This window comes from Diceros bicornis, chromosome 15 (assembly GCF_020826845.1).
Source record: "Diceros bicornis minor isolate mBicDic1 chromosome 15, mDicBic1.mat.cur, whole genome shotgun sequence".
Taxonomy (NCBI): Eukaryota; Metazoa; Chordata; class Mammalia; order Perissodactyla; family Rhinocerotidae; genus Diceros; species Diceros bicornis.
The window spans coordinates 47,957,208-49,095,379 of record NC_080754.1 but is presented as its reverse complement, the minus strand read 5'-3'; the positions used below and the strand labels follow the sequence as shown (position 1 = coordinate 49,095,379).

General features: G+C 36.2%; 1 protein-coding gene, 1 long non-coding RNA gene and 1 pseudogene across 5 annotated transcripts; 2 read left to right on the top strand and 1 right to left on the bottom strand.

Moving 5' to 3' along the window:
- The first annotated feature begins 211,230 nt into the window (after nucleotides 1–211,230).
- NLGN1 (neuroligin 1) lies at nucleotides 211,231–1,066,106 on the top strand. Of its 4 annotated transcripts, none has more exons than XM_058556336.1 (6): nucleotides 211,231–211,480; nucleotides 399,333–400,138; nucleotides 603,026–603,178; nucleotides 1,057,726–1,057,938; nucleotides 1,061,352–1,062,141; nucleotides 1,062,982–1,066,106. In XM_058556336.1, exons 2-6 carry the CDS (start codon nucleotides 399,646–399,648, stop codon nucleotides 1,063,802–1,063,804), a joined length of 2,472 nt encoding a protein of 823 aa, XP_058412319.1. In that variant the 5' UTR covers nucleotides 211,231–211,480; nucleotides 399,333–399,645; the 3' UTR covers nucleotides 1,063,805–1,066,106. The 4 variants fall into 4 exon arrangements, with proteins under 4 accessions (XP_058412319.1, XP_058412318.1, XP_058412320.1 ...); XM_058556335.1 differs by lacking the exon at nucleotides 211,231–211,480 and adding an exon at nucleotides 346,216–346,301; XM_058556337.1 differs by lacking the exon at nucleotides 211,231–211,480 and adding an exon at nucleotides 379,612–379,831.
- Nucleotides 1,066,107–1,089,778: 23,672 nt separating this feature from the next.
- On the top strand, nucleotides 1,089,779–1,122,631 carry LOC131414965 (uncharacterized). The gene is made up of 3 exons (XR_009222276.1): nucleotides 1,089,779–1,089,861; nucleotides 1,113,786–1,113,855; nucleotides 1,121,962–1,122,631. It is a non-coding gene; the product is annotated as an uncharacterized LOC131414965 (long non-coding RNA).
- On the bottom strand, nucleotides 1,091,213–1,091,573 carry LOC131414964 (anaphase-promoting complex subunit 15-like; annotated as a pseudogene).
- Nucleotides 1,122,632–1,138,172: the final 15,541 nt, after the last annotated feature.

Below are 1,138,172 nucleotides of genomic sequence, written 5' to 3'. Positions count from 1 at the left end.
ACAACATTGAATGAACATATTTAGGGGGTGCTCAAATTCATCGCATAGGAAAATCTTATACTTAGCTACTGAGGTCAAAAAAGACAAAAAAAAATCCATCTTGATATTAATTTCCTCAGAAAGGCAGGTGGTCTAGAACTCATTATAAAGTATACTGCTAACCTGCATAATAGACTCGGGAGTCTAAAGAAACCACAGCTGCTGCTTCTGAAAAGCTTCCAGAAATGTTGTGAGCACAATGTTTCCTTGATTTGTTTCTTCTATTAGTAAAGAAAATCTCAACTTTAAACAGCTTTAAAGATAACTGTTATTCAGAACCGACTTGAAAGCAGGAGAACACGACCTTCAATCTCACATTAAATGTGAAGCCACATATCCATCTCGAGTCTACTGTATTAATGTTTTTGTAGCAATGATATCAATACTGTACATTATATGAAGACGAGGCATTTTCCTAATTCACTAATGTTCAAAAAAATATAATAACTAAGTCTTTTGAGTCAAAGGTTTCTGCATACTATCTCTGCTTCTATATTAGTTTCAAAATATAAAATGTCCTAACATTTAATAATATAGGTTAGTGCCTATTTTTTAAAACTCTTTCACCTATATATTCTGTCCTGGAAACAATTCTGTAGGGTAAATAGGAGTAAGGACCATATTTTTCAAAGAAACTAAAGGATAGAGAGGTTAAGTTGCTCATCTAGGTCACACTGTTGGTCATTAGCAGAAACTGGATTGCTATTACCTTCCTGGGACTTGCACTCACTAGCTCCTAGCCTAGGGTTCTTCCTCTAAAGCACGCTGTTCTTCAGGATAGCGAATGGCAGACTTACATCAGAACACAAAGAGAAGAGAAAATGCAAGAAAGAAGAGCTGAGGATGATAATAAGATAACAATGAGATAAAAGCTAACATTCCTGCTTCTTTTCAACTACCACAAGGACAGTGCCTGACTCAAAATAAAGCTTGAGTAGCTTCTCAAAACTTATGATTTTGCTAATGTTGTTGATTATTTTCATTTGTTTGAAAGATAGCAGTTTGCCATAGAAACTCTTTAAAACACCTTGAACTTTGACCCAGTAATTCTTAAGAGAAGTAAAGGAAGAAACAAAACTGTATATAAGCCTCTAACCTTTGAGCCACTTGCCCCGTCCCTACCATTGTACATTTGTGTCGTCAGAAACGTTTAGGTCAAACGTGAATATACCAGAAAATCTACCGTGATGATCTCATATTATCTCACAGGAAAGATCGAATTCCAGTAACTCCAATAACAGCTATCTTGGATTCTCCAGTGATTTATACTGACATATTAGAATTTTATGTCTATGGGGCGAAAACACATAAAAGATTAAAATTTTTGCCAGTCTGTATTATACTCAATATCAAAGGAGATCATCATGGCTGGGAATCATGGGCTCCATCAACACAGCTTTACTTTCAGCAAAGCCCTGTTTTCTTTTCCTCTCTTAGAATCATTCCTGGCACCCAAAACATGCATCTTTTGGACCACTGATGTGGATAATCAGAGTGGTGAGGGGAAAACTATCTTGACCATCACTCTATCTTATGTTTGCTCTTGTGCCACACATGATTTGGATTGAGAAAAAGTTGGCTTCAGTCCTTGAATTGAGATCTCTGGTGGATGGACACTAGGGATATACATCTACACCAACAAGTTTGTCTCAGTAGCAGAGATGCAGAAACAGAAGTAGCACAACTCCAACACCTCATATATGCATGGTATGGCTTTTTAGTGTCATATGACATTTTGAGTAAAATTTATATTCCACAGTGTGGTTAAGTTCCAAAAAAATATTTGATTCTTATGAATACGATAGAAATTATATTTATGTTTCCCTCTTTGCCCAATGTTATCTGTTAAGTAAAAGAGATGTGAAGCTCTTGAAACTTGTTCAAAGCTCAAAATATTTGATTTTAAGGATCTCAGATTCATATTCATTCTTACAACTGACAAAAAAATATGAAAAGGAAATGCTGGTGAGTGAGGTATTCCAAATTTTTGTGGTATCTCTCAGGTGTCTTTTCTAAACTCTCTCTCTACGTTAGCACCAGTGGCTAAAATGTATCAGAATATCTGTAGTTGCTTGTAGTTAGTAACATTTTTAGCACCTACAGCAGCATTACCTATCTCTTCTACATTTATTTCACATCTTGAACCCATGTAAATGTATAAACTTATCTTTACAACCACTTCTTCTAGAAGGTAATTGTTCTCTCTCTCTCTCTGTTTCTCTCTCTCCCTCCCTTCCTCTGCCTATTTTTTCCTTCAAACTCTCCCATTCCAATCTTCCTCCCAGCTGTCCCCCACCCCTCCTTGTGCTTTTCTTTGTAAGAAGGAAGGTTTTATTATTTTTAAGAAACAGGTTTCTGAGTATTTCTGCATCAGTCCTTAAACCTCTCCATAGAAATCATAATTTTGGTTTTCAGTGCAGTTTTGTACAAGAATCAATAATAGAGGGGGAAAAGTATATATGGTACATACAGCACTCAGAGGGAATAAATTTGTAAGCAAATGTCTCGTTTTCAAACACCTGGAAGATCAATTACTCCAAATTTATCCAAGAAATAATAATTCAGGCCCCCTCAAAAACCCAAAATAAATATCCTAAGGTCTAAAAGTGGCCTAAATGAAAAAGCAAGCCACACCCAACCAATAATTTTCAATGTAGGCTGCAAATCAGGTGACTTCTGCTTCAGATTTAGAGCCTGTTCTTTACAAAAATTCTTGCACGTCTACAGAAGAGTTATGCAACTGCTCACTTGGAGCTTTTTAAAAAAATTATAAAACTCCATTTAAATAATTTGAAATTCAAGGCCTTTCACCACCTAGCCTGATGTGTGTTTTCAGACTTATTTAGCACTCCTTCTGTAAACTGCTCTGAAGTCAAGCTGAACTTCTTGTTACTTCCAAAAGATACTTGGTTTTAGTCTGTCTACTAAGAATTCTCCATCTTCCTGTTCCCGCCTTGTTCTACCTGTCCAAACTGAGCCAGCAGTTATCCATCTCTCCCTCCTCAGAATACCGACGGCATTTACAGCCTTTATTTTCTATACTGCAGTTATGCGTGAATGACTCATCTCTTCCAATCAGCTCCCTCAAAGCAGAAATATGCTTTACTTATCTTGACATGAGTCCAGTGCTTTGCATAGAGCAGGCATTCAATAGATGTTGATCAATATGGATGCTGCGAACCAAAGGCTAATTTACACGTTTTAAGAGAAACAAAATTGGATTTTTCTAAAGGTATGGCCTGTAACTTTGTAAAATTTGTTTCTGAGGGGTTTTGCTAGATTCGTTTTGTTTTATTTTAAATTTGGTCCTGGATAAAGTACATTTTCTTCTCCGATAGTTCAAGTGAATCATGTACCAACTAGACTTAAACTATCAACCTCTTCATTTTTTTCAGTAGTCAAGTTGATTAACATGACATTAGTCAGTGTTCCTGAGGCACTGAGTTATACTTTAATCACTACTTCCATAAAAATACTTTTAGAGAAAACTATTATACAATCATTATGTATGTCAGAGAAGTACTCACTGATAACATTCTGTAAAAATGCCCATTCTTTAATACAGAAGACAGCACTGTAAAATTGATTTCCTCATAGAGACATGCCTTAAAAAAAGATCTCTGGCAAATATTGATATGAAACATTCGAACAATTTCCAAGGTTTTAAAATAAATACAGATACAAGAAGAAAAGAGAGGTTAATATTCAATCACTTCCAGGAGATAACCATTTAAAATTTATTCAACCGACTTTCAACACATTTATTTTTTTCTTCAAGCATTTCATCAAGCATTCTATTCTATGTTACTTCATAGATACAATCAGTAGTTTACATGGCTATTAATACCACAAACTATTTATTACAGTTTCGATTGAAATAGACAGTTCAAACATGGGCAATTCAGAAAAAGAGAAACTTTAAAAACGTGCTCTCTGAAACATTCAACATCACAGTTGCTATGGTTTTCTTTCTTAAAAAAAAAAAAGAAAAGGATCTAATTTTAACTTGCTGTTAAATGTAACCAGAAAGACATTATGGGGAAAAACATTTTGCTTGTTAGTCCACTAGCACACCTTGATATTTTTTAAAACACACCACAAAATATTTCTTCAATTCAATCATTATTTATCGAAAACATTCTACAAGCAATGTATTGTGTTAGGTAATATGAAGGAAACTAAAGATGACCAAGACAGGGTCTTGGCATTCTACAGCTCATAGCCAGGGGTAGGGGTGGAGGATGCAGAGGGGGGTGTTTAGATAAACAACTTTATACAGAGGAGACACTCTCTCACCAGACTGTGAACTGCTGGAGAGGCGGAAATGTATTACAATCCTTTTTCTATTCTCATGTCTAGCTCCTTCAGAGCCTGGAAGGTAATAGGCCTTCAATGCACATTTGTTATTCAAATGAGTGTGTGGCTGAAGTGAGTACTATAGTAGAAATAATGGGTGTGCTTCTGTGGGAACATGGGACTGATGCAGTTTCAAGAGATTTGCTTTTTAGAAGAGGCAGAATGAGTAGTGTCCCTATCAGGCAATTTTTCTTCTCTTTTATCCAAGTACCCACGAGAAATAGTTCACCATTATCAGAAGGGAGAGTGAATTTGGCTCACAATGCTTGTTAAGAAATACAAAATAAAACAACATGTAGTATTATATAAATAATACCAACCAAGAGGTACTCCCAGTTTACAAAGTTCTGTCACTGGATTATCCCATTTGTTTCTCACAACTCTTGCATAAATATCATTACCCTCATTTTACTAATGAAGAAACCAAGAGATTAAACAACTTGAAAGAGATTACCAAGAGAGTTTACCAGACTTAAGATTTGAACCCAGGACATTTGGTGTCGAATTCCATACTTTTTGGACCATAGGATAACATATTCCTATGCACTGCAGCACCATTTGATTGCGATTTGTAATTTCCTTAATTTAAAAAATGATTTTTAAATTTAATAACCAGGTATTTAACTTTACCACTGTTTTACTGTGTGGGACTCCTTTTAAAATGGTATTAATATGAATTGGCAATTTCTAGTTAACAAGTATAGGAACCAAGTTTGTTGAGAAAGACATTAGATTTAGGTGTTTCTTATACGATCGTTAGTTGCAAGTGTTAAGTATGGTCCTGTTATATTCCAGCAGTCATTAAATTCAGAAAAAAATGATGTGAATGCTAAATTTCCACATGAATGGATTCCAGGGATTTCAAACTTGAAACTTCAGTTTAGAGTTGCAAGAAAGGTTTGAATTTTAGATTTATTATTTATTAACTGAATATTCTAGGAGAAATTATCCAACCTCTCTAAACTTTATTTTCCTCCTCTGGAAATGGGAATATTTGAATACACAAGAATCATGTAAGTATCAAATGAGATAACTTACTTAATGGCACATAAATTTTTAAGAGGTGAGGAATTACACAAGCAGCCTCCTTGAACATGTCCCCGCTCTTTCAAAGGCTAAGCCCTTTTGTCTGGATCCCAGGTCTCCATCCTCTCAACGACTGTGCTCCTGAAATTGTCACCTTTCCATATCACTTCTTCCTTTTGTGCTTAATCCTGTTGATGTGCACACTGATTTAGCTACACTTTTCTTTTAAGAAAAACAAACAAGGAAACAAACTTCCTTGCCTCTACAGGGCCTATCTGTTGCTATCCCATGTCGCTGCTCCCCTCCACAATGAAAGTCATCAATGACTTTCATGTTGCCACTCCTAGGCTCTCATCTGCCAGACCTCTCAGCAGCATTCTTCACAGGTGACATTCTCTTTAATGGAACACATTCTTCTCACCTTCTATGGCACCATGCCCTTCCTATTTTCCTATTATTTCACTAGCCACGTATTCTCAGTCTCCTGGGTTGGCTCTTCCTCTTCTGTTCCACCCAAGAGCTGGAGCCACCTCTTTCCTCCAACTACATTCTCTCCTTAGATGATTTGTTCAGTCCTATAGCTTCAAATACCATTATATACTCTTAACTCCCACTGTCACAACTCTAGCCCTTATATACTCCCAGAACTTCAAAACTGTACACGTAACTGTCCATATGACATCTCTACTTGGATTGTCTAATGTGTATCTTAAAATTAACAAGCCCAAAACAGATCTCTTAATTCCCATCCCCTCAGATTGCCCCTCTCCCAGTTTTCGCTACTCCAGTACATACCCCCACATCTATCCAGTTGGCTAGGACAGAACTTTACAAGTTATCTTTAATTGCTTTCTTTCACTTAACCCCCATCCTCCAATCCATCATCCGGTCCTATTGACTCTTTCTTTCAAAGGTCCACCTCTTTGCATATCCTTGACAATACCTTCCTCCAGGCCCTATGATCTCCTGCCTAGATTATTGCAATCTCCTCTTCACACACATCAGTCCAAGTCATCCTTTTTAAATGAAAATCAGATCCTACCATGTTCTTGCCAATGGCTGCCCATAACACCTAGAATAGAATACAAATCCCTTATGCCTCTGCCTCCCTCCCTAAAAATTCATCACAAGTCTTTCCTCTCTTGTCTACAATGTTCCAGCCACCTAACTTTCCTTCTGTTTTGCTAATTTACCAAGTTCATTCTCACCTAGGAGCCTTTGCGCTAGTTGGGCTGGAATATTCTCTCTATTGTTTTTCACGTTATTCAGATCATAGCTCAAATGACTGTTCCCAAAGAAACTTTCTCTGATGAATTAAAGCAACCACCCCCCAGTCATATATCAATTTTAAATCTCTCAATACCACTTATCACAGTGATATTTACTTATGTATATTTCATCAATATCTATCTTCCTCCACCACAATATAAGCTCCATGAGAGAACATACCTTGTATGCCTAGTTCACTGCTTTTTATTCAGAATGTACTCAACACAGAGTAGATACAAAGTAAATATTTGTTGACTAGACAAATGGATGATTGTATCTCATCTTATTGCACATTTAATTTAGAATTCAAAATTACCTTTTTTTTCCTTGCTGTACCACATTACAAATGTTTAGACAGTTTGGTTGGGAGTCACCTAAATATAAGCTAGCTTTTTACAAATTGGCTTCATCATGGAAAACTTCTCCAGGCACTGTGACATCTGATTCTTTCTTTTTTTTTTTTTTTTTCAATTTTTTATTGTTTGCTACTCTAAGTCAACAATATTTATGATGCACCTACTCTGGTCTCTTTTATTTTAGTCTTTGTTAGAGAGTAAATAATTTCACTGATTCTTTGTTGACATGAAGTACGGCTCATTCAGAACCAAAAGCATCAGAAAAATCAGAGCTTTTTGGGGAAGTGACAATGGTACAACTTGCTCTCTTTACAAGTGTGGTCCATGCGGACACAACTCCACTTCTCTAAAATCCTTAATCTAATTTGATTGTAAAAACAATAACTCATTTGCTGTGGCAGGAATATGAGAGTAGGAGAAGTAATATTTCAGCATACTTCAGAGACCTTTGGCTACATTCTTCTCGAAACATAAATGCAATCAGTCTGCCAAATTCATGGGCATCCTGAGAGAAAGTTTGAATCTTGTTCTGTTTCTTTGCAAACATTGCTCTGTCCTTCTACAAAAATGATCCAAATTTCTATTTACTTAAGAGGCTGAGACTGTACAGATGTGTAAAGAAAATGTTTTTTCTCCTTTAACTTTGGTCAACTCTTTAATTCTGTTGATATAGTTGTTAATTCTTAGATGTTCACATTTTATTTCTTAAACTATAACTCAGAATTATAGGAGGGTAGAGATGGAGAGGCTTTCAACACACTAATCTAATCTCCTTATTTTGCTGATGAAGAAATGGCCTCAGGGGCAGGTGAAATGACCTGCTCATGGTCACACAGCAAATCAGTGCTTATAGCAGCTCACATCTTGCAGCTCTCAGAATGCTTTCTACCTCACTCCACTGCCTCCCATTGCAATACGCGAGGTAAATGGTTATCACAATTGCCATTTCCAAACGAAGAAATATATATTGGACAGTTCAGTGCTTTGTTTGCAGAGACTCACAAAGTTAATGAACAGTAACCAGGAAGATTTCTTATCTTTTGACATACCCTTTAAATTACTTAACTAATTGTCCTCAAACATGTTTTAAAGTTAAATCTACCCAGAGGTGGGAAATATATCTTTAAATAAACAAACTCCAACTTTTTATTGGAAATAATTTTAAATTTATAGGAAAGTTCTTAGAATAATATTGAAAACTATCAATTGCCCTTTACCCATATTTACCAATTCTAAACATTTTGGCCACACTTTTAATTCTCTTCCTAACATGTATGTGTGTGTGCGTGCATACGTGTAGTGTAGACAGGTGTAGACAGACACATACATATATACATTTATAGTATATCATTTGTTTTTTTTTGAGTCATTTGCAAGTAGATTGCATACACCATGCCTCATTAGCCCTTATTACTTCAGTGCACATTTCTTAAGATCAAGGATATTTCTCTTATGTTAACACAATAGAGTCATGGAAACCATTGATGTTAACATTGATACAACAGCATTGTCTAATCTGTAGTCCCTTTTCCAATGTTGTCAGTGTTCTTGATAATGTCCTTTAGTATTTTTTCCTCCAGTGTAAGATTCAGTCCAGGATAATGTATTGTGTATAGTTGTCATGTCTCTTTAGTCTCTTTTACTCTGGAACAGTCCCTCAGCCTTCCTTTGTCTTCCGCAGCATTGACACTTTTGAAGAGTGTGAGCCAGCTGCTTTATAGAATCTACCTCAGTTTGGGCTTGTCTGTTATTTGCACATGATTAGATTCAAATTAAGCACACCCAGTCAGAATACTACAAGAACGGTGTGGTGTCGTTCTCTAGGTATCACATTCAGAAGTACACATGTCCACTTGCCTTTCTTTGGTAATGCCCATTTTAATCACCTGGCTAAGACGTTACCTAGCTTCTCCAGAGTGTGGTTAAACTCTTCCCCATTGCAACTTATAAACAGTCTTTGGGAGACACTTTGAAACCATGAAATTATTCTGCTCTTCATCAAGCTTCCCTCTCTCGATTTAGCATCCACTGATGATTCTTGCCTGAACCATTCTTGACTATGATGATAGCAAAATGGTGATTTTCCCTTCTTAATTCACAGTATTACTAGAATGCTCAGAGAGTTGGCCACCACTAAAGAATCTGATAAAAACACATTTACCCTGTCTTTTTCTGCAATGCTTTGTTGTTTCTTAACTTTATTCTCATTTTTTAAACAAAGTAAAACCTGTGCTTTTAAGAAACACAAATTAAGTAAAAGTGTACTAAAACATTTAAATAATAGGCACATTTTAGTTTAAAACAAACATTTTTAAACATGAAAAATGAATTTTTAGCAAATGAAGGGAGTCACAGGGCACATCTACTCCAATTCTTTCATTTTAGAGATGAGGGCCAGCGAGGGCACATCCCTTTATAGTGGCAACAGCAGGACCTTGAGTTGGTCTACAGGCTCTGGTTCTAGGCTTCCATCATACCCACATTACTTTAAATGTAATCAAAACTTATTTGTTAAAAACATAGTGTCCTCATTAGTTGGAAGCAAAAACTCCTGGCATAAAGTAGGCAAGATAAGGGTGGATTATACAGTCATGATTTAAAAAATACACCTTTTAAAAATTAATTAGTTCATTGAATTATTCATTCATGATTGACTAAGCAACTACTCTGTGTCATGACCTGAGCACTGGGATGCCATGTTGAACCAGAGATCACTTCTATTTTCCAGGAGTTTGTGGGGTAGTGGGAGATCCTATGTTAGTACGCATCAGAATCCCCTGAAGCCTCTTAGGTTCCAGCCCCATAGTTTTTGATTCACTAGGTCTGGGGTGAATGCATAGGAATCTGCATGTTTAATAAGCAGAAGACGGCTGTACTAGAACTACAAGAAGTCCAAACATTAAAACGGTTACAGTATATGCACCACCTCCTGACTTTCCCATTCCAACCCCCTACCATTTGAAATTAAAAGTATCAGTAAAAATAATACCAAACTATAAAATAAATTTTTTAAATGCTCAAGGTTCAGATATTACTATGATAATTACTTTTTTTGAAATATTAAATGCTAGGACCAAGTTTTCCCAAAAAATTATTCTTTGGTAATGCTGCTTTACTGGTACCCTAAGCATGTTCATGGTCAGTCTAGTCCAGGGGAGTCTGATATATGTGGTCTAGTGACCGTGCTGGTCCCAGGCCAATGCATTCATATGCTTTATTTTGCTGAGGTAAAACTGGTACCCGAGCTGGCACTGATGAAGCTCTGCCAGGAAGACAGAGGTTGCCGATGCTCTGTTGATCTGGTTTAGGTGGTTCAGCTGATAGCTGTTGATGCTAAAGAAACACTGTAAGGTCTACATGCTCACCTTCCCCAAAAAGAAGATTATAAGGATGGATTCTTGGTAGACATTCATTCATCCATCTAGTCAACAAACATTTGTTGCGTTCCTACTAGGTGAAAATAATGAGCTAATTCCTGGGGGATTACAAAGATGAACAAAATGGATCATGCTTCATAGGAGCTTGGGAGCAAGAGATCAGAGCCTCTATTCTGTCTTTCCTGGGAGAGTGTTCCAAGCTCAAGAATCAAAGCAGCACAGAAGACAGGACATGCCTTTTGGACTTGGAGGGACATGAATTAAAATCCTAACTCTGTTTCTTTGCTGAAGAAACTTTCGGTAAGTTACTTAACTTTGATGGATCTTGGTTTCCTCATCCATAAAACATGAAAACTTACTCATTCCTCATAGGGATGATTGAAAGATTAATAAAAGAGCATGTGTTAGGAACTAATGCATCATCCGGCACATAATAAGTTCTCTACAAAGGGTAGCTATTATGTTGTTAAGTATAGTATACACACTATATCATGAACAGATTATAAGCATAATATTTACACATAAAACAAACTAATAATGTTTAATTATTGGTACTTTGTGAAACTTTGTTTATAATGCTCACACACACATACACATATACATATCATTTTTCCTCCTAAATTTCAACAAGTTGGCAATTAATACTTACATAAAAATTGAATCTCAAGATATTTGTTCCCTGAGGATCGTGTGTCCTGGAGAGCAGTTGGTAAAATAAGAGAACACCCATCACAAACAGGAATAGCTGATCTACATTCCACTGTTATCATACATACCCAGCCAAATAGTGCATGATCCATAAGATGGGTACACTACGCGTACCGCGTGAAGAATTCATATTGGCTACTCTTACCTCACAAACAGAGCCTGAGGCCTGAAGATAAGACTACTTCTAAATTATTTCCCTCTAAGGCTGAAATGGATGTTTATTTTCATCTAAAATCATTATAAGTCTCTGTAAACCGCCTTTTGGAGTGGAGTGGACGGTAAACATAGAAATCCCCTAATTTCCAAACGTATTGTATAATAAAACTATCACTGTTACAGCAACTAGAAAGATGTGCAACTATGACATATAACTATCTGCTGGGGCTTTGGGGAGAAAAAGGGGGAAAAAAAAAGGGAGGAGGATTGGCAATAGATGTTAGCTCAGGGCTAGTCTTCCTCAGCAAAAAGAGGAAGATTAGCATGGATGTTAGCTCAGGGCTGATCTTCCTCACAAACAACAACAACAACAACAACAATAACAAAAACTATCATTGTTGTCATTTTAATATTTTCTAATACATTTACAATGCATTTTAGCTTAACAATCCCTAAATTGTCCTTCCCCTTAGAAGTTGAAGAATAAAGAATCATATTTAAACCTTGAGAAGTTGTTGGATAAGATTTTTTGTATGATTTGCCTGAGGATTAATGGCAAAATGTTGTACAGCACCTACCACAGAAACTGGCAGAAAAGAGAAAGAGAAGACGAGAGACAGAGAGAAACAGAAAGACAGAGAGAAAGAGATTAAAAAACATATATCTATTTATCTACCTATCTATGTACGCCAAGCCATTTCACATCATAGAGACTGAGCCAAAAGTAGGGCTTACCTGATTCTTTGTAAGATTCTCAATTTGATATTTCATTAAAGATAATATAATTTTGAAGTACTTTCAAATGGAACTATTTAGATCTTGTATATATTTATTTTTGCACAAATGACTCTTTTATATTTAATTCATTGCCTCCCTTCTTGAAGCCAGCGGGCTCAGTTTACAAACCTGTGAGCTGCTATTGGCTGCTGCTCTCCTTCCCAGTGAAAGGCACAAAGTGATAAGTATCACGCACCCTCCCCTCAAACCTCCAATACCCCTCTGCCTCTGGCTCAGGTTGCTCAAAGCTCAGATCCCTGTTACCCCTGTTCCCACGTTTAAAACACACAGCCTTATTTCAAGGTGTAGTCAGCTTCCCACTACTTTCCCCTGGGATATAAAAAGGGGGTAGGGGACAAAGAAAGCCCTCTGGGCCTCTCCTACCATACACACTAGACTGCCCCTTCTCCTCCATCAAAAAAAAAGAAAGAAAAAAAATAATTTAATTTCTTACTTGTATGGTTTTTCATAATACTATTATTTGAAAATTTCTTCAGAATCTTTTACAAGTATAAGAAATGATACTGACTTTGCAGAAATGCATTTGTCTGTGGGAGAAATTAATTTTGGAATCAAGATAGAGGAGATATCAAAATAGTTTAGAAATATATTTTGTGCTTTTTCAATCAGGTTTCAATTACATTTAATGAAGATTTACAGGTTTATGGAGTTGAGAAATATTTGAAAACTGATTGTATATTAATCATCCGCTAATATTTTCACAGCTTATCTCAGAAAAAGAGAACCATAAAGTCAAAAAACTGCTTGGAAAAAAAGTTTTGATGTGTATCAAACTTAAAACAAAGACATAAGTTTTAAATTACTGTTTTGACAACATGAATCTGCCAAAATATATCATTCAAACTATTTGGTTTTCTAATTTAAGCTTCTGCTTAGGGGTGGAGTGAATAGTTTGAGGCAGATCAGAACTTCTGTTGAGAACAAATAGAAAAGCAGAATAAAACACCAAATCATCTGTTTGAGTGCACTGGAATGCTGGGGAGCCAATGAGAAATGGAGAGGGTATAATTCCTTCATCAAAGTGAGCTACTTACAGCTATCTTTATCTTGAGAATCTCAGCATTTCAACTGAAGAAGGAGCACCTCTGGGTGATGGAGAAACCAGCGTGGTTCTGGGTAGATACTTGGGGGGCCTCAAGCAGAGATGTTTACTACACAGAAAAGAATGCCAATTTCTGGGGCTACATGGGGCTGGATGCTGAAGACCTAGGTGGAAAGACTCTGACAAGCAATGCAAAACTTGGGTAGTCTTGTGGGACAAGGATCAGCAGGAGGAAGGGCCTTAGAGAAACATCAGATCTTCAGCTGAAAACTCTTGAGAACCAGAGTGAACCAGAGGTAGACTCTTTCCAGGGCTGCAACACAGCCTCAAGGTGGAGGAGTTCATGATTAAATTAAGATGAACTACCATGTTATCTACCTGGTGAAAGGAAGGATGAATTCATTATGGAGGAAGATTCATCATCTGGATCCTCTTCAATCTTCTATACACAATATTCATCCCTTAATAAAAAATTATTCAGTATGCCCCAATCCCCCTCAAGATAACATAATCAAAAAAACAAAAGAAAAAGTAGACAATAGAAACACACCAATAGGTGAACATAATATTGGAGTTAGCTAAGGAGTTTAAAATAACTCAATATGGTCAAGACAACAGAGCACAGCATGATAAAGACAAAAGAATTTTATCAAAGAGTATTAGAATCCGTAAAAAAGGATCAAATGAAAATTCTAGAACTGAGAAATACACCATTTGAAATTAACTCATTAGATGGATTAAACAACTGATTTTTAGATGCAGTAGGAGACAGGATTAGTAAACTCAAGAAACAGTAGAAAATATCTGAATTTAGACAGAAAAGTAAAATAATGAAAAATACAGAAAAGAACTTTACAGACACGTGGAACACAGTGAAAAAGTCTACCAGAGGTGGAGTTGGAACCCAAAAGGAGCACAGAGTGAGAATGAAGCAGAAGCAAGAAAGAACTGCAATGAAGAGAAATTGTAAAAGCAAGTAAGTGAGAATATATATACAAAAATGAATGCTGACTGTCCATTGACTGTATACAATAACAGAAAGGTTTCTACCAAGTTTAAAATGTATATAGAATTAAAAGAATGGCAAAAATGAGACAAAAGATGGGAAGAGTAAATGGAGTGAAAGAATTTTAATGTTCTAAAATTAGCAGGAATTTGGCAAACAAAATTATTTGTATTAGATTGCAATAAGTCAAGGATTCATGTTCCAATTTCTAGGGTAAAAATTGAGGAATAGTAAAAGAATGTATAAGTAACAAATTAATATAGGGAAAAATTAAATATTTTTGACTAATCCAAAAAAGGGCAAGAAATGAAAGAGAAAGGATCAAATAAAAACCAGATAGCACTATGGTACATATAAACTAAAATGTATCAGCAAGATTTAAAAGTACTAAAAATTCCAATTAAGAGTCTAAGATTATCACATTGGGAAAAAATACAAATCCCAGGTATATTCTGCTTATGAGAGATACACCTTAAATATAAAGACACAGAAAAGTTGAAAATAAAACCATGCAGAAAGAAACAGCATGCAAACATAACCTCGAGAACGAGATGGCTCTAACTCACATCAGACAAGGTAGACTTTATGGCAAAAAGTATTACTAGACATAAAGAAGGTGTGTTAGTTATTAATTGATTGTTTCTCGGCTCCAAAAGTACCCTTCGCCCTATATTAACTGGAACCAAATTCTGCAGACTACATTTCCCTTTTACCAGCTGGCTGAGTACCCTACCAGTAAAGGGTCCTGGAGAAACACTGCAAGGTAGCAAGAGGAAGAATGCACTTTTCCCTCAGGTGTTCTGTTTGAGCCAGTAGCAAGTGGATCGGTTTGCAGGGGTCCAGGGAGCGTTTACCTCTGCGGGTTGCGGCCCTCACAGTTCAGCTGAGGTGTCTTTTTGGCAAGTTTCTGCACCACATCCATGCTGCTCTCCCAGTTCCGAGGCAAGAGAATTTCATTTTAGTTAACCATCTGTGGCCAGTGAGTTCCAGAGGCAGTCACACCTTCTTCTCAGAGGTCTGAATCTTAGCCTTGCAGGACCTCCTCTAAGGCCCTACATTCCTTTTTTGTTAACTGTCCCTCAGCCCTAAGAGGAGTGGCTGGTGCACTGCGGGTTCTACCTCTATAATCCTTGGCGCTCTCTTTCTATTCCTTTTAGTAGTTAACCACTTTTTAATCCAGTTAACAAATCTTTGTAGTAAACCTGTTTAATTTAGTTTCTATTTTCTGACTGTACCTTAACTGATATAAAAGGATATTTCATAACAAAAAGAAGACTATACTAGGAGAAGATAGCACAATTCTAAATCTGTATTCAGTCAATAACATGGCCTTAAAATACATAAAGCAAAAATTCACAGAAATAAAAGGAGAAATTGACAAGTCTCCAATCATAGTGGGAAATTTTAACACACTTCTCTCTCAATAGCTGATGGAATTTCAGGACACCCCTCCCTAAAAAAAAAAGAAAGAAGGAAGGAAAAAGAAAAAAAAAAAACCTTTAAGGACATAGAAGTTCTGAGTAACACAAGTAACAAACTTAACCTAATTGATATATGCAGAATCCTGCACCAAGAACATCAGAATGTACATTCTTTTTCAAGTGAATCTGAAACGTTTAGCAAAATTGACCATGGCTCAATCATAAGTCAAGCCACAACAAACTTCACATTTTATATGAAAATACAAAGGGTCAAGAATAGCTAAGTTAAACTTGAAGAACAAAGCTGGAAGATTTAAACAGCCAGATATTGAGAATTATTATAAAGCTATAATAATTAAGGCAGTATGGTTGTGATGCAAGGAAAAATAATTAGACCACTTGAACAGAATAAAAATTCCAGAAACAGATCCACACATAAATGGTCATTTAATTTATGAGAAGAGTGGCCCTACATGCAATGGGGGAAATTATATCTTTTTTTTAGGAAATGGTACTGGGCAAAGTCAAATGGAAAAAATGTATTTGGCTCCTACCTTACATAATACACAAAAATCAATTCCAAATGCGTTGCAAAACTAAGTGTAAAAAAATAACAAAGTTTTTAGAAGAAAACATAAAATATTTTCATGACTTTGGGGTAGGCAAAGATTTCCTAGGCGGGATACAAAAGATAATAAATTGGGTTATGTTTACTAAATAATAACTCCTGTTCATCAAAACACACTGTGAAGAAAATGAAAAGGCAAGTCATGGAATGGGAGAAAATATTTATAAGACATATATTTGACATGGACTCATATCCAGAATATATAAAGTACTTCTATAAATAAATATAAAAAAGGCAGGATAACCCACTAGAGAAATGAGCCAAACATTTTAATAGACATGTCACAAAAGAGGATCTACAAATGGTTAGTAAACTTATAAAATTTTATGAACTTCATTAGTCATTAAGCAAATGCAAATTGAAATCCCAGGTTAGATGCAACCAAAAATCCACCAGAATGACTAAAATTAAAAAGCTAGACAATACCAAGTGTTGACAAGTATATGGCATAACTGGGACTCTTACATACTGCTGACATGAATGCAAATTTGGATAACTACTTTGGAAAACTGTTTCCCAGCATCTACTTCCTCCCATACTCTATGTCTGGGTAATTTTTTCCTTATATACCCAGCAGAAATGCATATATATGCTCAAAAATATACATGGACAAGAATGTTCTCAGTAGCACTATCCATAACAACAAAACACTGAAAATATTCCAAATGTCCATCAACAGTAGAAAAGATAAATAAATGGTGGGATATTTATACAACGGAAAAATATTATATGGCAGTGGGAATAAACTAACTATAACTACAAGCAACCACATGGAAGAATCTCGCAAGTAAAATGTTGAGTCAAAAAAGACAGATAAAAAAGAATATATACTGTATGATTTATTAAATAAAGTTTAAAGGCAGTCAAAGTACTTTATGGTGTTAGAAGTCGGACTAGTGGTTCCCACTAGTAGGAGGGTGGGTAGTAACAGAAATGGGCCAGGAGGGAGCCCCTGGGCTTACTGATACCACCATTTCTTAGTCTGAGAGCTGGTTAAACAAGTGTGGTCTCTTGATTAAAAAAAAAATGATTGAGCTGTAGTACATTTACAATTTGTGTACTTTACAAAATATACATTATACATCAATAAAAGGTTTAAGAAAATCACAGATCAGGACAGCTTGAAATTTTACATATTAAAAACTTTGAGTTTACCTAAGGCAAGACTTTCTTAAACACATGTCCTCTACTCCCCCACTTAGAATCTCTGTGTTGCCTGAAAATATGAGTAATACAACAAGGAAAGAATCTGACAGGAAGTCAGGAGGTGTTTTACTACAAAACTCTCCAGGAGGGCAAAACCACACAAAATAAATGAAAAGCAGTTCATGCAGTGGCTTGGAAAGTATTAGACTGTGTGTATGGTGGGTAGCATGGAAGAGATCTTCTGCCTGTTTCTGAAGGCCCCAAAGAGCCTGAACAAACTGCAGTGGACATGCAGAAATTGCTTGCTATCATTATCATAATTCTTTAAAGTTTAGTCATGGTAAGAGGGAAAAAAATCCATCTGTGCCTGTTGCCTCATGACCCAATCTCCCTACAATTGTTTGTTACATTAATTGGTGAGTATGATGACCTGATGACCAGATCAATGACCTCAGGATCAACACTACTTCAGTCAACACTCAATCCTACATTCATGGAATTGGCCAATGAATGTATGGCCAACATCTGAAGGGATTCTGTACAAAGTCAGGTTGAAAAGTTTAAATTCATAAATGGTGTCATTTTTAAGGTATATCAAGTCTTGTCCCTCAGTCTGGTAATGACTCTCATGTTTAATGTGATGTTTCCTTCACTGTTAACTACATTAGTCAATATAAAAGATGAGGGAATTAACTGAGGTCTGAACTTTTGAGAGTCTTTAATTAAGCCTTGTCCCCAGGACCCAAGGAGTTTAGATGCCTTCCGTGTGTTCCCTTCTCCATTATTCTTCTTCTCGGAGTAGGATTCCATGGTCTCTCAACACACAGACACACACACACACATATCTCCCCAAAGTAGAGACTAGATATGTTAGCCTTGGGAATATATGCTGAGAGCTGTCTGTGGAAGCAATAGACTATTGCAATCCTTTTTTTTCCCTACAACTTAAACTTAGGTTTCCAAATGTCTGTTCAGCAGGGATGTAAAGTGGTTATTATGTCATAGTTTTGCTCCTTACACCTTCAAGTTAACAAAATTGAGCTGATTTCTAACAAGTTAAATGCACACTTTTTTTGGAAGGGGGTGACAATACAATGTCTTTTCAAGCTATAACTTAGGTGATCTTTAAAGATAGCATTGAATTCTTCTGCTTGAGTTATGCTGGCTAATAGGAATTTAAGTGATAACTTGTGGGAGAGCACTGGAGCATTCATGCATGTGAATCAGATGAACACCCACAATGTGGAATTTCCTAAGGAAAGTCATTCTAGCAGAGAAACACAGGCCCAGGTTGAGTGCCAGGAACTTTGAAACTAACATGTGGAGCTATCATCTTAATAAGTAACCACTAAAGGTGCCTGAAGAAAAGCAAGACCAACATTTTCACCTCTATATTTTCAAACACATTTAAAAAACACCAGCTTAAACAAAGTTATATACAATTCCCTTCCTCTGTTGAAGAGAATTTAATCTTACTTTCTTAATTTTGGTTCCATGTATTAATGCTTACTCTTGAAAGGCACACAGAAAACGTAAGTAAATTTTAAGTAAATAAATCTTATTTATTCATAAGATTTAATTAATTTATTAATAATTTCATGTTTTATTATAAGTTTTAATAAATCTTCTTTAAGTAAATAGCCAGCTAGAACAACTAATTCATTTGTGAAAAGGAATTGAATCAGGAGCTCTGATTTCTCTTAGTAATTTCTATTTCTACTCAGTAATTATAATACTAGTATTCTTGAAACATTTTCTTTTAAATGATCTACTTAAAACCACATCAATTGTCCACTTCTCATGCAACTCTAGATTGCAACTGACTTCAGCTTCAGCTTCTACTCATTAAGGTTAAAGGGATATATTCTAACACTTAACTGGTGTCAAGTCAGCTCAATTACTTTTCAAAGTTGCCTAAAATTTGTGAAATAGTGGATCAAATACACGAATCCTGAACTTTTCATAATAGATGTACATAGATGTACATAGACGTGTATCACATCATATAATACGTAAATAAATTTATCCCTTAAGGCTTTTTAAAATGTAGAGGTAAAGCTGAATCTTTGCTATCACATTTATTTTACAATCGTTTTTCCCATCGTATAGAGAATTTGGAATAATGTTGATAACAGTCATGGCTCTTGGGTTCTCAGTTTCCTCATTGACAAAATGGGGCTCATGATAATATCTGCCTCATGTAGTTGTTGAGAAGAAGTGTTGTAATAGAAGGTTGCTGATAATAGTACTCGATAAAGGTTAACTAGTATACTACTGCTATCTTCATTTTTATTACTGCTCAGCAATTTTTAAATATCAGACAATTAGAAAGACGCTCTTTCTATTGGACACGTGGCTCATGCTCATCCATCATGTATATTTTGAAATTTAGCCGGAGCTGTGATAAGTTATAGTCTCTACTTCAGAGATCTTTAAGCTAGACTGCTGTAATATTTTATTTTATTAACATCCCTGAAAAAATTCAACAAGGCTCTTCATGGGTGTGAAATGTTACAACTTGAATGTTACTTTCCAGGAAGATGACTCAATATATTTTATCCTAGTTGAGAGACAATATTCTGGGCTCCCTGATGTAAAAGGACTTAAAAATCCTTGAGCATATGGTGTCTGCATGGCTTTTGTTACCATAGCCTACCATTGTTGGGCTGCCTATTCATCTATTTTCAACTGATGTGTCACATAAAAGAAAAAAAGAAAGAAAGAAATTGCAGTCAAATTCTGTGTAGAGAGATGTGGCTTTAGTCATTGTGCATCTTAATTAGAGAAAATTCTCCCACAGGAAGGAATAAACTGTGAGTTTATGCCTGCAGATCATTTTAAGGTTCTGGATCTCATGATTATGACTCCTGTTTATTTGTAGTTTTCTTTCAAGGTGTAATCAATTTCCAATGTGCTAGTTTCACTGCTCAGAAGATGAATAACTTTATGAATTTAGGATGGTTTCTGTTACAAGTAGTTATTTTCCATTTGATTTTCCATTTGGAACTGTGGCAAGAAAAAAAAAAGCAAGCATTTTTCCTGAATGGCTTTTAAAATTATTTCCTTTTGAAAAGGACCAGATCAGAAGTGTTAGCCATTTGATTATAATAACACTGATGAGTAACAGATTGAACAGGGTTGAAAAGGTACTTCAACGAAAAGTCCACTTCGGAAACAAAAATATCTCAGTTCTATCTTGATTATGTACTTGTGTTGCACACCATGACAACTCACCAATTTAGGTTGGTTCTATGCATTTGAAAGAGGCTTAAAAATTATTTTAAACCTCTCTGAAACACTACACAACACAGTCTTGCCTTCAGTTGTATCCTTTTCTCCCATATCAGAATCAGTATTTCATTCCTTATTTCCTCATTCCTAGGCAGTTTGAAAGATTCTGGCCCATCTCTTACTTGTAATGCATTCTTTTTCTCTTCTTCCTTTATTTTCCTTTCCCTTTGCAAAAATCCTTGCGCTTTTGTCACACATGATGGAAAAAAAAACCGTGTAAAATATTATTATTGGGTCCTAATTGAAGTTATTTTTCCATTTGCAGGAAAATGGTCCATCCAGTCTGCAATAATATTTAAAACAGAGCACCTGTATGATATCCAAGGTCTTACTTGTGAAATTTGAAACATCCAAAGTCCTTTGGTGTGTATAATAACATTATTAGCACATTAAATTTAATCATAAGAGGTTAAACAAAAATATTTATCAATACAAAGTAAGTTTGTATTACTGGCTTACTAAAAATGGCAAACACTTCCCGGGTGTTCCAAAAACAGAGACTCTTACTGATATCTGTAAATATTTTACAGACAAGCATGTGACACGCAAATTTTAAACAAGCTTGACAGTTATTTTTCTTTGCTCAGGCTGTACCACTTTTCAATGGCAGGCTCCTTGTGAAAGACATACATTCATTCATTCATTCATTCACTCACTCACTTGTATATCAGAGCACACATTTTACGCCAGGCATGATCTTCGAATACACGGATTAAGACACGGTCTGTGTTTTAGAGAAAGAGAGCTCAAATTGTCTCTCTACCCTACTCAGTGACATTCAACGTCTTCAGTCCACAGTAAAATCATGAGTTAAGGAGACAACAGCCCACATCACAAATGGTAAGAAAAATCTGGACTATGAAATAGTTATCATCTTTCACATGACCAGTGGTAGCTTTCCTCAAATTACACACTTTATTAGGATATACGAGTTAGGATAAAAGAAAACAAAAACTCTGTTGGAAACCAAATCGGATCTTGGCCTTTCCTTTCTCACCAAAGTGGAAATGGGATGGGGTGTGGCCCATGGGGGACAGGAAACCACTTTGGAACTCCTTGTCTTCTAACGGCCTGCAGGAAATGATTTCTCTGCCACTTATTAGGCTTATGTACAAGCAACGTGCCCCGTTCCTCGGGTAGGAAGGAAGAAAGGAGTTCCCGTTTACCCCCAACTTACTCGAACTGTCCTCTGAAACTCACCCCCTTCCTTCCCACCAACCCAGTGAAGGCGAAAACTTGTAGCTGAGCACACCTGAATCTCCTCCTACCTACGCAGTCGTGGCTACGCCCGGCAGGCGCGGGGCGGAGCTCTGGACTTCTCGCAGCGGCAGCATCTGCCCACGCCCAGGCCCAAACGTCCCAATCCGAGGCCACGCTGCTCTGTGAGCTCGCGGGGCGCCCAGGTTGGTAACGCCCCATTCCACGCGACTCCGCCCCGCCGCGCGCGGCCCCGCCCACCAGCCGCCCTCGCCCCGGGCGCTCTCGTGACTCGTGCGTGGGGCGTGGTGTTCTTTCGATAGTAAGAAAAGGTTTGTATTTTTCCTTTCTAAAAGTAATGTGATCGCTAAGAATAATTTGGAAGTTACAAAAAGGTGTAAATAAAATGAAAAAGAGCTGTATTCTAAAGAGACACGCTAAGACCGTTTTAGTGTGTATCTTTGCAGACTCTTTAGTTTGAATAGAGAGAAAATAAATAGATCGTGCCTCTTCTTGGCCTCTTGCACACACTCCAATGCATAGATATGATGTACATAAATACACTGTTTAAAGTTTTGTATATCTTTTTTAAGAAAAATATTAAAAATTTTTTTTACTCTGAAATATACATATTAGAAATTAAAATCCTATTGTATATGTTAAAGAGCAAATATTTTTTAAAAAACAGCCGTGTATGTACCTTCCACACATTTTAGGAAGTAGAGCATTATCAATCCGTTGGTAGGAACCTATGTATCCCTAAGGATGGCATCGTTCTCCTCACTACTGTTAGGAATTGTATGACAAACATTCCCTTCTTTTTCTTTATAGTTTAACAAATAATATATGTATCACTTTTAAGGAAATAATGGCACGTACAGAAAAATGAGTTAAACTGCAGATGTATTCAAAGAATTATAACAAAGTGAACCCACCAGTGTAACCACCACCCAAACAAAACAAATAAAACATTCCTACCAGCCCAGAAGACCCTCTTAATCACTATCCCTTTTCTGCTCCCCAAAGGTAAGGACTCTCCTGGCTTCTAACACCATAGTTTACTTTTGCCTATTTTTGAACTTTATGAAAATAGTCCAGTCATGGTTTTATGCTTTATACTGTCATTGACTATAGTTATCTTTTACAAAGTACACTCAATATGATGATTATTTAAATCAGAAGTCTCCTCTGCCTTCCTCACTTCACACTATATAGGGTGCATTTTGCTTGTCTTTTAACATTCTGCTGAAAAATTTAGTTTCTGCATTATATTAAATTGGATGGGTATGCCATGATTTTATTGGAGGTATAAGCTCTTTTTCTTTTCTTTCTTTGGCCAATTTTTTCCAAGCATATGTATCCTCATGCATATCTTTTTGTGTACATGTCTGGTTATTTCCTTAGGCTTATTCGTGTAAATGGAATTCCTAAGTCAAAGAGCACTATTTAATGGTCCAGTGTCCTGCTGTCATATTGCTTTACTAAAAAATGATGCCAGTTTATAGTCCTGCTGGTAGTATGTGATGGTATCTCATTTCAACTTTCCCAACATTAATTTCATTTTCATCTTTGTTAATTTGATAGGTGAGAAATATTTTCCATTGATGTTTACATTTGCATGCCGGTAATTACAGATGAGTTTGATTACATGTCTATTATTAATTTATATTTCTCATTATAATTTGTTGATACATTTTTTTTTCACAGTCTCCTCAAGTTTTGATATTGGTTTCTCCATGAGTTGGCAGCCTGCTCTGCTTGAGTCCCTTGGGCAAATATGAATGAATGGTGGTCCTTAAGTCAATGATTGGGCTAAATTTCAGGGCTATCATAGGAATTTCTTCAGGGTTCTTTAATATCTGTTGAATCCCCCCACGCCTCCTGTAGATGGCAGGCTTGTGCTGGCTGGTTTCAATTTCATTACCCCCTGCAGTAACTGAGGTAAGGCAGATTCTACTACTGTCGTATTACAGTTGATGAAAATGAAGCTGAGTCCACAAATGACTTGTTCGGGTTGCTGAACAAGGATTTGAACCTGTTATCTTCCCACACAGGTCTCTACTTTTGATAGTCTTGAGCTGGAGTTTTCCCTCTGTCATCACAGATCAAGTAGTTGAGGTTTTGTTAGATATGGAGTCTACGTATTTAAGACTTGAGAAGAGTTTGCAAAGCCGGGCAAAGAGTAAGTAGTTGCTGAAGAGTGCAAAACACACGAGATTGCCTCTCATACTCCATAAATAATTACAGAAAAATGAGCCCCCAAGGAGATGATGCCACCATGCATAGCCATGCAGGTTGTACATGGCGCGACTCCAGAGGCGGCACCGTCCACATCCGTGGTGGCATGAATGGCATCCTCTGGAATTGGGCAGAGCCACACATGCATAATCCTATGCAGCAACTTCTTCTCAGTATTTAACTTTCATAATCATAAGTGGTTTTCAAGCACAGATCACTGAACTAGGAATAGAATAAATGATGTTGGATTAGAAACCTCTTTCTGACTTTGCTTTTACTTGTCAAAACAATTGATACAAAAATTTGATACACTAAGGGTCAGTTGCAGAAAACATAAAATAATATTAAGGGCAAGAAATTTAAAGCAAGATTGTCCCTGTAGAAATATAGTTAAAACACTCTCTGTTGGTGTGTGTAAAGACTTTTCATGCACCAAAAGAGAATAGGACATTTTCTTAAAAATACCAGGCAAATGCAATACAGATTCTCTAGCGTCCATTACCTGGTGAGCCAGTGAATAGGAAAGTACTCACATGGATAAGAAAGTGACCCTGCAGTTAGCAATGAACATTTTAGAATAGAAGCCATTTTAGAGACCATCTTGTCTTGCAATTACCAGTTGTGGTTACTTGGTCGAAGTCACTCAGCATGAAGTTAGGAGGGATGATTAGAGTTTGCAGATGGCCCTAATTGAAACTGCCGGCTGAGGCTCTCCTGGGTTGCTGAAGATGGGAGTCAGGATAATCCAGGCATCATAGTGTTTTGCTTTTGTTAACTTGCTTTGCCCTCACTCCACCTCAATTGTTGAATATATCACATACTTTAATATTTTATACACCTCAGTCAATAGGTATTAGGTTATTTCTTTTTAGGCAAGCAGAGCATCACAGTCCTAGAAAGAGCACTGGATTCAGAGCAGGGAAATTGGATTTGAGCTCTTCCATTAGCAAACTGCCTCAGTTTCCTGATCTGTAGCATTTAGCCTTTGAATTAATTGAATATTAAGATAATTTTTTGCTCTAAAACTGTTTATATATCTATATATACTTTAAAATGGAGATTTTCTTGAGTTATGATTTAAGTATGAATTTTTAAAAAGAAACATCAGAGACGGCTTTCACATGAGCTCAGAGAAACCAACAGACACACACACACACACACACACGCACAAATATACCATATACTTATTTCTGATATCATCTCTAGTTTTTCTTTTACATACCCTTTGTAAAATGACTATTATATTTGCAATAGTAAATAAAATAATTTCTTAGTAAAGCCAAAAAGGTGAATGCTCTCTTTTACACATACAGGGCAATTTCATAATCAGAGTTGTCTTTAAAATTCTTATCAGGATTAGCAAAACTTTTGATACAGAAAATACAGGAAATGTGTTTCTTTCCTCTTCTTTGGAATAGACATAGCAGTTACCTCCTGCTAAAGTGCAGAAGCGATTACCTGCTCGCCTATGCAAACACAGATTGTTTAAGGTTTGTCCTTGTCTTGAAGATACAGGAAAAGCAAATTAATGGGTAATTTTGATATTGTTGAGCAAATTCAGAGGCCATCCCTGAGGATGCAGGCTGAGGCCTTGTTGTTACATTTGAGGCCTTTACTCATGTGTGGGTGTCCCGTGGAGCCTCTGGAGGCTGTTCTGCAAATTCCAGGTATAGCTGTGCTTGATCACATCGCTATTAGTTTCTGTTTGGAAGTGGGCGAAGTTTAACTTGACATCTTTCTTGCCTGTTCTGGCATCTCTTTCCCACTCACTGCCTGAGTCCCAGCTACGTCATTTGGAACTGTCAAGACTAAGCTTTAAAAACAATACTCGTTAGAACAACAAATGCAGGATTGAAGTTTTCAAAAGAAAATTCAGGAAGCAACCAAAATAAAAATGCACATATTTACAGATATTGATTTCCAAATATTATTTAAAGTTCACATTCTCTCATTTCTCTGCCTGGACATAATTTGAAATAAACTTCTTAGATTTCTATTCTGAATTAGATTTGGATAGGTAGGGCTTCTAGGTCTGGGGAAACTATGCCGGACTTTCTTTCTAATTCTACTTCTGCGTTTGCCTCCTCTGCCCCAATGAACACATCCTCTGGCCCCAGGCCATCTTCTTTGAAGGCATTCTGTGCCTGTTGGTTCTGTACTGTCTCTGTCATGTTTCCCCTGCTGGGTTTTGGGTAGTGGGCAGTGCTGTGCTTGTAAACTGGCTCTCAGGAAGACAAACAAACAGTGATTTAGTAGCGTTTGTCAATTTCCACGTATAAATTTTCCTACCATGGCCACCTTCAAGCTACCACCATGATGTCACACACTACACATGGCATTGGGAAGAGAGGTGCACACTTGGCTCCCAGGAGCCAGTATGAGCGGCTCCAGCACTCCATATATGCCTGTCTTTACAGACAGCTTCTGAGTTTCAGTCCTAGATGTCTCTATGGTTTTTTGCTCCTGATCCATTTCTCTCTGTCTCCTTTAATTTTTATGAATTACATTTACTAGTGGACTGGATCTTCTTTTTGCTTGGCCACTTAGTTCCAAGCCAGGTTCTCTGCATAGTCTGCATAATCACTGGATCCCTCTGATTATGCACACTGCCGTTCCCGTGTGCCTTGTTTACATAGTGTCCCTCCAGCCACCAGCACAATGTAAACCTGTTATTCCTTCTTATCCCAAAGCACATGGCTACCTGCTAAGTTCCCACTTCCTGATTAAGGAAAGCTGCCTGTTTTCAGCTCACTTGCTGGTCAGACAGCAGACAGATTCTGAGCTTCATGCATGATGGGTTCTTTCTCTGCTCAGAGTATTATTTCCATTGATTTCTTTGATGACTGTATCCTTCAGGAACCTGGTGGCAAAGGAATGTGATCTGGAGAATCATATGCCTAAGATTTTACGATTTTAAAATTACATTACATCTTAGGAAAATATAACAGATGTCGTATAGATGGATGTTTTATCTGTGGGGAAGTAGAGTGCGAGTTCATGGGAAGAGAAGGGCCAGGCTTGGACCCCACAAAGGCAGTTGTCTTCAAGCATAAATAAGTTACATGTGTTCAGGTGTACATGTATCATTTTATGTTGATTGTTTTCTGATGTGCTTTTAGATCAGTCAGTATCAGCTATGCCTCACATAGCCCATCGCTGGGATATAAAGGCTCCTGTACGGTCCTGAGGAGAAACCCTCAGGGTCTCCAGAGGATTGTCTGTTCCATGGACAGGTAGACACCTCCAGCTCCTAACTCCCTTTCCTGCGTCCTGGTGCTGCACCTGCATACCCGTATCCTTATTCATGGCTTAGCCGTTGGTTTGCTTAGCATTATATTGCATGCAAATCAATTAGGAGGATATTTATATGACCTATAGGCTTTCTGAGAGAGGATCAATAGCTATCTCCCACCCAACCAAGGTTAGCTGCATTTTGTTAGTGGAATCCTGAAGAAAAGGACTCTGATTTTTTTTTAAAACTGTCTAAGTCCTTTAGAACACAAGGCTTGTAGCTAACAACAACAACAACAAAACTGGATCCCCTCCTAGCTCTGCTATGCCATTACTGTGTGTCCTTGTTCAAGCTACTGACCTCTGAAGCTCTGTTCTCTCAATGGAAGATGAAGAGGCTGGAACTGGACTTGGATAGCTAAGTTCTTTCATGCTGCATCTATGAATGGTAACTTCCATGGCGGGACTTTTCAGGTAAGGAGGCGAGATGGGGCTGGGGGTGGGTGGGATGTGGCTGGCTAGGAAATAGAAATTTTTGAGATGTCTCTTCCTGATTGTAGCCCTCAGAGCAAGGGTTGCTAGATTTAGCAAATAAAATTAGAAGATGCCCAGTTAAATTTGAATTTCAGACAAACAATGAATAATTTTTAGTATAAATATGTCCCAAATATTTCATAGGATATACTTATACAAAGATTAGTCACTGTTTATCTGAAATTCAAATTTAACTTGGTGTCCTGTGTTTTGTCTGGCAACTCCACGTAATGGCTGTTAACAACCTATTCTGTCTGAACAAGTTTGGCTGGACAAGTAGGACATTTTAGCAAAAAATAGAACTTCAGTTTGTAAAGACAGACGCTGGGTGGTGGTTTGGTACCTATGCAGCATGGGGTGGGAAGGTGTCAGTTTTTCTTTTTTTGCCCAGGTTGTAATACCACTTCTACGATAAAAAATAACTGTGACATTTTAGTACCGACATAAGAAGTCACCAGGCTAATCCCTGAATAGACCTAAAGGCTCTACATGGAGTTGTAGATAGGAAAAGTCAGTTACCAGAAGAAGAGAAAGGTGAAAAAAAGGCATATTAGACTTTTTACTTAAAGCAGAGAATACTAAAATTGTGTCTGGCATAGGAATTGAGTTGAATAACTTTGTAGTTTGTATATTAAAATAGAGACAGAAAACATAATAGCAGAATTTAAAAGTTTTAGTAAGTGTTATATAAGTATAACATGTAATTAGGGTGCTATCGTCGTGTTTTCTTAATCTTCAGCTGCTTGCCAAAAATGATGGGCATGCATTTGTGCAGAAGATTATTGTATTGCTCTCTTTTATTAATCTAGTATATATGCAATAGACAGAGTCTATGAGGCAGATACCACTGGCCGTACATTAGCATATTGTGACTGCTGACGTTTCTACTGTCAACCTGTTGGTTGGTAGGCCTTATCACTGATGGGAAGCAAGGGGTACCACAGCCCCTGACCTGCCTGCACGGCAGTCTAAAACCACATCCAGGTTCCATATAAGCTGTGTCTGCCCCTCAGGCTGAGACATTATCACATGTTTTGATTCTCTGTTTTAAAATGGATATACTTATTCTTCTGAGGAAGACACAAATTGTGTCTTCTCTTCCATATTTCTTTGGAAATTAATCACTTGTACAACAAATACCTCTCTGTGGGAAGACTTCATTTTTCATTCATTCAAAACTGTTTACTTAGCACTTACTCTAGCCTTGTCATGATGCTAGTGGAAGAAAAAAAGGAAGTTAACAGGAAATCATGATGCAGTATATGTGCGAGTAAAGGGATAAAGCAGAGGGTACTGAGGGACCACGTAGGGGGCGACTAACCTCTGGCAGGGGGTGTAACGGAAAGGTTTTCTGCAGGTGCTAACCTCCAAATTAGGACGAGAGAAATGGGAGGAGGAGGAACACAGAGGAAGAGGGCAGACTAAGTAGATAGACATGGGCCTTCTAAAGAGAAGTACCATGTGGGCTAAGACTTGAGAAGAAAGAGAACACAGCACTTGCAGGGCATTTCAAGGAGTTCAGTTTGGAGCTCGCAGTGGCAAGGGATGAGGTGCAGGGCTAAGCAGGGACCAGACTGTGAGGATCTTAGATGTTGTGCTCAGGAGGTTAGAAACTCCTGAGGATTGTGGAAAGGGAGTGGAGTATCTAAAAAGGACATTTGTGTTTTCACATAATCACTCTGGCTGCAGTGTGCAGTATGTAAGAAGGGCCACATAGGAGGCAGGGAGACAAGCTAGAAACTGTAACAGTAGTCTAGAAGAGGATTTCCTCAGGTGCCCTCTGTCCCAGTCTCAAATTGGCAATTTCAAACATCCTCCCTCTCTTCACACCTCCTACCCCATCTCCAATCTGTCACTCTCAACGCAAGACTTCTCCTCCTATTCAGAGAGACAGAGAGCCTTTAGACTCTCCTGATTGCTCAGCTGTCCCTCCTCCCATGGCTGGCTGGCCCCCCTTGTGTCCTGGACCCCAAAAGTCTGGCCTCCTCAAAGAACTTGCTCTCACACTCAGGCTCTCTCCCTCCTGTGTCTTCAACCCCCTCTTCTGCCTGCAGCTTCCTTCCCACCAGCACTCACCCTGGCATGACGGTGGTGTGCATTAGGCACGCAGCGTTGGGCATGGAGATCAAGTGACAGATTCAAGGTATACAGAGAAGGAAGAATCACACAGATTTTGTGTTTAATGTGAAATGATGTCAGAAAAATTATATATACATAAATTAAGAGTGGTATAATATATAGTATAATATATAATATATCACTCTTAATTTATACATACACTGCATGCGTTTTTGGCTTGAGAGACTGGGAAAATTTGGGATGCCATTTACTAAGCCAGAGAAATTCACAGAGAACCAGGAGAGGCTAGATGGGTTTGCAACAGGCCAGAAGAGTACCTGATGAGTGATGCTTTGACCATGTGAATTTTAGGACTTTATTGCATGTCCCAGTGGAAATATCTAAGAGCGGTTGTTTATATGGGTCTGAATTTCGGCAGAGAAAGCTGAGCTATAATTCTGGAAGTTATCAGCATATAGATGGTAAATGAGCCTGTGGAATAGATTAAATCATCCAGCGAAAATATTTAACATAAGAAGAGAAGCAGGCTGAGGATGGAGTCCCCCATACCTGCCTTAAAGGGATAGGCAGAGCACCTTGATTGGAGACCAAGAAAGAGCATTGAACACTGGGGGAGGGTAATGGGTGGGGGGGGCGGGAGGGGGGCGTTGTGTCGTAGATGATGCAAAAGGAAGAGTTTTGGGAAAGGATAAAAAAAAATATATCACACAGACCCAAAAGGTCAAGTAAGCGTAAGATTAAGAACCATTTATTGGGGGCCGGCCCAGTGGCGCAAGCAGTGAAGTGCACTTGCTCCACTGCGGTGGCCTGGGGTTCGCCGGTTCAGATCCCGGGCGCGCACCGACGCACCACTTGACAAGCCATGCTGTGGCAGCGTCCCATATAAAGTGGAAGAAGATGGGCATGGATGTTAGCCCAGGGGCCAGTCTTCCTCAGCTAAAAGAGGAGGATTGGCAGATGTTAGCGCAGGGCCGATCTTCCTCATAAAAAAAAAAAGATTTATTGGATTAATAAAAAGAGATCGTTGGTGGCTTGGCAAGGGCAGTTTTAGTAGTTTGGAGATGGGATGAGATGTAAGGAATTGAGAAATGCATGGCAGGAGAGTAAGTGGAAGTAACTAGTATAGGGAAGGTCAAGTTTATTTTAACACGGGTGAGACTTGGGAGAGTTAAGTGCTGGTGGGAAGGAAGCTGTAGGCAGAAGAGGAATGCTGAAGACGCAGGAGGGAGAGAGCCTGAGTGTAAGAACAAGTTGCTGAGGAGGCCAGACTTTGGGGTCCAGGACACAGGTGGGGCCAGCCAAGCATGGGAGGAGGGACAGCTCAGCAATAAGGAGAGTCTAAAAGCTCTCTCTCTCTCTGAATAGGAGGAGAAGTCTTGTGTTGAGAGTGACAGATTGGAGATGGGGTTGGAGTTGTGAAGAAAGGGAGAATGTTTGAAATTATCAATTTGAGACTGGGAAAAAGGGTGCCTAGGGAAACACAGAAGATTTGCCAGGCAATTCTGAGTGCCCAGTGGATGTGGAAGCCATTAAGTTAGAATTGGAATCGATCCAAGATCCAGTTGTGTGATTTTCTCCATCAGAGCTCAGAAGTGCTGATGTAGAGGCTTAGAAAGCAGGCAGCAAAATTTATTCAAGGCTGGGTTGTGCCAGGCAATGTGACGAATGGCAAAGGGCTCCTGGCCAGAGAAGCAGAGAGGGACATGGAGAAGAGGAACATCACATCTTCAAATAAGGAATTGGGGGTTGGAGGGCATGGGGAATTGAGAATTGAGGGATGTGAGAACTGAAGGATGTGGAGAAGAGGAACTTCATATCTTCATATAAGATGCCCACATAGGAGTTTTGATTTGCAATGACAGGTGCTTGCCAAGACTTTCTTATGAAATTTGTAAAACTAGAAATAAATTACTTTATAAATTGTAACAATTAGCCATGTTTGAAACACTACATCACTATAGAAATATGGAATATTACATGAAAGTAAAAATTGTATAATATCAATGGGAATTTATTATATATAAACATCTTTTAGGAGAATATAGTTGTAGCACTTTCCCAGTGACAGGGCACATATTACAAGCAATAGAATATGTTTTTTTTAAATTGCTCCAAAATAGCTATTGAAAGTCAGCAAATAAACTATAATCACTCGTATGTAATTTGTAAAGTCCTTTATCATTTATAAACTTTAGTGATGAGCATAAATATTTATTAGGAACTATGGAGTTGAACAAAAATAGAGTTACATATGGCACATGACAATAAACATGTTGACAACATTAAAATATATAATATTAGTAGCAGTCCACCTGTGAAGCAGTTTCACTAATGTCAAAATTATTCATATTCCAGGTTAAAAGCAAGTGATTTGGGAAATAAAACATATGAGGTGGGGAGAAATCACTAAATCCTCTAGAGTCTATATAAATACTACTATTAAATTTCTTGGTATAAAACAGTGTACCAGTCTTAGTTGGAGTGAGTAATTATTCTTATTAAAATGCATTTTAAATGGTAATCCGAAAAATATTAGAGACTCTACAGTTGCTTAATCTCATAGCATCACCAGGACAAGCCACTCAGATTATAGTGGGCTGCTTTTTACTGTTTCACTTAATTTTTCTGCATATTGCAGAAAAAGTTGCTTTTCATACATTTAGAAAGTCTCTAGGACAAAAAAGTGAAAATATACCTTGGCAATCATTCAATTTGTGAATGTAAATCTGGCTGAACTATATTTTCGTTCAAATTGCTATTTAATACCACTTGGAGTTCCAAGTTTAAAAATGGATACTGTTCATCTTGGGCAACTTTGTTTCATAAATACCTTAGTTGTTCTAGTGTTGAACTCCATTAAGATCAATTAGAGCCCTACGAATACAGCCATGTACCCAGAAATTATCTTTAAGCAGTTTAGAAAAATAAAATAGAAAGTACATATAGGGCATATGCCAGTCATTGGTGTCTCATTCTGTGAGTCATGCTGCAAAAACTTTTAGTTTCCCCCAAAACTCCTGTTCTGCTGTGATGTGTCTTCTGTTTCACATGGTCCATAATCTGCATCATAGTAGCAAATTTTCCAGGATATGAGAAGAGGATGGGGGCATTGTCTTTTGGAGCCCACTGATAAACTACTACCAGGAGAGAGGAAGATCTTATGTTCTTCTTCTATAAGCCTTCGCCCCTGTATGGCTATACAGGGGTACGTATTTACAGATATGTACACCTTCTTCTCATCTTGGTTGAGTGTGGAAACGAGAGGAGGTGATAGAAGGGGAGAGGGCATTTGTATTTACACTGTAGCAGCAGACATGGGTGAGAAATAAAAGAAGGTGAAACATGGAAAATGGAGGAGTGATGAAATCTAATTTTGTCTGTTTTACAGTTTTGCCTAGAGTTAGGCCCTACCCTTTCACGCATTGGGGAAAAAATTGTAAAATCCTGGGGGCTGAAAATGGCTTAATACTTATGTAGGCTTTAGAGTTTACAAAGGATTTTTACACACAATGTCTTTATTGGGCTGCGTCGTAACCTAAATTACAGATAAGGGCCTGGAAGCCCAGACTAAGTGACTTACCCAGGTCTCATGGGGCGGTTCGGGCATTTGAACTCATATTTTGTGATCTTAGAACTTACGCTCTTTGCACTACATGACGGTGTCCTCTAAAATGAATACCTGTTAGAGTAGTCCAACTCTAGTAAAAATTATCGATGTTAACTTCATTTAATTCTTCTCCACTTTCATTTCTTCTCCGTCATCTCTCTGTATTTAAGGTTTCTATATCCTGAGATTAATGCCGTCTTATTCAGCATAACATTTTTGCAAGTGCTTAACGTAAAGAGACAGAGAGAGAAGAGGAACTTTTCAGTGAAACACAGAAGTTCATAAGAACACTTTTTTAATTACGTGTAGGTTTTTAATTTTTATTTTAAATAAAAGTTTTCTAGGGTGTAAAACTCGTGTTTTATTCTTAGCTTTGTCACTGAGTCATTCTCTGCCCTTGGACACCTCACTTAACACATGGTAACCTAGTAAGATTTTCCTTTTTCCAAAACTAGACTGTGTTTAGAAAGAGGAAACTTTAGTTTTCCTCTTTATGCTGTGCCTCTCTTTTCTTAAAGTACTTGAGAACCTGGGTATCCTGCTGTGACTTGTTCAAGCATAATTTGTGACAGAAATAAGATTGAAAAATTTCTAGACTTTGTGTGAGGATCTCTTCAAAAGACAGCTTTAAGGTTGAATAATGGCTAACCTACTGTTTTCTCTTTTATTACCTTGCACTCGGTCAGCCTCTGAGGGAACCTGCAAGCCATCCACTGCTCGTGCCCCCACAAAGCTCTGACACTGGCTTACTATGCAACAAAGAGAACCTGACTACCAACATGTTAACCTGATCTTTGCTTCATGCGTGGAGATGGGATTAAATTTTGGTTTTCATTTTTAAGATTATTTAATAATTTAGAACCCTCAGTGGCTATTTTCCTGCTCATGCTCCATATCGCTTATGACTAGTCCCCTAGTTTTTCCCCTCAGATCTTTAGGGATGTCTGCACTTAGAAAATTAGGCACTGACCGTTGTAAAAACTAAGACACAAAGGTTGATCATTAAATTTGATTTTACTAAAGCGTCTTTCTAATCCATGTGAACTTTGCAACATAATCATTTATTTTTATTCATTATTGATTTTATTTGGTGTTTTGGTGTTGATACAAAATTTCCATATATTTGAGTATCCAATAAAAAATTTTAGTTTGTTGGAATGCAAAAAAGATTCACTAATACATTGGGTAGCTTGACTTCAGATGGTTGTGGGTTGAAAGTAGATTTAAAGGTGAAAGTTTTGGTTTTATTTTTGTATGAGTCAATGTTTCAGATGGTTTTTTGAGTGACATTTATATGCTAGGTACACTTTGAATGATAGACGTGTTCTGGGAAACCAATTCCTGCTTTTGAGGTAATAATAATCTAGCTGAAGAAATACTACATTTACATTAAATATCAGTGGGAGTTGCAAGCAATATTCATATAAGAGCTGTCACAAAATAGTATGTGATTAACTGTCAAATGAGTGATATAGATGATAAAACATCCCCCTATGAGCTGGAAGGTAGAGAAAGACTAGGTAGACGAGATGAGATGAACTAGATCCTCAAGGATTATGAGAGTATTTGTTAGAAAGCTAGAAATAGGGCAAGCCAAACAGACATGTGAAATAACCTGAATAAGGGCAAGGAGATGACAAAGAATAGATCAGTTTAAGGAGAAAATGAATCCTGGGGGGAAGAGGAAATAAAGTTGATCAAATAGGAGAGATTAGGGAAATAGAGGAGAGATTGGAAATAAGGAGCCAAATAAAACTTTTTGGAAGAGGAATTGCATGATGAAAATATCGTTTATGAAGAAAAGATAGTTTTAAAGGTATATAGGATGATATAGAAGAGATTCATGGAGGGAAATTCAGTTGAGTAAAATAGTAAGTAATAAGGACTCAAGCAAAGTCTATAATAAAGAAAAATAGTGGCACGTGATTTATGTAAATACCAAATTTACTTCCTTAAAAATTTTTATTTTTGCCATATGGTAGGCAACTTATAAAATGGCCCCCAGTGACTTCCGCCTCCTAATCCACACTCCTAACCCCTTGAGTGTGGGCTAGACTTAATGAGTCTCTTCTAATGAGTAGAGTATGGCCGAAGCAATCAGATGGATGCCACTTCCGAGATGAGGTTACAAAGAGATTGTGGCTTCTATTTCATCCTCTCTCGCTCTTTCTCTGGTTGGCTGTGAGGGAAGCCAACTGTCATGATGTGGAAAAAGCCCATGTATCAAGGAACTGATAATCTTGCCAACTGCCAACAAAGACCTCAGTGAGTGAGTGAGCTTGGAAGCATATCCTCCTCCTGTCCAGTCTTGAAATGACTGAAGTTCCAACCAGAACCTTGATTGCAGCTGTCAGAGACCCTGAGCCAGAGGCACTCAGCTAAGCCCTGCCAGGATTCTTGACCTATAGAACCTCAGCATGTTGTTACACAGTAATATATAACTAATAAATCATTATAGGGTATGTAATTCTTCTACTTCTACCAGTACAGCTGATTGAATACTGTGAAGGACCCTCCCACTATAATACAGCAAAATTCAAGCTAAAATACACTTTTTAATGTATTACTTGAATCACTGAAATCACAGAAAATAAGAGATTATTTCCAAGGAAGAAATAAACTGAAACTCATGAGTAGAAATCTTACCCTAAGATAAATATTGACTTGTTTTTGGAAATAAGAGACCACGAATGGGTTTCACTGCAAGGGAGGAGATCAGAAGAGATCCTTAAATGGGGCTAAAGAGGTTCTAGGTCAATAGTGCCCCTGAAAATTATACAACTCAGGCCTATAGGGTAATCTCTCCAAAATTAGATTGAAAAATGTGAACTCACAATTAAAATAAAACCAATAATAAACAGAGGGAAATGAACAACCACAAATGGAAGTAACATGAAGATATCTATCTCCAAGGACTTTAGTGATTGGAATTATCAGATAAAGTGTACAGGTTAAACATTTATGGAATTTGTAAAGACATAAAAAATGGAATATAAATGAACAAACAATAAGTGATCATTAAAAACAATGTTATTCTTGAAAAAGAACTTTAAAAATGTAATCATTAAAATTCAACAGTAAAATTTGTTTGAAAACCACAGAGGTTATACAATGAAAAGCAAATAGCTCCTTTTCTCCCTTTCCTCACCTAATCCCTAGAAAGACCAGCTTTATTCTGTATCTGTTGATTTTCCACCATTAAAGGTGAAGGATTCAGTTCATTTGGTCTACACTTTCCCTTCTCCCTTTGCCCCGTCTCCATATCTCTGCTAGTCATGCTTTTCCTTTTAGGTCTCTTGATTAAATTGAAAGACTCATTTAATATGTTAAGCCTTTATTGTCTGTCAACATTAGACAGCATTGCTTACAGTTTCACAACGTAAATGGAGGGATTAGCGCTCTTAAATATTCCTTCATCTTTCCTTGTCCCCTCCAGTTGTCAGTTGCCAATTACATGTGTACAGGCATCTGCATCAGAGAGAGTACCAGCGACAGGACTACATGGATGCCATGGCTGAGAAGCAAAATTTACATGCAGAGTTTCAGAAGAGACTGGAAAGGAATAAAATTGCTACAAAGGAGCAGACTGCACAGTGTCAAAAAAAAGCACCAGAAGTTAAAAGAGAAGAAATTATTGGCAGAGAAGATGAAACTTGAACAGGAGAAGCAAAAAGAAGGATCCAGTCAGTCCCAGGAACAGCCGTCCAGTAGCTCTGAGAGGGCATCTGGAACAGATGAGGAGGCGGAGGAGCCCAGCTTCAGCATCATGGGGCGATGATGATGTTTGCCACAGCGGCTGTCTGGAGCCTGGCCCGTTCTGTGACCAGAGGCTCAGAAAACCTTCCGCAGACCCGAGGGGTATGGAGGCTCTGTTTTAACTCAGTTTCCCTCCCAAAGCCTCACTGGATAGAAACAAGTGGGAACCCATCCTGACTGCTCACAGCCCTGCTGTCGGCAGGACTCGGAGCCTGTGGGACAGAGACGACCGTCTCCTGGACTCTCAAGGGCATTACCAAGCAGAGTTCATTAATGTTCCCACTACGGGGGGAAAATGTATAATCTGCCCCTGGTGCCTGTTTGCACATAGTTGGACAATGATGAGTTTTGGGCTGGTTTCTGTGAAGGAAAGTTTATTTGGTAAAGAACAGAAAAACTTTAAAAAAAGAAAGGGTATTTTTTTGCTGTCAAGGGTATTGTTGTTTACCTTCTGTTCTATCACTACATATCAGTTTTCCCCACTGTGCTTATCGGTGACATCTAAAAATAGAAACAATGGCCAGCATATTTAAAATCACTTTCTTCTTGACGTTTTTACAAAACCTTCTGACAGCCTGGTCTAATTTGCTTTGCAGGCCTCTGTGACGGAAGCAGCAGATGTTCCACCCCTCGTCCCCTCTATATTACCCCTTTCTAAAGTAACAGAAGTTTTGACTGGACACATTTCCAATTTCCCTTGCAGCTATGACAGTGTGACTAAGTTCTGCCCGTGTGATGTGAACAGAGGTGATATATGCAATTTCTGGGGCTCGTGCATCTAGAATAAAAGGAACTTCCTCCACCTCTTTCCCCTCATCCTCTTCTTACTTTCTGTCTTCCCTGAGGCTGGAGTGTGGATATGATGAAAGCCATCTTTGACAATGAACCCAAGGACAAAAAAACAAGGATTACAAAATAAGATGAAAAAAAAGTCCTAACACCACTGAGTCATCCTACTAGCATTGGATCATCTACACTTACTGATATATGAGAAAAAATAAATTTTTATTTTAAGTCAACGTATTTTAGGAGACAATAGGATTGCTATGTTAGTAGGAGATAGGTTCACAAAAATTTGGAGGATTAATCTGAAAGAACAGATAAGTTATACCAAAGTCTAACTTCACTTTTTAAATAATTTTTTCCTGGCTATAGTTACTAAGAATTAATCCAAAAATTACATTACCTGGTAACTCTAATTTTAGATATTAGGAAAAAAATTGTATAAAAACAATTAATCCACATGTAAGTATAGAGACCCGAGAATTATAGGGTAGGAGAGAAGCAGGAAGGCACCTGTATTAGTCCAGGTAAATGCTAGGTACTGTAATAGATACATGCTGAAAGCTCAGAAACTTAATAAATGTGTAATTTCTTGCTCATCTCAAAATATAACGTGTGCCAGTGAGGTAAGGACTCTTCCCTTACAAGTCCTCACAGCCCTTTCTCTTCAGCAGGGGAAAGGGAGGAGGAGTGAGGATCATACCTGGGAAGTTCTCATGGAAATGGCACTCATTGCTTCCACACATATTACCTTGATCAGAACTCAGAAACATCGTGTTATCAGTCCGAGTCCAATCAGATAGAAAGAAACTGCTTTAAGGATCCAAAATAAAGAATTGCTTTCAAGAAATTTAATACAGGAAGTTACCCAGGTGATAAAAGAGCTGAGAATTCAAACAAGGGACAGTAAGGCACCTCAGGGATTAACAATAGCAGGAAACTGTTACCTCTTCTAGTTGGAGTAGGCAATGTTACCAGAATCTAAGTCATGTTACGTATTGGAAGCTGAAATCGTGGTGGAGCTGTCTGGTGGGAACTAGAGCTCTGCAGGGATTGTAGCCACAGGTATAAATGTCATCCTGGTCTGTCCCTTCCTCCCACCCCCTAGTATTTCTCCAGTGCCTCTCATTTGCCAAATTCAGCTTGAAGCTACTACTGCAAGCCTGGGAAAGTCTGGCTGTGCAGGGGTCAGTGCCCTGCAATGCAGAGCTGATCAGTCAACAGGGAAGGATCTGGAAGCAAATAGGTCACAGATCACACCTTGGCCCAGCCTTCCTACAAGGAGGCTAGAGAATATAGTCTGTGTGCCCAGAAAATAGTGATGTTGGTGAGCCAGAAAAACCCAGATTAAGGGGACAGGTTGAGGACTTCTAAAGTCAGTTAGTGAATCCTTACTAAAATGTATCAAATCACTATAGACAGTTTCTATAAGCCAGCTTCTTAATATATGATTTAGTCTGCCAATTTCAGTAGAGTTTGTCTCCTGCATTTTAAATAAATTTGACAGTTTTTAGTGTATTTTTAATAAGCTTAGTAATTTTGCAGAAAATACTGGGTTATCAAAAATAAAAAAAGTTTCCATTTGAGTTGAATTAATTGTGTTAAGATTCACTTGGTAATGAGTGGAGCAAGTCTAGAAATATTAATTTCTCTAATCTCAGTACAATTCAGTGTCTTAAATTTTGAATTCTGTAGCTAAAATCTCATTGGTTGTTTACTTTCAGCAAACAAAAGGCTTCTGTTAGTATTTGTTAGGGAACCTACGAAGGGGAATTCCTTCAGTCTCTTGCGTGGAGGTTCACTGCAACAATATTTTTTTAAATACACCAATGGCAAAGTGCACAAATACGCTTCCTTCCCCTGACTTTTGCTTTCTCTGACTCTATACCACTCTCATTTGACTTTTCCAATTTCCACTTTATCTTCACAGACAACCATTGCATTTTTACTTAACAACTATTTGGCATCAGTAAGTGATCTGCAACAAGAGATTATTTCTGGTTGAGAAGACCAGAGGGCTATTATAATCTAGTAAATTGTCACCTTGGAGATAAAAGAATTTGAGTTTCAAAATGACAAGGAATTAGACTAGAGATGATTAATTGGCCACACAAATAATAATTTTTGTTCTAAAAGTTGAGTTTTCTATATTAGCAATATATATTAACATCGTGAATTTGGGGTGGGCATATTACAAGGTCTATTTCCAAGGAAGAGATAGTGCTTAAGAAATAATTATTAAAAACCAGAGTTCTTTGATATCATGAACAAGGATATTTGTTTTAATTTGATTCCAGATATTTGAAAGAATCTCAGAATTATGTATTATTTTAGGAAACTTGCATGTTTTTTTCCAGTTTGCTACAGGTGGGGAAATAAACACTTCTTGAAGACAATAATGCATCACTGTTCATGTTTAGCTTATTTCACCAAATGCATTCAAAAAGCCTAGTAAATAGGTAATTCATTTAACTCATGTGGTCTCTGTGTCATTTGGAGCTAGAAGATGCCATGATGGTTTTATTACTGCAGTCCTGACTCCTGATTTAAATCATAAATATTACACTCCTCATTTTATAGCTGTAGAATCTGGATCAAGCAAGGTCACACTAATGGAAATCCAGAGCAAGGATGGCAAATAGTTTCGTCTCACCGCAGTGGTAGTGGCTGTCTCAGCTGCTGTGGTGAGAAAGATTCTGAGGCCATGTCAGGCTCAGCAGGATAGAGTATAGTGATTGATATTGATGTTTTCCATAAGCATGGGGAGGGAAGAGATTTGTTATTCCTGTTTCAATACTTGAGATATCTGAATTTGTGTTCTAAATGGAAAATAAGACTAAGCTGGAACAGATTTTCATTGGGTAGTACTGTATAGATAATTTTCAAATTAGTCAAGAAGTACTTATTAAATGTGAAGACAACAGAGTTTTTTCCACTTTTCCAGCTGGGTATAATGGCTTTTTCTTCAGTGCTCACTGCTTCACAAATGACTCTTCTAAAGATTAACTATAGGTGAGAAAGGATAATTTTCCGGCTATGTGGGCGTGCTCTTCAGTCACAAGTGTGGAAGTGTCTGTGGGCCTGTAGATAGGGCCAATAAAGAATGTATTAGATTGTTACTTTGTGTGTTCTCTCATTTTGTTTTCTGAGTTATGAGACAGAGAAATCAACAGAAATTGATACTCAAATCAGAATGTTTTCTGCATGTTTTGCAAAAAATCATTAAAAAATATATGATGAAAAAGGGAATGGGTATAATTGAAAACATAGAAGTTAAAAATTTGACTGCTGGCAAATGTGATTTTAAAGCCTTCTGAGGACTGGAATTATTTTTAACCCCAGATGTTTTAGTGTGGGGCCTGTACTTCCTTATTTTAGTATAAATGCCTTTCATAAGCATTTTTTGAATAACTAATGTGTCAGCCACTAGAAATGATAGAATGTTTACAAATTCTGTGTGCCTGCTGAGCCTATTTTTAAATGTATCATAGTGCTGGAGATATGAATATAAGGCAGTTGGGGTTTAAGCAAATAACGATTAAAGACAGCTTTAGAATATTCTAGTTGAAAGCCTTTTATTCATTGATCATGTTACTTTCTCTTTCTTCTACAAAATTACAGTTTCCCGCTCATAATAGTAATATTCCTGGAGAAATAATTTCTTTTTATTTATTTATCTTTTTTTCTATTGTGGTATAATTAATATACAATCAAATGCACATATCTTAATTGTTTGGCTCAATTACTTTGATAATTGGGTTCACCAGTGTAACCACCATTTAAAACAAGGTATAGATCATTTTCATCCCTCATAGAAAGTTTCCACTTGCCTTTTCCCAATCAATTCCCTTTTTTTTCCCCCCTGGGGAAGATTTGCCCTGAGCTAACATCTGTTGCCATTCTTCCTCTTTTTTTTTTTTTTATGTGAGCCGCCACTATAGCATGGCCACTGACAGACACGTGATGTGGTTCCACACCTGGGAACTGAACCTGGGCCACTAAAGCGAAGCACACCGAACTTTAACTGCTAGGTGGTTGGGGCTGGCCCTCCCAATCAATTCTATCCCCCATCCTGCCTTCCCTAACAAATCACTTTTTGATTTCATTACCTATAGATAGTTTCGCCTTCTGACCTTTCTTATAAATGCAGATATTCAACGTGTACTCTTTTGTGTCTGGCTTCTTTTGCCCAATATAATGATTTTAAGATTCATCCATGTTTTTACATGTATCAGTAGTACATTATTTTTTGTTGTTGAGTAGTACTCTCTTATATGAATATACCAGTGTTTGTTTATTCATTCTCTTGTTGGTTTGTTTCCAGTTTTTGGCTATTAAGAGCAAGGTAGCTATAATAATTCTTAGAGAAATATTTTGGTGGTCACATATTTTTATTTCTCTTAGCTAATATTTAGGAGTGAAATATCTGGATCATAAGGTATATATATTATAAAAAGTCCAAAACGGTTCTCCAAAGTGGTGGTATCATTTTACATACCCATTTTACAACAGCCATTATCTCTTTTAGTAGTCTGTCCCATTCTTTCTTTCATCTTTTTTTTGGCAGTCCAGTTACATATATATTATAGTGTTTGATATTATTCATCATATGTTAGATATTCTATTCTTCTTAATTCCTATTTTTCCTTTTATTTTTTTCCTCTTTGTGTCTATTAGGAAACTTTTTATTGATCTGCCTTCAAGTTCACTGATTCTGCCCTCTGCTTTATCCAGTCTGCTGGGTCCTTCTTTTGTCATACTTTTCACATGTAACATTTCTATTTAGATCTTTTTTATAATTATCATGTCTTTGCTAAAACTTGGCAATATTTCATGCTTGTTAGCCACTACTTTTACTATATTCTTTAATTTTTTTTATCATGGTTATTTTAAATTCTCTGTTTGATAATTCCAACATTTGAGCTATCTCTGGTCTACTTCTATTGACTATTTCATTTCTTGTCCATTGTTCATGAACTTTGCTTTTTTGTTTGTCTTATATCTTTCATTGTTTGCCAGACATTTTGTATAAAAGAGTAAAAAAAAAAAAACTAAAGTCAATAATACTTGCTTCTAGAAAGGGGCACACTTTTAAATTAGGCCACTAGAGCAGAGAGTGAGTCAATATGATCTAGATGAGCTAGGTTTGTGCTTTGTTTCAACATTAGTTAAATTTTGCTTCACACTGTCTTCAAAGTTTTGAGGATGGAATCAGGACTTTCCTTTCCACTGGGCTTGGGATCAGAGCACTGCCAAGACTCCAGAGATCTGCCTATGCTTCAATGCTGGGCCATCAGCTTTTGGAACTGTGGAATCTCTCCCTAGTGTACAACCTGGCAAACAGGTTTCTGGATAGTTATCTTCTCTTTCCAGTCCTGCTCCGTGATTTTGGAACTTTTGGCTGATCTCTTTAGACCTGCTACCCCTCTCCCAGCCTTTGGAGGGCTGTGGCCTTATACTCTATGAAGATGCAGAATGCCTTAAAGAGGTTTCTCTTCAGTTTTGGTAATTGAAAGCTAAATTATAATTGTGTGTGTGTGTGTGTTTTTCTCTCAGCTCTCTGACCTCTTCAATCTTCCTTGGATGGTAAATTTCTCTCTGCTTAATACCCCTCCTCTGAGGGAGATTTGCACTTGAAAGAGGCCCTGCAGATCTCAATGGGGCTATCTTTTAGCTCTCATTCTTTGATACCACTCCCCCTTGTTTTTAGTGTATTACTTCCTGCACTTGGTGAATACTCATGAGCAAGAATTGGTGGGTGCAGATTTGGTGTGTGGGAATTCCTCCAAATTCTAATCTGCCATGCCAGCCTACGTGTGACTCTTAACAATTCTTTAAATCTGTGTCTAATTTCTACTTACCTGCCCACCCCCCGCCCCAACTCCACCTATCTCCTCTCATGGTGTATTTTCTTCTTCAGCAGCCATGGATTTCTTCTCTTCTGTGAAGGACTTGACACTTTCCAGATATTCGTTTAAGTTTCATTGTGTCCTCAACTCTTCAATGAGTTTTAAAAACTATTTTTTAAATTTGATTTTTGTAGCTTATCTGATTTTTTGCTGGTATTGTTGGGGGGGAGTAACAGTCTCTTGTAACTTTCTTATCTAATTGGAAAAGAAACTCCACAGATTATATCATTATTATTATTTTTTTTAATTTGAAATGCCCTCATTATAGGTGCCAATGACACATTTAACTAGAATCAAACAATTACAACTCCCTATTCTCACTAGAAAATGCTTATAGGAAATTAGATGTTTTTGTTCTTCTCTGAGTTTAGCAAAGTGAATTTTGTAGTATTGCTTAAAACATAAGGGAGTTCTGGAGCAGGGCATCTCAATGACTCTTGCTCTCCTGGTTTCTTGAAATTCAAATTTGGAAACATTTAGCAGAAATATTTTGGTGCTCTGAACTGGTGGTGGTGTCTGTAGGACCCTAATTGTCACTGACTCATTTCACAAAAGATTTTTTTCCCTGCGTTCTATTTCCTACTTCTCTAAGTTCCAAGAAATATTTTTGATAATTAAGGAAGACCTGTAATTTCATGTATTGCTTATTTTACCTTACAGATTAAGACAGCCTCCATTTTAATGGCTACAACTTTTTAGATGTTGCATAATGTAATTATGCTATTAATCTTTTTATTTCTGAACTTCATATATTTACTTATTTTAGTCTTTCCTTATAAATCAGTGCCTTTATCTGTTTAATTACTTTCACTGTTACTTGATACAATCCAGGTTGTCTATATAAGATTTCTGATGCACTTATCCAAACACACTCAAAGATAGTCATGTTCACGTGTGTGTATATATATATTAAATATATATGTACACATTTTAACAGAATTTCTGTATCAACATAAAGCTTTTCACGTTACATTAATACAATCTAGACTCCGAAATAGAATAGACAGTTTTGTAACATTTCTCCCATTCAATATCCATATACTCTTATATATATTGATAGCCCATTTTTCTTTCTGTTGTGGGAATTGCCATATTTATAACTTTGATAGATCATCATGGCAATTTGATCGGGTATCTTGCCCTGATTGAATTCTGCCTGGACAAGGATTAAGTAGCAATTTGACATACATTTGTTTTCCTTTGGTGAATATAAATCTCCTATTCTTGAAATTGAGAATGGTTGTCTTTTTTAATTTATTTTTTAAGCATTTATTTGCAAAATCTTCAGAGTAATTCTCATTCCTAAAATCTCTTTTATTGCTTTTGTATTGATGAGTGTTCTTGGTATGATGGAAAATAAAATTACATAGAAGCAGTGATGAGCAGCTTTCTTTCCTTTTTATATATTATAAGTATGTTTTAGTCTGATTGTCCAGTGTTGGATGGGACCCAGTGGACACCCTACTCCACAGCTGATTTACTCTTCTGGGTTAGCTAAGTACAGATGGGGTTTGAAATATTGCATACCATTGCCAAACAAATTAGACAAAAATAAATCATATATGTAAGTCTTGATTAGATTAAACTTGAAACAACAGGGAGGAACTTTTCCAAGCTTTTGGAATTGACTGCTTCTTCAACAGATGCTCCTCTGACATTGAAAATAACCGATGACCCTTACACTCTTGACATGGACAAAAGGATCCCCTTCCATAGAGCTGACAAGTTAGATATTTCTGCATAGCACAAACATACACAAAAATACAAAACACAGAAGAAAAGCAAAATAAAAAAAAGGGTACCTCTCTCACTTGAGATCTGGCACTCACCACTGGTAAAATATGGCCTATAGTCCTACACATCTAGTCTTGTGGCCAACTGTATTCAGGCCCCAGGAGAAAAGCTTCTCCCTGTCTTTAGTCTTACGTCCTGGAGATCATAGGAAACAGCTTCCAAATGTGGTGCAGGTTTGAGGATTATGCCTTCATGAACATTGGAAATTGATACTGCTTTATAGTACAGGAAGGATTTGAGAGGCAGAAGTGTTTCATTGGCAGAAAAGACATATTAATTAACTTGTCAAATGCTTCCTTCCAGATAGTATGACTGCAATAGATTTTGCAGTATAACAAAGTATTGTTTCTCAGTAGCGATGAGAGTGCTTTATTTTACTTAAAGCTCTGGAAGTACTATTGAAATAGGGTGAAATTTACAACAGTTGCATATGATGACTGAAGAATTTTTACAATAAGAAACCATTGGTATTTACTCTGAAACTTTCGTATATGTAGATCTAGAAGTAATTTAGGTGAAGTGTGACACCAGTTTTTTATATTGACAACAAGATGGATGTTGAATGGAAGAATTGAGAATAGCTGTGGTTTTATCAAAAGGTAATGACAGTTAAGGGCTGGCCCAGTGGCATAGTGGTTAAGTTCGTGTGCTCCACTTTGGTGGCCCAGCGTTTGCAGATTTGGATCCCAGGAGCAGACCTATGCACTGCTCAGCAAGCCGTGCTGTGGCAGCATCCCATATACAAAATAGAGGAAGATCGGCACAGGTGTTAGCTCAGGGCCAATCTTCCTCAGCAAAAAAAAAGAAAAAAAGATGATCAAATTTTCAAAAAATTAAACACAAATGTCAGACTTTAAGTAATGGATTTAAATTTTAATATTCATTAATTTTAATATGCATATTATAATGTTAATAGTTGACAGAATATTTTATAAGAAAACTTTTTTGGAAGACATGAAAATAATTTTAATTAAAAAATTTGACAAAATTTGATGGAGTATTTAAAATTTTGTACACTTTTGAAAATGACATTACTTTTATTTATTTAAATCATTCCCATCAATAGAACACAAATTATGTTAAATCATGATCAGAATGATAAAAATCACTATTTCTGTTGAAGTAAAATCAAGAAAAACTTTATGTAAAAAATACATAACCTATGAATTATGGATATATATATTTCATTACACATCCAGACATTACCAGCTAATGAAACAACACCCCAGACATATGCGTTAATAATTAAATTTAGTTATCTTTTGATATTTTTTTAAACATTCAGTTATACAAAAACCATAGCTGTACACATATGTTTCAAGTTTTGTTATTATATAAAGGTATATTTGTTAAGGTAGAAGGATAAACATAATGTATCTAATAATTTATCAGCTTGATATGTAGTTTTTAAATTATTAATTATTTAGTGGTTAAATATTTAGCATAAAATTTTATTTTGTTTTATTTTTTTATTTTTTTATTTTTTAAATTTTATTTATTTTATTTTTTCCCCCAAAGCCCCAGTAGATAGTTGTATGTCATAGCTGCACATCCTTCTAGTTGCTGTATGTGGGACGCGGCCTCACCATGGCCGGACAAGCGGTGCATCAGTGCGCGCCCGGGATCCGAACCCGGGCCGCCAGCAGCAGAGCGCGTGCACTTAACCGCTAAGCCATGGGGCCAGCCCAGTATAAAATTTTAAATATTTAATTATGGTATATGAGTCTCATTTGGCCTCTGGTCTTGCTAATGTTAGGAGTAGAACTACCCCTAATTCCAAAAAAATTGAATATGAACCAGTTATTATATATTAAAAATTATCATTAATTTTCTTAGATATGATAACAGTATTATGCAATTAAATGTCTATATTTTGTAGATATACTTATGTTACCAAACTGGGTTCATTTTGCCTGCCACATGATTATGCCAATCATGGAAATGATGAGTTTACAAAGAGAAAAGATATAATCACAAGGCAACCAAGCAAAGAGGCAGGAAATCAATCTCAGATCCGCCTCCCTGAAAATGGAGACTCAGGGATGTTTATGGGGTAGGGGGCAAAGTGGTCCAAAGTGTGGGAATAGATGATTAGAGATAAGGAGAAGGAAGGTAATTGGTGATCTGCCCAAGCGTAGTCCAGCTTCATGGCTCTTCATAGGATGCATGTTCACAAAATGGCAGCATTCCTGTCATCTGAGGGTAGCGTTTTTAGCCTCTTGACATTAAAAAGGTCACTTATCAGTCACCTGCACAGGCCCAGTTGATGGTTTGGTGGTCTCATCCAGCCTGAACTGGACAAGGGGGTCCTAATTCTTGAAAAATAGCTCAAACATCCATTACCATGGCGACCCAGGCACCAGGGAGATGTTATCTATAGGAACCTAGTGGGAGTCGGATAGTATATTGCCTAAGCAGCACAGTTAACAAGGGGTGGGAGAACAACTAAAAGCAATAATCAGTAATAGCAAAAGAAACTTTAGTTGGTTATCTCATCATTAATGGCTAACTATTTACTGGTTTCACTTACAGAATTATTTAACAATTGAAATGATGTAATGTCAGAAGTTTGCTGTAAAATGTGACCAAACAAATAATAATTTTCCTTGTTTTTATTATCTTCCTGGAATTCTGTTTGAAAAAAAAAAGGAGTAGGTATATGCTTCACTGGTAAATTAGAGTTTGGCAAAAACTATTTTTTCATTTGATCAAGAATTTTATTTTCATCTTTACCTCAAAATATGTTCTGAAAGTTTTAAAAAAAGTCCTGGAGGCATTAGAGTACAGGGTTAACCATGTGTTTTAAAATGAGTCTGACCTGGGTTTCAATTGTACAGTTTTACCAGCTTTTTGACTATGGGTAGGTTGTTTAACCATCCTAAATCTCAATTTTCTCATTTTAGAAATGACAGTAATACTACTCACACTGATCTCATCGCATCATAGTGAGGATTAAACAAAATAATGTATTTTGCTTAACACGACGCTTGACACAGAACAAGCACTCAATAAGATGACAGCTGCTTAGCAGCGTCAGGCAGCGTTCGTTTAGGGTTAGAAGAAGATTATGTAGCTATGAGTGGTTCTTTCCCTTACTTTATGGAAATAGATTATGGGTAATGTTCATAAAGCATTTTTTTCCTGGCACTCAGTTAATTGTAGCTTTAATTGAAAATGCGTCTTTTCTTTTTTTCTAACATAAGTTCCTGATAGGAAAGTGAGAATTTCTGGTTTGGAGATGCTGAAGCTCAGAAATGCTGGGATTTGCTCATTGGATGTTTGTGGTTGAGAAGACATCTTTGTCTTGTGGGCTGGGGTGGTGGGTAGTAGGCGAAGAGAGGTGAGAATGGATGAGAAGAGAAAGAAAAGAGAAGAGAGAAGACTAAGAAAAGAATACAAAGAACTAAAGAAAGAAATACTAGTGTTTGTCACTTAAAAATGGCAGACAATGGGAGAAAACGTTCCAATTCTTAAAATCATAGAAGTCCTCAAACTACAGAATGTAAGTCATTTTTAGTATTAAAGATAGGAATATGTACAAGAGAAATATATACATATGTCATATATATTCACATATTTCATATATATTCATATAGTTCATATATATATGAAAGCTGAAAGTCAGAGAGAATTAGAAGGGAGGTGTAGAAATTAACAGTGATATCTCTGCTGCCTATCGTCGGGAATCAAGGTGGCTGGGAATTTCCCTAATGGGACCACTTAGGGTCAGAGATTGTAGGTATATATATTTATTCATATTCAACAGGCCAATTAATCAACATACCAATTGATGTTAGTAGCTCTTGTGATTTTTCTGTAGTATGACATAATATTAACTGAACAAAAAACGTGCTCCAAATACTCTTAGAAAAGTTGTACTGGGTTAAGCTGCTCAATTTGGGTGTCCACTGGGTGAGTCTCTCAGGCTTCCTGCATATAACACTGTACTCCTCAGCTATGGTTAGGGGCGCCAGAGCTCTGGGATGACTAGAACAATAGTCAAACACCTTCAGGTTAGTCTAAAATCCTAATATTACGTAAGCTGTATCCTCTTGGTCTTTCTGGCTTAAAACCTTGGAGTTACTTTCAGCACCATTCTCTCAACCTCACATTCCAATACATATAAGATCCTTGCATCGTACTCATTTCTCCTTTGTGATTACCCAACAGAACAGTCACCTATTTATTCTCATGCTAACAGTCGTTTCCAGTCCCAAATTCCATATATCATAGAAGCAGGAAATACTACTAAGGCAAAAAAGCAAGGCAGTGTGTTACTATGCAGGCCAAATGCCCGTGAGAGAGGGTGAATTCTGTTGCGTGGTTTTGTTGTATGTTCTCTGAGAATGAGGGTACTAGAGACAGGGTTGAAATCATATTTAAAGCTAACCATCTACAGCCGGTTTGCAAGTTAACAAAGTAGGAGAGGATGAGTCTTAAGTAAGTAATAAGTAGCTCTTCCCTCTGGGAACAGGAGCTGCAAAGAGGCAATTCCCACACAATTTATCGGGAGAAATATATCAGGGGAGCTAAAGAATTACTCCTGAGACTCATTACATTTGAGCATGATGGCATCTGTTCCGGTGATCTATAGCTTATGTGCTATGCGTGCATTTTTGCTTTGAATGATCATTGGCTATGTGTGCTGCAAATGCAAGTTCATCTCCATGCTAGAGGAAAAGGTGAAAGAAAACCTTAGGCAAATGTTCTTTTATTAAAAGGGTGCATTGTTCCTAGACTGGTTAGAAGAAGTAAGCCAGATAGGCATGGGAACAGAGGAAATCAATGACAAGAGGTTTGTAAATGGAAGCCTGTAACTCAAAGCAAAAAGTGGAAAAGAAAGTAGTAACAGCAATAAAATGCAAAAACAGAAAACCTGTCCACCGTGCGAATTTTAGCCCAGTTAGCAGGATTTCCTCTTTGGAGTATGTGGGAACTGCTTGAAAAAACCATGTCCTGTTCTCACTGATACACAGGAGAATCATTGACTCCACCAAGTGGGAAAGATCTTGTTAATACCCTGGAAGGAAAAGACAGCATGCCAATCCTCCTGTAATGGATTAAGTGGCAGCTGCAGGTGGGCTTCACATGGCTGTGAAGGAGACTTTTCATTTTATGTCTAGCTTGGGAAAACCAGAATAAGTGGGACACGGTTGCTCCCTTCTTTGCATGAGTTCTCATAACTGCCCCCCAGCAGGCACATGAAAATCTAATCAGTTACTATCTGAATTCTACTTAGAGAATTTCTCCAGTTTCACCTTCTTTTCATAAACTTAAAATTTGCTCATTCATCAGATAGTGTTTCATTAATTCTTGATTCAGCTGTTCCACACCTACTTAGATTAAGATCTTGGTCTCCACCATTTACCTGTATACTGTTTAGATTAGGTCACTCTGCTTCAGGCAGGAGACTGTGTAGCCATGCAAGGGGCTGCTTCTGGTAACTGCTCCTTGATTCTCTAGTTGCCGGCATGGGCACAAAGTCCTGAAATTTTGGGTGGAGCCCTGTTCCTGGGACACTGCTGGCTGGATTCATAGTCCCCTCAACTTGTTGTCATCTGACTTCAAGGTGATAGAAGTAAAAACAGAAACTTACCATAAGTAAGTGCTATTGCAGAAGTACAGACTAAGTGCTGTGGGAACCCAGTGGATGGAGCAGATAACTAGTTTAATTTTATTAAGGCCTCTGAAAGATATCTTACTACATCCAGTGGGCAAGATGGAGAAAAAAGTGAGGGAACAGAAGTTAAGTGGTTTTTTATCTAGATGAACAGCTATTCCCAAAGTAACTAATAATGTTGATCAGTGAAGTGAACGATGGAGTGAAATCCTGAATCACAGCACTTAATAACAAGCAGAATCAAACAAAAACAACTGGTGACATTGACAAGGACTAAGACTTCGGAAAACAACAGCAGCAGCGGCTACCACTTATCTGACAGTTGAACTGTACTGGAGGTTTATTGCATGTTTATTGCATAAGCTTGGATTATCTCAGTTAATTCTCAAGAATCTGTGAGCTGGGCTGTTATTCTTGTTTTATAAATTCAGGAAGGGGAAGTAACTTGCCCAGGTTTGCACAGCTGCTACAAAAGAGCCAGGATTTTAACCCTGGTTGGCTCACGTAGAGGCCCCTTTTCTTGTATTAACTCATTTCATTCTTACAATGCAATGAGTTAAATTCTGTCGTTGTCTCCCTTTTACAAATGGGAAAATTGAGGCAACTCTGGCTGTCAAGTTTGGCTCACCACTAGAATATACTGTTAGTTGTAGTAATAACAGGTAAACATTTGGTCCAATCTAATAGTAAAAGCTTGGTTAGAATAGAAATTAAAGCTTGAAAAAACACACATGATTTATTATTTTGTGGATCAGAAAAGAGAAGACCTGGGTTGTTGTTCTATTTTATCATTTATTAGCTTTATGCCCTTAGGCAAGTACGTTAAACTCTCTGTACCTCGGTTTCATTATCTATAAAGTGTGGAAAATAATACGAGCCTCCATACCTCATAAAGCTTTGGAAGGAGAAAATAAGACAAGGTATGTGGAAGTGATTTGAAACTATGAGTGTTATGCAAATCTATGCTTTTGTTTTTGTTATTATTTTGAAAAGGCAACTGGTAAAAAAAATACTTAATCTGAAAATGGTGCAGTAAAAGGGTTATTTTTTTGCTTATGTGAATTAAAATAATTTAGACATATGATTTTAAAAATCCAAGGAGATAGAAGTTTGCCTTTGCAATGAAAATGAAAATTAAACAGACTTAAAAGCCAAACCTAATAAGATAACATATGGGCCTGAAGTATAGCTGTCCCCATAAAATTCCTAGGGAATTTTACTCCTTCAGTTAAAGAAAAGAAAGAAAACAAAGCTTGTAAACAAGACAACCTGTGGGTAGCCAAAGCACAAAGGAACCCCTCAGTAGACAAGTACACAAGTATATATTTTAGAGTATATTCTTTTGGCTCTATGATGTGAGTATAAATCTCTGTATTTACAGAATTGCAAACCCACTTAACAATACTATTATCCAGGCACAGTATTCCTAAAAGAAAAATAATTATAATCAATAAAGTTTTGTCTCCCTCAGGATCAAAGAAAATACAATGAAAGGGAAGTTAATTGAAAATGAATTTAATTCCAGTAGCAGATTTTTAAAAATTTATAATTTGAAATAAAATTTGAATTCCAGTTGTGTGGTTTCTTTTCCTTTTAAACTATGAGGTCTATCCCCTAGGTTTAATAATTCTGTTCCCAAGTTACTGGGAAAAAAACCTAGACCTTTTTTTTTTTTCTTCATTTGCTTTAATCTTTGTGCACACCACAAAAAATGACCATGGCTTAATTCTTAGAATTTACTTAGACAATCTTCTGGATGTTTTTATCTTTAGAAGTTTTTAAAATTAGGTCCTTTACTCCTATAGAGTAAAGGAATTTCCCATATTGAATAGCAAAGAAAAGATCTGTTGTATTCTTAGCTAATATGAAGGAATGAGAAATCTATGTAAAACTGATTACATGTGTCATCTTTTGAAGCTGTGACCTATATTGGTCAATCTCAGTGTAATCTCTCTTTAAGAGACATATACTCTAAACGAGAATTTCATTTGTAGCCCTTAAAAATAAAGCAGCCAGTTATTTTACTAGCAAAACAAGTTTATTTGGGAGAAAACGAAGAATTGCAATTCAGGAGCCTTATGCTGTGGCAAAAGCCACAGGCAAGTCCAACAATCAAAGGAGAGGAACATTGTTTCATAGGGAAAAAGGAGGAAAGTGGGAGGGGTTGTTTTGAATGAAAGTCCATTGGAGAAAAGCAAGAGTTCAGGATGGTAATGGTTTCTCATTGGCTGAGTTGCTGGGGTAGTCAATTTCTGTTTGGGATTCAATGTACATTTCTTGCTGTAATTGAGGATTCTTTCCTCTTGATGACTTCTTTCTGTTGGGCTCTGTAATGGACTATCTTTCCTGCAGTTGACCTTGGTGGTACTGCATGAGAGCTCCCCCTTCTGGCTTCCTGACTCCATTTTAAATGAGATTTCTCTTTATTTTCACACATTGTTTCTTCATTTCTCTAGAAGAATATAAGGAAGGAGCTATGTTTCACAGAAAAACTTATAGAAATTCCAGGTTGTCTTCTATTCTCTAAAACCCTACATCTCTAAGGTACCTACCTCATAGGGCTATTATGAGGATTAAGTGAGATTTATTGAAGTGGTTCATTGTAAGCACCTAATAAATATTAGCTATTTTCAATATTAGCAAGAGGACTCTTTCTCTCATTCATGGCTTTCTAACCCTTCCTTTTCTCTCCTTCCCCACCCCTAAATACAGCCTTCCCCTCCCAACTTAATTCCTCTTGAGCCAGTTTGTCCTTGTCTTCCACCCTCACGATCACAGCGCACTGCAGAGCACAGTTCCTCTTTTACGCCCACTGTGTTTCTCCCTACAATCTACCTGAAAAGTTATACTCTTTCTAGCCTTGATCTTTTCTTCTGATTCTGCAGTGCTGAGATCCAAAAAACTAACCTAACAACGGCAGAAACTTCCTTAGACGGCTGGGGAGGACCAAGGACTGAGCAGGCAAAGCCAGGACCCTCTTTGGCAAACAGAGGGAAAGAAAAGACTGAGAGCACTCACACTTCTCACATATATAGGATCAGAAAGTTGAGTTAAGTTTTTCCTAGTAAGTTGGGATAGAGCAGGACACTGACATTTGTGAAATGCATTGTAAATGACAGCCACTTAATCCCCCCACAACTTGTTAAGGCTACTATTATTGCCATCATCCTTATGTTATAGATGAGGAATTCTCATGGCAATAAGTCATGAATCTGGGTTGTAGCTAGAGACGTTTGTTCTAAGGACCGTGCTATTACCAATTAATGTGCTGATTCCTCTAACTAAGGGTGAAGATTATTTGCAAAGCGTTGGTAAAGGAAGTTTGAGTTCAATTTGTGAGCTTACTTTCTACCAACAAGCATTCAAATGTTTTTATTGAGTGGCAACTATATATCAAATATTGTTCTAGGTACTGGTGTGGTTTATAAAACCATAGCAAGTTTATATCCTAATAGAGAGGGTAATGTAGATAGGAAGGAAGGGAGGAAGGGAGACATGAAGGAAAGGATAACAGCTATGGTAGTCAGACCTACTATAGATTGGATGGTTGGAAAACCACCTTGATAAGGAGAAGTTTGGATTTTATTCAAAATGTGATGGAACTTTGTTTTCCAGAGGCACTGAGGTTCTCAGCATAACTAGGTGACCATACTTCCATCATCATTGGCAGTGGACTAGAGATTTATGCTCTGGATAGGTTGGAAAAGAGGCAGTTTTGGAGTTTTTGACATTAGGCCAAATGAGGATTTTGGTGCTTTACTGAAAATAAAAGAATTCAATAAAAATCTACTTAGTAAAAAATGAAACTGCCCATCATGCTTATGTCTTCATTCCACTCCCTACTTTCTCTACTCCCCAAGAGATTACGAGATTTTCCTTGGAGAAACAAAATAGAAAAGTGAAAATACCATAGATGCTAATTATAGTGAGTCCCCAGTAAAATGTCTGAGTTCACACCGTTACCTTAGAGTGAAGCTTGCGACTCCCCAAGCCCACCCTCAAGTACGGAGACTCCTCATCTATCACAATAGTCAATAGATAATACCTACAGCAAATCAGCAAAAAAGATTAGTAGTTTAATTAGATTCCTTAAAAATGAAGTAAACACCAGAGGAAATAGAATGATTTGAAAATTGTTGCCTCTGGGATGGAAATCAAGGATGAAAACAGTAGGGGTAGGGGGCTGTCATTTGTTAAAAATGTTTATAGAAATATTTGACTTTTGTAATTGTGTACATGTCTTACTTTAACACACATAAAAATTAATTTAAAGGGTGAACCATCGCTAAAATGTGCCCAAATTCATAAAGGAAAAGAGACTTGATAAAACAACATTTATAACTAAATAAAAATTCCCTGAAAGGATTGACGACAAGTATAATAGATAAAAACATGATTCACTAGGTTAAATGGAGGTGAGTTTATGTGGCTGTAATGAGTGTCAAGTTTACATATGCTGATATGTGGTGCTCGGTAGAGAGAAAAATAGCTTTGGCTGTGGACAGAGGAATATTTTAAACTTATACTCGTACACAAAATATCCCATAACATCATTTTGTTCTTCACAAGAGAAGCAGCAATGTGTAATGGTGAAGAGCCCAGACGAGCCAAACAGCCTGGGTGTGAATCCTGTCTCTGCCACGAACTAGCTGCGCCTAATTTCCCATCTGTAAAGTGGGTATGATGATAATACCTAGCTCATGGCATTGTCATGAGGATTAAATGAGTCAATATTTGTAAAGTTAGAACAGTGTCTGACTCATAGTAAGCACTATATAAGATTGTCTTAAATAAAAAATCAATCACAAACATATTTTGTTTGTTACAAACTTTATTAATGCTCTAGGCTCATTCCAAGTCTATTAAGTTTTAAAACTAATATCCCAAATATTGGAAACTCTTTTAAAACATTTCTTATATTAAAACTTACTACAACTTATTAGAAGTAACTAGTTTTCTGTTTTACCCATGAATATAAAATTAAATATGCATGTATATAAAACACACATATATCTGCATGTACATTGAAATGAGAGTTTTAGTGGAATAAAGTTATGAATAATTAGCTAAAGTAGACAAGCGATGGACACATTTAATATATTTAAGATAGAAAGCTTTGCACTGAAATGCAGCATGAATAACTTTTCAGCGTCAATTTAATTATGGGTTTGTTTTAACCTGTTCTCTAACAGTTAAAGTTAAACACCATTATGGAGACAATGAGAACTGAGAATGGACACTGGAAAAGGAAGTTGCTATGGGATTAAAATTTAATGAAATGTAGACTTGAATTGGATCCTTAACGGCAACTTTTAAAAGCATTGTTAATCTGTCAGCATGTGGGTAGTATTCGTAGTATTTGCCTACACTTTCACAGTGTCCAGGCTCCATCTTTTCCATTAAGAAAAAAATTCTTCTTCCATTAAACAAATGAGAGAAATTTCTATGGCTTAAAGCAACAAATATTATTGAGCACATGCAAAATTTCTAAGACATAAAAGGAAAATTACACTTTGTCCCTGGCCTTGTTAGGGAGGGAAGGCATAAACATGAGTTAAGCAATTCAGGAAAAGTTCATCCGATGTCATAAAACCATGGGAGTCTTAACTGAAAATAAGGACTGAGGTAAAAAAGAACAAGTGCCTGGAGGTGAAGAGAGGAAGGATAATGTATGGCTGAAATGGTGTGGAATTCAATCCTTTATGGAGAAAGTGGAATTCAGAAGGTTCTTGGAAGGTTAGAAACAATTTGTGTATTCAGAGAAGAGAGTATATTCCTTTCATGGAGGATAAAATGAGGCAAGTTCTGTTCAAGAATTTACTTTGGTTAGAAGAATAGAGACATACAACAGACTAAAAATAAGGCTTCTACGTCTCCTTTTCAACCCAAAAAGGGATCCAGGTGCACTGACTTGAGCTGAGATTTCTCAGGGTTGAGCCCTGAAGGAGGTACAGGTGTGATCTGTGAGTTTGAAGCGTGGAATCAAGGGTTGTCTGAAAAAAATAGCACCAAGGACAAAAACAAATAAAAATTAAAGTGGTCAGCCCAGAAAACCTGTCTGAAGTAAAGGGACTGCCTTTAAGGAGAGCAGGATCAAAGGAACAAGTTGGGCACACAATAGACAGATGTTGCGGAGTTCTCCAAAGTGTTCCTCTATGGAGTCAGAGATGTGCTTACAGAGACCTGTGGCTCATCTATGGTTGATGATGGAATTATGAAGAATACCATGCAGGCTCCAATATAAAGTTGGAATGCTAGTTTGGGACCAAATTATCAGAAATCATGAATTTTAGGGCAGGCATGAATTTTACTCTGGCAGCAATGATGATGATCTCCTGGAGGTCTGGGTAGAGCTAACTGATATAAAGAAACAATAAATTTAGGAGGAGCACTTAGGAGGTTATTCGTGTATCCCAAGGTAAGTGGTGATAGGATATGAACCAGAAAATTAGAAATGGGAATGGAAAAGATGAAAAAGATATAGGAGGCATTGAGAAAGAAAGATTGTTAAGATTCAGTGATTATTTGGCCTCCAAGAGTGAGATCAAGAAAAAGAAATGAGTCAAACATAGTTCTAAGGATTTGAGAATAGGTGATGGGAGAATGTTCTGGGGGAGCTGATGGAGGAGAAGGAAGACGAAGATTACATTGCTTGCAGTTGGCAGGTGTTGAAAGTAAAGTGTAAAGATAAAGTTATTTACTGAATTTAATCAATGAAGAATTCAAAGCAGACTACATTTCTTAGGCTTTGCTATTTTAAAAAGTTTTAAAAATCTATATCTATTAATAACTGTCGATTCATAATTTTTATTTATTTATTTATTTATTTTTGTGAGGAAGATCAGCCCTGAGCTAACATCCATGCCAATCCTCCTCTTTTTGCTAAAGAAGACTGGCCCTGGGCTAACATCTGTGCCCATCTTCCTCCACTTTATATGGGACGCCGTCACAGCATGGCCTGACAAGCTGTGTGTTGGTGCGCGCCGGGGATCCGAACCCGGGCCGCCATCAGCGGAGCACGTGCACTTAACCACTACGCCACAGGGCCGGCCCCTCAATTCATAATTTTGATTAGCCTAGAAGTCTCATGTTGTTTTTCTTGCAAGCTGATAGGCGATATTTGGTATTTGAATCAGCATGAGTTAGTTAAGCTTGATTCTAATGGTCTTGATCTGGTTTCTTGGGAACAGATATTATTTCACTTTTGCAGTATTCTTGAAGCTAACTAGGATGGAAATGATCTCACTGAAGCCAAAGTTCACTCCACTATTGAAATTTCTTCAGGTTATGGGCCAGTTGTGCTCCTTCATGACTTTGAAAATTTTATAGACTTGGAAGAGGAAGGGACACTAGGAAAAGATACAGCAAGGCAGTGGCTAATGAGATAGGAAACAGAAGAAGAACCAATATAATAATATTTGAGAACAGTGTTTCTGAAACTTTAATGTGCATACGAATCACCTGATGGATTTTGTTAAAATGCAGACTTTGATTCAGTAGTTCTGTGGAGAGGCCCAGTCCTCTGCATTTCTAACAAACTCCCAGAAGATGCTGGAGCTGCTGATCCTTGAACCACATTTTCAGTAGCAAAGCGCTAGAAATCAAAAGAGGATTTTTAAACTAAAGAAGGTTTCTGTGCTGCACACTTTCAGTTTGCCTTTCCAGATCCACTCTCCATGCTTCTCCACCTACCCCTGTGCCCCAGGAGGCTGACCTTTATGGAGTACATCAGTGGGCCTCTTCATTCTGGTTTCCCATTTGTTTTAGTCAGTAAGAGGAATTGGCTGAAACTGCAAGGAGAGACGTGAGTGAGATCTGGGTATGCACAATCAGTTTTCCTGTAACAGGACATTTGAGGTCCTAAAAATCACTACACTATGCAAAATCATGCAGTTAAAACCAGAAGGCTGTGGGAAAAATGGAATTAGAGGCAGAGCACTCAAAATTCTTGTCAGTCACACACACACATACACACATAAAGAAGGGAATCTAATAAAAATTCTAGCACAGTTTTATACATGTTAAATGGTTAAAAAAAAAACACATACAGGGGCTGGCCCGGTGGCGCAGCAATTAAGTTTGTGTGCTCCACTTTGGCGGCCCAAGGTTCACAGGTTGGGACCCCGGGGGCGGACGGACGCACCGCTTATCAAGCCATGCTGTGGCACTGTCCCATATAAGGAGAGGAAGATGGGCACGGATGTTAGCTCAGGGCCAGGCTTCCTTGGCAAAAAGAGGAGGATTGGCAACAGATGTTAGTTCAGGGCTAGTCTTCCTCACACAAAACACACACACACACACACACACACACACACACATACATATTACAATAAATATGGCACTTTACCTTTAAAAAATAATCTGAAGTTGGGGCCAGCCCAGTGGTGTAGTGGTTAAATTTGTGTGCTCTGCTTCAGCGACCCAGGGTTCGCAGGTTGAGACTCTAGGAGCAGACCTACACATCGCTCATCAAGCCACGCTGTGATGGCATCCCACAAACGATATAGAGGAAGATTGGCATGGATGTTAGCTCAGTGGCCATCTTCCTCAGCAAAGAGAGGAAGATTGACAGCAGATGTTAGCTCAGGGCCAATCTTCCTCACCAAAATAAAAGAAGCTGAAGTTTGCTTGCAGAAGTGGGCATTGGAAAAGTCGCAGAATATGAGTTATTGTATAATGGTGGAAGGAGGATTACCTGAAATTGGAAGGAAAGTAGTAGCACCAGATGTGGATCGATGTGGCTCATCGAGTGAATGTGACCTTAGTGACAGTGAACTTAGGTAGCTAGTAGATATTTAAGGAGTGTACGTGTGTGCGAGTTGTGTATTCCTGCTCAGCATGCTTCAGCTATGCAGTTTTCTCTGTTCACCCAGGGTTTCTCGTGGATAAAATTATGCATAAGCAAACATCAAATTCAGTTATGCTCAAATTGTTTGCTAATATATCAATCACATTGGAACAAATTTGCGTTTTCCAAACAAGAGTGTTGCTGCAGGTTGCTGCAGATTGTCTGCATTTCTCTGCTTAGAGATGTGGCTCTTGTAGGTATCTTCTCCTACAGCCACAGAAATTGCTTCCGGATTCTGGTAACCACCATTTACCCTTCCCCTTCAGAGCTAGGGGTGGTAACAGCTCTGGGCTATTTCTAACCTTTGGTGATTTCACCATTGACACCATTTCACTTAACCTTGCCCACTTTGTAAATAGTCCCTTTAATGCATGCTCATTACTTACGCTGTTTAAGTTTGCCACATGTGTCCTTCCAGTCCTGGACAATGTTCAAATGTGATTAGTGATGTGAAGAAGTAAAGGAGTGTGGAAATTAATAAAAGACACCTTAACTAAATTGGACCCAGGAAGGCCTGTAGGGGGAGCTCTCACGCCGGATCATACATCGTCAATGACACCAATTGGAAGAGAGGGAGGCTTGCATCTTAGGAAAATAAAACTACTTTACCACTGACTGAAGATTTCTCTCCCCACCCAGCAACAGCCCAGCCAATGAGAAATGCCAGAGGTCAGCCAATGAGAAGCTGTTGCCACCCTGAACTGTTACTTTCCTCCAATGGATTTTCCTTTAGAACAGCCCCTCTCTACTCCCCCTTTTTCTCTGTAAGCAGCTCCCCTTCTTTGTTTGCTGGATTTGCCTATGTTTTGCCATAGCATGTACATCCTGAACTGCATTTTTTTTGGCTACTCCTGAATAAATTCATTTTGAGATAAAATAGCAGGCAAATTTGCTTTCAAGTTGACAGGAGAATGAGAGCTTGGTGGAGGACTTTGGATTTAATTTTTACTGGTGTTCACTAGCAGATATTTTAAGAACTGGTTCTCCACACAGCAGCCGGACAGACCCTTTAAAAAGTAAGTTAGATCAAGTCATTCCCTTTCTCAAAACTTTACAATGGCTTCCCTTTACTCTTAGAGTGAATGGTCTTTGCAATGGCTTACAAGACTCTGCATGGCCTGGTTTCTTACTGCCTTTCTGAATTCTCTTCAGTATCAACTCTCCATTTTGCTCCCTTTGTTCCAGAGATGCTGGCCTCCTGGTGGTCCTGGAACACACCAGGCGGGCTTTCCAATAATGTAGGCAGGTGTTTGTGGAGGCAACTTAACTGAAGACATTTGAAGGCTGTTTTCTGGATTAGGAGTACCATTTATATCAGGGAATACATTTTCTAAGTATGACGGCACTTGACTTTTCTGACTGGATTAGACAATTCATTCATCCACTGAAAAGCTAAGTGATATTCTTAAAATTAAAATATTTTCAAGTTATGCAAATACAACTCTAATGAAAAGGGAGGCCTACCAAACTCTCACAGCCTCTTGGAAATCATCCAAGAAGTCCGATGCCTGACCCATGTAGGAATCTTATCATCCTCGAAGCTGGTCATCCACTCACGACCTAGAAATATCTCAGGTTCTGGTTTACATTTTATTAGGATTCAGTTACAAATAATTTTTAAGTGAAAAAAAGTGTGAGTCTTTTCCTGCCCAATAGCTCCAACCAGGCACTATGGCAATAAGATACCATAATTTGTTTCATTAAGATCAAGTTTTCCTTTCATGCTTAAGGTTCATTTCTAAAAAATTCTGAAACCCAGCAATTCTTCCTCGTAGTCTAATAGCCCCATCAAGCTTCGGCTTTAGCCAGAACACAGCCAGAATCTTGCCCAGTCTTCAAGATTCGTTTATGCTTTTCTGGAAGATGTTCTGTTTTACAATCTTAAAACCATTACCAGCATCATAAGCTTTTCCATGATTTAAGGCAGACAAATGAGAGAACCTCTTCTAATGATACAAATAAATTACATTTCAGTTTGAAATTTAAAGAATGTTCCTTTTTTTTTCTTCCAACATTCTTAGCTTTAGCTAGGATAGATGAATTCTCCAGGGTTGGAGTTTCCATATGTTTACACATAAGAAGACCGAGGGATCTATTTTCTTATATTTCTCTCTGAGAATAATTTTTATTATTCATTCAAGACTAGTTTCAGACTAATTTTGTTACATTGAAGTCACTGAGTTGGCTATAAGACAAGGTTACCATTTGATTATAATGCATTTGATTATATGAAATATTTAAGTTAGGGATCTATTTCACTGTTCTTAATTGAACAGTTCAAAAAAAGGACAAAAGTAAAACTTTCATTTGCATATTTAAAACAGTTTTGTGAATGACAGTTATATAAATGCTTATAGAGCATTAGAATAATGATGTCTAAATCATAACAAGATTCATTCAATCAGTTTTTCATTCAGTGTTCATAGAGCATTGATTATGTGGAAATACTGTACTAAAATAGCAAAGAAGGGTGGTGTTTTATACTGCGTTTCATGTTTTTATATTGAAGGACACATTAGCCTTAAAACTGGTAAATGATAGACTCTTTGGGCAACTAAATTACAGTTTTTACTCGCTTGTAATGAAAATCTTCCTTATATAGAAGATGTTCAAAGATAAATGCTACTCTCCAGTTGTTTACGGTATATTCATTTATGTCTCACTGACTAGAAACCAGACACTTGAAGAGCAGGAATGTTACAGTTCTTCTGTGTTCCTCAAGTGCCTAGCTGAAGGGTAAGGCAAGGAGGGGAAACTGAATAAATATGTGCTGAGTGATGTAAAGTAATTCATGTAATCGTGTGGATGCTCCGTGACTTGAATGGATGAAACGTCTGCAAAATTGAATTTATGTTTATGTAGATGTTTATTTACTCTTTATACATACTCTTAACTTGAAACAGCCTTTAGTATAATCATATGAATACTAAGTATAAAGTGAATTATAAATACTATTATCAAATTTTTGCCAGAGTTTGATGTAGGAAAATCTTAATCAGGAACTATTTCTCTTCAGATACTATGTTTTCTTTTTCATAAAAGTCAGATGCCCAGGAAAGACACTAGGGGAAAATACCGCAGAATCTAGAAGACAAACAAAAAACAAGGTTAAAAAAATCCAGTGACAATATTTTTAGACAGTTACACTGTAAGAGAACGGAACAGCTATTGTACAGTTTGACCAGATAGGGAATGTGTATAAAAGTGACATGGAATGAAATAATTCAGTGTCTTCGTGACAGCTGGTTTACAATGAGGCTGAAGAACGAACAGGAAGGTGCACTCGGAGGAAGGCATTGATGGCACCGGCATTAAGTGAAGATCAACAGAGACTCACTTTCTCAGCCAATTTTCTATTCTTGTGTAGAAACAGAAAACATACAGTGATGGGTGCAACATCTGTTGGATTGTTTTTAATGTGCCAAGCTAGAATGGGCTTTTCAGTTTGAGAAACAGGGTTTAAAAAAAGAAATAAGGAGAAAATGTGGCACAAAATTAGGAAACAAAATATTTATGTAAAGAAATCTTTACAAGAAATACTGTAAATTCCTGACTGAAAATAGGTTGACAGACAGTTTGACGGCATAGCTGAGGGAGACAGACAAGAGATTCTGGGTTTTATTTTTTCATACAGTGACAATTAAATACCACAGCAATTTGGTACAGTTGCGCTTTAGGGAAAACATAATTTTTGTCACACATGTTCCTTCTGCTTGTAGATTTATGGGCAGACATGGCATTGAGGAAAAAGAGAGTAACAGCTATCTGTCTGGGATGAGGAAGCTCCTATATAATGTGGCAGGCGTAGGGAGGTGGCAGCAAGCTGACAGAGGGTGGTGACTTCTTATTCTCAAAAATCAAGGAGGATTTAACACCAAACACAAATGCTCACTATGGAGATATAAGAGCACAGAACATGGATGATGTGATTATAAGAAGCCCAGTGAGGATGCCAACTGACATAATTTCTGGGCCAAGCTGAGTATAAATATATGTAGCAGTCTAGGAAATTAATCAAATCTATTTATGTTCAATATTGAATACGGGTTATTACCAAGAAATAATTCCTAGCCTTCTTGTCTAATTCTGTTGGTTAAGATTGGCACACAATTCGTTGGCTATGTCTTCCATTCAAGTGCTGATCAACTAAGGTTCTTTTATACAGTCCAACACTATTGTTGACTGAAATCTGATTGGGTCGGGCGAGGGGGAGGGGAGTGAGGAGAACTAGGGTGAATATGAAGAAGGAAATATTTGTAAAAGGAGTTACCTGTATTTCTAGGAAGTAAAGCTAAAAAAATAATGACTTCTTTATTTCTTGGCCTTTGGAATCCCCCTTTCCCTTTGGAACAATCCAATGCATTCATGATAGGCCCTTAAAAAAGAACATCAATCACTGAACAATTATAAAACAGTGGTTTCTCTGTAGTCTGCATCTTGATGTTGCATTTGTCAGGAATTCCAGAGATTTTGAAAGGAAATTCAACTTATTTCTATGAATATTAACATATACAGTAGTCACATTAATTTCATGCTACAAGTAAAACAGTCTCTGGGAAAAAATAATTTTAAAACATTTTAAGGTGGAAAGAACAAATGTTAAAAAAAAAAACCTGTTAGAATTACAAAAAGAAATCAAAACACATTAGTAATGAGAGACCTTATTTCACATGTTACTGTTCATGCGTAAGCTAAATAACAAAATGATAAGGTACATGTAAAAATCTGTACCCTGAGGGGCTGGCTTGGTGGTGTAGGGATTAAGTTCACGTGCTCTGCTTTGGTGGCCCGGGGTTCGCAGGTTCGGATCCTGGGCACGGACCTATGCACTGCTTATCAAGCCATGCTGTGGCAGGCATCCCACATAAAATGGAGGAAGATGGGCACAGATGTTAGCTCAGTGCCAATCTTCCTCAGCAAAAAGAGGAGGATTGGCAACAGATGTTAGCTCAGGGCTAATCTTCCTCACCAAAAAAAAAAAAATCTGTACCCTGAAAACACTACCTTTTCACATGCATGTGGATTATTCATAACAATTATAAAACTAACCCAAGTAAAGTTCCATAACCCAAACAGACTAGCTGTCGTGGTAAAAACAAAGGAAGTTTCAGAAAGCAAATAATATGCATTCACCCACCCTCTACAGCCCCCAGTTCTTAAGACCAGGTAGTATTAAAAGGATATTCTACCAAATCTTTAAAGTTAGTATATCAAAAGAGAAAAATAATGTGATCATCCATAGATTCTGAAAGGTATTAGACAACATTTAATATTTAAAATAAGAATTAATACATACTTCTATATTATGAACAAATATAAATAAACTTCTTTATACTATGATAAAATAGTAATAAATGGATATTTTCCAAATATCCATTTCCAAATATTTTCCAAATATTTCCAATGTTAAAATTGGAATAGATGAAACTTTCATAGTTGTGACATATGTGTTAACCCAAAGCTAGCATCATGCTTTAGCCCTAAAGGCAGGAACAAGGTAAGGATATCTGTTATCATCTTTATTATTCAACATTGTTATAAAGGTAGGAGCCAATGCAATTAGACAAGAGAACAAAGCGGGAAGTATAGAAGTAGAATGTAAAAGGGATCATTGCTATCAGACAAAGTGAGCGTTTACCTAGAAAACCTAAAAGAATCAATTGAAAAACTATGACAAGTAAAAATTTAGAAGATGGCTATGTCCAAATTTAATATACAGAAATCAATAAAATTCAATTATAGAAACAAAACTAGTTAGAACTAGTTAGAAATCTAGTAGAAGAAACATCCCATTTACAAAAGCAACACAATGATTACATGCTAGAATTAAATTAATTGAAAAAAGATATATATATCAAAGATAAAAGATACTTTGACCATATCTTTATCTTTGACCATATAGATATATGATGGTCAGAAGTAAAAAGATAAATGGACAGATCCCTAATCTTAATGGTTGATTTTGACACACTTCTTTCTAACAATGAATAATCAAGCAGACAAAAACAATTATTGAGGATATTAAAAATTCAAAAAACATAATTAAAAGCTAATTTAATGAATATGTGTAGAAACTTGCATCCATAGAAAATGCTCACTCATTTCCAGCACACATGGAACATTTATCGAAACTAAGCAAACAACAAAGCCCAAAGTAAGTAGCTGCAAAATCATTATTATGCATATTCCTTATCTTATAACCTTAATGCAGCGAATTTAGAAATTAGAGTAAAATCAAAGCTACAATTTTTGTATTTTTGGAATCTAAAACACACAAAAACCACCATTTCTAGGAAATTCATAGTCCAAGAAAGAAATTATAATGTGAATTATGAAATAATAATAATTACATGACAAGGAAAATAAAACTTATAAAATAAGAAACAAAAATTTTTACATTTAAATTTATGTTAAAAAAGACAAAGAAATGTAACATTCCACTCACATGCTTAGAAAATGAAAAATGATGAGGACTCAAATAGGTAGAAGGAAAGAGGTAAAAGAAAAGAGTTAATAAAATATAAGACAAAGAACAATGGAGAAGTTTTACAAAACCAAAATGAAAAGATTTAAAACAAAATAGGAAAATAATCTGATAAAATTGATCAAGGGAAAAAAGACAAAAAGCAAAATCGAACAATATTAGGAATGGAAAAAGAGACATAACCATGGATTTTAAAAATCGCTACAGTGGCAAAACAAATTTATGAAATGGACAATTTTCAAAATAAATTTAAATTAACAAAATTGACTTAAAAAGAAAGAGAAAACCTACTAGATCTATAGCCATTAAAGAAACTGAATTGGTAAATTAAAATACAGTCAGTTCTCATTATTCACAATAGACATGTTCTATAAAGTCACTGTGAACACTGAATGAGGAAAAATGAACGATTGCTCCTAGAGGAAAATACAAGGTCTGATTCCTGTGAGCCTCTGGTCACAACATTTTTATCAACTGATGAATACATAATCTTGTTTTATGTGTGTTTCTGTTAAAGACACCGTATATAATATATATTGTGGATTCATTAACATTGAACTCATGGCCAACAGCACTACAGCTCATGCCTCAACAAAGCTTATCTTATATACGTCTTTTCTCCATAAGGAACATCACAGCATTCTTGCACTTAGGAACACTAGATAGAACTTCAGCACTACACTCGGGGTTATTTTAAACAGCAAAATCACCAACTAAAAGTACAACAATGTGAAAAACGTGGCACTAACTAGACCACGAAAAGAACACTTGTTTACAATATGTGATCTGGAACAAGAAGGCAGAGTGTCACCTTGTTTGACCTCAGGTAGGAACATTCATGTTGGGTGACTGAGATTTTTTGAGACTCTATGTATGTCTGTGAATGACTACAAAAGTGCTGTGAATGTTCATTTTGAGATTACAAACAAATTTTAGTGATTAGGCAATTTCAAAGGCAAAGAATCCTTTAATAATGAGGATTGACAGTATATCCAAAAATTTACAAAGCTCAAGTTTTCTTCACAGAAAGGTTTTATAAAACTTTCAAGAAATCGATAATCCCTATCTTATACAAACTATTTTAGAGAAGAGAAAAAATGGAAAAGCTTCCCACCTTATTTATAGGTTTGATAACAAAAATAAATAAGGAAAGAAAATTATCAGACAATTCACTTAATAACATAGAGGACAAATTCAAATAAAATATTATTAGCAAACCAAACTAGAAAACCATCCAACTAACCAAGTAGACATGAAAAGATAGTTTAATAGTAGAAAATAATAAAATAGTTCACACTGTGAAGAGATTAAAGCGGAAGAACCCTATGACCATCTCAGCAAATCAGAAATAAACAAAAAGATTGTATAAAACTCAACATCTTTTTTGTCATTAAAAAACAGAACAAAGCAAAAAACTACCTTTTTTTGTCCTATTAGTGGTTCTCAAATATCAACATACATCCAAATTATGAAGAGGGCTTGCTAAAATACAGATTGCTCTGCCCCACCTCAGCACTGCTGATTCACTAGACCTGGTGTGGGGTCAGAGAATCTTCATTTCTAACAAGTCCCCAGGTGATGCTGGTGGTCCAGACGACACTTTGAGAACCACTGCTAGAGGGGATGTAGGTCCAGTATAATCACTGTTCTGACTTTTCAAGAACAATCAGAAATATGGACTTTATATAAAATATCCGATTTTTTAAAATGCTGAACAGTCCAAATCAATCATATTTTAGGGCAATATCTGACGTGTATATTCCTTAAAAATTTAGAGATGGATGTTTTGTGGTTTGTAATTTTCCTGACCACTTACGTCTGCTTCAGTTGATATTGCTGGTGAAGAAATCCTCCAGAATTGTTCTACCCTTCATACTTAATCATCCGCTGCTTTACACTCATCAATTGGATATATGTGTAATTGGTCTCATATCAATGATTCTAGTAGGTTTCCAACACACAAATTGGACCGTGCACTATTTTCACATAGCTTGCTTTTTTCTTCCTTTAAAATAAAACATGTAATGGTTTTAAATAGAGAAAAAAAAAAGGATTCTTATGATAGAGATTTTTGCTCAATCGAGTTAATGCTTCATTTTTATTCAGGGAACAAAACAGTACAAATTAGAAGTGGAAAATAACTGTGCATTTAACTAGGATTTTCAGTTATTTCTGTGGGAAATCATGAGCAAGAATACAAACATGTTAAAATGAGGAAGCTTGATCGGGGCATTAATCATCTTTTTTTTTTTTTTTTTCTGAAGTTCAATATACGTAGATTTTATTGTATGTTCTTTATTTCTCTCTGTCTTTTCTATTTTCAATTTGTTGGTCCTGGTATCCAGGAATAACATTTAGCATTATATATTTAAGTAGGATAACCAGAGAGAAAACATAAAAGCTTTTGTTCCTTTGCAACATGCTAGTTAATTTTTATATAATTACCTTTGTTCTGAAGATATTTGTCATCTGTGATACACTTGAAAACATTTTATAAAGCTTAAATTAATATTTAAAAGGAAACAGTTGTACTTGTAAACGTGTCATCAAAAATTTTCATAAACACATGGATAAGGAGAACAGATTAGTAGTTACCAGAGGAGAAGGGGTTGGGGGGAGGGCAAAAGGGGTAAAGGGGCCTGAATGTATGGTGATGGACAAAAACTAGACTATTGGTGGTGAGCACGATGCAGTCTATACAGAAAACGATATATAATAATGTACACAGTGTTATAAGCCAATATGACCTCAATAAAATAATTTAAAAAATTTCACAAATGCAAAATAAGTATTTTCCTTTTAATTAAGTATTTTATTTCTATTTTAAAAGGAGTGGCTAAATTTTACTGTACCAGTAAGTGATTGATGACAGCAGAGACTATCCCACTTCAGCCTGGAGATGGGGTCAAGTGTATAGCTGCACAAAGGGCCAAGGGAAGCAGTGGACTGACTCCAAAATTAGCCTTATGTTGAAGAAAACTGTTCCTAAAATGCAGAAATATTAAAGACTATGATAAAAATATTATATTTTTTATATTATATTATTTTTTCCTGTCAATATGAATAAACTATGAATTCTCAAATAAAATTTTGGCACATTCAAGAAAAAAGTTGGTCATTGGTCTAGGTTAAGGATAATCCTTTTCACTGCTAGGTGCTGAAAAAAGATATTTTTGAAGAAATAAGAATTCAATTTCTCCATGAAGAGAAAAATTAAAAACAGGAGTGAGAAATGAATTGGATAACACAAGTTGTAACGGAAAGACATTCATTTCCCTTAGCTTTTTTTAAGGATGGGTTTTCAAAATACATAGCAAAAAAGAGTGGTTTTGCATTTTGTATGTAGAATTTATCATTTGCATCCTCAAAAGATTTATTTTGGTCTCTAATATTTAAAGTAAGTCATATTGATTCCATGGATTACTGTAAATTCTCGATTGTCATGTAAACTTTTACCTGGGTGGAGATCTTTATCCAGGGAATGCTTTTTAAGTGACTTACATCTATGGCTTTAAATCCTTTTCCTCAGTTCTCTTCCAAGTTCAATTTTTTAATTTTATCCCCCTTCCACCACCAAGGAAATCTATGCTTTAGTTTTATGTTCTCTTTGTATTCCCACATTTCTAGGTTTACTTGGAGTTCTTTTTGATATCTTTTGAATTTCTGCATCACATCAGTTTCATTCTGACAGATGCAGCCTCTAAAATAAGCTGTGTGATGCACTCAAACCTAAAATAAACCATTATTTGAGGGTAAGGTGCGTCATACCTGCAAATAACCTCATTTATCTAGAGAAATGTATTTAATGCTTATTGTATAAATACCAGTGTTTCAGCGTGCTCTGTAATACCATCTGTCACTTCTTTTTGTACAATACATAATTCAATGTATCCCTTATTCTGTTTTTTGAGATGCAGAGTTCTTGCATATATCTCTACCTACTGTGACAAGAATCCAGGTATATTATAAAGATTATATCAAATATTATCCAAGATAAAATTTTAATGCGTGTTGAATCAAGTACTTTCTCTGTTGCTAAGATATGCACCAAGGTAAGCTTATATCATTGGCATCTTCACCAACTTCATTTAAAGTATATTTTAAACACAGTGTTCTGGAAAGTAGAAAAGTAACTGTTATTTCTATTAGAGGAATGTCAGTTTGTTTCTGGTTATGCCATAGGGGGCTCCTCTGCTGGAGGAGCGGAAGAGAGGAAAATGGAAACATAAGATGGTAACATGTTGTTGGGAAATGGGCATGATTTTTTCCTCACACCTTGATTGAAACATTTTGTTTCCCAGATAAGAGTAAGATATTAATTAGATTTATATTCACAGGAATGTAGATCCAGAATATATATCACAAAAAGGTTAGATTAACAAACATTTGTTGAGTAAATATTAAGTGCCAGGCATGAGGCCAGGTTGAGGACCCTGAAATAGATGAGATCAGATCGTGTGCTCACACTCTAATGGACAGACAGACACACAGAGGACTGTTAGGGAGCGCTGGTGTTATTGGACGATGGAGGAGAGGCTGGGGACGATGGAGCTGCTGAAGGAGATGCCTAATTCAGCCGCTGGAAAGGAGGAGGTGCCAGGGAGGGCTGTCCAAGGGAGATTTCACCTGAGCTTCACTTTGAAGAATGAGTAGGAGTTAATTGTTTAGGTTGTTTTTAGATCATGTATCATCTAAGCAGTTTTAGGAAACAGAAATTCTGAAATTGTCATGCACAATTCTGTAGGTTGGATCAAAGAAGACAGTTCATATATCGTCTCTCTTTCTCCTTCTTACATACACACGTACACACAAATTTTTTTCTGTGTGGCTTTACTATTACTATATTCCTTTATAGTTAGAACCATATGATGTATATGTATGTGTGAGAATAGATGACAGGAATTATGTGTTAGATCATCACTTGTAGCTAAAATTTAACCTTCTAAGGCATAAGTACATCTTTCTCTTCACTCTGACTTTCTCTCTAAACACAAAGAACACATATTCCTAAAAGATGACACAGAAACAGGCAATTCCATGGGCTGTGGTCTGCATTTCTTTTGGACACATTATCTCATTACTGTGGCAGATTCTTTTTTATTTCAAAAGTCCCCAAAGTGAAATTAAAGGAATGAATGCATGCTTGCTCCCTTCTAGGGAAGGAATAACCTTACATTTCAGCTTTGACACTTTTCTATCCCATAATTTTGGAGAGAGGATAATTGATATCCTAACACACACACCTTTTTGTCTGATAACAAGATACACGTTTTGTAAATATGCATGTTGCTGTAAACCAGATTGGTCTTACATGGAACAGGCCTTACTTTGGCTATGAATTCAATTTTATCATGGATAGAAGAAAGTATCTTAGGAGATGATTTTAATCAATATGATACAGAAAACAGAGAAAATACCCCTTTGATAAGCTGTTTGGTTGTCTTCTTCAGAGAAGCGCCTCTGGCAGGTTAGTAAAAACAGGCAAAGATTCATGAATAAAGGATAACATTTTCCCCTATTCATTCCTGAAAGACTTTTTATTGATGCTTCTAAGATCTATCTTTCTAAGCTCTAACTAAGCCAACACAATCACTTTAGGCCATAATGCCCAACACATTTTTTCTGTATCTGGCTGGATAGTTTCGTAGTATTTTACTTATTTTTCTTACTGACTTATTTTATGATACACGTCACACTTATAAAAAATATAAAAATAATACGCTATTCTCCCCGTATCTACTATGAAGCCTAACAAAGAAAGCATTACAAATACAGATGAAGCCCTTTTATGTATGGCTCCATGATTTCATTGTGCGAGATCAAGCCTGGAAGTAAATCATTATCCTAAATTTTCTGTTTAACCTTCTATGTTTTCATAGTTTTATCAATTAAGCATGTATAGGTAGATAATATATGGTATCATTTTGCATATTTTAGTATCATATTCTGTGTATGTCCTGGCAACTTCTTTTACTCAACATTATGTTTTTGATTCTTTTTCCCATATCTGACTCTCAGCCATTCATTTTCATTGCTGTATAGTATTTAATTGTGTGACTTGACCACAATTAGTCTATTCTAATATTGATGGTAGACTTAGATTGTCTTCAAGTGTCTGCTATTGCAAACAAAGCTACTATGAACATTTCTGTACTTGTCTCCTTGTGCGTGTAACACTTTTCTAGGTCACATAACATAACAGCGAAATTGGTACTTCAGAAACTTTAAACCTATAAAATATTGGCAAATTGACCTTCAAACATCTTGTACCAATTTACTCTTCCACCAGCAGTTTGCAAGAATTCTGGAAATAAAGACAAATTTACCTGTTTCCTTCCAATATGCATGCCTCTTCATTCATTGTTGAATAAAGCGGTGGAGAACTGATACTATTTTCTTGTTGCTGAGCTTGAGGAAAACGTTCAGCTTTTCAATCTGAAGTAGCTGTTAGTTATAAAATTTTATAGGTGTCTGCTATAAGGTTGATGAAATTACTTTCTAATCTTAGTTTCTGAGAATTTATGCAACTTTGTTGCATAATTTTGTTTTTGCAAAATTGTTTTGCTTATGGGTCACAATGCTTATGGGTCACAATTTCTTGCTTCATAGACTTTCTAGTTTTTTTTTTTGTTTTTGATTGACTGCTGGACGTTGTGATTTTGTGTTGTTGAGTGCTTAGATTTTGTAATCTGCCTTTAAAGATTGTTGTGCTTTTTCTGGAAGATAGTTTAATTTTTATGGATCAATTTGATCCTTTTGAGGCTTCATTTTAAAATTTGATACAGTAGTATTGACTAGTTTTTACTCTAGGAATAAATTATTCTCCACTGATTGTCCTGGTGACCATCAAGGATGGTCCACTCTGACCAGTCCTGATGGCCTAGTGGTTAAAGTTCAGTGTGCTCTGCTTCGGCAGCCTGGGTTTGGTTCCCAGGTGTGGAACCACGTCGCTCGTCTGTCAGGAACCATGCTGTGGTGGCAGTTCACATAGAAGAGCTAGAAGAACTTATGACTAGAATATACAACTATGTACTGGGGCTTTGAGGAGGGAAACAAAAAAAAAAGAAAGAGGAAGATTGGCAACAGATGTTAGCTCAGGGCGAATCTTTCCCAGCAAAAAAAAAAAAAGAGGATGGTCCACTGTGATTGGTCCGAGTTTGAGTAACTCCCTTTCCAGTGTGAGCTCTAGGAATTCTGCAGCACCCTGGTCATCATTGCCTGACCTCACGGAACTTTGTTGTATGCACGTACCTTTCAGTGTTTAGCAACAGACTCAAAGGGATTCCTATACAGATTCTGGAAGTTCTTTTTTTGAATAGTTTCTTTATCTCTGGAACTCTGCCTTGCCACTTCTGGCTACCTTAGACTCACTGAACTGAAATATTTTTCTCTTCAATAAGTGAGACCACCATGCCCTGCTTATATTTTCCTCATTGCACCATAATCCAGATTGTGCCTCTAGGAGGAGAGACGTGGTACTTGTAGGGCTCATTTCTCTCATTTCCCTTTTTTCAGAGATCACAGTTTTACTTTGTGTATTTTCCTATATCTGAAAACAGATTTTTTTGATGTATTTTGTCCGGTTTTCTAGTTGTTTCCAGTAGGAAGTTAAGTCCAAATTAAGTCCTGTTACTCCATCATGGCTGGAAGCACACTTATCGTTATATTTTTTAAAATACTCTATTTTTTTAGAGAAGTTTTAGGTTTGCAGCAAAATTTAATAGACGATATAGAGATTTCCCATATATTCCCTGCCCCCACACATGCATAGCCTCCCCCATTATCAACCAGAGTGGTACATTTGTTACAATTTATGAACCTACATTGACACATTATCACTCAAAATTCATAGTTTACATTAGGGTTCACTCTTGGTGTTGTACATTCTGTGGGTTTGGACAAATATATAATGACATGTATCCACCATTATAGTATCAGACAGAGTAGTTTCACTGCCCTAAAAATCCTTTGTGCTCTACCTGTTTATCCCACCCTCCCCCCAAACCCCTGACAACCACTAATCCTTTTACTATCTCCATAGTGTTGCCTTTTCCAGAATGTCATATATTTGGAATCATACAGCATATAGCCTTTTCAGATTGGCCTCTTTCACTTAGTAATATGCGTTTAACTTTCCTCTATGTCTTTTCATGGCTTGATAGCTCTTTTCTGTTCAGTACTGAATAATATTCCATCGTCCTAAGTTTGTTTATCCAGTCTTCTGAAGGACATCTTGATTCCTTCAAAGTTTTGGCAATTATGAATAAAGCTGCTAGCAACGTCTATGTACAGGTTTTTGTGTGGACATAAATTTTCAACTCCTTTGGATAAATACCAATGAATGCGATTGCTGAATTGTATGGTAAGAGTATGTTTTGTTTTGTAAGAAACTGCCAAACTGTCTTCCAAAGTGGCTATACCATTGTATTCCCACCAGCAATGAATGCAAGTTCTTGTTGCTCCAAAACTCACCAGTATTTCGTGTCGTCAATGTTCTGGTTATTGAGGTATGTAGTGGTATCTCATTATTGTTTTAATTTGTATTTCCCTGATGACATATAATACTGCTTATTTTTCATGTGTATATCTTCTTTGGTGAGATGTATTTTCAGATCTTTGGCCCATTTTTAAATCAGTTTGTTTGTTTTCTTACTGTTGAGTTTTAAGAGTTTTTGTATATTTTGGATAACAGTCCTTTATCAAATGTTTCTTTTGCAAATATTTTCTTCCAGTCTATGGCTTGTCTTCTCATTCTCTTGACATTGTCTTTAGCAGAGCAGAAGATTTTGATTTTAATGAAGTCAAGCTTATCAGTTATTTCTTTCGTGGATCATGACTTTGGTGTTGTATTTAAAAAGTCATCACCATATGCAATGTCACCTAATTTTTCTTCTATGTTTTCTTCTAGGAGTTTTATAGATTTTCATTTTACATTTAAGTGTATGATCCATTTTAAGTTGATTTTTTGTGAAGGATGTCAGGTCTGTGTCTAAATTCATTATTTTCACACGTAGATGTCTGATTATTCCAGCAACATTTGTTGAAAAGACTATCTTTGCTGCATTGTATTGTCTCTGCTCCATTGTTAAAGATCAGTTGACTATATTTATATGGCTCTATTTCTGGGTTCTCTATTCTCTTCCATTGATCTATTTGTCTGTTCTCTCACCAATATCGCACTGTCTTTATTACTGTAGTTTTATAGGAAGTCTTGAAGTTGGGTAATGTTAGTCCTCCAATTTTGTTCTCCTTCAATATCGTGTTGGCTATTATGGGTCTTTTGCCTTTCCACATAAACCTCAGAATCAGTTTGTTGATATCTACAAAGTAGCCACTGGGATTTGATTGGGATTGCCTTGAATGTATAGATCAAGTTGAAAAGAACTGATATCTTTACAATATTGAGTCTTCCTATCCCCAAACATGAAATATCTCTCCATTTATTTAGTTCTTCTTGGATATCTTTCTTCACAGTTTTGTAGTTTTCCTCATACATATTGTGTGCATATTTTGTTAGATTTATACCTAAATATTTCATTTTGGGGGATGCTAATGTACATGGTATTGTTTTTTTGATTTCAAATACCACTTGTTCATTGCTGGTATATAAGCAAGTGATTGACTTTGTATATTCACCTTGTATCCTGCAACCTTGTTACAATCACTCATTAATTATAGAAGTTTTTTTATTGATTCTTTTGGATTTTCTACATAAACAATCATGTCATCTGCAAAGACAGATTTATTTCTTTCGTCTCAATTTGTATACCTTTTGTTTCCCTTTCTTGTCTTATTGCATTAGCTATATCTTCCAGTACAATGTTCAAAAGTAATGGTGAAAGGAGACATCCTTGCCTTGTTCCTAATCTTAATGGGAAAGTTTCAAGTTTTTCCACCATTAAACATGACATTAGCTGGATGTTTTTGTAGGCATTCTTTATCGAGTTTAGGAAGTTCCCTCAATTCCTAGATTACTGGGAGTTATTGTTACTTTTAAAAATCAAATGTTACTGTTGCTGGAGTATGGAAATTCAATTGAGTTTCATATGTTAATCTTCTATCCAGTATTCTTGCTTAACTCTTCTTATTAATTGTAATAATTTGCCTGTATATCCTTCAGTATTTTTCTGTGATAATTATAGTTTTAATTTTTTTTCTCCCAAATCTCGTAGATTTTAGCTCTTGTTCTTGTCATCCTGGCCTGACAAGAACAGTCAGTATGCTGCTAAATAGAAGCAGTGATGGCAGGCATCTTTGTCTTGATATTAATTTTTAAAAGTGATATTTCTAGAATTTCAACATTAATTATGGAAATCATTGCAGGTTTCTGTCAGATAATCTGGATCTCTCATGAATGTGTTCATTTGTAAAGTGACAGAAAATGTGACAAGAATCTAGTATCTCAAACACATAGAAGTTATCTTTTCTCATGTAAAAACAAGCCTAGATGTAGACCTTTTCCTCATGCTCCCAAAATGCCTGCTGCAAGTTCAGCTACCCAGGCCAGAACTCTTTCAAGGCAGACTGGGAGAGTGAGCTTTAAGCTTTCCAGCTTATATAATGAAAGACAACGTTGGAAAAAGAGTTGAAATTGTGTGTTAGATTAACCAAATTATAGTGTCAGCACAACTTAGTTTATTTGGGTTAAGGAAATTCTCTTCTCTTTCTGGTTTGATAAAGTTTTTGTGTTTTTTAAAATCTTAAATTGGAGTTGATTGAATAGAATGTGGTTGTTTTTGCATGTACAAAAGTTATACTCTTTGTCCATTAATCTATTAATATATTGTATTACATTATGAGAGCTTTTGACATTACATCATGCCTACACTTCTAAGATATGCTCAACCTGGTCATGATTTACTTTTTAAACACGTTGCAGACTTCAATTTGCAGATATATGTTTTTAGGAATTATGTGTATATTTGTAATAGGCTATTGTCAAGCCTACTGTGGGCCGAGTAAAGCAATAAAAACACAATGCATTAATGACCAAAAATTGTGTCATTGTAATACAGAAAGAAATTGCTTTATATGGTAGTAGATAGACCCTTGAATGATGATATGAAACTCTCCTTTTTCTAATGCATAAATGGAAGAAAGCTAGTGACTTGGGCTCCTTTGATGTGGTGGGTTTCTCATCCTGCCCTCTCTTCACTGAAAACAAAACTTAGAAAGCACTTCCCTGAGAAACTAGGCTAGAACTGGGAAGCTGTATCCACTTTCCCGCTTGTGTCTTTATCTCATATAATTTGTGTTTTACTTGTTTACTGGTTCGACAGGAAATTGAAATGGTCACCATGTATTAGATTTTAGTTATCATTCTTGGCAGTCTTTAAACTGAAATCAAACATCTCTATTCTAGCCTCACTCTATATTAAAAGTGAAATTGGCTTATAATTGTTGTGTCTTATCCTGTTCTTTTCTGATTTTGACTCAAAGTTGTATTAATCTTATAAAATTACTTGAGTGTTTTTATTTTATTTTTTTTCTTTTGTGGAAGTTTGATATAAATTGCCAATAGAATTACTTGACGTTGTCCTTTTGATATTGTTTCTTGAGTTTGTGTGGGTTGGAAGGTAGATTTTATCTATTGCTTCAATTTCTTTAATGATCATAAGTGTTTTTAGGACTTTTCCCTTTCTTCTTAAGTTAGTTTTGTTAAGTTATATCTTCCTAGAAGGTAATGTTTTTGTCTAAGCTTTCCAATTTATTGTCTTGAATTTAGTTATAGTGTTATTTTGTTTGTATGCCTCTGCTATAATTCTACCTACATATTCCTTATCAATTCTTTTTGTATATGAGTCTTCACAATTTTTTTCTTGATCAATCCTGACGGAGTTTTGACTCTTATATATGTCTTTTCAAGAGTCAGTGTTTTTTTTGGTTTATTGATTCTTTTATTTTATTTTTCATTTCCTTGAATTTGCCTTCTTTCTTCATTCTATGTTCTTTGGATTTGTTTATCTTTTTTAGCTTCTTCACAAGATGGATGCTATGGTGATCATTGATTTATTGCCTCTCAGCTCCAAATTCATGCTTTTTAAAAAGGAGTTTAGCCTTATAAATATTTCTGTTTTACCTGCCAGAATGATCTCAAGGGGCATTCCTGCTTCCAAAGTGGCTTGCTTACCAGACTCCTGGAGAATGTGCTTTTTTTTCCCACTGCTTGGTCTGCACAGAATCCCTCGTGCTAGGCATCTGCAGGGAACAGCTTTCTCCAGCATTTGGCTGTTGTATGCTTTCCATAGCTCTTAACTCTTGGGCAGTAACAACATAGCTAGGAGCCCCTGACAGCATGGTCTGGTGCCTCAGCCAAGATCCCTGATCCCTATTCCCTCTCCTCAGTCCCACTGGCACCATGCTGGGAACCTCAATGGACCTGCCGTTTAGTGAAACTGCTGCCTAACATTCATCCCTAGCAGTTGGCCCAGAACCACTCAGACGCAAACTGCACACAAGAAGAGCGCTAAGTTCCTGCAGAGGGAGGCTTCTCCAGCTCCTGGTTTCAGTAGCAACATAAGCAGTCCTTCCTCTCCCATACCAACCAACCACCTTCACCACCTCCACAATCTCCCTGTGCCTATCTGTCAGACCAGCTTGCTTGTGTCTTGGAGCTTTATTTCCTCCACCCCTCCTGATGTGAGCACTCTATTTCTCAAATCCACATTAAGATCCCAACTCCATCTTCCACCTGCTCATCATCAGCCTCAATTTGTGCTCCAAAGGGTTGTTCCTGCTTGTCTGGCAAGGGCAGACCAGCTCTGGCTCGGCAGTCTGGCAGATTTTGTTATCTAGTTGGCTGCAACCACACCTTCAACAAAGTTTGAACCACCCTTTCAAATGTGTCCTTCCTTGGACATTCTCCCTCAGGCCCAGGATCCATCCGCTTGAGTTCTCTTTCTATCTTTACAGTAACTCTCCTATCATAATTAATAATTCTTTAAATCAAAATAATATCAAACTTCCCCTCGTTTCTTTCTCCTGATTGGACCCAGCTTATACAGATACTAAATAATTTCAGTATGTTTACTAATAAAAACATTTAAGGCTATTAATTCTCTTTTAATAGTGAATTTTTGTACACGGTGAGACTCTCCGGCTACAACCAGGGTTTCTGTAATAAGAATTAGCTGTGTGTGATTGGTAAATAAGAGAATGATGACAGCATAATGCATACATTGGTTTGGTTAACACATTTTTAAAAAGTCTACGTGTTAATATTTTATCTTACTAAGAGTAATAGCAGTAAAACGAAAGTACACTAAAATAGAAGTGCACTAATACTGTTGAACGCTGCCAGCTGTGGTGAATACGGTGCCGTACATGGTACCTGTTTGCTCCGTGGTCTGCCTTTGGCTTAGTTTAGTCATGTGCTTCCTCTTGGAATTGCTTATTGTGTGCTTTTTCCTCATCTTTGTGCATTTCCCTCTTGTTATATTTCAGCATCCTCAGTGCTTCCTTACATCCTCTTCTTATGTTTGCCTGTTGGAAAAAATAGTTTTATCTTTACTATCGCATTTATTTAAGACTAAACATGTCTTTTTATCTATGCTATTTATTGTTTGATTAGGATTGTTATTTTATCAATGCTCTAGTTACAAAGTGCATAAATTTTAAGTGTTTTACTCCTAGACCTATCTTTCTTCTGAAATATTGTTATTTTTTGTGGGTGATTTTGCAGAAATCGAGGTTTCACAGGAGATATCTATACCATATTACACACAGAACACCAGGGTTTTCATTCTCTTTCAAGTTCAAATCTTTCTTAATTTCCTTTGTAATTTATATTTTGATCCATGAGTAACTTAAAAACATGTTATTTAATTTCAAAAAGTATGGACATTTATATTTTAGTTTTCTTCTTATTATTGATTTCTAACTTAATTGCACTTTGGTTAAAGAATGTGGTATGCATAATACAGATTTGTTAAATTTATTGAGCATTGCTTAATGGCGTAATGTGTTGGACAATTTTTATAATTATTTTCTGTTCTTTTGTATTCTCTAATTGCTAGAATCAAGGTTCTCTATATCACGTGCTATAGACAAATTCTGTACCTCTAAAATTCGTATGTTGAAGGCCTAACCCCCAGTGTGACTGTATTTGGAGATATGGTCCTTTGGAGGTAATTAAGGTTAAGTGAGGTCATAAGATCAGGGCCCTAATCCCCTAGGACTAGTGGCCTTATAAGAAGAGAAGGTGAGATCTCTCTCTCTCTCTGTCCACCTGTGCGTAAAGAAGAAGTCATGTGAGCACACAGGGAGTTGGTGGCCATCTACAAGCCAAGAGAAGAGTCTCAGAGCGAAACTTACCTGCTGGCACCTTGATCTTGGACTTCCCAGTCTCCAGAACTGTGAGAAATAAATTTCTGTTGTTTAAGCCACCCCATCTGTGGTATTTTGTTATGGCCGCCTAAGGAGACTAATACATCAAGCTTTTAATTGTTCAGACCTTTCTCTCTCTCTCTCTTTTTTTTTTTTTGAGCTCTCAGTTACCAAAAGAAGCGAGTCAAACTTTCACACATGATTGTGGATTTGTCTTCTGTAAAATTTTGTCATCTTGTTTCAATAGTTTTGAGAGATACTATTAAATGCCTACATATTTATAATTGTAAGAGATTCCTGGTGAAATGCATGTTTTAAAATTATGGAGTAAATCTCTGTATTCAGAAAAAGTTCTTTTGACCTCAGAATCTGTTTTGTCTGACAGCTGTACAGCCATACCAGCTTTCTTTTGATTAGTAATTTCCTTGTATATAATTTTCAACATGTTAATTGCTGCCTATTTGCCATAAAGTTTTACATGTACATCTTGTAAATAATTTTTAAAAATCTGTTCTTGCAGTCTATGCATAAACTGTCAATCCTCATATATTGTGAGTTTTCCATTTATCCCTCTTTTTCTGTGAGTTTTTCTTTCCTGCCTATCTCTTTTTTTTTTTCTTTTTTTGGTGAGAAAGATCAGCCCTGAGCTAACATCCATGCTAATCCTCCTCTTTTTGCTGAGGAAGACCGGCTCTGAGCTAACATCGATTGCCAATCCTCCTCCCTTTTTTTCTTCCCCCCAAGGCCCCAGTAGATAGTTGTATGTCATAGTTGCACATCCTTCTAGTTGCTGTGTGTGGGACACGGCCTCAGCATGGCCAGAGAAGCAGTGCATCGGTGCGCACCCGGGATCCGAACCCGGGCTGCCAGTAGTGGAGTGCGCGCACTTAACCGCTAAGCCATGGGGCCGGCCCCACCTGCCTATCTCTTGATATTTCAAGTCTGTTTTGTTTTCATTCCATTTCCCTCCCTGTACAGGTTTTGAAATTTATATACTCTCTTTATCATCTTTTACTAACCATCCTTAGAATTTTAACGTGCGTGCATATGATACTTAACAAACTCTAAAGTTAATCAGCATCTCTATTTACCTCTAAAGTCACACAAAGATCTTAGAACCCTTCATTTCTCCTCCTGTCTTCCATGTGACTATTGTCATTTTTTAGTTCCATCTTGGTTCATAACCCTTAAAATAATTATTGTCATTATTGTTGTTTCGTTCAATTTCTTGTGTTTATTCACTGTTACCAACTTCTCTGCTCATTTTTCTTTTTGTAATTTCAACCGTTGATTTGATTTTCTCTTTTCTGAAGTATATTCTTTAGACATTCTGTTATTGAGGGTCCATTGCTGCTAAATTTTCCCAAGATCTTTTTGTTTGTTTGTTTCTTTTTCTATCTGAAAATGTGTTTATTTTAAAATTGTTTGCAAAGACAGTTTCACCAGATATAAAATTCTACGTTATTAGTTATTTTCACTCAGTACTTTCAAGATATCACTCAGCATTCTTCTTTTTTTTTGTTTTTTGAGTTTGTTTTTGACCTACCTGTCATTCCTTTATAGGTTATCCATCTTTGAACTATAGCTACTACAATCTTTTCTTTCTCTTTGGTAACCTGAAGCTTATCATAATATGTCAAGATTTGTATTTATTTTTCTTTACGCTAGTGATATATTTTTTCAATATATGATTCATAGCTTTTCTCATTTCTTACCCATTCTCTCTATTGCCTTTCTTTAGTATCAGTTGGATGTATGTTGGACCCTCTTATTCTATATTCCAGGTCTCTTACTTTTGATCACGTTTCTATCCCTTTATTTTTTCTACTACATTCTGAATAACCTCTTCAGAGCTAGCTTCTAGCTTACCATTTCTCTATTCACCTGTGTCTGTTCTTCTGTTTAACGTGTTCATTGAGTTTTTTATATTCAATGGTAATATTTTCTGAAATTTCTACTTTGTCGTTTTCTTCAAATCTGCTACATATTATTTTTAATGGTATCATGCCCTTTTGTAATCTTTTCATAACATATTTCATAATCTTTTCATAACATGTTTAACTCTTTACACATTTTAAGCATACCTATAGAGTATTCTAAAGCTGTAAGTTCCATTATCTGATATTCTTAGAGGCCTATTTCAGCTGTTTTTCAGTTCTGTGGATTCTCACTCAAAGTGGCTTATTTCTTCATGAGTTGTGTAATTTTAAAGGTGAGTTCATATTTGGTGAGACATTAAGCCACAAGAATCCTCTGAGGCTTGTTCTAAGATGTGTCTCTTCAGAAAGAATGTGTACTTTTTTCCAAATGCAGTTGATTTCTACCAACGTGGAACTTCCTTATATTATGAGGTTATCTGGATCATGTAAGCAGTCAAATTCAGACTTATGTAAAGGAAACAATCTTTTTCACTTCATGCAGAGCTTAGTTAAAGACAAAGAAGTTTCCTTTTTGGATACCTTTGTTACAGCTCTTTTTTTTTTTTTTTTTTTTTTTTTTTTTAGCTCACTCTTGAGGGTATAGCCTTTGAGGATTTAAGCTCTATGTGGGGGATTCAGTTCCAATACCCCAACTTATGTAGATCCCATGTCATATCTCCTGTCTCTGTGAGGCTATCAAATCTAAGCCTCTTGGTTATTGAAATCAACTAATGTAGCTTACCACTCTGGTTTTCAGCCTCATACCATCCCCTACCGCCAGTTTGTTTTACTCTTTGAATTCCATTGCTTTCTTATTTGCTCAGTTATGAATATAACAGATACTTGTTATATTAAACCCAACATTTCTAGATATTTTGTATTATAATGTCTTTCAGGTTATTTAGTCCACTATATCGTTTAAGTCAAAGTCCACTATTATTTTTTTACAGTCTTCTGCAACAAATTCTCATTGAAACATGGATTATTTTATTACATTTGGTTGGAAGGAGAGAAAAAGAACTACTATTTATTGAGTAACTAAATGTGACAGTCACAGAAGTGGGTCCTTCAAATGATATTGTTTTCTAAGTTTAAATAATTGACAATTTATATCTTATAGGAACTAATTGTAGCCAGTAAATTTAAAAGAAAAAAGAGGACATTTTTTAAAAGAAAAATCAAGAACAGTTTCTAGAAAATGAAGAGTAATCCTGCTCTGTATTTCAGGGACCTTGTAAAATAGGTAGTGAGGGGAGAGGAGAATATTGAAAACAGAATTAATTTATTTCCCACCTGGTTTTAAGATAATCTAATTTGTCACTGGGGCTTAGTTCTCTCCATTTCTTGGTAGAGCTTAGCTCTGTTATTATACTTGTGTTGACTTAATTCTCTGACATGCTTTTTCATCACTGACACAAAATAGCTGCTATACTGCCATTACTTACTGTTTTTCATAAACAGTAGGGAAAAGAATGCAAGTCTTTTTCAGTAGCTTTCACTCCAGTCCTGAGATTCATTCTGGTTGGCCTTGCTTAGGTCACATTCTCACCCAATCATAGGGATTAAGCAAATGTTATGCCCTGATTGAATTAAGAGTAAGTCATGTGTTCCAGCCAGTGGATGGTAGCAGACTTAACTCCAACAGGAGAACATGGACTGAGGATGATAGAGATTAAAATATAGAAAGGTTTTTGGTATCTGAAAATAATATATTTCCATTACTACCTGACCAATCGACTGTTCTGTGTTTACTACACATATCCATCTGTCTTAATCTGTGCTCTCAAAATGTTCATGTCTATATTAAATGCCCACACACTGTCCAAAAAGGGAGACACTTGAAGGCTCATCTAATTATAAGTTCAAAATCTCTGGGTAATATGTAAGTCTCCCAAGTCAATTCTATTTTAGATCCTTATAGTTTTTTACTTATGGATAATTGATAAATATATTTATTCTCCAAATACTTGATATAAAATGATGGAAAATGAATGTGATTGCTGCAAAAAAAGTGAGAATGGGAAACAAAACACAGGAGTCATCTTAGATTTATATAATAGATAATATCCTAGGAAGGAATAACAAGGAATCACTACCCTAGAAGAGGGTTTAGTTGCTGGATCAGCTAGTTTGGTCTATTCTTGGAAGGACCTTCCCCATCCATGGTCTTCTATGGCTATATTTGGGGCAATCTTTGGAGAGCATGCTCCAAGTAGAAAGAGATCATAAACTAGAACTTTAAGAACCATCTTGTAAAGTTTCTGATACTTCATCAGAACAGTTCACATGATTCTCTTCCTCTATAAGACTCTAAACTCTTTGAGGCAAGTACATGTTTTACTTGCCTTTTATCTCCAACATGAAACACTGTGATAGGTATAAAATAAGCACTCACTGAAAGAATCAATGAATAAGTGAATGGATTAATATAGTGATTGAATGACAGAGCTAGATGAGCTCCTAAGAGATGACCTTGTCTTGCTGTATTTTCAGGAAAATAAATGTCTAAATGAAGATATTAGACCAAAATAATTATTTTATGTAATACAAAGTTTGACATATTTTGTTTCACGTAAAATTAAATTTTCTTCTGTGATAACTATATTTCATAAAAGGCAATATCTTGCAAAAGAGTCCAAATAAAATTTTTCTTATTTAATAATCTTTTGAAGATTATTTGAAGATTTTGAATTACATTGAGGAAATACATTCACTTTTTATTTCCAAGTCAATCAAATATCTAATATCATATAAAGATTTAATCATTCACACCTCCGTGGGGCTACTTTTGAAAAAACTTTTTTGAAAAGTTTTTGAAATTGTTGTCTTTTTCCTTGATTGTAAAGAAAGATCTGCAAAGCAATTGCCCATTTATAAATCCTGTATACTGTTGCTTATTTATTCCTTACTCTTTCCACAAAGATCATGGCAAATTGAATAAGATTGTCATCTTCTTCATTATTTTAATAACTCCTCATCTGAAAGAGGAGGCTGGATGTTGACTTGAATGGCCTTTGGACAACTGTCACTTCAATCTGATCCTCACTGGGCTTGTTAACAATTACAAGACCTGCTGAGATGTCAGCAGGGTTCTGGAAACAACTTCTAGTCTTTTGTGTAGAGAACTTCATAATGTTTATTACTTTTTGTGTTATTCTTTGTCTTTGAAACAAACTTTGTTCTATAACAATGTGTCCCAAACTTCAGTCATTTATGAGCTACCTGTCTGATTTTTGCAAAATCTTGGAAACCACTATATCTTTAATATTTTTTCTTAAAATCAATTCACATTTTTACTTAAATACTATGCTTAAGGAATCTTTATCCTATTACTAAAGTGTAAGAGATAGCTTATTGTAACAACAAATTCAGTAGAAGCAAGCAAAAATCATTAAATTCTAGCTGGCTATCACTGCTGCTAAAGTATAGGAGCTTGAGATCTGATTTTTGTTATGAAAAAAATAAAGATTAGCTCATGTTAGAGAGATGTTAAATTTTAGCCTTAAATTGAGACTTCCTCTTTGACATTGTTAGGTTGAAAGAAAAGGAAATAATGTTCTTGCTATCTGAATCAATATTATTTTTACCACGTCCTGTTATCAAATGCCATGTCCAATCTTACCTGAAGCCATGTCTCTACCACCAATATAGTTTCTGTTCCCCAATCTTGGGAAATACCATTCTAAAGAAATATCTTCAGATATTTCCTATACTATTTTAAATTGTGCACATATATGTGTGTGTGTGTGTGTGTGTGTGTGTGTGTGTGTGAGAGAGAGAGAGAGAGAGAGAAAGGTGCATGTGTACTACAGGAATATAAGATATCAAAAGCCTGTAGCTTATCTCTATGTAAAAATATCCTTACAGAGCTAGACCAACACCTTTAAATAAAGTTTTATGTATACTAAATTTTGTATGAACATTTTCTTCAATTTTATGACATAACTGATTGGTTTTCATTTCAATAGCTATTTAGTCCCATATCAGGAAAAATTAAGATTTGCCCATTTTCAATAGAGAACAAAATTAAAGTTCATTCTGATTTTTGTTTTATCGATTTCTGCTTTTAGGCCTTTCTTTTTGCCTCCCTCTCTCCTTTTGCCAAGACTCTAATATGTTCTCTACTCAACAGCCAGAATGATCTTTTATCAAAGTAGATAAAATCTTGGCTCTGCTTTGAAACCTTCCATGGGTTTTCCATGCAGCTTAGAACGATTCCAAGTGAGTGCCCCAGCCTGAAGCCCTTCCGTGATCCAGCCCCTGCCCACCTCCTGCAGTGGCTGTCTTCCCCCAGCTCGCCAAGTGGAGCCACTCCAGCTTCATTTCTGTTTTCATACATGCCAACCTTTTCCTGCTTTAGATCTTTTTCACTTGCTGGTTTTTTGGTGTTTTTGGTTTTTTTCCTCCTAGAGTTTTCTTTCCCTGGGGCTTCCCTTGGCTGATTCTTTCTTTCTTGAGTCTCAGGTTCAATGTCTTTCAGACTGTTCCTGTATACCCCTTAGAAGTGAATCACCCTTTCTGTAGTATTCTCTACCTATTTCCTTCTTATGCTTAGTATTTGGGGTTATATATTTGTCTCTTTCCTTGTTTATTTTCTACCTCCCTACTAAACTCTAAGCTCTGTGAAGGGGAGGGCTTATGGTTACTGGTTTCAGTTGCCATGGCATACGCTGTCCCAATACCATCTTTTGTACATAAAAGTGCTAAATATATATCAAGCGAATTAATCCTCTTCAGAGAGTTGTTTTATTTGTTTGGTAGGCTGCCCTAATGATAATCTCACTTTTAAATAATTATTTTGTTAAGAAAGAAGTGTGCGCCGTGTTCAGTATGCAGAAAGGGTAAACAATTGAATAAACAACTTCTCTTAGTTTGTAACAGTGTTTAAAACTAATTGTAGCATAAGGGCAGCATAAGCATCAAAGATATATGGTTCTGCAGCGTCAAAGGCAGGCAGCAATAACATTTTAAATCCTCTTCTAATGATCTCCTTATAATTATGAATTCCTACGTAGAAACTCAACTGCTTTCTATGTTTGAAAATCTGCTTCACTATGCTTAATTCTTTTGCTTTGGCTCATCTCCAGACTCTGAAACTTTCTTTGCCTAACTAGAATTGCATTTGGACTTTGAGAGGAAACAGTTCTTGTTATACATTTGTAGGTGTGAGCACCAGCTGCTTGTGAAATTTGAATTCATTATACATGTGAGTTCATAAAAAAAGCAAAGAAAACTGAATCTATGGCTTTAGCCCAAAGACATGAACCTGCATTTTACTACTGATTTACTGTGGAAAATTTAAGCAGTAGGTCAGATTTTTGATGTATCTGTGACTTCATTAATAAAATAAATGTATTTATTCATTCCTATCCAATTTCCACAGGGGCCTTACTTATTCCTGGAAAGCATCTGCAAATACCCATAGTGAATATTTTTGTAGGACACACACACTCACACACACGCATGTATTTTTTCACATTTTGTGTTCATAATTGTGCCAGGTACTGCCAGCTGACCACTAACAATTTGTTCATCCTGAGTGTGGAGTTGTTGCTGGACAATGGCTGCCCCTTAGGGGACTCCATTTCTCAGCCTCTCTCCCTTACATCCCGGTGACCAATGAAATGTGTGCACCTCCAGGCTGAGATAAGAAAGCATGGGATATGTGATCCTCAATGTTCTCTTCCCTCAGGGCTGCTGGCTGGATGACACTGGAATGGAGGAGCCAAACAATGGAATCTGGGGTCCCTGAGTCACAGCTCATAGGTAGCTGCCAAGAGAGCCACTCATCAGAAGCATCAGCTTTGGACTTCTTGGGAGAGAGAAAGAACTGCCACTGAGAGTCAAGGTTTGTCTATTACAATGTTTACCCTGATAAATACAATATAAATTGATCACGTGTTCTATAAATGTTTCTGTGTATAATGTATATGCATGCATTATTACAGAGCTGGTTTAATACTCATTTTACACGTGAGGAACCTGAGGAAAAAGAGACCTCAAAAAGGATTAAGCAAACTGACTCAGGTTACAGAATACATTAGTTAACAGCTAAACTAAATCCAGGGCTTTATCCATTATAGCAGGAGTCAATAAACTATGGCTCCCAGGTCAAATCAGGCCCACTGCCTGTTTTTGTAAATAAAGTTTTATTAGAACACAGTCACACTTGTTTATTTATGTATTGTCTAAGGCTGCTTTCCTGCCACGATGGCAGAGTTGAGTAGTTGTGACAGAGGCCATACAACCTGTAAAACTTAAAATATTTACTATGTGGCTTTTTTACAGAAAAAGTTGGCTGATCTGTGTATTGTACTACACTCCCACCAACTCCTCAAGGTAACTCTGAATACGGGACATGATAAAAAGGTAGGCTCTAAATTTTATATCCCTCCCATATTTGTGGGGACATAGAAAAATCCTCTAACTTCACTTCATTTTTCTATCCTTTTGTGTTCTTTCTCCCTTTCTATATTTACTTGATGAACCAACCTCTCTCTTAACTACTGTTGGTAAATGGATGGATCCAGCTTCTCCTCTTGCTTCTGATGTGATCTAAGATGAACTTCAAGGAGGCAGGATTTCAGAGTGAAGTGGTGAAAGAATAACACGTGCTTTTCCATTTCTCCTCTATCTCCACCCTTGTACCAAGCCTGGGCACATGCCAATTAGAGCATTCCCTGACTCTACCTCAAGGTATTTGCTTAAATGCCTAAGAAAGCAAGAGACCTGGTATTTCTATTAAATCCAAATTTTTTTCTTAGTCCTCTGTCTACAAAGATTCCATACTTCTCTACAGAGGTATTTCTTAACATCTTTTACACATTGTCACTCAGGACATATGACCCATGTTTGCATTGATACAGTAGATTGTAGGCACTGTTCAGTTCCCAATTTATACGTATATGTAATCTCATCACTTTCCTTCCCACTTTACAAATCACATTGGAATGCAAAAAAATATATATATATATTTATTAGAGGACTAACTTTAAATTCATTATAATATATTTTAAAAAATTATATAAGGGGGGGCCAGCCTGGTGGCGTAGCAGTTAGGTTTGCGCACTCCACTTCGGTGGCCTGGGGTTCGCAAGTTCAGATCCCAGGCACGGACTTACACACCTCTCATCAAGCCATGCTGTGGCGGCATCTCATATACAAAGTAGAGGAAGATGGCACAGATGTTAGCTCAGGGCCAATCTTCCTCACCACACACACACAAAAAATTATATAGAAACATTGATAATTAAACTGTCATTAATAAAAAATATTTTCTCCATCACTCATAGCTGATTCTGATAAACAAGCTAGCTGTAACACCATGTATGAAGACAACTGAGTCTACATGAAAAGGAAAAATCCAAAATTCTGTTTGTTCCACATTGTCAGTCACAGTAAAAATTGATTTAAGTAGACAAAACTCAAAGACAACAAAACACCTCGGAAAGGCCTTTTGATTTTATTTTAGAAAAAATCAAATAGGAGAAAAGAGGCAAAACTGTGCTATTCTAAGTGGATGTGAGAAGGAACAAAACCAAGTCAGAATTCAAAGGTAATTTTATCAGAAATCTTGCAGTCTAACTCTTCTTTGGGGCTGACAAGAAAAAACAAAAAAGACATGTGGCAAATGTCTACTAAAGTGATTCCAAGATACCATAACACCAATGGGCCTCAGTTCTTAGCAATCATTTCTTCCAACTTGTCTTCCTCAATTCTGACTCTCATCATTCCTGCATCAGGTTGAAGCTGATAGAGTCTCTGTTCTAACTGCCAGGTAAGTAAGGACGGAGTTGGAAGGAAAACTTCTTATCCCACTACAGCAAACTTGGAGTGTGTTCCTGGCGTTTCTTGAAAAAATCATTAACTGCAGTTTCCAGAGAATTATTGTTATACATACTTCCCATAATTTGTTTTATAATTCTAGTACATTATGGGTTAAATTTATTTCTCTAGTTGACCTGAGAATATATCACCATGGAGATTATTGTGAGTCTGACAAAATTCATTCAAACAGCCACCTACAAAATGTGTTTTAGAGTATAACTCAATGGCAAGTTAGAGATTGCTTGAACATTTGGCTTTCATAATGAAATTTTGGTTTACAGAGTGGTTAAGATTGGGTAGGTCAGTCTTGGATGCCATCCACGTGACAACTAAAATAACAAAAGCCTTTTATAGGTAGTTTCATCTATAAATTCAGCATTGTGGCATAAGTGAGGAAAACACTTTGTTTTGTCAGTTTTAATATGAATAAGAAAATTTAGAACCACACCTACATCAAGGTTAGAGCTCATAATCATGAAGCTGGTTGCCTCTGCAATACTTTTTCTAGTTTATTTTTAAAATGGTTTTCTTAGGTCCATCGAAGACAGCTAAAATTATATGCTGTTATATATGGACAATATGGACATTAAATCATTCTTTACTTAAATTTTTATCTTTATTTTGACAACTAGTTTAAGTGTTGGCCAATTGATGACTTTTGCAGTCAAAGTGCATCGGTCACTCTGAGTTTATTTCATTTGATAAACTCATGCCTAAAATGTAAATAGCTTTTTCAGATAGAAGAAAGTAAATGAAATTGTATGTTATCATAAAAAAAAATCCATATGTGAATAATGACAAGAACAGTTTTAGAGATCTTTACAATGTGATGTGATGACAGTAAAATAATATATATATATTTTTATTTCTGGCTTCAGCCAATATCTGTTATTTTTGTGAGTACTAAATTCATCCATTTGTTTTAAATACAAGAAGTCAAACTCTGGATAAATAATACTGTCCTTTCGTTTGATGTATAATTGCATTTTCTTCAGTAATACAATTCGGTGGAATACATAGTAAAGGAAATCAAAGAACTTTTTGGGTCGATATGAAGATTCTATTTCTTTCAGACATCCTTACATGTACTGTCTGGAAAGGCTCCCCTTCTCTTTCTTTGTTTTTTATTTGCTAATGTATCCCTCCTGTTTCATAGGAATGAATGTTTCTACAGTTTTTCAAGGCTGAACTCATGATATTTACCTTTTTTAAGCAAGGACATAACATTAAATTTGATTGTGACTTAGCCTAACATTTAAGGAAGCAGTTTTCCTGATGACGGAAAACTTAATTTTGCCAATTCAGAGTAAGATAGTCATTTGTAGAATAAAACTTAGCCTTTTTATATAAGTATTCAGCCAGATTTATTTCTTGTCATTTGGGAAAGGATGTTTGTCCTGTGGTTACTTCTCTGTTGACATGGCTGATGATTAATCGTCGGTTCTCTTGTTCTTTCCCTATTAACCTCATTCCCTCCTCCCACCAGAAGCAGGTTAGCGTGGGGCTAATGAAATTTAAGCATCATGGCCTCTAATTTCTCAGGCCCCATCTAAGGTTCTGGAAGAGTCCTAGTAATATAATGAATGGTCAAATATTTTTGTGAAATAAGATAGTTTAATTGCAATCACTTAAGACCACTATTTCTTTCCATACTGACTTTTCCTCCATCATATCATCCCAGTGTCCTGGTGGCACTGGAGTAGCCACTGGCATTTTAGAATCAGCTAAGGGGAAGTTGAATTGGGGATGCATTTAGTATAGTTTTAGTTGGATTCGTTTACGTGCTTGCTGTAATTTTGGGGTATTAAGTTATTTCTACCCATCCTGGTATAGGAATTGCTTCAAGTAATGTTACCACTACCCACTTATCATTGTGACAATGAGCTGCAGAGCCATAAGTCGTATCAGGATATGAATGTGTCCTACAGCACTAGAAATACATAAGAAATAGAAAAAAGTTCAAGCACTTTGATTATGACGTGTCTTGGTATGATTTTCTTTATATTTATCCTGCTCGTGCATCATTGAACTTTTTGAATCTTAATTTGGTATTTTTTTATCAAATGTGGAAATGTTTAAGTCATTATTTCTTTAAACATATTTCCTGTCTTGTCTTCTTTATTCTATTGCATGTATGTTAGATCACTTGATACTGTCCCACAGGCTCCTGAGGCTCTGTTTATTTTTTAGCCTTTTTTCCCCTCTCTTTCTGCTTAAGTTTGAATGATTTTATTACCCTATCATCAAGTTAACTGATTTTTGCTTTTACATTGTCTAATGTGCTGTTATACTCATCCAGTAAGTTTTTCATTTCATATATTGTATTTTCAGCCTTAAAAGTTTCATTTGTTTCTCTTTCATAGTGTGTTTCTCTCATAATTTTATGTGCCTTCCTTTTAATCCTTACCATGTTTATAGTAACTGTTTTTAAGGTCACCATCTGCTAATTCCATCATCTTTGTCATTTCTGGGTCTGTTTCTATTGATCTGTTTTTCTCCTGGCCTCAGATCATATTATCCTGCTTCGTCACATGCCTAGTACTTTTGTTTTGGATACTGGATATTGTGAATGTTACATTATTGGGTGTCTGGATTTTGGGGGTTTTTTCCTTTAAAGAGTTGAAAAGATTTTCAAAGATTGAAATATTTGTAAGTGGGAGGGTGAAATGAACAGATTTATATTATAGAAAGATTACTCAGGTATGCATGAGAGAGGAGAGGCAAGGAGAATAGTGACAAGCTATTGTAATAGTTCAATTGACAGTTCTGACGTTTAATAAAGGCAGTAGCAGTGGGGGTGAAAAGAAGGGACAGAATTGAGAGATACCTGAGAGATGACTGATGTTTCTATTCTTTTCCATGATCTATTTGCCAACCAATTGCTACTTATTGATATAACCTAGGTGTTCTCAAGTCTGTGCTTTGTCAGGTATTTTTATCTCAGCCTGGAAGCTTACTCATTCTTTGACGTCCAGTTCAGAGGCTAGATCCTCTTTGAAGTCCTCTCTACTCTTCCCGCTTTCCTAAATGGTATTCCTCTAGTGCCAAACATGTAGTAATCTCTCAGTGTGTAGTGTTAATGGTAAAAGGTGACCTTAGACATTGACCTTTGCATAATTTTCTATGAGCCCAATAACTTGGCTTTTTCCTCCTTTCTTTTCTTGGTTCGGAGTGGGAAGGAGAATGTGACTTTCGTCATAAGCTTTTCTTAAGCAAAGACAGCACTGCCTAGAGGAGGCCTAGCACCATCCTCTGATTCTTACAGAGTCCTGTTACCTCTGCTCCTGTCCTTGCTGCATTCATTGTTTTGCAGCCAGAAGAAGTTCAAGTGTGATTGTTGGAGGGGGTCAAACAGGTTCAGGTATGATTGTGGATAAAGGATGAAACACTCTCATAATATTTAGTCTCCGCCACATGGAGGTATAGAAAGAGTTAGAACTTGAACAGAAAGAACTGGCTTCAAATCCCAGCTTTTGCACTTACTGACTGTTTTACCATGGGAAAAATGTTTAACTTTTCTGGTCTCAGTTTTGTCCTTCGTAAAATAGTGATAGCATATTCCAACTTACTGTTTTTTTGGAACTTCGAAATAGTTTTGGAATCTATATCTAAACACCTAGATTCATGTTGTGCTTAATAGAAATCCAACAAAAGTTAATTTTATTCTTCCTTGCTTTTCCATTTTTTACCATTAGCATCCTTCTCAATCAACATGTGATTCAAGCATCAAAGTCATTCTGGTAGATTTTAAAAATTAAATGTATATTTTGTAGATTACTTTGTATGTTCACATACGCTGTCCTAACTGATCTTCTTCACAACATGATGAGGTTAGCTGAGGAGGTAGAGAAGGTACCAGTCAAAATGGACCCCAGACACACACACACGCACGCACATGCACACACACACAGGTTTAGACATATTGGTATACGCTGGCTGAATGTTATCCAATTTTTATGGATAAAGGAGCTAGGGTCCCCAAAATTCAAGTTATTTGCTGAAGCTACGTGTTTCCTCTGTTTGACACCATTTCCTCTCTTTTTTGGCCCAGCTAACTAACTCCTATTTGTTCTTCAAGACTCAATCACATGTCAATTTCCTCTCCTTCTGTCACCTCTACCTCTGTCAGTCTGCGTTAGATGTCCCTGTTCTGGGCTACCATTGCTTCCTATACATCTCTTTCATAGCCCTTAACACACTATTATAATTATCTGTGTATGTGTCCTCTGCTGCACCATATACTCCTTGAGGACTTACTCATGGTCTTAGTGCAGTGTTTTTTTTTGCAATACATTAAAAATCATCTGTTGAGGGAAAGAACCAATGTTAATAGTGACTGGGAAATTGAGAAGATTTTTCAGGAGCATATGTGAGAAAATCTAGGGATTACTTAAATTAGATGGAAAACAACAGGATCCATTGATTTTTGTTTGTGGGGCAAAGGGGATAAAGATAAAGACTACTGTTTTATTATTGGTATCGCAGATTGTATCAATTCTTTATTGTACCCCTAGGCTGGTTTGTTTGTTTGTTTATTTACTTGCTTGCTTACTTACTGATTGATTGATTGATAGATTGATTGTTCCCCTAGGCTGGTACAATCAATATATGCAGAATATATCATGCTGAAATAGACATTGTGAGCCTTGGAGAATAGAAGTCACAAAAGGACAGAGTACAAGATATGTTTGAAAGGGGGAAGGTTCAAACTCATCCTTTTGCTCTGTTGGTGGTGTTTGACAAGAGTGAATCATTGTGATAGGAAGATTGGCTCATTCTTCCCAATCCAGCACCAAAGGAGTAGCTTTCTTCCTCTTCCCCAGGAAACTCTGCTTTGAAGAGAATAAGGAGGAAGGAGCTTTTTCTAAGGATATGGGTGACTTGGATAACCTAATCTGAATCTAAGTGGGAAGAAGGAAGGAAGGTAGAGTAAGCTTAAGTTCGAATCCAAAGAGACTATTTTTCTTGATTCTCCATAGGCTCTTTTATAGAAAGAGCTGTGCACTCTGTGGAGGAGTTTTTTACCTAAATGATCCAGAGTTCTTCCTCTCGTGGCAGGGTTATGTTGGTGAGATGACTGTAAGTTACATTTGCATCCCTCCAGGAGGCTGCCCTCAGCATTCACCCTAGGGACAGCTTTGAATTCCCCCACACTTTGTAATAAATAGAACATTTGCCCACAGATTTCACTTTCCTCTAGTGTCTTAATGATCTTCCCCCAGTGCCTCTGATAGACTTAAACGTAATAGAAACCAATTTTGACTCTAATTCAATGTTCTCTGTAGGAGAGAATGACTGAAGTTTAATTACAATTCTTTTATACCAAATGTGTGTGCATTCTTCAGCATTTGATGTGATTCCTCCAAAATTTCCATCTCAAAATCAGCTCGTCAGTAGAATAGTCACATGCAGCCCAGTTAATTATAATGGAATGTGATGGTTTGGGGCTTTATTCCAAACAGAACACCATGACATCTACAAAAACAAATAAGCCGAGGGCCTTTGTGCTATTTCATATGTTTTTATTTTATTTACCTTTTCCCCCCTTATGTAAATATATTGAAGGAGGACTAATAAAAAATGTTGGTTATAGAGTCTTTTTTCGTCAGTGCAGGCCATTCTAATGCCCCTAATCTTCTCTCTCTCCTATGTATAGCTAGGGATAAAACTCATAGTTCTTCTGAGACCCAGAACTTCAAAACAAATTCCAAAACATGGTGGATTTAAAGCATGTCCACTGTTACTTTTAAAGAATAAATTTCCCCAAAATAATTTACTTTTGGAAGAGCACATATGATGGACTACATATTGAAGGCAATAACCAGGTTTTATGTTTATTTTCTGTCTCCTAAATCACAGACCTGAATGAGCGATGCTAAACAATGAATTATATTTTATAGGTTATATTGATATTTTGTGGATTACTGTGTATGCCTCATATACACGTATGTGGAATGTGATGGTTTAGGGTTTAATTCTCCAAACAATACAACACAGAGAAGTTAATAGAGAAGGAAGAGGAGGTACTGATCTGAATGGACACTATCAAAAATGTTCCTGAGCAACTTTCAGAGGTGTTACAAGGATGGAAACATCTCTAATAGAAATCTTATGAAATGAACAAAATTCTGTTTACTGGAAATAGTCTCATACAGGGAGAATACAAACATATGAAAATATTTTGATGAGCCACTTGGAGCTGAAGGTAAGATACTGAGTGGTGTGCTTGAGTGACAATAGATAATCAGTAAACTGCCTCTGAATAAGATGGATATGGTTAACCAAAAAGTTTTTATTTTGTTGAAGGATGGTATGAGAATTTTTCACCAAAGTTGAATTTTTCAGGAAAATAGAGGAGAGGTTAAGCACTAATCTTACTGAACCAGGTTCGTTTTGCCTGCCACCTAGAAAGCCAAACACTGAGACGACGAGATTGCAGCAGAGAGAGGGTTTGTTAATCGCAAGGCAGCCAAGTGAGGAAGTGGGAGAATAAGTCTCAAATCCGCTTCCTCAAAACTAGGGACTCAGGGATATTTATGGAGCAGGGGGCAAGATGGTCTGAAATGTGGAGATAGGTGATTGAGGTGAGGGGAGGTGAGGTAATTGATGATCTGTGCAGGCGTAGTCAGACTTCATGCCTCTTCATAGGATGCATGTTTACAAAATGTTGGCGTTAGCATGACCTGAGGGTGGAGTTTTTAGCTTCTTGACGTCAAAAAGTCACTTATCAGACATCTGCATGGGCCCAGTTGATGGGTCTGTGGTCTCAGCTGGCCTGAAGTGAACAAGGCTTTCTAATTCCTGAAAAACAGCTCAAACATCCATTACCATGGTGACCCAAGCTCCAAGAAGATGTTATCTATAGGAACCTAGTGGGAGTCAGATAGCATATTGCCTAAACAGCACAGTTAACAATGGGTGGGGGAACAACAAAAAGCTATAATCAGTAATTGCAAAAACGAAAAAAACTTTAGTTCCTAACTACTTAATCATCAATGGTTGTTTGCTGGTTTCACTAAGAAGGGGCTCTTTCTTCTCCATCCTTTTCTCTCATTATGTTATCTTGTTTCTAAATAAATGTCAAATGAATACTTAAAGAATCCCAGTTTGATGGAGTATCATAGTCTGCCCGTGCCTGGGAGGCTGACATGAGTCAGTGTGCCTAGCCCAGGGCATGAAAGCATTTAGCTTGATTAAGGATGTTAGTTCTAGTTGCAGAGATGGACACTGAAGCAAGTAAGCATGCTCATACAAAGAGATCCAGAACCAGAAGTGTGGATAAATCCCAAGCAAGTATCAATGTCCTCTTCTTTCCACAATATGATCAAAAGAAAGGGCAAAGGTTGAAGGTGGCAACTAAAGACACCACTCTAAATATAACTCAGTGAAAGAAGTTGCATAGGGATAGGACATGGGGATGAGAATGACAACAACATGATGAAGTCTAATTACACAGGATTGAGGATTAGTGACACGAATAATTCAATGATTAAATGTTAGAGAGGTTGGTTCATGTCAGTGTAGGTGGGCAGGTCAAATTGTATTTTGTAAATAAGCTCATGCCCTTGTTTTGATAGAATAAAACCCCAAATTTGTACTAAGGTTGAATTTTTTCCTAAGATTTCACTTTGTGAATTTTTATGCCTTTATTAACTCCAAAACTAAAAGTATGATAAAAATCTTAATTATAATAAAGGTACTGCAGTGTATTTGTATAGTCTTTTACATTTTATAGAATATATATATATATAATCTATATTATTTAAATTGCTAAATTTAAATTTAAAGTTGTATGAACATGTGATTTTTTAAAATGTAATACATTCTAGCACATATAAATATCTAATTTTGGCCCTAGTTTTACAAGGTACTGTAATTTTTTCAGTAAAAGGGCCATAATTAAATTAAATCTTCCAATCACTGTATAGAAAAATTTTATAATATATTCACATTAAACAGAATTAACTATTATATTAATGTTATTATGATAAATGTAGATAGAAACATATAAATGCATTCTTTTACATTTTAAATACTCTTTCAGAATATTCACACTTAGTTATAGTTAATGAAGTAATAAAAATTATATGCAAATTCTTTCACCTCTTCCCCTACTTTCAGGGAAGTAAAATTGCTTGAGTAATAACTTTTAGGAAGGTTAGCAAGAAACACATTATGTAACTAGTATTTGGTTTTGCGTTTTTCCTTATTTGTCTCCTTTACCTCATTCCCACGTGAGATGAATGAAAGAATGTCCCTGAAAAAGTGTGTAGACATGAGAGCATGAAGGGCTTATAAGGCTAAACTGGGTGCCCAAATGCTTCACCCCTTGACCTGTCATTTCCATCATTAGAGATTTATTCCTTTGGGCCTTGAAAATTTAACCTACAAGAGAAACTTACTGAAATGCAAATGTTCCTAGGAGAAATAACATCTTAAAATATAGTCTGCTGTTGTGGTCTTAGCAATTAGTTAACTATAAGGTAAGAGAACAAATGAGACACAAGATCACCTTTAGAGGTGGAAGAGGGGAACAATAGATGGGGAAAAGGAGGTGGGGGGGCACCAAAGATAAAATCTTATACCCAAATTTTATTTACGGCCAGCCATCTTGTTTTAAAAGTTTTAGATTTTCCAAATATGTGGAAACTGCAAACTACAAAGGCTAATATATAATTATGTATATATCTACAACTTGGGATTCTGATTATGAACCATTTGCTATTCAAGTAAATAGTAAAAAATCAGTTCTAGGATCCACAAAGAGAAACTGATTTTCTTATTATGAAAATTTTGACATACTAAAAACATTATATTAATTTCTTGGAAACTTATTTCTTTTGGTAGTCCGAGTCTTTCATAGCTCTGTACCCTGGCTCAAGATTTCCCCAGCCTGAAATGTCCTTTCCCATGTCTCTGTCTCTTCACCCATAGCCCAAACTGACCCTTCACTGCAATACCTTCCTAGATCTTCACAACCCTAACAGATTGTTCCATTATCTTTGCTCTCACACATGCTGCTTCTCTGCTTAAGGTTGTACTTTTAAATTTTGGACTCTAATTGTATTTATTTTGTTTTCCTCATTTGATTGTGAGCTTTTTGTAGGAAGGATTATCTTCTTAGTCATAATTCCTTTGTTTATATGTCATTATTAAAACACTGAATGTTATAATGGAAAACTTAAACTTAGATAAAAAGAAAACCATTAAAGTTACTAATCATCTTATGGTGGAAATGGAGCCTGCGGGGAATGAAAACTTTGAGAAAGAGGAACGTTCCTCTGTGATTGGCAGAGCTATGGTCCCAAGAAGGTAGGGTGAAACTTTATTGCTTTTTTTCCTCCCTGTGTTCTCTTCCAACAGGGATGGAAATGTGCAGTAAATCAGGATGACTGAACATCCAGCTATTAGGACAGAGCACAGAAAAGGGAGCTTCTGAAAAGTACAACAGAGATCATGAAGTGCAAGGAGCTTGGAAAAGTGACTCCATTAATTGGCTTATGATTTCCTGGGCTCTCACCTGAGCTGCACATGAGTTGACTTGATCCTAATAAGCATGCCAAAGACTTCGAGAACTGGTCTAATGGATAAAACATTTCCCAGGTCCCAGACTGCAACTGGGTGGTATGCACATGGGATAGATGTGAATAATGCTAGAATGGCATTAAAACTAAACTGACATTGAAACGGCAGCCCACAGAAGGGCCTGAACATAATCTGGGTAATTGCCTACCAAAACAAAAATATTAACATTCCCCATATTTAAGAAGATTTAAACAAGACACAGAGTCAAACTAAATATTCAAAATGTCCAGGATAGAATACAAAGTGACTCAGCCTTTAAAGAATCAGGACTATCTTGGCTCATACAGGAAAAGACAGTTAACAGATGCCAACTTTAACATGACAGAGATGTTGAAATTACCTAAGACGTTAAAGTCCCTATTATCAAAATGCTGCAGGAAACATTGTGAACACTCTTGAAAAAAGTGGAAACGTAGAAAGTCTCAGCAAATAAATAGAAAATTTAAAGAACTCAATGAAAATTTTAGATCTAAAAAATACAATAATTGAAATGAAAAACTCAATAGTAGAATGAAGATTACAGAGCAGTCAGTGAATTTGAAGGTACATCAATAAAAATTATCCAAATTTCTAAATAATCTATGAGTCAAAGAAGAAGTTTCAAGAGGAATTAGAAAAAACTTTGAACTAAGTGAAAATAAAAATACAATATATAAAAATTTGTTAGATGGAGCTAAATCAGTGTTTAGAGGAAAATTTATAGTATTAAGTACTTATATTAAAAAGTAAAAAAGCTCTCAAATCAATAATGTAGATTTCCACATTACAACACTAAAAAAAAAAGAAGAAGGAGGAGGAAGAAGGAGGAGGAAGAGGAAGAGGAGGAAGAGGAAGAGGAGGAAGAGGAAGAGGAGGAAGAGGAGGAGGAGGAGGAAGAGGAGGAGGAGGAGGAAGAGGGGGAGGAGGAGGAAGAGGAGGAGGAGGAGGAAGAGGAGGAGGAGGAGGAAGAGGAAGAGGAAGAGGAGGAAGAGGAAGAGGAGGAAGAGGAAGAGGAGGAAGAAGAAGAAGAAGAAGAGGAAGAAGAAGGAGAAGGAGAAGGAGAAGGAGAAGAAGAAGAAAGAAGAGAAACCCAAAGCTAGCAAAAAGAAAGAAAGAAAGAGAAGTCAATAAAATTTAAATCAGAAAAAATATAGAAAATCAATTAAAAGATATTCCTTTGAAAAGGTCAATAAAATTGATAAAACTTGATCAAGAGTACCAGAGGATAAAAAAGAGAAGATACAAATATACCAATATCAGGAATGAAAAAGGGGATATCACTACATACCGACAACACATTAAAGAATAGTGAGGGAATGTTACAAAGAATTTGATGCATATAAATTTGACCACTTAAATGAAATAGACCAATTCCTCAAAACCAAAAACTATGAACATCACCCAAGATGAAATAGATAATACAAAAAGTCCTATAACTATTAAAACAATTGGATTAATGGTTAAAAACCTTCCAAAAAAGAAATCACCAGGCCCAGGTAGTTTTACTGGTGAATTCTGTTCATGTCCTGATTGTGCTGGTGGCTTCACAAATCTATACATGTATTAAAATTCACAAAGCTATACATGTATTAAAATTCATAGAAATAAATACAGTTTCTCATACACACATTAGAAATTTCTCTGCAGGGCATGTAAACATCTTGTCTTCATGTGATCTAGAGATCCAGATTCTCTCTTTCTTGTGGTTCTGTGATTCACTAGGATTTTGGAATGTATGATCACTTCCTGCTGGTGAGGTTTTGGAGACTAAAGATTTGCTTTAGGGCTTATTCAAGGGTCTAGAAATCTATAAGCTTTGGTAGACCAGACTGTGGTTTTTCTGAAAGTGCAATCTCTTAATAACTTCTTTCTTCTAGTAAGTTCCATATGAGTATTCAAGACCAAAGATTTAATTTAGACACTGATTTTTAAGCCTCCAATCCTCATTTATTTAGTGGTCTTTGTAGTCAGCTCAGCTAATGTCCCTTTGACTCATTTTAATGGCAGTACTGAAAATAAACAAACAAGCAAAACAATTAACAGCAAAACATGCATAAGTAAGAAGGCAGTACCCTTAATCTGATTTTTGGAACTGGATTGCCTCAAACTGGCTAAAAGTGACAATTGTCTCCTGCTCTTTCAGGTTCAAAAGCAATTGGTTTTCCCAACCCAATGGGACCCCAATCTATTGGACTTCCAGTCCATCAGATAACAGACTCAGCCAGAAAGAGCCTCATTTAGTAGAACTGTTATCTCTTCTATCTCTACTTGTTAATTGCCTAATTCTTGCCTGACCTCAACCTCCTATAATTCCTTACTAAAAATAGCAAAGTATGTCAACACACTAATCAGTAGTCTGACCTTTTTCACTGTTTCCTCTATAGATCCAGGCTTGGTTGGTACATGGTTAGTCTTCTGAGTTACTGAAAAGAAACATTTGACCAAATATTTTGCTAGGGCATAACAAATCAGGGTAGACTACAATGTCTATTTTCTTGATGCCTATTCCCCGACTAGCAAGCCAATGCTGTGTATTTTAAGGTTTTATTATGATAACAACCTGCTTCTAGCCACCAATTTCCATATTAGTTAGTGTACAAGCTAAACTACTGGAAGAGACCTGGGAATACACTAGCATGAACAACATAAAAGTTATTTCCCTAAGTCCAGAGGAAGGCAAATAGTCCAGAGAAGGTGGCTATCTGCTCACAAGATTGTCTAGGGATTCAAGTTTCTTCTTGCTGCCTGTTCCTTTATCGCCTCATGTGTTGTCTTTGTCTGCATTATTAAAAGTGCATCACCATCACCATGCCCTTGCACTGCACGACAGGGGAAGTAAGAGGGGGAGGGAAAGCAACTCCTTTTTTAAGGATAATATCTAAAAGCTGCAAAAATAAATTCTCACTTCCTGTTGGTCAAAACGTAACACAAACACACCTGACTCTAAAGAAGCTAGCACAGGTATTCTCTAGTGACAAGAGATTTTCTCATTTTGAGGTATATGGGGTAACTATTTGGGTTCAAAATTGATTTGACTTGAACTAAAGAAGCCTGACTTATGGCCTATTAAACATACATTGTACATATGCTTTAACCATTCAAGTAAAGAATGCACTCTTAAGATTAGAATGCATACTTCCCCTCCTATGCCCTGTTGGTAACATTCTGCTGGTAATACCATACTAGTCCCTTTCCTGACATCAGAGTCATGTTGACTTGCTAATTTGCAACTGAATACCTCTTTGAAACTTTGATGTATATGTATCTTTGATGTATATGTATCTTTGAATCTTTGATGTATATGTATACCAAGATATATATGTATGTATGTGTATGTATATATATATATATATAAAAGACTGTACTGCAAACCATGTTTCTTAGGAACCCTTTCTTCCTTTCTGGAAAAGGTCTTCCGGGGTTATAATCCTCACTTTGAATCAAGTAAAACTCACCTATCTCTCCTATCTATAGAATGGTTATTGGTTATTTTACACTAGTTAGGTGTGCACATGTCAGCTAAATATGGAGACTTCTGGCACCAAAAGGAAGAGGGGACGGGAGCTGGCCCGGTGGCGCAAGCGGTTAAGTGCGCGCGCTCCGCTGCGGCGGCCCGGGGTTCGCTGGTTCGGATCCCGGGCGCGCACCGACGCACTGCTTGGTAAGCCATGCTGTGGCGGCGTCCCATATAAAGTGGAGGAAGATGGGCACCGATGTTAGCCCAGGGCCGTCTTCCTCAGCAAAAAAAGGAGGAGGATTGGCGGATGTTAGCTCAGGGCTGATCTCCTCACAAAAAAAAAAAAAAGGAAGAGGGGACAATTTATATTAGGAGACAGAAGTCTTTGCCACAGTCCTCTTCTGATACCTGTGTTTTTCTAAACCTGGTTGCAGTAGGAAGGGAAGTGTAAAATCTCAGGAAGCAATGGCTGCATCTAGACAGGATGCCAGGCCCAAAGGTTCTCAGATAGAGGCTCCTGTACCCCAAGCATGGCAAGGAAGCAGCAGAGCCAAAGGACATCAATGGACTGTTCTGGCTTGGACCATAAGCATTGAATAGCAAACAGTATGGAGTGAAGAATGGAGAGCCCTGAGTATAAGACCTTGGAACCCTATCATAACCAAAATGGAGGTAAATGCCTCCTCGGAATGACTGATACTGAAACCCAGCTGGGGTGACGTAATCAAATTTAGGTTGATATAAAGAAAATGAACAGTTATAAGTTTTCTTTCAACCCAGACTTTTCCTTGCAATCCAGTTGCAAATGAATATCCACTACAGGAGTCAAAGTTTTTCTCTGGGAGGTGGATTAAATTGAGCATATGCTTGCATTAGAACATGATGTTCTTCTTGAACATTCTGTATCATCTGCAGGTGAATATGGATGAAAAGTTGACTTTGTGGCTAACTTTTCTATGACTGCTAAAAGAAAAAAAGTTATGAAAAAAGAAAAGAAATGTCTTCCCTTTGCTAAAAATTCTGCTGTGAGAGAACTGCTAAAAGCATAAGTGAACGTAAGTGAGGCCATCTTGTTATGCTAAATGGCCCTAGCCCCTCTGTGTGACTACTTGCTGCTCTGCTCGTACCCCAAAAAAATTCACATGCTCTTCTGATTTATGGCCTCCACTTACACATGGACTCCCATGTAGCTTGATAAATTAAAACTTTGTTCTATGAGTTTCTCTCCTGGAACAGGCTGACCACAGGCGGGAAACACACCTAAAAGGTATCCATCACAGCTGACAGAAGAATGGAACCATCTGATGCCTGGAGCCCATCAAGCCTGGAGACCAACCTCCCCAGACCCCTTCCTCACTGCCCATTTTCCCTATATAACTACCTCAAGATTCTATAATTTTTTAAGACTTTTTTTTTTGAAACATTAGTCTTCTGTCTTCCCGATTATGCCAGCTAGTCACATTAAAACATCCTTTCTTGATCCCTAACTCATTGTGATTAATTGGCTCGGATCACAGTGAGCAAAGTGAGCCCATGGCTTGGTAACAAAAGTTCTGCTCAATCATCAACTATCCCTACACTGAATATTAAATATATGAAGTTTTAATTCTCTTATTCTGTACCCTGCTTAATTCCTTTTACTGAGATTTTCACCGTTTCTTTCTCTTTTTAAAAATTTTCCTCTTGTATTCCCTGTAAAAAATTTTGTAGTCCTATGGCTCATGTGAGCTCACAGTCAGGTTTAGGATATATCCTGCTTTTCTTGAAACATGATATGCTTCTTCTCAGCCTATCTTAGCCCTGCTCCTGAACCTCTTAGTGTTAAGCTTTGATGGCTGAGGATGTGGCCTGTGTTCAAAATGTGTTTAGCTCTAGGAGGTCTTAGAGAGCTCCCCATAAACTGTCAACAAGGCCTAAGATGGAGATACATTTTATAATAAATGTTGCTGATATTTTACTGCCTAGAATATAGTAGACTGTAATAAATATTTGCCAACTACACAATGGTAGCCAGATATGTATATATGAGATTGATTGACAGTTATTTTATAGTCCTGACTTCAACGATAATAGCCAACTGAAGGCTTACTGTTACAAGTCCTCATTCTTTCAATAAGTATTTTACATGCTTTAACTTATTTAACCCTCAAAACAATCAAATGAAGTAGGTGTTATCATTTTTCCCATTTTCCTGATGAAGCAGATCGAGATTAAGTAACTAAACTCAGGTCACAAGTGGTAAAACTGGGATTCAATCCAGGCGATCTGGCTCCAGAGCCCATACTCTTAACCATGACATCCACCCAAGGAACTCTAGAAACATAACGTCTATACTCTGTTAAGAAAGAATTCTGTTATAATATGGTATTGTCCAGAGCATTCTCCCATGTCAGTCAAGTATTTAGAGATGTATTCTATGGTGTGGCATTTGTTAAGTAACCAGTTTCACCACAGACCATTAAATGTATGCATTTGTATTGAGGGACATTTGAGGAATTGACCTCCGTAGGGAATCTTTAATCCCTTTGGAAAATCCTTTAAGAAACCTCTAGTGATTGATTTTGTAATTTGCAGAACAGATTTGCAAAACAAATTGGTTTAATTTTCAGGTGTGAAAACTCTCTGGGAATTGGTAGCTTTTCCTCGATGTAGCAAATATCTTGATCACAAAGATAACATTTCAAATAACAGCTCTGCTTTCACAATCAGGGGGCTTTATTTTATAAAGCCAATAAGACATAATTACATCAGAGTTGTTATTGAAAAAAAAAACCCAACAAAATTAATTTATGTTGCAGAAGGCTATGGAGAATTTCACGCTCGTGCATATCAACACACTGAACTTATGAAACAATTCTCAAAGTTGGATACTACCAGAATCTTACAGTATGATGATGAACAATAGTTTCATCACATATTTTAAGAAAATAACAAAAAAAGCATTTCACTTTTGACTTTGTCATGCAGCCTTTGCAGCTTATTTCTAGATATTGTATAGGCCCTTATGGAATGCATTTAAAATCCTGCATTAGTTTCCTATTGCTGCTGTAACAAATTACCTCAAACTTTGTAGTGACAACACAAATTTACTGTCTTACAGTTCTGGAAGTCAGAAGTCCAAAATCAGTCTCATTGGGCTAAAATCAAGGTGTCAGCAGGGCTGGTTCTAGAAGGGAAGTTTTTAGGTAGTTTCTAGAAGGGAATCCATTCTTTGCTTCTTCCAGCTTCTAGAAACTACTGGCATTCTTTGATTCATGGCCGCATCACTCCAACCTCTGCTTTGATCATATTGCCTTGTCTTTGAGCCTCTTGTCTCCCTCAAAAAGACCCTTGTGATTATATTGCGCACATCACAGTAATCCAGAATAATCTCCTCATCTCAAAATCTTTAGTTTAATCACATCTGCAAAATCCATTCTGCTATATAAGGTAGCATGTGCACAGGTTCAGGGGATTAGAATGTTGACATCTTTGCCAGGCCTTTATTTAGCTTACCACAAATCCTAACTTATTTTTTTATTTTATTTCACTTCATCCTAATTTTTTCAATCCTTCATTTTTACCTGTTGAATAGTGTTATTGTAAGCAATATAAAAAAGATTTTTTTGATGTGTAAATTAATCAGTTAAATCAGTCCATCCATTTGTGCATAATTATTATGGCCCAATAAGTTTAATAGGCTTCCTCCACTTTACTGTCTTGTCCTCCTTGTAACCATTTTCTATAACCAAGAATTGGATGAATAGACCCCTTTTTAAATTTTAAAATAATATAAAATATTTATCTTTAATTGTTTGGCATCTATCTCTCTTTTTCTAGAGACCTCATGTTTATACATTTATTTAATTTTAACAAGACTCCCTCATTAAAAGATTTTGAATGTGTATAAGAAAGTAATATCTTTAAAAGCTTCCAGAGTTTCAGAGATGAATAAAAAGCAAATAAAAAGAAAATTCAACTAACATATTGCCAAAATAACAGAATGGTGGGAGGCCATGGGATGATTGTGAACCTGGAGAGCTAGTCAAGGACGAACAAATGGCAGAGGCACTGTGAACCACTCATGTCGGGGATGAGCGCGACTCTAGGCTCACGCTGTCTGCATGTCCATTAATGAAACCTGGAGACCAACTCTTTTTATTTTGCCATAAAACTACACAGGAAAAGAACAAGTCGTTTTGTTTATTCACAGTGGAACATCCTATGACAATGAGTAATACTTTACAAAGGGACACTGTGGTACAGAATGGGAGCAGAATACCTGTTTTTCACCTTGTCAGGAAAGAAATTTTTACAAAAATAAAGAGCTTGGCTGTTTTCACATAATCTTCAGATACTGAAGGTGTTTTGATTTGTTTTGGGAGGTGGTGATGGTGTTGTGGATTCTAAGGGATCTTTCTGGGAAGAATAAAAGGATGTGCCTATAATTACCAAGAAAGTGAGAGAAAAACAATACTTGGTAAATTAGTGAGCCTTTTGAGTCCTACTTTCAATCCATTGACCTGAGAAATGAACAGTTGGGAGAGCGGTTGGGGGATATTCAGCAAATGTTGAAATGAGGTCAGAAATAATTAAATAATGCATACAATTATGTATTGGATACTTGATGTTCAAACACATAATGATAGACACCTTGAATGAAGAGTCCAGGTTTTGATTCAGTGAATAATATTTTGGTGCTCCCCTGTATATTTTCTCATTATATTTTTAAAAAATTCACTCAAAAATGCATTTAGTGAGTGCTTATCATGTGTCAGGCACTCTGCCAAGCCCTAAGTCAACTAAAACAAAGACCTACCTTTCTGGGTCTTATAGTCTGTTAGAAAAAGATAGACATATAAACAAATAATGCTGTTCAGTGTTAAGATGATGGTTGAAATTGTATCATAGAATTTCTCCTCTGGCCCAATACCTCACAATGTGGGAAAATGTAAACTTCAACAGCAAGGAAATAATCAATAACAACCAAATAAGGAAATGAGCATTAACTAATGTAATAACTTCAAAAATTGGCACCCATGGAAAGAAATAAGATTCTGGAGTGGGACAGGGAGACTTACTAAAGCCCTGAGCAGTATAGGTAGACCAACAAAGTGCTGAATTATGGATTCTCACCAATACCCCCAAAGTTGGAGAGAAGCAAAGAAGTGAGTGTCCATGTCTTTTTATTCTTCTTACTTCAGAGTAATAAAAACAGCAGATGGGGAGAAACAAGTGGAATTGTGAGACTGGGTTGGGTTGGGTATTTCTTAAGAAAATAAAGGCTCCACAGCTACACACACAATTGGAGAAATAATCCAAAGAATGGCACACTCTCTGATGCAAGGAGATGGAGTGAGCTGTAGCATAGTATATGTAATGAGCTCTTAGAGAAGAGGAAGCCCAGGTGTTCCAACAAAGAGTACAAATCTACCTCCACTGAGTTCTATTTCCCCCTTCCATCAGGCTACAAAATTGTGGATGGGATAAGAACTCTCCAGCCCTGAAAGCTACCGGCGTGATACCAATGTGCAGTCAGGACTGAGAACCACTGGTCTAACGGAAAGAAAATGTAGCCCCCAAAAACCAAACACAGCCAAAGTGTTATCTCAACAGATGAGAGAACTCAGGGAAATTCATCCACTCCTGAATCAAAAGAAAGAAGCCAGGAAGGTGAAGCTTTGGAAAATCTTGTGTGCACCCGTTAACATACAGAACTACTGCGGGACAGGTTGCAAAATAAATGACTTGTGAGCTTCAAAAAGGGTTTGACCATGAGAGACAAAGACTGAGGATATGTTAAAGATTAAAGGAGAGCAAAATGGCATAACAACCAAATGCAATGAATGATCCTGGATTGATCCTAGGCCAGAAAAAGGACAGTAGTGGGACAATTGGTGACATCTGAGTGAAGTCCGTAGATTAGATCATACTATTGCCTCCATGTTAATTTCCTGATTTTGATAACTGCACTGTGAGTATATAAGAGAGTGTCCCTGCTTTTGGAAGTGCACACTGAAGAATTTAGAGATAAAGAGGGATTATGTCTGCAATTTTCTCTCAAGCATTTCAGGAAAAAAAAAATAGATAAAACGATAAAGCAAGTGTGGTAAAATGTAATATTTGAGGAGTCTAGGTGTAAGATAAACGGGAATTCCTTGTACTGCTTTTGCTACTTTTCTGTAGGGTTGAAATTATATTAAAATAAAAGTTTTTTGAAAAAAACAAAGTGAATATTAAAACCTGAACAATATAAAGTTAATAATATAATTAAAGAATAGAAAGGTAGAAGGAAAAGATAGATAGACGTATGAAGGTGTTAAAGTCTTCATGTTCCATAGCAGGAAGTTAATACTGTCTGAAACAATGTATTTTGGAAAAGAAAACCAGTCTGAGTCCAACATCTCAATGCTTTTTGTAGACTTATTTTGCAAACCTGGAAGCGTCTTTTAAATAATAATATTTGTTATTGTGAGGAACAATTTCCTTGGTTAAGTAGTCCTTTCAGATGTTCTTTAGTTTCTTTTTCTCTTGCTGAAATCACATAAATAATATCTATTATATGGTTCCTTTTAATAAAATATCGACCAACCTGGCTTCCGCATACTATCTGTATATATACTTTGTATGATGACTTAAACAATAATTATGTAACGGTAATAAAGTTTATTTCTGGGTGATAAAGTTTTGAGTTTTCTTAAACTTTAATCTTCTTGATATTCAGCACTATTTGAATTACTTACCACAAGCAGAATGCATTTTAAAACAAAAGTGATTTTCTTTTAAAAAAAAGAAAAAAAACAAAAAGATTAAAGCAAATAAATAAAAAATTTTAAAGTGATAAATTGTGGATGAAGGGAATGAAGGGAATATAGATGCTTGTTCCTCTTCTTTGTACTTTTCTGAATTTTTTAAATTCACCATGTTTAAAGGAAACTAATTAATAGTAAACATAATACGATACAATTTTACAGACACTGCCTCAGAAGTGTATATAGTGTGCAGTGGGATAAGGTACTAGAAAGTGGTCAATTCTAACTGAGGGGACAGGAAATGCTTCCAGCGGATGGTGATCCCTTAGCTGAGCCCTGCAAGATGAGATGTGACGGGTGGATGGAGATAGTAGGGGGCGGGGAATGCAGACAGAACCTTGTGAGCAATGCCATTCTCTTGAAGTAACCTGGTGCATAACCAGTGGGCTGGTGCAGAAAGTATGTGGAGTGGAGGTTTAGGGGAAGAAGTGGAGGCAGGAGTAAACTGGTGGCTGGGAGTGTGGTGCAAAGTCAGAGATCAGAATAAAAAATTAAGAACAGGCCTCTGAAAGGCTTAGTATGCCATATTAAAGGGTATAGATTTTATATCATAGGCTAGTGGGTTTAAGATTAGGCTCTTCAAGATGAAACCAGCAGCTGGAGGGGCCTCCAGGAGTTGGAGGGTGAAGGGTATATGTGTGGGGGGGCAGGCAGAGCAGTAAGCAGGGTTCCGTTGCTCAAACCAGCTTCAACAGGAGCAACTCCAAATTTATCTGCTTGGCATGTTGAACTTCTATTTTAAGAAATGTTTTATGGCAGCATGTTCCAGTATCCATACTTTCATGGCTTCTAAGCTCTTGGGACAATTAAGACAGGCAGCATTTGGCTTGAAGTCTCTTAGAATATCTAATTGGACAGATTATATTCCTTGTGCCATGTTGTCACAGGGCTAAGTCTAACAAAGAGAGGCTTTTACAAATATGCTGAAAGTGTACCATTACCATATTATTCCATGGCAATTCCATTTCCCCCTAAACACACCATTTCAACTACTTACATCAACAGGAAGGGGAGGTATTCCTCCCAATACCAATTGGGGGGTGGAGAGAATCTCATGAGGGAAGAGTAGTAGGGATATTCTGCTGATTCAGCTACCTTTGCTTTTTATCCTAAGAGGTCTGAGATCCAACAAGTGCCACCAGATCCTCATTGTCCCTTAGTAAAAAAAAAAAAAAAAATCAGTATATATATCAGATACAGGAAAATACGTCCTTCATCTTTCCTTAATTAGTTGAGGAGAGAAAAAGCTATTCTGACAAGGGGCTCTGGTAGCATGTGGAAGAAGGGTAGCAGGTTTGACATTTTCTGTCTGATTTTATATCAATTCTACTTTAGGATTAGGTGCTGAAAAGATTATTAATATTTCAACAATTTCCTGACAGCTCTTTCCCCCACTCCCCAATATGTGAAAACAACGTTTTAGGGCCATGAAAAGCCAAGGGAGATATTTCAGAGGAAAAGTAACAGGACCAGATTTGCATTTTAGCATCATTACTCTGGCAGAAATGAGAAAGTTTCTATGTTTTATGGAAATGATATTAGGGACACAAAACAGGAGATTATTGCAACAAGAAGATGAAGGCCTGAAATGGAGAAGCTCCTCCAGAAATATTTGCTGAATGAAAGGATGAATGGGCCAGTGAATGAGAGCCTGAACTGGGGCAATGGGAGAGGACTGCAAGGCTGCAGGGTATATCAAAGAGGCAGGCTACAGGAGGCCCAGACTGGGTACTTAGAGAAAGACAAAGGAGAGAAACTGGGTAATGCCTCGGTTTCTGGCCAGGGCCACAGAACATCATGATGTTATTTATTATTATTTTTTTTAAGATAGTAAATAGAGAAGGAAGAGAAAGAAAGGTGAAAGATGGTGTTCTGGATAAGTTGCTTTTGAGATGAGCATGAGATATCTGGGCAAAGATGTTCAGTAGGCTTACAGAGAGAATTCAGGGAGCCATCCAGACTGAAAAGAAATATCTAGGACTCACTGGCATAGGGGGGTAATTGAAGCCAATTATAGGAAAGGAAATTGCTCAGGGATAATGTGTAGTGAGAAGAGGAGGAAAGAACACCGAGGCACACCAATTTTAAGGAGAAATCAGAGGATGAGGAGCCAACAAAAGAGACTGAGAAGTAATGATCAGCGAGGCAGCCTTTTCTACTCCACCCTTATCACAGTGTGTATTTGTGTATGTGTCTGTCATCTGTTCAGGACTATGTCCTTTAAGGAGGGGCACATTTCATATTTTACTCCAAAAACCTAATACAGAGCAAATAACAGATGATAAATATTGTTGCCTAAGTGAATACATATGTTTTCATTATAATATATATTTTTTGATAATTTTATACATTACCTCCTTATGCATTTGGTAGATGTTCATGTTTATAACTTAGTAAAGTTATCCATTTTTGTGTAGCACTTCATTAATTGTAATTATTGCCCTTACATAATTGTGGCCAGAGGAACATTAGCCTACCATGGCTGAATTTTAGGAACATTGGCCCAAACAGTAGGCGCAAATAACTTAAGACAGCATGCACACAATACCAATAATGCTCACAGATTTTTTTCCTGCTTTTATAAATCACCAGGAAGCCAAGGTATCTCGGCAACAACAACTTGACTACAGATGTAAAATACTCCCACAGAGAATAGGAAAAAAATACTTTTCTTCTGTAAAATTATTTAACATTCTGCACCACTCTTATAAATTAATTTGCAGTTGAAGTAATAGCATTTCTGCATATGTATTTTGCATTAATATGAATCTAGGTCTAATATTCAAGAAAATCATTTTATATTGTTAATTGTTATTTCTAGCTATAGACTGTCTGGTTGACAGGTGGTGCCTACAGGGGTGATTTCAGAAGCTCTTGAAGAGCCCTCTGCCCCTCAAATACAGTCTTCATCTACTCTTTGACTCCTGATTTTCTTATCCTGTCAGATGCTTATTAGATTAAGGATTACAATTGAAGCACCCATTATAGGGAGGGCATTAATTTTTAATATTTAAATAACAAGTTATGAGCAAATGTGAAATTTGGAAACTAGAACAACCTTCCATTTGAGCAGTGTTTTTGGAGGAAATTATTAGTTCTCATGGTATGATTAACGCTCGTCAATTACATGAAAATATATTCATTTGATCAATTGTTATAGCCTTTTGCTCTTGATTCTCTAAATCTCAGAAAAAGCTGTCCTGGCCATTAAATTGTACATAGAGAGGAGAGAGGGAGGTGGATAAATGTCACTACCATGAAGGATATGTTCCAGAGTAGGAAACGGGTAAAGACAAAGCAGTCGGGGAACACCAAAAATAAATGACCCATAAAAATGTGTGACAGCATGAAACAATATGGTGAAGGGAAAAAAAAGGGAAGTTTCTTACTTGGAGAAACTGTGTCCAGGATTCTTCTTTCGGAAGGAGGCTTTGTCACAGTCAGGCTCTTTCCTCCACAATGCACAGGAGAGCAGCAGACAATGAAAAGAGAAGCCCCAGGTCCTCTCTAAACCTGATGCTAAGTTTCTGCATGTTGTTTTTAGGCCAAAATAACATCTCTTTGGAGTCCTGATTTTAGAGGAAATTGATAGAACTGAAAGTACATTTGACATGTTCATTATTCAAGGAAATAATCCATTATGGCAATTAGCGTACTCTTTTGCCAACTGAAGTCTAAATATCAACTGAAGGAAATTATAAAGACAAGTGATTTTAGGGAACATTCTTTTCACAAAGAAAATTGAGTCCATTTGATTTAATAAAAATAAACATTTTTATTTTTATTTTATTTTATTATAAATAAAAATAAACATTTCCCAAAATGTAGAAGGAAAATGTTTGGACAAGGCCAGGGTTTTGTCTCATCAAAAAATGATCACATACACCCAAGTTCCACTAAATCTTTTAAAACCGCCATCATTTTTAGCTTAGTCGACATGGATAACAGAAGAGTATACTTTCCACGTAAGGGCTAAGTCATCTCAATAAATATAAGCCAGATATATATATATAAAGTAATGTTTCAAATATGTAAAGTAGAATTAAAATATGTAAAGTGGCATTTCATTTAAAGAAAAAATTCACAGGACTAATATTAAAATGTGTGTGTGATTTTATATATTAAGGTAAATGAGTTGTAAAGTAATACATGTTACAATATTTATCTTCTTGAAGTTGTAGATATCGTGCACCTACTATTGGAGTCACCAGTAGGTGGCAATATACTTGTTTACTATGTTCAGAAATGAGTTGAAGGGGCAGATGGTAATACTGAAAATAAATATGTAACGGAGATATAAAAGACTTTTCTTATACTAATTCAACTTTTTATGAGCAAAATATTAGGATATAGTTATGTAAATTTTAAATTTGCATATTGGAAACACATAGCAAATAGAGCATTTTTCCCCTAGCGTAAGGTTATGCTTAAAATATTAACATTTAAATTGCATGAATTTTAATAATGTCTCTAAACAATGTGTTTTCTGGCATTTATTCAGGAACTGAGTAATGCACACTAAAACTTGTTTTGGTCAAAAGCTTTCTGAGAACTCTCTCTTGCCTGGTGTGCTTATGCCTTCTGAAGGCCATGGGATAAGGAATCAAAGAATATGCTGAAATCAAGCACTGACTATTAGCCCACTCTATTTTCTTACACTGAATGTAATACACATACAGAAATGTGCACATATAAGTATAGAGCTTGATGAATTTTCACAAACTTAATAAACCTGTGCAACTGTACACAGATCCAACAATAGAAAATTACCAGCACCGTAAAAACCTCCCCATGCTTCCCTCTAGTTGCTATGCATCCCCCATCTCCCAAGGGTAACCACTATTCTGATTTCTAACAGCATAGTTTAGTTGCTTTTGTTTTAGATTTCATATACATAAAATCACACAGGGTGTATTCTTTTGTGTTCATCTTCTTTTGCTTAACATTATGTTATGTGAACGTCAACCATATTATTACTTCTAATTGTATGCCATTCATTCTTATTGTTAAATAGTATTCCTTTGTGTGACTATATCACAATTTATCTAATCAACTGTTGATGATGTTTTGTGTCGTTTCCGGTTTGAAGCTGTTACGGATATTGCTGCTATGGATATTCTAGTACACATCTTTTGGTGAACATGTATATGCATGTGTTCAGTATAGACCCAGGAGTGGAATTGTTGGGTCATAGGTTATGTCTTTAGCTTTAGTATAATACAAACTGCCAAACTGCTTTCCAGAGTGGTTGTACCCCGCCTTGGTTTTTAATCAACCACTAAGACTTGTTATGTCCATGGGCTCTTTCTATTTGCCACATTCCTGATTCAATCTGAAATCATAGGCAAACTCCCAATTATTTCAGACCACATTCTTTGGGACCAATTCTTTTAGATCAAAGTAAATTCCTATAGAATAAAGAAATTATCTAATCTATTTTATGTACCCCCAAATAAATGATTCTTGCCTCCTTATTTTGGTGATGGTTCTTGTTCAAACAAAAGGAACAGGTATAGAATGTCTGGGGGAAATGATGATCACAGCTACTACTACTCTTAGTACTTAGTGCTTTCTCAGTACTTTCACAGGAATCACAGGAATATTATTATCCACATTGTATACGTCAGAAAACTGAGTCTCAGAGAGGTTAAGTGACTGCCCAAGGGGGATCAGCTAGTGAGGGGTGGTGCAGGGATCCAATCTAACTCTTTTATGATTCCAAATCCCAAATCCTCCACTCTGCCAAGTGCTTCCCCCAGCACTATGCCACCTGGTACCTCCTTTCCATGCTGCCTGCCTTAATACTGGCCCCTCCTGCACGTGGAGGGAGTTAAATGTGAACCTCGTTGTGGGTTTGTTCTGCCATGTTAATTCAGAGGGGTTGCTTTCTGATAGATTGTTTCCCACTGACTTTCATAATTAAAACATATGCAATATGAAAAATAATTTGAAATGTACAATCTTTTCCCCGTATAAATACTTATAAGAGATGGTTTACTGTAGACACAGCCACAGAAACACAGAAAAAATGCTGTTTTGTTTTGTTCTTTGTGTTTTTAGTAATGGTCATAATTTCATATTTTCAAGTTGTCTTGACATGAGTACAGCCATGTTTGGCCGCTCCATTGACCTATAGCCACCAGCACAAAAAGAAATATAAAAGCTGCTTTCTGCGTGGTGGGAACTGACCCTTCTCCCACGGAGAGAGTTGCAAGTTGTAACATTTCAAAGCTCTTGGAGCGTCGTAGCACGAGATGGACTGGCCATCTGTGCAGGGCTAAGACGATAACCAAAGAGAACAATGCACGTACACAACTACTGGGCTGGGACGTTAGCCAAGGGGCTCAGTGCACGTATGCCACTGATAACCATTTTGTGCATGGGAACACTAGATGCTTGCTCTGCAAACTCTGTAACTGCTTATATAAACTGCTGGAGACTGAGACCCGGTGCGAGTTCCACCTGTGGAAGGGACACCTTGCCCAGGACGTGTGATCCTTGCCCAGCCGCGTCGATTGACAGGACTCTCCCGGCAGTGGGGCGTGGATATTGTGAGTAATTGATTTGATGTGAAGTAATTGATTTGATATGAAGTAATTGTTCTGATGTGTTCTCTTTTCGGTCAACCTGGTGTTTCTCTTTCCGGTTGATTTGTGTCATTTCCCTTCAGTTGATCTGGTGTTTCCCTTTGCGATCGATCTGATGTTTTTCCCTCTTATTATATGACCGATTCGGATCTGCTGCTATCTGAGCCGATGTGGATGTTTTCCCTTTCCAGTCGAGCTAGTGTTTTTTCCCTCTTATTATTTGACCTATTTGGATCTGTTTGAGGACTATCGCCTTTACTATCCTCTATATAATAAAATATACCTTCAGTCCATTTGTTTGGAGTGGAAAGTTTCTTTTACATCTCCGATCGAATCCCCGAACCTCTCATAACACAAGTATTACAAGTAGAAATGCTAATCCTGTATCTTTGCAATCTCTTTCTCTTCTTTGAAGATATAAGCAAAGGCAGTTGCTGTCTGTGACCAGGACTCAAAAGGCTGTTTTCTCTTCTCTGATGCCTTGAGGCTGTGTATTGGTTTACAACTGGAGTCACTAGTCCCAGACACCTTTGCAGATTGCCATTCTATTTCTCCCTTTATAGTTTCATCATTTTGCTCAAAATGTGCCATTTCGCTTGTACTTCCTATATTCCAAGCTGTCTGTCTCTGTGTTGTAAATGTTTCTACATGGATTCCACTTCATTTCATCATACAGCTACTGCCTGCATATCTGTCCTCTGAACCCATCAAACCTGTGGAGTTTGTTGAAGCAAATGACGTTAGTAGACTCCAATGTCAATACTCTGGCTTCACTCCATGACCTCTGAGTTGGTGATTCTCTTTTGCTATTTAGTGCTAATTATGCCTTTAAATGATGTTGGTGAGATGTTCTAAGAATTAGATATCATTAATATAAAAGATCCAAGTCTCTTAGGGACATAAAGTAGATTACACAATATCTTCAATCTATATGACTTGACTTTGGTCTGAAATAATTTCCTTTACATTTTCATTTTTATCATAATTAAGAAATTATGCTGAATGGCCACATTTGCTGTAAGAATGAATAGAACTAAATCACTGTGCTGTCATTCTTCCCAAGGAACAAATCTTTGCCCTTGAAAAGGTATCCATTGAGTATCATAGCATTTTGTCCTTGGCCCTGTGAAAGTCACTATTGTCAGCAGTGTTTGGGTGAAAGGATGGAGGAATACTCATTAAATTTTCCGGACACCAGGAAGTTTAGTAAATTCAGTAATTCAGGATTAAGATTTAAAATTATTCCAAGAGGCTAGAATACTTCACCAAAATTAATGGAATAAAATTTAAAATAGAAACAAGGAGAGTTATGAATCTAAACATAAAAGATTAACTGTACTATATGTGAAGATGTGGATGCCTGCTCGAAAGAAATTCCTATAAAAATTTTGAGGATTTAGTTCACCTGGAATTAAGTATTAGCTAACAATATGATGCCAGTACAATACAATTTTATCTACTGTTATCAAGTATTACTGTGTCTCTGGCATTTTACCAGGCAATTTTAGATGTTATCTACAGAAGATAAATAAAAGCATTTCAAGTGGTAAATCTTTACATCTTGCTCAAAACTAAGAGCATACTACATAGAAGTAATTAACTGAAGGTGTTTCTGTAGGGAGTTAAACTAATGTATTCTTGGGACATTCCTTTCTGTACATCTAATGAATATAAGAAGAAAATAAAGAACTATGAATGTTCATTAACTCTTCCGTTGACTATGCCCTCTTAGATTCCATTTGTTCCAGCCTTAGTTTTAGCAGTCTTAGTCAGTTTATGTTAGCATTTTTTGACACATCTGATTTGTCAATGGTTTATATTGTCGAAGAAACATTCCTAATTCCAACTATATTGTTGAAGAAACATTCCTCACAACTTATATCTGTCACTTGCTACGGATATATTCAGAGAAAATTTTTTCTCAAAAAAAAGTTTTCTTTTTAAATACACAAATTCTTTGTCAAGTGCTTGATGGAAACTCTGGGGTTATGCACTGAAAAGAATAAAAGAGATGATTTCAACCTGGAAATGTTGTTGATAGCTATTACTCGTCAGCTCCCTCATCTATAAAAGAAGCTTACTGTTGTCTCTGTCAAACTTTAAAGTGTGAGGAGAGCTGCACCCAATGAGTATGTCAGCATGAATTTGCCTCAAAATATAATTCCAAGGTAGGTAAATGAATTTATCCACGGCACATTGGAGAGACTTATTCAACCTTAGCTGGGACTACTCTTGGTCAGGAGTGCTGTAGAAGTGATTCTTATCTTGGGTCTCAGATTATACATGGTGAGCTCTTCAGTCTCAAAAAGAATAAGATTCAATGATCCCATGTTTCTGGGCCATTTCTGAACATGATTAAATGTTAATTACTTAAGCTTCACATACAGTCATGCGTTGTTAAACGACGAGGATACATTCTGAGAAATGTGTCATTAGGCGATTTCATCGTTGTGCAAATATCATAGAGTATACTTACACAAACCTAGATGGTATAGCCTACTACACATCTATGCTATATAGTACTAATCTCCTCAGACCACTGTTGTGTATGTGGTTTGTCGTTAAACGAAATGTCATTATGCAGCTCATGACTGTAGTACTGTTCTGATTCTCATTGACATGTGTTTATCCAACAAAACATAAATCGAGTCTATTCATTGATCCAGTGGCATATTTGAGCACTTGAGTAAAATGTTGTTGCAGTGATAGTTAAACGTGAAAAAGAATGAATTCTTAGCATGAGAAATTTAATATTCAGTAAATGTTCTAAAGCGTGTCTTGTACTCTTATCCAAGGGAACAGGATTTTTGTATGCGTCTTATGAACAGTATGAGGATGGCCCTTAGGGTCCAGTAAAATTGAACTATCTTTGGACAATTTCTAAGAAGCTTTCACAAAGCGACCAAAATTATTCAAAATTGATTTTCTGCAGTGTAACCTGGACATCTATGAGAAGTAAGACTAGAATTAAATTTTTATTGAATTATATCCCTCTTTAATATTTTGAAATTGCATGCAGCAACTGTATCCTTCTCCTGGAATACATAGATAAGAAGAGTCACAGTTCCCATCTTTTTGGAATCTAAAATGGGATCCCATAAAGGAATAGTGAGTTAAAGTGAGAGACCATGTAGCCTGAGAGGCTGCAGGTCCGTGACTAAATCTACCTTTAGTTCAGGAGACCAGGGAAAATAACAGCTAGATATTGAAGGTGGTGCATTTGAAAATATACTAAGGCAAGGTAGTTTGAGTCTGGCTACCGTGAGAACAGAAGCAGTTTATGAGCTCCTAGGCACATATAGGTATATGACATTTTTTTAAATTTTATTTTATCGTTATTTATTTTATTTATTTTTTGGTGAGGAAGATTTGCCCTGAACTAAGGTCTGTTGCCAATCTTCCTCTTTTCTTTTTTTTTTTTTTTGCTTGAGGAAGATTAACCTTAAGCTAATATCTGTGCCAATCCTCCTCTATTTTTTGTATATGGGTCGCCACCTGAGCGTGGCTGACGAGTGATATAGGTCTGCATCTGGGATCCGAACCTGTGAACCCCGGCTGCTGAAGCAGAGCACGCCGAACTTAACCACTACGCCACAGGGCTGGCCCCTATAGGACATTTTAAAAGAAGAACATAAAATTATTCTATGGGCATACTGCTTTCCTTACAAAAAAAAAAAAAAAAAAACCTACATTTCTTTTTCTCCTCCTACATAAACTGCACATTAAAAAAATATTCTTTATATTTCTTGGAAATACCACCTCATGCCCACTTTAAATTTTATATTGTTTGTTTGCTGCTACTTTTTCTTACTTCAAACTTAAATCTTTGAGTTCCTTTGTAAATAACTCTCAGATAAGAGAACAATGGTATTTTTAGTCAGGTAAATTTATACCTACTTTTTAGACTTCTTTCACTTTGGAAAAAAATTTGCCTTTGAAATTTTTGGAGTAATGTGTTGAATGGATCCTTTTTCACGGATACTCACATTCCTCATTGTAAAAACAAATAGTTTTTACTTTCTCTCAGCTAATTGTGTGTTTGAGAATCCTGGAATCAAGGCCCCTTAGGCTCAGAAGGGACATTAAACATTATATAGCTCATTTACTCTTATATTTCTGCTAAATATCTGTGTGGTCTGAATCAATACCTCAGTGAATGGGAACATATAACCTTTTGAGTGGTCTATTCTTTCTTTGGAGAGTCTGACCTATTACAAAGTTCATATTATTGAACAAAATCTCTCTCTGACAAAATTGGGGGCTCATAATAAAACAAGTGTTTCTCTTCCCTTCTTTTCAAGTGTTCGCACGTTGCCATCCTGACCCTTATAACTCACCCGTTGAGTCTTTTCTTCTCCAGGTCTTTCTGGCATCGATGGGTCTTTCAACTGAATAGTATTTTGAATTCTTTCACCGTCTTCGTCCTTCTCCTCGGGTTACTTTTGTTGATGTATATTATGTGAAGTGTGGCATTTATATCTGATCACAATTGTCCGGAACAAAATAAAAAGAAACTGTCACTTCGCTGGTTCTATTAGAATAGCCTAAGATACTATTAGACTTTTTGGTTGCCATATTTATTGCTGCCATTCATTCTGCTTACTGTTTACTAAAATCCCTCAACCTTTATAAGTAATATAAAAACAATTCCTAAGGCACAGCTCTTATCCTCTACTTATTAGGTCCTCAAGCAAAAATCTGCCACAAATTGCTGTTCAACAGGCAATTTGTGACTATCAAATAATCTTGCCTATTTTCGTATAGTTACTCCTGCAAGGCATTGTGTCCATATTTAAGGTTGGAGGCACAGAAGAAATAATTCACTTTGCAGTTGTTGTTTTTTCAATTCTTATCCCTTAGATTTGATTCTTTGTGGTGGGTTAGAAAATTTTAAATAAAAGCTAAAATGAGGTCACTAAAATACCAGTAAGAGGTGCTATGCATTTGGAAAAGTACCTTTAGCTAGGTATATACGCCTAGTTTGGGCTAAAATTATAGCTACTTTGACATTTCTATCAAGTGCAAATTTTGAAGAACCTTCATTTCTTTTACTTTCCATGCTTTACTTTAAGACTCATATAAAGACAGCCCTAAAAATAGTGACTATTATGGAGTAAGTGTAACTGTTAAAGTTTTAGTACTAGTTCTCTCTTCTTGTGAATCCTAACTGGATGAAAGAATGTGATATTTTTTATTTGTTTGTTTTTACTCTTTTTATAATCAAAGAGGTCTTAATCAAATCCTATACACTTTCTCTTTTATTTGTGCTTTAATTTTGAAAGCCCCAAACTAAGGATAATGCTACTATGTTCATATAAGCTGATTTGGTATTCATATGTACAACCAAAATAAAATTAATATTTTTAAAGTGAGTGGGACAACCAAGTGAAGAGAATCACTTTTGTTAATTGTGATCCTTCCAGGATTTGTCAGGTAGTTTTAGCAACTGAAATTATCTAAAACATTGCCTGTGTTAGCTCAGAAATACAAAGGCCGTTAAACATAAAGCACAATTCAAATCATGCTCTTGTTCTGGCCCCCTAGAATCAATAGCAGCTGGCAAAAATATAGCACTTATCAGTCATCAGTGTGAAGATCAGATCTGAAAAAAGACTTGGCTAAAAACATGTATTTACAGAGACAAAGTTAAAAATTACAAATAATAGCCGAAGACAAGAGGAGTTTTCTATGATTTGTAATTACACGTGCCATTCCTTAAAGTCACACATAGGTAATAAAGAGCACCATTAACAATCCTGAAATACATATCTATATCCCTGTGATTAATACATCTGGAAAACATCTCTGAGATACCCAACCATTGGCTGTACTGACACATTTTCTCTTAAACTAGTGATTTACTTATTAAACCAGTGAGAATTGTTGCTGTCCTAATTAAGTACTTTGGCAACATTTAAGTTAGTTTGGAAAACAAAAGAGTAAATGTACTCATAACATGTCAGCATTTTAACTGTAATGTACACCACTCTAATCAGTTAATGGCAACTAAGGACAGGATTTGAATAAACAAAATATTGCTTTGTTTTGACAACCCGGGTACAAATATTACATCATACATGCATTAAATTCAGACAAAATCGACTATAGTGACTCAGAAAAGGAGAGAGAGAGATATTTAAATAGTGTTAGGACCTGACATTTTACTCAATGAGCGTTAAGCTCTGAAGTTAGACTCCACTGTAGTTCAAAGGTAGTTCATATTTAAGTAATAAGGTATATAAATACATAATTTTCAAGATTCTATTAATGCATTTTTCTTGTTATAGGAAAGATTAAGACACTTCTATTTTTCCTATAGTATCTCATACTTAGCTCTATGTGCTAAATACTGTTTTAAGGAGTATATATATACACACACACACAATTAGTTCTCAAAAAATATGATGAATTAAGTATTATTACCATCATTCCATTTTCAAAGTGAAAAACCTGAGGTACAGAAGGTCTAAATGACTTGCTGAAGGTCACAGTGTTCATGTGAAAGTTGACCACAAGCAACTTTATGCCAACATATTCTCTCTTAACTACTATACTCACACAATACACAAATAAGTTCACACGTACAGGTTCACTATACAAGTTATTTCATACACATGGGGTGTTTGGCTTTCTAAAATTTATATATTTTAGAGGAATTATATGGTCACCTTAGCTTGGGCTGCCAGAACAAAATACCATAGCCTGCATGTCTCAAACAACAGAAATTTACTTTCTCACAGTTCTGGAGGCTGGCAAGTCAGAAATCAAGGTGCTGGCATGACTGGTTTCTTGTGAGGTCCTTCCTCCTGGCTTGTTGATGGCCACCTTCTCCCTGTGTCCTCAGATGGGAGGGAGAGAGAGAACAAACTCTCTGGTGTCTCTGCTTATAAGAATACTAATCCCATTATGAGAACCCCACCCTCATGACCTTACCTAAACCTAATTATCTCCCAAAGGCCCCCTCTGTAAATGCCACCACCTTGGGGGTGGCTCTTTCTGTATTTTGTATTATTTTGAGGTGGTCATCTTCTCATGATAATGAGACAGCAGAGAAGAATCAAGAAAGCCAAGTCAATCTCACATCTCTTCCACGAATTCCTCCATCTATGGCACAGGAAAATGAATCAAAGCCAATCACATGAATTTTATAAAAATATATATCATCTGTGAAATATTTGGATCTTCATATGAGAAATAAACTTTATAGCCAACTTTCTATCATCCACGCTAACACATAGAATATGTCTGGCCTGGATATTCCACAATAGCCCAATATGTCCAAATTCTTTATTTAGATTTGTAATATGCTTCATATATATATATATATATATATATATATTCTGATTTACCTTTCAACTTGTTAGCTACTTCCTGCCATAAAAATTATTATTTTTGAAATAATTGATTGAAAGAGCATTATGAACAACAGGAGGGAATCAGAGTGATAGCTGAGTAGTTTATCTGTAGATAATTGGGAGTAAAAGGTATTACTTGAAGGCAGAATATTATGTTTAAGTAATTGTGGTAGCAAAAACCCCAAAATAACAGTGGCTTGAGCCATATAGAAATGTAATTTTCTCTCACATAAAAAAAGATCAAGTAAATATTTCAGGGCTGGCATGGTAGGGCACAAGTGTCAGAGACTTAGGCACTCATCCTTTTACTCCACTGTACGTAGCCTTGCTCTCTAGTCCAAGACAAAGAGACCTACAATGCAGGAAGAATGTTGGTGGATGAAACTAAGAAGAGGGTAAAGGGATCATGTGCACTGTTCTTTAAAGGAGTTCTTGAAAGCTGCTACATTCTTCTGCTTCCAGCTCAGTAGTCAGAACTGAGTCTGACAAATGAGCTGCTGTCAGTAATGCATGACTGCTATAGAGGCTGGAAAATAAACTCTATTCTGGGCAGCCATGTGACCATCTAAGAATTATTGTATTCTGGAAGAAAGGGAGGACAGATATGGGGGACACTGGCAATCACCACTATAGTCCATCCCTTTTGCTCTCAAATATCTGTGTACATTGCTTTCCCCCACGTAGGACAACAGCCACTCCCTCCACAAGAAAAATGACCCCAAAGCTCATCAAGCTACTACATCCTGTTCAAAGTCCATGTTTCTTGGGGATGTGTAGTTTTCTCTCTGTGGCTGTGATTTGTCATAGTACAGTGAATTAAAATTAAACGGTATATTATTTGCCTCCATATATTCAATATACAATGGTGGATGTGCAAGTTACCCTTCCTGGTTCTGGTGCTCACTTCCTCTGTGGGTTCCTGAAGCATGTGTGGTCTTCTTCAGAATCTGGCTCCTGCAGTGCACAGTGATCGATGGCGCCCAGCAGCCTGTTGCTTCCTGTGGTACAGCACCCCCGTCAGGCGGTTTTGTAGCAGATTACCTCCAACTCCTGTAGCACTTGTGGATTCTCCAACGCCAGGATCGTGTAATGCACAGCAGTTAGCAGCACCCTGTGGCCAAGAGCTAACTCCCATCTAATGCACCTCGGGTGGGTATCATAGTGGAGTGCCTCTGGTAAGACACGACCCCATGAACAACTTTCCCTGACACTCTAGAGGATGGATTTCTGACAAGTTCCAGATGGCAGTTTTCTAGAAGCCACCCTGGCAGGGCACCACAGCAATTAGTCTGCCACCCCGTGGGCCATGGCAGTATCCTCTCAAACAAGGTGAGGATCTCAGCCTGTGGGGGTGGGGGCTCTTCCTTGGAATCTCTGTCTCAGTCCCGGGGTGTTGGCTGCTCTTTATATGGGCTATTCTTATATTCTTTAGAACTCTCTTTATTTCCTACTAGCCAATTCCTGATTATTCCAATCCTCCATTATGGTTAATAATTCTTTATATTAAACTTTCTTTGACCAAACAACTGTGTGGTTTCTCTCCTTTGATTGGACCTAGACTGATCCAGTGGACCAGGAAGAAGATAATCACAATAAAAGATCCCATCCAGAGAAAGGAGACAATTGGGGTCATTATTGCAAAGGATTTATCAAATCGCTCTGGACAGGAAAAGTAAAGACTGTCTTCTCTATCAATAAAAGGATTTCCTTGATTAGATGATCTAGCAGGTATTGCTGTCTCATTAGAACTATCTTACTCGTTGGCCTTCACGTCCCCTGGTAAGGCTTTCTGGTACGGTCCTTCTTATCCGTTATCCATCCTTCTGATCTAAATTGGGCATTGGAGAGTAAGCAGCTTGACTTTCAGGTGTAGAATGACTTTGTAAACCACTTCCTGCTAGTGCACAGTTGAGGTCTGAGGATTGCTCTAGGAATTGAAAAATTATTTTATTTTATTTTAATACATCTATCCACCAGCAGCTAGTGTAGCACTTTATGATGAGGACTTAGATATATGTTGAGTGGCTCCACCATGTGAGGCCTTGACCTCATGGTTCAGGATGTTAGCATCTGCTCCGCACAATGAAGAGAAAAAGAAGTGGAGGGAGGCAAATGGTGTAACTGCATTATCTCTTAAGGAATATTCCCCAAAGCTGTCACAAGCTACTTCTCATTACCTTCTCATCTCATCACATCTCTTCTCATCACATTAGCCAAACATAGTCACACTGCCACAGCTAATTGCAAAGGACACTGGGAAATGTAGTCTTTATCCAGAGTGGTCATGTGCCCAGCTAAAAATTCTATTAACATGGATGAAGGGATGAAATGGATATTGACCGCAAGTAGGAGACTCTGCACATATGGCTCCTATGATTCATACATTCGGACCAATATAAGAAAATTACATGTTTATATATACATCTTAAATTATAAAATAACAGTGTTTTTTCACTTGAACGTTACAAAGCTTCTCACTTTCAAAAAAAGAGACTGGTTAAAATTTACTAAGCACTTTTAAAAATACATTAAAAAAATAATAGTCATATTTAGAAACAAACTCTTCCATTTGTTTAATTTCAGAAACTGATTTCCAATTCCTGTTTCATGTTTCAAGAATTCTAGGTAGCATCTGTGTGGCAGTGGTTGAGACCATTCTTTGAGATTTTAACATCATTTAGTCGTCCAGAGCATCATGTATGTTATGAATCTCAAGTGAAGAGAGAGGGAGAAATATGTTTTTCAAATTAGGAATAAATAAGAAATGAGAGAATTTAATTCATTTGTTCATCCAAGGTCATCTTACTAAAAGAGTGACAATATCTTGTTCTCTAGTTTAAAACCATTTATATCTGTGGTGTAGGTCATATAAGCAGCATAGGGAATCTAAGATGAGTCACTTCAAGCTTTTAATACGTACACTGCCTGATATAACTGAGTTTTACAGAAACTGGTAACACTTTGACAGTGTATATTTTTAAAAGCATCTTTTTACAAAAGTCTCAAAGCACTTTACATTGGAAACATTGAAAGCTCAAAAGAAAAAAGTTAGAAATCTGAAGCAGTGGGAAGCATAGATCAATTTGGGAGTAATTACTTCAATTATTTCTAATAAAATCATTTTGTATTAAGTGAAAATAGTCTTAAGTTTTAAACATTCATTGAGGATTAAGAGTGGCAGGCTCAAACCTTTATCTTTCCATAAAAAAAAACAAGCTCTATTATTCTATATTGAATTAATAGACTTTTATAGTTTTTTTGAGATAAAGGAAAGTATATAATTGCTTAGACTAATCGAGAGAGACAGCCAAATTCATTTTTCTTAAGTGCAGTCACATTGCAATAATCAAGAACTAAAAATATGGAAGACAAATTGCTTCCAATGGTCATAAATTTTGCATGTGATTCCAACTCAATGTTTTTACCCCCATTGGAATACTGTCTGCCTTCACTTATTTGGGAATGATCCTTAGACTTGTAGTGGTTAAGAACACAGATTCTGGAGCCAGTTTCAAATCCCAATTGAAAAATTATTAAGCTATGTGACCTTGGGTAGTTCACTTAAACTTTCTGTGCCTCAATTTCCATCTCTATATAATTGGAATGATAATAATATCTATCTTTTCTTTTTTTTAAATTTTATTTATTTATTTTTTCACCCAAAGCCCCAGTAGATAGTTGTATGTCATAGCTGCACATCCTTCTAGTTGCTGTATGTGGGACACAGCCTCAGCATGGCTGGACAAGCGGTGCGTCGGTGCGCGCCCAGGATCCGAACCCAGGCCACCAGCTGCGGAGCGCGGGCACTTAACCACTAAGCCACGGGGCCGGCCCTATATCTATCTTATTTGTTGTCATCAGGATCAAATAAATTAATACATTTAAAGTGTATGGCACAGTGTTCATCACATAGTTAGTGTATTTGAGCTTAGCTGTTGTTGCTAGGTTCCTTCCAGCTCTAATGTTTTATGATTTATGATTTATGATTTTATAATCTTCTCTATAGTCTTCTTTATATGGAAATGTAAGCTATTGATTGATGCTTTGTGTTTTAGTGCATTTTATAAGCATGACATCATGCTGCAAATAATGTAATAGCTTGTAATTTGTAATATGTGGTACATACAATAAAAAATTTGTCTTAATAGAGCACCTTCTGGAAAGAGTGCTGCTTAACTAGAAGCCTATTTTGGCCTTAAAATAGTCAGGTAGGATTCACAAGTTCAGGTATCTTTCTGTAACAAATGGGTCATTTTTACCCAACATTAAATATATATGTAAATGTTGATGTATACGTATACGTATATGCGATTCAGTGATGTGTAGATAGAAATTTTTAACTATTCCTCAATGAGGAACTGGTGAAAATCTTTAGCCAGAGTTGGAGAACAGGAGAACTCCCTCTCTTCTGGAACAACCCGAGTGTGTCTATCTGCTGGATATTTCTTCTCTTTATGGGCAGTTCAGGTTTTAGTAATAATATTTTATTGCTTCTCAAGGCATTCTTGTGCAAGCATAAACTAGGTATCTGTGTACTTATAGCAAGGCATCTAATCCTAAATACAAAAAATTTTCAGCCACTCAGTCTAACATTGTTCAATGTTAAAAATTTAAGGCAGAGATTTTATTAATTTTATTTCTGTTATTCTGGATATTTCTATGTTTCAGAAGGCTCCATTTTCCCTAATGTGCCCTCTGAAGTAGTGGGCAAAATCTGTTTTTTACTTGGTTAGAATACCTCAATGCAGAATATGGTAATTATAAGTTTTGATTTTGAACTATGCAAATGTATCATGTATTCAAAAATTTTTAGTCAATAATTTAAAAATACAAAAGGAAACGAAAAGATACTTCCTAAATTAAGGACTTTGTCTTAATGTGAAAGGCAGTTTTAACAGAATATAAATGTTAAATGAAGTTTTAATAAAAGCCTCTTCACTCAGAGTTTTATTTTTTATTACTTTTTTCTCACTCTCCTGTAATCTGCACTACCATCAGTATATTCTCAAATCAAAAAAATTTTAAATTCCATTGTGTATGATAAACTTTTCTTCACTTTCATAAAAATGTTATCTTATAAATCAGCTGGATGCTTAGGCTACAGGGTAGAAGCATAATATGATCTTCCATTCAGTGGTAGTAAAACCTGAAGGATGCCAAATTCTCTCACAATGAAAAATGGATCCCCATGAGGCTGACACAATGTCTGAAAATCTCACCATTAACATTGCCCCTCGAGGGCTTAGTGGAGACAAGCATTTTAATTAGGTTAAGGCATTATATTTTCTGGGTAAATCATTTGCTACCCAAACACAATAGCATGCATTTTTCCATCTTATTAAAACTCATTAACACACAGCAGAACCCTGAGGAAATGACATGAGATAGAAAACAAGTGTATGTCTCAGAGAAATGAAGAGGTAGAGAAAGGTCAGACGCATGAGAGTTACCAGGTCCCAGTGGGTATTTCTAGACCAAAAGGGAGCGTCATAAGGTTTCAGGAATCTCTTGTGTTTTCTTTTAAACTCTTCAACATATTATTTGGAATAGACCGTTTCTTTGTTGTTTTCCATTTTTGCTTTTTGTTTTGTTGGTTTTAATAATGGGCTCTTTAAGACAAGAGCCACCTCCAGCTGATGTGACCTTGTATTGCCTCTGTGCTGGTTAGCCATGATTTCAAATTGTCATTATATCCTGGTATTGCTGCAAGAACTTGCTTTTGCCATACATATCTGCAAGTTTTCATGGACTATTTATTAAAAAAAGAAAAGAATAGAAAATAGTAAGCAAGATGGTAATGACATAGCAATGCATGGAACCCTGAACATGAATAGTAAACAAATCAATTTTATTGTTTTTTATGAATATGAAAGTGATATAGACTCATGCTTTTGGCTATATATAACCATTAAATGTGCTGAAAATTACCCAATTTAAAACAAATAAAGTAAAACCATCAAAACTCTAAAAATTCAAGACATGAAAGAACAAACAAAATACACAAGCACAAACTAAAAGCAGCTGAAATTCAAAGGAATAACTTGATCCTGGAGTTACAAAAACTCCTGAATTTGTAACCTCTAAAATAAGAGATTTGCGTTTTATTAAGTATGCAGAAATAGGAGACAAGCCCTTGATTCCATGTACTGTGAGATTGGAACTGAGTTCTCCATTTAAAGTGAAAGTTTTAGTGAATTTGACCCTTAGTACAAGAGGAGACTAGCAAAATCTAACTCACTAACAAAGTAAGAAGACAAGGAACCTTCTCTATCTTGGCTGAGGGTTTAAGTGAAAAAAAGAAGTTTATCTCGGGAAATGGTAACTAAAGGCCAACTCTCCTGCAGGTTTGAGTTTCAACATCATACTATATACATGATATATACACAGATTCTGGTACAGAAAACCCCATGCTGAGAAATTAAAATGAAAAGATGCCACACTATGGTATTCTGCATCACTGAGCAGAATAAAACAGAAATTCTCTCTGGAGGAATCACATCAAGCTCAATGGATTTTATCTCATGAATTCAAGAATTTCCAATGTTGGAAAATCAATCAAGATAATTCGCTATATTGAGAAAATTACACGATCATATCAATGGATGCAGAAAGATCATTTAACAAAATCCAACATCTCTTCATGATGGACTCTCTTGGAAAACTGGAAATGGAAAGACAGTTTATAAAACTCATAAGAGGCATTTACAAAAAAGCTAATGCTGACAAAATACCCAATGGTAAAACACTGAATGCTTTCCCTTAAGATCCTTTAATACTTTTTCCCTTAAGGAACAAGATAAGGATATATACTCTTACCACTTCTACTCAACATTATACAAGAAATTCCAGCCACTGAAATAAGGAAAGAAAAAGAAATAAATGGCATATGGATTTGAAAAGAAGGAATAAAAGTCTCCTTATTCACAAATAACATGATTGTCTATGTATAGAATTCCAAGGATTCCTAAAAGTAAAACAAAACATAACTCAGTACAATAAGTGAGTTTCCAATGTCACAAGATACAAGGTCAAGACACAAAAATCAATTATAATTTTATTTTCTAGTAACTAACAAAAGGAAACCAATTTTAAAATACTATTCATAATAGCTCCCCCAAACTGATATACTTAAGCAGACATGTAACAGAATATCTAAAAGAATCTGCATGCTGAAAACTACAAAATTTTGATTAATCAAAGACCTAAATAAATGGAGAAACATATAGTGTTAATAAATGTGTTCCTATTTATGGCATTCATGTAGTGTTACTATTCAACACAGTAAAGAGAACAATTTTGTTCAAAGTAATTAGGAGTAGATTAGATGGTGCAGAAGAAGATATCACTGAACTTGAAGGCATAACAATAGAATCAATCCAAAATGAAGCAGAAAGAAAAAAGCTGTAAAAGAGATGATTAGAAGCTCAGTGATCTGTGGTGGAAACATTAAGTGATATAATATACATTTAATTAGAATCTGAAAGAAAGAAAGGTGTGGGGAAGGAAAAAATATTTAACGAAAATATGTCTGAAAGGGCCGGCCCGGTGGCTTAGCGGTTAAGCGCTCGCACTCTGCTGCTGGCGGCCCGGGTTCGGATCCTGGGCGCACACCGACATACCGCTTCTCCGGCCTTGGCCGCGTCCCACATACAGCAACTAGAAGGATGTGCAACTATGACATACAACTATCTACTGGGGCTTTGGGGGAAAAAATAAATAAATAAATAAAATTAAAAAAAAAAATGTCTGAAAAAAGGATGAAAACTATAAACCATGGTTCCAAGATACTCAATGTATCCACACACACAAATTCCATGCCAGAAGAGATAATGACCAAATGGATAACTCTAACAATAAAGAAATTAACTTAGAGCAACAAGGTGAAAAAAAGGTACATCAAATGCATAGGATCAAAGATAAGAATTACCACAGACTTCTCTTTAGAAACTGTGCAAACCAGAAAACAAAGGAATAACATTGTTAAAGTGCTGAAGGGGAAGCACCTAGAAATTTATATCCAGAGAAAATATATTTCTAAAACAAAGGTAAATTAAAATTTTTTCAGGAAAATACACTATCAGAGAGTTTATTACCAGCATACCTATACTACAAGAAATGTCAAAGGAAATTCTTCATAATTCAAGAAGGAAACTTGGATATACACAAAGGATTGAAAAAGAACTTTTTCTCATTTTTAAACTTGTATAATAGCTAATTGACTATTTAAAGTGAAAAAACAACTAATCTGTTGTGGTCTTTATAAGATATATAAAAGTAAAATTTATGAAAACAATAGCACAAAGGGCAGGAGGGGGAAATGGTAATATATTGTCATAAGCCTCTCATATGTAAAATGTTATAATATTATTTGAAAGTAGATTGTGCTAAGCTTATAAATCTTCAAGAAAACCCTAAGAAAATAATAAATAATAAAAAATAAATATTTATTATTTAAATAAATAATAAAAAGGAATCTTAGCTAAATAGCCATTTGTAAAGACAGAATGGGATACTGAAAAATACTGAATACAAAAGAAGCCAGGACAAAAAGAGAGAGGAACATAAAACACGAACAAAGAGAAAACAAACAGGAAGATGTTAGATTTAGACCTATGCTAAAGATAGCATTAAATGTAAATAGTCTTAACACACTAATTAAAAGACAGAGATTAGCAGACTGGATAAAACACAAACCCAAATATCTGTAGTCTATGAGAAATTCATTTTACATATAAAAAAAAGATAGGTTAAAAGTAAAATAATAAAGCAGTATATACTATAAGTATTATGCATAAAAAGAGATAGATTGGCTGTATTAACATCACAGCGCAGACTTCAGAAGATATGTTACCAGGGATAAAGAGGAGATATAGTGTCCATAGCAGAATTAATTATTAGTTGAAAACTAGAGCTACCATAAATGTCCATCAACAAGTGAATGGATAAAAATAATTGATATACCTAAGCAATATATCAATAGAATAAAAAGTAACAAACTACTGTTACACACAACTACATGGATACATCTCAGAAATGTGCTGACAAAAAAGTCAGATACAAAAAAGTACACACTGTATGATTCCATTTATATAAAACGCTAGAAATTTCAAATATAATATCTGACAGAAAGCAAATTAGTGGTTTTCTGGGTCCAGGGATGAGGGTGGGGAGAGAATTGATAGGGAAAAGGGGAGCTTTTTCAAGGAAATGGAAATATTCCATATCTTGATTTTGGTAGTCGTTACAGGAGTGTATAACCCTCCCACATGTACAATTAAAATGGGTTCATTTTACTGACTATAAACCATGTCTCCATAAGTTTATTAAAAATTAATGAATTTATTAATATAGGAGTAAATAAAAAATCTGAAGCAATATAGTTCCTGAAGATGTATAATTGAAAACAATTTCCAAAGATAATAATGGACCAGAGCAAACTCATTCAATAATGTATTCAAAAGTTAAGTAAAAATTAGAGTGTTTTGGGAGACATATTGTTGATAATTCTATACAGAAGAGCAAGGATTGATGACCGTGAAAGTCAGAATCATGGTTAGATTGTATGGGTGGGATGTGCAGGGCAAGTAGGAAGATGTGATTGGAAAGAGGAGTACTCAGGCCTGTGTCATACTCGAAAGGTTCCATTTCTTGACCTGGGTGGTGTTCATCTGATGTTCCCCTGACAATAATTTAAACTATTGGTTTTATCCATTCTTCTCTATGTGCATTTTTTTTCATGGTACAAATAAGAACAGACAACTCTGGCTGCCTCCACACGAGGATGCAATTACATACTCTCTCACATACACAATTCATGACAACTTCAGTTTCCTCAGAGTTAACTCATATTTTTAATAATTTATGAAATGTGCTTTTCCCTCACACTTTTATAGGTTTTTCCAGAGGTGATTTGGGGAGAGGGAGCCAGCATCCAGTACTAATTTACCATCTCAGCAAGAAGCAGACCCTTTATCGCTTTTCTCTGAATTGGTACTTAATAATTAACATTTTTATTACTTGATTAACTACCAGTCCTCCTGATTGAGTTTGATCGGAAGTCCTCTAATATTTAAATATGTAACATTTGTGTATATATGTGTAATTTGTAATATATATACACACGTATATGTCACATATTTAAATATATAGAGAATAAATTTTAAATATATTTTTATATTTTATATTTTTATATTATATATTTAAATAAATATATATATATAAAATTTACATATCATAGAAATATATATATATATTGGAGGACTTCTGATCAAATTCAGTGTATATATGTGTGTGTATGTGGTCATAGTATAAATTTTAATGTTTTACTCTGTTTTTCATTAATATTATTACAACCATTTTTCATATTATTAAATATTTAAACATTTATAATTTGTGGTGACCATATAATATTTGAGCCGATGGATGTACATGCTATATTTTCCCCTTTTCCCATTTACTGTTAGATGATTTGATTGTCTCTAAATTTACATTGCTGATAACAATTCTACAATAACTTCTTTACACATGAAAATATGATTATATTCTTAGAGTGAAATCTTAAATGTGGAATTATTGGATTAAAGTTAAATTAAGAGCTACTGGCTTAAAGACAGAATATTTTTAAAATTTTTGATACTTAGTACCAGATTTCCTTCCAGATAACTTTTAGCAATTTAAACTCTTAGAAATAACATGGGAGAATATCTATTTCAGCATACATAGTAGGTGTAATCATTTTTAAAACTTTCTCAATTTGATGGTTTAAAAATTATATCTCTGACTTGCATATTTTACTACTATTGAAGTTGACATTTTTTATATTTTTTGTCTCTTTGCTTTAATTTCTTTTGTAATTTTTTTATTGAAATATATTTGACATATAACATTGTGTAAATTTAAGGTGTACAACATGTTGATTTGATAGGTTTATATATTGTAACGTGATTACCATTGTAGTGATAGCAGCTCTATCACATCACAGAATTATCATTTCTTTTTTGTGGTGGGAATAATTAAGATCTAGTCTCTTAGAAAGTTTGATGATTATAATACAATATTGTTGTCTATATTCACTATACTGTGCATTAAATCTCCAGGATTTATTTGTCTACTAGCTGCAAGTTTGTCCCTTAAACAACATGTCTCCTATTCCTCCACCCCTCAGCCCTTGGTAGCCACCATCTTACTCTCTGTTTTTACAAATTTGGCTTTTTTAGATTCCACATATAAGTGACAGCATGCAGTATTTGTCTTTCTCTGTCTGACATCTCATTTAGTGTAATATCCTCCAGGTCCATCCATGTCATCAAAAATGGGAGGATTTATATATATTATAAATATATATATATTATATATTTAGATTATATATAATCTTCTTTAGGTTGTTTCCATATCTTGACTATTATGAATAATGCTGCAATAAACATGGGAGTCCATATATCTCTTTGATATCCTGTTTCATTTCCTTTAACTATATACCCAGAAGTGGAATTGCTGGATCATATGGTAGTTCTATTTTTAATTTTTTGAGGAAGCTCCATATTGTTTCCATAGTGGCTGCACCAATTTACATTCCCACTAACTCTGCACAAGGGTTTTCTTTTCATTTTCTCCACATCCTCACTAATATTTGTTCTCTCTCATCTTCTTGATGACGAGCAGAGGAAATAAATAGACAATTTCCAAAGAAGACATACAAATGGCCAACAGGTACATAAAAAGATGGTCAGGATCACTAATCATCAGGGAAACGCAAACCGAAACCACAGTGAGACATCACCTCCCATCTGTTAGAATCTCTATCATTATGTAAGTTGTTTATTCACCATCTTTTGTCCCCTTTTCAATTGAAGATTTTTTGTTTTTTTTATTGATTAATAAGAACTCCTCTTATTTATTTTTTTATGCTTTGGAGTAACTATTGTAAGTTTATATGTGTCTTCTTTATTATAAATCTTTTTCTCAGCATCTACTTTGCCTTTTAATATTTGCTTTTAGAAATTTTAACTGCTAAACTAGATTTTTAAACCTGCATGGCATTGATCTTTTCTGTATTGTTCCTTTCTTTTATTTTATGTTTAGAAAAATTCTTTCTCTCTTGGAGTTTTTAGGTATTCAACTAGAATTTATTCTACATTTTGGGGGGAGTTATAAATTATATATACTTATATAATACATATATAATATATAATAAATATACATATAATACATATGGACATATGATACATGTAGTGTGTGTGTGTGTGTGTGTGTGTGTGTGTGTATTGATTGGCACTCAAGGAAAGAGGAGAAAGAACAAAAGCCCTTGCTCTCTCCCCTTGACCTTGGTTCTCTCTTTCTCTCTCATTCATATTTACATAAATCCTCCTACATGAAAGGGATTTTTACTTTAAACTTTAGGATAATTTGAAACTTTTATAATGAGCATTTCTCAAAGAGGTCAAATGGTGTGTGTATATGTATATACATATATTTATACATATATATTTATACATATGTGCATATATTTATGTGTATACATGTGTGTATAGGTGTATATATATATACACACACTTGCAGGTGTATACATGCATGTACACATACAAACATACATAAGATTCAGAGTAGGAATCTGAATTTTTTTATTTCCGCATCATTTATTTATTTAATAAAATTAATTTTCATTTATTTGAAATGCTATCTTAATTCCATTTTATTTTTTCTACAAAATAGCATCTCTGTTTCTGTTCTTTAGATATTTTTATATCCATGTGCTTAAAAAACATTTAAGGCACCTTTCATATTGAATATATTTAGAAAGACATATGTAAATGAAACATCATTTAAAAGATTTAGAAGAAAGGATGAGCGGGGCCAGCCCAGTGGCGCAGCAGTTAAGTGCGCACTCCATTTTGGCAGCCTGGGGTTTGCAGGTTCGGATCCCGGACGCGCAGGAACGCACCGCTTGTCAAGCCATGCTGTGGTGGCGTCCCATATAAAGTAGGGGAAGATGGACACAGATGTTACCCCAGGGCCAGTCTTCCTCAGCAAAAAGAGGAAGATTGGCATTGGATGTTGGCTCAGGGCTAGTCTTCCTCACAGGAAAAAAAAAAGATTTAGAAGAAAGAATGAGAAAAACTATTGCACAGAAACCTTGGGCAAGGTTAAAATTGCAGTTTAGTAGAAAAGTTAGATCTGCAGATTAAGACAGGAGGAAAAGGCGTGGGGTTATATATTTCTCATAGTAAACATAAAAGATAATGTTGATTGAGTGTTCACTATATACAAGACATTGTAAAGTGCATACATATATTATCTCATTGAATTCTAAAAAAAAAAACCAGGGTCCCTTTTTACAAACAAGAAAACCAAGACTTAAAAAAGTTAAATAATTTTTCTTGTCAGAAAAAGTTAGAACTAAGCCTCAAATCCAAGTCTATCTGACTCCAAAGCCATCATCTTAACTACTGTGCTATACTACTTTTGTCACATCATAGAAAACATAAAACTTTATCTAGTGAGACAAATACTTCCCTGTCCCTAAATTCTAGAGGAAATTTATTGTATAGATGTTGAGTAACAATGATGGATAATGTCTTCAATCCACGTTTACAGAAAACAGAGTAACATTTTTAAAATGGCCATTTCTTGTATCAGCCTTTGATAACAGTTCAATTCATAACATTGAATCATAACTTAGCACAGGCATTTCTATGGACAACAAGGCTGAGACAACTGAGATATGTCGCTATCTATAATCAACTTGGTTCAGGAATGTATTTATCACACGCCCATCATAGGGAGGGCCGTAGAGAATCAGAAGGCAGGGCTTAATTTTAAAGAAATATCAGGCAAATGGCAGATTCTGTTAGAGAGGAAAATAAGTCATGCAGAAAAGTCAATGTGAGTTAGCAGTTATCTGTCCTCAAAATAACCAAGATAGTTCCCTAAAGGAAGGGCAGAGTTGAGAACTGAAGCTGAGTTGATTATTTGTTCTCTGCGTGTGAAACTTTAAAAGTCATGTGGAGTTAAACTCTGTGAAAGTCAAAAATGCTGGAAGGATATGAAGGGCTTCAGAAGCCTATGTGTCTGATTCACCACTGTATCCCAGCACTCAGACAGTGCTGGGAATAGAGCATATGATAGATAAATATTTATGCAATAAATGAATGAATAATAACATGAAAGAAAGAATGAATGAATGATTTCCCAAGGAAATAACTTTTTTCTTCCTGGTGTGTATCTTCCTGGTCACTCTCGGGATCATATAAAAAATTTTGGAACATATATAAAGATTGTTGGTTTTGGTTTAATTTTTGATAATAACTTTCATTGACTAAAATTTTTCCTTCAATTAATAGTGTAACAATTGTACATAAGCACTGTAATAAATTATTCTTTGTACATCATTTCAATAAGTCTTCATCAAAACTATTATAAGTTAGATACTATTATTTTTTCCTTTTGCAGATGAGGAAAATAAAGGCTCAGAGAGGTTAAGCATCTTATCCAAGGTTGCGCAGCTGTCAGTAGCTAGGATTTTTGCCCTATCCCAAGCCCATGCCCTTTATGATTCTATAAACCAAATATGGAGCCACGTTATCTCCATTTTACCTCTTTGAGACATGCTCATTATGAAAGTTTCAAATTATCCTAAAGTTTAAAGTAAAAAAATCCCTTTCACTTAGGGGGATATATGTATATATAAGTGAGAGAGAAAGAGATACTAAGGCCAAGAGGAGAGAGCAAGAGATTTCCTTGTGTTCTTTCACCTCTGTCCTTGATTGGCAACTGACTAGCACAACTCAGAGACTATATGAAAGGAGGCGCTTATTTTTTTCGGGAATAAGTCACACGGCCTAGCAAATAGGTATCGCTGCACATATGCATAGTCTCTGATCTCAGATTACCCAACCCTACTCAGCCTTCTGTATTTCTCTATTGTGCTCACTACTCTATTCTCAGAAATGTCTATTGTATATTTTTCACTTTTCTAATTCTTTCAGTCTCTGCCCAGGTACCAGGCCATTTCTGCCCCCAGATAAGCTGATATTTTATGGAGAATATATAGTGATCAGACGGGCGATCTACCTTATTCCCACCACCAAACCTACCAACCAACCTGAATCTGCTTCCGTACTAATTTTGATGGGGTTTAATGGAAAAAGGGCAGGACGTTATGGCTTCCTGATTTTAAGATTAATGAAAACATTTTCATGGGCCCCTAAAACTGTTCCTGCTGTGCTAATGAGTAAGTAGGCTCTGAGGAAGAGCCTGTCTCACTATCAAATACTAATCTTTGTTGGTGCACTGGATTGCATCTCCTCCCACCTGCTCAAAGAACTTTCTATTTTGGTTCCCTCTTCTCATTATATTAATTAATTCTATTTATACTGGATTTTTACCACCAGTATAAAAACAAGTTTTAGTGTCTTCTAGTTTTAAAACAAATAAAAACCCAAACAAACAACAATACATTATTCATTATCTTCCACCTGTTGCTAATCATTGTCTCCACTCCCATCTACCCATCTAGGGATAAGCTTCTCTCAGTTCTGCCTTCCTTTGAGATTAATAAAAAATTTTTATTATTGATTATTTTTCTCCGTTAATTTATAGTAATACATTATTCTTTTAATTGTTATCCAAGGGATTTGCACTGCCTATGGCCTCTAGTATAAAGTTGAATATGACTGGTGAGAGCTGACATCTTGCCTTTTTCACAATCTTAGGGAGAAAGTGTTCAATTTTTCACCACTACAAGTGACGGTAGCCTAGGATTTGGGGTAGATGTGCTTTAACCAACTTTTTTTATTCCCAGTTTGCTGAGAGTTTTTATCAGAAATCTATGTCGAATTTTGCTTATTGCTTCTTCAAAATTTATTGACATGATCATATGGTTTTCTTCTTTAGATTGTTGATATGGTGAATTGCATTGATTGATTTTTCCCGCCATTTTTTAATTGTGGTAAAATACACATAACATAAAATTTATCTTACCCTTTTTTATGTGTACAGGTCAGTGGCGTTAAGTACATTCATATCATTATGAAACCATCGCCACCATCCATCTCCAGAACTCTTTTCATCTTGCAACACTGAAACTCTATACCTATCAAACAATAACTCCTTTCCTCCTTGCCCCCAGCGCCTGGCCACCACCATTCTACTTTCTGTCTCTATGATTTTGACTACTCTGTGGACCTCATATAAATGAAATCCTACAATATTTTGTCTTTTTGTGACTGGCTTATTTCTCCTAGCCTAATGTCCTCAAGGTTCATCCATGTAGTAGCATATGTCAGAATTTCTTTCCTTTTTGAGGCTAAGATTCCATTGTAAATATATGCCACATTTTGCTTATCCATTCATCCATCCACAGACACTTGGGTTGCTTCCACATTTTAGTTATTGTGAATAACACTGCTATGATCATGGGGTACATATATCTTTTCAAGACCTTGCTTTCAATTTTTTTGAGTATATAACCCAGAAGTGGAATTGCTGGATCATATGGTAATTCTGTTTTCTGAGGAGCCTCCATACTGTTTTCCACAGTAGTTATATCATTTTACACTCCCACCAACAGTACGCAAGGGTTCCACCTTCTCCATATCCTCACCAATACTGTTATTTTCTGTTGCTCTGAGAGTAGCCATCCTAATGGGTATAAGGTGGTATCTCATTATAGTTTTGGTTTGTATTTCCCTAATGATTAGTGTTATTGAATATCTTTTCATGTGCTTACTGGACATTTGTATATCTTCTTTGGAGAAATATCTATGCAAATCCTTTGCCCATTTTTGAATCAGGTTGTCTGTTTTTTGTTGTTGAGTTTTAGGAGTTCTCTATATATTCTAGATATTAATCTATTATCATATATATGATTTGCAAATCTTTTCTCCCATTCTGGGTTGCCTTTTGATTCTGTTGACAGTGTCTTTTGATGTGCAAAATTTTTAAATTGTTATGAAGTCCAATTTTTTCTTTTGTTCCCTTTGCCTTTGGTGTTATATCCAATAAATCATTTCTAAATCCAATGTCATGAAGCTTTTGCCCTATGTTTTCTTTTAAGACTTTTGTAGTTTTAGGTTTTATATTTAGGTCAAGGGCCATTTTTAGTTAAATTTTGTATATGATGTTAGGTAAGGGTCCAACTTTATTCTTTGGAATGTGGATTTCAGTTTTCCCAGAACAATTTTTTGAAAAGACAACATTTTCCCCATTGAATGGTCTTGATACCCTTGATGAAACTATTTGACTACATATGCAAGGGTTTATTTCTGGATTCTCTAATCTATTAAATTGGTCCATATGTCTGTCTTTATACCATTTCCACACTGTTTTGATTACTGTAGCTTTGTGGTAAGTTTTGAAATCAGGAGGTGTGAGTCCTGCAGCTTTGTTCTTCTTTTCTCAGAATTGTTTTGGCTCTTTGGGATCCCTTGAGATTCCATATAAATTTTAGGATGGGTTTTTCTACTTCTGCAAAAAGCATCATTGGGGATTCTGATAGGGATTGAATTAAATCTATAAATCTTAACAGTCATCGTTCAATATTAATCAGTCAACTTAACAATATTAAATCCTCCAATCTGTGAACATGGGGTATCCTTCCATTTATTTATATCTCTTTTAATTTCTTCTAGAAATGTTTTGTAATTTTCAGTGTACAAGGCTTTTGCCTCCTTGGTTAATTCCAAAGTTTTTTTTTTCTTTTTGATCCTACTATAAATGGAATTGTTTTCTTAATTTCCTTTTCAGATTTTTCATCATTATTGTGTAGAAATGTAACTGATTTCTGTATGTTGACTTCACATCCTGCTACTTTGCTGAATTTGTTTATTCTAACAATTTTTTTTATGTGGAATCTTTAAGGTTCTCTACACATAAGATCAGATATAATTTTTTAATAGTTTTTATCTGCAAACAGATATAATTTTACTTCTTTCATTCCAATTTGGATGCCTTTTATTTCTTTTTCTTGCCTAATTGCTCTGGCTAAGACTTCCAGTACTAAGTGGAGGAGTGGCAAGAATGGGCATCCTTGCCTTGCTCCTGATCTTAGAAGAAAACATTTAGTCTTTCATCATTGAGCATTATGTTCACTGTGAGTTTTTTATATATGGATTTTATACACTGATTGATTTCTCAGTGTTGAATCATTTTTGTATCTAAAGGCTAAACCCTACTTGATCATGATATGTTATCCTTTTTATATGTAGCTGGATTGCATTTGCTAGCATATTATTGGGCTTATTGTGTTTTCTTTTTTTCATATCAAAGTAATCCTGGTCTCATAAAATAAATTCAGAAATATTCTGTCTTCTTTTATATTCTGGAAGAGTTTGATAGAACTGGTATTATTTCTTCCTTAAATACTTGGTAGAAATCGCCAATGAAGCCATCTGGGCCTGATAATTGTTGGAAGGTTTTTCAATAACAAATTCAATTTCTTTAATAGATATAGAAATATTCCAGTCATCTCTGTCTTAGCTGAGCTTTTAAGGAATTTGTTCATTTCATAAGTTGTTGAATTTATGGACATATAATTGTCCTTTGCTTTCCTTTTTTTTTTTTTTAGCATTTGTAGTTTCTCTCTTGATTTCACTTCCTTAATATTTGATATTTCTAATTTGTGTCTTTTCTTGGTTAGTGAGCTAGATGTTGGTTAGTCTAGCTGAAGATTATTAATTTAGTTGAGCTTTACGAAAGAGTCAGCTTTTGGTTTCATTGATTTTTCTCTTTTCTGTTCTGAATTTCATTAATTTCTGCTCTTATCTTTATTATTATCTTTCTTTGGGTTTAATTTGCTCTTTTTTCCTCTAGTTTCTTAAAGTGGAAGCTTTGATATTATTCATTGTCGTTTTAAATTTTCTGATTCAAAGTTTGGTTCCGTTGATTGCTTTGTATCTTGACAATGTGCTATCTTTTTCTTTTGTGTGTGCATGTGTATATCATGTAATTTTTCATGAAAGCTTGTCATCCTGAGTAGAACTGTAGACACTGAGGTAAATATTAAATAGTGTTTATGCCTGCAAATGGACATGCCTTTCTTTCTTTATTTTTGGCTAGGCCTCTAGTGTGAGAGGTTGAATCAGCTAGTTCAAAACACCAATCTTATACTGTCCCCGATTACTGTAATCATTATAGCAAATTTTAAATTCAGGCAATATAAAATACTCCAACTTTGCTTTTCTTTCTAAAAATTGTTTGGGCTATTCTATGTCATTTGTATTTTTACAATATTAGGGACAGCTCGTTGACTTTTACAAAAAAAACTTAATGGGTTTTGATTGAGATTGCTTTAAATCTATAGATCAATTTGAGGAGAATTGATATATTAACATCGTTGAGACTTCCAATTCATGGAATACACGGTATCTCACCATTTATTTAGGTCTTCTTTAATTTCCCTCAGGAGTTTTTTGCACATATCTTGTTAAATATAATCCTAAATGTTTCATAGGTTTGCATAATGTTATCTTATTAAAAGTGACATGTTTTAAGTTTCAAGTTCCAATTGTTTGTGTTAGAATATAGGACAATTGGTATTTGTATACTGACTTTTTATCCTGCAACTTTGCTAAACTCACTTATGATTTTGAGTAATTTTTTAAAAAAAACTCCTTTGGGTTTACTACATATGTGATCCTGTCATCTGTAAACAAAGACAAATTCATGTCTTCTCTTCCAAAATGCATGCCTTTTCATTCATTTTTGAATAAAATGGTGGGAGTTGATATCCTTTTCTTGTTCCTGAGCTTGAGAAAAAGTATTTAGTTTTTCAACCTGAAGCAGATGTTAGTTATAGAATTTTATAAATGTCCATTATCAGGGTGATGAAATTACTTTCTATACTTAGTTTCTGAGAATTTATGAGACTGATTGTTTTGCTTATGTATCACAATTTCTTGCTTCTTGGTCTTTCTTGTTATTTTTGATTGGCTGCTGGATATTGTGCTTTTATGTTATCGAGTGCTTGGATTTTGTAATCTTCCTTTAAAGATTTTCACACTTTTTCTGGAAGTCAGTTTAGTTATTATGGATCAGTTTGATTCTTTTGAGGATTGTTTCAAAAATTTGAGAGAGTAGATATTAATTAGTCTTTACTCTAGGAATAATTAAGTTCTACTACTAAGGTATTGCTCTCCAGGGTCTCTTCTGACTGCCTTGGTGATCATCAAGGATTGTCCACTGCAGTTGGTCAAGTTGAATGACTCCCTTCCGTGTGTGAGCTCTGGAAATTCTGCAGTTTACAGTACCTTCGTCATTTTTTGCCTGGCCTCGTGGAGTTTTGTGGTTTGGATGTATAGTTTAGTTTTAGCAACAGACTCAAGGGGAAGCTTGAAGCTTCCTGAAGCTCTTTTTTTGAATTTTTTTTCTCTAGAACTTTGCTTTCAACTTCTAACTACCTTACACTCTTTGAACTGACATATTGTTTTCTTCAATCAGTGAGATCATCATATTCTGCTTATGATTGTCCTCATTCCACCACAGTCCTGATTGTGCCTCCAGAAGAAGAGTCACAGTGCCAGTAGGGCTCACTTCTATCATGTCCCTTTTAGTTATTTCACTTAGCATAATGTTATCAATGTTCATTCATGTTGTAGCATGTGTCTGAATTTCTTTCCTTTTTAAGGCTGAATAATATTCCATTGTGTGTATATACCACATATTTTTTGTCCATTCATCTGTTGATGGACACTTGGGTTGCTTCCACTTTTTGTCTATTGTGTCTTGATTTTCTTTGTTTTGTTGTTACTTTTTTTTAAATTGAGGTAACATTGGTTTATAACATTATATATATTTCAAATGTACATCATATATTTTGACTTCTATAATCAAAGGCTATGCATAAATGTGGGGGTTTATTTCTGGGCTCTCAATTCTGTTCTATTCCAGATTTGGGTCATTTTAATAGGTATAGAGTAATATCTTACTGTTGTTTTAATTTGCATTTCCCTGATGACATATGATATAGAGCATCTTTTTATGTGCTCATTTTCCATCTGTATATCTTCTTGGGTGAGGAGTCTATTAAGATCTTTGGCCCATTTTTTCAACAAGTTTTTTGTTTTCATATTGTTGAGTTTTAAGAGTTCTTTATATACTTTGGATAACAGTCCTTTATCAGATATGTCTTTTGCAAATATTTTCTCTCAGTCTGTGGCTCGTTTCCTCATTCTCTTGACATTGCCTTTAGTAGAGCAAAAGTTTTTAATTTCAATGAAATCCAACTTAGCAATTCTTTCTTTTATGGATTGTGTCTTTGGTGTCGTATCTAAAAAAGTCATTGCCATAACCAAAGTCATCTAGAAATTCTCCTATATCATTTTCTAGAAGCTTTACTGTTTTTCATTTTAGATTTAGGTCTATGATCCATTTTGAGTTAATTTTTATGTAGAGTGTAAGGTCCATATCTAGATTCATTTTTTCGCATGTGGATATCCAGTTGTTTCGGTAACATTTGTTGAAAAAACTATCTTTGCCCTATTGTATTGCCTTTGCTCATTTGTCAAAGATCAATTGACTATATTTATGTGGTCTATTCCTGGGCTCTATTTTCTCTTCCTTTGACCTATTTGTCTATTCTTTTGCCAGTACCACACTGTCTTGATTATTGTGGCTTTATAGTAAGTTTTGAAGTCAGGTAGTGTCAGTCCTCCACCTCTGTTCTTCTCTTTCAATATTCTGTTGGCTATTCTGGGTTTTTTGCCTCTCTATATAAACTCTAGAATCAGGTTGCCGATATCCACAGAATAACTTGCTGAGATTTTTATTGCGTGAATCTTTGGGTCAAGTTAGGGAAAATTGACAACACTGAATCTTCCTATTCATAAACATGGAATATCTCTCCATTTATTTAGTTCTTTTTTGGTGTCTTTAATCAGAGTTTTGCAGTTTTTCTTACATAGATCTTATGCATATTTTGTTAGATTTATACCTAAGTATTTCAATTTTGGGGGGTGCTAATGTAAATGGTATTGTGTTTTTAATTTCAAATTCCACTTGTTCATTACTGGTATATAGCAAACCGATTGACTTTTATATATTAATCTTGTATCCTGAAACCTTACTGTAATCATTTATTAGTTTCAGAAGTTTCTTTTGTTGTTGATTCCTTTAGATTTTCTACATAGACAAACATGTCATCTGTGAAAAAAGACAGTTTTATTTCTTCCTTCCTAATCTATATACCTTTTCTTTCCTTTTCTTGTCTTATTGCCTTAGCTAGAACTTCCAGTATGATGTTTAAAAAGACTAATGAGAAGAGATATCCTTGCCTTGTAATTTTTCTGTTTTTAAAACTCACAGAAGTTTATAACATATGAATGGACAAAGGCTACAATGCTAGATTTCCTTTTTTCCCCTTACCTCTTTTCATGATATAATTTATATTTCTTTTTCCTTTTTTTTTTTTTTCAGTGGTTCAGCCTCTTTGGAAAACAGTTTTATTTTATTTTATTTTATTTTATTTTATTTTATTTGTGAGGAAGATCAGCCTTGAGCTAACATCCATGCTAATCCTCCTCTTTTTGCTGAGGAAGACCGGCTCTGAGCTAACATCTATTGCCAACCCTCCTCCTTATTTTTTCCCCCAAAGCCCCAGTAGATAGCTGTATGTCATAGTTGCACATCCTTTCTAGTTGCTGTATGTGGTATGCGGCCTCAGCACGGCCGGAGAAGCGGTGCGTCGGTGTGCGACCGGGATCCGAACCCAGGCTGTCAGTAGCGGAGCGCGTGCACTTAACCGGTAAGCCACGGTGCTGGCCCTATATTTCTAATACTTTAATCTGCTTTATCTTTTTAAGTGACATTAAATTTGCCTATATATAGGGCATGTTATAAATATTACTATAATATTTAGAAATTGGAAATCCAGGAGATGAAAAGATATTCAGCAATCTGTGGAGAAAAGGTATACTACTAAAAAAGACAATTTTACATCTATTTTGGTATATTGATCCTTTTTGGGGATTAGATCCTACTCCATCAGTACACAGATGTACTTTTCAAATCATTAAAATAAAAGAAAAACTGTCATGTTCATTAAAAATTCCAGTCAAAATCTCTTCACTGTATAGCACTGTATTTATATACACCAACTCCTCACATGCCATTGCATTATAAATTTTTGTAGAAAGAAAGAAACATAAATCTACTTTAAATCCCTACACTTCTTCTAAATAAAAATTTCCAAAATAATATTGCCCTAGGCTTCAACATATAAAAATGAAACTATATTGCACCCAAAGAGAAGGATCTGCAGTTTGAAAGTTTTTTTTAATATTGGTGAGCACATTTTATATAAACCACATACACATTCTCTTCCAGCGCCATTAATTGCTATTTTAACATGATATACATGCCATATAACTAGATTATCTCATCTATTGAATAGACAACACACCTGAAAATTTTATTCTCCATATTAATGGATGTCAAGACAGTATAAATTGTTGTTTACCATTAAAGTCAGCAAAATATAAAGCATGGTGATTATAGTTAATGGTACTGTATTATATACTTGAAAGTTGCTAAAAAGAGTACACCTTATATGTTCTTACTGCAAAAAAGAAATGGTAATTATAGGGGATGAGGGAAATATTAACTAATGCTACTATGGTAATCATTTTGCAATATGTAAATGTATCACATCACCACATTGTACACCTTAAACTTACACAATGTTATATGTCAGTTATATCTCTATAAAGCTATAAAAAAGTCAACAAAATATTTAATGTCATTTTTTCACCCTTTCTTTGCTTTATACATCTAGATCTCTCTGGACAAAGTCTATAATTGGAACATTTATAATTCATGTGATAAGTCTTGGATAACTTCCAATGACAAGTACTTCCAGTGATTGAAAATTATAAAAAATGAGTTATGAGATTAGAAATCTCTAAGTGAATTGATAGAGGAATATTATTAGCATCAGATATAAAAATATTTCATAATTTACCCATTAACTGAAAGGAAAGTGGCTTTTTAAAATCACTCAGATGATGTGTTCCATCATAAATATTTTTAAATCACTATATTCTGGAGTCATAATTTTTCACATTAATAAAATTTCAAGAAGCAGTTCCCTGTGGTAAATATGTGAAATTTGGTAAATTTATTCCTTGTATTTAATACATTTTAATAAATGTAAATTTGTCTATGTCACTTCATTTTTTTCTTAATGGCCATTTGGTTTCCAAATATATATTAATTGGATATCATTCATTTTAAATTTTGAAAAAGAAACATTCTGAATCTCATCTTCTCAACCTTGTACCTGAAAATTTTTAATTTAAATTTTGTGAATAAAGCATGTTTACTAGAATTCCTGAAAGGAAATTTGATACATTTATTTAGACTGATTTTTTTTCCAGTTGTATCTTTTTTGTTATGTATTTTATGTTTTTCAGTTCAGTCATTAATTTGATTATTTGTTTTATGGGATCCTGTTATTCTGTTATACTGTTCTAATTGCTTAAGTATTTATAGCGAGGTTAAGTTTTATTCCCACTGTCTTGATAAAATCTTGTTTCTGCACCAATCTGATTTGTTGCTCATTTCTCACTTTTATGGAATTGTGATCATGGTACCTTCTAAGTAGCACACACCCCAACACCTTTGCCTTTCACTTTTCAGTTTCTTTCATTAAAATTTCACCTTGGCAATAAAGCCCCTTGGTGCTAGTTTAAGTTAATAATCTCCAATTTTACTGAATCTTCTAACCTAACAGACCAATGCTACTTTTTGTTAAGAAAAGTTCTTTGTTTGCTTATCTGCAAACCTTAATCAACCACAGGAATTCAAACATATTGTCTCTTGCTAAGACAATATTCTTTTGGCATCTGACATTGTATATGATTATAAAATTTTATTCATTCATTAATGCTGGAAAGCAATTTGATACTGCTATATTTTCTCTATTGACTAGAGCTAAACTTTTCAACTTTTTTACCTATAAAACTCCTTCTTTGAACAAAATCTTGTACAAAGATTTTGAACAAGGGCTTGTCTATGTATATATGGAATCACCATTGGCCAGGATATTTATTAACATGGACGAATGTTGTTAAGTGAAAAGAACAGCATGGTATGAGGCTATCTATGCACATAAAAAGTCAGATGCCAGTCTTTCTTTTAGTTCTGTAGCACTGGGCACGTTATTTATCCTCTCTCCTCCTTGGTTCTCTCATCTATAAAATAGGAATAATAATAACAACCTCATAGAATTCTTGGGAGATTTAAATGAATTATTACATGTAAAGACACTTATAATAGAGCCTGGCAGATCTACAAAGGGTTCTACAAATATTAGTTGTTATTTTTCTCTCTGTCTTTGCTATAGTGTAATGTCTGATCCTTGTACATAACTTATGTGATATAGAAATTATAAAAAATTAAATATGAAAAATAATGAGAGAGCATGTAGAACAAGTAAAAGTACTTCCTAAAAACGTAAATGTTCCTGTATTTTTACTAAACCTTAAATGTTAAGGTTACAAAATGTGGCTACAATGATATCTTTACAAGAGACTGAAAATTGGAGTTGTGTCCAGGACTCTGCTAAGAGACTTGTTGCCTTGGATTAGCAATCTGATGTTCAATCTGAGCTTTATGGGGTGTTAGGGGTTCTGCTGAGGTGCCCCTGGGGCTGGAGCAGGAAATGAAGGGAAAATGAGTGAGTGGAATCCAAGACATTCCTCCTTTTCTTCAGCTTCGGCAACTTCATTTTTATCAGTTTCATATTGTAGACTTCTGAAAAAAAAATCTTGAAAACAACTGTAATGGATCAAGTAGAACATGTCCTATGAATATTTGAAGCCCATCAAACCTAAGAAGATGATTCATTTGAACAATGAGAAATATATATGCAATGAGCAGAAGAGACTTTTCTTGGAATAAACACTACTTGTCAATTTTTTAGAATGATTAATGAGATCATTTTTTAACAAGATAGGATACCATGATGACCCAAGATCCATTAATTATTGTAGAAAACTTCTGAATTTTACAGTGACTCTCATCAATTTTCTGACTCTATAGACAAAAACTACTATCAGATCGCCTCTCATGTTCTTAGAATTTTGAAGTCCATGGAACACTGAAGTATATCAGTGCCAGTTTTCACAAAGCAACTCAATTTTAAAAGAACCTGAAGAATTTGTTGTACCAAAAGGAGAGGCTTTTCCAGACACGACTCACTGAAACTCATTTGCCAGCTCAAGTTGGAGTCTCATAACCTCTTTGTAATGCTGAGATTACAAACCAGATGCCTCCAATCAAGATGGATTCCAGGAAATGCTGGCCCAGCTTACACTCAAAAAAATGCTCAGAACTTTTTGGAATACCTTCATCTTTCATGGTGAGTTAAAATTAGAAGGAAAAGGATCTTTCTTTAGAAATCATTCAGTGTTTCTCAAAAATCTCCTTGTGATATCACACGTTTATTTACTCAGGAAGTATGGAGAATTAAAAGTGGATTTAGGAGGTGGTGATTTTGCAGGGTCTCTGATTTCACTTGGAGGCTTTGATAAGTGGCAAGTGCTTCGTCAAGAAGGCTAATGGGCATGTTCCAGAAACAGTGTGTTTTCTCGCTTGTACCAAGTACCTTTCTGACGATACAGCCTGGAAGCTTGTCTCTTCAAATCACAATGATAGGATTTTCTAAGTGGCAGATAAATAGCCCTTTCTTTCTTTCAAATAATCAATGCAAAAGCAAACCATATAGAGGAAGATCCGGTGGAAGTTTCAGGGCCTATGCATAGAAACATGCCAACAGCAATATGGGTAAGCAATGACAATAATAGAAGCAACAGTAGCATGAACAGATTGTTCAGGGGAATTAGACAAGAGGAAAACAGTCTAACAGAACAGAAACCGAAAAGGAAGAAAAGTGGAAAAAGAAAGAAATCTAATAAGAAACAATATACACTAGAAATTCTTGCCTACCTAAAGATTAATGAACTTGCAGAGGGAGAACACAGTTTGCTTCAAATGTCACACTGAAGAGATGTGTGATTTAGTTAGCAAGATCAATGACAACGTTAGGCTTAAGATGAGAGTGCTGGACCAAGAAGTGAAGGGATAGACTGAGACAAAGACCAGTCTCCAGGCCGGAAAACTGTTTCCATTTCTCTGAGGTAGAAGAAATGATGGCTAAAATAGACTCAAAAATTGTACAATAGTCTTATCTACATTTGTAATGAAATTGAATACATTTGATTGAACTGCTTCATTTGATTATAATTTATCCATACTTCAGCAATCAAGAAATTTTTAGATCACTCATTTTTATCGAAGGCCGTGTTTAAGAATACTACAATAGGTATTTGTTTTTAAGGATGCTGCCACATTGCTGCTAATACATTTCTATTTATAATAGAAACAAATGAATACACTTGGGTCCAAGTTCTTTCCTATGTTCTAGAGTATTGACTATTTACTTTTTCTAGAAGTAACTTTTGCCCCAACACCATCAAGGTAACTGGGATGTTTTATGTAGTGACTTTCTTTATTGGTGCCTGGCATGTGCTAGACACTCAATAAATGTTTCTTGATGGAATGAAAGATTGATTCATTTCTCAACCACCTGCAACTTTTCCAAACTACTCACTAAAAACTGTTGTAAAAGGATAACAAAAGATTACTAAATATAAATAAATAAATAAATACAGTGCTGTGTTTTCCTTCTTGATTGAGTTTTCTAGTCCAGAAATTTAAACTGGTTTACTTCTGTGCGAATTAAATAAACTAAAAGAAAAGTTCATGCAGTTTATAATTTTAAGCTATTTCCAAAATTCTCTTTGATTGAATTGACTAGCCAAAAGCAAATTGATGCCTCTCCTAAGTTAACATGAAATGCTTGATTTTTAAAAAAGATGTAGTCACAATAGCACAATTGATTATAACTATAGGCATAGTTGATAGCTCCAAGTGTTTAAGGTCGAAACTCAAATTTGCAAATGGTTTAGAAACAAAAGTGGAAAACCCATTCGTTATGTTTTTTAAAGTAGTAATTCATGGAGTATTGCTTCAGCTGTCAGTTTTGATGATTAGAGAATAGTAGTCCTCTCATTGTGTTAGATGTCCAGATAACTTCTGGTAAACATAGTCTCTTGTGGTCTGGGGGCAGTGTAAGAAGTTGATATAATCATTTCAGAATGTCAATAAAATTGTATTCCTTAAAGGTAAACATAAACAAGGCACTAGCAAGCCAGACAGTGCCTCCAATAGAGCCAACTCAAAGACGGGATCCTGTCCATCATTCAGCTACTCCCGCAAGAGATAATTTGCCATTAAGCTCCTACCACTTCTTCAGCACCAGCACAGTTCTTTTAGTTTAGTCCTCACATATTATTCCATTCTCAAATACCCTATATTTGTAGGCGTCTACCTCTGGGCAAAGAACATCCCTCATAGCATGCCCTACCACATAAGAGCAGGTGTCGGTCAGGAGCCATATTGTGGAACTTTCTTCCAGTTTCCAATCATGACCTTATTATGACTCACTCTCCTCAAATATCATTATCATATGGTTAGAAATATCTCTACATTGAATGAAGCCATGGCCTGGTACTGGTACCTTTGTAAATGCTTTCCCTGGTTTTCAGCATTCATAGTTATTTTAATTAGGAGAAAAATTTAGGTGCAAAAAGCTTAACTCAAAATCTAAACTGTCTGGCAGTTTTGCAGCTTGTCCATCTAGGACGTTCTCTGCATGGCTCTAAACTGATCTGAGGACCCTATATACTGATACATTGATATTCATCATTACCTAACATATTGGTATTTTATGAAGGTGTTAAATTCCAAGATAATTAAAATCACATCGTTGTGTTTAACTATGACCAGAGGCTCATGAACAGACTCATAATTTTGTATTAAATAATTAATTAGTTACAGCAAATAATATAAATGTTCCAGGTTATGCAAGTAACATTGTGTCTACAATATTAAATAAATTGCCAGTACCAATTTGCTGTCATTTTTATCAAATGATCATTTGTGAAATATTCTGCTAATAAGTCTTGTTTTTGAGTGTGGGCTCAGTATCATGGGAAATAAAAAAGATGATTAATGTATGGACTCTATCCTCAGGGCACTTATAATCTAGTGGGCAGATGTGTTGAATAAAATGCAAACACTTAACAGAGACCAAAAAATGAGCATGAGAAGAAGAAATTATATTTGCTCCGAGGTTTCAAGTGTCAGTAACCTGGAGAATTAAGCATTAACAAAAACAGATATGTCAATAGAAAGAACTGATTTGATGAGAGAGAAGGAAGGGATGAGTTTGGTCTTGAACATGTTAAACTTCGAGTAAGGATGACACATCAAGATGGAGATACCCAGTTGAAAAACCAGTAACGTTTTTATGAATCAAAGAGTGGCAGTTTTTGAACTGTGCTTTGAAACAATGGTTACCAAATTTTTTGGTCTCAGGAATCCTTTGCACTCAAACGTATTGAAATTTCCCAAGAGGTCCTTTCTTTGTATGAGTTATTATCTATCAATACTTGCAATGTTATAATAATATTGTATTGTATATTTGAAACTGGCTAAGAGAGATCTTAAAAGTTTTCATCACAAGAAAAAAAATTGTATCTATGTATAGTGATGGATGTTAACTAGACTTATTGTGGTGATCATTTCACAATATATACAAATTTCAAATCATTATGTTGTATACCTGAAACTAATAATAATGCTAAATATCAATTATATCTATATAAAAATAATATATGCAATGTTATAAATTAAAACAGAAATTTTAGAAACCTGTATTAATTTAAAACAATTTAAAAGTCTTGTATACCAACATAATGAATATACCTTATGAAAAAATAACCACATTATCCAAAAATATTGGTGAGAAGAGTGGTATTGTTTAAATTTTTGAAAATGTCTTTAATGTATGGCTTAATAAAAGACAGTTGGATTCTCATATCTGCTTCTGCATTCCATCTGTTGTGATATCACACATCATGTAGATTCTGGAAAACTCCGCTGTAAACTCGTGAAGGAATGAGAATGGAAAAAAGGCAAATAATACCTAAGTGTTATTATGAAAATAGTTTGATTTCGATAGGAGAACATGCTTTGTATGACTTGAGTCCTTTCAATATGTTGATACTTATTTTATTGCTCAGAATGTGGTATATTTGGTAAATTTTCCTTCTACATTTGAAAAGAATGCATATTCTGCTGTATTCGTGTGGAATTTTCTATAAATGCCAGTTAGGTCAAGATGGTTGTTAGTATTGTTCAGATCTTCTATATCCTTACTGATTTTCTGTATAACTATTCTACTAATTAATTCTATTAATTATTGTGAGGGGGTTATTGAAATCTCTGACTATAATTGTGGATTTGTCCATTTTTCCTTGCAGTTCTATCAGGTTTTGCCTTGTGTATTTTGAAGCTCTGTTATTAAATGTGTAAGAATTCAGGATTGTTGGGTCCTCTTGAAGAATTTAACCCTTTATTCTTATGAAATGACCTTATTTACCTCTTCTATTCTTTGCTTTGGAATATACTTTTATATTAATATAACAACTCCAGGCCTTTTTTTAAATAAGTGTTAGTGTTGTGTATCTTTTTTCCATCTTTTAAATTTTAACCAGTTTTTCTTATATTTAAGGTGTGTTTTTATTTTTTAATTTTATTATTTTATTTTATTTTTTTCCTCCAAAGCCCCAGGAGATAGTTGTATGTCATAGCTGCACATCCTTCTAGTTGCTGTATGTGGGACACGGCCTCAGCATGGCAGGAGAAGCGGTGCGTCGGTGCGCTCCCGGGATCCGAACCCAGGCCGCCAGCAGCGGAGCGCGCGCACTTAACCACTAAGCCATGGGGCCAGCCCTAAGGTGTGTTTCTTGTTGGCAACATATAGTGGAGAGTTGCTTTATAGTCAATCTGACAATTTCTTTTTTTTATTTGGAGTATTAGGCCAATTTGCCTTAAATGCCATTAGGTGTGGTTGGTGCTGTTAGGTTTAGATCTATCATTTGCTATTAGTTTTCTGTTTGTCGCATCTGTTCTTTGTTTCCTTTGTCTCCATTTTCTGTCTTTTTACAGATTAATTTCATGCTCTTGTGATTCTATTCTATCTCCTTTGTTGGATTCTTAGCTATAACTCTTTGACTTTTTTTATGTTAGTGGTTGTTTTAAGGTTTACAATATACAGCTTTAACCTATCACAGTCTACCTTCAGGTGGTATCATACCACTTAATATATAATATTAAAATATTATAATAGCATACTTCCATTTCTTCCCCCCTGACCTTTGTGCTGATGTTAACATACATTTTAATTTTACATATGTTGCAACCACTCACTACATTATTATTTTTGTTTAAACAATTTTATTTTAAAGAGATTTACACAATAAAAAATATTTATAAACTTATCCATCTAGTTAACACTTTCATTCCTTTGTGTAGATCTAGATTTCCACTCAGTATCATTTTCCTTTTATCTGAAGACTGCCGTTAATATTTCTTGTAGTATGAGTCTGCTGGTGATGAAAACCTTCAGTTTTTGTACATCTGAAAAAGTTATTATTCCTCCTTCATTTTTGAAAGGTATTTTCATTAGTTATAGAATTCTAGGTTTATTTCTTTCAGTAATTTAAAAATGTTCCTCTCTTGTTCTCTTAATTGCATTATTTCCAATGAGAAATCTGCTGCCTTACTTGTCTTTGTTCCTCTATACATAAGTTGTAATTTTTCTCTGACTACTTTAAAATTTTTCCTTTTATCACTGGTTTTGATTATGATATACTTTGGTATAGTTTTCTCCTTATTGTTTATGGCAATTGTTGAAATTCTTGTATCTGTGAGTTTTTAGTTTTCATTTAAATTTTGAAAAAAATTGGTCATTATTCCTTCAAATATTTGTTCTATGCCTTGCCCCCTACTTTTCTTCAGGGACTCCAATAACATATTTAATAAGCTGTTTGAAATGGTTCTACAACTCTCTCATGCTCCATTAATTTCTTAAATGCTCTTTTCTTTCTTTGTTTTATTTTGAATAGTTTTTATTACTTTGTCTTCAAGATCACTTAATTTTTTTCTGCAATGTCTAATCTGCCATTAATCCTATACAGTATATTTTTAACTTCAGACATTGTGATTTTCATCTTTAGAAGTTCAATTTAAATCTCTTTTATCTCTTCCCTGTCTCTACCTAACATATTCAATCTTTCCAATAGGTTTTTGAACATATGCAATACAGCTATAATAACTGTTTAAATATCCTAATCTACTAATTGTTAAAACTGTGCCAGATATAGCTTGGTTTTGATTAAGTTTTCTTCTTCTTATGGGTCATATTTTCCTGTTATTTTGCATGACTGATAATTTTTGATTGGATGTCAGACACAGTAAAGTTTACCATGTTGGTTGCTGGATATTGCTATATTACTCTAAACATTCTCCCCCCATCCCCATTTATTGAGATCTAATTGACATATAATATTACATAAATTTAAGGTATACGATGTGATGATTTGATACAGTTATGTATTGTGAAATGTTTATCACGTGTGGTTAGTTAACACATCCTTCACCTCACATAATTGCCATTTTGTTGTTGTTGTTATGATGAAAATATTAAAGCTTTACTCTCATAGCAACTAGCAAGTATACAATACAGTATTGTTAGCTATAGTCACCATGCTGTACCTTAGATCCCCAGAACTTGTTTATCTTATAGCTGGAAGTTTGTACCTTTTGACCAACATCTCTCCATTTCCCCCATTCCCTAGCCCCTGGTAACCACCATTCTACTCTCTGTTTCTATGTATTTCACTTTTTTCTTTTTATTAGATTCAACATATAAGTAATATAGGTACCTGAGAAGATGGCGGCGTAGGCAGACTCTGAACTCACCTCCTCCCGTGGACACAGCCAATTTACAACTACTCGTGGAAAAATTACCCCTGAGACAGAACTGAAAACTGGATAAGAGGAACTCCTGCAACAACAGACAATCTTAATTGAGGTGGAAGAGGCAGAAACTCCCTTCTGGAGAGGAAAAACGCCACCTTCACAAGGCGCCAGCTTCACAGCCACCCGGGAGCAGCCCACAGGTACGCAGCCCTCCCTGGAGGCGGGGGCCCTGAGCCGGGAGTGCCCCCGCTGTGGGCATTGTGTGGACCCAGCACAATGAAGACGAGTGGCATAATATCTGACTTTGCTGCTACTAAAACATTGGGGAGTACCCCCAGAAAAGCTGGTTCATAAAGAAATTAAAACCGGCTCTTAAAGGGCCCACGTGCAAACTCACCTGTTTCAGAAGCAACCTAAAATTACCAGAAAGAAAGGTGCATAGTGGTGTGGTGAAAAGAGACTCACCTAATACACCCTGAGTGCATCTCGGTGAGCGGTGAGACCTCTCCAGGGACTGGGACAGTGGTGGCGGCCATTGTTGTGGCCCAGTGTGGGCGTGCTGACGCAGATGCCATTGGAGTTCTCCCTGGGGCATGCTAGCCCAGGTCTCCCCCACCCACTAGAGCACCGATTTAATCCAGCTCAGCCAGGGCAGGCAGCCCACCCTAGAGACTGGCCCCACCCAACAACAAGCCCTCAGGCAACTTGTGGGCCTGCATAGATTGGTGACTGGATTCTCTGCAGCCTGGCAACTGAGCCTACTTCAGCAGGGCAGGGCGTGCACAAGGAGCAGGTAGAGAGTGTGGAGAGGTGGTGGAGTGTGTGGGGCTCCCGCCATGGAGAGACTGGGTCTGCTTTGGGAGGTCGGGGCATGCACACAGGGCAGGACTGTGTTGACTTTGTGCACCTGTGGGCGGCAGGGCTTGTCAGCTGCAAAAAACTTGAGCTTCTCAAAGACCCATATAGGGGGTTTGCCCCACCTTCCAAAGCCTGCAGCAATTGGGTGCTCCTGTGCCTGAGGCCAGCCCCACACAGCTGCAATCCTCAGAGAGCTGACAAGAGACCTAAAGCCTGGAGGCTATAGCAATTGTAAGGCCCTGAGCCTAACAACCTGCCATGCTGGGGGCCTACTCACTTAAAAGAAATACTGCAACACAAATGTGGTATTAGAACTTGCTGCCAACTGTGCTGGGGCTCCCCATACCTGATAAAGAGACTGAAGGGCCCACAACAACTACAAGCAGCTGAGCGTTACAACAGCTGGCCAGGAGCATAACTCAGCCTCCCTGGGCGCCTACAGGGAGAGCAAACAGGCCACAACAGAAGGACACACGTAGCCCACATAGGGGTCACCCCTGGAACATTGAGAACTGAGGGAAGCACACTGCAGGCCTCCTAAGGCATCACTTACATAAGGTCACCTATCCAAGAGCAGGAGATGTAGCTGACCTACCTAATACACAGACACAAGCACAGGGAAAGAGGCAAAATGAGGAGGCAAAGGAATATATTCCAAGTAAGGTAACAGGACAAAACCCCAGAAAAGGAACTAAGTGAAACAGAAATGAGCAACCTACCCCACAGAGAGTTCAAACAAAGAGTGTTAAGGATGCTCACTGATCTGAGGAGAAGAATAGATGAACTCAGTGAGAATGTCAACAAAGAAATGGAAGATATAAAAAAGAACCAATCAGAAATAAAGAATACAATACTGGAAATGAAAAATTCACTAGAGGGACTCAAATGCAGAGTAGAGGATACAGAAGAACGGATCTGTGAGCTGGACGAAGGACCAGAAGAAATTACCCAAGCTGAACAGGTAAAAGAGAAAAGCATTAAAAAGAGTGAGGACAGTCTAAGGGACCCCTGGGACAACATCAAGCGCACTAACATCCGTGTTATAGGTGTCCCAGGGGGAGAAGAGCGAGACAAAGGGGCAGAGAATCTATTTCAAGAAATAATAGATGAAAACTTCCCTAACCTAAGGAAGGAAACAGACATCCAGGTACAGGAAGCACAGAGAGCCCCAAACAAGATACACCCAAAGAGGCCCACACCAAGACACATCATAATCAAAATGTCCAGAATCAAAGATAAAGAGAGAATCCTAAAAGCCGCAAGAGAAAGTCAAGTTACATACAAAGGAAACCCCATAAGCCTATCAGCTGACTTCTCAGCAGAAACCTTACAGGCTAGAAGAGAGTGGCACGATATATTTAAAGTGCTAAAAGGAAAAAACTTACAGGCAAGAGTACTCTACCCAGCAAGGTTATCATTGAAAATGGAAGGAGAGATCAAAAGTTTCCCAGACAAGCAAAAATTAAAGGAGTTCGTCACCAAGAAACCAGTGCTGCAAGAAATGTTAAAGGGACTGATTTAAGGGGAAAATAGAAGACCACAAATAGGAAAAATTACCTATTTCCATTATAAGAACGTAATGGATACAAATGCACAAAAAAGAGGTTAGATATCATATCAAAAACATAAAAGGAAGGAGGAGGGGAGTTAAAGAGTAGAGGTTTCAGACAGAGGTCAAACTAAAGAGACCATCAATTCTGTATAGAAGAAAGAAGGAACAGAGAAGGACTACTAAAACACTGAGAAAAAAAAAGTTAAAAAATGGCAGTAAGTACATACTTATCAATAGGTACTTTAAACGTCAATGGACTAAATGCTTCAATTAAAAGGCATAGGGTGGCTGATTGGATAAAAATCAAGACCCATATACATGCTGCATACAAGAGACACACTTCAGACCTAAAGACACTCACAAACTGAAAGTGAAGGGATGGAAAAAGATACTCCATGCAAATGGCCATGAAAATAAAGCTTGGGTAGCAGTACTCATATCAGACAAAATAGACTTTAAAACAAAAACTGTAAAAAGAGACAAACAAGGGCATTACATAATGATCAAGGGAACAATCCAACAAGAGGATATAACACTTGTAAATATCTACGCACCCAATGTAGGTTCACATAAATATATAAAGCAATTATTAACAGACATAAAAACAGAAATAGACAGTAACACAATAATAGTAGGGGACTTTAACACTCCACTTACATCAATGGATAGATCATCCAAACAGAAGATTAATAAGGAAACATTGGCCTTAAATGACACACTAGAAAAGATGGACCTAGTAGATATATACAGAGCATTCCATCCAAAAACCGAAGAATACACGTTCTTTTCAAATGCACATGGAACATTCTCCAGGATTGATCACATGTTAGGCCACAAAACAAGTCTCCATAAATTTAAGAAGATTGAAATAATACCAAGCATCTTTTCTGACCACAATGGTATGAAACTAGAAATCAACTATAGGAAGAAAATCAGAAAAGCCACAAATATGTGGAGACTAAACAAAATGCTACTGAACAATGACTGGGTCAATGAAGAAATCAAAGAAGAAATCAAAAAATACGTGGAGACAAATGAAAATGAAAATACGACATGCCAGAATTTATGGGATACAGCAAAAGCGGTTCTAAGAGGGAAGTTTATAGCAATACAGGCCTACCTTAACAAACAAGAAAAATCTCAAATAAACAATCTAACAATGCACCTAAAGGCACTGGAAAAAGAAGAACAAACAAAGCCCAAAATCAGTAGAAGAGGGGAAATAATAAAGATCAGAGCAGAAATAAATGAAATAGAGACCAAAAAAAAAAAAAATAGAAAAAATTAATAAAACCAAGAGCTGCTTCTTTGAAAAGATAAAGAAAATTGACAAACCTTTAGCTAGACTCACCAAGAAAAAAAGAGAGAAGGCACAAATAAGTAAAATCAGAAATGAAAGAGGAGAAATTACAACAGACACCTCAGAAATACAAAAGATTATAAGAGAATACTATGAAAATCTATATGCCAACCAATTCGACAATCTGGAAGAAATGGATAAATTCTTAGAATCACACAACCTTCCAAAACTGGATCAAGAAGAAGTAGAGAATTTGAATAGACCAATCACCAGTAAGGAGATTGAAACAGTAATCAAAAACCTACCCAAAAATAAAAGTCCAGGACCAGACGGCTTCCCTGGTGAATTCTACCAAACATTCGAAGAAGACTTAATACCTATCCTTCTCAAACTCTTCCAAAAAATTGAGGTGGGGGGAAGCTCCCTAACTCATTCTATGAAGGCAACATTACCCTGATACCAAAACCAGACAAGGACAACAGAAAAAAAGAAAACTACAGGCCAATATCACTGATGAACATCGATGCAAAAATCCTCAACAAAATACTAGCAAATTGCATACAATAATATGTTAAAAAGATTATACACCATGATCAAGTGGGATTTATTCCAGGTATGCAGGGATGGTTTAACATTCGCAAATCAATCAATGTGATACACCACATTAATAAAATGAAGAATAAAAATCACATGATCATCTCAATAGATGCAGAGAAAGCATTTGACAAGATATAGCATCCATTTATGATAAAAACTCTGAATAAAATGGGTATAGAAGGAAAGTACCTCAACATAATAAAGACCATATATGACAAACCCGCAGCTAATATCATCCTCGATGGTGAAAAACTGAAAGCTATCCCTCTAAGAACAGGAACCGGACAAGGATGCCCACTCTCACCACTCCTATTTAACGTAGTACTGGAAGTCCTAGCCAGAGCAATCAGGCAATAAAAAGAAATAAAAGGGATCCAAATTGGAAAGGAAGAAGTGAAACTCTCACTATTTGCAGATGACATGATTTTATATATAGAAAACCCTAAAGAATCCACCAGAAAACTTTTAGAAGTAATAAACGAATATGGTAAAGTTGCAGGATACAAAATCAACATACAAAAATCACTTGCATTTCTATACACTAACAATGAAGTAGCAGAAAGAGAAATTAAGAATACCATCCCATTTACAATTGCAACAAAAAGAATAAAATACCTAGGAATAAACTTAACCAAAGAGGTGAAAGAGTTGTACACAGAAAACTATAAAACATTGCTGAAAGAAACTGAAGAAGACACAAAGAAATGGAAAGATATTCCATGCTCTTGGATTGGAAGAATTAACATAGTTAAGATGTCCATACTTCCTAAAGCAATCTATAGATTCAATACAATCCCTATCAAAGTTCCAACAGCCTTTTTCACAGAAATAGAACAAAGAATCCTAAAATTTATATGGAACAACAAAAGACCCCGAATAGCTAAAGGAATCCTGAGAAAAAAGAACAAAGCTGGAGGTATCACACTCCCGGATTTCAAAATATACTACAAAGCTATAGTAACCAAAACAGCATGGTACTGGCACAAAAACAGACACACAGATCAATGGAATAGAATCGAAAGCCCAGAAATAAACCCACACATCTATGGACAGCTAATCTTTGACAAAGGAGCCAAGAACTTACAATGGAGAAAAGAAAGTCTCTTCAACAAATGGTATTGGGAAAACTGGATAGCCACATGCAAAAAAATGAAAGTAGACCCTTAACTTACACCATACACAAAAATTAACTCCAAATGGATTAAAGACTTGAATGTAAGACCTGAAACTGTGAAACTTCTAGAAGAAAACATAGGCAGTACACTCTTCGACATCGGTCTTAGCAACATATTTTCAAGTACCATGTCTTACCGGGCAAGAGAAACAATAGAAAAAACAAACAAATGGGACTACATCAAACTAAAAAGCTTCTGCACAGCAAAGGAAACCATCAACAAAATGAAAAGACAACCTAACAATTGGGAGAAGATATTTGCAAACCATACATCAGATAAGGGGTTAATCTCCAAAATATATAAAGAATTCATGCATCTCAACAACAAAAAAACTAACAACCGAATTAAAAAATGGGCAAAAGACCTGAACAGACATTTCTCCAAAGAAGATATACAGATGGCCAACAGACACATGAAAAGATGTTCAAAATCATTAACTATCAGGGAAATGCAAATCAAAACTACAATGAGATATCACTTCATGCCCGTCAGAATGGCTATAATTAACAAGACAGGAAACAACACATGTTGGAGAGGATGTGGAGAGAAGGGAACTCTCATACACTGCTGGTGGGAGTGCAAACTGGTGCAGCCACTATGGAAAACAGTATGGAGATTCCTCAAAAAATCAAAGATAGAACTACCGTATGATCCAGCTATTCCTCTGCTGGGTATTTATCCAAAGAACTTGAAAACACCAATTTGTAAAGGTACATGCACCCCTGTGTTCATTGCAGCGTTATTCACAATAGCCAAGACTTGGAAGCAACCTAAGTGCCCATCAAGGGATGAATGGATAAAGAAGATGTGGTATATATACACAATGGAATACTACTCAGCCATAAGAAATGATGAAATCCAGCCATTTGTGACAACATGGATGGACATTGAGGGTATAGTGCAAAGTGAAATAAGTCAGAGGGAGAAGGTCAAATACCATATGATTTCCTTCATTAAGTAGTAGATAATAACAACAATAAACAAACACATAGAGACAGAGATTGGATTGGTGGTTACCAGAGGGGAAGGGGGGAGGGAGGAGGGCGAAAGGTATAAGTCGGCACATGTGTGTGGTGATGGGTTGTAATTAGTATTTGGGTGGTGAACATGATGTAATCTATGCAGAAATAGAAGTATAATCATGTACACCTGAAATTTATACAATGTTATAAACCAATGTTACTGCAATAAATAAAAAATTTAAAAAAATACATATAAGTAACACTGTGCGGTATGTGTCTTTCTCCATCTGGCTTATTTCACTTAACATAATGCCCTACTGGTCCATTCATTATATATATATAATGTTATATATATATAACATTTACATATACATTACATTACATATATGTGAGTGTGTGTATATATATATATTACATTTTCTTTATCCATTTATGTGTCAATGGACACTTACGTTGTTTCCATGTCTTGGCTATTGTGAATAATGCTGCAGTGAATGAGGGAGTGCAGATACCACTTCAAGGTAGTGACTTCACTTCCTTCAGGTATATACCCAGAAGTGGGATTGCTGGATCATATGGTGGTTCTATTTTTAATTTTTTGAGAAACCTCCATATTGTTTTCCACAGTAGCTGTACCAATTTACATTGTCATCGACAATGCACCAGAGTTTCCTTTTCCTCATATCCTAGCCAGTATTTGTTATCTCTTGTCTTTTTAATAGTAGGTTCTAACAGGTGTGAAGTGATGTCTCACTGTGGTTTTGATTTGCATTTCCTTGATGATTAGGGAGATTGAGCACCTTTTGATGTACTTAGTGGCCATTTGTGTGTCTTCTTTGGAAAAATGTCTATTCAAGTCCTCTGCCTATTTTTTAATTGTATTTTTGGGGGGTTTCTTTTGCTATTGAGTTATATGAGTTCCTTATATATTTTAGATATTAACCTCTTATCAGATATATGGTTCCAAATATTTTCTCCCATTCCATAGATTGCCTTCCATTTTGTTTATTGTTTCTTTTGCTGTGCAGAAGATTTTTAGCTTGAGGTAGTCTCATTTGTTGACTTCTGCTTTTGTTACTTATGCTTTTGGTGTCATATCCAAAAAATTATCGCCAAGACTGATGCCAAGGAACTTTTTCCTTATGTTTTCTTCTAGGAGTTTTATAGTTTCAGGTCTTACATTTACCTCCTTAATCCATTTTAAGCTAATTTCTGTAAATGAGCTAAGATAGGGGACCACTTTCCTTTTTTTGCTTGTACATATCCAGTTTTCCCAGCACTATTTGTTGAAGAGACTATCTTTCCCCATTGAAGATTCTTGGCTCCCTTGTCAAATATTAGCTGACCATATATGTGTGGGTTTATTTCTGGGCTCTTGATACTGTTCCATAGGTCTATGTGCCTGTTTTTATGCTAGTACATACTGTTTTGATTACAATAGCTTTTAATAGAGTTTGGAATCAGGAATTGTGATTCCTCCAGCTTTGTTCTTTCTCAAGATTGTTTTAGCTATTTGGAGTCTTTTGTAGTTCCATATGAATTTTAGGATTGTTTTTTCTTTTTCTGTGAAAAATGCCATTGAAATTTTGATAGAGATTGCATTGAATCTACAGATGGCTTTGGGCAGTATGGACATTGTAATAATATTAACTCTCCTGATCATGAACACAGGATATCTTTCCATTTATTTGTGTCTTCTTCAATCTCTAAATATTCTTGATTTTTTTCTGGTTTGCAATTAAATTATTTGGAAATAGTTTGATCTTCCGAGGTCTCGCTTTTAAGATTTGTTAGAGAGGACTGAGACTGTGCTCAGTCTGGAGCTAGCTATTTTCTCTATTGAGGCAAGACTGTTCTGAGCACTCCATGCAATGTCCTGTGAATCATGAGGTTTTCTGATCCGGCTGTTGGAACAAGCACTATTTCTAGTCCTGTGTGACTACTGAGTACTATTACTTTTAAACCTTTTGGTTGTTCCTTCCTCAGTCACTCGTAGTTTTCTCAGTCATGTTCTGATTTATACTCAGCTGCATACTTGATGGGGATCCTCTGAAGATCTCTGGGGTTCTCTATTTGAGCAGCTCTCTCCTCTTTGGTGGTCTTCCCTGGTAACACAAGCTGTCTATTGTCTCCCCAGACTCTCAACTCTTCTCCTCAACTCAGGGAGTCCACCAGCCTCTGTCTCAGTTCCTTTTCTAGGCCACAGCCTGGAAATTGCTTCAAAACAGTAAGCCGGAGCAATTGTAGAGCCACCTCCCTTTTTGTTTCACTTTGTCAAGGATTATTTTTCTTCATTTCCTGATATCCAGTGTCTTGAAAATTATTGTTTCATATAGTTTTTCTACTTTTTTTTGGTCTTCTAACCCCCTACCTTTTTTTTTTTTTTTTTTTTTGTGAGGAGATCAGCCCTGAGCTAACATCCGCCAATCCTCCTCTTTTTTTGCTGAGGAAGACGGCCCCGGGCCAACATCTGTGCCCATCCTCCTCCACTTCATATGGGACGCCGCCACAGCATGGCCTACCAAGCAGCGCGTCGGCACGCGCCCGGGATCCGAACCAGCGAACCCCGGGCCGCCGCAGCGGAGTGCGCGCACCCAACCGCTTGCGCCACCGGGCCGGCCCCTAACCCCCTACCTTTTAACTTAAGGTGGCTACTTTGAGGTAGAAAAATTTTTGGGAGGAAAGCAGCACCCTTACTTCCGTTTTTGCTAGCAGTCCCATAAAATTTCCTGTGGCAGGGGCCGGCCCGGTGGCGCAAGCAGTTAAGTGCGCTTGCGCCGCTGCAGCGGCCTGGGGTTCGCCAGTTCAGATCCCAGGCGCGCAACCTCACACCACTTGTCAAGCCACGCTGTGGCGGCATCCCATATAAAGTGGAGGAAGATGGGTATGGATGTTAGCCCAGGGCCAGTCTTCCTCAGCAAAAAGAGGAATATTGGCAGATGTTAGCTCAGGGCAGATCTTCCTCACCAAAAAGAAAAAAAAAAAAATTTCCTGTGGCAGGATACCCATCTGGTATCTTGCTATCGCTGCCCTTTGCAATTGCTGTTTCCCACTTCTGGTACCAATTATTGTATTGGTTAGAAACTAGGAGCTGCAACAGACACTATTCTAGTTTGTTTAAGGAAAACTAGTTTATTACCAGGTGGTTATCAGTATGATTGAGAGAGCTAGAAAAGCAGACTCCAGTGAGCTTCTAGCAACAACTCTTAGGCCATAGAGTAACATTGTTTCTATATGAACAGGGAAGCAACTACTACTACTGCAGAGAAGTATAAAATCTTGAAGTGCTAACTGCTGAACCAAACTGCCTTTGCCATAATCTGCAGCAGCAAAATGTATTCCTCATGTCCTGTGTCTCCTCTCCTCACTCATTTCCGAATCCAATTCATAAGGTAGTATATTTAATTGAGAGATATTTGACATAGTGATTAAGAATATGGAACTTAAAGCCAAACTTTGTTGTTGGTGCCCTCAAGTCAATTCCGACTCCTAGCAACCCTGTGTACAGCAGAGAGGAACTCTGCCTAGTCTTTTTGTGTTGTCCTCTCACCTTCCGATGCTGTATCAGACAATGCTCCACTGCTATTCATAGGGTTTTCACAGCCAATTTTTTCAGAAGTAGATGGCCAGATTCTTCTTCCTAGTCTGTCTTAGTCTGGATGCTCTGCTGAAACCTGTCCACCATGGTGACCCTGCTGGTGTTGGAAATACCGGTGGCATAGCTGTCAGCATCACAGCAACACACAGCTGCCACAGTATGACAACCGACAGATGGGCGGTGTGGTTCCTGACTGTAAACAAACCAGGGCCATAGTGGTGAGAGCACCAAATCTTAATCACTAGATCACCAAGGCTGGCTAAAGCCCAACTGTCTGGGTTTAAATTCCATCTTCACTACATTGCATCTCTTTGGACTTCAGTCTCGTCTGTAAAATAGAGAAAATATTAGTGCCTATCACTTCAGATAGTTGTGAGAACTAAGTGTCAAATGCTTAGAACAGTTCTCGGCATGCAAAAAACATGCTAGATAAGGATTAGGGATTGTTTTATTATTATCATTAGCAGCAAGATCAAGGGAGTCTGGCTTTCCAGCCTTGTCAGTATTAAAAGACCCACTAATTGGATGTCAGAATATCTACCCAGTCCACAGTATTGGGCCCCATAGTTCTTGATGTAAGAACAGTTATATTCATCGATGTAAATATAGATTTTATATGGATATAGATATTCATTTGGGTACATTTTGTTTATGAAGCCCAAATAGATAAGGTTCTGAAACTAAAACACTGTGGACCAGTGCCTAAACTATAGTGACTTTACCAAAATGATATCAACATGTGAGGACCTATTCTCTAGGTGGCATTTCCCATATCTTATTTTCTCCCTCCCTCTGATCATAACTGTGTCTAGGTTAGGGAGTAAGTAGTAAAATGGGGTATGACTGAGAAGAATAGGGAGATGAGAAGGACTGTAACCTTGAGTATGAAAAGCAAACTTAGAAGGGATGAGAAAATGGGAGAAAAGGACAATAAGTCTATATGTTTTGAGAATAAACATTTTTGTAAATTAAATAGTTTCGATTGGTGACAGTTTAACAGTGGAAACTAACACATAATTTATTACAATTTGGTGTGATGATTGCCATTTTATTATATAAGATGCAACATGAAGAGAGAAAAAATGTATTTAATCTTCTTGAGGGAATCAGGACTAGGTATACACAAAAGTGGCTCTTAACCAGGAAAGTTATTAGTTTTGAGGAGATTAAGGGTCTGCAGTATCAAGGTATGAGAAGATGTACCATTATTAATACTGAATTTATTGAAGGGAATAGCAGATAAAAGAATTTTTTTAAGCAGGAAAAATAAATACAGGAATCAAAGAATATTTTAAGGGGCAATACAAGAAATGTCACAGGCAGTGGAAATATAATTGCTAATGCAAATAGTTATGGTTGCTCAAAGAGTATATATGTGTAGATGTTATAAATGGTTTTGACTTATATTGAGTCAATACAGTGATATAGTTACAGACAAAGTGAAATCTAAATAAAAGAAAAACCAAACCAAATAAGGAATATAGTTTTAATATTTTGTGTTTAATAGATTTTCATAACTGTCAATTGACCCAACCACGTATTATAACAATGACTTAAAACTGTCCTCCTCACGAGCTGCTGAAGATCTTTATTGCTCTTTTTATATACTGGAGGTCAGGGTCAGAAGACCTGCTAGAAAATAATACCAAGATGAGGAATAAGCTTAAAGATTGCTCCTAAATCACACAAGGTGTGTTTAATCAAATGTAAACATGTTTTTCTCTTTCTGGGAAGAGTATCATAAATGATGCAAATGAGTAAATTAACATATCCATTCTAGCATAAATAATCACACAGTGACTTATTGTGGTGAGGAACTGGCAGGAAAAAGGAAAATATTTCATTCTTAAAATAATTATGAACACTAAAAAATATATTTGAAGATTCTCAAGATGAAAAAGATGAGAAAGGAAAATGACTCTCTCTTTCTCGCTTGCTCACTCGCTCGCTCTCAGAATTGAAAGATTCTTCTCTCAATCAGCACAGAATTTCAAAGCTAGAGTAGTGTTAAAATTGAAGTAGAATTTGTCAGGAAAGTGGCCATTGGGATCTTCATTATGCCTCTGTGTACCATGAACTTTCTCATAATACTCCTGTTACATATTTCTAAATCTCCAAGTCCATCATCTACCCTTTACTTTATTTCTCCTAATTCTTATTTTGTACATAATGACAAGATTTTGTTCTCTTTCTAGATTTTCTTTTTAATCTGGTGGACACTTTTATTCATATTCATGGGTTATCTCACCATCTTTTCTTTCTCCCTCTGTCTTTCTCCTCTCTAACACAAATGTTTGACTTTGTCCATGGTTCCCTGCTCTCAAGTCTCTTCTAACTCCTTGATTGCTAGCATCATCTTGCTTTTCTCAAGTTTACATAAGTCTTCAATAAGTTGTCACTTTTGAGGCATAATTTAAGTAAGATATTATGCCCAGATTGATGAGGTTTGATAATTGTATAAACTTGTGCAACTACAACTCCAGAAAAGTTAGAGATAATTTCACCCCACGATACTTCCCTCTTGCCCCTTCCTAGCAAGTTTACCACCATCAAGAGATAATCAAGAAGTATCCTTCTAATACTGTAAATTAGTTATGCTTGTCATTAGCTTTCAAATAAGTAGAATCAAATAGTATGTACTCTTTTGTGTCTGAATTCTTTCACTAATTATAATATTTTTGAGATTTCTTCCTGTTGTTTTAATTATCAGTATTTTGTTCACAAATATTCCTGAAGAGCATTCTATTTTGTGAACATATCACAATTGGTTTATCCATTTACTTCTTTATAGATATTTGGGTTGTTTCTAGTTTTAGCTCTAGTTTAACTATCATTAAAACTGCTATCAATATTCTTGTATAAGTCTTTGTATAAACAAATGTTTATGTTCATTTATGTTGGGTAAGTATCTAGTAGAAGAATTGCTGGATCATAGTGTAGATTTATGTTTAACTTCATGAGAAAATTCCAAACAGTTCGCAAAACTAATTGTACCATTTTACACTCACACCGTTAAAGAATGAGAGATCCAGTTGCTCCACAAATTTGCCAACATTTATATTATCATTCTTTTTTTTAATCTCGATGTTCCATTAGGATTTTAATTTGTGTTTTTCTGAAGATTAATGATGTAAACACCTTCTCATGTGCTTATTGACCATTTTGTATTTCCTTTTGTGAAATGAATCTTTGCCCATTTTTAATAGATTATCTTTTCATTATTGATTTGTAATTTTTTATATTTTCTGGATATGAGTTCTTTTTCTGATACGTGTTTTGCAAATATATTTTCCTTATCTTTAGATTGTTTATTTTATTAATAGTACCTTTTTTCCCCAGCTTTATTGAGGCATAATTGAGAAATAAAGCTGCAAATTATTTAAGTATACAACATGATGATATGGTATACATATACACTCTGAAAATTCATTTGTTCACGAAGTTTTTCAAAATTCATCTTTCATTCAAGTTCAAAATTTTTCATTTGGATGAATTAAAATTTATCAATCTTTTTTCTTTTATAGTTTATGCAATTTACGTTGTGTTTAATAAATCTTTGCCTAGAGAGTCACATCAGCAAGATGGCAGAATACAAGGTCTCCTGCTTGTATCCTCCCACAGCAACAATAATTTGGCAGCCATTCACAGACAAAAGTGCCATATGGGAGCTTCAGGACCCAGGTAGGAGGTTTCAAAACCTCAGTGGGGCCCAAGACCAAAGAGGACAGTTTTGAGAATGCAGGCCCATGCCCAGGTGGCAGGCTTGCAGATTGTGGTACTGGCTACAGATCCAGAAACAGGCCTATCCCCCTATGGACTCAGATACAGCACTGTTTGGCCTTAGTCCTGCCACCAACACCCTCTGCCAAGTGACCAGGGAGAAGCCATGCCCACCCATGCCTTGAGTAATGGGCCTATTGTGGACCCTGAAGTGGCCCATGAACCAGCTCCAGCCCCACTCAGCACAGGGCAGTATTATTCTAATACCAAAGCCAAAAAAAGATACTACAAGAAAAGAAAACTATGGGCCAATATTTCTGATGAATGTAGATGCAAATCCTCAACAAAATACTAGCAACTCAATTTCAACAGCAGTTACAAGGGTCATACAACTTGATCAAATGGAATTTATCCCTGGGATGCAAGGATGTTTCAACATAAGGAAATCAATAAATGTGGTGCACAACATTAACAGAAAAAAGGATAAAAATTTTGAATCCAATCATACATTTTATGCATCTCTATACAATATGACATGATTGAAGATAAAACAAAATTCTTATAGTATGTGCCCATAATGAGAACTTTGACAACAAAATGGTTAATGAATGATATCATTTCAAAGAATATTTAAGATTAGTTGTTGTACAAGAAAATTTAGATGTTCTGAAGTCTTACAGGTCTTAAATAAAAGAAATCGAATGATACTTTTCCCAAATTTAAAAGTAATCTTAAAAATTTATGTGACATTACCTATAACAATTTGTGAAACCAAAAAAGAAGATTTTCTAAATACACAATAAGTGAAATTTTTTCATCAACCATATTAGAAGAAAAAATAAATTATCTTTGAGGTTTCTCTATGGAAAATATTGCAAAATTGTCATTTGAGAAGGCAATCAAAGTATTTGAAGCTAGAAAATATTTGGGGAAAAGTATTATAGAAATATGCCAAGCAGATAATTAATGATGAGTCTATTTAATATTATTTCCTGGATTTTGTGATGATTGTAGTATTTGTTGGCATTTTAAAATTTATCATTTATTTTTATTTTCTATGTTCATTCTAAATAAATATACTCCTTCATGCCTAGACAAATAAAGAAACCTTTGCCTACCCCACATTCATGAGGATATTCTCCTACAATTTCTGGTAGAAAGTTTATGATTCTAGCTTTTACATTAGGTCTATAAATCATCTCAAAATAATTTTTTCATGTAGAGTGAAATAGGTGTTCATTTTGCTTTTCATAGAAATCTCCAATTGTTCAAGCACCATTTGTTAAAACAAAACTCTCCTTTCCTAATTGAAGTAACTTTATACCTTGGCAAAATTCAATTTACCATATATGTGTGTGGATTTTACACATATTTTTTGAACTTTTTATTCATTAAGTTGATCTTTAGTCTATCTTTACAGAAATTCTACACTGTCATGAGTACTGTAGCTCAATAAAATGTTCTAATATCAAGACAATCCTAAAATTCATATAGAATCAAAAGGTTCTATAAATCTTCAAAATTCTTAATTCTTTAAGTGATCATTTGCATGTCTGTATAAATTTCAGAGTTTGCTTATCAATGCATTCAAAAATGTCTGCTGAAATTTTGATTGGGACTGCATTGAATCCTTAGACCAATTTGGAGAGAACTGACATCTTAATAATTCCGAGTCTTTTGATACATGAAAATGAAATACTTCTTCATTTATTTAAATTTTCTTGAATTACTTTAAACAATATATTTTAGTTATTTGTTATAGGTCTTGCGTAACTTTCACAGATTTATGCTTAGGTATATGATGGCATGTTTTACATGTTATTATAAATGGCATTTAAAAATGTATTTCTCAAGAATTTGTTTATATCTTATAAAAATAAAAATTATTTTTGCATATTAACCTTATATCCAGGAACATGGATAATTTTGCTCATTTTTCTAGTTGTGCTTTATTTTGAGAGGGATTCCATCAGATTTTCTCTTTTTTAATAAAATTTTTCTATTTTTATGGAGCTATAGATTTTCTACATATAGACACGTTTTCTGTCAATAATAATATTTTTACTTCTGTCTGATAATTATATCACTTATTTCTTTTTCTTGTCTTATTGCAATGACTAGGATTTCTAATTCAGTGTTGAATAGAAATGATATGAGAGAACATTCTTTTGTTCCCAATTTTCAGAGAAAAAAATCAGTCTTTCAGCATTAAATATAAAGTTACCTAGAAGATTTGACAGATGTCCTTCATCAGATTGAGGAATTTTCCTTCTATTTCTAGTTTACTGAGTGTTTTTCTCATGAATGTACATTGAATTTTGTCAATTGCTTTTGGAATATTTATTAAGAATATCATATGATAGCTCTCTATTATACTTTTAATGGGATAAATTACACTGATCAGCTTTTGGTGATTAAACCAGCTTTTCATTCTGGGATAAAACCTTCTTTGTCATGTAGTATTATTTTTCTTCTATGCATATTGGATATTTTTCCTCTAGGAACCTTTAAGATTTTCTATTTACTATTGGTTTTCAGAAATTATGATGTGCCCTGGTATAATTTTCTTCATGTTTCTTGTAGTTAGAGTTTAAGATTTTTGGATTTGTGGGTTTTATATATACAGTTTGCATTAAATATGGAAATTTTTGTGCCATTATTTCTTCAGATATTTTGTTCTGTCTTCTACTTTGATGACTTCAATTATGGGGTATGAGGCTACCTGAATTTCCTCCACAGCTCACTGATGCTTTTTGTTCATTTATTTAATTTTTCATCTTTCTCCTTCCTGTGTTTTATTTTGGATAATTTGTATTGCTATTCTTCAAGTTCATTAATCTTTTCACATTTAGTGTCTAATTTATTTTTGACCCCATTCAGTACAGTTTTCATCTGAGGCATTATATTTTCATCTATCACAGTTTGTATATATACAATTTTTCCATATCTCTACCTAATATGCTCAATCTAGTCTACCTTCTTGAAAATATGGAATAAAGTTACAATAACTATTTTATTTTAATGTCCTTGTCTATGAATTTGATCAGAATCAATTTCATGGTGTGTTTCTATTGCTTAATTATGCCTTTCATTGTGGGTTTTATTTTCTAGCTTTTCTCATGCTTGGCAGACATTGTAGATTTTACCCTTTTGAGGTAAAACTGATATTTTTGTATTTGTATAAATATTCCTGAGTTGTGTTCTGTTTTGTTTTTCCCCTGGGGCCAGTTAAATTACTAAGGTATGGTTTGATCTTTGCCTTTTAAGTTTTGTGAGGTGGGACCAGAAGAACCTTTGTTTACAGTTCATTTTGTCCCACTACTGAATAAATACCATTTTGAGTACTTTACTTAATGCCCCATGAATTCTGAGGCTTTTTACTATCTCTGAGGGGAACATAAACTATTCTTGGCCTTTGTTAACTCCAAAGATTGTTCTACCTGTTCATTTCTGTTGGTTTTTTCTCCAGAAAAAAACCTTAGGTAATTTTCTGACAACATACGCGCTGATCAGTACTCAACTGGTGACTCCAGTGGAATCCTCTGTAGATACCTAGAGCTTTCTCTCTGTGCAGCTCTCTTCTCTAGCTGTCTTGGCCTTCCTCATTTCCCACTTCCATCTCCTCAACACAAAGAGGTCTCCATCTCCTGCACTGCAACCCGCAAACTCTCTCTTGGCAGTAAACTGGGAAATTTCCAGGTTCACTTTGTTTTCTCTCTCTCAGAGTTCACTGTCCTGCATTGCCTGATGTCCAACAACTGAAATCCATCTTTTTATATATTTGTATAATTCATTAATTTTTTTCAGAAGGGAGTTAAATATGATTTCTATCACTTCATTTCAGCCAAAAGTGGAATTTTTCCTGCTTCTTTTTGATCTCTTACTGGTGTTTACCATTGGCTTAACTCAAGCCAAAGTCAGAAGACAAGAGAACCAGTTAACATAGACAATTGAAGTTGGCCTTATGGGTTATAGAGTAGGGTGGAGAAGGTCAGAGAGAGGATCTGAAGGGGCAAATAGAGGATATCCAGCACAAATTACCAATGTGGTTTTTATCTTAGCCATATAAGAAAAGTTATTGTCATAAATAAACTGGACTAAATCCTTTGGCCTCATTTTCTACTCTAAGCATCCAAAGACTCTGCAACATATGATAAACTCAACCATCCTACAAATCCGTAGCTGTGAAAATACAGAAGTGTCTCGATTTACACATGTTTTTATTCCAATATATAATTTTGACTATATAGTCATTTTGGCTGTTTGTTCATTCATAGTATTTAAAATAGAAAGGGAGTTTTATAAATCAAGTTCAAAGACTGTTTTCCTTGTTAGAATCTGGGGAAAAAATGAAGAGAAAATTATTCACATTTTTAATTCCAATATGACGGTTAACCCAAGTGTCCCTTTAGGCAACTTGCCCAGACTGTACTGTTTCTCCTCTGTAACTGGTTTTTTCACTCATTTGGCACCTCTCTCATATTGAACTATGAGTCCACTTTCAACATCTCTCTGTTAGTGAAAGAAAGAGGGAAAGAGAGAGTACTGAGCTTCAAGCCTTTTATTTAGTTACAGTTACTGAAATATTTTCAGGAATAAAGGCTGCAAAAGTGTACTCAAAAAAGGGTTAGTTGGCATTTCAAAATGGTACCGTCTATGGAAAGATAAGAGCATGCTATTTACAAATTTTCCTTAAGACAAATGCATATGATGTTTCAAGGATTCTTTTCATTTTAAAACTGAAATGCCGATATCTGTTTTCTCATCTACTACTGCATTAGAAGTGACAAAAAAATAAAAAGTGTGAATCCAACTCTGACTGCCCATGTGCTGTTATGCACAAGCGGATAGAAGCCAGCTCCTTCCATATTAGCATTATAGGACCTTCCTGACCTATTTACTGGTACACAATATTTTCTATCTATCTGATGGGAAGAATCTGTAGAGTGTGTGTGTGTATGTGAAAATCAGAAACAAAAGGAAAATAACAGGGTATATGATGAATTAGAGAAAACAGTCTCTTTTTTTGGATCTGTAATCACAGGGCAAGGAGAAGGAGAGAGGTCTTTCATTGTCTTTACAGTAATGTCCCTACCAGCTATCATCATTTGCAACTGATATCAAAATAAATGTCTCAGACAAGTCATAGGACCTGATGCCAGCAAATAGGCACAGAAATGTCATATATTAATGAATTCTCTGCCATAGGAGACATTCTAGAAGAGAGATCACTTTGGGGATATTTGATCATATTGTACCAAAGTAGAAGTTTGATGGAATATACTCGAGATCCTTTACAACTCTCTTATTTTATGATCTTAAGAGTTATATGGTTTAATAAGTAATCCTGTCTACGTTACTACGAATTTGTGATGCTGGTAGAAATTTCTGACTGTCACTAAGACAACAGTGTAAGTACATAGCATATTTGTGGCTTTTCCATTGCAATTCATAAAAGAAACAAAATTTTAGAATTATGATATTTAAAGATCATTACATTCAACAATACATCTTACAGATGAGACATCAGACACTCAGAGAAGTCAATTGACTTAAAGTTCCCAGAGCTATCTAGTGGTAGCCCTGGTAATTAAACCATGGGGATTTAATCCAGTGCTCTATCTTCTACATGCTAAAACATAATTTTACAGTGTGCAAGAAAGGGCTATGAGGTTTACTACCTCTTACAACATCAATGTGTCACATCAGCTATTAATATTTTATACATTTCATTGTTCCATCAATATAGTGGATAAACTAATATCTTCTTCCCAGAAGTCACATGAATGTTGTTTCATATTTGTAATTTTGAGATGATCATATGGCATGACTCCATATATTTCTATCATTTTATACTTTTATATATCCAGAAAGAGATGAAACCAATAATTTTCAGAAACAACACACAGGCTCACAGGAAGCTTTAGTTTTATCTGGACATTTAATAGGTTGTACTACTACAAATAAACAGTATGAAGGATACACACTCTTATAATTCAGTTGCATTATTAACTGCTTATCTCTAAACACCCCACATCAACAGCTGGTTTCAAACCTTCCTAGCTGCAGACTTGGTTACCTGAAACAAGGCTTGTATTCTGAGTCATCTTGATAATTCATGATGATCCTGCAACTGACATGTCAGCTGAGAGACCCTCTTGCTCCTTGGAGTTCTATGTATTGTCTAAAAGACCTCAACTCAACTCCATGGCCTATGCAAATCCAAAACTCTCCCAAGCTTTCTTCAGATTTGTGAAGGGTTCACATTCTCCTGATCTCCTGTATCACCTGATCTCCTATTTCCGCATGCTATTCTCTTACAAAATACAACCCCCTTGCCAATTTCCACCCACAACCACAACAATCATCTACAAGTTCCACTCCTCACAAACTATTCATGAATATGGCATGAGTAAGGTAGTTTCCTGAAGTGCTAAAGAACCTGATAAATGGGAAAGGGTGAAGTGGTCTCTGCCTATCAGGCAGTAAACATTTTTAAGATTGAAATTAGACGTCTCCTTTCTGTAGTCCTGTAGGCTCCTCTCCTGGCTCCCTCCCCATGCAGCATTTACTTCCCAGGTTCCTCTCTTCACTGTCCCCTACTTCCTCCTCCTCCCTCTTTTCCCTTACCTCTCTGAAGGGAAAAAAAATATTCTTTTCTTATCCCAAATAAAGAAGTGCCCTTCTTTGCTCTGAAGTCTTTGGAATACCCTTAGATTTTCTACACTAAGCAGTTATGATATTTTTTTCTAACCTAAACAAAGGCAGTTTTCTCTCTAGCAATTCTGGGGTATATTTTAAGATAAGCATTTATTTGCCACTTTTTTGATTCTGAAGTAAATCTCGGGAGGCTATAAAAAGGCTAGATATCTAGAATCAGCTTATGATAGACCTCAAAATTACTAGGAGGTTATGTTGGAGCTAATTATGAGTGTCCAGATCTAGGGGAGAAGAGATAAAATAGGGTTTGCAAATGTCCATTTACCTCCTTAAATGTTATTCAAGGTATAATTTTATCAAGGTTATTGTGTTTAATAATTTTAATTTAAATGACCATAATAATGAAAACTGTTACCCTTATAAGAGAAAATGTATAGCACTTCAGAGCTGCTAAGTTATTTTATATACCTGATTTCAGTTGAGCTTCACAAAAACCTTCTAAGACAAACAGGTTAGGAAATATCACTAAGTTAGTTTTGTAGATGCCAAGAGAGCCGGTGATTTTTAGAAATGGGATTCCAACTTTAGTCCTTCCACATTTAGCTGCTCATATTTGGCTACTTTTCTATATCTCACTGCCATTACTTCCTAAATGGTGACTTCCCTCCTGTTTTGAATTTCTCCAATTCAACCTCACTGTTGCAACCAAAGGGATATTTTAAAAATCCAGATTTGCTCACTTTATGTTCTTAATGAAATTGCTTTAATGTCTTCCCATTGCCTGGAAGATTAAACTCAACATGGCTTATAAGGTCTTACAAGCTCTGTATCCAATTCTCTCGCCATCCTCTTCTCCATTCTTCCTAGCATTCTAAGCCATGAAAAATTTTGTGATTCCTCAGTTATGCCAAACTCTTGCTCTCTCTCTCTAGGGCCCTGTCACAAGTTGTTCTCTCCCCCTAGAAATTGTTCACCTCTAATCTTCCACTTCCTCCTCCTAATCATTTGATCATGAATTGCCTTGCCTTTGAAGTCTGGGTGAGGTATAGGAAACCCTACTACAGTAAGGCACCGGACACACTGTGGTACAACTGCTTTTTTATTTATCTGTTTCTGCTAGTAAACTGTAAATTTTATGATGGAGGTCACCATATTGCTTAAAAACAGTTGTTGAATAAATTAATTCAGGTGTCAGCAAATGACCTCTGTGGGCCAGATCCAGACCACAAACTAGACGTTTTTAAATATTAAAGAATTTTAGCGCGAGAGAGAAAGAGAGAGAGGAGGAAGAAGGGGAACAAGGAGGAGAAGGAGGAAGACACATATGGACCTCGAAGCTAAAAATATAATTTATTATCTGTCCCTTTACAGAAAAAGTTTGTCCTCTGAATTAATAAATGAAACAATTAAGATATTTTGATTTCATATCCTCAACTCTTTCAATAAACCAGGGTCCTCCCTGAACCTCTTCCAAATATCTTTAAAATCTTTTGATTGTATGGAGAAAGCCACCAGACCTCTGACAGGCACATTCTAAATGTCAGTTCACTTCATTGATTAATACCAATAATAAAAACCTCTGATGTGTATTGCCAGGTAACAGTGTCTGCTAGTGGCATTAACCAGCTTCATGAGACTGATTCAGAAGAGGTTGCTTTATATCTGCCAAAAGTATGATGAGCTTGGCAGACTACACAAAAAGTAGAAGAAAACTGTTTTCAAAAGCAGGATCAACCTGGTAATTTTGACTCTCTTATGCTTTGTTTCCCAAAACATTTTATATATCAATTGAGAGCCCATATGTGAAAGAGAAAAAACAAAGCTTTCATTTTACTTGGCGGCACATCCTCTACCGTTTTTCACAAGAAAAGTGTAGTGTAGGTAGTTTTCAAAGGAGGAAAACAGTTTTTTATTTCTGCTGCTTTTTAATATGTTTTCGAAGTTGTTATTTAAATAGCTGGCATTGTTAAGGTCTATTATGCATTCAGCCACGTGCAGTTTTATGTATTTTGCCCTTAGCAACCATAGTTTCTTTCTTGTCTGCATCAAAATGAAGATATTTACGCAAAGGTTTTCACTTTCCAATTTTTCTCTCTACTTAGCAAGTTTGCTGCATGCCTGCTGATTCTCAAAAACATCAATTTACAGATAGGGCGATTAAATAAAATAGACTCTTATTGGGAATTGATAACTCTATTTTGAAAATATCTTGGCCCCAGTGCTTTTTGCAAAACCATGTAAAGATAAATTAGTGTACATAGGCTTTTCATTAAAATGTGTTTCAATAGGCATTGGACAATAAATTATGAAAATTTTTTGTCAATTTTCTTTATGATATTTATAAATTTACTTACATGAGTAATGTCACTAGAAAACTACAGCTCAATAATTTTACAATGCAATTACTGAAAATGTATCCTTTGGTTTACTGGGTTGCTTATTGAACGTCTATCATCTTTCGGGTATGATTTATTCTCTGACAAGCAAGTGTATGACCATTCAAACTGCTGGTCAGCAACTCAGTCAAATCTGGGCTGTCAGGTGGGTGGGATGGCGAGATATTTGAGAACAGGGATGAAATATATTCTGAGCTGAAAAACCTATTAATTTACTTTTTATGGTGGAGATGATTAAAATATTGATTACCTATAGTCTTAATATATATGGTCAGCTAACAAGAGAAATAAAATCAGAGTTCCTGAGTTTATTTGTTTAAATTCTGTTAATTTCTATATGTTACTTGCAATAAGTGGTATGTTAGTCTAGCCCTAAGCTGTGGTCTGTCTATCTATCTGACAAATTCTTTACAGGGAAAATCACAGAAAATGTAGTCTACTGTTAGTTTAGTTCAGAGAGCACAAATCATAGATTCACCACTCAGGAGTTAGGTGCAGACAGGGCTCAGAATACAGTAACTGACTTTTTTATAATTCTCATTCATTTACTCACTCATAGCATTTTGGAGCACCTACCACATGCAGGATATTTCAAGATAAATAAGACCAGTATCTTCCTCAAGGAGCAAACAGTTTAATTGGGGAGGGCAACCTATAAATATTATCATTGGAAATAGTGTTAAAAGTATGAAAAATAGGCTGTGAAAATGCAGACTAGGCAGGAAATAAGCCTATCTAGTGGATTCCTTATGAGGTTAATATTGGCAAATCACCAAATAACTCTGATAAAAGGCTAGAAAGGAAACATGTTTGAACTTCAAAGAAAACTCCACAATTTTCAAAGAGGAGAATATTGAGGCCACTCTAAATATTCTTTTTCTGTTGTTTTGTTTTGCGCCTGGCCAGGTAATTAGATTAAGGGCCAGAAAGATAGGTCTGACCTTAGTATCATAAAACTCAATTTATAACTTGAGTTCCTTTGATAAGATGTATTAGAGACACACTTGTTTAGTAATTTCTTACTAGAATATACTGAATGGTTGTTAGTGATTTAGCTTTCTTGATGTGAATGAAATATCTAATAATAATGCTAATATTATCTACTTTTAATTGAGTGTTATGTTAAACTCTCTACTGAATGTTTTATATCTATTTTTTCCATTAAATCCTTTCAACAACGTGATGAAATGGACACTATTATTATCACTATTTTGTAGATGATGACACTAAAGCGTAGAAATGTTAAGGAAATTCAAGGGCAGATATGCAAACACTGGTAGATAGAAGAGTTGAGATGTAAACCCAGAGCTGGCTGACTCAAAGATGTGCTTTACCTATTTTACATAGGTAAAGGCAAAATCAAGCTCAACATGCTTATATCTGAACAGACGATAACAAAGGACATAGGCCCAGGTTAACATGCTATAATTTGGGCATAGTTCCTCATGTATGTTTCTTTGAAAGTAAAATTCAAGATTTTTTGTGTTGTTTTCCCTGAGATTTTTGACCTGCTAAATCCCAATTGTACAATTTTGCTCTATTTATGTACTCATTTTGAACTTGTGTCAAATTGAGAAGTTGTAATTTTAGGATAGAATGGAAGCATTGTTTGAGACAAACCAAGAATGGAGATTGATGAACAATACTCAATGGTAGATATAAAATATTTGTTTGTGGGTTAGATTATATGATATAAAGTCAAAGATGCTAGCTGATAAATAGTTATTTTTTCCCTGCCTCTCAGAAAAATTCATATGTGCATTGTTGCCAAGAGTTACAAAGCTGGGTGAAATTTGAAGTTTAATGTTCCCTTTCCCTTTCTCACACATGTGCCTTGAACTACTTTTAGGGACCATATGTCCTTAGCACTTTCCCTTGTGAACTTCGATTTTAGGATTGCCCTGTGTGGCCGATTATATCAGTGTGATCACTTCATTATCCCTATTTTGCCTGGACTGTATGGGGCCTCTCAGGACCCAGAAACTTAGTTTTACATTTTTACCAAAAACTAAATTTTAATCACAGTATCTGTATTAGTTTCCTATTGCTGCTATAACAAATTACCACAAATTTAGTGGCTTAAAATAACACAAATTTTTATTACACTTCTGGAGGTCAAAAATCTGAAATGGGCATTATGTGGCTAAAATCAAAGTGTCAGAAGAGCTACATTCCTTCTGTAGGCACTAGGGAAGAATCCATTATTGCTTCTTCCAGCTTCTAGAGGCTGCCTGCATTCCTTGGCTCATGGCTGCATCACTCGACCTCTGCTTTTGTTGTCACATCTGCTTCTCTGACTCTGATTCTCCTGCCTCCCTCTTTCCTGTATAAGGAATCTTGTAATTACATCAGACCTACCTAGATAATCCAGGATAATGTCTCCATCTCAAGATCCTTAACTTAACCACATCTGTAAAGTCTCTTTTTCCATGTGATGTAACAGGTTCTGAGGATAAGATGTAGACATCCTTGGAGGGACCATTATTCTGTGTATCATAATATCCTTTATTTGGGACTATGTGTTCCCAAAAACTATATGGCAAAGTTTACAAGAAAAGTTATGTTTGCAAGAATGTTTTCTTTTCAGTTATAATTGTCTCCAAATAATCATTCTAGTTCTGTCTGATTCTTTCTATTCTCTTCTTTCCTTGTTTCAAATATTTGGAATAATGTAACTGAATATAAGAACACAAGTAAATTAAATTTACATAGTAAATTATTTTATTTTTTGCTGCTTTTAGTTTTTGGTGCTTTTTTCTTCACCAATGAACATTGCTACAGAGCCATCATAGACCAAAGGAGGAAGCACTGTGGCATGCGTCCTAATTACATGTCCCTATTACATGTGTCTCCAGAATTACTTAGACATCAGAGTCCAGTGAATGGGACACAGCAAGCACAGGACTTAAGTCTGGTCTTGCTTTCTCCATACCTTTCAAAACCTAGTCAAGGCTTGAGGAAGATATCCGTCCATTCTTGAGCATGACGCTTGAATGGTCATTTTGGTCCCCCCAAATGTCCATCCCAGAGGTTCATATTGAAGGTGGTGTTCGCTGAGATTCTTGGATCTGTTCAGTTCCTGACCAGAGGTGACCAGTCCTTCACCAGATTGTGCATTAAAGAAGATTAATGAGTTCCATACCCTTGATGACGTTCTTGAATTCTGTATTATGAAACAGAACTTGAGCTGGAAGATTTTGAGGATGGGAGTTATCAGAGTAATAAAAGCTATGGTGTGGAACAGTGTGCAACTTAAGAAATGACCTTCCCCCTCTCTGTATGCTTCCTGCCTCTTCAAAAATACATTTCTGCACCAAAAACATGAAACAAGGAGAGCTTGCTTTGGGCTGCTTGGTGCTCCCAACATTTGCTTCACTTAAAGTTTGTAAAGTATCACTTCACCAACCCTTATTTTCATTTTGGTAGGGAACCACTGACATGTAAAAGCCATGTTATTATTATAGAAACAAAGGAAATAGTGAGAAACTTTTTATTATTAAAAAATATTACAGAAGCATATATTATTTCCATCTTTTTAATTTTTAAAATGAAATGATAAACATCTGTGAATAATATTTTTCATTTTATTTAGAAAGAAAAAGATTAACTTAGTTTCTTTCCATGAGCTGTTGTGCCCAAGAGCCCTTATCAACTGAACATTATGAAACCCTAATACTTATGGCTTGGAATTTGTCTAGATTTATCATAAAAGAACCTCAACATTTATTTAGCTAGGTCCAACCAACAGCCACTTAGTGCCCACTGTGAACTAGGCATTACACTACAAACTAGCACTTCAAATATAAATAAGATATAGACCCTGCCTGCAAGATGTTTATATTCCAGCACAGAGTTCAAATTTGATTCAAACATAGGAACAGGACTCCTGCCCATTGGTGACACCAACATAAATAAGTTTGGTCTCTGTCCTGGGAGCTCAGAATCTAATGTAGAAGGCAGACAAGTGAATAAGAAATACAGCATAGTGTGAGTATATGTATTAAATGGAAGCGCTTTAGCATGGACAGGGTCAGTAGGCAAGTGGCCTCACAGGATCAGGTGGTATGGGCCAACTTACTGTAGTCCAGAGTGTGCTTGTCACTCTTGTAGGTCCAGAAACTGGACAATATCAATGCAGTCAGGGGAGATGATCCACCTCTCAAACAAGGAAATCATGACTAAATTCTGGACACTAATGGATAAATCGTTGAAGATGTTCTTTAGCCATGGTCGGAATGTTCATATTGCCTTTCCAAGTCCCTCCTCTTTTGAATTGTCAAGAATAATATCAAAGATACATAGAGCTTACTATGGGTTACATATTTCTTCATTTAATCCTCAACACAAGCTTATGAGGCAGGAAATAGTATCCTCATTTTACAGCTAGGGAAAATGAGACACAGAGAGGTTAAGTAATTTGCTTAATTTATGGCCAAGAAATGGAAGAATCAGGATTTGAACCCAGTTTGGTTCTAAAGTTGACACTTGTAACGTCTGTGCTACATTGCTTAAAGAGTCTTTGGAAGAAACTGATTTTAAAAATTCTTTCTTTATATGTATTACTGTTACTGATTAAACTTTAAATAACTATTTCAGGGAGACACGTCTCTCCAAATTATGTGTTATTTAAATGGTCTAAACTTTCAGAGGGAAACCTTATTTCCCTGGGTCTTATTTTTTTGTATCTCCAAATATGCCTTGAAAAAGAAGCAGAATAATAAAGATGGGAACCAAGTGTTGTGGAAACAAAATGGAGAGATGTAAACGTTGGTTTAAAGCTGTATCAACAGACACATGCAAATTAGTGGCTATCTCATCTCTATTATTCTAATATAGCTTGTAGTAAAATGCCTGCAAGTGAAGGAGGTGATAGCAAATATTGATAAGACCATATTTAATTTTTCTCATCTCAGAATTTGTCTAAAAGATCTCTCAGTGCCATCCAGCTCTAAAAATGGTTATGACTCCATAAAGAACTCTTCCGTTTCCTTGTGTATATAAAGTTTTTGTCTTAATTGCTGAGTTAATGTTATTTCCCGTTGTAGCTATTAGTGTTAATCTCTATGTACAATTTGCTTATTACAGTAAAGCTCGGCTATCTGGAGACCAGGCATCCTAAAACCTCAGGCTTTGGTCCAAATCTGGAGAAAACATGCACACACAAGATCACCTCTGCCTGTTTCCTTTTTATCATGGAGACTTGTTTCCTATGGGCACTTGAAATAAACAAATGAACAAAGCTGGATTAAATGAAGACTCAAGGTTACAGCCCTATGTTGTAATTGATTACTTCTTCAAGAGGAAATGAGGAAGAATAAAGTTTAGAAAAAATGAGATTGTTTATGTGAGAAAGAGCAGCATGCATTATGTAAAAGGAAGCAGAGATAAGAAGGGAGAAAAGAAGAAAAAAAGAAAAGAGCAATGGAAATTAATAGCATCTTTTCTCTCACTGATGTTGGGGAAAATAAGGATGAGGAGAGAAGGGATCAGTAATTGATTCATGGAATCCTCATTAAAAACAATATAATAAAGCCAGGGGGGCAAGCTAACCCAGAATATTTGCAGTAGGAAAGGTCTAGAGGCTGGAGATGAGTGGATGATTAGGAAAAATGCTTAGTCTCCAAGAATCAGCTGCCAAGATCAAAATCAGTATGGATACCAGTATAGAACCAGAGAGCAGGGTGGAACAGAAGCAAACGGAGGTCTCAGGTAAAGGAGAGAGGAGTTCTGTGTGATAGTTTATAACTCAGCAGCATTTGGGGTTTGCTTTAGGGTCAGCGGGAAGTTTTTGCAATGGTGGGTAAATATGTTTTACAGAGTCAGTGATGGGTTTACCTCAGCCACAGTGGTGATTACACATTAATGAAGTAACTGAAGGCTGTGAATGGCAGATACTCAAACAGTGGTGAGCAGAGCTACAATCAAAAGGAAACATGATGGGATCTTTCCTAAATCTCAAATTTCCATTTCCTAACAGTTTGGCATTATACTATGTGTGTGTGTACTAACACGCATGCATCAACACTGCAAACTTCCTGACATCAGTGACACTTCAGTGCAAGTTGCCTTGAAAGTGCTATCTCTCCATTAAACTGTTGAAACCACCCATATTACATGTACCATTGATCCAAGGAGGGGTGAGATCACATGTTCAGTAACTATGGCTTAAGACCATTGCCCTGTTAGCTGTGAAGGGCCACAAGGCCTGTCTGACTTGCCATCGGCTACCCCAGGCCATGTCATTACCCATACTAAATCCCATGGTCAATCGTTATACTGCTTCCTTGTATACATGCTTGATTCCATTGGATTCTCTCCTTTCATCATGGCAAAACTACAACCTGGTTAAATTCAACTCTTTGCCAACTCCATGCCTGTCTCTGTACAGCTGAAGATGGTTGAAGAAAACACAATCCCACTGTGTTAAATGCATGACTACCAACTTCAAATGAGTGCTTAATACCATGTCACAATATTATACTTCCCTGATTTAATTACTTCCTCACTCTACCAAAATAAGAGTCATCTAAATCCTTGCTACTCAAAGCACGGGCCATGGGCCTGCAGCATCTTCATCACCTGGGAGCATGTTAGAATTGCAGAATCTCAGGCCTTATGCCAGACTTACTGAATCCGATTCTGCATTTAACAACTTCTCCAGGTAATTCATACACACATTAAAGTTTGAGAAGCACTGATCTTCTGACCTCTCTCTTACTCACTCTGCTCTAACCACACCGGTTTCTGGCTATTCCTAAAACATAACCAGGCACACTCCTGCTTTAGTGTCTTTGCGCTAGCTATTCACTTTGGAATGCTCTTCTCTCAGATATCCAGGTGGCTAATTCTCTCATCTCCTTCAAGTTTTGTTCAAATACCGCTATCTCATTGAGTCCTAATCTGATCCCCTTATGTCATTCTAACTCTTTCTTCTTGTCACACATGACCACCCCTTATATGCTCTACACTTTTCATTTCCATTGCACTCATCACTTTCTAACATAATATACCATGTTCTTACTTGTTATGTATAACTGTTTACCATTTGTTTATTTTCTGTTTTATGCTTCTTGAATGTAAACACCATAAGAGCAGGGTTCTTTGCCTGTTTAGTTCATCAACATATTTCAATCACCTAGAACTTGGTCTGACTTATAGTAGGCACTCAATAAATATTTGTTAAATAAGTAAAGGGCAGACAACGTGGAAAAGAAATGCCTGGACCTAAGTCCCAAACTTGAGGCCTTTGGTTGGAGCTGCAGTTGAACTTGTTTGGGCTGAAGTATCCTCAGTTGTACGAGGGACTAATATGGTGAAATCACCTTTCCCAACTTTGCCATTTTTGTCTAAGCCAAGTATCTTTCATCTACTTTTTCTCATACAGAAGGCTACAGGAAGGTGTGTGCTTTTTCTCTGACCTAATTTTTCTTTCATTCTCTCCTTTTCCTGAGCCTCAAGGACTCCATGATCAAAATATTCCTTTATGTTATGCACCTTTTCAGAATATTCTCTCAACTTTCTTATCCTGCCTGAAAATTGGCTATCCCCTGAGGACAACAGAGGCTCTGCAGAACTCTCACTTGGAAGATGTTTATACTTTCATGACCTACTCACCTCAGGTGGTGTTGGTGTCCTTCTTGCTCCCATTAATTTCTTTCAGGCCATTATTCCTTCTCCATACCACTCAACTCCCTGCTGCTATGCAATCTCATTTTCTCTCCCCTGCATTGTTGTTATCAACCTCCTGATCATTCCTTCTCACTATTTAATGACTGTGGCAAGCTTCACTGTGCAAATCCAGACAGAGACTTCAATACTCTTGTCTCCATGACCTGCAGATCCTCAGTGATATTCTCCACCTCTCCTCTTCAGCCACTTAACTTCCATGGTCACAATCTTGATTTGTATTTCCCCAAACTGCACCATTTCTGAAGTCACTAATTCAAGCATCTTACTCCTAGATGACAACTTCCTAACTTGGAATTATCTGTTCATCTATTTCCAGTGCACGCTTTCTGGCCTCATGAGGATTTCCAGACAATGGCTTTCTCTACGTTCTTCCTGTTGGTCATCTTCTGTTGATAATTTCATCTGTATCCAGTGTGGGGTCCATGGTCCATAATTTTAATCACCCTTTGTCAATACTCTGAACCTCCTTGCCACCTGCAAATCTGCAAACCTGAAAGAACCCAACAAAACAACTTCTCCTTTTCTAGCTTCTCGAATCTTGGCTGAGAAAACCATGCAGCTAAGATTTTTTTTCTTGCTCTGAATTCATGTTTATCATAAGCTGATTCCTCAGTACTGCCTGGGAATTCTATTATATTTTTATAGTCAGATCTCTTTCCACTCCCTGCAACACTTATTTCAACTCTCTGAATACTTCTCTCCCCTCTGCCTGGCACTTGATGTTGCCTCCTAATTCACCAAGAAAAAAAGAAGGAACAGTTTGATTTTCTCAGAAAGGCTTCTGTGATTCTCTGAGCAGCATTCTATATCCTCCTGCCCTGCCTCAGATGAGGATATCTACTGTTATTGTATGATTTCAGATCACCCTTTATTCTCTTTCATTCCTTCCCCACATATAACTTATTTAAAAATTGTGTAATTTTTCTTATATCAATGTTCCATAGCAAGCTCTATGAGGTCAGTGGTTGTCTCTATGCTGCTCATTGCCGTATCACTAGAACCTTGCACAGTATTTGGCACATATGGTAGGCACTCAGTGAATAAGTCGATGAATGACCATTCCATTGTATACTATAATTAGAATAATAACCACGCTTTATGCGTCCATAACTGCACTACATGCTTTGTGTATACTACTTCCCAGCAAGCCTGTTGGATAGACATTACTTCTGCGTTACAGACAAAAGTGCAAAGTTAAGTCATGTGTACACATATGCACGGTGGGAGTGGGATGTAGGTAGCACAGAGCCATGTGCTTCTCAACACATTGTCTTGAAGGCCTTCAGTCTGTCAGCCTTGGACATGTGAAAATAAGAGACACCACCTCCTTTCTTGAGAAGCTCATAGTCTGTAGAACAGTCGAACTATATCATTACAATAACATGGGATAACTGGTAAGACACAGTAAAAGAGAGCTTGTTAAGGGAGCACATGTGTGGAGCACCCTGCCCGATGCACTGGACTAGGAGTAACAATCAAAAAAGAAATCCTGTTGTGAGCAAAGACTCACTTTCTCTGGTGACAAGCTAAGCCATGATGCTATAGTAAGCTTCCCTCCTTCATAAAACACTCTGTGCACAAGAAGCATATCAACTAGGTGTCTCAGAGGGTTAATTCTACATGAACAATTACAAAGAAAAAATAAGGAACCAGAAAAAAAAGATTGTGCTAATTTTTAAACAGAAAAGGAGAAAAGCAAAACAAAGAAAGGAAATTTGTACATACATGTAAAACGGTAGCTGTGAAAAACAGGCAATGGCCATGTGTGGCCATGAAGAAGAGCAGGAAAGCCCTGAGAGTCAGACAGAACTGGCTCCAGTCCCAGTCCCACATTCCTCATTGTGTGACTTCTTTAGGATCTCCAAGCCATCTGCTGAAAAATGGCAACAGTAACAAATGGTTAACAATAGTACCAACCTCATGGGGTTGTTGTGAGGATTAAATCATATGTGAATGTGTACTTTGCTTAGCAAGTATTTAAAAAATGGTAGCTGTTATTATTCATCGATAAAATGTATATCTGCCTAATGCAGATGTTCCTCACTCTAGCTCTCTATCCGAAGCATTTGGAAAGCTTTAGCTCTGAGGAGTCTGAGTCAGTCGAGGTCTGGGGTGGTGAGCAGACGTACATATCTTTTAAACGCTCTGCAGATGATGCTGATGCACAGCCAAGGTAGAGCTACTAATGCAGCCTTCATGTGTGCAAGGATTTTCAATTTTACCAAGCATAGGAGCACCTGTGTAGCATCTTGGAAATTCAGATTCCCAGGCCCCATTCCGTAGCGTTTGTGATCAGAAGTTCTGGAAAGGGGCCCAGGAATGATATGATGAAGAGTGACCCAGACCATACTTTGAAATACACTGGTCCTGACTTGTACTCTATATTAATGGTTCTCTGTAAACGCATTTGAAAGTCTGGTCCAAACTCACTGGAAATATATTTATGAACACATGTTGACTAAATCACGTGATTTGTGAAAGGATACTTTAGCAATTCAAACAGACACATAACTCAGAAAGTCAGAGTTTGCTCTTCCAAATCCTCCAGAAAAGCATGACTCTAAGACTTCGTGTTATTCTCTTTTTTCACAGAATTCATTTCTGCTTATAGCCTACAGAAAGTGAGCACAAACAGCTAAGCGTTACAGCCTGGGTAACTGAGGCTGGAAGCAGTGTCAGGTGTTGCCATCAAGCAATCTGGATTCCATGTTTTGTGTGTAGAGAGGGAGTCTTTGTGAGGCAGGACTCAACCAGGAAGCTCCAATAAGCTTTTGCTGAACAGAAATGAAGTGACTTACCCTCTTCCTGCCAGGAGGCTTGATAAGCTGGCCTCTTACAGCCGTGGCGCAGTTCAGAAGGGCCGAGAAAGAGTCAGAAGTCACAGAGCAGAGAACGTGCAGGACGTAAAGGCCATTCTCAGGCGAGAAGTGGCCTCAGTTGGCATTTTTCAGAGCTTTTGGAAGAAGAGCAAATCTTCTTAAATCCCAGAATTGTGCAGACAGCGGGATCGCTACAGGTTGTAGAAATACCGCTGATAAAGCCTCCACAGAGTCTGAATGTAAGGCTCTACCCAGGGAGGCTGAGAATTTTCTGCTATTAAAATAAATAATCTCAGTTCTGATCTAATATGGGACATAAAAAGTGTGGGATGCAGAAGAGGTCAGCAGATGGCAGCATTAGATGATGAGGAAGAGAATCCAAATGGGTCCAGACAGAACTATTTATTTTTCTTGGCTCCCCTGGCAAAGGGTTTCAAGAGAAGTGCACCAGCACAATGTAATTATTTGTAGTTTTTGATATACATTCATACACTGATAGTTTCTTGAATACTGTGTATGGCTCTTTTTATAGTTCATGTGTTCTGTTATCCCATACTAATTCTTTTGTTTCTTTATATATTTCCATATAGATGATTACGTTAAAAAAGCTTATTCCAGGCCAGGCCCCATGGTATAGTGGGTAAGTTCAGCACACTCTGCTTCAGCAGCCAGGGTTCTCAGGTTCTGATCCCAGGTGGGGACCTGCACCACTTGTCAGCCATACTGTGGTGGGGACCCACATACAAAATAGATGAAGCTGTTGGCACAGATGTTAGCTCAGGGATAATCTTCCTCAAGCAAAAAAAAGAGGAAGATTGGCGATACATGTTAGCTCGGCGAATCTTCCTTAAAAAAAAGCAAAAAAGCTTATTCCTTGCTAAGTGTGCCGCACTTTACAAAAGTAGAGTCCAAATGCTGAGTTTTACGATGTTGACTAAAGCAGTATGTGTGGGTATATTTAAAGAGAAAGAGGAAACTGATTTTCTTTGTATGTAATAATTGCTTCATAATTCCGTAAGCTTATTGGTAATTGTTAGAAAATATCATTGTCCCCAAACTTTCAATTACGACAACCATTTTTAAGAATCTTGGAGGTTATTTATGCAAAATGTGAAGTTTTCTATGATGATGGCAGGGGTTGTGATGGAAAGGAAAACCATGAATCATTTTATCAAATGTTCAACAAACAGAGGGCAATGACCAGAAGGCCAATGGGTGACAGCAGCAAAGAAGAGTGGTACCAAATATTACACATCAAATGAGGAAAGATTTTGCACCCAAGAGGAAAAGTAATATATCTGGAAGCAGTAATGGTGAGCCAGCAGATTGCCAAAGTGCCTTCCGCTCTCTGAGGTAACAGAACCAGTGTGTATGGGTCTGAACAGTACATGATAGGTCTTCAGGAGAAGCTATGCTCCAACTTGTTCTTGGTCAGTGTAGGAAGTTTAAGGAAACACTGAGTGAAAAAGAGACACATAAATATGTTTATCACAGAACTAGGATTCTAGAGAGCACTAGGATGGATTGAAAGAAAAATCAATTTGAAAAAATAAAGAGTCAAAAGGAAGGAATCACAGAGTTGTGTGTGGAAAGCGGGATTGACAAAGTAGTTTCCTGTAGTGTCTTGCATTTGTCCAGTGATCCAGGGTAAAAGTGGTAAGGAATGTAGTTATACTGATAACTTTGAGGCTGCCATTTTGGAAAGACAGATGGGGCTATGAGATTCGGCATATAGACAGCGTGTTCCTGAATTCTTCTGCTGTTTTGGTTTGGGTTTTGGGGATTTCGTTTTACCATGTTTTTTTTTTCTTTTTTTATGGTGAAATCTCCCTAGACAATAGCAAGAAAATATTTGGCCCTTGAGGTTTTTAACCTCCAGGTGTAATCTCAGTTGCTCAATCCCCTCAACAAGCTATTGAGGGCATTGAATTTACTTGGATAAAACTAGTCTTTAAGTACAGTTCTTTATGGGTGGTTATAGGATATTAGTTTGATTCTGAATTCTTACCTTATTATTTCATTTAACCTCTAAATAATCCAGCAATTTATCATATGATATCAATTTATCATATGATATCAATGGCATATCATAACCCATTTGAATGCTGAGGCTAAAATAACAGTTTCAGCAGGAGAGGCCTGCAAACATCGCTAACTTGTCAACAGGAGGAAGGTACTGGGAAGGTAATCACTCGCGCCTGAGTTCTGCTCAAAGTCAGACTTAGGGAGAGTCTGGAGAAGAGCGTGGCCTGCTGTCACATCAGCAGTAGTACAACGTCCTCTTCAGAGAGTGATCAAAGCTTTGATGGTTCAGGAAGACACTATTCTCAAAACACTAGAACAAATTTTTGAAATAATGAGGAATATTTTATTTTCATACTCATCACAGAACATACAAACTTGGATAAGTATGCAGGCTGATAAGGAGGTGTATGGTCATTGTGTCAGACAATGCGTCAAACCAAAAAAATTATTGTTACTTTTTTTTAAATAATGGTAGTAAAAGCCCAGGGAGTTATACAGCAACTAGGAAGAAGGTGATTTTCTGAAGTGTGAGAACAATATCAGTTGCCAAAATCTGTATGGCTTTTATTTGATATCTAAATTTAAGTTATACTGCCCAGGAAGTCATTCAGCTTTATGCATTATTATGTATTTATTTTTTAAAAAGAGCAAAAGATCTAAAATCTGACATTAGAAGGCAAAATAAAGCCAGTATGCTGTCAGACTTATGTCTGGCATCATCTGTGAGGTAGAGTAGGGGGTTCTTTTTCTTCTGTCCATCTCCGAGCTGCCATGGGTCTTCTTCAACTGTGCTCTGGGGGTGATATTTTGCTGCCCTTTCTCCAGTGGCTGAAGGCTTTTGTTCCATAGGACCTAGAGTCTGGGTGGGGCTTCCTGCTTTTCCTGCAGAGAGGACCTCTTTCCTCCTCCAGGCTTGCTCCACTGAGAGAAGCTTTCTCCAGCATCCAGCCCTGCCAGCAATCTTTCCCATTAGCACCCCTTGGAAGCTTATGAAGAAGAGACCATAAGTGCGTGTGGATTCCCCTTGTGTCTGTGGCTCCCAGGGAGTCTATGTTCTCACAAATTGCCGTTAGCAATTTGGGAACATTTTAGCTGAATTCTTCTTAGCTGCCTGTGTGCACCTGGCATCCATCTCTTCCTCACCGCATACTCTTGACCACAGGTGAAGCATGTTCAGGTCCTGTCTTTGGAGGGACCGGTCTTTCCTTGGAGTTCACGCTACTTAGTTGCCCTGAGAGCTTAGCTCTCTGATGGGTTCAAGAGAAGTTATGATTTGTAGTTTATCAGGCTTTTTCTTGTTTTCAGGGTAGGAGCAACACTCTTTCCATATTTCTACATCCTAGACAGAAGCAACAGGCTCTGTGACTTCTCTTAATATTTAACATTTACTATCTTGTTCTTTGCTGTGTTTTCGGTGAGGTCCTCAATATTATCTCTAAATTTATGCAGTCTGGAATATTTTATTTTTAAGCTATTTTTAGTAATTATAACTTTCTCCCAGGTCTACTTATTTTTCATGTTTTTCTGTTCTTGATTTATGTCTGATTGTTTTTGATTGCTAGTTTTTATTTTTATTTTTTATTTATTTATTTTTTTAAAGATTTTATTTATTTATTTTCCCCCCCAAAGCCCCAGTATATAGTTGTATGTCATAGCCGCACACTCCTCCAGCCGATGCATGTAGGACGCGGCCTCAGCATGGCCGGAGAAGCGGTACATCGGTGCGCGCCCGGGATCCGAACCCAGGCCGCCAGCAGTGGAGCGCGCGCACCCAACCGCTAAGCCACGGGGCCGGCCCGCTAGTTTTTATTTTTTATGGGTGTCATTTCTTCCTCTATCTCTTTGACAGTATGAAATGTACATATGTTAAAGTGATTTTTAGACTGCTCTGTTATTTTCAATTCACTGGGAGTGAATTTGTTTCTTGGATTGTAATTTTTGTTGATTGATTTCCTCAACAATAGTTTCTCGCTTGTGCTTTGGAATACTAGTTTGAGTCTTTTTTAAGTAGTTGATTTCCCTCTGTGTGTGTCCATTGCCTCTCTACAGCAATTTTGTTGGTCTCTCTATCCCTGGGTCCCAAGTGCAGAACCAGATTTTATTTTTGTAACATGGAGCTCTTGCTACACAAATAGAGATTGCATATATTTTCACCAGAGCTCCCACCACTTTATTTATATATAAATATAAAATATACATATACAATTTATTATAAGGAATTGGCTCACATGATTATGGAGACTGAGGACTTCCAAGATCTGCGTTCTGCAAGTTGGGGATGCAGGAGACCGATGGTATAGTTCTAATCTGAGTTCAAGGGCCTGAGGAGCAGGAAGCTAATGGTATAAGTTCCAGTCAGAGTCCGAGTCTGAAGGAAGAAGATCAATGTCTCAACTCGAAGACAGGCAAAGAGAGAGCAAATTCCTTGTTTTATTTTTTTTTTTTTTGTGAGGAAGATCAGCCCTGAGCTAACATCCATGCTAATCCTCCTCTTTTTGCTGAAGAAGACCGGCTCTGAGCTAACATCTATTGCCAATCCTCCTCCTTTTTGTCCCCAAAGCCCCAGTAGATAGTTGTATGTCATAGTTGCACATCCTTCTAGTTGCTGTATGTGAGATGCGGCCTCAGCATGGCCGGAGAAGCGGTGCATTGGTGCGCGCCCGGGATCCGAACCCCGGCCGCCAGTAGTGGAGTGAGCACTTAACCGCTAAGCCATGGGCCGGCGGAAGAGAATTCTTTCTTACTTGGCCTTTTTGTTCTCTTCAGGCCCTCACTGGATTGGAGGCCCACTCACACTGGGGAGGGCCATCTGCTTTACTCAGTTTACTGATTCAAATGTTAATCTCTCCAAAAACACCCTTGCAGACACACCTCAAATAATGTTTGACCAAATATCTGGGTACTCTATGACCCAGTCAAGTTGATTCATAGAATTAATTGCTCTCCTTCATTTCACTTAAAAAACATATTTTATTTGTTACTGATGTAAATTTGGTGTGGAGAAGAGCACTTAAACATTGAACCCACACTGCCGTTTTGACCCGAAAACTAGACCAGATTAATTTTAGACTTCTACTTCTATCTACGTATATTTGTGGGTATACATCTCAGTCCCAGCAATTACTATGTGGTAGTTCACGACTCAAATTTTTTCAAGTTCTTTAAACTCAGTGTCTCAGTCTCCTCAGCTATATAGCAGAGATAGTAAATAGTACCTAGTTCATAGGATTGTTGTGAAGATCATATAAAGAGCTTAGAATGGTGTCTGACGCATAGAAAACTCTTAACAGACATTGTCTATTATTGTTACTATTATTATCATTGTTTGGGTTTATGCATGTATGCAAAATTAATTGAAATCTATGTCTATCTTTGCATTCAGTTATTTATTCCCAGGGCAAAGCATAGGAATTAGGTATAAACAGTTACAGTCTTCTACTTTTTTGCCCTGTACCTTTATTTCTTTATACTAGCTATCTTGATTGCAAACATTGTGCATCAGTCTCTTTACCACTACACTTATAAACCTAAATCCGTAAAATGTTCACCTTCATTTACACATATACAGAAAGAGAATTTTAAATATGTCTATTAATAACATTATGTTTAGTCTTTAGTTTTAATGATTATTACATATATATATACACACACATATATATAAATTTGCTGTTTTAAATGTTGATAGTTTGGTCATTTCAAACCTTTAATACTCCTCTACAATACACACTTAAACACACAATTTATAGATGGCCTTGATTCTTGTCACCAAACAAATAGAAACTATCAGGCAGAAGCTCCTTCAACTTCCCAACAAATCTGCAAGGTTACCTATATCTGCACTTATCTCCTTGTTAGAAAGGCAGTATCCTTCCTCTTAGCTTTAGTTTCCAGGCCCTTCTACATTCTCAAGAGCCTTATCAGTCTTCCTTATCTCTATTATCATTAACCTGACCTTCTCCACTAGCTTCTTTCCATCAACATTTCAAAATTCATCTCCCCAATAATAAAAACTAAAAACAAAAACCAAAAACACCTCCTCTGACCTAATTTTTCTCTTCTGCTACAAATCTATCTCTATCCTCCTCTTTATAGTCAAACTTCTTGAATAAATTTTCCATAATTGCTATTTTCATTTCCTCTCCTCTCCTCTTGCTGACTATTAAACACACTTCAGTATGGCTTCTGCTCTGAATATTTCAGAGTAACTGTTTTCACTGAGGCCACCAATGTCCCCATTGGACACTGTCCAGTTCTCATTCTGATCCCTCTCACCAGGATTTGATGCTTTTCACCCCTCCTTTCCTCAGCCACTTCTCAGACTCCACAGCTACTTTTCTTAACCTAGACTCTGAGATGCTGTTGTTCCCCTGATTCTAGGCCACCTCTCTTCCCTGCGTACAAACTGTCCCTAACGATCTCTCCCAGGCCCTCGTGCAGCTTCAATTACCATGCATGTGCCGACAATTCCAAAATACATACCCACACTGCTCTCCTGGACTTCAGATCCATTATCAACTGCCTAGTTGGTTTTTTCCACTTAGATTTCACAGGCACTTAAAATTCAACATATCCAAATAAAATGAAGTATTTTTCTCCCCCAAACTGCTATTTCTTCAGAATTCTCTATCTTAGTAAGTGGTACAATCACTTGCTCATTTCCTCAAGCGGGAAATCTAGAAATAATCTCGAATGCTCCCTCTCCCTCACCTTCTTCTCCATGTCCTATCCATTCTATCTTCTGAATGGCTTTCACAATTTTCCACTTACGTCTATTTCCACTGCTTCCACCCTAGTATATACCACCATCATCTTGGTGCAGACGGTGTGAGCACCATTGAGTGCCTGCTATCTCCTCTTCACTGCTCTTCTTTCTAACATATTTATTTATTCACAAAGTTTTATGCAGTATTTACATGTGCAAGATAACTCGTGTAACAGGCACTCTAACAAATATTTTGAAAAAGAAAAAAACTCTATAAACCATTTTTTAAATAAGGTAAGTGAAAAATGCATACAAATTACAATTAGTCAAATAGTGATGGCTGCAACCAGGGTATTACACATAAAGCACCAAAGAAGTTCAGAAGGAAAGGACTACTTCCGTCTTGGGGGAAAAGGGAGGAGGTTTCGAGGAAGAGGGGATATTTGAGCTGAACTCTACATTTTGGCTTGAGAGTATTGGGTTGGAAAAGATAAAGGGAAGGGAGTGCACAGAAAGGGAATGCTCCAGGAGGAGAAAACAGAATGGAATAAGTAAGAGCTCTAGGGTGCAAGGATGCAAATCATTAAATCTGGCAACCTGGCAGGGTGCTTAAAGGTGCTTAGTAGACGATGAGCTGAGAAATAAATGCTTAACATAATTCATGGGAGTGCATTGTTTCCACATTCCCTACCCCTCTGTACATTGCATTTCATTACGAATATATAGAGACAGAGAAGGCTATATTTGAAGTTTTAAAATTGAAGGAGAAAGTAGATCCCTATGGCTTCTGAAAAAGTGAGGGGTGACCCAGAATGATGAAATGGCCCTTCAGCTCACATTACTCATCACGTCTAACAACTTTAAAGTCACATTTTACCTGGTTCCTCCTTCCACATGCAATCTTGACAAGAGAAAATTTCCATTAGGGAATCCTTCTAGGCTTTACCTGCCAGTACCTGTGGGAGCAAATATCTAGCACCTTCTAGTGATGGAAATGTTTTAGTTAGCTCTAAGTGTCTGTTACATAAATAAACAGAAATATTAGCATACAAGAATATGGGTTTAAGGTAAAACCTAAAAGGTTCCTTTTCATAATTATGGCATAAATATCACGTTCTTCTAATGCATTTTCCATTGTGAGAGTACTAGAATAAATATGAAACTGCTACTTCAGGCTTACACTCTGGTTCATGAATTTAAAAATTGTAATTATTATTTTACGTGTCAAGTATAGTACTTTTATTTTTCTGAAACAGAGAAAATGAGAAACAAATGTGAGAGGGCAATTATCTCCAACTCGAATCCTAAGAGACTTAAATCATCTCTTGTTTCCTTTGCATTAAATATTTATATTGATTTCCTAATACTGTTAGGGACACTTAACACCTCTATTTATATATAAGTGACTGGAAGAACACTGTTATACTTTTGGCTGAAGTAGATTATTAAGAAATAGGCACTCATTGTACGAGGAAGTATTTTGTTACTTTAATGTAGTCCATAAATTATAATTGAGCATATTTAAAACACAACACAGTTATCCATTATAAACAGGGAAATCCACTCTGAACTAATCTTTGCCATTTGAAATTTAAGCCAATAATTAAAAGAAAGGCATTTTCTTATAGCATTTCTTTTTTTTTTTTTTTTTTTCCCTAAATCTATTTAACATTTCTTTTTCTTAAAAGATTTGGCTTTAAAACTCCATTTATTTTCTGGATCTCATTCTCCTCATCTTTCCTAGACCTAAATCTTACATCTATCCAATTTTTTCTTAATGAATTTATTATATCCCACTTCATATTTCTCTTTTCCAAACATGCTCAATTCTTTAAATTAAAAAAAAAAGAAAACTTATCTTTTCCTGGCCTCACTACCTGTTAGAGTTAAAAGCCTCATCTTTCTTCCTTTTTGGATGATCCACATTTTATATGCTTTATCTGTTTGTTCATTTACATCAGTTCATTCATTTGTTCATCTATTCATTAAAAACAAATATGCACTGAATTTCAATCACTTTTAAAAGCTGAATCAGATACTTCCTTCTTAGCAAAGGCTTTTCTAAAGTCCATTTCCCCCTCCCCTCAGATGCCCTTATCCTCTCTTTCTCTGGATTCCCATTACACTTTTTATTCACTTGCATTGTTCTGTTTCTTACTTTGATTATTTGTATATAAGTTTTCTCTAACTTTCTAATTAAAAGCTCTTTGAGGGTAGTGACTCTGCCTTGTGTATCCTCTTGTCCCCTTGCCTTGTGTCCTGAAGGTCTAATGAATTACTTAGACAATTCCCTTCAATGAACATTCATTAAGCACATAATATATGCAATGCATTAGTTTCTAGAATTTATTTTTCATCAGGCAGGTTTAGAGAAGAAATTCAAAGTAGCATAAACAACTTGAACAGACTCAGAGATGGAAAAGCATGTGATGTGGTTTCCCAACATCTAATCCACTTTTGCTAGCTAGAAGGAACTAGAAAGGAGCTAATGGGAGAAAAACTGAGAGCAGCATGTGGTAAACTATTATTACAGTTGTAGTTTAAGTCTGCCCAGAAAGTTTTTGCATCTTTCTTCTTCTGGTTACCATCCTAGGCTTTTCCTACATCGGGCTCCATTGTATGTGTAAATCCTGATGGGCCCCCTTACTTGCTGTTAGGATATGTCATGTGTCCTAGGCTTGGTAAAGCAAACTAACTCCATCTCCAGTCACAGAAAGGAGCATGTGATCCAAGCAAAATCATTTAAAGTCCTCCGTAGGATTTCTTTTCTAGAGTTAACAAAGTAATTTTCCCTGGGGATGCCAGGTTGAAAGGGCATATATGGAGTTGCTGACAGGTATCCTGCCCCAGACACAGAGTCAACCTGAAAACTAAGTTGAGGCAAGCCAAAGAATGAAGAAAAGGAAAGAGAAAAACTTAGTGACCTCAGATAAGCCTCTGAATACAGCCATGGTGAGAGCTCAATGCACCCTGAACTTCTCAGTTCCATGACCCAATAAATTATGTTTTTGCTTTTTGGGAGTTTGCTTGTTTTACTTAATTAGACTTGAGTTGAGTTTCTATCAGTTGCAATATTAAAAGAATTGATGATGTTGAAATGCACTGTGTTTTTACTATGAAAATGGAAGACCGTTGAAGATTTGAGAGAAGTGTTAGGTAATCAACATTGTATCAGCTTCCTATTCATCCATTCTCTGATTAGTCTTCTTAACTCCTATGGTCTTCCTCTTTTTTCCTACTCAAACCTTTTCTCACAAAATTATTGAAACATTCAGTGGTACTTTCTCAGTTTGTATTTTTCTTGATTTCATTACAGTGTGTGACGATATTGATAATTTATTCTTTCAATATAGTCTAGGGCTAAAAACAATGGGCTTTGTGCCAAACTTTAGTTTGAATCTGGCTGTACCATGTTTCAGTAGTGTGATCTTAACAATTCACTTAAACATGGGGCTTCAGTTTCCTCATCTATAAAATGAGGTTAATAAGCCTACCTCATAGTTTCATTGTGAGGGTCAAGAAAGATAATAAATGGGGAGTGATTGAAATAGAGTAAGTGTTCAATATGGGGTAACTATATAGTTAGTATAAAAAGTATAATTTCTCACTGTGCCCTAGTGGCTAAACACTGATAAAGTATTTCAGGTGAATGCTTTCATATCTTATTTTTACATTCATGTGCAGTGTTTTTAATTTTTTTATTAATGAATAATATCTCAAATTATTAGTTTCTTCCTTTGAAATATTTCAGATATAGCCTTTCCTTTCCATTCCAATTGCTACCATGTAAGGTTTGACCTGATCACCTGAATAGATTTCTTAGCCTATACTGCTTCCTCTTCTAGTCTACCATAAATTCTGATGTTATATTAATCTTTCTAAAGCATGGATTTTTTTTTTCATAAATAAGAACTTTACTTTCCTATTGCCAAGCACACTAAGTCCAAGTTGCTTTGCTTCAGTTGCAAAATCTTCCATGAGATTTCACATTAGCTTTTCAACTACATACCATTTAATTATTTTTACTTAGCTCTATTAGGGTGTAATTTATATACAATAAATTTCATCCATTTTAAGTATAGAGTTTGATGAATTTTGGCTATTGTATACTGGCTTAGAACCACCACTAGGCTTAAGATCTAGAATATTTCTACCAGTCTCAAAACTTCCCTCATGACTCTTTGCCATTTGTTGACTACCCAATCATGGTCCTAGGCAACCACTGATCTTCATTCAATTACTATAGTTTTGCTTTATCTAGAATTTCATATCAATAGAATCATGAAGTAATCAGCCTTTTGTGTTGCACTTCTTTCACTTAGCATAACACTTTTGAGAATTGTTTTTGTAGTGTGTTTTTCAATATTCTGTTCTATTTTGTTGCTGAGAAGTATCCAAAGTATGGATGTAATACAATTTTTTCATCCATTTACCAGTTAATGAACATTTAGTGGGTTTCCAGTTTGGGGCCATTAAAAAAAACTGTTGCTATGAAAATTTGCATACAAATATTTGTGTAGACCTACACATTCCTTTCTTGTGGTAAATACTTATGAGTAGAATTGCTGGGTCCTATGGTAAGTGGATGTTTATTGTTATAAGAAAATGCTAAACTATTTTCCAAAGTGGATGCACCATTTTGCATACCACCAGCAGTATATGAACATTCCAGCTACCATTTATTCTTCAATTATTTTTTGGCCCCGTTCTGTTGGTCTTTTTCTGGGACTGCTTTATACTATCTGTTTACTGTCTTTTGATTTTCTCTATTCTTTATACTAGATAATATCTATTGTTCTACCTTCAAGTTCCCTGACTCTTCCCTCAGTCTTCTCCATCACTTCACTTTTAAGCTCATCTAGTCAATTTTTTATTTCATATATAGTACTTTTTAGTTCTAGAATGTCCTTTGGTTCTTTTTATCATTTATATTTCTCTGCTTAAATTTCCTATTTCTTTTATGCCTTGCAAGCATATATTATTTTACTTCATTGAGGATTGTTATAATAGCTGTTTTAAAATCCTGGTTGGCCCATTCCAACACAGAGATAATCTAGGAGTTGGTCTCAGTGGATTTTCTTTTTTCTTGAGAACACATCTATTTTCCTAAATTTTTGTATGTCAGATAATTTTGGAATATCTTGAACATTATAAATAACTTGTGGATACTCTGAATTCTATTGTTTTTTTTTTTTTTTTCTCTCAAGAGTATTATTTCTTTTATTTTAGCAGAAAATTATCTTGGTTGGATTCCAGCTGCAACCTATTTGAGCAATAGCTCCAATACTAAATCAAATCTGTTTTCTTTAACTGAACTGTCATGGATCAGTTGCACATGTGTGTGGTTCAGGGGTCAATCAAAGATGTGGACATACAGAGTTGGAGCATCCCCTTTATGTCTCTTTTATTTTCTCTGAGATTCCCCCACTTTCCCAGTTTCCTCTGGATTCAGTGTTCTGATTCCCCAAACCAAGGAATCACTGGTTCTCCCACCACACTGACTGCTCCTGGCTGCAGGCTAACAGCTGCAAAAATGAAAATTTACTCTGCACAGCTCCCCTTCTCTGTGTATGGATTCCCTATAAGAATCTGCCTGCTTCTGTTCACTATAACGTGCCTTTATGTAGCGCCTGTTTTTTCTGTTATGTCCAGAGTTTATAGCTTTTATCTTCACAAAGGTCAGTCTAATAGGATCTTATTCAGCCATTACCAGAAGCCAGTTCTTCATCTTTCTTAAAACATACTAGTGTTTATCTAGAAGATCAATTTCTTCACACCATTAATGCTTTATCCTTTCCTCCACATATTTAAATCAAATTGATCCTATAAGACTAATTAGAAATTTAATTCTCAATTGAGCTTTGTCTACCTGCACCTTAGTTTGTTTCTCTCTCTCCTCTCTACGCTTCTTGAAGTTTAAGACAGTTCTTGACATCAAACATACTAACTTCTTTTTAATTAATAGCACACAATACCTAAACTTCAGACATTTGCCAGTGATCTCCAGCTCAAATAGTCTTCTCCTGAACTCACATTAAATATAAACTTTAACCAAGTAATATTTGAAATCCATTTTCTCATACCTGTTCATTTCTTTTAAGTTCCGGGAGATAGTGTGGGATAGTGGTAAATTACTTGAATTTGGAGTCAGAAGAAATAGTTTCAAGTTTAAATTGTTATGCCTTGGATCTAGTAACTTTACCCCTGAGTACTAGTTTCTCCATCTGTGAAATAGGTATCCTAAAAATCTCTTCTTCGTAAAGCTATGATTGACAGTACCATTCATCCAGTTACACCAGCTCAAAAATCAAAAGTATTTTAAACTTTCTCTCACATTCCATAGCCAATCAGTTTCCAAATGTTTCTTGCATTAATGCACTATTTTTAAATTGTTACTGTTGTTATTGATGCTACATAGTTCAGACACCTTTATATGTTTTGTATATTGTTGCAATTTCATAACTGGCTTCCCCCCCTTTTGTTTTAGCTCTCCTTCCCAATCCACTCCCCCTGTTTCTACAAACAGACTTTTCTAAAAGGAAAATATGATCACACTACCTTGCTGAAAGCCCTCCACTGGCCCTGCCTAAGGGCCAGGTCGAAACTTCGCTGCCTGACACACAAGTCCCTTCATTATCTGACCCTGCTTACATATAAGCTCATTTCTTGCTACTCCTCTACGTGCCTCGCATACTCCAGCTAAAGTGAGCTGCTTGCCTGTAATAACACACTTTGCACTCTAGTGAGCTCATGCCTTTACACATGTTGCTCCTCTGCTTGGAATGTCCTTCCCTGGACATTCCCAGGTAGTGTTCGCATTGTCCGTGAAAGCATCATACCGTCTAGGTATGACCCTATCTCCGAGATACTGTACAAGTGGAAAAGTTCTTTTGATCTCTCAATAATGAGGTAATAGTACAGATAGGCACTCAGAGGATTGGTGGGTGAGAATTCATTTACTGACTAATACAAAGCAATCTTGACTTATTTAAGAACTAAACATATAGTATATTATAAATGTGACTTTAGGTTTTTATAACTGCTTCTAGAAATTTCAAATTTTTAAATAATTACAAAAAAAGAATTTTAGAACTTAAGAAAAAAACATTAGCTAGATACAATGTTTAAAATAGTAAAACTCTGGGAAATGAGCAAATGTGGAATCTAAGTCATATGTAATAAAGTACCATTGGCTCTTAAATGAACGGACTATCTTTGGAAGTATGGTATCATTGCTTTATGAACACATTTGGGGCTAATATATGCTCATTCTAAACATTATCTCAAAAAAGTGCAGACGATGTTCTCTAATTATGGTTTAATGTATTTTAGGTAATACATACATTTCGAAAAAAGGTTTTTCAAGAACATCTGAGCAAATTCTTATGCCTTTATGTTCAATTATTGGCTTAAGTTGGAGATCATGCCCCCTAAATTGCTATTAGTGAACCAAATTGACCACATTCATTCATTCATTCATTTGTTCAACTATAGAGCACCACAATGAGTCAGGCATACTTCCAGGTGCTTGGCATACAGCAGTAAACAAAACAGACTAAGGCCTTGATTTTAGGGCACTTACCTAATAATAACAAATAATAAATAAATATAATCAGGTTATAATAAGTACTCTGAAGCAAATATAAGAAGGCAGAGAGTGAATGGGGAGGAGAATGCTATTTTAGAAAGCAGTCAGTGAAGACATCTTTTGAATGTGACATCTGAGTAGAGACCTATGTGAATGAAGGAGGGAATCATATAGCCACCAGGAGGAAGAGAGGCCTGGGCAGAGGAAATGGTGAGTGCAAAGGTCCTGGGATGAGAGATTGTTTGGTATCCTGTAAACAAGTTAAGAAAAACAAAAGATCCAGAAATAACAGTAACACAAGATAGACTATGCAATTGCATTATAGGTGGTGCACATTAGTTACATTCAGAGTAAGGGAAAATAATAATTTCTGGCTGAGGGGATCTTTAAAGTAGTATTTTTAGCAGTTTTCAGTAGGTAGGGTTGGTGATTTGCATAGCCCAAGAGAAGAAATCATCCTTGGAGACCAGTGAGTTATATCTTTTGGTAGAAATATAGAGATTAGGAACTAGAGAAGTAATGGGAGAGAAAGCTGAATAAAGATGAGTGGGAATAAGAGTGTGTTGAATTTGTATCCTAGGATAAGAAGTTTGTATTTCACATGATAGGAAATACAGGTTCATTGAGGATTTTCAAAAATAGTTTGACTTGGTAAGGACTAGTTAAAAAGGATGAATTTGGCCAAGCTGTACAGACTGTATGGAATGAAGAGGTGGCTTGTGGACAGCCTGGAGTTGGACACCAGGGGAATTGTGGCAAAATGAACAACATACTATACCAGAATATGCTGGTAATCCTAGAAGTCCTGATCTGTCTTTTCTGTATTAATAACATTTACATCCTTAGTCCAGGTTATAATAAAACACTGCCAGGAAGCTGTGCAGGTGGTCCACTGGTAACTCACTGATTATTTGGTTCTATCTTTTATTTCTTTCAGAGTTGAGGTATGAACTTTCATTGCCCCATAAACTCTTTCTCAGTACACTATTTATATTTAACCCATTTTAAGTAAAATACATATGATTCATGAGGAAATTTCCAGTAAAATTTCACCTAAGCATAACATTTTATTAATACTTTTTCTTCTGAAGCTTCTTAGAAAAGGAAAAAATAACGTGTTACTCTCCTGCTGTGTCTTTGGGACTTTCCAAAGAATGAGTAACACTCTTGCTTTTTCTCTACTTTAGGAGAATATGCCTTTTAATTTTCTTTATATATATATAATTACTGGGGGGAAAAAATCTTGCCACTTAATGAATTTCTGGACCGAAAGCAAACTGAGTCTACATATTACTATATTGAGATGTCTGAAAATACAATATAATACTCACCCTGAAGCTTAAATTCCTTTTTCAATATTCGCATTTTTTATTTCTGGGAAAAGAAATTTTACCATCACAACAATTAGGTAGTACCCATATAAAGTTGATTTCACTATTCCTCTCATGATTTTTCCCCCATTTCCACTCAATAGATTGGATCTTTTGAGCCAATATTTTCAGAAAATAATACTTTACATATGTGTTATATCAAGATCTCCTTCCAAATCTACAGATAAGCAGATGTGTTTGGGAAAATTTCACAGGGTTTTTATTTGTGTTCAACTTTATAGAGTTCCAGTATTCATTCCAAACAGTGTCCAACATGGTAAAAGGCAGTAAACTTGAGCATGGTTAACATCACAGCCTAGAAGACCACATGATTTGCAATGTAAATTGAATCCAACTTCCTACATTTTATTGATCCTTCATCACCTCTTCATGTTTTTAATGTTTTCTATCTCATCATCCATATTTAATACAATCCCTTACACTAGAATTAGATAATAGAAGACAGATACAGATACCATCCCATAAGACGAAGAGAAGGCAAGGAAGGCTTTAGAAATTATTCTCAGATCACTAATGACTTCCATGTTATAGGTTCCATGTATGCAACCAAATTTCATGACCAGTTTTTAACACTACAGCCAAATGTCACTACATATATTGGTGTTTGAATTACAAGAGGAAATATATCACACAGATACTAAAAATAGAGTGGACACTGAAAAATTACTTACTCACGTGACAAGTGCTTTACATGCATTATTTTGGATAATCCTCACAACATTTCTGCAAAGTAGGTACTATTATTATCTCCATTTTGCAGAGGTGGAATTTGAGGTATAGGGAGATTAAGTAACATGCACCAGGCAATAACATATTAAGTGCAAACTCAAACTCAGGCCATCTGATTCCAGAATCCCAGCTTTTAACTGCAGACCAACAAAAGAAGAAAAAAATAAAAAGCAAAACTTTGTGCTTTTTAATTGCTTGTGAGATCAAATGGTATGGGATGGGTTTATTTACCTCAGAGAGTTTGTTTGGGAAAGTGGAAGAAAATAGGCAATATAAGTTTGGCTCATTTGCCTGTATTTACAGAGAGTAATAAATGCTGTTTGTGTGACAATTCTATTTTGTTAAAATTCCTGGGCTTTTCATAAGACTAACTCATAAAAATGAGATAAAAGTGCCCAGCTGATAAGGTGTAGCGGTGAAAAGAATAATGAAAAAACACAATAGAACCAATTTAAAATTAATCGCATCCTATAAATACCAAATATTAGAAATGAAAAACGTTCAGTCATTAGGCTTCTGATATTAACCTCAGCTGATACATTTAGAAAGTGGACCCCAGCCTTGGGATGCAAGAGAGTATACAAAGCTTTACATTCTGTAAATTACTATGGACAATTTTATCAAATCATTCTTACCTCTTTTTTAAAAGTTTGATTCCACAGTTGTCATAATGATACCCTCTATCAGGTTACGTTGATTGTGTAGTCTCATGAAAGTTGAAAGCATTTAATTAGGCACTTTGATTGATATTGGAATTGGAATTTCTCTTCTAGGAAATCCCAGAGATTTCTAGAAATTCCAGAGAACTTCCACAGGATTTAAGATTTGGACAAACTTGAGCAGGGTAGACCTGTCAGAAAGAATCAGATACATGTTTTAGTTGAATGAAATTTCACTTTCCTGGGAGCACTATCGAAATCTACTATTTGTAAACATATCACCTAAAGGTTACTGGAAAAGAGGAAAAACAACAAGATAGACTGAATTCTAAAACTATGTCTGGAAAATGTGGTACTGAATTCCTTCTAAGCAGAGGGAACGATATGTCATAGTTTAGATTGTTTTTAAAGATCAGATCACATATGCTGGAACCTTAGGTTTCTTATGTATTATAATTAATTAATTAATGAGTGATACCTCAGGGAAACTGCATTCTAAGTGTTTGTTATTTTCAAGTTTCTTTTACTCGAATTTTATAGCTTAAAGCGTACATACGATTGACAAATATGAAGCATGCTCTTAAACAATAAGAAAAAACACTTTTCTAGACCGTGTCACTGATTTCTCCTAGCGATTTCCTCTACTAGTGGATTTTTTTTTTGGTTTTGATTACTATACGTTGCAATCAATTAATTTAATGGTTCTGTTGGCAGAGCCCTGCCCCCCAACTCACTTGCATTTAACATTCACACAGAGAAGCTGGTAGGAGGTGGGTAGGTGTAAACACTGTGGTATAGTGAGTCACACCCGTCACACAAGCCAACACTGATTAGCCATGATGAGTTTTTAAAAATCACCTATCCAGCGGCAGAAGATGTGGGCGCAGCCAGCGAGAAGAGGCCAAAGGCAGTGGCGTTGCATTTATGCTACTCCCACAAAGCGGGCCACCACTGACGCTTCAATTCGGAGATTACTCTGCCTCCAGCTGGTGGAAACAGAAAAATGGGGGGTGTGGAGGTGGGGGTATGGGGGAGAATTTGGTGGCAAGAGGTCTCCCAAGGGAAAAAAACTGGAGGCACAGTAGGAGGCTGTTGCCTCCAACTCCTCACACTCAATCACCAAGACGAAAACGCCTGGCAAGGGAGCACAGGGACGCGGAGAACGTAGAAACTCATTGTGTCCGATGCCTCGCGGCTCGGCGCCGTGCGGGTTCATTCACACGCTCCTCCGAGCAGTTTGGTGAACGTCACACGTGACGCCCGGAGCCCTAGGTAACCCCTCCTGCCGCCGCGGGCGCTGTGGGCGCTGTGGGCGCTGCGGGCGGAGGATGCTCGGTCGCCGCGGGGGAAGGGGGAGGAGGGCAGAACTTGTAAAGGAGGGATCACCACCAGCATCACGTCTGACACTGCTGGACCCGCGCCTCCCAAACCCACCCCTACCACGATCTCCGCTCCGGCCCGGGGGAGGGGGCTTCCAGAGGCGGGGGATGATGTGCAATAAACCGGGCGAGGAGGGGGTGGCAGGGGAGGGAATCGTGGCTCTGAGGGGGCAGCACAGGGTCTGGAGGATGAGTCTAGCTTGATTCAGACTCCTGCACCCGGCAACGCCACGGAGAGAGGGGTAGAGGGGGAGGAAATTGCTCTGTGTGTGTGCGCGCGTGTGTGCGCGCGTGTCTACAGGTAGCAGTGGCGGCGGCGGGGACCGGAGCAGGGGACGCATCTGCAGCCACCTCCCCGCCTGTGATTTTTCGGCGGCGATTGCTCACTTAGCCGACGGATCTGTACCCTCAGGAGATCTCCTCCTCCTCTCCATTTCCACGCATCCTAGGCGTCTTCCAGTTTCAAGTGTATGATTTGGGTATTTTATTTTTTAATTTTTTCTTCTCCCTTTAAATCTTCTTGGGAATTCTGGATATTGAAGCAGGTGGCTCCTGGTACGAAATCTTTGGATACATTTGGCTTGCCAAGTTTTTCTCTTCTCCGTCCCCTCCCGCTTTCAGAGGCATCTGTGGTGCTTTTCTTTTTGGATTTATATGGAGAAAACGTATATATGTTTATATACTGACTGCATAATATATAAATACATATACGCGTGCCCAAGCGCTTGATTTTCGTCCCTCTTCCCGACAAAGCGGAATGTTTTGGAGCCGATGGATTAACATTCTTTTGAGCCTGTTTTTTAAAAAGGGGAGGGAGCGTGAAGAATTGTTTAACATTCGGCCATCGTTTGGCTGCAAACTAAACAGCACGAAGTATTTATGGTTGCAGATCAGGTGCAAACGGGGCTTAGAAAGAAAGGTAAGGGAGCTTCCTGCGTCCACCGAGCTCGGGCGTTTATCTTAATCCCGAGGATCACCGAGAACTTCCTGCTACCTGCCTCTCCCTCTCCTTCCCCACCTTCCAGCAACCCTGCCCTGCTCTCTCTCCTCCCTACGCTAAACCCCTTTCCAATTCCGATCGTGTGTGTGCGCGCGCGCGCGGGCTGATGGTGGGGGCGGGGCGGGTGCTGGAGGTGCAATCGTCTGAGTTTAAATGCTGCTTTTTTTCCCCAGCCGAGTAACTGAGTTTCCCAATCCTCTTTTAGCTGTTTGAGGAAATACATTGTGTCGTTTGAAAAATAATGCTACCTAGATAGCCATTTCAAACATCTCTTGGTGACAACCCCTCACGTCTATCCTCTGATGAAAATAAAAGCAATAAAAAATAATGAACTTTAATGAACTGGGTGGTTTCTTTAGCACTGAGGTTCATGGAACCTCCCAAACGCTTGTTTTCCTTTAAAACCAAACCAGTACCTCAGGAGGAGTCCACAGTGGAGGAAATTCAGCTTCCGTTTCTGCATAAAACCAATTCATTTTACTTGGAGGGTCATTTAGCCGAGCTGAGCGAGATGGAGCTGAGTCTAGTGTAGGATAAACTACACGACACTTAATTCCTTTTTAAATCCACCCTTTACACCATGACCAGTCCCTGTTTAACTCTCCGTTCGAAGGAGGCGTTTTCAGACTCGACCTTTTGGGGAGAGGTGGGAACTTGCCTTTATTTTTTCTTCTCTCTCTCCAACCTCCGTCCACCTCCGCTCAGCATCTCTCGCCCAGGCAGTTTGTAAATTGCCCGTTTGCTCACCCCTCCTGGTGGGTGTTCTCTGCTCTTCTCCACTCCTGCCCCCTCTGTCCTCTCTTCATTGGCGCTTCAGAGCAGATGCGTCTTCTCTTTTCTTGGGCTCGCTCTCCCGCCTCCCCCCGCCCCGCCCCGCCCCCCGCGCTCCCCACCTGCCGCGGCTCTCCACGCTCCTCCTCCCCGCCTCCCCGCGGCGCCTTGACCCTTCAATCCCGAGTCCCGGCCTGCGGGCGGGGGGCGTCGTGTCGGCGCGCCGACTACCCGGCGGCCGGCGCCGAGCGCGGAGCCGGCGTGAGCAGAGACCGCAGGGAAGGCGAGCCGGAGTCGGGGATAAGAGGCCGGGAGAGCCCGTCCGAGCCGGAGAGACCCGGAGAAAAGGCAGAAAGCGAGTGTGAGGCGCGCACGCTGCCCGAGCTCGGGCGGACGAGTGCAGTCTCCTCCATCGCCTTAGAGCGGCGCCCCAGTCACTGCAGCTTTCCACCCCAGAGCTGTGCCCAGGGATCACAGAGACCAAGAGCCGAGAAATCGGCAGCGAGGTACCAAAAAAAATAAGATTACGAGAGAGCGGGGAGGGTTTCCTGGTGAAATACGGAGGCTGAGCAGATGGAGGAACAATGCCGCCTCCAGAAGAAAACGCTTGCCTGACGCCCGGGCGGAGCGCGGAGGAGCTGCCTTCAGCCTCCTGCTCTCCCCAGGCCCTCCGGCTGGTTCAAGGGGGTGGTTCTGCCTCTTAGTTTGACAGGGATAAGAAAGTTGCTCTTCCCCACCACATTTCCTGCGAAGTGGTTTTCAGATCTGCGTGGTTCAAGTCAAGATGTCACTCCTTAGATCCCCCGCGATGCTCAGCTAATAGGTTATGTATTATTGGGCATTAGACTCCCCTGGGAAGAGAAGGTAGTCCAAACATTTAAAAGGTTCTTCTCCACTGGCTCCTGACCGGCCAGCACAAGGCTTTGTGAGTAGAAATGAAAAACCACCTGCGGTTAATTTAAAATGATTTAGGTCCAAATTTTGAGTTGGGAATAATTTATTCCAGAGGAGGTTGTCAGTGTGTTGTAGAGATGAGGGAAACTGTGTCTAATATTTGATTCATTTGTGATTATTCTAAATCATGAGCAGTTGGCTTCCGGAAAGGTGTTATACTATTTCTTTTTTTTATTTCCAGGACCATAGTGATATATGTAGGACTTAGGAAACATGAATTCGGATAGCTAACCCTGTGTCTATTACTCTGCATTTTTGTAGGTACTTCATATCATTTTTCTTCTTTTTATACTGAAACTACAGTAGACTATTTTTGCTTAAATACTCATGCTGTATATGAAAATTACAGGGTCGCAATGTTTTTCTCAAAAATTAATTGTGCTTAATTATAAATAGGATCATAGATATAAAAATATCACTAGGGAAGGTATGGGTACATGTGTTTGAGTGTAAAACCTATAAAATGTCTCGGCATTTCAATCAGCTATTGCAACCTAGCAGAACACCAGCTTTTTGAAATGAGCTCAGAAGCAAGGGCCGTGCACGTATTTAAAAATTAAATGTTACATACAAAAACGTTAAGTTTGCTGTGCCCTTGGCAGAGAATGAGTCGAAGTTTACCTACACTGCAGAGTGATTGAGTGATTCACAGAGAAAGTGGAAGTTAATCATTACTCAGGCCCTCTGATTATATGGTTTGATTAAAATAAGTAACTGTTTTCTGTAAGCCTGCTATTCTACACTTAGTCTTTCCAATCCTCTTAACATAGGCAGAAATTGAGGGAGTCAGTCTTACAGTGGAGTGGACTAGAGTTCCTGCAGTGTGGGGTTAAGGAAAGCCCTCTCTAGCCCCCCTCCTTTCTGTGATCTCTCTCCTTCCACCCCCAAAGTACTTTCTGTCAATCTTATCTTTATCCCCTCAGTGGGGTTTCATTTTGTGCAATTTTCCTTTTATATTTAGGCATAACATATTTCCAAATATAAATGTATGAATTGTTTTGAAATTGAAGGTGGAATATCCACTCACAGAAGGTAGGCTGAGAACTCCATTTGCTGAAGGTAGAGCGAAGGCTTGAAGACTCTTTGCATGGCTGGGTGACTTCCCTGACTTTCTAAAGTCTCTTCCAACCCTGAACTTCTCATATTTTATTCCACTTTTATTATGTCCACATGGTTATCCAGTGGCAGGATCTACATCATGGGGCAAATTTCCTTAAATTAGTTATTTAGGATTTCTTACAGGATAATTGAATAGCTAGACCTAGAGAAGACAGATATAAATCTAAGCTCTCTGAGTTTTTTAAAAAACTTTTCCACAAAAATTTTAATGTTATTGACAACTTTTTGTGGGGCAATGTTAATACAGAGTTAGATATGTTTGATAGATACCTCTCTGGTTTCCATGTATTGAAACAAATAATTTTTAACATTTCTTAGGAAAGTAGAGTAATAGTTTATTTCTAGAATTCTTTTTTTATTTATACACAAAGTAATTATTTTATGAATTGCCTAACAAATACTGATTTGTTGTTTTTGTAAGCAAAACACAATTGGGATTAACAGTAAGATTTGAAACCGCAACAGTTCGGCAATACACTTTTGCCACATTTTAAAGTATTTTGAGGTGAAGTTTGATGTCTGTTTCTATTTTATTAGATTGTAAATAGGAAGATATGATTCCTCAGTTATATTTTAATTATCCATAAATGGAATCACCCAAGTCCAGTTCACCGAACTTATTTTTTTTCCTGAAACATGGGTCTGGTCTTGTGGATCTCTCATTAATAATGGCCAAGAGTTCCTTATAGCTTGGATGTTAATGTCCAGAAAGTTGATTGCATTCAACTCTTCACAATCTACTCCCCAACTTTCCTTTTTAGATTAAAACATTTTCCCCCTGGAACTCCTCCCCAGTTTACTCTTTATTCCATTCACAAGACTCTTACTATTTTCCCCAATACTACATGCCATTTTAGGCTTCTGTGCTTTGCTTATGCCAATATTTCTTTATGGATTACTTTCAATGCCTACTCGGCAACCCCTACACCAATTGTAGGATAAGGAGAACATTTTGTTTCCTTACAGTGGTCTTTCCTCCACCACCTTGCTTCCTTCCTGTATCCTTACTCTGAGCTCCCACAACACCGTTATTCATACCAGGAGTCGCCCACCTTTCACACTTCCTGAAGGTCGACTCCCTCACTGGATAGTAAGTTTCCAGACGTCCAAAACCACACTTCATTCATCATTTCATTCAGAATGCTTAACCCCATGTCTGAACATAAAGTAGACTATAAATGAATGATAAATGTATTATTTAGAAAAACATTTGGCTATGAGGCAACAAAAAGTCTGGCTAACAGTGGATTAAGCGAATAAGGGTTTATTTATCTCACATAATAAAAACTTAGGAGAACACAGTACTTAAACATTTAATCAAGGAATCAGCCAGATTCTTTCCTGTTGGTACTTTTCTTCTCACCGTCATAAGATCGCTGCTGTGCCTCCAGCATCATGTCTGCTTTCTAGGCCCCAAAAAAAAGAGAACAAAGAGTACTATAGGTCAGGATTTCTCAACTTTGGCACTATTGTTATTTTGGGCCAGACAAGTCTTTGTCTTTGTTGTGGGGGAGTATCCTGTACATTATAGGATGTTTAGCAGCAACCCTGGCCTCTACTAATTAAATGCCAGTAGCATACCGCACCCACCCATCCAGTTATGATAGCCAAGACTATTCCAGATGTTGCCAATTGTCAATTATAGATAAAATCATCCTGGGTTGAACAATTGCTCTAGAGTCAGAAGAAAGGAAATTCCCTGTTTCCTGCTCTCCCTTTTTCTCTGCAATGTAGTGGTGGTGAGGATCTGTTTCGTGTTTGCTTAATAAATGTTAGAGGACTCTTTATGAGATTGTTTAAAAAAAAGAAAAAGAAGGAGAATAAAGGGCCAAACAAGCCTTCTCCTTGAGCATTTTGTCTTTTTTTGTGATGTGGACATTCTCCCTGTAGACTTCCATTCTCACGTCACTGCCAGAACTGTGTCAGATGGCTACTTCTAGGTACATGAGAGGTTGGGGAGTATATTCTTAGTGTGGCATACGACTACCTTGGAGAAAATCAGAATATGATAATAAAGAAGAGGGGGAAATAGGTTTGTGATTGGAAACTAGAAGTGTTTGCCACTATGACAGAATAAATGAATATATAAAATTTACCTAAGTACTTGAGAAAAGAGAAAGAGTAAATAGCTATAAAAGAGGGTAGATTTAATTTTTTCACATGCTAAATATTGATAAAATAAGTGTGATAATACTGTGATCTTTTTTTCCTCTGGATAGTATATTTTACATGGACAGTAACTGGGCTGAATGGAAGATCTTGCTGTTCCTAACATTTTTTTTTTTTTGTCAGACAGCATCTCCTCCAGTCTATTGAATAAAGCAATAAAATTTGCTGTTCATACTTACAAATTAGATAGTGGTCAATCATGAGAAGTGTTGTCAAAGGAGATAAAAATGCAGATCTATTGTTCTAATACTCCTTTCTAATACTTGTATTGAGAAAAATAGCACATGCTAATGATGACATTAAGTAAAATAGTGTTTTCTTGCACAGATGTGTTGATATGGGCTATAGAAACTTTAAATTAGGTTGCTCAATTCTTTACCTCACTGTAGTAAAAAATTGCTATTGGATACCATTATAGGGAAGAATTCTACATTAGAAAGATATATTAACATTGCTATGGTCACGAATGATCTTGTCTGATTGATTACAATGTTTTTTTTCTTCTTACCCTTGTCTTTCATTCTTTATGAGTTTGTTGAATGCCAATTTTTACTCAGTTTTGTATAGAAGATAGAAATATAAAATATGGTATCTATTAAGAAACTTTTGCCTGCAAGTAACAGAATACCCAATTAAAGGCCTAAACAGTAAAGACTTTCATTATCTCACAGAACAAGGATTCTGGAGGTATGCTGGTCCAGGGGTAGTGAACTCAGCAGTTAAAGGATATCAGGGCTCTGGGCAGCTTTGCTATAATTCTCTAGGCTCCCCATCTTGGAAAGAAGATAAACCATATGGCTACCACAGAGCCAAATATCACCTGTTCAAACAGTCCTACTCAAAGCAAAAAGAAGATGGGCAGTCTTCTCGTAGAAATGAGAAGAACAATTTTTCCAGAAGCTGTCAGCAGACTTCCCTTTTTGCCTGATTGACGAAAACTATGACACATCCCACTCCTAAACTAATCACTGGCAAAGAGATAATGCATTACATGGTTGGTTTTGATCAATCATGGTCCTTTTCCTGGGGCTGGAGGAGATGTCTGCATTCCCTGTGGACATGGCAATGTCACACTTAAACAAAATCAGAATTCTTGTTAACTGGGAGAAACAAGGCAATAGCTGTAACCTAAGGTACCTAATAAGGTGTACCATAAACATCATGCTCTATCCTCCTCAAATTTCTTATAATAATGGAATGCCTATATTAGAATTAAATGCGCGCACACACACACACACACACACACACACACGAATTAAATGGGCTTTGAATCCATGGACATAGACTGTATACATATCAGGCTGAATGCTTGTGATGTGGAATGATTGCTTTTATGATGTTCCAGAGATTTTCTTTTTTTAATACTACCTGTAGAATCACAAAATGTAGGGATGGGCCCTGGATAGAAGAATTACCAACACTAAATTATGCTACATTACATATCTAATTCTAAAACCCTTCCTTTTCAACTTATAGTTACATCGTATAACATAACCATAGTTAAACCAGAGAATGTCCTCTTTACTAAATTCTTCATCCGTGTTTGTCACATGATCTTACAATCATAATTCAGGATTAATGTGAGAAATGACTGAACCCTTTTGCCAATGACTCTTATGGAGGACTTGGTATCAGTTATGCCCAAATTAAAATTGCCCCTCTGCTTTTGATAACTGTTTACTTGGAGGATTTAGGGGAGGGATCTAATTTTCAGCTCACATGCCAGTGAGCATCTCTCTCATTGAACATTATGAGGCTTTTTTTTTAAACAGGGAAAAAGCTTTATTTTAATTCTTTTGTCTGACTTCATGGAAGCACAGAGCCAATTTTGTGTTCAATTGAAAAAGGGGTCCTTAACGATTTCTTTTTACCCTGCTTTCTTATTTGAACCCACTTTTTAAATTTAAACTTTGCTTCAAGATTTTATTGTATGGGCTTTTTACCATAAGCTGCTTCACATTATTTTTGGAAGGAGGAACAATATATGTGCACATGTATATGCATGTACAAACAAATGAATGCTGTCATATATCACTCAATAAATGTCTTTTTCGTGAATGAATATATGTTAGAAATTAGACAATATTGTGTGCAATAAACTGCTGAATTATGCTCCCATCAACAGGTATAGTAGGATTTCAGGGAAAGGAGATACCAGTGGTGCCTGAGTCATTTTGAGGGAGATACATGTTGTAGTTTGCAGACAGATGGAAACTAAGTCAGGGAAGGTGAAGAAAGTATAAATAAGCTGAACTCATTATACATATTTTCCTCTATGATCAGATAGCAATTGTTTTTCAACTTTCTTTCTCCTCTAGCCTTAGAATTCCAATAACCTCATTCCTACTCGATAACTTTCTCCCCAATGTAAAGGGGCAACTAAGCTTTAACACCAAAGCCAACAACGTAAAAGAACCATGAACTAGAAAAGAATCGCTTTAGTATCTCTCTTTGTTTCAAAGCAGATTTTGTGATGGACATTGGCTATCCCCTCGGTTTACCTTCAGCATTTTATTTTTTAATTTATTTTATCGAGGTCACCTTGGTTTATAATATTATGTAAATTTCAGGTATACATCATTTTGAGTTCTGTATAGACTGCATCGTATTTACCATCAAAAGTCTAGTTTCCATCCATCACCATAAGCGTTTTAGAACTCATCTTTCCATTGCCAGTGGTATATTTTCAGGCTCCATGCCTCAAGCTGGAGGCTTGCACCACAGAAAATACCTCTGATCTGGGCTCTTTGCCTCCAGGGGAACTGATTTTTGAATCAAACTTAAAATGATAATTAGTAGCTCCATTCTGTTTAGGGTCAGAAACAGATGCTTCTCCTTTTCTTTTAATAGAAGGTATATTTGAAAGTGGAAACATAGTGAAATTGGGTTTTAAATAGATCCACGTTTTAGTGAGCACTCTTGTATCAAGTGAAGACCACCAGGGAAGTATATTTTCTCAGTATCTATCTGATCTTCTCTCCTCTGGACCTTGGCAGTATCTTGTACTTCAACAAACCCACTGTGAAATAATTATGGTTCACAGCATTGACCCTAGGTATTATAAGTTCCTGAAGCCTCTCTCAGGGAATAAAATATTTAATTATATTTAATACACCATAGTTCATCAAAACTAAGGAACCACTAATTACAAGATGCTTCGTTATTTTACATACAGTTTAGAAAGAAGAAACACGCCAATTAAATCATTATACAATGCTTCCCTCCATTTAGAATTTTTATTTTATACTTTCATAAAAAGCAACTTAGACTTAAATAGATGTAGATTTTTATAATACAACCATATATCACTCTTGTTCATGTATAAAAAGTTTAATATTAATAAATACATTGGTTTAAGAATTCAGAAAACTTTGTCCTATTCAGATTCTCACTCTTCTGAATCATTATTCTTTTGACTCCGTGCCATCCATATCCATGTTTTTCTGGACAATAGTCTGTGTTGATGATGCACCATTTCTTGAGTGTTCCATAATTGTCCTCAGGATTTCATACCTTCTGGAGGATTTGATGCTGGTGTTTTGTTGATCTTATTAGAATGTGACAATGGAAGATTTTCAGACAACAACCAGATCTCATATTCCTTCTTAAATTGTCCTGAATTGTCAAAATTGGTGGTTGTCTAGCCATGGCAAGTGGAATACAACCAATTTTCACACACAAAAGCAATGGCAACTATGCTTCACTACTGCTTGGCTATAAGGAATTATAAAATGCATCCTGATTTCAGAGATATTAAAGGTTAAAAAAAAAGATCTTAGAGTCAGTGAAATACAGCAACTTGAATGATATGTGTCCTTATTTTTTAAACAAGCTAATGCAATAATGATTATTAATTAACCAACTATTTAATTAATCTCTAAGCATTTGGATAAGAGTGACTACTACATAATTCTTAGACAGTATGATTAAAATCTAGTTCTATCCCTTTTTATTCTCTACTCACCCTACCAGTTTGCAATATATAAAATGTAGTTAGTTTTCCAAACGAATAATATTAGGATGATAAAACCACAAGACCAGGAATCGAGACATATGTTTGTAGAGCAGATTCTTCTAATAACTATCTGTGTCACTTCCTGTAATTCACTTCATCTCTCTGGGCTTTGGTTTCCAGGTTTAAAATGTATAATTGGACTAATTGAAATTAAATGTGTCTTTTGGGTCCTAGAACTGGTTTGGGGAATATTAATAATAATATATATTTAAGCTGGTATTATATAAGTATGTAATAATAGGTGTTACAATAGGTATTACTTTAAACTGGTAAGCTTAGAATATATAATATATATTGTGTAGCTTTAAGATGTATATTTTATTTCTTTAAGACTTTACAGTTTTTTGGAGGTTTACACATACATATCTTATTTGTTCTTTAAAACAAGTATAAGCAATGAGGAAGGTTCAACAGAACCGTTAAGATTTGGGACTCTTCTCCTCAAACATACTGGATGAGAAAGATTACTGAATAAATTAAAGCCAAATGAAGGATTCAAAAGTGGGAAGAGGCAAAGAGACAGTTCGTTTTCCATCAAGAACAAAGAAAACTTCCACAAGGAATTAACTATCCCTATGTATAAATGTTCTGCTTAAAAAGAGAGTCATCAGTAAAAAGCAAGAGAAAATTGGCAGGTAAAAATGAAGCTTCCCTTTTTTTGTTTTATCATTATTCAACCACATATCACTGATTTTAAAAAAAATAGGAATAAAAGGAAGAGGAATCTTGGGTTAGATCAGTCAGATGGTACTATTTGTGGATATATCTTGACAGTTCTTACTGTGCATTTCCACAGACAACAGTGTTTCTTCTCTGTGTTGTATTTGAAAATTGCCACTGCTCTTAAGTGGTCAGAAAGCTGGGTACTTACTTTCTGATGAATAACAAGCTCTCGAGAGGTGTGCCACTCTCCTTTATCTCATTGTAGCTGCAGTCGCCACAAAGAAAACACTGTGTTGCCTCTCGTCTACCTATTTTGCCGTAAAAGTGAATTGATTTATAGAGCATGAAGACAACCCTTCCTTATTTTTTTTTTTTGACTAGATATTCTTGGAGCTCTCTTTTAATACAATTAAAGTATGGAAATACATACAATAGAGATATAATATTGCTAGAAGTAAGTAGATTTTTATTGGAAAATTAATTAAATTATTTTAATCCTCTACTTAAGCCACTTTGTCCATAAGAAAAATATTCAAGATACTAGTATTTAAGATAGAGAACATTATTTAATAGCTTAAAGTCTTAGACCGTTAAATAGGGTGTTGAGGTTATATTCACAGTGCAATCACTTTTTCATGACTAAAGGGGAAAATCACAATTAAGGAATAATTCGTTTTTTAAATTTTGAATAAATATCCAATGGTATTTCCAGCTGAGAAGCTGAAAGGGCCATAAGGTTTTTCAGACAATTATAGGCCAACCTCCTCATTTTGCAGGTGACAAAAAGGAGGCCGAGATAAGAAATGACTTGCTGAGTTTATACAATGATAGAGCTTGGACCCGAACATCCCAGTCTTCATGTAATGCTTTCATGCATCAATTTTACATACAGGACAGTAATGCATATATCAGAACCACATAATATATATCTGTGATTATAGAATTATTAGTTTAGAGGCAATAATGACCAGAAGTTAAAAAGAAGAGAGTTTTATTTTTAAGAAGGTTTAGTGAAGAAAGTGTTACTTGAAGGAGATTGGGATATGAATAAATGGAGAAGAGGGAGCAAAGCACTGCTTGAACAGAAGCAATGAACATTAAGAATAGGACATGTAGCAGAGGTAATTGGTCATTCTAGACTTTTTCAAAAAAAAAAAACTTGCATTGAGAAATACTAGTGTAGGAAAGAAAGAAAGGTGCTTGTTGAAAAGATATATCTCATTCTGTGTTCAGTAGTTTGGCTTAGAACCTCTGCAGATCGGAAATATCAATTATATATTTATCCTGAGATAAACAGGTCCTCAGAAAAACTGGTTCCTATTTCTCATATCAAAAGAAACTCATTTCTACAAGAAAACAAATTAAATTATTTCAAATGGAAAATATAATTTTCTGAGCGTATGTCTATTGATATAACTGGTTGATACCAAATCAACTTGAGATCATTTAATTGTTTGTCATCAAACACAAAGATTGTTCTTACCATAGCCTGCCTGGATATTGTTTTCTAATGTGGGCGCCCTCTCCTCAGGAAGTACTAGAAATGCTCCTCCTCCCGAAACATATCTTCTTTCCTATGCTCTCTTTCAATATAGTACTCCAGTCATTTCTTTCAGATCTGCTGATTATAGGACATTTATAATCAAAATGTCCCACTTGCTTAAGGGAGAGAGGCTCTAGTTGGTACTAATCTGTCTTTTAACACCCAGTGATCGTCCTCATCATCACTTAAAAAATTGTAACATTTTTAAGGTGTAAGAGGTGCAATTTCAAGTGAAATACATTCTTCTGTTTCTACTAAATTGCACATGAAATCGACATGTCCCTTCTGACTCTCCTTGAAGCCACTCTCTGTAAAAACAGCAGCTCATTTTGGGAGTCAGTGGCTAGAATAACCAGCACCCTGGGAACAGAGAAGAAATCAGTCAGAAGAGCATGAGCATGTTTTCTATAGAACTCCGTAAACATGGCCATAATTTCTCACGAATTGGTGCATTACGACTCTGCCAGTCCGAAGTACGTTGGGAATAGTCCCGATGTTCAATTTAGGATGTCATTCCCTCACCAGTCTTCTCTAAAACTCCAAAGAAGCGTGAGGCTTCATAGAACCACCTCTCCTCATGGGGCTCTCTCTCTACCGTAAAAACCTGAAAAGGACAAGAGAGTGAGATGATGCTGCTATTAGGGCAGAAAGAAGGTGCAATCACTGGAATGGCATAGTCGATCAGGGAGATATGGAGAGTATAAAGAGCATCTTTAAGTTTGCAGTATCCTTTAAATCTCCTGCTATACTCAAGCTTGCAGAATAGTAATATTTATGTGTATGTATATCCATCTGTCTTCTATCTATCTGTATATCCATCCATCCATCCATCCATCCATCCATCCATCTATCCGTCCATCTATCTAATTGAATTGAAAATTGTAAGTGAATGCCTGATATGAGAAAGCATGAAAAGAAACAAGTACTGATTTCTTAGCAGGTTGTTCATATTCCATACACTCTTTAGATGAAAAAGGGGAAAGACATTAGAAAATGTGTTTCTGCCCACCAAGAAAAAAAGTCCAGCATCCATCTATCAGTCTGTATACTTTTTTTTTATCTTCATAAACATTATTTCTCCCTCTCATACCCATGCCTCCTGATCCTTGTAACCTCTTCCATGGTTCCCTTTCTGTATCTAAAACCAGAACTCAAACTCAAAATTTTCCATTGCACCATTGGACTATTGCAAAAGCCTCCTAACTATGAATGTCAGGAACCAACACTCTAGTATGAACACTCTAGTATGTTTGTCTGAATTTTTCCCTCCCCCATGTGATAATCGGCTAAAATGAGTGAAACATAAAATAGACAGGTATTGATGGGGAAGGCCAGGAAGATGAGTTCAAACCAGGACCATTGCCAGTGAGATGAAGGCTCAGTTCATGCCAGATGCTTACCAGAAGAGATGCTTTAGGGCCCTGTCGGGAGGCCAAGAGGCGATCCCCGGTGACGGTGGGGGGGGCGAGGGGAGTTGAGGAACTGGGATGTGGGAAGAGGGCTAAAAAATGAACAAGCCTGAGGACAACAAACTTGTTCTGCCTCACTCTTCCGCCCAAAAGGTGATCCTTTTGCTGAGATAGTATTATAATGTGTGATTCTGTGTAGTCTTCAAGCTTTCTTTGATTTAGTTTATGTATCTGCCCAGTAGGGTTGACAATGTCAACCTCATAGGGCTGTTGTGGGATTAAATGAAATAATGTATTATAGCACCTTTGCCTGGCATATAAAAAATGTTCAGAAGAGTTCTTATCACCATGGCAACCCTCCACATGTATACACAGACACACTCTGCTCACTCAATAATGACTGTTTATCACACCCTTTTTATGTCCTAGGTCAGACGCGGTGCTAGGCACAGTGGAGAAGGCAAAGATAAGTCAAACCCTGTCTCAAAGATTCTGGGGAATTACCCTTTTTTCCCCTGGAGCTTTTGAAATTAAGATATAGAGTGTTCTACATCCCTCTTTTGGCTAATGTGGGGAAGATAGGGCTGTTTTTATTTTACTAACACATTGAAGGAAGGATAAAGCATTTAGAAATGGTGAAATTGGCAGCTTTAAAAAAATTCAAGGACTCTATCAGCGTTAGATTGTGAAAACATTTGAGTCATAGGCTTGCTAGAGAGTGTTTAATAGGCGCCTTTGTAAAATCTCCAAACTGAGCTGTATCATTTTCTATACATGCTTAAATCTCTTAATTACAAAGCAACTTTAATTATACATAAAGTATGCCTCTTCAATCATGTTTTAATCACACATGAAAAAAAATTAAATTTATCCCAAAGTTATTTTCTGCATTTCAATTCTGATTTTTAAACTCTGGCATATTCCGTACCAAAAAATTGCATTAAGCTAATGTTTATACTTGCACATAATCCCACACTTTCAAGGCAACACTTAAAATATTCAGAAGAGCTTCACAAGAGGGAGTAGTTTAATTCTGTTGTTGACTCAGAGCCATTGTTCTTCACAGTTACAGCTCCACTGGCATAGGCTGCATATGGTCACTTGTTTTCTCAGTGTACAGAGTGATAATGCATGAACAGTCTGGCTGGCGGTGGAGGCTATGCTGTGCTTTAGAGAAATATGTCAGGGAGGATGTGCTGCCTCTTGGGCAGAAAGGAGGACAGGATCAACATGGGAGAGCCTGCAGATCGCCAGAGACTAACCACTGTGGCTTTACACTGTGGCGACTGACCTAGGAGCCTAGATTTCAAACACTGGCTGTCTGTGGGTAGGACTTATATTGAAAGAGCAGTCATAGGAGACAGCTATGGATCGCAGCCATGGAAGGAGATTGTGCCAGCTTCCTCCCCACCACAATTCAGAGATGCTGTTCTGGAGCCTTCAGTTGCCTCTTGCAGCGGACTTTTTATGACCCCACTTTTTTGCTCTAATCACTGCTACATAGGCCACAGGTCAAAGTGGAGTCCAGGGCTGGTGACTGATGGCCATGCGGAGGTCCATTAGAAGTAGTTAAGTAGTTTTTTTGGGCATTAGCATTTTCAGCATGCTAAGAAGGGAGGACTCTGCTGGGGTTTAGTGAACGTGACTTTTCTTTTACCTTTTGCAGTTCTCTTTGGTATATGTGAAGTAAAGAAAAAAGGCCAGGGAAGATATTGTGTCTATTCTCATATTATAAAAAACATCACCCTTCACCTAATTTTATCCCAAGTGGAATTGTATCCCAAGAGACATTTCTAGTAATGCAGCCTGAGGGCTTCTACTTACCTTTCCCAGTTAATCTGGTCTACATCTGTGGTAGTGAATAAAAAAACAAATACTAGTAGCACCAGAGGGAGCCACTGACACAGTTTTGTCTCAAGCATCAGCAAAGCTGACAATAAGGCATGAAATGCAGAAATATTAAGATTTTATTGTATTTTCTAAAAAAGAATGGCAGAAAAGTTGATGATATGTAAAATCTGTTAGCAGCAATTCCAAATTATGGGACTAGTAGCAACCACTTCATTTCTCCCACTTGAAATATTTGTGAATGGTAATTGCCTGGCTGCACTCCAGAAAGTAAATCATATTTCAAAATGTAAAATTGTATTTGGAGCAAGAGATATTCTCTCTGATCCTGCTATTTCCCTTTGCAGAATACTATTAGCAAGTTTGTATGTTTGAAACTTATGCCAGTTTACTGTTTTTGTAATGTAAATGATGCTGCCAAAAATAAAGATGAAGAATAAAACTCTTAGATGCACATGCCAGTGCTCACATTCCCTCTCTCTCTGTCACATGCACACACATGCAAACAGACAGACACATGTGAACACAAATGAAAACAGACACATACACAAACACGTGTGTGCACATATTTGCACTGGTGATTTTGTTATGAAACAGTAGAACCAGGTTGCTGTAAGGACATCAGGTAAGCTTATCTTTGAGTCCCATAGCGGGAAAGAGAAAATCAGTATACCAAAAGAGAAATAGAAGGCACGTATCTTTATTAGCACTTAGACCTTTTTCATGAATGAACAGTCAAACGCATACAGTCCTGAGGACAGTCTCTTAATTACTACTCTTGACAGAATATTTCAGGAAGATGTATTGATTCCACCTGTCTTGGAGGGGACCTTTCTAGGTCTTCTGTGGTTTCGTCTTCGCCAATTCTAAGCCAAATCATAAAAACATTGGAAAACAGAATTGCTGTAGTTCTTTGAACAAAAGGGCTTTGTTCTTAGTATTTCTCAGCCCCCCAGCTTTGACAGCATCAGGTAAATCTCATTACACACAATCACAAGAAAGAAAGATTCTATAAAGTAAAGTGATCTTCACTGGCTCATGTAATAGCACTTTGTTGACCTGATTACAATGAAGTCTGCATGATGTTGACAACGAATGCTTTCTTAGATTCCATTCCATGTAACAGTCATTCTGTTCAAGCAAGTACTTGACTATTTGTGGCTTGTGCTACAGATGGAAAGGAGAAAATGAGGATGAAGATTAGTTGCACTTGACTCTCTGGCAGTATTTATCTTTCTTCTTTTTAACAGTTTTTCACTCTCTTCCTGCCTTGCCACCCAGCCAAACTGTTCCTCTGACAAACTGCGCATATCTCATCTATGGGTATATCTAATTACTGCTATATTAGAAGTGGCTGGGGGAGGGTACTTGGGGGCATGCAAAGTGGCTCTGATCAAATGTCCTTCTGCCCGTGGGACTTTGGGTATACAAATTTGCCTCTGAAGCAAAGAAGTACATATTGTTTATTTTTTGGTTGTTTTATCTATCTATGCATCTATTTTACTTTAATTTTTAAAATAGTACTTCTCAGTCTAGAAAGAGGGACCATTACTGAGGAAAGGATCCACAGGAATTTACCAACTGCCAGGAGTCTGGCAGGCATTGATTAGCACTTCCCCAGGGAGCCTTGGCCCCCACATATCTAGAGAAGTTCTGGGCTGGGGTGATGTTTCAAGTGGGAAGCCCTGGACCTAAAGATATCAGGTGATCTGCCTACCCAATGGTTAAGAAGGTAGAAAGAGACCCCTTCTCCCTGGAAAGAGAATGAGGGAGAAAGCCGCAGTGGCAGTGGTATGGAAGGCCGCCATCAAAGGCAGAGGGATTGGCGTGAGCTTTCAACAAAGAGGGTGCCCCCAAGTACCTCAGCGGGAATTCCAACTTAGATTGCATTGGTATATGTGAAGCCCAGAGAGGAGAGGGGCATGTAGGACCTGCAGTGGTCATCCTCACACCTTGTTGTCCCTGAGCTACATCTGGCAGCAACATGGTAGCTGTATCACTGGCTTAAGAGAAAGAAAGGGGAATGCCTAAACATTGATTTCAATGTGAGAAAAGAGGTATTTATTATATAGTACTTGTCTTAGTCCATTCAGGCTGCTATAACAAAAATATCATGGAGTGGGTGACTTAAACAACAGAAATTTTTTTCTCATACTTCTGGAGGCTGGGAAGCCCAAGATCAAGACACCAAGATTCTGCATCTGGTGAGGGCATAATTCCTAGTTTATAGACAGCTGTCTTCTCTGTGTCCTCATATAGTGGGAAGGGGAACGGACCTCCCTGAGGTCTCTTTTATGAGGGCACTAATTTCATTCATGAGGGCTCCACCATCATGACCTAATCAACTACCAAAGGTTCCGCCTCCAAATACCATCACACTGGGGATTAGGTTTCAGTATATGAATTTGGGGGGACGCAAACATTCAGTCTATAGCACTACTCTTATTGGTAGTACCCAAAAAGCTGGAGAAAGGACTGGGGCAGGTTGAGTAGAAGATCCAGTCCCCTGCCCAGGAATGATTAAATGGATAGATTTGAATTGGACTGGAGAAGGAGCAAGCCTCGGGCAGCTAGGATGCCAGTGGACTTAAGGGATCAGTGGTCCTCCTTTGTAATCTTCCATAATTACTGCTATACTTTGTTTAGCGGAGGGCACATGGAGGCTTCAGTTTGCCACCTCAGAGGGAAATCAGGAGCCTTAGATCAGAAATTAGAAGGATGTTGTGTGTTGTATAACTTCTCCTTGGTTAGTTCTGTAGTCCCCTCTTTATTTCCCTCTTGTGATTAGCAGTAAAATCCTTGAAAGGAAAAGGACTTGCACATTTATGTCTTTGGGGAAGCAAGGAAGGAGGATTTGGGGAGTAGCACCTCACTTTGAAATCAGATTTGTTGCAGCAGGACCACAAGGGGTGGAGTGAGTGGTGCTGAGAAGGCTGAAGGTTGAGGGCCTAAAAAGATAATTGATACGAAACAGGAAGGGACATGGGACGTAGCAGTGGAGAGTCCCTAAGACATCCACACCTGAAAAGCTCCATCAAAGAATTCCACCTGGAACCTCTAACAAATAAATTGAAATAAGAACTCACAATAAGATCCAGAAGGCGACAAGGGGGAAACTGCACTGTGAGCAAAACTTTTTCTTGGTCTTTGGTTCAGTTTTTATCAAGCCAAGTCAGAACATTTGGAGTATCTTGCAAACCACATTTCTTTTTCAAGGTAATTGTTGATTAATGAGTGATTTCAAATACTTAGATTTAACATTCCTCCAAATAATTATAGTAACTCAATGGTATATGGTTAAATTCTGGACTTTCAAGCAATGCTTTCAGTAGAAACCTCCTTTGTCAAGTGCAAAATAGGCAAATTTACAGCTCCCTATTATATAGGGATTGCTATTTAAATCTAATAAGATGGCAGGGGGTGAGAGGGGGCGATAATTTAAGGCAATTGACAGGCATTATATCTCTTTCTCTGATCTTTATTTTTTTAGTCCTCAACAAGTAATTTAGCAGTATAAAGACAAATCTTGCTTGTTCCTAGAAGAAGTAGGATGGAAAAGAGCTTGATGCAGTGGATAGTGCACTGGACTTGAAGTTGGATGATATACGTATAAGTTCTAACTTTGCCGTGTGCTAATGATTGGTGGAAGCTACTTAACCTGGCTGAATCTCAATGTTTTTACCTGTAAAATGGGAAACATATCCTTGCCTGTTTCGTAGAGTAGTTGTAAGGATCAAATGAGTCCAAGTCTGAAAAGGCATTTTATGTACTATTAAGCTCTATATGAATATAGGGTACTGTTGAGCATAGCAGGGCAGAAGGCAGCATCCTATGGTGGATTCATGCAGTTGAGTGATTCAGAGCATAGGTCTTAGAGTCAGAGGGGCCTGTATGTGAATTCCAGCTTTACCATCAGGTTATTTAGCTTCTCTATGCCTCAGTTTCCTCATTTGTAAAGGAAGATAAGGATAGCTCTACCTTTGGAGCATTGTGAGGAGTAAAGGAGAATGTATATAAAGTGCTTGGTGCAGAGCCTAACACATAAGGGTGTGTAAATAAAATAAATATTAGCTATTACTACGTGTGATTATTGTGGTTGACTCCACTGAGTTTATTTAGCTTGGAAATAATAAACCCACAAACTTCACAGAAAGGGATCTTGAAGCCCAAGCACTGTATTTCTATATAACACTCATTATTAGTTTATCTAAGTATGTAGTCTGAAATAGTGAAGGACTGAACTCTGTAAATTGTACAGCTAACAAAGTACAGGAAGTACATTAATTTTTTTTTCACTTGGGAAATTTGGCCACTCAGAATTTAGCATTGTATTATTGGGATCGATCGATCGATCTATCTATCTATCTATCTATCTACCTACCTACCTACCTACCTACCTACCTACCTACCTACCTACCTATCTGTTTATCTAGTTTTGTGGGTTGCTGCATCCTTCAACAGTCATTTGTTGTATCATATCATCATCAGGAGGGTGAATGAACATCATGCTGAATGGACAGACCTGTTTGGCCACGATGAAGGAATCCTGAGAACTCCCCTCCTCCATTTTATGGCCCCAACCATGTTTACTAAAGCTGTGAGGCAGCAAAATCCAGTGGTTCACAGATGGCTTACAAAGAAAAGGGCAGAGGTGTTTCTTCTCCCTTTTTGTCTCTCTTTTCATCCTCTCTGCTATGTTCCCCTTTTTATTTTTCTTTTCTCGTTTTCTTTTCTACCTTTACTTAGCCCTGTCCACTTTCTTCCCATTCTTTCTCCTTTTTTATCATTAGCTATGATTAGATAATTTTCTTTCATGAACTATTGTGAATATTATTTATATATTTCGAATACTTACAATCTTTTGTCAATTAGTCAGTTTTTTTCTTACAGTTGCTTACAGCTTGGCAGGTTTGCAAATAAATACTTAGAAGCATAATGAATGTAAAAATTATTTTTTACCTTTATCTTTGTTGACACCTCCTAATTCCCAGCCTCTGCAGTTCTTTCCCAGAACTAATGTCAGTGGAGCAACAGCTACAGCTATAGCCATAGTAAGATCCCACCTTGCTTCCTGAGAGCACAAGGACATAAAGTAGGTTCTTAAAGAGCTCTGGAATTTGAGCATGCAACAAGTTAGTGATAATTTGACTTCTGCTTGGCTTCCAAGGCCCAGTTCTTATTTTGTCCTTCTCTAATTGGTAAATGGATATCTGCTGGGTTCCTTGTAAATAGATACTTTGACAGGGGATGAGCCTCTGAGCCTTACCTGAGAGACTCAGGTCCTGCTACCTGCTCTCAGCACCCCCTCAAGCTAACTCTTCATCTATATGATGGTACATGCTTCTAACTTCCCCATCCCCACGTCTGTCCTAGCGCTGGATATTTTATTGCACATGATTTCTTCCCTGCCCTGCCCCATGCCACAGGCTGCACTCTTGAATGTCACTCTGTGCTTTTGCAGCCCATTACCTTACTCTATCTAAACTCCATGAGAGGGAGGTGCTATGATCTGAATGTTTGTGTCCCCCGAAAATTCATATGTTGAAATCCCAATGCCCAATGTGATGGTATTAGGAAGGGGGGTCTTTGGGAAGTGATTAGTGCCTTTATTAAAGAGGATCCAGAGAGCTCCCTTCTCACTTCTCCCATGTGAGGATGCAAGGAGTCTGTGATCCAGAAGAGGGCCCTCACCAAACCAATCTGGCACCCTGATCTCAGACTTTCAGCCTCCAGACTGTGAGAAATTTCTGTTGTTTATAAACCACCCAATCTATGGTATTTCGTTATAGCAGCCTGAATGGACTAAGACAGGAGGACTTGTGGCTTCTAGCTCAGTATTCCTATTATCAAGCAGATTGAGAAATTAGCCCTACTGGGTTCTCAGTAAATGTTTGGAAGACTGATGGACCACTCTGATGCCTCCCCCAGTGGTTTGTTGCCATGCTACTGGAAAACTTCTTCTCAACCTCTGCTGGTAGGTTTGCATAGACAGGGTAGTAAATGCTATCTCGTGATAATCAGTGATGTTGTGACAGAGAGGGGCATCAGAATTCAGTCTCTAAAGAAGAGTGGGAGTTTACCAGTTATTGGAGTCGTAGAATGGGGTATTCAGACAAATAAAGACATGGCTTTTTCTGGACTTGTAGGTAGTATGGTATGATAATCCTTTTTTTTTTTTTTCTGAGGAAGATTCACCCTGAGCTAACATCTGTTGCCAATCCTCCTCTTTTCTTTTCTTTTTTTTTTTTTTTATGTGAGCTGCTGCCATAGCATGGCCACTGACAGACGAGTGGTGTGGGTCCACACCCGGGAACTGAACCCGGGCCACTGAAGCCGTGCATGCTGAACTTAACCACTAGGCCATCAAGGCTGTCCCTTTTTTTTTTTTTTTTTACCTCAGTTATCTTTGTCATTTGCCTCCAAAATCTTTTGCTTTGACTTATAGCAGAGAAAAGGTATTGCTTTCTGAATTGCGTGAGTGAACATTAGAATTAGATAGCAATGGTTTCTAATCCAGTTTCTGTTTCTGGCCATTTCACAATCTCAGTTAAGATAACTTACCTCTTTAAGCATCAGTATGTTGCAAAATGCTCAATATGTTGATGTGGGTTGAGCTCAATAAAGGTTCATTGACCTTCATTCTTAACTCAGCTTTTCCTGGACTGATATTGACTTGCTTTACCGGAAAGTTTGTGATAAGTTTCACCCGCAGCTTGACAGACTAAATATTTCAGGTGACTTCTACTCTTTATCTTTCATTCTCATTCCCTGTGCTTTTGTAGAGATTTCTTCATAATCCAGATCTTGAAACATTAATTTCCATGTCATGGGTATACATCTTTGTTGATTAGCTGTTGTAAACAATTTTTTAGGTTTGTCTTTGCATTTATCCTTCACTCTACTATTTTTTTTTTACCAGATTCTTTCATACTTCATTTTCCTTTTGCTAGTTTTGTTCCTCTAGTCATATATTCTTATTCTCTGAAAGTAATATAAAATAAAGAATTTAGACATCAAGATGGGAATGTCTGGAAAAATTGGCTATTAAAAATTCTGCAGGTGGGCCAGCGCTGGTGGCCTAGTGGTTAAGTTCAGCGTACTCCACTTTGGCAGCCCCGGTTCGGTCCCCGGTGTGGGCTTACACCACTTGTCAGTCAGTGACCATGCTGTGGCAGCAACTCACATACAAAAAGAGAAAGATTGGCAGAAGATATTAGCTCAGGGCAAATCTTCCTCAGCAAAAAAAAAAAATTTCAGTGGCAGATGAACATATTTTCATGTTATGATTCACATTGGTTAAGACATGGCATGTTTTTATGAAGATTCCACTGCAATTGAACAATCGAATGTTAATAGAATTTATAGTAATCCATCTAGAGGTATTTAAACCAAGGGTGAAATTCTCCTTAGTGAGAGACAAATGAAGAGGAAGGAGAAGTGTGGCGAGGTAGGATTAATAGTGAAAATTGACTAGAATTTAAAGTGTGATTCATTCATTTTGTCAAAGGTATTTATGGTGCTGGGCTCAGTTCTAGGCTCTTGGGCTACAACAGTGAACAAACAAAAATCTCTGTGCTCGTGGAAATCACATCCTGCTTTAGGGGAGATAGACTATAAACAACATGAATAATAATTTGTATAATATGTTCAAAGATAATAAGTGCCATGGAGAAAATAATAAAACAGAGCAGGAGTCAGGCGGAATGCTGGGGATGGAAGGTATCATTCAACTCAAAATAGGATGGTTAGAGTAAGTCTCACTAGGAAGGTTATAGTTGGAAAAGACTTGGAGGAGGTAAAGGAGCAAGCCATGTGTGTGTGTCTGAGAGAAGAGCTCTTCAGGTGGAGGGAACAGTCAGTGTAAAATTCCTACAGTGAGAGCATGCCTGGTGTGAACATCAAGGAAGCAACTAAGGCTGGGATTGGGGAGTGAGAGGGAGAGAGCAGGAGACGAGGTCATAGAAGTAAGAGGAGTGGTGCAGCTCATGTAGGACCTTACAGGCCCTTGTAGGGACTTTAGCTTTTACTCTGATTAAGATGACTCCATTGAAGGGTTGTGATCAGAAGAATGATGTAATCTGACATTTTAAAAAGATAATTTTGGTTGTTGTATCAATAATAAAGTATAGGGAAAGCAAATTTTTAAGTGAGGAGACCGATTACAACACTATTGCAATAATCTAGGTGAACAATGATAATGTTTTTTACCAGGATGGTGATATGGAGGTGGTGAAAATGTTATTGGATTCTGGAAATACTTTGACAATAGAGGCTACAAGATTTGCTTGTGGATTGAATGTAGATCCTGAGAGAAGAGTTGAGTCCAGGATGACTCCAAGGTTTTTGGCATAAGAAAATGGAAGGATGAAGTTGCCATCAACTGTGATGGAGAAGGCTGAGGGTAGAGCAGGTTTTGTGGGTGAATATCAGGAGTTTAATTTTTGAACATGTTGAGTTTGAGTAGTCTTTTAGGAATTCAAGTAGAGATTTCTTATAGGCAGTTGGACAAAGGAATCCAGAGTCTGGGGAAAGGTCCAAGCTTGATATAGATATAGTTATAGTTATAGATAGAGATATAGATACAGATACAAATATAGATACATAGATATTTGTAACTTGTTGGCATACAGATGGTATTCAATCCTGGAGACTGGATTAAGTCACCAAGGGAGTAAGTGAAGATAAATGCCCAAGATATACATTCCATCTCCAAATCTTATGAACTGTATAACCTTAAGCAAGCTTCTTATCCCTCTGAGCGTCAGGTTTTCATCTGTAAAGTGGAAATAAAAATGTTTTTCTTATAGCGTGGGAGGACTAAATGAGATAGTGTATGTAGAATAAGTGATATCTCATTGGATTGATTTTATTCTGCTTTATTCGGTGGTAACCCAACCTTCAGAGATGGCATTGAAGGACCAAAGGGAAAACAGGGCATCAAGGAGCAACTTCTTCTGCTGCAGGAATTCTTTTCCTTAACTCGCATTTCTTTTGCTTTCCTAATTTCTAAGTGATTGATGCGGTTCAGAAAATATTGCTTTTGATCACAAAGCAGACCCTTGTCAGGAATAATCCTGAGACTTTGCCTGGTAAAAGCCATGTAAAAATTTACATGCAAAACAATGTGTTGACTCATTACTTGGCTATCATTCCAGAACATGTAGAAATCAAGATTGGAAATGAGGAGTAGGGAAATGTATGGTTGCAAATAATAATTGTATCCTTTAGAATTCAATATGATCAAATGGATGTTGGCATGGTTCAAGCACAAAGATGACATCACTTTAAAATATATAGTTGAAGTGAGTCTAATGCACTTTGATAGAGATTTAAGAAAGTGCTTATTGCCAAGTGTTTGTTTTGAAGTCTACAGATATGTTTTTGGAATTTCTTATAGGATAAATTCTTTTGTTACTATGGATTGAACTGTAACATTTGTCTTGTTTTAATTTAACATTTATGTTCAATAATATCAATATATGCTCTTAAAATTGTAAAATTAAAACTTTTTGTAAGTACAAACTGGTGACCTTGGGAATCCATTATGTGGAATTAGTACTTTGTGCTATTTGTTTACAGGAATTGATCTACCTTTTTGTATTAGGTGTTACATTTGGTAACCATGTCACAAGGTATTCCCTGTGGCCACACAAATTGCATTTGTATTAGTCATTCATGTCATTGAATTTAAATACCTTATAAATGTCCAAGAGAGTTTGTGGCAGTAGAAAATAAGTTAAAAATAACTTCTGAAGATTATTTTTAAAAAATGATCTTTTTCCATTTTAAGACCATAGAATTAGACAATCATTTAAAAGCTCATTAATTAAAATTATTTAAAACAGTTCTTGTATAATACTTCAACTCAATTCTCTAAATAATCTATTTACATTTAAAAAGAATGTTTTCTTATTCTGCTTAATTATCTGAATCATATAAGCATTTCTAATTTCATGAAAACAATCATTCTCTTATAAAACTAGTAATTCATATTATATCATTATGTGGATTTAAATTCTCTCAGAAAGCATGTATCAAATACTAATGCTAATTCTTTGGGGTTGCTTAGTTGTATATCATACACTACATAGAACCATAAAAATTTGTAGTAGATTGCTTGCAACCATGACTTGCAATTTTAAAGATATAATGTTGGATTTCTATCAGTTATACAATTCTTTTGTAACTTGATAGTTCTGCTACGTGTAAATTGCATAGCAGATATTGTAATACAAAATCTGAAGAGAATGCACAATATGAAAAATTAAATTACATTCTTTAGATGTTTTATTTCTTCTTTAACCTTTTTTTGTAAATTTTCTGTCTCCTTTTTAATTCTTAGATTAAGTTTTCCTCACAACTTTTTATAGCTTTTATTATTTTTATTAAATAAGAAATACATGCTCATTTTATAATAATTAGAAAAGGAATAGTTGTGTGGACGGAAAAACCTAGAAGTCTATTACCCTGAGATAATTCCTTTTATCCATCCATTTTCTTTCTCTGATTCTCTTTTACTCTAATTCTCTCCCTCTGAGAGTGTGTGTGTGTGTATAGTATTTGAAAGTGTGCATGTATATACACACACATTTTGTATATTTAAATACAAAAATAATCTGTTAGCGCTCTGTCATACATTTATTTCTCATCTTTATATGTGAAATATTAGATTATATAATTATGAGTTCATTGTTTTAATGACATAATTTAACACCTAACTGCTTGAGTTTTTAATTGTTTCTTGTTTGTTTTGTTTTGTTTTCCTGTTTTCAACAGCATACATTGCATATACATTGCACAGTTGTATGATTATTCCCTTAGGGTAAATTCTTGATGAGGAATTTTTCAGGTGAGGGATATGTACATTTTCAATCCTTTTAATATGTATTCCCAATATGCCCTCCCTATGTTGTTGTCCATACGTAATCCCTCTGGCAGAGGTTCAGTGTGCCCTTTCAATACTGGACATTACATTCTTTTAAATATTTGCCAATCTAGTAGGTGTAATCTTTCTCATTGCTTAAATTGGCAAAACGTTGATTACTAATGATTTAAACATTTTAAAATGTATTTATTTGCCAAATGAATTCCATCTTTGAGATTTATCTAATTTTTCTAACATATTGTCTCTTTATTCTGTTTATGGGAATTTAGATCTTTATTGCTTATTTCTTTGACATCAAGCTTAGATTCTGTGACACTAAATTATATATATTATATTAACTTATATTTTCATATAGTTAATTATATTAACTTATATTTTCTTTAGATACCTTCATGTTTTGAGTGTTTTACAATTAAATTTTTATTTCATCCAGAACTTGTTTTGTTGTTAAGTATGAGATAAGGATCTAAATAGCAGTATTGAAGAGCCTATCTTTCCATGCTAATTTGAAATGTGCTCTTTATTATGTACAAAACATTTACATGTACTTGCATCTTTTGGACTTTTTCTTCAGTTTCATTGATTTGTTTATTTGGAAAAATGCTACATTGTTTTAATTTATTGTATGCTTCTAATACTTTTATAATATCAAGTAATACAAGTCCTGTGTATTCTTCGTCTTCAAATATTTTCTTACTATCTTGTTCACTCTTTCTTTCAGGTGGATTGTAGGATATTTGTAAAGTTAAAAATAATGTCATTAGGGGCGGCCTGGTGGCGTAGCGGTTAAGTGTGCACCTTGCTTCAGCGGCCCAGGGTTCGCGGGTTCAGATGGCGGGCGCGCACCGATGCACCGCTTGGCAGGCCATGCTGTGGCAGCGTCCCATATGAAGTGGAGGAAAATGGGCACGGATGTTAGCCCAGGGCCAGTCTTCATCAGCAGAAAGAGGAGAATTGGCATTGGAAGTTAGCTTGGGGCTTATCTTCCTCACACACACAAAATAATAATAATAATAATGATAATAATAATAGTAATAGAATTTTATTAACTTAACTAAGTAAATTTTAAATAATCTTTATTCTGTTGAATTTTCTGAATCAGGAACCCAGTCTATCGATCAAGTTTTTCAAATCTTTTTTTATTATACATGTTTTATTTTGAAACACTCTTAAACTTACAGAAAAGTTGCAAGCAGAATACAAATGCCTATTTTTCTCCTAAGTCATTTGAAAGTATATTGCCCATTTCCCCTTCAAATACGTTAGTGTGAATTTCCTAAAAATAAAGACATTCTCTTTCCTAATCACAATACAGAGATCAAAATCAGGAAATTAATATTGATGTATTACTCCATCTAATTCTCAGACCCTGTTAGTTTTTGCCAAGTGTTTCAATAACGTCCTTTATAACAAAAGGATCTAGTTTAGAGTCATGTTTTATATTTAGTTGTCTCTTTAGCCTTGTTCAACCTGATACAGTTTCTCAATCATTCTTTGATTTCATAACCTTGACACTTTTAAGGACTATGGGTCAGTTATTTGGTAGTCAATTAGTTTGGGTTTGCTTGATGTTTCTTCATGATTAGCTTTAGAGTATGCGTCTTTGGGAGGAATATCACAGAAGTGATGCTATGTTTTTCTCATTGCATCCTCTCAGGTGGCCCTTGGTTAAGGTGATGTCTGCCAGTTTTCTTCTCTGCAAAGGTATTCTTTTCTCCTTTGTAATTAATAATTATTTTGAAGGAGATACCTTAATACTGTGTAAAGATCCCATTCCCAGCTAACTTTTAATTAATTAATTTTTGTAAGGATGTACTCACGATATTCAATTTTATTTAATGCATTACAGTAAGTTGCTCCCATTTTTTTTTTCTGTTTATGCTCAAATTTCCCCATATTTGACCAGTGGGAGCACTTCAGGGTGGACTTTGTGACCTTTTGACATGCCGCCTCGTGCTTGGAGCAATACCTTGCTTTCTGGCACAGATAGGATGTTGCAGGCTCATCTTGTACTTTCCCTTCCCTAGCCCTGAACAGGCATTTCTCCAAGGAGCCCTAGTTCCTTTTTTTTTTCCCCCCGTCAGCTACACTTCATTTCGTTTCTCTAGGGAAAAGAGTAGTTTTGAGCAAGCAGGAAGTCAATATCTGTTCTTAGTCATGCTAATTTTCGTATCAAATCTTGCAAATATAAATAATATATGAAATTTTTATTTCATTATATATAAATATTTTTATTTATTTACATGGCATATTTAGTGACAAATCTAATTAAATCAATATCTCTAAACATTTTTCCATTTCGGTAATTAATTTTTTTGCATGAATTTTTTTTGGATATAAAATAGACTAATTTTTAGACAAGTTTTAGGTTCAACACAAAATTGAGTAGATGGTACAGAGATTTGTCATATACCCCCTGCCCTCACACATATGTAGCCTGCCCCTTTATCAACATCCCCCACCAGAGTGATACATTTGTTAAAATCAATGAAACTGCATTGACACATTGTTATTCCCTAAAGTCCGTGGTTTACATTAGGGTTAATTCCGGGTGGTGTACATTCTGTGGGTTTTGACAAGTGTATAATGACATATATTCACCATTGTAGTATCATGCAGAATAGTTTCACTGCCCTAAAAATCCTCTGTGCTCTGCCTATTCATCCCCCCCTCCCCTCTAACCTCTGGCAACCACTGATCTTTTTACTGTTTCCATAGTTTTGCCTTTTCTAGAATGTGATATAGTTGAAATCATACACTAGACAGCATTTTCAGACTGGCTTTTTTCCCTTAGTGATATGCATTTAAGTTTACTTTGTGTTTTGATAGCTCATTTCTCTTTAGTGCTGAATAGTATTCCATTGTCTGAATGTACCAGTTTATTTATTCATTCATCTACCAAGGGCATCTTGGTTCCTTCCAAGTTTTAGCAAATATGAATAAAGCTGCTATAAATATCCGTGTGCAGGTTTTGTGTGGACATAAGTTTTCAACTTCTTTGGATCAATACCAAGAAGGGTGATTGCTGGATCGTATTCTAAGAGTATGTTTAGTTTGTAAGAAACTACCAAACTGTCTTTCAGTGTGGCTGTACCATTTTGCATTCCCACCAGCAATGAATGAGAGTTCCTGTTGCTCCACATCCTCGACAGTATTTGGTGTTTTCAGTGTTCTGATTTTAGCCATTCTTATAAGTGTGTATTGGTATCTTATTGTTGTTTTAATTTGTATTTTCATGATAACATATGATGTAGAGCATCTTTTCATGTGTTTATTTTCCGTGTGTATATCTTCTTTGGTGAGGTGTTTGTTAAGGTTTTTGGCCTATTTTTTAATCCGGTTGTTTGTTTTCTTATTGTTGAGTTTTAAGGGTTCTTTTTGTATTTTGGATAACAGTCTTTTATCAGATATGTCTTCTGTAAATATTTTCTCCCAGTCTGTAGCTTCTCTTCTCACTCTCTTGACAATGTCTTTCGCAGAGCAGAGGTTTTTAATTTTAACAAAGTCCAGCATATCAGTTATTTCTTTTCATGGATCACATCTTTGGTGTTGTATCTAAAAAGTCATTGCCATATCCAAGGTCATCTAGATTTTCTCTTATGTTATCTCCTAGGATAATATTTAAGAGATATTTTAGAGGAAAATAATATTTAAAAGCCAAGATCTGGGTGCTAAGCGTTACTATTGGAGTGTTACTCTCTCCAGGCTCTCTCAGTGGACAAAGCTGGGGAATATATATTAATACACATTTACATCAATATTTCTATATCTTTCTATCTATTTAAAACAATGAGTTTACATTAATACTTCAAATTCTAATCAAACACTACAGAATTCATCCTGGTTTTCTTTCTTTCCATGTTTGCAAATTGCTTATTTGTTAGTGAGGAACATGGCTTCCAGTATACTTAAGATATTGACTCATTTGATCAATTCCCCTGAATGAAACCAATCTCCCATTGCTGCCACTGCCCTTTCCTCTGCATGATGCCCTCCTCACCTGACTTGGGTTCTGGCAGTCCTCACTGGGCTGCCCTCCTGCATGAACACCCTCATGCTCACCCTGGCAGTGTCTGACACCTTGTTCTGGGCCATCATGGATCTATGCGCTACCCCATGAGGATACTTTCCTTACTCTGCCTTTCCCGATTACTTTGACTTAATTGTTTAGTAAGGAAAAATAAGGAGGAAGGAAGAGAGCCAGATGTTTTATGTCCCCCAGTAAAATTTATACTTTGTTGTTAGTTTTCTTGTTAGATTCCTAGCCATCTTTTATTTTTGTTTGTACCGTCAACATTTCTTTTATGTTTTCTCTATTTTCACGTTATTTTTGGTATATAAGAAAATTTTATTTATATGAGCTCTTCTATTTAGATTTAATCATTTCAATTTAGAAATCCTAATTTCATCTTCAAATAGTGATCATTTTGCTCTTTCCTCATATGTATTTAATCAGACTTTTCCTATAATATTAGTTTCTATATCATTTTATGCATAACAGAAGTTTTCTTAACTAGATAGACGTTCTTTGCAGTTGGAAAGCTCTTAGCTTAGGTTGTATGATTTGTATTTGTAAGAAAAAAGTTATTTAAATAAGTGTTCATAAAATTTATTGCTTAATATTAAGATTTATTTCTTATTTATATTCTGATTAATAAGATATATGAAATTATGAAATTAAAGGTGGGGGCCTTTTAAATATATTTAATAATTAGCTAACATACTGATTGATCTTTAAGCTTAGATTTTTTTTTCTCCTTCCAGACTGTAGAAGTAGAAAATACGTGATTGCACAGAATTCTAGAATCGACTTTAATCCAAAATCCTTGACCAGAAGTTGGGGGTCAGGTGGAATGGGGAATTATGAAATTAAAACTATTTATTATGGTTGATTCACATTAGACAATTTTAGACCTACCTGAATTACTCAAAATATTCTTCCGTCAAATTTCCATTCTTTTGCTAAAATCTTCTAAAGTTATCAAAAACATAGCAAAGTAGATTCTAATTTTCATATTCTTGCTCCTGAAATAATATATGAGCTCTTTGTAGCAGTGATTTTCAAATTTTAATATGCATATGAATTACCTATGTATGGGGGCTGGGAATTTGCATTTTAATCGAATACTCCAAATGATTGTAGATCCATGGGCATTACTTAAGAAACACTGCTTTAGAGTGAGACATGCTTAAATAAATGTTTCAACTAGAACACTTTTGTTCCAAGTGGAGACAAACAGAAGTATTTTTTCCAGTGAAGATATCAGAATTCAGGGAATAGACGGCATTGGAGTCAACTGCACTCTATATAACCAACTTCCAAAATAGGCTGTTGATGGCCGTCATCTCTCTAGGACAAGAGCTAAGTTCCTTGAATGTTCTTATCCTTTCTTAGGTTTTTAGTAAAATGACACCATATAAAATAGTCTAAAAGGAGTTGCAAAGCCACTCTAGTTTTTAGTTATTTATCCACTTTTCAGTGTTTAAGAAGCTTTCTTCCAGGCAAGAGTAAGTTCAGAATTATCTGTGAATAGCTACAAAATAATGGTTGTTGCTTGGAAGCTCCTAAGTATAGCACATATTTTGTAGGAAATTTTTTGGTCATTTAGTCTAATGTAAAACTGAAAAGGTGGCCTGAAGTTGGCCCAACAATTTAAAATATGTTGATGTTCAGTTCCGCGTTAACTAATGCTCTATTCTCTGTTGGTCTCTTTGCTTTCTGTCACTTCTGAGGACCAGAGCTGTGAAGCTTGAGGCCACTCAGGTTCCAAATTTGTGACAAATCCCCCAGGGCTCACTGGAGTGGCAGTAAGTTCTCCCAGTATGATTTCCTTTCAACCATTAAGTGTTAGAAAGTAGAAACAAAGGTTCCCATGGAAAACAGCAATTCTATTTCCTGACTATCCATCCACCACAGTCATCACTTACCTCTTTTGTTCCATTGATTTTTTTGTTGAATAACTTTAATACTTTTCTCCATGTAGTATATGGTATGGTTTTCACAAACTGGCATAATCCTTTAACTGTATTTTGAGTGTAGCCACTATTTCTCACATTCTTCCTCCTTCTATTCCTTTCATCTGCCACAGAAAACTTGATTTTATTTTTAAAAATTTCTTTAGCCTTTTAAGCTGTTATTTTCACTTTAAATATGTGGTGTTTTATGTTATAAAGTTAGATCCTCTTTTAATAGTATAGATATGTATAAAAACCTCATGTTCACTGAAACATCATTTTGTGATATTTTAGCAACAGTTCAATAAAAGAAAGTCATTTTTAGGGAAAAATGTAGTATAGTCTAAGTCATGCATTCAGTCAAGAAAGAAGACTAACATTTTTAATGAAGGAGGGATGTTATGAGGAGGAAATAATGGCTTTTGGATCAGACAGAAACACCAGTACCAAATTGACTCTGCTCTTTGTAACTATATCCAGAAACTGACTAATCTACAGAGACAAGGACAAAAATCAAATAACAGATGATCTCCATTACTAACAGTATTGTTCTTACTTTTGAGCATGTCTGAAACTCCCTGTTTTAATCAACTTATCAAATACTAAGTGAACCCAGCACTTGCTGAACAAAAAGACAGAAATGATTATTATATAGCCTTTGCTAAGAAATTAAGAAACCAGTTTTAAATGACCAACATTAAAAGCAAAATAATTTTTCATCGTGACTATTCAAATATGCTAATAAAGAAACATCTAGATATATTTCCTAATGTTCAAATATTTTCACAGTATTTAAAAACAAACAAGACTGCTACTTATCACACATTTTCTATTTGCTCTGGTTAGTGGCTACCATTCTTTGGCAAATAATGTATGGCACACATAGGAGTTCTGGAACATATTTTAATAACTTTGCATTTCCTACCACTCATGACCCATCTCTCATAATTGGGGACCGCATGCTATAGGGAAGCCAAATGAGGAAGACTCTATTATTTGTGGTCAGGACAGTTAATTTCTAGACATAGTTTCACTGTATGTCCCATTAATGCTATAATACATCTACTGGTTATTATCTGTTTGTGACCCCTCCCTACCCAGATCCATGTTCTGCTCTTCTCTGTCTTATTGTATGCCCTGGGATGCTGACTTTGACCTCTATTAGCTCCCTTGACATTTGGCTTCCTGATTAAATCCAACAGATGCAAGTCAATGGCAGGAAAGTGGAGGGTAGTAGGAGAGAGAGTTTGGGTTATTTTTTCCCCATTCTTTCACTCCATGTGCCATGATTTCTAGTAGTGACTGCATCCTTCCATCACTACAACTCTGGCTGGGTGTTCCCTCGTCCATGCCTCCAGCTCTAACTGTACTCTGGTAACACTGCTTTTTCCTCTTGCCCTAGGCCAGGAAATGACTTCCTTCAGTTGCTACATTCCTTTTTGGTTCCCTTCACCCTGCCTACACCTCTAGAAGTTGTCCTTTATTAAACTCCCTTGGGTTAGATTCTGATTCCTGCATGACTGACACAGCATATAATAGCAATGAGAAGTACTACATAACACATTTGGTTGTCAAAATTCCACTTTTGGATATAGAAATAAAGTGGGAAACGTAAGGAAGATCTTCAAAACATGATCTGTCTAGAAAGTACTTCCATTTGAAATACCTTGATTATTGCTCCTTAGCTCCTGCCTGTTGTCTCAGTTCCCACAACTAGCTCCTCAGCTACTGGCATTACCTACCACCCCCAATGCCACTGCACCTCCTGTGCCAATAACTACTGCTTTCACTTTCACTCCTACTGAGAGGACCCCAGTGCTTACAGTGATCAGAAGCCGTTTAAGAAGAGATGAGGGAAGATGAGGCTTTTTCAGGAACACTAGTAAAAGACAGTTGAAACTGCAGTAACAGATGCATTGGTATTTATCCAACACTCCTTCTATTGAACGTTGATGGATATGACATTGTTTCTCACCCCAGTTGTGCTCCCTGGTATGTGGCTTGTAGCTGGCTTTCTACTCTGACTTGGCTTATTGGACTTACTTTCTTCACACTTTACTACCCATTTTTGATGCCCTTTAGATCCTACCCTCAGACTACAATATGCAAAGTATCATGCAGGAGTCACCGTCTTTGTCTCCTCCATTGCTGTTCCTGCCACCATCACTCTTGGCTTGGCCTCTGCTAATGCCTTTACTTTTACCACCACCACCCCCTACCAGTCATACCCTTCTACCCCAGCACACACACTTGTGCCGCCATCCTGCTGCTCCTTGGTCTGTCATCTTTGCCTTCCTTGACTTTGCCTTCCCTACGGTCAATCACCCTTCAAGCACTGCCACCGTCATCTCCACCACCAACTCTGTATTTTCCACAAACTACCAGTTTAACAATCTATTTCCTTCTTTATTTCAGCCTTTAAACTGAGCTCCCAAATATCTAGTCCCCAAAGATTATGAAGTTTGGTATTTTGGATTTTGTTTTTAACACTGCAGACTTTATATAAAGAGAGGTTAGTTCTCAAGGATTTATTAGTTTGAGGTTTATAGCAGATGCATATGAATGTTTTTTTCTCTTGAAGAAATACAAATCAAAGGAATACACCTTTGATCACTTAGTTATTTTGAGATAAATTTCATTTTAACAATGCTTTTTTCCCCTTCCTTTGGACTCTATTTCCAAACCAAACTCTATTCATTTGACAGTGGAGCAAATCTTAGATCCTGGATGCATAAATGTTTTATGCAGTAAAGTTTCTATAGCAGAAATCCAATTTCCTGGTTAAGATAGGAGTAGAGTTTAAATAAGGTGATGAAAAACTGAATCTTATACATATTTTCTTTCCTATTAAAACTGTAAAAAGAAAAAATGACAGAAATGAAGGAAAGAACCAAATGAAAGAGACTTGTCAACTTCCCTCAGAAAATTTTCCATAGATTCTGGGCTATACCACTAGTAATGGGATCACAGATGTAGTATGCATCTTTCCTAAGCAGTGTATAATAGAAAACTCTTATTTTTAAAAAATTAACGTCATCTTGATATCTTTTAATAATTAGGAATCCTTTAGAAAAGCTTTTACTTATTTTTATAGTTTTATTTTCCAAGTTTAGGGTTACCATTTTTAAGAAAGTCATAGACAAACTGTAGAAGATTTAGGGAGCATTAAAAATGACTCAAGAGTTTTAAAATGGGACCTCTGAAGAAAGCTTAAAGGAATTAGAATTATATATAAAGAAATTATTATATAGAGAAAAAAGATGAAGGTACAATTGTCTTCAGGGAGTTAATGGGCACTGAATGTTTCTTTTTCTTCCTTGAATGTAAGAAGAAGGGAACAGTGGTATATATTAGTAAGAAAAGTAAAAAACGTACTTTCTATGTGGACATTTTTAGAATTCTTTTTTCTGAAGTTCTTCAAAAATAGACTTACCTGGAAAAAATTTCCAGCATTTCTACATTCAGTAGAAACACAGTTTTTCAGAGATACTCATTTTGCTAAGGTTTCTTTGGTCAAAGATGCTGGGAAATTTTGCATATTATATTCCCTTCTTGGATATCAGCAATATGTATTAGCATATTGCAGGTTCTGAGAAGTCCTGGAAAAAAGGGAACTTGCTGAAGTCTGTTTAATGCTTTGGCAACAAAGTTTATTTGCACAAGGGAAGAATTTTTTCCCCCATAGCACACATCACATTCTGTAGTTTCCTCTTAACACCTGTTTGGGAAGCACTGGTTTAAAGCCTGGAGAATGAATTTCCAATCCTGTTGAGGCTCACTGTTGCCTTTTAAGATTATATTAAGAAATGGTTATGAACTTGTGGGATTTAATCCAAGGGATGAATGGCAGTTAAATAAGAAACATGTAGGAAACTATGCAAAGGAATTACCTTGAGATTGTGTAAATGCTTTATGCTTCTGTTTCCATGAAATATGTGTACCAGGATGGAGAACACAAGGGAAAATGTGCTGGTTCCACATACTTGGAGAAGCTGAGGTTTATTTTACACTGTTAAAAGCACTCTCCAGGCACTTGCAAAATAATGTATATGAAGTGTATGTTAAATCCATTAAACATGAGGCTGTGATGTAAATGCCTGGATGCCTTCTGCATTAATCTAATTTTAGTATTTTGAAATAAACCTCAAGAAATTTTTATTATAGAATGTTGAGATGCATATTAGCCCTTTTAACTTCAAAATCTTGACACTTGCATTCAAATTATGTAAAAATATGTGTAAACAGCAATTAACTTAAATTTGGAGGAATGAAAGTGTCCTCATAGGTTGGAAAAATGCCAGCAACATTTGAGATCTTAATTCTGTTACCCAGTTTCCCCCATGCAATGATTTATGTTGAATATATTGTCAGTTTACTCTTGATTTTAAAATCATTATGTATTGAAAATTGTAATGCTATAAAGGACTAGAAGGGATTTTGAATGTATGAAGAGTATTGAGTTATAATAGTTATATTTAAAATATGTTGAATGGTTATTTTTCCCCTTTGAAATACTAATCATGTTTCCCATCTAATTCTTTCTAATTATTTTTATTCTAGGGATAACTTGGTTTAATCCCTGCTTTAATAAAGTAAATCACATTTTTCCTGTATCCAACGAAAAAGCAAGTGCAACATTCCAAGTGTGTAATATTCTCCAAGGAAGGAGAGACTCCTATAGACTAATTTTAGTAACTTTACTTTGTTACCACATAAATGACTGTATACAAATGTCTGTGTTAAAGGGTTTAAATTTCACTTCAGGGGCCGGCCCATTGGCATAGCAGTTAAGTGCGGGTGCTCCGCTGCTGGCGGCCCGGGTTCAGATCCCCTGCGCACCTACGCACCACTTGTCAGGCCATGCTGTGGTGGTGTCCCGTATAAAGTGGAGGAAGATGGGCACAGATGTTAGCCCAGGGCCAGTCTTCCTCAGCAAAAAGAGGAGGATTGGCATGGATGTTAGCTCAGGGCCGATCTTCCTCACCAAAAAAATAAATAAATAAATAAATTTCACTTCAGTTTTCTTGTATATTTTCAATAATTAATGAGTCTTAACATTAGACTCAAAAAAACTATAAAAAATTAATTTTATGATTATATTACAACAAAAAATTATATTCATTTTGAAAGGTGCTTGATTTATTCTATTAAAGTTTTGCAAGATTTCATGGAAAGCACTATGGCAGACAATATAACCCAGGGTTCCTGAATTTAAAGATATTAATAACTTGGCTGCTATTAGTAGTAGTTATAAATCTTTTAAAATTTATTCTCTGTCTGATTAATTATAGTAGGACTTGGTCAAACAACTAAGATACACACACACATATTTCACATATATATATCTCCTTAATTAAGCCAGAAACCTTCAGTATTAACAAAATATAACTTTATAACTCTATATAACCAGTTTAGAAGAAATGACAGAGTAGTTTGAAGCAGATTGGTATAATAAAACATTTGCATTACTAATCCTTCTAGTGGAGACAATTAGCTGTATATTTTAAAGTGGAAACACCAGATTTAAAATTGAATGCCAAATTTTTTTACCCTTTAATAACATATGTATTCATAAAAGGATAAATTGAAGCTTTTTGTGACTAAAATATTATTATTATTATTTTTATTTATTTATATATTTTTTTGGTGAGGAAGATTAGCTCTCAGCTAACATCTGTTGCCAATCCTCCTCTTTTTGCTGAGGTGGATTAGCCCTGAGCTAACATCTGTGCCCATCTTCCTCTATTTTGTATATGGGACACCGCCACAGCATGGCTTGATGAGCCGTGCATAGGTTTGCCCCCGGGATGCGAACCCTGGGCTGCCAAAGTGGAGCGCACGAACTTAACCACTACACCACAGGGCCTGCCTCTAAATTATTATTTTTTTGAAAATATACCTTACTATCAATACTGTTTTATACAACCTTATCAATTATAATTTCTGTTGCCTTGAGATTTTTCTAAAAATTGGTTTCCTAATTATGAAATCATTTAATGAGAAGGGAGAAAGGAGTAAACAACGTATATTTATATTTGCAGTATTGATAAGATTTGGCCTTAAGTCTCTATAGATCATATGGTTGATTATGTAGACCTGATATATATATTTGCTGGCCCATAGCAGATCTTTTAAATTTACCCTCAGACTTGGACGTTGGATGTTTAATTCCCAATTTTCAGCAATATTTACTTTTCTTACAATTTATGAATTTCTATTACTTTAGGAGGAAAAAAGTAAAAACATTACTATTAAGCTGAAAATTCTTTTTAGAGAACAGTTTCATTGTATTTGCTCAGTAGAAAGACTGTTATGCAAGTTACACCCATAACCATTAAGTATTGAAAATTGTAATGCTATAAAGAACTAGAAAGGATCAAATTCTTTCAAGGTAATGCAATTTTGAAATAGATCATTTATACCTACTCATACTTATTCATCGACACCATGTTGCTCTGTAAATAACGACTCAATTAACTGACCAGTGAACATACTTTCTTGGGTGATAAGCTATATATGATTGTATTGACACCTTGGTATTTATTTGCTCATAACTTATGTTCCACTTTATTTTTGGTGATATCTATATATAATTTTAACTTGAAAAATCTGCAAAAAATATAGTTTGAAAAATATAGCACATACTGGGCACCTTTTTAAAAATCTTGGCAACATTACTGGAATACAATACTAAGACTATAGAAATTCAAAATTATGGTCTTGTTCATAAAATTCTGACTTAAAACATCTTTTCAGAATGTTCACTGTATGCTTTTTTAAGGTTATTATAAAATCCATTCTATATTTGATATTATGTGTCTATTCCACATTTGATCTGTGTCTGCCCAGATAAAATGACTGATAGGTTTCTGTGGCTACTTGTCCGTATAGCAGAAGGAGAGTAGGTAATGCTGTTCATCAAATTGGATAGGCTCTAATATCCATAAAATGGAAGATAAAACTTAGGCTTCTGCTTGAATTAAATGAGCCACTGATGTAATTTCATACAGGTCCGGTATACGTTTATTCCCCCTTTGCTTCTGCCGCTCTCTTCTTCCAGTCTTGACAGGGTAACTTTTGCATAGTTGATTTATGATCTAGGTATTACAATTGTTACTTTAAGTACAAATGTGTGGATTTGGGTCTTTAAAAAGTGCAGGCCTCTGATTTTTATCATTTTGTAAAAGTAAAATCAAAAGCCAAAAAATATATGTCTTTTATTTGACTTTATTCAATTTGGTTGCCTTGAAGAAAGTGAGTGATGGTCAAAAAGATTAAGATTTGAAAATGTTCTTATCATATTCGTTTATTTTTTATACTCCCTGGCTTCAAAGGCTAGATGTTCAAAACTATAGGCTACAGGATCATACTGAGATAATTAATTTGTTTGTCATATATATACACATATATATTTTATACTTCTTTAAAGTTATAGAATATATTTTCTTTGGTGCTTTGTTCTGCTGCTTCAGAAATGCAAATTGTAAGGAAATGTGTGAAAAACTAACTCGTGAAGAACCATCATGGTTTCCTATCAATCAGTGGCTTTCTTTTATCTGATACTATAGTAGAATGATCTGTTCCATATGTATGACATTCTCAGGTTAATTAAAGCTTAATTCTCAGGCTCAAAACATCTCTTGAAGGAAGGCATACATCTTTCAAATTACAGAAGCCAAACCTGAGGCTTGGAGAGATTAGATAATTTGCCAGTGATCACACAGCTAGTAAATGGCTGAACTGACTCCAATTCTGAGCTTGCTGCCCTCCTCATGTGGTGAGCTCAGTTGTTACCCTCTGCACTAACACTCTAATGCTTTTAGAACCTGCTAAGATATGTTGGACAGTTTTCTCCCACACTAAATGGCTTCAGATTGCTAAACCTTTGGAGCCATTGTGCTTTTTATAGATCAGCAGCCTTCTTCCCCATTCTTGGTTGACTCCACTAGGGTTTTTCTTTGTGCTTGCACTGGGGAAGCTGAGCGCTGTTGGAGGAAAACAGAGAACAGGGAAGTTTGGAAACACTTTAAATTCACACTGACCAAGCACAGCTGAGCCCTCAGCACAGCCTAGCAATTCTGCTGCCCTTCTCTGGTCTCCCACTCTGTGCAATGAGGATTTCAAAGCTTCTCCACCTTTAGCATACATTTGAGCTATCCACTCTCCCCCTTACTGTGAGCAGAGGACCCCTCTTTCTGCTTTACAGAGGAAATAAAAGAAATCAAATATAAATTCTGTCAACTTTCTTACCAGCATTCACGTTCAGATTTTCTTATTGCTGCATTAAAATGAAAATCATATTTTGTTGAATACTTACAATATGTAAACTTGATTCTAGGCATTGTGTGTATAGATATGAACAAGACAAACTAATTTTCTGGTCTCCTGGAGCTATTGTTCTATGGTAGAGACCGACAGTAAACTCATATTTAAATTAAATATAAATGATAATTTTTAAAAATGTTAAGTTCTAGGAAGAGAATAAAGCAGTTGATATGAAACAGTGCCTGGGGTGGGAGAAGGCAGCATTTACTAAGGTGACAAGGAAAGATGCCTATTGGGAAGCAAAACGGCGTGATGATTAAGAGCATAGACAGAGATCCTGATTCCACCACTTATTGGCTGGGTAACCTTGAGTAAGTTACTTAAACTCTCTGTTTCTGAGTTTCCTCATTTGTAAAGTTGGAGCCTTAACAGAACCTTTATAATAGGGTTAATGTGAAGATTAAATACATGTAATGTGTTTAGAAAAGTGCCTGGATTATAGGAAATGTTCAATGATCATAGCTATTGTATCCATCAAAGATCAATTAGCAGACTCAAAAAGAGTTCAATTGAAGAGAGTTTAATGAAGGGACCATTTATAGAGATGTGGGCTTAGCTAAGGGAACCAGCAGGAGATGGCAAATCACCCAGGTAATAGCAACAGTGGGAAGACATTACTACCTTTAAGCCTGAAGGGGCAAAGAGAAGGAATGGTGTTTTTACCGGCGTGTTGGGATCTTGTTGTCCTCCAGGATAGAAATCAAGAGAGACAACAAATGGGAATAGAAAAGTAAAAATTTATTAGCTCATGCACAGGGGAGGCACAGGGGAGCCAGTGTGGAAAGGAAAGAGGCGGGTGACCGACTCCTTAGGGAGTGGGATTGTGGGGCTTTCTCTTAGGCAAAGGCTGGGGAGGAGTGCCTTGTCATGGCATGCAGAGGCGGGGTTTTTCTTCTGCTTGCACTGTTGTTTGACATGCCACCACATGCGTTGCATGTATCATCAGCATGCTAGCTCTCCAGCTCTTGGTGTGATTTTTACCATGCTAATGGAGCTAGGGTCACCTTCAGACAACTTCTGGGTACTAGGGCACATGCATAAGCCTGGGAGAGTCCCGAAACTGCAGAATGTGGGTCTTGGTGGTCTCTATCTGATTCTCCTAGCTTGCCTATTGCTTAGGGACCTTATCTTGTTAGGCCAGGGGCCTTGCACAACCCTGCTTCTTTAGGCTGGTTCCTGTTTCAGTGTTATTTACCAGAGCCTGGTGGGAGGGAGCCGTAGCTACGGTAGAGGGTTCCTCCTAAGAAGACCTGTGGTCATAGAGAAACTTGGCCACTGTCTGAAGAGTGGCTTGCCAGGGAAGAAGCTGGGGAGGGGGAGCGTGAATAATACCCTGACCTCTCTCTTCCTGCCCTTCAGTCTCCCAGCAGTACTTATTATTAGGGCACCCAACCAGAATTCAGGGATAAAGGAGTCTAGGTGGGGCAGTCAGTGGAGGTCATCCTTCCAAGGCACAGAGCAAGGAAGAGAAGAGTGGAGAATAAGTTGGGGAAGACAGTAGGCAATCATGTGTCACCATCATCATCATCATCATCATCGTCGTCATCATCATCATTGTCGTCATTATTATTAAGTGATATTTGAATTGAGAAGTTAGGCCATTCAGAGATCAGGGGGAATAGTACCAGAAAGAGATGCACAAGTGTCAATCCCCTGAGGCAAGGGTGCTGCATGTTTTCGTGCAAATTTTGTACCATGTAACTCTAGGGGCTGGTGTTCATGGAGGCTGTGTTCGCAAAGCAGAGGGATGAGTGTGGTTTGAATAAAATAAATACGAGAAATTGAGGGAGAGATGCAACTGGAGAGATAGGCAGGGCCAGGTCATCTAGGTTCTCCTAGGTCGTGCTAAGGAGTTTAAATTTTATTTTACATGTGATAGGGAGGCCCTTAAGGGTTTTAAATGAGGAAGTGGCTTGATCTGATCTATATTTATAAAAGACAACTTTGGGTGCTACCTGGAGATTGAATTGTGTGCAGGCAAGTGTAGAAGCAGGAATGTTGTCATAGTGGTCTCAGTGAGAGATGATGGTGGCTTGGACTAGAGTGGAGGTAATGGAGAGAGAAGTGGACCGAATCTGGATATCTGGGAAGTAGAGCCAGTAAGGCTTTCTGATTGATTGAATCTGGGAGAAGTTGAGGATGATGAAAAAAAGAAATCAAGGATGATTCTAAGTCTTTAGTTTAAGTAACTATGTGGATGAGATTGGCATTTACCAAAAGTGGGAGCCTAGAAGTAGAAGAAATATATGTATTTTGCATATGTGTGTGTGTGTGTGTCCTTGGGGGGTTTTCAGGAGGCAATGCATGGTAACTGCAGAATCAAGGGTTCTGAGATGTCTGAGGCATACAAGTAGACGTATTAAGGAGATAGTCCAATAGTCAAGGGTGAATTAAGGCCTGAAATATACATTTAGGTGTCATCAACATATTGATGGTATTTCAAGCTATGGAGGGTATAGTTAAAGTATAGAGTATAATCTACCTCAATGTTGAGAGATCCAACAAAGCTATAGACATGATAGGATAGTGAGAAGAGGCTGACAGTGAGGTGGGAGGGAAACCAGGAGTGTTTATGACATGAATGTCAAAAGAAGAAAGTGTTTTAAGAATGAGGGAATGGTATCCTGTGTCCTGTGGAGTGGACACACAACCTCCTTCTTTCGGTCTCAGGAATCTTACCCTAAAGATGGTTCTTTTGTCTTTTGTGTCATCTGTCTTCTCCACTGTATTGGATCCTTCCAATCATCACTTAAATATACTCAAATTCTTTCTCTTTTAAGAACAAAAAGCAAACCAAACCAAACCAAAAAAACACAAATCCCTCCCTAAACTCCAGATCCAGCAACTTTCTCCACTCCTCAATATCTCTGTCACTTTAAAGAGCAGTCTAAATGCCTTCTTTCCAGTTCTTTATCACCCAGTCAGTTCTTTTTTTTTTTTTAATTTTTATTTATTTATTTTTTCCCCCAAAGCCCCAGTAGATAGTTGTATGTCACAGCTGCACATCCTTCCAGTTGCTGCACGTGGGCCGCGGCCTCAGCATGGCCAGAGAAGCAGTGCGTCGGTGCGCGCCTGGGATCTGAACCCCGGCCGCCAGCAGCGGAGCGCACGCACTTAACCGCTGAGCCACGGGGCCGGCCCCATCCAGTCAGTTCTTAAACCACTTAATTGTGTTGCGATTCTTTTGGTAGCAAGTTACTGAATGCCCAGCTAAAAGTGATTTAAAAATGAGGATTTATTTTTCTGTGTAAGAAGAAGGCTGCATGTAGGAAGTTCAGTGTTGTTTAATTCAACATATCAGGGATGACGGTGCTCTGTGATTCTCTTGGCCTTCCCCTTATGGTTCCAAGGCAGCTACAGTAGTTCTAAGGATTATGTCCTCACATAGGACATGTTTTTATGTCTTGCTGTTTCACATATTATTAAGAAAAATCTTTCAAGAAGCCACCAGCAGAGGTCACTCAGGTTCCACTGGCCAATACTGGAACATATTCTCTAGCAGCAAGGGAGGCTAGTAAAGCAAGGATCTAGCATCTTTAGCCTCAGTGGTGGGAAACGGGTTCTGACAACAAGAAAGAAGAGGTCAGTGGCTGTTGGGTAGGCGACAGAATGCTATCTGCCACACTGCTTCGTTATTGCTTCCATCAGATGCCACCACCAAAAGAGCTCTCACATCAGTTAGTTATAACAGCTCTATTGTGGTTTTTAGTTCTTATTTCACTTGATCTCCTTCCTTTTTGGAAAAAGGTTCTTCCTTTGGATTCAGGGACCCATGCTTTTCTGGTTTCATTCCTCATATGTCAACTTCTTCTCAATGGCTTCCCATTGTTCTTAGAATAGACCCAAATCCCTATTCTAGCCTACTAGTGTGGGCATGTTTCATGGCTAGATGCCCTACCATTCCAACTCTGCCAAAGACCACATTACCCCATGATCTCTGCCTTCTCGCCACACGAATCTGCTTTCAGACACTTGAACTGTGTCCCCCTGCCTTAAGTCCTTCCTACACACTGTTTAGTCTTTTTCCTTGGACTTCTTCTCATCCCTTCATCTAGTTTATGCCTGTCTATCTTCCAATTTCAGTTCAAAGGTCACTGAAATACTTCATCAGAGAAGTATTTACCAATTCCCTCCACCTGACTGCCCCAGGTTGCCCACCTCTTTCAATCTTATTGTTTCCTGTACTTTTCCTCTGTTGCATTCATTAGTTTGTATATTTATTAGATTACCAATGAAAGCCTGTCTCCTCCACTAGATTAAACTTCTTGATCTTCTGGCCTTATCTGTTTTGTTCACCATGTAATTCTTACTACTCAGCTCATTATTTAACTCAGTTATTTAAAATATGTAGTTGTTTAATGAGTGAATGAATGAATTTCAATGTGTCTTTTCAATTAGCTACACTCACAATTCTAATGTCCTGTTTCCACTTTGCTGGGGATTAAACAAATCCCCAAGTCCTTTCAGGTGTGTGTGTGTGTGTGTGTGTGTGTGTGTGTGTGTGTGAATATAATAAATAGACTTAGAAAGAATGACTGACAACTCTCTTTGTAATGCACAAATTCTGTGACATTTATTTGGTTAATTAGAAGCCTTACATGATAACTTTCTGGTTCTTGAGTTTGTTATGGTAAGCAGATATTGGCAAATAGGTGGCTTCTAGGTCAATGAGATATTATTTAATTTCTTGCTGAAAATAAGATCATGGAAAATTATGGCAGACTTTTCTGTTTTCACATTTTTTTCTAATAACTGAAATAATTTGAATAAATTAGTGTCTGATTGCACCTAAAGAAGAAAATAAAACTGTTACCATAACTGTATTTATGACAATTTTATGCTATAATGATAAGCAATACACAGACCCATTTCAAGAGAGTTTTTATAATAGGTTTGAGTGAGAGGCAAGTCCTAAATAATTTGAAATTAAACACTATAATAGCACTTTTTGTAAGAGTGTCATATACATATTTTTAGTTTATTTAAAAAGAAATTATAATCAGGGTCCTTATTTATAAAGCTGTTATCCAGGGTTGTTGGGGATTTTTGAGCTTTTATTTAAAATAAAAATATTATATGAGAAGAAATTATTTTTCTAGTGTATGTGGATGAAAGTTGGCAATGCAGAATTATTTTTTGCAATGAGAATTCTTAGATACATACCCTAAACAGTAATTTAAAAAAATCAATACTTATTAACCTATTAATTAACATATATTTAGAGAGCTACTAATGTAGGCTAAGCACTGTGGTAATGACTCGATTGCAAATTTCAGAGTTGGAATATGTATTCATATAAATCATGTAGGATTTTTTATGTGCTGTAATTACTCTTTAGTCTTATAACAGTATATTATAGGTATTCTTAGTTATTTTGAAATACTCCTAAGATAGCTGAAAGTAGGGCAAAAGAAAGCAAGAAACAATATTAAATTAAAGGAGCTAACATGTTTCATAACTAAGACAACCAACATGGCCTCCAGGGAATTATAAGCCTTGAGGGGCCTGGGTGCTTAGTTGAGGAGAGCAGACGTATATGAAATGATAAAAAATTGGCATGTTTAAAAGAAACTATTCTCTTTTTTTTTTTAATACTGGTGTCCTTTCCTCTTGTAATAGTTCAGGCAGCTAAGATTGAACTATTAAAATATTGGATGTTGAGACCCAAATGTTACCTTAGAGCTCAAGAACTCAAGACACGTTTTATTGATGTTTCCTGAGAACCCGTAGGGTTAGAAGTACCATTTAGTAGGGTCAGCGATTGATTGGATTCTTTGCCTCTGTATTGTTTGCCAAAAGTTAGATGTGGTCTATATTGCAGAATTTTTATTTCCCTGGCCCAGACGAAAGTTGGATGTACAAAGGGCAATAAGGTTTTAATTTGGTTATAATCAGTTTTTTGGTGTCATGACAATAAAAGAGAGGTTTTATGGGATAAACCGTCATTGAGGATAGACATTGGTCCCAGGTGACACTGGTGTTCCCACAGTGTAAAGAGCTGTCTAGGAATTTTCTCTCTCCAGACCTAAAGCACAGTTCTGTCCATTCTGCAACCATCTTACAGAGTTGGGTTTGACAGGGACTCAGGCTGTTTCCCCGGAGACATCTGAGGATGTCATCATACAAGGATAAATCTGAGAAAAAGACAGGAGCTTGGAGAGACAGGAGTTGACTCTAGAAATTATGGAGTGCCAGGGAGGTCCATTACAAGCAAGTCAGATATATCTCCCAGTCAACTCCAAGCAATTAACACCTATATGAGCTTTGATGTAAGGAAATCAATCAAACAGATTGAACTGTCTATGCATGGCTGAAATCCTTGATTCTGAATTAAAAGGGTGGTAAAATAGCAAATTCAGGTTAGAACTTTTAGTGAGCACTTGGAGAATTTTATACTTTAGCTAACCATATGGTTTTCCAGTTCTCTTGGGAAAATATAGGCTCCTGAGTACACTTGTTCCTCCCACTTCATTTATTTCTATTTTCATTTTTTGAGCCCTTGCATTAGTCAGGCATTATGCTGAGTTTTACATGGGCCACATCATTTAATTCTCAAATGGGGAAGATTCTATTTTCATCACCATTACATAGATATGGAAACTGAGGCTTAGAAAATTAACTTACTTAATTTCACTAGTTAGAACATCACCTGAGCCCAGTACCCACCTTCAGTGTAACATCATGTCATATATGTAGAAGGCCTTCAATACATATTTGAGGAATAATAACTCACAAGTCAACATTGATACCATTCTTTTAATTTTCAAGTTGGTTTTAGCATTGTTCTAGAAACGTTTGTAATTTAGTCTACAAATGTTATCGAACCATATGCCACATACTCACAAAAGAAACTAGAAAGATTCTCTCCTTATGTGATGTTTCCTTTATATCTTGAAAGTATACTGTAATATTCCGTGAAAAATCTTGCTTATTCTCTTGCCGTTCCTTCCTTCTCTTCACCCATTGTTTTAAATTTTTCTTACCTATCTAGGTTAAATTTCTTACCACTTATTAGTTGTGTGAGTTCGCTCAGTGCCTCAATTCTTCATCTGTAAAGTGGGCATAAGAATAATACTTTGTGGCATAGCTGTGAGAAATAAATCAGATAAAGCATGTCAAGTTGTGCTTCTCAAACTATATATAGTGAAGGGCCATTTTTGGAAGGACCATTTTCCTTAAGGAAAAATTAAATGAGAAATCAACAGAAATTGTTATGATTAGATTCAGCAGTTGATGTTACTCTGTCAAATTGCTATAAAAGTTTCTCAAAGCTTACTCTCATTTCTGTGCTTGTCCCTTCGCAGACTGAGATGAGACTACTGACTGAACGGCAGTAGTCCGCTGGCCCTGTTTCGAGTAACACTGATGTACAGCCCCTAAAAGAGTACCCTACACATATTAAATGCTCAATAAGTACTTCATTTCCATTGAAAACAAGCAAGGTACCAATGACACTCCCAGTTTGTACCTTTCTTGTCCTTTTAACTGTCTGTGTCCTCCAAACTACTCTTTTCTTCCCAAATTTTCTCTCTTAGGTTTTTACCATTTCCTATCTTCCTTGGCTCTTTTATTGCTCTTGCTAATTTATTTGGAATGTTCCTTAAGGTTTAACCCTTGGACTTGAAGCTCTCTCTTTTTGCATGCATTTCCTTGGGTTGTTCTTTTCATTAGGTCACTTCTAAATCCATATCACCAAATCCCTCCTTCCTGCCTCCACCTCTTCCTCCCTTGGTTTTGTGTCTTCCCATAGCCAGTCTCCAATTCAGATAATTCTGCCTCCAAGGTGACTTTCCTTCACTTTACCTTCGGCTTGTTATCGCACTCCCAGATTAAGGTAGCAGCCTCTTACTGCTCTCTCTATTGTCGTTTTCTTTCTGTTTCAAATTATTTTGTATGCAGTGGTTATTATTCACCATTTTAATACCTCTTCTCCACTTCAAATGATTGCCATTCATTTATTGTCTTGTTTTCTTTTTAAATTTCTATTATGAGTTGGTAACTTGGTATTGCCAAGCAAATTCAAGAAAAGATGTTTATTTTCTCCCAAGGTTTGTTTTAACTCCAGCGATGTCTTCTACCTAGCTATCCTGTCCAAAATTCAAAATCCATCTCTTCTTAGCATTCCTCCCTCCATCCATCCACCCTTCCCTCACATCTTTTGTGAAGATTGTTTGTAACTCTGGTCATGCTGAATTGTTTTATGTAGGACAGGCATGATCTCCATCTTGTCCTAAGCCCTCTAGGACACTTTCTCTGCTCAAATCTAGCTCTGTGAAGAAACCTGTTGTTCCCAAACTCTGGACTAAAGATCTTTGGAGAGTGCTAAATTTTTGCAAGTGTTCTGTGACTCTATATGTATCCCCAAGCATCAGTATTATTAACTATTCTGAATAATTAAAACTCCACTTTTACTAATAAGGATCATCTTGCTCAAAAACATCAGTAGAACAGTCTTCATTCTGAACAACCTGAAAACAAATCAATACAAAATATAAATTAAAGTATGCTTATTTCCAATTGCATTCAGAAATCTTCACATCCCATGTTTCCTCCACTCTTGAAACCCCCAATTTATCTCCAGTTTTTCTCGGTTCTCTTCAGCACAGATCCGTTACTCCTGCCGGCCTAGTCCCCTCATGATACCTTACATTGGGTAGGTTCACTTCCACTTTCCAACCCTAACCACAGGTGTTATCACTGCCTAGAATATTCTTTTGTAGCTTTTCTGCCAATTAGTATTCATTTATTATTATTGTTATTATTGATATTACCATTGTCATCTTCGTCATCATTGAATTGACTTATGACCCACTTCCTCCAAGAAACTAACTTGACTAACTTCAGGCAGGCAGTTTTCAAAGTGTGATCTGAGAATCCCTCTGAGTTCCTGATGTCCTTTCAACTACGTATCTGTGTGTGGCCAGATTTTCTTCTATTATGTGAAGCCAACAACAGATTCAGCATATCACCACAGATTGAATGCAGAAACAGATAGGGCAATCCAGCTGTCTTATATTAAGGCCAGCATTAAAGACACTTGCAAAAGTGTAAACCAATGCCACTCTTCTCACTGAATAATTTTGGTTTTGAAAATATCATTATTTTCTATAAAAATATATTGTAATATTAATTTGTATGGATTCATTATTGTTGCTTAAAGATGAAGCAATAAAAATATATTTTTAATTTTTCAAAATTTAATTTCTATTATAGTAAATAGACACAGAGATATCTTAAATATAGAACAGTTTTTGGAGTACTCCATAACTTTTAAGAGTCTAAAGAGACCAAAAAGTTTGAGAACTATTGCTTTAGGCATTAAGATATATGGGGCATTTTGTTGCTATATGTCTGCTCATATTGTCCAGCTTCATAAGTAATAATAAATATCATTTACTGACTGCCTACTATAGACAGGCGTGTTATGTATCCGTCGTCTCTAATCCACACAGTAACCCCGTAAGTCAGCTTTCTTATTCTAATTTTACAGATGTGGAAACTGGGGTTCAGAGAAAGTAAGGAGTCCCTCAAGTTTTCCCAGAAACTAAGTGGTAGAGTCAGACTACTGCTTGACTCCAAATCCCTAGTATTTTTTTGCTATTTCACACTACCTTTTGTGAATGTATATTATTCCTGAAACACCTCCTGTGGTATCACTTACAAGTCTGTACACAAGGAATTAATGAAAAAAATGATTATTGAATAGATTTGGGAAGCCCATTTTTCAGATGCTCTTAATGGCAAAGGTTAATCTTCAAATGACCTATTTGTTTTTAGAACTATTTTTTTTTCTCAATTATTTTCAGTTCAGGATTTCCTCCTGTAGACAGTGGGATATTGGTTTTGCAAATCAATAGGCTTCAACGAATGAACACAATTCATTCAACTTCTACTTAAGATAAGCTTTCGAAGCTTAATTCTATATTAATTCACCTGTAGATGCTTAACTTGATCTGGAAACATTTCATAATTCCATTTCCTGATAACATGCTTACTCATTTTTCCATAGAGGAATTAAGATTTTCAGAGTTATTAGTGCATAATTAAGCTTTGTTCAATTAGCTGGCCTACTGCCGTGCTTGCTGGGTGCTGTGTCCTGCAACCCAGGAAACTGACACAGCGTCACAGAGGATGCTGGCTTTTGTAGACTGAGCCAACATTGAAGATATAATGCTCAGGGAAAAAAATGAATAATTGATTTTCTTTGTTCCTGAGAACTTCTTGGAGGAAGAAGCTCTGCAGGACAACTGACTCCTCTTGTAGCAACCTTGTATAAATTTTGTGCTGGGAAAGATCCTGGTGGGTGAGACCTACCAGGGCAACAGAGAGAAGAGAAACACCCCAACCTAGCATATGAAAACATAGGAGTTATCTGAGGAAAGGAATTTGTAAGAAAGATAATAGATTTAGTTTTAGTCAAATGTGGTATAAAGGCTAGACTTTCAACTGGAAATATCAAGTAGGCAGTTAGAAATCTCTGACTGAGCGTAGAGAAAGAACACGATGGAATTTATAGAAGTGAATGTTTTGGATTAGAGGTGAGAGATGAAGCCAGCTTTTCTTTGAATGGAAATTGCAAAGAAATAAACTTAAAGAGACAACTGTTAAACCTTGTATAAATTGTATGTTAGACTGAAGGATGAAGAAAAGAACGAGGTAAAAATGGCCTCCCAAAATTATGGTAGAACATGTAATTAGAATATGCAAGTGCCTCCAAGATCTAATGAGAAAGTATTTTCAGGAAACAATATTCCGTCAACAGTATAAAATGTTCCAGACAAGGTGTAATAAAGAGAGGAAAAGAATATTGTGCTTGTTAATAAGGAGGTCATTGGTGACTTGTGAATTGCTGGTGTGGGAGGTAGATCTTGTGTCAGTAAACATGAGAATACAAATAAGATGATAGATTAAGGAACTAATGGAAAGACAATTATAAATAAAGGGATGAAAATAAATAGACCAGGTTCTAGAGAAGACTGATAGATGAAGTTAGGAGGATGTATGGATGACTTGAGAGAAAAGTTTCATCATCTCCGGGTTGTCTAGTTAACACATGAAACATACATTCATTGAGTGCTTATGGTATACAGTCACTGTTCTAGGTGTTTGGAATATACCAGTGAACAATTTAACCCCAAATCTCTATGCTGTGAAGTCTGATATCTTTCTTGAATACTTAAGCTCCTGGCCTGGGCTAATTAAGCACTATTAGAAGAATCATATTGTTGTGTATATGCAGTGATATGCTAGTAAACTGGCTTACTGAAAAAATAAATAAGATAAAAAATAAAAATCCCTGATGTAGTGTTTGAGGACTTCCTAGGTATAAATATTTACACAATGGTCAATTTCCAGTTACAACATGATACCACTGACGTGGAGTTGGGAAAGATGTGCAGAATGAGCTCCCACAAGCCAGTACGAGCCAGATCCAGCACACCACTGGTCCTGGCATGTCTTGTTTTGTGTTCTAGGTATATTAACGTATCTCTACCTTTAGTTGATTCCTCTGTAAAATGGAGAAAATATTTTGCACTTATTATGAGGAGAGCGTTTATTGTTGAATAGTTTTGGTGGAACCAAAAACAGGAGAAATGCAAGCTACCAAAAAATCACCATAAGTCATGGATCTTTATATGTGAAAACAATTTTAAATTTAGATGTGAAAAACCACAGACAATTAAAAAATAAACTCACAGATGGTAGACAACTTTTAGAAATACTGTAATAACACCTCACTTATCTAACATCATCAGGGAATGAGCTGTCTCACATACATTTTCCTATTAAATAGAACTTACAGATAAGCACCAGCACTTTTTAATTTTAAACAAGTTTATGTGGCAACTTTTCAAAAGTGGATTAGCAAATTCCTTGCCTTCCTTATTTTTATAACATATATTTGGAGTTCAAAAGTAATGATCATTATATAACATTTTAAAATAGAGACATATAAAGGAGAAAATAAAAGTCTATTTCTAATCTCATCATCTAGAGATAATTAATATTAACATGTTGGTTTATTTCCTTTCCATCTTCTTATTTGCATTTATATTTTTAAAATGTTGAAATATTTTATATCTAGCATATGTCACATAAATTTATTTGTGAGCATTTTTCCACATCATTAACTATTCCTGGAACACATGATTTTTAATGGCTCCATAATATTTCATCAAATGGATATATTAGAATTATTTTAAATATATACATACTATTAGTCATTTGTTTCAATTTTTCCATAATTATAGTGTGCTGCAATGGACAACCTCAGATATCTCTGTATACATATGTGACATTTCTAATAATAAATTCCTGGAAGTGGAAGTAATAGGTCAAAAGATAAGGTTATTGTTTTAGACTTTTAGTGCAGTTGGTCAAATTTTAGTACAAATTGGTCAAACCTTGACTTCGGAAATATTATGAGAATTAATACTTCTGTAAGAGATGTATAGGAGTACCCATGTCTCTGTGTTCTTGCTGTCAGCAGCACTGCTGTCTTTGCCATTGTTTTCAAATCATGTCCTGCATGTCACGATGACTCAGAGTCATCATCGTGTATGTAAGTGAGATAAACAAGATAATGTAAGAGAAAGCATCTAGAATACCCTGGAACATAGTCGCTATTTAGTTAATGTCTACATGGGTCACAGTTATGGGTCAACACATTAAAGGTTTATTTCTCTGTCACATTTCATTATGGGTCAGTGAGGATTCTGCTCCATGCAGTCATTCAGAGATCCAGGCTTATTCCATCTACTGGCTCTGTCATCACTTAGGGCCTCAGAATCCTTTTTGTTTTTTTCAGCTTTATTGAGACATAATTGACATATAGTATCATGTAAGTTTAAGGTGTACAATGTGATGATTTGATATATGTATTTATTATGAAGTGATTGCCACAATAAGGTTAGTTAACACCTCCATCACCTCACATAATTACTTTGTGTGGGTGTGTGGGTGGTGAGAACATTTAAAATCTACTTTCTTAGCAACTTTCAAGTATATAATCATGTATTGTTAACTATAGTCACCATGCTGTATAGTGCACCTATAATAAGCGAGTTCAATCAATGCAATTTCATATTATGGTTGAAAAAAATGGAAATAAAATTTGTTCTAAATGTTATCCACTGAAATTGAATTAAAAATTAGTGTATAATAAGGAAATTCACTGTGTATTCTGGAATTGAGAAACTGATCTGATTAGGTATATGACGAGGATGAGATAGAAAGAGCTACTTTTGATTCCACTGCTACTAGATGATGTGTGGTCTTAATCTGAAAAATGTTTTCTAATATCTGTTCTATCTCCATTATAAGGTCCTTAGGCTTAGGTGAGATCAAATATTCAGAAGAAATAAAAATGTTATCAAAACTTAAAGTAATACTACTATAATAAATAATATACTATTTATACTTTTTATATAACCTTAATTTTTTTTTTTTTTGTGAGGAAGATCGGTCCTGAGCTAACATCTGCCAATCCTCCTCCTTTTGCTGAGGAAGACTGGCCCTGGGCTAACATCCATGTCCATCCTCCTCAACTTTATATGGGACGCCGACACAGCATGGCTTGACAAACGGTGCGTCAGTGCGTGCCCGGGATCTGAACCTGCGGACTCCGGCCGCCGCAGCGGAGCACGCGCACTTAACTGCTTGTGCCACCGGGCTGGCCCCAATATAAACCTTAATTTTTAATCATCTAATTTTTCTAGCTGTTACTGGTTTGGATATATTTTACACAAAATTACAATAATTTATTCTTGACATTACAATAGATAATGCACCTTTAAAATAGTTACTAAAATATCTCTTCAATGAAAGCAACTTTGTCAGTTTCCAACTAGGCCTTTGAGCACGAGGATGCCACTGAAATACAGTAATACCTCCCAGATTGTCAATTAGTTCTCCTACTCCCACTTACACTGATGATTGCCTCCTCTTCTCTAATGGTTCCTGGGGAAGCAGTCCCGTTATATAGGATGTTATATATTTAGTTGGCTAATTAATAACTATGTTATTTCAAAATGCTCCTTGGCTTGTAGCCCTTGTACCCATAGCCTTAAAGATTCAGGAGGATATTCCTGGGGTAGCTGGATTGGAACTGGCATTGGGGGATGTCTGTGAAGCAGAATTAAGTCCTCAAAATGTTGGTATATATACTTTAGAAACTTTTTTTTTTAAAGAATTCAGTGGCATTTAGTACATTCACAGTGTTGTACAACCACCACCTCTGTCTAGTTCCAAAACATTTTCTTTACTCCAAAGTGAGCCCGTTTCCCATTAAGCAATTTCTCACCATTCTCTCTTCCCCTAGACCCTGACAGCTACCAATCTGAATTCTCTGCTTTTTAAAACTTTTTATTTGGAAATAATTTCAAATTTCTGAAAAGTTGCAAAATAAAAATAGTACAAGGGACACCTAAGTACACTTTCTCCAGATTCACTTATTGTTAACATTTTACTCCTTTGCCTCTCTCTTTATATACACAATTATTATAATTACAGTTGTCGCTCAGAATCCCCAGGTGATTGGTTCTAGGACCCCTGGCAGATACCAAAATCTGCAGATGCTCAAGTTGCTCATATAAAATGGCATAATATTTGCATATAACCTACACAAATCCTCCGGTATACTTTAAATCATCCCTAGATTACTTGTAATACCTAATACAATGCAAATGCTATGTAAATAGTTTTTATACTGTATTGTTTATGGAATAATGACAAGAAAAAAAAGTTTGTACATATTTGGTATAGATGCAACCATCACAGGCCTTTTCATCTGCCGTTGGTTGAATCCGTGGATGTGGAACCTGCCGATACAGAGGGCTGACTGTATGTATTAATGATAGATATATTTATTTATATATATAATTACATATATGTATATAGGTACAATTATTTTCTGAACCATTTTGAGGGTGACACTCAGACATGTGTGTGGTCTGGACAGATTCAACTTTAGAACTGACTTACCCTCTTCCATCACCCAGTAGGGCTGCATTTAGAGCACACACATGGCTGTGTCTCATTTACTCAAAACCCAATGAAGACTCCTATTTTCTACGGAGTAATCTGCAAACTGCTTTGCAGGGCATTCAGTGTGCTCCACACTGTCTTCAATCTCCTGTCCTGTCTCTTCTGATGCCACTATGCACTTATCTGTCATTGGCTCCACCTGTACCAAACTTCTAATTAATTGTCTTGCATAATTTTTCTGCGCATTTCTTCCTTCAGATATATCCAACTCTTTTTCTCCTTGTCAGATTCATCCACGGCTCAGCTTAAATGCGTATTTTTGTTTTGGCTTCCTTGACCTCTGCCCTCACCCACTAACACACATAGCACTTGTAGCCTAGAGACTAAGAGCATGGGTTTGTCTGGTTAAATCCTGGCTCTGTCACTTTTGAGTCATGTGAACTTGATCAGTTTCCTTGTCTTTTCTTCTGCTGCTCACCTGTCAGGTGAGAATAATAATAGTACCCACCTCCTAAAGCTGTTATAGGATTAAATGAGATAACACTTCTAAGTGCATAAAACAGTCTATGGAAAATAGTAAGCACTTGATAACATGTTAATTACAGTTTTTGCAGGACATATCTCAGTATAATTTGATTAGTTGTTTATATATCAGTCTCCCATGGCAGATTATGGACTTCTTAATGGTTAAAACCCTTGTTTTTTTATCTTCATATCTCTAGTCCAGCTTTCAGTAGAGTTTACTCTTGAATAATAAATACTGCTAATTCTACAGGTAATGCCCTTCTTTAGATAGGGTAGATTGCAAGAGGCATCTCAAAATAACACAGCCTAAAACAAGGGTGAAATCTGCACTGAGGAATTTTTAGCTCATAACTGCTTATGTAATCTGTAATGAGCAAATAAGAATTCTAATTTTTTTCCAGGAAAAAAATCAAGTGAAAGAATAAGTTATCTCCAAAAAAAAAAAAAAAAGAAAGAAATACAATAAAAGCCCTCATCATTTGAGCAATATATTGAAGGAAGACATTACACTTCGGGATACTTCTGTTGGTTCAGGTCAGCCTCAAAGAAATAAAGTCAATTTCTAGGAAATGACTCTAGTGCAGTGAAGGTGGCAGAAATGAGGAGACAGACTACAAAGAAACACATCCATTAGAATAAAAATTCACAATAAGCCAATACTAGTTCAGAATCAGACAGTTACTAAGGTCAAAATTTATCATAGATGTATTAGTTTCCTAGGGCTGCCATAACAAGGTACCACAAATTAAGTGGCTGAAATAACAGAAATTTGTTGTCTCACAGTTCTGGAGGCTAGAATTCTGAGATCAAGGTGTCATCAGGGTTGATTCCTTCTGAGGGCTGTGAGGAAGAATCTGTTCCGTATCTCTCTTCTAGTTTCTAGTGGTTTGCTGGAAATCTTTGGTGTTCCTTGGCTTGTAGATGTATCACCCTGATCTCTGCCTTCGTGTTCACATGGCATTTGCCCTGTGTCTGTGTCTAAAATTCCCGTTTATAAGGGCACAAGTCATATTGGATTAGGATCTCAACCTACTCTAGCATGACTTCATCTTATTTACATCTGCAAAGACCTTATTGGTAAATAAGGTCACATTCTGAGATACTGGGGGTTAGGACTTCAACATAAAAATTTTGGAGGGAAATCATCAATCCATAACAAGAGACTTTAGAGAATGTGTTTAAAGTTTATTAAAGACAGAATTTCAGACTTTAGAGAATGTGTTTAAAGTTTATTAAAGGCAGAATGTGATTTTGTTCTTCTAAGGGGCCTCCAATGACATTGTTTTTGATGCTGCTTTTCAGAACTTAAGTGCTAAGAGTAAACACATTTAATGTTTCAAACTTGTGTCTATGATACTTGATATTCCTTTGCACTAGCGAAATTTCCCATCCAAATAGATAGGTTTATGATTGCTTAGAGATCATGAACTTGAACTTTGCTGAAGCAGGCAGGTTTGCAAATTTTAGCATTGTTGACATTCCAAGAAAGAAGGTAATGAATTCCAGCTTTCAGAAATTCAAATCTGATTATTAATGCAGAAATGTTTGGGGTTAATATAAAACTCAGCAGAAGTAAGATATTTAGAGGAACTGTGAAAGTATCATAGAATTTAGGGCATTGGGGAACGTGCAGTCCTTCTCTTAAGAAAAGATAATTACATCCAAAATAAAGAACACTGTATTCTCAGTCCCTAAACTAAACCCCTAAGTCAGTCTGAAAAGAGGCAGGATGCTGGTTATATTCCAGTATAAGATAAATTTGAAAATGTTTAGCTTCTTACTGTGCCCAGTGCTAATAATATCTCTTAAAATTTGACCATAAACTTAAAACTTTCTTTCTTTCTTCTTACTTTTTTTCACAAAGAAAAAACTCGCTTATCTTTTCTATTATTTCACCCATATTCATAATGTCTTTATGAATTATTTCATTGTTTAACCTCCTTAAATCTTGCCCTATATGGAAAGTTTATATGTGAGCCATATAGGGAATTATGTTCCCTGCCCAGAAAGGATATTTCAAGAGTAAAATTTGCAATTAGGAATTATATTAAATAGTTAAAATAGAGAAGAGCTTCATTTAGCAAACTGTATTTGAGTTAACCTTGAGGAACTCCCAGTATCTAGCATTGTGCCTTGGGTAGAAGGAATTTATTAATATCGCAAACCCCCGTGCACTTATTAAAATTATCCTCTGTTTAATATTTTTGGCTAAAAATTAATATTTTGCTCTTTTATTATTACTAATATAAGAATAGTCTTACCTGGAATGTGAACACATAAAAAAAGTCATAAGGACACAAGGTCTTGGAGAATTTAATTACTGTGCCTACAGTATCTTGTTCTTAGCATTTATCAATCAGCAACTTAAAGAAATCTATTGTTTATACAGTATTAAGACATGTTTGTTCAATTCTGAATTTTTGACCCAAATAAGATAGCAAGTTGTTTTTATCTGTCCTCTCAGGAGTCTTTTGGCTTGATGGATCTCTCATCATGAATAATTAAACAGTGTTGGGTTGTAAATTCTGTCAAAATACAATATCTCAGAGATCAGTATTTATTGCACAAAAGACAGATATACCAAGGAAGCAAATCTGCCAATTCTATATAAAGCTTATTTTCAAGTGTGTGGTATGAGGAATTTTTCATGTAATGAGAAATCAAAATCCTCGATAGCCAGAGTCAGTACACACACAACAGAAACCATGAAAGGTCCGTTATCTTTCTTCATATTAAGATTTCCAATGAAAAATTTAAATTTTGTCTCTAAGTTTTCAAATTTAAACTATTACAAAGTAAAAGAAATATTAAAAAGCTGTATTGATAGTTAACTGCAAATTCAGAATCTGTACTGTCCCAGCAAGAGTACGTGGCTTTCCTAGAATAATGAAACAAAACTTCAAAGACGACATTGTTTTCTTTGTTCATTTTGAATGTCAGCCATTTCGTTAAAAGTAAGGATTAATTCCCCACTTTTGAAAATAAGCATTGAAGTTCTGTAAATGCTGATTTGCATAAAATATGTTTAGAATGAATTCAACTTTCTCTGTTTTGACCTTCAAATACGGACCTTGAATTCCAGGGAGGAAAAATTATAAACATGAAACTTTAGTGAAATAGTTGCCACTTAACAGAATCTGAGTCTTGAATACTACTCCTCTCAGGTAATGATACAACCTGATCTCTTCCAGAGAACTCTCTATCTCACTCCTCTCCTTCAATATCCCCACTTCCAATTGTCTGTTTGTAAATAGGAATATTATATAATAAAACAATGGATTTCTTTTTGCATTGAGCAGTAGTTCCTAGTCTACTTTAATGTGTGCATTCCTTATTCTGTGCCCAAAGAAATCAGCTTTTCAGCATCTTTTTACTGGTCAGAAGGACAAGCCTTACTCTACAGCGGCCACCGTACCAGTGGGCTAATAACACAGCACTCCTTTTAGTGAGGTGGCAGATTTCCTACCTCTAAACATTAAGAATGTTAGTCTCTGTGGTAGTTTGGCACAGGGCTGCCTTGCTGCCTTTCCTGTGTAAAATTTCTTCTAGCAGCGGAAAGAGTGCCACTGTTAGCCTCAAACCTAGAACAAACTGGAAGTAAAATATGTTGTTAACCTAGGCCAAGTGTCTAGTGAAGTTTATAGTCTCGTGTATAATTTTTTTCTTCTCCTCCTCATCCTCCTCCTTCTTCATTGTCTTCTTCCTTTGAAGTTTAGTTTGTCTTCTTTGTGAGTCTTAAAAGCACCCTCAGCTAGCATGAGGTGAGATCTTTAGTACTTTATAAAAGAAGTATTCTTCTTTTACTTGAAAACAAACAAAATAAACCTGAATCAATACCTGATTCAACAAATTGTTCTGGAATTCATACATTGGAAAAGTGCCACATGTTCTGCAGAATGTTACATCGTCCTAAAAAAATTCCAATTCGTTTTCTTGAAAATACCTATATCTATATCCATATATATACATAGACACATATATAAAGTGAATATCCACATATACAAAGATATAGCATATAAATGAAATGTTCAAAATTATTTGTAAGAACAGAACAAGAAAACTTGAGAACCACTTAATATAATATTTTAGAAGTTGTTCTGACATAGTTTGATTAATATATATATACTGATTGTCATAGATTTCCTTGATTGCTTTAAACATAAAATATACATATTATTCATTATGTGTCCTCGTGAAATGGCAGAAGTTATACATAGCAAGTTAATATAGTTTCTGATATTCTGATATTATATGTAATCTAATAATAATTTTCACATTGTCTTAAATGCAGAATCAAATTTACTGAAATAAAGTTACACCCTGGCTAATAGATTTTCAAAAAAAAGAATAGAAAATAGTGACACTGTATTTTTTACTAATTAATTTAGACTTTCAAGTCACCACCTCTATAATTACTAAAATTTGTGAAAAATAGAATATAGTTGCAAAAGCAATGTTATTACAATAACTTGTGTGGGTATAGTCAATGCTGTTTATATATGTAACAAGTTACATGTGTGAAATGCTTTAAACTTTTTTGTAAATGAATCATTCTGTTGTTTTCTGATTAAAAAAATGCCTTATATGAGATAACTATAATCTTTGCATGTATGCATATATACATGCAAACATGTATATATACATGTGTGCATATTATATATAATGCATGCTTGCATGTATACATATATATGTATTCATTGGTTAGCATCTGATTACTCAGCTTTCTTACATGCCATCTAAATGTGTATAGAGTTGTTCATTATTATTTTTATTTCTAAATCTCCAACAAAATGTAGGAATTAGAATCAGCTGATCAAAAGCAAAACATCTCAAATGGCGTACTAATTTTTGCTTACAAGTCTGACTACATATGAGAACACATCTTTTTGGGAGCAAGTACTACATGTTGTCCACCATTGAATCCCCAAATCCTTACATGATGACTAATATATTGTGGGAATTTAACATATATTTGTAGCATGCATTAATGAATGATTGATTTACTTAATGAGCAACAATTATTACTAATCATTATTCAAGTGTATTTTTCATCTTTTTTGACTATGCATGTTGCTCTTAGCAAGATTTACAAAATTTGGAAGAGATGTAAATACTTTAATCTTTGCATCTGAAACAGTTTTTAAAAGAGACCAACTGCTGAACGTTGTTAGAAATCAGTTAATTGGGTCCATTTATTAACTAAACAAGCATTGTGCTTTAAAGGAATTGGCGTTCAGTCCAGCTAATGGGATGAAAGGAGGGAAGGAGTCATTTTCTTCTCTGAGAAATTAGTGAAGTCGACATGGTGTTATGATATTTTATGACTGTAGTTCTCTGCCTCCAGTGTCTCATAAATATTGATTACTTGAGAGTAGAGTGAGATAAGCTGGAGAATTACCTAAGGAGAAGGCCAAGAAGAGAACAAAAACCCCATGTGGCCGGAAAACATAATTCAACTCAGAAGCAAGCTGCTGTCTCCCTCTGACCAGCAGAGCACAAGCCTGAGCAGGGACTTTGTCCTCTAGAGATGGTAGTAATGCTGTAAGTCGAAGATGGGTTTCTAGAGAGGTATTACCGAAAAGTCAAAATTTTATAATAAGCCATATTTAAAAATGATTTTTCTTCTATTAACCTGTATGTGGAAGAAAGATTTGGATAAGCTTAATATTTCAGCTTTTAGAAGTTAAAACAATTAAGGTATGAAAACTACATACATAATTATAAATCTGTTTATCAACTATTTGAAAAATTGCTCTAAAAATTTGTGGGGTTTTTTTTTTTTTGGTGTGTGTGAGCCTGCTTGACACTGGAGTGTGGGGTTCCAGGAAGAATAAACAGGATGGTGGAGGCCTAGAGGCATAGAATATGGAGCATTTAGGGAACTGTAATAAGTAGATGTCATAGGTGATGGAGATGAGACTGAAGAAGCAAGAATGGCAGAAGATGAAAGGTCTCTGTGTGCTAAGGTAAAGAATCTGTGCCTTACCCATCATTAAAGTGGAGTAGAAAATTAAAGTTGTATTTTGAAGAGTCATTCTGCCATCTCTATGGAGGGCGAGTGGATGGGGCTTTACCAGAGATTGGTATATTTCAGTATGCTAGAAGAGGTAGAATATTTCTTTGTATCTAGAAGGTAGAATTCATAAGTATTGATTATGGATTGATTATGAGTTGAAGAGAGAGGGAGGAATCTAAGGTGTTAGCTGAGTCAAGGTCGTTGTAGGAGCAACTGAATGGATGGTGGTGACATTGACCAAGATAAGGAGGCGAGGAGAAAGAACAGGTTTGAGGAGAGTGTGACAAATTCATGTTTTCATTTGTTGAGGTTGAGGTATCTGTCTAACATCTAAGTGGAATGAGCATTGGCAGCCAGTCGGATATATTGCTCAGAATTCAGGAAAGAGATATGGACTAGGAATGTGGATATGAATGTCATTTATATATAGCTGGTAGGTGAAGCCATGTGAAGTGAGAAGAACCCAAGAATGAAACCCTAAGTAATGTTAAATTTTAAGGGATAAGCATGAGAAGGGAGCCCCTGAAGGGACCTGAGATTGAATAATGAAAGAGGAAAGGCAAAGAGAATGGAAGCCAAAGGAAGAGTAAGTTTCAAGGAGTTAGTAATCAACAGTGTCATGTGTTGGAGAGGGCACAAGTAAAACACAATGGCAGAAAAGTGAGAATTGAATTTGGAAAATAGTATGTCAGTTTTGACTGTTGCATAACTCATTTGGACAGAGTAAACAGGGTTGAAACCAATTGAGGAAGAGGAGGAAACAACTCTAGACTATCCTTTCAAGAAACTTACTTGTAAAGGAAAGTAGGAAGAGAAGGAGGTAAATAGAGCAGGATATGCCATGGAAGATGTCTGTGTGTGTTTGTTACATGAAAAAGACTGTGTTTGCATACAATGGAAAAAAATACTTACTAGAAAGGCATCATTTGAAGACACAGAAAATAAAGGCTATGATGGAATGATTTGGTGAAGCAAAGTTCCTAGGGAGATGGAAGGAATGACATCTGGAATACAAGTGGATGTGTATCTAGCCTTGGGTGAGGATGAAAGAACTAAGAATATGAAGGAGGGAGAAAGAGAAGGTGGGGCGTAGGGAGGAGATGGAACTGAAACATGTTATAAAATTCCAACCCAAAATATCACAAGCAAAAAAGAGAATTTATTGACTCTCATACTTGTGTGGTTCATGGCTGGAACTGGCTTCCATAGAGCTAGATCCAAAGGATCAAAGTCATTGCAGCTGTGACAATCATGGTCCTTCACGGTGGTGGCTTAATTCTGTACGCGGGCTTTCTTTGGTCACTGACAGATCCAGATTCCACTCCTCCCATTTTAGCAACCTCAAGGGAAAAGACTCTTCTACTCTCAATATATCAATCCAGAGAAGTTCTCTGCTTGACCTTTCCTTACCATGTGCCTGCCCCAGATCACAGACAAAGGTGTGGGTGGGAAACCATGATTGACAGCCCAGCCAAGACCACAGGGGATGGGAATGGGATTGGGGGGACCATCAAAACTGTCTGGGACAGGGAAAAAAGGGCAGCTGTCCTCAACAAAGAAGAAAATTTGGTATGATTTGAGAGAGGGCTTAAGATTGAGGGAGTAAACACACCAACATCTTTATCTTTGTTGTTGGAGTATATTGAAGGGCTGCCACGTATTGTTTGAGTTTAGGCAACTCCTCTTCTCTGACTCTATTATTTTCTTTTTTCATTTGTACAAACGAAATGTGCAAAGCATGTGAATCCCAGGGCTGGCCACAAACTAGGTATTGTATTATGGATTTGCAGACTTAGAATCAGATGAATGACATTAAAGTGATATACAAGACAAATGTATGACTTGCTTCTTGGAAAAGAAATGAAGAATGGGTTTCCATTTGAAATTAATATCTACTTTCACTGAACAGAAAATGTAAAATAAACCAAAGTCCACTTTCCCTTTTCCAGTTTTGAAATATATTAAAGATGAACCTGCTATATTGGTGATGCTCTGCACACATGCACTTAGATTTGAATAAACCAATGGAGTATATAAGAAGGGGAATAGGTCCAAGATGTTACTCATGGGGTCTGGATAGATACTAAGACAGATTTATAGCGGTTACTTTCTGTATCTCATTACGTAATTACCCAATCAAGGACATCAACAGGATTTAGTCTGATTAAATTGGTAGTAAATGTAGTAAATTTTCTAATTTATCGATAGGAAATCTCTAGATAATTTGGCTAGGTGATAGTTCTTGCTTTTTAATTATTCTACTTAATTAGTCAATCACTTATCTAGGTCTCTAAGCTCTTTCGATAAATGTTACTTGAATTTAATAACTACAGAGTCTTTGAAACCACCTAGACTGCAGCCAGACTCTACACTGTTTAGTTCATTTGTTCATCACAAGAGAAGTAAAATAAGATCAATTGGATATTAAGTAATTAGTGTTTCATGAGCACAATGAGCTCAGAGTGTGTGTGTGTGTGTGTGTGTGTGTGTGTGTGTGTGTGTGTGTGTAGACAAACCCTTATAGAGTATTTATTATGTGTCAGGCACTCTTCTAAGTAGTTCACATATGAACTCATTTAAATCTTCACACGCATGCCTTGAGCTAGCCATTAGTGTTCTTATTTAGTCTAGTGGTGGTATTCTGATTTTTCAGATGAGGAAACGGAAGCATAGAAGGCTGGCATTCAAACCTAGGCAGTCTGGCTCAAGAGTCCATGATCCCAATGATATAATAATTATGCTCTAAATATATGCTGTTCTAGAGAGGTTTTATATACAGAATTTCATTTTTTCCAGAATTGATAAGATTTAGTAATGATTCATAATAATTAAAGAAATACTTGTAGTGGAGTACCTTCTATTTTAAAATAATATTTGTTGTCCTGACTATCAAGTCATATGAATCATCATGGAAAAGATAAAAAAGAAACTAAACATTATATATAAACTATCATGCAGGGCTAATAACTGTTATCAATTTGGTCTATTTTGTTCTGTCCTTCTTGTTAAGATATTAATTTTTTTATTTTACAAAATTTGGATCAAATTTTAAATAAATTTTTGTATTTTGCTTCTTTTATTTAACATTTGATGAGGACCATATATATTCCTATGTTCCTATGTATTCTTCAAATCAGGTATGTTTTGGATATAACATTTTCACATGAGTGCATCATGATATATTAAATTGGTCTTCTATTGTTGAACATTTTGTGAATCCAGTATTTTATTATCTTAAATAATAATGTGATGATCATTGTTATGCATTTTGAAAAAATTTTAAAGGTAGTTACTTAGACGTTGAATTGCTCAATTAAAATGTATGAAGATTTTTAAGGCTCTTTGAAAGACATTCCCAAATTGCTCATCAGGAATATTATTATGCCAGTTTACATTCTCACCAGCAGTGTAAAAGTACCTGTCTCTTCACACCCTAAGTAGCATGAATATTTTCATTTTAAAAATCTTTGGCACTTTTGGGACTGGCCTGGTGGCATAGTGGTTGAGTTTGCACGCTCCACTTCGGTGGCCTGGGATTCGCAGGTTCGGATCCCGGGCACGGACCTAAACACCACTTTGTCAAGCCATGCTGTGGCAGCATCCCCGTATACAAAATAGAGGAAGATTGGCATGCATGTTAGCTCAGGGGCAATCTCCCTCAAGCAAAAAGAGGAAGATTGGCAACTGATGTTAGCCCAGGTGCAATCTTCCTCACCAAAAAAAAATCTTTGGCACTTTGATAAGTGACAAAATTACATTTCATTGGTACTTTAATTTTCTTTTCTTTGATATTAATAATATAAAACACTTTTTTGTATTTGTTAGTCATTTTTATTTCTTTTATGAACTGCTGAGGTCTTTTATTATTTATCTTTCTTATTAAATTGCACATAGTGACTTTGTTTTTCAAATCCCTTCCCACTCTCCCTAAATTGTCATTGGTATTCCAGTTTTATTTGTGGTGATATTTAATGATGTTTCACTTGTATGTAATCAAATCAAGTGGCCCTTTATGTACTAATTTTAATTCTGATGTCATATGTGGAAATGTCTTCCTCACTCTTAGATTATACTATTTCTAGTGCTTTTATGTTTTCATTTTTTATAGTTAAACATTAATACACCTGAATTTCTCTTCTATGTAAGGTATGAGGAGGAGCTCACATTTCTTTCCAAAGTACTTTTGAAATTACTAATTTATCATGCAATACAAATGTTTCAGTATACTTTGTTTTTTCCCATGTGGATCCCCCATCTCTTCTGGTTTTGGTAATCTTTTATATTCCTAACCACTATCTCCCCCATCTCCGCACCTCCAATACACTATCAAAAATGTCCTAGACATTTGTGTAAGGTTTCCTGTCTAGGTGAATTATAGGAACATTTTTCTATTTCCTCAAAATACTACATAGGGATTTCAATTAAAAGATTAGTTAAATCTTTTGGTATATTGAATGAGATCTATAGATTTTTTTCTTTTTGCTAAGGAAGATTTGCCCTGAGCTAACATCTGTGCCAGTCTTCCTCTATTTTGTATGTGGGTTGCCACCACAGCATGGCTGCAGATGAGTGGTGTAGGTCCGCAGGGCTGCCAAAGCAGAGCTCCCAGAAAGGACATGGGGCTGGCGCTGAAATCTATTGATTTTTTTTTTTTTGTGAGGAAGATCGGCCCTGAGCTAACATCTGCCAATTTCCTCCTCTTTTTGCTGAGGAAGACTGGCCCTGGGCTAACATCCATGCCCATCCTCCTCCACTTCATATGGGACGCCGCCACAGCATGGCTCGACAAGCAGTGTGTCAGTGCACTCCCGGGATCCGAATCGGTGAACCCGGGGACGCCTCAGCGGAGCGTGCACACTTAACTGCTTGCACCACTGGGCTGGCCCCAGAAATCTATTGATTTTTTTTTTCTTTTTTTTTTTTTTATTGATGTTTTAATGGTTTCTAACATTGTGAAATTTTGGGTTGTACATTTTTGTTTGTCCATCACCCCATATATGACTCCCTTCACCCCTTGTGCCCACCCCCCACCCCCACTGCCCGGGTAACCACAGTCCAGTTTTCTCTGTCCATGTGTTGGTTTATATTCCACATATGAGTGAGATCATACAGTGTTTGTCTTTCTCTTTCTGGCTTATTTCACTTAACATAATACGCTCCAGGCCCATCCATGTTGTTGCAAATGGGACGATTTTGTCTTTTTTTATGGCTGAGTAGTATTCCATTGTATATATATACCACATTTTTTTAATCCAATCGTCAGTCGAGGGACACTTAGGTTGCTTCCACTTCTTGGCTATGGTGAATAATGCTGCAATGAACATAGGGGTGCATAAGCCTCTTTGGATTGTTGAAGAAATCTATTGATTTTTAATGTTTCTCTTGGAGGCTATTTTAGTTAGAGTGATCAGGGAAGTTTACTCTTTTCTGGGCCCCCCTTCCTTTTCTCCTGAGAGTACTGTGTACTCTGTCAGGCAATCCTTATGGGGACGGCTTAGATGAGAGCCGCTGTTAGGCCCAATGAGCCAGGGAGTAAAGGAGTGGGTGAACCATGGGGAGTAGAGTGAGGCCCAAGAACACAAAATCATAGAAAATCTGTCTTACTCCACAGAATAAATCCTCAGGTCAAGGCTTCACTCTTTGACCCTGAGGAGAAGGAGCACTAGGAGAAAACATCAGATCAGGGGGCCCATGAACATATGAAACAAAGTCACATATTTATTTTCACTGTCATCTAACCTAATTTTAACATTTCTTTAAATAATAAATGTAGACATTATCACAGTACATGTCTCAGATGTTTTCATGCCATTTATAGTTGATCTCTCAAACATTATTTCTGCTTATTATTTTGAAATCACAATAAGTACCAGCCTTGTAGCTATCATATTTAATGCTTTATTCTTTTTTAAAAAGCACACAGTACTATATTAAGAGTTTTTAAAAATATTTTGTTAGTTGAATTTCAATTTAACTTTTCTTTGACATGCTCTATCTTATTTATTATATTTACAGATATTTTGAGACGAGATTTATAGGCTTCACCAATCTGTCAAAGGGGTTCATTGCACACAAAAAAGCTAGGAACCTTAGGTTGTAATTATCTGTGTAGGGATTTGCAGCAAAAGTGGTGGAGTAAAAACTTCATAAAGCTCGTTAGTTCCCCTTCTATTTTTTATTCCTCCGCAAACACAGGGCTCTGTACCACCCAATGTACTTCTTGGACAACTGACCTAGAGCTCTTAGTCACTGCAGCTCTTAACAACAGGCATTATTCAGCTCAAGGCAATGGCAGGAGAGAAGCAAGAGTACAATTCTAATTGTTCTCCACTATTTTATCCTCCCACACTCATGGCTGGCTGTCTCCTGCTCAAGATGCATAACTGAGCAAACAGTCTCCTTCAGTTTTGTCGTTTCTGTTTTCTCAGTTTCTTTGCACGTAATCAACTTTTGCCTGATTTATTCTCTCTATTATAACTAATATGTATATTTCATTAATTTCTGTTCAAATAGAATTTGCTTCCTTTTAATGATTTAAAATTAATATTGTTTCTTAAAAAAATTTCTATCATCATAAGTTAGAAATTTAGTTCATTCTTTTTAACCCTTCTTTTCTGAGATGTGCATTTAAGCTTATGAATATTCCTCTAAGTACTACTATGGATGTATCTCACAAAACATATGTAGTGTTCTCATTACCTTTCAGATCTGTATATTTACTAATTGCCTTTATGATTTCTTCTTTGACCTGTGAATTATTTAAAAGTATATTTATAAATTTTCAAATCATGATATGAGGATTTTGTGGTTAAATTTTTGTTATTTTGTTCAACTTTATTGGAGTGTGGTTTGTATAATATCAGTCTTTTGGTATTAGTTAAGATGTGCTTTGTGGTCAATTTTTGTAGATGTTCTATGTGTGTTTGAAATAATATTAATTCACTAATTGTTCTGGCTAGAGTTGTGTACTTATCTATTACATATTATTATTTGTCTTTTCCAAATCCTCCATATCTTAGTATTGTTTTGTTTGTTTCATCTGTCAAATATTAAGGTACATATGTTAAAATTGCCAAATTCAGGTTTTGTTTTTGTCAATTTCTCCTTGTAATTGTCTCAAGTTTTTAGTGTTTTGTAACAATGTTATTGGGAACACACAGGTGAAATATTATTATGTCTTCCTAGTGAATTGTTCCTATCCTCCAGCTGCAGGTCATTGTTAGTGGTCCCTGAGACATCTTATCATTATGTATCAACAAATATTTCACAAGTAGTAAAAGAATAAGAGCTCCACTTATTGAGTTTATATTATATGCCATACTCTGTACTAAAATTTTACGTATAGTAAATTTCATTTATTCCCCAATGTATGCCTATGGGTATTATCAACCTCACTTTACAAATGAAGAAATTGAAGTTCAGCAACATTAAATATCATGCCTCAGGTCACACAGCTGTTGAGTCACTTGTCTGAGAATTCAATCCAGGCATGTTTATGAGATATGAACCACAGTCTCTGCCTTCTGAATATGTGCTGTATTTTGCCTAAGTACTGAAGGGATTCATTTTTACATGCTCCCTGGTCCAAAGAATATAAAATGGCATCATTTTAGCGTCTAATAACAAATTGCAGTTTGTGTTAATTAGTTGAACCTGCTAATAAAAATGTTGATCAGTTACTCAACAACTTTAGTGTGTAGTATTCTCTGTTGCAAATATCAAGTATATGGAGTGGGTAACATACATGAGTTAATGTATGTATGTAATAATATTATAATAGCTAACATTTTTAAGTATTTACCTTGTGCTAGGCAAAATTACAAGTGCTTTACATGCATAAACTCTTTCAGTGCTTAAAACAACCATACAAAATGGTACTCTCATTACTCATATTTTACAGATGAGGAAATTGAGGCACAGTGAGGTTAATTATCTTGTCCAGGTCCACATAACCAGTAAGTGGAAAACTGGAATTAAAATTCAAGCAGAAGCACAAGAATTTAGACATTTAACTACTACTCTAAAACACATACACATAGAAAAAGATTTAACATACATACTGAATGATTTAATTGAAATATATAAGAAACAGCATTTCCTTGGGATTTATATTCTTATTTTTAAATTTTTTTGAAAATTGCTAAAGATTTATAGAAGTTGAAAGGAAACTGTAACAAACTTCCGTTTAGTCACTGCTTAGATTCAACAATTACAGCATTTTGTCATAGGAAAATGATTGATTGTTCTGTAAAATGTTCTACAATCCAGACTTGTCTGTTTGGTGCCTTGTGTGTTTTTTTTTTTTAAACTTGTTTTTTTAACTTGTTTGAATCACTGTTGTTCCAATTCCTCCATATTTTTGTCAATATTTAGTGTTACTGTTGTGTGTATGTGTGTGTATGAGTGTGTATGTTTGGTGTTTTGTTGTTGTTTTGTTTAGTTTTAGTCATTCTGGTCTGTGTATACTTAAATTAGTGTCTTATTGTGGTTTTAATTTGAATTTGTCTCTTGACTGATGATATTAAGCAGTTTTTCATGTGCTGATTGGCCACTTGTATATCTTCTTTCATGAAGTGGCTGTTTTTCAGGTCTTTTGCCCATTTTTTTATTGGTTGTTTGTCTTTTTATTATTGAATTGTAGTGTTCTATAATATATCCTGGATACTAGTCCTTTGCCAGATATATGTTTTACAAATATTTTTCTCAGTTTATTGCTTTCCTGTTCATTTTATTAATAGCTTTTTTTAATGAGTAGAACTTTTTGATTTGATGAAGTCTGATATATCATTTTTTTTTTCCCTTTTGGTTTGCTTTCTGTGACCTACCAAAGAAATTGTACAGACAAATTATGTAGATGTTCTGTGTGTGTCTCTAACAGCTTTTTATTTTAGATTTTATGTTTAAATGTATGGTTTAAATTATTTTCATGTATGATATGAAATAAGGGCTGAAAGTTTTTTTGTTGTTGTTATATGTGTCCAGTTATTCCAGCACCATTTGCTGAAAAGACTTTCCTTTCTTCATTTGATTGCTTTTGCATGTTTGTCAAATATCAGATGACTAAATAAGTGGGAATTTATTTCTGGGCTCATTATTCTGTTCATTGATCTATTTGTCAATTCTTATGCCACTACCATATCGTCTTGATTACTGTATCGTTATACTAGCTCTTGAGTCAGATAGCGTAAATTCTCTCATGTTGTTCTTTTACTCAGTTACTTTACTGTTCTAGATGCTTTGCATTTCCATATGAGTTTTGTAACCAGCTGGTCAATTGTTTTGGCTGTTCAAAGCCTTTGGATATACATATACATTTTATAATCTTTCAATTTCTACAGAAAAGGCTGTATGGATTTTATTAGGGATTGTATTGAATCTATGGATTAATTTGGGAAGATAGATATCTTTCAATTCATAAACATGGCATATTACTCCATTTATTTAGGACTTTAATTTCTGTCAGCAGTGTTTTGTGGTTTTCATTGTCTTGTATACATCTTCCACATCTTTTGTTAAATTTATCTGTTAGTATTTCATATAGTGATGCTATCATAAATGGAATTGGTCTTAATTTTAACATCCAGTTTGTTTTTTGTCTATATAAATATAATTTTTTATATTGACCACGTATCCTGCTACTTTTTAAAAATCACTTTAGTTTAGTAGCTTTTTTGATAGGTTTTAATGGTTTTCTATGCAGATGATTATGTTGTCCATGAATAATATGTTTTTTTCTTCTTCCTTTCCCATATCTCTGGTTGTATTAATTTTTCTTGCCTTATTGCACTGACTAGGACTTCCAACACAAACTTGCATAAAAATGGTTAAAGCAGATATTCTTTTTTTTTTTTTAAGGAAGATTGGCCCTGAGCTAACATCTGTTGCCAATCTTCCTCCTTTTTTCCTTTTTTCTCCCCACAGCCCCAGTAGATAGTTGTATGTCCTAGTTGTACATCCTTCTAGTTGCTCTATATAGGACGCTGCCTCAGCATGGCTTGATGAGTGGTGCGTAGGTCCACGCCCAGCATCTGAACAGGCAAACCCCAGACTGCTGAAGCAGACTGTGCGAACTTAACCACTACACCACCGGGCTGGCCCGAAAGCAGATATTCTTGATTTGTTTTCTGTTTTAGGGGAAAGCATTCAATATTTCACAATTAAATAGGTTATTAGCCACAGTTGGGTTTTTTTTTAAGAGGAGTAATCAAGTAAAGTTTATTGTTTTACGTAACAAGACTATCTGGAGATCTGCTGCTACTTGTACTTGTTTAGCTAGTTCACTGTGCCAGAGCTATCCTCAATATACATTCATTTTCATACTTATTGTCTCAGAAATCTAAGAGACCTCACAAGAGGATATTAGTGCACATTCACTTTTCAAGCTTGTTTTCAGCCATAGGCTTTTTTTAAACAGATGCCCATTATCAGTTTTAGGAATTTCCCTTCTATTACTAATTTGTTGAGATTTTCTTTTTCAAAATCCTAAAGAGGTATTTAATTTTGTGAAATGATTTTTAAAAAATATTTATTGGGAATTACATACTGAATTTCAATTATTAAACCAACCTTGCATTCCTTAGATAAGCCCTTCTTGGTCAAGATGTATTATCATTTTTATATATTACTGATTTAAATTTGTTAATATTTTGCAAAGGATTTTTTTTTTTTTTTTTGTGAGGAGATCAGCCCTGTGCTAACATCCGCCAATCCTCCTCGTTTTTTGCTGAGGAAGACGGCCCTGGGCTAACGTCTGTGCCCATCTTCCTCCATTTTATATGGGATGCCGCCACAGCATGGCTTGCCAAGCAGTGCGTCGGTGCGCGCCCGGGATCCGAACCAGTGAACCCCGGGCCGCCGCAGTGGAGCGCGCGCACTTAACCGCTTGCGCCACCGGGCCGGCCCCTGCAAAGGATTTTTTTGCATCTAGATTCTTAAGGGATATCGGTCTGTAGATTTCTTGTCATGTCTTTTTCTGGTTTTGATATAACAGTAAAGTTGGCCCCATAAGATGTAAAGTTTTCCCTTCTTTTCTGTTTTCTGAAAGTGTTTTTGTAGGATCAGTATTATTTCTTCAGTAATTTCTGGTAGAATTCATGAGTAATGACATCTGGGACTGGGGTTTTATTTGTGACAATGTTTCTCACTTAATTTGATTTCAGTTTAACTGTTCTTGAGTGACGTTTGATAGATTGTGTGTTTCAAGGAATTTATCCATTTTATCTAAGTTGTCAAATGTATTGGCATAAAGTTGTTCGCATTATTCCTTTATTATCCTTTTAATGTCTATGGCACCTGTAGTGCTATCTTCTCTTCCATTCTTGATATTGTTAATTTTTGTTTTCTCTCCATATTTCCTTATCATACTGGTTGTATGATTGTATTGAGCTTTTCAAAGAACGAGCTTCCTTTTTTTCACTGATTTTATCTATTATTTTACCATTTTCTATTTCACCGATTTCTGCTCTTACCTTTATGATTTCCTTTCTTCTACTTACTTTCAGTTCAATTTGTTCTTTTTATTTTTTCTGTTTTCTTAAGATGTGCAATTAGATACTTGGTTTTAGATCTTTCATCTTTTCTAATAAAGTTGTGAAGCTATAAATTTCACTCAAAGCACTACTTCATCTGTTTTTTCCATACATTTTTTGTATTGTATCTTTCCTATCATTCAGTTCAAAATATTTTTTAATACTGTATGTGATTTCTTCTTTGACTTAGAAATTCTTGGAGGTGTGTTATTTAATTTTCAAATATTTGTATTATTAAAAATGTCTTATTTTTATTGATTTCTAATTCAATTTTGTTCTTGTCAGACAACATTATCCATATAATTTCAATGCTTTTTAAATTATTGTGATTACATTTTTTGTGTGTGTGTGTGTGAGGAAGATCAGCACTGAGCTAACATCCAATGCCAGTCCTCCTCTTTTGTTGCCGAGGAAGATTGGCCCTGGGCTAACATCCGTGCCCATCTTCCTCTACTTTATATGGGACACCGCCACAGCATGGCTTGACAAGCGATGCGTTGGTGCGCACCCGGGATCGGAACGTGCAAACTCCGGCTGCTGCATCGGAGCGCGCGCATTTAACTGCTGTGCCACTGGCTGATGAATTCATTTTTAATGGCTAAGCACATAGTCTGTCTTGGTGAATGTACCATGTTCATTTGACAAGAATGACCTTCTGCAATTGTTGCATGCTCTGTTCTATAATTATCCATTAAGTCTAGAGGGTTAATAGTGTTGTTCGGATCATCTATGAGTCTAGTTTTTCTATATATTCTGAGAAAAAAGCGTCAAAATCTCCAACTATTACCGTGTAAATGTCTATATTCCCCTCTAATTCTATTCATTTTTGTTTCATGTATTTTGAAGATTTCTTATTAGCCCAAATATCTTTATGAATATTTTGTCTTTCTGATGAATTAACTCATTTATCATCAGTAAGTGTATCCATGGTAATACTCTTTGTCTTGAAGTCTGTTTATCTGGTATTGCTATAGATCATCCCCATTATGCTTGTTGTTTGCATGGTATATCTTTCTGTATCCTTTTACGTCAAAACTATATCTTTATATTTAACGTGTATCTCTTGTGGGTAGCGTATAGTTGGGTTTCTTTTTTATGCATTTTGATAAACTTTGCCTTTTAATTGGAGTGTTTAGTCCATTATCATTTAATGTAATTATTCTTATGGCTGAATCTGTGCATACTGTTTTATTGTTTTTCTGTTTTTCCCTTCTTTTTAATCTTCTTTTCTCTCTTTCAGACTTCTTCTAGATTAATTAAAATATTTTTAGATTTTTTGTTTAATTTCTTTATTAATTCTTTTTAACTAAACCTCTTTGTATTTCTTGTAGTGGCTCTAAGGATTCGAATATATACCTCTTTTGCATATCTCAGTCTGCTTAGAGTTAATATTGTATCACTTCACAGAAAAAACAGAAAACTTGAATCCATATAGGTCCATTTCTCCTTATCCCTACCATTCTTTAGTTATAGTTGCCATATATATTACATCTACATGTATTATAAACTCCACAATGTAATAACGTAATTTTTACTTTAAGTAGTCGTATTTTAAAGAAAGTACATTAATTGAAAGTGCCTAGGTACTTTCAATTCCAGTGCTTTTCATTCTTTCCTGGAGATCTACATTTCTTTTTGGTACCAATTATCCTAACTTGAAGAACTTCATTTAGTATATCTTTTACTGTAGATTGGCTAACAATGAATTCTTCTTAATTCATTTTTATTCTTTAAGTATATTTTCAAGTGATACAGAATCCTGGGTTGATGGTCTTTTTTTTAAAGGACTTTAAAGATGTTTTCCCACTGTCTCCTGGCCTCTGTAGCTTCTGATGAGAATCCAGTGGTCAGTTGAATTGTTTTGTCCCGCCTGTAATATATTCTTTTTCTCTATCTACTTTCAAGACTTTTTGTTCACCTTAGTCTGTGTGTTTAACAATTTTATTATAATATGCCTAGGCATGGTTTTATTTGTATATGTCCTGCTTATATTTTGCTAAGCTTTTTGAATATGTAAATTTGTCTTTTACCAAGTTGTGAAATATCTGGCCATTAATTCTAATATAATTTCTGCTCCTTTCTCTTCCTTCTATCCTTCCAAGATTGCCATGACATATGTGTTAGACTTTTAGATATTGTCCTTGAAATCCTCGAGGCTCTGTTAACTTTTTAAAAATATTTTTTCTTTCTCTTCTTTAAATTGTATAACTCTATGATTCTATCTTTGAATTCACTGACTCTTTTCTCTGTTGTCTTCATTCTGCTATCCAATAAGCTATTTAATTTCAAATATTTTGTATTAGTTATTGTCAGTAGTTTCCTTTCTGAGAATTCTTGTCTTTTTATTTGAGAATAATTATCTTGTTATGCATCATTACAGGGTGGTGTTGTTACATGTCATTAAGTTGGCTCTGACTCCTGATGACCCTACGAATGAGTGATGTCCACAATGTCCTCCCTCGCAGCCCTACTCAGCTCTTGTAGACTCATGCCTATGGCTTCCTTTATGGAGTCAATCTATCTCATATTTGGTCTTCCTCTTTTCCTGCTGCCTTCTACTTTTCCCAGTATTATTTTCTTTTCCAAAGAATCTTGCCTTCTCATGATGTGCTCAAAGTAGGACAGCCTCAGTTTTATCATTTTTGCCTCCAGTGATAGTTCAGGCTTAATTTGCTCTAGGACCCACCTGTTTGTCTTTTGGGCAGTCCAGAGTGTCCCTAGAGCTCTCCTCCAACACCATAGTTCAAATGAGCCAAGGTTTTCCCTATCAGCCCTCTTCACTGTCCAGCTTTCACACCTGTACATAGTAATTGGGAATACGGGGGTGTGGACAATCTTGGCCTTAGTCTCTAATGACACTTCCTTACACTTGATGATATTTCCTAATTCTTTCATTGCTGCCTTTCCAAGTCTCAGTCCTCTCTTGATTTCTTGGCTGCAGTATCCATTTAAATTGATGACTGAACCAAGACAAACAAAATCTTAGCAATTTCAATGTCTTTATTGTCTGTGTTAAAGTTGTATAGTTCTTCGGTAGTCATGATTCTTGTCTTCTTGATGTTCAAATGCAGCTCTGCCCTGGCACTTTCTTCTTTCACTTTCATCAGAAGTCATTTCAAGTCATTGCTGCTTTCTGCCAGTAAGATGCTGTCATCTGCATGTGTTAGATTGCTGATATTTATTCCACCGGTTTTCTCTCTTTCTTCATCTGAATCTAGCCCAGGTTTTCGTATGATATGTTCTGCGTACAGATTAAATAGGTAGGGAGATAAAATGCACCCTTGTCTGACACTGTTGCCTACAGGAAACCATTCTGTCTCTCTGTATTATGCCCTGGCAGTGACTTCTTGTTCACAATACGGGTTATGCATCAGGACAATCAAGTGCTGAGGCATGCGCATTTCTTTCAGAGCAAACTCATAGCTTTTCATGATCTGTGCAGTCAAAGCCTTTACTATAAAGTCTATATAGTAGTCTACATATATAGTCTATATAGTCTATAGACTACTATATAGTCTATGAAACAAAGACTAACCTTCTTATGACATTCTTTGGAGCACTCCAGTAGCCAATGAATAATTGCAATTAGATCTCTTGTGCCTCTCCCTTTTTGAAATCCAGCTTGGACGTCAGGCATTGCTTGCTCCACATAAAAAGCCTTTGTTGCAGCATCTTGAGCATCACTTTACTTGCATGGGAAATTAGAGCAATGGTCCTATAGTTATTGCATTCCATAGAATCTCTTTTCTTGGGGATTGGGATATATATTGAGCATTTCCATTATAGGTCATTGTTTTATTTTCCATATTTGTTGGCATATTCTTGTTGTGATTTTGACAGATTCAGTCTCTGTGGCTTGAAATAATTCTATCGATATCCCATCTACCCCTGGTAGATTTCTTTCAGGGCAGCTTTCATTTCACTTTTTAGAATTACAAGTTCTTCCTCATAGGAGTCTTCTTTAAAGGAATCTGTCATCCTTTTGTCTCTTCTGTGTAGATCTTCAGTATATTGCTTCCACTTTCCTTTTATTTTCTCCTGATCAGATAGTGTGCTTCCCTGTGGGTTGTTGAGCATTCCCAATCTAGGTTTAAATTTCTCTTTGATTTCTTGAATCTTCTGGAAGAGACCTCTTATTCTTCCTTTTTCGTTGTTCTCTTCTATCTCTTCGCATTGGCCATTATGGTGATGCTCTTTATACCTACATGATTGTTGCTGAAAAACCATGGTCAGGATTCTAACACTGCTTTTGTCAGCTTTTACTTTTGTTTCTTGTCTGTCCTTAGTGATTTTTAGTGGTTCTTCTGTCATCCATATCGATTTTTCTTTTCTTTTTGCTTCAGGCGTTGTCTTTCTGCGTTCTTCCTTAACAATAATTCTGGTTTCAGTCCATAGTTCTTCTGGTTCTTGGTCAAATAAGTTTAACAGTGCAAATGTATTTTTTATGTGGACTTGAAATCTTTTGACAATGTTATTTATGTTATATTTTGGCACTACAATTCTTTTAGTGCTCTTTAGTGATGTCCATGTATACAGTCATCTGGTCAGTTGCTTGAAGCATGTATTTGTGACGGACAGATTATTGGCTTCACAGAAATCCACAAGCTGGTCTCCTGCTTGTTTCTGACCCCTAATCCAAATTTTCCGATGACATTTGATTCTGCTTTATTTTCTACTTTTGTGTCCCAGTCACCTATAATTATCAGCATGTTTTGTTTTGGTGTATGATCAATTTCTTCTTGGGTATTTGGATGGTTACAATAACTACATTAAATTCTGCTAATTTCAACCTCAAGATCATCTCAGGATTGGCCTTCATTGTTTTCTTGAGAATGGGTTGTGTTTCTTGGTGTTTCATATGCTGAGGAATTTGGGATTTTATCCTGGATGTTGTAAATGTTATGTTGTAGAGTTTTTGAGTTTTATTATCATCCGGTGAAGTGTTGTTATTTTTGTTTTTGTCAATTAATTTGATTGAATTCCAACTATAAACTGTCATAGGCATCAGCTCAATTTCAGGTTTCTTTTTTTTTTGTTTCTTGAATGGTCTGTTTGTTGTTTTCCTTATCCAAGGACCTTCAGCCTTACATTGAAAACTGAGAATTTGTGCTACTAGGTTTTTTTTTGCATATTTCTTTTTTTTTTTTTTAATTTTTTGTTTATTGCAGTAACATTGGTTTATAACATTGTAAAAATTTCAGGTGTACATCATATACTTCTATTTCTGCATAGATTACATCATGTTCACCACCCAAATACTAATTACAACCCATCACCACACACATGTACCGAATTATCCCTTTCACCCTCCTCCCTCCCCCCTTCCCCTCTGGTAACCACCAATCCAATCTCTGTCTCTATGTGTTTGTTTATTGTTGTTATTATCTACTACTTAATGAAGGACATCATACGGTATTTGACCTTCTCCCTCTGACTTATTTCACTTTGCATTATACCCTCAATGTCCATCCATGTTGTCGCAAATGGCTGGATTTCATCGTTTCTTATGGCTGAGTAGTATTCCATTGTGTATATATACCACATCTTCTTTATCCATTCGTCCCTTGTAGGTTGCTTCCAAGTCTTGGCTATTGTGAATAACGCTGCAATGAACACAGGGGTGCATGTACCTTTACAAATTGGTGTTTTCAAGTTCTTTGGATAAATACCCAACAGTGGAATAGCTGGATCATATGGCAGTTCTATCCTTGATTTTTTGAGGAATCTCCATACTGTTTTCCATAGCGGCTGCACCAGTTTGCACTCCCACCAGCAGTGTATGAGAGTTCCCTTCTCTCCACATCCTCTCCAACACATGTTGTTTCCTGTCTTGTTAATTATAGCCATTCTGACGGGCGTGAGGTGATATCTCATTGTAGTTTTGATTTGCATTTCCCTGATAGTTAGTGATTTTGAACATCTTTTCATGTGTCTGTTGGCCATCTGTATATCTTCTTTGGAGAAATGTCTGTTCAGGTCTTTTGCCCATTTTTTAATTGGGTCGTTAGTTTTTTTGTTGTTGAGATGCATGAGTTCTTTATATATTTTGGAGATTAAGCCCTTATCAGATGTATGGTTTGCAAATATCTTCTCCCAATTGTTAGGTTGTCTTTTCATTTTGTTGATGGTTTCCTTTGCTGTGCAGAAGCTTTTTAGTGTGATGTAGTCCCATTTGTTTATTTTTTCTATTGTTTCTCTTGCCAGGTCAGACATGGTGCTTGAAAATATGTTGCTAAGACCAATGTCGAAGAGTGTACTGCCTATGTTTTCTTCTAGAAGTTTCATAGTTTCAGGTTTTACATTCAAGTCTTTAATCCATTTGGACTTAATTTCTGTGTATGGTGTAAGGTAAGGATCTACTTTCATTTTTTTGCATGTGGCTATCCAGTTTTCCCAACACCATTTGTTGAAGAGACTTTCTTTTCCCCGTTGTATGTTCTTGGCTCCTTTGTCAAAGATTAGCTGTCCATAGATGTGTGGGTTTATTTCTGGGCTTTCGATTCTATTCCATTGATCTGTGTGTCTGTTTTTGTGCCAGTACCATGCTGTTTTGGTTACTATAGCTTTGTAGTATATTTTGAAATCCGGGAGTGTGATACCTCCAGCTTTGTTCTTTTTTCTCAGGTTTCCTTTAGCTACTCGGGGTCTTTTGTTGTTCCATATAAATTTTAGGATTCTTTGTTCTATTTCTGTGAAAAATGTTGTTGGAACTTTGATAGGGATTACATTGAATCTATAGATTGCTTTAGGAAGTATGTACATCTTAACTATGTTAATTCTTCCAATCCAAGAGCATGGAATATCTTTCCATTTCTTTGTGTCTTCTTCGATTTCTTTCAGAAATGTTTTATAGTTTTCGGTGTACAGATCTTTCACCTCTTTGGTTAAGTTTATTCCTAGGTATTTTATTCTTTTTGTTGCAATTGTAAATGGGATGGTATTCTTAATTTCTCTTTCTGCTACTTCCTTGTTAGTGTACAGAAATGCAACTGATTTTTGTATGTTGATTTTGTATCCTGCAACTTTACCATATTCGTTTATTACTTCTAAAAGTTTTCTGGTGGATTCTTTAGGGTTTTCTATATATAAAATCATGTCATCTGCAGATAGTGAGAGTTTCACTTCTTCCTTTCCAATTTGGATCTCTTTTATTTCTTTCTCTTGCCTGATTGCTCTGGCTGGACTTCCAGTACTATGTTAAATAGGAGTGGTGAGAGTGGGCATCCTTGTCTGGTTCCTGTTCTTAGAGGGATAGCTTTCAGTTTTTCACCATTGAGGATGATATTAGCTGTGGGTTTGTCATATATGGTCTTTATTATGTTGAGGCACTTTCCTTCTATACCCATTTTATTCAGAGTTTTTATCATAAATGGATGCTGTATCTTGTCAAATGCTTTCTCTGCATCTATTGAGATGATCATGTGATTTTTATTCTTCATTTTATTAATGTGGTGTATTATGTTGATTGATTTGCAAATGTTAAACCATCCTACTGGGTATTTTTAATAACCTCTGCTTTTTTAAAACTTTCACCTTTAAAATTTCATAATTCTTTAAATTATTTTGTATTTAATTGATATTATTTTTATTTATTTTATAGTGCTTTCCTTAAACCTTTGGCTCTATATTAACTATTTTATTATCATAATCATTTTAATTTTCCTAATTTATATTATTGATTTTATCTGTTAATTCTTATTTTTAATTTCTGTTTTTTCTTTTTTTTTTTCTGTCATAGTTTTTAAATCTCTTAATTTCTTTTGTTTTTGCTAATAAACTATTTAAGACTTTCAGCTTTTGTTGTTTAATGTATTTTTTTTTCTTTATATTTTAATGCTCTAAGTTAGAGCCTATCAGCATGGATTTAGGAGTGGACTTCCCTCTCATTCATCAAGGAGAATTGCTACTGCATGTCTTTTATTTGGCTTTCTCCTTAATAAATACATCCTGTGTATACCTCCCACACCTTACCATCCCCCTTCTCGTTCTTCCAAACATGAACTCTAAAATTGTAACCTGAGACCTCCGGCCTTCCACAACCTTCGGATAATATAATAATAATAATAATGATGATGATGACATTAAAATATTTGATAAATCATTACTATGTGAATTAAAGGAAGTGACTACTATGGATTTTGTTAAAGATTTTTAAATTTTTTTATTGAGGTATGATTGACATATAACATTAGTTTCATATGTACAACATAATGGTTCAATATTTGTGTATATTGTGAAATGATAAGGGTCTTTTTTTTTTTTTTTGGTGAGGAAGATCAGCCCTGAGCTAACATCCGTTGCCAATCCGCCTCTTTTTGCTGAGGAAGATTGGCCCTGGGCTAACCTCCGTGCCCATCTTCCTCTACTTTATATGTGGGATGCCTGCCACAGTATGGCTTGATAGGCAGTGCCTAGGTCCACGCCCAGGATCTGAACCGGCAAACCCTGGGCCGCCGAGGCAAAGCATGCGAACTTAATCACTACACCACCTGGCCAGCCCCGATAAAGGTTTTCTTCTTGAATGCAGAGTAAAAAGTATTTTCTTAGTTAATACTCAGGTTACCAACTGGCAACTGAACAAGAAGAAGGATCATTATCTGGGTATTCCCATTATATTCATCACCAGTGAAACTCAGTCATATCTCCTTTTATATTATATAACTATTTATAAATAGTTATATAATAGCCAGAAATGGTGAGAGTTAAGTATTGAAACCCTACCACAGGCTCCACTTTCTTTATATCTGGTATAGAACCTAAAATTGTACCTTGCTTTCTGAGACTCTGCTGATAGATTGTTGGGTAAACAGTTGTTTTTATGTCTGCTTAGATGGCTATTTTATACCATCAGAACATAAGTTAGGGCTGGCCCCGTGGCCTAGTGCTTAAGTTTGGCATGCTCTGCTTGGACAGCCTGAGTTCAGTTCCCGGGCGTGGACCTACATCACTCGTTGGCAGCCATGCTCTGGTGGCAAGCCGCATACAAAATAGAGGAATATTGGCACAGATGTTGGCTCAGGGTGAATCTTCCTCAGTAAAAAAGAAAAAAAAAGAATATATATATACGTAACTTAATTGCAAAGGTATTACATGATATTCTGAACGAGTGCTATATTGAACCTAATTCTACTCTTTATTGTTAGCAGAGCTATATCTGACATAAAGCAATAATTGAGATTGCAGTTACTCTTAGGTACAACTCCTAAAAATATTGTACTTTGTACAAAAAAAAAACAAAACAAAACATTTTCTTAGATTATGGAATATATTTTTCCTCCTATTTAACTTAGCTGTGCAATTAACTTTTCCTGGATGCAAAGGTCAAACTCCTCCTTGTCTCTGGATGGTAGCTGATAAAATGTTTTATCCATTCTTTTTGTACCATCTACACTATTTGGGACAGTTTTACATGTACCCCTGTCTTTCCTTCTAACTATCTTTCCGTGTCACAATTTGGTGTCAGTTCAGCCCCACTTATTTTTTCTCTTTCTCTTTTGCTCCTTCCGTTTTTCTCTTCACCAAATTTTCTGTCCTATTTCCAATTAATTCAAATAAAGTTTCGTTTCTTTACTTATTTACTTCCTGCCATTGTGTTATTTTCTCATATTGCAGATTCTGGCTGCAAAATTAACTGCTTTTTCTACGTTCATAGTTCGCAATTCTAGAGTTGTCTTTTTTTGGTTTTTTGTTTTAATGTTACAAGGATAATATTTCTATGCTCTTGTTCTCATCATCTCTCAACTTCTAGGGATTTTGTGGTACCAATTATACCTGGATTTTCATATCTCCATGCCTTTTCATATGTTTCTCCCTAACAGGATTCCATTCCATCTTCATCACCCAACTTTGAGAATAGAGACCATGTCTTCATCCTCCTTATGTTCATTCAATCAGTTGTTTATTGAGCACCTGTATTGTTCTGAGCATCCAGGGTGCAAAGATGCATAAGCTGCAGTGCCTGTCTTTGCTTTTGTAGAATACACACTCTCATCCCTCAGCTTCACCACTCTCATCCGTCCCTAACTTAATACCTTGCAATAAACAGTGTATTACTGAATTAAATAGCCGTCAATTATATCAACAGTCTATAGTTAGATACACTCTTGTTTTTAAATTTTTGTCATACTGCATATTCTTTTCAAAGCTGTAGTAAATTATCACTTATACAAAATTTGATCTCTAGACTAAACTTCCAACTTCTATTAAAATCATAACATTTTATTTAAAAATTTTTCTTATTTAACCCATAATCATCACTACTTCTAGCAGTCCCTCAATAGTTATCTTAACCTGGTGAATGAGACAGTTGTAAAATGTCTTGGTAATTGCTTATCCATAGTAATATTCAAGGTTCTTAGAATAGTGCTTCATAAACTTTAGTGTACACATGAATTACCTGAAAATTCTGTCAAACAGAAGATTTTAATTGAGAATGTCTGTGGTGGGCCTGGGTTTCTGCATGATGGGCTGCTAAGTGATGCCTGTACTGCTGTGTAGCAAGCTTCTAGAGTATTCTGAGATATTGGGGACAAATAAAGGTTAGATCAATAAATATTTTCCCTTCTAATAAAAATGAAAAATGTAATTTTATGTAAGCATACAAAATATTGAAATTTATATTCATCCAAAAGTCAGCATATTACTGTAGGAGAACAGGACTAACTTGAAGATATATATACATGCGCTAAATTTTATTTTTATTTGATAGAACATTAGAACTAATTATGTGATTGGATTAGTAAATATATAAATATTTTTATCCAATCATGGGAAAATCTGACATACATTGAACTCATTAGTAGTGAGGAGACTAACTAGATGAATTCTTCAATTAGGGACATGTTAATATTTAGCCTATCTGATGTTATCTCATCACAATTGAAGAGATACCTTGATTGTGAGTTTGGAATATGAAATAAATGTGGCTGATGAGAGAAAAAATAAAAGATTTTTCTTAATGAGAATATATAAAAATAGATTGGTATAGCTAATTAATATTACTCATATGTTTAATAAAACACACACTTAATTAGAGTAAGATTTAAAGAAATATGACCTTGTTTTAACTAGAGGTCTTATTAATCTTATTAATCTAAATTTCTTCTTAATCCAACTCTGAGATTTTGAAGCTTTGGGGCTTCTGTTACTCTACCAGCAGCTTTTTCCAGCTTTTCTCATTCTAGTCTTTAATCTTTTTAGTAAAGAGTACCAATTACTTCTAAAATGGCAGGGAAAGAAAGTCATGCAATAGTGTGAGGGCACTGTTCTCCACAAACCACCATGAATACATTTTTCTAGATAAACGATGCTTGCTCTCTGACTTTGTTGTCGTTTCTTCAAAAAGACTTATTTATGTCCTCTCCTAAAGTTCTGTAGGTATCCAGTAAACTAGGAGTATCAGCTCACAACAAATTTAGACACTTCTTTCTATGAAAATCTAGACATTAAAGTTATACACATATACATATATACTTATTTCACAACATATTTTTAATGCACAGTTAAACAAAATATAAGAAATTTATTAACAGCCACAAAATGATTTGTAAGCTACAACTGTCTTCAAATCATTCCTCACCTTTGGAAAGATCTTGAATACATCCTGGTCAGAACTTTTGACAATTTACAAATTGATATTCTATCAAAATTCAGTCATAAAATGAGCATTTGCGTTAGAAAAAAAATAAGGCTATCTTCAAGGCCCAAATAGCCCAGGTTATTTTTAATGTTTGCTTTAAAATAATGATCTTTATCAACTATGGCGCTTGTTTTATTTTATGATGTCTAAAAAAATAGTCTACATAAACAGTGCTGCAATAAATATCTTTATGCATATATCTGAATATATCTGGTAATTTTGATAATAACTCCTTTGTTGGTCAGAAAATAGGCACTTTTTGTAAGGCATTAACTATGATAAACAACTTGCTTCCTTTCAAATTTGCACTAATTTACATTCCCACCTGCAGGGTGGTGAATGGCAGTTTTCCTGAACCCTTCCCCAAACTGAGTAGGATCATTCCTTTAGAAAGCTTATCTTTCATAGAGAGGCCTTCTCTAACTCCCCAGTATGGGTTTAACGCCCTTACTGCCAGCTTCCATGATATACTGGGCTTAAACTTTCCCAATCACAGCTCTCTGCACACATAATACCATTACTTGACCAAGTGTCTCTGTTCCTTGCTCTACTGTGAGCTTCGTGAAGGCCTGAACCGTGCTTCCTGTTCACCCCAGCACCAAACGCAAAGCCTAGGACATGGTAGACACTGAAGAAAACATCTGCTGGGTTGTAATGGTAGTTTAATGACTATGTATCTGTACTTTCCAAGCTGATATCCTCCAGGTTTGTTTAACTCTTTCAATAAGATATTTCAGAGTTGTGAACAGGAAATTGTATGACCTTAGCTTAGCTATCAGACTTCCACAGGTTTTAGTAATAATTACTTTGTAAGAACCTAGAAAATATTAAAAGCAAGCAAACAAATAAACAAAAACTAAACCTAAAGTCCAAAATTAGAAGAGACTTTCTCTACTCTCTCTTACTTCTCACTTAGAAATTCTCCTTTATCCTACTACAATAGTTCTGTTTACTACGTACCATTTATGTTACCACTGTCACTAGAGATTTTGAGTGACAGATTTTGTCCAGTTTTGAGAGACAGGGGAAAAAATATGAAATGGAAAATAATTCCAAATGTATTAAAATTTTATTTTTATATTCAATGCATGTAAAAAACAGCCTCATAATGTAAAGAATAAATATAGATATAAAATTTTTATCAAAAGAAACTTGGTTTCTCTTTGGCTCATTAAATAAATGTTGCACAATCATTTAAAGACAATTGGTTGGAAGGGTTCCAAATTGTTAGCCTTGCCAGGGCATCCACATACCTTAATATAGTCATGGCCCTAAAATAATAAGACAGTGTGTCTGAGTACCTACAGTTTCCAAGTCCATGGCAGATCCCAACATTGTATCCTCTCTCTCATTCTTAATTTAATAATACCTGTCATGACCTAGACTTTGAAGTTGTTAGACACTTATGACTTTATATTTTAACTCATACTGTAATAATTTTTCCACAAATATTTTTGCAAGTTTAAACATTTCAAGTGGTAAGTAGTTCATTTTGACAGCAATCAAACTCTATTATCAAGAGTGGCTTTCTATTCTTCAGTGTTCAGAAGTGATTATTAATTTTTTTGGCTATAAACATTAAAGTCTAATTCTTGGCAATTTTCCTAGTGACTTGGGAAGAGAGAATCTTATGTCTCAAATCTCTAAAGTATATAAATAAATCTCCAAGTCTAAAGGAGTAATTTCAATGAAATGTGATACCTTTATTCGTGTGTGAACTCTTAGATGACACAAATTAAGTTGATTTGAGATTTGTGCCATGTCAAGCTATGTATTTAATAAATGCTTCCAGAGAATACGAACTACTACACTGATGTTGCCACAATTTTCAGTTTTTCACAAGGGGACTGTATACTTTTCTAGCTAGTGTTTTCTTCATGTACACACATATATTTCCAGTTCATTTGTGTGTGTGTGTGTGTGTGTGTGTTTTGCCAAATATTTAAGTTTATTTTTTATACTGACAAATATATGTAGGGTTTTGGGTTTTTTCTGTGAAATCAGTCTCTCGTAGGAGAGGTGTTAACAATTTGGTGCAACATATAAATATTAAGTGTAGAACAACTGGGAAAGAGAAATAGCAATTGGCACACATCACTGAATTTTAATCAGCACCCTCTCCCCTAGCAGTACTTATAAGTTCCTATATGACCTTCACAAAGGGGTTTCATATTAAAACATTTAGAGGAAGCAGTGATCAGGCTAGCAACAGAAGCTAAAAACACACTTTCAAGTTGGAGCCTACTTATATTTGAATTGCTATTTGTTATAGTTATAGAAACCAGAGCTGAAATTATATATGAATTACATTTGTGAATTATGTATAATTTTATAGACCTTTTACAATTTATGAAGCCTTAACATGTATGTTATGTCCTTTTTCCCCACAATTAACATGCAAGAAGATATGTATGTGTGTATATATAATATACATAGATATGTAATTAACCCTACTTTACAAATGAGAAAATTGACAGTTGAAGACGTCAAATGACTAACCTGAGGCTTCCCAACTATTAGGATCCATATACAACAACTTGGATACTTAGAATCTTTGTTAATGCCTATCAAGTGAATATATAAGAATAAGCAATATGGCAGCAAATAGAACAAATCCATTAGCAAATATTTGCTGAGTGCCTACTGTGTGCAAAGCAGTACAGGAACCTCATTTTCTCATTGCTCCATAGCACTTTCTAAATCCCTTGGCTGTTTTATAGCTGTATTTTCCGTCATTATAAAGGCACGACCCTCTCCTGGGCTTCAAGCCAAATACCGAACAGCATGAGATAATGTGCAAAGGCTTATTCTTGTCATCCGATAATTTATAACAGCAAAATTGCCTATGAGAAAGATTTCTATAAATATGTTTTATATAAAATCATTTGTAAAAGATTTTACTTTTTGAATTCAACCATTTGTTTTCACTTATATTTTAAGATTGTTGATCAGTTTGGCCTACTAAGTTGTTATAGAAGCAGACATTTCTAGTGCCTGCTGTTCTCCTTGGGAATACTTGTCACTTTGTAGGAACCACATTATCTTTTTGAGGCCACCTGGGGATAGTTTATTAATTTGTTGGTTTATCAGTCTCTAATTATCCTGAAATACTTAATGCCATTTCCAAAGGTGCTACAGGGAACAGCACTGTAAATCTGATACTTAGTTATTTTCGCTTTATGATATCTTTCATGGGAAATTCTGAATGCATATCTAGAAGGATCCCTGGCTGGGGTTCTTTTCTCCTTCACTTATTATCCCCCATTGAAGACACTTTGTTTTCTTTGCTCACTGAAATAACACACACAAGTTATTGGCAGCAAAATAGGAAAATGGCAACATCAGAAATGTGATAATTAGGGGGCCGGCCCCGTGGCTTAGCGGTTAAGTGCACGCGCTCCGCTGCTGGCGGCCCGGGTTCGGATCCTGGGCGCGCACCGACGCACCGCTTCTCCGGCCATGCTGAGGCCGCATCCCACATACAGCAACTAGAAGGATGTGCAGCTATGACATACAACTATCTACTGGGGCTTTGGGGGGAAAAATAATAAATAAATAAAATCTTTAAAAAAAAAAAGAAATGTGATAATTAGGAGGTCTATAATGGCACATATGTGTCATAAACTGCCAATTAATCTTGATGATAATAAATGTAGTCAATTTTAGTTACCAGTAATTCCTCTTTCCAGAAGATCTTGACAACCATCAGTGGTCAGTGCAGTTGCTAACTTGGCTTCTGTTTCATTGGACCACTGTGGGCACACCTTTTCACTTCACTTCAGAATTTTCATCTGTAGACTGTAAGGAATGTTGCTTCTAGCTACTGTGTATGATCCACGTATTTGCCTATTTATACATGATACAGAGCATACATATAAAACATTTGGTGAATTCATGAAGAAGCATGTGGAATACATTCCAAGATTCTTAAACTGATAGCTTGTATGTGTGCTTCAGCATTTCCAGAAATAATGTTTTGATTTCCTTTACATTGAATTTATCTCAAGATTACTTTTTCACCACCTTCAATAATTCAAAATATAGCCTAAAAAGAGGAAAAACAGAGTTTGCAAAGTGCCTATCTTGTGATTCAAATGTTATGATGGTACGAGGACCCTTGCCCTCTCTTGACCTCACATTTGCTCTCCACACTTATCTAATGCCGTTCACAGCCCAAGGTTAAGAAAGACCTGTTTACGGCTAAGTTTCCACGCCCTCTTTCCTCATTCGCTCTTCAGACCACTCCAATCGGGCTTCACATCGACTCTGCACCAAAATAGATTTGATCAGACCTCGATATCACCAAACATCATCTTTCAGTCCTCCTTATTGTTGCTCTCTCAGCAGCGTTTGATCTTACTGGCCACTTCTTTCCCCTTTTTTTTTTCTTCCTATCACTCTCATTTCTTCTTTCAGAATTCCCTGTGGGCTTGTCCTCTTAAATATATTAAGTGTTTAATATAGCCCATGATGCTCTATAGAATTTAATCCCTGCTCCCTCTCCAGCTTTATTCTGTGCCATTCCGCTCCTAATGTACCAAACTCCTCTCTGTCTCAGGATTTTGGCACATTTCGTTCCCTCCATCTTGAAAGCTCTCTGCGCCCATTGAATCCTACTTCATCTCCCTTCACCCGGTGAATAACTGCGTATTCTTCAAAGCTCAGAGAAAATATCAGTTTCTCAGAAGCCTTTCCTAACCGCTTTTTATCCTCTTGTTATAACGTCTCATTGGCAGTCTGTTTCTCTCTGTTGTTGAATTTAGCACAATTATTAAATAATGGCTTAACGACTTGTTTAAAGTCTTTCTCACCTGCTATAATATATGCTCCATGGGGTAAAGAACTGTATTTATGTTGCTCACTACCACACAACACCCAAATAGCACCTTGTCCATGAAAGCAATTTCATGTATATGTATTAAATGAATGAGCAAATGAACAAGTAACAGTTTAAATAACTGATATTAGATATTTCTAAAACCACTGGCACATAGAGGCACTTAATAAATGTTTATAAATAAATTAATGAATATAATTTTTAAAAGATAACATTTTGCTTAAATAAAGAATGCTCCCAATAAACATCGAACACCGACCAGATTATTAACTATACCTATTATTATTAAAATGATGTTTGTTATCTTTTGCTTTGGCAAAGGGATTTTTCTGTCCTCTTGAAAGCTTACTTTTCAGAGAATAGAACTGGGAATGCTTGGATGTCAACATAGTAAAGCTGATAGTTACCATTTTATGTTTAGGAAATTTCTTCCTGTCCAAGTCCACATATTTTAGATTTTAACAAAATGAGGTTGAATAAAATTTTCTGCAACTCTTGGGTTTAACTGATTTTGTCATTATATTATTCCAGAGTTTTTTAAAAACTCTGAAGAATTCATAGACAAATTTAGTATCCTTTGCTGATTTGTAGCATTTCCTTTAATTATGAATTTAGGCAACATACACACTAGTACAAGCTCTAATTGTGACTTCATTATCTATAGAAATTAAAAGCCTTTCATATCATATTTTAGTTGTTGCAGACATCTCAAAATATCATTTTAAGTAATCCCTACTTTGAAATTATGGTAGTTATTTGACCTGCTACTATATTTTGTCACTTAATATGCTAATAGGCACTTAAAATGCCATATTACAAATTTGATTTATTTAAAATATTGATGCCTATATGATTGGTTCCTTTGGATTTCTATGTTGTTGTTGTTGTTGTTGTTGTTGTTGTTTTTTGATGACTCAAAACAGTTAGAGGACCTCAGATTGCCAAGGGCTACATATCACAAAAATGGTAAAGAACTCCTGCATTATACTATTTTTTTAGTTGTGTCATTCATTCTGTTTAGTGTTTATCAGAAAACCTCTTTGAGGATGAGACTGTAGTCTTCAAAACAAGGGTCAAAATGAAAAAGAATGCCACAGGTCCTACATTCAGATTTAGTTTTAAAACCCGGGTTTTTCAAGCTGTTTTGTAAGTTCTTTGCTTTAACATGCCATCTTCTTTTCCGTCCGTATCCTGCTTTGTATCCAGATTCTACTCACTTCAGGCTGAAACTGAGATTTTGAAGGATAGCTGCGTCCCTGAACACTTGCTACTTCACACTTCTCTGCAAGGAAGCAATTCTTCTGGCCAAAATTTTTCACTTCCACTATGGGGAATAAATACATGTTTGTTGATGATGAGAAAGAATTAACCTCAAGCTCACTCTATTCCGGGCCACATAAATCGATGCTTCTGAATGGAAGGAGGTTGCAAGAAGCACCCTTATCATTTTGTCACACTGAGAGTGGAGGAGTTGGTCCAGGAACATTTTCATGGTTGGTAAGGACAATCAGATCCACCCAATTAAAATGAGAAAATGAGAGCACAATTGCCCTTTTCTTCTTAATTGGATTTTGTTATTGTTTGAACTGGTTTCCATTTCTTGTGGTCGTTGCTATCCCCCAATAAGAGATAATATATTTGAATTCTGTGATTGCTATAGAAAATATAGTTCCACTCAGTATTTCCATCATGGTATAATGAACTTAAACAAACTAGCAATTAAGTATTTGCTTTAGTGAATTTTCCAGGTAATTGTTGATTATTTATGTAAATGTAGAAATTTTGTTTCATATGTTTTATTGATGAAATTATTTCTGAATTCATTACATCTTTCCTTGCTTTCATAAACAGTGTGTGTGTATATATACATATACTCATATATGTATATATATTCTTGTCTGCATTCTAAAAATGATTTAATTGTGACCATAAGTACTGCATTTGTTAATTATCGTCCACTTCTCCTGACATTTTCAGATTACCAATAATGAGAACAAGTGTTGGTATTGGGAAAGACATTGGCTTTGAAGCGAAACATCTGGGCTGGATTTCTGGCTCTTCTGTTCAACATGGAGTTTTGTGACCATGGGCAATTTATTTAGCCATAGATCAGTTTACTTAACTGTAAGAAGAGGGGTTAATACTACCTCATACTATATCATTAATTGAATGATATAGTAGATGTACATTGAGAGGTACACATCAGGTGCCTAATAAATGGTAGTGATAGAATTAGTGTGTTGTAAAATTCTATCTTCAGGACAACTGAATACTTAGTGTTTTTTCCTAAACAAAAGTTCTCTAAAGTTCTTTTGTCTACTTTTAATGGCTAGCATATCACTGCTGAAAGAGTATTTATGCCTTGTAGTTTCTTCCTTATTTGCCTTGGCTTTTTCTTCCTCTTTTTGTAATTTTGGTTCATAATTTTTAGTGTTATGATGAGCAGTTGTTTTGTTTTATATGTAGGGTTAGCAATGCACATGCTCCTTCTCCATGAACTAATGAATCATATTGTGATGCATGTGATTATTTTTTCTCACAGATCCAATTTTCTCTTGGGTGATTTTATATTGTTCAGAGGCTTTTCTCTTTCTTTTCTGTTTGATCTCATTTGTGATGAGGGGGACTACCACGAATAAGCAAATGTAATCCAGGGTTGCTTTCCTGTGCAATCTTCAATGTCCCCCTGGGCTTTCCAGATCATACATCTAAGGACACATCATTCTATCTTCAGAAGTGCCAGAGGATGGTGGGTTGGGCAGGGGTACATGATTTTTCCTGTAGAGATGCCTTGAGCTGTATAGTTCCTCTCCTCTGGGGCATACTGCTCCTGCTTTTCCCCTGCTCCTTTGTGTGCTGGAGCTTTAGAACATTGGTCAGTCTCCTGAGTTGTGCAACCTTCTGTTCTTGTCCTGCTCATTAAGAGAGAAGTCCACAGCTCTTCAGTTTGCTCCCCCAGGAATACAGTTCTCCAATCATATCAAACTCTGCAGGGCAGACGGCCATGGAGAGGATGAGGATGAGAGAGGTAGGTTGGGTCCTGGTGGGGTTGAGCCCAGCCTAAACTCTGTGCTGGGATTGGCTGCACATTCTGACACCCTGACCCTGCTGCTCCAGCTCAGCCAGCCCATCTCCACTAGATTTCTTCTCACTCATTTTCTCACGGTTTCGCTTGAGAGTCTTGCTGTCTTCCTGACATTCTGACTTCATAGTTGTCTCATCCCAAATCCGTCAGAAAGATAGTACTTCTAGAATAGGTTCAAATTTCTTTCCCACAGAATATATTTAAGAATATTTTGCGACAGGAAGTTCATCAAATATTCTCTAATAGTTAGAAGGTTCCCCTCCCTCCACCCCAAACAAGACGCAAAGTAAAATTCTAGTATAACCTTCAGCTCTGGCTGAGCCAAAACATGTTGTTACAAAATAAGTTTGACAAATCTTGATGTTTTCAACATTTAGATATTTTGAATAAGGAATTTAAAAGTCATTTTTATCTCATTTGAAGCTTTAGCCATACACTGTTCTTGTTACCCTGTCTTTATGGATTTGCCTTTTTTTTTAGTCAAATTTTTGCTATCAAAAATGTATTTAAATTATAAATAGTATTCTATCTTCATGGATTTTTCCTATTTTTCTTTTCACTAGCAAGCAATAAGTCAGAATATCTAACTAACAGCAGAGCTGTGTAACAGCAGTTCTAAAAGTTTTAGGTAAATTTGTGAACATTAAGAATTATACCTCACATGAAAATATAAGGTTCATGTAGTACTTTTTTTGAATTAAAAAAGTGCTATTGTATAATTTATTTTTCTCTGAACTCATGAATTGATTGTATTGATGTGTTTTTTCATCAACAAGTCAATCTTAGTAGAATGGATTTGCTTTAAAAGGACTGGGGGAAATATCTAACTTCAATGTTCAAATGACCCATGATGTAAGGGAGATAAGCACATGGAAGTATGCTTTAGTGAACAGAGTTTTTAGACCTAGGAATAGATTTGATACTAATCACATTTGGCTGTAATAGTAATATACATATGGAGCATTGTAGCAAGGTAAATTCTTCTAAGAGATCAAAATGTAAAGCAGACTTAAAACAGCTTCTAGATTTGCTGCATTATGATTATGGTGTTATTTTATCATCATTTGCTCCTAGAGTTTATTTTGTGCCTCTAAGTGAAGGAGAGTTTTCTTTTTTTTGTTTTTGTGGTTTTTTTGCTATTACTTGTTGTAAGCTGTTTATTTCTTCATTAATGTTTCACAATTTCATTCAACAAACATTTATTCCATGCCAAATCTGGTTCTGTGGAGTGACAGAAATGAATAAGGTATAAGCTTGGACTAACTCCTAACCTACTTGGGCAGAGGCATACAGACAACTAATTCATACAGAGCAAAAGGAAATGAGAGCTGTGGCAAGTGTGCAGAGAGGTAGTGTAAAATTGGGTGTGGAGAGGAATATGTCTGTATTTCATGAGCAGATTCTTGAAAAAGAGGTGAGATTTTTGGTTGCTGGACCTAGCATTCAATTAATAGCTTGTCAATAATATGGATTGTTATTAGAAATTTATTTTTTTGTATTCAAGTATGATAGAGAAAATAATTAAAATTTTAAAATCTAAAAATTGTGACAGGTGAAATATGCATATAAGCATTCATGTCACATTTGCTTTTCTTTGGGGAGCAATATGAAGTCGAGTCAGAGAACAGGGAAGTGGCTTTATGTGAAGGGTTCTTCTAGGAATCACTAACATTTGAATTAAAACTAGGTAATTACTTCAAATAAATACAGCTTTCATCCTAATGACTGTGTTCAACTCTTAGGCAATCTGTCTAGTCAGCAGATACCCGAAGTTTCACATTGCTAGACACAGATAGGCACTACATAATTGCCTTTCTCGCCACTGTGTTTGCTGTTTTGAACAAAACTGATTAACTGAATCTGAAAGTTTTTATTTCATTTTGAGAATAAGTCCAACAGATTTTGAATGGCTTAGGAAAAGACACTTATTTTTATTATAGAGCTTACTTTTGTGTTAGAAGTTCAGAGTGTTTTATGGGCTTATCAGGGGCATATTTAGAAATCAAACAGAGAAAAAGATGTAATAAAGTCATGTTTCACAGTGTCTGTTTAAAGCTCCCACATATCCATTAATTCAGGTTACCAAAGCCGGTGCCTTTTTGTGATGGTGGCACTTTAATTCCTCTCTTCTAATTGTTGGGTCTTAGCAAAGTATTAATTGTCTTCAGTACTAGAAAATTATGCAAAAGATGGTAAGTCATCTGGATAAATACAGAAAGGAAAGCAACAGAAAATGCAAGAATAGAGCCATTCCTCAACATTTCTCTTCTTCTCCTCAATATGGTGGAAGTTTAGCATATTATCTTTATTTCTGTACAAATTTTATAGATCTACATGCTCTTTTGGAGGCAGAGCTATCTTTGTGTTCCTTGTAACAGATAACAAGGTCCTTGCATATAAAAGACACTTGGTAACTATTAGGGTGAAGCACATAAATTGTTATGTGTCTAGAGTCAGAAATGATCTTGTAATAGCAAGTGGTTCAATATAAATTTGTTGAATGAATAAGGAAATGAATGAATGAGTTATTCTTTTGACTCATAGTCTATGGATTTTTGTTACATAACCCAGAGCTTTCACTGGATAGTGCACCTCACTGAGTCTTGTCATTTAGAACATTGCTCTCCAAGCTCTTTTGATCACACACTCCCATTAGTAAAATATGTCTGAGGTGACACATACAAATATGTATTCTTATATAACCTATACATATAATTTATTACCCTAGTAAGATATTCTTGCAGTCCTATGCATCATCTATCAATCCCCTACGGTATGCATACCCCATTTTGGAAAACACAATTCACTGTTGAGTTTTCTGATTCTCTCAGACAGCTACAAGTTTACTATAACTGATCTTCAAAATTAATAATTTCTGAATAATTTCATCCCAAAATATAACTTCTGTGTAAAAATTTAGTGATGGATACTAACCAAAGTAGGGGAAGGGCATTCTATTATACAGACATTAATTAAACAGCATAGGGAGGCCTCATGCATTCAGGTAAATTCCCCTTTTTGTGAGTCCTTTTTAATTCAGTTAAATACAGCCACTTTTTATTCCAGGTTGTATTATTTTCAATTTGCCTTCTATTGAATCTTTCATAAACTGCAATATATTCTGCAAAGGATTTATGAGTTATAAGTTTATACTGTCTCATAAAATGTCTTTAATACTTTAGCCTACATTTACTTCTCCTTAAAAGTTCTAATACCACGTGTTGTCTAATTCACTCAGCCACAGTCATGATCATAAACTGTCTTGTGTTGGGAAATCTAAGAAAGGGGTAGAGGCTTGAACTGGATGATCTGCTAAGTTTGATTCTAAGATTTGGTGCTTCTCAGTTTGTGAAGGCTTTTAGGACTTGAAAGTTGCCTTTCTCAATCTATGTAAGCAATAAACACATAACCAAAATTATTTTTATTTTTTTAAAAATGAAAATAGAAAAAGGCTACTGGAGGACAATTAGAGAAACTGAGACTCCAACTTTTCCTTTAAATTTGACACTTTTATTCAGCATGATGATTGATACCACTCACCTGTCATTCAACTTGATTCTCTACTCTTGGCAAGGGTTACCCTCCATTAGGCTCAGTGGGTGATATCATCACTGTCCATATGATTAAATGACACTTAGTATTATGGATTGCCCAAATTGTGTAATATCTTCCTATTATGTCATCACTAGCACCATTTTATAGCCAGAACACAGGAGAATTTGGCTCTACAATGAAGGATTCAGATAGATAAATACGAGAAGGGGAGGTTTTAATTTGGCGTTGGCATTGTTTAACATTCATAAAAAATTGTTTTACTGCCCAGATGTTGGAAATTTATTAATTATCCTATTGGCTCTTGGGCCTGGTTCTTGCAAGAACTATAGTAGATGCCAGAAGCTAAATAACTTTTTGTCATTCTGCTGAATAAAGGATTGTTTGTGCTCTCCAGTTGATGAATTATCTCTGTGCCTTGTCGTTATAAAAAGAAACTCATCTTGTTCACTGGCCTGGCAGGAGATGAGAAGGCCCTAGAGAGAGCACAGAGTTTTTCCTTTTACAAATCATATGTAGGGTGTATGCTGTGGGTCCTGTCTGGAAATGAATGTGGGAAGAACCTAGGACAAAGCATAAAACTTTCATTGGTACTAGTACTTGGTATATGATAGATTATTACAAACTTGCAGTATTAAACATGTGCTCTTACCCGTATTAAATTATTTTAAATGTAACAACCAATTCTAGCACAGGAAAATGTACTTTTGTGTGTGTTTCAGAAATAAAGGAAAAGCTTAAAATTCTAATGAAGTTAAGATAATATCAATAATTTTATGATTATTCTACTAGTTTATGGCAGAGATTTGTGGAAACATTTGATATCAAAGCATATCATTGTGTATTGAAGAGAAAAGGCAAAGTTATACTTTAAAACCACTATGTTTCCACCAAATAAAAAGTCTCAAAACCTGCAATTGGATAAATTGTTTTGCTGTATTCTTTTTTTTAAATTAATGAATAGACTTAATTTTTTTAGAGCAGCTTTAAGTTCACAGCAAAATTGAGCACAAAGTATAGAGAGTTCCCATAGAACCCCTGCCCCCACACATGCATAGCATCCCCCACTGTCAATATCCTGCACCACAGTGGTACATTTGTTGTAATTGATAAACCTACACTAACATATTATTATCACTCCAAGTCCATAGTTTGCATTAAGGTTCACTGTTGGTGTTGTGCATTCTGTGGGTTAGGACAAATGTATAATGACATGTATCCGCCATTATAGTATAATACAGAATAGTTTCATTGCCCTAAACCCTCTATGTTCTGCCTGTTCATCTCTCCCTCCCCCCTACCCCCCAACTGGCAACCACCAATCTTTTTACTGTCTTCATAGTTTTACCTTTTCCAGAGTGTCATGTCGTTGGAATCATACAGTACATAGCCTTTTCAGATTGGCTTCTTTCACTTAGTAATATGCATTTAAGGTTCCTCCATGTCTTTTTAAGGCTTGATAGCTCATTTCTCATTGTTTGGATGTAACGTAGTTTATTAATCTATTCTACTGAAGGGCATCTTGATTGATTCCAAGTTTTGGCAAGTATGAATAACACTGCTATAAACATCCATGTGCAGGTTTTTGTGTGGACAAAAGTTTTCAGCTCTTTTGGCTAAATAGCCAGGAGCATGACTGCTGGTTTAGTCTTGTAAGAAACTTCCAAACCATCTTGCAAAGTGGTTGTATCATTTTTGCATTCCCATCAGCAGTGAATGAGAGTTCCTCTTGCTCCACATCCTCACCAGCGTTTGGTGTTGTCAGTGTTTTAGATTTTGGCCATTCTAATAGGTATGTAGTGGTACCTCATTGTTTTAATTTGCAGTTTCCTAATGACATATAACGTCAAACATGTTTTTACTTACTTACTTGTCATCTGTATATCTTCTTTGGTAAGATGTCTGTTCAGGTTTTTGGCTCATTTTTTAATTGGTTTGTTCGCTGTTTTCTAGTTGAGTTTTAAGAATTTTTTTTTTGTACATTTTGGGTAGCAGTCTTTTATCAGATGTATCTTTTTCAAATAATTTCTTCCAGTCTGTGGCTTGTCTTCTCATTCTCTTGACATTGTCTGTCACAGAGCGGAAATTTTTCATTTTAATGAAGTCCAGCTTATCAATTATTTCTTTCATGGATCATGTCTTGGTGTTGTATCTAAATAGTCATCACTGTTATCTATGTTTTCTCCTATATTATCTTCTAGGAATTTTATAGCTTTGTGTTGTACATTTAGGTCTCTGATTCATTTTGAGTTGCTTTTTTTTTTGAAGGGTATAAGGTGTGTGTTTAGATTCATTTCTTTTCATGCGTATATCCACTTGTTCCAGCACCACTTGCTGAAGAGACTACCTTTGCTCCATTGTATTGCTTTTGCTTCTTTGGCGAAAATCAGTTGACTGGATTTATGGAGGTCTATTTCTGGGCTCTCTATTCTGTCCCATTGATCTATTTATATTCTTTCACTAAACCACATTGTCTTGATTACTGTGATTTTTTAGTAAATCTTGAAGTCAGGTAGTGTCAATCTTCCAACTTTGTTCTTCTCCTTCAATATTGTGTTGGCTATTCTGTCTTTTGCTTCTCCATATAAACTTTAGAATCATTTTGTTAATATCTACAAAATAACTTGCTGGGATTTTTACTGAGATTGCACTGAATTTATACATCAACATGGGAAGAACTATCTTCACAACATTGAGTCTTCCTATCCACGTATATAGAATATAGAACATAGAATATACAATTCCTGTCCATTTATTTGGTTCTTCTTTGATATCTTTCATCAGAGTTTTGTAGTTTTCCTCTGAGATCTTGAACATATTCTGTTAGATTTATACCTCTCCATTTATTTGGTTCTTCTTTGATATCTTCATCAGAGTTTTGTAGTTTTCCTCTGAGATCTTGAACATATTCTGTTAGATTTATACCTAAGTATTTCATTTTGGGGGGGGTGCAATGTAAATAGTAATATGTTTTTAATTTCAAATTTCATTTCTTCATTGTTAGTATATAGGAGAGTGATTGACTTTTGTATTCTACAGCCTTGTATATTAGCTCTGTATCCTACAGCCTTGTCATAATTGCTTATTAGTTATAAGAGGTTTTTTTTTCCACTTCTTTTGGTATTTTCTACATACACAATCATATCATCAGCAAACAAAGACTTTTTATTTCTTTCTTCCGAAACCATACAGCTTTTATTTCTTTTTCTTGTCTTATTGCATTATCTAGGGCTTCCAATATGATGTTGAAAAGGAGTGGTGAGAGGGGACATCTGTGTCTTGTCCCTGATCTTAGCAAGAAAGTCACAAATTTCTTACCATTAAGTATGATGTTAGCAGTAGGGTTTTTTTTAGATGTTCAAGTTGAGGAAGTTCCTCTCTTTTCCTAATTTGCTGAGTTTTTATCATAAATATGTGTTGGATTTTGTCAAATGCTTTTTGTGCATCTATTGATATGATCATGTGATTTTTCTCCTTTAGCCTGTTGATATGGGAGATAAAATTAATTGATTTTCAAATGTTGAACCAGCTTTTTATACCTGGGATAAATCCCACTTGATTGTGGTTTATAATTCTTTTTCTACATTGTTGGATTCAATTTGGTAATATATTTTTGAGGATTTTGTATCTGTGTTCATGAGAGATATTAGTCTGTAGTTTTCTTGTAATGTCTTTGTCTGATTTTGGTATTAAGATAATTCTGTTGTCATATAATGAGTTAGGAAGTATTCTCTCTACTTCAATCTTTTGAAAGAGATTGTAGAGAACTGGTCTAGTTTCTCCCTTTAATGTTTGGTAGAATTCACCAGTGAATACTTCTGGAATTGTTGCTTTCTATTTTGGAAGGTAATTAGTTATTGATTCAATTTCTTTAACACATATAGGCCTATTCAGATTATCTTTTTCATCTTGTGTAAATTTTGGTAGATTGTGTCTTTTAAGAAAGAAATTTAAGAAATTGTGTCTTTTAAGAAATTCTCCCGCATTATCAAATTTGTGGACACAGAGTTGATCATAATATTCCTTTATTATTCATTTATTGCCCATAGGAATTATAGTGGTGTCAGCTCTTTCTTTTCTGTTATTAGTAATTTATGTCTTTTCTCTTTTTTTCTAGTTAGCCTGGCTAGAGGCTTATCAATTTTTTATCTTTTCAAAGAACCAGCTTTTGGTTTTGTTGAATTTCCCTATTGATTTCCTGTTTACAATTTCTTTGATTTGGCTCTAATTTTTATTATTTTTTTTCTTTTGCTTATTTTGACTTAATTTGCTCTTCTTTTTCTAGTTTCTTTTCTTTTTTTTTTTTTTTTGTGAGGAAGATCAGCCCTGAGCTAACATCCATGCTAATCCTCCTCTTTTTGCTGAGGAAGACGGGCTCTGAGCTAACATCTATTGCCAATCCTGCTCCTTTCCCCCAAAGCCCCAGTAGATAGTTGTATGTCATAGTTGCATATCCTGCTAGTTGCTGTATGTGGGACGTGGCCTCAGCATGGCTGGAGAAGCGGTGCATCGGTGCACGCCCGGGATGCGAACCCGGGCCGCCAGTAGCAGAGCGCGCTCACATAACCGCTAAGCCACGGGGCTGGCCCTTCTTTTTCTAGTTTCTTAAGGGAGAAGCTTACATTATTGATTTTAGATCTGTCTTCTTTTACATATATGCATTCAGTGCTATAAATTTTGCTCTAAGCATTGCTTTCACTGCATCCCACAAATTTTGGTGTTATATTTTTATTTTTGTTTAGCTCAAAATGTTTTTTAGTTTTTCTTGAGATGTTTTTCTTTGATCGATGTGTTATCTAAAAATTGTTTAATCTCCAAGTATTTGGGGAGTTTTCAGCTATCTTTCTGTTATTGATTTCTAATTTAATTCCATTGTGGTCTGAGAGCAGACATTGTATGATTTCTATTCTTTTAAATGTGTTAAGGTGTGTTTTATGGTGCAGAATGTGGTCTGTCTTGGTGAATGTTCCATGTGATCTTGAGAAAAGTGTATAATCTGCTGTTACTAGATCAACTAATCTATATATGTCAATTATATCCAGTTGATTGATGGTCCTTTTGAGTACAACTATATCATTATTGATTATCTGCCTGCTAGATCTGTCCATTTCTGATAGAGGGGTGTTACAGTCTCCAACTATAATAGTGGATTCCTCTCTTTCTCCTTGCAGTTCTATCCGTTTTTGCCTCATGTATTTTGATGCTCTGTTGTTAGACACATACACCTTAAGACACATGCATGTCTTCTGAAAGTATTGAGCCCTTTATCATTATATATGACTCTGCCTTATCTCTTAGCATTTTCCTTGCCCTTCCACTGTGAGCTTGTGGTGCTCAAGTGAAGTAATGAGGAGAGAATGCAGGAGTTAGAATAGAAGAGTTGTGGAGGCCTTAGCTGGAGAAAGAAGAAGGGACAAACTTCTCACCACTCTCATTTATTCCTCAACCAAATGCAATATGAATTCTGCACACATAACTCATTGATGAAATTGCTGGTTCCAAATCCAATGATCTAATTTTTCGTCCTTATCTTGCTTGTTCCGTCGACTGTATTTGACACATACAGACTGCTTCCTTCTTATTTAATATTCTCTTCCCTTGCCTTCTCTGATAATACAATCTCCCTATTTTCTAACTTTTCTTTCCACTCTTCTCTGTTTCAGATATTTTATCCTCTCTTACCCCGTAAATTGTGGTTCCCTTTATGAAATTACTTTAAAGTCTCTTCTCTTCTCCCTTTGTGCATTTTCCTGGAGTAATCATGTCCACTTCCATGGCTTAAATTTCAACTTTTTTAATGATGACTCTCATATCTATACTTCCAGCTTAGGTCAATCTCCATAAGCTATAGACCAGCATCTTCAAGTGCTTACTGGACAGCTCTGCTGGGAAATCTTTCAGGCACCCCAAACTCAATGTGTAGAATACTGAATTCAAAGATTTTCTCCATAACTCTAGTTCTTCTTCTGTGTTCATTATCCTAGTGTGTGATATCACCATACCATGTTGCGCTAGTAGAGAAATTTGGAATAATTCTTAGCTTCTTTTCTTTCTCATCTCCAATATCTAATAAATCACCAAATCTTGTGTATTTGAACTCCTCAAAATCACTTGAATCTATTTAATTTTCTCCACCTTTTCAATTTCCTATTATTGTCATATTTGAATGGAATTGTTCCCATTATCGTCTAATAGGTCTTCCTCTCTCCAGGCTTTCTACTTTCAAATATCTATCCTTTATCAAACTCTTTATAAGCCCTTGTTGAAGTTTCAACCACTTCAGACTTCTTTCAAAAAGGCCAGTGGGTTCTTTCTCCTAGGTATACACTCAAAATTGTTTTCCTTGAATGGAACTCATTCTCATGACTCATTCCCTCCTACTCATCTTTCTTGTATAGCTTAAATGTTAATTTCTTTGAGAATCACTTTACGGACATCTAAAGTGTGTGTGAGGTGCCACTTCTATAAGCTCCCATATTTTCCTGTATCTTCTGTGTTATAAGACTTATCACACTATTCCATTACTGTCTGATTGGTTGTCTTTGCCCTTAGACTGCAAGCTCCATGAGAGCACAGACCTTGGTCCTTTTCACTGTTGTGTCTCTGGAATCTAACACAATGTTCAGCATGGAATAGGTAGTGAAAAATATTTTCTTAATGCAGCAATAAAAACTAAGATAGCAGACAGAAAACAATATGAATAATTACATGGATTTTGTTTGTTTGCATTTTTGCAGTTCTTCCCTACGAATATTTCTGATATTTAAACAGAGAGAAAGGGGAGGCTACATTTGAAGATGCTGAGAAGGAAGGGAAGGAAGGGAAGCAACAGGAGGATGCTTCGTAGAGAAGATACTTCGAATATTTTACTTTGAAGTAAAATATTGAAGAGGAGGGATGCCTCTTACTTTATATATTTAAAATAGTTTTTTTGTTTCTTTTCATGTGCTAATATATACCCATGGTACAAAATTCCAAAGTACATCAGAGTGTACAGCGAAATGTTGAACTCCTATGTGTCCTGTCCCCAGCCATCCTTTTCCCCACCCTGGGGACAATCACTGTGATCAGTTTTCTTTTTATCCTTCCGTATACAGTCTATGTATTCCTAAACATCTATGTGTTTATACATATGTGAATTTTAAAACATATTTTATAGAGTCAGCAGTATAATAGACACTTTTCTGTTCTACACTTGGCTCCTGCAATTATCTGTCATCCATCTATCTATCTATCTATCTATCTATCTATCTATCTATCTGTCTATCTATCTATCTAATCTATCATCTATCTATCATGTCCACATCAGTAATATAGCATTACCTTATTCTTTTTAAACCTTATGGAGTTCTGTTATATGAATGTGCCATATTTTGTTTAATCTGCTTCACACTGATGGACAATTAGACTGTACTCTATCTTCTGCAGTAACAAACAGCACTAAAATGTATATTCTATAAAACATCATTTTGCTCACATGAAAAAGAAATACTTAAAATTAGGAATGTCAGATCAAAGGGTATGTATATTTTTAATTTTGAAAGATCTTATTAAGCTGCTTTCATTTAAAGCTGGTTACACTGCCACCAGCTGCATCTTCAACTGCCTTTACAGACACTGGACCCAGTGTGGTATGTTGCCAGGCAAGTTTATTTTTGCCAAACTAATGGGTTAAAAAATATCTCATTTTAGTTTTAATTTAAATTTCTGCTGATATGACTGAGAATACAGGGTTCTTTTCTGCTTAAGAGCCATATGTTAATTTTTTCCTTTTGCTAAACAGTCCATATGCTTTGCTCATTATTTTCCTAGTGGGCTATGGGTCTTGTGATGAATTATTTCAAAGTTATATATCATAATAAATATTTATATATATTACATATGATTATATTTAAGTATTTATATATGTAACTATAATTATTATAGATGTATGTAGATATATAGTTGCTGTTTTATATATGTAGTTGTAGTTACATATTCAAAAAGGTGTATAGATGTGTGTGTGCGTGTGTGTGATATGAGTTGAAAATATTTTCCCCATTTATTTATTTATTTACTTTTAAATTATTTTATTGAGGTCGTATTGGCTTATAACATTGTGTAATTTCAGATGTACATTATTATGTATCAGTTTCTGTGTAGACTGCATTGTGCTCACCACCAATAGTCTAGTTTTATTTGTCACCATACATATGTGTCCCTTTACCCCTTTTGCCCTCCCTGCACCCCCTTCTAGTGAGAACACGTAATCACTAATCTGTTCTCCTTATCCACGTGTTTGTTTATCTTCCACATGTGAGTGAAATCGTATGGTATTTGTCTTTCTCTGTCTGGCTTATTTCGCTTAGCATTATATCCTCAAGGTCCATCTGTGTTGTCATAAATGGCACGATTTTGTCTCGTTATGGCTGAGTAGTGTTCCATTGTATATATTTACCACAATTTCTTTATCCATTCATCCGTTGATGGGTACTTGGGTTGTTTCCACATCTTGGCTATTGTGAATAATGCTGCAATGAACACAGGGATGCATAAATCTCTTTGAATTGTTGATTTCATGTTCTTTGGATCAATACCCAGTAGTGGGATAGCTGGATTATATGGTATTTGTATTTTTAATTTTTTGAGAACTCTCCATAATGTTTTCCATAGTGGGTGCACCAGTTTGCATTCCCAGCAGCAGTGTATGAAGGGTTCCTTTTCTCAACATCCTTTCAACATTTGTTATTTCTTGTCTTGTTAATTATAGCCATTCTGGGAGGCATAAGATGATAGGTCATTATGGTTTTGATACGCATTTCCCTAATAATTAGCAATATTGAACATCTTTTCACATGCCTGTCGGCCATACATATATCTTCTTTGGAAAAATGTCTCTTCATATCTTCTGCCCCTTTTTTGATCAGGGTGTTTATTTTTTTGGTGTTGAATTGTATGAGTTCTTTATATATTTTAGAAATTAATCCCATGTCTGATATATGATTTGCAAATGTTTTCTCCCAGTTGGTGGGTTGTCTTTTCATTTTGTTCATGGTTTCCTTTGCCTTGCAGAAGCTTTTTAGTCTGATATAATCTCATTTGTTTATTTTTTTCTTTTATTTCCCTTTCCTAAGTAGACATGGTATTCAAAAAGATAATGCTGAGACCAGTGTTAAAGAGTATACTGCCTATATTTTCTTCTGGGAGTTTTATGGTTTCAGGTCTTACATTCAAGTCCTTAATCCATTTTGAGTTAATTTTTCTGTATGGTGTAAGATAATGGCCTACTTTCATTCTTTTGCATGTGGCTGCCCCGTTTTCCCAACACCATTTATTGAAGAGACTTTCCTTTCTCCATTGTATGTTCTTGGCTCTTTTGTCCAAGATTAGCTGTCCATACATGTGTGGTTTTGTTTCTGGGCTTTCAATTCTGTTCCATTGATCTGTGTATCTGTTTTTCTACCAGTGCCATGCTGTTTTGATTTCTATAGCTTTGTAGTATATTTTGTGAGGTTTTGATGCCTCCAGCTTTGTTCTTTTTTCTCAGGAATTGCTTTGGCTATTTGGAGTCTTTTGTTGTTCCATATAAATGTTAGGATTCTTTGTTCTCTTTTCTGGTGGATTCTTTAGGGTTTTCTATATATAGAATCATGTCATCCACAAACAGTGAGAGTTTTACTTCTTCCTTTCCAATTTGGATCCCTTTTATTTCTTTTTCTTGCCTAATTGCTCTGGCAAAAATTCCAGTACTATATTGGATAAGAGTGGCAAGATTGGGCACCCTTGTCTTGTTCCTGTTCTCAGAGGGATGGCTTTCAGTTTTTCACCATTAAGTATGATGTTGGCTGTGGGTTTGTCATATATGGCCTTTGTTATGTTGAGGTACTTTCCTTCTATATCTATTTTATTGAGAGTTTTTATCATAAATGGATGCTGGATCTTGTCCGATGCTTTCTCTGTATCTATTGAGATAATCATGTGATTTTTATTCCTCATTTTGTTAATGTGGTATATCACATTGATTGATTTGCAGATGTTGAGCCTCTCCTGCATCCCTGGAATGAATCCCACTTGATCATGGTGTATGATCCTTTTAATGTATTGTTGTATTCAATTTGACAATATTTTGTTGAGGATTTTTGCATCTATTTTCCTCAGTGATATTGGCTTGTAATTTTTGTTTTTTGTGTTGTTCTTGTCTGGTTTTGGTATCAGGGTAATGGTGACCTTGTAGAATGATTTAGAAAATGTCCTGACTTCTTCAATATTTCAGAATAGTTTGAGAAGGATAGGTATTAAATCTTTGAATGTTTGGTAGGATTCACCAGAGAAGCCATCTGGTCCTGGACTTTGTTTTTTGGGAGGTTTTTGGTTACTATTTCAGTCTCTTTACATGTGATTGGTCTATTCAGACTCTCTATTTCTTCTTGCTTCAGTTTTTGGAGGTTGTATGATTCTAAGAATTTATCCATTTCTTCTAGATTATCCCATTTGTTGGCATATAGTTTTTCATATCATTCTCTTATGATCCTTTGTATTTCTGTGGTATCCATTGTAATTTTTCCTCTTTCATTTCTAATTTTATTTATTTGTGTCTTCTCTCTCTTTTTTTCTTAGTGAGTCTGGCTAATGGTTTGTCAATTTTGTTTATCTTCTCAAAGAACACGCTCTTAGTTTCACTGATCCTTTCTATTGTTTTTTTAGTCTCTATTTCGTTTATTTCTGCTCTGATTTTTATTATTTCCCTCCTTCTACTGACTTTGGGCTTTGTTTCTTATTCTTTTTCTAGTTCTTTTAAGTGTAGTTCAAGATACTTATTTGAGATTTTTCTTGTTTGTTGAGGTGGGCCTGTATTGCTATAAATTTCCCTGTTAGTACCACTTTTGCTGCATCCCGTTAGAGTTGGTATGTTGTGTTTTCATTTTCATTTGTCTCCATATATTTTTTAATTTCTCCTTTGATTTCTTCATTGATCCAATGGCTGTTCAGTAGCATGTAGTTTAGTCTCCACATATTTGTGACTTTCTCAGTTGTTTTCTTGTAGTTGATTTCTAATTTCATAGCATTATGGTCAGAAAAGATGCTTGATATGATCTCAGTCTTCTTAAATTTATTAAGGCTGCCTTGTTTCTCAACATATGATCTGTCTTTGGAAATGTTCCATATGCACTTGAGAAGAATGTGTATTCTGCTCTTTTTGGATGGAGTGCTCTCTATATATCTATTAAGCCCATCTGGTCTAGTGTTTCGTTTAAAGCCACTGTTTCCTTGTTGACTTTCTGTCTGGATGATCTATCCATTGATATAAATGGAGTGTTGAGGTCTCCTAGTATTATTGTGTTGCTGTCAATTTCTCCATTTAGATATGTTAATAGTTGCTTTATATACTTTGGTGCTCCTGTGTTAGATGCATATATATTAGTAAGTGTTATGTCTTTTTGGTGCAGTGTCTCTTTTACCATTATATAATGCCTATCTTTATCTTTCATTATCTTTTTTATTTTGAAGTTTGTTTTGTGTGATATGAGCATGGCTACATCCACTTTCTTTTGCTTGCCATTTTCTTGGAGTATCATCTTCCATGCCTTCACTCTGAGCCTATGTTTGTCTTTAGAGCGTATGTGTTTGAGATATGTGTCTCTGAGATATGTGTTTCTTGGAGGCAGCATATTGTTGGGTCTTGTTTTTTAATCCAGCCAGCCACTCTGTGTATTTAGGTTGGTGAGTTCAATCCATTTACATTTAGAGTGATTGTTGTTATAGGAGGGCTTAATACTGCCATTTTATCTCTTGTTTTCTAGCTGTTCTATATTTCCATTGTTTCTCTTCCCTTGTATTAATGACTGCCATTTCAGTTTGGTGGTTTTCTGTGATGGTTTTCTCAATTTTCTCTTTATTTATGATTTGTGATGCTGCTCTGATTTTTTTGTATTCTGTTTACCATGAGGTTTGTATAAAAGATCTCATGGATGAGACAGTCCATTTTCTGATAGCCTTTTATCTCCATTAGCCTATTGAGGTTCCATCCCTTTCCTCCTCCCTTTCTGTGTTTTTGTTTTCACAAATTATTATTTTTTGAGTTGTGAATTTGTGACCAAAATGAAGTATTTTTAGTGGTTTTTGATGTTTTCTTTCCCTTTATCCTTTATGTTATAATTAAGTGTTTGCTAACCTATTCTGATACAGAGCTGCAATTTTCTGATTTTATCTGTCTATTTATCTCCCTTGCTCAAGGGGAGATAAACCTTTCAGGTAGGTGGGCTCCCTTCATTATTTCTTTTAAGGGAGGTCTAGTGGTGATGACCTCCCTCAGCTTTTGTTTACCTGGGAAAGCTTTTATTTCTCCATCATATCTGAGGGATAATTTCACTAGATAGAGTATTCTTGGTTGGTAATTTCTGTCTTTCAGTATTTTGAATATATCATTCCATTCTCTCCTAGTCTGTAAGGTTTCTGCTGAGAAATCCTCTGAAAGCCTGATGGAGGTTCCTTTGTAGATTATTTTCTTCTCTCTTTCTGCCCTTAATACTTTTTCTTTGTCACTGACTTTTGATGGTTTTAATATCAAATGCCTTGGAGAAAGTCTTTTTGCATTGATATAATTAGGAGTTCTATTGGCTTCATGTACTTGTAAGTCCAGTTCCTTCCTCAGGTTTGGAAAGTTCTCAGCTGTTATTTCTTTAAACAAGCTCTCTGCTCCTTTATCCCCCTTTTCTCCCTCTGGGATGCCTATAATCTTTATGTTACTTTTGCCAATTGAGTTCGATATTCTCAAAGAATTTCTTCATTTTTTAAAAATCTTAATTCTCTCTCCTCCTCCACCTAAAGCATTTCTAGGTTTCTATCTCTGAGGTCACTAATTCTCTCCTGCATAAGGTTTACTCTCTTTTTTATGCTTTCTACATAATTTTTTATCTCATTAATTGTGTTCTTGATATCCAGCATTTCTGTTTGGTTTTTTTAAAGCTTCAGTCTCTTTGGTGAAGTATTCTTTCTGTTCATTAATTTTATTCCTGAGTTTTATTCTAACTCATTTAGTTTGTTTATGACTGCTATTTTGAATTCTCTGTGAGTTAAATTGCAAACGTTTGTGACTTCAGATATGCTTTCTGGAGAGTCATCATTTTCCTTCTGTTCTGCAGTGTTACTGCAGTTCTTCATGGTGTTTGATGAACTGATCCTCTGCTGGCATATTTGTGGCAATACTCATCTTCTCTTTTTGGGTGTGGCTTTGGTTACTTTGGTTCTGGTCACCTGGGTCTTTCATTTCTCCACTGGCTCTCTGCATGCTCGGATACTACTGTTGCATGCACCACCTATGCTGCTTTTTCCAGTTGTCTTGGGCTGCTGGTTGCACCACTGCCAGAGGTGCTGGGTTCATGGGTGTCGCTGGCACTGGTGGGGGCCTGGGAAAGTGGGGACTTGTATACAGCCCCTGCTGCTATTGGAGCTGGTGTTGGGATTGCTGCCACTGGAGCTGGGTCACCAGTTCTGCTGTGGTTGATGTTGCTTCTGGTCACAGATTCCACCTGACATCATTTGAGAGGCGGGGCAGGGGTTGTTTTTTCCATTCCTGCTGTGTCTACTCGTAGTTATGCTCATCAGCTGCTCTGTGTTCGAGTGGGCCAGGCCACCATCTCTCAGTGGGTTGTGCTGATGTGGGCAGGGCCACCGCCTGGTGGGCAGCCATCACTTGGGCCGGGCTGCTGTGCTTGCTGGGTGGGTCACGCTTGCACAGGCGGTGCAGCTGCTTGGTTGGGGCGTCTTAGCATGGGCCAAGCCTCCATCATTCAGCGGGGAACATTCACATGGGTGGGGCTGCCATGGCATGTTGTGTGCTCCTGTGAGCTGGGCTACCACTGCTCTGAAAGCATTCAGACGCAGGCTGGGCTGTCTCCACATCCACTCACAGTCATGGTGGCTGCTGTGTAAGGATCCATGACATAGATCCCTGCTGCTGAGAAGGGCAAGGGGGCCACTCCCCTAGTTCCACTGCTTCCTGGGGGTCCAGTCTACCCACCCTCATATGTATAGCTGGATGGGTCTCTCAGGTGTCCTGTTGTGCTGTGGGGAATCCTCTGTTGGTTAATGGATGTCCATTTGGTTGTAACTTAGAGAGGAGAGACAAAGGGAACAGCTCACTCTGCCATGATGCTGGCATCCCCCATTTACTTTTCATCTTCTGACTTTGTTCATGGAGTTTTCCCCCTTTGGAGAATTGTTTAACTCTGGTCAGATTTATTAGTTTTTCTTTTATTGCTTCTGAGTTTTGTGTAAGTCGGAAAGTCATTCCTTATTCTAAATTATGTTTTAAAAATTCTCTGCTGTTCTTTTTGAAAATTTTATTTATTTACGTATTTTACATCTAAATCTTTAGTTCAGCACAATTTTATTTTGTTTTAAAATATGAAGTTATGTCTAACTTTTTCCAAATAGTTTCCCAGATTGTTGTAGTACTATTCCTTTAATAATACGTATTTTCTTCACCGACTTGAATCGTCATTCTTATCATATATGTCACTGGTCACTTGCCAAGTTTTCATATGTGATTTATTTATAGGGTTTCAATTCAATTTGATTCCTCTCTCTTTCTACTTTTTCACCAGGACAAAAATCTTTTAATTATTATAGCCTTATAATATATCTTGAAATCTAATAAAGATAGTCCTTTCTTATTACTCTTTATTTTTCACTAGCTAGCCTTGATTGTTTATTATTCTATGTGGTCTTTAGAATAATCTGTGTAAAAAAATTCTATTGAATATTTTTATTAAAGTATATATATTTGTGTGTGTGTGTGTGTGTGTGAGGAAGATCAGCCCTGAGCTAACATCCATGCCAATCCTCCTCTTTTTGCTGAGGAAGACCGGCCCTGAGCTAACGTCTATTGCCAATCCTCCTCCTTTTTTTCCATTTTTCTCCCCAAAGCCCCAGTAGATAGTTTTATGTCATAGTTGCACATCCTTCTAGTTGCGTATGTGGGACGCCGCCTCAGCATGGCCGGACAAGTGGTGTGTCAGTGCACGCCCAGGATTTGAACCCGGGCCGCTGGTAGTGGAGCACGCGCACTTAACTGCTAAGCCATGGGGCTGGCCCTGTAAAGTATATTAATTAGATAGATCAACTTCAAAAATACTAACTACTGAAATGATTTTGTATCTTCCTTGGCAAAAATACGGTTTCTATTTGTGTTAGCCTCCTCTTTGTCGCTCAGAGGCTTTAAAAATTTTTCCTCATTTAGAACTTGCAGATTTCCTGTTAATTTATTCCTAGATCTTTGATATTTTATGGCTATTTAAATGGACTATTTTCTTTCTTTATTCAGCATAACTGGTTTTTGTGTGCATGTATGAAAGCTATTGATTTTTGCATATTAATTTTTCACTCAGTCATTGATTATATTTGGGTTTCCAGATAAAATAATTATGTCAATATCAGATGATATGTTCACCGCTTCCCTTCCCATTTTTATTTCTTTTCCCTATCTAATTGTGTTGGATAGTACCTCCCTACCTATGACAAAAATATGTGTGAGTGCACATCGCTATCTTTTTTTATTTTTTATTTTTTCAAGATTTATTTATTTATTTTCCCCCCAAAGCCCCAGTAGATAGTTGTATGTCATAGCTGCACATCCTTCTAGTTGCTGTATGTGGGACACGGCCACAGCATGGCCAGAGAAGCGGTGCGTCGGTGCGCGCCCGGGATCCGAACCCGGGCCACCAGCAGCAGAGCGCGCGCACTTAACCGCTAAGCCATGGGGCCGGCCCACATCGCTATCTTTATTCTGACATTAATGGGAATTTTTCTAGTGTGAATTCATTCAACTTATATTGTGGGCTTATGATTTCAGGTAAATATATTTCATCGTATTTTTAAAATGATTCTCTGTCCCTTGTTATTAGAAATTATAATTATTATCAGGAGAGGATTTTGATTTGCACAAAATCTGGTATACTATAAAATTTAGTATCTGTACATAATGATATTCATATGATTTTTTCACTTTGGATCTGATATTATGGTGAATTGTACTAACATATTTCTTAATATTCAGGTTTCCTTGCATTTCTGGGGAAAAATCCTACTTGATCTCTTAATATGCTGTGGAATTTGCTTTGTACTTAGATTGATATGATAGCAATAGATGCAAAATTATGTTGAGATGGGAACGAGCGAATGTGGGAACTTATTATTAATAATCGTGGTCATTTCATTGAAGTAAGAGGAGTGATAATCTATTTAATTATTAGACATTTTAAAAGCCGATGCTGGAAACAAGGTACTGTGCTTAATGCAGGAGTTAAGAAGATGGATAGGACATTATTTCTATCTTCAAAGACCAACACATAGCTGAGTGGGTCAGAAAAACATTCAACAAATCATAGTGCAGTGTGGTCAGTGCTTTTATAGTGATAGCGACCATGGAAATTCAGAGGCCAAGACAACCAGGGCCTTTGGGGGAGTTGGAGAGGGCATCACGGGTGGTAACATATAATCTGGTTTCAAAGGGCAAGTTTAAATTTGCCGTGGGAAGTGGAGGGAAAGAAATGCAAAGCAGAGGGTGGCACATGGGACATCCTGAAGTCATGATGATGTGCCGGAGACTGAAAGCTTGATGTGAGATATACCTGGAGCAGCAACTGGGTGTAGTTTGCTAGGAAACCAAACAAAGACATGATTTCAGGTAACCCATACATAGAAAGAAGTGCTAACTTGAATTTAAAACATATGCTTATATAGAGCTAAGTTTACAACTAGAATTATTAAATATAAAGATTGAAAGGAAACTTAGGACTCATTTCATTTATATGGCCACCTTGATTGATAGCATCCTTCTGTAGCCTGAGAGCAGGAATAGGGAGATAGTACTAGAAGCAACCAGGTGTAACAAGACATGATAGACATCAATGTATGCAAGAGCCTAAGGAGGTTCTAGGGCATTATGGACAGTTAGCCCAGAAAGGGGTAGGAATTACTCCACTATGTAAAGGGAGAGACATTGAGAATAAACATGTTCTGATGACATGAGACAAAGAAAGAAATCAGCTAAGGAGACTATGTAGCTAGTATTTAACAACTACCTCTTGAATGCATGCCAGGCACTGTATATATAATATCCCCCAAACTTACAGCAACCTTGAGAGATAGGTATTTTATAAGTGAAGGGTCAGATACACTTTAGAATGTGCTCTAGTCATAAAGCTGGTAAATAATAGAACCAGGATTAGAACCCATATCTACCTGGTTCTGGAGTATAGTGAGGGAACAGAAGCAGCCAGCATACCACTGTAAACCTGAAGTGATGCCTTGTGGTGTTACTGTTCTGTGTTTGACCACGCTGGAGATCAACATGAAGAAGTGTGTAAGGTCTCCCTGGGGACTAGCTTTCCATCCCTACCAATAGCATCTGTAAGACCCCAGTTCTCTGTCTTTTGGCCACCATGGGCCTACAGGTATTGAGCACCCATGTGCGGCAGTGACTCTAAAGAAGGGTGGTAAAGCCTGGAAACATCACTGTACTTATGGTCTGGTCTCTTGTTCCTCACTGATTTTTAAGGTCCCAAATTCTTGACCCCTTTTCTGATCTTCCTAGTTGTATCTGCTCTCATAGATAGTTTGACCTCAATGCATTATATACAAAGTCCTATGATCAGGACTTTGATTTCCAGAACCTCTCAGCTCACTTAAGAATTCTGAGCCTAGTAATAATAATAATGATAGTACTTACGTAGCATTTATTTTTTGCTTGACACTGTTCTAAGCACTTTACTTATTTTAATTTATTTAATCCTCGAAGCAATACTATGAGGTAGGTGCTATATTATCAGGAATTGAGTCACAGAGTCACAGCGCTTCTAACGACAGACCAGGATGTGGACTCAGATCTTAACAATGAAAGTAACTTATTGAACATTTTTTATGTGCCAAGATGCACTAGGTGCTTTATCTGTATTGTTAACTCTAATTTTCACAATAACTCTGTGAGGTGGGTATTATTATCCCCATTTGGTAAATGAGGAAAGTAAGCATCAGAGAGGTTAAACAACTTGCTAGTAGGTGGTGGATCTAGAATCATTTAAGCCCAGGCCTGTTTGACTCCAAAGCCCAGGCTCTCCCACTTCATCTATGCCTAGAAGCTACCATTCCTTCTGAACTAGCTCTCCTCATCCATGCTGGGTCATGAGAGAGGGGAAGGAATAAAGGACACTGATGGGTTCAGTGTGCTGTCATCCTGGATAATAAAGAGAGAGACAGTGGGGGCATGAAGGGAACAGAAGCTAAACTCACCTAAAGGAGATATATTCTCTGCTGGACAGTAGTAGATATTATCCTCACACACAAAAGCTATTTGTAAGAGTAATTTCCAGAGGTGAGCTTAGTTGGATTACTTCCAGGTCTTTAACCATCTGAATGAATTAAGAATTTCCATCATCTTCACTTAATTTAGCTCTTTTGACTGAGAGCTGCTGGTGTTAGTCTTTTATCAGCAGAGAAAACATTATTGAGTTAATTGTCACTTAAGGTGTTAATCTGCTGGTTCTTTAATTTCTCACCTTTCTATTCATAAATCTGATTTGACGTTAAGCAAATGCCTGCTCTTTTGCTTTAATTCTGAAGATAGAGTCTAAATAATTACTTCATGGACTGTTTCTTTACACTTCATCGCTTTTCTTTTGTCAGTTGCTTAGTGTATAATTATATTTAAAGTATTCTTTGGTTTCAGTTGAAATTCTTTTTACTGCTTGATGCTCTTTTTTAAAAATTAGGTTTCTTAAAATATTTTTGATTGTCTTCGGCTTTGCCTTAATTGACATAACCTTTCAGTTCTCCAGCTTTTTTGAACCTTTCAAAATCTTTTTTTCTTCCAAAACCTTGCTATTGTTTTTGATTTCTGTGAACTACACTGCTCTTCATGTTTAACATATATAATTACCCTATTAGAAAAATTTATACATTAATCTATTGTGACACTTAATTTTCTTGAAACTAACATACATTACATAAATTTTATGTTTACGCATATAAATCTAGAGGATTATTTGATTTTGCCTTCACCATTTTTTTATTTCTATTGATATTTTTCCAAACACCTTGATGTCAAGATATATGTGGGAAAATAGGTGAGAATATATAGAGGCATAGTGCTTGGAGACCTTGATTTTTCAAGAATTTTGAAGTTTGGTATAGACTTAGAAAAACAGTATATAAGCAAAATAACATGGTACTGTGATAAGTATTATGAAAACTTTTCTGGAATTTCATGTTATTGCTTATTCTCTAGGATGTTTAAAAGCACAAGTCTTTATGCTATTCAATTTTAAGAAAAAATTTAATTTTTCTTCCTTTTTAAGCTATTTCTAGTTCATATAATGGACTTGATTTTGATTCATTTTTGTTTTTCCTAAAAGCTTTATTTTTACCTGTATGAAAAAATACATACACATTTCTAAAGAAATCATGTTGTTAGTCAGTCAAGTTCTCATTTCCTTTATTCCAGCTAAACTTCCAACTACCTATAAATCCCATGCTTCCTTTCATTCAAAGTCAAGGTAACCAATTATTTAAACATGTAATTCTCAATAGATCAAAGATTTCACCTTTGATTGGCAGCCAATCTAAAGCTCTACCTTACATTTTATTCCTTTAAGCCTCCAGATGGGGTATTTGATCCTTGTCTAAGTCCTTCGCTCTTTTTTGGCCCTCATGCCACTCATCCCCTTGTAAAATCCTGCATTTCTTTATTAGCTTCACACAGACCCACAAATGGCTGTTTGCTCTTATTACGTTTCCCTAGCTCTTCAGCTAAAATGGAGCTCTATTTTATAGAAGTGCATTTCTCCTCTTACTATGACTATTTTCTTTCACTCATTGCTTCAATTTCCTCTTCACTAGATTTCTTTTGAATTTCCTTTCATTTGGTCCCTTAACTCATGAATTCACCAAAGCTATACTTCCAAATGTCACTAATAATCATTTCTTGTTAAAATCCCAAAGGTTTTACTCTGTTCTTGTGTTTCTTGCATTCTTGATTACTTTAGATATATTTAAAACTCTCTTCATTGCTTATATTGTTTTTCTCAGCTCCAAGACCCTATGAGTAGTAGATATTTGATGACATCTCTTTCAGATATGTCTTTCAAACCTTTTTATAAAAATCATTTCTATGATTTGGTCTCTTGAGGACCAACTGTGGATATTTCAAGGTATAGCTGAGCCTTCTACTCTTCTATTTTCAGGGACTGGCAAAGTGAAGGATAATTGGAACTACATTTTTTTTTCTGTGTTTTCGCACTGCCCAGAGGACGTATCCACTAGGATAACCCATTGCCATCTTAAAGCAAACTGGAATTTACCAACTCTCTTCTATTTCTAAGCCATTTGTGCTACTGTTATATATGTATGTCTCTTGAGGAAATCTTAGTGATTAATTAGATACTGTATATTGTCTGTATCACCATAATAAGCAAAGTCTGCTATGTCCAGTACAGTGGTCACTAGTCATATGTGGTTATTGAGCACTTGAAATGTAATTAGTGATTAATTTCACCTGTTTCTTTTTCATTTTTTAATGCAAATGAGATATTTTGTATCTATTAAGTAAAATATTAGAAAAATTAATTTCACCTGTTTCTTTTTGTATTTTTAAATGTCGCTACTAGAAAAATTTAAATTACATATGTGGCTTACATTTTAATTTATTGGACAGTACTGGGCTATGTTATGCTACAGTTACAACCACAAAATCTTAGTGACTCACAGCTACAAAGTCTTAATTCTCCCTCATGCTGCATGTCTGTTGCAGGTTGACTACAACCTATGTTCTTTATCCCCTCACTCCAGAACCAAAATTGGTGGAGTAGCCACTGTCTCAAAGTCTGCCAGTCAGTGGAATGGAGGGAAAGAGAACTCTGGGGGTCTTGAACAAATAAGGAAATGCTCTGGCTTGGAAGTGACTCACTTTATATCTCTATTCTTGATTCATTGACCAGAATAAGTCATATAGTCCAACACAACAACAAGAGAATCAGGAAGCACAGCATTACTATGTGTCCAGAAGATGGAGAGCCAAAAACATATGGCAAACAACACTAGTAAATACTATACCATCTCTTGGAAAGTTCTTTCTGATTGTTTTTCTCCATTGATTATTGTCTCTTTAATGCAAAATGGTCTCAATTGTCTGTTTTCCTATAGTTTGCTATTTGGAAATGCTATTTGGGCAATCGTGCCATTATTCTTTTTTATAGCATAATGGAAATTGTTGGATAATCTTTAGTGGTACCTTGAATTATTTTCATTTCTGATTAGAGCTTGGTCATTGTTGGATAAGCCGCGCACAACTGTTATAGTTCAAATTAAATGTGTATTAGAAAATTTAGAAAAGCAAACATTGTAAAGTTATCACTTATCCTCTTTGCTTATAGATTAGGTTCTTCATGTTTTTGCCCCACATTGAAGGACTTTGTATGTATTCTTCAGAATGCTACCAAGTTGTTTTTCCAATGTAGCAAAGACTTCGTAGCAATTAGAACATTGTCATGAACTGTAATCACTAGAAGAACAGAAAATATTGAATTATTTGTTACCTCATGAGTGTGGAGGCGACCACGCTTTCTATGAGACACTGCTGGTGTTGGTGTCACCCAGTTCTTCTGGAAAATAAAGCCTGTAATCTTATTTATTCAAGTTCACCTTATGCTTCTCTCAGAGAATTAATGTAAAATCCTGTATGAGGGGCCCACTCTCCATGAAAACAACCAAACCGCATTTTTGACACAATCATCCAAAAAGATCCCATTAAGATGCAAATACGTAGAGAGACGAAAGATGGTAGTGAAAAGATCACAGGCCTTGGAGCGTGGACTTTGTAGTCAGGAAGCATCTCCATACCACCATTTGCTAAGGGACTTTAATCAAAGTATTTAAGCTTATTAAGCCTCCTCTGCTCTGGAAAACGGGGATAATTTCTACTTTGTAGGATTTTTATTGTTTCTAACAGACTTCTGACACATATTGATTCCACAGTAAATGCTAGTTTTTATGAGATGAGTTATCATGTAACTTCATATCCTAGTTGGTGGCAACAGAAAGAGCTTATTACTTTTCAAAGACGGACTCCTTTGCAAAAGAAGTGTTCTCAGACCTGGCCCTGTGGCCTAGTGGTAAGTTCGGCACACTCTGCTTCGGTGACCTGGGTTTGGTTCCTGGGTGCGGACTTACACCACCAGTCAGCAGCCATGCTGTGGCTGCGACCTATATACAAAATAGAAGACTGGCACAGATGTTGGCTCAGAGCAAATCTTCCTCAGCAAAAAAAAAAAAACAAAAAAGAAAAAGAAGCATTCTCACTATTAGTTTCTTCTTGGCAGCATTTTCATTTTTCTTTGAGATGGTACAGTCTATTCCAATTTGTCCTTCTACACTGAGTGTTGACATACCTTTACTATGTGTTCTCAAACACATTAGGCTACCTAATCACTAGAGGCTTTTCTTCAACCCTGCCCCACAGCTGGGTCTCTGACTTTGATCATTTCTCTCTCTGCTCCCTTACCCTGTAATACTTTGCATATATTTTCATGCCATTTATTACATGTGCCCTTCAGCTATCATCTTGTGTACATGACTTATTGCCCTCTAAATCTTAAGCTTTTTAGAAAAGGAACTATCATAGTAAGAATCAACTAAAAATGGATAGAAAACATATTCTGTACCAAGTTCTCTAATGCCTTTATCTCAAGCTAAATCTCTAAAGGACATGGAGATAAAGGCCATGTTATTCCTGTTTCATAGGTAAGGGAAATTGAGGCTGAGACAGTAAGTAGCCAAGGTGACACCAATAGGAAAGATTCAAATCCAAGTTGCCCTGTGTCTAAAACTTGAGTTCTAAACCTCTGGCCCCCTTCCTGCCCCCACCTCTGCCCAGCTCCTGTGGAATGCTCCACCCTCTGCAACACTCAACGTAGTGCCTTCGTTAATGAATAAATTTGAATTTTCTTAAAATCATGACTTTTATTAGTAGGCAATTCTTATGTTATTCACAAAAACTGAAGGGATAAAAAGTATTACTAACTTAAGAACTACAGAGAGTAATAGCTCTGTCTCCCATTATCTTAGTGAAAGAAGACCCATCACAGGGTGTGCTGAGAGGACCTGTTTCAGCTGGGCAGAAGCTAACTTCTGCTCTGCAGTGCCACGGTCTTGAGCTTCCTTCACAAAGCATGGCTCGTCTACACTGTAGATAACGTGTCCTTTTCTCTCTCTCCTTCTCTTGTCATTTATTATCTAGACATTTCAGCCTGATTATGTTTTGAGGTAGCTCGCAAAAATACATACAACTTAACAGAGTAACAATGGGTAGATGAAAAAAATTGGAGTAAAGGGAAATAAGAGAAAGGGTAGAAAACCCAAACTGGGGATATGGCTTGTTCCCAGGATACCAATCATAAGACCCTAGGCAGTGAGTGGGAAAAGACTGCAAATTTGATGCTGATCTTCTTTACACCAAAGTGAAGTGGAAATATAATCAGTTATGAGGTTTACTGTTTCTAATGTGGAAAAGACTGCTTGCTCAAGGGAAATTTAACAAACACAGGCATGTATTGGTGTAGTGAAAAATATTCTATATTAAATACAACATTGCTTTTTCCATGGATACTTGATAAGTTTTGCTTTGTGACACAGCAGCACAACAGAACTCACTTATTAAACAGTGTACATTCTGACTCTCCACCAAATGCCCATCTTATTCCCTACAACATTCAGACATAAGGCTACAAGTGGAAGAACTGAGGAGGGATTTTGAGTCTTAATAATATATAAAATGAGGGGAAAAGTATAAGTAGGATTGTATTTAGGCTACCAAAATTATCAGAGACCAAAACTGGAGTGAGATGGTCAAACCAGTGTAAAGAGCCATCACAGATGTTGACTCACTTACTTTTGGTGATAATGGACAAGATCTGTTTTCCATAATGATTCCATTCATTTTTTAATACTTACATTTAAATATTGTTTCTTCAGCAACCACTGCTCGCCTTTGGTTTTCTATTGTCAAAATAAGTAGGAAAAACAGAAAGTCAAATGGTTATGGCGTTTTTTACTTCAAAATAGGGCACAAAACTTAAGTATAGCCAAGGGCATACACAGATGAGTTTTGACAGAACAGAGAATACATTTACAGTCATCAGGTCAGCTGTCATGATCTGAAACTGATTAACTGATTTGCAGAGTCATGTGGCAAAAGCAAAGAAGAGCCTAGGTCTGGGAAGTTTTACAGAACAAAGTGCTATGCCTGGGCAGCACCAGGGAGTGGGCCTCCATGAGGTTAGAGGATATAAACCAAGTTGCTTCCTGGAGTGCTCTTTCTGAGTAGTGTTGGGGCCTCTGGAAATGTGACTGGCTTGGATAATCCCTTTCTCTTTTATCCCTATCTACTTCTCCTGGATGTGTCTGCAGGGATGGGAAGATGGCGGTTGGTCCAGCTGGCATCTTACCAATCACGGAGTTCTGAGAGGTGACGAGGCACAACTTTTAGGTTCCTGCTATGTCTTAATCACAGTCAATTCTTAAGATGGTTAATCTTCCATGATAATGAGGATTTAATTCTATTTTAATTGTAATTTTTACCTCCTCCCAGTTTCCATTTTGTTCACTGAGAGTTAATCAGTCGTTGATCTTTGGGGGAGAAAGTAAACAATCTTTTGAACTTTGATGTGTAAATAGTAAAACATTAAGGTAGTATTCTCAAAGTGTGTTTAAAGACTACCGACATCAGAATATCTTCATGTGCCTGTCAAAATGCAAATTTCTGGTCCCTACTCCATACTCACTAAAGTTTGAGAACCAGTACCTTATATAAACTAGCATAGCAAAAAAGTAATTTTTAACCTCTATCATTTTAATTATTTAATGCTTTGTTCTTTTTTTTTTTTTTTTTGTGAGGAAGATCAGCCCTGAGCTAACATCTGTGGCCAATCCTCCTCTTTTTGCTTAGGACGACCGGCCTGGGCTAACGTCCGTGCCCATTGTCCTCCACTTTATATGGGATGCCACCACAGCATGGCTTGACAAGCGGTGCGTCGGTGCGTGCCTGGGATCTGAACCCTGGGCCGCCACAGCAGAGCGCGGGCACTTAACCGCTATGCCACCAGGCTGGCCAATTTAATGCTTTATTCTGATGTAACAATGTTGAAGAATGGCTAGCTATCTTCCCATGAGTTGCCATACTAACTTCTTATGGGGACTATGGTCCAAGCAGCTTTTCTCAACTGAGGTTCCACAGAAATTAAGCACTAATGACTTGTCATCTATTATACTTAATGAATTGGCTTCTCTCTTACGCCTCTAGAATGATACTAGGTATGTACCAACCTCGGGAGAGTGGAAAAAATAATAACTCAAGTTTCCATGCTCTGAGGTTCAGAGGAGGAACCTCATTAAGGAGGAGAATTAAAATCATGGTATTTAGTTTATAAATTTGACATTCTCATGCATTAACAAAGACATGATATTTATATTACTTAGGACAAATTAGAAGCTTGCTATGTCTTTTGATGTTTTAAATTGTCTTATTATCAAAGTATGTCATGCACATGTTGAAAAAAAATCAAATAGCATTCTTCAGCTAACTTTCGCTGCAGGGAAAAGCAACTCCAAAAATTGCAGTGGCTCATAATAGCAAAGGCTTATTTCTAGCTCAGGCTGCACTGTTGTCTGGGGCTAGCTCTGAGACATGTGTTCTCATTCTGAGACTCAGGCTGATGATCAGCCACCAAAGTTCCTGATTAATGTTGCAGAGGAAAAGAGAGAGGGTGGTGATGGTGTGCTGGCTCTTAAAGTCTCCACCTGGAAGTGACACATGTCACTTTCACTCAAAGTCGTTGGCTGTGGCTAGTAATAAAACAGAGATGGGAAATATTTGGTGAACATCGCTAATGATTACAAGTTTATTGAAAAGCAAGTATTTATTATCAAAATCCTCCCTCTTCCCAGGCTCTGTCCCCAAGTGACAACCACTTCTGTTTCTGTGTTTAGCTCTTCTGATGCTTATTTTTAAATGCTATGTTGATATCTCTTTTTTAAACAAAAATCTGCTTACACACTGTGTATTGATTTCCTGCTATGAACGAAGTTTAGTTCATTCACCCCATCAACCTTCTCTCTGCTCCCTGCTTCTGACCCTTCCTCACACTATCTTGCCTTCTTATGAAGTTAATTGAAAATGTGCTATAGTAAGAAGAGGTTATACCAAGAAAGATGAATACATTATTTGATGTCAAGGAAAGAGTGGGTTTAACTTGGAAGCACACTGACATGTTGTCCCCTACGATATCTATAATGCTGGCTTAGAGAGCAGTAGGAGAATAAAAAGTTTTGGGTAGAAGACTCTGGGAAATAGGAGGAATCTATAAAATATAAAGAATGATTAACAGCTTGTACAAAACTGAGACTATGGTAAAGGCATTTGGTAGAGGATTAAAAAAGGAGAATTCATTCTAAATGATACAAAAATGTATTTTCCTTATAGAAGTATAGGGGCTATTGGATTCATAGGGGATGGAATGTAATCCTAGTATATGACTCAAGGTTGCAACAAACTACATTTGCAGCATCATCACAGTAATAATATTTGTTAGGTTTGAAAGTTTGGAACTAATCTAACTATATAAATATAAAAGTAACTGTAAGGCTGTCAAAGCTTGGGTAGAGCAAAAGAGAGGGTCAGGAGAGGGTGGGAGCGTTAATATCCTTTCTCATTCTACAGAATGGGGAGTGGGTTCATACTGCCTGTGATTCATGACTTTGAAAAGGAGGTTAAGCTATGCTGCTTGAAATTGCAAAGGTATCAAGGTGGGGAATGAGGATAGTGATTTAATTATATGTGGATAGGAAGATTAACTTCCTGAGAAAGGGAGTATTGGTGGTAAACTTTCTGATACTTTGCATATCTAAAAATGTATTTATTCTACCCTCATATTTAATTGATAGCTTCATTTTACATAGAAATATATATTTTTTCCTTTATAGTCCATTACTTTGAAGGTTTTGCTCTGTTTTCATGCTTCCAGTGTTACTAGAATCCAGTCTGATTCTTGTTCCTTCATTGATGACCTGTTTTTTCTTTTTTAAAAGAATTTGTGATCTTATCCTTGAACTTGATGTTTTTAATTTTTACAAAGATGTATCTGGATGTGGATTTTTTTGTTTCTTTGTACCGGGCACTTGATGGGCCCTTTCAATTGGGAAGTCATTTTTCTCAGCCCTGGGAAACTCTCTTCTAATATTTCTTTGATTTTTTATAATTTTTCCCTTACATTTTTTTCCCTATTCTCTCATTCTTGAACTCTGGCTGATCAGCTAGCAGACTTCCTTGTTTGACTTCCTGCATTACATATTTTCTCTTGTTTTTCTCATCTTTTTAATATATTTTTACTATTTCTAGAATATTTCCTTAAATTTAACTTCCATTTCTTCTATTGAATTTTTATTTTGGAAATTTTATTTGAATTTTCTAAGAGCTTTTTCTTGTTCTTTTAATGCTCCATTTGTGTTGTTGAGTCCACTTGTTCTATGCATGCAATGTCTTCCTACATCTTCCCAGACACTAACGAAAGCATTTTTAAACGATGTCTTTGAACCAGAACTCTTCATCCAGAAAAAAAATTGTTGCTTATATAGCTTCCAGCTAATTTCACAGCATATGTTCTGATTTTCTACTTTTGTCTATTAGCATAGCACTTAACAATGTTCTACAAAGATAGCAAAAACGGATGTACTACTAATGAAATCTGTCACTGGATGTGGGGCTTCCCTGGCACAGCTTAATAAAGAACTTTGAGCTTCGTCAAGATAATGATTCATTCCCAGCACTATTCTGCCTTTTCAAAGCAGCACATAAACTCCTGATGTATACTTATGAGCATATCCATTAGGATAAAACCAGTTCTTGAATAATTGTCTTGAAGATTTTTGATGACTTTGACAGTGTCCATTGAGTGGAAAGTTTATCAGAAGATAGCAAGCATATTCTAATATTATCTTGTGTTCTGAAACATATCTAAAATAGATTAAATAAAGTCAGATCTCATAAGTGAAATTCTTGTAAGAGTAGCCAAAGAACCTTGGATTTCTGAGAATAAGACATCGATAGGATTGATGATGATGATTCATTCATTTATATATGCAATTAAAAATGTTTATTGAACTCATAATCTCTTCTAGTCACTACATTAGAAGCTAGAAATAAAATGGTAGAGAATATAGAAACAGTCCTTGCCCTCATGAAGCTTAGAGACAAGTAAAGAGAGAGTTGTAACACAGTGTGATAAGTGCAACAAAATGTTGTCTGTCATGGAATCGTAGATGCGGCGACAGTAAAAGGACTTGGGTGGAGGGGTGGAGGTCAGGGAAGTCTTGCCAGTGGGAATTATGTCTTGCTAAAATCTAAATGATGTATAGAAGTATACCAGGCATATGAGAGGTCAAGGGTGTGTGTTTTAAAGAAAATTCTGAAGCATGGGTAAGGACATCATATAATTGAGTAACAGAATGATGTTTTGAGTAACTGAAGTATTGTGTTGAATTGGGTGTGAGAGAGAAATAAGGCGGTAAGTCATAATAATGTGCTAAGTTACAATAAGGACATTGTCTTTATCCTAAAAGTAATAGGGAGCCCTTATTTGATTTTAAGAAGGGAGCCATGATTGTTTGTGTGTTTGTGTGTGCGTGTGTGCACTTATTACTCTGGCTGCTATGTAGAGAATGGTTTAAAGAGAAGCAGCACAGGAGGGCATGGAGACAGAGGGCTATGCATTTATTTGTGTAAGAGATAAGGAAGTGGCAATGAGAACATAGAAAAGTATGTCACAGAATTTGTACATTCTAGTAATTTGTTGGATGTCATGAATGAGGAAAAAGGACTCAGGAAGCATCATATTTCTAGCTTGGGCATCTAGCTGGTTATCAGTACCATTCTCTGAAAAAAGGAATACATGGAAAGGATTGGGTTTAAAGAAATTCCTTGACACAGTTTGAGATATATCGAGTTTGAAGTACTTGTGGGAGATCTAAGTAGAGGTATATAGTAGGCAGTTAGAAAAGTAGGTTTAGAAAATATTTGACCTAGATATAGACATTTGGCAATTTTCAGTGTATAGGTAGCAAGTGAAGCCATAGAGTTCATGACACGATCCAGAAAGAGACTGTAAAATGAAAGGGAAAAGGTCCATAAGAGAAAACTGAGGAACCTCAACATTGATGAGATGGGCAGACCAACAAGACCCTAGAGTTAGGAGAAAGAACAGCAAGTAGTGCTGTCATAGAACCAGGGAAAGAAAGTGATGCAAAAGGGAGGGAGGGAGTAATCAAGAATGTGAAATGATACTGACAAGTCAATGTATGATAAAGAGTGTAAGTTATCTGTTAGATTTAGCTACAAGATGGTCATGATGACTCCACAAAGTTTTCATTGTCAAAGATGAACTGAAGCCTCAGAGGTAGTGTAAAGGCAGAGATAGAAACAAATGTGCATTCCAGAAGACTTAGAACTCTAAGAAAGTATGTGAGAATTGGCTTTCTTTGAAGCCCTGTCAGGGAGGGTTGATAAATAGATTAATTTTAAGTAAAATTTGAGACTTTCTCAAAGAATCACAATAAAAGAAAAATGCATATAAATTAGATTTCACTAGATCTCTAGGGTCGCTGATTCTTTCCGGGATATAGTTGTATGATTCCATTATATTTCCTCTCCTTGTTATACCTGGGTATGATAAGCATTGACAGTTGGGTTGTGCTATCAAATCTCTGCATTGTTGTTCAACGACAATGAAATGATAACAAATGTACATTATCATTCCTTTACATATTCTTTTACTTATACACATAAAGTTGAGCAGTATACACAAATCTGCAACCAAAAAATTTTTCTGCATCTTGAATGAAGAAGGAAATAATTAATATCTTACATTTTTAATATAATGAGCAATACTCTTTCTTTTTAAATACTATTTTTAAATTAATACATGCATGTGCTTTTTAAAAAAGCAAGAAGTACAAAATTAAAAGGTATAAAATAAAATTGTAACCACCTACTATAAGCCCTTGGCTTACTCCTTGGAGGAAACCATCTTTTCAGAACTTTTCCCTGAATCTATAAGTGAGATGTGCATTGCAGGGGAGGCTTATCCACTTTGGGGCATGTGTAAATTGAATTTGGGGCTACAGTGACTTGCATTATTTGAATTGTTGTTGGGTACAATTACTATCTTCTCTTGCGACTGTCTAAGTGAATATCAGTCTGAATCTCTCCATACCAGAGGCCATTATCAGCTGTCATTTGAGTTCTCTCTCGATCTGAACTACAGTCTTGTGAATCTTTTATTCACTCAATAGGATTATAGCCCATATTTTGAAAGAAGTACTTCATCCTAATTAGTTCCACAGGTGCCTTTCTTTTAAAAAGGAAATAGTTTCCACACTGTATCCAGAAGAATATTTTTGGGTCATTATCCCTTTGATAAATGGACTTATTGCTGAGCTGGGGTTTCCCTAAAGGGTCTCTGTGATGTACAAAAATGCTGTGTTATAACTTTTAATCCATGATTGCCCTAATTTTCTCAATTTATCCAATATTATATCCAGATATGCAGTCCCAGATCTCCAATGAACGACACTGATGCTTCCTTGTTGATTTTATGTACTTATTTTTCCTCAAGTTGCTACTAAACATAAGTTCTTCTCTTCATACTAGGTATTGTGTGTCAGCTTTTACAGAATTAGATTGTTTATGGCATTGGTATAAGAGTAAAGTACTTACAGACAATGGATTAGTGGTTTGAATTCTTCCCAGGCTATCAGTAATCAAAAGTTGTTAGTTCTCTCTTGGGGTCTATATAAAATGAAGGTGGTCTGATTACAATTCCAGGCCAGCAAGAAGGAGCATGATTTCCATTACAGAGAGCAGCAACAGAAGTCTTGGTAAGGAGACCAGATGTCTCCTTTGAATGGCTTATAAAAACAAAACCTGAATGTGTTTTAATTTTTTTTTTTCCCAAAAGCTCTATTCCTGGAGTAGTGATAGTGTTTCTTTCTCTCCCCCCAATCATTTCCTCCCACTATAGTAAATTATTAATTTATTAACATTCATTTACTGCTTTCGCCAACACTCAAAAGCTCAAGGGGCTAGCCCAGTGGTGTAGTGGTTAAGTTCGTGAGCTCCTCTTCAGCAGCCCAGGGTTCGCAGGTTCGGATCCCGGGTGTGGACCTACGCACCACTCATCAAGCCATGCTGTGGTGGCGTCCCATATACAAAATAGAGGAAGATGGGCACAGATGTTAGCTCAGGGGCAATTTTCCTCACCAAAAAAAAAAAAAAAAAAAAAGCTCAAAAAGTTCTTTGAGATTGTTTCTATTTTCCTTGTTTCAAGCCAATGCCTACCAAAAAACATTTTTGGCCCCTTGCTGAACATCTGCAGCCACCTTGTTACCAAGGTTTCTCTGGACAGCATAGTTCATCACCTTGTCAAATGGGGATGTAAATCTATCCTGCTTCTCTCAAATGCATTGCTAGTCAATGCATCAAGGAAGCTTTGTGGACATTTGACCAAGTCAAACTAGGATAAAAAAAATACGTATAAGATGATTCTTAAATGCTTCCTATTATATCAGCCAGACTTCAAAATTTTTGCATGCCTTATTACAATAAAAGGTAAAAGAGAAAGCATTGAGAACATTAGAATAAACTGGAAACTGTGCTTGGCAATCAGAATCTTTATATGAGACTAGCACCTAAACTTTTCTCTCTAGATCATGTGACACTTCTATAGTGTTATAGAAATAATATATGGTATATAATATGACCTGCCTGTAGAGCTAATGGTGGTCAGTTAATTTTAAGATGATTTTCTACAGGAAAATATGATATATGATTTCAGTTTGGGCTTTGATATTATTTATTGAAGCAGTTTTTAAACTTTTTAACCAGGGACTACAAAAAAATGTAATATTTTATATTAGTACACAAAAACACAGCAACGTGTGTGTACGCATAAATATATATATGTAGATATATATAGATTTGTGTGCATTTGTATATAATAGGAAATGGAGATTTTATTAAATGGTTCTTACTTTACTACGTGCAGTGCCCTCCAATATGTTTTATTCTCTTCTATTCTACTGTGTACTGTTAAAAAATACCTGGTTACATCCTGTTAGATTTATTTCATGCCAAATTAATGGGTCATGCACTGCAGTTTGAAAAAACTACCTGTTGTGACTCTTTGAGAATTGTGAATATATATTTCTGTATTATGTCCTTCCTATCACAATTGCTTTCATTTCAGAAAAAGATTTGTGATAAGACCTGTTTATGCGTTATGGTTTTTTTTTTTTTAACCACAAACTTTGAGTTTCTGTTAGATTAAAGGTACTACATTTTATGAGTGAAGACTGAATACAAATATGCTCACCACCATTGTGGATCCAAATAGTCTGTAACTATGCCCCTTTCATACAACTAGATAGTAAATCCAGATAAACTATATGTTTAAAAGGAGTATGAAGTATATTTTTTTCACTCATATTAGTCTGTTTCCTGAATAAATGCAAGACTGCTTCCTAGAGTATTATTTCAGCATACTTACAAGGTCTATATATTATAGGGTCAGAAAAATTATGGTGGTTTTATTTACAGCATAAGTTTGAGCAATTATTAGCCTCTAAATAATCCAAGATAATTTGAGAGAGTATTTTTCTCCTAGCTCAAAGCATCCATACATCAGATAATAATTGTTGACAGTGGAGAACTAATGTAATAGTCTCTAATTTTGCCTACATATTTGAAGTTCTTGCATTAAACAGCATCACTTGTTTGCATATATGTGCTAGTGTTAATGTTTTGCTTTATTTATATGTTTACATAAAATACAGTAGTGTAGTAAAAGCATACTATTTTTTGAAACTTAATGCAATATGTATAAGAAACTCTATTTAGACCTTGGTAATCAAAATATGATCTGTGGATCAGCAACAAGGAAACTTGTTAAAAATGCATACTCTCAGGATCTGCCTCAGAACTACTGAATCAGATATTGCACTTTTAATAAGATTCTGGGCAATTCAATGTACATTAAAGTTTGAGAGGCACTGGGTTTGATCACAAAGCTATTTCTGAATTTGGAGGTCTTTATACTTCCAAATTATAAATACTTGAAGGATTAGCTTTGCAAATTCAAATTTCCAAAGTGATGGGGATCACCACAGTTAACTAGCTCATTAAGAAATAAATCTAAATAAAAAGAGAATTAATTGCATGTAGATATGTGTGAAAAGGAAATTACACTGTTAACGAAGGCTGATAGCAAAATCTAAAGAGATGACAAGAGGCTCTAAATATGTGAAGGGCTGTCCACTAGCAGAGAAATTGAAATTACTCCATGTAGGTGCAGAGAGAATTACTGGGGTCAACGAATAGAATTTACAGGAAAAGAGATTTGGGTACCAGATAATTGAACTGTGCATCTGTGCAATGCATTCTCTCACAAATGATATCTATTTATCTCCCTTCCACAAGGAGAGGTTACCCAGGTATCTGTCAGAGGCACTATTGAAAGAGCCTCGTAAGTAAGAGGTTTAAACTGATCTCAGAGGAATGACCTCGGAGGTGACTTTAAAACTCTAAAATTCTAGTATTTGTCCACTCAGGTACTAACAATGCCTGTGAATAATTGGATATATGTGACAAGTGAAAAGAGAACTGTTTGAATGAACATAAGTAGTGGTTAGGTTTAACATCTAATAAGAATAATCAGCTACACTGCCTGCGCAGATTTAAGAGGCAAATTACATGTTTAACAAAGCTAACTAACAGAGGCGCTCTTAGCTGTTTTGTGAGGACTTGGAAATTCACTCGTGTAGCCTTCCACTGGCTGATATGCAGGGCAGCACTGATTTTTAGATCGTAAAGGAGACTAAAATCCCCCCCTGGGCATAATGTTAATTGATATCTGTACATGAAACAGAGGTAGTGAGAAGGAGCAGGGATCAGTTGATTAAGATGGCTCATGAGAGCTGCAACTTGTTTGACTTTTAGAAATTTATTTATTTATTTTTAAAATTTTTATGTATTGCAGTAACATTGGTTTACAACATTGTATAAATTTCAGATGTACATCATTATATTTCTATTTCTGCATAGATTACATCATGTTCACCACCCAAATAATAATTAGAACCCATCACCACACACATGTGCCGAATTATCCCTTTCGATCTCCTACCCCTGCTTCCCCTCTGGTAACCACCAATCCAATCTCTGTCTCTATGTGTTTGTTTGTTGTTGTTATTATCTATTACTGATGAGTGAGATCATATAGTATTTGACCTTCTCCCTCTAACTTATTTCACTTTGTATAACACCCTCAATGTCCATCCGTGTTGTCACAAATGGCTGGATTTCATCGTTTCTTATGGCTGAGTAGTATTCCATTGTGTATATATACCACATCTTCCTTATCCATTCGTCCCTTGATGGGCACTTAGGTTGCTTCCAAGTCTTGGCTATTGTGAATAACACTGCAATGAACACAGGGGTGCATGTATCTTTACGCATTGGTGTTTTCCAGTTCTTTGGATAAATACCCAGAGGTAGAATAGCTGGATCATATGGTAGTTCTATCCTTAATTTTTTGAGGAATCTTCATACTGTTTTCCATAGTGGCTGCACCAGTTTGCACTCCCACCAGCAGTGTATGAGAGTTCCCTTCTCTCCACATCCTCTCCAACACTTGTTGTTTCCTGTCTTGTTAATTATAGCCACTCTGACGGGTGTGAGGCGATATCTCATTGTAGTTTTTATTTGCATTTCCCTGATAGTTAATGATGTTGAACATCTTCTCAAGTGCCTGTTGGCCATCTGTATATCTTGTTTGGAGAAATGTCTGTTCAGGTCTTTTGCCCGTTTTTTAATTGGGTTGTTAGTTTTTTTGTTGTTGAGATGCATGAGTTCTTTATATATTTTGGAGATTAACTCCTTATCAGATGTATGGTTTGCAAATATCTTCTCCCAATTGTTAGGTTGTGTTTTCGTTTTGTTGATGGTTTCCTTTGCTGTGCAGAAGCTTTTTAGTTTGATGTAGTCCCATTTTTTTGTTTTTTCTATTGTTTCTCTAGCCCGGTCAGACATGGTGCTTGAAAATATGTTGCTAAGACTGATGTGGAAGAGCGTACTGCCTATGTTTTCTTCTAGAAGTTTCATAGTTTCAGGTCTTACATTCAAGTCTTTAATTCGTTTTGAGTTAATTTTTGTGTATGGTGTAAGGTAAGGGTCTCTTTTCATTTTTTTGCATGTGGCTCTCCAGTTTTCCCAACACCATTTGTTGAAGAGATTTTATTTTCTCCATTGTACGTTCTTGGCTCCTTGGTCGAAGATTAGCTGTCTATAGATGTGTGGGTTTATTTCTGGGCTTTCGATTCTATTCCATTGATCTGTGTGTCTGTTTTTGTGCTAGTACCATGCTATTTTGGTTGCTATAGCTTTGTAGTATATTTTGAAATCATTGAGTGGGATACCTCCAGCTTTGTTCTTTGTTTCTTTTTTCTCAGGATTCCTTTAGCTACTCGGGGACTTTTGTTGTTGCATATAAATTTTAGGATTCTTTGTTCTATTTCTGTGAAAAATGTTGTTGGAACTTTGATAGGGATTGCATTGAATCTATAGATTGCTTTAGAAAGTATGGACATCTTAACTATGTTAATTCTTCCAATCCAAGAGCATGGAATATCTTTCCATTTCTTTGTGTCTTCTTCAATTTCTTTCAGCAACATTTGATAGTTTTTGGTGTACAGATCTTTCACCTCTTTGGTTAAGTTTATTCCTAGGTATTTTATTCTTTTTGTTGCAATTATAAATGGGATGGTATTATTACTTTCTCTTTCTACTGCTTTGTTGTTAGTGTATAGAAATGCAACTGATTTTTCTGTGTTGATTTTGTATCCTGCAACGTTGCTGTATTTGTTTATTACTTCTAAGACTTTTTTGGTGGATTCTTAGGGTTTTCTATATATAAAATCATGTCATCTGCAAATAGTGACAGTTTCACTTCTTTTCCAACTTGGATCTCTTTTATTTCTTTTTCTTGCCTGATTGCTCTGGCTAGGACTTCCAGTACTATGTTAAATAGGAGTGGTGAGAGTAGACATCCTTGTCTGTTTCCTGTTCTTAGAGGGACAGCTTTCATTTTCACCATTGACGATGATATTAGCTGTGGGTTTCTCATATATGGCCTTTATTATGTTGAGGTACTTTCCTTCTATCCCCATTTTATTCAGAGTTTTTATCATAAATGGATGCTGTATCTTGTCAAATGCTTTCTCTGCATCTATTGAGATGATCATGTGATTTTTATTCTTCATTTTATTACTGTGGTGTATTATGTTGATTGATTTGCAAATGTTGAACCATCCCTGCATACCTGCAATAAATCCCACTTGATCATGGTGTATAATCTTTTTACTGTATTCTTGTATGCGATTTGCTAGTATTTTGTTGAGGATTTTTGTATCGATGTTCATCAGGGATATTGGCCTGTAGTTTTCTTTTTTTCTGTTGTCCTTGTCTGGTTTTGGTATCAGGGTAATGTTGGCTTTGTAGAATGAGTTAGGGAGCTTCCCCCCCTCCTCAATTTTTTGGAAGAGTTTGAGAAGGATAGGTATTAAGTCTTCTTTGAATGTTTGGTAGAATTCACCAGGGAAGCCATCTGGTCCTGGACTTTTATTTTTTAGGAGGTTTTTGATTACTGTTTCGATCTCCTTACTGGTGATTGGTCTATTCAAATTCTCTACTTCTTCTTGATCCAGTTTTGGAAGGTTGTATGATTCTAAGAATTTATCCATTTCTTCCAGATTGTCGAATTGCTTGGCATATATCTTTTCATAGTATTCTCTTATAATCTTTTGTATTTCTGAGTTGTCTGTTGTAACCTCTCCTCTTTCATTTCTGATTTTACTTATTTGTGCCTTCTCTCTTTTTTTCTTGGTGAGTCTAGCTAAAGGTTTGTCAATTTTGTTGATCTTTTCAAAGAACCAGCTCTTGGTTTTATTAATTTTTTCTATTTTTTTTTAGTCTCTATTTCATTTATTTCTGCTCTGATCTTTATTATTTCCCTTCTTCTACTGATTTTGGGCCTTGTTTGTTCTTCTTTTTCCAATTCCTTTAGGTGCATTGTTAGATTGTTTATTTTAGATTTTTCTTGTTTGTTGAGATAGGCCTGTATTGCTACAAACTTCCCTCTTAGAACCGCTTTTGCTGTATCCCATAAATTCTGGCATGTTGCATTTTCATTTTCATTTGTCTCCAGGTATTTTTTGATTCCTCCTTTGATTTCTTCATTGACCCAATCTTTGTTCAGTAGCATTTTGTTTAACCGCCACATATTTGTGGCTTTTCTGATTTTCTTCCTTTAGTTGATTTCTAGTTTCATACCATGGTGGTCAGAAAAGATACTTGGTATTATTTTAGTCTTCTTAAATTTATGTAGACTTGTTTTGTGGCCTAATATGTGATCAATCCTGGAGAATGTTCCATGTGCATTTGAAAAGAACATGTATTCTTCGGTTTTTGGATAGAATGTGCTGTATATATCTACTAGGTCCATCTGTTCTAGTGTGTCATTTTACACCAATGTTTCTTTATTGATCTTCTATTTGGATGATCTATGCATTGGTGTAAGTGGAGTGTTAGGGTCCCCTACTATTATTGTGTTACTGTCTATTTCTCTTTTTATGTCTGCTAATATTAGCTTTATATATTTAGGTGCTCCTATGTTGGCTGCTTAGATATTTACAAGTTTTATATCCTCTTGTTGGATTGTTCCCTTGATCATTATGTAATGCCCTTCTTTGTCTGTTGTTACAGATTTTGTTTTAAAGTCTATTTTGTCTGATATGAGTACTGCTACCCCAGGTTTCTTTTCATTGCCATTTGCATGGAGTATCTTTTTGCATCCCTTCACTTTCCGTTTGTGAATGTCGTTAGGTCTGAAGTGTATCTCTTGTATGCAGCATATATATGGGTCTTGTTTTTTTATCCAATCAGCCACCCTATGCCTTTTAATTGGAGCATTTAGTCCATCGATGTTTAAAGTAGCTATTGATAAGTATGTACTTACTGCCATTTTTTAACTTTTTTTTTTCTCAGTGTTTTAGTAGTCCTCTATGCAGAATTGATGGTCTCTTTAGTTTGACCTCTGTCTGAAAGCTCTACTCTTTAACTCCCTTCCTTCCTCATTTTATGTTTTTGATATCATACCTAACCTCTTTTTTGTGCAATTGTATCCATTACCTTCTTATCATGGAAATAGATAATTTTTCATGTTTGTGGTCTTCTCTTTTCCCCTTAAATCAGTCCCTTTAACATTTCTTGTAGCACTGGTTTCTTGGTGACAAACTCCTTTAATTTTTGCTTGTCTGGGAAACTTTTGATCTCTCCTTCCATTTTGAATGATAACCTTGCTGGGTAGACTATTCTTGGCTGTAAGTTTCTTCCTTTTAGCACTTTAAATATATCCTGCCACTCTCTTCTAGCCTGTAAGGTTTCTGCTGAGAAGTCAGCTGATAGCCTTATGGGGTTTCCTTTGTATGTAACTTGTCTTTCTCTTGCGACTTTTAGGATTCTCTCTTTGTCTTTAATTCTGGACATTTTGATTATGATGTGTCTTGGTGTGGGCCTCTTTGGATGTATCTTGTTTGGGGCTCTCTGTGCTTCCTGTACCTGGATGTCTGTTTCCTTCCTTAGGTTAGGGAAGTTTTCATCTATTATTTGTTGAAATAGATTCTCTGCCCCTTTGTCTCGCTCTTCTCCCTCTGGGACACCTATAACTCGCATGTTAGTGTGCTTGGTGTTGTCCCAGAGGTCCCTTAGACTGTCCTCACTCTTTTTAATTCTTTTTTCTTTTACCTGTTCAGCTTGGGTAATTTCTTCTAGTCTTTCGTCCAGCTCGTGCCTCCGTTATTCTGTATCCTCTACTCTGCTTTTGAGTCCCTCTAGTGAATTTTTCATTTCCAGTATTGTATTCTTCATTTCTGATTGGTTCTTTTTTATATCTTCCATTTCTTTGTTGACATTCTCACTGAGTTCATCTATTCTTCTCCCCAGATCAGTGAGCATCCTTAACACTCTTTGTTTGAACTCTCTGTCAGGTAGGTTGCTCATTTCTGTTTCACTTAGTTCCTTTTCTGGGGTTTTGTCCTGTTCCCTTACTTGGAATGTATTCCTTTGCCTCCTCATTTTGCCTCTTTCCCTGTGCTTGTGTCTGTGTATTAGGTAGGTCAGCTCCTGCTCTTGGATAGGTGACCTTATATAAGTGATGCCTTAGGACGTCTGCAGTGTACTTCCCTCAGTTCTCAATATTCCAGGAGTGACCCCTATGTGGGCTACATGTGTCCTTCTGTTGTGTCCTGTTTGCTCTCCCTGTAGGCACCCAGGGAGACTGAGTTATGCTCCTGGCCAGCTGTTGTAATGCTCAGCTGCTTGTAGTTTTTGTGGGCCCTTCAGTCTCTTTATGGGGTGTGGGAAGCCCTAGCACAGTTGGCTGCAAGTTCTAATACCACATTTGCGTTGCAGTATTTCTTTTAAGTGAGTAGGCCCCCAGTGTGGCAGGTTGTTAGGCTCAGGGGCTTACGATTGCTATAAGCCTCCAGCCTTTAGGTCTCTTGTCAGCTCTCTGAGGATTGCAGCTGTGTGGGGCTAGCCTCTGGCCCGGGAGCACCCAATTGTTTAAGGCTTTGGAAGGTGGGGCAAGCCACCTATGTGCGTCTTTGTGAAGCACAAGTTTTCTGCAGCTGACAAGCCCTGCCGCCCACAGGTCCACACACACAGTCAACACAGTCCTGCCCTCCTGAAGTGGACCCAGTGTCTCCACCGCAGGAGCCCTACACACTCCACCACTGCCCCACAATCTCCACCCCCTCCTTGTGCATGCCCTGCCCCACTGAAGTGGGCTCAGTTCCCAGGCTGCAGAGAATCCAGTCACCAATCTATGCAGGCCCACAAATTGCCTGAGGACTTGTTGTTGGGTGGGGCCAGTCCCGAGGGTGGGCTGCCTGCCCTGGCTGAGCTGGATTAAATGGGTGCTCTAATGGGTGGGGCAGACCCTGGCCTAGCAGGCCTCAGGGAGAACTCCACTCCAATGGTGTCTGTGTCAGCACGCCCACACCAGGCCACAACAATGGCCTCCGCCAATGTCCCAGTCCCTGGAGAGGTCTTACCTCTCACTGCAATGCACTCAGAGACTGTCAGGTGAGTCTCTTCTCTCCAAAGGCTGTGCACTTTTCTTTCTGGTGATTTTAGGTTACTTTCTGAAACGGGTAAATTTGTGCATGGGCCCTTTCAGAGCCAGTTTTAATTTCTTTGTGAACCAGCTTTTCTGGGGGTACTCCCCAATGTTTTAGTAGCAGGCAAAGTCAGATATTATGGCACTCGACTCGATTGTGCTGGGGCCACAGAATGCCTACAGCGGGAGCACTCCCGGCTCAGGGCCCCACGCCTCCAGGGAGGGCTGCATACCTTTGGCTGCTCCTGTGTGGCCGTGAAGCTGGCAGCTTGTGAAGCCAGTGCTTTTCCTCTCCAGAAGGGAGTTTCTGCCTCTTCCACCTCGATTAGGATTGTCCTTTGTTGCATGAGCTCCTCTTATCCAGTTTTCAGTTCTGTCTCAGTGGTAACTTTTCCATGAGTAGTTATAAATTGGCTGTGTCCGCGGGAGGAGGTGAGTTCAGAGTCTGCTTACACCACCATCTTGACTTCTCCCCCTCCTGGAAATTTATTTTTGATTATCTTTGTAATAACAGTTGATTCAATTGCTGCTATATGGTGACACCAGCAAATAACTTTTCACTGTTTTTTTACTACTTAAATCAACTTTATTTTCAAAAACTATGCTGAAATTTATAACTTTATAGAGCATCAAAAAGTATAATTAATTAAATAATAGCAGTTACTAAACTAAACATGAAAGAGAATTCAAAATTACATTGGAAGAGAAACAAAACTGTCTCAAGTTTCTTCCTGTGGTTCTGTATGTTTAGAACTAGGTTTGTTTAAGACTGAATCCACAAGAAAGGTTAAATCATGATTGTTTTCAGGATGTAGTGGTGATACTGAGGGAGAATCCTGCACACAGAGGGAAAGATACCCCAATGTGGTATATTTCCATCATCCCCAAGTGCTGGATGCCCATCATCCCCAAAAGTTCCTATTGTGCTTTTTTCCAGTCAATCTCCAACACCTGCACACCCCAGGAAACAACTCTTCTGAATTTAATCATTAGTTTTGCCTGTTCTTGAATTTCAATATAAATGATTTGTGTTTGGCTTCTTTAGGTCTGAAAGATGCATCCAGTTTGTTGATTTTATCAGTAATTTGTTCCTTTTTATTGATGAATAGTATTCTGCAATTCATTAGTTCTCCTGATGGTTGATATTTAGCTTGTTTTAAATTTTTGGCTGTTTTGAATAAAGCTGCTATAAATTTTTTATTTCTCTAGTGTAAATAGAAGTGGAATTCTGGCTTGTAGTGTAAATGTGTGACTATAAAAAACTTCCGAACTGTTTATTGTAATAGTTGTACCTTTCTACATTCCCACGAGCAATATATGAGAGTTCCAGTTGCTCCACATCCTTTCCACAACATTTGATATGTTTAGCCTTTTTAATTTTAGCCCTTCTGGGGTTTTGACTTTGTATTTCACTGTGGTTTTAACTTTCATTACTCTTGTGACTGATGATGTTAAACACCTTTTTGTGTGCTAATTGGCCATCCATATGTCTTCTTTAATAAGTGGTCTGTTCAAATATTTGGCCATTTTTTATTGTGCTATTTATCTATGTATTGTTGATTTTTTAGTATATTCTAGATCTAAGTCATTTACTGGATCAAGAAAATTTCCTGTTATTGTTAATTTGCTGATATATAATTTTAAATCATAAATGAGTATAGAATTCTATAAAATTATTTTCCTCCATCAATTGAGATGTTTATATGATTTTCAACCTTTAATTGACGAATTATATTGAATAATTTTTTTTAATGTGAAACCTTCCTTGAATTACTAGGATAACCTGACAAATTGAATCTTTTCTATGTATTCCTGGATTCATTTGCTAATATTTTGTTGAGGACAGTTGTGTCTATGTTCAGAGGATTATTAGTGTATATATATTTTTTTCTTGAGGTATCCTTTTCACGTTTTGGTTTCAGGATTATGTAGAGCTCACAAAATGAATTGGGAAGTGTCCCATACTTTTCTACTGTTTGAAAGAGTTTTTATAATATTACCTTGATTTATTCCTTAAATGTTTGATAAAATTAAACAATGAAGCCTCTAGTTTTCTTTTGGGAAGCCTACAGTTTTCTTTTGGGAAGATTTTTAATTATTAATTCAATTTTTAAAATAGATATAAGGCTATTCAGATTTTCTATTTTCTCTCTTTATGTAAGTTGTGTATTTAAAGCAGTTTGTCTACTTTATCCAAGTTCTCAAATTTATTAGCATAAAGCTCATAATATTCCTGTATTTTCCTTCTATTATTTGAAAGATTTTTTATTTATCTTTTCTCTTTCCTTCAAGATGTTAGTAATTTGTGTCCCCTTATTTTTCTTGACCAGTCTTCCTAAGTATTTTTCAATGCTATTGATTTTTACTTAAAAGCAACTTTTGGGTTTTTTTTGGTATTTTTAATTGTTTCTTTCTATATATATATACATCTTTCTTCAGTTTATTTGCTCTTCTTTTTTCTAACTTATTGATTTACAGCTATCAATTTCTGTCTAAACATTGCTTTAGCTGCATCTCACAAATTTTGATATTTTCTACTTTTATTATCATTTAGTTAAAATATTTTTTAAATTATCTTATGATTTCTTCTTTGACCAATATGTTTTTAGGAGGGTGTTTTCAAGTTCCAAATACATGAAATTTTTTTTTAAGTTTTTTTTTGCAATTGATGTCTAAGTTGACTCTATTATGGTCAGAGAAAATACTCTTCATAATTTTAATATTTAAAGTTGTTGACGCTTATTTTGTGCCTCAGCATATGGTGTATCTTGGCCAATGTTCCATGTGTGTTTGTAGTTCTTGTTTGAATATCTATAAATACCCAATAGGTAAAGATGGTTGATACTTTTATTCAAATTTTTTATAGACTTACCAATTTTTTTGTCTGTTTGTTCTATCTGTTATTAATAAAGTAGTGATAAATTCCCCAACCATAATTGTGAATGCATTTACTTCTCTCTAAAATAAGTTTTTAAGCTCGATTATGAGGTACATACATATTTAACTGTTACATCTTCCTGATGAGTTGACCTTTTTATCATTATGTTTTATCTCTCATAAAACTCTTTGTCATGAAGTCTATTTTTCTGATATTATCATAGCCACACCAGCTTTCTTGTAATTAAACACGGGTTTCTATCTTTTTATTTTTAACTTATTTATGTCTTTATATTTGAAATGTGTCTCTTGTACATTGCATATAATTCATCTCACCTTTTTATCTCATTTTACAATCTAGTCTTTGAATTATTTAGTCCACTTACATTTAATATAATTATTTATAAGATTGTGCTGGTCTCCTGTTTTATTTTATTGTTCTCTGTTTACTCTATCCAATATTCTTTCTTTCTTTCTTTCTTTTTTTTTTGTGAGGAAGATCGGCCCTGAGCTAACATCTGCCAATCCTCCTTTTTTTTGCTGAGGAAGACTGACCCTGGGCTAACATCCATGCCCATCTTCCTCCACTTTATATGGGACGCCACCGCAGCCTGGCTTGCCAAGCAGTGTGTTGGTGCGCGCTTGGGATCCGAACCAGCGAAGCCTGGGCCGCCACAGCAGAGCGCGCGCACTTAACCGCTTGCACCACCAGGCTGCCCCCCCAGTATTCTTTATTTTGTTCCTGCTTTTCTGTACTGTTTGAATTAATTGAATATATTTCAGCATTCCATTTTATATGTTCTATTAGTTTTTTAGCTAAACCTCTTTATTTTAATAATTGCTTTAGAAATTATAATATGAATTATTAACTCATCAGTCTACCTTAAATTAATATTTTAACACTTCACAGAGCCTCCTCCCTTGTATTTTGTTCTATTGCTGTCATTTAAATCTATATTACTAATGCCATGACACTTTATTATAATTTTGCTTTGAAAGGTCAGTTGTCTTTTAAACAAATTAAAAGAAAAAAGTCTTTTATATTTAACCCACAGATGTGCAATATTTCCTGTAGATGCAGATTTCCATCTGGCATCAGTTCCTTCTGAAGAAATTTTTTTGTAATTCATGTTTGCTAGCATCAAATTCTTTCAACTTTTTTTAATCTAAAAATGTCTTTATTTAGATATTATTTTTGAAAATTTTTTTGGCTAGATATAAAATTTTCAGTTAATAAGTATCTTTTTTTCCTTTCAACACTTTAAAGATGCAGTTCCCTTGACTTCTGGCTTGTATTATTTCTGATAGAATGTCAGCTGTATTTTTAAATTATTATTTTCCTGATTGAAATGTGTCCTCTCTGCTTTTAAGATTTTCTATTTAACATTAGTTTTTATCACTTTGACTATTATATTTCTAGATGTGATTTTTTTTGTATTCATCCTTTTTGTGGTTTGTGGACCTTCTTAAATATGTAGGTGTATATTTTTCGTCAAATTGGAAAATATCTGGTCATTATTTCTTTGTGTTTCTCTTCCCTCCATTCTATATATTTTCTCTTCCTAGATTCCAAATACTTGCATGCTGAAGTAGTTGATATCATCCCACAGGTTGTTAGCACTCTGTCTTTTTTTTTTTTTTTTACAATATTTTTTTCTCTGCTTCAGTTGGATAATTTCTATTGACCTACCTTTAAGTTTATTGATTCTTCTGCAGGTTATACTCTCCTTTCAGTCCATCAAATGAATACTTTTTTTTTTTTTTAGATTTTTTTTTTATTGTTTCTATTTTTCCTTTGAAATACTTCATCTCTTCATTCATTATATACATTTTTTCCCCTGAGATTTAAAAAACATATTTATAATGTTTTTTTTCTTTTTAATTCATCTGTATTTGTTACAACCTTTTAAAGCAGAATGTGACTTGAGCACTACATTTCTACTCACAAAACTTGCTCTGAGTTACTTTTCAAACAGCTTTATAGCATGCCTAGGTAGGCTTATAATTTTGCTACTCTAAATAAGACTTTTCTTTGGAAAACAAGCTCGTGGTTAGTTACTCCTGTCAAGTTGGTTCAGTTTAACATGCCAATTTCCAGAGGTCTGGTACATGCAGTTGATAACTACAGGGGATCTACTTTTAAAAAGTAGATCCTAGAAGGTCAAAGTTGTTTTAACAAATATTTTTCTCTTAAACATCAAGTTATATCTCAGAACACTTCAGTGACAAAAGATTTGGTCTACTAAGGAATCCACTTGATAGCTAAACACTTTAGACCACAAAGTTAACATTAGTTTATATATATCTTACAACAAACATTACCTTGATGTGATAAAATAAGCCAATGTGACACTAGAAAAGAAAAACTAGCTCTGCGCTACTGCCTAAAGTATCACAGGATCACACGTAGAAGTAGAAAGAAATTTTATCTTCCCCTTAAGTACTTATTGTCATGCCATACAGATTTTTAAAATGTTAGCAAAAATAAAGAAAAAAATCCTTGAAAATATGTTATCAGAGGGAATGAAGATAAAGTATTTAATATACGTACAAGTAACTCTTCAGACAGAGCTTAGTCTACTTCTTTTATGCATGACATGTCATCATCTCCTTCAAGGGGCAGCAGCTCCTCAGTTACAGCAGCATTGCTATCATCAGCAGTGGGGTCATCTTCATTAATACCAAGACCATGTTTGATCATCCTGTAGATCCTGTTAACGTGTCTGGAGATCTTCCAGACTGAAGCCGGAAGACGGGAGTGCAGTTTCATAGCGTGAGATGACCATATCCTTCACAGACTTGTCGCTCTTGTCAGCCTCTGCCTTTTGCCTTAAGGTCTTGATAATGGAATGGTCAAGGTTTATCTCCGAGAGTTTTTTCGCTGCCATGTAACATTGTTACATTGTTATGTTGTTGAGTTGTCTCTTTGGACTTGAGCCTTCATGATTCTTTCCACGTTTGCTGTTCAGCCATATGTGTTTGTGACAGTGCAGCATGGGGGTGTCACTAATCAGTTTGACACAACCACCTTTTCTACTTATAATGGTTATTTTTAAGTCTATGTCTGTTTTAATACCTGGGTCATCTGTGAAAATGCTTCCGTTGACTGACTGTATTTTTCCTTGGATATAGGTCACATTTTTTTCCTTCTTCATATATCCCTTAATTTTTTATTGTAATCTCAGCCTTGTGTAAAATAGACAAGTGAATACCGGAATTAAGTTTTTGTTTTGATTTGGCTCCTTTCAGATAGTGCAAGCTCTTTCCTCTGCCTGATAGTTAAGGTGAGGGAAATGCTCTTTCAGCATCTTTTTAGGCTGAGTTGATCTGGTAATGGCACTTATATTTAATTAGATTTACTTCACCTATGATTAGGTGTACTAACTACTATCCGTGCTGCCTCTGCCTTTTTGATCTTACAGTATTGGAAGCAGGAGGGTGTTGAGCTTCAGTTTCAGATATTTTGGGTTATTTTTAGATTCATCCCTAGCAAAGCCTCAGAAGATAAAAAGATAAAAAGACCCCAAGAGAAAAAGACAAAAAATTAGAAATGGTGAAATGACTCAAGGTTAACTAAAAATCCATAAAAATATCTTTATATATTTCCTCTCTGGAAAATCCTTCTCTTCAAGGCTGTTCTGTCCTGGATATTCTTAGGCTTTCACAAGATGATATAATATCCATACCTTCCCATCATTTGCATTGGTAATAAAGATGAAATATGTTGAAGAGCACAAGATTATATACTGCTATGGGCTATTTAGCTGAAAAATAAAGATGTTAAAATATACAGCAATTTATCAACTCCTCTATATAATGAGGTTTATTTTTGTTTGTTCCTTAGTCTTATGTCAAAAGGAGGCCTGGATTGTTCTTGTCAAGAATAGTCCACTGTAAAAATGTCTGTCATTACTTGCCAGGAGCTTCTGGTGGCCCTTCTGACTTTCAGCTTAAGAGTGGCTGCTCTCTAGGAAGGCTGTCATTGGGTCCTGCTGTAGCAGGCAAACTACCAGAGAATTTCTCTCTGAAGAAGCATTGCCTTCACTACCAAAGCCTCTTGTCTCTGGCCCAGCATATATTGGCTGTTTATGTGGTTGTGATGTTGACTTCTAAGATCTGCATACTCCCTTCAACATTTTCCTTCTCTTTGTTTCCATATCTCATAGCTTCTCAGATCCTTGGGCAAAACCTCATCCAGGGGCAGGCCTGGTGGCGTAGGGATTAAGTTCTCACACTCTGCTTCGGAGCCGGGGTTTGTGGGTGCGGATCCCGGGTGCAGACCTACACATCGCTCATCAAGCTATGCTGTGGAGACGTCCCATATACAAAGTAGAGGAAGATTGGCAACAGATTTAGCTCAGGGCCAATCTTCCTCACACACACACACATACACACACACACACACACACACAAAAACCCCATCCAAAAGCTTTATTATCTTCTGGCAGAAACAGGAGTGTAAGTCATGATGGCTGTGGATACACCTCTCACAACATTCCCTGAGGACCACAAACATCACAGGACTTTTACCTTCAACTTGGAAAAAGCAATAGGAAAAATTAAATATGTTTGGCAATAATATAAAATCAATTAAAATTAGAGAACAAATACTATATCCTAAGGTAAATATTAGTTGAAGACTTTTCTCTGCAAAAGAAGTAAGACATTGTCCTAAATAAACATATATTTTTACTTTATTCATTAACTGATTCATTGAATTATTAAATAATTTGTTGAGCCTATATGATATATCAAGCATTAAATTAGATGCTGTGAAAAATACAGAGATTACTTAAGACATTATCTCTATCTATAAGAAATTTAACCATTCAGTAGGAAAGATGAAACATGTACATTAACAAGTATAGTACAAGGCATAATCTGCTGAAGGCTATAAGACATTGCAGAAAAATACTCTAATAGTTTAATTTTTTGGTGGTGTGGCAAAAAGATTGAAGAAGTTGGGCCATGGAAGATCAGCATGCTTGGACTTTTTAGAGAATGGGGAAGGATGAAGACATTTCAGACATTCACAGATAGAGTGTGAGCCAAGAAATATAGGCGAGCCATTGAGATACTTGCTCAAGAATGAAAGACAGTGCAGTTGGACCAGATGCTAGGGAATGTGGGGGAGTATAGCTGGAGATCATCCTCGAGAAGCAGACGAGGATCAGATTGTGAACATGCGTGCCTGCATGTGCTTCTTGGCAATGGGGAATGCTGTAAGTGGGCTTAATTCAACCACTAACGCCAGCAGTAACTTAAATTTATATAGCACTTTGCAGTTTACAAAAGACATTTATAAACGTCATCTTGCTTAATCTTCCCAGCAGTGGTCCTTACACTTCATTCCTCAGTCTTCTTTGTTGGTTATTCATCTTCATTTAGACATTTTAACATTGGAGTACCCAGAGGTTCAGTTCTTGGTTCTCCTCCTGTGTTTGCACTCACTCCCTTGGTTATTGCATCCAGTCTCATGGCTGAAAATAGCATCTACGTGCTGTAGTTTTTCACAGCTACGTCTCTATTCCAGGAACTTCTTTTGAATTCAGATTTGTATATAAAGACACAAGTCAGTACTGCCTACTGCACATCTCCACTGAGATGTCTAATAAACTTTACCTAACATATCTAAAGCTGAAATCTTTGTCTCTTCACAGCCTCCACACACAAAAGTTAAGCCTATTTTACCTGTAGCTTTCACCACCTGAGATGTTGGGGATTCCACCATTCCAATCATTTAGGCTTGTAGTATGATATGTTGCAGTGATAGAGAAGCCTGCTTCCAATCTGGGTCATCTGAGGTCTTGACCTGGCCCCAGCACAAGCCTGTAGCTTTACAGTCATCAAACATTGTGTAATGAGAACACAGTGTGCCTGCTCAGAGTGAATTATTGTTAGATAAAAATTCACAAACATGGGAGTATTGATAATGTACCTGCATTTGCTGGTTGAAAAACATCAGCTGGGCATGTTAGAGATGCCCCACCCTCACCTGAAAAGCTGTTGCATGAGAAACCCAGAATAAATAAGTATATCTGTAGGAAAAGCTATGGGAAGTTAAGTATAGGTAAATGTGCACCAAAAGCCAAGGAATGATTTAAGTTTATCTACCATCAAGAGACATTTATTTACATCAATAGTAAAGTTATATTACTGAAAGATAAGAAAAGCAACAACTTTATTTAATTAGGAACCCCCAGCATCGCCAGGACTCCCGATTCTCTCTAATCTGCTTGAATCTGTTTGCTCTCAAACACATTTTACTAAGATTCACATTTTACTGAGATCTTTGAAAGTGTGATGGTGTTATGCAGCAAGGTAACAGACTTTAGAGTCATTTCTTGAGTCACTTCTTTTTCTCATACCCTCATGTATTCAGAGAATCTTGGATCTATCTTCAAAATATATGAGAATCCCACTTTTTTCTCACCACCTCCATTACTATCACCACAGTTAGAGCCATCAGCATCTCCCATTTGGATTTCTGCAATTGGCTTCTCACTGGTCTTCCTGTTTCCACCCTTCCCCCTCTACACCATTTTCAACACAGCAGCAGAGTGAATTTTTACAGAATATAACTTATTCTTCTACCCTTATGCTCAACATCCTGCAAGGAGTTCCCATTTCTCCCAGGATAATAGCCAAAAATCCCTACAATGGCAAACAAGATCCTATCTGATCTGGTCCTTATTAGCTGTCTGAACTCATCTCCTGTCTCTGTTTTCCCTCTGTCTCTGCTCCAGCCACAGTAACCTTGTTCCTGTTCCAAGAACATACCAGGCATACCAGGTACTCACTATTCCGTCTGCCTAGAATGTTTTTACCCCAAAAGAAGTTTGCTTTTTTTTTTTTTTATTTTACTAGTACTTGTACATTATGACACTGTTTTTTTTTTGTGTGTGTGTGAGGAAGATCAACCCTGAGCTAACATCCGTGCTGATCTTCCTCTTTTTTTGCTGAGGAAGACCGGCTCTGAGCTAACATCTATTGCCAATCCTCCTCCTTTTTTTCCCCAAAGTCTCAGTAGATAGTTGTATGTCATAGTTACACATCCTTCTAGTTGCTGTATGTGGGATGCGGCCTCAGCATGGCCGGAGAAGCGGTGCGTTGGTGCACGCCTGGGATCCGAACCCAGGCTGCCAGTAGTGGAGCACGTGCACTTAACCGCTAGCCACAGGGCCGGCCCAAGAAGTTTCCTTTTTTATCACACCTTCCACCTATTGTAGGCACATTTTTTTCTATGCTTTTTATAACCCCGAGTGAAGAGAAAATCTAGGGATGTAGGATTAGTAATAATAAAGAATGCAGATTTGTATTCATCCTCCTTGTTCAGGTAGAAAGACATTTTTTGTAGAACTATGCTCATCCTACTGAGAAATGAATGTTTAAGGATATCACACTTTGGGAGGCCAGCCCCTTGGCCGAGTGGTTCAAGTTCTGCGTGCTCCACTTCGGTGGCCTGGGTTCGCAGGTTTGGATCCCAGGTGCAGACCTAGTCCACTCATCAGCCATGCTGTGGAGGTATCCCACATACAAAATAGAGGAATATTGGCACAGATGTTAGCTCAGGGCTGGTCTTCCTCAAGCAAAAAAAAAAAAATGAGGAAGATTGGCAACGGATGTTAGCTAAGGGTGAATCTTCCTCACAAAAAACAAACAAAAAAAGGATATCATACTTTGTTACTTTATGTAACACATGACTAGTCCTCATCAGTATTTCAAGTTCTCTTCTCCATCCAGGGCCATGGGAGGATTACACTTCCATGCCCTCTTGAAGTTTGACTGTCACCATATAACTTACGTTGGCCGTATGAGAAGATGCTAATAGATATGCTATTTGTCCATTTAAGAGCTGGTGTGCAATTATCCATGCTCTCTTCTCCTTTATGAACTCTGAGCTCATGAGGAGATGGCAGCATCACAAGATGGTTCAACTCTCATTCTCTGAACCCTTTGGTGACTATGAGGACCAGAATCCCTACTGAATCATGTTAGACATGCGCATGCACAAGAAGTCAATCTTTATTATTATAAACGAGAATTTTAAAGTTGTTATCATAACATAACCTTACCTCACCACCAAGGTGCTTTGACAGAAAGAAGTATTCTAACAGACCTGACAATTTCAAATTCAGTGGAATTGATTAGAGTGAAGATGAGCAGATGTTACAATGAAGATTTTAAGACTATAGATGTATGTATTGAAGAGCATTTCCTTTGAATGAAAGAAAACAATACCAATTAAAGTTGTTTTAGGCATATTAGAATCCAGTGAATTAAACTGATTTTTCCATTAATTGTGAATAGAAATGTAATCCCTCACCCTGTTCATCCTCTTCAAACTCAAAGCAAACAGAATTATTCATAGATAAAGAAGAGGGGCTGAGAGTAGTGGGATTATGTAAAGAATGGCCTATAAGGAGTGAGGTATAATGCAGAGATTTAAGCCTATAATTAATGGCACTGAGAGTGGCTGACATCAGGCAGTTATTAAAGTACGAATAGTGCTTTGTTATTTCAAATTAGTCTAAAGAGAGCTTGAAAATATCCATCAGCATATCTGGTTCATAAATGGGTTAACTGATGTACAAATTTCATGTATCATGATCTTGATGGGAAATAGCTGCCGGATGGAGATTGAGGCTATGGATCCTAGCTTCTCCCCTAGGCTTTTCATTGTCAGCCATTGTTCTTGACCTTCCCTAACCTCGACTTCAACAGCATTCAGACAAATTGGTTAATTATATGGGTTAATAGGTCACCAAAACATGTATAATTGAACACACCATGTGCAAATCAAGACTAAATTATTTGGTAATTAAATAATGCTTGCAAAATTGAATTCTTTAGTGACACCCATTATAAAGTTCTATGAAATCCTTAAATTTGGAAAAAGAATTTACTTTCTAGAATATTATCCCTCTCTGCCCCATCTTATCTCATTATAGGCTTCCCATCCTCCATACTTGCCCTTTCATAACTTCCGCAACTTCCTCTTTACCCCCGTCCTACAAATAATTAAATATTCCTCTGTCTATGTGCTTAGTGATATCTCTGCTTCAGCAGTTATCACATTGACTTATACCTCTTCATTTATTTGTGTCTTTTTCTGTCTGGAATGCAAATCCTTTCAGGATGGACTGTATCTTAGGCATCTCTTTATCTCTAGGACTTAGTAGACCACCTGGAACATAGTATGTCTTCAAATTTTTATTGTGTAAAGAAAAGGAATGAACAAATGAAATGTAGAGAATTAAAATTTTCCTGCACTTTGAAAACTTTAAAAAAGAGGTTTATCCTCTGTAAGTAAAACATATAATGAATTATTCTAATATCAAATGGTATCATGAGATGACAGTGATGTAGAAGAAAGGATTGGAAATGGGTTTCATTCTATGCCCCTCTGAGACCTTAGGAAATTCATTTGACCCCCTTCTGCTTATCTGTTAAAAAAGGATGATAATACCTATAATACCTTTTCCTCTTACTACTTTAACCCTGCTTTGTGGTTAAGAGAATTGAATGATTGTGTGTCTGTGTCTGAACTCTGAAAACTGTGAAGTGATATATATGTAAGTTTTTGTTGTTACATTAAAAATGGTCACCTTCTCTAAAATAAGATAAAGAAGGCAGATTCATCAATTTCAAGAACCTCCATTTGATGTCAGGGTTGAGTGCATGACCCATACATACATTTTAATATTAATTTGAAACAAATCAATATTTTTTCCTTTAGCGGTACTATTAATCTCAATAAGTTTGAGATATTGATGGGAAGGTGGAAAATTCTGTTATTTTTCCCTTTTAAAGAATCTATTTACTAGCTTCATTAAGATAAGTAGAAATAATGGAAATACATACTCATTTAAATAAATCAAATATTTTATTTATCTTCTCCAAAATTCTTCAAATTGAAATATTTACATTTTTATATAGCTTAAATCAGAGCACAAATTTATTTTGGAAACTGTTTCCTTCACTTACCTTGTATCTTGAACATTTTTCCATGTTGCTACATAATCTCCTAATAGTGTTTATTAAGTATATTACCATATTTTACTTAAATATTCCACTAATTACGGATATTTTGATGATTCCTGGTTTTGCTATTATAGTTTATATTGTAAAGACCATCTTGACATATATAGGTTTTCCTTCTTTGGATAAAATTTCCAGAGAAGGGGTAATTAAATCACTGGGCTAAGTTTATTTCCAGCAAACACCTATAGAGGGAAGGGGAAACATTTTCCTTCTTAATAAAGAAATCTGTTGAGCATCAAAATCCTGAAGCTAAATGAAATGAATGACAAATAACAGTTTGAGATATTTCATGAATAATCAGAACTATTAAACAAGAAAGTAACTAAAAAACAAATTAGAGAAATAAAGATAGCTTCAGGATCCAGCCCTATGGCCTAGTGGTTCAACTTTGGCACGCTCTGGTGCAGCAGCCCAGGTTCGGTTCCTCAGCATGGAACCACACCTCTTGTCTGTCAGTAGCCGTGCTGTGGCAGCAGTTCACATAGAACTAGAAGGACTTACAACTAGAATATACAACTATGTACTGGGGCTTTGAGGAGGGGGAAAAAAAAAGAGGAAGATTGGCAACAGATGTTAGCTCAGGGCCAATCTTTCCCAGCGGGGGGCGGAGTGGGGGAGATAGCTTCAGAAGGAAAAGGGGTTTCCAGAATTTATTTCTTCAACACTATGTGTTTATTTTGTCAGTACTTTTGCCCAAAGTGGAAAATGCAAAAGTACAATGGAAATGTTATGGTTCTTAAAAACGGCAGTAAAATTGCTCTCCAAAAGGATTTTACGCTAATAAACGTACTACTTTATCCTATCAGTTCTATGAGAACATTGTATACTAGCAGAAAATGTTTTACTAAATAAAATATGTTTTATTAGATATAATTTTAATAAAATTATTACATTAAGTTTTCCTTAAATTCAACAGAAATAAAAGAAACCAAGGGAAAACCCAGGATTATGTGTCTTAAAATGTTTCTTCACAATCTATTATGTATTAGTTCTTAAAGGGGAGATTTTCACTTCATCCTTCAGTTTATGAATTAATCTGCAGCCATGTGCATTTGGTTATTCAGGGTTTCTATTAAATGTTTCACTTCAGTATTCAAATTCTATAAAAACTCTTCATTCTCTTATGGATATATTTTCAGAGAAGGCTCTTTTTGTTTTCTTAACACCGTAGTCCCTTGAATCTCATTAAGAGTAACAGGTTAAATTTGTAAAAAAAAATTTTTCTTCTATTTTCTTAAATATATGTTTCCTTACCATGGTTATTTTATTCTATTTATTTATATGTTCTTTCTTTTTAATGCTATTGATTTTCATCACATGCTTGCTATTTCTGGTTTTCTACTCAAATTTATGAATAAAAGGTTAGGTTGTTTAATATAGGTATCTGGCGAGGATTTTCTGTCATGGTAACAGAAAGTTTTAGAACTGTGAATTAGGAGCTGCCGAGGATCATGGCTGTCCTATTTCCTGGCAGTATGGTCTAACATATGCAGCAAATTCAAGTGAGGCCCACTTCCCTGGGATGTATGATACACTGTCCCACATTCATGCTTTTTGTAAGAAATTACATAGAAAGTAGCATTCAGGGCCGGCCCCGTGGCTTGGCGGTTGAGTGCATGTGCTCCGCTGCTGGGGGCCCCAGGTTCGGATCCCAGGTGTGCACCGACGCACTGCTTCTTCGACCATGCTGAGGCCGCGTCCCACATACAGCAACTAGAAGGATATGCAACTATGACATACAACTATCTACTGGGGCTTTGAGGGGAAAATAAATAAATAAATAAAATCTTTAAAAAAAAAAAAAAGAAAGTAGCATTCATTCATTTTTGCGTTTCTTCTTTCAACAAAATTTTTATTATGACACTGAATAGGTTCAAAGTACCAGTGAATAAAGGTGGAAAAAATAGACGTGTCTCTCTCTTTCAAAGAGGAAGCAGTAAAGGGCAGCTGTGGTAAGAGATAAGGAAAAGCATAGGTTGACTAAGATTACCCCCTAACCCAGGTGGGAATGGGGGCAGTGAGGAGTGGGTAGGGTGGTAGTGAAGGGTGAGGTGGGGTAGATGGTGTCATGGAAGGTTCTCTAGAATCAGTGCTGACTAAAGTAAGATTTGAGGGATCTGTAGAAGTTAGAAAGGTGAATTGGTTGGGAAAGAGGGCATTCAAAGAGAGAACTTTCCAGATAAAGAGAAAACCATGTGCAAAAGTCAAAAGCTTAAGAAAGGGCATGGTGGCTTTGAAAAACCACAAGTAGCTCAGCGTGGTTAGAGGAGCAGTGTGTGGCAGGAGCGATGGCTGGATAAGAAAGCAGGTGACCCACTTAGAGGTGGTAGCCGAGGATACCAATACCCACATGATCCGGAAGACATTATAACATAGAGGAAAGAGCATTTGATTAGAAATCAAGAGACGTGAAGTCACCGACTGGGTGAGCTTCTTGGCCAAATCATTTGTTTCCTGAGGCTTCTGTTTCCTCATCTGTAGAAGGAACAAGTGGTTTTCCAGTGGTGCTCCAAGTTGCCCTCCTAGGGACTGCTGCCAGTGAGGATGGAGGGGCGTGGTGGGCCGGGCTCTTGGTCCTCTACCTCTTTGCTTTTTACTACATCAGTTCTATTTTTACCTGCAAGCGTTGCTTACAATTTCATGTGATTTTTTTTTTTTGAAAACTTACCTCCACCAAAAGTATTTTGAAAGCTATAAGACTAAGCTATCTTATATCTTTCTCCCAATTTTAGGAAAAATAACAATGTGTACTATTAGAAAAAATATCAGACTAGGAGTTCAAGGTCTTATTTCTACTTTTGACAAACCCCTGTGTGGCCATAAGGGAGTGAATTTCTGCAATCATAAAAAGGAACAAATATTATTTGCTTTCTTGTCTCAAAAGATTTTTGTTCAAAAGTCAAATAAAATTAAGTACGTTAAAGTACTTAGTGAATTGTATTTTAAAAATGATATTCTTAAGGAAAATATCACCTATGTTGAAAGATGTTTCTAGGCATGAGAATCTCTTATATCAAAGATGCCCTTGGCATGATGGATCTGGTTATTTAATGGAAGTGTCGCACTTCTAATGTCACACTTTTCTTGGCTCAAGTTCCTTTACCTAGAAGTGAGATAGAAATCTCTATACTGGACAATTTTCTCCACAGCTTTCAAGATGTATCAGAATGAGTTTTATTAAAAGAAAAATTAATATTAATGAGCATTATATGCTTCATTGGAAAGTGATGGTAACCTTATATCCCAAATGTTTCCTTGAGTTATTCGTTCACTCTATGAGCATGTATTGAGTTGAAATACTGTGTATCTGCTGTTCATAATACATCCCTTACAAAGCTTTGGAGAATAGGTTTAGGTGTTTGTTTTTTTGTTGTTGGTAGTGTTGTTTTAATGGAGCATTTACAAAATCAGCAACTCTTTATCTTGTTAATACTGATCATTCTCAATAGCAAAACTTAGACATGTATTAGGTTAAAAGACCTTTCTCTATCCAGTGAACAGGGGAAAGACTAAAAAATTAAGGGAAATATATAATTCTGCCTTTCCACAAATATTGTAGCCATTCCCATATTGCAGATGAGGAAAGAGAAACTCAGAGAGAATAAAGTGTCACTAACAATGAAAAACTTTGGAATTGAACCCAGCAAATCCTGTGCACACTGCGCTGTGCTAGCAGGGTCCAGTTTAAGAAAGCTTTGCTACTGTTCTGTGGAGATGTACCCTCTGGGTCTGTGTTCTTAACTCTGGCAACACATAAGAATCAATTGGGAGTGTTTTTGTGTGTGTGTGTGAGGAAGATCAGCCCTGAGCTAACATCCATGCCAATCCTCCTCTTTTTGCTGAGGAAGACCAGCCCTGAGCTAACATCTATTGCCAGTCATCCTCCTTTTTTTTTTTTTCCCCTTTTTCTCCCCAAAGCCCCAGTAGATAGTTGTATGTCATAGTTGCACATCCTTCTAGACGCTGTACGTGGGATGCCGCCTCAGCATGGCCAGACAAGAGGTGTGTCGGTGCGCACCTGGGATCCAAACCCCGGCCACCAGTAATGGAGCGCGCACACTTAACCACTAAGCCACAGGGCCGGCCACGGGAGTGTTTTTAAAATGTTGGTGACTAGCCCTAGCTCCAGAGATTCTGATTTAATTGGTTTATAGGAGACAGACCCAAGCATTGATGTTTTTAACTTACCCCCCAAAGGATTCTAGTAGACAACTATGGTGAGAACCACCAATTCTGGTAATAATTAAATAGAGAAGTGATTTAATGAGATTTATTTTATAAAAAGATTATTTTGGTGTCAGTGTGGGGAATGAATTGAAACAAATTTAGATGAGGAGAGGGGAGGCCAGTGAGGAGGCTGGCACAGCCACGCAGGCGTGAACCATTGTCGGTCCACGTCGAGAATTCTAGCATCACTTGCAATTCCTGGATAAAAGAGTCATGTTGTTACCAGGTCTTCTGTGATCTCTCTCCCTAACCTTAGTTGACTCTTCTGCTGTCATAGTCTACTCTGATCATGCTTCTCTGGTACATCTGGCTACACCTTTCAATGCTGGTTTTATCTGTGGTTTCTAGCCAACACCCTTTCCCAGATAATCAGGGAAACCAGCTCTTTTGCTAGCAACCTAGCAACCCAGAGTGTTGGCTGGGGCAGCCTGGGTGTTTTCTCTCATCAGACAGACCCTTTAAAGAGGATTTTGGTAACTGCTCCCAAGTTGAATGATTGACAGTGCCCTCCTCTTGTAGTCTCTCACTTCAGTACATAGTTCAGCTTTCCCAAGGCGTGAAATCTCTGTGTCTCCTACAGGGGACACCCTCACCCTCGACTGCTCTTCAGAACAGTCAGCAGCAGTGGCCCTGTGTGAGGCGGGGTGACTGAAGCTCAACTCAGTCCTGGTATTATCCCTGCCTCTTGAGAAGTGCACGGGACATCCCTTCACCCAAAAGTGATCCCCTTTCTTTTGGAGGGGCATCTCAACTGACCGTTCCATTTATGTTAATTCCTGAGCACTGTTATTCCTTTAGTATCCATACTGTACAGCTCTGAGTTCACCACCCTTCACAGTGAACAGGAAGTACAAGAGGCTTAGATTTTGAATTTGAATGCAATCCCAGTTTAATCTGTTGTTAGTGGCAGCAAGTCACTTAGAGTTTTTTGGTTCAGTTTTCTGACCTGTAAAAATAGGAAAAATTATATATAACCTTCAAACATGAAGACACACATAAGTGTAAGAACCAAGTGTGATATTGGTACAGAGGATGCATTCAACCAGTGGGAATTGACATTATTTTTGTTATTAGGACTGTTAAGTCTGCATGTCTCCAAGACTGCTGAGAGAGCACAGGAGTAGCTAAAAATGTTAGTCTTTGCAGTAGTCACATGGGAATATGTATATTCTCATTTGTATATTATGTATAGTGTATATGATTATACAGTATATATATTGTACTCTATGTATATTAAAAACAAGAGTTGTGGACGGGGAGAAAGAGAATGAGAGGAGGGAGGTAGGCTTTATTGATGCTTTATTCTCTTTTCTGTTGTTATTACTATTATTATTGTTATTATTATTATTATCATTTTGTCTTGTTATATTGCTTCCTGGTCTACTTCTTGATGTATTTGGGAAGAGAGAGGATATAAAAATATTTTCTAATTTTGCCAGGATTGGTAGTCATAAAAGATGAAAGAACATTGCCATTATATCATAAAAGTTCATTTGAAATATATGCAGCCAAAATTATGATTGATATTGAGTTGTATTTTGATTGATTTGTTTTAAATTTAGATTAATTTTGAAGCTTTTATTAAAAATACTCTATTTACAACCCAAAGTTCTTTGTAATTCCATTAAATACTATCAATAAGAAATACCTTTTGATAAAAATATGGTTGATTAATTAAATAGAAATATTCTTGTTGTATTAGTGAGTGAACCAAAAATGAGACCTTGATTTCCATATTGCAATGGAAGACACAGAGAGATACTAGATGTCAAAATTTTAAAAATTTAACGTTTAAACAATTTATATCAAACCTCATATTAATAAATAGTTTGAAAGAGCATCATTGAAAGCATAATTCCAAAAACAGTTGGTCATTTTAAATAATTTATCTATTTAAAAGTCTGTGACCTAAGACAGGCTCCTACCAAAGCTTCTCATTCATACCCACCATTACGCTAATTTGCTTAATAGACAGGCCTGGTTACAAAAAAAATTCCTTTAGAAATTTTAATCCTCAGAAAAGAGAAAAGAGAAGAGGACATCAAAGAACATTTTTTAGATGCTACAGAAGAATGATTGTTCAACTTTCAAAGGATCTACTCAACTACACCATCAATCAGCTGTACTTTACAATTTCATCCAGAAGAAATTATGAGTAGTTTTTATAAAAGGGCTTGGATGAAGTCAAGATAAACAATTCAAACCACATTTTTGATCTGCCACTCCACTAACTCTAATGAAAAGATTTTATTCTGATTTGACATACACTTAGTGAACACATGTGAATGGAGTTCTAGAATTGCAGTTAATGTCAAGAATAGTAAACTTCAATTTCTGGAATCCTGTTTGAAAAACAGGATAGTTAACAATTTTCGTGGCATTTTTCCATGGTGACTCAAAGATAATAGATATTAGTTCCAAGAACATATCTTCAAGTATTTTTAGTATCCTATTAGGTAACTGATTTGGAACTGGAATCTTAAAACTAATTTAAATCATCTCCAGGCTTTCTTACCATTTCCTCACCATCATGTTTTTTTCCAGTTTGAACATCATTCTTTTCTATGGAGAAATTGGAAGCTAGGTTTTAATCGTTGTGCTTTTCTGTTGGTCATTTGTTCATATGACGTAGTTGGCCCCAAGCAATGTCACTTTTATCCTACCTTGGTTATCTTTTTGCTCTGAAAATACCAGAGAAATTTCTTTTCTATTATCCTTAGCATTTTTCACAAACATCAGACAACTCAGTGTCATTAGGTAATCATATTCTTCTTTCATGGTATTTTGTTGTTGTTTTTTTTTTTCCCCAATCTTTCCTTGTAAATACACTTCTCAAACGCAAAGCTATCAGAGAATGCTGTACAACCATTCTGATTTCTTTAGATGCCTTTATGATTGTTAATCTAGAATTGTTCCAGGTAAAGAGAATATTAGAATCATCTATAGAATAATATATGAACTTTTCTTTTTGATTTGTTTCTTACTGTCTAAAGCTGCACCATCCAATATGGTCGTCACTAGCCATATGTGAGTGTTGAGCTCTTGAAATGGAATTAGCCCAAATTAAGATGTACTCTAGACACCTAGATGTCCAATATAAACATTAGATTTTGCAGACTTTGTAAGAAAAATTATAAAATATTTCAATAATTTTTGATAGTGATTATATGTTGAAATGATTTAATATATTGGACTAAATAAAATATATTATTAAATTTAATTTCACCTGATTCTTCTTGTTTTTTTAAAGTATATGCTTGAAAATTTAAAATTGCATATGTGGCACACATTCTGTTTCTATTGGGCAGCATTGATTATTCCCAGAATACTTTAAATATTTTTAATTGTGTATTAGCTTCTTATTGCAGCTGTAACAAATTATCACAAATTTAGTGACTTAAAACAATACAAATATGTTAACTTGCAGTTTTGGAAGTCAGAAGTCTAAAACAGATCGGCACGGGCTGCATTCTTTTGGAGACTCTAGGGGAGAATCCATTTCTTTGCCTTTTTCAACTTCTAGAGGCCACCTTGCATTCCTTGGCTTATGACCTCTTCCTCCATTTTCTAAGCCAGCTGTGTAGCATCTTCAAATGTCCCTCTCACTTTTTCTCTCTCTGATCTCTGCTTCTGTTGTCACATCTCTTACTCCGACTCTGATTCTGACTCTGACTCTTCTGCCTCCCTCTTATAAGGACCCTTGTGATTACATTGGGCCCATCTCAAGATCCTTAACTTAATCATATCTGCAAAGTCCCTTGTGTCATATAAGGTAATATATTCACAGATCCCAGGGATTAGGATGTGGGCATCTTTGGACGACCATTATTCTGCCTACTATATTAAGTATATTTAATGTGCTTTCTTGGTTTGTTTGTTAATTACAATTTTTAAAATTTGGTTGTGTTCAAATACTTTAAGGACAATAACACTTTAATACTAACAACCAAACACAAAAAGCAACAAGTCTGCAGTGGCATGGTGCAATGGCTTCTCATCTAGCAATGCCACTGACCTCAGTGTGACTTTAGTTATGTCAGTCACTTGTCGTCTTGTTTTTTTTTTTCTATTTAGCAAAAGGAGATCTTTGGAGTCTATGCAAGGACTATAAAACTGCAATTCTTTGGGCCATAGTTCAAATGTACTCTACTTGTTTTAATAATTAGCTTGAGTCGTGGTAGAACTAATTTCATCTGTAAGATGTTTCCCATATCTTTTATCAGAATTGTGAATAACGAGGATGTGAATTGTGAATTGGTTTAATGTATTGCCCACAGCCAAGAATTATACTCTTGTTCCATCATATAGTAGGTAAAGTTTCTGTTATCAAATAGACTGTCTACCCTGGTAGTCTGTCATACTTTGTGACTTATAACAAATCTTGCTTTGAACTTTTTTGGCATTACCTTCTCTGAATAATCTACTTTAAGCAGCTACTTTTTAAAAATTGCTATTTTATCTCTTTTCCTCTCTTCTTCCTAGTACAATTTAGAAATAAAGGGTCAAGATTTAATTTTTTTTAACAACAAAACACCATTTATTAGCTTGCTTATCTCTAGGGAGGTTTGGGAAATTTTCAGAGAAAAAGGCACAATGCTTAGGCTGAGGGTCATGATTTTTAGAATAGATGGTTGGAAGGTTGAAAAACTTCTTATGCGTTGAGTGTAATATGGTTTTATCATTTCAATTTTATTACTTCATTCTATTATTTTTTTCCAGGTCATCAGAAATAATTTTATTCACAAACAATCAAAAAGCGAGCTCTAAAACCAAATTCAAGTGATTTTAGGAAAACTCATCCTTTTGAAATTTTTGTGAGAAAATTCCTAATTTTATGTAAATAATAAAAAGTTAACTAAAGAGGCAGATTTATGTTTTCAGAGATCCTGAGAGAGAGAGACAGACAGAGAGAGAGGGAGAGAGAGAGAGGAAGAGAGAGAAAGCGACCCAGACACACATAGAGAGAGAGACAGATTCATTCCTTTTGGAGATGTCACTTAAAGTTCTCCTTTATTTAATGTTTTAGGAAATTATAGAACTAAATATTTTGGGACAGGTAGATGATGTTCATTAAATTACTAATTGAACAATAATGAAAAGGCGAGTGTTTACTTTTTTTTTTTTTTTTTTTTTGTGAGGAAGATCAGCCCTGAGCTAACATCTGCCAATCTTCCTCTTTTTGCTGAGGAAGACTGGCCCTGGGCTAACATCCATGCTCATCTTCCTCCACTTTGTATGGGATGCCGCCACAGCATGGCTTGCCAAGCGATGCATCTGTGCGCGCCCGGGATCCGAACCGGTCAACCTTGGGCCACTGCAGGGGAGCACGGGCGCTTAATCGCTTGTGCCACGGGCCGGCCCCGCGAGTGTTTACTTTTAATTGTGTAATTAACATAAAATCCTATCCAGAGAAGGAAAAGTACCCAACCCTTGTCTGTGAAGTCAATGAGATGGCAATGCCATTGGGATATAAAAAGTTTCCTTTTCCAGCTTGAACTACAGAACATTAATTTTCATATGGCTTTTCTATAATTAGGTCAAATTTTACAGTAAATTTTGCTAATACTGGAAACATAGATTCAAAGAAACTAATATTATACCGTAAACTTTAATAGATGATGTACAATAGGATGGTTCTGTTTTATTTATTCGGTACTAAAGGAATACTTAAGATCATTTTACATAATTTAACCCATTCTAGACCACAGTGCAATGGATTAAAATCAATCATGATATGATAGAGTCAAAAAAAAAGCAGCTAAAATATCAAGAGAATCTGCTATGAGGTTATTAGAGGGTTAGAATAAATACTGCTTAATCTCACAAATATAAAAATCTACATCTTAAAATAAATAGAATATTAAGCAAAATAATAATTATTAAACTATTAACAGCTAAAATCTTTGAAATTGAAAATTTGTATATTTTTAAGTAAAGAATAATTGTACCAATTAAATGTAAGTATAAATTATAGATGAAAATAAAAGAGCTCCTTCAGAAAGAAACAAAACAGATGCTTAATTATTAGCATAATGGCACCAATGTTTGGAAGTTCGTAACAGTTCAAAATGATTTGTTTGTTTTGAAAATCTGGATTTCTTTATGACTTAAGCCCCTGAACTTTGAAAATATATTTCAGTATTTCAAACCAACCTTAATGAAGAAGTCTCATTTCTCTATGTGACAGTCTCATCCAAAAATATCTAGTCTTGATCATTACTTCCTTGGTTTCCGTTACAAGCCTTTAAACCGTGAAATATAAAGATGCATCTGGTAAATTTAGCATTCAAGCAGGTGTGTTCTCCCAATACATACCTGAAATATTCAGTCAGGTGTGTTCTCCCAATACATACCTGAAATATTCAGTATCAGTCAAGTGTCTTAAGTAGTCTTTTCTAATTAAGCAGGATTGTATGAGCAGATTCTTCCCTGTAGAAAGAACCTCTTTGCAAACAGCCACCGTTGCAGTAGTTAGGTCTTGTAATGTTTCAACAACTTTTTACTTTTATGCCTTTCATCATTCCCAATTGCCATTCATTTAGATTCAAGTCTTGAGCACTTAAAATGAAGTTACATCAGGGGAGTTCTGAAGATGGTAGAGGAGTATTTTTTCCCAAGCCTTGCTTTGGAAATCTGTTTTACAATATTTTATGTTATTTAATTTTTTCAGACATAAAACACCGATCTTTCATAACATCCTAAAATGTTTACTACCAGGCAGAACTTAATTGATTTGACCTAGTCATAAAAGATGTGCTTTTATATCAATTATCTAAAAAGAAAAAGCATAGTCTCCTTATCATCATGAGTTTTTTTGTATTAAAAGCAGCAATTACATACTTTCTCATGTATTTTTTAGTAAAACCATGCCATTTCTTTGGATGATCCATTTGGTATTAATCAATCATTTTTTATTTGTTTACAATATAGAAACAATAGGATGTGTAATTCTACCATGGGTTTTAGCACAGCTGAAATTTTAGTGACATAATCAAATTGGAATCTCATATTCCAGTTGGCACTCAAGTTTGCCAATCTTGGCCTTTCATTTCCCATTATTGTTAGTCATAGTAATTTTTTACTTCCTACCTCTATTAATTGCATTCTTTGAAGAGAGGTTAGCAAGCTCATCCAATATAGAGAATAAATTTGTTTTCTTCATGTACCGACTAATTTCACTCTGATCTATTAAGTCATTCATTCACTAATCATTTGCATTCTGAGGGATACAAAGATTAAGTTTCTATTCTCTTTGTAAAGTAAATCACCAGGGAGAGAAATGAGTATGATTCACATTTTATCCTCATCCATCTACTTCTTCTTTTACTCTTCCTCCTTCATTACCCTGTCAAACCAGTTTGTACTTAAACACACTGAAAATGAACCTTCAATTCTATACTAATATCTAATATCTCTTCAGTATGGATGGTGAAGTATTAATTCAAAATGACTACTAACCATTTACAATCAACAAATCAATTAGCAATAGCAAACTAAGAGTTAGTGGTGGTTGTTTGTTTTAAAGTCAACTCTTCTGTGATATGCTTTGTTCTGTGTCCAGTATGCAGGGGGTATTCAATAGTGGTTGCTGAAAAATATGTCAACCTCTCTGAATTTCAGAAATATCATGTCTACTTCTTATCCCATGTCTGTTCTATCATCAAAGGAAATTAAATTGTCCTCTCACTGTTTCTTTATTACAAAGCTGCTTTGGTTATTACCCAGAAACAGTATTCTAAATGGTTGAAAATTGATTGTTTGACAATTTGTACAGGCATCGTTCCTGAATTCAATGTGAATGGAGTGGTATTAACTGCTAATATAGCTCATTTTATTCTAAGATTGGGCTCTAAAGGAATTCTTTCCTAATATTTGATATCGTCTCCTATTTTGCATGAATTATGAAAAATACTATCTAATGGCTTTGAAATGAGATTTCCAGTTCTCATATTTCACATCAACAAATCCTATTTGAATTCCCATATGTATTTTAAATATTCTGGAAGAATCTTCTTTTGTGTTGTTGTTTGATTTAGGGCTACTCTGGCTTCGGTGGTTTCAAGTTAACTGGTCAGAACTGAACATGATCAGTTGATTGCCTGTTTCACAATTTCAGAGGCCCTGTTACTATATGTGACACCAAAGGAAAATAAAAGAAAGACCTAGTTGAGGGTTATATATTTTTTCCCCATTTCAGCCACACTTTTCTCATTTAGGTGGTGATTTTTGCTTGCTAGCTGGAAATTTTCATACCCATTATAGAAATAAATAAGCATCTATCCATTTCCACTTGTTAGAAATATAAAGTACCACAGATTTTTAAAAATCTCTATATAGGAAGCAAGTTATGAAATTCCAAACTCCCATACTATTTGTTTTCACTTCTACATATACTTATTCTAATTAGAAATTTTTCTAGTACTGTAAGGGTTCATAGAAATCATCTAGTTTAGATATTTCACTTCAATGAAATAGTTCAGGTGTACAAACAATGTATACGTAATATTATAAACAGCTGTGTACTCAAGATTCAGCCTGAGAAATACAACACTGAGCATTTGGTTGAAGGTACCCATGATGTCTTCCCAATTTCATTAACCTCCATTCTTCCCAGAAATAACCTCTACCCTGAATTTCATGTTTATCATTATCATGCATGTTTATGTGCTTTCACTACATATATATGCTCAAAAATAATAGATATAATTATTTTGCATGTTTTTAAACTTGATACATAAATGGTATTATCCTACAAGTATCTTTCTGCAACCTGCTTTTGTTGTTGTTGCTCCACATTGCATTTTGAGATGCATTCAGGCTGACTCAAGAACTGTAGGGCATTCATTTTTATTTTTACTGCATCTAATATCACAGTATGTGAATATTCAATAAATTATTTGTCCACTTATTTATCCAAAGGTGTTTAGATAATTTCCTCTTTTTTACTTTTTTGTTCTTTCAAGTAATTCTGCAATGGGTATTTTCTGTACATGTGTAGAGACCTAGAGAAGTATGCAGGAGTGGAGAGACTGGATTTGAAGATATGAGAATCTTTAACTATCGCTAAACTGCTCTCTGAAGTTGCTGAACTATTATATATTCTCCACAGTTTCTCCACATCCTCATCAATATTTCATATTGCAGTGCTTATAATTTTTGCCAATTTCGTAGCTGTGAAATGATATCTCATCATTATAACGTGCATTTCTCTAATAACTAGGGAAATTAAGTACCTTTTTCAGATTTTTATCGGACATTGGGAGTCATCTGTTGTCAATTGACTATTCATCTTCTTGGTTCATTTTTATCTATCATAGTTTTTGTCTTTATAGATTTATAAGAAATCTTTATATACTTGTATACTAATCCTTCTTTCGTTATATGCATGTCTTCTCCCAGTCTATGCCTTGACTTTTTTTTTTTTGTGAGGAGATCAGCCCTGTGCTAACATCCGCCAATCCTCCTCTTTTTTTGCCGAGGAAGACGGCCCTGGGCTAACATCCGTGCCCATCCTCCTCCACTTTATATGGGACGCCGCCACAGCATGGCCTGCCAAAGCAGTGCGTCGGTGCGCCCCGGGATCCGAATCAGCGAACCCCGGGCCGCCGCAGCGGAGCGCGCACACCCAACCGCTTGCGCCACCGAGCCGGCCCCTTGACTTAGTATATCAAATTTAACATTTTTTCTTTATGGACTTCACTTTTTATGTCTTAATGTTTATTAAACCCTTCTCTTCCAAATCATAAAGCGTTATCCCTCTAAAAGTTCTTAAATTTTGCTCTGCATCTTTAAGTCTTTATCCCACCTTAAATGCATATTTAGGTGTGAAGTTGAGAGCTAGTATTATGATTTTTTTCATATGCCTAATCTGTTGTCTGAATAATTCATCTTTCCTCACTGCTCTCTAATGCCACCTGTTATTTATCAAGTTTCCATAAATGTAGGGATATATTTCTGAGCCCTGTGTTCTGTTCCATTGGACTAATTTCTGTCCCTGAACCAAAGCTACATTGCCTCAATTATTGTCATTTTATATTAAGCCTTAATAGTTCATATGGAAATTCCTCATACTTTGTTCTTCAAAATTATATTGACAAATTTTGACCCTTTGCTTTTTTTTTAAATGTCTTATATTTTTATTTTATTTTTTTTTTTTTTAAATTTTTTGTTTATTGCAGTAACATTGGTTTATAACATTGTAAAAATTTCAGGTATACATCATTATACTTCTATTTCTGCATAGATTACATCATGTTCACCACCCAAATACTAATAACAATGCATCACCACACACATGTACCGAATTATCCCTTTCACCCTCCTCCCTCCCCGCTTCCCCTCTGGTAGCCACCAATGCAATCTCTGTCCCTATGTGTTTGTTTATTTTTGTTATTAGCTACTACTTAATGAAGGAAATCATACGGTATTTGACCTTCTCCCTCTGACTTATTTCACTTTGCATTATACCCTCAGTGTCCATCCATGTTGTCACAGATGCCTGGATTTCATCGTTTGTTATGGCTGAGTAGTATTCCATTGTGTATATATACCACATCTTCTTTATCCATTCATCCCTTGATGGGCACTTAGGTTGCTTCCAAGTCTTGGCTATTGTGAATAACGCTGCAATGAACACAGGGGTGCATGGACCTTTACAAATTGGTGTTTTCAAGTTCTTTGGATAAATACCCAACAGTGGAATAGCTGGATCATATGGCAGTTCTATCCTTGATTTTTTGAGGAATCTCCATACTGTTTTCCATAGTGGCTGCACCAGTTTGCACTCCCACCAGCAGTGTATGAGAGTTCCCTTCTCTCCACATCCTCTCCAACACATGTTGTTTCCTGTCTTGTTAATTATAGCCATTCTGACGGGCGTGAGGTGATATCTCATTGTAGTTTTGATTTCCATTTCCCTGATAGTTAGTGATTTTGAACATCTTTTCATGTGTCTGTTGGCCATCTGTATATCTTCTTTGGAGAAATGTCTGTTCAGGTCTTTTGCCCATTTTTTAATTGGGTTGTTAGGTATTTTGTTGTTGAGATGCATGAGTTCTTTATATATTTTGGAGATTAAGCCCTTATCAGAAGTATGGTTTGCAAATATCTTCTCCCAATTGTTAGGTTGTCTTTTCGTTTTGTTGATGGTTTCCTTTGCTGTGCAGAAGCTTTTTAGTTTGATGTAGTCCCATTTGTTTATTTTTTCTATTGTTTCTCCTGCCCGGTCAGACGTGGTGTTTGAAAAGATGTTGCTAAGACTGATGTTGAAGAGAGTACTGCCTATGTTTTCTTCTAGAAGTTTCACAGTTTCAGGTCTTACATTCAAGTCTTTAATCCATTTGGAGTTAATTTTTGTGTATGGTATAAGGTAAGGGTCTACTTTCATTTTTTTGCATATGGCTGTCCAGTTTTCCCAACACCATTTGTTGAAGAGACTTTCTTTTCCCCATTGTATGTTCTTGGCTCCTTTGTCAAAGATTAGCTGTCCATAGATGTGTGGGTTTATTTCTGGGCTTTCGATTCTATTCCATTGATCTGTGTGTCTGTTTTTGTGCCAGTACCATGCTGTTTTGGTTACTATAGCTTTGTAGTATATTTTGAAATCAGGGAGTGTGATACTTCCAGCTTTGTTCTTTTTTCTCAGGATTCCTTTAGCTACTCGGGGTCTTTTGTTGTTCCATATAAATTTTAGGATTCTTTGTTCTATTTCTGTGAAAAATGCTGTTGGAACTTTGATAGGGATTGCATTGAATCTATAGATGGCTTTAGGAAGTATGGACATCTTAACTGTGTTAATTCTTCCAATCCAAGAGCACGGAATATCTTTCCATTTCTTTGTGTCTTTTTCGATGTCTTTCAGAAATGTTTTATAGTTTTCGGTGTACAGATCTTTCACCTCTTTGGTTAAGTTTATTCCTAGGTATTTTATTCTTTTTGTTGCAATTGTAAATGGGATGGTATTCTTAATTTCTCTTTCTGCTACTTCGTTGTTAGTGTACAGAAATGCAACTGATTTTTGTATGTTGATTTTGTATCCTGCAACTTTACCATATTCGTTTATTACTTCTAAAAGTTTTCTGGTGGATTCTTTAGGGTTTTCTATATATAAAATCATGTCATCTGCAAATAGTGACAGTTTCACTTCTTCCTTTCCAATTTGGATCCCTTTTATTTCTTTCTCTTGCCTGATTTCTCTGGCTAGGACTTCCAGTACTATGTTAAATAGGAGTGGTGAGAGTGGGCATCCTTGTCTGGTTCCTGTTCTTAGAGGGATAGCTTTCAGTTTTTCACCATTGAGGATGATATTAGCTGTGGGTTTCTCATATATGGTCTTTATTATATTAAGGTACTTTCCTTCTATACCCATTTTATTCAGAGTTTTTATCATAAATGGATGCTGTATCTTGTCAAATGCTTTCTCTGCATCTATTGAGATGATCATGTGATTTTTATTCTTCATCTTATTAATGTGGTGTATCACGTTGATTGATTTGCGAATGTTAAACCATCCCTGCATACCTGGAATAAATCCCACTTGATCATGGTGTATAATCTTTTTAACGTATTGTTGTATGCGATTTGCTAGTATTTTGTGGAGGATTTTTGCATCAATGTTCATCAGTGATATTGGCCTGTAATTTTCTTTTTTTTTGTGTTGTCCTTGTCTGGTTTTGGTATCAGGGTAATGTTGGCTTCGTAGAATGAGTTACGGAGCTTCCCGCACTCCTCAACTTTTTTGGTAGAGTTTGAGAAGAATAGGTATTAAGTCTTCTTTAAATGTTTGGTAGAATTCACCAGGGAAGCCGTCTGGTCCTGGACTTTTATTTTTGGGTGGGTTTGTGATTACTGTTTCGATCTCCTTACTGGTGATTGGTCTATTCAAATTCTCTAGTTCTTCTTGATCCAGTTTTGGAAGGTTGTATGATTCTAAGAATTTATCCATTTCTTCCAGATTGTCGAATTGCTTGGCATATAGCTTTTCATAGTATTTTCTTATAATCTTTTGCATTTCTGAGGTGTCTGTTGTAACCTCTCCTCTTTCATTTCTGATTTGTGCCTTCTCTCTTTTTTTCTTGGTGAGTCTAGCTAAAGGTTTGTCAATTTGTTGATCTTTTCAAAGAAGCAGCTCTTGGTTTTATTAATTTTTTCTATTGTTTTTTTTGGTCTCTATTTCATTTATTTCTGCTCTGATCTTTATTATTTCCCTTCTTCTACTGATTTTGGGCCTTGTTTGTTCTTCTTTTTCCAGTTCCTTTAGGTGCATTGTTAGATTGTTTATTTTAGATTTTTCTTGTTTGTTGAGATAGGCCTGTATCGCTATAAACTTCCCTCTTAGAACCGCTTTTGCTGTATCCCATAAATTCTGGCATGTCGTATTTTCATTTTCATTTGTCTCCAGGTATTTTTTGATTTCTTCTTTGATTTCTTTGTTAACCCAGTCGTTGTTCAGTAGCATTTTGTTTAATCTCCACGTATTTGTGGCTTTTCTGATTTTCTTTCTATAGATGATTTCTAGTTTCATACCGTTGTGGTCAGAAAAGATGCTTGGTATTATTTCAATCTTCTTAAATTTATGTAGACTTGTTTTGTGGCCTAATATGTGATCAATCCTGGAGAATGTTCCATGTGCATTTGAAAAGAACGTGTATTCTTCGGTTTTTGGATGGAATGCTCTGTATATATCTACTAGGTCCATCTGTTCTAGTGTGTCATTTAAGGCCAATGTTTCCTTATTGATCTTCTGTTTGGATGATCTATCCGTTGGTGTAAGTGGAGTGTTAGGGTCCCCTACTATTATTATGTTACTGTCTATTTCTGTCTTTATGTCTGTTAATAACTGCTTTATATATTTAGGTGCACCTACATTGGGTGTGTAGATATTTACAAGTGTTATATCCTCTTGTTGGATTGTTCCCTTGATCATTATGTAATGCCCTTCTTTGTCTCTTTTACAGTTTTTGTTTTAAAGTCTATTTTGTCTGATATGAGTATTGCTACCCCAGCTTTCTTTTCATTGCCATTTGCGTGGAGTATCTTTTTCCATCCCTTCACTTTCAGTTTGTGAGTGTCTTTAGGTCTGAAGTGTGTCTCTTGTATGCAGCATATATAGGGGTCTTGTTTTTTTATCCAATCAGCCACCCTATGCCTTTTAATTGGAGCATTTAGTCCATTGACGTTTAAAGTACCTATTGATAAGTATGTACTTACTGCCATTTTTTAACTTTTTTTTTTTCTCAGTTTTTTAGTAGTCCTTCTCTGTTCCTTTCTTCTTCTATACAGAATTGATGGTCACTTTAGTTTGACCTCTGTCTGAAAGCTGTACTCTTTAACTCCCCTCCTCCCTCCTTTTATGTTTTTGATATCATATCTAACCTCTTTTTTGTGCGTTTGTATCCATTACTCTCTTATCATGGAAATAGATAATTTTTCCTATTTGTGGTCTTCTCTTTTCCCCTTAAATCAGTCCCTTTAACATTTCTTGTAGCACTGGTTTCTTGGTGACAAACTCCTTTAATATTTGCTTGTCTGGGAACATTTTGATCTCTCCTTCCATTTTGAATGATAACCTTGCTGGGTAGAGTATTCTTGGCTGTAAGTTTTTTCCTTTTAGCACTTTAAATATATCGTGCCATTCTCTTCTAGCCTGTAAGGTTTCTGCTGAGAAGTCAGCTGATAGCCTTCGGTTTCCTTTGTATGTAACTTGACTTTCTCTTGCGGCTTTTAGGATTCTCTCTTTATCTTTAATTCTGGACATTTTGATTATGATGTGTCTTGGTGTGGGCCTCTTTGGGTGTATCTTGTTTGAGGCTCTCTGTGCTTCCTGTACCTGGATGTCTGTTTCCTTCCTTAGGTTAGGGAAGTTTTCATTTATTATTTCTTGAAATAGAGTCTCTGCCCCTTTGTCTCACTCTACTCCTTCCGGGACACCTATAACACGGATGTTAGTGCACTTGATGTTGTCCCAGAGGTCCCTTAGACTGTCCTCACTCTTTTTAATTCTTTTCTCTTTTACCTGTTCACCTTGGGTAATTTCTTCTAGTCTTTCGTCCAGCTCACAGATCTGTTCTTCTGTATCCTCTACTCTGCTTTTGAGTCCCTCTAATGAATTTTTCATTTCCAGTATTGTATTCTTCATTTCTGATTGGTTCTTTTTTTTATCTTCCATTTCTTTGTTGACATTCTCACTGAGTTCATCTATTCTTCTCCCCAGATCAGTGAGCATCCTTAACACTCTTAGGTTGAACTCTCTGTCAGGTAGGTTGCTCATTTCTGTTTCACTTAGTTCCTTTTTTGGGGTTTTGTCCTGTTCCCTTACTTGGAATGTATTCTTTTGCCTCCTCATTTTGCCTCTTTCCCTGTGCTTGTGTCTATGTATTAGGTAGGTCAGCTACGTCTCCTGCTCTTGGATAGGTGACCTTATGTAAGTGATGCCTTAGGAGGCTTCCAGTGTGCTTCCCTCAGTTCTCAATGTTCCAGGGGTGACCCCTATGTGGGCTACATGTGTCCTTCTGTTGTGGCCTGTTTGCTCTCCCTGTAGGCGCCCAGGGAGGCTGAGTTATGCTCCTGGCCAGCTGTTGTAATGCACAGCTGCTTGCAGTTGTTGTGGGCCCTTCATTCTCTTTATCAGATGTGGGGAGCCCCAGCACAGTTGGCTGCAAGGTCTAATACTACATTTGTGTTGCAGTATTTCTTTTAAGTGAGTAGGCCCCCAGCATGGCAGGTTGTTAGGCTCAGGGCCTTACCATTGCTGTAAGCCTCTAGCCTATTAGGTCTCTTGTCAGCTCTCTGAGGATTGCAGCTGTGTGGGGCTGGCCTCAGGCACAGGAGCACCCAATTGTTTAAGGCTTTGGAAGGTGGGGCAAATCCCCTATGTGGGTCTTTGAGAAGCACACGTTTTCTCCAGCTGACAAGCCCTGCTTCCCACAGGTCGACACACACAGTCAACATAGTCCTGCCCCGTGTGAGCGCCCCGACCTCCCCAAGAGGACCCAGTCTCTCCACGGCCCCACACTCTCCACCGGCTCCTTGTGCACACCCTGCCCCGCTAAAGTCGGCTCAGTTGCCAGGCTGCAGAGAATCTATTCACCAATCTGTGCAGGTCCACAAGTTGCCTGAGGGCTTGTTGTTGGGTGGGGCCAGTCTCTAGGGTGGGCTGCCTGCCCTGGCTGAGCTGGATTAAATCGGTGCTCTAGCGGATGGGGCAGACCCTGGGCTAGCAGGCCTCAGGGAGAACTCCAATGGCATCTGTGTCAGCACGCCCACACCAGGCCACAACAGTGGTTGCCGCCAATGTCCCAGTCCCTGGAGAGGTCTCACCCCTCACCGAGGTGCACTCAGGGCCTATTAGGTGAGTCTCTTTTCACCACAGCACTGTGCAACTTTCTTTCTGGTGATTTTAGGTTGCTTTCTGAAACGAGTGAGTTTGCGCATGGGACCTGTAAGAGCCGGTTTTAGTTTCTTTGTGAACCGGGTTTTCTGTGGGTACTCCCCAATGTTTTAATAGCAGGCAAAGTCAGATATTATGCCGCTGGTCTCGATTGTGCCGGGTCCATAAAATGCCCGCAGCTGGGGTGCTCCCGGCTCAGGGCCCCGCGTCTCCAGGGAGGCTGCGTACCTGTGGGCTGCTCCCCGGCGGCCGTGAAGCTGGCGGCTTGTGAAGGCGGCGTTTTTCCTCTCCAGAAGGGAGTCTCTGCCTCTTCTACCTCAGTTAGGATTGTCTGTTGTTGCAGGAGTTCCTCTTATCCAGGTTTCAGTTCTGTCTCAGGGGTAATTTTTCCACGAGTAGTTGTAAATTGGCTGTGTCCACGGGAGGAGGTGAGTTCTGAGTCTGCCTACACCACCATCTTGACTCGAGATCAGATTCCGACCCTTTGCTTTTGCAAACACATTTTAGAATTAACTTTTCAAGTTCCATGAAAAACTATAGTGAGATTTTAATAATAATTACAGTAACTTTATAGATTAATATACAATATTGAGTCTCCCATCCAGGAACAGGTGTATTTGTTCATTTATTTGGGTTTACTCTTTAATTTTAATAGATAAATTAACCATGGGCCAAAAAGTGTTCAAAGTCACATGGCCAATTGATAGCAAAATCAGTGGTAGAAGGAAAGTCTCTTGACTCCTTAACAGCTTGTGCACTAAAAAGGCTTATTTAGTCAGTTAAGAAAGAAAATGGTGGAGTCTTTGCAGCTACTCTACCCATAAGCATGAAAGTGAATCCAGTTTCCCAAGTTTACTAGCCCCTTGATAATCAGTGTGTGTGGTCAGAGGGCTTGTTAGAAATGCAGAATCTCATCCCTTGCCTGGTCCTACCAAATCAGAATCCTCATTTTTAAAAGATTCCTTGGTTATTGGTAGGCACGGTGAAGTTTATGAAATATTGCTTACCAAAATGGACTCCTGAAATTCATGGCAGTGGCTCTTTTTCTCTAAAACCTGTCAAAAATGCTAGTAGTAATCTTGAGGTCATTGAATTGCAGAGGATTCAGGTGAGCAACATTGAGGTCTATATCATGACCCTTAGGTCTTGCTCTTCGACTATAGGCTCACAGCAGCCATCATCTGCTCTGCTGAATGAACATCAAAAGTGCAAAATGAGAAAAGATTGTCTAAAAAAATATATATATATGCATAATCATATTCCTTTAAAGGAAACAAAATGTTAGAGGTTTTTATAAAAGCAGCATATCTCAGGAAGACTGAGGCTTATTTTGATATCTATAGTTATTCAAGAAACAACTACATTTGCTTTGAAATCACTAGCTTCCTCAAATTGCCATTTTAGCTACTAAATGCCAGTGGGGAAAATTCTGTAGAAAAAAGGTGGAATAGTAGGGAGACAGAAGCACAGAAGATTCAGTCTTTAAAGTAAAACGAGGAAGAAAGATCAGATGATTTTTTTCAAGTAGTCATATACTATTCATGTTAATCTCCGTTCAGCCGCCTTCTTGTTTAACTACTATAGCAGCCAGTTATCTACAGGGGGAGAGGAAAAAAAAAAAAAAAAAAAAAGTGAGATGCCTGCAATATCACCTCGGGCCACTAGGGGTATCTTTGTACCATTTTTCATCCTGCACCGATTTGAAGTAGAAACCTATATTAGGGGAAAACCAGGGTCCTCGGCATTTTTTTGCGAACAGTGCACCCAGAATCCAAAAAGATTTTAAAAAAGAAGAAAGAAAGAAACCACAGTTCTTTCGGTCACCGGAACAGGGCTACGAAATCGCTCTACTGGACGTCAGCACCAGGGATTCATTTTTGAGGGCAATTTCCAATCGAGATAAATCTATTGGATTAGTAGGATTATCTGATTGCAGCTGAAAGAAGTAACGTTGTTTGATCATTTGTATTTCTTGCCTGGTGGTCGGATTTATATGGAGGTGGCTCTGGGTCCTGAGGATTCTGGATCGTGGTTGCATCTGGAGAGAAGAAAGGATCAATCCACACGTTTTGGAAGTGTCCGTGGGTGAATTAAAAAACGGGGGGGGGGGGGCAAAACTGGTGTTGCGGCTGCTTAAAGAAGAAAAAAAAAAAAAGGAAGCATCTTGAATTCTGAAACAAGAATTACCGAGTGCTCGAGATTCTCAGAAAGCGCCTACAAACTGGTAAATACTTGGACCAATTCAGCTTGAATTTGACGGCGAAGTGTAGAAACTGTCTCCTTGAATTATTGGAAGGGGACTGGAGGAAGATGTGGGGGCTCCCTCTGTGGATTTATCTTACTGAGGGTAAGTTTGGGGGTCTTTTATCGGGAGGGGCTGCCTGGGTTTGTGTGCCGCTGCGCTGAAGGTGCTGCGGTCGCGGAGCCTGTGAAATGAGAAGAGAAGGGGGATGTAAAACCACCTCGCGCATCTCCGGGTGCATTGCTAAGGGAGCTGCCTAGATCGTGCTTAACAACCTTATTTTGTGGCGTCGGTGGGGAAGCGAAGCGACCCTCCAAGCTCTCAACTTTGCATTGAAAATCTCTCAGTCGGGCTATCCCTCTTGGATCCAGTGCTTTCACCTATTGATACTTTAAGGAGAGGAGGCGGCGATGCCTTGGGAAACCTGCATGTGGAGGGGAAAAGCCCAAGTAGAAATCGCCGCGACCTCGGCGGAGGTTTCGTGGCTGTCTGGGTTTCTAAGGGAATTTTGCAGGCGGAATTGGTTTTCATATTGTCTGGTTCTCCCTCCCTCTCCTTCTCCCTTCGCCTTCCCACCTCCCCCTTCTCTCAGCCGAACACTAAAGGGTTACAGGTCACTGCATCGGATAGAGACAGTGTGACTGGCCACACATGTTGTCTTGTAATTTACTTGCACGACTTTGCATAATGCAGTCCGAGGTAACTTTCTTCGAGTTGGACGAGTCCAGGAAGGCGTTGCAGCCTTCCTGCCGAGGGCCCAGGCTGGCGAGTGCGCCAGGCAGCCGGCTGCATTTCTGATGCATCCCTTCCCCGGCTGGCTCGCTGCTTACTGGCTTTCCTTTCCCACTGAGCGGTGCGCGCGCGTTCCCAGACGTTTTCTTGCTGCTGGATTCAGGGGAATTTTTTTCCTTTTTATTTTTTTTATTTTATAGCTTTCAAGAAAAGCTCATCTTTATTTGCAGAGGGAAAACCAATTTCAGCAGATATAATGAAAATTAATCACTCAAAGGAGTGACTATTCATTGACTTAGGAAACTAAAAGTTGCTTTGGAATCCAGAAAAGTATATTATTTTGAAGCAATTTTGGAGTCCGCATAGGTTCAGAACAATTACATATAAAGAAATGATTTATTTTAAATATGTACCTAGGTGTTAAATAGGTGATGAACACCCCCCACTCCTATATGCCTTCTGACACCTCAACATCCTAATTTTAGTTGGCTTTTTCTATTTATGGCCAATTCGTTAAATTTTAAACCTTCAGACATCCAAATGCATTCGAATAAAATGGAGATAGCTAATTGTTAAAATATAAAATAATGTATTTTGTACATTTTAACCTTTTAAAGAAAAGCATCAAATATTTTTTCAGGGGTTTCTGTTTACAGATTATGAAATACATGTAGATACCTCTATGGTTTTAGTGTTGAAGCCTCTCCTTTATGTGTAAACTCATTGAAAGGCAACTCTTCAATGTCATCTGAAGCTCTGTCCTCCCGGGACTTATTCCAGGAATTTCAGATACATCAGACATTCTGCTATGAAAAGAAGAGCCTCCCCGAACTTTCTTCGTGGATTTGTGTGTGTATATGTGTTGCCTAAATATAAATTCTGAAACAAGCACAGTGCCGTTCCTTTTTCTTTTTCAAGATTAAATAGCAAAATATAAAACTTTTGTCTTCCAAGAATTCTACAGTGGAAAAGTTAGATATTTGCTATTTCTGCAGGTTTTGTGTAAGCTTGTCTAAAGATGATAAAAGTAGCAAGACATAGTTTCTGCAAGCCCAATTGTTAGTTTTAAGGAGGTATCTGAGAGGCTAGATTTACCTTTATTTTTTAAGCAGCTCTAAGTCACATGGTTCGTGTGCAGAGTGAACTAGAAGAATGGATGTTCTGTGTATTGGTACGTTCTAGCCACTGATCCTAGCCATACAGTCCAGTAATGTTTAACATCTTTTTTCAAAGTTTAAATTAATAAAAAAAGACAGCTAGCAAATAATGTATTAGATGATAATCGTAAGTAAATAATGAAGGCGAATGGGAGATGGGCTGGGACTTCACTTTTTAGGCTAGTAGAGAATATAATGTTGATATAAAAGTAGACGGCGAATATGAAACGTGAAAAAGGAGAGCCTCTTAAAAGTTAATTTGCACATTTCACAACCATTGAACCAGTGGTCACGGCACGTGCCATAGTGCTAAAGCAGAAGACTCAGCCTAAAGTGCCTTTGTCATGGCAGAACAATATTTTTCTCTGTCAAGAATAATCAATACTTTCTATTCCCTCGTTCCGTTCTCTTGGCAGTGAAAATGGAAAGGGGGAAACTTTGGCCCACTCTTAGTTTCTTCAGGCAGTTCCTACGCAAAACTTTGGTAAACTTTGCAGGGAATAGATCCACTTTGGAAGGTCAATACGATGGAAATAAAAATACACAAAATCACACACCACAAAAGTTTTTAAAGCTGAAGGCAGTAAATGAAGAGGAAGGTACCCAGTTACATAAATACTCTCCACTAATGGAATGGATCACTCGAAGAACTATTGAAAAACCTGGAGAAAATTACCTGAAGTGTAATTAGAAAATTAATTACTCTTTGCTTTACCTTATCCAAGTACATATTTTTGGTCATGATTATTAAAAAGAACTTGGTGGCCTTGATCAGCTGTTCCAGTTTGGCTACAGAATAACACAGAAGGTGGTAGTTTGAGGTAAAGGGATGGAAGCTCTCAATTAGCCCTGAAAATTGCAAGCACAGTTCCTCCTGTATGTGACAAGAAATAGCATTGGATTCCCCAAAGCTTATCACTGTGGAGAGAGTGATGTTGCATGCAGTGGAACTTTGCTTGACTGCTGCACTTGCCCCTCAGAAGCTTCCCGTGTGTTCTAACTGGCCTAACCCTCGGGGGAGCAAACACATTTGCTTCAGCTTACTTCTGTGGTTTTGAGATGATTAAATGCAGTTAAATGTTATTTTACATTAACTGATTTTTTTTTTAAAGGAAATTACTACACACTCTTAATTGAAAGCAAAATGAAAAGGGCAGTCCTTTTTTCATGATTTGTTGAAATTGAACACATGGTATCCCCCAAATGCAAATCTTCCATCACTCTTGCTTTATTGAGAAATGCACAAAAAAAAATTGTTTCAGTTAGTTTAAAAGTTTAATTTTTAATATCTCAGATTTGCAAAGCCCAGAAAAATAAAAAATTGAACATAGTGAACACTTGTGGTGAATCTAGGGTATCCTTTTTAATACCTTTTGAAAGATAATTCAAAACATTTTGAGGTAGCTGACCTCTTAATCTTGTGGGATAGCAACATTCTCAACTGTTTTGAAAAATGATTACTTAACAGTAACAGATTATTTTTGCTTTCTTATTAATGGAATTGCCTTGACAATGTAAAATATTGCTATAAAAAGATATGAATTATCTCTGCCTTCAAGATCCACCCCCCAACCAAAAAAAAACCCCTACCTATTTGGTAGAAAGCCTGTGTTAAAGAGAAAAAAGACTGCTAACTCTTAAGTTTTACTGAAGGCAGAGAAAACTAGTAAATCACTCCAGGCATTTGAAATTATTAGACATTAAACTTTGGGGGGATTTTATATGAATTCTTTTTATAACAGTCAATATAATCTCTTCTGTGCCTATTTCCGTTGCATGTAAGAGAAATTCTAGTCAATGGCAAGACGCTTTACTGCTGCCGTTACTGCAGACTTTATAGATCAGAGATGTGTCAGCGTGTTAGCTTTAGCAGTAATGCCTCTTGTGTGTGAAACCTTATGGGCCTTCAGGCACTCTCTCATCCTGACACTCATAAAATGTTCAAGTCCTCATATTTATTATTTAATTTCCTTCCTATATATAGCAACAGAGCACTTCAATATATGAATGTGTAGCCAAAAAATGACAGGCAAGCGTGAATGGGACTAATGAGTTTTAATAATACACGTATTAGGGACTGCTAAAGGCAGTTTAATTAAGAAAACAAGTTGAGCATGATATTCATTTTGGACCAAATGCAAGTTAAGTTACTGCTACAGATGTAAAATCAAAAACCACAGGGATACATCACGGAAAATAAAGTTCCGGGCTGAGACTAGATCTACTCCATGCAGTTGACATCTTAAGACCTGCCTTTAGGTTGATGAGCTTGGTTTTGACTTTTGAAATCGAAGAATGTGTACTTTTTCACGGTGTTTTCACTTTTCTCTGGTTTCTATAGAAATTTTAGTTTAGCATTTTAACTATGTATCCAGCCATGCGTTTTGAATATAATGCTAGTTCCCTTGAGACAGGTCACACAGTAACCTTTTCTTTTTCTGTAGCCTACTTTTCTAACACCACATTTGTCTGCAATTAGAGCTATGTACCCACGCCCCTGCCATCCCTTTAGATGTGCTATAAGTGATGCTTCAGTAAGAGAGCTGCTTATGTATCCATTTATCTGCACCTGTAATTCTGTTTAATTTTTGGCATAATTTAGAAAATAAGTAGATTTATTTATTTGTTTGCTTGCTTATTTATTTATTTGGTAGTGGTTGTGTATGTGGGGGCAGAAGTTGTGGAGGAGATACAATCTTGGGCAAATATTTTCTTAGAATATGGTTTTCTTACATTTTGTTTGTCTCTAACTAACATAGATACATTCTGGAAAGAGTGAAGAAGTCAGGCAATAATATGAAGGTCTTATATATGTTCTTCAACAACTGCCTTTTTGGAAACATCCAATTGATATACTAATTTATTCTTTATACAGATATTTGGCATCACTTATGTGTAACAGTAGATTTCTTTTCCTTCTTTTCTTGACACACCCAATGAATGTTGAGTCTTCAGAAAAAGAGAGGTTAGTTGTAACATTTCGAAGTGAATTGAAAATTCTTGTTGCCTTTTTTTTAATAGTTATGGTGAATACTTTCATATTGTCATATGGAATACTCACTATGCTTGGAAATTCAACAAGGTCACACATGAAGTCAATGAATATTGATTTGATAGAAACTAACTTGGGATTATCACTAGTATAAGTTTCCCCCATAGGACAACCATTCCTCTTATGACAGAACAGACCAGGAAAACAGTGATTACTACATGACATCGACCAACAGTTGTTGCAATATTTGCACCTGAAAATGATACTTGAGCCATTTAATAGTTAACCACAAGGCTAAAAGGAATAAAGGTTCACTTCAGTAACCATTATGTTTCAAGTCAGTGCATCTGTCATTTTTAATTTAAATCTATATTACTTAGCTGTCCAAAACTTTACACACAAGTGACAGTGTTATCTATCCTTTTTCTGATGGGTAAAAAAAGTCACTAGTTTCATTACCTCTAACTGTGCCAAGTGTTCTAATGTATGTATTACTATGAGATTGATGCCAAAAGCTCCTATTATTTAGAGCTGTGGTCTTTAGTAATAACATCTGAGGAGTTATTGAATATACGAAGGTAAAACACGTTGCATGCTGAAACAGTACAATAGTAGTAGTCTCTATAACCTCCATGACGGCAGGGATTTTTGTCTGGTTTTTCAAAGTTGTATGTGTTTCTCTCCAGCACCTAGAACAGTGCTTGGCGTGTTACTGGTGACCAATAACTATTTGTTAAATGAATGAAGAGACCTGGTTCTAGCCTTGGATGTTAACAACTAAATATGCAACCTCTTGCTTAATACTTGGTGTCTTCATTTTTGCTTTTAATTTTTTCTTAACATAAATCAATTGTGGTTTGAATTGATAGATATTTTGAAGTTATGTGCAAAACTCCAAAAGTGGAAAGGAATATATGAATTTTAATGAAAGACAAATAATAATGGAAACTTTTTAGTATTTTTTGTATATACTTTATTTACTATTTTGATAAATTATTTTATCAAGACTAACAAGTGTAATAGGATTATTTCTGGTTATAATTTACCAAAACATACATTAGAGTTATTTTCTGCCATGAAGAAAATATATCTCGAGGAACTCTGGAAGCACGTGAAATTATTTCAAACTCTTGGAACATGGACAATAAGATCTAAAATATAATGAAGTTTGGTGTTTTGGTCATTATATAAGACTTTTTTCATTTTTTTTTAACACTTTGTAATTTCAAGCTCTCTATTACTCAATTTTTAAACAAAATTGAGTGGTGAATTCATTTAGCATCTTATATTCCACGTGTATATTAAATTCTTGCAAATATCTATTCATTGATGTTCTGTTACACAAATTGCCCATGAATAGAGCATTGTTTTGAATTTTGTTATTGCTAATATTAATAAAGCTGTAATGTGAAGGGAAAATAAAAGATGTGGATAGCTGAAGAAGATTGCAATTGTAATGTTCTTTTCCCTTTGGGGCACTGGTTGAGCTCTAAGCCAGGTCAGGAGTGACAGGAAGCCTTTATTGTTGTTTGGTGCCTTATGTGAAAGGAGTTGGTGGTCTTAGTCCAGTTCCTAGTAGACAGTTACTCCTTAAACAATAGTCACTATAGTATTTGCCAATTCCAGCAGAAGCCTGGGACTGAATGGGCACAAAGGTTTAACTACCCCCTCTCTGCTAATCATCCTTCAAGGGGTCAAGATTGACACACCCTGGCACAGGGCCATGCTGAGAAACTTAGCACTGCCTCTGCCAAAGTTGTAGCTATTCTCTGGCAACAAGGGATATTTTAAAGAGGACTTTAATTAAGCAAGGCACCAGGAATGACAATTCTCCACTCTTCCCAGACACAGCAACTCACTAGAAACAAAAATAAGTTTAAATAATGAATTGAGAATGTCGCACTGCTCCTATATTGTGCTATTTTCTCTATAAAGATACTGGCAGGCGTAATTAAGTTGCTTCTGGAAACAATGACTTGTGACCCAAAAGTGGTTGCTTTCAGACAAAAGCATCAATGTAATATCAAGGGAAGTAATCAGCTCCACCTGGCTGTCTCTCCTGAGCTTTTGACCAATTACTCTTTTTTTCCCTAGGGGATCATAGGGTCATCAATTGGTTTTAAAAATGTGTCCTGCAGTATTTTACATATATATCAAAACTATTGCCCATGCTTTTTTTTTAACCATCCCGTCTTATTGGTTCCTGCCTCTCACCCCCTTCACCTTCTTGTTCATTTCAAAGTCAGGACTCCCAAGTAGATTTTAGATTTAACAATTAATGCTTGGAGATTCTCTGTGATAGTAGGTTCAGAGTAAACAGAAAGGAAAACCTTTTATATAGTTAAATAAGTGGCTTGTGGGCCAGCTCCGTGGCTTGGCGGTTGGGTGTGCGTGCTCCGCTGCTGGCGGCCCGGGTTCGGATCCCAGGCGCGCACCGGCGCACCGCTTCTCCGGCCGTGCTGAGGCCGTGTCCCACATACAGCAACTAGAGGGATATGCAGCTATGATGTGCAACTATCTGCTGAGGCTTTCGGGGGGGAAAAAAGTGGCTTGTTTCAGCTACCCCACCCCCAAAAAAACAAAACAAACAAGAAACTCTCCAATATTTAGCCATTAGTTGTAATGATGGTCATAGCAGAAATATTCAGTTGTGGAACGCAGAAGAAAATGCTAACACTTTGATCTCTTTTTCTTTGTGTTGTCAGAAAAGCCGTTATGCCATCTTAGAATCTCATTTCTTGCCAAACAATAATGGAATTAGCCACTAGTTATGTGCACCTCTGCGTGATGAGGGATTTTCATTGTACTTTTATTTGTTTCCACCTCATCTCTGTTTTACCCCTTCTTGCTGCAACTCTAATTAAGATAATGCCTTCACTGAGGTCAAGCATCACAGACGGATGGATAAATAAAATCTGAGGGTAGGGTTAATTGATGAAAAATAATATAATGAATGAATGGGTTATTCAAAGAAATATTTTCTGATGACCTACAATGTAATGAATTGTTCTGGGTTTGGTTATTAAAAATCAACAATTCAAAAGCCATAACCTCCATTCTCGAAGAGTAAGGCTAATCTGATCGTGTCATTTTTGTGATTATAATTCTTCTCATCATACTTGGGATAAGATCTCACATCCCTAAAATGGTCTAGAAATTCTTGAATTGTCAGCTCCTCTCTAGCCTGATGCCTCACCCTTCTCTCAAGTGATCTCTTTGTTCACAGTGATCTCTTTGTTCTTGGAAAGCCCCAGGCTTCACAGCATTTGGGTCTCCTCTTGCCTCTGTGTGACACACTTTGTCCTCTGGTCTTCACCTGCCAACTCCTACTCATCCTTCAGAACCCAGTTTACAGATCACTTCTTCAGGAAGATCATCCTTCCCACTCCAGCCTCATTAAATCTCCCCTCAGAGCATGCTGCATTAAGCTTCTTGGACAAGCATTGATGACTAAATAGTTATCTGTGTGATTTATTTACATAAAGTTTGTCTTCCCCATCGGACTTTAGTCTCCATGAGAATCAGCACCACGTCTATCATGTTACATTGGCCTCTCCAATGCCTGGCACTAAATAGTGTAAGAATGTAAGAATAAAGATGGAATCTGAGTTTACAAATTACTGTGAATAAAAGTACTACAGGTTCAGGGGCCAGCCTGCTGGCATAATGGTTAAGCTTGTGCACTCTGCTTTGGCTGCCCAGGGTTCGCAAGTTTGGATCCTGGGCACGGACCTAGGCACCAGTCATCAAGCCATGCTGTGGCGGCGTCCCACATCAAGTAGAGGAGGATGGGTATGGATGTTAGCCCAGGGCCAATCTTCCTCAGCACAAAAAAAAAAAAAGAGAGAGAGGAGGATTGGCAACAGATATTAGCTCAGGGCTAATCTGCCTCACACACACACAAAGAAAGTACTACAGGTTCAGTTACAGGAAAGATAACAAGTGCTTTGAGAGTTGAGATAATGGAGTGTTCTTGTGGCTGGAAGGATCCGGGAAGGAAGTACTGACATTTGAGCCAGGCCTAAAGGGATGCTAGCTGAGTCTCTCCAGGCAAAAACTGATGGAGAGAGTGTTTTCCAGGGAGGAAGATCTTGGTAAACAAGTTGTACCCAATTCACTGACCACTGCTCCGAGTGCTGTGTGCTGCCTTCCAACAGTATTATGTTTTTGCAAAGATAGTTTGTTACAGGTATAACCTCTGTGATGTACTCATGATTTTTCTCCTTGCTATTCTTTAAAATGTTTTCTTGGTAAAATTTTTTCGCCTATCGCTGTCAAGTTTTAGTTTGCCTTTTCTCCTTGACATTCTATTTTCTCTGTTATTTTCTTTCATCATTGGAGAGCTTCATTTAGAGTGGAACTAGCCTAAGGAGAAAGAGGACAAACAGAACCGCTTATGTTTTCTGCAGTGGAGGGGAGACTGGGATGTAACTCTGGGAAACTATTGAGGTCTGCCTACTCTTTCTCCTAGAAGGAGGCTCTTGATAAAATTATCTGTAGAATCTATTAATTCTTCTGCCTTATCTCCTTCTGTTTGTCACTATATTCATGAAACTGTGTTCTTGTTTTATTGAAAAAAGTTTCAGTAGCTTTCTGTTTCTGATCTTCAATACAATTGTCTTTTACACGGAGATGAGAATAATCTCTACTCGTGGTGTCTAGAGAAGATTAAATGAGATAATGCAGTTAGCTCACTGTTTGGCCCCAGTCTGTGCCCGTTGGTGCTAGCCATTAATCAAGTTATTAATTAATGATGGTCAAGGCAGAGTATACTTGTCACCACATTAGTTCTCAGTGGCTATGTGCCGGTATGGCCACAACGTGGGCCATGGCATCCCTTGAACCTCTGCATGATCAAGGTCTTGAACTTGGCTATTCCCATCTCAGAGTAGACCCTTCATAATCCTTGGTTCTGATTCTTTCTTTCTTTTTCTCCTTGTACCGTTCGGGTACTGCTTATCTTCCTACCCAGATTTAGTTAATCTCTTCAACCCTAGAATTACCGTTTCTCATAACCTTTGCTCCTTGAAATTCTACCATTCTTGCCTTGCTTGTTGCCAGTCTTAACTTCTATCCTTTACCTTCTGGCCCGGGTCATAGAAAGTTGCTGGAAAGTCTCAGCACCGAACTGTGGGGAGCTGCTCCAAATTATGCCTGTTAATTCACCCCGCGAGCTGGTCAGCAGCGTGTTTATTTCCCTCCTCTTGGTGTCCTGTGTGCCTCACTCTCCTCAGACCCCCAAACTCAGCATGTGACTCCATTGAGTTAGTCTCACTGGGGAGCGAGGCAAAATGTCGTGTGGCATGAAGGTCCAGGGCATGTTCTTTAGAATCAGGCAGTCCCAGGCTTCTTGCTTGGATCTGCCTTTTCCTATCTTTGTGGCCATAAGAATGTTATCTAACCACCTAAAGCCTCCTTTTCCTCATCTCAAATAAGAGTACTTGGCTTATAAGTTTGTTAGGAGGACGAAATGACATGAAACACGTGAAGTGCTTGGACAAGGCTTGGTGATCTATAATATTAGTTGTTTTTGTTCTCATTTTCATGTAAATGTGGATGTGTTCAGATATACTTCAAACTGAACGTGAAAATAAAATTGTTTCTGGTTTCCTTCCCACCAGTGCATTCACTCAGGCAATGGTTCCCACACCTTTGTGATCACACAATCCTGTTTTTGATGACGAAACCATAAAAGGTATAAAATATATACCTATACTCCTACATAAATGTCTCTATCATCAGATTGCAATATATACACTAAAAGAGACATCGAAAGATAAGATAAAATCAGTATTTTTTAATATCTTATGAATCATAGTGCCTTCATTCCATCAGTATCTCAAGACACAGAGGTTCTTGGGGCACAATTCACAGCTAATGAAAGATATAATCCATATTTCAAGTCGTTTTCTTAATGTTTTGAAATATTTTTGTCTGACTTAGTTATTATATATGATTAGATAGCTGTTGTTTTTAATCTTGTAATGTGGCTAAAGAAGAGCTTGTACTAGAAGTAGGAGAAGTTTCATTTCTATTTGTTTCTTATTCTTATGATTGCATTACTAGTATTTACTTTAATCTATATTTATCCTGTGGGCAAAACTTAATCCAGTAGTCCATTTTGTGAGGGGTACTTTAATTACAGCATGATGAAAAATGTATGAATCTACTTATCCAATGATGTAAACTCTCATACATCATCGAAAAGGGACAAGAACGGCAACAAAATGCCACTGCTGGCAAACCTACCGCGTTGTAGAGCTGTCCACTTCCCCAAGAACGTCTCCAGTGCTATATACATCACACAACCATGTGGAGACACTGGTATTAAACCATTTATTCATATTAGCAAAGCTTATTTCTTTCTCTTTTTGCTTTATGTAAAAAATTACAATACACAGAAGTTCAACTGTTTGCTTCCCTTCTCTCTTCCTGTCATCTTGTGGGGTGTGAACACATTGCTTTGGAGGTCCTTGCTCCTCAGTACTGCCAGTATAATTTTCTTGTGAATAAAGTTGATAATACTCTTCCCTTGCTAGGAATATTTAATGGCTTTCATCATCCAGTGAATAAAATCCAAACTCTTTAGCCTTTTAATGAAGGGCTTGCTTGATTTGGCTGAAACCTGCCTTTCCAGTCTCATCCAATGCTCAACCTCATTTACTTTGTGTTCTGGCCAAACTAAACTGTACCTTCAAAGGTGACTTCTTTCCTTTCTGTCAGAGATCAGGTTTCCCACGGAAAAAAATAAAAAGACTCTGAGATGGAAATTTGCCTGCAGGAAGTTTATTGGATCATGGGAGGGAGGGAGGGAATCACAACCAACTCCTCTCTCTGGCCCTTTCCACAGGGAGCTTTGAGGCCTGGATGACCCCTCAGAGTCAGTCTGCTCTGAAGCAAGAAGGCCAGGCCTTTCTACACTGGTGTGGACCAGTCCTTGGAATGTGAGCTGCCCCCAGGGAGATTGAGCACCACAGTCCCACTACATATCCTTTCCACTGTTTCTAGAATGTGCCCTCTGGGCTCTCTTCTGTAACCAGCAATGTTTGTCCAAATCCTATTCTCTGAGGTCCAGCTCAAATCTCCCTGATTCATGAATTCTCTCCTAATCTTCTAAATTGAGGTAGACCTGTCTCTTCTTTTAAAGCCTAAAAACATTTTGTTTGATTGCATTCATTTGTTTATTCATCCCGTTTTTAAGTACTTACTATGTGAATTAATTACACTAGTTACTTTAAGTGTTCAGTTACGGAAAAGACTCACAGGGCTCACATAGTTTATACTTATTGGACAGTTTTTTTACAGGCAAAGAATACAATGGGGCAACAAAAGGAGAAGGAGATGCATTGAATAGCGGTCCGGAAATCTCAGACTCAGGCTTCTTTGTTCTCCCGCTGCTGGGTTACACAGGACACCTGTTGTCTCTAGGTCTTGAACCACCATCATGTGCACGTGAAACATCTTGGTATAGGAAGCCCCACATCTACTGGTGGTCAGGTTCATTTACAGTGAGCTGGTCACATAAGCACATTCCAGTTACATGGCCAGCTTTGCCCATTGAAAGCCACCACACTCCTCTGAAACCAGTTGTTATTAAATGCAATTATTATTAAATTATTGTTACTAAATCCAATTCTTAAATCCAATTATTAGTACTGAGCCTTGTTGACAAACTGATATGTTCTGACATCAAAACAACTCATAGACCCATAGGTATAAAACATTATTTATCTTTAGTTAATACAGTCAGTCTTCATTATTCCTGGATCTGTATTTGCAAATTTGCCTGTTCACTATAATTTATTTGTAACCCCAAAGTCAATACTGATAGTGCTTTTTGCAGACATTCAGAGACATGAGCAAAGCAGCAAAAAATTTGAGTTGCCATATGAGCACATTTCCAGCTGAGGTCAAGTAAGGTGATGCTCTGCCTTCTTGTTCAGTCTCACGCCGAGATGAACAGAGGATGGAGGAGGTCGAGGCAGTGCAGTGAGTGCAAGAAGCTCCAGCTCGGGGGCCAGCTGGAGGGAGTTTGAATTCCACTTCTGGCACTTGTTAGTGGGGTGGCCTCAGGCAAGTCACTTAACACTTCTGAATCTTGTTTTCTCTTGTGTAAAATAAAGAAAATAGAATCTACTAGGATGAAATGTTTTTAGGGTTTAAAATTATAATTTGTAATGATGTGAAATATGTATTTATGCATATGTTTGTGTGGATATGCACACACATGCACACGTATATATACCTGTATTTCCCTAGGAGCAATGGATCCGTATTCCCTAATTCAGTGTTTGCAGTGACTGTGTAGAACATAACCACAGTGAATAACAACAATCCATTGTATAGCGTTGGGGAAGCTCCATGTAGCTCTGGTGATAAGCATGTACTTAGTTCAGATCAACTGTGATTTACCCCTACCTGCACTATGTAAAGGAGTTTCACATGGATTTTGTGATGGGTATAAAGATATTTTAAAACAACAACAACACAGAATCCTTGCCCTTGAATAAGAATTTCACTAGGGTGGGAGTTGGGTTCAACAATAAAACAAATAAAAACAAACAATAAAATGGCAAAGTAGAAGATAAATAGGTAATATTTTTGAAAACATACATACAATGCTATGTAAAATTAGAAGTCAGAGACTTCCTGCTGGATCCCACTTCCCCATTTATCATGTATTTATTGAACACGTCACATTCCAACCTGTGTTAGAGCCGTTTTTTATGTGACTTATTCCTTTACAATATTGTAGCTACTTGGGAGCAATGACTAGATTGTACTTGTCTTTAAATTCTCATAACATTTAGCATAATAGCTTATACATTGTAGATACCCAATAAATGTTTGTTGAGTGAATGAAAGATTGGATGAATGTGGTCACCCACTGTGATTATCTAATGTCCCAGGCAGTTCTGCTTTTTCCCTCATCATCTTTTTGATCTGGGTCCTTCAAGAACAAACTAGTTGATGGACCAGCTATTATGATGAATTAATGCAAGTACGATAATATATTCCCATTTGTGGTGTCTTTTTAAATGTTATTTATTTTTTATTTTATTTCTTTCAGTAAAATTACATATACTTTAACCCAAAAGGAGGAATAATGGAGGGATTTGTGAGCTAGTATGTCCACTAACTGCAAAGTCAGACAAAGTTAGTCTTGTGTGGATGGATAGGCTCATCTTTTTGCTTGGTCTGCTAGGTAAGGCTTTTCTGACCTCATTAATTTTAATGTATTTACTATAAAATATTTCAACATACAGAAAAATACAGAGATAACAAAGGTGAGTGTGTGCATGTATATCACCCAACACTATCAAATCTTAGATTTGTAAAACTTGCTGTAGTTAATTAATTGTGGTCTTTTAGGGCTTTACCGCAGATTATCAATCTTAGTGCCAATTAATTATTATTAATTAATTACTAGAACTAATTTCATACCCTTTCCTCCTTACCCAGGGATGACAAATATCCTCTTACTACATATTTATCTGTGAATAATATATGGGTTATTTTGCATATTTTAAGCTTTATTTAAATAGTATTTTACTGTACCCAATCTTCTGCAATTTGCTTTGTTTAAAAATTTTGAGATTTATCTATGTTGATATATTTAGATCTAGGTCCTTTATTTTCACTGAAGTATAGAATTCCAATTTGTGAATCTATCATAATTCATTTATCAATATCTATTAATGGACATTTAGGCTATTATGAAGTTGGGATTTTTTTGTTACTTATTATTTTAATATAATTTTGTGTAAATATATGAACGATCAATAACTGCATTCATTGTAAAGGAAAACGGTAAAAATATAACAAAATAAAATCTAAACTTCCAGTGGGAATAGAGTAGATCATTTAAATTTGTCTGTTTCTGTGAAATTGTCAAGAGTATTTACCTAGATGCTCTCTTCTGAAGGAACATAAAACACTTCTACAATTCAATTTTAAATGCACTAAGATCAATTTTTTTAAGTGTTAATTGAGAATTGAGAGACTGTATCATGTGCCGTGATCAAGAGGATGGTCTTTAAATCGGATGCCAAAGGGCTTCTGAATCTGCTATTGATTAGCTGAGAGGCCTTGGCCAAGGTATTTAACCTTTGTAAGTCTCAGTTCCTCATGAGTAAAAAGGGGGTAACTGTTGAACCTGTTTTATAGGGTTGCTGTAGAGATGTAAATGCATAAAAGCTAAGGGTTTGCCTTATACTAAGGAAGCACCAATAAATAGGAAAAAACTCTGCCAACAAATTTGAGATTTTTTATATTTAAATATATTTATATGTATATATAAAATATGTAAATATTTGAAATTTCAGTAATTTAAACAAGCTGTATTTTTACATTAGACTTTGACAACTGTCATTACTATAATAGTGACTTCTGAAAAATCTTTGGGGTCAGTACTATAGTTCTCCATACAGATAAGCCCATGTAAAATGGGATATTTTTGTAACCTCAGAAGCTAAAGATTATTAGAATTCGAAAATTCACCATGGCATACAGAATTCTAATCTCCACAATTTGTGTTATAGGAGCACATCAGTAGGAAACAAGAGCTTCTTTTTTTTTTTTAGCACAGTTAAGGGTTTGTGAGTACAAAAAGGAGTGTTATTTTGTTAATAACCAAACAAGTGCTTTTTACATTAGTGAGATACCAACTATGTAAAGAAAAACTTCTGGAAATCTCTGTACTTGAAAATCAGGCTGAATGAAAAATGGTGATGGAGACTTTTAAGACCTTACGACGAGTTGTCTATTTTAGATATCAAAATTGTGCTTTTTAACACCAAAAGATGACTAGGAAAGACTCAGTCGTTCTGTGACCCACCACGATTCTGTGCAAGAATAAGCATAATATACTCTTAACAGAAATGGGTTTGTGCAGCTAAATCTTCCATACATGCTGGAATTCTCAGGCAGGAATGGGATGGTCTGAGCCCGTCTTTTGTATGTTAATGTGCTTTCATGGCAAAGGTATTTGAATTAACACAGACTGAAGTATTCTTGAAGAAAGACATTTATCTCCTTATTGCCTTCTGTGATGGATTGTTCAGAGCTAAAGGAACACCAGGCCTGAACCAAATCTCTTGCTGCCCTATATAGTTTTTACAAGCTCCTTTTCAATAACACAAAGTCAGGGCAGCCTCACTGCCAGACCAGCACTTCTTCAGGAATCTTCCCATAGTATGACAGGATAGAACCATTTGTAATACAAATCAACACTATTATTTTCAAAGTAAGCACTTTAAAAGGTTGCCTGAACAAGAAAAGTCAAATTTACCGAGTGGTATGCTATTTTGCAGTTAATGTAAGATTACACTGTGAATTGCACTGCACTGGATGTTACTTTTTATTCTGATGCATTTTAAGTTGAACTGGTAAACCGTGTTAGATGTTTGATTAGCGTTGATATGCAAGATGCCATGATTAGGTATGATTGTTTTTTTAAACTACCGCACTCTTTTTATGTATTCTTCCTTTGATCTCTAACAGATAGTGAGACAAAATTTGTAATTTAAAATTTATTGATTTTGACTCAGAAATTAATTTTCACATTGCAGATTTACTGACATATAAAATATATAGCTAGTAGTAAAAAGAAACTTTAGTCTGCAAAAAGCGATGCCAACTTCTGTCTCTTTTTCAAATTGTATCTAAAGCCATTTTGTCTTTTAAATTCTTGAATCTTAATTTAAGGTGGGAGACCCATAGCCAATGTTTTTATGCAAATTTTTGAGAAACAAGAAAGTTGACCTTGTAAGGTAGTTGTGCTTAAATGATCATAGTTGAACTAGTATTAGTTTCCTTGTTCTAACATTAATTTTGTTTTTTCTATATAGCGTGGGATTTGGGACCATCTTTTTTATTTTTTAATATATATTGTCATTCTTAGTGAGTTTGTTTATATTCCACTAATTCCCTACCACATTTTAAAAAAGATTTTCTACTATTGAATTCCCGTTTTTAGTATGTTTGCTGATTAATTCTGTGGTTCCTTGACGTGATTGAAGACTGTCAATAATGGGGAAATTTCATGCATAACCTTCAGTATTTTAAAATACTGTACTATGAAATGCTCCTGAAACCGTATATTTTGACAAGGCCTGTTTCCACGTAAATGTGTATAAAGTCAGCAGGCACATTTCTCAATAATCTAATAATCAGTTATTTTACCTGTCATCTCACATCAAACCATAATTTTCCTGTAGTAGTATTTAACTTTCCTGACTCTAGCCACCATTAATGTTTTCTGTAGCTTATAAAATATCTAGTTATCACTCTGTCTATTTTAGCTTGTTTGTACTAATGATTTGTTTTCATTTTCTCTAGACCTGCAGCTAACTGGATTTGATTTATAAGAGGGAAATCTACAGTCAATGGCCACTCTCGCCACGTTGCTACTATGGAAAACAGAATGATCAATAGGATATGGTCTGATAAATAATGATGATTGAAGATGCTACTTCAATACATGTGAAATCAATGGGAGATACTGGCTGCATGAAGAGCTTTCTGAGCTTTTCTTGACAAGCTTGCCTTTAAGATATTGGAGGTGTATTCTACCATTATACGGCCTTTCTCAAGTGGATACAAATACCTCTGCCTCACTGTAACCAGACAATTACACAACTAATGTGGGACCATGGCACTGCCCAGATGCGTGTGGCCGAATTATGTTTGGAGAGCAGTGATGGCATGCTTGGTACACAGGGGATTGGGTGCCTCACTGACTCTCTGTGTGTTGGGATGTTTGCTTCAGGCTGCCCATGTGCTCTCACAAAAATTGGATGATGCAGACCCAGTGGTCACTACCAACTTTGGCAAGATAAGAGGGATTAAGAAGGAACTCAACAATGAAATTTTGGGGCCTGTTATTCAGTTTCTTGGGGTTCCATATGCAGCCCCACCAACAGGGGAACATCGTTTTCAGCCTCCAGAGCCACCATCTCCTTGGTCAGATATCAGGAATGCTACTCAATTTGCTCCTGTGTGTCCCCAGAATATCATTGATGGCAGATTGCCAGAAGTCATGCTTCCTGTGTGGTTTACTAATAACTTGGATGTGGTTTCGTCATATGTACAAGACCAGAGTGAAGATTGCCTGTATTTAAACATATATGTCCCAACTGAGGATGGTGAGTTTACTGCAGGAAAAACAGGCAGATATATTTATATTTTTCTTTTCTATTCTAAGTTCTAACAATATTAATTTGTGTGTACTGGTAGCAGGCATGGCTTTTCCTGTTGGCATGTAGACATATTTTACATGCGTGCATGCTGCTCTTTTTGTTTGTGTGTGTTGGTGTATCTGTTCTTATTTTTTCCCTGTGCCTACTCATTTTCTTTCCTCCACAGCACGTATATTTAGGTAGAAATGGGTCCCTAATTTCCATTTCCTACCGAATGACTTCTGAGAAGATGCATCAACATTTCTCCATTGCATGTGCAGGCTCAACGAATTGGGGATCTTTCGCACCCAGTAAATGCAGGAGCATATTAAGTTAGACAGTGGTGTTGCATGTTCCGGCGGTCTGTGATGGAGCGCCATGTTATTTTCTAGTCTTCTATTCATTTTTCAGTAAAAAGAATATCCAAGGAATGTGCCAGAAAACCCGGCAAGAAAATATGTAGAAAAGGAGGTATGTATAAAAGTGGAAATAAAAAATGGGGGAAAAAGCTTGCAGAGGAAGAACAAGATATTCTCCCTAAGGATGATTTGCTGATGCTGGGAAGTGAATGGTTAGGTGATATTTGGAATTTAGTGAAGCCTGTCAAGGAATAGAAAGATGGTTAAGGAGAGCTCTAGCTGAGTAGATAACGTTGACAAAGCTCATTGGTGGTGCCTTGTGTTCTGGTGCTGGTAGCATCGACAGCAGTTGAATCTCTGTTTTGAGTTTGTGTACAGAGGAAAAGATGCTTAGGAGGCTATTACGTTGCCTGCAAGGAACCCCAATGATGCTGCCTTACCAACTGGTTAACTTTGATCTCTAAACCCTTTTCTACAGACATAGATTTCTGTTCCTCTTAAAATTGATTAGTTCAATTACAGACCTAGTTTTTTGTTTGTTTATTCTTAGCTCCTTCTGAACATCCTATGAACTTTTTCATCTAAGGGTAACTTTGCCATACCTATTGGGCAATTACCATTATTAAATAATGGTATTTTTTTCCCAGACAGTCTTTTCATTTTCAGTTACTCTTCCAGAAGAGAATGAGATTTTGCAGATTTTTATCCTAAATATTTACAGTCTTAAAATTACTTTAACATTTTTATATTTATGCTAAACAATTTAAAACATAGGGAAGAACATGATTCAGAAGCTACAATTAAATCAACCTTCAAATCATCCTCTAGCCAGATTGAACAAATGTAGACACTGACAGCTGCAAGCTTGCATCTGAATGTAGCTTGTCCACACTCCATTTTTATATAACATCCAGTAAATCACTCATAGAGAGTATGATTTTCTTTGGCTGTAAATCATCTAAGTGTTATTTTGACCTTATTCATAACTTTGTAGAATTTCCAATCTTCATACAGAAGTCATATTCATATTCTAGTGCTGTACATTCTCTCTCTGTGCACTTCTAATCTCCTGGTTGAACCAAGTCGGATTTCATTACACATCCTTGTGGGGTGGGGGGTGTCTAAGCTGTTCTGTTTTACCAGGATTGCATTATATGGAAGAAGCTTCTTATAACAAAATTCTTACCTGCAGATCAGAAGTATTTGCGTTACATTGAGTTTTGTTTTGTTTTGTTTTTGTTTTTGTTTCTTTGGTCATATTGGTAGAATGGGATTTAATCTTCATTTCTTATTGATGGCATGATTTGAGTTAAAAGCATAGTATACTTAAGAAGGTGGATATGGAGGCAACAAGGGTGTTTTAAACAACTAAAACAAAGTCTCTTGTTTTTCCCCAAATGAGAATAACTGCAGTAATTTACATGCCTTCAACTAATGTACAATACTGCAGTGGTTATTATTATGCAGCTTATCAAGCATGTGTAATTAGCTAAGTGACTTTCGCCTTCTATCACAAAGATGTTTATTCACAAAGTCATAAATAAAGATGCTATTGAAGAATGCATAAATAGAGCATAATACATAAGACTATGTACAATCAAAAAATGATAAGGACATCGAAAGGTAACCTAGTGAGTGAGAAAGTGACCTTTCTTCTCATACAACTTCAGAGGGAAATGGATTCATTAGAAAATTCTTGTTCATTGTTCTTCGGATTGTTGGTTCCTTCTGCTTTATGAGAGAGTTGGTAAAGAGGTATGTAGGCTGTGCTGTTTACTTTGGCAAACTTTGAACTAATTCGTAATTAGCCTGAGGACAAAATCTATAGACACCTACTTTAGTCTGTGTGGTTTATAGTCCAAATCTATTGTGTTTTTATATTAAGCATTCTAGAAAATGATTTCACTTTGGTATTTAATATATACTATTATTATTAAATATGGTCTTCTCATTTATTAGCTGTTTAAATATTATCCCAAAGTCTAAATAACAAAGAATTTAAATGTAATTTTCTATATAAATAGTCTTTTTAAAATAAACAATACTAAGGTTTAGAGCTGGGCATTTAACAGAGGAATAGAATTTTTTTCCCAAACTTTTAACCTTTTTCCTTCTCTATCATGAAGGGTCTATTCTGGTCACTTCAAGGAACCATATTATCCTGGTTCAAGAAAATATTAGTCATTTCATATCTGTGCATATACTAATATATATTGCTTATGGACAATGAGTTCTTCAACAGAATTCTAAAAGTTTATAAACGATGAATCAGGAACTATGTGAATAACTGTGTTACATTTTATCTATGTGCTTGTTATTCTGGCTTGTTATTATTTTTCTCTTATTATTTTTAATTGTGTATGATCACCTGCAGAGACAGATGGACCCCACCCCTGTGCCAAGTACACTGTAATCTGTGCATCCTGTATTCATTCAAAACTCTTTCTTAATTGCCTATTATAAGTCATGCACTATTCAAGGGAGTCAGTAATGAATGAAACAATGATCCCTCTTCCCATAGAACTTACATTCAAGTAAGTTTACAAAGAACAAAGCTTTTTCTGCACCTTAGTCTGTATAAAAGGAAGAAAATTTTCTCCCTCTTCCAAGAGGTGCCTGGCTCTGGTTTTTAAATAGAGCTTTTATAATATTTCCCTGTGTAATGGAAGAAAAAAACATTTTTACCAATAGGCTGCCTCTCATTTAAAAACAGTTCCCAGTTGCACTTTTTAATCTATCTTTTCATATTTCCCATGATAGTTTTAGCCATATGTTAATTACTCTCTAGATATTTCTTCAGGGTTTTATCCTTGCAAAATTGGAAGAAGGGATGAGTGCTTAAAATGACATGACTGTCAACACTTGTCCAAATAGGCAGATGACATGTGATAGAAACTGGAATTTGCATGTGGAGGACAGACATAATTTGTCACAAAAACTGTATGAGAAAAGTATATTACTATCCTTATTTTACAAATAAGAAAGTAGGTTCTGAGAGTCAAGTGTTCTGACCCAGTTTCTACTTCTAGTAAGTGGTAGAGTCAGGTTTGGCCCTAGTTTTTGCTTACATTAGATGCATTTCCGTTATGTTAAATTACCCCCTGTAGATGATTTCTATAGTAGACGCTTGTATCTCTCCACCCTCTTACCCTCTCTTTCTTCCTTCTTTCTTTTACATATTCAAATATATTATGAATTCTTTTTTATTCTATTAGTTGACTCAAATTAGACAGATTTAATGCTCATCCTAATTGAATTGTGTCAAGCCAATGTTAGCAACTGATTTCCAGAAGACATGCTTAGTACCCCTTTTACTGAATGCTTTTAAATAGTACGCATGTTTTCTTACTGTCCAGACCAAGATCCCAACATATTCCTCCTGGCTCCTATCAGGAGGAGCTTTAATTTGCTTATGTTTCATTTTGTTTCTCTAGTTCGCTCTCTTGTGAGAGTTGCCAGCAAACAATAAAGTGGTCAAATATTAGGCAGTAAACATGAGAAGGAGGAACAAGGGACCCAGAGAATCCACAAACAAATTGATTGGCTCATGGAAATCCTAGAGTTGTGTAGCTTTGTATATTACCAGCACTTTGACTATCATTTACATAGGTCTTCTGAGATGCATACAGAATTAATTTTCATTTCTGCAATGGTGAGAAATTGTTAATCCATTTTTTTCCTTTGCCCCTATTTTTATTGTACAGAAAATTAGAATCTTTATAGATGGCTCTGGTATAATTCTTGACTCCTTGACCATTTTATTCCTGATTTTCATAAGTATTTTACTTTTATATGCTCTGTTTTGTAGTCCTTACCTGAAATAATATTGAATTCATTTAAGAGTCTTTTCCACAAATTTAGGGTTTATTTGGTTGGTTGTTGAACATAGAGACTGATTCTTCTCTAATTAAATATATATAACAGTGACTTGTATCACTGTCAATGTGTTTAGGATTTTAAAAGGGATTATTTTCCAGAATGCTCTTTCTTCTTGCTTAAGCATTTCTAACTAATTTATTTATCATTCAACAAATATTTATTGAGTCCCTACTCTGTGCTGATTAGATTACTACTCTAGGTCCCAGAGATATATCAGTGAAAAAAAGCAAAAAATCCTTGTCCTCCTGGAGCTTATATCCTAATGTGTGGAGACAAAGTGGAGACAATAAACAATTAAATTTAAAAGGTGTAAGAAGATGAGAAATAAACAGAGTATGGAGGATCAAGAGTGCTGGTGTGGAGGGGGAAGGTAATTTTAAATAAAATAGTCAGTACAGTCCTCATTTGAGCAAAGACCTGAAGGAGATGAAGTGAATATCTGGGGAAAGAATAAAGCAAAGAGTTGGTGCGAAGGCAGTAAGGTGAGGGCAGTAAGGTGAGAATTTGCCTTGGATATTTAGGGAAGAACTAGGAGTATGGTATATCTGGAAAGAGGAGAGAGAGAGAAGCAATGGATTCAGAATGATCTGACTTGATATTAAAGAGATCATGCTGGCTGATGTATTGAAAGTAGATTGCAGGAGAGCATGGAGAAACTGGGAGTGCAAGTAAGAGGCAATTGTAGTCAAGGTGAGACCTGAGCCTCGTTCAGGGTCAGACCAGGGTAGTAAAAATGGAAATGATAGAGTCTTGATGTATTTTGAAGATCACATTTCTTGATCAATTTGTTGTGGGCTATGAAAGAAAAAGAGGAGTCAGAGAAGATTCCTAGGTTTTTGGTCTGAGTCCCTAGAAGAATAGATGTGCCATCAATTAAGGTGGAAAGAGAGGAATGTAGAATGGTTTGGGGAAAGGCACAGTGAAAAGATGGTGTTTAGTTTTGGACATGTTAAATTTGAGATGACTCTGAGACATCCAAATGTAGACATCAAGGAACCAGTTTGAAGTTCAAGAGAGGGGTATAAGTGAAGATATAAATTTGGGAGTCATTGCGATATAGAAAACAAAGATTTAAAGTCATGAGGCTGAGTGAGAATAAAAGGATTTGAATAAAAATAGAGAAAAGAAAGACACCAAAGACTAATCCGTGGGATATTTCAACATTAAGAGGTCTAGGAGAAGAGAAGGAAAGACAATGGAGGTGGAGAAAGTGTTACATGTGAGATGGGAGGTAAACCAAGATTTTTTTGTCATCTTGGAAGCTAAGTAAAGAAAATGCATCAAAATAGACACTGATCAACTCTGCCAAATGAACTTTTGCGGGGTGGTATGAGTCTGACACACTGGAGTAGGTCTAAGAGAGAATGGGAGAAGATTTGGAATTGCTGAGCATAAATAGCTATTTTAAGGAGCAGAAAAAAAATGAGAGCCTAAGAACAATAGAGGCTGTTTTTGTTGCTGTAGGTTAAGATGGAAAAAATAAAGAAATGTTTATGTATAGTCGGAAGGGAACAATTAAAAATATAGGAGAAAAATGGTAGACTGCTAGAATAATATCCTTAGAGAAAGATGGGATCTAGTATACAATTGGAGATTTTGGCTTAAAAAGAGCATAGGTAGATAATTGAAATTGACATGTAGCTAGGCAGAGTGCCTGAGTAGGAGTACATGGGCAGAAGTGGTAGTGGAGTTCTATTCTCATCTGATTGTTTGTATTTTAATTGTTTGATGTGTAATATTAAGGGAAATGGAGATAGAATTAACATTGGTGAGCTCTTAATACATTGTAGATATTTAGTCTTATTTAACTTATTTAATATCACGACAATGGTATGTGATTCATATTCCCACTTTACAAATGCAGAAGTAGAGGACCAAAGAGGTGAAGTATCTTGCTCAAAGATACATATTTTTTGGTGGCCAACTGTATTTCCTTTGGAGAGACTATTTTGGAATAGAGGGAATAAAACAAATAACACAAGAGCAACAACGGCAATCCTGTTTATATGGGAATTCAGATCAAATAGATGGTGGCCAATTGGCTAGTAGAAAAATCACTACATACTGGAATAATTACAACATCTGGTTCATTTGGGGTTTGAACATGGATGGGAAACCAGATTGAACCAGAGATTTGCCTTCACATTTGAATTAGTTGCCTTGGACAGATGTAGTTATGTCTTCTAAAAGCTAAATAGTATTAGTTGGAACTCTGAAATGAAGTAGATCCAAAGGGTTGTAAAGTTTTAAAAGAAGAACATCAGTTGTTCCATTGTTTACTGACAGGCAGAGAGAATCTCCTGAAGCTGATGATTAAAAGACCATTATAGTTGTCCAACTCAATTTTTCCAGAGAATAAATACTTTTTTCCTTACAGAAACTGAGGTTGAAGTTGAAAACGTTTAAGACTTATGCCACCAGCAAAAAGAGTTATGCCACAAAAGAAATCTTTTGTAGAAATTGTTTCCCTCTCTCCTATCCAATGTAATAATACATTTTCTTTATTGTTTTCAAGTATAGAACATACTACTAGCTTAATAATTATGATATAATCTTTGCTTTAGTGTACTTCTATATTAACTAACACTACAGATTTTGTTGATAATCTTTTGGCCTTTAATATTTCTCCATAAATATTCTTTTTTTTTCTTCATCTCCTCATGGTGGTACATGCTAATATAGTTTAAGAAATGACCAACTTCAAAAATCACACCAGTATAGAAATTTGCTAGTAGCAAGCACATAAACTCGTTCTGGGTTTGATAATCTTAAATTCTGGACTAGATGTGGAAGCAAAGTTTTTAATTATAAATTTTCACATAGCCCTTTATAAGTGGGCAGTGTATTTTATTTAACACTTCTTCTATTAATTTCCTACGGCTGCCAGGACAAATTGCCACAAACTGTGTGGCTTAAAACAACAGAGATTTATTCTCTCATGGTTCTGGAGTCAAGAAGTCCAAAATCAAGGAGTTGGCACAGTTGGTTCTTTCTGGAGCCTTTGAAGGAGAATCTCCCTGCCTCTGTCCTAGCTGCCATGGTTGCCAACAGTCCTTGGCATTCCTTGGCTTGTAGTTCCATCACTCCAATCTCTACTTCTGTTGTCACATGGCTTTCTTCCTTGTGTGTCTCCCAGTGTCTCTGTATCTTCACATGGCCTTCTTATAAGGACACCAGTCGTAGGATATATGGCCCACCCTAACCCAGTATGACCTCATCTTAATTACATTTGCAAAGCCCCTGTTTCCAAATGAGGTCATTGTATTACTTTCCTAAGGTTGCTATGACAAATTACCACAAACTGCATGGCTTACACAGCCAAAAATTTTTGTCTCATAGTTTTGGAGGCTGAAAGTCTGAGATTAAGGGGTCACAAGTTTGATTCCTTCTGAGGACTGTGTGGAAGAATCTGTTCTAAGTCTCTCTCCTTGGCTTATAGATGGCTGTTTTCTCCCTGTTGTCTCTTCACATGGCATTCTCCCTGTGTGCGTGTCTGTGGTCAAATTACCCTTTTTTATAAGGACACCAATCATATTGGGTTAGCGCCAACCATGATGACCTCATTTTAAGTAATTACCTCTGTAGAGAAGATTTTTCTAAATAAGGTCGTATTCTGAGGTACTCAGGGTTAGGACTTAAGCATAGAAATTTTGGGGTAACAGAATTTAACCTATAGAGTCACATCCTGAGGTTCTAGTTGTACATGAGTTCTTGAGGGACATCAAGCATGCTTCCCCTTTTTTCAAACTGAATCCCCAGACAGATCTCAAAATGGTGCTAACATTATGCCTATTTCATAGGTTGAAAAATTATTGCTTATTGGGTTTAAATAACTTACCCAAGGTCACATGGCTACTAGTTAGGAGTGCTGGGTATCCTTTCCAAATCAAAACTCAAATTTTATATGATATCCAGTCCCTCCAATAGATAGGGATTCTCTCTGATCTCTTGAGAACTTTCTTTAATTTGTTTTTAGGTATTTTTCTGTCAATATAGAGTATTATGCATTAGTCTAGATACTTTTAAATATCTAAGTGTTTGACTCTGTGTAGACAAAATGATTCAGATTTTTTTTAACTTTCCTTGAACTTTAAACATTTTATCCAGATGGTTGCTTATCTGTAATCATGGTTTTAGTTAAAATTAAGACCCTACCAATTTAAAACCATAGTAGCATTGATTTTTTGATACTGTTTCAATTGTCATATCTAGGCAATTGGACAAAGTTCTTTTTAAAATAATTTTTAATTTAAGACCACTCTCTGTTTACTGTAATCCTATTCATCTGGTATCTGTGTAATGATAGTGTTAGAGCAATGTAATTATAGCCCATAATTTTCATTAAAGCATGTAAAATGTTGCAAAAATCAGTTTTAAACAATAACAGAAAGAAATCTTAATAAAAGGAGCTGGGGTCATTGCAACCACAATTATAATTTCAAAAGTAGAAAATCTGATTAATCAACAATGGTCTTAATTTTCTGCTCCTCATTTCAGGACTGAAGGAAGAATTCTTCACTCTCCTTCAACTCTTTTCTTTGAGGCAAAGGCCTTTGAAATAGTTATGCCAAAAAAGGAATGGCATATTATCTCCTAGTCTTAGGAGGATAATATAAAAACATCTTCCCTCTCTTCTCTTTCTCTCACAAAAGAGTTCCTATTCTGTTTCCCCAAAAAGCTTTAAGGCTCCTCTTCTAGAATCTTCTTTCCAAGGTTCCTCAAAGTGGAAGTAGAAGGAAGAAGAGAAAGGATGGAAGGATAAGTATGAACTGTGCAAGTATGACATGATGACAGATGTAACCCTGCGAAGTAGATAAGAAGCATTTGTGAATTCCTGCTCCCAGGAAAAGAGGAGCCCTGGGTAGAATTATTAAGAACATATTTGCTCCTTGTGATTTGGATTCCTAGGCCTCTCAGGAATAGATATGTCCCTGTGAAGGGGATCCCTGCATGAAGAACGCCTATAGCTAGCGCTAACTCTCCATTCCTGCTACGTTCCCACTCACCATCTTCCCAGGCAGTGAGCAGGTCAGGCCTTGGTCTTCAGCTCTAAGCTTTCATCGGAAGGAATTGATGTGTCCCTTGGCATGGTAACGTACAAGCCAGGAAGATCCTGAGGTTTCTGAGCTGCCTTTGAGCTAGGCAGCCAAATAGCCTGCCAGTGCATCTCCTGACCTAGCCCCAAGTCCCCACCATCATGCACATCCACGCTCCCACCCATCCTGACACCACCAGGGCAGCCCGGCTTTCATTCCTTATACATATAGGGAGAGTCTCTCTACAGGGCGAAGATTTCTTAAAAAAAAAAAAAAAAAAAAAAAAAAAGGAGAGGCAAAGGGGATTCTGTTGCTTTAAATGACATTTGGAAGTCATTTATTTAGGGACTTAACTTCGTTTCAATGAAAACGGAAATACAGCATCTATAAATTTAGATTCTGAAGAGAAAATTTTTTCTGTAATGACCATGTAAAATATTTTGTATTTCAACTTGGTCTCAAAGACCAGGGATGAAATTTTTTTTTCCTGTTTCTATTTTATGAAGACTTTTGGCCACCTATGCAGTTTAACAAAGGCCATTTTAAGGGGGGAAAATCTACAAACCGTGTAGGACGTTTACTGGGGCCTCAGATTGTCATTAAGTGGAATCTTTGACTATTGCAGCAGTGCTCGTCTTCATTTGTTCGTTCGTTCCTTCCTTCCTTATTCATTCATTCATTCATTATTCTTTTTGGTGTCGATGTTGCTTTGCTCTGTTTCGTGTCCTGTGTCCTGAGGTCCCTGCCTCAGGTTTCCTACGTGGCTGTTCCTTCTCGCTCTCAGCCGGCATCTAAAGCGCTCATGTCCAGCACAGCTGGAGGCCCAGTGGGCAGGATGTGTTCTTCATCCTCAGGGAGCTCACATTGCAGCGACAGCCTGCCAGTAATAAGAAGCAGAGCATTCTTGCTGGTGGCCACGTCAACATTACCAAGTAAATGTAAGCCTGATTTGTATTAAAATCTCAAAACAAAATGAAGGAATGGCTGTTTCCGTGAAAAAAAGGTAACGATGCTGATATTTGGCACTCTGTTCCCTACGATAAAACATTTAATTAAATCTTTAAATGTGTATGGAGCACAAAATATCCACATCAGAATAAAACACATCAGGCATAACCAAAACTATAATTATATCATCCCTGTGGCCTGAGCCCACCTTAGTTGTGCTGCCAAGATGCAATGGTTTAAAACTTTCCATCCATCTGTTTGAAAAAAAACCCAGCCTGTGCTGTACCTCTACAAATCTCGGTGAGGCTTGGCAGTGCTTCGCCTACTGATACAACAGCTGCTGAGTTACTGGACTACAGGCTGTCTCTTCCAGAGGTAAATTAACAGCTGCCACTCGGGACTTCTTTCCACACTTTTATTGAGTGTCTACTCTGTGCAGGGCCCTGTGGTCGGCCCTGGAGACACAGATAAAGAGAGCATTCAAGAGCTGCCGTCAAAGCGCTCACTATCTCACTGGGGGGCAGATACAGAAAGAGAAAATAACTATGTCATAAGCACCCTGAGAAAGGGAAGCAAGTGTCATTATGGGAACACATAGAAGAGGGAGTCTATGGTTTAGAGATGTTTTGTGACAGAAAGTTGTCCCTGAAGTGAGCACTCAGGAATGAATATGATAGTCCCTCAGTGCCTTCGGATGCAATATGGTCTGTGGGACCATTTTACTGAGTCACTCCAGATTAAAATATTTCTGAGTGCTTATTTAAATTAATTATCTGCTTATTTATTTGTGTGTATGGGTATAAAGGATATGTGTGTATATCCTTTGCCTGGATATCACTTGTCTCCTGTTACTGCTGTCGCTTCACCAGACTTTAGAAACACTTCTCTGGTGCTGACTCTGATCCGTCGTGGGCTGGAAAACTGAGCAACTACAGTTAAAAAAAAACAAACAAACTTGTTTGTGAAATAAAAGCAAATAGGCTTGAAATGAGAGTCTTCACTATGAGTAACCCGTGGCAACTTAAATATACAGACTTTGTTCAAAGATTTTTTTTTTTTTATGTTCCGAATAACTGAGGCTGCTGAAGAGGTAGCTTCCAAATAAGTGAAGTGTTTACTAATTGTGAAGGTATGGGATCCAACCCTCTCCTCATGAGGTGACCTCTCAGGAGTGAGTGCAGGCGTCGTTTACCCCCATACTCAGGTCACTTGAGACGTTATCCTTCCCCGACGGTGCACCCCTCCACTCCTTCTCCACTTCCCTCACCTTAATCTAGAGCCTCCATCATTTCTTGCCTGAACCAGTACAGTAGCCTCATAGCAGGACTTCCTATTTCCACTCCTGCTCCTGCAATCCATTCTGCACATAGCAGCCGGTGTGATCTTTACTTTAAAGTCTGAAATCAGATCATATCACCCCTCTTTTAATCGCCTCTGGGATTCTGTGTTGCTTTTAGAATAAATGTGGGACTCCTGACCATGTCCCAGGAGACCCTACAGGATGACTCCTGCCCACCTTTGCAGTCTTCTTCCATATACTTCCCCCTTGCTTTCTACTCCCTAGCCTTGCTGATCTCCTTTTGGTTACTGGAATAGCCACTCTGTCCTAACTTAGGACCTTTGCACTTGCTGTTCCTTCCACCTTGAATATACAGTGTCTACCTCTTTTCCCGTCGAAGTCTTACAATTCAAGTCTTGGCAAAATGCCACCTTGTCAAAGCAGCCTTTGCTGAGCACACTGTTAAGATAACCTCACCTCACCCTCTTCCTCAGTTATTATTTTACATCCCCTTGGTTGTTTCCTCCATCACAGTTTTATCTCCATATGATATTATCTTGTTCATTTATGTACTTACATATTTACTTTCTATCTGCCCCAGAAGAACATCTCTCTTCTTCACTGCTATATCCTCAGTACTCACAAGGGATTCAATAAATGTTCATTGAAAATATAAACAGCCTTAAGAAACAATGCACTCTGTTGGAGACAGCCTTCATCTCCCACCTTCTGCATTTATTTGAGTAATACTACACCTCCTATCATTTCTCACCAGACATAGCAAGTAAGAATATATTCTGTTCCTCTCTGATATGCAATCACTATTTGTTTATGGCTCCCAAAATGAAGAAAATTTCAAAGCCAACATCAGAGTCCTTAACTAAGAAATAACAATGTTCAGTAGCTCTGTGTCTGACAGATATAACCTGGACTCTGTTGCAGGGGCCCTCAGGGCAGCGTGGCTGCCAACAGCCGAGGCTCTTGGCTCTCTGCCTGTGCACGTTACTGCCAGCCTTATTGCCTCTGCACTGAATTTATATTTTAATACAGGACGCCAACAACACATTTATGTAATAGGAGCACGGAGAATGATTTTCCTTTTCCAGGCCAGAAACTTCATTTTCCCTTCCTACCTTCTAATTTAATTTCCTTTTCCTCTCACCCAACCCCAGTTTCCCTCCTGTGACAAATATATCTTCTCTTGTAATTACTTTATTTTCTTTGTTCTCGTTCTACCATCCACCTCTGTGATAGAACTTCTTGCCACCGTTTCTGCTAAGGCATTTCATTTGGGGTTACTGAAGAGGCAGAGCCTGACTACTAGATGATCTAAGAGGAGGTCTAACTGGATTTATTGAGGGATTTTCTACATAGCATAAAATAGCTCTTCGAGTGGCCTGTGCTGGGGGTCTCTTTCTTAAAGATTCAGCCTTCAGTTGGTTCATATCACCATTAACATGTACATGCATCCAGAGGGTTATTTTGCTCCTTTCCTCTTTTATTAGATACTAACAACTCTGGTTTTCCCAGGAAAATCCAGAAATCACTTTATAAAATGAGACAAAGCAGAAAGTGAAACTTTATTATATGTATAACACCACAGGCAGAGTTTTGGGAACATGGTTGGTGCCCAATAAATGGTTGATAAATGCAGGAACGTTTTGAGCATGACAGGGAACGGGCAGCTTAGATTACTGAGATAAATGGAGAGGCCAGTGGCTTTTCCAGTGGACAGTAGAGGCTGGATCCCAGACAGTCCAGGGTGGAGAGACATAGTAAGAGCATTGTAGACCTAGAATTGCTCAATCTAGTTGTGAGAAACAAATCTAGCAGCAAGATAGACTAGATCTGTGTCTCAGAACATATTGTAAGAGCTGATGAAGAGATTGTTAGATTCCTGGCAGGGCTGGTTTCATGGGCGGGTGATCTGTGTAGTCAAACTGATCCTTGTGCTCAGAACAGCTCCACACTTAGTTAAATACTCTACTGTCACCATCTTGAAATTCATAATAATTTTTGAACAAGGGAGCCTGCATTTTCATTTGGCACTGTGCCCCACAAATTATGCAGCCAGTCCTACTTCCTGGCTTTGCTGGTATTTCTGCCATGCTGTGTACCCATAAATACTTATACGATTCTGAGAGAGAGTAGAACAGAAATCCTCTGTGCATGTTGGAAAGTTAGATTGAAACTCTCAACTAAAACACTATGAACATTTGTCCTTATACCCTTACAGTTCCCTTCACATCTCAAGGGAACAATGAAAAAGGGACATGTTGTAACTTGGGGAAATAGAAGATCTGTTTTTCTTTTAATTTCTGTTTTTATGCGTTTGTTCATTCTCTCATGAAACAGTTATTAAGTGTCTAATATGTCCTAGGGACTACGGTAGACACCGAGGATAAAAACAACTTGACATAGTATTTGCCCATAAGGGGCAATCAAGCAAGGGATAATAAATATAATTATCATAAGAGCTATTATTTGTACAGTGCCTATCATGGACCTGCCATTATTTTAAGGGCTTTATATATTAACTTAATTCTCAAAAAAACTCCTATGAAATTGTTACTATTAGTATCCCCCCCCCACTTCACTGATGAGAAATGTGAGGCACAGATAGCTTACATAAACTGTATAAGGTTCCACAGTTAGAAAGTGGCAGAGCCAGGATTCAAAACAAGCAGCTCAATTCTGTTGACTGTGCCCTTAGCCACTAAATCTAACAAATTTAAGAGGTGCTCTGAGGGAAGTAAGTAAAGGTTATGCATGGTAGGATGCTGCCCAAAGGAGGGAATGGTTAGTTCTATCTTGGATGGGAGCTGGTGGGAGAAGGTTTTAATAATCTTGCTTGAAATGGACTGTGAAGCATGAGGAAGTAGCCCATCCATTGAGGAAGAAGATTTACTGGGATGAGGTTAGAGGGGGCTTGGCTAGGTAGAGAGCAGCATGTGATCAGAGAGAAAAGCCTGGAGCACTAGGCAGCTCCCAGATCTTTGTGTCTGAGGAGCTTGGAGGTTTTGTCTAGGTGATAGCAAGTCATTAAAAATGTTAAGCAAAGGCTTGACATGATCAGATGAGCACTTTAGAATATTCCCTCTAAGAGTATAAATGATAGAATCCAAGGATGAAAAACCACAGTAGAGATGAGTAGAATATTACTGCAGTGATGTGTCAGTGACCACGAGGGTCTTGCCAAAGGCAATAGCTGGGAGGTGGAAAGGAGGAAATGAAGGATAAGAAATGTTTATTGGCAGCTTGATGGGATTGGGAGATTGACTGTTGGGAGGGCTGAGGAAGGGATGGAGCCTCGGATGGCTCCAGGATGTCTCACTGCCCAGTGCCTTCCTTCTTGATCTGCTGCCCTCCCTTATTATAACCAGCCTTCTCTAACATGGCTCTCCACTGGGACTCAAGAAGGGAGGACAGGTTAGAAACTGAGCTAGAATGAAGTGAAGTTGGAGAAAAGGGAAAGTGTCAATGGCAGAAGAGAAAGAGAAAAGGAAAACGGCTCCAGAAAACAAAGAGAAGAACAGGATGGAATAGTGAACAAATTTTTAATTTCCCATATGCCAGATATACGGTAAAATCTTAAAAATAATGCCACACACACACACACACACACACATATACACGTACACATACATATATATATTTTACTGAGTCATCTTTTGAAAATAGAACTTGAGAAAGAGATAAGTGTGTCAGAATGAGACAGAGACAGAGGACAGGGAAATATGGCAATGAGATGGAAGAAAGGGTCACGATTCTCTAACCTACCCTTGGTTGGGGCAAGCTTGAAAATGAGAAGGGAGACATGCATAGACAGCAAATCACAAACTGTCAACTGGAAAGAAAGCAAAATCATTTAGTTAAATGTAAATTGCTAAAAAGCACAGACAGGTGCATAATTTATGTAGATTTGTATTAATGACTAGACAAATGAACATAATTTTTCAGAACGCTAGTAACTTAGAAAATGCATGTTGATTGAATTCAACATGTATTTTCAGAGCATTTACTTTGTGGCATGCTTCATGCCAGGTATTGGAATACAAATCCAGTCTGTACAAATTAGTAATGCACAGAGACATACGTACACACGCTGCACTCAGGTATTTAAAATCTAGTATGAAGGCAAATTATAAATAATGAAATACATATACTACAAGACTAGAGAAGTCGTTAGGGACCTGAAATGTTATAAAGCTTCATAAGAATGCAAAAACTCGTCAAGTCGGGTATGAATCAGAAAAGTTCCTTAAAGGAGGCGATATTTTAGATCAGCCTTGAAGGATGGGTAGCCTCTCAGCAGGCAGAGACGTAAAGCCTTCGTCCAGCAAAACAAAAGGCATAGCAGTTAGTAAATTCTGGGGACAGTAAGTGTCAAGTTACTTAGATCACAGAAAATATTGAATTGTGATGAAATATAAGTTATAGTGAAATATTAGAAGGCCTAGAAGGCCTAATTTTACTGTCAACTAGTATGCATTAATGATTTTTTGGCCAAGGGGGTAGGATAACAAGAAGCGTGGTTGCAGAGGAGGGTGGACAAGTAAGTAACAGGAAAGATGGAGAATTGATTAGATTACAGGAAAGGAGACTGGATAGGAAGTAATGGCCCTATAGTTCACATGAAAAGTGGCTGACAGTGGAATACGAAGATGATGGATTTGAGAACCATTTCAAAGCAGAAATTAGCAGAATTGGAAGTTGATTGCAAAGAGGGTGGATGGCGAGAAAGGAGGCATAGGCCTGGTTGACAGCAGATTGGAAACTGTATGGCCTGGAAGGAGGTGATGTTAATAAATCATATCCCAGATCTACTCCAGGGATAGATGAGCTTGTGAAATTTTCAGCAAAATTGATCATATAAATGAGTTTAAATCCTTTTCTTTATTCTTATCAATGTGAAGGCATAAGAAAGGCTATTTATGCTTTTGTAGTGTGTTCAAATAAAATATTAACTTCATCCAAACGAAGAAATGCTCTGAAAAATCATTTTTTATTGAAAAAATTCACTTTTTATCAAAGAGAGGAAAAAAGGACGATGCATCTTCTGCACTAAGCTTTCTCTTTTACTGTCATTTCTGAGCTATGTATAGCTCTAGATTTCCACAGGAGAAATGAATAGGGTGCATAATACTTTTCCCAGCAAAAGGCCACCCACTGTCGTAGGCTGTATGAGTACAATTCTCGTTGAGAAGCCAACATTGAAGAACGTACACAAGGCCAATTGCACAGACTCAACCTGTTTTTCCAGCTTATTTAACTGTTCACATCAAGTGCTGGGTTTATTTGGAAGTGGAATAGACCCAAAGAACTTGAAAGCAGCGAAGCCACATGTCTTGTTGTGAGAAGTACAGATGGGACTGGTGGGGCTTTTTCCTGACTCATACACTTCGATCATTAAAACCACATAAACCTCAGAGAAAGACTCAGAATACAGAATGTGGGACATCAAGTAGAAAATTATCTAAAGCAATGGCAGGAACATCTGGCAAGATCAGAGCATGATAAAATGCCAGAATCGCTTTTTGAGGCTGACCTGCTGGAAGAAGAGAAATAGTCCCAGGAGAAAGAGAGAGAAAAAAATCAAACTCATTTCGGATTTACGAAAATGAAAGTTCACATTTGTCAAGTGATTGTGCTGATCGCTTTTAATAATATGATGCCAATAGGAAAATTACTTCTGTGGGGGAATTTCTGAAAAATAACAAAGAAAACAAAGTTACTAACTGACCCAATTAGGAAACACAGCAAGTTGCCATATTTCCTGCCCAATAACAGATGCAGACCTTAGGGGAGCTGCACGCTGCCTTCCAGATCATTGAACAGATGACTTCTTCAGTACACTAATTATGCTGAAAGAGTTAAAAGAGCTTCTAAATGCATTCTGCACCCAAGGGAGTGTTGAGTCCCAGGGAAGCTCAGCTGAATGAAGAACCAGGCTATGACTATTCCTGAAACCCCAAATGCCAGCATCCTGTTCCGTCGCTGTTCTACAGCAGCATACAATACTTATTCCTCTCAGTCTAACTTGCTTGCCATGACCATGTTGCTGGCCTGCCTATAACATGGCTTCCACATAAAGCTCACTGAAGGTTAACCTTAGTAAAGGTTGAATAATTCTTGTGTAATTCTGTCCTTAAAACCCTTTGGTGTGGAAGTCAACAATACTGATTGGATGTTGGCAGCTGGGGAGCCTATTGACTGTGTCCTTAGGGAGGTCAGTCTGATGGGAAAGGAAGTTAGGACAGGTACATATATAATGTAGTTGTAAGGGAGTGTGATAATCTTCGTGAAAGAAGAAAAAGAAGATTCTTTGGAGGCTTAAAAGGAAGGAGGCATGATATCTAATTGTGAATGTGTTTTCGATGAGGTTGGTGAGTGGACAATCAGAAAATGATAGGATTCAAGGTGACCTGGAATAATACAGTCTTGTAACAGACAGATATGGAAGGAGAGACTGTGTGCCAAGAAGGGAGAAGAGCTTGAGCACAGGAGGCAAAGAGGTGGAAAAAAAAGGGTTTGTGACTGTCACGTGGCTGGAGTTGGGCTGGGAAGCAGGTAATGGGTACTAGGAAGAAAAGATTGATTGGGACTTTTGTGAAGGACTTGGAATGCCAGTGTGAGGATTTTACATTTAATTTGGTAGGCAAAGGGGAGCCACCAGATGTTTGTGCATAAGAGAGTGACATGATTAAAACTGTTTCAGGAAGATTAATTTGGCAGTTGTCTTTGGTTAGATGGATGTTGTAAGAGGCTGGGGCTTGGAAAAAAATAGTTAATAGGCTTTTACAATTGTGTCATCCGACAAGAAGTTGATCAGTAATTTAAAAAATCTTATAAATATTTAAATTTTCCTGCAATCCCATTGATATCTATTTAAAAGGCTCCAAAGGATTGACAATAAAGAACATTGTTAGCTTTTTTCTTTCTTTCTTTTTTCAAAGAAAGAAAAGTATGCTGGAAGAACCAGCATATCTAGTTGGAAGGTTGTTCTCTGGGAAAAGGGCCCTCCGACCCTGGGCCCTCCGACCTCCTGCCCGCACATCAGCTGTGCAAAGAGCCCCAGATTCATGGCTTCCAGTTCTGTCTCTGTCATTGTGTTGCTGTGTGACTTTGAACAAGACATGTCACCTCTTGGGGCCTCAGTTTTCATTTGTGTGAAATGAAGGTTTGGGTTCTACGACCTCTAGAGTCATTTCCAGGTTTCACATTTTCAGGTTCTTTATAGGAACAAAGGGAATTGCAGTGGATAAAAGAGTTGGTATCTGTCTGCATATTCTTCTGTCTATTTCCCTGACTCACCAAGAATTCTATTGACGAGGATAAGTTGAAGACTTCACTTCATGGGTGGATTTAATGTAGCATGAGCTTGTTTCATTTGTTGCAACAGTTTAAATGCCATCTTTAATGTTTTCTTGCCATGCTACTGTTGCTGTTTTTCCCAATTTCCAAGAAGCTAAACTTTTACAGATGTCTGCTCCTACACCCTACAATGAATTAAGGACATATTTTCTTCTTTATATTTAAGAAGACTTAGCATACCATACCAATTTAAATAAATTATCTGTGGTATAATATTGGTATATCTTAGTTTTATCTGCCAGGGAATAATTTAAATCAGCTAGCTGTGCTGTGTAGTACTTTAAAAACATGAATGCAAGACAGCTACCACATGCACTAAGACCAAACAGAAACTATTTCAATTCTATTATAATAGAACATCAAGCATATTAGGCAACCAATGGTAGTATTTCCAAGAATAAGTTATAGCTCATAGGTTGTCTTATTTTTCGTAACTAGGAAGATGATATGGTTTTAATTCTCTTTTATATTTTATTCTGTCTTTATTTATATTTTTTTCTGGGGGCTTCCAGATAGTTTTATAAAAGGCCTCTGATTAATATGTATTCCAGTGAGAATCTTCTTGAACTCTACAGTAGTTGTCAGAGATTTCATCCATGTCAGTTTGGTCAGACAGAGGTACAGAATGAGTGAGTCAAATATTCTTAACTCTACCCACTTGCCATTTCCCTGATTCTAATTAGAGAGGCATCAACTGTTTCTGGATTTACTCTATTATGTTTAAACAGTATTTAGCAGACAGAGTTTGAGTCATCACGAGACTAGGGATACCACCGCTGAAAATAGCCCTCCCCTTTTCTTTAATTTTGTAGAAAAATGGACAGATGAATGGTGAAGAATTAGGGTAAAGGAATGACATTATATAAATTATGAGAAATATCTTTGATATGGGTTTTAGAGATAAGCTAATGTGAATCGTTTTCTGAGATGTGGACAAGTATTTTGTGATTGTAGATATTGGAGAGACTGTGACTCCCCCTAGTTCTCACCCCTCCCGCCCCACCACAGACTCACACCACCATTACCAACATCCTGGTACTTTTGCTCAGATTGCAGTTGAATAGACAAATTTGGATTTAGTTCTTGGTTTTAGTAAATTTGGTGAAATGGAGACATGTGTACATTTACTCATGCTTCTGCATCTACTCCCAAGTAATATTTCCAAGTGGATATGGTATGATTGGGAAAATCTCCATCTTTCCCTTCTCTCTTTGAAAAGACACAAAAGACATGTTTGTTTCAAGTTACAAATCATGCACTGTTTATTAAATAACCTATTATGTACTATTTATGGATTAGCTAATAAATCTATATATTTGTTATTGATACAATATTAAGAGAAATTGTTAACCAATAAAATAATAAGGTAATTAAGGAGTATTCATTCAACTTGCCTGAGCTGTTCACCTGAATCTGCCTAAAAAAATCTTGGACTGTTTAATGTAATAAAATAAGTCTTTAAGGAGTCTATGGATACAAATCAATTGACTTTTTGAAAAATTACCAGTTTGAAAAGCTCAGTACAAAATTGAAATAAACTTACTGTTAGGACTATAGATTTGTTAAAATATAAAAGATGATAGAAACATCTTTGAAATTTAGTGTGATTAATTTTTCTTGTAGCTAGAAATATAGCTTTGGTAATTTATTTATATTAGCATCTATATCACAATAAATTCAAACATATGAAGTCCTTTCTCTGTTTATAGCCTATAGATCAGTGTTGTCTAATAGAACTTTCTATACTCATAGAAATATTCTGTATCTGCTCTGATTGATATGGTAGCCACTAGCTACATGTGGCTATTAAGCACTCAAGACATGGCTAATGTGACTGAGAAACTATTTAATTTTTTTGTGTGTGTGTGAGGAAGATCAGCCCTGAGCTAACATCCATGCTAATCCTCCTCTTTTTGCTGAGGAAGACCAGCTCTGAGCTAACATCTATTGCCAATCCTACTCCTTTTTTTTCCCCAAAGCCCCAGTAGATAGTTGTATGTCATAGTTGCACATCCTTTTAGTTGCTGTATGTGGGACGCGGCCTCAGCATGGCTGGAGAAGCGGTGCGTCAGTGTGCGCCCGGGATCCGAACCCAGGCTGCCGGTAACGGAGTGCACACACTTAACCGCTAAGCCACGGGGCCGGCCCTATTTAATTTTTATTAATATAAAATTAAATTTAAATAGCAATCCATAATTAATTGCTACCATTTTGGGGAGTGCAGCTAGAAGATGAATATTAGTATCACCAGAAGACAGATAAAAATCATCTAGGGTTTTCAAATATGAGTAAAAACTTAGTGCCTGTATTTTGATAATTTTTGAATTTAGAAGATAGCTAGAAATTGTTACAAGAAAGGAACTTATTCAAATAGAATATGTCAAGTATGATTATTTTTAATTTTAGGCATTTTTAGAATAGGACACTATCAAATTTATTTTAACTAGCTCTTTGCAGATTTTCTGATGAAAATTTATCAGTGCTTCAAATTTAAAACAAAAGGCATTCAGAACAATCTGTTCCATCAATGGCTGTTTTATATAGGTTGCTCTTACTAATTTTTTTTTTCAGCTAGATATACAGTTAAGGACTTTTTTATTTCTGGGATTCATGTTTACCTTATTTTCTCCCAAGGATATATATCAGTGTGGGCCACATACCCTCAGCTGTTTTAGAACAGATCCCTGAAAAAATGACTTAATCACCTGGATTTTTTTTTTTGTGTGTGAGGAAGATTAGCCCTGAACTAACATCTGTTGCCAATCCTCCTCTTTTTGCTGAGGAAGATTGGCCCTGGGCTAACATCTGTGCCCATCTGCGTCTACTTTATATGTGGGATGCCTGCCACAGCATGGCTTGATAAGCAGTGCGTAGGTCTGTGCCTGGTATCCGAACCTGCAAAACCCCAGTCCACTGAAGCAGAGCAGGCGCGCTTAACCACTACGCCACTGGGCCGGCCCTTGGAAATATTTTTATTAGTTCTGTGATTCTCGGCTTACAAACTTGTCACATGGTTTGTTTTTTGAGATTTTAAATTGACCATTATAACTGTTGACTTTTCAAATCCTTTTCTAAGACTGTGCTGATGATTCATAATCTATTCTTCATTTTCAAAAGTTAGCTGTTGCCAAAAATGGCAAAACTATCCCAGCAAGAGAGAAAGGTAGATTTCCCTTGGGATCTCTTGAAAGTCACTGACTGAGAAACGAAAACATTTTCATAAGACGGGCTCATGAGTAAACCAGCATCATCAAAAGTGATGTCTTCTTTCTTGCCTTTCTTTTTTTACTCTGGTCTGTGATGGTTTTAAGTTGAACACATTATATGGAAACATTTGCAATTTGTGATTTTCTAGCATATTAACGTGAGAGCCAAAATACTTATTATTTGCATCATTACATCACCTCACCTAGTATTGGGGGCTTTTTGTTTGTTTGTAGCAAATGCGTTCATTACAGCCCTTGGTACAAAATCTCTTACTTTTAAGGCCATTATTCTTTTACTCATGATTTTCTTAATAGCGGTTTGAGTTTTTCCTAATCTTTAGAAAGATAACATGTCACTTATTTTGCATACTTTTTTCTCACAAGGACTCATGCCTTAAGTTATTCAAGCAGCTGGCTGTACATTTCATCCAGGTGAGACTTTTTCTTTTTAATCTGTTGCCTGTTCAGCAAAAGAAATCATTCCTGAAAATCTGTATGCATCGTCTGAATTCTTCTGCTGTCTTCTCTTGAGGCTTTTGTTAATGTTGTACCTGATTCCAGTGTTTGTCCATTGAACTTCCCTCTTTTATATCTCTGTATCTTTCTCTTTTATGTGGATGCTCCCTTCTCTTCCTGTCAGATATTGCTCTCATCTTCTATCATTTGCAGAGCTGCGAGTTGAGGCAGTGAAAGATATTCCTTACTGACTTGAGCCTGGCCTTCCTGGGTAAGCAAGCTTCCGGGAGCACCATGGTCATCTGAAAGGGCTTGGACCCCTCTCTTCTGGGATGACCTTGCTCCATAACATGCTCTTCTCAGTAGAGACTGTTTTCATTCTTGTTTGTAGACGTGAGAATGCCTTTTTGGCATTTGGGTGAGCTCACTCAGATATGGAAAAACACACAAAACCTCTCTCTTATTCTTTGACTATTATAGATTTTTTATGCCTGAAATTCATGTGAAATTGCCTTAGGTTTTGCCTGTTAACAATAGTCATTGAGCATCCAAGCTGTGCAGAGCAACATATTGGCCTTGTGATTGGTTAGATATGAAGAAATCTGTATTAATATACACCTAAAGGAAGGAGTTAGAGGATACTCCAAATGAAAGTTTTAAATATATACTCAATAGATAAAACATTACATAATTACTGTCTAATAAAACTGGGAGGAATCTTAGAGATAGTTTAAACTACATCTTCATTTTTTAGGAAAGTAACTTGTTTGGAGCTGATGTAACTTTAAAATTTTGTTCTAAGAAGCTGAATGTAATATTTTAATTACTTCCTGAGGTCAAAGCACTTTGCGGAGCATTATATAAATAACTATTATTACTGTCTAAGCAATTTTAGGATTCCTATAATCCTTTTCTTTTTCTTTATTCTTCAATTTAATCACAATGGTGAGGGACATACCTGAGTTGTAGAATATCTTATTGCTATTTTTTTTTTGGTGAGGAAGATCAGCCCTGAGCTAACATCCATGCCAATCCTCCTCTTTTTGCTGAGGAAGATTGGCCCTGAGCTAACATCTGTGCCCATCTTCCTCCACTTTATGTGGGACGCGGCCACAGCATGGCTTGACAAGCCGTGCGTAGGTGTGCTCCGGGGATCCGGACCCCAGCCGCTGGCAGCAGAGCGTGCGCACTTAACCGTTATGCCACTGGGCGGCCCCTCTTATTGCTTTTGTTTGTTTTTTTGATAAGTCTTCTAGACAGGAGGATCTAATTATTTCTTTGTGCATGGACCATATTCCTAGACTGGGGTTGATCCAATGTTAATTAGGTTGGCAAATACCATCTCTAAGTTCCTAAAAATTAGACGTCAAAAATAGCAAAATGATCAACGGACAATTACCTTTTTAATTAACAAATACTTCTCAAATTAAAAAGAAATATTTTTACTTAGAGACTTAGTTACCATTAAAAAAGGAAAATAATAATTTAAGTTTAAAGGACGAGCCATGTAACAATAAGTTGTCAAATATCCAGTGAAAGGTTATTTGAAACATGAGAACCCCCAGAGGAAGGGCTTTTAGCAAGTTGTATATCAAGTTTCTATTAGACAACTCCCTCTGAGTCATGTATGCATAATTAATCCCTTTATCTCCAACTCCTTCATATCTTGTTTAGTATTGCTGGTTTAAACATCTGTACCTCTATTGCTTAAAAAAAAAGAAGCCTTGACTATGTTAAAACATTGACGGGGCTAGCCTGGTGTCACAAGTGGTCAAGTGCGCACGCTCTGCTTTGGCGGCCCGGAGTTCGCCGGTTTGGATCCCGGGCGCACACCGATGCACCGATTGTCATGCCATGCTGTGGCGGCATCCCATATAATGTAGAGGAAGATGCGCACGGATGTTAGCTCAGGGCCAATCTTCCTGGGCAAAAAAGAGGAGGATCGGCATCAGATGTTAGCTCAGGGCTGATCTTCCTCACAAAAAAAAATTGAAGAAATTGATCTCTATTTCAGACTTTCTCAGACCTTTATAATTATAGTTGAAAAAGCCTTCAAAATTCAATGAATTCTTTTTTTAACCTTTATGGGAAAGTTTTTTAAATAATGTAAACCAAAAATTCAGGAGAACTTATCCTGAAGGTTAAAGAAGGCAGTTATTTGAGAAGGATTTTCTTTTTTAAAGACAAAGGAAAAGAGAAAAAAATGCATATCTTTAGAATAAACTATGTTTCTCCATCATTTATGAGACATGCCTGCAAAGTGGACAAAGGCAGAGTGAGTCAAGTGTGTGTAATTGGGAAGCTAAGCTATTTTGAAAGGTGTTACCCAGTGTACACAGACAAGGAGAAGAGTATTTTCAGGGAAGCATTTAAATAGCTGACAATCTCTCCAAAATGTGAGGAAGATTTTCAAGGCACAGAGCTCATGTTTCCCCCTGTTGGCATCGTGAACAATGAACAGTAATCTTTTTTAAAGTAATGAATATGAAGTTCTAGAATCCCTAATTGTAATTATTCACACTCTTACCTGATTTTCTTTAATTTGGGAGTAAGTCTACTGTATTTAAGGAGATAGAACCAAAATCCATTTCAAAATAAATCTGAGTATTATCTAAAAAAAAAAAAGAAAGAAAAAATTAAAACTTTATAAAATAGGTGTAGACGGCAGTGTTCTGCATTTCCTCTGAAATCAAGTGGTCCGGTATATTCCTTTCAGGTAGATCCTGCTGACCTTTTATAATTAGATTCTCCCTCCCACATTTTTTTTTTACAGTAATGTCCTTTAACATCATTCTTATTTAATATAATCCTCCTTCAGAATTTCTTCTCTTCCAAAGAGAGAAGCTCAATCCTTTGTGAGGTCTGTTTATTATCTCTGCAAGGACATCTCTTGTTAGGCACCAGTATTCTTTAAAAATTTCTTTCTCACATGGTTCCCTAATGTAGAGCAATATTCTTCTGACATGCCTTGCTTAAATTTTGTTTCAAGTGTCATAAACCTCTTGACTTTGTTACTGCAATTAAGGCTGTATGCAAATATTGGAATTATTGGAGGTTGGGGAGGGATACTCTTGGGAGAGAAGAGCCTAGATGGGTAGTAAGGAAATGAAGGAGAGAGGAGGTGTGGTTTGGTGGAAGTTGATCTAGATGGGGAGCTTCAGAGAAAATTCCAAGATGAGAACCAGTAGATAAGTTGCCTTCTCGGGACGTGAAGCTGTGGTGTGACAGCTTGGGCTTCCCAGTGGTCTTTCTGATTTGTAACTGTGTAGGTAGTTTTAGATTTAAATGCTTGGAGAGAGACAAGTCTATTTTGAAAGTGGTTATTGTAAATCAAATGTGAGGTTCAAGTCATTATTATTAGCAACTATTTATGAAACAATCACTGAGTAAGGAGGTGGAGGATTCTCACATGTGGAGAATACAGATTCCTTGTTTTGAGAAGAATTGTTTATGAAACTATTTGTCCATCCTTTCTAAGTGTAGATTTTTAAAAAAAAATCTTTAGGGCTTAACTTTCTTTTTTTTTTACATTTATTTTGGGACTTAATTTTCCTTTTACTCCTGAACAGCCAAAAACAACAAAAGACTTTGTGCTTGGCATGTACATATCTGTGTGTGTATGTGTATGTGTGTGTGTGGGATGGAGAGGAGTGTTTGTGTGAATTTATGTATATATGTGAGAAAGAAAGAGATGCTACCAGGAGCAAGGGTTTCACTTCTGTCTTTGTACTTCAGAAATGTTGGTTTTTGTCCCAGAGTTACTTTTGAAGTGTAGTATCATTTGACAACTCAGTAAGTATAGAAATTTGTAGTTATCTATAACCATGGTTACAAAAGTAAATCTAGTGTAACTAGGACTAAAATCTACTCTGGAATGACAGTGATTTACTTGAAGTTATTTTCCAAGATGCATTTAGAATAGGTGAAAATGGGTTTCCATTCCACAGATTTTTGGTTATTATTTTTTTGGCATTATATATTAAAATTAAATAGTGGCGCAAAAGCCTTGAAAATTATGTTTTTATAATTTACAATTTCAAGATGAAGTTTCAAATGTTTTTTATTTCATAATGAACTTTAATATTTTTCTCCTTTCTTAAGCCTACAAAACTTGATCCAGGAGCAGATTTTTTACAACTGGATTATAAACTCTTTGAGAATGGTGTTTATAATAGAAATGCTGCCATAACTTTAAATCTAGCCATGCTAGGAGACAGCCTTCAGTCTTCATGATTTGCTGACAACCTAGAAGTTTGTTTTCAGATGCATCTGCAATGTCTTCCAGATTGTAGGAAATGAAGTGTCTTCCTCTTAGAGGAAAAAAAGAATAACATTCATTTTGCTGATGGCATCATTAGTGGATATGGGTTTGGTATACTGTACATATCACTTAGTGCTTCTTGAATTCTGCTAGATATTTTGGTTACAACATGGGGCTTCCCAAATGGTGGTTGTGCAAACATTTGTTCTGCTTCATTTTTTCCCCGTAGTATCTGGGAAACGTAGCTATGAAATTTCTAGAAATAGAGTGAAGAATTTCATCTTGCTTTCCTTTCAAAATTCTAGTGCGTCCTACTCTTGTAGAAAATGTCTAAAGCCACTGTGAGTTTATTTTATCTGAAGGGATGCTTGTGTTGATGGTCTATATATACACGCTCAAAGAATGGCCATAAACTAAGTGCAGCAGGAAAAATGACATTGGTTTACTTTTTTAGCTCTGTCATTTTATGCTTTATGTTCAGGTAAAGTTCAGAGAATCCAGTCAGTCAATCATTAGATATTTGAATACCAGCTGGGTGCTCGAATATTTGCATCCCCTGGAAAGCTTAAGGAGGTGGGATTTTCTTACAGCTGACTAGGCTCCCACTGTCCAGTGTTTCTCTCTTGAGATTCAGAGCCAAGGAAAACAGCCCTAGACATTTGTGTTTCTCTAATATTGTGGGTTCACTAGGTACACAGATAGGATTTTCACTAACTACAGAGGGTTCGCCTCAAGGGGTGGTTTTTGTGGTTGTTGTCCTCTAAAGTAGAAACAGGATGGGATTACTTAATACCTGGTGTCTGAGAGCAATATGAATCCAATTGCTTCAAGAAAATTTTTTCAGTGGCCAAAAGTTTGTAGTTTGCTCTTAAAATATTTTTCATGTTTGATACCATGAAATATTTGTTATGGAAAAGAGATTAGTGGGAGCTAAAATCTGAGAATGGGGGGCCAGATCATAGGAAGGCTTGTAAGATACTTTAAGGACTTTAACTTTTACCTGTTTGAGATGAGGAGCCTTTGAAGGGTTGTGAGCCAAGGATTGATAGGAGCTGACTTTTGTTGGCCCCTTTCAATCTGTTCTTAATACTACAGCCAAAATTGATATCTTCATCACGTGACTGATGATTGTACCGTCATTCTGTTAGATTCCAGTTAAAAACCCTTCTGTGGTGTTTATTTGCTCTTTGTATAACATCCTCCATGGTTTGGCCTCTGCCATCTTTTCTAGCGTTATCTGGTTCTACACTCACGTTTGCTATCTGGGCTGCAGTTAGCCACTTTGTCTTTCTCTTAGTGTTTCTAAGATTCTCCTCACTAGGGCAATTTTGCCTGTTGTATTCTCAAGCCACATATACATGCCCTTCATATCATTAAGTGACAAGATGGATGTTTTCAATAGCTCCGATAGGAAATGGGAGATTGTGTAAGTTTCTGAAAAGAGGAATTTTACAGCCCAGGAGCTCACACATGGAAGGGACCTTAGAGGTATCTTATTCAAACATTTACTGCAGCATTCAAAAATGACCACGTGGGTTCTATGTGGATACCTCCAGTGACAGGCAGGGGAATTGCCATCTATGAAGGAAGCCCAGTCTGTTGAGTTGTTAGAAACAGCTTCTCTGAGAAAAGGAGTTCTGGTAGTCTGTCAGGTGGAGAAAATTAGACTTCTAGGGCCAGCAACAAAAAGAAGCTTCCTGATTCTCCTTATCTTCTGATTCTCTTTTAGCAGTACAGTATTTATAGGAAAAGAGAATATATTGGGCTGGATTTTTTTTCTCATAACCCTTTCTGATCCCCCATAGCTTGTTAAACCTCTTATGTATAATCCACTTATATTAGCTTATACTCACAACAACACTGCAGGGCATTGTTCTGTTGCCTATTTTAATAGAATTCTGAGATGGTGTGATAAATGACAACTTGTCTAAGTAATCCCCTACTAGAATAAAGACAATCTACTCAAGGCAGTATCTGTCAATAAAGGTAACCTTGCCTAAATCCATATTTTTAATTAAAAACATTATGGGCTTTTAAATTTTTCAAATTACTAAAGAAATTCACGTTCTTTGTTTTTTAAAAAAAGCAAACAATATAGTATTGGATAAAACAATAAGTGAAAATCCCCATTGACTTCTTCAGTCTCATTAGATAATTTGTTGATAGCATATAGGAAAAATACTATTCAAAAACGAAAAAAAGTTATAGGTAAACAAAATGCCCAAAATGCCCCATGAAATAAGTGAATAAGTAAATAAAATATCCTCCTGCTTGCTCCCCAATCCCATTCTATAAATATGATCACTATGAACAAATTCTTATTCCTCTGTATTTATATATATTATTATGCCTCACGTAACATGGTTTTACATACATATTTCAAATATCTATCATATGAATAAGTATATAATTTAGTCTTTTACAAAATGGGGTGACATAGTAGATGCTATTTGGCAATTTGCTCTTTTTCAATTAATAAATTATAGATCTCCCACATCGATAATGCACACCTTTTTACAAATTTTTAGTACATATGTAATAGGAGGAATGTACCAAGATTTATTTAGCCATTTCTGTCTTGAAAATATATTTTAAAATGCATACTAAGTATTATTTTATTTAGTGCATTTATAATTCAGCTTATTTACTATTGTTAACGAGAACTAGGCTTTAGGGAGATTGTTCTGTCATCAGTGTGCAGGAAGAATTGGAACTGGGAAAGAAGGCACACAAGAAGAGCAGTATTTTTTCTCCCTGTGATGATCCTGATGGAGAGAGATAGACAGGGATGGGGCAGAGGAGGGGCTGAAGCTGAGAGATGGAGGAAGCAGTCAGGGAAGGAGCCCTTGAGATGACAATAGAACATCTAAGTGGACATGGAGGAGACAAGGGGAGAGTGCTTTGCTTCACAATGCAGGAATGTTACCATTGTGACACAGGGATAGATTAATTTAATCTTGGATTTCTTTTAAAATATATAACACACTTAAAAAAATAGAGTTGTTAATAGTAAAACTCTGCTTTACTTTTTACAGAGTACGTGAACATTTATTTTACCTAAAAGCACCAATAGTTATATAATACCATGAATAACAACAAAAATATCTACAGGTTGTTATATATTCCTACCTGCCTTTTGCTTCTTATACACATACCATCCACTCTCCACAATCCCCCTGTGAGAGAGGCATTGTCATCCCTATTTTATTTTAATAATGTGGCTCAGACATATTAAGTAATTTAAGTTTATAGGGAGTTATTATCTTTGGAACTTTACTGCTTCTGCAGATAAGGGCAAGGGAGCTCCTGTTGACTATATTAATTCTCGTCAGTTCTCTAATAAACATGAAATAAGGCATAATGGCAATAGAAGTAGAGCTATCTCTCTACTTTTGAAATACTATTATTCCACTATTCTGTTTTGAATTGAAAGTATGCGTTCATTTTTTCTGTTTGTTAGACAAGAAAAACAATCACAAATATCTGTAATGTCTTAGTATTTCTAATAGGAATAGATAAGATTTTTCTGAAGAAAATGGTTTTAGAAACTCGTTTCTGAAAATGAATGCTCACCAGGCCATTCAAGGAACTGACTAAAATTTGAATTCTCTTCCTTTGTTGGAGTGCTTTCTAGACTCGGAAATAATTTTCTTTTATTATCTTAATTTTCCCATTACCGTTATTAATTATAAGACATTTTATATCAATAAAAAGCTTGAAATATCATTCATTCTCCCTCAAAATTGTTAGAGACTATGTCTATGGGGAGTTAAGTTAATTGGATAAAACATTTTTTAAAGGACTGAGTTTTATGTTTGGTAAAATGCGACCCACATTTCTATTGAATTTTTAAACTATTGAGTCTGTTAATAAGTAGGTATGGAGGAAGATAGTGATCGAGAACACCAAGCAGGCTCCTGATGCGCAGTTCCAAGCAGAGAAGAACTGTAGTTTATTTATTGGCTGTGCAAAGACATCGAGTGGCAGTGTTTTATTCTCAGCTTCTAAATTATTTTCATTTGGCATTTAGTCAATTGTCTAGTTTCTATATTTCTACTAAAAAGTAAGAAAAGAACTTAACAATGGTACTTATCAATTAGTTGTTTAGTAGAATGTAATTAGTCTGTATAAGGAAAAAATACCATATGTAAATTATATCTGTTATTCCCCCTACCTTACTGCTGCATTCCTGCACAGAACTTCACATTTGCTCATTTCCTTTTGGTACTTCTAGCAGTGCCAAAAGAGAAAAGAAAGAAAGAGGAAAAAAATGCTTTTTATCAACCACCTTTTCCACTATATAACTAACAGAGCAGTGAAATGGTTCTATTACACTTAAGGATAACATAGAACCCCAGAGAAAAGTAAGATTCAAGGTGCAGGAGTGGAGGGGTGGCATAAATCCCTCAAGCAAATTATAACCATTGTGTAAATTATGAAACTGACGTTCAGAAGTTGAGTATCTTCCCTAAGGTCACAATCTGTCTATGACATTTCTCTCTCTCTCCTCCTTCCTTCCTTCTTTTTATTTTATATTATTTTATTAACCAGAACACTCCTCATTCCTCATCCTTAGAGTATCATTTTTTTTTTTTTTAGACTCTTCTGACTGGGGCATTCTTTGGTATGTTATAACTAAAAATTTCTAAGCCAAGAGAATTGGGTTCATGGTCTGGAATTTCAGAGCAGGCTTATTGTAAACTTTTTGTTCTTTCTTGGACCTACCTGGAAAATAGTTCTATGGGGATTTAATCTTAACTTGATACAACTTTAAGCATGGATAGCATAGTTATCTTCTATATAACACAATGACTCTCATATTTCTCTTGAATCCATGCACTATTGGGGCCATTAATATACATAATAGCAAAGATTATAATAATAAAATTAGAAATCTAAAATAAAGAATTAGGATGAAAATGACTTCTAGTAAAAAGAGGTCAATAGAGGACATTTGGGTGTCTCCTGATAGTGCTGTGCCTAAACCAATGTAAAAAATAAATAAATTCTCAGTTGTTAACTTTATGGTTCAAAGTACAAGCAGAAATAAAATAAATTCTGGGAAAACTTTTTGTCCCTTATATTAGTCTAATAGTGAGTAAAATAATCCAGCTTACCTTGTGATAAATTCGTAAGAAAATTGTTACCTTGGCTGAACAGCACACACTGGATGATATGAAACATTCTTTATTCCCAAGAAAAGGACTTGGCTGTGTAGGGACTCACTCATCTCCAAAATCTGAAGGTCATGGAAAATAATTAAAGAGGCCTGTGAGACTTCTTAGCATATTACACATGGAGTGATTAGGTAACTGTATCTAGGAGACAGTTTATTATAAAATATCTTTGGAAATATGCAGTTTAAAATATTGAGAATAAGTTGTTTCCTCCTGCTTTTTCATTGGTTCTGCTATTATAATACATAAAGGGAACAGTGGTCAGAATGGTCCATAATTGGCCTCTGAATAACATTCAGAATGACCCACACTTGGTGTGAATCATATAGAAAATTATTTTTACCTCTTCCTTGAAATGTAAGTTTTTGTTATGCTTTTGTTTTACTTACTATAAAATGGTGAAAGTAACATTTAAAAAGCTAGTTAAATAACAATATATTTATTTAAGGCTTCTAATATAATCAGAACTTGACTTTTATGACCCTTATTGCTTTCAGAGACATTATTTTATAGTTACGATATTAAGGTACTGCGATGCTCTGAGGCATGTCTACATAGCACAGATGTTTGTTCTCTGGAAGCTGAACTCAGGGAAGTTTCTATGATGGCTTAAGATATAGAACTGAGTTACGGGTGAGAAGACCATGGGGGAATTACAATGACCAGCTATACTACTATGCAGAGCCATTGAAAATGTGCCTAGGTCACCAGGGTGTGCACATAGGATGTAAACTTTGATGGGTACTTGTGCTTCTCTGTATCTGTATTTTGGATTTAGCCCTCTGGACCTAGATACAAATCACCAGAGATGCTGTTTCATTCCTTCCCTTTCAACATTTGGAAGTGGAAAGTTGTGAAACTTTGGTGGTAAAACCACTCACAGCAGGGGAAGATATATGCTATTAGGTGTATTGGTAAATTTTAGTAGCAATGTTTGCTTCCCTTACATCCTCCAGAGATCTAAAACTTGAGATATGATTTTTTTTTTCACCAAAGATAAAACTCTGGTTTTATGCCACTTCATGTTTGTCAGTGCACTTCATTTTTTTTTTTAAAACCAATGAATAGATGGGGGAATGCATTTGTTAGAATATTTCTTTTATGTAGCCATAAAGGTGAAAAAGCCTGCCTGTGCCTCTGTTTTGATGTTCTAGGCTGAGAAAGTGTAATTGTAGCTGTGAAATGAAGTGGGTGTAAAATGATTTTGATGGTTCAGTCAACTTCAGTAGACAGATGTTGATTTTATCCTTTAATAGGAAAAGGTTATATAAAAATTGTTATAAAATTAAAAGGACAATGTTTCATATTTGTGAGCATTATTAAAAGAAATATATATGGAAAATTTTAAAATAAATTTTGAGATCATATTCTTATAAATATTTTGTTTTTATTTTTTAACCATTCCCTTCTATCACCCCCTAAGTATGTGACGTTAGGTCTCTTAATCCCTCTGATACTTTATTCCTCATTTGTAAAATGAAAATGACGCCTACTACACAAGGATTCATGAGCAATTGTATGAGAAAATGTGAGAGAGTTTTAACTCTAAGAACCCTTGCGTAATGATTATTTTATCAGAGAGGGAATCTCCATGAAGGAAGTCCTCTTTATGGAAATACCGATTTTTATAACCTCATGGTTATATGTTAATTTCTCCTATAAGAACATTGTGAGAAGTATCCAGAGTAGCTTTGGAGGAAGGAATTCTTTTCATGTATTAATTTTTATGTACTAATTATAGGCATTAATTGCTTTTCAAGCTGATAGAATATAAGTTTGTAGTGCAGGAAGGTATTGCTACACACTGAAGGAAATGTTGCATAAATTGGAGAAGTATATTCATAATATTAAAAACTCAACGAAGTGAGAATTTAAGAAAAAGTTCGGACTTAGCTCCAGGTTTGATACTACCCATACTTTTAAATTCCAGTGTATTCATATTTACTGTTTCCAAAGGTAAATCATTCATGTAAAATATAAATTATGAGATTTTATTTTTGTGACTAAAGAAGAGGTGCTTATTAAAATAGAAAAAAAAAAAAGAATTGAAATTTTAAAATGAGCGATTGTCATGCATTTGTATTATTTCTAGCCTGCTTTGTGTTCTAATCAGGGATGCTGAAGGGCTCATGGGTGCTATGGGAATGGGGGAAGTAGTATTGTTGAACTTGAATCTTTGACATAAGATACTTCACCCAGTTAGAATTTTATTTCACTTTGTTTTCTTTCTAACTCTAAATGTGAATGGGACAGGCCATTAAGATTAAAATATCTAATCAATAAATAGTTTTCCTGGCCAGTGTGTTCCTTCTGGCTCAGTTAGGGCCACATCCTAGGGAACGCTGCCAAACAGCAATCCTTCTCATACCTACCCGATGGAGAGAGGTAGTTATCTGGAGTCTTGTAGTCCTGGAAGTTCAAACCGGCAGATGACTAATTTCAGTCAAGAAGTGGAGTGGCGGGTATAGAACTTGGCCTGGCAGCAAGCAACAGGGAAGGCAAACAACCTGTTGAGGCGTCTCTGAGGGCTGGGTGGCCCAGAGGGCTGAAGGCAGGCACCCAGTCATGTGTAATGGTGCTGGGCAGCTTTTCAAGGCCTAGTTAGACATGGGCAATTGACACAGGGATCTAGCTACTGAAAATGGGGATGAAGTGTAGAAATGTAGTTACTAAACCAGTTTTAAGGTCATCAGAGCAGAACTAGCAATTGCTTTGACCTAACAATGAGTCTTCTGAGCTGCTAAATTAGAAGTCCTGAAAGTTTCCTAGAGAAAGGCCAAGGCCGATGCCAAAATTTGAGGCTGGGTGAATGCACAATTGGAAGCCCAGGTTCTGGTTTAAGGAAGAAATTTGCCCTCGGGCAGCCATGCACATTTTATAATGTTCACCATGGAACTGTGCCTGCCTCCTTCCTTCTCTTTATTGTATTATCCTCATTATTCCTTTCTTTCTCCTCCTTTTTTCCTTTCTTCCTCTTTCTTTATTTATCCCCATTTCTTCTCTCTCTCTTTCTTCCTCTTTCTCTCGCCTTCTCTTCCTCCTTCCATGTTTGGCTTTTAGTGATAGTTTAAACTCCAATATTCTAGTTCATTCTTGAAAAAAACACACTTTTTAATCACCCATCTGCATGATGCTTAATGCGTCATCTTTCAAGGACAGAAGAGTGCATAACATGATGCATAATTACCAAGTATGTTACATATAAAAGTTGAATTGCAAATTATTTCCAAAATTATTTCTCAGTAAAATTGTTCAATAAAACAATCTAGTGATCAGATAGACTCTAAAATCATTCTCTGTTTAAATTTATCCAATTGTTTCCAGTAATGTTTTTTATAACTTCACTGTTTGAATTTTCATCAAAGATCCAATCAAAATTCATGAACATTGTATTTAACATGTCGTAATCTAACTGCCCCACAGTCTAATTTTTTGTTTTTTGTTTTTAATGACACCGATATTTTTCAATGACCCACTCCAAGTGTTGTTCATAATAACCCACATTCAATATTTGTGTGATTATTTTCTCATAGTTAGGTCAGTTTAAACATTTTTAGCAAGAATATTACCTGGGTGATGTTGCTTACTTCTATTGGGAGACAAGTAATGTCAGGATATCCTGTTATTGATAATGCTATATATTTGAAGACTTGATTAAGACAATGCGCATCATATCTCACCACTGAGATACTGGGGTGACATTGATTCAGCTCCAAAGTGGGTAAACTAGGGACTGTGGACCAAATTTAGTCTTTTTCTTGTTTTTGTAAATAACGTTTTATTGGAACACCTATGCTCAGTTGTTTACATGTTATCTATTGCTGTTTTCACACTATAATGACAGCGTTAAGTAGTTGCTGCAGAGACCATATGACTTGCAAAGCCTAAAATATGTACTGTTTGGCCCTTTACAGGAAAAAAAGTATGCCAACATCTGATTTAGGTTCTTCCAGTGGACTGTTAGAAATATATTTTTTAAAATGCCATGAATTTACTTCTCTTCTGGCCAAAATGGAGTAACAAAGACTGAATTTACTTCCTGCCATAAATGACCAAAAAACAAAACAAAACAAAACCAGGTAAAGTATGTGAAACAAGGAAGGAGTTTTAAGACAATGGATGTCAGACAATGAAAGTGAAGGAGATCAATCCTTGAGAGAGAGGAAACAAACAAAATGAGCCCTGACACTGTCCTAGCTTATTGCCTTGAGAGGGTTTCCAGACCACAGCATAGGGAAGGAAAATCCAGATGGAATGCAACCAAATCCCAGAGTTGGAGAGAGGGAGTCCAAGAGATCAAGGCAGCTATAGAGTACAGAGGTAAGAGAGCTATACATAGAGAGAAGCCCAGAGACCTTTAGAGGATCTTCCTCAAGTATTTAGCACAGTGATTAGAACCTGCACGTGAAGAAACTACAGAGGCCACAGAAAGAATCATCCAAAAGTATTAGGTAAACAGTGCAGGATGCACACATGGGTCTAGAATCAATGCATGTTCCTACCAGCCAGACTGGTAAAACTCATAATTTATGAGGCACAGGGTAGAGTACTTAGGAAGTTTTTGCTTCAGCACATGTGGGAAATAATTAGCCCTAGGCTAAGCACTGCTCTGGACCTACCTAACACTTCTTAAAGCAAGATTGAAAAGGCTTAATTGTTTCTGTGTAACTTAACAGAGGTCTAAACAAAGCTCAAGAATATTATAGGACTACAAATATGTCTAGTACTCAAAAGGGTAAAATTCAAAATGTTTGGCATCCAGTGAAAGGTTACTGGGCATGCAAAGAAGAAGGAAAATATGACCCTTAATGGGGAAAATAATTCAATTGACATTGAACTAGAACTGGCAAAAATGTTAGAATGAGCAGACAAGGATATTAAAACAGCTATTATAACTGTATTCCTGTTGTTTTAATAAAGTTAAATAGACACATGGAAGATATAAAAAAAAAGACCCAAGTCTAATTTCTAAACATGAAAACTACAATATGTAAGATGAAGAATACATTGATAAGATAATGGCAGATTAGCATTGCAGAAGAAAAGTCGTAAACTTGAAGACATAGGAATAGAAACTATTCAAAATGAAACAGAGAGAGAAGAGAATTTAGAAAAATGAATAGAATGTCAGTGATCTGTGACACAACTTCAAGAGGCCTGATATGCATAGAAATAGAGTTTCTAAAGCAGAGAAGAGAGATGGGTTACAGAAAAAATATTTGAAGAAATCATTGTTGAAAATTTCCCAAATGTGATAAAAATTGTAAACACATTGATTCAAGAAGCTGAATGAACCCCAATCACAAGAAACATAAAAAAAAAAAAAAAAATGACACCAAGCACATCATAATCAAATTGCTCAAAACCAGTGGTAATGAGAAAATACAAAAAGCGTCTGAGAAAGAAAGATACTTGACATACAGAGGAAAGATAGTGATGTTGCAGAATTTTCATCAGAAATAATGCAAGTGAGAAGACAGTGAGCAAAGTACTTGAGTACTTTTTAAAAACTGTCAACCAAGAATTCTCTATACCCAACGAAATATATTTCAAAAACTATAGTGAAATACTGGCAGCTTAAAGAATTAATCATCAGTAGACAGGCACTATAAGAAATGATAACAGAAGTCCTTGAAGCAGAAGAAACATAATATCAGATAGAAACATGGGTCTAAACAAGAAATGAAAGCACTGGAAATAGTAACCACATGTGTAAATGTATAAGATTTTTTTCTTATTATTTAAATCTCTTGAAAAGATAATTGACTATTTAAACAAAACACTTGAAGATTTTATAACATATGTATAAATAAAATGTATGACAACAATCGCATAAAGTCCAGGAGGGGAGAAATGAAAGTACACTCCTAGGATATTCTTATATTACACATAAAGTTTTATAATATCACTCAAAAATACACGATGATAAGTTAAATACGTATACTGTAAATCCTAAATCAATGACTAAAATAACAAAACAAAGAGTTATATCTAATAGGCCATCAAAAGATATAAAATAAAATTATAAAAATATTCACTTAATCCAAAGGTAGGCAAAAAAAGAGGAAAAAGAGAATACAGAACATATGAGACAAATTGAAAACACATTAGATAGAATCAAACCTAATCATATCAATAATTGTATTAAAGATAAATGGTCTAAACATCTCCATTTAAAAAGCAGAGTTTGTCAGATTGGATAAAAAAGCAAAATTCAAATAATTTTGCTGCCTAAAGAAACATACTTTAATATAAAAACATAAATAGTGTAAAAGTAAAAGGATAGGAAAAGATATGTCATGGTAACACTAGTCAAAATAAAGCTGGAATGGCTATATTAGTGTCAGTTATATCAGCTATGTTAATTTAGAACAAAGAATATTACCTGGATTGTATGACAAGTTCATTTCAAAATGACAAAGGAGTTAATTCATCAAGAGCACGTAGCAAGCCTAAATGTTTATGCCACTAATAATAGTTCTTCAAAATACATAAATCAAAACCTGATCAAACTTCAAGGAGAAATAGATAAATCTGAAATTTTAGTCAGAAATTACAGTACTCTTCTCTCAATAATTGATAGAAGCAGTAGGCAGAAAATAAAAAAGATATATAGAAGAGTTAAACAATACTAACAACCAACATGACATAATTGACATATATAGAATATTCCACACAACCTAAAGTAGAATGCACATTCTTTTCAAGTGCCCACAGAACATTTACCAAGGTAAACCATATTCTGGGCCACAAAACAAGTCCAAGTGAATTAAAAGGATTCAAGTTATGCAAAGTATGTTTTCTGACCTTAATGGAATTAAATTAGAAATGAGTAAGAGAAGATCTCTGGAAAATTCCCAAATATTTAGAAACTAACTAATATACTTCTAAATAACACATGGGTCAAAACAAATCAAAATGAATGTTAAAAAGTATTTTAAGCTGAATGAAAATGAAAATACAATATATCAGAATTTATGAGCTACCCCTAAAGCAGAATATAAGGGGACATTTATAACAATAAACTCCTAAATTAGAAAAGAATGAAGGTCTCAAATCCATGGCATTGGCTTCCACTTTATGAAACTAGAAAAAATAGGAGCAAATTTTACCCAAGTTTAACATCAAAACACGTGAAATAATTAGAGATAAATCTGCCAAAAGATGTTTGAGACCTGTATTCTGAAAACTGAAAAAATACTTTTGAGAGAAAGAAAGAAGAGTAAAATAAATGGACATATACCTTGATCATTGGTCAAAAGAGTCAGTATGTTAAGACATCAGTTCTCTCTCTGACGATCTATGGATTGAATGTAATGCCAATAAAAATATCAGCAGGCTTTTTTTTTTTTAAAGAAATTGACACTTGATTCTCAAATTTATAGGGAAATGCAAAGAAAGAGTCTAGAATAGCCAAAACAACTGTGAAAAACAAGAACAAAGTAGGAGAATTAATATTACCTGATTTCAAGGAAAAAATTGATAAATTAGATTTCATCAAAATTTACAACTTCTGCTCATCAAAGGACACTGTCAAGAGAATGAGCAGAGGTACCACACATTGGGAAAAAATATTTGCAAGTCATACATGCGTAAAAGACATATCTAGAATATAGAACAAAAATCTCAAAAAGCAATAATAAGAAACAAAAACGCAAAATAAAAACTGATCACAATATTTGAATACTTCACCAAAGAAGATTTAGGGATGGAAAATAAGCATATGAAAAGATGATCAACTTAATTACTCACTGGAGAAATGCAAATTAAAACAGTGAGCTACCACTACACATGTATTAGAATAGGTAAGTTAAAAAGACTGACCAAGCCAAGTCAGTGGAGGATGTGGAGGAATGGAAACTTTGGTACATTGCTGGTGGGAATGTAAAATGGTATGACTACTTTGTAAAACAAGTTTGGCAGATTCTTAAAAATCTTAGCAGACACGTACTATATGATCCAGTCATCCCACTCCTAAGTAATTAACCCAGAGAAAAGAAAGCATGTGTCCATGAAAAGATTTCTATGTGAATGTTCATAGAACCTTTATTTATATTAGCCAAAAATCTGAAACAACCTGAATATCCATCAATAGATGAACAGAAAAGTAATAAAAAAGAATCAGCTATTGATATAGGTAACAACATGAGTGAATCTGAAAATAATTATGCTAAATAAAGGAAGTTAGACTCTCCTCTCACCAAAAAGAGTATGTGCTGGATAATTCCATTTGTATGAAACTTTAGAAAATACAAACTAATCTATAGTTACAGAAAGAACATGAGTGGCTGCAGGGAGGGGGTCTAGGGAAGAGGGACAAAGCAGAGGGATTACAAAGGAATATGAGAAAACTGAGGGGAGTGATAAATATGAATGCAATCTATATCATAGTGATAGTTACTGAGTGCATCCATATGTCAAAACTTATCAAATCATACATTTTAAGTATGTGCAGTTTATTGTATGTCGATTATACCTCAACAAAGCAGTTAAAAAAATGATGAGTTCACATCACTATCTCAAATTCAAATGCAATGCCATAGGATTCTTTCTCCACTTCCACATTCCATATTTGTGTTTTCCTTCTCTGATAGTGAAAACTGGTTCCTAACAAGAATATGTACTCATTGTTCTATCTTACACCAGAGAGAGAGAGTTAGTTTTAGGATCACATCTATACCACTATTACCGAAAGAAAATCAAAGAAGTAAGGTCCAATCCTGATATCTCTGGTGCCTGATAAGCAAGAGGTGGTCAATAAATATTTGCTAAAGGGATTAATGAATGTAATGATGGGAATCATAAATATTCATCAGCAATATTTGTAAATTTTCAAAATAAAACAGAATTGCATCTTAAAACGTAAAAAAAAATAAAAGATTTCTTCCAGTTCTTTTGGTCCTTATGATATATATATACCATTAAGGTACACTGAAGGTGTATGCTTAGAAAACTGTGTCCGATTTGCTTGAATTAGTTCTTTATCTTTGTGTGGTAATGTTATAAATTTGATATATAGGTATGGTACGTTTGTTTATGCTTGGATTGAATTTTATGTTTTACCTCTTTTTGTCTTCTTTAATTTACTTTTTGAGTATGCAAAATATTTATATGGTCCAAAGGATAAAACTATATGAAAACACGTACTCAAATCTTTCTCCCATAGTAATCTCCTTCACTCTTTATTTCCACTTATCTGCATAGAAAAGAAATCATTTTCTTAATTTCTTTTTCAAAAAGAAACAAATTTGTTTTATCATATGTATGTGTGTGTGTATACACACAGTCATTTCTTATTTTTCTTTTCTTATTCAAATATCTCTCCATTTATCTACTCTTGCAGTTTGCTTTTTTTACTTAATAATTCACCTTGGATGTAACACTCATTCCATTGACATCTTCTTCATTCATTTTTCAGCTACATACTTCCCTTTCATTATTCTTTACTCAAATCAGCTTCCTATAGATGGCGTTTAGGTGGTTTCCACTCTTTTGCCTTTGCAGATAATGACACAATAAGTAACTTTTTGCATATATTGGCTTTTATTTTTGGAGGTTTATTGTAAGGACAAATTCCTGGGAGTGAAATTGCTTTTGTTGTGGAAGATATTGCCACTTTCTCCTCCATGTGCTTGTACACTTTACACTCCCAGCAATCTATAGACTGCCTGTTTCCCCACAGCCTCGCCTCTGAGTGTGTTCTCAAACTTTTGAAGTTTTACCAGTTTGATAGGTTAGGAATGGTATTACATTTTAGGTTAAATTTGTGTCTTCCTGATAATGACATTGAGCACCCTTTAATATGTTTAAAGACAATGGTGTCTCTTTTTCTCTGTACTGTCTTTTCATCTCTGTCTGTCAGTGTCTCTGTCTCTGTCTCGCTTTCTTTCTTTCTGGTCTTGATTTTTAGGATCTCTTTATATATTAGGGAAAAAGCATTTTTCTGTGACATAAATTGCAAGCATTTTATTCCAGTTAGTAATTTGTCTTTTGTGTTTGATTATGGTATGTTTTAGAACATGAAAATTTTTTTATTGTAATTGAACTTATCAAATTTTTATTGGTTCTGGATATTTAGTTATAATTATAAAAGCTTTCCCACACTCAGTTTATAAAGGAATTCATCCACTTATATTTCCTTCTAGTGTCTATATGGCTTACTTTTTTTTTTTCACTTGAATGTCTATTTCATTTGGAATTTTTTCTGGTGAGTACTGTTAGGTGCAGAACTAATTTGTTTGTTTTAAAAATGACTCTCCACTTGTTTCAACATAATTTATTTAAAAATCTTTTTCTCATTAATTTAGGATACTACTTTTACCATAAACTAGATTTCCATATATTCTTGAGTATATTTCTGGGCTTCTATTTTGTTTTATTGGAGCAGCATCATATAGTTTTAATTGTAGAGGCTATAGACTATGTTTTTATGTCTGGCAGGACTGGTACTCAATTATTATTCTTATCTAGGGATTTTCTAGCCATGTTTGTATGTTTATTTTCTTATGTAAACTTTAGCATCAACTTATTTAGCTCAAGAAAATGAAAACTTAGCATTTTTATAGACATCATGTTTAATATCTATATTGATATGATTGATTGATTGGAGATAGCTGAAAATTTTTTGCTATTCATATGTGAAGTCGTGGAGTCTAATTCCTCTTCCCTTGAAGGGGCTGGCCATGGCGACTTGCTTGTCTAACAGAATGTGGCAGAAGTGACATTCTGGGACTTAGATGTTAGGGCAGAGAAAGCTTCATAGATACTTTCCAGGTCTCTTGGGACTTTTTGGGACCCAGACACCATGCTGTGGAAGTCCAAGCAGCTCCTTGGAGAGGCCACATGGACAGGAACCAGAGATCCTGGCCAACAACCCTGGTTGAGTCAACAGCCACTACAAACTAGCCAGCCATGGGAGTGAGTCTTCTTAGAAAGGATCCTCTAGCACGACTGAGTTACCCCAGCTGATGCTGTATAGAGCAGAGATGAATCATTCCCAATGAGCCCTACTCAAATTGCAGATTTAATAATGACTGAAGGTTATTGCTGTTTTAAGCCACAAATATTTGGTGTAGATTATTACATAGCAATAGATTGCTAGAGCAATTACCTTAGGGAGAATTAGAACTAGGTAGATGATATTCTAACTTCCCACCTGTACTAAGATGCCATTGTAAAATCTTTATACTTTTATTTCCCTACCCTATTCTATTAAAAAAAGAGTGTTGGAAGGATTGTAGTATAATATATTTAAATAAATGTTTTACCTTAAACACATCAGTAATACTAGTAACATCTTATAAAACGTTGATCTCGAGTAGCATAGCATAAGATTTGTCTTAATAGAAAGAATAATTTCTAACAATGAAAAGTAATTTATTACCTTTATCCTATCTACTATAAATAAGTATCAAGGCAGTTAAAAAGCTATATATAGGTCAGGTCCTTGTTATAACAAAATAGAAGGAGAAACCTATAAAAAAGAAGGGATTAAATTATTACATTATCTTCTTGGTTCTAAATTTCATCCTTTTAATGTTTCTCAAGTTGAATACTTCTTATGATTACCATATACGTTTGACATAATGTTTCTCCTCCCCCCCGAATTATTATTGAATTAAAAAAAATTCACAATTGAGGAGCCATGTGTACTTCATGAAGCATTTTCCTTTTTTTTCCAAAATAAAATAAGCATCTATAGATAAATGTCTAATATCTGCAAGAAGATTCTTCAGGCATTTTGTTTGAAATGGCAAATGTAGATAGATATATATCCCAATTTTCATAGGAGGGGAGGAATTAATGCATGGCACTGTTTTTTCTCTAAGGCATTGCCTTCTCAGCCATATATATACATATATATAGCATAGAGTCAGTAGAGTCTGCAGTGGTCACAGATGCTGGAACCATCTGGGTTCAGATCCCAACTTTTCCACAGTAGCTATATGATCTTGGAAAATTTTGCCTACATTATAGTATGCTATGAAGATTAAATGAGCAATATTTACAAAGCACACAGGAATTTACCTGCATATAGTAAGCATCACGTAAGTGTTTGTTAGGTTAAATAAAAGGCAGAGAGGACCTCAGAAGAGGTGAAAATAGCTAAATATTTTAGGGGAAAAAATAAAAGAAAAATAAGGCTAACAACATTGTGATAGGATTTATTTAAGCAGCTGCTATTCGTTTACATCAACTCCTGTTGCCTTGTATATAGCATCTCTGTAGCAAGTATGAAAGGTGCTTCTGAAAAGTTTTCATGCCCTTAGAAAGTTCCAAGGTCTAAATATATCTGAAGCTCTTTTGTATTGCAGCAAGTTGTTCTGTTATGTACACATTTTAGTACAGATGGCTATTTTGAGAGAGTGTAAGCAAAACTGGTTATAACAAATGAATTTTGTATTCCCAAGATTTGTTTTTCTCTCAGTATGTTATCATTTTGAGCTACATTTTTGGAAGCATATATGACAGGTGTACTTACCAACTGTGCCTGAAAGAATTATGCTTTGAAAAAAGAATCTACCACTGCAAATCTCTAGCTCCTTGTCCTTTCGTCATGTTGAAATTATTCCTGCATGAATTTGTTTGCTTCATATTTCTCAGGTGTATTTATTTATAATTTATACCCTACCTACTTCCCCAATGATTTTAAAATAGCTTTTTAAAATTCATGTATAATAAGACAATTAAAATAAAAATAACTCAAACTCATATGCATGTATGTGAGGGTGAGGTTTTCAGTGGAAAAGTACATATGCCTAAAATCTTGATAATTTATGTGAAATTTAGTTTTGAACTTCATGATGGGCAAGATAAAAAAGAACACTGATTAAAAGAGGGACTATTCCAAGTTAACTAGAACTGATAACTCTTTTCTTTTTCTTGTCCAGAATTTGGAAAAGCATTTGTTGTATGGTTTCTACCTCTTCAGGAAAAATATCCTCTGTAGAGCTTTTGCAAAAGCTGCAGGGATGTTCCTCATTTCCCAACCCACCTTTGATAATAGTCAAGGGTGTACCTTGATAATGTCACTCAGTGAAAGTGTTAGTTTGGGGTTATTTTGTTTGTTTGCTTGTTTTTGGTGAGGTTTCATTAATGTGGTTCACATATTGTCTATTGCTCTGGTGACAATTAGAATATTTAGTGAAGTATTTCTCAGAGGATGGTCCCCGACCACCTGCATTAGAATCACCTGAATAATTTCTTAGTCATTCAGGACCTCACCTCAGTCCTAATCAGAATTTTTGGGACTGGGTTGTTTTAACCAAACTCCTCAGGGGATTGTTTGGAACACCAATGATGGCAAATCACTTTCTTGGAGAAGGAGACCTATGGGAAGAGATCAAAGGGCAATGCAGACTACAAGAAATTTGAGATTTGAAGACTTTGGATGCCGCTATCCAACATTTCACAACTAGTAAGTTGATTAATTTTACCTCAGTTTCTTCCACATCTAAAAATAGAGTAAATCATTTTGTCTTGCCCACTGGAGACAATTGTTAGATGATTACATTAGACAATAAATGTAAAAATGCTTTGAAAACCATAAAATAAAAAATGAGAGTAAGTTTTCATTATCATGGAAAATGTGGTTTAATATTCTAACTGTTCTAAGGAAGTCATATGGCATAGGGGCTTTGGGATCTCATGGGGTATGTGACTCCTGCATGCTACTCCCTATGCTATCTCATAAGAGCCTTAAATTCTGGAGAGGAGGGAATCTGGGGATCCCTCTGCTTCTTAAATAGACTTTCAAACAATCCTGCTGTTTTTAGATTCACCACCCTTCCAACTGCTTGTGCTGCCAATTCCTGGGACATTTTCAGTTCTGCAGTGCAAATTGAGTTGGTTTTTGACCTTCTCTACTGCCAGCTTAGCAATCGGCTTTCTTAGTTAAGTACTTGACTTGTTTTTCTGCATTCTAGCTTCGAAAATAGAACTGTTGTCACTCTCTCTTCTTATGTTGTTGTGAGATTTTGTCTCTTCCAAGACTCTGAACTGTCTTTTTAAGGGGTGTTGGGGAGTAGTAAGGACTGCTAATACAAGGTTTTTGCTTTGACTTCATTCTTTTAAAGTGTAAATGCTTTCTCTTTAAAACTGTTAGTTGGAAACCTGATGCACACTCTTGTTTTAGAATTTTAAAATATAGTAAATATATTTTGTCTTTAGGTAAAAAATTTAGAATTATCCCACCCACTCCAAAGCCCCAGATTCATTCACTTTATTCTCAGTAATATTAAATATGTGAATAAATAAATAAATAAACTAAAGCTTCCTGAGAGAGAGCCATGAATAATGGATATTAATTTTGAAAAGTACTGGATGGCAGTGTTCTTCCCAAAAGTTTCTTATTACTTCATGTTTTTTTCTTATAAAAGCTGATAAATGGGACAGCAGATATATGCCTGAATCTACTGCAGGAGAGATAAACCTAAGATTGAAAGTGCATAGACATTTGCACCAAAATCCAGTAAAGGGGTTTGAAATAAATTAGGTTTTATCAACCCTACTAATAAAACATAGATAATTGAGGAAAGAAAAATGGCATAACTTGTATATCTAAGTTAAAGTAACTTAATGGACATGGTGACAGTGTATGTATTAGTAGATGCTGTGACTGTATGTATTTATGCCATAAGTCCAAGACACCGCTCATACAACTGTTAGTAATCAGGAGGATCTCGGGCCTTTGAAGACACAAGTCTCACTGCTTCTCATTTTCCTTAGGTCTGTTGCTACCAGGTATGTGATTAGGAAGTAAAAAACCTCGATTACTCTTTTATTGGCTCTCTATTGTTATAATTCCATTAATTACTTTATAGAAAAGGGAAGTAGCTTGGGATAGACAAGTATTGATGAGAAATAAGAAAAACAATCTGGATTCTTAGGGTAGAATCCAGGATAGTGACCTATAAGAATGATAATCTGAATTTTTTCCATCCAGGGTAATCCTATTCTAATCTCTATACTGAAGCATTTTGACCACTCTAACTTTAATTTGGAAATAGCACAGAACCTTCCTCTTCCATCAGATGACTTCCGATGTGTCCACTCTCAGTCGTGCATGCTGTTGCAGAGCTGGCAAAAATCAGTCGGGTGAAGAAGGTATCAAAGCCCTCTTGCTACTTTGCTGTGGTTCAAAGCTAAAGGTGCTGCTAAACTAAGACTTGCTTGTGGGTTAGTCTTGCTAGTCCCTCCCCAGGGCTCTGTTTCAAGGGTATGAAGGCATGGTGTTGTCCAATGCTATTGAACAGTAGTATCTAAGTGGAGGCTCCAAATGATCCACTGGGCTATAATATCTATGTGTAGTGTATAATGTACATTGTAATCTATTCTTACAGTACTACATCTATATAATTTATACACATGCATACAATGGACGTCCATCCTTGAAATGTTTGTAAAACTATCCTATAAAATAAGAAAATTATTCAAAGACAATAAATCTCTTAGGTAGCCTAATTTGATGCTTCTGCGAAGACAGGCACACAATTATTACAGTCCTCCCTTCTTCAATAGAGAAATGTGACATCAGGAACTTGAAGCCTAGGGTTATCTCATTAGGCAGATGAGTCCCTTAACATCTATTGCCTCTATTTTCATATTTTAACTAAAGAATCTTAACTTACTATTTGTGTCATTGTGAGCAATAACCAGTGCAAGTTATAATAAATATCCAGTGAAAATAATACACAAATATAGAGGAATTTTAAAGTTCAGAAGGGTGCCAAATTAAGATATATGTATTATATTTGATGATGATGTATAAGCTGTTAAAAACAAAGTGGATTAAAGAAAAAACATTTGTATTGTAATCTTTTCCAATAAGCAAGTGGTGATTTCTCAGTCTGTTCTATTTGCTGACTCCACTTTTTGCTGAAGTGTCAACTCTGTGAGAGCTGAAATGACAATCACTGCATGACATAACCATCCACCTGGCGTATACAAGGGTATGTCAGAAATATTAACCATGTGGGAGTCATTTAAAAAGCAAGTAAGTATGACCAGAATCATTTAGCACTTAGAAACTTCCAGAGCAGCAGTTTAAAAAATAGCCTTGTGCCACAGGGTCTTCTTTGCCAGCTAACATATTGGGTTTATTATATAAAAGGGACATTGTGATGCCTTGATCCCTGATTCACAAATTTTAGAGCATTGCTAGCTTCAAAGCTTGATGTGTGTATTGTTGCCGCTTATTTGTAACTCTCTAGGCTTCTTTGTGCGCCTTTTTTTGGGTGTGTTTTTTTCACTGCTTTCATCATTTGCATGCTTGTGTTTGTTGTTAGCTAGGAGTTACATGCGTGTAGTTCTATATTTTGTCAAAATTCCTTATCACAACAGTCCCCTACTCCAATATCAATCTTGCAGGCTAAATGTGATGCCTGAAAGTCATATATGTTTTGATCTGAATTTACCTACTTCTTGTATGTAATTGATAGATAAGCAAGTTTTCTACTCTTGTACTCTGTTGGTTTATATAGGGCTCCTGTCCTAAGTATATAGTAAGAGAAAATGTGGTACACTTGCTGGTAAATGAGTGGTTATTCTTGCCATCTGTAGAAACCTCCATGACAGAGAGACAGCAGAGGCAGGTGAATTATATTCTATATTCCACTATGTCAGCCCTAAGCTAAATGGAGCTTTATCTTTTCTACACAGTGAAAGCATCTAGAGAGAATGCAAAGTAGTTTCCATTGTACAATGAATCACTCATTAAAGTCAATTGACATCCATGGAACACTTGTTTCAGATATCACAGCTATTTGAGCAAAAGCTGGTTATCAAAGACAGACAGAACACCACATTGGACCAATCATACCTTTATTTTCTTTTCAGGTAAAAAGCATACTTAGGAGTCAGTTAAACACATTTTTTGGATATATGCATTGAAATTTATATCTCCCAACTTTCAAATGTTGTGTTGTAAATTTCTGAACATTTTTGCATTATTTTAACCTGTAGAAATTTATCAAAACTATTAAATTGCCTAGATGATTGAGGATCAAAACCATTATAGTCAGTTAATCTGAGAATGCCATTCAAGTGAAGATCTTTGGAACATGATGCTTTATATACTAATTCAGCTTTACAACCTGGAGGTAAAACCAAACAATTACATGAGGCAAAAACTGCTTTAATGTGTTATTTCTTATCCAAGTCACTATTAAAATACTAAAACCTTACTACTAGTTTAAAATGAGGAGTCAGGACCAAAATACATGATGTTCTCCACTCTAATGAGAGAAATACTGGTCCATATTTTATCTGAGTCTCCCCATTCCATCCTCTCCTCATGTCACACTTGGAGGTATTGTTATGTGCTGGAAAGATGTTTGACTCAATTTCAGACTCAAGCATTTGCTCTTTGTGTGGCCTCAAGTTAATGAACTTCTCTGGGCTTGAGTTTCCTCAGCTGTAAACCAGGAGAGTGTGAGAGTGCTTATAAAACATTATTTGCTAGAGACAAGCGTGAGTGAGTAGTGTCTAGTTAAAGGTGTGTTATTAGTCCACTTGAAAATGATCATGCCTTTCATAGGTGTTGTAGCAGCAAAGATGGAGAGAAATGAATTAAAGAAATATTTAGATGAATAGGATGAAGGGAATTAAAAGTGGAGTAGTGAGTTGAAAAATTTTGTAGAGTTTCTCTAGGATTCCAAGAGAAGAAAATAGATCGGTGACTCTATGATAATTATAATAATTAATGTTTATTAAAGGCTTACTACTATGAGTCTTATTAAAACGTGAGTGATATTACCTACATTTTTCGATGGGAAATTGAAATCAGAGAAGGTAAGTACCTTGCCTAGCATTACGTGGCTGATAAGTGGGAGCATCGGGATTTGACTTTATATCTATCTGACTTCAAAGTCTAAGCTGCCATCGTTAGGTACCATATCAAATGATGTGGTAAGAGTACATGGTTATTAGTATATCACATAGTGGTAGTGACAATACATAGCACTAATAATTCCCTTTAGAATACTAAGTTCACCTTCTACCATTTGAAAAAAGAATTTCTTCTTTGATTAGATATTTGGCATGTGTGTTCCTAGAACTGTGTTTCATCAGACATAAGTCTTTGTTGCGGTTAGAGAAATATACACTATTCCTTGTCTTTAGCTATCTCTTAATGCAGCTGCCATTCATGACTATAAATTGTCTAGAATCATTAAGTAATAGCATAATCTAGCATTTTTGGACATTTAGTGAAGGTCATTAGAATAACCATTTCATTGATTAAAAAGAAACATTTACCAATAATATAGTTAACATAAACAGTGATTTACTTATGCCATGTGCATGGCAGCAGGGCAAATCAGAGCAAGAAGCAGTGTGTACAAGAGCATTTGGGATCCTGGCTAATCAGATGACAGCAGCTTTTTACTAATTAAGTTGCTGTGGGTTGATTGCTGAAGGCATTGGTCTGTCAGAACTCAAATGACAAGACTTGGGTAAGTGTGTCTATATAGTAAATTCGTTAATCATTTCAGTCTTCATTGTATAGTTTATAATTCTCTTACCATTCCACTAAAATATAAACAAGCTGTCTTTCGCTGGTTGCTGAAGATTCCTTTTAGCTCATGTGCATCCATGACAAAGAACATTATGGGATCTTAAGAAAAAAATATTAGGACTGTCAGATTCCATTGTCAAATAGACCCTTGCAGGTTCTAAACTTAATACGTAAGGAAGGAATAATGAACTGAGACTCAGATAATTTGCTTCTAGGCATAGTTCTGCTACTTGTTTTTTTTTTTTTTAATTTCAACCTTGACCAAGTCACTTGATCTCAGTTTCTTCACTTATGAAATGAGGAGTTTGTGCAATTTAAGGTGTCTTTCATGTATGATATCCTAAAACCTGCTCATCTAACTATGTTTAATTTCATAAAATATATTAAAAAATTATTGGAATAATATGTGAAGTTTAAGGTTGATTCAGAATTTATCCATTCGTGGTATCTATTTCTTTCAAGATGGCTACATTCTTTCCTATCCTGACTTATTCTTTATAAAATATTAAACGTTTGATTCTGTATGGAGAATTCGCATTGTTTTAGCCATTAGCGTACAATTTCATTTAAATTAATCAGTAGTTCTCAACTGGAGACATTTGGCAATGACTGGAGACATTTTTGATTGTCACAAATTGGGAATACTACTGGTATCTAATAGGTAGAGGCCAAGCTTGCTGTTCTACATCCTACAATGCACAGTACAGACCTCTACTCCCCCATAAAGAATTATCCCGCTTAAAATGTTAACAATGCCAAGGTTGAGAAATCGTGAACTAAATATGTATTTTAGAGTAAAGAAGAACTAGTCTGGGACCTTTATTTTTGTACCAAATATTATAAGGCACACTACAGGGAAAATATATAAATATTTATTAAGCATTTTAAAAGCATCAAGTGATATTTAGTTGTAAATAATTATTTTTAATTTCTGCAAGGGAATATTTGAAAGGCAGTGAGATAGATGGTAAGAGATAGACTCTGGAGTAGGCAGACATGACTTCATATCCCGACTTTATCATTTGATAGTTATGTGACCTTGGACAACTTATTTCTCTTTTTTGACTTTCAATTCTCTCATCTGAAATGGTGTTTAATTATGTCTTCCTCTCATTGTTGTAAGACTTTAAATAGAGCATTAAGTGCTTATAACTAAAACCTGTTTAAAACTGACACGTGATGATGATTATGTTAGCAATGATTTTAGTGATTAGTATGATTTCGTTAATTGATTTACTAAAAAAAAATTCTATGAATTAAAATTTTCTTTGCTCCAGTTGTTTGACTTACTTATTAAGGTTTTACAGCAGAAAAGGAATACTGAGATATGTTTCTGTTGCTTATTGAAACTAGAGGAAAAAATAGGACAAAAACAACTTTTAAAAAAGTTTTTTCCCATTTTTAAAAGATATATGGGAAAAATAATTTCATATGCTGTAGGAAAGAAAGTACTTGCATATATAGAAACTGGTGCCAGAATAATAAATAGCAATGGAAAGATCCTGTAAAAAAACTGTGCCGAACAGGAGAAGCTCATAAAGATATTAAAACCACCCACAAATGAATCAGAAAAAAGCTGCACTTGAAAGATGACTAGAAATGTATTGGTAGTTGAGCTGGGAACCATTTTCAACATGCTGCATTTCTAAATGTTCCATCTTTTCTGCACTAATAACATCCTGTAAAGGTAAGTAACCTTGACCAAAAAATGGTCAAGTATAGAGCGGTGAATTCACAGACACCTGAAAGCCAGGCTCCTTGAAAATCATCAGTTTAAAAATCTGTAAATCAGTGCTATTCTTTTCCATTATGAGCAGTCTTTTTCCCAAAGGAATCCTGCCTGATGAGTAGGAGTGCATTGTTTGAAAGAAGTGCAGAAGTACTTCTTAGGTGTTTTTTCCCCTTTAGCAAACTGTTGGGAAGATGGAGGAGTATTCAGCATGAGGTATGCTGTCATTATATTTATTCTGGGCCTTTTCAGCACTGTAATTTATTTTTGTGCCAAAACAATATGAATTGTTAAAAAATGTACTTCTCCACAAAATGAAACAATTGGACTGGATCCCTACTGAATTATGCACATATCTTAGCTAAGAGAACGGTATTTTCTGAATAATAAAAATCACATCTTTTTGCAAAAACAAAATACTTAAAATCTTTATCAGTACATTTTTAAGGACTGCTCTCCCGGTTGGACCCAAAATGAACTTTTGAAAAATTTCAATGATTCCCTGAAAGCTCACCACATGTTTAATGTAGAACAGATTATATCTACCATCTCTTGTCTTTTTACTAAGATGCTTTCTTCTAGAAATGAATACTTAAATGGAATTAGTGTCTAATTTTTAGAAATACAGAATCATTTTATTGTACATGGAGACTCTTCTAGAATAAGTATGGCCCAACCATCTCCTTTATGAAAAAGAAATGGGGAGCTTGGGTAAGGGAACAATTAAAACTCTAAAAAATGGGCACCAGAGAGAATTAGCAATTCCCTCTGCTGTGATGCTAAGGCAAAGGATAAGGAAGTTTCCAGTCATTGAGCACTAACTGGGTAGAGCACTCTTCTGACACCTTCCCATATGTTCTCACGGAGATCCTCAGAGCCGTTATGCAGGGTGAGTGGAACTTTATTGTGTGTATTTCCTAGATAAGAATACTAAGTCACAGATAATCTCGTTCAGCTAGTGAGTGGCAGGTCTGAGTTTGAGTTCAAATTTGAAGGTCACTAAAGTTTAATGCCCTTCCCTCTAAATCACATTGCATTATTTATTGCCCTTTTATATGTTTTTCTATTTAAACACTTCCCAAACTGCTTTAAATCTCCATTGCTAGATGAGTTTTGTTTTGTTTTGTTTTTGTTTTTGTGAGGAAGATCGGCCCTGAGCTAACATCTGCCAATCCTTCTCTTTTTGCTGAGGAAGACTGGCCCTGGGCTAACATCCATGCCCATCTTCCTCCACTTTATATGGGACACCTGCCACAGCATGGGCTGACAAGTGGTGCGTCAGCGCGCACCCGGGATCCTAACCGGTGAACCCTGGGCCGCTGCAGCGGAGCGCGAGCACTTAACCGCTTGCGCCACCGGGCCGGCCCCCTAGATGAGTTTTTTAATGTCAGGAGCCACGACTTGCACATCTCAGTGCTCATTGAAATTCAGTAGTAGTGACTGGCATATGGTTGGTCCTTATAAATATTTGTTCAATAGATGCCAAGATTGAAAACATTCATGAAGTACATCTTCCTCCATTTGTCAAAAAAGGTGGTAGAATGGCATACCTGTCAAAGCATTTAGATATTCTGAAGATGGGTGTTAAATAAATGTGTAGTTATATTACTAGTGAAGTGACAAGGTTTACATAACTGACACTGAAGACTCCGACGTGTGTAAACAGTGCTTAAATTCTGTCTACTTGAATCACTTTACCAAAAAAAAAAAAAGAATCCATTAGGTATGTGTTCAGAAATAGTATTTATCTAGAACAACGTGAGAGAAATAACAAGATACGTATTTCAAAGGAAGGCATTTACATTTACCTATGTGGAGTATGCATTTCTTAATGTGCAAAGGGAAATAATAAACTGTAATTAGAAGATACAAAATAGTAGTGACCAATTCCTTTTGGTAAGTTGTTTCCATAATATCAGGTTTGTTACAATTATTCACGTTTTTTGGATTCATAATTGGTATTAGTGTCTAGCCCCTGTTGATATTATAATGGAGTGCTGCCCAAGTGTTTTGTTGATATGCCTGATCTCTTCTCTGAACACCTGGAGGGCAGAGCCTGGCTGTTCATCTTTGTATCCCTGCAGGTGGTTAATGGGTGAATTCATACTTCATCATACTGTTGCATGTGATTGAGGATGCAAATTGTGAGATGGTGGCAAAAGGCATCACGCCTGGTCTGGAAACTCTATCCCCAAATCTTCTCTTAAATGTATTTTGATTTTGAGTTCTAGATAAGTAAAATCATAGCCTTGCAGTAGTTTTTTAGGGCTTTTCCCTCTCTGGCAATCATCTTTTATTGACATAGATAAACACAAGCCTAAGGATACCCTTTTAAAAAATGAAGTTCTCTATTAATAGGATACACTAATGCAATTCTGGACCAGACTGTAAGCTCCCACCAAAATGTGCATCATTTTAAATGAACTATATCCAGTGAGAGTTAAAAGTTATACCATAAAGGGAGTTGAAAGCATGCCTGATGTATTCATGTTAAAACAATTTGTTGTTTTTGAAGGAAAATTGTGTTAAGTTAGAAACAATACAGTTGCATTTTAGTCAAAGAATGTCCGAGTTTAAGGATCTTTTCTCCTGTCCAGAGATATGATTAACAGATCAATCATTCCCTAACAGGGACTCTGGTGATGATGCTGGCTTTCTTTGAAAATGATCCCAGTTCTTGTTGGATGTGTCATAGATTCATTGCTATCTTGAGGGTGAAAACTCTGCTCTAGTGACAAATTAAAAAAAAAAAAGCCCATATTTGTGTGAATACGAACTAAAACAATAATAAAGAGGAACAGCTTTATTTATAACATTAGTTTGTTTTTTTATGGTATCCATCACCAAAACATCTTGAATTCTAAAAACAACATAGTTTTTAATTGCATTTGTTAGGACTATTGAAAATAAATATTAACAAAGAGAACACTCATTATCCTAACCCACATAAAAAGCAAATGTTAACATTTTATTTTATATTGTATATTGCTCAAGATCAGTTCCTTTGCACATATTCAGAAATAGGAAATTTTGGACTTAGAAAAATTTAAAAACACGCACATAAAATAATAGACTATATTTTATATGTATTTTATTCTGCTTTTCTACATGACAATAGATTGCAAACACCTCTGTATGTCAGTAAATCTAAAGGAATATCATAATTTTCATGGCTGCATTTAGCTTTGTGTGGATGTAACATAATTATTTGTTAAGCATTTAGGTTATTTCTATTTTAACTTTTTAAACAATGCCATAATGGAATACACACACACACACACACACAAGCATACATAAGCATGCACACACACACATATAGCTTTGTGGGATTTTTTGATTATTTTCTTGGGATAAATTCATACAGGTAAATTTGTGGGATTAAAAGGTATGCACAGGGCCGGCCCCATGGCTTAGCAGTTGGGTGCGCGCGCTCCGCTACTGGCGGCCCGGGTTCGGGTCCTGGTCACGCACCAACGCACCGCTTCTCTGGCCATGCTGAGGCTGCGTCCCACATACAGCAACTAGAAGGATGTGCAACTATGACATACAACTATCTACTGGGGCTTTGGGGAAAAGAGAGAAAAAAGGAGGAGGATTGGCAATAGATGTTAGCTCAGAGCCGGTCTTCCTCAGCAAAAAGAGGAGGATTAGCATGGATGTTAGCTCAGGGCTGATCTTCCTCACCAAAAAAAAAAAAAAAAAGGTATGCACAGTTTTTTTTTTTTTACATTTTAAAAAATAATTAATTTTAGTCTTGCAGAAACATGGCAAAAATAATACAGAGATTTCCCCAACACCCCTTACTCAGCTTCCTTTAATATTAACATGTGGTGTAACCATAGTACAGTTATCAAAACCAGAAAATTACATTGGTGTGGTACTATTATCTAAACTGTAGACCTTAAATGAATCTCACCAGTTTTCTCTGTAATGTTTTTTTCTGTATTAGGATCCTATATAGGTTCCCACATGGCATTTGGTTATTATTTCTCTTCAGTCTCTTCCAATCTATGACAGTTCCTGGGTCTTTTCTTGTCTTTCATGATTTTGACACTTTTGAAGACTACCAGTCAGTTGTTTTGTTAGAATGTTCTTCAATTTACATCTGTCTGAGGTTTTCCTGTGATTCAAAATAGGTTATGCATTTTTGGCAAGAATACGAGAGAAATCACATCATGTCCTTCACGGTGCATAGAACCAAGGGTTTTGTGAAGTCCATGTGTCTTATCACTGGGGAGTTATACACCTTGAGGACGTGGATGAGGTGGTGTCTGCTGGATTTCTCTACTGTAAAATTCTATATTTCCCTTTGTAATTAATAAGCATCTTAGAAGAGATACTTTGAGACTATGCAAATATCCTGTTTCTTGTCATTTTTTGCCCACTAATGTTAGCATCCATGAGTGAATCTTGTCTGCAATAATCATTATTATGGTACTTGCCTAATGATGATTTTTCTATTTCCTTTCCCTCTACATTGATGCTACACTTTTTAAATGATTTGTTTTTATTTTTAATTGTGGAATATTTCAAAAAATGAAGTATTCAGAAAAGAATAAAACAGATATCTATGCAATTCCCAAGTTGATTTAATAAATTGGTAATATTTAGCGTATTAACTTTAGATCCCTTATTTTTGCATATGATTTTTTGTTTTGATATTTCTTTAGAAATAAAACATAACAGATATAAATAAATTCCCTTCTCCTATCCATTTATTTTCCTTCCCTGTCTAATAAGTTGGCATTTATCAGTCATGTGCATTTTTTTTTTTTTTTGGTGAGGAAGATCGGCCCTGAGCTAACATCTGCCAATCCTCCTCTTTTTTGCTGAGGAAGACTGGCCCTGGGCTAACTAACATCCATGCCCATCTTCTTCCACTTTATATGGGACCCTGCCACGGCATGGCCTGACAAGTGGTGCATCGGTGTGCACCCGAGATCCAAACCAGCGAACCCTGGGCCGCCGCAGCGGAGCGCACGCACTTAGCTGCTTGCACCACCGGGCCGGCCCAGTCACATGCATTTTTAATTACATACATGCATATATATTTGATCATAAACACTATAAAATGTTATGCATTTCAAATTTTTATCTAAACTATATCATACATAGAAGCCTACATATACTTTCTTTACTTGCTTTTTACTTGTCAACATGAGCATTATGTCTTTTACATTTATCAATGTTGATACACATAGATTTAATCCATTCACTTTAACTGCTGGATAATATTCCATATGTTCAAGGAAATATGCTTAAGATTCAACATTTATTCAACACATTTATAGAGTAGTTACTGTGGGGCCACGAATGTTCTATTCTCTGGCTTTAGAGAGGATCCATTAAAGAGAAAGAGGACTTACGTTATAGTACAAATATTGCATCACTGTTTGTAATAGCAAAAACTTGGAACCAGGAAACTTTCTTAGCTTAATAATATGTTATATTCTCACCAAAAAGAAAAAAAAGTGTAAATATGTGAGGCAATGGATATGTTAACTTGTTGGGGGGATTCCTTTCACAATGTTGACAACATTGTGAAGTACAACACAAATAGAAGCCGTATCTGGAAGGGATTTTCAGTTGTTGTAGTTTTTCACATGAAGGCTAAATATGAGTGCCCTGGAGGAAAACAACCATGGGTGAGATCTTGGTTTGGCCCTTCTTTGGTGGCCGTGGGCAATTCACTTTCTCACCAAGTCTTAGTTTTTTACCTTTAATATGGGAATACTAATACTTAGTCCCAAGGGATGCTATGAGGACGTAATAGATGTGGCTCAACCCTGTGCATAGCCCATAGTAGGTTACTGTAAATATTAAAGCTATCATTTCTATGTTTGCATGCTATGTTTAATTTGTTCTTATAGACATGGGAAAGTCATTATAGTCATTTTAAGAAGGAGAGTAAAATGATTATATCCTTTTTTTTCATCCATCACCTCATATATTTATCTTTTCTTTTTTTTTCAGTGATAACATTTAAGTTCTACTCTTTTAGCAAATTTTAATTATACAATACAGTGTTATCAACTATATTCACCATGTTATATATTAGATCCTCAGATTTTATTCATCTAGCTGAAAGTTTGTACTCTTACAAACGTCTCTCTAATTCCCCCACCTATAGCACCTGGCAACTGCTTTTCTACTCTCTGTTTCTATGAATTTGACTTTTTTCATATTCTACTTATAAGTGATACCATGCAGTCTTTGTCTTTCTCTATCTGGCTTATTTCACTTAGCATAATGCCCTCAAACTCCATTCATGTTATTGCAAATGGCAAGATTTCCTTCTTTCTCATGGCTGAATAATATTCCATTTTATCTATATTTACCCCATCTTCTTGGTTGTGTTCATATCTTGGCTATGGTGAATAATGCTGCAATGCACATTGGAGTGCAGATATCTCTTCCATATCCTGTTTTCAATTCTTTTTGATATATACCAGAAAGTGGGATTGCTGGATCATATGGTAGTTCTATTTTTAATTTTTTCAAGGAATCTCCGTACTGATTTTCGTAGTGACTATGCCAATTTACATTCCCAAAATGATTGCATTCTTAATTCAAGAAAGAACAGCGTGATGGGAATTTGATGAATGATTTGAAGGGACTTAACAGACAGTAAGACTTCTTAGAAAAGTGATACATTTGTTGAGTGTGTAGAGGGCAATGTGGTACAGTCTTTTAATGTATTGTTTGTGTTAGTTTCCTAGGGATATTGTAACAGAGTACCATAAACTGAGTGGCTTAGAACAATGGAAATTTATTTTCTCACAAAGGTCAGAAGTCTGAAATCTAGGTGTCAACAAGGCCATGCTCCCTCCGAAGGTGCTAAGAGAGGACCTAGCTTCTAGTAGTTCTTTGGTTTGTGGCAGCATAACTCCAGTCTTCTTATGGCGTTCTCCCTGTGTGAATGTCTGTCTCTTCATGTGGCTTCCTTTTTTTAAGGACACCAGTCATATTGAATTAGGGACCCATCCTACTCCAGTATGACCTCCTCTTAACTAATTACCTCTGCAATGACCCTATTTCAAAATAAGGTCACATTCTGAGATATGGGGGGTTAGAACTTCAGCAATGAATTTCAGGGAACACAATTCAACCCGTAACATTGTTCTTTCTGACTTCAGGTCAGATGGTCCTTTCTAGGTGTTTCCCAGCATTGTGGTAATGATTACAGGCTGAGAATTCATAACTATTGTTTAGTTATAATGTAAGTTTTATAATAAAACCAGTTGCCTCTTCTCTCATTGGTGCTAATCAAAAACAAAGCTCACCATTCAAATACAGGGCAAGTATGGAAAGATGTCTATAACTTCTTTTTATGTATTCAGGCATTCTTGGATCAGGCAGTTCAAAATTATCGTCATGCAAAGTCTTAACAAAGCAAAATATATAACGTTGTTTACAACATAATTAAAACTATGTAAGGAATATATGTGTATATGCATGTCTGAAATTTAACATCCTGCAAAGAAATGTTATTTTCATCATGATGGTAAGATTATTAATTTTTTCCAAAATCGGTTTAAGTTGATGTTTTTATAAATAAGGAAAAAGCAGATAAATCCAAAACATCAGCTGATTTATTAAAATTGATAGCTTTGACTCCTAATGTTGATTTCCATTCAGTTTGGAAGCTATCATCATTATTCTGAGCACAAGGAAGAAGCTTAGTAAATGCTTGGTGCCTTGATGTGATTATTAATACCATATCTCAGATCTGAAATGGAAAGTGAGTAGGACACCGGATTGTTTTACTGCGTCCATTCCATTTTTAACTATTGGCCCATTTCTTGATGCTGAGAAAGATAACTTTAAACTCACTTAGTCTCATTTTAATTTTGAATAAAGATAAAAAAGTGATGTGCATCTCATTCATTTACAGGAGGATTATAAAATATCATGGCAGTTTTTTCTTTCTGGAAAAATAATTTTGGACTGAATAAAAATGCAATGCTTTTGAGTGTGATGAGATGAGACATAGAAGTGTGCCATTTGTTAATTATGAGTTATTGGTGGTATTTTAAGAAATTCTTTAAGTAGCTCAATTTAAAAATAAAAAATGGGCAAAGTACATGAAGTTATTTTAGGAACAAAATGTCATTACTGACGGTGTAGTTTTTCATATATTGAACTAATAAATAGTTCAGAAAGTCCTTTGCAAATTTATCAAAATGTCATCTTCAGGTACTGAGTTGGAAAATTAGTAGCCACCAGAGTGTGTGACTGTTGAAAGGTGTTACTATATGCAGGGGCCAATCAGTTTTTAGCTTCTGGCATAAAGCAAAGATGTTAATCATTAGTGTTGAGATTTAAAATGTCATAAGTTCTTAGCATAAAAATAAGGGCTAAAAGTTAAGCATCTGTTGTACTGTAAATCCAAGTGGGCAAAAAGAAAACAAAGTACTCAAATAAGTATTGAGTACTTGAAAAGTACTCAAATAAATTACAGTAGCTAAGAACGACGTAGACAGCAAGCAGCTTTATAGTGAATAATGGCAGATTATTTGATTATTATAAGGTGGTTTGCCTTGGCTTTTCAATACTATAGATTGTCTGAGGGGTGGTATATTGTTAGTATATGCTTCACACCTGGACTATTTATTCTTAAATACATGCGTGACCATTAATATGTTTTGGCAAATATAATTTTGCTTCCCTGACAAAATTCTCAGCAAGTAGAAGTTACATAAAACCTCTAATGAAATGATAGAAGACTGGATCATTTTACCTTAACGTGGTTAACCACATTGGGAGACAGAAGACCGAGATACGAAACGACTCCATGTTTCATTATATTTTTAACAATGGTTCTTCTGCCACTTCCCATCTGGCTCTCTGTTCAATTTCCCAACACTTTCACATGTACTCTATTCATTTGCTCCTCCCCATGTTGCAAATGAAGTAGGTAGGAAATCCCATTTGATGGGTGAGGAAACTGAACCTGTGATATTTCTAGTATCTGACCCAAGGGCAAACACAAGCTAATGGTTGAAAGACCTGCAACTAGAATTTTGGTCTTTTAGAGGTCAGTGCTCTACTACGAAGTATTGTAGATAAAATGATATTTTAAATGCGAAATAAGGACTTAGAGTTGAAACAAGAAAGGAATGGTTTATTTGTAGTCGTGAAGCTATACTGGTCTTTAAGTTTTTATCAGAGTTATACTTGAGATTTATATGCTACCTTTCTTCTAAAGAGAATACAGGAGTTTTTCAAATGTTAATCATTTATACCTGTGAGATAGCAGAGAGTGGCTATTATTGTGGATGAAGCCTGGCCCAAATGCTTAAGAGACCTGCGTAAGGTCACTGTTTACAGTAGGGTCTGTTCTGATGCCTGGTAATGTAGAAATCTTTGGAGATATTAAATCCTGGCTGAATTCACAAAGGCTTTGGACAAGTTATTAAACCTCTTAGAGCCTCTGTGCTTCCTCAGTACAATAGGATGCTGGTAATACCTCTTGGATAGAGTTGACCTAAGGATTAAATGGGAGGGCACATGTAAATTGCCTAAGAGAGGCCTGATACCTTCAAGAAAACATAGTTCTTCAGTCTCTCTCCTCTCCCCACCACTTAAGACACTTCTTTATTCTTTCAGCCTAGGTTACTTCAATCAAGCCAAGTTACTATTTACCTTATTACCATATTTATAGTATTTTGTAGTTTCATTCTCAAGTTTAAATACCTATTATAGTGTACCTCTTTCATCTGTATTGTTTTATTCCCCTTTCTGAAAAATAGAGGTCAATGTCACTTTGTAACAGCACAAATGATTATGCATTACTCATTACTTGGGGGACATTTTAGAAGGTGACAGACCTGCAGAGACTCATTATAGGTTTTGCTGGTTTAAGCCTTGTCAATAAACAACGTATCTCTTAGAGAAAAGGAATTTGGAATGACTGAGTTATATTTTTGAGAACTGTTATGATATGACAAGGGAGCTAGTTTGTGATAGATAAAGGTTGATTTTTTTTTTTAGGACTAAATGGAGATTTTAGGAAATTTTATTGGTAATTCAAAGATTTACATTATCAGTATCATATTTTTCCTCCATGAATAATATAGAATAACTGTACATGATCAAAATGGCATCTTCTTGACGTAGTAGCTAGGCATCAGAATGCAATATCTGACTACAATGTCCATTTTTTTTTAGTTAGATGCAATCACCCACTAATCATTAGTTCCTGGAGATCCATGTTAAGGTCATGAAGTTTTATTTCATTTTTATGGAGTAATAAGAGGTAAATGAAAAAAACTTCTCTTGGCAGATTTCTGTAAAAGATGAAAGAAAATAAACAATCAATAGTAGAATGGTCTTGTTTAAAATTTACTTATTTCACATATGAATTATTAGTAATTGTATCAAGCATATTTATTGAAACCCTTATTTTGTACCAAGAGTTATGCATTCACATTATTATCCTTGTTGATTCACTGATGTCCATGTGAATCTTTCTTAATGAAATGATTTTATCCTAATATAGATGAATGTCAATAGAATATTCTTTTTTTTCTTCTTTTTGGTCTTTAAAGTAGTTAATTTTCAAAATGCCAGAATTCCAAGATCCTTTCATTGCACATATATTTTGCAATTGACCAGCCATCTCAGTCTCCAGAACTGATAATTTTGATGCATTAGGAGCTTCAGGTAGCAGATATAAACTGAGCAATTCATTAGAACAAATAAACCAAAAAAGCTCTGAGAAGTCCTTACATAGAAGAACTCATCTAAAAATCAAACCAATAGGTAAATAACAGAAAAGTGGCTGTAAGTAGGGAAAGTATCACTTTACCCAATAGTTTTAACCAATTCTTTTATTCTTGGTGGCTACTAATACTTTATTAGCTACCATTTATTGATGCCAGGAACCAAGCTAGATATTTTGTAAATATGGAAAAGAAGGTTAAGTAACTTGTTCAAGGTTGGAGCGCTCTGCAATGTTTCTTTCAACTGCATGTGAATCTACAATTCTAAAATAAGAAGTTTAATTTAAAAAAAGGTAGCAATGGGAGCATGGTAAGGGAAACCTTTGGGGCCTGCTGGTCTTTCCTGCTTTCAACACAGCCAGAAAGCTGGGGTAGTGATGCCTTTGACACTTTGTAGAATCTGAGCAGGCCAACAGGCAGATCCACAGGACTGGATCCAGATGGGAACAGGGTCCAGATGGAAACTGGAACTAACAAGCCCTGGCAATGGTCAGTGCAAATCCCACGTAAAGAATAGTATCCAGTCTACCCTTCTTGGGCCCTGACAGTGGCCATTCAGCCCCGAATAATTTCTAAAACATAGAGAGTACACATGCTGTCTTTTCCAGATAATATAAACTATTTGTGTGCTTTTTTTTCCTAATAAAGGTAATATGTTAACTGTATAACTAATTTTACGTATACACCTTGGTGTACTTTACACGTAAATTTACCTATTAGAAAATACACACAAGCCACAGACCTTGGCTAGGTGAGAAATTAAATTAGAACCTTCAAGTAAGGCATTGACAGTAGGAATTGAGAAGAGGGGCAGATTTTAGACATATTTAAGAGAACGTGTTGCTTTATAACGTGTTGGAGTTGAAAATCTATAATAACTGGGTGGTTCTATAACTGAGATAGAGAATATGGTAAGTGGAGCAGTGTTTAGTTGCGAATTAAATGTTTGGTTTAGGACTGTTGTTGAACTTGAGAACACTCTGGAAACCACCAATTAGTACTAACCCAGTCAGTCAGTATGAAGATTTCCATTCTGCAGTGTTATGCAGGCTAGATGCAAAAAATGTACTATTAGATTTTAAGAGCGATCTAAGGTTGATGGAAGACAAGCGGATGAGGTAATTGGGATTTTTGGTGAGAGAAAAATGTGATTCACCAGGGCTATTCAAAAAGAATGAGAACAGGAAGAAACTGATAGATAAGTGGAAATACACAGATCAAGGAATAAGAGGTTCTGGGATTTCAGAAGAATGAGGGAGTGAAAGAGCTGAAAATAGCTTAAAGATTTTACAGGTAGAACAATTCTGAGTCATATAGTACTCTATAGATTAGGGTTGTATGAGTGGGTTGCTGCAATGATTTGGGAATAAATGTTATTATAGGAGAAGAGAACATGTTATTATAGGAGAAGAGAACAAGAAACTGAAATGCTAGGTTATTGGATAGGTGTATTGAAATCACTCAAAATTATCACATAGGTTAGATTGGAAAGGGAGACTGTAAGCTGAGTTATTTTTTTCTATGAATGTAGGAGAGTGATCTGAAGATCAGTAGAAGAAATGATTAGAGTAAAGGATAGTGTAGTAAAATATGTTGGACTCAAGGAGGAAAGACTTTTTCAAAAACGGATTAATTATATTAAAATTGAAGCCAGAAGCCAGGAAAATACCTGAGGCAGTCCCTGTGTCTGATTTTGTAATGGCTAAACCATAAAAAACCAACTGTATGAGTACCATGACTAGACCGACCACAGATTACTGAGACATGGAAACCTGCTCCATGTCCTAAACAATATGGCAAGTTTTATGATGGAAGTTCTTTGGAAAGTGCATGCTGAAGGCACAGTTAATTATGATTGGGAAAACAAGTCAGAGAATATTCTACAAAAGAGAAAATATTGGACTAATACTTGGAAGGGAAGGTGTATAGAATTTTGGCTGGAGGAAAAAGGAGGAAGGAGTCAGACAGAAATATTTTGGAACACCAGATATTTTGAGGCTAGAGTTAAAAGAAGATGAGGATAGTAAGACTTTATCCTGTAGGAAAAATGAAGTTTTAAAAGTTTGGTTTTTTTCCCTTAGCAGAAGTATAAGTTTTGTGCTAATTTATGTGAATATACTGCAGGTTTCTTAGGAATTTTACCTACATATTACTTATTGATAAAGTAATTTGTGTAAAAGTAATTAGTATTAATTTGAAAAAGAAGAAGCCATTTTAGGGAGGATGAGAAATATACTTTTAGTATAAATCACCACTGTCATAGTTCTAGAAAATCTTAAAAGAACATGTTGAAAGTTAATAATGTAATTTTTGTACTAATTTTAAATATAATCATCAGTTTTTAGAACAATGTTCTCTGTGTTAGGAAAGTGGTAAATTTTTAAAATTCTAAACAACTAAATTCATTTTAAATTCTAATTCTCTGAATGTCAAGTGGCAAGATGGATCAAGGTCATGATCCTTATGTTTTCTCAATAACATCATTTTATGACAATGATGATATTCCAGCATACATTTGAAATGTGTTAATGGCAAGTAATTGAAGGAGAGGAAATTGGTTGATAGTCCAGTTAGACCTCTGTCACAAGGGGATATGTAAGGAAACTGAAGTTACTTTGGGGGCTGAATTATGTATATATTATTTGTTTCATTTCTTGGTCCAGAACATTCTTTGCCCAAATTTTATATATATGCTTATATACGTATAGTTATCTATATATACTTATCATACATATTAAATATACATACTAAACACACATATATATTATATTATATATATATGCTTGATATATATAATATAAGGTCAAAGAATGTTCTAAACCAAGAACTGAAACAAATGCACCCTGTCTGGCTCTAACTTAAGCAATTTGATGCCTTGGAATTGGAATTTGAGACATGGAAACTGGGTCAGATTTTATTTCTGCTTCAGGCTACATTAAAAAGAAAACTAGAACAATTCATCTTAAGGATTGCCCATTTGCCTCATGTTAAAGCAGTATTTTTCAAGAAAATAATGTTTACCAGTAGGGATTTTAGCTACATATTTTTATTTGAAATTTGTTAGACTATCAAATATGTTATGACAGGATTGACTGTTAACTTTGTATACGTTCAGACTACTGTCTCTTCAAAATATATGTAGCATTTTCTGGCCTGTGAGATGAGCTAGCAGAGGTTGTTTTATATGCTGACCACTATTTTTTTTAATATAGTAAGGAAATAGAAACATGAAATGTTTGCTCGAAGCCAAGGTAACAAAATGACTTTATGGTCTGTGTTTGGATATGTAAAAGGAATAGAAGAAGATTGATGTTTTCATGGATAATAATTGACTCTTAGCTGTTCTCACTCTTCTAAAGGCAAGGATGAATTTGCACTGATGCTTCCTTGCTGTCATTCTAAATAATATATTTCTGTGGCTCAAGCTGTTCTCAGTAATTGTAAGTAAGTATTTTTGTGACAGTCAGTCCTCTGGAGCCTGCATGATGAATCTGTCCTTGGCCTCTCCAACCCTTCCTGGCTGATGTACTTGAGGTTTGCATCCCTACGTTCCCTACCTCTGAGGGTGAGACTTGCACAAGCTGGAACTGTTTTTATGAGGAACTGCCTGAGAGGGAAGCATTCGAATGCTTTGATTAAGCGCCTGGGCTCTGGAATCAGACTGCCAGTAACTACCTGCTTGATGTATGATCGGGACAAATTATTTAAGCTCTCTGCACCAGATTCCTACACTGAGAATGGGAATATTGACAGAGTAACCTACCTCTCAGGGTTGAATGAGCATGGTCAGGTTGAATGAGCAGGCATGTAATGTCCTCAGTACAGTGCTAATAAGTGCTCAATGAATGCTCAATATTGTACTTACTATGATGTTTGGAAATTCATTTAACTACCCTAGTCAACCTCATTATTGCTAAAACTATTTGTGAAGGATTCTGAGATTTGTGAAATGAACCTAAGAATTGACAGATGGCGTAAGCCCTGTTTAGTAGGAAAATGGGCTGTGAAGTTTATTAGACCTGGTTTAGAACCTGACTATGCCATTTACTAGTGTTTGTCTGTGGGCAATTTGTTTAAACTCTCTTTGCTCTGTTTTTCATTTTCAAAATGATGATAATAACAGTAATATCCTCCTTATAGAGTTTTGAAAGAATTAAATGGGAGAGTGTATACACACCACTTCTCATAGTGGCTGACATAGTGAATTCAAGAAATAACTATTGTCATTATTAGTATTATTTTGAAATTTCTCATTAAATGATTCCATTTATGAAATCATCTCTGCCCACCTATAATAACAATAGCTATTACTATGTATACCATGATTTTCCACATCTAAGAACATAAGTCTTTTAAATTGCTGCCTGAGGTGTCAGTGAATTATATACTAGAAAGTCATGGATGTTGAAACCTGAGGTTCATATCAAATTTAGATGTCTCTTTAGTTGAAAAACTCCACCAAAGCTTTTGTAATTTAAGGAGTTTTCTCCAGCATGAGAGAATATTTAGAGATTTTTATTAAATTGTCATCTTGTATAAGTTGCTGCTCTTGCAAATATTGACAGAGATTAAAGCTGTGCTTTTTATTATAGGGCATTCTGTATACAGCATGCATTTTGTGGTTAGTTTTACAAAAATAAATTTAAATCTTGCTTCATTCCATTTAGTATTAATATGCAGCTGGCATGTATTTATAAATGATGTATAAGTAGCTATTTTTTGCTTCTTTTAAAATACAGAGATTTCGTTTGATTTGCTTTCCTTTCATTTTCGTCCCCATGTGTTCTCAGTGGAAGAAATGATCATTCCTGTGCATTTCAAGTCCTCCCTCCTCCCCCCTCCCCTGCTCCCTATGACTTTAATACTGCTTCGTGCACTATGTGTTTGAAAACACCACGTTTAGTGAGTGCTAGTATTGTCTTTCTGGAAAATAGAGTTGAAATTTTCCCAGCTCTCACTAAGCTTTCCTCAGCCTGTCACAAATGAGGATGTGGAATTGACTTCAAATGGGGGGATCTCCCATTGATAGAACCTAACTGTTGCTAAGACACGTAAAGGGTAAAGAATTAGGGAAAAAACTAGATTTAATAACCTGGAGGTAGTAACTCAAAATATGATTTCCTTACCTTCTTTTTCTCACTCCCCATTTTCATGGTGACAAAAAAATTTAATGACTTAATTTCAAGTTAATCACTTACTGTGAGCAAATCATTTATGCTTACTAAATTTCAGATCCCACCCATACAATTAAGATATAAGTAATTAATTCCCTTTACCTGGTTGATAGGATCAAATAAGATAATGTATATGAAGGCACAGGATAAACAGTAAAGTTGAGAAGGGTGTTGAGCATTATGTTTTGTCCTTTGCAAATGTTTTCAAATTCAATCATCATTTTAACCCTAAGAGATGCATATTATCACCATTTTGCAGATAAAGAAATAGAGACTAAGGGTACATGCTGGTAAGTGTCTGTAGGGTTTGTTTTTTATCCAAGATCCAGCTGATCCCAAAGCTAGTGGTTTTTATTTTCTATCACAATATGGAAATATAGATATTATCATTATTATTACGTAATTATATGTAACAAGAGTACCTTTTTTTATTCAGTGTGTTAAAATTCAAACTCGCTAACACAGAAAATAATTCAAAGTGATTATTAGCTTTTCCAAAATATTCTTTGCTTTTGAAGACACAATATTGTCCTTTTAAATAGAACTTTTTTTTTTTCTAGTGCAATTAAGATACAGTTTGATTTTTAGAGACTTCATTTCTATACAAATTTCCAGAAATATGTGTTTTGGCTAGACTGATGTGCCCCTCCAGTGCCTTTTCACTTTTAGCGCAGGAAATAGATGAAGCACATTTGAAAGGGATAAATGTGAAGGTTAAAAGTCAAAATTTACATAGTGTACTTTGCACGTCTTCACGATAGTGTAAGTCTCAAGTGTACCTAGATAATAAGATATAAAAGATATTTATTGCTCTGATCTACTTACAGGCCACTAGCTTTCCATACATCTGGGCTTTGAAGAACTAGACCAAAGGAAAATATGCTTGTGATGTCCAAAGAATTCAATTTTTAAAATGTTGGTGAAGTGGTCCTGTTAGATCCTTGAGCTCATGTGATATTTAATTTGGAGCATACTGGAGTGATGGTCACTGTATCAGGATATTGTTTGCTTGTTTGTTTTAAAATTATATATTAAGAATTTACATGAAGTAAGTCTGTCACGAAGAAGATATTTAAAATTTGAAAGTTGTGTGTAGTTTAATTGATTATATATATTCATCTCAATTTACTATTTTCCTGGCTGTAGTAGTTAAGATCATAACTAAGGTATTCTAAAACTTAATCAAATGAACAATGGAATGTTATTCCAAAAGCCTTTAAAGGTAAATAATCCTTGCCCTGATGATTCAGAAGTTATTGCTTTTAATAAAGTTGTTTTGCATTACAGATAATATATTATTTCACACTGATAGAACTTAATTTGTGTCGCCATTTTAATCCTCTATGCCCCAGTATGGCGCCAGATGAGTCTTACCATGATGTTAACCCTCATTATTAGACCATCTAAGGGCCTTTCTCTTTAATAATGGAAACTCATTTAATAATGTATGGTTTGTGTTACATAAAAGATAATTATAGGATTCCTAGTAGTTGCTCCAGTTGAAATTCAATTTAAATAAGTTGCTCCCAATATTACATTAGACACAAAATGAAGCTTATTGGTAATTACTAATTATGAGACAAAATCATTAAGAACCCTGTGCACAAGAAGAGAACAGGTTTGAATCATTTTTTATGTATGGTTAAGACATATTCCCAGGTTTTATGAGCTATGTGGGTTGAGGTTACTAATATCTTAGTAAAATTAAGTGCTAAACGTGTTTTGAATGCGTCAATAATTTGAAGTGTCCTAAATACTGTGGTAAAAATGCTCCCAAGATTCCTACCCAAACAATGTTGCTGGGTGAGTTTTGAGGCCTGAAGTTAATAGGTATCACTGTCATCCTTCAACCCCTGCATAGAACATGGGTTGCCTCACAGACATCAAATTTGAAAAAAAGAAGATGTTAGGATCCAATTATCAGAAATAGGTTGGAAGTCAATGATTCACGATGGTGAGGTCTAAGTTGATAGGACAGGAAGATGGCTGTGTCAGATTAGAACTCAAATCCAGGAAATTTAGTAAATTAACCTAAAAGTACCAAGATTGGGTAATTCTGGGTGACTCTGAAATAGGGACTGGGACTTTCTATATATGCTGTATCAAAAAGGTAAGCATGAAGAGAAGGTTTAATGTGAGCGTGGGCAGATCATTTACTTTTCGTCAACCTCAGGTGTCATGACATTACTAAAATCAAAGTAATACTCTTCTCACTTGGTTAAGAGCATCAGAACCTTAACTCATGAGGAGCGTGTGTGGAGGAGGAAGGGAGTGGACTGTATCAAGCTACAAGAAGGGTTAAGAGAAGAACGAGAGGAAGAGGCATAACAGGTTCTCATAATCACTGAACATGCTCACTTGTGGAGATGGCTAACAACTAGTAGGTTATTTCTAAATTTGAAAACATTTTATAAAGAAATGCATGGAGTTAAAACCCGGGGCCAGAACTTGTTCTTTCGGTCACAGTACACAATTGATTTTGCATAGCATAACTGTGGAGGAACACTGAGATAACTGTGAAGCTGGAGAAATTTTTACTTATTCTCAATGAGTTGCTGAATTCAGAGTTGTCTTAATATTGTACTATGATGAGGAGGTGAACCCAAAGTATTTGGCTAAAAAAGTAATCAAAACAAAAACAAAACAAAATAACCCAAGAGTTTAATGAGTGAAAGTTCCTTTTACTTCTTTTTTCATTTTCAAAAAGGAATTTTAACTTTATCTTATTGCACTTCTCTTTAAGTCAGAATTACTGTATCCTTAACATTTTTGAATTTAAGTTATGCTCCTTGGTGATTTCCTAAGGATGGTTAAATTTTTGTTTTCATCACTATGTAAATTTCTGACAGCTTGTATTCATAGGTATGCTGTTGCTTATCCATGCTTCTCTCAGCTATATAGATGAGCTCAGTAACCCCTCAATATCCTGCATGTAAATAGACACTCAAGAACCTCATATTAAATCTTATTGGTATGTGTGGTACAGCGAAATTTGTCTGGGAGGAGTGATTATTATGGGTGGGAAAGTGTAGTACTGGGACAATGGTGATTTATGCATGTTGGGTTCTGCTGTGATTGCAAAGAAACTCCAAGTGGAATCCACTATCAGATTGTTTTCCTCAAATTTTGGACTTAAGGATATATTTGTAGAACCCTGATGGATTGCCCTGAAACAGTGATTCTTAATATGATCAGACCCTCTAACTCGCTTGTATAAAATCTTTTGTAATGTACTTTTAATTATACTGAAATGATGCTAATAGATGATATTCTCTACCTATATATGCAATTTTTAAAACTAATTTTAAAATGATATGCATGGGTATGGCTTTACTAGAAGATACATGAAGTAGATAGATGCTTAGGCCTGTGCATAGAATTACTAAAATGGAAAGGCTAAAATGCAGACAGATGTAGGTATGCTGCGTTGGAGACACAGATACCATGAGCAGCTCTGCTGTCGGTCACTTGATTTTCTTAAATGGTAACTGACTCTCGATAATGTTCTGAAAAATGAAATACAAACTTCCCTGGATTTATAAAGTAGTTCTCTTTTGTAAAATTCATATTTATATTAAACTGTGACAAAAAAATGTTTAAAGATTGATTTGTAAAAAAGAGTTAAGTTACAGGCTCAGATAACTATACAGGTTTTTCACTTATCTGTATATATCCAGCAAGGTATTTGAAAGGTGTGTGAGATGTAGGATAATTCTTCACTCTACAGGATTCTTCTTGAATGCAGAACATCTAGCAAGTAGTGCCCAATAATCAATGAGAGAGTCTCCCAAATTAAAAAATAAACAAAAAACAGGCTGGAGAACACAACCTCTGTAGGTGGGAACTGTTGCTGTATACTAGTTTTTAAATCTCAATTAAATTTTAGGAAATATTAGTTCTCTAAGAAAAGTTTAAAATCAAATAAGATGGTAGGGAATGGAATAATAAGACATGCTAGTGTCTAAAATGCCAGATATTATGGGCCTTCTGCAGGTCATACGTGGAAATGTGCATATTTGTGTGGGTTGTAGACCTAGACCAAGTCGGAGTGAGATGCTACTGGCCACGTGTCTTGACTTTTCAAAGCCTTTTCTGCAAATATTAAATGATGCTACATGACACAGTGTATATGAACATGCTTTGTAAACTATTAAGCCAACTAAGTGTTAGCAATTCTATTATGGAGATTTCCTTAAATACTGACACAAGGAATTGTTAATGGCTCCTGAGAAAGCAATGGAATCCTCTTAATTCATTTGCTCTCCTGGGGTAGCAAGTTTAAGTAAGCTTAGACAGAGTTAATGATTCATTAGACTTCAAATTTTGGCCTCCAAAAACAATATTGTTTTCTTAGGACTTCGTATTCCTCTGAGCGCTGCATAGCGGGGCAGCAGAGAACGACTAAAAGGTTATTTACATTTTCTTTTTAATCTTAGCAATACACTGGAATCAAAGAATCGTAGCTATTTAGAGAGTCCTTTAATTGTTTCAGTTATTAAAATAAAGCTCTTTATCGAACACTAAACATATGCCAGATACTATGTTATTAAAGATATTGTAGGCAAGTCACATGGTCTAACTCTTACTCTAACTGGGTGTGTAGGAAAACTAATCTTGCTTTCCTCTACTGGTTAAAAATTAGCTAGATGTCCAATCTGCTTTAAACAGTCCTTACAGTCAGCATTCAAAATTAGACTTCAAAATCTCATGGATAAAATTGCTAATTTCTGAAATAAACTTTCTTAAGGCCTTTTCTCTCCCTAAAATGATGTCAGGGAGTATTTGAGAAGGTGTTATGTACGAGACTGTGGTGAAAGTTGAGTTTCTCCATTTCAGCATCCGGTTGTCACGTTTAGTCTCTGCACCTTCCACTTGGGTTTACCAATTATTTGTGACTGACGTCTGCAGCTAGTCCAATTTATGTCCTACTCTGATAGATAGACTTTAATCTGCTCTGACTGGCTGCCTTGACTCCATTTGGCTTCAAGAAAGTCGGACCCTAGATTCTGCCCTGATTCACTTTCAGCCTCTGCTTTGGATTCCTCTATATTACCCTAGTGGACCACATAGGAGGCCTGCTGGTTCTCAGCTCAGTGTCTTGGCCATGTGGGATGGTGCTTGCAACATGGCAAAGCCAAACCCAAGAGCTTCTCTTTGTCTCACTACTTCTGCTTCCAAGGGTATGAGATTTAGCTGTGTTACAGCGCAGTATGGGGCAGCCATGAGGTGGCTTCCTTCCATAGTTATAGAGACTAGAGTAATGGTGGAGCTTCCCGTAGTACAAGCCCCCTTCTGTTCTTAAAGTTACTCCCACTTACCTGATGCCCCTCCCTATCTCTCAGACAACTCTGGGAAAATCAGGACACACATCTGCTGGAATGGATCTTCTACTTTCCTTTCCTCCTTCCCAGTATTCTCTAGGGCAGAAAAGGGAAAGTAGGATTTGGCCCCACAGCATTTTCCTGTTGGCCCTGCCAAGTCTGACCCTTGTTACCCTAAAGGAGGAGCCAAATTAATTTTGACAATTATTTCTGAAGATAATGGACTGGTTTGCAAGGCTCATGTGTGTACAAAATCAGATTTCAAATATCAAAAGCTGAATTTTATCTTGATTTTTTTTTTCTTTTTGTATTCCATCTATAACAATGATAATCCTTCCATTCTACCTTATCCCATTCACTTAGGTATGTTGAGTGACCTACAATAAAAAACTTGTTCTCAAAAATGCACACTAGACAAGCACTTTAATAATTTTCAAAATATATCCTCAGTAAATGAGGCATTTGGGAAATAGTGCTGGAGAGGGTAGACATGATCCCTACCCTCCTTCTATTTGTGGAGAATGGGTACCCGATAAGTAAATACAAATAAAATAGAATTAGTGTTACAAAAAAAGTAAACAGAATGTTAAGACAGGGAATATTGGGAAATTTGAAGAAATTGGGTGGTTCTATTCTTTTGTTTATATTTGAAGAAACTGAGATTTAGAACTTTCCAAATATTAATTATTTAGTTACTGGCAGAGTCAGAAGTGGAGGCAGGACTCCAGAATCCTTGCTGAGTGAACCCATTTTACAGATGACACTTAAAAAAAGTAAAATGAAATAACAGTTCTCGCGTGAGTCCAAGTCAGACTGGCTTTCATAAAATATTATGCTATAAAATATTCACAAGGCCTCTGATCCACGTAAACTAGGCTGCTCACCAAACGCATCACAACTTACGTATGCCACACCTTTGTGCTTTTGGTTTCTCATTCCAAAATGTCATCTCCTCTCACTTCTAGGCATTATAATTTTTTTCCAGCTCAGACACATCCTTATTCGTGAATACAACTCTGATTACCACATCTAGAAATAAGCTCTCGGCTCTTGAAGTTACTTCATGTGGCATTTTTCGCATACTGCCTGAATTACTGTTGTTTTCCATAGAATTGAAACTTTTGGGGGTCCAAAAACTATACACTGTAAATTTATATAGTGCTTTGCTCACTTTAGCAGTAACTATTTGGTGAACGGAGACATGCAGTATGTAATGAAAGCACATGATTCTAGATTCCGCAGAAATTCCTAGTACATAAATTTTTCAAGGACCTCGTAGTCTGATAGTTAATGAAGGACGTAGTTTCTGCTGCTGTTTACAACAATATTGATACATGCAAATATAATAGCACAATGAAGCGTGAACATAGATACGTGACTAGTTTTGTACATGAAGATATCAGAGCCAAGTGTGGTTAGTGAAGAGAGCCAAAGGCAGAAAGACTTGAGTTTAAACCATTTTTGAACAGGTTTCGTGCCTTAGGAGAAACTGTAGAAGTTGCAGAAGTTGTAGAAGGGTGAACACAAGTTCTGTGTAGACTATATTAAATTGATATGCCTGAGTGAAGTAGTGGCTGGAGAATCCACGGAATGGGGTCGGGGGTGGGGGTGGAAGCTTTGAAGCCTCTGATTAGGAAAGAGTCTTAATTACATTCAAGGAATAATTGGGAGCCATTGTTTGCTTCTGAGAAGGGGAACTTGAAATAACATTTAGGGAATACTCCTACTCCTGTCCTTTGCTCATGCTGTTTTCCCATCTGGAAGATTTCTTTTCCTTTCTTCCCACTTCTCTTTGCCCATTTTCCTTCAAAGATCAGTTCAGGTCCCTCTGCCTCTGAAGCTTTTTTGGTGAATCTAGTCAATGCATAAGCTCTCCCCACCCCCCTACCCCCCAATTTTCTCTCTCTGTCTCCACACCCTCTGCATTTATTGCATTCACTACAAAATTAGCACCCTTCTTAATTCTTTCTTCTTAATTCCTAATTGACTCCTTAAGAGGTTATTTTTTTCTTATTACATGGTCTTATTCAGTAGTCCGGAGGTTCTTGTGTACATTATATGGAAAATAAGGCCTCTGCAGCCAAGGATTGTATTTTATGTTCTTGTATATTCCATCTAGCCAGCTCTGGTAGTCTAGTGGTTAAGATTCGAAGATCTCACCACCTCGGCCTGGGTTTGTTTCCAGATCAGGGAACCACACCACCTGTCTGTCAGGGCCACTTGTGGTGGACAGGTTTCAGTGGAGCTTCCAAACTAAGACAGACTAGGAAGAAGGACCTGGCCACCCACTTCTGAAAAAATTGGCTATGAAAACTCTTTGAATAGCAGTAGAGCATTGTCTGGTATAGTACCAGAAGGTGAGAAGATTGCATAAAAAGACCAGGCAGGGTTCCATCTGTTGTGTCACAGGGTCGCTAGGAGTTGGAATCGACTTGACAGCGCTAACGACAATACTCCATCTAGCATAGATCTGGGTTCCAGGGTGTTTAATGCATATCTTTAACTTAAAGTGGCAGAACCTATGACCCAAGTATCAACTCAGAGATAAATAAAGGGTTAGAAGGGACCTTAGAGTCCTCTCCAGAACTTGTGTTGGGACCAAATATGAAATTAATACCAATGGTTTGTATCACATTTTTGACCCTCCGTATTGTTGATCTATAGCTTGATCATATGCTAGATTAACCATACTTGGTTCTGAATGATATTGGCTCAAAAACAAAACAAAATGAAGCAACAACAACACATATTACTTCTATGTGAAATATTTTCACTATTGAAGATTTTTGAAACAGTTTTTGGCTTCTAGGTGGTAACTGAAATACAAGTTAAATTCCCATTTGTGAAAGGATGTTAGTCATGCGAAAGCCAAGATTGTTAAGCATGATTCATCTTTTTGTAACTGAATACAAAATTAATTTTATTGCTCTTAGGTACACATACTATCTTGCATACTGTGGATTTAACATATCAAAAATTAGTAGGAGATTTGTTTTTCTGGTAGCAATAATCAGTAAATAAAATTCAATGTACAAAGAATATTCAATGTACTACTTAAAACATCAAAATCTGACATCATTATGATTCCCTTTATATTTAGCTGCTAGAGATAGGAAATTCTCATTTGAAATCAACATTTTGTTAAGCCCATTAGTGTTTAAAGAAGGAGATTGTTCTGGTAGACGTCATTACATCACTTATTTAGATAGTCACTGTCTTTTCAGATATAAAAGGAGTAAGCTATAAACCTTGTTTGGCATTTATCACTTCTCTGTGCATGGCAGAAGTCCATTTTTACTCAATTATTGAAAAAAAAAAAACAAAGCAATGATACACTCACATTTGCAGTATAAGGATTAACTGTTAAATATCTCTACAGCCACCAAATACCATGTGGCTGCTGTTTAATAAAGCAAGTGATCAGTTATGTCTTTGAAAATATAAAATACTATATAAATGCAAAATATGACTTTTTCAACCACATTTCTCTGCAGTACAGGGGTAAGATTGGACTTATCACATATCTGCAGTGGGCGTCAAAAATCCTTGATAACATGCGAGTTTAACTCTTGTATATTGAGCATTTTAGAAATGTGTTTGATAGCTGAGATTCAGAAGTGCATAGAAAGCTGCAGAGCCCTGAAGGCAAAGATGAGCTGCTTGAATTTAATATGAACTAAAATGATAATACCTTATACTTATAAGGGAACTTTTTTGCGAGATACTCAGAAGTCTTTAGCTGCATTACCTCTAATCCTCAGAATACATCTGTGAAGATGGTCTCTGTGAACAGGGTTAAATGCATTGGAAAGAACGCTGATAGAAATAAGGAGAGGTCACTTCCCAATTAACAGCTACTGTAGAGAGTCAAAAGTACATGCCTGATTTCAGAAAGAGCCGATTACACACATATCTTCTCCACCAATGGGACAGTTCACTCAAATCCAGTATCCTTGCTGTTTCGCGTGGTACAAATTTGTGGCCCAGAGAGATTTGTTACATGATTTCCTCGAAAATACACTGCGCTTGAGAGTAAGAGCTAGAGTTATGAGAAGCTGGCTAAGAATCGCTGTAAGATAATTTTATGGAAATAGAGTAGAGTGTGTGATTTTGACATCTTGAAGGAGAATGAGATGAAATGCTGAGAATCTTGCACTATTGGAGGCAGTATTTTGGATGACCAGTGGAGCATCTGTAAAGTCAGTCCTATTAAGGACTGGGAATATGTTTTAACCATGAAATTCAAAGAGGAACTGAAATGAAATTTACCTGCCAACTACAGGAAACAAGTGCCATTATTGTCAATTCCTTCATGGGTAGATGAGTAGCATAAATATGTAACTTGTCAGATGAAAAAACAAAGGAGAATAATGGAGCATTAGGAAAATGAAGAGTAAATGACCCATCCACAAGTATGTAAATCTAACTTACACTTTACGGATGGGCCAGAAAAACAAACATCTGCAGGCTCAATTTTAGGCTGCAGGATTTTAGATTGAGCCTTCTGATATATGTCAAAGGTTTACCAGAAATATTAAGACCGTTATTTGAAAGTAATGTTTAATGGAGATTCTAAACTATAAGCTCAGTCCTTATCAATACTTCAAACACTACATAAAAAGTTACTTAAAATATTAGTATGGTACTTATAAATTAAATTATCTGTTCATTGAAGAGAATTTCCTTTACTAAGAATCGCTTTGAAAACCTGATTATATTTGTGTTTTAATTGAACTTTAATTCATATTAGGCTTTACTCCCCTGAATTTAGTAGCATGAATTAGAGAATTTTTTTCCTCCTAATGCTGGCCATAGGACAGAATTGTAAATAATGTTTGGGCATGGAAAATAATGAACAAAAAGAAAACAGGAAAATGTGATTAAGATGAGTGAAAAAAAAAAAAGATAAATTTACCAAAAGATTTTTTTTATTTTGGGTCTCTGGAATATCCAGAGTAAATATTGTTAGAGAAAGTTGGAGGTACTAGATGGGAGAGCAAGATGAAAGTGATTAGAAAACTATTAATATGGAGATATTAGTTTAATCCATGCTACAGAATGAAATTTGTAGAGAAAGTAAAAAAGAACACACTTTAAGAACAACACACTGGCAATAGTAAGAAGATATAGGAAAATAATAGGAAGAAAAGTGTTCTTGGAAAGCATGAGGAAAGACCAGAGGAAATGAATCCCAGAGTAACAGCAGACAGTGCTGTGAGATTGATCAACCCTATTAGTGATTGTGGGACGTGTATTTGTTGTTGCTGGTTGGAATTGTTGTGAAACTCAGGTTTTTCTCTTTGTGCTCTGAATTTATTAAGATCAATTGTCAATCATACTTTTTTTTCTCTCTTTAAATCAATGATCCATTGTGGTCAGGGTAGGACAAAATATGACCAGACGAACCACTAAATTAAACTACATAATGTAGAGGTGCTAAACAAACTGAAAATAGTTTGGACTTGTTGGGGGCAAGCAGGGTGCTGAAAGCTTGTGAACAATAATAACAAGGTCCCATTTACTGTCTCAGTGTGTTTGGTCCATTGGAACACATTGATGGGTACGTCATTGAGAACTTCAACTCAACTGAGATATGAATTGATTCAACAGGGAGTATTTTGCTATGATATTGTCTTGTGCTACAACAAGAAGCGACATTGCACAAGCTTATGTTTGTCTGTCAGAAGGTGTGGTTGGATAAATAAAACATGTTTTTGTGCATAGTTTCTTGTATCCAGAGTGAAAACCTGCCATTGTTGCATAGGGACTATCGAAAGTATTACTTGCCTGATAGATTTCAGCCTTGATTGTAAATTGGAAAGTAAGATTATTAAGCAAGGGTCCACAGCTTATCTCTGCAATGCTCCTGATTGGAAGATTGCTCATGTGCAATTTTGTGTTGCCTTTTATTGTCTATGACACAACGCACATGCAGCATCTGCAAAACCAGTTGCTTCAAAGAATATTAACAAAAAATGAATTCCAAAGGTGAAGTATAAAAGAAATATGTTCCACTGCCAGGCCTCCACTGAAGTGTAGACAGATGAGATTTGAAAATTAACAAATTCTACACATATCTTTATTTGTCCTCACTTTTTAGTAATAGTGTTGAGACTTTTCCAGAAACTTTTCTCTACGTATGTGAGGCCTTACAGCCAAGGACTTCTAATTGAGTTTTTTAATTAGTCAATTTTTTAAAAAATCATATATTTTATGGCCTAAATAAAGTTGCCAATAATAATGCATTTTAATGTAAATTACTTTTTCGGGAGAAAAAGAAAAGAATATCTACCTGCAGTACCTGGAAGTACTTTGAAAATATGGCTCTGTAATTTTAAATATTCTATCAAGCTGAACATTATTAATACAGTCAGTCCCCAAGTTTCAAAGGAGTTGTGTTCTAACATTCACTTGTTAGTCAATGGTTGGAAATATAAAATATATTTTTATGTGTAAATGGTGGTTAGGTTCCCAGACTAACCGACACAATCCTCCTCAAAAACAATGCCACCCATGGGGATACAGTCATACTTGGGATTTTATTAACACCCATTTATTGTTTGGAGTTATTGATAAAGTTATAGCTATAAAACTGGGCCTCATATTTGAGTCTTTTGATCCTATTATTTTCCAGTGCCAGTTGCACTGCTATGCTCCCTCTAAAAGGTTTTGTTTTTTTTAATCTGTTACCTGTTAGTCATCCACAGATGTTCTCCAAACCGGTGTTATAGGAAGCCTCTCTGCAAGCGTAATTCAACCTTGTCTTCATCACTTCTTGCAGTCAAACCTTGGGCACTTTAATCTCTCTGGCTCTCACTCAGTTTCTCTACTTGTAAAATGCAGAGAGTAATACCTGTATCATAGGATGTCTGTGAGCAGTAGAGAGAAAGTTTGTGCAGTGCCTGGTACACTGCCCAGCATATGTTGGCTTATTTATATGTAGTAGCCATTACTTGCACTTCTTTATGGTGCCTGTGAAGAACCTAAGTTCCAACCAACTTGACCAAAAAATGAAAATCTATTAGATTACACATTTCAAGAAAAGATTGAACAATAGAATACTGGCATGAGACAGGAGCAATTGACCCTCAGAAAAAACCACAACCAAAGATTTAAATGCTGACATTCTCTCTTGATCTTTCATTTTTGCTCCTCTTTGTATCTTTACTTCAGTGCCTACCTGAGCACTCTACCTTCTCCCATGGTGTAGTGGGAAAATGGCTACATTGGCTCTGAAGACTTTCTCATCTCCAGTTCTTTAAGTCTAGGGAAAACACTTTAAGTGACCCTGTTGATTCAGGTGGTCCACCCACTACTGAGCAAATAAATCATCTGTGGCCCAAGAATGGAGTCATCCTGAACTAAGGTGAAGATTCATATGGCCACTGTCTGTGAGGAGAAAATAGACAGAAGTTTCTAGAAGATGGAAGAGAGTGCTGGGCAAATAACCCTGTTTACTACAGTTCTTAGTTCTTTTCTTTCTTTCACCTTCCTTCTCTTTCTTTTCCTTTACCTAAGAAGAATACGTCCCACTGACAATTGAAAGAACACCAGTTAGACTTGTTTTCTTGTTTCTTATGAGTTTTAGCTGCATAGAAATGTTTCCCTGCATACACAAGAAATTATGAATTTCTGTAAACTAATCATACTTCCATGATTACATTACAATCTTTACCTACAAGGTGTTCAGCAGACGTTATAGGGTAAACACCTAAACAGAGTAGTATGTTTCATGGAAGTATTTTGCCAGATAATAAGTTTGTTGTAAAAAAAAAAAAAAAAAAGATATGTCTCTTCTGAAAATAGACAGCTTGCTATAGCCATAGAGTAAGCTAAAATACATACCTGACTGTAATTACCAATGCTACTCTTCTTATATAATTTAAAAAGTAGGATCCAAAGTAATATTTCCATGTTAATTTTGATGCTGGGGAAAGTTAAATGTTTCTCTCCAGTTTCCATGTTGTCTTCCATTTACTAACATATAGATAGATAATTTAATTACAGTAAAATTTCATAGATATTCATAGAAAAACCTGATGAGAGTTAATAGCACATATTTGTGAGTGGCCCAGAGCAGGGAAGTCTTTTTTTTCTTCGTGGTCCATATTTCCAGGTCTGTGTATCCTCAAGCAAGTTATTTTAGCTTTCTCAGCCTCAGTTTCTAAATAAGTTAAAAAAGAATATTTTTTATTCTTTTTTAGAGAATAGTGCTTACCTCATAAGATCTTTTGTGAGAATTAAATAAATAATACGTGCGAAGTATTTAGCACAGAATGTTTTGATACAGGTTAGTGAATGATAAAGGTGATTATAAATGAATTAGTGACCATTTTTATCTTTTGTTGTCTGATTTTATGAAACTTTTAAATAAGATTAAGAGAGCAACATGCAAATGTCTATATTGTTTATTAGAGAGACAGACAGATAGAAAAAGATTTTCAATCCAATTTTCGTGGCCATTCTCCCTTATAGATTGGACCCTCTCTGTGATTGAAGGGTAAATAATTCACCTTTTAGTGGTACATTATTTTTTTCAGATTACTGGGGCCATTTTGTAAATGTGCTGCAGTGCCTTGAATGGTAACCAGTGGCCTGAAAGCATTAAGATAAGGCTTAAAAACTGAGAAAAATTTCTTCTAATACGCTTCATTTCTAGATAGCTTAAAAATTATCTGCTTTCTCATGTTCTAGTTTATGAGGTGCATAAATCCTTAGGAGAATCATTGCTTTGTTGCAGAAGATTGCTGATTTGTGGAGCTTTGCAGTCTATTCTGCAACTATTAGATACTCAGTAAATGCTACTTGGTGTTTGTTTTTTTTCCCTAAGAAATGGAAATCCAGGAAAGAAAGATATCACATTGCAATACTGAATTATCAAATGGACTTTTTATCTTTTTGTATGCAAGTGAAAACAAAATCAGGGCTCAGGTGTTCTTCTTTCAAATACCTATTCTTTCACTGATGAGACAAAAGAGACCGCCCAAACCAGTCCATTAAATAGATTCTGCTCACCTAATGGATTCATGCACTTTCTAATGGGAGAACAACCATATTCCGTTTAGAAGTATAAGGCTTCATTCACTGATGGAAAAATGCCTTTAAATGATAGTTGCTTCTCAGATTTCATTGGCCACAATATTCAGTTCTCAGTATATACCTTGTTCTGTACCATGCCCTGTGAAACATACAAAAGAAATATATCCTCAAAAAGCAAGATTTTTGCTAGATAAATTTTTTCTATATTATGGGAAAAAATATCTGAAATTCTGACTGTGTTGCCCACACACACAAGGCAAGCTTTCCCAAATGAATGAATGATTAGTTTCAAAGAGCCTTCACTTTATTCTTTCTTGGTATTATTTGCTTCTTTGGAGTTAGAAGAATGCCAATGATGAAATGGGGAAAAATGTTGGACATTGTGCAATTAAAAAACAGTGAATTCTTAAAAACAAACAACTAGGACCCTCCACCCCTGTAATCATGCAAAACCATTTCTTAGATTACTAATCTATTCGATTACATTTCTTAGATTACTAATCTATTCGATCATATCCATAAACCGTGATTAAATCCTTGAAATAGCCAATCTTAGGAACATCTATTCAATGTTCTATTGTGTAAAAATGAGAAAATTAGGGCAAATGCCTGTTTAATCCAGTTCTAAATAACAATTTTAGATGAATTAATTACACATTGAGGCCAGCAAATGTATGTTTTGGCTGGGATTGTAGAATTACCTTGGCTGTCCTGTGTATACTTAGCTTAATAATGGTATGAGTTATTGTATCACTTGTCTCAATGCTTCTTATAATAATTGAAGGGGATTAATCTAAAATTAATCCAAATTTTCATTTATTGAGGTTAATAACATAATATAATTTGTAAAGCACATAGGACCTCACTACTGTAACATATCTGTTTTTATTTTTGCTTTTGTATTCACCCTTCTAGCCTTTCTACTTTTATTCTTGGTTGTAATCAAACCTCATAATGATGTGGACATTAAAATACATTTCCCTTCTAAAAACAGGGCATGGCCTTAAAAGTATGGGATACTTCATTTAAAAAAACACTTTACAAAGCCTTACCTCAGGACAGACATGTGTATGACTCTGATTTAACACTCAATGGCAATTTGTGCCTTACGTAGCTGTACATACATAGATATTTTCAGTAGCTTGGTTATTAATTTTTGTAATGTACTTTGTTTTGTATTTAGTTTTTATTTCCCTCAATATGAATACGATTTTTTCTTTACTTTTCTAAGAAAAAGGAGAGGTTTAAAGAGTAGGTATCGTCTCCTTCTTAATTTTATTCTGTATTCTATCTACCTTATCTGTTTTTCCATTTCAAAGCCCGAATTTCATGATGATTTACCAAGCATGAACATAAGATAAAAGAATCCAAACTAAATGTCACCAATACAGTTTAAAAACGTACATCCATAAATTTGGGGGCAAATCCAAAATCAACTTGACGTTAAATATGTTAGCCGACTCTTGTCAAGCTCTTTTCTCTCAGTTTGCTTTGACCTAAATTTCCAACCTGATACTCTTATTCAAATGTGTCATGAGGGCAGCCAGATGGCCTGAGTTTTCCAGGGCAGAAGTAAAAACTGTCTGCTGTCTCATGGATTATTTGAAATATGTTGCTCTTGCAGTGAATATAAATGTAAACTTCCTATCTCAGTGAACTAAGCAACCAAACGGGAGGTCACAGATCCGAGTCCTTGTCTCCAGTACTGAGTCACCATGTAGCCTCTGTGGCCTTGACTTCTTGGTTTTCCCTTTTGAAAATGGGAATTATAATATGATAGAGAGTATTTTATTTCCTAAGGTTGTTGGGGAAGAATAGTGTAGAAAGGTATAGGAGTAGCAGCAGGTAATTTTTTGAGGACTGATTAATAGAGACCCTGTAAAGTGCCTCGCAAATAAGAAGCTCTCCTCTCCCACCAGTGGGGAGAAAATTGCCCACCATTGGAAGGTTAGAGGATGATAAGAAAAGAAAAGGAAAAAAGAACTTTGCCGGTCACAGAGGTACCATTTAGTGCACTGAAGCATAATTTATTAACTGCACCTTTGTGGTTAAAAAGAGCTAATTCACCTACCGAACTGAGCAAATTTACATTCTTCCCATCTGAAGGATGAAACTGCCTAGCTAGTTATTCATCTTTTGGGAAATAACTGGGTAAGATATGGGCAATGGAGTAAATCAGCAAAATGAAATGTATTCCCAAATGCCCCAAACCACAGGCTCTTGGGAAATATACTAAAATATTATTGTTAATTGTATATCTACAAAAATTCTCGTAAATGCACTAATGTTAATCACTGCTGCAGAAGTGCTATATTTCCTTACTTTTTATAATGTTCCATTTCTTGGAAAAATACAAGAATTTTAAAAGCAATCAAAAGAGCCAGATTAGTTCATTTTAATTAAATCTTACAGAAAACTGCCTTTTTATAGATGTGAACTCTGGTTAGTGACTATCTCAAGGTGAGAAAAGATATGCCCAGATCTCCATATTACTGTAATATACTTTGTGCTCTACAGGTAGAAACAAATAAATTCCACCATCATTAGGACTGTATGAAGAAAGCTGAGCAGTAGTGGTTTATATTTTCATAATGAGTTTCTTGTGCTGGATGCAGAAATTCTGTCATATTTTCATGGAGTTTTCATAGCATCTGTACTTAATGAAATGCCTGTTTTCTCCTCTCTGAGGCATCATGTTTAGGCAGAAACTGCATTTGTGTTTTTGGTGTCTAGCTATTATCTGAATCTAACCTAGTCTCCAAAGATTTCTGTCATATTTATTTTTTGCATGCAAAATTCTTTTCTATAGAAGCTGTGATTGATATATGGTAGAGCAAGCCAATTATCAAGAAGCCAGCGTAGAGTGTTAATGTGTGTATTTGGGAGTGGTTAATAGAAATCTTAAAATCCACACCTCACAAAGGTGCCAGAAAATCCTATTAAAGTTAAAGTTTTTCTGAAGTGTATAGTCAGAGTAATGGCTCCCCAAAGATGTACACATTCTAATCCTTGGAATCTGTGAAAATGTTACCTTATATGGCAAAAGTGACTTTGCAGATGTGATTAAGTGTCTTGAGGTAGGGAGATTATGCTGGATTATCTGGGTGGACCCAATGTAATCACAAGTGTCCTTATAAGAGAGAGGCAAGCGAGTTAGGGTCAGAGTAGGAGATATGAGGAAGGAAGCAGAAGGCAGAGAGATAGAGCCTTGAGCCAAGAACAAGGGTAGCCTCTAGAAGCTGGAAAGGGCAAGGAAGCAGTTCCCCTAGAGGCTCCAGAAAGAATTCAGCCATGCTGACACCTTAATTTAGCCCCATCAAACTGATTTCCAACTTCTGACCTCCAGAACTGTCAGATAATAAGTATCTGGCATTTAAGCCACTAAAATTTCTGGTAATTTGTTAATAGGAAACTAATACACAGTTGTTAATCTGACTTTTCAACTTTAGAATATAGAATTCTGAGGTTTAAATTAGAACAGTGATTCAGACACAACCCTGAGCCATACTCTTTATCCTTTTCGGTTAATAGAGCTAGGATATATCTTAGTGATACAAGCCTATTACGCTTGAGTACCTAAAGCCAGATGAGACAAATGATCTGCCCATGGTAATACAGCTAGTTAGCGACAGAGATGAGACTAAATTTGGACTACATAAGGCTCTTAGACCACTCATATGTAATTTCTATCATACTGCCTCTGTTTCATAGTATGAAAACATTTGCCTACAAAATGTCAGTGTTGAAGAAGTGTTTTCAAATGTTGTGATAAGGAGTAGGGGTAAAAGTGGGTGTGAGGGTGAGTGGATCGGGCTAGGGAGGGGTCATTTCAGAACAAGAATTTATATATGTCCTACTAAGTTCCAGACTAGGCAGTCATGAACTGATTACCCATGGCCTGTCCCCTCTTGCTGCCTGCTCGTTAGGAAGGCATATGTAAATAAATATAATTATAATTAATAACTTGCAAGAAGCAAGATTCTGCAAAGAAGTCTTCAATCACAATATGCAAGGAATTTTCCTCTTAATCTACATGGTCTTTAAATAAGATGATGACCAAGAAAGAATTTAGTTCCATCAAGAGACCATCATATGATTTTGAGCTGTTGTTCTTGTTCTGCAAAGATTTAATAATTGCCTTTTACTTTAGGGAGGGATGTATACATGTGTTTTTCAATGTCTTTGGAAACATACTCATGTATATTTTAGAAGCCTAGGTTTGTTGATGACACTTTACTGCAATGCCATCAGTTTCTATGGAGACACTAACTATTGTGCTGTGGGGGGGAAAAAAGACTCCTCCGCTTCCCTGTGGCTTTAAAACTGTTTTTACTTATTTTCTTATGCCACACATTCTGAAATAAAATGCTTTTCTTTTCAAGCAGTATTACTTGAATGCCAGTAAGATTCTCTTTTATTTCACAAAGACTATAAACGTTTACAAATTAAATACAGTCCAACAGAAAATGAGATCTTCCCTGACCATCCTATTCTAACGGCAAAGATAGTGGTTCCTCTATGTGATTTACAAATCTAGATTTTTGGCATTATATTACTTAAGTTTTTTAAATAACTTATACATTAAACACTACCGATAACTTCAACTTTGGTCTTTTGCACAGCTGTGGTGTGTAGATAACTTCGATTTATATTAACTGAAGTTACACTTGCATACTAGTAGGAAAGTACCCTTTATAGAACCTAATTAGTACAAAGCTGTATGAAAGAACAAATCTTTTCTACTTAGAAGAGGCATGGCAATTCTACTTAATAAAGAAATTCTACATTAGCACTTGTTTCCTGGATTCTGATGGATTCGTTCTGCCTTCTTTTGCATCGTTCATTTTAAATAAATTTTTTGAAAAATATTTGGTAAACAAGATAGGATTCCTTGCTCTGAACTCCCCTTTACACTGGCTTTGTTTGCTGGTTGGACCTTTTGATTCATTTAAATTCCTCCTTAAAATAGGATTTTCTGCCTTACTAAGGTTGTTTTTTAAGTCCTATGAAATGCTGAATTACATACATATCAGTAAATATTACAGTTGGCGAAAGCTTAAAACCATTCCTAAAAATGGTTTAAAAAAAATCACTCCTGAATTCATACATTCAAGTGTATTTTAATATCAAAGTTAAATGTTAAGTGTTAACAGTGAATCCATGGAGATAGTCATACTTTGCAGTCTAAGTACTTTCGATAGCACAAGGTCTTTCAACATAATTAGCACAGAATTTTGAACCCCACCAGAAATATGGGATTCATCATTAAATTTAGAGGCTTCTTTATCTCTCTGAGTCTAATCATGTGTGCAGAAGACTAATTGTTAATGGCATGGTCTTTATTGCTCATAGCTTTCTTTTATTTTAAGTGGAATGGTCTACTTTGTGAGAAATAATTAGGTTTTATAGGCCTACCTGCATAGAGCCTTTTGTTGAATGTCTTATGGTTTTGCCAATTCAGATCCTGAGAGCAATTAGAGGCCGTGGTGGAACTGGTCCTTAAATCACACACATATTGTGTTATTGCCTGCCTTTTATTTTTTACCTGCGGTAGCAGATGCAGAAGCTTCAGTTACTTGAGAGTACACAGAGTAATTGTTAACCAATGCAAAAACTTGGTTTGGAGGCATAAGCGAGAGAGAACATATTATGTAAGTCTGGTACATGGCACTGTGTCTTGATGTCTGACATTGTCCCCCAAATAATTATGTTCTCAATTGTAGAAAAACAAGTCTTTATCCATTCTTGAAAGTGACATAGTGGTTTCATTGTTTAAAAGGATGGTCAGAGTTCGCCAAACTGTAGTCTTTCAGTATGTATGGACCTGTTCAACCAGAATAATTTATTTGCTTCCCATAGTCGGTTGGGAATTATTTATTGCTCAGTGAGGTAAATAATAGAGACACTTTTCAAAAGTGCTCATAACAGTTGTAACAATCAACATTTCATTGCTGAGAGAGTTCAGTTTATATGATGAGTCAGAGACTCTACTGGTAAGATCTGATGGAAGTATTATCTAAATTATTGCAAGTTTTACTAGTTTTTTGAAAGAAATTCGTGTCCTGATGGACATAATAATTTGCTGAATTATTTCAGTCACTTTGCTACTTTCTCCATGACACAGGAGGGCTCAATGAGATTACTGTTAATAATTTAAAGATGATGAAAATCATTGTTTCTATATTAGAATGCCCCTATAAAGTGCATGTTACCTTGGAGTTATTTATCAGATAGTGGTGATGGGTTGGTATTCACTTTTCCAAAACTCTCTCATCAAGTGACGGTAAACTCTTTGTGTGTACTGTTCCATTAGACTTGAACTTAACAGTGTTTTGTCTTCTCTGTATCTCTAACATGTTAGCCAGTTACTGTTTGCTCAGACAACTCTACTCCTGCTACCATATATAATCAGTAACAGTCATGATACTTTCAATCTTGACATTTTCTTTACTGGAAAATTACTTTGCATAGACTTTTTACCGCTCCAGTTGACAAGCTATCTTCACTCAAATCTACAATGTCGGGCGTTATCAATCCCAAAAAGGCACCGACAGCCTTAGACATATGCATGTACAAATCAATATTATTTTTCAACTAATATCCTTTGGTAACATTTTTTTACTGAAATTATAGAAGCTAGATGAATTTGTGCCCTAAATTTAGGGGCAAACATGAAGCTAAGTTTGAAAAATGTTATATGAATGCAGGATCCATAGTGAAATATACTGGTGGGGGATAGGGTAGGCCTGTCATTTTTGATATAAAGAAATAGGTCGTTGTGAAAATGTTTTCCTAGCAACCAGTGGTACTAAGATGTGTATTTTCTGAATTTCTTTTTTTTTTTTTTTAATTATTCCCCTGGATAAAGGAAGAAACAGTAAAATACCTTTATATTACGTGGCAGACTCCATTTTGGGTAATGGATTTCAGATAGGCAAAAATGTATATTGTTGCTTTGAAGCATACTTGAGATTTTTGAAATCCTAAGAGGGGTTTACACTTGTATAAGAAATTGGCTAATTAAAATATTATTGAAGATTATTTGAGAGAATATTTCTTTTTAAGGAAAAGAGATGAAGAAAATAAAAAACCAAGAATAAACTCAGTAGGTAGAAAGTTTTATTTGAAATAATTTGACATTTTTTGGCATAAAAACTAACAATAATTATTCTCTTGTCATGGATAAAACCTAACCTATCCTTTTTTTTTTCCTTATATGTGAGAGTATTTTCCGTGGAGAGCATGTCCATGCTGTTTTGGACATTTGGCCACAAAAAAAAACCTCTTTTGTATTCAAGATATGTAGGCCTTATGAAAATCAGTGTAATAGTGCCATTTGGTGGTCTCCAGAAAATCGAACATAACCAAGGAAAAAATTTTAAGTAAAGTTGGGATTATTTGTGTAATTTGCCCTTATGTGCAGTAAGGTTGGGGGAGAATTATTGGTTATAGGTTATGACAACTTATAATAATTAAACTTAAAATAATTAAACAAGAAATAATTTGTATACTCCTTACAAATATTCAAACAGTATTAGTGTTAAATAGAATTTGAAAGTTCCTTGTCCTATTTTGAGAGATAAATATTGTTTATGATTTGGTGTATACTTTCCATACTTTTTATGCGTATGTAGGTATATTTTATACTTTCCATACTTTTAGTGCATATGTAGGTATATTTTATCTACATCAATACAGGCATACTGTATTTACTGTTCCATCGTTTGCTCTCTTCACTTAACAATATAATGAGGATTTGCTAATCCTCTATTACGTGTAGATCTACCACTTTTTTGAAATAGATGTACTGTAATTTATTTAAACAATTCCATATGGTTAAGATTTGAACTGTTTTCAAATATTCTCCGTTATAAACACTACCATAATGTTCTTATTCATATATCTTTGCACACTTGTTCAATTATCTCTTTCGTGTAGGTTCCTGGAATTAAATTTGCTGGCTCAAAGATGTTCAGGCAGCTAATACTATCTTACATTCCCACCATCAATGTATGAAAATTTGGATTTTCCCATCCCTTAGTAACATTGTCCTTAACTATCTTTTTTGTTCTGTGTTACTCTGATAGATTAAAGTATATCTGATTTGTTTTTAAATCTGCTGCCCTTTGTTATTAGTAGGTCGGTCATCTTTTCAGCCATCAGATTTAGCAGGTATACCAAACTTATAGATATAGATATATACCTAAAGATATAGATCTAGATCATATAGATATAGATGTAGATAGAGACATAGTTACAGATATGGTTGTAAACATTGACGTGGACATAGATAGAGACATAGGCAAAGCACACACAGATACACACACACATTTTTTTCCCATCACAAGCCTTTGCTTATGCTATTTCATCTACCTAGAAACTTTGATTTTTCCCTATTTGCCTTGATTCATCCTGGGAAACAGCTTATATTCTCTATCCCTACTGAGCCATAGCTGTTTTTGATTGCTCCTGTCAGAAATCTGTCTCCCTCCTTAGAACATCTATGGTGCCTTGCATTCCTCTGGGACACTTTTCCTATTCTCTTTAATTTGATTTAGGCATCTTTCAGCTGCAGTATTAGTAGGTAAGCTCTCTGGTTGCAGGAACTTGGTCTTACCCATCTTTTACCCTCTACACATACCTGATGATCTGATAATATTTATTGATTTGGGGAGAGTAATAAGTCAGTGTTGTGTACTTATGAGTTTCCATTGTTGTCTGCCGCAATAGGTATGATTTTTGAGAATTATAGTGTTCTGGAAAAGAACATGGGAGTTGGAGTCAGAGAATTTGCCACTTAACTGCTGTATGACTTTGGGGTTGTTTCTTATCTTATATGAACCTAGTTTAATTCACCTGTGAAATGAAGGTAATAACAATATACTTCACAAAGTAGTAATGACAAATAAACAAGATAATAGGTTGACAAGTGCTTTTTACATTTTTCTATAAACATAAATATTATTATTATAGCTAAGATGTGAATTTTTATGTCAGTAGAAAGTAAATAAGAAGACTCAGCCCTCTCTCCTGATGTGTACCCAATACGTGAATCTTAAGTACATGAACAGATAAGATTCCAGATGTAAATGTTATGATCATATGCCTCCATCAGAAATTGTTTAGTAAAAGCAGAAAGAAAACTCAACTCACAAATAGGGTTATACTCTCTTTCCTGTATGATAGAATAGTTAAATTAATGACTAAATCTAATTAAGAAACTGAAAAATTACAGCATGCCTGCTGCCAATACTAAACCCAATGGACTGTGAGATAGGGATATGGTTACACTCAAAAAGTACCTCACCATTGTAGAATATTAAGGCAATTTTGCTTCCTATACTTAGAAATAAAACAGCCCTTGCAATTACATTTTGTAATTTGTTATTGGTTCAAAAATTAACAACTTTTACTGTAATAAATGGATCATCACAGGTGACAAAGCACAGTTTTCATTAACAGTGACAGGTAAAGCTCCTTACAGTCAGATTGAATTTATATTAGCAATTATATAAGAAATTACATTTTGATCATCACAGTTTTACATTGAGGTTAACAGTATTAATCATATACAGTCTTGCCCCTAAGGTTTTGTGGGGCATGGGAAAATATATAAAAACTGTAAAATAAGTTAACAAACTATTAAATATTTCCTGCTCTCCTATCTTGATAAATATACTTTCATAATGACCTAGGAGCCCAGGTTTGAATTTAGGATTCTCTGACTCTTGGGCTTCCACGTCAGACCTTGGCTGAAGCGCAGGCCCCTCATTTGTTGCCTGAACCATTGCCTTTCCACCCCTGGCTCAGTGTTGCACCACAAAGGATTCTGTGCTCCTCCTCTAGTGAATCATACCTCTAAGCCCCTCAATACCAACTCCCAGCCCCAGAAGTCCGTGTCTTGGCCAACCTTCTGGTCCATGTCTAGGGAGAGACATACTAGTCGAGTATTCTACTTTCAGGACGAGAGACTAGGAAAGAGGCATGCACAGACCCTGGATTGGGCTCAGGACCTTTAGTGCAGGAAATGTCAGAGTCTTAGGTACCTGCAGAATGTTCTAGAAAAGGTATTGTAAACTGCAGGTGGACACATCCATTTGCTCTGCAGACACCTTATCCCCTGAGAAGGGCAGGATGGCAGGGAACCATACCTCACTTCACGTGGGGTATTAATGATCATACATGAAGCACTCAAATACATTTCGAGATGTCAATTTGATAATGGCACAAATATCTCAATGATAATAATGTCTAATATACTGGTTTTAAATTATATATACTTTAGGAAAACATAAAGCCTTATAATAAACCAATGCATTATTCGGTATATTAATTTTGTTTTAAAAACAAGGCTCTCAATAACATGATTTCTGTTGTGTTGTGGTTTTGTTTCTTTTTTAACATATTTGTAGGGCATGTAGTTATTGAGTAACCTAGTTTCCATGTGTCAAAGACAGAAAGCATACCAAATAATTTAAACGTAGACATAGTTACAGCCATGAGTATATGCACTGATCGAGAGAGTAGATATTTGTCTAACAGTACTAATAACTAATCTTGTATACTGTACACATGTATATCTCTTGAAAACGGTAAGAAACTTTGAATCATATGCACCAAATTGTTAATAATAGTTTCCTTGAGAGTGGAGTCTATATTTTTAAAACTTTGTGTGTGTCTTTGGTACTTTTGTAATATTTTTGTGTGTGTGTATGTGAGGAAGATCAGTCCTGAGCTAACATCCATGCTAATCCTCCTCTTTTTGCTGAGGAAGACCAGCTCTGAGCTAACATCTATTGCCAATCCTCCTCCTTTTTTTCCCCCAAAGCCCCAGCAGATAGTTGTATGTCATAGTTGCACATCCTTCTAGTTGCTGTATGTGGGACACGCCCTCAGCATGGCTGGAGAAGTGGTACATCAGTGTGTGCCCGGGATCCGAACCTGGGCCACCAGTAGTGGAGCGCACGCGCTTAACTGCTAAGCCACGGGGCCGGCCCCGTAATATTTTTAAAACTAAGGCCATATGATAGACTTTAAAGGTATAAATACCTAAGGCAAAACTTATATGTTGATTTTAAAATATTAGTCCATCTAACATTAGTTTTGCTTTCACGCCATACCAAACTGGTGATGGACATATCTTTAATTAAATTTGAAATTCAGTAGACACAACTAATTATGGATTTTTAAAATATTTAATGAATAAATATATATTTAATCTGATACTGCAAGAAAATTAAAATCAACATACCAAAAGATACAGTAGAAAATATTAGCCTTGCATAAACTAAAAGAGGACCAACAAAGTACCCAACTTGCCCTTCTTGACTTCTTTAGAACTCTGTAGATTCTGGAATCTCACTACTGCCATGTTTAACATTCCTTTTAATACTCAACTATTAACTGTATTCCTTCTCAAATTAAAAAAAAAAAAATCTCTGCATAGATTTCCTAGGATTCATGTATTTCTTCCTGGATGTCTAGCACAATCTAATTTTCCAGCATTTAAATATCTAAACTAAGTTTTAAATGCAGTATTTCTAAATTATTTCCAATCGTTACCTACTAAAAGTGAGTCATGTTGCTTAAAAGTGATTTAATTTTCTAAAACTTAGTTTATGAATATTCTCCAAGTGTATGCCTGCAACGACCCTTGAATGCCCCACAGTGCACGAGTGCAGTGTCTCTGATAGCAGGGCTTTTGTTAAATTAATGAAACCTTAATAATTAAATTTTTAATTGCATCTGTAAATTTTTTGTTAACTGAAAATCTTTTAGCATTGAAGTCCTTTTTTACTTGAGATGGATTCTTTGGACATAATAAACACATTTGGAGGCATCTAATTCAGGCTTAGCAAACTCAAAAGCATAACAAGAACCAGTCAAGTACCATGAGAGAGTAAACTGGGTAGACCATAAGACAACAGGGACTTGTGGTTCCTGTGGTGACCTGGGAGTGCATTCACCTCTGAAAGGCATTCAAGTTAGAACTGTTTTAAAGTAGTGTGTTCGTGAAATTAAACACTCTCATGGGCAAAATTTGACTATCTGGCTACTTAGATAGCCAGAGACTCCAGAACTCAATCTTCATTTATTATACACATTTATTTATTATTCAATATTTACTTACACTGAAAGGAGGCTCATAGCTTGCCAGATTCTAAATTGGGGAAATGGGAAAAATATAAAATCAGGAGATGCAAACATTCTCAGGAGGAATAATAGTATTGATTTATGATAGGTACCTAGTTTTGGCCATCTTTTTGGATTTAAATGATTTAGGATAATATTTTGCAGATACCGCAATTTAAATGTTTTCTGGCTAAGAACCAACAGTGGACTTACTAGTTTGTTTCTGGTGACAGTGGGAGAAAAATCAGTGTGTAACTTGCTTTTCAGGTCTGAGAGGCAAAGGGCACTCTCCCAAGTCAAAACATGGGGCACAAAGAAAAGAAGTACCCCAATGAAACAAATTGTTAAACTACCTCTTACTGCATGTTAGTGTTTCCTTTGCTAATACCTGAAGGTGGCAAGGCTCATTATTTTCATATTTCTAGGTTCAGGTCAGCCAAAGGACTAAAAGAAAAATGGAGGCTGAAAGGACTTGTCCTTTTGCCAGGGGGGCCTCTCCATCATGACTATCTTTTACCTGCTCCTAGGGGTACCCGCTAAGTATGGTGGCTGCTTCTGCTTGTTGCTAGAATTGGCCTACCAAGGTGATATTGAGTCCCCATGAAATGGTAGCCCAGCTTCCCATGGAGGTAAGTTTAGAGATGAGAACCTGACTGGCAATGAGGCTGTCTGGATGCTGCCCAACATCCTGAGCAATAGCTCTTTACGTTTCCCTGGAGTAGGGACAGCGCTTCTTCCAGGTTTGGAGTCACAGCAAGACCAAGGCTGATCACTAAGTGGTCAGAGAGTGAGCAATAGAAAACTGAGGGCTCAGAGCAAAACAGGTCATTTTCCTTTCAAGTCTAAATCTGACATTTCGTAAGAGCCACAGTGTGTTCTTTGGTTTCTGCTTTCAGGCAGCTTTAAAAAGTGATCTGAATACTTCTATGGCTGTACCTAATAGTAATTTATCAGGCAAGTAATTTACGCTAGTCACTGTGTTGTGATTTTTAATTTTTTGTTCACTTAATTCTTACAGGGAGGTAGGCATTATACTTGGATTTCCAGATGAAGAAACTGAAATTTAGAGAAGGTGAGATGCTTGCCTAGGAACACATGGCTAGTAAGCAGAAGAAGGGGGATTCAACCCCATGTCTGTTGAATACCAAAGCTTAAGCTAGCCACTCTTTATTGGCTATGCTTAAGCCAGCTATGCTTAAGATTCTTAACCACTAAGCTTATCTAGACATTTAGCCCAGTGGTGACAATTTGAGCTCTAGGCAAGCCCGCCTGGGCTCAGATCCTGGCTCCACCACCTACTACTTGAACAAGATATTTTACTTTTTTGAATTCTAGGTTTCTTACTGTAAAATGAGGATAATAGTAGAATTTAATTCCTAGTGGTCTCATTAATATCAAATGAGTTAATACCTGAAAAGTGCTCAGATCAAATGGTGCCTAGCCCATAGTCAGTGCTCCGTAAGTAGTAGATTTTATTGCTGTCATTATCATTACTATTATTAATTATTGAATACCACTAATCCTACAAGGACTAAACAGTAGCCTTATAAATAAACGAATAATTTTTTTTAAACTGGAGTTATTAAATTCAATGTTTTAAAGATGAGGAATGTACTATATGTTAAATAACAAATTAACTTTAACGCTTCAAAACAGGCTGGCAAGGGTGAAGAGAAATATAAAACAAGAAGAAAAAAATCATAGGGAGAGAGACAGAGACATGGAAGAAGAGACAGCAAGAGACCAATACAGCAGCAGCAACCAGGTTAGAGACAATGATAAACGTAAAGATGAAGAAACAAATGGACATTCCAAGAAACCATTAATCAAATATACAATTAGCTTGTGATTTCAAATGAACTATTACTGTAAACAAGGTTGCGTTTTCATAATTCTAGGCAGACAGAAAAATATCCTCTCTTTGTATTTATTCAGAGGGAGGCCAGAATGAAGCTTTCCAAAAAATAGCTGTCACAGTATCATTGGACACTCCGTGATAATGTGGAATCAGAATAAAGAACAGAAAATAGGTCCCAAATAAGCAAAAAATAAGAAAACGGATACTGGATTCATTTCGTTGAGTGTTCTCATTACTCGATAAAATAGTCTCATTGTTTGGATTTACAAATTACAGAGACACATGGCTTCATAACTTAGTTTTCATTTGTTTTTAAAATCAACTTGAATTTTTCATTATCTGTAGGGAGCAAAGTGCTAATGAGTTAGTGTAATGGAACAGTAGAACAGTTAAGGGAAGGAAAAGGGTGACACAAATGTTGGCTTTATATTTTCAAATTTGATGCTTAGGCAACTAATAATCGCCCTCCTTTCTTTTTTTGGAAAAATTTTAAATTATTTGCATTTTTAAAATTATAATAATCCTGTAGTCTATGGCGAGATTGCCTGGTTTTGAATCCCAACTTCACCATTTACTGTATGGCTGACTTTGGACAATTATTTGACCTTTCTGTACGCTTCATCTTTAAGATGGGATTAATGATAGTAGAGGGTCCTTGTGGGCATTAAGTGGGATAATATATGCAAAGTGTTTAGAATAGTGCCTTACACCTTTCTGTACTCAATAAACAGTAACTATTAGCAGTAGCAGTAGTACATGATTATATTCTTTAGCTTGTTTTCTATAAAAGAAGTTACATATGTACGTGTTATATATGATAAAAATGCTTAAATGATACTTTGCTTCATATGTAGCTTTATTCCTAAAGAGTAATGATTTTAAGGTTTGCTCCCCCCTACCAAGTTAGAGATGGTCAAAATTACAAAGATAAAGGAAAGAGTTGAAGGAATAACTAAACTAAGAAAGGAGGGATAAAAGTTTGAGTGCAAAGAATAATGAAAATATATTTGCAACTCTATGTTATTACAAAATAATCTTTTGAGGACATTAACTTGTTAAGAGTCAAATTACAACATTACGTTGGTTATAGTGGTTGGTTATAACAATATCTTTTAAAAACACTCATATTTTTCATGTTATACTGCCAGCTCAGCTGAGAATGTCTTGGAAGTGGAATTGCACGTCTCCATAACTGTAGGGTTATAAAATTTCATTCACTCATTTATAAAATCTTCGTTAAGTACTTTTTAAAAAATGGCATTTAAGAAAGTGGGCTCTGGGGTCAGATGACTTTGTGTTCAAATTTCATTTCCATCACTGATAGTTACAACCCTTGTTAACTTCTCCATTTCTTGATTTCCTCATCTAAAAAAAGGGCCAATGATAGTGTCTATCACAAAGGCTGTTGTGAGATTAACTGGGCTAATGCAGGTAAAGGGCTTAGAACTGTGCTTGACACCATGTTTGCATTCCGTAATTGTAACTATTATTACAATGTGTGAATCCTTAGGCTAGGAGAGACTGTGGTGAGAAAGATGCTGTTCTTGGTCTCAAGCAGATTGCAAGTCAATTGGAGGAGACTAAGGAGTAAATCAGCTCTTAAAATACAGCATGGTAATTGTTCCGCAGCAGATAGAAATACGTGTAGGTTGCTGCTAGAGCAAAGAATAATGAGAACCCATTCATTTTAGGGAATGAAGGATACCTTTCTGGAAAAACTGACTTGTGAGCTGGATCCTGAGAAAATGAGATTTAATCTGAGAAGATAGTGGGGAAGGATATCAAAAACTGAGGGAAGTACATGCGTCCACACTACTTCTGGGAAAATTCAAGCAGTCTAGTGTTACTGGAGAAAGGTGTGGAGGGAGTAGGCTGAAGGGAGTGGAGCAATTGGTAGAAGATAAGGAGAAGAGTGAGCAGGGTAAGATCAGAAGGGTTTGTTAGGGAGGTTAGATTGCCAGGGATCCTCAGAATAATCACATGATGGGATTTAAGCTTTAGAAGTTGACTCTCTTTTTCCCTTCGGTACAACGTATAGGTAAGATGGAAGGAAGGCAGGGTTTCTGGCAAAGCAACCACTTCAGAGGCACTTCCTAAAATCCAGTCAGGAGGTCACAGTAGCCCCCCAAAAGAGCATAACAGCGGGGAGAGAGAGAAGTGGATGGATTCCATTCAGGTGGAATCAAGAGGACTTGATGTTTCCTCACTTCTTTCAATTGGAATACAGGCCTTTGCTGAAATGATTATTTCATACCTACTTTCACTTTACTCCCTGAATATAAATCTGGACACTGTGATTTGTTTTTGCCTAGTAAGAACTTATAATACTCATGTTTGATGGCCTTGCTTTAAGCATTGTTCATGCTCAGTTCCACAACTATCGTATAGAATATTTCTACTTGATATTTATTGTTAAGTCTGTGGCTCCAATACCAAGAGAATAATAAACAAAATAAATATCCCTCTTCTTTTTTCCTTGTTCTGTAAGTGGTGAATAATTTTCTTGGTGTGATTCATCTTACTTATTAAAGAGCTTTAACATTTGAGGGTCTTGTTTTGCATTATTATTATTATTGCATTATTATTTTGAATAAAGGTGGCAAAAAAGGACTAGGTGAGCCATCTCTGTGTGTATCAGGAGAAAGGTTTTGTATCCCTTTTATTAAAAACAAACTTGACTTCAGTTTTCTCTTCATTTTCTGCCCTGTGAACAGCACATAGAAGTCTTGTACTTATGCTTCCTGATATTACATTGCTGAGAAAAATCAAATTACTTAAGTAGCATCCATCCTTTTTGGAGATAGAAAGTTTATTAGTCAAGAATATATAAACTATTCCATACGCTGCCTTGGTTGATAGTGTACATGAAAAAATAAAATCCTTGTCCTGTTCACACTGTCTTCCATGTCATGACATTAGGAAAATAGGATTTCAGATTTATTTTTTTTAATTTATTTCTTTATTTAGATTTTAATTAATGTTTTTCAACTCTTGCTGAACAAAAAGCATTTAAATAAAATAGCAGAGAGTTGTATTTTAAATTATTTGGAGCATTTTAAAAGTGCCTAATAAATAAACATGTCTACTATAGCCAGAGATATTCATAAAACAATTCTACTATTAATATAAAAAGCTTTGAGTTATTTCACAAAACGAAATTGAGTGAGTCTATGACTTTATTGGTTTCCTGTCAAAATTGTCTATATATAAGAGCTGGTAGAGATAATGAATTTGAAGTTTTAGAAAAGGGATTTAATGGAGTTCATCTTTATAGACATTTCCAATTTCTGAATTTAACTAAAATATTCTCATTTTCTGGAAAAGTGGGTCACAGATGCTGTAGAAGTATTCATTTTTGCCTAAATACATGAGTGCTCGTCAATAAGATAATTTTTTATTCTCGTATAATATATACCATATATACATAAGGTCTGCATTTCAATTTGAAGAACCATATGTATAATTTGTAAGAAAGTGACTCATCTAAACTCCAGTCTCTCTCTTATAGCAGCCTAAATGCTACTACTGTATAGGCAGCAAGAGGCAGCAGGGTCTTCGCCTCCAGAAGACCTTGGGAGTGCACCCCTTTGGAGCTCATCAGAGCCCATTCAGGTTTATCCCGAGGGGTCACTTGATGCAGTGCCTGATACTCCTTCTTCCCGGGGGCTGAATGCACAGCCCAGCTCCTGCTGGCTTGAGAAAAGTGTTATTTTAATGATGATTATAATGAGCTTTAGTGTTGCTGGGAGCCAAGTGTATCCTTAAGTCCAGGAGAGAACGCTTGCAATCAGGGTGAAGTATAATGCAGCTTCGATTATTATTTGATAAGTTGGCCTTTTAATTAGAATTTTTCCCTTCTCTACTCATTTATTGCCTACTGTGCAAAGATGAATAATTGCCGTGTATCTTTATGAAGATATCATAGCAACTGAAACCCACTGAATGCACTGAAAGGAGGGGCCTGCCTCAGACTGTTTATCCTGACACGTTAATCAATGGAACTTCGCCTTTGATCCCAGCACCTGAATTCATTTCTAGTATTTGATTTCGCCTCCAGCAACCATTACAAGTTGCTTTTATTAAGTGACTCCAGCCTTAGCAGATGGCTTTTAACCACTTCTGAGCCCATCCTTGCACTGCATTGTCATGAGAAGTTCATTAAGGAAACATCTAATAAAAGAAACTTCAGTTAGACGGTTTGATACGATGATGCTAGAGCAATCCTTAGAGTTAGTGGAGTTTGAGAACTTTGATCTTTAATAGAATTTGATGTGATCTGGTCTGAAGTGGTTAGGTTTATTGTATCTTCTGCCAGACTTTAATATGATTGAAAATTTTATGGAAAAGAACAAAGTTAAATCGCTTTTATTTTTTAAGCTGTTTAGACCTCTTAAGGGAACTACATTGACTTGATAGTTGCTCATTTCCATCTATACAAAAAAAGTTTAGCAAGCCAGGTAATATTGGGAGTGCATGAGAGGTAGGAAACCAGAGATCTTGGTCCCAGCTTGCTACGCAATGGCTCTTGACCAGTGGCTTCTAAGCTGTGATCCAAAGTAAGTAATACGTTTTCATGGTGACACAGTATACACAGTATATGTTAAAAACCTGAAAAATGTTTCACAGAATAATACCTTTGTATAGACAATAGACTCTATTTTCTATTCTATGCTATTTCATTAAAAAGAAACACTGGTCACAAATCATTAAATTGATTTCACAATCCGTGAATGGGTCTCAGTTTGTAAAACACTGCTCTAGACTATAAGTTACACAATTTACAAGGGAGGGAGGTGTACAATAAATTTCTAAAAGTTCCTCTCAACTGTAAAAATCTACGATTCTGACTAGAAAATGTATGCAGATATGAGCCTCACATGTGAGATTCAAGTCAGTGAATATCTTGAATAAGCCAGTAGATGCATCGCCTGCTTGTATGATCCCATTCAGTGTATGGCTCTGTCTGATGCAAGTTGTTTCTAAAGCAGGTGGTAAGATGTAACAATTTTTTAAAGAAGATTTTTTAGTAATCCTTAAAAGATACTTATAAAGATACCTGAAACTTTCCTGTTATTGTGCAATAATGTATGAGTATTATGATTGGAAACTGAACGTGGAAAACTTTTCATGAACCATTAAAATAAAATAATTTCTCATATTGCTAAGCCACAGTTGAAGGGTAACGAGGTCCACTTTTCATACCTCTGTCATTTTCTCTGCCCCCTGGGTAGACTAGGCTGGCATGGAAACTTCATGAGGACAGGGACCATTCAGCCCTCTTGACCATTTTTTCCCAAAGGAAGGCACTATTCTGGGCCGAGTTCCATGGCACTCATTAGATATTTGCTGATTCTGTGAATATAAATGAATGCGTGGATGGATGAACAAGTTTGCTTTAGTAAGACTTGCTCTAGGTAACTTAGAAATAGCAAAATTTTCTTTTCTTCTCTGGTTTTCCTTTCTTTCAGTCCTTCCTGGACTTAGTTCCCTTAGTCAGTGCACATATTCTGGTCTCTTGTTTGGCCTAAACTCCTTTCTGTGAGTACCTTCCCGCTGCCCAAGCTCCTGGTCTTCCTTTCACATTTTCTTCACAGAACTGACCTGCCCAGTATCTGGTTCCTCAGACCATTTAGTTACACACTAATTCGTGCTAAGGACCGGAGAGATCTCATTAATGGCTTGTAGTGTAACTGCTTTCAGGAGAATTTACATCTCAACCAGCAGATGTAATCCAGTAGATCAATCTCTCAGAGCCTTCTGGGAGAAGGAATCATTTTGGATGATGGGATTACTAGCACTGTTAGAAAGATATGGGAAAGCTAAAGGAGGATATTTTGTCAGTGTCTCAGAAATAACCTCTTATAGCTGATGTCTGAACTTTCCTTAGAAAATACTGGCAGTATACTGGAGACAGAGGTTAATGTGAAATCTTGAAAATATTGAAGTGTTTGTATATACATATTTCTTTCTATGATCTAGGATAGGGTTTTCTCAACCTGTGGTTGTGGATTTTGGCGTGCTTCTAAAAACTACCATTTTCTGAGTCATAATTCGGACCTATTGAATCAGAATTTCTGAGTATAGTAACCAGGAATCTTTCTTTTTAAATAAACTCTCTTAAATGATACCCATGCATGCTTAATTGAAGACTCAAATTTTAAATCTTTTTTCATGTTGAAAAGTGTCTGAGATAACTTGTTTAAAGAAAAGCTTCAATGTCCCCTCATCCAGGTAACCCAAAGGTCTCTTATTTTTCCTTGCATTATAAATAGGCTTTGGGATCGTGAATATGAAAGCAAAGTTTAGCCAATAGAAAGTTATAGAGAATTCTAGACTGGTTATCAAAGCTTGTCAAAAGTCTACCGCCATAACAGACAGAGCCAGCTTCTAGTACATCACAGATTATTTGCTCAGGAAAGACAAAAGATGTTAAATAAGAGGATAGGAGTGGATGATCTTTTAATCCTGTTTCAGCTCTAGGAAAAAAATATCTTTTGTTGTAACGCACATTATTAGAAAGTTAATTCCACTAAGGCGAAAATACAGCAAAACTAAATGTTTTATTTTTATTTCTACACAAATACATTTTGGATATTCCAAACCTTTAGATTTTCCGTTGGAGTCTCTCTACTAGCAAGGGTAACAGAGTTAAATTTATTCTTAAATGAATATTATTGAATGCATACCAAATAGCAGGCAGAATGCTAAGATCTAGAAATGGAATAATAAAGAAAGACTTGGTATCTGTTCTCATGGTGCTTTTGATCATTCTAAGGAGATAATTATTTGTGAAATTAATTTTTAATGATATCTCGGTACCTTTGTAATGAAAAGTAAGTGAGAGGTAGACCAGGGTGCCTGATCCATGCTTGGGGGTCTGGGAAGTCTGCCTTGAGGAATGATGTTTAATCACAGTCTTGAAGAATGAACAGGTGGTAGTTGACCAGGCAAAGGGTCGGGTAGGGCATTTCAGGCAGAGAGGCAGCATGAGTAAAGAGTCTATTCTTTCATTCCTGAGAGACTTTTTTTGGGTGTTCATATGCAGCACAGCACATATTTTCTAAGTAACTCTATGGTTTTAGTTGTATATAATCTTTACTTTCTACTTACAAATTTTTCAGTTCTGGTCACCAAACTCTAAGATAAACTACATAGTAATTAGTAATAATAATAACACCAATAATAATAATAATGTGTTCAGAGTGCTTACTCTGTGCCAAGTACTGCTTTTAGTATATTTATGAATTATCTTATTTCATCTATACAAAAACCAGTGAGTTTTTCAAAGGCAAACACACTGCAGTCATGTGCTGCTTAACCACGGGAATACGTTCTGAGAAATGCATCATTAGGCGATTTCATCATTGTGTGAACATCACAGAGTGAACTTACACAAACCTAGATGGTATAGCCTACTACACACCTAGGCTACATGGTACTAATCTTGTGGAACCGCTGTTGTATTTGTGGTCCATCATTGACCGAAACATCATTATGAGGCAAACGACTGTATATAAATTGTATGTAATTATTTATAGAGATTATGGTGGAAGGCCTAGAGATAGTAGAGAATTTTAAAAGCAAGAAAATATGTTTATTGGGGCTGGCCCGGTGGTGCAGCAATTAAGTGCGCGCTCTCTGCTTTAGCGGCCTGGGGTTCACGGGTTCGGATCCCCGGTGTACACCGACGCACCTCTTGTCAAGCCATGCTGTGGCAATGTCCTATATAAAGTGGAGGAAGATGGGCACGGATGTTAGCCCAGGGCCAATCTTCCTCAGCAGAAAAGAGGAGGATTGGCATCAGATGTGAGCTCAGGGCTGATCTTCCTCACACACAGAAAAAGAAAATATGTTTATTGCTGCTAGAAAAATTATAATTTTGTATAATTTATGCAATATCGTAGTCACTAAAGCATGGCTTATCTTTCACTCTGCATACCCATTTAATCATTTTAACAGGTTGGAAAAGTGGCCCCCGTTTGTCCAGGACAAAGTAGCACTCATGCATTGGTTCTGAGTAGGAAGCTGCTATGACTTGATGGACATTATAAATTTATGCTGGGCAGAAGAAAGACCCCAATGGACCTGTGTTAAATATTTAATTATTAAGGTTTTATAGTTTTTTGCTTTTTTTCAGAAGTCTGCTATAAAATCGTAAATGCTCTAGAATGGAGAAACACCTTAGGCAATGGGACCTTTGAGAAATTAGTAAAATAACAGAATTGATTGTAAAATTGCTCCAAAGTTAGCGTCTGTGGACTTGGTTGGTAGCCTTTGCGATCTCAGTAACAAGCTCTGTGATAGCTTTGTAAAAGTCATCAGCCTGCACAAGCTTTTCTTTCTTTGTCTTCATAAATGGCCTCAGACCTGCACTCATATATTAAGCCACAAGTGAAAATAATAAGGGAAGGTTCATTGTGCAGGCCCTGTAGCCACACCAAATCCAAGGTCTGTCATATATCCCACATGTGTGACCTTGACCATATTACTTAACCTTTCTGTACCACACTTTCCTCATTAGTACAAGAAGAATGTCAGTATTATCACTATCAATGATGATGTGAATAACTATCATAAGATTTATGTGAAGATCCATTCATTCATTTATTTACTCAACAAATTTTTAAGAGCACTTGCTGTGGGCCGGGTGCTATGTTGCTTTTCAATGGAGGAAAGACAGACAATAAATAAAAGAAGAAGAAAAGTATAGAGTATGGAGAAGAATTAATTTGAGAGGAGCAGGAATATTTTAAATAGGATATATAGGGAAGACCTCCCTAATAAGATGACATCTCAGCAGAGACTTCAAAGAAGTGAGTGAGTGAGTCATACAGGTATGTGTGGAGTGGGAGCAAATCAGGTAAAAGGAATAGTAGAGGCGAAGGCGTTGGTATGAGTGTTCATCACATATTCAAACAACTGCAAGGAGGCCATTGTGGCCAGGGCTGTGTGAGCAAAGGGGAGAATTTTCAGAGAGAAGTTCAGAAAGATACCAAATGGGTAGGAGCATATAAGTACCTTGTAGCATATTATAAGAACTGGCTTTTACCATGTATCATCAAATTTAAGATACTCTTGAATGTTAACTTCACCATTATTCCATGTATGACTAAGAAAAAAAAGCCTTTCATGTAAACAGTAGCACAATACTTTCTAATCAAATATAATTTTTATTTTGTATTTATTTAAAGAGCTCATTTAGCGGTCAGCCTGGTGGCGTAGTGGTTAAGTTCGCACACTCTGCTTTGGTGGCCTAGGGTTTGCAGGTTTGGATCCCAGACGCAGACCTGTGCACCACTTATCAAGCCATGCTGTAGCAGGCATCCCACATATAAAGTAGAGGAAGATAGACATGGATGTTAGCCCAGGGCCAATCTTCCTCAGCAAAAAGAGGAAGATTGGCAACAGATGTTAGCTCAGGGCTAATCTTCCTCACCAAAAAAAAAAGAGCTCATTTAGTTTTGTTGAGACAGATCTTTTATATGCTATGCTGATCTGCCACAGTGTCTTTTTGCATAAGTTCTCATTTCAATGTTGAATCATAGTGGAAACTTATTGAAGACTTTAAACTCAAGATATGTAGTCCCAACAGTGCCTATAATTCAACTGAAGTGATGACGCTATGAGAATCTATGAGCAAGTTTGTTCATGCATAAACAGTGACCATTGTGTCACAACTTCCACCTGGCTGACGGAAAATGCCAGACACTTTTTGATTTTATATATAAAAAATAAATGTGTAATATAATCAGCTAAATATGGAGTATGAATAAGAAAGTCAGAGGAAGGTGTTGAGAAAGGGGGTAATGGTTTACTTCAAGAATCATTCTTGCACCCATGAAGAGAATAGACTGACTGAAATGAGCAAAGGTGGAGGCAGAGAGTGGCCAAGAGGTTTATTTTAATAACAATAATTCAGATAGATGGTAGTGGTTTGACTTGAAGTGGTAATTCAGAAGTGGTATGACATGGTCAGGTTATGATATATTTTGAAGGTAAGATTGACAAGATTGCTGATAATTGGATGTGGGGAATGAGAGAAAGAAAGAAATCAGAATGACTCCCAGGTTTTTGGCATGAGATAGGAAAGACTGTGGGTGGATGAGTTGGTGTCCGTAGAGAAGGTCAGGAGTCTGATTTTGGAGATGACACATTTGAATTTCCTATTACTCATTGAAGAATGTCGAGTAGGCAGTAGAAAATGAGTCTAGAGTTCAGAGAAGAGGTAGAGCTTTACTGACTTGAAATGACTCCATCCTAGTACAGATGATGTTTAATACTATGAAACAGGATGGCATCACCTAGGACCGTGTTTCTCAGTATTTTTGTCTGCTAGCCACACTTAAAATAACATTTTACCTCACAAACGTAACAACCTACACCCTGAAAAAAGATGTATTGTTTCATGTAACTTTATCTTGCTATGTGTGTTACATTTTGTTTTTCTTGTCTCTGCTTTTCTCTTTTTGTTAAAAAACCAGAAGTTACTTCATGTTCCTCGGATTGAAAAACGCTGGCCTAGAGTGAGAATGAGGATAGAGAAGAGATGAGCTCAAGGACTAAGCCTTGGAGTTCTCCAGAATTTAGAAATCTAATTGATATATTATATTCAAAGATCTTCAAGAATGCTTAGCTAAAAAAATTTAAGTGCTCAAAAAATGTTAGTTTTTATTGTTAAAGCGGACTCTCTCCCTCAAATATTGGTTGATTTATTGTTATCAGTTTCGCAGCTAGAGGGCTCTTGCTGTAGTACACAGAAAAAAAATAGGTACTGCGTTAGTTTTCTATGGTGCATAACCAGTCACCACAAATTTAGCAACTTAAAACAACACACATTTATTATGTCCATTTTGATGGCTCAGAAGTCTGGGTACAGTTTAGCTGAGTTCTCTCTTTCAGGATCCTACTAGGCTGCAATCCCACTGTTAGCCAGGGCTGTAGTCTCATCAGAGGCTCGACTGGGGAAAGATCCAACCTCTTGTTCCTTCCCATGTGACCCTTCCCATGGACAGTTCAGAGCATGTCCTCTTACTTCTTCAAGGACAATGGGAGAATCTCTCAAGCTCTAGTCTGCTAAGCTAGACTCTTATATAACATGATCTAATCATGAGAATGGCAACCCACCATTTTGCCATATAGCATAACTTAATCAAGGGAGTAAAATCACTTTTGTCATACTCTATTGGTCAGAAGCAAATCATCTGTTAATGCCCACATTCAAGGGGAGAGGATTATATAGTGGCCTGACTCACTGGCAGGTCACCTTAGGGTATGTCCTCCAGTCTTTCTGCCTCTCATCCAGGTATTCCTCACAGCCTGGAACTTATAGAAAAGACTGACATTTCTGTTTTTTATCGTGATTATGAAATAGGAGAGCTCAGACTAAGGGTTAAAGGACATGAGCTCTATTCTTAGTACTTTCACTTTTATCGTGTGAATATGACAGGGTAATTAGTCTGTCAGAACCTCAGTTTTCCCATCTTAAAAATGGTGGTGGCGTTGTCTTTCCAGCATCTTTTCTCACAGGAGGACTTTCATGAATATGATGTGAAATAATTTATGTATAATTGAATTTTGAGCTATAAAATGGTGACAAGATAAACAACTATAAGGTGACAATATTCTTTATGATGATGATTATACTCTGGTTGTCTGAGCTCTCATTGGGTGTCTGCGAGAATACAGCAGTGTTATGCAAAGGCCTGTGGCCTTCCACCTTGTACTAAACCTTGTCCATAGCAAATTCTCAAATACTTATTGAATGAATAGAGCACGTTTTTCTCCATTTGGTTTATAACTGGTTTTGTTATCTTGGGAGCCATACATAGTTTTACCTTCCTTTATAAAGTGTGTTTGATTTTTAAAACAAACCACAAGTGTTGCACAATTTGTACTAAAGGACTACTTTATTGCTTTTTTTATTACCTGAAAAATGCAACAAAAGTTTAGAATTAATAACAATAACAGAGAATAGGGGTAATAAAACTTATGTTCCTTGCCTCAGAAGCAACTCAGTTTCCATTTCCTTATTAAAAAAAAAAAATCAGAAAACTTTGTGGTGGTTTATCAGGGGAATAAAAAAAAGAGAGAGAGAGAAAGAAATAAGAAACTTTTAAATTTGGAGCTTAACTTTTCTTCTTAGCAACTCTCAGTTGAGAGCAGAATTGTAGGTTTACTTGATTTGGATGGTTCCTGAACTCCCAGAAGACCCATATCCATATTTAGGAGGAGAAGGCAACAGTAAAACATCAGGGCGAAAGCAGATTTATTAGCACAGAGCAAATCTGAGTATTTTGTGGGACCGTGTCAGTTGGTCAAAATGGCAAGCTTAAATGACCATTCCCAGAAATCTTATGTAATATACAGAGCTGACTTCCCAGGAGACAAACATATTTTTCTTTGCAGACCAATATCTATTTTGTAGTTATTAAAAAAAATAGAAAAACTTTTATCAAACACATCTTCCAGTGCCACTCCTTTAAAATAATAGAGTCTTGCCAGTATCTTCCACTTATGCCTATCACCGATGTATCTACTGCTGCTAGAGTTTTATGCTCTTTTAGCATCTTAATTGATCTCCTAGAAATGATACTGACACAGTCTAGGCTTGCCTTTCACCACCTACTGGGTATTTCCAAATGAATATTCTTCTTTCAATTGAAATTCACTTTGGCAAAAGCTAATTTCTAACCTTTCAGCCTAGCTCTTGCCCAACCCACTTTCCCTTCTTTATCTCCACAAGAGCATCAACGCTTTGCATGTGCTGTGGGCCCCCAGTTCACAACAAATATGTATCCAGCCTCTTTATCCTTCAGTCCAGGAAGACATTGTGGTACATTTAAAAATCCTTTCTATCTTGGAACATTGGTTTAAAAGTGCCTTTTGAGGTGAAGGCAGAATTATTCTGTCTTTATTTGATGTTGCTGAGAAGGAATTTCTGTAATTACTTCCTCTTCCATGCAAGAAGTGAAGGAGGACAACCGACACAATGAACGCAGGCTTATTGGAAATGAAGTTTCCCATGTAGTTGTAAAAGAAAGTATATTTGGGTAGGTAAATTGCGTCAGATTATAAAAGTCTTTGCAGCTGGTCTGAGGAACATAAATTCTACCCTAAAGAAATGGGGTGCCACTGATGGTTTAGTGATTATGCAAAAATGTGAAAACAAATTAAGAAATTAATCTCTAGTGGCTTGTCCTATGATTCAAAAGTCTTGAGGCAGGTGTTGCTTTGAAGGTGATTACATTCATGCTGGTGTGAGGTGCTCAGGTTGGGTAGAATTAGAAGTGAGAAGGAAAAATGGATGTGAGAGATGTGTAGCAGAGAAAAATGACTAGAGTTAGTAACAGGATGTAAGTGACAAATGGATAAGATGTGGCTAGACTATGAAAGTCCTAAGAAAAACAAAACCAAAAAAATTTTAGTAGAAGCTCTCTTAAAGGCAAGTTTTGGAAAATGGAAAAATAATGTTTTTGCACTGCACATCTGGGTAGATATTGTACATATGTACGAGAAGACAGTATACAACAGAGGTGACTATCTCTTTTACACTCCATTGTTTTTTGACCTTTCTCTTCTTTTGCTTAAAGCCACTTGAGCCTTAGAATTAGTTAAGTATTTGTAGTGGGTTGAATAGTGCCCCTCCAAAATTCATGTCTACCCAGGACCTCAAAATATGACCTTATTTGAAAATAGAGTCTTTGTAGATGTAATTAGTTAAGATGAGTCATGCTGGATTAGGATGGGCCTTCTAGCCAATGACTGGTGTCCTTATAGGACAAAGAGGATACACAGATACACATGTAGGGAAGAATGCCATGTGAAGACAGAGGCCAACTTTGGAGTGAGGCAACTACAAGTCAAGGCACCCCATACGTTGCTGAGAGTCCCAGAAACTGGAAAGAGGCAAGGGAGGATTCTTCCCTAGACCCTTCGGAGGGAGAGTGGCCCTGCCAGCAGCTTGATTTCAGACGGCAAGCCTCCAGAACTGTGACGGAATAAAATTCTTTAATTTCAAGCTACCAAGTGTGTGGTAATTTGTTATAGACACTGTACTTAGTTATTCAGATGAGTTCACAGAAATCTGTGTTGGAGGGACAATTATCATATGCTTTTTAAATGAGGAAACAGAGGCTTTGAAGGATTTTTGCCGGAGGACACAGTGGTAGTAACTGGTGGAGCCAGGAGTCTTAAAATAACATTTGGACTCAAGACCCATCAAGCAAATTACCTCTCCTTCATTCCTTCAGCTTCTGAGCAACTCCTAGGAAATATATTTTAAGGTTTAAGGGTCTCTGAAAAAACATTTTTTGTTGAGTAGTCAGATTCAGCAATGGGTCAGGGGTTCCTGCCCCAGATAACACATCTTAGTCCTGTGTTTAGACTTTTTGGGCCTTTGTGGGCCTCTGAGCCTCGGAAATTACAATAACTTCATTGTGTTTCCACCTCTCCCAATTCTTCAGGCTTTGGTATCTAAAGATTTTTATAATCTCTAAAATTTTTTACCCAGGGACATAAGTTGAGTGGGTGGTTTAAAATACACACACTCCCATAGACGTGGAGTCACAGTGAAGCAATATGCAAAATATTTAAGCTTTCCTAATGATTCTTCTTAATTTATCATAATGCCTTCGATGGAATGCAAATCTGTACTTTGGAGTTTCTGCTGTTTATAGAAGGTGTACACTGGCAAGCGAACTTTTCTTTTCTTTTGAAGGAGAAATATCTTCAACATTGAATAGGAAGCTTTAAAAATATGTTTTATAGCCATGCTTGTATATATTAAAGGTGAATGCATTTTAAAATTTCTGGGTTGCCCACATTATAAATGTATACATTGTTGGACTCCTGAATGTGTGGTTCTATAATCTGATCATATAAAGTTTTTATCTTGCCAATTTCCATATTATTTTAAATGCTTCAAAAGTCGCATTTCCATTTGCATATCTCTTTGTTTCAAATACTTCCTTTATGGGACTTAGAATTTCTAAGTGAGGCTGGGAGGCAGATTCTCCTCTGTTTGCCCTCCTACTCTGAATTGTGTTTAGTGCTAGAAAAACACATTGATTCAAAATACAGTCAACAATTACTTATTGAGTGCTTACTATTGGCCAGACACTATTCTAGATATTGAAAGTATGACATTGAACCGGAGAGTAAAATATGTGTATGTGCTTATGTATATGTACACATGAGAGAATTTTATCAATTATATGGGAAATTCTAATATATAAGGGAAACAGTAAAACAAAATTGTTTTAGGAAATATCTTGTAGACAATATCAATGACTTCAGATCCAAACTGTCACGGCTCATGCTTTGATCGTCTAACTCAGTGCTATCCCAGAGAAATAGAATATAAGCTATAAAATTTCAGCCACAGATGTAATTTTAAATTTTCTAGCAACCATGCTAGAAAAAAAGTAAAGAAAAATAGGTGAAATAAATAGTAACAATTTATTTTATTTAACCCGGTATTTCCAAATATTATCATTTCAACAAGTAATCAATGTACAAATTTATTAATTTTTTTTTGTACTAACCAATGAAATTCAGTGGGTATTTTACACATAGAATACATCTCAGTTTGGGCTAACCACATTTCAGATACTCAAAGCCGCAGGTGGTGAGTGGTCACTGTAGTAGACAGTGCCTATCTAATGCCTTAACTTTTTCCTTGCCTTCTTGCTTTGAAATGGGGCTTTGGTTAATTCATATCTTTCTTTTGTTTATTTTCTTGCTCAACATTCTGCAAATGGAAAAGATGGAGAAAACAAGAGAAGGTTTATACTCAATTATTTTCTCCAGTATTCCAATATAAAAACAAAGTGTAGGATTTATTAAAAGGATTTTTTAAATATGTAAAGCTAAAAATATTCAGAGTTTACTTATAAGAATATCAAATTTGGGTATTGAGAGTAGATAAAATCTCTGATGTATTCTTTTTGAGAATAATTGGGCAAATAATATTTTCTCAGTTTAGAAATTTAAAGAGATTTGGAAAAGTCCTCAAAGAAGTGTAATATGCGCCTTGAGAAATCCTCGGCCGGCACCGAGGGGTTGTTTTTGCTCTTGGAGCAGCTCTGCAGAGTGATTTTACCACATAACCTGTGACTGTTGTCATTTCAGTGTCCACCACATTGAGTCTTAGATGACGATTTCTCTTTTTCTCCAGCAGAATTCAGTATTATTTTATGCATAATTTAGATTGTGTTATTACTAGATAGCTTTAAGAAGAAATCAATTTTTTTCGATTCTTATTTTCATTTTATTCTTGATGAGGTTATGGTTCTGATGAGTTTTATACATTTGTTAATTAAATATAACAATGAAACCTGGAAATGAAAAAAGAAATGAAGTTACTTTATATTTTTTCCCTAATATTTTGTAAAAGCATTTAAATATAGGATGGTCTATGTCCAATTTTAAATTTTTACTTCGGAGATGCACAAATGGTATTAAAAATTGTATGGACTTTGGATCCTGGGTCCCATTAAGATTATGAGTTTCCTTGTTGTGAAATGGGAGCAATACTACCTCCACTGCAGAACTGTTGAGAGGATTAAATGAAATAAATATGTGATATATAGCATTGTGGCAGTCTTACAGCAGACTCTTAGTAAAGGTTGGCTACCCTTTCTCCTTTACCCCAATTACAGCTTATTTTTCTGTTAAAAAAAAATCAAGTTCTTTCTTCAATCTGAAAAACAGCAGATGAAACATTTTTCCTTTTTACTTAAGAAAACTGATAAAAGAAAAAAATAAACTTGGTTTCAAAAAATAATATATCAAGAACAAAATCCTGCTCCTATAATTTATGTAGGCGTATAAATGTTTAAGTGAAAACTGCAAAATAACATGTATTTAGATTCTTGCATCATGACTGATTACTTGAAGCAGTCAAAAAACTCAAAAATGAAATATTTTTTGAAATGAATATACTGCTGTTTGCCGACTGATTAATCAAAAGATAAAATCACTGAAGAATTAACTCAATAAAAATCGTAAAAGAATAATCATTATAGTTTTAGAATAGCTGATGTATATTTTTATCAAGAAAAGTACAGACTAAATTATTGTTTACATTTATTCTTATGCGCACTTAGGATAGTATTTTAAGCTGGTTAAGATAAAATATTGTCTGTCATTTCAATTGCTTAAACCCACTGCACTAGGACCCTAAATGCCTCAGTAGGACATCTTAGCATAACTAAATGTTTTCCATCTTTTAATTACTATGACTAATTTTTTATAGCTCAGTTACAAACCCTTGAAAATAATGAATATGGTGACACAATCTTAATTATAATGGTGCGAATAGCACCACTCTAATACAGTGTGAGGCTTACATTGAAAAGGAATTTCCCCAGAATTGAAGCTCCTCTGATTGCTTTCCACATCACGTTTTAAACAAACACTGTGGTGCTTTAGCCATTACTTGGTTGCCTAGGATACACGGTTACTGTAGCCCTAAGATGCTGCTACCAGTTAGACTTTGAGGCCATGCCTGGAAGTGCTGCACATGGCTGCTATTTAATAAATCGGAAGAATTTAACAGAGACACTTTGGTGGTGCATTTTGATTAATAAAATAACCAACTGTATTTTTTGAGTAGTGACTTTGAAAATAGTTATTTTTATTTTAGTTTAGTTTAGTTTTCTGTGAGAGAGGCTAAAAGTGACTTTTTAACACAAATGTAAAATTGATTCAGTGACCTAATTCTAAGACACATTCTCCAAGAATATAATTTTTTTGTTATTGAACTACTGGAAAAGGTAACTAGCTAAATCACAGGGAGTCATTTCCATAAGCATCTTCATTTGGTAGTGTCATTTATTGTTAGATTTTTGTTTAGTCTGTGTGGTACAATCATACCACAGTTATCATGAAAGTATTATTACAATAAAAATAAACAAGAGCAATACACCATTTGTAACCTAGTAACTAATGAGAGTATTGATGCTGAACCACAGAAATACACACAAATTTCAACATTGTGTGTATAGGATATTGTATCATTCACACTAAAAAGTTGTCTTTCAATTCCTGTAATAGGACATTTTTAATGTTTCCCCGGAAGTTGGTTTGGGTTGAATGTGAGATGGAAATATAAAGCTAGTTTTAAATCTTAGCAAAACTTTGAGTTGTCTGAATTTAAGAATAAGTAGGTGTCTTGCCTTATTCCTAAGAAAAATTGAATTGTCTTGTTGGCTGATTTGAATGCAAATCAAATTGGAATTGTTGTTGAGTGAGTGGGAAGATCCAGTGCTGAACCAGCAGGTGGTGCTTGAGTTATAAGTGCATTTAGAGTAGAGATTTTTTAAAAATCATGCAAAACTGCCAGGAATGGTTGCTCTTGTTTTGTTTATTCTATAGGGGTTATTACGTGTTAGAGGGGAAAATATTATTCAGGGCTTCTGAATTATCACTGGAATTGATAGACTTAACTCCCTTCCATTCTCCTCCCCCTTCCCCTCCCCTTTTCTCTAAGCATTATTTCCTATACTACAGTGGACTTCAGCAGCTGTGCTGCCAAGGAGGAATGATGAAATCTTTTCTCCAAAGCACAGCACCTGGGTGGTGGGAGTGGTAATATATTGTTTCTACAGTCAGGTGTAGAGGGCGAGATTCAGGCATGCTCCCTACATGGGCACCACTTTCTCACTTGGGAGAGATTCAAGGTTTCTAACTTGGCCTTGAAATCTTGGTGTATGTTTATGTCTCCACTTTTCAAGTTCGCTCTTCTGTTCCTGCTCTCTCTTTTTGCCTGTAGTTGTTAGCCTGCAGAGCTCTTCATCGTGACTTCACTTTCTGAAGTCCTCAAAATACATATGGTCTAAAAGGTAACAAAGTTATGTCCTTTACGTTTGTCAGAGTAGGAGGGATGATGTGTATATACTAAATTCTCCAGAAAAGAATTGCCGTTTGGCCAAATTCAGCAAGAAATCAATACTGTTGCTTTAATAGATTGTGCATTTTTTTAGATGTACTAACATCTAACATTCACTAGAGTTCTAGTGAATGAGCATAGAACCTAACTAACAAAGGACACTATACTGCTGGTTACCTGGAGTTACTTCTTTCTAGGAACATGTCAAGTATACTTTACTATTATATCTTAATTATTAAATATTAAATCTAAAAAAAGTTCTGGATGTCTACTGTTCCTACAGAAATAATCAGAAATATAAAAATAATAAGAAATAATTATAATTGCATATTTCACTTTGGAGAATCCCTTTATTGGTTGTTTTTATTAAATATTAAATTTGTTGTATCGATAATTTTAAGGTCCTAGAGTCTAATTTATTTGAACCATCAGATTTTTGACATTTTGGTTTAGGAAGATAACTACCTTTTATTCCTAAAGTAATAGGTGTGCTGTTTCTTCATCCACTGTGAATTATATTAGACAATAATTAAATTATTTGGATAGTTAATTCATTTTAATAAGCAAGGTGAATAAATTGCCTTTTTCTTCTCAAAAAAAGCCCCTTTTCTCCTGTTTTTCCTCAGTAGGAATTTTCCCTGACAGAGTTAATATCTTCAATCAATTGTTATAGTGGTTTCTTCCTGAACTCTGATTCAAAGTGGTCAGACCAATTGGTATCAATAATGGCAGAGGAAGGTGAATAAAATAATGGGCCATTCCTTAGATTGTGTACAGACCTACTTCTGTGTGGTTAAAATGGCATCACATCCTTTTTGCGAAGTTTTTTCTTTCCCTCTAGGAGTTAAACTTCATACAATATTTGTCAGTTATAAATCAAGGTAGGCAAATAGGGGTCTGCTGGGTCTCTGACTGAAGGAATGAACTTTAGTTGCCCCTGTGAGCTCCATTGGTTTGTATGTCATGTTATATTCCAGTTTCCAAGTTCTTATGATTATGAGTGGACATAAGATGCAAAAAGTAAAGATGATTCATTTAAACTCTAATTTCTGTTGAAAACAATAATGACTGAACTCCAAAGTCCTAACAATCTTGGGTCCAGGGAGTGAATATTTTGTTGTTGTTTCTATACATGGGAGTTTATTTTCATATCTTTCTCCCTATGGGTCTTGCACATCAGAACCAGTGAAACAAATTTCTCCTTTCCCAATTCGTCTCTGACCACTTGAATTTATTGCAGAACTGGAGACAAGGAGTGTAAATACTCATGAAACAATTCCATCTCACATCCCAGAGTGCTGCAAATCCAACTCAAAGCATTAGGAAAAAGACCCCTCTGACCAGTTTATAAGAAGGACTAAAAATTTCTTACCAGCTCATGAGTTATATTTAACTTTTCATTCTTCGGCGGCATAGAAGGCTTGTTGTCAGCTGGCTCATTCCTTGCACACCAGGCCAACTCTTCTGTCTCAAATCTGCATAGAGATAAGTTTTGAGAAGAGCAGAGTCCCTTTGGGGCTGAAATCTGCTTTTGCTATTTTTGTTATTCCTTTTTCACAGGAGGCTGTATAATGATTTTCTGCTCTAGGGTCTTGAAATAACATTAAAGATAGACAATTCAGTTAGGCTTGTCACTTTCAGGGCACAAGTTGACTCATATTGCAGAGGGAAATGGTGACGACGTCCACGTGATTTTTTAAAAATACCTTTTACATATAAATATTATTTTTCCAATTACAGGTGGCATTTCAAAATGCTTTCCTATGTTGTGTGTCATTCAGACACGTTATAAAAAATATATATATTATCTTTGTATACTCTCCCTTAGGGTGATTTTGGTTTTTGGAGTAGCTCTTAGAAACTTCTTTCTCAGGCAGACACCAAACAGATGGAAGCACAGAAAAGTTGGAAGACTTCATGTTTGGAAGATAGGCACAGACTGAAGGAAGTGGATGCCCTAGGTTAGAGATAAGATAACAGGATTGTGGGAAAAGGGTGCAAATGAACTCAGCCTGATTCATTTTTAGGCTTTATATTGACCACTTAATACAGTGTATGAAAATGAGAATGCTTTCTACCTAACTTCAATTCTTTGTGTCCTTCCTTCTTTCCCCCAATTTCTCATGCATGAAGGTGAAATTGCTCATTGATTTCCGTGGTTGGGCAAGGAGGGAATTTCTCCTGTACCCTATTCTCCTTCCCTGTGAACCCTGCGAATGTGATCACTGAGCTTGGAAAAAGCATATAGATTCATTATTAAATATGTGTATATATGTATTCATTATGTGCATTTTGTATGTAATGTGCTGGGAAGTGTCATGTCCAGGGAACATGATTTACAGACAGATATGCAGAGTCAATATCAAAGGAATGGAGGAGAAATGCAAACACAGAAAGTCATCTATGATAACATCTTAGAACATAGTTATAAGATGTAATTAAGCCTTCTCCCTTTTATTTTTATTTCTGAATAATGCTAGTTAACCACTTATTAAACTATAAAATAACTGTACAATCTCAACTTAATTCACCTACAGTGTAATTATGAGTTTGAAGTAGAAATACACTTTTGTATATTCCATGTACATGTACCCTAGTATTGGGTAAAAATGATCTTTATTGATAAATTAACACTATAAACGTTTGTATAATACTCTTGATTAATAATGAGCAATACTGGTGCAGATAGTTAATTTTAAAGATTATCTGAAATTTTAATGCCTAGCAATAAATCAGAGTACCTCTGTATGAATTCATTTTACCTATTCTAAAATAGCTGTTAATTTTTACAAAGAATGTTTCAAATCATAGCCGTATTACTAAACCAATCCTGTTTGAATTTGTAGATCATATATATGGTAAGTACAAAAGGCAGAATCTACTGTGATCTGTTTGGAATTCAGATTTCATTTGCTTGGAGGAATAGTGTGGACCCTTGTTAGCTGAGTTTATACAGTAGCCAAGAAAAGACAATTTCCTGTACTGTAGCATGATTGCTAATATAGAGTATCTTTTTTTTTTTTTTTTTTTTTTTTTTTTTTGTGAGGAGATCAGCCCTGAGCTAACATCCGCCAATCCTCCTCTCTTTTTGCTGAGGAAGACGGCCCTGAGCTAACATCGGTGCCTATCTTCCTCCACTTTATATGGGACGCCGCCACAGCATGGCTTACCAAGCAGTGCGTCGGTGCGCGCCCGGGATCCGAACCAGCGAACCCCGGGCCGCCGCAGCGGAGCGCGCGCACTTAACCGCTTGCGCCACCGGGCCGGCCCCCAGAGTATCTTTTTTTTAATGTAACAGCTTTATTGAGACGTAATTCACATACCACATAATTTATCTATTTGAAATGTATGATTCAGTGGTTTTTAGTATATTCACAGAGTTGTGCAATCATCCCCACAATCAACTTTAGAACATTTTTGTTATTCCAGAAACACCAAACCTATTATCAGTCACTACCCATTTCCTCCCAATTCCCCCAACCCTAGGCAAGCACTAATCTAATTTATGTCAATAGATTTGCCTATTCTGGGCATTTCATATAAATGGAATCATACAATATGTAATCTTTTGGCTTTTTCAATTGGCATAATGTTTTCATGATTCATCTATATTGTAGCATGTGTCAGTACTTAATTCCTTTTTATTGCCAAATGATATTACATTATATGAATACATACCAAATTTTATTTATCTGTCAGTTGATGGACATTCGAGTTCTTCTATTTTTTGGCTATCATAAATAATGCTGCTATGAACATTCGTGTACAAGATTTTGTGTGGAATACATATTTTCATTTCTTTTAGGTATATATCTAAGAGTGGAATTGCTGAGTCATATGAAAACTCTGTTTAATTTTTTGAGGTACTGACAGACTATTTTCCAAGCTGGATGCATTTTATATTCCTATTAGTGGCATAAAAGTGTTCCAACTTCTCCACATCCTCACCAACACTTATTATTATCTGTCATTTTGATTATAGCCATCTTAGTGTATGTGAAGTGGTATATCATTAAAGTTTTGATTTGCATTTCTCTGATGGCTAATGATGCTGAGCATCTTTCCTGTGATTATTGGTCATTTATGTATCTTCTTTGGAGAAAGATTTGTTTAGATCCTTTGCCCATTTTTCAGTTGGGTTTTTTGTACTTTTATTATCTAGTCGTAAGAGAACTTTATATATTCTAGATACAGGTCCTTTATAAGATATATGATTTGCAAATATTTTCTCCCATTCTGTGAGTGGTTTTTTCATTTTTTTATAGTATTCTTTGCAACACAAAACTTTTTAATTTTGATGAAATCCAATTTTTCAAATTTTTTTGTCATTTGTGTTTTTGGTGTTATATCTAACAATGGTTTGCTTAACCCAAGGTCATGAACATTTACTCCTATATATTTTTTTAAGGTCTACGATGCATTTTGAGTTAATTTTGTGTGGGTGTGAGGAAAGGGTCCAAATTCATGCTTTTACATGTGGATATCCAATTGATGCAGTACCATTTGTTAAAAAAAACTATTCTTTACCCCGTTGAATTGACTTGGAACCCTTGTTGAAAATCAGTTATGTAAATGTAAAGATTTGTTTCTAGACTCTTAATTCTATTCCATTGGTCTATATTTCTATCCTGATGCCAGTACCACACATTCTTGATTACTGTAGCTTTGTAGAAAGTTTTGAAACTGGGAATTGTGAGTCCCCCAACTTTATTCCGTTTCAAGATTATTTTGGCTATTCTGGGTCCCTTGAATTTCTATATGAATTTTAGGATTAGGTTATTAATTTATGCAAAGAAGTCAGCTGAATTTTGATAGGAATTGTGTTGAATCTGTAGATCAATTTGGGATTACTGCCATTTTAACAATATTAGGTAGTCTGACCCATGGACATGGGATGTCTTTCCTTTTATTTAGGTCTTCTTTAATTTCTTTCAACAGTGTTTTGTAGTTTTCAGAGTTTAAGTTTTGTACTTCTTTTGTTAAATTTATTCCTAAATATTTAGTAATTATTTTTGACGCTGTTGTAAATGCAACTGTTTCCTTAATTAATTTTCTGATTATTCACTGCTAGTATATAGAAATATAATTTATTTTTGTATATTGATTTTGTAGCCTGCAAAATTGTGTAACTCATTTATTAGTCTAATAATTTTTGAATGGATTCCTTAGGATTTTCTATAATGAGATATATCATCTGAAAATAGATATAGTTTTAGTTCTTCTTTTCTAATATGGTGACTTCTGTGGTAATTTCAATATCTCGTGGTGGTTTCAATGTCTTGCCTAATTGCCATGGCAAAACCTCCAGTCCAATGTTGAATAGAAGTAGCAAGAGCAGACATCCTTATCTTGTTCCTGATCTTATGGGGAAAGCATTCAGTATTTCACTATTAAAATGGTGATGTTAGCTCTGAGTTTTTCATAGATGCTCTATATCAAGTTGTGGAAGTTCCTTTCTATTTCTATTTTGTTGAATGTTTTTATCATAAAGAGGTTTAGGGTTTTTTGAATGCTTTTTCTGCATATATTGAAGTAATAGTGTGATTTTTCCCCTTTATTCTGTTGGTATGGTGTATTACATTAATTGAATGTAAAACTATCCTCAAATTCTTGAGATAAATCATACTCGGTCATGGTGGATGATCCTCTTTATATGTTCCCCGATACATTTTGCTAGTATTTTGTTTAGGAGCATCCTCACTTTTACAATGCAAAGCATTTGTAAAAACAGGCTGAAAGATACTATGCATCTACCCTTGCTTATTTTCATTCAACATTTTGGCATTAGCAGCAAAAATAAGGAGATACAAGTTTAAAGTATTTGGTATTTTTAGTACCCTTTTGCATTAGTGGCATGGCTAAAGAAATACATAAAATACCCAAATCATGCCAATCCTAACCACCAGGTTATAGCCAGAAAAAATACTTTGAATCTGAATCTAAGCATCCCAAAAAGATGTCCTTGCCTCCACTGTGAGGTAAGAAAAAAAAAAATTGTAACTCTAGATCTATCTGTCATCTATCTATCTTATCTATTCTTTCTATCTACCAGTTATCTATCATCTATCTATATTTTCCCACAAAATTAAAATATATTTGTTGAGGAATGCCATTTTCTAAAGGTTTAGCCATTTCTTGGTAAGCAATGCAGAACCACTGCAATCTTTTGGTGGAAGATGCACTAGAATAGGGGTTGTAAAATTTGGTTAGATGGAAAGTACATGTATCTGTTAAAATTTTAACCCATACAAAAGGCTACCTACTAAAGGTCCAGGCTCTGACAACCAGCCTAGTAGATTTTCTGAAAAACAAAGGGAAATATTGTTTATCTTGTCAATGGAAGGGGTTTGCTTATATTAATTCAGAATTTAATAGCAAGCTGAGCCATAGGGAGCTGCTGTCATGATGAAAAACCACCACTGGAGTCCTCCCGGAAAAGGTGCTTCTGATGTAAAAGACCTCAGGGAAAGGTTTCTGGAGAATCCATAATTAAATGTCACATCATGGCAAGGGCAGAGAAAAAAAAAATGACTCTACCTGGAAAATGGTAAAATATGAATGTCTGGTCAAAATATTTTTATACCTTATAAAAAAGGCTGACTCTCTACTTAAGGTCCTGACTTCCAATCAACCAGCCTCAGTAAATAAACTATTTGTTAACAAACCAAAGGTAGTGAATACACTTCAGCATTGCTTGACTTCATAATGCTGGTGGAAATTCCTGAAATCTGAGTGAAATTCTTTCATTCTGGATTGATGGTCAGGAGGAAATTGAACAAAATGATGCAACAGTGATTTGTTTCCTATAGAGAGTTTAAAATATATTGAGGATAAAATAATTGTAGCTACTTTCCCACTTGCTTTCCCTAATTTAGTTTATTTTTAAAAAAAAGAAAAAAAAACCTACTTTGGCTTTTGGTTGTGTAGTCTGGTATGAGAGTATTGTAATTTAAAAATAGTTCAGTCTTCCAAATGGGTCCAACTCACTGTGATGTGATGAACACCTGAGACGTGAAGGTAGATAAATTAACACCCAGTACTTACCCCTGAGGACTGCCATAGAAGCCAAACAATTGAAATTGCTGGGCGTTAACTGAACTAGGTAGTTGGAAGGAGTTCAGTGATTTTGTACTATGCTGGTTTAATCATATATTAGAGATCATTGAAAAATTATTACTTCCCTGTTCTAACACTAGATTCCCACTTTCATCACCTTCTTGGATGAGCTAAACCTATAAAGAATGAACCATTTTTTGCACATGGCACATTGAAGGATAGTGTTGTGCACAGAATGCGTATGGCTCTGTTGATTAAGTCAGGACCCGCCAATATAAAACCAGTATCCTGGCCACAGCTTCTCCCTAATCCCCGACTCAGCCCCTTTTTCCAAAGAAATGCTGATTGGAAAGAGAAGAAAATGAGTTGTAGACAAAAAGAAAGAAATATCTCAGAGATAGAACTAAAAAAAATATAATAAAGTTGAGGAAAATTGAGAATATGGAAAACAAAAGTTATGGTGACAGACAGTGACGTCTAAAATGAAAATGTGCTTGTTTTTCTTCATACCATAGTTTATCGGCAGGGAAGCACCAATATTTTTAATTCTGGGATCATGACAGATTCTAGAATTGAAGGAGAAAAGGAAAGAATAGATTGTTCTCAAAAACTAGAAAAGCTGGTGACGTCAGCATCATGGCGGAGTGAGCTTTCCCGTGAATTCTTCCCCCACAAAATACAACAAAAGTAACAGCCACAGACCAACAACGGAATCCCAGACAGTCAAAAGCTGGAGCGGAGGGATCCACACTGCCGCACATCTGAGAGCGGAACGTGCTGGGCCCCCGGAGGAAGTGGGGAGAGGTAAGGAGAACTCCGCTCCCTCCCCATCAGATCAGCGATCCGGTCCGCGCGGCTCCCAGAGAGGGGGGAGGGGCGGCCCTCGGCGGGAAACTGTAGCTCTTCGGGCTCTCTCAGCCAGTGGGAAACTCCCGCACAGAGGGCTCAGAGGAGCCACAGGGCTACCATCAACATCTGAGCAACCCAGAGAGCGGATAAAGAGGGGCAAACGAGAAGCCTCCCACGTCAGGGACCCAGAGGGCAAAAGAGAGAGCTCCCCCCTCCCCGCAACCCGGAGTCTGCAGCTCGACCAGATCTAGCGGTCCGAGGCAGACCTGAATAAACTGGACTGGACCCGTGGATCGCAGTGGGGAAAAGAAACAAAACAAAACAAAACAAAACTGCGGATCGCAGCAGAAAAACTGGGGCAGAGCGCAGGGGGCTTAGACTACACAGCCCTTTACCACCACACAGTGGCGGCAGGTGGAAATTGCAACCAGAGACTTCCAGGATGAGGAAAATCAAAACCAACACAGGAACCACAATGCAAAAATATATGAAATCACCAGACCAGAAACAAAATGACAAGCACCCAGAAATCAACCCCGAAGACACAGAAATCCATAAACTAAATGACAGAGATTTCAAAATAGCTATCATAAAAACACTCAACGAAATACGAGACAACACAGACAAACAATTAAATGAGATTAGGAGTTTCTTCACAAAAGAGATTGAAATCATAAAGAAAAACCTATCAGGGCTGATGGAGATGAAGAACACAATGGAGGAGATAAAGGAGAATCTGGAATCTTTAAAGAACAGAGCTGACAATATGGAGGAAAGAATTAGTACTTTAGAGGATAGGAATACAGATATACCCCAGATGGAAGAAGAGAGAGAACTAAGACTAAAAAGAAATGAAGAAAGACTCCGAGAAATATCGGACTCTATTAGAAAATGTAACATAAGAATTATAGGTATTCCTGAGGGAGAGGAGAGGGAAAGAGGAACAGAGAGCCTATTCAAGGAAATAATAGCTGAAAATTTCCCAAATCTGGGGAAGGAGCAGGAAATACCAGTAAGCGAAGCCAACAGGACGCCTATATATATTAACAGACAAAGGCCTTCACCACGACACCTAGTGGTAAGGCTAGCCAGGGTCAACGACAAAGAAACAATATTAAGGGCAGCTAGACAAAAACAAAAAATAACGTACAAAGGAACTCCCATCAGGCTCTCAGCGGATTTCTCAACAGAAACTTTTCAGGCTAGAAGAGACTGGAATGATATATTCAAAATACTAAAAGACAAAAACTTTCAGCCAAGAATACTCTATCCAGCAAAAATATCCTTCAAATATGATGGAGAAATAGTAACTCTCCCAGATAAACAAAAGCTAAGGGAGTTCATGGCCACGAGACCGCCACTACAAGAAATACTCAAGAAGGCCCTCAGGCCTGAAAACAAGAAGAGAAAGGGAACACAAAGCTTGAAGTAAGGAGAAAAGTAGGTAGACAAAATCAGAGAAATAGTAGATCTTTACCGGAATAGGTTAGCAACCACTTAAATACTAAATTCAAAGATCAAAGGAAGAAATTCACCAAAAATAAATTTAACCTCATCACTGTAAACACACAGCCACAACACAAGATAGAATAAGGTATAACAAGAGCAACTTAGAAGGGGAAGAGGAAAGTGACTGAATTGACTTAGTATAAGGAAATAGGAGGCTATCAGATAATGGACTATCTCATACAGAAGATTTTTCTCCCAAACCTCAAGGTAACCACTAAACAAATAATCAAATTAAAACCACATATGATAAACAAAGAGAAAACTAGAAGAATCATAAGACAGAACAACCAAACTGAATTGGCAGTCCAAAACAAATGGGACAAGAAACAAAGGAAATGCAAAAGAACCAGAAAATAAGTGACAAAACAGCAACACTCAACCCTCATATTTCAATAATTACCCTAAATGTAAATGGATTGAACTCTCCAATCAAAAGATACAGAGTGGCAGGATGGATTAAAAAGCAAGACCCAACAATATGCTGCCTTCAGGAAACACATCTTAGCACTAAAGACAAGCACAGGCTCAGAGTGAAAGGATGGAAGACAATACTCCAAGCTAATGGCAAACAAAAGAAAGCAGGTGTTGCCATACTCATATCAGACAAAGTAGACTTCAAGATAAAACAGGTTAAGAAAGACAAAGAAGGGAAATATATAATGATAAAAGGGACACTCCATCAAGAAGACATATCACTTATAAATATATATGCACCCAACATAGGAGCACCAATGTACATAAAACAACTATTAACAAACCTAAAAGGAGAAATCAACAACAACACAATAATAGTAGGGGATCTTAACACCCCACTTACAGCAATGGATAGATCATCCAGACAAAAAGTTAATAAAGAAATATTAGACTTAAATGAAAAACTGGACGAGATGGACCTAGTAGACATATACAGAGCACTCCACCCAAAAACAGCTGACTACACATTCTTCTCAAGCGCGCATGGAACATTCTCTAGGATAGACCATATGTTGGGAAACAAAGCAAGCCTCAATAAATTTAAGAAGATTGAAATCATAACAAGCATCTTTTCAGACCATAAGGCTATGAAACTGGAAATGAACCAGGAAAAAAAAACTGGGAAAGTGACAAAAATGTGGAGATTAAACAACATGCTACTGAACAACCAATGGATCATTGATGAAATTAAAGGAGAAATCAAAAACTATCTGGAAACAAACGAAAATGATAACATGCCATATCAAACCATATGGGACGCAGCAAAAGCGGTCCTGAGAGGGAAACTCATAGCGATACAAGCCCACCTTAACAAACAAGAAAAAGCCCTAATAGGCAACCTTAAATTACACCTAACAGAACTAGAAAAAGAAGAACAAACAAAGCCCAAAGCCAGCAGAAGGAGAGAAATAATAAAAATCAGAGCAGAAATAAATGATATTGAGACCAAAAAAACAGTAGAAAGGATTAATGAAACAAAGAGTTGGTTCTTCGAGAAGATAAACAAAATAGACAAACCCTTAGCCAGGCTAACTAAGAAAAAAAGAGAAAAGGCTCAAGTAAATAAAATTAGAAATGAAAGAGGAGAAATTACAACGGATACCATGGAAATACAGAGGATTATAAGAGAATACTATGAGAAATTATATGCCAACAAATTGGACAATCTAGAAGAAATGGATAAATTCTTAGACTTATACAACCTCCCAAAATTGAACCAAGAAGAAATGGAGAATCTGAATAGACCAATCACAAGTAAAGAGATTGAAATAGTAATCAAAAACCTCCCCAAAAATAAAAGTCCAGGACCAGATGGCTTCTCCAGTGAATTTTACCAAACATTCAAAGAAGATTTAATACCCATCCTCCTCAAACTATTCCAAAAAATAGAGGAAGATGGAACACTTCCTGAATCATTCTATGGGCCAACATCACCCTGATACCGAAACCAGACAAAGACAATACAAAGAAAGAAAATTACAGGCCAATATCGCTGATGAACATTGATGCAAAAATCCTCAACAAAATATTGGCAAACCGAATACAACAATATATTAAAAAGATCATACACCATGATCAAGTGGGATTTATACCAGAGACGCAGGGATGGTTCAACATCCGCAAATCAATCAACGTGATACATCACATCAACAAAACAAAGAATAAAAACCACATGATCATCTCAATAGACGCAGAGAAGGCATTTGACAAGATACAACATCCATTTATGATAAAAACTCTCAATAAAATGGGAATAGAAGGAAAGTACCTCAACATAATAAAGGCCATATATGACAAACCCACAGCTAACATCATACTCAACGGGGAAAGACTGAAAGCCATTCCTCTGAGAACAGGAACGAGGCAGGGCTGCCCACTCTCACCACTCCTGTTCAACATAGTACTGGAGGTTTTGGCCAGAGCAATTAGGCAAGAAAAAGGAATAAAAGGAATCCAAATAGGTAACGAAGAAGTGAAACTCTCACTATTTGCAGATGACATGATTGTATATATAGAAAACCCTAAAGAATCTGTTGGAAAACTGTTAGAAACAATCAACAACTACAGCAAAGTTGCAGGGTACAAAATCAATCTACAAAAATCAGTTGCATTTCTATATGCTAATAATGAACTAACAGAAAGAGAGCTCAAAAAGATAATACCATTTACAATTGCATCAAAAAGAATAAAATACCTAGGAATAAATCTTACCAAGGAGGTGAAGGACCTATACAATGAGAACTACAAGACATTATTGAGGGAAATCTACGATGACATAAAGAAATGGAAAGATATCCCATGCACGTGGATTGGAAGAATAAACATAGTTAAAATGTCTATATTACCTAAAGCAATCTACAGATTCAATGCAATCCCAATCAGAATCCCAATGACATTCTTCACAGAAATAGAAAAAAGAATACTAAAATTTATATGGGGCAACAAAAGACCCCGAATAGCTAAAGAAATCCTAAAGAAAAAGAACAAAGCAGGAGGCATCACAATTCCTGACTTCAAAACATACTACAAAGCAATAGTAATCAAAACAGCATGGTACTGGTACAAAAACAGACACACAGATCAATGGAACAGAATTGAAAGCCCAGAAATAAAACCACACATATACGGACAGCTAATTTTCGACAAAGGTGCTAAGGACATGCAATGGAGAAAGGAAAGTCTCTTCAATAAATGGTGTTGGGAAAACTGGACAGCCACATGCAAAAGAATGAAAGTGGACCATGTGCTATCGCCATTCACAAAAATTAACTCAAAATGGATCAAAGACCTGAAGGTGAGACCTGAAACTATAAAACTCATAGAAGAAAATATAGGCAACACACTATTTGACATTGGGTTTAAAGGAATCTTTTCGGATGACATGCCTACCCAGACTAGGGAAACTAAAGAAAAAATAAACAAGTGGGACTTTATCAGACTAAAGAGCTTTTATAAGACAAATGAAATCAGAATCAAGATGAACAAACAACCAACCAGCTGGGAGAGAATATTTGCAAAACATACATCTGACAAGGGGTTGATCTCCATAATATATAAAGAACTCACACAATTGAACAACAAAAAAAACAAACAACCCGATCAAAAAATGGGCAGAGGAAATGAACAGACACTTCTCCAAGGAAGATATACAGATGGCCAATAGGCACATGAAAAGATGCTCAACATCACTAATCATCAGGGAAATGCAAATCAAAACAACACTAAGATATCACCTCACGCCCGTTAGAATGGCTATAATCACCAAGACAAAAAACAACAAATGTTGGAGAGGATGTGGAGAAACAGGAACCCTCATACACAGCTGGTGGGAATGCAAATTGGTGCAGCCTCTATGGAAAACGGTATGGAGATTCCTCAAAGAATTAAAAATAGAGATGCCCTATGATCCAGCCATCCCACTACTGGGAATCTATCCAACGCACCTGAAATCAACAATCCAAAGAGGCTTATGCACCCCTATGTTCATTGCAGCATTATTCACCATAGCCAAGAAGTGGAAGCAACCTAAGTGTCCCTTGACTGACGATTGGATTAAGAAAATGTGGTATATATATACAATGGAATACTACTCAGCCATAAAAAAAGACAAAATCGTCCCATTTGCAACAACATGGATGGGCCTGGAGCGTATTATGTTAAGTGAAATAAGCCAGAAAGAGAAAGACAAACACTGTATGATCTCACTCATATGTGGAATATAAACCAACACATGGACAGAGAAAACTGGACTGTGGTTACCTGGGAAGTGGGGGTGGGGGGTGGGCACAAGGGGTGAAGGGAGTCATATATGGGGTGATGGACAAACAAAAATGTACAACCCAAAATTTCACAATGTTAGAAACCATTAAAATATCAATAAAAATCAAAAAAAAAAAAAAAAAAAACTAGAAAAGCTGTACATAAGGTGGAAAAGCTAAGGGCTTAAGACCAGCACTTACAAAGAAGAACCAAATGAAAGTAGATGAGATGTGAAATCAAGGAGGAGTCAAATGATCTTCTGTGACACTTTCAAGGCCTAGAAAAACAATTTTGACCTTACAAAACACACAATGTATTATTAGCATCAAAAAGCAAGCTAGTAGATTTATGAAAACTCTTATTATATGGGTATGCAATTAGCTAAGAGAATGACTAAATACACAGAAGTTTGACTTAGTCAATATTTTATAAACTAATAGAGTCTAGTGGAGATAATTATTAGTACATAGGTATTACATCTTAAATATTATAAGAATCAACACTATAATAATCCATTAACTTGCTGCTTGATTTTCATTAAGTGGCAACTACTGTATTCTTGTGCCTAGCACGATGTTGGGCACATAGCAGGCAATTAATAACGACTTCTTGAGTTAATGTATAAGGGTCTAGCCCATTGCCTTCACAGAGCAGGTGATATTACAGTCGTGCACTGCATAAAGATATTTCAGTCAACGACGGACCTCATGTACGACGGTGGTCTCATAAGATTAGTACCATATAGCCAAGGTGTGTAGAAGGCTATACTATCAAGGTTTGTGTAAGTACGCTCAGTGATGTTCGAACAACAACGAAATCACCTAACAACGCATTTCTCACTACATAATCCCATTGTTAATCGACGCATGACTATCTTGGCTTTCACCCTGCAAATATTTCTTATATAAGGCACACATTGATGTTCCAAGGGGCTTATAGTCTTTGAAATGGGGTAAATGGGCTCATTAGCATCTACTCTATTTACTGTGGTCTTTTACAATAGCTTTCCAACTCCTGGAAACAGTCATGTTCCAGCTAAGAAAGTCCAAGATAAAAAGGAAGAGAAAAGTAGGAAAGCTTCTATCCCTGAGAAAGTTGTATATGTATCAATACACTATATCCCTCTAAGGTGTGCTGCCTTCATGGAAGCAGCGTTCTCACTTCCTCTAGGCCTTCTGGTGAGCAAGCAGAACCAGTCTTGCTTCAATTCTTATATCAACCAAGTCACAGAGATGTCTTAATTCATTCTGTGGTGTTCTCCATCCTTCCTGTAATATGATTTGTTTCGTTCTTCTCTCCCCTTTTCCAGAACCCCATTCTATTTCCTTCTCTCCAAGGATAACTATATTACCTCTACTTAGGGTGTACAGTATATTTATTTTCCCTTTAAAGGATGCTGACAGTTTTAGTGAAATTAAAGACTCAAGCAATCATCACTGGGAAGAAGAGGGAGGGGATAGAAGAACTGAGATTCTCTCTCTCTCTCTTTTTTTTTTTTCCGTGAGGAAGATTAGCCCTGAGCTAACATCCAATGCCAATCCTCCTCTTTTTTGCTGAGGAAGATTGGCCCTGGGCTAACATCTGTGCCCATCTTCTTCTACTTTATATGGGACGCCGCCACAGCATGACTTGATGGGCAGTGAGTGAGTCCTCACCCGGGATCCGAACCTGTGAACCCCGGGCTGCCAGAAGCGGAGTGCGCACACTTAACCACTACACCACTGGGCCAGCCCCAGGATTGTCTTTTAATATTAGGGCTGATATCACTGTACCAGGTAGTAAATATATCATTTTTCTATTTGTCCCAATTGATTAAATGTAATTAATGCCTTTTCCAAAATAATTGTTTTCCTTGATGAAAGTGAGAGAAATATTTTTCAAACTCCCACTACAATGCTACCTGCATTTTATATGCAATGTTTTATTTAATCTTTACAATGATCTCTTTAGATAGCTAGTGTATTCCCATTTTACAGATGAGGAAACTTAGTCTCAGAAAGATTAGGATATTTCTTTAAGGACTCATAACCAGGTCATATTATGGATATAGCACTAAACTCATATTTCTTTCATAAAACATTATTGATCATATAAGAAAATCAAGATTTCATTTTTTATATGATGTACTGATACAAGAAATTCCCCCTGAGAGTTCAGACATACATTTCTTCTTCACTTTTGATTTGTGCTAGATTCCTTTGCAAGAGGGCAAAAATTGTGATTTTGTTCTCATGAAAGTGGCTCCTGGTTTCCTCATTTTATTTGAGGTTTTAGGGACCTGTTCCTTCTGGTCATCCCTGACGTAAAATACATTTAATGCTATTTTGAAGAAATTATTCCTCTAGATTGGAGGAGAGATTGTTTGTATTATACCTATAAAATTTTTTGCATATATTTCTAGTTAAATACATTTTCCCCAAAAAATTCAGTGTAGAGATTGCCTTGCTAAATCTGTTTTAATAGCAGAAGCTTTGCTGCAGTAGATCAATAGAGGGGATCCTCTGGTTCCCTCAAAATGCTTTGTCTACCAAAACTTGTACAGAATGGTTATCAAGACATTTCTCTAGATGGACATTTTCTGCTGTTGACCCTTAAAGACTCATAATAAACTGACACTTCAGCAATATATGGCAACAGTTGAATTCTGCAGTCTAAATTTAATTCATTTTTATCATTAATATTTGATAGCAGCTTTAATATTTAAAATCATGCAAATATCTAATGAGGAGTGGTGACATATAGAATCCTGAGTAGCTTGTCCTGGAGTATCATCTAAATTATGTTCTCTGTGAGAATGATTTCATAGTGACTAAGTGTTCATCAGCTCAAGGGACAAATATACCATTTACTCTATCATGTTATATTTTCTTCTTTGAACAGCTGCTACTTATTATTCATATTACTTCATGTCAGTGCTTTGTATTATCAAATACATCATAGCAAGTAGTCACGTCTTTGTCTCCTTCACATAGAATTTGAGAAGAAAAACAAGACTTTTTTTCCTTTAGAATTTCTTCATTTTTTTCAGCTTTGAAATAGTATCGCTAACATTCTGTTTTCTATTTCTTAGGGGAAAATGTTATTCTTGCTTGGGCTACAGGGATGAAATAACAGAAGCATCAAGCTGCTGCCTCTCATTGGGTAGTTTGATGGGGAGGGAGTGAAGATTGTTCAAGAACTGACTGACTCTCTGGGCAGGATCTCTGTCTCTCCTTCAGGATTAACTCCAGCCTACACAGTTTCTTTGATTGCCTGTAGAATCTGATGTTCATAGATAGACACTCAGATTTCATTTATCACAAATGTAGTATTTAATATAGTAAAACCTGTCAGAGGAGGCAGTTGTCAACGATGTCGTATTTCTAAATATGGGGACCTCATCATTTTTTTTTTTTAATTTAAAATGAACTCATTAGTAATTCAGACAAATTTCTGTACCAAAAAGAGGCAGCATGATGTAGTAAGGGGTGGTGGAAAATTCATAGATTTGGGGCCAAATTGGTAAAGGCTTGTATCGTTTTAGTTACGGAACCTGAGACCATTGACATTATTCTCTGAGATTCAATGAAATGGAAATAATAGGAATCATCTTGAAGAGTTGTCATGAGAAACATGTAACACATCAGGACAATGGATGCTACACAATAGGTGTACAAAAAGATTTTTTCCTGTTCCTTCCTTTTCTTCCTTTTTTTTTTAAGCAGACATTTATTGAGCCCCAGACACTATGCTTAGGTCTAAGGAGACAATGGTAAGCAAAAGCAGATGTACTGTCTGCTCACAGGGAGCATTTAACTGAGTGGAGACAACTACAACAAAGAAACAATCCTACAAATAGAGGCACATTCTCACTGGAGCAGGTGCTGCAGAAGGGCAGGACAGGTGAGAGCATATTTTAGAAGAATTTGAGCCTGTCATGAAGGTCTGGGAAGACTTCTGAGAGGGTGACAATTGAGCTGAGATCTGAAAGATGAATAGGAGTTAACTAGGTAAGGTGGGGAGTGAAGAGCCATCATCATCATCATCATCATCATCATCACCACCACCACCATCACCAGTATAGGATATGAGCCTCTTTTAATCATTTGTCCAGAGAAGTCAAATCCACCCCAAATTTCGTAGTTCATTGAATTTTGCTGTGCATCTCATCCTTGGCTTTCCTTCCACCTTTCCCTATGCATGTTCCTGCCTTTGATCACTTGTGGAGGCCACTGATCAGCCGTGGTACTAAAGAGGTTGTTATTCATCTTTTGGCTTCTTCATTGCTCTGTTGGAATGAGGCTGATAGATCGCCATTCACTACTGCACATATCGTCCAACCAATTAAAAATCTCTCTATCTTTCAGCAGAGTTACATCAATCACTCTTTGTCCACATCTCTAACTCCAGATGTTCCCAGCATTGTGAACAGGCCACCTGTCTTTCCTTGCACTCAACTGAAACTGGGAGGTACAGTTGGATCAGTGGTGTGCATTCCTAGTGACTGGTTCCTAAGCAGGGCAGATGAGCCCCATGGATGGGCAGACTGTGGCAAACATGCACAATGGCAGTTGTTCTCTTCATCTACCGTGAAATGTCTGTAGAACTTAGTGACTTGATAATTCAGCTCTTACCATGTTTTCTGTGCTCAGAGATGCCTTGCTTGTGACTAATGTCCTTATTACAGTTTGAATGAAGAATAAAGGGAAATGGAGCAGATGACAGCTTTCTCTGTGCACTGAAAGAACATTCTTTTCCTTTTCTTGTCTCCATATACTCTGCCAAACAAACGTTATTTTTTTAAGTAGTAAATCCTTGGAGATACTACCTAGTTTATGCTTAATTGGATTAACATTCAGTAGTTGCCTAATTTAATTAAATAAATTAATGATCTTATTTTCTACATAAGTATATTGGAGCTTTTTCACAGAAAAGAGTTGGTTATTTATTTATGTGTTTATTTATTTTAAACAGACATAAGTTCAAACAAACCTAGAATTGCCTGAGTTGTATCAGTGATTAGAATAGGGGAAAATAATATGTATTATTTGAAGACTAAAAGGAATTTTAAAGATCATTAAGTCCATACCTCTTGTTTTATAGATGAGACTATGTGACTTGCCCTAGATCACATGGCAGGCATTTATGGGAATCTCCAAGCATTGGATTACAGGTTTGGATGTGATGTGACATGGCTATTGATGGCCCAGTGACCTAGTGCCAGGAAACAGCCACTCCAGAAAAAAAGGATCAGATTTCTGTTTATTTACTTTTGATAAAGGCTTATTTCAATCATAGTCTATTAGTTTAAAAGAGATTTCAGACAACTATAAGTCAGACACATTCACTTCATAGATGGGGAAACTGAGACTCAGAGTATTGTAGTCACTTATCCAAGAGTGTGTAACTGATTTGCAACCAGGGTACCAGACTTAATCAAGACTAACTCGGTATTCACTGAATGCCTTCTCTAAGTGAGGCATTGTACGAGACAGTGGGTTGTGAAGGTAGTTATAAAGATTTGCTCCCAGAGGACTGATGTCTTGTTTTCCTAATTCCCAGCCAGCAGAAGGGATGGAAGGTTTATATCCATCCATTTAAAGTTGATCTTAGGTTATGGGGACCCCATTAAAATTCTTCAATTTTTTCTCATTATTCTCATTATTTAAGATAAAGCTTAAAATCCTTAGCCTAGAATCTACCTGGCCTTCTATAGCTCTCTTTTCTCTTCCTAGCAAGTCTGATTCATCTCTTAATACACTCCCCCCTACTCAATGGGCCCCAGCCACACAACCCTCACCTGTCTCTCCAGCTCCTTTCTGGACTCCTAAATGCTGTTGCCTCTACACTAGCTAGTTCTGACCTATTTTCAAGTCTGAGTTTAAATGCTCTTCAGGAAAACTATTCCTGACTATCTGTCTATTCCATATAAGTCTGATTTGTCATATGCTGTTATAGAACATTTTAATGAGTCTTTTATAGTCACAGATGTAATAACATAGTTGTTTATGTAATTATTTACTCAAGATCTGTCTGCATCATCAGATGATAAGTAATCTCTGTGAAATAGGAATCATGTATTTTTATTCAATATATCTCTTCTAGCACATAGAACAGAACCTGGCAGATAGTAGACTCTCAACAATTATTTAGTAACTGTCTGAATAAATGAATGAATCTCTCTTAGAATGACTTGTCACTTCTCTTCTCTGCAAGGGAGAGTCCTATTCTAATCTCAAAGGTATGTTTTCTCATATTCCCTTCCAAACCCTTTAGGAGATGTTTCTTCATGCACTCATTCACTCATTGACACACAGTTACTTGTTATTTGCTGAATAAGACTGGAAATCCAAAAACAAATAATACACTCTTTGTTCCAAAGCAATTCACAATCTTATTCATTTAGGGAATATTTTCAGGGTAAGTGCAAACATGAGGATATAATGCAAAGGCTATAAAACAAAATCTTCTTTCTCTTGAAAACATATATGTAAGAGCCTAAAAGCATATTATTTGTTGGTATATTACTGATCTGGAGATAACTGCATTGTTTTACTTTTGTTGTAAGAATCAGGAAATGTTCCATCTAGAAGGGTGTAAATAATAGAAAATTTCAAGCGCAGAAGAGAGAAAACAGTTTATCCCTTAAATTTACTCTTGCTGCTGACTTCCCTATTTTTTACAGGCAGAGCATTCTATCTGGTCACATAGAGAAAGTGAAAGTTATAATGGAGGAAATGGTATCTACCTAGTATATGCAGAGCAATCTTTGACTCCTGGTGGCAGCTTCTGGGAATAAAATGCAATGGTGGGAAGGGTCTCCTCTGGAGCTATCTTCCAATTTGTGTGAGAAGAAACTGGTTGGATTTTTCATCTCTGTATAAAAAATCTTTGCTTTTTCATATCTAAATGAGGGAGGAAGAATAACAAAAGGATGAATGTGAGGAATTAGCCTCATGGTGACTGGCTGTGTCCACATATTACCACAACATCCAGATACAATGTAAAAGAAAAATCACTTTTCTCCATAAGATCATCCATTAACTACTGAAAACTGCTTGACCATGATGCCTTTTACTTTTCTTCTTGAGTATTCAGCCATGTAGATATCTACTTGTGTATAAATGTGGCCATAATATCAGAACTCTGGAAAGCCTATTTAACACACCTGTAACACAGCATTGCAATACTGACATGAGGTCTGAGAAGTAATTCTGATAATGGCTCCAAATTCTTCTCAGTGCAGACATTAAAGACTTTTTCTTTATGAATCTATCATGGCTAACCTGCTATTATTTATTAATAACAATGTTATCCAGTATTTGAATTACCTTTGAAAGCTTATGAAGTGTTTTTGTATATGTTTTCTCATTGAATCTTCACAATAGTTCTCTGAAGGATGTAAAAATAAATATTATCAGAATGTTATTTTACTTGAGGTGACAAAAGTTAATAAACTTTAAAGTAAGGACTCCAATCCAGATTTTCAGATGCCAAATCTTATTCTCTGCGTATAACAAATTTCAATCATGTACATTAAATATATAGCCAGATAGAGAAAGTTTCAGAAACTTAGTGTATAAACTTTTGAGAAACATTGTGCATTCAGGTTCTACTGTTGGTAAGATTGCTCCTTGTTAGCACCAGTTTCTGTCATGTTGGAAACACTATATTGGCAATAAAGACTTTAAATATGCCTTAGAAATATTTAGTTTGTGTATACAATTTAATTTGGTGTAATTCCTCTTAGTATTCAAAGCGTAACATATATAGGTACATATATCTACACACACACGCATATACTGTTCCCACTAGGAATTCACATTATTGGCATTAGTATCTACCAGTCTTTGGAAACACTTTAAAAATTACAGGTGAAATGATACTCTAGTGATTTTCTATCTAACTAATAAATTTTGGTTTGCCTCCAATATTTAATTTGAAATAATTTTTATTAGCATTTAATACTCAACTTTTAATTAAATAATTATAAGTTGAAACCATTACTCTTAAAATGACTTTTACTTGGCTATATATGGGTAACCTATTTCTAAGTTATTCTATGTGGGAGTTCAGGGCTGGAGAGTTAGGTAAAACATGTATTTCTTCCACATAGATGAAGAGAAATGTGACAATTTATAGATAAATAAATAAATACAAAATAGAGGTGGCATTGGAAAAGTGTCAGAATTTCTGCTTATTTACATACTTTAATATTTTTCACAGATGCTATAGCTCATAGTACATTTACATCAACCTCTGAGGAAATGACATGGCCTCTGAAAACTGATGAACTTTGGACTCAGAGCTGTCTTTGATCCCCAGCTTCTCACTCATTGTATGTGTGACCTCAAGGAGATTTTTGCCCCTTCTATAAAATAAGAATGATTGATCTTCTGAAATGATGGAGGAGCTGAAGTGATTATGTGCATAGGCACACATGCACACACAGTGTGGCAGTGCCCAGCATAGTGTCTGACCCATACCCAGTCCTTAAAGTAAATGAAAACACATTCACTTGTCTTCCGGTTCAAGGCAAGAAAGAAATTAACATTCTTATAGCAGGAGCAAAAAGAAGGATCTTTTCACAATATAATACATCAACTAAAAGATTAGAAGCTATAAAAGTTATTTATAATACAATTCCTCATATATTAGCTAATTTATCCACTGTATCTCAAGTTACCTAGAAGTAGAGCCTGAGGTGGAAAGTTCTTGTACAGGTGATTATTGAGGGAGTGCTCATGCAAGAAATGGCGTGAAGGAAGCAGGAAAGGGAAGGAGACAAAGCTAATAAGCAAAGTGGTCTTAGCAGGAGCTGAACTTCAGCTTGACCCCACAGGGAACCTGGAGACCAGATTACCCCACAAAGCTGGTCCCATTTTGAGGTGTGGCAGGGTGGCTTCTTCTCCAACATATCCGTCATTGGGGAGGGGTATTCCAGGGATGCAATATGTAATCTCCTGGGCCAGGGGGCTCCTGTTTGCCCAAAGACAATTCTCCAAAGAAAGGGGCAGCTGTGGCCATAACAGCTAACATTCACAGCAGCTGAGGAGAGTTCACTCACCTGACAAAGGAGATGTGGGCAAGGCCACCACAGTGGCCACAGCAGTATCTCATTAGATTATGCTGTATGACGTATGCCAGCCAAAGGAAGAGATACTTAGAGTGAAGTCTAGGAGAGTTCCAAATGGGAAACTTCCATCATTCTCACAAATGAGTTACCCTCCTGGCACCGATGCGTGACAATACTCAAAGAGTATTGCCAACCGGGAAGCTCACCTGAGCCTTTTGTGGCCAGAATTTTATTGAGGCTTCATCACCTGGGCATTATTGACTTAATTATCACCTACAGAGTTGAACTCAATCTCCAGTCCTCCTCTCCTCCCTGGAGAAATGTGGCTCAAAACCATGTGATTGGTCTTTTCAGTGTGGCCGGCCCGCAACCCTAAATCACTTTGTTAGCATAAACTATCATGGGGCTCTCCATGAATCACCTAGTTAGAAAAAACTATTAGATATGAGGGGAGGGGCACCATAAATACAAAGACATTCCTATCACTCAGGAAATTCCAAGGATTTACAGGATCCCAGACAAAGAAGAGACCTATCCTTAGGTGAGGCCAAATTCTTTATTACACATATGCAATAATTCTATTTTATAAAGCACTTTGCATCTTATTATGATAAATGCTTTGCTCAATGGTTATTGGGCCTGAATTCTTACATAGGTCTTTGGTAGCAATAGAGTTGGAAGCATGGGAGATTTGTGTCTAAGTAACCTCCTAAAGCTACATTTGTTGATCGAGCCTACTGTTTGGGTAAAATTGCTTATTTGGAGAAGTTTGGTCTGCAGCAAGGAGAGGCTAATTGAGATAATAAGGTGGCTACTTCTTGGTGCTGCCCGTGGGTATAGAGAATCCAAGTTGTTTGACCCTATGATTACAAAACATGTGAAGTCATGATATGCATAAAGCATGTTTGAGTTGTGAATGAAAAAAAGCAGATCTGTTCAAATGCATGCGTATGTTTTGTTTGCATATATGTGGCATCTTCTGTATGCTTGATGCCGTCATATATAGGTGAATAGAATACCTGAGTATCACTCAGGTGCATTCAAAGGTTCTGGTACATGGATTAAATCTCTCTGGCTACATCTCCTGTTTTGACACTTAATTGGGTCTGTGGTCATCTTTTCCTGGTCATACTCTTGGGCATGCTTTCTTTACTTTTTTCCCCTTTGTGTTATTCACCTACATTCTTTCTGTTTGATTTCTTTCTCTAGGAAACCAAAAATGCTATAACAGAAAAAGAAAAACCTTATATAGACTATATTTTATTTTATGCCTAACTTTAGTTAATCAAGGACTAAAAAGTGAAGATGAAAATATAAGGTGGAGAATCCTATAATTGAATTAAATATACAGATTGTTTTCAAAAAATGTTTCTGTTCCTTGCTCTTTTTTTTTTTTTGAAATCTAAGCATCTTTTTGCTATAATTTAGAAAGCAAACTTGGTGTAAAGTCACAGTGCAAAATAAGAAGATGATTTATGGCCTTCTAGATTTACAAATCATTTTTCTTTATGATCAAATAGTTTAGTCAAATGACTATTGAACAGATATTAGGAGCCCTATTGGCTCTGGGTGGATCAGTTTGTCTTTCTAGGCCTTAGTTTCCTCATCTGTAAAATGAGAAGTTTGTCCTAGCTGAATGATCTCTAAGGATCTCTTCTAATTGTAACATTATACATTTTACATTGGGTTACATGACTTAAGAATTTGGCATGTTGCTGATAAATTTAATTAATGTAAATAAATAATTTGAATGTCAATCAAACCATAACTTATGATTTAATTAACTAGAAAGACCTCCCTCCAAAATTAAAGCTCAACTCTCCAGTTTGAAACAATACCAGTGATTCTTTTTCCACGTATAAGACACCATTCCCTTAACTAGTGCTTCTACTCCAAAAATTAACAGTAACATGTACATTCAAACATTTCTCTTCCAACAAAAATTATTATAACCCATTAAACATTACTGTCACTGTGCTGTGATGACCAGTACATATTAACTGAAAACAGAATAAAGTATTCCTCCATTATCTGATTTCCTGGGAATAACTCCCTTTGTAACAGGGTAACTACAGTCACGTGCTCTGCTTCACTGAGAGCAATGAAATTAACAAAACTTTGAGAAGGGACTATATCAGAAACGGAGAAGCTTCTAATGACCTGATTGAAGACCGGACACAGAAGCATATCCCTCTCAGCACCATGATGACCACGGCCAAAGCAAAATTTGTTTGTAATGTTGGAAAAAAAAGGGTGGACCCAACTATAGTGTTGAATTTACTGCTAGCTCTGGGTGGTTTAAACAATTCAAGAATTGTTATTCATTATATAATATGAAAGTGAGTGTTGAGTCTGCAAGTGCTGATGTGAGAGCAGCTGAAGAATTTTTGGAAACTCCAGATAAGCTGATTGTGGAGGAAAATTATTTGCCAGAGCAAATATGCAATAGGGGTGAAATGTCCCTATTCTGGAAATGGATGCCAGAAAGGACTTTTATCCATTAAGAGGCCAAGTCAATGCCAGATTTCAGTGCTTTTAAGGACAAGATAACAGTCTTGCTCGGGGGCAATATTGCAGGCTACAAATTGAAGCCCTTTGTGATCTGGCACAGTGAGACCCCCAGGGCCTTCACGCATATCAATAAAGGACACACTGCCAGTGTGCAACAGGAGTAATAAGAGGTCATGGATGACCCAGCTCCTCTTCCAAGATGTCCTCTTGAGTTGCTATGTCACCAAAATGGAGAAGTACCATTTAGAGAATAACACACCTTTCAAGATTTTGCTTATTGTTGATAATGCTCCTGGACATCCTCCTTTTATTGGTGATCTTCATCACAATATCAAAGTAGTGTTTCTCCCTCTAAACACCACCACTTTGATCCAACCACTAAATCAAGGAGTTACAGCAGCTTTATAAAGCATAATACCTGGGGAGGATCTTTCCCCATGCTATTGCTGCAGCTGAGGAAGACACTGATGCAATTCTGGAAGGATTACAACATCTGTGACTGCATCAAGAACCTTGCTTGGGCTTGGGGTGATGTCACCAAGGAGTGTATGAATGACATCTGGAAGAAGACACTCAAGAGGTTTGTCCATGACTTTAAAGGATTTGCCAAATGTGAGGAGGTTGCAAAAATTGACAAGGTTGTGGTTGAGATGGCAAAAAACTTTAACCTGGGTGTGGGTGAGGATGACACTGAGGAGCTCCTAGAGGGGGTTCCTGAGGAAATGACTAATGAGAGATTGTTGGAACTGGAACGTGAACATACAGCTGAAGAAGAGACAAGGAAAAAAGAAAATACAGGAGAAGAAAAAGAAGAACCGCCAGGAAAATTCACAGTGAAGGGTTTAGCAGAAGCTTTTGCAGACCTCAACAAGCTCCTTAAAAACATTGAAAACATGGATCCCAACACCAAAAGGTTTTCATTAATAGAGAGGAATGTTCATGGTGCATTGTCTGCTTACAAGCAAATCTATGATAACAAAAAGAAACAAACCAAGCAAACCACCATGGACATATTTCTGAAAAGAGTGACAGCTCCTCAAGAAGAGCCTCAGGCAGGTCCTCCAGGAGTATTCCAGAAGAAGGCATTGCTATCGTAGGAGATGATGGCTCCATGCATGTTATTGCCCTTGAAGACCTTCCAGTGGGACAAGATGTGGAGGAGAAAGACAGTGATATTGATGATCCTGGCACATGTAGGCCTAGGCTAATGTGTGTGTTTGTGTTTTAGTTTTTAACAAAAAAGTTTAAAAAGTAAAAAAATATAATAAAAATTTTAGAAAAAATCTTATATAATAAGGATATAAAGAAAGAAAACATTTTTGTACAGCTGTACAATGTGTTTGTGTTTTAAGCTGTGTTATTTCAAAAGAGTCAAAAAGTTAAAAAAAATAAAAGCTTATAAAGTAAAAAAGTTACAGTAAGCTAAGATTAATTTATTATTGAGGAAAGAAAAATAATTTTTAATAAATTTAGTGTGGCCTAATAAACAGTGTTTATGAAGTCTACAGTAGTGACAGTGATGTCCTAGGACTTCACGTTCACTCACCATCACTCACTGACTCACCCAGAGCAACTTCCAGCCCTGCAAGCTCCATTCATGGTCAGTGCCCATACAGGTGTACCATTTTTTATCTTTTATACCATATTTTTTTCACTGTGCCTTTTCTATGTTTAGATATGTTTAGATACACAAATACCATTGTGTTACAATTGCCTGCAGTATTCAGTACAGTAATGTGCTATACAGGTTTGTAGCCTAGGAGCAATAGGCTATACCATATAGCCTAGGTGTGTAGTAGGCTATACCATCTAGGTTTGTGAAAGTACAGTCTATGATGTTCACACAATGACGAAATTGTCTAACAACATTTCTCAGAATGTATCTCCGTCGTTAAGTGAGGCATGACTGTATATTACAATAAAATCTTCAGAAGCTACATTAAGTTGTCTGGACAGTGGAAATGTTCCTGGTAAATTTTGTATACCTTTTGTTTATTCATGCTCAGTTGATGATAACAGTGCCCAAACTAAGTCAACTTTAAGTTTGTCTCCAGTCTCCTGCCTTTTGGTTTTCCTCTGCTCTGGTCAGAAATTTGTCCAGGTGGAATTCTGGAGACCTAGACTGAGTGGATGCCATCATCCCATCAGAGGCTTCTTCCAGAATGTGGAACTTCCCTGCCCTGATTTCCCCTGTACCAGAGCAGTCTTCCGTATCCCTTGTCCTTCTTGACATGTGCACACCTATTCTCTCTTTCCACCCCTTGTAGCCCTGCTCATTATATGGGACTGTTTGCTGAAGCCTATTTCATGTTGTCCAGGCTTTGTAACTTTATTTTGCTCCATATTTAATGATATTTTATTACCACAACAACACTTTTCTCATGCCTTAGACCATACCCTTATGCTTCCTGTATTTGTTTTAAACTCAGATAATGAAGTTTCTGGTGAGAGTGTGTCACTGGATTGCATCGCCTCTGCAAATTGGAGGTTACTGAACTAAGATAGAAAACTCATTTCCTTGCATAGTCAGAGTATTATATTTTGTACTTAACAAAACATTAGCTTACAGATTGAATGGGATTTGCCAATTTTCTAGGAACTAGAACACAGTAAGGTACAAGTAGTAGTGGATATGTACCAAAATAAGTTTATATCTATTGAGAATTCAGAATGCACTTCTGTGCTCAAAGGAATCATTATACACACTAATTATTGTTGTGCACTGCAGAAAGAGTGGTTAGGAGAGGTTTCTTTTGATAGAAGGGCAGAAAAATCAACTGCCCTGTAGTTAATTCTTTAGATGGTTCGTAATCCCTTTATGCAAGTGCTGGTCTTCCTGCAATTTACGTTGAGGTCTAAACGCCAACAGAGTTATGATGTGTGGAAGAATATTCAAAGCCAAAAAGTTCTTTGTAATGTACTTGACCCTGGGATCATAGAGCATTTCTGCACAACTGCCTGGAGAAAGAGCAGTGCTTTAGAAGAAGTAGTTTAACTATGGCAGTAGGGGCAAAAATCACATTAAGCATAATCGTTCCAGAAGAATTTGTTTCAAAAAACAATTTGAAGGCCAGATGTTTGACAATGGGACAAATATGTTCCTTGAAACTGTGAATTCTAGTTTAAACTATGTACGTATATCTTTGAATTTCAAAATATGATTCCAGGATGACCAGAGTAGGGGCATACCTGTAATGCGACTATCCTAGTTATAATAATGTTTTGTGCAAGGACAGACCATTTGCTTTATTGAAAAGGAAATAACTGACATGATCCAATTTCAAGAAGCCTGAATATTCTGCATTTCCACTTGCTGTTTGCCTAGGAGGATCATAAAAGCATATACTATGTTTATTGTTTATCCAATGTACATAATAAAGATATAATGGTCATAACTTGTTGATTTAATCTAACACATTTATTAATTTTCTAGTCTTTAACAAAGTAGCTTTACTTCTATCTATGTTTATTTCCTATATGTTTTTGTAAAAGTTAAAGCTTATAAGCATAGCTATCACATCTCCCTAAATGTGGGCGTGTTGCATCCATTTATCTGATTCATTCCAACAGGCCTTAAGTAAGTTACCTCTGTTAGTCAGAGTCTGATGTGCTAAGAATCAGGCAGTGATAAGACCTTCCTCCAAGGCATCATCAGTTTAGATAAGCAAATCAACAATTTCGTTGTATACAGGAAAGGAAGAGCATATCCTTAAAAGAGAACAACAGTAGCAAAGTAATGGAAGTGTGAAAGTTTAAGGGGATTTGGGAATAAAATATAAGAGCTACAAAGTACTGTTCCAGGCACTATGCTAAGAGCTTTATGTATTATCTAATGTGAGTCCCCCACCATCTTTCAAGTTAAGTTTTCTCTCCCTATTTTAGACATAGGAAACTGAGGATTAAGGAGTTAAATAACGACCAAATTGACACATCTAGTAAATCATGAGCTATGATTTAAATCTTGTTGTGACTCTAAGCCCTGTGATATTAGAGCACTGTCTTAATGTGAGTGGTTTGGCACAGCTGGAGAAAAGGATTCTGGGAAAAATGGCTGAATCACACCCCTTTACCCGGCTGGTAAAGGCCTTAGGGGCCATGTACACTGTATTTGTATTTTTCTGAATCTCAGAATTTCATTCATGAGTATAAGTTATTTCCAGGATTATGGTGATACAAAATACCCCTCCTGCCAGACTTTTGAGAAGCAAATAACAAATATTGCTTGGTGTCTTAAAAATATAGATTTATATTCCTGACGACTTCTTTTAACATGGAAAACTTGCCCAGTTTTTGTTATGTAACCTGTTGACCTCCTGAACTCTTTTCTTCTTGCCCTCCACCCTGTTATCAGCCATTCACTCCCACAAGCACACCCTATACTTTGTCACAAGCAGAAATCTCGCCACAATCTTGCTTTCAAGCATTCCGTTCTCCAACCACCAGCTACTTTTTTCCCTCAATACTCCAAACATTACATATTCTTTGATCCTACCCAGAAATGCAGTTCTTGATTCAACCAACTCTTGATTGTTTCTCATCCCATTGATATCTTTTTCCCTCTGTTTCGATAGCTCACAGTCCATCTTTGTTATCTCTTACCTCCAACTATAGTTAATTGCCTTACTCCTCAGTCTTTCTAAACCTTGATTGTCTGCTCCTCCACTCATTTTGCCAAACACGACAGGAAAAGCCACAAGCACAATGAGTAGCGCACCACGCCAAATATACTGCCAACTTCAAGTGACTCTCAGGCTGCCTAGTAAGTATATTACCGTTCCCCTGTTCATTCTCCTTCCTCCTTCCCTAGTTGACATCTCCTCCCCTCAAATCTTCAACAGTTCCTCTCCAGTCTTCACTCTCAACTGCTTATCTTGCTTCCTATTTCAGTGAAAACCTGGAAGCAATTAGAAGAGAATGTCCACTCTCCTCTCGCTACCTACTACCTACCCCCGTCTCTACCCTTACAGTCCAAGAAAGGCCAAATCCTCAACTAGTCGCCATCTCCTTTTGCCAACTCCTTGGCGTTGTTCCAGAAAATCCCACCCAACCCCCTTTTCAGCACCATCCACTTTTCTCTGTCAGATCGTTTACGTCAGCATGTGTACATGCTACAGAGCTCAATTCTTGAACTCCTTCTCTGTAAAGCTATCCTTACTTCCTTATTTATTTCATCCAGACTCCTCAGTTTTAATACTATCTAGGAATTTATAATACTCAAATTTATATTTCTGCTCTAGGCCTCTCCCTCAATTCAGATTTGAATATTTCACTCTCCCCATCTCTACTTGGGTATCCAATGTTTATCTCAGTCTTAACATAGTAAAACTGTTCTTCCTACCATACTTGCCTCATGGTCTTCCCCATCTTGTTAAAAACAACTCCAAACCTCCAGGTGCTCAGATCAAAAATCTTGAAGTCATCCTTGACTTGCATCTTGCACTCACACCCCATGTCTAATCTGCAAGCAAATTGTCTTGGCTCTACCTTCAAAATATATCTGGAACCTAATCTCTTCTTACTATATGAACCCTGGACCAAAACATCGTCATCTCTTACCTGGATTATACTTTCCCTCCTGCTATCTTTGCCCTCTAGGCCTCTTCTCAACTCAACAGTCACAATGATTATATTCACACAGAAGTGATATCATAGTATTCCTCACCTCAGAACCCTCCAGTGGCTCCTCTTCCATCCTGAGTAAAAGCCCACGTCCACACAGTGGCCTACGAGGCATTACAAAGTCTAGCTTCTGTTACTTCTCTGAATTACCTACTTTCTGTCTGTTCTCTCCGTATGCTCCAGCCACACTAGCCTCATTGCTCTGTCCTCAAACAAAGCAGGCGTGCTCCAGCCTCATGACTTTTACTTCATGTTCTTTCCGCAAAGAATGCTCTTCCTCTAATCTCTACATGATGTGGTATTCAATTTTTTCATCTTCACTAAAATATCGTCATATCATAAGGCCTTTTCTAACTATGCTATATGAAATTGCAACCCCCCTTTCTGCTAGTACTCCCTATCCTCCTTTCTCTGTCATATTTTTTCTCCAGAGGACGCATCACCATCTATGTAATTTACTTACTTATATGATTTATTATCAGTGCCCCCATTAATGATTTTATTAGTGTAAGAATTTTTTACTATCTGTGTATTGATGTGTCCCCTGGGCTTAGCATGGTGCTGAGCATATAGTAGGCGTGCAAAAAATATTTCATGAATGAATGAATAAATCTGTAGGAAAGTGAATTATATTTCTGTCACAAATCCAAATAATGCAGGAAAATAAATATTCAAACACATTGTCCAGTTCTTAGCCCATGACAGTACTGAAGCTTCTTAAACATTTAAAAGCTGATGGAAAAAGTTCTTTACAAAAGAATTCTGTATATAAATTGTGGAAGATGATATAAAAAAAATAAAACTTTTTTTAATACCCAGTGAAGTCAGTGATTCAGGTAAAATCATCAATAGATGGAACCATTGAGTGAAAGATTAATGAGGAATTAGATGTCACCATCTTAACCCACTGCTTAATCTTAGAATCACTAAAAGCAGGGAAAACCAACATTATGTGACATATTCATCTCGTTATGTTGGAAAATGAAATACACAGAATCACTTATGAAATATTCTTGCAAAAAAATAAAAAGTTATAACTGAATCTAACTAAGTCTTTAGAGTTAACTGATGGTTCACAAGAAGTACAGGTGATTGTGGGACAAATTAAAGATGTCATAATAAAATATACATTTAGAATATAGAACAAAAAAAATTTGACTCCGTTTTTAATTAAGCTAATGATAGAAAAAAGGTGGGTGAGAGAAAATAGTTATATTAAAAGAAATTTAAGATATATAACAACTAATGGCAATATGCAGACATTGTTTATATCCTGATTCACACAAAGCAACAGAAAACTAGCATTTTGGAGACAATCAGCATAATTTGAAAATGGCCTGGTTGTTAGATTATACCTGGGAATTATTGTTAATTTTATTAGGTGTGGAATGGTCAAGTGTTTATTTAAATAAAAGCCCATATATTTCAAAATTACACACTGTGGTTTATAGGTATGCAGTGATATGATATCTGAAACTTGCTTTAAAATACTCTATAAGAAGAAATAGGATATATAATATGAGTGGCAAAATCTTGATATTTATCAAACTTGGATGATGGATTCTATGGACTTAATTGTGTCTCCCTCAAATTCATGTGTTGAAGCCATAGCCCCCAGTGACACTGTATTTTAAGATAGGGCTTTTAGGAAGTAATTCAGATGAACTGAGGTCATAAGGGTGAGGTCCTAATCAATAGGATTGGTGGCCTTATAAGAAGAGGAAGAGAGAGAGATCTTTCTCCACATGCATGCGCACCCCAAGAAAAGGCCATATGAGGATGCAGCAAGAAGGTGGCTGTCTGCAAGCAAGGAAGAGAGTCCTCACCAGAAACGGAATCAGCTGTCACTGTGAACTTATATTTCCCAGTCTCCAGACCTATGAGAAATAAATTTCTGTTGTTTAAGCCACTCAGTCTATGGTATTTTGTTATGGCAGCCCAAACCGACTAAGAAAACAGGTGCCTGGGAATTTATTATATTAGGCTTTCTAATTTTACGTATTTTGAAAATAAAAAATTCTTCTGCTGAAAGTTTCTGACCCATATCAATAAAAATAAAATCTCATTTGAAATTAAAATTCTCATTTTGCTACTCTGCACCCTAACCCCAATCCATCTGACCTTGTAGCTTTCCTGCAGCCTACAGGAGAAAGTCCAAGATGCTTAGCCAGCCATTCTTTCCCATGAAATGAATCTTTCCAGAAATGTCTCCCTATGTTCTCTGTAACATATCCTTGCACTTCAACCAAAAGAAACTAACTTTACATCATCAAAAGTGCCCTGTCTCCATTTATATTTGTAATGATTCTTCAAGTTTAGCTCAATTTTTACACTAAAATAAAAAAGATAACTAAACAGTTGCTATACCCAGTTATATGCAGCTAAATAAATGAAGGCTGTGTAGGTTCTGATATCAGCCCTCAATTTTTCCTTCCTAGGGAACTGGTAATAACCCTGAATCAGGGTGGCTAAGGGATTACTTCTGATAGAACTGTAGGTCCTCTCCCCTGGCTCTCATGCTAGCAGCCCCGTTGGTGCAGGGATGTCTCCCTACTTTAATTCCTTTAATGATGAATTCTTAGTTGTGTACTTGCAGGATGTTCAGTCCATACATATTCAATGTTATTTTTCTTTTACCTTCCGCATTTTCTTCCCCTTTTCCACCACCCCCTTTTTCACACATACCCCAGGATCTCAGTTGTAACTTACTACTATGCATTCTTCCGTATTCTTTTAATTCATGTGATTATATACACACATACAAACACACACACAAGTTTCAAGTCTTTGTTTGGTTTACAAAATAGGAATATTTCATCTGTACTTCTCTGCATCTTTTATATTCTTAATTAACAGCTCATTACAGAAATCCCTCCATATCAGCTGATGGAGATTTAACTCATTTTTTTTTTTTTTTTTTTTGTGAGGAGGACTAGCCCTGAGTCAACATCTGATGCCAATCCTCCCCTTTTTTCCTGAGGAAGACTGGCCCTGAGCTAACATCCGTGGCCATCTTTCTCCGCTTTATATGGGACGCTGCCACAGCATGGCTTAACAAGCGGTGTGTCAGTGCACGCCCAAGATCCGAACCTGCGAACCCCGGGTCTCTGCAGCGGAGCACGCGCACCCAACCGCTTGCGCCACCGGGCCGGCCCCTTAACTCGTTTTTTAAAATAACTTTGTAATATTTCTCAGCAGAGATAAACCACAATTTATTCAACTATTTCTCCATTGATAAGCATTCACATTTTCTTTTCCAGTTTTGCCACTGACATGGTACATCAGTGCACGGTCTTGTGTATGGTAGTGGTTTTACTTCTGTGGGAGTGGAATCACTGGTATGTGTGTTTTAATTGGAATACATGCTTTCACATTGCTTTCCAAAAAGTTTGTGAGAGTTAACATGTCTTTAAGCAATGTATGAGAGTACCCTATTATGTGAAGGGATGTTAGACATTATAACGCTTTTGACCATATGTGATCTACTGGGGAAAATAGTTGTTTCTCAGGATTACTTTAATTTGCATTTCTCTCACTCCCTGGGGTGGTTCATCATACTTCCATATATCTATTGGTCATTTTGATTTGCTATGTAAATTGTCTATTTTTATTCTTTGGCCCCTTTTTCTACTGAGATGTCAGCCTTTTTGTGATCAGTTTTTAAAACTTTTTGTATGTTACATATAATAACCCTTCTTTATCATCTGCATTACAAGTATTGGTTTCCCAATCTATTATTTGTTAACCGCTTAAGTAGGTTTTTCTATATACAAATTTTAAATGCTTATGTAGTAAATATGTTCATCTTTTGTTTCATAGCTTCTAGGCTTTCTGTCTTGTTTTTAATGAACTCTCAAATATCTAGGTTGTGTATGTAATCTCCTAAATTGTCTTCGAAGATTTTTATTATTTTGTAACTACATCTTTAATTAACAAGAATTGGGTAAGACAGGGATCCAGTGTATTTTCTTCTAATGGATAGTCAGTTGTAACATCTGTTTACTAAATTAGACCATCCTTTTCAAATGAATTGAAATACCTCCTTAGTGATCCATTATATTCCTCAATATACTGTGATCTATTTCTGAGCCATGTGTGCTTCTCTGCCAGTGGCTTTAAAATTTTACATTCATATAAAATCTTCTCTCTCACTAGTTGAGAGTTCTGTCTTCTTGCTCTAGGGTCCCATAGCACTTCATTTTTACTTCTCTTAAGGCAATTACCACTTCCTACCTCAAGTTATATTTGCTTATGTACATGTCTCTTTGATTTTACTGTATAACCTTGCAGGGTAAGTCCCCATCTAATTTATCTTTGCACCCTCCACAGTTTCCTGAGCAATTTAGAAACTTCTCACATTGTTATTGAACTAATATAATTAAACACAAATTGTGAAAACCATAAGAGTTTCGTACAAATTTAGAAACCTAAAGTGATGGTGATTCTAGTCAAGATGTGACAGATTTTTGTTTTTGTCATACCTCAGAAGTTCTTGCTACAGTGAACAGAGTTAAATCACGAAATTTTATTTATGTAATCTCTTAGTGTTTAATTCATTGTTACGTAATCCAGACTACTCCTTCATGCATAGTTTATTGTACTATAGTTCAGTTTAATTTAGTTCTATTTAGTACCTTTTTCTACTTATGAAAGCCATGAATGATCTGGATGAGTTCATAGGTCTTCAAGATCTAGAAAACTTTGATAATATTAAGCCAAACCAGAGAGAAGCATATAAAAGGTGGTTTATTCACATTTTTTCTTTAATCACAGCTTTTGAGATGCCAATTTTGCTGTATCACAATAACAAATGACAATCACAACAACTAAAATTTCTAACTCATTAATGTGTTGGCATTACACAAATCATGATATTCAAGTCAGCAAAAGAAAGCAATTAACAGATGTTTACCTGGAGCTACCTAAAATCATGCAGCTTTAACTCTGGGCCTATAACAGTTTGTAGAGGAACTGTTTGTAGTAGCCTCTGGGCGAAATAAAATAGGAAATTCTGCTTCATTTCCAGCCGTTTTGTGCAGTACACTGAGAAATGCTGAGAGCTGACTTACTCTTGCCCTTTTTGCCATAATGTTTTCTCTCTTTATAGTCAGCATATGAACTGAATATAAGCCAGTGTGCAATAATTTTTAATACTCAAATTAGCATGTGATGATAATACTGAGATGCAGTCCTTGTGTTAAAAAAATGACCCAATTTGCTTGTTCTGGTAGGGTGCTTAAAGTCCACTGGAATGACCCATTATTTTCTCTTCTGTTAGAGAGAGACGCTGTCTCCCTGGAGGTTGGCAGGGGTTCCAAACCGGGAGGAAAGGTTGGTAGGATAAGCTGTACTTAGTGGCGTTGACAGATAGTCAGGGAGTATTGGGTGAGATGTCAGGGAGCCAGTGTCACCAATCAAGTATGAATCAAAAGAGCAGGTGCACTGGGGCAAAAGCCAAGAGGTTCCAATGAGGCAGGTCCATTGGCAAGGTTTATGAAACATCACCATCTTTTAAATATGGTTATTTAGTTCATTTTGGGCAGCTGTTTCTGAGATTTCTAATTAAATAGGTCATCATATTTCTGAGATCAGGGGCTCTCCATTAGTGTATAATAGACTACTTCTTCTTTAATGACCTTCACTTCCTACAGAAATATTTCTTTTACCTGGTGGCTCCAAAATTAGCAAATGAGCAAACACGGCCTTGGCCACCATTGTATGCATTGGATGGATGCTCTTTTTGACCCTGTTCCTTTTTTTTTGTCTGGTTTAAACTTCTCAATTGAGGTAGATAATGTAGACTTTTTACCAGGAACAAATCACTGACAGAAGGCCAACCTAATAAAAATGAACCAGAATCATCAGTCTAATTTCAAAGTCTTCAATTAAATTCTGGGAATGGTCCAGCAGAAATATCTAGTTCTCAGAATTCAAAGTAAAGAAACCATCTAAGAAAGCAATTGAAGAGTTAGAGGAGATTGCAGGGGCAAGAATCTTATGGGCTGCTAATAATTTTAGTACTATTCAGTAATATTGAGGCATTATTCTCGTTCAGTCCTGATTATTTTATTTATTTCTCCAAGATAGGAAATAAGCCAAGGGTGGCTTGAGTGGTCCTGTGCTTAGAGGAAAGAGGCAGAGTAGTGACTGCCTTGACAAGAAGGGAAATAATAGGATGTGTTGAAGTAGACCCCAGAGAATCATATTCTCTGACAATGGGTCTAACTTGCCTTCTCTGGTAATGAAGCACTTTTTTGTTTTTTAATAAAATGAAAAGCAGTTTACTGTAACAGTGGTTGCTAAACATGGGATCCATCATAAAAGTGATGATGCAAACAAATATTTGTACCTTTTAAAAATGATAATGCGTAAAGAGAAATGAATAACAAAGCATTCAAGTGATTAAAACCTAAATGAGACAAAATATACTATAGCTATATAAAATATGCAAATAATGTGATCTTTTTCTTCATTTGCTATGTCTTAATGGTGGGGGAAATAATGTACTTCCAATTGATACTAAAAATAAACTGTTTTATTATGTTTACTACACAATGAGCCTGCCTAAGGCATTCTCTAGTTATGTTATACATTATTAACTGTTATAAACCATTACTCTGAATAGCACCCAAGCGGCCTGAAAGTTAATGTATCTCTTTAAGTGCTTAGCTCACTACAAGAGAGTAACTTAGACACTGAAAAGCAACTGCTTGTTCACTGACTCTGATTCTGCCAAGATTAGGATAAAGTTTGGGATAGGTTGGAGCGTATCAGGAAACATAAAAGGAAGAAGAGAGGAAAGGGTTAAATTCATTGGAACAGAAATTCCAAATACTGATTTTATGACACACCAGGGCCACATTTCAATAGCTATCATGGAATTCTCCAAACATTAGGACAATATGTCTCTGATATACCACACATACACACACACACACACACACACACACACACGCAAGGGCACACACACAGATTTTTGACCAGCATGAGGCATGTGATTTCATGTGTCTCCAGACTGCAGTGTTCCCCCTGCTACAACTGCTAATAAGTAAATGGTTGGAGAAATGGACAAGGTTTGGGGAACTTACCTCCTTCTTTCTCCTCCTCCAATCTGTTAAACTTATTTGGTCAAAAATTTGTCTACACTTCCTATACTGCTAAGGACAAAGATAATTAACTGTCGACTATTTAATGAATATTATCTCAGCACATGATGTAAGGGAAGCTTCATCCCCTTTTTTGTTCCAACCTCCATTGGAATGTACAATGTCTGGTTGCATTTATTTCTCATTCGACAAATATTTATTCAGGCATCTATAATGTGCCAGGTAATATGCAAGGGATAGGGAAAAAATAAAATATTTCCATGTCCTTTTGATAAAATTTAGAAAACACTTAAGAGAAATTCATGGTTTTGATTTATTTCTTATATTTAAATATTATTTTGGTTTGATAGGACATTTGTGATTTTTTAGTTTACCTTACTCTATTTCTCATGCATTGTGAATTTTTCCTAGACCTGTGAAGCATTTTTTTTTTGATGCTATGAAGTTCCTCACTCAATTTGTATACATGGTATAGCCAACAGAGTTTAATATTTGTTAACAGATAATAGAACTGTCCTACACCTTCAACTCTGTTCTTCCTGACCTTCCCTGTGGACTCTCCTCTCTTATAGCCTAGTGATACAAAAAAAGGAGAGATATGAGGAAGAAAAAAATTGAAGTAGGAACACAAATAAATGGAAGGAAATGATATCGAAAGGAGAAAAGAAGAGTATATAAAAGGAAGACAAAGACATTCAGAAGTGGGGAAACAGGATCAATAATGCTAAAGATAGAAGCAAACTCACGCTTGTTTATTCATTCACACATCAAGCACAGTCACTCACTGTTTCCTATGAGGTAAATAATCATTTATATCCAAATATTTATAAGAAAATCTTTAGTGTGTCCAATAATCTAAGAAATATCTGAGAGACTGCATTTAAGAAATGACAAAACACTATTCATCTATTGTTTTTAAACCTTATTTCATTGGGCATGGTCACTCTTTGAAGCTGCCCGTGAAATTTTTGTATTCTCACAGATGAGTTTCAAACAAACAGTGGAAAACAAGCAAACAAACAAGCAACAACAACAATAAAAACCCTTTACCGTTCAGGATGGAGAAAAGTTTAACAGGAGCTCATGATGGAAAAGACCTTGGGATTGCAGGAGAGAGGGGTCTTAAAAATGATTTAAAAGTGGGATGTGGTCATCAAAAAAACTAATCTGATCTTAAGTGACATTATGGAAGTATGATGTGCAGAAAGGAGGTGATAATTATACTCTACCTGATCAGACCTACCTTAGATTTTACATTTACCTGCGGACAGGTATTAGGCTGCGGACAGACAGTGCTCTGTTCAGAGGGTGTGACAGGAGAAGGAATAACTGCCTCCTGTGAGATGTGACTGCTGATTAAGCAAGGTGAAAGCAGCACCGGGGGACGGCATGGCTGCCTTCACGTATCTGAAGGGCTGCCATGTGGAACAGATATGTTTGCTCCTGTGGCTTCAAGGGGTTAGGTGGAATGACAGTAAAAATTATAGTCCAGCTCACTTTTCAGAGGGTATTCTCATACTTATAGATGCCAAGAATAGATTGGGTTATGCCAAATTACCATTAGTCACGATTAGCATAATCTGGATAACTACATAGTAAGAATGTTAAAGAAAAGATTCAGTCATCAGGTGGGTGGTTAAGTGAAAGGATTACTATGTCTCTTTCTACTTTAAAACACAATTTTTTGAATAAGAATAGAAAATAGAAATATAGATCTCAAGTCTATCAAAAGGTATATTTATTAACAAATATCTTAGTACAGATTTCCTGGAATAAATAATTTTTATTACCTTATGTCAATGAACCCATCAGTCATCTTATTATTTTTATAACACTACATGATGCCATCTGATATTTCTTTTTGAATAATTTCTGTCTTGTTCATTAGAAAAAATAACTTTATATCTATCATTAGGGCTTCAAGATGGATAAGTGAAGACATGTGCCAGAAATTGCACATGTAGATGTGTGTGTATACATACATTTGTCTGGGGGAGGTTGTTTATTTAGAGAGAGAATTCCTTCTGGCTCACAGAATTCCTTCTGGTTCTTGAGGATTAGAAAGAAAAAAATAAGAAATGTGGGGCAGCAGAGAAACTTTAATTTAGTAAAGAAAGATGTACAGAACAATGTGTTGTCAGAATATAAAACAAAGTGCAGGGAAAGTTTCATTGGCTGAATAATAAAAGGTAACTGGCCAGATACACAAGAGGTGTTTCTACATTGTAGCCTAAGCAGATTGAGAGAAACCAGTGATAATGTCTCTGGAGAGATGGTAAAATGATATACAAAGAAACAAAGAGAAAATTTACCTGTAAGACCAGAAGGAGGAAAAGGAACTGAAATTCCTTGTCTTCCTGTTTTGAGATTGGAATCTTTCCTCCTATAGCCCTCTCCTTTCTCTAAAACCCAAGAGTCAGCGAGCATCTTGGTAGGAATGGCATCCTGCTATAGAGAATTTTACATGCTCTTTTCAAGGCATACATGCCATTGGTCCAGTCTATATCTATAATTTTGTCCTTGTCCTTCAATTCCTGGGGTTTTAGAGTGACTATTGATACCACGCAGAGCATGGTATTTATATTATGCAGTGAGAATACCAAGAGAAGTTGTTTCACATACTTCTAGTGTCTGCTTCAATGAGGAAAGTGGAATGACTTCTGTTTCCTTACACCACATTTTATTCCAACATATACTTATTTGGTCAGAGGCCCTCTTCCTTCATCTTTGTGTCCCATCCCTTACGTACTCTCGATGTAGGACATACTCAGGGTTTTGGTGGCATAGTAAGACTTGGTGGAGGAGATCTATTTTCTAAGTCACTACATACATATTATTATATAGAGACTCGTATGTATATATATATATACACACACACACATGCACAATTAAAATTTATTCATTATATTTTGTCTTTTCTTCCTCTTTTCCCCATACTTTTTCTCATTCACCTTATTTTCCTTCCTCTTCCTCCTCCTATTTTTATTAGTAGTAGCAGTGTTAGTAATTGTACTGGTAGCAGTAGCAACAATATCATCTTCTACTTACTGAACAATGACTGTATGTTAGGTATGTGCTTGTCATCTTATATACTTTATGTTTAATCCTAAAAATAGCCCTACAATGTTATCATTTCTCCATTTTACAGGGGTAGAAACAGAGAGAAAATAAGTTGTCACACAGTTAGTAGAGCAGAACCCCAGCATTGAATTTTTCTAGGAGTCAGGGTAGTACTGAAGCTAAAAATTTACAGTTGGTAAGGTTAAGAGAACTTGCCTTGATGGATGTTGAAAAGAACAAAGGGAAAGTTGTTTTATACATGCAAATAATAATAAACATTTTCCATTTGCGTAATTTAGGAGTAAGTTTATAAATCAAGTCGGGGTATGGGCTCAGAGTTACTTTATGGCTGTTGTCTTACATAGACTGTCATTAACTCATGAGTTAATTGAAAAGTGATTACTACTAAATTTTTATCTAGATAAATAATGATTTTGAAATCGTGATTGAAAGTTATCTGCTGCATCTCTCCCTAAAATTATCTCCTTCTTTGGTGCTCCATTCTTTAGATCAGTAATGATAAAATAAATGGTAATTACTGTTTATCTTGAGAGTGTGCTTTGAACTTCAACTGTAAGTGGCTATAAATGTTTAATGGGTAATTATAATGTGAGAATAAATTAATAACCTGGAAAAACAAAAGAAGGGGCTCGCATGTTTTCCTTCAATATTGCATATTTATTCTAATAGATGCTGAACCAGAAATGTGAAATTGGTACTTAAATCAATACTGTAAGCCTAAAGAGATTTCTTACACTTGACGACCAAATTATAAGCATAGCTTCTTCCAATAGGGAGAATCTAGCACATAACCTGGCACATAATTGGTGTTCAATATATGCTGGTAAATAAATGAGCGATAGACAACATAGATTGATAGTTGGCTTGTACTTAGCATAAAAAATACTTTATTGTATGTAGGGAATTATGGCCAAAATCTTGGAGGATACAAAGATATTTACAAGAGGAACAGGCATTTTCACCAGAAAGAAATGAAAAATAGTAGTACTAGAGAAATATGCAGACAGCTTCAGATATTGACTCTTCAAGGTCTGTCCATGAGAAATTTATTATTTGGTTTAAATTATGCAGGTAATTCATTAAATCATGCAGTTGTTGACTAAATAAGAAGAGGGACCCAGAGTAAACAATGGTGACCCGTTCAATTTGGAGGAGTCTTCGTAAGGCACACATTAATTGCTGTTCTATTTTTACATGTTTTAAAGTTTCATAATTTTTTCAAACTAAATGATAGTTTCCAGATCTGGAAACTAATCTAGCCAAATCATTTGTCAAAATTCAACAATCAAAAGAACCTTCATATTTGATGCAATTGCCTTTATAATCATTTTACTTTCTGCCTTTGAATAAATTAAATTTTTGTAACTTGAGTTGTAATTTTTGTTTCCTTTGAACACTTAAAAATTAATTTTATTTAAATTTCTCAGTTCATTTCAGCATTACCTAAGTACAGTTATTACTCAGAAATAAAGTCCTGACATTGACTTCTATATTTTTCTACCTGAATCTCTCTGTCAAATTCATATGTACTGATGAAATACTTAGAAATTTATCCATATTAGAAACTGGAAATTAGGTAGCCAATATATATAATAAAATAATTTGATTTTTCAATACCTGAGTTTGCCCCCCCCAAGAAAAAGAGGTTAGAGTTAATGTTCAGAGAACAGTACTTCACTGAATTTTTAGAAAATATCTAATTCCTGCTATGTAAGAGCACAGACACTTTTTGTGAAGCTCTTCTTCTCTGATCAAGAATGAATTTACTCTTCAGTTGGCAGTTACTCAAGATGGTTCAACACGAAGTGAGAGAAAAATTGCTGACACAATTCATGCACTAGATAGTTTATTAATGAATGAATAGCTCCCTCCCCAAATCCCAGTAAATAATCCTATGCAGATTTGCTTCTTAAGATCTTGAGAAGATTTTCATCTCAAGCATACATACCTCTTTCAAAAATGCTCAAACTCTTGGAACGGTCACCTTTCATCAGCTTACACCTTACATTTTACTTATGCCAAATATTTTCTTAAGGTCACCTTTCAATTATCGCTCCCTAGGACTTTGTATTAAAAAAATTCTTTCTATCAAACTACATTTATATTTTAGTTAATTTTTCACCTTTTACTTATTAAACACATATAGTAGCCAATCAGAAATACTAAGTTATTATTCCAGTCAAAAGCAAAACAACAACCCCCAAACCAAAACTAACATTTTGTGTGACCTAGTTATGTCTCTTTTACTTTATTTGAGACTCTTTATGGCTCAGAAAGTCTAAATTAGGAGTCATAGTTTTGGAGGCATTAATAATGAGCTTTTTTTCCCTTCGATCTATCGTCTCCACAGCTGCCAGAATATCATATTTCCTACAAAACTCCTTTGCCAAAAATCCTTCAGTGGTTTACTATTTCTTACAAGAGAAAGGCCATGCTAATTAGCATGGTTTACAAGGGCAGCCATGACCTGGCCCATCCTCATCTTGCACATTGCCTGAGTCATAGTATATACTCAAGTGACTCCTAACTATTTGGCCTTCTGATCCACACCTCACCTCCCAACGTTCTCCCCAAACACACATACTGGTGCCATGTGTTTCCTGCCAGTCACACTCCTCCTCATAACCCAACATTCGGCTCAGGAAACTCTTGTGAACTTTTCAACATGTGCTCCTTTGGCAACATATGTGTGTGTCTGAAGTTATATATGCTGTGCATGCAGCTTCTCCTTTCTAGGTGCTTAGCTCTTTGAGAGGTGAGTCTGTGTCTCAAGAATCTTGTGTTTATAGTGATCCATCCAGTGCCCGGCACAAGTAACAGAGGGTAGGAGATTGGAGATGGGCTCTAGGCTGATGAGAGAAACACTGATTGCAAAGAGTATAAAGTTAAGTTCATCTACTTCCTTTATATGCCAATGAATAAATGAACAGTAATGTCTTATTGGTTGTGATTTGAGCTACCTAATAGAGTTCAGACTTCTACTACGCTTTTCCCTCACTTCACACACCCTATTGGTAATATTTAAAAAGCGGCATTTTCCCTACAGGACACTAGAAAAATATCCAGTATTCTTGATGTTTATATTTTCCACATACAAAATCTATAATTTTCAAATATCAAGGCAATTAATGGAGGCCCTTAGTTTCTACTGTGTCCCAAAGACGCAGCAAAGTTTGGAAGTTATGTTCTCTTCCTGGAGTTCTGGAAAATGGCAAAGAGAGAATTCTCAAGCTGGTAGGAACCTTAAGAGATCTAGAGCAACTCTTTATTTTACAGATGAAGAAACATTTGCTCATTTATCCATCATCCGTTTCATGGTTGAACATGCCAGGAAAATGCCTGGAGCCGTGACAAAAATGAGTAAGCATGCTCTTTGTTGGGGAGTTCACAGTCTAGTTAGAAATAATGACATGTAATAAGATAAAAACACAAGGAAATCATTTACAGAATTTGGGCCCAAAGAGATGAGTTGATTTGCCCAAAGTTGTGTGCACTGAAAATTGGAGCGTGATCTAAAGTGTAAGGTACAAATGAGTTATCCTAACTTCTGTCCTTTGCTCTTTCTAAAATTAATAGTTTTTAAAAGTTTTGTAAACTATAGAGTGATATATGACTATTTTAATTACTTCATTGTTTCCCTCTGACATTTTGCTTCTCTGTTGGTACAATATTAAATCAATATTTGCTATAATATATCTAAAATTCTAGTTCAGTGCTTTTACTCATGGACTCCTAATCCCTTTGAGAGAAAGTGTGGTGTAATGATAAAGAGAACAGGCTGGAGTGAGAGACACTTGAATCACAGCTCTAGTCCACCATTTACAGGGAAAACAACTTCAGACAAATTAATTGACCTTTCTAAGTCTCAGTTTCCTCATCTATGAAGTGAGAATGGCAGTGTTCCTCCCACATAAGGCTTTTAGGGGATAAAATAAGATATTGCATGTGATGCAATGAACATATAGTAAGCACTCAAGAAAATGAAAAAAATGTCTGCTATTTTTGTCATTTTGCCACGAAGAGCCCTTCAACCTTTATAGTACATCTCGTGAATCAGAAAACGTACTACCAAAAACAGCCCTTCACAACAGAACCCGGAGTTCATTCAGTTTATAAAGCAGAAATTCGTTGCTCACTCCTTTGCTGAAGTTGCTTCCTCAACTTGCAGTGGTCTTTCCCGTCTCAAAATCTCTATGATTTTTCAAATTTCATCTCAAATGCACTTCCACAAAGAAACCTTCACTAAGACCATACAGGGAAATTTTATCTCCCCTTTCTTTCCCTTCCTGAGGTAGTGTACTGTTATCACTTATTTCACTTATCCTGATTTTAAAATTGTCCACATGTCTGTCTTCCCATAATATGATGAGATCTGTGAGCATATGAGGAATGGTTAACACAGTTTTGTGCATAGTAGGTTCCTTAAGAAAATATCTGTTGAACTAAACTGAATAGAAAATGAGGAACTTTATTGTCTTTGTGACACATCTTAATTTTGTAATCCTATGCCATCATTTAAAATCAAATCTATGAAGTGGAATACGGATGGGATGATTAGGGTATTTGAGCACATTGAAGAATATAATTCTAGAAAACTGTAGAGGAAATAATTTTCTTGACTGAAGAGCAATGATCAAGTCACTCCCTTTTAATTGGTGGGGCTAAAGAAATACTCCTTGAATGAGTAAATACTCAAGGGAAAAACCGAGAACTTGAATTGTACAAGGTTCGTATATGACACTATATTTTAAAAATAATAGCTAGTACACAGAAAACTGGAGCTTCATTCATTCATTGATCCATTCATTTTTTTCAAATACTGTTTTAGCATTTTGCAGTACTCTAGAATTTGAAAGACTATTAAGACCTTACCCTCCAAGAACTCAATATTGTTAAAATATGGTAACAACATTAGATTTGTTGGTTAGAATATTTACACCTGATTTTAATTTAAAAAGTAAATTTTGGGGGCCAGCCCGGTGGCGCAAGTGGTTAAGAGCACGCACTCCACTGCGGTGGCCCAGGGTTTGCCGGTTTGGATCCTGGGTGCGCACCGACGCACTGCTTGGCAAGCCATGTTGTGGCGGCATCCAATATAAAGTGGCGGAAAATGGGCACGGATGTTAGCACAGGGCTGATCTCCTCACACACACACACACAAAAAGTAAATTTTGGGGCCGACCCCGTAGCATAGTGGTAAAGTGCACGCGCTCTGCTGCTGGCAGCCCGGGTTCGGATCCTGGGCATGCACTGATGCACCACTTGTCAGGCCCTGCCATGACGGCGTCCCATATAAAGTGGAGAAAGATGGGCACAGATATTAGCCCAGGGCCAGTCTTCCTCAGCAAAAAGAGGAGGATTGGCATGGATGTTAGCTCAGGACTGATCTTCCTCACAAAAAAATAAAATAAAATAAAAAATAAAATAAAACAATAAAAAGTGAATTTTAATATTTATTAACCAAACTTATTTTGTGCATGCTGTATTGTAAGAATGGAATCCTTTTGGGAAGAAGATGGAGAAACAAATTAAAATATTATAATTCTAAAATATATATATACATACACATATATTTATGTATACATCTTAAACAAATAGCTGAACTTTCTAACTTTAACACGTTATTATAATTAACTTGCAGTTTTTTCAGTCTTAAATTTAACTAAAAAACAGAAAAGTGTAATCTTATTTTTAAAAATTCTATAATTATTTTTGATGAATGTACTGATCATTACTATTGACCAGAAAGGGAACAACATTCATGGTACATTTTTATTAGTCACATAAATGTGTTTTTCAATCATTTAAAAGGAGAAATGAAGAGATTTAAAAGATTATTGGCCCATTTCCATTTTTCCTTATGTGGATGTTAGGGTTTTGACTAATTTATTCTCACCTTAAATGGTGTACGGTAGAGATTTTTTTTTTATTTGAAAGAACATTTTTTATTATAATGAAGTAAAAATCAGATTTCTTCCCATTTTCTCATAGTAAGTAATGAAATTTAAGAAGATATTCAGTTTAAAAACAGAATATGAAAAAATGTATAAAGCAAAATTATAATCATTGTGCCTCTCAAATTTACACAAAACCAAATTTTGTTGTATATTTAAATTCATTTATTTCCACCAATTCCATGCATTCATAACTGTATAACCTCTTTCCTTTATTTTCTTTAGTTTTGCAAAGTTTTAAGTACAAAGAAAATATGATTAGATTATAGTTGTAAACACTTAAATCCTAAAGATAAAGCTGGAATCTCCCTTAATTGTTATCCAATATTCTTTCCATTCCCAGAAACAACTACTGTGGTCAGTATGTCTGCCATCATTTCCTGTGTATTTACATGCCTACTCATAACCATTGCAAAAACGTTTTATGTATATTGAAAACAGATTTTATACACCTCATCCAGTACCTTTTGTCTTTGCATCTTTTTATTTGTGTGTGTCTTTTGTGCTATTTAATAAGTTGTTAGCTTTATCTATAATGCATGTAAAAATTTAACTTATAGTTTTGGTTGCTATTATGAATGGACTCTTTTCCTTATAATATTTTCTAATTGCTCATCATTATTATATTTGAAAGCTTTTGGTTTTTATGTCAAACCAGTTGAACTCATTCTTATAGTTTTACATTGATCTGTTAAGTCCTCTATGTAAATGATCATATTTCCTACAGTTTTGAAAATGTTGTTTCTTCTTTCCCTGTATATATGTACATTTTGTTTGTTTCTCTTGGGAGAGCGGTCCTATTTTTTTTTTTTTTTGGCATAAAATTCCACTGTATTAAGTAGAATCAGTGATGGAGATCGTGACTCATTACATCACAATCATAAAGCAACTTCTTTTTTTCCTATCTGTGCCTTTTAACCCACTTGGTGCACTATTTCCTACCCCTTGGATGAAATCTCTGGCAGGTCACCCTTAGATTACAAAAAAAAAAAAAATAAGGTATGCTCAGACCATTGTAATTATGAAAACCCCACATTTTATTCAAAGATAAGCTTCTCATCTCCCCCAACTTGCTACTGCTTCAGGTCAGAAGCCTGCACCAGAGAATGGAGTGTGGTGGCCTTCTTCTCTTCTTGTGTCTGCTCCTTGGTGACTGATCCTCCTTCCCCACTCACTAAGTGTGTTCTTCTGTTCTTTCGTGGGCTGCCTGACTCCTTCTACTGCAGCTTCCTCTCCCTCAGCCACCAAGTTATAATTCCCCTCACTTTTGCATCCAAGGGCATCACTTTGGCCTCCTTTTAGAAAAGCTGTCTTACTCTGGCAGAAGACTGCTTCGGTAAACTTTCTTTTCAAATGACCCCAGGATAACATCCATACTGTGAATTCCATATCCATTCTCTTGGAAATACTCACTTTTGTTCCTCTATTACTGGAAGCGCAGTTACTGGTCCAATACAGCATTCTGCTCCTCTGCCATAACCCACTTCAGTCAGCTCCCATGTACCTTTTTCCCACTGTGCTCAGGGAGCCCCAAGGCATGCATATCAAGCTCTCCAAGTCAACTCCTTGAAGCTCCTTCTCAACTCCTTGAAGCTTCTTGAAGTCTTGAAGGACTGGGAGTGAGGCAAAGCATCCATCTTCCCTCCTCCATGGGAAAGAGATGGGAATATGCTTCAACGTATAGGTTTCTCCAAACAAATTTGCCCCAAAATACATTCTTCCACAAACTTGTATTTCAGCATGGTCAGTATTAGGCTAGGGTTCACAAGCCAGCTTTTTGATCATCTCCTTTGCAAGTTTTACATAGGTGATGTAGACGCTCACTTTGGAATTATTTCGTTCTTGACCTTATCTAAGAAAGAAAACCTTCATATTAATATCTTATTTTTAAAAAACTCCTGTGCCATTCTTGATGTTAACCGATCTGTTGGCAATATGTTACTATTCAATGTGATGTTTGTTATAAATTTCAGTAAGATAACTTTCATGACTAATTTAATTAAAATTTGTTGAATCAATAATTGAATTAAGTACCTATTTGTGACATGCACTTTTTTTGATGCCAGAGATATGATCGTAAAAAGAAGAGATCTCTGTCTCACATTGTAGTTGAAGAGTTATAAATTTAAAATACACTCAGATAATTACATATATAAATGTATACAATGATTTCAGAAATTTATAAATGCTAGGAAGTAAACAAAACATGGTAATGTGACAGAGTGACTGGGGTATGAAATTAGATGAGTTGGGGGAGAAAAGGCTTCTCTATAGAGATGGCATTTAATCTGGATTATAAAATGGACCCAGTCATGTGAGGAACAGAGAAGAGAACATTCCAGTCAGGGAAAGTAGCACATGCAAAGTCATAAGGTTGGGACATAATTGAATGTCTAAGAAACAGAAAGAAGGACAGTATAGCTAGAGAACAGCAAGGAAGTCAGAGAATGATAGGTTCATTCAAATAGCAGAGCATGTGGGCCATGGTAAGAGTCTGGATTTTTATTTTAAAAGTAATTGGAAGATATTGGAGAGTTTTAAGCAGGAGAATGACTTAAAGGTGTAAACTGAAGCTGTCACAAGCAAACCTTGATGTCTGATCACCCTAGTTATAAGGCTATTGAGACAGCCAAAGCAAGAAATGTTAGTGGCTCAGAGAAACCTATGAGTAGTAGAGATAGGGAGAATTCATATGAAATGTGTGTGGGGGAAGAGAAGATCATCCTGCTGGATAGGGTCCTTCAATAGGCAATCTTTGCCTATGGGCACTTGCTAATCATCCCCTCAGTTTTCAGCTGCCTGGTCATCCTATCTTTTCAACACAAACTCCAATATTTAAAGTCCTTTTGAGAGTCAGTGACTCTGGTCTGGCCCAAGAGGAGGGTAGGTGGATAGGATAGAGTTCCACAACTGCTCCTGCTATTGTATCCCAGATAGCTATACTGTGGGGTCTCTGGACTCCCTCCTACTTCTGGACCTCTCGGTACTAAATCCACCTTTCCCCATAGTTTTCTGTGAGCATTTTGATAGTGGTTTCTTTGTTCAATCCAACCTCATTTGCCCTCTATCTTTCCGGGATTTTGTGATGTTTCTGAGTACATTGGAAGTCTTATTCATATATTTTTCTTGGTATTTCTAGATATGTGGGGAGTGAGAGAAACTCTAGCTTTTGTTTAATCAACTGTCTTGATTAATCAACTTGATTTAATCAACTCCTCTAATACAACACAGACACACACACACACACACACACTTACACACACATAGAGGATATAGCTTATCTTATATCATTTTGACATCGAGTGCTTTTCCTTATTGCTACAGTATTTAAACCTATTCAAATTTTTTAGCTGCACTTTTAGTGTAGTATCTACTAGTTTTGAAAAATTTTTCAGATTTGATACATTGCAGTTGAGTCTTCCTCGGGTATTGTAAATGTTTGTTTAAACTTTTATTAGTGCATCAAATTAATGCACACAATCTTAAGTCAATAAAGTAGTGTTTTATTTCCTAAATTTCCTGGCTTTTTCTTAAATCACGATGCAAATTAACATAACCTAAAATGCTTGTATTTTCTGAGTATTTATAAGAAATACTTAAATCTGTATTGAATTTGTGATAATTAAAAAGTAAAATTGCAATAACTTAAATCTTAAAATATAATTCATTATTATATATTCAGATTATATAATTTAGATTATTTCATGGCTTTACATTCTTCATTACTCTTATGAGTTTTAAACACATATATGTCTTCTTGTGTGCTCTTTAATCTTTTAATGGGAATGTGCTGCTCTCACTTAAGACTTTGGTCTTTAGAGTTGAACAGACTTAGATTTGAATCCTAGCTCTGCCACTCTGTGACCTTGGGTGCAGTACTAGTTTGTCTGATAACATCTTTTTCCCATCATAAAGTTGGGATCGTGCCTACTGCATGGGGCTGTGCAAATTTGTAATGTCACATATTTAATGCTCCTTTCACAATGTCTGTTTCTCAAAAAACATCCTTACCATTGTTCTTCGTACTGATTCCATGTTGGGTTTCTATTTTGCCACCACCGTTTATTAGTTGTGTAATCTCTGACAAGCAACTTAATATTTCTGAGAGTGTACAATGCAGAGGTTAATTAAATGTGAGAGTGGACGTTGAAGTACTATAAAAACAATAAAGCATTTTATAAATGCAAAGTGTGAAAAACGGAACTAGAATAATACCTTTGTTAACTTAGGACATGAGAAAATACACCACCATTACATAGTTACAGAATAAACAGAAAGATAAAGAAAAAGTGACAACGCTCATGGAGTAGGACTACACAGCCCCAAGGCTAAAGGGGGACAATCATCACAGACAGTTAGTACCCAGATATGAAAATATCAACCCTTTTCTATCTACTTCAGATTTTTTGCTGGAGTCCATTACTGTGCATGATAGTCACTTTCTACCAGCAACACTAGCTTGTCCATTCGACCTGTGTTATTCCTATAGGTCCTCTCTCCTTCACTTCCTTACAAAAACATCCATGTGAAAAGACCTCACTTGTATTTTGCTTAACTAAATTTCTTCCTTGACCATTAGTCCCAAATAGGTGTAATACTAAATAATTGCAATTTCCTGCAAATATTTGAGTATCAAATAAGAATACTTTCTTAAAAATTGTTATGTTTTCCTATATCCTGTTATTTGCAAACTATATCAACTGGTTTTAGGGTGCCCCTAAGCTAAATGTAAACAATATGACAATAAATGGAATTTAATTAATATGGATTATCTGAAGAGTTTGGTAAGATATATTAAAGGAATCATGGCTTATTTAAAATTATAAATGCAGCTTTGTCCCTCTCTTATTTTTAATATTTAATAATATTAGTTATTCGAAGAGATTCAGTTTCCTTACTGCTAATAAATGGAATCAATTGACATTGATGATAAGATTCAATCTGCTCTAGTGTTGACAAACTAATGCAGCTGAGATTACTCTAGCAATGTGTGTGGGGAAATCTATTGAGTTGACTGTCCCTCAGCAATTGCCTTTGAGTATCACGGTTTCAGTATTTTAAATGTGAGAAAAGGAAACCAATTAAATGAGTAAAAGGCATCTCCCCTTAGTTGATCACTCTTTGATGGTAAATCAAATTCCTATGGAAGCCACATGAGTGACTTGGCTATTATATGTTTATTTTCCTCTATGCACAAAAACAATATGGGTGACCCTAGAGGAGTCTCCAACAGGAGTGATTGATTTTGCCAAGCTAGATACAGATACTTCTCTGATCCTTTCTTATGATTTGCTGAAAAATATCCCTTGTTCGGAGGTTAGATAGATGAGTTTTGGTAGCAATGGAATAGACTTTCATAGTACAACGTCAACGGAACACAAATCTAATCTGTGACCCTGACTTCATTACTGCTATAATCTTACCATCCAAGCCAGCAAACTGTGTAGACTGCGTAGGTCACACAGATGGGTGCTGATGAATTCAATTTTTTTAAATAAAACTCAGTCAAAATAAAGTATCTAGGGGCCGAACCCGTGGCTTAGCGGTTAAGTGCGTGCGCTCCGCTGCTGGCGGCCCAGGTTCGCATCCTGGGCGCGCACCGACGCACTGCTTCTCCGGCCATGCTGAGGCCACGTCCCACATACAGCAACTAGAAGGATGTGCAACTATGACATACAACTATCTACTGGGGCTTTGAGGGAAAAATAAATAAATAAATAAAATTAAAAAAAAAATAAAGTATCTATAATAACTGGAAAGCAATAATAGTTATTAAAACTGCAGGCTCTTTAACAATGTTTTAAATTCAGGTTTTCCACTCATTGGCTTGGGCAAGTTACTTAATCTTTCTAGAATTATCAGTTTACTCGTCTATGAAATGGGGATAATAACAGTACCTACCTCATAGAGTTGTTGAGTAGACTAAATGAGGCCATTCATGCAAGGTTGTTTTCCCAGTGCCCAGAATATATAGATAGTAAACGTTAGCTTTATTGGATTTTATTACAACCATAAGACCAGTACTTTGAATACCCATAGTAGTGGTCTTATGGATTCTGTGAGTGAATCTTTGTAAATAAGTGGTAGGCTCTATCCCTGAACACTGAAATGACTACTCTTAAAGAGCATTTACCACCCTTTTCCAAATTCCATGCTGGTCTGAAAGGATTCATGCAGCTTTCCCAAGTATCTATTTTATACGTCTGTGATAGATAATGAGAATAATCATTTCATTAAACAACAAATGCTCCAGTGGTTATAGTACTTTCCTAAGGAATGCAATCCTTTGAAGCATTAATCAAACTCACTTTTCAGTTGTGGTGTTAAAGTTTATCCTTGGTCCCTTAAAGGCCATTCCTGATCTAGAGGCTGGGGTTGTTCACGTGTATTTTAAAACAGCATACAATTTCTTTAGTGTCCATTTTTTTATCACTTTTTTTTCATGGCCTGTGATTATACATTTATATTTACAAATATGAGTGTCTTGTTTATGTGAGACCACTTTGTCTTTTCTAGTGTTAGGAATCTCTTATTTAGTTTGAAATTAGACTATAGATTGCCCAAAAGAAGTACCTCAGTATCCTTATTTGTTGAAAAATAAGAAAAATGGAAAAGACTAGATGCTTGGAAAATATGCAGCAGACTTTATTAGGCAATGGTTTTAGGTAACACAAGTGAATTTTTTTATGTGCCAATGTTTCCATCTTATTACAGGTGGCTCTTGCTGGCAGAGGAAAAGGGCAGAGGGAAGCCAATAAACTTGCCATCTTTTCCCTAAGAAAATATGAATATTATAGCATATTGCTCTTTAAAATGAATTTTTGCCATCATTCTCTACTAATATCTGTTTCCTTTTCTTTATCTGCCTTAAGATGGCTGCACAAAGACAATATTTAACCTCCATATTTCTTGTAGAAAAAGTAATATATCACTATTGAGTGGATTTTGCCTCTCAGTCTTTCCTTTCTAAATAATGAAGTTAATGCTCCAAAACTGGATGGCAAAAATAAATTTTAACTGGCAGTTGATGTTTTTTAATAAACAACTTAAATCATTTCATATTCTTTAACTATAGGAACAAAAGTAGAATTTAGGATCACACATTACAAAGATTAATATGGGTAATTAATTGATGTGATCAAAGATTGTGATATAGTTTAACTAATAGTTTACAGTGGTAAAAATTATTGTTATGGAGTAAAAGTAAATACAAAATTATGCAATTTAATTTACATATCTGATATATCCCTGGTATAATAAATGATCAAGATGAATGGGCTATCATCATATGTAATGTTTTATTCATCAAAATATCAAATATTTTAAATAATAAGAATATTCCTCAAATAAAAGTTAATCATAATGTATTCTACATCAATATTCTGTGGAAATAAATAGTAGGATTGTAGAAACAGTACGGTTTTGATAAGCTGGAAATTATTGAGTTTGGATTTTCTGGTTAATTAGATATTAGTTCAAAAATGCATTTTATTTTAACACTTTTTTATAATCTTTCTAGAAAATATTACTTGATTTTTGTCTTAGTGAGTAAACTATATTGACACAGACTGCATTTTTTGTTTTGTTTTTTATTTTTTCCCTTACATTAGGTGTATGAAAAGCCTCAGGATCAACATTCTGAATATCAATTATGATTATACCATATGGTATCTGTAACTATATAGGTAGAGGAGATTTGGCTGAATCTTTCTAAACTACCCAGTTCAGGTGAAGGGTTACTTTTGATTCAAGTCAATCCTCTTAATATTTGTTACTCTCTCCTTATTTATTTAACAAACCTTTACTGAGTTCTAAAATGTTGTAAACCCAGGGTAGTGACTTCAGGTATAAAGATGAATTTGACATGGTCTCTCTCCTTCAGATGCTCAAAATCTATTGGAGAAACCAGACAAGCCTCAAACTAACAGAAAGTTAATGACAGAGATGATTAACGTGCTGTGAACTAACTATTATGGAGCATAAGATAAATCTGCATATTTCAAAAAATGATAAAATTAAGCTGATTGCGTTTCAGTCAAGTAAATTTTGAGAAGAGTTGTCGGCTGTATAGGTCCCATGCACAGGGTAACAGACCTTAAAGATGAGTAGCAGAATAATGAAAAATGTTTTACTAGTTTCCCCTCATCAACTACTATTTTTGCAAGATTATGTAAAATGTTCATAAATTGACTTTTCATTTTACAAGTTCCTTTAACCATTTTTTCATTTCTGTCAGTTCTTTTTTTGCCAAAAAGTGCTGTCCATTTACCTGCAAGGTCTGTGAGTAAAAGAATTAAAATACATGAATAGAATTTCAAAATTGCATGCATAAAAAGTTACACATTTTCTAGACAGCTGTCCATGGAATATATCATTTGTTCTTTGAAAAGTCCATATTTAAACTTAAGGGTGACACTTTGTCCTTAATTCACGCTGCAGTGCTTCTAACATTCCTCCGTAATAAAGTGAGTTAAAGAATGTATTACTGTGCAGTTGCTACTGCTGTCACTTTGTCACTTGGTTCATATATTTAATGATGATGCTTACATATTTCTCTCTGTATGATATGTAAACACATGCATACATGTATATATATGCTTATTGGGATCATGAATGGGTTAAAACGTTACACATATGTCCAAAATGTGCATCTCAAATCAGACTCAATAGTTTATCAACTGAAATAATTCCTATGGTAAGTGCAAATAGCTGGAAGACTTGAAACAGTCAGAGAATGTTTCATGAAACATACACACTTTTGAATTGCCCATCTGCACCTTCAATTGTCATGTTCACTGGTAAGCAAGACATGTGTCTTGTTAATCCAACCAGAATGTCATTCTGAGTGGCCACTTTATTGATGAGGTAAAAATACAATATATTTATCGCTGTAGAGTTTAAGCTCCCTGCAGCATTATAATTAATTGGAGAAATTAAATATTTATTCAGAGTCAATAGAGATTTGGGCACAAATAAAGTCAAAGCATCATAGATCAAGAAGTAATCTAAGAGATGCAGACATTTAAAGGTATGCCTAGAGCATTTACTTGATTTGTCCCAGGTTTAACAGCAATTTAAAAATTCTGACCATATGATATTTTAAGTGATAAAAATAATATATGTTCATGAATTTAAAAAATGCCAACATTGAGAAGAGCATAATCGAAAAAGTAAATAGTTCCAACCTATTTCCCCATTTCACGTACTATACTCACTGCTTAGAGAAAACAATTTATAGTGGTTTATTGGATATCCTTCCAGGAAATGTCTTTGCATAGTTAAACATGTGTGTGTTTAATCCTTTTTCTATACAAATGGGATGATGCTTTTTATATTCTTCTAAAATCTGCCTTTTTCTCTTAATCCTACATATTAGATAACTTTAATATCAGAACATATGGACATATCTAATTCATTTTAACAAGTGCATAAAACTGAATTGGTTCACTGCTATGGATCTATGGATAGATAAACTTTGATGAATATTTTGGTTGTCATTTTGTTTTTTTATCATTCTCATTTTTGGATTGACTTAATGACTATATTGTTATGAAGGACAGTTGTCCATTTCTGGGTCTGAGGATAGATTAAGTTGGTCTCCATGAAAAGTATTGGATCAAACATGGGCAATAGAGCTGCCACCACTAGCTAGTGATGTGACTTTGGACAAGAGGAATTAACTTGCAATGTTTCTGTGATTACATTTATGTGAATTACATGAATATATTTATAGAACATGAACATCAGCCCTTGACTTCGAGGTGGTTAGGAGAATACAGTTAAGCAGTATATGCTTAAGTGTTGTGAAAAAGATGAAATCTTTTTTAAATGTAAAGTAGATTTAGAACTTTTGCTCTTGGTAGAGTCACAAACTATTAACTCAAACCTGGGCAATATTACGTGCCTTGGTCATGGAAATAAGAACTTAAGGTAATCTTATTTTGTTAGACTTTACTTGATCTGAGATTTAAGGGAAGTTTGAGATCTCACTGGGCAACAGGCAAGACAGAGTAGATGAATCTGCTTCTCCTTGCTCCTTTAGTTACTATTATTGCATCTGGCCCGGTGAGCCCCACAAAAGCAATGCTGCTGTCAGAGAGGCTTCTAAAGTTTTTAGTTATCTTTGTCTACTGTGTATTGTGGTAGAGAGGCATAAGGCAAATCAGATATGGAATCTAATTGTGTTGCCACGGGACAATTGGGGAAGATAGGGTGTTGAAAGAGCTCAATAGGATAAAGTACATACAACACCTAACAACATTCCTGACAGGCTCATAGGCACTCAAATGTTAATTCCCTGAAATCATATAGATACGTAAATTAATTGGAATGTAGTAAAGGCAATGGATAATGGAATTATAGTAAAAAAAAAATGTCCAGAAAGATACTTTGTTTTACTATAAAACTATAAAAAATTTATTATAAGAAAAAACTGAGTTTTTGCGTGTGTGTGTGCATGCGTGCGTGTGTGTGTATGTCTTGGTAAACTAATAACTTAAAATGGTAATTCTGAACGCTGCATATTTTCAAAAAGTTCAGTTCCTCATAACAGCTTCCATTTTATGAACGTTTGTAGTTTATGGACTTTTGCTCCTGGGAGTAAATAGTAAAATAACTGTAGGTATTTCATCTTCTCGTTCCATGCATCAGGCAGCCCTGGGGAGAACAGGAAAGGGAACAGGTGTGGCCACGCGGCTTTATTGTGTGCTCAAACCTTGCCTTGTCCCTTTTCTTTGCAATGTTCCTCACCACCCATGAATTAAAATTAGTATGGGAATTTTTCAAACTATAGCCTTATATCTTGTTACCACACTTCATTTTTTCCCCCTTTGGTTTAAGCATTCACAACTAATTAGATTTCTTTTTTAAAAAATCTAAAATCACTATGCAGCTATTAAAAAAAAGGATAAGGAAGTTTTTCATATACTGATATAGAAAGATCTCCCAGATATATAAGTAAAAAAAGCAAGAGGTAAAACACTGAATTTAGAATGCTATCTTTTATGTAAAAAAGAGAAGAAATAAAAATCCATATAGTTTATAATTGCTTCTGTCTATATAAATAATTTCCTTCAGTTTGCACAGAAAATACAGAAAGGATGCACACAAAATCAAAGAGTGGTTACCTATAGGATTGGACATAAGAGGCAGGAACAAGGGAGCCAAGGGTGGATGAGATAGAATAATGACTTTTCAAAATACCTTGATATTTATTGATTTGATTTTTCAACTTTGTGAATGAATTATCTATTCAAAAGATACAATTAAATGAATAAAACATTTGTGTGTTTTCTTTCTTTTTTTTGGTGAGGAAGATTAGCCCTGAGGTAACATCTGTTGCCAATCCTCTTTTTGCTGAGGAAGATTGGCCCTGGACTAACATCTGTGCCCATCTTCCTCTATTTTGTATGTGGGACACCGCCACAGCATGACTTGATAAGCGGTGTATAAGTCCACGCCCAGGATCCGAACCCACAAACCCCAGGCCACTGAAGCAGAGCACGTGAACTTAACCACTACGCTGCTGGACTGGACACTGAATAAAACATTTAAAAATCCATAATGAAGGTAGCAAAATGCATTGGAAACAGCATAGACTATAAACCCGAGGGGCATGGGGTTTGTAGCACATTTGCCACTGTTGCCTATAGTGGGACACCTCAGGGTCCCTGGCCTCAGGGTCCTCACCTGCTCCAGATGAGGGGGTTGCAAGAAATTATCTCATGCCCTAGACGTCATTTTGAGCTATATTTTAATTAATCTAAGATTGTACATAATCTAGAGCTGCTGGATTACTGCCATAGGTCATTGAAAGCATGGAAACATATGTTCTAATATATTTTCCATCCAAAAAGTTGTCACAATATTTCTTTGAAGAGGTCCATTTTATAATGTTCTTCTAGCTGTATTTTTTAAAGGTGGGAACGTTGTGTGAAATAATCTCTCTACGAATGTTTGGTTATGTAACGTTTTCTTAGAGGAATTTAACTTTTCAACAACAAAATTTTAGGCTGGAAATATGCCCTAATAAGAGTAAATAGAATTTATAGAGCACCTGCTATGGGCTGGGTAACATTCTAGAAACTTTACGTCTGTAATTTTCACACCAGTCTACAAAAGGTACTTTTATCCTCATTTTCACTTGAGGAAATAAGACTTAGAGATATTTAGTTCATGGAATAGATATTTTAAGTGTGAAACTTGAGTGTCAACAGAATGTATTCTGAAAGGTAAGGAAGATGAATATTAACGTCTCTCTATGGAATATGTTAGCTGTAGCCCTGTCTGGCGGCAATAAAGGACTAGATAATTTCCTTGAGTCTTTTCACTGACAGACTGGGTCTGAGAGAGGGTGTATATCTTGGAGATTCTCTTGTCTGCCTACTCTCCCACAGGCATAATCAACAGAGAGACATACAGAGACAAGTGGACACACTGAGACAGCCACTTAGTGATGCCCACATAAATGGGAGCAAGCAAGAATGACACACAGACCATACCCAGAGGCACAGAAAGAAAGAGAGAGAAAGGGAGTTACACACAGCGATATATGCAGAAACAGAAACACTTGCCTTCAGAAACAAACCCAGACGCACCCACTGTAGAGACTCTGGGAGATGATCCCAGAGACACTGTAGAGACAGTGAGATGATCAGGGAGGCACACAGAGAGAAATATACAAAAGAACAGATAGAATGGGACACAGCGTGTCAAAGACATTCAGAAGCAGAAAAAGAGAGACTTATAAATGGAGGCACAGAGAAATATATACAATAGATCAAAAAAAAATGCACACTCCTGGTCAGAGAGATACATAAGGCCGAACACAGCATGCAAATAAGCAGCAAGACCTAATTGGGCAGAGTCTCATACATTCAGAGCCATTTACACACAAAACAAAGTGACATGTAACTCCACAAGAATGAAACATATGTTTAACTAAACAGAAAGATTCACACACATTCACAATCAAAGAAATACACACAGAGGCAGATATGACATCCCCACACACAAAGATAGACACACACCTAAACAGGGAGACAGACATAGATACCTATAGCCTGAAGACAAAAAGAATAAGACTTTAGTTCTTAATATAATAGTAGTTCAAAAGCTTCCCTGTTTCCCTGGCTTCTGTACTAGGCAGGAGGCCAAGAATTCCTCGTTTCCCAGGCCACAGATGGTGCCACCACCCTTGGATCACTATGCTACATTCTTATTGTATTTTTATACTTCTGTTTATTTCATTATGTTCTAGGGAACAAATTTCTCTCACTCTTTGATATTTATCCTCTTTGGATATTTCTTGATAATTTTCACATGTTCTTTTTTTTTTTTTAAGATTTTATTTATTTATTTTCCCCCCAAAGCCCCAGTAGATAGTTGTATGTCATAGCTACACATCCTTCTAGTTGCTGTATGTGGGACGTGGCCTCAGCATGGCCGGAGAAGCAGTGTGTCGGTGCGCGCCCGGGATCCGAACCCGGGCCGCCAGCAGCAGAGCGTGGGCACTTAACCACTAAGCCACGGGGCCAGCCCTCACATGTTCTTTACATTGCATTCCTTAATTTTCCTAAAAGTATGTTCTGAACTGCTTCACGTTGGGTTCATTGCTTTGTCTAAAAATGGTTTCTTCCTGCCAACTTCAGTTTTACTAAAGGCTGGTATGATATTATATGAGATAGTAAGATGGATGTTCTTGGTAATAGGTGAACCTCAAAGAATTGAAATTATTGTCATTATTAAATGAATTTTACACTTGACCTTAGCCAAAAGGCCGAGAAGTGATAAAATAAATTTTAAACCAATATATAGTGTGAAATATTTGAATTACAGATTATTTCGTGACTCAGTTTCTAAATATGAAAACAAAGGAATAGAGCTATTTAATACTTTAAATGGCATATCTAAGTATACATGTGTTTATGTCTATATGATATATATGTTGGTATATATGTGTATATATATACATCTGTCTATATGTATATCTATCTCTCTATTTATCTACTATCTATTCAAACTGTTCTCACAAAACTAAGCTTTATTTGAGAGTGGGCAACTGTTTCTTCTGGGCTTTGTTCAAGTGACCTTCGCAAAGAGAAGGCACCATTCAAGTTGACCTTGCAGTCACATAAACATTTCTAGCTGATGTGTGTCATAGCTAAGCATGGACACAATGTGGTCAATTGCATATATTTATGTACATTATCTATTATGTATCTTTTCATTTTACTCCTCAGTGATACTTAAAATAGGAAAAGAGTCAAGACCCCCAAAATAGAAGGGTTGTCCTCAAAGTGTAGTCCATAGACCTCATTTATCATTAAATTGCTAAATTCTAGGCTGAACCCTGACCAATCTCAGAGGGAAAAGGAGGTAGGAATTGTCTTTTTTAATAAGCTCCCTAGGTATTTTTTTATGCACACTCATGTTGGAGAAGCATGTCTAGAGAACTGAATTTATTGATTTTCTTACAGGGATTAATTCTGAAAGGTATGTTCAAATACAGAAGGAGGGCAATGTGGGGAAAGTATTCCAGATGTGAATTTTGTACATTGAAATTGTCCTGAATATCTCTATCTATTCAGTTTTCTTTCTTCTTTTTTTTTTGTTTAATGATAGACCATTTTATTCTTTCTATGTTCCTGTTCTCTTATGAGTTTTTTCACTGCCCTTCTGCTTAGCAAGGAATGTCCAGAATAATTAAGCTGCCTGCAGAAACAAGTTTCTACTCCATTTCAACAAAATAATGTTTAAAATTATTCATTCTCAGTTAAAAGTTATCTTTAGTTGAATCATAAAGGATAAATGAACACTAATTATATGTAATTAAAACATTAGATACTATTTCTTAACATGTACCAGAAGAGGTAAGTTTTAATACTAAATAAATACAGATTTATCAGAATTCAAAGGAAAAATACATAGGAATGGTAACTTAGAAAACACATGTTGGGGTGATTATTCTCTTATAAATGGGATTTATTTTTCCAAATAGTTCACCACGGGGCATTCCTTATTGCAGTCTCTCTTAGTGTATTTAACATTTATAAACCTTGATTCATGTGCAAATTTTTGAAACACATCTCTTGCCTAAAGTCAATTGTATATTTTTTATTCCTTTAAATTTTAATATAGCTGTTTCAAGCTTTTTATATTAAAAATTCTGTGATATTCAGGACATCGCTGTTTATCTAAATGTGAAGTATTTCATAAAATCAAATGTGATTTCCATATATTTGAAAAAAAAATTGTTGAAAAAGCTTTTGTTGTAAAAATGCTGGAGACTAAACGTAAGAGCATTTACATTTATGTCAGTAAGATTTTTTTTCTTCAAAGGCAATCTTGACTGCCAATAGCAAAATATTAGTATTAAATATGTTATCTTTGATAAGTATTATTATTCTGGACTATCTTACAAAAAGTAGCTTGACTCAAGGCATTTTAATAGCTTAAAGGGAAGAATGAAAATGCAGGGAAGGAGAAATCAATGAAGCATGGGACCTCTTATCCTGTATTGATTCTTGTAATCCAGCAACCATTAAATACTTGAGAGATAAGCCGCTTTTAAGATGGCATGTTTATACTTTGAAGATCAAATACCTTAATTTTGCTCATGGGTTTCCCAAAACACAATTCACACACAAGATAGAAAGGAAGCTTTCAGTGACTATGTCTCTTATTGTAGATGTCCTTAAACTGAGCGTCTTACAGGCACCTTGTGAGTGGGGTCACCCTCAAGCAATCACTTATTGCAGTGCTGGTGAATATAATCACCTTTTAAACAGTACTACAAATTATGAAAATAAAGCTAGAATGTCGCAGTTGGTGAGTAATAGAATTAGCAAAAATATTTTAATATTCAAATAATTTAAAAGTATAATTTCATCCAGAATATCATTCTTAACCTTTCTGCAAAAAGTTTTGGCATTTTAACTGGATAAAGTATTAGAAATGCTAGCTTGTCCCAAACCTGTCAACTCTCTTCTTAATGAGTATTATTACAATGAAAATAAAGAATTGCTGTGACATTTTTGCTTTTCAATTTCCTGCACTTTTTTTTCTAATGCTACAAACTCAGACCTGACATTTTGCCAAAAAAGAAAAAGTGGTTCTTTTAATTCTCATTTGCTGGTAATTATTTCCAAATCTATAATGGCTAAATATTAAATGGGCAAAGATTTTATTAAATACATTTGGAAACTTCACTTTTTTAAAGACACCACAAAATACCTATTTTTTTCCTCTTGCAATTGTTCTAATATCAATCTAGTTTTTTAATGCTTCATTGACTGTGTTTTAATAATAATTCTTAATATTTATTGTGTCTTTAAAATATGCCAGACACTGTTCTAAATGCTCTACATATATTACCACCTTTAATCTATGAACTTGATGTTATTTCTATCCCCAATTTACAGATGGATAAATCAAGGGCTGGGTTTGTCAAGTAACTTGCCAAAAGTCTGACAGCAGGTGGGATAATGGAGCCAGGCTGCAACATCAGGAAATCTGATTCCGGAACCTGTGTTCTTTTCTTTTTTTGTGAGGAAGATCAGCCCTGAGCTAACATCCATGCCAATCCTCCTCTTTTTGCTGAGGAAGACTGGCCCTGGGCTAACATCTGTGCCCATCTTCCTCCACTTTATGTGGGACACCACCGCAGCATGGCCTGACAAGCAGTGCATCAGTGTGCACCCGGGATCCGAACCCGGCCACCAGCAGAGGAGTGCGCGCACTTAACTGCTACGTTATGGGGCCGGCCCACAGAACCTGTGTTCTTAATAGGCACATAAAGAAGCAAGAGGACTTTACTTGAAAAAAGTTTAAAAGTATATAAATACTCTTATTTTGAATACATGATGCATCTAGTCCTTGTGTCATAGCCATGACCTTTGTAATCAGTAGTCTCCACTACTCCCATCTTACATGTGAAAAGCCGTTTGCAGTGCGTTCACAAACACCATCTTATGTGAGCCTACAACGATCTCCCTAGATGGCTACAAGACATTGTCTTTTCCTTTTTACAGCTAAAGAAACGAAGCCTCGGGCCGCCCCATGGCTTGGCGGTTAAGTGCGCGCGCTCCGCTGCTGGCGGCTGGATTAGGATCCCGGGCGTGCACCAACGCACCGCTTCTCTGGCCATGCTGAGGCCGCGTCCCACATGCAGCAACTAGAAGGATGTGCAGCTATGACATACAACTATCTACTGGGGCTTTGGGGGGAAAATAAATAAATAAATAAATAATTATAAGAAACGAAGCCTCAGAGATATGAAGTGACTTAACAATGTCCTACAGATTATCACCACGTTAAGTGGCAGAGCTCAAACTAGAACCCAGACCTTCTGTTATTAATTTGGACTCTCTCACCACAGAATTTGGCAGCTGTCATTTTGAGATGAGCCATCTCATGCCATTGAGGCTTCTGGGTACTATGGGAGCAACTGCCTCACAGCTTCACGATCTGGGCCCTACTATGCCTGTGGGATCCACATCCCTGGGATGAAGTAACAGGTTCAGATTTGATGTTCTGCGTTTAAATAGACCATGTTTCCTGCCTTCTTCCACACTGTGTCACTCCCAAGAAGCTAATCCCGTCCTGCTGACTCAGCATCTTTGCTAGGGACAGGACCTCTACGAGGCTTGTTCTTTCTTCAGAGCACAGTACGCACACGTGTCTCTCTCTCGTTTTTTTAATTAAATCCTTTGTATACAACCTTGCTTCTCTTTCTTCATACCATAGAAAAGTTACCTGGCACATCTTATCTTCCTCTTCCCCACATTTTTAATTCTTTCATTTATTTTTTTCCTTCATTATTTCAATGCACTTAATGCCATGAAATAAATTAGCAGCAGAGTTTACTCTGAGTGGTTAGAGAGTCTCAAATATACATATATTTGAGATATATGGGCTATGTCTCTTGGATTTTAACTACTATTCTATTAATCTCCCTGGAAGCAATTTTGTGAAATCCTGTGGGAGCACAGAATAGCCCTGATGTTGTGAATTCTGGAATAATACAGAGCTGGGTCCATATCCTGGATTCTCTACTTATTAGATAGAAAATATTAGACAAATTTGTCATTTTTCTAAGCTCCAGATTCCCTTCCCAGCCCACCTATAAATGGAACAGTAATAATCCTGGGATTTGGAATATTTGTGAAGAGTCAGTGAGATAATCCATGTGGAGTAGTTAGCATACCATCAGTTTTCTTGAACAAGTTCACTAACCTCTGTTTCCCAAACTATTAAATGAAGATAATAACACCTACCTCATAACAGTAGCTAACATTTTGCTTGACCATTTACATCATATCAAGTAAGCAATTAGTTATATTGACTAATTAAGTTCTTACAATGACTCCATAGATAGGTACCATTATTAATATCCTTATTTTACAAACAAGGCAATGGAGGATTTAAAAATAGCTAGCATAGTTCTAGAAACTATACTTTTTTTTTTAATTATTTTTTATTTTTTTGTGAGGAGATCAGCCCTGTGCTAACATCTGCCAATCCTCCTCTTTTTTTTGCTGAGGAAGACTGGCCCTGGGCTAACATCCATGCCCATCTTTCTCCACTTTATATGGGATGCCGCCTCAGCATGGCTTGCCAAGCAGTGTGTCGGTGCACGCTGGGATCTGAACCAGCGACCCCGGGCCACCGCAGCGGAGCATGTACTTAATGGCTTGTGCCACCGGGCCGGCCCCTAGAACCTATACTTTAAATCACTATGCCTTATTGCTTGGCTTAGCCTGACAATTAAAAATATATGATAAGCCATTACATGTTAGACACATAAAATAGATGCTCAATTGATAATTCATTCATAAAATCTATTTCTGCCAGATTGTCATTGTCAAAATGTGGAGCTATGTGTAGGTAACAGGGAAATTGTTTTTGGGTGAAGAAGTACTTTAACATATAATCTTTCTGGAGATCGTTGGTGGAAAATGTTTATATAGTCAACTACTACTACATGATTTCTAGGATGTTTGGTGTGTAGAATTCATAAAGTCTGCGTACTATTTCCTTCTGAAAGAATACTTTCTTTGTATGTGGCAAATTTGTCTCAACATTTTTTTTGTGTGAGGAAGATCAGCCCTGAGCTAACATCTGTGCTTACCCTCCTCATTTTGCTGAGGAAGACCGGCTCTGAGCTAACATCTATTGTCAATCCTCCTCCTCCTTTTTTTTTTTTTCCCCCAAAGACCCAGTAGATAGTTGTATGTTATAGTTGCACATCCTTCTAGCTGCTGTATGTGGAACACAACCTCAGCATGGCCGGAGAAGCGGTGTGTCAGTGCGCGCCCGGGATCCGAACCGGGCCGCCAGTAGCGGAGCGCGTGCTCTTAACCGCTAAGCCACGGGGCCAGCCCTGTCTCAACATTTTTAAAAGTTATGTGGAATACCATAGTTACCTTTTTGCCAGTATATCTTCGTGATGGATTATTTGGAAGGAATGCCAAAATATTAGACTCTAATTAAATGTTTCTACAAATTAAACAAGGGGAGACTGAGTCAAGTATATGAATTCAGTGGAAATCGCTTTCTTATCTAGACATTAGACATTAGCACATATTAAGGGATTCACAATTCAATGACAATTATCATTATTATCATTGTACTCTCTTTATAGAGCAAATGTTGTACTAGGTGTTATACATCCATGATCTTGAATCCTTATGATAGTTCTGTTATATGTGCATTATCTGACTTTACATTTAAGAAACTGAGTAATCGAGTGGGTAAGAAAATTACAAAGGTCACATAGCTAGTAGGTGGCTGAATGGAGATGACCAAATTCTAAAGTCCTTTTTCTTTAACACATATTGTACTAGGAGGTGTACGTGTGAGTATGAGTGTGTGTGTATGTATGTTAAGGGTTTGGTTTGAGGCAAGGGATAGAAGAGAGGTGAAGGACAAACAGAATTTTAACTGAACTTCTCTATGTTACTAGGCTTTTAGTTATCCCTACTTTCAGTTATTATTATAGCAATATTGTTGGGCGGGGGTGGCGCTGTGCTCCTAAGACTATGAAGTTAAAAAACATGTCCAAGAGTACACAACTAGTACTTGAAAGAGCCAATATCCAAACCTATCCTATTTATATGTGTCTCCAAACCCATTAAAACACAATTACAATATCAAGTAGTATTAACATATATTTTAAGAAACACATTTTAGTCATAGACTTCTAGGTTTGGAACTGTCTTTGAGATTAATCCAGTAGTAGTAAAAATATAAATTGTCTAGCTAAAAACGATGTCAGCCTATAGCACTGTGGCTGGGTGCGGGGAGCCCCGTGCTATGCAAGCATTGACCTTGTAGTTTCTTAATCAAGCTACAGCAAAGGCATGTGGGGAAGGGGCTGGAGCCAAAGCATCTAGGGTGCTAGCGTAGAGGGACTCCAGGGGCTCTGGGCAATAGCTGTTTACTAATCTGTACAGGGCATTTCACTATGTCATCAGCCTCTATATGGCCACACATTAGCCCAAGCTATTCTTGTTCTTCTTTTAAGTCAGATTGATTATTTAATTTTCCACACAAATTATTCCACACACCACTCAGTTTCATAATATGCACTAGTGGGAAATTTTTCCTCTTAACTGGTATTTCTCATTTGGTTTAAACTCTAAGATCTTTGTCTTTCAAAATCTGTTGGCTTGTTTTTAATTTTTTCTGATTTTTCCTTTTAAATATTTCCACTTATGTAAATATTTATTTTTATTTAAATTTTGACTTCAATGGTATCTAAATAAAGTGTTGGTTAGGGGAGTACTAAAGGCTTGGTAGTTGTAACATAGTTGTGGTAGATCTATTGGTTTGTGGTTCATTTTAAGGAGATCTATGTTACATTGTAATCCCCATACCCAATTTTTCCTTGCCTCTGCTTGTCTTTTATTGCCATGTGTGACTTTTACTATAAAGTTGCTAACTAGATCAGGTAATGAGAAGCCTGGAGCTCTGGACAAAATCAGTTAAAACTCTACTTCTGTTTTCTTGAGGGCCTATGAAATGGGAGGGTCTGATAGTCACTCAGTAGGGTCCCTTCCCAGTCTAGTGTCCTATGAATCTGGGCACGTAATCACTGGATTCACAAGTGTTTCTATAGTATCTGGTGTAAACTTAACATTTATTGTATCGGGTGGGAAAGAACACAGAATTGTGTCCTCGACAGACCCCAGCCTTTGTGGTAAGAGAGAATCAACCCACGTGGAGTAGTATACGTAGAAGAAAGAGAAGTGAAATTGTGCTTCATTGAAGACCAGAGATGTTAAGCAAGGAAGTGCACATGTGAGACTGGAAACTGTCAAGAAGTCGTCCCAGAGGAACACACGCTCACCGCTAGTCTAGCACCCCTGGGACTTGAGCATTAAAGGATTTGTCCCTCACTGGCCTATTTCCCAGTGAGACTCACTCAGAAAACAGAATCTTGATAATTACTGGTTTGATTTATTTATCTCACTTATGGAGATAAAATTTAGTAATGTCCGGAATGAAGGTTTTTTCACAGTCAGGTCTTGCTGAATAGTGTAGAACTACCTGTAGTTCATATCCTGAAGACAGAAATTTAGGCCAAAACACATACTAGTACTCCTTTTTTTTTTGGATGTGAAAAAATTTTACACATTTTTCTAGAGGAGATTCCCTGTGCTTATCCACCTCCCACCTCCTTTCCTCCTTTCCAAAGTGAGTTGATTGTAATTAGAACGTTAAAGAATCAACTCTATGGGATAAAACACACGAGGTATGAGTGTGAGCACACTTTTTTGTGCAACGGTGACTAGATTCACAATGGAAAAAGTTGTATTTGGTTTTTCGGATTTTTTTTCTCATATATTTACCTTTTTTTTTGGTGAGAACGTTTAAATTCTACTCTCTTAGAAAATTTCAATTATACAGTACAGTGGTATCAACTATAGTCATCGTGTTATACATTAGATCCTCAGGTATATCCATCTTGTAACTGAAAGTTTTTACCCTTTTACCAACCTCTCCCTATTTCCCCCACCCCTTAGCACCTGGTAATCATTTTTCTACTCTCTGTTTCTGTGACTTCAACTTTTTTGGGGGGTTCCACGTATAAGTGATACCATACAGTATTTGTCTTTCTCTGTCTGGTTTATTTCACTTAGCATAATGCCCTCCAGGTTCATCCATGTTACTGCAAATGAGAAGATCCCCTTCTTTTTTAAGACTGAATAATATGCCATTGTGTATATATATCCACCTAATTTTCTTTATCCATTGATCCACTAATGGATGCTTAGGTTGTTTCCATACCTTGGCTATTGTGAGTAATGCTTCTATGAATATGGGAGTACAGATATCTCTTTGAGATAATGATTTTTCCTTTGGATATATACCCAGAAGTGGGATTGCTGGATTATATAGTAGTTCAATTTTTAATTTCTTGAGAAACCTCCATACTGTTTTCCATCGTGGCTGTGTACAATGGTTCCAACAATGTATAAGCATTCCCTTTTCTCCACATTTTTGCCAACATTTATTATCTTGTCTTTTTGATAATAGACATCCTAACCAATGTGAGGTGCTATTGTAGTTTTGATTTGCATTTCCCTGATGATTAGTGATGTTGAGCACCTCTTCATGTACCTGTTGGCCATTTATAGGTCTTCTTTTGAAAAATGTCTACTCCAAGTCCTTTACCCATTTTTTTTTTTTTGTGGAAGATTGGACCTGAGCTAACATCTATTGCCAATCTTCCTTCTTTTTTCCTTTTTTCTCCCCAAAGCCCCAGTAGATAGTTGTATGTCATAGTTGTACATCCTTCTAGATGCTCTATGTGGGACGCTGCCTCAGCATGGCTTGATGAGGGGTGCACAGGTCTGTGCCCAGGATGTGAACCAGTGAACCCAGGGCCGCTGAAGCAGAACACACGAACCCAACTGCTCCGCCACTGAGTTAGCCCCCCTTACTCATTTTTTTTTAATTAATTAATTTATTTTATTGATGTTTTAATAGTTTTTAACACTGTGAAATTTTGGGTTGTACATTTTTGTTTCTCCCTCACCATATATATGACTCCCTTCACTCCTTCTGCCCATCCCCCACCCCCATTGCCTCTGGTAACCACAATACAGTTTTCTCTGTCCATGTGTTGGTTTATATTCTACATATGAGTGAGATCATACAGTGTTTTTCTTTCTCTTTCTGGCTTACTTCACTTAACATAATACCCTCCAGGCCCATCCATGTTGTTGCAAATGGGACGATTTTGTCTTTTTTTTTACGGCTCAGTAGTATTCCATTGTATAGATATACCACATCTTCTTGATCCAATCATCAGTCGAGGGACAGTTAGGTTGCTTCCACTTCTTGGCTATAGTGAATAATGCTGCAGTGAACATAGGGGTGCATAAGCCTCTTTGGATTGTTGATTTCAGATTTGTTGGATAGATTCACAGTAGTGGGATGGCTGGATCATAGGGTATTTCTATTTTTAATTTTTTGAGGAATCTCCATACCGTTTTCCAGAGAGCCTGCACCAGTTTGCATTCCCACCAGCTGTGTATGAGGGTTCCTGTTTTTCCTCATCCTCTCCAACATTTGTTGTTTTTTGTCTTGGTGATTATAGCCATTCTAACAGGCATGAGGTGATATCTTAGTGTTGTTTTGATTTGCATTTCCCTGATGATTAGTGATGTTGAACATTTTTTCTTGTGCCTATTGGCCATCTGTATATCTTCTTTGGAGACCCCCTTACTCATTTTTAATTGGATTTTTTGGTTGTTTGCTACTGAGTTGTGTGTGCCTTGTATATTTTGGATATTAACCCCTTATCAGATATGTGGTTTGCAAATGTTTTCTCCCATTCAATAGGTTACCTTTTCATTTTGATTATGGTTTCCTTTGCTGTGCAGAAGCTTTTCAGTTTGATGTAGTTCCACTTGTTTATTTTTGCTTTTGTTGTCTTTGCTTTTGGTGTCAAATTGAAAAAATCATTGCCAAGACCAATGTCAGGATCTCACCCCCTCTGTTTTCTTCTAGGAGTTTTATAGTTTTATGTCTTAAATGGTCAAGTTTTTCATCCATTTTGAGTTGATGTTTGTACGTGGTGTAAGACGGGGGATCAGTTTCATTCTTTTGCATGTGACTGTCCAGTTTTCCCAACATCATTTATTGAAGAGACTATCTTTTCTCCATTGTAGATTCTTGGTCTTTATTCTGTTCCATTGATCTATGTGTCTATTTTTTATATCAATACCACATTGGTTTGATTACTGCAGCTTTGTAATATAGCTTGAAATCAGGAAGTGTTATGCCTTCAGCTTTGTTCTTCTTTCTCAGGATTGCTTGGGCTATTCAGGGTCTTTTGTGGTTCCATACAAATTTTAGGATTACTTGTTCTATCTCTGTGATAAATGCTATTGGAATTGTGATAGAGGTTGCATTGAATCTGTAGATCAGTTTGAGTAATATGGACTCTTTAACAGTATTAATTCATTCAATTAATGAACGTGGAATATCTACCCATTTATTTGTATCTTCTTCAATTTCTTTCATCAATGTCTTATAATTTTCAGTGTACAGATCTTTTGCCTCCTTGGTTTAATTTATTCCTAAGTATTTTGTTCTTTTTGATGCTATTGTACATGGGATTGTTTTCTTAATTTATCTTTCTGATATTTCATTTTTGGTATATAGGAACACAAACTTATTTTTGTATATTGATTTTGTATCCTGCAACTTTACTAAATTGTTTATTAATTCTAAAAGTTTTTTGGTTGAGTCTTTGGGATTCTATGTATATGATTATGTCATCTGCAAAAAGAGACAATTTTATTTTTTCCTTTCCAATTTGGATGTATTGTATTTTTTTTTTCTTGCTTCATTGATCTGGATAAGATTTCCAATACTATATTGAATAAAAGTGTTGCAAGGGAGCACCACTTGTCTTATTTCTGATCTTAAAGGAAAAACTTTCAGTATTTCACCATTGAGTATGATGTTAGCTGTGGGCTTGTCATATATGATTTTCATTATGTTGAGGTATAATCCCTCCATACCCAGTTTGTTGATCATGAAAGGATGTTGAATTTTGTCATAGGCTTTTTCTGCATTTATTGAGATGATTATATGATTTTTATCCTTCATTTTGTTAATGTAGTGTGTCACATTGATTTGTAGATGTTGAATCTTCCTTATATCCCAGGAATAAATTCCATTTGATCATAGTGTATGATTCTTTTAATGCATTGTTGAATTCAGTTTGCTAATGTTTTGTTGAGGATTTTTGCATCTATGTTTTGTCAGGGATATGGACCTGTAATTTTCTTTTCTTGTAGTGTGCTTGTCTGGCTTTGGTATCAGAGTAAGGCTGACCTCATAAAATGGATTTGGAAGTATTCCTTCCTCTCCTATTTTTTAAAAGAGTTAGAGAAAGACTGTTATTAGTTCTTCTTTAAATGTTTGGTAGAATTCAGAAAAATATGTATTTTGGAAAGCATTGAATTGAAGAGATAAAATCTAGAAAGAGTAAGGAGAGTCTTATGGTTCAGTCTGGGGCATTTAATCTAACATAATAAGGAGATAGTAAGGAATTTTAAACAGAGTAGTGAAACAATGAAAGTGGTGTTTAATGAACACTAATCTGAACTGTGTTTTTAAAAAATATTTTAAATGACTTGTTTCCGTTTTAAATAGAAAATATCTTATTTTTGCTCATGAATTTGTAAAACATCAAAATGAGTGTTAAACTATATTTAGTTTTCATCTGTCTTGTTATAGCTATTTTAAACCTCACAGTACAAGATTGTTGTATATGCTTTTGAGTTCCTGTTCCCTTGGAGTGCTTGCAATTTTAGTCTTAGAAGGAGTTGAATGTGTGTACATTTTAGCTGATGATAATTTATGATGATTAAATCTTTTTCTCTTTGGTTTTACCACTATTATTATCTACAACTTCAAAACCCGATGGTATACAAAGTGGCTTGGGAGACAGCCTAGAGTTTGGATGACAGTGGGAACAACCATGAGGCTACTACAATAAGTCAGGCACATGGTAATGCTGGCCACAGACAAGGTTAGTAATAGAGAGTATTGGGAGAGAGTGACGAGAACAAAGTTTTTCTTTGAAAATTGATGAAATCTTGCTAAGACTTTGGAAACAGAGAGAAGGGTTATATCTCTGAAAGCAAAACCTATGTTGGGAGGTAAAACTGGCTTTGAGGTGGACACAATGGGCATCCTTGTTATACTGAGATGGGGTGACATATCCAAGTAGAAACAGCTTGTGAAATATCTATCTTTGTATGAACGTGAGAATAGTTAGGATATGTTATTTCTCAGTATGTTAATTGTTAGGCAAAGTGAATTTAACTTTAAAAATGTATTTAATAGAAAACTTTAAAATACTTATAAATTTCAAATGTGCTGGAGTCTTAGATTTTATTTTTTGGTGATATTCATTTTATTTGCAAACAGAAATAGAATAAGACATTAGAGACTCCGTTTCCATCATCTAATTTCTTCTAATAAAGGTATTCTCATCTGATGAGAACAAACATAATGCTGGCCTGTGGATAACATATTCTCGGCCATTTGTCTTAGAATGACTTTGCCTCTTTCTGATTTTCTGTTTAAGATTCAGATAGGCCAGAGTTTATCAGTGTGTGCTTAAACCCTTTAAATGGATTCCTATTGCTTTTAGGATTAAGACAAAAATCCCCAGGCTGGAGGAGCTGCATGCTCCAACTGATGCCTGTCCAGCTCTCCATCCTCATCTCCCACGACTCTCTGTTCTACTCCCTGTATGCCAGCCGCACTCACCTCCAGATTCCCTCTCATTTTACGGCCTTTCCATATGCTATTTTTTCTAGCTGGAATATTCTTTTTGCCCTACCTCCAATCCCCAGCCTCTTTGCCTGCTTAGTACCAACTTATCCTTCAGTCTTCGGGCGACATTGCACTTATTAGTGAAGATTTCCTAGGCTCCGCTAGGTCCCCTTGTATAACCTCTCATAACACTAAGATTTTTTTTCTTAACACAATTTGTAAGTAGTATGTGTTTGTGTGTGTGATTATTTGTTTAATGTCTTTTTCTCTGAGAAAATTAATTTTCATGAGGGCAAGGGTTTTGCCTGTTTTGCTCACCATGTATCTTGAGCACATAGCGTAATACATATTTGTTGAATGGCTGGATGACTGAATACTGCAGCCATGCCAGGGAGGTTGGACTATTTATGCCATCAAATTGTCAAGCCTTGCTGAGATAGCTCTGGGCATCTGAGGACACGTGTGTCCTCAGCACACTCCAGGTGCATCTCTGGATAATGTGTGGAAAGCCAGGACAATGGAGAGTATGTCTTCACAGAGTACTAACGGGTTTACAAAGCATACAATCACATTGCTCCAGATGAGAAGGGAACATTATTCTGACATTCATCATGCTATAAAAATACTGCATCTGCATTAAAAAAAAACATCAAACAAATATAGTGTTAAAAATGTAATGAGCTTGTGCAAATTTCATGATGCTCAGATTACAGTTAGCCTATTTTACTTACTTTTTGTCTATTTAAACTTTTCCCCCAGATCCTATCCCTTTTATTCTAGACAGGATTGCTTTTGACATCAAAGTGTTGTAATCAAGGTAATTTTATGAAGGAAAAACTTGTCTTTCTTATAAATACAAATGAGCTCTTTCAATGTACTTGACCCCAGAAGATTTCTCTTTCCCTCTCTTCCAACTTTAACATCAGATTCTCCTTTTCCCAAAAGTCACGTTCTAAGCTGTGCTCTGTCTCTGAAGGACTGTCTAAGGGAATATATTTTGTGTTCACGTAGGTGTTTTCTTCCAACACAAAAATAAACATAGAGCATGCCTTCTGCTTTCATACTCTTGGAAGCTGATCCCTTCCACAGCATGTGTCCATATGAACCACTAGCCTAAACAGGCAGCTCACCTAAAAGATACTCAAACACCATGAATAGCATAGCAGTGCCACCGAAATGTGCACAGATATAGATTCTTTCCAAAACTATCAGTTGTTCCAAAGTTTACTTGCAATATCTCATCACAGCAGTTTGCAATCTATTTTTATTTTATCATAATGCAGATTTATGACATTACTCAAAAATGTCTTTTTAACTGAAAAATTTTCAAGAAAGATAATTATTTTTCAACTATGATTTCTTTATATCTGTTTATAGAATCTATAGTTTAAGAAGTGTGATAACTTTTAGTTAAATAAATATAGCAATGTCAAAATAATGAATATTATTCCAAATCAGTCACTTTCACTTACTTCTGTATTCTGAAGAGATGTGTATTGCAGTTATATAAAATCAACTAAATTTCAATGGGTAAAACTCAATAGTTTTGCAATGATACCAACTGTTATGATATTTAATTTCTAAAAGTCGTATTTTAATGTTTGTCAATTTGAAAAAAAATCAAATATAGTAATATACTGCTATTTTTATTTAAAATGTCTTTAATTCTGGCATTGTCCACCTTAGGGAGCAGATTTTTTACATGCTTGATCCTAGTTTTATATACTACATTTTGTCCTAAGAACATCTCTGAAAAGATTTAGCCTGTTTCCAATTGCTCAGAACAACAATGGCAGCATCCTTAAATTCTCCTATTCTTTGGAAATGGCCTTAGGAATTCAGTTGACCTCAAAGGCTGCTGGGTAAAGGGGGTGGGGAAAGAGGAGAGCATGGTTGTTAGCCAGGGCTCTCCATCTATCAAGATGGGACTCACTGGAGCCTGGAGCTCTAAATAATATTAAAATTTTAAAGACTTGTTCTCTTAAGAAGGACACATTTCTCATGGCCAACTTTCTAAGTCAGGAGCTAATAATACCTTCAACCTACTTGCCTTTTGCAGATATGTGTGACACAAAGTATGGATAATTTCTGCTGAATTGAACGCATAATGAAGGAATTTATAATCAGTTCTAATGTATTTGAGACCAAAAGTATATTAGCCCTTCATCAAAGGGAATGATAAAAAGCGGCATTAATATGGGTGGATAGTAATTATTTCAGAGCTTATAATTATTCTCCAGTTAACTACAGAGAAATGCTGATATTTTTATTCCTTTTTTAAAAAATAAAAGGCACTGTGGTCAGATTTTGAAATGTAATAATGCATCATACATCCTTTGTAAAGGCCAATACTTTGAATTATAATGATGTTAATGGCAAAGGAAATATTTTGGATTTAAATGAGTTCAAAGTTCATGGTTAGGAGTTCCCTTTACCTTCCTTAGTCCTGTTGTTTCACCACTGAATCTATTTATTGCCTATAGGAGATGTAAAATATAGTAATTACTCTCACTCTCTTTCAAAATGACATGAGGTCCACTTTCCTATTAACTCTAATGAGAATTATGTGTGCGTTCCTCAGAGCGGACAGACCCTATAAACTTTCAAGGTAGAACAAATCAATTCTACACTCAGGTTTTAGAGGACTCATTTGCTTTATATTTTTGGTGCTTTAAGATACCCATTTAAACTGCTCGTATTGAAAACGCACTATTTGTCGTTTAAAAGAAGCAGAAGCTGTGGTTGGAATGTTGTTAATGATTATTATTTCCATTGAAGGATAAATGTTTTACCCTTTGGGGAAATCATGTTGATCAATTTATAGGAATACGTGGTCTCTAAAATGTGACTAATTTTCATAAGAAAATTAATGACAATTTCCTCTGATATTTTCTTTCGATTTAAAAAAATTTAACATCAATAATTACATCAATTGTAACAGTGTAGAATAAAGGAAAAATGAGCAAGAGTTGCTGATATCCCAGAAGGAAGGGAGCTCAAGGCAATGGGTGTTTTCTTTCCAGCCTGAGGATAAGGGATCTTGAGATCACATAGGAATCTGTTTCTGTAATCCGCAAGTATATGTTTACTCTATTGAGGCTTCCTCAGAGAAACCAATGTTGAGTTTCTCAGTTTGCAACCCTAGACCCTCTCAAATATTTAGTCTCAGTGCCTTTAAACATATGATTTAGGGGCCGGCCCCATGGCTTAGCAGTTAAGTGCGCAGGCTCCGCTACTGGCGGCCAGGGTTGGGATCCCGGGCGGGCACCAACGCACAGCTTGACCGGCCATGCTGAGGCCGCATCCCACATACAGCAATTAGAAGGATGTGCAACTATGACATACAACTATCTACTGGGGCTTTGGGAAAAAAAAAAAGGAGGAGGATTGGCAGTGGATGTTAGCTCAGAGCCAGTCTTCCTCAGCAAAAAGAGGAGGATTATCATGGATGTTAGCTCAGGGCTGATCTTACTCACAAAAACAAAAACATACGATATAAAGGAAATCTGTTTTCTTTCTTTTTATAACCATTTTTGCCAAAAACTGTTGCCCTCTTCATCCCAGGGAACTTCAAAAAACCAGATGTGTAAAAAATTCTTGATGTTAAGAAAACCCAGTTATGCTGGAATCACTAAAATACTGCTGGAACCTATACTGTGGGAAGAATCTAATATCATCCAATAATAAGGTTTTGTTTAGTATTCAATAAATGAAATTTTTTACTTGAAAGAACTCGACTTAATCCTTCTCTAGAATGATGATGTCCCCATCTATTTATGATGCTGAAACAATATCTATATCTGTTTCTAACTCTTCAGATTTACTACAGTAAAAGATGTCCTATGCAGTGTATGTATGTAATCATTATTTCCCATTAGTTAGGAGCGCCTAGCTTCCTGAGTAGGGAAGGTGATAATCAATAGTGTAGCAAAAAGCTGGTTCAACCATTCCATCCATGGAAAAATTTTTTCCTTGTGTATATGATATTATTTCCATGGTTTCTCTACTTATGCAGACCCAGAGTCAAATAGCAACTGAAAACTATGTCCCACATGCAAACAAGTGAGAGATCACATGTTAATAAAAATTCTCTTACTATCGCATCTCATGTAGACCCAAGAACTAGCAATTCTGTATGCATGCAAAGTATGTAAAACTACTGGCTAGGTGGCTGTAGAACCTGAATGATTTCCCGAAGAAGTCCTGTAAATCGCCTTGGTTACCCCTAGGAAGGGAAAGAAAGAAACTTTCTTCTGAATCGTCCAAGAGATGTATCGTAAAAAGCCCTGTACAATAGGAAAGGAATGACTTAATTTAATTGTGATAGGTTTTACATATGACTCCAAATATTAGTGAAATGATGATGCAGCAAAAAAAATTTGAGGTAACATTAGTTGTTTCTTAATATAGCCAAGAATTAAACAAATTAAATAATTTAACTAAAATTGGAAAGTAGATAGTGGTTTTGGCAGCAATAAATAACTATTTTTCTTCATCTGTGTTGTTAGCCAGTAAATACAACCATAACTTCTATATAGCATCCTTGAAAATAGAAATGCAAGGAAATATATTTGTTGGAATCTGTTCATTTACTGCTTCACATAATTACAGAAAAATGAAAAGCTTGAAAATATAATTCTTAAGGCTAATATTTTGTATGATGTTTTAAAATTGGAAATATTTTAAATATAATTGTGAAACAACATTTTTAAATTCAAATTAAAAATATTTCTATTTTTCAGAAATGCAGCAACATTGTTGCATGGAATCAGATAATACTGAGGGTACTTTTTGCATTTAAACAGGGTCGTATTAAAGAAATGTAGATTTCTGTGAACTTGCAACTAAGTGCCAATTAACATAAATTATTGCTTTCATCTAGGTTTTTCTCTTAATGGAATGATTGTTTGTAGAAGTGACTATAAAAGTATATCACTTAATTTATTGTGTACAGCTCCTCTGTCTGTATTCAGAATGACCTTGAAACAGTGACCTTACAATTGAGTAGTCAATGGGTCCCTTCAATGACATCATCAATTTCTCCATATCTGATCTTTTGATCTTTGCCAGTTGTTAGTATTTTTCAAGGCTATCTCTCTGAACTGACAAACCATAACTGTATTATATCTCATTTTTTCCTTCTGTTTTCTGGGATAGTGTTTTTCGTTCTTTGAGGGTTGTGATGTTAGGTGTAGCTTTGAATTACCAACATAATACACAGTAATCACTGAAAAGACTTAGAAATCTTTCTTAAAATGTTTAGCAATGATCCCCTATGAAGTGTGCTTAGAGTTAATGCCTGCTTCTTTGCTATTTATATTATTGAAATCCACACATTACTTTTGGTCTTTTTTTTCCTTCCTTTTTCTCTGACTGTTATTTTATGCATGACAACATTCTCTTGCTTACTGCTATGTGGTTGGCTGTCTTTTAACTTGAGTGTCCTATGTTTATAATGATTGTTTTTTGCATGAGGATTATGAAATGTCATACAAATTAAATGGTTGTTGAAACAAAAAGAAATGTGGGGCTTCATTTGCTTTTTTGTGTCCTGAATATGTCGAGTATGTGACGCTTAAAATTACTTTCCTATGGCCTTTGACTTCCCCTTTGGTGTGCTCCTTTATTCTAGTAAATTAGTATTGTTAAGTATAATAAAACATTTATTAAACATTCACAGTATTTTAATACAATTATTATCCTAAAACATGATGCCATTATAAATAACTATACTGGGCATGAAATTGCACTAGGGCATAATTCCATTATACTCCTAAATTGATTATGAAATATAAGCCCTGACTCTGTAACTACCTTAATAGCTAAACACTGACTTCTACTGATGGCACCTTTGCTCTACGGAGTGATGAGATTATCTGTTCATACATTTGTGCAGGTTGAAAATGTCTTAAATCCACCGCTAATATTTAGTCAAAACACATGGGGAAATATTTGTGTAATGACAAGTAATTTTAAAAAGTCACAGTTTTTAAAGATGTATAATATAAAAATGTGTAAAACCCAAGTGTTAATGCTCTTACAAAAAAAAAAAAAACAGAAGAGAAAAGAAAAAAAAACCCTAGGAATGTTCATATCTCTGTTTTCTCTAATGTTACTATATTGTCCCAAATTAAAGAATGAGTTTGGCCTACTTTCTTTCCTGTTGTCACCAATTCAAATTAGAAAAGAGACTGAATAAATTAAGTTCTTTCAGCTAATAAAACTGTTTACTTTTTTGTATGCAATGGGTATTTAAAAAAATTATTTCCTTTGCTTATGACTTGAGTTTCAAACCATAATGTATTTTTTTGTGCTGAATATATTCACAAACCAAGTCTTCTATGACATATTTTGGGGAAAGGGATTTTTTTTTTTTCTTAAACAAAATAGTCAACTTTGACGTAACCACTTCCCCACTCTTTTTGGAAATATCCTTGAGAATTTTAGTATTTACATTTATTTTTTCCCCTCAGTCATGTTTATTCTTGAATTGTCTTTTTTTTCCCTCCATTTCTCCGTTCTCAATCCTAGGTCCCCTTACAAAGAAACAGACAGATGATTTAGGTGATAATGACGGTGCTGAAGATGAAGGTATTTTTTTCCACCAAATCTATTTGCATGACAAGGGCCTCAATCACTTTTTCCACCCCTTTCTATTTTTTTACTTCTTGTCTTTTTTTGAAGAGTTGATTTTAATTCCTGTTTTTGATGTGTTTTGTCTTCTTGCCTGTTACATATAAATATACATTTTTAATTCTTTTAAAAAAATGAATGTTAAGTTTTACATTTTGATGGCAACCATTAAAATGTTTTAAAAAGAGGGGCATTTTTTGTTTCTTGAACTGACTTTTGATATGTTTCATCCCATGTTTTGACTGAAATTTGTCCATATTCTTTGAACTAACAATCTTTCCCCCCGTAGTCTCTCTGTACCCATTTTGCATGTTTTCTAATCTATGTAAATATTTTACCCAATATCAAAATGTGTTTCATTTTTACATTTGTTTAAAAAGAAGCCCACACCAATAAAATGAAGGACAAACTAAAAGCTGATATAAAGTGTTTCTTCAGCAATATGGTTTAGATTAAAAAAAATACTGTTTTCTGTTGATTTGCTTAAATATTACATACATAAATAAATGAAATTGTATAGGTAAGAAAGGCATCACACCTATTCAGATAACTGGTAAACATTGTGCAACCCCTTAAGTACTCTGAGCAGATTAGATGGATATCCTTTAATTTCAAAGGCACATAATTTCTAGATCTGCAAATGAAAATAATCTGATTTTCAAACTATTGCCAACCATAAGCAATAAAGTATTTCCTGCTTCACTAACATCAAAATTGTTTTCTCTTTCCAACTTTCTTATGACATACAATTCTAAATTACTCGGTAAATGTAAGTACTCGCTAGATTGATTTGACATTTCTCATTTCATTGTGTACCTTTACTTAGTGTTAAACTGGGTGTCTATACAGGACCACCGATTCTTTCAGTTAATCTTGATTCCAATTAGGGCTTATTTTTTTTAATGCTTCCCTGGTTATGATTCTTATAGAGGTGACTAATGTAATCCAGGTTTAAAAGTAATTCCCAGAACCCTAGAAATTAAATTTCATGAAGATCCTAATAATATGGTAAGGAAGGTTTTCCAAAATAAAATAATCCACAAGCAGGCCAGCAGAAGTACTAGTTCCGTGAGTTACAGCTGTGAGTGAATGTATCTTTACTAAACAATTTGAATTGTTTTCATTGAGATATATATTTAATAACCGCTTCACAGTAGAAAATTAAATTATAGAGGTGAAGTAGAAAAAGCTTAAAAATTATATTGAGTGTTAATATCTTTATAACATTTAAGAATTATTTTGATTAAATGAATTTTGATTAAAAATTCATTTACCATGAACCCAACAGTGGATTAAAGATTAAACATAAAGCGGTCATTAATATTTGAAATAAATCACTATAGCTGCCTAAGAGGTATCATTTTGAACGCTAAATAGCTAAAAACAAACTTAGAATATCAAAATGCAAATTGTGCGTTTTTTAAATACTGTTAGAAATCTAAAGTATTCGAACATTCAGGACATTTATTGAGTTTGAGGATGTGGGTTATTGTTCCTAGTGCTCTAAGAAGACTGCTTCTGCTTGGGTGGGGGCTTTGGGATTCGTTGAACCCCCTGAAAATCCTTAACTCCTAGACATTTGTTATCTAAATAATACCCAAGTATAAAGGACATCTTAGTGTGTAGCTTTGTAAACTCCAAATTTTCCCAAACTGCTCACAAGGGTAGTATACATCATTTTCCTATTTTAAAAATATTTTGATTGCTGATTTAATGTGCTGCTTTTGTTCTTTTCATAAAACAGCATCGAGTAAGACATTTACATGTTTACAAAAGATCTGAGTGACCATAGTGAACTAAGCCCTATAAATGTGAATCTATTTTATAGACCTATTTTGAAGCACATGTAACGTTTTTAAATGGTCGTTAAGAATATCCTAAACCGCTGTTTAAATTGGCAGGTAATATTCACGTTAAGTACTAAGCCAGTCAGTCACAAGAGTTATCAAATCAATAAATATTTTTAAATGCTCAGAATTGTAGAACATCCAAGCAGTCAATTTGATTTCAGTCTATTCCTCTGTGTTGTTTTGGGTAATTATTTAGAAGACAAGAAAGGTAAAATATCCTTGAGGATAAAAAACCTTTGTAGAAAAGTCTGAGCATCTTCTATTTAATTCCTTTTACAATTATTTTGTAGATGTGAGTATGAAAGAAACCCAAAGCCAATTTTCGCATTTAATTTGTTCCAAATTTTGAGTCAACATCACTGGACATAAAGCAACAAATATAAACTAGGTAGTAAACTACTCTTTTTACTTCAATTAGAAGTGTAGTTATCTGGTCATTTATTTGGAATTCTCCATTATTTCTTGATAACCAAACTCCTTTACCTGATTTCTAGGTCCCTATCTCAGCCACTGCATTCAGAGTCTGCCTGAAACTTTGACTGGGGCATGCTCCTCATTCACTTACACCAACCCAAGGCTTCTCAGTGGAGCATTCTTCTTCACTTCCAATTCTCGTTTGTGTCTTTGCCATTATTCTTTTGCCATGTTCAGGCCAAACACAGTTGTATCACTTTTCATTTCTGTTTTATAAAAACCAAAAGAACTGCATATTTTATAGGCTATTTCTGTAGTTTCAAAAAGCCTAATCTGAAGTAATAAAAATGGGTCAGAACAACATCCTAGATTTCTACCAATTTATCTTGGGAATTTAAAAGATACCAAAAGATTTTTTAAATAGTGCTAAGAATACCTTAATATTAATATTTCAATATTGAAATGCAATTTTATATCCAACATAGAGTTTTTAAAAAATTGCTCTTGTAGATTTTTGTATATTTTTGAAGTAAAAATTGTAGCTTTGATTGTGTTAAGTCCAGTTTAACAAGCACAAATTCAACCGATACTTCTGTATTCTCTTGCTGATTCTGCTTATAACTGAGGTTTATAAAATGAGTAGAGGACACAAAAATATCTTGAAATATCTTGAAATATATCAAAGGAAGATTTAATTGCAGCCATACCCCACAATTTTAAAACCGTTAAATGCTAAAAACTCTAAATTATGGTCTCTTAAAAACTTTATGGATCTTTTAAGAAAAAAGAAACCAGTAAACATATTCAAGGAGTTGTGTGACTAATAATTGTTCACTAGGACCATTAAAGGGAATTGTGATTCCAAACCCTGGTTGTCAGGCACGAATAAATCCCCATTAACTGCTCTAGATCTATTGATACTTGCTTGCTACATTGGCTTAAAATTTTGGTTTATCAGAAAGATGAAATTGTTACTAAAACAATTTAAAATCAAGGTGTCTACTCAGATTCCAAGTTTATTGTTTTTTAACTTGAGGAACTTAAATACTTTCTTACCATAAAAATTCAGAAGAAAAATAATCATCAGTGTAGTGTCTCCCCCTTACCATCCCACTCTTTTCAGAGACCTAGGTACATAGCAAAGCTTTAAGAAAATTGCAAATAGAAAATATAAACATGCTTTATGAACATTTATACTTTTACTGGACCTGGACTAGTGTGTTAGCATCTGAGAGTGTTCTTTTGATTTTAGTAAAGTCAGTAGCAGCTGTTTGGGCAAAGTCAGAAATCTTAGGTGAAATCCACCTTATTTATAGGGAAAAATATGAGACAAAGTTTAGAGGGACAACTTGGCTCTAATAAATTCATTATAAATTACTAAAGTACATCTTATATATTTGCACTAAAGACAGAATGGCTCCCCCAAATTTTATTATTAAAATGACGATATTGGCAGATAGTATTCAATAATAGGTTATCTGATATATCAGTTCATTTATAAAGATTCTGGTTCTTTTTAAAATTAGGGTAAATATAGACATAATTTAAGCTATTTATATTTATTATTATATTGTTATTATATGTAAACTATTTACCATTTATATTTACATCAAAAGGACCTGTACACTATGAAGAAAAGTAAACACTAAGATGGACCTCTGTGATAAAACACTTTCAAAAATAAAGTTGAAGATGGGCCATTCTGATAAAACATTATTAAAAATTCTAGTTGTTCTGTAATAGAAATATGGCATTTTCCCAAACTTTAGTAGCAATGTGAAGAGTTATTATGTACAAGAATTTTACTTATTTTGATAATTAATACCCCATATAGCATTAACTTAAAGGTTACTTTAACCAAAAAGAAATATTGTTCAGAACACAACATTAGAATTTTATAGAACTTTCTGGAAAAGAACTGCTCAATGCATTAAGTTCTTAGGCAATGCTGAAATCTTTGAGAAGTTTGAAAAGATAAATTGGAAATTAGAATCAGCCCAAAGTATCAGTAATCCTTTAAGTCTAATTTTTGAAGAAAAATAAAGAGATACCACTCAAAATAGCTCCTAGCATCTATTGTCATATTTTCAGTGTTTCCTGACAATGTCCACTTCATTCTGTTATTAGATGTAAAATGTGACAGGTCTTCTCAATGTGTGCCTGCATTGTTTTCCAGGTAAACAGAATGATTCTACCAAGATTTCATTACTGTTCACAGTTGGTGCTTTGTAATTCTATGTAATTTTAATTAAAGAAGAATTCTGAAACAGTCTCCCTCTGTGCTACCTCTAAGCATACAATTAGTAGAGTACAGTGTCTGCTGTGAACAGTCAGTTAATGATTTCAATTTAATAATTTATTATTGCTTCTTCAGTGCCAGCCATACTAGAAAAATAAGCTAAAACTGTATGCAGCAAACAGGCGTTTAAGGAGTAGAGTTTAACAATTTCAAAGGATTGTTTTCTCTGTGTAAGCCTGACATCTCCACAAGCCCCCAAATCTTTACAAATGAGTGAATACCATTTTCCGTCCCAAGGATTTAAGAAGAAAATAAATTTAGGATTTCCTCCTAAGTGTAACTATGTCTACTGGATGGTTTTTAGGTCAAAGTTTCCTCCTCTCACCGCTTAAAAATAAGACAGTCTTCTCAAGTACACTCTTGCGGGGGTAGGTGAATGATGGTAAATGTATACGCTGCTATTAAGTCAAATTTAAAATGCTCTTTTAAAAAAGTCTGTAAATTCTGCAATGAGCTACTTCCCCAACTTGGAAATCTGGACAAACAAGTTGAGCTGCAATTCCTGACCTTAAAATGATTTTTCATTTAAAGAAATCACTTTATTAGTACAATAGAAAAACTGAGGCATTTATATTAGTCATTCTTTTTACAGGAAATGTAAAGCAGCCTCTAAATAATCATCATTTTTTTCAGTGAGTTGGTATCATATTAGTCCATTCAGAAAGCTGAAACCTCAATCATAAAGATGTAGGTTTGTTTGATAACAAATGTCAAAAGCCAAGGAACAAAACCATACATTTAAATACACTTTTAATATTGGCATTAAAAAAAAAGATAATACACTTGATGTAATTTTTTTTTAATTGTGGATAGCAGAGATCATGGACTATAATATAATAGCAATGTTTTATGTATATATATATTCATAATCATTTATATACATATATAATATTTCAATCTATGTAATAGTTAAAACCATGTTTCCCAATATACAGTTTAGCATTTTTTTCTATAGAAATTAGTGCATTCTTAATATCAGTTAAAATTGTCTTATGTTCCCCTTATATATTATTTCTAGATCCTTGTTAAAAACTACATAATTAGACATCGTTTAACTATGTGCTCTTTAAAAACGACTCACTTTAGATCCAAAGACACAAATAGTTTGAAAGTAAAAGGGCATAAGATGATATTCTATGCAAATAATAACCCAAACTGAGCTGGGATGGCTGTACAAATACCAGTCAAAATAGATTTAAAGTAAAAAAAAAAGTTAAAAGAGATAAAGAAGGATATTATATATTCATAAAATCCATCAATAAGATATAATAATTATAAACATATCCTCACCTAACAGAACCACAAAACATGTAAGCAAAAGTTGACAGAATTGAAGGGGAAAATGGAAATTTCTACAATAATAGCTGGAGACTTAATTTCTACTTTCAATAATGAATAGGATAACCATACAGTAGATCAACAAGGAAATATGGATTTACTATAAAACCACTAGACCTAGCAGACATATACACACAATTCATTCTCAAACAGCAGAATAGACATTCTTTTCAAGTGCACAAGGAACATTCTCCAGGAGAGACCATATGTTTTGCCACACTACAAGTCCCAATAAAATTAAAGACAAAAATCATTAAAAAAGAAACTACACAATTGGGGGGAAATATCCTAGAAAAGCAAATACATTTGGTTAAAATTCAGAGCTGTAGAAATCACTTCAACCTCACCTTAAACTTAGACACTTTACACTTAGACTTAACTACATCCTCTCTCATGTCTGCATGACAAAAACATGGAGCCAAAGTGGGGCTAAGAAGAGTACAATAGTTACACAAAGAGGTGAAAAATGTAATTTAGTCTGTTTTGTTCTTCCAAAGGGTAGGTGGAATGGGCAGATGACCTGGACTTAACTAAAAAATATGATTTAAATGACAGTCCCCTAAATGCAACAACAGAAGTACAGATGTATGTGACTTTACTGCCTAAAGATCTATCTGACAGTTTTAGAGTAGTGAAGCGAAACTTCTTGCAATTTCCATAACACAATGTTGTAATTATGTTCACAAATTGGAGCATAAATTATTCGATGTAATTATGATGCATTCAACACAAATCTTTACAGTAAATAAGAAATGGAAAAACTGCTGTTCAGAATAGCAGTGATACCATTGTCCTTAGTATATGGTTCATAAATTTCATATGAGGTCTATAACATTTTTAAAAAGTAGTTCTAATAATCATTGTCATTCTATTTCTTTTGGTTCTGCTGTCATGTCAGCAATCAATCAAAAATCGCTAAAATTTACACCTCATTTCAGTTTGTCTAAGTTTTGTAACTCAGTTTATAATTTTTAACAAAATTTTAGATAGGAAACAATGGCTATCTATTGCTCTTTTCCGCAATAGGTCTTGTTATGAGTTGCTTAAGAAACACTTTACCAAAAACAGCAATTTAAAGAACTATATTAAAATCATGCCCTTTTGCCCCTAAAATGGAAAATGTATTCTCTGCTTCATTATGTGTGTTTTTTGAGGATAAGAACAATTGCCAATGATTCTTTTTTCAGATATTCGGGACAGTGGGGGTCCCAAACCAGTGATGGTGTATATCCATGGTGGCTCATATATGGAAGGTACTGGAAATTTATATGATGGGAGTGTCTTGGCAAGTTATGGCAATGTGATCGTCATCACAGTCAACTATCGACTTGGGGTACTTGGTAAGAAGTCTCTTTTTTTTTTTTCACCGTTAATTCATAAAGTATGTGATAGTTTTGTTTTGACTTGTTTTATTTTGCTTTGTTTCACCCATTGTTCTATGCTTGTTGACTTTGAACCAAAATTTTTGATATTTTCAATCAATTCTATAAATGTTTATAAATTACTTGCCAAAAGGCAGCTAGGGTTGTTTTTAAGATTTAAAAGTAAAAGGTAATGAAATTATTCACATTGTTGAGGAATGCTCTTCTTAGCTTGGCTTTGTAGAACTGTGAAAGGCAACAATTGCAGGGCCTTTCTTAAGAAGAAATAGTCTCTGGACAAATTTTCCTTTCCTCTACTTTTCTTTTTTACAATGCTATAAAATTGCCTGAGGTTTGCCATGAGCTTAGAAACAAATTTATAGTCTCTTCAAGAATATGTGTTTGGACTGGCTTTGGGGAATGATTGTTTGCCATTGTGATGTAGGTTTGGGTTTTTTAAAATTTGTTAAATATAATCAGAAATATTTTGTCTAAATGTATTTTGACTGAATTATTTGATTTGGAAAACATGCATTGATTTCATAAAGTGATAAAGAGTTCAATTTAATAAAGTATACCCATGTAAAACAAAATCAAAGTGGAGATCTTGGTTTTGAAGAAAAGTATGGAGAAATATTATTTGCAAAATAACTTAGCAAGTACTCTGAAATATACATATTGTCTTGTGTAATAACCAATTGTCAAAAGATAAACTTGCCACTATTCTTCTTATGTAAGTTTATTTTCTATAGTATTATCACAATTTGAGGAGTAAAATTACTATATCATGTAATAAAACACCTTTATCCTTGGTGTTTTAGTTAACAGTATTTGCTAAAAGAGTTCAATCCATCACAAAAGATTTTTTAATCTTAATTGTTCTCAAAGTCTTATCCCACACTATACACTTAAAGAGGTATAATTTATAATGTGATTTGGGGACAAAGAGACATCTCACTCATTCTTTACTGTAAAATATTTTGAAAAAGGAATTTGAATTATATTGTCTTTTATAATAATTGTTGATATCATATATTTTAGCCATTGAGAATCAATTTTTTCCTCTCCAGTATTAGTTATTATTCTAACTCCTTCTATGTAATCGTAATCCTATATTTATGCCAATCTTAAAATGTAAAAGAAAGAATAATTTTTATCAATCAATGTATGTTTTGGGGAACGAGATATTTTAGCAATGCAGAGTGAGTCTTAATCTTTTTCTAGTTTCCTGTTTTGAATTTGGAGTATGGTGGATGATATAATAGATAAACTGTATCAACGTAGGTATAAAATATTTCTGTAACATTGTTCACACATTAGTTCACCCATAGTGTCTAATCATGGATTGCTTCAGATGTAATTATAATTTCAGTGGGGAGCGATGAGGGTTTTCCCAGTAATGAAAACTTTGTATATGAGAAGATGTATAAAGAGATGTTCATAATAATCTTCTTAAATTAATCTTAAATATCTTAGTATTGTCATTTGTTTCTTATGCAAGATTTTAATGTGAGGATCTTCAATATCTTTAATGCATTTAATTTTAATTACAGTATTTTTTATATCTCAGTTGTTTTTATTGATTATTATTATTATTCTCATATTTTTCTGAATTTCTCAAGTTGAAAATCCTGATGCAGTGAACTGTTTGCTGATTAAAAATTTAAAATTAAATGCCAAATTGCAGTTAACAGTGTTCTTAAGGACTTGAAGCTCCATTTAGTCATATATATTTATTTTATTTTTTTAAAATATTTTGGCCTTACCTTATGTTGCCTTGTTCTGAGTTGGTTGTACTCACATAAAGTAAGATTCTATAAAATGAACTGTGTTGTTTGTTAGTATTAGCTCTGCCCATTTTTTTAATGTATTCAGAACTGATGAGGACCTGAATTTGATCCAATCTGAATCCTTTATTCATGCCATATCCTATCTTTAAATGTCACATTCTGAATGATTGGATTGTGGGACAACAGATTAACCAGCTAAAACATGAAGAACTCAATCACTTGCTCCATCTGTATAAAGGCAAGCAGTGTTGGTGTTGATGAGGAATGATTTTCCCAGTGTTAAATTTTTGTTATGGGGCTACTGCAATCTAGGATTTAACCGTTAGTTGGCTCCTTTGTTTCTCTCAAATGCATCATAAACTAATAATCAGCACTAAGGATCAGCTGTCCTTTATAGACCTACTCTCAACAGGATAAAGTACAAAACTCTGTTAGCAAAACATTTTTAGGTGCCTCTTGGAATATTAGTTCTAGATATATTTTGGTCACTTTCTTCCTAAAATATGTGGTGGGCTTTGTGAAAATATATTTAAATTAATTAATTCATGAAAAAATTAAAATTAAATTATCAGAACATTTGTTTCAGCACACTTTGCATGTGTGGTATACCACAACCAGATCAACAGCTCATCTGACGGGAGAACTACCACAATAAAGACTGTAGGGTTTTTATTGTTGTTAATAATTTGTCTAATAGTAACAAGGTAAGCCAAAGTTTCTTGGATGTGAGATCCAAAGTTTCCCTGTTTAGTTTGCACTTGGGAGACTGTTGGAAGTTTAGTAGAAAATAAGATTTGATCCCACATCAGAGGAACTCATGAGCTGTGTTTTGATTTGGACGTCTTGGTGTGAGGGAAATGAACTTTGGAGTCCAACGTACAAATTGGCTAATTATAAGACTGTTGCTCTCAGGTGATTGACAGAAAAAATCAAGATGTCTGAAACAGGTAATGTAATTAGTGTTGATTTGAATTTGCCATCCCAAAGGAGAAATTTTACAAGTTTTTTTGTTTGTTTTAACAATAAGTAAAAATATGATAATGTTTCAGTTAGAAAATTCATATAGCTATCTAGCAGCCAAGTTTCCAGTTTAAAGTATTTCATGTTAAAAAAAAAAATTTGTTCATTACAAAGTAGAAGTAGCGTAGAAGATAAAAAGTACCTCCTATGATAGCTTTGCTCTGAAGAAGCTAGGAACAGGTTAGAGTTCCTCAACCAACACCCTTTTGTGGTTTCCTTTGCAGTGGTAACATAGACCATCACTATTATTGTATTGGAAATGCTATTGGTGGTGGTAAGAAAAACTGCTAATAAGCTGAAGAAAAAGACAAGAGGGTACTGGGATCTGCCTGCTCACCTCACTACCCCAGTTCATCTTAGAGCTCTCTGTACCCTCATCTCATTCAGTCTCACACTTCCAGTTAATGCTTAGACTTTCTTTCACTTTTGGTTATATACATTCTTTGTCCTCAGCCAGTTGTAACTCTTCATCCTCTGTTATTCAATACATTGTTACATAGTCCTTTAAAATGTATTTAAAATAATTAACAGAGTTATTTTTAAATATTCCAGCATATAGTTAGTAAAAATTGTTATGTTGGAAACTTAGGGAGAAATGTTTTGATTATGTGATATTAAAAGAGGAAAATAATATTAAATGTTATGATTGTAAATAGGATAAACATATATACTCATGAACAAGTATTCAAAGGAAATATGAAATAAATTATTCACTATTAGGATGAGATATTGTATAATAAACATTTTTGAAAATAGAAACTACCCAAATGTCATATTTTCAAATCTCAAAAGTGAAAAAAATACATTAAATTGAGTGTTAAAAATGTGTTGCAACAACCTCTCTAAATTTAGAATAAATTGATAAGTTATTTTGAGAGAAAAAGGAAAAGTTTTATATCACTGTTAATTTAGGCAAACATAAGATTTTTATCTGATGGAAATTTAATGTTACTTTTACCTTGATATGGATATCAGGAGGCAATTATGTGTTCATAATTCCGGCCCATGTGATATATTTTAGAAAAAATTAGTTTTAAAGATTTTGGGTGTACTGATATCTATTTGAACATTTGACAACTTTTGGGAAGTCTAATTAAATGTTTTACTTAGTAATCTAATGTCTACACCACCCATCTATGGAAAAAATAATTTTAAGTGCTAGATGATCTACTTGTATTTGAAGAATTACATTTAGCTTACTTTATAATACCATGTAGGGCTAAATCTGACCATGAAAACCCTATGAATAGTAGCGAAACATTGTCTGATGGAGTGCAGAAGGTGAGAGGATGGCGCAAAAAGACCAGGCAGGGTTCCACTCTGGTGTACACAGGCTTACTAGGAGTTGGAATCGACTTGAGGGCACTAAAAAGGACTAAATCATTTAAAACAAGCTTTTGTTAACTTTATTGCACATCAATTTTAATTAATGCCTAAATTTATTTTTGTTCTATTAGAAATGGTTAATGAGATTTGTTGGTTCATAAAACTATGTTGTCTATGCAATAACAATACTTCAAGTATTATCAGACAAATGACAGAAATAAATACAACTTTGGTGTGGTCAGTCATCAGATACACAACACTTATTTCCAGCAATATACATCTTCTATGAGGGATAAAAGGTAAGAACAATATAGTCCTTATCTTTAGAGAGTTTTCAATCTAATTGAGGGCAGAAATAAACAGTCAGTAGAGGATAATAATTGATAGTCTACTTCATATTTTCTAATAATATGTGTTTATTAATTGATTTTTATATAAAAAGAAAAATCAGAACAACAAGGAAGCATAGACTATCAGATGGACTAACATGGAAGCAGTGATTGAGCTCCAACTTTGAATCTGAGCAGCCTAGCAGCAAGGAGACTTGGTAAAGTCTAGGTAACGCTCATGATTTAAAAAGAAAAGTATGTTAATTCCTGAAGTGGCACAATGTGTTGTCATTATTATTTTTGGTGTTTTTTTGCATTATTTTTCTTTCTATCTGGCTCTAAATCCTAAAACAAACAAAAAACTCAAAATGTGACCTTATATTTGAGAGTAATATATAATCAAATATCAAATTTTCTAAGATGATCCAAGTCTATTCTTGGGAGGTAAGAGGGAGAGTCAGTCTGTCCTTGAAAAGTCAAAAATGTCTTATGGAATTGATTTTATTTGACTAAGACCATGAAGAGTGGATTATCTGTGGGATTAATTGAAGGGAAAAGAGGAGGATGTTTTTTCATTTCTTTTTATTCATTCATACTCCTTCCACTTCAACAAAGTAGAAATAATTTGTGACAAATGCACACAGATAAATAGATTGCTAAAATCATATTAAATATGAATACATATAGAGAAAAGATACAGAAACTTAGGCCATGAACATTTACTGGAATTGAATATAAATGTATATCCCAATTTCCTAGAAGCAAAGTAAAAAGTATAATGGATTGAATTTCATAATTGTTATTATCAGATAAAGGGAACACATACGTATTAATCAGAAAAAATATACAAATAAAGTTTTTTCTGACACTGTACTGTAGAGAAATTAATCATTTGAATTGTTTTTCTTTGGAACCGTGAACGATATAGTAATCGTGTGAGAGTCTTCATGTCCTTAGAAGATGCAGAAATATTCTCGATATATGATTATTTATATTAACCCTCTATAAAAGCCAAGGACGTAATAATAAATACCCACGTCTTCTGTAGTGTCATTTCGGCAGAGAGCTAGCCAAATGCAATTCAAGTAAGATACTTGGTGATTTCACTTGTAATAGGATAGAGCTAAAAACCAATTTAGGGCAATGGACGGTTAACTTGCTTCATAGATTTCTTCTCTCAAATATCAGTTGTATCAACTGTATTTTAATACGGGCTGGATGGTAATCAATTTTAGATTGAGTGCTAAAATGAGCTCCTGGAGTAGAGATTGTTTGTCCTTTAGAAAAAAGAAACTTTAGATAGATAATGATACAGTGCAAAGTAGACTATCTGTTCATTATTTTTATTCTACTTGCTCCCTTAGAAATGATTTCAAATGGCTTGCAATAAAAGCAATTATTTACTTATGCCAAAAACTTACAAATAACCTGAAAGTAAGCATGCCAATTAGTGTGAATGTTAGTTAAAAGAAGTTAGTTTTTTAAAAAATGTGTTTTAGGTACAGTCATGTGGGGTCATTCATTAATTTATTCATTCAGCCATTCATTCATTCAATATAAATTGAGCAATATTAGGTATCAGGCATTCTGCTAGTTATTGTGAAAAACAAAATAGATGTGATCCCTGCTATCGAGTAGATTACTAGCTATTAGGGGAGATAAAAAATAAATGAATAATTACACCAGTGATATCCTTTACATAGACAATGATATCGTGCAAAGTTGACTTCCATTACAATTACCTGTATAAGTGCCAGAGAAATGGCAAGTGCGATGAGAAAGGAGCTAATCTTTTCTAGACACTCAGAAGAGGTTTCCCACAGGAGGTGACATTCAAGTTGCTATTTCTTATACTTTATTGAGAAGGCCCTTGTCAAGATTCCCAAGGACCTCCAGTCTGTCGATTCCATTGGTCCCTTCTCTGTTCTTATCTTACTTGATCTCTCCACAGCACAGGACACAACTAGTCCTTTCTCAGCATGCTTGTTTCTTGGCCCCACCCCAGCTTTTCCTCCTACCTCACCTGCTGCTCCTTCTCAGCCTCCTTGCTGGCTCCTCCTCTCTTACTCTGATCTCTGAATGTCGAAGTGCCATTAAGCAGAATTTTTGGCTGCCTTCCCTTCTCTCTCTGTAGTGTCTCCCTAGGGAACTTCAGGCATGGCTCTAAATACCATCTCTATGGAAGTGATTTCCAAAACTTTATCTTCAAGATTGACAATTCCTCAGAACTTCAGACTCACGTCTGCCTACCGATGTCTCCATGTAGATGTCTAATGAATATCTAAAACTTAATAGCTAAAGTATGTTGATTTTCTCAGGTCTGCAATTTCATTGTCTTCCACATGTAGTTATGATAATAAATGCAGCAATAGAAATAATAAGAGCCACATTCACTGAGGACTTATTATATTCCAAAAGCTGTTTTAAGCAGTTTACATTAATTACATTATTAAATTCCCACAATAACCCTATGAGGTAGGGTTGTTATTTTCCCGGTTTTATAAATGCAGAAACAAGTGAGTGGAGAGGCTAAGTAACTTATTCACAGTCATATGGGTCAAACAGCATTAAGTGGTGGGATTCTAACCCAGGCAGTCTTCTCTTCAACACAACACAGTACTGATGGCATTGGCACTGCCATCCACCTGGATGATCAAGCAAAAGTTCTATAGATTTTCCTTCATTTGTCTCTCCTTTATGCTCAACATCCAATTCATCAGCTTCTCTTACTGAATTTTTCCAGCATACATCCTGGATCTGTCTCCTTCTTTCCATTTCCCCCTTTACCAAACTAAGCCAAATCTTCCTGAACTCTATATTATTGTCCTCTTTCACTTTTGCTCCCTATCTATAATCCATTCTCTACACAGCAAAATCGGATTATCTTTTTAAAACACAAATTATACCAGCTCATTTTTTCTGCATAACAGCCTCCATCGGCTTACCATTATTCACTTTGAATAACAATTAAACTCCTTCCCTGCCCTGTCTGACAAAACCCTGTATGAATAGGTGTCTGTATCTGTATCTCTTAATATCTGTACCTCTTGTACCTGTATCTGTTAGCTCATCTCAGAATGCTCTTCTTCTCTGTGCCAGCCATCTCTTGTTCTTCATACACACCAAACTCATTCTCATTTTAGCAATTTTATACTTGCTGTTCCCTCTGCTCCAGATCTTTGTGGAACCAGTTCCTTATTCTTATGATATTGGTTTAAATGTCTTCTTCTCAGAAAGACCATTCATGTTAATCCAATCTAAAAAGAGCCACCACGTCACAAGTCATCTACTTTTTAAAATTCTCAGCATTACATTGGTCATACCCAATTATTTCCTATTTGCATTTGGATTGTTTGTTTTATTATTGTCCAGCTCTCGAAAGCCTAAAATAGTCCCTGGCACATGATATTTGCTCAGAAAATATTTGTTGAATGAATTTAAACTGGATCTGAAGAGTCAATAGGTGTTGATCCAATGTGGTCGTAGAGTGGAGGAGGAGGCAGCATTGCAGGCAGAGAGCAAAGTCTGGGTGAAGGCCAGAGGAAGAGAGAAGCTTGGCTTGTTAAAGGAGCTGAGGAAACCCAGCTGGGATGCTGAGAGTAAGAGGTGAGCTGTGTCAAATAAGGTTGAAAACAGACAGCAGGCCATGCAGCATCTCACTAAAGATTTAGGACTTCAAAGAACAATGAGAAACAATGATAGAACCTTGAGTAAATAAGTGACATGATTAGATTTGCATTTTAAAAAGTGTGTTGAGTAGGCCTAGACCTTGATCAAAGTTGACATTCTACTTTGGGTACAAAAACATGGCTTGTGCCTCATTAAAGTGAGATGCTTGGTAAAGTCAGTGACTAAGGCAGATATTTTGCTCATAGAGGAGGGAGGGACCAGCTGAGCCTTGGGTGACTCAGGTGAGTGAGTATGAGAATCGATCGTTTATACCAAGAGCAACATTTTGAGATTTTGCCAGCTTTCCCTCCTTTTTTTTTTTTGGTAATGGGATGAATCAAACAAGCATTATGGAGAGCTCTTTTGAATTCCTGCTTTGAAGGAGTGTGAATCCATATGATCAACATTATTCCATAGACTCTGCAATATAACAGATTGTAATAATTTACTGTATTATGATGCTCCTTATTTGTCTTTCTATGTTATTAATATGGCATTTAAGCTCTTAGTTGTCCTAAAAAGGAGATATTATTTTTTTATTAATTCTGGGAGGAAGTTGGGAGTATGTGGTTATGATTTTCTTGAGACATTAAGATCAGTGATTTGGAGTAAGTCCTCAGAACACAGAATAAAAATTTCTCTCATTCCTAGTTAAGGTGTTCTTCTGGGTTCAGAATTGAACAACTATTTCCAGGTATTCAAAGGACTGCAATTAACCAAACCATAAGCAAAAAGATATTCCATTTCCTTTTCAGAGCAGAAGTCACCATCTTCTCAGTCATTCATTTATTCATTCAATAATTCCACGAGCATTTGATAAGTGCCCACTATAGGCTCCTGGTAGGTGGGGATCTGTGCTCATAATGTTGAAAAAAGTCAGACTCAATTCTTCCTCTCTGGACCTCACAGTGAATAAGGAAGATTGACGTTAAACCAATAAAACTATTAGCACAAATTTCGGTATGTTGTGTTTCCTAAAGGAACAGGGTGTTAAGAAAAAGAGTGTTTGTGGAGGTGGAATGTAGACTAAGGGTTTCAGCAAAGGTCTCTTTGTACCTCTCATGCTAGCATAGTTATTGTTTTTGTTTTTTTGTTTTTCCCCATGCATTTACAAAGTTAAATATTAAAAGATAGATAAAATATTTTGAAATAATTTTGAAAGATATAAGATAATTAGAAGCAAAATAAGTCATTTAAACAAGCAGCTGTGGTAAAAATCCAAACAAACAAATAGACCACCCACAAACAACCAGGCAACGTTCTTTTTTGTGTGTGTGTGTGAGGAAGATCGGCCCTGAGCTAACATCTGCCAATCCTCCTGTTTTCTTGCTGAGGAAGACTGGCCCTGGGCTAACATCCATGCCCATCTTCCTCCACTTTATATGGGACGCCTGCCACAGGATGGCTTGACAAGCGGTGCGTCGGTGTGCAGCTGGGATCCGAACTGGCGAACCCCGGGCTGCCGCAGCGAAGCGCGCACTTAACCGCTTGTGCCACCGGGCCAGCCCCCAGGGAACGTTCCTTATTTGAGCTAAATGAGCAAAATTGGTTTGTGAAATACAACCAACATGGAAAGGCTCCCAGGGGAGTGACTACTCTTAGCTCTTCGATCTACAGAGTGAGAGTATAACCATAGGACTTTTCAGAGACAATTGAAGGTTTTCTTCCTCACCAGCCCTATATCCCTGAGAAAAGCTATGCAACATAGTAAGTTAGTCACATTACTGATTTTATTTTTAATGGAGATATGGGTCTCTTCTTCACCCAGTGTCAGTTTTTCCTCCTTGTTCCAAATAAACAGTGAGGGCTTGGAATTTGCTTGTTAATTTGGTTTGCTTTCAAATGATCCTTTCCTCCTTCTGATGATTCCTCAACAAGAAACCAAGGCAGTACCCTCCCATCTTCCCATGACCTAGTGCCACGATGCTTGATATTCCACCACTTTTACTACTTCGCCTTAAAAATATACTGCAATTTCATCTGCCAGGACACCTTGTAATGTCTTCCTCTTTCTCTTTCTAAAGTCCTTCCTTGAACTACTTTTTCCATAAACATTTGGATATTGTTCCTTCTCCTTTGTCTTTCTATTTTTAATTGGCACAGTTCAATTTTTTTTTTTTTGGAATACTTTATATTTGTCTCATTTCTATTCCTATTGCTACTAACTACTCGCCATGGGTTACCAGGTCTCCCAGCTGACCCCTGAACCTCCACACCCACGCTTACATGCCAAATTACCTTAAGAATACCTTAAAAATATAACAGAATATCAACTTTCTTTAGTTTTCCTCTGTTCTACATTTCTAAATGTTTCTCATCAACTCTGGGATCCATTCCAGATTTTTCCTGCCATTCTAGGTCTGCTGAGGTATGTTACTCCTCTTTTTAGCAAACTGTATCTTCTGTTAGTTTCTAAAAAGTCCCTTCCATCAAGCCAGGCTAGCCTCCTCACTGCCTACCAGTATCATTTCCAACTGCTTGCTCACCAAATATACACCTCTTCTCCTAACCACATAGCGCAGCTATTGCCCTACCCTCTGCAAAATTGCCTCAGGCCAGATTGATCCAACTCTTCCTTCTGCTTCCATAGCTTAGGCAGCCTAGCCTTCACTTTGGCATGCATAGAGCCACCTCCACTTGTTATTGTTGACTGTATTAACTGCTTAATATAGTAGATGCCTTGCCCCCAAAACTAGAAAATAAACACTGTATCTTATCTGCTTTTCCAGTTTTCTCAAGACTAGCAGAGTGCTCTGCATACATAATTCAAAAGTCATTAATAAGCATGCAAATTAATTCACCTTGTCCTCTTCTCAGGATATGTGTGTCTTAGGATACAGAGCAGGTAGAAAGAGTAGCTGGTAGTGGAGTACGTGGGTAGTAAGGAGTGCTAACCATATGCATACCAGGCCTCACGTCTAGTTCCACATAAATGAGGTGAGGTCTTGTTGATGGTAGCAATACTTTGCCCCCAATAGCAATGGCAAGAAAAGCCCTTGGATCCTCTAGAGAAAGGCCCTGTGTCCTGGAACTGTGTTACGTGAAAGCTGTAATTTATTTTAAACTGATTAGTGATTTCTGCATTTACCATGCATTTAATAGCTGCATTTTCTGTTTGCTGCTTAGCATATGGTGAGTGAAAAGACTAGTGCTCATGAACACTGGATAAACATGAAAATAGTGTTGAAACACCAATTTTGAATTAAAATATGTACAATATTGCAGAAAGGATAACTATTGACTTTAAATATGTAGCAGGCTGTGAAATCTGTAAGCTTTTTGAGCTCAGCTTTAGGTTGTTCTTTTGTAAAGACAAGAGGAAAAAGGAAAAATTTTTGTAATTTCTTTAACTTTACATTTTGATGCTTCACTTATCTTGAATTGAATTACAAGTGCTCAGCCACTGCCACCAACAGACAGAGGTTGGGGTGAGACATCTTAAACTGACTGTTGATTACCCATTTACGCACCCATTTTCTCTAACTGTACAGTAAGGACCATAGATTTAAGTATTATTCTTAGAAAAATTTTCCAAATATGATACAAGTTGTATTTATCAACTGATTTATGTATTGATAAAGTCACCATTTAGAAATCTTTCTAAAGACCTGAGGCATATCCCTGAGAAGAGACAAAACTAAGAGAAAAAATATTAATTTCTGTTCTGGTGTGTGTTAGCTTCTCGCATTTGTGCTTTGACAGGCAGCACCTTTTCTGGAATGTCAGTTCTCTTAGAGACTATGTAACATATTCAGACAGAAATAACTTATTTAAAAGGATTCTTGTGTAAATATCATTATAATTAGCAGTAATTTTTCTGACAGAAAAGAATATATAATGATTTTTGTCATTTAATTATGCTAGAATTGTTTTTTATATGTTTTTATATTTATACTTGGAAAGTAAGCTTTAAGAAATAGGTATTGTTCCTTTTTAACATAAATAAAAAGATTGCTTTACTAGTTTTTCCTTGAAATATACCACAGTTTTATCTGTTTAAAGTCAATAACAAATTTGTTTTTCAGAGCACATATTTGACTCTTCTGTTTTAAAGCCAATGTGCAATATTTACCAAAGCAGACAATTTATAGTCTACAGTTCATATTTGGGTTTATTTTCTAGAAGAACATGTTGAGAGGGACCACAGCAGACATATATAACTTTTCCCTAATTCCAGACTATTCTGCGTTCAAATGAGTACTATCCACATGTTTCCTTAGTAATATTTCACCATAATTTATATAATCTCAGCATTGAGGAAGGTAATTAACTACATATTTAACAAACTTACATATTTTTACCTTTCTATTTTCTAGAAAGTAATTTTGACAGCTTGAAAGTATATACAATAAAATTATGGTCAGATATAAATAATGAATCAGGTCTAGAGAAAATAGAAGACCCGCAAAAGGCAAAAAAACATAGTCTCAAAACATTTCCAGAGTTGATTTGAGCTCTGAGCTGGAAACTACCAAGTTTTATTTATTTCTTAATATTAGAAGGGCTGTGAAACATGACAGTTCTTAAGAGAAATCAAAGGTATTCTAGGCACTAACTTTTTCAAAAGAAGTTTCTCATGTGGGATTACATGTACAGGGGACAATTATAAAAGTAGAATTCAATAGTGAAATGCTTAAAAAAAGAGACAGCCAACACCCTGTTACTTGAGCTTATTCACGCTCTATACTTTGGTTTGCTCTATTTACCTGCCATCATCTGCCCTATGGGTTACCTTTTCTCTACCTGTTGCTGAAGTCCAGCAAGAGGGATCTTCCAATTACAGAGCAGGTGGGGGCAGGGGAGATTGAAAATAAAGCAAAGCAGAGAGGTGGATTTCTATGCTATGTGCATGTTCTATAGGTACATTTTCTAACTGGGTATTTGTTTTGTATGAGAAGACTACTGATTATTTTACTTTGCTGACCCATTAGTATAGGAAGATTGTGTCAGTGGGTTTGGATAAAAAAGAGCTTCTCTGTGGCTGACCGAGTTCATCTGCCATCCTTAAGAGAAAAGGATAATTTACTTAGTTTTCTTTTTTAAAATGGTGTTATATGATCAGGAATCCAAATTTGTTGTTTTCTATTATTCTTTTGAAAATGTCAACTTGCTATATTATCCTTTTTTCTTTTTCCTATCCTTTGCTTTTGGTCCAGTATCATAGAAGTAAAAAATCTGCTATTTTTCTGAAGTAGAATTAAAATTGGGTAATTACAATTTAATGTCATGTCAGTTAACTCTGTATAACTTTTCTATATGACTCGAGTGATATACAGTAGATGTCAGTAGAAATTCCTAGTTACATTAAACTCAGTAAATCCCAATTAAAAATATCTTCACATTATTTTAAAGTTGTGTGTATATGTACACCTTTTATAAGTTAAAAAATTGATCTATTGGGGCTGGTCCCGTGGCCTGGTGGTTAAGTTTGGCACACTCCACTTCGGTGACCCAGGTTCAGTTCCCAGGCACAGAACTACACCACTCATCGGTGGCCATGCTGTTGGCAGTGACCTACACACAAAGAGGAAGATTGGCACAGATGTTAGCTCAGGGCAAATCTTCCTCAAGCAAAAGGAGGAAGATTGGCAACAGATGTTAGCCCTGGGTGACTCTTCCTCAACAACGACAAAAAAATTGATCTGTTATTCTAGTCTTGAATCTTGCAAAAATCATCTACCTATTCTCTTAAATGTTCCCTTTATAAATCTTCCTATCCAGCACTTACTGCTTCTGGACAAGATGTCCAATAGAAGTATAATGCAATCCATATATGTAATTTTAAATTTTATAATAGCCATATTAAAGAAAAGTAAAAAGAAACAGGCAAAATTAATTTAAAATTTTTCATTTTTTTCAATCTAATATTTCACTCAACCAAACTATTATCATTTCTGGATGGAATCAACATGAAATTGTTAATGAAACATTTTGCATTTTTTATATGTTGAAATATGGATGCATATTTTATACTTACAAAACATCTCAATGCAGATGCTATATTTCCAACAGTTAAAGTAAAATGCAGTGCTAACAAAATAATACAGTTGTGTTTAACAGCAGTATTGCTGTTAATATTGCTGTCCAATATTGCCATGTTGGACACTGCTTCATTTTTAAAATTTAAATCAACTAAAATGAAATCAAATAAGAAATTTAGTTCCTCTATAAGACAAACCACATTTTAAATGCTCAGTGGTCTTATGTAGATAGTGGCCACCAGGTTGGGCAGCACAGCTTAGACTGCTGTGACTTTTTAAATTATACTTGTCTGTCAGGAGAAATTTTTGGAGCAAGACCTCTTAATTCATGGGTGTATTTGTAAATTATATACATATTACCATGATACTGATATATATATATATTTTTTTTTGCGAGGAATATCAGCCCTAAGCTAACATCCATGCCAATCCTCCTCTTTTTGCTGAGGAAGGCTGGGCCTGGGCTAACATCCGTCCCCATCTTCCTCCACTTTGTATGGGAGGCCGCCACAGCATGGCCTGACAAGTGGTGTGTCGGTGCACGCCCGGATCTGAACCAGGGCCGCCAGCAGCGTAGCGCGCGCACTTAACCGCTACGCCACAGGGCAGCCCCAACAAGCTCACTCTTCATGGCAAAAAAGAAAAAAAAAGTGTCAGCTTTGCCATTTTTTTTGCGTGTGTGAGGAAGATTAGCCCTGAACTGACGTCTGTTGCCAATCCTCCTCTGTATTTGCGGAGGAAGACTGGCCCTGGGCTAACATCCATGCCCATCTTCCTCTACTTTATACGGGACACCTGCCACAGCCTAGCTTCATAAGTGGTGTGCAGGTCTGGCCCAGGCTCTGGACCTACGAACCCTGGGCCGCCAGAAGTGGAGTGCGCAAACTTCACAGCTACGCCACCAGGCTGGCCCCAGCTTTGCCATTTTTGTGGCTTATTGGTACTTGCAGCATCTTCAATCTGTGGTTTGTTTGCAGGAATCCTTTGAAGCTATTTGCCCCCTGTGAGTGCTAGTTTTATTAAAATTAGGTAACATAAATGATAAACCCACTTAACTGGACTCATGTAATCTGCAGTATGCCTTAAACAACAAAATGAACATGTGCATAACAGCCTGCTAGGTTATGTCTCCTCTGCCTGCAGGAGTCCTCATGCGCTGAATACAATATGTGCACTTAAATGACGTTTTTGATTTACACACCCAGGGGAGGTAATTCTGGGTGTCATTCTGTATATTAGAAAAGTTAGATTTCTTTTTTCTTTTGTAAAAGATAAATATAAGTATATATTTTGCTATTTTTTCCCGTACTTCTTTGGATCACATTGTGACATCGCTGGGTAAGTACCTACCATTATGAAGACTACTGATCTAGGTTAAAATGTTCTGTATCATCAGGAATAAGATTTGGTGACGTTATGTATGGATATTATGGTTTGAGGATTTTTCTTTTATTGACCATTGTTGGTAGTTTCAATATATCTAATATAAGTAACTAGAAATATCTTTCATTGACTAACATTGAACACCATCTTATTCTTAAAGCTGACTAGAAACTTTATATGGGCTCTTTCAGTGTTGAGAGTATATAAAAACTCCATCCAACAATCTGGCAGCCTTAAAGTGGGCCCAAATAGCCACTTAGACCTTCATCAAACTGTGCCCCAGAGAAGAGCACAGAAAACTGTGCAAGCTAAAGAACAAATGCAAGAATAGAGGAATTAAGATCTCTATTTTAAAAATAGTCCTCATTTCCATTCACTTCGTAAGAATTCAAATTATGCCTTATTACATTTCAGACTATGATACTTTGCTGAAAAAGGTTGAGAAAGCTTTTTATTTTTTCATTTTTTATGTTTTTATGAGGAAGATTAGCCCAAAGCTAACATCCATGGCCAATCCTCCTCTTTTTCCTGAGGAAGATTAGCCCTGAGCTAACATCTGTGCCCCTCTTCTTCCACTTTATATGTGGGACACCTGCCCCAGCATGGCTTGATGAGTGGTGCGTAGGTCCACATCCGGATCCGAACTGGCAAACCCTAGGCCACTGAAGCAGAGTGCACAAACTTAACCACTACGCTACCGGGCCGGCCCCAGCAAAAAACATTTTTAAGGAATGTTTTAAAATATTCACAATATAATTAGTTTTTATTTATTTTTTAAAAATAAATTTAAAGTCTGACCATTTGGGCCGGCCCCGTGGCCTAGCGGTTAAGTGCGTGTGCTTCGATGCTGGCGGCCCAGGTTCGGATCCTGGGCATGCATGGACGCGCCGCTTCTCTAGCCATGCTGAGGCCACGTCCCACATACAGCAACTAGAAGGACGTGCAGCTATGACATACAACTATCTACTGGGGCTTTGGGGGGAAAATAAATAAATACAATTATAAATAAATAAATAAAGTCTGACCATTTATTTTTAAATGCCATGATCATAATGACCTGTTGAAATGGTCTTTTTTTCATATTTCATAGTGGGAAAAACAGAATAATATGCCATTTTTTTCTATTCCAACATGATTGTGGCTTGTATGTCCTTTTCTTAGCCTTGTTATATTTGGAGTGGACAATATCAGTGAAATGTATTCTGTTATTTAAAGTTCTTTTTTATTCTTTTTTTCCCTAAAATATAAGGCCTTTTGCTAGTCAAAAATAATTGATGTTTACACTCTGTTCTCCAAAGCTCAAGAACTTCTCAGCCAAATTAGTTGGATGCTGATATCTATTTAACATCATGTTTATTTACATGGTGCTTGATATGCTCTTTCCCAGTAATGAGAAGTAGAGCTAAGAGGATTAGATGTAAGGAATGGTAAAATTGAAATCACTATACTCCTCATTTTGATCTTTTCTATCAGATCCTAAAATATTTAAGGTTTCCCACGTGAAAGATTGGTAATCTTCTACTGTAATATATCCTCTCTAGATAGTTAAGAGAGCCTAATCTTAAACTGTGATTTTGGTTTTTTACATAAGTCTTGTGGTAGAGCAAAATACACTGTATTTTCGGTCAAGGCTCTAATGGAAATAGGCCAGGTTACCCCACCTCACTTAAGATGGATACGCATCTCCTAGTTTTCTCATACACCTGCACGCTTGATACATATTAATGCAAAAAGGTGACAGACTCATGCAATTTAAGTTCAGAGTATAAATGTAGTATTTTTTTACAACAAAAAGTGCATTGACTCTGTACGTGTATGTTTGTAATTAGGAGGATGTTTCTCTCTTAGTCAGAATAGGCTTTCTGCTGCAGCAATAGTTAACTCAAAATATTAGTGGCTTAAAATGACAAAGCTGTTACTTTCTTGCTCACTCAAATTCTTCTGGAGATATAGACAGCTTTCTTGTTCAACTCTCCTCCATGTGACATTTCTGTAACTCAGACTGCCGTGATCTTGATCTTGTGTCTGCCATCTCAGTACATGGCTTCCTCATTTCCTGAGACAGAGAAAGATCACAGAATTGCATACAGCCTTTTCATCGCCTCAGCTCAGAGTAACCGATGGCATTGTCCAGAACAGGAGATAGGGCTCCACCTAACTGCAAGAGGGCTGGTAAAGAAAGGGAAGCAATCGAATATGTCATGAGCATTACTATTTCAGCCACAATGCTGTAGTCATATAAGGTAACACTTAAACTTTACGTGTTTGATTTCTCAGAGATTCATTCTGAGGTTCCATTTAAATATTTTTTCTTAAAAAGCTAGTTTGCAGGGGGGCCGGCCCTGTGGAGTAGTTGTCAAAGTTCGGTGCGCTCTGCTTCAGTGGCCTCGGTTCGTGGGTTTGGATCGTAGGCATGGACCTACACCACTCATCAGCCATGCTGTGGTGGCGACCCACATACAAAATAGAGGAAGACTGGCACAGATGTTAGCTTAGGGCTAATCTTCCTCAAGCAAAAAAAGAGGAAGATTGGCAACAGATGTTAGCACAAGGCCAATCTTCCTCAGCAAAAAAACAAAAAACAAAAAACAAAAAGAATAAGCTAGTTTGCAGTGTTTTGAAAGTAAAGGTTTCTGGTGAGGGTGTTAAAGATGATTCATTCACTTGAAAAACAATTACTAAATGGTTAATTTATCCTAGGCTAGATATTGGGGATACAAAGAGGAGTGAGAGGTAGTCTTCCTGCTCTCAAGAAACTTACTGATTTGTGAAAAAGATATGTAAACTTATAAATTATACTGGTAAATGAATTCTCTCATTTATTCAACAAGTATTTATGCATCACCTACTAGGTGTCAGGTCCTGTAATAGGGATCTGAACAAAGTTTCTGGTTCATAGTGATTATGTTCTAGGTGGGGGTAGAGAGAGGTGTATAGGAAATAAACAAATAAATGTTCATCGGGGAGTAATAATTACTGTGAGGAAAATTAAAGATTTATGATGCCTCAGAAATGAAGCTAGAAAAGCTTTAGATTAGTTGATCAGAAAAGACTAAGATGGGGCCATTCATGCTGAGACCTGAGGAGCCAGCCATCCCAAGATCCAAAGACACAGCATTCTAGGTGGAAAGACCGGGAAGGACTAGATTTCTTCAACTGTAATTAGTTAGGCTACAGAAGGCAGACCAGTAACACTGGAGCATAATATATCAGGAGTAGAGTAGTAGGGGATGAATTTGGAAATGGAGGCAAAATCCAGATGATATAGAGTCTGTAAGCTGAGGTAAAGATTCTAATGTAGAGATATGAATAAGCATAGGCTATTTACGGGCACCAAATTTGTTCTCTTATCTTAGAGCAGGGCAGGGGATCAGTGAGAAAAACTGGGAGAGATGATGCCTGAGCTGGATTTTAAAGAATGCATATGTGTCATCCGGCCCAGAAGAGCTGCAGGGAACGTTAAGCTGTACGTTATTATTATTAGAGCTAAAATTGAGAGGAAGGAATTAATAAGGATATATCTGACTGTGCCGAGAACTTGGAGGCATGGACAGCAAAGGGACAGCGCCTTAAGACCGCCTTATTTTTATGGGCCCCACAAAAATATCAAACCAACAAAATGGTACCATTTATCACATTAATACTATGCTTGCCTAAAGAAAAAAAATTAAAGGATGTTTTATAATTTTCATAATCTTGAGTTTGCTAAAATTATTTCATTCTCATGACTGAAACTTCTTCATTATGTGTATATATAATGGCATGACTTGAGTTGCTGTCATATCATGTAGACACTGAAACGTGTATTAATTTTGACATTGCAGATTTCTTTCTGTAGTGTGAATCCTGTCGTGTTTTTCGGGACTTGAACAGTTTCATAGGCCCTTTAAAGGCTTATGAGATTTAAAATACTCAGCTTGAGAGTATATGTCCAGAAACAGGAGTCCCTTCTATGTGATTCCCAGGCAGGTGATTCCCAGGCTGTAAGAGTCCTTCAGCATTCGTCCAATTCATCTAATATTCACAGAACACTCTACCATGCTCGATACTCTTTTGGGTACTGGGACACAGCAGCAAACAAAAGAGACAAAATTCTCTTCCTTGTTGTGCCTCATATTCTAGTGAAAAGAGAAAAGCAATAAACAAGATAAGTAAAATATAGACTATGTTAGATAGTGATAGGTGCTGAAAGGAAAAATACATCACAGAAGATAGAAGGGAAATTTGAAAAAAGAGTAGTGAATTTTGATAGGGTAGCCAGAGAAGGCTTTGAATAAAGACCTGATTGAGAGACTACCCTAATAGACATCCAGGAGAAGAATGTTCTAGGCAGAGGAAAAAGCAAAAGCAAAGGAATTGAGCTGAAAGAGGGACTCGTGTGTCCCAGAAACAACAACTTGGCCTGCAGATGAGTCAGATAGGCCCTGGAGAGTGAGAAGGGGAGGTGATGCAGAGCTGCCATTAGGAGGAATTTGGCATTTTTTCTCTGAGTAATATGGAAAGGCATTGAAGAGTTTTGAGCAATCATGCCATAACCTGAATTACTTTTTACCTGTCATCCTTTGGCCTCTGTGTTGAAACTAGATGGGCGGGGCGCACGGTGTCAGCAGAGAGGTCAGGTGGGAGGCTACTGTAATAGTCCAGGCAAAAACTGATGGTGGCTTGGCCCAGGGTGGTAAGTCTAGAGGTGGTGAGAGGTGCTGGATTATGGAGGTTTTGAAGGTAGAGCTGACAGAATTTGACGGATAGATTAGGAGAGTCAAGGATGGTTCCAAGGTTTTTGTCACTAGTCACTGCAAGAGGGAACTTCCATATCCTGAGAAGGAGAAGATGGCAGGAGGAACAACTTTGTTGTGGCAGGACAGGAGCTTAATTTGGATATCGAGTTGGAAATGCCTATTAGGTATCAAAGTGGAGATTTCTACTTGGTAATCAGATATGCATGTCTGGCGTTTAGGGAAAAGATCTGGGCTAAAAGAAAAATTTGGGAAATTATTGGGTTTCCATAACCCAAATAATCATGACTTGCAGGGTTTGGATTCCTTGGTAGGATTCAAATCCCTTTCATTCAGATTTCCATTTATTCTTCTGTCCTCTTGTATTCTAACAGTTAACATTCAGCCCATCTTCTTTTAATACTTGGCCTTGAACATAGTCATGTATCTAATGGTTTTAAAAATCATTTGTGATGTTTTCTTCTTACGTATGTAAATAGCTAATTGAACCCAAGATGCCCCACTGAGTGGTGGCAGTATTTCCAGATGAGTTTTAGCGGGTCATAGAATTTCTGGAGTTGGGGTATATATATATTTTTTAAAAGTCTTTATATTTAATCAGTTTATCAATATATTTCCATGTGTTTAAATTATATTTACTTGGACTTATCTGAGCATGTTCAAGAGATACCTATTTAATATAGTAAGCTATGCATACAGCCCAACTGTACTCATCAAGATTTATAATTCTCTAATTTCATAGGTCAGTTAATAGGATTCCTATTCAGCTCCCAGGCTGTCATAACTTATGACATTCAAGTGTATGTTTCAGTATGGTTTTAGCCAAGGGAAGTCATGTAGCCAGTGAAGCAGAGAGAGGAAAGAAGATTGCCATACTTGAATCTGTACCATCAAAATGACAAAATGGGTCTATAATAAACAATAGGTTAGTGCTTGATATGCCTACAGCATCAATTGCAATGCACAACAGGCAAGTTATTTATGAAATGAGCCTCTTGGAAATATATAGCTCTTATAATATGAATCTCATTTCTATGTCCTTTCCAACAAAATAGATTGGCATTATCCATCTATTTAGAACACATGGTTGCTTTATTATTTTTTAAAATATGATGACACAATATAGCTAGGAGATATTAAGGAAATCCAATCTATGTAACAAATGAAACATATGACTATTTTGTAAAAATCTCTGTTGTGATGTTTAGCTTTTTACAATTTAGGAAAAAAATAAAATATAATTTTCTAGAACACAAAACAATCTATGCTAGTGTTATTCATATATTCATTTTCATTACGTACAGAAATAATACTAATGATGAATTAACTGTGATGTGCAGGTATTGGCTATAAATGTTGATCAGTACAGCAAACACTCTGGAGGGAGCATGTGAATAACTAGTCCATGTTTGCCTTGTATTCCTAACCAAGATCTTTATTTACTCTTAGTTCTACATGAGGACTGAAGTTCAGGAGTTTCAAGGAGACTGATGCAGAGTAACATCAATGAAGAATATACTTGACCACCAGCCTTTTCCAATAAGAGTAGGCAGATCACTTCAGATTTGATCTAGAGTTATAGTTCTCAACTTAGCCCCAATAGCCTCCTTAAAAGCAGTTTGTGGGCCGGCCCCGTGGCTTAGCGGTTAGGTGCGCGCGCTCCGCTACTGGCGGCCCGGGTTCAGATCCCGGGCACGCACCGACGCACCGCTTCTCCGGCCATGCTGAGGCCGCGTCCCACGTACAGCAACTAGAAGGATGTGCAACTGCGACATACAACTATCTACTGGGGCTTTGGGGGACAAAAAGGAGGAGGATTGGCAATAGATGTTAGCTCAGAGCCGGTCTTCCTCAGCAAAAAGAGGAGGATTAGCACGGATGTTAGCTCAGGCTGATCTTCCTCACAAAAAAAAAAAAAAAAAAAGCAGTGGTTTGTAATCACCCTTAACTCTCCTAGCAAAAATCATGTTTAGTATTGTATTACCTACCTACACATATATTTTTCAAAAAAAATGTATCAACCAAATTTCGTATCTGTAAAATAAGAGATAAAAAGAAAGTAACTTTTAAAGAAATATGTGTTTCAAAGTGCAAGTTTTGCATCAAGACCATGCTTCTGACTACTTCACTGTGTCTTTTAGAATAGTGATGTAGTCAGATGCCTTTCTCTATATGTAGAACCACTGTGATGCTTTTCTCTGTAGAATCACTGTGAACACACAGCTATAATTGCATACTAACGGGCACTGGTGAGTTGTAATGGTGGCTCAGATACAACTGGTGGGATTGCCATTGGATGATGTCTTTTTTTCAAATAGTATAAAAGTCTTAATAAAGTTTCAAATAAAACAAAGTACAATGGTTGTACTTGGTATGAAGTGTCATAACTGTTGTTTTTATTTGTTGTATGAAAAACAGGGCAATTTTTCACGTGCTTGATAGTTCCATGCATTGCATGGCTGTCCAGCCCACTTTATATCAGTTAAAAGTATACTCACAAGTTTGTTAAACCTTTAAATTGAGAACACTTGATCTAGAACTTTTCGGGATCCATTATAGAGGCTTGCTGGATGTCACAGCTGTATATCATTTATTGTAATTCAACAGTGATACATACATAATCTGGACAGAAATATTTAGTTTCCTTTATCACTTTGTTGTTTTCCTCATTCACCTTAGACGTTGAATGGCCAACCCATCATATTTTTCATACAGCTTGGTCTATATTCTACTTTATTCTTAGAAGAACATGATTTCTCCTAACCATTGATTGAATCACTAAATTTCTCATGTTTCTTCCAACACATATACAACATTCTATTAACATGGGAATACTTCCCTCCCATTGCCTATTCAACTTATTGTTTCTTGCACATTTCACTACATCATTCCTCCTCAATTCTCTAACCATATAATATAGGATTATTATTCTTTATTATATGCTACTCTTTAGTTATGCTAAGTCCTGTATTTTTACCCCTGCAAAGAGAAATCTCTCAGTTTAAGATTGATATTTTCTTGAAAAGTTTATATAAACATTAAAAACAAAAAGATGTGTGAAATACCTCCCTTTAAAGAACAGAAAGATTATTCAAGATATAAAAGACTACTCTCAGTCATCAAAGCTAATATTTGCTTGAGTTACTAAATTTTGTTAATTTAGGAAAGTATGAAAAGTTAACTTGTAGCCCACATTAAAAACATATTATTATAACTGGTTTTCACATAAAAAGTAATGTATGTACATGGCAAAAGTAAATAAATAAATAAAAATTAGAAAAGAGATATGAAGAAAAGTATTTTCCTTTATCCCAGATTCATAGCCTTCACATTCAAAGTCTCGTGTAGGACTTTGTAAATTTTTATATAGTCTAATTTACATATTTTACATAATCAAATTTACATAGTTTTTTCTTTCATGGCTTCAATGTTCTGTGTCTTGCTTCAAAAACCAAGGTATTTGGTCTTTTCAAATCAGTCTAAGATTGTTTCTTTTAAATGATCTCATCATTTTTATGGCTTATTTTTCAATTAAACTTAAAATTGTTCTAGGATTTATTTTGGTATGTAGGAAATAAGATTTTCTTTGGTATATGGAAAATAAAGATCAAACTTTTCCCTTCAAAATCATGTTTTCCTCAAATGGTGGATCCAATGTCATTTTTTATTAATTTATCTATTTCCCACTAATTTAAAATGCTAACTTTTTCTATTCCAAATTTCATATTCATTCATATTGTGATATTTCTGTTCTATCTTTTAGATTAGCTGTATATTAATTCATATGCCTGTACCAAACTTATTTAATGTAGCTTTAGAATACATTTTGATGTTGGGCATGGCTAGTCCCTGCCCCTTATTACTCTGTTTTTTGGAAAGATTCTGACCTTCTCCATGTATTGTTTTTTCTACACACATTTTGAATCAGCTCATCTAGTTTTAAAATTTTATTATATTTTTATTGGGATTGCATTAAGTATTTACTTAAGGGAGAACTGACCTTTCACGATGTTATTTTATAGAAAATAACTGTAGTTTTCCATTTATTCAAGTAAAGCCTATTTGTTTAGTGAATTTTCACATTTAAAAATGACCTAAAATTCTTCTAAATTCTTTGACAATAATAACAACAATGATTACCACTTAGGGAACACTGTCTTTTCCAAACATTATGCTACAAGCTTTACACATATTATCTCATTTAATTCTTGCACTATGTAATTAAATAAGTAAGGAAATTGAGCATCAGAGAAGTTAAGTAATTTACATATGTTTACAATGGGTAGGAGGCAGTACTCAACATCAATCCCAGATCTATGTGAATTTAAGCTTATGCTCTCTGTCGCTATGCTAAACTATATTTCTCTCTCTTAATCACTCTCTCACTTATCAAGGAAAAAAAAAGGCAAACAAAGGGTATCTACAAACTGAGCAGGAGACGTAACGAAGGAGAAATCCTGTGGACTTCTCATGACAAAAGGTACATCGCTGTGCTCTCCATCACGCCAGCAGCAAACCAGAATAAAGGTCATTCGTTGCTGTAGAGACAAGGAATGTATGTGGGCTGCCTAATTCTGCCAGTGGATGCTTAGCTAAATTTTCTGATAACTAATAATTTCCCAGATATATCACAGGGGGAAATATTTCTTAATAATATGTAGTTTTCCCTTGCTATGTTTGTCTCTTTGTACCATTGTAATTTCTTTTGAAGTTGGTAGTGATTTTTGCAGTTGACTCTGAACATTATAGATATTTTATCAGAAAAACATTGTTTGAAAATGTTTTCTCCACTTTCATATACAGTTATTGTTTCGTTATTGAATCATACAAGAAACCATAAGTAATGATAGTGCATAGACAAACAAAAAGAGAGAGGCTTCTCAATAAAAGATCTGTTTAATTTGCAATTGAGAGTTGATAAGATATTCCTTGCTAAAGTTCGCTCAGAGTGATAATTTAAATTTGCAACAGAATTTAGGGCCCAAATGTTTTCTTTGGGAACACATTTCATTGTCAATAATCTAAATCAATGAGTTATTCATTTTAATAGAGATGTACTATATATTGAATAATACATGTGTTATTGTTGTATGTAATATGTAGAGAGAGATAATAATATATTCAATATTTTACACTCACACACATTCTTTTATCTATGCCGTCATCTGTCTCCAAAAAGATTTAAAATAACATTTGGATGCAACAGATACATAAAACTCAGAGTTTTTAGTATTGAATTAAAGTCATGAATCACAATCCAGGAATACTAACAGTTTGCTTCTGGGAGGGAAGGTAGAAGTGGTCATCTGTCGAATCTTGAAAATGGGAAATTTGGAATAGGAGAATAAATATAGCTCAAGAGACATAAGGCAGTTAGAAAAATAATATATTTACATATCACTTTGGCATTTATGAATTGTTTTCAAAGTTCTTATCTCATTTGATCCTTGCAACATCTCTGTCATGTTGGCAAGGTAAGTATTAATTCCATTTTGTATGTGGGACGTCTGCGACTCACTGATGTTAGCAAGGATGGCTCCACTGATAATTACTACATGCCAGAGCTGGCACTTGCAACCAGATATCTTCACTCAGGATAAAAATGTAACTTCAAAATGGTTAAGATAAATCTACAATATAGGTCTATACCATCATGACTATGGGGGTATTAGAGACACTAGAATGTTTTGGAGTACAACCTTAACTTTATGATGGTCCCAATAAATCAAGTCTCAACCATTAGGACAATTCTATAACGACTTAAGAATCTTATAGCATTATTACAAATAAGGCATATATTGGCATTTTAAAGTGTTATTCATACTATGAAGTTGATTATTCTTTGTGGGTTACCAGTATATTACTACAACTGCTGTTTCTATTATTACTACAACTAATACTATCGTAGTAATAATCATAATACTAATGATAACAATAATAATAATGGTTTATTCATTTATAGACCTTACTCTACATGCAAGTTGGACGATTTTATAAGTTTACTTTTTAAAGGAAAATGTGTAGAGTCCTGACAGTATCGTCTCACCGATGGAACAATATAAACTTGGGAAAAGAAATTATGGTTTCATGGAATTTTCTTTAGCAACTTCTTCCAGACAATTTAAATTTAATTGACCTTGTTAATTTCACACTTTAATGTGATATTATGATTTATGAAAGAACTTCCTAGACTTTTGAAACTTGACTTCCATCTCCTCCATTATTAAGAAAAGTGTTCAGACCCCATCACTACCCCTGTATCATAATTTCTCTACGTTCAGACAGTGTGGTACAATCCCATCAGTGGCATCAGAAGTTAGGACAGTATAGCATTTCGTGTAACTTCAAGTTAAAATGAGCATTTCTGGTTTGGACTTTTTTTAAAGCTGTCAACAAAATGACAAGCTCACATGGGGAAAGGGATCCTGAATATATAATTACTTGCTAAATTGATCTGAAGGCCCCGTATTGATCTACTGGGTAACATGATATTCATTTTTGAAAAACACTATAATGTGTGTTATTAAAATTATCTAAAATGTATTTACATAATAGATGTTAATATTTCCTTTGGAACTTTTGAATTCCTTTTACATATTTATACAATGGACTAAGTAATTTTAAGATTGTATGTTGAGAAAACAGTTTTCTTCTTTTTCTCCAAACTGTACATAAAAATGATAAGAAATAGGAAATTAATAGTACTCCATTTTCATTCTTAATTCACCTCCTTGCTGGCTCATACTATAGCTCCTTTTTTTTAAAGACAAAAAACAGTTTTTTAACTTCTTAATGCATATAAAATTAAGTAAAATCATACATATACCTTAGAGTAACATTTCTATTAATTTAAAAAAGCGTTTATCTATGTTTAAATGTACTCATCATAGAAAGTATAGAATAAAGGAGAATCTGCTTTAGGACAGTAAACATAGACAAGTCTCCATTCTTTATGAGGCAATCTGAATTTCAAAAGAATGTCTATTATAAAAGTATCTGAAGACTCTGAAAAGCCTTTTGTTCCATAATGATATTCTTTAATGTACAATATGTTGAGCAAAAGGAATGACTGTAACCTGAGGTAGACTGTCTGGTTATCCGAGTCTTAGCGTAGAAAAACAAACTCAGTGACTGAACATTTAATGCAAATTCCACCGTATAAGATGTTCTACATTTGTATCCTTATATTGAAGTGCTAATTAATTCTTTGTACTGGAGAGTGTTTTCCCAGCCTACTTTAGTATACTTTTAAGTTATTTTTCTTTTTAACTGTGGCAAATCAGAAAAATATGAAATAATAACTAGCCAAAAATGTATGTGTGTGACTATGGTGAGTTTCTGTGCAGAGAAGGGAAGTGGGAAGGGTGTTGGAAACTATGAAATTCTAAACAATAGGTATTCCTGATCTGAAATTTTATATAATTTCAAAAATGCATTAAATCAACTTGTATATTTTTAATAATTGATATACTAAACACTGCATGTACTTAATTTATAAAATTTGATGAGATGGACATATGCAAATACCCACAAAACCATCACCACAATCAATGTAATAGACATATCAGTCACCTCCAAAAGTTTCTTTGTGTCCCTTTGCTGTTATTGTTGTTGTGTTTGGGTGTTTTTTTTTTTTCTCGTGGCAAGAATGTTTATTATGAGATCTCCCCTCTTAACAAACTTCTAAGTGCGTAATACAGTATTGTTAGCTATAGGCACTATGCTGTACCTCAAATATCTAAAACTAATTCATCTTACGTAGCTGAAACTCTATACCAATTGAAAAACAACTCCCCGTTCTCCCCTCCCGCTGACTCCTATAACCACCATTTTATTCTCTGCTTCTTCAAGTTTGACTATTTTAGGTACCTTGTATAAGTAAATCATACGGTATTTGTACAGTATTTGTTCTTCTCTGATTGGCTTATTTTACTTGGCATGATATCTTCCAGGTTCATCCATGTTGTCACTAATGGTAGGATTTCCTTCTCTCTCTCTCTTTTTTTTTTTTTTTTTGGTGAGGAAGATTGGCCCTGAGCTAACATCTGTTGCCAATCCTCCTCTTTTGGCTTGAGGAAGATTGTCCCTGAGCTAACATCTGTGCCAATCTTCCTCTATTTTTGTATGTGGGATACTGCCACAGCATGGCTTGACAAGTGGTGTGTATGTCCGTGCCTGGGATCTGAACCTGCAAACCCTGGACTGTGGAAGCAGAGTGTGTGAACTTAACCACTACACCACCAGGCTGGCCCCAATTTCCTTATTTTTTAAGGCTGAATAACCTTCCATTATAAGTATATACTGCATTTTCTTTATCCATTCGTCTGTTGTTGGACATTTCATTTGTGTCCATAACCTGGCTATTGTGAATAGTGCTGCAAGAAAAACTCGTATTTCTTGAAATTTTACAAATGGCATACTTACAGCTGAAACAAAAAAAATTAAGGAGTCTGACTTCAATTTGATAGATTAGGAAACAGTGCTACACAGGTAAGTGATGGGGAGTGAAGGCAGAATTGAGTCTAGCCCCAGTTTTTTGATTCTCAAGTCAAGGCTTCTTCCTTTACATGGTGCCTTGTTAACCTGAACATTTTTCTTAGTGAGGACATTAGAAATTGCATACCGCCTGGTCAACTTGGTATTTTGACCAGGGGAAATTGAAAGACATATTTTGATAATCAACTATATAAGAACAAAATTTTATTTTTATCTGTTTTAACCTCAGATTTGGCCAAGTGTATAGCCTTGTAAAACAGATATGATGCCCAAATTTTGGATAATTTACATTTATCATATTTTGTTTGGCCAACTGCAGATTCATGAAACATTTTGCCTTGAAAGTTAATTTTTAACCTTTATGCAGTAATTTATTCAGTTACTGATTTAGGTTATCACATTTATCAAGTGAAAATTTGCTTAGGAATTTTGTGTACCCTTGAAAATTTAAGTTCTTTGTTTAGTATAATAAATAACTTATCTACCCTAGTCATAAAGTCATTCCACTAGAATGTATGTTTAATATGATCTGGGGATTTGTCTGCCTGATTCACTGCTGGATTCCCAGCCCTAAATTCCTGCCTGTCGCACATGAGCCTTTCAAGAAATATTTGTTGAATGAATGAATGATTCACTGCTGCTTTTCTATGGAACTTGTAAAAAAAAAAAAAGTGGATAATGATGTTGGCAGAGTTTCAGAATATTTCCAAGAACTTCTGAATTGCTTAGAGAGAAAGAAAAAAATTGGGACTTAGGACTGCTGAGGCAATGGATTCTATACTCATAGAGCGAAATTGTCTCTATGTTTGGAATCCTGAGAGTATGCGAATAAAAATATGATGTGCAAGCAGTCTAGTTTGACTGATGCTTCACATGAAAAGTCTTACTGATATTGAACTATATTTTTCCTTCTGCATATATTCATCCAGTTCAAGATGTTAGAGTGTATGAATTATTTTTTATTCAGGAAACCATTTTTCTTAGTTTAATTTTATAGCAAGAACCATATTTTAAAGAGAAAATTAGACCTTCCCACTATTCTTTCTTTAATTCCTTGAATGGGTTAACTACTTTTTTTTTTTACAGATTAAGATACAAGCCAGTAAGTTATTTTACCTTTGGTTAATGTGAACAGAAAAAAATATCCATCCAGCTTTTATTAATTCATTAAATACAATGGTCATTGCCCTGTCTGTCATTTTGTCACTTTTTTTTTTTAGTTTCAAGTTAATTTACAATATTGACATGTGTATGAAATTGTCATATTTTTAAACAATGAGTTTTCACCAGTGATGAACTAGGTCGAGTCATCAGCACGATGAGACCATGAAGACCATCTGAAGGGCTTTAAAAACTAGTGTGCACTTAGTTTTTTTTTTTTTTTGTAGTAAGAACATGTAACATGAGATCTACCCTCTTAACAAATGTTTATGGCTGTGTGGATAATGCTTAAATTACCCAAACAAAGCAACGATCAAGGAGTAGAAAATTCAAATGGGCGGACAAAGCCACTGCATCACATCAGGAAATGTGTTATTACAGCTATAGCTAATAGCCCTCCTATTATTTTCCCCACTTAAATGATAAAGTAACTGAGGCACAGAAAAATGTGTCACTTGATATACTCGTTCTGCTAGTAAATGATGAATGTGGATATTTGAAACCAGAGACAACCTGAGGCAGAGATTCCAGCCTAACTACTGTGCTGCTTTTACAAATTTCAATTTGATTTAGAGTATATCTTATACTTAATTTGACAAATTAAGATTGGAAATCTAGTGACAGTTTTTGAGGCAAGAAGATATGCCTGGAACTGTGATTAAGAAAATAATGGTAGATAATAACTGGGTACATAATTGTGGGCAACTATAAAGAGAATACACGGTACCTACACTAAAAGGAAGGAGGGTTGCACTAAGAATGTGAGCAGAAAAAAAGGAGAGTTTGTTGTTGTTGTGTGTGAGAGACATTATAGGACACCTTGTGAATGGATGGAGGAAGGAGGAGTCAAAGATGAAACTGTGTATTTTGATATACTGTATCCAATTTTTAATACTCTCACAATTTAACTTCAACTTACCTGTACAACCTCATTTCTTCCAGCATTCCTGTGAATATTATAGATGTTACCTCACTCTAAGTATTACAAACACATTGTGAACATAGAAGCTACTAGCTTTATAATGACTATTCCCCACTTTTTTCCAGTGTCTAAGCAGTTCTAAAATTCTTGGAAATATTTGAAAATTCTATGAAATTAATTATATGTATATGTATATCTATATCTATATCTCCCAAATCAAATACCAGTCGAATGTGACAATTTCATGGTGGTCCCTAAAGTGCTTGTTGTAATATTGTAAGTGGATCATTATTTCCCATCCCTCTTGAATGGGAGTACATTTGTCCATTAAGGCAGCTTAGAAAAGTTTTGTTAGATGAAATTGGGAGGATTGTCTTGACATTCACAAACTATATGGGACAGGAGGAGGCTATTCAGGGGAGATAGATGATGAGTTCATTTACATATTTGTTGATTTAAGTTTATAATAAGATAGTAAGGTGGACATGCCTGACGAGCAATAGCAAACACTGATCTATAGTTCTGAAGGGAGCTGTTGGTTGAAGATGTACATTAGAATGGCATCCATAGAGAGCATAACTGATGTCTTGGGTACAAATGAAACTGCTAAAGAAGAAAGACTGGAAACTAAAGTGTATCAAGGGTAGAAACTTTGGAAAAGCCTGTAGACATAGAAGGAATCATAGCAGAGAAGAAGGAACGGCATAAGGAAGAAGAAACACAAAAGTGAAGGGAGAGCCAAAGGAGGAAATATGATGAAAAGGAGTGTGTTCAGTCCTCCAGGGAGGCAATGGAAGATGCTGGCAACTGTGGAGGTCACGGGTTACATTTGGGAATGTAGTTTTTATAGAATGATAGGGTCAGAATTCAAATGGTGAATGCTTAAGGAACGTGTATTTAGTGGGGGAAAGAAAAAGGCAGATTCCTCTTTCCTTGTAGATTGTCCTTTCAAGAAGTTTGATAGTGAAGGGGAGTAAGACAGAGAGGGTATTTTGAAGGGAAAGCCGAGTGAAGGAAAAGTACTGTATTTATTTTGTTTTTATATATTAGTGGGATGGGTGGGTTTGTTGGCATGTGAATGAGTATATTTGGAGGGCTGATCCTGAACATTTTTAAGGGAAATTAAAAAATGAAAACAAAGATAGTGAGGAATGAGAGTTTGATAAGGGAATACATAATTGATGTAACAAGTTCCTGAAAGATGAGGGAGAGGCGGAGGTATCCAGGCCTGGAATCAGAATACCTTTTCTTCAAACTTAACTGCAGAGTTAGAAAAATTTTCAACTTGTTTCACCTGCTTTTACATTTAGATTTCTTGATTTAGGCTCTAAGTATTAGACGGAAAGAACAATAAATAATAATGTTTTTCATTGTTTCATTATAGACATTTCTTTAACAGAGTAACCATAGTTCTAGACTTTATTTTGCATGATTATTCATCAACATTCTGGTTCATTTGACAAATTATTGAGCCTCTAGTATGGTTTACACACTATACCAGAGAAAAAAAGACATAGTTGCTGAATTCAAGGAGTTCACAGTCTAGTGGCTTTAAATGACCAGCAGTTATAATGCAGAGAAGATTCTGACATAGGGATGAAGACATTATCTTATGATCTGTGGAAATCCTTTCATACTGGTAAAATACCATGCATTTAAGATGGTATCTCTAGGGAGGAAAAGGGTGTGGGGAAAAGGCCACTGGATTAGGTGAAAAGGAGTTTCTCAGTGATCTTGATTTTCATAAAATGATATCTTACTCTTCATTTTGTTAGCTCCATGCTCCCTCTATTCCTGCTGATATTGAACATATTCTAATATATTAACAGGCTTATAAGGCTATTTATGGTAGAACAAATATATTTTTGAGGTAGTCTCATAATGTGTAAAATGAGCCTGTGCCTCAATGATCAAACCCTGCAATTTTATGACAGCATCAATACATAATAGGACATGCTTTATTGGACCTTCAACATATGGCTTGTCTGTGCTGTGGGGCATTAGGCCAAATTCCATCCACTTTCTACTATAGAACATCTAGGTTAATGAGCCCCTTTTTAAATGAAAACAAATACTATAATGTTATTATAATGAGAAACTTCGTTATTATATAGAAAAAAATTAATCTTTTCAAATATTTTTTTAAAACTCAATAATATTTACATTTGATAGATAGATGGATTTATTAGATAGATAGATAGAGAGATAAATTAGGAGCAACTTAATAGAAACAGAATGTTAGAGCTGGCAGGGACTTAAGTAGAAATTATCTAGTCCAGCTCCTTCTCCATAGGTGAAAAATTGAGGTGCGGTGTTAGTGGAAGAAATAGCGCTGGAATCCAGTTCTCTTTACTCTCATGCTGTTTCATTAATATTTAGTTCTTAGTTTAAAAAAACCAAATTTTTAGTTTTAAATTGTAATTTAAAATTTCTTGGTATCATAGTATTCAACACTATGCCCTACATCTGTTTAGTCATCTATCACTCACCTCTAGGATGGTAATTTTCTTAACGAGTAAGAGCTATGCTTTGCTTGTTTGTGTCCCCAGTACAAATATAGCTCCTAGAACATAGTAGGTAGTTTGAAAATATTAGTATGAATGAATGAATGAGCCATCTTTTCTAAATTTCAGATTCCTAAATTCTCCACTTAACAACTCTATCCAGTGTTGCCAAGTGAAGCCTCATTGAACAGAAAAGCCTCTCCCCACCCTCTATTAGATTCTCTGGCCTAGCAGGGTACACTCTCAACAGATCATAGACGACCCAAGGCTCAGTGCTTTTGTGAAGGTAAACTGGTCCCGGTATTTCAGGGACGGTTCTGAGGAGCACATTCCCAAGTAATTTAGAATGGAAGTTAAAAGCAGATATGAGGATTACCTGGAGTGCCAGGGATCAGGGAAGATGGGAAGAGGATAGGATGGACCCAAGCCTAGGAAAACTCATTAAGATCCCACCAAAATTGCAAATTTCTTAATTCTCTTGATGCTACAACGAGGACTCTGACTTGGAGAAATGGAGAATCTGATTTCACTGTGTGCCATCCCCTCCCATTTCCACCAATGTCTTGAATTGAACCATCGAGCATCCTTTTGAGGGAGACTGATGATATTTTACTTTACTGAGGAGGAAATTGAGACACGGGAAGATTAAATCATTTGCTCAGGGGTAAAATGAAAGAAGTATGCTCACAGTACTACACCAATCTAACACTCCTCCTTCCATGTGTTAGTATCACCAAACTCACAGTGATATATTCTTCTGCCATCTATGTGTTACTAAATTAAATGGAAGCTTTTCCTTTAATAGCCATGTGAATAGTCAACAAACATTGTCCTTATGTCTAAATAGATCGAGGAACCACTCTAGTAAATATCTCCCTGACATATCAATAGTTAAAAAATTTTAAAGCCTTCCTTTAGTTAATATTTTTTCTCTTCTACTGTTCTGTGAGTACACAAGAAAGGAAAATGTTAAATTCCCTACGAGGCTTAATAATATTCCAAAGTAGTTGTCTTAAAAAGTATATTAAAGGTGCCTCTCTTACGTCTTCCTTTATCTGATTAAATGTTTAAAAAACAACTGTTTGAAATGATGAACTTGCAAAAGACGGTTAAATATGTTCTTGCTTTGAAAAATACGGCAGTGAGAGAGTTGTTTAAAAGATATCTTGGGATTGTATTCTGAGATGACAACTGATGAATAGCTTTGTTTTGTTCTTTTTTTGCCAGAACAACTATTTGTACATTACTTAGATCTCTCAATGCATTTTTCTCACATCTTAAAGATGGTAGGGTTTTTATATTACTTACCAAATGCAAATTAAACACAAAGGGAAAACAGACATTTTGATCAAGTCCTCAATTCTTCAAATAAATGTTTCCAATAGTGACGCTACCAGCTGTATTAGAAGCGTTAGCTTTAAAGACACTGGTTATCCCAAAGAGAAATTTTTAAAAACCTGTATTATTTCAGGCACTCTTAAAAAGTATTTTCATTGTAAAATAAATTATTTTATAAATATGTAGAGAAAAAGATAAAAGTTTATTATATTATAAAGTTCATCCACTTTCACTTTTTCCTACTTATATCTCTCTAAAATATAGCCTTGGCCACAGGGGCACATTTTAAAAAGTAACAATCAAGTTAACCATACCAATTATTCTCCTTAAGAATAATTGCTATTTTCATTCAACCAATAACATAATAGGAGAAAAGCTTACATTCAATGCTATTTACTTGGATAATTCAAAAAAACATTTATTGAGGGTTTGAAACAGGTTAGGTGAATATAATGTCAAAGAAATATATAAAAGTCATTCAGTAAACAAAAGTTCGCTGCTCTCAAGAAGCTCACAATCTAATGAAGGGACTTAGTAACAAACAAGTATATTAGATTTCCTTGTACGGAACATTTATACTAGCTGACTTGTCAATGACAGAGCATGATTTCTCCAACCCTGTTACCTGGATTCAGGTTATCGATTCTCCAATTACCAGCTGTGAGACCTTGAGATGTTACTTAATCCCTCTTTCCTGTTCTGTAAAATAGTGATAATTGTAATATCTAATGTAGTTATGATAATTTAATAAACTGATAAGAGTAAAGATCCTAGAAGAGTTCTTGGCACGCAGTAAGCATGAAATCAATATTAGGTATTAATGACATGAATCCTCTTTCCGTATTTATGAGGTAGGCATCATAATCTCTGACAGGCAGAGAACCTTAGACAAGTAAAATCGCTTTCCCAAGGTTGTACACTGGAGAGGGCAGAGCCATGATTCAGTCCCACGTCAGCTCACTATATTCCCAGTCCCAGTGGTCTTCACACTGGTTTTCAAATTAATTTTAACATTTAGAAATCTTCAATCATTTATCTCACAAGCTAGTAATAATATGAAACTATATATTTTTTTCCTACTGCAAATGTCATCTTTATGAACGCTAAAATGTCTTACTCTTTCATTGATTGTAGCATTAAAAATATATCCATACAATGCCATTTTCCTCTGAGATGCTAAGAAAAGGAAGATTTGCAATAATAGGCCTTCTAAAATATTAGCTTGCATTTTTCTTTCAATATTTTTATTGAGGTCATATTGGTTTATAATATTGTGTAATTTCTCATGTACATTATTATATATCAGTTTCTGTATAGACTGCATCGTGCTCACCACAAATAGTCTAATTTTTATCCGTTACCATACGTATGTGCCCCTTTACCCCCTTCGCCCACCCCCTACCCCCTTCCCCTCTGGTAACCACTAATCCATTCTCTTTATCCATGTGTTTGTTTATCTTCCATGTATGAGTGAAATCATACAGTGTTTGTCTTTCTCTGTCTGGCTTATTTTGCTTAACATCCTCAAGGTTCATCTATGTTGTTGCAAATGGGATGATTTTGTCTTTTTTGTGGCTGAGTAGTATTACATTGTGTATATATATACCACATCTTCTTTATCCACTCATCAGTTGATGGGCACTTGGGTTGCTTCCACATCTTCACTATTGTGAATAACGCTGCAATGAACATAGGGATGCATAAATCTCTTTGAATTGTTGATTTCAAGTTCTTTGGATAAATACCCAGTAGTGGGATAGCTAAATTGTATGATATTTCTATTTTTAATTTTTTGAGAAATCCTTTTACTGGTTTTCATAGTGGCTGCACCAGTTTGCATTCCCACCAGCAGTGTATGAGGGTTCCCTTTTCTCTACATTCTCTCCAACATTTGTTATTTTTTGTCTTGGTAATTATAGCCATTCTGACAGGTGTAAGGTAGTATCTCATTGTAGTGTTGCATTTCCATAATAATTAGTGATATTGAACATCTTTTCTCGTGCCTGTTGGCCATCTGTATATCTTCTTTGGAAAAATGTCTGTTCATATCCTCTGGTCATTTTTGGTCAGGTTGTTTTTGCTGTTGTTGAGTTGTATGAGTTAGTTATATAATTTGGAAATTAACCCCTTGTTGGATATATGATTTACAAATGTTATCTCCCAGTTGGTGGGTTGTCTTTTCATTTTGTTCATGGTTTCCTTTGCCTTGCAGAAGCTTTTTAGTCTGATGTAGTACCATGTGTTTACTTTTTCTTTTGTTTTCCTTGCCTAAGTAGATATGGCATTTGAAAAGATGCTGCTAAGACCAATGTCAAAGAGTGTACTGCCTATATTTTCTTCCAGGAGTTTTATGGTTTCAGGTCTTATATTCAAGTCTTTAATCCATTTTGAGTTAATTTTTGTGTATGGTGTAAGATCCTGGTCTACTTTCATTCTTTTGCATATGGCTGTCCGGTTTTCCCAGCACCCATTTTTTTTCCCTGAGGGAGATTTACCCTGAGCTAAAGTCTGTTGCCAATCTTCCTCTTTTTTGCTGAGGAAGATTTACCCTGAGCGAACATCTGCTGCCAGTCTTCCTTTTTTTACAGGTGAGCTATCGCCACAGCATGGTCACTAACAGATGAGTGGTGTAGGTCTGCACCCAGGAAACGAATCCAGGCAACTGAAGTAGAGCACGCCGGCCTTAACCACTAGGCCACTGGGGCTGACTCCCAACACCATTTATTGAAGAGATTTCCTTTCTCCATCGTATGTTCTTGGCTCCTTTGTTGAAGAATTAGCTGTCCATAGATATGTGGTTTTATTTCTGGGCTTTCAATTCTGTTCCATTGATCTGTGTGTCTGTTTTTGTGCCGCCAGTACCATGCTGTTTTGATTATTATAGCTTTGTAGTATGTTTTGAAGTCAGGAATTGTGATGCCTCCAGCTTTGTTCTTTTTTCTCAGGATTCCTTTGGCTATTTGAGGTCTTTTGTTTTTTCATATAAATTTTAGGATTCTTTGTTCTATTTCCATGAAGAATGTCATTGGGATTCTGATTGGGATTGCATTGAATTTGTAGATTGCTTTAGGTAATATGGACATTTTAACTACGTTTGTCCTTCTAATCAGTGAGCATGGAGTATCTTTCCATTTCTTTACCTCTTCTTGGATTTCTTTCAATAATGTTTTATAGTTTTCATTGTATAGGTCTTTCCCCTCCTTGGTTAAATTTATTCCTAGATATTTTACACTTTTTGTTATGATTATAAGTGGAATTGTATTCTCGAGTTCTCTTTCTGCTGGCTCATTATTAGTGTATATAAATGCAACTGATTTTTGTAAGTTGATTTTGTACCCTGCAACTTTGCAGTAGTTGTTGATTATTTCTAGTAGTTTTCTGGGGGATTCTTTAGGGTTTTTTATATATAGAATCATGTTGTCTGCAAACAGCATAAGTTTCACTTCTTCCTTTCCAATTTGGATACCTTTTTATTTCTTTTTCTTGCCTAATTGCTCTGGCCAAAGCCTCCAGTACTATGTTGAATAGGAGTGGTGAGAGTGGGCACCCTTATCTTTTTCCTATTCTCAGAGGGATAGCTTTCAGTTTTTCACTATTAAGTATAATTTTGGCTTTGGGTTTATCATCTATGGCCTTTATTTTATTGAGGTACTTTCCTTCTATACCCATTTTATTGAGAGTTTTTATCATAAATGGATATTGGATCTTGTCAAATGCTTTCTCTGCATCTATTGAGATGATCATGTGATTTTTATTCATCATTTTGTTAATGTTGTGTATCACATTGATGGATTGCAGATATTGAACCATCCTTGTGTCCTTGGTATAAATCCCACTTGATCATGGTTTATGATCCTTTTAATATATTGCTGTATTCAGTTTGCCACTATTTTGTTGAGGATTTTTGTATCTATGGTCATCAGCAATATTGGCCTATAATTTTCCTTCTTTGTGTTGTCCTTGTTTGGTTTTTGGATCAGAGTAATGTTGGCCTCAGCGAATGAGTTAGGAAGCAGTCCATCGTCAATTTTTTGGAATAATTTGAGAAGAATAGGTATTAAACATTCTTTGAATGTTTGGCAGAATTCACCAGGGAAGCCATCTGGTCCTGGACTTTTGTTTTTTGGGAGGTTTTTGATTACTGTTTCAGTCTCTTTACTTGTAACTAGTCTGTTCAGATTCTCTATTTCTTCTTGATTCAGTTTAAGGAGGTTGTATGCTTCTAAGAATTTATCCATTTCCTCTAGTTTATCCAATTTGTTGGCATATACTTTTTCATATTATTCTCTTATAATCCTTTGTATTTCTGTGGTATCTGTTGTAATTTCTCTTCTTTCATTTCTAATTTTATTTATTTGAGGCTTCTCTGTTTTTCTCATAGTGAATCTGGCTGTTTGTCAATTTTGTTTATCTTCTCCAAGAACCAGTTGTTAGTTTCATTGATACTTTCTTCTGATTTTTTTAGCCTCTATTTCATTTATTTCTTAATTTTTATTATTTCCCTCCTTCTGCTGACTTTGAGCTTTGTGTGTTCTTCTTTTTCTAGGTCTGTTAGGTGTAGTTTAGGATTACTTTTTTGAGATTTTTCCTCTTTGTTGAGGTGGGCCTGTATTGATATAAATTTTACTCTTAGTATCATTTTTGCTGCATCCTGTAAGAATTAGTATGTTGTATTTTCATTTTCATTTGTCTCCAGGTATGTTTTGATTTCTTCATTGATCCAATGGTTGTTCAGTGGCATGCTGTTTAGTGTCCACATATTTGTGACTTTCCCAGGTTTTTTCTTGTAGTTGATTTCTAGTTTCATAGCATTGTGGTCAGAAAAGATGCTTGGTATGATTTCAATCTTCTGAAATTTAGTAAAACTTGCCTTGTTTTCCAACATATGCTCTGTCTTTCAGAATGTTCCATGTGCACTTGAGAAGAATGTTAATTCTGCTGTTTTTGAATGGAATGTTCTATATATATCTATTAAGTTCATCTGGTGTAGTATTTCATTAAGTCCACTATTTCCTTGTTGACTTTCTGTCTAGATGGTCTATCCATTGATGTAAGTGGGGTGTTGAGATCCCCTACTATTATTGTGTTGCTGTTAATTTCTCCATTTAGGTTTGTTAATAGTTGCTTTATATACTTTGATGTTCCTGTGTTAGGTGCATATATATTAATAAGTGTTATATCCTCTTTGTGGAATGCCCCTTTTATCGTTATATACTGCCCCCTTTGTCTCTCATTGTCTTTTTTATGTTGAAGTCTGCTTTGTCTGATATAAGTATGGCAAAACCTGCTTTCTTTTGCTTGCCATTTTCTTAGAGTACCATTATCCATCCTTTCACTCTGAACCTGTGTTTGTCTTTAGAGCTGAGATGTGTTTCCTGGAGGTGGCATATTGTTGGCTCTTGTTTTTCAATCCATCCCGCCACTTTGTGTCTCTTGATTGGAGAATTCAATCCATTTACATTTAGAGTGATTATTGATATATGACGGTTTAATACTGCCATTTTGTCTCTTGTTTTCCAATTGTTCTATATTTCCATTGTTTTTCTTCCCTTATATTTCTGACTGTCACTTCAGTTTAGTGGTTTTCTGTGATGGTTGTCTCAGTTTTCTCTCTATTTATGATTTGTGTCTCTGCTCTGATTGTTTTTTTTAGTGGTTACCATGAGATTTATATAAAAGATCTTGTAGATGAGATAGTCCATTTTCTGATAGCCTCTTATCTCCATTAGCCTAAGCAGGTTCCATTTCTTTCCTCTTCCCCTTCTGAGTTATTGTTGTCACAAATTATTCTGTTTTCTGTTGTGAGTTTGTGACTCAACTGAAGTGTTTATACTTATTTTTGATGCTTTCCTTCCCTTTATCTTTTGTGTTATAGGTAAGTGTTTGCTAACCTGTTTGACAGAGAGCTGCAACTTTCTGATTTTATCTATTTATCTCCTTGCTCAAAGCTTTGTAAACCTTTGCCTTTTTGTTTCAGGTATGAGGCCTTCCTTCATCGTTTCTTGTAAGGGTGGTCTAGTGGTGATGAACTCCCTCAGCTTTTGTTTATCTGGGAAATCTTTTATTTCTCCATCATATCTGAAGGATAGTTTTGGTGGATGACGTATTCTTGGCTAAAAGTTTTTATCTTTCAGTATTTTTAATATAACATTCCATTCTCTCCTAGCCTGTAAGGTTTCTACTGAGAAATCCGCTGAAAGCCTGATAGGGGTTCCTTTGTAGATTATTTTCTTCTGCCTTGCTGCCCTTAATATTTTTTCTTTGTCATTGACTTATGCCAGTTTTACTATTATATGCCTTGGAGAAGGTCTTTTAGCATTGATGTGACTAGGAGTTCTGTTGGCTTCATGTACTTCTAAGTCCAGTTCCTTCTCCACATTTGGGAAGTTCTCAGCTATTATTTCTATGAACAAGCTCTTTGCTCCTCCTTTCCCCCCCTCTTCTCCCTCTGGAATACCTATAATCCTTATGTCACATTTCCTAATTGAGTCAGATATTTCTCAAAGAATTTCTTCTTTTTTTAAAAAATCTTAGTTCCTTCTCCTCCTCCACCTGAAGCAGTTCTATATTTCTATCCTCTAAATCACTAATTCTGCCCTCCATAATATCACCACTATTTTTTAAGGATTCTAGAGTATTTTTGGTCTCATTAATTTTGTTCTTCATATCCAGAATTTCTCTTTGGTTTTTTTTTTTTTAGAGTTTCAGTCTCTTTGGTGAAGTATTCCTTCTGCTTATTAATTTTACTCCTGAGATCATTGAACTGTCTTTCTGAGTTTTCCTATAACTCATTGAGTTTCTTTATGACAACTATTTTGAATTCTCTGTCATTTAGATTGTAAATTTCTATGACTTCAGGATTGGTTTCTGGAGACTTGTCATTTTCCTTCTGCTCTGAAGTGTTACTGTAGTTTTTCATGGTGTTTGATGAACTGATCCTTTGCTGGCACATTTGTGGTAATATCAGGTCACAGATTCTACCTGGTACCTCTAGGGGGAAACAGGAGCTCTGTTTCTCATCCTGCCCCATCTGCTGGAAGTTGTGCAGGTATGGCTGCTCTGTGTTTGAGCATGTTCGTTGCAACCACTCATCAGGTCACTCTCATGGGGGCAGAGCCCCTGTGCTCAGTGGGTAGATTGAACAGGCATGGGCCGGGACTGTGCTCGCTGGTGGTTTGGCTGAGCTGCTGTGCTTGGTAGGGAGTGTTCTCACTGCGGGGCCACCATGGCACAGTGGGTGCTCCCATAGGCCTGGTTACCCCTCCAAAGGCATTCACACGTGCACCAGGTTGTCCCTGCCTCCTCTTAGAGTCCCGCCAGCCTCTGTGTGAGGCTCCGCTACCTGGCTTGCTGCTGCCGGGGATGGGGAGAGTTGTGCTCACCTAGTTCCACTGCTTCCCAGGGATCCAGTCCACCTACCCTCACATGTTTAGCTGTGTCCATCTCTCAGGTGTCCTGTTGTGCTGTGTGGGTATCCTCTGTTGTTAATGAATGTCTGTTTAGTTGTAATTTAGAAGAGGAAAGACAAAGGGAACAGCTCACTCCTCCATGTTGCTGATGTCACTCCTGGACTACATTTTTTGAATTATAGACAATCACCTTCCAATATGGAATATTTTGTTGATTTTCTCAGCTAATTTTTCTTCTATTTTTAATAAGTATTTAATATTTATGTGAATTGTTTTACCTCATATCGAGTTTTAATGAAATGTGAACTATTTTATTTTCTAGCTGTTATAAAATTAAATAGTTTCTATTGACATTAAAAATTAGCTATAATTACCTGCAATAGATTTTTTTTTTCCAAGCAAAACTCATAAAGAATTGAAAAGCTGTTTTTAGGCCTAAGAAGTATGTGTTGATGGACGGGTGCGGAGTTGCATATGAGATGAGAAACCAATGGAAGTGTCCATAACCTTCTAAAATGCAACAGAGATATAAGATACATCTAATGATTTTATGTACAGTTTATCAGCAATTCTCTTTGGACTATAGATTATTTTTTAAATATTATGTAAGCTTTGAAATAACTACCATATAATGAAGAGAGAATTTTTTTTGTATTGAGGGGAAGTATTAAATTTTTATGTTCACCTTGATACACATTGTTTTGTTTGAATTACCCTATATGTGTTACCAGATAGATATGCACTTAATTTTCATTCGTATGATTTGACCAATTCAATCCCTAATTGACTCACAGAAAGACCAAGCCTCTATGACCTGTCACTCAGTCATCTGAAAAATCATAAGATAAATTAGATAAAGCAAGAGACTGCAGAGTAACAGTGGCTCCTTCATCTGTGTATGTTTGAACAACCTATAGACGTTAGTAGGGCTCGCATGATAATGGAAGCCTGTTTGACAATTCATACTATTTTATTAATACAAAATCTGCAGTGTGCAAAATGTTATGTACTTTTTAAGATTAGTAATTTAGTATGATTTAGGTCTGAGTTCCATGCTGACTTAAAATACTGCTTAAACCATTGCTAATTACTTGTCCCTAGTCAAGCACTATGGGGCAGTGGTGGAGACATGGGAAGAAAACAGTGTGACATGGAGAAAAGGGCACTGATTTGGAAATTATCCCTGTTCTGGCTTTAGCCTCTAGTGTGGATTTAGGTAAATCATTTCAACTACCTGAGGCTCTTTCTTCATATATAAAATTATGACAGTTAAACCAGATGACTTCTATGTTCCTCTACTGTGATGCAATTCTCTGATTCCTATGAAAAAATGACTATGAAAAAATCTCCATTTAATAAGTAGATGTGTTGTTTCAAAAGTGTGAGTGACATAGTTCATTGATACCACCAAATGTACTTCAAACGTAAGAGAGTATTTTTATATACTAAAAATAAATATATTTACCTGAGCATAATGTTTTCTTTGTATTAGTGTATTTGTTTTGATTACATGTATACACATTTCTTCGTGTAAGTGTGATACTTACTGTAGAAAACTCAAGTAATACAGGAAAAAATATAATGAAGTCTCACCACTCATAGGCAGCCACTAAAAATAGTTTGGTGGATGTCTTTCCAAACATCAGTCCTTCCATTAACATGTACTAAGGTCATATAAAATTCTTTATAAACTGCATTTTGTACATATATATCTGTACATATATGTGTGTGTATACATTTTTTTTTATTTAACAATATAACCAAAACATCTCTCCATGGTAATGACTATACTTACTAATGATGACCTGCAATAACATATAATAACTACTTAAGGTGATTCTGATAGGTCCTCATGGTCAAGTTCTCACCCTTCTTAAGAAACACTGATTTCTGGGTTTGCTTAGATCTTCCTCACTGTGTGATTAGAAACACGTGTATACTTAGCTTCTTCTAGTACTTTCTTCATGGTTTTTTTTTTTTTTTTTGCAGTGATATTTTATTTTTGACTCTATCTGGAATTTAGTATAAAGAATGGGTTAAAGACACCCATTCCAATTCGATAGCCAATTATCTCTACTCTTTCTGTTGAAGTAATAATTTCCCTTGCTAATTTTGAATACTTTTGTGAAGGACAGATTAAATTAATAAATTTTATATTTACTTGGGCATATTTCTAGGTTGTCTTTTCTGTTCTGTTCATCTTTTATGTTGCCTATAGAATGATATTTTTATTTAGCTTTATAATATGGTTTAACATCTGGTGAGTCAAGACCACTCCACACACATCCGTTACTTTTTTATTCAGTATTCTCCTGGCTATGTTCACAAATTTATTTTTTCTGACCAATTTTAGAACATTTCACCAAATCCAACCTCCTAAAATTCATGCTAAAATTATCATTAATTCTCTTGTGAATGTATCAATTAACTTAATGAAGAAAAACAATTTTTACAATGTCAAGTCATTCATCTCCAAGAATAAGGTCTCTCCTATTTTCAAGTCTTTGATGTTTATTTCAGTAGACACATATATCTAGGTCGTATAAATTTGTGGTTATATTTATTCCTTGATTTTTAGGGTTTTCTTAAGGCACATTTGAGACTATTTTTAAAATCCTATTTTATAAATGGCTACTTTTCTGAAGTGATTTATAACAAGCCACCTTAAAGAATGATCTTATACTTTCTAATAACTTAAATTTTCTGAGGAAACAACCAATGTATTTGAAAATATTAATAGTGTTGTCCCTGTCTTTTCATACTTATGTTAACTGAATGAGGACCCAATCCAGGTTTGTTTGTTAACAGTATTGTGTGTGTGTGTGTGTGTGTGTGTGTGTGTGTGTGTGTGTGAGGAAGCTCAGCCCTGAGCTAACATCCATGCCAATCCTCCTCTTTTTGCTGAGGAAGACCGGCCCTAAGCTAACATCTAGTGCCAATCCTCCTCCTGTTTTTCTCTGTTTCTCCCCAAAGCCCCAGTAGACAGTTGTACGTCATAGTTGTACATCCTTCTACTTGCTACATGTGGGACGCGGCCTCAGCATGGCTGGACAAGCGGTGCGTCGGTGCACGCCAGGGGTCCGAACCCGGGCCACCAGTAGTGAAGCACATGCGCTTAACTGCTAAGCCACGGGGCCGGCCCCCTGTTTGTTAACAGTCTTATTCCCTTCATTAACAATATCAGGTACCTGGAAGATGCTTAGTAAATAACTGTGAATGTCTTAAAGAGTTTTATCTCATAGTACTGACCTAGGATTTAAATAAGAGAGGAAGCAAGCTTTTATTGTGCCTGATTTCAGGAATGCTTCAAGAGTTTCACCATGAAGCTAGACTCAGTCTTTTGTTCAGAGTCATAACATACTCATGTTAAAATGTTAAAGAACTGCTCATTCATTTCTTATATGCTAAGAGTCTTATTAAAAATAGATTTAGGGGCTGGCTCGGTGACATAGTGGTTAAGTTTGCACACTCTGCTTTGGTGGCCAGGGGTTCGTGGGTTTGGATCCCGGGCATGGACCTACACACCACTCATCAAGCCATGCTGTGGCAGCATCCCACATGCAAAATGGAGGAAGAATGGCACAGATATTAGCTCAGGGCCAATCTTCCTCACCAAAAAGAAAAAAAAAAAGCTGCCATGGAAGGGTTCTATAGGAGTAAAAGATACTGAATCTAAAGCTTCATCAAATTCATAATGAGTCTTCATCTGTGGTGAATTATAGAGAATTTCTAATATTTAACTAATCTTGTATTTCTGAGGCAAACCCTATTTGGTCATGGCATACTAATACTATTTAAATATATTATTTAATTCTATTTGTCATTAATATTTTTCTAGTTTTTTGCATCACTACTCGTAATATTGTTTTATAGCATATTTTCTTCTCAGGGTATATTTGTAAAGTTTTTAAATCAGTTGACATGTTGGTTTTGTAAAAACAAATGAGAAATGTCTTTTTCTTTCTATGTATTTTCTGTACTCCAGTGGATCTTAGCATTCTTACTTACACTTATAAGTCTTTATATTCTTGAAATTATCAACAACAACTTGACTAGATCTATTATGGCATGTTCAGAAATAAGAACAATATGGTTTACTTTGAAAAAGGTAATGTTTTGATCTCAACCTGCTCATGCCAATAGAGTATAAAGATAAAGATGTTTCCAGATAATCTCAAGTGTGTTTATTTGTGGTCTTCCAATCTGCGTATATTATTGCTATTTCAATGTGATTGCTGATCAGAAATTTAGGAGAAATGCACCAAATCTTCTACACATTTATACCCCTGTCTTCTTCACTTTGGACACTTTTTTATCTTTAAGACACCTCCATAATCACATGTAACCTGTTTCATTAGTCAACTCCTTAGACTTCTTTCCAGATTTTAGGTGTAGTTTGTCACTCTGGTAATGCCACCACAAACAGGATAGCAACAAATGAAACCTTTATAAGGTTGACAAGTAGGAAATTATTTGTAGAGTAAAGAAATAGCTCTCTCTCTAAGTGCTCCCATTGCTGATTCTTGTGGGGCTTACAGAGAAGATTTGGGTTTAAGTATGAACTTATAAAACAGTTTCAGCACATCTGAAAAGTCAGGAAACATAGTATGAACTGAATTTTTTTTTTTTTTTTTGGTGAGGAAGATTAGCCCTGAGCTAACATCCAATGCCAATCCTCCTCTTTTGCTGAGGAAGATTGGCCCTGGGCTAAGATCCGTGCCCATCTTCCTCTACTTTATGTGGGACACCACCACAGCATGGTTTGACAAGCAGTACGTTGGTGCGCACCCAGGATCCGAACCTGCGAACCCCGGGCCGCCGTAGTGGAGCGTGCGCACTTAACCGCTACACCAGGGGGCCAGCCCCTGAACTGAATTTTATACAGTGTTAGTTACATTTTTAAAATAACAGCCGTAATAACTTTTTCTTTCAAATCCAGTCTCCTTTTCAGATGAAGTACTTTTGTTTTTAAAACAAGAGATCCAACATAAGATCCAACCTAAAAATAAGTAGGACGAGTACACTATAGAGTGTTCAAAAATTCTAACACTCAGGAAAATGTACATTTACACTGTGGCATGATGAATGGCTGAATTTTGCAAATGGATTGAATGAGACTGGCACAGCAACCATTTCTTGTATGTGTCTAACTAAGTTCATTTTTACTAATTGTCTTTGACTTTGTACTAAATACATGTCTTTTGACAAACTAATACAATCTTAAAAATTTACATTACTTAAAAAAGATAGACTGTGTATAAACTTCATGTTTTCCGCAGATTTTTCTTGTGCCTTTAGAAATGTCATAATTTTAAATATCAAAATAATCAGTGCAATAGTGTGATGCAAACTCGGGGCCAGCAGTAATAATGATGGTACCTTTTTTGAGTTCTAATTTAAATTAATGTGATAATCATTTTACAAGTTAGTTATCAAAATGCATGTGCTTTTGATTGTGATGTACTTTATTTTATATAATTGATATATTACACCCCAAATGTTTTTACTCGTTATATGTAAAATTTACTATCTTTATTGTATTTGTAAACATTAATTATAACCACTCTGATCAAACATTAAAGAAATGTAAGAAAACAAAGTAGGTAAACTTTTACCATTCAAATATCCAAGTTCTTGATTTATCGCTTTTATACTATAGAATTTTATGTTAGATTTTTTAAAGCAAAATGCACCTGTAATATGGAAAAAAAAAATCTCTCTCTCCGTAATTCAAATACTCATTTTCCTCTGTAATGTACATCAGTGTAGCTTTTAAAAATGATAGCTACTTAGGAACTCATTTTAATTAAAGTAATCAAATTATATTTGCTACCTAAATTAAATGTCCTATAAGCACTCTGCCATTTCAACGTATAAAAAGGGAAACAGTGCAAGAATGCCAAATATAAGCTTTACTTCTTTTTGGCTTTGCTCAGGAAGACCATTTCCATTGAAGCATATATGAAAATAATGAAAATTATAAAGAAGAAGGGTGGGTTATGTGAGTATGAATCTGTTCTAACTTTCTGGGTCTATAATACTCATTCATATCGTAACTGGGGCTAACTTCTCTTCTTATGTAAAGATAATGGATAACCAGCCAACACTGGTGGTTAAAATTTGGTGCTCTTACCACCGTGGACCAGGATTCATTTCCCGTTCAGGGAACTACCCACCTGTTATCATATTGCAGGAGCTGTGTGTTGCTGTGATTCTGAAAGCTATGCTACTTGTTTTTCAAATACCAGCAAGGTCACTCATGGTGGACAGGTTTTAGTAGAGCTTCCAGACTAAGGCAGACTAAGAAGGACCTAGCCACTCACTTCCAAAAAAACTGGCCATGAAAACCCTAGGAATAACAGCAGAGCATTGTCTGATATAGCGCTGGACGGGGAAAGCATGGCTCAAAAAGACGGGGCAGGGTTCCGCTCTGCTGTACACAAGGTAGCTAAGAGTCGGAATGGACTCGACGGGCATTAACAACAAAATGAATAACTTTTTTAATTCCTTCTAAATCAATTTGCATTCATTCTTTTATTATAACAAAAACAACCAAAGAAGAAAGTTACATGTTGAATTCAAAATTATTGATTGATAAAAAAATATGGAAGTTTACAGAGTGGATTACCATTAAAGGTGATATTCATTGGGGAAAACGTTATGGAGGAATTGATAACTGAACTGGAGCTCAAAGGATAGACAGCCCTGAAATAGAGGGAGACACGGAGAAAAGCATTATGACTATTTTGCCAAGATGAGGTTCAGCAAGATGAAGTTACCTCCCTAGTTACATCGAGTGGCTAGAAGAGTCAAACAAAAAGCTCAGATTTTCACTAAGTTATTTTTCACCATGCTACAAGATCAAAAATCAGAACAAAAGAGACTAAATGTTTTGTTCAAAATGATGAAGAATTATTTTTGGTAGAGCAAAGTGTGTCACTCCTGGTCTTTTATATATGAATGCACTAAACCACATTTTTCACTATTAGGAGGAAGGAATAAAACGGAAATGTCACATAGTACGTCATATTAGAGGTTTTAACAAACAGTATTTGCTAAAATGTGGATAAATTCTTTTAAGACTGTTATCATTAACAATTGATGATGTTTATAAGAGTAGTGATATTAAAAACTTATATTTTAAAATTTAGTTCTATCTGTATGTGATACCAAATTACTAACTAAAGTTGACTCTTGAGAAAAGTAATTACAATGCAATTAGTGTGAAAACGTTTTTTATGCTCAAGTTGTTTCATCTGTATGTTTACATGTTGTCATTCAAGTGTGTATATCTAAATAAAGTAAAATTATGTTAAAAAATATTCATGAAAATATTTTACATATTTATAAATAACTGTACTCTAAATATTGTCTTAATGAATGTTCATTTTGGTAAATTAACTAGAAGCCAACTAATAACAAAATACTGTTGATTTTTTTAATTGAGAAGATATACTTTGCAAAGGAGTTCTATGTACCAAGCCTTACATACTTGAAACAATAATTTTAGATGCCTCTATGGCAACATAATGTATTCTTGTAGTCTTCCAAGATGTGCCACATTTTGGAATCTTTTCTGAGAGTCACAAACCAAGAGACATGTCATAAACAAAGTAAAGATGACCATGACTGTTCAAAGAGAATTGCCAATACTAACACTTAACAAACTTCTCTTATTCAACATACGTGATTTGAATATCAAGCAATACTGTAACTAATTTTAACATGAAATTGTAAGTAATTCTGAGTATTGCCAATCAGCCCCAGTAAAGGCAAGGCAACATCCCAATTCAACTCTATAAATAAATGTGCCAAATCTTTTATAATTTATATCATTATGATTGCCAGGCTGTAGGTTGGGAACCATACATTGCCACATCACTATCATCCTTTTAAAAAACCACTTAATTTCAAATTTCTCCATCACATTAGTTACTTAGTGATGAAAGAGTGGTACTATTCAGAATCTTTCTTCTCCCCGAATCTTCATTACCACGTCTTATTTCCCCATCAAGAGCAAAAAGCAAAGAAATGTTCTCTTATTTGGCTATGTCCGGTATCAGGATATTGAGGCATTCCTCTTGGGGTACATTGTCAAGTGTACAGCCTCTTATTTTAGTGTGGATAGAATACAAAAGCAGCTTCTGAGTGTTGCAGAGATTCTTCACCTCTATGGAGTGCTGTTGCAACATGCTCAGGCTGTTAACAGTAGTAGTAATAGTAACGTTACTAATAAGGAATTAGTAGCATTTTTATACTCTTACTACACATTATCTACTGTTCTGTGCACTTTGCTCAGGCTATCTCATTTAATTCTTCAAATAACCTGTGTTATAGGTGGTGTATTTCTATTTTGCACCTGAAATTTATTTAAAGAGGTTAAAAAACTTTCTGTAAGCCACATAGTCAAAATGGGAATACGAGGCAAATCTCTCTCATGTAAAACCTATCTGACTACATACAGATCAAAAACTCTATATTTAGTAACTGTGTTTGCAGCAAGAACTTCCTGTAACCAGGTGCTATTATCCAGCAAAAGCAGAAGCGATATTATATATTGCAGGTGACAGCTTGGTTCGAGCTGGAAATCAAAACCAACTTTGTGAAAACTGAGAAGTTGATGATCCTTCCTGGAGTCCATTTCCATGAATTCATATGCATGGAGACTGTTCCACGGAGAGTCTGAAGAAAATGAGAATTGTGTTGTACATGGAGGTCCATGGAGTGGTAGAAGACTAGAGTATGGAGCGTGAGGTCCAAAATATCACCTGAGACCCAGAGATTGACAGATGCAATTTCATGATAGGCTTTGTGATACTCAGTATGGCATGAACTTTAGGGCCCAGGTTCACAGGAAGGTACAAACTGCAGGGAGGGAGTCACCCTTCTTCCACACAGAACCCAACACTGCCCTGGCTCTTGAAACACTGGGGTCTTGGGAACCTAGAAAAGCTCTTTTGGCATTCTCCAAGGGCATTGGTCAAAAAACTGAAGAAACAAGATTCCTCATTTGTCTCCTATTCTAATTAAGGACTCACTCTTGAGCACAAGAGGAGTTTCATGTAAGAATTACCGGCAAACATTCTAGACACATGTAAGAATGACTAACAAAGGCTTTGAAGTGGGTGGGCCTTGGGTGAGAGTCCTTAAGTCAAGCAGATGGAAGCTGCGAGCCGTGGTAATTTAGACACAAATTCTACTGTTGATTCAGTTTGAACCCCTCTAACTGCTGATACCTGGCATGTTGGGACTCCCACACTGTTTGTGATCAAAATCCTAGAAGACTAGACTTCTTGATGTCTCTTGTATGCTCCACACGCCCCAAGTTTCATGATTTGTACAGTCTTCTCAGTCTAAAACTCCCTCTCATGTCAGTCTTTGAGATTTCATCATTTATTTTTCAAAACCCAAGTCAACTTCCAATTTTCCTGACTGACTGATTTTCTGCCTCTCCCACCTCCCCATCTTACAAAGTGGACACAAAATAAATATTTTTGGAATTGGCAATAACAATATTGAACAAGATTTGAAAATCAACCCACAGGTACAAAAAACAAAAACAAAACACAGAAAATCATGTAGTCACCTTGAAAGGAGAAAAGAGGGATAAAATACTTAAAGATTGCAGCCTCCAAAAGAGATTCCATTTATTGGACTATATTGGGTATGTTCAGAATATTACTATTTCCTTATTTTACTACCCAAGAACTCCAGGCTCTCTTTATTTCCAATCCCAAGCACATTTAAAAAAAAAAATTCAACAAGGACCAACAGCTAGTAAGAGAAAGAATATGAAAAAAAGGTTTAAATCTCAGTATTGTCTTATGTGCAAAACATTTCTCTTTGTAAAAAGAAATTTTTTCTTTTACACTTTGCTGTTTCAATGACTTCATTTTGTAATTACCTCTTTGTTGTCGTCTTCACATGCACAGTGAGCCTGGAAAGAGATTTCCATCCTCTTCTCTTCCATTTTGAGTTCTCGGAGGACAATATTGTGCTGGATTTTAAAAAATGCATGAGTGAAGAAAAATGAGCTCTGTCAGATTTCTCTACTTTGGACTGAGTCATATATTCTCCCTATATCCATAACCCAGACAAAACAGAAGGATAGAATGATTTGTCATTTCTTGTTCTGGGATGATGATTAATTTCAGACACCTTTTTCAAGGTCTAGAAAAAGAGTTACCTTCTGTTTTAAAATATAATATAGTAATCAAGCCTGTATAAGGCCTAGGTAAAATGCTAAGACTTGATTTATTTCAGAGAGCACTGCCGTTTGGATAGGTTTCCAATTTCTGAATTCTCTTATGCATCACAGTTGTGGATTAAAATTGTTCATGATTTCTATTATTGGTTATCCCATTGTAAACACACAACTTTAATATCAGACAGAGTCTGCGTGGATGGTTCCCACAATAATTCTTAACTCATACATTATTTGATTTCATTTCATTTGGAATGTCAGTTTTTAAATCTTAAGTATTGAGCCCAAGTGAAATTTTTATATGAAACTCTTTATTCATCATTAGGACTAAATTGCACGTATAGTTCATGCAGGTAGCTCCGGATATTTCATTACTACAACACCCCGCAAAATACTTATTCTGGGTCTGAAAATGATCTTCACATCACTTATTCATGTCTTCACAACCATAGAAACCACACTAGTAGTGGCAGTGGTTAATTGAAATCATGGATCATATCTTAGTTTGAAAATGTCTGTATAGCTTTTTTCTACAATAAAATCTTTTAAGGTTTTAGATTGGAAAAGATCATGATATAAATTAAAGATGTTTTTCTTCTTATTAAAAATATGTATATTTAATATTCTATTTCTGTGTGGTTTAATTTCACTTTGTTGTTGTTGCCTTACTTTGCACAGCAATGAAGCCTGAAATACTTCAAGGAAAGGAAAAATAGAAAGAAAGAAAAAGAAGGAAATCTTCTCAATTCAAGGAATTTGCTATTTTATCTAGTTTGGCAGTAAAATGATGAAGTATTTTGAGCATCTTCCTATTAAACTAATACTATGAAAACAATATCATGCTCTCAAAGAACTTCTAATCTGGTTCCACTTAAAAAAAAATCAGTGTCTGCTTGTTTGTATTCTAAGAAGTTTGCGTTAGGGCCTCTCTTCCTTTTTCTGCCTCTCAGGCATGTATAACTGTGACCTAGCAAAGTTATTTTAGTTCATTTGTTAGTCTATTTCTCTGTACTGATAATGGGCCACACCCAGTGTATTCAGAAACCACCATGCAAGTAACAGTCTTGGAAAACTTTTTTTTTTTTTTTGGTGGGGAAGATTGGCCCTGAGCTAACATCTATTCCCAATCTTCCTCTTTTTGCTTGAGGAAGATTGTCCCTGGAGCTAACATCCATGCCATTCTTCCACTATTTTGTGTCTGGGACAGCACCACAGTATGGTTTGATGAGCGGTGTGTAGGTCCAAGTCCAGGATCCAAACCCGTGAACCCCGGGCCACTGAAGTGGAACGCATGAACTTAATCATTACACCACTGGGCCGGTCCCCGGAAGACGTTTTTAAGGGCCCATATTTTACTTTTTAGGAAACTATACTGTTGTGTGATATGAACTAGGGATATAACAGTAAAAGAGGCATTTGATAATATTTGAATCCATTGATACAGTAAATAAAATCAGTTAATTAAAACAGATTTTTCTCCCACTGAAAAACTGAATTTTCTTCTCTAGGCCTTAGTTTCTCATCTGTATATTTAGAGAGTTGAACTGGATCACATATAGATGTGGTCTCTTATTTTACACATCTCCAATTCTTGTTCAAGATGTTGTATAGAGCACATACACTAAACATCGTCCATTTCATTGAGTTTTTAAATTTTTGGCATTAAGTTGTTCACCATATTCTCATGATCATATTTATCTGACTTGTATCATCTTAGTATCGTCTATCGTATCATAGTTATATCACTCCTACTCCTTTTTCTTCCCAATTTTTAAAAATGTATGCTTCTCTCTTATTTTCTTAACCAATCCTGCCTGAGGTTTGTTTATTTTATAAATCTTTCAGAGAGTCAACTTTTGGTATTATTAATCCTCATTATTTTGTTTCTTTGTTTTTCTTATCATTAGTTATATTTTATATTTATTTTTTCTTCCTTTTTATTGTTTGAGGTTTACTTTGTTATATTTTGTACTTCTTTATTAGAACCTTTAATTAATTAATTTCAGTTGCCCTTTTTTAGTATTTAACATCAGTAAATATTTTATTAATTATTTAACATTGGCATTTAGATGTATCCTGAATATTTTTATAGGTAATATTTGATTGTTGCTCAGTTATAGATATTTAGAAATTTTCATTATGGTATTTTCTTTGACCCATGCATTATTTAGATGTATTTTTTGAGTTTCTAAATTTTTGAGAATTTCTGGCTACTTTTTAATTTCCAATTTTATTGATTTTCCTAATTGTAGTTTGTAGGGTATCAATCATTTTGTATTTGTTTAAATTTCCTTTTGTGGCCCCTTGTAATTATAAAAAGATTACCTATTTCATTCCAGGGAGTTAAAAATACTTTCTAAAATTAATAAATCAAGGTATAGATATAAATATAATAGCAGGAGGAAAAATTCGTGTCATCAGTAGATTAGTTAAAATCCATTTAAAAGAGCAAATAACTGTCCTTGTGAGGATGTAATTAGATTGATTCATTAAAGATTCCAAAAAGCAGAGACATTTGCACCCAACTCTCTATTCATTATAAAGAGAACTGTTCTCTAGAAAGATGAAATGTAAATAATTTTAATTTATTATAACCTTGTTCTTAAAGAAGAATCTTCCATAATGTCTGCCTGCCTGCTCCACTCTGTATCAAAACACTAAGGAGAAGTTACCTGTTGAGGTGACCTGAATGCATACATACCTCAGTAAGAGGGCACATTCAAGGGACAGTCCTGTGGGAAAGAGTCTTATCAGACCGTCAGAGAAATCCATGCCAATTACCTATACTAGTCAACATGAACATGAATGGACACCTGGAGAGTATTAGACATCTTCTTTGAGTGGCAAAGTTTTTATTATATAGGTTTATATTTCCTTCTCTATAGTTGAATCATAGTACATGATTAATACTCTTAATGCCACTTAGCTGTTTCCAGTTTTTAATTAGCCTATGTGAAGTCAGAGAAGACTTCATTATATCTCAAAATTTAAAGTACATGCTTTAAATCTTGACCATATAATAATAATAATAATAATAATAGCAACATAAATTGGATGGTGGAAAAGGGATGAGAAATTTGAAAGAAAAGTGAGTATTTTCTCTTATCTTTCATACTGTAAATGATGTATTATTTTGGAAAATCAAGAATAATGAGTAAAAGTTACAAATTTTTAAGTCCTTATGGAAACCACTAGCAGTTAAAAAAATTAGTGATGAAACAAATGAAATAGAGTCTGGAGTTGGGAGATGGAGAGAAGAGGAGAATTTAATCTCCTGAATTCCTTATTTTTCATACTGGTAAGTTAATAGACATTGTTAGGAGTGATAATTTCAGTAATTGACATATATGTGTGTATATTGTCATACATGTACAACTACAGTAATATAACTATACGATTATAATTATACATCTATAATAATTATTATATTTAGCTAATGATAAAAGTGAAAATTATTACCATCAGAACAATTAAAAATATAAACTTTTGGATAATAGTCATGAGGAACTGGAGTATGTGTGTGTGTGTGCTTCTGAACTTTTAATTTTATACCTCTCTCTGGTTGAAAATATTTAATCGTGGGCATGACATAATAATTTATTTAATATCCTGTATTCAGGCAAAGAAACACTGCTTAGATAAATAATTAGCTATGTCTGTATATATTGATATGCAAAGAAAATTACAATATATTTATAAACAAAATAAAAACATAATACATATAATTGTATGTATTACATATTCTGAGTAAATAAAAACGGTAAAGGTGTATATGTCTGTACTAATCAAAGCATGGAAAATATCCTGAAAGAAACACGCCAAACTAATAACAGTGACTATTTGGGCAGTGTTTTATTTTGTATTCCATTGTATTGCTTATATAAATTTTTCACTACTATAATGCATTTATTATACAGTAAAATTTTAATAGTGAAAAGGATTAGTGTTCTAGATAACTTAGTTGGCAGGATATCTAACTTAACCTAATTTACTCTGAGCCTCCAACATTCAGGTTTTCAACTCTGTGAGTACAAGAATTCTCTGTGCCTTGCTCACTGCTCTAATCCCTGTAGCCATCCCAGGTTAGTCCCTATCCCGTAATATAAACTCTCTAAATATTTCTGAAATTAATTAATAAATGTAACCAGAGTGCTTAATATAATATGTAACATACAGTAGGTATGAAATAGGTGAAAGCTCTTATTTTGTTAAATAGTCTATATGAACCAGTAAGAATTAATAGCTTTTAATAATTAAAATAAAAAACCATTCAGATATCAATGTGAGAGATAGCTGATGGAAAACTTTATTTTTTCTATTATTTTTCCATCTGTAGCTTTTAAATTATCTATTTGTACACACATTCCATTTTTTACATTGAAAAGCTATAAAAAAGTTAACTCCAGATTGTTTTGGCTCAAGATTAAAAACAGAACATTCTCATTTGTACCTTTATTTTTTTTTCAATGGCGTATACCTGCCTGTCTTTGGGGTTCATGTTTAATCCAGATTTCTCCAAAATGGATAATACATTTCCTAAAGCTTCTTCATTATCATCTTTCATATCAGCAAAGCAGCAGTAGAAGTCTTTGCTTATTTAGGTTTCAGAATTCTAATAAGCAGAGTGATGGTTCTTTTTTGTAAGTCCTATCTACAACAAAATCCTGTTGAGTACAAGAGTATATAATGGCATTTACTTCCTCAGTTAATTTGATTGTGAATGTTCTAGAACTGTGTCAATGAAGTTATTCTGAATATCTTTAATAAACAATAAGCCTCAGTCATGACAAGAGTGAGGAAAAAGGAGGATATACACATGGGCTAATTTGAAGGCCGTGGCTTCCGATGAGTTTCCCTTTCTTTTCAGAGTCTCGACTAAAGCTAAAAGCAAAAGTAAAATTCAAGGTGCTGGAGATATTTCCCTGCTCTGACTTAGCATTATGCAAATCAGTTACATTACAGGCAGGACCGGCCCTCCACAGAATGATGGTGACGGTAAGACGGAAACCTTAGAAGATGAGGTCTGGAAGTCTTCAGGCAGAAGAGAAGTTGGTCAGCTGTCATTGAGCCTTCATCTTATATAAATGATCAATCTTTTGCAACAGACATAATTAATTTTTCCTTAAAATCCAAAGTACAACCTGACGTAGCTGCTTCTGGTATTTGGATGATGGTGGTGAGAGGAAAATTAGAAGAGTAACAATCTGTCTTAAATGGAAAAATTATGATCAGAAAGAAAAAATTTAACCATTTTCTTTGGTATAAATAAAGTTGTCAATCCAATAATAGAGTGTTGAATAGCTTGTTTAAATGCAAGAATTTAGAATAGTATTCATGAAATATGATATTATATTTCTTAGTTTCACAAGCATAATATGACAGGAAAAATAACCTCTTGTCTCCGTTTTAGAAATGAGATATAAGTAACGTATTATAAATTTGTCCTAGTTCATGAATGTGACAGCTAATAGATGTACATGTTGGCAATTTGCTTAGTAGATTATCATTTACTGTCACTTTTTAAATTGGAGTGTGATCTTCCATTGTCTTTAATCTATTTACATCATGGATGACAAATTTCTTTCCCTTAAGCAAAATCTTTATTTATCATAAGGCAATTTTACCAAAACTGTTACATGAAGGAGGAAACCATAATAGAAATCATTTAACTTTTGAATTTTCAGACTATTTGGCATCTTGAAAAAAATAATGAAAAATATTTTAGTTTTAATGACTGATATTTGCTCATTTGCCTTCCTCCCAAATTCTGTTTACCTTAAATACGTAATTATTTTGCCATTAATTTTGTAACCGTGCCATGAAAAATTCGAGTAGACTTAGACTTTGTTTTTGTATACAACTGAAACTTAAGTGCAAGATGTGGTTAAGTGTTTCTAGTCAGCTCTGACGGCGGGAGTCACCTCCATGGTTTTAACGCTGGCCCATACATCTCTAACCAATGAAGAGGCTGTTAAAGCAAACAGTTCTACTGGTAAGAAGGTTATATTTGTAGAAGAACTCCGGGAACGTGGATTGTGGTGGAGAGAGATGGAAAAAGGAGAGTGAGAGAGTCTGAACTGCATTTTAGGGGGAAAAAAATCACATGGTTTTGACTGGATAAGTGATACCTTTCTATCAACTTCTGTTGGGAGTATCACAGAAAGCATATGCAGATGATGTTTAAGTAATGAAACTTCGTTTAAATTATTTCTGATTCAACTGTCAATTTAGTGGTATAATTAGCTGGTACTAATTCCAGAGTAAGATTATGAGGTCGGTATAATATTTGTCCAAAGTGATTGCTATTTCATATTAAGTGACAATTTTGGCTTTATTTCAGAGACTTAGTATGAAGTAAATATAACCTAAGTTGTGTTAATTCTTCACTTGTATTCCTCATATTTATTTCACTTAGTCCATTAAAAGAAAATCTCCTCGGGCCCAGCCCCATGGCTGAGTGATTAGAGTTCCATGCGCTCTGCTTCAGCAGCCCCGGTTGGCGGGTTCAGATCCTGGGCACAGAGCTGCTCCACTCAGCAGCCATGCTGTGGAGGTGTCCCACATACAAAAAAGTGGAGTAGAATTGGCAACAGATGTTAGCCCAGGGCAAATCTTCCTCAGCAAAAATAAAGAAGAAAACAATTTCAATTTTGAACTTACCTTCAGCCCTTTAATCTCCTAATGTCTTAAAATAAAGGTGTATTATATGATCACATATATACTATTGTTTCAGTGTCTCTAGGAAAGATACTTCCTAACCTTCAAAATGTTCCAACCTCAATGACTGTGCTTAGTTCTTAGGCATATATTGTTAATAGCCAACATTTATTGGATATATTACATCCAGGAACCATTCTAAGTGTTTTACATGTACTTTATTTTAAAGTAGTAGTTTAAAATATTTTAAATATTTTAAAATAAAGTAGCTTATTCCTGAGTACGTTCCTATGAGAGAGGTACTATTATATTTGCAAGTTTACAGATAAAAATATGAGGCAGAGAATGATAAAGAAACTTGATCAAGGTAACCCAGCTGGGAAGTGGACAAGTTGAGGTTTAAACTCAGATAACTTGACTCCAGAGACGTTGCCCTGAATCTTGAACATGGAGCTTTGATGTTTTGAAATACAGATGCCTCTTGAAGGATGACCCTACGTGTGGTTATTAGACATTATTTATGCTTCAAAATGAATGACATAAAAGAAGGCTTTGATGGGCATACATTTGACACTGGAAGAGAGATGACTCTTTGGGGATGAAAATGACAAAGAACTGAGATGCTAAAATCTTAGAAACACAAGACCCTTACTCGACAATTTGGATTAGAAAAATGCATAACAGCTGTCCTATGCTCTTAGCCATGTGGGCTTGGAGTCTGAGAAGTAAGGGGCGGCAGACTCCCTCTTCAGCTGACTAGTTCAACAGCAATATTCCTGCCCAACTGAGAGAGCCCCCTAAAGGAACCAGACACCTGTGACCACATACGCTTCTTTCCCTTCGGCCTGACATCTGTCCTTTCATCAGGGTAATTTTGTAGTTTGGGAGGATCTAGTTGCAGGAACATCTTTGTGGACTGCTCTGTAAGCAAGTAATAAGGCAGGTCATGACTTTGAGAATTTCTGATGGTGAGGGCAGCTTTTGAAAACAGTGATGACAGTAATTAGGAATCATTTTTCTACATTATATAACTGATAGGAGCTAATGTATGTTTCTCTGTATATGAATGAATGAATGAACTAATGAATGAATGAATGAATAAACAAATAGATAATGAGAGAAGGGACACAATAATGATGTTTTGTTGAGAAATTGGTCATGTGTTTGCTCTCATCTATTAGGAGTAAAACTATTTTAGATATTGAATTTTTGACAATTGACTTACATAGACTTGATTTTATATTCTCAACTAAGTTTTAATCAATATCAAATTTGAAACCTCAGCAACATCCAATTGATTTGTTGGTTTTAGATAAAAAGGAGTCTCATGGAAGATGTTGTGCTTGTGTTAACACATAGCCACTGAAGAGACCATTTTTTCAATAAAGCCGTGATTTCTGATTTAAGAATATTCATTAGGTTGGCAGTGGAGATTTACATAGTGGTGGTGTTAGTTATATAGCACCTTTTTGGGGATAGTCATCCTCCTGTACTTATACATAATACAGTTTACATTATTCCAGAAATATGTACAATATTTCTGATGTCTTTATGGGGAGAGTAAAATACCCTTTATGGAGAAGGGTAAAAATGGAGAAGAGCTAAAACTTAGAAAATTACGCTATTCTTAACTGTAAGTTTTGAATGGTTATAGCTGTTTTAAGCACAGTACTATCTTCCAGCAATACAGTCTATCTGTACTACTAGGAAGATCTGAGCACATTAAGGATCATTTTGTCATCAATTAAGCACTCTTAAAACTGATTTATATAGAAACTGTCAAATAAAATTTAAAATACAACCCTCTTCTGACCAAAATCTACGGAGATGATATCAGATTCCAGCACAGCAATCAGTCAATTGTCTCTCCTAAATTTAGTTTCAACCTTGCAACAAATGTGTTCCCAGTATTGAACCAGAAAGTAGAGGCAATCTTGGCCGATAGCTTGAATTCATAGATCTAGTAAACAAGCTGTATTAGATGAAAAGAAACGTGTATTTTTCTGTTTGCTTGTTTAGAATTCTTTGCACAAAGTTACTGACACTACCAATTTGTGTCACTTATGGGATGATTTTGACTTTTGTCTGTCTTTGATAGGTAAATTGATTTTTATGGTAATTTATCTTATGAATAATTCTTTTTCAAACATAAATATTACATATATACTTTCCAGAAGTTAAACAAACTATACCAGTTTTTATAAAAACATACGCTCTAGATATATTCTCTTATCTCATGGCTTGTTAGTAAATTAAAATATTAGTTAATATTAATTATCACTTACTGATAATGAACATTGTGAACAAAGTGGTTTATCATTATTATGTGATGGTGGTTGGGAGGATACTTCAATTGCTCCTTCATTTGTAATAATGTAGGCACATTTGATCCCTAGAAAAATTACCTGAGAGGCAGGGTTATGGGGACATGTGACAGGTTGAGAAGTTTCAAATTCGGCTACTGAGAGTACATGGATGTATATATATTTATTTATATATATATATATATATATTTTTTTTTTTTTCCAAAGTGAGGTGAGACAATCATATGTATGAACTGAGAGTTGGACTTGCTTTAGCTAGAGAGCATTCTGGAGAATGTTCTCATGTGGCTTATTGCTGTTAAAAAAAACAGTTACTTGCTGTCCAAAGCCTTAATCCCCACGTGGACAATAGTCCAGTTCTTCTACATATCTTAACATTTTAATGTGGATTGTAAAACTTAACTTTCTAATATTTTCCAGTTATATTCATAAGTGCCATCCAATTCATATCTATGGCTTTCTATTCACATCAATGATTGGTAAATGGTTAGTCAAAGTGCAATAAGTGGAGAGTCCTCAACTTCTTAGCAGTTGCAGAATCCTATTGGTGCAATTACTGAGTGGAGGGAGAAGTGAAGTGAGTATGGGCACCAGAGAAGGTGAATATGAGACTTTGTGGGGATGGATAACCAAGAGGTTAAGAGGAGATATTGAAGGCAGTAATAATTCAATTGTGTTATATATATATGTTCAATCAAAACTGTCTATATCGATATTATTCAGAGGCTGAAAAAACACTGTGTTTTAGCTACCCAGAGATTCTGATATGTATAGCATCATATAGAGTTTATTTGGATTGTGGTTTTCCAATAATTATAATACAGTAAATCACAAAGTAAAGTTACATCGACCACTATTCACTTATAAGGGAATAAAAAGGCACTTGGATATCTTGTATCCCTCGTAGTTGTGGTTTCCACATATTTGAATGGGAGTAAAATGGTTCCTGTTATGAGGAAAGGAGGGATTCAACCAAAAATCAGGCAAGACTGCTTAGAAGTTTTACCTAAAGAAAGTGTAGAGCAGTGGCTCTCAAACTTCACTGGGCAGATCAAACATTGGTAAAAATGTGGACTTACCAGGGGCCCTATTGCCAAAGAAACTGACTCGGTACTTCTGGTGGGACACAAAACTTGGATTTTAACAAGCACCTTGGGTGATCTAAAGCAGGTGTTCCATTGACTGTATTTTGAGGTAGTTCGGTCCCTAGTTGGGATTAAACCCATAACATTTGCATGAGATGATTGGAAAGTGGGAAGAGAGAAAGGGAGGAAAGGAGTTAGAGAGAAAGAGAAAGAGGGAGAGAGACAGAGAGAGGATATGAAGAAATCAAAGAGAAAGAAAGAACAACCTTGCAAACACCCTCAGCTGGACTGAAAGGCAAAAGTTATCAGTAGATTCTCAAAGAGAACAAGATAGTGTCTCTTCTCAACTTAAATGTCATTTTTCATATTTTTGAGTATATTTTTACTGAGTGATATTTCAGACTTTTAGAGAACATAGCAATAGATCAGAAAAAGTTAATTCCAACTGCAGAGGATATCATTTGGCTACACCATTATTTTTTTTAAATGCAGATAAATGGTGAATAGCATTAAATCCGAACTTTGTAGTTTAAATGGCAGAATCATTCACTGCTATTGAAATTGCTCTCAGATTTAGGAAGAAATAAAAGTAAATCCTTTCAGTTAGTAATTGCTCATATTTGATAAAAATGACCTATTTTTCTCAACATAGAAATGAATATATACCTTTAAAACTAGTTCTACACATAAAAATGCTACTAAAGAAAATCCATAAATTTAATGAAAATGATAAGTAGTCTTTAACTTTGTGAGAAAATCATACTGAGGATTGCATATGTATGCTAACTAATGGCCTGTGGAAAAAGTTGTTTGGTTTTATTCCCTTGACACCAGAAACTTGTAATTTTTATTGTAAAAAAAAAAAAAATGAAGGTTCTCTATAAATCCAAACTCAGAATCTACACGGAAGAGGACACTGTCTATTTTTTAAATAGGAAATGGATGAAAACATCTGTCTGTGGTAAGCCACGTTTGCTGGTGGTCAGTAACCTAACCTGCCCACATCAATGGAAACACGGGCTCCTTGGTGTGGGAAAAGAAGCCCTCAAATCAGCACAGCAGAGAGCACTTCCACTTCTACTCCCCATTTTTTTACTGGCCTCTGTGGAATTTTTATATATATTATATATGTGTATAATGCAAATGAGTCTCTCATTCATTGTCTTTTTGGTGTTTTTGTTGCTGTTTGCATCTGATTCTCGACAGAGGACAAATTACAATTTCAGTCTGTATCGAGAATTCCAGCAGGCAGAGGCGTCTGATTCAGATAAATTGAGCGCACTCTTTGAAAGAAAGTCTTTTATTCTAGACACGGCTGACTTCATTGCTAGTTGTGATGTTTAGCAATAGATCCAGAGGCTGGAAAAGAGGAAGTGCTGACCAGTACAAATGCATTTCAGTGTGTGAAGCCTGGTGGATTATCAGAAAGCCTTTTCAGAGCAAGTCCTCCTAGGTTTTAGGAGAGATTCTCACTTTGTATCCAATAAATGTAATTAGTATTCACATTACCATGTGTCTCTTCAGACCTGTTACTAAGTTTCTTAATTATATTTTGCCATTATTTTTATCCTATATAAGATCTGAGTTTTTAAATAAATTTATTTATGTATATCTACCATTCCATTTAAAACCAAAAACTATAAATTCCATGAAGTTACAGAACACATCTTCACAAAGACCTAATGAAGTACATCTCACCTAGTGGGTGGCAATTTGTTGAATGAATGAATACTTGCTTAGTGTGAGGCAGCTTGGGAAATTAAAAAGAACTAAAAAAACACGTGAGACCTGGAAGCTGGTTTTAGATAACAAAATTTAGTGCTTAATTTAGCTCAGCTTCCTGATAGTTCCAGCAAAAGGGGGACTGGTTTGGTTTTGCTCTGACTGTTTCATAAAAGGAGCACCCAGGATGAGAGATTTATCTGGTCCTGAGTTTAAGCATGTATCAAGCTGGAATATAGCTGGAAATATATAGCTTTTTGAAAGGGACAGAAACAATCTTCATGTTTCTTATATGAGCTCTCAGTGAAAAAGGCGAGTGTGAAATTAAATGTTTCCTCAGTGAGGATTTTATGTTGAGGAGCGACCAGAGGCAGAAAGATCTTCCGGATCTTTGTTTCCCTAGGATGTAGCAAAATGCCTGGCATATAAGAGGATCTCAGTAAGTGTGCTTGAATTAAAATATCTCAATCTTAATTAAAAAGCAAGTGGGAGATAGACCACTGGTTTTAGTTCTTGAAAAGATAGTACAGCCCTACTAGTAGCTAAACATATTTGATCCCTGAAACCCACAAATGGTACAATAGGGCCATGTCTGGACCACAGTCTTGATAATGTATCAGGCCAAGCTCCAGACTGGGTCAAGCCTGCATATTACTGCTTTTGTTACTTTTCATCTGGTAGAGGCATGATCTAGATGGAGGCCATAGGAGCATGCCTTGCTGCTTCAGGTCATGCCCACTCATTGTTTTAATTGAGCCAGGAACTTTTAGGACATTGTTTAAGACATAAAAATTTTAAAACTTTGGTGACAAATAAAATATGAAATATTTATTATCCATAGAACTTTTCATTTTCAGACACTCATGGCAGTTAACTGGAAATCATGAGAAATAAATTACTGAATGGCACCTTTGGTTTATAAATTAAATAAATGAAGACTAGTTGGATGATCCATCATGAGGAGGTGAGGTGGTGAGTGAGGTAGCTGGGTGACAAGACGGAAGAGTGTCACTGTGTGGACAAAGGCATTGGAAGTTGCCTCCCTCTCATGGACGGAGAGAGGGTGGGGTAGCCAAGGGAATCCCCTGATCTATGCTAAACAGACAGGAGGACCATTTGATTTGATTGACTGACCGACTAGCTATTTAGTCTAAATTGAGCGTGTGGGCAATGGAAGGGTCTCTACTGTATTCCCACTGTGGGCTTGTGCTAGTGATTGAGGGAATGTGATTTAGCCTGCAGTGTAGTCTGAACTAAAATGAAGCAAAAAATCTAGAATTACAAATGGCTTCTCTACTATCTCTGCCATCTGTTCTTTATCTCTGCAGGCAGACAGGGCCTCTGGGAAAATGCCTACATGACCACTGGATTTGTCCAAGGATGTCTTGTCAAAACAAACTTTTTTGTTTTGTTTTGTTTTGTTTTTAAGGGAATTTGTTTTTCTGACACTTTTACTGCAGAAAAGTCTTTTGACCCGGGGTTGGGGGGTGTCTGTGTGGGTGTGCGCGCAGGTATTTGCCCCTTGAAGCTCCTGAGTTCCCTGAAGATCCTGAGTTCCCTGAGGCTAAACGGAGGCCCCACTGCATAGGATTCTCCGGTGTTTGGGATGAGCCCAAGTGGCTTCAGGGCTGTCAGAATGACTGCTTTTCTTTCCCATTGAGGCCCTGGAGCTTGCTTCAAGGATTTTAGTGTTTCTATTTGGCTTCTCTACATGTAAAGTTTTGAAGTGGATTTTGAAGCTTATGATCTCACTAAGTATCTGTAGTTTATTTCTCTGCACAAAGGGCTTTCATTTGAATAGTGTCTGGAACTTCCCTTCATCCTTGGCAGCTTTGTCTTTTATTCTTTATGACACAGGGAGACAGAGAGGATGTAGAAAAGTAGGTGAAAGAGGAGGTAAGCCAGATCTTAAGAGTTTGATGACATGATGTCACCTACACCGAATTACTGTGAAATGTCCCCCAAAGTGCCACATGAGGGAACTCAATAACTACTTGCTAAATGCAGGAATGCATGTATTATGAACTTTAAACTATTGTACTTTTATGTTAAGAAGATGCTTTAAAAATATTTTTTCTATCAATATAATGAAAATTAATTTATAGCTATTCAAAGTGTTATCTATAAACTAAAAGATGGAGCCATTTATAATTCTAGATGTTTCTGCTCTGTATTTATACAGAGCAAGAAATTATTTAAAATTCTTGTTTCATTTCATTGTGGAATTTTTTGCTTAATAAAAGTTACTTATATATTTTGCAAATAATTTTGGAGTAGTCTTTCACTCAAGTTAGAATGGCCTGGTCATCTGCAAAAGCTTGATGCTTTTAAATTGTCATCACCTGGTTTCAGACATGGTATTTTCTTCCTTCAGCTGCACATCCTATCTCTTGGATTGCAGACACAGACAGTGACTATCGTACGGTGTTGGGCAGTCAAGAGACTTCCTACCCTCACCCCTGGAGGGTGACTAGACTGTCAGCCTTTCCCTTTTAGAAGAGATTCTTAATACTTTTTATGCCACTGACCCCTTTGGCAATCTGGTGAATCCTGTGGATCCCTTCTCAGAATAATGTTTTAAATGCATAAAATAAAATATGTAAAATTATAAAGAAAACCAATTATATAGAAATACAAAATATCAAAATGTTTTTTAAACGTAAGGCTTAAGATTATATGGGCATTCTTATTAACCTAGTGAATAACAGTATCTAGCAAGTAGGTCTAATAGCAACCATCATTTCCAAGTAGTGATGAGCATAAATAATATTTTGGCATATCTGTAGCAGTTATAACGTGGTATGAAAATATCTGTGCTTTCTATTGATGACAAAGTCACGAGTACTGCTAAGACTACTGTGGTTTATTGCCTACACTCAAAACGGAACACAATGTAAAATTTCAGTTAGAGTTTAGTGATGATAAACATGTAATATTTTTTCCTTATCTAAGTTCACAGACTGAAGTTATGAACTCCTGTCATAGAGCAATAATAATACCATGATCTCCACTGTATAAAATGGTAAGGATTTGAGACTACCTAATAGGATGTGCATTTTGAGTAATAAATTTGCACAGATCTATCCCTTCTCTTGATCATTTCCTTTTGTGACTAGTAATGTGTTTTTGAAAGGTGATGGAAAGGAGGTAGCAATCTCATTATAGCTAGAGAAAACCTAAGCCAAGCCCTAAGACAGTAGCCCTTTTCATATATATGGCCTAGATTTTTATAGAGTTATGCTTTCAATAGATTTTATAACATTAAACAGGATAGAGTCCCTAAATGTAAGGAAATTTCTACCTCTCTAAAATTTTAACAAGAGTTCAGTGTTTCAGTTGAACATTTTATCTAATCTAATGACAGACTTTTATTTTCATGTGATTAGCAAGCAGAACCTCAGATACGACTTTGTAAATGAAATCTAACTACCCAGTAAGAACTTGGGAGATGCTTACAAAGAGTTTAGTGCAGGTCGGACTGGGGTAGATACGAGTTTTTAAAGTTTAACACATGCCTTAAAAGCCTCTCTCAGGGATTAAAAAATCCCTGACATATTAGGAAATGTCAAGCTGGTAGGGGTTCTTAGAGGAAACAAGATGTATAATTTTTGAACAGTAGGTTATGACGACTGTAGAGGTGAGTAATTTCAACAGAACGTTTGTGGTGGTGGTGCGTCAGAACAGGTTAAATCACTTTTACAAAATACTTTTCCTCTTGATAACTCAACCACTGAATATCAATATCTCATAGTTTAAAACATTTGGGGATCTTCATTTTATTTAAAAAATTTAGCAAGAATTAATTAATTCCCATTAATTAAAATAATGTTCAGTGGTTTGTCTTCGTGCATAAAGTTGAAACAACACCTTTCGATTTAGAATAATTAATGAAGAGACTAAAATTAAACAATGATTGGAAAATTTTTAGAGGGATATTGTTGGTTTACATTGCTATGAAAGGAGTATAGAGCATTGCTAAAAATAGTGTGGTTTTAAAAGCTATTATATGATTCCAGAGCTGGGGCAGGAAAACATAAGATAAGCCTGGGGCACCTTGTGTTGCCAGAAAATAAAAATTGCTAAAGGAAAAAAAAAAAAAATGGAGCGTATCCAAAAGGTATAGTAGCTAACTTGAAAGAGCTCCCAGGGGCCAAAGTTAGAATAACTTAAGCAACAAAATAAATAGCATAAATAAAATACTTTATGTAAATGAACAAATAAATAAATTTTTATATTATACCCCCAACCTGAAATAAATGTCTAGGAATCCATACTGGCACAAATACTTACGTGGATAAATACATAAATGGAGTTGAAGTGATAACTCTTCCTACAGAAGAATTGCAGTGAATAAATATAGAAAAATTGAGGGAAATAAGAAAAACACCATTAGAACATGAAAGTAATAATTGCTTTAGTCAAGATCCACTGATGGATGCTGAAATTGGTGAGTAAAAGTTTAAACAGAAACTGAGTATTTGCATAGTCTCAAAGTGTCCCCCTCCCCAAATGTGTAGTTACAAAGGGAAAAATAATAACATTACAGTGGAGAATCTCGACAGACACTACATTAACCAAGTGATCAAGGTTAACATCACTAATCATACATATCGATATGATGTACCTCGATATGATGCTCTGAGAAGGGCACATCACCTCTCTGGTATCTTTCCCAATAATACATAAACTCAATCTAATCATGAGAACATTACACAGACCCAAATCATGGCACAGTTTATGTAATAACTGACCATTACTCTTCAAAAGTGTCTAGGTCATAACAGATAAGGAAAGACTGAGGAAGTGTAGAGATTGGAGAAGACTAAGGAGGTGGGACAACTAAATGCAATGCAGGGTTCTGGATTGGATCCTGGAACAGAAAAAAATATGTTCATAAAAAAAATTGGAGAAACTTGAATAAGTTTTGTACTTTAGTTAGTAGTATGGCACCCAGGTTAATTTCTTAGTTTTGATAAATGGTCTTATGGTTATGTAAAATGTTAACATAAGGGGAACCTCGGTGAAGAATATATGGGAACTGTGCAATTTTTGCAACACTTATATTAATTCTAAAATGATGTCAAAGTAAAAAGTTAAGAAAATAAAAGTTATTATAATAAAACTTACATATACAATTGTAGGGTAAGACTAACACTTATATAGCCATATGTGCCAGGCACTGTTTTAAATGCTTTACATTTATTAACTCACATAATATTTACAACATTATCTTGTAGCTGATTTAAAAATCACCATTTTAAAGATGAGAAAACCGAGGCAAAGAGAGGATAAGTTTTTCCTGAGGTCACACTTCTTGTTAATGGCGGATCTGGGACTTCAACCCAGGATTTTAACTCTAGAATATCTGCTCTTAACCACTGTCTAACAGTCTCCAAGATAAGTGACTTACCTATGAGGAATACAGTTACCATAATGACATTACTTTTGCTTTAAATACCTTGGGAATTTATGTCAGAGTTTGTAGCACATCCTTTTGAATATCCTGTATGTTAGCAAATGTTTGTCCTTTGAGAATGTGTTTGATCTTTAAAAGTCATTTAGGGCCAAGTAAGCTAGGTAGTTTGAAGTAAAAAATAAGATGTGGTCATATAGTAATGAGTCTAGCAATCTTCTGTCTTATTTGGGGTTTTATTTTTAAATTTTAAAGGAAAGTTTTTGATCACCTTACTAAAATACATGACATGTATATACTGTTTTGCAACCTGCTTTTTCTTTGCTTTATTTTTTTTATTGACATCACATTGGTTTATAATATTACATAAATTTCAGGGGTACGTCATTATATTTCGACTTCTGAATAGACTGCATCATGTTCAACAACCTGCTTTTTCATTAAACATTATACCATGAATATCTTTCCTTAGTTATAAATACTCACCAGAATCACTTTTAATATGAAAAACATTTAATTCTATGAATATCTTAGACTTCATATAATCAAGTATCTGTGATTGAATATTTGGTTTTATTTTTTTAGAAACAATAGTGCTATGAAGATCTTTGTATATACATTCTTGTACCGTTTTCTATTTATATGTTTATGCTTTTATCCATCCTTTTTCTTAGTCATTCATTCAAATACATTTATTTTTACCTACGAGGTGCCAGGCACTGTTCTAGGTGCTAGAGATACAGTAGACAACAAAACAAGTTATCCTTTGCCCTTAGGACCTCATATTCTTTAGGATAAATTCCTGGAAGTGGAATTGAATTGTTGAGTCAATAGTTATACGCATTTTTACGTATTTTGACCTATTTGCCACATTGTTGCCTAAAGAAGTTGTGACAATTTACAAGCCCGTCGGAAATGTTTTAGAGTCCTGGTAAATTGATTCTTCAATATTTTCTCTCTTTTCCTTAGACTGGATAATTTCTGTTGATCTATCTTCAACTTCACTGAGTCTTCTGCTGTCTCTAGTCTAATGTTAACCCTATCTAGTTAAATTTTACTTCAGATATTATATTTTTCAGTTCTAAAGTTTCATTTTTGTGATGGTTTCTGTTTCTCAGCTGACATACCTTATTATTGCAATAATGCTGTGCGTGGTTTCCTTACATCCTTGAGCATAGTTATAATAGCTGTTTAAAGTCCTTCTCAGGGCTGGCTCAGTGGCATAGTGGTTAAGTTTGTGTGCTTCACTTCAGCGGCCCCGGGTTCACAGGGTCAGATCTTGGGCGCGGACCTATGCAGCATCAAGCCATGCTATGGTGGCATCCCACATAAAAAATAGAGGAAGATGGGCACAGGTGTTAGCTCAGGGCTGATCTTCCTCCGTAAAAAAAAAAAAATCCTTGCCTACTCATTCCAACATCTGGGTCACTTTAGCATCCGTCTTCATTAGCTGTCTCTTTATTGAGTATGGATCATGTTTTCCTATTTCTTTTAATGTAATTTGAATTATATCATGGGCATCAGGAATGACACTGTGTGGAGACTCTAGATTCAGTTATGTTCTCCCAAAGATGTGCGTATCTCCCTCTAGAATCTGCCTGTTTTTGGTTGTTGTCCCGTGTCTTCAGAGAGTTTCGTGTATTTTCCAGAATTTATAGTTGTCATCTTTGGGACAGTTGTTCCAACAGGATCCACTTGGCCATGACCAGGAACAGAATTCCACATAAACTGATTCTTGAAAGCATTTCTCAAGTGTATTTTAAAAAGCTTTGAGCATCAGAGTATTATTTTGCAGACAGACCATTACTGGACATATAAATTCTTTGGACTTTCTTTAAACTTTATTACTTTGTACCTATATCCTGTAAGTAGACATACTTTTTTCTTTCTCATTTTTAAATCTATTAATGTATTTGATAACCCAAAGTGGTTTTCTTTCTCATGAAATTAGATCAACGTTAAAAAAATAGTAAATTTACATTGCCTTTGCAAGGAATTCTCTGTTCTATAATTGACGAGAATTCTCTGGAGGAGATAGAACTATAAATAGATATTTAAAAAAATTAAGAATAAGACAGAAAAATAAGATAGAAGGGATCCACTGCAATTTATGACTTTGTTTCCTAGAGCCTAATTTCTATTTCTGGACATGCTCAAACCACCTGTCCTAGTCTTAAAGTTTTATCCTTATGTGCTATTTGTAATGAGGCGCAGTAGAATATAGATGGTTTCAGATTTATGGCATGCCCTACATCTGTTCATAGTGATCTTCAAGTAAGTAGAATAAATATAACACTTTCTGTACTATCTGCTAATACACTGTTAACAATGAGTTATGGGAAGTACTGATTTAGGTTACTTAAGAAGGACCTACATGCGTTGGAATGGGTTGAAGTTTTTACACCCTCACATGCCCATAGTACACAGAAGAAACTAAAAGGAAGTCCTCTCCATATGCATATACATAGGACTGTCAACTCTATCTATATCTGAACACTTATTTTTATCTCATGTGAATTAAAGTCAGATGAACACATAAATAATCTACCAATAGAGTAAGATTCAGCTAAACTGTCACAATGTTCATGGATTCTGAGGCTCTTCCCTGAGGAATCTAGCAAATATTAATGTTTTACTCTGAAATTATGTTTTACATTTTCCCTGCCCTCAATTTTATTATTTAATGTAGTCTTTGTAATCAACTCCCCACACAGTTTAGAACAATACTTATATACTGTATCCTGTTATTTTTTCATAAATACATTATATCTGTTCAGCTCATTTGAAGCACTTTATATAAATGAAACTCAAAGTACTCGTGCTGGATACAGTAGATGACTGAAAAGTGAAAAGAATGGCTAAGTCATTTATGGTCACTCCCACATTAGAGTTTAAAGGCAAGGGAAATACTTTAAGACATGCTTAAAACTCAAATACTTAAAGTAGTAAGTTCTGTATAATTAGTCTAGAAATAGATCCTGTTACATATAAGAATTTGATATGTGTACTATATTAGATATATGATAAATAAGCGTTAGAAATCATTAAAAAAAAGAAAGTCATTCAATAAATGGTTAAGGGATAAGCATATAAAGGAAATAAAGTTTATAATGTCACCATTATCAATTCACTAAATATTAGTGAAACACTTGAATATTTTTAAACTCCTAAACATCAAAACTCATGAAACAGAAAACACAGGGAAGAAACTACAAGGAAGAAAGAATTTATAATGGTCTGAGACATCATTTTCAGCAAATATTGAAAGCAATACAAATCTTTATTACTGAAAACATTCATAAATACTGAAAATATATTAAAATTCAGAAGATAAATGGACAAAAAAACATGAAGTGATCATTATGAAAAAATACAATTAATAAATCTATAAAAATATTTAACCACTTTTATATTTAAGGAAATATAAATTGAAATGACATTAAAGATCTATTTCCAATCTCAAAATTAACAGTCGTTAAATAATAATAATATCTTTTATACTATCAGTTGTATTTTGATTGATAAAGGTTTTTTAGAAAGTAATTGGAATTTTGTATCAAGAACTATATATGTGATAACATTTTGTTATTATCATTTCCTTTACACAGAATGTATTAATAGAAGCAATGCAAAATATGAAAAAATATTACACTGTAGGGATGTTTGTTTCAGTGTTATTTAAGACAGAAGTATTCCACACCATCTAAAGGCCCATCAATAGAGAAATGTTTAGGTAAATTATGATACGTTCACACAGACTCTTAACGCAGTCATTACAAATAATGGTCACTGGGACCTTATAAGGTGATGGCAACATGTTTATTGTATACTGCTACATGAAATATTAGCTGTGTAAAAGAATGACACATGAGAAGAAAATGAAAGTAAATACTTCAAAATTGTAAGATTATAGGCATTATGAAGGAGAGACCATGAGTGGTTTCTTTCTTCTTCTACTTCTGAAATTTACTGTTATATGAATATTACTTTTTAAGTGCAAAAATAAACGTTAAAGTATAAAAATAAAAAAGGAAAAAAATGCATATTTAAAAATATTCAGCTGTACATTCTACATTTTTAATAGGTTCATTAATGTTACCAATTACTATTTTTCTTTTCTTATGAAAATCAAGACTATTCAACAGGGGGCAAGTGCAAGCATCTCTCTGGTTCTGAATTTTTATAGCTCTTAAATTATAAACATAAACTGTATAGACTTAAACTGTATAGAAGGCAAAATATTTTAAAAGCAAAAATAATTTTAATAATGCATTTTACCAATAAAATCTAAAGTATGGATGAATATAAAAATCAAAATGACTGACAAAATACTTCAGTTATATAAATATTGTCCTGGTGTTTCAATTCAGGAGCTTTCTGGAAAAGAAAGGAGCCTCCTGACTCCACAGGAAATATAATATGCGCATGAGCATAGACCACTGAAACCAAGAAAAATAATCGCCAATCCACCACATGCCTTTGCAATCACATGTTATGATTCCTCTCATACTATAAAATAGGCTAAATGTAGGAGAGTCCAAGGAAAAATGGATTTAAAAAAATATGGCTTCTTATCTGATTAGATTTCAGTTTGTCCCCGGCCAAATACCTCTACACTTCTTTGTCACAGAATCAGTCTTGAGATGTTCAGCTTCCAACATGTAAATCAAAATTTGAATAGTCGAAGTTCATCATTGCCAATTATTTTTCTTAAGGCGTAACATTCATCTCATCTGAGACAAAGTTCATTTCCTTATATTCTTTAAACAATGTTTTTTTTGAAAAGCTTGTAGACACCCTTTAAGAGTGGAGATACGTACTTTTATCTTCAGGACTTGATCATATTTAAGAAACTTGAATTGACAGACTCTAGTTCTGTTTCTAGGATCACAATGGCTCTGGAAGCCTAAATAGTTCAGAATTCAAATCTCATGCTTTTTCAATTTTGTTTCCTTGACTTCTTTCACTATTGTAGCTGAACACTTGATTGTAAAGACAAAATCCAGTCAAAATATGAACTTATCATTTTTGGTGATCATGATAAGGAATACTTAGTAAATTTTGTCTAAACCGTCAAATAAATGTTTTATATTTAGAAAGGAAGAAGTCTTGAAAACTGTTGTCCAATGCCCACCATCAACCTCACTAAAATGTTGAAAACTTTAAGTGACTTGCTGAAGGGCAGCAGCTAGAGGCAGGGCTCTGCCAGAAAACATAGGTCTCTCAACTTCTATTCAATGCTCTATCCAATTATGTTGTTACTGAGGATACCTTTAATTCTAATTATCCATGGTTAGTTTTAAAACACAATCATTTTCTAAATATACTAGTGAAACATTTTTTTGCTTTCTAAAAATAACCAGCTCTGCAAGTGATCTTTCCATGCTTTATCATTATTTTAACAACTGGTTTTTTAAACTACTAATCTGTATTTGTAAAAATTTCACTCAGAAGATTCAAAACAACAAAAACAACATTTAAAAAGCCACTACCACCATCACCAAAATATGGTTTCTTTTCAAAGAAATAATTTATGAACTTTAATTAGGACTTTCTAAGTGACTTTTAACTGATATTCTAACTATATCCCATTCCTTGAAATAATGCTGATATTTAGCATCAACAAGAAATGCTTATTGCAAATGACAGTGGAATATGTTGGTGTATATGATTCACATACATGAGGCAGGGAATAAAGTCTTTGTGAATCAGAGTACCCTCTTTATTCTATTCCCAAGACTCTTAATTATAAGCATATGAACCTCCCAGTCCAATAATAATTGATTTAATAATAGATGTCCTAAAGCAAAATAAGATACTGAAGTGCTTCTGAACATCACAGATAAACTAAATAGCACTGAACATATGTTTGTGTTATGCTCATTTCAATATATGCTAATCTTTTGAATATGTAATGAATGTATATTGTATCATGACATTTTATCAATATGAATATTTGATTCCCCAGAACTTCTACCTAAAATAATAGATTGGGGAAAGTTTATTGTGAAGTGTCTTTTTTTTCCCTACGTTATGTACCTACATGACTTTTTTTTTTTAGGTGTCAAAGAGGGCTTTAAGATTTTTAGGAGTATTTCAACTATGCAATGTCCCAATTAAAACCAAGGCTCAGAGGCCCTCATTTTGTTACCCTCTTTGTCATTTGCATATGGACTGTTGACAGCTCACCATTTACAAGACATGTACAAAGACAGGGTTATTATGATTTAGTTGTTAATTAACTGCTTTGGCTGGAAACTTTCTGTTGTTAGGGTAGAATACTACATTTCAAACCAGCTATGGAAATTTTTTGTTTGTATTCACTATTTGCATGTAGAATGATTTTGAAACTAAAATGGAAGGCTTCTAATTTTATGCAGAATGACAGCTATGTATTTCCATAAATGCATGAGCATTTTGATATGAAACTGTTATTTCTCATCTGAAGTCATAATTGTTCTGTGTGAAAGTAGGCCATGGGAATGAATAATAATAATAATTTGCCTTTTTGAGATCATGGCAATAATAAGCATAATTTTAAGAGCTGCATATAAGCAAAAGGAGCTTTGCCTGTAGGCAGCGTGACAAGATTGTTACTAGGGGGAGGAGGATTGTGAATTGCTGACAGGTGGATTACCCATCTTTGCAGCCATCTTGACTCTGCCCTTTCTTTCTGCATAACTGTAGCCTCTAGCCAGCTACCTGCCACCGCTTTACTGGAGACTGTGACAAAGAGAGCAAAATAGAGGTCAGTGTAGGAATCCCAAAGGGTTAATAGCTTTTATTATAAAGCTCGGTGGCATGACCGTTTAGTTGCGACATGTCGTTTTTAAAGCAATCTGTTTCCCTTTAGAAGAATCCATTTCTTTAGGTTGTCAGGAAGTAAAAAGGTTTTTTGTTGTTGTTAAATGATGTTTTAAAATCCCATCCAATTTATATTAAAGAAGGTAGCTAGGATGGTTGAGACTGTCTGATACATGAAAAGGAATAAAAGAACACAGCAAACATAAGGTCTGGCAACAACCGTGATGGTTGTTTGGCTGCCAACAGCAGTAATAACGACTAGTTGTACTGGTTGAGAAAGCTGTTTAATTCAGATGCATCCAGTAAAATACACATCCTTCAAATGAGATACCGGTGTATAAATTTGTACTTTAAGAAGTACCATCACCAACTCCAATCCTGAATGACTCAAAAAAATACCATTTAAATTCTTCAAGCTCATAGACATAGGTAAGAATGTGTCCAATTCTGGTAATCAGTAGAGATTTTGCCAAAAATAAAGGGCTTACTGTTTTTGTGTATGTGTGAGTGTGCATTTATCTGTGTGTTTGATTAGGTAAAATTACGCGAGTTAATTTGGGCTCTGTAGCATGGTCTGGTGACTCAGTAATCATTTTCAATTACCCCACTTAGGTATAAAGGGTACAGAGTAGGAATCTTCTATCAGAAGCCATTCTCTTGAAGATTCTCTGTGTATTAACCCGGACTGTGAGAGGAAATTCCTTTATAAAAGTGATGGTACTACCGTTTACACAGGGGACTGTCTTTCATGTGTTCAGACCATAATAGTGACCGTTATTCCTGGGACATATCTCCTCAGTTGTTTTATAGATAATGGTAAGAGGTTTGTTTAGAACTACCCACACACACTTCTCTAGTTCCTGGGTGGTCACCAGAATGCATTTGTGAAAAGGCTTCCTGGATGGGAGATGCAGCCTATGCCTTTGGTACAGAAATTCTCCTCAGTGCAAAATCTCACTGGCCTTTATAGATATTGCATTAGCATTGTGCACAAAATGTTCAACTGCCTTACTCTTGAACCCTTTTCCCTGACTTCAAACGAATGCTTTCTGGAGATATAAATGTGTGAAAGGTGGTCATTTATATAAACCTGGAGAAATACAAGGAGATAGCATTGGAAGAAAATTGTTATTGCACTCTGATCTTGAAAGAAAATTGATTTATTATTATGAAATAACAAAGTACTCTTAAGGCTAAAACCTTTTTTGCCCTACTTCAACCTGACGAAAAGGTTTATTTCCAAGTTATAAACCCATCCAAAGCGTGGCCTCTAACGGAAAATCTGAGAGCTCCTTCACACATGGCAATAGAAGCTACTGCGCTAATAAAAGGCCTCATTAAAATATGGTCAGAATCTGTGTGCTACGGCAATTTTCAGCTACAAATTGAAAAAGAATTGGTTGCACCTGTAATGAGAGTTCAATTAAATGATATTGGGAAAAAACTGGAAGGAAATTAAATATTGAATCTTTCATCATTGAGTGTTTATCTTAAAGGGAATAACATATGGACTGGCGAAGAGAATAGTGGAGATCAGCAGACGTGGCCTCTCCTTGTTTATTCTTTACTGCTAAGTTGCTGTTTTCTAACCAAAGCATTTCTCCCTCCCTGTTTAATTTTGTGATAAAATAGGATGATACAAGACCACTTGTTCCACACAACACAGACATGTCAGACAGGTTGACAGGTAAGGCCAGCAAAGCACTATGAACTCTCTGAACAAAAGAGTAATACTGTACACTGCTCATTCTTTGAACTATTGATCAGGTGTAATGGCATAAATAATGAAAGTAGCAAATATGTACCCTGATCTCACAGTTCCCAGCTGGGAGCATTGTGGACTAACAACAATATCCCCCAAGATTCTCTTTAACTTGATGTGGTATTTTGTTGGATTTTCAAGTTATCTGAATAATCAGAAAATCACTTAAGATGTTGATATAGCAAAGGGTTTTCAAGTCCCTTCAGAATATTTCATTGGGTCCAAGCACAACCCAAAAATTGTTTCTCTTTTTCATGTGTGTCACGCCCTTTGCCCAGTACATCCCTCTTCCCCTATATACCTAGTTTGACCTTTATTTTTTTCCTCTAAAATTCCCAAATCCAATTTTTCCTAGCTGAAACATCCACAAACCTTGAACAGTGGGGATGATTTACTCCTGGACAATGCCCAGGGCCATTTGCCAACATCCTCAGCACAATCTCAAAACTTACCAGGACAGTGGGTGGGAGTGGCCCCCACTGAAGGATCCCAGAGAGTCTTCTCAAATCCAACATATTCAAATTTAGAAATGTTGGGCCTTTCTAATACCCCATGCTCAAATGAAATCTAATTCTACTATCCCTAAATAAACCCTCCAGCTCTGTCCTAATCAAGTCACAATAATGCCCATCATGCAGAAAAGACAAAATTGCTTCCAGCACACTTTCTCACACCTTGCAGTGAGTAATAAATACTTGATGAATATGCAGGAAAGTGCACTAAATGGCAGAATGCATATTCTATAGCCAAGGTCAGAGCAATTGCGTTTTTGGAAGCAGGCTTCACAGGGAGGTAACAGTCACCTGAATCACTGTTCTATTTAAACATATAAATGGTTTTGTTTATCATGGCACTTGATACTTGAGAGAAATCATCTATTTTTACTTTATTAATATTTACCTCTCTTAAGTATATTTTACATCATTAAGACAATGAGTTTGTTAAACATTTAAATATGTTAAACATTTTTAACATATTTTTTGCAATTCTCTTATTTTTTATGTATTTTCATATTAGTTCCCTATAAGTCTCTATGTTATATCCTCCAAAGGTTCCTGCCATCTCTGCTCTGTTTTCATTTTATGAAGCTTCTTTTTTCAGATATGTTGTATCCTTTCTAAATGTGGGTTGGTCAAATGAAGGGTAGAACAAAACATTATTAAGATTTTGCTAGACGTGTTCAGTATACATCATTTTCTTTAAATCTTCAGAATAGTACTGTTAGGTAAACATTAGTAGCCCCAGTTTACAGATGAGAACACCAAGTATCAAAAAGTGTATAACTTCCTGCAGGCTAGTAAGTGTCAGCACCAGGAAAAGACAAAGCAAACAAAGAAAATGACAGTTAAGAAATGAGAAATAAGAGATGATATCGAAGTAACATTTTTAACAGTACAGATTGGAACACTTGCTGTGATTTCCAATTGCTGACATCTGTGGGGGTCCTACCCAGCTCTGTATCCCAATTACGGTTCAGGAGCCCCAGGGCAGGGAAACGTGAGGCAACAGAAGAAGATGACTGGAGCAGGTAGAGGGGAAGGGGAAGGGAGGGGTGCCAAAGGGCTGCTGCCATAACCCAGCAGTTAGGTTTTAAGCTGACTCAGAGATTTATCGTCCTTGACAGCCATTGCAGTAGGTGGCGATACTGTACTACCTTGGAGATTTGGGAAAGCTTTTTTTTTTTTTCATTTTTTAATCTCTAAAGTTAATCTGTACGACAGCTATGTATTTCCTGAGTACTTGCCTCTTGTATACTAGCTAGTTACATTAATTTTTGACCCAGTATAAGAATCAGACTGGAAACAGGTATCTCCCATCCACTTCTCTCTGGGAAATCAGACCCAGAAATCCAAGAGTCCTTTGGCTCTCCACTTAGATGACTCCTTGCACCTCAAACCCAACGTGTCCTAAATTGAGTATATTTCCAACCTCAGGCTATCCATCTCTCTTTTTTGACTTTTTGAGATACTTTTAGAAATACCCCCATCCACCCAGTCACCCAAGCCAGTGACCTGGGTGTAAGCCTTGGGGAAGCAATGACACGGTGCTTAAGAGCATAGCTTTTGTGGTAAGTGGGTTCCGAGGTCAATTGCCGGGGTTTGGAATTCAGCTCTGATACTCAGTGTGATTTTGAGAATATTACTTTACCTCTTCAGGTCTCAGCTTTTCCATCAGTAAAATGGATGTAACAATCAGACCTTTCTCTTGGTATTATTGTGCAGGTCACATGATATAATCCAAGTACAGTGCTTAACACAGTGAGAGGCATGTATATTAAGACCCAGCGAAAATTAATTATGGTGATGACCATGATGATTACTGATGGTCCTTGTCTTTTTCCTCAATCATCCTTCAAGTAGGATCAAATCTTGCACACTCGAAGTACTTGCAGATCTTCACCTTATGTCTATCACTTTGCCTTAGGCCCTAATTATTCTTGTATAATCGGTAATGTATGGGCTCCTAACCTGTTTCTTTACTTCTTGCTTAACTCATCTCCATTTGTCCTTTATGCTGCCCAGAAGAATAATATGATTTTGTTTTCCTCTGCCTAAAATTCTATAGTAACTTCCTATTGTTTATAAATCCCAAACTCCTCTTCATGTCATAGCAAGTCTTGCATGATATAGACCCTGAATATTTATCTAACAACATCCTGGGCCTCCTGCCACTCACACCCTTTATTCCCATTCATGCAGGATGTTAGTAAGAAGGAGCCCAAGTCGTTTCACCTCTTCATGCCTTTTCTTGTGCCTGTGCTTCTGCCTGAAATATCCTGCCAGTTTATCCAACTTGCGAACTCCTATTCACTGTTTAAAATCCCATGAAGCACCTCCACCCTCTCTTTCCTACTATTCTCAATCCTTTGAAGTAATCTGGTTGCTTTCTCTTTTATGACAGGCTAGATTTGGTATGAACTTCCATTACAGCACTATCACAGGATGTTGGAATAATAATAATTATGATGATGATGAAGATTATATAGCTAGTCTAGTCCTGCTGGATGCCAACATCTACCATACCACCTAGCAGAAATGTGAGTGGAAGCCTTGGGAACCAATGGAGCATAGTGGCTTACTAAGAGGTAAAAGGAAGGCATACAAGCTAGTTGCCAAGCATAATTCATCTCCAGAGACTCAAGTTTATAGGAATGGAATAGTCCTTGGTAGCTGGCAAGTTTTCCAACCGCCTGGGATTGGGGAAGGAGTCTCTAAGTCATTCATCTTCCTGAAACATTATATAAATTGACTCTTCTTCTTTGATGTTCATTAAAGATACACTCTCATAGATACCTCAGAATCATGTAGTGTATTAATTTTTTATTGCTGCCATAAAAATTACCACAAACTTAGTGGCTTAAAATAACACACAATTGTTATCTTATAGTTAAGAAATTAGAAAGTCTGACACAGGTCTCACTGGGCTAAAATCAGGTGTCAACAGGACTGCATTCCTTACTGCAGGCTCTAGGGTAAAATTGATTTCCTTGTTTTTTTCAGGTTGGAACAGAATTCAATTGCTTGAAGTTGTAGGGCTGGGGTCCAGTTCCCCAGTGGGCTGACAGCTGAGGGCCATTCCCAGCTTCTAGAGGCCTCCCAAATTCATTTTGAATTGCCCCTGCCTATGCTTCCCTCTTGTGTCTATCTGACCAAGTCCTTCTAAGAACTAATATGATTAGATTAGGCCCATCTGGATATCGTATCTGCAAAGTTTCTTTTACCATGAAAGGTAACATATTCACAGTTCTTGGGATTAGGACATGGTTATCTTTGGGGAACATTATTCTGCTTACCATACATAGAACCCAATAATTACTGTCCTGCTGGTCCTGAGAGCTAGGAGGCTCACAATATGTAGAATAAAATTCTCCTTGGTTCTGGGAAATAGGGTATCTCCTTTAAGTTGAGTCTTCTCAATAGCCTGTTGTGAGGTATCTGAATGAACTAGAGATAGCCTTGCATCTCTAGTGTAGCAAGATTTTGGGATTGCTTGGAGGAGTTCCCCATAGCCTGGGAAGGCATTTGACTTCCCTAGTATTTAGGACCTTATTTGGCATGTGTTAGTTTGATTTACAAAATATAAGCATCGGGAGCAAAGTTGGTATATTCTCTATTAGGAATTCCCGGACGTTACCTCTGCTGTTTCATTCTCTTTACCATTCCAACTTCTGATCGTAGCTCCCATTCACCCAGTGGACATTGGCACACTTCATTGTAAGATGCCGTCCTGCCCTGGAATCTCCAGCTCTCTCGATCCAGCCTTCTTATTATATAGCATCTCTCCCATGTCTTCTCACCTAATCATCCTCTCCCTAAACTAGGGACCTTGACTCGCAGTTCTCATTTCAGTCAAATAAATACTTCCTTCCTTGTCACACTCCCTTTTTTCCTTCCTTGAACTGGACTGTCAATTGATGTCCCCAAACTACCTTGATTCCCAAACCTATTACTAAATATATCCCATCAAGTCCTCACAATAAACTACTTTTGTGTCTTACCAAATGCTGTTTCCAGGGTCCCCAAAGATCTCTGTGAGAACCAGTGTTCTTTCATGTAGAAGCAAGTATCTTACTTCTCTTTTGCATTTAGCTACTTCCTTCTTGAAACTCTCTATTCCACTGACCCCATGATTTTTTGCTCTTCTGGTTTTCACATATTTTTAAACTTTTTATCTTCTTTCCTGACTTTTTGCCTCATAATAAGATCTCCCAAGATTCAGTTCCATTGCTTTCACTTCTGGCAACCCCGGTAGATATCGTCACCTGAGTAGCACCTTGATACATTTGTAATAAAATCTTCAAGTACCTACTATCTTCAAAAATAACCGCCACATTAAATTGAGGTAGTGATATTTGGTATCTTCCCTTGAAGGGTATTTTTCCATATTTCTGCTGCTCTCTTTAGGTCTTACAAATTTATCATTAAACCAACACGGTGGTTGATGGCCACTGCAGCTTTGTAGAAGCTAGAAATTAAATCCAAATGTGAATATCTAAGATTAGATGAGTTGTTGAGCTACCAAGTATATTCTCAGTCACCAACAGGCATGGCTCATCCTAATCTAAGAGATTTTACTTTTAGAGTGTGTATCTTGAATTCAGTGACAATTTCCGTGTTGATCCCATTGTGTCTCTCTTAGGTGTAATGTCATAATGATACCCTTATTTGAATGTAAAACAGTAAAGCATTCTTGCTCTAACTAATGAAGTCAAGGTAAACAATAGATATCTTACAAGGGGAAAGTCTTGTTCACTGAGCTGGATAAGCTTTAGAGACTCAGTTCCACAAGGAAGCCATAGATTTCTTCTCTACTTGCCATGAACATCTACTACTCATGTTACAAATCAATATTAATAGAATAGCATGGTGTTCTTGCCCCCTTTGGACTACATGAGTCATTGCAATCAATCAGATTTGCATTCTTAAAAGCCACAGTGTACTGTAAAAAGTTAATGTGGGGGGAAAAATAATTTAAAAACTACACATATAAAAGAAATACATTTTGAGATTATACTTGAATTGCCATGATGTGAAAGAGAGAAAAAAATACATAATGAAAGGTTATATCTTCAAAATTAGCTTCCACAATTTTTTTTTTTTTTTATGAGGACGATCAGCCCTGAGCTAAACATCCACGCTAATCCTCCTCTTTTTGCTGAGGAACACCAGCTCTGAGCTAACATCTATTGCCAATCCTCCTCCTTTTTTTTTTTTTGCCCCAAAGCCCCAGTAGATAGTTGTATGTCATAGCTGCACATCCTTCTAGTTGCTGTATGTGGGACGCGGCCTCAGCATGGCCAGAGAAGTGGTGCGTCGGTGTGCGCCCGGGATCCGAACCCGAGCTGCCAGTAGCAGAGTGCACGCACTTAACTGCTAAGCCACGGGGCCGGCCCAGCTTCCACTATTTATAAATGATTATTTTTCTGCTAGATCGCCCCCTCATTATATGTAACAATTTTAAACCTTTATAAAAGATGTAAAGTGTTAAAACCTTTATTGGTAAGTTATCCTGAAACTGTGTTTTAAGTCCAATATTTCGTCATCTTTTAATCATTTAGAGGATTTTATTTTCATTGTGCATTTTGCACAATTACATTTCATTGTACATTTTTATTTTATACTCAGCTTACGTAAACATAGGAAGGAGTTTTACTTTTCAGTTTCTCTTTTAGACATGGGGAGACAAATTGTGATAATTTCTTAGTATCATATCAGGCAGTGATGTGCTGAAGCTGGCTCATATTGGCTTTTAAGAGCCAAGAGCATCCATCTCTTCCCAATTCTGCATTCAAAGATGTCACGTTGGTAGCTTAAAATGGGCCACAGTGGGAATATTCACACCATGAAAATCAGCAAATGCTACAAATCAGGGCTTTTCTCCCCAGAGAGCTGGTTTTATGTATTAACCAGCATACCGTTGGTATTAGCATATGTACATCTCCTATGACAATCTAGTTAGCTGCTCGATCTGGGGAATCAAGTGGACTGGTTAATTGTTTTTTGTTGTTGTCGTCACATGTGTGGTTGCTGTTGTATTTGTTTGTTTGTTGTGGGGTTTTTTTACAGTTAACTAAGGACTTATCCATTTCTGCAGAAAAATTGTCACTATGAACTGTGAATCCCTTTTTAATAGTAAGGTTGTGTGCTCCTTTGACAAGGCACCAACCACAAATAGTCACTGTAATAAACAAACTATCAGCCACAGAATCAACGTACTCTCAAAGAGTTTTTAAGCAAACTGAACTTTAAAGGAAAAATGAAATTGTCCTGGGGGTCATTCAGATGGAGCTTTAGGAGAACATTGAAAATGATAGTAACAACAAAAATCAGATTTGATCAGTGGAGCAAGGAGTTAATTATTTCCAAAAATAATAGAATTATTAGAAAATATTAAGCATGAAAATAGTTCAAAGAGAGAATGATAAACTTATACATATCTGATTCTTTTAGCAAAATAAGGTAGACAAGAAGCCAATTTCATTCTGTCTACTTTTCCTCTAGTGCCCCCATTCCAATCTCCATCAAACTGTGGGGTTTGATTCATTTAGCAGATGCTAAAAGCTTTAGAGGTTTTGGGGTACGTAAGCTTAAATAACCTAAAGGATGGTCTTAGATAATAAAATTTTGCTGAATTTGATATAAAGTCAGAATAGAGTCTGATTAATGATTTTTGCAATTGAAATGAACACATTGAAAATTTTTCAAACTAATTGGAAAAAAAATTTTTAGAGTGACTTGCATTAGTAGACCACATTTATTTAATGTTTTTTTCAAAAACATTTTGAATAAGCCTAAAAGATGTTACCTCTATGAAACTCTTCAGTTAGGAACATATGTGAACCTTGGCCACTGCTTTACCACTCCTAGTTAAACTAGACTAGCTAAATTAAACCAGGGCTTGACAGCACATTTGGCCTACACCTGATTTATATATCCCCTGAGCTAAGTATGATTTTTACATTTTTAAAGGATTGAGAAATATCAAAATAAGAATATTTTGTGACATGAAAATTATATGAAATTTAAATTTCCATGAAGAAAGTTTTATTGCAACATACCCATGCTCATTCTTTTACATGTCCTTGTGGCTGCTTTCAGGCCATGTCAGCAGAGTTGAGTAGTTGCAACAGAGATTATATGGCCTGGAAAGCCTAAAATATTTACTGTATGTCCCTTTACAGAAGAAATTTGCTTAAGCCTGGACTAAAGTACTCTTCTTTCCTATTCAATGTTTTAATTCCATGCCTTTGACTTGAAGCAAATTAACAAGATCAACAATTTTCTTAAGGATATCAAATAGCTACATAAGTTAATTATGAAACATGTAAACAAGGAAATAAAATGATACATATGCAATCAACTGAGTTTGTAACGAATTATGTGATCAGATTTTCCCTTTCCTCTCAGTTGTCTCCAGCCAAAGGCTCTTGAGCAGCTGGTTGATCTTCTATTTCTCAGGCTCTCTCCTTACCAAAACATAGAGGATAAAAGGGCAAAGCTTTTTGGAAGTATTAACAAGAGGTCAGTAAAGATAATGCTCAAGACAGAGAAAATAGAGAGAAGACTTCCTGATTATATTGTACTCTATTTTTCGGAATGCTAAAAGCATTAAATTGTCAAACATATACTTTTAAAATGTGCCCAAGTTTTATAAACTCTGTTTTGGCATTACTTCATTTTTTAATACCAAGAACCTCAAATGATTGGAATCATCTGGACCTTCTTAGAGCCTTACTATAGCTTTGGGTGCATCTGTTACAATGTAGAGGTGAATATAGCCTAATGTCATTTGTCCTGCTTATATGCAAATATAGGTAACCATCAGAGAAAAAGAAGTAATTATCTGCAGATTAAGGTCAGCCAAATATAGACAAAAAATGGATTTTGAAAAATCATAAATTTTCTCCGTGAATCCCTTTTTATTGCATTCCTTATATTACTAAATGTGGTTTTGAATAACTCTGTCTCCATCCCTGTCCTGTGTAGGTTTTCATAACTGTGAGGGGGAGGAGGAGAGGGAATCTAACTTCTCATTTTTAAGAGGCAAGATTTACTTAGGGTTATCTATTCAAATCCCAGACCATCTTGAGGTCTTCAGAGTTTGAGAGGGAGGCAGATATGTAAAGTACAAAGATGCAGAGAAAGAATTGACACTGACAGGGCAACATTCATTTTGACCAAAAAGAAATCCTAGCATATCAGTAAAATAATTCAGGCCTAATTATCATTTGCTTAGCATTTTATCCTGATAGGGGAGCAGAGAAAACAAGGTAATTATGAAGTGACTATTTCAAGGTCACAAAAGCAATAACTAATATAGCCCTGTTTTAAAGCTAAGTCTTCTGACTCCAAACTCATATCTTTTGCAATTACTCTTCAAGAAAAACAGCATAGAGTTCAAGAAAAGCACCCAAGGAAAGCTCCCTTAGGACTTTTTGACCATCTAATTTAAAAATACTCAGTTGATGTCATTTGGCATATCAAAATCTAAAATGTAGGTTTATTTCCCCTCACCTTCCAGGAAAACCCTTTTCCAGTGTTTAACATGGCATTGTGACTGAGAATGCATTAAGTATTCACATGTATGTGCTCTCTTTAAGATGTCTCTGTATTGTGTGCGGCCCACCGTGGTGTGGGGAGGGGGAAGGGAAGAAGCACAATTAATACATAGACTGTCTTCTGAAACCAACAGTTAAAAAATAGAAATAGAAACAGAATATTTGGAAGCTAGTATGATTTTGTTGTTGTTGTGTGATTTTTTTTAAAAAGAATGTGGTTTCTTTCAGCAACTTGGCATTTCTCTTTTGTGTATTTGATTTGAATAATATAAAATTACACTGAAATCTGTTTGCAATCTCATTTTGGAGTTTATTCCATTTGTTAGCTGCCCCCTAAAGAATATTTCTTATTTTGCTTATTTAAGATTTGCATATTTGGTATATAAAACTTAGGTAAATGAGATTCTCATTTCTTAAGATTCCCTACAAAGTGATAAAAGATTCTATTTTGCAAAACTGAAGTGTTAAATAGTGGTATCTCTCTTCATGGTACTCAAGACATTTTGATTTGATCATTTCATTTTGGAAACTATATTGGAAAATGATCTGAATTTACACAGGGGGCTTAATTTCTTTTTCAAGAATAGGCCCTAAAATGCTGTGGAATTTTATTGATTTGCTTTGAGAATCACTGCACTGCCCTTCAAGAAATCTGAGCTGAACTGAAAGGACGTATTGCAATTGCTGTGTCAGAGATGGAGCCATTTGTCTCACAACATTACACAGTATATATTGAAACTTCAGATACATTTTGCTTGTCTAAAATACAACTTTTATATTTAAGTCATTTTAATGACAAGCTAGTATAAAAACTAATGATCAGATCTTCTGGTGTAGATTTTATTGTGACAAATTTGCACTTTGCTTGGCATCCCAAATTTGGTTCCCTACACAGATAGCCCTTGACCGAATGTTATTTGATTATCCTAAGCAGTGTTCATACTTTTTCAAGAAAGCTTCTGGTTTCCCCCATTCTGCCATATCTCATACCCCAACTTCTGTCAGCTTGAATACTTTTTCTTTAACTTTCCAAATCCCATAGCTTTCCTATTCTTCTTGAATGAGACCCATGAAGCAGACCACATAGGGATCTCAGCTTCTGCCTGTGGTGTTAGCCTTCGCACAGGGGCAGATGCATAACTTGCCCATGTCTTCATCTCCCCCCTTGACTGCTGAAGATTTTAGGATTGACATAGAAATAAGAGAGTTGTGTGAGGATAAAGAAAAATGTAATATCTCAAATTGACAGGTCAACTTGAGTTTGCATAGCAACGTTTCCTAATAGTTATTCTGGTATAGACTTACTTTTATAATAAATAAAATAATAATTTAAGATTGTATTTATTCTTACACATGACCGTTGAGTAACCAGTGGCTAGTCAACCCAGTTTTTAAGCTGGCAAGCCTCTGGCAACTATATTTTAATATTTGATCTTTGATTCTTTCAACAGATTAGCTAGCTTACTCTGTTTTTTCCATTGAGACAAGGGTAGAGTAGACACAGAATAGTGCGTTTTGGCTTGTTTCTGGGCTACTTGAGAATACGATTGTAATTGTATTAGGCTATAACTATTCTGTGAACTCATAGCATCAAGTCTAAAGGTGATATCAGGAGCATCATTTAACACATATGTATTTCGTGACTACTGTGTGCCAGACACTGTTCTGCTTTTGGAAAGAAAACATAAGTGAGACGCAGTCCTTCTATTAAAGAGCCATCATAGGGTAAAAGAGATAAACACAAATGGAGTACCATGTGATTAGCGCTATAATAAAAATACCATAAGAACCTTTGGGTTTGCCACCTAACTTAGCTTTAGTGGACCAAGGCATTCTACGCAGAGTGAACAGCACGTGTAAAGTCTAGAAAAGTTTAGCACAGAGAAGAGTCTAGTGAAGTAAACACGTCTGGTGTTCATGCCAGGTCAGGAAGGGCATTGCATGTTGTATTAAGTTTATCCTGGGGACAAAGGGACACCACTAATGGGCTTTTAGAAGGACTATGGCCTTATCAGATCAGATCTGCAACAATCTGGGAGAAAGACTGGTGATTAGATCTAAGGAAAAGAGATTCGTATGGAGAGAAGAGGATGGTTTGGAGTGAGAACAGAGCAGACTAGACTTGGCTACTGACTGAATGAGGAGAGTGAAGGAAATAGAGGAGTCAGTCAGCATTTATCACAGCCTGGACGGATGATGAAACTTTCACCTTAGTACATAGATGTGCTTATGTTATAAAACGTTTGCATGATAAAGATAATTTAATCTTTGTGCTTTGACTATTTAAAAAAATATATAAAATATTTTTTTACTACTCTGCATTGTCATGTTTCCTTGCTAGAAGGGACAGATGACAGCCGCAGATTGGGAAGAGCTGATTAAAGAGTGAGAATTATCTGTTGGTGAGGCCAGACCTACCTCATCAAGGCAGTTGTACTCAAGGTACAGGATATAGAAGAGAAGGTAGGAAACTATACCAGCGGGTATATACCTTCTGAAACAATGAAGCGGTTGCTGAAAGCTGGGACAGTTTGTCTTCTATTTTAAAGTCTCAAATGAGAGTCAGTGTCAGTCTCAGCCAAATTCCTTGAAATACTGTCATATATTTCAGGGAGCTGTAAGGGGATCTTTTATTACATCCTTTCAAATCCTGATGTGCCCACTAGAAGTTGGCTTTAAAACGCTTGTAGTCTTTTTTTCCCCAGCACAGACTCAGAAGGTTTTTTTTTCATTTTCAAATAGCTACACAGTTTACTTTTGAAGTAGAGATTTACTTTTCCAAGAAATTTTGAAGGTCTTCTATATGACAGTACAATTTGAACTTAAAAACTTTGTAATTATTCAACTTATGTGACTTTAGGCTGCCAATTTTATTTTATTTTTTGAAAAGTCAAACTATCTGAGGTTTTTAGTCTGCATATAAATTCTTGTGAGTTCCTTAAGCACCACACGCATTATTTCATTATTGCATCACCTTATTTTTATTTATTTTTTTTGTGAGGAAGATTCGCCCTGCGCTAACATCTATTGCCAATCTTCCTCTTTTTTTTGCTTGAGGAAGATTAGCCCTGAGCTAACATCTGTGCCAATCTTCCTCTATTTTGTATACGCGTTGCCACCTCAGCATGGCTGACGAGTGGTGTAGGTCTGCGTCCAGGCTCTGAACTTGCGAACCTGGGCTGCCAAAGCAGACCACACCGAACTTTACCACTATGCCACAGGGCCAGCCCCAGCATGGCCTTTTTTAAATAAGAGGTATGATGTAAAAATCTCCCTTTCTCAGTTTTTCTTATCTCTCCCTTTCCTCTACCCATTTTCAGTCCAACAAATATTTGTTCTTGGGCTAATACATTTAAGACATTGTGCTAGCCCTGGAAACACAAAAAGAATAAGAGGCTAGGCCAAGTGGTTAGAATATCTTTCTCTCTTGCTTCTCTCTTTTTAAATTTCACCTCTTTTTTTTTTTTTTATGAGGAAGATCAGCCCTGAGCTAACATCCATGCCAATCCTCCTCTTTTTGCTGAGGAAGATGGCCCTGAGCTGACATCTGTGCCCATCTTCCTCCACTTTATGCAAGACACCGCCACAGCATGGCCTGACAAGTGGTGCGTTGGTGAGCGCCCAGGATCTGAGCCCGAGCCACCAGCAGTGGAGCGCATGCACTTAACTGCTATGCCACGGGGCCAGCTCTCACCTCTTTTTTCATTTATCTTGCTTAATTTTTTTCTGTCTTTTTTCTCATAAATGGACTATACTTTTGCACATATGTGGGTATATAGCAGTTTTTTCCTTTAGTTTTCAAGTGGGTGAAGCACAAATATGTGCTGTATAAGCCCGCTGAATGTTTTCATCTTCAAGGTGGCAGCTGGAGGAGGATGTGGACAGCACACCTTCTCATTTCTTCTTCTGGATCACTTCTACTTCTGAGAGGGAATGCCTTGGACCAGATCTGACCATATAAAGATATATTTACATCTGTGGCTTTGCTTGGTAGTCAACCAAGTGATCGTGATAAGATTTGACAGAAAAATGCCAACAGATGCAGAGCAAGAGTGAGCTCCTCTCAGGTAGGTGAAGGATAAACTTACTGACATAGACTACACACAACTGGAGACAGTGCAGTGCTCCCAATGAGAGGACCAAGCTACTCTGGCTTTTCAGGACCCATAAAGACTCTGATACTGCTGCTTCTGCCATCTTCTTGAGATGAGGATTCTATAAGAACTTTGGAAAAGCTCACCTTTCTAGTCTCATAGGTTTTGAACACCCTTGGTCCTGATAATAAGGGCAAGTTCTGGCTACCTGCCCGATATAAGTAATTGGTAACAATTCCAGAATCTCTCTTCATGCTTGCCCAAGCTATCCCTAGTGGACCATCTCCATAGCAGGATGAGGCCTCAGGCCTGCTGAGGTCTATTGCTGCAGGTTCCAAATTCTATTAATTTTCCACAGATGAATGACATTACAAATTTCTTGGTGATTTCTTTATTCTTATTTTGCACAGTTTGAATTTGCAACTTCAGCCCAATTGTTAAAATGACTCTAGATTGAGGAGAGCCAAAGATTTCATATTAATTTCCAATCCCAATTTGTACTGCCTGCTTAGAGCAATATGTTAAGGAGGATTCTGAAGCTTCACACCGGTTCAGTGAGAGCGAGCTCTGGTCCATCAGGGATATATTCCATAGGCAAGGGAGGAGAATAAGGGCGTGCATTCCTGACGTTTCCTGTTCCTACTCTAACACTATGCTAAATTTTTTTTTTTTTTTGGTGAGGAAGATCAGCCCTGAGCTAACATCCATGCTAATCCTCCTCTTTTTGCTGAGGAAGACCGGCTTTGAGCTAACATCTATCGCCAATCCTCCTCCTTTTCTTTTCCCCCCCCAAAGCCCCAGTAGATAGTTGTATGTCATAGTTGCATATCCTTCTAGTGGCTGTATGTGGGACGCAGCCTCAGCATGGCTGGAGAAGCGGTGCGTCGATGCGCGCCTGGGATCCAAACCTGGGCCGCCAGTAGCGGAGCGCGCGCACTTAACCGCTAAGCCACAGGCTGGCCCAATCCTAAATTTTTAAGAGAGGAAGACAGACCTCTTGTGTGGCCCTCCTTGGGGTATACATTGCCCTGTTGGATGCTGGCTGTAAGTTATATTTCTGGATCTGCCAGTGATGATAGATGTGATAGGAAATACATCACTTGGGGCATTTCAAGCAAGCGCAGAAATGTTTATAAAAATAACAGAAGACATGGATTCAGCAGTACTTTCTCTAGCAGATTTGCATCTGTGATTGCAAGAAAGTCTCAGGGCATAGCCTCTCCTTGAAGCAAAATGGATGTCACTGACATGGTAGGATTTGTGGGATTCTGAGAACTCTTGCCCTAACAGAAATAAAAATCTCTTCCATCAGTTTGTGGGTGGTGCTTGAAATTAAATTATGGGGAATGTATCCCTGTGGTATACCAAGGAAATTGAGCCCTACTATGTAAGCAGAGTGTAGAATTAAAGAACTCTTGGAGTGAGAAGGGACTCTAGGGTTATTGATTTCCAATAGTATTGTTTTCTATTGGGGAAACCCCAATAGAAATAGGGTGGCACCCTAACCAACTGGGTCTCTCTCATTTCATAACTATTCACTAGTTACTACCAACTGTGTTATCGATTAGGAAACTTGAAAGTAGAGATTTTATGTAATGTGTTTAAGATCACACAGCTAGGCTAGTAGCACAGTCAGAATTTGAATCTAACTTTATCTGGACCCTAAGCCTATATGCTCTTTGCACGAGATCATATTCCTCTCTGTTTTATTATCATTCTTGCCATCCATTCTCTTCTCTATCCAATTCACCCACTGTATATCTTTACTGAAATCTGATCTCTGTGACTTGGGACTTAGGAAATGCCTGATAAACTAATTTATGACTTGTGTTAGTAGTTGATAAGACTCAATGCCTTATAACCTTTATTGTGTACCTACTTTGTGATAGTCTCTAGGGATATAAACGAGATATCACCCCTACCCTGAAAAATTCCAGAGTATGACTACATTGCTATCTATCTAGACAAAAGTTCACTTTTTGTAAGCAAATTTGTGATAAAATTATAACTACACTTTCCGTCATTCCTAACACACAGCCAAAACAGTGGCTGATTTTTTGGGCTATTTCAAATCTGCTTCTTCTATAACATTATATTTCTGTCCCTTTTTCCTCCTTTTTTTATGAAATATTAAGAATGTCCACCTTACTAAGGCTTTCGTTGATTAATTAATAACAGCTTGAAAAGGTCTTTTGAAACCTCAAATACTAAGCAAATTGTAAACTATTTTCTCCTATAGCTTTTGGCATTTTTTCCTCCTTAGGAACAGTTGAAGGTCTTTCCCATCGTCTGGGCCTAGTCATCATTAAAACCTGAAGAAATAGAATTGCTGGCAAGAAATATCTCCTTATTATTGCCCCTGGTCAGGCTCAGCAGGCAGGAAAGATTCAAAACCCAGAAAGTCTACAGCTCTGCTTCATTATAAAGAAATGTCACCACCAGCTTTTCTCACATCACTTTCTGAAAGAATATTTAAGAGCTTTTTTCCTAGCAAGTCCTTGCTATTCAAATTGAAATGTTACGTCAGGCGATACCCTCTGATTTTAAGGCACCATTTAAAATACCTAGTGCCCCTTCCAGTTGGTGGAGGACAGCCCATTCATGGTATTTCCAGAGTCCAGGATTCCACAGAAGATTTCTTTATAGTCAAGGGCAAACTCTCTCCTTCCGCATGTCCCTACATTTCTGTCCTCAAACTGAGTCATCCTCTCTCTTCTTATCCCACAAAAAGAGTTGAGAGTGACTATGAAAGAAATGAGTGTCTTAGAGAAAGTGTAACTTACAGTTGCTCCAATTATCTTTCACCTTTCAACATACTATAGAGCTGAAAGGGGAAAATGGGGCATATTCTATAGAAACATTGATAGATATGTCAGTTAAAGCTATAAAAATAAAGCAATAAGGGACTATTTACATTTATTAAATTATTTTTAAAAAAGTATTTAAATGTTAATATCTAGGCTAGTTTGACTGCAGTGAAAATATCACAGTCGTCTCACAGTTCTCAACTTAGGGCTGTGCATTAGAACCCCCTCAGGAGTTTTTGCAACTTAACAATGCCAGCTCTTCCCCACCCCAAACTCTTAGAGACGGAGCAGAAAGTGCTTCTCAAAAGTAATTTTCATAATATTTGAAGAGCTACCAAAAAATGTTTGCATTTTCAAACTTCATAATTTCACTTGTGGTAAATTATCCTAAAGAAATAGTCCAAAATAAGGGAAAGGCTACATAAGAAGTGTTCAGAGTTATTTATTATACATAAAAATTTAAATAGCCTAGGGGCCAGCCCGGTGGTGTAGTGGTGAAGTTCACGTGCTCCACTTTGGCAGCTCAGGGTTCACAGGTTCAGATCCCGGGTGCAGACCTACACACCACTCATCAAACCATGCTGTGGCAGCATCCCACATACAAAATAGAGGAAGATTGGCACAGATCTTAGCTCAGGAATAATCTTCCTCAAGCAAAAAGGGAAGATTGGCAACAGCTATTAGCTAAGGACAAATCTTACCAAAAAAAATTATTTTTTAAAAATTTAAATAGCCTAAATGTGTAAAGGATGATGGTAATTTCTATGCCCATTCCCCCACACCCACCAATATAACACCACCTGCCTGTGTTGGGTGTGAAGCCTGCCTAGTGCCAAGTTGGCTCTGGAACCAGGCAGAATGCAGCCTACTGGTGGCAGATATCTGTGACCCTAGTGGGGCTGGCAAAGTCAGGGGCAATTAGTATTGATATCGTTGCTGAAATTATATTAATAAAAATAGACACTGTAAACGACCAGAAGGAAATAGAGAAAAATGAAAATGATTTGGCTTGTTGAAATAGTGGGATTGTGGAATAATTATTTTTCTTTCATTTTGAATTCTGTTAACATAATTTTAATGTCTGTACAAACATTTTTAATGGGAACTATTGGCAGGCTAAAGATATTTTTTAGCTTTATTAATTTATCTAAAGATTAAAGTATAATAACATCAACTGGCCAGACTCAAGTAGCTTAAAGCCAGTGCCTTAAAGAGTCAACATTTATCTCAACATCGCAAAGTATCTCTTCCTACCAGTGGGACGGGAAATGGATCATTCTTGTATTACTGGCACACATTTGGATTAAGACATTGTCTCCCAAGATTAATATTATTCATTTTTAGGAAATGACTAGCATATGCATTTTATTGTATTAGCTAGTTACTAAGTCAGGAAGTCCTTATGGAATGATTCAAGGCAAGAAAGATTTGACCGGGGGGAGTGAGGGAGGCTCAGTTAAGATACAGAAAAAGCCCCAGACACTGACATTTGGCACCTAGAAAAGAAAAGCAATGCAAACTTCGATTTAACCCTGGGCTTGACTAGTTAGTAAGACCGGAAGGCTGTTGGTCTTCTGTTCCCTTCTGGATACTTTTGTTGATAAATTGGTCCCAGGGGCCTACATTGTGGATCGTCCTTTATCATAGGACCTTCTGAAACAGAAGCATTGAATGCTTTGAGCCTTTCCCTTAACAAAGTTTAATTCAAAAGGAATTGTCTATGCGTGTGTGTGTGTGTGTGTGTGTGTGTGTGTGCGCGCGCGCGCAAATTCTGTGCTAGGTACAATCTCTGGCATCCTAGAACTTACAGTCTCATGTCAAGCAAGACTCACTTGTTTAGTCTCCTCTCTTGAGCAATCAATTCACCTGAAGGTGCTAATTATTGCTGGTGGATTACATTGTTGTCTCATTTGCCAGGTCAGTGGGTGAGAGATTTATTAACCCAGGGGCCTCCTAGTTTTAAACCCTAGGCAGTCTTGATCCAGGCTTTGAGACCACTGGGATTAATGTTTAGTTTCTTTCTTCTCCTTCCTGATTGTTGGTAGAAGTTCCAGTGGATGTAGGGCTTCTCCAATATTAAAGTGAACACGAATCACCTGGGATCCTGCCACAATACAGGTTCTGGGTCAGGAGAGCTGGGGTGATGCTTCCGATTCTGCGGTGTTAACATGCCCTCAGGTGACGTGGGTGGCGTTGCTTATCCACGGACCATACTTTGAGGAGCATGGGCTAGGGAATGAGCCAAACCCTGAAGAACAGAGGAGGAGGAAAAATGCGGTCTTTTCTTACAACAAATTGAATATCGGCCTTCGTTCTCCCTTGCAGTAATTCAAGTGATCATTCTAAGCCTAAAATTTGAAATTTGCTACTAGTTTATTCTGCTCTATATTAATTCTCTTTTTTCTTCTTTTTTTTATCCCACACAGGAAAAAATGGGAATAATAGTATAGATAATTCCTTAATATAGTTCCTATTTCTCTGGTATCCTTTTATTGAGGCTTTATGTAGGGTATGCAGATTTACAGGCAACTTCAACATTCGTATTCTACTGGATTTCAGATTTTAAAATTACTAAATTTTTATAAGTAACATATAATGCTCTCAGCCATTATGTATATTATGTAAATACTTATGTGCTTGCTTAGGGAAAAGAGAAAATTATTTTGGCAATGATGTAACATAAAGAATCTATATTTGGAGTCAGATGCTTGATTTTAAGCTTGGGCTGTTTTAAATTCATTGTAAGTTTGGCAATTTTCTTATCTTTTCCAATTGTTCTTCATCATCTGTCAAATGGGTATGATAAGAATATCAGGAAGTGTTGAAGATTAAAAAAGAAAATTTATGTGAAATACTTTGCAAACTGAAAGCATTTTACATAGTTGCTAAATATCTGTTATTCATTAAGTTTTCATGTACCTTGTCTGAAATCCCAGTATGTTTTATTGTGTTTCACACACCAATATCAATGAATCTCATTAAATTTAAGTATAAGAGATAGAGTAAATTAAAAAATAAAACTCCTAAACTCACCATACCTCTAGAAAGAAAACAAACTATTTGTTATAATATCCACACAGAATTTATTAAGAAAGTAATCCCCTAAACAATAAAAATGTGCTAATTTTTGAGAAATAATTATTTAAGCTATTACAAGCTCCAGTGCTTTTATAGCTAACACTTTTTCCTCTAGCTTTACTAAATCTAGTAGTTTATCTCAATTATTAAGTGACACTAATATGTATCTAAGAGGTGAAATAAATCCATATTAACCTTGCATAGAATGGCTTCTAAAACAATGATCAAACTTCATGAGAATGCAAAAATACTCCTTAAATATGATAATCATTCAGAAACACTGACACATGTATCTAATGAGTCAAAAATATTAATTTCCCTTTACTCCCTCCCGATATATGTAAATGTTAGCAAGCTTGCTGAAAAGGTCGAATTAGAGATTAGCTCAAAACTGTCAAAGAGAATATCAAAACGGCACCTTCTAGGGCATGTAGGCAAACCAAATACTTAGTGGAGACAGGCTAATTTATCATAGTGCAGTTGCGATGGCAACAACAGTTCTTGGTGCCATGTGACCCAAAGCAGTTTCTGTTGACTGGCTCTAACTGACTGTCAGTTCAGCAAAGGTTCCACTGTTTCCAGTGAAAGGGAAGAGAGAGCATTGATGCTTGTTGAAAAGGCATAATAATAATAGTGTATCTCAAACCATGAAAGCGTCCCTTTGTCTCCCTGATGTTTATTTTTATTCTGGCTAAAGGGACCCCTCTAATTTTTGCTACACAGAGGCCCCTTATTTATTCACAGATTAAATATGTGTTTCTCTGTTTACTAAAAATTCCATGTATGCCAGTAGAGTTGCAAACAAGTATTTAAATCTTTTATGATAGTAATATTTTATTTACAATGTGCTAAATTTTGAACAGCATTTTTTCCCAATATTTTTCATAAAATCACAAGAGATCTGGTTACATGAAATATGAGCTAATGACTAAATTTGCCTGCATGTAATTTTCTCAAATATAAAAAATGGAGCCTGACAGTGCTTCACTCTGATCTGAAAGAGCATGAGATCTTTAAGGGAGGTAGACAATAGGTTTGCACATAATTTTTCTTGTCTCCTTTTCACTGTTATTTTCATTGATGGCTAAGTAACAAGGGACATAGAGAGAGTCATGCTCTTTGATTCAACAATTCCACTCTCAGGATTTTATCTTGGGGAAATTCCACTAAAGAAAGAGTTCTATGACATGGGGGAGGAAGACTGAGATTTGAGGTCAGATAGATATGAATTTCAAATCCTCGTTCTGCCACTTGCTCACTGAGTGCCCTTGGGGAAGTATTTTACTTCTATGAGCCTCAAGTTCCCTCATTTGTAAAACAGACTTGAGAGTATCCACCCTGAACGGTGATTGGGAGCCTTATAAATCATATGTGTTAAGTGTCTGGTCTATGCCCGTGTATCTATCAGAGCTCTCAGCATGCGGTGCTTCTCAGCGTAGCATCATCAATAAAGCAAAAACTTGGAAACAATCCATATGCCTCCAATTAGAAATATGAGTTAGTAAATTCTGTATTAGTAAATTTGGTATATCAACAGACTTAAATACGATGTAATCATTTAAAATTTTTATTTTTAAAAAATATAAAAAATATGAAGAATTTTTATGATATAATATAAAAAACAGTGTAACAAATAGCAGAAGTAGAATTATGGGCTTTATAATGCATTATATAAAATGTACATGTGTGGAGAAGGTAATTTGCCAAATAAAAATAGTATTGACAGTATGGTTATAAGTGATCACTGTATTAGTGTAGAATACCTCCTTAAAGGCACTTTACTATCTTTTCAATGAGCAAGTATAAGGAAAGGAAAGAATGTGGGTGTTGGAGTGGCAGGTGAGCACCTTCAGTGGCCTATAGCAACTAGAATGCATCCTTGGTCCCTCTTTTTCTTTCACTTAAAAATACCCGTTCACCCAAACTCTGTGACAGGCACTAAAATATGGTTCTTCTAACACTTCTGAACATTTCCTTTATGTCCCCAGAGCAGTGCTGCTTCAAGTGAGAAACAGAAAAGAATTTACAAGAAAGAATCCATGTGTGAAAGAATTCCAGTTTATGTACCAAGGAGATAGAGTAAGGAGAAGAGGGAAAGCAATTTGCAAGGTTGATTAAAAGGTGTGGTTTGCATTTGGAAAGCATTTTCATTCATATTTAGGATTTAGACCTTAGATACCCTGGCATATGGGAAGAGCAGCTGTAAGTCCACGTTCTAGTGTTTTCCATAAAACTGCTATTTCACTATAACCTCAAACTAATGATCACAGAAACTAAGAGACGCGTGACTTTCTAGCTGAGTTGTTTTAAGTAGCAGTTGAGCGGTGCGCTGAGTGCCAGGTTCAGCGCTGACAGCCCAGGGAGGAGTGAGGAAGACGGATAAGAAGGCATTGACAGAGGCAGCTGGTTAAGTCTCACAGTGAATGCTGACACACTCTCCTCTCTCAACATTCTGGCTAAACTGGGCAGGGTCCAGGTATATTATCTGCTCTGGCAAGGACAGGCCACAGTCCACTTCATACAAAAAGTATGGCAAGCAGAAGAACCCAGTAATAGCTGAAGAAAATTGCTTGATGCTTTTTTACAATATTCTTTTTTTTTTTTTTTGTGAGGAAGATCAGCCCTGAGCTAACATCCATGCCAATCCTCCTCTTTTTGCTGAGGAAGACTGGCCCTGAGCTAACAACTATTGCCAATCCTCCACCTTTTTTTTTTCCCCTTTTTCTCCCCAAAGCCCCAGTAGATAGTTGTATGTCATAGTTCCACATCCTTCTAGTTGCTGTATGTGGGACACCTACAATATTCTTATCAAGATTGCTCTGCTTCTAACCATGAGGTGATTCTTAATTTACCTGAGGAGTCTCTGTTAAATTTTATTGTTGCTATTTTAAAACAGAAAACTATATATTGAAAAAGATTAAAAATATAGATTAAAACTCTATCCTGCTGGTCTTACTGAAAATTCCATCTCATTCATTGTTAAGATCCCCTCCCTAGGCCAGAATCATACCACATTGCCAGTAGACTTATATGGTATACTCAAAACAAGGAAAGGGTATTAAACTGCAGTCAAGTATAGTTTGCAGTGGCATTCCCATTGACAAGCCAAAGTGGTCTCTTGAAATTTGGTGGCCCGGTGCTTGCTTATGATGCGTGGGCCATATCTTTGGGCTGTGGTTCTGCCTCACCAGTTCACCCCAAGATCCATCTCTCTTTGAGATCCCATCACTCTCTGGCTTATGGCTAAGTTCCCATTGCTGTGTTAGCCATAGACTTCTCCCCTGCCCTAAATCTCTGGGCAAATCATTTTTTAATCAGAGGGAACCTTGCTCCACTTCAACCTCTTCCATTCCCTTTGCCTCTTCTTCAAAAGGTTTAAGCTTTTGTAAAACAAAAGCCAGCAAGACTTACAGGCTCTGTCTGATTTGTGGTCAGCCTTAAACATCCCCAGAGGCAATGAAGCATAGGCGCTACTTGGATAGGGAAAAGGAGAAAATACACAGAGAGAGAAAAAAATTAATATTACCAATTAAGATGCATACCTTCACGGTCCAGGACAAAGTACAAAGTAAAGAAGTTGTGTGTGTGTGTGTGGGGGGTGTATGTGCATGTGTATGTGTATGTGTGTGTGTGGTTGTTGTTCTGTGAAAGTGAAAGCATAGAGGCATAGAGACATTGAGATAGGGAGAGACAGAGCAGACACGAATCAATAACAGCGAGCTCACCAGGTTGAGTGGAGTAACGATCTGAGTGCCCTGATATAGGCCCTTCACGCTAATGCTAGGTCAGCTCTGGAGATCACTGTCTCATAAATCAATAACTGTTTCCCGTGTATTTGTTTTGACTTTGTTTTAAGTTAAAAGGGTGCCATCCCTTGTATGTGGTGATGTTCATGACATGATGTGCCTGCATTTGAATGTGGTATGAGATTTCATTTGGAATGACACGTAATCTTTGATTGTGCATTCTTAAATAATTGATAAAATTATTAATATCACTAATTGTGACCTTTTTAAAATCATTTACACCTTTGGTTTGACTTTGGCCCTTTAGATTAACTCATTTGAGCAGCATATTAACAGGGCCAAGATCACAGGCATGAATTTCTTGGGGCCTGGCTAACCTGACTCCATTTTGTGATTATAGATTGTATGCCTAACCCCAACCTGCCAGTTTTAAATGCATTCTTCTGGTCTCAAGGGGTATTTTGTAAGAGCATGTGAACAGATCGATGGAAATCGATTTCCTATTGGAAGAAACTCAGATTTTATGACCTACATCTCAAGAGTAACCAGCATCTTTGCATATGGAACACATAATTAAATTCATTCATTTTCAAACTTAGCTGTCTTCGTGGATGTCAAGATAAAACAAATTTACGTTAAAAACATTGTTTACTCTTGACAGATCATAGACTGAAGTCTATGTCTGCAGGCAGGAAATTTACTGCTCTTGAATAATATCCAATTAAGCTTTTCAACATTTTCTAAGAGCATTCAAGAGGAAAAAATATATATACACTCTCCTGCTAATGATTCTTTATCTTACAGCTAACCAGGTAACTTCTAGAATTATTTTCACCCTTGGTAATACAATCTATTTGAAGTAATAAAGTAAAGAAGGTGTGTTTCATCTGTTAAGCAGTGCAGATACTGTAGTGAATTGCAGTAAATGAGTCAGAAATACTAATGGAGAACTACAGTTTTGGAGGCTCAAGTCATGTAACTTGTCACCTGCTGCTCCCCTGTTCCGGCCTTGACTAGCTTTTTAAGTTTTTTTTCAAGAACTGTAATGCTTATGTTTTTGTCTTTTTTTATTTCCAATGTCTATGTAGCATTTTTTTTTCACATTAATGCTCATATTTAAAGCCTATCCTAGTCTTTCCCATTCTTTTCTGATTTCTTTTTTGTTGAGGAAGATTTGCCCTGAGCTAATATCTGTGCCAGTTTTCCTCTATTTCATATGTGGGTTGCTGCAACAGCATAGCTGCCAACAAGTGGTGTAGATCCTTGCCCGAGAACCAAACCCAGGCCGCCAAAGCAGGGCATGCTGAACTTAACCACTAGACCATGGGGCCGGCCCCTCTGATTTCTTTTTTGGATTATAACATCATTTTAGGCTGAATCAAGATTGTGTGAGAGAGGCAAGAGAGTTCAAAACATGGATGTCATGAGCATGTCTGTAACTCCTCTGAGCCTGTTTTCGTTATGTGTAAAATTTAGGTAATGATTCACTCTATCTTAGGTTTCTTGTGAGAATGAGATCAGATAAGTACATTATACAAACTAGTGCAGGATAAGCATGTAGCACTTAGTAAAAGTTAGTGGGATTATGATTACTATTATGATCATCAGACATTGAGGGGTCTGATTCAGTTGCCTTTCAGCTACTCAACTGTTGCTGAGGTTAATGAGCAAGCTATAGAGAACTGAGATGATACCTGATACCTAGGTCATTTCATGTAGCAACACATCATGGAGCATTAAATAAGTACAGTTAAGATCCCATGTAAAATATATTAAAAAGATTACAAATCCCACACTTTGGAAGATATTAATATTATACTGAAGATATTAATATTGTATTGAAGATACTATATCTATCGTATTATGTATTATTGTAACATGGAGCTCCAAACACAATTGATAAAACACCTGTGGAACGCTAGAAATGTTTTTTTCATTCATTGACTCATTCATTTATTGATCACCATAGGTGGAGGAAGATTGGGAACAAGGAAATAAGAAGCTCTAGCTTAAGAAAATATATAGTAGAAGCACATAATTAAAATACAGTCTAATTATAATATTAAGTATCAAATAATTGGATACATGTAAAACTTCTTTGTAAATGTTGTCATAATAGTGATAATAAAGAACTGCATGAAGGCCATTAGATATGGCGACCAGATATTCACTGGTAAACTTCAAGACAGCAATTTTCAGTGGAATGACTTCTTTAATGCTATTTTTAATTATTGTAACACCTAAAGAGATCCATATTTTAGTGAGGATTACACAAAATGTATGGAAAATGGAGATGAGGTTACCTTTGCATAAAGTGCTTGAATTTCACCAGACTAGAATATAGGATGAATGTTCCATTTTATCCATAAAGGGTATCCTAATATTGTGAGGTCAAGGGCTTACTGCCTCCTGAAGAATGCTAGGAACAAATCTAAAATGCTTAAAAATCAGTATAATTTTTTGAAGATAAGAACAAATAGAATGTTCTAGATTATTTCCTGTGATTGGACCAAACTGTCAAAGGAAGCAGAGAGCAGGAAAGCAGACTTGTTTTGTGTCAATTTGGGTGAGTCTTTTTTTACCAACTTCAGACTACCGCAGAATAAGCCAATTTCCAGCATACAATTTAATTGAACGAAAATGACTTAGAAAGGAAAGGGCGTACACATTGCTTAAAAACTAGTTCTAGCAAGAAAATCTGAATAAGTGCACTCCAAAGAGAATTTGAGAATCTACATAACAGAAACTAGGGCCACATTTAGAGATGAAAAATCTGATTTGCAGAATCTGATATTGCTTCATTGTATGAGGAGGAAATTCATGGATTTTATCATAAAGGAAGATTACATGGAGATAATAATCTTTTGGATTATTTCATGTTTCTCTGGTCTGATACTTTATCATGACTACTGGAGTCAGTCACACCTGGAATTAAATTCACTGTGTAATTTTAGACAAACTTTTGTGTGGCATAGATACCCCTTGTGTAAAAAATGGGAATACTAATGTGTATAAAATATGATATGTGATGGTGACTGGCATAAGATCAGGCACAAAATCAAGATTTATTAAGTATTAGTTTAATTTTGTTTCAATTTCTTATATAGATACTGGTGCTTCATCTCTTAAGAAAATAGCAAGACCTAGAACATCAGTTGAATACAAAAGCAGATTTTATGTAAAACAAAAAAAGTAAACATATCTTTTTTTACCTCTAGAGTTTTCTAAGTCCTGACATAAAATGGCAAGTCCTGAGTTCTCTCATGATGGTTAGATCAATTTCTCCCTATTAGGGAAGATGTTCAGAGCAAGAGTAAGCAGAAATTCTGGGGTGCCTGATGGCCTCCACCTTGTTTGAGAAGCCTCACATCTATGATAGGTTGAAATATTATCATCTGAAGTTAGAAAGGAGGCACTCAAGAAATTCTTCTCACAGAGCAACCTCTTGTTCTCCAGCTTTTTTTTTTGGTCATTTATCTCAGTTTATCGTTGGTGATTGACATGAGATTTTAAATCAACAGACTATGGTTCAAGTACTTTCACTTCCTTTTTGTTTGTCTTTTTGCAAGTTAAACATAAATTTTGTCCCTCATCTGTAAAACTACAGTAGGAACACCTGTCTATAAGGTTGTTTCCAGAATTAAATGAGATAATTATATAAAATGCTTATCTCATTGGTGCATAGTAAATATTCAGTCAATTGTAATAATTTTCTTATTTATTAATATAAATAATAGATTATTACTTATTAATATCTTCAAACTGGGCTTTGTAATCTTTAAAATATATTTTATATGGGACATTAACTGTACTTATTTAATGCTTTATGATGTATTGCAACATGAAATGACCTAGTTATCAGGTATCATCTCAGTTCTCTATAGCTTGCTACATAACTCCAAAGGGTATTAGTCATCAAAATTTTAAAATGCATAGAGTGAGCAGTAGGCTCTTCTAATCTATCTCTTATCTTTACTGATTGTATGTTTCCTTTTGCTACTGTAACAAATTACCACAAATTTAGAGGCTTAAAACAACATAAATTTATTATCTTACAGTCCTGGAGATCAAAAGTCCAAAAAGCAAGGTGTTAGCAGGGTTGCATTCCTTCTGGAGGCTCGACTAGAGAATATATTTCCTTGCCTTTTTCATTTTCTCGAGGATCCCTGCATTCCTTGGCTTGTGGTCTCTTCTTCCATCTTCAAAACCAGCAGCCCAGCATCTTCAAATTTTATTTTCTCTCTTCGACCTTTGCTTCCATCATCACATCTCCTTCTTGGATTCTCATTCTCCTGTCTCCATCTCTCATCTCCCTGCAAAGACTCCTGTGATTTTACTGGATCTACCCAGATGATCCGGGATGATATTCCCATCTCAAGGTCCTGAATTGAATCGCATCTGCATAATGTCCTTTGTTATGTAAGATTTTATATTTAAGATTCTAGGGACTAGGGAATGGACATCTTTGAGAAGTCATTATTTTGTCTATCATGGTGAATTTAAGGGAAAAGCTATTTGTCTACTTGGGGCCATAAAGGGCATATGAAGGGAAAGACTCAGGTTTAATGTTGGTCATATTTAACTTTACAAGCATAAATCAAAGGGGATGTAGTAGAAGAAACTTTTATTGGGTTTTTACCATGTGATAGAATCTATGCAAGGTAATTTACATGATTTCATTAAATTATCTAAGCCACACCCACTTTGTAAGGTAGATTGCTTTACCCTATTTCACAGAAGAGAAAACAGGACTCCTAGGACAATTTGTCCAAATCTCACAGCTAGTGGGAGAATCAAGAATTTAGAACAAACCTGACCAGTTCCAAAATTCATGCTCTTAACTAGGCCATGCTCTGCCTATAACTCATTGTATCTTAACTAAAAGAGTTTAAAAGGATTCCTAGAATATAAAAAAAATCTTTAAAGATTCCTATATTACTTTACATGGATAATTGCTTATGCATTTTACCTGTGATTTTATCTTCTACTGAACTAAAAATGGAAAACATGCAAGCAGAAAATATAATTCTATTACATATACAGCTATTAGATATGAACAGTTTTACTAAAAAGAAGACTAATTTTTCTTTCATAACACATAGTACTTTTTTCTAAGACTTACATAAATCTTAGAAGATATGCAATCAATATTAAAAATGTTAGTATGGATGCTAAAGAGCTTTGTACTTTATTTAATCAAGTAAGCATACTGAGATGCTATTTATTTTTTAAGTTTTAGTAGAGGGGCCCTAAATTGCAAACTGCCCTGAGAAGGGATGAGACATTGAGAAAAGAGGAGTGAATTTGTCTTATGAATTTAGCAGTTCCAATATTGATCTTCCAGTCTGAAAAGAAAGACTAAATACAATTACTTTAAGGCACTAAGGTGAAATGGAAATAAAATAAGATTATTACTTATGGTTATCAGGTATTCTATTCTACCTATGTAGTAACCTAGTCTACTGATATTTCCAAAAAAACAAAACAAAACAAAATGAATGACCCTTTGGGTTGAATAATTCATTAATTCCTAAAGCAGTTATGTTAGAAAGATAGTAGAAATATAAATGTTATTTTGCCATTGAGAGTGCTCATATAATAATGAAAAGTATGGTCAATCCAAGTTCAAGATGAAAACTCTAACCTTTTGTTCCTTTCAGATTTCAGCTAACTATTGTATCTTATCATACAAGAAAAATAGAAGGCACAGTCTAGCAGAAAGGCTACCAATGTAACAGGTGCAGATTATTCCTGGTTGAAAGAACAACGCTACCATAATACCCACCAACCTGCTGAGTTGGCTGTTTTCATCTTCAGCCATCTTCAAACTTGTGAGAATGTATATGGGTCATCTCATTTGTTATAACTCCCTCTCAGACTCAAAATAGGAACCATTAGCTCATCTCACTTTTTTAAAGAGTTGCCAATCTCTAGCCCAACCTCTAGGTTTTCAGCTGCATTTCACAAATTCATTTAGGAGCCACCTAAAGGAAGGAGGAAGGATTGCTGAGATAAGGAGGACTTAAGGGCCCCCCCCCCCCCCCGCCCGCCGCCTCCCAAACTATGTCAATCAGAGCTTTTCAGTTCTTACTTTGTTTTGACTGACAGAGAGGCAGAGGTGGGGGGTGGGGTGCAGATATTTGAAAATCGCTGTTCTAGCACTTTGTACTTGGTTGACAAATGTATAAACATATTTAAAATTAGAGGCTTGTAGTTTCCAATATTGAATTATAAATTCAAGTAACATAATTTACGTGAATTGGAATTCAGTATATGTGTTTCAATTTCAAGATCTATTGTTGACTTATTTTTCAACTAACATGCTTTCTTCAAGCTTTGAGAATCTAAATGAGTTAAACCTGAAAAACCCTCCAAAGCAACTTGGAATTCACATGGAGCTCATAGCAACAGATGTGATTCCAATTTGATGCTTAATGTATATACAGGAGAAAATAATGCAGTTGACTTTAGTAATGTGTTATTTTGGTTGTAGTGATTTCTTTTTTCTGTGTTCAAGTTCAGTTGATACCAGGAATGCATTTGGAGACATCAGCCTGAAGCCTTAGTTTCTTTTGTTTTTATTGTGATCAAATCTCATTTATTTTACCCTAGGAAAACAATCATTTCTCAGCAACTCAAATTTAATTGAACTCATAAATATGAATTTTCACTTCACTTAAGAGATCATCAAGGTATTTTTCCATTAGGATTGTATTATCCTCATTGAAGGAAGCAATTAAAGTGTGCATGAATTCTTTGACCTGTCCCAAATCATACAGTAAATGATTATCAAAAGGAAACTGAAGACTCGTAGCAGCTAGCGTGTTTTCTCACCATGATGTTCCTTCTTCTGTATATAAAAACTTTTACCAGTACCAGAAACTGACATCATGAAGAATTAAGTGCTGTTGATCATTGCTAATTGTAGTGGTTGAGATTAATTGAATCACTTGATTGACTAACACAGACCCCTAGGGCACGACAATTCTTACTTGCCACTCATTTTCTTTCCTAAGCAGAACGTTTTCCCCTGTGCCATTCTGAATGTATTATACTAACAGCTACAGCAGGGACAAGTTCAGGTCCTTAGCAACCAGGGTGGTGCTACACACTTCCTAAGTCTTATCTAATGTCTTGGTGGTGGTGTTTTTCCTTGATTATTTGCTAAATTTATTACTTAACAAATAATGTTTTAAGGAAACAACCACATTGATCCAGGCGAATACAACTAGAAATCTTTAGGGAAGAACGTAGAAATAGATTTTCTTTCAAACTTGAAATAAAAATCAAGTTGTATAAAGCACTAAATATTTATGTTTTTATATTTTTGATCAAATTTCATTAATAAATTCTCCTTGGACTTCAAATGAAAGGGATCAGGCAAACATAGGTTATTTACCAAGCATAACAGAGGAAAAAAATATAAATATTGTCTGGGCAATATACTTCTAGCTGCATGTTTCCTAAAATAAATTCAAAGAGAATTACTTAATCATTTGTTTGCGTGGCACCTTCAAATAAATGATTTAAGATGCATGGCCTAAAAGTTTGGAAGAATTGTCTCATGGAAGAATGCAACAATTTTAGATTTTGGGGGTAATTGGGCACTCGGGAGGATTTGATGGCTTGTTAGACATATGTTTGTGAAAGGTATCTGGAATGAGTCAGTAATGAGGCAATTATTTCACTTCAAGTTGTTGTCTTCAGACAAAACCAAAAATCATTGAATTGGCAACGTGATAATCAAATGTTTATCAAGTGACCAGCAAATTACAGCAACCTTTTTGAATGATTTAAATCATGTTTTAATTTTTTTGTCTAATATCAGCTCAAATGATAAAACAGATCAATATGAGAAAAAGAAAAAGAAAATCTATTGTCTGAACACTCTTCCTTCAAACAATATAATCAAGATAATAAAACCATTTAAATCACCCAAATAAAATAATATTTTGATGAAAATTTCTAGATAGCCAATCAACCCTGGTGGTCAGTGGGCTAATATATGCCACAGGCTAGTGAACCAGAGGTCACAAACTTGAGGCCCACAGGCACATGTTTGTATAGCCAACCTAGTGCCTGTTCTGATTATTGATTGCTACATAACAAACCAAACCAGATGTAGTAGCTTAAACTATTTATTTTTGAGCTGTCTTGTGATTCCGTGGTTGACTGGGCTCAATTGGATGGTTCTTATTTGGGTCTCATGGGTTTTCAGTCAGATGGTCTCTGTGGTTCTAGTCATCTGAAGACTTGAGTGGGCTTAACATCCAAAATGGCTTCTTCACTCACAGGTCAGGTGCCTCTTTGTTCCTCTATGAGGCCACTCTGCAGCAGAGCAGCTCACACTTCTTAATAAGAGCCAGGAAGCAGGGATTACAAATCTTACTCAGGACTTCACAAATTATATGCAGTTTGTGAAGTCCGGTGCAAGATAAAAATGCAGGGCCCCATGTTCCACAATTATTATAAATTTCAAGACAATGAGAGCATTAAGCCAAGCTTGAGGCCCTTTGAAGCCCGGAGTGCTATGTGACTGTACTGGTCTCATGCCCATGAAGCTGGCCTTGGCTCTACTAAAAGATAAGTCTGCTGCTGACACAGTATCACTTGTGCCAACTCTCCATGGGGGAATGTCATGTGCAGATAGGGCACAAAGAATTGACAGTGGCCATTGTGGAGGTAAGCTAACATGGTACTTTAAAAAGAAATGGAGTCAACAACTGATATTGAAAAACTGGGAGATTTTACATTTTAAAAAAAAAATTCATATTTCTGTCTTCCGTGGAGCTCTGGCAACAATTATCTGTAGCTGAGTAATGGCTACCTCTTTTAGACAGAGCATGAGAGCTCCATTCCCCGTACTCTGCACTTGGCCCACTTCATACTTATGTTACCTTCCTGGCCACTGCAGGCATTTGGGTTTGAGACCTTTTTGTGTTATTAGCATAAAGTGATGTTTTTTTTTAACAATGTAAATATATATTCTAATAACTATTGTATAAAATTATATGCATACTATTCTAAATTTGTGTATATTTTAAAATTTGATTTTGTGCATTTCTCATTCCCCCTCTCATTGTTTTCCTTTTAAGATACACTATGGATTTAAGTCAATAAAAATAAAACATGATTTCCTTTGACAAAACGGGAATAAATTACAAAGACTTGTATTTTCTAACAAGGGCTCATTCATTTAATTTCACATAATAAATTTTATCATGGTGGCATAGATTTTTATCTAATTATTTTATTTATGGCTGGTCTCGTTTATGGATATTAACCCATAACAACATAATAAAAGAAGCAAATGAGCAAGAAAAAAGGTTCTAACCAATAAACATCTTACAAACCATATTCTACAGATTTCAGAGCAATTTGTTGTGGTAGGATAATTAAAGGAAACCAGGATTTGGATATATGAAAGCTAATATTACTATGTTAAATAATCTTTGTTGGTGCTAACAGTGATTTTCAAAGATTTCGTATCTTAATTACATATGCAATTGTATTCGCTATATGTTTCTTTATATATTTAATAGTACTTTCAAAATAAAAATGCTGTACAAATGCTAAGGAGCTGCATATATTTCTTTGGCCATTTAACAACTATGAAATCACAATATTTTCGTTGTGTAACTTTCAACTAATTATAATTCCCACATGAATATTAAAATTAAAATTTAGTCCAATTAAAATGGATAAGAAAATTGAATGTCTTACAAATACCACATCATTCACTTTAGAACGAATCAACTCATAATTTTGTGGCTATGGCTAATTATTTATTAACAAATTTTCATATATAATGTTAACTTTATTAGGAAACATAGCTCAAATTTAGAAAGAGCCATTTCTCTTCATGCATCCAAACATGTCTGTTCATATTCTGAAATTGAGAAGTTATTCCTAGGAAATAGATAAATACATTAACTATTATGTTTTATAGAAGGTATTATACTTTCATAGAATTATTTAAAGTTTCATCCTAAATGGACATTGGCTGAATTTTTCTAAGCTGGTTTATTTATTTTAATTTTGCTCACTTCTACAAGAACTGCAGAGTTTCTTTTTCTCAGAACAGAGAAGATGGCAGATTTGGGGTAAAGGTAATCGGAAAAAAGAAGGTAGAAGTTCTTTATTGGAAACAACTAACCACGTTGCCTTTTTTCCCTAATGCTATGTGTGTTCTCTGGAAAGTAATGCCAGTTGACTAATACTATGATTTTTTTATGGAATAGTGGTGGGGGTACAGTCTCAGCAGACAGACTGCTTGGAAGAAATATCATGAGCAAGTCGCTTAACCTCTTCATTCCTCAGTTTCCTTGTCTGTAACATGGGAAGAGCAATAGCCATCTCATAAGGCTTTCCTGAGACTTAAATAAGTTCATATGTGAAAAGCCTTTTTCAATGACTGGCCGTAATAAGTCTTATATAATTGTTTGCTGTCATAGGCATTGTCATTATTGTGGTTTTACCTACATTTAATTTTTTTTCACCACCTTTGGGAAATCTTGAAGTTCCAAAGGTTTGCCAGTTTACTTTGAAGAACATAGTTACCATCCAACAGAACCCTCTACTAAAGAGTCCAATGTCTACTGCCTGTCCTCTGCCCTTTCTCACAGGCCCTAGCAACCATGGTTGTTAAAAGCTAAAAGATGAGCTAGATATTCTAATCCAATATTTTAAAACCTTATTTCACCATATTTAAAATTTTTAATTATATGGATCTTAGAAGTGAAGAGTAAGAAGGAAGCTGGAAGGTGGAAGTCAGTCAGTCCACAACCATGGTTGCTAGGTCCTGTGAGAAAGGGCAGAGGACAGGCAGTAGAGATTGGACTCTTTAGTAGAGGGTTCTGTTGGATGGTAACTATGTTCTTCAAAGTAAACTGGCAAACCTTTGGAACTTCAAGATTTCCCAAAGGTTTCAGAATCAGCACTTTTAAGGGAATCAATATTCATCTGCATCCTGAATGCTGATACATACTCCACTCTAAGATGGATCAACCTGAGAATGTGACTGCTGTGGAATTATTGTACTGTATTCCTTTTCTTCTTCTCTTTTTATAAGTGCACTTCATAAAGAATGGCATCCATCTCTCACTTCCTGAAGTGTACTGATTCTTGTGGTTTAAAAATCTCAGAGATGGGTTAAACGTCTTCTAGGATGAAGCAATCTTGAGGAAATAGTTTTACAGTTTTCTGAGTGATGTATGATGTAACCTCCCTCTTGTAGGTCATGAAATCTTCAGTATGCATCTGATACATGAATTAAAACAAAAAATCATCAGAGCACTAAACAAAGAAAATTTAGAATATTGGTGATTGATTTGACAAAGAGAATGACTGAGTAAAAAACCTCTTACAAGTCAGTTAATTTCCAGTTCTTTCTTTTCAACAAAATTGAAGGCAATGTTAATCGAGTTGTCAGCTGAGAGATCATTAACAGCAATATTTAATTATAGATTACTATGTGATTTCTGGGACATAATGTGGAAGGAGTTCAAAGAATCGAATGACATTTCTATAACAAAACTCCTATTCTAATTTTCTTATTTATGTGAATTAGTTTTCTCAGGACTGACATATAAAAATAAAAACTAACAATAAAATTTATGTTGAATACTATCTTTTTATAGCAGTAAAAATATTCAGCCATAAATATACAAACTGACTAAAGAAATAAAGGCCATCCATCTAATTAAGAAATGAATTTCCAATATATATTTTATTTTTATGTTTAGTAATTATCAAAACGTGTATTTGTTTTGATCAAGTATATACTAATAATAATTATACTAAAAACTAAATCTAGAAAAATATTAACACAGATTCTCATGATCAAAAAAATTTTTTTATTTAAGTTTCTATTTGTGTACATATTTTTGTGGCAGAAAATTACAAGAGGATGATCAATAGAGCTCTTTCAAATGTAAAAAATTTATTCCATTAAAATACCATGTCGTGGGAGAGGTGAAATAAAAGTTCAAGGTGAATAAAAGTTCAAGGAGAAAAAGAAACAATGCAAAATATTTTAACTGCTTAATCAAAGCTTCTTGATGTATTTTATTTTGTAATGTATGATGGTGGTTATTAGGTTGATGTGACATTTAGAATTAATTAGATACAAATAAAAGAGCTAAAAACAATTATTTTAACTTGCCAGTATTTTCAAATGTTAAATTTATGAGGAAATACTTTAGAAGTTAAATGTATGAAAGTACATAGTTTTTAAAATATCCTATTAGAAGGTATACAAGCGAAAATGCTTAAAAACCACTGACAGATGAAACCTTTCAAGGAATCATTTAGTTTTAAGAGTACACGATTATTTTGAAAATGAAATAATATTTATTTGGCATATTTCATAAAATTTTATTGAGAATCTTATCCAGAACTGCTTCAGAAATATTTAGTCTTATGATCTTTAAAAACGTACTTCAAGTTTTTGGTTTTTGCTTTGTGGAAATTCTCTTTGGCAACTTGACATTCTTCCTAAAAATTACAAAAGAAATAAGACCACACGCACTTAGAAACACACAGTGGGCCAGACCTTTGAGTTTTTTTTTTTTTTTTTGAGGAAGGGGGAGGAAAAGGAAGCCAGGAATATTACTTAAAACTATATAGTGTGCTAGAAAATTCCCTTTTGTAGATGTTAAAAATATAATCCGTTTTAAGTACTTAATTAAAGAGTGACATTTTAGAAAGCTGTTCATGGATAATGAAAGAAAGCCACTGAGGTTCTTTTGGGGATGTTGGTATTTTGACGCCAGTTTTGGACTCACAACATCTTGAAGAAAAAAATATATTTCATTGAAAAAATTCAGTGTAGGAACTGCCTGACTGATCAAGCAGCCCAACGCATTCGAGAAGAAGGAGAGAAACTTCTGGAACAGCTGCTTTTTATTTTATCAATTCAAAACAAATAAAAAGGCATCCACCTGGACCAAATGTAGAGTAGTAACAGCTATTACTGCCCAGATGTTTTCTTTATCTGCCCACCTCACAGAACCACTATGCTACTTGCTGCTAACTGAAGAGCTGGGGGAATTACAGATCCATTTCTGGATGCAGAACAGAAGATGGGGGAGCTTGCTGCCGCAGCAAAGCATGCCTATAGAATAAGGGAAGATAATGTTGGATTTTCCCCACAAAAATGGATGAGTTGACAAATATATATTTGTAAATATATTCTAAAAAGACTAATTCGAAACATTTCTTTATTACAATTTTCATTTTAAAATATATCATAGATATAAAAGTGTGAAAAATATATATTCATAGTTTACATAAAAATAAATCAGCACCCAGATTAAGAAATAGAACAGTACAGTAACTTTAAAAGATTTGTTTCTTTTTAAAATAACATCTATCTCATTGTTCTGATTTCTCCCACTCCAATCAGGATGCAAAGATTTTTAAAAATTCTAAGTGTCATCCAAAATTTCTTTACCTGTCATTCGTTCTTATTTTAGTGCAGTCATTTGCATTAGAATCATGGTGTACTAAAAACTCTAAGATAGGGCTGGCCCCGTGGCTTAGCGGTTAAGTGCGTGCGCTCTGCTGCTGGCGGCCTGGGTTCGGATCCTGGGCGCGCACTGACGCACCGCTTCTCTGGCCATGCTGAGGCCGCGTCCCACATACAGCAACTAGAAGGATGTGCAGCTATGACATACAACTGTCTACTGGGGCTTTGGGGGAAAAATAAAAATAAATAGAATTATAAAAATAAATAAATCAATAAATAAAAGTTCTTAAAAAAAAAAAACTCTAAGATAGTACTATAGTCTAATTCAATTTAAAAAAAATTTTTAAGTGACCATGCAATGAAATACTGTTAAATCTTCAAGTCTAAAGAAATTTTTTCAAGTATGATTTCATTCTTTAAATGGTGTGCTTTTTTGTTTTCATGCTATCTATGAAAAAACGAAGAGCTGTGCCATAAAACACTACCATTCTAACTACAAAAGAGTTATCTCTTTGTGTCTGGAAAAGATAGTTTAGTTTTACTAATCATAATTTAAGTATATTATGAAACTTCAGAAGAAGTCTATATCTCCAATTCTAGTTTCCCAGGATAATACTGTTTTATTTCCTCATTTTCCCTTTCTAACCATAAAGCTCCAAAAACAATTTATGGCTTCCCATTGAGAATAAAGTTCACCGGAGTCTGCTTTGTAGGGATTCCTATAGTCTGACCCCAAACTTATTTCCCTCTAAATTCTGAGAATAATCTGCTTCAAATAAACCTACCTGTTTTGTATATTCACATGTCTGTCATTCTTTACTACCCATCCAAATTCTGTCCACATTAAAATAGTTCCCTCTCTAGATCAGTACACGGTGAATTGCATTTCTTTGATCTCATGAGATTTTTGTTACTGATACTGTATTTATGCACCTTTCATATATTGTGTCTTCTGATGTTCTTTTACATTCCATACATATATGTGGCTACATGCTCCATGAAGTCAGGGAACACATTCATGTTAGAAATTTTCAGAAACTGTATCGGAGGGTGAGTGGAGGCAGTGTAGAATGTGTTATCAGTTCTGCTTTTAATATAAGCCTTAACTCAGTCTTACAAAACCTTAAGGCAATCCAGTACCACCTTCAATAGCTGTGTTATTGTTTTATTGCTTGGGTTGATTTTGGTAGGATATAAGCAAAAAGCCAATTGAGTCTTTCTTACTACTTCCCCTTTTAAAAAGCTCTGGCAATCATTTTTTTTCCTCCCCATAATTGAAAAACTCCTCATAGCTTTTCTGGACACTTTGTGAATTGATGAATTTTCTCATTTTTAGTATTGAAAGTCTAGTATAGTGTACTGTCAAAGCTGAAATAGCTCATCAAATTTGAATTCTCCCCTCTTCTAACTCAGGCCTGACCCAAACTCAGAAACTTATAGGGGGGAATGGGGACACAGTCAGTCTTTTCTCCAGCTCTTCCTGGCTACTGTACATCTCTCCCCATTCGCTGTGCTACTGCTGGCTCTTCCCAAGCTGAGGAAAGAGAGAGAGAATAGGAGAGAGCTTGTGTTGGAGGGTGGGTGAAGGCAGTGCAGGATGTGTTATCAGTCCTGAAGTTAGAAAGACCTTGAAACTGTGAGCATTTGTACATTTTTCAAGAGTGGTTTCATTTTTGGATTGGAGGAGACAATGAGGACCATTGAGGGGAACCTGGCCTCCCATTCTCAATGGCTGCACCCGTACACACACATACACATCAGGAAAACACACATGTAAACACACACAGAAACATGTATGTTCACATATAGTCATTCTGGTGTGCCACAGAGAACATCAAAGCCTTTCTTCATTCTGCGTCAAGGAGCAGCTGCTGAGGGGCCCTCCTCCTGTGTCCCTGTACCCTACCCCTTGCAGTGTTAGGAAGGAGAGCTCCAAGGGTCTCATACTTCTCTGAAGACCTGGTCATGTGCAGCACAGTGCCTTGTATGTAGAAACTGTACAAGTGTCTCCCGAGTCATTGAAATTCCCCATCATTCAGGGTCACACACAGATTTCCTGGAATATAACAAGTGTGGATAGATTTCCATTATTTGTTTTTATTACTGTGACCAAGAAGGAGTTATTCTAAACAACTTTAATATAAAACTTCAGATTTTACATCCTGAGTTGAGTTACCTATTGTTAACCTTAGGAATTGGTTAGTGTTCTTATTCTCTTATGTGTGGAAACTGAAACTTGGAAAGGTTAATTAATTTGCCCAGTGTCACCCACTTGTGACAGAGCCTTCTGATCCTCTGTTCTTTGGGATCACCACATTCCCTCTTTCAGTAGGCCAGTTAAACTTTGATAACTTTCCATTTTGCCTTGTGAAGAGTGCTATGAACCTCAACTGAGTGGTACATTACCCTCTGTGATCAGGGACAAACCACTTGAACTTTTTAAATCTCAATGATCTTAGCTGTTAAAATAATCTTAACAAGTCAGAGACTTATTGGAATACTTAAGATCTACATTATCTGAGGGCAGGGACTATGTCACATAGTGTATGACACATAAAGGCACTTAATATTGGTTGAATTGATTTAAATCTCACAGATAATAAGGCTTCTGCCTTAATTTTCAACTTTGTATTTATTTTTTTTCTCTCTTTCTCTAACATCAAGGAAGTGGCATTTAGACATACTCTCACAATACATACTGTATAGCTAACTTTTGAGAGGAAGAAAGTTTAAAAAGAAAAGGTCAATTATTATAAATCCCATTCTTACAGAATTCTGTATTAAAGAACTGCTCAATTTTCTTGTGAAAGTCAGGTTCTATATACCCAATCCAGAGGTTTTATATCAACTTGGCAAATTAGATACATTCCATTTAATCCATGTTTCATGCATAAAAGTTACACGAAGTTCTTACTTTTCCCCCTGATTTGAAAGGAGCAAAGTGCTCCTTGCATAATGCAATGGCTCACAATGGCTTCAGATGAAAGAAAAACTTGTAACAGTTGCAAGATAATCAGCTATCTTCTTATCATCAAAGGTTTACAATCTGAGCACCATATGGTTGATGTCATTTATTTTGCATTCCTGAATATTCTCTTTCTTGCAAATTACCAGCTAAATTGTGTGTTCACCTTAAAGAAATTGAAAGTATATGGCAGGTTGTCAGATTTGCCCACACAGTATCAGATGTCAGACCGCCCACTGGGAGTTTTAATTGGAGTTACCTATTTTGCTGAGTGGATGGGAATTATGTGACTTTTGATTCTGTAGTTATAATGGAATATTTTATAGACAATCACTGTCATTTACAAAAAGAGAAGAAAAAAAGAGCAACTTAAAGTTTCCCAAATTTTTTCTGGGAGGTACAAATCTCTTTATTAAAGTGTATGTCTATCCAATAAGCTCATTCAAATTAATTCCTCCTTATAACTCCCCTTGATGACACCTGATGGCAAAAGAACTAGTAGAACATGGTGAGAGGAGAATATCTATCCCAGCGTCTGCTCTTGAGGCTTTTAGGAATGATGAATGTTTTAGCTGGGAAACTCTACACCTACTGGGAGACTTCTACTTTAACGTCATCTATCAAAAATGTAAATTGCATATTACTCCGGGTTGGGGCCGATTATTCTAATTATTATTGTTTATTATTTTTTAGCAACATCAGTGCTGCACTGGGTGACTCTGGTGGAAATGTTCCAGTGAGAGGAGGAACTTTTATTTTCATATTTTCTAAGCGACATCGATTTGTATGGCTAACATTTTAGCAATAAAAAGCAAAATGTAAAACTGCAGCCTGCTGTGAAGGGAAGTCTACACATTGAATGAACACTGCAGGGACATACTCATAAATATTCATTAAACAGAGTTTCATTGAAAATGGAATTTAAGTACTTAAGGTAATGCAATACAAGTAGGTGAAAAGCTATTCCACCTCAGCTAAGGAAACAGGATAGAATGAGATAATCTAAGAAAAGAAGATAGAGTTGAGAGCATGCCTTTTGCACCCCAAACTATGAATTAAGAAAATGGAGAGTTAATTCAATTGTCATATTTATCCTGGTGCTTCTGATGTCCAATCTTCATAATAAAAGGGAACACAGTATTTTTTAAACATCCTATCATCATCTGAATTTGGGAGGTAGTTTGAAGGTCTAGAGAGTTCCCTCGGAAGAGGTAATGAAATGTAGTCTCCTGAAGATAGTGTTGTTCAAGCCTGCTTCTTAAAATCTGTGTGGCCTCTAGTAAGTCACTAAGTTCTCTGATGCTGTTTGCTACCTGCAAAATGAGAATAACACTACCTCCTCAGTCACATGGTCTTGTGAAGGAGAGAGAGGGTTTGTGTTATACCCAAGTGTTTTATAAATGATAAAACACCATGAAACTATCCTTTGTTATAATTTCCTAGTATTCATTTCAGTACACTGTGGAGCCTAGTTCCAACCTCTATGATTGCTTAGTTTTGCTGACATTTTTACATTCGTTGCCTCTGTTCTCTTCTCTTGTAATAGATGAATTAATAAATAAATTCATGTATTTGATCAATAAATATTAAATGAGAGCCTGTTATATTCCAAGCATCGTTCAGAAGCTCAGGATAAATCAATAAACAAAGCAAACAAAATATCCTACCTGCATGGAGTCCATGTTCTATTTAAGGGATGTCAACAAGAAGCTAACATAATAACTACATAACAAATTAAGTGTGTTATAGATAGAAGTGCTTTGGAGGAAAATAAAGCATGAAGATGGGGTAAGGAATACGGAGGGATAAGGGTGGGTCTGGGTACAGTATTTTCAAAATATATTAGATACGGAAGGCTTTAATAGGGAAATATTTAAAGGCACACTTTGAAGTAAGTGAGGAAGCAAGTCCTGTGGATATCTAGGAAAGAATATTCTAGGCAAAAGAAAGAGCTAGTGCAAAGGCCCTGAGGCAGAAGTGTGCCCCTCATGTTCAAGGAACATTAATAACTCCTGAGGGATTGAAAAGAAGTGAGCAAGAGAAAGAGTGGGTAGAAATAGGATCAGAGAGTAGGAGGCCAGATATCGTAGGGACTTTTAGGTCATTGAAGAATTTTACCTTTTACTGTGCATGAATAAAAGAAAGGAAAGCACTAGAGAGTTTTGAGGGGACATGTGACAAGATCTGACCTATATTTTAACAGGATTGCTCTGGCTTCTGTGTGGAGGAGTTAGGTGATCATGTAAGAGACCATTGTAATAATCCAAGTGAGAGAGGACAGTAGATTGGGGAAAGGTAGTAACACTGAGAGGAGTGGGAAGTGCTAAGATTCTAGATGTCTTTGAAGGTCCTGCCAAAATAATGTGCTCATGGTTTGGATGAGAGATGTGACAGGAAAGACGAAGTCAGGATGACTCCAAGATTTTTCTCCTGAGCAAACAGAAGGTTTGGGTTTCTGTTAACTGAGGGTAAAGTTTTGTTTTGTTTTGTTTTGTTTGTTTTTTAGTGTGTTTGTGTCTGGGTGAGCATGTGGGTACATAGGGTCAATGTTAGACAAGTTCCTTGCTTATTTTTATCCAGTTATTTGTAATGAGTTTTCCTGTTCCTACTGTTATCAAGCAAAAAGTGGTACTATTTCAAATTGATTTATGTTATGGTGGCAAGGGTTTGTCCTTAGTTTTATTTTTTTTTAAAAAATTGATTCGTAAGAAACAAATTAGGCTATAACTCCTCTTACTGTATCATTTTTGTTATTTATTACTAAACTATAGATGTATAGGGAAAATACGCTAGTGTATTATGATTGATTCCAGTATACTGGCGAGCAATGGGTTGTATTTAGTCAGAAAATGAACACATCTTCAACTAGGAAATTTGTCTATGAGAGAAAAGGGAAATGCATGCTATAAAAAAGGATATGACAGGATTTTTCTACAAATTAAATCTGGGAGAAGAGAGTAGAAAGAAAGAAATTAGTTCCAATAATATTGTTCAGGAGAACTGCTGAGATAGTAACATCACCCGTGGTGACTGAAGTTTGGATGTCTGAACAGATTCTTTGGGGATGTGATTGCAGAGGGTGGAGGGGACTAAACTGGTGGAATTACTAAAATATTTTTTCTTTGTTAATCTTGATTAGAGTGATGGTTTCATCAAATTTCTTATGACTAAAGAGAATGAATGAGTTAGCCCTCCTAAAGACTTCCTGGCTGGGTGACTGGCTAAGGAGCAGGGAATGACTATTGTGCAGACATGATGAGACACGTAGATGTGACTCATCCCAGACACCGCCTGCCGCAGGGAGCAGCTATGTGATAGCTTAGCTCATGGGTAAGTGTAGGAATATCTGTTAAGGCTCTTTTGGTATAAGCCGCCTGAAATCAAGAGGCATTAGCTTACGCATAAAGGTGGCTGGTATGATGAGTGAGGGTGGGATTTATTTGAAGGATGCTCAAAGAATCACAGGAAATCCTAAACAACCAAATCTTCAGAAGGACAGGCAACAAGGAAGCCTAGAGAATCTTAGGAACAAGTAGGAGAGGTACCAGTGATGAACAAAAAATGGCATCTTGGGAGTCATTGAATGATTGAATGGGAAAAGTAGGAATCAATGGTCAAAGAGATGAGAAGGCAAACAAATTAAACATTCAGAGGGACATTGGAGTCATCCAGGGCAGTTATAGAATTTGGATTAGAAAGGACTGTAAATCAGATGCCGAAGTCTTTGGTGATTGATGGTACTACAAGTGAGAGGCTAAAAGTTCAGTGAATGGCAGGAGAAAGGAGCATAGAAAAGTAGTGGTTTGGAAGCCTCCTTGTGCAGAGGAGGGACATGCTTCCCACCACTGGCCTTGCAAGTAAGTTAAAAATGAACGTCTACTAGCAGAACATTTCATAATAAACCACATTTCAGTTAAAGCCAGAAGTTAAAAGGAACTGTGGATTAAGGACGTTTGATGACTACAGATGGGGATTCTAGAGCGAGTGCATTGGAAAGGAAGCGATAAGAAGGGATAGAAAAATGGCTATCTTGGGTGATGAATAGAGATAGCAGGCATTTGAGACAGTTCATTTAGGTTGCCACAAAATTACAAGTGACTCAGAGCCCCTGGAGCATGGGAGGACCCCAAGCACTTTAGGAGGAGTCAGATTTGATGTAGTTATTGCGCCTTCTGGCCTTTTCTGTTTCCTCTTTCAGAAACATATGATGAGATGATAATGACTATCAGATAGATCTACTGCTCTTTCTTGTGATATTTTATTTACTTTCCCTTAATGTAGACACAAATCCCATTAGACAGTGACTAGTTTGTTTCTGTGTTCTGAATAACATCAAGTAAACTCTCAGTGCACTCCATAAATGTTAATCTCATATATTTCACCAAATCTCAAAGGCTCAGTTTGGTTTTGATAGATTTTCTTTTTCTTAAGATATTTTCAGATCACAGTCCTTTTTATAAAAATATATTGTAATTGAGTAAGGGTGTTTTACTGAATAACAATATAATAAACAAATGTCTTGTTTATTGAAGGAGAAATGTTTAACACCTGAATGATGCATAACACTATTCTCAGTATTAGAAGAGGAGCAAAAGACACTGGATCACTTTCCAAGGCTTTATAATATCATCAGAGAAAAACCATATATGCACAGGCAAAGCAACTATATATAAATGAACAATTTTAAATAACATCTAACAATATATGCACAGGTAAAGCAACTATATAGAAATGAACAATTTTAAATAACATCTAACAATTTACCAGAATCATGAAAAAAAAAAGATGGGTTGGTTTACATTCTGTGGCAGATAAATAAAACAACTAACATCTAAGTTGCTCATTCCTCTTTGTTGTTTTATGAAGAGGTTACAAGAAAAGGTGAATAGCAATGTGAATAGTAAAGATTTGCATTTGAATTATAAGCAAAATTACATGCCAACTACAAATTGCACTAATGTTATGATAAAACTCAAATGGAGGTTTGTTTTTTTTCCCCTCTCCAAAGCCCCAGTACATAGTCATATATTCTTGTTGTAAGTCCTTCTAGTTCTTCTGTGTGAGCCACCACCACAGCATGGCTACTGACAGACGAGTGGTGTGGTTCTGCACCTAGGAACCAACCTGGGCCCCCGAAGTGGAGCACACTAAAATTTAACGTCTAGGGCATCAGGGCTGGCTCGAGATTTTTTTTTTTTAATGAAGGATAAGAATTACTTTGAGTAACTATCCACTTCTCACTGGGCTGCTTAGCTTTCTGGCTCTTTTCTGCAATAGAGGTAAAATTACATACTTTATCTTTATTCCTAGTAATTAACATTTCCCCCTTATCTTTTATATCCTAGAAAAGCACAATCTGTAAATAAGTTACAATTTTCTTGTTTTTAATCAATATTCTAAAACTCTTCTCAGAAAACCTCTTGAGAGATCAGTCTTGATCACACAATAAACCTGTAGGTAAAGATCAAATCACAGAGCCGGTTGACGCCATAACTTTGCCACCAACACATCACCATTTGAATATCTGATGAGGTTAATTTAAAAGCTCAGGAATATCTCTTTAAAGAGATAAGAGATTATGCATGCGTGTGGCAAATTCTCCAATAAAAGAGCCAGCATTTAGTGAAGACCAATCCCTGTCCTAGGTAAATTTTTTTTCTTCTTTTTGTTGAGGAAAATTAGCCCTAAGCCAGCATCTGTTGCCAATCCTCCTCTTTTTGCTGAGGAAGATTGGCCCTGGGCTAACATCTGTGCCCATCTTCCTCTACTTTTTATACGTAAGACTCCTGCCACAGCATGGCTTGATAAGTGGTGCGTAGGTCCATGCCCGGGATCTGAACCTGTGAACCCTGGGCCACCGAAGCGGAGCAAGTGAACTTAACCACTACACCACTGGGCCGGCCCCTGTCCTAGGTAAATTTTATTTTCAAGATTTCATTGAGTGCTCATAGCCACCTTGTGAGGTAAGTATCATTATCTCCATTATACAGATAAAGAAAATGAGGCTTAGTGGTTACATGGTCTGTCCTAGACAACTCCATTATTCACAAGCAAAGTTAGCTTTTCAGACCAGCTATTGCTCTTAAGTTCTGTACTAAGTTTCCTCCTTCTGACAGATCTGGAGTCTCCCTTTTTAATTCCACTACCTTAGTTCAGGTTCTCATTATTTTGTATCAAATCCAAATTATTTTTCCAGCACACAAAGTCTTTTATGATCTTGCCCATGTTAGCTAATTTGCAGTCAAATCATCTGAGGCTTATAGAAGTTAAAAGACTTGCCTAAGGTCGTACAGCTAAAAAATATCAGAGATGGGATTTAACTGCAACTTGTGAATGAGAGAGACAATTCTTAGTTAAAATCTTGGGACAAGAATCAATAGTAAAAATCTAATCTAAAACTTTTCTTGTATGCAATCCAGCATGAAAATATGGATTTTTGTACCTGCCCTGAAGGTCAGTAGATGCTGGTTTTGTTGGAACCCAGGAGAATTGAAAAATCCAATAATGCCACTCCTCCACCAAGTCAGCCAAGTTCCAGTCTCTTGAAGTTCAAGGTGGCTGGTTCCATTTGTCATGAGACTACAGAGTCTACATAGCGCGCGTGCGTGCGCACACACCCACTCACACCCACACAAACTTTCTATTAAATTGATTCAGACAAAAAAAATCCATTAAAATCAGAAACTAGATTTTGGGCAAACTAGACTAATTCATTTGTCTAAGTTTTTGTTTTACTTCTGTGTGTGTGTTTTTTTGAGTCTTTTTAACGAATTCTTAGCGTGAGGAGCAATGTTTTTATAGTAATCAGGATACAAAAATTATTAAAATTTGTAAACTAAAAGAAAATATTGAATTATACCATGTGGGAAAGTGGTAGCTAATCCAGAGTTTTAGACTCCAGAGACATGTCAATCCCCATGGACAATGTAAAGCCTTCAGCAAATGCTGTTCTGAGCTGGTTAAAAGTTCTTAAGCATGTTTTCAAGGGTAATACCTCATGGAAAGTATTGAACTAGTTGCAAAACTTCTCATAGACATGGGTTCTGTTGTGCAAAATTATCATTTACTTTATAAAGATCTTTGGATTTTCATATTCACGTTAACCTTTTAAAAGAAATGTGTTTTTATGTTATTTTCATTCTTTTAAAACAAAGTTTATTATTTTCACCTGCAACCAGCACAAAATTTTTAAGAGCAGGATCATCTAAGACAAGGGTCAGCAAACTATAGTCCGTAGGTCAAATCCAGCACCTGCCTATCTTGGTACAACCTGCAAGCTAAGAACGCTTTTTACGTTTTTATATGGCTGAAAAAAATCAAAAGAACATTTTAAGAAATTTAAAAATTACATGAAATTCAAATTTCCGTGTCCGTAAACAAACTTTTATTGGAACACAGCCCTGTTCATGCATATAATTGTTACTTATGGCTGCTTTTGTGCCACAAGGGCAGCATTGAGTAGTTGAAACAGAGACCCCATGGTTCTTAAAGCCTAAAACATTTAGTATCTGGACCTTTACATTAAAAATCTGCCAAACCCTGATCTAAGACAATGATTTTTTAAGTCTTCCAAAATTACTTTCCACATGGCAAACATCTATTTCTCTTTTCTAAAATATGAACCTCCTTTGATTTGCTTTTACCAGATCTTTCTCAAAGCCTAGCATCTTCATTATATCGGTAAAGTTAGTAAATTCCACTGTTAAGAGGATTAAAGACTTAAATACAAGAAATATTTTTTTGAGAGTAAAGTTGTTGTTTTTTTTGTGAGGAAGATCAGCCCTGAGCTAACATCCATGCTAATCCTCCTCTTTTTGCTGAGGAAGACCGGCTCTGAGCTAACAACATCTATTGTCAATCCTCCTCCTCCTTTTTTTTTTTTTCCCCAAAGCCCCAGTAGATAGTTGTATGTCATAGTTGCACATCCTTCTAGCTGCTGTATGTGGGACGCAACCTCAGCATGGCCGGAGAAGCGGTGCGTCGGTGCACGCCCGGGATCTGAACCCAGGCTGCCAGTAGTGGAGCGCACGCACTTAACCGCTAAGCCACGGGGCCGGCCGGAAAGTAAAGTTTCTAAATAGAAGCCTCTGTTTAAAAGAAGGTTCTGGAAATCTTATTTTTAAAGAAAAACGTAGCTCTTCCTCAGACAATATGTTATAATCAAAAGAATATGAACTTTGACTCAAATTCTTGTGTAGGATATTTAATCTGTCTTATACATTTAATGTGGGTAATTGTAGCAATCTCATAAGTTTGTTGTGAGGTATAAATTTAATAAATCAAGTTTTGAGGATACTATTCTAACTCATAACAGATAGTCAATGCATTTTAATCCTCCTTCTCTGTGTCTACTCAAATACTGGGTGGGCTCTCTGATGTCTTAAAGATAAAATTAGATCTAGAATCCTATGTGACAGCTCTCACAAAATAGCCTAGGAGTGAATGGTCGGATTTTGTATAGTTTTTATATGTTTCAAACGTTTATTCTGGTTTTGTAGTTTGTAAATCCAGTCTCTACATCTGCTTTCTCCTGAAGGGCACCATTTTTCATCCTAAGCATGGCCATATAGGTGTCTACCTCCTACACTTCCTCATAAGTACCATGCATTTCATGTTTATTACAATGTGTTTAATTTGCATTATTTCAGGTCCCTACACTGTAAGTTTAGAAATTTCAGGTTAATAAACACTATAAAAAATATTTCTCTCATTTATTCTGGCATTATAAGGATAATTACATCTAAGCAGTGTGACACCATTGTGAATCTGTGAGGATGATCAGGATTACAATGGCAGATGGCAACCCATGGACATTATTATTGCAGGTTACTGTAGCATTTTTACAAATTTTAAATTGAAATTCTCAGCTGAAAGTATACCAAAAAATTGAAGAAAATACCTTTAAAATGAAAAAAATTGCATAAGCTTTCATAAATTAGTATAGTAATTCTATCACTCTTTTAGGTCTTTAAGGTATACGCCTTGTTTTGTTGTACCACAATGGTCCTAACATTATATCCTGGAAAGGAAGACTTTCTTGCCTCAGTTTTTCACTCTAATATTGGTACTCTTGCTTCAGCATTCACCATCAAATGTTAGGCAGTGAATATATTAGCAAATTGGAAGATTTTGAAGTGACTCTAATTTTACTGTATCTGTCTTGGATTAATACATTTATTTTCATTGTTTAGAAATATAACAGAAAATCAAATTGTTTTTTTTTTCCCTAATTAGAGTTGCATGTAAAATAAAACTCATGTAACCAAAGGGACAGATACATACATAGAAACGTAATGCAAGTTTTCTGAATTAACTTGTAACATAAAATTTCAAATTATGGAACTAATAACTTTCTTTATTCCTTTCCCATCTGCTTCCTCTGATTCCATAATGCAGCTCCCAGACCATTTAATGAGAAACAAGACCATCAAGGTTGTTCAAAATATGACCAAATTTAGGATACATTGGCTCTAAGTAAGGGCATGAACTATTAGTTATGAGTGCATAATCTTTAGTTAATGGGCTTTGTGATTATGTTAGCTGTTTGGGTGCCTTTTTTGTTTCTTTCTTAATTCTAAACTAAATCCCAGATAACTGAGTTTATGAAATAATTCATCCACCAATGAGAAGTGCTGAGATGTGTGCAAATGAAACAAAGATTTTGGCTCAGAGGACAAAATCAATAGACTTTATGAACTTTAGTAGCGGCTCAAATTGGGAGACATGATTTATCACTGAGTCCAGAAGTTCTCAATGATGATATTACAAACAACAGGTGTACTTTGATCAGATCTTTATATTACAAGTGATTTATTCCTACTGAGAATTAAATATCCAAAGTTTGTAATTTTAAAAATTAATTAGAATGCAAAGAAAGAAACAGGGCTAGTATGCAAGAGAAAGCATGTAATCTGTGACTTGTCTATGCCATATCGCTTAGTAAGCAATTGTTAGAGGTGAACCATTAGTAGCTATTAAACACTTGATAAGTGATTATATATCATCTGTAACTCTTTATTTATCTCTCTGTAAAATGTTGGGGTGTTGTCAAAATGTGGTTAGCCTAGATATGGTAGTAGAGGCAAATGTCGTCCATCAAAAAATGTAAAGCAGTTGTTCTGGCCAATTATGTAAGAAGATACGTTACTGTTTATATTTTACAAATTTAATACTAGATGCTCTATTAACATTTCAAATTTTAAAATGTAATATTCAGCGATGTGACCCAATAATGTAGTTGTTTTGATGTTAAAAATAAGGTTTTTAGGGTTAGTGTTAAGTAAATATACCACTTATAACAATTAAACATAAATGGTCATTAAGTTATCAAATATTTATTGAGCATCTGTTAATTGTCAAACACTGGGGATACAATGATGATTTAGAGAAGGTGCTTGTCCTCAAAGAGCTCACTTTCTAGCATGAAAAAAAGAAAAAAGTGCATTATATTTTGAATGTAGTCGAGTAGTCACTAGTGCTATTCACAGGAATTCCACTTCTCTTTCCAAGCTCAGAGTAGAATTGCACTCCCCAGTCCCTTGAGGTTAGGTATGGCCATTTGAATAGTTTTAACAGATTAAATGTAAGCAAAAGTGTCATTTCATAGCAGAAAATTTAAGAGCCAGAGTAAGATTCACCACAATGCTTTCCCTCCCCACTCTCACGCTGGGGACTGAAGCATGAGTTCCTCATAGAACCTCAACCTCGGTGACCAAGTTACTAGAATGAGCAGGCCTTCCGGTGATCTGTATTGGACATGCACAATGACCAAGAAATATTTATTGTGTTAAGCCATTGAGACTTTGGCATTCTTTGCTACTGCACTGTAGCTAGGACCATGTTGACTGATACTGCTATTATATATAAAATGTCAAGGAGGCACAAAGGAGGAAGACCTGAGTATACTGTTCAGCTTGTGATAGATAGAATCAAATGAGTAATTAATCATTAGCTTGGTTTCTCCAATGCTATAGCTTTCCAAGAGGATAGAGCAAATACTTTCCAGATTGGAGGAGGCTCCTACTCCTCCTTCTCTACTCTGCATCTCATAGGATCAATTCCTACAGAGAGAAGTACTGAGCAAGTGTCACCTGAGGAGCTGCTAGCATCAGTGGCTGATGACAGATGTCCTTGGTGGCACGATCAGAGTTTAGGGATGATGATCTATACCCCACGTGACTTTCAACCTCTCAACTGAGTCAAAAATAATTCTTGGGGTGCAGTGAGTAAATCAGTGTTTTCCAAACCTCACTGGTCAACAAAATGGCCTGAGGAACCTATTTTAAAAGTTGAATATTTTTTTAAGCCGTACTGAAGAATACAAGGAAAATGCAAGTCAAACCAAAAGGTTACAAGATATAAAGTATAAATCTCTTCCCTCACCTAGACTGTCTTACTCCAAGAATGCATTAGTGTAGTTTTTGTATGCTTCCAGAAATATGCAATGTATGTATGTATTTGTGTAGCACATGGAAAAAATATGTGTACAGTATAGCCCTTTAATCTTTTATTTTTGCTAAAATAGGTTTATTTATGGTACAGTTATACATGCTGCTTTTTCTTCTTCTTATATCTCTAGCTGAGGACTCTTTTAAAATTTAGATTACCAGCCCGTCTTTTATCAGCTTTAGAATATTACAGGCTCTGATTGAGTGTATCTGGAAGAAAAATCTGGAAATATTTATATTTAAAAAGCTGTCCAGGTAATTCTAATGGTCAGTCATATTGGAAACCCCTGCAGAAGGGGTCTATAAGATCCTTTTCAACTCCAAGAGTTTTAGATTCTAAGATATAGCCACAAAAACTATGAAATTGTGACATTGTCATTGGTTCTTCAGATAACCACCATCGATTTAATCTTGACAAATAACTTTGACCTTGGATCTTCTCTGTGCCTTCTTTCTCTTTTATCTGAGTTAGAGAAGCATTGCATGGATTATGCAAAATGGGCTTATATAAATGAATTGTTAGTGGAATATTTTGTAAAAGCATATCCCAAAATGCCAAATGTGCATGTAAAAAAATTACTGTCCTCAGTGTAGCTTAAAATTTCAGCTGGAAGTGTTCATCTAACAGAGTTCTTGTGAGCAGAGCTCAACTGTGTTGGACTCAACCTGCAACATTGATTTTCCATGTTATTCTCCCTTCAGCTGAAAAGAATCAAGTTAAATCTGTAGGGAATGAAAACTAAACAGCCCTTAACATGAAGGTCCATGTCCTATTGCATTTATCTCGGAGGTTAAAATCATTCATTGATCGCTAATCACCTGTGGTTGTTTACACACAACAGGTTCCCTGGATAGCACAAAACCACAAGGAGGATTATACATACCACAGGAAGCAATCAATAAAAAAGGCTCATAATGATCTTCCTGAGAGGAAGCTGGAAGATTTTCCCTTTGTGACAGTCTGTATATGTGTGATAGGATTGTCAAAACAGACATAAGGGTTTCCAGCTGGCAGAAAAATGTTTTTAAGATTTGGCTTTCATATCCACTTTTCCTGTCTCACTATAATGATATTAAAATTGAAAAAAAATCATTTAAAAATTTCTTTTAGTATAGAATTCAGTTCTTCCTTTGCATGTTTGCCAAATAATCATGAAACATGCCTTTTGTCATCTTTAGAATATTACTGGATTATTTCTTTTTGTTTTTTGCCTTGCTAATGCTTAAAGCATCCAGTCAAGTCATTTTTATCATCTAAAAGAAGTTGGATGATTTTTTTTTTAGGGTTCTTAAAACTGGTTCATGCATATTCAATTCAAAAATGACTATTTGTTCTTAAACATAAAGTACTAAAATATATTGAAACTTATGTTGTAAGCATTGGTCTAGGAACAGAAAATAAAACCACAAATGAATTAAAACTCATCATTAAAAACTTCACACTCCAATAGTCGTATCTTGTAGATTCTGTTCTACAGTATATGTTATACTCAGTTTTCATTGGAGGAAATAATAGAACCCATTAATGTGATCACCACAAGTTTATCTTTCCTGAATTTCTCCTGAAACTTTTAGCATTTATATAAAACTACAGATTTGATATTCCATCCTGAAAAACCAGTCTGGACAAATTAAATTTTGAAATGAAGCTTTCACTCCAAGTCCCAACAACAAGAATGAAGGAGATTGACCCACCTGGGAACACTTGTGCATTGGGAGACAGAATGTCTCATCTAAAATTCCTTGAGATCCTCCAATAATCATATCCTGTTGTTTTCTGATTTCATAAAGTTGCCTTATAATTTCTCCCCAGATAATATTTGATGTTGACATAATTCTCATAAACAGTTGAAGACTTTTGAATCTCTGTGCATTTGTCAACTAGGTGTTCTTGGAATCAGCCAGCTGCTTGTTATTATACATTTATAATAATAAGTATCAACTTAGACTATATTATATGAGTAATGACTATAAATTGCTTTAATGGTCACCATTATTTTCACTGCTTCTAACACTTCACAGCTCTTACCCCATTTTCTATAATTATAGGAAATTTTAAAAGTTTTAAATGTTACACTTGGTACAGTTTAATAAAGGGGCTTTTGAGGAGTTTTCAGGGGTTAATTATGAGGAGAAAACAGGTGGAAGTTCTCTAATTGTGTCAATGTGTATAGACTTTGAGAGTGAATGTCAATATCTGCATGCCAGATAGTTTTGCTTGCTGCTCCAATTATACAAAGATCACAGTATGGAATCATAATTTGCTCTCCAAACTACCCAGGCCTTCCATAACTCTGCCTGAAATTAAATCTTTCACTTGTGAATGGCTTATGAAAAATTGAATGGCAGTTCATTTTCACAACATACGACAAACATAAAAGAAATTATGAATTAATTTTAAACCCTGCTTAGCAGAGTCTTATCAAATTGATGGCACCCTTTGTCTCACTGAAGTCAGGCATCAGAGTTGATATGCTTAATTAGAATCAGGCATCTCTAAATGTTTTAGAATGACAGCTTGGATCATCCCTTTGGAACCCCCCACGGTTTGAAGCTTAAAACAAAACAATTGACTTAATAGGTTGACTGTATAAGACTTTTACTTCATGTAATACCTTAAGCACATCAGAGTGTATTATTATGCTGAATGTTGAAATAAACAAAAGCAAAGGATTTTTGAGAGCCTGTTTAGATAGATAGATGGATAAAGATAGATAGATAGATAGATAGATAGATAGATAGATAGATAGATAGATAGATAGATAGATTTGTTTGTTTGCTGAGGACGATTTGCCCTGAGCTAACATCTGTGCCAATCTTCCTCTATTTTGTATGTGTGTCACTGCCACAGCATGGTGGCTGACAAGTGGTGTAGGTCCGTGCACAGGAACCAAACCCAGGCCGCCAAAGGGGAGTGCACCGAACTTAACCACTAGGCAATGGGGCCGGCCCCTAGATAGGTTTCTTAAAAAAAAATCTATCTGGGCTTGTGTGTCCTTGAGTCTCCAATAGTTTTTCTTTAGTTTGTTTCAAAAGAAAACGAGATGGAGTCAGAACTAACTGTCTTTCTGTAGTCATCTTTGGATTATTCAGGAGCTAACTATGCACTTGAAGAATTATTTAGACTTTGCCTCTCCCGTTTTGGCCATTTCACTATTCATTAGATGCCATCATCAACTTCTAATTGACACCATACCATGAATATATGTGCATTATCCATCTTAAAAGCATACTACTTGGGGGCTGGCCCGGTGGTGCAGCGGTTAAGTGCGCATGCTCTGCTTTGGCGGCCTGGGGTTCACAGGTTCAGATCCTGGGCACGCACTGATGCACCGCTTATCATCAGGCCATGCTGTGGTGGCGTCCCATATAAAGTAGAGGAAGATGGGCACGGATGTTAGACCAGGGCCAATCTTGCTCAGCAAAAAAGAGGATGATTGGCATTGGATGTTAGCTCGGGGCTGATCTTCCTCACAACAACAACAAAAAAGCATCCTTCTCATGAACAACAAACATCCACAGATGCTATGGGACACTGGCTTTTTGTTCCCAGTCAGACACTGACACTGATAGAGAGAGCAGCCCACTCCTCCCCACTTGTAGAACTTTGATGCTTCTTCTTATCCCCTAAGTGTGGTCTTGATCCTGGAGCATTTTTCCAGGGAAACATCATGGTCAGGAATATTGGTGGTGGGGGGGATATATATATATATATATTTAGTGAAGCAGTGCCTGTATTTTTGGCACCTCGTAATAACTGCTCTACTGTTTTAGAGCCAAGAGCTATGGTCAGTCACATCTGCTTAATTAACTCATAAAAGTAACCTAGAAAGAGAAACTTATTCTAATGGTGTTGGTTTGAAGCAAGATAAAAAATGTAAACCTGAAGTGAATTATTCAGTGGGGACTAGCCTAATAGCCATTAGAGGATGAGGGTGAGATACTTCAGGCTGGTTCAGATGATTGTGACGTGGTTCAGATTTTACTGTATTTCCAGCATATCCAGTCTTAGAATAGCAACAACAATTACTGAAAGTATGGCATGAGCTTTATCGTTCAAGGTTTAGTTTCAAGGCTTTTTTCTTTTTGTTTTCAATTTGGAGGGAAAAAAATGTTTTCATCCATTAAGAGCAAAATGCAACCAAAAGAGATGTGAAACTCTCATACCTATGAGAAGAGAATGTATTTGTTTCCTTTTTTTTCCCATTGTTTATTACAGCTTCAAATATTACCTTGCACAACTGGCTTGATCTTCCATTAAAATACAGACAGTTCTGACTTGTGATCATTTAACTTAGGAATTTTTAATTTAACGATGGTGCAAAAGCAATACACATTCAGTAGAAACTGTACTTTGAATTTTGAATTTTCACCTTTTCTCAGGCTAGCAATATTCGGTGTGATCCTCTGTCATGATGCTGGGCAGTGGCAGCAGCCGCAGCTCCCAGTCAGCCTCGCGATCACGAGAGTAAACGACTGAGACCCCCTATGACCATTCTATACCCAGACAACCATTCTGTTTTTCACTTGAAGCTCAGTATTAAATAAATTATGTGAGATATTGAACACATTATTATAAAATAGGCTTTGTGTTAGATGATTTTGCCCAACTGTAGGCTAATGTAAGTGTTCTGAGCACATTTAAGGTAGGCTAGGCTGAGCTAAGATGCTTGGTAGGTTAGGTGTAGTAAATGCATTTTTGACTTATGATATTTTCAATTTATGATCGGTTTTGGGACATAAACCCCATTGTAAGTTCTGGAAGATCTGTAGTAATATTCAAGACAACCATGAAAGATATAGATCTGCGAGTCAGTGGTAAAACTAATTTTCATATATTAATTTAATTAAAAGTGCAGTTTATTTACTCTTTTTTTTTTTTTTTTTAGTTTATAAGGTACCTACTTTTTTATTTTTGTTAGGAAGATTAGCCCTGAGCTAACATCCGATGCCAATGGTCCTATTTTTGCTGATGAAGGTTGGCCCTGGGCTAACATCCATGCCCATCTTCCTTTTTTTTTTTTTTAATTTTTTGTTTATTGCAGTAACATTGGTTTATAACATTGTAAAAATTTCAGGTGTACATCATTATACTTCTATTTCTGCATAGATTACATCATGTTCACCACCAAAATACTAATTACAACCCATCACCACACACGTACCGAATTATCCCTTTCACCCTCCTCCCTCTCCCTTTCCCCTCTGGTAACCACCAATCCAATCTCTTAATTCTCTTTTTGGACTAACAGTTTAGCATATTGGTAGCCCTGAAAGTAATAAAGGATATAATGTACTCTTAAATATTTTTTTCTTTGGAATCACTTCGTTATTAATTACATTTTTAGAGGGACCTTATGTATTTCTCTACTTCTTGTAACCCCAAGGCAATCCTTGTTGAGCCACATATTCGTTCTTTGGATTTTGGAACCAGACGGTTCTTAAGGTTTCAGAGCAGCCCCCACCACTCTCACCAGGAAAACAAGCCAGTTCAGGAATGCACCTAAGGCTAGAAGTTAACTTCAGTGAAAGACCATTCACAATCAATTACATTTGAACTCTTTCTTCTTCCTTAGGTACTTGGAGTGTCTGCTCCTCGAGTTGGGTAACATTTTGTGCCATCTGCTTTGTCAGGGAACTCTAGGAATTGATAATGAACCCATGATTGAAGCTTTTGGAGGAATTTCAACTTCCTAGGTTTGGGGGATTTGTGCTTTTGTGTTTTCCAGGCAAATTTTCTTCCCTGCCATCTGATTTTTCACATCTCCTACTATTATTGCCTATAAAAGTGAGAACAGCATTTTGGGAGCCCAACAAAGCTTCCCAACTGTGAAGCTGTGACATTTTGTTATTCCAGAACCACTTCAGGAAGCAACGTTGTATTTCTACTTAACATTTAATGTTTTGCAGCTGCTAAAGAATTATTCACTAAGTAGTAAAACAGGAAAATCAATCTCTCCCTAACATCATTAGTAATAAATATATCTGCTTATATTTTCCAAAAGAAATGACAAGAAACACAGATAATGAGTAACTCTTTGACAGACATATATGAATGTGCCAGCCAATATTAGACAAAGCAAAATACAAAATAAAGAACTGAAACATTTTTTCTTGTAATAAAGCCTCATTTTAAATGTTCAGTTGATGTTACCGAAATTTTTTGGTCCCAATGCAAGGAGAATTAAAATAAATATCCCAGGAAGGAAACATTGCACCCCCTTTTTAGAAGCAATTAATCCTTATAAGATAATGTATGTTTGTATTTTACTTTATGATAATTCCATATTGAGCCTAGTTAAAATGAATCATGAACAATCATATGGAAGAAAAATACCACATTAAAAAAGGACAAAAGTTGGACTTCTGTCTGAAGCTTTGTTTATACAGGCGTAAGTCGATGGAAACCTCCCCTGCAGCATTTCTGATTCTCTATGCTAGACTGCAGAGTAAAACTGGGAGGGGCAGCCTTCTCTGGTCCTGGAAAGATTGATTGGGATGAAATGTTATCAGTCAGTTATTCCTCTCCTAAACCCAGGATGTTCACTGTCAAGGGTAGAATTAGACTGGCCAGGTTAAGAGGGAAGGGGATATGAGTTGAGCTAGAAAGAAGGAAGTTCCCAATCAAGTCTCATTGACTTTGCCTATTATCAGTTTAGATTCAGCTGGAAAGTTGTGGAACTCCCTCGTAAGGCAGTTTTTCACCATTCTCCATCATACCCAGGCTATTGCACTACAACCTTGCTCCTTTCCAGTGCTTTCCAGCCTGACGATTTGAAGCACTGTATTTTAGCCATCTATTTTGTCCCGTTGTTCACCTTCCTAGATTGTTAGCTCCGGGAAGGATATGGCCACGCCAAATTCATATTGGTTGTCTGGAGTTGGTATTCAGTAATCGTTATTTGTATAAATGAATATATAATAGAAGAGTTTTAACCAAAGCTTTCTATTTATTCTGTCTGAGAGTTCTCTGGGTAACTTTATATTTGACAAACTTTTATGATGAAGGGAAAATGAGACGGAGGCCACTTTCTAAATAATTTAGATCCTTAAGCCCCCTTTACCTGGACTTAAATGGAAATTTGATTGGATTGCTTTCATCCAATCTGGGCTTCATTTGACCTGATTTGAAAGTCAATAACATGATCTGATAGAAGGACTCTAATCTATGCCTCATCTGCTTGATTTCAGGAGTCTTGGAAATTCTGAAATAGAGAGGTATTTTCCATCACATCTTGGCTCCCTTTGGAGGGGGTGGTGGGAACAGGAACCAGAAATCACTCTCTGGTGACGTTGGTTGCATCTGTGCAGCTATCAGTGTTTCCTCCCACACCTCTATCCTAACAAATACATTTTTTTGATGTGGGTGTAAACCTAATTTCCCTGTGCATAGTGTTCGTGCCTCTGGAGTGTGCAGAGCTGGCTGGAATCTGCACTAAGTGGTTTGGAAATAAAGGCTTTCCTTGTCATTATTTGCACAGTCTGTAATATTCAGCTGCCAACCCATGCCATATTATTTGTGTGATACTTGGTGACAGTCTGTGTTGAGTTTTAGCTATGATTCTTGACATAATTTAATGAGCTGGAATGCCATTTTCCCCTGTAAGAAATATGCACATATTTTCAATGCCAATGAAAAATTGTTTATTTTACACATATATTATTTTTCTGAATCCAGGCACTCGACTCTTAACACATATTAACATGATACATTTGGTATATAAAATGTACTCTTTTCCCACTTGCATTTATGAGAGGTTTAGTCTTCAGCATAATTGAGGGAGGAAAATGTCCCCACTTGGTTGCACAAGGCTTGCCTCTTTCCTACTCTTCCTAATTAGCTTTTAACAAGCTGTCAGTCTTTCGCTCTATACATACATACATAAGCAAAGGACAAGGGTGAGTTGCAGTCTCCCTGTGAAAGTAGACTGTGTTTCTTAAGGGAAGCCTCTCCAGGCTGTCAGGGTGGGTCTTAGCACCACAACTTTGAGTCAAATACAATATGATTTTTGCCTAGTGCCGTAAACCAATGCTGAACACATTTATGTGTCTGTGTCATCTGTCCCTTTCCTTAGAGATGTCGTCAACTTCTTCCATACATCCACTTTTGCGTATAGGAAAAAGCCCACTCAAATGTTTTTCCTTTTGTTAAATTAGATTTTTGAAAATAACATTTATTTTTCTTTTCTAATAATAGAAGTAATATACACTCAATCTGAAGAAAGGTAAATAATTTAAAAAAATTATATTCAATAAACCAAACTAACCTGTTAATCTACCATGCAGATAACCAATTTAATATTTTGGTACATTCCTTTTGGGGTTTATGTAAGAGTTTGGGTATGGTTGTGTGTGTGTGTGTGAGTGTGTGTGTGTATCTACATACAGATATTTACTGTTTTTTCCACAGAAAAGGTAGCATTTTATATAATATTTTTGTAGCATGCATTTTTATTTAGCAATTGTTTTTGAACATTTCCCATGTTGGTAAGTATTGTTTACAGTATTATTTTTAGTACACTCTCTCATGTGGCAATGTGACAGTTTACTTAACTTATTCTGCTATTAATGGACATTTAGCTCATTTCTCAGTTTTTGCTGTGCATAAATTATGCCTGTGCATGTCCTGGATCATGTCTTTAGGACAGATTCCTAGACATGGAATTACTGGATCAAAGGCTATGTACATATTGGATCTTTTATATCTATCACAAATTGCCTGATAGAAAGATTAACTATTCTTCTACTTCCACTGGTGGAGAATGAAAGACTCTTCTGCACTGGCTTCTACGCAATGGGACTCATTATCTTTAATCATTGCCAATATGACGGGTGAAATACGGAATCTTTTTTTTTCTGATTTATATTAGTGAGGTTAGATGGTTATCACACATTTAGTGGTCACTTTGCTTAGACAGGAAAATCCAACTTAAGTAAAATCTTAGTGTCATGTTTGAGAGAGGGATCCCCTGGGTCAGGTGCCCTGGCCTTCCACAATGTTTCACCCAAGTCATGTAGCCTGGGGCGATTTTCTTAATTTATAGGTATAATGTGGACAGTAGGGGTAACTATCTCACAGATTAGTTATTAGGATTAATATATCCACACATAATAATAGTAAGGACGATAATAATATTATAAACATCTCTATAGTACTTACTAGGTGCCAGGCACTGTCCTTAGCACTTTATATATATGTTAACTCTTTTACTATATTGTAAAGCTATATATAAAGCATTTAACGCAATGCTTGGTACATAGAAAAGCTTCAATAAATATTAACCTTTATTTTTGTAATTATTATGCTTTCTCGCAGCTTGCGCTACACATGGACAAATGTTATGGATGAAAAGTAATTTTATCAAAACATCTTCAAATCATCCATATAAAATTACTTTAAAATATCCAATACAGATCTTAAATATTGTGAGTGGCAATTTAAAGTTTGTTTTTAGCTTAACGTACATTTAGATAATGTATATGAATATGAGGAGGATGGATATTTAAAAAGTAGGTAATATTATTACTGACAATATTTGAACTCATTGCTAGAATTGGAATATACATATCAAATGAAATAGAATCAAGCAGATATCTAGTGAATTGGAACAGTGGAGGCAATCTATCTGGATAGTCAAAAAAAAAGCAACGATTTTTCCATTTTACTCAATTGTAGTGTCTGCTGCTATAAGAGATCAAACAACTGAATGGTGAAACAGTTAACTGTGTTTATTTGCTTCTTGATGTCCTGATATTTGGCTTTGAGTGGAGATGAGTGACTGTGTTTTAAAGTTAGCATCAACGTATGGCTCTGAGAGGGAATGGGGAGGCAGCATAGAGGTGTGGCTATGACCACGTATTTTATTGTCAGAAAAACCTATGGTCAAACCTCAGCTCTGCCACTTAGAGCTGGTTAACACTGGGAATGTTACTTAAATTCTCCAGGTTCTAATTTCTTCCTTTACAAAGTGAGGATATTTACCTTAGAGGTTAATGTGAAAATTAACTGAAATAAGGAAAGTCAGGCAAGTAGCACAGGACCTGGAGCACAAGGCACATAACTAAACTAAATGTTAGCTGTTAATTTTCTAATTACTACGTGGACAATGCTGAATTATCCAATATGTGTTCTGTTGATGTGTCAAGACTTGACTTTGAGGTGTCTGCAGAACATAAATGTGGAGATGACCAGAAAATGAGTGGGTGAGTTAGCCTGAAACTCAGAAGAAAAATCTGTGATGGAAAAATTGATTTGTCATTAGTATATGGATTAGTAAATGGATAGAGATAAAGTTTCAGGATAAAAATGACCCTGAAAAAGTGGGAGGGAATAGAGTCTAGGTCATAGGAAGAGAACACCTTCCATAGACAGGAAGAGGGACGTCTATGCCATAGCAACAGAAGAGAAGGCAAAAGATGGGTACAGGCAGATGCATCAATATTTATATGATATTTGCCTTAAACTGTTCGGAAACTCCAGAAGCTGTGCTTATGAAGGTTAAAAATTAATGCTTTTCATCCTACTGCTTCCTAAAGTTTTATTTTAAAGTGATTCTACATCTGGAAGTTTTAATTGATTACAATAAACTCAAATTTAGTGGCAATTCAGAAAAACCCTAGCTAAAATAAAGGGATTTGGAGAAATTTGCAATTAATGCATTTTTTTAAAAAATGGAAGCTATAGTTTGTTACATTTTTAAAAAATCATGATTTTAGACCCTAGAAAAGGTTTGCCCCATGTGTAGACACCTCTCTTCACTCTGTTTTTTAGCTGTAGTCAACCCATGTGAAAAAATAGTACTTACTCATACAGAGAAACAGCTAAACAATTAGATAATCAGGATAAATTAGCATTTGGAAAAACAGCTCCTAGCACATTCTCTCCAGTTTTCTTTGCATAAGGATATCATGTTTTTAGATGCCTTTTATTATAGCTGCAAATCCTCAAGGTGTAAATACACTTTCTGAATATATTCTTAATTATTTCCATAATTGGCTGCCAAAAAGGGGGCGTTATGTATGATACAGCCTTTAGTCATTTTTCTCTCCTAGCAGAAATGATACATTTAAGAGACATAAGGCTTCTTAATCTACAGAGTGGAAAAGAACAAAACTCTAAATAAAACATAATTAGGAAGATTTATCTTCCTATATGACTTGGAGCATTTTGCAAGTTCTGCTTGTTTATAGTTTCAGAAAAATTCCCCTAATAGCCAATGCTGTAAATGTCAATTTATCAACTCTGAGGTAAAAGAGACGTCTAAATTATGCTTTTAAAACCTTGTCTTTACTAGTTTCAGACTAAAAAAGGATGAATTGCTAAATAATCTTCAGTTAGTAAAACCAAGTCCTAAGAAGTGAATGCATCCTATAAACATTTTGGGTTAAAAAATACTAAAGAATAGTTGTATAATATTATGTCAGAAAGTGCAGCATGATATTGCAATAATCCTAAAATGAAAATTAAATAAAACTAGAATTTATAGGAATTTATTACAGTAGATTTACCAAAATGTTGCTAGACTTCAAGGTGTCAGGAGGAAATCATTATGTCTTGCAGGCTGGATCAATTACCTTTGTGGTTTCTAATAAATTTTGTCTTCTGATTTTGATGGATGTTTAACCATCTGCTTCAGGAGCAATTTCCATTTATACACCTGGAAAATGCTTCAATGAGAGGCTTATTACGTGTTAGCAATTGAAAGATACAAATAGTTGTCCTGTGGTTACTGTGGCTTAAACAAACACTGTGACCATATAACCACTTTATGTTGAAACTTGGTATCCTTCTGTAACTAAAAAAATTAAGAGAATTTGGTAAAATTATTGTTTTTATTTACTATCTATAAAATGCTCCAAAGAATGGTTAATACAGTAATTGATGCTAAACTTTTAAACTGTATTGAACAAATGGAAGAAATTGATAAATACTTTGAAAATTTTCTCTGTGAATGTAAGACTTCCATTTAGCCAAGTTTGTTTTGTCTCATTTATAAATATTTAGGTAAGCATTTGCTGACATAAAAAAATATAGTTACTGAGAACTATAAAATATTGTTTCGTAGTTACGAAAGAATCTGGAATTGGAATGCCTCAGTATTTTCTATAAATTTAATCTTATTGAATATATATGTTTATACCCAAAGGAGAGTTTAAACAAATATACTCATGTTCAAACTTATTCTTAAGAGGCCCTAAAATTTAATCTTATTGAATATATATGTTTATATGCAAAGGAGAGTTTAAACAAATATACTCATGTTCAAACTTATTCTTAAGAGGTCCTAAATAATAACAAATAAATATATTATTATTTATATAACTAGATTTTAAAAGGAACTATGTTTCCATCTAACTAGAAAAAATAAATACTAAGAAAATTTTCTTTGGAAAATTTGTGATAGTTTTTCAGTTTATTAAAATTAGTCTAATACATGCATATATTATCTGATAAAGTCAGACTATGTCTAAAATTTTTGCTTGGCATTTTTAACAGTATTGATTAGTATATTAATAATACTGAAGCCAAAACATAGTCAATCTTAGCTCATCTTCTTAGATGTAACCTCTTTAAGAGCAGGTATCATTCTTATCTTTGTATTCTATATCATATATCATAGCATTTTTGTAAATTTTAATGTTTATCTTTATATAGTCACATAATTTCATCATGGCTTAATGTTAAACCATTTTATATTATTCTTCCACAGGATAATTAATGCACAGTGCAGTAGAAAGTACGTGTGTCTATGAACACAAGCATACTGTGGTGGACATCTAGTATCATACCTGATATTCTACCTGCTGTGATTTCCCTTTCTTTTGATAAGACACTATTTTGGTGGGGAGTGGGGTGGAGTGGAGGCATGCTAGGAAAAACACCTCTTTTCTACTCCATCAGTTGATATACTTGAACCTCCTTGACAGCCTCCTTCCTACAGACCCATAGATGGGCATGTGGCCCAGGCCTGGCCAATCAGTCCATTTCACCTCCCAGGGATAGGTTGAGGGATAGGATTAGAGCACATGCCCCAGTCAGAGCCAATGAGTCTCAAGTCCCAGACTTTGGTCTGACTCTTTCCAGAATCACTGAGGTGGAAAATCTAAGCCTGGAGCTGCTGGCAGCCACATTGCCACAAGAGGAGAGATTCTGCAAGGAAGAGTCGTTGTCACACACTTTGATTCCTGAATCCTGTCTGGTTTTAGTCTAGTGCTACCCTGGAATTTTCAGTTGCATCAGCTAAGAAATGACCTCATTTTTACCTAAGCCTGTTTGAGTTGGATTTATATCATTTGCAACTGAAAGAGGCCTGATAGATACAGTAATCTGTACTGTGGTTATTTCATCTACAAAGCAAGGGACTGGAATAGATGTTCTATGATGTCCCTTTCAGAAATCAAAGTCTGTATTTATTATAACCACATGGACTTGGTTACAGAGAGTACATATGTTTATCACATCGAAACAAAATATAAGTTTTTATTACTTTCCTTCATTTTAATTTTTTGTCTTAACAGTAATTTTTTTTTTTTTTTGTGAGGAAGATCAGCTCTGAGCTAACATCCATGCCAATCCTCCTCTTTTTACTGAGGAAGACTGGCCCTGGGCTAACATCCATGCCCATCTTCCTGTACTTTATATGGGACACCGCCATAACATGGCCTGACAAGCGATGCATCAGTGCATGCCCGGGATCCGAACCCGGGCCGCCAGCAGCGGAGTGCAGGCACTTACCCGCTACACCATGGGGCCGGCCCCAACAATAATTTTTAAAGTACTTAAAATTTTTTAACCTCCATATCTTTCAATTATTGATTATCTACTCTGCTATTTGTGAGAATTCAGAGTAGCTTAAAATTATTTATTAAAAATTATAAATAAAAGGCAATTAATTGTATTTAACCATGTAAGTGACTGTCAAAGAAAACAATTCACATTTATAAATCAGGTTATTATACTAAGTTCTCTTACCTAATACTTACCGAATCTTGCCATCATTACTTAAGTTGTTTTGCTGCAAGACAAACTTTGTGTAAGCAAAAAAGATCACTTCTTAGTAGTCTTGTAGAAAGAGCTTCATAAAAAAGAAAAGGTGCTGTCGTTTTTGTTTTTTTTGTGTGTGAGGAAGATCAGCCCTGAGCTAACATCCGATGCCAATCCTCCTCTTTTTGCTGAGGAAGATTGGCCCTGGGCTAGCATCCATACCCATCTTCCTCTACTTTATATGGGATGCCGCCACAGCATGGCTTGACAAGCAGTGCGACGGTGCGCGCCCGGGATCCAAACCTGAGAACCCCGGGCCTCCAAAGTGGAGCACGTGCACTTAACCGCTGTGCCACTGGGTCAGCCCCAGTGCTGTCATCTTTTGAAGTAGTAAGAGAATTAAGTCCTGTTAACTTTTAGGATTGATTGTTATCCAAATGAGTGCGAAACTAGGGTGATATCCTAATTAATGGTGGACTATCCTGGATTGCCTGGGTCTGTTTCAACTTATATCTGTTTTCCTAGTGTAATTGCTAATGGACCCTCTTTTTACTACCAAAAATATCCCAATTTGAAGAAAAATTATATGCTCACTCTAGATATGGCCACCAAAGATACCCTAAAGCCAATCGGTAAAGGAAAAGGGCTTGGTGATGGACTTGTAGCCTTTTACAATAAATGAAGTATCTGAGAGATATTTTATAACTACAGATGGTGCATACGGAAACAATTTGTAAAAGCTAAAATGCTATCATCGTTATGCTACTGTAATTTATTGAACAGAAGAATGAAATAAATGTATATGCTTATTGCTGAATTTGGCTCTACTCAGTAACCTTCACCAAACTCTTAAAATACAAGAATTGTCTGACCCACAGATAGTACCTGGTTCATCTACATCGATGCATTCTATAACAAAACTCTGTGCTAAATGAAGCGTTCTTTACTAATCATCTACATCAGTAGTCACCATTAAGAAGATCTTTCTAAAGTGTAAATCTTGAGATAAATGTAAAATGTTATTATTGTTATTATCATTGTCATTGAAGTGCATAGAAGTGTAACCATTGTCATTGGGAAACCTGCATGTAAGATTTACAGGAAATTTGCTTTGCAAGATGAATCTCATTTTTAACTTCCTGAATTAACTGTCAGGTTAAAGTGGAATCAGCATTTCATCACATCTGCCAGTTGTTCCAAATGTCACTTCTTGATTTGTTTTTTCTGTTGTGTCTCACATTCTTCATGTATATTGTTTGAATAGAAACACAATCTACTACTGAAGCAATAAGAGAAATAATAACTGATTATTTTGAATTTATTATTCATATCATCACTAAAATGAGGTTCAGACTCAGAGGAAAAACTAAAACCAAGGCTGCTATTTCTGGATCTCCTTTTAAATATATTTCCATCATTTTATTTAGATTACCTTATATAACCACATATACACACAAATACAGGAATAGTGGGCTAGCTCACAAATATGAGAATTATCCATTGAATCTGGAAATAATACTGAGTATTTGCAGGATCCACGAAAACTCCTTTAGGTATCAACAGACCATAGAGAAAGGATTGGCAAACTTTTTCAGTATAGGGTCAGATAGTAAATGTTTTAGGCTTTATGGGACATATGCTCTTGGCTGCAAACTATTTGGTTTTGCCCTTGTAACACAAAAGCAGCCATAGATATAACATTAACAATAATTTTTGGCTGTGTCCCAATAAAATTTTATTCAAGGATAGTGAGATTTGATCTTCATATTGTCACACGTCATGAAACAAAATTCTTCTTTTGAATTGTTTTAACTATGTAAAATACAAAAGCCGTTCATAACTCATAGGCCACAGAAAAACAGGCAATGGGCTGAATTTGGCCTGTGAGCCACAGTTTGCTGACTTCTGTCAAAAAGTATTAATCCTTTGCCCTATCAGGAAGAAAAAAATAATAAAGAATTGTGTGTGGCATTCAACAAACTTTCCCAAAAGTGCTTCAAGGTACATGTAATACGTCTAAAAAGAGGCACTAGATATTTTTCTTTCCTTGGAAAAATACAGATTATTATAGCACTGGGAAAATTCCATAAAAACAACAGCTTCTAATTGGCTTTTACATAAAGAGTCCATGACAAACACACTGTCAAAAAGAATGCTTTATTATGCAGAGATATGATGTCAGTTGCATGTATAACCAACTTCCTTGCCAATCAAGTAATGCTATAGATAGGTGTGACATCATGTCTGGGCATAGTCATAGTTTGACTGATAGGTTGGAATATGGAATATAAACAGGAAACTGGAGAATAATTGCTTGGCTTACACTTTAGGTAAAAATACTTGAAGAAGAACAGTATTCCTAACTTATGAATGTATTAGGAATTATCCTAAAATTGTTTCTTCTATAACTGTCAAGATAAGATCTAATGATAAAAGAACCTTAGAATTGTTGGTTATCATTTAATTTATTGTTTAGTCAAATAGTTTATTTTGAATACATTTCCATTACATCTATCAGTATTATAATACAATTAGAGACCCTTCAGAATACTCAAGAATAAATAAAGCTTATCATGAAGGAGTAAATTATAATCTGATGCCAATAATTAGCAAAAATAGAACTAATGTTCTATTTTTACTAGTGAAGTGAATTCTTTTTAACCTAAAACTACATAGAAAAAGATTTTCTAGAGCTTATAAGAGATCTTAAATGACATTCAAGTAAAAACACCGAAATTTTATGAAGCAGAGTTTTTTTTTTAACGTTGTTACAATACTATTATCTAATCCACGGATCTTATTCAGATTTCACCAATTGGCTCAAGATATATATTTTAAATCTTATCTCTAAAATGTATTGTCTGATATCTGATATGTAAGAATGCTTGAAGATTATGAAGTGTAATAAGAAAATGATTATCTCTCAACCAATCAGTCAACTTAAGATCTGGAACAAGGGTCAAAAAACTGTGTGCTACATATATGTATCAGGCCAAATCCAGCCCACTGCCTATTTTGGTAAATAAGGATTTATTGGAACACAGTCACTGGATGAGGCAGAATTTAAATGCTTCATTACGTCGTGTGATCTGTCCAAGCCCTTCATTTTAGAAACAAGGAAATTAAGCAGAGAGATACGAAGAGACTTATTTAAGGTTACACAGAAAATGAGTGATAAATCAAGATAAGAATCCAGTTTTTTCCTCTTACAATATTCTACAACCAAAGGAAGCAAGAGAAAGCAGCTTGTGCCCTGAGGAAAGAAAATAACAATATTTTAAATTGGCCACAAGGTCTTTCATTGTTTTCATCATCTCCTTCTTCCTTCTCTCCCTCCTCCTCTTCCTCCCACTCCTCCTTTTCCTCTTCCCTCTTCATTCCCCCTCCTCCTCCTTCTTCTTCTTTAATAAGCTAGTTGTAAGTTATCAATGTCACAATTTAAAAGAAATTAAGTATTATTGGTAGTTACTGCTATCCTAAAAAACGTATGTTATATTTTCTCTAAATTGTATTTTATGAAACATTAATTCCTACATAGTGGTCCTGATTGTATATTTGAATATATCTGACATACTAAACATACTTAAACAGTTGTATTCAATTGTATTTGTTCTATTCAGAACAAAGCGTGATGATACTGTTCATGATTGAAAATTCTTATTGATAAATAACATTAAATATAATCCTCTCACTCATGAATCCTAAGGAAGATTAGTAAAATCCTGCATAGTAAATGGCTCACAGATTTCTATGGGGATGGGAAAATTCGTTTTCCCCACTGCTTTGAGCATATGGAGGATTTTCTTTTCTTCGGAGAACTCACTATTTTCTACAGAGCTGGATATTTTTTTAATGAGTTGGTAATATAGTGAGCATCATGAAATGGTGATTTTAGGCATCTGTGTGAAAGGCTATCAATAACAAAAAATGTTAGAGATAAAGCTACAGAACTATGATTAATGTTATAAAATTACAGAAAAAAATAATCATTTGGAGGGTAAAGTGATTTAATGAGAATCAAATACTATATAAGACAAATTTTAAATGTCTTAGCATTAAAACTATATGTCTTTCTGAGAGAAACAAATACAATATTAATTTTATGGATAAGTTGTCTAGGTGAACCCATCACTATTTAATCATTGTCTACATTAAGGCAAAAAGAACAATATTGTGAAAATTTTGTCCTCCAAACAGATGCTCAAACCCTGCAGATCATAATGCATATATAAATATCAAAGCTCATTGTAATTTAGATAGCTGTAGTCTATTGGGAACTTTTAAAGTATTAAGCTTTTGCTTTGCCTTTCATGGTTAGAATCCAATATGAACAAGTAAAAGAAACACGTGATCTGAAGCAGATATTGCTGGTTTTCCCCAATATCTATTCTTGTCTTCTTGGAGAACCCCTGATTTTTAATCCAGAATAAGGATGTATTATTTAGATTCCTAGACAATCAATGATCCTATTTAAATGGGACATGTGCAGAATTTCTGTCTACTGGAACATAAATAGAAGTTTCTTTCTATCCCCTTCAAGTGGTCCTGAATAGAGCTGTAGTAGTGAGCCATCTTTGTGCAGTCAGAAGCAGGAAACACCTTGTTACTTGACAGAGTAACAAGAGAAAAGAATCTGAGTCCCCCATGCTTGGAGCCACCATATGAGCCCTGGACTGATGATGCTTACTTACATTAATACATGAGAAAGAAATAAACTTTTGCTTTTCTATAACCTAACTTGTAAATTTTTGTTATCTGTCAAGATGATCATATATTTTTATTTACTTTATCTAATGATATGAGGAATTATATGAATATTGAGTCCTAATATTCAGTGAAAGAACATTTTGCATTCTTGAAATAAACTCTATTTGGTCAAGTTTGCAATAAATTCAGTTTGCTACTATTTTATTTAGGCTATTTGCATTAATATAAAAAAGTGATATTAATCTAGAAATTCTTCCTTTTTTAATGTTTTGATATCAGAATTATGCTAGATTCATGCAATGATTTTCAGAATCTTCCATAATTTCTATGCTCCTGCATAGTTTATATGTCAGAGCAATATTGGTTTCTTGGGAGCTTGAAATAAGTTGCTTTTGAACACTTTGGTCCTAAATATTTTTGTCGATTTTTCCAGCTGCTTCTATAATTGTTGATATTGCAAGACCTTCTTCTTCATCTTTCTTTCTTTTGGTCAATTTTGGTTAACAACAGATATCCAGAAAATCATCGTTACACTGAGATTTGTATAACAGATTACACAGATTTTTATATCACATGCTCAAATCTTTTTCTCAAATTTTGAATCTTTTTTCTCATTCTTAAATGGTACTCTTGTTTTTTTCCTCTTTTTCTCAATATTACATAAAGCAGCAGTTTGTCTATTTGATTGCCTTTGTCAGATAATTTTCACTGATTTTTTTTCTGCTTTCCAATTCATTAACTTATTTACTGCAACATCTGTTCCTGCTTTCCTTATTTTTTTATTGAATTGATTTGTTAATTTATTTTTAGTTTTTCTTGCTTAAGAATAAAAGCATTTACAGATATAATTTTAATTTCTGATTAAAACTTTGACGGTGTTCTCACATTTTTAAATGGTATTCTTACCATCATTTTTCTACTAATATCTAAATGGAACTTGTATCTCTCTTTTGCCTCAATAGTTACTTTGTAGAGTCTTTTTCTTTTGAATTCCAGAAGATTTGGAAGGGTTGCAATTTTATTACTAATTTTAATTTTTACAGTAGTGATTTCAGAGAATGTGGCCTAGGGGCTGTCTACTATTGGAGATTTATTCAGGATTTTTTGTACTCATACATGATAATTTAAAAAATAATTGCATGGAGTTTTAAAACAAAAATATGGGATATATCCTTTAACTATAAACTATATAAAGAGAAATATATTTCATATATGTATTAATTTTATTTTTCAGATCTTTGGCCTCCTTATCTGTTACATACTTAAGATAAAATAGGCAGAGAGGCAAGTTATTTTTTCCCTCTATTCTAATGTTTCTGTCCATTTGCCCTTGAAGTTACAAAAATTTATTCTTTATATGTTTAAATACAATGTTATTCATTTTGTAAATGCTCATGTCCGATCTATCTTTGATATGTATTGTACAGATTATCCATATTACAACATCAATGTCTGAATTATCTTCACGCTGAATTTGGATGATATATTCTGTCTTTTTATTTTGAATCTTCCTATGGCATATTCTTTAGGTGTGGTTTTATGGATAGCATTTGGATTTGGTTTTGTAAACCAACTTGGTAGCATATTTTCTATTTTTGTGATTCTTTGCTATTTCCTATGTATACTTTACATTCCTCAGCTGTATGAACTGTAGAATATAAATTATATCTATCCATCTATCTATCTACCTATACTTTTTCCAGCTCATCTCCTGCCTCATTCCTGCTTGCTTTTTTTTTTTCCTGAGACCTCTTGGCTTTGTATGAAGATAGAAATATAGTATGGTGGAAATAACCTAAGGGGAACCTCAAAAAATCAGTATCCAGGACATACACCAAAAACATGTAGTAGATCTTGAATCTACTTCCAACTTTATAATTCACAACATATTATAATTTGATTCCCCTTCCATCCCAGGACAATTTAAGAGTTCTATGAAAATATTGTTTATGCATATGGACTCTTTTTGAAAAGACTATCAAGTAAATAAGTCATTTGTATTAATTGGAATATATGTATATGTAACTAGTTTGCTTTTGTATACTACTTAAGATGATGACAGAGAAGAGAATTAGATATAGATGTTAAGTGTAAAATGGGTGTAAATGGGTTAAGTGTAAAATGGGTGTAAACCTAAAGAAAAACCATGTGGCAAGACAGAAGACTCAGAATATAGCAGAGATAGGGATGGCGACCCTTATGCAAATGGAGAAGGTTAGACTCCACGCTGAGTGGAAGGTCTGAGGATTCACGCTTCTAATGATCCTACCTCTCCTTTGAGAGGAGAATGAGAAAATAACTTCACACAAGCTACTCCAAGTTAGAGAAGCTTCATCAACCACTTCTGTCTTAAATCTTAACAAGGGCTCTCCCTACTGTCCACTCAGCTATCTGGAGCCTCAAAAGTGACTCCCAGCTGCTCTGTCACCCCTGGGGGGTCTTCTTCCTCAAGGTATCCCTTCTGCCACCTGCCTCCTAACTTTCTGCTAGTCTCTGAGTAGAAAGTGACATGGAGACAGAAAAGCAGTCAGCTGTTTTTAAAAGCCTTCAAACTTTGTACTCAGTTCATGAACAGTTTTTACTGGGAAGGGAGTTTTAAAAAATGAAGTTGGGCTTTGAAAATCAAACACAAGACACTGGGTTTACAATAAGATGAAGTTCAGAGTGTTTATATATATATATATAATTTTTTTTTATTTACCTCAGTAGAAAGTTGGCAGGATTTCCAGGATTTCCTCCCATCGTCAGGCAATTACTTTGTCAGCCTTAGTTTGTAATTTTTTTATTACAATTTTATTTATTTATTTATTTTTTCCCCCAAAGCCCCAGTAGATAGTTGTATGTCATAGCTGCACATCCTTCTAGCTGCTGTATGTGGGACGCGGCCTCAGCATGGCCGGAGAAGCGGTGCGTCGGTGCGCGCCCGGGATCCGAACCTGGGCCGCCAGTAGCGGAGCACACGCACTTAACCGCTAAGCCACCGGGCTGGCCCAGCCTTAGTTTGGATGTTAGATGAGTTTTATTTTCTGTGTCTTTGGAGGCATTTTAGAGGTCATTGTAGGGAGGGGTCAAATATAAAGCTTCTTAGTCAAGTGCCGTCTTAAATTGGAAGCCCAATGAGGAGAGTATTTCACCCTTTTTTTAATAATACAATGTGTTAAGTCAAACTCCCTTTTCAGGCTGATCTTGCTCACTCCACGTGTGTGCTTGGTGAAAGCTCAACCATAGACTGTCACGTTTCAGTCAAAGCTCTCAGCAGGCACGGTTTACTTCTTCCTTTTACCTGCATACACTTGAACGTAGTTTTGAATTCTAAAACAAATGCTAGAATGGCTCAAATATTTCCTAAATAGTCGTTTCTTATTTCAAATGAATTCCTTATGTCAAATTCAAGTCCCAAAGTTTAAAGTTCTGAAAGGATAAAGAAGTTACTATGCAATAAACCAGAAAATTCTCTTGTTAATACAAAGGCGTGTGTTAGTTTCGTTAACTAACACACGCCTTCTTGGATTTGACTCAATAACTACAAAGTTGTCCTTCTGATACAGAGTAGCCTAAGGGTGCTTTCTAATTAAAATTTTGAATGCTGATGCTCAGTATACCATATCTGTCTGCAATTCTAAATTAAGCTGGGATCTCGTATGTTGAGTTAGTCTATAATCTTTTCTTTCACTGCTATGTAGCAGTTGAAAAAAATGCTAATTTAGTAAATTAGATCAAGTTCAAGCCTAAACTATTATTACTATAGCAAATAAAGTTAGTGGTAGTTATGGTCAAGTTGCAATTTATAGAACCTCATAATTCTACTAGGAATAAAAATAATAATTCCAACAATAATAATATTCTACCATTTATTGCACTCCTGCTGTGTCCCAGGCTTTTTAAATGCATTATCTCATCTGATTCATGCCATAACTGTGTGAGAGAGTTGTCATTTCAATTCTGCAGTTAACGCAGCTGGGGTGAGAAAAGAAAACAGTTTAACTAAGACAAGGATGGGAGCCAGAGCGTTAAGTGGTGGGGTAAAAGGACCAGTTAGAAAAAGGAGTTCACAGAGCCAGCCCCATGGCATAGCAGTTAAGTGCATGTGCTCTGCTGCTAGCGGCCCAGGCCCAGATCCCGGGCGTGCACGGATACATCACTTGTCAGGCCATGCTGTGGCGGCGTCCCGTGTGAAGTGGATGAAGATCAGCACGGATGTTAGCTCAGGGCCAGTCTTCCTCAGCAAAAATAGGAAGATTGGCTTGGATATTAGCTCAGGGCTGATCTTCCTCACAAAAAAAAAAAAGAAAGAAAAAGGAGTTTATTAAAGAACTTTTAAAATCTTATAAGTAACATTTCTTTAAGTTTGTAAATTGCTTTAGTAATATAAGTGTACCTTAGATAATGTGGAAAGATAAAAACACCGAAGAAAATGCAAATGACCAATTCCATTTCGCGCATGTTATACTTAACATGATTGGGAAATTTCCAGAAGGGACTGCCTATTAGTTAGATGTAGGGGTCTAGAGTTCAGGAAAGGGGCCTAGGTTATAGCTTTGAAAATCATCATTATACAATAGAAGTTGAAGTTTGTAAGTGGATAAGACATTTTAAAAGAGCTTTATAGACTGAGAAGAGAACAAAAGATAGGGTTTGAAGAATAGTGATATTTAAAAAGCAATGAAATTTAAGGTGATAGGAGAGTTAGGACACGGTGTTAACACCAAAGCTAATAGAAAGGAGATTTTATGATATAGACAATAGGCCAAAAATGTTGAATTCTGGGATTAAGTAAAATACAACTTGAAGGGTGTCGAGTGAGTTTGCCTATTAGTTAGCAGGTGAGCAGAGTGGAGGCGGGCAGGCAAGAACTCAGTGCTGTAGTGTTTTCAGGAGGGAATGGCAAGTGGGTAGGTGAAGAAATGAAAGGAAACTTTATAGAAGCTAGGGTGTGCAGAGGAGTGGATTAAGAGGTCAGTAGCTAGAAATCAAGAGAAGAGTTTTATTAGAGAGACATAAATATATTTCTCTTTGGAGAGAGAAAATTGAGACATAGGACAGATAGGTGATACTGAAATGAGGTCTGGAAGGAAGTCCAGCCCATAAATCTTGACAGCACGTCCCAAGAGGGCTGCCCCAGATGATTGTGTAAGGCCCTGAGAGGAGGGGTGACTAGATGCTGAAATCCAGCCTGGGCCTGGCTTGTCAAGTCATGTCAGCTGGAGAAGAGGGTGCTTTTGTGTTAATAGTCCTACCAAAGGTAGCTTCTTTTTCTGTTTGGTCTGCTCAGAAACGATACCTTTTACAATTCATTCTCTCAGAAAAGATGCCTTTTTTTCTAATTTGCACAAGTGTTTGCTAATAGCAGCCCAAACTTTAGCATTAGGTAGCCACTGTGTTTTACATCCTTCTGAATAGTGAGTGACAACAAAAGGTCCCACAGTTTATCTCATTACCATACTGAAATTACAGAATGTCCATGATAGAAAGGACCATCAGGTTACCTACTGCAACCTGCACATGTTACGTTCAAGCACATTCAGGAGGGTGTGTGATTTGCCTAGGGTCAGGTAGCTAGTTGGAGGCATAGCCAACACCAGGATTCACTTCTGATTCCCAATTCAATGTTCTTTCCACTACCCCAGGAAACAAAGACTCAAGCTTATGCTTTTGGTGGTAGAATAGCAAAGCACTTCTTGACAGCATTCTCAGTATTGAATTCACCTGAAATGAGGTTGCAGCTTGAAATGCATTCCTGTTGCTCTCTAAACTAGCCCTACATGTGAAATCTGTATGAATCAGCTGTAATTCTGACTTTTAATTTTTAATAATGACTCTTCCTAAATGGATAAAAAAAATTGCATGGTAAAAATATGGTAGTTTGATTTTGCATGATAGTTTTATACATTTATGTCCTTGCATCCAAATAGCTATAATTTTTTTGGAATTTTATGCCAAGATTTTTGAAAATTAAGAATATTGTTTGTTACAGTAAACAATTTCAGATAGTACAGGAGGATGGGATTGGAAATCACATGGACCAAAGTTTAGAGAAAATTTTGGGTTTTGTGGCAGCTGGTTAGATGCGAGATCTGCATGGCTATTCTGAGTAAGAACTTACACAGGCATAAAGAGCTATGTGGGGCAATTCTGAAGAGTGGCATGCTGGTACTTGGTTTATATTCTCAGCCATTGTTTTCCAAATTGTGTTTCCTGAGTTGTTCTTGGGTAATCTTTGAATAAGTCTGGTCAAATGGTGTCATATTTTACTATAGCCCCCACCCCCAACCCCTATGTGAAAATATATAATGCAGAGTTAAAGGCTTAAAATAGTCTTGCAGTAAAAAAAAAACCCTATCAGCTTTGTTGAATCCATATTTTCCAAATTCGTTTGACCACAAAGCAGGTTTTTGTTTTGTTTTCTTTTGTTTTCTGTAACTTCTTTTACCATTTCGGAGATAGAAGTTGTTTCACAGTTGGAAAAAAATTTTCTTCAATTAGATTTTTTTTCCTTCAAGATCTTTCATTAACTAGCCAGGTTTTTAAGACATCTTTTGAACACAAATGCCTCTCTTCCCCTGAAGTAAAGGTGCATTTGCTGCACTAAAGGCACTGCTAAGCTAAAGAGCTATTTTTGCTGTAATACATATAAATGCTATCAATATTAATATTGTAAAAATAATTTTAAAATATATAACTATAGATGTTTTTATATTATGGGTGTGTGTGTATGTGTGTAGATTTTCGGGGAAGGGAGCTATCAGTACAACTATCTATCCTTAGCCAAGTTTGTTCGTATCTTGAGAATGCTTCAATTTTGTACAATTCAGCAGTATTTGCCTTGTCTTTCTTTATAAGAATGAAAATTTCCTCTTTGGATAGCATAAGCTGATATTTGAGACAATATTATTTCAATCACAATTTGGTTTCTTGTCCCTTTATGTAACAATTTTGCCAGTGACCTCTTGCCTAAAATCCCTCCATCCCATGCTTTGTATCTGATCCAGTAAAAGGTCTACAGGTCTGTCTTTCAGAGCTAACTTCAGTGAGCTTATAAATGATACCATGTTTTCCTAAATCCAAAAAGTGTATGATATATGGCTAATCTGAAGATGCCAAGAGAGATATCTTTTGTTTGTTTTGTTGTGAAATATTATTGTGAAGTAGAAGGCCAATCTTCAAGGTGCTAGCATCAGAAACAGAGATTATTGTGTTATCAAAGACATAAAGATTATTAAATAATAAATTAAGTGTGTGAATTGTTTGTACCACCCATTTTTTTACATTAAATAAAAGAATGTGGAAACCTGTAGATATTAATTTAAGAAAGTTCAGATGCCCCAGCTGGTCATTGAAAGTATGCATTGAAAGTATACATTCCATGCACTGTCTCCATCTGCCATGTATGACTAGATTCAGTGATAAGCAGACTTTATGAGTTGTGATGCTTGCTCAGCAGAATCAACCTGGATAATATGTTACATTTTTTGTGTGTGTGTGTGAGGAGGACTAGCCCTGAGCTAACATCCGACACCAATGCTCCCCTTTTTTCTTGAGGAAGATTGGCCCTGGGCTAACATCCGTGCCCATCCTCCTCTACTTTATATGGGATGCCGCCACAGCATCGCTTAGCAAGTGGTGCATCGGTGCGCGCCCAAGATCCAAACCTGCGAACCCTGGGCCGCCTCAGCGGAGCGCGTGCACTTAACTGCTGCACCACCAGGCCGGCCCCAATCTGATACATTTAAAAAGACAAAAGTTGAATAGAACACTACATAAAAATAGATTAAATATTCCTTTAAAATAGTGTCACTGTCATGCATTGCCATCTTGGTAGTAGACCTTGGTGATCCCCCAAAATGAAAGTGGTTTAATGAGCTAGAATACATTTTGCAAAGTCACTAGATAAACTATGACATGAACCAAGACTTTAGGTTCATTCAAAGTGAAAAGTTTAGGACTAAATGATGACAAAGCCAAAATTTCTTCAGTAGATGAATTGGAGACTAAAATCTGAAAAAAAATTATATGGTTTCTGAAACAGTATCATCAACTTTTCCTACAAGTCATACTTAACATCAAATGGCACAACAAGGTCAACAACAGCGGGATCCTGGGACATCAGCATGGAAGTTAAGCTCACTGAAATTCAGATTTGCTGGGCTGGACATGTGTGGAAGATGAATAACAGCAGGGTGGCGAAGCAGCTCATACACTAGCTGAAATGGAGTGATTGTAAGCACAGTAGGCAAAAGAAGTACTCTAAGGCCTTTAAGCAATGTGGCCTAACTCCCGACTACTGGACAGTGATAGCAGCAAACAGACCATGCTGGAGCACAGCAATCAGAACCTTTGTGGCTTCCTTCTGTGACTGTGCTGTGCAAACTCTGGAACTCTTGCTTGAACGGTAGTAAAGTGACCCTATAGAGATGTGTAATGGCATGCTTTCTCTTTGAAATAGTTTAAATATAGATAGGTCTTTATTGTATTGATTTCAACACAACTAATATTTCCACCAAAAAAGAGTTCTTGTCAAAATCTATCCTTTGGCATCCTCACAGTGCCTTTTTTCACTCTTATGTCACCCCGAATTTCTCTTATAACCTCTAAGTTTTTATATTACTACATAATTCAGTTTCTCAGAAATGTTTATTTACTTTCTGTCTCCTTCAGCGTGCTCTGTATGATCCTTACTTCTTGCTTTTAAGGTCTACTGTTATTCTCAATCCTTGTGAAAGGTATTTCATCCCCTTTTCCTCTGCCGTATCCTGTCTATGAGCTTGGTCCCATGAACACTTAGTTTCATAGGAGCTAAGAAAAAATAAATAAAGAGGTCCAGTAAATACACATCATCCTATTTCATCCTGGTTGCCATTTCTTTAAACACTTCATTTTTCTTCCTTAAAAACTTGACATAAAGTCTAGCCCCAGCATGAAGTCTTCTCAAACTAGCGAAGTAGATTGGAACATACTCAAGTTCAGGTTTCTACCATTAAGAAGCCTGGGCTCAGGGCCTTGTAAACTTTGATAGTAGGTGACATGTGTCCCGGTAATTTACAACTCAAATGTCATGATATGAAACTTGCTGGAGTTTTAACCTTAACTTGGTCCCTTAAAAGTTGAGTGATTCACACTTGTGTTTATTTTCTCTAGATTATAACAAAGCATAAAATTACATTTGCAAATTCCACAATCCTTGAAAACATCTTGGTCTTTCAGTTGTATAATTTTGGAATAGGTCATATAATTTATAGCATGCATTTCTCAATTCTACAATATCTAATCTGGTTAGTTACTATCAAGAGTACCTTTCCTTCTACAGAAAATGAGTCTTTTAAATAGTGACTGAATTTTGAATTGCCATTTTACCTGCCACATAAGCTATATGGTTATTGGACTTATGCTTTTCAAATATAATTAAATATATTTCTATAACTAAATATACATATACATCTTAAATAATTACAGCCCTATATACAATTTTGCTACTTCTGAAAAACGGGTCAATGACAATTATTACTTCTTTGACACAATACTGCCTGAGGCTTGTAATAAAGTGTGTTAACCAGAAAAAAAAGTTTATAGCCAGAAGATATTCAATGAATGCTTTATTGAATCCTAGGCCTTCTGGAAATTTATTGCAGAATGAACTTCAGTGTGTTCACTTTCTCTAACACTCTACGATTACTGAGAAATTATCTTACCATGGCCAGATTGGATAAGACAAGAATATCTAAGAAAGATTTAAAAAAGAAAATTTGCTTGTTATTGTCAACTTGTTGATATATATTTTTCATTTTATTTTTATATCCCAGTTATTGTCTAAATGAAAAATATTTGGGGATGATTTCAACATCAAAATGTGACCAAACAAAGGGAACCAAAAATAAATTCTAAGAAGTTTTGAGTTTCCTGCAGTCTAAGGCACAAGGACAGTATGCCATGCGATATGATTTTAATTATTTGATAAAGGAGTGCATACCAGTTTGTTTCCTAGCACTGAATTTTATGTGGAATTTATCTTATGAATCCTTACAAAGAGTTTTAAAGTAACATAATTGGCAATGTATTTTGAAGAAGAAGGGGAAAATTTCCTCAGATATTCCTATATCACACATTTATAAAAGCCAAGAATTAAATACCATTAGTAAATATATTGGGGCTTATCTAAAACTTAGATAGTTTAGGTTCTAAATTAATACATGGACAACATATAGAAAACTAGAGCAAGAGTTAGCCTGTCCCTTGAGCAGTCAGTGTCAAATATCCTTGACTTAAGTGAGTTTGTTTTAGGATTAAGCTAGAGTCAGTTTGGGGCTGGATTCTCTGATGATTCTCTGAAGTGGCAATATTCTACGCTGTTGATTCAATAGCAATCCATATTGCTCAAACATAAGTCTGTGGCAGAACTAACATTTGTTATGAAAATTTGGGAACTTGATTTGTGTTCTCACCACTTTTGCATAGAGGAGTGCCTACGGGTAGAATCAAAATTGTTACCAAAAAAAGAGTTTTGAGTCATCCCAAGTAATTGGCCAAAAATTTATTTGAAATTTCAGCGTTCTGCTGTATGAAGCATGGAAAGACATTTGACTTAAAAAAATTTTACCATAAAATAAGGTGCTTAATGGCCTATTTTTATTACATCACTATAGTATTATTAAATTAACTATGTACAATTATTTTAACGCATTAAATAGATGCATACATGTGTAGCATTTCCAACAATTTCTCTTTTAACTCTTTTCATAGATTTAGATACCTAAAACAATAGGAGTCATTAAGATTGGTATTTCCAAATACAGATCAGTAAAAAATATACTCTAGTCTATTGACTACCTAGAATGAGGTAAGCACTGTCCTTTTTTGCTAAAGACAAACAGACACTGAAGTGTTTACTGGAGGGTGAGACAAGAAAAGTTTAGTAAAGACTCACACTATTCTGTGGTAAATACAGTGAGAGAAGAAGCCCAAGGTGCTTTGTGAGAACAGAGAAATGTCACCTCACCAGTCTGAGCCCTGAAGGCCATTTGATTGTTAGTCGGGTGATGGGCATTCTACCAGTGTGGCTGTGGTCCAGATGTTTTCTGCAGGAGCCAGGGAAGGTCAGGGGGGCAGGGGGGCATGCTTAGGAAGAGACTAGGTAGGAAGGGATGCAGGAGCCAGATAATGAAGGGCTTTGCTTATAATGGAAAGAAAGTTGTATTTTATTCAAAGTTATAAAGCATGAATTAAAGCTTGGGGATTTATAGAAGGGATAGATTCCAGAGCTATTAGAAGAACTCAGCATACCATAGTGATTAAAAAGACCTGCCTAGATCTGGGTTTAAGTCCTGGCCTTGCCACCTAGGAGTTCTATGACATGGGCAAGTTATTTAACCTTTGAACCTAAGTGCTCTTATCTACAAAATACCTGCATGGTACATACTACTGTGCAATGAATGGTAGCTTTTGGTGCTGATGCTAGCTGCTACTTCTAATTCTTAAAAAGTGGGATTGAAGACTGAATACTAGAGGTAGTGGAGGAGTTGAGGGCTACTAGAGAATTGACTGGAAATACAGGAAGAAAAGTGGGTTTGGAGTTTGGTGTTTTAGACGTGTTAAATTTAATATGGCAAGTGGAAATCAGTTTGTGAGTTATTGATAATGGTGTGTTGAATGGTGAAACTGTGTGAATGGTGAAATTGCCTAGGAGGAGGAAATAGACAGGAAGATGTCAAAGGTGAAAACCTGGGTACGTTCTCTAATATTTGAGGAATGGTCTGGGAAAAAAAAAATGAAGTCTCTGAATGAGAGAGAGGGAACCATAAAGGGAAGAGGGGAAAGTGGTGTCACAAAAGTCAAAGAAAGAAAGATCCCGGGAAGGGAATTGTTTACACTACAGATTGCCAATGAGAAGTCAGCTTTGATAAGGCTGAAAAACATCCATAGAAAAGAGCAATTAGGAAGTCACTGGCAATTTTCAGTGAGGGAAAAGGGCTAAAATCAAATTTCAGTGGGATGGGAGGTGATTGAAACATGAAGAGAAAGAGTACAGAGATTTGGCTGAAAAGGGAAAGAGAGAGAGGCATGAAGCTGAGAGGGGAGGTTAAAGATGTGTTTTACTTTGAGCATGTTATCACACCGCAGGGAAAGAGCTGATTAAGGAGAATAAGTACATAGAAAAGTAGAAAATAATTTTGTAACAGAATTTTATTTGAAAATTTCCCCCAAAGCACTGAGAAACAGCAGATGTGAAATTCTTAAGTGGGGCACGAGACCCCTCCATAGAGACATCAATTTAGGTTTCTTGGGCTTCCCTGGGGCCATGATATGGGTTCCCTGCAGTCAGAGGGCACAGAGGACTGGTGTCCAACTCACAATGGGTAAGGTAAGACCTCCCTGTGCACATCTAGAAAGTGCCTTCCAAGAATTTGCGAGGGCCAAGGATGTGTGAGTATTACCTCTGAACCAGATATGGACTACAATGGAGAAATGGCATGCTGTCATTCTGACTCTTGCCCAGGTGGACTGCCTGGCATGGTAAGGAGACAAAGTGGTCTATGGGGAGTGGATTTCAGAAAACCAGGATCCAAAAAGGAGCAATTCATTGGCCACATCATGGGAGTTACAATGGAAAGTGCCCAGCTGAGGAGCTTCTGAAGAACCCACAAACATCCCCATGAGGAACGAGCCTTAAACATATAACAGACGAGAGAGCATAAAGCATCTTACAACAGCGTTAATGAAGTAATGTTTCACCTTCCCTTTCCTAGTGGGAGAGGAGAGAGTAGGAAAGATAGACAACCACATTTCTTTCCTTGAAGGCAGGAGACTTAGAAGAAGCTTCAGCTTGGATAAGAGTTCAGAGTTTTAATTATTATTTAGTACTGGATTATTATTTAGTGGATACTTTATTTGTAATTTAAAGTTTTTAGCTCTCTCTACTACTTACAAATGATCAGGAAAGTCATGGGACTGTTTGAATTTTTATAGTGGTGGTGGTGGAGGGGAGGGATTCCTCACTGAATAAAGGTAAGGGAACAAGAGAACACAAAAATAAAGTTGTATTTTAATTATATACAAGTCATGTTTTTTCAGCATACTGGTGCATGTGGTTACATAAGGTCCCAAGGGGGTGTGAGGAATGAAAACCACATTTAGGAAAACTGACCTTGAATAGCAAACTTTCACAAACGTGGAAGAGAAGGAGATAATGAGGGAAGAAAAGGATAAGATTTAGTTGGAGAATGGAGGTGGGAAAACAGAAATAAGTTGAGAGAAATTTGACTTGCTGAGCCCTATTTTCTCTGGGAAGTAATGATCTTCCCTGGGAAGTAATGATCTTCCCTGGTGAGAGTTAAGAATAGTGGTGAGGTGGTGGGTAAACAGGAAGACTGAAGAGACTGATAGTTTTGGGATACGGTAGACCAGTGGTTCTCAAAGTGTGGTCTCCGGACTAGGAGCTTCAACATCTCCTGGGAACTTGTTAGAAATACAAATTCTCAGGCCCCAGCCAGACCTACTGAATCACAAACTCTAGGGATGGAGACCAGCAACCTGTGTTTTAACAAACCCATCTGGTGATTCTCATATACACTACAGTCATGTGTCGCTTAATGATAGGGATAGCTATTATCCCTTAACAATAGGGATAACTTCTGAGAAATGCATTGTTAGGCAATTTTGTCGTTATGTGAACATCATAGAGCGTACTTACACAAACCTAGATGATTTAGCCTGCTGAACACCTAAGCTATATGGTACTAATCTTATGGGACCACTGTCATATATGCTGTCCATCTTTGACTGAAGCATCCTTATGCAGCACACGACTGTATGAGTTTGAGAACCACTGTGGTAGAATGGTTTAAAAGCACAGGTTCTATGTTTACATCACAGCACTGTCACTTGATAATTGAGTGCCTTTTGCAAATTATTCAACCTCTCAGTGCCTCGATTTCTTCATCAGTAAAATGAGGATATCTGATAACAACCAACTCATAGTATTCTTGTAAAGTCTATGTGACTCCAGTGCATTGTAAGTCTTTAGAACAGTCTCTGGTACATTGAAAGTGCTCAACAAATGTTAATTATTATCATTGTGGGAAAATGCAATAAAATGTTAAGTACTCCTGTCAGAGTTGGTAGTTCTGATTAGTCTAATGTGCTGTTTTTTTGTGACACCTTCCCCCTTAGTGGCAGGGACTCATTTTAGTCACTTGCCACAAAACTGAGCCTAGGAGCTGTGTCGTCTTTTCCTTTTTGTACCGTGTCTTTAGCAGCATGAGGGATGGGCTCAGAGACTGTTTGATGAAAGAAATGGAGGAAGGAATAGAGGGAGAGGTGAAATAATGCGTGCAGAGTAATGCATATAGAATTAGTCAAACTCTGTAGAAGTTTTGAATAAATATATGATAACTAACTTTGAGGAATAAAATTATGTTTTGATTTTTTTTTTGAAACACTTTAAGTATTTCTTTGAAGAAGTATTGCTAGGAGACCATATCAAATGCAGTGGTCTGGTGAAGGACAATTTCTGTATTAACTAGAGAAGCCTGGTTTCCAGTGTATTTGAAAGGAAATGTCAATTTGCATTGTTTATTTTTACATTTACATAGATCTACATAGTTTTATTTTTCAAGTGCTTAATAATGTTTTCCAAGACTGATATCCTTTGATCATTATGTTAGCCACATAGATGAGTCCCCAGTAGTTCTGTGCTTTGTATCAGTGATAAGATTACATTAGAAAAATTTCCTATTTGTCTTTCTCTTGTTACCATCTAATAGGCTGGAAATGTGTAATAAAATACCCTAATGACTACACCTTGAGAACTAAACCCTATTCTAATTGTTTTGATGCATGGGCTAGCAGGATAATTGACTGACACCAAGACCACTCAGTAAACAGCCAGCTAACAGAATTAGATTAATGAAAACATATGGTAATTACAACTGTGCAGAACAACTTGGAATCTGCAATGTAGCCTCAGGGTAAATAATCAAAAGTCTGATCAAAGAGCAATTAGAATTAATAAAAGTCTTATTGTGCGATTAGGATTAAGAGAAGCTGAAAGATAAAACTGTAAAGTTTTAGGATGGTATTTGATGAAAGATTTACTTCATTGCTAAAAAATGGTTTTGGTATTCTAGAGAAATCATTGAATTTTTAAGACAGAATTATCGTGTATGTTTTTTCAACATTGCTTAAGAAACATTTAAGACTTTTCATACTACATTGGTATTTTTGATAACACACAGAGTTTTATTTAAATGAGTCCTTGAACTGTGATTCATTCCTTCCTCTGACAAATAATTATTAAGCACTTAGTGTACACGAGGCTCTAAATAAAACACTGTTGAGAAGAGGTAAAACAGTAACAAAACCTGACCTTGGAGATTATAATTTGGTAGAGAACTAAAATATGTTTTAAAAAATCAATAAATCAAGGTGGAAAGAAGTAGAACAGCTTTTTGGAAACATACAGAGTACTTGCAAAGTTAAAACAAAGTGATTATTTTTGTGGAGACTTCAGAGGAAGCTTTAGGATTGCTTCCTAAGTCTTAAAAGTTTGAGCATTTGCTACACATATCAGTAAAGACAGGAATGTCTCACCATAGGGTGAGCCTTATCTCATGTTTTGTCAATACTCCATAGGGTGAGCCCTATTTTATATTTTGTCAGTCCATGTGTATTGTCTTTATAATTGAAAGTATATATTTGATTTTATAGTCTTGTTGTCTTGTTTTCTAGATGAGTGAAACTAGAAGTAAAGCCATGGGTCATAAATTGTAAATACTAGGCTTTCAACTCTTATTTTGATTCAAGAACCAATAACACTCTTCTCACATGCCACCTGAGTATTCAATATTAGATTCAATGAACTCAAAATATAATGGTCATTCAAGCTCATACCTCTCTAGAAAAAGAAAGAACGTTGGTTAATGGAGTTTATACATTTCCAGGGCTGGGGTTTAAGGTGGTGTCCACATCATGGCAATGGATTGTACACACTTCTGAAGATGAGTATATTTACACTTTCAGCTGTCTTTAGATAACATCCATTGTTTCTTTTTAGATGCCTTGGGCTAAAAAATAATCTAGTTTTTGTCTCACCAATTTGTGATTCAGGGAAAGTAGGGAGTGAGTTCCCATGGTTATTTGATGGATGGGGATCAACAGAGGGGCTCTCCTCCAAATCCCTCCCTTTTTGCCCCTCCCCTCCTATCTGCCACCCCTCTTTCCAATCTCTGAAGAGTAGTTGGCTGAGGAAAGAGGCTGTGTGAGGGACAGAATGACTAGACAAGAATTGTTGTATCAGAAGATGGTCACAGTGTTGTGCTGTGTAAACCAGGGGATAGTATTGATTGTAGAACAAAAACGTAATTGATTTTCAAGGAAGGTGAATACCATAATACTGAAACTTAAAAGTGTAGTAGTTCTTCAAAGTGAGAAAAATAAGCATAGAATATCTTTTAAAAGATGAGGAAATGGAGATTCAGACGGTACCTGACTAACCTAAGGTTACACAGCTAACATGAGCTATTATCTGGAGCTCATACCCTCTGACTCCTCTCCCAGTGCACTTTTCACTCTGAACCTGAATGCTCAGGTCTTCCCTGACCACTCTACCAAGTCCCTCCCACCCTAGTCATTGTCTATCGTACTACCACCTATCTTCTTTTCTGTGGCTTTTTTCTGTTCATGTTATTATATGACTGATTTTCTCATGTTTGTTTATTCACTGTTTCCCTCCACAAGAAACTAAGTCTCCTGAGGACAATAATATATCTTGCTCACCACTGTTTCCAAATCTGGTTATCACCACTGTATCCCTAACACATAGTCCATTATTGGTAAATTCACAATAAATATTTATTAACTGAATACTTACTATGTAGACTGGGTTAGGTGGTGGTAAATCAGGTAATGCCAACTAAGTGGTATATATTGAGTGCAACAGGAGTTACAGAGATAACATAAATATTCAAAAACTCCACATTTGGGGTTTTTATTCTCTTATTTGACTATATTATGAAAGCTCTTGCTCTTCTTTTCCCCTAGAAAAATGCACGTCCAACCTATACATAAAATTTTGCATACACATTTATAAGAGATTTATTGACCCAAGATATACTTAAGGGTTTGCTATGGGATAGACAATTCAGCAGGGTTTTCAACACAATCTACTACGCTCCATGTTAGACCCTGGGGAGTGCAGCAGTGGATAAGATGTGGTCCCTTCCTTTGGGTAGCTCATAGTTTTATTGTATGTAAAACTCTTCTGGAAAAACAGAATCAGAATTTTAGGACTATTACAGACAACATACTAATGAATAAGGCATGGTTAGCATATTTAAGTGACTGAACCAGTCAAGCTGTGAGATAATAGTAGAGCTAGAACTGGAATGCAGGTCTTCTGGTTGACAGTATTTTTTCTACTATAACTGGTTACGAATTCTAGTTATTCTTTTACTGCTTCTCTACCATGGATAAATATGTCTTACTATGAGCCAGTTTCTCTATTTGCCTAATTTCAGTTAGTTTTTCAGGGCTACATTGAAGAGCATGATTCTCTAAGCCAATGATTCTTTCCCTGACATGTGCCCTTAAGGAACCTAAGACCTTTCATGCTTCTTAACTGTCATTTTCTCAAGTCAACGTTGACAGTTCTTTTCCTCTTTTCTCATAAATACTTTTTCAACCACTTAATAATTTGATTCTTTTAGCCACTTGCCAAGGTATTAAGTGAATATGTTGTCACTTTACTTATTTGTATCCGGGTTCAAATGCAATATTCTAAACTCGGTCTTCTGAGCACTATGGCAAAGAAATCCACTCACTCATTCATTCCTTCATGCATTCTTTCATTTAACAAATAGGTATTGAGTATCTCCATGTGCCACACACTATGCCAGGTACTATAGATATAATGGTGAGCAAATATAGAAATATAGTCAAAGTCCCTCCTTTAAGTTTCCAGACTAGTTGGGTGAAGGGGAGGCACACACACACACGCACACACTTATAAAATTACAACTGTGACAAATGCTATAATAGAAAGATATTTGTGCTATGTGAACCCACGATAGGGCTATTTGACATTGCCAGGTAGATCAGGGAAGGCTTCTCTGAGAAAATAACACGTTAGCTGAAATATGAAGCATGACCAGATGGTAATTAGACAAATAGGGGAAGAAAGCATGTTTCGAACAGGGATACAGGTCTGGCAGGTGGGGGTTGCATGAGCAAAGATTCTCTGATGGATGGAATTATGGGAAAGGATAAACAAAAGAGCAGCATAATAGTGTAACCGGAGTATAAAGAGTGAAGGAGAGCTTAATCTGAGATGACAAAGTGGGTAGATGTTGGATCATGCAAGATCATGTACATCATATTAAGGAGTTTCTTAACCCTAAAAGAAATAAGCAGCCACTGAAGGCTTTTAAGCAGGAATTTAAATTTTTCATATTAGAAGATGGAGGTGCCAAGGATGACTTTATTGATCTGGTTTGTGTTCCTGGAAGTCTAGTGGTGCTATTTATTGAGATTGGGAACAATGGACAGAATCCAGACTCCAGGAGAATGGAGAAGAAAAATCATGCATTCAATTTTGCCCATGCTGAGTTTGAGATGTCTTTAAAATACCCAGGAGGAGATGTAAAGTAGGCCGTTAGTTATACAAATGTGGAACTCAGAAGAGCATTATGACCTAGAGATATAATTGTATGAATCAGTTGTGACTAGATGATAATTGAATCTGTGAGCATAGATGAGATCACATAGGGAGAAAATATCAAATAAGAAAGGGAGAAAAAGCTAAGGAGCAATTTTAGAGGAATGTCGACATTTTGTGGCTTGAAGTCAAAGGATGAGCATGCCAACAGAGGAGAAAGGAGAAGCAAAGAAATAGGAGGAAAACCTGGAGAGAATTGTCTTGAAGCCAAAGGAAGAGAAAGTATCAACAATGTGTTTATGAGAGACAAAGCAAGGAATAACAGGTCACGACTCTTATCGTTTTACAACTAACAAATAAATGGTATTTATTGACTCTGGTAATTGTAATGTCCAGCGTTGGTCTGGCTTCATGCAAGACTCGATCAGACAATGCCACTAAGAACCATATGTCTCCTCCTTCTGCCTTCTGTGGCATTGGCCCTATCTTCGTCTGTGATTGATTGGATGGAAGGATGACTGATAAGGGAATATTAAAGATAAATCCCAGGCTCCAGTTTGTGCAACTGATTATATATTGGCGTTATTCACCAAGGTGAATAATACAGAAGTAGAGCAGTTTGGGAGTGAAATTTGTAGTTTAATTACAGGCAAGCTGAGTTTGAGAGATTTGTGAGGCATCTAACTACAGATGTTGAAAGGAAGTTAAAAGAAAGTGGTAGGTGAAGTCCTAAACGTGCATGAAATTGCCTATAAAGATATAAAGAAACTGAAGAGAGCCTAGCACCTAGCACTGAGAGACTCCAGCATTTAAGGATTAAATACAGATGAAACAGCCAAGAAATAAGAGCAACAAATAGCAGTCAGGAAAAGGAGAATCAAAAGAATGTGGTGTCATTGAAACCAAGAGCAGAGTGACTTTCAAGAAAGGGAGTGGTCAATCTTGTCAAATACTCCTGAGAATCAAGGAAAATGAGAATGAGTAAAATGGGGACCAAAAACATTCATTTTAATTAGCAACTAAGGACATTGGTGACACCAAGAGCTGTTCTATGTTAAACTAGGGGCAAAGGCACATAAGGAGGGGAGGATTAAGTCAGATTGGAGTGAATTAGGAGTGAATGGGGAAACAAGAACTGAGGAAGGATGGTAGACTATAAATGTAGATAACTCTTCCAGAAGAATTGATTGTAAAGTGGAAGAGACAAAGGAGTAGCTAAAAGAGAAAGTGGCATCAGAGAGGTGATTCTGTTTGTTTGATGAGAGACACTTGGGCATGTTAAATGTAGCTAGGCATAATCCAATAGAGAGGGGAAAATTAATGACATAAAATAACAGGGATATCAACAGATGGGAAGGGATGAAATTCAGAGCACAGATTTTGCAAAGTGGGTACAGGTGCAAGGTCAAAGGATTATTAAACATGAAAGGTTATTAAAATAATAGCTCATAGAATATGGGTTGAATAGGAAAGATGTGAGGATAAGATAGGGTTAATCGGTAAGAGGTGAAAAGAAGTGCCAATGATGTGAAGACTCCAATGAGACTAACAACAGCTGTGAGTAGTATAATCAAGCACCGATATCTAAAGAGTGTTCTAATGTGACATAGTTCGTGCTAAGTCTGGAACACAATGCAGAATTTTCCAAGATAACCATGAGACTGGAATTCTGCCCAAGATTACTGGAGGGTAATCATGGTTCTTTTTTTGTGTGTCCCTTTTCTAGCCCTATCACCATATCCTTTTGTTGATTGCTTATGTGTCTGTCCAGATGAGTCTAGACTATGAGCCCCTAGAGTACTCCTTTCTATCCTCTCTTTAAGCACACCAATGGTTTTTGAGTATAAGAATACTCAATAAATGTGGTGAATGGATTGGGATGAGATTTCCCATTTGAGATCTTAGTCACTGTTACATTTGAGCTGAGGAGCTGAGGTTGATCTTCAGGTCCCAGGTAGTAGCAATAGCATAAATTTGTTTCCACCCCATCTTCTGGGTTGAGGCATGGTGTCTTAAGGATGTAGAGGTTTAGAAGTAGTGTAGTGTTGCCCCTTGTCCAACTCCATCTACTCAATACAAATACAGTGAGTTGTACCAGCCAATTATGCCTCTTGGCCAAATTTAAATCACTAGAGAATGAATATGAAAAATTATTCAGTAGCATTAACATGTAAACCCCTCATTTAAAATACTATCTATTAAACAAGAAGTAATATATAAAGGAATTTGTTGTTGTTAGTGCCATTGAGTTGATTACGACTCCTCGAGACTCTGTGTACAGCAGAGCGGAACCCTGCCTGGTTTTCTTGTACCATTCTCTCACCTTCCAGGGCTCTATCAGACAATGCTCTGCTGCTATTCATAGGGTTTTCATGGCCAATTTTTTTGGAAGTGGGTGGCCAGGTCCTTCTTCCTAGTCTGTCTTAGCCTGGAAGCTCCATCGAAACCTATCTACCGTGGGTGACCCTACTGGTATTTGAATTATGGGTGGCGTAGCTTTCAGCATCACAGCAACATGCAGCTGTCACAGCATGACAATCGACAGATGAGTAGTGTGGCTCCCTGACCGGAAGCAAACCTGGGCTATGGTGGTGAGAGCACCAAATCTTAACCACTAGACCATCAGGGCTGGCTATATAAAGGAATACATTGAACAAAAATAACATCCTAAAATATGCATTCTTCTTTTTGTTTCCTTCGTGTTATTTTCAGTTTTCCTTCATATTTCTATTATTTATTTATAGTATCATAAAATATTTCATTTCACTTTTCATTATATCATAAAAATATTCTATGTTGCTATGTAGTCTTTATATTTATCATCTTTAAAGACCACACAAAATGCCACTGGGTTGATACATTATAAGTTATTCAGTCATTCCCCTTCTGTTTGACAGTTATTTCTGTTTTTTCCTCATTATAATACTTTCGTGAACATCTTTGGGAATATAGTTCTTCTTTCTTGTTGGATTGTTTCCTTAGGACATATACCCATGAGTGGGATTACTAGATCAAAATAATAATACACATTCATGTGAATGTTGATATGCTTTAAAAAAAAAGTTGTATAGTGCCACACTGTGTTCAAGACTCATCTCATCTTTACCAGCATCAGGTATAAAAATTTTTGTTAGTTTAATGTATATAAAATGACACCTCTGCTTTGAGTTGCTTGGGTGGAGGCAGGAGTTACTGAAAATTAGTGTGAATACTCTTCCAATATTTGAGTACTATGATTGGCCCATTTATATTTTAGGGAATATTTCTTGTCAAATTATTTGAGTTCTTTTATAGAGAAATCAATTCTTTGTAATTTCACTCATATATTCTTTCCCGTCCAGATTTCCCCAATTTAGTTCAGTTATGTTTTTTATATGAAATTCTACATAAAATATTTTATTAAATAAAGTTATACTAAATCTTTCCTGGCAGCTTGTATTTCAGAATATATTAGTGGCTGAGGCTTTGGGCATTGTAGTCACATGAAACTTAATTTGAGGACCAGCTCTGCCTCTCTAGTTGTCCTATAGGTGACTTGAACCTCTGAGTTTCTCATCTGGGGATAATAATAACTCAGCATAACAGATGTGTGGGGATTAAATATCAAGTACTTAAGTATTATGCTCATCAAAATTTGGCTATTCACTGATTTAGATTATCAGCCAAGTAAGTCAGGATAACTGATTTTGTTTTATTTTTATCATCATCTTATAGATTCGCCAAGACTTCCAGTTGAAACATTTGGATGGTTTCATAGCAGGCATGAAATTATAGAATAGTAAAATCTTTAGTGGGAATATTGACAAATACATTTCCATACGAAGTTGTTTTAGTTTAAAGTGCTGGAGAGTTTAGGTCATTACTCACAGATATCACTGATACACCACAGAACTCCAACTAGTTCTATATTATATTAAAGCAGGGATCTCATTTCATTCAGTGGATTACATCTGTCATTCAATGGCATTGGCTGGATATGTCTTCTGTTTCTTATATTGCTATGTAAGGGCATGTTTCAGTGTGCTATTTATTCTAACATTGGTTTGTCCTTATTTTAAATATGTAATTAACATATCTATATAGTAGTGTTTGCTCTTTGCATTGTATACCTCTTCATATTCATCATGATACTAAGCATATTTTCTTACATATAATCATATTCTTACAATAACATGCATATTTATATAGCACTTTATAATTTTCAAAGCATTTTACAAGCATTCATTTTTTCTTTGATGAATAAATGTTGCTTGACTGAATGCATACACATATGCGTGTCATAATACAGAGATCAACTGCCATGATGCTTGCTTTTTGCTTCAAGTAAAATGATTTTAAGAGCTGACATTTTTGAACCATATTTGTGATTTGCAAAACACCCTCACTCTCACATTAAATAAAAGATCTGTTTTGATATTCACTTCAAACATGTGAGGAATGCAGAACAGGTATTAGTGTCCTTAAATTACCAATGAGAAAACTAAGCTTCCAAAGCATTTAATGACATGCTTGTGTGGTCTTATGAATATAAGGTGAAATAATTAGGACTAGAACCCAGGTCTCTAACCATTAGCTCTATTCTAACCATTCATATGTGCCATTCTTTGGTTTGATATAAATGCAAATGCCAAAAGAGAAGCACTCTGGTTTCTGAGGAGTAAAAGAAAATAGATATTTTTGCAGGTACACATACTAAGGACCTTTGTCTAAAATATTAAATAAAAAATAAGAAATTGAATGATTTATTTAATTTATTTTTTTGCTGAGGAAGATTAGCCCTAAGCTAACATCTATTACCAATCTTCCTCTTTTTTTGCTTGAGGAAGATTAGCCCTGAGCTAACATCCATGCCAATCTTCCTCTGTTTTATATGTGGGTTGCTGCCACAGCATGGCTAACAAGTGGTGTAGGTCCACCCCAGGGATCCAAACCCGCAAACATGGGCCACCGAAGCGGAGCACACCAAACTTAACCACTAGGCCATGGGGCTGGCCTCTAATTTATAAATATATATATTTTTATTTTTGATGAGGAAGATTGGCCCTGAACTAACATCTGTTGCCAATCTTCCTCTTTCTGAATGAGGAAGATTGTCACTGAGCTAACACCTGTGCCAGTCTTCCTCTATTTTGTATGTGGGATGCTACCACAGCATGGCTTGACAAGTGGTGCATAGGTGCATGCCCGGGATCCAAACCTGTGAACCCTGGGCCACCAAAGTGGAGCATGCAAACTTAACCACTACACCACCAGGTCAAGCCTCTAATTTATATTTTTAATTATTCTATCTATATTTGTTTTTTCTTGAGAGAGAAAGAATAAACCTAATGGGGAAAAAAGACAATGCTTTTAGGAGAAAAAATGGAACTCCAATAGTCTCTCTGTCATCCTAACTCTATCACATATTTTTTTGTGTGTGTGAGGAAGATCAGCCCTGTGCCAACATCTGCCAATCCTCCTCTTTTTTTTGCTGAGGAAGACTGGCCCTGGGCTAACATCTGTGCCCATCCTCCTCCACTTTATATCGGATGCCACTACAGCATGGCTTGCCAAGTGGTGCATCGGTGTGCCCCCGGGATCTGAACCGGCGAACCCCGGGCCGCCGTATTGGAGCGCGCACACTTAACCGCTTGCGCCACCGGGCTGGCCCCTCTATCACATATTTTTAAATATGTGATATGGTCTTAAATATGGTCTACAGAGGTAAAGAGCCCACAGACAAGGAGCCAGAGGATGTCATGGATAGTAAATTTAAAGTAAGGGCAGTTACCTTTATGAGGTGAAGGATTATTGATCATTCTAGAGAAGAAGAAAGTTTAGGGATGATAAGCAGTGAATGAATTGATTGATGGCCACAGCCAGACATACCCTGTATCAATTTCTGAGTCAAACTGCTACCTGTCATATTGATAAAGTTGATCCAGTTTTCATCTCTATTGTTGCTGTGAGTTTCAGCGAGGGCAGAGCTGATATGTACCTGGAACATTTAAGTAACTTGTAAATAATCAGACTCTCTTTTTGAAGTTAAGTTTTGATTGCAGTTTACTTTAAAAAACATATTTCAAATTCAGGGTCATGCATTACATTCTCTTGTTGCCAAACAAACTTTTCTTTGTTGTGTGGCAATGTGATACAACTCCATACCCAGGCACCCATCTTAGAAAAGGCATTCGTCACTAGACAAATGAGTAAAATGTGGATAGTCATCTAAAGACACTAGATAGTTAGAATGATAGACTATTGGAGTTCTAGTCTTTTCCTCATGAAAATATTTTTATTTCCTATTACCCTTGTTTTCTCTCTCTGAAGACAAAGAAGGAACTAAATTCAGAATAATAAATTTAAAATGACATTATCTATTTCTTCTGTTTTTTTATTATTATTATTGTTTTGGTTAAGCTCCTTAACATGTTTCTATAAAAATTGTCAACTTCTGGAGCTGGCCCAGTTGCGTAGTGGTTAAGTTCACGTGCTTTGCTTCAATGGCCCGGGGTTAGCAGGTTCGGATCCCGGGCGTGGACCCATGCACTGCTTATCAAGCCATACTGTGACAGGTGTCCCACACATAAAGTAGAGGAAGATGGGCGTGGATGTTAGCCCAGCGGTGATCTTTCTCACCAAAAAAAAACAAAAAAAAATTGTCAATTTTCTTTTATTTCACCTTCATATTTGAAAAGCAACATGTAACTTGGTCATTCACGAGCATGTCAGGATGCATTGTCAGTTGGCATGTACTAAAGAAGTAACTAGTAAGTTGCTTTATGTGTAGCATTACTATAGGGTACCCTTTCCTTAACTTTCCCCAAATCAGTTATTGAGTTTTTCCCAAGTTGCCCTGGATATATAGTCTGTGAGTGGAGAGTGCTGGTCTCGCTCTGCTCAGGAAATGCTTCTGGATTTCTGTTTTGAGTCCAGTGTATGCCCAAAGGATTAGTGCAGAATTTTCCTAAGTGTTTTTCATGGACCTCCTGAACCAGAAACACCTAGATCTTTGTTTGAAAGACAGATCCCTGAGTCTATCCCAAACCTTTTAAATCAAAATTTCTGGGACTGGATCCCAGGAGTCTGATCTCAATACCGATCTCTCTACCTACCCCTTGGTCCCTGTGCTCCAGCCTCCTTTAGTCTCTGCCTCATGCCACTACACAGCTTTTCCCCTACCTGGATCTCTCATTTCTCAACCTTCTCACCAATGGTTCCTTCTGCTTCTTCAGGTCTCATATCACCTGTCACCTCCACAGAGCAGAGTTCACTGACAAAGTAAACCCCCATCCTCACCACAAGATTTTCTACCTCATTAATAGATTTTATGTTTGTCAAAGTATTTAGCAAGGTTAGATATTGTTTATTTCTTTATTCATTTTTGACATTTAGTGTCTGTCTCTTTCTGCGGTAATTGAAACTTCACCAGCACAGGAACTTTTTTCTGCTTTGTTTACTGCTATATTTGCAGAAGTTGCTCCAATAAATACTTATAGAGTAAATGAATTTTTTAACAAGCTTCTCAGGTGACTATCATACATCCTCAAATTCAACACCGTGGAGCTGAAGAATGTCTCAGGTCTAGCGTATGTTTCTCAGTTAAAAACAGAACAATGTGATGGTTCAGGTGGTTCCAGTTGTTCTGGATAAGCAGGTCTTCTCAGAGGAAAATCAAATCTAACTGAAACCTCCAGGAGTACTTGGGCACATTGAGAAGCCATTTGGGGGTGTGAAAGTTCACTGGTCTGGGATCAAGACCTTGGCTTTGTTTCCTGGCTCTGCTGGTTTATTATGGGTCTACATTAGGCCAAACAGCTGAAGACTGCAACCTTTAGGGACTTCATTGAGATGCTTTATCTCTCAGGCCCTAAATTTCTGCATATGTAAAATAAGGGAATGAGACCAGATTAGTATTCCTCACACTAGGTTCTACAAAATGCTAATTCATTAAGACCTAAATATTGGCCCACTAAAAATAATGCAAGAAATTTCAGAAGCTTGTATGGTCAAAAAAATGTAAGAAATTCAGACTACTATCTCTCTCTCTTGGAGATTCACAGTACATATTTGCAGTTTTAAAATACTGAAAATGGGAAATAAATCTGTTTACATTTATTTAACCCAACATTCATCAGATTTACCTCATCATAGCATTCTTTTTATCCTGTGATATCTATGAACAAATATTCTACAAAAATCAGTATGAGAAATGCTAGACTAGATGATCTCAAAGCTATCTTCTTGTTCATATGGTCCAAAATTGCCTGGTGCCACACTTCAAGCATGCTCATCATCCACTCCAGAAGCTCTGTAATCCCCCTGGGACTGGCTACACACTTGCGAGTAAGAAAGAACTATCGTGATTTGAACCTTTCTGCTTTCCATGCTGAAACCACTCGTCAGCATCCATAAGGCTTAGAACAATCCTAGATGAGACACAGCCTCCTTCTATTAGAGCATGTGCAGGCAGCCTGCCGACTCCATCCTGTCAGGTCCTGAGTCTCAGAAGCTATGCAAAGTTTAAAAGGTTCAGGCCAAGAGAGCCTTTATCCTGGTGGCAGAAACCCATTCTTGTGCCAGATGATGGATTAACAAAGAATCTTTTGGTATTTTCTGTAGAAAATATACATTGAAAAAACAAAACAGGAAGTTTAAAAAGTTGCTCTTTCCCAAGAGATGACTGTCATTGACACAATATTGCCATACTCTGTCAGATGACTTGAGTGATTCTGCTCAAGAAAATTCCTGTAACCCTGAAATCACACATGTGGTAATAAAGTGATTTTAAAAAGAAACTATTAGTGTCTATTACAGGTTGAATTGTGTCCCCCCAAAATTTACATGTTGAATTCCTCACTCCCAGTGCCTCAGAATGTGACCATATTTGGAAATAGGGTTATCACAGATGTAATTAGTTGAAGATTAATAAGTTAAGATGAGGTCCTACTGGGGGAGGGTAGACTCCTAATCCAATATGACCAGTGTCCTTATAAGAAGGAGAAATTTGGACACCAAAGTAAACATGCACAGAAGGAATACTGTGTGAAGAGACACAGGGATCAGATGGCCATCTACAAGCCAAGGAGAGAATCCTGGAATAGATCCTTCCCTCACAGCCCTTAGAAGGAACTGACCCTGCCAACACCTTGATTTCAGCCTTCTAGCCTCCAAATGTGAGACAATAAATTTCTGTTCTTTAGGCCACCCATTTTGTGGTACTTTGTTTCAGCAGCCCTGGCAAACTAATACAGAGTCTAAATGTTGGAATCAGGTCTCCTGGTCCTATATAGACACATTCTACTGCCAGACGAATTCCTCCCTACAGAAGACCAAATGTCGGAGTGGTCCTTGGGCATGACAGCCCAGGTCAGTGAGCAATCTTCCTCAGACCACTTTCTTTGGTTCTGTGCCCAGAATAGCTGGTTTAGCTCAAGTCTTGGAGTAAAGCCCTTAATGACATTTCAGTGAACCTTCCTTTACTGTTCTAGTGTATTTTGCTTCAGCCAAAATAAGCAAAGATTGGAAGAAATTACAAATATTTGGAAAGATAAAAGTTAATGAAATCCACTTTGTACAGCCCCATAAAGTTGACCAAGCAACATTTTGGGCAAAACTGCCTAGATTTTTAAAGTGGATGTTAGGAGCACGTAATATAGAAAATTGAAGTGAATCTTCCCTGAAATTATGGCTCCCATTGCCCATGTTCTTTGAGGACTGCCCTAATGCAATTCCTGCCTCTTCAGCCTAACACAGAGAGATCGGAGCTTTCAAATGGCCCTTGCAACAAAGGGAAGAATCCAATTGCTCTTGTCACTAATTAGTTCAGATGTTACTTCAAATTGACTTTGGCCCTGTTATTGAATCAAGAAATCCAAATCCAAGGGAATCAACTGTGAGAATGTGAATTGGGAAAATTAGATCGCCACTTATATTTTGCAGCTAGAAAAGGAATTCAATGTCTGTGTTTAACTTCTATTTAGCATTAATCTCAATATAAGAGGGTTGACAAAAATATGGAAATAATTATAATATGAAAAATATCAGGGTTTGAATCCAAAAGTTTGTGAAAATTGCCATGACTTTTTCTATGTTTTGTTTCTCTGTTTACAGTTTCTTCCTACATCTGTTAACACAGCTTACCTTGGTAGAAAAACATCATCATCTATAACATCACCATCATCACTATTAACTTCATTTTCACCAACAAAACAATCATTCAGTGCCCTATCCTCCTGAAGCCGTGCAAAGAGCAATGTGCAGACCCAGCTCTGCCCTGTAGTTGCTTACAATTGTGTTGTTGTATTGAGAATATGCCATGCGGTGATTCAGTTGGACTTAGCAAATGGCTTAATAATTCTTTTTGGTTTTATCAGCAAAGAAGGTCTTACTTCCGAATTCTTACTTACCTTGAGAATTAATGAGATTGTCAATTAGTCATGGCTTTACTGTCAAATATTCCAAATGCATTTCCTTATCAATGCCAATATTTTAAAGTATATTTTCATTTTATTAAAGCTAGTAGTTTCTACTCTGCTCATGTGACTAGAGCAACATTAAAGATGCACAGGTACATTTTGAGGAAGCCCAGTTTTTTCTACCACCTAAAGTAAAAATATACCCAATTACTGAATACGACCACTTTTGAAGTGTAGCTTCATACACACAAGAGTACATTCCTTATTTCCTTTCCAAATATACAAGAGATTTGAGGACACAAACATTGGAGTGAACAGGAATAAGTCCACCAAATAAAATCTGTCTAGTCTGATAGCGCTGGTCAGAGAGCTGGACCAGAAATCATCCAGTTTGCTTCTCCCTGTGGGAAAAGAGTTACAACAAATGGCAGATCCTAGTTTAAATGTTCATTTGTGTGGAATAAAGGTTCTGCGTGAGGTAGGGACAAGCTCATTCTCTAAAAGGAGATGAAAGTGCAGATGTTTCTGTCACTCGTTTATGACAACCTTCTATGTTTTCTTAAGGCTTCCCATAGCCACTATTTTTAGCCAATTCTAGGAAGAACGAAGCAAAAGAGCAGGTTGCTCTGACTTTAACTGGAAGAACCAGGGTGGAAGAGCTTTTACTGTTTTAGCACAAGGCGACCTATCACGACTTCCAAGAAATACCAATACTTGTTCCAATAATTATTAATAATGCTTCTTGGAAGCACAACTCTCCAGGCAGAAGCTAAGCCTCTCTCCTCTATTTTCTTTGTTCCCCGCTCAACTTTCCTGAATTCCATACACCAATAGTTCTGTTTTGAAATTTTATTTATCTCTAAATAATTTTTATCTAGTACTTTCTTCAGCTGAACTGGTGGATCCTACTTTAATTTTCTTAAGTGCACACTCTTTTTTCTTCTTGTCCTTCAGCACCACTTCTTTCTCCTAAGCATCTTATTAACCTCCCTGCCATTTCTACCTGCCGTCTCTGTCATCTTATTTAATCACCTCTTCACCTTGCTCTCTCTCTGTCTGTCTCTGTTGCACAGTCCACTTTTGTTTTTCTCACTTAGAATGTTGAAGAAAAGGTAAGGCAGGAGAGACCAGCCAGCTGATTGGCAAGAATCTTCACGAGGTGGCACTTAATTTGGTAAATGCACCAGGCTTTGGCTCAGCTAACTTTATTCTGTCACATCTTTCACAGGTTATCACTTGCTAACTAAGCCCACAGAGCTCGAGGTATAAGGCAGTTGTCATCTTAGAATGAGAAAGCCAGTGGTCACATCCACTGCTGGAACAGCATCAGTGTGACTTACACATTCCTTACCTTGAGGCAAATCTATATGGGAAATCACGTGCTGTACTCAAAACAACCTGAGTCAGTTTTTCTTAAGAAATGATCTTCAGTTAAGAGAGCTTGAAAAACTCTTGTCCACTATAAAGATAACTTTGACAGCGGGATCATAATACTTCAAATCTGTTGCCAAAATTCCCTCTCCTGTGGGCAGCATTTGAATGGGCAGTCAGGGTTTATTTTTTTCTCTGATGTTTCTTTTTCTACACTTTCATGTCTGAGCAGCCTCCTTTAGGATTGACAATTGTGTTTTTTAATTGTAGTGCTACATTGAGACAAGTCGTAGTCCAAATTAGGAGTCTTCTGTAACTTTAAGATGACTTTGCATATCTTCCATCTCGTCCACTATAGTGGTTAGAATGTGTTCAACCAAAAGTAACCAAAAATCCCATTCACAGTGGCTAAAACTACAAAGACTAAAAAAAAGTCTAAAAAGAAAACTAAAAAGAAGTCTGAGTTTGCAGTCTCAGGGCAAATGTAGCAATCAAATCAATTATGCCGTTGAAGACCTTCTCGCACTCGTATTTTTTTTTTTTTAAAGATTTTATTTATTTATTTTTTCCCCCCAAAGCCCCAGTAGATAGTTGTATGTCATAGCTGCATATCCTTCTAGTTGCTGTATGTGGGACTCGGCCTCAGGATGGATGGAGAAGTGGTGCCTCGGTGCGCGCCCGGGATCCGAACCCGGACCACCAGCATCGGTGCGTGCGCACTTAACCACCAAGCCACTGGGCCGGCCCTCCCACTCGTATTTTCACCCAAGCTCAGTATTCTGGTTTTGCATTTCATCATTCTCACAGCTTCAAGTCCTCATAGAACAGCACACAAACCAAGAGGGAGGCAAGGGGCAGAAAGGCTCTCTCATCTTGGAGCACTCCCTCATCAGAACCATTCCTGCACCCCACCTCATCCTAGCTCTTCCTTCCGCTTTACTTCTCTTTGGGCAGACCTGGATTACCAGCTCATCTCCAGACAAATTACTGGCATAGAAGAATAAGATTGGACTAACTGGTTTGGAGTAATCATGATCCATCCTTGGCAGCTGGGCACATTTCCCAGGATGACAGTGGGAGATGGGATCTCTTAACAAGCACGAAGTAGAAATGGCCGTTAAATAGGCAACCAACAATGACACCACTATACGCCATTGGGTGATTAAGTAGTTATACTCTTATGGAAATGTGACTTCCTTTATTTCCAAGTTCTTAGGGTGCTAGGCAACCTCACAGTTTTCTCCATGTACTGCTTACATTACCTTTCTGTCTCATCCAGACTCTGCCCGTTGACTATTTTCTTTATTCTCCTTCTCTTGGGTGAACACATTTGAAAAAGGGATAGGTCAACAGTAGCAAAAGGTACATTTTGTTTGATTCACATACTTAAGATTGCAACTGGTTTGAAAATTTTTGCAAATAATCATGCAAATGTTTTTATGACTTGCATAATTTCAGTTAACAATGTTCCATTGCCTTAAAGTTTTATTTTTCAGAGTGTCTTAATCTATTTTGAATATTATTTGATGCAGCTAGTATCATGAAAATTGTTTACTCTATTGGCAAGTTGATTATAATGGCAGTTCAAGCAGTATATGCCTTCTTGAGATAATGTCATTATAATTTAAAGGTAAAATTGGTAAACAACTCACAGCTGTTTGGTATGAAATCTGTGTGTATAGTTATGAATATTCATACATATTTTATCCTAATAAAATATATTAGTTTTACTTTTTAAGAAAAATAGTAAAAGACATTAGAATATAAAAATGCTTTTTGAGTCTGTATTTTATTTTCTTATTAGAAATATTTTTTCTAAGCATATATTTATTTTTAATAGAGTTTATTTTTTAGAACATTTTAGGTTCACAGCAAACTTCAACAGAAGGTACAAAAATTTTCCATAAACTCCCAGCTCCCACACGTATGTAGCCTCCCCCATTACCTACACGCTCCCCCAGAGTGGTACATTTGTTACAATCAGTGAACCAACACTGACACATCATCACCCAAATTCCGTAGTTTACATTAGAGTTCACTTTCGGTGTTGTCCATTCTGTGGGTTTGGACAAATGAATAATGACATATATCCATCATTATGGTTTATACAGAGTACTTTCACTGCCCTAAAAATCCTCTATGCTCTACCTGTTCATTCTTCCCTCCCCTCTATATATTGATTTTTGAAATGTTAAAAAACCTTAATAATGGATATAATCTAATAGAAAATACTTCTAAAATAAATAAAAATAGGGGCCGGCCCAGTGGTGTAGCAGTTAAGTGCACGCGCTCTGCTTTGGTGTCCCGGGGTTCACCAGTTCGGATCCCGGGTGCGCACCGATGCACCACTTGTCCAGCCATGCTGTGGCGGCGTCCCATATAAAGTAGAGGAAGATGGGCACGAATGTTAGCCCAGGGCCAATCTTCCTCAGCAAAAAGAGGAGGATTGGCATAGGTGTTAGCTCAGGGCTAGTGTTCCTCACATACATACATACATAAATAAGTAAATAAATAAATAAAAGTATATTGTCTATATGACTTATATGCATGTTAGAACTGTATGTGATTCAGTATCCTAAATTTATATGAATAAATTCAGTGTCAAAACATAGTGTGCCAAATTTATAATTCATCGAAAACCTCTAGAACAGGGCTGTCCAAGTGAACTTTCTGTGATGATAGAAATGTTCTATGTCTGCACTGTCCAATACAATAGTTACTAGCCACATTATCTATTGAGTGCTTGGTATGTGGTTAGTGTAACTGGAGAAGTGATTTCTTACTTTTATTAAATTTTAATTAATTTAAATTTAAATCCAAATAACCATATATGGCTACTGGTTACTGTATTGAACATCACAGATCTAGAAGGAGGCATAAAGCAGAAGGAAGGAGACTTCTTCTTTCGTACATTATTGAAGGCTCTAGGTGCCGCCTCCCAGGGTGTGGAGATGTTCTTGAGTACAATGAACCTCAAATATCAGGACATAGAAGAATTACCTGGAGAACCAGTTTTACATGAAGATCCTCAACACCAGAGATGCTTATCAGTAGGTTTTGAGTAGAGCCTAGGATCAGGTGATTCTGATACAATTGGTCTGAGAACCACACTGAAAACGCTGTTCTAAGTCTTGCCTATATCCTTCCCCCGTCTGTCCATAAGAACCAGCGTCAGAAGCTGCTCTCACTTGAACAGTGACTTGCAAACATTTCTGCCTTTTTGCAACAACTCATAATAACAAATAAATTTATCATTATCCAGAACATACACACACGTTTGCATATGTGTGTATGTGTATATACGTCTGTATACTACATCTATATACATATATATAAAGTATATGTATACACACAAAAAAACATAAATTTCACAAACCCGTATTTACCTTTATTAGTGCAATGAACTCTGATCTTTTAAATCATACTCTGCTTTATTTCAGTTTTTAAAAATCTGGTGGTGAACCATTAAGATGATTTATGACTCAACAATGTGTCAGGACCCAAATGAAAAAATATTGTGCGAGATAGTCATGGTTCAGGCCATGAAGCTGCAGACTTCAGGGCAGAGGCATAGAGACAGCAAGCAGAGAAAACTTTTTTTGTGCCACCCTGTGCTAAGCCGTGGGCACCCCCACATGGCTAAGAAATTTCTGATTCAATAAATGCACCAGTGGCTCTTTTATTTTTTTTTCTTTTAAGTGATTCAAGAATAAACCACGTGTTTATGGTCTAACAGCCATAAAAGTGAGACATAAATATCTCATGTGAGAATTATCTTCATAAGTAAAATAGGGTTAATAGATATTATGGTGACTTTTTATGCTGAACAGTAAATGGGTAGTTTTAACGCACTTTCAGGGTATGTTATGTTAGTTTTTAATGTATTCTTTCGTTTTTATAGACAAGACAAGAATGTATTAGTAGCACACATATAGTGTAAAATTCTGTTCATTGTAAGAACCCAAATATTTATCATAGATCCTTAAGCCAAAAAAATACAGCAATATTTGTCCTTATTTGTTAAAAAATAGCTGGAAGATATTTCTGTTTACAGCAATCTTAGTCTATTTTTTTCTTCTGTTGGAATAGATCTTAATTTTATCCATGTGGGTTACAAATCTGAAGCAATTAAAATTAATGATTGTGTGGTATAACAGGACAAGAGAGTATTCAATCCCTGGGGGATAAATGGTTCTTTATTATCATTTATTATTCCTCCTGTTTCTTCTTAAAATATGTAAATAAATAGAAGAGGGACACCTTACAGGCATTTTCATTATTTTGATGTCCCTAGGACACAGTTTAATACTCTCATAATAAGTGGTCTGTAGGCAGTCGGATCTTATAGTCAGTGATATAACATTCTCATAGAAATGTCTTAAAAGTGTTGTGGGAGAATGTAAACCCTCTTAATGATCAGTTCCTCATGGGTTCACTTGCATGCGGCCAAGATAATTCACCCATTTAGTTATTCATGTTGCTACTTGTGGTTTGTAAAAGATATACCATGTGTGCACTAAATGGTCCATTTTGTGCTAACTCTATTTGTAGCATAATATCAGATCACATTTGGACATACAATTCACTCTCCTTATTGCAGAGCAGACGTCAGTTATCATTGCATGAAATAAATAGAACTACTAGTGGTTAGTTCAAATGTTAAGAAAGATTACATGTTTGTGTGTGTGAGTGTGTGCGTGTGTGTCCTTGTGTGTCCCTAAGAATGCTATGGTAACTTTTTTTTTTTTTTTTTTTTTTGTGAGGAGATCAGCCCTGAGCTAACATCCGCCAATCCTCCTCTTTTTTTTTTTTTTTTTTTTTTTTTTTGCTGAGGAAGACGGCCCTGGGCTAACATCGGTGCCCATCTTCCTCCACTTTATATGGGACGCCGCCACAGCATGGCTTACCAAGCAGTACTTCGGTGCGCGCCCGGGATCCGAACCAGCGAACCCCGGGCCGCCGCAGCGGAGCGTGCGCACTTAACCGCTTGCGCCACCGGGCCGGCCCCTGCTATTGTAACTTTTGGTCAGTAGATGGAGTTGCAGGTCCCAGACATGTTTATTTTCTTTTTTATACTTTGGCCTTATTCAAAACAGAATATATACATATAGATGTATAGTTAGGGGCCAGCTAAGAGTAGCTCAGCTTTTCCATTCAGGAATTCAATAGTAAGATATGTGTGTGTGTATACATATATATACATTTATATACACACATGTATATATATATACACACAAATCAATTTAAGGCAAATACATTTTTGTCTCATACTAATGTAGGTAAATATTTCACATCAATCAATGTTAGTGGATTGCCATAAAGGATTTTGCATGTTTAACTTTTATGGAAAAAATAAAATAAATTAGAAAAAATAAATGAGTTTCATATTTCACTTAGAAATTGTGAAACACATAGATGATATATTGGTAGATATTACTTAGTGAGATTTTCTTTTGTGTGAAAATTTCCATATTTAACCTTGAGAAAAAGCAAAAAAGACTAATTAGTAATGCATTAACTCTATTTTAAAACCCATTAAAATTTAGTTCTCTGTCTTACATTTGATGGCAAAATTTTAAGCTCATGCGTGATTCATGCCTCTTTTACAGTGAAACATTTTGTTTAGCAAAGACCCAGGCAAAATTGGGTGACAGTGTTAATCCTTTATTTCTCTCTTTCAGCATCTAATTCCTTGGCTTTAGGTTAGAGTTGGAAACATGTGCTTTGCCTGAAGGGGACTGATATTTTTTGTTTTTAAAATTCTGAACAGTTTTTGGAACACCATGAGCACTTTACAAACGTCAAATAATTATTATAATACAAAGCAGAAGGCTAGACCCAATCAACAGCTTTCCAGAGGAAATGTCTGAAACTTTACCCTTGAAACGAGGAAACAGGAGAGGCATGAAAGTGAACAGAATTGGGCACCAAACCTTCAAAAACTATTAGATACAATAAAATATTGACTTTAAGTGTAAGTTTCTAATATTTGTGCTTATCTCCCATTCTTTACGTGCTCACTTCTGTGGATTTTCTTGGACCAAAGAATTCATCTTTCCTACTCCTAGTTTCTTAAAAATTATCTAGCAATCAGCCTATGGTTTGCAATGTTTGGGTGCTATGAGAGCAACTAACTAGGGTTGGCTTAAGCTAAAAAGAGGTTTTATTAGAAGATTATTCAGGTGTCATGAAACCCAAAGGCCAGAATGCCATTGTTCCAAAAAAAGGAACTGCAGCCAATGACTTCGAGCCTGATGGAACTTTTTGCTTCTCTCTGTGCACTTACCCCATTCTTCTGTAGACCAGTTTTCTCTCTTTCAAAGGCACATGGAAGACAACTTGGCCACTCCTCGGCTCCTGAATTTGTACATTTCAAGTCAGGGAGAATGAATGAATCTCTATGAATCTCACTCCCAAATTCCTAAAATTGTGACTCTGAGGTAGAATAGGTCAGGTGCTCATCCTGGTCTAATCAAATGTGGCCAGATGGCGCCTCATTGCATAAAATGGTTGCAGAGAACCTTCTGCCATGAATGAAGTGGGAATTAAAGAAAAGATTGCTGTGAATTGATCAGATACTCCAAAATGCCCCTGATAAATAGGAGACTATTTTGTGTTTTGTTTTTAATCATAACGATGACTTTAATTAGTTCCAAAATATCAACAAATATGTAATGAATGCTCAAGAGAAGTACAGTATCAGTTTAAGCATTAGTGTATTTGTGTTGTCATTTTTTTAAAAATTGAAAGTGAAGTTTGGAATCACAAATGGTGTCAACTAGAAAATTCCTAATTCCTGCTTCTATTCAGTGGTTGTGGCTCAGCATCTACAATATACATAATACTTTCTTGCCATTCCACATTTTAAATTATTTCCATTTCAATTTTAAGATCCCCATTGTATATGTAGCAGCAAATAAATGCTGTTTTCTTGAATTGGTGCTTCTCAAATTTTCCAGTGTGTCAGAGTCACCTGGAGGATTTGCTAAAACACAGATTGCTCAGCCTCACACCAAGAGTCTCTGATTCAGTAAGTCTGGAGTGGGGGCCCAAGAATTTCCTCCAGGAATTTCCTCAGAAAAAACACCCTAACAAGGTATAATATAAGCCCCAAATCCAAGACAATGTTGTTCAAATAGTGGGTTGTGACGTGTTAGTGAGTGATAAAATCAATTTAGTAGATTATATCTATCAGTTTTTGGATGGAATAGGATAGAAAATATCAGAGGGCATCTTATACTCAATGTAATTATTATACTATGAACCTTTTGTTTCACAGTACAGGTCATGGTCATAAAAATTTACAATAAACTGCATTAAATCACTTTTAGAAGTGGATGAGATATAAACGATAACCAAACTTAGTCATCTTGGAATGGGGCTTCAGGGCACCTTTGTGCAACAAGGTGATGATGGAGAAACAATATTCCCATCCTGTAGCCAACCTAGAGATCAGTCATCCAACAGAGGAGGCACGGGAGATTCATATTAATTGATTAGGATTCTGCATCTTTCAAATGTTGCAAAAGTCATAGCACTTTTGAGCTGGAAGGAACATCCAGAATCATCTATAATAGTGACTTTTAAACTATGTTTATAGACTCCTAAGAGTGTATTAAGGCTTCAGTGGTTGCTAAGAATCATGAAATGGAGCCAAGAGGGTGGGTCTTTTGACCCCTAATCCTACATCAATTAAAGCTCTTTATCAAAGAGTTAATAGTGTTTAGAATTCTTACTGTGTTTCTAACACTATTCTAAGCACTGTACTTCTTCATAACTATCCTATGAGGATGGTAATATTATTATTACCACCACTTTTCTATTGAGGAAACTGAAGCACAGTGAGTTTAAGTAACTTGCTCAAGTTTCCAAATTGTGTTCTTAACCATTATGCTATAGCTACCTCTCGTAGCACAACTACACAGGAGCTCACAACAAACAAACAAACACATAAAGCCATTTTTAAATGATTCTGATCTAATTCAACCACTTAATTTAAGAAGGAGACTTTTACATCTCAATGAAGTAAAATACTAGAACCAGGCTCCACAGTTGCAGGAGATCCAGGGCCAGAATTGAGATCCAGAGTTTGTTCAATGCTATTCCCATTAAATAAGGATTCAACCAAGATCTTGCCTATGGTTAGTACATTTAGACAACTAATGTCCTGGTGGGCAACAAAACACCATCAGTACAAATTTCTCTGTGAAGTGAGCCACACTTGTGTTTAGCTGAGAGGACAGCTATGGCTAACTTTCACAATCTGCAAAACCTCCTGGTAGGTACTCTTGTTAGACTCAATTTACAGAGGAGGAAACCAAAGTCCGAAAAGTCTACATAGCTTTTCCTGTCTTACTTTTTTAGTAAGGAGCACAAGCAGGCTCTGTACTCTGGAAACCTGCCTCCAAAGCATTCATTCCGTTCACGTCATTCATTGATATTTCACCTGTCGGATAGTCCATTGTCATATTGCTTTTGAGTTTGGACTATCCCTACTTCAGAGGCAGCTTTACCATTCATATGTGATTTATCCAAGCTTAAGACAGACTGTTACATCTTTAGAAGAAAACTCCATGTGCCTTGAGTGTTTACGTAGAGGAGATAACATAGAGGAGATAATTAACAATGTTATGACTTCTCTTTAGCAGGTGGCTAAAATATATTAAGAAGAAATGATAAACTGTAATCTCAAAGTCAGGCTTCACTTGATTATGTGTGTCAAAGAAAAAAATGTCACTTTTATTAAAGCCCAAATTAGGATAATTTCATCCCCTCCCTGCCACTAGGGATTAGCCCCCTATAGTCTAGTTATTTCACAGTGTGCCCAGAACACTGACATGTGTTCAGGATTAAATTGATTTACACTGTATTATTCTCATCAGAATGTCACTGCCTGTCTTACCACTGCTCCCCTTGAAAACACTGATGGTTGTGTTGATTCCAGTTCTCTCAAAGCTGTTAACCTCTGAGATAGGGGTCTGATTCTGGGCTCTGGACAAAGGTGAAGGGAACATCATCTACTTACATGCACCCTCCAACTCCAAATTGAACATTATCACCTGGGTCTGAGAGCATTACTATGCATAACATAGCCTATGAAAGGTCCCTTGCGAACAGTTCCTTCTGCTGCTCGTCTTCAACTCCTAGACCTCTATCAGTAGCTGTATACACCAGTAAAGTAAAGCTGTGTATACCTTGCATTTATAAGGCCAGCAACATTTTCAGACATAGAGCATGCTTTCTCTGTAGTTAGAAACTGACTCTATAGGAGCCGTTATCTCCAGGGATGCCAGTGCAACTCTGGAAGCCCCATACAATAACCTTTGTTACTTGACGGAACAGTTGAACTCCTTAGATACAATTGATTAGGCATATCCATTTCAGAAGAGGGTGGCGGCTTGATATTCTCATAATAGAAAGTCTGTTTGGTAGTTTTCCCAGAACAGAAGAACAATCTGCCCCAAAAGGGATTTCAGGGAGTTTTGAAGAAAGTTTTTAGATGACATTTTTTCCTCATCTTCTAACTAGCAAGGTTTTAAAAATTCTAGTACTGAATTTCACTTGAAGTATCTGGTTAATGATAACAATAGAAGAGTTCTAGGAGATAATTATACCTTTGATACCTCTGAATCTATGTTGTAAATAGCCAGAAATATAACTTCAACTCTACATCTCGTAATAATGGAAAAAATTACTAAGAGTAAGATAATGAAAAAGTAGAAGTTTCATAGAATATAATATTTGAAAAAAGTTTTTAAATCACTGATTAATAGAATTAATGTAATTTTTTTCAAGAGCTATAGCTAAAGGGTACCTTTATTCTCCTACTGCTACTTTATATTTTAAAATCCTAATAACATTTTGGGAATTTACCTCTTCATTTGCTTTCAGAGCCAATTTGTAAGACAAAGAGATCAATTTCCTTTCTTGTTATACCTCATTTTTGCCCAAAGCTGGTATTACGCAGCGTGATCACTATTTTATTCACAGAAGTGCTTCAATTGACATTTAACTAATTCCAAAGAACTGAATCCACCCTTGAAGAATAAAAATATATCACTAATAAATACACAGAGCAAAGCATTTCAAGTACAATGGCACCTCCTAAAGAAATATGAAAACTTATTTTAAGTAATGTGGTAATCACATGGCTTTCTAGAGTTATTCATTTGAAGAAATAAGAGAAGTTTTCTTTTCTAGTATGACTAGATTTTAAAAGACCATTGAAGCAGAGAATTATAATAATAAAGAATTGCATGAATACCTTAAACATATTAGTTTCTCTAAACATGTAATGTACCAATCTTTTGATGTAGGACCAGCAACTTTCCTTTGTGTCCTGATCCACTAATGGGAATTCCTCTTGTTCTTTCTCATCCATAATGTCCTGACTGCAGATTTCCAGCTTCCAAGTGGAGTTAAGTCTTAAAGCAAATTGTTCATCAATATGAGAAAAAAATACTTCTTAATTTTTACTAATTTTCCTATTTTTAATTGTTGCACCTCCACACCTAATTTACAGCAACTTGAGTTTTTCAAAGCATTTAAGTTAGTTTTCATAGCAATGACTCTTTCCATTCACATTCATTATCATTGTTATAAGAAATAATTAATTTATATACATAAAAAATTCAACAGTGTAAACAATATCAGAAAAAATTTTGGCAAGCAGATAATTTCACTTGTGAAAGCAAAAGTGAGTGAGTGAATCAGAGAGAATCTTACTACCTCCCAGATTCTGTAGGTGTTGGAAAGAAGTCAGTAAGTTTTACAAAGGTAAGGGAGAGCCTTGATTAATCCATGGAGTCGGTTAAATCGAGATTAATTAAGAAAATCCTACTATATTAATTAAGAAATTAGCTGTGCATTTTCTATAAGGTAAAATATGTTAAGCACCCAATGTGATAGTCACCCATGAGGGCAAGAATGCAAAGGAGAGAGAGACCCCATTGGGTGAAGTGGGGAGAGAAGGATTCATGAGGTTAGTGGAACTTAAATGGCAGGTTTAAATAATTAAGGTGAAGGAGGGAGGGGGTAAAATTGACCTGAGAGGAGCAACATGGCAAGATGTGCTAGTCCAGATATGTGTCAGGTGTGTTCAGCAGTGGCGCAGGATTAAATTACTCTGAGTAGGGGCTAGGGTAGTCACAGGTCTTCCCTTGGGCTCTTCCAAACTCCAGGAGATCCCAGGATCCTAGTCAAGTGCTGCCTGTGTAGTGTTTGAGGTGTGATACTCCAGCTTAATGCATACTATCCCTCAACCTCCCCTTCCCCCACCCCATACACAGTTCAGTTCTACTTTGTCAGGCTTAAATGCAAGATTTAACTGTGTCAAGGATTCATCAGCAAAAGGCATTTGTAAAGCACCCTAATCCAATATCATCCATGGAAGATAAATTTGGACAAGCAGACAGGGGCAAAATTAAAATGGGCTTTCAAACTGCCAGGCTAAAATTTTCAGGTTTATCCTTAAAGATCATGATATAATGATTTGAACTGGCTATTTAATGAGTTAAAAATCCAGTTTTTAAAAAGATCTATCTTTATTCAGAAGGCAAGGGATGTTTAAAGGGGAAAATACAGGAATTAGAGAGAACTGTTAAAAGGCTATTGGAATAGAGAATCTGAATAGGCCTAAATCTATTAAAGAAATTGAATCAATCATTAATAATCTTCCAAAACAGAAAGCATCAGATGCATGTGGGCTCACTGGTGAATTCTATCAAATATTCAATGAAGAAATTATTCCAGTTCTCTACAATCTTTCACAAGAAAGAAGCTGAAGAAATACTTTCTAACTCATTCTATGAGGCCAGCATTACCCTAATACCAAAACCAGACAAAGACATTACAGGAAAAGAAAACTACAGACTAATGTATCTCATGAACCTACATGCAAAAATCCTCAACCAATTATTAGCAATTGAATCTCATATTGTATAAAAATAATTATACACCACAACCAAGTGGGATTTATCCCATGTATGCAAGGCTGGTTTAACATTCAAAAATCAATTAATTCATTGAGGAATCTCCATACTGTTTTCCATAGAGGATACACATGGACAGAGAAAACTGTGTTGTGGTTACCAGGGGCAATTGGGGTAGGGGGTGGGCACAAGGGGTAAAGGGAGACATATATGTGGTGATGGACAAACAAAAATGTACAACTCAAAATTTCACAGTGTTATAAACTATTAAAACATCAATAAAAAAATCAGTTAACATAATCCATCACATCAACAGGCTAAAAAAGAAAAATCACATGATCATATCAACAGATGTCGAAAAAGCATCTGACAAAATCCAAAACGCATTCATAATAAAAAGTTTCAGCAAGCTAGGAATAGAGAGGAACTTCTTCAACTTGACAAAGAGCATCTACAAAAAACCTACAGCTAATATAGTTAATGGTGAGAAACTAGAAGCTTGCCTGTTCTTAGCAAGAAAAGGAGATAAAAGGTATACAAATTGGGAAGGAAGAAATAAAACTGTGTTATTTGCAAATAACATGATTATCTATGTAGGAAATCTGAAAAAAATCAACAAAAATCTCCTGAACTAGTAAACAATTTTAGCAAGGTTGCAGGATACAAGGTTAATATGCAAAAGTCAATCACTTTCCTATATACCAGCAATGAAGAAGTAGAATTTGAAATTTAAAACACATTGCCATTTACAGTAGCACACCAAAAAATGAAATACTTAGGTATAAATCTAACAAAATATGTACAAGATCTATATGAGGAAAACTACAAAACTCTGATGAAAGAGCTCAAAAAAGAATTAAATAATTGGAGAGATATTCCATGTTTATGGATAGGAAGACTCAATATTATCAAGATGTCAGCTATTCCCAAGTAGATCTATAGATTCAGTGCAATCCAAATCAAAACCCCAGCAAGTTATTTTGGGGATATTGACAAACTAATTCTAAAGTTTATATGGAGAGGCAAAAGACCCAAAATAGTCAACTCAAAACTGAGAGAGAACAAATTTGGAGGACTGACACTACCAGATGTTGAGACTTATTATAAAGCTATAATAATCAAGACAGTGTGCTACTTGGAAAGAATAGACAAACTGATCAATGGAACAGAAGAGAGAGCCCAGAAATAGACCTATATAAACATAGTCAACTGATCTTGAATAAAAGAACAAAAGCAATACAAGGGAGTAAAGATAGTCTTGCAACAAATGGTGCTGGAACAACTAGATATCCGCAAACGAAAAAGTGAATCCAGACAGACCTTACACCTTTCAAAGAAATTAATCAAAATGGATCATGGACCTAAATATAAAACACAAAACTATAAAACTCCTAGAAGATAACATAGGAGAAAAACTAGACGAACCTGGGCATGGCAATGACATTTTAGATATAACACCAAAGGCACAATCTGTAAAATAAATAATTGATAAGCCAGAATTCATTAAAATTAAAATCATCTGCACTGCAAAAGATGATGTCAAGAGAATGAAAAGTCAAGCTACAGACTGGGAGAAAATATTTGCAAAAGATACATCTGATAAAGGACTGTTATTCAAAATATACAAAGAACTCTTAAAACTCAATAAAATAACAAACAACCTGATAAAAAAAGTGGGCCATAGACCTAAACAGACACCTCACCGAAGAAGATATACAGATAGCAAATAAGCATATGAAAAGATATTTAACATCATATGTCATTAGAAAATTGCAAATTAGAATAAGATAGTACTACACACCTATTAAAATGGCCCAGATCCAAAACACTGACAATACCAAATGCTGATGATGATGTGGAGCAACGGGAACTCTCATTCACTGCAGGTGGAAATGCAAAATGGTACAGCCACTTTGGAAGACAGTTTGGTGATTTCTTGCAAAACTAAACATATACTTACCATATGATCCAGCAATCATGCTCCTTGGTATTTGCCCAGATGAACTGAAAACTTATGTCCACACAAAAACTTGCACATGGATATTTATAGCAGCTTTATTCATAATTGTCAAAACTTGGAAGCAACCAAGATGTTCTTCAGTAGGTGAATGGATAAGTAAACTGTGGTACATACAGGTGATGGAATATTAACACTAAAAAGAAATGAACTATCAAGCTATGAAAATACTTGGAGTAAACTTAAATGCTTATTACTAAGAGAAAGAAGCCAATCTAAAAAGGCTACATACTATATGATTTCAACTGTATGACATTCTGGGTAAGGCAAAACTATAGAGACAGTGAAAAGATCAGTGGTTGCCAGGGGTTTGGGGAGGATGAATAGGTGGAGCACAGGGGATTTTTAGGGCAGTGAAACTATTCTGTATGATACTACAAGGGGTGGAGACCTGTCATTATATTTTTGTCCGAACCCATAGAATGTACAACATCGAGTGAACTTTAATGTAAACTATGGATTTGAAGTGATTATGATGTGTTAAATGTAGGTTCATTGATTGTAACAAATGTACCACTGTGGTGGGAAATGTTGATAGTGGGGAAGGTTGTGTGTGTGTGGGGACAGGGGATATATTGGAGCTTTCTGTACTTTCCACTCAATTTTGTTGTGAACCTTAAACTGTTCTAAAAAATAAAGCTTTTATTAATTTAAAAATAAAGTCTATTGGAAAGGCATGAGTCTGAGGTGAGTAGGGGAACGATGGGCTTCCAAGATAGCCTAAGTCCTGAGAGGGTCAGCAAGAGGGAGGGTAAGTGACAACTCAGTACCAGAGTGAGAAGCAGATGGAGATAACTTTGAAAAATTCAGAAAATTGGGAATAGAGAGAAGCTTTGGATGAAAAACATCAATTCATTGTTAGATGCCATTTAATTTGATACATGTTAATTCAATACCTACTATGTGCCAGGAATTGAGGATAAATCATTATGTAATAAGCTTGCAGAGAGCTTACAGTCTTAAGAAATCAACAACTAAAGAGTCTATGAAGTGAAATAAAAATATATTATAGGGGTATAGAGCTCAGAGTCTAGGAGTCAGAATCAGACAGATGTACGTTTGTATTCTGCATCCACCAGTTTCCAGGTTGGGACCTTTGGCAATTTTTGTACCATCTTTGCATCTCTTGAGCTTCCATTTCCTCATAAGTAAAGTAGTATGTATTTACCTCATAACCATATTTTGAGGATTAAATTAGACTGATTTTCTGTGTACAACAGTTAGCTGAGTGCCTGGCATATGGAAAGCAATGGTTAATGTGACAATGGTGGTGGTGGTGGAAATGTAATGATGATAATGATGTAAAGCAGTGGTTCTCAACACAATTTTGCTTGCCAGGGGACATGAGACAATGTCTGGAGACATTTTTTATGTCAAAACTAGGGGAGTGCCACTAGCATCTACTTATAGAGGCCTGGGATGCTGTTAAACACCTTACAATGTATAGGATAACCCCACAACGAAGAATTATCCACTCTCAAATGTCATACTGCTGGGGTTGAGAAACCCTGATATGGAAGAAATGCCACAATATAAGTAAAAAGGTGCCATAGAAATAAAAATGAGGGAGCTTGGAATGAAAGTAGGATAAGTTAAGATAATAGAATCATCTAAACATATTTTTTAAAATATCAATGCTCAGGCCCCATTCAACGGAATGGGTCTCTGAGGGTGAGAGTAGGGTCCAGGAGTCAGTATTTTTTAACACTTCCCAAGTGATTCTAATGGCACCGCAAGTTGAGAACAGCTGGCCTGGATGAAATCACTAATAGGTAGAAGGATGTGTGAAACTGGACCTTGAGTTTTTGTTTTCCAGAAGCAGACAGATGTTAAAGCCCACAGTGAATTTCTAGTGCAATTTTCTGCCTGGTGGGGAAGTCATTCTATGCCACTTACTAGAAAGAAGTTTAGGGGAGCAGTGGAGGTACGTGGAGGAAGTATGTTGGTGCTGCTCCAACTTTTCTCACTCATGGCTCTATTAGGATCAGCGCTATGACTATTCATAACAAGTAGAAGTTCTTTTGTTGGTTAGGATTTTAATGTAGGTTGGGATAAAGTTTTTTGCATAATTCATTTGTCCACAATATGTCAATACTTTAGTAAAAGAAAATTAGAGAAATATATAGAAGACCTCTTTCTTAGTCAGCTCAGGCTGCTATAACAAAATACCATAAACTGAGTGGCATGTAAACAATAGAAATTTATTTTTTGGAGACTGGAAGTCCAAGATCATAGTGCCAGCGAAGTGAGGTTCTGGTGAAGGCCCTCTTCTGTGTTGCAGACTCACATAGTGGAGAGCAGAGCAGAGGAAGCAAGCTCTCTTGTGATTCTTACAAGGGCACTAATCCTATTCATGAGGGTTCCACCCTTATCACCTCCTAAAGGCCCCACCTCCTAATACCATCACATTGAGGGGTAAGGCTTCAACATATGAATTTTGGGAGGACACAAACATTCAATCCATAACAACCTCAAAGGCCTATGAAAAAGAGTACAGCATAAAACCAAAAGGAAGTAACAGGGAATTGAGGAGGAGTGAGACGAGGGCGGCAAGGACTGAATGAGAGAAAAGTTTGTGAGCCCTTGTGCAGAGAAAGTGCCTCCCCTTTTGAGGTGGGGGAGGTGGGAAGAAGACCTTGATGTTTTAAAGGAATAATAGTGACATTATTCGGAAGAGTAGCATCAGAGATGCTAAGGCCTTGCAAGGAAGAGAAAATTGCAAAAGTTCTTTTCCTTTTTTGAAAATAACTTGTTTTACATGATATATTTAGTGGAAATTGTTTTAGAATAATTGATAGCACTAGTGAAGCAGAGTTCTTTAAATCCTTGCTAGTCGGTGAGTGGTCCATGGTCTAGCAGCATCAATATCACCCGGAAGCTTGCTAGAAACGCATAATTTGAGATTCTTCCGTAGATCTGCAGGTGTATTGTATGCACATGAAAATTTAAGAAACATTGCTCTAAATTATGGAGTTGAGCTTTTGGTGAATAGATGTATATTAAAATAAAATGATTTTTGGGAACACTTTATTTCATATTCTAAATCCTGCTTAGCCTGAAAACAATTTCAAAAGACTTTTTATCTAATAGTTACTTTTTCCTACAAGAACGCAAAAAGAATATTTTTAAACTCTAACATATGTTTATGTAAATTTCAATGTAAAAATAAGATTTGTTAAAAAAAAACCTGGATGGAAAATAAGACCCTTAAAGAAAAAACATATGTGTCTATCATACCTGTAAAGCCTAAATCATTAGATGCCTTCCCCTCAATTAATGTGGTAAGAACTGGCATTGTTTCACGATTGAACTTATCAAGATAATAATTTTGAGGCAAACAGATTTTAGAAGTACTTGTAGTATATAATCCCAGTTTATATGCACAGTATTCAATGAGATTTGTCTGATATAAGCATGCTCTGCAATACTTTATACTTGGCATGGAATCATAGAATTTTAATGCTGGAATAGATCTTATAAATCACCTAAAATAATTCATGTTCCGTTCTGCAATTCCTTCCACTGTATCTATGGATGATGAGGTTTTTTTTTTTTTTAATTTTTTGTTTATTGCAGTAACATTGGTTTATAACATTGTAAAAATTTCAGGTGCACATCATTGTACTTCTATTTCTGCATAGATTACATCATTTCACCACCAAAATACTAATTACAACCCATCACCACACACATGTACCGAATTATCCCTTTCACCCTCCTCCCTCCCCCCTTCCCCTCTGGTAACCACCAATCCAATCTCTATCCCTATGTGTTTGTCTATTGTTGTTATTATCTACTACTTAATGAAGGAAATCATACGGTATTTGACCTTCTCCCTCTGACTTATTTCACTTTGCATTATACCCTCAATGTCCATCCATGATGTCACAAATGGCTGGATTTCATCGTTTCTTATGGCTGAGTAGTATTCCATTGTGTATATATACCACAGCTTCTTTATCCATTCGTCCCTTGATGGGCACTTAGGTTGCTTCCAAGTCTTGGCTATTGTGAATAATGCTGCAATGAACACATGGGTGCATGTACCTTTACAAATTGGTGTTTTCAAGTTCTTTGGATAAATACCCAGCAGTGGGATGGCTGGATCATATGGTAGTTCTATCCTTGATTTTTTGAGGAATCTCCATACTGTTTTCCATAGTGGCTGGACCATTTTGCACTCCCACCAGCAGTGTATGAGAGTTCCCTTCTCTCCACATCCTCTCCAACACATGTTGTTTCCTGTCTTGTTAATTATAGCCATTCTGACGGGCGTGAGGTGATATCTCATTGTAGTTTTGATTTGCATTTCCCTGATAGTTAATGATTTTGAACATCTTTTCATGTGTCTGTTGGCCATCTGTATATTTTCTTTGGAGAAATGTCTGTTCAGGTCCTTTGCCCATTTTTTCATTGGGTTGGTAGTTTTTTTGTTGTTGAGATGCATGAGTTCTTTATATATTTTGGAGATTAAGCCCTTATCAGAAGTATGGTTTGCAAATATCTTCTCCCAATTGTTAGGTTGTCTTTTCGTTTTGTTGATGGTTTCCTTTGCTGTGCAGAAGCTTTTTAGTTTGATGTAGTCGAATGATGAGGTTTTGATTATCAGTATCACTTATATGTTTCCCGGAATTGAATCCAGCACGAGATTCACAAGCAATGATCACTTCCTGTGATCTAGAACCTATACTTCTATTTGTGTAGCCTAAAGATTCCTGTTACCTTTGTTATTGCTATACCTCTAGTAACATTATTTAGAGCCATTTGTTTAAAATTATGGTTAACCAAAGCTATCAGAACACTTTCCCAAGAATTCTTGCCAAGAAGGTTCTCTACCAAGCTAGGCTTGTGCAATTGATTTTTTTTGAAAGTAAGGACATAACTGCTGTGTTATCAGTTGTTTGGGTCTAGGACCAGCTTGTTATTTGTCAAGGTAAACCTGAATCTTGATTCTGTCACTTCTCATATCAGCTATTCCTCCATATTTTGTGTCATCTGCAGATTTTATATACCTTTTTAGATCCTTATTTAAGTAACTGACCAAAATGTTCAAACCTAAGAGAGTGCTCTGTTAAAATGAAGATATTCTTGGTCTCTGATTTACTATTATAGTAACTACATTACACAAAATTAAACTTGCATGAAAGAAGGTTCTATATGAATCTGTGTTAGCTCCTTCTGTTCAGTTTGTTACTTTCTGAATGCAAAGACGCTAATTTATAAGAAATAGGAAAAAATATTTCTATTTCACCTTTAAAATGGGATAATAGTCATCAAGATTTCAAAATGCAGGAATACTTTGATGTATTTGGTCAGAGAACAATTCAATCCAAGTATTAGCATCTATTGTTTAAACAGCATAAAGGCTATATAGAGAGAGTGAAGTATGGCAGGGTATGGTTACTGTGGGAGTCATAGCAATGTCTTAAATTATGTTCGTGTTAAATCTCAATCATAACATCACTTTACTGTAAGATTTTTTAATTTAATTAACTTCTGATTTTATAAATTATAGCTTTATTACTTCTGGAGAAAATGATAAAAGCCTCTAAAAATTATTTGAAGTATTTAAAATAACAAGTCTGTCTGGGTCAAATCCAATAATTAATATTTCCCTAATGAAAATAAAATGAAGCTTTCCTATTGTTAAGTAGTGTTATATGCTATCTTCATTTATTAATATTGCTTCACCTCTCCGATGTACCTTTTGTTCAAGGATATAATAGTCTGTTATAATTTGATCTCTATTTCATTGATGGACAAACTGGGATATCAGAGGTGCTATGACTTTCCCTGAATTGTATGTCCCACTAATGATGAAAGTAGTTTTGTTATAATCTATGACCTCTGATATGAAATGGCTACTCCGTTCTTTATCAAATTGCTGGTGATCCGTTTAAGTGTCACTAGCTGGAAAATCCATAAGTTCTGGGACCATATCTGTATTTTTTCCCGTTGTATCTTTAGAGTCTAGCATAAGTGCCTAGTATGTAGTAGGTGTTCATAAATATTTATTGAATGAATGTACCAATGAAGTGTAATATCTATGACTCTTTCCCTTAGGAAACAACTCCTATTGCAAAGTCCAAATACATAAACTCTACTTATTCCATCCGCTTGCTCCCATTTTCTCTCTTATGATGAATATTCAGCATAAGCCCTCTGTTGCATTTGTGCTGATCTCAGTATACACAGCCCCCCAACCCCTCACACACACCAACACATGCTTTGCTCAATCTTGTCTGTATGAAATTTCTCATGCTTTTCTTGCCACCTTACCTTAAATGAATTTTTTTCTGCCATCAAACTAAATCTGTATAAGGAAACAAAAGAACAACAGTTAAATGTGTGTATTCTGGAGTGAGATGTCTGCGGTCAAATCTAGCTCTCTGATTTACTAGGTATGTAATGTTAAATACCATAATTTTCCTGTCTGTGTCTCATCCCAATCTGTATAATGGGGATTATGATAGTTTCCACCTCATAAGGTGTTGCAAAAATTAAATGACTGGATAATTAACAAAGTTAGCTTTAAGGTATTTTCTACTCTGTTTAAGACCTTGTTTTTCCACTCTCCTGTGCTGTGCAATCAAGCTTCCTTCTCCAGCCTCCATCTGCATCTCTTATATAACCTGACCCTGTTCTCTCCTGGACTGTTTGATAAGATTCTCAATATTTCCCTGGTTGCCAAATCTAATGAGCTTTTTCAGAATTTGTTCTTGTTTGCCCCGTAGACAGTTTTAAAGACCCCATTGACTTTGTAAAAGCTCCCTCCTCTAACTGTATAGCTTGCTCTAAGATCTCTTGCTACCTCTCTAGACTGTATTTCTATTTTCAAGACTTCTATTTCTATTCTCTTCAAGAGTTGCCTTTTTGTGGCCATCAGTATATAGTCATCCAGTCACAAAAATAAAATCAATTTTAGTTTCATTTTTATTATTCATTCTGTCTCACATTTTCTCCACATGTACCCCCTTCTCTCCACCCTCGCTGACATTATCTTTAATCAAGTTGTCGGTTGCCTATATTTGAAAAGATCTGTCTAATCTCTGTCCTTGCCCTATACACCTCACTCACACAAATGATCTATCTAAATCACAGTTCTAATTGTGTGTCCCTCCCTTGATCACAAATTTTCAGTTCTTTCTTGTTGCCAACCCGCCTCTACTTTATTCTAGCTATTCACCTTGCTTTGGATGGAATTGTGTGCCCCTCAAATTCATATTTTGAAGTATGCCCCAGTATCTCAGAATGTAACTATATTTGGAGATAGGGTTTTTAAAGAAGTAATTAAGTTAAAATGAGGCCATTAGGGTGGGCCCCTAGTCTGATACAACTTGTGGCCTTATAAGAAAAGGAGATTAGGACACACAAAGAGACGGCATGGATGTGTTTGCACAGAAGAAAGAGGACAGGTGAGGACAGTGAGAAGGTGGCCATGGGCAAGCCAAGGAGAGAGGCCTCAGGGAAAACCAAACCTGTGGCCACCTTGATCTTGGACTTCTAGACTCCAAAACTGTGAGAAAATAAATTTCTGTTGTTTAAGCCACTCAGTCTGTGGTATTTCATTATGGCAGCCCTAACAAACTAATACATATCTCTTATGTCCTTCACAGTCTCATGCTTTAACCAAAAGGAGGAATTATTTTCCATCTGTGCTTTTGATCTTACCACTCTCCCATTCTCAAATGCTGCAACTCTCCTCTCATCAGTCAATAATCTTCTAAAAAAACCACTTCATCGTGAAAAGTTTCCTGAATCTTTCCTGACTGTGACTCCCAGAGCACTTTGTTTCACCCTCCCTTATGGCACATTGTACTTTATATCTTAGGATAGGTTATAGCTGATCATATGCATATTTATATCCCCAGCTAGGAGGTAATCTCCTTGATAACAGAAACCACATCTAAGACATGTATGCATCATCCTCTATACTTAGCACACTATGTGGGACGAAGCAGTGCTAATGTAATGAAATGAGAACTACTTTTTCATGTTCTCAGGGTTCCGTTGTGTAATTCCATCAATATTGTAAGGCCTAGAAAGCAGGAGTCAGGTCTTCTCACAGTACATATCTGGAGATGTGGTTAGAATAATACATATATATCAATACGTATATATACGCACACACACATATATATTGTTAACATGTGAACATGCACAAACAAAATGATGCTGGATAGGTGTGCAGCAATTGTTAACAACTGAATTCTCCAGAGTGAGTACATTGATTTTGCTGGCTCAGACTAGTCTTGGCTAATCTTTGGGGGGGGGGGGGTGTGGCAGGAGTGTGGGGGAAGTTGCTGAGGAGTTTTGCAGGAGGATTTAGTTGCCCTAAGAATGAACCCCAGAAGAGTTATGTATCAGTCAGCTTTTGCTGGATTATGCTGTGATAATAACCCCCCAAATCTCCATTCTTGCAAACAGTAAAGGTTATGGTTTAGCTGTGTCTCTGTTCCATTTTCTCTTCGTTTCTGCCAAGCAAATGTCAAGTAGAGGGAAAAGATCAGTGAAAGGACCACACAGCATCTCCTGAAGCTTCTGCTCGGATATGGCATATGTCTCTACTGCTCACATCCCCTTGGCCAAAACGTGTCACATGGCCAAGCCTGATGTCAGTAGAATGGGAATTATATTCCCCCCACAGCGAGGGGCACTTTATCAATAGTGCTATATCAAAGCTTAATTTTGAAGAAAATTTGTGAAAATTAAGGCAAGTAGAGAAAAATGCTAAGTTCCCCTTGCTTCCAATCCCAGCATTTCCCTCCCCATGTTCTCTTCTGTTTGCTCCTTACCTATGCTCTTGCCCAACCCCATAGCAAAAGTGGTTCACTCTTGGCTCTTCAGGCAGGCACTCAGGTTTGCTTGTACAGGCATGCCCGTTACCAGCGGAGGAGACCATGTCCTGAATGTGCTCAAAATACTAAGCCTCAGGGCTGGCCCCGTGGCTCAGCGGTTAGGTGTGTGCACTCCGCTACTGGCAGCCCGGGTTCGGATCCCGGGCACGCACCGACCCACTGCTTGTCGGGCCATGCTGAGGCAGCGTCCCACATACAGCAACTAGCAGGATGTGTAACTATAACATACAACTATCTACTGGGGCTTTGGGGAGAAAAAAGGGAAAAAAAATAAAACAAAGGAGGAGGACTGGCAATAGATGTTAGCTCAGGGCCAGTCTTCTCCAGCAAAAAGAGGAGGATTGGCATGGATGTTAGCTCAAGGCTGATCTTCCTCACCAAAAAAAAAAAAATAATACTAAGCCTCACTCTACAGTACAGAATGCGCAGAACAGTACAGAACAAGGGGACCAGAGACGTAGCTTCACAATATAATCACCTACCCAAGTGAGGAAGGTAATTTCTTCATAAAACTTAGGGTCCTTTCCTGGTCTTGGATGCACACACAGTGTTTCTTGGGAAGGATTGAAAACCCCTTTTCAAATTAAAGCCTTTTCTTTTTGTTTCTGACTTAATTTCATTCATTTATTCAGTCATTCATCTAACAGTATTGAGCATCTGCCCTGTGTTACATTCTGTGTTCCACTATGAAAGACACTAAATAACTATTAATTAAAATATCTAACAAGTTTTGAATGTTTGTTATATGTCAGACGCCATGATAAATGCATTACAAGATGCATTATTTCTTTAAATCTTTACAAAACCCTAAGAGGTAGATACTATAATTTTACAGTAGAAGAAAAAAGGCTTAGAGAGGCTCCATAACTTTGCCACATTTACTCAGCCAGAAATTGATGGAGTTGGGGCATGGATCGTGGTCTCTTTGATTTCTGAACCCACACTCTTAACCACTAAGTGTACATAGTCTGCTTCCTCGAGAACCTTGTTATCTAGTTGCTAATGAGTGGAAGTAGTGATTTCTAAATATCTAGGTTAAACAAAAAGTAGAAAACAAAATACAGTATTTGTAAGCTGAGTTCCATAGGAGAATAGAGAAAAGTGGGAGTGATTAATTCTAACAGGTAACAGAAAGGGGACATGGGAATCCTTCATCAAGAGGGCAATGGCTCAGCCGAGCATAAAGGATGAGTAGGAGTTCCATAGGCAGAGGGCATTTAGGACTCGAGCAAGGTCAGAGAGATGTGGCCGTGTGGAGAGGACAGGGCACAGATGTGGGTGATGCTATGTGAAGAGGATACCTAGTGAGGATAGAGAATGTTGGGAGCACAAAGGACCTTAGTGACTATACTAGTGGAATTTTCACAATTTTTGGAGGTCGCTAGGGAACTACTTCCCCTCTAAATCAGTATCAACTTTTTATGAGTATTCTAGGGAATGCGGAATGACAGCTTTAAGGAAGACTTAAAAACAAGACTTCAAAAAAATTTTTAATCAAAACATAATACCTCTGAAGACAAACTCTGTGAAGCTTAAGGCCAATTCAGTCTAAAGTTCAAATGAGCATGAATGCAATTAGCCATTTGCTCCCTTAAAATGAGGATGGATCTGTCTAATGTAGCTTGTAATTTGCCAGTTGCACATAAATCACATTCTCCCGAAAATCACTGAAGTTATATAAAGGGACAGTCCTTTCAACATGTTAAATCCAAATGCTGACACTGGTTTTCAAAGTGTTATTTGATTTTTCAAATTTACAACATAATAATACAAAGGCATAAAATTCTTTTCAATTAAATTAAATATTTTTTAAATGCTTCAGGAATAATTTTGCTAAGGCATCTATGTGTAGTATTGTCTATTCCATACACTACGTTTCTTTCTGATTTAATTGTTCTGCCTAAAGTCACAATTCTTATGACAGATTTTACATAACATCTGAATTGCTTATTAGTTAAAAGTTTTATAGCAGGTAAAATGTTGAATGAAAAACTTGAATTGGTGAATTAAAGTTGGACTTCATCAAAATTTCTTGCTTCTGTATGAAAATTGATGTTTGTTAATGATTCATTGCATTTTCAATTCAGAAGCATTTTATTTAGTGCCATTGGGTTGCCATATAAAGTAGAAAAGGCTAGCAAAGTCTATGTCTCTCTCAAACTTGATGATGGGATGAGAAGGTAAAATCTAAATCTCAACCTTCAAGGTCAAAAAGAGATTTCTTACCTGATTCAATTACTGCTCAATTTGGTAGCAGTAGAGGAGTTAAGAGCATCTCTCCTATAATTTGGCTAGACTTTCATTATAAAAATAGAACACATTAACAGGAAACCATTAAACACAATTTACGTGTGAATAGCCCCCTCAGTAGAAGCTCTGTTTCTGGCATTTACAGGGTAAAGTTAAGGTAATGTTTCACATCAATTACCAGTCACTGCGGACAACATACTTTTATTAACTCTGTGGTCAAAAGCGTTCATATTTATATTTTAAGAATAACATAAACCCATTCTTTTCAGTATTAATCCACGTCCCACACAATTACTGCCCTGACATTTATTGGAGTAATAACTTGGCTTCAGTGTTTTTTGGCTTTTCCCCTCCTTTCGGCCATCCTGCTTTCTGTATTGTATAATGTGCCTTCATTTTTTAACTGACTGGAGGGAAAATGGTTCCAATTTCACATTAGTGAAGGTGGCCCATTTATTTTAATTTCCTTGGTACCCCTAAGAGAAAAAAAAAAAAGTATCTATATTCAGAGTTTCAATTCAGAACAGTGGCTATAAAAACAAAATGCATACTAGCCTTCGGGTTTAAAGCTTCTATTTATCATCAAAGTTTTAGTTTATGTTTCTTGGATCCATAACTATGCCGAAGTGGTTGCAACCCTGTAATAGGAATGAAGAGATGCAGGTTCAAGTCTAGGCTGTGCTTCTCTTTCTCTCTGAGACTCTGGAGCCCTGACAGGTCTGTCAACTTCTCCAAGTCTTATTTCCTCATCTGTAAAACGAGGATATTAATAGCTCCTTTCAGAGTTAATGCAAGGGTGAAATAAAATAACATATATTCAACAATATTCATTGAGGTTCATATTGTGCCAGACACTGGTCTAAGCACAAATTACATCAGTGAACAAAAGCTAGAAAAATCTCTTCTCCCTGGGAACTTATATTTTATCATATAAGAAAACAAACTTCAATTTTGTCGCATAGAGTAGGTGCTCACTCTTTCCAGACCTTTCCAGCCTATGACTATAAAAATGAGATCGATTTCTTTTAAATGCCAAATTTTGTAATATGAGACCAGAGCTTCTCCTCAAAGCATTATTCAGTGCTTCTCAGAGCCCCCAAGGAGGCATCTAGTGTAAACTCAGAGAACTTGCTCAAGTTCTCTCCCTCACTCTCTATCCTCAGGCCCCCATGACAGTTAGTCCGTGCTGCTGAACTTGTGCTTGGCACAGCCCTGTGCCCCCAAGGTGCCCCTCACCACTTCCCTCCCATACCTACATGCCAGCCTCAGGGAATGCCGAGTCCACATTGCCCTCCTGCACGGTAGACAGAAAAAGAAATTACCCCAACTCCATTTTTGATGAGGCCCATTTCTCTAGTTGTTATTTTCTATCCCTTAATTTGATCTTTTTTTTTTTTTCCAGTATGAATAACTGGAAATCTCAGTGGCTTCAGAGGAAATACCATTTCCCCCTCAAAGGACACATGCCCTTACCCTCAGCTTCTGACAAAACAGTTAGTAGAACATAACGGTGCATCCTCTATCACTCATTCCTGACTAACACTACCAGGTACCTATTGTCCAGTCCACGTCCTTGTCACCATTTCTCCTCCAGTGGAGGAGTTCTACAAGTTCTTCCTGCAGTCTTTGTCTCAGCTTCTTAGTTTTGAAGCCAACTACTTGAAGATTTGCAATTCTATCTTCACCATCATAGTTTCAAAGAAATTGGGGTCAAATTTTGCTCATAGCTCAGCCCTAAAATAATAGCAGCACATGGTCTACTCCCTTTTACAGTTTTAGCTCCAGGGAAGACTGCATTCTCTTTGTGATTTTCAATAAGTTTTTTTTTTTTGTAATAAGGTTGAGATTGTAGGTACTAGTTTCAAGGGATGTAGTACAGATACTAGATTTGTTTATAACAATTAACTAAGAATTCTTCCTCATTCCTTTGAGAATTTTTGCTACGATGTTGAACGGAAGGAAAATAATTTTCCCTCTACCCTTCTGAGTTCTTAGCTGAGGCCACTGTAATAAAAGACACATAACCAAGAGAAAAGCAAACACATTGATTAACAAGAATACATGTATACATAGGAGATACCCAGGGAAAAATGAGTAACTCCTTGAGGTGGCTTAGAATTCCGGTTTATATAGCATCTTTAACTAAGAACAATAAATTTGTGGAGAAATGACAGGAGAAAGGAAAGCAGTTTTAGGCTTCCAATGGTGGAGATAAAGATTAGTTTGTAAAGTTTGTTGTGTCGATTACTCTGGTGCCTTCTCTAGGTTGATAGGGTCTAACGTTGTCTCTGGGACTTAACCTTTGTCCTTCCTGGTAGAGAGGTTAGGAGAGATTGCTTTGTAAATTTATGTCCTGCTTTTAGGTAAATAGAGAAAAGCAGACAACTTTTCTGGTTTCTGCTTCTTCTCAATTGCTTTCAGCTTAAAATAATCCATATTCCAAAGTAACATATTTGGTACGCTTCAATGTTAAGTTACCAACACAAAGCACAAAGCTTACAGCAGTAAAGGTTGAATCAGATAGTGAAGAGGGAAATCAGATGCTGTATTGATATTTACACATGGGTAATAAATGCCTCAAAATTATCATCTTCAAATATAAAGAGCAGCTTTTGTAAAAATGTGAGGGGAGAGTAAATTCAGAAATGAGAGTAATTTTAAACTGTGATGCACATGACAGGTGAAGTTTTTCAAATAGCTCCTCCAGATTTTGCATAAAGCAGTGCATCTTGAATGAATCGAATTCTTCGTTAAGGGTATTTTCTTGGGATGATAATAGATACTTGGGATTTTGAGTGTTCTGGATAAAGCCCTTATTTCCAGCTGTCCTCACATTGTTAATATTTTATTATAAAGAATTTGAAAGTTTCTATTGTATGATTTGCAAATAACTATGTTCCCTCAAAATAACAACACAATTGAGTTTAAGACCAATATGCTCATAATTGGCTGTAATCATTTAAAAAAATAATTTGTGAAAATAATAGTATTTTGGTAACCGAGAGGCAGTTACGTCAGTGAGTGAGAGTTAATCTTCAGAAGATCAAATTCCATACAATGGTGTCAGCTTCTAATTACCTACAAGGTCATCTAGCAGTTGTTTAAAATTATTGGTGATTGAATAGAACTTAAAATTCCAGACTAAATGACAGAATCCAAGCATGTGTGATGTCTCAAATCCATTCTTTAAGCCAGAGAAAACATCAGAGAAATCTCCCTTTCTCTATTTTCATCTTAAACTGGTGTTTTCTAAAGATCCTATTAATAATACAAAGATATGGTTGATACTGCTACATGTTTTATGTGAATGAAACTTTATCCAAGATCTTACAAGTGTTGAAAAGTTAACAAAGTAGTTAACAGAGGTTCTCAAAACTGAAAACCATGAAATATGTAGAGAAAAAATTTAAAAAGACAAAACAAGTAACTTCTAAATATCTTGGAATAGGTAAGCCATGTTGTTCTATGTAAGTGAGCAAACATCTGATTTAACCTTTTTTTTTTTTTTTTGTTCTATGTAATAAACACCAAACTTCTTAATGTCAAAATTGACTATAGTAGAGCCATTTTAAATGGAGTTGGAGCTGCCTTTCCAGAGAAACTGCCTTGCTGTCTTGAACCTTGGACTGGACCAAACCTTTGGACTGGGCCAAAATGTCAATTGTTTCACAAGCAATTATTTGAGAAGTCAGCAGGGGTATGGACATCCTGATCACAAAGACAGATGATTGTGGACTTTCTGAAGATAGAATCAATAGTCAATCAATGTTTAGCCAAGACAAGCTCTCTGCCTCCAACTCCAATCAAAACTCTTCGTAATGCAACCTGCCTTCTTTGTCTTTAAAAGCCCCTGACTTTTCCTCCCTAGTGGGATACTATTTCATTATTTGGGTTCCTACCCGAATCCGTGCTCCCCGAATTGCAATTTGGTGATCCCAAGTAAACGCTTTGCATCTTAATCTGGTTTCTGTTTTTGTAGGTTGATATTAACATATCATTCTAAACTTTTTGCTATATCATCCCAACCTACCTCTTCAGATTCACCCCATATTTTGCTTAAGTTTAAGCCACATCTGGCAACTGCTTGTCCTTGAACCCATCTGTATTATTCTCTCCCTTTTCACCATGTGTCAACATTCTACTTATTCTTCAAGGCCCTATTTGAAATACAATCAAATGGAGAGACGGTAATAAGTATTTAATAGAAGAATGCACCAAGCGTAGCAGGTGAGGGGGAGGTGATTATTTCTTTCTATAGTGGTAACATTTACTCTTTACCGGTATCTCACTCATTAAATGGTTAGTTTCCAGAGGAAAGAGACCATGCTTTATCCCTCTCTTTATTTTCTAATGGCCTGTCATAAAAGATAGAGGCCCTGGAGCCAGACAGACAAGGTAGGATTTTGAATCTTAGTTCACAAGTGTCATGAAAAGTCGTTCAATCTCTCTGCCCCTCTGTTTGCTCATCAATAAAATGCGGGTAATAACGTACCTCTCAAGCTTGTTATGGGAATTGAGTGAGATACCACGTGAAGCAGTTGGCATGGTACCTAACTCTGAGTAGGGGCTTAATAAATAGTCATCACTGTTCTTGAGGGAAGGCAGTAGAAGGGAGGTCATTTCCAAGTCTATCTGAGCAGCGGTGAAAGTGGGAATGGTCAATAGGGGCAGCGCTGGCCAACAAACTGCACAGCTGGAGAAAATCTCCACCAACTCACGTATCTGAGTGAGTCTCATATGGACAAAAGCATAGTCTTATTTACTCTGTGTCTCAAGTGGTGGTTTTATGCTTATAATCTTTGTTTTTGGTCTATTTATCCCTATGGTTTTTAAGATAAAATTATGTTAAGCCATTATTTTAATTTTATGGCCATCAGTTAAGAAATGGCACATTATGTTCTTACAGAATCTATAATCAAATTATATGCTGTATATAAAAATATTTGAATATGTAATCATAGACTCAATATAACTGTAGATTTCAAAGGGACTTAGTTTTCATTTATCCAAAGTCCCTCATTGTACAAGTGAGAAAACAGAAGACAGGAGAGATTAGATGGCTTGCCCAAGGTCATTACACCAATTAGCAGATAAAAAGGAACTAGAACTCATGTTCTCTGAGTCTTCATCTAGTGTTTTCAGCATATAAGTAGCACATGAAGTGACACATGTTCACAAACCTCTAAGAAAGCACATGCAGAGTAAGAATAAAGAAAATAAAAGAGAACAGAAAATTTTGGAAGAGGAAGGAAAAATCATGACTGAGAATGATCATCAAAGGGGTGGCAGGAGATTGAAAAACAGGAGAAAATAATGTCTGGAAGGCTAAAGCAGCCTTGAAGGAATAGCTGATGTGACCATGAGACAGAGTTCTATATAAAGTAGCAGCATGTCTGACATCCCAGGAATCAGAGTACGTAATATTGGGCTGCAATAATATGTGCCTAAGAATTCTGAATAATGACCAACAACTATTTAGGTAGCAGATACTCAAATTTGAGCCTAAACTGTGTTTACCCTAAGATTGAGACAAAGTTGGAAACCTAGAAATATAGGTTTGCCAGAGGACCTTTAGCGTGAGAGTCAGAGAAGCTTTTGGGTTATAATTTATTCTACAGTAAAAGAGCTTGGGAGTATATGGGACAGAGCCTAAAGGTACAAGTTCAAAAACAGCTCAGACTGTGTTATGACCACTTCCCTATGGAGTCATGCCTTACTCGCACAGCACTGTAATGAAACAGTAAGTTCCAGAAAGGGCTCTTTTATTAAAATGACCTGGGACATTGAGTGTACAAGACATTAGCAGCACTGGGGCCAGGAACTGTGACTAGAGCTGGTTCTGTTGGCATAGACAACAGCACCCTCAATATCTGCATCAGCACACAGGTCAGTTGCCGGAAGAAATGGCATCGCTCTCTGTGGGCACCTATAATCGAGCTGCTGGTTTGGGCGTTGGAAACTACAAATATCCCCCGTTGCTGGCTTCAGCAAGAGAAGAGGAAATATCTGAAGCCACATAGTGTCTAAGAAGACTTCCTCACAAAGAACATTAGAAATTCCCAGGCCACTACGGAAAAATATCACTGGAATCTTATTTTGCCAGGGACATTGGATTGAGTTGGGAAGGGAGTAGAGAAGGGAAAGATAAAGGAGGATGGAGCCAGAAAAATATTAATACATGAATTATTTTAGTATGAGGGACAGGGAAAATGGCTGATATGATCTGGGGAACAAAAGATGTGGCTCTTGACAAGAGTATGCTAATGTTAGAGAAAGAAGACTGTATACACAAAACAAAATCTAATCAACACGTAACTAACACTTACAAGGCTGTATAGGGGACGAAATACCATTTTCCTCCACCCTTCTAAGTTCTTCGCGGGGGCTACTGTAACAAAAGACAGATTAACAAGAGAAAAGCAGACAAATTTATTTAATATAAGTTTTACATGATATGGGAGCCTTCATAAGAAAATGATGACCCAAAGAAGTGGTTAAACCAGAGTGTTTTTATGCTAAGTTTGATGAAGAGTAGAGAGTCATGGAAAAATGTGATAGGACGAAAAATGGTGTAAGCTGAGTGTAGAAGACTGGGGGAAACAGCAAGGCCTGTTTGTTCAGATTCCTCTCAGGGTCTTGGAGATAACGATGCTCCTTTTCTCTGGGTATAGGGAGGGCACCTCTCACATGATGGTTTTATGACCTGTTTCAAGGGAAGGTCAGAAAGTCCCTCCTGTACGTACCATTTCTCACATTCCTTCAGCTTAAAATAGTCAATATGCCAAGTTACCATTTTGGGAGTAGCATATCCTGAACCCCGTCATCTGCTATTCTATTGCTAAAGGCCTTGCAAACTGTAGACATTCACTATTTGAAGGATGAATGTAGTTGAATGTATGAAAACCCTAGATCATGGGTTCACACCATTAATACAATATTTAGCTTGTTTTTCTACCCTTCTTTTGGCTAATATTGGGTCTAGAGTTGCTTATTCTTTTTTTTTTTTTTTAGAGCTGTTTATTCTTCATTACTGTGTAGGACTTTAAAAGAAGTCTATGCTACAATTGCTTCATGAACTTTTTATTTAAAGTCAGGTTTATGATGCAGACCTGTGTACCTTAACCTCTGGGATGTGTATGATAAATCATTTCTTTGACAGTCTGTCTAAGTATTCTAGTTAGTTGAGATGCCTTCATATGATTTGTCTCTTTAGCAGAATCATAGAGATTGGTACAATTTGTAGTCATTTTAGAATGGATTTATTGAGAAGGTTCTACATGACTTCTCAAGCAGTGAGATTCCATAGATACATCCAGAAACATTCTTAAAACAAAATTAAAACTGCCTTTAGAGAACATTATACACAGGATTCTCCTTTCAAGTCTATGAAACAGTCAAGTGATGTTGATTGGTTTCCCCGCCTTTCTCTTTCCTCTAAAATTTCATTTTCAGGGGCTGGCCCGGGGGCGTAGCGGTTAAGTGCACACGCTCCACTTCGGCGGCCCGAGGGTTTGCAGGTTCAGATCCGGGGCACGCACCTATGCACTGTTTGTCAAGCCATGCTGTGGCAGCATCCCATATAAAGTAGAGGAAGATGGGCACGGATGTTAGCCCAGGGTCAATCTTCCTCCGCAAAAAGAAGAAGATTGGCATCAGATGTTAGCTCCAGGCTGATCTTCCTCACAAAAAATAAATAAATAAAATAAATAAAATCTCATTTTCAGACTAGAAAGTACAGGATTGAGTATTACTATTTGATTAAAGTAGTCAAATACTCCTGTGTATAATTTAGATCCCATACAATGTGGATTGTATGTGTGTGTTTTAACTTTAATATTATCTTTAAAAAATACAAGCAAACCAATAAGATGCATATAAATTTATTTTGAAATCTAAAAAAAACTGAAAAATAGCCCCAAATATAAACAAATATTAGATGAAAGCATGATAACCACAGAACTCTTTATATTATCAAAAATAGAAACTTCCAAATGTCATAAAAATGGATTATTAATTAAATCATGTATTCAAGAAGACCAAATACAAGCAGTAGGTAATATGTGTATATATATAGTATATATGTATACATAGTTGAATTTAGGCAAGGAAATGTGGTCCCAATATGTCTATATATTATGCAAGTAGATTACATTTAAAATTGTGTATACAGTGTGATACTATTTTGTTGCAAGTAAACACTTTCAAATATGCAAATATAGCTAGAAATAGGTAGACAGGCAGGCATCAATATCTTCACAGTGAGTATCTCTGGATGGTAGAATGATGAGTGATTTTTGTATTTCTTCTTACTTAGATTTTCTACAATGAATGCATATCACTTCATAGTAGGAGAATGAGAGACGTTAGGTTTCACGAAGAAAAAAACTCCAAAGACCTTTATATTCTTTTAGCATTTAGTTTGAACTGTTTGCATAGATATGCACTAGAACAAATGATTGACTGTTACTATAGTAATAATAGGTGAATAGCAAGCATGACAGAAACCATTCGAACCATATACTTTGACTCTCACTGTAACTCAGCCTTCAGGATCTATGTCACAAGATTGTATGATGAGTCTAACAATGTTCAGTGACCTGCTTCTAAAACTTGAAGTAGTAAAGCCTCTAGGTTGGAGACTTCTTGTTGTCAAATTTTGAGCTGTAATATATCATGTTATGGTAGCTTCTGCTCCTCCTGTGTTTTAAAGCAGATATCTTTTTCAAATTTTTGTTAAAAAAACAAATGTCTTGGATAACATAAGTTTGTAGGTCACACATCCATCTGAACCTGTCATTTACCCAAATTGCAAAGCCATCATGTGTAATTTGTCTCAATTAGCAATTTTATAGTTTGTAATTAACTTTACTGTTAATTGATTCTCTCTGTAATAAATGCTTGAGGAAGCGAAATGAATATGATGTGATTTTTTGTCAAAGAGAAAAATTTTAACTTGAGGTTTGAGCAAAAGCTACGTTGCCTTGGAAGGACAAATTTTTTTTCCTGCCCAAAATGACTCCAAGAGATTGATGGGAATTTGTATCAGCTCCTTTTGAAGATTAAAAATTATGTAGATAATTTTAGTATTGTCTTATTTTTTACTTTTTAATATTTTTCTCATTAGAAATGCAATTTTACCTAATTTTTTAAACATTGATGTCTAGGTCTTGATGTACTACTCTCCCTAAAAGATGTAATTAAATGTGCTTTCATAAGGAAATCTATTATAGTAACAGTTTGAGGAAGCCTGTATAAATTTGTAAAGGATTAATTTTACATTATATCTGAGTCATTCACTAATGCAAATGCTAATTTGAAAGCTTGGCTTGTTGTTGAATGACTGAATATATTTCAGTGTAGCCGTTTAGGTTACGCTTTTTAGCAGTAAAGAAAAACTTTCAGTTTAAAGACCTCGTTATGCTTATGAATATATGGGAGGGATGGGTAAGATGCAATTAGAAAACAATACTGGCAAATTAGCAGGCATATTCTTACATGAATATTTGGAATTCAAAAGTAATTTTATATCCTTAAATTGGTACTAAAAGCAAAGATTTAGGGGTGTGGCCTCTGTTGTTATATTGTGTAGCAGATTCAAAGGGAGGAAAGGATTTAAAAGTATATATAGTCCAGAAAGGGATGAGGCGCTTGTAGGGAAGGAAAACCTTTTCCTCTTAGAGTCCCTGGCTGGGTCCGAAAATCAAACTGACAAAGATAGATTAATGGGAGAAAAGCACCTAATTTCCTTTAATGTAAGTTTTACGTGACACGGGAGCCTGCATAAGGAAATGAAGACTCAAAGAAATGGTTAAGCTTGAGCGTTTTTATTTAGATTCGATGAAGAGTGGAAAGGCATGGAAAAATGTGATAAGACAAAAGGATACGGGGTAAGAGAAATAAACTGAAGGAAGCAGCAAGACCTGTTCATTCGGATTCCTCTGGTGTCCCTTCGAATTCCTGTTTCCTGCGGGTATGGGGGGCACCTCTCATGAGGATCATCTGACCTGCATCAGGGGAGAAAGGGGAGGCAGAGGGTCCTTCCAGCACCTGCTGTTTCTATGACCTGCTGCAAGAGAGAGAATTTATGACAATTGAGTTCTTTTGGGAGACCCTGCTTTTAGACAGATAAGGGATTTCAGGATCTCAAATGCCTTCAGCTCAAAATAATTCTGATGTCAAAGTGGCTTATACTGGGGTGTCGTTTCTTGATCCTCTTCAATCTTCACACCTTCCCATAAATGATTTTACCATTGAGTATATCTCTTTACCCAATTGTTGTTTCTCTCTCACTTTTTCTCTTTGATTTATAGCTTCTGATGAACATGTCTTGGCTCTGGTCTTTGGTAAACTAATAGATTGAGAAGAGTGGGCAGTGGTGAAGGCAAGAAACTTAAAACAAGACTGTGTGGAGAGAGAAATATATTCATATTGAAGGTCCCTGCAGCAGTTGTCTTGTATTTCTTGGTATCTTGGAACAATGATTAACAGGGACTGGTGCTGGTCAGCGGTGACGCATTCTTGGGGGAAATGGAAAAAATAAGAGCAATGTAATAAAGTTTTCGTAAAGTTAAATATATTCAATTTAAAGAACTGTCTTTTATTTTGAGATTACAAAACTCTCCCTTTTTTAGGCTAAAAATATCCCTTTGTTTAATGCAATGATAGTATTGGTAGAAGAAAGCTTGTTTGTTTTGTTTTGTTTTTTATATCTCTTCTGGGGAAAAGAATAAGATGGAAATGCTGTTTTGGTTTCTCAGATTTTTTTTTTGTTTTAATTTTACTATTCTATGAAACACAATAATCTTGGAAGCAAGGTAATAGAAACTAAGAGAAGAGAGGCAGTTCCTCTTAGCTTTCAGATGAAGATGCACACCTGGGAACTGCCAGCTGCCATGGTTCTAGCCTTGTGGATAAAGCAGATCTGAGAGAATAAATCTGTATGCAGAGAATCAGAGAAAGTGAAGCGAGAGAGATTGGGAAAGAGAGAGAGATCCAGAGATCATCACATTTCTGGTTTGTTGTCTCTGAGTCTGGCTCTTCTCCTGATTTTAGTTACATGAAATAATACATTCCCTTTTTGCGTGAGATAGTTTAAGTCAGGTTTCAGTCACTTGCAAACAAGAGTGTTCAGGTGAAGGAGTTTCTGGGAAGGGCAATCCGGCTCCCTGTGAGGGGCCCTTGAACACTTTTTTCAAGAGCAGTGTCCGCAATCAGATATGGGAGTGAGAATGTTGACCTGAGTGGTGGTGGCCCAGGTCTGAGGAGAGGCCTCCATGCTGCTTCCTCTCCCCTCCCTAGGCTCTGTTGCTTGGTGTTCTGCACATGGCTGGGAAGTGGTGAGAATCTCTGTCACCTTTGGCAAATTTCTGATGCTCCATTATCTGTAGGTTTCTTGATGCATGCTTGGTTGATTTCCACTTAAAATAAATCTCCTTTTAATATTGAGCACTTCAGCAGTCAGGTGGGCAGCCCTAAGGTCTCTCCTCAACGCCAATAAAGCAGCTCCCTTTGTTTATTCATTTTGCTTTACACAGCATTTTGCTCTGGGGCTGAGTTGAAATTGAACATATGTTTGTTACTGTGACATAAAACAATCTAAAAAATCCCAGAATTATAAGGTAAGGAGGAATACATGAGCATGTAATTTTCAACGGCTGTAAGTACAGAAATGAGGAGATTGGGGGCTTGTATGATCTTCAACATATTATTTTCTTTCTTTTTTTTAATGCATGGGGTAATTTTATTTTCTTCTTGAATTACATATACATCCTAAAATTCAGTGAAACATATTTCAGTCAGACAACATTTAAATTGGATTTAAATGTCTTTGAACTTTTTTTTCTGTGATGGTTATCCTTTGGTGGGGTAGGGGGTAGATATTTTCATGTTCGTTCTACCAAACATGTACAGCTAGCTTACTTTATTATTTCTGCTTAACACAAATACTGCTACTATGAGACTCTTCATTGACTTCCAATCACATGTCATCCACTCCCATATCTCTGCCTTTGTTCGTGTTGCAACTCCACACTGAATACCTTTTCCGGTTCTTTCCATCTTACTTTCCAAAACCCGTCTATTTAAGCTCCCATCTTACCTGCTATGGACTTTCTTTCAACTATTCTGACCTGCCAGCAATGTTTCTTTCTCTGAACTCCTATAGAATTTCATATATACTGAAGACTAAAGAAATATAACCCAGACTCCCTTATTCATTAGTTTTTAATTCAGTGGATTTTAAACTCTAGTATACATAATAATCACCTGAGATTGATTATAACAGTGCCGGTTTGGAGCCGAATCTTCAGAAATCCCAATCCGCTAAGACTAGGGGATCAGGAATTTGTATTTTACCAAAGATCGCAGAATATCCTGATGTAATGGTCTGCATATTACACTTTGGGAAAAATAAAACTACCTCTTTAATAGAGCTCAATAATTCAATCTAGTTCACTCATATGGATGTACAGTGTCTAATCCTTGTTTTATATCTTGATAACACATTATTTTCATTTTACTTGCATGAGATCATATCTTGGGAATCCTTTATTAAAATATGTCTTGTATTTCTTTCCATTTTTCTGCCTTCCCCTCTTCTAATGACATATAATTCCCATATTTTTATTATGTTAAGGTCAATTTAATAATAAATCCTCCTTAATTCAGATTGAAGCAATATACAATTTGTAATAAGTCAGATAGGGAATTTATTGTAAATTAGTGTATCTTCATGCTCATAGAGGGGAAAATATTTTTAACAGAGAAAAATCAATAATATAAGCATGACTATTAAGGTAATATCTAATCTTTGAAATACTTTAAATCTGCATATACATGCAAACAATTCATATGCTAATTTTATAATATTCGAACTTATCCTCTGAAGTACCTTCACTTGACAACAAATTGGTAATTATGCACTTTAGTAATAATTAAAATTCAAACTTTTCAGTCATTCTTATTGACTATACCTCAAATTGAACTGAATAGTTAGGGTTGTACCAATATATCTGCATTTATATAACATAAAAATCTTAAGGTGGGCCAGTCCCATGGCTTAGCGGTTAAGTGCGCATGTTCCGCTGCTGGAGGCCTGGGATCCCAGGCACGCACCAACGCACTGCTTGTCAGGTCATGTTGTGGCGGCGTCCCACAGAAAGCGGAGGAAGATCGGCACGGATGTTAGCTCAGGGCCAGTCTTCCTCAGCAAAAAGAAGAGCACTGGCATGGATGTTAGCTCAGGGCTGATCTTCCTCACACAAAAAAAAAAAAAAACAATCCTAAGGTTGTCTTCACAAATAAATCCTGATAGTTAAAGATTTTTTATTTTTTCTGAATTATTTAATAGCATCACATCAGAATCCATGTCTAATGAATGCCATTAGGCCAACAATTTTGGCAAACGGTGGGTTATCTTGCCTCTCAAAGGATGAATTTCCCATTACCAAGACATCATTTATGAAATAACTTGTAGGAAGATGCAAGAGAAAGAGTTATCTTTTAAACACAGCCATGAATATTGACTCCAGAAAATCAGGAAAGAAATCTCTGAAGTGAAAGTCCTGGGGTCTATTGATGAAACACTGCTGTGCACGAGCCCTGAGGCAGAGCTAGATGCAGACGGGGGAAATCCTGGCTCTGGATTTTCTCTTCTGGAAGAACATTCATTTGATGTACAACATATTGTTTGTCTCTGGTACAGTTTCTCAAGATTCTTTGAACCTGCTGAGCATATTCTGGCTCACTGTTGCCCTTCAAAACCTTGCAGGACCTGGAAGGGAGCAAAAAGGGGCTTCTGGAGGACTCTTCTAGATCTAGGTGTTGCTTACACAGGTTTGTTCATTTGTGAAAATTCATTTAGCTGTAAACTTAGGATTTGGGCACTTTTCTCTGCATATGGTATATTTAAAAAGAAAAAAAAAGCTAAAAAGGAGCTCTATCTGATACTTAAAATATTACAGGAAAAATTACACCTATAAATTACCAGAAGAGGGAGTCATTGAGAGATGAAGGGGAAAAGGCGGGAAAAAAAAAAAAAAAAAAGGAGGTAAGAGAGGAAATATGCCATTGCCACAGTGCGGCTCTCTGCTGCACTCACATTTATGGAGCACCTATTGAGTGCCAGCAGTATGCTCTGAGCTCTCCATGTGACACTTCATTTAGTTCTCCCCAAAATTTGGTGAGTTAAGCATTAACATCTCCATTTTACAGATGAAAAAATTAAGAGTTCAGCCAAGTTATATATATGATTCTAGGATCACAAACCTGGTATCTGCAGGAACTGGGGTCTGCCTGGAGACAGGCTCCTTCTCCCAGGATATATACAATACTTTTTGGTAATCATAGGCACTCTCTCTTCTCAGGCCTCAAAAAATGCTGGCATCTGCTTGCTGTCTGCAAGGGTAAGGAATGGGATATGGGTTGAAAGGCAGAGGATGAGTATCCTGAAATCTCAAGGGGATTAATGCCCATTATTTCCTTTGAGGTGGAAATCCATCATCACAGTGTGGAGAGGCACTGCTGTTAAATTTTCTGCCCTCTGCAAACAGCCATCTGTCTGAGATCTCCCTGAAGTGGCTGCCGTCCAGGATGACTGTGTTGCTGCAGTCTTCGAGTGGTTGGAGCGCTGTAATGTCTATGTTAATAGCTGGGAAATAGCGGCAGCAGCAGCCAGACCTCTCCAATGGAACAATCCGAATTGGGGTAAGTTTGATTGAGCAAAAAAATCATGCTGACTGTGTGATGGAGATGCAGAACTGGTAACAGTGACAGGCCCTGCAGTCAGCAGCTGCGGATTTTATGTGAAGGGCAGAATGATCCAGAAAATGGGAAGAGCCGACTGCCAATAACATCTCGGGGGGTTTTGTTCTGTGCATTCCCCTACTCCTTGTATACCACCTATCAAGTGTAGAAGCTTAGGAAATAAAACACATTTGTAACATCACAAGGTGCAGGTAAGTATATGTGGATACTACTGTAGAGAGAAGAGAAAACTAGTTTTCATTGCAAGAATCCAAACAGGGCACCAGGGCTTTGTCCACGACATCCAGAAGTTCACAGCCCCCTCGTGTCCCTAGCATCCCTGTAATAATAACATGGACTTGACCATAGTTAAACTGCCACAGTACAGCATAGATCATCCATAAGTCAGCAAATATTTTTTGAGTATCTATTGGCTAGAAGGCTTGGAGTGTTAGGTATTTGGGGGGATAGAAAGTGAGAAATCCCATGATTCCTGCCAGTAAATGTTAGCCTGCTAAACAAGTAATATAGGCAATGAGAACTATAGCAGTTCCATGTCTCTCTTCAAGAAAATAGGTTATCTGCTGGGTACAATCAATTATTTTCTGAGGAATGAGAAAGAGGCTAGGATTGGGAACACTTTAGGTTGATGGTCCATATATAACAATTCACAGAGTTATACTTTCTATATCCCGCTGAGAAAAAATTTTCTCCTTGTGTACAAGACAGTCATTTGTATGTAGACCTCCTCAGGGCATTTCTCGCAAAAATAAAATAAAATTTTAAAAAACAGTCACCATTCAGAACCACGGAAGACTCTGAAGTCTTGCATCAGAAGCATTGAAAAAGCTGGTAAAAGTCAAATTGCCTACCAAAGGGACACCGTGAATCAAGTCTTTCATAAACACCAATGACTCCTTGAATCCTTTTATCTGCTTGTTGACAACATAAAATCAGCACTGCACTGTCAATCTAGCTGTCTTTAAGTAGTTGGCTCTGTAGTGATGCCATTTGGATTTTTTGGCATCTTTCACGTAGAAATCTTTAAAAGAGAAAATAAACACATTCCATTTTATCACCACTTAATTGTACAAGATAAACAAATAAAAATTAAATGCTCACCTCTAAATCACACTCATCATTTTTCATGAGCCCAACTGTTCTGTCTTTAGCTCTTTCTGGCTAATAATACCTCTTCTAATAGTGAAAAAAATAACTCCTCATTCCTGGCCTCCTGAGGGCCAGGAATGAGATGCTTTACCCACATTATTTCATTTAACCACATTCTCAGTTCTGATTAATCATAAAATTACGTAGACTTTTCTAGAAATCAGGCATTGAAAAACTGATTAACAAGCCCGTAGGCCTACTTATATTTTTCCAAATGAGTACACCAATGCTGGGAATTGTTAAGTGACTAGCCTGTAATCTTTTTGACTTATGGTTACAGAATTGTGACTTAAACATGACTCAAAAAGCACAAACAAAAAATACAAAGCATAAACAAGAAAATTAAGATAGTCTGTTTAATGAAGGATATTCTACACAAAGCTAAAAGACAGATGGTAGCTTAACAGAAGATATATTTAGCATGTAAAATTGATACAGGGGCTTGTTATCTAGATAATGTACTAGAAATGCTTTCAAATCAACAACAGTGTCTGGGACTTCAAGAGAAAATGGGCAAAGTATTTAGGAAAGGAAAGATGCAGAAAGAGAAGCCCAAATGGATACTAAGCATATAAAAAGATACTTAAACTCACTATTAACTAGGGGAAAATGCAAATTAAAACAATGACATGGCATTTTATATCAATCAGATTGGCAAAAAATAGAAAGGTGAGTAACTGTCAAGATTGCTGAGGATGTGGGAAGCTGGGAACACTTGTGCACTGTTGATAGGGGTGCAAGCTGGGTTAACCTTTCTGGAGAAAAGGTTATCACTGGAAAGAAGCATTTATAAGACTGCTCTATGACATCAGCTGCACAGCAGAAGTTAGCTATGCAAAACTATATTTATAAAGGCACAGAGAGACAGCAACGTGTATTTTGTGGGAAATACTTTCTTATAACATAAGAGGAAAATGAGGCTATTTTATCAGTAGCTTCAAACCCTTTACTAGAAATTGAAATTAGTAAAAAAATGGAAATTTTTTTTCAGATATAGTTATTGATTTAGTCCTCTGTGCCCAGAGGCCAAAGACTATACCCATCATTGTGCCTTAAATGTATTTGATACTAACAAACAGTTTTGAATGAATAGGTGAAGGAAAACTTAATGTAGATAATTTTTAAAGATCCTAATACTCAACATGTACATACAGCCACATGGCTAATCTTAAAAATGATAAGTGAAAAAAAAGAAAAAACACACCTAAAATGTAGATTATATCACAAACGCTACTCGTATGAAAAAAGAACAGATACACATACAACACTGCTGAATATTTTACAAGCATAACTCAAAACATATCAAGTATAATAGAGTTGAGGCAGGGGGAGGTTGGATGAAAGAGTTGGTCAAGAATAAAAGGGGGAAGTAAATAAATAAATAAATACCTGGCTTTAGAATACTTGTCAGGACCATGTGAGGAGTGGTTAACTCAATTCTCTGCACTTGAGATCCAATAAGCAAACAAAACCGCATCTATTATACAGCTAATTAACAGCAAATGCAGAACTAGAAGCAAAGTTGCAAGACTTTCTGTTTCTAATTTTACCCTATTTCTATATAGTATACTGCTCTTATACTAAATATTTCCACAATATAGTCATGCTAGAAGGATTACTGTAATTCAATTCAAACACAGTTATTAAGCAGCAGTTATGTGTGAGAGATTGATTGTCTTAGATGTTCAAGAAGAATATAACTAGAAGGGTAAGCCAACTAAAATTTGGCTAAATTAGGTCCAGTTCCATTAAAAAAATAAAGGAAGAAAACTAAAAACAGAAACTGATCTTCACCAAGCCTTCACAGCAATTAAGCCTATACTGAAGTTTCTGCATAGTATAACACCCAGAAGGAATTCCTAAAAATGTCATTTACCCAGCTGTCTGCTCAAAGTCCTCTTCATCCTGGCAACTATTTGCTCCAAAATTCATCTTCTTGGGCTCTCTCAACAACTCCAACCCTTCTCTCTCACACTCTCTTCTCCAACTTTTGGATTTGTTTAGTTTTTCTTCTTCCTATTATAGCTACTTCTATTTCTCATTTCGAGCCCTACATCTCCACTCATTACCCAAGTCAGCAAAACAAAAGGCTAGTGGGTAAGTTTCAGGGGTAAAGGTTATAAATTCTTACACAGGGCCGCATCCTTTTGGAGCCATATGTGTTTCAGAATTCCCAAATTTTCAGGTTTTTGGAAGAAATATGGTACATAAGAAATACCACTAACGAGACTGGACTGCAGTAATGTAACGGCAATCACATTATTTTTTCTGCAATAAAACATATATTCACATTCTATGGGATAGAGTCTCACGTCAGTTTAGGTCAAGTTTTGCCCCCAAATAAATCCAGATCGTGTCAAATTTTGCTGTCAAATGAATTTTTAAAAGCTCGATTTTTATAGCTTTTTGAAATATAAAATTGAGGGTAAGGGAATGTGGACCTGTACATCAATCTCAAGGATCATAATCATGAGTTCATTTGCATAAAACTCATAGATCATTGAATAGCTCATGATAAATATATAATGGATGTTGGCTATGATCACTGTTAATAATAATACACATTTTTATGGCACTGGATGACATATGCATTATTTCATTTAATCCTTAAAACCACCCACTGTGTAGAGAAGGACATCGAGACTCAGTACGTTGCCTAGAATCATCTGGGTAGTTTGTGGCCAAGTTGAATTTCCACATAAAGTGTGTCTCACTTCAACCCATATGCTTTTCATTATACACTGTACTGTGACTCCTGACCTCAAGGAATTGACCTCTGGTCAAAGATGACAGATTGAACACATACATTTATCTATTCTCCCTCCTGAAACCTCACTAAAATAACAGTAAAGGGACATTAAAAATGCTTAATTATTGTGAGAGGGGAGGAGAGGAAGGGTGGTAGAGAGAAAATAACAAAATTTTGAAATCTAGAAAACAGATGGACAAATCATAAATGATTAAATAGTACCAAGGAAACTAAATCCCAAACCAAGAAACAACTCACTTTGCATTGCAGAATCCTCAAAAAGCTCAGGAAATTCGGTATCTTAAGAAGTGAGGACAAAATTGGGATTAAAAAAAATAATATTGGTTAAAACTCTATAGAAACAGAGAAATAGAACATCTAGGAAAAAATAAAAAGGAAATGCTAGAAATCAAAACCACTATAAGATGAATGAATACCTTTGATGGGCTCATTAATAGACTTGACGCAGCTGAGGAAAGAATTAATGAGCTTGAAGATCAGTGAATAGAAATTCCCCAAACTGAAGTGCAAATTCTCTTAAAGAAAAGAATTCAAAAGGCAGAATGGAATATCCAAGAACTGTGAGACAATTTCAAAAAGTGTAACATGTCTGTAATTGGAATACCAGAGGGAAAGAAAGAGAGAATGGAGCAGAAGAAATCTTTGAAGTAATAATGGTCAGGAACTTTACAAAATTAGTGACAGACATCAAACCACAGGAAATTCAGAGAACACCAAGCAGGATAAATAGCCAAAAAAAAAAAAATCCAAACAAACAAAACACTCCAAAACAAAACAAACAAACAAACAAAACTACAACTAGCTATATCATAATCCAATTGCAGGAAATCAATGACGAAGAGAAAATCGTGAAAGAAGTCAGAGGAAAACAATTTACTTATAGAGGAACAAGGATAAGAATTACTTGAGACTTCTCATCAGAAACCCTGCCAACAAGAAGAGAGTGGAATGAAATATTTAAAGTGCTGAGAAAAGGAAAAAAAAGGCACACCCATCTAGAATTATATATCCAGTAAAATTATTCTCCAAAAGTGAAAGAGAATTAAAGACTTTCTCAGACAAACAAAAACCGAGGGAATTTATTTTCAACAGAGTCACTTTATAAGAAATGTTAAGAAAATGTCTTCAGGCAAGAAGAAAATGCTATATGTCAGAAACTTGGATCTACATAAAGAAAAAAAGAGCATCAGAGAAGGAATAAATGAAACAAAATAGCATCTTTCATTTTTCCTATTCTTAATTGATCTAAAAGATAACTGTTTAAAGCAATAATAGTAACAATGTATTGGGTGATTACAGGATATCGATAAGTAAAATGAATGACAGCAACATCACAAGAGATGTGAAGGGGAAATTGAGAATCCTGTGTTATATATAAATCACCTGCACTACATGTGAGGCAATATAATGTTATTTGAAGGTGGACTTAGATTAGTTTAAAATGTATATTATAAACACTAATGCAACCACTAAAAATTTTTTTAAAAGAAGTGTAATTGATACACTAAAAGAGGAGATAAAATAGGATATATAAAATGCTTATTTAAAATCAGAGAAGGCATAAAAAGCAGAGCAAGAGGACAGAGAGATTCAAAGAGCAAATGTAGCAAATAGAAAAGAGTTACAAACTAGGTAAATATTAATCTAATGATATCAATAATTATTCAATTGTGAATAGTCTAAACAGACCAATTAAAAGACAAATTCTGAGCATGGATAAAAAAACAAGACTCTAATATAGGTGTCTGTAAGGAAGCTACTTTAAATATAAAGACTGAGGTCAAAAGTTAAGGGATGGAGAAAGATATGCATGATACCCCTAATCAAAAGAATGCTGGAGTAGCAATGTTAATTTCAGAGATAGTTGATTTCAGAACCAGAGGTTATCAGAGATTAAGAGGCGTGTTAGATATGAATCACCTGCCTAGTGTCTAACATCATGGCAGATTTTTCTCACTTACGTTATCTCATTTATTTCTCATGAAAATCCAATTGGTGGGTGACATTTGCTCTATGTTTGACTATAAGGAAATCAATACAATCCAAAAAATGGCACTGTATTGGTTTCCTTTTATTAAATAAATTACATTGAAACAGCAAACAGAAAATCAGCATTTGAGAACTGCAAACAGGACGTCAACACATTATGTTTGTTAATCTTGGATTACATTGATTATTGTCATAGGAGCCTATTCAAAACTGCTGACACTGTTGCTGCTCCCAGGTAGGCAAGAGACCCAGGGAGATATGTGGTCAGCAGAACTTTTCACCCCAGCCTGTTGCCATGTGTGGTCTGTGGCCATCCTGTCTCATAGGCTACTGATGCCATGCAGTCTCTGTGACACGCAATTCTGGTGGCAATATCCACTGCTTCCCAGTGTCGCACAGCTTTGCCACATGACTTGATGTTGTGTTTGATATGTGCTTAGCACATTTCATCTGCCTGCCAAGTTTGAGTTTGCTCTACTTAATGCAGCTCCTGCCTTGTTGTCCTGCTACCATTTATCATCCACAAACATCTCACCCTGCAGAGCAGAGCTGGAGGGAGTGTGGCTTCAATGCTACTGGGCTGGCTGGAATCCAGGGTCTTGTTGCCAGTGATCTGCAATTCCATTTAATAATAAAAAGGGATGATGGTGTTGCTGGTGAAATTGCCTGAGAAATCCACATACTGGCATGTCTACATCCCATTATCACTGCCTTGTACATCAGTATTTCAGGCCACTGACCTCATTCATAGTTACATGACCCTCTGGATCACCAACCTTATACACTCTCTGTTTACAAAACAGACAATATATTATTTGGTATGATGTGGGAAATGGCGTGGTTTTTAATATCTTTACAATAAAGTGATAGTTGTATTTTCATTATTAAGTGTACATAGCAATCATTAACTTATGCAAGAAACCAAAACATTGATGCTATATTATAAATATTGTTCTTTAAAAATATTGTTGATCAACTAGAGGGCCTTAGCAAGTAAAACCCAGATCGGACTTAAAAACAGAATAAAACAAACAAGCAAATAGTTTAACCTGGATATTAATGCCACAGGCCTCCTCTACACTTCCTGGCTTTGGGTGTTTATTTTATACATATCAATTTTATTTAACACTCTGTTATGTAGTGATTATTTTTATGCGAGTTACTCTTTTAAGCACTTTACAAATATGAACTTGTTTAAGGCTCATGACTATATGAATTAAGAACTAGTATTATCCCCATTTTATTGATTAGGCAACTGAAGTGTTAGGGCCTGCCTGCTGACGTAGCAGTTAAGTTCGCACACTCTGATTTGGCGGCCCGGGGTTCATGGGTTTGGATCCCGGTCATGGACTGACGCACCGCTTATCAAGCCACGCTGTGGCAGCGTCCCATGCAGTAGAGGAAGATGGGCATGGATGTTAGCCCGGGGCCAATCTTCCTCAGCAAAAAGAGGAGGATTGGCAACAGATGTTAGCTCAGGGCTAATCTTCCTCACAAAAAAGAAAGAAAGAAAGAAAGAAAGAAACTGAGGTATAAGAAGCTTAAGTAACATGCCTAAAGTCACACAGAAAGTGGCAGAGCTGAGTCCAACCAGACAGAGGCTGCATAATCTGAGATTATAACCACTCTGTGTTGTATCATCTGACACACAATAGTGTATCCCCAGTGCTAAATTTCAGTGTTGCTTCAAGACAAACTACGGAAATGTACTTCACTGTTCTCTCTACCACGTCATGTTTAGGACACCCTAGATGTTTGCTGATGGCAGAGGAACTAGACATGGCATAAGGCAGTTCACTTTTGACTCCAAACTAACAATTAAGTGGGTGGTGAGGTTTAGTGAGTTGCTCACAGAAGCCAAATGAGATTTACAGCATTTAAAGAAAAAATCTGATGAGAATTATGTCATCCAGCATCACACTGACTGGACACTTTGGATAACTTAAAACAACAACAGTGTCAAACGAGGGTGTGGGCAAAGGACAACAGGCTGGGATCACAAGTTGGAAGTTCTAGTCTTTCTCGTGTCCTGGAATAATTGTGTTATTTTGGGAGTCAAAATAAAACCCTGTAGTTTCTGGAGTTAGGAAACCAAGTCTCCAATTTGGCTTCCCCATTTCCTTCCTGGGCGTCTTTGAGGGGAAGGTGCATAGCTCTCACTTACTCTTCCTTCACGGCAGACATGTTTTCTACTTTTTTCGTATTGCCTGGCAACATCTAGCTAGATAAAGCTGACTTTACTTAAATGTATTTATTTATCCTGGCATCCAGTGAAGTTATGCGCACCTAGGTACCAGGCTGTATAACTAGGTCCGGTCCGAGGCTGTGTTCTGGGAATACAAAGTGACAGAGACTGGGTTCCTGTCTTCAAAAAGCTCGGTCTAGTGGGAAAGATAGGTGTGTAAGTGTGCTGAGGTAGGTAGCTCAAAATTATTAGAGGCTCACAAAGAAGAGTAGCACAGAGGGGGCTTCACAGAGGAGATGATGTTTCAACTGGGCTTGAGAATGAGTGAACTGCGTGGCCCAGTAGGGAAATGAATAGGGCCTGTGGGAGAACTGGTGAGAGCATAAAGGGTTTGGGGAGGAGGACAATGGAGGAAGTAGCCCCATGGATTAGGAAGGTGTCAGGCTACTCATTGGGAAAGACAAGTGTATCAACTGTCCTCAGATTTGGTTTTGGGCAGCCTCAGTGTTACTTGGGAACTTGGTTAGAAATGCAGTTTTTCAGGACCCACACAAGACCTACTGAACCAGAAACCTTGGGGATGGGGTCCAAAAATCTGTGATTTAATAAGTCTCTGGGTGATTCTGATGCAGACTAAACCACTGACATAGGGTGCCAAGCAAAGCTCCTGGATACTGTCTTGTGTATGAACCTGATTCCCTCACTTTTCAAATGGCTCTTTTCAACTTATTCTTTCTGTGGAAATAAAGATTAATAGTATAATCCTAATCCTTATTAAGCATGAGGAAGTTTGAATTAAATTATAAGTCTGGAAGCTGAGAAATCCTCAGAAGATAAATTAGGTAGCAAAACCCAAACAAATTCTATCCAGTTACTCTTAGAATTTGTGGAAAGAGATTTTAAGCTATAACTCACATTGTGAGGCTTCCTTTCACTCACCTGTTTATGTTTCAAAACTGAGTATTGTTAGTGATATTTTCTCCATATGCTCCATTCAGAAACAAGTGCGCCCCCTTCTGTCAGGGGGGCTGATCTCCGTGAACATGACTAAGCTCAAGAAACCTCTCTCTTAATGTTGGAGATCACAATGTCGATTAAAGCACTAGCAATGTAATGTCTCACAGAGCAAAAGGCTTAATCACATAGAGCTCTGTGGAACAAGTGCAGTTAGTGCCATCACACAAAATCCTATTTACTAATAAACACAGGTGAGGAAATAGGAAGCAAGACTCTTTAGATATTAGCTAAGTTGATAGTTAAGGATGAACTTGATTTTGTAGTATGTTAATTTAAGATAATTAATTTTTTTAATGGATAAACATGCCACTAATGCTATTTTGCATATTTCAGCACCTTTTTCTTCCCCTGAAGTAAACACATGAAAAAAGTAATTAAATAGCCGTAGATGAGAGCCAAGGCAGTGGTTTTGAGCATATTAATTGGGTGGTAGTTTCAACAATAAAAAAGTGCAATCAACAATGTGGTAAAACATTATTGAAGAATAGTGTTATGAGGACTGTGGTTTTAATAGGTTGAAGGAGAAAGTGTTGAGGCAAAAATTAAGGGCAGAGGTGATGCCTGATATTAGTGCTTCAAGTAATGGTAAAAATATATTGAATGAATTTTATGACACAAATACATTTGCAAATATGGAAAATTATGTTTCTTATTCAAAGAATGTTATGAGGCATGAACCTCCTGAAGAATATTAACTAAAATAAGGTAACAGAGAGAATGTGACAGTCAATGTGAATTCGCACAATATAATTCCTATCAGGTTTTAACTCGGTAAATCTCATTTGGCTTCTATGAGCAAGTCATGGAACTTCATTGCCCCACTGAATTGTTAGGTTTGGTCAAAAACGTAATTTTTTTATGCAATGTGTATTTGCTCTGTGGCCAGTAGACAGTCATTTTGCTCAGTGTAACAAGCTGATTCATTAAGGTGTCAGCCATTTCATCTCTTGCTTGGTTCTCACTCATTCACCACATCAACAAGGAATTTAACTCTATCGTTTGCCCTTGTGATGTGGGACATGGGCTCTACCCGAAATGCCTTCTCAGAAAAAGATTCTCAGCAGTAAGCCACTCCTATAACTTATCCCAAGGATGGTCTTTGCATCGTGTAAGTATGTACTAAAAATGAAGTTTAATGCCAACTTCTTTCATTATTCTTCTACAAGTACTGTTCAGAATGCCCAAGCATGTGCTGTATCTTATGGAATATTTCCTTTGAGTTCACCCACTGAGCCAATCATTGGTTAATTTAAGGAAACCCCTTCCTGTCAAAAAGCTAAAAACAGCTACAACAAAGAGTTAAAGTCTTTTGCTTTGGAAAAGAAAATTATGTTCTGGATCTAGAGCAGTCCTAAATCCCTTATGTTTCATTTCCTGAGTGTCCAGATGACCTTTCATAAACCGTAACATTCTTAAAGTGGCCTTCCTTCTCCTTTGCCAGAAAACTTGAAAGACTAAGGAAATATACTCCAACCTCCTTAATCCCCTTCCTTCCATACTCAAGTAGCCAATGATACTTGATTAATTTGTGTTTTGAATTGTTCTTTAATTGCTTCACGTACATAACTCTTGAGGAAAAGAACATGTGGCGTTTCCCATTTATATGCTCCACACAACCTATCGTAATCTTGAGCATCAAAAATTGCTCATTAAATGTAAATATAATTTGCTTAGCTAGCTCTAATTTCAACTGAAGTTGTTTCATATAGTATGAGACTCCTCGGGCATTAAAAACAAGAGAGGCTCCCTTAGGAGCCAGTAGGCATCCAGTCCTCAGTTCCAGTTGCCTCATACTTTTTACCTTCAGATTCAGAACATAATTTTATACCTCAAAAATGATGATCTTATGGGAAGGGCTGTCCAAGATCCCTAGGTTAATTTTTGTATTTCCAAAGCCTTTTCATTGGCTCCGTGTGATTTTTTTCCCCCAGAGGATGAAGCATTCAAAGATATCAGGTAAGAGAGATAAGACTCAGTAAGTTAGTGAAGCTATTAGAGCTCACTCTTTGCAAAGGACAAAATATATACACCTGAAAAATGAAGACAGCAATAAAGTGATTTCCAGGACCAACAAATGCAGTCAGGGTTTCTGGCAGTGAGGGTGCGATGGATGTATGTTTGGAATCGTTTGTGTTCATGGTGCATTTGTAGGTCTGTGACTGCCTGTGCTTAGGAAGATAAGGAACATTGAGAGGTAACAATTTTCTGCTTAAGAATGTAAGAAACTAGAGTAAAATAGATGGGACCTTCATGTTGCAGCAATGGTAGCTGGAAAATTTGTTGAAGTTGAGCTACTGATAAGCTCAGAATAGAAATAAGGTCAATCCTCTGATGTCCCAACCGCTTTCCTGAAAATGTTCTTTCTGAGGTCAGTATTCACAATTCTCACAATTCAAAGGCATTTTTCTCTGTCCTAATTCTCCTTGACTTTCCATAGCATTTGGCACTGGCTCCCCACTATTCATGGTAGTCTCTAATTTGACATCCAGGCTGTTACATTCATCTGTTTTCTTTCTTTTTGCCTACTCTTTCTCTCTTTTCAGAGAAAAGGGGTTGAGGGCAAAAAAAAAGGTTAAATGTCCCCCACAGATCTGCTTCTGGTTAGCTCCGTGTGTTGTGAGGGGAGTGAGGGAAAAGGAAGTCTGTTACTAGGAGAAGTCAAGGACACTTTTCAAAAGAAACTCTGAGCAAGTGACTGCCATCTACACACGGGAGGGATGAGGAGCAAAAGTAAGGTAGGAAAATGTGAATGAATTCTAGACTCCTCTGAAAGGAGCTTCCTGTGACCCTGAAGGGGAGTATAGGTGAAGTAAAGGATAAAAGAACCAACACTCACTGAAGATCAACTTTGTACTAGCCACCTCATTCATTCATTATAAAAGGAAAAATTGATACGCTAAAACAAAATTTAAAACTTCTGCTCATCAAAGGACACCATTGTGAAAATGAATAGGCAATCCACAGAGTGGGAAAAATATTTGCAAAACATATACCTGAGATGTCATTGTCATTGTCTTGTCATTGTCTCATTTTGTCTCAGAAAAGTCTTTCAGGTAGTAATTATAATTTCCCCTTTTCCAGAAGGTGAAAGAACATCGGAAAGTTTCAATTTTTGCAAGAATTTTTATGAAAATTTTCAAACATCAATAAAGTTGAAAGAATTTTACAGTAAACATTCATATATCTACCACCTAAATTCTGTTATTAACATTTTATTATACTTATTTTACTACGTATTTATCCATCTATTCACCCCTCTATCTATCCATCAATCCATCTTATTTTTTGATGTAGTTCAAAGTAAAATGCAGACATCTGTATATTTTCCCCAAATACCTCAGCATGCATCTCATTAATAAGAATTCAATATTTGCTTATAGTTCTTTTCCTTTTGATATAAAACATACACACAGACACACACATATATATACAATAGAATGAAATACACAAATCTGTGTTTATTCACTGAGTTTTGACAAATGCAAACAAACCTGTGATCAAGGTACAGAACATTGACATCACTGTCATGCTCCGTCCCAGTCATTTGCCATTTGTCCTCCAAAAGGCAACCACTGTTCTGATATTTTTTTCACAATACTTTAATTTTGCCTGTTTAGAAGTTCTTATAAATGGAATCCAAGAGTGTGTACTTTTTTCTGTAAGGCTTCTTCTACTCAGCATGATTACTTTGAGATCTCTCCATGTTATTGGTATATTAGTAATTTTTTTCCTTTTTATTGTTGAGTAGTATTTTATCCTATGATTATACGGTGGTCTGTGGACTCATTTTCCTGTTAATGGACACCTAGGCTCTTTGCAGTTTGAGGCTATTATGAATAACTTCTATGAACATTATTGTACAAATCTTTATAAATATATGTTCTTATCTTTCTTGTGTAAATACCTAGGAATGGAATTGCTGTGAGGTATTTCTCCAAAATGACTGTACAGTTTTATAATTCTATAAACAATATATCTGAGTTGCAATTGCTCCCCATCCTTACCAAAACAGATGTGGTCAGTCTTTTTATATTAGTCACTCTGATAGGGTTCGTAGTAGTATCTCATTGTGGTTTTAATTTTCATTTCTTGGTGACTAATTATTCTGAGCTCTTTTTCATGTGCTTACTGGCCATGCATATATCCTTTTTAATGAAGATCTGTTCAAATGTTTTGTCCATTTTTAAAATTGAGTTATTGGACTTTTTATTATTGAATTATAGAATTATTAACATCCTGGGTACCCATTCTTTATCAGATATATGTTTCAAGACATTTTCTCCCACTCTGTGACTTGCCTGTTCATTTTCTTAATGGTATCTTGATGAGCAGATGTTTTAAATTTTGATGTATTTTAATTGATCAATTTTTTTCCTTTATAATTATTGTTTTCTATGATCTAAAAACTTTTATTTAACTCCAAGTCATACAGATATTCTCTTTTATTTCTCTCTAAAAGCTTTAGTGTTTTAGAGTTTACTGCTGGGTCAATATTCAAATTAATTTTTGTGTTTGGTGTGAGGTAGGTGTTGAAGTTTATTTTTTCCGTGTGGATATCTAGTTTTCTAGTACCCTTTCCTGAAAAGACTTTTCTTTCTCTATTTTATTGCTTTGATTCTTCTCAGAGACTTTTAAATAAATTACCCAAGATTTCAAAGCTAGTAGGCCAAGGAACAAAAGTCCAAACTCACATTTGACTGAAAAAGGTCATTCACATTTTTTGCCAAAAAATTTGTGGCTCATGAAAAATAAAGCTAATAAAAATAGTCAAAAATTAATAGTCACAAGCTAGAAACTTAGCAAGAAACTTACAGGTTATTTCATTTCATTTTCAAATCAACTCTATTAAATAAACATATTTATCATGCCCACTTAGAAAGAAAGAAAGAAACTCAAAGCAGTAAAATAATTTGCCAAAGTCATACAGCTCATAAGTGACAAAACCAAAACTTGACCCCAGTTCTGCCTGGATCTTCAGACTGCTCTCCTAACTAGTGTGCTATATTACCCCGTAATGAAGATCAATGTTCCAATCATACATTTCACCTGGTGGGAAGTGACTTCACATTAGCTACGATTATTTCTATTACCTAGAAAACAGGCATAGTTGAACCTACATGCGACCTTGAGAAAACTATAATTTCAAACCAGTATTCCTTTAAATGGTATCTTGATGTCTTTAATGACTTATGTTTTTATCCTTTCTTCTATATTTTACTGACAGTGTTTGAATAAATCTACTTGCAAATGTGATTAAAAATAGAGTAGCAGAGAGTAAGGATGGAAAGCTGAGCTTTTCAAATTCTTTTCTTATCAGTTGAAACAAAGCTGGCTTTTCAATCCTCTGAAATAATTTCTATAACAAGAGTTCTGATCTCAAATCAGATTTTCTTAGTTTCAGGAAGTCTGAAAAAACACATTATGATTTAGAGGACTACTAGGGTAAAAACTGCATGCCTATTTGTTTGGAGAATATGTGGTCATTATACTCTTAGTGTTTCAGCAATGACCTCAAGAAAAAGGTGCTATCTCAACATGTGTGAGATTCATTGCAAGCATATTAGTAAGAACTGTACCTACTGTTTTGCGAAAGCATGTGAAAAATTGATCCATACTATATTTTCTTACGTATAATTTAGCAGTGACTTGAAATTGCTTTTATATAAAAAGATGACAATAGTATTTCCTCAAATAGACTCTAATACAAGAGGTTTTTGTTTTTGTTTTTTTTTTTGTGAGGAAGATCAGCCCTGAGCTAACATCCGTGTTAATCCTCCTCTTTTTGCTGAGGAAGACCAGCTCTGAGCTAACATCTATTGCCAATCCTCCTCCTTTTTTTTCCTCCAAAGCCCCACTAGATAGTTGTATGTCATAGTTGCACATCATTCCAGTTGCTGTACGTGGGACATGGCCTCAGCACGCCCGGAGAAGCGGTGCATCGGTGCATGCCCGGGATCCAAACCCAGGCCGCCAGTAGCAGAGCACGCGCACTTAACCGCCAAGCCACGGGGCCGGCCCTCTAATACAAGAGTTTTGTTCTTTAAATAATAATGGAAAACTGAACACTGGTGAAATAGCATATTTCCCCTGCTTTATTAAGAGCAGGCGCTACTGCCCCTAATAAAAGCAAACAGACTTTTTTTTACTGTTTTCTTTTGTGTGTGTAGCTCTACATTAGAGCATGGGAAATGGGGCTGAGCGGAATTTCTGGGATCTGCTCACAATCTTACAGGTACAATCCCACCAGTGTGACATTTGTTGGACTCCAGTTACCTCCTGTTTCTGTGTTTCTGCCCGCATTGCTAGGTTCAACAAACTCATACTTTTCTGTGCTTACATGGAATAAAGAAAACAATCTCAATGCAACTTCGTTAAGTGTGTGTTTCCTAAGAATTTGTTGTTAGTTCGGTCCAGTCGGTTCCGATTCCTTGCGACCCCGTGTAAGAACTCTGCCTGGTGTTTTTGCACCATGCTCTCACCTTCTGGCTCTGTATCAGACGATGCTCTGCTGCTGTTCATAGGGTTTTCATGGCCAGTTTTTTCAGGAAGTGGGTGGCCTGGTCCTTCTTCCTAGTCTGTCTTAGTCTAGAAGCTCTTCTGAAACCTGTCCACCATGGGTGACTCTGCTGGTATTTGAATTATGGATGGCATAGCTTTCAGCATCTCAGCAACACACAGCCACCACAGTATGCCAACTGACAGACAGGTTATGTGGTTCCTTGATGGGTTGTTTGGTTTCCTGACCAGGAAATGAACCTGTGTCATAGCAGTGAGAGTGCCAAGTCTTAACCACTAGACCACCAGGGCTGGTTCTGAAGGATTATATTTTAGGAAATATAGATTTATGCATCTATTTCGTAAGGGGGCTTCCTACACTCATGCAGCCTACTTTATAAAACTGAGATGAGGATCAAATAAAATTGCTGAATAATTGTATGTTTGTGAAATATCAAGAGTGGATTTCACTGTTAAACAAGGAATTGGTTTCTCATTCCTTAATTTTATTTAGTGCTGTATCATCCATCCAATAAATTTTACAAGAGCTAGTAGTATCTATGAAAATTGTACAGTATATTTGAAAAAGTTTTTAAAAAGGTTTTGAAGAGTTAAAAGCAAATCTCCCTTGAATGTAAAATTAAAAATGTTAAGGGAAGTTATCAATGATGAATAGGTGGGATTTCTAAATTTTTAAATATTTCTATCTTCACATTGAAAGAAATATTAAAGAAAGAATGAAATAGTTGTCATTAAATCAGCGAGTCTTGTATTTTTTTCTGCCTTTACTTACTATGTTTCTTAAGCACAAAACAACATTGCTAATATTCTGAATGTTAATATGCATTTAAATGTTACCATGTTGCCCTAATTTTAAATACTGATGGCGTTATAAGTACATTTTTATGAAATGTACTTTTTTCCATTTCCCCCAAGTTAGTGAGAAGACAAGATTCCATTAACAGAAATTCATTTTACAGTAAACCCAAAGATTATGTATCTATTCTATCAAGTAAAGGATTACAGTTTTAGCCAAGGTCAGATAGACAATTCTATATATAAGTGAGATGATGACGGAGAATTGAGATATGAGTTAGGATTTAGTGATAGATTGAGAATCATCCAAATCCATTTATTGAGTTGCTACCATATGCGCATACTATCGTATTTGCTTGTGAAAGTTGCTAAAAAAATTTAAAGACAATTCTTGGCCTTGGGGATTTTGCAATCTGATAGAAGGGATAAGAAATGAATAAATCTTAAATAAACACACACACACACACACTTTTACACATTGCAATATGTATCAAATATACATAATGATCAGCCAGAAAACATGATGTGCTACTAGGAGTTTAGAGACATTCTACCTAGTTCTATCTTTATCACTGTTTTATCTGCATACTTAAATATTTTTATTCTGTTTTATTCCCCCAAAATATTCAAGATAGTCCAATAAATAGATATAATTTACAAGTTATTTCTTTAAGACAAAGATAATTGATGAAATTTAAGTGAAGGAACAATTTGGGTAGGAAAAAGTAATTTGAAACCAAGAAGGACACTAGGGTTCAAAATGGATTCTCTGAGGCTTAAACACTTGCTATGGGGGTTAGGGGGGCAAAAAATTGGAGTATGAGCTTTCTAGAAGGGAATAAAAAGGAGATCTGATCAAGTTTGTCATTTAGAAGGTCAAAATAAAGCCATTGCGAAGGAAGCAACCCATCTATTCTCAGAACTCAGCAAAGAGAGAAATGTTTTCTATCCATAGGAAGAGAACATCATGGAAGAAAGTCAACATCCTCAACACATCATTGCTATAAACACAACAGATTTCATAGGATTGTTTACGACATCCCTTCAGATGGGCTGCTGGTTGAATATTAATTTGATCTGGAAATCAGTGTGTTGTGTAATTTTGGACCAGTCATTTGCCCTTTCTAATCTTTAGTTTCCTCATGTGCACACTGAGAGGATTAGATTGATTGGATGACTTAGAGAAGAAATTTCAGCTTAATGTGCCAAAGAGAGGTGAAGTCATTTGTGCCAATAATAGCAAAGGAGGCTTGGAGGAAGAAGTATTGAGTTTGGTCACATATAAGTTGACATTTTTGCAGAAACTTTAAGGAGACAGTTGGAAATAAGGCAACAGAGAGTGATCAGGGCTGAAAAGAAATGTGTAAGTTAGTGTCATGTGTCACAAATTAGAGCTATGAGGAAAAGAATTTCTCCTGGAGGGAATATATAGGTAAGAAAAAAGAACCGTTCCATAAGGATGAATGTATCAATCCATAAGGAATGCCATAATTAAGAGACAAGAGAAGAGCCGACAAAAATGATAAAGAAAAATAGAGTTCAAGAATTTAAAGGGGGGCCGGCCCGGTGGCCTAGCGGTTAAGTGTGTGCGCTCCACTTCAGCGGCCCCAGGTTCACAGGTTCAGATCTCCGGCACGCACTGACGCGCTGCTTGTCAAGCCATGCTGTGGCAGCATCCCATATAAAGTAGAAGAAGATGGGCACAGATGTTAGCCCAGGGCCAATCTGCCTCAGCAAAAAGAGGAGGATTGGCATCGGATGTTAGCTCAGGGCTGATCTTCCTCACAAAAAAAAAAGGGGAATTTAAAGAATATTTTATGATAAATAATGATTTTATGAATTATAATGAAAAATTATACTTGAGGAAAAGATATGTTAACAAATATGATGAAATACAATTTCAAATTAAATATATAAATAATTTTTATTAGATAAGTAATTGTAATGCTAGGTTACACAGATTTTTAAAAATACTAGGAAAACAGTCATCACTCTGAAAAATACATTATATGAAACGTGATGAAATAAGTAAAAAAAAAAAAAGTGAATAAGTTAGAGTATCATAAATGCCAAAAGACAAGCAAAAATGTCTACATCTTTAAAAAAGATAGGTTACATCTGGCTAGCAGGTCCAGGGTGGGCTTTACGGAAGTAGAAGAATTGAAAATGATCCCCAAAGAACAGAGCAAGAGGATTAGAGCAGAGAGAGGGAGACAAGTGTTTCTGAGCATCATAAACAACATGAGCAAAGACTTGGAAGTAGGAAAGTTTGAGACTTTCAGGGAACAGCTAGTAACTATGTTGGTCACATAGATTATTAGAACATATATATGGTGGTAGTTATTGACATATTTGAAAAAGCTAGGTTGAGAACCTCCAATGCTGGTGTAAAAAAGGTTACATTTAATTTGTTGGATGATAAGAAGCTATTGAACTTTTTTGAGCCAGTAAGTGGCATGATCAGAAAAGTTATTTGGCAAGACACATCTGGCAGAAACAGTAGGACAAAGCAGAGCAGAATTAGAGCAGAGAGAGTCTGGGAGGGGATGTCTCAGTAGGAAGTCCAGTTATGGCAATAGGGTAGGTGGTCTGAACTAGGACGGTCGCAGTGGCAATGGAAAGAAGAAGATTGAGAGGGTTTGCAAACTTGGCCAGCAATTGAATGTCAGTTTCTAACTATCAGAAAGTGACAGTGTGACCTAAGGCTAATTCCCTATCTCCAGTGCCATCTTTCTTACTTAGTAAAAATGGATTATGGTGTTTTGCTTCTACCTGAATCAGAGATGCTGTCAGAATTGATTATACATATTTCCCCAAAGTAATCTAAAGTGCTTTAATTCTTTGGAACTGGACACTACATAAATACAATTATTCATTATGTATAAAAGAGGAATACAGAATGATGGATGTGCCAAGCCAATGCAAGAGAACTGTTTAAGAATATTGAGAGAGAAAGAAGCTAGATAATCAATATGGTGTTTAATGTCCAGGCTAAAGACATTGATAGAAGGATACTGAGTGAAAGGGAAATAGAGGAGGGTAATGCATTTGAGAGTAAAGACTAATGAAAGAGGGCCAAGTTATGTTAAATAATTTCAAGAGAAAAAGTGAGTATTTTAGATTCACTGTTCGATATTAAGTAATGAGAAGAAAGTTTGAAATGAAAAGTGAGGTCATTTGTAGGATTTATGAAAAGGGATGAGAACAGTTATGCAGATAGGAGTACATTCTGAATTTTATGCTAAAGGTGATTAACACTTATATGTACAGCTGCATTATAGAGTAGCATTTTATTTCAAAGACAAGTCACTGGAGTTCTAGAGTTCAAAAGAATGGGCACTGTTATAGGCTACTGTGGTACTGACCTGAGGGAGATAGACACTTGGAGTGGCCAGAAAAATCACTTTAGGATCATGTTTTTAGCTGATACCTATATCAATAACCATGAAAAGAAAGAAATCCAACTCAGCAAAATTTGGACTTTGAAACTTTATTATTATTATTTATCTTTTTCTTAGCATGATTATGGAGTAGATTGACCTAGTATTTTTCATAGATTAAAAGTTTATGATAAACTGATAGAAAATAGTTCATCATTTAGCATAAAATGTCCTATGTCACAGTTTGACAACTAATGTTGTGGCTGGGTACAGAGAAAAGGCTCTGCTTTGGATTAAAAGATAAAGTTAATTACGCTGGTCTTTTAGACCATCCTTCTATGAAACCTTAGCACCCTAATCGCTTGGACTCCTTCTTTAAAGCTTTTTCTTCTCTCAGCTGATAATGCTTTTAAGGTGAACTCATGAATATTGAAGAACATCCTAGAATCACAGGAGAGAAACTATAATGGTGAAACAGGGACTAGAGCTGTTGCTCTGGGGGTGACAAGTGTCACTTCTGTCCATTTATCTGGCCAGTTGAGCATGATAATTCCAGCCATTGAGAAGAAAACACTGGATAAGAGGTCAGATATTGAGAAAAGGCTTAGCTAACTTTGGAATCCTATAATCAACGAAGCATTGCCATGGGATGCCCTCACCAGTGCTTCTAAGGATGTTATAAGTATAATTAGTAGAAATTGCAGGAGTATTTCACAGGGAGTTAAGACTTGGTGGGTGTGTGAAATCACCAAGTCTGTGGTTTTCAGAGTTCTGTGAGATTCTAATGTTCTTTACACTTCCCTCCGGGCCAAATGCAGGAGGTAAGAGACCAAGCAGTAGGGCCTCAAGTTCCCTACTCTGGTTCCACCACACCAACTCTGCTTTTACTTGTTTTACGTAATGGTTCTACGTATTATTCCATAAGGAAATAAAATTCTATTCCTAAAAAGTATTTTCTTTGTAGGAAAAAAGTAACTGGGATTCAGGGACTCAAGGTGACTCACCTCTGAGTTCCTACTGGTCTCCCATTCCAGCATGCCACTCACAATGTCATCATGTTGATTTGTGAAAAGTCCCAAGTGGGATCAACTTCACAGCCCCAGCTTAAGAGGCAGACCAAATGGAGATGTGGCATGTCACCTCTGAAGTGTGGCCAAGCTCTGGGTTTCACTGATGAGACCAGTCCATTCTCACCTTTGTGTGCTGATCAGCCACCACATACACCAAGGAGAGTTCCCATTTGCTTTGTGTGAATTGGCTTTTGCTGTAGCAGAATTAAGTGGCTGCAAGGCAGATTTCTTACAATCAATTTGGAATCGCTCTGGCTCTCTCTTACCCTCACGTATGGCAATCAACTCGACATGGACTCCTGGAGGATGCTTCAGGAATTAGAGGACGTGAATGGGACTGAAAAGCTTATAAACCAGGACATGTCACAAAAACTGAGGGAGGAGGGTAATTGTGGTACTCAGGGCTATGGGGAGAACTAATGGGATCAAACTAATAAAAGGAGATGTTTCTTGAGAGCAAATAACATTAGCTTGTGTGCGAGCCTCAAAAAGACTGTGGAATTACGCTTTGTGTTGTTAAAATCTTTATCCCACCCACCCAGAAGTGGAAAGTATACCCTGGCACACAGATGAGTCTCATATGCTTTTGCTATACCTAATTTTCTGTTTGTCTGAATAAAGATGCAATGCAATACTATTGGAAAGAGAAGTAGGTTTATCTGCTTGACAGTAATAGCTCTAGACACTTGGATTCTCTGCCTTTCCAGTCCTGATAAAGACCCCCTTCTTCTCTGTGGAGAAATTTAGTTATTCATATAGCATAGTCTGTTTTAACACTTAGCTCAAGAAGCACAAACTCGAAGCAATTTTTCAGTAAGATGTTAATTTATCCTTTTACTTGCAGCCTCACACTCATATTGAGATGTCACTGGGCTTTTTCCTGTATGAACCAGTTTACAAATGTGCCAGGTGGGAAATGTAAAATAAGATTGTCGTTTCAATCCGGGGCAAAGGGAAGGCATGTGTTGGGTAGGGGCAAAATTACTCAGTGCATCAATCTGTAATGAGTGTGTGAGACATACTCGGACGTGATTCTGGGTTCTTTTGGTAGCGTGTTCTACTTTTCCTTTTTCTTCATAAGAATACTAATTATTTTCTCTGGAAATTTCACTGAAGAGTTAACAATAGAATTTATGAGTCTTTTTTTTAATTAAGGAAAGAATAAACTTTAGAATGCATAATCTATAATAAATAAGCATCAACACTCAAAGAAGCCATGAAACAAAGTTCATTGGGACCTGCTCATTTTTTAGCTTGAATACATTTTAGTGACTAGCCATATTTCTTATTATAGCATATATTTCATCAGTGCATTAAATAGGGTGATACAGAGATATATTTTAATATGGCAATAAAAATCAAATGGAACCAACCAAATTTATGTGGTGGGGAGCCTTGAGGCTAATATTTTACTGTATCATTTATTTAATTTCTCATCTTATTAGTCTTTAATAGGACAAAGGTGAGGTAAATGGGTGCTTCTATTAGAGGGTGTACAATTTCAGCATCCATGTCACTAACACTGATGGCAGAGATCTGTGAGATTTTCGGTACTGCAAATTTGACAACAAAATTCACAATCAATATACTTCTAAGAGGATTCCAGATTTGGCTTAATCAGTAGAGATTATTACATTACAGTGCCACGTGCTGTGTGCAAGTAGCAGCAATCCTCTATCAAAAATGCTTCTAACAAAATAGATGTGGCAAGTAATGTTTTATAGCTAACTAATCTCTAACTTATCCAGGGAGGACCTCTATGGAATGAGGTTATTTGCACTCCATGCCTATCCTCGTATTATTCCCAAAGCATGTGTGTAGGACTTGTAGAGTTATTGCATTCTATCAGAGCAGTATTATCTTTCAGGGCGATAGTGGAGTCTTGAAGAGAGTAACCTGAAATTGACATTAAAAAAAAAAACGTGGGTGAGTGTCTTGCCTTCAAGACTTAATATCATGTAATTAGGGGCCAATTTCTCAATATCTCTGGGTCTCAGTGTGCTCATCAACAACATAGGTGTAAAATTCTTTCTTCTACTCAGATCCCAGTACTGTTATGATAATTGAATATGATGAAGGTGAAAGCATTTTGTAAACTGTAAGGCAAGAAACAAATGACTTTCATTAAATTTTAAAAATCTGTGCTTCTAGTGATCTTACAAACACGATTTTAACTATAAATGCACCATTTGAAATCGACTCTATATTTATATACTGTTTTGACATCATATTTAATTGATTGTTCCTTTGAGTTGGTTTTACTGGACATTTGTTAGTTTGAAACCATTCCAAGTAAATCTTGTCCTGAAGTCATTGTTTTGATGGATTTGTGTTCAGAACAAGAGTATTAGGGAGTAGGGGAAGCTCAATGGTCATTGAGCTCCAGGTGCCACATTTAACCATTGTTTCCTCTTTGGCTTTGGCCCCTCCCATCCCTGTTTTTTTTTTTCTCCCTGGAGCCATCCTGTCTCTATTCTCTTCTTATTCCCTAATCCTTGTCCTTCTTTCCCAACTTTTACTCTTCAGTTCCTCTTTTGTTTCATTTTGCTACCTTCTCCTTAGGTGTCTAGTTATTAGAGAAGAAAATTCATAACATTGCCTAAAATTGATTGCTTCAAACTTTTTGCCTTCCTCTAGTATTATTGAAAATTCTGAAATTTTCAATATAGGGAACATATTCCCGCCAACCTTCTCAAATATTTTTCCGTATCCAATACAAATCTGAACAGGTTCCTAATATTTAAGTAGTCTTGGAAAGATCACTGGAACTTTTAGGGACATACAACAATTTGCCAGACTTGTAAAAAAGCTAGTTTGTTCAAAATACAGCTTCATTGTCAACAACAGGTATGGTTCCTTCATGTGTTTCCACTGATGTTGAGCAACTAGACAGTAGGGGCGGGGTCTATTTCGTGGTTATATCCCTGGTGCCTAGCTTGGAGCTCTGAGTAACTAAACAAATGGAAAATTGACAGATTTGGTGTAAACCTATGCCAGTGTTTCACACCAGCAATGAGACTGCGCTGATACATCAAGAAAGCCTCAATTGCTACACGGAGTCCAACTAGACTCTTTCTATGCAGCAAATCACATACACACAAATAATTTTGTTCAAAAATTATTTGGCAGTACAGAGCTGGGCAATTGTGAGGCATACAAAGATGTCTAAAATAAAATTAGTCATTCACAAAGAGTTTGTAATCTTGAGGGGACTGATTAAATGAGTTCTATAATAAAACTTGTTGTGTTGGCCCACATAACCCTTCATGATCTGACTCTCCCTTTTTTCTCTATCTTAGTTTCTTACCGTCCCCCCTTCTTATGCTTCAGGTGTTCTAAATTGGTGCTTCTCAAACTGAGTTGAAGGATCTATTGCTTCTGTTTGTTTTATTTCTGATCCACAGTGGACACATACTTGTTTCAACTGTATGTGACTAGGACACTGCTCACGCCACATGTGACTCACTATGCTAGTTCAACAAAATGAGAACTGGCCTATACCAGACTCAGGGCAATGGTGAGTCCACTGATGCTTTGATGTCACAGCAGGGTCAACTTCCATAAAAGTTTCTACACACTCCCAATTTCTGAACTTATCTCTTGTAGACTGTCTGCCAGAGAGTTGGCGGATCATAGCTTTAAGTAACACTCTTAAATTATTTGCAATTTGCAAACCATGTGGCACCCTCTGCCATTCCACCTGTGATTTCTCTTTCCTTGAACGAACTTGGTTTTGTCTCCTGATTAACCCCCAACTTTCCTGTCAAAACTCAGCACCTCGAGTTGCCTTCTCCAGAAAGCCTTCCAAGACTATGATTCAAGGCCCCATTACTGTGCTTATCCTCTGCATATATCACAGCACTCCTTACCTGCATTTGAGCATGCAGGTTCACTTTTCTGAGTATGAACTCCTTAAAGGAAAGGCCTGTCTTTTCTCGCCAGTGCCTAAAAGTGTCTGGTGGTCATCACTGACATTCACTGTCTAATTACTGAGTAAATGAATCACTAAATGAACCAAAGAGCACGTAAATGGCTCTGACAACACAGAATAGGGAGATATAAACTCTGGTTGAAGGAACTGGAGAAGATTTCACTGAAGAAGCAGTATTTGAACTAACCCTGGAAAGAAGAAGATGTTGGTAGGCATAGGAAAGAGCAACGTTTTAGGCAGTAGAAATGGCAAGGAAAAAAAAAAGGCATTGATCATGAATTCATGATCTGATCAAGAAACTGTGGCTTGTCTTCTGTGGCAAGAATGTTGGGCCTCTGGCAGAAAAAGCTGGAGAGAAATCTGGAGAGGGAAGCATTTGGACTTAACTTGGAGGATGTATGAAATCATTAAACGTTTGGGGCATTTTGGAAAGATTCATTCATTTGCTCAGTCCACAGCTCCTAAGCAACAACTGAATGCCAGGGACTGTGTTCAATACTATTCCTAAAACATAATCCCCATCCGCAAACAGCTAGTGGACTAGCCAGACAAGCAATAATGGAACCTATCTCAAGATTTTTGGTGAGAATTAAATGACTTAACATGTGTAAAACAGTTAAAACAATGCTTGGCACATTGCGAGCACTCCATAAATGTTAGCGATAATCATCCCCGTACCTGACTTCTTTTTTCTTTATCTTATTATAAATAAATTCACAACATTCTTAACATTCAGATATGTCTATCCAATAAAACTAGACATTGAATCGGTTCTATTTGCCTCTGTTAGAAGTAGGTTACCGCCAATTGTATCTGTCCCAGCAGGATCTAAGTTTTCCAGTAAGAGCTAACATGTATTGAAAGCGGATTATATGCCAAGTATTGTGTTCGGGGCTTTACATATGTTACCTCTACTATTTAATCCTCACAACTTTATGAGACAAATACTATTATTAACCGCTTTTCAAAGATGGGGAAGCTAAAGCTTCAAGGGGTTCAGTAATTTGCCCAAGAGAATTTGAGCACAAGTCTGTCCCCAGAAATTAAGCTCTTAACCATGATATCTTATAGCCTATTTATCCATAAGTACATTTTAGATATTTTGCAGTGATGTAATAAGTGTATTGGGTGATTCCTCGCGTCTGCATTTCCCCTATACTTCGTTCTCTTTCAAATGTGTATTCTTACAAAGAGCAGGATAGTTTTTCTTTCTCTCTTTTTCACATTCAGGTTCTAGGGGTTCTGAAAACAGTTCTTATGGAAGGAAAGAAAGATGGACCAGAAGATCTTTTTTAATAATCTTTTCCTTCTGGGAATAATTATTTTTTCTTTTTAGTGAATCGTATGTAATATGAAATAATTATCATTCACATGTCATTTTAACAAACAGTCTGGGTTGTTTTTTCCCTACTAACTCAGAGTTATAATTTTCTTAAAGGATGAGTAAACATTAAATCTCTCATTGAAGCAGGTTTTACTTTCAGCACAAAGGAGAATTCAAAGAAGAGGTTCTCTAAGACCAGTACACATAATGGGATTTTTATAGTCACTTCTCAAAGATAAATGGCCATTTCTGTTTTTATTTTCCTGTAATGAACCATTTAACAAAACATTAAATTTCTGTATGTCATTTGCAAATAAGCTCAAGTGCTATATTTCAGACTTACGAAAACCATTCTCCTTTCAGGCAATTTTAATAAATTGAGAAGCCTTGTCATTTATTATGGTAAACATGAACTTGATCAAATTAATAATAAAGAGCTTCTAATTCATCTTTGGATGCTTTCATTCCCTTGGGGAATACATTTTTTTATAATATGACTTTTAAGTCATGTATATATATTTTTTTTACATTAAGATTAATTACTTGCTGATTGCCGTTTTGAGTTGGGTCCTATTTTCCTCCCGCCTAATTACATTCAATAATTTTGTTATCCTTCTGTAATTTCGTGACAACTCTACTGAAAGTATTGTGACTGTAGATTGATGTTCCACAGCTTCTTGTATTCTTGTAATTTAGGGTCTATTAATGGCAGACTGGAGGAAAAAAACCTAAGGACTTAATTGGTTTTAAATTGGCCTTAAATTGTGATTAGAGGAGAAGAGAAGTGTCATAACTTAGGTATTTTTTATCACAACAGAGTATAGAGGCGTTGATCTGTCAGGGCACTGTTCTTGGTGGAGGAAGGGAAACTTCCAGGCAATTAGACGTGTGTGAACTGCCACAATGTTTAGTGGGAAAAGAAGCCAGCACCTGTGGAGAGGCTGACGAGCCTCAACTTGGCAGCAGGGACTCCTGGGCATCCCATACTAGCAGTCCAGCCTCAGATGTGAGGGTGGCCAGGCAGAAAGGTGAAAGTCTAATTTTATATATATACACGATACCTTCCATCAAGACACAGGACATAGAAATGAGTTGCTTGGCAACTGGATTTGAGGAATGCTCCTCCATAAATCTTCTAATCTTCCATGTATATTTTTTTTCGCCACCAGAAGCCACCTCTGGCTGAAAGTAACATTGATCTTGCAATAGTCTTAGTGTGGATGTCGCTGGGAAGGTAACCTGGCTGCCATATCTATCACCCATCCATTCTCCAGAGTTGATTCTGCTCATCTGACTTGCTAGGTGTGGTCCCTTTTTCACCCCCAACTCTCCATCTGCATCCCTCCCAAAGCTCAGTCAAAAAGTATGACCTTCCCATAGAGAGAAGAAATCATCTTCAGTCAAGGGAATTGAGGTTGTTGAATTCCCTGGGTATAATTGCAAAACTAGCTCTGCTTGTGGAGGTAGATAATTTCCTTTAATTTGCTAAGTCCTTCTACCTCTTTTGCAATAGAAAGGAGGTAGTCTCAGATATTGAAGAGAAGTCCTTGTGAAGTCAGATATAGAAAGAAGAGGAAAAGATGTGGGTTGGCATTAGCCTAGGGCATTGATTGTGATTTTGAGGGAAGAGAAAGTTGTAGCTAAGATGACTTCTTTGCGTTCACAGTGAAATGACTATAAAATGCAATAACAATACAGATGGCAAGTGGTAACAAGGCAGGTAAGAATATATTTACCAGTATTTTTTATGGCTTCTTTGTGAAGTGAATGAGTTCGGAGCCTTTTATATCATTATTCTTGTATAAGCAGTCTGTGCATGGGAATTAGCCAGAAAGGCAGTTTTTATTTTCACAGTAGACTTTTTAGAATTATGAAAACTTAACTTCTTTAACTCCATTTGCTTTTACATCGTTTTGACATATTCTATAATGCAAGTTTATGGCAAAGTAATGCATTTATACTGGAGAGTACCTGTTTCAGTTAAATTAGATAAAAGCAAATGAATTGGACACACTTCCCATCCACTGTAGATGAATCTCACTTTTACAGATTTTGGAAAAGAGCATTATGAGTGCCATGTCACAATGCTAATAGAAAGATTCACGTATTTCATCTTGCTTTTTCTTACCATTTCCCAGGGCCCATCAAATTGCTTGAAACACAATAGGTAAATACTCATATATATTTGTTGAAGAATTCATGAGTAAATATATGAATACTAATTAATTAAAAACTACTTAAGGAATTTGCATCATAAATCAACTTGCATATATATTTGAAATATTAATAAGAATATTAATAGATCTCTTATTATTAATTTTACCTGACCTATCTCTGCCAGAACATGTAAGGATAGTTTAGAAGTAGACATGTGCTTTGTATGGTTATTGTGAAAAACTTTATTCCTTACAGTAGTTCATACCATTTTTCTAAGATTTTAAAGCAGCAAATTTCCATGCAGAAATATTTAAAGCAGTGAATTTGTCGATACCTCCTTGTCTATAGATAATTTCTATTGCCAAAGGTTCAGCATATCCTTGGGCAAGATATTGAACACTCTTAAAGCAAATGCCAGGGCTTTCACATTCAACCCTGCATGCTTGAGGATGAATGTGAATAATCTGATCTACAAATATATTCACAAATGTGTATAACAGCTGTACGTAGAGAGAATATGAACAGTTTCCCGTTGCTGTTTAATACTTTTCTGAGCTTCCACAATGTGCCTGTTGCTAACTGGGAACCTCAGTTATTCTCCATCTGTGCTGACTACGAAAGCTGCCAACCACCATACTGCTTGGGCCCGGGAGCCTGTGGCAGAGAGCGTGACAGGCTAAATGGTGCAATCTAGTATTTCTTCCTGGGCTAGCCTACCTAGTTAATCTAGTAAAGCTAGTTAATCTAGTAAACTAGCTAGTTAATCACTTTGTCCCCAGCATTGACTTAGACTATGAAATAAAACCGTGAATCATCATGACCTCAAAGGCAGCTTTGCACGGAAGAGATGGTATGTTAGAATTCCATGTAACAGTATTTGTAGTGCCAATGGGATGGAATAGCTTAAGAGTGAAACTACTATAAACGAAGAGTTTTGTGGGGTAAGTTAAGGGGAACTTAAATAATCAAATTTGTGAATAAGATATAAAATGTATCAGCTTCTATTCTCAATTTTACTCCCTATTAAATAGTGTGCTAAACTAAATCAGGTAGACTTTTCTGTAAAAACCTTGGGAAAACCATACTCACTCTTTAAGCTGATAGCCATTTTTCACAGATATTGAGACTCTTCTTGGTGAAAATGAACATCCATGACTTCTTGCAATATTTGAATCAAGTCATATGCTTTATGATGACCACCATTATCATTTAATGAGAATCCATTAAGTGGCAAGCTCCGTGTGAGAAGCTTTATATGGATTATTATTTCTAATTTTTTCAATAAATTCACAAGTTAGATGCTATTACAAATTGATGGGAAGGAACTGAGGCACAGAGAAGTTAAGTTGTGCTGAATTCACATGGCTAGCAAGTGTCTGAGCTGGAGATTTGAACCTGTATGGCAGCATAACCCACATTCTTATTCCATTGTACAAACTGCATATAAGGGCTCAAGGCCCTCACGGATTTAGAACCAATTTTTGTGGCTTCTGAATTCTCATCTTTGTCCTCTTTAAAACTGCTGGTGAATGTGTAAGCTGGTGAATGTGTCATGCCTTTCTATGGAGAGGCATCCACAGAAATTATTTAGCTTTTCTAAAGGCATTGAGGATGTTCATCATAGTACCACCAATGTTGGACTGGAGGTCTTCAATTCAGAGACTTTTTCATTTTTCATTTGTGATTTTACATGGTACTCAGTCTATACTCTTGTTGACCTTAAATAAATAGACAACCAGTTATTTCTTCAGCAAAAATGGGTTTATTGGGGATCAGCAAAGAATTGCAATTCAAGGTCTGCAACCATGGCCAGCCACATGCAAGTCCCCCAGCAGCAAAGGGAAGAGAAATTCTTTTATAGAAGGGAAGACGACGTTGGGAGGGCTATTGTAAACAAGGAGTTGGAGGTGTAGTGGCTTTTCATTGGCTGAGTTGTGATAGTGTCTCATTGGCTGAGCTTCTTGCTAGTCAAGACGAGGAAGACTTTCTTCTTCCTGTTGGGCTCTGCTATGGAGTAGGGCATGAGAGCCCTCCCCCTTTTTGACTCCCAACTCCAATTTAATGAGGTTTCTATGTATTAATTTTCACACTCTATAATAAAAATTTGGGTTGGGGGATGAAAATGGTAGGGGGAGCAGTGAATTGGATTGTTTCCCCTTTTTCAACTAAACCTGAACAGGCCACTCCATGTCATATGTTAGCAGATCACACAGCCTCAACCATGCATAACTTGGACTTTTTTGAGTTGATGTGAAAAATAGAGAAAGAGGAAGAAGAGGTAGGACAGGAAAAGAGAAAATGAGAAACAACCCTGAAACTGACTTAAAACTGCAAAAAGAAGAACCAGAATGTGTGTTCTCCTTTACTCTCCTTGAAAGGTAAGATATAAAGCAAGGGGAACTAAACTTTTCTTTGAGGCTCTTTCACTTTACTCTCTCCCTCCCCAAGCAAATATTCATTTTTCTTGAAGGAGATTGCTGATCAGAATCAAACTCTCCCTTCTTTCTTGCCACATCCCATCCTGCCCTACAATTCCACTTGAGTACTCCTACGCCTTCAAGATTCCTCCACTTTTAGTCAATCATGTGAAGAGCTGTGCTGTAATTTTGTGCTTTTCACATTCCTGACTTACTTTACAATGGGATTTTGAGGTGCTTTTTGCTGTCTCAAGCTGATAAGAAAAAATATATAAGAGTGTTGGCTTCTTGAGCTTACATCAATGTTGTGAATTATATAATGAAACCTGTCTGGGTTGGAATTCTAAAGCTATTATCCTTCTAGCACTGAGATAGGACACCAAAGGAGCCATTTGGGATCTCTTAGCCATTTATAGCTTGGGAAATCAGACTCTTTCCCTCTTAAAAAAAAATTTCGTTGAGGGTAGTTATTCAACTTACCACATTGTCAATATTTTGCATTATCAGCCTTTGGGAGGCATACTGAATCCTAAGGTGTGATTTCTCCATAACATTATTCTGCATCTTAAATGAAGTCTCAATATCTATTCTAGTGATGTTTGAAAAGTTTTCACTTGGGATCATCTGTGACCTTGGTGTTGTGTGCCATTTGTGCATCCTTAAAAGGTTGTAATGAAGTTCTGCTGCACACAGATTGTAAAAGGTCAAGCAGAAAGTTGGGAGCCAATGAGGTTGGGAAGAAAAATTGTGCTTGCTGCATAAGTTGAGGGATTCATTATATTGATGCTATGGGGTTTTCAGCAGAGTAATAACTGGGTTAGCAATAGAATGTAAATCTTCTCAGCCACTTAGTCTGAATCTGCTTCTTCTTGATTTGTGGGGATATATTTTTAACAGAGTACAAGGAAAGTCATTACACTCAGAGGAGAGCCAGGAGGATTGGTAAGTGCACTGTAGATGGGCCAGGCAGAAAGAAGAGTAGAACTACAGGGATGAAGCGTATCAGCCTTCCTGGTCGCCGCTGTCAGAAGTATTGTCAACCCATATGAAATAATTGTCTCAGCAGAACTTTGCGTGAGTGATTACTTTAATTCTTAAAAGGATATACGGAATTGTTTTTAGCTTTAATGGTTCAGAAGTGCAAGTATAGCTAATTAAAATGCTTAAAATAGCTATCAACAGAATTAATTAAAAGGATTTGAGATAAAAATAACATCAAAATAGCAGCAGCTTCCAGCTAAGTAATTTAGTCAGGACCAACAAGGTAAGCTAATGAGGTCCTGGCTACCCTAAAAGGGGAGGTAACTCTAAAGTTGCTGGTTCTTCATTGAATATTCCCTGGATGCATTTTCTTAAAATGGGATTCTAGAAATTATGTGCAAAAGTGCAGCAGTTGATTGAACGTCTCACAAGCTTACATATGGAGTGAGAGAATTTCTTCTTTAAACAAGCCCCAAACCATCTGTTGACTTAAGTCAACTCTCTGAATTTTACTTGGAACTAATTGGAAACCTAGATAGTTTAATGTGTTTCTTTAATTTATATATGGGCTTTTAGGTGTATGGGGTGGGGGAAGGGGTAATAAAGCATTTTCTACAGAAGGATAAAGAGTCATTAAGATGTGTTTTATAAAATTAAGGCTGTTATTAGGAGTTTCAACTTGATTCAGATCCATGGATCTAAATTGAGTGGTTAAAAAGTTTTAGAAAAGCAAAAAGGACTTGTTAAAAAGCTTTAGAAGCTGGGAGTGAGGGACAATGGGAAATTACTGGTAATTTTATTCAAAAGCTTATTTTGTAATTATCAAGTGTTAAGGTATCAAGACCTATAATCTAAAGTAGAAAGACTACCTATAGTTTTATATTCACTAGGTGGCACTCTATTTTATATAGAAATTGATTTCTTTTTAATCAACACTTGTTAAATGACCTCCTTGGGCCAAGTGGATTCTGAGTATCTCTTACTGTTGTTCACATATAACAATACCCACATTTCTTAAATTTTTGTTTTCCAAAAATTCTAACTTACCAAATATCAACTAAGAAGACAGTATAATTCAGTGGCTTGAAAGTATTCCTTGAAAGGAAAACAATAATTGTGTGAACTGGAATGTTATATCACAGTAATTTAGAACTAGAATGACCTCTATATGTCGTATATCATTCATTCATACAGTCTCATTGTTCAGAGGAGAAAACTATTTTTCTATATAAATTTTTTTCTCCAGAATGTATCATTGAAATCACTGCCTTTGTAATGAAAGAAACATAATTATTTATTAATATGTTATATCTTGATCACTTTAGAAACTGCCTTTTCTATTAAAATATATGCACTCAAAATACTCCAGCTACTGATTTAACAAGGATTTAAATATGATAATTATGTATAATAAATATTATTTATTTATTATTATTATTATTAATAATAGTAATTATTTTCTCTCCTAAGTATGATATTATGTTAGATGCCAATAATAGCAACCAAAGTCTTGTCTTGGCAATGATACCTATCTCATTCATTCATTCACTCATTCCTTCACTCATCCAACAAACAATTTCTTAGCAGTTATACCAGGCTGTAGAAAGTTTCCTGCAAGAGAAGAGTCTATGGTCTAACAGAGAAGCGGATATATAGGAAGATAATTGTAATCCAACATGGTAATGTTTATAATGGAATTATATAAGTGTATATATAGCAAGTAGAATCATTATCAAAAGGATGCTATGTCGTATACAGGAAATCACGGTGATTGTGAGGAATAAGTGAGATAATTTAAGGATATGGCATTTAGAAACCACTCAGGACTGTTACAGTTAATAGCTTCACCATCTACCAAGTGTTTACTGAGGGTCTACTGTGTGCCACCCACTGTATGAGACTCTTCAGATATAGAGGTAAATAAGGCACGCTCCTTGCCTTCACAGAGCTTACTGACAAGTAGAAGAGGCACTAGAAGAATAGAGGAAATAAAATCATTACAATCCAGTATGATAAATGCTTAAATAAAACTATGCATGATGCTTTTGACAACCTGAAGGAGAGGGACTAATTAGCTTCCTAAGGGGATTGAGAAGATTTCACTAAAGGGAGAAAGTGGAGGAAGAAGCAGCAGCAGCTTGGGTAGATTAATTGTAGTTTTCTGGGCAAGGAAATTTGATCCAAGGAGCAGGAATAAGAAATATACTGGTAAGACAGTCTGAAAAGGCATGACAAAGCAGTCTAATATTAGTGTGCGAATTTGAAGGGGATGTCTCAGGATGAGTTAAGAGACAGGTAAGGTTAATCATACCATGAAGTTTCTTAACTATGAGCATGCAAACTCTTCTGAAGGGCATAGATCTTCATTTTAATTTGTAATGTTGCAGATTTAGAATGGCATGGCAAAATAAAAGAAGACTTTAATATATCAATTTCACTGTAAGATAAGACGAAATGAAATAGATATAGAAGAACTAAATAACATAGTCAATAAGGTAGCTATTATAAATATATATTGAAATTTACATCATGATAATAGAGCATATATATTCTTCTCAGGTACACGTAAATCAACCATTTATTAGGTTATAAAAAGAATCTCAGTATGTTACATAAAGTTTTAATAATACCAACATTTTCTTATCAACATACAACAAAAATAGAAATGAATTTAAAAAGGCTTTCAACCTGGAAATATTAAAATTCTCTATTAAACAACTCTTGAGGGAAAAGGGAACTACAAACCCTAATTTCAAAATTTCCAAAAATTAATACTAAAACTCCACATATTCAAACCTATGTGATACAAATAAAAGAGTAATGGGAGGAAAATTCATAACCTTAAATATTTATATCAATAAATATGAAAGAATGATATAAATGAATTAATTTCTCAACCCAGAAAGATAGAAACACAACAACAAATCAAGCTGAAAAAAAAACCAGGAACAAGTTGGGGCCAGCCCGGTGGCATAGTGGTTAAGTTCACATGCTCTTCTTTGGCACCCTGGGATTTGCAGGTTCAGATCCTGGGTGTGGACCTACACACCGCTCATCAAACCATACTGTGGCAGTGTCCCATGTACAAAGTAGAGGAAGATTGGCACAGATGTTAGCTCAGAGCCAATCTTCCTCACCAAAAAAAAAAAAAAGAAGTAAATAATGAAGAAAGAAACTGAAGTTAATTAAGTAGAAAAGGGAAAACCAGTAGAAATAATAAACACATCAAAATGTTAGCGTTTTGAAAAATCAATAGTAAAACCACTATCTATCTTGACCAAGAAAAAAGGGGAGAATAAAAAATAAAAGAAAATAAGATATATCTTATTACATATTTAAACAAAAGAAACTAAAAATCATGAGACTATTTTTCCCAACTCTCTAAAATTAGATTAGAAAATTGAAATAACACAGACAATTTCCTAGGAAACACGGTGTGCCTAAACTATAACATATTCACACAATGAAGTACTATGAAACCATGGAAAATAATGAGAAATATCTCAATATAAAGATATAGCATAGTTTCTAGGATATATTGTGAATTGAAAAAAGCAAAGTCAAAATTGTGTAATATAATTAAAAATTAACTTAATAAAACAATATAATATACACTCCTAGCAATATATCATCTGTAATATTCAGCATAAAATTTAAAAAATATGTTAGATACGTGAAGAATTAGGAAAATGACTCATAATCAGCAAAATGGCAATTAATAGAAACAGACTTTGGTGATTGATATTTTAGAACTAGTAGAAAAGGATTTTAAAGCAGCTGTTATAAATATATTCAAGGATTTAAAGAGTGTTCACAATGCATAAATCTATGGAGAAATCTCAGCAGAGAAGTAGAAACTATAAAAAGAGCCAAATAAAAATTTTAGAGCTAAAAATTACGATATCTGAAATTTTAAAAATCAATGACAGGCTTAAAATACATTGGAGACTGCAGAAGGAAAGATGAGTGAACTTGAAGACAGACCAGTGGAGGGTACTCCATCCAAAGAACACAGAGAATAAGCTTGAAAACAAGTGAAGAGTCTCAATAACTTGAGAGACAATGTCAAATGATCTAAGTTACATGTAATATTAGTCCCAAAAAGAGTGGAGAGAAAGAATGGGGCAGAATTTTTTTGAAGGAAAAATAGTTGAAAGTTTACCAAATTTTTACAAAATATATCAAGTTATGGATTCAAGAAGGTCAGTGAATACTTAGGCAGGATAAATAGAAAGAGAACCACACTCAGACATATCATAGTCAATACTAAAATCCAGTGTTAAAGAGAAAACCCTGAAAGCAGCCAAAGGAGATAAAATATCATTAGATACATGGGAACAATGATATGAATAACAGCTGGTCTCTCGTCAGAATTAATGGAGTAGGGAAGAGAAGGGAATGACATCTTAGAATATTGAAAGGAAGAAAAAATTGAACCCAGGATTTTACTTCCAATGAAAATATCTTTCAAAATTAAGGATTAAATAAATACATTTTTAGACAAATGGCAGCTGACAGAATTCATCACTGGCAGACCTGTGCTACAAGATATGCTAAAAAAAGTTCTTGATGCTAAGGGAAGTGATACCAATGGAAACTGATCTACAGGAAGAAATGGAAGGCATGGAAAACGGTAAATTTGGAGGTACATAGAAGAGATAATCATTTTTTATTTTTTTATTTCTTTAAAAGATTTCTGTCTGTTTATAAAAATAATAATAATGTACTGTGGGGTTTATTCCGTACGTAGGTGCAGAATATATGACAACAATAGCACAAAGGATGAGAGAATAAATGAAATTATGTTGTTGTGAGGTTCTCGTATTTTATATCAAGCACTAAAATTTATTATCGAATAGCTTAACAAAAACAATAGTGTGTGTGTATGTGTGTGTATGTGAGAGAGAGAGACAGAGAGACAGAGAGAGAAAGATTAAGTGAGACAGAGGTTGTGTTAAAATTTTAACAGATGGTAAATTTAGGAAAAGTGTTTATAGGTATTTATTAGTCTTTTAAATTTTCTATAGTTTGAAAAACTTTAATAATAAAAAGGGGGTAAAAGGAGTAGCAGATTCTGAAGTACCAATAACTGGATAAATTTTAAGGATAAAAAAGAAACAAACGAGGGAAGATCCTAAGAAAAATATATTGGAAACTGCATAAAGACAACACTGCATTCCTAAGACGGTGCTGGAATTTAGTAGGTGTAAAATACTTTTGGACGATGGTGTTAACGATTAGGATCTTGAAAGATGGGAGAGTAGAAAGAAGAAAAGGAAAATAATTCTGAGTATTAACCCACCATCTTAATTGTGTAAAAATATAGTACAGTAATTAAGAACATGAACTCTGGAGCGAGATTCATAGTTTGAGTTTGAATCTTGACTCCCCTACTTGCTAGCTATGTAATCTTGGATATATTACTTAACTTCTCTATGTCTTAGTTTTGAGTGAGTTTAATTATCCATATAGTTGTTATGAGGCTATATTTATATAAACACACACATATATATGTATGTGTATATATATATACACATACACATATATAAAATACCTAAAACAGTGGTGGGCATATTGTAAGTATTAAAGAAATGTTAGCTCTTGTTAAGTAATAAAACATTTTAAAACATTTTCAAAGAAAGCTGCATATTTAATGAAGTCTCTACTTTATAAATAAGTACAATATATAGATCTAAAATAAAAAGATATTTTAGTTTTTATGATAAATCCTTTATTCATTATTTGTCACATTTAATCACGTCTTCTGAAATATATTTGGGAAATATTTTTAAAATATGTAACCAAACCTTGACTTCTGAAAGAGAGATTCTCTTGGTATAGAAGAATAATTCAGGCATAATTTAAATATTTCTAAGACATCAATTTGAATCCTCCTGTGTAGTGTGGTAGGCTGCTTCTACAATGGCGCACAGTGATCCCACCTCCTGGTATTCATGCTCTTGTGTAATCCCATTCCTTGTATGTGAGTGAGATCCCTACTGACTTGCTTCTAGTAAATAAAACATGGCTAATGTGATTAGGCCAGCCCTGGTGGCCTAGTGTTTAAGATTCTGCACTTTCACTATCGCGGCCCGGGTTGGTTTCCCTGTCAGGGAACCACACCAGGCATCTGTCGGTTGTCGTATTGTGGTGGCTGCATGTTGCTGTGATGCTGAAAGCTATGCCACCGGTATTTCAAATACCAGCAAGGTCACCCAAGGCAGACAAGTTACAGGGGAGCTTCCAGACTAAATGGACTAGGAAGAAGGAACTGGCCATGTACTTCTGAAATAATTGCCCATGAAAACCCTATGAATAGCAGCAGAGTATTGTCTGATACAGTGCTGGAAGGGGAGAGGATGGTGCAAAAAGACTAGGCAGAGTTTTGCTCTGCTGTACATAGGGTCATTAGGAGTTGGGATGGACTCAACAACACCAACAACAAATGTGATTAGGTTATAAAAGAAAGTGATTTCTGTCTTGCTTTTACTCTCTCTCTCTCTCTCTCCGGATCTTCTCATTTACTTGGTCTGAGGAAGCCAGTTGCCATATTATGCACTTCCCTATGGAGAGACCCATCAGGCAATAAACTGAGGGTGGCCTCTGACCAATGGCCAGAGAGAAATGAAGCCCAATAGCCAGAGAGAAATGAAGCCCAACGGCCAGAGAGAAATGAGACCCTCGGTTCAACAACCCTCAAGGAGCTGAATCCTTCCGACAATCACATGTATGAGCTTGGAAGTTGACCTACCCCCTAGTTGAGCCTTAAGATGACTGCAGCCCTGGCCCATACATTGACTGCAGTCTTGTCAGAGATTCTGAGCCAGAGGACCCAGCTAAGCAGCACCCAAATTTGAGACCGACACAAGCTGTAAGATAATAAATATTGTTTTAAGCCATGAAGTTTTGAGTTAATGTGTTGCACAGCATTAGAAAACAGATACACTTGGGTTTGTAAGAGTTTATGTTTAAAGCAAATTTGAATAGCTAGATAGCTTAACGACATTTTTGAGATCTTAAAAGGGCTATTACAACAGACGTAATGCCAACTTCACCACTACACACAAGATTCTTACACTAATTATTCATGGTCTTACTAATACAAATTTGCAGAGGCAGTTTATTCTCCTTTTTCTTCTGTTCCCCTCATTTAGAACAGATGATCTAATAACTAAAGTAACTCGAAAATAATGGATAGTTTTCTTTGAAGATTCCAGAATTATCTGACTCAAAGAAAAAACTGACATTATATCAAGATAAAGTGTTTGACATCCAGTCAATTTATTTCAAATACGTATAAGTAACCTGTTAACTTATTCTAAGGTTGAGTATGCTTCAAAATATAAAAATTTCTTCTCTTATTTAGCTTTCACTATTGACACAGATGTTAATTCCATCTAAATACAGTTTTTAGATGGATTATGGAGCCAATCTGTGCATGTGTATATGTATATTCATCTCATAATTTTCATTGTATTTAAGTTATGGATAGTTCTACTGTAGTGAAGTAACTAGCATCTTGTCACCAAGGGTGTATTATGTGATCTGGAGGTAAAATCACGTCTTGGTGACACCCTTTTTCTTTAAGTGCTTAAACTTAAAGAAACACACCTTGCTAGGGGCAAGGTGTGTTTTGGCAGGACTTCATATCTGAATGACTTGTTTGTGTTGGAAATTATACACAAAGAATCAGAACTAACAGTCTGTTCAAATGACTGGCCTGGTGTTTGATAGAAGAGAGATTTGATAGCAAGTAAGTTCTTCCAATATTGTCACTGAAACTAATATGTTTTTCTTGACTGTGATGCTCTTGGTGATAAAAATAATAACACAAAGAAATTTATTTGACACACTTAATCTAAAATCCTTTTCCTTCCCTGTATTTCTGAGTTCTTTGCTTAATAAACATTATAACTATTTCACCATTTCGTTGAAAGAAGTTGCCTTAAGTAACTCCTACAGATAAAGAAAAAAAATTCAAAAACACAGTCACAAAAGAAAATAAGTAAATAATGACACTATGTTTAAAGTTGTCAGAGTTGACAAATCTTGATTTTTTTTTCTTCTGTTGCTGAAAGACTGGAATAAATTTGATAAATTTACCTTTCTCCCGCCCAACTCCATTATATTAATCATGGTACAAATGGGAATTTTGTAAAAGTAGGATATATTTTGAGGGTGTATTATTACTGACTATAGAGGCAGTCTGAACTGTAGTAACTTTTACTTCTACTGAGTATTTAGAAATGGTAGATCAGTAATTGCAAATTCAATATCTAGAATTGATTTTCTTCTGTTTTAAATTAGAGAACAGATTTACAATGGCATTTGTTTAGAAAATGCTGCTTAAAAGTTCTCATGGAAAGTCAGTGTTACTTTTCTTCTCAGTGACATTACTGAATTAGATGAAGTTTTAATTGGGTTAAGGTAGGCAGATCTGAGTAGATTTCTGCAAAAATAATTGTTCTCAGGTCTCCTTTACTCTGATGAGCGCACAATGTTCTACCCGAGGAATTTCATTTGGCAAAGTTGTTATAAATCTGTGCAGAGCAGCTCTGTTGCCTAGTTTAAGTCATCTGTTACACCCTCTGCCAGGGCCCCCAGATGTCTAAACTTAGCCACCCCTTAAGAAACGGGATAATCAAATTCATCTATTTGAAGACAACAGTTTGGGGCATTTGGGGAAAAATTCAGACGGACATAAATATTAAAGAAAGCAAATGTGGAATGTTCAAGCACAGAGAACTGTCTTGAGAGTCAGGACACAAAAGTCCTGAATAGCACATTCTAGTTCTTTCCTTTGAAGCTATATAGGATCTCCTCTCAGCAGGCTGGCCTGAGGCTGAATGGGAAGTAGGTGAGGTTTGAGTACTTTTTTTCCCTTCTTGTGTCATTCCTTCTAGCAAAGTATGTGCATTTGCGTTTTAACTGGGTTTCCTTGCTTTAACTACTGGAAATTGGCATTTTAGGCACTGTGAGAATAGCTGAGAGGGAAAGTGTTTCTGAGTGGGGTGGCCTTTTAGAGCTTCTCTGAGTTCACTATACAGGGCTGCCTGCTCTGTCTAAGCACTCTAGGGCTGTATGTTGATGATAAGTTAGGTAGCACAGCAAAAATGTTGTAGGAAATGCAAACATTGTATGAAATACATAGTCTTCTATTGGAAAGCTTCAAGTCTGTCCCAGCCTTCTACCAGGAGCCCAGCCCTCTTTTTTTTTTTTTGTGAGGAAGATCAGCCCTGAACTAACATCCATGCCAATCCTCCTCTTTTTGCTGAGGAAGACCGGCCCTGGGCTAAAATCCATGCGCATCTTCCTCTACTTTATATGGGACGCCGTCACAGCATGGCCTGACAAGCAGTGCATCGGTGCGCGCCCAGGATACGAACCTGCGAAGCCCGGGCCTCCAAAGCAGAGCACACACACTTAACCGCTGTGCCACTGGGCCGACCCCCTCAGCCCTCTTTTCTAAACCACATATGCACTTGGTTTGAACCTGGTAAATTCATTTTGCACTTAGAATTAGCAAAACATTATTTGCTTATCAGAAACGTTCACCTTAGACTGACTTTATATCTAGGCGCTTTTAATTTGTTTTTAAATATTACGGATTTAGAAAATGTTGATGTACCTGAAGAAGTTATACTTGATATAGATATGATCTGAGACACAAGTTGCCTTTAATCAGCCTTAATTCTGCCTCATTTTAAACTCTTAACATGACGTTTATCTAAGGTAATAGATGGGAGTAAAAATATCTTTTTAATTTTTAATATAAAAAATCAAACTGAAATTATTTTGTTAAACAACAAGTAGATTCCACATTAAGGTGTGTGTGAGTGGGGTGAGGTGATACTAGATATTTATTTACACCTATAATATTCTAGGTATGGAGAGAAATGGGTTGGTGGGGGGAAAAAGTTATCATATATGTGTATATGTGTGTGTGTGTGTGTGTGTGTGTGTGTGTGTAATTCTGTGCTAAACTGTGGGGTGGAGTCAAGGAGGATAAGAATGAGGTTTAATGTTTCTGGAAAAGCTCCATGATATAGAAGTCAGAATAAATGTGACATTGCAAAAGGCATGGAGTAAGTAATATGTTATCTGTAGCAGAACCTTATGGGGAAGTAAGGTTAAACACTTAGGAAGAACTTAATTGCCTTAGATGCTAGGCTAAATAATTGAAAGTGTGTCCTACAGTTTATGAGCCTGGATGTAATATGATTAAAGTGGTGTTTTGGAAGTGTAACTGATATCTGGGCATAGGCCAGATTAGAGAAGAAGAGACCAGATGAGGAAGACAAGTTAGAAAGCTATTACAGTGACCAGACAAGTGAGGATAGTGGAATGAAGAGGAAGGTAATACCCTGGGAGACATTTTGAAGAGTTAATTAATGAGACTTCCTGTCTATAGAAATATAGCACATGAAGGAGAGGGAGGGAGGCTGTGACATCCCTAAGAACTGCATGTGTATCATACATTTTCCTCCTATGTATGGTAAAAACCCATGTTATCTAAACGTATATTTTCTGGAGCAAGTGAATACCTTAAGGTTGGATGGAGGAAAAATCTAACCCTTTGAGTTGAGAGTAGTGCATGGAGGTGTGAAACTGGACCACACAGGGGACAGCATAGTGAGTCGTTGATTGCGCAGCTGTCTAGATAGCTTTTGGATTGGAGGTCAAGAGAAGATAAATAAACCATCTCAGTGTGTCAGATAAGTGACAAAAAGTAATTTGAACCTCAATCTTGTTATTTTTGAAAAAGCTATATAATAGAGTGATTATTAACACAAGATTCGGAGGCAGAAGACTAGGTTTTAAGTTCCAGCTCTAAAACTTACTCATTGTATGACCAGGCTGAGTGACTAAACATCACTAAATCTCAATATCATCATCTATAAGATAGAAACAACAATAGGACATCCCTATAGGGTGGTTGTGAGGATTCAGTGAGACAGCTAATGTACAATGCTTAGAGTAGAGTTTGGCATATAGTAATTAATCAATATACAAATATTAGTTCTTGTTATTATGGTGTTGTTATAATATGGACAAATGAGCATAGAATGATGGTTTGGGAGGTAGTTAGAAGCAATGTGGAGTCTGATTTCTGCAACTCTAGAAAAAATACTAAGACAGTGAAGGCTGAATTAAAGAGAACCTAGATAGAAGATTCCTGCCTAAGATTTTTCTACTAAATTGAGGATAAAAGCACTGCAACTATGCATTGTAGTTGTTGTTATTTGCCAGAGAATTTATAAGATGCACCTCACAATCCCTGACATTTTAATATAAAGTGTGTATATTAAATATCAGAACATTTATTTTAAAGCTATTTTTATTAGAATGTCAGGAATAGCTAAATATATAAAATGATAAGTTACTATGAAGTTGGTGTACTCATTAAAAGTAGGGTGCATGGCTAAGATATGAAATTTTTTTAAAAATGAAAGTCTAAATAGGAAAACTTCTGAGTTTTTTGGTGACCAGGTGGAAAAATAACAGGGATTTAAGGCAGCATTCCGTTTTCTGTTGCTGTATCATAGGATCAGAATTGTTTTTACAGACAACTGAGTATTTGATCATGGAAGACAAAGAAATGTTGGTAGAATATTGAAGGACATAGGTATGAAGGGAAATAGAATCATTTAAGGAGGAGGTTATGAAAGTTCTGTTTTGTTGTGTGGAATATGAGGCAAGAGTAGGCTCTCCCACCTAAGAAGGTGTCAGGTGGGCATCTGGACAGATGTGTCTGGCAAGCAGGTGAGAAATATTCTCAGTTCATTCACTTATTTATTAAGCACATGCTTTCTGTGAGAAACCATGCTAAGAATTTCCAAGGACGTAGAGATAATTTTCTGCTTTCAAGTAGCTTACATACAGGGTGAGTCTAGTTGCAGGATCAGGAAAACCTTCTGAAGGAGCTGGCTCTGAAAATGACTTCAAGAAAGATTTTGACAGGCAGAGATTCTCAGACATTCCATATGGAAGGGATCCAAATGAATAAAAGGGTGGACAAGGCGCATGGTTGCTAACAGAGAAGGAAAAACAGTTATGCCACTTGGCTGCAGAGAAGGCAAATATAGTGGAGAATCTTTGGAAAATAAGTCTAGCGTAAGAAAAATAGTTTCACATTATTGTTATTTAATACTCACAGTTAACACTGAGAGGTAATTGCTTGCTATTTTCATTCTACAAATGAGAAATTTGAGAATCAGAGAATTCGTTGATTTGTCTAAAATTGCTTAACCAGAAAGTATGATATGAGGATTCCCAATCCCAAGGAGAGACTTTATGCCCTTGGGGAAAAGGACAAAGGAGGAGGAAGAGGAGGTTTTGATCTTGGTGAACTGAAAGATGTTGTCATTATATAGGAACCAGAGAAAATCAGCAGAAAACTGACTTTGGCGTGAGGATGAAGAGTTTGTTCTGATATCGTTACGTAACAGACGCCAGTATGACATCCAAATCAAGACAGGAAAATGTAGACTCAGGAGTTATAAGTTGACAACTTACAATAACAAAACTTTGAAAGTACTGGGCACATCAAGGGCACTGGTGGCAAAATAGAGGATTGTGGTACAATGGTGAGGTCTGAATTGAAGCTGGGTAACACGAATGCGAGGCTGGCTGGATTGGTAAACCTACCTAATTGTTTCCCACAATGTTTTCAGTCCACAGCAGGAACAGACAAAGCAGACACTGTGGATGACAGAGGAAAGGGTATTGATGTGGCTGCTTTAGCATAAGGTAAAGAGTCAGGGATTAGTTTGGGAGCCCACTGAAGGAATTGACTACAGAGTCCAAAATGAGTTCGTGGCCACAGTAGCTATGAGGAAGCTAAGGGTATATGAGTGAGTGGGGAATAGATGGGTGAGTCATTTCCCGTATTAAGTGCTCATACCTGTGAAGTGTATTTGAAACATAAATGACTCAAATTGGAGACATTGAGATATATTGCTGCTCCCAAGGTAAAGGGTATCATATTCCCTTATTAATAGAGTGAGTGACTCTGAATAAAACATGTCTTCTTGTGTGGAATTTCATCCAAGAGTCAAATGGCTTCATTACCTAAATAATTCCTTGAGCTATGTTTGTATGATATTAATATAGAATATATAACTCAACTATTTAATCAGATTCTCAAGAGAATAACAAATCAATAAAAAATAATATTTTAGATTTAAAGAGTTCAAGAAGTATAGATTGTCAGAGCTGGACCTAGAAAATGTTTAATCTAATCCTTTGGTTTTTTTGAATGAAGAAACCAAATGAAGTTATACTAGGGGTACAGAGGGCATTTCTTTAATACGAGACAATAATCTGTTTTTTTTTTTTTTTGAGGAAGATCAGCCCTGAGCTAACATCCATGCCAATCCTCCTCTTTTTGCTGAGGAAGACTGGCCCTGAGCTAGCATCTATTGCCAATCCTCCTCCTTTTTTGTCCCTTTTTCTCCCAAAAGCCCCAGTAGATAGTTGTATGTCATAGTTGCACATCCTTCTAGTTGCTGTATGTGGGACACTGCCTCAGCACGGCCAGACAATCGGTGCATGGGTGCGCGCCTGGGATCCGAACCCAGGACACCAGCAGCGGGGAGCACGCACCCAACCACTAAGCCACGGGGCCGGCCCCATAATATAAGACAATATTCTAATCAATCGTAAAGTTTATACACAACGTTTACATATTTTTATATTTTATTTCATTAAGATTAACTAAGTTTATGCTGTATATATTTCAATAACTTTTAAAAGATAGAATTTCAAAATTCTTAGAAAAGGAGTCCACTTTAGCATAGCTGAATAGCATTAGAATGAATGTTTAAGAGCAAATCTTTTGAGCATAGAGCTGACGAGATTTACCTAAAATTTCTTCCTCCACTGGTAGAAAATCCTAAACCTTAAAATCACTTCTTTGGATTAAGACACTGATTCTCTGCTTCAGTTCTGTTCTTTCTAGAAGTCCGTATAGGTAGCAATGAAGCCTAAAAGATTATTTTCAATATTTTGGAAATCCTCACGAAAACCTTAAATTACTTCTTCACATTTGATTGAAAGTATAGCAATCCTAATTTCATGCTAATCAGAAGCTCAGATGAACTGTTAGTGACATCACTGAAACTTCTGGGATGTGGTTGATGGATCAGACACACTCATCTGACTCACATGTCAGGTCATCACAATGCCCATTTTGATCACTTATTTCCACAAAAATACGAAGTGATAGTCAAAATCTTTCAAAATATAAGATCCACGTGGGAAAAAATAAAGTGATCCTTTGTAGTTAAAAAAAATGAGAACCCACTATTTTTAAAGTACTTATAATATTTGGACTTAAAACATGAATATTGCCTGGAATGAAGTATTAAGGAAAGTATTGGCTCCCGTCTAATATAAAAGCAAATGTTGGTTTATCAGATGCACGAACAGAAAGCAGAGACCTATGCAATATGCAGGAAAGGTGTCAATCAAATGGAAAGCAGTGTAAAGGACAGGAATAGGACCCTTCTGGGAATGTTTGTAACATAAGCTTATTTGGAATCCAGTGTAGAAGGAGGATCTCAAAATAAAAGACTTGATTCCAAATGAAGGACTCAAGGTGTAAATGATAACTCTCACTTGCTTCTGCCTAAGACTGGTTCTGTTTAAATACCTAGGAAAATAAAGAGAACCAAACAAATCCTATGAATCACAATTATTGCCCATTTCTTATTGGCAAAGATGATGATGTGCTAATATTTATGATTAAGCTTCTGTGGTATATGTGTTGCTTGTGATTATAATTTCACACTAATTTAAATGATGTTTATTTTAGTAGGATCATAGACATGAAAAAGGATATATTTAATTCAAAGCTGTTTTTCATAGTTATAATCAATTAAAAGATGAAAAGAGTGAGTTTAATTTGGAGGGTATTACTTGTTTTCTTGTCAAGAACATACTGAAAATCGGGAACAAAATGCAAGTCATAGTATTTAGGATCAGAGATGGATTTAACTTTTACAAATTATACAGGGTTTACTTTCCTAAAGGATAGAAAGTGAAGTCAGCATAGTCAAAATTGACAGCAGAGAAATCAGCAACATTATCCTATGACAAACATTGATGTAAGCTTCTGGGTTTCCCCAATGAGGCCTCACTAGTGGAAACAGCTGTGGATGATTCGCAGTGAGTAAGGGTTAGGTCAGACTTTCTGAAAGCTCCACCACTCCCATCAGGGTTAAGCAGGATGAGACACAGCCTTGCCCAGGTATATGCTGGTGACCGCCACACCTGAGCCAGGAGATTCTAATCAATCTTAGGGTTGTACAATGCACAATATGGTTGTTAGTGTATAGTAGGTACCTTGTTTACTTAATTCTGAACAAACATCCATCACTCTTGACCTTCCCAAGATAACTCCATTTGAACCAAGTACATTCCTGATTTAGTGCTATGGAACCAGAGCAAGATTTAGTTACCCAGATATCTCTTGGAGTGATGCTAACAGACCCTTGGATGAGCTATAGGAAATATTTGACAGAGGAGTATAGAATCTACCATAAATTTTCATCCCAAATTTGAGTGGCATTTAAAGGGTGTTCTTACAAAAGTCTGATTTAATTTTTAACTTATCTGAAAAAAAATACAAACAATTCCATTAATATTTGAAAAAATATATATTTCATGTCCTAGGATCTGGGGAAATTTAGAATATAATCTATAATTTATTTTAAGGACAAATACTGTCAAGATAAATTATTACATGAAGATAATGATATTAAACCACACAATATGGGTTATGTTTCTTAATCAATCAATAAATAGCAAATCAATTTAAATGATAATCAGAGCCCCTAGATTAGAAACAATTTTGATTAAGTGGTCCTTTAAAGTAAATGGCAGACGTGATTGAAAATGTCACAAATGAATCAAATTTTATTTCTGATACTTATACTGGCAGTATTTCTTGCCTGGGAATTACACATTCTAATTGAGGGCAGAATGAAGCCACATAGAGTAGACATTTCTACAGATTGACGTGACTCTTTCTTCAGTTTTTACCACTAAGCCTGGAAAGCACTTGTGTATTAAAGAATATCTTAGGGGAAAAATAAATTTTACTTCAAGATATTTATTTTTTATCATTAGAGCTAAAAAAAGAAAAATAAAGAAGACAGAAATAATCCATATGTGGATTATTGATTCTTATGGATATCAGTATTTAGAAATAAATCTCTGTGGAAGTGAAAATCAGCTATTAATATCTTAATTTTATCGCTTTAATTAACTTTATCAGTATCAAATCATGCATGGAAATAGCTAATTTACTACAAAGAATATACACTTTACGTGGTTGTTTGAAGAATCACTGTGGGTGTAACAACATCTGAGATAGTAATTAAACTAAGCAACAGCACTTTATTTTACATATCTCTGCCCACACTGTATCATTCAATTAGTTTGTAATCGTTAACCCAATTAAATTATAATTTATATTGTATTATATATAACATATTATATACTATATTATCTCTCTAATATGTATATCTTATGTCTAAAATTTAACTAGTAATTTCAAAGCATGATGTTTTATAATTTTAAAAATAATTTCTTTTGAAGTGATTTTATTCTTTTTAGAAGTAATATAGGCAATGTTGTAATTATAAATTTTAGAATATATTTAAGATCTGATCTTTAACCATTAGATCAAATTTTCCTTTACTGGTTTAGCAGCTTTGTGGGCATATAAAGATAAAGTCTTGGCCTTCTTCTCGTCACTGTATTCTAACGTCAGTGAGATTTCCTGAGTGCTCACAGTGAGTCTGGATCTGTACAGGATTACGGGGATTCAGGATGGGTCAGAGAAGACCCAGACAGTGGTCCGCTGTGTTCAGCCAAAGCTTTCCTCTCAACTGGGAACACTTCTCTATGTTCTCTTTGCCTAACAAAGCCCTACACATAATTCCCAATCCAATTAAACTGTCGATAGGTGCATGAAAAGATGTTCAACATCACTAATTATTAGGGAAATGCAAATGAAAACTACAATGAATTATTACCTCACACCCGTCAGAATGGCTATTTTTAAAAAGACAAGAAATAACAAGTGTTGGAGAGGATGTGGAGAAAAGGGAACCCTCATACACTGCTGGTGGAAATGTAAACTGGTGCAGCCACTGTGGAAAACAGTATGGAGAGTCCTCAAAAAATTAAGAATACAACTACCGCATGATCTAGCTATTCCGCTTCTGGGTATTTATCCAAAGAACACAAAAACCTGAATGTGAAAAGATATTTGCACCCGTATGTTCCTTGCAGCATTATTCACAATAGTCAAGACTTGGAAACAACCTAAGTGCCCATCAAGAGATGATGGATAAAGAAGATGTGGTATATATACACAGTGGAATACTACTCAGCTATAAAAAAAGATGGAGAAAGTCAAATGCTGTATGATTTCACTCAAGTGGAAGATAAAAACAATAACGACAACAAATCAACACAAAGGTATAGATATTAGGTTGGTGGTTACCAGAGGGAAGGGTGGGAGGGAGGCTGGTGAAAGGGTTAATAGGGCACGTACATATGGCAATAGGGCACATGTGTATGTATGGTGACGGATTGTAGTCAGTCTTTGGGTGGTGAATGTGATGTAGTCTACACAGAAATCGAAATGTAATGATGTACACCTAAGATTTATATAATGCTATAAGCCAATGTTACTTCAATAAAAAAATTTTTTTAAATGTCATATTTTCTATGAAACCTTTCTTGAAGCTGCCAGGAAGAGCCAAAGGTTAGTTCCTCACTCCTCTGGGACCATAAATGTGTGAATGTTTATGTGTGTCTGTTTGTTTATGTGTATGTGTATATGTGTGTTTCTAAAGCTATTGGTGATTGTGGATTTAAGATGGGCAGCCCAAAGATTCATTATCAAGAATAACTCGTAACATTACTTAAGTACATTTGAATCATCCGCACTAAAAGCAATTCACATGATGCTAAAGAAGCTTAAGATTCAGGACCTCTCATTTGCGTAGGCTCCTGTGAGTACTGGGAGTTATTGGAAGGTGTATAATGTTCCAGGTTGAGAGGGGCAGTCAGGTTCATGAACCATTTGCCTGTAAGTATTTCTGGTAAAGAGATCTCAAAAGAAAGGTATTTGAATCCCCAAGATGTCAATATTTGTTGCGTTTTGTTTTTGTATTCTAAATAAATATTTATTTCTACCTAAATTAGTATTTGGATTTTTATTCTTTTTCTTAAAGAAGGTACCCCAAATTGTGTAAGCGTCAGGCTCCATGAAACTTAAATCGTCCTCTTTCAAAACTGCAAAGTGGATGCAGGAGAGCAAGTCACTGAACTAAGTAAGCTTAGCGTTTGTTTCATGTTCATCTCTGCATTCAGTAGGGTCTCAGTGGGTCTTGCTGAGGTTCCAAATTAGAACCATAAAATTCTTTGAATTTATTCTTGTTTTCTGTTCATATGTAATTTTTGCAAGGTGAAGTTTCTGGAGACTCAAAAATAAAGACATTGTAGTAGAGAAAAAGCAAACACATTAAGTCAGGGAGATCAAAATTCAAGTTTCAAGTCCCACACCTAGCCCTTATTAGCTGGTATAATCATAACTTATCAATTGAAAATTTCTGAGTCCTTATTTCTACACTTGTGAAATACAGATAATAGTATCTACCTGGAAGAGTTTGGGGAAGATTAGAGACAACATATTTAAATTATTTCACATATTCCAAGTAATCAAAAAATGATGTAATAGGGGCTGGCCCGATGGCATAGAAGTTAAGCTCAGTGCACTCCACTTCAGCAGCCAGGGTTTGTGGGTTCGGATCCTGGGCTCAGACCTACACCACACATCAAGCCATGCTGTGGCAGCAACCCACATACAAAGGAGGGGAAAGATTGGCACAGATGTTAGCTCAGGGCCAATCTCCCTCACCAAAAAAAAAAAAAAAGATGTAATTGTCATCAGGATTATTTACCCTCTCAGCAAAAAATGTTTTGGAAAAGTTTCTGCTCGTTTCTCTTTCATAATTCTAAGGGTAGCCATGAAAGACTCTTAGTTTGGTGCTAATATATCTTTAACAACTCTCGTTAATAGCAGGTAGTTTCTGATCTTACCCAATAAGAAAGAACCACTAAGTTCCATTTTGATGAGAAGGACCTTTCTTAGCATAAAATATATACCTCACCCACTGAGAAAATACCAGGGAGAAGGCTGGCAGAGGGCACAGAATCTTTTAAACCAAAACAATCAAACCTGTGAGTCATGAAAATTTCTTGTTTAATAACACTTCCTCTGTCTAGATAACTACATATTTTGGATACAGGAGGCTAATGTATTCTATGTGTACTCCCTGTTGCTTATAAAGAGCATCTCCACTTGGTTGAGGAGGCCATGAGATTGTTGGAGCCCTTGGAAATCACCTCCAATGGTACCTAGATAATTCAAATTTCTCCTTTCCAAAGCAGTTCCAAGTATGCCAGCTTATGTTAACATACAGAATTTTCTGCATCTGTTATTAAGAGCTTGTTTTTCAGACAAATGGACATTTTAAACTGATTCCCGAGAGAGTTTACTTTATGTATCTTGTATGCATATTTTGCAGCTAGATCCGCACTCTGATGGACACATCAAGTGACAAATTACAGAAAAAGTAGATTTTTTTCCAAGAAAAAGTATCTATTTCCACTTTTAAAATGAGACTATGTAGAATACATTGTGGGAGGAAATGAAGCATCACCCTACTTACAGAGTGTTGCTCCATTAAGATTGGAACGCATCAACCTAGATACCCTGACTAATTTTACAGGAGTTTAATGCACTACTAGAACATTGAAATCTGTAAAATATCTTCACTAACTTGGTTTTTAAGTGAAGCTTGTCTTATTTGAGGGAAGCAGTTTACTTTCTAAAGTTGTGATAATAGAGTAGATAATGTGAAACTAATTGTAGAGATAGTAGCAAGTGCTCAGAAAATATTTGCATAACCTGAAGAAAGTTGGTATATTGAAGACCTTTATCTTCATGGCTCAATTTTCTTGTTAACAATAATCAGACAAGGAAGACATATTTTGTATAGCTCAGTATATCAAAAATTTGGTCTCTGGAGGGAATGAAAGCCAGAAAAATCTCACAGATGTGTAGTACTCCCTAATGAATTACAAGGCTGTTCCCTAAAGTTGATCCATTGTGGGTAAGGGATGGAGGCACAAATCAAACAGTTAAATATTTATCTATACATGCTCCATAGCCTTTGCCTACAGAGGAAAAAAAAAATATATTGCTAAAAACTTCTTAAGTAGAATATTTCAAAAATCTAATTTATGTGATGACTTTATTGTATTTTTTAAGAAAGAGCTACTAAATAGTTTTCAAGGAGAGCAGCATATGTAAGACAGGCCATTTTGCTAACTGATTTATAGCATGTAATGTTGCAAAAGTATAATTAGCATATGTGTTAGTTTCATCCCTTTTGAAGAAAAATTTGAAAACACTGCATTTTATTATGTCCTGAATTGGCACAGTTTGCTCAGTGAGGAAGCACAGAGGAGTTCGATAGCAGGTTTTTTTTTTTTGAGGAAGATTGGCCCTGAGCTAACATCTGTTGCCAATCTTCCTCCTTCTTTTTCCTTTTTTTCTCCCCAAAGGACCAGTAGATAGCTGTACGTCATAGTTGCTCAATGTGGGATGCTGTCTCAGCATGGCTTGATGAGCGGTGCACAGTTCCACACCCAGTATTGGAACCTGCGAACCCTGCGCAACCAAAGTGGAGTGTGTGAACTTAACCACTACACCACCATCCAGTCCCAACGATGGCGTTTTTTAAAAGTATTAATAGTGACCAATTGTCCATCTGAAGGGTTCTGGGCAGAGTTTAGCCTATGGTTTCTGAAGGCTCTTACAACTCTAAAATTCTATGTTGTCTTAATTTTGTTTTCCTATTCATATGTATATATAGGATTCCTCTTCACAAGAAAGCATATGGACATTTCAAACAAAAAACAAACAAAAAAACGTAATGACTTAATGGAAAGAGCTTACTCTTTGGGGTCAGAATGAAAAGCAAAACTTAAATCCTGACTGCCACTTATAGCCTATGTAACAGGGTTATTATTCAATCTTTGAGATTCTGGCTCTTTTTTCACAAGGTGATGTTAAGGATGGAAATTACTTTCCCTATTTTGCATCATAGTCTCTGAAAAAGAAAAAGACTGGCAGTTTGTTTATTGCTGTTTTACATTAGAGGTAACATTGGAGCTCTTATTTTAAGAGAAACTTTATTTCAGTCATGCTTTGCAACTTCCTACTCTGGGAGTATCTTGCATAACCCTTTCCCACCTACAAATCCAAAGAACAATTCTTTTAATATTAGCTGGATTTCTGTAAACACAGATTGTATTTTCTTTATTATTTTAGTAAAACAAATACCATGATATAACTATGTATGTGTTTGTGCATGTGTGTGTAAATGTGAATATATTTTTCTCCTCCTTCCTATCTGTCAGATTGCAACGTTAGTGCATTTGACTAAAAGACTGTGCGTGCTTTCCACATATTACATCTGATTCTTTCCACTCTGCTGTCATAATTTCTCTCCAAATAACCATTTCACCAGTGCCTATATCCAAAATATATAGCCAGTGGCACAGAGAGACTCATTGTAACAGACAGAATAAATTGACTCTTTCCTATAGTTCTGGCAGAAATTAAATGTCAGGAATCTGGTTGCTGTGTTGGGTGGGCTGCTGAGTTTGGAGATTATATTCATTTGCGGATGGGCTGCACCTCTCTGCTACATACTTAACTGTGAGTAGTAAATTAGATGAGAACAAGGCTGCATTGCTCCATGTTGATGTGCATCCAAGGGAGAAAGACACACGTAATGTTTATTTATGACTTGGGGAAAGGGGGATACTTAAATTATAGAAACTTACTTTGAATTATTTAATCAAATATAGGGACATTTCTACTTCCCAGTTTAGCTTATATCAGAGAGCACTTGAGGGTTCTAATATGAGCTATTTAAGCTAGAAGACATATTGAAAATGTACAATGGCTACAGTATTAATATTATTAATACTTTAGTGATATGCGTTAAAATGAGGGTCTAAGAAATTGATTTCATTATTCAAATTACACTTTTGTACTGCTTCTCTATTTAAAGTAAAAATATCCCGCAACTTTAATAGAAGCTTCAATTTGGGGGTTTTCAGATGAGGCAAACCACACATTTATATAAGATGTATTCATATATTCCCAATACTTTCTTGATATGACTATCCATCCCTCCCTCTTTATGTATATCCAAACAGTCTTTTATCTAAGACCTTATTTAGATCATTGGGCCTGTGAAAAGTTCGTTAAAAGAAACAAAGTAGCAATTCAAACAGCGATGGTAGATATTTTACCAGCCTTATTGCTACCAGCTTTAGCAAACATTTTTCTATGACTTTTGGTTTAAAATAAGACCAGTATATAAGCAGTTGGAGGCATGTTATTCAGTCATTAAAAAATAATGATCAAAAGGACCGCGTAATAGATTGGAGACGAGTTTAAGATATAATAGTACATTGAATGAAAGGATATAGAATATATATCAAGTATGTTTGGAGCATTGCTTTAAAATGCTATGAAATTTTTTAAAAATAAGAAAATACGCCAAAATGTTAACAATTTGTTTTCATGTGTGTGGTAGAATTTCGGGTCATTTTGTTCTACTTTTTTTCTATTTATTTATAATTTTCCGTAACGAACAGATTATGTTCTTAAAAGAAAATAACATATATATTGGACAAACATATATTAATACAAATTTGCATGGTATCGCAGAGTGATTAAGCACGCAGATTCTGGACCCAGGTTGACTGAGCTTAAGTGGCAATTCCCCTTCGGCAAGTTGTCTCAACTCCTTCTACCTCCATTTATTCAACTGTAAAATGTGCGTCCTTAGAATTTTAACTCAAAGGTCTGTTGCGAGTAACAGATGTGTTAATGAATATAAATAAATTAAAATAATGCCTGGCACATAGTAGCTAGTCAATATGTATTAGCTGTTATGATTAAATTTATAATTAAAAACATTATAATTTATAATTTACAACTATAAATTGAGGACAACCTAACATTCAGTGTTCCTTGGAAACACGTAGTTATAATCTAGACTTTGATTTACGATATTCAGTAACATCCCACATTTTAGGGTACTTACTTAAAATCCTTAACTATTGGGAACATAGTTAAAAATATAGATTTTTAAGTCTTTGAATATTTAAAAATTAAATGTCAGAGAGTTCATATACTGATGCTCATGTAATTCATTCTTTAAAAACTCTCAAACCCTCAGAAAATTTGTACTTATTTTGCACCCAATGCTTATACTCTGGTCACAATTTTTTGCCCTATAACCACAGCAAATAAGGAACAGATGGAAAGATGGTGGCCATTAGTAACAGGCTCTCTGACAGGAATGAGAGAGAGAGCCAATAGCCAGATAGTGAACATGCCAGCTATACATTATAAAAACACAAAACAACAACAACAACACAAAGCCCAAGAACCATTCATTCTGTGGAGGGACAAACAGTTTACGGGAGAAAAAATATAATTTTGTGTTTTGCAGTACAATGAATACAAAAAGGTGATGCTTCTACTAAATTGTTATCATTGAGTTACAATTAGAATTCACTATTTCATAAAGCAGGGACTTTATTTCACACATTTTAGAAGGATTTTTTTAAATTTAGTGCTTTTGTGTGGGATGGAATGTGGGAAGAAATAATTACATGAAAAAGCTGATTCCTTAACAATTTCAGATAATTGAGTACTAATACAGAAATTCGAAACCACATTTTTTTTTTTTTTGAGGAAGATCAGCCCTGAGCTAACATCCATGCTAATCCTCCTCTTTTTGCTGAGGAAGACGGGCTCTGAGCTAACATCTATTGCCAATCCTCCTCCTTTTTTTTCCCCAAAGCCCCAGTAGACAGTTGTATGTCATAGTTGCACATCCTTCTAGTCGCTGTATGTGGGACGCGGCCTCAGCATGGCCGGAGAAGTGGTATGTCGGTGCGCGCCTGAGATCCGAACCCGGGCCGCCAGTAGCTGAGCGCACGCACTTAACCACTAAGCCACGGGGCCGGCCCAAAACCACATTTTTTTAAGTTTTCTCCTTTTGAGTTTCTCATATATTTTTCTAAGATTGTATAGGCACTTACATTACAGATAGAGTCAATTAATTTGACTAACAGTAGCTCTTGAAAAAGAAGATTTATTAGTGAGTAGATTACAATAAAAATCTACATATCTTCTCATAGCCCTTTTTTTCCAGGCTTGACTTTTTTTTTAAAACATGCTCCTTTTCACTCTTTGGAAAGATGGTATAGAGTAAAACATGGGGATGGGGGATGAGAATCAACAGAGATTGAACATGTAAATTATATTCTTATTTCTTTAAGAATTCAGAATAGGAAAGAATCCAGATAACCAAAATAAAGGAGAGATTATGGTTGTGTTTATCAATATTCAAAAGTAAAAAAAAAAAAGATGAAGAAGGGTTATCTGGCCTAAAGAGACAGTGATGTCAACCTGTTAATAACTTCCCTGAGAAAATACTGTTCCTGACATTTAGTGCTCCAAATTCTTCCCATAATCTTTGTTCCACTCTTTTATATGCCGTAAAAGTCTACTCTTCTGTAATTCAATCATGATTCATGTTTTTATACTGGAATGATGAGCTTCAGTCTTGGTATCCTGCTAAAGTTAACTACAAATATTTAAACAATGTAAAATATCTCCTTTTAAAAAACTTAATAAGGGGGGCCGGCCCAGTGGCATAGTAGTTAAAGTTCTCACGGTCTGCTTCTGTGGCTCGGAGTTCACAGGTTCAGATCCCGGGTGCAGACCTACGCACCTCTTATCAAGCCATGCTGTGGCAGACATCCCACATAAAATAGAGGAATATGGGCACAGATGTGCCCAGGGCCAATCTTCCTCAGCAAAAAGAGGAGGATTGGCAAAGGATGTTAGTTCAGTGCTAGTCTTCCTCACCAAAAAAAAAAAAAAAAAAACTTGAAAGGAAGACTGAATAGTAATTCATCTTTTTTGTCAAAACTAAGACTGTATTTCTTCAATTCCAAAACATCTTTGATTGTAAGAATCATCACCAAATTAGAAACAATCCTTAAAAGAAAACGACACTATCATATTTAAAGTATACATTGGTTGTGAGATGTGATTCTATTTCATAAAAGTTACAATTATAAAAATATAAAAATTATTTCTTAAAATTTACTTCTTAGGAATGGATAGATGGATATATATGTGATAAAGCAAGTGTAATAAAATGTTAGGAGTAGTTATTATCTGACTTTATTCAAATTGAGAAAAATAGCACTTATTAGGCTTTCAATTGCCTCACTGAATTATCTTATTATTATCACTCATTTATGAATATGTTTTCATGAGGTTGTATCCTCATAAATCAAGTGTGACTCAAAGTCATTTCTTGGACAATTGAGCCCTATAAGTGATTTCACTCTTATTCATTGGGTCTTGTTCTAATTCTCTTCTTCCCTGGTACTCAAAACCTCACACTAAAGAATTTTCATAACGCATAACTCTTCTTCTGTAAGGTACCTCCCACATCTACCTTGTATTGTAGTCCTTGTGTCTGATTCTTAACATTTTGAGGGAAGATTCTTTGTATTTTGGCCTCTACAGCAGAGGATTACAGATTGGGAAAGGATAACCTGAGGAAGAGATGAAAGAGGACATTTTTTTCTTCCTTGAATTAAAAATCTGGTAAAATTCTAATTTTTATCTGTTGCCGAACAACTTATTGAAAAGCAAAATAGCTAGTATACCCAGTTTGTCAGTAGCAAATAGAGTTAAAAATATATCTGAGTCTGAGTACAACTTTTTTAAATGAATTTGTTCATTAACATACATTGTTTAAGTTCCTACTATAGTCAAGGAAAGTCTTTGAACAGAACACTCTTCTAATTTCCATTACAATAATGATTGCCAATTGATTTTTAATAAAATGAACACATTTTTGGATAAAATTGTTACCACACCAGGTCCATTTTTGCCCGCCGTCCAGAAAGCCAATCACCAAAATGACGAGATTGCAGAGAGAGAGAGAGTTTATCCATCACAAGGCAGCCAAGTGTGGAAATGGGAGAATGAATCTCAAATCCACTTCCCCCAAAATAGGGACTCAGGGATATTTATGGGGTAGGGGGCAAAGTGGTCTGAAATGATTGGAGGTGAGGAGAGAGGAGGTAATTGATGATCTGAGCCAGTGTAGTCAGGCTTCATGCCTCTTCGTAGGATGCGTCTTCACAGAATGGCAGCCAGCATGCCCTGAGGGTGGAGCTTTTTTTTTTTTATTTTAATTTTATTTATTTATTTATTTTTTCCCCCAAAGCCCCAGTAGACAGCTGCATGTCACAGCTGCACATCCTTCCAGTTGCTGTATGTGGGACGCAGCCTCAGCATGGCCAGAGAAGCGGTGCATCGGTGCGCGCCCGGGATCCGCACCCGGCCGCCAGCACCAGCAGCGGAGCACGCGCACTTAACCGCTAAGCCACAGGGCCGGCCCGAGGGTGGAGATTTAACCTCCCGATGTCAAAGGGTCACTTATCAGACACATGTCTGCGTGCGCCCAGTTGATGTGTTGGTGGTCTCAATCCGGCCTGAAGTGGACAGGGGGTTCAATTCCTGAAAAAAATAGCTGAAACACCCATTACCATGGTGTCCTAGGCTCCAGGAAGATGTTTTCTATAGGAACCTAGTGGGAGTCAGATAGCATATTGCCTAAACAGCACAGTTAACAATGGGTAAGTTTATCATGCGGATTTAAGTCCTCGCCTTTCCATTCTGATAAATTTCTAGGCAAGACCATCCCCAGCCTCCTTCCTGGTACAGGGAATAAGATACCTTTACAGATGGAGATTTTATTTACAAATGTAAATGTCTCTTACAAAGGGTAACCAGAACTAAGAATGGGCTTAGTAAGGACCCTCCCAGATACCCAGAGATGTCTATGGTAATGGCTTGTTCTGAGGGCAGGCCTTCCATTCCAAACTCCTTTGGTCAGTTAGTGGTGGTGGGGGCCAAAGTGTCTTTCAGGCAGAGACATATTTTGAGGTGGCCAATTCCAATCCCCCATAGTCACTAGCTGCTCAATCATCAATGGCTAACTGTTTGCCGGTTTCAAAATCTCCATGTGTTCACCAACCTGGAAGTTCTCCGAACCCTGCCCTTTTGGTGTTTTATGGAGGTTTCAGTATGTAGGCGTGGTTGATTAAATCATTGGCTGTTAGTGATTGATTCAACCTTCAGCCCCTCTTACCTCCCCGGAGGTGGGGCTGGGGGAGACTGAAAGTTCCAACCCTCTAATGACATGGCTGGTTCTCCTGGCAACCAACCCCATCCTGAGGTGGTTCCAAAAGTCACCTCATTCACATAACAAAAGATGCCTCTGTCACTCTCAATACTTAGGAAATTCCAAGGGTTTTGGGAGCTGCCAGCCAGGAACCATGGACAAAGACCAATAATATACGAGAAATAGATTTTGGTCAACTGAATGACCCAATATATATTTCTTATAAGTCACAATGTTGCAATATCAAATGTACCAAATATCTCACCAACTTCCTACCTCAACCACAATCACTTTTTCCTTTCATAAATATTTGTGGAAGCATGTGTGTATATAGATATATATGTTTATGTATATATACAATTTTGGATTTATTAAGTGATTATTAAACAAGTGATTTTTAATTTTTTTTCTGATCTTGAGACATTAATTCAATTATTAATAACTTTAATATGTACTCAAAGGCAAAAAGACATATATGTAAAAATATTCATTACAGCCTTTAAAAAGGCTTGATAAGATAGGATAAAAAAACCTCAGTAGAAATATAGAGAAGTGTTAAGTTCAGAAAACAAAACAAATTTTATAATTCAATATAAGCAATATATAAATCATATACTTACTTAAAATGACTGAAGAAAAACTCAAAAATTTTGTAGCCTTTGTACCTTTATGGTAAAATTCATGGAATTTTCTCCCTCCTATCCTCCCAAAACAAAGTCAAAACTTTTCAAAATATTACCTTATTTAAAATAAACATTTTAAAAATGCAAACTTAAATAAAATATAATATAGGAATCCATTTTTTCTTATAATAAATCAAAAAGTTATAGCAGAATCTCTATGAAATTGTTTTTGGTTTGTAATGTTTTATTTTCGTAGTTTTACATCCTCAAAGACAAAATTCAGAATTTCTTTTAGCATTCAAGATGTAATTAATCTGGGGATGTGATGTAAAATCTTTCTGAAGGATATTATTTTCATAGATTAAACCATTAGTTTTTGGATTTTTTTTAAACAAGCAGATAAGAGTTTGAAGCACTCCTATAGCCATTTTGTTTTACATCCAGCATAGTCAGAACAAGCTGATCAACCTTTGTATAGTAGTTAAATATAAAATTACAGACTGCCAATGCATACATTAATTACTAAAGGTAAAAAATGCCTTTATTATCTTGAGCCATAAAAATAGCATGAAAGAAAAAAATGTATATTGTTGCCAAGTTTTAAATTATTCAACTACCAAATATGCCCCACTCTCCTACTCTCAAAATCCAAACCAAATATGAGTTTTAGACTTTTACATACACTCAGTCTCTGGGATTTTTCATGACTGAATATCTTGGCCTTTAAATGTAAAGTAAACTTCTATGCTACAGCTATACCAGTGGCCACTACAAAATTAATTTAGAGTGTTCATATATGCCCATATGCTTTAATACCCTTCATACAACTATCATAAGGATCTATTGCCCCATGCTTTTCTCATTTTAACAGTTATGAGTGAGAATTGTGGTGATGTATGGAGTTCTCTTAATCCCAAGCTACATAACAGGGAAAGAAAGCAAATGGATTCTCCATCTCAGAAAGGAGTTTTTATTGTCATCTTTTATTTTGTATTCCTACAATGTGGTACCATTTGCTGCTCAGGGCAGAGACTTTTAAATCATTATGAATGCAAGCAAAGTTTTAATAGGTTTTGCTACTTGATATATAATCAGCATTCATTACATTTTGTGTTTTTCCCTATAATGTCATGATGTAAAATAAAGTAATATCATAGAGTAATGGAAAAAATCATCCATTTTGTTTCAAGATTCATTTTGTATTGACATTAATAACGTAAGTTAATGGTTAATTTGAAGATGAGTAAGCAATTCATTCCAGGGGCCAACAAAGGTTCAGATACCTCAGAAGAGAAGGCAGTAAGATTCAGAGGCAAGTGAAAATAAAAAGGTGACTAGAAAGGAAAATAGATTACTTAGGAGGTCTTGAGAGAATATGCAAATGAAAGACACATTAAAAGTGCCCATTCGGCAACCTCTATTGTCATAATTGAGGGCCTTGTTTATCAAATTGTCAAAAGAAAGGGAGTAGAAAAGAATAAAGAAAAATCACTAATCAAAACAAGATTATTTTTTGTTCCTTAAAATCAAACAAGTATCCAAATCCATCAAGACACATTAAAGAAGGTGCCTAAAACACGTCACCATCTGCTGGACCCCTTCTGCACTGAATACCCATTTTTGTGACAGATTTGAAATAGAAATTGAGGATACCAAGAATAGGACTAGGATCTCTTAAAAAAATCGATAGCTTTTAAAATCCCAAATGCTCTCACTGCTGAGATTAATAAAGACCAAGAATCCATCCTGAACACCCACAATGACTTCTATTAAAAAAGGAAAAATGAAAATGCCGCTATTACTGACACAGTCAATAGATCCCACCTCAGTGTATACTGTACTTTCTATATTTTTAATTTAAATGCATAAAGTTCCAGGGACTGGAGCATGATCAGCTTTCATCTGCCTCAGAGCATAATGGAAGATGTGGAAGTTTGTCCCATAAATAAACATACAACCTGTCTTGGATACCATTTGCTTAAAATATTTTCCCTGGAAACTTATCTAGCCATTCTGAGTATGTGGTTCTTCCTCTAGCCTGCTCTTTATTACCGCTTTCCTTCTTTCAACTAGAACTTGAACAGAATATCATGAAATTGTCGCTTTTGCCTCAGGTTTGAGAACACGTAGCTCAGAGTCCACAAAAACAGCAGCTTTGTTCAAAAATAAGAGAGGATGTTTAAAAATTTACATTCAGACTTTAGTAAGTTTAAGGGAACACACAATTTTGGAGGCACATAAGTCTTTCCCAAGTACCTGAAAATGTTTCTTACCTGTTGTGTTTATGAGCCCTTGTGGTAAAAGGGACCTGTACTTAAAAAAATAAAAAAGTAATTAATACATATTAATCTAAGAGATCTTTTGGCATCCCTTTTATTCTTATTGTAAAGAGAGGCCACCAATAAATCATTCAAGAGAGCTCTACAGTATTCATGTGGAGTGTGCAACAGATCCATTTAATCCAATTAAGTTTAAGAAGTAATTCTCTCACTGATAGGCATCTAGAATTTTGATGGCAAAGTCACAAATGCATTCAGAAGGCAAAATATGCTATATCATATTTGCTTAGAGACTATATGAACAGACTATTTTTTCTTTCAAGATAATAAGTGGCAGACCCAAGTTTTTGTGGTGGTACATTCACTATATCTAGATTTATCATTATTTTTCATCATTAACCATTAACTTTTCATCAGCCAAAAAGCAGTTCAGTAGATAAAGATTTGCTTTTCATTAAGGATTTGCCACCATTTGTCTCATAACAGACATCCACTCAGTGCACTAATTTCTGAAGTGGGGAATAAAGAAAAAATTTCCATGCATATAAGACAGACCAGAGCTGTACAAGTAGAGAGAAATTGTGAAGAAGAGCCTGCGTTCCTATGTGTAATCATTTTTTTTCTGTTTAAGAAACAGCAAAATGTTCTCTATACATAATGCAAATTATTTTATGTTCGAATTTTAAGTAGAAAAAGAGAGAATGACTTAAGAAAGAAATTGTTTATTGCTCTAGAGAGGCTTACAAAGATATTTCAGAGGGAAAGAACACTTGGATCAATTCACACAGAGTAAGAGTTGGTCATTTGAGAACCAAACTAAATGGAATTCTCTGTAACCAAACCAGTAGAACTCAGGTTGAATATAGGGGCACATCAGGACCAAAAACCTAAGAGGACTGGCACTATTTGTACACAATCCACAGTGAGAGTTAAGAGAACAAAGTTTTTTTCAAAATATCATAACAATCTTCCAGAAAGCCCATGGATCTTTAGCCCCTTTCTACTCAAAGTGTGGTCCTCAGACTAGCAGCATAGATATCATCAGGGAACTGGTTATAAATGCCAATCTCAGGCCCTAGTCTGTCCCATGCAGGTAATTCTTGTTCTCTTTAAAGTTAGAATAGTAATGGTTGGCCTTCAGAAATATTTGTCACCCCTCCGTATTTTCACAGTTGAAAATAGCGTTGCAACATTGATGCATTGCTGGAGCGTAAGCTGTGGTAGCCTGAGGAAGTATAATGCTGTGCTATAAGGTAGAATTTCTCCTTTCCAGACAGCTCTGACCTGCCCAGAGCAATGATTGATTTTAGATGTTCTGGTGCCTGAAGGAAATTAACCAGGAGCTGTGAAGCCAAGATGAAATTTGTGGTGATCCCTAATCAATCTGGCCAATACATGATTCAGGGGCTTCAATGCTGGTCATCTCTAGCTAAACCTTGTAAAACAGCTATTTATTTTTATAGCTTTCTATTTTGATCACTAGTGCTCCATGTGCTTTCTGTATTTATTCAACAATTGTACAATGTATTTCCTCTCTGTGAACTTTTGATAATTTCTTTAGATGATTTATGTTGAATTACACCTGATGATAGGAAATACTTTCCAATTACTTAAAAGAAAAACTCAAATTAATAATAAGCTTGCCTTCAAACTTTGTCTTTTGCAGAAATATTTTCTTTAGCCAGTATAGTATAGTATCCAGCCAGCGACCATGCTAGATCCCAAAATTATTGTGTAGTCTTTCTTAGTGTTTTCTTTTTTTTTTAAAGATTTTATTTACTTATTTATTTTCCCCCCAAAGCCCCAGTAGATAGTTGTATGTCATAGTTGCACATCCTTCTAGTTGCTGTATGTGGGACGCGGCCTCAGCATGGTCGGAGAAGCGGTGCGTCGGTGCGCGCCCGGGATCCGAACCCGGGCCACCAGCAGCTGAGTGCGCGCACTTAACCGCTAAGCCACCGGGCCGGCCCTGTTTTCTTGTTTAAAACTAATAAAGAGGTCATGTTGTGGTTACTATCACTTTTAATCCAGAAATATCATTCTTTAAAATAGCTCACTGAATCTTTTTTTTTTCCCTTGGGAACTGAAAAACATGTTGGTGACAGTGTTAAACTTTGGTTTTCTAAAAGTAATACATTTGCTTTGTTTTGGGGGATTTTTCTTTTGCATTTAAGATGTTATAAAACCTTATGACATCTACCTAGTTCCAGCTAAATTTATGAATATGTTTAAAAGGCAATTTCTAATTCAGTATTTACTAATCTACGGTTCCTCTGCTTCTTTCTGCCATCTAGACTTTGATAATCTCACGACTATTATAAGCCTCCTCAAGTATGGCCAAGTCCCAAAGTGAAGAGCAAGCAAATTACTTGAATCTATTCTAAGAGTACTGTACTAAGGAAGTCCTGGAGTAAATGAGCTGAAAAATAAATCTCTGACTACCTCTGAGCTTATAAATCTCTCAACATATAAAAGGACAGACAAATATATCTAAATTATAATTACAAATAAAAATACATTGAATATAAATAAGTATGAAGAGAGAAATAAAAATAATATTTTTTGTGCAAAGCATTCCTCAGGTACCTCATAACCACATAAATATGTATTAACAAGTAGAGTTGTTCTGAGAAGAGACCCAAAGCAGGTGACTCTTTTGGCAAATGAAAGGAAGAGAGTATGAACTAGGAAAGACACATGAGAAAAACCAGGGGGAAGAGGGTTTGCAGAAGAAAATATCCAAGTAGGATAGAAAAGAGAGACAGGATAATTTCACAAAAAATGGAGGACAGGTACCATGGGATGAGAGATAACATTTGCTGTCTTTTTAGCAATTATGAGTAGATTTCATTTATTCATAGGTACTCTAAGCACTGTGTTGACTTTCTATTAAAAGGATTATCAAAATAAGTTTCCATTTAGTAATTTAGAAAAACTAAATGAAAGTGATACCAATGACAGGATCCTGTGTTTCACATTTTTGAGACACGCCAAAAAGTGACATTATTCATAACATTTCTCTTACTTTTTTCCACTTCAGAGGAGAAAGTGGGTCTCCAGAGCTCAGGTCTGTTGCCACATAAGCACTTTGATACATGACATCTCTGGTCATCTCATGAAGATATAGAGTTAGTCAGTCATGGTGGCCCTAAAGAGACTAGAAACATTCAGTTTTATGGTTATTCAAAAGTTGTGGACAATTGCCAGTTCAAATGTGGCCCATGGATTCTAACTTCAAATCTGTCCTCTATCTCCCTTCCCCCAATCGTGAATCCATCAAGTCTATACATTTTCTAAGCCATTATCAAGATGAACTGGATCTGTGCCAGGATTCTAGAAGGGAGCAGCCCCATAGCTCATTGTTATTCCCCTGAGCTAGCCAGTCCCAGGGGCCATACCTAATGACAGTGAATGCAGAAAATAAATCAAACTCTGGGATGGCTTTAAAAAGCTTAGTTTTCTTCTGGGAGTGAAGCTTTAACCTTGCCTGGCACATCAAGGATCTAAAGGAATACAATCTTCCATTTATTTGCGTTAACCAGAAATGCATTGTGCCAACACGGAGCCTTATTTTCAGCAAACACAATTTTGCAGGAGAGAAGGAAAGGGAAGAATTGAGATATCCATCAGAAGTAAATTTAACCAGATACAAGGATCCAGTTATGGCTAAATAAGTGCAAGCAATAAAGATACATGTTTTCAGAACTGTGCTTTAATAAGTAAGATCCCACAGAGCCTGTTAGAAGTTGAGAGTATTTTAGAGGCACAGTTTCCCGGTAGCAGTGGCAATTCACACCCTAGCTGTACATGAGATATTGGTTAGAGGAAGGAAATACAGGCAGATCTCAGTATAGTTAAGAAAACAAATTAAAACAGTAGTTTATCTCTTTAAAGCAAACTGATTAATAGTTACACACAAACTCATCAACAATGCTAATGCCTAGCAATAGGTTAATGCTGCATATTAGCCTATTTGATATAAATGAAACCACAGGAAACATTTATTTAAGGTGTGAGTTTGATTGTGATTGCCTCTTTCCTAAGTTTGACCTTATAATTAAATTGTGCACACCTCAAATATAATTTTTTCTGCTAGTTGGTATACCTTTAGTATTTAAACAATCCTTTTAGCCAATGTCATATTGAATAATTGAGTTAACATCCACTATCTATTACAAATATAAAGATAGGATTCTCTTTGCATCTTGTCCCCTCAACATACACCCATTCTAGAGTGTTTCATAAATTTCCTTTTTTTCTCTCTCTAATGGTATTTCTTCTCTATATTCTCATACCTCTAAAGAGGAAAATATAATAAAATTTAATATTATGGTTTTGGAATTTAAGTAAGGAAATTCTGTTTTCCATTGAAATTAAGTTGAGGAAATTTGTCTTTATTATATGAATGTACAAATCTGAGCATTATCCAAGAAAGTAAAAATCTATATCCTAGTGTGCTGTATAGCATAGACTAGCTTCAAAGAAGTGGTGACCCTAATCCAAAACTAAGGGTAACAACATGATTTTATATATTTTCTTAAACTTTTTAGTTACTTTATATTTCATTGATGTACCATTTGATTGTCTAAAAGCAATTTACAAATTATATCCTCAAAGTAGCATACTGTAGTAACATAAATGAAAAGATAGTTTCTACCTTTTCCATCTAATAAGTTTAAACATTTGTATTTTAAGGACTCATCTCTTATAGGCACTTGTAGCTACAAGATGGAGTCATCATCTTGCAGCTCGATCGAAGCTTGAATGGCTTATAGCTCAAGTCCTTTCATATCACTTTGCCTTAGTTTCCCCATATGCAAAATGGAGCTTACTATTACACCATTTGCCATTAAGATTTAATAGGTATTCATTGGATTTCATTTTTGTTGGACTTAGATTTAAAGATTGCAATTTTTATTAATCCACAATAAATCTCTATGAAAAATTCTACTTGAAACTTTCATTGTGAAGCATAATTGTCTCGGGGAATAAATGTGAGATTTTAGAAATGTGTAGGCTTTACTCATCTTCTAGTATAATATCCTAGGCAATTGTCTTCTCTCTGAGCCTCAATTTCTTCTTTGATAAAATAAAAATAATAATAACATCTGCCTCACTAGATTGTTGTAAGAAATAAATGAATGTGTAAAGAGCTCCTTGTAAATTGAAAAATTGTGCTACACATGTTAATCAATAACATCACTGTGAAAATTGCTATTGCCAGTTTTATGTTGTGTTCTAAATAGGAAACAAAATTTTGCATTCACAAAAATATGCGTAGCTTGTTAGGTGGTATTTCTAAATACATGGCTTCCCTCTTCTCAACCACAACAAAAGTTCATGTGGACTTCACCTTCTCTGTCTCATAGCACAGACCTGCTTGTCTGATGAAGGATTACTCCTGCATTTTCTTCAATGAACTCCTGCTCTGTTTCATTTTACTGAAATGCTTCAAAATGGGAGGAGGAGTGATGGAAACCAGAAAAATTTTTATCTTTTCAAAAGAGTCCTTTGTTCTTAGTAAACTTCTGTCCTCTTTCTGGTCACTGGACAAAACCGGTTTCTTATTTGACACATACTTTACATCTTCGTTTAGAGGTCTCTGTCATCGCAAAGTTAACATGTCCGCCAATTTCATGACATACTATATCATTCTTGAATTCCTAAAATTAACAAGCTCTTCAGGGCTCAGGATCTATATACACACTGTTCTTTTTGCCTAAAATAATCTTTGAATGTCCAACTCCTTCTCATCTTTTGGGTATCAGGATAGATGCCACCTCATCAGAGAGGATGTCTCTGATCTGGAATCTAAAATATATCCCACCTATTTTACCTTCAGAGCTTTGATCTCATTTCATAATTGTATATCTGTTTATCTACTTATTTGTTGTTGCGTTCCTCCAGTTTACTGTGAACTCCGTGAGAGAGAGTTACCATGTCTGTGTTAACAGAGTGCCTGGGACATAGACGGCATTCAATAAATACCTATTGACTGAATGAATAAATTAATAAAAGAAACAGAGAAAATACCATTGTAAGTGTCTTTGTGAAAGTGCAATTTGTCTAGCGACACCATCTCAGAAGATCGGATTGGATGGTTTTAGTTGCTGGCAGAATATCTCCTTGTGGATCTCTTGCTAACATTTCAGTTCAACATGCCTTAAACTCAACTCGTTGTTTCTCTCATCCTTGAAGTCTCCACCAAGCCTGCTTATCTTTATGCATTGCCTATAACCTGTAATGGCTCCATCCACCTCCTAGTCTAAGAGTAAACATGAGAATCATATTTAGGCCCTTGATTTTTTTCACTCTATACATCCAAATAGATTTCCTCATCTGAAAGTCTCTTTTATTCATTCATTTCATGTACATTTGTTTCTTATCTGAATATCTGCATTAACTCCTGACTAGTCTCCATTCTCTAGTTCCTCCGTTGTTACTTACATGTTTATATCTTGCACAAAATTATAAAGTCTTAATGGCAGGGATTCTCTTATTTAACACAGTTCCTAATGTGGTGACGTACATATCCAAGTTCTGGGAAATGGAATTCTAATGCCAAATACAGAGAAACCACTTGATCTTCAAGGCCCATGCCCTCCTAGGAAAATTCCTGCTTAGCGCTTACTGACTTATCCTAAGATTCAGTAGTTTCTATATGTCTTTGTAGAGCTAAGGAATAATTTATAATAATGATGACTTATATTTGTAAAGTTACTTTTTAAAATATCTTCAAATCCCTTGTCTTATAACTTAGCTCTAATTTGGTAATCATTCAAACGTTATCGTTATAAAACCTTACAAAGCCTGATTCTTCTCTCTTTTTCAGACAGTTTGCCTTGAGGATATAAACAATAGTATCTATTATTTATTCTTTAAGATTCCCGTGTTATATCCTGTTAAACCTTGACAAATATTCTCTCTGTGTGTTTCTAGGGAAAATAAATTGCTTTTCTACTCAGCATTCCTTGGCCCTATGCAAAAAGAAAAAAAGGAGTTGAGCATATATTTCCAGCTAGAAAAGGGAAACATGGTGACCAGTCACAAGGACTATCACTTTTCTCATCTCAGCATCTTTGGGACTTGGCAAACAGTGGTCTCTCCTTTTGAAAAGTAACAGGCCTAATCAGAGTGGAAAGAGGCAGAGGGATGAGGTTGCTCAGATTGCCTGTAGCATCTAGCCATTCCTCTCTGCCCCAGGAAAGGGCAAAGAGAGTTCATGAGGCATATAGCCATCATATCAAATGTTCTAGACACCTTCTTGGGGGCATTTGCGGGGAAAAAAGGAGAGATTTATGACTGGACAAGTCTTTTCTTGCCTCAGCTCCCTTGTCCTGTTGTTTCTTCATAGTTACCATGACTGATATAAGGGTCACTTGACAGGGTGTGAAAAATAGACAAATAGGCCTTGAACATGTGGAAGACGTTTCAAAACTAAAAGTTATAAACGTGTTTTGTGAAAAATAAATTACATAGGTGTGGAGCTGGACTTAATTCCAGAAGAAAAATCTAATTTTAGTAACAAACAGGTAGCCAATGAAAATCAATTTAAGGGCAGTCCTCATTTATCTTATAGATTACCTTACTGGAAAGTCACTAGCAATTTCAGTGATGTATGCTAAATCAGATTGTACACACAGGAGAGGGAATCACATGGCAACAGCCCATACATACATATATATTTTATATGTATAACATTTTATAGACACTACTGTAAGCACCATACACAAGGAGTGAGTTTTCAAACATTTTTATCAGTAGAATTGTTTTTCATATGATATTTTTAATAGACACTGAATGTATAAAATAGATGAAAATGGAACTATGTGATTAAAACAGATATGGGGAAGAATTGGGAACCCCACACTCTTGGCCTTCCCCCATCTCCCATGGTGGCCCCTGAAGTGTCCTCCACGCTACTCGGGCTGATTTAATTAAGGACAAATACAACCTATATACTGTAATAGTGTAAAACTTTCTAAAATACACTTAACGAACAATATAATCATGGAAATATTACTTAATAGAGCATTAGTTACCTGTATAAAATTGTCTCTTACTTTATTTCTATAGCAACAAATCAGAAAGTAAATAAATATTTTCACAAGAGTTATTGAATTCAGAAAGGCTTTGAGGGATATTTGGCAAGTAATTTTGAAGAAAATGAGCCTCATAGTGACTTTATTCTCATAAATTTTCCTAGGGCACGGGCAGTCAAGATCAAGTAGTTTCTCTGCATTTGGCATTAGAATTCCATTTCCTGGAACTTGTAAGGCAAACAGATTCATCTATGTGCTGCTCATCATAATGGTCACAAGGAGTATCACAGGTGTTATGACGGAGTTCATTCAGCACATCCACATGACCTTAGATCAGAATAGTCTGAAATTAGAAGAGCAAAGAAGACCAAGTCATATGACTCAGGAGTGCTATTTTTCTCAAGCTACTCAGAGTATTTAGCTGTCTTAAAGTAATGTGTAAATATCCAAATGTACAATTCTTGGGAGATTTTCTCAAAGCAAATTATTAATACTTAAAGGTCTGAATGGCAAAGCTGGTCACATGCTTTGGACTCTAGAGAGGTCAGAATTCATTCTCATGACTTCCACTCCCAAAGAGAAATAATGAAATAGATGCCTCATGTCCCAGATGTAGAAAGGTCTTTGGCCTCAGAGATCAATGTGGGACCAGGGGCAAGGAGTCATAAGGGGGATTAGTCATGTCAATCTCCAGTCCAGACTAGCTTTCTGCTTAAAGATTCCCAGGGATCACACTTCGGCACAACTTCAGGATAGAAGATTATACTCATATTTGGAAATGAAATAGGCAATAGAGAGAGATTTCCTGGTGTGGATTCGTTACTAATCTACGAGACATGCAGGCAGGGTGAAAGTGGTCTAGAATGTGGCCCCAGAAACCTAGTGGAGAAGTAGGTGGTTTGTTGAAGATTCGAGCCTCACTTCTTTTCTCAGTCACTACTATCAATATGCTCTTTTAGGTTCCCAGTAATGACGGCTGCTATATGTATCCATGCAGTATTTTTGTAGACGTTATGAAAATAAGAAGTAAATCCAAAGATAAGAATGTGCCAAAGATGAATTATTATTATCACCATCATTAATAAAAATTACAAATGTGAGTTTTCAAAATCGCGATTAAAGGGGACGTGAACCTTGATGATTCTTTTTGCTTCACAGCACTTACTATGAGTTTCTGTTACATTGAAACTATTTATTTTGGAAAACAAATTTGAAGTAATAAAAAAAGAAAAAATAAACCTCTTCTCAAATTGATAAGCATTTGCTCTATTCTCTCCTGACATATGGTTAACCTTTTCTTCTGAGTGGTCGCAGTGAGTGGCTGGTTGCAGCTGCATTAGGTTGACTGAAATTCTTTTCTTAACCTGTTCACAGAAGCTTGTCATCAGTCAGATACTGTACTGCCTTCCTACTTCCTCTATGTGAATGAGAATTAAGTAAAAATCAGGACATCTGACGTAGAACATTAAAGAACCATCAGAGATCTAGGAACTCTTGGTTTCATATCCTTTCTTCTGCTTTGCTGAGAAATGGCAAAGCATTGTAGTTAAGTATTGAAATCTCATCTGACCACACTAATTCAGCAAGGTACCCTTCCCCTGCCTCCTTCTTTCAACTGAATTCTTTATTAACTCTCTAAGTCCCCCAGGCTGGGTCAGCTGCCTCTCTTTTCTATTCCTATATCCCCTAATACTTACTCCATCATAATACTTTTCACTTGGTCCAGGAGCTACATGAGTGTTTTTCTGGGTCCGTAGCGAACTCCAGATTCCTTGATGGCAGAGACCATGTAATATTGTCACTATAGCCTCAGAATCTAGCACAGCGCCTGGTCCATTGGAGTCTCTCAATTTTACATTAACATGGAAACACTAATTTTATGAATGGATAAACTCAAATTATGCCAACAAATAGCACTCTCAATAAATAAGTATGTAAATAGATTCTTTTTGGAACAAGGTAGCACCAGTCATTTATGCAGCTAATTTTAATTAGATAACACCCTCAAATATTGATGGGAGAGCTGGAAAACAGATGGCACAATTCCCTTATTCTGTCCCTGAGAACCGCTCTTAAGAAAGCCAGTTTTCCTGTCATTGATACCTCCTACTATTACACTCATTTATCCAAATTCATTTTTTTCTTTTACAACCCAGTTTTCCAGTTGAGAGTCAGCTCATCTGATAAACTAATACACAATGATTAATAAACAGATGTTAATATTAACAGAATAACTTAATACCCAGGTTTGTTTCATTCTTGCAGAGAACACAAGCATTTAAATATGACCTGTAAGGCTTAATCAGAAGGAATAATCCTAACTGGAGTGTTAGGGACCAATGGGAGGCAATAGCAAGAGATTATGACTATTCCTTTACTGCCGAATTACAAAAGAAGATAGGAGATGAGTTTGAAAACAGTAAGTTTTAAATGTGGAAACCCTTGAATAAATACCTAGATCGTTAAGGATGAAGATTTGACTGAGATGGGGTTTCTAGTAATATTTTGTGATTTTTTTTTTAATAATAGAACTTATAACAATGGAAAAGCCCCCGGTCTCTTTTATGTTATTTAGAATCTTGTTAGAAGTGATTATTTTTGAGAAACCTTATTGAAATATATTATTTTAGTGGGCACTCTCAATATTGCTTTTCTTAATTAAGAATATTTGTTAGAATTTTTTAAAAATGTAATTGAATCTGTAGAAACCATGACAATGGCATTTAGAAACTCTCTGAGACTTTCACAGATGACCTTAAAAGGCAAGGCAACATCCTTCTGGAAATAGCATCTGGAAGTGAATTAAGTAAGTAAATAAATAAATGTGTATGTATGTTTGTGTGTGTGATTTTTTTAACCAATGACTTTTGTGGCTTTTGCCACCACTGAATATTCAAAGGGCTTCCATTTCTCCGCTCTGGGAATGATTTGAGGGTTAATGAGACCGTGGATCTATGAGCACCATTGTAAAAAGATGCTAGCTACATATAAATGATTGTAATTATCCAATTCTCTGAATGTTTTCTTAATAAGCAGATGGGAAATTTCTGTTCGTGGCGAGAAATTTCAAAGGCTTAATCATTTCATTTTTGTAACTATTCAAAATTTCAAGCATATCTCTGCTTAGAACTCAAATTACTTTTAGAAATCATTCATATTTATTCCTCAGGGCAAAAATTAGTGAATGGATGTGAATAACTTTGGACTATCTACACACCAAACAGCAAAGTGAAAACTTGGCAGTTTAATTTATTTGATCATTGTAGATTGTCAAATGGAATATTCATGGCCCAAAAGGGAGCCTTTAAAATTGTTTGGATTTAGATCTGCAAAGAATTGTTTTTATGTATTAATATAATGTACATGAGTCATTTCTATCAAGTCTGTGTTAAAAACAGATAATTCTGCCAGTCACTCACTCAACCTTTTGAATAGTCAATCATTAAATCCAAAATTAGTTCAATTGATATGAATATAGGGCACAATTATGTAGTGTTTTGGAGTCAGTGTATCCAGCTGTGAATAAAAACATAGTATATAATGGAAAAATCTCTGCTCTGGGTTTACAAAGAAAGCAGTTATAAAGAGTAACTGAAATAGCTCCTGGAGTTTCATAGAGAGATCGAGTCCTGATGGAAGTGGTCAGAGGTGTGGTACAGCCTCTAATTAGCAAAAAGATACCCGCTCATTATCACTCCACACCAGTTCTCCCTAATAAGGCGGTGATTCAGTATCAGTGGGTGAGTGGTGCGTAGTTACCAGCATAACTGCCCACTGCTTAACTAATGTAGTTCTAAGCATGGGTCTGGATTAGCTGTTTTATCTGTCTCTCCTCCAAGTACTTTCTCTGCAGCATATCACTGAGGTGGTATTAACATTGATCTGATAAAATCAAAGCATTTCCCCACAAAAGTTGGATCAAAGCAAAGACATTCACAGGAAAAATAAAAAGGAAATTTAAATACAAATAGTTTTCATAATGTTGCTAATTTGTTGCTACTTGCAGTAAAGCTCTTAATGAGATTATCCGGGATTGGGCCTGTTTCCATTGAGAGTTTCATTAATATCCTCCAACATTTTCCTTCATTTATGGCTATGTACTTAGTATATTTGATTATCTATATTTCACATTTTGTAGTTCACGGTTTTTGCAAATTTGTAAAATTTGTTCTTATACTAGAAGGAAAAAACTCAGAGTAATTATGTGCATGATAAAAATGTTCTTTGCATAATATACATATGTCTATGTCCATTTGCCTCTATACCCACCTAGCAAATTACTTGGTGAAGGAAGAAGGAGGAATAGCGGAGAACAGTGAATCCGCTGCCTCAAATTCTTTTTCAAGGGTGGTAGACAATAAGAAAATATATAAATGTTGGATGTCTGGTAGTCTCAGCTTTTTGCAGTCCGATTCAGGAGTGATATACTATTTAAATACACTATTTAAATACACTATTTAAATTTATAGAATAGTACTTAGACTTTCACACTCATCTAAATCATCTGGGCATCGTGTTAAAATTCAGGTTCTCATTTAGCCAGTCCAGTATGAGGCCTGAGTCTCCGCATTTCTAACCAAATCCCACAAAGCCTGCTGGTCCACAGATCAATTGCACTTTGAGTAGCAAGAGTATAGTGTATTAAACTACTAATAGGTAGAATCACTTCTAGTTTAAAGAATGGAATATAAAGCAAATGAGTGTTACAAGCAAAAACCAAAAAGTAAGTAATGCCTTAAAAATACATAAGCCATTAGAAAATTCATTACATAGGAGGCTGGTTATGCATTTATCAGGAATCTTAGCTTTGTTAACTTAAATAAGATCTCATTAAATGAACGAAAATGCCACGAAATGAAGATAGTCAACTAAGTTGGGCTCCCTGCTATGAAATTCTGATGGTTAGTTACGTTACAAATAAATTGCTTTATTAAAACTGGACATTTCTATTAAAACCAAAAGCTGTCCTTAAAAATAACTGTGTGAATCAAAATACAAACGTCCAAAGGAAAACTGTTGGAGTTCCAAAGCAGACATGTTAGTCCCAACTCTGCCCTGGGACCAGCTTTCTTTATCTACAGATTGAACATGATAAACATTGGGCCCAAATCTCATAAATATGTAGTGAGATCTGAATAGAATAATCACATGCACATGTTTTGAAGTAATTTATAACTTATACCTAAAATATTTTTTAAATTTCAAATATTATTTTCTGCTGTAGGCACTGGGCCATGATATAGGCCATGTGGATGCATATGCTAATTTGCAGTGTTGAAGTTTGTTTATGATCTACGGGGTTTAACATATGTGAGGGAGAGTATGGTCAATTTTATTTGGGAATGCACTTTTTTTTTGGTGAGGAAGATTAGCCCTGGGCTAACCTCTGTTGCCAATCCTCCTCTTTTTCCTGAGGAAGATTGGCCCTGAGCCAACATCTGTGCCCATCTTGCTTTATTTTATATGTGGGACGCCTGCCACAGCATGGCTTGATAAGCGGCACGTAGGTCTGCGCCCGGGATCCGAACCCACGAACCCCGGGCTGCCAAGCGGAGTGGGCAAACTTAAACCACTATGCCACCAGGCTGGCCCCTGAGAATGCACTTTTAAAATGCCCTGGTTTCACCTGAAAATATGATTTGAGATTACCTTGGCTCAGATTTCATTCAGATTTCATTTATTTATTTGTTTAGATTTTTTTTTCTTTCGGTTTTATTAAGATGTAATTGGCATACAGCACAGTGTAACTTTAAGGTGTACAGCATAATGACTTGACTTACATATATTGTGAAATGATCACCACAATAAGTTTAGTTAACATCCATCATCTAATATAGATGCAAGAGAAAAAAGTGTGTTTTTCCTTGGGGTGAGAACTTTTAAAATTTACTCTCTTAGGAACTGTCATATGTACCATACAGCAGTGTTGACTATTGTCATCGTTTTGGACATTATATCTGCAGTACTTATTTATCTTATAACTGGAAGTGTATACCTTTTGACCACCTTCATCCATTTACCCCACTCCCCATCTCCTACTTCTGGTGACAACAAATCTGATCTCTTTTTCTATGAGTTTAGTTTTTTTTTTTCTTTTTTTAGGGAGGGGTTCCACATGCATATAAGTGAGATCATACAGTGTTTGTCTTTCTTTGTCTGACTTACTTCACTTAGCATAATGCCTTCAAGGACCGTCTATGTTGTTGCAAATGGCAGGATTTCTTTTTTTTAAAGGCTGAATACTATTCCATTGTGTGTGTGTGTATATATATCTACGATGACAATAGTCAACACTGCCATATGGTATACATGACAGTTCCTAAGATATACATATATATATCATATTTTCTTTATCCATTGATGTATTGATGGACTCTTGGACTGTTTCCATGTCTTGGCTATTGTAAATAATGCTGCAATGAACATAAGGGTGCATATATCTCTTTGAAATAGCAGTTTTGTTTCCTTCAGATAGATACCCAGAAGTGGAATCGCTGGATCATATGGTAGTTACATTTTTAATTTTTGGAGGAACCTCTGTACTGTTTTCCATAGTGACTGTACCAATTTACAATTCCGCCAGCAGTGTACAAGGGTTCCCTTTTCTCCACATCCTCACCAGCATTGTTGTCTCTTGCCTTTTTGATGATAGCCATTCTAATAGGTGATGTCTCTTTGTGGTTCTGATTTGCATTTCCCTAATGATTAGTGTTGTTGAGCACCTTTTCTTGTACCTATTGGCTATTTGAATGTCTTCTTTAGGAAAAATGTCTATTTGGGTCCTGTGCCCATTTTTAAATTGGATTTTGTTTTTTTGCTATTGAGTTGTATGAGTTCTTTATATATTTTTGCTATTAACCCCTTATCAGATATATGATTTGCAAATATTTTCTCCCATTCTGTAGGTTGCCTGTTCAATTTGTTGATCATTTCTTCTGCTGTGCAGAAGCTTTTTCATTTGGTATAGTCCCACTTGTTTACTGTTGATTTTGTTGCTTGTCCTTTAGGTGTCATAGCCAAAAAATCATTACCAAGACCCATTTTAAGGAGCTTTTTTCCTATGTTTTCCTCTATGAGTTTTATCGTTTTCAGTCTTACGTTTAAGTCTTTAATCCATTTCGAGATTATTTTTGTGAGTGGTGTAAGATAGGGGGTCTAGTTTCATTCTTTTACGTGTGAATATCCAATTCTCCCAGCACCATTTATTGAAGAGATTGTGTTTTCTCCATTGAGTTTTCTTGGCTCCCTTGTCAAATATAAGTTGACCATATATGCATGGGTTTATTTCTGGGCTCTCAATTCTGTTCCGTGGGTCTATGTGTCTGTTTATGCCAATATCATACTGTTTTGATTACCATAGCTTTGTAATATAGTTTGAAATCAGGAAGTATGATGCCTCCCACTTTGTTCTTTTTTCTCAAGATTGCTTTGTCTGCTCAGGGTCTTTTGTAGTTCCATATAAATTTTAGGATTGTTTTTTCTACTTCTGTAAAAAAAGCCATTGGAATCTTGATAGGAATTGCAATGAATCTATAGATGGTTTGAGTAGTATAGACATTTTAACAATATTAATTCCTCCAATCCATGAACACAGGATGTCTTTTCATTTATTTGTGACTTCTTCAATTTCTTTCATTAATGTCTTATAGTTTTCAATGTAGAGATCTTTAACTTCCTTGGTTAAATGTATTCCTAAGTGTTTTATTGTTTTTGATGTTATTGTAAATGGGATTTTGTTTATTTCTTTTTCAGATAATTTGTTGTTAGTGTCTAGAAATGCTACTAATTTTTGTATGTTAAATTTTTATCTTGCAACTTTACTGAATCATCAGATTCCATTTAAATGTGTGGTAAAATTATTAGTTGTTATTGAAGGCTGTCCCTGGAGTTTTGGGATTAAAGGAGAGAATATAGTTCCATATCTGGGAAAACAGTTACAGAAATGATTAAAACTTATTTAATAATAGGTACAGTGATTATTTTAACTTGCAATATTTGTGCCATCATTTTAACCATTTAGGACAACATGGTAAAGACCTTAAGAAGGAAGGCTTAATTTATTAATCTCAGAAGTAAAAAGTTCAAAAGATTTGCTAGGGGCCAGCCCAGTGGCATAGTGGTTAAGTTCACATGCTCTGCTTCGGCAGCCCGGGGGTTTTAAGGTTCAGATCCTGGGCATGGACCTACACACAGCTTATCAAGCCATGCTGTGGCAGGCGTCCCACATAAAATGGAGAGAGATGTTCACGGATCTTAGCTTAGTGCCAATCTCCTTCAGCAAAAAGAGGAGGATTGGCAATAGACGTTAGCTCAGGGCTAATCTTCCTCACCAAAAAAAAAAAAAAAAAGAATTTGCTGCTATAAAATATGTTCCATTGTGAAAAGAAAACTTATTGTTAATCAACTCAGGTATCTCAAAGAGAGATAAGATGTGAAAATGTCTGTGGAGTTAATTCTCTCAGGCAGTGTATTTTTGTTTCAAAAGTTACAGTGTTTCTTGATGTTTACTTATGGATGGGACGCAGTTCTGATGTGTTTTGCTGACTCAGAGACTCCTCATGGAACTGTCAAGGTTGATGCATCATCTTTAAAGATGTGCCTTATAACTTGGCCATGACCCCTGGCAGCTCTTAGACCTTTTTGTGGACCACTGAAATTTTAATTTAGTTTGTTCAGGTTTTGCATTGAGTATGGAGTTTGTGTTCCTTATTGAGCGAACAGTAGGAAGAGAAATCTTTCTTGAGTTTTCCAGGGTTTTACTTGAAATAACACCCACAGTGTAATCTCATGCTCTTATTGTTGTTTCCATTTTGCCATGCCAGAGATTCTAGACAACTTAGGAATCTTTCAACATGGTTTCCTATTTTGTGTGAATCAGCAAATTCTTGTGTTAAAAGAGTTTAATTGCAGTTCTTCTATAATGTCCACCATGAAGTATATTATTTTCATTAATTTAGTTTAACATACTTTTATTAAGCTCTGCCCCATTGCTGGAATCATCTTCCAAAAGTGCATAGTTAATCTCGTCTTTCGTTTTCAAGTCTTGCAATGTCTCTTCTTCCCATACTTTAAATAAAGGCCAACCTCTTTAGTGTAGCATGCAAGGTTCCTTATGATCTGGCCATGCCTACCCTGATTTACAATCCAGTTTCTTCACTCTCATGTCCTGGCTTCCAGCCATATTGACTTCTCAGAGTGGTTCCCCCAATGGGCCATCCTCTCTCAAGCCACCAGGCCTTTACACAGCTGTGGTTTATATTTAAAATAGCTGCTTTGGGTTCTTCCTCCAAAATCCCTCAATTTCAGTTCAAAAGTCACCTTCTGCCAGAAGCTTTCTAAAATTTCTGTAAAGAGTAAGGAAGGTGCCCCTGCTGGGTTGAGTGACCATTTTTCCTGTTTTGCTAGGGACAGTCCCAATTTATGTCTATTTTCTCAGCATTCCATTTAGTTAATACCCCTTTCCCTTGCAATGCAGTGTCTTGTCCCGGTTTGGGTAATATATTCTATGGCCATCACACTTATGGGGCCTCCACATTCCCTTGTGCAGCAAGTAAGAGGCCAAGAGCATGACTGTTTTCAAGTCAGTCAGGTCTGATTTCAAAGCCTTCTTCTACCTTCTGTCAACTGCATGATGTGAACAAGGCGCTTACCGACGGACTCTTTGGCTTCAATTTCCCCATCCATAAAATTGGGACAGTGATAGGTACCTTCTGGTGGTTTATGATTTTAAATTCAATTATGCATGCAAAGCACATAACTCAGTGCTAGTATATTGTAGGCTGTCAATAAATCACAGCTTTTTTTTTAACTTAATAATGGTACTGTGTTTTAGTTACCTGTTACCTCCTTCACTGGACCATGAGCTTCTTAAAGACAGACTTGTTTGTCTTTTATCTGTTTTCCTTTGAGGCCTAGCACAGTAACTGCCACATTATGGATTTGTAATAGATGTTATCAAATGGATAAATAACTAGAAGAATGATTGACTGATTGACTGACTGAATGAATGAATGAATGAAGACATTGCCCGTCCTCAAGGAAAAAAAAGTGCTTTTAGTATAAGCCGTGCTAGAGGTCAGAAGTGCCCTAAAATAAATACAAGACAATGGGAGCAGTGAAGAAATTGAACTTGTTTCCACTGCAGAGAGCAGTGAGTATTCATAGAGAAAATGGCACTTGATCGAACTTCAACATGTAGAAAGATGTGAGAAGAAATGGCATTCCAGATAAAGGGCATGATCACCATATTTTCATTGTACAATGAACATCTTAGTAAATAATATATACTATAACTTTAAAATAATAACAGAGTATTTCTAAAATTGAATGCAAAAGTTCAGACTTTCTGCCCTCTAAAGAGGCCTTTGTGGTTGCCATTTTTTTCAGTGACAGAGATATTGCTGAGTTTGATTCCTCCTATGTTGATATGCAGTTTGAAAAATCGTCAGGCTTTCTTTTTTCTCTTGGTTTAACTGTTGAACCTACAGTTCAACAGTTATGTGTGGTGAGGGGAGTGAGATGTTCATTTTTTCCCCTTTGCTTTTTAATATGGTAATCATCTCTTAAAACTACAGTTGAAATTAATAAAGATCTTTTTTCTAAAATTAGAAGGATCTATTTGCTTTGACAAGTTTTAACTGTTTATAGTGTCAGATTATTTTCAAAATATTACAGATGTGGAAAAGGGGTAGAATTAGTTTTGAGTAAAATTGTAGCTTGTCGGCAGATAACACAATCAACCTTTCAAAAGCAAACACCTCTTTCCAAGTATAGTTGTTAGGGAATGAAAGCCTTATTCAAATGCTAAATAAGAAAAATGATGATAGGAATAGAAACTCCACTGGAGAGAAAAATAACAAAGAACAGCATTTTAGGCCTGGTTTTCAAAGAAAACATCAATTGCAGGTGCTACCTAGTTGTTGATTGGTTGATTGGATGGCCTTGATGGTGTTGACAGCCCATTAGAGTGGAGAATTCAAGTTAATGGACAGCGAATATCATGATTGAATGGTGCTTGATCTATCTGAGGATGGAAAATCAATAGTCTATTAGATTCGTCTGGAGAAGATGGGGAAGGGACAGCATGGTGTATTTGCCTTCGTCGCCACTGCTACACTAATTAAGCACCACCTTAAGATGGAGAGGGGCCTGGAGAATTGAACTGGTAATGAGATTCAGACTTGAAGTAAATGAAGCAACTTCACCATAAGGCGCGCTGACAGACAATTAAGCCTCTTTATCAATGCAGCTTTCATCCAGAAATAAAATCTCATATGGCAGCTGTAAAATAAATGGGGGACTGGGAGGAACTGTAAATCTTTTTCTCAGCTTGTAGTTGTACTTATAACTTCTGCATTGTTTTGACATTTGGGTTTATTTGCATTAGGAGTTAGTCATAGTGAGTAACATTTCATTTTTCTACATGGAAGTTCCTGGTGTGTCGCATTTGTAGAAATGTTTCAAGGAAGGTTTTGATTAAGCATAAAACTGACATAAAAAGCAATTTCCTCAAAAATTTTTGGGCTGGAAAGAGGGAATATTCTAAAAAGTAATAATTGCTGTTAGCATTTAAAAATCCTGTCAAAAATATTTCAAAGTAGTTAATTTTATAGATAAAGGCTTATTCTTGCTTATCCAAATATAGCCTTTTCCTCAAGTTAACAATTCTCTGGTGGAAAAGACCATCACAAATAGCCAGAGAATCTTTTCTGAATTTTCAGAACTGGAACAGATTTTATTTTAAACACAATGATGAGAGAATGGGTTTTTATTGACAGTTAAATATTATGGTGAATGAACAATTATCAAATATGTTATTACAATATAGTAAAATAATATAATCCATTTGCATATTATAAGAAAATATGCCTTTGAATCAGAGGCCTTTTGTTATGTTGCAGTGTATTAGTGGTATGGTGAACTGCTGTACGTAACATAAAAATATCATTACCTTTTAGAATCACACCTAGATTCCTCACCACTAATATTCTTGAATATAGTTTGTACTGTATAGCATAGCTGTACATTTTCCTGTTAAATTTCTATGCACATATTCTAGGATTTTGAGGGGAAACGGCTAGAGTATAACATTTTTGTGTTTTTTTCATTTCTCCACAATACCTAACACTATGTACTTCACATAACTGATATTTATTATTTTCCTTTTCCTATATATAGGTTATTAGTAACATTTCCTAGTTTATCTTTTGTGTAAAGGCAGAAAAATAAAAACATCTGACTGTTTTCTTCTCATTTCACAGAGTTATGGTATTTCACTTTATCTTTTGTTTACTATTATATATTTCATACAATTTTCCATTTCCCAGTCTTTCACAATGGCTTCTCATTTCTTCTTTCAGCATTACAAATCATCCTTCTTTAAGCCTTTGTTATTTCCTTATTTCTTCTGCTATTGTTTGGTTATTTGTCCTTCTGTCCATGTTCTGTGGCATGGCTATTTGAGCTTCCAAAATATTAGAGTAATACTTCACTCAAATTGACCATGTGAGCTTTAGAAATATTATAATAATATTTCACTAAAGCTATTTTGCTCAAATAGCTTTTACTGAGCATTTATTAGATATATTGCATGGGGTATATTCATATAGGGATACAGATGTGTGCAGTCATTCATTCATTTACTCAAAAAATTCTAATGAATGTTCAGAACTGAGTGTTCTGCATGTGCCTAACATCATGGAGGATACTGAGAATTCAAAGTAATCTTTCTAGGCATAGATTCTACCTTTGAGTATTTTATAATGCTTATTTTAAAAATTCAGCATATAGTATAACATATAATACGTTAGGCATATTAAAATTAAATATAATCTAAATAAAAATGAAAAGAATAATATAATAAACATGTATTTGATGAGCTGTATGGTACAGAAAAAGTTGAGATTTTTTGTTTGTTTTCATTATTCTAACTCAAGAATTAAAAGGGGCTTAGGGGAGGAGGCAGTATTTGAGTGCAATGCTGCAGATAAGTAGGATTTTAATAAGTGATGGAGAAGTGAAGAGATGCTCATATTCATGAATATGTGCAAGTCTGCAGAGTTAGAGTTAAGAGTTTCTTTTGGCAGGGTTTATGTTGTGTTGAGATGGGTAGCATGAAATTAGGGTCAGATCATGAAGGATATAAAGTGCCATGCTGAGGGGTTCAGACACTATTCTGGAGCCAATAAGAATCTACCAAAGATTTCTTCTGATCAAGAAATTACGTGACTGGATATGAGTTTTCAGGAAATGCCTAAGGGCAAGAGTAGGAAAGAATGAGCAGCATAATATGTGTTCTCAGATTGTAACTAATAACAACAAAAGAAAAGAATGAGGATTCACAGCACTGGGTGAGGAGGCTACTGCATAAATATAGGTGAAAAATAATATGCTTGTATTTTGGCAAGTAGGTTAGAGCTAAGGAAGAAGAGAAATCAAGAGGTAGGTTAGAAAGTCTAATTCACAGGACTTAAGTTCTGACTGGATGTGGAAGGTGCCAGAATGGGAGGAATTGAAACTAACTGAGTTTATAGCTTGACTGTTTGGATCAAAGTGTTTTGCTATTGACTTAAATCCATGACACCAGATCATTTTCATTCTGGTCAAGTGTCTTCACCATATTGAGGCGATTGGTTTCTTCCTTGGGTATATATAACTTTCTCTAACTCTTCTGCTATTTCCACTTTTTTCATTTTTACCTAGTGAATTCCTGGCACTTCTCCATCAGAAAATAATAGTACAGAGGACACATAAGGACCCACAGAAATGTATATTATCAGTGACGTTGGTTTTGGAGTCATTGGATGAGTGGTTACAGTATCCCATGGCCATGAAATTTATGCTGGGTCACATTGGTAAACTACTCAAGAAGGCGGATGATCAGGCTTTGCCTGAGATACTTGAATCCCTGAAAATATGCAATAACTATGATTGATTGGGAATCTATATGGTACCCTACCCAGTGATAAGATCTTTACACAGAATATCTCATTCAATCCTTAGTGAGAGTCATTAGTCGTCTTCTACAGATGAGTAAAATGAAGTTCAAAAAGGCTAAATCATTTGACAAGAGTCTCACAACTAGAGTCATGGAGGAATGATTTTAACTGATGTTAGAATCTAAACTGGTGTAAAGTTTATAAACTACATTGTTAACTTTTTGAGATTAAGGAGCTCTTTCATATATGATTTTTTCTCCAATAATTTAGCATTATTCTTTGCATATAAAATTGTCTCAAAAATTCAAGATTGGTTATATTTTTCCATTGTAAACTAAAGCTAGAGTTTTTCTATCTGATCTTTTCTCTCAATATTTCTGGATCTAGAAGCAAATGTACCAAAGTCTTCCAGCCATTCAAGCTCAGGCCTCCTCAAGAAAATATTCTCTTGTCTTTTATAATGATTTTGTGAATTATTTTACTGCATTTCACTTATTCAAAGCAATTAACAGCCGTGAATTTCTGTAACACCATATTTTTTTAATTAAACATTTTATTTGAGGTAATTGTAGATATACATAACAATCGTAAGAAATAATACAGAGAGATCCCGTGTTACATTTACCCAGTTTCCCTTAATGGTAATATGTTGCAAAATTATAGTACAATATCACAACCAGGATACTGATATTTATACAGTCAAGATAGAGAAGAATTGCATTACCACAAGGATCTCTCCTGTTGCCCTTTTATAACCCACTTATAAAAGTGGGTCCCCACTTCCCTCCGGCTCCACCTCCTCCTTAACCCCTTGGCAACCACTAATCTGTTCTTCCTTCTATAATTTTGTCATTTCAAGAACATTATATAAATGGAATCATGTAGTAAGTAAGATTTGGGATTGACATTTTTCGTTCAGCCTAGTTCTTTGAAATTCATCCAGGTGATTGTGTGTGTGTATATATATATATATTTTGTGTACTAAAATGTAAGCAATGTCTTTAATATTGAGTGACTCTATATATTTTTATAAATATGAGTATTTGATATATTTACAGCAAAAAAAATGCTTTGTAAATTTTAATATAACTTTTGTACAATTGCATGCTGAATATTTCAAATAACCTTTATTCTGAATTTTCTTATGTTTCACTTTTTTTTTTTTTTCTTCTGCTAAGCTTTTAGAATTAACTGGCTTATTTGGAAAGAGAGAAATGAAAAATCATTAATAGCATAATATCTAAAAACAAGTGTCTTCTAAGAATTTTAAACTAACATTATTGTACTTTGGGGGTGAATTATCCTTCTGGGGGAATTTGTAAAAATAGTAAGCTTCCTTATCTAAAGTTTCAAAACTATTTTTCCCCTGTATCTATTTGCAGCCTCCTATTGACTATGCATTATTTCTTGCGTGTCGCTTTCTAGTTTAGATTTAACTACCTTTGAAAAATCACTGTAATGGACTGCCGAATAGCCAGTATAGCTTTTTGAAGTTGCTTCTCAGTTTTTATTCTCTGTGCCTAACCTATAAGGGCTCTCTCCTCTTGTTTGACTGTGCACATTTTATTAAACCACCTAATTTTCATAAACATTTTATTTGACCTACGCTGTCAAAAAGGTCCTCTTTCTTTTCCTTTGATAGTATTTTTCTCCATTCCTGACCTCAGGACTCCATAAAGAAACTAACATATTAAAAATATGCCTTTATCCTTCTTTATTTTGGCTCTGTTGAATTTTTATCCAGGGTAGAAAAAAGTATTAGCTGTTAATGTGTTGTACCTTATTGGAATATTTATGATAAGCAAAGATGTGAAGATATTTTAAGCATCTCAAGATTCCATGCAGGGTTACATTTGATGTTACTTTCCAGGAACAAATCCTTTGAAATTTAAATGTGAGTGCCTGTCTGCTGATGCCGTAGCATTTATGTCTGAAGTAAAATCAGAAGCTGTCCATAAGTTCCTAAATATTTTCTCGCATGGTCAGTTGAATAGAGAGACAATGCAAAGGGCTTTTGTGAATTAAAGATATGTGAAAGAATTGCAAAAACCTAAAACACTGCCTTCATTGAATTCTCTGGAGTGTTCCACATTTTCTGGTTTTCAGAATGGTATACACTTGATTTGTCATTTTTAGAAGTGAACATTCTGCCAGTACATACTTCACCAGACTTGTTAAGGCTCAAAACTACAGATGTTCACTTGGGTGGCTTCTCCTTAGCGAACATTTCCCTGATTTGTAGTTATTTAATTCTCTATTCCACTGGAGACTGTGCTACGTTTCCCTGTAGATTTGCACTTTCTTTTCCACATCTTTACCTCCCAATGAACTAATCACAGCATTCAGTTTGGTTGTTTGCATTATTACTGTATCTGGGTGTTATTTCTATCTGGCTGTTTTAAAGTAATGTTTATCTCCTTGCATACTTTTCAGGTAAGGTTAAATACTATTCCTGTTGTTGTTTGAATCCAGCATCCATAAAATCCTGAAACCCATGGAAAATGAATGTTTTTGTTCCTTACTAATTCACTCTTCACGTATTTTTTCTTTGGGTTTAAGTATATTGTAAAAATGAACGCATATTTTCAAAAGAGAGTTAGCTATCATGACACCAATACTAAGAACAATGCCTAGCATATAGTAAGTACTCAAAAAATATTCCAGTGTATGAACAAATGAATAATTATAAGGGATAAAGAATGTTTGCTTGATGTAGACTACCAAAATATGTCATTTTAACCAAGGCTTAAATCATGGCTTTTGCTTAAATTATCTGCATAAATGCCTCAATTTTTCAATGTATTTTGACTATGTACACATAAAGCTCTAGAGCATATTTTTTTTAATCCAGGGAGACCCAGGGTAAAAAGTAAATGGGTTGAACAAATTTAAAGCACTAAACAAGAAATATATTATTCCAGAGAACAATCCTTTTCTGGCTCTTGGTAAATAATTACTGCTGCTTTTTAAAGGTCACACTCAGAAAAACCCAAGGCAAGTGTTGAGAAATATTTATTGTCAGTCCTTCTTATACATGCTTGGGTACCACCTGGCACTAGGCAGCAGTGAGTTTGTCTTCATGGATCAGGCAGAACAGGCCATTTTTTAAATTATCATTTTAATTTTTTTTAAAAGGCATTTTAAAGAATTGAGATTCTGTGGATTTCTTAACTATTGGGTATTACTTTTGTTAATGACTAATCAGCCAGTCTAAGAGAGGAGGTACCAACTCATATTCCATCGTATGGCCAGGTCAGGTGGTGAAGTTGGGAGGGGTGGGACTATAGGAAGTGATGTGGACAGGAAAGTACAGTCCCCAGAGAAAGTGGTAGCGTTTCTTATCTCTGATCGATACTATGTATGAACACAGACCGAATATCTCCAGATCTTACGATTGTTTAAGAGAAGCTAGAACTTCAGATGTTTATGTAAACTCTCCTCTCCCAAGCTTTAAATGTAGCCAATTATTTCACGTGCTTTTAAACCCAGTGTGATCAAAACAAATGAACTACAGGAATGTGCAACATACAGATGAAGCTTAACAATATATTAAATGAAATAGAATCCCCAAATATTTCACTTAGCCTGTTACCTTTTTGTAAAGTTTAAAATTATAAAATCTACTTTTAATGAAAATATGTATATGCAATAAAACTCTACAAAAAGAAAAGCTGTGGAATGATGAAGACAAAGGATGCAGAATTGTAATGATATTTGGTTGAGGAAGGAAAGGAATGAATTATTAGGCACGGGTTATTTTTAAGGTCCTGTCTTATGATTTCAGTGGAGGGTTCCTGAGTGCTATTAACATTATTAAAAATAACCAATTAAATGGGAACTAAATAAATGAAAGCCACACATGAACTTACAAGGAGAGTATGTCATGAAACAAAGGTTAAATTCTGTGCACATTAAGTCTAATTAAAAAATATATTAGACAAAGTAAACACGTGTACAATTAGATCTACCAGTGAACCTCATCTTGGAACCACCAATTTTCAACCTCTGTTCTAAGAGATGGATCCAGCTAGCAAGATGATTATTATGTAGGTGAGAAGTTGATACATAAGAAAAATAACAGTTTGATAGAATGACTCAAGCAATGTCACACAGTAATACCTGAATAATTGCCAAATTAATGTATAGGCAGTTGCCACTAGGTCATGAATTAAGGAAATCTCTAATGGCTTAGAAAGATTTCTGTATGAGATATAAGAACTAAGTCTTGATGTACAAGTAGTTTATATATAGGAAATTCACAAGGTCAAAATATCCAGTTGAAAAATAAAGTCACCTGGATATTGAAATAGATAGATAGATACAATTTAAATTTTCTGTTACTCCTTTCTTACCATATCTATAAATTCAAGGAAAACTTCCTTATACTTCAGAAGGCTGTTATGAATATAAGCACTAATTCAAAAAATAGAATTTGGACTTGGTGCCCACAGGCATTAAAATAAATGTGGGAGAAGTCAGTATTATTATTGTTATAATTCTGAACTGATCACCGCACTTCCTGTTTTCCTTTTTTTGACTCGATGCCATTTCAGTGATATTTGCTAATAGCACTCTGTTCTGCTCACTGTTCAATAGATCCACACACAGAGTAACTGCCCAGGTTGGATGCAGAATGTACTTTATATCTTCAGTGGTATTGAAAAGTCATTCTAAAATGTCACTCATTACTCCTGCTTCTCTGTTAAAATGATGAATTCAAACAGTAGGAAATCAAAGTAAATTGATTTTGAAGTCCTTATTTATAAGCCAGTAATATCACACTTTTCAAGATATATTAGACTAAAATGCAAATATGATTTATTCTTTATTTTGCGCCTGTTACTGATTAATCTTGAATCTGGCATAGTGATTACCATATAGTAGGTACTCAATAAATAGGCAGTGAACCAATGAATTAATGGCTTGGCCTTTTCCTCCTTTAATTGAGTCTCAAAACAACTTGATATAAACCACAAACCTTATGGCTAAACAGAAGCATGTATGTATGTGTTATTCTTATAGAATATGTATTTAAACACATATGCCTACGTGAACACAGTATCCTCTATAATTTCTGCATTCATTCCCATTTTCAAGGAATATTAATATTATCATAGGATAGAAGCATTAGTAAGGAAAGAAAGATGAGAATAATCAAAATAGAAATAATCCCCCCACTCATAGTACATTTTTAATGTTTGTTTTTTATGTTCTACACCACGAATGAGTGCTTTAACATTTTTCCTCGCTTGAATGCATCACTCCTAACAGCATTTGCTTATCAACAGAATGTAAGCTCCAAAAGGCACATTTTCACATGCCAGTAGACTAGGATATTAATTTCATATACTTTCAAACAATTGATCTTCAAAGAATCAAATAGTAACATACCGTGATTTTAAGCTCCAAGTGTTTCTGAAGAAAAATGATAAAGTGAAAGCAATGCAAAAAGAAGGATGTGTTTTATTTCCAAAGTGAGACAAAGTTTTATGAGACATATTCTTTACTATTTAATTCACATATATTCTACAGTAGCATTTACTAGAAAGTGCCAATAAAAAGTGATTTAAAATTTTTTGGTATTATGACTTTCTTAACATTCGTGCATCCCCTAGCTAAAATGAATTTAAATCCCCCTTTGTCCTGAGGACTTTGCAAAATTATTGCCATAAGGACAACAACTAGAGATGCTCTGTGTTGTTTCAGGCCTGGTGTTAGAAGCTAATGAGTTTAACTTCTACGTAGTTAAATGACTGTAGCTAAGAGTATACCTACCTAGGCTTGTATTCTGGCTTTGCCATTTATTAGCTATGTGGCCTTGGAATAATCACTTAACTACTCTGAGCCTCAATTAAATTATTTAAAATGTGGATGCAAATAACACTATGTCATAGAGTTGTTGAATAGATTTAGTAAAATGTGTCTTGTATAGGTCTTATGTGCCTAATATTTAGAAATATAACAATAATACTCAAAATATTTCTGATATTTTGATAAGCCCACTGTTAAATTTTTATATATTAGCAACTGTACATGGATGAATCAACTTAAATCTTAAGGGCTGAAAATTTGAAGGGTCTGTGTCAACCCTTTTTATAGTCACACTATAAATCTTTGGAAATCAGGATTTATACCATCAGCTCAAACAGAACTTAATGACAACACAGCAATAGTAGGTGCCACTCTAATAAAGATACTTTATCATTTCGCCAGAAGCTTTCTCCTCTAACTTTATCTTCTCCTTCTCTATTTTTAGATTAAGTGGTACAAAGTTTAGCTAGAAATATTCAACATATGTTAAATGGAGCTACTCCTGCGTAACAGAAATATATTTCTGCGTCATATTTGTTTTGACTGAGCTACTGGTCTTAATTTTCCAGTGCTGTGCCTGCCCAGGCTTTGGTTTTGATGCATGTGATACAACCTGCTTGTATTTCCTGGCTGTCTTCACCCATGTGGCTTTTAGGGTATTAGAAATATTTAGGGGACTGGCCCTGTGGCGTGGCAGTTAAGTGCACGGGCTCTGCTGCTGGCGGCCCAGGTTCAGATCCCAGCCGCGCACCGACGCACTGCTTGTCAGGCCATGCTGTGGCGGCATCCCACATAAAGTGGAGGAAGATCGGCCTGGATGTTAGCTCAGGGCCAGTCTTCCTCAGCAAAAAGAGGAGGATTGGCATGGATGTTAGCTCAGGGCTGATCTTCCTCACAAAAAAAAAAAAGAGAAGAAGAAGAAATATTTAGGCATTCAAGTTCCTAGAAACACAGCTTGCAGTAAGAAACATATGTCATAAACATTAAGAGGACACTTTATGTACCTTGTTAAAATACCAATCCATGAAAATCAACTTAAAGCCCCCAGTAATATGATTGCAGTTGTAAAAATGATCTCTTCTCTCATTTTGCATAATCCTTCGTTTCAAAATGGCATATAAACAATTTCGAAACTCCCAGGAGTGCTCTAAATATTGTAAAGTAGATGCTTCATACCATTTTATCTGATGCCTCATTCAATGAGGCTTTCAGTTTCAACTAGACCAAGTCACAAAGGTAATTAATCTGTCAACAACAACAACAAAATATAAACATGCTTCCTTTCTTTCAAAATCCGTTTCCTCTTAAATTACAAATTTGGTAAACACAATTTGCTCACATAGCTTCTAGTTACATTTGTCACATTCATATCATGCTGCATAATTTACATGAGCTTCTACATTACCTGCAAGGTGCTGTTATTATTGTCTACCTCACAGATGTACCCAGTAACACATCTCTCTCCCTAATGCCCACTCTTACCCAAGCTCAAAGGTTCCTATCACTGCTTCTAGGTCTCCTCTCTCAGAGAATAGGGTCTCCCAAGTCTCAACCACCTCTGACAACAGATTCGTTAATCTCAGAACCGTCCTACAAAATAGTAGGCATCATTAGTCATCTGTTAAAGGCAAGTAAACTGAGGTTTAGAGAGATTTGCTCAAGACTATAAAGCCAATAAAGAGAAAAGTTGGACCAGAATCTAGGTTTTCCAAACCCTGATAGGGACATCCGTGCTGCCTGATTGGCAAAGGACTGTTGGCTATGTGGATGTTTAAAGCGGTCCCATGGTTGTAGACTGTCTCCTTTAAAAGGTATTATGATTTTGGTTTTTCCTATTTGCAAATTAAAAATCAAAGTTAGCAGAGTATGGTCAATGGAGCAGTACATTGAAGTTAGACTTGGGTTCAAGTCCTGTAAGGCTGCTTGCCACCTCTGGGACTTTGGAAAGTGATTTATTCACCCAGAGTTTACTCATGTGTCAATGAGAAAATTAAATGAGATAACTGAAGTACTTAGTTAGGCACAATGCCTGACACTTAAGCTCAATAAAAATTAGCCATTATTTTGTAAAAATTGAAATGTGGGAAGATAGGATTATGTACCAGGCATTGTTTAGGCTCTAACCCTGGTTCTCCATGTCATTAACTGCTGCCTGTCCTTGAGCAAATGCTACCGTCTCGTTATTGTTTTCCTCATCTGTTGAACAGATATATAAAACCGTATTACAGAATCCATATAAAGATAAATGATTCATGGAGATTTCCTTGAAGCCAGACAGTCTCGAGGTCATGGAGATAACTTTTGAATCCCTGATCCAAGAAATGAAATATATAAGAGTCTAGGAATAGATGATGAGCAAAAGGTTGGCAGGGTTAACTTAGAGACTGGGCAGAGATAAAGGAAGGCTGGGGCTGTTCTTACATCTTAGATGATGTAATGAAAAAGACAAAACCCTAGGGTTTAGAAGTTTGGACTATAATTTCTCCTCTACCACTACTTTACTGTGCAGCCTTAAAGATATCATTTAGCTTCTCTGATGTTCAAAGCCCTCTCTGCTCAATGAAGACGTGGAGCTAGATGACATGTGACTGTGGTCACCTCCAGCACTACGATTTTGTGTGTCTCTACATTAGATGAGAGCGCCGTAAAGTATTCCATTAAATACTTAATATTCCACTTGATCTTTTGGGATAAGGGAATAAAATGTTCCAATAGGGAATTCTGCATATGCCATCTACGTCCTGAAAATTTACAATAGAAACCTCTGGGAATAAACATCTAGGAAGTCCAATACAAAAAGAAAACTGTTAATCCCTTAATCCCCAAACCTAATAGCCTCCATGGACCTTGTATAATCACTTTTATGAATGCTGCACTAGATAATAAAAGGGCTTTGGAAAGTACAAAGTTTTAGTCAAATGTAAGAGATTTTTATCATTACCATTCCTCATCACCATCATCACCGCCATCACCACCACCACCACCACCACCACCACCACCACCACCACCACCACCACCACCACCATCATCAACAACATCGACATTACTACCATTTTACATTTATGAACACCAGTTCTATATCTGCATTATGAATTGTGACACATAAGATTTTTGGAACTCACAGGCTAAAATAGCATTTGGAAATTGTGTGCTCACATACCAGAAAGCTGAATGTTGATTTTGGACTTCAATATTACTTTGGTGCAAGTGTAGAATTCAAACATTCTTAGATAATGGCAATTGAAATAGAAGGCATATGAGCCATATTCCAGTTAAATTTCATTTCAGTCCTGAGTGATTTTCACTCAGGTGATATTTTCCCATTTCTTTGAAGAATTAACAGAATGATGTATGCAAAGTGATTTATATTCCATAGACGGAGAAAGTATAAGCTGGCATTGACAGCCTTATAATTTAATAATACGCAGTGTTCAAGGCACTTTTATATCCATTATTTTATTTGATATTTGTAACAATCATATGAAAGTAGGCTTGACAGATACTATTTTATCCATTTTATGGACAAGCAAACTAAGGATAAAAGAGGTTGTCACCTCTTCAAGAGCACATAATTTTGAATTTTTAGTAAGCATTTTTTTTTTAACTTTATATCCTATTTTGTTTTGCTGCCATTTCCTTCAATTACATTATCATCCATAATAGACATTTATCAAAACCTGGTTCATGTGAAAGAATGAAGATTTCAAATAACAATAGGCAAATGTTTTTCAAGTTTTTTATGTCATAGCACACAAAGAAAAATCACTGGTATAGATGAGCCAGCCCGCTTATGGCCGGTGAGGAATGGGCCATCAGGATTGCAAGGTGAATATCTAATACACCTGCAACCTCTTTATGACACAACATTGTGCTGCTGCCTACCAGCTGGGAAGCTCTGAAACCCACAAAATGATACAATTGATTTACCCAAAGATCAGAAGGAAACTCTATTACTTTCATTTTCACAGATGATTTTTTTTTTGTATTGCCCATTACAAATGTCCTTTGTTTAACATATAATCTTAACAGACACTCACGTCCAATACTCTATTTCAGGATCTGAATCTAATCTGGCTTCAAAGAGAACAAAGAAATCCTATACGCAGGGAATAAATTTGCTTCACATGGAATTTTTTTTTCTGTGCTAAAGTCATGCCACTAATACTTATCTTTTGTTGATTTTACTTTTGAAACTTAATTTTTCTTTCTTTTAATTTATTTTTAATTTTAAAATTCATCAGTTGTTTGAGCCATTACCACTTACCACTGCTCAGGGTATTTTTTTTAGGGGGAGGGAACAGCAAGTGTTTTTTCTCCAGATTCCTCTCATGACGCTAATCACTTTCTTCTTAGTATTACACTTATTGGTGTGCATTCCACTTATTTTCCTAGAAGAGGCGTCCGTGTCTGCTTCAGCTTGGGAGCCCTCAGAGAGCTTACTATAATATCTTGTTTGTAGCATCCTAACTCCACAACCAAAGTCATCCATTTTCTGAAACTTAATTGGGCACTGACTATGAACCCTGTTTTATGCAGGCTCTGAGAATTAAAGAATAAATAAAAATGTGTTTTGTTTTTTTTTTAACGAAACAACAAGGTTTTTTTTTTTTTTTTTTGTGAGGAATATCAGCCCTGAGCTAACAACCATGCTAATCCTCCTCTTTTTGCTGAGGAAGACCAGCTCTGAGCTAACATCCATTGCCTAATCCTCCTCCTTTTTTTCCCCCAAAGCCCCCCAGTAGATAGTTCTATGTCATAGTTGCACATCCTTCTAGTTGCTGTATGTGGGACGCAGCCTCAGCATGGCCAGAGAAGCGGTGCGTCGGTGCGTGCCCGGGATCCGAACCCGGGCCGCCAGTAGCAGAGCGCGTGCACTTAACCACCAAGCCACGGGGCCAGCCCCAAAAATGTGTTTTAAAGCAAACATAATTTATTGATAAGAGCAGGGTTATACAGCAATTTCAATACACTGTAAGTGCTAAGGTTTAAATTTTTAAAAGCATCATTTATTCACGTGTAGTGGAGAAGGAGCTAAGTCAGGAAACATTTCATGAAAGAGTAAAATCCTGAAGTTATTCCTGAAGGATTCTTAGATGTTCAATAAGCACATGGGGGTAAAATGGGGTATAAAAAGAAGGATGTTTCTAGCATTTGCCTGCCTACGTGATCTAAAAGTGACATAAGGAAGTCTAAGCATTTGGAAGGATCTGGAAAGAAGTTATCTACGTGTGGAGTGCAAAATAAGGTACTGGTGGCTTTGTATTCCATACTAACGAGAAGGTGTAAGCCTTTTCCCGCTTACACCCATGGCCTAAGTTACATAGTTGAATGTGAGCAGTGCCTGATGTTTTCCAGAATATGTAGTAAATGACCCAATGTACTGTCAATATTCTTCTTTATAGTCTTTCCAAAAGGCAGTAGTAATTGATATTCCATCTCTAGCTAAGGCAGAGGACATAGGAAAAAAATCACTGGAATATGTCTTTTCTTCATGCTTAGAATATGTATGATTCAATTAAAATAAAATTATTACAAAAGTAATACATATCAGTTACTGAAAAGTCAAATAATACTAAGGTTATTAGAGTAAAAATGAAACGTCTTTCTTCACCCACAACTCATCACCCCATAATTTATCTTTTCAGAGGTCAGACACCATTGAGAGTTTTGCGTGTATTTCCAGACCCATTTCGATGCATTTCTAAGTGTAGATGTTTCTTAACATTATAAATGCAATCATCGTATAAAGTGCTTTCTTCGATTTGTTTCTTTTTCCCTTCATAATAATCCGTAGACAACTTTTGCTATAATACACATACATTTACCTCACTCTTTTTAAGCACTTCAAAGTAGTCCATAGCTTGGGTTTATTATAATTTATTTTTAAATCCCTCTTGCCTTAAAATTTTGTGCAAACCCATTAAACTAGAAAATGTTCTAAATTCACATGGATCTATGAAAGCTTTGTCATGTACCTAATTATTCTGTGGACTTGTATTTAGGTCGTCTGTTCTATACCACACACTCTTGCTAGGGGCTCTACAAACTGCTCCAAAACAAGGGTTTCTGCCTGGAAGGACTACAGGATTACTATATGACTTACCTAGAAGCCAAACCTTCGGGTGGTAGCAAGCTGTTTTTGACTTAGAAAGTGCTGTGGGAATATTTGCCAAGGACTCATTCCTCTAGGATTTATTTATCTAGATCGGGATTACCAAACTGTGTTCTGTGGAATACTGATATACCTCAATAGGTGTTCAACCAAAGGAATTCCTGTGTCATATAATACAGTACTACTCTAGTTTTCTTCAGATATTCATGGGGCACCAATTTATATTAAGTTCAGAAAGTTCCTGTAGTAAAGAAACTTATTTATCTTAGTTTAATCTAGCTTTTTTTTTTTTTTTTTTTCCTGCTAGGAAAGATTCACCCTGAGCTAACATCTGTTGCCAATCTTCCTCTGTTTTTTTTTACTCCCCAAAGCCCCAGTACGTAGTTGTATATTCTAGTTATAGGTCCTTCTAGTTCTTCTATGTGAGCTGCTGCCACAGCATGGCTGCTGACAGAGGAGTGGTGTGGTTCCGTGCCCAGGCCACTGAAGTGGAGCGTGCTAAATTTTAACCACTAGGCCATCAGGGCTGGCTCTAGCATTTCTTAGTATGAATATTAAACCCTTTCTAAAGTAATAGCTATATCTCATGAAATACCGGCATTCACAGTTTGAGAACCACTGGTCTAGATGCCTAGATATTTCACAAAATGTCCTTTAACGTTAAAAGTAACAAACATTGATAAACTAAATTCCAAATATCATAAAATAATAGAGCTAGGAATATCATTAGAAATAAGCATGAGGTGGTTGTGAGAATTAAATGAGATGATATGAAACAGCAGGACATCAAGCACATTGCAAGTGTTCAAAAAGTGCTAAGTCTTATCATTATTAGTTGTACCTATCTGGTCATCTCATTGAGTCACTTATTAATTTGACTCTAGAAAATATTTGCCAGTGACTCATTTTGCCTTCCTTAGGAATTTAAACTTGACCCTGTGGCACTGAATAACAACTGGAGATTTTAAAGCAGGCTAGGACGCATTATGTTTGAGTTTTAGAAAAATCTCTCTCTCAGCAGTGTGGAGGGTGAATTGATAAAGGAAAGTTAAACTCCTCAAAGGTAAAGTTTTAAGCCTCAAAAATATAAAGTTTCTTGGCCAAGGTATTACAACTTAAAAGTGCTAGAACCAAGACTAGAACTCAGATCTACTTAACTGAGTCTAGGCTGCACTCAACCCCAGTCTGCTGGCTGTGTTCCCACCTCTTGGTAAAATAAGGCCCAACAGTCATTATTTGACTCACAATATATCTGAATCTACAGAGCAATAGGCCTTATTATGTTAGCCATTCACTGCAGTAACCTAATAGTCTGCAGCTTTCAAATTCCTGTAACTTAGGCACTAGGAAGTACTGCGGAGCTGTGAAAATTCAAGTTGAATGATACCTTTAGAGTCAACTGGGTAGCCCTGAACGTGCCCTACAGTTGGTAAAACATCGAGGGTTCAGGCCAAGCACATATGCTCATTATTTCTGCTGTTTGGAGCAGTGACTAGTGACAGCATTTGAAAGAACAAAAGCTGTGAGTTCTGTTTGAGAGCTACTTGACCTTTTCAACTCTACTTGACCTCCACTCTGTCCATAGGTCCTGAGTGGAATGAGTGTGCCTGAGAGTGCTATTGTCTACAGCAGCATTTTATGTTGAGATCACTGACCCGACACATTTCCACCCAACAGGGTGACCTGTATTTTGTGTGAAAATGCTGTGTGTATAGCACAGGGCAACATTGCCAAATTGGTCCACATTTGTATTCGAGACAAGTTGGCAAGTGTATGAAATTAGCTAATGCAATCAGCGATTGGGGCTTGAGCTTCAAATAGCCTGAGAAATTAGTTCTAAGGTAGAGTTTCAGCACAGGAAAAGAAGAAAAAAAAATCTTTGCTCCATAGCCAGGGGAATAAAATTTAGTTCTAAATAGATTCATTTCTGGATGTTCAAATCTCCCATCCTCACCACTGAATTTTTCATCAAATATCAACAACTAGTTTTCACTTTCAAACCTACACCTCCAGGATCTAACATAATGAGAACTATACGCCCATGTATTAAAGCACCCATCATTTAAGGTACATAGGATTTTATGGGGACAAAATCATAAACTAGAATGTACTACCAGAACATATGTTTCTAATTTCTTTACTTTGCAGAGCTGAACCTACGTGAGCGTATAAATATGAGAAACCGAACTCACAATTCTTGCACTTGTCATTTTCTTCCTTAAATCAAGCAGACTTTTCTGCTTCTAATTTACACCCACACTCTCCTCCATCTATTCTTTTACCCTATTTCGTATATGTGGAAAGTTTTCCCATCTTTCATAAGGTAAGACTTTTCATTCCCATCTTTGAAATCCCTTCACCTCTGGACTGGCTCTTGATCATGCTGCCTTGAAATGTCCTGTGGAATTAAGGAAATAGATGAAAGGAAAAATGAGTCAACATACTTCCCAAGCCCCATCACGCTGCCCATTTTCAGTCTCCATAAAAACATCGTAAGTTGTTTCATACTACTTGCATCTAATTATTTTTCCTCTTTTAGGAGGTAAGCTACTTAAGAGCAAAAATTTTCACCTAAAGTTTTAACCCATTTTGAAGACTGGCTTTCTGCATGTTCTGTAAGAGCTTGAGCATGAAGGAAAGGCTTAATATCCATAAAATAAAAATAGCAGGATCATTCAAAGCACGAGTAACCTTGCTGCATTCTTTCTTGCTTTAACTGAAAGAAATGTTGTGCCCTCTGTCAGCTGAAAATCCACCAGGATCCCTTAGTCTTTTATTATCTTCTACCTAGAGGGGGAGATTATTTTTTTCCACCTCTCTGATGACATTTTCAAAATAATTCTTGTTCTATAATAACCTCTTTGGGGAGAAGGAAAGAATGCAATTTACAACATCCCCATGATTATCATGTGGCAAATTTGCCCTTCAGATTTAACAATGACATTGTTATTAAGCCAAAACCTACAGCTAGATCTCCTAAAGCAAAGATTGCTTGCTCTGGCTTCTCCCTCAAGTGGAAAATCATCCCTAGCCTTGCTTATTTTATGGTTTTTAACTAACAGACAGAAGAGAGATTTCTCTCTTTTTAGAGCTGGATCTGCCATACCTACATACCCTGGTAGCTTTGGTAGTCAGAGATGTACAAACAAAATTTGTTTCAGCAGCATGTTATTGAAAATAAAGAAAATAAATAAATAGATAAGTATCCCATCCTTCAAATGCAATACAGAGAAAGCTTTCTAAAATGGTAAGCATATATTCAAATATCCAGCAAAATTGATATTTGAGCACAGTTTGGAACCACCAAGGATGGGGATGCCAAATGCTACCAGTTAAACGTTTAGGTAGTGGCAAATGGAACCACAGATGCTTAATCTAAGGTAAATTCACCTAACATGAGGCTCTCTGGTATAGACTCCAACTGTATGGGAAACTCTTTTTCTCCTCTGTTCTCAATATTTCTGACACCAGATGTGTGGGGATTTTCCCACACCAAGAAATTCTCCAGTTCTCAACAGAGAACAACTGGGTGTCCTACAAATTTAACTCAATTCTGACACTATCTACCTGGAGATAGCATCAGATCCCACAGATGAAGGGCTCGGCCCCACAAGACTACCCCCACTGCAGATGCCAATCACAAATCCAAGTTGTCACCAATACTTCTGACCAACCAGCTATAAATCAGGGTTCCCACAATCCCCTTCTTAGGTTTGACAATTTGCTGGAATGGCTCACAGATCTCAGGGAAACATTTACTTACATTTACTGATTTTTTATAGATGGACGTAACTCAGGAACAGCCAGATGGAAGAGATGCATAGGGCAAGGTATGAGGGAAGAGGCATGGAGCTTCCCTGCCCTCTCTGGGTGCACCACCTCCCAGCACCTCCCTGTGTTCACTGACCCAGAAGCTCATCAAATCTCATTGTTCAAGAGCTTTTATAGTGCTTAATCTCCAGCCTTCTCTGCACCCCCTCTCCTTCCCAGAGGTGGGTAGATGGGGCTAAAAATTATAACCTTCTAAATACTGTTCTTTCTGTGAGCAGCCCCATCCTGAGGCTATTTAGGGGCCCCACCCTAAATCACTCCATTAACATAAATTTAGGAGTGCTCAAAAGGAGTTCCTTATGAATAACAAAAGACCCTTCTATCACTCAGAAAATTCTGAAGGTTTTAGGAGCTCTGTCCCAGGAACCAGGGAAAGAACAAATGTATTTCATATTATACCACACCAACTCATCAGGATTCATAACTAGCAATCCCAAAGCAAAGAGAGAGAGCCATTTTCAGGCAGGTTTTGGAGATGAAAACCAGTGACAAAAGCCAGAAATAATGATGGTCACCTGAGTAGACAGAACATTGGGATTTCTTGCTGGTGAATTCAGGAGACAGACAGCTGAGAGCACATGTAGCCAGTGTGGTGGTCAGAGATTTCTGCCTGTGAGTAATCAATGCTGAGTTCGTAGGCAAGTGGCTGTTGTGTTTGCAATTCTGCTTTCGGGTCTCTTCTCTGGTGTTAAAAAATTCCCTTCATAGCCTCATCATTGTTATAGTGCTGTTTTCACCTTCTTGCCTCATGGAGTGGTTAATTTTTTTTTTCTTCCACCCATCATAAGTTTCTTTTTCCTTTCTATGGAATTTCCCTAGAATCACTCCCTTCCATCTATTCCCACTGCTATTACTGAAGCTCTTACTTCTATGCCTAATGCATGGATGAATATCATAGCCAGAACCCTTCTGATCCATTCTGCCCATAGTTGCCATATTAATCTTCCTATGAAACTCTTTTGGTCATGGTTCAAAGCTCAAGAATCTTCAACTTTTTCCTATAGCCTGCTGCACAAATCAACACTTCTGTTTGGCTTTTAGAATATTCTATGAATATACACTATTTACTTCAATTGCCTTCTCCTCCCACATACTTTGACACATGTCTTATCTCTTTTATGAAACATTGTGCTATGGACTGAATTGTGTCCCCCCTAATCATATGCTGAAGTCCTAACCCCTAAGGAGATTGTATCTGGAGATAGGGTGTTTAAGAGGTAATTAAGGTTAAATGAGGCCAAAAGAATAGGGCCCTGATCCGATAGTATTGGGGCCTTATAAGAAGAGGAAAAGAGATCTCTGTCTCTCTCTACCGTGTAAAGACACAACAAGAAGGTGGCCATCTGCAAGCCAGGAAGAGAGCTCTCACCAGGAATCCAATTGGCCAGCACCTTGATCTTGAACTTTCCAGCCTCCAGAACTGTGTAAAAATCAATTTCTGCTATTTAAGCCACCCAGTCTGTGGCATTTGTTATGGCAGCTGGAGCAGACTAATATACATTGTCACTGGTATTGTTGTTGCTCTATTAATAGCTACCATTTGTTGAATATTAATCCATCAAAAAATATTTCTTGAGCACCTATTTTGTACAAGGCACTGTACTAGGTGGTGGGGATACCCTAGCAGTGGTAAATAAAACTGCCATAGTTTCTGTCCTGTGGAGCAATCTTCAGGGATAGATGGAAATGAAACAAATATATATGTGCTATAGTGCTAGGAAGTAGAAACACACAGTCCTATGAAAGTGTGTATTGAAAGGACCAAGCTTAGTCTGGAGGTTTCTCTGTGAGAGTTTAAGCCAAAACTTGAAGTTTGACCAGGGATTTACCAGGCAAAGAGGTAGATGGGAGAGCAGGTGCAAAAAGCCTGACTCAGGAAGGGACTTGGGGCATCTGAAGAACTTGAAAAAGGATAGTCTATCTGAAGATTGTTGAATGTGGTGGAGAATGGCATGAGATGAAGCTGGAGAAGTGGTTAAATGGCATATTACAAGGTGGCACTGTAGGCAAAGGTCAAGATTTTTATTTTTATTCTGAAAGCAATGGGAAGTCATTAAGGGCTTAAAGTAGAGGTGTGATAGGAATAGATTTTCAGTTCTAAAAGAACTTTTTGATGACTGTGTATAGGATGATTTGTATCAAAAAAAACAAACAACTAAGATTCATTCAAGAGCTTAGTCTGGAGGCAATGTTGCCTTGCACTAGGGTACAATAAGGAAGGATAAAAATTTTAGATTTTGGTTTAAAATATGTTGTGAAAAACTTGGTGGCTGGTTGGGTATGGGGGCAAAGAAATGAGGGCTATCAACGATGCCATCTAGAAGTCTGGCCTGAACAACTAGGAGGATGGTGGTGCCATTTACCAAGACGGAGGAAAGTGGAGTAGGAGGGGGTTGGGTGAGGGCGTCGGTGTGATACAGGGAGTTCAGGTGTGGACATATTCCCATTGGGAGCTGGTCAAGTGGATAGTCAAGTGGAAGTATTGGATAAGAAATTTGGGACTCAAAAGAGAGGTCACAGTCTGAAACATCACCTATGAAGTTGTCAGAATATACATGTATATGTCATGGTTGTACATGAAATTGTATAGAAAAAGAAGGTACCTTGATAAAAGAAGCAGACTAAGGTCCGGCACTGAGCCCTGAAAAAATGTCAAGGAGTATCCAAAGAGAAAGGAGGAAAACTTTAAAACGGAAATCTCAAGCCACAAAGAATGAGGATGTTTCAAGAGAGTTGTCACTAGACACCTTCTCAAAATTACTGAGGTCACATAATGTGAGGCAGAAAACCCCTGTTGAACTGAATAACACAGAGGTTCTACTTTGGGGCAGACACCATGCAAGATGTTTTACCTTTAGCTTTAATTCTTGCAGTAGGTATTATTGTCATGGGGCAAATGGAGAAACTGAGCATCCAAGTTCAAGGTCACCCATTAAGAAAGGGTGGGGCCAAGTCTGGGGTTCAAACCCTGGTCTATGATGCTACAGAGATGGAGCCCTATACTCCTACTCAGCCACTTAAGCCCTTCCCTGAACCACTTTTGTTTTTGTTGTTGTTCCCGTTTGTTTTGGCATTAAAATCAAGGCCATAGAACTAGATTCTGTTTATTCTCTTATTGCTTTACATGTGTGTAGTAGCCTTGTCTCTCCCACTAGATTTACGAGTTCACTGAGGGCAAGCACCAGAGCATAGTGTAGGGGAAAGAAAATAGACTTTGCAACCTGACAGACCTGGATCATAGTTTAAAAATTATAATGTCCATGAAGTGTCTAGTGGAGTGACAGGTACAGAGGAGCCAAGTGTTGAATGGATGTGACTCATTATTTCTTTGGATCCCTTTCAGCTCAACGTGCTGTACAGAGTAAGATTAAATAAATACCAGATTTAATTCTTAGGATCCTGTGAGTCATAATAAATTCTTCATCAGTTAATTGTACCCATCATAACTGCTAATATAGTTTAGGAGTCAATCTACTCCCAATAAGTAAAACTTGCCTTACCCTGGGACTGAGAAGAGCATAGAAAATGAGATACTCTGCCTTTCCTTAAACCTGCGCAAAGGCCACATTGAAAAACTAGACCCCTGAAAACCATGAGCTCCTTGAGGACAAGTTCTGTGATTTCTCTAAGCTGCCATTTCCATTGTACCTAATCTAGCACCAGACACGTGGTATTTACACAGTACTTACTAAAATAAAATAAATAAATTGGATGTTGATGAGGAGGAGATTTCTTGGCCTCTAAAGGCAAGAAAAGTTTTCTTTTCCAAACTACAAAATGTCAGGTGCTAGCATGGCATTCTAACTTCCTACGTAATGCTCTAAACTCTGTTTGTAATATAGCTGTATACAGTTTATATGCATGCACAATAGGGTACATCTTATCATTCTTTCCAAAAATGTCATGGGAATAATGATTTCAGAGGTTATGTTTGTCACATGAACAAGCTAAAAATGTTTCCTAGGCTGAAGCCAAGGCTTAATAAATATTTTTACCATCATGACTCATCAAGCTTAATATATTGGAATACTGTGTGAGAAATCTTACCTAAATGGTTCAATCATGTCCAAGTATGTGGGAATTTATGTGGGAACAAATAATGTAGATGTTTAAAAACTCCTCAATTGTGTGTTTTCCTCCCTTTCAAAGCTTTACAAGTATAGTAACAACCACGTGATCCAGTGTGTGCTCATTTTCTATTGTTTAGGCATTATAAGAACATACTATATATATATTTTTTTTTTGGTGAGGAAGATTAGCCCTGAGCCAACATCTGTTGCCAATCCTCCTCTTTTTTGCTGAAGAAGATTGGCCCTGAGCTAACATCTGTGCCCATCTTCCTCTGTTTTATGTGAGATGCCTGCCACAGCATGGCTTGATAAGCAGCGCATTGGTCTGCGCCCGGGGTCCGAACCTGCGAACCCTGGGCCACCGAAGCAGAGTGCGTGAACTTAACCACTACACCACCAGGCCGGCCCCAAGAACATAATATTTTAAAACCACTTGATTCTATGTTATCCTTCTGTTATTTTCTGGAGAATTTGTTTACCTGTGATAGCTAATTTTTTAGATAGAGGGACTATAGCACCTGTACCTTTTGGACCGTGTGTAGGGCTATGAAATAGTGCTTTCCTCTTCCTCATCCCATGCTCCTGCCAAACTGGTCTCTTCAACATTTTCAAGTGTGCCAGTTCTACTACCTACCCCTGAAATGGCAAATACCTCCCATGGATCCCACTGTGGAAACTCCACTCCTTTCAAGTCTCAATCCCAAGACTACCCTCTCAAGGAAGGTACACATAGCAGGTACTCAATAGAGGCTTGAGTTGAGTTTAATAACAGTTTTCTTCCTTGAGTTGAGTTTAATAACAACAACAGCAATTTTCTTCCTAACTTAATCCCTCATGTACTATTTGAAATGAATAAATTAGGTCCATTAAATATCTCCTTCTAAAACTTCAGTGAATATGTGTAAACTGCAAGTATGTTGCAGGCATCACAAACACAGATGTTTATAGGGACCTGGCAGTTAAAATAAATGAGTACAGTGTGCCGAGTAGTCAAAATATAACATAGCGGTGGTGGAGGCTGTGATAAAATCAGAGAGCACATGCTCATACAGAGAAGCAGCCCTGCTATTTTTAGCTGATTCCTGCCAGACTTTGTTCTGTCATTTTCCTAATGCCTAGAAATGTGCCCGGCACATAGTAGAACCTCAATAAATATTGTTGAATGAGTGACTGACTGGCTGAATGAATGAATGCTAAATTCCATTGCTTCCAAATCTTCTAATTTCTCAATAAAGAAGAGAAATCTAAAATTTTTGTTGGAAACATTCTGAATTTTAAATTTTGATGACTAGCTCATTAAAATGAAAAGTCTGTTCTGATCAAATACATCGACAGACCAAGCTTGATTTGAGAGCCAGCAGTTTGCTACACATCCCACATGTGTTTTTTAAGAAAGAATTCATTTCTAATAATTTTGTAAAGGACAATAATTCAAATATTACTTGTAGCTTCTCTCTGGCTGGAGTCATTAAAAATAGTAAAATAATAATAGACAAGATAATGTATAGGATAGATAGGAATTACATTTAACATTTTCTGAAACACTTTCATTTGGATTCTCACTTGGTCCTTACAGCAGCTCAGTTAAATGGAAAGAAAGTAGCTTTCACTCCATTTTACTGCCTTTGACTACATCTGCTCTCTTCACTGCTGTTCTGATTGAATGGTGATTATTTATTGACCCATTTTAAAAGCAGCCCAAAGTCCGTGTAGTTCTTGTCTTTGTACATTTAGTAAAACTGACTGACTTTAGAGAATCCAGAGTGCAGTGCTTTTACCTGCTCAGTTGGTAGCTTGTAACTTGTCCATTTTGGGACGAGCTATTTCAGTGGGCTTCATAAAGGAGCCACCTGCCTGGACATTCAGGAAGGCCGGGTTCTTTAGATAGGGCGCTGCATAAAGCAACCTGAAAAGAACGTCATAAAGCATGTCCTGATTGTTGCCTTCCTCACTGCCTCACCCAGAAAATGTATCTGCCTGCCAAATACAGCAGGCTCAGGACATCAAAATAGAAATGGGAAACAAAGGAAACTAGAAACGCATTTATTTTCAGAGTGTATCCTTGTCCTGAAGAGCAAAAGAACGCGGCATCTGTTTGACGTCATGACCTAGACATCATAGGTAAGAATTCTCAATTCAAACACGTCCAAACATGTATGATTAGCCTGTTGTCAAATCTGGAGATGAGAGACCTAATACAAGCAGATAAGCACCATATAAAAGTAGATGACTTCCACTCCTTATTAAACCCTGATTTGGTTTCAGAAGTCTTGGTCTGCCAGGGAAATTTTCTATCCTGTACCTTCAAGACTCAGAAGTGTTGGGGCCCAAACAATCAGTTTTTTGGTCCAGAATTTAGAAGTAAGAATCTCAGACAGCTAGTGTGGAATGGATGCATGCATGTGCTTTAACATACCACCTGTTCCTCCTGCTCCCCCTACCAGGTACACAACACACACACACGCGCGCACACACACACAAATGGACACATTCATTAGTTCCATAGTATGTAGTAAAAAGTGTGAAGTGAGGCTGAAAATATCCAGAGACCACAACCTGTGTATATTCTTAGGAAAAGCTGAGCATTTTCCTAAGTTCACAAACGTGAATTTAGCAGCCAAGGTGCATATGACACTTGAGTTAAGATGGGCTTGTTTGGTTCTTTGAAGACTTTGACATTTTTAAAATTTGTGTTGGCCAGACTTTAGCTCTGCTGCTGGGTGGGTGGAATACCTCAGCCCATAAAACACTATAGCTTTATCTTTAAGCCTAGGACTGGGAACTATGTCAGTTCATACCACTATGTATGTGAAGAAATATTTGTATTTAAGAATAATTTTTTAAAAACATGCAAAGATAAAGTAATGTGCTTTATAAAATAAGATATCTAAATATAAGTTAAATGAGTTCTAAGTGTAATTTTTCACTGTCTGCTCCAACACATTTGCCATTCAAAGTTCATGTGCAATTTTCCAGTAAATAATGTCTTTAGATTTACTACTGTTTGGACTATGTTGGTCATTGAATCCACACTTCTCTTATAACCCTTAGCATCTGTAGGAGTCTGTCCATTGCTAGTCTACAGAAGGCAGCTTCAGTGCACACCAAGAAAGAGACAGAACATCAGAGCAGAAGGCAGATGGTACTACCCTGAGATCAAATCACTGTGTTGTGGACCCACTCATATGCCCCTAAATCTTTTTCCAGTTTCCAAACCAGAATCTGTTCCTTGTCTGGCAGCTCTAAATCCTGGGGAATCTAAATGGACCACATATAATATAATAAATAAAAACGAATATGTGCATTCATGTCTTCATTCATTCCACACAGTCTTGAGGACCTCTGATATGTCAGGCAGTATGGTACACAGGAGACACAAAGACAGAAGAAGATGGGAGATGGAGACTAAAAGAGCATGGCGAAGGTGTGCCAGGTGGAGCAGTCACCAAGAATAAAGGCAGAGGGACAGGAGAGGGACTCTGCCATTAGCAGAGTCATGGTCATTCATGAAGGCAGAAAAATAGGGTATAAGGGGAAGAAAAATGAGAAAAGGCAATAAAAAATGGGTTTAAAAATTTGATTTTTATCCTGAAAGTTAAGAGCATGCAGAGCATTCTTCAGTTAACAGCAGAGTATACCTACTCTGAAGCTACTTGCCAGAAATTGTGTTTCTGTGGTGTCTGGCTTTCAGTTCCTGCCAAATGCTCACTGAGACAACATTAAAAAAAATTTTGTCATGGGTATGTAGGCAATATATTGTGAAAGATCTTCATAGGATTCTTGTTCATCATACTCCCTTCCTAAGAAGAGAAAAAAATAGTGTAATGGATATATTAACCATCTATTTGTTAAGCTTCATCTCTATAGTAAGCCAGGTCACCAGAAAGCTTTTAAGCGTCATCATGCATTTTAACTCCTCATGTAGATGACGTGATACCCTTGCCTTTCTCCAAGGCTATTGTAGGAAATAATCATACATGGGAATGTCTCTGCATTGTTAAAACTATTAATAACAAGTGTATTGTCTATTACATTGTCCAAAATGATTTATACAAATGTTTTCACACATACTCCTTTTGGTTCTCTGTGTTCTGTTAGCCGTGAGAAACCTACCTCTTTATTGTGGGTGATGAAAGCCCAGAGCTGAGTTCTGATTTACAAAGCCAAAAAGTTTTTTCTGTATTAGTTGTATGGTTTGGAGCAAAAGCAACCATACTTGAACTCTCTGAGCTTCAATTCTCTCATCTGGAAAATGGGAAAAATAATGATAATATTAATAGCAATAATAATAAATAATGCCTGTTATTATCTGAAGATAATTTACTTTTTAAAAACTCTAGTATAAACAGTATAAAATATAGATGTATGAAAGTCTGTTTAAATAAACTATAATCTATTTCCTAGCATTTGAAGATCCTCAATCAGAAACTCACATTCCAAGATGGCTATGTAAGCACTTCAAATGTTATTAATGAAACCACACCAGAGAGTTTGCAAATTAGTACGAGGGCTATTAGAACTGTATATGGTGAAATAATAGGCATTTCAAATTTGTCATTACCTGGAAAGGTGGTAAGGACATCACTACCCTTTCTTAAACAAAAAGCTCAACAGCTTAATTTCTTCAGAAATGTATTCCAGGTCTGGACATCCCATTTGGTACTGTTTCATTCCCATTTCACGGAGTTCTTTTTTGCCCAACCTAGTCAGAAATTGGCTATCCCTGCCTATGTTGCATCTACCTAGGATGTAAAAGAAAAGGAGTTTTCATTCATAGTTTTTCCCAGAGTTCCTCAGGACAGAGAGTGTGGGCTCCCTAGAACTTACAAAAAAAGAATGTATGACACTGTGTCTGCTTGCCAATCGACCTTTGTAAAAGAATTTGATATAAGAGTTGCTTTCATTGTAATATATCACCTGGCAGCAGGGAGATCTATAGAACTCCACATGCCTCTGATTACTAAACACTAAAGATATTTGCAAAACAAATAGACCATTGAGGGTGACGTGAAATCTACCTTTCTGGGAAGAATCTAAAAATATATGCTAAGAAAGTGTCCTAAGAACTAGATTTAGGCAAAATAAAATTAAATAGATTTAGACAAAACAAAATTACATATGCAGTTAAACATGTAGCAATACGCAGATTAAAAATATATCGCAAGTAGTTGTTTTTAAGTATCTTTTGACTTAGCAATTCTACTTCTAGGAATTTTGAGTGAGAAAATTATAGGACAACGCACAAAAATTGAAAGACAGGAATGATCACTGCTATATTTTTCACAATAGTGAAAACTGGTAATGCCTTTTTTCTTTCAACAGATTATTGTTTAATAATTTATGATACATCTATACAACATAATAATTTCCATCATTACAATGATAATATATAACTGTATTATTGACACAGAGACATGTCCATAATATACATTAGATGAAAAACTAGATTACAAAGACAATGTAATAGTTGTACTTTTGTTAAAATATGTATGTATAGAAAAACATCTCGAATGATATACACCAAAATGTTAGAAAAGATTATATCTGAAAGGCATAATTAGAGGTGATCCTTATTTTTCTTTTTATAATTTTGCATGTTGCTGCTAATGGCGTATACAATTTTTATACTCAGAAAAATTAATTAAGAAAAGCTGCATATTTCTATCTCAAATCATAGAACTAGAAAATAATCTCACAAAATCACAGGCTGACAAAACCAGTTGGGTAGCTCTAACTCATAAACTTAGGTTTGCAGATGAGCTGCGCTTCTTCATGACTCAAGGAACTCCCACCCCTTTGTACTCAATCAATCCTTGACATTGGTAATGTGTTGAAATTGTCTGCACTAGAGAAATTAAGGAATTCTTTCCATTCTTTTTTTTTTTTTTGGTGAAGAAGACTGGCCCTGAGCTAACACCTGTTGCCAATCCTCCTCTTTTTGCTGAGGAAGATTGGCCTTGAGCTAACGTCTGTGCCCATCTTCCTCTATTTTGTATATGGGATGCCACCACAGCATGGCTTGATGAGAGGTACATCAGTCCACATCCAGGATTCGAACCTGTGAACCCCAAGCCACCGAAGCAGACCACGCGAACTTAACCATTAAGCCACTGGGCTGGCCCCGAATTCTTACCGTTCTTAAAGATATTGCTTGGTCTTTCCAATTTTAAGTTACTTTTAAGGTCTTATTATTCAGACGTCAAAAGTATTTACTGGGGCCAGCCCCAAGGCTTAGTGGGTAAGTGCGCACGCTCTGCTACTGGCAGCCCAGGTTCGGATCCCAGGCGCTCACCGACACACCACTTGTCTGGCCATGCTGAGGCAGTGTCCCACATACGGCAACTAGAAGGATGTGCAACTATGACATACAGCTATCTACTGGGGCTTTGGGGAGAAAAAGGGGGAAAAAAAAGGAGGAGGATTGGCAATAGATGTTAGCTCAGGGCTGGTCTTCCTCAGCAAAAAGAGGAGGATTGGTGTGGATGTTAGTTCAGGGCTGATCTTCCTCACAAAAAAAAAAAAGTATTTACTGTTTATGTTATTCCCCCCTCTTATGTTCTTGGCAGGGGATTCTAAGATGCTTGTTAGACTGTTGTCAGTCTGTTGTTGACAGTCAGACAATATGTTGTCAGGCTATTGTAGACTGTCTTAAAATAAGTAACCAACAACTAATGAAGACCATCATTGTGTATAATGACAAACTATAAAGATTATCCTCTTCAAACTTTCCTAAATCTTTGAACTATTTTTCAAATATCTGTTCCACAGAAACAAATATGTTCTGCTCTGTGGTCAATATATCCCATCTGCAGTTTGTTTTAATACTGATCTATAGGCTTCCCAATGAGTTCAAGACAAAAACATTTCTGTTAATGGTTTGACTTTCTTTTTGCACTTCCTCTAGGATATCACTTAACTTGTTTTATGGTAGTAATAAAAAGTGCCGAGTAATCCCCAGTGAAACAATTGATTCAGAAATGGATCACCAGTGGATGCTAAAACCATTATGGGAAAGTTTTGGGGGATAACAGAATAATCGCAAGGTTTCAAAGTATTACTCAACAGATTACTTGTTAATTGCAAATGGGAAAATTTACCTTTATTATGGAGAAATCTGGTGGGAACCACCTTAACCAAGTGGTTAAGATCGGCGTGCTCCGCTTCAGTGGCCTGGAGTTTAGTTCCCCGGCACGGACTTACACGACTCGTCTGTCAGTGGCCATGCTGTGGCAGCAGCTCCCATACAAAAAGAGGAAGATTGGCAACAGATGTTAGCTCAGAGCAAATCTCCCTCAGCAAAAAAAAAATAAAGAGAGATCAAATTTAACTTCATGAATAATGGGACAAGCTGACATTATCTGCCTTCTGATTTCAAGTGAAGTACAAAGCATCACCCATGCAGTATTCTTGCCAAGAGTGCTTAACTTTAGCCAAGCCTTTAACTCTAACTTTGAGTTTATAGGAAATGCAGAGGACAGAGGAACGGGTTAACTAACACCAGGAAGAAACAATCAGAGAAATCCAGATTGTAGGCCATTCTACAAGACAATTGGCCTGGTCTCTTCAAAAAGTCAATGTAATGGGGAAAAAAATGGTGGGGGACTGCTCTAGAGATAACAAATAAATGCAATACGGAAATCTTTATTGGATCTTTACTGGTTTGAAAAAAATAGCTATAAAAGATATTTTAGGGCCAATTGAGAATATTTGAATATGAATTGGATATTGGATGATATTACAAAATTGTTAATTTTTTAAGTGTGATAATATTGTGGCTACATAGGAAATATGTTTATTCTTAGACATGAATACTGAATTATTTGAGGCAATGACTTCTGCAGGAAATTTACTTTCAAATAATCCCTTCCAGAAGGAGAGAGAAAGAGAGCAAGAGAGAGAGCAAGCAAATATGGCAAAATATTAATAATTGTTGAATTTAGGTGGGATGCATATGAGCATTCATTTTACTGTTCTTTCAAATTTCTGTTATTTGAAATTTCTAACAATTAAAAGGGAAAGAAGGGAAAATTAAACCAAAAAAGGCAAGCCCTTCATATTAATACTTGGCATTCTGATTGCTTTTGCAAACCTGTATCATAAAGATAAGATATTTAGAATTTTCCTTTCATGATTCTTTTCTTTTAAAACTGCTTCAGAGAAAACAGTCTGAATACTCTTGTAAGACTGGCCCTGTCTTGAGGGATTTATGGGGTTTTTTTTTCAGTCTGTTTATGACCTCCTGTAACGCTTCTGGAACCTTTTGGATTAATCATCAATAGACATTTACTAAGCATTTCCCAGAGTTCAAGGCACTCTTGTCACAGCAGGCTTAACAGTGTTCAGAGTAGACTTGGTCACTGCCTCAGATGTCAGCAAAATGATTCTGTTTTTATCCAGTAATGAGATTATTTTAAGTGATCTCAACAAGGAAATTCAATCTAACAAATGATTGAATATGTCCCAGGTGTAACACTCAGTGCTCTCTGCCATAGGCGTGGATGAGCTTGCTTAAAGGGCATGGAGGTGGAGAGAGCCATAGGGGGTGCTTACTAAGTGTGGAATCCAAGAACCTGCTAGGATCAGTCTGTCCTTTGGCCATGCATAAATTAGGTTCAACCCCAGTCCCCGATTTGTGGAAAGTCCAGCGCGCTCTCCACAGTGGCTGTGAATTCCTGGGTGCTGTAGATTCTCACAGTCACCTCAGACTCCACTCACTTACTGCCAGTGAATGAATTCAGTTCTTGTTCCATCCATGTCAGGTCAGCCCCGCACCTTGATTTTCATATGAAAACAAGGACTTTATGTATTTATTAGATTTTGTTGAGATATCATGTGGTCAATAACATTAATTGTATGTAGGAAGAGGAGAGATGTAACACCAGAGAAAAAGCAGCCAAGAGGTTAAAACCTTCACAGGTCATTCCCTCGTAAAAGATTCCAGATCCTAACTTGTTTCTTTATCCTCAGGTTGAGCCTGCCTGGGAAAATGTCTTTCTAACCTTTGACTCTAAATTTTCAGCTACGTTTCAGGAAACTCCATCCATTTAATCTCTCCTTCAGGATCCTCCTTTTTCCCAATAGTACAAGTCCCACATCTAAGAAATTCAGTGTGACTTAATGCCTGGGTTACCTGCCAGTCAATTCTTGGAGGGCTTTTGCCCCTTGAATCAAGCACAATTCTGACTTTTGTTGGGAGGCAGGTGGAGGGTTGGATGCCAAGGAGTTGGAGAATGGTGAAAGAGGCTTTGGCACTCACAGTCAGGCAAGATGGTCTTCGGTGGACAAGATCTCCCAGCCCAGTGCCCCTGAAGGTCTTCCCTCCAGTACAGATCTTAATTACTCCTTTGACTGTGAAAGCGAATTCACACACTTCCCGAAGATAAACAATAACTTTTTGGAGGCAGATTGTCAAATCTCATGAGAGAAAACCTTTTGCTACCTGCCTTTTTATTTAGCAAGGCCATCTTTCTCACAATGGAGTGAATATTTCTTGTTATCACACAAAACAGTGCATTTTTTTTTGGTGAGGAAGATTAGCCCTGAGCTAACATCCGTTGCCAATCTTCCTTTTTTTGCTGAGGAAGATTGGCCCTGAGCTAACACCTGTGCTCATATTCTTCTATTTTATATGTGGGACACCTGCCACAGCATGGCTTGATGAGCGTTGCATAAGTCCATGCCCAGGATCCGAACCTGTGAACCCCAGGTCACCAAAGTAGAGCACACAAACTTAACCACTACGCCACCAGGCCGGCCCTGACAGTGATTTTTTAAAATTCATCCCCCACCATACCCCCATACAACACACACACACACATACACACACACACCCCACACCATACCACAAGCACATATGCACATTTTTTTATTTGAGCCTTTTTTAGGAAGTGAAAACAGACCTGGGTAATTCTTTTGGTTATTCCAATACCCAGACAAAGCTTTGAAGACACTACTAATAAAGTCTTAGACTGTTAATAAGTTCTGAGGCAAGGTCTTTTTCCTCTTCAGTTTGACCTTGAAGATGAAGTGAGAGGACAAATTATATTTTATTGTAGCCATAAGAGCAAGAGGGAATGGCTGTGATTCAAGGACAGACATAGGAGAGCAACAGGTTAAGTAGTCAACAGACTAAGAAGAGAAACAAAAGTATCGTTTTAGAAAATGGTGGATGGGAAAGCCAGTTTGCAAAACACTGAGTGACTAGATCACAAGGAATTAGTGAGGTAAAAACCTTCAGTATTTTTACAAAGTCTATGGGTGAAACTGAGAAAAATGGGAAAGCAAAATGCCCATCTTGTTTGGTTATCAATTCAGTACTTTCATGTACAGGAAGGAATTTACTTAGCCAAAAAAATTAAATAAACCATTTTAAGAATCTTTATAATTAAATTATATCTGCATTTAAGGCTTTGAGGAAAGAAAATCTATATTCCTTTGTGAACCTGAATGAGATGAACTGTCCATCTTGCTAACTTTGTACTGAGAAGCTAGGACACCAGCCCCATGGTGGGTGCCCAATATGATATTCGATAAAGAGACTGAGGTGTGTGAAATAGTAAGAGAAACCTGGTTTATCCTGATATTTCTACACAGCGGCAAAGGAGCCCGCAGTTTCTAAGTAAATGACTTGAAGCCGGATAGTGTGGGCCCCGGCAATTCTGAGGAAACTGTTTTATGCCACCAGGGGAGTAAAGACTGGATCAATTTATCATACACGGTGAAATGCTACCTGACCTGTGGTGGTACAGCTGGGTGCCCATGTGAAAGCAGAGCCTTCCCACATATGGCAAATTCTCTGAAGGGTATGCAGGAGAGATCCAGGTCTGGGCCTTCTGTTGTGTTCCTAGAGGGGTTGGCACCCTCCCTGCAAGAGCCTGCTATTTATCCTTTCTTTTCAGAAACAATCATAGCTACTTCTGATGTAGAAAAAGGCAATTTAATGTTCTGCCAAAGTTCTAAGATTATTAAAACCATTTTCCCTAATGTCTTTATTATAATAGCTATCATTCTGATCATCCCACATTGCCATATGTAACATTATTGTTTCTTAAGATATCTAATGCATCTTAATCAGACATTTGGTTTCCTAAGTTAACCACTTTTGAGGCAATTTTATGAAGATTATATTTCCCAGAACCTTTGTTTTAAATTATTTATTAGGGAAATGTCTGAAAATACTAAGTAAATAAATGAGGTACAACTTTTATTTTTATTTTTTTTGACAAATAAAATTGTGAGTAGTTAGCTAGAACATACAGTAGGATTGCCTTCTGTTACATGCTAATGACAGGCAGATGACATGCCAGTGTAACGTGTTTCGAGGTAAACAGTGTTAAATATGCTTGGAGAGGGGCGGTGGCAGCCTAGAGAATATGTGGCTTAAAGCAAATGTTTTTCTAACCTATGAAGGTTATAATGATTCCTATTAATAATCCAAATATATCTTTGAAATAGCAAGCTTTATTATTCACTCTAGTTCTAGGTAAATGGGTTTAAAGTTCTAACAGTTTTGACTTTTTAAAGTATATTCTGTCATTTCCACATCTTCCAAGGAACAGAATATACACACCTATGGGGTTCAAAATATGGCCTGTAGGATACTAGGGTATACAGATTCCAGTGCTGCAGTCATCGGTGCAGCCATTTGATGTTTTAGCTTCATTCAAAATAAAATTGAAGTTTATCTATTGCTAAGTATGTAGCATAAAATTTACAGATCAGGAACTATCATGACTAAGTAATTCTTTTTTTTTTTTTTTTTTTGCTGAGAAAGATTCACTCTGAGCTAACATCCACTGCCAATCCTCTTCTTTTTTTTTTTTTTTTTGCTTGAGGAGGATTAGCTCTGAGCTAACATTTTTGCCAGTCTTCCTCTACTTTGTACGTGGGACACCGCCACAGCATGACTGGTGAGTGGAATAGGTCTGCACCTGGCTTCTGAACATACAAACCTGGGCCGCCGAGGCGGAGCACGGAACTTTAACCACTCGGCCACGGGGCCAGGCCCACCTAAGTAATTATTAACTATTTTAAACTAGTAGCTTCTGAAAAAGCCATTTTTAAGATTCAGACCTAGATCAAATCTGCTGAAATAAAGAAATAGAAACTACTATTAGTGTTTCATTGGAAATTAAAATTCAGTAAAGTGAAAAGTGACTATTATTTGTAGATCATTGTTTTTAAATTTTAAAATTCTACCCTTCCTCTGTTTTCCTGCCAAACATGGTTTAGTTTCTATTCTAGTATGTTTAAAGCTATACACACACGTAGAGGGCTTTGATCTTTGCTCAATCTGGAAATAATTACAAAATTGCAAGATTGGAACAGTCCTCAATCACTGAACATTTTGCAGCTCCCAGGATACAGCAGATGTCTATAAGCTCCAAAAATATACATCTGATGTATTGGTGGGATGTTCACGTTAATATTCAGAACAGGAAAATAAAAGGCTTATAGCAATACATATCATGTTATTGGTGCTTGTTACTTCCACTTTTTAGATACTATAGGAAGGAATCAAGCCAAATGGATACTCAAGCCTGTTTTCATGAACCCTAACACTAAATTTATGTCTCATTGTTATCAAATTTGGACTTAGTTCATTGAATTGTGAGGCAACAAAGCCAGATAAGATATAGGGAAAACTTTACACTTACTGAAGTGGAGAGAGCAACATTGTTCTGACAGTGAAAATGACCCAACTATAATTTTTTAGGAAAAATGCACCTAGTACAGACCATCTGGGAAGGGGATTCTACTAGAGGCAGGGGAGAAATACTATTGTCTTGGTATTTTTCATTAGGTTCAGGGGAAACAACTCTGTTTACCATGAATAAACTAGCTCTCTTTTATTTGAAAATATGTCTGTTCCAGGCAGGTCTGCTGACAGATGCTTTGCATGAGACTTTCGGACAGGGAGTTGGGCTCCTGTGTTAGGATGAATCCACTAGGCTCACTAACTATCCCTAGAGCCAGATCCTACCAAAGCAGGGTGATCATTTGTAGATGTAATGGCACCTGAAGGCCATTTTGGCTCTGTCCCAGACTTACCACTAGCATAGCTTGCAGTGCTCTGTCCCTGCAATTATCTTGCTGTACAACTCCATGCCTGAGGATTTAATTGGATACACATTATTGTGTATTAAGTCACTGCTTTTCAACTCTTGGATAGAGGGTATTTCCCTGCTAATTTATTCAGTGAAAATAAACTATGGAAAGAAAATAGTAGTTTTCAACTGAAGATGCTCTTAGCTCTCTGGCCCAATGAGAAAACTAATCAAATTATACTAAAAAGGGCAGGATCAATTGTACACTCATTCATTCATCCATTTATTCAAGAAATGTCTACTGTGTGTCAGCTCTCAGCTGAGTTCCGGGTACTGTGTGGTGAGGATATACAGTCTCTGCTTTTGTGGGGGTTGGAGTTTAATCACAACATTCTGCTAAAGACGCTAAGAGCATTATACTGAATGTTTGAAGACGCACATGCTTTCTATAGTGAAAGTGCTTCAATCAATGCATTTCCCTGCCCCATGCTATGTTTTCCTTTGCGTTTATCTTACTTAAAAAATGTGTGTGTGTGTGTGTGTGTGTAAGTGTGTGTAATTCTAGTTTATCCTGTCAAGAGTGGAACCAGTTTTCCCCTGTTCAAGTGGGGATTCCCAGGGGAAATGTGATTGTTGGCTCTTCTTTTGTTCTCTATCAGAGTAGGATACATTTGTGTTCTTATCTGAAAAGCAGAGAAAGATCTCAAGTTAGAGCTCTAATCTTTTTTCTTTGTCATTTATTTACTCAATACTAGGAAAATTACTACAAATTGGTTATTAATTTATTTTTACACTTAACACAATATAGCATTTTATTCATAGCAACCCAATAAATATCTGATAATTATATTCATATAAAACTTACCACTATGTGCCCAGCAAGTATTAGTTAGTAGGAGATAAAAGGATGAGTAACATGTAGTCCCTGTCCTCTAAGTGCTTAAAATGATGATAATGTAAACATTAAAACTAGAGAAGCGTCAAGGCTTTAACTGCTTTAACTAGAAAAGTAAAGTTAAAAAAAAGACAATATTTTTCATTACATTTTATCTAAAGAAGTATTTCACAAAGTGTTCCAAGGACAATTATACACTAATTCCTTGGATGAGAAAAGGAGGTGATGATGAAATCAATTTAGGTTATATCATAGGTACACAGGGATATGTAACAAAGTTAAACAGGTAGCTTTACTGGAGGACTTAGTACACTGACTGTTCAAAAGGTACTACTATGCTAGATTTCCCAAACTAATTTGACTGTAGGATCCTGTTTTTCTGGAATACTTATTAACTTCAGTCTGACAGAACACCTGTGTTCCACTGAACACAGTTTGGGAAATACTGCATAAATTATATTTCCTTGAATAATATTTCCTGGAATATGTTTCTACATGATCTAGAAGAAAATGAAATACACCAACAGGCAAACCCAAAAGTACATAAATAAATATGAACTACCCAGTTTCCTAAGGCTGTTTAAACATTATATTCTAACATTAAGAATGGAAATAACATCATTTTGTAGTTAAGAGGGTTGGTTTAGGAGTCACTAACCTAGGTTTTAATCTAGACTCTAATTTACTAGCCATATGACTTTGGGAAAGCAATGTCAACTCTCTGAACCTCAGTTTTTTCATATGTTCTGTGGAAATACTAACATCTATTTTGGCAACCTTGCTGGATCATTGGAAATCTCAAATGCGGTCATAGATATGAAACAACTTTAAAAACTCTTGCTTGGAAGGATTATTATTATGCTCCACCAGAAATACTTGTGTCATTTAATGCCCTGGGATATCAAGAGACTGTAAACATGCATAATGCATGCATATGTACAGACATATAAATTCTGACATTTCTTTGAGTAAGAAATATACATAGGTCTATATTATTTCAGCTACTTTCCATGTGAGGAAACCTAAATATTGAAAAGTAAAATCATTCCCTCTGGTCTTATTGGGCAGAAAGGAGCAATAACATCTATTCCAGCTCCTGATTTCCAGAAAGAAGCAAAAACAGGCTTTATTTGCATATATGGTGCCCAAACTGTTCTGGAATCCATTTATCTGATAAAATTTGGTCAAGTGTCATTCTACTTATTAACATCAGTAGCGTAGAAGAAATTGATCACTCCAGTTGCACTGCTAATCCATTTGACTCAAAAGTGGCACTCTTTTCCAACCATTCTATTTATTAACCCATAGGCATCATTCCAAACACTAGAAAATTTCAGGTTTCCTAAAATCTAGCATAATGCTTAAGACAAATATAAATAACTTGACATTGGGGTAAATAAAATAGTCTAACAGATAGCAAGTTTGGTGTCAATAGAATTTGTTATTTGAAATTTGGCATAGAAATTTAGTCTCCAGTGTATAGGGTCTCTTGGTAAGTTAATTCAAGTTACTAGAAAGAAATGTTAGTTGCCAAAATTTCTGCAAATTATTTTTAATAAGTTTGCTTTTTACCTTCTCAAGGCTTAACTCTAAGTTGCAATTTAGAATGATGTCATTATTTTTAAATTATAATTTATTCTACAATCACTACTATTACTACTTCCTACAACTTTGGGCTTAAGATTCAGTTCATCCTGCATAGCTATATAATTCTAAAAGTTTTTATAAGATAATGAATGTAGGGCCGGTCTGGTGGCGCAAGCGGTTAAGTGTGCGTGCTCCCCTGCAGCAGCCCAGGGTTCGCAGGTTCGGACCCCCGGCACACACCAATGCACCACTTGTTAAGCCATGTTGGGCAGCGTCCCATATAAAGTAGAGGAAGATGGGCACGGATGTTAGCCCAGGGCCAATCTTCCTCAGCAAAAAAGAGGAGGATTGGCATTGGATGTTAGCTCAGGGCTAGTCCTCCTCACAAAAAAAAAGATAATGAATATATAACTTCAATTATCAGTCTTTATTTCCTCATTTTTGGCTGTTCACAAAAACATAAAAAAGGAAAGGCAAGGTGCTAGAGGTAAAAAAAATTAAATCACCTAGTTGATTAATTAATTTCAGGCAGTAAATTTGGAACATTTTTGTTTATTTAAATTTAATTCTCTAGCTGTTTTATAATCATAGCTAAAGAATACATAAGCCAAATATACTTTTAATACCTAGTTTAAGATTCTTGTGCAGAAAGATTAGATTCTATATTTTGCTAACATTACTGTATATTGCTTAGTCAATATCTACATGCCAGTTACTGTTTTTTCAATTAATAAACTTTATTTTTTTAGAACTGTTTTAGGTTCACAGTAAAATCTTATTTTAAAGGCTTGTTGGCTTTTTTTTTTAAGATTGGTCCTGCGCTAACATCTGTTGCCAATCTTTGTCTTTTTTTTTTTTCTCTTTTCTCCCCAAAGCCCCAGTACCTAGTTGTGTATCATAGTTGTAGAGTTGTAGCTCTTCTATGGGGGACGCCGCCTCAGCGTGGCTTGATGAGCAGTGAGTGTTCCACGCCCAGGATCCAAACCAGCAAACCCTGAGCCACCAAAGTGGAGTGCGCAAACTTAACTGCTATACCGCCGGGCCAGCCCCTCACAGCAGAACTAATGGAGAGTTCCCCTTAGTTCCCGTCTCCACACATTTACAACCTCCCCCACTATCGACATCCTGCACCAGAGTGGTACATTTTTTACAACTAATGAACCTACACTAGCACATCATTATCTCCCAAAGTTCATAGTTTACATTAGGGTTCACTTCTGTGCTGTATATCCTATAGGTTTGGACAAATGTATAATGGCATGTATTCACCATTGTAGTATCATACAGAATAGTTTCATTGCCCAAAACATACTCTGTGGTCTTTCCCCCAACGCCTGGCAACCACTAATCTTTTTACTGTGCCCATAATTTTGCCTTTTTTAGACTGTCACATAGTTGGAATCATACAGTATGTCGCCTTTTCAAATTGGCTTCTTTTGCTTAGTCATACGCATGTAAGTTTCCTCCATGTCTTTTCATGGCTTGATAGCTCATTTCTTTTTAGCACTAAAGGATGTAATGCTATTCCTGTTAACTGCTGGAAAAATAATTCGCTTGTATTAAAGGAATGTCTTTTTCTTGTTAATTTCTTAATAAAAAACAGTGTAGAAATTATTACTTAAATGGCATAGAAAAGCCCAAAGTACTTAATTACTAAAGGAAGACCAGAAAAATGTTGCTCTAAATATCTGTCTGCAGGTTTTTGTGTGGACATAAGTTTAAATTCATTTTGATAAATATCAAGGAGCACAGTTACTGGATTGTATGATATGAGTATTTTAGTTTCATAAGAAACAGTCCAACTGTGTTCCAAAGTGGCTGTACCATTTTGCATCAGCAATGAATGAGAGTTCCTGTTGCTACACATCATTGCCAGCATTTGGTGTTGTCAGTGTTTTAGATTTAGGCCATTCTAATAGGTGTGTAATGGTATCTCATTGTTGTTTTAATTCGCAATTCCCTAATCTTTTCATGTGCTTACTTGTCATCTATTTATCTTCTTTAGTGAGGTGGCTGTTCAAGACTTTCACCCATTTTTTAATTGTGTTGTTTGTTTTCTTATTGTTGAGTTTTAAGAGTTCTTTTTATATTTTGGATAACAGTCCTTTATCAGATGTGTCTTTTGCAAACATTTTCTCCTACTCTGTGGCTTGTCTTCTCTTTCTGTTGACCAGACACTTTTCTTCTATAAAAATATTAGTGATACCGTTAAGGTAATTTGTCATATATTATTTATTTTTTTCAACTTTAAAGAGATTTGTGATTTGGGACAAGCAAAATTTTATTATAAGACTTCATATATGGAATTGATCCACGATTTTTTGCTGCATGAATTTATATGCTAACTTGACTACTTCTAATATATTCTCTAAATTTATTTTAGGCATGTTCATTGAGGAGTTAGGCTTTAACAGGTATTTTGTAAGATACCCATTGTGTCTTTCACACAGACCTTAAAAGTCAAATAAATTAATCTTTACAGTTAAAGGTTCATATTTTAGATAAGTAGTGGTAAAACATATCCTATATGTGGTGGTGTTCCAAGTATTTTATGCATATTATTTCCTCCAACCTTCAAAGCCCTATGAGACAGGAACTATTATTATCATCCTCATTTTATGGATGAAGAAATGAGACAAAGAGAAAGTAACTTTCTGAAGGTTATACAACTCGTGTGTGGGTGGAAGAAATAGTATGCAAACCCAGGCAATATAGTCCAGCAACCCGGGGCTTACCTCTTACATCTCATGACTGTAGGTCATGATCCTCTTCTCTGGACCATTAAAATTCATGATTGCTCTTGGTTGGTAGTATCTCCTACAGTTTTGTATCTTGTAGATCATTCTTTTTAAAGAAAAAATCAGTGATTTTTTTTGTGTGTGTGTGTGAGGAAGATCAGCCCTGAGCTAATATCCATGCTAATCCTCCTCTTTTTGCTGAGGAAGACCGGCTCTGACCTAACATCTATTAACATCTATTGCCAATCCTCCTCCTTTTTTCTTCCCAAAGCCCCAGTAGATTGTTGTATGTCATAGTTGCACATCCTTCTAGTTGCTGTATGTGGGACGCGGCCTCAGCATGGCCGGACAAGCAGTGCGTTGGTGCGCGCCTGGGATCCGAACCTGGGCCGCCAGCAGTGGAGCACGCGCACTTAACCGCCAAGCCACGGGGCCAGCCCCAGTGATGTTTTTATAAAGATTAAATTTTGAGGAAAGAGCTGAGGAGGAAGGTATCAGTCCAATTAGGTTCTTTGTTCCATATGTGTTCATAAATTGTATAGCCAAAAGTTGAATGATTTTTTATGACTCTGATTGGAAAAAAAATTATATTAGCTAATGACTCAATTCTTGGGAATGGTGTTAGGAATTTATTTTTAATCTCTACATTAAAGTATTATCATTTCTTATTTCTAAAATAATTAAACAGTCGAATAGTACAACTTGAGTAAAAGCAAAATTTTAAAACATATATGTTAAACATTGTTTAATGGCTTCTTAGCTCATTTTGTAATTGTTGTTACACTTCACTTAACATTTTTCTGGTCTTCCTTTGGTAATTAAGTACTCAGCTTTTCCGTGCCATTTAAGTAATAGTTTCTACACTGTTTTTCATTAAGAAATTAACAAGAAAAAGACATTCGTTTAATACAAGCAAATTATTTTTCAGGCAGTTAACAGGAGTAGGATTACATCCTTCAGGAAATTTACACATAATTTTCCTATCCAGTGATAGAGTAGATGAGAGGAGGGGTGATGAGTGTTCCCTAATCTTTCATCTTGTCACATTAGGATTCATTAAATGCCAAAATTCAAGATGCCTCCTGTGAAGAAAAAAAAAATCACACACGTCAATGGTCAGCTGTACAAGGAATAGCAATGGGTATGTGAATAGGAGACTCAGTTCGATAAGAAAATTATTTGATTCACTGAAGATATGTAATGTTGAACAAATCCAATTAAAATCTAAGTCCCTTAAGGGAACGATATATATATATGTATATATATACACCTAAAAAGGTCCCCCTCACAATTTTCTGCAGTTAGTATATTTGTAATACACATCTGCTGGTGATTCATTAAATCATAGATAAGTTTATTTAGTGCCTACTAAAGGGGAAGCACTCTCCTATTTTGAGCACTGAACCAGAGAGCCCAGGTACCAGCTGTTGTGAAGCCTACAGTCTGGTGGGGAAAAGGAGAGAAACTAACAATAAAGAGATCAGCAATAAATGAATATAGTAATTTCAGATAGTGATAAGTTATGAGAAAATAAAACAGGATGAATACAGAAGGACTGATGGCCTATTGTTTTAATTTTAAAATATTCAACATGTAAGAATGTTATTATTTAGTGCTATTATTTATATTATTTTTTCCATGTGTATATCACATAGATAAAATAAAAACACACGGGTTCTTAAAATCTAGCTTAAGAAATAAAACGTTTGAGGCCTCTATGTACTCTTCTGATCTCAACTTCTCCCTTATCCCCACCTCCAGAATTTGCTGCCACTTTTAATTTTGTGTTTATCATTTGCTTAGTTTTCCTAATGATTTTACCACACTTATATATACCTGAAAATATAATAGTTTTGCATGTTTAAAATGTTATAAAAATGAAATCATAGCTTTTCTTTGTAACTGGCTTTTTTGGGTCTACATTTTGTTTCTGACATTCATCCACGTTGATGCATATTCATTCATTTTCAATGCTGTGTATAATATTCCAGTGTGAACTCATCACAGTGTATGCATCCATTCTGTTCTCGATTGACATCTGGGTTGTTTCCAGGTTGTTTTCTATTTGTTTGCTATTACAGCTAACATAACTCTGATCATTTTTTATTATACTTTTGACCTGATGCACATGTGTTTCTCTATGGGCATGTACCTAGAGGTGGAATTTCTGAGTTATAGGGTATCCTAGTGTCCAAATTTTCTAGATACAGTTTCTGTTTTTTCAAGAAGTGTTACTTTGCACACTAGAAATGTGACTATTTGGGTGCAGAATGTTCTACACAAAGATAATACAAGCAAAGGCTCTAAGGTGGGATGAGCTTGGTTGTCTTAAGAAGAGGAAGGGCCAAGAATCCAAAATATAGCAAGAGGTCTAAAAGTCAGGAAAGGGCTAGATCAGATAGGGCCTTGTAGAATATTTGAAATAGTGATCAGGATGAGGAGCACACTATTTTATGCACACCAAACTGTTGGCAACCTTCAATATATATTGATAATATATATTAATATATAGCATATTAATATATAATTATACATTATATAATGTATAAGTTGTCATTGCATGCTGTTGAGTCGATTCTTGCTCCTAGTGACCCTGTGCACAGCAGAATGGAACCCTGCCCCATCTTTTGCACCATCCTCTCGCCTTCCAACACTATATCAGAAAACGCTCGGCTGCTATTCCTAAGGTTTTCATGGTCAATTTTTTTGGAAGTGGGTGGCCCAGGACCTTCCTCCTAATCTGTCTTAGTCTGGAAGCTCCAGTGAAACTTGTCCACCAAGGGTGACCCGGCTGGTGTTTGAAATACCACTGGCATAGCTTTCAGCATCACAGCAACACATGGCTGCCACAGTAGGACAACCAACACGTGGGTGGTGTGGTTCCCTGACTGGGAAATGAAACAAGGCCTTAGCGGTGAGAGTGGCGAATCTTAACCACTAGACCACCAGGGCTGGCTATAATGTATGCTACACATTACTATATAACATATAGATAGAAAGTAATAATTTCTATATATATATAATATATATATATTATATATATATATATAATTTACAGACTGCTACAGACCATATAGAACAAGGAGACAACCAAAGCCACCATAAGCTGCTGGGAAATTTGTGTTTTGTGAAAAAATTCCAAGTTATGAAACTAAAGTGAAGAGAACCACAGAAAGCAAAGGTGCTGTATTGATGTTTGGGCATAACTTTACAATTATTATTCCTCCAATATAAGATGCAATTGATCTCTCTCAAGATGTCACTTCTAATAATCTCTCTGCTCCAAATGGACTTGGCCATTGTAGACAGCCGTGGTGGTCTAGTGGTTAAGATTCAGCCCTCTCAACCGAGAGCATTGGTCATGTAGCCTGGCTAAGAAGCAGCCAGCAGAGGAGACTTGGATTAGATCAGAATTGAGCTTTCTTTATTTAGTGTTGACTTTGTGAGGTGATGGAGATTATTGGGGTCTAAAACTTCTCCCCACAACACACCCCTTGACACAACCACAGGGAAATAATTTAAGTATGAAATTATGGTCAGTTATTTCAGGCTCCAATGTGTTTATTTTTCTCCATCAGACACTAGTTTAGGATTTGTTAACAAACTCTTCACAGCAGAAATTAATTACTGATTAAACAACATCTACAGAGCTGAATAAAGCAACGTTGCCTGATTAATTAATGTGTCTACCTTGTATCCACAGAAGAAATAAGATGTTTGAGATAAAATAGACAAAATAGTTAAACAAAAGGCATTGAAGAAACATATATTGCACTTTGTTTTTTTAAAATGACTCATCAGTCTTAAATCTCTGACATTGCTACTTACATTTTGCAGCACATTGATTCTATTCCAATAATATTCTTATTTTAAAAGACTAGGTAATGCCCTAAAAGTCTAAGATATGACTATTATTTTTAGTTTGTAAAATTATAATACATTTTAGTAATTTTTTTGCACTACAATGCTAAAGGAACATAATGTATTTAAAAAGATGTTTAAATCCAAACTTCACGTCTACCTAAAATATTAATACAATTTCATTAAATGTTATGAGCTCTAATTCCAGGAAACAATATGCTGTAGTGCAGTGGCTTTAAACTTTTTTCACCACATTTCACAATAAGAAAAACATTTTACGTCATTCTTGGCATGTATGCACACATGTGCACACACACGTGCACATACACTCACAACCTTGTAACTGCATCAAAAGTTTCAGAGTCAGGGACCAGCCCAGTGGCACAGCGGTTAAGTGCGCGCGCTCCAATTCGGCGGCCCAAGGATTCACGGGTTTGGATCCCGGGTGTGCACTGACACACTGCTTGTCAAGCCGTGCTGCGGCAGTGTCCCATATAAGGTAGAGGAAAATGGGCATGGATGTTAGCCCAGGGCCAATCTTCCTTTGCAAAAAAAGGAGGATTCGCGTCGGATGTTAGCTCAGGGCTGATCTTCCTCATAAAAAAAAAGTTTCAAAGTCAAAATTTACCATTAATGTGTGCATGTACCTAGATCTAATCTATTCTATTCTATTCTCCTCTCCTCCACACTTTCCTTCCCTCCCTCCTTCCTTCCTTCCTTCTTTCATTCTTTCCTGTCTTTCCTTCCCACACTGTCGTGGTTAAGAACATGACTCTGAAATCAAACAAAACTGGCCTCGAGACTTGATGTCACTACTTTGAGATCTTAGGGAAGTTATTTAATCTCTAGCTGTAAAATTGGGATAACAAGAGCACATACTTCATATGGTTTTTGTGAGATTAAATGAAATTATGTATATGAAGCCATTAGCACAATTTTATAACCAATAATAATGGCTCAATAAATGTTAGGTATCAGTAAAAGTGTTAGTTTTAATTTAAAATCAAAGTAAATACTTTTGAATGTTTAAAAATGATTCAAATAAAATTTGATGTAAAATAGCTGACATGAATTTGAATTACAAAGTGGACCTTTAAAAAAGTAAACTGTGACCTATAGTATACTTTTCTTTAGTAGGATTTGCATAAAACAGGTATATGAGAAAAAGAAAATTCAGTTCATGGAAACCGCCCCTTAATAAGGATGAAAAACACTTTTTAAAGCAGAATTGAAAACGTTTTTCTTCGAGATGGTTTATGGCTATAGATACCCAGTGAACTCCCTGATAGTTGAGATAGGCCTTATCATTCATCCCTGGTTACAGAAATAGCTTTCTAGTTCTAGCCAATATTTTTTATTCATGTCAAACTACCATGTAACGATGTTATGGGAAGCATCCTTATACTACCTTCCCAGCGCCTGGAGAAGTCCTCTTTAGGCCAAGGGAAGACAAATCATGGGCGGTGGGGCCTGCGTGGAATCAGAGAGCAAGGGCCCCACCTACAGGCCTACTGAGCTACAGCAAATTGTTACAAAAGGGACTGAAAATCTGGATTTTTGTGTAATAGCTCCCTATTTTTAGATTCCGGCAAATAATTTTTTAAAAATTAAACACTATGGGGGCAAAACAAAACATATTGCTGGCTGGATCTGGCCCATGAAGTCCCAGTTTATAGCCTGTGATATAATTCAGCCTGAAGATTCACACTTGCTGAAATCAGAGGAATGGAGTGTGGGAATTAATTAGATTATTGTGAATAAGAGTTTCTTAATATATTTGGAAAGACCTCCATTTCAAATACTGCATATGAATAATACATGATAATGACATGAACATTATTGTACTTTAAACATAAATGTACCACCGCATTAAAATAGCTTCTAAATCCTCCTCTTGTTCTTAGTTGCGGAACAAATTTGCATGCCCCAATTGCCAGCATTCTGGTGTGCATTTAGCAGAACACTTCTACAGAAGAATGTGTGTCATTCAATGAAGAACGTGACATAACAGGGTTTCAAGCTAATAAACCAAACAATGAATTTTTAATTTTGTCAGTGACAAACATCAGCTAGTCTCCAATTTGATTAAGGAGCATGGGTGTTTTCCCACTTGGAGATATTGCACTCTTTTTCTGGTTTAAAAAAAAAAAAGGAAGGCCTTAGAAAAATGTGTCACTTAGGAATGTATTCGTTTTTTGTTCAATTCCACTAGTTTAGATTAAATTCAAAAATGACATAATGTGTTCTGGATAATACTATCTTACAAAAGCCATACATTACCTGTAGAATTGGTAGGGTATAAGTAATTATTCCTAAATCATAGGTGTTCTCCATTACTTACAGGTGCATAAATAAATATAAATATGCAACATTTTCCCCCTTGCTAATTTGGAAATATATGCTAAATTGCCATGATCCTATAGCTACACTTACATTTTTTTCTTTCCTTCCCATTCTCTTGCCTATATTCCTTTAAATTCATTTTCAGTAACATATAATTAATACTCAGCAGCATAACTAAATTTACCAGCACTTAATTGTGTCCTCCCACTTAAGTATATAGATCTGTCTGATACACACACTATCTACACTTATACATGCATTCTAAGAAATTTTATATGTTATAAATCCAAGTAGGACTATTAAATAGGGGTCAAAGATATTAAGCTATTAAGAATTATTGAAGACTCTATAATAACGATTTGTGTAGTTTCATTCTTTCATTTATTCGTTAAATATTTACTCAACACTTACTATGTGCCTGATTCTAGTATAAGTGTGGACGATACAGCTGTAAAGTAAAGCATTTATTACTTGTACTCCACATTTCCACAATTGTATTATTCTGCTATTATAGACCTTCTGTATATCTACCAAATGAAGTACAAGTTGCCACAGTATACCATTCAAAACCTGTTCCAATAGTACACAATATCTTCCTGACATTCTTCCCTGCTCCTCTATGGGTACTAATGCTCCAGTCACATCTGATTGTATTCTCAATTAGAATACTTTTATTTGCAAGGACCTGGTGAACAAGGAAGTTCTTAAAGTGTGACTTTATCTAGCAGTCATGACATCATCTGGTTCCCATACTTTTATATTTAGTAGCGAGGAAGAACTTTCAGAGTACCGCTAAACCCCCCCGAGGTCCCCCAAGGCTCCATTGGCCAGAACTGGATCACAGTCATGCCCTAGCCAGAACTATTGAGTAATCCACCAGTGTCCTCCACAAACACTGTAACCCAAACTTAACCATTCTTTCTTACATCTTCATCTTCCCTCATGCTGTTCCTTTGAGATATCGTGTTCCTCTGACATCTCCACCTGTTACGAGCCTACATTTCAGTAGCCAACTTTATCCTGAAGCCTTCACGTCCCTCTCTTTCCCAAAAAGGACTGACTGCTGTATTTTGAACATTTGGTCTGTCCCTATCTTTTTCTCTAATTGCTCGGTTTTGTTAAAAAAATATAATTGCTATTAGCATGCTTCTCTTCATTTGCATATCAGATTGTAAACATCCTTGAAAGTAAGGAGAGTTAGGTTCTTATTTTTTATGGTCTTCAAACCTTTCGTCACTTTCTTAAAATGATATACGCACTGAACGTATGTTTGATAAACTGAATAAAACTCAAAAATTTAACCCAAAGATCTCTAAAAATATTTGAAGTGGTTTAAAGTCAAAACTAGAATACCATATGCTAGATAAGAGTAAAACAGAGTAGAAACTAAAGAAAATAAAATTGAGGGTTACAAGAAACCTGGATAAGCAGATCATTGAGGTTGGGTAATAAATTTGTTTGAGAGCCTTTGAATAGCTAGGCAGAAAAAGGAAAACATGTTGAATTACACAGATGTTGCATTCTGTCAAATGTAACTTACAAACTCATGTTTTCCTGTAAATAAACTCAAGACATGGCTATTCAATACATGGATAAGTTTCATCCCTTATTGATGAATAATCTCTATTCTTTTACCTCTTTTGTCCAAGAAAACTTAAAAGCATTATTTTTCCCTGTCTTCTTATACTCTATAATTGGAAATCAGCAAAATAGTCACAATATAATTAACATTGTAGAAGAAGAAACACAGCTAGTAACTTAGACCACATGAAGACTGGAAAATCCAGCCAATAGAAACCTAGTTATTTCTTTAAAATATCAGAAATCAGGCCATATAATGGACATTGTTAATGTTTTAAGTGTAAATATTTAATAACACCCACAAAAATAAATTCTGTTCCTCTCTCTTTTTTGTATTGAGATTCATGTGTTTCAGCAAAGCTGATTGCAAACAAATGCCTCTAGAATCGGGTTTCTCCTCAGTCTCAGTACTGTTAACACCTTGTGCCAAATTAATTAACTTGTTGAGGAGGGGGCTGTCTTGTGCATTGCAGGATGTTTAATAGCATTCCCGACCTCTGCACCGTCTCAGTTGTGACAACCAAAAATGTCTCTAGACATTGTCAAATGTCTCCTACAGGGAGGAGACATAATAGCTCCTGGTTAAGAACCACTGTTCTAAAGCCTGTCCTATGTTGCCACAGTTATGATGGGAACAGGGGCTTCACGTAAGCCAGAACTGGGAAAGTCACACAACATAACATAATGTGACACTATGTGAATACTGAAGCCTCATTTATAATTGCTGTTGAAGCCATGGTTAAAGGACATGGCCAGGATCCAGTAGAGATTCAGGAGGTATATATTAGGAAGAGATGGTAAATCACTAGTTTTATTTGGAGTGGAAAGTGTAGGGATGGAAGAATAGAAAGTACTAATAGTAGAGAATACAATGGCATAAGAAAAGATTAAATAGTCAGGGATTAAGTTCTTGCTAATAAAAATTCTAAAACAAAAATAAATTCCGTAGCATGCTGGCCATTGTATCACACTGTTAGGCCACCTAATATGGTCCTCTCAACCAGCAGGATTTGATCTAGCAGGTCATTTGTCTCTATTGGCATTTTCCTCATCGCAGGTACTCTCCTCTGCCTTTGAAGTCCCTGGGTCATGGACATTTTTTCCCCAAGTCTAGAAACGTCTCTACTGCTCACATAATTCCCTCTTTCTTTTCTAGCTAAGTGTGTATGTCTAACAGAACAGGGCTGCAATATCATATATTAAGAAGTGGCAGCCTTCACACATAGAAAACAAGAAAAACAATCTTCATTTTGAAACATTGAGTTATATTAAAAAAGCTAATTCCTCACTTAATCTCACTTATACAAGCTTAAAAAAAGAGCTGTGTTGGTATTATAATTTAGAAAACGGTGTTTATTAACAGAAAGGTTGCTATCTATCTACTGATTGATCGATCAATCTGTACTTGTTAATATTTAAAAATTTTACTTTCTACCTTCATTACTTCCTGACACCTTCTGTGGGCATTTGAAATAGTTGCTGTCATATTGAACATGCTGGTCACGTGCACAATTTTTAAAACGTTCTTCTGACACCTCTGCCGTAGTATGTGTTTGTTTGCATTTCTCTGGAATGTTGAATTGTCCTCAGGCCTCTAAGTTAGAACATATTTATGTTCCCAAATAAATTTCTCTTCAGAACTTATCACAGACAGATTAAGTTCCCATGAATCTCTAGAATATTTGTTCTTTGTAAACCTTTACATAGCCTTCAGAAAACAAGCACAGCTTGGTACAGATTTATTCAGATCATTGTGTTATGCTGATGGATTTCCTTCGTGAAACCTAGTTCTAAAAAGGGTTTTACATTAAGGACTGAGTGACTGATTTAGACCAAATATGCTGCCTGAACCATTTGTGTATTAATTGAGATCTAGATATTCTTAAGGTCTTTGAACAGAATTCCTCTTCTGCTTTTTAACTGATTCCCACACTACAGATGGACAAAAGATTTATTTCAAAAACCCATTTCCTAGTTAAAAGTTAGCTGAGAAAAAATATCTCATGAACATTTATTAGCATCTTTTGGACCTCATAATGTGAATAGAAAAGAATAGAAAAGCATGGCTATGAGGGAAAGAATACAAATACAAAAACACCTGTGTATCTGTTCTCATATCAAAACATTATGAAAAGCCTTTAATTACAAATAATATGCAAAAGCAGCCAACCAGAATAGATCTGATTTTTATATTCTTTTGAATTATAAAATACATTGATGGTAAATAAAAATTATTAACTAAAACTCTAAAACATTTAAAGAAATATGGAACTAAATTTATCATCTAGAATTGACCCAATCATACTCTATACTATTCAAATAGCAAAAATTATATATAATATGGACATATCTATCTACCTATCTGTCTGTTTGTCTATATGCACAAATATACCATCTGAACCCACATTTAGCATATTTAGGATTCTTCACCAGAAAGATAGAATGGATGTTCTCAATTTCAATGAAACAATACAATAATTTAAAGATGAATGGTACTTAGCTTATGAAATATATTATTTTTAAAGGACATATCATTTAGACCTGCACATAGTATTCACTGAACATGCAGTGAGTTCTATCATATTATGGGAAAACTTTTTTTATTTCATACTCAACTAAGAAATCCAGATAATTAATCTAACATGAAGATCCTAAACCATCCACTTCTGTGTACCACCTGCCACCACTGCCATCTATTATCCATGTGTCAGCCAGTATGATCTGATCATTTTTAAAAGTTTATCATGTCATTTTACTCCTTTGCTTACAAGTCTGCAATGGCTTTTCAGGCATTTAGAATAAAATGCAAATTCCTTGCCAGACTCTACTAAGTTCTGTATGATCTAGCCCTTGCCTACTTTCTAACTTTACCTGATTCCTCTCATCTCCCTCTATCACTATGCTCCAGGCAGCCTTAAAACACCAGCTCAGGTCCTCCACATCAGCAGCTAGGCTCTCCCATGAGCTGATTTCTTCATCTTCAAGTCTTAGTTTAAATGGTACTTCCTTGAAGAGGTTTTCCTATAATATGTCACTCTCTTATTAGTCTCTTCCTCAGCACTTCACAGAACTTACCACAATTTATAATTCTGAGAAATTGTGACAATGGCATTTTATAGGACAATGATCAGTATGATGAGTGTACTTAATGTAAGCAAGGTAAAATTTCAAGGACAATTTTAACCTCAATTTTTCTCAGGTGTGAAAGAAATGTAAAGGTAAACATGGTGATATTCGCTTTGCCACACACATTTAAAATGCCCATTGGTATGTGTGTGTGTATATATATATATATATATATGTAGCATTGTTCTTACAGAGCAAATAATACTGAAAATAGCATATACTCAGGCTAGAGGTCTTAACTTTTGATCTCTATTGTCAACTCTATAACTTAATAATCACATTCATATTTATATTTAAATTTTCATGATTTTAAAATAGCAAACTTCTTTGACATTCTTATGATTCTACTAAATTTAAATTGAGTTAAAGTTAGCACATCATCACAGAATAAAACCACAATATGTTTGATTTTAAAAATATATTTTTAAAAATCAGTTGCATTTTGAACCCCAAGGATTTTAAAATTTCAATTGAATATTGTTTTATATTTTTTCATTGTTTTCAATTACCAAATTTCAATTACCAAATGTTTATTCTTAAAGCTTTGTCTTAAATGCTACCAGATTATAGTGGCTTACGATATTTGAATACAATCAAATTATCAAAATAATTTGGATAAGAAACTATGAAAGAATATGAATTTAACTACTGAACTTATAAATGCATCAATTTGAGTGAATTCAACTGAATTTTTTCCTGTTAAAGCAGTCACTATTTTTCCAAACGCTAGTCAATTCGAAATGGCTGTCTGCGATTTTCTCTATTTGTGTTTTCTATTGTCTTGGACATTTACAAAAGAGTGAACTACAATGTAACCAAAATAAAATAGTGATTTTATTGTGTAATTGTGATTTATTTCCATCTGTGGTTAATAGCCCATGGAAAATTTTTGAAGGTAACCCATCTTTACTGAATTGTATTAGATTATTAGAGAATCAGGAAGGAGTCTAGAAATATCATTATTCTTTAAGACAGGCATTTTTTTCTTCTCAGAAAAAATGGATAGTTTGTGCTCCATTTTACAAAGAACTTCAATATTAAACTGATTGTAAATAAATTTCTTTATTAAGGTGATAGTATAAATACACTTCGAGATGCTGTCATGAAAAAACGAGATTGTATTTCTGTGGAAGCAAGTGGCGATCTTTCCAATTTAATCTAGGGCTCTCCATCCTCAAATAAATTGTTCTGTAGATGCCATAAAGTAAGTGGGTTGGTTCTTTCTACACAGGAATTTTCAGATCCAGCTTTTATAAAGGAATATGACTACAAGGAATTTTACTGAACCAGAAAGTGTAAATGAAGGATCATTGATGAAATGTGTTGAGAGCAGAGCAAAATGTGAAATGCTGCTGCACTAAATGAACTTTGTTTCATCTCCAGGGCAGCCATGACTTAATGAAATACAGCTCTGAGCAGAATAAATCAGACTTTGCACAGAAAATTGATGATGAAAGCAGTTAAAAAGAAACTGCAATGTCCCCAAAATAGAATATATATGTGTGTATATATTTGTGCATGTGTGTGTGTGTATATATATATATATATATAAAGATTTTCATTTTCCCTTCCTAAATACATCTGATATATTTGGAACATTTTTCTTCCTCAGTTATTGAGAGATCAAAAGCCCATCATTTTAACATCAAATAGCATAACTTGGATTTTTTTTATTAAAAATATTTGCCCTTACTCTGTCTTTTCTCAAAGACAAGACATTGGTACTCTAGGTGGAGGCTGCTTATGTTTCTTTCTTTCAAGAGATGCTTGACAGCTGCTCCCTGGAGAGGGCTCGGACTCTTTAAATTTCTATTAGGCTATGGTATTTGAAATTTGGAGAGTAGACATTACCCTTTGAGGTGCAGTGTTTGATGGTATGAATCTTTTAAGCTGTAGTACTGTGAGAGAAGATTTTAGAGATTTGCTACAGACCATTTGTCAGGGGACAATGAAGCATTTGTGAACAATATATAGCGGAAATATTCTTGCAAACTTTTCATTAGACAATATAGGAAAATCTTACTGGTATGTTTTTCAGGTTTCAATGATATGTCAAATAACACAGCTACTACGGGTGTAATGGGTTTTTTCCCATTTAATTCTCATTTTCAGACAAAAGAAATGTCTCCCTGGCTAGAATTGCTTTATATTGCAGAAGTAGTATGTAGCATAAATTGCAATGAAAATAAGAAAAGCCTGCAAAGTGAATAAAGAAGTATCAAAATGAATAAAGAAATAGGGTTCAAGAACTGGAGTGTGTGTGTGTTCACATTTTTTTGGAACGTAAAGGAAGTCTTGCAGTGTTTCACGAGAACCAAGTAAATCAGTGAAATCCCTCTTATAAGCCTTACAGAAAAGAAAGTTATTCCTCTAATATTTTTTTCCTTACAAGTGTTTCCCTCTTCATTTGTAATCTAGCTACTTTGAAACACCTTTCCATGATAACATAAACTGGCAAGAGGCCAAATTTAAGGCACACATTGATTATTTTAAGCAGCACGGTACACAGGCTGAGAGAAGAAAATTTACCAGCTTTAACCAGTCAAGGCATAAAGAGCAATGGTAGAGGCTTTGGTGAAAAAAGTTGTTTTTCTTTAATAAATAACATCATGCTCTGCTTCTTTTCTGCTTTAAGGTCTATCTGGAGTAAAGGCAGCTGAAACTCATTATTTGCTGGATAGTGACTTTAGGAATATCAGTTAAGCCAGTCACCTGCCTTAATACTGTAGTAAACCTTTTTTAATTAACAGCTGTTCCCAGAGCAGTTCATTTCTCTGGAAAATCTGTCTAGGAGATATTTCAGTCAGGATCAGTTGGGCTCCCAGAAATATGTTCATCCCTGTTGCCTGGTCAGCTTGGACTGTCATAACCAAATACCGTGGACTAGGTGGGTTAAACAACAGACATTTATTTCTCACAGTTGTAGAGGCTGGGAAGTCCAAGATCAAGTTGCCGGCCGATTTGGTTGCTTGGTGAGGGCCCTCTTGCTGGCTTGCACCTGGCTGCCTTCTTTCTGAGTCCTCACACCGTGAGGGTAGGGCAGGGGGGAAAGAGAGAGAAAGAGAATGAGCTGTCTGGTGTCTCCTCTTACTAGATACTAATCCCGTCATGAAGACTCCACCCTTGTGGATCATCTTAACCTAATTAACACCCAAAGGCCCCATCTCCAAATACTATCACATGGGGGATTAAGGCTTCAACATATGAATTTGGGGGAATGACACAACTTAGTCCATAGCACCAGGATTTTTTTTGACCTATTTTGTTTTGTTCTTTTAATGCTCCTAGTTTTCTTAATAAAAATAAAATGATTAATTGAATAGAATATTTAGGAACCTCTTTCATTCAGTGGCTGTATATAGTTAGTCGTCTGTCAATGGGAAGAGTAAAGTTTTCCTATAAAATTATATTATGAGTTTCATATGTTTGATACCTATGTATCAAACGTAACTGTTTTAAGAATGATGTTAAGACATCATCTCTTATAAAACATAAGGGGGTATCTCACTTAAGGAGGTCCTCATATTACGAGGTAATAGTTTATAACGCGCAAATTTGAAAAAGTGTGATATTGATAATATTAACAAAGTCTGGTTTTTGCACAAAATTTACAATTAATGCCAAAATTTAAAACAAAAATCAAAAAAATATAATTGCAAAGCTAGTTGACCAAGTGAATTGTAAACTATATATTACTCTATTTCTACACTACAATACCACTCGAGATGGTAAATAGAAATATCTTACTATCATGTATAAGGATTCATTTTAAATCATGTGATTTTAAAAATTAAACTCTCTTTCTCTCTCTCTATATATATATATTTCTTAAATACGATGGAAATGCCCTGTATTTTAATTACACATTACATTAAGACAAGAACTTAAAAAGAACTCAGTGAGAGGTAGACCTGGGGATGTGTTAGAAACAAAATGGATGTTTTACTCCAAAGCCAATTTGACCAAAGTGCTGTGAACAAGATTTTTAGATCATTTGCATTCAAGAATGCTTCTTAACAAGATGCTTATTTAGCTGAAAACATAGACACAAGGACTAGTGTAATTGGTAACTTGAAAACATTTTTCTGTTTCTCTTTCTCTTTACGTTGTTGTGCATTAGCATATTAAGGAAAATAAGCAGGATAGTATATTTTTCCATAATGTGTACACTTTTGCTTATTAAAAAATATTACAAGTTATATTACTAAATATGACCGATGAAAGTTTTTTAAAACACTAATTTCTTCCCTATCATTAATAGATTTAGGTAATTCAGATACTCTTTTAAAAATATATGCTTTGAATTTCCCCATAGGCATTAGTTGACCCAACCCTCCCCCTGCCAAAAAAATAAGTAAAAGAAGATAAGATGCCTAATACATTGGTGGTGTTCAATAAATGTTAGATATTTATTATGAAAGAAGAGCAAGCTTTTTTAAAGTAGCATGAGATATATATATATATATTTCTACTTGCACATTTATACATATTTCTACTTGCATGTGTCGATGAGATAATTGCAAATGTCTCTTTTATGTCTAAGTGATCCTGAGAACTTTTACTTGCAACCCAACCCCCTCCACCTCCTGGAAATAGATTGCTTTGGTCATGATTTCCAGTCATCTCTTCTCCAAGCACAGGGAGGAACCAAGGGAAGAGTTCTACAGGGAGATTAAGAACAGAATGGGGAAGAAATAAAGGTTTTAGAAGAAACGTCATAAATGTTAGTAAGATATTTTCCTAAATCACATCCTTTCTTTTCCTTTTTTCTCCCTTAGAACACTGTTACTCACTTCTACTTAATTTTTCTTCACTGCTTTTTAGCCTTAAACAACAATCTGAGATTGTAACACCACTAACTAAAATTGCTTCTTTGCTGTTGCTCTAAGTGGAAAGCACATTGTCCAGTCCACTAGTACATCTTTTGTAGGGCTTCTGGAGGGTCATAAATGAGAGAGAAGATCTGTGACAAATAAAATGCTATGTCTAAATGGCATTAAGATTGGACAAAAGAATAGCGGTATGTTTTGTGTTTACTTGCCTTGGTAAGTGTGTTTTCTCTCCCCAAATCAATGAGAATTATTATTCTGCTCTTATTTTGGGGTGCTAACCAACAAAATTTCAAATATGAGTTTCTCTTGTGCAAAGAAGAAAATTTTTATTCAAAGATTTTGTAAAGTAATACAATAAAATTTAGAGTGAATTTATTTGCGCATGTGTTACTTGAATGCCTACTGTGTATGTGAAACTCTTTGTATATTGTGTGGAGATAAAAGGTGAGGAGAAACCAAGTCCCAAATAGTTCACAAATCTGGGAAGGAGGGGAGATAACATATATAACCATATAAACCTTAAAGACAATATGAGATAGACTATCATTGAAATTCACCAGAAAGTCATTGCGCTATAGAATCTTGCTACTCAAATTGTGGTCTACAGACCAGAAGCCCCAGGCACACTTAGATGCTTGTTGTAAACGCAAAATCCCAAACTCTATTACAGATCTACTGACTCAGAATTTGCATTTTTGCAAAATCCCCTGGTGATTTGTGTGTCTTATGCATGAACAGTGTTTTTTATGTGGGTGTATATTATTTTGTAAAGTGAGGGGCTGGGGAGTCAGGAGGAGGATGAGAGGAGCCAGGGCAGGATATATGTACTGTAGTCTGAAAAAGCCATTAATCAAACTATCAAGGTTTGCTTAGTACAGACATCAGGCTCATTGTATCCGAGCTCCTGAACTCCACCTTATAAACCACCCTCCTTCATTCTTCAGGCCTTTCCCATTACCTTCTATGTTTATCCAGGCCACGGTAATAGCTGTTCACAACTATTGGGTGTCCTCATCTTTTTTCAGTCTCCCTTTCTAAAATCTTTTTTTCTGAAGGCTTCACAATGTACGTGAAAGATATAAAAACTTTCTTTCTGCAGTGTAGAGAATTCTTTACTGAGTAACTACTGGGTCAACCCCGGAATAGCCAGGCTGATATTCACCCAGTATGCACTGGACACCATTGTATCTGTTGTAAATATCTTGACCAGCTCCCTAAAGAACAACCATAGAAGTAAGACTTCTTATTTCTTATCCATTGTTCTCTGAATTCATGGCACTTCAAAGCCAAATATGAAATAAGATATTTGAGAGATTTTCATTGTTGGTATTCCTACGTGACTATGGTTAAATTTTGATCCATTTTTAAAACTGACAACTGTCACTCAACCACCAACCAAGAAACAAATCCATAAAGGGTCAAATCCAAGGAAAAGCAATTTTAGGACAGTTTTTAATTGAGAGAAACATTTTTAAAATTCAGCTCTAAATATAATATAGTAAGGCTCACATTGTATTCACTAAATGCAACAAGTCCAGTGTGTTCTGATTATACAGACAAGAATGGATAAGAAAGAGAAACAGAATCTAGTGAAAAATTGGGAGAGGAAAAAGAAAGAAAACCTAGTAAGGAAAGAGACTTTGTAAAAGAGGTGGAGAAGCAAGAAATATTTATAAAGAGAAGATCACACAGAAGAGAAAAAAATTTAGAGAGGCAGCGAGAGACAAGTTCCCTAGGCTGTGAGGTTGATGTGTTAATCAAGTTAGGCTGCTGGTCCTTTTCCACAGTTTGCTTGTACTCTAGTGATCAAAGTAAGTTATCACCTGTTATCCTTATCCTTTGAAATTCCAACGAGCTTTCCCACAATTATCCACTAGCCACTGCTCTTCAACTATTCTTATTATGCTTAACCTTCAGTAGGCATTTAACAAGAAGCCATGACAGCCTCCATGGGGGATTGATTTCATTCTCTTAGATGCAGTGTTACAGCCACAGCAATATCAATTCAGAACTACTTGGAATGGGCCAGATGAAATCAATTCCTTATGAGATTTTCTTTTTCATGCAAAACACGTATTCAGTTTCTTCCCTGCTTTTTAGCATAGATTCGTTTCCTTTCTCCTAGCTCCAGAATGCCAAAATACACACACACACACACACACACACACACACACACACACAAGCACAAACACACAAGCAAGGCTCTACTGTCAGACCCCATTACTTTTTTTTTCTTTTTTAGCTTGTATTTTAAAATAATTTCAAACTTACCGAACAGTTATAAGAATTATACAAAAAAGCTTTGCCAAGATTTTTCAAATATTAATGTTTTACTACATTTGCATTTTCTCTATCTCATTAGTTCTTGTCTGAGCCATTTGTGAGAAAGTTGTGGACCTGTAGATCCTGAGGATCCCTTTTTCCTGAATATTTTAGTATTTCCTTCCCCCCCCACATAAAGGAAATTCTTTTACATTTAACCATAGTAATTGTTATTTAAACATTGTTTCCACTATTAAAATTGTTTGGCATCCTCCACCACTCAATGCCTTATCTATTTTCTTTCCACAAGAGCATTTTTTCAGTTGCTGACATCTCTTTATTCATTTTTTTTTTTTTTGATGAGGAAGATTCTCCCTGAGTTAACATCTGTGTCAGTCTTCCTCTATTTTGTATGTGGGTCGCTGCCACAGCATGGCCACCAACGAGTGGCATAGGTTAGCACCTGGGAACCAAACCCAGGCTGCCAAAGCCGAGCGTGCCGAACTTGACCGCTAGGCCACGGGGCTGGCCCCTCTTTCTTCATATTTATTCTTATACCTTTGTGAAGTATTTTGAAGGAGATGCCTGCAAAGCACAAAACTTTGAGTGAACATTTTGCTTTTTCCTCTAAATACTTATTCCCACCTCCTTCCTAAACTCCAGGCTTGACTCTACAAATAGTGTGATGCTATCTCACTTTCAATCAGACTAATATAATATACATCTTTAACAATGGCATCTGAAGAACTGAAAATGGTTTATTTTGGTCAGCCAATGTAAAATTCCAGAACAACAATCTTTGCATTTCTGACCTCGTTGAAGTCATGTCAACTTGGATGTCTACCACATAAGGTTTTTGTGAGGATTAAGTGTATTAAAAATGTAAAGCACTGAAGACAATGCTTGATGGGTAGTAAGTGTTGCATAAGGACTGCTATTATTATTTTTTTATATAAAAAATTCTTCAAAATTATCTTTCCTTCCTGTTATTTTCCTACTCTTCTCCATGGTTATATCATATTCGTAGCCACATAGGTTCAATTTCTTAGAGTGATCATCAACTTTCCCTCCTGTCCCCTACTACCTCATTCCTACTTCTACTCCTAGTCAAATATATCTGATTATTTCTGCTTTTGTAGTTGTATTTGTTCCTGTTGTTACTGCCACCAGCCTGGGCCAGGCCTCAGCACATCGTGTCTCTACTGTAGCATTAGCACCCCAGTTCTAACTCCTCCTTAATTTGGTCTTTCTATACAACACTACCAGACTACTTTCTCCAAACACTGCTCAGAAACACAGCGTCCTGCCACAGCCCTTCAGACCACAATACTCCTGCTGGCTGCCATCTATTTCTCTTTTTGTCTATCTATTAAGTGAGCATATTTGTGAATGTACTTTGTAGAGTATAAAGTCCTATGCAGGATGTTTTTATTATGTTACATTTTAACTTGAATAGCTCTGATTTTTCATCAGTTGTTAGGAGAAAATTCTATTTCGTGTTAACTATAATTCCATTCCTCAGTCAATGTGATAACACTGAAAATTAGTATGTCCTTAAGGGGTTAACTTGACTAAATGTCAATTGTAACTTTTTTTATATACATATTTTGTCACTTCCATTTTGATGGAGAAAATAGTGACCAATTTTTAAACAAGCTGATAATGTAGATTTGTGTTTTCTTTACTTTTCCCTTTCTCTGCTCAGTTGAGTAAAGCATTGTGAAATCAACTCTGAATCTGTGATGGAAAACTGTATGAATAATATTCAGGCTAATGGATCATAGCTTAGAAATGCAATAGCAGCAAACAATTCACCTGAAAACCATTACTCACTGTCAGAGTTTCACATGTCAGAAGTACATTAGTTACTTAGGAAGGAAAAGATTATTTTATTTGGACTCCACATTGATTTAGGTAGTATCTACCTGATTCTTCTGGAGGGAATCAAGGAAGGAAAATATTTGTTGAGTATCTCCTATGTGCTCAATATATGTGCTTATATGGCTTGTATAAAAAGTCATTTCAGTGTGACTCAAGATTTTCATCATTGTGAGCCTCAGTTTCCATCTGCTCCCACAAATTCAGGAGTTCTAGGGTTGGAAGGGGCTTAGATGGATCGTCCAAATCCCCATCCAATACAGAAATCTCCCAACATTTAGTTCAACAGTCACAATTGAACTCTTGGTAGTCATAAAAAGCAGCCAAACCTACTTCTGGACAATTTAGTGTCTAAACTGAGGAACAATCTGGCCCCTGAGTATCTTGTACCCACGTGTCCTAGCTATGACTTGTTGAGCAGTATAAACATGACTACATCATACCCTTCACGTGCAAATAGAAGTAAGATCTGTGATGTTCCTCTTAAGTTGGTTTTTTTCCCTTCTCCTGGCTCTATTTAGCCAATTCTTCTGTACCTTACAAACATGAGATAGTTTCCAGACTCTAACATCGTTCTTTAGTGTGTCAAAATGAAATATCCAGAAATTCACCCAGTAATCCAGGTATGGATTGAGTTTGATGTGACTATAAACTCTAATCAAAAACTGTTGCCTTTTGGGGCCGGCCCGGTGGTATAGTGGTTAAGTTCGCACGCTCCACTTTGGCGGCCCGGGGTTCATGGGTTCAGATCCTGGATGTGGACCTACACACCACTTATCAAGCCATTCTGTGGCAGATGTCCCACATATAAAGTGGAGGAAGATGGGCGTGGATGTTAGCCCACGGCCAATCTTCCTCAGCAAAAAGAGGAGGATTGGCAACGGACGTTAGCTCAAAGCTAGTCTTCGTCACCAAAAAAACAAAAAAACAAACTGTTGCCTTTCGCTTAACTTCCAGAGCCATTGCTTCATAGTTTTTCATTCATTAAGAAAATGATTGATGAAACCGTTATATTTTGTTTTGTATTTTAAGATCAACTGCTATCAACTGAATTATGTCCAATTCTGTATTGTGCAATTGATTTCTGGAATTTATTCAAGGTTTTATATTCATTCTTCTAAATTTTACTTTGTTATTTTCTAAAGAAAATATTTGGATTGCCCTCAATGAGAGAATGGCTATGGATCCTGACTATGGATTTGTATTAAGAAATGAGACAAGTTTAAAGCATTCTTATGGCTATTCTGCCATCTTGTGAATATGAGAACTCTCTATGCGTTCACATATAGGATGTTATAGTAGCCTATAATTCAAGGAAGAGGCATCTGATTAAATGAAGATGAGGAAAAGGAAAGAAAAAAAATCACTCTAATTCTGTGGCTGTTTTATGTCAGACTCAGGATTAGGTATATGAATTATCACTTTTTATTGACACCCAATTGTGAGAGGAAGATGTGTACAGATCTGTTCTCTTTCTATCACACTGGATTTAAAGTCCAGAGACTTAGGCTCACATCTTTTATCCACCATTTGTTAGCCAGGTGTTACATGCAAATTCCTTGAATCTTCATCTTAAAGTGGAGATGAACAGATGAGTTTAAACTTTACAAGGAGAATTCTCATTAATAAGTGCTATCCATATTAAGGTTATTACTAACTACAAGACACCGCAATCTGCTGGACTAGAATATTTTCTGGGTAGGAGCGGAAGGAAAAGCATCAACTTTCTTCTTCAGGTTAGGAAGTTTTTTTTTTTCCTGCTTTCATGAGATCGTCATTCACAACCCATGGACATTTCTAAACCCAATCTCTCTATTTGAACTTTGTTGTTCCATTAATGGACAAAGTAAATTTCCATATGAAACAGAACCTAGAATACTTTTTGTTTTCCCTTCTGTGACACCTTTAAATTTTGTTCAGTTAGTCCATCAACATTTCTCAGCTCTTAAAACCTTTGATAACATCTTTTACAACCGAAAAAAATCCACAGAGCTTTTCCTGGAATTCTTAGTGCTTTCAAAGCTACTTTGCTTTTGTGCCCCAGTAATGGGGTGTTATAGAGCAGAGCAGCACATGGATGATCCACTGCCGTCATCCATCAGCAGGACTCCCTGGCTCCATGATGGATTATTGTAGTACATCATGAGCCCAAGGGCTGACGGCAAAGAAAGTGCTTCAAACAGCCCTCTTTCATATATTGTTTCAATCCTAATGAAAGAAAAAATGGTTTGAAACAGTATGGATGAGTAGGAAAAGTCACTATACCTTTCAGCTCTGTATTGAATTATACATGTGTGAGAGCAGCCACCAAATTTTCTTGGTTCACAGGATAGAATTTTCTTTTCTCTTTAAAAGTATGATACCAGTTAATATGCATAATGGTGACTGCAGTATTTGGCAACATTCTAAAGGGACTTTGGATCATCTGAATTAAAGAAATGATTTAGGTAGTATCAATATAGGTTTTATAATATGTGCATTTTGGTTATTCAGCAATGTATTACACATGTATGCTATTGCTCTATTAACCCAAATGTTTAATTAATTACTTGCTACACTTTGTATCCTTATTGGATAACAGAGTTATCACTGAACTTGAATATATCCATTTACATATTTGTACATGAAAAATGTGAAACAAAAATTTGCATTCTTATTAAAGAACAGTCATGAACGTGTTATCCATTTGCTCAATATTTAACATTTATTCCGGTTTTAATTAGTTTGTTAAGAACAATCAAGTATATGACTAACCCTCTAAGTTCACTTCTCTCTTTTTTATTTATTTTTATTTTTTTTATTTTTTTGTGAGGAAGATCAGCCCTGAGCTAACATCCATGCCAATCCTCCTCTTTTTGCTGAGGAAGACCAGCTCTGGGCTACCATCTATTGCCAATCCTCCTCCTTTTTCTTCCCAAAGCCCCAGTAGAGAGTTGTATGTCATAGTTGCACATCCTTCTAGTTGCTGTATGTGGGACGTGGCCTCAGCATGGCCGGAGAAGCGGTGCGTTGGTGCGCGCCTGGGATCCAAACCCGGGCCGCCAGTAGTGGAGTGCATGCTCTTAACCGCTAAGCCACGGGGCTGGCCCCACTTCTCTCTTTTTAAAAAAAAAATTTCAATTTGAAATGTACAACAATATCATGTTTTTGAAAGTAATAAAATAAGTCAAATACTTTTGCAAACAAACTAAATATCTTAAACAACTATATGAAAAATAATTTAAAATCAGGTGTCTCTATTGGTTGTCATTAGAGTTGTATGGAAAACACAGGCTTTGCAAGACAATGTGTATTTTAATTTGCTGACACTGCTCTTCTTTGTTCCTAGATTAAACAGCATCAAGAACAAAATGAACTTTAGGACAAAGCCTATTATATCTATTATCCTGAATAGGCTCCCTCTGCATCATTTTCCAATGGTAGAATTTGCTTGTTAAAAATAAATAGTGGAACCCTCTGCTGAGGTCAAAGAGAACCCTGATCTAGAATATGAGCTTGTAAACTAGTCTCTACCTTTTCTAATAACTCATTTAGTGTCTTAAAGAGACCTTTTATGTTGAAAATTAAATATTAAAGTCTTTAATTTCCTTCTGAGGCCACTAATAAAATTGGGTAAAATGATTTCATAAGCATTTTTACAGAGCTGTCATAATACCAGCACCACAAATCATATTATACTTTGGGATTTTGAATTTTTAGGTATTACATTACTACCAAAACTGTGAAACATTTAGTTACCGCAATTGACTTCTTCTTTAACAGTCCCAGGACTCTACTTGTCACCAATTTTCCCACTTGTCGCTCCAAATTTTATGACCTTTAGAAGCTCATGTTCCACATGTCAAAGTCACCAGCTTGGGTGACAGTAATTTAGTCCTTTCATTCTTCCCCCAAATTTTTATTTCTCTGCCAATTATTCATCATTCTGGTTAATAAAATAAACTTTTCCCACTTTACTTGCTAAGCCCCTAATTCTAATGTAATCTATAGATAGGATTTAAACTCAGATCGTTGGATGCCAAGAGTTTTTCCCAAGGCTTTCTCTGTCATGCCAAATATCTCTTATGAAGTTCTCCTGACCTTTAAAGTGTCCACCTACTACTTTACAGGCATGGATATTGCATGGAAAATTATCATTAGAATTCCACTCCCAGAACCCTACAGCATCTACTAACCCTTCACATGTACAGAGGGCTTTAGCTTTTATAAAGTGTCTCAATATTTAATTATTTTAAAAGATTTATGAAGTACTACAGATCTTTTTCACCATCTTCAGAGTGAGGAAAACAAGACTCAGAGGAGGTTACAAGACTTGCCCAAAGTAATGCAATCTTGGTATGGTAAAGAGCCCCACCAACCCTGGGTGGCTCCACGCTAGAGATAGCATAATGCCTTCTTAATAATCCTGCCATGCTCGCCACTGACGTGATTGCCATTGAGAATGTCTTTGGGATATTTCTCTTCTCCCATCTATGGTGAAAATATTATATTTGTTCTTCCCATTCCCCACACTGAGCATATGTTTTCCATATTAAATCCACATCCAGTTCAAGGCATACAGTATTAGGAGGACTTTTGTACACAACACATATCCATGAGTTCTGTTTTCAGGTTAGATTTCTGGCTCTGAAATCAGGTTTGTTGAATATTGTATTTTACTATGTGGTTTACAAATCGTATTGGGAAATGGGAACATACAATTGCATATTTTTTAGTGCAAAATACCCTTCACTTTTTACCTTAGAGTACCCAATTGGAGCCCCATTAAATATATTTGTATCAATTAAATATAGGAAGCAGTCAAATAAGAATCTTTCTAATTCTGTTACCTACACAAACATTTAGGATTTTTACAATAAAATCTTCAAACAATATTTAAAACTTTACTATCTTTTGTTAACTCTAGTTATACATAGATATAAATTAAATAAATCACCAGTGGCATTTTAAAAGTTTTGACCATGATTTATGGAACAACAAAACTTTACATTTACAATGAGCAGCTTTTCTACAGGCCATCAGACAAAAGATTCCCTTTTTCTACTGAGCAGACTGCCTTCCTGGGAAGGAGAGAGCCATTACAGCTTAGTACTTGGATTTTTTTTTTTTTTTTTGAGAAGGATTATAAATTGTTTTGTATGTTAAAGTGCAAAACAGTGAAGGAACAGTGAATAATGACTTTGTGATATAGATTGCTGTCCAAAAGGAACAGAACAGAGGGCAGTCATGTCATTTTAATTGGACCTAAAAATCAAAAGCATATATCTTTAAATGCAAGTATATGCATGCAATCACACAGACACACGCACTCACAATTAATATCATTTGACTATAATTTATATACATTACACATGGACAAAAGACAGTTCCTACTAACGTGTATGACTTGCCCCAACTGCAACTTGCCTTAGTTTTGATAACTCTCAGAATTAATCCATGCACACTCTTAACTATGCAGTGCTAAATTTTATGGAACATACCAAATAAAGAGTTATCTGGTCAGACCTAAAGTAGGAGATTTTTTATAACCTGACAAGCTATAAATGTTTAATTTAAAATGATCCTATTGTAGAACACGGAGTTAATTTAGAATATATACTATTATAATTTAACTGTGCTCCTATCTATGCACTATACTCAAAATTTGGAAACTATTTCAGAAATTTTGGTTGTATAGATATTCTACTTCAATGACAAAATTCTTTATTAAAATATTCATGGAAAAAATTTTGAAAGGAAATATACCAGCCCATTATTTTTCTCCAACTGAGGGTATTATAGGTGATTTTTTTTCCTTCTTTTTATATTTCTTTTTTCCTCAGTTTCCTATATTGAGTGCATATTTTATAGTTTTTAGTTTTAAAAGACTATTTTAGAAAATCGCTGAGTACAAAATTTTAATATTTACTGAAAAACTTAACATTAATTAGTATTCTGATTAGAAGCAATGACCGTATTCATTGGTGATAAATTCTGTTTGATTCCTTTGTTTATAAGCTCCATTATTTCTTTTACATATATATCACATATGAAAAATATGAAGAAATAATTAATTACAAGTCAGTGTCTTCAGCAAGGGAGAATGTTACTGAAATTTATGGAACAGGGTTCTTTTCAGTTTTATAGTTAAGAGGAATAATCATTTGGACCCCAAGTAAGAGATTGTTCCTTGATTAGCAAGTCCCAATATAAAGAAAAATGCAAGATTTTAAGATTCAATTATACTTGTGTACAGACAAAATATAATCATTTACTCATGACTTTTCATTGTGTTATATTCTCAAGAACTGTAAATAGTCTTGACAATGGAAGTAAAAGCATAGTCACAATTAATAAACTTGCAATTTATTCTTCATGTTGAAATCAGTCTTTAACCACGAGGTTACGACAACTCGGACAGCAGTACTGTTTGGGGATGCATTTGGCTCATCATGGGAAAGCAGAAGAGTAAAATGACGAGACCACAGGCTCCAGAGTCAGGCCTCAGATGGATTCTTAGCTCTGCCACTCACTAGCTTTATGAATTGGGGCAAGTTCTTTAATCTCCCTTTGTCTCAGTTTTCTCACCTGTAAAATATGGACCAAAAAACAGGTGAAGTGCTTAGTCATGCCTGACGCAGCAGGAAGTTCATGATGAAGATTAACAATTATTATAGTTATAATTAGTGATTTCCACCAATTACAGTTGTTGATAAAGGAAACTCACACATACTATGTGGGGTATTAAATTATTTATAAAGCAGGCAGTGCATTGTCTGTGTTATTATATTTGCCACGTAAAATGCTGTCTCTGTACTCACAAGAGTAAGTGGAAAGGAGAGCAAACTATCTTGCTAATCTAGGGCAAAAGCTTTTTCCCTTGATTTATTCTGATAACTGATCCCAGAAGTATGCTTTCTTTTTTTTACTTGAATTATAGTCATAATTTCCTCCATTCTCCACACAGTGTGTGTAGTCAGCCTAGGTGTTATTCAATAGACCTGTTCCAACATCTACTGTGATTGATTTATTTAGAAATACCTCAAGGCTAAAATGAGAATGAAAATAAATGAAACAGATGAAAGTGCCCTGCTTCAAGCAAGAGCTACAAATTGAGGTTAAGAGTAATTGCTTTGGCATAATTGTTATTTGTAATCTTAGAACAAATGCAAATCTCCCATTAGGAGCAGTAAATCCAGTGCTTAAAGTAGGAGATGAGTATTTCACTGCCTGGCAATGGGAAACCATAGCTGAATGCTAAATGCATCGACATAAAAATTCCCTCAGGTCTTTCATTTGGACTAATAATGCAGAGGATGTGGTGGACACAGGAGTATCTCAGAAAATGAATATCGAGGTATGATTTATTTGTTCTATGTATTTTCTTTGTCCAAGACACTTTATAAAAACTTTGTATTTACAAACTCTTCATGTGCTCTCATTCATAAATACTTTATACTGAGACTGGCTTCCAGAAAGCCTGATGTGCTCTTTATGGTTATGAGTCTTCACACCTTCATCACTGAAGTAGATAATAGGGTGAAGTTATTATCTTTATTGTAAAGAGATGAGAATGGAAGTATAGAGAGGTTCAGTGACTTTCCCAAGGTTATAAAATCATTCTGTGATAGATCTGGGAAGAGTATAAAGAATATGTGATTCAAAATCATTTTAACTACCACACCATAGTTTTTCAGATTATTATTTTAAGTCAGTAGGTTATTATTACCAGTGGAGATTATGATAATCATTGTGATAAACGAAATGTCATTAGATTCCTCAAATATCCAACAATTGCTGGGGCAAGATTATGGCATAAGAAATGCTGCATTTATTTTAAAATGACTTGCTTGCCTCACAAAAGAATAGTATTTTAAACTATTAAGTTAAAGCCTAGATAGGATTAAACTGAGTCCTTGGCTACAAAGCAGGTTACCTTGTTGTCTTATGTAGAAAAAATGAGATTCCGTGGTCCATGTGCACCTGCAAGCATATTTGGAAACGTGAGAAGTTGCAGAAAAGAGTGGATAGGTAAAATTGAATATGTGTGTTTGAGAAAGTGATGGGTGCAGTGGGAGAGAAAATATATTGTAATGTTGCAATAGAGTAATGAAAAACATCAGTATTCAGACAGTTTCTGATGTATCCATAGCCAGGGTCAAATATCAAGCAGATTTTTTCAGTCTCCCTGACTGAGATCACATCACCTTACGATTATTTGTTAGATGTTGGCAAGAAGAAAGTTTAGTATGGTATAAATGTATTTTTAACTTAAAACATTTATTTGGTAGATTTTTAAAGAATACCAAGTTGGGGCCAGCCCAGTGGCGTAGTGGTTAAGTTTGTGTGCTCCACTTCGGTGGCCCGGGGTTCATGGCTTCAGATCCCAGGTGTAGACGTATACACTGCTCATCTAGCCATGCTGTGGTGGCATCCCACATACAAAATAGAGGAGGACTGGCACAGATGTTAGCTCAGGGACAACCTTCCTCACCAAAGATAAAATAAAATAAAGAATACCATGTCAACCCTTGAGAGGAAGGGGGACAATGCATAGTCCATTGCAAAGCCAGAGTAGTATACACTGCTTTAGACAAATGGGTATATTTCAACTCTAGAGAAATGGAACGTTTCTGGGGGTATTACCCTAATATTGCTATCCGAATGTGATCTCAGAATTCTCACAAGGTCCTGAATAGTTTAAAAATAGAGTTTTAATTAGAAAACCATTTCTAAGGAGCCACATCCCTAAGGCCACCCTCTGATACATTCTTTCAATGTGTGACCTCCTCCCATTGAACCCACATAGTGACAGCTTTTGATCTGTGCTCACAGCTAATCATTTATGGTGCCCTAGATTGGGAGGGACATTCTTTCTAAAAGAGTGACAGAGTTATAGCAATATAATCCCAACCTGATTCAGTGAGACCATCTATTTTTCTTTAATAAAATAAAATAAAAGAGCCGTCAAGCACTATTTATACCCCCTGCTGCCATTTCTATAGGAAAAGAACGCGGCCCCTTCTTTCAATTTAGTAAGGAGGCAAAGGAGTCACAGAAGAGTTAGAGATGAAAGAAAAATTAAACACAATGCAAAAGTGAGAGTGCCTTTTAGCATACATTAGGGAGATGAGAGTAAAACATCAAGGAGACCAGTATCGCTGGCAATCCTTCCCTCACAAAAAGAAATCACCAGTGATTGAAAGTTTGTAGCTTTATCCCTCTTTCTCTTTCCTGTAGGCTACAAAGTGTTGTCCAATTTTAGTGTGAAACTGACCTAGCTGCATGATTGCAGTTAGCTAACAAAGAAAATTAACAAATGCAAATTCATTTTTGAGCTGTTTATAGAAAAATGTCACACAAGTATAGCAAAAGCAGGTGTAGAGTCCAGAAATATTTTACGGGGTACAAATGTCTTTAATGAGGGGCAAAAGTTGCTAATATTTTCCCCCTTAAAGCTTAATAGTATTACTAATGATTTATACAAATGAAGCAAATTTGGAGAAAAGGCTCACTTTTGATTTTATTCTTATTAAGATGATAACTCTCACCTTCATCATCAATTATCTACCTAGTTCAATAATTAAGAATCCAGTTAATTTGTTTGACGTAATAAATCTATTCTTTGAGCACCTACTCTGTATCAAGCATGATGTCAATGACTGCTAAGATGTTTATAAAGATAAAGAAGATAATATTCTGGAGTTCCTGGTTATTGAAAGCAAATAGAAAACTCAGACTATAAGCAAAGGAAAGGGCAGTCCATGAATAAGGAGGTACAAAAACCTTGGAACTATAGAAAAGGGAGAAAGAATATGGGTTAGCTTCTTTAAAAAAAAAAGAAGTATTTAGATGGGTTTTGAAAGATCAGCAGGATTCTAACAAGTGATCAAAATGCAGGGAAAACAGATTTAAATTTGATTTACTTCCTTGCAGACAAGGAGTGAAGATATCACTAAGTGCCGTGTTTTCCATGTGGGAGACGTGGTTTGCAAGAAATTACTGTGTACCTTGATCTGCAATAACCAGATCAGTGACACTTCATAACATTATTTACCCGTATTTTTCAATATAGCAAAACTCCTCTTGGTACTGCATACTGCTGCCACATGGAACAACATAAATTTACTGAATAAACCATCTAGGCTCACTCTCCCAGGCCTTCTCTACATGGTTTCCTTTGTGCCTGGAATTCCACCCCACCCTCCCTTCTTATCCACTGAGCATATGCACACATACCTGGCTGTTTATTAGGTCTTGAAGGCTCGTTGCGGGAGTCCCCTTTTCTGAGAAGCGTTTTCTGAAACCACCCATCCCAAATCTAAATTAAGCACTCCTCCTCAGGGCCACGCAGCCCATTGCTGTTACCTTTATCACAGAACTTATTTCATTTTATTTCGGTTGCCAGCTTGTTTTCCTACCTCCTCCATTAGACTGTAAATTCCTTGAGGGCAAAGACCAAATAATATCAGATGAGCCTTTTTATCTACAATACCTGGAACAGAGCCTGCCCTATAGAAGGCACTGACTCAATAAATATTTGTCAACTGGGAGAAACAAAAATAGAAAAATGTAGAAAGGACGTCTGAATAAACTTGGAATCTCATCTAATCTTCAGTTGGCCAGTAAAACAGTAAGTGATTGTACTCATCTCATCCACATATCCTGTACTTTGTCTCACCTTTATTTTTCATATCTATAATTAGCAGAACCTACCAGTCTTTCCTTCTAAATGTTTCTTTTCCATTGCCACTTCTTTTTTTATCTCTGCTATCATTGCCTTAATACAGTGCCTCATTTTTCACCTAGACAATATTGCAATAACCTCTTAACTGGTCTCCCAGTTGCAATAAATGTCTATTAAATTGAAATGGTTGAATTGTTTAAAGTAACACTCTTATTTTGAAAATAAATCAACTAGCAAGTACCTGCTGGCCACTTACAATGTGCGCTAGTGTGTGCTTTGGGAGAGTCAGAAGAAGCAGAGCATAGAAGCTACCACTCTACCCTCACAACACTATAATGTGGGCATGGAAAACCATGAAAAAGTGCTCCTCAGAGTGCATCGTGCATACAAATCACCTGGAGATCTTACTAAAGTATAGATTCAGTAGGTCCTGGGTGATGCCTGAGATTTTGCATTTCTAACAAGTTCCCAGGCGATGCATGTGCTGCTGGTCTATGGACCACCCTTTGAGTAGAAAGATATTAAAACCCATTAAGTGCCTTAGAGTGGCATCATAGAGAAGATTCTAATGGCATGCAGGCTTCAGGGAGGCAGTAGGAGATATAATGAAAAACTCTCCATGTTGAGAGAAGAATGTAAGCTGAGAAGATGTCCATACCCTATTCCTAGACAATTTTTAAGACTTGGCTCATATCTCATACCCTTTCTAAAGCCTTCCTGAATCTCCCTGGCACAATCACACTGCTGCTCTTTCTGCCAACACCTTTCTTATCCATCCTCTAAAATACACTCAGAAAAATCTTTCTAAAATACAAATCTGACTCTGCCACTCCTAGGCTTAAAGCACTTTAGTGTCTTTCCATCGCCTGCTATATAAATTTTGGCCTTGAAGGTTCTTCCCACACCAGCCCTGCCCAGCTCTCCAGCCGCACTCTCCACCACTTCCACTACATGCAACCTGCATTCGCCTGGTCTTTACCACGTGCTTTCCTACCTCTGCTTTCACAGACTGCCGCCTTGGCCAGAAAAGCCCTGTTGCCGTTGCCTATTAGGCAAAGTGTACCCATCCTTCAGAGGAAACTCCCCTTCTCCCGCAGCCTGCCTTGACTTGGCCAGGTGGAGTTAGGTATTTCAATGTCTTTTGTAGTTCCACAGCACTTAACACATTATTGCCGCCTTCTATTTATTTCCACTGATGCCATCACTCCCATATGAGCCTCTGTTTGGAAGGATATGAATCTCATCTTTGTTTGCATCTTCTACCCATAGATACAGAAGGTGCCTCAATGACTATTGATTAAAAGAATGAATGGGTGAACAAATCCTTAATAGTTACTTACTCAAATATCTCTACACACTGAAAAATAATTTATGACAGCATGAATAAATAAAACCAATGCGTATTGTGATCACATTTCAATATCTGAGGAAGTAAATGTTGGGGTGAAAGGGCAGGAGAAAGAAAAGAGAGGAGGAAAACGCTGAGAAACACTGCACTGAGGAGGGGGAAAACAGATATTTATTACTTACATGTTAAGTCTCTGCTCCCCTGTGCGTGCACAGACACACGTGCACACATGCACACAACATTCGTAACTTAAGCTGCCCTAAAAAATCCTAGCAAATTTTAGCCCATCTCCAGAAATCAGCAGAAAAGACAGGAAAGTGTGTGAAGATGCCTTCTTTCCAAGTCACTTCGTTATTTGCCCTGGTCCTGGAAGTTGTGTCTCAGATATTGGATTGACCTGAAATGAAAGGTCTCATGGTGAGAACAGTCAATGTTCCTCCTATTTACAGATGGTGTGGCTGTGCTTATAGGCAACATATGTGAATTATTATTTTTCTGTTGAAAGCGAACCTCAACCTTGAAAGTCAGGGAGCAATTCAAAGATGATCCTGAATAAAAATAAATCATGCCCCATAGCAACTCATGAGAAAGCCACATAAATGACCACATCGGTAAGGGAAAAGAATAATTTTAGCATCTTTTCTAGACTACCGCTCAATAGAAAAATATAAAAGTCAAAAACACTAGGCAAAGTGATAAGCGGTCAAACAGATGAAAAGTTTAAAAGATTACCTGTCATTTACACTGGATAAATTATATCATCAGAATTATTGTTACTCAGAAATTTTACATCATTAATATAAGAGGAACTTGGCAAGGAGTAAGATGATTTAAAGTATTTGGTATATCTCACCCAAAACAAAAAACACTAAACCAAAAGGTAATATAAATCGAAATATCAATGGGCGATTATTCATATTGTAAAGAATAGTGTCACGTTACGGAAGAATTAACCTCAGGATTACTTCAAATCATTCTTCTATAGCAATTAAATACATGTAATTTAATTTTCCTCCCCAAAATTATAATAGTACTTTTCTATATCACCTTTCACTTTTATATTTTTATCTCTAGGACTTTAGAGTGCCTACTGAGTTGTAAGTTCAATATGTATGGAAGTTGAATAAAATGAATTATGGCTAGCTACCATATCAATCAGAGCATCTACCTGTATGCTGAGCATGAGACTGAGGGAAATAGAAGAAACAGAGGACGTGGACCCTGCCTACCTTCCTGGGCATTGAAATGTAGTCAGAAGACAAGACCAACAATGGGAACAGTGAGGAACCATGGAAGCCAGGATATAAGCTCTATGGTGTAGCTCAGAATGAAGTTGCTGTTGGGATTCAGTGTTGAGAAGCTCTACAATTCAGGCTTGGTCTTATGAGTTGGAGATAAAAAGATCAAAAAGACTTCAGGAGAAACTAGACATGAAGTAAAGTGCAGAGTGAAGAAATGTAAAGAGATATAAAGCTCTCCAGATTCAGGAAAGTGCACAATCATAGATCCAGAGGCAGGAATGAGTATAGTACACAGCCAGGTGCCTGTAGCACAAATAAGATATGAATGGGACCCTTTAGAATTGGGACATGCACCACCTGCTCAACTGTATTCGAAGGCCCTGCTTCATAGTTCACCTCTGTGAACTGTGTTGTGCTGTTTTAAGCCTCTCTGAACTCACTTGATTTCATCCGTTGAGACCCAAGTGTTACTGACTCTGTGAAGCCTTTCCAGATCCTCAACCTTCCTTCGCACTCTGTACATCTATTATCAATTCTCTCCATAGGCCATAATTTTATATAATCATCCTGCCAACTTCATTACTACCCCTCCCACACATATTCTAAGCCAGCACTGTCCTATAGAATATTCTATGATGATGAAAGTACATCTGCACTGTCCAATACAAGAGCCTCTAACCACGTTGGCCACTGAGCACTTGAAATGTGACTAATGTTACAGAGGAACTGAATTTTTTATTTTGTTGAATTTTAATAGATTAAAATTTAAGTAACCATATGTGGCTAGTGGTTACTGTATCAGTGCAGTTCTAGACTATCAGCTTCTTAAGGGAAAGAGTTGTGCATTATCATCCATATACCTCAGCATATTCAATCGTGGTATGTATTCAATAAAGTTTTGTTGAATGAATGAATGAATGGTCAAATCTGAGTAGATCCTGATGTGTATTTGACATGGTAATGAATATAAATATTAGACCCATGAAAAAGTTACAGTTTTTAATGGCACTTAAAGATAAGTATTGAAAGGTGAGAAGAGAAAATAGTGTGGCATGAATGGAGTTTACTTTTAAAAAATTATTGGTAATGGTGGCCTAGAATAGAAATTAACCAAAAAATCTGGTGAAATACTGATGCTCTATATTGTTTATTTATTAATTTTTTTGGTAAAGAAGATTGGCCCTGAGCTAACATATGTTCCCATCTTCCTGTACTTTGTATATGGGATGCCACCACAGCATGGCCTGATGAGCAGTGTAGGTCCGTGCCCAGGATCCAAACCTGCCAACCCCAGGCTGCCAAAGCAGAGCATGCAAACTTAACCACTACACTACCAGGCTGGCCCCTGATGCTCTGTGTTATTTATGTATTTATGCTTTATACTGCATTTGTCCCCTTATATTGTGCTGTCTTAATTATATCTTAGTCTCTATAGACTAGACTGTGACCTCCTTGAGAACAGAGAGTTTTAATCTCACTGTATCTCCAGTTCCTAACATAAAGCCTAGGACATAGGAGGCACTCAATAAATGTTTATTGGATAAGTGAAATGAATGATAAAACAGGAAATTACTATTTTAATAAAGCTAGCAGAGTTGATGTTCAGAAAGGAAAGATAGCCATTGCAAAGGCACTAAGTGGCTATCATCAATAAAGCATTCTGCAACATGTACCTTGTGTGCATTTACACCTTGTGCTTGAGAAACCTGTTATTTCAAATAACTCTTCCTAAAACAAAATCACAATTGCTTTTTGCTCTCCGTCCCCCACTTGTTGTTCTGTACAATCTCATTGCTTTTAGTTTTAAATTTGGTTTCAGCCTCTTTGGCTCTTTCACTATTTTCTTTTAAAATTTCTGTGACCTTAAAAGAGTGGAATGGAGTTTCTTTTACTTTCTCCTGGTAGGTGGTTAACAGTATGCAGGGATAAAAATGTCACCAAAGACTAATCAGAACAAATTGCAGGAGTTTTGCCTAATGCTTCTGCTTCAGACCTAGCATGTTGACTAGCTTACCCAATTTATCATTTCTGATAGATTAGAGTTTGGCTTCTATTTGCCAGGCACTGCTGCTGCTCGAGCATAGTTTTTTCACCCTGTCAATTCAGAAGGGATTGTTTTTACTTCTCCCTTGCGAAGTGCCAAGTTTGGCTGCAATCTTTACCTTTTTTTCTTCCTCCAGATGGCTCAGGGGTCAATAAGAAAACAGGTCTTTATTTGATTGTTAATGCTTAAATTAGACATAGTAATTTCAAGGACAGTTGTTGAGCTCTTACTATGCAAGACCATGTTCTAAGTGCTTTGAGGGATATAAAGGTAAATTATGCATGAACGTGAACTCTAAGAATATGATCTCTTTTGGAACATAAGATATATACACAATAGTTACACAGCAAAAATTAATAAGTTTAGTACCAATGGTTTAGAGCACAGTCCTGGGAAAGCAGCCGTGGATTTGTATCTTGACTCCCATATTAGGAGCTGTGTGACATTAGACAAGATGCATTAACCACTCTGAGATTTGCTTTCCTCATGTGCAAAATGAATAATAATGATTTTTGTCTCCAGATTATTGAGCTATAATCTGAATAAAGCCAACCCCTCTGGTGGAGGGTGAGAGCATCCAAGCATGCGCATACCTTAACATTGTTCTGTCTCTGGCATGCATAGCCAGAGCTGTGGCAGTACCTGGCCCAAAGCAAAATGTTTTCAGAGTTTAGAGAGATGATTCTTTTGCTGTTGGATTGCCTGAATTTTATCTGAGACTGAAAGATGGGTAGGATTTAGATGTGGGACATGCAAGAACAGGTGTGAGAAGAAGGGCACTGATTATATACACAATGATTCAAAGGGCCAGGAGACTTGGTGTAGATTATTAATTTTCAGAATAATTATATTTATCTAAATATCGAGTGCCTACAGTGTATGAAGCACCACGCTAGGTACCTTGGGGAGGGATGACGCAAACACAAACGGTCTCTACCCTCCTAGGAGTAATTGAACTAGTAGAGGAAAATATGTACAAACAGATCATGGCAGGGGCTGGTGGGGGTGAAAAAAGGCGGCTCCAGGGCAAGAACTCAGTGAGGGCTGTGTGTGGAGTCGCCGTCCTTGATGTCCCACATCAGGTCTGTTCCTTCATGGTTCATCCTGTCTTAAACACTGTTCTGGCAGTGGAGTTAATGGTTATTTTATTCTCATCTGGTAACCAGAGCAGCAGCCAGAGAGAACAACCTTAAATCCTAGTGACATGCTTACTAGCTCAGATCAGAAGGTTGGGGATTTGAAAGCACGGAGCTCCTTAGGAAATTTGGCAGCCATAACAGGGGGTCAAGCAAATCCAACAGCATCCCAAAAAAGCCTGCAGACTTTAGGATCTGGTCTCTAACTGGAGAGCTTCTTGGAAGTCAGGAATGATGACATTAACCATTCCTAGCCACACCTTGATTTGATGAGCTTCTGGGAGAATCTCTCCTTGTCTCAGCCTCCACCATGGTTTTCTCACTGGTGGAAGTAGTATCGTGGGTTTGCTGAGATAGTGGGCTTCCTCTAGATGCCAAGGTCTGTGCTTCTGTTACTCTTGTATCCTCCACACTAAGCACAGCTCTTAGCGCATAGTAGATACTTATTACATATTTATTGAATGAATCAATCAATCAACATATTATTGAATGAATATATTCTAGTGTTTATCCAATAGTAAAATTAAAAGAGCTGTAAAATAACTTTTTAAAATAGCTGTTTGAGTTCTATAAATACTTAAATGACATTTATCAAAGAGAATAAAGTTTTGAAGGTAGAACTAACAGCTAGAGAATAATTTTAGTAATAAAAATAACATTCATGATAACATCACCACATGTTTGTATAGCACTTAATGCTTTTCTAAGGTTCTTTTGGATATTTTTTCTGGTATTTAGTTTTGTATTTTGTATATTTATGAAATATGGTATATTGAATTTGTATAAAATAAGTATCGGTTCACTCAGAATGCTTGGAGAAATGAAAAGGTATAAAATAATAACCAATAATAGTAAAAATAATAACAATGACATTAAAAACATGAACTACCATTCATTGGATAGTTGCTATGTTGCAGCTAGTACAGTATGTACTTTTCATGTGTCATCTTATTTAATCCTCACAACAATCCTATGAAATAGGAACTATTGTAAGCTCCCTGCTACACTGGAGGAAATTCAGAGTTAGAAATCTTAGAGAGAATGTCAAAGATCATACAACAAGGAAACAGCGAGACCAGGACTGGAACCCAAGTCTGTCTGTCTCCAAAGTCCATGCTGTTAACCACCTCACTAAACCGCCTCCCCAGTCCTAATTAACAAGAACAACAACAACTAATTCTATTTATAAACCCATCATGTGTTCTATTTATTGGATCTTCATTGTATCATTTATCCTCAAAACAACAATAGGAAGTTGCAGGTTTGGTTATCCTATTTTCCAGATGAGAAAACCGAGGCTTAAAGAATCTTGGCTCATTGCCCAGGTTTACAAAGCTAGTCAGTGGTAGAACAGAGAATGGACTCAAGCTCACTTCAAAGAGCCAGCAGGGTTCTTAATCACCATCTTATAACAATGGTAATTAAATATTCTTGTTAGGAGAAAATTATTATACTTAGAGTATGTGAGTTTTTACTATAGCTAGAATAAAATATCACACATACACTTAACATTAAAGTCATACCAAATACAATTTCCTCTTTCAACAATGATTAGAAAGGCACTTCAGAATCTTGAAGTGCCTCCTCATCATGCACGTAATTAGCATATAATAATATTTTTAAAGTGTGGGTATTTGAATCTTTGGGCCATTTAGCTTCTGAATATGTGGGAGTTTGTTTTAAATGTTTTCCTTTCCTGTAACAGTGTCTGGGTAAATTATTTTGAAATCAAGTCTGAATGGAAGACACAGAGCAAAGAGTACTTTTAATCCAAGCCCTGTGCCGTCATATGAAAGAAAAAATACCACCCTTTCCTGGTGGGATGGAAGCATTATGGGGAAAGGAGAACACAACTCCAGTTTTATTGTTTTATTACATATGTACCTACATACTTTATTACACTACTTTATTTCATATCTCCAGTCTTTTAATGACTCTTCGACACCTATTTTATTTCATTAGTCGTGCATTCAACAACCACCCTATTCGAGTAATGTTAATAATAAGAAAAAGTTTCCCCATCCTTCAAATCTATTTCATGAAAGTGAAATTTTTCCTAGCATCATACCAAAGGAAAAAGATTCAAGTTATATAATGTGAGAATACTTGCCATTTTGTTTGAGGTAGTGCGATTTAAATTAGGTATGTGTCCATCTTTCTTCAGCATGTTTCAAAATCTGCTGTGTATCATCTTTTTTACAACTAATAGAACGCATTACACTACTAGTCTAGTATTATATAAGTGTATTTTACCCAAATATCTGGTATCCATAAGCAGTTTATTCTCTATATCCCTGATGTAATGTATCAGACAATAACTTATTTGTCAAAGGGAGACAGTTCATTAAAATTCAACAACCATTTCACCAGGATAAAACAGCAACAGTATAAAAATTGATGTTGCGAAACAACAAATGAGGGAATAAGGAAAGTGCGAATCAGGAAATTGCAGGCCTGCCCTCTAGGGCCATTTTTGGGTCACTTGTCTGAATTTTAATATTACAATTGTTTTACAAAAAGTCTGCAAGTTATTAGGCTGAGAGGGAAGCCAATTTATAGCAGGTGACTTAAATATCAGGAGGATTCGACAATGAGAGCATGCTGCCACTTGGGACTGAAGAGGAGAGAAGGTACAACGCTTGAGCGCTGTGCCACAACTCAGTTTTGAAAAGCGAATTATTATATCATTTAGAAAGCACATGTCCTACTTTGTGGAGTTGTATTTAAGAAGCGTTGTGAATAAGAGTTTTAGACTCTTCTGTTTGTGGTTTCAAATGCAACATTTGCTCCATATGTTTTTAAAAAAGGGAAATGACAAGTGCAGAGACAGCAGCTACCAGAATTTTGGACAATTTAAAAAGCAAAGAAAACAAACCTGCTGATCAGCTGACACTCATCTTATTGTAAAACTTACAGTATTGGAAAAGGTGACCAATGGTTCATTTTTAGTTTTAGAAAAAAATGAAAACATGCGACTTTTTAAGGTGCTCAGAGAAGTACAATTGTCCTTTGTGATTTATCTATGAAGTTTGTTTAATATTAACAATAAAATATTTTTTAATTATAAAAACATCAGACATTTTTAATATAGATTATGTTCACGAAGATCATTTTATTCTAACCGTTAATATATTCATTTATGCATATATACACATTTAAGAAGAAATTTCTTCATGGTTACATACACTTGCTGGTTTGCACATGTGTACATGATTTATTAGTAGGCAGTATATAGCTGTTAACTAAATAAGTTCCCATCTTAAGTTTTCATCACTTCAGTGTTACCCACACACTTCCAGAATCCCTTCTCTGTGTCCAAATAGGCTCTACTTTACATGCAGTCATTAGGGAATGTCATATTTGACTCTTCATATAGCCAAAGCTACTGATTTTCCAGAAATCTGTCTTTCCAAAAGCAAATATTAAGTGTTTGATTGGGGGCAGGAAGCTCTGATATCTGAGATTTTATTCTATTCTCTCTTCTTTCCATTGAAAGTAATATGTATATCTTTGTGCATGTGTGTGTATATGTATATATATACCTGTATGTATATTAATTTATACATTATTTATTACATGTATGATTTATATATTATGTATTTATATATATAATTTACATATATTATTTATATAAAGATATATTTATATATTTTATATTTATATATTTTGTATAAATTTATATTTATACAACAGATATCTATATAATATCTGCTAATATATTTTATATTATTTATATATAGTATATATAATATAATTATATATATTAATAAGTGATATAATAACAGATATATATAAAACTTTTATTTTCCTGCATACATCCAATATATTACGTTTGTTCTTCCCGTTAACAGAAGCCTTTGGACATGTAAAAATGGCATGCATTGTGAAAGGAATCCAAAGTTGCCAGACTTGTTTGGGCCATTCACAGATCAAGTCTTCCTTAGAAATCCACTTTCTGGTCTCCACAAGTTTATTGTAAGGAAATTTTCTTATGCAAATAAGCAGACCTGTATAGTGATCTCCCTAACATATTTTGCTTTATCAAAATTCCACCTGCTATTAGAAAGTAGCATTTGGTGTCACGGCCGCTGCTCTGTTATACATGTGAAAAGAAATAATCAAAGTACAGTATAGAGTTGTTTATGAGTACATAGTGGAGCGGTACAGCCATGCTTCCTTTTAAGCTGTTAGTCAAATTATATAGCTCATAAGAAAAGACAAACGAGCAACGCTATTTTTGCTCCCAGTTTTGCCTTTGACGGAGATCAAAGAGTAAGGCTGGCTTGCAACTCTATGACCTGTCATTATGTGAAAAGTGTGTCTCTTGCCAAAAATGGAACTACAAATCACATGTCGTTTGCTAGTGCTTATATACTTATTTGAACAGGCCGCCTCATCCAAGCTATGAAGAAAGTGCTGACAGGTATTGTCTGCTTAGCAAAATTACAATTGCAGCAAAGCATCAAGAAGTGGAATCTTTAAGAATACTTAGATGCGATATCCCAGGCTTTGGGGCTTGAACATACACTTTCAGATTTGGAGTTTTGCTTTTTTTTTTTTTTTTTGTAGTTTCAAAGTCTATCTTCAAACAAAATAATCTGAGTGTTTGAGCATTGCACCTACCTATAAAATTTACTCCCAGTGGGTTCCTTGTTCAATCCTGCAAATGAAGTTTATTAGAACTTCTTGTCTATGCTGTTTGACAGAAGTTTGTTAAAACAAACAAACAAGCATGACTGCAGCTTATTCGAAGCCAATAATATGTATACTTCAATTAGTCTATTTTGTCTAAACCCCTGAAATTCCATTGTGTGTTGACCATATAGCAGGATACACAGACCAGATATATGTTTTGTTTTTGACAGTGTCAGAGGGTGAAAAAACATTGTTTATTTGAAAAGATGATAAAAGATATGCTGTAATAGGATTTTTGAAACACATTAGAGAAATTTTATCTTAAAAAATTCAAAATCTTAAACAGAAAAATTATTTACTCTAAATTTAGTTTTTAAAAAATGATTGAATTCAATCAAGTAACCAGGGTTTTTTGCCTACTTGATGACTAAAAATTTCTTTGGGTAACATTACTTTTTCAACTAGTTGCTTTGCTGTCCTAATTGCTCTTTGATGCAATTTAAAAGCAGATTAAATACTATAAAAATCAGTGATACTGTTCAGATATTATTATAACTCGTGAATTTTGTTCTCAATAAGTTAACAGGACAAATATATTTATTTCTGTATACATTTGATATCCATTTATTAAGTGTCTGCTCTGGGCTTAGCATTGAACTAGGCTCCTAGAGTAACACATACATAATGTAGAAAATGTAGTTCCTGTCATGGTTACTGTTGCTTAGTTTTTGTGTGTTTTTTTCTTGTCTTCCTCACTGGCCGATAAGCTCCTGGGGAAAGCTGTGTAGTCGTATGTGTTCCTCAAAGTGCTTCCCACGAAGAACTCAATTAATAAACTTTTTCTTTTTAATTTGCCAATGAGAAGCATGTGTTATGACCTTCCTTCCTTCCTTCCTTCATTTCCTGCCACTCTCTTCCCCCTCAGCAACTCTGCCCACACAGGACTGCTCACTGTTCCCCAGACTGACTTGCATTTCCACATCTCTAGGTCTTTGTTCTTGCTAATCTCCTGCTAAGAGTCCTATGCCCCTTTGTCCATAAACTTAACTCCTCCTTCAAAACCCAGAAGAAGTAGTTCCACTTAAAACTTACCACTGTTAAAGCATTTATCTCATTGGTATATAATTAACTGTCTGCCCCCCTCACTAAGCTACTCGAAGTTTAGTATCTTTTTTTTTCATTTTTGTATCTGCAGTGCCCAGGAGAATGTCTAATGCTTAAGAGGTATTCAAAAAGCATTAGTTGAATTTAATCTAATTGGTGAGACACACATAGTTATTCTTCCATATTTTTGAAAAACATTTACTAAGCATTTATTATTTACCAGCAAGTGTGGGACACATGCTGTTTTGATGCCAGGGTCATTTTGAAGCAATTTAAAAAATAAATAAATATCACTCTTTTCATTTTACCTAGTTGTTATAAAGCAGACATTCATAAATTATCCCTGGCCTACACTGCCAGGTAGGATGAGAAATGGAAGAAGTTTCAAATATAGGGTGAGAATCAGTGATGGGGCGAAGGTTAGTGAGAACGTGAGAGTGGGGGATGGGGTGACCATAAGAGAAATCGATTGGCAAATTGGTGATTTTACATTTTGATACAGCCTCATCAAAATTACCATGTCAAAATATCCTGCCACATATAAACATCTATAAGGTGATATATAACAGTTGGTACAAAGGAATAAGGAAGATAACATATTATAGCTCAGGAGAGTTGGGTACTTTCAAACTTTGTCCAGGAATTAGTCATCGCCAGCGCTGGCTGAACTATTCTGTAGGATAATTCTGTCTTGTAGTTGCTTCCTACTCCTTCTCTTTCTTTAGATTTCTCTGCTCTTCAGATTCCCCAGAGTATCTTCCCTACATGTTCTCTACCTCAAATTCCTCTCACGTTACAGTCTTCCACGCCACAGATGGGAGAGGGATCATTGCCGTAAGGATGATACTCTTTTGAGGAGTAGTTGCATTTCAGTGACAGATATATGACCTTAAACCAAGGAAGTGGATTTTGAATTGTGAAGTTTCAGGCAGCAGCAGAAATAAGGGTAGTTGGAATTTTCTCAGAGGTCCAATAACACAACGCCAAACCTTCTTACCACTCCACTAGTCTCAGTCCTGTGCCTCTTGATGATGTTTTCATGAGAGATGGAGAAATTGTATTATTTGGGAAATTACTGTTATGACTAAGATTATTCCATCCTGCTGTGGAAAAATAGTGTAGATGGGCATATGGGAAGACAGAATGAATAATTGTTTTTATAAAGAGAAAACCAAAAAGATTATCTATCTCTCATTTCTAAAAGTAGCACCACTGTGCTATCTTGTGTAAGATTACTATTTTTAAGCTTTGGTTCAGAAAATATGTATTAAAAAATTCTTCTCTGGTATTATCCCCAAATATTTTCCATTTGTTCTATTAATTTATTTTAAAAATTAATTTAAAAGCCAATATTCACCCCAGAGCTTAGAATAAATTTCATTTTGTTTATCATTTTTCTTCATTTACTTTTACTCATGGGACTCTGTAGCACACCATGGTTAAATGGAGTTTCTATTCGTTGGATCATGATGCCCCTCTACTTTTGTTATATAGTTTTTTTTTACTAAGAGAGCACAATATCCCTTAATCTGATGTAAGAGTCACTTCTACAACTTTTCTCAACATACCAAAGGCCCAAAATCTTCATCAAAATTTGAGAAACCATCTCCATTATTCTCTTTTATGTATAAGCCACCTATTTGTTTTCAATGCTTCCAGCTAAATCAAGTTATTTAGATTACAGCCAAACCAATATGTACAAAATCACAAAGCTATTTGTAGAGAAAGAATTAAATTCTTTAAAAATAAATTATACATATATGTGTATAGATATAGACAAATAGATATAGCATTACCTTTTAGAACTGAAAGGAATCTTGTTGATAATAAAGTACAACATTTTCTCTCAAAAAATAATGGAAATGAGGACCAGAAAGTTTCAATACCTACTCAAGGTCATGATTGTTATTCCAATCACCGCTAGACCCAAACACGGAAGTCTTGACTTTGAGACTATTTCTCTTCCCATCATATATAATAATTTTTGGAATTTTATGTTCAAAATAGAGTGCACAAGCAAGTTTATGATCTCTCTTGTTTGGAAAATGGAGCTTTTAAAAATATCTTTGATGATATTTCAGAGGCATCATTCTTAACATTGTGTCAGTAAAACATAAGTTAAAAAAGCTCCAGTAAGTAGACATAAATAATTGACGGTTTATTATATTAACACTCAAAGAGACAATCTGACAAAACAGATTAATAAACCAGGAAGAGACACTGCAGATATTAGGGAGCTAATTTGTCTATGAGATTATCCTTCAAGCCAAATTCAGAGTCTAAACTTGGACTTGGACTTAGTGGAGGTTTAGAGAAATCTCTAGTTGTCAAATCTACTGATTGTGCAAGACAGACCAAATGTCTGTGCACAAGCAGTACCCCTCTCCTGACACGCCACATCACCTCGATTCCACATTTCATCTAGGTTGGAAGAGATGTCACTAAGGAATGGTGGGTACAGAAAACAAGGCCCTACTCTTGGAAACCAGCAGTGAAGCAGGCTAAAGATTAGGCAAAGTTGCCTGTATCAGGGGAAGTGAAGTATAATCAGAGGTCACAGTGGAAATCGACTAGTATAGATTGGCCAAACATTCACACGGACTAGGAGTAGGCTGCAGTTCATTGTGCTCATACCAGGTTCATCAAGTGCCAGGCCTAGAGAGGAAAACTAACTCCTAGACTCCAAATATTGGAGGTCACTGGGCTACTCATACTCTGCCAAGGTTGATGAGGATTAACTAGCAAGGCAGCAGCTCTAAACCTGTAAGTTGAATCTTCAGTAACGTATATATAGACTGTATTCTAAAAGGCAGAGACTGGCGATAATTAACTTAAAGCTTTGGTTCTTAAAAAGATTTTCATTAATTTAATGCATTCACTTAAGTAGCATCATTTTATTCACTAACGCCTGTTGTGTACCTGGCAATAGTCTCTAAACTTTTTATAATCTAGAATTTTGTCGTACTCAATTTTTATCCCCAGAACCTAACACAACTTTATTGCTGTTGTTAGTGCTATAGAGTCGATTCTGACTCCTAGGGACTCTGAGTACAGCTGAGTGGAAACCCCGCCCAATCTTTTTGTGCCATCCTCTCACCTTAGACAATGCTCCACTGCTATTCATAGGGTTTTCATGACTAATTTTTTTCAGAAGTGGGTGGCCAGGTCCTTCTTCCTAGTCTGTCTGGTTTGGAAGCTCCACTGAAACCTGTCCATCATAGGTGACCCTGCTGGTATTTGAAATACTGGTGGCATAGCTTTCAGCATCACAGCAATATGCAGCCGCCACAGTATGACGACCAACAGACAGGTGGTGGATTCCCTGACTGGGAAAGAAACCCTGGCCATGCTGGTGAGAGCACTGAATCTTAACCACTAGACCACCAGGGCTGACTAACATAACTTTATAGCTACTGATAAATGGAGGGTAATTCTGCATCAACTTTTCTCTTGTTTTATTCACTTGCTAGGTAATCTGAAGATCAACTTTCCTAGGCACTCCCAATAGTTATGCAAAATTATACTTATGTTTTCATTTACATTCATTTGTAAACTAAAATAAAGTTGAGATCCATTTTCAAAAGTCTTCATTTTGAGTTTTACTCATCTTGGATACACTCTACATACAATGTTATCAATTAAAATGTGGATGTGTTTAGAAAATTTTTTTTTAATTATTTATTTATTTACTTATCTTTCCCCCAAAGCCCCAATAGATAGTTGTATGTCATAGCTGTACATCCTTCTAGTTGCTGTATGTGGGATGCGGCCTCAGCATGGCCGGAGAAGCAGTGCGTCGGTGCGTGCCCGGGATCCAAACCCGGGCCGCCAGTAGCGGAGCGCGCACACTTAACTGCTAAGCCACGGGGCCGGCCCCTAGAAAATTTTTATAACCAACTACCATGGCTAATAATCTTAACTTTCATGCACAAAAGTTTCTATTTCATTAAAATTTTGCTATCTTTTGTAGAATGGACCTTTTTTCTGTAGCATTTTCACTGATCATAGATCAAAAAGCACCCAGAAATATTTTTGGATTTATTTTATATAACAAATATTCATATGGCACTTAACAAATCGAAAAATAAATCAGTTAAATTTTAAATAGTGGCCAATAATCAATGTTGTCAAGATCTACAATGTATAGAAAAAAATAGCTAACACATGTAGAACTTTGTATATGCCAGGATCTATCCTGAGTGCTTTAAATATGTTGACTTTACCAATCTTTACATCAACTTATAAGTAGGAACTGCTATTGTCACCATTTTACAGATGAAGAAAACTGGAGGTTAAGTAGCTTTCCCAAGGTCATTCAGCTTGCAGGCGGAGAAGTAGGAATTAAACTCAGGTGGTCAAGCCCCAAAGTCTGTGCTTTTAATGAATATTTCATTCTGTCTATTTAGAACAAAGTCTTTTGTAACATTTTTTTTGTTACTGGGGATGCCTGGATGGCAAAAAAAATCACTATCCTTTTTAGCCATCACCTTTGCTGAAATGTTGGGGAGGCCATGCCCACAGAAGGTGAGAAAGTGTTACACATCCAATTTTAACAAGTAGAGCACAGGATTGAAAAGACAGGACAAATTTCAACAACGTACTGTGTGTGTTGTGATCTAATGATGAGCCAAAATTCTTTATATGTCTTGAAGCCAACACTACTAAGATAATGAGTTTTTCTTTAGCCATTTCTTCAAGACTATAGATTAAGTACAAGTGAAGTGATCTCTGGTTGAGAGCAACAGAAGATAACTCTGACTATCCTAAGCAAAAGGAAAAATATTGGAACAATAGTGGGAGGACACAGAATCACAGGAAGGCTGGAAAACCAAGCTTGGAAACTAGCAGGAACTAAGTCATCTTGGTGGAGAAGGAAAGCAGAACAATAGGCACGGTTTATATCAAGTACAGAATGGTCAAGGGAGCAATACCAGAATGAATGAATTCCAAGTATTTTCAATCTGTTTGCTGCTCTACTCAAATTCTAGATTAAAATGCTAATAAAGGAGGACCCAATTAGCCTAGCTTCAGTAACATGTTTCTTCCTTGGCTGGAAGAGGGAGGGGACTGGAATACAATCCTGCTAGGCTATGGTCAATGAGGACAACATACCTTTCCTAAAGAAAACCGAGCTTGCTATTACAAAATGGAAATAGTTATGGGCAGTCAAATCCCACAACTAGCCATGGTTGCAACCTTCAAAACAATTACCTTCATCGCGTGTGTATGTAGGTGGGTGTATTAAAGCATTCTGTTGTGAAAACTACTCTAAAATTGTATTTTATTAAAGTATTTTTCCAATCATAAAAGTAACACATATCCACTGTAGAAAATTTGGAAAGTACACAAAATGTCACCTATAATCTCAAGAACTATCTAGTAATAACATTCTCACGTTTTCCCTTTTTTTCTTTCTGCAGATAGTTATACATACCCATATGTCCATGAACTATATAATAAAAAATTGTGACAAATCCTGTAATTTTGCACTATGCCTTTGTCAGTTGATTATCGTTTTCATACATCATTAATCTTCAAAAATATGATTCCGTTAAATAGATCATCATATATAATGTACCATCCCACATTGCTGTACATTTAGGTTAATAAGTAATATTGATAATAGAGAAAATAAAAATAAAGTACCTAATATTTGTTGAGCACATGCTGTGTGTCAGACATTCTGCAGAGTGCTTTACACAAACTCTCATTTTACAGAAGTGGAAACTAAAGCTTAGGGAGATAAACTTCCCAAAGCTCGAAGAGCTAATGACTACAGGGTTGGGATTGAACCCAGATGCTCTTTTGACCCTGTGTTCTTATTGCTAGCTATAACTTTGTGTTATTATTAAATATATTATGATATATGTCCTTATATATAAATACTTTGTACAGCTTACTTACTTGAGATAAATTCCTAGATGGGAAATCATTGAATCAAAGAGTGTGAAAATTTACAAAGCCCTTGATGCATTTCGCATCTACAGATATGCTAATTTTTACTCCTCTTGGCAGAATATGAGAATGCTCATTTTGTAACACTATTCCCAGCATTGGGCATTATTATATAAATTTTCAAACTTTTAAAATTGGGATCTTATTTTTATCTGCATTTTTTTTTTCATATTCAGAATTTTTATTGGAAAATCCTGACATAGGGTGATGTGTGGATGGGCTGCATAAACAACAGACAACACACTAACACACTACTAGAAAAAGTTGTTCTTCTGTGCTGTATTATTTCCTGTTTGTTTCTTGTTGTTTTTTTTTTCATTTTTTTTTGTTGTTGTTTAGTGTGGTAACATTGGTTTATAACATTGTATAAATTTCAGCTGTACATCATTATACTTCTATTTCTGCATGGATTACATCATGTTCTCATGTTCACCACCCAAGTACTAACTACAATCCATCGCCACACACACATGCCTAATTATCCCTTTTGCCCTCCTCCCCCCCACCCTTCCTCTCTGGTAACCACCAATCCAATCTCTGTCTCTATGTGTTTGTTTGTTGTTGTTATTGCATTTTTTAATTAATAATGAGACTAGCTATATTTCCATTAATTATTTTTGTCTGTATTGTAATTAAGTGACATTCACTGAACCATAGTTACCTAGTTAGCCCTCCTTTGACGACTTGTCTCTTTAGCCATCAGGCACAAATATTCCAATCTCATGAAGTATAAGGCACTGATAACCTTTTTTCTCACCCCAGAGAAGTAGTATCCTCTGAGTCTGCAACTGTGTATGTCCCAAGGGTAGAAATCGGCTCCAGTTTGTTCTTGCCTCTCCTGGTCTCTTTTGCTTAGTGCACTGCTGAGATCAGTTCTGAGTCTCCCTCCTCTCAGTTCTGCCTTCTCTTTGCTGCACCACATGGCCTCCCCTCAGCAATGCAGGTCCCTGACAGCTTGCTCGCCCTGTGGATGGGCAGCTTAAAAATTAAAGCCTGGAGATCCAGGGATTGAAAGTTTGAATGGATAAGGTCCAACCAGAAGTAGGGATCAAGATGTCAGAAAATCCTTAAATTCTTCTCAGAGCTTAAATGTAAAAGGAGAGGGCAACATTGAAAGCGATTTCTCATATATAAACGTGTCCCCCCCGATTGCCATCCACTCCCAACTAAAGCTTTTTCCTATCATGTGAGGTAAAGAAATCTCATTTAGAAGAACAAGATGATGAGTCTAGGATGATGAAAACTGTCCACTGCCCCTTCTTTCTTTCCATAGTTCTCCTTTTCCTAATTCACCCAGATCTTTTAAGTAAAGTTTTTTGTTAAAGGCAGATTTTTTCCCTTTGTGTTCTCTTTTTCATTCAGATTTCTTTCCATTCATTTTCTCTCTCTGCTTCTTATTTTCTGATCATTGTCTCGTTTTTTTCTTATGCTTCTTTCTCTTTCATTTGTCTCTCTGTTTCTTTCTTTTTCTTATTATGCTCTCAATCTACTTCTTTCTTCTCTTCTGCCTATTTTGGCATGTCCCTATCTCTTGACGTCTCTCTACCTTTTTTCTTATCTCTCTCCCTTGAAACATGTCTTCTGTACACCATACCCATGGTACTTGAGGAATTTGGGTAAAATGACCTGGATCCAAATATAAACCCTCTTGCCGGCCTAAGCTAAACACAGAGGGCTTGGTATTTCATTCCTGTTCCCTCTTCTCTTAAATAGCCATGTCTATTTCCAAATGAAAAGACTGCTAATGATCTAGCAGGTTCACAGTGTAGATGGAATCCAATTATCTGCTGTTTGGTGCACAATAATGGCTTTTGTGTCTGCCAGCCGTGCACCAGGTGGTGACAATAGCGTATCTATTTTATTCCTAAGCATGAGGGTGTTTTTCTACTAAAAAAAAAAGAGAGATAAAAAATCCTGAAAAATAGTTTTGAAACTCAAAGTATTTTATCTAAAAGGTCAGAGATTCAATGGAATTCTATTTTCTTTTTCTTGATATTTAAGTTGCCATTTTTCTGTAATATTAGCCGTGATGTGTGTATGTTTTCAACCTGGGTTCGCTCTGTCCCCTACTATTAGACTTTGCCTTAGACTCATAATCCTGCCTGCTTTTCAGAATGTTCATTTTTCCATGGCAACAGAGATGCAAATGAAGAATTCTGGGTTACTGTGGGGAAGAAGTAGAGGAGAACCTGATCGTGACTCATCCCTAAATCTGTTATTCGAGAATAAATATCTGCAACAGTAATATAAGAGGTTAGCACTCACAGAAGTCAGTGAGCTGCACATGAGCGGAAAAGGGCAGGATTTTAGCCCTCAGTGAGTGCTGAAACATGTCAGTCAAGTAAATTGCCCTTATTTTTCTGTTAGAAGTTCAGGATTTTTTTTTTCTTATAAAAGAGAAAGCACTTCCTTTATAAGTTTTTTTTTTTTTTGACAGATTTGAACGTGTCACTGAACAGATATGTCCATATGAAGTGCTTGTTTACTGAAGCACACACTTAAGATCTTCTCCTATGATTATTAGAGTTCTTGGCCATGTCTACCCACCATCTCACATCCCTGACTAGCAGAAATTCCCTGATGCTGCAGTGACCTAGACAAGAGGAGTAATTTTCTCCCCCTGTGCAGTCTGGCAAAGGTTGCTATTCCAGTTGCTACTAAGGATTTGCTTCACTGAGAGATAGTTAATTCTTGTTGGAAGGTCCTGGGGTGGGCAGAGAGTGGGAGGTGAGGGTTATGTAAGCATTCACCCCTACAGATTAGTTGGTTGCACATTTGTTCTTGGACAGCTGGAGGCAGATGGATCTTAGGAGAAAGAGAAGCCATTGGAAATATGCTTTCCTGTGGTGCTTTGTCTCAGGACTTTCTTCTCTTGCCTAGGGCACTGCAATTCCATCATCAACCATGCTGTTTCAGCTACAGAAGGCAGATATAGATCTGATACTTCCAGGGTCCCCAGATATATATGAAGGAGTGGATGAAAGATCAGAGAGCACCCTACCATTGCTTCTCCTCCAGCATCACCAACATAGGATGCCATCTCACATGGGTATAGACTAGGGCTTGTGGAATTGTAGCTCATGAAGCAGGATCTTGAAAGAGGCAGATTTTTTATTAACTATATTTATGCAGAATTTGTAGATTTAAATGATAAAGCTGTGGCTATTCTGTTATTATTAGAGACTTAATCCAATCATTCTTTATTAAAAAAAAAATTACCATAGCAACACAGACACAAAACAGACTTCCTGGGTAGATATTATAATTTAATTCAGATAATATAGAACTTCTATTGGAGTTGTTATTTTAAAATTATAATGATTATACAGATATTTTTCTCAAAGCATTTAATAGTAACAATTTTAGGGAAAGGAACTCACACCCCAAATACATTTTTTTATCTTTCAATTAAACATAAGAGACAACAGACTTGTATCTGCTTAAATGAAATTAAATCAGATGGTAAATATTAATTGAATATAGATTATTTTTCCAAATCTCTAATTTTTTTTACAGTAATGGGGTTTTTTGTTTTGTCTTTTAAAATTTTATAAAATTAACATATTATTAGCTCAAGTCTTTAATAACTTCTACTGTCAGAGTAGTTTTGCTGTTCTTTAAGGACAATGAATCATATTTTAACAATAAATAAATCAAATGAATATATTTTAACATTCCACAACACTCTAGACTTGTTTCCAGAGGGAGAAATATTTTTTGTGTATCCAAAAAAAGTTTTTAGCTTAAAATTTGATTAAGCAAAAGCATGCATTCATTTCATTTCCACTGTATGTAAAGAAATCTTTATTGAATGTTCCAACTGATCAGTGACTGGATTTCATAAGATAAACTTATTCATGAATGGTAACTGAAGTGGAGTGTGTCAGATTCTGTTGGTATTTGCTCCACTAAGCATAGGGTTGTTTTTTTCCCTAAATAATGAAGTTTGAGGTGAAAGTTCTGAGATAGCATTAGCTCACGAAGAAGCAAAAATGTAATCTGATTAGCGGGATTTTTATCTATGCATGATAAATTATAGAAGATTATGTCGTTCCATGACTAACGCTGTAGGAAAACCTGCATAGATGACGATTTGGGTGGTTAAAATGAATATTCTTTCCTCTCCAAGACTGCTTAGTATACTATCTACCACAACTTTCCAACTTTTGAATTTCTAGGCAGGTAAAACATTAAAATGCATATTAACTAAACTTCAAGCAGGGTCTTTTTTAGATGCCACTTGTAAATCCTTCTGGATTACTCACCTCCAGATAGAATATCTTAGTCTGCAGGGATTTACTGAAGAAGGATTTAAATGTGATAGCCAGCAATGAGTTGGCAGAAATGGAATTTAGGAAACTAATCTCGTGATCATGTGATTGCAAACTCTTTTGATCCAGAAATTATGTAATTGTGCTTAACACAAATAGTTAGCAAATTATTGTGGCACTTTTATTAATTTCAAATAATTCAAAATAAAAAACCATTTTATGTGTTCAACAAATGTGTCAAGTGACATAAAATATAATTGTGGTAATTTTACCCTTAGGAATCCACTGAATTTTCCTTCTAAGAAAACTAAGATATTCAAAACAAAGCACTTGAAGATTTAACATTGATTCTGTCATATTCCCTTTTCAGAATACGATTAGCCTGAAGTTAAAGCTAAATATTACATCATTACAATTTTCAAAAAGAAAATGGAGATGTTTAGTATTCCACTGCTCATTCTTACTTCAGCGCTTCTTTCATAACTAGTCTGTACAACTCTCCAAATTTAATACTAAATGAAAATTTTAACTTTAGTTAACATTGAAAAATCAAAGTAACCGTATTTTAGTTACTGAAAATAATATTTTAACGCTTATTATGGCAGTCACTTTTAAAGTTTTCAACTCTTCAGGACTTTTACATGTTTTTGTCGTCACAGTGTCTGCGTATGTGCAATTTTTCTGTATTTCTTTTTAAGTTGTACTAACATAGGCTTTGGAAATTAAGTCTTACAATAGCAAAATAATGAGCTAAGTCACCTGAAGATATGTCCCTTTCTCTAAGTTCTATGATTTTGCATTTAAAAAGAAAATACTCAGATGACTATAAGTTGTATATATTTTTAAAGAGGAAATAGGGTAACACAAATTCTGCTTAGAAAACGTGTGCTCTTTTAATTTTAATATGTTTCCACAATGTATTCTAGAGAAGGATCTGTTTTAAAGACTATGTCCCAGAACTTCTAAGTTCAACCTTAGAAGGTTCTTGTGAGGATTACTGAGGTAACTACATGTGTGAAGTGCTTCAGTGCAGTGCCTGGTACCCAGTGCCCAATAGGCAGTGGCCATGATTATTTTTATTAGCTATTTTAAGCAACATAGATGAAGTGGATATGGAAATTCATGTGGTTAATTTCATCAGTCTAGAACCGAAAAGAACAAATGGAGCAACTGAGCAAACACCTCATTTGTTAAAGTCCAAATGAGTCTACCAAAACTCTCCAGATATGATGACCATATTTGTTTCAAACCAAAAATAAGAACATATGATTTGATTTCAAATCAAGAAAATGCTGCATGCGTTCTCAAAATATTCACAGATCATCTCCTGAGCAGGGAGTTCCAAGGTCCTTGAGGAGGCATCGTGTTCCTTTCTTCATTCAGTCTCCTCTGTGTCTGTGATGAGAGAAGAGAAATCAGATGGTGTTCTCAGGACTGATATCAGCTTACAGCCACCAAGGTCAAGGAGGCAGGTCCAGGTCAAGGAGGCAATATCAGGTACCACATAAACAGGGCCAATCCTTGGCAAAATTGTGAATTATGTTTTAGCTAGAACACCTTACCATCTTTCTGGAGAGAGCCCTCTTTTGCCTCACACTGCTTCCCTTGACTCATAGGCTTCCCCTCAAACCCTTCACTTGTCAAGAACTCTCATCACTGCTCTCCACTGAGGTCCCCCACCCCCAGACAAGGAATGAGTACCTTGTGTTCTAGACTCATCCCGTCACTGCTCTTCACTCAGACTGCTTTGGAAGCCTATAGAAATTACCTCCCGGAGTTTCCCAGGCTTTCTTTTCAGCTCTTGGTAACATAAGGCATCCTAAGATCTTTGCTGAGAACTGCTTGCTGGACTTCCCATCTTAGCTGGCATTCTGAAGACCTGTGTGGAAGGGGGAAAGAGCATTAGAACCCAGGCAGCGCCATATGTTCCTATCCTTGAGAAACTGATGGGCTTTAGAAGGCAGAGATATGCCGTTACTTACCCAGCAAGACCTCGTACAGGGTCTGGAAAAACCCTGGTGTGAGCCTCCTAGATTATCTGAGAGAACCTATGTCTGTTTGAGACCGCCTGCGTACTGTCTTATCATCCCCTTCTCTGGACCCTGGACCACTGTCAGAATTATAATGAGACACACACATCAAAGACTTGCAATGGCTGAAACAACCCTGCCCAGCCCCAAGGCTGCTGGTTTACCCTTTTATGGGAAAAGTGAAAGGATATTAAGAATTCTCCTCCTCTTTCCTCTTCTTCCAGAGTGGAGAGATTTTCAAGCCGAATGCTGCTTATGTTTTGAGGGTTTATACTTCTGGAGAACTAAATGGAGTCTGAAAAGAGTGAAAAGAACAGTAAATAAGAAATATCTGGGTGCTCAGGCCTAGGAGGTTAGTGTTCAGGCTTGAGAGATGTGGAGGGTCCATGAGGACTCTACATTGTTTTGTTTAGCTCATCCATGATGAGGAAGGCAAGATTTGGGAACGGAGAGTACTAATAATGAATAAAGATAACATACTTGGCCAGTGTACTCCCCTATTACATCTCCTGGTGTAATGGCCCTGCCCAGATCATACATAGGATGAGGCCCCCCACAGGTTCTCCAGCCATAGGCACAGGGCCTGGCATGAAGTAGGCTCTCAATACGTGTCTGTCAACAAATGCACCAGGACAGGGATATAGCAAAGTGAGATTTTGTTCTCAGCTCAATTAGGAATAAAATAAGTATTTTTTCTATTACAAAGAAATTGATTTATATTGTCTTGCCAAGCTAAGTGTGTGAACTGAATGGATTTTATTATAATCCAGATGTATATGGTTGCTACACATGGATGCCACAGACTATGAGAAATTTCCACAATAAGGATATTTTATACTCCAGGATACTTTTCTTATCCCATTCTCCAAGTAAGACATTCAAAAATAATTGTCCCCAAAGACATTTGCTTGTACCTTTTCATAACCATTAATAATTCTTTGTTTGTATGTCTTGCTACCTCACCCAACTATAATCTCTTTTTCTTCTTTGAACTCTTCACGGTGTCAAGCATAGAAATTTGCACAATCTAGGCCTTCTAAAAGTTGAATTAATATTCTTGCTAGAGATGTACGAATGAATTTCTCTTAATTCAAATATATGCAAGCTAGAACTGCTGCCAAATTCTAATTGGTAAATAATGCAAACATTGCTTGTGTTTGCTTTGCTTTCTTTGAATACTGCCTATATTTTTCAAATCTCTTGACACTTTTTAAAACAAAGCCTTAGAAAAGGCAAATCAATTTCTTTTAACAGAGACTTCTTAAGAATGCCTTTTAGGGACATGAATTAATGATATAAAAAGGGCATCCACTCCCCATTATTTCCAGATCATGAAAATATCATTCATTTCCAATTCTATGCTTCCTGCATGACCACCCAAAGGAAAGCGGCAGTCTGACTTTGCATTCTCATTTCAGACACAGAGTAGTCTGTGGGAGGTAGGGAGACACGGTTGAATTCAATCAGATCAAACTTTATTTCTCTTAGCAGAACTTGTATTAAATCTGTGAAGCAAAGAGCAGGGGTGGGGTGATCTGATTTGCTACCACAGCTCAACAGTGAGTTTATTCAAACAAGAAGAGGAAACAAATGGTAGGTCAATGCAGATGACTCACCATTACTGTAGCTGACATGACCCCCATTTCAAGCACCTCATTTAAATCTGATCAGCATTGCTTCCGAGAGCTAAGTCTGGTATCAGAGGTAGTCTAGGTCCTCACTGAAAGTTCCCTAACCCTCTCTAATATTGCTGGCATATACCTGGCCTTAAGTAGCTTGTATTTATAAATCCGATAGCCTATGCATATGTTGCCTTCAAAGGTGTACCGTTATTAAAAGATAGTGCCATTACAGGGAAAAAGGAATGATCATTTATCAATCATGAAAGCCAAGAAGATAAGCACAGTGCCTAGAACATCAGTGCAATCAGTGAAGACCCAAAGGAGGTCAGCAGAAGACCTAAAAGAGCTGACTACTCATCTTTCTTCCTTTTTCTGTGTTTGTGAGGGTCTTTAGTGTATTTGCAGCAGGGAGAAATGTATGTGTCATAGCCTAATGATATAGGCAGGTAGTAATTCTATGTTTTTAACTGAGATGCTGCTACTGTTGTTTTGATGATTGTTAAATCCTTTCTCCAGCCTTCCCTGTGACTGCACCATTACTCTTCTTTCTTTCTATTTTTTCAAGAGTATTTATTTTTTTTTGAGGAAGATTGACCCTGTGCTAACATCTATTGCCAATCTTCCTCTTTTTCTTTTTTCTCCCCAAAGCCCCAGTACATAGTTGTATATCATAGTTGTAGAGTTGTAGCTCTTCTATGTGGGGTGCTGCCTCAGCACGGGTTGATGAGCAATGAGTAGGTCCGTGCCCAGGATCTGAACCGGCAACCCCCAGGCCACCAAAGGGGAACGTGGGGAACTTAACCTCTACACCACCGGGCTGGCTCCTCTTATATCTTTCTTACTGCAATCTTGAGCACTGTGCATTATACATACTTCAGATGAGGATATAGAAGAACATCACAGTTTGTTGTTTCTCAATACATGTCACCATGAAAATAGTACTTATCCTGTATTTTCCAGTGGATCTTTCCACCACACAGTGGTAGACATATTCCTGCAGGTACATGTCTAATAAAGTGGTTAGGTCAGATGAGAATATGTGTTTATTTGGGTATACAGATCATCATTCTGGAGGAAGGGTGATGTTCACCACACTGGTATACCCCCACTGGAGCTACTCTGGTGCCTGTCTACCTCTCTACTTTCATCTCCTACTACCCTCACCCAGATCACCAAGCCTTAGGCACCCTGGCATTATCTCTCTTTCTAGACCCACCAAGGTCATTCCTATCTTATGGACTTTCTGTTGCCTCTTCCTGGAATATTCTTCCCCAGATCATCACCTGGCAGGCTCTCCCTTAACATTTGCGTCTGAGCTCATTTATCACTTCCATAAAATTCACATCATCTCTACTCCCCAGCCCCTTCTTCAAACACTAGTGCCAGTTTTTATCTGTCACATCACCTCGTTTTATATTCTTCATTTCATTTATCACTATCTAAATTTATCATATTTATCTTCTTATTTGTTACCTTGTATTCCTCTCTTCTCTACTGTGAAAGATCTATGAGATTAAGGGCTTTGTCTCTATTGCCCACTGTTGTATCTCCAGCACCTTGAGGAGTACCTGGCACACAGTAGGTATACAACAAATATTTGTTGAATAAATTAACGTGCCCTTCAAAGTGTATTGTAGACAGGATTAATGAAGGCAGCTGGTGTTAGCAAAGGTGGCAGTGGAGACCACTGCCTATTTTCCCCAATGACTAGATTTTCTGAGGCCCTGAAACGTCATAGAATTTAGAAGCTGGAAAGAGCTTGAGGCCCAAAGAAAACGAGATCCTCAGTCTCTTGGCTAATAATTGACAGAACTGACACCCAAGTCCAAAGTCTTTGTACCGCTTTCCTTCTCCCTACCAACCCCCACCTTCAGACCTTGAGGCTCTAAACTCTACTCTCCTACTAGCTTTATTACAAATGGCATTTTTAAATATAGAGAAGTTTATTAGTTTTCCATAGATGCTACAACAAGTTACCTCAAATGTAGTGGGTTAAAACAACACAGGTATTATCTTACACTTGTGCATGTTAGAAGTCTGACACAGGTCTCCCTGGGCTAAAATTAAAGTGTCAGCAAGATGACATTCCCTTCTGGAGGCTCTGGTAGGGAATCCATTTCTTTGCCTTTTCTGGCTTGTAGAAGCCAACCATGTTACCTGGATTATGGCCTCTTCCTCCATCTTCCAAGGAAGCAATGGCTAGCCAAGTCCTTCTCACACTGCATCACTCTGACCTTCTCTTCTGCCTCCCTCTTCCACATTTAAGGACTCTTGTGATAACATTAGGCCACCTGCATAATCCAGGATAATGTCGTTATCTTAAAGTCAGCTAATGAGCCATCTTAATTCCACCTGCAATCTTTCTCTGTGTAAGGTAACATATGCCCAAATTCTGGGGAATAGGCTGTGGGCATCTCTTGGGGCCATTGTTCATCCTACAAGAAGCAATATGAAAAAAAATTCGATAAGTCTCCCTCTTCCAAAATTACCGTACCACAGTTTACATTTTGGAGTATGTGGCACCATTTGAGTTGTAGGCAATTTTTGGTGTTCATAAATTCTGCTGAAGTAGTTGCCCACATCCATAGTTAATTTTTATCTTAAAGTGTAATTTTCCAAAAGTTAAAAGGACTCTCATATAAGTTTAAGATTAAACACATGTCAAAGATTTTATTCACCTTATTAACTAATAAAGGACCCATGACTGTTAGACTGGTTCAGAGGAGTATATGAGGAACAGACGTGTATATAATCAATCAAAAGAATGTTGAATGGTTTTGCTAAGGTTAAGAAACAAAACTATTTAATAACTATAAAAGTATAACTTTTGGGGTTATTTTATTCTACCAGAGAAATCTACTAGTCAAGATGTAACTTCACAGTGTCTGCACTGCCATCAAATATCTAACTGCATTCTCTTAGATGATTTTTTAATCCGTGGTGTTCCTGTTATAACAATGATACTGAAAAGAACTAAAGTCATTTTCCTGCTTTACTTCCAAGTTTTCGATAATTTTTCTTAACATTTTAGAAAAATTTCTAAAAGAATTATTGAATTAAAAGTTATGCATAATTTTAAGGTCACAATTTACTTTGGAAAACTATTACATTTGTAGGTGATGATTCATAGAGTTTGTCTCCCTTGGATTTAAGATTAAGGATGAAGCCTGGCATTGTGATGCTATTTTACCAAACCTAATTTACAATTATTTGTCTTAAATTTTGTGCTTTTTGTTTTAAGGATTAACAATATCTATGAAACACTGTTTTAGCACTTTAACCATAAATCATTTAAGACATTACTCAAAAGATTTTGACTTACTCTAAGGTTTTTTTGATGTTAGTCTAAATTAATTAGCTATAGAAGAGAATAGAATGTCTTTTAGAATATTTGCTATTTGTTTTTAACAACACAAACCAGAGTCCAGATTTTCAGAAATAAAATTAAGCAATGCCTGTTATGTCCTCAAAATTTAAACATTCCCACTATTTTCATTGTTTCTTTAGAATCGTCATATTTGCCATGTATTGAGTTTCTGAATTATGCAGTTATTTACCTGGATTTGCATTAGTTATTCTGAAACGCTTAGTAAATTGCTGTAAAACTAGCTTATAGAAACAGATAGTAGTGAATTCTTAGCCTTCTTTGCCATGCAACAACAGTGGTCCTTATTAAAAGTGTTTGTAAGGACTTCCCATATTTATGGGCACACATTTTAGTGTTATCTTCTGAGATAATGCTTATAGCTTTAAGAATGGACCCATACTCACTGGTCCCTTTGTGCCCCTTTTGGTTATCTAAGATGGTAGATTCCAAAACATTCAGTTACGAAGTTTTTAGAAAGCTTTCTGTTGTTTTTTATTTTTATTTTTTAAGTATAGCAATAACCTAGTGTACAGTTTGACTGAGTCTTGGCTATTTATAGTATAGAAAACCCAGAATAACAGTGGCTTATAAAGTAGGTGATTATTTGTTTCTCAAGTAAAAGAAAGTCACAGATGATCAGTCGGGTGGAACAATGGTGTCAGGGACTCAGGAGTCTATAATCCTAGCTGAGTTCCTTCTTAAAGGTCATTTTATAGTCCAAGATGGTAGTGTCTTAGAAATTCAAACGCTTACACTTAAATGTTATTGTCTAAAACTGACCTGGGATATGTAGTTTTTTGTTGGATGAATTGATGCCCAGAATAAAATCAGGAAAAGAAGGGAAAAATAAATCTCCAGTGGCAATGAGCAGTTTCTGCCACACTTAATTATTTAAACTATTAGAATCTGATGGAATTGACATATAGCTCAAATCAAAGTCAAGACTTCTGAATTTCGGGTCCAATTATTATTAATTAGGAGTTTTCCCTGGTTAAATTACCTAAAGTTTGAAGCTCAAATCATCATCTGACTTAACAGTGAACATATCTTGGGTTTCTGCCAGTTCAAAAATTCAATGATTTTATACTATATTGCAATTTGTATTTTTCTATTTTTATAACATTTCTTTCTTGGCTTAAGAGACAAATTATGGTTGGATTTACCAATTATCATACAGGCTTCTGGTATGCTCAAGACATAAACTAAGAACTTTTTGGAGAACTATTTAAGCCTGGAGAGTGGCACTTGCTGTCCCACTAATAAAAACGTGACGCTTCCAGAAGCCTGTGGATAAGCTGCAAAGCAGAAATACCTATTCAAAATTGTGTCTCCTGACTAGGATTGAGCCAAGACACTGGATGCTTTCCTTCACCTGAAACTTTGAGAACTATTTGCATAGTAGGAGTATAAATCTTAGCTAATCCAGCAGGAGGGAAAGTATTTATTTTGTACTGAGAAAATTTTGTGTCAGGCGGAGTGAAGCTATTTGACTGATGATTGTCATCTTTTATACGACTTGTAACTGTGATAGATGGTCTGGAGCTTCAGTGATTCATAATGGCATTCGGAGGCATGTAAAAAAAAGCAGCTAACTCAAATGAAGGAGTCAGTAAAACATCACAGCAAATGTAGGTCACAGAAAACCGTGGAAATCTGGCAGAAGGACAGTGTGTTGCCAATGAATATACTTGGGGGACAGTAAAAGAAAACTATTTCTACACTAATCACTGGCTCCAAATAAAATCGTGTTTTTATCTTTTCTGCTGCAGCCTCCCAGCGTGACAACCTTCTCCCTCCATTCCTTTCACTCTTCCAAACTCCCTCACCACACAGAGCCAAACGGTTTTATGTTTGCTGCCTCTTAACTAGCCAAATCTCCTTAATATTCAGAGGAGAAAAATGTGACCCGGAGGAGATTCATGACAACCCCACAGGGTGAGTTTTTGTCAGGACAGAGATTAGAAATCCAATTTGACTGGATTTCCAATCCACTTTCAATTGCATTACTGTGTTTTTTAATAACTCCTGTTAAATTGTGCCCTGTCCAGGTTAGGGTATCTGGTTAGTAGCTAAGCTGAGGCCAGAATCTGGATTCCTCCCACTGGCTCCCTAATACCTCCCTTTATACACCTTGTCGTCAGCAAATGGATTTGCATTCTAAGTTTTTTTTTAAAAAAAGCTTCATGGAGACAGTGAGAGAGATAAACAGAGGGACATAGGGCTCCCCCAGGACAGAACACATGAAACACAACAAATGGTAACTCCCTGTCATGAGGATGAGCCAGTTCGTGCTGTCTAGACTGATCCTTATTTCATTCATTCTTTCAAATAGTTTTTGAACACATACTATGTACCATGTACTATGCAAGGTGCTGGGGATTCAAGGGGAAAAAAACTCTGTTCTTTCATCTTCCAGTTATGTTGGCCTTAAGCAATGGGTAGATGGAAGTGCCCTTTGCTGAAATGCAGAAGACTGTATGAAAAGCAAAATTGCAGGAGAAGAGCAAGAAATACTTCAGGCTGTCAATCAATGATAATTACCTCCCAGGCCACGTCTTTCTCTGTATTCACAATATTTAGGAGCTGAAGTTCCGCAGGATAGTTTAGATGTCAGGTTGTGATGCTGGGTTAGCTCAGAGAACCCTGAAATCAGGATCTGTCATGTGTAGTTGGTAGATGTCACACATCCCTTTCCATCTCAAAATACCGTTCCCATTGACCCGTCAGGTACCTGAGTCACATCATTAGTAATATTGCTTCTGCTATGTCATTGCTGAAGGCCTTATTGTAATAGACATATGTAATTTATTCAGAAGTAACGTTTTACCAAGTTGGTCTCTGTATTAGTGTCCTACGGCTGCCATAGCAAGGTACCACAAACTTGGTTGTTTAAAACAAAGAGAATTTATTCTATTATAGTTCTGGAAGTTAGAAGCCTGAATACAAGGTGTTGACAAGGTCATGCTCCTTCCAAAGCCTCTAGATGTGGATCCTTCCTTGCCTTTTCCAGCTTCTGGTAGCCTTAGGTATTCCTCAGCTTATAGCAGCATAACTCCAATCTCTGCCTCTGACATCTCATGCCGTTTTCTCCTCTCATGTTTGCTTCTTCTAAGGACCCAAGTCTTGTTGAATTTAGGGCCCACCCTACTCCAATGTGACCTCATGTTAACTAATTACATCTGCAATGACCCTATGTCCAAATAAGCTCATATTCTTAGGTAATGAGGGTTAGTACTTATCAACATATCTTTTGGGGGGACATAATTCAAACTGTACGGTTTCCATTAACACATAAAGTTGTTTACCAGGTTAGTGAGACCTCACCTAGCAGGAAGCAACAACCCTCACAAAATGATACACGAGGTGGACAAGTTTTTAAGAAGTAAAGGGAGAGGGTGAGAGGGCAGAGAAGAAATGTGAAGGAGCATAGAATGAAGCCAGTATGGCAGCCCCAAGTGAGATGTAATAACGGGTAACCCTTGGTCAACTGGAAGACTCTATAAGTATATCAGGCATGAAAGCAGGGCACAATAAGATTATGCCAGCTACAGGAGTGAGGGGGGTAAGGAAGACAAACTTTACCTACTTCATAAGTTTGCCTGGGCCAGAAGACAAATGAACTTTAGAAGCAGAGTTTTGCAATTTAAAGCAAATTAATGAATAATTTCCTCAGAAAATTGTCTTTGGCCCTCTCACAGCTCTTTTGTGGCTTACACCATTTTTTTCATGGGAAAAATTAATGCTTTAGACAAGTTGAATCCATACCACTTAAGTTCCCTTTAAATAATCAAGCAAGGTTAAAATGAGAATATTCATGGTAATAGAGTCTGCCACCAGGGGAATATAGCTTACCAAGAAAACTATGACTAATGCCATTCATTGACCACCCCTTACCTTCCCAAGAGTAATAAGGTAAAATTGCAGTAGGGAGGATTTAAGACAGATAATAAAAATGTTCCCAGTACAGTTTTTTGCAGTATTGCTGCCTCATCTTTCCTTGAGGGAGATTAAGGAATAGGAAAGAGATTATCAGAAGCAGTTTAAGTACAATGCTGCCTTACTTCACTTAGTCTTATACATTTTTCTTAGTTTAATCAAAATCTTTCCTAGCACAACTGCTCTTCTTCTTTGCCTCTCAGCACAAACAGAGAGTTGCTTTTTCAATAAACAGTGATTATGTCCTTGAGAACATCACCTCTCAATAGTACTGCAGCAAAAGTCCGTGCTGTGGACTTGCTTTAAAATGGGGCATCCTCATCTTTGAAAAAGAGATGGGAGCTAACATGACCCTTCAAAATAAGACCACTTTGAAGAGAAGTGCATCAGAACACCATAATTGAGGCATTGCTCACTGATCCTCGTATCAGATAAGTAACCTACATTTCTCAAGCTTTATTTTCCCCCATGGGCTTCATTGTAATTGCAGTTTCTTGGTTCTTGACATTCCCCAAGTTTCCCATTCTGTTCAGGGATCCAACTGACAGTAGCCCATTTTCTATTGTTTGGGAGCATTTCATCAGTTCCCTGAAGTGAAGGATTGCCTCTGGGCTGTTGTTGCCATTTATCGAGATTGGGATGATGCTCTAGTTCTGACAGAACAATCCTGGTTTATGTTCAGCTGATGATTCATTCTGACCTAGATCATTTTCTGCCATATTTGTTCATACTCAGTCTTCCCTCTTTAAAATAAGTACAAAATATCCAAGTTTATTTTAGGCAACTTGTCAAAATATCCAGAAAATGGTTCCCTATTTTTTAAAATACTGGCAAATGCTGTTGTATTAGTCAGGGTTCTTCAGAGAAACAGAACCAATATATACAAAAAGTTTTTTTGTAAGGAAAGGGCTCATGCAATTATGGAAGCTGAGATGTCCCGAGACCGGCAATCTGTAAGCTGGAGACCCAGGAAAGTTGACACATAGTTCCAGTCCAAACACCAGCAGGTTCAAGACCCAAGAAGAACCGATGTTTCAGTCTAAGTCCAAAGGCCAGAAAAGCCCAACATCCCAGCTCAACAGTCAGGCCTTCTTATTTGGCCTTTTATTCTAGTCAGGTCTTCAGTTGACTAGAGGAGGCCCATCCGCATTCAGGAGGGCAATCTGCTTTACTCAGTCTACAATTCAAATGTTAATCTCATCCAGAAACACTCTTGCAGACACATACAGAATAATGTTTAGCCAAATGCCCGGGCACTTCATGGCCCAGTCAAGCTGACACATAAAGTTAACCATCACAGTTGTCAGTAGTACTAACTAGCGCCATAATTATACAGATTGTCTGGGACACCCCTCTGGAGTGGGAACCAAGGACGCAGGGAACACACAGGTAAGAGACCTTGTGAAGGAGTAGAGTGGAAATGACAAGGGTTTTCAAGCCATATAGATTGGGTTTGGATCCTGCCTCTTCCACTCTTCAGTTGGGAAAGTTACATAACTTTCCACTCCTCAGTATCTTTTTTGTGTGTGTGTGTGAGGAAGATCGGCCCCGAGCTGACATCCATGCCAATCCTCCTCTTATTTTTTTGCTGAGGAAGACTGGCTCAGGGCTAACATCTGTGCCTATCTTCCTCCACTTTCTATGGGATGCTGCCACAGCATGGCCTGACAAGCGGTGTGTCGGTGCACACCCAGGATCAGAACCCGGGCTGCCAGCAGTGGAGCATGCGCACTTAACCGCTACACCATGGGCTGGCCGCCACTCTTCGGTATCTTTATCTGTAAAATGGGGATTATTAAACCTACTCCATAGAGTTGCTATGAGAGTATTTCTTGAGGCAGCATCCTCTGATCATCTGCTACATAATCACATAATCAGAGGGGTTGCTTGCTTAGGCAGAGTCCTAGACCCCATCCCTGAAGATACTGATACAATAAATCTGGAATGCAGCCCAGATCTCTGACATTTTAGCAAATATTCCAGATGACTACCAAGCCTGCCAAGCCTAGAGAACCACAGCTGTGAGATTTAAATGTAAACTGTCTGGTACATAGTAGGAGTTCAACAAAACAGATATATCCTGGACAAACCATCAGCTCCTTGAAAACAGAGATGGTGTCTTTTTCACCTTTGTATCCCTGATAGTCCAATGCTTTGGCAAATGACAGATGCTCAGTAAATGTCTGTTGATGCAGATGGTTAGAAATCACAAATCAGAGTTCGAAGCAAAAACCAGGAAAGTCAGAAGATGTTTGGTTCAAGTGAAACAGCATAGAAGCAAGACATACCATCAGAAAATAAGTGGGATTGCAGATTGCAGTTCAGTTTTTCCAAATGTCAGCATTAGGGCAGAAGAGCAGCCACCAGGGATCAGACAGGTAGGAGCCATCAGGAAGGCAGTGGAAGGATGAAGTTAGAAAATATAGTAGATACTGTAGCAGGAAGGGACCAGGTAGAGAGATGATGCTTAACTCATTGGCAATCAGGACTAAGGTGTCCACAAAGTCTGAAGGGCAGGTCACCACAAGCTGGAGAACAGAAACTTTGTCCTGAGAGTCTGAAGCAGAAAATTTGGGCACCTAGCTGAGTTTGGGAATTTGCAGGGAGGTTCTGGTGGGTGAATCACCAGAAGTAGGTAGTTTCAGGGGTGTTACCGGACTAAATCAAAACTAAAAATATACTGAAGGAAAATAGAAGCAGCACTAGTTCTATGATAAAATCAGACCAACCAAGCAGACCTACTTAATCAAAATTTTTGTTCTGAATTAGTATGGAGATCTTCTGCAGAGATGCACCTAGTGGGACCCATTTCACACACTTTCCATCTCTGATCTAGACCTAGGAATATATAATTAATGTTTAATAACTGGAGCAGGGCCGGCCCCATGGCTTAGTGGTTAAGTGCGCGCACTCCACTGCTGGCAGCCTGGGTTCGGATCCCGGGCACGCACCGACACACTGCTTCTCCGGCCATGCTGAGGCCGCGTCCCACATACAGCAACTAGAAGGATGTGCAGCTATGACATACAACTACCTACTGGGGCTTTGGGGGAATAAATAAATAAATAAATAAATAAATAAATAAATAAATAAAATTATGCAACTAGAAGGATGTGCAGCTATGACATACAACTATCTACTGGGGCTTTGGGGGAAAAAATAAATAAATAAAATTTAAAAAAAATTTAATAACTGGAGCTAACATGGTTGTTATTGGAATCATAATTAAGCAGTGATTAGATCATTATGTGCAGAATATCCTGACAAAAGTATTCTTTGGCTACACACACACACTTGAAGACAAAATCAGACAAAGATAGCATTATTTCAAAAATCATAGTGAATTGACCACGTGAAAATGGCCTTACAGATTTGAGAAATATACCTGACATGTGTATACATCAGCTCTTCCATTTTACATTTGATTACCGCAGAGATTATCCATAATGATGTAGGGATCTATTTTCCTAGTCTTAACATAATACGGTTTTCTAGGGCATCTCTTTACGTATGACTGTGCCTTCTCAGTACCTGAGTTATAGCCTTATATCTTATTACGCATGTGAAATATTTAGACAGCAATTAGCCCAATGATTCAGTGTATTAATTACTTGCTTTTTAGAAAGTAACATGCCGGCAATCTGCAATGAAAACCACAAAAAATTCTATGGCAATACAAGTATTTGGGTGTTTTTACAGATAAGCCCATTACATAGAGTCGTTCATGGGGAATAAATGGCAAGCAAAAATAGGATTTATCAGTTAGAGCCCTAAGGGTTGTAGAAAACACAGGAAAATCCAATTAGAACTGCAGGGAGTTGGTTCAATCTCTTAATCGGCACTGCAGCACAGCAGATTAATATTATTGCCTACTATTTAAACTTTATTACTCCATTTTTCTGTCTGTGGTCCTCTGCTTTGCCAGCCCACCTTGAAAAGATGGCAGGCAGAACCATATAATACTTTTTATGGCCTTGGCATCAGCACTGTTTTGTGGCTTGAAAGATAAGTACCATTCTAGAAATGATGAGGTGAGGAAGCAGGTGACACGTTAGCTTGTTTTATAAGCCGGAGTGTGGGGTTGTTTGCCCTGCATTCTAATCACGAAAGCCATCAGCGCGAGCACTTTGCCAGCTCCTACTGACTGACAGCAGAATTTACAGGAGTGATTTTTCTATAGAATTATCCTCATAAAGTCAGAGGCAGCAAGAGACAGTGGCTATACAAAAACTCCACATAGGTTGTGGTCTTGGGTTCCAATGACAGCAAACACACAGATTTATCAAATGACCTTGGGCAAGTCACTCAACTTCTTGGTGTCATGAACAATCCTTGACGTTTATTAAAAGCCAGATTTCTGGATAAGTGGTAGTTACATAAACGTACGTAACTTTTTCTTTACTTCAGAAGTGAGTAGAACTTAGTTTCCTGAGTCTGCTGTAACAAATTATCACAAACTGAGTGGCTTAAAGCAACAGAAATTTATCCTCTCAAAGTTCTAGAGGCTAGAAATTCAAAATCAAGTTGTCAACAGGGCCATGCTCCCTCTTAGGTTCTAGGGAAGAGCCTTCCTTGCCTCTTCTGGTGACTCCCAGGAATCTTGGGCATTTCTTGGCTTGTAGCTGCATCATTCTGATCTCTGCCTCCATCAACACATGGCCTCCTCCCCTCTGTGACTGTGTCTGAATGTCCTTCTCTTTTCTTTTATAAAGACACATTCACTGGATTTAGGGTCCACCCTAATCCAGTATGACCTTATCTTAACGAATTATATCTGCCAAGATCGTATTTCTAAATAAATTTACATTCTGAGGTTCCTGGTGGACATGAATTTTGGGGAGACCATGTTCAACCCCCTTCACTGGAAGAGTTAAACTTATAGTCCTAAATCTTTTAATATTTTGAGATGAGTAGACACAAGTATGCAAATAATTTAAATCACAAGTCTTGTCACTAATGGGTTAGTGCATACATACATTATACACAGACACAGTCTGCTTGATTTTATGGTATGTTAATTTATGCAGCAAGCATTTATTTTATTTGAAGCTTTTTAGATAGTTAGCAACAATAGAAGCAGATTGTATAATTATGTCTTGCAGTTTATTTCGCAAATATTTCAACTAACAAAAGACTTCTAGGGTTAAGATTTCATTCTTTTGCTCTACATGGAGACTCGAGAGGCAAAAGTTAATCTGATTCAAAGTTTAGAAAACTGATAAATCAGAGCCTTCTCCCATCCAAAATCAATGCACACATTATTTTACATAGTAAACAGATGTAATATGTGGCTTTCAAAGCAAATAATTTATTTCACAATCCGCATGGTTCTCTCTCCCTTAATCATTTTTAGAATAAAAGTTTCCTAGGTTAAGTTTGGTGTCTATTTTGCATTTGCACAAGACCTCATTAGATTCAGCTCAGTCAATATATCCGGCCCAGTAAGATTCCTGTTTGGACAAGCAAAGTTTTCTTTTCTCTGAGTTTGCAACTCTCTTCCATTTTTCAGGTTCACAAGACACATGTAAATGTAATCTCCTTCTGCACACCACTGGTTGGTTTCTTTCGTCCGTTTCTTCCTGGGTGTTAATTAGACCACCCCAGTTGCTGTTTGTATCTATTTTACAGTATGGAGTTGTTGAATTGATGTAAATGGAAGTGTGTTTATTTGAAAATATAACTTTTTTCCTTATACTTTTACCATTCTAAGGTTGTATTTTACTTTTTAAAGTATACCACTAATCTTTTTTTCACATTTTCAAAATCAATTCTCACGTTTCATCTAATTTTTTTGCCTAGATTCTTACATGTTTTGTGCTACCAGAGAGGGGAGTAGCCTATCTCCGCTCCTTCAGGGATTTTATGCATCTGTTCCGTAAATCACTGAGAATATTTTCCCTTCTTCTAACAGGGTTCTCACATTGATCAGAGGAGAACTGACAACTTCACATTGTTCTTATCCCTCGCAGCACCTCCCACATCTCCTCCTACCCCTGCCTTGCTACCTAAATATGTGCTTTATCTAGCTTATTCTCCCTTTGTGCCAGATCAGTGTGCCAGTTCTGCTTTTTATATTTATCGTTAATCTAGTCAATGTCTTTTTGGTCCTTGATGACAAATTCCTACAGGGAAAGCTCAAATCTGTGTAATTTTCTTGGCAACTAAACCAAGCAACGTATCACATGCAATTAAGTTCCTAACGAGCTTGGTCTTCTCCCTTAGCTTTTAGGACACTTTTCCAGTCTCTTTCCCTCTCTCTTTTTCCTCTGTCTGTCACTTAATGTTGGTATTCTCCAGGTTTTCTTCCTTCTCACTATTTCTTTACCTTATCTCACCCACTTACCTGCCCACTGGCCCCTCTCAAATCAGCGTGTGCAGACAGACATCTTTTCCTGACTTCTAAATATGTATCCTAGATCCAGAAGTATTTTGTTGACAACTGAATATCTCATGTGTGCTTCTTTAAGAAATGTTTTTCAAACTTTTCTAACTGCTGCCCACAGAAATAAATATATTTTGCATCTCAAATCACAAAGTATACCCAAAGACAGAAAAAGGTCACATGATTTGGTGTCCCCAGCATGACCATAATTTAACAAATCACTGTTACCTCCCAAATTGCTCCTCCTTCTGTATTTTATCTCCTGGTTAATAAGACCCCAATACAGAAGTCTGAAAGTTATTTTGAACTCTTCTTACTTCTTACTATTTCTTACCAAGTTGGCCATAAAGTCGTAAACATTCTACTTCTTAAATATCTCTCAGTTTTAACCCCAACTCTCCATCCCACTGCATATTATTGCACGACAATCCTGATGGTTCTGCTTATCTCTTATCTGTCTCATGAACATTTAATTCATCTTCCATACCCCTGCATAAATTATTTTCCTTAACCTTCTGTTTGCTTATCTTTCTCCTTCTATATAGCAACTACTTTCTACAGATGGACAAGAAATAACACCTTTCCTGAGTTACTTACAAGCCACTGGAGGAAATAGGATTGTAAACTAATAATTGCCATACCACATATAAAAATGGTCTCCTAGAAATTGGAGAAATTTCAACATCTCGAAAAAAGATGCAACATGGAAATCCAAAGGAATCACCTAACATAACTTAAAGTTGCTATCTTGAAGAAGTAAGCCTATATACTCACCTGGCATCTCCCACCTCTATCTCTCCCTTTAGGAAGTGCGTGAAGCTAACTGAACTTTTTTATACTATTCTTTCATCTGGGAAGATCACTGAAATACTTTTCCAGAACCCCCAGGACATCAGGGAACATGCTTTGAACATCGTGGATATAGTCCAACACACTCTTTTTTAGAGATAAAGACTCTGAGGCCAAGAAGGGACAATTGATTGGTCCAAGTTCAGAGAGCTTCTCAGGGGTTAAGTCAAAAGGAAAACCCAAACTTTCCAAGTAATAGCCCTTTTTTTGTGTGTGTGAGAAAGATTAGCCCTGAGCTAATATCCATTGCCAATCCTCCTCTTTTTGCTGAGGAAGATTGGCCCTGGGCTAACATCCATGCCCATCTTCCTCTACTTTATATGTGGGATGCCTGCCACCACATGGCTTGACAAGTGGTGCATATGTCTGCGCCCGGGATCTGAATCTGCAAACCTTGGCCTGCCGAAGCAGAGTGCACGAACTTAACCACTATGCCACGGGCCGTCCTCCCATTTTTTGATTTTGGATTTGATACGGACTCTTTCCTTGTCCCTCTTGCCCTTTTCCCCTCTCCCAGAACAGAAAAAGACAACTGTTCTAAGTATCTCATTCATTCCATACCTGGGTTGGGAAGAGCTACCTGTGTAGTCTGAGATGTTAGTTACAATATAATATTCTCAAAAAATTCCAAGGCAGGAGTTGTGAATCTTGTTTGAAACTTTAATGGAAAATATGACCTTTCTACAGACAAACAAAAATATGCCTGAAATTTTAAGGATTTTCAGATCACACTAACCTCTTCCAGGACTCCTACGTAAAGAATTCCTGCCTTAGGGCTTAATGTGCATTCGTTTTGTGTGGTAAGCAAGAGGAGGAGAAAATTCAACAAGCAGCATCTGGTCCAACCAACTGGTCATATGAATAACCAAAGTGATACAATATGCCTTATACTATTGGATTATTCCTATACTATTAGATTATTCTTGCAAGTCAGAAATATAAGGGTGGAGATAAACAAGGTTTATAATTAGGACCATGCATCATCTTCACTTTTTTGGGTATTTTGGGTGTTTTTTATTTCTTTGTTTGTTTGTTTTTGTTTTATATCATTATAATTAAACTCTAGAGCAGCAAGGTATATTCAAAATAAGTCAAGGAAAAGATTTCTGGAGCAAAAATATCAGTATGAAATACAGCAAAAGAACAGAAAGATCTTATGTTATTAGAAGTTAGTAGACATGATCACAAATTTCCATATAGTTTTCTCCTTTCTATTGAATGTCGTGTTTCCTATATGAAACAAAATTCAAACACACTAATGGCTGCCAAGACTTAATTATCCCCTGTATCATCAAAATCTGTTCAAAGAGATGATTAAGAGACAGATGGCTGGAATTGTCTCAGCTATGAAGAAAGCATAGATATTCCTTATGAGCACAGCTAGGAAATAATTGTGAATGCCAAGAAAGTATATGGTTTCTAATTGAAGACACGTACTGAGTCATAGAGGGAAGAGATGGACCGTTAGCTATTCCTCCCTGGTTATCTGGGTGTATCTGTGACCATTCATCCCTCATACAATGCAGGAGCCTGGCATAGCTTACTATGAAGAATTAAACAGGTCATGCATGGTTGGAGAGGGATTTTTTTCCAGAGTAGGGTTTTTTTTTTTTTCCTGGTTCAATTAGCATGACAGAAGTGGTAATTTTAAGTTCTAGTTTGTATGTGACTTTCTATATTGCTGTAACATTGGGGTGCTATTAAAGACAATATATGAGATGCTTTTAGGCTAGTTTTTGTTGAACTCAGCTCTTACTAGACTCATGATACATTGAATTTTATTGTTACTTCCTCTACTTTTTAAGTATCTTACAATCTAAGAACCAGGTGCTCTGTGTCTGTTACTTAATTAAGAAGTGCTATATACCATCCACTAAAATTTAAAACAACCCTAAAATGAAGAAGTGACTTGCTGAAATGTTCCTTTGTGAATATTTCCCCCATTTCTTGGGCTGCCTGATTATGGCCATTCTATCCAAATTGGCAGTTCAGGGAATTATTCAGATCTGGAGGTGATGACTTTTTCCACTGGTCCCAGCTGCAAAGGAGTGCCCGTGTTTTAATGAAGCTATGTCTTAAATGCCTGGTTATTTATTACTGGTATACAAGAAATGAAAGCAAGTAGATACAGGATCCTTGGCTTTTAGTGATTCAAATATTAAAAATAATTCTAGGCCTGGTCTAATAAGGTTTATAATAGGCAAGTTGTTAAGAGTAATGAGAATTAATTGCAGACTTCACTTGAATTTATAAATGGAAATGAGCAATCCTTGTACTTACCTGCCAGGTTCACATCGACTTTATGTGAAAAACATAAATCCGTGTTTATTACCTGTACAATTAGCTAATTGAACACTTAGGTAATTTTAAATACTATAGATTCATTAACCAAATTCCTGTGAAACTGTAAGACTAAAAAATAGCCACCCAAGGGAATACCCATTCTTGGTGCTTAGTGGAGAAAAAACATTAAGATTTTTACTATCCTCTCTATTTTATAGACAAGGAATCTAAGGCTCAGAAAGGTTTAGAGATGGTCACAAAGCTCATGAGAGTTATAGCAGGGATTCAAACACAGTTCTCTTCAATTCCTTAATCTCTTCTTGATTTTTCTATAGCACACGGTAGTCAGAACATTTAATATAATTATTTTACTTTTATTTCCAATTATTTCATAATTTATCAGTGCAGTCATATTTTTTAAGGGAATATAATTTTTATAAAAGAAAGAGAGCCTCAGAATTCATCTAGTTCAACCTGTTTATTTTACAGCTAAGAAAACTGACTAAAAAAAGGAAAGAATATGTCCTAAAGAGTAACTGATGTCTGGTGGCAAATGTGTCAGGTGTTGTGACCTGGATTTTTAACAGTTTTTCAACAGTATTTATTAAATGGCACTATTTTTTTTTTTTTAATTTTTTGTTTACTGCAGTAACATTGGTTTATAACATTGTAAAAATTTCAGGTGTACATCATTGTACTTCTATTTCTGCATAGATTACATCATGTTCACCACCAAAATACTAATTACAACCCATCACCACACACATGTACCGAATTATCCCTTTCACCCTCCTCCCTCCCCTCTTCCCCTCTGGTGACCACCAATCCAATCTCTGTCCCTATGTGTTTGTTTATTGTTGTTATTATCTACTACTTAATGAAGGAAATCATACGGTATTTGACCTTCTCCCTCTGACTTATTTCACTTTGCATTATACCCTCAATGTCCATCCATGATGTCACAAATGGCTGGATTTCATCATTTCTTATGGCTGAGTAGTATTCCATTGTGTATATATACCACAGCTTCTTTATCCATTCGTCCCTTGATGGGCACTTAGGTTGCTTCCAAGTCTTGGCTATTGTGAATAACGCTGCAATGAACACATGGGTGCATGTACCTTTACAAATTGGTGTTTTCAAGTTCTTTGGATAAATGCCCAGCAGTGGGATAGCTGGATCATATGGTAGTTCTATCCTTGATTTTTTGAGGAATCTCCATACTGTTTTCCATAGTGGCTGCACCAGTTTGCACTCCTACCAGCAGTGTATGAGAGTTCCCTTCTCTCCACATCCTCTCCAACACATGTTGTTTCCTGTCTTGTTAATTATAGCCATTCTGACGGGCGTGAGGTGATATCTCATTGTAGTTTTGATTTGCATTTCCCTGATAGTTAATGATTTTGAACATCTTTTCATGTGTCTGTTGGCCATCTGTATATCTTCTTTGGAGAAATGTCTGTTCAGGTCTTTTGCCTATTTTTTAATTGGGTTGGTAGTTTTTTTGTTGGTAAGATGCATGAGTTCTTTATATATTTTGGAGATTAAGCCCTTATCAGAAGTATGGTTTGCAAATATCTTCTCCCAATTGTTAGGTTGTCTTTTCGTTTTGTTGATGGTTTCCTTTGCTGTGCAGAAGCTTTTTAGTTTGATGTAGTCCCATTTGTTTATTTTTTCTATTGTTTCTCTTGCCCGGTCAGACGTGGTGTTTGAGAAGATGTTGCTAAGACTGATGTCGAAGAGCGTACTGCCTATATTTTCTTCTAGAAGTTTCACAGTTTCAGGTCTTACATTCAAGTCTTTAATCCATTTGGAGTTAATTTTTGTGTATGGTGTAAGGTAAGGGTCTACTTTCATTTTTTTGCATATGGCTATCCAGTTTTCCCAACACCATTTGTTGAAGAGACTTTCTTTTCCCCATTGTATGTTCTTGGCTCCTTTGTCAAAGATTAGCTGTCCATAGATGTGTGGGTTTATTTCTGGGCTTTCGATTCTATTCCATTGATCTGTGTGTCTGTTTTTGTAAATGGCACTATTTGATTAATTCAAGTGGAATTATATTTCAAGTACAGATGATGGAGAAAGAAATTAATATTATCATAATATTTATTCATTTTAAATTAATATTAGCATAATCTAATATTTATTTGTCTTATACAGATATACCAAGTGTATTAAAAATATAACTTGGCTAGATGCCTTTAAATTTGGCCATTGTATAAGCACAAATAATAGAATCAAATGTGACATCATTTGCACTAATGTAAGTAAAATTATATAGTTAAGTGATTTTTGATATATATTTGTGCGTATACTTCAGAAAGTTCCTATGCCATATTTGATAGTGGTGAGAAAATTTGTCATTAGCTCAGAATTACCATGTTTTTCTCTTTCTACTTCCCTACGTTGAAATCATTTCTCAATTGGTTTTCCAAAGAGAATTCCTCAGTTAATTATGTAGATATTTATTAAGATAATTGATTCATGAAATTAAGATTACCTTTGTTCATTTGCTTTTGGAGGAGCACTACTGTAACAAGTAAACAACCTCATCATTTGCTACTTTTCTCCGGTGAGTGCTCATGAAAGAAATTAAAATGATACGTCATAAGTGTATCTTCCTTTAAAGTCAGATGGGACAACTTTTGCAAATCAAATGACATGCAGCCCCACATAACAGAAATTTGGCTCAATTATGAGTATAATCATGGTTCTGTTAACATAAATCATTTACCTTCATCCCCAAAGACACATATTTGCAGGATACCTACTAAGCAGTAGTGGCTAGGAAACAAAACTAGAGACATCAATGTATTTTCTTCACCATGCATGTAAAGGGAAGGGGAACATAAAATATCTTTTACAAAATAAGTGTGATACAGGTGCTATTCAGCATGGGGTAACTACATAGTTGCCATTATAATTTCATGGTGATATGCTCTTGACAATAAAATTCCATTTGCCCTTTTTCTACATGAGGTGAAAAAAGTTTTATTTTAAACTGCAGCATGAAATGTGCCCTTCCTTTTCACAGTTCTTCTTCAGAGTAGGCCCTGCCCCCAAATAAGCATTTTTATACAAATCTAGTGACAAGATAATAACACAGTGTTTGTAGTCTACCAGGTTTCTGTGAGAACCAAGAAATAATATAAACATTCATCATGTAAGTAAACTATTGTATTATATTGATTATAAAGCAGACATTGATAATTTCCTGGAGGGCGTCACCTTGCAGAAATTAAGCTGTAGTGTCATATTCCCATTGAAGATCAGTGATTCCCTCTATTTCCATAGTATATCAAGAGGTAGTGCAGTGATGTGGTTCAAGTACAGACTCTGGTCTCAGACTGCCTGGGTTTGATGCCTGGCTCTGCCACTTCATAGCTGTATAACCAAATTCTTTACCTCTCTGTGTTTTAATTTCCTCACAGTAAAACAGTTCCCATCATATAGAATAATAAAGAAAATTAAATGAGCTTCTATTTCTAAAGAACTTATAATGGGACTTGGGAGGCAGAAAGTGAAGTGGAAAGAACATGGGCTTTTGTGCCAAGCAGAAGTAGGTTTTCATTACGAGTCTGCCACTTATTAACTGTGGGATCTCCGGCAAGTTTCTGAAATTTGTGAGTCTCAGTTTCCTCATCTAAAAATAGGACTGTGATAGACATCAAGCTATCAAGCTTGGCTCATAATATACACCCTCCCTATTCCCTTTCCCCTTCTCCTCAAACTCACAGTATACAAACTTGTGCCAATGTTAAATTACTAGATCTCAAAAATAAAGAAAGTGAAATGATACATTTGTTTTAGTTTGCTTCATTTCAAGCATAATATGCTTTCTTTCAGGTCTTTGTCTTAGGCAAATGTTTCCTGCTAATGAATGCTTAAAAAGAAAAAAAAATCTAGCAGATATATATATTTGTAGGATTTGCTATATCTCTTTAAAATATGATTGGAATTTTGGTGAATTAATTTAAGGAAGTTTTCCATAAGAAGAAAGCAAAAGAATATAATAAATTTCAATTTTATTGTATTTGTGATCATGCAATGTCACTTTTTTTTTTTTTAATTTTTTTTTTTTTTTTTTTTTTTTTTTTGTGAGGAGATCAGCCCTGAGCTAACATCCGCCAATTCTCCTCTTTTTTTTTGCTGAGGAAGACGGCCCTGGGCTAACATCGGTGCCCATCTTCCTCCACTTTATATGGGACGCCGCCACAGCATGGCTTACCAAGCAGTGCGTCGGTGCGCGCCCGGGATCCGAACCAGCGAACCCCGGGCCGCCGCAGCGGAGCGCGCGCACTTAACCGCTTGCGCCACCGGGCCGGCCCGCAATGTCACTTTTAAAAGGATTTCTTTTGGTAGGAAGGTAACTACAATTTCTTAGGCCTGGTTTGTACATTGTTTTTTATTGCTTGTATATGAGAATCTATCTATCCACTCCTGTTCGAGCAGAATATACTTGAGCCTTCAACTCTTGCATGATATTAATTTGACAAGAAACACACTCATCCCAAACTGATAAATTAAAAGAAGTTCACAAAAGTCCTTAAATTCCTTCTCATAAAATTTTTTTTCCCATTTTACTATAGTCTTCAGATACATTTTTCTAGCAAGATTTCCTACAAGTGAGGGCCTCACCTGTCCACACATGGCAATGTAGTGAGGTGCAAGTAAGGCTCTCACCTGATCTGTGTTGAACACCTACTATGCACACAGCACCTTACTCAGTGTGTTATGAGACCTTGTTGTTGGAGAGTAAGTATCAAGTGGTAAAAGCACTGCATTCAACTTCAAAAGATAACTGAGAATTGAGATGAGTATTTTCCTACGTATTTCCCTGAGTATTTCTATCAAGAAAGCTTAAATGTATTTGTGAACATGAGAAAATTGGCAGCCTCACTAAGAAAGCAAAGAAATACAGGTTAAAAGAAAATGAGATGCCGTTTTCCTTCGTGAAATTATCAGAGGGGATTACAAAAATTACAAAAACCAGCGCTAAGAGTAATACAATGGTATGGATCCAACATTCACTATTATTGGTGTGTAAAGTGATATAAACTTTCTCGAAAGAAATTTCATAATATATACCTACCTTAAAATATGAATAGAATTCTCCCCAGTGTTTTCACTACTAAAAATCTAAAGGTGATCAGAATACAGAAAAAAATAATTTGTGCACAAAAGTGTCCACCTTGGCATTATTTGTTTTAGTGAAATGTTGGCATGAATCTAAATGTTTAAGTATAGATAAATGATAAATAAATTTATAAGACATAGTTTTATCCTGTCATTGCATATTATATTTTGAAGTGAATTTAATGGTGTAGGGAATTATTTCTGAAGCAATTTTAAGTGAAAAGCCAAATGCAAGTTGTACATATTGTGTATATAAATGCAAGAAATTCACTTATCATTTAACAGTAGATATTCAGGTGAAGAAGTTATGGGTGATAAGCACTTTCATTTTCATAGTTTCCTTTTTTCTAATTCTTCAACAATGGCATGTACTGCTATTGTAGTCATTTAAGTGCCTTTAAAACTATGGAAATGACATTATTAAACACAGCAAAGTATTCCAAGATATTAGCATATGATTGGCTTATGGAAATTAATTTAATCCCTAATCTACCTGGCAGGAAATTTCCTAATGAATTCAAAAGGGAAGAAATTTCATCCCTTCTTGCAGAATGTCTTCTGATATTCTTTCATTTCAGTGTCAACTTGCTGTCTAGCAGCAACACCAAAAAGCATGTCTGACACGGTGCTGAGGTTTATACTGCTCAAGCTCTAAGGAGAACTTGGTGAAACTCTGCCATCTCAATCAGAGCACAGCTAGGTTAATGGAATACCCTGCCCCTTAGCTCTGTCACTCAGAGGATCTCAGAGAGAGTTGGGGGATGTTCACAGGAGGAGCAATCTAGAGCCATGGGGATGTGCATGGTATTGAGAAATCACCTCAGTGAAAAGTTAATTGTCACAATAAGTCTGGAAGCTTCTAAATGTTGGATTCTTTATATCTGATAGTCAGAGCTGAAAAATTATGTACATCTGCCCTCGGCTTTCCAAAAAATAGGTTGAGTTAGGATTCAGCAGGGCAGGTCTTAAGAGTTGACCACTTGTATCTTGGGCATTCTGAGATGTGTCTCTCCTTTTCACCCCTAAATGACCTCTCTGTCAGTGTACCACCAGTTTCTTAAAACTAATTTAAAGTTACCTAGAATAGTCTTAGTTTATACCTCCTCTCTAAATATAATTGTTAATGGGCCGGCCCCGTGGCTTAGCGGTTAAGTGCACGCACTCTGCTACTGACGGCCCGGGTTCGGATCCCGGGCGCACACCGATGCACTGCTTCTCCGGCCATGCTGAGGCGGCGGCCCACATACAACTAGAACGATGTGCAACTATGACATAACAGCTATCTGCTGGGGCTTTGAGGAAAAAAAGGAGGAGGATTGGCAATAGATGTTAGCTCAGAGCCAGTCTTCCTCAGCAAAAAGAGGAGGATTAGCGTGGATGTTAGCTCAGGGCTGATCTTCCTCACACACACACAAAAAATAAAATAGAAATAAAAATAAATAAATATAATTGTTAATAGAGTCCCCTTTCACTCTCAGAATTGTCCTGGTTTGGTAAAGGTGTAATCCCTGATACTATGCAAATACAACTTGAAGAGTAACACATTAAACTGTTATTTATTTGCAACAAATCATCTACTCTTTCTCTTCTCACTATTATGGCTTAAGTTTTAGAAGACATCATTCCACACTAAATATAATCCAATAGCCTTTAAAATAAACTCCCTTCTTCTAGCTTTCACTTTTCCAATATACCTTACATGTTGCTGCCGAATTGATAGAAGATCCATAAAACTTATTTCCCCCTGCATGTTAAAGTCCTGCATTGACTCCTCACGGTGTAAGGTTAGAAGATAAGCGTTTTAGCATAGCACATATGATCCTTCATAATATGGCTCCTACTAACAACATAGAAAATACTCAATAAACGCTAGCTTTTATTATTGTTACATTTTATTATCCTACAAAACACAGCTATATCATTTCCTCCAGACAGGCTTCTCTAGCCCCTCCCAATTAATCACTCCATTTTTCTGTGCTACTTTTCTGTTTTCTGCACCGTCTATCTTTATACTTTTCATGCTACATTTGTTATAGATCTGTGTCCCTTACTGACCTGCAAAGACTGGATCTTATTCATCTTCATATTCCCAGAGTGCCTAGGATGAGGTACTCAAAAATATACATTTAGTCAAATTGAATTTAATTTTGGATTGATGTTTATAAGAGTCTTTCTAAGACTCTGCTTGCTAAGGATGGATTTACAAGGGGAATGAGAAAATTAAGGCCTGAGGAGCCGAAGATGTGGATGACTAATTCATGAAAACCAAAAGTGCGGATGGTGAAAGGGAGGGGGTGTAAGTAGTTTGGACAACAGACTCCTCCACAGCTTTTCAAAGCAGTGTGTCTGCAGTGTTCAAGATTGCAGGCTGCCAACAGTCCTGCGGTTGGAAGAGTGGTAAGATACGTAGACTTTGCCCTTGGTCGTTCTCATCTTCTCGGCACAGCAGCTCTTCCCCAATCCAGGTGTCTCAGACTCATGAATCCTGATCTCCAGGGTTCTCACACCTTTGTATCATCACAGAATCCCAAACTGGACTGCTGCTCCCAAGTCAAGCTGGCCTGGCCAGTGCTGACATGCTCCTCACTTGTCTCTTTTCTCATCTTGGCTTCACCCTAAATGTTCCTCTTCCTGGTAGTTATTTGGAGAAATGGATTTGCCTTTCTAAGTCTGGGTTAATCCTCTATAAAATTGTGAAGTTGATCTTTCCTTGGCTTTATGGTATAGTGATAGCTGACTATTTAAATGAGTATCTTCTTAAGCCGAAGGAATGATTTGCAAATATGGAAATTTCAGCAGAGAGAGTTCTGCACTTAGTATGCCATTTAGTGAATACCAAACCTCTGAAGAGTGGTCACATTACCACCTTAGCCATTTAATTCATTAGTAATAATGCAAATTCAGTATTTATTACATTCAGTATTTATTATACATTAATTCCTAGCTTATTTTTGATTCTGCCTATGACATGTTGACATATAGTTTCTTTTTCCTTCTATTCTTTATGTGGGCATTTAAACTTTAATTTTCTATAGTTCTTCTCAGTAACATGCTTTAAGTTCCATGTGAGTAAAAGAATATGAAACTTAGTATTCCACACTAAATCACTCTATTATGCTTTTAGTACCAAATTAATATAAAATAAAATTGTACAGCTTATAACCTCAATTTAAAAATATATAAGAAAATTTTCTCTTCTCCAAATTATCTTATATCTTGAATTTTTAAATGATTTCCCTTCACATTTCTTCCCTTTGATGCATGCTTTTATATCCCATCCCTCTGGGCTTCGTAAAAAAAAGGAAATCATTGGTCTTGTGATTCTAACAATGGCTAGTTTTGTGTTGTTTAGTATTAACACACCGTCAAACCAACATATAGAGCATTTGACCTGAATTTTCTCACTCAACCTTGTCACTGACTTGGGTTGAGAACTCAGATTTCATATGTCCTGAAGGTTGAGAATGTCACTCTCAAATTCATTAGAAATTTATGCTTGAGAACATGTAAACCAATGAAACAGAGAATTAAGTAAGAATCATGCACCTCCTTACTCCTCCTTGGTATATTATTCTCACTCTTTCCATCTCCCTTCCCCTGAACTTTTCCTCTCTGCTGAGACCTCAGGCCCAGGGAGTGATGATAATTAATTTCAGTAGGGCTGAGTGAGAAAAAGGGAACAAAAGAGAGCACATCCTTCTTAATCCAGTTCCTTGTTCACACTCCAGTACCTCTCTGTATCTCTGTGAGATGACATGACTCTAGCTTAGTGGTTTAACAACCTCTTTTTAGGTTTTTCACTCAATTATTATCTTAAAGTTTTCCAGTCAGATACATCATAAGTTCAATTCCTAAGTCCCAGAAGAAGTAAAATAAGGGACCTATTTTAATTAAAAATGGAAAATCTTCCTTCATGGGCTTGGTATTATTTTATTGATTTATGTTCTTTGTGGTTACAAGTAGGATTTATAGTTGGGACTTTCCTATTAAAAGCATGGATTTGTTAACTTACTCTCTGTGTTATGGTCAGATAGCTTATATAAAATTATGAAAGACTTAATTCTAAATAAAATAGTGTTTTCTTAAAGAGCAGAACTAGGAGTAGCCCAAATTCCCAGTAGGTTTGAGAAAAATGACCAAAAGTAAAGGAAAAAAAAAAGCAAGAAAAAAAGTGAACTCTTCCAAAATCATCACCCCTAGTTCTCCTTAACCTCTTTTATCTATCTCTCTAGCACTTCCCACCATCTGATATACAATGTATTTACTGGCTTTTTTGCTTATTCCTGTCTCCTCCCACCTAAAATTAAAATCCAAGAAGGCAGGGAGTTGGTCGGTATTGTTCACTGTTGTGTCTCCAATGCTTGGAAGAGTGCTGGCTCATAGGGGACTCTCAATAAATAGTAATAAATCAATGACTGAATGAATGTTACTAATATGCTTTTTGAAATCTATAAAGGTTTAAGGCCTGGCATACAACGAATTTTGGTAAATACGACGTTGGTGCTTGAAAAGAACTCGTGTTCTCTATGGGGTGTTTGTGGTTCAATATAGACATATTAATTCAACCTATAATCCAAAAATGTAATCAAATCATGTAATTCAAATTCTCTGTGCCCATGTTCATTTCTTATATAGTCTGTCAAATGCTCAAAGAACTACGTAAAAGTCTTCTAAAATAATTGTGCTTCTACCAATGGTTTCCTAACTAATTCTTTAAATTGTTGTTATATTTCTAAGAGGTTTGTTTTACGTTTTGATGTTATTCCCTTTGACATGTAAAGATTCATGACAACTGTTTTCATTGTAGATTGTAAGTCTGATCCAAAAAATGTTCCTCTTTAAAAAAATTAAGTTGTTTAATATTTTCTTTTCTGACTTTTACTTTGTCTAAATTTAATACTGCCCTCAGTGCTTGCTTTTAGTTTGTGTTTACCTTGTAAAGCTTTTCCATCCATTGATTTTTACACGTATTATTTTTTTATGGTTGCTAGCAATCAGCATGTATTTGGATTTTGTTTCTTAACCAGTCAGAAATTCTTCATCTTTTAAAAGTAGAATTTATCTCATTTATATTTATTATCATCATTACTCTGCTTGGCCTCACTTACTTTAGTTTTAGTTTTTTTATTCTTTATCTTGGTTGTAATTCCTGGCAGTTATCTTTATTTTCTTAGTTTTTATTATATAAATTCTGTAGAGTTGTTTTTTTTTTTAGTTTCCCAGTAAGTACACTATTTCTAAATATACATACACACACATAGCGCTTCTAACTCTAAGAATAAGTTCATTAATTCATTCATTCAAGTGATATTTGTTTTTTATTTTTTAATGTTTATTTATTTATTTATTTTCCCCCAAAGCCCAAGTAGATAGTTGTATGTCATAGCTGAACATCCTTCTAGTTGCTGTATGTGGGATGCGGCCTCAGCATGGCCAGAGAAGCGGTACATCAGTGCGCGCCCGGGATCCGAACCCGGGCCACCAGCAGTGGAGCGCATGCACTTAACTGCTAAGCCACAGGGCCGGCCCTCAAGTGATATTTGTTGAACATCTACTATGTGCTAAGAGAAGTTTTGGCAGTTGAGATATATCAGTTAAGAGAATACAAAAATCATGGAACTTGCATTCTAGTGAGCTGCTTTTAAGAAATTCATTTAAGAGATTGTTATATGATAGTTAATTCCTTGATAAAGTCAAAAATTAAAATCTGTTTTCTTTCCTAATTTAACATGAGGAATTTCAAATACTTTATCTTCACCTTTATTCCCTACTTTCTCAATTTAAAAGTTTTGTTAATATAATTTATGTTTAGACCTGAAAGTTTATACTAATCTTTATTTATAGCTTATATAGCTTCTATTCCAATAATATTTTATGTTTTTTTCATTATTCTATCCAAATCTGTAATTACTTAGAATATTTACTATATTTAACAATTTTACATCACACCAGTCCTTTAACAATACTATTTTCCTTTTTTTAAATTCTGAGTTTTAATTCATCATTCAGTTGGCTGGAAGGCATCTTTAAGTAGTATTTGCAAAATAGACGTAACTTTCTGAGCCAAGTGTATCTAAAATTGTTATTATATGTTTTCATGTGTGAATAAATATTTGGTTCGGATAAAATTTTTAGGTCATAGGTTGATATCTTCCCTGAAAATTCTGTAGCACCTTTCCTATCATCTGCAAGTGTTTCATTTCTCAAAGTTGTCCGCTGCTAGTCAAACTTTCCTTCCTTTGTGGGCAACTTTTTTACCTGTGTAGTTGACAGTAGGATGTATAAATTATCCTTGTGATTCCAAAGTTTTGTTCTAGTAGGTGTCTGTATATTTGTATCTGTTCATACTAAGCCTTGGAATACTCAGTTGTTTTGTTTTCAAACTCAGGGAAGTATCATCCCTGTACTTGTTTCTTTACCTTGCTAATTTGTACTTGCTAATTGCCTACTTTGCAATTGCCTTGGTGATGTCTCCCTCTGGGATGTGCATCTATAACTCCGAGGATAGGAGATCTTGTCTCATATAACTCGAAGTTTACATAGCCATTTTCTCAATCTCTAATTTCTGTTCTTTATTTGTTTTTTGTATCTTTGTCCTTTTTCCTTTATTATAGGGGAGCTTCTTAAATTTTTCTTCCCCCTTATAGATTCCACTTTCAGTTCAGGCTTTATTTTATCCTTATGATTTTCTAACCCAATTTCATATCCTATTTACTTTGTACCCTACAGAGAATGCAAAATAGTACTGTGTATATACGTTTTCCAATCCTTGTGGTAAATTTTTAGAGATAAGCATTCGCTCTCAGTAATGCAGATAATATTCTCTTTCTCTGTTTAATTTTCTTTACTTATCCTCAAATTAAATGTCATCCACACCTCGCTGTATGTTTACTGCTCAATAGGGTGGGTGGAATATTTTGGCTCTGATTATCGACTACCTGGGAACTGCTTAGATACCCATTTCATACCAACAGGTAGAAAGCAGAATAGTGTGCTTCCTAAATCTGAGAACTTACATCTTTGCAACTAGCATGTTTGTACTGTATTGATCTTCTCTTGGCACCTTGTATCTAGAAGTTATGCAAGAGAGGGTCCTGATGGTAGAGGTTAAACCCTTGGATTCAGCCATGCCCGATGCCCATTACTTTTTAGTTATTTCATCATATGACCCAATAAATTCCTTTTATTGTTGTTGCTCTTTTTTGCTTGATTCACTTTGAATTTTCCCCTTTTATAAATTAAAATAATCCTGGCTAATACAATAGTTATTATTTCTTTATGTGTTTTAGCATGTCAGAGAGAGAGGCAATCCATAAAATTGTAGATGCTAAAAACTGGGCCAAGGAGAGTGTACAGCAAACAGCTATCCAGTCCTAGATCTAAGAAGGAGATCTGCCAGTTGTAAAGTTGACTGAGTAGAACCAAGAACAGGTCAAAAATCATAATTTGACAAACTCCAGCTCTGGATACCATGCTTAAGGAAAAACAGATAAAATATCAAAAATAAAAAATATTTTCCTATTTAAAAATAATATCAAGCAATAGAAAGGTATCACCGTACTAAAAGAAAAGCAGCCCTCTGGAAATGATGCAGAAACCAGAATATAATTTTATAAATTTGACACTCTTCCTAGAATGTATAATACTTTACCTCTGAAACAGAGGTATAAATCAACTTGGAGAAAATAGATTGAAATAAAAGACATCAGGCCAGTGTTAAAAAATGGGTGGTAAGATAAGGAAGGATATAAAGAGAATTAAATAGTAATGACAGATTTTAAATCCACAATGATTGATGTTAGTAAAGAGTAGAATCAATACAGTAGAAAACTGATTCATTGATGTGAAGATCATACTTTAAAAGCTCACTCATAATACAGGAAAAAAAGGAAAATAGAGAGAAATGGTGAGAGAGAAAATTATAGGTATGGTATTAAAAATACGGAAAAATACTTTAGCATAGTAGGATATTCTAAGAAAGATATAAAAATTGCAATAGAAGTATAATTAAATACACTATGGGAGAATTTTCTTGAGTTGAAAAAATGGCCTGAGTATCCAAATTGAAAAAGCTTTCCTTATTATAAGCAAAAACAAAAAAGAGATACCCACACTTAGACAAATCCTGAAAAATTTTTTCAATTACAAAGGATGAAAAATACATACTCTCATTATGCAGCTCCCCTACCCCCAAAAAAAGTCCATAAAGAAAAAACCAAACCAATAAACAATAGGATACTTAGAAAGGAACAAAAATCACACTGGCCCCAGCCCTCTCTGCAACTTCATTCAAGAAGACGACAGAGCAACATCCATAGAGTTTTAGATGAAAACATTGTGACCCAAGGATATTACACACAACAAAATTCATATTCTCAGATGTTCAAGGGCTGAGAATATATGCCACACCTGCATTCGTCTTGAAACAAAAGTGAGGATTCAAGTACAGGGTATACGTAAGAGGATTTATGGTTCTTTTCATACTTCGTTTGACCTCATCTTGGAAATCCAGGTGGATTATGTCTTGTCAGGGGAATTCTGCAACCCAAGGGAGGTATTGGGTTCTACCTCTTTCCTCAGCTGTTTCTCTTCTGCTTCCACACATCCACCAATTTCCAAAGTGTGTTCTTTGTACCACATCTTCCACTTTACAAATGAGGTGCCCTCTCTTGACTTATTTGGTGACTGCTTAAAATAACAGGGGCTGTCCTAATCTCACACTCACCAACAATGACAAAACTTAGTTTCAAGAGCTGTACACTGCTTTGAACACTCTATAATTTTCTCTTCTACTTCCCACCTAGAAAAGCAGAGGTGAATAAAGTCCCATTATAATCATTTTAATTACTAGGAAATTTGATCATAACTCTTTATATCTTTTTAAAATTCTTATTGTAAAACTTAAGTCACTGTTTTTCTGTCTTTCTCATATGAACTGAGTTATTATTTTTTCCCCTATTTTATATTTCTATTTTTGTTGCTTTCTTTTTCAGGTTTTCCATGTTCTTTGGTCTACTGCTTCTATCATAAAATAAAACAATAAACTTGATTAAAATTTTAAGAAGCACTCCTCATGCAGTAGAGGGATAGATACCCAACCAGGTATTGACCTTGGACTTCTGCTCCAGGAGTCTTAGAAACAGTTTTTTAGCCACCATTCAGGCATACACTTATCCACCAATTCAAAAAGAAAAAAAAAATGTTGAACACTTTCCTGGTACTTAGTATACATAAAAGAACAAAATCAGCATACTCTTTGTCCTCAAGGATCTTACAGGTTTGTGGGGAGACAGATAGTAAACCTGTAATCCCACCCACCCAGCCATCCTTGTCAATTTGGATGTGCTAACATCGTGGCAACTCTGTTTCGTGCAGTAGTCCTTAGTCTACCTTCTCACTGCAGCAGATTATACTCGTTTTGAGTATGGACTTGGAGCATCTGGGTTCAAATCCAGGATCTACTACTTATCAGCTGTGTGGTTTTGAACTGACGTTAATAACACTGACCTAATAGGATTAATCAGGATTGGATGAGTCAACATTTGTAAGTTCCTTAGACTGCTTGGTACATCATAAATGATCTACCGGTGTTAAGTACATACAATCCAGCTTCATCAACTTTGTGATCAGTTCCAAGTCCTTCAAAATGCTTGTCATAGTTTAACTCCCATTTTCATTTCAAGCTTTTTATTTCTTTGTGTCTTTTTCGTTATTTGAGGGAAAGTTGAAAGAGGGTATGGTGGGGTTTTTTAATCACATACTATTTTTAATTATAAATCTTGTAAAGCTGAATATAATATCTAAATAGGCCCAAGCCATTGATATATTTAAATGTTCACTTACAGATATTTCTCATATTCATATCCTTTATCTACTGCTTTGATAACCCTTGGCTTCAAGGAAGAAAGAGATCATATTCAAATTTGTCCTTTCAAACGTGTCTATCTCCCCAGATCCAGGGCTCACAGAATGTCTTACTGCGGCTTTTCAAGCTCGTGGGTGGGCAGGCTGGAGACTTAGTCACTATGGCAATGACAGGTTTAAATAAACAGTGTCAGCAGTGTAAATAAGCTGCTGCCACAAAGCAAGACTTCAAACCAAACACAAAATCACATTTTAATGACTGTAAGCTCAGAATTTTCTACGTAATACTAAATTAGCTACGTCCCTACTCCTAGGCCTTTTCTTTCTTGAAATCTTTTTAAAATCTTCCTCCATAACCCTTCTTTCTATCCCAACTTCTTTTTAAACCTTCCTAATACATTCTCAGACAGTCATACTAAGTTGGTGATATTCCAGGTTCTTACCAGTTACAGTATGTTTAATTCCTTACTTTTAGAAAAAGGATAGAATACTTCTTACAGATAGAGAGAAACATTTCACAAGTGCTTTTAGTGTCCTATTTGAAAAGTGCCCTACAAAAATGACACTGCCTTTAGTACACAGAGTCAACACATTTTAATATATTTAGTCCTCACAACAACCTACTGAGGTATTGCCCCATTCTTCAGAGAACACTGATCCGCAGAAGTCAAAATGTTCACCCCAGATTCACACCACTAGTATGTGGCAGAACTCACATTAGGAACCAAATTTTCTGACTTTATTAGGTCCAAGCTCTCTAACACATCCATCATCACAGAGAAAGGGAAAACGTCAACTTGCTTTACTTGTGTTTAGTTTTGGTCTTTCATCTCTAAGAATAAATTCCTAGTAACAGAAAGTAGACCATTTTCTTTCCTAATAAAATAAGGATGGGTTTTTCTTTATGTTTCAGTTTGTTTTTCTTCAGATAATAACTGAAGAAGGGAAAGGGAGTAATGGTTTCAGTAAAGCTATTTTTAGTCTTTTTTTTTTTAATTTAATGTTTCTTAGCCACATCTTTAGATGCTTAAAGAAGAAAGTACTGATTTGAGAACAAACAATCAAGTGATAATCCTCCTGCTTAATTTGCGAACAGTTTAAAAAGGTCACATATTATGCAAAAAATTTTCTACATGATGATCATCATCTACTAAGACAAAATTTTAGTTTGGGGAAAACAGTAATTAAGAAGCTGGTCTCTCTTTACTACATACACTATATTTTCTCATTGTTGAGAGTTAGTTATGTATGCTTATTGAGGTGGAAATATAATACAGAACATTTGAATAACAATGCTATCCCAAACAATGTCTTTTTATTGTTACTTTATTGAAGAAAATGCCCTTTAATGCTAAGTAAAACTAGAATAATTAAAATAAAAGAAAAAAGTGTAGGTAAAATAGAAAAATAAGAGATGATTAAAATTGATTATTAGTGCAAAACAGTTGTGGTTTAGAGAATTTTAAAAAGAGGAAGTCATAGATGTGTGAAACAGATATATTGAGTCTTTGAAAAGGCAAATTTAGAGTGTTGCTAGTTTCTGACCAGATATTAGGACAAGAGGTGACAGAGAGACCCCCTTTAAAATGCTTGGTGAGCACTCCAGAGGCCGCCTTTGAGTTAATCGGTAATTTTTCACAGACGACATCTAATCTATGAGTATAAATTACTTTGCACTCTTATTATTCCTTAATTGAAGTGCACCAATGTGAAATTGCCGTAGATGTTGCAGGAATGATTCTAGCCTCAATTAACTTGGGTGGAATTGAAGCCCTTTTTTCCCTGAACTGGGACAATCGTCTGACATCTTGTGTTTATTTAAATTGTTGTTAGAAAATTAGAGAGAGACTGTGTGTGACTAGGTGTTTTATAACGATGTTCTGGAGCCAAAAGAGCATCCACACAATCTATTTCTATTTTAATCTGTACCCTCTGATGCAGCTGTTTTGTGTAACAGATGTGCAGCCAGCAGTAGCTTAATCTCCCCAGATTCCATTTGGGAAGTGTAGATTAATAGCACTCATTTTTTTCCAAAGTGGCATTTAGAGTCTCTGTGATTTTTAATTCAGAAAGCAACCACTCCTGTTATTTGTTTTTTAAACTAATTCTCCTACATAGCTGCTGCTGTTTAATATATAAAACATGACTTAAGCTTTCTGTATGGAGCATGGGAAAGGTCAACATGAGTGAACTCAATACTAGGCATTCCATTCTACCCATTCTAAAAACTGTTGGAAGAACTATTGCCAATGGCTGCTGAATATTAATAGGTAACTGATTTTAAAGTATAGTCTTCTGTTTTTTCCTAACCAATGTTATTTGGAAAAATATTCTTAGCTTAATAGTTTTTACCTGAAATTAAAAACCATAAAGATAATAAATCTAGTCTGGAATCACACAGTAACTGAATAGATATAAATACAATTAACTCTACAAGGACTAAATATGAAGGTGAAATTGCTTCCCAATTCTTGATATTACTAGTAAATATTATTGATATTAAAGATTATACCTCTAGGTGTCTTCTAAAAGTAAGTTTTATAAGTTATCTATACAAATAAATTGATCAATTTATGTTTTGACTCAATATTCTGCCCAATTACTTTTCATATTCTTAAGACTTATAACCAACTCTGAATGTTGTCTCCAAAAGTCTCCTATTACATGAAAATGTTACTTAATATGAAACCTAACTGGCATTACTTCGAGACTAACATCTAAGGCAATGCTTTAGCCTTGACAGAATTGTGCCCATTTTCAATTCAATTCAATATAGTCTATATATTCAGTGCCTATTATGTGACATGCACTAGGAATACACATTAAGTGACCCTTACACATTCAGTAGTCATTCATCAGATTATTTAGCTAGTCCCAAAACAAGTATTTTAGGAATGAGATTGGTAGTGCTGGCCCTGGATAGCACTGGATACCTGCTGAGGCTAAAAGAAAGTGGACAGATCTAAAAGAAATACAGAAATGGCAAGATTCTCACCACACTCTTATCTATTTTGCAAGTCATGTTTAATGAAAATTAAATCATTGATCTTCCAGTATATTGGTTGCTCTATATATGATCTTATCTCTAAATCCAACTGGTTATGATTGCAAAACCAACTTTCCAGAGACAAACAAGATTTTGTGGGAAGAATAGGCAGAGCTATTCTTCTTTATAAAAAACTTCACTGGGATGACCCTAGCTCCATTTTTTTTTTCTTTTTGTTTATTGCAGTAACATTGGTTTATAACATTGTATAAATGTCAGGTGTACATCATTATACTTTTATTTCTGCATAGATTACATCATGTTCACCACCAAAATACTAATTACAACCCTACACCACACACATGTGCCGAATTATCCCTTTCGCCCTCCTCCCTCCCCCCTTCCCCTCTGGTAACCACCAATCCAATCTCTGTCTCTATGTGTTTGTTTATTGTTGTTATTATCTACTACTTAATGAAGGAAATCATACGGTATTTGACCTTCTCCCTCTGACTTATTTCACTTTGCATAATACCCTCAATATCCATCCATGTTGTCACAAATGGCTGGATTTCATCGTTTCTTATGGCTGAGTAGTATTCCATTGTGTATATATACCACATCTTCTTTATCCATTCGTCCCTTGATGGGCACTTAGGTTGCTTCCAAGTCTTGGCTAAGGTGAATAACGCTGCAATGAACACAGGGGTGCATGTATCTTTATGCATTGGTGTTTCCAAGTTCTTTGGATAAATACCCAGCAGTGGAATAGCTGGATCATATGGCAGTTCTATCCTTGATTTTTTGAGGAATTTCCATACTGTTTTCCATAGTGGCTGCACCAGTTTGCACTCCCACCAGCAGTGTATGAGAGTTCCCTTCTCTCCACATCCTCTCCAACACATGTTGTTTCCTGTCTTGTTAATTATAGCCATTCTGACGGGCGTGAGATGATATCTCATTGTAGTTTTGATTTGCATTTCCCTGATAGTTAGTGATTTTGAACATCTTTTCATGTGTCTGTTGGCTATCTGTATATCTTCTTTGGAGAAATGTCTGTTCAGGTCTTTTGCCCATTTTTTAATTGGGTTGGTAGTTTTTTGGTTGTTGAGATGCATGAGTTCTTTATATATTTTGGAGATTAAGCCCTTATCAGATGTATGGTTTGCAAATATCTTCTCCCAATTGTTAGGTTGTCTTTTCGTTTTGTTGATGGTTTCCTTTGCTGTGCAGAAGCTTTTTAGTTTGATGTAGTCCCATTCGTTTATTTTTTCTGTTATTTCTCTTGCCCGGTCAGACATGGTGCTTGAAAATATGTTGCTAAGACCGATGTCGAAGAGCGTACTGCCTATGTTTTCTTCTAGAAGTTTCACCGTTTCAGGTCTTACATTCAAGTCTTTAATCCATTTGGAGTTAATTTTTGTGTATGGTGTAAGGTAAGGGTCTACTTTCATTTTTTTGCATGTGGCTATCCAGTTTTCCCAACACCATTTTTGAAGAGACTTTCTTTTCTCCATTGTGTGTTCTTGACTCCTTTGTCAAAGATTAGCTGTCCATAGATGTGTGGGTTTATTTCTGGGCTTTCGATTCTATTCCATTGATCTGTGTGTCTGTTTTTGTGCCAGTACCATGCTGTTTTGGTTACTATAGCTTTGTAGTATATTTTGAAATCAGGGAGTGAGATACCTCCAGCTTTGTTCTTTTTTCTCAGGATTCCTTTAGCTATTTGGGTTCTTTTGTTGTTCCATATAAATTTTAGGATTCTTTGTTCTGTTTCTGTGAAAAATGTTGTTGGAACTTTGATAGGGATTGCATTGAATCTATAGATTGCTTTAGGAAGTATGGACATCTTAACTATGTTAATTCTTCCAATCCAAGAGCACGGAATATCTTTCCATTACTTTGTGTCTTCTTCAATTTCTTTCAGCAATGTTTTATAGTTTTCGGTGTACAGCTCTTTCACCTCTTTGGTTAAGTTTATTCCTAGGTATTTTATTCTTTTTGTTGCAATTGTAAATGGGATGGTATTCTTAATTTCTCTTTCTGCTACTTCGTTGTTAGTGTATAGAAATGCAAGTGATTTTTGTATGTTGATTTTGTATCCTGCAACTTTACCATATTTGTTTAATACTTCTGAAAGTTTTATGGTGGATTCTTTAGGGTTTTCTATATATAAAATCACGTCATCTGCAAATAGTGACAGTTTCACATCTTCTTTTCCAATTTGGATACTTTTTATTTCTTTCTCTTGCCTGATTGCTCTGGCGAGGACTTCCAGTACTATGTTAAATAGGAGTGGTGACAGTGGGCATCCTGTCTGGTTCCTGTTCTTAGAGGGATAGCTTTCAGTTTTTCACCATTGAGGATGATATTAGCTGTGGCTTTCTCATATATGGTCTTTATTATGTTGAGGTACTTTCCTTCTATACCCATTTTATTCAGTTTTTATCATAAATGAATGCTATATCTTGTCAAATGCTTTCTCTGCATCTATCGAGATGATCAGGTGATTTTTATTCTTCATTTTATTAATGTGGTATATCACATTGATTGATTTGCAAATGTTAAACCATCCCTGCATACCTGGAATAAATCCCACTTGATCATGGTGTATAAACTTTTTAACGTATTGTTGTATGCGATTTGCTAGTATTTTGTTGAGGATTTTTGCATCGATGTTCATCAGTGATATTGGCCTGTAATTTTCTTTTTTTGTGTTGTCTTTGTCTGGTTTTGGTATCAGGGTAATATCGGCTTCGTAGAATGAGTTAGGGAGCTTCCCCCCCTACTCAATTTTTTGGAAGAGTTTGCTCTTGGTTTTATTAATTTTTTCTATTGTTTTTTTGGTCTCTATTTCATTTATTTCTGCTCTACTTTTTATTATTTCCCTTCTTCTACTGATTTTGGGGCTTGTTTGTTCTTCTTTTTCCAGTTCCTTTAAGTGCGTTGTTAGATTGTTTATTTGAGATTTTTCTTGTTTGTTGAGATAGGCCTGTATTGCTATAAACTTCCCTCTTAGAACCGCTTTTGCTGTATCCCATAAATTCTGGCATGTTGTATTTTCATTTTCATTTGTCTCCAGGTAATTTTGGATTTCTTCTTTATTTCTTCATTGACTCAGTCATTGTTCAGTACCATTTTGTTTAATCTCCTCGTAGTTGTGGCTTTTCTGATTTTCTTCCTAGAGTTGATTTCTAGTTTCACACCGTTGTGGTCAGAAAAGATGCTTGGTATTATTTCAATCTTCTTAAAGTTATGGAGACTTGTTTTGTGGCCTAATATGTGATCAGTCCTGGAGAATGTTCCATGTGCATTTGAAAAGAACGTGTATTCTTTGGTTTTTGGATGGAATGTTCTGTATATATCTACTAGGTCCATCTGTTCTAGTGTGTCGTTTAAGGCCAATGTTTCCTTATTGATCTTCTGTTTGGATGATCTATCCGTTGGTGTAAGTGGAGTGTTAAAGTCCCCTACTATTATTGTGTTACTGTCTATTTCTATTTTTATGTCTGTTAATAATTGCTTTATATATTTAGGTGCACCTACATTGGGTGCGTAGATATTTACAAGTGTTATATCCTCCTGTTGGATTGTTCTCTTGATCATTATGTAATGCCCTTCTTTGTCTCTTTTTACAGTTTTTGTTTTAAAGTCTATTTTGTCTGATATGAGTACTGCTACCCCAGCTTTCGTTTCATTGCCATTTGCCTGGAGTATCTTTTTCCATCCCTTCACTTTCAGTTTGTGAGTGTCTTTAGGTCTGAAGTGTGTCTCTTGTATGCAGCATATATATGGGTCTTGTTTTTTTATCCAACAGCCACTCTATGCCTTTTAATTGGAGCATTTAGTCCATTGACATTAAAAGTAACTATTGATAAGTATGTACTTACTGCCATTTTTTAACTTTTTTTGTTTCTCAGTGTTTTAGTAGTCCTTCTCTGTTTCTTTCTTCTTCTATACAGAATTGATGGTCTCTTTAGTTTGACCTCTGTCTGAAAACTCTCCTCTTTAACTCCCCTCCTCCCTCCTTTTATGTTTTTGATATCATATCTAACCTCTTTTTTGTGCATTTGTATCCATTACCCTCTTATCATGGAAATAGATAATTTTTTGTATTTGTGGTCTTCTCTTTTCCCCTTAAATCAGTCCCTTTAACATTTCTTGTAGCACTGGTTTCTTGGTGACAAATTCCTTTAATTTTTGCTTGTCTGGGAAACTTTTTATCTCTCCTTCCATTTTGAATGATAACCTTGCTGGGTAGAGTATTCTTGGCTGTAAGTTTTTTCCTTTTAGCACTTTAAATATATCGTGCCACTCTCTTCTAGCCTGTAAGTTTTCTGCTGAGAAGTCAGCTGATGGCCTTATCGGGCTTCCTTTGTATGTAACTTGTCTTTCTCTTGCGGCTTTTAGAATCCTCTCTTTATCTTTAATTCTGGACATTTTGATTATGATGTGTCTTGGTGTGGGCCTCTTTGGGTTTATCTTGTTTGGGGCTCTCTGTGCTTCCTGTACCTGGATGTCTGTTTCCTTCCTTAGGTTAGAAAAGTTTTCATCTATTATTTCTTGAAATAATGCCCCTTTGTCTCACTCTTCTCCTTCTGGGACACCTATAACACAGATGTTAGTGTGCTTGATGTTGTCCCAAAGGTCCCTTAGACTGTCCTCACTCTTTTTAATTCTTTTCTCTTTTACCTGTTCAGCTTGGGTAATTTCTTGTAGTCTTTCATACAGCTCGCAGATCCGTTCTTCTGTATCCTCTACTCTGCTTTTGAGTCACTCTAGTGAATTTTTCATTTCCAGTATTGTATTCTTCATTTGTGGTTGGTTCTTTTTTATATCTTCCATTTCTTTGTTGACATTCTCACTGAGTTCAGTGAGAATGAACTGAACTGAGAACTCTTCTTCTCCCCAGATCAGTGAGCATCCTTAATACTCTTGTTTGAACTCTCTGTTGGGTAGGTTGCTCATTTCTGTTTCACTTAGTTCCTTTTCTGGGGTTTTGTCCTGTTCCCTTACTTGGAATATATTCCTTTGTCTCCTCATTTTGCCTCTCTCCCTGTGCTTGTGTCTACGTATTAGGTAGGTCAGCTACGTCTCCTGCTCTTGGATAGGTGACCTTATACAAGTGATGCCTTAGGAGGCCTGCACTGTGCTTCCCTCAGTTCTCAATGTTCCAGGGGTGACCCCTATGTGGGCTACATGTGTCCTTCTGTTGTGGCCTGTTTGCTCTCCCTGTAGGCGCCCAGGGAGGCTGAGTTATGCTCCTGGCCAGCTGTTGTAATGCTCAGCTACTTGTAGTTGTTGTGGGCCCTTCAGTCTCTTTATCAGGTGTGGGGAGTCCCAGCACAGTTGGCTGCAAGTTCTAATAGCACATTTGTGTTGCAGTATTTCTTTTAGGTGAGTAGGCCCGCGGCATGGCAGGTTGTTAGGCTCAGGGCCTTATAATTGCTATAAGCTTCCAGCCTTTGGGTCTCTTGTCAGCTCTCTGAGGATTGCAGCTGGGTGGGGCTGGCCTCAGGCACGGGAGCACCCAATTGTTTCAGGCTTTGGAAGGTGGGGCAACCCTCTATGTGGGTCTTTGAGAAGCACAAGTCTTCTGCAGCTGACAAGCCCTGCCACCCACAGGTCCACACACACAGTCAACACAGTCCTGCCCCGTGTGCGTGCCCTGACCTCCCGAAGTGGACCCAGTCTCTCCCTGGCGGGAGCCCCACACACTCCACTGCCGCCCCACAATCTCCACCCACTCCTTGTGCACGCCCTGCCCCAGTGAAGTCGGCTCAGTTGCCAGGCTGCAGAGAATCCAGTCACCAATCTATGCAGGCCCACAAGTTGCCTGAGGGTTTGTTGTTGGGTGGGGCCAGTCTCTAGGGTGGGCTGCCTGCCCTGCCTGAGCTGGATTAAATCGGTGCTCTAGTGGGTGGGGCAGACCTGGGCTAGCAGGCCTCAGGGAGACCTCCAATGGCGTCTGTGTCAGCACGCCCACACCAGGCCACAACAATGGCCGCCGCCAATGTCCCAGTCCCTGGAGAGGTGTCACCTCTCACCGAGATGCACTCAGGACCTATCAGGTGAGTCTCTTTTCACCAAAGCACTGTGCACCTTTCTTTCTGATGATTTTAGGTTGCTTTCTGAAATGGGTGAGTTTGCACGTGGGCCCTTTAAGAGCTGGTTTTAATTTCTTTGTGAACCAGCTTTTCTGTGGGTGCTCCCCAACGTTTTAGTAGCAGGCAAAGTCAGATATTCTGCCACTCATCTCGATTGTGCTGGGTCCACAAAATGCCCACAGTGGGGGCACTCCCCCGGCTCAGGGCCCCGCGCCTCCAGGGAGGGCTGCATAACTTTGGGCTGCTCCCAGGCGGCCGTGAGGCACTGCAGCTTGTGAAGGTGGCATTTTCCTCTCCAGAAGGGAGTTCCTGCCTCTTCTACCTCAGTTAGTATTGTGGGTTGTTGCAGGAGTTCCTCTTATCCAGTTTTCAGTTCTGTCTCAGGGGTAATTTTTCCACGAGTAGTTGTAAATTGGCTGTGTCCGCAGGAGGAGGTGAGTTCAGAGTCTGCTTATGCCGCCATCTTGACTTCCTCCTCTAGCTCCATTTTTAATAAGGCCATTTTCTGGATCCTAGAGGAAAGACACTCTTGAATAAATGGATGATTAAGTCCTTTGCAACAGGGAAAAATGGCTTTTGATAATCAGCATATTGCCACACTGATGGATGGGATCAGCAGGAACCAAAGGAAGCATAGTTAGTCTACTACAGGAAAGTGACTAGTAATTTGAGGTAATCCAACCTAAATGCCTGTTGATCCTTAACCTTGTTATCTTACAGGCCAGGTAAGCATACATAACAGAATAATTCTTAAGAACCAGTAGCAAAGGAACCTATTTAATTGGAGCATTTCCAAATCTGAAGACTGATACATCTTAAGCCTTCTCTAAATTACTGTGAATCAATCATACATTAGAGAAGATTGCATATGCCTCTTTATAATGCCAATAAAATTTATGAGTCGTCGTTGTTTGTTGGCATTACTTAGAGACCAACATCAAAGGTGATTCTCGAGCCTTGACCAAACTGTGTCCATTTTCAGTTCAAGTCCATGTACGTTTATTGAGAGCCTCTTAGGTGTCAAGCCCTAGGGATACACATCAACTGGAAACTATAAAAATAATCCTTGACCTCAGCAGGCTCTCCACTCAGTGAGCTTCCTCTTAACGTGAGTTCTCCATCCTTATCTGGCAGAAGGTATGTTTGATGACTTTGAGAGAAAAAACCACCTCTATTTCTCTATTAGGAGTCTCTCTCAAAACCTGGGCAGAGGGCCTTGTGACAGGTCTTTCTTGTTCCAGCTCTGCCTCACAACTCTACCTCTTATTCAGACTTCTCATCTAAATAATTTTATCAGTGCAGCCGAGAAGTCTCTCCAATCTTTTAACTTTACTTACAGTTATCTATAGCCTCTCGGTAGTAGACAGCTGTCAGCTAGACAACTTAACATTCATCATTCACCGATCAGGCGGCCCAGCTCAGAGAGGAGATAGAGAGCCTAGGCCAGCAGTCCATTACAGCTATCTCAGGAAGCCACTAACAGCCATCTCAGCTGGAAACCTCCCCGGCTGTGAAAGACTAGCTGTTTCAGGCTCCACACTGATGGCTACTGCTCTGCTTTGCCCCACTGTCTATCTTCATCTGAAGGACTGAGAGTGTCTGTAAATCTGCCTGAAAATTTGCAGATGTGTGATATATGTAAATTACAGATTTCTGAAAAAAATAATAATTCACAGGACATATGTGTAGCCTGTGTCTGTACATGAGAAATAAGCAGACTAGACATGACAAATTCATTCAGATTGGCTGTGTTAGCAAGTGATCACTGCATGATCAGTTCAGCTTCAGAACTGGTAGGCGCCAGAATTCTCGCTCCACCTTCAGATTTGCAAGTGGAGCTCAGCTAGATCATTAGCATGTGAGGGATGTGCAGAGGGGATGGCAGGTCCAAGATCCCATTTTGGCTTAGGAGAAATGATATCTAACTTCATTTATACATTCTTTCATTCTATAAATCTGTACATACAGCCTACTATGTGCTGGAGGCTGGCAGGGGATACAAAGATGAGTTCTTTTTCTCTCCCCTCAATCTCCTTCAAATGTTTACAGTCTAATATGGAAAAATCATGCACATAATAATTATTTATAAATATTATCCACAATAAATATGTACAGTCATCAAATCAGCAAACGTTTATTGAGTACTTACTATTTGTTAGGAGTACTAGGAATATATTGCATAATGAGGAATTTTAATAAAACGGTTGACTGTATGTCAGATTATAGTGTGGGAGGTTAGGACCAAAAATCTACGCTATAGGGGCCGGCCCAGTGGTGTAGCGGTTAAGCTCACATGCTCTGCTTTGGCGGCCCTGGATTCGCAGGTTCGGATCCCGGGTGCAGACTACACACCACTTATCAAGCCATGGTGTGGCCGCGTCCCATATAAAGTAGAGGAAGATGGGCACAGATGTTAGCCCAGGGCCAATCTTCCTCAGCAAAAAGAGGAGGATTGACAACAGATGTTAGCTTAGGGCTAATCTTCCTCACACACACAAAAAAATGGACACGATAATCCAATATGCAATCTTTATGTTAGAGTTCTTTATATTACTTGCCCATTGCCATTTTCCCTACCTTGCTCCTCTGTCCCCTACTCTGTGGCTTCTCCATGTCCAGGAGATTTGTGATGACCCTTCAAAAGATTAAAGGTTTCAGACGAGAGTTGTAAGGAACCCTAAAAGGAGTATAACAATTGCAATTGTGCCCATATATTTGTCTCTTAATGGTACAACCTTCGACTCTGAATAAAATGATGCACACCTGAAGTCCTATTTTCTAGACATTGAAAACACACCTGGGCCAGCCCCAAGTGGCCTAGTGCTTAAGTTCAGTGCACTCCACTTCGGTGGCCTGGATTTGGTTCCTGGGCGTGGACCTATACCGCTTGTCTAACAGTGGCCATGCTGTCTTGGCAGCTCACATACAAAAAGAGGAAGATTGGCAACAGACATTAGCTCAGGGCGAATCCTCCTCAGCAGGAAAAAAAAACGTACCTATTGTAGATAATGCCATTCCTCTACCTTTTATATTGTGTCACTGCTCCATTTACAGACAACAATAAGCTGAGAACTGCATTTTTTCCTACATTTTCCTTATAATGTGATGGTTCTAATTCACGTGTTGCTTATTTCCCATGCCTCTCTAAACTCGGTGCCTAGGGCTGTGCTTGTCACATGCTCCAATAAATTTTCCTTTGAGCTGAACTATAAGATACGTTCTGAGTATAATTAAGACAGTCCCCTCCCCCTCAGAACCATATAGTACTAGACAGAAGATTTGAAGATGGAGCACTCAGGGCAAAGATCCAATGCCAGTCTCTTTAAGTTACATGGCCGGGGAAGAAGCCTTTTCTTGAAATAAGACCAGACAGTTCTGTCCCCAGGATCTCTAACGGACAGCTGGCTTTCTTTGCGATGAGTGCTCATATGAAGTGAAGCTAGTTCACATTCCCTTGAAAATTAATATAGAATTGAATGAGTACTTTATCCACTTACCTACTTTATGAAAAGTGAGTCCTATTCTACTTAAATGTAGGCTGAAGAAACCACAAGTCATTAGCCTGGTAATACTTTTGATGAAAGACAAATTTTCTATTGAGTTATGTTTAAAACCAGAGGAGTTTTCTCTCATTTTCCTTTTTTGCTTAGTTATTTTTCTCTTCTCTGATTGTGCCTTTGTATTATAAGAAGGAGGCTGCTGTGTTTCATTGTCACAAATGGGTCATGCATTTGTTCCAGTGTGTGACCTCTAGAAAGGAGAAGATTATATTATCAAGGAATAGAAGGAGGTTATGTAGGCTGGATGATTTGTTAAGGGAGAAAAAAGTTAAGTGTTCAGAAGAGAGATGCTTAGAAGCCCAGGAAAAGTCATCCTTTAGGTTGCTACAGCAGATGAATATTTTGTTTAAAAAAAGATCACACATAAAGGCACACTTCATTATGAAAATATAATAGGACAAAGCCTTTAAGTCTTATGCTATCATTAACTCATTAGATGACCTCAAGCTCGTATCTACTAATCAGGGTTATTATATAAATTAAATGAAATGTGGTATGCAAAGTATCTAACCAAGTGCCCAGCATAGTGTAAGGTTCTCAATAAATTCTAGTTATATTACATAGGACTAATCACTATCAATCATTATTAATTGATATATAATAGAATAAGCATTACTAAAATCGTATAATTAGTCCATAGCCTGGAAAGACCAACTATATGTTAAAATTGGATTTTTGTTTGAACTTGAATTTTATTTATTTGATTTGAATTAAGGGGTGTATTTGTGTTCAGGGAAAAGGGTTGTAAAAGAAAAAAAGATTGCACGAGGAATGAGAATCTGATGCAGAGAAATTTTCAGATGGCAAAGGAAACACAAGTAGAAGGACACTGGCACAACTGAAAGCCTGGAGGAAGACTCTGGAAAAGAAAAGAATAAAAGTCTGCCCTGCCTGAATCAAAGAGGCTGAGGAAAAGAGGGGGAGAAGGAGGTCAGATGAGCAAGACAGACTTGGTGCTGGGCCTCGAAGCTAAGTTTGAGAAGTTAACATTCTTTACTTGGGATCATAAATAATTTAAGAATAACTATGGCTCAGCTCGGGGAAAGGTGCAGTTGTGACCTAGGATATATAGATAATCAAATATTGATCACCCCTTCTACCCTCAAAGCCTTACTTGTTCCTCTGAGCAAGATTTCTCTGTGCAGAATCTGACACACTGTTGTTAATAAGGAAAGGGCTTTTTGGTTTTACCATTGAATACAGTATGACTATACCAGCTCAGCTTAGTAGGAAATCAAGGTTTGCTCTGTTGTCAAACTTGCACCTATAGCTTGTGCTGACCATTTTTTATCAGTCAGTGCACCACATGTGGTTTAGTAGAATTCTTCATCTTCGATGACAGTAATATCAACTAATTCTAATTTTATAAAACAAAAGAAAACTACGTACAAAATAGGAAAATGCAATCTTTGTAACTCTAAAATAGTCACAGAAATGCTTAATAAGAAATGAAAACTTTTCAAATAATATTCATTTACTATTGGACCAATTTGCAGTGTACAATATATTATTAGTATTTTTTCTTTGTGAGAATGGTGGGATAGGCTTCCCTAGACATTTAGGGAAAAAGTCGAAGCCTGTTTACACACAAATACAATGCTGAACAATCGGCTGACGTTCGTTGTGGACTTCTTGGGCCAGATGTCACTACCTCATAAGATACTTTTGTGTAAATTAGAAAAAGGCGCCCCCTGCAGGCCAACTCTCTTACACCATGACAATTTTCTCACTATGAAGTGGTTACGTTTATGGGCAACACTATGGCACCTGGGCAAAGTTGGTCAATTGCAATATACCAGTGGGCCTTTCCTCTTAGATAAGCTAAAAAAAATTCTTAGCATGCTGCATAATGATATTTCTTTTGGCAAGGATAGCAGGTGAAAAACCTAAAGAGCAAATTATTTTCTGTAGAATTTATAACACTGCTTTTGTTATAATTAACTTTATTCAAATAAATTGCAAATTAAACTACTATAACTTGGCTCTGATCAACAAATATCCATCTATGTTATGTATTTATCCATTTATATAAGAGTTGGAGAATAGTTCCATATAATGTAGACGAAAAAGAATTGGATTATTTTGCCTGAAGAGTAAAGATTTTCCTTGAAAATCCTGCCAGAATGACCTGCTAGATGTTTTCCATCTTCTCTGAGAGCAGAAAAAAAGGAAACTGGCTTAAGCTACACAATATTTCAGCTCTGAAAAGAATTTCCTAGCAAAGAGAATAATAAAATTAGTTTATAAGAGAACTTTTTTTCCCAAAGTAGATAGAATCCTAAAGTAAGATTAAGGATTTTATTGCCCCACATTTTAAAATCCAGTGTTTCTTTTCCTTTGGAAATATAAAGATAATTTGTAGATAAAAATCAGCATTTTTAGCTGCAAGAAAAATTAATAAAGGTATATAGAATAGACCGCACATGTTCATTTTTTTCTTGTGGGAGAATGGATTTTTGCATGGGAAAATAACCATGCTTGTCTAGAATAATTAAAGGTGGATGAAAGGTAGTGTGGAGAAAGGTCAACAGAATAGATTATTTTATATACCAAGCTTTTGCCCTGATAGTCCTGTAACAGAAAACACTATGACGTAGAAATCATTGAATTGTAAAGCAGAAAGGAGAGGGAACATATACAGTGTAGTGAGTTGTTTGAGTAAATAAATCCACAACCTATTTCTTATCCTATGTGAGCATTGGACTTAGAAGACAGGAAAACTGGGATCTTAACCAGCTGTGTGACATCAGGCAATTTATATTCCCTCTCTGATCCTCAGTTCTCTCACCTGTAAAATTATAATGATTGCACTAACTCTGAAGTTCCTTCCAGCCCTAATATTTTTTGTAGGAATTCCTTATATGCCTTATCTTTAAGGCATCAGAGTTCTCAGATTTTAGTGTACATCAAAATCACTTGGGAACTTGTTAAAAGTGCAGATTCCATCTCCAGAGACTCTGGGCCCCTCTCCCAGAATCAGATATTCTGATTCAGTAGGTAGAGTCCAAAGAATCTTTATCACACACTCTCCATGGTGAGGTTGCAGGAAGGCCAAGGAATACATTCAAGAAACATTCCAATAAAACCTAACTTGCTGGAAAATAGGGGACATGTCTTATTAGACTTTGTGTATTCAGTAACTAGCAGAGTGCCTGGCAAAGAGTAGGTGCCCAATGAATGTTGATTTAATTAACTATTTTCCATTAGAAGATTCATATTTGTGATATTAATTGGTCTTCATAATTATCTGATTCTCTAAGGGAAAGAAGGGATATTTCTAACAGAAGGAAGATAGGCTATTTTCAGGTTCCTCAGTAGCTACAAATTGATGTAGAAGTGCTTTGTAAAGTTAGCAAATTAAGAACAATCATGCCTTCTCTTCAACATAGCTCCCCTCCAACCCTCAATGTAAAAGAAAAAAAAAATTGACTTCTGCACTTGTATGCCTTTTACTAAGTGGCATAATAACAGGATGCTCTTTTTATTCTGAAAAAGGACTAACTCTTTACGTTAAAGTGCTAGAAAATCAAGCTGTCATTGCAACCCACAGCAGCTGTCTCTTGTACCACCTCTGCCAAATGTCACCCTTCCTCTCTGGGGTTTGATTCTGCTACTGGATCTGGGGGAGTATGCCTTGCTACACAGCTTGTAACATCAGTCTCTGTGCCTTTGAGGCACAGATTCCTTCTCATTTCACCTCATGTATATTAATAGAGAGATTAGTTTCACTTTCTTCTTGAATAGCTAATCACTTGGCAGCCAACATCCTACTGTGGCATTGCAGGTCAAATCAGCTGAGAAGGACAGTGACTAGAGGCTGGAAAATATAATGCTTAGTGGAAACTGCACCCAGGACAGGACCTCAGACTTGTTACCCAGACATAAAAGATTTATTTTCAATTACAAATCCGAGCTTAATGTGAAGGCACCCTGGGGGAGACTCAGATCACTGGTTCTTCTCAATTGACCTTCTACTTGTTTCAATATTTCCTTCTCTATTGAACAGCATTCCATGATCCTCTGAGCTGAAGATCCATATTAGCTACTGCAGGAATTGCTGGGCTAGGAAAACTTTTGAAAAATTCATCTAACCGAAGGCCAAGTGACGTGAATAATTTCCTCCTTGGTGAGCCTTCACTGGTTAACACAGCCATAGATTTGGGGCTTCAAGAAATACTTCCAGTAGATTGCAGAGACCAATACCGCCATGTTACTAAGGCTTAAGTAGAACCCAAAGGCAAAAAAGTATTCCAATTTTAATATTAGGTGGATTTATTGTTAACATCTGATTAAGACCCATCATATATCCTTTTGGCATTAGTGAATAAGATTACGCGAGGCTAGCTGCTGGTGCTGCTACATTGGTCGCTGGAATTAGTGGTTTGCCTCAGGATATTTTGGGTCCCTGTTCTAGTGCCTTTATGTACACTTCGCAGCTGCTCCAAAATGTATGCCGTATGGCCCTAATGTAGGGTTCACAAGCTTTTAAGAACTACTAATTAAAACTTCCCAAGAAAAGTTGGGTTTTTGAAAAAATATCTTTGCAATTTAAAATTTGGGGGAGTGAGAAATTTGGATTATTATTCAAATTTTATCAGAGATCTGATTTTTGGGAAGTAGCTTAGTGTAATTTTCTTTATATTGTAGCTATCACTACTTCTAACCTGAGACTTTTCTCTTTCTACATATATTTCTAGACCATTGGTTGTAGAATACTTACACCACTCTTTGTTTTTACCTTTGAATCTATTATGCCTATAATTATGGATACTTGTATTAGATGAAAATAAATATATTACCTTCATTAGGTTTATTTTGTGTATATTTAGTTTTTCCTTAGTGATTATGTCTACATAATGTCAGGAATGGTGCCAGATATCCTGGTAATTGTAAATACAGGATAGTCCAACTATATGTGTATTTAGGCTATGCATAAAAAGAAATCATTATTTAATTCTCTCTTCTTATATATATTTTTAACTACTTTTTCTGGAATCAAAGGTACTTAGAAATAGCCACCTTTAAATCTGCAAGCATTTACTGTATGCCTACTATATGTGTACCACTGTGCCCCATTTAGGGACAGGGTCAAACAAATAATTACAATTCAGTGTTGGTACATACTTACAAAACAATGTCCAGAGAAAACTGGGCATTTAGAGGAAGGTGGAATAACTATGTTTGAAGTTCTCTCAACAACAACGTCTGAGCTGAGCCTTGGAGACTGAGTAGGAGTTGACCATTTAAACAAGCCAAAGAGCCGTGGTACTCTGCCAAGAAGAATCAGAGGATGAGAGTGATGAAGTGATGGAATCAGAGCCAGGCTCCTTCTCATTGAGATGACTAAAGTATTTTGATAACTTTTGAGATTTAAAGAGATTATTATAGTACTTGGGCCATTTTCTTGAATAGAAAATTTTTGTTCAAAACTTACAAAGGAGGCTCTACATGTATTGAGTATGGTGTATATTAATATTCTCCCATTCCCAGGATATTTCACAATCACGTGAAAGACCAAGTTCATTTAGCTACATGCTCTATCAGGCAAGAGAGCACAGGGATAGAAGTCCTACTAGGAAGTTCATTCGTTTGTTATTTATTGATTATTTCATGGAATATTTAGTCAGTGGCAATTAAGTGTCTGGAACACAAAGATGTCCTCAGTTTACTCAGGGAGATAGACCAATACACCAGTGACAATACAATGTGGCAAGAGCTCAGATGGAGGTAACCCAGAGATTGGATGCTAAATCATCCTGTCTACCTCTTTCCTATCTCTTACAGTTTTCAGAGTGCATTTGAAGTGTTCAAGGAAGGAGTTGTTCCCCTGCCCTCCTCATTGCCTTTATTTTGTTCTGTTGGTATCATCTAGGTAATTCGTATTACCATGCTATTTCCACAATCCACAAACTTTAAGTCATTAGAAATATTTTTAGCTAGGGTGAGTTATAGATTTGTTATTGCTGTCTGTTTTTGTTTGATGTGTGTACATGTGTTTGTGTGTGTGGTGGTACTTTTTTATGTAGTGTTTGTGAGATTGTTTAGTGTTGTTTCATATTAGTAGCTTTACTTCACTATATGCTACTTTTTCACAAGTGAGATATCCCTCTACTCCAAAATTCAGAAATTATCTTCAGTTTCTGTTTCTTGAAATTACTAATTTTTTTGTAATTACTTTTTGTAATCTTAATTAACATACTTTTACTAAATTAATTTGTAAATTTAATTAATTTTGTAATTACTAAAAATTTTTTAATTGCTTTATATATGAAGAGTATTCAAAAATTTTAACCGAAGGGAAGTCAAAGACCCCAGCTACTAGTTAGAGATATTTTGCAAAAATTCTATTTTTATTGTGCCAAAGAGAAGTAAGAATATGCTCAAAGATGATGGGAACATGTCAAAATGACATAGGAGCCAACTTGAAGAGACTCCTACTAGCGAAATATGGGACAATTTAAGCATCAATATAAATAATGATAGTAGAAGATTATAACCCCTAAAATAAAATAACCCGTGAGTCCATAATGATGTGAATGAATGAATACAAATTGGGGTGAAAGGAAAGCTTTTTCTTATAGCCAATTTGAGCAATAATAAAATAGATGATGAATTTAATATTTGTTTCAGATAATAATCATGAACATATACTAAAATTAGTGGTTGAAAGGGTGATGAAAAACAGGGTATTTACACAGTCTCGACATAATTGGTGTACTTCGTTCTTATTAACCGCAGAGAAAAAAATAATAACTTAATAGTGGAGAAACCTGGCAAATTACCATCTTAATCAAATGGTCATGGGACAAACCAACATCAAGTGCCTCCTGTTATGAGGCATTGAGATGAACACATTACTTCTATGGTCTTTCTCCCCAAAATTCATAACCTGAGGAAATATAATCGTGAGCAACATCAGATAAACCCTAACTGAGGGACATTCTACACAATAACTGACCTGTGTTCCTCAAAAACTATCAAGGTCAAGAAAAACAAAGACCAACAAACTGTTTGAAATTAAGGAGGTTAAATAGAAAACTAAATTCAACGAGTGATTCCAGATTTGACAGAAAAGAGAGCGACAGAGAGGGAGGGAAAGATGGAAGGAAAGAGGGAAAGAAGATGTTAGTGTGTGCGAAATCTGGGTAAACGGTACGTGGTAATTTTTTATACTGGTTTGGAAATATTTCTGTAATACTAAAAGTATTAAAAAATCAAAAGTTTTAAAATCACTAAATCAGTCAGATTAGCTTTTAATAAAGAAAAATATAGTAAAAATAGTAATTAATGAATACCGGATTTTACTAGTCATACCTTGAGGTGATGTTTATCTTCTCAAATAATCCTGTGATGGTAGAAAAATAAGTAAAATAATCTGGTTTGGTCAATATTCATATGAAATTAGTTAAATTGTCTTGTCAGCTTTATTCTTTACCCAGACCTTATGTCCTATCCCTCTCCTATTATTATTTGTGTCTTTCTCAGTGGTCAGCTAGTACAGGATTGAATAACAAAACATCCCTCCGTCCCACTTTTGTGCAATTGACTACTGCTCTTTGTCTTATAATGGTCAAAATTACTTATATATCATTTGTGGGGTTTTTTTGCTATTTTCTCCTACAGTCTAAAAATATATGTTCTACTGATACGTGTTAGCAATTTTGCTAACTATTCTAAAAAATGAGCAATCATTGCTGCATCAAAGAAAGACGCATACACCTCTTTCATTTGGAAAAGTTCGGTTGTTGATCTCCATGTGGTAACAGAATTGTAATATATTAATGCCTGCCTTCATTCAGCAAACACGTATAGAATGGCCATTTGGGGTACATACAGTGGAGCAGGCAATCCAGAGAAAATAAAGAAGATGAACAAATTCTAAACATAAATTATAAATTACAAAGTACACACACACATATACATCGCAATGGAAGTACATGAGAGACCAAAATATGCATTAGAAAGGTAGAAATTTACAAAATTTTTATAGCCCTTATTGTTCCTGAAGCTATATAGTACAGTTCCGAACTAAATAGTTCCCGAAAACTTTTCTTATATGGTAGCCATTGCCGCTCTCGCAATGTCATGCTTTGAAGTAAACCATGCATTGCATTTAAATCTCTAGACACAGTCCTGTGTAATCAAAACAATTAGAAATGAACAATGTGATTTATTTTCTCTAAATAGTCCTTTGAGAAGGGAGATTTCTCCTTTTTTGCTTCTTTGTGAGAGCAGTTATTCAGAAAGCACAGGAATTTTGTCAGTTTTGATACCAGGTTTGTTGTCCAGATTCAAATACACAAGACGTATGCAATAGCCTAACTCACAGAATGTTGGATAAGCTTTTCTTAACATGCAGACCAAGAAGTGTGAACATTAACAACCTCAGGTTGGGGTGGAGAATAGAGGCGATGGCGTGGGAGCTGGGGCTGGGGGTTAATTTTCCCCAGTACCTTGGGCCATTCTTGAAATGGGAATAGTGTACGTAATTTATAATTGCTAAGCAAATCATGGCCTTTTTCTCTCCATCACTATCTGTATTCAAAAGAAATTGGTTAAAATAAATATTCTAGTTTTATTTGGGGTAAAGAGTCACAAAATGTTAAAACTGAATTATAAAATAGATCAATCTCACCTGTTTACCTTGGAGATGGTGAAAATATTGGGAATTTGGAGACTGAAGCACAGAGAAACATCCACAGATGTTTTCTTTCCAGGAGTCTGTTAGCAGTCATCTTCTTCTTTCCCATTGTATGCCTCCACATCCAGCTGTCAGGAATCAGAAGCCTTGGCCAATAACTCAGTTTGCTCTTCCCAAAGATGAGCCATTAAAAACCAAATTATCTCACAGTAAACAAATAAATAAATGCACCAAAATATAAAAGTTTGGAAATACCACCAAGTTATAATACATTATATCAGCCCCATTTCAGAGCAAATTTTTTCCAAAGGATACACACAAAAAGGACATTATTTTGACTTTATCCTTTGTTGCTTTCTAAGAAGAATTTAGACAGTAGCTCTCAAGAGAACACAACAGCAAGAAAGCTAGCTAGAGGTGATGGGTAATTAAATGATATTATGTGTGTTCTTTTTCCCTACACAAACCCCAAATAGTCTAATTTGGGGAATTTTAAACCATCCTATTTTAAACAATCCCGACTCAAAGAGAAATAAAGGGAAACTCTCCAATTACATCTTAGCATGAGAATTTTATTTTAATATAGCAGTGTCCCCCCATTAGAAAAGAGTATTTTTCAAAAGTGAGGCTGGTGACAGAATAGAAGGTAGACTTGTTTCCTGGAAGTTTGTAGGTGAAGTGACTAGTTAGAAGGATTTCATGTGTCTAAGAAGAAAAGGGGAAGACCTAGAATGAGTCCGTGACATAAGTGGCACACAGAAGACAGAGACAGAATACAGAGGAAGAGCTGATTGGACTTGGCAACTGAAAAGACAGGGAGAGTTAGCACATGGCAGTTCCAGTTGGATTTTTAGCTGGGAGGATCTGAGGTATTAACCCGACAATTATAAATCCTTTTATGTTTAAGATGCAAAATCCTTAATGAGCTATTTTTCTGATCCATATTCCCAAGTCCCTAGAAGAATGCCTCACTATCATTCAAAATCTCATGTCTGCAAGGCTGGGTCTTTAATGCTCAGTATGGTCTCTATTTTGAAATACTTATCAATTTGTCTCAAAGAGCCAACCACAATCTTCTGTATCCAAGCAACAGCATTGATAAACATGGGAGATTTCTTTCCTACTTCTTTATAGCATGAACTACATACTATGTACTCTAAAAAAATATATTGTATTTAACGCCTCCAGAAATTCAACACTATAAACATAGACATTCAAATATTCCCCCACCCCCAAAAAAGAAAGTACATCTACAGTATAGAATCACTGACATCTTCAATTTCTGACATTCTAAGGTGTCATCTCAAATGCAAACAGTCTGCACTTTTCCTAGTCCTGGGTTCCTCCTTGAATACCTTTAGATCTTTTTTTCTACTGAGAAGCACCTTGCTTCCCTTTTGTTTTACATTTAGAAGCTGTTGCTTCTATGGTTGTGTTGTAAGAGACCTGAATATAGATTGTGTCAACCAATAAGCTGCAGGGCTGCTGCCAGACAACGTAAATTAGCTCCTCCCGTACTCCTTAGGGTCCGCCTATTAGAGAGCTATCTGAGCTCAGTGTACGTCAGTAGCCCAAGCCAATACCTTGGTCGCAGTAATTATCTGTTTTTATTTATTTTCCCTTTGCCCAATTTATTTTAGGCCTGATCTGAATTTTCCATTCCAAGGGTCTTTGGACCCATGTTTAGTTGTCTAGTTTCTCTCTAACACTGGGAATCCTAGTTGCTAGATTAGGTATTGAGGCCAAACCTGCTCAGTAAATTTAATCAGATCAATGGAACTAGTACTTCCACGCAAGAACAACAACAACTAGAGGTTTTCTTGAATATAACAAATTTTGGGGTGAGAAGAAAGGTATTAAATTCTATTTGAACACAAAGTTGAATGGCAATCTGTAGTGGATACATGAACCAATGACATAATCCTTGATATAACTGTAATTATGAATTTTGAAAGTTTGCCTTAAATTTAAAAGTAGTAATTTTTCAAGGGTTTATATTCATAAGTCAAGTAAATTAAATAGTTGGATACATTTTTCTGGAAAATTCTGCTGCTTCCCCCCTCCAAAAAAGGGAGAAGAGCTTGCTTTTATAATCATTACTGTTCTATCTAACAAAAATAATGTGTCAATGTGTTAGTATCAGTTAGTCACGCATTCTAGGAGTTTACAACTAAAGGCCAGAAAAGGTCAGATAAAATTAGTGGCTATCTGTAAAGAATGATTTAAGTGACATTAAGAGAAAATCCTTCTCCAAAGTAAACATAAAGGTAAGCAACACTTTCAGATCTTTGCAAAATTGAGTTCTCTCATGGTTGGACTATAGTTGAACTGTTTAATGTAAAGTTCCAGCTAGAGTGAGATGAAATAATTCTGCTGTTAAGGACACAGCAGCTAAGTCAATTTAATAAAAAACTTTGAATGAATACTTCACTGGATAGCAAGGTATAAAGAATGCTGCCAGTGCACATCACTTGGGTAATTAGCAAACTGTGTCTCTTTTGAGGCAACAATTTATTTATCTTTCCTCATTTTGTACCCTTAGCTGAGCCACAAAGTTTTGCTTGAATATAGCATCAGAAATCAAAGAATTCACGCAAACATATCCCTTTATCAGGTCTAAAGAGATATGATTTGATTGGTTGGCTGGCCTTAATAAAGGCAACAGCTATCTATTATTTCTTCCTAATATAAAACTCATAGTGGCTCTCTGAATTCACTCTAATGGATCGGTTGTTCTTAGTTGGAAAGATAGGTAGATGGATAGGTAGGTAGGTAGGTAGATAGATAGATAGATACATAGATAGATACATTGATAGATACGTTGATAGATACATAGATAGATACATAGATAGACAGATGATAGATAGGTAGATAGATGAACTTCAGCATTCACCTGAAACAGAAATCAAGAATGAGGGAAATTCAATACTGAAGCATAAAAGTGGAGCTTGACAGAGTAGCTTGGACATTCCAAGCCGAGGACACCTTTTACCACAATTTGGAACTGAATTGATTTTGTTTAAAATTTTTTCTTGAAGATGCTGCAAGATTTTTTTAAACTATATATAAAGTAGAAGTTGCTCTTCAGATAATTGACATGTTTTTTCAGTATTGTTATATAAACACAAAACTATTTGACCAAGCTAGAATGGTTAAAATGGTGCTACTAAAACTGAAGTCATAGAGGGGCTACTATGTAGTTAATGTAGAGATCATAATCTTTTTATTATGGTTCTCTACATGCTACATATTGAATGATGGTTATTTTATTAGTAAGTCAATTTTGTACAAATACAGAGAGGATTTGAATGTAACTGGAGTTATTCAATATTATTTCAAGAGGAATTAAATACAAATCCTGGGTTTTGTGCTGAGTGGCATAAGCTATATTCAAAAATCAAATTTCTATGTGAATATATTTGCAATATAGAATTATAGGTAATAAACTACCTAGAGTGTGTTCTCATTGTTTCAAGCATTCTCTCTCTCTTGTGCTCACTCACTCTCTCGTTCTCTAACAAACAGACACGTGCACATGCGCGCACCCATACACACACACACACAGTCACACCTCCTTTATCCTTCAAGAGTCCTTTCTGTCTAATGTGCAGTAATCCTTCCGTAATGTTGTTTTCAGGTTCATTGCCATTAGTCTATCCTTTAGATCAAAACATTTGTAACAGATTCCTTCAGGAATTTAAACTAATGGTTCTGTCTTATACCAAAATTCACTTAATAGCAAATAAAGTTAAAAGAGTTCCCAGCCATGTTTTCTTTTATATTTTAACATGCTGTCACTTATTTGAATATTGCATATTTGAAAGTGCTTCTATGTAAGAAGATACCATGAAAATTTCCTAAATTCGTTATGTAGATTCAATAAAAGGTAATGAATACAACCAGAAAGATATGTTTATTTGGAACTTCTTTTTTAAAAGTTAACCTCCATCTCAAGTATGATTTAATATTTCCAGGGTTATATATACACACACACAAACACACACAAACACACACACACACAATGGACTAGAGATTGTGTTTTTGTTTCTTAGAATTTTTGGTCTTGTGGGAAAAGAAGGATTAATCATCTGCATTTCTTCACATTTTTCAAAATTATTCAGGAAGATTTGTCTTCATCTATTGCTTCCTACAATGATCCTAAAGAATTTCTTGTCCATATATTCATTTTGGGTATAGACTGATTTACTCAACCGACAGGTACTGTTATCACAATCTGATTTTCAGAAATATAATTGACCTCTTGGCTTATTTATACAATAGAGGTATATTTCAAATTGAATAAGATAATTTTTATCACAAATATTGACCCCTAATGTGGATTTTCTATAATGGATTTGCAATCAGAAAATAAATCTAATTTTTTTTTTCTTTTGTGAGGAAGATTAGCCCTGAGTGAACATCTGTTGCCAATCCTCCTCTTTTTGCTGAGGAAGACTGGCCCTGGGCTAACATCCGTGCCCATCCTCCTCCACTTATATGGGACGCTGCCACAGCATGGCTTACCAAGTGGTGCGTCGGTGCACGCCCAGGACCTGAACCTGCGAACCCCGGGACACTGAAGCAGAACGCGTGCACTTAACTGCTATGCCACCGGGCCGGCCCCAATAAATCTAATTTTTAAAAATTGTTTCTGTAAACTCATTGGGGTTGGAAATTATGTCTCTAAATATAATTAATAAATTTATATGTAATATCACTAAATATTTTCTGCATAATATATGAATAGTCTATAAAATGGAATATTTTATGAAATGCTTTCTACTTTATCATTTATGTCAAGGGCAGAAATACATTGGCGAGTAGATGTTTGTTTTACAAGTTGTAATAAACATATTACAAAAGCTATTAAGTCAGCAAAATGAAGGAGTATCTTTAAAGTATTATTAAAGTAATATCTTTGACTCGTCTCTCTAGAACAACTTCCATATATAAGAAAGTCACTCAGCTCTTACTACCACAACATTTTTTCTATCCATCTCCTTTTTTCAACTGCCTTTGCTACTCTGTCAGTTCAGATCGTATAACCCCTCCCATACCTCCATTCTCTCTGTTATTCAACATACATTCCTCCTCATTGCTAGATGCACTAGAAAGCAGAACTTAAAGCATTCCAGAAATAGGAATCTGAACTTTTCCAAAATCTTCAATGATTCTACACTGTTTTCTAATTAAGCAAATCTCCTCATTTTAGCATTTAAGTATTCCAAAGTGTAACCTCAAGTTACCTCTAGCACAGTGATTCTTTCTTAACCATGGACCATCATAGATAAAAATGTACATATACACATATGCAAGGAGTTGCATATAGTTTTAAGCACAAGTCTTAGAAAAATACCCCTGTTCTATACCCTTACATCCTGCCACTCTGCTACACATGCCTTAAATTCCAACCACGTTAGACCAGTAGCAACTTGAGGATTTACAATGTTTTATGCAAAAGCACATTCTCATATGCCCCATGATACTATCCCAAATACCTCCACCAAGTAACTTGGCCTCTAGAATGTCTCCCCTGAGGTCTTTCAGAATGTTTTAATTTTCTTTATCTGCCCCCTGTTACCTGTTACCTGGATAACTTGGGAAACATTTGGGAAAGATAAATGTCATATTTCAGATTTCAGTCTCTACTATTCTTCCTAAGGTAAATTCTTTTATTCTGGTGGGAAATAATTTTTTACTAAAGAATTTGGACTGTACTCACCTTGATGAATACAGGCTTCAATTGTACTTACATGTAATGTCTATTTGATTCATGTCAACTCAAAAAGGTGTTCTGTGGTGTCTTTTTATTTCTATTTTCCAGGTTTCTTAAGCACAGGGGATCAAGCTGCAAAAGGAAACTATGGACTCCTTGATCTCATACAGGCTCTAAGATGGACTAGTGAGAACATTGGATTCTTTGGTGGTGACCCCTTAAGAATCACTGTTTTTGGATCTGGTGCTGGGGGTTCATGTGTCAATCTGCTGACTTTATCCCATTATTCTGAAGGTAACCGTTGGAGCAATTCAACCAAAGGTATTATGCAGGTTGCAAATTTTGACAATTTTGGTGTCTGCATGCCACCACCATCAGTAGTATGTGCTGCTCTGTATATATTTCTCTGTTCAAACTGAGTGTTAGGTTAACTCAATAACTGTTTACAACTTTGTTTCTTCAGCTTTTCTATGCATGTTTAAGTTTTTGTCAACCTCTTTTCTTTGTCTCCCACGGAGCTTGGTAAGGATGCCCTTTCAAACACACTTCAGAATAGTCAGCATTACAGTCACTTTTCTTTCCTCCAAAGGGTGATTTTTGGGAAAATCAAAGACGTTCACTGTTCTGTCGTCTCTATTTATTCAGTAATCAAAATCAAAGACCTGTTTTTTTTTTTTTAATGCTGGGATTGTATATAATCTATTTTCAAGACAATAGACATTTAAAACCCTTTACTAGTATGAAGATAAGGAAACAGTTGTCAGCTAGTTTGTCTGGAAATGTGATTTTCACTTGTTGTCTGAGTAGAGAATGGATGTTTGATTATTTTGCATGCGTGATCCAAAATTGTCAAAGCATCAAGGTCACTGGTAGAACTTTTGATTAAAAAGAAAAATATGTTTGAATTTGTGCTTTTTCTATTTTCAACTCCAAGTGATTTTTTTCCCCCTAAAGTTTGGCAAAGCAGCATGGAACACTGAGGCTGCTTAAATCCATGAAATATTTTCCTTGTCTCCATTTTCTGGCCTTGACATCCTTTTTCCAAAGTGTCTGCCCTAGGCTTATCATGTTGTTCTTTATGGACTCCCATTTTACTGTGAGTTTAGTCACCCATTCTCATTGCATTATTAACTTGACATGCCCACAAGAACAGAAGTGTTTTGTTGGAGGAGTCTGTAAAAGCAAATACTTTCCCTCCATTATACATACATAATAGACAGGAAGATAGAGAATACACATTAACATAGACCATCTTGTATTTTTTTAATTTTTATGTTCATTTTATATATATTGTGAAAGTATATACTGTCAAGTGTAATTCATGAAGCATCTTAATTTGTAAGACTGAGTTTTATGATATGAGCACCAGACATAGAATATTTGTTTTTGGCATCAAAGGTACATTAATGTGGAATTCAAAAGAACAGGCAGTCGTTAAATGGGTATATATATTTGGAGAATCATATATTGTTATAGACAATTTATAGACATAGTTCATGTAACATTTCATTTATATTAGTAGAGTTCTGACTCGAGATGACAAAATGACACACACAAGAACATTTACAATTGTATAGAGATTTTGGTCTGTAATGAAATGGCTAGTTTTGAAATAACAAACTTTGTTGTTTTTCTTTTTTAATTGAACAGATTAGATTTTTCTAGCCTGAGGACTATGCTAATGCCAATGTTTATCTAGGTTAACATTAGACAATCTGTTCAGACTTCTTAGGGTCATTTGATCTCAAATGTTATTTGCTCTTATTTTTTCTAAAACTTTTTCTAAATACAAAGCAAAAATGGGCACCAAAGTCAATTTCAGCCAGTATAAAACTAGCATTTGATAGAGATGAATCAGTTAGTTCATCAGCTTGCACTGCTATTCGTCAGTCGATGGTGTGGTAAACAGTGGCAAATGGCTTTGCAAATAGTTGAAAATATAACATTCCATCACATTCTTCAAGGAAGACTGTTCATGCCTGGCAAGAGAAATGGACTTGTGTTTGGTCTGGTTCTAAGCCTATCTCCACTAACAAAGCTGCCTGATTTGACCAGAAGATGCTCAGGAGATCTCTTGAAATCATTAGGCTAATTGTCTCCAGTGCAGATGTGACCTTTAAAGTCTGTAACTCCCTGGGGCTGCAGCAGTGCTCAGGCCTGTATCTACCGGGGGTCAACCACAGCTTGCATATACATGTCACACACTCTCACTAATAATAAAATATATGGTTTTCCCAGTACTATGTAGATGCAGACTATACTTAACATGATGTGTATTTTCCCCCAAATCTTTTTTGGTATATTACATTAATGTTATTGAGCCCCTGAAATGGGAAAGTTTATTATAGAAATCACTATGTTTATTTTAGTTGTAAAGTTTTTAATCAGTAAAATAGTTCTCTGAGCAAATGTTGACAAACACATAGCCTATATAATATTCTTAAATTATCTCTATTCATATCATTTGTTTTAGGATACTTTGCTCTAGCAAACTAGAAACATGTTCATAAAGCTGTCAGAAACAAAAACAAATTTAAATTAGTAATGTTTGACTTTTTGAATATTTTTAGAATTATCTAGGAAAATTTTGAATTTTGAATACATATACATGTTTGGAGAAAATTCTAAACTTTTGCTTCTAATTCAGACACTGCTTTAGCACCTTTGTGAAAAGAGTTCTTAGCTCATTAACACATATAAATAATTGAGCATGTGTTTAAATAACTGAACTACAAAGCTCTATTTGGAAATTGATAATAAAAGAAATTTTTAAAATAAACTAGATTAGTTAAATTTTTAAAACAAGACTTTTACTAGAAAATACCTTAATGAGTAGATAAAGTGTGTTTGTAAATTTGAATGGCATGCAGCTCTTATCAAACTGCATATGGGACCATGATTTATAATTCTTAAATGCAATTAAGTGAAAAGCAGTGGACCATGTACTTTTCATCCTTTATGATAAAATATAGCAGTGCACATTCAACAGTGGAAAAAGTTAAATCACCCCCCACTAAATCCTTCTGCTGATGGTTTCTTCTTTAACCTAGTGAAAACACCTCAAATTTATGTCTTCTTCTGAAAGATGAATATTCAGCATACTATGTCTGACATGAAGAGCTGGAAAGAGTATGTCTACAGTGATATTCTGTTTTGTGTGGCTTCAGGGCCATCCCCAGGGTATTAGCAAATCCTCAGCCCCAGTAGTTGTGTGAGCTCGTGACAATTATTTTTGAAATAAAATCTGGTTAAAACAAACATACAGAGCCATTTTAAAGAAAGACAGATGCAGCCAAATTAGAAGAAATATCCCTGAAAGACAATACAGAGTCATTTGAAGAGTTAAAGGAGAGAGAGTTCGCCCCATCTGGTTGGCTTTAATAATAAAATAACTGTTTATATGCTGATCAAAGGAAATATTTGGGGCTTTTTACCACTAGTATTTACATGTTCTCCTCCTCTCTTTGCTACTGCCTCTTTGAGATGCTGCACAATTTAGACCTCTTGATCACTAAAGTAGTTGCCACTCAAAGCAGAAGACCTAGGTCCGCTTCTCTGATTCATTATACCCTGGGGATGACTTTATGTACCTTCTCTTAAGCAAAATGTCTCTATTTCCCTGTTTCTTAAGTTCTATCTGGGTTTTTATATACAAGTCTAAAATATCAGATTTTATTGTTTTACCACAACACTATTCAAAGGTCATCTGAAACTCTTTGTTGTTTTTCCCATAGGACTTTTTCAACGAGCAATTGCTCAAAGTGGAACAGCTCTTTCCAGCTGGGCTGTTAGTTTCCAACCTGCAAAATATGCTAGAATGTTGGCCACAAAAGTTGGCTGCAATGTTTCCGATACAGTAGAGTTAGTGGAATGCCTACAGAAGAAGCCTTACAAAGAACTTGTTGACCAAGATATTCAACCAGCACGATATCACATAGCCTTTGGACCTGTGATTGATGGTGATGTAATACCAGATGACCCTCAGATATTGATGGAACAAGGAGAGTTTCTCAACTATGATATAATGTTAGGAGTTAACCAAGGGGAAGGGTTAAAATTTGTTGAAAATATAGTAGATAGTGATGATGGTATATCGGCTAGTGATTTTGACTTTGCTGTTTCCAATTTTGTTGATAATTTATATGGCTATCCTGAAGGCAAAGATGTTTTGAGAGAAACTATTAAATTCATGTATACTGACTGGGCTGACCGTCATAACCCTGAAACCAGAAGGAAGACATTATTGGCTTTGTTTACGGACCATCAGTGGGTGGCACCAGCTGTAGCTACAGCAGATCTTCACTCAAACTTTGGTTCACCTACATATTTCTATGCCTTTTACCATCATTGCCAAACAGATCAGGTTCCAGCTTGGGCTGATGCAGCTCATGGAGATGAGGTTCCCTACGTACTAGGAATCCCCATGATTGGACCTACAGAGTTATTTCCTTGCAATTTCTCCAAAAATGACGTGATGCTGAGTGCAGTCGTAATGACATACTGGACAAATTTTGCTAAAACTGGGTACGTGCCTAAAGAATAAAGTTTTCTAAAGAATAAAGTTTTCTATAATTTAATAAAAATATCATTTTATGCATTTAAAAATAATACATATTTTGTGCCCAAATGATTTAATAGATTATTAACAGCAATATAGTAAGTTCCTTTATTCAAAATTCTATATTGTAGTATTTCAAAAATCATTGCTTTATTACTCCTTACTTTTTAGGAGTTTTTTAAGAAATGTTTATACTTCTATTGCATTACTCGATAATTGAAGTTATTTTGTTTTTTTTAATTACATAGGGCTTATTATTATTGTTTTTCAATAGTGACAAATATTATTTTATAGTGCTTTCCAGTTTATAGTACTGTATTCCTTTTGATTCTCCCAACTACTTTGTGAGGTGGGCAGGCACTATTAATTCCATTTTACAGAGAAGAGAACTGAGGCTATGAGATCCTCGTACAGATATTCATATGTCTAGTATGTAGCAGCACTAGAGCTCAAATACTCATCTGCCGATTACATACCCCAAGTCCTTTCCACTATTCCATGCTGCCTCTGCTAGTTTGCCTATGAGACAATGCATATGCATATGAATTTTAAAATCTTTGGATATATAGCAGCCCATCTCTAAATGGACAGAGAGAACAAGAATGTGAGGGTTACTTGAATTATATTATCATCCATCTAACAATCTGCCTGCAATTGGACTTATATTTCTAATTAACCCAAGTTGTTATAACACAATCTAAAGCTTTGCTGAGTTGCCTCTTCAATTAGATGTTAAACTAGTACTATTTCAATTAAGAAAATGAATAAAACAATTTTGTTCTCATAATTTCTTTTTTCTTTCCTAGTGACCCAAATCAACCAGTCCCTCAAGACACGAAATTCATCCATACCAAACCCAACCGCTTTGAAGAAGTAGCATGGACCAGATATTCCCAGAAAGATCAACTTTATCTCCATATTGGATTAAAACCAAGAGTTAAAGAACATTACAGAGCCAATAAGGTGAACCTCTGGTTGGAGCTGGTACCTCATCTGCATAATCTTAATGACATTTCTCAGTATACCTCGACAACAACTAAAGTGCCATCAACTGACATCACTTTCAGGCCTACAAGAAAAAATTCTGTACCTGTCACATCAGCCTTTCCCACCGCCAAGCAGGATGATCCCAAACAACAACCAAGTCCATTTTCAGTGGATCAAAGGGACTACTCAACAGAGCTGAGTGTCACAATTGCAGTTGGAGCATCACTGCTATTTCTGAACATCTTGGCCTTTGCAGCCCTGTACTACAAAAAGGATAAGAGGAGACACGATGTTCACAGGAGATGCAGCCCTCAGCGTACTACTACCAACGATCTGACCCATGCACAAGAAGAGGAGATCATGTCCCTCCAAATGAAGCACACTGATTTGGATCATGAATGTGAGTCCATCCATCCACATGAGGTGGTTCTTCGGACCGCCTGCCCCCCAGATTACACACTAGCTATGAGGAGGTCACCTGATGATGTTCCCTTAATGACACCCAACACCATTACAATGATTCCTAACACTATACCAGGGATTCAACCCTTACACACATTCAATACATTTACTGGAGGACAGAACAATACTCTGCCCCATCCTCATCCCCACCCTCATTCACATTCAACAACCAGGGTATAGCCAGACAAGAGAAACAAACTCTATTTTTTTGATGGATTGCAGTAAAAGATTACTGAAGATTCCTTGGCTTTCAACCTACAAGACTCTTACTATTTAAATAAGGAGGAATATTATGTGCATATACATATCAAGAACTTTGGGGGTTTTGAAAAAAATGAATTGTACATATATACACAAATCAACTTTAAAAATGAATTTCAATTGCGTGAAGCGATTGTTCTGAATGATACTTTTTCATTCACATTCAAGAATTAATTTTTTGAAGATTTATGTTACATAATGGAATTAGGCATGTGGAACACCAAACAGGAGAGAACTATGTCTGAAATAGAAAAAATAAAAATGAAAAAGCAACCATGAATATGCACAAGGGACACACCAATGGAATGTCAGATGATAATTTTCACCAGTTTTTATTTGGAGCCGTTTTATTGTGTAGACCATATTTACATATTTGGATAAGTACACAAAGCACCAATGCTGTTAATGGCCTTAGTGGAGGCTCATGCTGAAATTTGCCAGTAAAACAAAGAAGTTTAAAGACTGGCAGGTACAACATTATCACATAAGTGCTGTCAGTACAAAGTTGTGGGGATAAAGGAAACTGGATATTTTTAGCACGATGTGCATGATAATTTATATGCTTGGTGGCTGTGCTGCTGATTAAGCCGTAATTAAAATTCTTCTCATCCCATTGGAGTTTTTAATAGAAGCTTCCTCCATCAATTGGCAGAACCTAAAGAAGATTTTAAGGGGCAAAAGTAATTACAGTTAAATAATTCACAGTAGTTTTGATAATAGAAGGAATTAGTTATTAAAGGTATTCGAAGAAACTATAGCTATAGCGGTGAATACTGGCTGATATGAATCCCAGAAAAAAATTTCCTGTGTTTTTAATGTTCTTTTTTATTCCCATCTAAATAATTTATAGAAATATAACCCTAATTGGACATGTGTTACAGGATCTATAATTTGCTGTGGTTTTTGTTACTCTGTATTTTGTTCCTTTTGGTAAGGTGAAGTGTGTCCAAAGAGTTACTTCCAACAGTCTTTTATGATATGAGGATGCCCCAAATTACCACTCTGATTACAGTTCTCAGTTAATTGATTTACTCACGTTGCATGACAAAATGTTTACTAATAATAATTCAATATAAAGTTCCGTCCCTCCTCACATCACTTATCTCTCTCACTGAGATTCATTCACTGGAATTTACTCACGCAATCTCAGTAGAGTATAATACAGATAGAGAAGCTAGAAGGAGAGTCAACACCTGGAGGATTTTAGTCTTACACACGTGTGATTTTAAATGAATATTCCAAGATACAGGAAACTCTTCATCCCCCTGTTGTTTACCAGTAACAGTATATCACAGACCTTTCCAAATGTTTGTATATGTAATCAGATGTACATTTATATTAAAAAAAATTGAGATGGACTTAAAGAGCACATCCTGATAAATACTTTCTCTCTTACCTGTACTATATTTCTATTAGACTAAAGTTATGTGATTTTTTTTTACATTTTTTCAGATGACTAGCAATTTTGATAGTTTGTAAGATAATGCAAAGAACTTTCTCTGACAAACTAACTGCAGTAACAGAAACCTTTCTTTTCAGTTACTCTTTTTCAAGAATGAAAGCTTATTATACAAAAAAAATTGTATACTACTTGACGGAAACAACTTTGTACATCTTGGCCATGTCACTGGTCATTGCGTGAAATAAAGATAATCTGGATAATGACTATTAGTCCAATGCTAAGAGACATGATCTTTGCTCATTAAAGAGCTAAAATGTTTATTGCTGTTTTGTCTTTTTTTAAAAAATCAAAAGGAACGTGACTGTCTCAGAGTCATTTTTCTAGACCAGTCGGGTTTTTGAAGACATATAGGTAACTTCTACAGAAAACACACCATGTATTTAAAGGCAAGTCTCATCTAATATGAAACTGTTGAAACTCTAACATTGCGAATTCATAATCCTAGGAACTCACGAAAAATATTAGCTTTGTATTTTTAAACACCTCTTAAGTGAAAGTGCTGTAGAAATAAAAAGTGACAATTGTTTTCAGATAGAAACACAGGTTCCAATTCTGATCAAGGAAAAGGTCTATGAGAATAAATGTGCAATATTTCATGGAATGAGAATAGCTGGGTTTATGATGTAAGGGTGAGTAAACTATCATAAAGTAATGGATAGAAAGTTATTCTTCTAGGAGAATTTAAAAGTGCTGAGCAAGACATTAAGCTGACACTAAAAGATAAAAATCTTCTACTTCAAGAAATTTCTTTGTTTATAATTTCCCTTCTCAATTATTAACTATCAGTAAAACGTAGATATTACTTCAAATAACTTCAAATAAAAATCTCTGTTAGAAGCAAAAAGTCTTCAAAATCCAGAGCGGTCTACACGCAGTTTTTGCCTGATGTGGTTATGCTTTTAGACTGTGAACTGCCAATGTAAACTAATAAAAAGCATTGTTTAGCATCTGAAATACTGTTTATTCAGAAAACTATCTTTATTGATTAAACACAAGAAAAAAACAGAAATAGAAGTGACAACAAAATAATATATGAATGAAATCTTTCATATGCATTACTTTACTTGGCAAAACCAAACATTCTATTATATTTTAATGATGACCATATTTATCTCTACCTACCTATCCATTACTGTAAATTTATCTATGAATCAATCTACCTATCTATACCATAGCTTACATCTATTTAATTTAGGGAAATGATTTAGGAAAACAAAGCATAGTCCTATTCTTTTTTCTAAAATAATGTAGCATCAACTTTCTGGAAGATAAAGCAGTTCTAGGTTTTATTACTGTCCTCAAGTCATGAAAAAGTCATTGTGAATGAGTGTTACTTGCTAGATTTATAATTACAGCAGCTAGTTTTCTGAATGTAAAGTGATGTCCTACAATAAACAGAACATTAAGAACTGTTTTTAAAGCTGAAACATAATTTTTTAATGCAAGAAATATTTTGAATATTGTTATTCAATTTTAACCAATATGTTTAAAATGTATTTATTTTAATGGTAACTTTCTTTAGAAAAAAAGTGTCTCAAACTTAAAGGAATATTTTTGGCATTACTTATTAATTCAGACTTTCCTGCCTCGAATTAAAGCAAATAGTCAAAGCTGCTTAGAATTTATACAAACATTAAGCCAAAATGGACTTTATCTCATGGTTTTGCTATTATATAAAATTATTGCCAAATATTTAACAGATTAATGTTGTTTCAGAGTATTGAATTAGAAATATAAAACTGACAAATTTCAGAGTTTTAAATTTCTATTGAGTATGTTGACCATGAACAAATCTATTTGACTACTATAGATGTGTCATAAGCTTTATCATTAACTTTATGGAAATTGGAAAGTCATTTGCTAATGCATTAAAAATATCCAATTTGATTTTGGAGAGATTATGCTAGCAGCTCAACTCAGAAAATCTGAGTAAAGTATAGATTATTTCATTCCTCGTTTCAAATTTAAGTTTGCCATAATGATGCTTTAATTCAGTACAATATGAAAACAGCAAGAAAATTTTTTACAAAACAATCAACCATTTGTACTACTACAGAGGAAAACAGGATGGCACTAACTTTCTTGCAGAAAAGAAATGCCAAAACTCAATTTTTATATCTATACCATTTTTTTCTCAGTTATTTCACCTGTTGGCATACTCATCTGACACACATATTAATATCATGAAAGGATAAAAAGAATGTGTTAAATGCGTTCCAGCTTTAAAGACACTACTACGTAGAAATTACTGGGATTCTTTTCTTTGGCGAGTTTCATTGAAATATTTTCACAGGGAAACATGATGAATGGTGTTCCTAGGAAGCTGTCAAATATCATGGCAGTCCTTTGATGTTTGTTTTCTTCTGTGTTACTGGTTCAGAGTACTGGCCTTTTCCTTCATTTCTAGTAATTAGTTGTTATAGACTATCACTTTTTAATGTGAGTGAAAATTAGATAATCTGGTTACACTTGTGAAAACATGCTCCCAAATAAATTCAATTAATGGGCACTTCCCTGCTGAGATTTTGTTATCATTCATTTAATTATCTTGTCAAGCTTTACCGTTAGAATTGTTTTGGCTTTTTAGTCAATAAACTAAGGGAATTTCTCCAATAGCCTTATATCTCTCCTGCACTTGATATAACAACACACACTTCAAATTTCCATCAGAAGTCTCTAAAGAAATTTCTTACTAATGTGAAACCTTTGGTAGCCAACTTGATTCTTTTTCATAAGCATTCTGATTTGGTTTGATTCTGGCACTCTGCTGTATTTGTATGCAGGCCAGAAATCAATTGCGTTTGATAAGTGGTGTGGAGTATTCAGACTGGAACAATCATGTGCAGAGCATAAGTGCCTTTCCTCCTGAGATTTTGGTTATAAACCTTACCACTTTTTCTAATTTGCAGATCCTGGTAATTCAATTTAAAAGGTACAATAGGATAACCATGTTATAAATTTCCAACCAGAAAATTTTCTTTATAAAAGTCTTTTCTTTCATTTAATTTGATTTTTGTGTGATATCAAACAGGTCCAAATGACTCTTGGGAAAGAGTGAGATAAATTTTTGGAAAGCAACAAACAATTATTTAGGCATCTGACTTAATGGTACTTAAGTGTGGAAATTTAAATCTCTAACAAACTTTAACTCTTTCTCCAAATAGGTAAGTTTAACTCAAAGGAAGTCTGAAGTTGTTAGAGACAAACATAAATTAGATAGGTATGTAAGTTTTTCTCGTCAACTATTATATATACCATATGGTATATACATCCTATATACTGTATAGTTTATAGGATATTTATGATGGCCATTTCAGACTCATAAATTTGCAAATGACATTATATACCTCCCTACATATATACTAATGTGATAGAATTTAGTCCTCTATGGAAAGTCAAGCCAAAGTGCTACCAGTTTTTTATTGAAATGAATGATAACAATTAAAGCTTTAAAGAAATGTGTAAAAGTACAATAACGAAAACTCAGCAGATGAAGTCAAAGCAAAGGGACTATTTTTGAAAGCCATTTCCAGAGTTGATATCTGTATGAGATGGTGCATTTAAAAGGATTTTAGTGTTTTTGATTCATCCTTTCTCTACACTCATACCATTTAGCAAATTAATGGGACATATGTCCTGGTTTTTGTAAAAAAGGCCATTGGGTTGTCATATTCAGTTTGTGTTTGGACATCCATGGCTTTCCTTAAAAATACATTTATTATCATGAGTAAATGTTACCATGTTTTCCAAGTTGTGTTGACTATTTTTAAATTCAGAAATAATTTCTTCTCTGTTTGACACACACAAAAACTTTTCCAAGATAAATGTTCCCTTGCAACTTCTTTGTACTGGCCACACATGTGCTGACAGTTCTGATTTGATGGAAACAATGATATTTTATGGTTTGTTCACCTCTTGGTGAATGCAGGGAAGGAATTTGGAGAGTAGAGTTTGGGAACTTGGATACAGTTGTTATACAGCTTGTCAGAAAAGAAAGAGGAAAAGGGAGGAGAAAGAAAAAAAAGGAAGAATTGAGGAAATAAAGGAAAAACAAAGGAAGAAAAACCTCAGTTTTTGACTAATGACTTTTGCCTCCAAATAGTTTTTTAAATAGGGATCTGTGACAGTTTATAAAAAAAGAGAGCAGAAATTTAAATAAATCCCTTTAAACCATAATCTATTGTCCTTAGAGAACAAGATTAATAATATTTAGGAAGAGGCAATAAATTTAGTCCTTGATCCAAGTCTTGGTCAAATTGCGTCACTGGATACAAACAAAAATAAAATCTAGAATGATATATTTCTCGTCTTGTACTATGTAATGAATAATGATCTTGGTAGCAAAGACTAAGTGAAGTATGGGCATCTCTCATCTGTATATAGCCCAAGATAAGAATACAGTGAATAGGACATCATAGAATTTCCCCATACATGGCCTAAAGATCAATATTTCCAAATTGCCAAATAAAAGAATTGCATTGCTTTGCAGGTCTCCATGGCCCTATATAGCCCTCAATACCAAATAAACAGTTCAAAAACATGTTGTAAGAGTTCCACTTTCCACAAAAGGGTTTTGATGTTTTGTAGGATTTGATGTCATTTTATATGATATTTTCTCACTGCATTTTTACATTTCTTTACATGTTTCAGAATATTATTTCTGAGTTCAAAAAAAGTCCCAAATATATTCTGTAAACGTTCACATGAAAGCAGTATTTTCTAATGGAGTACCATAATTTGAAGTACTTCCTACTGCCCCAATCCTGGAGAGTTGACTTGAATATCTCCTTAAGACATGTCTATATCTCCTGAAAATACTCAACTTCACTCTCAGAGCTGACTTTCCCTGCCCGAGGGGAGATTTTCCCACCAGTTACTGCAGCTTCTATTTCTGTGCCCTCTCCCACTATTATTTACGACTTCTTCTCCAAGGGTGTGAAATTTATGGGGAAAGTCTTAAGGTGATTAAATGAGTGGTGCTTCAGGCAGGTTATAAGCTAGTGAACATCAATCAAGCAATAAGAAGAATTAAGCATTCATTCACTCAATAAATGGTGCCTACCATGTGCCAGACAATATGCTGAGTATTAGACACATGGGCCAACTCTATGACTTACCCATTAACATACAATGATCGCCAAACCAGAAATAGGTTTAAATGCTTAAACTATTCAGATCAACTTTTGTGCTGTCCACTGTACCAAATCATTACACAATACCTTGTTTTATCTACTTTTATGTCTCAAAATAGTAAACATAAAACAGTATTTGTTGAGTTCACAGCAATATTAATTGAATTCTATTGAGCAAGTTTATCAATAAAGGCAGGTGTGTAGCAATCCTTCCCAATAATCAATATGGCCATATCTGAAGTCACACTATATACTATAGCAAAATAAATCATGGAATATGAAATATCCAGCTTAAAGCTCACCTGATCCAACCACTTAACTGATTCCTTAATCCTCTACCACAATCCAAACGTGTGATTGTGAAGCCTAAGATTTCACGACACCACAAGTCTGGACTTCTAAAGCGCGTGGCTACATTTGATGACCATTAGGAATATCTCCCTTATATTGATATACTGTTTTATTTTTTCTCTTTTGAAGATCACAAAGTCTCCATCACCTGATTTCCTTTCAAATATTTGAAGACAACTATTATATCTTTCATGAGTCATTTTCTTCTCAAAGCAAAAATTCCCATTTTCAAGACAAAATAGCTTAATATTTTCACTATTCTGATCACTGTTTTTTGAATATTCTCCCAAGCCTAAGTTTCTTAGGAAGTGTGATGTCTATGATTGAATGTAATAAACACTTCAGGAATAGGTTTCTCTCTACCTGATAGAGCACTACTATCAACTTTCTCATTTGTGGGAACCATATTCTTTTAATATTACTTATGGTATTATTGCTTTCTATAGTGGCCACAGCACACTGGTAATTCAGATTGAGACCTACTCCCTATTAAAATTCCTTAATATTTCTCCATGTACTGCTGTTAAGAAAACTCTGTTCATCCTGTCCTTGATCATTTGAGTTTTACTTCATCTTCAGGATATTGAACACTATTAAATTCCACCTCATTAGATTCAGCACAATTGTTCTAGCCTGTGAAGATCTTTCTATCCATTCCAGAGTAATGAAATTCAACAAAGTGATAAGCATAGCTTCTATCTTCATGCACGTCATTTACAAAAAATATCATGCAGAATTATGTTAAGAACAAAGCTTTGAAGTAATAATAGAGACGGTATATATAGTACTGAGAAAAGCAAAGCTGACATTCACTGAGCACTTAATATAGTCTAGGTTCTATATCACATCCCACTATATACCACCACACAACACCCTCAAAATACTTATCAATACTTTTGGATAGACTTATTCATTAATTCCTTCTCTAAAAGATATTTATTAAGGACCTATTATATGTGAGTCACTGAGCTACTGGTGATAGAAAAGTGAATAAACACAGCCTTTGTTCTCCCATCACTATCAACAAACTGATTAATTCTTCATCTTGTCTACACAGATAGTACAAGAGATATTATCAGATACATTTGAAGAATCAATTTTCTTCCATTTAAAATATTTGAATGACATCATAGTCATCCTTAGTAAGAAAATTGGGATAATTACTCTAGACCTTCTATTTGGAGATTTCTCAGGTACTTGTGCTTTATATTAAATGAGAGAAGATATCTTAGAAAAAGAATGTGGTTCAGCCACTATGATATTTTCCTCAATTCTTACACCAATCACATGTCATAATTAAGATGCTGCTTTAGGCCAGTCAAGTGTAGTCTTCAAATGAGATTGCTTATTAGAAAAAGTAATACATGTACAAGGTAAAAAAAATCCAAATAGGATAAAATATTTTACAGTTACTAATTTGTATATATATTAGTACAAATATTCCCTTCATATATGAACATGTGCAAATGTGTATTGTCTATGTATGTATGTATGTATGTGGGGGGCATTATATGTAAATATTCTTTTTTTAACTCATCTGGAAATGCTCCATGGGAGCACACTATATGTCTATTTTATAGAGAAAATTGAAGTAAATAAAAATAAGTCTCATATTTATCCATAAATTCAAAGCCATTATAATCAAAATTGCAACAGTGTATGTACGTTTGTTTGTTTCCAGAACTTAGATGGGTAAAGGTCAAGAATGGCCAAGATCATTTTAAAGCAAAAGAATAAGGAACAACTACTTCACCCACCATATTTCAAGAGTTTCTATTAAGCTATTATAGTTAAAACAGTGTAGTATCAATTCAGAGAGAGACAAATGGAGAATAACAGTGAACTCATAAACAGACCTATGAAAAGGGAGGAATTTGGTATATGCTAGAGTAACATTAAAAATCCAGAGGGAAAAATAAACTTGTCAGCTAAAAGTGACTATCTACCTGGGGGGAAATTATCCGTATGTCATACTACACACAAAAATTAATCACACATAAATTAAAGATATAAACATTAAAAGCAAATTTTAAATTTTTAGAAGAACACTTAGGAAAATATTGTCATGTCCTTGAAGTAGGGAATAATTTATTGAACAGGACAAAAAACAGTATAAACCATAAAGGAAAGGATAAGAAATTGAAATTAAAATCTCAATACATCAGACAATATTTTTTAAATAATTATTTTAATATATAAGAGGGATAAAAGAATACATAAACCCATCAGAATAGGAAGACTAGAAGAAAAGACAACAGAAAAGAAGTGCTAAAAAGTTTTTGAAAGAGAAAAATTAGATAAACTAAATGATATTAAGAAAATAATACATAGTAAATAACATAAATCAGAATTAGAAAAGTTAAAAGATGCTTTAATAGAACTCAAGAAAGAATTATAAATAAAAGAAGCAATGATTTCAAAAGTGAAGATTAAATTTCAAGAAACACAAGAGTAAAGAATGCTTTAAGAAACTTGAAAAATGTCTAAAGAGAAATACAAGGTAAAAAGGAGGAAAAGTCCAAAAATAAAAAAGAAGGAAGAAGAAAAAGGATTCAAAAGTAAATAAGAAGAGAGACAAAGAAGACTCAAATATGTGTATATGGGATCCTCAAAAAAGAAAACCAAAACAGGGAACAGAACAAATGTAATAAAAACTATAATTCACAAAAACTTCTCCAGTGCAATAGAAAAAGATTTGAAATTACTTTTGGAAAGATGCACTGAGTGTATGAGAAAACTGATAAAAAATGACTAACATTAAGACATTCTAGTTAAGATTATTGAATATAAAAGAAAAAAACATTCTTCAGGCATTCACATTCTGGTAAAAAGACCAACTCTCTTATAATAGAGACTCGTAATAATTAGATTATCATCAGACTTTTCTAAAGCAATGCTTTTTACCAGAAGAAAATGGAATAGTATATGTAAAATGCTCAAGGAAAGAGAATGTGTGCCAAAGGTTTTTATATTCAGCCATAAACTAACTTAACATACAAGTATGAAGGCCATAGCCAAAGAGCTCAGGAAATACTGTTCCCATGAACACTTTCTGAGAAATTTGCCAGACAATGACCTTCAGACAGAAGGGTGACTGATGTAAAGACTGATGATATGGGCACTGAAGAACTGTGACTAAATGAGGGTTGTAAAGTGAAGAGTACACTGTATAATTGCTATATACTTTGACAATGTGGACACAGTACAACCATAAAAAATGTGAGAACTGAGAAATCATATGCAAAAATTTTCATTTCTTTCAGTAATCATATTGATGGTGGTAATAGTGCTATTACTACACTGAGGCTGTTATTTGTGTAATGAGGGATACCGCAAATGAGGAATATTGTGATATTCTAATTCTGTCATCTCCACTGTCTTTGAGAACCAGCCGTCTTAATGTGGGAGAAAGGGTATTCTGATGCAAGAGAGAAAAGGTTAAGTAAAATCCCATGGTTTGGATTTTAAAGTGGAAGTATCAGAATGAATACTAAAAGAGTGATGCAAACAATGACCACGCCATTAGCAATGAGCATCTCCAGGGCCCAGATTGTGGTCTTGAAATAACATTCCCTGTTTTAAAATGCACACCACAGAGAGAAAGAGAGAGAGAGAGATCTGGGGAACAAACTGTACAAGATGAACCTAGAACATCTCATCAAAGACTTCTAGGGATATATCAAAAGGACTCAGGAGCCATCTTGAAGAAGTTCTCACTACCTAGAGATGGGACTATTTGAGCATCAATAAAGATAATTTCAATTGACTGAAACAAATTAAGTTTAAATCCATAAGTTAATAATGGTTTAAAAGAAAGCTCTTTTGTCATTTATAGAGGATAACTGGAATCCAAGTTATTGTTTCAAAAAATGAAAAATAAAAAGTTAAAGAATTTGTCCTACTATTCCTCTATGATCTATATAGTTAGGTAGCCAAATAGTAGATGAAGGGAATTTACTCTTAGGAGAACTATTTCAGCTAATAAAAGAAGGAATCATTGTATTAGAATTTCACTCTTCTCTCATCCTAATGAATTAATGTATCTATTGAGCATCAATGGCTGGCGCCAACATAAAAATAGAATCACTATGAGCCTTCTGGACAGAAATACACACCATCACCTCTGAAGAGGTCTTGCACCCAAAAACGAACCTGTATCTGATGAAGTCTCTGGGTCCAACTATCAGGAAATATATAGGACAAAGGAGCAAGTTAAAAGAAACAATGGGGGTGAAATCAGCAAAAGTCATACTACAGGAAGTTTTATCAATTAAATTTCCTGGTTTCTTCAACAAATAAATTGCAAGGAAAAAAAATATGGTGAGATAACATGTAGATTAAAAGAAACTTACAAAAACTTAAAAAAAATACTGCTTAGAGAAGTACCCTTGTGTGATCAAATTATAAAGAAAAGCAAAGTGGGTAACAAGGCCCCCAAGTGGTGATTATTTATAGGAGAGGAAAGAAGTTATGATTGAGATGGGCATGCAGAAGACTCTTGGGGTGGTTTGCAAAATTCGATTTCTTAATCTGGGTGTTTTTCTCCAGAGTATTTCTTTTACAATGATGTATTAAACCAAACATTCATTTCACGAGATTTTTCTGTACCTGTGTTATATTTTACAATAAAATAAAAAAGATTGTAATAAAAGAGATAATACATGGAAATGTTTCAGACTTAAAAGATATGAGTTTATTGCTTGAAAGGGCCTACCACCTACTTAGTATAATGGATGGAAAATGTACACCATTGAGGCATACCATCACGAAATGTCAGGACAGCAGAAGAGAAGGTCCTCAAGTTTCCAGAGAGGAATAAAAGGGGTTCTCAACATCAGGAAACTAGAAGACACTGAATAAATGCCTCAGGTTTTGAAGGGAAATTGTGATCAACCTAGAATTTTATATCTAAACAAAATATTAGTCCAGTGTATCAGTTCAAGAAGGCATGGATCCAGGAGAGAGATCAAGGGAACACCCAGGACAACTCATCAAGAGTCCAGAGAACAATCAGTCCAGCTTAGAACATGACACTGGGGACCCAGGTAGAGATGTCTTTAGAATAAAATTGAAACAAATGGAGTATCTGATATGTTTCATCATATTAAAAAATGTTATTTTTATGGATTTTATAATTCTTTTGCTGAATTTGGGAAGGATGTAGAAAACTATGAAATGATCATTGTTAATACAGAGAAAAACGAAAAATACTATAAAAAATGGAATGTAATCCTTGAATATATCTTTGTGCACATGAATGGAAGTACACTTAAGGGATAATTCTTACAAATAGAAAGGTTGGATCAAAGGATATTTTCTCTTTTTTTGACTATTTCCGGATTGATTTTCAAAGATGTTATACAAATTTACACTCCCACCAACAGTGTATTGGAATACCTGTTTCCCCATATTCGGGCCAAAAATGTAATTATCACTTTTTAATCTTTTCCATTTTAATGTAAATCGAATGTCATTATTGTATTAATTTGCATTTTTAAATTGAAGTAAAGCATCTTTTCTTATGCTTATAAGACATTGTATTTCTTTTTATATTAAATGTCTTCCTTTACTTTGTATATTTTTTCTATTTGTTTATTAATCTCTTCTTATGGAATTATAAGAGCTCTCTATAGATAAATAAAATGAATACTTTTTGTCATGTGTGCTGTAAATAATTTTGCTCAGTTTTCCTTTGAATTTTATGTTATTTTTGTGCTGCGCAGAAATGTTTGCATTTTATTGTTTAAATGTATCAGTTTCCTTTATGTTTTCTGGATTTTGTGTCCTGCTGAGAAAGAACTTCCCCATTCCAAGAATTTTTCTTTTAATTTTCTCGTATTTTCTTCTGTTATTGACAGCCTCATTGTTTATAGCTAAATCTTTGACCTATCTGAAATTTATATTGACATAACAGGTAAGGAGGAATTTAGTTTGATTGTTTTCCAAGGTAAATCGAGATGGTAGTTCAGACCTGAGTAAAATAGATTGTGTTTTATTGTAAAGCTGAGAACTTTTTTCTTTTTAGCCACTGGAACCTGTAAGACTGTAGAAAAGCAAGATGCTAGCTGAACAACATGTGGATTGTTACTACCTCAGCTTGTCTTCTTACATGCTTATGGTGCAAACCTGCCTGCTCCCTTAGCATGTGAAATCCTATTTCCAAATAGGAAACTTCCAAAGAGTTTAGAACAATCTAGCCAGTGAAGGGAAGGTTCTCTGGCTTATGATCCCGTATGCAAATGGTGCTATCATGGGGCTTTGGGTTATAAAATATATTCACATCTACAGATCATATTCTCTAACTGCCACTCAATATTAAAATAACTTAAGAATAACAAGTTTACTGAGCCCTGTAATCAGAAGAAAATCAATAGTAAGAAAAGAACTATCATGGGTAAGTACTTTGACCTAGGTTGTACAAAAGTATAGTCTCACCTGCCGCCAGACTTGCAGACCTAAACCAAATGCCTGATAGATGCTGCCATAGGATTGCCAAGGATTTCTATCAAGTAGTGTATCTTAAAGACAACAGTGGTCATCTTGGCGTCTTTAAGATACCCTAGTTGGCAGTCTTGGGTTTCTTCCCAAATTGTACATCAATAGAATAAACAATCTTCTGACCACTTTTTCTCCTGCTGCTGAGAAAGATCTAATTTAACTGTTTGCCTAATTTCCTCATCCATTGTCCTGCATCTCTGATTCTCTGGCCATCATTTTTTTGAGGTTGATTCTTGGGGACCACACTTTGATACATGACTTAGTTCCATACCTTTTTACTCTAAGCCTTAAAGACCCTAACAACGGCAAGAAAAAGCTAAAAGGAAGTAATAAAAGGCTTCACGTTAGAGCTGAAGAAAATTTAACAGAAGCTACTTTTGTTCAGATTTCCACGAAGGCTTTTAGCGAAGATGAATGAGCTCATGCCATGAAGCTGAGTGTGTTTTAAAAAGCGATAAAAGGTTAATTGGGTACTGTGTGAGTGAGACTGTATATAGAGAAATTCTTTAGTTGATGGTCTAAGTATACTTAACAAAAGTTCACATATCTTATATCTACATCAGGTTGCCATTCTACACAAACTCTACACAACATTTCGGGAGATAAAACAAAAGAGATTAGCAATGTGTACACAGTTTCCAATAAAATATTTTTGAGGACTTAGGTGGGGGAGGAAAGGAGATCCAGCAGATACAAAAATATGTGTTAAGTAGGGAGAACGATAATTATTTTTTTCCTCTGGTGACCAAAAGTTCTTTGAATAATAAGCACATATGTTTGTTTCAAGGGCTGTAAAACCCTGGGGAAAGATTGAGGGCCTCAATAATTAGAGCTGAAGCTGAAGGAATCATTATTCACAGAGAAAAGTCTTAAGAAGGAAGAAGCAGTCATCAAGATAATATTCATTAATAGGAGTCAATCTTGTCAATTTCCCTTTGCTTTTCCATGGTTCAAATCCTGTGTTAAACTACATTTTCTTTCCCTGTCTTCAATCAGAAGGTTCTTCCTTTCACCAAAAACTAAGAAATACAAAACTATAGATTTACATGTATTTAACATGGAGATAACTATGTGCTTCTTCCAGGAAATATTATGTTCTGTCTTTGCTATGTAGACAACAAAAACAATAAAGGGGAGAGGTGATTTAAGACTCAGGAGATTTTTTTTTTTCTTAAGAGGATTCAGCCTTAAATATCTTGGCCAAATCATCTGGCCACTCTTCTGTACATGAGATAAAAAGATCCACCAAGTTGCATTTACCCAGCTAAGGTGACTTCATTATAAAGGCTACCTTCTACCAAGTTTTGTCTACACGAGCCTCTACACAAGAACAACAGCTCATTGCAAACCCAGAGTTCCCTGAGTTCCTCCCTCACTTCTCCTGCCCTCCATGAACTCCCAAACTTTCTTTTCGTATTTGCAAACTTGTTTTGTCCTTCCTCCTTGGATGCACCACCTAGTCTTTCTCACCTCGGCTTTTCTCCTGAGTATGTTCCATCACTCTTCTCTATAGCAATGCATTCATAGAGACCTCTTGTGGTAAAACCCCTCCCAATTACACTACGTTTCTAGGGATCTCCTTCTCCTGTATCTCATATCTATCTTGTCTGTATTCTCTTTATTAATCCCCATTGCCATTTCATAATTTTGACCCTCAACCACTCTGACCTGAATGTTAATATAGCCTCCTACTTAGTTTCCAAAATCCTGTATGACCCAACTGCTGTTTACATTGATAGGCTTCCTCATCCTCTTTCCATACAGCCTGGACTCCAGCCATAAAGAACTCTCCTGAAGTTCCTCAAATGCATTATGCTCTTGGTCTCTCTGCTCTGGGTTTTGCACAGACTCCACCAGCTTCCCTCTCTGCTTGGCCAACTCAGAGACATCATCCCTCAGGACTCAACTCAGACGGCACTTCTCTGGGTAGCCCTTTCTGGTCTTTGTGACTTCTGGCTAGGTAAAAACTGGGATCTTTGTCTTACCTCTGCCACAACACAAATCATACTTTACTTTATTTGGCTATTTCTCTGTACCCTTTAGACCGTCTTATTTGCAGTTGTACTGCTCAGTTCAGATTTGGAAAAAAAAAATGGCATGTACAGTCCCTGAAAATGTCTTGACTTTTCTACTTCCATGATTTTTCACATGCTCTTCTTTTTGTCTGAATTTCATCTCTACCAATTTACTCTCCCTCCAGCCCTAAGTACATGCCTTGGTCTGTTGTAATCCTTCTTATCCTTCCAGGTCAGACTCAGGTGTTCTCTCTTTCATGAGTATTCCCTAATCAGGCCCACTAGAATTGATCTGATCTGTAGCCTAACCATGTGACATGGATCACACACTGCTTTGTAGTGTGCTCAATCTCTGTTTTCTCTCCCACACTAGATGGATTAAAAATAGGGACTAGGTCTTAAAATATTTTTATTCTCCACATCATCCATCACAGTGCTTTGCAGAGAGTCAGTGCTTAATACGTACTGAATGAATCATTACGAAATAATTTCTGAAAGCTATAAACTTTTCTGTGCTTTCTCTAAAAAATGTTCAGTAATAGTACTTTTCCCCTTTGTGAATTTCTTAATCTTTCCCTTATTTCTTCCCTTAATTCTAACAAGGAAGTATGTGATTTCCTTCTACATATTTCCCTTACCATACAGCAGCAGAAATCCTTCTGAAGGCTTTGTGGGAGCAATAGAAGTGCATAAATAATTCTGTTTGGCACAGGTGAAATTGTAATTAGAATTCACATCTCTTCAACTGCTGTTTCAAAGACTCAAAGATCTCCATCAGGAACTTTTGTTCCACTACCTAAAAGCAATGTGGAGTGTGTGCTGTTTTTTGTGATCTTTTCTCTCACCACCAACATAACCAAAGCCCAACCACCTGTCCTTAAACACCTCAGCTCAAATCAGACAATATTTATGAGGTCTTCCCTGCTTTCTCTAAGCTGAAAATATTCCCTCCCAGCCCTATATACACACAGTGCTGTATCTGTATCTCTCTCATGACAGTCATCTCATTCTGCCTCATGCTTTTGTGAATATTTATGCCCATGTCATGTATCCCTTCCAGACTGTGAGTTCCCAGAGGACAGAATTGGTGCCCTCTGACTTCTCTGTTTCTCTTTGTCCATAGAAAAGTGCCTTACACATTCGTGTGGATTCTATCGCCTATATACCTGATGAATGGTATATGACATATACATAAAGAATATATATATGAATATGCTATGTACATACAGTACCCATATTTATATCTTTGGAGTAGAACTTATATTTATATTAAGCCAATCTGCTCACCACTGTAAAAGAGAGAATCAGGTAGACTGATGTTATTAGAGCCTAAATTGCTGTTCCAAACTTATTTTGATGCCATTATTCTCCCTCCTAAAATGTAAGAAAAGCCTCAAAAAGAATTTCAGTTGTATGCCTTAGATATCACTTCTTTCCAAATCCCCCCCGATCTCCAAAGATTTCCTATAGTTTTTATTACAATTTCATAGCAGTAGTTACAGTACATTGTAGCTGCTCATTCATTTGACTGCTTTGTCTTTGATTTCCTTGAAGGCAGAGACTATCATATTGACTTTTGTGTTCACACTGCTTAGGAAGACAGCTGTGGTAGGCAAGATAATGCCCCCATCAAAGATACCTGTGTCCTCATCCCCAGCACCTGTGCATATGTTACCTACTATGGCAAAAGTTACTTTGTATATGTGTAAGTTAAGAATCTTGAAATGGAGAAACTATCCTGAATTAGCCAGGTGAGCCCTAAGTGTAATCACAAGGATCCTTATAAGTGAAAGAGAGAAGAAGGGAAGTCAGAATCAGAGAAGCTATGACAACAGAAGCAGAGGTTGGAATGAGGCTATTGGTACCTTTGAAACGGAGGGAGACACAAACCAAGGAATGCGGTTAGCCTCTAGAAGCTGAGACAGACTTTCGGCTTTTCTAGAGGGAAGTAGATTCCCTCTAGAGCCTCTAGAAGGAATACAGCTCTGCCAATACCTTGAGGTTAGCCCAGTGAGCTCCATTTTGGACTTCTGACTTCCAAAAGTGTAAGTTAAGAAATGTGTTGTTTTAAGTCACCAAGTCCATGGTAATATGTGATAACAACAATAGGAAACTGATACAGTAGCCAATACATGGTAGGTGATTCGTAAATATTTGTTCACTAAAAGAAACATGGGACATTAGGCCTGAAAAATATCTTATAGAATTAATGGATGTAGGCAACAATTGAGAATAGGCCTGAGGGGAAAGGTAGGTAAGGAAAAATTCCCCATTACTAATTGAAGGTGGGTTTGAAAGAGCGGTTCAGGTAAAAAAAATATAATATACATATATATACACACAAAACCCATAACTCCCCATTTTCTGGCTTAGGCAACTGAGTGGATAATAGAAAATATATAAAGAAAGCTTGTGCTCTTAGTTTTGGACATGTTTGGTATTAGTGTCACTATGGAGCAACTAGATGGAGACTTCCAGGAGACAATGGAAAATTTGGTCTACGAACTCAAGGGAGATCTGATGTAACCCAACAGCCTTGGAATATAAGGGTAGAATAGGAAAATAGCTGGAGATAAGGCAAGAAAGGCAGCATGATGTTTCTTACTGCCAAGGGAAGCCAAACTCAATTTATCAGAAGGAGGTTGGGATGGGTATTGCAAGTGTTTGAATTGGGAAATGATGTCATCAAAGCTTCTCAAACATTAATCTGGTGGCCTATGTAAAATAGATTGGTAGAAGGGGAGACAAGACAGAAATACCATTTAGACTTTACAGATCACTTGCAAAGACACTGTCTTATTTGATCCTCACAGGAATCTTGTGAGTCAGGTAAGACAAAGCGTTATCAAAAGCTAACTATTTTTTATATCATCATAAAACCACTTGTATCATATCGATGATTATTTCAATCCACTTTTAAAGCTTTACATATGATTTTCAACATATTCCATTTCTTACTACTTTGGTCAGTGTATTAAGGTTCTTGGTTAAATTCCTAGCCCCTAATAATCAGCGGCAATTTATCAATAGAAAATCAACAGAAATGAATAGAATTCATCCATTTAAAATATTTCAGTCCTTACACAAGCTAAATTATCCTGAGGTGGAGGGGGGAGAACATTGCATTATTATTAGATGGAATAACAGAATATTCCTGTAAAATGAGTTGGATCAGATGCTTTTATCACAACTAACTATTGTTATGATAGAGCCATATTGGTCCAATATTGTTAACTAAGAAAAAGCATTTGGATGAACCATTTCAAACCTTCTCTAGAAGGTCTCTCACATAGCACTTCGAGATTTCAATATTGACTCTAATATCCATCTGGCAAGGCTTTAAAATCACAGAGCTTAAAAATATACCACAATGAAAGAGTCTCTGGGGCTATATTTAGGCACTGTTAAATCACCAGGAATGATTTGGTCAGAACAAGAGAAAGATAACTGAGAGAGTGCCCAGGTAAAGCAGGTTAGGAGCTCAAAATTTCTCACCATTACAGTTCCCAATTCAATTCTCTCCGTTTGATTTATAGAAGGCTGCTCTGAAGCATTCATATGAATAATTCAGCACTTACAGATAGGAGAAACAATGTAGGCCTACCTTCATATGGATTAAAACAGTTTCTAAAGCTGATTTCACTGTGACTCGAGCTTGTCCTGCGGTTCACTTTTGACTCATCGTTTGGCTCTTCACCATCACTAATCCAGAAAAAAACACTATTTTTTGGACACGTTTACTACTGGCAATGCTTTTTTTCAAAATGCAAATATTAGCAATTCTTTGGTGATTTCAGTGTTTCAGCAACCCAGAAATGGTCAACATAGTCTAAAGCCTTACTGCTCAATGTATGGTCCATGGACCAGCAACATCAGCACACATGGGAGCTCGTTTTTCTTTTTCACAAGAAGTTTTTTTATTTTCTTTGAGTATATGCATGTGTATGCCTAAATGACCATTTTATTGTTTCGTAACTTTAAGATGTCAATATACATTTCATGTAAAGATATGAAAAAATAAGAAAGGTCTCCTAAATATTTCATTTCAATAAAGAAAGCTCAAATATATCACTAAATATATGCTTAGAAAAGAAAATACTAATCCATTGGGACTTGGTTTTAAATCATACGGGCATAAATTGTCATATTGCGGTATTAGTTGTATGTTTTGTTTGTTTATTGTGGTAATATTGGCGTATAACATTGTATAAATTTCAGGTGTACATCATTATACTTCTATTTCTGCATGGATTACATCATGTTCTCATGTTCACCACCCAAATAATAATTACAACCCATCACCGCACACATGTGCCTAATTATACCTTTCACCCTCCTCCCTCGTCCCTTCCCCTCTGGTAACCACCAATCCAATCTCTGTCTCTATGTGTTCATTTGTTGTTGTTATTATCTATACTTAATGAGTGAGATCATATGGTATTTGACCTTGTCCCTCTGACTTATTTCATTTTGCATAATACCCTCATTGTCCATCCATGTTGTCACAAATGGCTGGATTTCATCATTTCTTATGGCTGAGTAGTATTCCATTGTGTATATATACCACAGCTTCTTTATCCATTCGTCCCTCGATGGGCACTTAGGTTGCTTCCAAGTCTTGGCTATTGTGAATAAAGCTGCAATGAACACAGGGGTGCATGTATCTTTACGTATGGGTGTTTTCACGTTCTTTGGATAGATACCAAGCAGTGGAATAGCTGGATCGTATGGTAGTTCGATCCTTAATTTTTTGAGGAATCTACATACTATTTTCCATAGTGGCTGCACCAGTTTGCACTCCCACCAGCAGTGTATGAGAGTTCCCTTCTCTCCACATCCTCTCCAACACTTGTTGTTTCCTGTCTTGTTAATTATAGCCATTCTGATGTGTGTTAGGTGATATCTCATTGTAGTTTTGATTTGCACTTCCCTGATAATTAATGATGTTCAACATCTTTTCATGTGCCTGTTGGCCATCTATATATCTTCTTTGGAGAAATGTCTGTTCAGGTCTTTTGCTCATTTTTTAATTATGTTGTTAATCTTTTTGTTGTTGAGATGCATGAGTTCTTTATATATTTTGCAGATCAACCCCTTATCAGATGTATGGTTTGAAAATATCTTCTCCCAATTGTTAGGTTGTCTTTTCGTTTTGTTGATGGTTTCCTTTGTTGTGCAGAAACATTTTGGTTGATGTAGTCCCATTTGTTTATTTTTTCTGTTGTTTCTCTTGCCCCGTCAGACATGGTGCTTGAAAATATGTTGCTAAGACCGATGTCGAAGAGCGTACTGCCTATGTTTTCTCCTAGAAGTTTCATCGTTTCAGGTCTTACATTCAAGTCTTTAATCCACTGTGAGTTAATTTTTGTGTATGGTGTAAGGTAACGGTCTATTTTCAGTTTTTTGTATGTGGCTGTCCAGTTTTCCCAACACCATTTGTTGAAAAGACTTTCCTTTCTCCATTTCTTGTCTCCTTTGTCAAAGATTAGCTGTCCGTAGATGTGTGAGTTTATTTCTTGGCTTTCGATTCTATTCCATTGATCTTGTGTCTGTTTTTGTGCCAGTACCGTGCCGTTTTGGTTACTGTAGCTTTGTAGTATATTTTGAAATCAGGGAGTGTGATACCTCCATCTTTGTTCTTTTTTCTCAGGATTCCTTTACCTATTCGGGGTCTTTTGTTTTTCCATATAAATTTTAGGATTCTTTGTTCCATTTCTGTGAAAAATGTTGTTGGAACTTTGATAAGGATTGCATTGAATCTATAGATTGCTTTAGAAAGTATGGACATCTTAACTATGTTAATTCTTCCAATCCAAGAGCAGGGAATATCTTTCCATTACTTTGTGTCTTCTTCAATTTCTTTCAGCAATGTTTTATAGTTTTCGGTGTACAGCTCTTTCACCTCTTTGGTTAAGTTTATTCCTAGGTATTTTATTCTTTTTGTTGCAATTGTAAATGGGATTGTATTCTTAATTTCTCTTTCCACTACTTTGTTGTTAGTGTATAGAAATGCAACTGATTTTTATATGTTGATTTTGTATCCTGCTACTTTACTGTATTCACTTATTACTTCTAACAAACAGTTTTTTGGTGGATTCTTTAGGGTTTTCTATATATAAAATCATGTCATCTGCAAATAGTCACAGTTTCACTTCTTCCTTTCCTATTTGGATCCCTTTTATTTCTTTCTCTTGCCTGATTGCTCTGGCTAGGACTTCCAATACTGTGTTAAATAGGTGTGGTGAGAGTGCGCATCCTTGTTGGTTCCTGTTCTTAGAGGGATAGCTTTCAGTTTTTCACCATTGAGGATGATATTAGCTACGGGTTTGTCATATATGGCCTTTATTATATTGAGGTACTTTCCTTCTATACCCATTTTATTCAGAGTTTTTGTCATAAATGGATGCTGTATCTTGTCAAATGCTTTCTCTGCATCTATTGAGATGATCATGTGATTTTTATTCTTCACTTTATTAATGTGGTGTATCACATTGATTGATTTGTGAATGTTGAATCATCCCTGCATCCCTGGAATAAATCCCACCTGATCATAGTGTATAATCTTTTTAATGTATTGTTGTATGTGATTTGCTCGTATTTTGTTGAGGATTTTTGCATCGATGTTCATCAGTGATATTGGCCTGTAATTTTCTTTTTTTTTTGCGTTGTCTTTGTCTGGTTCTGGTATCAGGGTAACGTCGGCTTTGTAGAATGAGTTAGGGAGTTTCCCACCCTCCTCAACGTTTTGGAAGAGCTTGAGAAGGATAGGTATTAAGTCTTCTTTGAATGTTTGGTAGAATTCACCAGGGAAGTTGTCTGGGTCTGGACTTTTATTTTTGGGGAGGTTTTTGATCACTGTTTCGATCTCCTTACTGGTGATTGGTCTATTCAAATTCTCTATTTCTTCTTGATCCAGTTTTGGAAGGTTGTATTATTCTAAGAATTTATCCATTTCTTCCAGATTGTCGACCTTTTTGGCATATAGCTTTTCATAGTATTCTCTTATAATCTTTTGTTTTTCTGAGGTGTCTGTTGTAATTTCTCCTCTTTCATTTCTGATTTTACTTATTTGAGCCTTCTCTCCTTTTTTCTTGGTGAGTCTAGCTAAATGTTTGTCAATTTTGTTTATCTCTTCAAAGAACCAGCTCTTGATTTTATTAATTTTTTTCTATTGTTTTTTTAGTATCTCTTTCATTTATTTCTGCTCTGATTTTTATTATTTCCCTTCTTCCACTGATTTGGGGATTTGTTTTTTCTTCTTTTTACACTTCCTTTAGGTGCTTTGTTAGATTGTTTATTTGAGATTTTTCTTGTTTGTTGAGGTAGGTCTGTATTGCTATAAACTTTCCTCTTAGAACTATTTTTGCTGTAACCCATAAATTCTGGCATGTAGTATTTTCATTTACATTTGTCTCCAGGTATTTTTTGATTTCTCCTTTGATTTCTTCATTGACCCAATCGTTGTTCAGTAGCATTTTGTTTAATCTCCACATATTTGTGGCTTTTCCGATTTTCCTCCTATAGTTGATTTCTAGTTTCATACCGTTGTGGTCAGAAAAGATGCTTGGTATTATTTCAATCTTCTTAAATTTATGGAGATTTGTTTTGTGGCCTAATATGTAATCAATCCTGGAGAACGTTCCATGTGCATTTGAAAAGAACGTGTATTCTTCGGTTTTTGGATGGAATGCTCTGTATATATCTACTAGGTCCATCTGTTCTAGTGTGTCATACAAGGCCAATGTTTCCTTATTGATCTTCTGTTTGGATGATCTATCTGTTGGTGTAAGTGGAGTGTTAAAAAGTCCCCTACTATTAGTGTGTTACTGTCTATTTCTTTTTTTACGTCTGTTAATAATTGCTTTACATATTTAAGTGCTCCTAAGTTGGGTGCATAGATATTTACAAGTGTTATAGCCTCTTTTTAGATTGTTCCCTGATCATTATATAATGCCCTTCTTTGTCTCTTTTCACAGTTTTTGTTTTAAAGTGTATTTTGTCTGATACGAGTATTGTTACCCCAGCTTTCTTTTCATTGCCATTTGCGTGGAGTAACTTTTTCTATCCCTTCACCTTCAGTTTGTGAGTGTCTTTAGGTCTGAAGTGTGTCTCTTGTATGCAGCATATATATGGGTCGTGTTTTTTATCCAGTCAGCCACCCTATGCCTTTTAATGGGAGTATTTAGTCCATTGACGTTTAAAGTAGCTACTGATAAGTATGTACTTACTGCCATTTTTAAATTTTTTTTCCTTGGTGTTTTGGTAGTCTTTCTCTGTTCCTTTCTTCTTCTTTTGCTCTCTTCCCTTGTGGTTTGATGGCTTTCTTTAGTATTATGTTTGGGTTCCTTTCTCTTAGTTTTTTTCTGTATTTATTATAGGTTTCTGGTTTGTGATTACCATGGGGTCAATATACAGTAATCTATATATATACCAATCTATATTAAGTTGATAGTCTCTTTAGTTTGACCTCTGTCTGAAAGCTCTACTCTTTAACTCCCTTCCTCCCACATTTTATGTTTTTGATATCATATCTAACCTCTTTTTTGTGCATTTGTATCCATTACCCTCTTATCATGGAAATAGATACTTTTTCCTATTTGTGGTCTTCTCTTTTCCCCTTAAATAAGTCCCTTTAGCATTTCTTGTAGTACCGGTTTCTTGGTGACAAACTCCTTTAATTTTTGCTTGTCTGGGAAACTTATCTCTCCTTCCATTTTGAATGATAACCTTGCCAGGTAGAGTATTCTTGACTGTGGGTTTTTTCCTTTTGGCACTTTTAATATATCTTGCCACTCTCTTCTAGCCTGTAAGGTTTCTGTTGAGAAGTCAGCTGATAGCCTTATGGGGTTTCCTTTGTATGTAACTTGTCTTTCTCTTGTGGCTTTTAGGATTCTCTCTTTATCTTTAATTCTGGACATTTTAATTATGTGTCTTGGTGTGGGACTCTTTGGGTTTATCTTGTTTGGGGCTCTCTGTGCTTCTTGTACCTGGATGTCTGTTTCCTTCCTTAGGTTAGGGAAGTTTTCATCTATTATTTCTTGAAATAGATTCTCTGCTCCTTTGTCTCGCTCTTCTCCTTCTGGGACACCTATAACATGGATGTTAGTACACTTGATGCTGTCCCAGAGGTCCCTTAGACTGTCCTCACTCTTTTTAATTCTTTTTTCTTTTACCTGTTCAGGTTGGGTGATTTCTTCTAGTCTTTTGTCCAGCTCGCAGATCCGTTCTTCTGTATCCTCTACTCTGCTTTTGAGTCCCTGTAGTGAATTTTTCATTTCCAGTATTGTATTCTTCATTTGTGATTGGTTCTTTTTTATAGCTTCCATTTCTTTGTTGATGTTCTCACTGAGTTCATCCATTCTTCTCCCAAGATCAGTGAGCATCCTTAACACTCTTTGTTTGAACTTTCTGTCAGGGAGGTTGCTCGTTTCTGTTTCACTTAGTTCCTTTTCTGGGGTTTTGTCCTGTTCCCTTACTTGGAACATATTCCTTTGCCTCCTCATTTTGCCTCTTTCCCTATGCTTGTGTCTATATGTTAGGTAAGTCAGCTATGTCTCTTGCTCTTGGATAGGTGACCTTATATAAGTGATGCCTTATGAGGCCCAGCAGTGTGCTTCCCTCAGTTCTGAATGTTCCAGGAGTGACGCCCATGTGGGCTACATGTGTCCTTCTGTTGTGCTGTGTTCGCTCTCCCTGTAGGTGCCCAGGAAGGCTAAGCTATGCCCCTGGCCAGGTGTTGTAATGCTCAGCTGCTTGTAGTTGTTGTGGGTCCTTCAGTCTCTTTATCAGATGTGGAGAGCCCCAGCACAGTTGGCTGCAAGTTCTAATAGCACATTTGTGTTGCAGTATTTCTTTTAAGTGAGTAGGCCCCCAGCATGGCAGGTTGTTAGTCTCAGGGGCTTACAATCGCTATAAGCCTCCAGCCTTATGTCTCTTGTCAGCTCTCTGAGGATTGCAGCTGGGTGGGGCTGGCCTCAGGCACAAGAGCTCCCAATTGTTTCAGGCTTTGGAGGGTGGGGCAACCCCCTATGTGGGTCTTTGAGAAGCACAAGTCTTCTGCAGCTGACAAGCCCCATTGCCCACAGGTCAACACACACCATCAACACGGTCCTGCCATGTGTGCACGCCCCAACCTCCTGAAATGGACACAGTCTCTCCAAAACAGGAGCCCCACACGCTCCACCACTGCCCCATACTCTCCACCTGCTCCTTGGACTCACTTGCCAATCTGTGGAGAATCCAGGCAGCTCACTTAGCAGGCCCACAAGTTGCCTGAGGGCTTGTTGTTGGGTGAGGCCAGTCTCTAGGGTGGGCTGCCTGCCCTGGCTGAGCTGGATTAAATCGGTGCTTTAGTGGGTGGGGCAGGTCCTGGGCTAGCAGGCCCCAGGGAGAATGCCAATGGCATCTGCCATTGTCTGTGTTAGGATGCCCACACCAGGCCACAACAATGGCCACCGCCAATGTCCCAGTCCCTGGAGAGGTCTCACCTCTCACCGAGAAGCACTCAGAGCCTATCAGGTGAGTCCCTTTTCACCAAAGCGCTGTGTACCTTTCTTTCTGATGATTTTAGGTTGCTTTCTGAAACAAGTGAGTTTGCGTGTGGGCCCCTTAAGAGCCGGTTTTAATTTCTTTGTGAACCAGCTTTTCTGGGGGTACTCCCCAATGTTTTAGTAACAGGCAAAGTCAGATATTATGCCACTCGTCTCAATTGTGCTGGGTCCACATAATGCCCACAGTGGGAGCACTCCCTGGCTCAGGGCCCTGCTCCTCCAGGGAGGGCTGCGTACCTTTGGGCTGCTCTCGGGTGGTGGTGAAGCTGGCTGCTAGTGAAGGCGGTGTTTTTTTCTCTCCAGAAGGGGATTTCTGCCTCTTTCACCTCAATTAGGATTGTTGTTTGTTGCAGGAGTTCCTCTTATCCAGTTTTCAGTTCTCTCTCAGGGGTAATTTTTCCATGAGTAGTTGTAAATTGGCTGTGTCCCTGGGATGAGGTGAGTTCAGAGTGTGCCTACGCCACCATCTTGACTTCTCTCTGGAGCATGTTAAAGAAGGAAAATCTAGAGATCTCCTAGGGACCTGCTGAATCAGAATCTGCATTTTCACAAGATTATCAAGTAAGTCATGCACACGTTACAACTTGAGAAGCTCTAATCTAAACCACAGAAACTTCAGAAATTACTTTTAATTTTATTTTCTCAAAATCTTCCCAGGAAACATTTTTTTTTTTTTTTTTTTTACATCATAGGAGCTCCAAGCCCTTCTAAGTTTCCTATACACTTTGCTTTTTCTGATCAGTTTCCATGAGATCATAGATAGCCAATCATCTAAAGGGTTTTCAGGCTCATTATACTGGAGCATAGTGGTTGAATGCATGTGAGGGTTTATTCTTTTCATTAAACACACTCCTTGTTTGACTATACATATGCCATATTTCCTTTTTTCCAACTTAATTTGTACAAATTTTAATAAGGGAAGAAGAGAGAGCACAGTTGGCAGAAAGAATGTGTTGGGATGAGTAGAATGCATTGTAGCTCAATATCTATTTCTCTCTGGTTCCACTTCATGGAGAATAATTTCAATTACTAAATGTATGATTTTAACCAATTTATGCTAACTAGATACTCACTCAGGGGAAGCAGATAAACCTCTGCAGTTTAATATATTACCAACAATTTTACTATTTGCATTTCCTTACTCAGAGATGCTTGGGTGTGACATTGTCTCACGAGTAAAGCAGGTGAGCAGAAAAATTTCTTGCCATGTTCTGTTTTTTTGTTTTGTTTTTTGCTAAACATTCATCAGCTGTTTCTGCAGAGGGTAGAGAGCAGGTTGGGCTGGCCTGGAATCTTCCTGACCTTCCTGCCCTGTCTACCTAGACTATCCACTGGTCTTGATCCTGTTTGTTGCCTTCCACGTCCATCTCAACGACCTCTCCATCACCAGGTTACTCACTGCAATCATTAGTCTCATCCATACCCTGCATGTCCTCATCATCCTCTGAGTCTTCACTATACTCGTCATCTTCATCCTCCTCCTCTTTCTTGTCATCACAGTGCTCTGAAGCTGGCTTGCCGATAGATACCAAGTTGTTGTCTTTCTCCATGATGCTCTGGAGCCAGGCCTGCTGCTGCTGTTCTTGCTGCTGCAGTTGTCTCCTCCACCCAGGGTTGATCCAAATTAAACCACAATATCTCAGTCACATGGAGCAAGAGTGAGGGCAATAAGGTGGACATGGCTCCAAGATAGCTGTTTGACCTTGGCCAAGTCACTACACCTCTCTGAGCCTCAGTTTCCTTATCACACCAGAAGGCAGCAGCCTGCAGTTGTATCTTTTAGACTATGGCGTGTACATGGCAGCAGGATGATAGGCGACTTGTTTTCAGCTTCCTGCAGGAAAGATCAGTCTCAGCCCAGAGTTTAGGCACAAGGGGACAGGCATGTGCGTACACATAGATTCAGGAGGCCTAGAGTCCAGACCTGGCTTTGCTACTATTTGCAACCCCTTGCCAGTCACATAGCCTTGGACAATCATTTAGCCTATCTAAGCCTCTATTTCCTAGGGAAGATGGTGAGGGGGGAATCTTCACTAATATTCCATGTCTAATATGTATCACATATCTTTACATGCTTATGTCACACATTCCTCCCAACAATTCTATAAGACTAAACTTTAGTCTTTAATACAAGAAAACTGAGGCTTCTAGAGGTTAAAGAAGTTTCCCAAGATCTCAAAGCCGACAGCCTGAGAAGGAATTGAAACTCAGGTCTATTTGACTTCAAAGCCCATGCATTTTTTTTCTCTAGACCAATGCAGCCTACTAATATAGGATGTTGTGAAGTTCAAAGGAAATAATGTATGTAAAAGAACTTTTTTAAAAAGCAAAGCATTACTGAAAGGTGCGGTTGTAATATTTCAATTGTCATTTTTGTTGTTTGACAAAAGCAAAAAGTCTCAGCTCCTGCCCCAAAGATGCTGACAGTCCAGCTGTGACAAAGCCTCATAAAACAGATAATGAATAAACTACGCTTTATACATTCAATGACTTAAATATGTAGTAAGAGTGGCTGGGTTGGATTCTGTAAGAAATAAAAGATGAATAAAATGGGCTCCTTCTCTCAAGGAAAGTATATTATACCACAGTGAAATTGATAGGTAAAGAGCTTGTTAGAAACAAGACAGAATGAGATGAGTGTTAAATAGCGGTAGGAGTGGCACATTGAGGGAGTACAGAGAACAAAACGCTGAACACCGATCGACAGTTTCAAGGTGACAGTTTACTGAGCATGTCACCTTCAGGAGTCTTGAAAGATGGGCAGAGAATGTGAGAACGCATTCCAGGCTGAGACACAACGATGGGCAGAGGCACAGAAGCATGAAGACGCACATGTGAAAAAGCGTTGAGTTGAGGTGGTTCCATCTGGAAGGGAAATGGCCCTGGGGAGGAAAAATAGAAAGACTTGCCATATTAACTATAACTACTTGGTATTGTTTGAGTTTTTTTTCAACTTAAACGATGTCATATCTGAAGGAAAAAAATGTGTTAGGTTGTGCAAAAAAAAATTTGGAATTAAATTCTCCGCTGTTGTAATATGCTAATTACAGGTACCAGCAGTAAAACCAAACAGGTTAAGAAAAAGCAGAAAGTTCCCAAGGAAAGAAATCTGTACAAAAGGAGTAGGATTTCAGTTGGCCTTAAATGATAGGTTAGAGATGACTAGACTGAGAGGAGAAGAATTGAAAGAGAATGTGAATGATTTGTCATTTCAATCATGCCTCCTAGTCTGACCCAGTTTGCCTGAGAGGAATTGTGCAAACAATCCTGGAATGTCTCTGCCATCAGGAGTACATGTCGCCTTGGTTAAGTTTAAAAACGCATAAAATGAAGCATACTACAGTGAAATGGAGTGTTTTTCAGTTTGGTCTTTAAAGTTCCTCCTTAGCAGTTTATATCGTCTCTCCAAAAGCTTAGAACAAATTTAAGGTCACGGCATTTAAGTTCACCTCTTTTCTTTTTCTCTCACATTTCAGTGTGAATAGTGAACTTATGAGTAGAAAATCTGGAAACTTATATTTGAATTTTTTTAAGGATATTGTTATGGCATCATTAGTTCTTTATAAACACATACATGCACTTAATTAAAGAAAAAATAATAGTAAATAATGTTAGAAGAATTGAGTTAAAATATAATAAACCCAATTAAAGTAGTTCCTAAGAGACTGCTTAAAGATTATACTGGAACACTAACTAAATGATCCAAAAAATAAATGGACATTAGTTAAGTCTATATTAAGGGCTATTGGCAGAACATAGTGCATTTTCATGTTTGATCAATAATTAAGTTGACAAACTTTTATTGTACTAATTGGCAGTGTTAATTACATTTAACCTTTAAATAATACCTCACTGTGTTCAGAAAATAATGTTTTTACTAGTTTAATAATTTTTGAGTCTCTATTTTTCACTTCAATAATTGCATTTTTGAACCTGAATCCAAATTTTTTAAGCATCAGCATAGTCCAATTCCTTTACTAGCAAGTGGGTCAGAATTTGCATATGGGCCTTTACCATCTGCAAAAGGCAAATCATCGGGGTGGAAAAGAAAACTGACCTAAGAAAGCCAGCTTAGACATCCCAAAGACAACTTTTCTGTATTGCTAAGGTCTAGGTCTTCCCCTAGACACCAGGAGAGATGGTGAGTATAGTTGTTCACTAGGAGAGAAACCCAGATTCAGATTCTGTTAGTGAGCTAGTAGGAGGAAAGTTAGATACTCTGAGGATGTCCCAAGTACACCTACTCAAAATTGAGAGACCAAAACATGGCTAATGGGATGCAGAATTTGCATACTCCTCACCCAAACAGCTCAAATGTGAATACTCCGTAAAGGACATCTTTTTTCCTCAACGTCCCATTGTCCCAAGAATCTTTTCCAAATCTCCCCACAAATCCAAAGGTGTCATCCTCTTACCTCTGGAGGTCCATTCCCATGCATTACTTCTGCAACCCTGGTTCCTGGGACCTCAGCAAGGTCTACAGTCCAAGTCAGCCAGGTCCAATCAGAAAAGCAGAGCCCTTAACAAGTAGTTCAAAAGGGATCTTGAATACAGGAAGCAGCTACAAAGGTGTCGGAAGAGATTCAAAACCAAAAGGGGTGATGAAAGAACACTTTGGATAGCAACAGCAGAAAGCTACCATCACCCCTCGAGCTGCAGGGATTAAAAAAAAAAAGAATATGGAATTACTAGACCACAGGAGGCAGGGAGCCACGGATGCCCAATAGAAACTGAGATCACAGAAAGAAGAACTGAATGGTAAGCTGGTACCATAAGAAGAGGCACAGCCATGATTATTTTAAATATCTCCCAAGTCAGAGTGCAAGAGCAGGAATAAAACTTGGACTTCTTGACTTCTCTACCTTCCAATGTCCTGCCAATTCCCTCCACTGGCCGAATCAAATAAAAACCAGCAGAGTCAGCCCTTTGTGACACAGAGAAGGAGAAGGCTGGAGATGGATCTAAGACCAAACACTAAATGACTGACATTGTCCCCTTTTCACCCTGGACTGGAGATTAGGCAGTTATTTCACACCCTTATCTGCAAGGGTCTTCAGGAAAATATCTGGGGCCCACACAAGGATATCCTGGAGTAATATCTTTAGTGAGCCTCTTTGTCTCCTTTTTTTTTTAAAGAAATTGAAGGAGATCTAATAATTTTATTTTTTTTATTTTTTCCCCCAAAGCCCCAGCAGATAGTTGTATGTCATAGCTGCACATCCTTCTAGTTGCTGTATGTGGGACGCGGCCTCAGCATGGCCAGAGAAGCAGTGTGTCAGTGCGCGCCCGGGATCTGAACTCGGGCCGCCAGCAGCAGAGCGCGCGCACTTAACCGCTAAGCTACGGGGCTGGCCCGCTTTGTTTCCTTAAGTGACTGATTTCTCTTTCTCTGAGCAGCAACTGAGATTTGCTAAAGAGCCTGAGTCGTGGCAGCTGCTGAAGTCTCTCACCTAATTCCGCCAGCCAGGAACCACGATCTAATCAATGTTGCATCTACTCCCTTACTTTAAAACTCAGCACCCTTATTGTACAAGTGCCTCTGAAGTCCCTGATGCCATTGTAATGTGGACCTGGATAGCTTCCAGTTCTTTCTCCAAATCATATCACATTTAATGAGGATAATCATTTCTAGCTGCCACGATAAACATACACCAAATTCTCAGTGATGGCCTAACAGAATAAAGGTTTATTTCTCATTTGCACAAAGACTGATGTGGGTCAGGCTCTCTCCTCCATCTTGAAGCAAAGTCATCTGGATCACATGGCTTCCAAGGCAGCTCAGCACTGAGTTGCAGCTTCTGACAATCTATAATGAGATGGCGCTAAGGTCATTTACCAGCTTTGACAGGAGCAACATCAGTGACCAATGAAGCTATGCGGTTCTTGCAACTCACCCAGGAGCAAAAATGGAATAACAGAGCAGAGAAAGAGGGCTGGCAGCCCAGATTTACTGGTGCCGAGATTCAGAAATATCCAGCAGCATCATGGTCCAAACGTTGGTCACGTAAGCCTAAATTTCCTGTTGAAATGGATGATCATCCCCACTAATTCGTATGTAGGGAGCATGTTAACTACTTAGTCCTATCACTCACACATTGCCCAAGCTACCCAATGGTCCGGTATCTGCCTTGACTATCACGTAGGACTACACTTCCTTTTAGAGATCAAGGCTGAGGCCACATAAAAGTACATTGATATAACCTTCGGAACACAGAGAAGTATCATCAGGACTCCCCCTCCCCTTAGGGGACCTGGCATTTTTGTGAAACAAACAATAAAATAAAAACATCAAAACCAGAAGGGTGAGTTCTTTCCCTATTACAAACGTAAAATGTGAAGTAGTTTCCTGCATTCCTTTACCGACAATGATCTCTGACTAGTTGTTAGTAAATTAGTTTTCTAGGCCACCTACAACCTATCCATGAAGCTGAGGTATGGACAACGACCTTTGAGAAATGGTGAGTCAGTAAAAGCATCTAGTGATTTCATTTGATCTGTGAAATGGCCAAGTTCCTGTAATTCTTCATGAATAAATTATCTTGTATTATTTCTTAAGAAAGACTGAATTGAGTGGCCATAAGTAACGTTATCTCCTCTCCTGACACTCAGATTCCCTATATTTCATCTTTGACTTGATCCCTCATATGGCCGTCATCCTCTCTCTGAGGTGATTGTATTTTTCGTTGAGATGGTACCCTTTTTCCCTTATACATGTAGATAAACTGTTTCAACATGTTTATCAATGGGTTTTCTGATTCCATGAAGTATCTGGCAATCTGGCCTCCCAGTTTGTCTATTTGATTTTTTTTTCTCTTAAAGCCAGTGTTTAGTTGTTGTCAAAGTAATGCATTCATAGAATTTAAAGACAAATAGTACTAAAAGTCACATAATGAAAAACAGCAGTCAGCCACTATTATCAGATTTTTCTCTCCAGAGATAATCAATATCAACTCTTTTGATTATTTTATGTGGTATTTACCTTTGTATTTATAAATACATTTGTATTGTTTACTCTCCAACTTCTATTTTCAAAATTTTGAAAGCCACAGAAGCATTGAAACAGTGGTATCTTTCACTGAGATTCAATTGTTAACATTTTGCTACATTTGTTTTATCCTTCTCTCTCTTTTGACTGAACTATTTGGATGTAGGTTGCACATATTATGACACTTTACAACCAAATACTTAAACACATGTCCCCTAACCAAGGACATTCTTCTCCAAATGTCTCCTGGCTTTGAATGACACTGTTTAAGGAACTCACAGCCTATATTAAAAAACCCCAGGGCCGGCCCCGTGGCTTAGTGGTTAAGTGAGCGCGCTCCACTGCTGGCGACCCGGGTTCGGATCCCGGGCTCGCACCGACGCGCTGCTTCTCCGGCCATGCTGAGGCCGCGTCCCACATACAGCAACTAGAAGGACGTGCAGCTATGACACACAACTATCTACTGGGGCTTTGGGGGGGAAAAATAAATAAATAAAATCTTTTAAAAAAAAAAAAAAAAAAAACCCAAAATCAGAAATCAAACTACGGCCTAGTGGAGCATATTCATTGATCATTAGAGGATCGGTATTCCTATAGTGCCTACTATCGTATTCCTGGAGCATCTACCTTGACACTCTGAATTCTGAACACAGCTCCCTGCATTCCTGTACCTCTAATATTCTCTTACATAGAAATTATGAGATTCATTTCCAATGCTTTCTTTCAACTCTTAGTGTCACATCTGCCTTTTACATATACTAATAACTTCTAGGTGATTTGTACAACTGGTGACCTAGGAGAACCTCAAATATACTTGTAACTGTACAAGAATTACATTAACCAACACCAGGCTCTGGCGTGAGGTGTTCTTTGGGCCTTCTTACAACATCTACACCTAACCTTCATCCTAAAAGCAGAATGAACTGAATATGATAGACATTATCAGCTTCCATCTTAACAATTCTATTTATCTTCCTCCACAGGCATATCCATGCCATGGTTTATAAGCACATTCGTACCCCAGGCTCCAGAGCCCCTGTTGAATGATGCAAGATGAGAAACTATCATATGAACATGGTGCTCGCTTGCAACCTGTTATTTCTGGAGGATTGGTGGTAAGAGTCCTTCTCCTTACACAATTTGGAACACATCTTAGAGAATTAAAACATTCTACAGAGAAATCTGACTTCTGCTGCATCTGGAAAAAGGTGTGGGGAAGTGGTATATGAGCTAGCCTAAGAACCCTGAGCTGTTCTTTCCAAGGGCAGAGGTCAAGGGGCCCCCTCAACCCTCCTTCCTCTACATACTCAGGAATCATGACAAGGGAGGGGACCTACAGAAGCGTGACCCCAAAAGTCTGAAATACATCCTTGCTGAAGGCATGAAGCTAGATATTATCTAGATCTTGTCTGAGGCCAGAGAAGAAACCAACAAGAACAAGAGATGGAATATACGCTGTTGGGATGTTTAGGAAAATAAGTTGAAAACTTAGGTCTCTGGAGTGAAGGCTCTTTCGTTTGGAGTTTAGCATGGGCAGCCAAGACAAGAGTAAATCCTTAAGTGTGTTCTATGAGCAGGAAAGTTGATCTTTGATTTTCATTTTTCTTTCAGTGTTTGGTGACCACATATCTCTTCAGGTCAGACTTCCCTTTTAGGCCAATAGAAGACCAAATCATTTACAATGATGCTTGTTGAGACAGATTTTCAACAAACTATTTACACTTTCTTGAACAGGGGAAGTTTTTGTTTATCTCTCTAATGAGAACCCCTGCTTACTTACAAAATAAGAAAGAGTAATCCTTAGCTTTTCCTCACAATGATCTTTCTACTCCAAGAATTTTGGCCAAAAGTTAGCTTGGCTTTTAAGTCTCCCAGCTCGTCTTTCATTTTTCTGCCTCTCTCTTCATGGGAAGAGTCAGAAAGAGGAAATCCCAGGCATTTCTCCACCAGAAGGATGATTTTCTAACTTTTCTTTAACCAATAAGAAGAATACTTTTTTTTATTTAGCTATTGTTTATTTTTTCTAAGAGAGACTTAAATTTATCTCTTCCTTCCCAAAGAGTACTTCAGCTGTGCAATTTATAAAATTAAATATTTAATAATTCCCATAGCAAATATTGTAGACAGGATTAGTAACAATTGCTTTCTAAAACAAATATCTCCTAAAAGAGGTGATAAAACCTCAATTTATGTGAGACTATAACATCTCAGTTCCACTTACATCAAACTTAAAAGTCATTTAAACAGAGAACGAATGTAGAATCATCATAAAGGGAAACAGCAAATAGTGTACATTGATGAGTTCTAAATACTTACAATGGACATGGAGGAAAAAAAACTCTAAAAGTGGCCTTCCTTTTAACTTCACTGAATTACTTTGAAACTCGAGCATGAATTGCTACAGTGATGTTTCTCAAAGTGTGCTCCACAGATCAACAGTATCAAAATTTCTAGTATGTGTGTTTAAAATGCACATTCTTGAGCTCTACCCTAGCTGCTCTTCTGATTCTCACCCATACTAAAGTTGGAGAACTATTATGAGGGAGAAGAAAAAATGGAATAATTATTTGAGAGAAAGGATTTTACAAATAGAAAACATCAACAATAACTACAAAAATGGCAACAAATGTCCACATATTTGGAGATAAGTGCTGAAATGTGATTTACTAGTGAAATGATGTAGTGTCCAGGATCATGGTCCTGCGTAGATCATTGTTGAAGTTGGGTGATGGAAACATGGAGTCATTATTATTCTAGTTTTATATATATTTTAAATTTCCCATACTACAAAGTCCGTTAACATGTTGTTACATACTGTTCCAAAAATAAGGAAGAGATAGTGGTCCTAGGGTGACATCTCTTTTCACATGATGGACTAAGAAATGTTATATTCCACAAGCCCTGAAATCATTTAGCAATATCTGAGATTTTATCTAATTGTGACTGAGCTTGATCTGATTAAACACACACATATTTGTATTTGAAAATATCTTAGAAAACAACATTCTAAGTTACAATAGTCATTTAAAATCATGTTTTTTTCCTTCTTGACATTTCTCATAGCGTTTCCAGTAGCACTTATTAATTATAACTACTCTGATGTGACATTACCTTTCATTTTCTGATCTTTTTCTTTGCCACATGACCCTGTCTCTCTTGAAAAATAAAACTCTTACTTTGGAAAAGCAACTTTAATATCTGGGATCAGTGGAAAGGGTCATGTCTCATTTATTAATGTGTTGGAGTCTTTGTCCCTTTAGTCTTTTTTGATCTGAAGAAAAATAACTTCATTTTTTTCTACTAGCCCCAAATACTCTGAGGCATTGAACTCTTAGCCTCTCTATGCCTGGCAGCTGCTTTTTAAAGGGCTAAACTCTTCTTAGATTGGTTTGTACAAGTAAAACAATTTGAAGTGCATTCATGAGTTTTATGAGATCAATAGACTGGACTACACAGGAGGTGGCAGAATCTCCTGAGAGCTGTCTAAGCCATGGCTTTCTTTCAGACGCCTCAACAGTCTTTATAGACATCAGCAAGGTTGAGCTAATCAATACCTCCCAGCTTCTGCCAATCACAATGTTGTACAGACCAACAGCAGTTGATTAGCTTAATCAAAGTCAAGATTGGAACAGTCTACAGCCATGAATATAGAAATAGCCCAAGACTTAAAAATATATATATATTATTTTGAAACCATGCTTTAACATTCATATCCAGTGAGATTTTTAAAGGAGCAAGGAGGTTAAAAAGGAGGAATAAAGAGGAAAAGAGCTTAAATGGAAGAAAACATAGTTTAATCAATTAACTTCTGGTTAGTAAAAGCCTAGCTAGGCTGTTTTGAGGGAACACACTTTGCCTCTCACGCTGTCATTGGATCGTGTTGACTGTGCTTAACCAGCACTGAGTGGTGACGACCCGGGCTTCTACATACACTAAATCATTTCTCACCAAAAATGGTGTTGTCTTCATAAACAAGCAAAACTAAATTCTACTGTTTAGGATTGCAGTCTTTGGTGTTAAATTTATACAACAAAACAAAGAAGTGATTACCATAGAAGCTGGATGAGTGTTTACTTCTAAGGGGGAGACAAAGAGTTGTAACTGGGAAGGGGCACACAGACAGCTTTAAGGATGCTGACAGCATTCTCTTTCTTGAACTGAGAGGTGTTTGTGTTTACAATAATTCATTAAGCTATATATTTATGTTTTATGCCTTTTTTAATGTATATTATATTTTACACTTTTAAAAAATGTTTAACTAGAACAACTACCCAAGAGACTATAATTTATACATCTGGTTTGCTAACCATGGTTCTGACCAATCTGGAACAGGAACCAAACCAGAATTTCCACTGTTAAAAAATACTACGTATATAAAAATATTATATATTTATATTTATGTATGCATGTATACACACATATTTTTGTACATTGTTGTATTTCTTCGGTAAAGGGGTACCTGCAGCAACATTCCTGGCATCCAGTTAAATCTAGAGGAGCCCACTTTCAGCTAATATCTCAGACTGAACTTTGTGGTTTGAGTACCACTAGACTCTAAATCTTTTCTCAGCTTTATATTCTTTCATAATATGACCTCACATTTCCTAATCAGCTCCTCTAGCCTTTCTTCTATGAGGTCTCCCAATCAAATTACCAAGGACACTTGGTGGTCTCTCACTAAACATGAGATAATACTACTTCTAGAAGTTTCCTCAGGTGCTCCCCAATCCAGGCTAAAATAGTGCTCAGATAGCATAAGGGACTTAAATGTGACTATAAAACTGAAGATAGGTTTTTTGAAGCCGAAAGTAGTACTCATATTATATCACAACCTAAAATATATCCTATTTGAATATTTATATAATTCATTTAATGCTAGGCTTTAACCTTTGCTAATAAGCAATATCCGTAATCAGTTCAATAGGATTATAAGGACTCTTAACACTCTTAAACTTGAGCCCAGATACTACTAGGGAAATCTCATCCCACCAATACCGCACCAAATAAGAAATACAAAAAGACGAAAGTGAGAGAAAAAAATTAACACTTTCTAAAGAATGCTTCATTTGTAGTTGCCATGGTGGTTACTAAAATAAATAGAAGAAGACATGTTGTGTTAGTGTAGGACTGGACTACCCTCAGTGACACAAGTTATCACTTAGTTACTACTCGCCACCTTAACAACAGCATCTCCCAAGCATCTAACTCAGTTACTGTTCCCAAGTCATCGCCAAGCTTCCCACGGCCTCCTCAGTCTAACCTTCCCATATCTTGCTCCCTCTCATTTAGTCAGTTTCTCTCAATTTTCCCCAATTCTACTCCCAGGACTATTTTATTCTCTAACTTTCAACATTGTTCAGTATTCTTTCATTCAGAGCTACTTCTGGACTAAAAAATAATACACTTCCAGGGGGCCAGCCCGGTGGCGCAAGCGGTTAAGTGCACATGGTCCGCTGTGGTGGCCCGGGGTTGGCAGGTTCAGATCCCGGGTGGGCACCGATGCATCGCTTGTTAGGCCGTGCTGTGGCGGCATCCCATGTGGAGTAGAGGAAGATGGGTACAGATGTTAGCCCAGGGCCAGTCTTCCTCAAGAAAAAAGGGAAGGATTGGCATCGGATGTTAGCTCAGGCCTAGTCCTCCTCACAAAAAAATAAAAAAATAAATAAATAATAATACACTTCTGAAGCCTAGATTCAATTCACCCAAGTAAATAGTGAAAATGTGGGGATTTCAGGGTAGGGAGTGAGTGAGCTAAGGCAGAAGAGTAGATAGTCACTGCCCCAGTCCCATTATGGAGCCCCACACGCTCTGTGCATGTGGATGTGTGAGCTGGCCAAGGAGCACAACCTTGGCGCAAGAGAATCTAGAATTCTTGGAACCCAGACACCGGAGAAATAGCCACAGGAGTCCCAAACTAATTTAACTATTTGAAAAATCCTTGGAGAAAAATCCTATTTCCCCAAGATAAGACCACAGTAAACCCTTATACACAGTTTGCTTGGAAGACAAAATATTTGTCTGAACCATCAGTGGAGAGACAAATTATGAAAAGTGCCCTTGGTGGTATAAGGTTGGGAACTACTGCTCCAGGGAATAGGGATTTAGGCTATTTATATTCTGAACAGACTCTAACATCTACAAGAACTCTATAAATATTAAACAACCACCTTTCAGAAGTGACATTGTGGTGAGCAGCTGATACTCAGAAAGCCATTGAGAAGGAATCCTACAAGAAATCGTTGATCCTATGCCATTACAGAATGCTACTGCAAGTAGGCTCCGTATAATACCAACTGAAACATTATAATACTCCTCTGTTATAAGCCTTAACAAGATTTGGAGGAAACTGAAGTACCAATTACTTTAGTGCTGACAATAACATTTGTTTATGCATGGATGTATTTGTTTATTGTTGTTAGGAATTCGTTGGTTTGTTCCAGGAAGTAGGGTACTTTCGCTTTTCTTCTCAAGGCTGAATGAGATGTTTCATAAAACACACATCAAACAGATATGTTTCTAACAGGTAGTCTGTAAAATATGCCCTTGGATGACCGGAGTTCAACTGGCACCTCTGCTCCACCCCGGGACTGAGTAATGCCAGTGAATTGCTTAACATCTCAGAAACTCGGCTGATGAGAATAATAGCATGGAGTTGAAAATCAAACAATACATATGAAAAAAATACATGAAAGCATTTTGCACACTGTAAGGGCAAAATTTTTGCAAAGGGACAAAAAAAATTGGCCATGGTTTTGGTACTAAATGGAACCATTGTTTTCCCCCATGAACTTCTATTACACTATTAGATATGCTATTATCCTAGTCAGGTTCAAGAGAGAATTATCAGCATGATTTGTCACCAAGGCATTATGTGTCAATTACCTCAGAGTCAAACAAATTTAAATTCTTTGGATGTAGCTTGGAATCTCTATTTGTGATTAGTAGGAACAAAGGCTTGCCAAATTAGACACGTAAAACTTAAATTTAAGGCAAAGGATATACAAGTATAGACAAAAGCCTTTTCTGGTAACAAACACTTTCATATAAATAAATTTATGATGGTTTTAGCACATAAATATTAGATGAAACATGCAAAAACTTAAAAATTAACATTAAAGAAAATTATCTTTGAAATCTAGTTGAATCAAATCCAAAAAACAACACTACACATTGGTTTTACAAGTTTAAAACTGCTTTTCTGTAGGCAGAGTGCTTTGCAGTGAACAATTGATATGTATGAATTTTCTGATTTCTTCCTTTTATCTTTTCCTCTGGCTCACTGCCTGCTCCTTAACTTTTTCTAAAAATTTTCTAGTCTTTTATTTCACTGAGGGAAACATCAAAACAACAATATAACATTCTGAGCATTAAAGGGTCAGCTACCTGCTTTATTAGAACAGAGGCTTGTGCTCCAATATGTTGCTTCTCTAGAGCACTAAAATTACTAAAATCCATATTGTCCTCGAAGAGAAAAATAAAATACAGCAGTTGCAAATACGCTGAAAACCGACAATTCCTGTGTCAGCCGCTCCAGGGATATGGTAGGAAATTGACTTTTGTAATGAAGTGTTATTCATGCCTTCAAACACAGGATTACTTGTTGTGCCTCCTGGGGTTAAGACATGGATGTCACTCTCTCCTTTGAAAACCTCATGCTTCTTAAAATTGTGCTAGTTTTCTGAACTTAAGCTTTATAGCATACAATTATTCTTGGTGCACGTGCTTATTGGTCAGGGGATGTTACAACACACGTGTACCACAAATATGTAAATCAATTAATTTATTCACTGACTTAACAAATATTTACTTGTGCCTGTAAACCACTAGACACTGAGCTAGGCACTGTAAAGACTAGAGGTCTGTTCATTTAAAGGTCTATCACAAATATGTAGAAATTAAAAACAATATACCCTTGAACAAACAGTGGATGAAAGAGGAAGTCAAAAGAGAAATTAGAAAATATCTTGAGACAAATAAAAATGAAAATACAACATTCCTATGGGATGCAGCAAAAGTGGTATTAAAAGGGAAGTTTATAGCAGAAAAACCTACATTAAAAATATAAGAAGAACTCAAATAAAGAACCTAACATTACATCTCAAGGAACTAGAAAAAGGAGAACAGACTAAGCCCCAAGTTAGCAGAAGGAAGGTAATAATAAAGATCAGAGCACAAATAAATAAAATAGAGAATAGAAAAACAATAGAAAAACTCAATGAAACTAAGAGTTGATTTTTTGAAAAGATAAACAAAATCAACAAACCTTTAGCTAGACTAAGAAAAACAAGACAAATAAATAAAATCAGAAATGAAAGAGGAGACATTACAACCAATGCCACAGAAATAAAAAGGATCATAAGAGACAATCATGAGCAATTACACACCAATAAATTAGATAACCTAGAAGAAATGGATAAATTCCTAAAAACATACAATCTATCAAGACTGAAGAAATAGAAAGTCTGAACAAATCTATAACTAGTATGGAGTATGAATCAGTAATCAAAAACATCTCAACAAAGAAAAGTCCAGGACCTGATGGCTACATTGGTTAGTTTTATCAAATATTTAAAGGACAATTAGTGCCAGTCCTTCTCAAACTTTTCCAAAAATTGAAGGAGAGGGAACATGTCAAAATTCATATTTTATGAGGCCAGAATAATCCTAATACCAAAACCAGGTAAGGACACTGCAAGAAAAGAAAACTACCTACCAGTCAATAACCTTGATGAATACAGGTGCAAAAATCCTCAACAAAATACTATCAAATTGACTTTAACAGTACATTAAAAGAATTATACATGATGACCAAGTGGGATTTATACCTGGGATGCAAGGATGGTTCAACATATGCAAATCAATTAACATGATACACCACACTAACAATAAAATAAAAACCCATCCCCCATTCCCAGTCTCATCGTAGGCAGCTGTGCACAAGTTCCTAGAACAACCTGTACCCAGCTTACAGGAACCAGGGTGGGCAAAAAGAACCACTGTCCTCCAAATATCAGGGATCTATGCTCTGATCAATAATTGCTGCTTCTAATTACAAAGGTTCAGACAAAAAGGTGGCCATTGTTGCTGCACCTCCCCCCATTGTTGTAAGCTCCTCTTCCTCCTTCTGAAGTGACTTGCAGGGGATTTTAAGAGCCAGCACTCCCTCTTTCCCCACTTCATTTTTTTCTTTTTTCCCTTTTCTGAGCCAGATGATTATACAGGGAAAATTAGAAAGTGACTGTGCATACACAGGGAAAGTCTCAGCAAAGACCTAAGCAACCTTAAATTTACACTTCAGGCTGATCCTTGGCACAGAGACAGACTATAACAAACGAAAAACAAAAATAATTTACAAAAAGAAAACCCTGGGGAAGGAGGAGAATCTGACTTCCAGAGTTACCACATTATTAGATTCAAATGTCCAGTTTTCAACAAAAAAAAATGACAAGGCATACAAAGGAAAAAAAGTAAATCAACTGAAATTGTCCCTGAAAAAGATCTGATGGCATGTATACTAGACAAAGACTTTAAAACAATTGTCTTAAAGATGCTCAATGAAGTAAAAGAAGATGTGGAGAAAGTCAAGAAAGTGATATATGAACAAAGTGAATATATCAATAAAGAGATAGAAAACCTAAAATGAAACCAAAAGAAATTCTGTATCCTAAAGTACAATAACAGAAATGAAAATATTCACTAGAGGGATTCAAAGGCCGATTTGAGCAGACAGAAGAAAGAATTAGCAAACTTGAAGAAAGGATAATAGAAATTATTGAGTCCGTGGAACAGAAAGATAAAATGTTATCTTAAAATAATATATATATAATTAAAATATATAATATAATGTTAAAATAAAGACAAATGAGCAGAGCCTAAGAGACCTGTGGGACACCATAAAGGAGACCAATACATTCATTGTGGAAGTCCCAGGAGAAGATAGAAAGGGGCAAAGAGAATATTTGAAAGAAATAATGGCTGAAAATTTGCCAAACTTGACAGAAGACATGAATATAAACATCCAAGAAGCCCAACAAACTCCAAGAAGATAAACTCAAAGAGACACACATCAAGATACATTATAATCAAACTTTTGAAAGACAAAGAGAGAATCTTGAAAGCAGGAAAAGAGAAGTGACTCATCACATACAAGAGGTCCTCAATGAGATTAACAGCAGATTTCTTGTCAGAAGTTTTGGAGGTCAAAAGGCAGTGGGCCCATATATTTAAAATGCTAAAAGAAAAAATTTTCAACCAAGAATACTGTATTCAGCAAAACTGTCCTTCAAAAGTGAGGGAGAAATTAAGACATTCTCAGACAAAGAAAAATTGAGGGAGTTTGTTACAACTAGACTTGCCCTGCAAGAAATGCTCAAGGGAGTCCTGCAGGGTAAAATGAAAGGATACGAGACAGGAACTCAAAGCCATATGAAGAAATAAAGACCTCAATATAAGTAAATACATGGGCAATTATAAAAACTACTATTATTGTAATAACAGTTTATAACTCAACTTTTTGTTTTCTAGATGATGTAAGAGACTGCTACATTTTTAAAAAATAATTATTAGTCTAAAAGCTGATATTATTTTAACTTTGGTTTGTAACGCCACATTTCATTTTCTACATAATTTCAGAGACAAAGGCATTTAAGAGAATTATTAGTTTGCTTTTGGACACACAATGTATAAAGATGTAAATTTGTGACATCAAAAACCAAAAGGAGATGGGATAGAGCTGTAAAGGAGTAGAGTTTTTATATTTTATTGAATTTAAGCTAGTATAAATTCAAACTAAAGTGTTTTAGCTTTAGAATGTTAAACGTAATACCCCTGATAACCACAAAGAATATACACGAAAGGAAATGAGAAAGAAATTTAAACATTTCACTACAAGAGAATATAGTAATGCAGGAAATGAGAAAAAAAAATACTGTAAATAGAAAACAAATAGCAAAATGACAGAAGAAAGAACCTCCTTATCAGTAATTACCTTAAACATAAAGCACAGAGATTGGTGAAATGGATAAAAACTTGTGATCCAACTATATGCTGTCTACAAGAGACTCGTTTTAGCTCCAAAGACACATATTGATTGAAAGTGAAAGGATGGAAAGAGATATTCCTTGCAAATAGTAACCAAACGAGAGGAGAGGTGGCTATACTATTATCAGCCAAAATAGACTTTAAATCAAAAAAGTTTACAAGAGACAAAAAAGGACATTATATGTAGTAGAAGATTCAAAACAGCCAGAAGATATAACAATTCTAACCATGACAGACCATCAAATATGTGAAGCAAAACCTGGCAGAACTGAAGGGAGAAATAGACAATTTTACAAAAATAGTTGGAGATTTCAACACCTCACTCTCAATAATGGATAGACTCAGACAGAAGATAAACAAGGAAATAGAGGACTTAAACAACACAATAAACCAACTAGACCTAACAGACATATGGAGCACTCTACCCAACAACAGTATACACATTCTTCTCAAGTGTACATGGGACATTTTCCAGGATAGTTCATGTGTGTTAGGCCACAAATTAAGTCTCAATAGATTTAAAAAGATAAAGATATCATACAAAATATCTTCTCTAACCACAATGGGATGAAGTTAAAAACAAATGATCTATCAAGCCATAAAAAGACATGGAGGAAACTTAAATACATATTGCTAAGTGAAAGAAGCCAATCTTAAAAGGATACATGTTGTAGGATTCCAGCTATAGGACATTCTGTAAGAGGCAAAAGTAAGGAGAGAGGAAAAAGATCAGTAGTTCCAGGGGTTAGGGGAAGGGAGGGATGAATATGTGAAACATAGGGGATTTTTATGGCAGAGAAACTATTCTGTATGGTACTGTAATGATGGACACACGATATTATGCATTTGTCAAAACTCATACAATGAACAACACAACGAGTAAACCCTAATGCCTTTAGGCCTTTAGTTAACTGCTAACTATGGCCTTTAGTTAATAATAATGTATCGATATTGGTTCAGTTGTAGCAAATGTACCACACTAATGCAAGACATTTGTAGTAGGTGAAACTGGGATAGGAGGAGGTATGAAAAACTCTCTGTACTTTCTGGGGAATTTTTCTGTAAACCTAAAACTACTCTAAAAAATAAAATCTATTAAAAAACAAGAAAAAAATAGGTGAAATTAATTTTAACAATATACTCAATTTAATAGATCCAAAATATTATTTCGACGTGTAATCAATATTTTTAAAGTATCAGTAAAAATGTTATACTTTTTTTCTTACTAAACATATGCAATCCAGTGTGTATTTTACGCTTAGCTGCTTCTTAATTCACATTAGCCACATTTCAAGTATTCAATAGCCGCATCTGGCTAGTGGCTACCATATTAGATAGTGCAGGTGCAAATAACTTATGTCTTAATTGTTAGAATAGAGATGTATACAGCATGTAATAAGAGTGGGGAAGGGGTATTTAAGGCAGTCTGTGGGACAGGAAAGGCTTCAGAGTGAGAAGACAGCTGAGTTGAGACTTGAAGAAATCATGGGAATTATCTGTTAAGCACAAAACACCAGGCAGAGCCAAGGCAAGGGTCAAAGTCCAGGCGAGATTGACTCAGCCAGTAAAGATATAATGAGTGGGCCAGTCTTCCTCAGCAAAAAAAGAGGAGGCTTGGCATGGATGTTAGCTCAGGGCTGATCTTCCTCACAAAAAAAAAAAAAAGATATAATGAGCCACTGTTAGATCTAGGGAGTTTATTACTTTCATTAAGAGTGAAAGGAAGAATAGCTAAAAGTGCTAACTCCCTGAATCTTTGTCTCACACACCAAAAAGGGTGACACAAAAACAAAAAGGTGCTGGTTGACTGCAATATGAGCTGTGGGATACCCCATTGCTGAGGAGTGAATTCTAGACTGCTGCTAAGTGGTTTTCTGGTCTGCAGCTATCCTCTGAAGGAGACAGGACAGAAAGCCTCATACCTCATCAGAACTTGGGAGGTGATGAGAAACTGTCTCCTAACAGCCTCCAAGAGGAAATAGGGAGGCGAGTCAGAGATGACTTCATGGCAGCTCCTCACAAGCCTCCCATCCTCTCAGGTACTAGAAGGATCACAAGGCATTCTGCCCAGATTCAGAATCGCTGTGGTTCAAGCCTTTGCCTGCATGATCTGTGTGGGTCTGTGCAAGGTTGCCAGGCTGACAGCACAGAGCTATTCCCCTACGTTATTGAGGGAGAGAAAGAAGAGAGGACATCTAATAAAATAAACAGCACGCAGAAAAGGAAAAGGGTACAGTGTCTGCCTAGAATATGGTAAGTATGTGGCAGAAGTGTGAGATAGGAGACTTGAAAAGTAGGTACAGACTAGTCTTGAAGGACCTTATAAGTCACAATAAAAGTTTTCTATTAGAAAGAGTTTCAGGAGAGAAGGACTAGATCACACTGAGATTTTAGAAAGGACCCTATGATGGCAGAGTAAAGAAAGAATTGAAATGAACCTGGGTTGAAGGTGAAGCTGGGGCTGCTGGAGTAGAGACATCTTGGGGACCAGTAAGAGAAATGCATCATCCAATTTGTCTACTTTCATGTTACAGTTGGGAAGAAACAGTCATCAATCCACAGAATGTCGTCACCGTAAGTAGGCAGAGAAGGCAAAGAGCTCAATGTTACTACATGCACCATATTCCATCTGTCAATAATCCAATTCTGCCATCTTCCTTTTCATGTTGTAAATTTTTATCTTTTTAGGATTGCCTCCTCCCCACTTTTTGCTAATTAATGGAATTCCATCACTTGGTCTTGAAAAATAAAACTCTGAATGACGGGTGAAAGAGCTCTCAGCAACATAAGAAGGAAAAACTGTTGCATATTTCCCCAATCTACAGAAAAGCTGGCACTATTATGTGTCATAAAACCGTACATGCAAATGTTATTTCTAACAGAGGAGTCTGGCAAGCACCCAGACTCCAAATATTGGTCTCCCTGCCCACACTCAGTCCTTTGCTGAAATGTCTCCTTCTCATTGCAGCCTTTCTTGACCACTTGATTTAAAACTGTAATCTTGTAATGACAGGTAGAGGGCATAAGAGGGGTTTCTCTGGTGCTAATAATAGTCTCTTGATTACAAGAAAGGGTAGCGGTTACACAGATGTGTGCTGTACTCTTATTTTTCTATATCTTTTCTATATCTATATCTTACTCTACATTTTTCTATATCTGTTACGCTTCAACTAAAAGTTGTTTATCTAAAGAAGGTTGGGAAGAAGACAGTTCTGCCTAGCAGCTGCTTTCTCTATTCTTCTGCCTTTTTATGCTTGGTTTGGTGTCTTCATTGCATCACCATTTCAAGATGGCTGCTCGTCTTTCAGGCATTACTTCTGCGTTTACAACAAGCAAAGGACTGAAAAGTGGAAGGGTGAAGGGCTTTCTCTGGAGAGATTTTGCTTTTCATTATGAAAGGAAGCTCTCCCAGGGACTTTTGTCTACATTTCACTGGGTTGCATGGGTACTCCCGCAATAAGTATTGGCTTTCCAGCCTCTAAACAGAGAGATATTGGAAATGGGTTTTGAGGAGCCAACGTATATTATCTCTACACATTGAGGAGAAGTCTGAGAACAAGGTTAATGCTGGTAATAGTGAGTATTTGTAGTATAAAAGGAAGATACCAGGGCCTAAACAACTTAAAACCACAGCTCATTAACTAACCCCACATTTGCAGTGTATATGTTATACTCCAATCTCCCGCATGCCCTTTACTTCCAACTGGTGCTTTAGATCCAAATCTCCATCAATTCTCCTCTGATGAAGAGAACTGGACCAAGAATGAGCACCCACGCTTTATGCACAAGGCTTAGAGTAAAGACAGGCAAGTGAGAACCTCACTACTTTCCTCTGAGCACGTCCAGGCTCTTGCATGACTTCTCATGTTCTCCCAGGCCTATCCTACCACATGCCACAAACACCGGTGAAAGAAATCAAAAAGCATAGTGCAAGAAAATGGTGCAAGAAAAAGGTGATCAAACGAATCCATTTAATTTATTTCTAGATTTGATACATTTGTGTTTGTCTCTTAGTCAACTTGTTTCAAAAAGTATTCAAGGTAGATTCAGTTTTACTTGTAACATGTCTATCTCTCCCGTAAAAATTAAGCCCAGAGCCATTGGCCTAATTTTTTGTAATTGAGGGCTCCATTTTGTATTTATCTCATATCTAAGTTCCTCTTCCTGAGGACTGAAGTGGCAGAAGGAATGGAAACACAAGATTAAATCTTGTGACCCACATTCCCAATCATGTTTTCTTCCTTGAGTTAACCCAATGTATTTTTAGGTTTACAGTCTTTTCAGACTGTTGTTTTTCCCTTTTAAGGATTGTTCTTGAAAACTGCTTCTACCTTCATGAGAATTATCTCCAGTTTTTTCTTATAGCCCCAAAGTCATTTATAAATGTTGTTTGATATTGCTCAGAAGCCAGTGAAATATTTTAAGTGATCTTATCCCACCTATGTACTAAGTCTAGTAGTCACCCCTAGACTATTCCCAATTCTTACAATGTACTGGCTCTGTTATCCTACTACCCTAATGGCACCATATTTATAGCCAACATTGATTAATTACTATGTGGCAAGCACTATGCTTTAGTTTGACAGACATCAATCCATTTGATTCTTACATAACCCTATTTAGTAGATGCTATTTTATTCTCATTTTATAGATTAGAAACCACACAGGTTAAGTAACTAGCTCCAGTTACTTCATCCAGTAATTGAGGGGATTAGAATCCATGCAGTCTGGTTTCAAAGAGAGTGTGCTTTTCTTCTATCCTATCTTTGTCCTCAAAGTAATATCATCTCAATCCAAATAACACAATATACAGTTATCCAACATTTACTGCTATCCATAAAATTTAAAACTTCAAACCCTATATAATGTCTAAACCAGATAAACCACCTAATGTATATTTTTAAATTAGCTAACTGCGTATAAACCTCTCCCCTCCCGATTTTCTTCCCATTCTGTTGAGTCCTACTCAGAGGGTCACTGGTTGGAGTCTGGATTTATCATTCAGCAGTTACAGCTGGGATACTCCTCCACAACCTCCTAAATTACAATACTTCAGCTCCAAGGCTTTATCAACCTTCTGTTTTCCAAAGTCAGTCACGTAAGATTATATTAGCACCACACCCACAGACTTTCAAAAACACAGTTAGTCCTAGAACAAAAGTAACGACTTTAACAGCTATTAATCTATGCATTGTTTCTCTTTACAATAGTATTTCCCACTCAAGAGTTGAATAACAGACTCCAATACATTTCTTAATTCCTAGGCCAGTTATTCTCAAACAATTTTCAACGTCACTATACCCTAAGGAGAGTATCTACTTCCATCAGCGAAGTGGCTCACTACAGCAGTGATTTCAGGACATGGAGATGAGTGAGAGGTAAACAAAGAAAAGTCCTTCTTAGGATATGTAACCACATGGAAAGGGTGTGTATTTTGAAAAAAAAAATGGACCCTGGTGAAACTAATACTCCCTTTCAACCTGAGAATCAGCACTCTGAACACTAGATCAGAGAATTAGTGATTAAGTGAATCAGGGGAAACACTGAGTTAGATCACTAACGAGAGGTGAAGAAGGCTTCGAGGTCTGAGTTTCACCTGCTGTCAGGCATTTTGTGCCAGTTCTTCAGAAAATCCACAAGTAAACTTTATAACACTGAGAAAATATATCCCGGAAGGAGATAAATTGTGAAACTAAGATTTCCATAGCCTTGAGAACAACAACAACCACTTAAGAAGACATCCTTCTCTCTCAGAGAATGCTGCCTATAACATCTCCCTGTGTCAGAAAAATTGGAAATTTTTATAGTGAACTCTCCAGGCCTCAGCTCTTTCTCTATGTACCCTCTCACAACTTTTGTGTCTATAGGGGATGCCTGGGTCATGGAAATAAATCCTACCAATAACCAGTGAGATTGCAAGAGGACCTCAAACCTCAGGTGAGACTGTAGCCCTGGCTGATATCTTAATTTCATCCTGGTGAGATCCGAGCAGATCACTCAATTAAGCCATACTCAGACTCCTGACCCATGGAAACAGTAAGATAATAGATTTGTGAGGTTTTTGTTTTGTTTTGTTTTGTTTTTTGTGAGGAAGGTCAGCCCTGAGCTAACATCCATGCTAATCCTCCTCTTTTTGCTGAGGAAGACTGGCTCTGAGCTAACATCTATTGCCAATCCTCCTCCTTTTTTTTTTCCCCCAAAGCCCCAGTAGATAGTTGTATGTCATAGCTGCACATCCTTCTAGTTGCTGTATGTAGGACGCGGCCTCAGCATGGCCGGAGAAGCGGTGCGTTGGTGTGTGCTTGGGATCCGAACTCGGGCCACCAGTAGTGGAGCACGCGCACACAACCGCCAAGCCGCGGGGCCGGCCCCAGATTTGTGTTATTTTAAGCCACTAAGTTTACGGCAATTTGTTATGTAACTGTAGCAGATTAATACCTATGGTTGTTGTGATATTGTTACTATTACTATAAACTAAAATCATGTTACTATATTCCTCTCTCTGAGTCTAGGCTCACCTCAACTTTCTGAAAAATGTTGGCATCCCGTATGACTTTTTTATAAGCAGAGAGTGCTGCTCAAGCTAACAATTATAGAATATATTTGATATTTAAATTTTGGATCAATTTACTGATAACACCTGGGAGGTCACAGCTACTTAGAATAAGGAATAATTGAACTAACGATCATTCTACTTTTCTTTTTTTTTCCATCCCAGCCAGTGTGATCTCATTCATATGTTGGTTAGAGTCTGAGAGTCACCAAGGAGGACTAGTTTTGATCTTTATGGTAGATAGTAATGCTCAATAAATATCCTACTTGCTATTTTAAAGTGTTATATGACAGTTTTTATTCAATGAAATGTGATTGAAATTGACACTAGTTACTTCCAGACTGAAGCAATGAAAAGCCCATAAGCGATCTCCATTCGTTATTTCCTCTGGCCAAGCCATCTGAGGAGGCCATGTGTGCCAGATGATGTAGATACAAGATGGTGAAACCACCACCCTCCTAGGTCCCTGAGTAACTAAGTGGAGCAATACTCCACATCAATCCTCATGGAACATTGTAGCTTTCTTTCTCTGCCCTCTGTGTATCTCGCTTCTCTTATTTATATAATGTGGATGGTTTAATACTGAGACTGATAGGGTTTCCTGTTTGACTGATTCCCTTCTCATTAGCAGGAAAACTACACAAGCTGAATTTAATCCTTCAGATTCATGCATCCTCCATGATAGCATGATTGAAGCCATAGCATACAAGAAAAGGTGTCAGCTTTGCCATCATATTTCATGTGTAAAAACTAAGGGTAAGCAGTAGAAACTACATCAGCAACTGATAATTGGAAGAGATTAGAAGACTTAGGGATTCTGGCTGTATTTCCTTTAGAAATGACAACCAGAAGCCATCCTTATCCTGATCATGATTTTTAAAGGCGATCTTCTAAATCTTTCACCATTAATTATGACATGAGCTGTTGGTCAAAGTAGATGTTGTTTATGATCTTAAGTAAGCATTTTTCTTTCTGAGCTTCCCTAAAGATATTCTCAGGAAATAACTTTTTCGGACTTGATTGGGATGATCATAAGACTTTTCTCCCCTGACAGTTTGAAGTGATGAATTATATTAATAGGTTTCCTAAGCTTAAATTATCTCTGCTTTCCTGGAATAAACTCTACTTAGTCATGATAGATGATATATTTTTTAATGTAGAGTTGAATTTGACATGCTAATATTTTATTCATAATTTATACATGTATATTCGTAAATGATATTGACCTAGGGTTTGTTTTCTTTTTTTGGCAACTTTTGGTATCAAGGTATTCTAGTTTCAAAATCCAATTTGAATAGTTTTCTCCTTTTTCCTATGCTATGTAACATATTATAGTATAAGCATTATATGTCTTTTGAAGTTTTAAATAATTGACCAACAAGCCATCTTGTTCCAGAGATATGATAGAAATAATTATTTTATAATATTATGCATTTCCCCATATTTTTATGTTTATATTTTTAATTATTTTTTATTTAAATTTGACAATTTATAGTTTTTCAGAAAAGTATAAATTTCATTAAGACTTTCCAATTTATTAAAACTTTTATTCTTTTTATTGTCTTTCTTAACTTTAATTTTGTTGATTTTTTTCTTAACTAGAGATGTTAAGTAACTCACCTTAGGAATTACTCAATTTATCAACTCAGAGTTAAAACATGCAAACTGTTGCATCTGTGATAATACAGGAAATGGCTATTAATGTTGTATGAGCTTGATTTTCAGAAGTATCTATTGTTAACATTTCTAATCCAAACTTTCTGCAAAAGGCTGCAGGTAATGTCAAGGTGATACCTTAAACTATTAAATTGCAACGAGTGATACTAGCTCAATGTGAAAAGGGAATTATCTCTGGGTTGTTTTGTAATATATAAGATACCAAACTTGTGCAAATTATAGTTGAAATATGGGAGAGAGTTCAAGGACCATATGCTGCTTATTGACAAAGGAATTCTATTCCATGAGAATGAACTGGAATAGATGTAAGCACAAACATGGCTCTAAATCATGGTGTCCATTTTATATGCATCCTTCTCAAAATGCAGATCTAGAGCACAGAGCAAGATCAATATGTATCATATAGTTATAAAGCCAATCAAAAGATAATATTTTACAGTAGTATTATATTCAGGTGAGTATAATGCAGAGAGTAAAATGAGAAATAAAGTCTTGCTAATCTGATTAAAGTATAACATAAAGGGATTGGCAACTCACATGCAGAAAATAATTTATTTTTCCCAGGAGAGCTATTCATAAGAACACAATCCTCTACAATGTCTGGCAGAATCATTTACGGGATATTATCTTCTCCATATATTAAGTTAATAATTTGTAATTTGATTAAAAATGAGCTTCTTGCTCCCATCCCACTCTTTTCCATATCAGAGAGATAGAGACACAATCTTGTGGGTATTGAATTTGTTTTCATGGAACCAAAGATTTAAGAAAGCTCATATAAGCTATCAAAGCTATTTTCTGTTATTAGGTGAAAACTTCTAAAAATATTGAGAAAACTAAAAATACAGAGATACCTCAGCAAATGCCTAGACTAGATTCTTTCAACAAATTAAAATACATTCAAAATTTGTGGAAGATTGATACAGTGAACTAGAAATTGTGATATTTGATGTAGAAGGGTCATACACATAGATACTGAAGTACCCACAGTGATGGGAGAATTTCAAACGGAAAAGAAAAATATGTTTCATGCATCCAAATCTTCGACAGATGTTGGGGAATAACCAGGAGTTTGAGCAATGATAGCTATGAAGCAAGTTCAAGAGTCGCATGTACTTCAAAGAAGTGAGAACTTTTATACCAAGACACAGAAGTAGTAGTTTGTAAATGGCAGTGATGTGCAGGAAGGATTAGAGAAATGACTGGGTGCAGAGAGTCCAGGTAGAAGTCTATTGTAATAGTTCATGCAAAAAAAAAAAAAAAACCAATGAACACTTGACTCAATTCAATTCAACAAATATTTATTGAGCACTGACTATATGTCAAGTCCTCTTGTAGGTGCTTAGGCTAAAATTGTGAATAAAATAGTCTAACATTCCTGCCCTCCTGTGACTCACATTCTAGTAATTGAGGGAAAAGGCAACAGGAAAGAAGACTATGACAGCAAGACATATAGCAAAGATTGAATTGACAGGACTTTCTTGATAATGGTGGTCAAAAAATGGAAGAATTTCAAGAAAATTCTATGGTTTTAACCTAAGTAACAAGTAAAATAGAAAGGCCATTGATAGAGAGGGAACAATTTATTCAGAAGAATTGGTTGAATTCTTCCCAATGCCAAGTACTACGGGTATAAAGATGAACAGGAAGGAGCACCATTCTGGAAAAGTGACTGGTATGATGATGATGGCAGTTCTAGACAAGCTGAAATTTTGATTCAGGCAGAATGTCCTTATGAAATGTTTAACAAAACAGTTGAAAAGATGATTTTAAAATTCAAGAGAAAAGTTAGGCTAAGGGAATATGATTGCAAGTGATATTTCCAGTTATCGTCATATGTGAAATCAACAAGAGAAAGAGATGAGAATAGGAAGAGGCAACACCCAGCGACAAAAACTAGAACACTGATATTTATAAGCATGTATTGTAAAAGTAAATGATGAAGCCTAATTTAGAATAGTGATAGAGATGGATATAAAATAATAGAAAAAGAAAAATGCTAGAATATCATCAAAGTGACATTGATCTATATAGAGAGTTTCCAAAGGGATAGGGTCATCAAGATCAAAATGAGCAGAGATTGAACAGAAAGAGAAAAAAACAGAAAGAGAAATATTTCAGAAGGAAAGTGAGAGTTTATGGGAGGAAACACCAAAATATAAGGGATTGTTAGTTAAAGATCAGAAATGGAGAAAGTTCATGTAGACTACTCTTTTAAGAAAACTTGGTGGTAAAATGAGTAATCGGCAGGGTCGAGGTAATCTTGGTTCTTCGTGGGAGAATTAATTAAGAGAAACTTGAGTGTGTTTATAAGCTGAAGGGTAGCAGAATGTACCACTCCAAAATATGCCTTTTTGGCATAAGGATTATTTTGAGCTGATTATTTTGAGAAACTGCAGACATAAGAGAAGCTCTGAAAACAGTAGAAGTTACCCTTTTGGAAGGGAAATTTACATTAGAAAGGGGGCCTGTATCAGGAAGAGAGCTATGTTACAAGAGATCACTTTTTCACCTGACAAACTTATCTGCAAGGCAATTTTTGTTTACCAGACATTTCCTCCTCTCACCCTCCTGTGGATCGCCTTCCTCCTCTTTGAAGCCCCAGACCCCTAGTTCCTTCCTTAGCTCAGGATGGTATATCAGCCTCAATCGTCTGGCTGCCTCTTGAGTCTCGTATCTTTGTGGGGGTCCTGCACAATGCACTACATATGTACTTAAAATAGTGGTTTTTTTCTCCTGTCAATATGTCTTTTATTATGGGGGGAAGAGAGTCTCAGCCAAGAACCTAGAAGAGTAGAGGGAAAATTATTTTTTCTCCCCCACAATGCTAAAGAGAAAAAGTTAGTGGTCAAACTAAAGATCCAAAAGCAGGTGGTGATTGAACAGTTCTCAGAAGAGACATGATTCTTACTACCTAAGGAGGGTAGTCCGCCTGCTGCAAGACATGCCAATAGTCAAGAGGCAAGACGGTAGGAGAGAAAGGGCTTTATTACAGCTTCCTGGCAGGGGGGAAGATGGCTGACTAATGTCCGAAAGAACCATCTTAAGGGAGGCACAGAATCTTGAAGCAGTTATAGAGGCCAGTAGGTTATAGGGAGGGGGTTAGGAATGTTGACCCCACCTTGTGTTACAGACTGGGGGTTGCCACATCAGATCTTTCAACAGTCATGGATATCAGCATAGAATCTCTGTCCAGAGGCCATCACATTCCTAGGGAACTCAAAAGAACCAACTTATTGTCTTATCGCTGCTGGGAGGAGCCATAAAATCTACAGAGCCTGCATATCCCCCCGGAGACAGGCCCTTAATCATCTAGGCTATGTGCAAACTACAGCATAGTTTAAAAAGGACTCGTGAGTCAGGATCATTCATAGTTCAAACATGGCTTTCTCCTATAAGATGGCTTGTCTTAACGCTAACTTTTGACTGTGCCTGTATCAGTTAAGTCAGCGGCACTAAGATGATCACTTGGAATCTAGACTAAAGTCAAAGAGATTAGCATTAATACAATCAGGCATTTCTTCTGTCAGGGAAGCATGGGATGCTACATGAATACTTTGAGTCACAGAGAAGAAATCTGAGGAATTTTATGCATAAGAGCTCAGGTTTTTTTCAATATAGTGGGAGGAAGGTCAAATGCCAAGTCTTCAGGTGATAGGGGTAATGGGAAGGTGATGAAGATTATAGAAATTTTTTAAATTATCACCTTTATCTTCTAACACCTTAGTGAAATTCAAGACCCTAGGTATTTAAACCAAGAAGGAAAAGAGAGGAGGGTATAAGAAAGAAACGGACATGTTCCTAAGGGAGATATTGAAGGAAAATCTGAAGTAAACATGAAGAAAAAAGATCCGCCTTTCAGTTCATTGAGGAATGACTTTGGATGATGTAAATCAAAAAAAAAAAAAAAGATTATTTCCAGGAAAAAAATTCATTTGAAAAGTCAGTGGTAAAAAAAATAAATAAATAAACCCACTGATATATGGTACCTTTTCAACCGTACTAGCCGAATTAATATGTTCTAGAATTCACTTGCTTTGGTGGTCATCATATATTATCATCATATATATTTTGTATTAATTTTGGTAACAATATCATATAAAGTGTTTCAAAATCAAATGGAACTCTGCTTTAAAAAAGCCAAGATTTTTACCTAACAGAATTAGCAGGCATGAAATGTGATAAATTGATATTATACTGGTTTATGTGAATGGGTAAGAAAAAGTGAAGCTGGATATTGGTATTCATTTATTACCACAATCATTGCTATTAAAGGCAATTGAAAAGATTTATTTGCATTTCACCAGGTAAGACAAGGTAAGCATTTTATATGGATTACAATTCCTAAAGAGAGTTCTGAATTTGTATCTACTACACCGTTTTTAAAAGAGTGGCATAATCATGAGAGAAATTCACCACACGCCTGATTGCAAATGTCTTAGTTGAAATGCACAAATTTCTTCTTTAAAGTGTTTAATACTTTTCAGAGACAAACAGGGTTTAATTTAATGACAAGGTAAAAGGCCTGGAAAATAAAATATGAATAAACCAAAGTCACTAGAATTAAGAAAAGATGAAATAACCTTATGTTCAGAGTAACTCTAAAAAATTATCTGAAAAAAGCATTCATTTTGAGTGTGTTCCTTGTTATGGTACTATTTTTCATTTTTCGTTTCTCTTCATAAATCAAGCTTTTGGTTCTGTGTTTAGACTTTAAGTGATAATCTCAAAATGCAATGTCTATTTCAGCATGAGCGCAGAGTCTACAGCACTTTTTTCATGTTTTATTCCATGATCATCATTATGTATGAATAAAAACAAAATGCAGCCAATATTTATTACATTTCACCTCAGTGAACAATGCCTAATGTCAATCTAACAAAATATAGCGCAGATGAAGAAAATGACATTTTTAATGATGGCACTCAAAGAAACAACACTAAATCTCTTTTAAAAAAGTAATTCCCCTATAACATTTGTGGTTTTTTTTCTGTTTTCTGTTTCACATCCAAAGTTGCTTTACATTACAATAATGTGCCATTTTCAAGGACTAGATAAAGTGGGACTCAAATTTAGTTCTCAAATATTTTCAGAAATCCCAGTTTTCAAGTTTGTACAATACTACATACACCCGGCTGTGAGTAGCATATGTAGCCACACCAGACTTCCAGGATTATTACACAGATTCTGAAGCCATAATGTTTCTTGAACTGTGTTCTACTGACGGCATACTTCAGAATCACTGTTAAAATGTATATTCCTGGGCTCTCTGTGAGACCTGTTGAGCCAGAATTTCTTAGGCGTGGTAGCCAGCAATCTGCAAACTTAGCATTTTTCCCGGAAGACTCATGCACACTTAAACTTGGGAACCACTGCCTAATATTGTGTCATAGTTTGGCAATTTTCATGCATGTGGGAGGAGAGAGGGCAGTGATAGATAAGTAGAAACAGGTTGAAAACTGGAGTGATGATTTCTTTGCTTGAAATATAGACCATTGTAGACTTAGCCATCTACATTTATGTCAAAGAGAGGCACTAACCTACCTGCGGTAGGCAAAATTCTAAGGTGACCCCCAAGATGCCCACTCCCTGGTGTACATAGCCCGTGTAATCCCTGAAACTGTGAATAGGATGGATTTTACTCCCATTATTAGGTTATATTATTTGGGACAGTTGATTTTAAGAAAGAGAGATTATCTTAGGTGAGCCTGACCTAATCGGGTGAGCTCTTAAAGGGAACTGGCCTCTTTGTGAAGTCTGAGATTCAACACATAAGAGAGATTTGATGAAATTCCCTATTTCTGGATTTGCAGATGGAAGGGACTTTGTGGCAAGTTATGTGGGCAGTCTCTAGGAGCAGAGAACAGCTCTCAGATGACAGCCAGCAAAGAAACAGGGACTGCAGTCCTACAACCACAAGCAACTGAATTCAGCCAACAACCTCAATTAACATGGAAACAGATTTTCTCCCAGAGCCCCCAAATGAAAATACAACTGGTCAACACTTTGACTTCAGCATTGCAAGACCCTGAGTGAAGAACTCAGCCATTTCATGTCTGAACCTCTGACCCACAAAACTGTGGGCTAACAAACGGGTGTGGTTTTAAGCTGCTAAATTTATGGTAACTTGTTTTGCAGCGATAGAAAACTAATATATACATACTTTGCACAAAAGTGACTCTGGCCTGTGGCGATAGGTGCTATCTGAACAACAGCCACTCTTACGCACACTTTGACTTTCCTGAATCACGCACATGAATGAGATTGGTGTTATGAACCAGCAGATTTTATATATCAAGTTGGATTCATAGAATCACCAAGATCTGTTGTGACTAAGTTAAAAAAATTCATTAAGAAATCATTGGTAGGAAGAGCAGAATCCTAAATAGTTCAAAATTCTCCTATCAGAATCAGAACTCAGAGAACCTGAGTTCAAAATTTTAAATGGCCCTGGAGACTAGGTCATCATAATAAAGCATTATATACCACTAAAAAAAAAAAAAAAAAAAAAAAAATTCTCCTATCAGAAGTGATTTTTAAAAACTCTGTCCAAGTGCATATATTACAATAACATTAAAAGGTAGATTAATATTTTAATTGCTATTACTAAAGAGGCACAAAGACTTAATTGGAGTCGATGGTCCAAGATTGTGCACTAAAGCTGCCAGCATAAGGCCTCATTCTCATAACAATTCTTTTCTTCACCAAGGAGAATCTCCTGAGTCCACCTATTCAGCCAAATTAAATCAATTTTTTTTCTCTTAATTGTCCATGAGCAACATCTACTTTCCATTATTTCTTGTGGTCACACAAGCGTTTCATTGAATATTTCTATAAATAGTTCCCACATGCCCATGCCTCCTTTAACAGCTTTGCAATTCTAATAAAGTGATTAGAACTCCTTATCCCTGCTGTGGCCTCTGCTAAACGATGTGAAAATACCCCTCCTGCTGGGGTTACCCCACCAGCAAAATTCAAATGACCCACCAACAAGTACATCTGTTGTAATTTGACTTTCTTTGCCCTTGCTACTTTTTCCTACTACTCTATAAGATCTTTAATTTTCCCCTTCAGGTTCTAAATTCCTTTTTAATTATTTATTTGTGGAGACTATCTTCTACAGATAAAATCAGGTTGGTTGGTCTTCTACTTTTCCTTCAACTATTGGAGGTTTAATGTGTCCCTTGCTCTCTGAAACCTTGCAGCTTCCTAATTAATATGTGTTCAAACACTACAGGGTCATCCGATTCACCCTACAGATTCATTCAGGGTTTGGTTGTGGGTCCCAAATATCCTGATTAACGAGTGTACAGTTGTGATCTTGATGAGGGAAAACATGGCAGTGGATCTCTGAAACACAGAGTCAATAAGATTTTGACAACTAGTTTTGCTGAAGCCAGGCGGTAGTTCAGAGTGGCAGAATAGTTAGACACAAACGGTTAAATGTTTTATCAATCTTCAAGAAATGTTAAAAACAAAACTGGGTTTGGTGTAAGAATTTCTCTTTTTTGGACTTTCTGATTTACATGGTCCACACTGGTGAAAGCAAAGGTCCTTCGCTGATTCTGCCTTCAGCTTTGTCCTCTGGTGGCAGCCCCTGGTCTTCCTTTGGGCAGGCAGTCCTCTCCCACTGTCTGTGGATCAGACAGTACAGAAATTACAGACTCCAGAATACACTGGTGACCTGGCTAACAGAGGCCACATCTCACTGACCACAGTTGGGACGCATCACCACTGTGGGCCAATAATAGTCTGGGGATTTTCATAGAACAGTGGCGAAAGATAAGCTTTCCTTTTCGTCTGGGGTTTCCACATGGGTTGAGAAATCTCTGAAGCTACTAGTGACCAAATTTGCTCTTACATAGGAGAGCCTGCCCGAGAATGACAATAACCTACGAGAAAGCCGAACTGAGAAGAGAGAGAGTGACCCTTTCTTTAGTCTATCCTTTGAGACTCTACACCTAGCCATGCCTGAAGGTATACCACCCCCAGCCTTTTCAATTACTTGAGCCAATCAATTCCCTTTAATAGTTAAAGCTCCTTTGGGCTGGGTTTTCAGATTTGGAACTGAAAGAATCCTGCCTTATAGAAAAGGTCTCTCTCACAGAAGTCAAATTAATTCAAGACTCTACCCTTTGAATTTAGTAAAAATGACATTATAAAGCTAATTTACTGACTTAATAATTTTTGAATGGAATACAATCAAACTGCTGAAATATTCCTTTGGTGATCATTTTAAAGTCATAACCATTTACACTGTTTGAATTTTTCCAGTATTTAAAGGTACTTCAATGATACAATCTCATTAATTCTTACAATGTCCTTTTGAACCAGCCAGGGAACAGGTATGCTTATCTAATAATATAATAGTCCTGTTCTCTCTTGTACTTCCTGACACATTTCAGAGAAGGTTGAATAACAAAGGACGAGCTCACCTATGTAAGCACCTAGAGAAAACAGTAATTACTTCTCTAATGGTGTAGGTAGGATATCACTATGGAAATCAGAATAAAGATTACAGCACAAATTCATCCCCTGTGAAGAACTGTCTCCAATAGAACTTTTAACAAAGTAGGTAGATGGATATAAAATTTACATGATATATATTATATGTACTATATAGACATTTAAGCAACACATTTTAATGAAATTCTTTCTACTTGTACTGCATTATGTGTATATTATATGTAAGATAAGTATATAATTCATAAATATAATATATTTGCTAAATGATTACTACATGTAAGTCCTTGTAAAATTTATATTTAAAGTATATGAAAATATAAAATTGAAATATGCTAAAAGTAAATTTGTGTTCCCCATTTTATTTTTCCTCACTATATAAAAAGTTTTTTCCCCTTCAATAAAATAGCAGCTATTTAGATTTCTGAGTGAAGCAAAATTGGAGTAGAAGATAGTCCCACAGTGCTAAATATTTTTCTTATTAAGATCCAAATTATATTTTAATTTTTTGATAAAAATTTTCCCAAAATATATTATACAACCCCGACAATTTAATTTGATCTTGATGACCTAGTGGCCTCCTTGTGAGCATCCTTCTGGATTATAAAATTTAAAATGCTTCTGCAGGGGCCAGGCCGGTGGCATAGTGGTTAAGTTCACACGCTCTGCTTCGGTTGCCCAGGGTTCATGGGTTCGGATCCCGGGCGCAAACCTATGCACCACTTGTCAGGCCGTGCTGTGGCAGGCATCCCACATATAAAGTAGAGGAAGATTGGCAACAGATGTTAGCTCAGGGCTAATCTTCCCTACCCCCGCAAAAAAAAAAAATGCTTTGGGATCTATTAAAGAATATAGGGTTGTTTAAACCCAAATGCTGTGCTTTATGAATTTGTATGTCTGCTTTTGATAATTTCCTACTTTTTTGAATTCTGTGGAATTTGTGTACTTTTCAATAAAATCTTTTTTACTTAATGAGTTTCTTTTCCTCAGTAGATGTTTTAGGAGTATTTACAGGAGGCATTTTAATACATAGCCTTAAAAAAACAACTAAATGACCCAGCAATTCCGCTCCTAGATATAATTCACCATAAGATATGTTCAAAAATGTTCAAAGAAGCCTTATTCATAGTAACCAAAAACTGGAGATAACCTTTGTGTTTATCAACAGTAGAATTGATAAATAAATTTTAGTATATTCATATAATAGAATATTGCATAGCCATGAGAATGAATTAACACAAAATAATATGAACAAAATTCCCAAACAGAAAGTTGAGTCAGTGGAGCTGGACACAAGAGAGTTGGTGTGTGGAGGTTTGTAGTGACCGGAGGGGAACAAGAAGGGGCATTGGGGTGCTGGGTGTCAGTAATATTCTGTTCCTTGATCTTGGTCCTGGCTACACAAGTGTGGATACTTTATGAAAAGTCACTGAGCAGTGCTATGATGTGTGCACTCTTTTGCATGCGTTTTATAGTTTAATAAAAGTTTAATCAAAAAGAAGATAAAAATTAATTATGATATATGTCTTTCTATTTGTATTGAACAACCACTTTCAAAGCACACGTATTATCTTTCAAAAAGCACATGTATTATCTCATTTTATTCATTCATTTGGTAATTGTTTATTTGTTTGTTTATTTTCTGTCGTGATTCAGGTAACAGGCAGGGGGCTGAGGAAGCAGCACAGATTAAGGTGGATGTAATCCTCCCTTGCATGGAGTTTATAGTCAGGTCAGCTTCATGCCCACCTGTAACATTCCTATGAGGTAGGTAGAAAAAGTAAGATCCTGTGAGTTTTGTTTGTTTATTTGTTTGTTTATTTAGATGGGAGACTTAATCATGTTTATATGCTTCAGAGAAGGACCTAGAGAGGCAGCAGATGCAGTATGTGAGAGAGAAGGAAAGATTTAGAACTGAGACCCCTGAGCTTGACAAGAGAAAGGAACCCAGAATGCAGGAGAAAGGAAGAAAAACTCCAAATGGAATTATCGGGTGTCATAGGCTGTTTGTTAGCAGAGCATGAACTAGAGCCAAAGAATCTCACACCGCAACCACATCAAATCAAATTTCTGTTCATTGCTGCCATTTGTAGAATGCCAACAAATCCCTTTTATACACACGTGTGCTTTCACATACACATGTATTTTAAATAATTACCTTTGGTCTTATGTGCATAGTTCCTCATGATCTGTTGGTGATTTGTAGTGTTCCTCTTAAATGAAGGGGCAGGCAGGCTGAGTTTCATGGCTTAAAACTAGGGTGGAGGTCTTTGCTTTCCCTGGTAGTGAGGAGAAGTAGAATGGAAGAGAGGGAAATACAAGAAGTTTGAAGGGTCAGAAAATAGAATAATGGCACTAACTGAAAACATGGGAGGAGATTCCTCTTTGGAACCCATTGATTTAGTGAATTTCTGGATGCCTTGGGCTATGTCATCAAAATGCTTTCTAGGAAAGCAAAAACCTGAACGAGAGACAATGTCATGTGCCTTGGGCGCTGGGGAGAAGGTCCCGCAAGAAGCAGAGAGCAAAACAGAATTAAATGCGGAAAAGATTTATAAAGAAGAATGCCTATGAGATAAAGGGAGGAGGAAGCTGGGGAAGCTTGGAAGAGCCAAGAGGCTGCAATGCAAGTCTGACTCTTGTAAAAGAGACAGAAGGAATGAAGGTCAGGTAGAAGAGTCTTTGACTAGGGTGCACTTCCAGAAAAATTCAGTAATGTCGATGGGAAGTCCTCAAACCGAAGTTGTCCATCAGCCACAAGTCCCACATTCTCTAGGAATGGGCCTACCTAGTCCCCCTGCTGCACTCAGTCATGGGCTGGGAGCAGCCCCCAGAAAGTGCTGTGTTGTCACGAATGCAGTGTTGGATTTCAGAGTGCAGCAGCTGGGGCTATTCATGAATTATATTCTCACCAGTTAGAGATCTGAGAGAGGCATTTTCATGGCCACCACCCCTTACATATCCTGAAGCCACCATTTTGGATAAAAATGGGGTAATACTCCTTTTGAGGATAATAGAGTCTGGGGATTTTTTAATATTGCAAATCTTCATCTGGACTCTGCAGATGTGATGGTTGCAGGTATATATACATATATAGTTATTTTCGAGAGAGCAGTCATGACAATCGTCTCTGATAGGTGACATCAGGCAATGACTTGAATCAAGTGAGGAAGTAATCCACTCTGTGGGAAAGCATTCTAGGCAGAGGGAAGAGAAAATGCAAAGGTTACGAGCAGGGAGTATGCTCGTCTTGCTCCAGGAAGAGCAAGGAAGCCAGTTGAGAAAGCAAGAGGGAGAGTAAGAGGCTTCTACAGAGTGAGCAAGATGGAGAGTAGAAGGAAACGAGATCAGGACGTTGGCTGGGAACCAGATCATACAGGTCTTGGATGCCATTGGAGAAGCTGTAGATTCATCCTGAGTAACATGGGAATTTCTATGTATAAGTCAGTATAATCTCATTTAACTTAATTACATCTACAAAGATCCTATTTCCAAATAAGGTCACATTCACAGATTCCAGGTGAATTTTGAGGGGACACTATTCAACCCAGTACAGGATCCTTTCTTGGATCTTCTTCCAAAGTACCCTCCCCTTAAAATACAATGCTTGCCCAGGGTTATCCTCATCCCCATCCCCACTCTCTTATTCTGCACAGATTTCAATCGCAAATGCCTACAAGGAAACAAATATACAACAAAAATGAGTGATGTGGTTCTGTTATAAGGAAAACTAACGAAGATCTTCATGGTAAATAGCAGCTGATCCTCAGTCTAAGGGCAGGTGGTGTAGCCTATGGCTGACTGAAGCGCGCCTGTCCTATCCTAAAGGTGACAAGTGTTCAGACCCATCTGAGTGTTGCCATTCAGAAACACAAGGTCAGTGTTGTCAAATCATCTGATTTTCTTGTTAAAAAAAACTGGAAATATGGATTTTTATATACAATCACTTAGAAAATTATTCAAAACATGAAAGAAAACAAACAACAAAAAGAATATCAATATGTGTGGAAACACTAGTCAGACCAAACAAACAAAAGCCATTTTTATGTCTGGCCCACAGGTCCAGTTTGTAACCTATTCTACATACATCTCTCTGATAATATCAAGGGTTACTTAGGATCAGTGGTAACTTGTTTTTGAGACCACTTGTCTTTTTAGCTTTAGATATGTAGAAAGAACATCATAATGGACAGTCACACTTGTCTACCCATAAGAATATCAAGCTTCGTATGCCAAGTGTTAAATTCAGCACTTCCCACTACTAAATCTGCCTCTCTCTCATAGTCTCTTTCTCAAAGAACAGCAAAGTCAGAAATCTGAGAGTCATCTCAAATTCTTCACTATGCCTTAGCACATCTAACCATATGTTATACCCATCCAGTATCTTAAAAGTCTCTCAGATGAAACCCCAAAATCTCTCAAATAAATCCCTTTCTCTCCATCCCTATACATACTGCCTTGATTTACGTCCTTTTCTAATAGCAGCCTTGTATATACTAAACACTACCTCTCTAAGTAAATATGTTATCTCGCTTAATCTTCACAGTAAGAGTGTGATAGTGTCTTAGTTTAGGTTCTAAAATAGATCATGAGAAAAGTCTTAGGTAGAAAGCAGAAGTGAGGGAATGGGGAGAAAAAGCCAACCATTATCATGGTTGCTGCTATAGGCAACAGGAGGTGCGATATCTGAGAAATGAACAGAATGCCTCCAACAGAGGTTTGGGGCATTTACTACAGCTGCTGACCCCTTGTTAGAGGACTGGCCCTGGGCCGTTTTTGCATTTATTGAGAGGCTCCCACAGCCCAGGGACAGAAAAAGAAAAGATACACAGCACACACTTGAGTTGGACTACTACCAGGGCTGAGTGAGTCTGAGCTCACTTGGAACTATTAAGCACAGCTGTAGCTAAATCCAAGGTAAGCCAGCGAGAGGGGAGGCAGAGCACTAAAGGCATCTGCTTCTGATAAGGAAAAGAAAGCTTTGAGAGGTAACACACATTGCAAAGTAACCAAGCTAGGATTTATATCCAGGTCTGACTCCAAAGCCTGTACTTTTAATTCCTATGTGCAAGAAGTTTCAGCCAACTTCAAAGTTAGAGGGCATAGTCCCTAATACTGCCCTCAATTTTGACAACAATTGCAAGTTGAGGGGGGTTCCCAAAGTCACCTTCAGTTTCAATAATTCACTAAAAAGACTCATAAAACTCACTGAAATCTATTATACTTATGGTTATAATTTATTGCAGGGAAAGTGTAGAGATTAAAATCAGACAAAGCAAGAGACGCATAGGGCAGAGTCCAGGAGAGTTCCGAATGTGAGCTTCCTTGGTCTGCTCCTCGTGGAGTGAGGAAGAATTTCTCCCCAGCATCAACATTTGACAATACTCATGGAGTATTGCCAACCAGGGAGGCTCATTCAAGCCTTAGAATTCAGAGTTTTTATTGGAGTTTCATTACATAGGAGTGATTGATTATCCATGTGGTTGATCTCAGCCTCCAGGTTGACTGACTGACTGCCTATGACTCTACCCTAAATCACACAGTTGGTGTCTTTGGTATAACCAGTCCCCAGGTATGGATTATCAGGTGTGATTGGCCCCATTCTAAGATCTGGTGTGGCCATCCTCCACCCTGTACAAAGATACTCTTATCAGGTTTAACATGGATTACCTCCCAGAAGCTAAAGGCAAAGACTAGTCCTCTCTTTGGGTAATGCCAAATTCTTGACTGCACACTGTGAAATATGATTAATTATGTCCATTATAAAATATAGGTCTGATTGTGTCTTTCCCCTTCCTGAATGTCTTCAGTGGCTCTCATCACCTTCAGGGTAAGATCCATTCTTTTTAGAATAGCATTCCAGGCACCTTGAGATCTGAGCCCTGTCTGCTTTTCCAATCTCATACCTTGCATTCTTTTCTTCTTTGTACTCTACTGCCCTTCCAAACCACTGTCACTTCCCCTATGACCCTGTCCTGCTCTCATCAGCAGCCTGACTAGTACAAATGGGTGACAGCACATAGACAGTTACTTTACAAAAAAAAAAGCTACTTTTCTTCTTTTCCTTTGAGCAATGCAAATAGATTAAGACAAAATTCGGGGACCCAAAGGTGTGTGTGGAGAAGGTGTCCCTTGATGAAATGTCATTTGAAGAGGAGAGAAGATGTGACAAGATAGGAGAGAAGGAGGGATGTACTCTAGTTTGGCAGGTGAGTGGCAGAAGTAGGATTGAGGCTTCATTTCTCTTCCATCATTTGGAGCAGAGACAGAATTCTCAGACCTCCATCAAACTTTCCCATGTGTGGCCCTTTCTTGCCTCAGGACTTCTGCACACGCAGTAACTTCTCCCCAGAAAGCAAATGCACACGCACATATGCACACACAGCTGTGTTTCAAAACTCAACTCAGAATGCCTTCCCTGACCATTGTCCCTTCCCTCTCTCCTCTCCAAATGCATCACTCCTCTTTCTCTTTATTGTACATACTCACCGAATGGTTATCAAGGTACATTATTACTGTTTATTTGTATATTCTTCCCCTGACTATGAGCTCTATGAGAAAAGAAACCATACTTTTTATCTTCGCGTCCTTATCATCTAGCACAAGGCCCAGTAAAATTGGGATAAAAATTTATAGACTACATGAGCAAATAAAGACAGAAGAAAGAAAGAGAGAGAGAGAGGAAGGCAAGAAAGAAGAGAGGGGGAAAAAAATAGGAGGGAGGAAAGGAGGAAGGGAACAGAGCTGAAAATTTATTTGGTTTGCAGATATGCAGAGGAGGAGCTAATGCTAAGTTTAATAGAGTGCTGTCCCTTGTAACCCCCAATCCCCGGCCCCCAAGCAGCAACTGTGGTTCTGATGGCAGAGTTTAGTTAGCTCAAGGATAACACACGACATAAGCTGAATGACATTAAACTGCTCATGGGTTCATGCCCAAACCAATTCTCTCTGCAGGGAGGTAACATTTCTGTAGTCTTCTACGGTACTTTTAGAATCTCTCCAGGCTACGGTGGCAACAGATTTAGTAGACAAGAGGGAACTAGCAGCACATCACGTGAACTGAACCGGAAAATATCCTGGCCAATTAACAGCAAATGTCTGTGGCAATTAACAAACAGCCTGGGAACAAAGACTCTCTATGTTGTTATGCTCAGTCCTGGAACGTTTATTGTCTCTTCATGTCTTTGGTTTTATAGCTTCAACATTTGAAAGACGTATGTCCCACTCTTTCACTAGTTTGTATGCTCCCTTGAGGACCCAAACCCATCTAATACCTCTTTTTGTTCACACAAAACCTAGCACAGGGTTTGACTCAAAGTAGGACTGCCATAAATATTTTTGAAAAAAATAAAAAATTCTACCCCAAATCTGAAGCTATAATTTAAGTCTCCTGCTACCAGGTGTCTGCAGCATGGCATGGACGTACGAATTAAATAGTGTAGCTTAAACATTTCTCCATACTTTTTGGTTGCCTTGATCAAAATTAAAATGGATAAAGTTAGGTTTGTGTTAGGAAGGACATTTAGAAGTCATTTAGTTTAGTTCTCCTTTTTCAGATGAGAAACCTTTTAAATTGACTTGTCTGACATAATGGAATTGGAAATAGGGCACAACTGTAAACAGAAGCCAGTCTCCAGACTCTCAGTCTAGCGCTCCTTCTTTTACACTAAGTCTTTTCTCGTTCCTTCTTTCTAGCAATCAAGACAACAGGGCATTTTTATAACAATGCTTAAGAAAACATTAGGCACTTTGGGACGTTTTGTAGTTTTCCCACTACCACACATCAACCAACCTTCATTCTTTGTCAGCTTACATTCAAGAGCCACTTTTGATGGGTTGTTATCCACCCTTCCCTCCTGTCTCATTGAAAGTATAGAGGCCATCAGCCAAGATCACTTTTTACTTCTGTTTCCTTCTGATCTGCTTCTGATTACTTCTGATGTATAAATTTATCCTAATTTCCTCTCTGTTAACCTTAGACAAAGAGGTGTTCCTCCTCTTTTTCAAGGACAAGGTTGCCATCCTGGCACTTGATCTAATTCTCATCAGTATCCAAGAGATTTGCCCTGTAGTCTATCCTCTCTCTCTCCTAAGGCTTAGACCTCTCTCTAGCTACTGGCACCATCAACAGGCTCAAGTTTCTTTCTTCCATCTTAAAGCCTCCTGACCGTTTGTACTTGAATAACTACCTCCAAACTCTATCCTCCCCTTCTCATCAAACATTTTGAAAGAATGTATTCAAGTCTCATTTTATTAGCTTCATTCCTTTCTCATCTCACTGCAGTCTGCCCTCCACCCCCAGAATGCTACTAAAATGGCTCTAACCAAGGCCACAATTTGCTTCACAATTATCAAACACCGGGGAAATTTCCACTCGTATGTTTCTGCCTCATTTCTTTCTTCTCCAAACTCCCTATTCTTTCAGTTTCCATAACTCTGCAGTCATTTGATCCTCTGAAATGTTTTGATCATGATCATTTTTTTCTGTTTTCTATATGGGTTCTTCTTCTTCTGCCTACTTTAAAAATGTCAGTTTCCCACAAGAAATATAATCACGATTTCAAGTACCAATATATACTGATGGCCACCAAATCTGTATTTCCATCTCAAACAGTTTTGATATTCAGATATATGTGTCCATATACCTATGTAACGGGTTCCATGTTCATGCATGATAAGCACCACAAACTCAATATCAAAACTCCGTTCAACGTCTTTGATCTTACACTCCTCTTATACAGTAGAACCCCACCAAAATGCTATATGTGGGGTCCAAAATATTGTGCCAGTTAAAATTCAAGGTCACATCATTGCAAGGTTAATTAAAAAGCCATGCTATAAAATTGTGATAGGCACAAAAGGAAAGATAATGAAACATATTAAATATAGATGACCACACACTCACTGAGAAAGTCTCAAATGATCACAAGGCACTCACTTCTCAACTACTCCCTGCTCCATGTCCCTCCCCCATGCTTTTCCTTGCCCTCCTCTTTTCCTGTTTGAGAACTGGGGCTGGAAAGAGGATTGGAACTAACCATAAATTCCATTATATCCAAATTTGTGCTACAGAGCAATAAATTTTCTATCTTGCCTAGTGTTGTCACTTAGAATAAAAACTTAGGGCTGATTCTTATATCCTTTCATTATTCTCTACATCCAATTAATCAACAGTTCTTGAAAATTCTACTGCTTTAAAATTGTACTTCTTTAAAAGTCCTCAAATTTGCATACTGTTTCCATATTCCCTAATCGATACCTTAATCTTTTTCCAGACTACCCAAACAGCCTTCTATCAGATCACTCTGCCTCCAGACTTGTCCCACTCAAACTTTAGAACTGAGATTCCAGAGAAAATTTAAGGTACCAAGGCCCTCTCCCTGCCCTACATCCCACAATTCCACTTGTGATGTCAAAATATGCCAAGATTTTTCACACCTTGATGGATTGCAGCTTCTCTGCCTAGGATCCTGGACCACTTCACTGTCCGCCTGGCAATTGCTCATTGGTCTGTTAAGACTTACTTCCAATTTCATCTGTGAAAGCTAGCCCTGTTCTTTCCCTCCTCTCTTCAATGAATACAATTGACTATGCCCTGTTTTTGGTGTCTACTCTTCGTATGCATGCAGGTGTCTTTTAAAATATCTGTAATACTTTATTATACTTAGTCACCTAGTTTTTTCTGTCTCCTGCTAAAATTGTAAATTTATTGACGAATGGGGCTAGATGTGATTCAGCACTGGGTGTTGATACAGGGTATGTATAATTATTTTTTAAACGACATTAGGTTTTACGCACTGTATAATATATCTCACAATTTTAAAAAATAAAGAGAAAATAGAAGAGATTACATAGAGCCACTAAGATCATCTGAAAGGCAGAAGTCAAATTAAAAACAGACAATAGGCAGGAAAAGGAAAACTATGATTGACAATCCTAGATAAGGAAAGAGACAGGCTCTGGCTAGGTTTGCTGTCTGTCATTTTCCAAATCGTCACCCCCCTTTTCAAATGAATCTTTGCCTTATTTCCTATTCTTTTTTGCTGTCTAATGAGTGAGAGAAAGCCCCCATTGGCCAGAAGCATACACAAACACTGTTAACTCTAATTCAATATACAGATAAGAAACTAGTAAAAACATGAAGCATGAAGTAAAAGAGAGAATTTCCCCCTTAAATAAGTTTATAAAACCCTCCAAAATTATTTCAAGTGAGGATTATTATTACATACAAATGACTTTTCCCATTCTTTTGTTCTTTCAATAGCTTTTATCCCAGACCTCTTAGGGGACTAGCAAAATTCTGACTTTATCTTTTTGTATAATTTAAATCATAGATTATTACAAATAATAAATATCCAGACGTTATTTTTCTCATCCTCTGCAAGTATCTATTTGAATAAGCAGAAAGTTTTTATGGGAGACAGGTATTTCAACGAAAATAATGCAATCAGTGGCAACTTCAGAATTTCTATATGGAAAGGCCTTGGGGGCAGTAATTTGGCTGGAATCAGAGGCTCAGAGACTTATCTGAGACATGGGTTGGCCGTGCATCCTCACTGTTTTATTGGAGTATATGTTTTGTTTGGGAAAGCTTAAGAAGAGAAGTGTGGCTGTTAGAGATTGTGAAGGGGATAAATCTTCTCAAGCCGTCCATATCTGCTAACACCAAACACCACGTGTATCTGGGTTGTTGGGATTTTTGGTTTTGTTTTTCACTGTATGAACACACCAAACGTAACAAAGCAAAGGATTTAGAATTAAAATATCTGAAAATGAATCTGAGTGATCATAGGTATGGCTATTTCTGAACTGGAAAAATAAAAAATATATAAAACAACAATGGTGGGAATCAGTGTAAAAGTTTTCTTCATACTCTATTTAAAAGCCCAGAAAATTTAGTAAAAGAGCCCCACCTCTACCTCCTTCTGTATTCAAGCTTTATATATAATGATTGGGCAGTATCTCGCACTTCATATCACTTGACATGAATGAAGGACGTTATTGCATGTATGGCCTGAGGAAACATTATGAAATTGGGGGATTCAATGCTCTAAATTTCACTGAAGGCACACTAGAATGGGTGGAATCTCTCACTTGTCTTAGCTTTTATTTGAACAGAATTTGAAGTGTGTGCCATCAGACAACCACACATTTTCCCTAAACAATAGTTTTTATCCCCTAAACTCTTTTTAGTTATAGGGTGGCATAAGTGTCTCCAAGTACTAGTTGAACTAAATTACACTCTTGAGCCTGTGCGCTCTCTGCCTGTTGATGGCAATGTCCCTGTTCTGTTGTCCTTCCTCATCAGCTGTCTTGCTAAAGTGTGCAGTGAGTAATGATTACGGGGTGGTATTTAATGAAAACACTACCCATGACTCTGAGCCAAATGTGACCACTACTATTCTTCTACTATTAAAGAATAATTACCCATTCCCCGTGCTATCGCAATTGCAGGTGGCAGAGATCTCCAGTTTCCGAAATATGCCAGTAAACTATTCAATTTTTTAAATTTCTCAACTTACAAAGTGCTAATATTGATATAGAAATGCACAGAAGTAAAAAGTTTGGCTCTTGGGAAAGTTAAATATAAATAACCTTGCTTCCACTAATTTGGGTGAGAGTTGCAACATCTTTTTAAACTAGTTTTTATATAGGAGATAAAATGAAGATGCCAAAGATTAATGCTGTCCATTTCAATGGCCAGCATGTATCCAAAAGGCAAACATATAAATCTAAAGCAAATAGAAGTGCATTGCTTAATTTCTGCTTATCATTCATTACACAATTGTCAGGAAGTTAACCATTACATTTTGCAAATCCATCACACCTCAAATTCATCTTGGAAAAGTTCCTTCTTCCATTATTGTATTGGGCTTTTATGGACCTTTGATGGCTCTCACAGTAAGCAGCCCTGGAGGACCTACAAGATTAACGTAGACTACAGTTCTGAGAGAAAGATGAATGTCTTCTACATTATTCTCTAATCTTTTTCAGTGCCTCAAAACTAAGAGCATGAGCTCTTAATCTGGGCTAAGACACTTTGCTTTCAATGACCATAATTCTAGCGAGGAAAAAATAAGTTTATGATTTCCAGTCGCCTGTTACTCAATACAGACAAAGTAGTAAGCAAATTGTGATTTTTCATAATGCTTAAAGACAGATGTTCTTAACATTGGAAAAAATGCTTTAACATCATTTTAAAAAGTAAATCTGTTTTTTAATAAATAAATTTTTTGGTGTTTATAAGCTTCACATATACTCATATTTCTTATTCAATATTCTATTCAACTAACAGACCCTTTTTTTTCAAGCACAGGCTAAACAATAGGGCTAAAGAAGAGACTATAGAAACATTTCATGTCTTTAAGAAATACGTATTTTATTTAATAGGCTGGATAAACATAAACTAAGCTAGATACAAAAAAGATTTCATACCTGTAATAATAGAAGCAGGTACAAGGAAGAGTAGAGGTACGATGGAGCAAGTGGTCAATTTGAGAAACAGCAGGAGTAAGGTGGAAGGTGAACATGGTCCAAAGGCTTCATGGTGGAGATGACTGTCGACTGAGTCTTGAAAGATAACAAGTACTTGTTATGTATGTGTGGTGGTCTAAGAACATGTCCACACATTCTTTGACACTCCTTCCACCAAGAGGTTGAGTCTAATTCCTCTCCTCCTGATCATGAGTTGCCCTTAGTGACTTACTTCTAATGAATGGAATGCAACAGAAATACACTGTGGGACTGTTAAGGCTAATCATAAAAGATGATATAGCTTCCACCTGACTCTCTTGCTCTATTGAGACATGTATTTATGAAGGCCCGAGCCACCATGTAAGAAGTCTGACTCTCCTGAAGCTGCTGTGCTGGAGAGTCCATTTCAAGAGACCACATAGAGGGAGATGCCCAAGATGCCCACTGTTCCAGATCCCAGCTGTTTGAGTCCTTCGAGCCCAGGAACCAGACACGTGAGTTAGCAAGTCTCAGACAATTCCAATTCCAGCCACCATCTGATTGTATTCACATGAGAAAACTCACTGAGCAAGAACCACCTAGATAAGCTCCGCCAACTCCTAGGACCACCATTTAAGTGTTGGCATGATTTATCACACCGCAGGAGATAAATAGAATGATAGACAATGGGAGCAGCCTGTGAAAAACCATGGAGGTTTAAAACATCCTGATTTTTCAAAGCAAGAACCAGTAGCTGAGTATGGCCAAAGGACAGAGTATGAGTTAGGGCAAGGTAAGAGACAAGACTGAAGAGATTAGCATAGGCCAGGTCATGGAAGTCCTAGTAATTCATACCATGGACTTTGATTTTTATCCTGAAACCAATGCATATTCATCCATATTTTGAAACATATCTATTTATAAAGATTGGTTGCCAGAATATTATTTATTAATTTGTGAACACACACACGTACTCCATTGCCAGTTTAAGAAATAACATGCTTTATAAGTGTGTTTGTGTGTTTGGTATGCATCCTCCGGAAACTCTGAAGAACTACCTACTTAGATTAGCACTTCACTAGTGAAATAAAAGCAACCCATCCTGGAT

Bases quoted from the DNA above. Each gene is read 5' to 3' on its own strand.
- NLGN1 (XM_058556336.1), top strand. From the start codon at position 399,646: ATGGCACTGCCCAGATGCGTGTGGCCGAATTATGTTTGGAGAGCAGTG. The intron at 603,179-1,057,725 runs GTAAGAAGTCTC...TCTATTTTCCAG, and splicing joins CTATCGACTTGGGGTACTTG to GTTTCTTAAGCACAGGGGAT. The intron at 1,062,142-1,062,981 runs GTACGTGCCTAA...TTTCTTTCCTAG, and splicing joins ACAAATTTTGCTAAAACTGG to TGACCCAAATCAACCAGTCC.